The 1,152,329-nt window shown below is 40.6% G+C and overlaps 18 protein-coding genes and 2 long non-coding RNA genes across 34 annotated transcripts; 9 read left to right on the forward strand and 11 right to left on the reverse strand.

Moving 5' to 3' along the window:
- Positions 1-23,836: 23,836 nt before the first annotated feature.
- On the reverse strand, positions 23,837-934,856 carry LOC109403306 (zwei Ig domain protein zig-8). Of its 10 annotated transcripts, none has more exons than XM_062855318.1 (9): positions 934,767-934,856; positions 931,633-933,693; positions 711,653-711,688; positions 333,229-334,806; positions 153,690-154,000; positions 78,640-78,862; positions 64,847-64,974; positions 25,029-25,197; positions 23,837-24,909 (listed from the first exon to the last, which is right to left on the reverse strand). In XM_062855318.1, exons 4-9 carry the CDS (start codon positions 333,311-333,313, stop codon positions 24,317-24,319), a joined length of 1,509 nt encoding a protein of 502 aa, XP_062711302.1. In that variant the 5' UTR covers positions 333,314-334,806; positions 711,653-711,688; positions 931,633-933,693; positions 934,767-934,856; the 3' UTR covers positions 23,837-24,316. The 10 variants fall into 10 exon arrangements, with proteins under 10 accessions (XP_062711302.1, XP_062711301.1, XP_062711308.1 ...); XM_062855317.1 differs by having other exon boundaries at positions 934,635-934,843; XM_062855324.1 differs by having other exon boundaries at positions 934,702-934,810.
- LOC109433412 (histidine-rich glycoprotein) lies at positions 371,814-378,251 on the reverse strand. Its single transcript, XM_062857605.1, has 2 exons — positions 378,241-378,251; positions 371,814-373,138 (listed from the first exon to the last, which is right to left on the reverse strand). The coding sequence occupies exons 1-2, from the start codon at positions 378,249-378,251 to the stop codon at positions 371,923-371,925; spliced, it is 1,227 nt and encodes a 408-aa protein (XP_062713589.1). The 3' UTR covers positions 371,814-371,922.
- LOC115261319 (uncharacterized) lies at positions 381,869-383,464 on the reverse strand. Its single transcript, XM_062860753.1, has one exon. The coding sequence runs from the start codon at positions 382,479-382,481 to the stop codon at positions 381,987-381,989; it is 495 nt and encodes a 164-aa protein (XP_062716737.1). The 5' UTR covers positions 382,482-383,464; the 3' UTR covers positions 381,869-381,986.
- On the forward strand, positions 430,583-432,860 carry LOC134290461 (uncharacterized). The gene is made up of 2 exons (XM_062857606.1): positions 430,583-432,528; positions 432,761-432,860. Exons 1-2 carry the CDS (start codon positions 430,583-430,585, stop codon positions 432,858-432,860), a joined length of 2,046 nt encoding a protein of 681 aa, XP_062713590.1.
- Positions 433,227-506,304, forward strand: LOC134290462 (uncharacterized). Its single transcript, XM_062857608.1, has 5 exons — positions 433,227-434,346; positions 434,897-435,081; positions 435,136-435,274; positions 459,828-459,939; positions 506,223-506,304. The coding sequence occupies exons 1-5, from the start codon at positions 433,227-433,229 to the stop codon at positions 506,302-506,304; spliced, it is 1,638 nt and encodes a 545-aa protein (XP_062713592.1).
- LOC134290463 (uncharacterized) lies at positions 639,150-642,108 on the forward strand. Its single transcript, XM_062857609.1, has 2 exons — positions 639,150-639,470; positions 639,534-642,108. The coding sequence occupies exon 2, from the start codon at positions 639,742-639,744 to the stop codon at positions 642,106-642,108; it is 2,367 nt and encodes a 788-aa protein (XP_062713593.1). The 5' UTR covers positions 639,150-639,470; positions 639,534-639,741.
- On the forward strand, positions 642,102-645,660 carry LOC115261129 (uncharacterized). Of its 3 annotated transcripts, XM_062855235.1 has the most exons (3): positions 642,102-645,296; positions 645,364-645,429; positions 645,493-645,660. In XM_062855235.1, the coding sequence occupies exon 1, from the start codon at positions 642,177-642,179 to the stop codon at positions 645,231-645,233; it is 3,057 nt and encodes a 1,018-aa protein (XP_062711219.1). In that variant the 5' UTR covers positions 642,102-642,176; the 3' UTR covers positions 645,234-645,296; positions 645,364-645,429; positions 645,493-645,660. The 3 variants fall into 3 exon arrangements, with proteins under 3 accessions (XP_062711219.1, XP_062711217.1, XP_062711218.1); XM_062855233.1 differs by having other exon boundaries at positions 642,102-645,429; XM_062855234.1 differs by having other exon boundaries at positions 645,364-645,660.
- LOC115261306 (cytochrome P450 4c21) lies at positions 688,581-700,143 on the reverse strand. The gene is made up of 5 exons (XM_029862703.2): positions 699,131-700,143; positions 698,818-699,073; positions 689,670-689,796; positions 689,414-689,593; positions 688,581-689,344 (listed from the first exon to the last, which is right to left on the reverse strand). The coding sequence occupies exons 1-5, from the start codon at positions 699,462-699,464 to the stop codon at positions 688,727-688,729; spliced, it is 1,515 nt and encodes a 504-aa protein (XP_029718563.2). The 5' UTR covers positions 699,465-700,143; the 3' UTR covers positions 688,581-688,726.
- Positions 704,334-705,518, reverse strand: LOC134292085 (uncharacterized). Its single transcript, XR_009999452.1, has 3 exons — positions 704,669-705,518; positions 704,527-704,597; positions 704,334-704,466 (listed from the first exon to the last, which is right to left on the reverse strand). It is a non-coding gene; the product is annotated as an uncharacterized LOC134292085 (long non-coding RNA).
- On the reverse strand, positions 716,014-718,065 carry LOC134291698 (uncharacterized). The gene is made up of 2 exons (XM_062859793.1): positions 716,323-718,065; positions 716,014-716,250 (listed from the first exon to the last, which is right to left on the reverse strand). The coding sequence occupies exons 1-2, from the start codon at positions 718,002-718,004 to the stop codon at positions 716,178-716,180; spliced, it is 1,755 nt and encodes a 584-aa protein (XP_062715777.1). The 5' UTR covers positions 718,005-718,065; the 3' UTR covers positions 716,014-716,177.
- LOC134291943 (uncharacterized) lies at positions 718,786-719,390 on the forward strand. The gene is made up of 2 exons (XR_009999360.1): positions 718,786-719,223; positions 719,279-719,390. It is a non-coding gene; the product is annotated as an uncharacterized LOC134291943 (long non-coding RNA).
- Positions 934,857-998,259: 63,403 nt separating the features above from the next.
- On the reverse strand, positions 998,260-1,005,209 carry LOC134289466 (uncharacterized). Its single transcript, XM_062855311.1, has 2 exons — positions 1,004,986-1,005,209; positions 998,260-1,000,366 (listed from the first exon to the last, which is right to left on the reverse strand). The coding sequence occupies exon 2, from the start codon at positions 1,000,357-1,000,359 to the stop codon at positions 998,752-998,754; it is 1,608 nt and encodes a 535-aa protein (XP_062711295.1). The 5' UTR covers positions 1,000,360-1,000,366; positions 1,004,986-1,005,209; the 3' UTR covers positions 998,260-998,751.
- Positions 1,005,210-1,007,741: 2,532 nt separating this feature from the next.
- LOC115260393 (tRNA modification GTPase GTPBP3, mitochondrial) lies at positions 1,007,742-1,017,558 on the reverse strand. 2 transcript variants are annotated; one of them, XM_029861354.2, is made up of 4 exons: positions 1,017,422-1,017,558; positions 1,017,180-1,017,354; positions 1,016,932-1,017,108; positions 1,007,742-1,008,982 (listed from the first exon to the last, which is right to left on the reverse strand). In XM_029861354.2, the coding sequence occupies exons 2-4, from the start codon at positions 1,017,265-1,017,267 to the stop codon at positions 1,007,766-1,007,768; spliced, it is 1,482 nt and encodes a 493-aa protein (XP_029717214.2). In that variant the 5' UTR covers positions 1,017,268-1,017,354; positions 1,017,422-1,017,558; the 3' UTR covers positions 1,007,742-1,007,765. The 2 variants fall into 2 exon arrangements, with proteins under 2 accessions (XP_029717214.2, XP_029717213.2); XM_029861353.2 differs by having other exon boundaries at positions 1,017,432-1,017,553.
- An 8,897-nt stretch (positions 1,017,559-1,026,455) lies between these two features.
- Positions 1,026,456-1,027,605, reverse strand: LOC109433403 (uncharacterized). The gene is made up of 3 exons (XM_019709834.3): positions 1,027,176-1,027,605; positions 1,026,725-1,027,119; positions 1,026,456-1,026,665 (listed from the first exon to the last, which is right to left on the reverse strand). Exons 1-3 carry the CDS (start codon positions 1,027,380-1,027,382, stop codon positions 1,026,485-1,026,487), a joined length of 783 nt encoding a protein of 260 aa, XP_019565379.2. The 5' UTR covers positions 1,027,383-1,027,605; the 3' UTR covers positions 1,026,456-1,026,484.
- Positions 1,027,606-1,049,997: 22,392 nt separating this feature from the next.
- Positions 1,049,998-1,050,997, forward strand: LOC109433405 (uncharacterized). Its single transcript, XM_019709836.3, has 3 exons — positions 1,049,998-1,050,227; positions 1,050,291-1,050,664; positions 1,050,760-1,050,997. Exons 1-3 carry the CDS (start codon positions 1,050,099-1,050,101, stop codon positions 1,050,917-1,050,919), a joined length of 663 nt encoding a protein of 220 aa, XP_019565381.2. The 5' UTR covers positions 1,049,998-1,050,098; the 3' UTR covers positions 1,050,920-1,050,997.
- An 884-nt stretch (positions 1,050,998-1,051,881) lies between these two features.
- On the forward strand, positions 1,051,882-1,053,409 carry LOC109433404 (uncharacterized). Of its 3 annotated transcripts, none has more exons than XM_062860526.1 (4): positions 1,051,882-1,052,237; positions 1,052,299-1,052,450; positions 1,052,509-1,052,616; positions 1,052,736-1,053,409. In XM_062860526.1, the coding sequence occupies exons 1-4, from the start codon at positions 1,052,088-1,052,090 to the stop codon at positions 1,052,854-1,052,856; spliced, it is 531 nt and encodes a 176-aa protein (XP_062716510.1). In that variant the 5' UTR covers positions 1,051,882-1,052,087; the 3' UTR covers positions 1,052,857-1,053,409. The 3 variants fall into 3 exon arrangements, with proteins under 3 accessions (XP_062716510.1, XP_062716511.1, XP_019565380.2); XM_062860527.1 differs by having other exon boundaries at positions 1,052,739-1,053,409; XM_019709835.3 differs by having other exon boundaries at positions 1,051,886-1,052,237; positions 1,052,697-1,053,409.
- Positions 1,053,410-1,061,628: 8,219 nt separating this feature from the next.
- Positions 1,061,629-1,064,269, reverse strand: LOC109433402 (uncharacterized). Its single transcript, XM_019709833.3, has 5 exons — positions 1,063,736-1,064,269; positions 1,062,453-1,062,969; positions 1,062,191-1,062,373; positions 1,062,008-1,062,121; positions 1,061,629-1,061,948 (listed from the first exon to the last, which is right to left on the reverse strand). Exons 1-5 carry the CDS (start codon positions 1,063,950-1,063,952, stop codon positions 1,061,813-1,061,815), a joined length of 1,167 nt encoding a protein of 388 aa, XP_019565378.3. The 5' UTR covers positions 1,063,953-1,064,269; the 3' UTR covers positions 1,061,629-1,061,812.
- A 16,243-nt stretch (positions 1,064,270-1,080,512) lies between these two features.
- On the forward strand, positions 1,080,513-1,082,434 carry LOC109433400 (uncharacterized). Its single transcript, XM_019709831.3, has 4 exons — positions 1,080,513-1,080,849; positions 1,081,415-1,082,037; positions 1,082,105-1,082,215; positions 1,082,279-1,082,434. The coding sequence occupies exons 1-4, from the start codon at positions 1,080,649-1,080,651 to the stop codon at positions 1,082,415-1,082,417; spliced, it is 1,074 nt and encodes a 357-aa protein (XP_019565376.3). The 5' UTR covers positions 1,080,513-1,080,648; the 3' UTR covers positions 1,082,418-1,082,434.
- A 6,006-nt stretch (positions 1,082,435-1,088,440) lies between these two features.
- LOC109403303 (uncharacterized) lies at positions 1,088,441-1,090,166 on the forward strand. Its single transcript, XM_019676106.3, has 4 exons — positions 1,088,441-1,088,880; positions 1,089,093-1,089,703; positions 1,089,770-1,089,880; positions 1,089,945-1,090,166. The coding sequence occupies exons 1-4, from the start codon at positions 1,088,716-1,088,718 to the stop codon at positions 1,090,081-1,090,083; spliced, it is 1,026 nt and encodes a 341-aa protein (XP_019531651.2). The 5' UTR covers positions 1,088,441-1,088,715; the 3' UTR covers positions 1,090,084-1,090,166.
- Positions 1,090,167-1,098,094: 7,928 nt separating this feature from the next.
- Positions 1,098,095-1,111,818, reverse strand: LOC109433401 (uncharacterized). Its single transcript, XM_062857610.1, has 9 exons — positions 1,111,581-1,111,818; positions 1,111,320-1,111,514; positions 1,111,066-1,111,262; positions 1,110,724-1,111,002; positions 1,101,058-1,101,617; positions 1,100,092-1,100,448; positions 1,098,726-1,099,015; positions 1,098,470-1,098,666; positions 1,098,095-1,098,402 (listed from the first exon to the last, which is right to left on the reverse strand). The coding sequence occupies exons 1-9, from the start codon at positions 1,111,581-1,111,583 to the stop codon at positions 1,098,120-1,098,122; spliced, it is 2,361 nt and encodes a 786-aa protein (XP_062713594.1). The 5' UTR covers positions 1,111,584-1,111,818; the 3' UTR covers positions 1,098,095-1,098,119.
- Positions 1,111,819-1,152,329: the final 40,511 nt, after the last annotated feature.

Consider the following 1,152,329-nt stretch of genomic DNA (forward strand, 5'->3'; position numbering starts at 1 on the left):
CTTCAGGGAGAATGATTGATTTCCTGTTATTTCAGAGAGATTCAGAGAGTATTTTGAAGTATCAATCGTACCATCTGTACATCTCAGCATAATTTTGGGATTGTGGGATTGTGAAATATGTGTGAGGGTGGAGAAAATGTCAACAGAAAAATAGCTTCTCAGTAGGTTTTGGTTTTTGAAATCACAGAAATCAGCTTGTTGGTATGGTTTGCGATGTTAAGTTGTTCCAGGAAATCTTTCAGAAATTCCCCCAGGAAATTTTCAAGGAATTCCTACAAGAAATCTCCACGGTAATCTACCAGGAATATATCCAGGATGGTCTTCGAACATTCCTCCAGCAATTCGTCTCGTGATCACTCTAAATGGGGCTGTTCATAAACCACGTAGACCAAAATTTGGAAATCTCAGACCCCCCCCCCTCCAAAAATTCTCCGAGGAGTCCCTCCAGAAAGTTTTCCAGGAATTTCACGGACGCCTCCAAAAATTACTCTAGGGTACTCCACGAATTCTTCCGAAAATTCCTTAAGGAATCCCTCTGGAAAAACTTCATGAAAAACTCCAGGAATTATTATATAGTGTGCTCAAGGAATTCCTACAGAAATTCTTCCACAAATTCCTATAAAAATTGCTTCAGGAATGCCTGCAGGAACCCCTATTGAAATTGCTCCGAGAATACCCTCAGAGATTTCTTTAGAATTTTCTCCAGAAACTTCTCCACAAGATCTTCCAGCAGCTACTCTCAAGATTTCTCTAGCAATTCTTCCAGAAAATATTCCTGGCAAAACTCCATAAAATCCTCTGTGAGTTCTTGAAAAGCTCATCCAGAAATTCCTATATAAATTTATAAATAAAATCCTCACTCCAGGAATTACACCAGGGATTGAATAATACAGGAATTATTCCAAGAATTTATCTCGAGAATTCCTTAAAGATTGTTTTCCGGTATTTTTTTTATGAAAATTCTCCAGGAAATCCTCCATAAATTGCTCCAGAAATGCCTACAGAAATCTCTCTTAAAATTACTGCAGGAGTTCCTCCAAACATTCCTTCAGGAATATCTCCAAGAATTTCTTCATGAATTTCTCCAAGTATTCCTCCAGAATTTATTCCCAGAATTCCTCCAGAAATTCCTCTAAGAGTTACTCCAATATTTTTTTCAAAATTCTATCACAAATTCCTCCAAAAGTCCCCTTAAAAAACCCCTTCAGGAATTCCTCTGAGACTTTCGCCAAGAATTTCTCAAAGAAGCCCTCCAGGTATTCCCCGAGAAATTCTGTCAGCTAAAACTGCTACAAGAATCCCTCCAGGAATTTCTCCAGGAATTCCTGCAAGAATTCCACCAGGAATTTCTCCAGATATTTTTCTTAAACTTCTGCTTCGAATTCCTCCAAGAATTTCTCTAAGCATTTTTCTGGGAATCTCTCCAAGAATCCCTTTAGGAATTTCTCCAGAAATTCGTCGCAGAATTTGCCAGAAACCTGCAAGAATTCCTCCAGAAATTATGCCAAAAATTACCTCAGGGATGCCTCCGAGATTTCTTTTAGGCATTTCTCCAGAAATTACTCAAGAAATTCGTCATGAAATTTTTCAAAGAGTTCTTACGGAAATTACTTTAGAAATTGCTCCAGGAACTTCTTCAGTTATTCCTCGAAAAATTCTTCCAGGAATTCCCCCAAGGATTTTCAAAGAATTAATCTCAAGGAATTCCTCAATGAATACCTCCAGGATCCTTCAGAAATTCTTCCAAAATTTCTTGACACTCCACGTTAAAAAATGTGCTCTCGACTTCATTTCGCGGACCCGACGATGCTTTCGACTGAGTCGTTAATGACAGCTTTAACTCTACTCCAGCAATCTTCCTGACAGTGTTGGTAAAAACTCAAATTCTCAAATCTCATGGTTGAGTTGTTTCACGCGCGATTCTCGACTCGCCAAACTCACCGCCGAAAAAATCATGCATGAGTTGACTCGTGATTTCACTCATTGCTTTATTTCTTGGTGTTCTTATTATTTACATCGAAGTTTTTAGGATTGTATGATAGAACAAAAGCAAATCTAGCGTACAATAACATTGTATGCCGTTCAAATTGATTTGGATGCGTTTTACAAGCGAACGAGATTTTGGCGCTTGACGCGTGAGAACGAGATTTTGCATGAAAATCTCGCGCGTGAGAAAATGATTCAGAATCGCGCGCGAGTTTGCTCACGCAGGAGCGGTTCATGAGTCTGCTTTGAGTATGATTTTACCAACACTGCTTCCTGAGAGGCCCCGTGGAGCTCACCCTCGTCTGGTAACGCTGCCTCGAAATTCTGCACGTAAGTTGATGCAACATCCAGTTGTGTCAGTCGCCGTAGGTCGTACCGAGGTGACCGTCACGTCGGTACCTCACCATTACCCTACTCTCTCAACCAGTGCACAATGGGAAAAAATAGGTATAAAACGCGAATAAATATCTCTACTCGGAGTGGATGGATTTGAATGAATTTTTGACACAAACTGTAGAAATCTCTATAGTTTCATATAAGGAGGGTGTCATTCGCCGCACGATGCTGGGAATCAGAGTATCGGGCCCGTTTCACCTCATTCTCTCTCATTTTCGCCTTTTTAGGAAAATTTTGGAGTGCAAATAAACGATTTATTTAACTCGTGTTTGTGTAAAAACTTCCGTAGTATCGAATGGAGCTGGTTTGGCTCACCGCACAGCCCTAAATATTGGAATACCTTCAAGTAACCCCAATATCCCCTATTTCTTTGAAATTTTACATGCATCTTCGCTCGGAGTAGAACGCAATCGATTAGAGCAGGACATATCAAATTGCCGATACTATGGAAGTTTTTACATAAATGACACATTCTACCGTGACGTTACAACGTTTTGACGCCTTTTTGGCCAGATTTTTCACTATAGCTCGTAAACTTGACCGTAAACCCTCATATATTTTTGCATATTTGGATTCCTTGTAAAATTTCCAATAAGTATGATCGGTTGAACAATTAGTTTTTATCGGACAAGTAAGTTAAAAATGCGAATGAGTAGCGTGACGTTACAACGTTGTAACGTCACGCTACTAATTCCCATTTTAAACATACTTTTCCAATGTAAACTAACTGTTCAACAGATCATACTTATTGGACATTTTACTAGGAATCCGAATATGCAAAAATATTTGAGGGCTTACGGTCAAATTTACGAATTATAGTGAAAAATCTGACAAAAAAGGCGTCAAAACGTTGTAACGTCACGGTAGAATGTGTCAAATACGAGTTAAATAAGTCATTTATTTTGCATGCCAATCGGAAATAAATGATGGTTTTCTCAAAAAAGTGTGTGTGAGAAATAGTGGGGTAAAACGAGCTCAAAACACTGAATTCTAGCATCATGCGGCGAATGACACCCTCCTTATCTGAAACTATAGAGATTTTTACAGTTCGTATTAAAAATTCATTCAAATTATATATTGAATTTATTCGCGTTTTATACCTATTTTTTCCCACTGTGCAGTGCTGAAAATTTCATTTCGTCATATCTAAATTCAACCACCTACAGCTCATTTTAGAAGCTGAGCCTGAGAATATGATATATGAAAAACTTGTGCGGCTGGACCAGTTCTACAAGAAAGTCACGGAAAAACGATCTTTTTAGAATGTTCAAAGTAAATGTCACGGACTACCTTCGAAAATGCCAAATGATATTCACCGTGAATACCATTGGCATTTTTCGAAAGTGCTCCGTGACATTTACCTTAAATATTCGAAAAATAGCGGTTTTTCCGAGACTTTCTTGCAGAACTGGTCTAGCCGCACAAGTTCTTCATATATATATGAAGTATATAGCTTATTCTCAGGTTCAGCTTCTAAAATGAGCTGTAGGTGATTAAATTTAGATATGACGAAATTAATTTTATGCAATTCAGTGTCATAATTTATATTTTATATAACTCATTTTGGTATCATAATGTCCATTTTTTCCGAACTGGTTCATTATGCAACTGAAATGAGTTGCATAATGAAAAATAGTTGCATTATGAACATTATGCTACTTAAATGGGTTGCATTATGAAAAAATCATTGCATAAAATTTTGTATGGAACTCGCTGCAAAACTCGATTTTTTCAGTACTCTTCGTATTTATCCAACTCGGCAAGCCTCGTTGGATAAATGTGCGACTTGTGCTGAAAAAATCATTTTTTTGCAACTCGTTTCATAAATAACTATTTCAGCACTGCTCTCAACTGCTCTGAATACGTTAAAATTTCATTTATGTACATCTACCTTATCAGAATTTTTCAACAAAAAACTTAAGATGGAATTGCACATATTATGAGGAATGTTGATTACTCAATTGAAGATTTTATTTTTTGATAGTTTTTGTAAATCCTCTGAATCAGGGTTTATATCAAGGAAGGTTTTGTATCGCGGTTAACTCAAAAGCTCAGTTATGTTGTGTACTGAAAGATAATGTCGTATACTATGAAGATGAAACCACAACAGACAGCGATAAACGAAATTAGGAATGGCAGTTTTTCAATGAATTGTCATTGTCCAATTATTCTACTCGCTTTCTTCAAAACATCAAGGAAGACAGAGGAAATGGTGTGTTCGTTTACGACATCAGGTTCTGATGGCAGCTTCCTTCGAAGTAGATCCAATCTGCGATGAGCACCGAACCGGGCATTGCATTGGGATGCCATGGTTGACATGAGGCGCTACAGGACAATCACTTTATAGCTCGAAAATTTCATCTTCCTGTCGTAAAAAGCTTATCATTTTCGCGCGTCTGAATGTCATAAATTTTATTCCTATCACCACCATTACTGGCACTGCTCGGTTTCTGCTGGCTCGGGCCCGGTCGGAGGACCCTCACGCTCTCTTGTTAAATCCTCGTAGTTGATTTTCTCACCCACCGCGCGCCATGCATGCTGTGCTTGAGACGTGCCAGTTGTGCGGAACCGGGTTGTGTGCCGGTCAGGCTTACAAATGCACCAAGTCACAATCATAAGCATCCTTACATGTGCCTTCCATAACGAAGCAGAATACACAATCCACCTCCAAAGGACATAGGTCGCTCGTCTTTGGGTGACCCGATCAAAAGCGAATGAAAGTTTTATCAGTTGGTTTTGAATTAAAGTTGAGCATCTTTAACATTTTGTAGTCCCGTTAAGTACCATAGCCACATTCGAAATAAAACGGGATGTTAAGGGACTCATCTTCACATTCCGTTTTGAAAAATCTCCAAACCGTATTAAATTAAAATTATTTTTTTCAACACTGAATCAGCAATTTGCCACCATAATACTCGGCAGCAGCTCTCCATCGTCGATCAGGCCCAACTCTCCACCTCGTCCACCCATCGTGCTCTCTGCGCTCCATGCCTTCTTGTACCAACCGGATGATGAGCAATCCCCAATTTTGCAGGGTTGTTGTTCGGCATTCTTGCATAATGCCCTGCTCACTGTATCCATCCAGCTTTGGCAAATTTCAGGATGTTGGGTTCACCGAAGAGTGCAGCTAGAATGGTTCATTCTTCGCCACTACACACCGTTCTCATGCACGTTGCTTAAGATCATCCTTAGCACGCGTCGCTCGAAAACTCTGAGTGTGCTTGCAGCACGTCCTCTAGCATGGTCCATGTCAAATACATGGTCCATGTCTATGGCCTAAACAAGTATACCCTGCTGCGGATTTCCTCTTCATCGACCATCCCACTTGTACGTATGTACGAAAAGTAAGCGCGATGTATTTGTTGTTGAAACTGTTTATCCATCCTACAAGCTGCGCATCTACAACAGTATCTGGACTTCTATGACAGTAGTTGGGTTCAAATATATGCAAATGCCAATGAAAAGCCATGGCTGTCTTCCTTTTGCCCGATCCTGGCTACTGCCTTGACTAGAACATATTGAGTCATTAATTTTAATTCAGCCCTAACTTTGGCGAAATAATTCTCAAGCAAAATGTCAGGTATTTTATAATCGGGCATTCTGCACAAATGCGACAGCAGCATGCTCAATCTCACTAGCATTTCCGTTAGTCTTTCTTTCCGAGCATAACGATTTTCCCTTTGATGACTGGCACTTCCTTTCACATGACTTTTCTCTTTTCTTGTGTGCAGCAGCGAACCACTTGGCCCACCAGCACAGAGTCTATCGTACTCTTTCGGCCGTCCCAAGGCATCGCCTTCCGAGAACGGTATATCCGAGATATATAATTTCCTACAAACTAGGTCATTGATAAAAAGCTTAGCAACTTACCATCTTAATCCCCGATATAATCGTAGCTATGTTGCCACATAAGCCAACACCCCTAGACACAGTCACTTTGGCAGAAGCCGTTTGTGAAAAAGCAGCTGCAGAGAAGTGGGAAACTATAAACATACAGTTAGTAGCGTCTAAAAGAACGAGATTGCGGTTTTCAAAGGCATTACGGACCGCCAGCAGAGCCGAAAAAAAAGGAAAGAATCAGCGAAACAACAGCAATGGAAACAATTTTGTCGGAATTAAATTATTGAGGATTTTATTAATATAATGAGATTATCCCCCAACAATAAAATTAAATTCGCTTCCTTTCGCTCGCACTTTTTTGTCCCACTGAAGAGGCTGTCCACTGAAAGACCACGTGGAGGTAAAGATGAATTTCTCGAAAAGTACTATCGTCTCCGCCGCAATCCGTCCCGCAATTCAGTCAAAAACACTTGTACGTCTATTACATGGCCGGTTTCTGTACACCACTTCGGTTGCGGTTCGTAACGAAGGCAGTTGGCGGTCCGGAAAGTCGGTTCATCTTTCACTCTACCCGAAACCGTTTAACATGAGATGCTATTTAGATTACGGTTCTAGATGAAAAAGGACGGCGCCACGAGCTCAGATCAGAATCGGGTTTGCTATCTGATATCTTCTCTAAAGGATGGCCACAATCCTTTTGAGTCGTGGAAGAAAACGCTTCGAAAGCCGGCATAATAAAAATTGTGACGCACGCAATAACGATTCTGGTAGGCATTCTGTGCGCTTCGTCGGCGTTAGCTATGTCATCAAATTTCAAACCGAAGGTATTTATGATTTGCAAGCAATGACACCTTATTGACAATTTTACCGTGTTCGAATAATGATAGAACGTGTCTTTAGCTGTGACTATATTGTGGATTTCATGGATAAATAAACATACGTTAATGTCTACATCGCGTTGCTTTATTCCATAGCTGAGAATGTAGTGGAGCTCAGCTCAGCGTTCGGGTAGCCAGAATCGCGAGGCAGCGAACGTGTGCGAGCCCTATGAGAACACCGTAGAGGACTGCTGGAGTACAGTTGAAGCAGTCATCATCGACGTAGCCGAGAGCACCATCGCATCGAGTGCATCGGACGGAGTCCAGGAAACGATTGATGCGACGAGGAGTGTAGGTAGATTTAGGAGGCGAAAAATGCAGTGCGAGTGGTATTCCTGCAGCAAAGGGCAAGTTATGACATGTTACTTGCGCCATTTTTGGAGGATTTGCTGCACGGTAAAGAGTTTGCTCGTTGTCGAGCGGCCGTCAACGATGCCGACTTGATAACTTCCCACAAATTCATTAATTTTGGATGATAGACGATGAAAGGTTATCTAAGATATCATTTTGTAGGCGGCATTCAGAGTCGTGATCGCTCGATAGTTCTCGCACTTAAACTTGTTTACTTTTCTTGTAGATGGGGAAAATTACCCCTTCCTTCCACTCCTCCGGTAGCTGTTCGGTCACCCAGATCCGGACTATTAGCCGGTGTAGGCAGGTGGTCAACTTTTCCGGACCCATCTTGATGAGTTCAGCTCTGATACAATCCTTATCAGCTGACTTATTGTTCTTGAGCTGCTGGATAGCTTCCTTAACTTCCCTCAAAGTGGGTGTTGGATCGTTGTTGGTCCCTGCTGTATTGACGTTGTCATTTCTCCCGCTGCCTTGATCCTCCATGTCTGCGTTCTCCGCGCCATTCAGGCCTTCGTCGCAGGGCTGCTTGGACCTTTCGATCACCTCACGTCCGTCAGTCAAGATGCTCCCGTCCTTATCCCTACATATTTCGGCTCGCGGCACGAATTCTTTGCGAGATGCGTTTAGCTTCTGGTGCTTCTTGTGAACGGCACAGCAGTTTCATTTGTTCACATTCCGCTTCTTTCAGACAGTGCTTTTTCTCCCGGAAGAGACGGGTCTGCTGTTACCGCGTTCTTTTACATCACCCCACGTTCTGCCGGGTCCTGTGCTGTAGCATGATCTATCTATACTCATCGTCGAACCAATCGTTCCTTCGGTTCTGTTCCACATACCCAACGTTGGTCTCCGCTGCGTTGTTGATGGCTGCCTCGAGATACTGCGCTTACGCGGTGGCGACATCCGGCGCATTTTAACCATCACGAGGTAGTGGCCAGAACCGATGTGCCGTTTGTCAATCAGGACGTGTTCGATTTGGGATTCCGTCTGCTTTGATGATCGTAAAGTGTAACGATAAGAAAGGCTGTGCGAATCTGACGACCATCATTAGACCAAGCCCACCCGTGGGCTTAATACTACACACGCAACAGCACGTCGTTAACGATTTTTAATTTCGTTACCAACCCATTTTCGCACCGGTCGTTCGTTTCCATTTGAGTAAAATAATGATCGGTCGCCTTTGCGCACCGGTGGTCTCTATTCTCTCCGTACCATCGGTTTTTTGCACTTCTGTAAATCATCGCAATATTTTGTGTATTTCTATGGGGTTATTGCAAATCTTATTCAGTATAATAATTTGTGCTCATATTATGAAAAAAGGGGTTTTGGATAAGACTGAAAACTGTAAGTAAAAATTGAATTCAAATAAATAATTCCCTTGGATATTTGTACCAGTTTTGGTGCGTTTAAAGATATCATTTTCTCAATAATTTATGATTGTATTTAATCCCGGAATTCAAGCAATCTTTTTTTAAATTATATGTTTGTTGCTTACTGTATGACTTGTAGATTGAATTTTTATCTAAAACAATATCCATCTCTTCAATATTCATGTTGCCTTTCTCGCTATATATATATAGCTATAAGTTAAAATACACATTAAAAAAAAAAAAAAAAACCTTCGCGTAGGTCAAGATTCTTGAATCCCGGTCATAGTATAAGCTGTCTTCCAACAGTCTGCGATAAGTTTGCGCAACCTTTTTTCATTAACGTGTATTTTAACATCAGCTAATTCTATACTCAGCCACAACCTTTTAGTTACAAATCATCACTCGCAAATCTTAATATACATTGCGATCTTTTGGATGCTGGTATATGAATATTTTGTTGGAAGCAGATTCTATGCGCTTGAAGTAGACTGCGTATTTGTCAAAGTACAGAATGAGCCCACTCTCCTTTTTGGCACTTCATACAACAATTGTTGTATTTTAACATCCAACGCCTTGCTTTTTCTATAACGAGGAACCTACAATATGGCAGTCCTGCACACCGCCTATTTTAATTGGTGAAACTTGGCAGCTCGACTACATTTTTTAAGATTTTTATCGGTATGATTTAGTTTTTACAAAAAGAAATAACTGTAGTGTTTCTATGATATCTGAGTTGAGTTAGGTACAGTCAATGCATCTTTGAAAAATCGTAACTACTCTTATCTAATCTCATACATACGCGGAATCACCCTGGAAAGCAATCGTGTTACTTTTCTTGTCAATACTGATGCTTGCAGCATATCAGAGATATGACACATGCATCAAAGCGGCCTGGTCTACTGCGACGTATTTACGCGCAAAGATAATTCTTCGAAATACTTGGAGTACAGAATATTTTATTTCGGCAAGGTACTTCTCGAATTTACAGGGGAGGAAGGATGCGTGGACGGTGAAGTTACCCATTTCGCACACTTTCTTATTAATGTCTCGTTTATTTAATTTATATTTTCAAATTTATATTTAATAAACCACCCACTGACAGCAATCAAACCAAAACTCTTTTGCCTTTTTGAAATATATACGACAAAACGAAACGCGAGGCATAGCTCTTTCAAAGCGGAGGATCTCAGCCCGGAAAGTGAAGAAGGAAAACCTTGTGGTCACTTATTACCGTCAAATAGTTTCTTTTCGGGTTAGAAAATACGCACCGGAATCTGCGTCGGATGACGATAATTTTGAAACTTGTCGGAACGAACTTTATTTATTTGGACATTTTTCTAAGGGTATGCGGTACAGGATTTTTTCAAAGCGATACGAAACGAAACGATATTTTGAAATTTTGATATGATTCGGTACGAAACGAAACGAAACTCAAAAATGTTTCGTGAGATCGGTACGAAATCTGAATTCACTCGGTATTTTTCGAAACGAAACGAAATTTCCGAAAAAGTTCCGCGGAATTTTGTAGCTACTGTTTTTTTTGCAAATTAGTTCTGTATGTTGACATTGGCAAGATTCTATATTGATCCTTTCTCAAACTTGACTGCTTATGGAAGTGGTGAAATATGCAATTCATGGAGAAAAGTGTTGGGGAAGGTGGGGTAATATGCATCCCTAAGCATAGTGATCAAATAACAAAAATTAGGATGATTTCATGGACGTCTTGTGTTTTGAAAGATGGTTTACTACTTTGATTAAAATACGCCAACTTTGGACCGCGTGATATAGACTGTTTCAGAAATTATAAATACACTTTGTTTAGTAAATTAAATGAACTGTTACAATGATTTTAACCTACTTCTTTCAGATAATAGCATATTATGCCCCATATTTTTATATTTCCTTTCAATTGTGTTGATATCTTAAAGAATAGTCGAGTTCTCTAACAAATAACTAAATTTTTCAAATTTGCATTTGCACAAAGGTGTTTTTTAATGATTTTAACATTATTTATCACTAAATACCAAAAATTATCTAAATTTTTATCACATTCGCTTTCTCAACAAGTTGTCTAAGGAATGCCTTGATCAAAATTTGGGAAAAATCGATAAAGGCATTTCCACAACATTTTTTCGGAGATCAAGTTTCTCATTTTTTAAGGTTTTCTACGGAATATAAGAACTTCCACACAGTTTCTGAGCTTTCCTGAACGCATTTGATCTAAACAAACTTATTTTTTCAGCTCATTCGATCCTTCAGATGGCAAAGCTTGTCATACCATAAAAACGAATGCAGTAAGCAGTAATTAAGACATTCGTTTGCTTAACGTTTGTTGCTACTGGTGTTGTTGAGAAATTTGAAACACAAATTTTTGTTTTGAGAAGGCCCGTAATGGTGGTTCTTGATCAAATATTCCAGTAAAACTTACTATTACCAATCGAGAAATATCTTTTATTTTCGATACAGCAATTTTTGTTGTGTTTGGAAATTAAATATTTTATCTGTGAGATTTTTTTCTTTACTATTATGCTACATTTTTTGACCACTTTGTGCAACTTCAAATTTTGATCATCTTGTTTACAGAGCCCTATTTTTTAACTTTTACCAGAAACATCAGCAAAATTGGTATTATTTGCTTCGTTAGCATGTTCACTATTAGAGCTAGAAGAAAATTTTTTGAATAATGTGCTCAAAATGAAATGGCAGGTTATCGTTAGTGTATTTATAATTTCTGAAACAGTCTATATCAAATTTACTGAACCAAATAAACAACTTGAAAAAGTGTTAAGTTTTGGTTGCCAACAGTTGTTGGGGCAAAACGACCTCTCCATTTCCGGCATTGAATTGTAATAAATTTCCATGGGGCTACATTGAACTGTTTACCGTAGCAACGGGAGGTGTAAGAGGCAGATGGTGTTAATAGTTCTATACAATCAGTGTGCAATCGTTTCCACGCTTGACTATTCTAGTCATACTTGGGCTTGAATGTACGACTAGTTTGCTTGCATCTGAAGCAAGCTTCATTTATATAATGAAATGGCGTGAGGAAATTTTAACCCAGGTTACCCTATTCAGTACACTGAAGTTTTGTTTTACGACGGTAATGGTCCCACGTAAAAAAACGCATAAAACGCGTCATTTCAAAAAACGTCGTAAAAAAAGTCAAGTCATGGTAGATGCGGTCCTGACTATTTTAGGCGTGTTTTCGAAAAAAAAACGCGGATTTTTTTTACGACGGTTTTTGAAATAACGCGGTTTTTTTAGGACGGACCGTGTAAAAACCGCAGTGTAATTGTGTTATATGAGCAATTCCACAGGGGGTTCTATAGGCAAGTCAGCTAGCCTTAAAGTGAGGGTTCTAAATCTACACAAGTTCGGGACACCTATCGTTAACCATTCAGAACGCGCGCCTGATTGATCCTAAAACTGCACCCTGCTCACGCTGTATATGAGGAGCGAGATTTGTTGGTGGTGTTGTACTTTTTGCAATGGCGTGCTTTCTGAAGGGTTATCGAAAAACTCTCTACTGGGCCAGTGGATGTTTTGTGTGTCGTACTTTGCCTAGCCTTAGTTTCTGGGTGAAGATGGCGTGAAATGTATCTCCATTAGACCCTCACCCCCTGATATTTGTTTACGCTACAAAATAAAAAAAATAAAACGAAAAATTGTGTAATACGCATTAATAGGAGTGGAAAGAATGTCCAAAGAAATATATGCAGAACTCATCAAAAAGAGAACATTGATTTCTGAAGATCAGTATGAACTAAGTCAAATTGCATTACTAAGTTTTAACAAATTTTTTGCCAAACATTTTGTACATTTTCAATGAAAAACTTGTTTCTAGTTAATATATCATATTCTCAGAAGAATATCAATTATTTTGACATTATTTCGTCATGAAATTTCTACAGGAATGCACTTTTCATGCTTTCCGACTACAATTCTCTCAAGAATTCCGATACGAAACTCAAATCCGTCGTTGTCTCCAGAATCCAAAAATGTTTAAGATGTTGACAACATAAATATTAATTCAATCATATTTTAGAAGTCCTCTCATTATATTATAGGGGATTTTTTTAGTTCATAGCATAGCTATTCAGCAATTACATTGATTTGATAGCTCGTCCAAGACATAGCGTATACTCGAAATACTTTAAGTAACTTTAGATGTGCAAGATTGCTGAACGCTTGACATTTTGTACTATACTTTTTTTCCGAAATTTATGAGCAATTTCGCGGAATTCCGTTTTATTTCGTCAGAATGTATTTTTTGGAGGCGAAATTTTTAGAATTTGACGAAACGAAACGAAATTTAAAATAATAACTTTCGCCTTGTTGAATTCCGTGGAATTCCGCGGAATTTCGTTTCGAGGTGTCATTGGCGAAACATTTCGGTATACCGCATACCCTTACATTTTTCTAAATGTGAGAAACTAAGCTTTACTTGCTGCGTAGAAAACCCGGCTCAAACATGTACGTGTTAAAACAGCAAAACTCACTGAATCACTATACATTTCAAATATTAGTTTCGAAACGATCGGCCGAATCAAAAACTAAAGGTGCGATTATGAGCAATCGTAACTATTTTTAAGAGAAAATCAATACATTTTCGATATGCATGATCCTAAAATTGGCGAAGAAGCGAATACTTTATTCATAACATACTTAAGCAAAGCTTGTCAATTTAAACCTATTATTTTTCTGAGTTTGTATTGTCACTTCATCACAATTCTATGTCAGACAATTTGTTGTGTTATTCGTGTAACGATCTATGATATTGTTTGGTTGAAAATTTCAAAGCAAGTGAAAATAAAATTTTTAAATATTTGATGCAAACTAAACTAAATTCCTACCTATACAAAACATGAAAATCATTCTCTAGCAACTATATACCTGGCAACAAATCCATACTCATGTTCTTTCATCTTCTTTTTACGCTACCCAGAGAGCTAAACGCGAGAGAGCGCACGAGCCTACGGATAGAGACCGTACTTTGCGTGTCTCTATATTCTAAGCCCTGCTACGAACCGTACGTAAACTTTTCGCTTTCGAGCCCTACTTAGCAGCGACCAGTGCGGTTTGCTTCTTTGTTCGGGGCTCTACTTAACGTTAAAACGCTTGATTGAGCCCATGAGTGGGCTTGGTCTTAGGGGGCTGGGGTCTGGAAAAGTGTGACACTCCATGTATTGAATATATGCAAAAGTGAGACAGATGTGGAAAAGGGGGTTCGAAATGCTTGAAAAATAATGCACATCATTGATTGACATCTTACCTCATGGCAGACCGCCTTTCTGCACCATTTCCGATTTACGAATCTTCTTTTAGAATCGCAAATAAAAGGATGAAAATTCATTAGTTTCGTGAATATCTGTGCTGAAGTACCAAGCATTTTTTATCTGTATTAACAAGATTTTTAGCCCTGGGCAAGTTTATCTCGGGACCCAGACTTTACTTCCCTTTCGAAGGAAGAACTCACATTTTTGCGAGTTTATCGGGAGTGGGATCCGATCCCAGGGCCTCGGCGTGATAGTCAAGTGTTCTAACCATCACATCAGGTCCGCTCCACATCAAGCAAATATTAATATGTTGCTGTTACAACTTTTAATACCTAACAAATCAGGCAATTTGGCACGGTAAAGGCTGGATATGCAGCGCAATTCAGATCCCATTGTGATCCACTATCCACTGCCCAGTAACTCCTACCCCTACCTCCGCGTGGTACTGGCTGGAAACAACGAGCAACCTTAGGAAAGATTGGGTATTCAACCCCGGTGGGAACTTTGGTCATAGGCTGACAGGGAACGGAGGGGGGGGGGGATTGCTTCTGCAAACTTAAGCGTCTGTTCTCCAGGAGGAACGGCTCACAATAGTGTCAGATCCGCATGTCAGGGGTGGCTGATCAACGTCCGAGTGTCAGGGAACTAAGCTCACTAAGCGACACTAAGCTCAACTGTTCACTATGGTCCTCCGGAAAGTAGGGGGTTGGTGTCAGGCCCTGCAAGCCAGCCGTAAAAAACCATTGTAACGGAAAATCAGCAACAGAATAATATGAACCCAAGACCAACGGCAACGACCCCAGCGTAGGACTTGCGATTGGAAACTCGGTACGTAGAACAGCCGATCTCTCAATTTCATTGGAAGCACCCGCACACTCGGCGATCTACTGAAGGACCGCGGGTTCGGCATCGTAGCACTGCAGGAGACGTGTTTGACAGGATCCATGATGCGAACGTTTAGAGGTATTCAAACCATCTACCATAGCTGCAGCAACACATGCGAGCTGGAAACAACTTTCATAGTGATGGGTGATATGCAGAGGCACGGGATCGGTTGGTGGCCGATCGACGAAAGAATGTGCAGGTTGAGGATCAAGGGCCGATTCTTCAACTTCAGTATAATAAACGTGCACAGCCCACACTCCGGAAGCACTGATGATGACAAGGACGCATTTTACGCACAGCTCGAACGTGAGTACGACCGCTGCCCAAGCCACGAAGTCAAGATCAGCAAAGGAGATTTAAACGCTCAGGTAGACCAGGAGGAGGGATTCAGACTCATTGATTTCGCCGCCTCCAAAAGCATGGCCATACGTAGCACCTTTTTCCAACACAGCCTCCCTTATCGTTACACCTGGAGATCGCTACAGCAGACGGAATCTCAAATGAACCACGTTCTGATTGACGGATGGCACTTCACCGACATTATCGACGTCAGGACCTATCGTGGCGCCAACATCGACTCCGACCACTATCTGGTGATGGTCAAACTGCGCCCAAAATTTTTCGTCATCAGTCATGAATCGTCAACAGTGTACGGTACCGGCGACCGCTACGGTACAACCTAGAACGACTTAAAAAACCGGATGTCGCCTCATCATATGCGCAGAATCTCGAGGCCGCGTTGCCAGACGAGGGCGAACTCGATGAGGCCCCTCTAGAGGACTGCTGGAGTACAGTGAAAGCAGCCATCAACGACGCAGCCGACAGCATAATCGGGTACGTGGAACGGAATCGACGAAACGAATAGTTTGATGAAGAGTGCAGAACGGTTTTGGAGAAGAAGAATGCAGTATGGGCGGTAATGCTGCAGCACGGGAACAGACAGAACAACGTTATAAACAGAAGCGGAAATAGCAGACCCACCTATTCGGGAGAAATAGCCCAGCCTGGAAGAAGCGGAGTGCGAAGAAAAAGAACTGTTGTGCCGTTCCCAAGAAATATGGATATGCTACCAGAAGCTCAACGGACCCCACAACGGTTTCGTGCCGCGTGCCGAAATATGCAGGGATAAGGACGGAGGCCTCTTGACGGACGGATGTGAAGTGATCGAAAAGTGGAAGCAGCACTGCGATGAAGATCTGAATGGCGCGGAGAACGTAGGCACGGGAGGCCACGGCAACGGAGGAAACTATGATGCCAGTGCAGCGGAGGACGGAAATGAACCAACTTTCACGCAACTCTAAACCAACAAAGCAGCTAGTAAGGATGGTATCGCAGTTGAACGCATCAAGATGGGCCCAGAAAGGTTGGCCACCTGTCTGCATCGGCTGATAGTCAGGATCTGGGAAACCGAACAGCTACCGAAGGAGTGAAAGGAAGGGATAATCTGCCCCATTCACAAGAAAGGCGATCATTTGGAATGTGAGAACTTCAGGGCGATCACTATTTTGAATGCTGCCTACAAAGTGCTATCCCAGATCATCTTCCGTCGTCTTTCATCTAAAACGAATGAGTTCGTGAGAAGTTATCAAGCTGGCTTCATCGACGGCCGGTCAACAACGGATCAGATCTTCATCATACGACAAATCCTCTAGCATTGCCGTGAATACCAGGTCCAAACGCATTACCTGTTCATCGACTTCAAGGCGGCATACGACAGTATCGACCGCTCAGAGCTATGGAAAATCATGGACGAAAACGCCTTTCCTGGGAAGCTTCTTCTTCTTCTTCTTCTTCTTTATGGCTCGACGTTCGCATTGGAACTAAGCCTGCCTTTCTTCAACTTGGTGTTCTTGGAGCACTTCCACACTTCTTAATTGAAGGGCTTTCTTTGCCTGCCATTGCATGAATTTGTACATTGTGTGGCAAGTACAATGATACTCTATGTCCAGGGAGTCGAGAAAAATTCCCGACCGGAACGGGAATCGAACCCGCCGTCTCCGGATTGGCAATCAATAGCCTCAACCACTAGGCTATCTGGAGACCCCGGAAGCTGACAAGATTGATTAAAGCAACAATGGACGGTGTGCAAAACTGCGTAAAGGGTCATCTATAAACCACGTGGTCATGTCGGGGGGGTTCGGTCCAAGACCACGGTCCATACAAATTTGAATTTTTTTGTAAAGACCTCGCGAGGGGTGGGGGTTGGGATTTCGGGTGAACCATCCAGTTTATTCGAGTCTCGCAGGCGACTGCGACAAGGTGACGGACTCTCATGCCTACTTACTCTTCAACATCGCTGTGGAAGGTGTGATGCGACGAGCTGGGCTCAAGAGCCGGGGAACGACTTTCACAAAATCCGGTCTATTTGTGTGCTTTGCGGACGACATGGACATTATTGCCAAAGCATTTGGAACGGTGGCAGAGCTGTACACCCGCCTGAAACACGAAGCAGCATAGGTCGAACTGGTTATGAATGCCTCAAAAACAAAATACACTGTGTTGCATAAATGATCGGACAAACGCCGATTTTCATACAAAATGGCCAAGTTTAAGATGCTGTAACTATGGTTTGCTTTGTTGGATTGAGCTCAATTTTTGACACGGAACTACAAATATGCTGAATTTTGCGAACACAAAGTTTAAAATGTTTTCGTTCACAGGTCTGGGCGTGGCAAGGCGTTGAAAATATTGCAAAAGTGATCGGACAGCGGTACCCCTTTGATTTACACGCGTGCCGCTGTCCGATCACTTTTGCTATTTTTTCAACGCCTTGCCACGCCCAGACCTGTGAACGAAAACATTTTATACTTTGAATACACACAAAATTCAGCATATTTGTAGTTCCGTGTCAAAAATTGAGCTCAATCCATCAAAGCAAACCATAGTTATAGCATCTCAAACTTGGCCATTTTGTATGAAAATCGGCGTTTGTCCGATCAATTATGCACCACAGTGTACATGCTGGTAGGCGGAGCCGAACACGACCGGATCCGTCTGGGTAGTAATGTTACGATAGACAGGCATACCTTCGAGGTGGTGGAGGAATTCGTCCACTTCCCAAGCAACACACATGGTTACAAAACAGTGACGGCAGCGTATGTAAGAGTTGTGGTCCTTCGTTAATACAAAAAAAATGTATGGAAAGTGATCTTTGCCCGAACACCCCCCCCCCCTCACATGACCACGTGGTTTATGGATGGTCCCCTTACTGACGGCTGACAACAATGTGAGTCGTGAAATTCGAAGTCGCTTTATCAGCGGAAGGCGGGCCAACTTCGGGCTCCAGAAGAATCTGCGGTCTAAAAAGATTCACCCGTGCACTAAATGAACCATGTACGAAACGCTTATAAGACCGGTGGTCCTCTACGGACACGAGGCATGGACATGCTCGAGGAGGACCAGCAAGCACTCGGAGTTTTTGAGCGACGCGTGCTAAGGACGATCTTCGGTTGTGTGCAGGAGAACGGTGTGTGGTGGAGAAGGGAGAACCACGAGCTCGCTGCACATTACGGCGAACCCAGAATCCAGAAGGTGGCCAAAGCCGAAAGAATGCGATGGACAGGGCATGTTGCAAGAATGCCGGACAACAACCCTGAAAAGTTGGTGTTCGCGACGGTTGGCACAAGAAGATGTGGAGAGCAGAGAGCACGATGGGCGGATCAGGTGGAGCTTAACTTGGCAAGCATAGGGCGTGACCGAGGATGGAGAACGGCAGCTACAACTGTTTATTATGGAGAAATATAGGGTGAGTCGTTAATTATTGTGCCACCCTACTTTCAACTGATTCGCAAATTGACAGTTAACGAAATGAAACCAAATTTTTACAGTAGTTTAGTATGTGTATGAATTTCAACTTTTTGGTATAGGTTCAAATTAAAAAAAAAAAAAAGACGCGGACACTGTCTTCAGCCAAAGGCTGTACAGACTGAATGAAACTAAACATTAGACAAGGGACACACGGAGCATGCACCAGTGGATACGGAGAAGAAACTATTCTCACGAAAAGTTTCATCGCTCGGAGCGGGAATCGAACCCTCACCCCATAGCATGGTGCGATTAGAAGCTAACCGCACAGCTACGAGGCTCCACCAGGATGCGTTTTAGTGAAATTCACGACATTTTCAATTAACGCCCTCCATGTGGACATGTTCAGGCTCCACTTGAAACAAATTATTAAAGCTCTCTGGTTTGTTTATGCGTATCATGCCTAGTTTTCACCCAGCTCCAACCTTATGTTTCACTGACAACCGTTCCTGAAACCTGTTGATGAACATTAAGATGATCCGATAATGTATAATCATTAATTGTTCCAAGGCGCGATATCATGATTTTTGATTTTAGCATGTGATTGTACATCTTTTTTAGAACTGGTCACTAAATTTATTCTACATCGACCTGAATCTCACTGAAAACTTCTCAATTCATTATATGTAAATAATAGACTATAAGGAGAAACTGCGCAAAATTTGGTTGATTTTGGTGAAGTAGGAAAAAAGTTATGTTAGTTTGAAAATGGCACAATAATTACCGACTCACCCTTTATTGTGGATTTAATTTTATCTTGAATTTGATGTTGAACTAAATAAATGCATGAATGAAATGAGGCAATTTATGATTGAAAACAATTAACCTACACTAACCTTCATCCAGCCAACGTACATTTGCCACCTTCGGAAAAGCACAAAAATGGTCTTAACTTTTTTGTTTTTTGATGAATTTTGATGAAATTTTCACAACTTCCCGAAAAACTCTTCTAGTTTATGATGCCGGGGAATGGGTGCCTGGTCCACATGGTTTCGGAGTTATTCCGGATTGTGTTGGGGTACCAAAATTGGCCACATACTTTGCGCAAGGTATATCTCAAGATCCCGATGTGGTAGAAGTATAGTGTCTTCGGCGAATTTGTTCAGCAGGTTAAGACCTAACTGGCAACGGTGACTTTGGTTCGCGATTCGGCCGCTAGGCGGCGTCAGTGTCAAAAATGTTCAATGTTTTCGGCAAAATTCTTCAGCAAGCTCAGAACTATTTGACAGTAAAACCTTTGGTATGGGATTTATCCGCTAGGTGGCGCATTGTGTCTGAAAAATTCAAACACGTATATCTCGATATCCTAATGAGGTACAAGCATGCAGCAAAGTTGGTCAGCAGGCTAAGAACTATCTGGCAATGGCGTCTTTGGTTCGAGAATCGTCCGCTAGGTGGCACCAGATAGAATGATGCCGTCTTCAACAAAGTTCTTCAGCAAGCTAAAAACTGTCTATAAGTTGAGTCTTTAAATCGTGATTTATTCGCTAGGTTTTTCGCTGCACCGTTATTGACCTCCTGCAGACAAATTTTGTCACCCCACAATATTGCTCCGTTTTTTTCCGGGAATTTTTCCAGGAATTTCTACGGGAATGTCTCTATAGAATCCTCTGGAAATGTCTTGAGGAATTCTTCCGGAAATTTGTCCACGATTTCCTACATCAGGAAATCCTGTGGAGATTCCTTCAGAAGTTCCTTCGATAATTTCCCCAAGAATTCTTCCGGGAATTTCTCCAGGAGTTCTCCAGGAATTCCTTCGAATTTCTTCAGAGAATTTTCCCAGGAATACCACCATGAGTTCCTCCGGGAATTACTCCATGAATTGCTCCGGGATTTTCTCCAGGAATTCTTTCAAGAATTTCTCCAGGCTGGATTTCTCCGATAACTTTTCTAGGAGTTCCTCCGGGAATATCTCCGGGAATGTCTCCGGAAATTCTTTCGGGAATTTCTTCAGGAAATCCGCCATGAATCACTTCGGAAAAATCTTCAGGAAAATTTCCGGTTTTTTTATGCACTGGGAATTTCTCTAGGAAGTCTTCCTTCAGGAAGTCTTCCGTAAATTTGTTTTTCAGGAAACCCTCTGAGAATTTCTGCAGGAATTCCTCTGGGAATTTCTCTAGGAATTCCTCCTTTTTTTCTCCAGGAATTCCGCCTGGAATTTCCCCGGGAATTCCTCCGGGAATGTCTCTGGAAATTCTCCCTGGAATTTCTCCAGGAATTTCTCCAAAATCTTTCCAAAATTTTTCACTAGGAATTTCTTTACGACTCCCATCAGCAATTCCTCCGGTAATTCCTTCAGTAATTTCTCCAGGACTTTTTCCGGGATTATTTCCAGGAATTCTATCGGGTATTTCTCTAGGAATTCTCCCTGGGATTCCTCCAGAGATTCTTCCAAGTATATATATATACATTTTTTTTATATGTATTAACGAGATTTTTAGCCCAAGGCTAGTTCATCTCGGGACTTACGTTTTACTTCCCTTCCGAAGGAAGAACTCACATTTTGTGAGTTTGTCGGGAGTGGATTTCGATCCCAGGTCCTCGGCGTGATAGTCAAGTGCTCTAACCATCACACCAGGTCCGCTCCGCAGCATTCCAAGTATTTCCTGAGGGGAATCCCCCAGGAAGGGAGATTCCCTGAAGAACTTTTCCAGAGGAATTGCTGGAGAAATTACCGGAGGAATTCTTAGAGAAATTTCCTGAGGAATTCCTGGAGAAAATCTTAGAGAGATTCTCAGAGGAATACTTGTTGAAATTCCCAGAGGATTTCCCGAGAAAATCCCGAAGATTTCCTTCAAAAATTCCTGGAGGAATTTCAGAAGAGTCCCCAAAGGAATTCCCGAAAGAATTCCTGGAGGATTTTCTGGAAGATTTCCAGAAGAAGTTCCCAAAACGATTCCTGGAGAAATTCCCGGATACATTCTCGGAGAAATTCCTGAAGAAATTTCCGGAGAAATTACAGGACAAACACCCGGAGGTGTTCGTAAAGGAAGTCCTAGAGGAATTCCGGGAGAAATTTTCGAGGGTTTTGTGAGAAAAAAAACACGGAAGACTACTTGAAGAAATTCCTGGAGAAATTCCCAGAGGATTTTCTTGAAATAAAAACCGACAGTTTTCCTCAGAAAATTCCCGGATATATTCCTGGCGAAACTCCTGGAAAAAAATCACGGAGAAATTCCAAGAGAAATTCTTGGAGGAATTCCTATAGAACATCCCGGAGGAATGCCTAAAGAAATTCCCTGAGGAGTTCATGGAGTAATTCCCGGAGGCACTCATGGACGAATCCCTGGGGAAATTTTCAGTGAAATTTCCGGAGAAAATCTTGGAAAAATTCCGGAGGAATTCCTGGAAAAAATTACATAGGAATTTCGAACTCGACGCCATCAGTCTTGATGGAAAACTTGCGATTGTTTTCGGCAACTAGCTGCTCTGCAAGAGCCACTGACTCCAATTCGAGGTAGACATACGATTTTGCGCTGCTGAGCCAGAAGAATTCCTGCAGAAATTGCCGAAAGAATTCCTGAAGGATTTCCTGATGGAAGTCCTAGATGAAATCCTGGGGAAATTTCCGAAGGAATTCCTCGAGGATTTCCTAGAGGATTTCCCGGAGGAACTTCTGTAGGATATCCTAGAAGAATTCCCGGAAGATTTCTTGAAGAAATTCCTGAAGGAAGTTCTTAAAGAATTCCCAGTGGAATTCTTGGATTAATTCCCAGAGAAATTCCTGGAAAATTCCCGGAAGAGTTCCTGTAGAAATTCCCGGCGACATTCGCGGATAAAAAACGGAGCAAAAGAAGCAATATTGTAGGGCGACAAAATTTGTTTGCAGGGAGTCAAAGGCGGTATTAAAGTATTGCCTCTTGTATCACCGTACTCGACCGTCTGCTATCCTTCCAAATGGCTCTTAGGTTGCTGAACAACTATGCTGAAAATGGAATACTTCTTGTCTATTAGGGTGTTCATAAAAATATTTTCTTAATACTAGACAGAACCTATCGAATAATATCAGAACCATGGACACCAGATACGTCTTACTTCCTTTTAGCTTTCGGAACAATTTGCTGAACGTTTTCAGATTTTTGAGATGAAATTGTTTGAATGTTTTGATTGCTGGTGTCATCTAGCGGCGCCATTGCCGGATAGATCTCAACCTGCCGAACAATTTTACAGAAAACGCCATGCTTTTAGCTTATTACAGTAACGAGATACACGTGTTCAAATATTATACACAAGGTGCCACCTAGCGAATCAATCACGAATCAAAGACTCAACTATTAGACAGTTTTTAGCTTGCTGAAGAGCTTTGGTGAAGACGGCATCATTCTATCTTATCAGAATTCTGAGATATAGAAGTTTGAAGATTTTTGACCCTGGTGCCAAGTAACGGACGATTCTTGAACCAAAGACGCCATTGCCAGATAGTTCTTAGTCTTCTGAGCCACTTTGCTGAAAAGGGCATGCTTGTACCTCATTAGGGTATCGAGATATACGTGTTCGAATTTTTCAGACACAGTGCGGCACCTAGCGGATAAATCCCATACCAAAGGATTTACTGTCGCCGCCTAGCGGCCGAATCGCGAACCAAAGTCACCGTTGCCAGTTAGTTCTTAACCTGCTGAACAAATTCGCCGAAGACACTATACTTCTACCTCATCGGGATCTTGAGATATACGTTGCGTAAAGTATGGTACCCCAAGATAATCCGGAATAACTCCGGAACCATGTGGACCAGGCACCCATGTCCCCGGCATCATAAACTAGAAGAGTTTTTCGGGAAGTGGTGAAAATTTCATCAAAATCCATCGAAAAACAAAAAAGATATGACCATTTTTGTGCTCTTCCGAAGTTGGAAAATATACGTTGGCTGAATGAAGGATAAAGTAAGCGTAGTATGGTAGATGCAATATGACCTGAAAAAACGTTGGGTGTGACCAAGGTTGAAGGGCTGCGACCGCAATCGCGGTTTCGCTTGAAATCTGTGCGAGGGGCTCAATTTTTGTAGAGATGTGAAACCAATATACCAATCACATCGTATTTCGGATTCAATCAGTCAACTTCAGTTATCCATTTGGTTTACGTTTTAGGTTTATTTCCTTTTATATACTGTCCATAATTTTGTACATTCATTTATCATATATTGTTTTATGGTATTTCTCATAGTTCATTATATTTTCTCGGGTTTTGCTTTTCTTCGTAATAATTTTAATATGAAAATATCACTCAATCACCAATACTCTTCACCATAACGATTCAACGTGGTTTTAAAAATTAAATCAGTATCCGTTCTTTCAGAATATACCTACCACCATTCGCTTAGCTGCTTTCCTTTGGAAAATGAATTTGATTTGTTTCATTAACTCATTCATTGATTCTAGTTATAGATACCTAAAGCTTATGAATAACAGATCACCTTAGGCTAGATTTCATTTATTTATTTTATTTATAAGTTTCTTTTGCATTATATTTGTTCTGTTAATGTTGAATTTACAATAACCATACATGATTGATTAACCTACAGATTAAAATTTTCTCATCTAACTGCGAATCTTTGATTCCACAAGTGATTTAACACAAACTCGAATGTGTGTCCGTTATGTTTAAGTAGCACCACCCGGAATATTCGAGTAATGATGTCCATTGTCCGTCTCGGAAGGACGGATGTGACCAACAACCCTAGGCTCGATATCCTCCGACAGTGGCTGTGCTGCCATCGCTGTGACAGGGAAGAAGTAGTTAGTAGCAGGGATCGGAGAAAAAAGTCCGCCATTCGATGGAAAGACGCCACCAGCGTCAACACCATCAGGACCAGTGGGGATCTTATGCTGCTACCGATGTTGCATCCTAGGCGATGATTGAATTTCGTAATTTGATTGATCAGTATTCGATAGATTGTGTGCGTTAGTAACAGAAACGGTCTAAAGACTAGGGTTGCGAAGGTGTCTAGAAAACTGGCTACGTCGGGGCAAGCACTCCGCGTCCTATGACCAGCCTGTAGCACACTAGCGATGATATAAAAACAGACAGAAACACCAAAAGCTGATGATGCTGGGGCGTGCGATGATGCGGTTGGCCCGCGCGCTGCATTGCTGCTGGGAACTCCCCTAGAAACAGAATGGGAAACACCTGTCAAATTTTTCTCTCAAGCTGTTCTTACACTCAGCGATGGTGTTGGGTGAGATTAGATTGAGACCAAAGCAGGAGTCCAATCAAATGCTCATTGATGATGCATTAATTGTACCTACCATTCAGCACATGCACGGTGACACTTTTGCTTTTGGCATTGGACGGATTGCAAGTATACTGTCCAGAATCAGAGGGCCGGGCACTCTGGATTAGCAGGAATGATGTGGTCGTGTCACCTTTCTCGGTGATGACGGAAACACCTCCACGGGGAGAGTCGTAGCTGATGATCTGCAAATGGGAAAGAAATAAAACAGCTTAATTACATGTGAGATTTTGGGAGCTGTATACCTAGAAACAGAGAACAATTTTAGATTGACAGTGAATAAACTGGTTCTGTATCACTGGTTTGAAGGTTCTTCATTAGAGTAGAAAAGAAGAACAATAAAAATGAAAATTGTTTTTATGCAATTCAGTAACATAATTTATATTTTATCTAACTCATTTTGATATCATAATGGCCAATTTTTCCGAACTGGTTCATTATGCAATGAGTTGCATAATGAAAATAGTTGTATAATTTTCATAATGCAACTCAATTTTGTATGGAACTCGTTGCAAAACTCATTTTTTTCAGCACTCTTCGTAATTATCCAACTTGGCAAGCCTCGTTGGATAAATGTACGACTTGCGCTGAAAAAAATCAACTTTTTGCAACTCGTTACATAAATAACTATAATCTGCGTCGTGCATTAGGGTCATTTATGACCCGAAACGCGATTTCAAGCATTAATATTTCTTTTGTTAATTAACTTATGGTAATGAACCTTCTTGACTTTTAATATTTTGCAGAAACGAAGCATTTAAAACAAAAAAAGTTTCTTAAGGTGAAACCAAAATGGCGCCACAAAAAGTTGCGAATAATGTATTGGGGACCCAGAAATTAAAACTCTTATAGAATGATGATTTTTTCATCAATTCAAATGACCAATGCCTTATTTGATAAATAATTTCGTCAAGAATGTGTTGATAGGGGTAGCCGGGGTAATTTGGCCAATGGGGCACTTTGAGCACCACTGGAAAATCACCTAAAATCTAGTATTTTTTGAAAATCTACCTAAGAGCTCCAATACTGGCCTGATAATGAAGCGATTGAAACATTAGAACGAAGTAATTTAGTCTCATAGTATATTAGAAAAATGAAATTTAAAATTGTTGGCCAAATTACCCCGACGAGGGCTGAACAAAAACATCTCATAAGACTTCTCTTGTTTAAATACCTTAAATAACTTTCAAATTAGTTTGTTTTCTGTACACTTTAAGTTGATACTATATGATTCAACATCAAGCGAAGCATATTAAGTTTGTATTGCATTAGGCGATATAAAATCTTCATTGAAAATAGGGTGCTCATATTACCCCGACGGTTCAAAATCGACCCAAAAACAACACTTTTTTCAAAAATAATTTTTTGGCATTTAAACACGATTAGACCATGATATTTTTATGCAACTAGTATAGTATTATCAGAAACATTCTGTCCAAACGATGTACGAGAGATTAAACGTTGTTTTCTGCATCTTCAATCGACTTTTGCTTAAGGTGACCAAATTACCCCGATTTACCCTATGTGGAAATAGTTGTTCCGGGAATCTGCTACAAAGGGCATCATGTCGGACATGTAGGATAGCACTACATTTTGCAAGTAGTTGTGGAGTATCTCGCGTTCTGAACCATTTAGAAGGATACTGTCTTCAGCAAAGTTACTCAGAAGACTTAGAGCTTTCGCATGGAAAACAATTTAGTTCGAGAATCATTCACTACGTAGAGCTAGTATTCTTATGAGCTTCCAGTTTAGTCTAAACGTCGTACATCTCGCGTTCTTAACCACTTAGAAGGATACTGTCTTCGGCAAAGTTGCTCAGAAGACTAAAAGCTTTCACATGGAAAAAAAAGTTCAATAATCACTCACTGCGTGGCGCTAGTGTTCTTATGAGCTTCCAGTTCAGTCTAAACGTCTTATAAGTTTAGCAAGACTGAAGGTGTTCGAGTGCAGTATTGGGGATTTCTTAGATTTTTTGAGCAGTGTGAATAACTTTTCATATCTAGGGTCAAGTATTTTGACAAATTCGTCTGATTCAAATGAGGTAGTGCGGTGAAAATTGAAGTTCAATTCACTTCAGAAGTTGAAAATGCTGAAATGACTTCAATGTTAAAGTCCTAATGTTTGCGAAAACTTGCGCCTCCGGTGCTCCAAACCTCAGTTTGCTGTTGCCGCCATCGCTCCCATCAACATCATGCAATGTATCTTTGTACGTATGTAGGCGCCACCGAAAGGTGCCAGCAAATTTCCACGGAATTCCAATAACTCACATCAGTACCACAGTCTCAGTGTCTATCAAACTTTTGACTCTGCTCGTTTGCAGGAAATCAGAACTTGTCAGAGCAATCGAATTTCACTGTACGCTGCTGGCCTAAGGCCCCAAAGTGAATCAACCGATTTCTCCCATGTGCATTATAATATGAACAACCTGAGCAGAGGACGAGAAGCAGCGAGCAGGGGCATGCTTGTCGTGTATGGCAAGCCCAGACACAGCGAAATTGCCATACCTAATGATATTTCGATTGACTGGCGCGTACGTATATCGATGAATTCCCGCAAGGCTCAGACGTGACTGTTTTACTTTCGCTCAAATTTTTACGATCGGCTGCAAAAGTTGCTGGCAAATGTTGATTTTGTTTAAGGATTTCTGGAATGATGGGACCAAATGGGAAAATAAAAAGGGTGCGTTTTCTGTGTGGGTATTGACATGATTTCCAGTGACAAGTACTGTACCTGACACATCAAGACGGTTCTATGTCTTTCATTTCATATTACTGTCTTTGACTTTGATGACAACCGCAGAAACTTCTATTTCGAACTTAAACAAACAGGTATGTTCAAGTATGAAAAGAAAAACAATTTGACAGTTAGAAACTTCATACCGATGTTCAATATTCCAAGAATGTCTATTCTAAGAGTTGACCTATTCTTGCGGCTTTCTCGGTATTACTACTTTGCACCTTTCCGCATGTGCAGACAAATGTGCACAATTTTTTATGCTTCCATGTTGATGTGCCCTTAGCCTTGAGGTGTTAGGTTAGACAATAAAGCATCAACAGCAGCGTGTCGCTGTTATCAGTTTTGCAAAATCGTTTCCATCAATCCATTCCGGAGAGTGGAAAATCCTCCGATCCAATTTTCACTCCAATCTGGGATATTGATCCCTCTTCTACGCTTTCGTACCTGTACGGAAGGATGCCTTAGACTGGTTCATGTTTCAAAACATCATTAAACACACTTGTGTTTCTTTCCTAGCCAACCTTGCCGTCCTCGGTCGGATGATAACATTGGTCACACTCACATAGTGAAAGTGTTCCACCAACCAGTCTATCGAGCCTGCGAACGACGACAGCTTCTCGACCAGAGATGGGAATTGGGCGGTAGCGAAAAGACAGCCATACCGTGTATGATATCAACGAAATGGATTTTACCTGTAAAACAACAGCACCGGAAAAAAGAGCACCGTGCTTGCGTGGAGCTCGCAAATATTTACTCATCCATAATTCATGAAACAAAATTATGCTGTCGATCGTTCCTACCCACTACTATTGACCAACCGAATACCAGCATACCAGTATGTAGGTAGTCACGGAACCACACGGTAAGAGGGAGGCAGAATCGTTGGCTCGTGGCACGTTTTGGAGTAGAAGCAGTTCGAACCACCACTGCTGCTCCCCGTTTGGAAATACATGTTGATCCGAATTACGATGCAGTTATTAAAGTTGAATTTAATAATAGTTCCAACAGTTCTAGGTGTTTGAACAGTTTGAAGAAGTTAACATATGGAAACGCACCTCAAATGTAACCATATTTCCAACAGTTAGGGGTGAAATAAGTTGCATGACTTTTTCAAGTTTGCTTCATTGGAATCACAGATTGAAATTCGTTTTCAATTGATCCGAAGAAATCAATTGTTAATAGGGTCTGGGATCATTTGGGCAGGAGCACCTATTTTGAGCACTTGATGCTATAACTTAGTCAACGGATTGATTAATTTGTCTTTATTTAAGAGACTTTCAGCCCTTGGGAAGGGGAATCGAAGTAGGCCTCGCCGCGATCGGACGTGAATTTGTTTTGCCTGTCACGGTTTTTTTTCGCTCTCATGTTTTGTGTGGTTTTTGTGATAATTTGGCTAGAGCTATGCCATCTGGAAGTATTAAGCGTATCATTTGCGGAATCCGTTTGGCACATTGGTTGTGTTGCATCTTTGAAGCTCTTAGCTTCAAATTGAAGATTTTCGTTTTGTGATTGCTGCCGGGAGGACTTGATATCGTGATTCCGCTAGTGATTGATTTTGTGATACGTTGCGAACTGGCGGATACCGACTTTGCATGCCGCATCGTGTGCTTTTGCCAATGCTGTTATATTCTTGGTGTAAATTTTTTAAATCAGAACAGTGTGTTAGTGTAATGACTTGACTCCAGAAAACATTGAGAAATTTCGTACAACAACTAAGTGCGCGAGTGTTGATCGTTTTTTTGGCGTGACATTTTTCAAGCAGCATCCCACATCAAAAGGAACCTGGCTCAGAAAAGACGATCGTCAAATGGATATAAAACGACAAACTTGGTGAGGACGTTTCATGCTTCTTATTTCTCTATTGTATATTGTATATATTGAACCATATTATTGCAAAAATCTCGGAGCGTTTGGTACGGTATGTCCACGCATCCTTCCTCCCCTGTAGATTCAAGAAGTGATTCAATGTTAAACAAAAGTTTATTATAATCGAAGAATTTCAAAGAATCATCTCTGCGGTAAACGCTACGCAGTAGGCCTGGCCGCTTTGACGCTTGTATCATATCCTTGATATGCTGCAAGCATCAATATTGACTAGAAAAATAATTGGGCGTAATCTAACCCGATTATTTTCCAGGATGCTTTCTTGTACTGGCTGCGTATGCGTTAGATTAGATTAGATTAGATTAGATTAGATTTATTTAAGAGACTTTCAGCCCTTGGCTGGTTCGTCTCTCACTTAGTCAATTTTGATACGCACAGTATCCAGCCATGTGAAAAAATTCAAGTCAATCGGTTTGAAATTGACTAAATTATAGCAGCAAGTGCCCAAAACAGTTGCTCCTGCCCAAATGGTTCCAGACCCTCTATGAAGAATAAAGTAATATATGTCAGAAATAACTTTTTTTGTGGAGCGGATCTGGTGTGATGGTTAGAACAGTTGACTATCACGCCGAGGACCTGGGATCGAATCCCCCTCCCGACAAACTCGCAAAATTTGAGTTCTTCCTTCGGAAGGGAAGTGGAGGATGGGTCCCGAGATGAACTAGCCTAGGGCTAAAAATCTCGTTAATACAGATACAAAAACATTTTTTCTGCCACATGGTAACGCGATACATTTCCACTGCTGTGGGAATCAATCAAAGATTAAATCATTGGATTCATTCCTCCCATACATGAGGCATGATTCAATGCATGCCTGAATTGAAATGAAATGAGCGCGTCGAACTGATCATGCTCCTGTGGTGAGTTCCACCAAAGGAAACTTGATCCCGAGGGTAGATAGTTGGGCTAACAGACATCATGTGAAAATAACATTTCAACTGACGCAAGTATCAGTTCTTAGTCTCGAGCGTGGTAATTGACCCTGCCTGCCTTCCGAGAACAAGGGGAGTGGTGAAGACCACTCGGGAAACTGGCCAAGTGTCAGCATGCTACCTTGGTGGACTCTCTGAAGCAAGTAGTCGATATCCGTTGCTGCAGGCTGCAGGCCTTGAGGGTGCGAGAAGCACTAGCTCATCTCTGAAACAATGCCTTCTTGGTGGTTCCGGAGAGACGTACAGTTTGGCGACCATGTGAATGTGTTTAATGGGTCAACCCGAGCAGAAGAGAAAAACAACAGCATAACAAAATGCGTTATTTTGGCAAAATAACTGCATAACGGAATTAGTAATTTTCATGTTATTAACATAACATATTGAGTTATAAACTTGGCTGTCATATGCGGCAAAATAACAAGTCACATAACAAAAATTTGTTCCTGAAAAATCAATTTAATAACATGTTTTGTTAGTGGCAATAACAACTTAATAACAGTGAATTTGGGAAATATTTCAATAACAAATTTTGATATTAAAGAGTTATTGATAACATTTCGAAAGCAAAATTAGGGTAAAAACTAACTTTTTTTACTCATTTTTGGGTAATTATTTTAAGTGTGTTATTCTATTTTTAGAAAATAACAGGTCACATAAAAAAATTTCGAATTCATTATAAAACTTACAAACATGGACGGGATTTGAACCTCCAATCCTGCTATCGTAAATTTTCAGTCGCCTTTACCAATGAGGCTATCACAGCACTTGCAGTGAGGGACGAAATAAGCTTTACTGGTTCTACGTATTGCCAGTTTCCCCATTCCCCCATTTCATGTTTGCCAGTCGCAGGACAAAAATAGACAGAGATTTGAATGCAAGATCAAACAATGAACCTCTCTCTCTTACCAACAGCGCTATCGCGGTGCGCAGACATGTGCACTGTAACACTAATAACAGTGGTGGCGTTCGCATGGCCCGTCGTCGGCTGTTTCGGAACAAAGAGAACGACGAAAAAGTTGCTAGTCGACTATTTATGATTGAGCTTCGTCATGGAGTGCATTTTGGCGGTGACAAAGATTCTTTCCTGACGGAGATGTTTTTTTTTTAATTTTTGTAGTTTTGTTCGCGTTGTGAGAACGGCGATTATACATGTACCTACGTGAGCGAAGGAAAAGGTAATTATATCATATGCCGATATGATTACTTCTGCAGATGCTGTTTAGTTTTATTCTATTTTAGATTATTTTTAGTAATGAAAAAAGATATTTATGACATAATATCAAACAATATATGATCGAATAATAATAGATCGAAAGAAAAAAGTTATAATAGACAAATGCAATCATCAATTGAGCAGAATTGTCTGTATAGTTGATATTTTTATTGATTATAATTATTTAGTAGGTACCATATTTGCTATCTCCACTCTCACTAACATTCATTACTTCGTAATACATAGTCTGTTCGGTACTTTTTGACGTTATAATTAGAGGTTAGAATAGCAGTACTGTTAAAATGACATATAAATTCAACTAAGTTTACTCAATTTTGAGATAAAAAAAAACTCATTTGCAGATGTATCACTTTTTGAAGGTAAAATTTTACTTAACCTATAAGAATTGGGAATCGTAGAAAAGTGATAGGAATTTGGCACCGTAGCGGGACTGGGATATTGAAAGAAGGAAATTAACACAAAGATAAACATATCAATAGCTATGATGCTATATTTATCCAAAACTCAAATTATAGCAATGAATAAAATAAAAAATACGGAAGAGTCTGATGAAATTTCTAGAAGTTGCAATGCCTTTATTTTTTTCTTCATAATACGAAACAGCAGACAATAAAATAAAGAAGGTAAACTATGTAATGGTTATATCTGTGATGAATTTTCTCCGATTTTGACAATATTGATCTCATGTGATCCAGATTTATTTTTTCCATCAACAACAAATCCGACTGAACCGATCTGGTCATCGTGAGTTAAGAAAAACCCCGAATTGCCATACACGTGGAATTTTCCATAGACCAGCTGCAATTGGCTTCTTTAGTGGTGTTGAGATAATTCCATATTCACAATCTACATGCCAAACTGAGCCAACATCCACATTTTCATGAACTTTGGTGCCCGGGAACCTATTTAAAAATCGATTTAAAGTTTGTATGGGAGCGATTTGTCGAATCACCCCTCGTTGCATTTCGTACTGGGCGGAGCTGTCAAGCAGTTGCCCAGCTGTCAAAAGGTGATTTCAAAAAATCTTTTTGTAATTGAATTTAGGTATCAAAATAAAGTTTTAAGAATCTGAAAAAAATCATACTGGCTTAAAAAACCCAGATTAATCCACCTAGTGGTGATAGTGCCTTTCTCGTCGAATATGTACTCATAATCTTTCCGTCGACGCAATCAATCTTGCCTTAGAGTCAGTGATCAGCCCCAAATCTCTGTGCTTTGGTAACGGACGAGAAGGAGGAAATGCTCATAACGGCGATCTGGGACTGTACCACCTACGAATTTCTGAATCATGAGAATACTTTATTTAGAAATTCAAGGTCATCATCGAATTGGGGCACTTATTCCGACGTTATGTTCAACGTATGGGCAGAGCCGAAAGTATCAGACCTTTTAGTTGACTGCTTGACCACCTTCACTGGAGGCTGATTCATACCAAGATGACAATTACTAGCCAGGATTTAACTTTTTCACAGATCACTTTGACAAAGTTTAATCTGCACACTTTATGCTATATTTTATTATCATTGGTTACAAGATCCATGTAAAATTTGTAATGTAGTAATTTGAATTGCCAATGCTATATCACATTCAAATATAAACAACATTACAGTGCTCGCGCTCCAGTCGCATCAAAATTTTGCGCAGTAATTTTAAACGCAAATAAAGATTTAAAAGAATGTTCGGGGCTGATGCGCTTAAATTATAATTTTTCCATACAACGTTGACCCATCCTACTGTAAATTTACGTCTCAGGAATCAAAAATTGTGCGATTTAACGAAATCGCTTTAGTTTTTTTTAGGTTTTTGCTTCTCTTACACATATCTATCGCTTGCATTGATTTAGTTCACTTTCGTAATTCCGCTGAAGCACCCAACGCTGCTTCTGCAACACCACCGGTAGCCTCTTATGTAGTCTCAGTCTATTTTGTATTGCTTACGAGACCCCCGGAATTGATTCCGGAACATTAACGCTATATTTAAATGTGGTCTGAGTTTATGAAAACTGTTAATCAGGTTACCCGGAATTAAAAACACTACCGGAGGTAACTTCTATGGACTGTGCCTATTTTCTTATTATCCATGCATCAGGTTACTGACAAAAAAGCAATTTGATGTACCGCAAGCATGGGTTTGATTCACTTTTATATATGTCCATTTCCAGTGGGACACTCTTAACCGGTTCCGGAAAATTTACATGTTTCATTTTTACATTTGACCCATTCCGGCGGGACACCTGAAACCTGGTTGTGGAACACTAGCGGTGGTCTCTTACGTAATCTCAGCTAATTTTCTTAATAAACGTTCATCAGTTTATCGAAAAAACCGCGATTTGATGAAGTGCATGCATGGAGTTTGGTTCCCTTTTACATTTGACCACATCCGGAGGGACACCGGGAACCGATTCCGGGACACTACCAGTTCTCCCAAGCATGATCTGAGATATTTTTTCTTTGTAACCGTTCATCAGGATACTTAAAATGCCATTTGATGTGTCGCGAATTTTTGTTTTTTTTTTGTTTGGCCATTTTCAGCGAGACACCTAGAACCGATTCCGGAACACTATCAGTAGTTTCTAATGTGGGCTACGATTTGATGTGTCGCATGTATGAATTAGGCCACTTCCGGCGGGACATCAGGAACTGGTTTCGGGATGCTACCGGTTCAGATATGATCCGAAACCGGTTCCGTAACACTACTGGTTCAGATATAGTGCACGACTATTTTCCTATTTACCGTTCATCAGGTTATAGAAAAAGCTGCGATTTGATGTGTCGCATGCTTGTGTTTGGTCAACTTTTATATTTGGCCACTTCCGGAGGGATACCCGGAACCGGTTCCGGAACACTACCAGATCAGATATGGTCAGAGACTATTTTCCTGTTTATCACTCATCAGGTTACAAAAAAGGGGTGATTATATGTGTCGCATACATGGGTTTGTTTCACTTTTATATTTGGCCACTTCCGGCGGGACACCCGGAACCGGTTCCGGAACACTACCGGTTCAGATATAGTCTGCGACTATTTTCCTGCTTACCGTTCATCAGATAATCGAAAATGCCGTGGTTTGATGGGTCGCATGCATGGGTTTGTTGCAATTTCATATCTGGCCCTTTCCTGGGGTACCGGTCCGGAACACCTAAATGGCCATAACTCCGGAACGGCTGGACCGATTCGAACCATTTTCAATAGGAAACAATGGGACAATATTCCGCGTCGATTGAAACATAAAGCGTTGAAATCGGATAATATTTACTATCCAAAAGTGAGGTGACATTTTTGTACACATACACACATACACACGCACACACACACACACACACATACATACATACACACACACATACACACACACAGACATCATCTCAACTCGTCGAGCTGAGTCGATTGGTATATAAGACTTGGTCCTCCGAGGGTTCTATCAAGATTTCATTTTTGGAGTGAACATATAGCCTTTCGGTACACCTTGGTGTACGAGAAAGGCAAAAAGGTGCTCTTTCGAATAAAATCAAAAAATCAATATATTATTCTTAATTTGAAAACCCAATTGGTGATTGGTACAAATTAAGTACCTTACCAAGAAAAAAATGTTAAATTTAAATTTATACGTTCAATATGTAGTCCGTCCAAAGTCTTACACCGTACATCAAACCGTTTTTAATTAGATTTTGTTTTAGATTTTATAGAGGCATTTTAAAATCTTCTCCTGTGTGGTAGGGATAGGATTTTTCAAAACACCATCGTTCTTCTTCTTCTTCATGCACCATCAAATCACCAATAGCATATCTGCCCAGTCTAGGCCCAAAGTATTGACTTCAAAGTAATCATTACGAAGCATAAATGTCAATTTCTTGATTTTGCTTTGGCTGACCAAGCCAAGGTTAACCGTAGCATTTTCATAATTCAAATCTCAATTTGTTCATCGAGCACATGTTCTGTTGTGCTGCACGTGGATGTCAAAGCGTTTTCAACAGTGTAATTACGAAGCATGTTTCACGAGAGACCATATCTTTTCAATACGCTAACTCCACAACAACGCCGATATTACTGCGCCACTTGGGCAGTGGCTGGTATTTTGGGTACTTTTCAGCTACAACTCAGTCAATTTCAGAAATTTAGCAAAACCTCGCGCCGCCCAGCAGGGACTTTGTTTTGTACACATTACAGCACCTCCATGTCACGTAATTTACCACACCTCTTATCAAATGTGATACCGTAAGCGTACCATACTTTGCGCACCTAGGGCCTAACTTTGCGAACTTTTCAAAAAATCGTTAAATAGTTTTTCTGGTGCATTATGCAAACTTTTTCCCACGGAATACTAGCTAATGATATGGGGCATGCACTTTGTCTCAGTTAGGATGTAATGATAAATGGAAGAGGAAGACAAATTGATGAGTGAATATGCAGTTGCTTTCCCTAAAATGCTGTAAATAACGTTGTAGAATGACGTAGGTTTTGTTTCAAAATTTGTTTTAGTTTAGATAGCAATACCATAAAGTATTTGTGCACTCTCAATAATACAATAATAACCAAACTTGTTCCACAACAGAATGTAATATTGAAATGTTATTTAAGGGCTGCATACCAATTGCTTGGTCATAACAAAATAAGATTGTCCAACAAAACATGTTATGGAAACGTAATGCCTTGATAATTCAATAATAACAAAACAAGATATAAAAACAGGTTTTGTGATTTCGTAGTTATTAATTTGATATTCCCCTCTGCTCGGGAAGGATAGAGTGGTCTTGGCTTTAACTTTTGTTATAGAAGACTGCCTAAACCCCACACCTGGACCTGGACCGTTCAGGTGTCTGTCGAGCAGATTTTCTCCCTATGGTTTAGAAGAAGAAAAAAATGACCGATGCCACGACAGCAACGCTACCAGGATGGCTTTTAATCGCTGTAAGGGTCGATTTCGATCGCAGGGCACTGGTATGACCTTTGTAGCCTACTCCAAACCCTTGGACCACCTCTTGCATAGCATTCACCTCATCTGTAGCACCAAGACGATGTGGGTGATAACCGTTAAAACGACATTCCAGCCTAGCTCTTCCCTACACATCCTCTGGACAAGATTGTCCTTATGTCCTTCTCACATGTTACTCGAAAGGACCTGGGCCAGGTGGAATGCTACTTTCCCATGACGAATGTTAACCCAATTATCTACTCTCGGGATCAACCTGGCAAATGATGAGCGTAATAAGCAAACCGGTTGGAGGTGCTTCAAGATCCTCAACTTAAAAACGCTGAAAATTTACATTTTTTGAGTTGTGCCCCTATTGCAGGAAACCGACGATGTCAGTAAGTGCAAGCAAATAATTTAAGCACAAAATGTTTTCGATGCCTCCAAAAATAATGGTAGGCCAAGTACTTTGTGGCAATTGAAATTATTGAAATAAAAAACTAAGAGCGAAGTTTATTCATAAGCTTCAGCATTCCAAATCAAAAAAAGGAATCGATTAAAACAGTCAGATACCTTCCGATGCTTCACGCATCGTACACTTGCATACAGGCTGTCCAGGTTGTATGGAAAACGGCTTTCATCGCAGTGGATGCAATCCTGATGAAATTCATGCATGTTGTATACCAACACAGAGAGGACCTCGTACACGCCATAAATCTCCAATGCTTTAACGAGGTTGATGGATGAACTGAAATGAAAAATCCCTTTTCCGTTGTGAGCGCAGTTAAGCCAAGTGGGCGCACTATGTTGCATCGGAAAAAGAACGTTTATCCCCCAGAGGTGGTGGAACTACCGGCACGAATGACCCAGTGCTGTGCTCTCGGAAAAGCAATTTCGACCAACACTGGTACCCCACAGGCAACGCAGTACAGTAGTACATGATGATTTCTTCTTTTCTCGCCCCTGCCCGAACTTCCGGTTGCATTTATAATTGTATGAAGTTCTTTGCAAATGTAGAACGTTCCTGTGCACACTGCCATCTTCTTTCGCTATCCGTTCAACCCCGTTCCGTTTCATTCATTTCCTCGGGTTTGGCTTCGGTTGGTTGGCAGTCGGTAGGTAGAGGGTACCTTTGAGCCGCACGTTCTCCGTTTCCCACAAGCGTCGATTCCCAGATCTCTTTGGTGCGGGACACGACTGGGGGATCCCACGAGCAACGTTCCGTGCATACTTCGAATCCAGAAATGCATCCACCCCGGGTTGACTTCGCAGCGAATACTTAATATTTCAATTCCAAAGTGAATAAGAAATGAATGATGATATTTGCTTGCAGTGCATAGCTTGTTTTCCCTAACCGTCTAGGAATGAATCGCTAGGGTCTCGGTTTTGCTTTTATAGTTTCTCGCTCGTTGTGAGCCGAAGACGAGGGATCCAAGCTGCAGGAAATGGTTTTTCATCGTTTAATGGTGAAACTGGGCTGCTGCATTACGGCAGCAGTGTCAACGCTGGCATCGAGATCGGAATATTTTTGCACCACGAATGCCATACACAGTTTATCTATGTTGTGTAAACTGTAGTTAACCAATTATACGTTTTGCAGCAGTGCTTAGTGTCCACTAAAGTTTATATTATAGAATACTGCAAGGTCGAGAAAGTAGAAAAGTAATTTGCAAACTTTGTTAACATAAAACTGAAATATTTGAAGACCTAGTGATCCAAAATGTATCGTTTTTTTATGAGGATGGTTTGACGTTAAGCCCTGACTCATTCATTTGCTCATGTTTCAAATTGCTCATTCCAATTCATTTAAATCAGCAATTCGTTTTGTCATCGATTTTCAGAAATCCTTATACCGTGTAAGAAAAAAGTGGGGACATTTACTTTGAGCAGCTCATTCTCAGCCGCTTGTGAACCGATTTTCAATTTTTTTTCAGGGATCTTTCACCCAACTTTTAATCAAAATTCGTCTTTTTGCTATTATCATTTAACATACCTCCAGAATTACGTCAGTGAGAAACGTTTCTCTCATATATTTTTATTTATGTTGCAAATTTAAGGCGCGACAACATTAATGACTGTACAAAGATATTTATGCTTATAAGGCATAATGCGGAGGTAATACAAAATATTTGCAACTATATTAAACATCCCTTAAGGCGAAACTGGAAGGTTTTTTTTTCATTTGTTTGAATTTTGGTTTTTCATAAAATGTGTACGAAGACCGATTTTGAAAATATTGCTTCGTTGATTAATAAAAAATCAAAAACCAAAAAGTGAGGCAATGCTTCCAGTTTCGCCTTAAGATCAAATGCAGCGATCGATGAACAAGCACTCCAGTGCTGTACTAAATTTTAGAGTAAATTTCCTCGAGATTCGACGGGAAACCTCCACGAGATCCCAGGGAGAATCTCCACGAGGTTCCAGTAGGAATTTCTGCACGAGATTCCAGAGAATATTCAAGAAATTCCAGGAAAAATCTTCACAAGATTCCATAGAGAATCCCCACGAGATTCAAGGGGAATCTCCTCGAGGTTCCACGGAAAATGTCCACGAGATTCCAAAGCAAATTTTCACAACACTCTAGGGGAGATCTCCATGATATTACAGAGAAAATCTCCACCATATTGCAGAGAAAATCTCCACAAGATTCCAGAGCAAATCTTCACAAGATTATGGAGGGCATCTCCACAAGATTCCAGGGAGAATCTGCTCGAGATTCTAGAGGGAATCTAAAGGAGATTCCAGAGATTCTGCACGAGATTCCAAGGTGGAATCTCTATGTGATTCCAGGGCAAACCTCCAAAAAATCCCAGAGAGTATCTTCACGAGATTCCAGCGGAAGTCTCCACGAGAATGGAGGGGCAATACTCACGAGATTCCAGAGAGAATCTCCGCGAGATTCCAGAGCACATCTTCACGAGATTCCAGGAGGAGTTTTCACGATATTCCAGAAGGAATCTTTCAGGGTGAATCTGCATGAAATTACAGGAGGAATCTCTATGAGATTTCAGGGGGAATCTCCACGGGACCTTAGAGAGAACCTCCACAACATATCTGGGAAAATCTCCATAAGCTTCCAGGGAGTATTTTCACGAGATTTCTGGGGAAATTCACTACAAGATTCCAGAAAAAATTCATGCGATTGCAGGGTGAATCTACTTGAAATTCCAAGGAAGATCGCCACGAGATTCCAGAGAGAATAGAAATCTCCACGAGATTCTAGGAAAAATCTACACGAGATTCCATGGAAAATCTCCACGATATACCAGGGGAAATCTCCATAAGACTTCCTAAGAATCTCCACGAGGTTCTAGAGAAAATCGTAACGAGGTTTCAGAGAGAATCTGCACAAGATTTCAGGGAGAATCTACACGAGATGCCAGAACGAATAACCACGAGATTTCAGGGGGAACTCCACGAAATACCTGGTAGAATCCACATGACATTCTAAAGAAAATCTCCACCAGATTTAACCTGGGAGCGGTCGCGTCGTGTACTGAGTACACACACCATGAAAAATGCACGCTTTTTGTACATAGCGTGAGCGTTGCGTCGTTGCAGGTAGCCAAAGACGCGACTGCTCGAGGGGTAAGGAGACATCTGCGCGACATTCCAAGAGAAATCTACACGAGGAGGGGGCTGAAAGTCTCTTTAATAAAGACAAATCAATCAATACACGAGGTGCCAAAGGGAATCTTCACGACATTTCTGGGGGATTCGTCACGATGTTTCGGGACAAAACATCACAATCTTGACCAGTGATGGCATGAGCCTCTGTGTAAATCGTGAGAATCAAAACCATACACTCTACATACGACTTTCAAAGAGAGCGAAAGTATGCTACTGCATTCATTTCTGTGGGCATTTTCTGCTTAAAAAAGTTTGAGTTGAAAGTTTGAAATAGCATGTCAATTTTATTTATTAGCTAGATTATTCTTTAACTTTTTATAAAAAAGCAGCAAAAATGTTTAAACTTTTCATATTTTCGACTGATATTTAAAATTGTTCTGTACCAATGTTGTTCGATATTTTTTTAAGCGTATTTGCATTATTTTTATTCATTGAAAAACTCATGCTTTGGTATCTTTTTGTATCTTTTGGTATCTTTAGTTTCCTTTGCAATTCTTTTTTTTTATTAATCGCAACAATTAACACATTTATTTTTTTTTCCTCAACCATTCTATTTTAATAAAGCAGTTTAGGAGAGTTAACTACACTTTAAAATTACTTTACTTCAAATTACACAGAAAATAAAATTTTCCAAGAAAAAAAAATAAATAAAAAATATTGTAACAAAAATCGTTAAATCTCATATTTGAAAAAAAAACGGTAGGATAGGGTCCAAGGAAAAATATAAACATGTGGGGATGCTCAAAAATAAAAATTAGAAAAATAAAAACGAAAATCCACAAAATTGCGGATTAAGGATAAGCGTCTTGAAATCCCATTTAAATGGTGCATCAAAACTTCAGACGCACAAATCTCAAGAAGCAAAGCTTTAAATAACAGTGTATTTTATTATTCTGATCTTGCTCACTTCTAATAAGCTTAACATAAGGAGCTAAGGTGCGCTGGTTTTGTTTACAAAGAGATTTGAGCTTTCTAAATCGTGAGTAGGTGCCACAGTTGGCCATTGTGGCGGCCATTTTGGGATTCTAATAAGTCTGTCTTTAAAAAGAATCACCTTTAAAAACATATATAAATCGATTTTAGATGAGGAAAAATGACATTTAGATCAAAATTTAAAAAAATGACTATTAGAGGGTTAACTCAACTCGCAGTTAAATTTTTTGTTTTTTGACTTCCGTTATTTAGGCCACTTAATCTTAGGATCGAGTTAACCGAATGGAATAATTGTTTTACATTTATGACTAGTATGTTGGTCTAGCACCGCTTCATGCCGGAATTCCACATCAAATGACCCAACAACATTAAGCAAGGTTGCAACCATTCATTTGCGAAAATTTACATTCATTTGCTATTATCTCAGTTCAGAAGCATGCTATCGAAAAACAATGTATGGATGAATTTAACCTTGTAGTTTTATCTGAAAGTTTGCCGAATAACATTGGGGTCGCAAACGTATACCAAAGTCGTGAGCGAGCTGTGAAGGTAACTTTCCACAGCGTGAATGAAATTTACATTCACCGCGTGCCCAAGCAACACACATGGTTACAAAACGATGACGGCAGCGTATGTAAGGGTTGCACAGAAGTCACTGTGACTCACTGCACAACCTTTACATACGCTGCCGTCACTCTTTTGTAACCATGTTTGTTGCTTGGGTGGAGAGTTGCCTTCACAGCTCGCTCACTACTTTGTTATATGTTTGCGACCCCAATGTTATTCGGCAAACTTTCAGATAAAACTACAAGGTTAAATTCATCCATACATTGTTTTTTGATAGCATGCTTCTGAACTGAGATAATTGCAAATGAATGTAAATCTTTGCAAATGAATGGTCGCAACCTTGACTTTAAGCCTTTTACCTACTGACCAACTTTGCCAAAGAAATCATCCTTTGAAGTAATCAGGGTCCTGAGAAATATAAGTAATATAATTAACGTACTTATAAGCGCCGTCTAGTGACAAAACCTTGAGAGGAACGGCCCATCATTTGTGAACCGTTTGCTTTAAAAAATGGCAAAGAAATCATCTTTCTAAGTAATTTCAATTTTCTGGTACTCTTGGAGCAAAAGAATCATGTCGAAAGATAAAACTCATCTAGATCAATTGGCAGTCATTCCATACAAACAACGAAGACGTGAAAGTTAAGTAACAACCAATACCAAGCACGTTTCTGAAGATTTCAATTCAATCCAAGATATATAGAGCTCTAGTACCAGATGAAGCTGGTCTCTATCATTCAAGGCAGATAAAGATTAGAACCAAAGACGTAAAGAATACCAGTAGTACCAATAATTCGAAACATTTTACCGAATAATGCCACCCTACAAGATGCATATCTATAGCTACAATTGTTCTAGATCTGATAAATCAGATCTAGACCAGTCTCCAGTTAGCCTAGTGATTAAGGCTAAGGATCGCCAATCTGGAGACGGTGGGTTCGACTCCCGTTCCGGTCGGGAAATTTTTCTGGACTCCCTGGGCATAATGTATCATTGTACTTGCCTCACAATATACAAATTCATGCAATGGCAGGCAAAGAAAGCTCTTCAACTAATAACTGTGCAAGTGCTTAAAGAACACTAGGTTGGAGTGACGTAGGCCAAGTCCGATTGGGGACGTCGAGCCATGAAGAAGAAGAAGAACCAAAACCGAAATCGTAAGAATGTTGTACCAACCAATCCAAAGCACTTTGCCAAAGACCCAAACCCTCTAGGATCAACTTATCTAGATCAGAACGAAAGACATTAAAGCTTTGCACCAATTAATCTAGATAACTTTGCTGATGACCCCTAAGCACTAAGATGCAGCTTGACAAGAGCATTGGAGCGCTCGTTCGGCGAGAGCCGCAATTGATCGTAGCTAGGGATGTTCAAGATAGTTGCGAACATTTTGTATAACCTCTGCATAACCACCTTATTTGCAAAAATCCTTTTTTCTAGTATTTTAATGTTGCCACGATTTATTTGCATGCCAAATTTATTATTATTATAATTATTAACTATTATTTTTTTTTTAACTTTTCCCACTCACGCTATTCTGGAGAAAAAATGAGCATCACTTAATTCATGTATTTTATATAAAATAAAAGTAGATAAGATGGAAAAAATCCATGTTTACATGCGGTTACTCGAAATGAAAGTTACCACTTTTTTTCTGACCATGATATTCCGCATAAAGTTTATTTTACCACGGTTTAATTCTGCCCTCTTTTGCTTATCTTTTGACAGATACGCGTATTTTGACTACCACTTGTAATCTTCCTCAGTGTTAGTTATCCGGAATCCCACAAGTTACTCATTAGGAACTTATTGAAAGTTTTGAATTGCATGCTCCTTGTGTTTGCTTATTTCCATACCTATTTCATGAAACATCGGTAATTTTATCGCCAAGTTTTTTTAATTTTTTATTTTGAATTGACGTTTTCTAAAAATAATAAAAATACCTCAATTTCGCGTTTCTCAAAAAATCTGGAAATGGGTCAGATGGAAGTTTGTATAATTTTCCATCATTTGCCCTCCCCAAATGACAAACATTGAGTTGCGTTTTTCTTGCACGCAATAGGGGCAGAACTCAAAAAATGTGAATATTCAGAATAAGTGTTTAAATATTGTGAATAAAGACGCATTTCCTACCAGCTCACATATTTCCTTCATCAGTTGACAAAAGTAAACGAATTCTGATTGTTGTGTCATAGAGAAGGACTGTGGGACTATCTGGTTCATAACTTTTGATGACTATTTTACAACGAGTATTGAAAAAATTGACTGATTTTGAGTTGTGCTTTTAATGTATTAAATTTGTAAAAATGTGAAAATCTTGTGTTTCTCAACGAATTTCGAAACGAGTCTTTGTGATATAAAAGTTTACAAAGTGTTGCAAAGTGCTGCAGCCCAACGCAACAGGAATCTCCCATCGACCAGCATCACCAACCAACCATTCCAACAACGAACATCAGAAACCTACCTACCTACGGCCTGCAGGAGCATCGACGACAACGATCATCTTCCATCCATCCAACCGAGCTACGCAGGCACCGATTAAAACGAAAACATTTCGTTTTGAGGCGCCGGGATGTTGTATCTCGCATCGAGCGTGGCGCAAACCTCGGCTGTTCCACCGCATCCAAGCAGAGTGCGTTTCTATTCATTCACACTGCGCATTGTGTGTTTGAATCCGTCGTCAGCCCAACGACACGGTAGGCACCGTACGAGAAGTATCCAGCGCAACGCACTGCGCGCGGGTCAATAGATTCAATTATATTTTATTTCGTCTCCGTACTGTGTGTCGCATATAAAAGGCGACAGTGATTCCATGTATAGCTATAAGTTTTCTCGTTACCCCGTCGATCAGGCGTGCTGCCTGGATCGATGGCAATAAAATCCAAATAGTGTGAATCCAAGTTCAGTTGTTTGTCGTCGCCTGGAGTCCCCCCCCTATCCACAACACAACGTAGAATCCTAGCCCTGGACGAAACATGGTGCCGTGACCAGGATTGATCGCCACGGAGCGATCTCGAACCGACAACCCCAGGACCCAGGAAGAAGGCGATGAGGACAACGGACCAGCGAATCCATCTCCGGACCGGCGTGTCCCTCCGAGCCGGCGTGCTCAGTCATACTGGAGCAGTCAAATGCCAACCAGTGTGGCAACCGAAAACGTGTAATATCCTTCCAAGCCGGCGTGCTTTTTCCAATTGGTGTGTCCAAATTCCGGACCGGCGTGTCCAAAGCAAACAAACCATCCACCCTCCGGACCGGCGCGTCCACAATCGGAATAGTGGCATCTACTCCGACGGCCCATCCATCCTCCAAACGACCGAATCATCCTGGCATTCCTTCCACCGGCGCGTGGAACTTCCGAAGGTAGTCCTTCATCTCCGATTCGGTCATCGGCAGCGTCCGCTGGCAATCCGGAATTCCGGCCTTCCACTCGGCGTAGTCAGGCCAAGCTGCAGCCCAACGCAACAGGAATCTCCCATCGACCAGCATCATCAACCAACCATTCCATCGAAAATCAGTCATCGACACACCACCGGTCGACTTGCAGGGGCATCGACGACAACGATCCATCCTACCAACGGCGAGCTGCGCAGGTACTGAGCAGTAGCAAAAATTGAAAACGAAAATTAATTTCGTTTTGAGGCGCCGGGATGTTGCGTCTCGCACCAAGTGCGAACGGCGCATACGTTATCGGCTGATCAACCACGTCCCAGCAGCGTGTGAATTGTTTCATTGAAACACGCTGCGCATTGTACGGATCATCCCGTCGTCAGCCCGACGACACGGTAGGCACCGTGCATGCTGTATCCAGCGCAATGCGGCGCGCGCGGCTATAGATTTAATTGTGTTCTATTTGTTCGTCTCCGTACTGTGTCGCCTATAAAAGGCGACAGTGAATTGTATGTAAGGTATAAGTTTTAATCGTTTCCCCATCGAGCAGACACGCCGTCTGTCTCGATGGCAAATAAATCGGTTAGAAGTTTGAATTCGTGTGTTCTTCATCACCTGGAGTCCCCCCCCCTCCAATCCACACAACAAGGTCCACCCCAGACGAAACATGGTGCCGTGACCAGGATTGGCCGCCAGGGAGCGACCGCGAACCGACTATTCCCAGGACCGATCGCTAAGGAGCGACCACGGATCATCCATTCCGACGGGACCCCAGGCCAGCACGATGAAGACAACGAACGACAACGAATCCATTTCCGAGCCGGCGTGCTCTGTACTAAGAACGGCAAAGGTTCACTCCACTTCCGCATCCTATTTCCGGACCGGCGTGTCCATGTGTAGTGTGAGTAAATACATCCTCCGAACCGGCGTGTTCACCTCCTGGATAAGCCAAGCCTCCGCCCGGACCGGTACATGCTCCATCTGTACCCGTGTCCAATAATTCATAAATCAACCACCCTCCGGACCGGCGCGTCCACATTCGGACTGATGGCATCAGTTCGACGGCCCATCCATCCTCCTACCGATCGAGTCAACCGGCATTTCCTTCCACCGGCGTCGTGGATCTTCCGAAGCATGGGCTTCCCCTCGGACTCGATCACCACCGGCAGTATCCGTTGGCGCTAGGGAACTCTGACCTTCCACTCGGCGCAGTCAGGTCACGTTGTAGTCCAAGCAACAAGAGTCTCCCACCAGCCAGCATCTGTTCATCCAAACCGATTTCCAATGGACCCAGTCATCAATTGAAGCAGATGGCACACCACCGAACACAGGCATCATTCGACCCAGGCAAAGTACAGCGAGAATCCATCCATCTCATCCTACCTACGGCAGGCGTGCTACACACTGCAATCAATAGCACAGAATTTGAAAACGAAAAACAATTTCGTTTTGAGGCGCCGGGATGTTGCATCTCGCACCAAGAGCGAACGGCGCAAACGTTATCGGCTGTTCAACCACGTCCCAGCAGCGTGTGAATTGTTTCATTGAAACACGCTGCGCATTGTACGGTTCATCCCATCGTCAGCCCGACGACACGGTAGGCACCGTGCATACTGTATCCAGCGCAATGCGGCGCGCGCGGCTATAGATTTAATTGTGTTCTATTTGTTCGTCTCCGTACTGTGTCGCCTATAAAAGGCGACAGTGAATTGTATGTAAGGTATAAGTTTCTCGTTTACCGATCGAGCAGACACGCCGTCTGACTCGATCGCAATAAATAGTTAAAATCCAAAAGTTGTTCTTCGTCGCCTGGAGTCCCCCCCCCCTCCTACCACACAACGTAGAGTCCTAGCCCTGGACGAAACATGGTGCCGTGACCAGGATTGGCCGCCAGGGAGCGACCGCGAACCATCATCCCATGGAATCGGAAACCTCAGGATCGATCGCCAGGCAAGCGATCGCGAACCACTCCAGGACGACAATAAGTCAACGATAGTATCCATCCTCCTTCCGGACCGGCGTGTCCCTCCGAGCCGGCGTGCTCAGTCATACTGGAGCCATCAAATTCCAAACCAGTGTGGCAACCGAAAACGTGTAGTTTTCTTCCAAGCCGGCGTGCTTTCTCCAATTGGTGTGTCCAAATTCCGGACCGGCGTGTCCAAAGCAAACAAACCTTCCACCCTTCGGACCGGCGCGTCCACAATCGGAATAGTGGCATCTACTCCGACGGCCCATCCATCCTCCAAACGACCGAATCATCCTGGCATTCCTTCCACCGGCGCGTGGAACTTCCGAAGGTAGTCCTTCATCTCCGATTCGGTCATCGGCAGTGTCCGCTGGCAACCAGGAATTCCGGCCTTCCACTCGGCGTAGTCAGGCCAAGCTGCAGCCCAACGCAGCAGGAATCTCCCATCGACCAGCATCATCAACCAACCAATTCCAACCACCCTTCAAATGGACAACACCAGCAATCGACTGTGCCTATCATCAACCAACGATCATCCATCCGATCAAGAGCACCAAAGCGAGCTGCGCAGGTACCTAGGGTAATTGTTCCCTTCGTTGTGGTAGTACCTAATGTTGCGGTAGTGGCATTTGAGCACTTCTTCGACTGAAATGTTACCAAAGGGCATTTTTAATAGATGTTTTATGCTTAATTTATAAGATTGCACTTTTTGTGTGCTTAAGTTTTGCCCAAAAACCTAGTTTAAAAAATATTTTCCTTAATATTTCTGCTGCTGTGTTCCTATTGTTGCGGTAGTGTTCCTAATGTTGCGGTATCCCATATGATTTCAATGGGATACCGCAACATTAGGAACCGAAATTAAATTTTACCTCCATAATAGGAACAGTGTGCCTATTGTTGTGGTATGCGATTATTGATCGAAAACAGAGAGAAACGATAGTTTTCATATTTTTCCCAGCAAATATGGATAGAAAACTACCGACTAACGTTTTGAAACCGTTCATTAGATGGTACGATCATATTTTTTTGAATTAATTTACCTTATTACCACAACGATCGGCACACTTACCCTACTTGAATTGAAAACGAAAATTTATTTCGTTTTGAGGCGCCGGGATGTTGCATCTCGCACCAAGAGCGAACGGCGCAAACGTTATCGGCTGTTCAACCACGTCCCAGCAGCGTGTGAATTGTTTCATTGAAACACGCTGCGCATTGTACGGTTCATCCCATCGTCAGCCCGACGACACGGTAGGCACCGTGCATACTGTATCCAGCGCAATGCGGCGCGCGCGGCTATAGATTTAATTGTGTTCTATTTGTTCGTCTCCGTACTGTGTCGCCTATAAAAGGCGACAGTGAATTGTATGTAAGGTATAAGTTTCTCGTTTACCGATCGAGCAGACACGCCGTCTGACTCGATCGCAATAAATTTCCAAAGTTTAAATTCCACATCGTTTTCGTCGTCGCCTGGATCCCCCTCCTCCTCTACACAACCCTAGACGAAACACAAAGTTTTTATCATTTGCCATCAAAACCTAAGAAATGACATATTTTGAGTTGTGCCAAAGGTTGTGCCGCTATTGCAGGAAACCTACGATATATTCAGGAATATAGAAAATGTATTGAGCAGTTCATATTTTTCATTCAGTACTGCACTTCAGGAGTTTAACCATCATAATCATATCTTGCTGCTGTTTTGAATTCGACCATAACCTCAAGAAATACTCGACTACAACACACCAGTTCATACTTCCATAGTATTCCGATAGGCGGTGTTTACTTTCAATCAACCGTTTTCCGCCTCTTCTGCCAATTCACCGAAGCAGGCCCTCGCTTTCCACGAAAGTACGTGAAACTGAAATACGACGACGACGACGACGACGACGATAGTCGCTTTGCTCGAGAGATTCGTTGTTCAACACTCCTCCATTGAACTAACTTTCTGCTTCGTGGTTCATTCCTCAGCTTATCACTTCCCTATACAACAATGATATTGCAACGTGGTCTGAGCACCGCTACTGCACTACAGCTATACCTACGTTGCTGTTGCGGTCATTTAGGGTACATTGGAGGGAAAAGTTTGTTATTCTCTATCGGTTCAGCTTCCCTGAGCAATATTGAAGTACTGTTCTGACACAAGGAAAAAAGTGGTGTTTGAGAAGTACATTAGCAAAAGCTTATTCTTCCCCTCAATACCCTATGAAATCTGAAGCTTAACCCACAAAGAAATTAACCCCTCTGTTGCCTTCGTCAATAACTGGATGAGCCCGATGGAGAGCTCCTCTCCTTGCCATTCTCGTCGATTCAGGAGTTCCCTGCAAATAACGACGATACCTTGCAGCACTAGTTGATACGGTAGTTTCAAGCCAGTGGCTGTTTTTCTAGCCGTTGGCTTCCAGTGCCATGGTGTACCTAGTAAGTGAAATTGATGTTTTATGAGCACCCGGTATACGGACTACGGCGGTGGTAGGTTCATCTTCGCAGTCCATGGGCTCTATCCTTGCGCTTCATCTATATTCACCGGAACTCTATTCCACCATAAAATCCATTACCATATTCATAGCTTGCAGTCAGCCCTGGTAGAGCTCTGGAGAGTCGATTGACGATGGGATGTAGGGCTTGCCAATGGCATGGGAGCCGTGGGAGAAAGAAATTGCAAGCACCACTGTATTGGATGTGCATACAGATGACAGCTAGTCAGAGTAGAAGATGAAGATACGGTACAGCTTCGGTTTCTCCTGGTTGCGTCTTCCCGACGACCGAGTCCGGAAGTACGGAGGGCTGCTAGACAGGTAGAGTAGATTCTCTACGATGGATGAAGTTACCTGCACCTACACCGACGAAGGTGGTAAAACATGATTCTATTACTTGTCATAGCCAATGCATGTGTAAGCTCTCCAGGGTGGTCGTATGCAAAATGAAATAAAACACACTCCCGTTTTGTTAATGTCTTGACTGAACGTGTTGATTTCTATTGGAACGGAATGACAGAGGCCGTGCCAAGATTGAAACGAAACGTAACATTTCCCAGGGGATCCCAGAGGAACAGGAAATTGTCATAAAAGTGCATTGACACAGTCCTGTGCACATGAGGGACGACCATCGTTTTAGATCGCCTATAAATTGGAAAATTGATGATCACTCTACTCATCTAGTTTACCATTTGATCTAGAAACATCAAGGCAAAGTGGGGAGTTATTTAAACGATTCCCTATTATGTGATGCACGTAATACCGTAGGCTTCAGGCAAATAAAAAGCCTCTATAAATTTGTTTTCCGTAGGTAAACAGAAGAACAGACAAACCGTAGAAATGTAGGTTTCCAGCAATAGGATACAAAACTCTAATTTATTTATTTTTTTTTTGATAATTTGATAACAAATGATAAAAACTATGTTAACTTCCATAGAGATGAACCAGCCCAAGGCTGAAAGTCTCTAAAATAAAGCGAATTGAATTGTTAACTTCCATATTACAAAGACAAACAAGTTTGGAAATTTGTTGAAAAATGTTAAGATTTATACATTTTTTTTATCAATTTTGTGTAATAAATGTACAAATCAAAATCAGCCAACATTTTCAATAGTCGTTGAAAAATAGTAATCCGTATTTCATGAAACAGATAGCCCTTCAGGCGGTTTTCGTGGTAGGAGTTGCTTCGATATTTCCAATTATCTAATACTCATTTTGAAGATTCATATTTTTTTGAGAGAAACGACGATATGACTAGAAATGAGTCAATGTAGACAGTGCCTTGAAAAGTTCTATGTCGGCGTCTTCCAGGCGGGTTTTTCAGGGTCAACATATGTACGACGGATCAGATGTATAGCCTACTAACTTGCAAATATCTGTTCAATGATTTTAACCTTTTGGAGCCGGATTATTCCACCACTACTGTTGCAACCTCGTTGGCCTCAAAACACGTTAGTTGTGCTCTGTTTCATCGGCGGGGAAATATATGATCCCTCCGGCCCCAAAGTATCAAAGAAGCGTACGAATTAGTGAAATGAAAACATATTGCCTTTTACTGGCATTTTACCTTATTTGCTGGTATGTCTCAAACATACTGGAGAGATGAATTTTGTGAAAAAAAATCGCGTTTTGGTGGGATTCGAACGCACGATTCCGTATTCGCTAGACCGACGCTTTAACCAACTAAGCCACAGAACAGGTAATAATTCTGCGGAATAGAAAGCGAAACTGAATCTGAAGCCACACCGTGAACACTCCTTTTTCACAAACCCATCTTTCTTTCGGCTTAGATGTCAATCCAGAACACACTCGCGTTTGTTCGTTTTTTATTTCTTTTTATTCGTGAATTTTAACTTAGGCTAATTCTTCACACACTCGCGTTTGTGCCCACTAACTACAAATGTGAACGAATTGTTTTTATGAAACAGAGACTTACTCTCGCACTACGCAAACATTTTGCTTTGCTGACGTGTCTAACTGCCCAAGTAACCACGCTGTTGAGTCTGTACGTATTGCATAAATAACGCACATATATTGACATGCATTACTCTATATAAACCATTAACGTTGAATTAAAGTGGGAAGTGGCGTCATTGTTGCTGAATTACGATTATACCAGTATAATCGTAAGTCAGCAATAGTAGCGCCACTTGCCACTTTAATTTAACTTTATAGATTAATGTAGGGCAATGCATGCCAATATATACGCTTTATAAATATGCAATACGTACACAGATCGAAAAATAGTGTACAATTCTGTGACCTCTAATTCACATAATTGGAGCGTGGGATATCACAGAAGTTTACACGACATATCATGTAAAAGTCATAAAATATCATGTTTACATTATGTGGCATGTAATTCAACTTGATTCTGAATGTTTACATGACAAATAACACAAATTTATAAATGTATACATGAAATATCACGTAAATCATCAAAACACTAAGTTTACATGACTTAATTGAAGTTTACATGACGTGTAAATCTCATTATTTTTATCTGTGTACAGCTTCAATAGCATGGTTACTTGGGTAGTATGCGTCGGCTTGTTAGGCTGATTCGTGTTTCAGCGTTACACGAATATCAAGTGATTGGATCGCAGATGACCTCATTTTTTATCTTGTATGGATTCCCGGGTAGAGGAAAAAAGCTTAATTATAGCATATTATGATATGAAGATCACAAAGTGATATTGGTTTGATTGATATAAGAGATAAAAGATCTAAAAATATTATCAACAATTAACTCCTGGAACATCATCATCATATCATGCTTAGATCTTGTAAGATATAACCAATAGCAGCGAGCTGTCGTTTGATCTTAAAATATCAAATTTTGATATTGTTCAGATGTTTAGGAACATTTTGAAATATTTTCAGATTTTTTATCTCTTATATCAATCAAACTAATATCACGTTATGATAGTCAGTATTTCACCTCTTCCCGGGTTGAGGCAGAGTGATGCTTGTTTTTCAATTTAGTGTTCAACATAGCACTCGAAAGAACGATTATGATATTTGACGTGCAAAGAAAATACACTATCATGACACGTTAACCTTCACGTACCCGACCCCCGACAACTCTTTGGGTTAATCACCAAACCCCCCTGCACGGGCTTGGCTAAACGTGATTATTTCGTGTGTTATTGTGTTTGAGAGGCCCCCGTGGAACCTGTTCCAGGTGTTTCGGAGCGGCCATGTCAGTTGATACATACTTCAGTCAATTTTTTCTGGCCCATTCTCTCGAAATCATGAAGATTGATACTTCGCACGGCATGTTTTGGTAGCAAACCAGAAATGTCCCCGATGACACCCTCGCGGAACCTGTGCTAGGTGTTCCGAGGTGGCCATTTTAGTTGATATTATCGTGTCTGACTCAGTCATTCGAAAATATGAAGATTGATATGTCGCACGGCATGTTTAGGTTGAAAACCAGTAGTATCCCAAATGGGGCCCCACGAAACCTGTCATGGTGATCCGGATGGGTGGAATTATTCGAATCTGGTTATCGCAGTTGTGTTTCACCCCAAGCAACACACTTGGACATTAATAAGTTCCTGTAATTTGTATGCAACTATATTGAAAGTTATGCCATTTGAACCAATCGTCTTATTAGCGACTAAATTGCAACCAAAAAAGCGCAAGAGGTGGAGCCAATATAAAACATCCATTTGTGATATAAACAGTTTTAATACGCAATCGAATTATAACCAAGATACAACTTATAGTCGACTTAAAAAATGGTGACCGGTTCGACAACTAGTCAGCTAGTCACCACATTCGTCACTGTGTGCCAGTGATTATGCATCAACAGTTTCGTTCATGTGGTTAATAAATTGTGTGCATAAATAAACCCCAAATAAGGCTGACCGAGAACGTCAATTTGTGTGCCGTTCCAGATTTATCGGTAAGTTACGCATTTTAGCACCGTATTCTCAACGCGCCTCAGTCTACCTATCATTTTGCGAGTGAAAATTTAGGCATTTGTGGTAAAAATTATCTCGCCATATTGCTTTGGCGGAGTGCATTTCAGCAGCTTATTTAATGCACCCATAAAATACTAAAAATTAATTTTAGAATTTAGAAAGATGCAATTTGCTGAATCATGTCTATGAGAATCCGTATTGACAAAGTTGCTGCACGTGGTACACGGAACCGCCAAACTACCAAAATTGAATTCTTTTAACGCAATCCTATAGTTTGGCCAATAAGTCAACATTTGAGTAAATAGATTAAACTCACCCATGGTAAATTTCCTTTACCTCCAACTAAAATATACTCAAGAGTAGGTAAATTCAACCCAAGACCCTCTTCATCCAACCCAAATTTGGGTAAATCTACATTTACCCAAAATTGGCTTATTGGCCTCAAGGACCCCGTTGGATAGACGCATCTCTGTTTATTTACGACAACATCTGTGGGGGAGAGAGGAAAAACAACCTAATTTTGGGTAACTAATCAATTTGATATACTCATTATGGGTAAAATTGACCCAAAATAAGGTAGTTTGAATTTTCCGTGTAGGACATAAATAACCAAAAAAGCAGACACTTGGACGTGTACTTCCCATTTACGTCGACAAGAGGCTGTCCATTTATTACGTAACGAAAATTTCACGTTTTTTGTAAAAACTGTAAACCCATTGTAAAACTTTTCGTGGGAAACTCCTAATATTTTGTACGTTACGTAAGATTTCTCAAAACTCCATATATTCAAATCTTCCCAGTGGTAGGTACCAGTCGTTCAGTACTGCGAAAATGAGGCACAATTATACTTCCAATCAGATTTTTTTTCTATTTACCACTTTAATTTTATAAAATTTGGAATATGTCGATAAATTTATGAAGAAAAGGTTACATTTTATTTGTACATGATTTCGTTATTTTTATAACATTTTGTTTTTTTTTATAGTGCATTATATATTTTTCGTGATCACAAAAACATTTTGCCGCACATTTTGGAACTTCTATCTCTCCTGTCAAAATTGTTCGTTATGTTCTAAATAAGTTCCAGGTGGAACATGTTTATAACAATCAGAATCAATGTTTTGGTTTGTAAACGGTTGCAACTAAGATTCGTTGAAACAATCAGATTATACTTCAGTTACAAATTGGTTTCGCAAGTTTCGACTAATGATGACGTTTGTTTTCATTTTGCTAGTTGTTATAAAACTGTTACACCTCAGTTTGGCATTAACAACAGGATTTTAATAGGTTTTAATGTTTGTTTCATGAAAACTCAGTTGCAACATGTTTGCAACGATGATCATTTCCAATTTAGTTGCAGGTGCTACTTGGGACTGTTCGCAACTAAACTTTCGCCGAAAATCGATGGTTCAAACACAACAACGCACGAAATAATCACGTTTAGCCATTTTGGCAACCCCCTGACCCCAGCACAATCCGGAATATCCCCGGAATGGTTCCGGATATTGCATGGCCACTTGAGTGTAATGAACTTGCACCAATTTATGATCGATTGAAGGTGACTTCAAAAAATCGGATGGAAATTGACAAAATGCCACAATTTTGAAAATGAGTTGTCGGGGATACGTAACTTTCGTGCAAAAAGAGCATAATTCATATAATATGAATTTTCAGAAAAGACGTTTGAAAATGTAGCCTCCCGAATCAACATCACTTGCGGACCGAAAGACTTTCGATTTTTTTTTTTTTCAAAGTAGAGTGCTGTGGACAATTTTTAGAATGCTTATTACATGAACATTGTTTAGATTTAGCTATTACAGATTTTACAGATAGAATTATCCCAATAAACTAACTCCATCCTGAACCTATTCCTAGATGCAATCTTCCCATGTTAACGCAAACTTGTTACACAATGGATCACAGAATTCTACTCAATCACCGTCATTGATGCGATTCAGGATACACGGCATACACATACGGCATGCAACCGTTCCGGGAAGGCTATAAATTTCATGCTTCGGGGCAAATCACGTCGCCAGATTAATCGACGGCACAAACAGCAGCCTATTGATCTTTCACCCCCATTCTGGGGGTGCTGTATCTATGTGGGTATGTATGTATGTATGTCACCCGGGCGATGTTGTTTGCATTCATCGACCCGCACAACAGCAATAAATTTGATTTATGACAAAAAGATTCAATTGAAACATTGTACGTCGCACATCCACTGCTGGGTTGTTTTTAGCTGTAGACAAAAACACGATTAGTTCGCACGATATAGGCGTCGAGTATGGGTTCGATCATAAGTCAAAAGGAGTTTAGCGACTATCAGAACATTAACCTTAGTAAGGTCTTGGGGTCTTTTTTGATCTTTTCCGAATTTCAATTCGCTATAGCTTTTGTTTCGAAAGGCCTAGAAATCTGAAATTTTCAGACAATTATTTTTTTGTGGAAAACTATCATTTCCATTCATCCAAAACATTGGACGACCCCTAGGGGAGCTCCCATAAAAAAAGTTACAAATAAGACCCTGGGGTCATTTTTGACCCCAAACTTTGAACGGCTCTCAAAAATCAGTGGCTGGGCCGATTTTGATTTTCTTTGGCCCAAATGAAAGCCACACATGTCTAGTTTTCAAAACCCCCGGAGAGTTCCGGATTTGGTCACTGTGGCCACCGGGAACCTGCTTCAACTGAAAAATGCCGCTTTAGAGACCCTAACTTTGGCAAGCTATAACTTTGCAACCGAACAAGTAATCAGGACCGTTCAAGAATCGTTGGAAAGGTATTCACGTGGACTTTGATTAAAGACATTAATATTGACTAATTCTTAAGAACCGGTTCCGGAAATCCGGAACATCCGGAAAGTAATGTTTTTCACGAAAATGTGCTAGAAAGCACATTCATATTATTTACAGGATAGAAGTTTTTGCATCAAACTTCTTTAGGCCATAATACAATCTGTCGAGAACTATTTCTGTATGTTTCTGGTTATGTCCCGTCCTTCTGGAACCGGTTCCAGGGATCCCACAAGATGGCCAACGAGTTGACTGTAACGAAATTGAACGGTTTTCCGCGCCAAACACATCTGCGTTGGTTAACTCATGATGAAATCTCAATAATTTTACATGCTCCATATTGTTGTGATATGTAAAAATATTGTTGGACATTGTGGTCTTATGTGGCCACCGGAGTGACCACCGGAGAAACCCGTATTGAGGGACTTCCATGTTTTTGCAACAAAGATAGGCATTCGACGGCTCTAACTTCATGATTTTTCACGGCCCTGTGGCTTCTGGCATTAAATAGAAGAATTGACCATTCTGGTCTGTTTTGGCCACCGGAGTGACCACCGGAGAAACCCGTATTGAGAGAGTTTCATGTTTTTGCAACAAAGATAGGCATTCGACGGTTCTAACTTCATGATTTTTCATGGCCATGTGGGTTTTGTCATTGAAAAGAAGAATTAACCATTCTGGTCTGTTTTGGCCACCGGAGTGACCACCGGAGAAACCCGTATTGAGGGAGTTTCAAGTTTTTGCAACAAAGGTAGGCATTCGACGGCTCTAACTTCATGATTTTTCATGGCCATGTGGTTTCTGGCATTGAAAAGAAGAATTGACCACAATAGTCTGTTTTGGCCACCAGAGTGACCACCGGAGAAACCCGTATTGAGGGACTTCCATGTTTTTGCAACAAAGATAGGCATTCGACGGCTCTAACTTCATGTTTTTTCATGACCATGTGGCTTCTGGCATTACATAGAAAAATTGACCATTCTGGTCTGTTTTGGCTACCGGAGTGACCACCGGAGAAATCCGTAATGAGGGAGTTTCATGTTTTTGCAACAAATATAGGCATTCGACGGCTCTAACTTCATGATTTTTCATGGCCATGTGGCTTCTGGCATTAAAAAGAAGAATTGACCATTCTGGTCCGTTTTGGCACTGGCTCGGTCCACGGCGACGGCGACGACGACGAAGTGATGATGAAGAATATATTAACGACAGTTTGGTTTGGGGGGAGACCACGCAAAGTAGTTGGAACGAAACGAGGATAATGATCGAGCATATGATGATGAGGATCAACATCGGGGTGCAAGAAATTTTTTAGGGGTTACCAATCGTGATATTGTCAGAGGCGTAGCTGGATGTTCCTGATACGTTATTTATTTATCGGCGCATTGTGTATACGACAGTTGTGGAAATTTTACTATACTGTTGTTGAAAGCTTTATTGAATTAAGGCTCTGATTCATTTGACGGACTTTGTGGTTTAATGTTTAATGTTTAATGTTCCTGATTACTCCTGGGCACTGGGTTTTATCCCTGGCCCTGGCCAGTCTCTTTCAACGTATTTTATAACTTTGTATATACAGTCGAGACTCTTATAAGATCACAGGTCGGGGGGCGCAATAGGAATCCGCTTAATAGGAGACTAAGAGCTTATGGGTTTTCGGCCTTTCGGAGGTATGGCCTATTATCTCGGGTGTGTTAAGAGCAATACTTTCTTCGGCAAAGTTTTAGGGCTTGATAAGATCTACCATTTAGAACTTTGGTTCATATGATTAGTTGGCAACTTGGCCGCTAGAGGGACCATCAACAGTTTGATGCTAAATTGCACTACAGAAACCATATCAGGTTGTCAAGCAAACGTTACGATATGCGACAGCTCAAGACCCTGATAATTTGGAAGGATAGTGTCTTCGGAAAAGTTGTTGGGTACGCCAAAAACTTACTGACGATGAGTTGCGAAGTTCAAAATTCCTCCACTGGGTGGCACTAGTGAATATTCAAATTTTAGAAATTTCATAGCTCAGAATCCTGATAACTTACGAAGTTGGTGTCTTCAGCAAAGTTGGTCAGTATGACATAAACTTACATAAAAATAAACACTTGTTTCGCAATTCTGCCACTAGGCGGCGCTAGTGAACATGCAAATTTTAGAAAACTTATAGCTCAGAATCCTGATAACTTAGAAAGTTGATATCTTCGGCAAAGTTGAGCAGTATGACATAAACTTACATAAAAATAAACACATGTTTCAAAATTCTGCCACTAGGTGGCGTTTACTGGGTTTTTCGTCTTTTTCCGACTTTTTTGGAGTTTTTCGGCTTGGCAAAACTAGTGTCGCTCCCCCCGATAACTTATTAAGTTGGTGTCTTCGGCAAAGTTGATCAGTATGACATAAACTTACATAAAAATAAACACTTGTTTTGCAATTCTGCCACTAGGCGGTGCTAGTGAACATGCAAATTTTAGAAAACTCATAGCTCAGAATCCTGATAACTTAGAAAGATGGTGTCTTCAGCAAAGTTGATCAGTATGACATAAACTTACATAAAAATAAACACTTGTTTCAAAATTCTGCCACTAGGCGGCCTTTACCGGTTTTATGACTTTTTTTGAAGCAAAACTAGTGTCGCTCCCCCCGATAACTAAGAAAGTTGGTGTCTTCAGCAAAATTGACCAGTATGACATATACTTACATAAAAGGGAAACCTTGTTTCGCAATTCTGCCATTAGGTGGCGCTAGTGAACTTGCAAATTTTAGAAATTGTATAGCTCAGAATCCTAATAACTTAGGAAGATGGTGTCTTCGGCAAAGTTTATCAGTATGACATAGACTTGCACAAAATGGGACACTTGTGTCAGAATTCTGCCTCTACGTGGCACCAGTAAACACGCAAATTTTAAAAATCTCATAGCTCAGAATTCTGCAATCTTGGAGAGACTGTATTCTTCATTGATGAGATACTTGGTTTGAAATTCTGCCCCTGGGCAGCATGCACATTTTATTAATTGTATACCTTGATGTCAGTCGGATCCTCCGTGGAACTTTTAAGAGTATGCCAGTTGAAACTACTAGACGAATTAATTTAATTAAAAAAATTAAAGAATTGCGAAATGTTCATAAAACTCACTAAATGAATAATATTTGTGACTGAATTCCTCGATTGCAGAACTTGATAATTCCCTAATTCAAGTGAAACATTGTTTGTCTTCCTCAAGAAAGCCCTTCTCCTACCAACTAAGACAACTTTTCATTCTAAAAAAGCTGACTTCACGTAAGTATACGAAAATAGAGCCAGCAAGAAAGGAGAAAGTATATCAAGTACTAACAAATAATGTGGACATATCTAAAAAGATAATGAAAAGAAACGATGTGATCTTCAAGAACAGTGAACATAGACGACCAAAACGTTAAGTGGTATTAACCAAAATATACCATGAATCGTTTGTTTGTGAACCGAAGTAAAACTATCCTCAATTCTCGAACTAACTATATTACCATTGACAGTGCAGTATCAGACTACAAGAATCGTAGTATATTTTAACAAGAATTGCCTCTACTACAGAATAACCTTGTTGAACAATAAGAATAACAACTGAGCATAAAGATAATATGTCGCGTGTCAAAGCATGAAAATTGAGCCGTCGAAAGACTGCTTCTGGTGATAAATCTAGATAATATGAGCGTTTAAAAATAAACATAGGAGTTCCCTAGTATGTGTTTTTCCAGGTGGTCACTCCGATGGCCAAAGCAGACCAGAATAGTCAAAATAGTACACAACCATGAAGTTATAGCCGTCGAATGCCCATCTTTGTTGCAAGAACATGGAAGTCCCTCAATGCGATTTTCTCCGGTGGTCACTCCGGTGGCCAAAACGGACCAGAATGGTCAATTCTTCTTTTTAATGCCAGAAGCCACATGGCCATGAAAAATCATGAAGTTAGAGCCGTCGAATGTCTATATTTGTTGCAAAAACATGAAACTCCCTCAATACGGATTTCACCAGTGGTCACTCCGGTGGCCAAAGCGAACCAGAATATTCAATTGTTCTTTTTAATACCAGAAGCAACATGTTCATGAAAAATCATGAAGTTAGAGCCGTCGAATGCCTATCATTGTTGCAAACACATGAAACTCCCTCAATACGAGTTTCTCCGGTGGTCACTCCGGTGGCCAATACACACCATTGTGGTGAATTCTTCTTTTCAATGCCAGAAGCCACATGGCCATGAAAAAGCATGAAGTTAGAGCCGTCGAATGCCTATCTTTGTTGCAAAAACATGAAACTCCCTCAATACGGATTTCTCCGGTGGTCACTCCGGTAGCCAAAACAGATCAGAATGGTCAATTTTTCTATTTAATGCCAGAAGCCACATGGCCATGAAAAAAACATGAAGTTAGAGCAGTCGAATGCCTATCTTTGTTGCAAAAACATGGAAGTCCCTCAATACGGGTTTCTCCGGTGGTCACTCCGGTGGCCACAAAAGACCACAATGTCCAACAATATTTTTACATATCACAACAATATGGAGCATGTAAAATTATTGAGATTTCATCATGAGTTAACCAACGCAGATGTGTTTGGCGCGGAAAACCGTTCAATTTTGTTACAGTCAACTCTTGGCCATCTTGTGGGATCCCTGGAACCGGTTCCAGAAGGACGGGACATAACCAGAAACATACAGAAATAGTTCTCGACAGATTGTATTATGGCCTAAAGAAGTTTGATGCAAAAACTTCTATCCTGTAAATAATATGAATGTGCTTTCTGTTCCGGATTTCCGGAACCGGTTCTTAAGAATTAGTCAATATTAATGTCTTTAATCAAAGTCCACGTGAATACCTTTCCAACGATTCTTGAACGGTCCTGATTACTTGTTCGGTTGCAAAGTTATAGCTTGCCAAAGTTGGGGTCTCTAAAGCGGCATTTTTCAGTTGAAGCAGGTTCCCGGTGGCCACAGTGACCAAATCCGGAACTTTCCGGGGGTTTTGAAAACTAGACATGTGTGGCTTTCATTTGGGCCAAAGAAAATCAAAATCGGCCCAGCCACTAATTTTTGAGAGCCGTTCAAATTTTGGGGTCAAAAAAGACCCCAGGGTCTTATTTGTAACTTTTTTTAGGGACTAAGGAAGGTTAAGAGATGAATTTATGAATTCTCTGCTTTATGCTTTTGGAACAGCGTTTTATGGCAGTTTCCAACCAACTGGAATTGATGGAAAGCTTTAACTCCAGTGATTAACGTCTTCTTCATCTTTTTTCTTACGATAGGTTCTGGTGATCTGGGTCCAGAAAGAATAAGATTGTATGGATTTCATCATATTGTTAAAAAAATAATTAATTGTAACTGTCAAGTTCGACCAACGTGTGAGTTCTGTCGCTTTAAATAATAGTGTAACGTAAAATGGTCCGGATCGGTCAAAGCGTTTCGGAGTTATGGCCATTTGAGTGATCTGGACCAGTACCGGTAGAACTGGACGTATATGAAACTGGCCCAGGCCCCATCATACGGCATACCAAACTGCGGCGATTTTTGTAACCTCTAACATGGTTGACCGATTTTGTGCAGAAATCACACTGTTTAACCCTTATGTGGCCGGCAGGGTACCCGGGTACCCAGCACCCATTTAAAATACACGGTGTAGAAAAAAGCAAAAAGTTTGCCAGTCACATAACGGTTAATTGAGTTTTAGGCCCTAAAACCATGTAATATGGGTAGGGTGGGGCGGGGCAAGATGAGTCAGTGTCATTTTCGGGCGCATTACTCATGTTTTGATTATGTTAATAAGTTTGTCATTTTTCACTCTCATTGGGAATAAAAAATAAAATGGTTTTTAGCCATTTTTCTTATGCGATAAATTCCATATAATCTCCATATAAACGGCCGCGGGGCAAGATGGGTCACTTTCAATTTTGAACGTGTTTTTGAAGCATTAAAAAGTTATTTATTTTTTATTACAAAGACAATAACTTCAATCAAGCGGAATGAACGCTCAAAATTATAACATAAAATTATGATAATTTTTTAGTGAAAACATCGATTTTCAAGTTTACTTAGTACCACTCAAATCGTAAAGTTTTTTATATTCGAAATAGATTTATAAAATGTTTACTAGTAGGTCTTGTTTACTCAGTATTAATATGGAGCATATATGAATGCGGAAAAAAATCTTATATTTCGACGATTTTCGTTGAGAAAATGTGAATTACTTAAAAGGTGACCCATCTTGCTCCGCACTTTTTTCACGGCGCAAAATCGATCACTTTTTAAAACTGCTCGTTTAACACCATATTTTGTATTCAATGAATCTTTGTATGGACTTTTAGCATAGCTAACTAGTGTATTAAAGAGTAGCGGATGAATACAAACCAATACGATTTGTATTTACAAAGTTATGGTGATCCATCCTTAGGCGACCCATCTTGCCCCGCCTCACCCTATATTTGGAATGGGGGAGATCTTCAGAGTCCAAAAATGGCGACCAAAATATCCAAGATTGCAGTATAAAATTCAACATGGCGTCCCAAATTTCAAGATGGCGGCTGTTTAATGGAGTCTTAGGCCATAACACAATGCGATATGGATATATGTGGAATGCCGAAGATGTCCAGAGTACATAAATAACGACTAGGATATCAAAAATGGCATTCTAAATCCCAGATGATGGCTCCAAATTTAAGATGGCGGCCTTCCAATGGAGTTTTAGGCCCTAAAACCATTCAATACATTTGGGTATTTTTGGTAAGGGGAAGATGTCCGGAACCAAAAATGGTGACCAGAATATCCAAGATGGTGGTCTAATACCCAATATGGCGGCTTCTTATTCATAATGGCGGCTGTTTAACGGTGTTTTAGGCTTTTAATTCATGCAATATGGGTATATTTGGTATCAGGAGGCTTGAAATGGCAATCAGAATATCCAAGATGGCGGTATAAAATCCAAGACTCCTAATTCAAGTGGCGGCTGTTTAATGAAAGTTTAGGCTCCAAAACCTATCAATATGGGTATATTTGATATGGGGTAGATTTCCGGAGGCTAAAAATGGCGACCAGCATATCCATAATGGTGGTCTAAAATTCTAAATGGCGGCTGTTAAATGTAGTTTTAGGCTCTAAAGCCATGTAATATGGGTATATTTGGTATAAGGAGGCTTAAAATGGCAACCAGAATAACCAAGATGGCGTTTCAATATCCAAAATGGCGGCTATTTAAGAGAGTTTTAGGCTCTGAAACCATTCAATTTGGCTTTATCTGGAATGGTGGAGAATTCTGGAGTCCAAAAATTCAAGATCGCGGTTTCTTAAGAGTTTAAAGGTCAAATATCATTAGCCTAATAAACAATATGGTTTCTAGAGCAATGAAATGGTTTTTTGTTAAAGAGCAATGAAATGTTTTGTTTCAACGCGCTTCCATTATAACGCACTAATAAAAAATTTAAAAATATTATTCCTGGTCATGCGAACATTGCTCATGAATTTTTTCAACATGGCTTCCATTGAAATCTAGGCCGGTGGTCGGTCCATCATCGATGGTTTTAATCAACATCACCATAAGATCGTCTTAAATTTCTTTCAACTCATGTTAGAGCTGAAAGCATAACTCAAGAATACTAGGATTTATAACGTTCTCAATGCAGCCTGGTTGGCCTCCATCAAGAACGTTTTAAATTTATTTCATCTTATGCAAGGGTAAGAAGTTTCACTCAAGAGTAATCAGGTTTATAACGTTCTTGATGTAGGTTTATGCAAACTCCGCCGAGAACGTCATAAATCATGCACACCAAATTGTAAACAAACAATAAATTATCGCGGTGGATTTTGTAAATCTCGTCTGATGAATTTAATTATCAGCCCGGTACCGTTGCCAACCAGGCAGACCTTTTTCGATAACCGGCCTTGATGCGGTGCAGTGGCTCATTCCTCCGATCAGCACTTCGAACAGGTAAGTAGTTGTTGATTTTGAAGATCGATGATTGGAACCCCGATTGCACGGGGATTGACGTCCTGGATGACCATACCCACCTCATTTCGGATGCTGCAGTCGGAGGAACTTGGCACTGCACAGCGTCGCGGTTGGGTTTTTGGGTGTGTTCTTGATTGGCAATAATAATGGAACGATGAGAATCAAAATCTGATGCTTCAGATTTTTTTCTTTTATTGTTCATGTACCAAACTGTTCTCATGCGAGAACAGTTGCTTTTGATCAAGAACGGATGATTGAAGATAACTATAAGAACCTTATAAAACTGAACATAAGTTCAACTGTTCTTGTTGTGTTCTTGGTTTTATGAACTGACCCTCAAGTATTCTTGGAGGTGTTTTCAAAACCAAATATGGACGAAGAATAGTTGTGCTCAGCTGAAACTCCGATAAGATCAACTAGAATATGCAATGTTCCGATAAAACTATCATAAAAACAAATAAAACCAAATAGAATTAAGATTCTTGCTTGGGACACTTACCACGTTGTTATGATTCCAGAAAATGTAGGCCGGTGGCTCGGGAGAGTCTTTCACAACGCACGTCAAATTTATCGTCGATCCGCTTTCGATGTATAGATCCGGTGCTCCTATTATTTCCGTTGATGGCTCTGTGAAGGAGAAGAATTTGAAAATAAGATAGGGCATCGCTTAGCAGTAAGATATGTTAAGCTCGTCTATGACCTGTTTCTGGCTAAACATTCAAATAGGGCTTATTTGCAAAAAAAAACGTCATTCTATGATGGTGATCTTACTGCTTCTTCGAAATGCTTATCTATAACTTTTGAAGTAGTGCGCAGAACTAAATATTTTTTTTTTTAAATAGAATTTCATACAATGCCAAGGGGCCTGTCGAAATGTCAGCAAATTAGTTTTTTTTATAAATCGAGCCCTGAGTTTTTTCACTCTGTTTTCTTCATATGTACCGCAATGTGTTTTCTTTTCAGTACTTCCAAATACCAAATTCTCCATGGGAACAACATTGTATTCTGGACTGACACGATTGTTGGTTGACTCCGGTGGCAATTCACAAAATCAATTCATCGCATGAACTTTGGCCGAGTTGACTTAACCGCACACACCGCATGTGAACGAGAGCTATTCATACAGACACCCTACATTCATTACATGGCAGGAGCAGCAGCGGCGGCAGCGGTGGCATCCGAGTGGTTCAATGCTTCCCAACGTATGTAAACATTTTCTGGGCCAATGAGTACCTACAAACTCCTGGAATATTTATGCGTTGCTTTATGTATAGAGGAGTTCCGTTTTCCCACCCGGTTCTGCAATCACATACCCACAGACACACACACACACATTCCCACAAGGCTCAGTCAACCACAGAAACACGTGCTAGGTGAGTCACACACAGCTTCCCATCGGTCCGTTCCATAGCCTTGGAGAGGCAAAAAAACAGGAAAAAATGGAAACTTTGGAAGGCCTTGGTTTCAGAACACCAGATTTCGCACCCAAGCGTGCAAGCTCCAGTGCCGCACCGAGCACTGTCGCTGGTGGGATGGGTAAATCTTTGAAAACATGGCAGCCACACTCTCGTCCCTTCTAAACATTCAGTCATTCAGCTGTAGAAAAGTCAGTGGCATGCACTTTCATAACAGAAACATATTCCTGAGGTAAAGTTTTCAATCCTGAAATTTATCCAAGAATTCCATCGGAATTTCCCATAGGACGCCTTCATGGATACTTTCAAAAATCTTCTGAAATATTATTGGAAACTTCTATAGGTATTCTTTTAGTAATTCCACAAGTTCCTCTTGTTTTTTTCTAAAGAATGATTTAACTTGGCCTGCCTCCTTCAACTTAGTGTTCTTTGATCACTTCCACATTTATAAATTAAAGGGCTTTCTTTGCCTGCTATAGTTTGAATTTGTATATTCTCAGGCAAGTACAATAATACATTATGCCCATGAAGTCGAGAAAGTTTTCCGAACCGTAAAGGGAATCGAATCCCGAAGAAAGGGAAAGGGTCTCCGAATTGGCGGTCCTTAGCCTTAACCACTAGGCAAAATGGAGACCCTTTATATTTTCTAACGTACTTTCTCCAAGAGTTTCTCAAGAAGGTTCTTTTGAAATGTTTCCCGGGATGTTTCAGAAAATCTTTCAAAAATTTCTTCAGACGTTCCTCCAGGGTTTCTTTCAGGATTTACACCAAAAACTTCTTCAGAAATTCCTCTATGTATTCCTTAAGAGATTCTTTCAAAAACTTTTCACACACTTTCATAAACATTTCCAAAAAATCCTACGGAAATCCTAATTTTCAAATTTACACAGATATTTATTCACAGAATATCGCATAAAATCTTCTTTGCATTTGATTGGAAATTTTCTTCAAAAATATTCATTGAAATTCATCTCGGGATTCCTTCGCATATTCTTCTAGGGATTCGTCCAGAAATTTCTCAAAAAAATCCTCACGAAATTTATGCATGGTTTGCTTAAGACATTTTTCATACATTCAGAATTTTTCCCCGGGTTTAGTTAAATAATACTACTGAAAGTTCCCTCGGGGGACTTCATAAAGCGTTCCTTGAAAAAATCTTATTTTATTTTTTAAATATTTGCTCCATGGATTTATTTGAATATCAGAAAATCCTCCACTAATTGTATTAAAAGTTTCTGTAAGAGCTTTTGAGATTTTTTTTTAAATTTGCTCCATAAATTTCTTCAGATATTTAACCAAAACTCTCTTAAGGAATTCCTGAAGAATAACTCCCAGGATTCTTTTTTTTTTGAAAATCCTCCATGGATTCGTTAAGAAATTTCGCCTGTGATTTTTAAATCAAATCTTCCATTAAATCTTTAAGAAGTTCGTAAAATTCTACCAGAAATTCTTCTTGGGATTTGTTTACAAATATCTGCAAAAATTTCTTCATCAAATAATCTAGGTATTATTTTTGAAATTGTTCCAGGAATTCCAGGGAAACTAATCCAACAAGATCTGGAATAGGTTGCTTCCGAAATTGCTGCATATACATTTTTAAGAACCCTATAGAAATTCCTTTCAGAAAATCTTACAGGACATCTTTAAAAAAAATTGTCCAGGTATTTGAAAAAAAAAAAACTTTCGTGGATCACTGAAGAAATTCCTGCGTTAATTTCTAAAGAAATTCCTCTTAAATTTCATTTAAATATTCCCCCTGAAATTTATTCCGTAAAATGCTCGAGTGTTCCTCTATAAAGCACTCTATGGACCACTTTAGAAACTTCTTCATGGTTTCTTCCAAAACCCCAACCAGCAATGGCTTGAACAAATCTGAAATGCTGAATTGTTTCAGAAAATTTGTCAATGCTTTTTGATATTTTCAATGAAATACCTTTGGAAAATCTGCAATGATTGTTTTGAAACGCCCCTAAAAAATTCTCAAGATATGTTTTGAGGGTTCCTTAAGAAAATCTTCTACGAGACATCTTTTCCAGATTGCTCAATGGATTCAGAAATTCTTCCTTAAGCTTACTTTACTTTCAGTTCTGGGCACCCACAGTGGTGCAGAAGGCCGAATCAAAAGGTTTCCATCCTGAGCGATTGCCAGCCATCGCATTGACTTGTAGTCAGGTCTCTGGGTTTGCCTCTGCTGGGTTCCAATCTAACGCTTGCTTGCAGATTTCGTTTCCGCCCCTGCGAAGAGTGTGGCCGACCCAGCTCCACTTTCGCTCCTGAATTTCTGTCGCTATCGGGTTTTGATGACATCGACGATGGAGCTCCACGTTCCAATTGTGAGGCTACCATTCACGAATTATATACCGCAGGCATCTATTTATGAAGACCTGCAGCCGTTGAGTGTTCTTCACTGATACACACCAGGTTTCATTGGCATATAGAAGCACAGATTTCAGGTTCGAGTTAAAAAATCGGATTTTGGTGCATCGACTAATCTGGTTGTCTTTCCATTCATTTCTTAAACTCGCAAAAGCAGCCTTTGCCTTATTGATCCGTGCACTTATGTCGATCTTTTTGCCGCCATCGGCCGCCTTTTGGCTACCAAGATACTGGAAGCTTTCAACATTCTCCACTGATTGCCCGCTACCATAAAGCTGGAAGGGTTGACCGTGTTAACATCCAACGATTTGGTCGTGTTGACGTTGATGGTAAGACCTGCCACTAAGGAGCGATTGGCAAGATCATCGAGCTTGCTCTACATATCAGAACGCCGTTGAGCTAGGAGAGCAACCAGTTCGAAGTCATTTAGGTGCTCCATGGTTATGGGCTGCCACAGCAATCCACGATTTGGTTCACGGTCAATCAGGATCTCATCAGTTACGATGAATAACAGTAGCGGTGATAGTATACATCGTTGCCTCACTCCAGCACCGACCCGGATGGGATCGGACATAACACCGTTGGGCAGTACTCTGCACGAAAATGCCCTGTACTGTGCTTCAATGAGGCCGATGATTTTCTCAGGGAGACCGTGATTGGGACAGTCGAAAGCTTTTTTCGTAATCAATGAGCAACAGGTAGAGAGACTATTGTAATTCATTGCTTGCTCCAGAATGATACGGAGCGTGACAGTATGGTCCCCATAGGATCGTCCGGCACGGAAACCTTTCTGCTGCCGTCGGAGAGTTGCGTCAATCCTCTCCTGTATCCGGTTAAGGATGGCTTTGCAGAGGACTTTGAGAACGATACACAGTAACTAGACCTCCCGCCAATTATCATACAGTGAGATCACCCTTTTTGGGTTCCTTTCCTACGTAAACTCTTTGGGATAATGGGTAGCGGATCTGTCCAAAATCTATGGTTCATACGAATCTCGAAAATTTGGTATGGACAAAAGTCTACCAGGAAGAGTTGAGGGAGGATTGAGTTGTGACCCTATTGCATGAAAGCGACGATATGTACTTTCATCGTTCTGAGCAAAATGAATTAGTTAATACTCACGAAAGCTTTAAAATGAAGAATCTGCCCCTCATAGTACCCACCCCTTCACACGCCAGAGAGTTAAAGGTTCCTTCCATTTACCGGATGCTGGGCGTCCGACGTCGAAAGCTTTTGCATTCATTGCAGAGACTGTTTTTCGACCGTGAGTGGTGGGGACATCGAAAGTTTGCTCGGCATGAGTAACTTTCCCAATTGGAGGGCTCTGCTGCAGTATCGGTCGGACCGTTTGGATTCGAGAAACGCAAACATTTTGAAACCAGACCCAGCTGAGAATCAAGAAAAAGGCAAATGAAGTAGCTGGAGATACGACCCGCTGTGAGCCGGAGCCGGCCGCCGTTGTTCGGTTGTATCCCGGAAGGCGGGGGAAAACGGAATCTGGCGATATTTATGCGGAAATTTCGCAGCCTTCAATAAATATCGAGGGGCTGGCACAAAATTTATTGGCGACAGTGTACCCCACAGCTTGCGTGTTTGGGATCCTGGTGTAAGGCGCCCAAGCGAAGATATCGCCGAGAATCGAGCCAACTCTCTTCGTTGCGCTTGTTTATTATGCGAAGCAGTCTTGGGGCGCCCAACCAAGGCACGTCCCGTAATGGTTAGTACTTGGCTACCCGAACCATTAGCGTCGTCGGGCAGAGAAAATCAGCCGAAGGACGCGGTCTTCCTGTGTTCCTGTGTGTGACTTACACTTCATCGAACAACTGTTCAAACTGTTCCTAGGGTATCGCGCTACTTGGGCGGTGGTTTTCTTCGTCTGTTATTTTCGTCTGTTTTCCACTGTAACTCGGTCAATTTTGAACCGATTGACTTGAAATTTTGTACACGGGTAGATACTATACCTATCTCACCGCATTCCAAGAATTGTGTCAATTGGTTCAAGATTGACTGAGTTATAGTGGAAAACAGACGAATATAGAAGCCACCGCCCAAGTAGCGCGATTCCCTACATGAAGGGAGCAGTAATCGATTTATGGGCGTTTAATGCTCACTCCCTCCCGCTGGCCGCCGAGGCACTCATTTGGCACGTTAAAATATTGCTCGGTTTTAGGTGCTTCTATCGATCAGTTCAATTTAAGTGGCACTTATTTGAGTGCAAAGCGATTCGGATTTATTGGTGCGATAAATGGAAACTATTTTCGAGAAATTAAACTGGGGGATTTCGCAAAAGGGGCAATCCGTTGTCAGTCGCAGAGCAACTCATGAATTAGTTTGTGCGAATATTCCACCCACTAGGAAACTATCTGAATAGTTCATTTGAACTGTAATTATCGATACATCGTGGCACGTGGGATTTAAATATGGTGGACAACCTATGAATAGAGTGTGGTCTATACATAATGTCCATGTGTGCATTTAAGGTTTAATTTATGTTCCAGATACTCAATCAATTGATAAACCAAAAGCAGTCGCACCTAGAAATTGGTGGCCGACTAGTGAAGCTAGTGAATAACAGGCGTGACATTCCAAAGACTCAATCAACTAAAACAAGGTTTATTGTTGGCTTCTAATACGTATTACTTTGCTTTGAATAATAGACATTTTACATTTTATTTTTTCAATAACTTTTTGCTTAATGCATATACCCACAACTTTGGAGAACACAAGGTACCATTGGGATAGTTTTTGATATATTGCGGTATTCGAGGGAGCGTCCCTGACACCGAGGAGTTACTACCAGGTTCAGAGCACGGTTTGGCAACCTCACGATATTCTAAAGCTTTAAGCACCGTCCAATGCTGCTAAGCTACAGAACAAGAAGAATTTCTACAGTGAATTATGAATTGAACACCGTCGTGGATAAAGCTCCAAAAGGCGACATCAGAATCTGTAGAAGTGGAGGTCATTGCGAAGACAGGCTCCGACATCGCGGACTAGGAGCCTGTCATGGGATGTCGTGGTCATGGAGAAATGGACGAAAAATGGTTGACAACCAAATCGATAACATCTGCATTGGACGAAAATAGTGATGGAGCCTTCTTGATGCCCGGAATAAACGCAACGCTTGCATTGCATCTGACCATCACATTCTAATCGGCGAGGTCTGACTATGCATTATTGCTCAGTTCCAAATTTGGAACCAAAAGAAGTAACGTTATATCGAGGTATGACTGTATTGAGCTCCATCGACGATGATCCGTATCAACAGCTAATTGGAATCATAATTACTTCATGGTGGGTCCGCTTCACACTACGAAAGGGCGGAGACAATATCAGCAAGTAAGCACTGGATTGGAACCCGTTAAACCGAGAGCGGCCACGTTGTGTTCTATACACGCATTTCACGTAACATTGCGCTACCCTGGCATGTGCTAAAAGTGTAATGGGCTCAAATAGCGTCCTTAAAACGAGAAATTCCTAGAGCGACACTGCTACAACTTCTAATTTGAAGACATTTTTTTTAAGTTCAGACAATGATTCAGATACTTTGAAGCAGACATTATTGATTTATGAATGTGATGTGCTGATGCTCTCAAATTTTGATTGAATGTCTCCCATCCTAAGACGATTTCAGTGCATAGCACATGGATGTTTTCCGATGCTTACATGTAACACTGTTTGGTAATCGTTGTAGAGCATCACTATCAATAACAAGATGGACCGAGAATCCAATCAACTGGAAAATCTATCCAATAAACCCATGTGCATCTCGTCCAGACCAAGCGAGCCCATCCATGCAGGAATAATGTCCAGTCTCATTGATGTGATTTGTTGGAAACCGATGCAATCGAAGCTTTCGTCAGGGCTGAACCCCTCCGCAGCTACCTACCTACTATCGACCAGTAGTGTCCCGCCATAGCTTTTTTCCAGCGTCTATGAGACGACGATTGTCGGGATGAATCCATTTTCGTCGTGGCCAAACGTTGTTGTCACTATGTGGGGCTCTTGTCAAGAGCAATTTCGCCATCAATGCGTACGCATCACATCGGAGCCGAAATGCTGGACGCTGCTGGAACTGGACCGAACCAAATGGTCGCGAAATAATGTAACACTCTTATCGTCAACTGTGTTCAGCACTATGCGCAATGCACCGTATCGCCTTACCGTAAACTGCCAAACCGTCACAACCATGGTCTTGTCCGTCCGTCAGTGGCTGCTCCAGTCTGCAACGGTGCGGTGATATGATGCAACGCATTTACGGGTCCCGATTCCGCCGGCATGGTTCGATGCAAAAACGATCGCGCTGGCGCTGGGTACCTCCATATGAGGACAAAACCACCGAGCATGTGAAGAAGAACGTAGCGCAAACAGTGGAGCCTAGTTTACTGAACGGACAAACAAAAAACTGGTAATTTACCAGTTGGAACTGTGTCGTCTAACGGTGCCTACCTTCTCGGACAAAGTTTCGGTTGCATAGATGACGTAATGACCACTAGAGTTTTGAACGTATTTTCATGGAAAGAATTGCATCGCAGATTTTAAACAGATTCACGGAATCAATTTCCAACTATAGTGATCGTGCAACAATAATGACAATGTCGTAATCTGCTTTAATTGTGACAGTGCGATGAAGATTTGTCTCAACTTGAACAGAGGGCCCGTCCTCAAACCACGTGGTCTTTGAAGAGACACGTTTACGCCACTTATGCGGTTCCTACGGAACAGGAAATAATCCTTTCACTCACATCGCTGGATTTGTAGGTTAGTTGTCTGTCGTCGTGGTCAGAGGGTGTGAAAGCAGCGATCGAATTTTGCGTTTGCAAATAGACTCAATTAGCATGCAAAGTGCTTGGACGACATTCATCAAACGATAAGTAAGCCTTAAGGTGAATATATGACGAAGCCCCAACTCGAATTTTCAAGAGCACAAATCTGAAGAACCGAATGTCGGTTTGCGCTGAAAAGTTGATCGATTGTTCACCACCAGGGGGTAACCAATCGATCAACTTTTCAGTTTAAACCGACATTCGGTTCTTCAGATTTGTGCTTTCGAAAATTCGAGGTGTGGCTTCGTTATATATTCACCTTAAGTAATCCAAATTCAATTTCGTTCCAAGAATTCGACAGGATAAAACAATAATATTCATCTCATCATCACCTTCACAAAAGCTAACCGTTCTAACCGTTTGAAGCATCAGCTTTAGAAACACATCATACTATGCCACTTATTTATTCTATCAGCAGACATTTTATGATTGTATCTGGAAATAGACATAAAGTGCTACCTGTTTCATGCGTCTTAAATGACTATTTTTAAATGAATATTAGAAAAGTTGGGCATTGCAACCCAACTGCAAATGGGCTGCAAATTCTGCTATACTCTGGCCTACAAGGCGAACACGCTCTTCGTCACCGTGGAGTTGGTTTCAGGCTCAACGCGTGATTCAGAACATGACTTCGAAACCTTATCAAGGGCCAAATGCTATCGGATTTCAAGACAAAAACAATTTAGCCAACAGAATGCTGTCGTGAATAATACTCCAAAAGATTATAGAGGTAAAGCTCCTCATTAAGTGATTTCAACGTGAAGGTTGGTTCAGACTTCTTGAACCATGAGCACGTCTTAGTCTTGGAGAAATGAGCGAGAACGGAGAGCTGTTTGCAGAGATTTGTGGCAACAATGGCATGGGTAACCCGTGATGGCGTCACGGAAAATCAAATGGACAACATCTGCATCAGCCAAAAATAGAGACGGAGTCTTCTTGATATGCGGAACAAACGTAGCGCCGACATTTCATCCGACTATCATTTCCTGATCGCGAGATCCGGCTGCGCATTGTGAAGAATCATCGACAGGAGGCGAAAGTCGGGTGCCTGTTCAACACACGCCGAACTAGAAGACGCTGCGGCGAAAAGGTCCTTCGTCGAGGAGCTCGAGAACCGAGCTGCAGATATCCCGGAAGTTGGAAGCGTAGAATCAAGAACGCCTTCATCTCCACCGGCTAGAATGATATGGGTGGGCTACGCACTAGAAGAAATCAGTATGTATATCACAGATGATTCCTGGAGGAAGCAGCAAAATAACGACAAAGCCGCGATAGAGCGAACGAAAACACGAGAAGCCAAAGCTTTAGCCCGTCAGCGTTATTCAGCTCTCGGGAAGGAAGTAAAACGCTCACGTAGACAATCGATGCTACAATCGTCTCTGAACTAACCACTAGAGATGTATTTGCTATCACAATTAATCGATGTATCTGCTGGAAACCTAAACAGAAAATACGTCTATTGTTCGGTTTATTTACCGCATGATGAACCACCCCCTACGGATGCTTTCAAACAAGACTTAGTCATCGCTCCTCCTCTTCTTGGCGTAACGTCCTCACTGGGACAAAGCCTGCTTCTCAGCTTAGTGTTCAATGAGCACTTCCACAGTTTTTAACTGAGAGCTTCCTCTGCAAATGACCATTTTGCATGTGTATATCGTGTGGCAGGCACGAAGATACTGTATGCCCAAGGAAGTCAAGGAAATGTCCTTTACGAAAAGATCCTGGACCGACCGAGAATCGAACCCGTCACCCTCAGCATGGTCATGCTGAATACCCGTGCGTTTACCGCCTCGGCTATATGGGTCATCGCATAATGTACTTCAAAAGGCCTTCCGCTCATTGTTGGCAGTGATGCTAATGCTCATCATATCATCTGGGGCAGCTCAGACATTAATTTGAGAGGCTCCACTTTGATGGAATACTTAAGTAGACAGATCTTGGATTACTTAACATAGGCAACCGCCCAACTTTTATGGTATCTGCTAGAGAGGAAGTGTTGGATATAACGCTTTGCTCTAGCAGAATTTGTCACGAGCTGACCAATTGGCATGTGTCAGATGAAGAATATTTATCTGACCATCGCTACATCTTTTTTGAACATGTGAATGTTACTTCGCAAACTTTGCGTTTCACGAATCCCCGGTCAACAAACTGAGATGTTTTTAATAATGTGGTTGCGGCCAAATGTTATGGATACTCACCATCCATTGACACTCCAAGTGATTTAGATGATCCCGTTGATACTACAACGACCTTCATCATGGAAGCTTTTGAAGAAGCATGCCCTCTACGGTCTGTGAAGATCACAAGAGGAACCCCTTGGTGGAACTCTGAACTGGCGAAACTCAGGAAGCAATGTAGAAAGAGTTGGAACAGACGACGTTCGGCTGGTTCGGAGGCTCTCAGGTCGGCTCACAAGGCCTACAGGAAAGCTCTCCGGTCTGCTGAACGATCCAGCTGCAAAAACCTTTGTACAAATGTTTCCAGTTTGAGTGAAGTTCTGGAATGCTTATTCAGCACACACTTCCCTGGATGTGGGGATATTACATCTTCGGATGAACCGGATGTCTTTTCTTGTAGTTACGATTCCTTGGCTTCGGCTCGGAGTATTGAAACTATAGAATCGATTGGTGGGCACTTAATAGCTTTACTCCTTTCAAATTTCCTGGGGCAGATGGGATTTATCCTATTTTGCTTCAGAAGGGATTTGATCATTTCAAACATGTTTTGAAAAAAAAATACTTATTTGCAGTTTTGCTACATGGTGTATTCAAAAATCCTGGCGGGATATTACTGTGAAGTTTATTCCGAAAGTGGGTCGTGCGTCGTATGAAGAAGCAAAGAGTTTCAGACCTATCAGTTTGACCTCTTTTCTTCTGAAATGCTTAGAATGCATTGTCGATTATCACATCCGTGATGTCCATCTGGCCAATGTGCCTCTTCATGTGAACCAACATGCTTACCAATCTGGAAAGTCCACTGTGACTCTTTTACACAAAGTTGTTTACGATATCGAGAAAGCATTCGCCCAAAAGCAATCCTGCTTGGGTGTTTTCTTAGATATCGAGGGTGCCTTTGACAACGTGCCTTTCGATGCCATATTGGAAGCCGCACGGGGTCATGGTATATCTCCAATGATTCCCAATTGGATTCACCAAATGCTCAAAAACCTACATCTCTTCTCGACATTGCGTCAAGCGGCGATAAGGAAATTGAGTGTTTGTGGATGCCCCCAAGGGGGAGTCTTGTCACCACTTTTGTGGAATCTCGTAGCAGATACGCTATTGAGGCAACCCAATAATAGCAGTTTTCCAACTTATGGATTTGCCGACGACTACCTAACATTGTTAGTCGGTATGTGCATCAGCACCCTTTTCGACCTGATGCTAAACGCTCTTCAGGTAGTTAAGGGTTGGTGTCGCCAATATGGCATTTCGGTAAATCCGAGTAAACATCTATTGTTCTTTTCACGAAAAAGCGAAACCGTAATGGTGTTCGACCTTTGCGTCTCTTTGATTCTGAAATCAATATGACTGAACAGGTAAAGAACGCTGGAGTCATTCTTGATTCCAAGCTTTCTTGGTCACCTCATATTGAGTTCAGAATCAAGAAAGCTTGTATGGCCTTCGGACAATGCCGGCGAACCTGTGGTACAACTTGGAGTCTAAAACCCAAGTATATCAAATGGATTTACACAACTGTTGTTCGTCCAATATTGGCTTATGGATGTCTTGTGTGGTGGCAGAAGAGCGAAGTGAGAGTGGTCTTATCATAATTAGGCCATCTCCAAAGGATGTGCTTAATGGCGATGTCTGGAGCGTTCTGTTCAACTCCCACGGCAGCGCTCGAAGTTCTCTTTGAAGTTGCCCCACTACACATTCATCTCAAACAAGAAGCACTTTCTTGCACTTATTGCCTATGGGTACTCGGTCCACTGGAGGAAACTCCTGTGAACCACAGTTCAACACACACCTCGTTGTTTCCACTTTTGGTGAATTGGGACAAAGTTGTCCTTGCTCCAAGTGATCTTACAATTGCTTGTAATTTTCCATATAGGACATTTTCTACAAAATTCCCTTCCCAGGAAGAGTGGACATCTGGTTATCTTGAAAGAAGTATTTCAGACGGCATCGTATGTTACACTGATGGCTCCCTTCTCGATGGTCGAGCAGGTGCTGGTGTTTATTCTTGTGAGCTAAGGCTGCATCAGTCTTATTCACTTGGTAGACACTGCACCGTTTTTCAGGCCGAAATCTTTGCTTTTGTGTGCGGAGTGCAATCAGCACTTCAGCAGCACGTAATGGGCAAAGTAATATACTTCTGTTCAGATAGCCAGGCTGCTATTAAGGCACTTGCTTCGGCCAACTCCAGGTCGAAGATAGTTATCGCTTGTCGAACTCAAATCGAAGAGCTGAATTCAGCAAACGCTGTTCACCTTGTATGGATACCTGGCCATTCTTCCATCGCTGGAAATGAATTGGCTGATGAGTTAGCTCGCACGGGAGCATTCCATGACTTCATTGGTCCTGAGCCAGCTATTCCGGTATCGGAGTGTTGGGTAAAGTTCCAGATTGACATCTGGGCTGCCATTCAACACAAACAATACTGGAATAGTTTGGAGTCATGTCGTCAAAAAAAATTGTATTGTACTGAGCCATCTCTACGAGTGGCGAAGTATCTTACAAATCTTACAAAGCATAATTGCAGCATGCTGGTCAAAGCGTTGACTGACCACTGCCGACTCAGTTATCACATGGCGAATATTCAGCAAGCTGATTCATTTGTATGATAGCTGTGAATACGATTATGGAACTTCGTACTATTTGATATGTAACTGTCCAGTTTTTGCGCAACTGCGTCTCCGAGTATTCGGTAAACACTTATTAAGCGAAACTGACTTCAGAAACCTGAATCTTCAGGACGTTCTGTTGTTCTTGACCCGCTGTGGTAAAGAGCTATAGGCTCTCGTTACGCTTTATGCGTTATCACAGTGCCCTTTCAGGACGCTATGTGAACCCATTGTGGTACGCTTTGCGTGTATGAAGACCCTATTCCTTTACCTGTCCTTTTCCCTGTCCCATCCTTTTTTCCTTCCCTTCTCCCTCAGGTAAATGATGAATAGGCTCGTGTTCATGGCGATGGCACGAATTTCCCAAATGGAGGAGAACGTGCCTCTGGAGCCGACCTACTGATACCTATCGGATAATTATACCTTTTTCTAGAATGTTTCATATTTCGTGTAGAATAGCCTGATCTTTTATAAATTTAGACTATTCATTCACAGCTAGCTGATCAACACACAGTGAAAATTTGAGAATATTTGATGCACTTTTAGAAAAGATGCATGTAGTAGAACATTTTATGAAAAGTGAAAATTTCGCCTATTCCAATTATTTTGTCTATCCCCTGTACATCGGTCATGTACTTTTCTATCAGTTGCAGTATATTATACCGTGCATTCCTAATTACATTTTTAAAACTGCCAATGTGCTCATTCTCAGTCAGTTTTCTCCAAAATATCGAATGTTCAATAAGATACCGTATCTTATGTAAAATTTTAATGCCTTTTTCACCTTGTCATCACCACTGCTAGTTCAACAATTTTCACAAGAAAGTAAGCGCACAATTTACCTACCATCACACCGTCTGGCATCGTCATACATCACCACACTTACCTATTACGTTCAGATGCACGAAATGGCTCATGTGTGGCGTAGTCGAGATCTGGCACTCGTAGATGCCGGAATCTCGGTGCTGCGGATACTTGATCTGCAGGCTCCAGTCTTCTGTGTGGGGATGATGTATCGCCCGAAATCGTTGATCGGAGGTGTACGTGTAGCGACCGACGGTGAGCAGATGAATGTCCCGGTGCCGCACCCAAGACACTTGCAGCAGCATCTGAAACAAACAAAGAAGGCAAATAATGAGAACATTCGGTGTGTGGGTACGTGTGGGTGCGGGGGAGAGAAAATTTATGTAAGCTACATGATATCATTAAGGCTGCTGCCGTTGCGATGACACCCGTGAAAAATGTGCACTGGTTGGGAAATTTTATCGTCAAACATGAGACCGCTCTCAGTTCAGCTGTCATCGAGCCGGGGGAAAGCTTTTGTTTCGGCTGGTAGCTTTTCAGACTTTCGCCTTTCAGGCCGTTGTATAACCCTTAAACACCAGAATTTTGAGCTGTCGATTGTTAGTTACATTGACGAAAATACAGCAAAGCATGTTCATTGAGATTAGACGTGCTGGAGCTAATATGAATTCTGGATTCGGATTCAACTGTCTAAGATCCATCAGAGATACATAGGGCGGTTGGTCTTTAAGACAGAGTTAATTGTGCAGTCGCTGGGTTGTACAACTTTTGGTACCTAATTGTTCAACTGTTTAACTGGGGTAACAAAACATCTAATGCCAAACACCAAAGCGGTTTATAAATTAGATTTAATGATTTTTATATTCAAGAAAATTACAATTGTGTACAAATATGTTCTGCTGGTTTTCCATGATTTCTTTATCCTATAGAAGCTGAAACTAAACAAAAAAAAAACATATTGGCACCTATTGGGTTAGAATGGTTTATGTTCTTCTAATTGTTTAGGAAATATATTGCTTGTCATTGGCAAAAAATATCTTTAAAGAAATCGAACTGCCGCTATCATAACTTTTCCAATCCAATCTACCAAACAAAGAAAACCAATGAAATACACATGCATGCAAAAGCGAATTTCATTGCAATCTTCAAAAAGTCACGAACACCGGTAGGAAAAACTCGGTGAAATGCTCTTGCCCACCCCAGCCCCTGCGGATCACCATTTTTCATTCTCCCAGCACCGAGATTGAAACAGAACGAGCTGAGTGCATGTGCTGGTAGCCATTTCCAAAATTGTTTTATTGTCTTCACTCGACCGAAATGCATCAACCGCTTGAGTTTTACTGAAGTAGATACGTGCATACCGAGAAAATGGAGAGCCACTCACTCGCCGAATACATGGCGCTTCGACATCATCGGGTCAAGCTGGATGGACCGAACCGACCACCTACCCCACTCCCACATACCAACCAGAACAGAGTACAATCACTTTTCCTAGGAGCTAGTGGTGCATTTCAAGGGGCTGACTGCCTTCATCATCAGCACCGGGGAGCCCAAATGCTGACCAGTGGATTTGGTTTTAGACCGACGACGATAATGGTTTCCATGCTGCTTCAGAGATGTACAATGGTTATTGAACCATACAAACCTCTTCAGTCTTTGGTCTTCTCTGTTCGGAACGACGACGCCGACGACGACGACGACGACTACCGCCGAAGTGATTACGCTCTCACAGATAACAAATGCCAAGATCATCAGATCAAAGCGTGATTTTTCCGACCCGGCACCAGATGCATCGGATGCTGGGTGCTTACGTATGGGTTTTTGGGTACGATGAATAATTATCTTGATACAATTGCATTGCTTGATTATACTCGTTCGAGAGGAAATTGATTAGTGTATGATTTGTTATAGGATTTGAATAAGGATTAACGTCTAATTATCTTTTAAATTCCAATTAATTAATGTAGGTTAATGTCGGATGTTACGTACTTCATTTTCATATACAATTTTTTGAAATCGTTGGGTATATCGTCTTGAATATGTCATTGAAGTATTATCGGAGACAAAAGTTATCTTGGGTTTCCTGTTACGAGTTATCTACCAATTTCGTACTGCAGTTGTTGTGATTTCGTTAAAATGCATAACAAAGATTCTGGTCAGTCTTTTGCAGAAGCAACTTGGATGAAAGTCAAACTTCAATGGCAAATAATTGTCATTATGACAAACAGTGAAATGGCTTAGTTAACATATAGTAGCTGTCTTTTTTCCTGAAAATAACTAAATAACAATATTCGTTACTCACACCAAGGACAAAATATTTCGAAGCATAAAATACAGTTTTCTCCAATCATATGAACAACAAGACATAACTCATTTTGCCCTTATCATAATTAATTGCACTTACTTTGTTTTGCACTTACTTAGTTTTCAATAACCCAGTAATAACTGATTCAGTTATTCAGCATTGTTAAATATTTAGTCCTTGGTTTGTTCTTATAACGGCAAAATTAGTTATTGGTCAGTTATTTTCCGGTACAAAGTCAGTTACACTAAAACCTATTTTTATGCATGTTATTTTTATGCACTTCTAATTTATGCACATTTTTTATGCCCTGCATAAAAAGAGGAAAAGCTACTCTGAACCAATATTGTGAATAAGAATATTCAATATTGACGGGAACTATTGCAACGGTAGCCAAGGGGTGTTTACAGAGGAGAGCAAAGGAAGGTTACAGGTTCGTTTTTGGGTGTTTCCGAAGGTCTCATGTGCGTTACATGAGGTCCGAGTGGGTCTTAAGGGGGTTTCGGAGGCATTTCAGGAAGTCTCAGAGCATTTTAGGCTGGTTTCAGATGCATTTTCAGGGGTTTTACGCAGGAAAGTATGGACAGGAACGATATGCGGAGGTTTTATGCAACTGTCAATGGCGCGCGGCACAAGACTGCGCCAGTGCCCGCCATGTGCAATGACCAGGAATGAAATTTGCTGACAGACAAAACAATGGTGGCAGCCAGGTGGAAGGAGCACTTCGAAGTTTTGTTGAATGGTAGCAGCGGAGGAGCACCCAGGAACAGGATTAACATAATGGATGACAGTCAAGCAGTGGAACCACCAACACTGGATGAGGTTAAAAAGGCCCTTAAGGAGCTGGAAAACAGCAAGGCTGCTGGGAAGGACGAGATCCCGGTCGAACTTCTTAAGCATGGAAGCGAGCAGCTACATCAATCAATCCACCAGATTGTTATAGACTAAAATATTAACGCGCACTGAAACGGCAAAATTAGCAATATCCAATATCTCACAGAAATAATATTAAAAACTATCAAAGTCTTCGATAACAGAGAGATGTTCCTTCTTTTTATCATCTGCACAAAAATATTGAAAAATATCTATAGGATTGCCAGTTATACAACAAAAACCAAAATTTTTATTGCTTCACCCATACAAAGTGTTAGGCGATTTTGATCAAGTTTATTGCTATTTTCTAATTTTTAATTGAGCGATAATATAGCTGCCGATTATTATAAAGATTTGGGAGGATGAAGAATCGCCCACCAGTTGGTTGGATGGCCTCATATGCCCAATCTACAAGAAAGGGCACAGACTGGAGTGTACCAATTACAGAGCGATTACCCTTTTAAATTCGGCGTATAAGATACTGTCGCGTGTCCTGTTCAACAGACTGCGACCTCTTGAGGAGTCCTTCGTCGGCGACAGGCTGGTTTTCGTGAGGGCCGATCAACGACGGATCAAATGTTTGTCCTGCGCATGATCCTAGATAAATTTCGGGAATATAACTCACCATCTGTTCATTGATTTTAAAGCAGCGTACGATTCAGTGAAAAGAAATGAGCTTTGGCAGATAATGTCAGAACATGGTTTTCCGGCGAAACTAATTAGACTGATTCGCGCAACGCTGGATGGATCAAAATCAAGTATTCGGATCGCGGACGAAGTGTATACGTCGTTTGTGGCCTTGGATGGATTAAAGAAGGGGGATGCCCTTTCAAATTTATTGTTTAACATTGCACTCGAAGGAGCGATTAGGAGGTCAGGCGTGCAGAGGAATGGCTCTATTATCACACGGTCGCACATGCTCCTCGGTTTTGCGGTCGATATTTATCTCATCGGCATCGATCGTAGGGCAGTGGAGGAAGCTTATGCTCCTCTGAAAAGAGAGACAGCGAGGATAGGCTTGAGGATTAACTCTACCAAGACGAAGTAGGGTAAAAGCACTAGTCTTCGCCCCCTCCCTAATTTTCGCCCCCCTAATAAAACATTCGTAGTTTTTATGATTAATTAGGTAGATTGTTGTTTGCTTTTCAACGTATCTGAGAGAGCAAATAAAAATCAATCTTGTGCACTAATGATATTCCACAAAACCAATAACTTAATCTATCGAATTAGCGATTGTGAAATAGTCATGGCAATGATGTATGTTTTTTTCAACGCAATGCAAACAGTAGCGATAATCAGAACCTGGGAAGACTTACAAAATCAACTCATCCAACCCACAATAATGAATATTGATAATCATACAAGTCTTAGGAATACACAGCAGGTTATTAATTCAGATAAATTGATAAAACTCATCAATTTTTAGCTATTTTTATAGGTGGCGAAAATTAGAGCACAAAATTTTAAGTTTCCAATTTTCGCCCCTGGCGAAATCCCTTGTCCCGTTCTATTCGTATTGCGTGTTTCAGTTTTCGCCCCTCTCTTTCTCGTACTGAACTCGGGTGTGGAGATATCGAATGAGGTGAAGTTGATCTTTGTGAGGTTGGGGAAAGTGGGGCAAAATGTTCCATTTATACAAACGTGGTTATTCTAATCTATTTCATGAGTGTCTTCTGTGATTTTTGGCCACTGAATTCGAAGGTCGATTCGGCACCCAATTTAAAACGCAATTTTCAACGATCCTCGTCAAATTGGGTCTCCTTGCTATCACACAAACTGCTTCATTCTTGCTGTCATCGTTGCAAAAAAAGGAAGAGAGCGAAAATGAAATACGAGCGAGCCAGCCAGAAAAGCACGTGCTAATCTGTCACTTTTAATACATTTGACTGTAAAGTCAGATGTGATGGCAAAAACGGGCGACTTTTGGGACTGTTCGTGGGACGAACGTTCCAAACCGTCGTGTTCTATAAGGGAATGCCTGCACAATCTATTTTGGAGGATAGTTTACTATTTTGTATAAAAGACGTTAAATTTTGGTACGCGTGACGCAAATTTACCGAATCAAATAAATAAGTGAGGATTCTAGATGTAAGTGACCTATTTGTCGAATATTAAAAAAATCCAAAAGTCAAACTTTTTTAAACTTGATTAAAACTATGTTCACGTTGGTGAGAAGAATTGCAAAAAATGGGAGAGAAAATGGAATTGATTTTGAAAGACTTTGCATGGGGTGAGCAATTGGTGATATGTCTCTTTTACTCACGAGGATTTATCACTAACACTCTATTGTTCAAACTCTCTGAATTAAAAAAAAAGTGTAAATTTTAGGTGTTGGAAAGTTTTACGGGGCGAAACGTCCGCTGGCATTTTCCGCTTTGGCTAGTAATGAAATGTAACTTCCATTAATCTCTCATTTAACTATTCGCAACAGTTATGAAAGATTACAGACGCTTGTGGTAGCTAATCGGTCAATGTCAATCGCTTGAATTCCATGTGCTTCAAATTATAAAATCTCTTTGACGTAATTTATTTATAAGAATCTTTCTGGTGTTCGATTTAAATAAATCGTAAGTGTGCTGTAATGCTTATGCAGATTGGACTTATTCAAGTCGAACGCCAGATTTGCTAGGCACACTCATTTTGGATTCACAAATTCCCTGCATTTTTTAAACTTTCGCCAAGATCCACACAGCCAAGCACTAAGTAAAAAACAATATTATCGATCTCTCAGCAACTTTAACAGTTTGTTAATCAGATTCAGCCATTTTTTTTTTTCTGAGAATCATCTAACAAACGTCACTTTTTACTCAGTGAGTTTGCTGTACAGTCAGCAGCTGTGCGAGAACAGCCGAATTTGCAAATATTGTGGTATCTAGTGTATGATTTTAAAATAAGTAGCCCTATGGGCCCCTAATAGATATTTTTTCGTGACGTAATTTATGGATGTTCCCCTTAAGTTATGTAATGCAAAAAATCCATTTCAAAATCATCCCTTCCATTCTAATTTTTTGCATGGGACATCAACAGATCACCCACTTCACCCCACAAAGCATGACGTAATTTGTGTACGTACCCCATTAATACGTAATTTTTGGTAGCCCATGTTTTCTACTTTACAATCTGTCTATTGATCTATGTATGTATTGTTTCATTCTGTTAATTTAAACTCAAGGAGGCGAATAATATGCATACAGGAAAATCATTTTTCTTGATTTTCCAGACGGGAGCTTGCTTTGGATAACTCAAAATTGCAGAAGACAGTACTGAGCTTGCCGGTATAATTCGAATTCAATAAAATTTTAAGGATAGCTATGATCGAATTGAAGAAAATTTATGGGTAACTGTAGGGGGCGAAAATTAGAGCGGAGGTGTGGCGAAGATTGAATTTCGGGGGGCGAAAAATAAATCACAAATCAATATTGAAAATTGTTATTTTAATGCATAAAATCTTTATTTAATGGTACTTTTGAGCTGGGTTACCACTGATTGAAGGATAATTAGCAAGAGTCACCAAAGAAACAAAGATATTATCGGAAATATATGTTGGAACTCAATAATTTGGATAGTTCAATGCTTTAGGGGGCGAAATCTAGTGCTTTTACCCTACATGATAGCGGGTAGAGACAGAAGTAGGCCTAGTGGCGTTAGTGCTGAGGTTGTGATTGATGGGGAAGTGTTTGAACTTGTTGAAGAATTTGTTTATCTTGAAACACTAGTGACATGTGACAATGACGTTTCCCGTGAAGTGAAAAGGCGTATTGCAGCTGCGAATAGGGCCTTTTACGGATTGCGTAGCCAGCTTAGGTCCCGTAACTTGCAAACGCAAACAAAATTCGCTCTGTATAAGACGCTGATTCTTCCGGTTACCCTCTACAGTCACGAAGCGTGGACGTTAGAGGAGGTAGACCGAAAAGCTTTTGGAGTTTTTGAGCGCAAAGTGCTGCGGACAATTCTCGGTGGGAAACAAGAAAATGGAGTGTGGCGCAGACGCATGAATCACGAGTTGTACCAAGAACCCGGTAGAGGTAACCCAAGTAACAATTCCATCGCTGATTGGTTTTGTTTGATTTTTATTAATGTTTTATTACAGCAATAATTAAAACTCACAGTTTTATGATTGTTTTTATGAAAACCATTAATAAAATGTTTTATAGTATACTTGAAGATATCCATAAAGACAGATTTTAAGAGTAAACAAAACTTTCCGATATGTAAACCTTCTGGCAATCATTATTACCGCAATAAAACTGTTAAAACTCTCAACAGATGGCGATCCGTTCGATTAGTAACGACATCTGTTGGTGGAAAAGCAGAAGCTACGACACTGCTAGGTTTATTGCGGTCATCATAAAAGTAAACTTGCTTTCGTTTTATTTTCGCTGATTATGGTCGTTGCCATAAGAATTAGCTTACGTGAATGAAAAATAGTAAATTTTGCTTTAATTAGCAATGAATTGGTAGTTTGCAACCATTTTTATAACATGCTCACATAAATAAACTATCTCTGCTGAGTTTTCCTGTGATTCGGGATAGTTTTACTAAATTCACAAATTGATTCATTTCATTCCAAGATGATAATATTCATTATTTTCGAAGCGCATTAATTTTATGATTCTGCAACCCCAATATTCACGGTAAATTCGAATGCGCATAAGCCTACCAGCACAATAACTACTAAAATACTACTTTGAAAAAATCGCTTTCTACTTACGAATTATGTATCCTCCTGAACTTTACGTGCCATCGAAGAAGCTTCTCTGCATCTTGAGCTGTCATAGTATTTGTTGAAAAAAAAAACAACAACAATCGAGAATGGGAAATATTTCAACTAGGTTTTAAAACGGGTTTATTGCTACTCTTAATGCGGTTTGCAAAACCTCTCCGAGAGTAATCCACTTAGCCGAAAGATGCTCTTAAAGAGGTTATCAAGAGGTTTTGATGTATGATTCAGTTTTATTGCAAGTTTTATAAAATTGGTCATGAAGATCTCTTGTAGAGCCGAACAAAACTTAAAATGTTACTTGGGAACCCAAGTAACAATTTCATTGCTGATTGGTTTTCTTTGATTTTTATTAGGGTTTTATTACAGCAATAATTAAAACTCACAGTTTTATGACTGCTTTTATGAAAACCATTGATAAAATGTTTTATAGTACACTTGAAGATATCCATAAAGACAGATTTTAAGAGTAAACAAAACTTTCCGATTTGTAAACCTTTTGGTAATCATTATTACCACAATAAAACTGTTAAAACTCTCAACAGATGGCGATCCGTTCGATTAGTAACGACATCTGTTGGTGGAAAAGCAGAACTACGACTTTTTTAGGTTTATTGCGGTCATCATAAAAGTAAACTTGCTTTCGTTTTATTTTCGCTGATTATGGTTGTCGCCATATTGAAGAATTAGCTAACGTGAATAGAAAATAGTTCATTTTGCTCAAATTAGCAATGCAATGATAGTTTGCTACCATTTCCATAAAATGCTCACATAAATAAACTTTCTCTGCTGAGTTTTCTTGTGATTCGACATAGTTTTACTAAATTCATAAATTGATTTATTTCATTCCAAGATGATAATATTCACTATTTTCGAAGCGCATTAATTTTATGATTCTGCAACCCCAATATTCACGGTAAATTCGAATGCGCATGAGCCTACCAGCACAACAACTACTGAAATATTTCTTTGAAATAATCGCTTTCTACTTACGAATGATGTATTCTCCTGAACTTTACTTGCCATCGAAGAAGCTTCTCTGCATCTTGAGCTGTCATAGTTTTTGTTGAAAAAAAAACAACAACAATCGAGTATTTTTCAACTAGGTTTTAAAACGGGTTTATTGCTACTCTTAATGCGGTTTGCAAAACCTCTCCGAGAATGGTCCACTTAGCCGGAAGATGCTCTTAAAGAGGTTATCAAGAGGTTTTGATGTATGATTCAGTTTTATTGCAAGTTTTATAAAATTGGTCATGAAGATCTCTTGTAGAGCCGAACAAAACTTAAAATGTTACTTGGGAAGCGACTTCGTGGGCGGCAGCGAACTCGCTGGCTGCACGCGGTTGAAGAAGATCTACGATCCCTACACGTTTGGAGAAACTGGAGGAACATCGCCCAAGACCGACGGAGATGGTGTTCTACTATACGCTCGGCGTTGGAGTAAAGTTACTTTGTAGCCAACAAGGTATCAAGATAAGGGCACTACAAATCTAGTACTACACCAAACGTGCCCCATTATATTAACATTTTTTTTTTTCAAAAATCTTCTAATGACTTAAGGGAAATTCTTTCCTGACTTTCTAGTGCATCTTCATGCCAGACTATATACAAATACAAAATGGTCATTGGAAGAGCAAGAGCTCGTGAATATTAACTACGGAATTGTTAATAAAACACCAAGCTGGCACGTTATGCCTTTTTTTGCAAATTATTTCACCCGATTTCTTTGGGTACTTCCCTTAGAAAACTTTAGAAACTCACTAAGGATTTTTTCTGATAATTTTCCATGTATTTTTCCAGGAATTCATCTAAAATTTACATTAGAAATGCCTCCAGCGGCAACTTCTTCAAGGATTATTTCAGATACTCTTTTAGAAATTCCTGAGGAACCCCTTTACGGATTTCTTCAGGAAGTCCTCCAAGAATTCATTCGCAAATTCATCCAAAAATTCCTTCAGGCATTGCTCCATGCATTCTTTCGGGATTCCTACAATGATTCTTTATGAAAAATTTTCATGGATTCTTTTGAAAATTTCTACCAGGATTTCAAAGGATTTCTTCTAAATATTTCTTTGAAAATTTCGTCAACAGGATTGCAGCAGTAATTTCTTTAAATTTTCCTCCAGAAATTCTTCAAAGGCTTGTCTCAAGGATTCTCACGAGGATTTAGTGTTAGCTTGTATTATACAATTAACTTGTGGGCCACTCTAGTATGTGGTTACTCACTCTCTGTTGTATATATTACTACAAATGGGTATGCTTTTTGAGGTATCCCTACGTCTTCTCTACTCCTGGTCAGCATTCCTACGTCACTTTAAGAAACTTTTCAGAATTTGAGTGAAACATATCTTAACATTATCTAGATTTTTAAACTTAAATATCTCCTCCTGATTCAACAAACCGCCTTCATACGTGCGACGTTCATATCTACTTCCTAGAACATTGTCAGCTTGTTTTAAATGCAGAAAAAAAATCAGCATCGCTGGCCAACTTAATTTCGCTCTGAAGCCAAGAGGGTGGTGCGGTGGCTGACTCGAGTCCAGCGGCAGCGTCATCGTCATCGGGTTGAGCTGGGTCTGTTTTTGTAGGCGTAATCCAAAGCTGATACCCCATTCCCTAGCGGAAACTGACAAGCGAGATTATGAGACAAACTGACTGGTGTGTCTGTGTGTGCGGTGCGGGTAGACGGATGAAGCCAAGTAAGGAAAGCTGCTGCGTTGAGGAAATTTACAGTACCGAAGGTTATGGTTCACACGAGCTGTAGGCTGGTCCGGAAGAAAATTTCAGAATTAGAAATGGAAATCAGACGTGCAGGAAGATTGAAATCGACAATTATGTAGAAGATTATGATGTTCAAGAAGAAAAAGTTGAAGTTTGAGTAAAAATGAAGAAATATAAAATAATTTAAAAATATTACTGAAAGAAACATCCCGCCAGAACCTACTTCACTTGACCAGCCTGAAGGCCACTCTACGTTCTGTGGCGTTTCCCAGCGGCAAAGTTCTGTGTACTGCAACAAATTAAAAAGCGTGAGCTGGACATGCAGGGAGTCACATTTGCCGGGTGGCCACCGGCGATTGTTTATTTTTTTATCCCAAACTCTCCACACCGACTGCCAGGCTGGAAGGAAAGTCCCCTCAAAATGGAAAGGTCGTCTCCGTGCTCGCTGTTCTTTTGGACATTTGGCGCGACACGCTGCTGCGCTACCGGGGGGGAGGAGATAATTTTTTCGGGTAAAATATGTATTCCCAGCCTTCTGTTAATTCTGGCGACGGGCAACGAAAAACGTGCACACGGTCTCAACGCGGTGTGAAAATAATGGTTCACGTAAGCCGATTTTAATGTTTTAATTATTTTATTTTCAGGGCAAGCGGTCGTGACAGCAAAGAGCAAGAGGCCCGCTGCTGTTCATCAATAAGTTATGACGGGCGAGTTAGGGTGAATCAAAGTTGGGAGCTTTCGTGTCATTGAATACAGCAATGAGGATATATGAAAAAAGCTCTGTGGAATATAACAATGATCCATTGACCATTTTTTTTTTTTCATGCGAGAGGGGCACAACTTAAATAACGACTTTCATTCATAATAAGATATAAACCTCAATTGACGAAGAAGAACAAATTATTTCGTAAGTTTATGATGGCCATTTACAATTAACAAAAGGCAATGTTCTGAGCCCATATAGCCGAGGCGGTAAACGCACGAGTATTCAGCATGTCCATGCTGAGGGTGATGGGTTCGATTCCCGGTCGGTCCAGGATCTTTTCGTAAAGGAAATTTCCTTGACTTCCTTGGACATAGAGTGTCTTCGTGCCTGCCACACGGTATACGCATGCAAAATGGTCATTGGCAGAGGAAGCTTTCAGTTATTCAGTTATTGAAAATATCCTGGAGGAAATCTCGAAGGAATTCTTGAAGAGGAACAATTCCATGAGAAATTCATCCAAGATTTCCTCCAGGACTTCCTCCAATAATTTCTCCATTAATAATTCCAAAACATTTTGCAAGAATTCCTTCAGGAAATACTTCAAAAATTCTTCCAATAATTACTTAAAGATTTCTTCCAAGAGTTTCTCCATGACGTCACTGAAGAATTTCTCCAGAAATTCTTCCAAGAATTGCTCCTGGATTTTGAAAAAAAAAAATTCTTCCGGATTTTTTTCCAAAAAAATCTACAAGAATTCTTTTAAGAAATCCTCGAATAATTTTTCAAGGATTTTTCTTCCAAGAATTTCTCCAGGAATTCTCCCAAACATTCCTCCAGGAATTCTTCCAAGAATTCCTCCAGGATTTCTTCTAAGAGTTCCTCCAGGAATTCTCCCAAGAATTCCCCCAGAAATTCTTCCAAGAATTCCTTCAGAAACACTTACAAGAACTCTTTCAGTCATTTTTCAAAAAAATCTTCAGGAGTTCCTCCAAAAAATGTTAAATAATTTCTTCAGGAATTCTTCCATGAATTCTATCCGAAATTCTTCCAAGAACTCCTCCAGGATTTTTTGCAAATTCAAGAATTCATCCAGGAATTCTTTCAAAAACAATTTCATATATTCCCCCTAGTAGCTTATCAATTCTTCAGGAATTTTTCCAAGAACAACTTGAGGCATTTTTCCAAGAATTCCTCCTGGAATTCTTCCACAAGATTTTCCATGAATTCTTCTAAGAATTCCTCCATGAGTTATTCCAGGAATTCCTCCAGGATTTTTTCAAGATTTTTTCCAGGAATTATTCCAAGAATTCTTCCAAAAATACTTTCAAGAGTTCTTCAAGGAATTCTTCCAAGAATTTCTTCAGGAATTCTTCAAAAAATTTCTTCAGGAATTGTACCAAGAATTTCTTGAGGAATTCTTCCAAGAATTTATTCAGGAATTCTTCTAGGATTTCTCCAGTAATTCTTCCAAGAATTTATCCAGGGATTCTTTCAAAAATTCCTCCAGGATGTCATTCAAGAACTTCTCCAGGAAATCTTCTAATAAATTCTCCAGGAATCCTTCCAAGAATTCATCCAAGCATCTTTTCAAGAACTCCACTAGGAATTCTTCCAAGAATTCCTCCAGGAATTCTTCCATGAATTCCTCCAGGAATTCTTCCAAGAATTCCTCCAGGAATTCTTCCAAGAATTCCTCCAGGAATTCTTCCAAGAATTCCTCCAGGAATTCTTCCAAGAATTCCTCCAGGAATTCTTCCAAGAATAACTCCAGGAATTCTTCCAAGAATTCCTCCAGGAATTCTTCCAAGAATTCCTCCAGGAATTCTTCCAAGAATTCCTCCAGGAATTCTTCCAAGAATTCCTCCAGGAATTCTTCCAAGAATTCCTCCAGGAATTCTTCCAAGAATTCCTCCAGGAATTCTTCCAAGAATTCCTCCAGGAATTCTTCCAAGAATTCCTCCAGGAATTTTTTCAAGAATTCCTCCAGGAATTCTTCCAAGAATTGCTCCAGGAATTCTTCCAAGAATTGCTCCAGGAATATTTCCAAGCATTCCTCCAGGAATTCTTCCAAGAATTCCTCCAGGAATTCTTCCAAGAATTCCTCCAGGAATTTTTCCAAGAATTCCTCCAGGAATTCTTCCAAGAATTCCTCCAGGAATTCTTCCAAGAAATTCTCCAGGAATTCTTCCAAGAATTCCTCCAGGAATTCTACCAAGAACTCCTCCAGGAATTCTTTCAAGAATTCCTCCAGGAATTCTTCCAAGAATTCCTCCAGGAATTCTTCCAAGAATTCCTCCAGGAATTCTTCCAAGAATTCCTCCAGGAACTCTTCCAAGAATTCCTCCAGGAATACTTCCAAGAATTCTTCCAGGAATTCTTCCAAGAATTCCTCCAGGAATTCTTCCAAGAATTCCTCCAGGAATTCTTCCAAGAATTCCTCCAGGAATTCTTCCAAGAATTCCTCCAGGAATTCTTCCAAGAATTCCTCCAGGAATTCTTCCAAGAATTCCTCCAGGAATTCTTCCAAGAATTCCTCCAGGAATTCTTCCAAGAATTCCTCCAGGAATTCTTCCAAGAATTCCTCCAGGAATTCTTCCAAGAATTCCTCCAGGAATTCTTCCAAGAATTCCTCCAGGAATTCTTCCAAGAATTCCTCCAGGAATTCTTCCAAGAATTCCTCCAGGAATTCTTCCAAGAATTCCTCCAGGAATTCTTCCAAGAATTCCTCCAGGAATTCTTCCAAGAATTCCTCCAGGAATTTTTTCAAGAATTCCTCCAGGAATTCTTCCAAGAATTGCTCCAGGAATTCTTCCAAGAATTGCTCCAGAAATATTTCCAAGCATTCCTCCAGGAATTCTTCCAAGAATTCCTCCAGGAATTCTTCCAAGAATTCCTCCAGGAATTTTTCCAAGAATTCCTCCAGGAATTCTTCCAAGAATTCCTCCAGGAATTCTTCCAAGAAATTCTCCAGGAATTCTTCCAAGAATTCCTCCAGGAATTCTACCAAGAACTCCTCCAGGAATTCTTTCAAGAATTCCTCCAGGAATTCTTCCAAGAATTCCTCCAGGAATTCTTCCAAGAACTCCTCCAGGAATTCTTCCAAGAATTCCTCCAGGAACTCTTCCAAGAATTCCTCCAGGAATACTTCCAAGAATTCTTCCAGGAATTCTTCCAAGAATTCCTCCAGGAATTCTTCCAAGAATTCCTCCAGGAATTCTTCCAAGAATTCCTCCAGGAACTCTTCCAAGAATTCCTCCAGGAGTACTTCCAAGAATTCTTCCAGGAATTCTTCCAAGAATTCCTCCAGGAATTCTTCCAAGAATTCCTCCAGGAATTCTTCCAAGAATTCCTCCAGGAATTCTTCCAAGAATTCCTCCAGGAATTCTTCCAAGAATTCCTCCAGGAATTCTTCCAAGAATTCCTCCAGGAATTCTTCCAAGAATTCCTCCAGGAATTCTTCCAAGAATTCCTCCAGGAATTCTTCCAAGAATTCCTCCAGGAATTCTTCCTAGAATTCCTCCAAGAATTCTTCCAAGAATTCCTCCAGGAATTCTTCCAAGAATTCCTCCAGGAATTCTTCCAAGAATTCCTCCAGGAATTCTTCCAAGAATTCCTCCAGGAATTCTTCCAAGAATTCCTCCAGGAATTCTTCCAAGAATTCCTCCAGGAATTCTTCCAAGAATTCCTCCAGGAATTCTTCCAAGAATTCCTCCAGGAATTCTTCCAAGAATTCCTCCAGGAATTCTTCCAAGAATTCCTCCAGGAATTCTTCCAAACATTCCTCCAGGAATTCTTCCCAGAATTCCTCCAGGAATTCTTCCCAGAATTCCTCCAGGAATTCTTCCAAGAATTCCTCCAGGAATTCTCCCAAGAATTTCCCCAGAAATTCTTCCAAGAATTCCTTCAAAAACACTTACAAGAATTCTTTCAGTCATTTTTCAAACAAATCTTCAGGAGTTCCTCCAAAAAATGTTAAATAATTTCTTCAGGAATTCTTCCATGAATTCTATCAGAAAATCTTCCAAGAACTCCTCCAGGAATTTTTGCAAGAGCACCTCCAGGGATTCCTCCAAGAATTTCTGCAGGAATCCTTGGAAAACAAATTCAAAAATTCATCCAGGAATTCTTTCAAAAACAATTTCATATATTCCCCCTAGTAACTTTTCAATTCTTCAGGAATTTTTCCAAGAATAACTTGAGGCATTTTTCCAAGAATTCCTCCTGGAATTCTTCCACAAGATTCTCCATGAATTCTCCTAAGAATTTCTCCATGAGTTATTCCAGGAATTCCTCCAGGATTTTTTTCAAGAATTTTTCCAGGAATTATTCCAACAATTCTTCCAAAAATTCTTTCAAGAGTTCTTCAAGGAATTCTTCCAAGAATTTCCTCAGGAATTCTTCCAAGAATTTCTCCAGGGATTCTTTCAAAAATTCCTCCAGGATGTCATTCAAGAACTTCTCCAAGAAATCTTCTAATAAATTCTCCAATAATCTTTCCAAGAATTCCTCCAAGCATCCTTTCAAGAACTCCACTAGGAATTCTTCCAAGAATTCCTCCAGGAATTCTTCCAAAAATTCCTCCAGGAATTCTTCCAAGAATTCCTCTCGGAATTCTACCAATAATTCCTCCAGGAATTCTTCCAAGAATTCCTCCAGGAATTCTTCCAAGAATTCCTCCAAGAATTCTACCAAAAAATCCTCCAGGAATTCTTCCAAGCATTCCTCTAGGAATTCTTTCAAGAATTCCTCCGAGAATTCTTCCAAGAAATCCCCCAGGAATTCTTCCAGGAATTCTTTCAAGAATTCCTCCAAGAATTCTTCCAAGCATTCCTCCAGGAATTTTTCCAAGAATTTCTCCAGGAATTCTTCCACGAATTCCTCCAGGAATTCTTCCAAGAATTCCTCCAGGAATTCTTCCAAGAATTCCTCCAGGAATTCTTCCAAGAATTCCTCCAGGAATTCTTCCAAGAATTCCTCCAGGAATTCTTCCAAGAATTCCTCCAGGAATTCTTCCAAGAATTCCTCCAGGAATTCTTCCAAGAATTCTTCCAAGAATTCCTCCAGGAATTCTTCCAAGAATTCCTCCAGGAATTCTTCCAAGAATTCCTCCAGGAATTCTTCCAAGAATTCCTCCAGGAATTCTTCCAAGAATTCCTCCAGGAATTCTTCCAAGAATTCCTCCAGGAATTCTTCCAAGAATTCCTCCAGGAATTCTTCCAAGAATTCCTCCAGGAATTCTTCCAAGAATTCCTCCAGGAATTCTTCCAAGAATTCCTCCAGGAATTCTTCCAAGAATTCCTCCAGGGATTCTTCCAAGAAATTCTCCAGGAATTCTTCCAAGAATTCCTCCAGGAATTCTTCCAAGAATTCCTCCAGGAATTCTTCCAAGAATTCCTCCAGGAATTCTTCCAAGAATTCCTCCAGGAGTTCTTCCAAGAATTCCTCCAGGAATTCTTCCAAGAATTCCTCCAGGAATTCTTCCAAGAATTCCTCCAGGAATTCTTCCAAGAATTCCTCCAGGAATTCTTCCAAGAATTCCTCCAGGAATTCTTCCAAGAATTCCTCCAGGAATTCTTCCAAGAATTCCTCCAGGAATTCTTCCAAGAATTCCTCCAGGAATTCTTCCAAGAATTCCTCCAGGAATTCTTCCAAGAATTCCTCCAGGAATTCTTCCAAGAATTCCTCCAGGACTTCCTCCAATAATTTCTCCATTAATTATTTCAAAACATTTTGCAAGAATTCCTTCAGGAAATACTTCAAAAATTCTTCCAATAATTACTTCAAGATTTCTTCCAAGAATTTCTCCATGACGTCCCTGAAGAATTTCTCCAGAAATTCTTCCAAGAATTGCTCCTGGATTTTTGTAAAGAAAATTCTTCCAGAATTTTTTCCAAAAAAATCTCCAGGAATTCTTTTAAGAAATCCTCGAATAATTTTTCAAGGATTTTTCTTCCAATAATTTCCCCAGGAATTCTTCCAAACATTCCTCCAGGAATTCTTCCAAGAACTCCTCCAGGATTTCTTCTAAGAGTTCCTCCAGGAATTCTCCCAAGAATTCCCCAGAAATTCTTCCAAGAATTCCTTCAAAAACACTTACAAGAATTCTTTCAGTCATTTTTCAAACAAATCTTCAGGAGTTCCTCCAAAAAATGTTAAATAATTTCTTCAGGAATTCTTCCATGAATTCTATCAGAAATTCTTCCAAGAACTCCTCCAGGAATTTTCGCAAGAGTACCTCCAGGGATTCCTCCAAGAATTTCTGCAGGAATCCTTGGAAAATAAATTCAAGAATTCATCCAAGAATTCTTTTAAAAACAATTTTATATATTCCCCCTAGTAACTTTTCAATTCTTGAGGAATTTTTCCAAGAAAAACTTGAGGCATTTTTTCCCAGAATTCCTCCTGGAATTCTTCCCCAAGATTCTCCATGAATTCTTCTAAGAATTCCTCCATGAGTTATTCCAGGAATTCCTCCAGGATTTTTTAAAAGAATTTTTCCAGGAATTATTCCAAGAATTCTTCCAAAAATTCTTTCAAGAGTTCTTCAAAGAATTCTTCCAAAAATTTCTTCAGGAATTGTATCAAGAATTTCTTGAGGAATTCTTCCAACAGTTTATTCAGGAATTCTTCTAGGATTTCTCCAGGAATTCTTCCTAGAATTTTTCCAGGGATTCTTTCAAAAATTCCTCCAGGATGTCATTCAAGAACTTCTCCAGGAAATCTTCTAATAAATTCTCCAGGAATCTTTCCAAGAATTCCTCCAAGCATCCTTTCAAGAACTCCACTAGGAATTCTTTCAAGAATTCCTCCAGGAATTCTTCCAAGAATTCCTCTCGGAATTCTACCAAGAATTCCTCCAGGAATTCTTCCAAGAATTCCTCCAGGAATTCTTCCAAGAATTCCTCCAGGAATTCTTCCAAGAATTCCTCCAGGAATTCTTCCAAGAATTCCTCCAGGAATTCTTCCAAGAATTCCTCCAGGAATTCTTCCAAGAATTCCTCCAGGAATTCTTCCAAGAATTCCTCCAAGAATTCTGCCAAAAAATCCTCCAGGAATTCTTCCAAGCATTCCTCCAGGAATTCTTCCAAGAAATTCTCCAGGAATTCTTCCAAGAATTCCTCAAGGAATTTTTCCAAGAATTCCTCCAGAAATTCTTCCAAGAATTCCTCCAGGAATTCTTCCCAGAAATCCTCCAGAAATTCTTCCAAGAATTCCTCCAGGAATTCTTCCCAGAAATCCTCCAGGAATTCTTCCCAGAAATCCTCCAGGAATTCTTCCCAGAAATCCTTCAGGAATTCTTCCAAGAGTTCTTCCAGGAATTCTTCCAAGAATTTCCCCAGGAATTCTTCCAAGAATTTCTCCAGGAATTCTTCCAAGAATTCCTCCAGGAATTCTTCCAAGAATTCTTCCAGGAATTCTTCCAAGAATTCCTCCAGGAATTCTTCCAAGAATTCTTCCAGGAATACTTCCAAGAATTCCTCAAGGATGTTTTTCAATTATTCCTCCAAGGATTCAACAAAGAATTCCTCTTTCAAGAATTCCTTCAGGAATTCTTCCAAGAATTCCTTCAGGAATTCTTCCAAGAATTCCTTCAGGAATTCTTCCAAGAATTCCTTCAGGAATTTTTCCTAGAACTCCTTCAGGAATTCTTCCTAGAATTCCTTCAGCAATTCTTCCTAGAATTCCCTCAGCAATTCTTCCTAGAATTCCTTCAGCAATTCTGCCTAGAATTCCTCCAGGAATTCTTCCTATAATTCCTCCAGGAATTCTTCCTAGAATTCCTCCAAGATTTTTTCCTAGAATTTCTCCAGGAATTCTTCCTAGAATTCCTTCAAGAATTCTTCCTAGAATTCTTCCAGGAATTCTTCAAGAATTCCTCCAAAAATTCTTCCAAGAATTTCTTGAGGAATTCCTAGAAGAATTCCTTAAGAAATTCTTTTAAGCTTTTCTCCTGGAATTCTTCCTGTAATACCTCAAGATATCTTCCTTGAATTCCTCCATGAATTCGTCCAGAATTTCGTGCAAGAATTTCTTCAGGATGCCTTCTTTAAAATGCTTCGAGAGATCTTCCAGAAATACTTTCAGAAATTCTGCAATGAATTCCTTTGGGAATATTTTCAGGAATTACTCCAAGATTTCTTCCAGGAATTCTTGCATGGAATTGCAAGAATTATTTCAGGAATTATTTTAGAAATTCTTCGAAGAACTATCCCAAGTATTCTTACACATTTTTTTCCTGGAATTTCTTCAAGAATTTCTTCAAGTACTCTGCTTTCAATCCCAATACAGTCTCATATGAATAGGAAACCCAGCAAAGCTGGGACTGTTATGTGAGCGGTAACAGTATTACCCCTGGAATTATTACAAGATCTTTCGCCAATGTTCAAGTATCCGGGTTCATTTGAGCCATAGGCTCAGAAGAGGGTCAGTGTCAGCTGCTCTCAGGGGGAAAGAGCAACTGACGAAAGTGCAGGGGCTGAGATCGAGCCCATGACCATCTGCTTATGAAGCAAACATATAGCCACTACGCCACGGGCCCCGGCAAACTGTACATTGGTGTCCAAGAAATTCATTAATCATCATAGTAGAAAATGTCTATAAGATTATTGAGCTTTTTTTTTCAAGATTTACTTCTCATTTTTGTAGAATAGCCCAATCTTTACCGATTTTTTCAAATTTATGCAACATTCGAGAATTGCTTGTACAAAAATAAGTTTCGATTTTTTTTTTCGTCCCTTTTATTTTGTCTATTCCCAGAAATGTATGTGCCATGCGATACTGAAATACGGTGAAATCCACACCTAGTGAAATCCCAGACAAATTTCTGTTGAAAAAGTGCATTTGCACGGCCAGTAGTGCAGTAACCAATCTTTTTGTAATTATATAAAATCTGGTAAATGTTTCCCGCAGCACCCACCGTCCCAACAAACCAAACGCAAACACTCAAAACAAACACGCCGAACAGTAAACGTAACCCGGAAGCCCTACACTTGGCCAACACCCGTAGTTTGCAAACAGAGCGTGGAGTACTCATCCAACATTTGCAAACACAAGTTTTGTTTTTCGTTCATTCCCGGGCAAGCTTTCGGTCGGTTCCGCCTGGTAGAAGTTGATCCATGGATGCCCCTGGCCTGTCTGTCTGTGGTGTGCTGCACTAGGACACTAGGATAGAACACGATCTGGCGAACAGGGGACACTGCAGGTCGGTCGTCGGTCAGCCAACAACAGCAACGAGAGGAGGGCTGCTTAAAAAGCCAAACCATACAGAAAAGACAGCCAATTTTCGAAAACATGAAGAAAAAATAATAAAATATATTTATTGCTTGTATGCTGCACGAATAAATTATCCATGAAAACGAGAAATGGCAAACCGTATGAACGACTGCGCGATGAACAGAAGCGGGCGAAGTTGGGCGAAGCAAACAAATTCAATGGGTGGACGGATGATCCCGGAGGTCACCGAGACACATGACGGCCCAACAAAAGCATCGAGCCCAGCAGGATGAAGAGCGGGATGACCGACCAGCAGGGGATGGAGTAACCGCCGCAAACCAAGTTTTCCGACTTGGTCAGCCTGATGAGGATGATGTTCTGCTTTCGTTGTTTATGATAAAGTTGTTGAACGAAATGAGTTGGACAACAATGTGCAGTGAACACGTACCGAAAAGCGGATGGTGGAATAACATTGGAATTTGTAAGTGGAGCCACATTCGGGACACTACTTGCAAACGTTCGACGTGGGGACAAATCGAGCGTGTACATCTGTAATTAGGGAGATACTCGTAGAAATTTTGTTTGTTGATTTTTGTTGTTGAATATGGAAGAAGTTTGAATGACTTTAAAAATACTTCACTGCACTTGTAGTTCCAGAATTGTTATTAACATTTTATTCTTAAGAAGTTTTTGAAACACCGAGAAATTAGCAATAAGGGAACGGTAACTCCTGGAGAAATTCATGAAGAAATCCTCGGTGAATTCCTGGGCGAATTCTTGAATTAACTGCTTGAGGAATTCTTGAATAAATTCCAGGAGAAATTCTGTGAGTAGTTCCTGGTGAAATCCTTGAAAAAATCCTTGAAAGAATTCTAGGAATCTTTGAAGGAATTTCTGAGGAAATCTCAGGAGGACTTCCATGACAAATCATTGGAGGATTGCCTGGAGGAATCCATGGATGAATTTCTGGAGGTATTCCTGTAGGAATTTCTGGATCAATTTCTGGTGAAACTTCTGGAGGCATTTTTGGAAGAACTCCTAGAAAGCCTTGGAGAAATCCCGGAAGAAATTATTTGAGAGATTCTTGGAATTATCCTGGCAGAAATGTCTGGACGATTCCTTGTTGGAATTAATGGAGGATCCTTGGAGGAATGCGTAAAGAAATTTCCGGACGATTCCTTCTAACAACTCCTGTTGGAATTTTTGGATGAATTTCTGGAGGTTTTTTTGGAGTAATCCCTGGAGGAATCCTTGGAGAAATTTCATTTTTTTTTATATGGCAATAAATTTTCAATGGATGGAAGATCGAAAGGAGCAAATGTAGAATAAAACTCTTGACTGTTCAACCTAACACGACACTCGAAAATTCAGCAAAATCAATTGATACCGGCTACTTCAGTTTTTAACTTAAAAACGAAGTTTATTACTTGCACCACTTTTCAACACGGAGTTAGTTGAGCAAGTAACAAACATCGTTTGTTAGTTCAAGACTGAGTACTCGGTTTTAACTGATTGTTGAAACCATACAGTCGAACCTCCAATATCAGAAAAATTAAATGGTGCAAGAGGAACAGTGCTGTCATAATAAAATCAGTGCTGATTACTCAAAGATTCCAAATTTCAGCACCCCTTGTACTGGTACGCCTCCAAGAAAATAACTTCAATATTGCGCCTAATTAGGAATTATTCCGGAAAACCTCCTTGCATTATTATTTCACTAAATTCTTCTGTAATTAGGGTGGCAGGGGCATTCTTGCTGAATTTTTTTTATGAATTACCTCCAGTGAAACCGCCAGAAATTCATTTGAGAATTCTTTCTGGATTATTTCAAAAATATCTAGAGTGTTTACAGAAAAATGATTATCAGTGGATTTCTTGGAATGATTTTAGCAAGAATTCCTCTAATGTTTTATGGATTCTCTGGAAAATTCTATGACGAAACCATTTGAAGAACTTATGAAAGAATCTTTTAAAGAATTTCTCAAAGTACCCCTGTTGATAAGTGCGAAGGACTCCCTGGCGAAATACTCGATAATTTCTCTAAAAAAACATGAGGGATATCTGAAGGAAGCCTCGAAGAAATTTCCTGAAGAAACCCTGCAAGAGTTTGGGAAGAAAAAAACACAGAAGAAGTTTGTGACAGACACCTTGATAGTTTTTGGTACAGAATTCCTGTAGAAATTTTCCCTGTTTTTTTTAGAAATCTTATTAGGGTGACAAAGTGTATTATCGGCAGATTTGTTCTCTCGTCATGGGGGGTTTTTTGTGGGCCGAAACGCCTGGTATTTGGCCATATAATTCAGCTTGGTTGGGAACGACTTGAGGCCAACTTTGAGTTCAATACGTTTTGAAAAAAAAAAAACCATGACGAAGAGAACAAAGCCGCCGAAAATACGGAAGTTCCCCTATTTCTAAGAAAATCTCAAGAACAATTTCTGAAGGAATTTTTGAAAGAATTTCCGAAGAAATCTAAGGAAGATTTTCTAAAGAAATCCTTGGAAACGTTTCTGGAGAAACATCTTCCTTAAAGAATTCTCGTTAGGATTCCTGAAAAACTCTGTGGAGTTTTTTTAAGGGATACTCATGAAAACTTTTCAGACAAACCTTTAATTAAATTTCTGATCATCTATTAAAAATTCCAAAGGATTGATTGATTGATTGATTTGTCTTTATTAAAGAGACTTTCAGCCCTTGGCTGCATAGCATTCCAAAGGAAAAACATAGGAAAATGTGGAGCAATCAATGTAATACTTTCAAAGAGGAATTCCTGCAAAATTTTCTCAAAGAATCTTTGGAGCAATAGCGGATAGAATGCAGGGATGGTTTAATAAAAGAAATCCTAAATTAATTTCTGCGCTAAAGGGCGAACGCGATGAAATTGTCACACAGAATATATTGTATAACTTTTGATTGCGTTCGCCAAAATAGCTAATTTTTTAACCATGAATAGTATATTATGTGTAGCTAATACCATAAAATTTTCATTAAAATCGGTTGAGTATTGGCGGAGATATCGTTGAAACAATGAAATTGGCACTTGAGAATCTTGTTCGAACAAACATTTTGGAAAATATCACTTTTTTGCCGTTTCAACGCTGGCGCCAAAAATACTGAACCGATTTCAATGAAATTTTTTATGTACGTAAAGTATGTATGTAGAAGTAGTTTGTCGAAATTTCATTCAATTTGATCATACCGTTAAAAAGTTATAGCCATATATGTCGCACTATGTCACAATAAGCAGATGTGGTTTTTGGTATAGTGAAATTCAAACTGCTCTTCCTTTGAAAGTACTCGACAAAAATGGTTGAAATTTTCACTGTAAACAGTTTAACACAACAATTTTACACTGTCAAAGTTTTATAAAAATCGGGACAGTGTTACCAGTTCTACAGTCAAAATAGTGCACGCGGAACTAAAAATTGTCAAAAAGTACCTAAAATTTACCTTGAAGCAATTTGAGCTTTGGATATTTACTAGAAAAAGTACTGAACCGATTTCGATCAAATTTTTACCACTTATTTGATACTATGTTAAGAATATCGAGTGAAATTTTCAAACGTTTTGATGAGGCAACAAAAAAGTTATAGCCTAAGTAATTTTTTGAAATGGGTGCACAAATTTTCTAAAATCTCATTTTATGATATCGACAATATATGCGCCAATACTCAACCGATTTTAATGAAAATTTTATGGTATTAGCTACACATCATATACTATTCATGGTCAAAAAATTAGCTATTTTGGCGAACGCAATCAAAAGTTATGCAATATTTTCTCTGTGGCAATTTCATCGTGGTCGCCCTTTATTATCAAGAAAACTTTTGTGAAAATTTTAAAGAAAACTAAGATTTTCCTATGAATTCCAGAAGGACTCCACAGCAAAATTTTCGAAGGCATTGCTGGCAGAATTTCTGCAACATTCCCTGAAAGTTTTTCGGAAGGAATAACTGGAAAAATTTTTGAAGAAATACCTGAAGGAATTTCTTAAGATATCCGGCATGGTTTTCAAATAAATCCTACGATAATTTTCTGGAGCAATCACTCAAACAATTTTGGAAGAATTTATTGAAAGATATCTGAGGAAATTCATGGAATAATTTCTGACGCAATTCATACATTGAATGCAGTATTTTATGCTAGCAGTTTTAATGTTGAAATTCAAATATTTTTAATGAAATCTTACTTTTTAATAAATATCCCTACCAACAGTTTTACCTACCGTCTCATCAGTCCGTGTTGCCAGTTTCACACAGCGTTTTCACCACAAAATAATCTTTTGGAAGACTTTGGAGGAATAACAAGTGAAATATCTGAATAAGTTCCTGTAAAAGGCTAAAGAAATCACTGAAGAAAATATCCGAATGATGCTTTTTTTGCCAGGGCGCTCTGACTGAAAAAAAAAAGTTCTACCTAAAGAGCTGATTACTCAGTGAGTAACTTGGAGTAACCTCGATGACACCACTGAAGGGGAATGCTTTGCATATGATACTAGGGGGTCTAGTGTGGGATTTCCCGGGACAAAAATCCCGGGATATCCCGAAATCTGAAAAATCCCGAATCCCGGAATATTTTTCCGAAATTACCGGGATTTCTCGAAAATAAAAAAAAAATGGCAATAATGTATTCAAATCTATTCACTTCAAATTTCTACGTGCATTAGTCAATATTCACCCCTCTGACATAGTGCACGCTCAGCGTGTCTGACTGGGTCATAATGACCCCACGGTGTCTGTGGCAAAACGTATTATCGAAAAAAATCAGTATTGCTAAGTCACCCACCAAATGAAAGCTAAGGATGCCCTCTTTCATTTGAGGCTAAGAGCAAAATGTTCTGTCGGTGGGGTCTAGAACAATTTTTATTTTTTTCGTGATTTCTAGAACAAATATTCGAAAAATATCCAATATTTGAGTACTTTTTACCCAAACTTTTTTACGAGAAAACAACCCCCGATAGAACATTTCGCACTTGGCCTCAAAAGAAAGCTTAGACCCTTAGCTTCATTTGGTGGGTGACTTAGGGATACTGATTTTTTTCTAATAATATTCTTCAACCATAGACACCGTGACCCCAATGCACGACTAAGGTTTATAATGTTGTCTTTTTTCATCCAATTCTACGCTATCTAATTATACCAAAAAATTTTTAACAAATTATGTTAATTTTTAATTTATGTAGCGTTGCATTACAATTATAATAAAACTGAATCAACAGGCAGAATATCGGAATGTAAAATTAAATTATTTAATTTAAACTTTTACTATATTGTTCTGGTAATATTCTTGGAATTTTTACTAGCAGATTTTGTATTATTGTTTTTACAAAACATGTTAAATATAGACTGTTTCAGAAATTATAAATACACTTTATTTATTCAATTAAATGTACTGTTCTAATGATTTTTACCAACTTGTTTCAGAGTATAGCATATTGTACTCCATATTTTTATATTTCCTTTAAATTGTCTTGATATTTTAAAGAACAGTCGAGTTCTCCAACAAATATTTTAATTTTTCAAATTTGGATTTACACAAAGGTGTTTTTTAATGATTTCAACATTATTTATCACTAAATACCAAAAATTATCTAATTTTTTATCACATTCGCTTTCTCAACAAGTTGTCTAAGTAATGCCTTGACCAAAATTTGTGAAAAATCGATGAAGGCATTCCTGAAACATTTTTTCGGATATCAAGTTTCTTATTTTTTAAGGTTTTCTACGGAACGTAAGAACTTCCACACAGTTTCTTAGCTTTCCTGAACGCATTTAATCTAAACAAACTTATTTTTTCAGCTCATTCGATCCTTCAGATGGCAAAGCTTGTCATACCATAAAAACGAATGCAGTAAGCAGTAATTAAGACATTCGTTTGCTTAACGTTTGTTGCTACTGGTGTTGTTGAGAAATTTGAAACAAAAAAATTGTATTGAGAAGGCCCGTAATGGTGGTTCTTGATCAAATATTCAAGTAAAAATTATTCTTACCAATCGAGAAATATCTTTTATTATCGATACAGCAATTTTTATTGTGTTTGGAAATTAAATATTTTATCTGTGAGATTTTTTTCTTTTCTACTATGCTACATTTTTTTTTACCACTTTGTGCAACTTCAAATTTTAATCATCTAGTTTACAGAGACCCATTTTTTAACTTTTACCAGAAACATCAACAAAATTGGTATTATTTGCTTCGTTAGCATGTTTACTATAAGAGCTAGAAGAAACTTTTTTGGATATTATGCTCAAATTGAAATGGCAGTTAATCGTTAGTGTATTTATAATTTCTGAAACAGTCTATATGTAGACTTCTGCAAAGTTTTCTAACCTAATGTATATCTTTTAAGATGTTTCTGGAGTAATTTCTTAAGAATATTGTATTGTTATATAATATTCAACTGCCCTGAGCAATTGCCTGACAAATTTCCGCTTAAATAATGAGGAAAGTTCGCATGAATTTTCAGAGCAAAGTGGATACACAATTCTGAAGGACTGTGATAATATCTGGAATATTTTTTGACAGATTTCGTAAAGATATTTCGTATAAAATGCATTGAGACATTTTCTTCTTTAGAGTAGGCGAAATTTCCTGCATAAATCATTTGAATATTTTGAGCCGAAGTCACTAGAGATAAAAAAGTGATAATTTTGACGAAATTTCTGAGAGAATTTTAGAATTTATTGACAGGAAAGAACAATACACAGTTCTCAGATTTCTGCATCAATTTCTTCGATGTTTTATGATGAAAAACAGAGCAATGTGTATAATTTTGTCGAGGTAAAAGCACAATCTAGCAGTGAGACCAGAACTTTTTTGGGCTAAAGTTTTTCAGCACCTTAGAGAATCGTGCAACATCGAAGTGTAAAAAAAAAACGCGAATCGTGCAATAAATCGAAGAATATAATGTAATACCACAGAATAGGTATAATATTAATAGTATAAAAATTGTTGGAAAAACCACAAAAAATAAAACATTTGAAGAAATTGCTAAAGGTTGTTATTTGAATAAATCGACAAAATGTTCAATGAAGTTTCTCGATAGAGATGTTGGGATGAAAATCATGAAGAAATTTTTGAAATAATTTCATTGAGGGATTTTTTGAAGATATTCATATAAATTTCACAAAAAGTTTGTTGAGAGGGTCTGTCTTGAACTACTCTGGTTTTTTCCACTCTTTCTTTACTACATTTCACCTTAAATCTAATCGAAAATCCATATTTTAACATGAATGTATTTTCAAAAAAAAAAAAATTGAAAAGCTTCACACATTTTTAGAAGAAAAAATAAAATACGGACAAATAATATCTTAAGAAACTACCGTTTGAAATGTTCAATTAATCATTCTAACCTTTCTCCAAACTCTGTCATAAAACTTTCAAATTTGTTCCTAAAGGGTACATAAAAGAGACCCCATGAGTTCTTTTACAGAAATTTCTTTGAAGTCCACACAGAATTTATTCGCGTCTCAGGGTAAATTATGAAAGATTTCTCTAGAAATACCATCAAGTTCTGTCAAACGCTTCGATCGGAATAGCAGAATAGCCCAAGTTAACCTATTCCGGAAGCAGATTAGTCCGTTTTTGGAAAATTTTCAAATATCTTTGAATGTCCCCCACAATTAAATGTATATGAAGTATGTATTTTATTTCGAAAATAATTATTATTGGATGATCGAGTTTGATTAAAATTGTTTACGAAAATCTTCTATTAGTTTTTTCAACGCATTTTGGAAAATTTCGATTTTTCCGGGATCGCGAGATGTTTTTACAGTCCGGGAAACAAGACCCTCTAGTAATGTTGCCATAAACGAAAAACAATATTGTTGAGTGGAATTTCCGTAACTTACGAAAACTTATATTATTCCATTAGTTGCCATGTTTTGCACAAACATGTCAAACACACACAGTCATTTCGATGCTCATATTCCCAAATAAGAATCTTACTCATTACATCAGTTCCAAAACTTATACATATCGTTAATTTATTGCCAAATGTTCGATTCTTCATTTTCTGCATCCAAGCGCATCCTTTCGCGACACGTTCGTGTTGAAAGTTTCCAGCTTACAGTGACTTGCAACACCGGACTGGTAGTGTGAATAAAGAAAATCAAAACTTAAAAAATAAGTGTACCGGGCCCTCCAAGTAATCGGTCTTTGCAGTAAAAGTAGGAATTCCGTCACGACTTTTCATTCCTCGGGGTGATAAAATAATGGCAACGGAAGTTCATGCTGGCATCCTTTTTATCTTCACGATTCCGTAAAATAAGAGTAGACAGGGGAACTTTCAGGAATTTTTTGCCGGATCCATTTCCTTCGTCGGTGTTGTCGTTGCCGTCTTCGCCTTGAGGGTCTACATACACTGACTGCTGCTTGCCCGTTCCGCTAGACCAATTTTGGGCAGGACGTGACCGTAGCCAAAGAAAAAGGAGAAGGCCTAACTTCGAGAATTGAGTTGAAAAAGTGAACCCACTTTTCAGAACGAAACAGGTTTTGTTTTAGGTCCTTACCAATCTCCGGCCAAATGCCACCCCGTGTAATATATTCGATGTGGCGACCACATCGAACACTGGTGCTGGCCGACAGCTCAGGTCCATTAGGATGTATAGGAATGTTTGCGGTTCAGATGTTGTATGCGGCGAAGGTGTGATAAACCTGTACATCATTTCACGCCCGGAATATTAATGGCGGCAGCTGCAGAACTAATGCTCCATGTTATCGACGATGCCTTACTTTTATGTGTTAACATATGGGAGATATCAAGCGAGTGGAGGGTTTTGATAAAAAAAATCGAAATCAGATGCCGTTCAAACTGAAATGGGTCCACTTATGTGTGATAAATGCAGCACGCATACATGAATAACTAACAAATCTCCAAGAAAAAAGGGATTTGCTTCAATCGTTGAAGTTGTTTGAGTTTTTTTCTGGCGTCAAAATCGATTGGCACTTTAACGATACATCGATTTTCTGAATTTCCTATTTTCAATTCTTATAATGCCTTTTTTTCTGCCATTAAATGCACAGTTTTTCAGAATAGTCAAGCTGAGAGTGTTCAAGCTAATTCCTGACATAGTTCAGGATCTAACCTAATGGAAGTTTGCTTAATGTTTTGTGCATAAAGTTAGTTTGAGCCTTTCAGACGGTAAGCGACTTCAAAAAAATGGTGTATTGGCGATGAAAGCTGTGACATTGTTTATAGAACACAAACCAACGGTAACTCCCGTTATCTCGAAATATTCAGAAATTCGTCACAAAATTATTCAAGCATTACCGCAGGAATTGCCTAAGAAATTATCTCCGCGGGGTTTCTTCAGTTCCTTACAGGGATTCAGATATTTCATCCGCTATTCCTCAAAAACCGCTTAAAAATAATTATTGAAATTTCTGCATGGATTCCTCTTCTTGAAAAATCCTTTAGTGATTATTTCTGAAATTCTTTTAAAGAGTCCTCAGAAATACAGGGGATAGACAAAATGTTCAACTAGTAGTAACTTTTCGAGTGTATCGAATATTCTCAAATTTTAACTGTAAGTTCATCAACTAGTTGAGTATTAGTGGTCCAAATTTGGGAAAGATCGGGCCATTTTCCATGAAGTTATAAAGATTCTTGAAAAAGGTAAAATTATCTTATAGCCAACTATGGGCTATTGTATCTCCGGATTTTATGAATCATTTGCAATGAAATTTTGACCATTCATGACTTATATCATAAACTCTGGAAAACATTTGACTTAACTTGAAATTTTTAACAAGACAAAAAGTTATAGTAATTTTATTTTTTTCACGATTTTTCATCAAAATGGTCTATTTTTAATATGTATTCGATTACTTTTTCAATTTGTTAGCGACTATGTTGTTACATTACTTCAAAACACATTTAGGCCGTATTTATTTCACTTTTTGACCTACCACACTTTGGCTGGTCGAGGGGGGGGGGAATAAAAATAATAAAGCATTTAATCTGAAAAATATTAAAAACTCATCGGATTTGTTAAAGAATTTTCACCAAAGCCCGATATTTTGATAAATATTTTTTTATCTGCCCCCTCAAAATACCAAATCCAGCCAAAAATTTTTTGAAGGGGGGGGGGGGGAGGCAAAAAGTCAAAAATAAATTTGTATCAGCCTTATATATAAAGTCAATTAGAGGAAAATTAAATGAACTATAATTTGTATCTTGAATTTTGAAACGATGTTGAAGTTTTGGATAATTTGGTGATTTATTTGGAAAATAATGTAACCGTTATAATTTTCTTCTATGTTGAAAATTTTAGGTTTAGTCAACGGTTTTTCGTAGCGTATTATATAAGTCATATATGGTCAAAATTTCATTGCATTCGGTTCATTGAATCTGGAGAGTTCTTGGAAAATGGCCCGATTTTTCCCAAATTTTGACCACTGATACACAACTAGTATAAACTTACAGTGAAAATTTGAGAATATTTAATGCACTTTTCGAAAAGTTTCAGCTAGTTGAACATTTTTTGAAAAGTGAAAACTTTGTCCCGATCATTTTGTCTATCCCCTATATAAGAAACTATCCATGTATATCTTCAGAAATAGATTCCTGTAAAAATCCTCCAGGAATTTCTTCAGAAATTCCTCTAGCGATTTTTTCAGAAAATCTTCCAGGAAATTTCTGAGAAATTCTGCCAGTAATCCTTCAGGAATTCTCTCAGGAATTCGTTGAAAAAAAGCATTTATTAGAATTCTATTTCAAAGTTTTCTGTATATATCCCTAGAAATTAAATTTAATTGAATCTTGCATGAAACTCTTCCTGAATTACACCACAGACGAAATTAGAAATTTTGCCAGCAACTGCTTTCGGAAAGTGTTCCCCGGATTCTGTTTGAAAAATCTTTTAAAACGTCTTCCATTGGCTGTTTGAAAATTTCCTCTAGAAATTTCTCCAGAAATTTCTACAGGAATTTCTCTAGAAAAGGTAAGTTATCTCCAAAATTTCTCCATGGATTCTTTCAGAAAATCGTATGCGATTTTTTTCAGGAAATCATTCATGGATTTCTTCAGAAATACTTTCAGCGATTCCTTCAGATAATCAATATATCGTAATTTCTCCTGAAACTTCTTCAAGGATTACTTTAGAAAATCTTCAACTGACTCCTTCGGAAATTCTTCCAAGCATTCTTTTAGAAATTTTCCTGGAGATTGCATCAGAAATTCTATGTGAGGACCCTCTAAATTTGTCCAAGTATTCTTTCCATTAATTTATGGATTTCTTCAGAAAAACTTTCAGTGATTTTTCCAAAACTCAAAATATTAGAATTTCTTCAAGATTTACTTTAGAAAAACTTCAACAGACTCCTTCAGGAACTCGAATCCGTGGAAAAGTTCCGATACGAATCGAAACGACAGATAAAGAGAACATGAGGCCATCTCACAATTCGACTGAAAAGCAAAGATATACTCCAAAGAGATTACTCCATAAATTTGTCATAGAATTCCATAAAAAAAATCTATATTTTTTTCTAAAATTGCGGTCTACATATTTACCAAGGATTCATGCAGAAACTCCTCCACCGGTTGCTTGAGAAACTCTTCCAAGGATTTTTTTAAAGTGATTCCTTCAAAACTTTCTACAGTGATTTGTTTTAGAAATTATTTTTAAGATTCCAGTGATATCTTCAGAAAATATTCCACGCATTCCTAAAGGGCTATAACATAAACGACTCATAACAAAGTGATCATTTACCATAACAAAATCAGAAATTGCCAATGAAAAAGTAGGTGTGGGAGCAACAATAAACTACAAAATTTCCATAAACAAATAAAAAATGCATAAATAAATCAAAAAAAATAAATCAAAATTCCTTCCACATATTCTTCCACGTATTTCCTCAGAAATTCTCCGGTACATTTTTCCTCTAAGCATGACTGTAAGAGTTTCTCAATGGATTCTTTAAGAAAATAGTTTTGAAACATTTCTCAAGAGTTTCTACAGGAATTGCTCTAAGATTATCTCAAGAAATTCTTTTCTAGAGAATTGTACAGAAGCTTACATAGGCATTACCTAGGTATACAGGGAATCATTCAAAAATATGCACGCAGATTTCTGTAGCAATACTTTGAGAAAACCTCCACGATTGTTTTTCAAGGATTTCTCCAGTAATTTTTCTGAAAATTTCACAATACAGCTTTTACAGAAATTCCCACAGTAAATTCCCGAGTAGCTTCTCCAGTTATTCCCCAAGGATGTCTTTCAAAAATTCCCCATGAAATTTCTTCTAGAACTTTCCTGGGAGTTCTTTAGATATTCCACTAGAGATTTATTTGAGAGTACTACCTGAGATTTATACAGGGATGGAAGTGAAGATTTGTTTGGATAGGAATTTCTTCAGGGATTTATTCCAAAATATCTCCAGAGAATTATTCAGAATTTTAGAAAATTCTCCAGGAATCTCGACAATGGATTTTTTCAAAAAATCTTCCAAGGATTTTTTGAGGAATTCTGCTAATCATTTCTCAAAAATCCTAGAGAGATTTGTTGGGAAATTCTTCGGAAGGTGCCTCTAAGAATTGTATAAGGAATTTCTTCAGGGAATCCTGTAGGAAATCCTATAAGGATTATTTATAGAAATTTATCTTACGATTCCTCCAGAAATCACTCTTCGGATTCCTTCAGATATTTCTACAGGAATTGGTTCAGATATTCATCCAGGATTTTTTCGAGAAGTTCTTTAAGAAATTGAACAACAAATTACTGGATATTTTTTTGAAAAAATGCTTGAAATTATTATCTGAATGAATCAATTTAAATACTCCTCCTCCTACCGCTGCAGAGGTGCCACCGGAAATATCTAGAAAAAAAATTGAGAATTTTCATCAACAACAATTTTTGAAGAAATTTTTAAAGTTATCTCTAAAGGAAATTCTTGATGATACATCCTCAACTCCCACAAAAACGCTCATAATTTCTGAAGGAACTCTGGAAGAAATTCCAAGAAAAAATGCTTGAGAAATTTTTGAACAATTCCGTAGGGTAAAGGGGCCGTTCATAAACCACGTAGACATTTTGGGGGGAGGGGAATCTGACCAAAGTCTACGCTCCATACAAATTTTAACATTTTTGTATGGACAAAAGTCTTCGAGGGGGGAGGGAGGGGTATGAGATGGCCAAATTTTGGTCTACGCGGTTTATGGACAGTTCCAAAGGTATTTCCGAATCTTTTAAAAAAATCTACAGAAATTGCTGAAAAGTGTTCTGCTGGAATTCTTTGAAAATCCTTCAATACATTTCTTGGAGATCCATAGAGGATTTACTGAAAAATTATAGATATACCTCTGGAGAAATTCTTAGAAGAATTTTATACAATATTTGAAGGGATTATTAAACAAAAATCTCTGAACTTCTTTTCCGAACGAAATCCTACATATATAAATAAAAATCCTGGAGATATTATTTATAGAACCATTGCAACCATTGTGGGCTTCGTGGCTGAGCGGTTAGCGGCGTCAGTAATTTTGGAGTCTCGTAAGCTTCGGAGTGTGGGTTCGATTACCACTTCAGTCGGGAAAAACATTTCGTCAAACCGAAAACTTTCCACTGGAAGTGTGTATGTGTTATCCGTTATCACGTGTTAGTGATGTTCAGTTTGTGCGGCCTCTGGCTGAAGATGGTAGAATTGTCTTTTTATTAATTGTTAATAAATATAGATATTTTTAAGGTCTATTGTATAGAATACCTGGAAGAAGTGAAGAGCCCCCTGTAGGTATTCTTAGAAGAGTTTCTTGATAAGTTCCTTGAAAAATGCCATAGAACAAATTGTACAATAATTTCAGCAAGAATTGCTGAAACAATCTGTAGAAATTCCAAAATCAACGTATAAAAAATTCTAAAAAAATCCCTAAACAAAAGTTTAAATAAGTCCTATGCAATCCCTAGAGAAATATCCGGAAAAACTTCAGGAGAAACCAATTTCTAAATAAATTTCGGAGAGAATCGCTCAAACTATGAATAAATACCTACAGGAGACTCTGAAGAAATTTCAACAATAATTTCTGAAGGAAGTTTATGGAAAAATTTGGAGGAATATCAGAGAGAATCTCTGATAGAGATTTGTTTTTTTTTTGGAAAAAAATCTCCTCGAATCTTTTGAAGAATTCCTGGAAAAACCTTTGGACAAATTCCTTGAAGAATATCCAAAGAAATTTTTATGAGAATTCCTGTAAAAAATATAAAAAAAAACCCTAAATAATCCACCTAGCGGTGATGGTGCCTTTCTCGTGCTTTAAAATATCCTTTCAACAAAACTCAAACGACGTGTTGATGACATTGACATAAATACAAAATGGAAACTGCTTGCTAAATCTACTCAATATGGATACATTTTATATTAGCATAACATCCAATATTCAGAAAATATAAGACAACGATCCAAAATTCAAACCAAACAAGTGTTATGAAGCCGCAAAATTTCGAAACGTCATTTTAGATTTTCCGGTCATCATTCTTTGACTCCGGATATCTACCCCAACTAAACTAAGCGCCATCTTGAACATTGAGACACCATCTTGGATGTTCTGGTATTCATTTTTGGACTCTGCACCTAAAATTACATAAAATAGTCACCGTATTGAATTTTGGCATGTCGTTTATGATTTTCTAATTACCAGTTTTGGACGAAGACCGGCATTCTTCCCCATTCAAACTATAGTCATATTGCAGACCTTGTGAAAAAGCGCACAGCTTGGGTTTTCTGATTACAAATTTTGAATTCTGGACATATTTCCATACAAAATATGCCCATAATGCAAGAATTTAAAATCCTCTCAAATAGGCGCTAACTTGAATACTGGGCCATTATATTGGATTTTGGACCGCTATCTTGGATACTCTGGTGGACTCCGAACATATTTTCCGTACCAAATACACTTATTTTACATAGTTTTAGAGCTCAAAATTCATTAAAACAGCCGCCATCTTCTGTTGACGCGATCAAATTCTTATTTTTCTATTCAACGTTGACCCATCCTGCTATAAATTTACACCTTTGGAATCTGGAATGGAACGATTTGATGAGATCGCTTTAGTTTTGTCTATATTTTGTTCTCTTTCATATATGAGAACTTAGACCTATTCGTCACTTTTGTTCATACCTAACGCTTATCAGGCCATTAAACAAAGACACGATTTAATTTTTCACATGAACGTTGATTCTGCTACACAACATCTAGTCTGCAATTTGATTTAAGGCTATTTTCTTGCCGTTCATTAGATTATCAAAAAATCTGCGATCTGATGTGTCGTATGCATGGGTTTGGTTCATTTTTATATTTGGTAATTTCCGGTGGTATACCCGGATCTGATTCCATGACACTACCGGTTGTCCCAATTATGGTCTGAGATTATTTTATTGCTAATTCTTCACCTTTACCTAATCACCGCGATTTGATATATTGCATGTATGGGTTTGATTAACTTTTCCTTTTAACTACTTTCGAAGCCACAGCTGAACCCGCAACACTACCGGGAATCTTACTTACCGGGAATAAAAAACCCTATTTTTCCATCAGGTTGTCGACAAGTCGTGATCGTGATTTGATGTACCGCATCCATGGGTTTGGTAAAATTTAACATTTTACTATCCGGATCTGATTCCGGGTAACTACCGGCTGAACCAAATATGGTCTGACACTATTGTCTTGTTAACTGTTCATCGGTTAACCAAAAACGTTGCAAATTGAAGGTGTCACATGCAGGGTTTGACAATTTGGACGGAACTCTCGGAACCAATATTACGAAAAAATAATGAAGCACTACAAATGCACATTAAAATATGACATATTATAGTCATTAGCCTAGCGTATCTAGCTTTTTCTTTTATCTCACTCACTCTCCTAAACAAACACGAGAAAGAGAAGGATGAAAGAGGGGGCACAGGCCCCCTCTTGCATCCTTCTCTTTCTTGTGTTTGTTAAGGAGAGTGAATGAGATAAAAGAAAAAGCTAGCTACGCCAATGATTATAGTGGAACCTTACAAATGCGTAATAAATTAGGACATCACACTTGGACAAACACAACACAAAACATAAATGTTGCCCTATTACCCCATTGGATAACAATTTCCGATGACAGGATGACGAGGCTTCATTAATGTTGTAGGTGCATCAGTCAATCCTGTAATCGTATTTTCTCTGGAAGGTTGCTTTTTGTTCGCAACATTAGTTGCTTTCATAGCTTGAGTTTTGTCTAGGATTTCTAATCCTAAGGGGGCATTCTGAATCAGATTTTAATGAGAGACGTCTACACTTTGATGTCCCTGTTAGGGAAGGGTCTACACATGTCTTCCAGTTATTGATCGCCCGAAATTGCCTGTATGTTGGCAATCGAAATAGGATTGCGGGCCTCTATTCTGCCAGAGCCCTATAAATGTGCATTAATACTAGGAGAATATTTACAAGTTAAGATAGCACATTAAACACACAAATAAAACTTGTAATACCAATTGCGGAACACTACCAGTTGTCTCTAGTGTGATCTAAGGCTATTTTCTTGCTAACTGTTCATCAGATTATCGCAAAAGCCACGATTTGATGTGTCACATGCCTGAATTTGGTTTACTTTTACATTTGGCCTCTTCAAGCCACTCAAAACCGATTCCGAAACATTTGCTGGCCGTTCATTAGGTAATTGAAAAAGCTGCTATTTGATGTGATGCATGCACGGGTTTGTTTCACTTTCAGATTTGACCACTTCGGCGGGAACCCCGGAACCGGTTCCGGAACACTACTGGTTCAGATATGGTCTGAGATGATTTTCCTGCTCATTGTCCATCAGGTAATCGAAAATGTCGTGGTTTGATGTGTCGCGTGCATGGGTTTGGTTCAATTGTATGTTTTGCCACTTCCAGCGGGACGCCTAGAGCCGGTTCCGGAACACTACCGGTCCAGATATGGTCTGGGATGATTTTCCTGCTCATTGTCCATCGGGTCATCGAAAATACCGTGGTTTGATGTGTCGCATGTATGGCTTTGGTTCAATTGTATATTTGGCCACTTCCAGCGGGACGCCTAGAACCGGTTCCGGAACACTACCGGTTCAGATATGGTCTGAGACTATTTTCCTGCTTACCGCTCATCAGGTTATCGAAAATGCCGTGGTTGGATGTGTCGCATGCATGGGTTTGGTTCACTTTGATATTTGGCCACTTCCGGCGGGACACCCGGAACCGGTTCCGGAACACTACCGGTTCAGATATGGTCTGAGATGACTTTCCTGCTCATTGTCCATCCGGTCATCGAAAATGCCGTGGTTTGATGTGTCGCATGCATGGGTTTGGTTCACTTTGATATTTGGCCACTTCCAGCGGGACACCCGGAATCGGTTCCGAAACACTACTGGTTCAGATATGGTCTGAGACTATTTTTCTGCTTATCGCTCATCAGGTTATCGAAAATGCCATGGTTTGATGTGTCGCATGCATAGGTTTGATGCATTTTCATATCTGGTCCCTTCCTGGGGTACCGTTCCGGAACACCTAAATGGCCATATCTTCGGAACGGCTGGACCGATCCGAACCATTTTCAATAGGAAACAATGGGACCAGATTCCGCGTCGAATGAACCGTTGGTCATTGAAATCGGTTGAGGTTTACTGCCAAAAAGTGATGTGAGTTTTTTTTTGTACACACACATACTCACACACACACATACACACACACACACATACATACACACACACACAGACATCACCTCAATTCGTCGAGCTGAGTTGATTGGTATATGTGACTTGACCCTCCGGGCGTTCTATCAAAAAGTCATTTTTGGAGTGAACATATAGCCTTTCCAGTACACTTAGTGTACGAGAAAGGCAAAACTTCTGGAGGAAATTTTGACAAAAGTCCAGAAGAAATTTCAGAAATGAATGATCTTCTGTAGCAATCCTCGAAAGAATATCAAAAAGATTCTTGAATGAAAACCAGAATTTTTTTATGAAGAAGCCCGCGAGATGGTTTCAATATTAATCATTTGAGAGATTTCTATGAAAAAAACTTCAGAAATACCAAAGAAACATTCCTGGGTGAATTCCTGAAAGAATCTCTGTAACAATCCTTGAAGAAATTTTCAAAGAAATTCATGGATAGGAATTCAGTCTATAGGAATACTTGTAGGATTCTTTGGAGGAATTCATTCTGGAATCATTAATGGAAATCGTACAAGGGGCTTCTTCAACTATAAAAAAAATCTTTAACTATAAAAAATGACACTTCCTAAGAAAACTCTTGAAGGTACTTCTGGGCTATCCCTGGATGTAATCGAGTGGTAAATTATAAAAAAGAACATGTGAACACGTTCAAATGGGGAGGAATAAATGTTCAATGTTTGAAATGTTTGGAAGAATTCTCGCTCAACGCATAAACAGGCAAAACCGGAAAAAAAAATATGAGAAGGTTTTCCCGGAATAGTTCTTAATCATGCACAATATTGACATCATTTCCTTAAGGGCGTATCGGTACAGCAGTCAACTTTGTCGATTTTGGGCTGACCATATCAATCAGTTCTTCAGATTTCAAAATTTTAGGAACTATTTCAAGATTATTTTTAAGATGTATGAAGAAAGTACAATAAATCGGAGAAAATTGGGTCGATTTTGAAGCTCTATACATTTCGCATGGGATGAACAATTAGTGAAAAAGGAAAGTTGGTCTTGGTCACTTACACCCCTTTGCTTATAACCCCCTCAAACATGACTGTTGCCCTAGCTAGAACATCAAGATTCTCATAGGAGACCTAAACGTCAGGTAGCTCAATCAAGACTCTTAAGGCGAAACTGGATCCATTTCCTCACTTTTTGGTTTTTGATTTTTGATAAAATAGCGAAGCAATATTTTCTAAATCGGTTTTCGTGCACATGTAGAGTATGGATCAACGTATCTCCTGAATTTTTTTGAGATGGAAAATGATTTTAGTTTTCGCAGAAACCATTTTTAAACAAAATTTCACAAAAAAATGGTTTCTGCAAAAACTAAAAACATTTTCCATCTCAAAAAAATTCAGGAGATACCTTGATCCATCCTTGATCCTACATGTGCACCAAAACCGATTTTGAAAATATTGCTTCGTTATTTTATGAAAATCAAAAACCAAAAAAATGAGAAATTGCTTCCAGTTTCGCCTTAAGACGAGGAATTTAACCCGTCATTTGGAAAATTCAGCGCTCACTATCTGCCGAACGAAGATGGCTTGCGCCTTATCTATTTTGCCATCATTTCCAAGAACATGGCCTGGTGGCGTAGCACCTTCTACCAACACAATTTCCAGTCATAATCGACATCAGGAACTATTGTGGCATCTAACATCGACTCTGACAGATTGTTGGCGTTCACTACTGAATTCCGGTTGTCAGAAATGTTTTTATCGGATGAACTACCCACTGATTATTCACTCCAAGCACTCAGAACCCTCCTCATTCAATGCCTTAAGACCTGTTCAAAAATTCTCACATTTTCATCCTCCTTTTAATGTTTTATGTGCTGCTTAATTAAACGTAAAATTCCCCCCCGCACCATCCCATAATTTATGTTCTCCCACCAATTGTACCTCTCAAGCTCAACGTCACTTCTCATGAATAAAACAAAAACTTCACCATAAACTTCACAACATTGCATTGGAGAGCGAAACTTTTCCTTGTCAAGTACCAACACAACGCAACGGCTCTTTGGTCCAGGACGGCCAAGAAAAGTGCATAAAACTTCATACATCATAAATGGAGTGCTGCGGAGCAAACGGTCGAGAATGAACTCCTGCTCCGCCCGGAAAGCGCCAGTATGGTTCCTTTCCTTCCGTTTCGTTTCTTTATCGTTTATGGATTGTTTACGAGCAACCTCAGTTCAAAGTTTTGCTCCACCCCCCTGCTCACACGAAAGTAGGTACGTAGCCACGTAAGGTGAACTCGAAAATTGTTGACTGGTAGCCAATTGACCGATGCCCGGTGAACCGTGTCATACGACCAATATCACAACTCTTCTGATATCGCTAGAAGGACGACTTCCCAACAGTTGCATGTATTTTATTTTTATGTTCTACCATTGACTGGGTGCTTCTCGTTTCGTCACACAATAAATAAAATATAACTCCAGACACTCTAACGACAGTCCGACGAAAAAAGGAACAATCCTGGATGAGGGGTGGTGGGTGAGTGCTGACACAATGCCAACGAAATGGTGCAGAGGGCGATTCGTGTGCATCACGGTCAATCAATTTGCTTGATTAGATATTTTCATAGTTGATTGTGCCCAGTCGAGACGACTGTTGAGGGAGCGATGGCAATCAGATGAACAATGTTGAAATGATTATAGTGAACAAGTTTTCTTAGGAAAAACGAAGGAGGTCCCAGTGTGGGCATTGGAGTTCTATAAATGGGGTTTGAAGCCCACCCAAGGTTCACAGTCACTTAATGTTAATACCACCAAAGATATGGATTATATGTATTGTTGACCTCAGTAAATGCATATCCGACAATTCAACAACTAAAAGAGTAGCAAGTTCGGGCATGTAAGCGGACAGGCAGTTCCCCACAGATGGTTCAAAAACGAATGATTTGACTGGTGTCGGTGTCTACAACGATGTTCATAGTTACATTCTTCAAAAGCCCTGTTCTGTATACGTTGCTGAGTTAGCGGCTAGGTAATACACCTTAAAATACATTTGCATTTCCCTACTGTGACCAGAAAACCCCACCTCCCCTGCTCCCTTCTTCTGCGATGCGAGTCAGCTATGTGATTGCCGGCTAACAATAGAACTACGGATGATCTGTACCGGATGCTCCAAACGGGGTTACCCCAATTCAAGGTGTGAAGCGTGATGCGCAGCGAGCTAGGTGGGACGATCAAGTGGAGGACGATCTGCGGACCCTTCACAGAGTGCGGAACTGGAGACTGGAGGACCAAGCAGAATGGAGACGACTCCTATGTACATCAGAGGTCACTCAGGCCTTAGTCTAATCGGTAAGGAAAGGTAAGCGTGTAACGAACATTCTTAGTGAAGCTCAGCACAATAAAGATCTTTCGAACCACCATTCGTTATAGTCAGTCTGGGTTTGAACCACTGCTGATCGGTCGCCTTTAGCTTGCTCTCTTTTTTTATTGTGTGCTGCAAAAAGGTGAGTTGATAAGAAGAGTGTTCAACATAGCTTTGGTCCTCACAAGTTCCTACCTCATGCTTCCAAGAGTAAAGCGATACCAAAAGCCGTCAGCTAAGAGTTGTGTTCTTCTGACTCCAGAAAGATTGAGGAGGTACGTCCCGAGGGACCATGCATAAACCACGTAGACTTTTTGGGGAGTATGGGGGAGGGGAGCTCTGGCCGAATTCGATGCACTATACACATTCTCCTCCACTGACTGGAAGCTATACCTAAGGTGGCAGCCCCACCACGGTCCACCACCTTAGGCCAACAAGCTATTGTTTCCGAAACCCACAAACCGTAACAGAAACTGAATAACTATTGAAAACTGATTCAACGGCAACGACTTTCAGCGCGAAACAACGAACAAGAATTGCAATTTGTAATGCATTAGCCATAGCTCAGCAGGGTAAAGTGGCACAACTAATCAATGAAGCATGCCGTATGAAACTTGAGATCGTAGGACTGAACGAAGCCCGTTGGCCGGACTTTGGAGAACACAAATTGGCGTCGGGTCAAATTCTTCTATGCTCTGGCCAACGATATGAACATGCTTCTCGGCACCCTGGAGTTGGTCTACGTTCATGAAGTGAGAACCTATTAATGAGAGGATAATTGAAATCCGATTCAGAACACGGGTTTGAAACCTTACCATGATCCAATGTTACGCGCCAACCGATACTGCCGAATTGCAAGATAAAGAGAACTTTTACAGTCAACTACTAAATACTGTCGTGGACATAATTCCGAAAGGAGATATCAAGGTCCTCATGGGCGACTTCAACGCGAAGGTTGGTTCCGACAACTCGGACTATGAGCACGTCATAGGACGCCATGGTCTCGGAGAAATGAGCGAAAACGGAGAGCTGTTTGTAAAGTTTTGTGTCAGCAATGACATGGTGATTGGGGGATCACTTTTTCCTCATCGACCAGTGCCCAAAGTGACATGGGTTTACCATTATGTCATCACGGAAAATCAAATCGGGATGAGCTACGCACCCGGAGAAAGCAGTGGATCACAGATGATACCTGGAGGAAGAAAGAAGAGCGAAGGAACGCCAAAGCCGCGATAGAACGAGCGAAAACACGAGGAGCCAAAGCCGTAGCCCGTAAATCAGTGCTGCTATACACCAGTGAAACCTGGTGTGTATAGCCTACTAGTTTCGTGTTCAAAAGGAATCGCTCAAGAAAGTTCTTGAGCGATTTCTGACAGAAACTTTCTACAGAGACTGCCATTTGAATTGTCATTTCTTCACAACTGCGTACTGCGATCGAAGAAAATAAGCTTCTTGAGCGATTCAGGCAAGGAATATCGTATGCATCAAGATAGGCCGAAACATTCCTTCCAAACTGAAAACAGCCCTTATCAGTGGAGAATAAGAATACTCAACGGCTGCAGGTCTTCATTAATAGATGCCTGCGGTATATGATTCGTGCATGGTGCCCTCACAAGTGGATCTCCAACGTGGAGTTCCATCGTCGATGTCTTCAAAAGCCGATAGCGACAGAAATTCGGCAGCGAAAATAGAGGTGGGTCAGCCACACTCTACGCAGGGGCAGTAACGACATCAGCAGGCAAGCGTTATATTGGAACCCACAATCAAGCGTTATATTGGAACCACACAATCGTTGTTCAGTCAGTTCACCATGTTAATTAAACAGAATGAACCCATAATTGTGAGTGACCCATGATTGTACTGTAATTGTTCATGAACAACAAAAGTGTTATTTGCAAGTCACATGTCAAGATGTTTATCTTGGGCGTCATGAAATGGAATGGGTATAAACTTTGCTCTTCAAATCTGATTGATTATTGTTTGCTGTATGAGTAGTAACACTTACGATAAACCCCTCCAGTTTCTAAATGGCTCGTACTACACACTTGGGAAAATACCTAATCAGTTTTCATTTCTCATATTTGATTCATCAGTGTGCTTACTAGCGTGGTTCAAAAAATCGTTTTTGCTCCACACCGCTTTTTCGATTCCTAACCAGATTATATGCCTTCTCACAAAATTTGAGCTCATTTGGTTGAAAATTGAGACTGCACAAGCCCGTCAAAGTTTGTATGGGAATTACTATGGGAAAACGATGTTTTTCATTCAATCAACCGTAGCATTTCCCCAAGCGCCCTAGTGGGTTAGTCGACCCTTGGTAATCCTAGGCTACTCTATCAGCTACAACTTTGCCGAAGACCGCATTCAAATCGGACGCCTCATAGATTAGTTACCGATTTTTATCCAGAATCGAAATCTTTACTCATGATGGTTAAACTATTCGGTGGGCATCACTGCATTCTGCAGTGGAACATAGTAGCCATGATTTCAGTGTGCTATCTTTGGCGCCACATGCAGCAATGTTGCCTGCTGGGGAGCTGGAGGATCATAGCTAAAGTTTGCCCAGTTGGATACAAATCGATAACTAATTAATGAGGCGTCCGATTTGAATGCGGTCTTCGGCAAAGTTGTAGCTGATAGAGTAGCCTAGGATTACCAAGGGTCGACTAACCCACTAGGGCACTTGGGGAAATGCTACGGTTGATTGAATGAAAAACATCGTTTTCCCATAGTAATTCCCATACAAACTTTGACACGCTTGTGCAGTCTCAACTTTCAACCAAATGAGCTCAAATTTTGTGAGAAGGCATATAATCTGGTTAGGAATCGAAAAAGCGGTGTGGAGCAAAAACGATTTTTTGAACCACGCTAGTGCTTACCCATTTCATCCGATTGAAAGGAAATTAATTAACTTCGATTGAATCCTATCATTGGAATAGTACTTTATCTGAATCTTCAAAGATCGAGAGCAGTGAAGGCCAAGCTTTGAAATTCAATTTTCTTTAGGAATAATAAAGCCTTTCATTTCTAATAGTTGGAACTACTTTAAGAATTAGATTTGACTTGCCGGTTGTAACCGAAGATAGGAAGTAACAAAAAAAAACACTGTTTGAAAAGGCACAATCCTGTCCACTTCCGGCCGCCATAGTGCTGCGGCTAAAGTACAACAGTTTAGATAGACACAAACATTTTTCTTTCTTTCCATTTCGTTAGATTTGTTTCGCCCTCGAAGAGTCCAACCGAACTGCTGGGGTAATGAAGTAGTAAACGAGCACCAGAAGTTCAAAGTCCCATTTCAGTAGGCTCTAATTTCCTGCCTCCGACCTCATCATCATCAACATCATCATTCATGACGTCGCCGTTTTCGTCGTCGGAACGGGTTGGCCAACAACGTGGGAGTTGGTGTGTCTCAGAAGTTACTTTCGTCGTCGTCACTATGGGCCGGCCCGGCCAGACACGGGCGACAGCTGGCTGCGGCATAAAAAATCTTAGGCCCAAGTTTAGATGCACAGCGGGGTTTTCCGGTTGCCGGAAGTGTACCACTCGAGGGTGCCGGAGAAAACAAGGGACGCTTGCCAAGGGAACTTATCATTAGGTCCCAGCACATCATCGGTAAACATAGGATCCTTCGTAATTGGCGGTCCCGGTGGCAATTTATTTCTGATAACGAGGGTCATGTCATAATAATCGTATTTTCGTTGGAGCTTTCTGGGAGTTAACTCGAAACCAGGAGTAAACTGGCCGGGAACATGACATATGATCCCATAGTGATACACATATTTCGGTAATTTCCACCGCATTACCATGGTACGACATCCATTCTGTTCTGTTTGGGGATCTAGTTTCTTCCAATGTCTCATCATAATGAAGACTATGTTTATTCTTCAAAACACTTTCTAATGAAAGTCATGGCTTTTGAATTAGCATTCTTATCTTATTATTACTGATTTGCGGCCCCAACTGGGACAGAGTCTGCTTCTCATCTTGATGTGCCATGAACACATACATAATTAATCAGAGAGCTCTGTCTTTGCAAATTGATCATTTTTCGTACGGCAGCCATCAGGATACTCTATGCCCAAGGAGAAAGAAAGTTGTACTATGCAATGAATCAGGAATCGAGCCAAAGTACTGGATAGCTGTACGTTTGCGGACGATGAGTTATCTTTCATGTCTCTGGTCTGTTCCCCGGGTCCCGTTTTCACCAACATTCCCTACACATTTCTGAGAACAACATCCAACCATCGGTCTGTTTGTGTGCATAATGCAATTTACCAAGTGCTCACAGATAAACACTGCTATTAAGATTCCAAACCAGCACACCAGCTTGCAGCGCTGCGTGCAGCGACTTCACTACGACTTTCAGTAATTAACTAGAATTAAATCAAAATTCTCTTCGTTATCGAGTTACAGTGTTTCTTCTTTCTTCGATTTCTTACATCCAACAGACGGTGTCTGAATCTTGGGTGTTGTCCTAGAATAAACTATCTCGGAGTTTTCATCAAAACTTGTGTTTTCCCATAACTTACTTTTATTAAGCTTTTTATTCTTCCTCAATTCTTTTCTTTTTTTCTCTAATATTGTAACGTCTCAACAGGAAACAAGCTGACTTCTCTGTTTATAGAGCTTTATTAGTTAAGGTGTCATAATGCATCACGAAGCTTTCAAACGAATCATTGACATTTTGCTTTTCAATGATTGTTTGCCTCGCGTTTTTGAAGTGATAAAAAACTGTCAATTCTGCAGCAATGCAGTAGAAAAAGTATCATCGTAATCACTGCGAGTGAGCAAATAGAGTGATACTTTTTCATACAAATATTCGCCTTGGTTGCAGAGAATTATCACTTTGAAATTTCGAGCCGCATATCCAACATGGCTGCCGTAATAAGCCTTAAGAGCTTTGGCTGTCAATGAAAATTTTGCATTTGTATATCGGGTGACAAGCACAAACAAATATACTGTATACCCAAGGAAGTCCAAGAATCGTCACCCTCAGCATGGTCTTCCCAAGTAACAATGACAGCTGAATAATAGCTGATTCAACCAAAATTTTCAAAATTTAGCTTAGGAGTGGCTTATCCATCTGTTGTTCAGCAATAATGTTTGTTGGGTTGCTTATTACTCATGTTTTTACCGATTCGATTTACTGAGCTCTCGTTCTTTTGTTTAAAGTATTCATATTCCCAGAGCAACTCACTGTGTTTCCAACCTTCGTATCCAAGGGTTTTGGGGAATTTTTAATTAAGGAAGATCGGAAAAAAATACTTCACCTAGGAAGCAGTATGCAATGAAAATATAAAGAATAAATTTAAAGCCTCCAAAAAAAAAAATCATATATAAAAAAAAAGTTTCCGTTAGATTATAGGTTTCGACTGGTTATTGATTATTGCCGATGTTTCGGTCCGGGTATAGGACCATCTCCAGGGCTCGATACACAAATTAACAAGTCACACAATTTTGTTCAATTGTGAAGCCAGTTTGCTTAAGGCGTAGGAACCGACAATGGAACAACATCCCAAAATTGATCTTTCCGAAGAAAATTTACCTTAAAGAAAGCTTAGTGAAAGCATCGAAATTTGAACACCGAAAGCCCTGCGCATTTCAGGCACTTTCAGAGCGAAAGTTTGTCCTTTCGCACGTTCCAACGCAATGAACTTTTCCGCAGTAGGGAGAGTCAAAGCACTCAGCCGAGCAAGCAGCCGGGCGGCTATCTCTCCAGTCTAGCCGGTCGGTGGCTTCTCTAATATTGGTGCCTCTGCTTTTCAGCTCCCAGGCTAAAAATGCCCGTAGAATGCAAAGTCGATAATGTAATTAAGTGGCAGGCAATGTTGAGGGAACGATTCGGTGGAATTGATTTACTTTATCCCTCGTTAAGCAGGCGTTAATTCATCTCACTACGCTGAAGAGTGGGGCAAGCTGAAAAACTCGGAACAGATTTTGTTGTTCACCCAGATGACTGAAAGTTTCAAACAAAGCAGTGGTTCTTTGCAAGATTAAGTGCTTTAACAAAAGAAGTTAGGCGATTATGATTACTTTTATTGATTTTGTATTCCAAACATATTACTTCTACTTTCTCTTCTTGGTAGTGAGTGTCAACTGAACCCAGCGTATCAATACCAGACATCGCTAACAAAAACATGCGGATAATGTCGCAACCTGTATTTATTGTGACAATAAATACAGCACACAGGTTTGTCACAACTTGACATAGATCGTACACCGCGTATTTGGAGATTGTCATGAATTGTATAGCGATTTCCGATGGATAACTCGGAAGCACCCCATTGAAGAACCACCATGAAACAGTTTTTGTGTTCATATATTTGATTAATCACGAGTTGAAAAGCATTCTTCTTCTGATTTGCCAAGCATTTTCGAGATTATGTCGTTATCGGTACAAATTGGGACAAAAGATAAACGCAGCGCCTTATTTGTTTTTTTTTTTTAATTTTGTGTCTCTTCTATTCGACAATTCCCTACACTGACTGGTGCAAATCCAGTTTCGTTCGATAACTCGGATCATTGGGTCATATGAATAAAAACAAAGTAAACATGAGTTTACTACATTTACATGAATAAAAACGAACTTTTTTCCTCCCCTGTTGGGGAAACATCGCCTTAGTGGGACAAAGATGAATGCTACGATGCCCGTTAAAGACACGTCTGGACAGTTTCTGCCCGACCCGGCTGACCAGTTGAAACGCTGGTTCAAGCACTTTGGAAACCTTTTTCAAATATCGGTCACGCCATCAACACCTCAGCATGATCCGCCACGGGTTCGACGCATTACCCGTGTCAACACCGAAGCTCCATCAGTGCAGGAGATAGAAACAGCCATCCGTATCATGAAATCAAAGAGAGCCCCAGGGGTCGATCGCATATCAGCTAAGATACTCATAGCTAACCCCGTAGTATCCGCACAACTACTGCATCAATTATTCTGCAACAAATGGGAAACCGCGACATTTCCGGCTGACTGGATGCAAGGCGTCTTAGTAAAGGGTGACCTGATTGTATGCGATAATTTGCGGGGCGTCATGTTACTGTGTATCGTTCTCGAAGTTCTTTGCAAAGTCATCCTAAATCGGATACAGGAGAAGATTGATTAAATTCTCCGACGGCTGTAAGCAGTATTCCGTGCCGGACGATCCTGTGTGGATCATATTGTCACGCTCCGTATCATTCTGGAGCAAATCAATGAATTCCAAGAGTCTCTCTACCTGGTGTTTATTGATTACGAAAAAGCTTTCGACCGTCTCCATCACGGAAACATGTGGGAAAGCAAGGGTGTCCCTGAGAAAATCATCGGTCTCATTGAAGCACAGTACAGGGCATTTTCGTGCAGAGTACTGCACAACGGTGTTTTGTCCGATCCCATCCGGGTCGTTGCTGGAGTGAGGCAAGGATGTATACTATCACCGCTACTGTTCCTCATCGTAATCGACGAGATCCTGGTTGGTGCGATTTACCATGAATCAAATCTTGGAGTGCTGTGGCAACCCATTACTATGGAGCACCTAAATGACTTCGAACTGACTGATGACGTTGCTCTCCTAGCTCAACGGCGCTCTGATATGCAGAGTAAGCTCGATGATCTTGCCAATCGCTCCTCAGCGGCAGGTCTTACCATCAACGTCAACACGACCAAATCGTTGGATGTAAACACGGTCAACCCTTCCAGCTTTACGGTAGCTGGGCAATCAGTGGAGAATGTAGATAGCTTCCAATATCTTGGTAGCCAAATGGCGGCCGATGCCGGCATCAAGATCGACATAGGTGCACGGATCAAGAAGGCGAGGACTGTTTTTGCGAGTTTAAAAAATGTATGGGAAAACAATCAGATTAGTCGACGCACCAAAATCCGAATTTTCAACTCTAACGTGAAATCTGTGCTGCTATACGCCAGTGAAACCTGGTGTGTATCAGTGGAGAACACTCAACTGCTGCAGGTCTTCATTAATAGATGCCTGCGGTATATAATTCGTGCATGGTGGCCTCACAATTGGATCTCCAACGAGGAGCTCCATCGTCGATGTTATTACTTGACAGCGACTCTCCCTCTCTGACTTTGGACCCTAGCGACTAGCTCGAGCTTGAAAGACAGGTCTCACAAGGTCGGCTTCAAACACGTTTGCGGAACACGGATCGGATATACAAACAAACACACTTCTATCTTCTCTCTGCACTGTTTATTAACGGTTACTTACATTAACTGTTGTGTGGGTGTGTATGGGGTAACGCAGGGGCCGGCCGGCGAATCGGGATCAGACTGGAGGCGGGGAGGACGGCAAAACTGGAATGGTGGGGCGGCTACGGCTGCACTCGGCGGGGGTGCTCGGCAAAGGGCTCTCACTCCCTGGGAGCGTTATACTTCAGGATGAGACCCCGAACTTTCCCGAACTGGGGCTGGACTCGGATGAGCTCCACGTGCTCTTTAAGGTGTGGCTCCCGACTGGCTTCCACGGATGATTCGGGTGCGGAAGTGTTGGTCTGAGACCTGCGGGCTCTCCACGGGTCGAAGCTACTTTCAGCAAATAGCCAATCCACTGGTGCTCACTAGGGGCTTGGACGGCGCACGTGGCCTAATACCAGCGTATATGTGCTGGTAGGCTAGCACTAACGGGTCCTGATTCTTCTGATTAGTCAACGCTTCTAGGATGACTTTTCCACTGTGACTCACAGTAAAATTATACTGGCACTTTGGATTCTCACTCACTGACTTTTAACTTTAGGTCCGAATGGCTCAACAGCTCAAGTGGAAAAGATTGATTCTAGTCTTGGGACCAGCCAGCCAACCTCTTAGACCCCTTTATTTCCAGAAAATCCCCTTTTTATCCTCTCTGGCAACTCCAAGATCCTCTTGAATTTCCTCCATTCTCCCTTTTCTGATCCCGGACTTTGCGTGTGTAAAAATCGTAACGTGTAGGTGTGTATAACAGTTTCATACAAAATGTTTATTCAACTTGACCGTTGTCTGAATCAATTAAACTATTCTTATTAGGATACAATGATGACTGGTAATATAAACATAGATCTTATTCACAAAACATACACAGGAAAAAAAATCTTGTGATATCACATCATTTTCGCTGCACATCAGTCGCGTCGTAAAAGTGATGTAAACAATTACATCATTTTTATGCAACAAATTAGCCGCCGCAGCTTGAGAGTGGGTCTAGCAATCGCTAGAACCGGATCCATGGATGAATCATATATAAGTAAAATATTGGCATGGATTCGTACACTGATCCGTGGATTGTGAGGCATATCCCTTACCACTCAGCTATTTCACCGAGTTAGAAGGAAGGTGATAAATATGATACTGCTTCTAGGTATCTGCTGGAATGGGTTTGTTGATACTTTGCGGTGCCAACCAGGGTGTGCATGATGAGTGTGATAGTTGTTGGAAAACGATGTAACCGAGTGAAAATACGTTCGAAAATGAATACATCACCAGAAATTACGCGCCTGGATATTACAAAATTATTTGCTGTGTAGTATTTAGTAGTACATTTTAACAAATTCTAATAGGATTATAATTTGCTTCGGTGTTTCAATAGCAACAACTAATGTGGTGCGTATTGCTATCTCCTACTGCTGAGATCTGAGTACCCTACTACAAGCTTGACTTTTATAGCAATACTCTCGTGTGGCTTTGACTCGTTTTGTAGGGTGAAGTACCCGGATTGTAACAATGTCATCAAAAACCAATAGCGACAGAAATTCGGGAGCGAAAGTGGAGGTAGGTCGGCCACACTATACGCAGGGGCGGAAACGAAATCTGCAAACAAGCGTTAGACTGGAACCTAGCAGGACATCGCAGCAGAGGCAGACCCAGAGGCTCAGTCGACAGAAATAAGACCTTGCCACAGGTCAAGGCGATGACTGGCAATCGCCCAGGACGCAAATCTTTTAATACGGCGCTCTGCACCACTGTGGGTTCCCAGGACTGAAAGTAAGTAAGTGTTGGGGAAATTAAGCCACTGCGTCCAACGAACTAAACTTATTACACTACCATATTTTTATAGTAATGATGGAACTCCGATGGAAAACCTAAGGAAATTTGGGAATTACGATGGAATTATAGCAAAACTCATGTAAATACAGGTGGTACCGTAAAAACCTTACTTTTCTGTATGGATACTAGTAAATTCTAGAGAAACATATGATTTCAAAAGCTCTTTCGGTGATTGGGATTTCCTTCGGAGATTTGTTTAGGGATGTTGTTTTGAAAATCTATTCAAAATTCGTCCCAAAATTCCTCCCAGGATTTCTCCCGAAATTCTATACATGAATCATCATTTAATGCCTTACGGGATTCCGCTTTCAATTTCAACTGCCATTCCTTCTTCAAATTCATGCACTGCTTCTTACTGAATTCTTCTCGTAATTTCCTGGTGGTTTGCTGATGTTCATTTCGAGATGTTACCAAGAGTAACTCAAAAGATTTAATCCAGGGGTTTTCACGACTTTGCTCCAAGAGTTTTATCCGGAATATTTTATTCTTCCGGAACTTCTGAGAGCTATTTCTGGAATATCTACCAGAGTTCTATCGCTGATTTCTGCATGAATTTTCTCGTGGTTTCTGCAAAAGCATTTCCCGGGAGGTTCTCAGAGAATTCCTTCCGGAGAACCTAACAAAGTTCTCCCAAAGTTGCTTCGGGAATTTCGCTTTGCTATTACCCGATTACCCGGGAAAACTTTCCACCCGTTGCTTGCGAGACTTTTTCGGTACTTCTGTTGAACTTCTCCCGGAGATTTCTACCAAAGAATTGTTCGGGTTTATCTTGGAGCTTCTGCACTGTTGAAAATGCTTTGACATCCATGTGCACAACAGAACATGTGCTCGATGAACAAATTGAGATTTGAATTATAAAAAGAAATCCACGTACTCCGGTGAGACTCGAACTCACGACTCCCAATTCGCTAGATGGGCGCTTCTATTCCTTCGTAGCTTGAAAAATATATTTAAACGTACCTCCTGGGATAGCCAATTACATTCTTCGTAAGAAATTTCCAGTGAAATATTGGATTAAATCCAGGTAGAATGTTGCCAATAACTCTGAGAAAAATTATTGGAGAAATAACGAGTGTCCTTCACAATCCAAACCTCCTTCGGATGTTCATCTAATCAAGATAACCATGTGCGACTGTGGAATCGAGTTCAGTTCTAGGCCTGCTGGCGACGAAAATAGTCGAGTGACTCCGTAGCTTGAAGAAATAGAAGCGCCCATCTAGCGAATTGGGAGTCGTGAGTTTGAGTCTCACCGGAGTACGTGGATTTCTTTTTATAATTCAAATCTCAATTTGTTCATCGAGCACATGTTCTGTTGTGCACATGGATGTCAAAGCATTTACAACAGTGTAATTTCCCACATGGCTTGGTCAGCCAAAGCAAAATCAAGAAATTGACATTTGGAGCTTTTGGCCAGATTTTTTCCGTGGATGCTCCAGAAAATTTCGAAAGTTCTTCCCGGAAATCCCCTTATATTTCCACCCAAGATTATTGCACAAAGTTCTTCAAGATGTACTAATTTTTTCTCGGAATTGCTTCTGAAGTGTCCTTCGTTATTTCTCCAATAATTTTTCTCAGAGATTTTCTCAGATTCTACCTGGATTTAATCCAATATTTCTCTGGAAATTTCTTACGAAGAATGTAATTGGCTATTCCAGGAGATACGTTTAAATATATTTTTACGCTGGTTTTCATGCTGATTTGATTTTTTCACGTTTTGCTATGCTCTGTGTTAAAATAGAGAAAAGCGTTGTTTAATCAATATAGTGCACAATAAAAAATAATAACGTCGATTATTGAAGCAAGGGGAGACGGGTTTCGGGAGATATAAAGAGGGGACAATGGGTGATCTGGGGGACTTCGGTGCATTTCAGGAAGTTTTAAAGGTGTTTCAAGGGCGTTTCAGGGAGTTTCAGGGTATCCGGAGGTCGTTTTATGGAAGTTTTAAGGGGTCTCAGGGAGTTTCAAGGGAATTCAGAGGAATTTCAAGGGTGTTTCAGGGGAGTTGTGGGGGATTCAATGGACATTTTAAGGAGTCTTAGGGGGTCTCAGGGACGTTTTAGTTAATCTCAAGGGGGCTCAAGGGAATTTCAGGGGGTCTCATGAAAGTTTTAGAGGGCTCCAGGGGATTAAAGGGGGTTTCAGGAGGTTTCACCACTGACGCCAATGGTATATCAAAACTGTCCTCCCAAATTTGAAGGTTGATCAGCGAAGCGAGAGATTGTTTCGAGGATTTGGTGTCAAGCTAGAAAATCAACATTTATAAGTGACAGTAGGATTCAGCTATTTTTCATCATGGCGTCGCGAACAGTTTATTTATTTATTCTAGCTGTCTCGTCAATTCGTCAGTGGTTTCATGGGGTCTCAGGTGGATCAAGGGCATTTCAGGGGGTTTCCGAGGGTTTCAGTGGATCTCAGGAGAACTGAGAATGGTTTAGGTTTTTTTTTTTTTTTTCCTTCTAAACCATAGGGGGATAAATCTGCTCATCAGACACCCTAACAGGAAGGTTAGGGTAGTGTGGGGATGAGGCCGTCTTCTACAATGCCGGTAGAAGCCAGGACTACTCTCTCCTCGACCCACTAAAACACATTCCTATGGTCGCCAAACCCTACGTCTCTCCGGAACCACCAAGAAGGTATTGCTTCAGAGAGGGGCTAGTGCATATCGCACCCTCAAGGTTAGCTGCCGTAGCCTAGCAGCAACGAACATCGATGACTCGCACTGGAGAGTCCATCACGATAGCATGCTGGCGCTTAGCCAGTTTCCCGAGTGGTCCTCGCCACTCCCTTTGTCCTCGGAAGGCGGGCAGGGTCAACCCCGCCCGCGCCCTACTGCTGAGCGGACATCAAGAACTGATGCCCACATGCAACCCGATCTGACCTGCTGAAGGCAAGGGTATCACTACCCTTCAGGCCTTATCAGCTGCATCCGTAGGTTGCAGACAGCAGGGTCTCACCTACCCCGACCCTTGCCGGGGACCCCTTTCCAACCGCGGGCTCAGATCCAACCCAGTAGACTGACGCCACGACAGCACCGCTACCGGGACTTCCTCTCCGCGGCCACTTAATCGCTGTAAGGGTCGATCTCGACCGCAGGGCACCGGTATGACCTACGAAGCCGACTTCGAACCCCTGGACCACCTCTTGTACTGCATCTGGACTAGCCATTCTCCGAGTCCACGCGCCACCTCCTTTGTAGCTCCCAGACGATATGGGTGATAGCCGTTGAAACGGCATTCCAGCTAATCTCATCCCTACACATTCTCTGGACCAAGTTGTCCGGAGTTGTGTCCTCCCCGCATGTGGCAAGCATGCGGTCACGCATTGTGCGAAAACGCGGGCACACGAACAAAACGTGTTCCGCCGTTTCCTCTAAACCATTGCACACTGGGCATTCGGGAGAATCCGCATGCCCGAAACGGTGTAGATACTGTCGGAAGCAACCATGACCTGTAAGGACCTGTGTCAGGTGGAATGAAACTTCCCCATGGCGCCTATTAATCCAACTATCTACCCTCGGTATCAACCTATGGGTCCACCTTCCTTTGGTGGAACTGTCCCACGCGCGCTGCCATTTGACCATAGAGGCCATCCTGACAGTCTTGCGTATGCCTCTTGTGCCGCGCATTTCGAAGCACTCCATATCCTCACTGATAAGAATGCTGATGGGCACCATACCAGTAATGACACAGAGAGCGTCGTGTGACACGGTACGGTACGCGCTTGCAACCCTCAGACACATAAGCCTGTAAGTACTTTCCAGCTTCCGTCGGTAGGATTCAGTACTTAGCGCGGTACCCCACGCCGGGCCGCCATACCTAAGTATGGACGTAGCAACACTAGCCAGAAGCTTGCGCTTGCTGGCGTACACCGCTGAGCTATTGGACATCATCCGGGACAGTGCCGCAATAGCTGTGGAGGCTCTTTTACAGGCATAATCGACGTGGCTACCGAAGGTAAGCTTATCGTCGATCATCACGCCCAAGTGCTTGACAGAGCGCTTCGACAGGATAGTGCACTCTCCTACACTGATCTCCGTCTGCTGCGCCGACTGCATGTTGTTAACAACCGTCACCTCTGTCTTGTGGTGAGCCAGCTCCAGTTTTCTGGACCGCATCCACGCCTCCACAACCTTGATCGAGTGGTCGGTAGTCAACTTCACCTCCTCGATCGTTTCACCGTAGACTTCGAGCGTAATATCGTCGGCAAATCCGACAATCACCACTCCCACTGGGTACTCTAACCTCAACACCTCGTCGTACATGACATTCCATAACACCGGACCCAGGATGGAACCTTGCGGGACTCCTGAGGTTATGTGAAAGCACTTCCGACCCACCTCCGTGTCGTATACTAGTACGCGATTCTGGAAGTAGCTTCCGAGAATCTTGTACAAGTACTCCGGTATCCCCAGACGCAAGAGCGCATCAGCAATAGCAGCCCAACTGGCGCTATTAAATGCATTCCTTACATCCAGAGTCACTACCCCGCAAAAGCGAATTCCCCTCCTCTTAGGCTCGAGTGCTTTCTCGGCGGTTTTTGTAACCGACAAGATAGCGTCTACGGTGGACCTCCCCTTCCGGAAGCCATACTGGTTGCTCGAGAGACCATTTACGCCCTCGGTGAACTTCAACATTCTATTGAGGATGATCTTTTCGAGCACCTTCCCCGCCGTGTCAATCAAGCATATTGGTCTATATGCCGACGGGTCTCCGGGTGGTTTCCCCGCCTTTGGCAATAGTACCAGGCTCTGCCTCTTCCAAGCTTCTGGGAAAACTCCCTCGTCCAGGCATTTCTGCATAGCAGACCTGAACATCTCGGGAGCTTCTGCAATAGCTACTTTTAAGGCCAGGTTCGGAACTCCGTCCGGACCTGGGGCCTTACCTACACTAAGGGACTTAGCTATCCCCGCAAGTTCCACATCGGTGACCATTTCCTCATCGCCAGCCCCAGTCCCCGGCTGTCCTACGAAAGGAGGCCAAGGACTAGGATCATGACGCGGAAAAAGTCCTCCAATGATCCCCTCCAACATCTCTGGAGATTGCTCTGTAGGAGCCATCACACCTCTCGTCTTGGCCATAACGATCCTGTAGGCATCACCCCACGGGTTCGTATTGGCACTCTGACAGAGACCCTCAAAGCAGGCCTTTTTGCTTGCTCTTATCTCGGTCTTGAGCGCGGCTTTTGCAGCGGCGAACACCACCCGCCGTTCGTTTCGCTCTTCCTCTGATCGTGCTCGCTGCATCCGCCGCCTAGCCCGTAGGCAGGCGCGGCGCAGGTCCGCAATCGCGTCGGTCCACCAGTAAGCCGGTGGCCTCCCATTTCTAGGGTGGACTCTCCTAGGCATGGTCGCATCACACGCACGTGAGAGCACCGCTACCAGCTCGTCGCCGTCTAAACCGAGTAAGTTTCGCTCACGGCGGAGCGCTTCCCTAAATACCTCTTCGTCGAAGTATGATGTCTTCCACCTACGAGGGCTTGGCCTTGGCCTAGCCGCCTCTTCTTCCATCCGCTGTCTGCTGTTGTTGTAGTCGATACTGTAGCGAACCGCCAGGTGGTCGCTGTGAGTGTAGCCATCATCTACTCTCCAGTTCGGACTACTTGTTAGGCCAGGACTACAAAAGGTCACGTCAATAATTGACTCCGCTCCATTTCGACTATAGGTACTCTTGGTACCGACGTTAGCCAAGTCGACATCTAAGATGGCCAGTGTTTCTAGCAGGATCTGACCCCGCTGGTTCGTGAAACGGCTTCCCCATTCCACAGCCCAGGCATTAAAGTCACCCGCTATTACCACCGGCCTTCGCCCTGTTAGCACGGTCGTTAAGCGGTCCAGCATTTGCGTGAACCGCTCGATCGGCCACCGCGGAGGCGCATAACAGCTACAGAAGAAGACCCCGTTTACTTTGGCGACCACGAAGCCCTCATAGGTAGTAGACACCAACTCCTGCACGGGGTATTTACCCGTCGTCCATATCGCCGCCATTTTCCTGGTCCCATCCGAGGCCCAGTTGCCGTTGCCGGCGGGTACTCGGTATGGGTCCGAAATGATGGCGATATCCGTCTCCCACTCAGAAACCGCCTGACAAAGCAGTTGCTGAGCCGCATCACAGTGGTTCAGGTTCAGCTGCGTTACCTGCACTGTGATTTGTTGCTCACTGCGGCTTTCTTAAAGGCCGGGCACCCTGGACCACCCATCGCATGTCTGTTTTTCGAGGTTTTCCCGGTACAGATCATGCAGATGGGCGGACTCGTGCAGCTTTGGGCCTTATGACCTTCAGCGCCGCATCGCCTACACAGTTTGCGCCTGTCGGGGCCTTTGCAGTCCCACGACTTGTGTCCTGGTTCCAGACACCTGAAGCAAACCTCAGGTGGCTCGTGGAATGTCAGGTGACAAACACACCAGCCCACCTTAATACTCCCTACTTTAACGGACTTTTTAACATCCGCCACAGGTAGCTGAACCAGAGCTATCTGTGTCCCTGCTGGCCCCTTCCGCAGCCTGACGGCTGTGGCGGCCACCTGAACATCGCACTGTTGCCGCAGTGCCGTGACGAGCTCTTCCGCTTCGGTGATCTCGTCTAGGTCTTTGACCTTCAGAGTCGCCTCATGCGTAAGAGCCCTCACCTCCACTCCATCTCCAAGGACCTCTTCTGCCAGCCTCTTGTAGGCGGCGCCCTTGTGATCCTTCTGGCGCTTAAGCTCCAGGATCATTTCGCCCGTACGAGTACGTCTGATACTGCGTACGTCGGCTCCAAGACCCTCGAGCTTGGCGTCGCACCTCATCGCCTTCAAGACGTCCGAGTATTTCGACTGTTCGGTCTTGATGACGATAGCGTCACCTTTTTCGCGCCTGGCACCTGCCTTCCTACGCCTTGGCTTGGCGACCTGCACTTCTACCTGCGGATTCCCCTTCTTCTTCCTCTTCCGCTCTACCTTTGTCCAAAAAGGGTCCTCTCCTTGGATCGCCCTGCTCTGCGGCTGCTGAGGGCCCACCATTGGTCGCAACCCCTTGTTCCCATCATTCCGGGACGGGCCGGCCTTTTCAGGCCCACCCTTCCCAGCTTTCCGGGAACCCTGGCTGGGGTCCGACTTTCCAGCGTTACCACCGGCTTTCGGGGTTATTATACGCCTGGCCTTGCGGGCGCCGCCAGACAGCTCCTCACCTGACGGCTGCCTCGCCCGCTTCTGCGAATGCTTGTCGCTTTTGTCGCGAGCATTCGCTTCCACTCTCTTTGGACTACCCGCGAAGGAGAAGGCCTCCGTTTGCGTAAGCTTGGAGACTTTCTCCTTTGCGGGTTCCGCCGCTGCCGCAGCCAGCAACGCGACCGCGTGCTCCTGCTTGGCCTCATCGACTGACGCTCTAAGCCGAAGCAAGGCCGTTTTCAGGTCCTTGCTTATGTTCGACTTAGTTGTCGCGAAGTCGATAATTTTGCCAAGCTGCTGCTCAGCTACCTCCAATGCGGGCCGTCCTTTTCCTGCTACTTGGCTGATGGCCCTCAGCAACCATGCTCCGTCCATAACCTCCGCCGGCTGGCTTGCCGTGGAGTGGACAGGAGCTCCCACGCTTGAGCTGCGTAAGCAGCTTCCAGCACCTGACTCCTCGCTTCTCCTTGTTGGAGACCGCATCAACCCGCTTCTTGCGAAGGGGTTGATCGCACCACTACTACCTGTTGCACTTGTTTTTGAAGATTGTTTATTACTCATATTTTATTCCCACGAGTCGCACGAGAAAGAATGTCCACCACGCCAGAGCTCTGCATTAACGCGGTAAGGGACAGCTTACTGTGGGGGGTGCCCAGGTGCCCCACAGGCTCCGTTAAAGATCGAGCATCTTTTTCACCCCCTCGATCACTCATTCCTCGGCACGGGTCGCTTGACACCTTGAATTGGGGTTAGTAGTCCTATTCTTAGCCGGCAACTACGCGGCTGACTCGCAAGCGGGGGGGTGCGTCAGGCCCCAGGACATCCGTCCCTGCTGCCCCCTGGTTTAGGTTTAGCAGGTCTCAAGGTGTTATAGCGTATTAGGTACGGCCATATAGGCCCAAGAATCCCTCTGAAACGCATCTTAAGCCAGAAATTCCTCTGGAATGCCACTGAAAGATTCCAGAGTATTCCGAAAAAAGTTGTGGAAAATCCGGGCAGGAACTCCCGAAGTATTTATTAGAGCATCTTGTTCGATTTTAATTGGTGTTTCTCGGTGATGATGATAAATTAAGGCTCAATTGAGAAAGGCAAATGTTCCAGAACTAAAAAAGCACTTTTTCTCAAAACGATCCACAAAGCGAAGAAAATAAGAACGTCCGATTGTTTATTTAATCAATTATGACAATCGGACACGAGGGTTTTGTTCGCTTTTTTGTCAATCTGGAGAAAAGTGCTTTTTCAGTTTTGAATAATATGGGATTCTCATTTGAGCCTTAAAATCGTAATTTGTTCCGTAAATGTTCCGTCTCGGTGTCGTCTTGTTCGTCGTTGGTCGTCTTTCAGTTTGTGTATCAAGTTATTGTATGTGTTTGAGAACCCGTCTACGTCACGCTGTAAATTAACCGTCGTTTCTCTGTTTATCTTAATGTGAACTACCTCTGCTGCTAGTCTGCTCGCGTCATTGTTGATTCTCTCCAGAATTCCAGTTCGAGAGAAGTCAAAACGATGTCCGTTGTCTAGCGCGTGTTGGGTGAGTCCCGTAGCTGATGCGTTCGTGCGTACTGAGTTCTTGTGTTGCGCTATGCGCTTGTCAAGTGTTTGAGATGTCTGTCCAATATATTCCTTACGTTCGCATGCTCCACAAGGTATAGAATACACTACATTTGTCTGTTTTAATGGTGGTATAGTGTCTTTCAGTTTCGTAAAAATAGTGGTTTTTACCTTGTCGCATGGTTTGAAGGAAGCGGTGATGTCATGTTTTTTCAACGTCTTGCTCACCTTCTCGCTGAGACCCGGTATGTATGGAATGGACACATATTTTTTTGGTTCCTCATTGCACTCCCTCTCTAATGTGTTGTACAACCGGTGTACCCGATCTCTCACCGTTCGTTGAATGAGATTCTCCGGGTAGTTGTTGTTGCGGAGAATGCTCTTTACCGTTCCAATGCTCTCCTGTCTTCGTTCGACGTCCGTGAGTTTGAGTGCTCGATCGACCAAAGCGATCATCGTGTTTACCTTGTGGGTATGCGGGCTTTCCGAGTTGTAGTCGAGGTAGCGCCCATCCTTCTGCTTGGGGAACCAGACCTTCTGGGTTCGCTCTTCGTTTCTTGTGAGTGTGAGATCCAGAAAGCGAAGTGATCCATTTGTCTCCTCTTCTACGGTGAACCTCAGTTTCTCATCGATGGCGTTGAAATGCTCCACCACCTTCTCCACATCCTCCTTTCTCCCCATTAGGAAGCAATCATGACGTACCTTCTGTACACTGTCAGTGGGATGTGTTTCTGCTCTAGTTTGGTCATGGCCTCCTGTTCCACCTTCTCCATGATTAGATTTGCTATCACTGGTGAAAGCGGGGAGCCCATGGGGACCCCCGTTGTTTGAGCATAGAATTTTCCGTCGTATGGTCCACTGCACGAATTTATTCTGGCCTGCTTACTCTCACACGAAATTTGACGTTTGAGCGGTGTCGGCACCTCTCAAACGTCAAATTTCGTGTGAGAGTAAGCAGGCCAGAATAAATTCGTGCAGTGGACCATAGGGCACTGCACTGTTTTGATTTTGTATAGGATTTTGACATTTCCTGGCCTTGTTGTTTACAAAATCTCAATAAGAGCGAAAGAGAGGGAGAGAAATTCGTGCAGAGCCCTATTGGAAAAAGGATGCTTCGAGAACAGTTTTCATCGCCTGCTTGAAAATTTCCCATGGTATGGTGGTGTGTTCTTGAAGTTCTCCCCATTTTTCTTCCACCAGATCGTACACCTTCTCCACTGGAACATTTGTATAGAGGGACACCACATCTAGTGAGTACATGATATGGCCCTCTGGAACAACCACATGCGATATTTCTCCCGCGAAATCGAAGCTGTTGCGCACGTGATATGGTGTTTTTCCTACAAGCTTTCCCAACATTTCCGCTAGAAATTGTGCCATACGGTACGTCGCCGTTCCTATGGTTGACACAACTGGGCGGAGGGGTCTGTTCGGTTTGTGAATTTTCGGCAGACCATATATTCTAGGTGGGTGACAATTATAAACCTTAAGTTTGTTTTTTGTTAGTGTGTCGATGTGACCATCTTTCCACCATTTTTCTATAATCGTGTTGAGTTTCCTCAAGGTTTTGTTCGTTGGGTTATCGTTTAGGGGTTTGTACGTGTTCGTGTCACTCACCATTTCCACCATTTTTTCACGATATTCCGAAGCGGACAGCACCACAGTTTTATTTCCCTTATCTGCTCTCGTGATGTACAGATCGGGATGCTCTTTCAGAAAGTTTCGGGTCCTTTTGACTTCCTTGAGTATCCAGTCGTTTTCCTTCGTCTTCGGTTGTCGCTGATAGTTGACGTAGTTCGACATGATCGTTGATACCTCCCCTCTGATTTCTTCCGCTTCGGGTTTCCGCTTGATCGCTGTTTCCACATCGGCTATGAACCTCACGTATGGGATTGTTCTTTTGTTCTGGATGTTGAAATTGGGCCCGAGGAGCAGAGTTCTTTCCACGAAGTCCGGTAATTCCGTCGTGGTCGTGTTTTCGATCCATTCGTGATTCCGATGTTGGTTCCGTATTTTCCCCATTTTGAGCGCCTCCAGTTTCTTTGTTTCCACAGATTTAGACTTGTTGTACGTGTTTCTTGCGCTCTTTTCCACCATCGCTACGATATATTGGCAATCTTCGGTGTTCGTTGCTTCTTCAACCTTCCTTCTCAGGTGGTGTTTCGCGGTTTTGGTTCGTTCTAATGTTCTTTTTGTGTCCTGAATTGCCACGCTTATAATCTTTATTTTCTGTTTATGGACAAGTTTGTTCAATCTATCCATAGACACGGAATTCGCCAGATTTATGTGGAGTTTGTAGTTTAGGCAATTTGGGACAACCTTGCATCTTCTACAGTTGAGCAAGAACTTCAATCGGTTTTTAGTTTTGGCCATCTTGATGGCCGTTTTCAGCAGAGATTTTACCCAACTGCTTACTTGTCTTCCGTATTTCCTCTTCACAGTATTCACGAAGAACATTGTAATTCGTGTCACTTCTTTTCTTCACCAAACTATTTGATCTTGATATGGCTTTGATCACCGCTTACTTGATCTTGTTCGATTTTAATTGGTGTTTCTCGGTGATGATGATAAATTAAAATCGTAATTTGGTTTTACGTTTCAACCTACTTTTATTTTTCGGTCATCCTCAGAACTGTCATATAAAAGGAACAATAAACAATTTTTCACATTAATTACAATCACATAATTACAAACATTTACAATTTTCAAATTTCTAGACTAAACACTTACAATTTCCGCCGCGCCTGCGTTCTTTGGGGCGGCACACTTAATTCTAATTATCTATGTCATGTTCCGTGTGTCCATTCCATACGTACCGGGTCTCAGCGAGAAGGTGAGCAAGACGTTGAAAAAACATGACATCACCGCTTCCTTCAAACCATGCGACAAGGTAAAAACCACTATTTTTACGAAACTGAAAGACACTATACCACCATTAAAACAGACAAATGTAGTGTATTCTATACCTTGTGGAGCATGCGAACGTAAGGAATATATTGGACAGACATCTCAAACACTTGACAAGCGCATAGCGCAACACAAGAACTCAGTACGCACGAACGCATCAGCTACGGGACTCACCCAACACGCGCTAGACAACGGACATCGTTTTGACTTCTCTCGAACTGGAATTCTGGAGAGAATCAACAATGACGCGAGCAGACTAGCAGCAGAGGTAGTTCACATTAAGATAAACAGAGAAACGACGGTTAATTTACAGCGTGACGTAGACGGGTTCTCAAACACATACAATAACTTGATACACAAACTGAAAGACGACCAACGACGAACAAGACGACACCGAGACGGAACATGACATAGATAATTAGAATTAAGTGTGCCGCCCCAAAGAACGCAGGCGCGGCGGAAATTGTAAGTGTTTAGTCTAGAAATTTGAAAATTGTAAATGTTTGTAATTATGTGATTGTAATTAATGTGAAAAATTGTTTATTGTTCCTTTTATATGACAGTTCTGAGGATGACCGAAAAATAAAAGTAGGTTGAAACGTAAAACCAAATTACGATTTTAATTTATCATCATCACCGAGAAACACCAATTAAAATCGAACAAGATCAAGTAAGCGGTGATCAAAGCCATATCAAGATTTATTAGAGCAATACCAAAAGAGATATATAAAAGGATCCCAGGATTAATTTTGATAGGGATTCTGGGAGGAAAAGTGGGAGTTATTCTTAAAAATATCTGAGAAAAAGCTCAGGACGGTCACAGCAAGGGGCTGTTCATTAACCACGTAGCCCAAATTTTGGCCATCTCAGATATCCTCCTCCCCCTCGTATAATTTTGCCAATACAAAACTTTTGAAATTTATATGGAGCATAGACTTTGACGAGACGCTGTCCACATCCCCCCCCCCCCCTTCAAAGTCCACGTGGTTTATGAACGGCCCCCAAGAAGTCTACTCGGAAAAAAACTAAAAAAGTCAAGAAAAACCACAGAAAGAAATCTACAAAAGCTCCTGTAGAAATCCCAAAAGGAGCTCTGAATCAACCTCAAAAGAAAGTTCAGGATTTGTCCTGAAAAATATCGATAGAAGTCCCGGGAGCAACAATGGAAGGAATTTTCCAAGATAAATTTTCGGAGAAACTCCGTACGATCCAGGAGGAATCCTGCGAGAACCGTTGAGAAATATCTCAGAAGAAACCCTAGACCAAAGCTAACGATAATTTCTAAAAGAAATTGCAGGATTAATTGCAGGAGACATCCCATGATGGATACTGGAGGTGATACCGTGATAAGCTCTGAAAGAAACTCCGGGATGATCTCCTACAGAAAAAAACATGGGGAAAACTTTGGGAGAAATCCAGAAATAACCCTGTAGAAATCAGTAAGAAATCATTCAAAAATCTCTGGGAGATATCCCAGGAAGAAATCTTGAGAAAATCCCAGGAGAAATTCCAAAAAGAATTCCGGAAAATAATGCAAGAGAAACTCTAGGAGCCCGTGCCTTAGGAACCTACCCACCGATACTTGATACCTTTGAAAGAAACGCTACAAGATCTCTGTGAAAAAAATGCAGGCAAAATCAATCGGAACTCAGGAATCCTGGAAAACTCTCGCAGAGCCATTCTGGAAAGAATTGCTGGGATCACGGGAAAAATCCTGTAGAAATCTGGACAAACTTCAGAGAGAAATTCAATGTGGAATACTAAGATAAACATCGTTAAAGAAACGAATCTTGAGAAAAATCATAAAAGGTATTCCAAGAGGTATCTCTGAATGAATTCCTGGAAGTATCGCTGATGGAATTTTTAGAGAAATCCTTGTACACAAATTTCAGGATAAATATCAACTCCCATCGTTCTCCTAAAAATTTCAGCCTCTTATCGGAATCGTGAGGTTGCTTTATTTAAAAGCCCTCCTATTGATCCACTAGTATACACACATTTTATTTTATTCATCCGACGAAATCTTCAACTTCTACGTGACACCGGAAGCTTCCAGTAAGAATCTTCAGAATAACGTGTAAAAATTTTTTGACGGTTGTGCTCTACACGCATGCATTAAATGCTCATGTTCGAAAATACTACATATTCAAAACAACATTTTTGATTTTAGACCAATTTTCGCTATTTGGTTCCGGCTGTTCTTGTTGAATTTTTAGGATTTTTTTATAACCCGTAACGTGGGTAGATCACCTTGGAATGGTGCGTTACGGCGTAAGATCTACCATACTATACCAAATCTTAATCTTGCTATTTTCCAGTCTGGTTAATTTAAATGCAGGATTAAGATTTGGTTTACTTTTTTTACTGTTTTTTGTTTATTAATTGTTTTTTATTCTATTTTTGTAATTTGTTTTTCACTGCTAATATACCGTTTGTTTCAGAGGAATGCAGGTAAATTTGTCCTATGTGTAAATAACACAATTTACAAAAAATATAACTGTTGTGAACGTATCACCATTTAATACTATTTTCTATTTCAGATTTACAAGCAGCGATCAAAACGGCAAAGCATCCCTTTTTTTTAGAAAGATTAAGATTACCGTACGATTCAGTGGCAGGTAGACCACGATCTCCGCGTCGATTTCTTCGAGCCGAGTTTCGTAATTTCGCGTGTTCTGTTTCTTCGAGTACAGTTTTGTAACTTCACGGGTGTTGATGTATGTTTTTTCCGTTTCTTATTTTCGCGAACCTCGTTTTACGCAAACTATTTTTGATATAAAAAAATAAATGTCTGGAAGCCAGCCGGTACTTAAAATACAGTGATCGGGGCGAGAGTGTGGTATCCGGGATCAGTCGTACGACGCCAGCTAGCAGTAGATGCGGTTTTGTCTTCTCGAATTGATTGTGCGGTGGACATTATTCCCTGACATGTCGCGTATGTGAGGACGCTTTAAATTTTTCGCGAGTGCATCGTTCGTAGCAAAACAAGAATCGGTCTGGTGATTGTAGCAATTTGTTTACCAAAACAAAGCCCCTAACAAATCATCCCTTCCCGTATCCAAACTCCTAGTGATTACTCGTAGTAACGCAGAGAATTCCTCGGTTATTGGCCTAAGCAAGAATCACGTCATCACTTCCTTCCCTCAATTGACCTGCATTCGGACGCGGCCGGCGCTGGTATTGCTTTTTAAAAAAGTATTGGGATGCCAGCATTTACACAATGAGGAGAAGGCTAGTCCCAAGCATTATCTGTTGATTTTTTGTGTAAATGCAGCTGTCCTTGCAATAACAGAGGAGCAACCGCGGGCGGTCAATCATGCTCATGCTCATGCTCAATTTTTAGGATTTTTATGGCTTTTCAGTCCGATTCTATTACTTCGACGTTTTGATCCGTATCGGATCTTTCTCAAGGATTCGAGTTATCGATCGTTTTCGCGTCATTTGGATTTTTCAATCTTTCAAATTGCGATACGACTGATGTGTAGCAGAAATGATGTGATACCACAAGATTTTTTTTGCTATGTTGCAGATACGAGAACTGTTGGGAAAGTTCGATAAAGAAGGCAAATGCCTGAACACAACCCTGTCGAATTGGTATTTGACACAGATTCAGCGAAGAGCATAGGCGTGCTATAGTTAGTGTGGTATAGAGCAAAAAATGTGAATCTATTTTCAAGTCAGTAAAACAAATCAAAAACAAAAAAGAAATGATATATTTTTAAACTTTCAATCAGTAGCATATGCTTTTATGGAATTGAAAGTAAATATTTCCCAAAGACATGCAAGTGATGCACAATAATTGGCAAATTACTCTACATTTACTCAATAGACTTAAAGCATTCGATAGCTGCAATGGTAGTTTGATATCTTCCAAAACTGCAAATTCACCCCCTTCCCCTCCCCATACAGAGGGGTGTAGTTTCTAGAGCAGTATTACCAAGAACAAGATACACTTGCTTTCCTTCTCGGTACACACAGCACACTATTATAGTACACCCCATTTGAGTCCTGCTACGGGCAAATGGTCTTGCCAGCTTTCTTGCTTTTGTCCAATAATTAACCGACGGTTGGTAACTACGTTGTTTGTGTAACTTTCCATCGTCTCTACTCTATCAGGCGAGCGCCATCACCGGCGGGCTTAAATAGCAGTATAGCACAAGCAAGCAAGCAACCAAGCAGTCAAGTCAGTGAGCGAAGAAGCAAAGTAATCTGACTCCCGGATAATCCGAATGCAAAAAGTTTTACCAGAATGTTCTTTTGTTCCATTTGGAGTTGGATGGAAACTATCTTCACGGGGGACGGTCCCAAAAATGGCCAACTGAAACCGGCCGGGAAAACGGAAACAACTTTGACACGCAAAAGTATTCCGTCCGGGGAGATAGCCACAGCCGAAAAGCGAGCAACTCCGTTGCCAATTGTCTTCTCTCCGCTCGGCCTGCGGCAGGAAAGATCCCAAGGAGTTAATGAGCGTTGCAAAAGACTCCGGCTTCCTTAATTACACGACCATCTGGCGGTAATGCGATTTGACTTCAACTGGCACCCGTAGTCGAGGGAAAATAATACTTTGCACTGATTTGCATGTCGACGACGACGGTGTGGTGCGGTGTATGTACTGTATATGTGCACCGCGGCCTTTCACGTCGCCGAACGTTTCAGTAGTTCACTAATGGTGGCCATTTACCATGTTTTCACAAGGGTTTCCGCTGCGGCCACAGAATTGTTTGTAATTATAAACATGATTCAAATTGACGGGGTCCGGGGTCGTAGATAATGAGATTGGAAGCATGGAAATCGATTTGGCTCTGTAGGTTATTATTTTCATGCATGATTAACTTGGATGAGGTTTTGCGGGTACTGATTTTTTTTGTGCTATTCATATGTAATGTACATATGACATAGAAGACATTGCCAAATTGCAACATATTTGGGATACAATTTGATGAAAATATCATTACTTAAAACAAGATATGTTGCTACTTCAGGGGCCCATGTAGTCAAAGTCCGCTAATTATTCATTTTGTACTAAACTTTATACCTGCTCTCGAAATTTATGTTTGTTTTGTTGAAGATTGAGACTGTACAATTCTTTTTTTTTTTTCAATATTATTAGTTTATTTGCAAATTACCGAGGAAAAACATTAGCCTAAGTATATACTAGAACCTCTTTTATGCAATGAGCTGTGGGTGCTCAAATTGAAAATGGATATTAATTTGAACAGCGCTTAAAAAGAGGGAATTTTGTTCATAAACTATGTCATATCTTTAAATGGGGGAACTTAATTCTAGGAAAAGGTTTTCTCCTGAGGGTTTGAGATGAAACGGAAGGAGCTACCTAGAAGAGCCTAAGATAAGTACACAGCAAAAACTGGTGAAATTTAAACGATGTGTAAATCGTTCAAGCTGTACATTTACACTAATTGAATCAAGAAAAAGATTTAAATTTGAGTTTAAATTAATGCACATATTTAGAGCACGGAAAAACACTCGATAGTACATTATTATGCACACGATTTTACGACACAGTGTATTTATCAACCTATGTTGTGAAAATGAATTTCTATCAATGGATTTTTCGATTCAGAAGAATTTAATTTTCAATTGACGTGTAAAATTGCTAGGTTTGGTGCCAAACAAAAACAAACATGGCCATCACGTTCAGTTGTGTCCCCGGTGAGCTGAGTAATTTCGGGTAGTGTTGGATATCGGCTGATAGTTTCGTGAAATAATATGAAGTTGACAAGTTATACTTTCCGCGGAAGAGTATCGTATTTAATTTTCCAAAGGTAAGTATCCGCTTAATCATTTGATTCGGTGATAATCAATTTCAGAACCTGCTCGTTTCAGGTACCGCAATGATGGCATCAGCAAGCACCGAGGGCAAGAAGCGCTTGACCCCGACAAGCTTATAAAGTAGTGTTTATGTATAAAATGTTCACACAAGAAGGCAATAAAATTATTCATTTAATACATTATTTGAAGTGCGTCTCTTTGTTTTTGCTTCCGATTTACCGGGGAAGAACAGCGGCGGGACGAAGTGTTGAAACAATTGGAAAATGGAACGAAGCAAAGCAAGGCACCACCGCGGCTTTGTTTGTAGTAAAATTCAACGGCGTTTAAATTTACACGATTCATTCCCTATTTTGAGTCGTGTAAAATTAAATCGTGATGGAAATTTGAGTCTTTTTTGATGCTCCAAATATGTGCATCAAATTAAACTTAAAATTACATTTTTATTTTAACTGTGTACGTTCCATAGGATTTAGGGGTGTTTCAAGGGGCTCCAGGGGAATTTAAGAAGGCTTCTTTCAATGAATTTCAGGTGCGGTTTAATAGCATGCCAAGAGGCTTCATAGGGGTTTGAGATATGTTTCAGACACGTTTCCTGGCATTAAAGGTGTATTACAAGGCCCCTCTAACCGATGTGGTAAACGCGCTGCAAGGTCTCATTTAATAACTGTGGAATGACACGGACGTGGTGTGATGGTAAAAGCACCTGGCTATCTCGTCGCGGACCTGGGATCGAATCCCACTCCCGAAAAACTTACAGAAATTTGAGTTGTTCCTTTGGATGGGAAGTACAGCGTGGTTCCCAAGATGAACTAACCCAGGGCTAATAATCTCATTAATCTTCCTAATGCATCACGTTGCGAACAGCTCGTTAACGTAGTGTACGGTTTGGGTAATAACTAATAAATGATCCTAATGCACAAGGAGGGTTAATAAAGATAAAAAATAAGTGTGCAACTGATCATAGAACACTAAGCAGAAATGCAGGCATTGTCCCCCTAAATCCTCCATGAAACAACCCTAAAACACTAAGACTTCCTAGAACCTCCCAGGAAGCCCCATGAACTTCCTGAAAGCTCCTAAAGCGTTCTTTAGTCACCCTAAAGCCCTCAGTTACACGTTGAGACCTTCAGACTTTTTGTGTTCACTTGAACGTTCTTCGGGGACGTCCTAGTAACTCCTGAATTACCCTCAGACCCCTGAACACAGGCCACATGGAGCCTCCTGAAACCCCATGAGTTTCCCTAACATGTGCTTGAGACTTTCTGGAGCCCCTAAAGCGACCCTTTAACTCATGAGATTTTTCAAAAGCGCCCTGAGACCCCATGCAACTCCCTGAAACGCCCCTGGGGCCCACTGGAGCCCTCTAAAACCACTGAAGGCCCCCTGAAGTTCCCCAAAAACTCACTGAAATGTCCCTGGTACCTCATGAAACAACCCTGAAACACTAAGACTAGAACCTAGAATTTCCATGGGAACCCCTAAACTCCCTAAAATCTCCTGAATCGTCCCTAAGACACCCTGAAGCTCCCTTGTTACACTATGAGAACCTCAGATACTCTGAGTCCTACAGAAACTTCCCTCGGGATACCTCCTGGTAATTCCTGAATCACCCTCAGACAGGGGGTCTCTGAGGCCCCTTGGAGCCCCTTTCAAGCCCTCGAAACCACATAAAATGCCATTGAGTCTTTTTGGAGTCCCCTTAAGCGACTCTGTTACCTACCCAAGCAACACACAAGTCACAAAAGAGTGTCGACAGCGCAGGTTTTTGGTTGGACACGAGTCATTTTCAAGTTATTCTGCCTTTGAGTTGGAATTACATGAATATAGCTTAGGGTGGGGCTAATTTTAAAAAATGTCTCCGGGATATGATTTCCCATGTGGAAAGTGATCCACTAGTCGAAATAAGTGAGCTGTACAAAAATGAGCGATTTCGGTTGACATTTAGGGGTGGCGCAAAGGGTTTAAGTAAAAATTTTACTAGAACAAACCACCATAAAAAAATTCAAAATAAACTTTCAAACATAACATTTCTAGACTAAATCGGTGATTTTAGAACCCAATTGGGCCAAATTTGTGCTCAAAATTGCAATATCTCTACTAGTTTCTGAGATATTTGAAAAAATATGTCGTATTTTGGTATTTTTTGGGTTAGATACCAAAATATGATTTTTTTTTCAAATTTCTTGGAAACCATTGGAGACATCGCAATTTTGAGCACAAATTTGGCCCAATTGGGTTCTAAAATCACCGATTTAGTCTAGAAATGTTATGTATGAAAATTTATTTTGAAATTTTTTATGGAGGTTTGTTCTAGTAAAATTTTTACTTAAACCCTTTGCGCCACCCCTAAATGTCAACCGAAATCGCTCATTTTTGTACAGCTCACTTATTTCGACTAGTAGATCACTTTCCACATGGGAAATCACATCCTGGAGACATTTTTTAAATTAGCCCACCCTAATGTAGCTCCTGTGCAACCAAAAACCTGCGCTGTCCAACCTAGAACCTCCATGGAAACCGGTGAACTCCCTAAAATCTCCTGAAGCATCCTAAAACACCCTGAGCCCCCTTGTTATGAGACCCTCAGACACTCTGAGTTCAACTGAAACGTCCCTCGGAGACCTCCTGGTAGCCCCTAAACTGCCCTCAGACCCCCTGAACAGCCCTGAGGACCCCTGGAGCTCCTCTGAAGCCACCCTGAGAGCACCTGAAATGCCCTTGAGACTTTCTGGAGCCCCTTGAAGCGACCCTGAGACCCCCTGAAGCCCCTATAACCCATGAGACTTTTTGGCAGCTTTAGGGTCCTAAGACACTATGAGACCGTCTGAAACGCCCCTTGGGGACCTCCTGGTAACTCATGACATTCCCCCAAACTTCACCAAAACTTGGGCTTCGTGGCTGAGCGGTTAGCGGCGTCAGTCGTTTAGGTGTCTCGTAAGCCTCGGAGTGTGGGTTCGATTCCCGCTCCAGTCGGGGAAAACTTTTCGTCAAAACGAAAAATTCTCCACTGGGCCACTGGGTGTTATATGTGTTGTCCGTTGTCAAATGTTAGTATTGTTTCAGTCTGTAGAGGCCGCAAGGTCGAAGACGGTGTAATAGTCTCTTTTTTCTTTTAAAACACTCGCGAAACTTACCTGATACCCCTTGAAATTCCATGAAATGTTCTTTTTTTTCTGAGACCCTTTGAAATTCCCCTGGGATTCCCTGGAACCCCCTGGAAACTTTTGAGGCAACATCCCTATGTTCTCCCTAATAAACGCCTGCTGGAAGTAGTTACCATCATATCACATTTTTTATGCACAATTTGGGTTCTGAAGACACAAGTATAGTTTTTATAACCAATTAGTCTTGTAGAGGTTTTAAGAATCGTCATAAAACTTTAAACCTTTTATTTTTATTTAATTATTGTTCAAACAATTTCTTCTACTCTACTTTACTAGCAAATGCAACTTGGGTAGCTTTTCTTCTTTTTATGCAGAACACGAAAAAGGTGCAAAAATTTAAAGTACATAAAATAACCTGCATAAGAAAAGGTTCCAGTGTTATTCGGGAATGACAAGACGGCCAATACGCATTAAATCAAGCCTTTCAATTTTTCACAATTGATTAGTATAAATTAGTGTTAAAATTAGTATGCACAACTCCTAAAAAGGAGCTGTTTGGGTCCATTTCAAGGGTTTAAAACGGTTTTGCTAAACTTAAAAAAGTCATACGTTCGCCTTAGTTTGGGTTTAGTACGATCGAGTATGGACCATCGCGATGCGGATAAACTTTTCTTTCTCCTGCGGTCTCGAATTCAGCGAATCAGTAATGGTGAGAGATCGTGAAGATAGCACCGAATTGTCATACCACATCGTAGCCACCCAAGTAACATTTTGATGACCAATTAGACTTGTAGAGGTTTTGAGAACCATCATATAGCCTTATTCCTTTTATTTTGGTTTTATAATGGTTATAAGATCCTTTTCTAGTCTACTTGACTAAAGGGTTACTTGGGCAGTGCAGTACAGTTCACTGCCACATCGTACGCCTATAAAATATGGATCTTTTAAAACCATGGACGGCTTTCATATAAAACTGCGAAAACCTTACACAAGTAACTGTTTCAGTCACATAGACTAGACAAGCTATTCAGAACTATCAAACTAAAAAAATGTATCGGGTTTTATGAAGATTAAACCTCTACAGTCTACATGATCAATAATCAAAATGTCCCTTGGGTATTTTTCTTTTTTTTTTCTCTCTTTTATTCTAGGATTTTCTGCCGTAGGCAGGTTCATCCCGGTATTTTTCTTTCTTTTATAAACCATTTAGCATATTCATGTAATTGAATACTGTTTTTAAAGATGTACAGTTTACAGGCCTGATCAAATCACATGTAAACAAATATTTTAAAAAGTACAATATATTTAAAGCGCAGCTGTTAAAGCATGTTATAAAGTACAGATTATTCACTAACTACCGGATCTTATTCAACAAAGTTCAGGGATAAACATACAATAAAATCCCAAACATACTATATCTTGTGGTTATGGTAATTTCATGAAAACTACAAAGTATCTATAATGCTATTGGGATGGTGTTTGATTCGCTAATTTCAACCTATATGATTTCAATTATTTCTTTGTGTTCGGGTTTTGACCAAATATGTTGATAAGTTGTTTAAGTTTTGCGAAAATAGAGTTTCCTTTTGATTTGGGTGTATGACAGCTTATCGCAAAAGTCAAAAGATGACCATGGAGATAAAAGCAAAATTATTGGATTTATCGAGAACATTTAATTAATAACTTAACTGCGATGCGATTCTTTGTAATTATCTCTGAGTTAAATGAAAACACAGTAGAACGCTTCAGATTTCTGAAAATTTTCGAAAATCGCCCTTCCAGCATTCAGTTTTAGAAAAGGAAAAATCTTATTTATTATTATTTATTTATTATAAAATATGTTCCAAAGAGACACAAATCCTGAATATTTCAATCTCAAGCAGGGATGCCAGATGACTTTTTGAAAAATCTGTATTACTATTTTCAAAAATCTGTATCTCATACAAAATTTGGGTGAAAAATATGTATCCCATACAAAATAAAAATAGCCCGTCCAGCTCATAAATCTGTATTTCATATGAAACGAAATCTGTACGGGTGCTCAAAAATCTGTATTATGCAGATAAATCTGTATATATGGCATCCCTGATCTCAAGAGTCACACGGTAATAAATCAACAATCTGATAAAGGACAGTAAGAAGAAATTTGTCATGTATCCACAACGTCAAGAGTAAGGAAGGGTCAGATGGGTCAGAATGTTCAAAAGAGAGGATCCATCTTTAAAGCTGAAAAAAGTTAAATAAAACAACGAGAATCGAACAAAATATGAAATCTTATTGGAAATGCTGAATAAATGTTTCAGAACATCTACCTGAGCCCAGCAGCAACTTCAAGCATTTTCATGAAAAACTGCCTCCATCTCTCCCTTTAGTGCTGTTTGGACTCGTTGCATACTTATACCAAGCACCAGGCCCATTCAAAGAAGGGAGGGAGTGGAGTATCGAATATCCTAATATATTAGATTGTAAAAACTTATTGCAATGAATTTAAGCTTCTGATCAGCGCAAAGATTCGATTCTGCTAAGAAGAGTTTGGGATCTTCCGGTGGAAGAACCATGGGAAATTATCACAATATCCAGAAATTTCCATGAAAATGTAAAAGGTCTCAAAAGTATTTACAAGAAGTTATAATTCGGATCGGGAATTCTTTCGTGGAACTAGTTTAAAACATGTCGAAAACAAGCGAAATTATTTTGAATTTATGAGGAAATACACGTGAAATGGTAAACTTCTTTTCAGTATTGGTGAGATAGCGTCATATGAAGGTACTCAATACATAATATTAAATCGTTCAAGGTCAATCGATAAATTTATAATTTATTCGAGCATTTAACACACACTGTGCGTCACTTCCATGCATAATAAATTCCTTACAATCGACACACCCATTACTCCAGCAATATACGGAATAAAACTGGTAAAGCAGATAAATCATAACCGTCGTTGCTTGCACATTGATAAATATTCCCTATTTGGTATTTTCCACAGGCAGCGCCATTCCGAAACCGAAGTGCCAAAAAATCTACGCCGGCCTTCCTCGCCCATATTCGGTGCAAAATATCCCCACTCCCCAAACGCAAACTATTGCCAATTGGAAAATTGGAACTCACCGTTTTGTTGCCTAAATTTTTCACTCTGCAGTTGAGATATGCTGTTTTGCCCAGAAGTGCGGTTACGTTTTTCGACGCCGACAGATCAAAGTAAGGCCCGGTCCGGGTGGCGTCAGTGGTTTCGACGTTGCTAGCTCGACTGCTACTGCTACCGCTACTACTACTGCTGCCGCTGCTGCTGCTGATACTACTGCTACTGCTGCCGCTGCTGCCAGGAAGATTCACTTGGCTAGCTGTGTCCTTCGTGGTGGTTTGCTGTTGTTGCTGCTGCTGGGGTTGCTGCTTGGAGGCCTCTCGTTGCGAACCGTTTACTGCGGAATGAAAAAACAGAAAGGAACGGAAACAGAGAAATGTGTGAGTGTGAGGAAAATGCTATGGTGAAAAACGAAAAAAATGAAACTCAGACTTATCAACCGTTACACAGCCATATTTTGGGGGCATATATCGTCGGTTTCCTGCAATAGGGGCACAACTCAAAAAATGTGAATTTTCAGAATAAGCGTTTGAAAATTGGCAATCATGAAGCACCTCCTGCAAATTCACTTATTTCTCTCATCATTTGACAAAAGTAAACAAATTTTGATTGTTGTATCATTGAAAGGGGCTGAAGGACTATCTGTTCCATGAATTTTGGACAACTATTTTACAACGACTATTGAAAAAGTTGACTGATTTTGAGTTGTGCCCTTACTGCGGAAAATTAGTGAAAATGCCCAAATCTCGCGTTTCACAACGAATTTTGGAACGGGTCTTTGTGAGATGAAATTTTACATAGTTTTTCATCATTTGCCATCAAAATCTCAAAAATGACAAATTTTGAGTTGTGCCCCTATTGCAGGAAACCGACGATATCATCAAAAGAAAGAAACGTAGGCTTAGTAAGGGATGCAAAATATTCCTTGGAAGATATAGTCGGTTTCCTGCAATAGGGGCACATCTCAAAATTGGTAATTTTTGAGATTTTGAAGGCAAATAATGCAAAACTATGTAAACTTTCATCTCACAAAGACTTGTTCTGAAATTCGTTGAGAAATGCGAAATTTTGGAATTTTTACCAATTTTCACAATAAAGGCATAACTAAAAATCAGTCAACTTTTTCAACAGTATTTGAATAGTATTCCAGAGTTTCCCTGGGATTCATCAAAAAGTTCATCCTAGTGTTAGTCACAGAATATTTCACGGAAATCCCTCTCTTGCTTAATTTATGGTGTGAAAAAAAAAATATCAAATATTGTTGTATGGTACGCCAGTCTAAACGCTTCTTCCACGAACCATTACGTTATTATTGGATGGACCCTTATACTTTGTTCAACTATGTGATGTAATTCAACTGAACACCTAATAATAAATATTAGAATATAGTACATTCTATGAATACAGCCAACTCATTCTCACGTGACAAAATTTTTGTGCACATATTCCGCCTATAAATGATATTGAATTTCGAAAAATTTCGTGTTTTTTGATGTTTATATCTGCATCAGCACCGCCAATCGATCGGTGTAGGTTTTCGGTGATGATGAAGGGTAGTGGCTCTCTCTGTCTCTCGACAACTGCAAAGCCATTTTACGATTAATTTCAATGCTGGCGTTGATTCAATTTTCGGTGAAGTGGATTGGATCGGTTTACGATTATTTTTGGGATGAAACCGGGAACAGGGCGAAGCGGAATTGTTTTCATTCGAGGGATGCAATACCGATGCAGGCAAATGAAGAATGACACTGTTTTTTGCTTTATTGCGTTTGGTTTAAACGGATAAATGTTGGTGGGATTGAAAATGAAAAAAAAGTGAAATATGTGGGAGAACATATGCTATTTTCGGCTGTTTTGTTCTCTTCGTCATGTTGTCTGAAGTCTGCTGTGCTCGAAATCGGCTACAAAATTTTTCCTACCAAACCGAAATACCTATATGATCAAGACTTTTGTTTGCGGCTATCTCAGTCATACAATTCATTGGACGTTACTTATTTATTTTACCCGACGTTTCGGCCAATGGGTGTGGCCTTTTTCAAGAAAAAAATTGTTTGTCGGAATTTCGCAAACAATGACCACGTGGTTTAAGGACAGTCCCTATGTGCTGTCAAGTGGTGAGTTTTTTTTTTTAAAGACACGGACACGTTCGATGCTTCCTGTGAGCAATTCGCTCTTTGAAAAAAGCACGATACTAGACAACGGAATAGCATACAACGCCCAGTGGCGCAGCCGAAAACTTTTTCTGACAGCTGCGGCGGGAATCGAACCCACGCTTCTCAGCACCATGCGATTGAAATGCTTGGTGACACTAGCCGCTCGACCACGCAGCCACACAAATGTTTGTTTGAGAATATCTAAGAACTTCCTACGGATCTACAAGGATAATCGGTCTGAAACGTCTGAATCCCTTTTGGAACCACCTGAAATGTTTATTAAACGCTTTAAACAGCCTCTGGAATCGTTCGAAGGTCACTAGAGACCATCGATCCAAAATGTATTTTCAAAACCTATTGCTTCTCTGAAACACACGAAATACCCCCTGTACCACCCTGAAGATCCTGCGAAACAGCTGCGCTGCTACTAGTCACCGAAAACGTCCTTAAATTTACGCACAACAGACCATCCGAAATCCCCGCAAACGGCCTAGTAGCGCCTCCGGAACCCTCTGAATATCATTTGAAATTTCCTGAAATGCCAACGAAAACTCCCTGAAAACCCCTCTGATCCCCTGTAATGCACATGACACCCTCCCAAAACCCCGAAACGTCACTGTAACGGCTCCGAAACTCCCTGAAAATACCCTAAAATTCCATCGAAAACTACCTAAAATCCCTTCAGACACCTTAAGGGGCCATTAGACTGTTTGTCATAATGACAAATATTTGCCATGGTAGATCGACATTCATCCGAGGTTGCCATGATTTATGTTGTGTTGGTCATTTGTTGGGCTTGTTTGGCCAAATATTTGTTATGTATAATGGGACCTTTAGTAATGAACCTGAGACCCTCCAAAACTCCTGAAAACGCCCCTATAACGTCTCCGAACTCCACTGAAAATTTTCTAAAACTTACTGAAGAGCCTCCTAAAACCCCCTAAATTCCCCACGGCCCCTGTAACGTACAACACACCCTCTGAAACCCTCAAATACGTCACTGCAACGCCTCTAAAACCCGTAGAAAATCCACTAAAACTTCCTGAAATAACTTCAAAACTTCCTGTAACGCCTCTGATCCCCTCTCCTCCAATGAATTTCCTTGAAAACCCTGTGAAACCCCACAAGACTCCCACCTCCTTTAGAACTTCAAACCACAAGCAAATTATTTGCAACCTTAAGGCCAAGGTACTTGGAGTTCACGGCTCAAACTTTCTCGAGCACAAATCTAGAGTACTGTTGAATGGATCTGGCTAAAATCTAACTCAATATTTACTGTGTGAAAGCAAGCAGCAAGTTACATTTTCAGCCAGATATACATTTGATGGTTCTCTAGATTTGTGCTCGAGAAAATTGGAGCTGTCTACTCCAAATACCTTGTCCTTAAAAATAGGTATAAATTCTTTTTAGGAAGTCCCGACCTAAACAAAGGTTCCAGTGAAATATTCAATGTTCGCGGGAGAGGGGGGGGGGGTGACTGGTCAAAATCTACGCTCCACACAAATTTCAAAACTTTTGTATGGATAAAAGTATACGAGGGGAGAGGGGGGGAGGTGTCTGTGATGACCAAATTTTGGTCTACGTGATTTATGAACAGCCCCAAAATATGTATAAAGTAGTTACTTGGATACTTGGTGAGATGCAATTCATTCCCATAAATACGAATGGAACATCGTTTTCTCGGCGAAGACTGGTACTTGAGCCTAGTTATGCCTAGCTAAAATGCCAATGCAGAACCCGTAACTTCCGGGAACCTCGGTTAGTGGGTAGGTGTCAAGCCCTGCGAGCCAGCCGTAAAAAGACAAGCACCGAAAAGTCAACAATAGAAGCATGCGAACGGATACAAATGGCGACGACCACAGCGACGAAAAGGGACTTTCAATTGGATGCTCGGTACGTGGAACTGCATCGGGAGCACCCGCATACTCGCCGATATACTGAAAAACTGCGAATTTGGAATCGTTGCACTGCAGGAGCTGTGTTGGACAGGATCCACGGTGCGAACGTCTAGAGGTGATCATACAATCTACACGCGAGCTGGGAACAGCTTTAATCGTGATGGGTGATATGCAGAGGCACGTGATCGGTCGGTGGCCGATCGACGAAAGAATGTGCATGTTGAGGGTCAAGGGCGGATTCTTCAACTTCAGCATAATAAACGTACACAGCCCTCCCTCCGGAAGCACTGATGATGACAAAGACGCATTTTACGCGCAACTCGAACGCGATTACGATCGCTGCCCTAGTCACGACGTCAAGATCATCATAGGAGACCAAAACGCTCAGGTAGGCCAGGAGGTGGAATTCACACCGACGATTGGGAAGTTCAGCGCCCACCATCTGATTAAGGACAAACGTCATGAAATCCCGCATCAACAGTTCATCAGAACTTCAAACGCACAAATCTCAAGAAGCAAGCTTCAAACAACAGTCCTCCTCTTCTTGGCGTAACGTCCTCACTAGGACAAAGCCTGCTTCTCAGCTTAGTGTTCTATGAGCACTTACACAGTTATTAACTGAGAGCTTCCTCTGCCAATGACCATTTTGCATGTTTATATCGTGTGGCAGGCACGAAGATACTCTATGCCCAAGGAAGTCAAGAAAATTTCCGTTACGAAAAGATCCTGGACCGACCGGGAATCGAACCCGTCATCCTCAGCATGGTCATGCTGAATACCCGTGCGTTTACCGCCTCGGCTATATGGGCCCTTTTAAACAACAGTGCATTTTATTATTCTGGTCTTGCTCACTTATTATAAACTTGAAATGAGAAGCTCGAGTGCGCTGGTTTTGTTTACTAAGATATTTGTGCTTTCGAAATCGTGAGTAGGTGTCAAAGTCGGCCATTGTGGCGCCAATTTGGGATTCTAACAAGTCTGTCCTTAACGAAATTGGCTTACGACTCATTGATTTCGCCGCCTCCAAATATATGGTCATACGTAGCACCTTTTTCCAACACAGCCTCCCTTAAACCTTGGACAGACTGGTGGTATTCGTATCATCGTACAACTCTCTTGAAATGAGTTTCATACTGATAATTGTATTCTTTAAAGATAAACTTGGAATAATTTTCTTGACAACTTGTACCATGGTGCGAACACCAACAGTGTGTAGTAAACCTTATCGTTACACCAGGAGATCAACATAGCAAACCGAATCGCAAATTGACCACGTTCTGATTGACGGAGGGCACTTCTACAACCTAGAGCGACTAAAACAACCAGATGTCGCCTCAGAAAACGCACAGTCTGTTACCTTCTGGATGCAAGCTTTTCTTTGCCGACGATTAAAAACTCTATATGACCATCAGAAGTTTAGATGATTGTCAAAGGTTACAGCAATTATTCAACACCTTCGCAAACTGGAGCTCTATCTACATGCTTACCTTGAGCATTAAGAAGTGCAACGTGATATCTTTTCATCGAAATCTCAAGCCGATAATCTTTGTACGATTACACCATAGATAGTTTTAAATTAGAGCGCGTGGACCACGTACGCGATTTGGATGTTATATTGGACCCAGGCTTCACCTTTCGGATCCTCTTTGAAGATGTGATTTCGAAAGCGAATCGGAAACTGGGGTTCATATTTAAAATCTGTGACGAGTTCAAGGATCCGATGTGCCAACGTTCACTGTATTGCACCCTTGTGAGATCATTGCTGGAGTCTAATGTTCCCGTTTGTTGCCCATATCAGACAATTTGGATAAACAGAATTGAGGCAGTTCAAAGAAAATTTGTAAGACGTGCTCTTCGTTCCTTGCCTTGGCGTGATCCTGTAAAGCTGCCACCGGTGCCGCTTTCTTGATATTGATACACTGGCCAGCCGAAGGTTTGCCCAGGGACCATGGAAGATGTCCGGAGTCAAAAAATGTCGACCAGAATGTACAACATCGCGATCTAAAATCCAAGATGGCGGCTGTTTGATGGAGATTTAGGCTCAAACGGCTGTTCTATGAAGTTTTCGGCTCTAAAACCATGCAATATTGGTATATTTGGTATGGGGAAGACTTCCAGAGTCCAAAATGGCGATCAGGATATCCAAACTGGCGATCTAAAATTTAAGATGGCGGCTCCGAATTCAATATCGTGGCTGTTTAATGGAGTTTTAGGACTTGAAACAATGCATAATTGGTATATTTGGTATGGGGATGATGTCTGGATTCCAAAAATGGCGACCAGAACATCCAAGATGGCAATCTTTAATCCTAAATGGCGGCTTCAAATTCAAGCTAGCGTCTTTTTCTTAAGAGTTTGAGACTCAAACATTGAAAGCCAGATAAACGATATGATTTCTGGTATCATGAAATGGATTTCTGTTAATTGTATGAAAGTGAGATATACATAAACATTTCGCTTGAGTGTTATTGAAATGGGGTTTCGAAGGCACGAGAAAGGCGCCATCACCGCTAGGTGAATTAAGTAGGGTTTGTTGTTGCACAAAAGTCTGTCACATGGTTCCATGGAGTTCCACTGGGTACTGGTTTTAAAGAAATTATTTTTGTCAGTACATATTTGTACAGGCACTAATGTTATCCGCAACAGTTGTTTAAAGTGATCAATTTGACCCCGGATTACGGTACTTCGTTGAATGCAGTTGTTAAGGCACTATTCGGACTGTGTTGGCCATAAACTGTGTTGCTGCCTTCGGTCGTCAGGAAGCTACGCTGTCGTACAGTCCGTTCGGGTGCGTAGATGCTCAGTCGCAATAAAATCTCAGGTGAAGCGATTACTCCCAGCAGAATTTTCGCAGCAACATTATCTGCCAATGATCATTTCGTCCCCTTAATGCTAGAACTAGGTAACTCGAAAACCATAGTTTCGAGAAAAACAACTTTGAAAAGTTTACAACTTTTCATGCAATTGTTTTTAGACCTAAAATGAAAAACAATAATAGATTTTCAATCTATTAACAAAATAATGACTAGTAACATTCCCACGGCCAAGCGTCCGATAGCTTTTAACCTGTGTGATTGGAAAAATGATACCTAGTTATAGCACTCAGTTCTTGTATTCTACACTGAGATACCTAGTTTTGAAAATGGTGAATATTTTCGTCGTTTATAATCGTATTTCATTGGTCTTTGGATATAATATAGAGCTCAAAAAGCTCGATATAATGGTATATTCAACTCAAAAACGTCAAATTTCGAGTTGCCTAGTTCTAGCATTATGGGACGATTTTTTTCACTGAATCGTACGTTGCTTCAGATTCAATAACCAGATGGCGAGTTTGCATGTTATATTTAAGTAAGTTTGAACATTTGATCTAATGGCATCAATTTTGCTACGCATTTCAAATTTCTTATGTAATAAAATATGCAGCTAAATACCCTAAAACGCTACACCATTATCAGCTTACTCTTTTCGGCTTTAGCTCCTGCTACTAGCTCTACTCGATTCCTTTCCTATAATAGCCCCTTAAGTCATTTGGCGGATCGTCCTCATGCATTGAGTATGGTGGCACCATCATCATCCGAGCCGAGAAACTGCTTTATGTTTGCAAAGGAGATTTTCCATCATCGCAACCGCAGCGATAAAGTAGAGCAAAGTTTTCGCACGCAGGCAAACGCTCAGCAGCCATCATACATCATCCCACGCGCCGTGCAAACAATCACAAAACGAAAAGCCAAATCCACGCGGGAGTTGGCAAGTAAACGCGCTCATCTCCTGATAACGGGGCTCTCGAGTTGGAGCCCGGCCCGGAGCGAGCGGGTGAGCAAGCGAGCGTCACCGAGATGTTCATTGCCTTTCGATGGGGATACGCATTCGCAAATATTATATTTCCCCATCAGCAGATGAAAACAAACAAACCAAAAGGCAAGTAATAAATTTGATCAAAATATCGGGAGGCATACATTTGCTACCGTTTTGCTGGCGATTTCATTACGATTTTTGGCATTGTTTGTGGCTTTGCGGCATCAACCAGCAGCAGCCAGCAAATGGATGAAATCACCGAGCTTTGAGCGTTACTGGAGCTCGAATGCTCAGTTGACTGGAGATTTGATTTTATGGTTGTTTTTCGTCCCGGCGGATACTGATACGGTACGGGGTGATTGTGTGTCTGAAACTGTTTTGTTGTTGTTCTTGAGACTCTTAAAGCAAACTTTGAAGTATATTCAGCAAATTACTTATATACTATACCCAGAGCTGACAAAGGAGCGGTGTCGTTGCCATACGGTCGCACATGCTGCTAGGTTTTGCGATCCATATCATTGGAATTGACTGTTAAACCATGGAAAAGCCATTCGGCCTTTTTGGAAAAGAAAAAGCAAGAATTGATCCAATGATAGCTAAAGTGTTGATGTTAAATTAACCTTTTTGCCATTCAAATTGATTGATTGATTTGTCTTTATTTGAGAGACTTTCAGCCCTTGGCTGGTTCGTCTCTTTGCCATTCAAACTTTTTTTTCCTAAAGCCTCAAATTCAACTAATTGCATGAATGCATACCGGTTTCTACTCACTGTGACCAGTCTTTCCGGGAGCTGGATCAATTACCCAGATCTACATCAAAAGTAAACGAAAACACATATTAATGGTATGATAATTGTCGCTTCTCTAGCGTGAAACGGTCTCATCTAGCGGCGCCCAGCAAGAAAAAAAAATGGCAATCGGAAGGAAATGAGAGCAATTATGAATTTCAATCATCACGATTGGTAATTAATTTTGTCCTCTTTACCAGTTGACCTCCGCTCCGTTTCGATAATCCCGAATTCGCACACATTTTCCGTAAATTGCTCGCCGATCGTGGCACCGTGCGCCGTTTTGCCGATGTGAAGTTTTCTGTGTTGCGAAAATTTAATTAAAATAAATGCAGCTTGTATGTGCCCTGGGTTTGTTTCTGCAACGATATTCCACCATTTCCTGGGTGGAATTTACTCTAGCTTCACCATATGAGCGAGCATGGTAGGGCAGGCCCAAGCACCAGCCAGCAGCTGGAAATGTGTTAATGCGTATCGTACGTACAGTTCTTCATCGATTGGAACCGGGGATGCGCCGGTTGAAGTACGCTACGTGCTCTCTGACGTGCTCTTCGTTACGATAATGCTGCTTCAAGAGCCTCACTAACGAAGTTGCGCCGGCACTCAACAGGGGAGCACGATGAAAAACTTCAACTTGAAAATGAATGAAAATTAATTAACAGTCGAGGGTTTATTGAATTAAATTACGTCAAACTGGAAGCGTTTTCTGGTAAAAGGTGAAATGGTCGGCAGTTCATGGGCCACGGAATGCATAATTGAAACGCTGTGTTCAGCTTTCTTTAACCCTGGAATGTGCAAGTGGATGCAGATATTCCGGTAGGGAATCAAACTGAAAAATGACGAGTCATTCATTAAAATTGGGTGTAAAGGTCAGTAGCGACAGTTTTTTTTCTGTTGACTGTTCATTTTTATTCATGCGAAACAGGTATTTCGTTTTCATCAGCTTGTTATAATTGTGAGGAAACATGACCGTAAACGTCTTTAGGTGCATACTGTCTTCTCACTATTCTATGATGTAGTAGACTAACTGGATCCAATTTAGCGTGAGTTATCAATTTGATGTAGGGTAGGGGAAGGTGGGGTAATATGCACTCCCTAACCAAACGAGCCCCTATAACTAAGATTAAGATGATTGTATATAAGGTGTCTTGCATATTGAAAGTTAGTTTACTTATTTAACTAAAAGATGCCAACTTTTGAATAGCGAGATATCAATTTTACCGAATCAAATTATCAATTTAAAAAAGTGTTACGTTTGGGTGCTGAAAAACTGTTGGGGGCAAAACGCACCTTCAGGTGGAGCAATACGACCTTTTGCATTTCTCGCTTTGAATTATGATGAAATACCAGGCGGCTCCATCTTACTATTTACAGCAGCAAATGGGAGGTGTAGCAGGTGGATGGTAGTTGCTAGCTGATTCCATCCGCGCAATCGCTTAAATTGCTTGCGCATCAAATTAGACAATCTTCCCAAATGTGGAAAATCGTCGTTTTCCACGCTTTTCATTTGAGTTTTCTTGTCATTGTTGGCCTTGTTCGGCTCAATTTTACTTCTAGTTTGCCAGTATTTGACGGAACTTCACTTATATAGTGAAATAACGTCAGGGCGTTTTGCCCCAGTTTACCCTAGTCCTTAAGTCCTTATAATTTGGAAATTAAACAGTAAGTCGTGGAAAACCAAGAAATAAATCTTCATTAAAGCGCCCAAGCAATCGGCCAATGATAACGTGAAAATCATCACGCGCCACCTTCTGCCTTTCCATTAAGCCTCTTTGAGCCACTCTGAATCATCTTGAGACCCCCTGAAACGCCCCTGAGACCTCCATAAACCCATATGAAACCTTTCGGCTTTTGGAAAACTATGTAGAAGACTCATACAAAGAACTTCTGAAGAAATTTAAATAGAATTCAGAGGTTTCCATTCAAATACAAAACACTTTAACCATTTTTATTTTTTATTGGACTTCATTCATTATTAACATTTCACCAGAAGATTATTCAGAGATTCTTCCAGAATGATTCAATGATGCCTCCAGGAGATCCACCAGGGATTCCTCCATAATTCTACTAGGATTCCTACAGGAGTTCTTTCAAAGATTCTTTCAAAAATTTCTTCAACGATTCTTGTCAATTTCCAATCAAGGATTTCTCCATAAGTTTCTTTGCAGATCTCTTAGGAGTTCTTTCAGAAATGTCTCTAGTAACTCCTTCAAATATTAGTTCAAGAAAATTACGGAATGCGTTGGGAAAAACTTGAAAATAAATATGTAGATTAATTGGCAAACTGAGAGATGAAATTGTGAAAAAAATCGCAATCTGGTGGGATTCGAACCCACGACTCCGTATTCGCTAGACCGGCACTTTAACCAGCTAAGCCACAGAATAGTTAATAGACTCCGAGCTTACACCATGAACACGCAATTCCATCTCTCTTTCGGGTTAGATGCAAGGTTAGATGCCAACCTCTCAACACACATGTGCCTTCTAATTATGCAAGCAAGAGCGAATTGTTTTTTTTTTATTAAAGATGACAAAATCGGCTTACTTCAGTGATCGGATCTGAGCTGGATCAATCACTTTAGAATGCCGGATATTTTTAACCCACCACTTGAGAAAAAAGCACGTGTCGTAAAGTTATGAATAAAGCCAGAGCGATGCAAATAGGAGTCAATCAGTCAATGGTCCTGTTCTCGGGCCTTTTGTAAAGCAGCACACGGATGGGCGATCTGTCTCTCTCTGAAAAAGATTCACAGTTAACACGCTCACTGCAGCGTTCCAGATCTTCTCTACAACTCTTGATTTGATTGCCCATTTATAGTTTTCATACTTCCGAGACTTACTCTTGCACTCCGCACACATACAGCTCAGTCGTTCAGTGCCTTGGTATGCCGAGTGCGAGAGTAAGACTCAGTAGTATAAAAACAATTCGCTCCCGCTTGTATAATTAAAAGGCACAACCGCGAGTGTGTTGAGATTTTGGTTTCTAAGCCGCAAGAGAGATAAAGTTGTGAAAAAGGAGAGTTTATGGTGTGGACTCGGAGTCAGTTTGGCCTTCTATTCTACAGAATCGATACCTGTTCTTTGGTTAAGTTGGTTAAAGCGCCGGTCTTGCGAATACGAAGATGTGGGTTCAAATCCCATCAGAACGTTTTTTTTTTAACAATTTCATCTCTTAATTCGCAAATGTTGATTATTCTGTGTCTTTTAATTTTCAAGTTTTCCCAGTACGTTGAGTCGTATCAGCAAATTGGCACAAGCCTGTAACAACATAGATTTGATGTATTCAGGAATGCTTTTAGAGTTTTCATCAGGGTTTCCTTTAGAAGATCTCTCAGATATTCCAACTGGAGTTTCTTCAGGTAATACTCCAGGAGTTTCTTAAGAGATTTTTTCAGAAGGATTAAGGGATGCCTCTAAGAGATCCCTTAGGGATCAATCCAGAAATTCCTTCCTGTACGAGGTAAGCCTACTAGTTCGTTCTGAAGTTCCTCTAGGAATTTTTCCCGGAGTTCCTTCAAGGTTTAGTCCAAAAGTTCCTTCAGAGATTGCACTAGGAGTTATGTCAGACATTCTTCTAAAACTCCATTAGAAGATTCCTTCTGGCGTTCCATCAGGAAGATCTGTAGGAGTTCTTTCAAGTATGGCTCCAGGAGTTCCTTCAGGGATTTCTCCATGAGTTTCCCCTTCAGAGAATCTTCAGGGATTTCTCCTGAAACTCCTTCAGGAATTACTACAGGCCTTCCTTCAGTAATTTCAGCAGCCTTTCCAAGGATTTCTCCAGAATATCTTTGAGAAATTAGTCCTGCCATTCCTTCTGGAATTCCTCCTGGATTTTTTTCGGGAATTTTTCGGGAGTTTTTTTGGGAATTTCTCTTGAAGTTCTTTCAAGGATTCATACAGAAGTTCCACCAGGGATTAATTCAAAAGTAAGATTCCTGCAATATAATAGTTCTTTCAGGAATTTCTCCAGAAGTTCCTTGTGAGGATTCTCCAAGCAACACACATGTCATATAAGAGTTACGGCAGCTCAAGTTATGATTGTATAGAACTTATTGTGACGTACTTTTACCATTATGCTAGAATTCTGTCAGGAATTCAGGTCGTTAAAGATCAGTCCAGAAATTCCTTCAGGGATATCTTATGAAGTTCCTTCAGTCATTTCAGCCAGATTTCCACCGGGTTAGTTTAAGATTTCCTTCAGAGATACCTCCAGAAGTTTCAGGGAATGTTGCAGATGTTTCTTCAGAGATTTCATCTGGAATTCTCTCAGGGATTCCTCAAGAAGTTCTTTCAGAGATGTCTCCAGGAATTTCGTCAGGGATTTGCTTCAGAGATTCTTACAGCAGGATTCAAGGACTACTCCAAGTCAATTCAAGGACTCCCCTAGAAGTTTCTTCTGGGATTCTCACATAAGTTTCTTCAGGGAATAGTCATGGATTTCATTCTTAGATTCCTCAAGGAATTCCTTTAAGGATCCCTCCAGAAGTTCCTTTAGGGATTTTTCAAGGTCTTCTTCGAAAATTCTTTCCAGGAGATTTCAAGGATGCCTCCAGGAGTTACATCAGGGATTTCTTCAGAAGTTCCTTCAGGAACTCTTACAGCATTCCCGTCAAGGAATTCTTTAGGACTATAATCAGGCATATCTCCCGAATTTCGTTGAAGGATCTCACATGGAGCTCCCACAAGTTCCAGGATTTATTTCAGAGAATCCTTAAGCATGTCTTTCGGGAACTCCTACAGGGAATCCCTTATGGATTCCTTTTGGATATACTTCAGCAGAAATTCGTCTTGAACATCCTCTGAGGATTTTTCCTAGAAATCCTTCAAAGATTCCGCCCAGAAATCCTCTTGAAAATTCTTCTTGAATTCCTCCTGGAATTCCTTCAAGTATTTGTAGTGCAAATCCTTCAGGGATTCCTCTTGCAAATCTTTCAGGGATTCCTCCTGGAAACCCTTCATGGATTTCTACTGGTTATTCTTCGATGATTCCTTCTGGAATTCCTTCGAGAATTTATCTGGAATTCATTGAGGGATACTTCCTGAAGTTCCTTCGGAGGTTGCTCCTGGAAATCTTTCGGAGATTCCTCCTTAAGTTCTGTCGAAGATTCCTACTGGAATTCCTTCGGGGATTCTTCTTGCAATTGCTTTGGGAATTTCTCCTGGAACTACTTTGGGATTCCTTTCCGAATTATTTTGCGAAATCCTGCTTTAATAACTTTGGGAATTAGTGATGTAATTCCTTTAGGGATTCCTGTTGGAAATCTATCGGAGGATCCTTGGGAACTCTGGAAGTTCTTCGACGTTTTCTCCTTGAATTCATTTGCAGATTCCTCCTGGAAGTCCATCGGGAATTCTTATTTGAATTATTTGGAGCTTTCTGCTGTAATTTCTTTGAAGATTCCCGCTTAAATTATTTCGGGGCTCCTCTTGGAAATCTTACAGGAATTATTCCTCTTCGAATTCCTTCGAGGATTTCTCCTCCAATTTGAAAGCTCGTGATGTAGTTTCTTTGAAGATTTTTGCGGCAATTCCTTTAAGGACTCCTGCTGAAACTAATTTCGACATTCCTGCTGGAATTCTTTCGGAAGGATTCCTCCTAAAAATCCATCGTAGATTCCACACGGAATTTCTTTGAGATTTCTTCCTGGAATTCCTTCGGATATCTTCCTGTAATTCATTTTGAAATTCCTCTAAATTTCCACTCAAGGATTTCTCTTAAAGTTTCTGCAGGGACCTCTCTAAGAGAGATTCTTGGATCACCAGAGACTTCATCCGAAGTTTCTTCAGGTATTCTAATACGAGTTTTTTCAAAGATTCCTTCAGATATTTCTTCGGGGATTCATCCTGCAGTTCATTAAAGATAGCCACGGAATAATGTGACCTTGTTTGGTGGCTCAAATGAAAACAAAAACTTTTTTTTTTTAATTGACACTTTATTGCCCTCCAATTGCAATAATGTGATGCGACATGAACTACGCTATGGATGCGGGTAATGTTACAATAGCCCTTGATATGCAGGCTCCCTGAAGCTGCCCTGAGACACTCTGGAATCCCCTGGGAAACCCCCAATACCTCCTAAAATGCCTCCGAAATTCCCTGGAACTTTTTGCGATTCTTTGATGCCACCTGAAACTCTCTTGAGACGTCCTGGTACACCCTGAAAACCTCTGGGTTGCCCCACAAACGTCCCTTATACATACTTCTTGTTACTTCCTTAAACTCCTTGGGACCACCCAAAACTCCTCTGACACTCCTTGAAGCGCCTGAGGCCTTCTCTAACTCGCCTGAGACCACTGAAATCGCTCCAGGGAGCCTCTGAAGCGCCCCTGAGACCCTCTGGAGCCTCCTGGATTTAAGAAGTGCGTAAATTTAAAGTGCATAAAAATAATCTGCATGAAAAGAGGTTTCAGTACTGAAACCCCTTTTTATGCCATGTATTAGGAGTGCATAAACTAAGAAAGTAAATTTAAAAAAGTAAATTTAAAGTAAAAGTAGATTTAAAAAGGCAAAAAATGAGGGAATTTTGTGTACAAATTAAGTCACCTTAATGCGCAAACTTTCTTCGCAAGGACAGGTCTTGTTCCTAGGAATTTGAGATGGGGTCAAAATGGTTTCCAGAAAGCGAAAAAAAGAAGTTTTAAGGGGCGTTTCAGAGAGCTGTTTCAGGGGATTTCCAGATGCCATTGAAGGGCGTTCCGATAGATTTCGTTGACGTTTCAGTTGAATTACGGACATTTAGAGGCGTTTCAGGGGGTTTCTGGGACATTTGAAGGGAGTTACAAGGGGTCTCAGGGACGTTTATAAGCTTTTCAGAAAGTGCCAGAGGGGTCCAGGAACGTTTTAAAGGCATTCCGAGGGGCTTCGTGGGCGTTCGGCCATATTTCAGAGGCGCTTGATGGGGTTATCAGGAGCGATTAAGGGGTATATGGAGCATTTCAAAGGTGTTGCGAGGGCTCCTAGAGGCATTTCTAATTGATTGCGGGGATTTCAAGGGAGTGTCTATGGGATTATGGAGGCTTCAGGGGCGTTCTGAGACATATCAGCGCCCAAAGACCCCCTGGAACTCCCCTGAAACTCCCTCAGATTCCCTGAAACCCCCTAGATTTCGTCTGAAACAATCCTGAGACTTCCAAGTACCCCTCTGAAACACTCCTTAGGCCTCTCTGAAATCCTGAAGAGCATATGAGTCCAGTTTAAACGCCCCTAAGATCCCATGGTACCCTCAGAAACCCCTGAAACATCCCTGAGACCTAGGGAGCTCCAAATACTCCCTGAAACTACCCGGCCCGCTCCTAACTATAATCTTAAAATTGTGCGAGCGTCAAAATTGTGCGAGCAAAAACTTCACAATTCATAACATTTAAATGAAAAGTCATTGAGTGCACTTCATTAGCAGTTTCAACTTCCAGTCTGTTTTTTGTTGACAAAAAAGAAAAAAAAGCGCCGAGCAATACCTTATACTGCCGTTCTACCCATAACTGTCTCATATTGAGTATTGTCCCAAAAATTAATGGGACAAAAATGCTTGGAACGGCAGCACAACACGCACAGCAACCATAACAGAACTCTCGTTTGGTGCCACTTCGGTATTCGTGGCAACGAACGAGAAAAAAAGATTAATTGCCGCCTGGGACGCCCAATCAATCTAGTACGCCCTAATCCAGTGGGCATTGAAATGGGCGACAATTGCTCGTGGAATGCGCGCTGCTTGGCTGGAATGAGTGGGTGGGGCTGTTGGGTAGAATTCAGAACCTATCCGATGGAAGTGCTTTTAGGAATAATAGGAATTTTATTAGAGCAAATTTTTCCACCCATTGAAGGTCACGGCGAAGGCGAATGAATATCTGAACGTAGAATTGGGGGTGATGGAATGCAGCAGGAAAAAAATCTTCGTGAGAAGATGACGCATACCGTAAATCGAGCATTGTTGAACTCCATGGAAATGGGGGAGCCAGTGGAGGGTGAAAGGGAAGTTGATAAAGTTAACTAACTTCGCTAATCTCTTGTCATTTGTTGGAAATGAGTCTTAGGTGGCGAGGATTAAGTAATTTATGTGATGGTTTGTGTTATTAAGAAGGACAATGCCAAAAGAGACATTATGTCTGAGTCGTAATGAGCATACTTTTCAATGTTTTGGCGACGTCTTGTTAAGCTGATGAAATTGAATTAAAATAATTGTATTTGTGTGATAAGTAATTCAGCGTTTTATGAAAACTAGATACCGTAAGACGGGGTAACACTGATCAGTGGGGTAACATTGATCGTTATGACTTAACCCATGAAATGTTGAAACAAACATTTTTGTTGTAGTAAATCGCTTGTTTGCTGGATTTAAAAACAGAATAACTAATTCCTTATACATACAAAATTGATCGGTTCAGGGGCACAATTCGTTCTAAATCATTTACTGAAAGTGTCCGTCCATTTTGTCCCATTTTTAGACCCATATTTGTTCGGTTAGCCACAATAAGTTGAACCCATTTTCAATCCAGAAAAACTGTGTTTTAATAGAAAATGGAACAAAATGAGCACTTCCAGTCATTGGCTCTGAACGTGGAGTTCAATTCTACGTCAGGAAAAAATGTTATTTTTAAATTAAGAAAAACAATGTTTCAAGGGGAATTGAGGTGGATGTAACTATCACTATTCGATTCCTTCACTTTTTTTCCTTACCAAAAGAATGGGCTTTAAAGATCACCATCAGCGCATCAATGTTGTGCCTTTTTGGGTCGTTTTTTTCTCTCTGAGAAGTGATTACTCCACAAACAACTTCTAGGGATTCTCCAGAAATTGATTTTATTCTTTAAGAAATACCTTCAGCGTTTTTGACAAACGTTTTTTTTTATTCTTTCAGGAATTACTTATGAAGATTTCTCCATGAATTCTTCATGGAGTTCCCAAAGAGCCAAAAAAGGTGGTTGCAAGGTGCTTCAGAGACGTATCAGGAGATTGTTTCGGGGATTTCATAAGCTTTTTAAGGACTTTTCGTCAGGTTTTATTGGCGTCTTAATGGGATTACGGGGAATTCAGGGGCGTTGCAATACATAGTAATTGAGGGTTTTAGTGATGATTCATGGGACTTTAAGGGCGACTTAGAGTGTATCAGGAGCCTCTAAAAAGCGTTACAAGAAGTTGCAGGGGCGTTTCAAGGCATTTCAGAGACATTTCAAAGAGTTTCGAGGGTCGGTTCAGGAAGGTTTTCGGAACTTTTATAGGCGTTCCAAGAGGTTTCAGAGGCGCTTAAATTATATGATTCTAATGGCGTTTCAATAGAATTGCGGGCGTTTCGACGTTTTTCAGGTTGGGGTCGTACCTGGGGGGAGGGGGGTTTCAGGAACACCCTTAAATCAAAGGGGTGTTAAGGGCATTGAAAATGTCTAGTCTAATCTACTCTAATCTCACTCTAACGCAGCCATTAGTTGAATGCATCCTGGAAAATGAAGACTTTTCAAGTCTATCATTTTTCTTGTCTAACGGCCAGGCCAACTGCGCAGCATATACCGCAGAGAAGATTTCAAGGGATAGAAAGGTTTCAACATAGTCATAGTCAACATAGTCAATATTCGAAAACATTCTACACCTTGAAGTCGAGGGGAAAGATGGAAGCGTGGACCTCCCGTACCAAACGCTTCCAGATAACGATATAGATATTAAAACATGTTCGCATGTATTATTATGGTGTTGTATACGGTGATTTGCTAAAAAATATTGATTAGTGCGCCAAGAATGCTGGTAAGATTCTTCACTGAAAAGAGAATAAAGGATTAAGTAATATATACTGAATAAGACATAAGTGATACGCTCGTTACAGTTACTATTTTTTAAAACATGGTACAATAAAATTACCTGAATCCTCCTGAAACAAAAAGGTTTACTAGAAGTTAAAAACAAAACATAAACTAAACCATAACCATTACAAAAAGGCAAAAGGTTATTGCAACCATAACAAATTTCAAATGCTCCAAAGAAAATCAAAAAGCGCTCCATAAAGAATCAACATATGTTCCATGAAAATGTGCAATGTTACCCATAAATAATTGAAAACGTTCCATACTTTATAAAAAATGTACCGGTAAAACATAAAATTTTCTCATTAAAAGTGAAACTTTGCACCAAAAAATAATTCTGAAATGCTCCATAATAAAATACAATTGCTCCATAGAAAAATGCAAACGCTCCATAAAAATTAAAATTGTACCCATAGAAAATTGAATATTGCTCCATAGAAAAATTAAATTGCACCATAAAAAAATGAAATTTCACCATAGAAAATAGACAAATGCTCCATAAGTATTATCAAACTGCATCGCAAAAAATACAATTTGCTCCATGAAAAATTGATAATTCTCCATAACTTCAAACATTTGCACCACTTAAGCAGTGCAATGTAAAGCAATTCAGCCCCGTCGAAATAAATCATGAGAATATGCTATCTATGGAGGATTTTCAATTTTTCATGGAGCAATTCATATTTTCTATGGTGCAGTTTGATAATACGTATGATGAATTTATCTATTTTCTATGGTGCAATTCCATTTTTTTATGGTGCAATTTGATTTTTCTATGGAGCAATATTCAATTTTCTATGGGTACAATTTTAATTTTTTATGGAGCGTTTGCATTTTTCTATGGAGCATTTGAATTTTATTATGGAGCATTTAATATTATTTATTGGTGCAAAATTTCACTTTTAATGAGAAATTTTTTTGTTTTACCGGTATATTTTTGATAAAGTATGGAACGTTTTCAATTATATATGGGTAACATTGCACATTTTCATGGAACATATGTTGATTCTTTATGGAGCGCATTTTTATTTTCTATGGAGCATTTGTATTTGTTTATGGGTGCAATAAATAGGCTGCCTTACAAAAATACATCAAATTTTAATCTGGTATGCTACCACTTTACAAAACAGCAAAACGGTGAGTCGATAAGGAGAGCGTCCAATATAGCTCTGGACCTCACAAGTTCCTACCTCATGCTTCCACAGGTCAAGCGATGACAAAGACCGCCAGCTACGAGTTGTGTGCTTAGCTGGTAGTGCAGCCTGGGCACTGTTGTCCTTCTGACTTCAGCTAGATTGAGGAGGTACGATCCGAGCGTCTGTTCACCAAGGAGGTGCGGCTCAAACAGCGTCTGTTCTGGCATCCAGCGGCTGAGTAAGAAACGCTGCACCACGCCCAGCTAGATCCAACACGCTAAAACTGCTCAGCACTAAAATGTGTAAGACCTACTCATAAGTGCATAATTTCCAGACCACACAAAAATGTGTGACAGTTACACATTCTCAAAAAAACAGCTCGTACACTCGTCTAGATGCGAAATGTTGATTTTTTTTTGTTTTCCAAGGTCACTAGTAAACCTAGCTAGATTGGCGTACACAAATTTTTGAGAATTTAACGATTTTGCGGACACTGGAGCTGATTTTGTAAATGTGCAAGGGTTACACATTTTTGGTGTAGTCTGGAAATTATGCACTTTAGTGCTGAGCGGCGTTAGCGTGAAGGTGGCAGCTCCATCAGCGTGGTCGTCCTAGTGTTGGTTGGGACGTTAAACAGAACTGGCACGATGGCCCTCCAGCGAGACAGGAGTGTTGGCGTAGGCCCAATAAGCCACCCGTAAAAATCCCAATTGCGAATAACATAGGAGAAAATACGACTCGATACAATCGGCAAAGACCCACGCGACGAAATAAGGACTACGATTGGAAACTTGGAACATGGAATTGCAAGTCACTAGGTTTCGCAGGATCCTCCTCTCTCTCCTCTTCTTGGCGTAACGTCCTCACTGGGACAAAGCCTGCTTCTCAGCTTAGTGTTCTATGAGCACTTCCACAGTTATTAACTGAGAGCTTCCTCTGCCAATGACCATTTTGCATGTGTATATCGTGTGGCAGGCACGAATATACTCTATGCCCAAGGAAGTCAAGGAAATTTTCTTTACGAAAAGATCCTGGACCGACCGGGAATCGAACCCGTCACCCTCAGCATGGTCATGCTGAATACCCGTGCGTTTACCGCCTCGGCTATATGGGTTTCACAGGATGTGACAGGATAATCTCCGACGAACTACATCCCCGCAACTTCGACATCGTGGCGTTGCAGGAACTTTGTTGGGAAAGTGGGAAAAGCGGGCATCGAGGGGCTACCTTCTACCAAAGCTGTGGTACCACCAAAGAGCTGGGAACAGGATTTATAGTGTTGGGCAAGATGCGACAACGTGTGATCGGGTGCCAGCCGATCAACGCAAGGATGTGCATGTTAAGAGTTAAGGGCCGTTTCTTCAACTACAGCATCATCAACGTCCACTGCCCACACGAAGGGAGACCCGATGACGAGAAAGAAGAGTTCTACGCGCAGTTAGAGCAAACATACGATGGTTGCTCGCCGCGTGACGTGAAAATCGTTGTCGGCGACATGAACGCGCAGGTAGGAAGGGAGGAAATGTACAGACCGATAATCGAGCGAAACAGCCTGCACGCCGTATCGAATGATAACGGCCAGCGATGCGTAAACTTTGCAGCCTCCCGTGGTATGGTAGTCCGAAGCACCTTCTTCCCCCGCAAAGATATCCACAAAGCCACCTGGAGATCACCCGACCATCAAACAGAAAACCAAATCGACCACGTTCTAATCGACGGTAAATTCTTCTCGGATATAAGGGCATTGAAAATGTCTAGGACATATAAATGAGGTTATGGATGTAACAGATGCGTTTCAAGACTTTTCAGGAGCGTTTCAAAGGGTTTCAAGGGTTTTTGAGAACGTGACTAAAAAAATCTTTGAAATATCGAAGACTTCTTCATCAAGAAGACGTGGAACTCTGTGACTTTCCCATACTAACGCCGCCATAAAGCCGCCTGTGGAGCTTCGAAAACATACTGAACTACTTCCAGAATCCACCTAAAACCCCCTGGAACTCCATGTTACGCACCTGAGACCATCCTAAACCCCCCATTTATCGTTTATACTACGATACTACGCCAACTGTTTCTGCGTATCTGGTGAGATGGGTGTGTTGATGTATTACGCAACTCACCAGAGCTTACATGATGGATATAAAATTGATCATCAAATTTGCCATTTAGTCAGGAAATGTTTACGTACGTTGATGATTTACGTCACGTGTAAATTTCTATTTTTTTTGACGCTGGAACTCCCTAAAGCCCTTTTATAGGACCATTTAAACCCCCTTGCAATGCATCTGAGAACTCCTTGTACCCCACTGATACCCCGTGGGAACCCTGAACCGCCCCTGCAACCTTTCTTTGTCATTGAGACCGTCATTGATTACATTTTCTTATGCAAAATATTGAAATTTGAGATTGAGATTTGCATGAAAACAATCAGCATAAAAATACGAAACTGATTAAACTCATTCGAAGAGGGTATTCTGCTTAGCGGGCTCGAAAAGTCGGTACAAGATAAAAATAGGTTTTAGTGTAGTTCCAAAACAGAGCTCGTGGAGTATTCTCAGAAGGAAGCCATGAAGAATTTCTAAAAGAATTGCTTGTTCCAGGAGAAAAAAAACCAACGAGATTCCCGGAAAGAACCTTTGAAAGATCCGTGGAAGAAACTCCTGGGGGATTGCAGGAAGGAATTTCTGGAGGATTTCAGGATGAAGCTGAAATGTCCTTATTATATTCCTTTGCGATTCTTTTCCAAATATGTCTAAGAAGATCCTTCCTATAGTTCTTTCCAGGAATCTCCAAGGTGTTTCTTTCCAGGAATCCCCAGAAGTTTCATCTGAGAATCCGAAGAAGTTTCTTCTAGGGAAACAGATGTTCTTCCATTGATCATTGGGCAATCTACTAGGGATTCATGGAAGCGATTTCTAACGGAAATTCCAGGTTCTTGAAGAATTCTCGGATGGAATTTTGCAATTTTTTTAGATGGAACTGCTGGAGCTGAAATTTGTGGATGAATTTTGGATAGACATTTTGAGTAATTCTCATATGGAAGTCTTCTTGAAATTCTAAGATGGAATTTTTTGAGGGATTCTCGGTCGAAATTCGAAGAAGTATGTGGATTTTTTTTTCGGGAATACTCAATGTAATTCCTAGAGAAATCCTAGGATGGCACTGCTAGAGGAACTCTCAGATGTGATTTCTGGAGGAATTATTTGAATAAATTCCTAAAGAATTTATTGGATAAAGTTCCTGGAGGAATCATCAGAGAGATTTTTTGGAGGAATTTTTAAATTGAATTCATGGAGAAATCCTCAAATAAAACTCCTTCAGCACTGGATTCCTGGTACAAAGTCTAGATGGAATTCCTGAAAAAAAATCTCGCATGTAATTTTGGAAGACTTCTCAGACTGAATTCTTGAACAAATCTTCAGATGCGATTTTCAGATTTTAGAGAAATTCTCTATTTTGTGTTTCTTTAGTGGCACACTTCCGTTGGGATGAAAATATCTATGCACACGAGACCTTTTCATCGTATTCGATTTCTTGAACCTCTGAGGAGACAAAACAAGAACTTCATTGTCATTGATGCTTCAATGTCTCTTAATGACGATGGAGTAATAAGAAATGCACTAAATACTAAGGATACGGGTATTGGCACAAAAGATCTAAATAAGGACTGTTCAATTTATAAAACGGACAACTTGCTTGTTCAATATCTTTTTTATTTTTCAATAAAATCACTTTCAGTTTTTTGCATAACTTTCTATAGCTATTCTCAAATGTAGGAAAAATATAACATTTAGCAAAATGTTCTTTATTGTGTAACTGAAGCGGTTTTCGTAAAACATCCATAAAAACCCATTTCTCAAAATTCGACATAACTTTCCACATACTAAACATGCATATTTTCATAAAGTTTTCAATGTATTGCAATCTTATACTATTCTACTAAAGGTAAAGCTCAATAGTTGATTAGTAATTATGCTTCAAGCTGCCTCCAGCTTGATATAGTGAATTGCCTGGTTTTCATAGAAATTATTAAAAAATATTTATTAAAGTCCTGTGATGCAATAGCACAACGGATTCGGCTAAAATATTGTCCAGAGTAGAAGAACATTGCTTTCTGAATGATGCAGAAGAAAAAAATACTTTAATTGCATTCTGCATCAAAAATTTAATCCATAAAGTTGGTCATAGTAAAAAAAATGCATACATTTTGCTCCATTGATGAAGATTTTCGACTCTAGCGAATCTTGTTATTGTTTATTTTCAACAAAGTTGGTCCTATGCTATTGTACACCTTATTTAATATCAATCGGATGTAAATTTTTGTATTTCCTACTTCATTTTTATGTAAAATTTGCATTAGGTTGCATTGTTATGCCTATAATGGCACACAGTAACCAAACCAGCAATGCTATTAAAAAGCAGTTTTCTGCATTTGAAGCCGCATTATTCCTACTTTCGACTGGATGTATAAAAAAATGTTTATTGAATATGTTCATGCCCATTTTGCTTCACCATTGAATTTTAATCAAAAAATCTAATCTCTCTTGAGACTTTAATATTTCAACAACCAATTTTTCAATCGAGTTTAAACTTCGCCTGAATGTTTATTACTCATGCTGCTGCAGCATGGTACATACTTTGCTGATATTAAAAACGATATACCATATGTAAACAGTAATTTTATATATATTTCAAATTTTCAGTAATCGTAAAATCCACCTCATTTAACATCTGGCCGATTTTCTATAAAATAAAACTATTTTTATTCGATTCAAAAATCATTACTATAATGAACGATGATGTACTGAACAACGAAGCAAGGGTGGTTAAATTTGAACTACGCGTCTTCTTTTTGTAGCCTTGTATACTTGTCCGTTTTATAAATTGAACAGTCCTTACTGGAAGCAGTGACTCACCGGAACAAACTAAAAACGTTTCAACAGAAAATTCATAAAATTAAAGCTATCACCCTTCACAGGTGTATTTCTGGACAAAGAGCAATAGAGCATTTTCGATTGATGACATAAGAAAAATCCATAAAAGCTTATACGAATTCACCGTACATCACTATGAGCACAAATTGTCTAGTACACTAATTTGCTCCGATCGATCAAATGGTTCCGCGTCCAGAAAAGTGAACACAACTTAATCTTCTCGAAAGTCTCACAACTGTGACAAAACGTGACGCTCATATCTACACCGTACCTACCCGAGCTGACGAAGAGCATCGGTTTTCCCTCATCGTTTATGCAAACAGTCTCTAACGTGGTGTATTAGCCGTCCGACTGGTGACAGCGTGTCGTCAGTTCCAGGGACCAGTTGCAGGTCAGCGGAACCGCCCATGACTTTCAACGCCAATTCCCAGTAACTTAGCTGAAGCCAACCCTGCGGTGACATCGCTGCCATTTCGGTGCTACTATTCCGCAGCAGGGCCAAAAGATGGACGGCGATTGATTAAATAATCAATAGCCTTCCATCTCTCTATTACCCCCAGAGACTGTGCGAACTTTCTTCGTGATTGCAATCTTTTCATCTTTTCTGGCAGAAATGCCCTTTGCTGGAAGCAGTCCACCTCTGTCACGCGTTATCTCATTCGACGAGCCATCGCCTCCCAATCCGAGGAGCACGAAAACTAGCGATGTTTGTTTGCCAGCGAAACGGATCCGACGGATAGGCGGCCTTCTGCCTATAACAACAACAACGGTGCCATTTATGTTTTTCTTTTTGTCTGTTTCAGCAGCGGGAAAACGAGAATGGAAGAAACCGTGAAGGATCTGCGAAGGATCCACAATTTTCCGGACGCTGCAGATTTAAGAGCACCGATAAGGGTGGCAGCATGAATTGGCGTTCTTAACTTGGCTCTATCAAATTCCAAATTGGGAGCGATTTAGTTTAATTGAATCTACAACTGCTGCGGTCATTTGTTGATTCATAAATTAGATCGTTAGATTGTTGACCGGAAGAAAACAATATTTGGATTAGCCTCTCCAGTACTTGAGTTAATTGGATGGATGAATTACGTGTTCTATTCGCTTACCAGAAACATACTCGTTCGTCTGGAGGTATTTACCTGCAACACAACAGAGAAGAAATACATTAGTAAATTAATATTTTGGAAGAAATTGTCGTGTGTTGAGTGAAAATGAGTAGTGCACAGCTAAGTTACGCTGCAAGAAATACATCTATGATCAATTTAAATACATCGCAAATATTGTGGTATTTTTGTTTAGCTTTTTACAAAGATCTGTTATACATAGATTGTTGAGCATCCGCACAGATTGCGTTTTGTTTGAAATACCGATTTTTGAAATACGCGGAGTTATTCATTTTTGTTTGGATACAGGTTTAAACAACGTCTTAAATATTTTTCAAACATTCATCTGGCATCCCTGCCGTGCTGTTACGTGATGAGTTCAATCTGTTTGAAGTTCTTCAAGAACTCCCTTGAGTTTGGGTCATCCTGCGAAATACCTTAAACGCCTCTGAAACCACTCCTGGAGCTTACCTAAGAGCCTGTGTTCCCTAAATACCCCCTAAAACCTATTGAAATGCCATGAAACGCCTCTGAATCCACCCTGGAATCCCCTTACATGTCAACTGACGCTCGGTTGAGAGCCTGTAAAGCCCCGCAAAATCCTTCTGAAACCTTCTAAACAGGCTCATGCACAGAGAAGACAAACTTTATTTATTTTATTTTATTCAAGTATAATGCGGAGTGGTGCCTAGTATATGGAACTTCGGTAATGGGCAGAGTTTAACCCCCCTGAAACGCATTGAAACTTCTGTGAGTCCACCCTAAAGTTCACCGGAAGCTATCCTAAAGTCTGCCAAACACCCAAGAAAGCTCTGAACCACCATAAAACACCTCATAAACCCCCGTGAAACCCTTCTGAAGGTAACCTTAGAGCCTGTGAAGACCCCTAAAACCTCTCTTGATCCTCCTGAAATGCCTTTGAACGCCCTAAAACGTATTTTAACAACTTTAAAGTCCCAGTCACTTCCCTGACCATCTGCCAGAGATGCGTGAAGCTTTCATTGTGATGGATGATATGCAGAGGCACGTGATCAGTTGATGGCCGATCGTGAAGGAATATGCAGGTTGAACATCTAACGCAGATTCTTCAACTTCAGCATAATCAACTTGCACATTTCACACTCCGGAAGCACCGATGATGACAAGGATGCATTCTACGCGCAGCTGCCCAAACCATGACGCGAGGTTAAGAGGTTCATGGGCCAGAGGAGGATATCAGACCGATGATTGGCATGTTCAGCGCCCACCAGCTGACGAACAAAAATTACCTACATTGATTTCGACGCCTTTAAAACATGGCCATGCGCAGCAACTTTTACCAACACAGCCACACTTATCGTTACACCTGGAGATCACCACAGCAGATGGAATCTTCAATGTTGTCGCAGCTTACGTGCAAAATCTCGAGGTAGTGTTGCAAGACAAGAGTAAAACCGATGAGGCTCCTCTAGAGGGCTGCTGGCGTGCGGCATCGCGCTAAGTACTGAATCCTACCGACGGAAGCTGGAAAGTACTTACAGGCTTATGTGCCTGAGGGTTGCGAGCGCGTACCGTACCGTGTCACACGACGCTCTCTGCGTCATTACTGGTATGGTGCCTATCAGCATTCTTATCAGTGAGGACATGCAGCGCTTCGAAATGCGCGGCACAAGAGGCATACGCAAAACTGCCAGGATGGCCTCTATGGTCAAATGGCAGCGCGCGTGGGACAGTTCCACCAAAGGAAGGTGGACCCATAGGTTGATACCGAGGGTAGATAGTTGGATTAATAGGCGCCATGGGGAAGTTTCATTCCACCTGACACAGGTCCTTACAGGTCATGGTTGCTTCCGACAGTATCAACACCGTTTCGGGCATGCGGATTCTCCCGAATGCCCAGTGTGCAATGGTTTAAAGGAAACGGCGGAACACGTTTTGATCGTGTGCCCGCGTTTTCTCATAATGCGTGACCGCATGCTTGCCACATGCGGGGAGGACACAAACCCGGACAACTTGGTCCAGAGGATGTGTAGAGATGAGTTTGGCTGGAACGCCACCCATATCACCCATATCGTCTGGGAGCTACAGAGGAGGTGGCGCGTGGACTCGGAGAGTGGCTAGTCCAGATGCAGTACACCAGGGGTTCGGAGTCGGCTTCGTAGGTCATACCGGTGCCCTGCGGTCGACATAGACCCTTACAGCGATCAAGTGGCCGCGGAGAGGAAGTCCTGGTAGCGGTGCTGTCGTGGCGTCGGTCTACTGGGTTGGATCCGAGCCCGCGGTTGGAAAGGGGTCCCCGGCAAGGGTCGGGGCAGGTGGAGACCCTGCTGTCAGCAACCTTCTGGTGCAGCTGATAGGGCCTGAAGGGTAGTGATACCCTTGCCTTCAGCAGGTCAGATCGGGTTGCACGTGGGCATCAGTTCTCGATGTCTGCAAAGCAGTAGGGCGCGGGCGGGGTTGACCCTGCCCGCCTTCCGAGGAAAAAGGGAGTGGCGAGGACCACTCGGGAAACTGGCTAAGCGCCAGCATGTTACCGTGATGGGCTCTCCAGAGCGAGTCATCGATGTTCGTTCACAGAAAAAATATTCATGTATAATTCAGCGAGAAATCATGCACATAAAGGAAATGCTAGAGTTAGTGCATATTTACATGAGATATCATGTAAAATTACGTTACAATCGTGTAAATTTCCGCTAATAGTCACGTAACCGGTTGGAGTCCATGATGGTTTACGCGATGGTTGGCGGAAATTTACACGGTGGTAATGTAGTTTTACATTATATCTCATGTAAAAGTGCACTAAATCTAGCATTCCCTTTATGTGCATGACTTCTCGCTGAATTTAAATTACATATTTTTTCTGTGTTGCTGCTAGGCTACGCAGCTAACCTTGAGGGTGCGAAGTGCACTAGCCCCTCTCTGAAGCAATACCTTCTTGGTGGTTCCGGAGAGACGTAGGGTTTGGCGACCATAGGAATGGTTTATTGGATACGAGGAGAGAGTAGTCCTGGGTTTTACTTTTTTTGTAGAAGACGACCTCAGCCCCACACTACCCTAACCTTCCTGTTAGGGTGTCTGTTGAGCAGATTATCCTCCTATGGATTAGAAGGAAAAAAAGATGGCTGCTGGAGTACAGTAAAAGCAGTCATCAACAACGCAACTGAGAGCACCATCGGGCGCGTGGTAATATCGACGAAACGAATGATGTGACGAGAAACGCAGAGCGATATTGGAAAAGCAGAACACAGCGCGGGTGATAATGCTGCAGCAAGGAACTCGGCAGAACGTGTAACATTACGAACAGAAGCCAAAGCAGAAAATCAGCTTCGGGAGAAAAAAAATGGCGTCTGGAAGAAGCGAAGTGCAAAGAAATAGACCTGCTGTGCCGTTCTCAAGAAACACGGAAGATCTAACAAAAAACAAACACATCACGAAACGAAGCCGTTTAGCCGAAATATTCAAGGAAAAGGTAGCGCCTAGATGGACCGGAGATGCCATATAAACAGATTTGTCTGTATTACACAGATTTTTAAGCATCCGTACAGATTACGTTTCATATGAAATACAATGTTTTGAGTTAGAGGGGCAATTTTATTTTTGTATGGGATACAGACTTTTCGGAATACCATCTGGCATCCCTGAGACGGACAGGCATGAAGAGATCGATAAGTGAAACTAGCATTTCGATGAGCACCTGAATGGCATGGAGAACGTGGGCACGGGAGCCACGACAATGGAGGGAACGACTAGGCCAATGCAGCAGAAGACGGAAATGACCCAACTCCCACGTTGAAGGATGTTAACCGTTATGTGTCCGACAAACTTTTTGCTTTTTTCTACACCGTGCTTTTCAAATGGGTGCTGGGTACCCGGGTACCCTGTCGGTCCCATAAGGGTTAGGGATGCCATTCACCAGCTCAAAACCAATAAAACAGCTGGTAAGGATGGTATCGCCGCAGAACTCAGAAAAGTTGGACACTTATCTGCACTGGCTGGTAGTCAGGGGAATCTGGGAAAATGAAATTTAATGATAAACCAGATAACCAAAAAAACGAAGCGAAACTATAAAACTGATCACACCAATTGTCCAAGGGTCTTGGTTTTCACATAAAAATTAAAACAAAACTTTTTTATGTTAAACTATTCCACAAACATTAGTTGATACACGTTTGAAAACAATACGAACACGTTCAATGCTTTCGGTAAGCTATACGCTCTTTGCATACAACGACCAGTGGCACGGCCGAAAACTTTTTATGACAGCTGCGTCGAGTATCGAACCCGCGATCCCCAGCACCATGAAATTTAATGCTTAGTCTAGCCGCACGGACACAAGTGTGGCATGTACACGTTGTTTCGCATAACGTTTGTATCGTTGTCATTGCCAGTTGATATTGAGGTAGTGGCTATACTGCCCTCGGACGCATAAATGTCACATGTTGCAAAAGAAAAAAAAACGGACAATCCTGAATTGCGCTGGCAGCAGGCTGTGCGCGCGGATGACAGCAGAAAATTTTTGCGCTGCGTTTTTTGTCGTTGTCTCGTACAAATAAATTCGGACGATGGTGAAGGAAAAAGTTTGTGGCACTACGCCACGAAAATGATTAATATAGTGATTTCAACGAAGCTGTTCTTAGTTTTGGTGAAGATTTTCGTATGATAATTTGTGTACGAGTGAGAATTTGTAATTCGGTGTCGAAGAGTGAATTGGTGAAGCGAAAATACGTGTTTGCGGAACATTCGGACTTTGTCTCTTCGAATCAGAAAAAATCGCAATTCGGCGATCGGGTAGATATACATTACGGAACGGATGGACAGCCGAGTCGGCTCGTTCCGACCTTGGTTTATGCGGACGTCGGACTATTCATTTGAGTGAAAACATCCGCGATACCAACATCCCTTCGGGAAAGTTTTGTTGTTCGTCGGCGGAGCCCTTCGTGAACAGAGGAAAAATACATTATTTGGTGTGGCTTCGGAAGCTGAATATTATTCGTTTCGGTCCTGTGCAAAGTACATAGTAGCACTCAGATGACGATGCAGCGTTAGCAGCTTGTGGTGAGATTAACCCGATTTATCTTTTTGGACGACTTTTTGCAATGACATTTTTCTGTATTATTATGAAGACCGCGACGTGTATTTCCATATAACTAGTGGATCATATCACCTAACAGAGGTGGCTCCTAGATCCACACCTTACCCTACCCTACTAACCACCATTCCTTCCCGTGACAACTGTGGGGATGCTGTGGATTCCACGGTTTCTAGTAGCAACGGTTGTTGAACTAACATTCCTTCCCTTTCCTGATTACCGTAAGGACGTGGCCAGCGCCGTTATTGACTTTAAATAGCTGAACTCTCGAATTGTGCACATTGAGAATGGTTAGCTAGTCCCAAGCTTTCACATTCATTGGCTCTCTGTGCAACTTCGATTGTTCTGCTCAATCACAGAGTAGCAACTACGATGTGTACGGTTATCTTTGCTTTGCTTTGCTTTTGCTTTGCTTTGACATTTTTCTGTATTATTATGCCTTGGCATATCCAATAACCCAGGTAGATCGATTCACAATAATTCGTTACAACGTAAGATCTACGACCAATCTTTTTTATGCATTCTTGTAAAACAATAACCGTTGATGCCTGTCCAAAACCTGCATTCATTTTTTTCTCCGGTGAATGCAAATTTATTTCAAGAGTACTTAAGTTATTTAACAATATAACCATCAATAAATAACCTCTATATTCGTTACTAATATTTACTCTTTCAGCGGTAATAAGGTAAATGATATTACATAATTGAATATTTATAATAACTCATCATACGCTTTTTCGCCAAGGAAAGCATCCCATTAAATCCCACCCAACTTCCAACTCCAGATATCTATGAAGTGGCCCAAGTTCTTGGACATGTTCCGAGTAGATATCTAATCAACATTTCCTCCCCATCCCCGCTGATCGTAAGGACCTGGCCAGGTGTCGAGAGTTCGTTAAATGAAAGGTTTGTCAAATCCCAGGCAACTTTTCTGGCGCATTAAACGTCTCTATCGACAGCCACCCCAGGATGTGTACGGTCGGCTATGCTATGCTATGCTATGCTATGTTGCAAAAGAAAAAAAAAAACGAGAAAAACACATTTGAAATTTCAAAATAAAATTTTGCTATTGTCGCATTCGATGGACTTCAACGGATTTCAATTATTTAAATACATGTGTATTAATAGGCCTCCAGTTAGCCTAGTGGTTAAGGCTTTCGATCGCCAATCCAGAGACGGCGGGTTCGATTTCCGTTCTGGTCAGGAAAATTTTCTCGACTCCCTGGTCATAGTGTATCATTGTACTTGCCTCACAATATGCCTCGCAATGGCAGGCAAAGAAAGTCCTTCAATTAATAAATAACTGTGGAAGTGCTCAAATAACACTAAGTTGAAGCGAGGCAGGCCAAGTTCCAGTGGGGACGTAGAGCCACAAAGAAGAAGAAGAAGAAGAAGTATGAATTCATATATTGACAAAATATTTCAAAAATACGCATCATAATATGACGTTCAACATAAAAACCTCAAAAACGTCGAAATGTAACATGTGAAAGAGAAAACTGCTTTTGAAATTTCAATGATGACGGCGATATCAATGACGAATCCTTCAACCTTAAAGTAGTTAAACCGCCATTTAATTCCTAATACATATTTGTGCTGCTGGACATTCGAGGTGTGCCTCCCTCATATTAACCCTAGGAGGATGTTGGGGTCAGAGACTAGCACGCTGAACGTACAGTACGCCATCGTGGTGCGAAAAACCTAACATCTAAGGAGGGTTAAGCAATATAAAACGTACATAATTGATCGGACATACGCCGATTTTCATACAAGTTTGAGATGCTGTAACTAGGGTATTGTACCATTTGGGCAGGTGTACCTATTTTGGGCACTTGCTGCTATAACTAAGTCAATTTTAAACCGATTGATTTGAATTTTAGTACAGAGTTAGATACTGTACGTGCCAAACTCTATACCAAATTTCAAATCAATCGGTTTGAAATTGACTTAGTTATAGCGACAGGTGCCCAAAATAGGTACACCTGCCCAAATGGTACAAGACCCTATGGTTTGCTTTGATGGGTTGAGCTCAATTTTTGACATGGAGCTTCTAATATGCTGAAATTTACGTGTACGAAGTACGGTACGAAATGTATCCATTCACAGGCCTGGGCGACACAACAAGGCGTTGGAAAATGTGAAAAAGTACTCGGACAGCGGCATGCGTGTAAATCAAAGGCGTACCGCTGTCCGATCGCTTTTGCGCATTTTTCAACGCCTCGTCACGTCCAGGCCTGTGAACAAAAACATGTTGTTCTTCGTACACATGAAATTCAACATATCGTCGATTTCCTGCAATAGGGGCACAACTAAAAATTTGTCATTTTTTAGATTTTGAAGGCAAATGATGAAAAACTATGTAAAATTTCATCTCACAAAGACCCGTTCCAAAATTCGTTGTGAAACGCGAGATTTGGGCATTTTTACCAATTTTCCGCAGTAAGGGCACAACTCAAAATCAGTCAACTTTTTCAATAGTCGTTGAAAAATAGTTGTCAAAAATTCATGAAACAGATAGGCCTTCAGCCCCTTTCAATGATACAACAATCAAAATTTGTTTACTTTTGTCAAATGATGAGAGAAATAAGTGAATTTGCAGGAGGTGCTTCATGATTGCCAATTTTCAAACGCTTATTCTGAAAATTCACATTTTTTGAGTTGTGCCCGTGTTGTAGTTGTAGTTCCGTGTGAAAAATTGAGCTTAATCCATCCAAGCCAACCATAGTTACAGCTTCTTAAACTTGATAATTTTGTATGAAAATCGGCGTTTGTCCGATCAATGATGCACCACAGTGTGTACGTACTTTAAACAATATGAAACAGTCAATACTACCAAATGACAACGAACAAGTACCTATCGTGAAGTAATTTTGACACAATTACAAGAACATACAACCCAACTCAATAAAGCAATGTTGCACCCTTCCTCTACATGTACAATAATCACTTTACTAAGTCTTCTTCGACTGAGTTCAGTTAGCAACACTCGAACAGAATGGAACGGAAGATTTGTTCAAACGGTTCAGCGCTGTTCCAAAAACAAAACTCTTTTTCTTCTCATCACACTTCGATCGGCTCCCTCCAGGTGCCGGTGGAAAACAAGCATCACAGCAGCCAGAACCATTCCTCTACAAGAGAACCAAGCCAAGGTTGACTGCTTTGAATCGTTTCTAAGGTCCCTACAAACACAGAGCTTATGTGCACTGCACTGCACACCGTTCGCCGAGGTAGCCCCAGGCTCATCTCTGAAGCGAAGAGAAACGTGAAATGCACTGCAAACATAAATATAATGGATGTGCATTTCCCAGAGAATCACAAAATACAGCTGACAAACGATGGAACCCGCAAAGTTCGGAGAGGTCAGCAGTGCGAGGTAAACCTGCCAAGGGTGTCCCAAAATTCGGTCTGAATCTCGTAAAAGTAAAGGTACCACCTATTCACTGTGGGGTCGGCCGGTGCAGTCAGTGGCTGGCTGACGGGGCTGAGCAGCGTAACGGTCCCGGTCGGAGTTTATGCAAGTGAGCTGCTGAACGCAACCTGAAATGCACATTAAATCTGGCACTCAACGAACAAAACCGGCGCTCCTCCAATCCACTCAAACCGACAACGTTCCTTTGGATGTCCGGTTAGTTTGTCGGAGTCGGGGAGCTTCGCCGGGACCAGAATACGAAACCGAATTGTGCTTATGTGTGCAAATGTTTGTAATTTATTTCGTACTCTCATTTAAAATTAAAACCCATTTGTTTTCATTACGGAGTGCGGTTTTTAGGCAGTGGCGGAAATCGGATGCGTTCTCCAAAATGGGGATACACTTTCGACAGTATAAAGCGCGCTGAAAGTGCACAGCGAATCTGCAAAGGGGTCATCATTAATATTGTTACTGCGATGCTGCACACAAGTACTTCGTACATTCCAACGAATGTCTGAAGCTGGTCATGGTGTTTCCTGCATATTCTAGGGAGGATCGATGTTTTGTTTTTTGGTTGTTTCTGAAGTGTGTTGAAACATTAGTATCATTATTACAATTGTTATATAGAATGTTATGCCATCAGATTCACAGGTCCAGTTGTAATTAAAAGCCCAGTGGCTTAATTTGGACTAGGTAAAGAGAACAGTAAAGCTAACATGGTTTATGGAAAAAAGGTCGGATTATCCCAAAGTAATGTCATTTGTTAAAAATATGTATTTGACTTTTGCTTGTATTTTTACCATTCATGGGTGAGTGATTTCGACAAAAAGCGTTGTTCAAGAACGTATCATATTTTATTAATTTGTTTGACTTCCTTGGGCAAAATATCATCGTATTTGCTACACTTAACTATTTAATATTGTATAGAGTGATGATGATGGAAGACGTATTTTCCGCACAGCTATAAGGGGCTGTCCATAGACCGTGGTCTTCGACCAACCCCCCCCCCCCCCCCAACTTGACCACGTGGTTTATGGATGGCCCCTAACGCGACTAGGACCGCTGTCAAGCAACGCAACGACATCAAAATCATCATAGAGGATCCAAACGCTCAGGTAGGTCAAGAGAAGGAATTTACACCGACGATTGGCAAGTTCAACACCGACTAGCTGACGAAAGTTAATGGCTGTCAATGGTGTAGGGCATAAGAAAAGGGCAAAACCATGTTTGATAGCTTTGTGTTATTAGAGTACTTCAACAGTAAAGAATTAATATATCCGTGAGTAAAAGTTGGGATCTTACAAATCGGTAGGCGTTTCGTTGTCTATGCACCCTGAACCCCTACCACATGAGACCTATTTGATCATTTTTTCATTAGTACACATTTTATGAAACTTTACAATTGTCTTACATTTCTTTTCAGGTATTCGAACGCGACAACGACATCGGACCACGGCTACGAAATCAACTACGGAAATATCGGACTTAGGAAATGCTTTAGCACTGTAGATATAACCTCAACAAACCTCGAATGTCTACCATGGAGCAAACTCCAGCTTCAAACCACCCACTGAGTAGAACTTTACAATAAACCGTTTTCAGAAACCACAATTTCAAAAGCAAATCCAACTGTATTTACAATTATCTTTGAGTAATTCAATAATACCACTGTCTCTTCATCAAGTTTTTCACTATAATCCGACTTTGCCTCGTGTCTATCACCGAATAAAAGATCAGCATATATTAGACATCATCCTCGCTTGCCATCATAGATGTCTGTCACGAATATCACAGCGTCGTTGTTGTCCGCGGACGCGACACTTTGGGATCAGCGCATGGCGGCGATTCCTGCGCCGGCAATGGCCTACGTGTTATTGATTTTGCTTCCAACACAGCCTTCACACAGCGTTACCATAACACCTGCAGATCACTTCGGCAGACAGAATCGAAAATCGGCCATGCGCTGATTGATGGTCGGCACTTCTGTGAGATTGTCGGATGCCTCCAAAATGGTTACATCCTATTACGGCTTTAAGCCTCCACGGTGGTCGATCGAGCAAATCAACCAGATGCTGGTACGCTGTACAACGGATGAAGACCAGTGGTAATAGTGGGTGACTTAAATGCCTGGGCCGTGGAATGGGGTAGCCGTATTACAAATCGGCAGGGCCAATTTCTGCTAGAGGCACTGGCTATGTTAGATGCCGATTTAGCTAATGTTGGTACCAAAAGTACCTTTAGCCGGAACGGAACAATTGATTACCCAAGTAACAAAGTAATGGACAATTAGTCTTGTAGAGGATTTCAGAACCGTCATAAAACATAATACCTTTAATTTTTATTTTACGATGGTTTTAGAAAACCGCTTCTTGTCTAATTGACTTGAAAATGTTAGGTGGGTATCCACGTTATCTGTTGCAGTCCTGGCCTAACAAGTAGTTTGAATTGAAGAGTAGACGATGGCTTCACTCACAGCGATCACCTGGCGGTTCATTACAGTTTCGACTACAACAACAGCAGGCAAGGTAGCCGGGGCCCGTGACGCAATTGGTCAGACGTTTGCTTCATAAGCAGCTGGTCGTGGGTTCGATTCCAGCCCCGGCACTTTCGTTAGTTGCTCTTTCTCCCTGAGAGCAGCTGACACTGACACTCTTCTGAGCCCATGGCTCAAACGGACTTGGATAATTTGTTACCGTTTCTGGTACGGCTCTCTTAGCCTTCGAGGAAACTCACCGGACACCAGAGGGGGCACCGGTCAAAACCCCAGGCTGCTGGTCTGACCACGGCAGCCGGCGGGGTGGGCTCGAAAGGCCTCTTTTGGTCCTCGAGTCCCAGGGTCGTATAGTGAGGACGTGAGGAAATTTTCGGACCTTATTATGGAATGGATTTGGGGTTAGTTTTAGAAGAGGTATTTACTCACGCTAATTTTGTGCTAGCGACGGCGATCGCAGGTTGATGCTAGCTTGCTGGCGGGCGAGGCGTTGCCCGGAAACGGCGGTTGTCGTGAATGGGAGGTGAACGAACGATGTCGGTCAGGGGTGCCGTAGAAGAAACCCGTCCACGTGGGCCGACGGAGTGAACTGGCGCCGGCGAGGGCCACCGAGGAAGCTCGGCGACGGGGATTGACGGTGGGCAGCGAGGAGGGGCACGTGGACCAGCGATTCGGACCGGCGACGGTGCAGGTCTGGGATGCCAGTCCACGGTGGAGGCCAGCGGTGTCAATTGGCGCAGGCAACAGCCGGCGGCGGGTGGCCAACGAGGAAGCTTGGTGACGGAGATCGACTGTGGGCAGCGAGGGGGCCGTTGGCAGGCGTTATAAAAGGCCCTACGACGGTTGCCGGAACGGGCGGTCACAGATATTGGCCGGCGTGGTGTGTTAACGGCGAAGGCTATCCAGGAAGACCGGTTACGAGGCCGGCCATGAGACCGTCGGTAAAAGCTGGCTGGGGCGGCCGGGTACGGTGGCCGGTTATAGTGAACGGTGGTGGCGAACAGCGGAGGTGGAGGTGGTCGTGGAGCAACGGAAGACCAATTTAACGAGGAACTCAGCTGGGCAGTGATCACGGCCAGCGTTCGGCGAGGCTCTGGGTGGTCTTCAAAAGGTTCGTGAGATCCCGCCGGACCACGTGACACAAAGCTGGTCGATAGATCTCGCTCCGGGGTCCACAATATCGACGAAACCACTCTCCAACGTACCACGAGGGATCACTGATGGTTCCGGGCAGTTGCCGGATTCGGAAAATCCAGTAGACCGGATTGTAAGTTGTCCAGAATACTCTTCACGGTTTGGCTACGGTTTTGGTTTCCACAAAAAACTTTTACTTTTACAGTTGACGAATTTCGCGCCAACTCGACCAGTGGTTGGCAACACCCTCTCAGAATCGAATGAAACTTGATGGGCATAAAGACTAGGTTTTTATAAGCAACTTTGCATACTTAAATTTTCGAAAATTTTCAAGAGTAACATTTGAAGAGGGCCTAACTTTTTTTCGAAGATTTTTTTAAAATCGATGTAACTCAAAAATGACAAGATCTATAGAAAAGTGTTGTATGGGGGACTTTTAGAGAATTGTCCAAGCTTTCATGAAAAAATATTTTAAAAATTCAAAATACATTTTTACACGCTAAAAAATATATTTTTAAAATTAAAAGTCAATTTACAGAAAATGCCCACTTTTTTATGTTTTGAAATTTTTTTCCAAGAAAGTCAATATTGTTGCCTAACTTTCCTCCATACATCACAAGATGGGCACTTTTAAGGAAAAAAAGTTTTTCTAACAAAAACTTTTTCATGTTATTTTTTTTAGCGTGTTGCGCATTAACTCGTACAGGATGTATCAAGAATCCTTATACCCATTTAATAACACTCAATGGGCATTACAACTTTGTTTGATTGGGTGCCTTCTTTTCCTTGGCATTACATCCCAACTGGAATAGAACCTGTTTCTCAGCTTGTTTTGATATCTGAATGCTTAAAACAGCATTCTGTTTGCTGAAATTGTATTATTGTGTGCCTAGAACCAGTGAACTAACATCATTATTAGAAGCGAATGATAAAGAATCGGTTTTATTTCAACAATGGCTAACCACTGTTCGATGCAATTTGGAAACTATTACTAAGACTATAGACGAGTTTGTTCCGTATTTTGTAGAAAAAGTTGATAAGCTTATAACTCATGATTTCATTTATAAAGAACAATCCTCATTTTTGCGGGATAAAAAAGAATCTCTTAAACAGGGTGAAGTATTAACAATTTGTGACTTTTTAGAAAATTATTCATTTATCATTCAAAATTCAGCTCAAGGTTACCATTGGAATAATTCTCAAGTTACCATTCACCCCTTTGAAGTGTACTACAGAAAAGAAAATAAGTTGGAAAACTTCAGCTTTATAATAATATCTGAAGTACTTACACACGATACAACAGCAGTTCAGTTATTTATATCAAAACTGCTGGATTTCATTAAACAATCGATTGATTTCTCAAAAATTACTTTCATGTCAGATGGAGCAGCAGCTCATTATAAGAACAAAAAAAAATTTGCCAGTTTGTGCAGTTTTCGGTCCAATTATGGATTGGAAGCAGAATGGCACTTCTTCGCAACTTCACATGGCAAAGGTCCATGTGACGCTGTTGGAGGTACTCTCAAGCGAATGGCAAAACGAGCAAGTCTTGCTCGAGATTATGGAAACACAATCACAACTCCTCGAGAACTGTATGACTGGGCAGTTAAACAGTCAGATATACATATAACAAAATTGAATTTCTGCTTTATTTAAAATGAACAATATGCAAAAATGACGGATGAATTTGAAGAACTATACACATACAGTCACGTAAAAACAATACCTGGTACACAAAAATTTCATTCATTTGTGCCAATTTCTGAAAATCAAATTGAAGCGAAGAAGTTTTCGAATTCAAAAAATAATCCAAAAAAGTTTACTTTGTTTCAAATAGACTAAAGATCTAATATTCAAAAAACGTTACAATAGAATGTATAAAAGAAGGATGTATGTATTGTAGAAAAGAAAATAATTGAATACACATATACATATGTACATATTTCATCAATACACAAGCGTTTTCATTGATATAAAACCCTAAAAGCAAATTTGTCTTGAGCCCTTTCCAATATCAAGCACGTTTTCAATGTCAAGCACGTTAAGATATTAAAAAAGTAGTTGAGCCCATTAAGTTTTAATGGATTGTCATTAGGATTCTGGATACATTACTGTACAAGTTAATGCACAACACGCAAAAAAAAAAATAATAAAATGAAAAAGTTTTTTTAGAAAAAAATGTTTTCCTTAAAAGTGCCCATCTTGTGATGTATGGAGGAAAGTTAGGCAACTATATTGTCTTTCTTGGGGAAAAAATTCAAAACATAAAAAAGTGGGCTTTTTCTGTAAATTGACTTTTAATTTTGAAAAGATATTTTTTAGCGTGCAAAACATTTGTTTATATTTTTTAAATATGTTTTCTTGAAAGCTTGGACAATTCCCTAAAAGTTCCCCATACATCACTTTTTTGTACAACTTATCATATTCGAGTTATATTTATTGTAAAAAAAAACGGCTAATGCGCAACACGCTAAAAAAACTAACATGAAAAAGTTTTTGTTAGAAAAACTTTTTTTCCTTAAAAGTGCCCAGCTTGTGATGTATGGAGGAAAGTTAGGCAACAATATTGACTTTCTTGGAAAAAAATTTCAAAACATAAAAAAGTGGGCATTTTCTGTAAATTGACTTTTAATTTTAAAAATATATTTTTTAACGTGTAAAAATGTATTTAGAATTTTTAAAATATTTTTTCATGAAAGCTTGGACAATTCTCTAAATGTCCCTCATACATCACTTTTTTGTACATCTTATCATATTCGAGTTATTTTTTTGTGAAAAAAAAACGGTTAAAAAACTTTGACTCTTTTTAAATGTTAGTCCAGGTTAATTTTGAAAAAACAAAATATGCAAAGTTGCTTGAAAAGGTAAAGTCTTGAAACCTACAAAATTTCATAACATTCTGAGGGGGTGCTGCCAACCCCGAAGACGAGTTGGTGCGAAATTCGTCAGTTAGATGTTGCCGGTTTCGTGGCCAAACACAAGAGAGCTGCCGATCTCGATTTTTGTCCACTCAACCTTCCCGGCTCCGAGACGGTCCGTTTTCGCCCCTGTTCCTTGCCCATAACATCCGTTGACTTTTCCGCGGTTGACAGAATGTCACCTCCCAAGCCACCTATTGGGGATTTTTCTTGTGGCTACCCACTTTGGTAGCGTGTGGGGAGTAATAGGGTTCTAAACGTCACCCTTCTTCCACCGCAATAATAAGGCGATGAAAATCGAATGAAAATATATTTCTCTCACACACACAAAAAAAAACATTTGTAACCAATTTTACGGTTACAACTTGGACATCGGCGAACGGCAACACATAATGGACCCCAAATCGGACTGGAAAAAGGAACAACCAACTGCCATACATCAACATCCTCGTGCTCACCATTCTACCATGATGGGGTAGAAAGTGAAAGCAGCGCAACGGCATCCAGCTCGATATAGTACTATTAGAGTAGAATACATTTAGGCACTGTAAGTGTAAGTACAGTTTCCAATTGGATTCGCTCATGCAGTGCCCTAGTGGACAAAAGAGCTGTAAATTGGGTTGCTATTGAAGAATAAAAAACCCAGATTAATCCACCTAGTGGTGATAGTGCCTTTCTCGTAAAATATGTACTCGTGATCTTTACGTCGACATTAGCCGATCCTGAGAACACTTATACGCTTAATACGATTCATGTAAAATTTGACCTCTTTATGGACCAAATTGTGCACAGCAATTTTAGACGCAAAAGGAGATTGGAAAACAGTGTTGATGCGATCAAATTATAATTTTCCCATAACACGTTGATTCTCATACTTTATATTAACACCACAGGAATTCGAAATGGTGTGATTTGATGAGATTGCTTTGGTCATGATTTTATTTTCTTGCATATATGAAGACTTTGACTTTTTCTTCACTTTTAATTTAACGCAACGTTTACCATGCTATCAAAAAACCACGATTTGATTTATCGCTAACATTGGTTTTGTTCTGAGAGTTTTGTTCACTTTCATAATGCCACATGCATGGGTTTGGTTCAATTCCACGTTTGACCATTTCCGGCGGATACCTGGAACTGATTCCATGACACTACTGGTTGTCCCAAATATTGTCTGTGGTTATTTTCTTGTAAATTAGTTATCAGGCTGCCTTAAAATCCGCGAATTGATGTGTTCCATGGGGAGCATCCATTAAGTATGTCACGCTGAAATTGGGAATTTTCAAAGCTGGGGGGAGGGGGTACGGGTTTTTCCTATACTTAATACATTGCTTGTCACACTTTAACAACCTCCTCTCCCCCTAGACAAACTACCAATAGTCTCTAATACAGGGTGTTAGGTTCGTGAGTGCAAACCTTTATTTTCTTGCATCGAGCATCGGCGTCGTTGTCCTTATATTTCATACGCACAGCTGCTGTGGTTCGGCAGGTGATCAAGGCTGTGTGCGTGGTGCAAAACGATATATTGACTGATGTGCTGAATATGACACACAGCGCGGCTTTTGTAATATTTTTAAAACGCGCATTCGCACGAAATTCCACGCGGCAAGTCCTCTTGGAAAGGAACAGCCACACTTGAGGAAAGCCGCAATGTTATCTCCCATAAGAATGGAGTAAAAGGGGAGCAAAAAACGCGGCTGTTCTTTTCCTCAGCGATTTGCCGCGTGTACTTTTGGGCAAATGTGCTAATATCAGCGTGCGCTAGCTCCAGCGGAACAGTGTGCAAAAAAGTGCTTACCTTTACAGTTGCAAATTCAGGATCTGAAATACGATGTTGAATTCGGAATAACAAGAACACGAGAGGAGCTAAACGTTTGACGTCAAAGAACGAGTTGTAGAACGGAACAGTGGCCTCAAATTTTCCTAAGAGAAATTTCAAATTTATTACGCATTTTTAAAAGATAATTTACAAAAACAAATATGAAACAATACTTTTGAGCTTATTTGCTTTAGAAAACTAAGTTAGTTAACTTAACCGATCTAAGATTATTTTGGTACAAAAATTAATAAACTTTCGAATGAGGGTTAAAAAGCTGCGATAAGTTTAACCATTTTCAAGTTATAGCCAGTTTGAGGAAAGCAAAGTCAAAAACATGTAAAGTTCTATTACTACGTAACGGTTGGGATTTGACCATATGGGTACACATTTTTTTACCATTAAGGATCCTCTATTACTCCTTAAAAAGTTTGCATTCACGAGCCTAACCCCTGTAAAGTCTGAACCTATTTGCTTGCAAACGTTCATAAGGTTATTAAATAGCCGTTGAGTACCGTCAAGTAGTGTAGTGTTCACCTCCTCTCCTCTCCTCTTCTTGGCGTAACGTCCTCACTGGGACAAAGCCTGCTTCACAGCTTAGTGTTCTATGAGCACTTCCACAGTTATTAACTGAGAGCTTCCTCTGCCAATGACCATTTTGCATGTGTATATCGTGTGGCAGGCACGAAGATACTCTATGCCCAAGGAAGTCAAGGAAATTTCCTTCACGAAAAGATCCTGGACCGACCCGGGAATCGAACCCGTCACCCTCAGCATGGTCATGCTGAATACCCGTGCGTTTACCGCCTCGGCTATATGGGCCCTGTAGTGTAGTGTTCACCTGTGCAGTCCAGAAAATTTGTAAAAACTATAGGTATGATAATTGCAGAAAACAAGAAGCCCACACCCCCTATGGCGGCATTAAACCATAAGACAAAAAAGGGTTGACTGATTTTTCCCTTGATAGAGGCCAAATAAAGCCGGCCGAAACGTCGGGTAATCCAAAACTAGCCGTTTAGATTGACCCTAGACCGAGAAAGCCAACATCTGTATACTAGTAGTATTCCGGTCGAAAATCACCTAAAGTTATTAAAAAAGCGCGCTTTGATGTGTTACATGCATGGGTTTCGTTCAATCTTATATTTGGCCGCTTTCGGAAGGACACCTGGAACTAGTTCCGGAATTACCGGCAGTCCCTAATGTGGTCTTAGCCTACTCCCATGATAACCAGTCATGAGTTTACCGGAAAAGCCGTTATTTGTTGTATCGCATGCATGGGATTGGTTCTCTTTTATGTTAGGCCATTTCCGGTGGGGCACCCGGAAGCGGTTCTGGTACAAGACCTGTTCAGATATGGTCTGAGACTATTTTCTTGCTAACCGTTCATCAGGTTATCGACAAAGCCGCTGTGTTTGATGTGTCGCATGCATGGGTTTGGTTCACTATTATATTTGGACACTTCCGGTGGGACTTCCGGAACCGGTTCCGGAACATTACCGGTTTAGATATGGTCGAAGACTAGCTTCTTGCTAACCTTTCATTAGGTTATCAAAAAAGCCGCGCTATGATGTGTCATATGCAAGAGTTTAGTTTTAAAAAGACACGGACACGTTCAATGCTTCCAGTGAGCTTTTCGCTCTTCGAAGGAAGCACGACACTAGACAACGGACTACCCGGGTAGAGGTTAAGTACTGACGATCAAAACGTGATATTGGTTTGATTGATATAAGAGATAAAAGATCTAAAAATAATATCTGAAAAATGTTCCTGGAACATCTGAACAATATCAAAATTTGATATTTCAAGAGCAAACGAATAGCTTGCTGCTATTGGTTAGATCTTACAAGATCTAAATATGATCTGATGATGATGTTCCAGGAGTAAATTTTAGATATTATTTTTAGATCTTTTATCTCTTATATCAATCAAACCAATATCACATTTTGATCTCAATATCAAAATATGCTATTATTGAGCTCTTTCCCTCTACCCGGGTAGCATGCAACGCCCAGTGGCACAGCCGAAAACTTTTCCTGACAGCTGCGGCGGGAATTGAACCCGCGCTCCTCAGCACGATGCGACTAAGAGCTTGGTGACCCTAGCCGCACGACCACGGAGCCGCACTTTTATATAAGGCCATTTCCGGCGAGACACCCGGAACCGGTTCCGGAATACAACCGGCAGTCTCCAATGTGGTCTGCGCCTACTTCCTTAATAACAGGTCATCAGGTTATTGGAAAAGCAGTGATTTGTTGTGACGCATGCATGGGTTTGGTTCACTTTTATATTTAGCCATTTCCGTCGGGACGCCCCGGAACCGAGTCCGGAACACTACCGGTTCAGATATGTTCTGATACTGTTTTCCTGCTAACCGTTCATCAGGTTATGGGAAATGCCGCTGTTTGATGTGTCACATGCATGGGTTTGGTTCTCTTTTATATTTGGCCACTTCCGGCGGGACATCCGGAACCGGTTCCGGAACACTACCGGTTCAGACATTGTCTGATACTGTTTTCCTGCTAACCGTTCAACAGGCCATTGAAAATGCCGTGGTTTGATGTGTCGCATGCATAAGTTTGGTTCACTTGTATATTTTGCCACTTCCGGCGGAACGTCCGGAACCGGTTGCGGAACACTACCGGCTCAGATATAGTCTGGGACTATTTTCCTGCTTACCGCTCATGAGTTTATCCACAATGCAGTGGTTTGATGTGTCGCATGCATGGGTTTGGTTCACTTTAATATTTGGTCACCTCCAGCGGGGCGCCCGGAACCGGTTCCGGAACACTGCCGATTCAAATAAGGTCTGAAACTATTATTCTGGTTACCGCTTACCAGGTTATTAAAATGCCGTGGTTTGATGTGTCGCATGCATGGGTTTGTTGCATTTTCATATCTGGCCCCTTCCTGGGGTACCGTTCCGGAACACCCAAACGGCCATATCTCCGGAACGGCTGGACCGATCTGAACCATTTTCAATAGGAAATAATGGGACCAGATTCCCCGTCGAATGAACCATCGGTCATTAAAATCGGTTTAGGTTTACTGCCAAAAAGTGACGTGAGTTTGTTTTGTACACACACACTCACACACACATACACACACATACACATCAGTTCAATTTGTCGAGCTGAGTTGATTGGTATATGTGAATCGACCCTCCGAGCCTTCTATCAAAAAGTCATTTTTGGAGTGAACAGTACACTTAGTGTACGAGAAAAGGCAAAAAACAGCATGCAACGGGTGGATCAATAGGCGACTAGGCCATGGCCAAGCCCTCCTAGGAGGAAGACATCATACTTCAACGACGAAACATTTAGGGAGGTGCTCCGCTGTGAGCGAAACCTACACAGTTTATGCAGAGACGAGCTGATATCTGTGCTCTCGCGTGCGTGCAATGCGACCATGCATAGGTAAGTCCACCCTAGAAATGGATATCAGTAGGTCGGCCTCAGAGTCACAGATAAGAAATAGGAGACTGTCGGCTTACTGGTAGACTCAAGCAATTGCGTACGTGTGCCACGCCTGCCTACGGGTCAGGCGACGGATGCAGCGAGCATGAACTGAGAAAGAGCGAAACGAACGGCGGGTGGTGTTCGCCGCTGCTTAAGTCGCGTTGAAGACTGAGATAAAGGCAAGCAAAAAGGCTGCTTTGAAGGTCTCTGTCAAAGTGCCAATGCGAGTCCGTGGGGTGAAGCCTGCAGGACCGTGATGGCCAAGACAAGAGGTGTAATAGCTTCTACAGACCAACACACTATGGGGAAAGTGGTGGCCAAAAATCGAAAAATTTACTTGCTTTGAATGACGTGTCTTATATACCATTTGATAGCCAGATAGTTCAAACCTAGATTCCCAAAATTTTAGCCCTCTGCGATGGAAACTCATTGCGCCACAGATATCAGACTTAGAAAAATAGTGAAAATTGTAGAAAAAATGCATTTTAAACAAATACAATTTTCTCAGTGAAAAAACGGTTTAATTTTGGAATTTAATCCACCGTTGGAAATGTTATTGTCTGAACTTTAAAATGGGTGTGTTGTTGGGGTTACACGGTCAATTTAAATGAGTAAAAATGGGTAATTATTGACAAAAACAGCATTTTTTGCCTAAGTTGGTCTATATCTAACAGGCAGAGTCGAACAGTCTCAAGAGACCGCCTCCACAGTTTAGTTTGGGGTCCGTACTATCTGCAGAACGCGAATCCAGCTGCGGATAGCTGCGGATGAGCATTATTTTGACACAAGCCCGAAAAATAGATTTTTTCTATTTTTTTTTTTGTTAATTGCGATCATTGATTATGCGAGCACATACAAAAAAGTCGTACAAATTAAACAGTGCTTCAAAGGTGGAACTTTTAATTGTCAAATAAAGTCTTTAAAATGTTATACACTTAATTATTTTTATGTTAAAAATGGGTAAAAACTGACCGAAAATTATCTTTCCATACACAAACTGTATTAACTCAACTGGACTGAAATGCTTCTTTTGTTCACGAAAATCTTGTTTGTATTTTGAATACATATTTACCAACGGGGGAAGAAAAACCACCTCTTATATATTTGTTTTACTAAAAATACCTACTTGTATTTAAAAGACGAGGGCAATATTTTCAAATCATAAGTTTGTTTTGAACTTAAACGCTAGCAACCTGAACATCGCACAGTAGTTAATTAAACGTAAACAAATCTGAAAATAATTGTTTGTGGTAATATTGAACATAGGAACATCGTGTTACCACAGACAAACAGACGTATCACTTGGAACAAAATTCGATAAAAATCATCGCCACGAAAACATAATCGCCCAATGCTTATTACGTTAAAAAGGCAAACGATCTGAGTACAGTGGGACGTCTGTTTGTCTGCGGTGTTACTTTAGATCTAAAAAAAAATCTCAAATAGTCAATGCAACAAAAGCATTTGAATATATCAAGGCAAAATATAATTTTGATCTTCCTAAAGAAGAACAACTACAGTGGACGATCGCTCGGTGCAAACGCAAACTGCAATGCTTTTTAACTCCGCTAAGTGCAACAATTTTGCAGTTATTGCACCGCTATCCGTCATAATGAAATGTCAACATGCACATTGGCTGCATTCTGCAGCAACTGACAGTTCTATGACATCTACTAGTTTTTGCAGTTAGGGAATCGCGCCAGTTGGACGGTGGCTTCTATTTTCGTCTGTTTTCCACTATAACTCAGTCAAATTTGAACCAATTGACACAATTTTTGGAATGCAGTGAGATAGGTATAGTATCTACACGGTACAACATTTCAAGTCAATTGGTTCAAAATTGACTGAGTTATAGTAGAAAGCAGACGAATATAGAAGCCACCGCCCAAGTAGCGCGATACCCTATTGAATTTTATTCGTTAAGTGAAACGTAAACATGTTGCAATTATCGAACTTCTACTGTACTTCAAAAGTTGAAGTACGTAGCACAATATTTTAACAATGCATAGAAAAAGGCTCACGCAAAAAAAAAAGCTTTGAAAAATACTATAACGATTGGCGCGACGCTTATTCGGAACTTGGAAACGATGTTATGTTTGGTGGTAATGTGGGCACTTTACAAAAATAGCATATAGACATAACGATTCGAAAATGGTGAATTTGATTGACCATGTTCTCAAAAATCGTGAAATTGATATTGCTTGTGAATTTGATTAAGTTTCTAGAGACAGTGAAAATTATGTTCTATTTAGCACTTAGCAGTATATTCATTCCTGCAGTATAAAAAATGGAGACATATCATCAACTTTGTGAATGATGTTGATATGTGTTCAGTAAAATAATAGAAGCATATTAAATAAAAGAAAATCGAGTTAAGTACGGTTCCTTTGAATTCCACTAAGAATTTGCATCCTTTGACAGATACGTATTTCGACCTCAACTGTAAGGTCGTCTTCAGTGTCTTGTACTTGACTCGACTCAAGTCAAGTACAAGACACTGAAGACGACCTTACAGTTGAGGTCGAAATACGTATCTGTCAAAGGATGCAAATTCTTAGTGGAATTCAAAGGAACCGTACTTAACCCGATTTTCTTTTATTTACAGATATTCCCCTAACAAGCCCAGGTTAATCATCATCAGAAGCATATTAAAAAAATATCCATTCGACGAGTTTGAACTTATATTACTACCTATTGGACGCAGTGGCAAAATTTCCCCAACAGAGGAGGAAAAAAAGGGGGGGGGGGAGGGTGGCAGGCAAATTGGAGAGGGGGGGGGCTTCTGGTTGATAAACAATTCTTTACCATTATACCTGATTAACATTAAAAAAATGGGGGGGGCAGATTTACCTCGAAGAGGGGGGGGGGGGTGCTTCCACCTCCGTCTCTTCTTATTTTATCTTATGCATGGCAATCTTATTCTAGTTTTGATTTGCCTTTGAACTGTCTTAAAAATTAAAAACAAACGTTTAAGTTCATGTTCAGGAATAAGTAGTTCCTAACTGGGTTACATACTAGTTACACCTTCCAAATGTGATGAAAATACATAATTTCGACTAATTTTATGCTAATCTTACTAGAATACCTTAAAAAAAATGCGGAAAAACCAAAAAAATATTTTTTGCCACCACTTTGTATGGAGCCGCCCCATAGTGCAACATCCAGAGTTATTGGAGAGGATCCTCGAGGGGCTTTTTCCGCGTCATGATCTCAGGCTTGGGAACTTGGGCTAGTGATGAAGAAAAAGTCACCGCTGAGGAACTTGCGGGAACAGCAAAGCTCCTTAGCGTATGTGAGGCCCTAGCTCCTGACAGAATTCCGAACTAGCAATATCTCAACAGTATTTAGTATGTTTTAATGCAAAAAATGATAATACATATTCCAGGGATGCAATTTCATCCTTACTTCAATTGAGTTCAAAGTTCATATCATTATAAAACCCGGATTATTAGAGCGCTAAATGACGCTCTTCAAGTCGCACAATTTCCCATAACTGCAAGAAAAAGTTTCAACCGCAAAGACAAAACAACTTTCCAGCCGCAATTGCTCAACAAGCAGACCATCCCATCTTTCCATTCTGTTTCAATTGTCTGATCCTGTTTCCGGGCTTAACTGTGTGCAATCTCGAGGAGAGTAATTTCAACTCGATGTAGCTAAATTCCATGCACGCTCGCTACCCGTGAAGCGCTCGCTCAGCAGCACAACTCGTCGTTCGCCCGTGCGCCTGGCTCTTCCGCCTAAACGACGAGCAACGAGGTTTTAAGATGAGGCAGTCAGCAACCCCAGATGAATATTTTGCGTTTTTTTTTTATCTTCGCCGCTCAACTTCGACCAACCAGCGCTGCCATCAGATTGTGCCGAAAGAAGTAAAAACGACGAAGGTACCAAGCGGAAGCGGTGTGAAATTATTTTCCGGTGAATATTCCGTGCCATTTAGCTTTGAGTTATCCCGCTCGCTAGGTAGCTACCTACCTAGAGCAATAAAAGCACCCGGAAAATTGCCTACTCTTGCGCTCTTTGCGCGGCCGGGTTTGGGTCGTCAACCGATTCCAGACAGGATGTGGACTCAAGAGGGTAGAGAAGTGAAGTCCAAGGATTAAGCTTCGCATACAGTCGCGCACACACACAGATATGTGTAGAGAAGCTTCAAGTACAAACACTCACTTCAACCAACCGAGTAGTATTTGAATAAGGCTCCACGTGTTACCGTCGGTGGGAAGTGATTTGAATAATTTTCTTGATAAATCTGGAATGTATTAATATTTGCCTCTATAGTTTTAGGAGGTAATTAATAGCGAAAAAACTGAGAATAAGACATAAAGGTATACTTAGCTTTTCGTGTCAATCTTCTATTGAACAAGGTAAACTAATCATCACATTTTAGGCAAATAGCCTTGAAATAAATATTTCATAGCTTAAGTGTTTCTACAAATCACAGCAAATTATTTTTCCTCTTTTTGGAATAAAATCGAACGTGAGACAGTTTACATGTCCACGTTATTTTTCCTTTTGACTATTTGTTCCTCTGGGACACAAATATCTACTAGAGCAGCCCAAGCTTACTGGAAATTCTCTAACTTCGAACATTGCATCCGATTCAAACGGTGAACCGATCAAATGAACCCCTCGCACCGGTGCATTGCTCCATCGGTAACGCTAATGGTGCGGTCTGGGAAAACCGTTTATATTTTTCCAGCCAAGGGTCATCCACACGTGATAAGAGAGCACATCCGTGGCGTGGCAGTTGAGCTAATCTTGACTCTCGGTCCGTGGTCCGTGTCTCATTAGACGAAAAATATTCATGCACCCCAGAGGCATAGCATGGACCTGTATTTTCGTGGCATTTTCACGTGCGTTGCTTGAGTGGTCTCTTAGGAGGGGTTAATGACTGCGCGTCGCGTGGTTGGAGGTAATCGTCGAGGGATGCCAAAAACGCTAATCGCAGGATGGAATCGGATAATAGTTTCCGTTGTCCTACGGCAATTAGTTAGAATTTTTGCTACCATAATTGGCTTTTACAAAGGGTTCTGAAGTTTTTTTTTAAATGCTCAGCTCAAAATCTACAAATGGATCACTTAAACCCTTTTTGCATCTGAGCACCTCAAATTGTTAGTTCTTTCTTCGGTAAGGAAGTAATGCGTGGATTTCGTTAACACAGGGGGGAGGGTTAGATGGGTCACCTAAGAAATGGATCCCTATAACTTTTAGATATAAATCGCATTTCTCTGTTTTCTACCACGACTATCAGATACACTAGTCAGCTATGATATAAGAGGATAGAAAGGTCATAAGGTCTGAGACCTGGTTCTTGACAAGCAACTTTCAAAACATGACCCATCTTGCCCCACCTAATTTTTACGGGGGCAAGATGGGTAGGTAACAGAAAATTAAATTTTTCTCCAACAAAAAATACTATATCTTCTATTTTTCCTTTATGCATCTAAGCTTCACATACGTACAGATAACATGAAGGCAGTGATGAAACACATTTGGAAGCTGGTTCTAAAAACTGGAAGATTCACACATGGTCAGCTCTCTAATCGCTTCAATAATGTAGGTGACGGAATAGCTTTTCAATTAAAAATAAAACATTTTCAAAAACTATGCAAACATGCTGAAAACTAAGGGTGGTGACTAGGATGTCCCAAAATAGAAAAAGTGTCATAAAGTTAACCTGCTCACCCTTAAAATGATAGATTAGGGTCTTAACAACAATAGTTCCATACATAAAAACTTAATCAAAAAATATTTAGTGTTGAACAATAAAAGAATAAAAGTCATCAATCTTAGTTAATCATAGTTCTAGGTCCCGCAAACAAAGTTTGGGAGAAGTTTGGATCATCAAAGCTGATTTTATTTATTTGGCAAAGGTTAAAATATAAAAAAACGATTTTTTCACCAAATTTTTCAAAAACGCTCGATTTATAAGGATTTTGAAATTTGTCTCGCGATTCACAATTCCCTTATTTTAAAGCAAATTTTGTGTAGATTATTTTGGCTGAAGACAGTTTTGAGCTATCTCCTTCATGAGTTGGGATATCGGCATAATAATGATAACACAATCAATAAAAAAAATCGTGTTTTCATAAGTTAATCAATTTTGTTTACTAGTTTCCATGACAACCATGCAATTAAAACAACACACGACAAATGTTTGACATTATAGTACGTATATTTTTGAAGAATTTCTGGAAGTATTGGATTGCTTTGATCATTACTGATTCATACTGTATGACAGTAACAATATGTAAAGGTTTCGAGAGTTAATCATCGTTTTCTATCTATGCTGAAAATAACTTTTCACACCCGCTTTGTGAATACGAGAAGAATTTCTGTGTTGGCGTAGGCCCAATAAGCCACCCGTAAAAATCCCCATTGCGAATAACATAGCTGAAAATACGACTCGATACAATCGCCAAAGACCCACGCGACGAAATAAGGACTACGATTGGAAACATGGAATTGCAAGTCACTAGGTTTCGCAGGATGTGACAGGATAATCTACGACGAACTACATCCCCGCAACTTCGACATCGTGGCGTTGCAGGAACTTTCTTGGACGGGACAGAAAGTGTGGAAAAGCGGTCATCGAGCTACCTTCTACCAAAGCTGTGGCACAACCAATGAACTGGAAACAGGAGTTACAGTGTTGGATTCGGATCACTACTTATTCGCTGTATGCATGCGCTCAAAACTTTCGACACTTATCACCACGCGTCGAAGTCGAACGCCGCGGCTCAACATCGAGCAGCTGCGAAACGTAGAGGTGGCTCAAGACTACGCGTAGCAGTTAGCAGTGGTCCTACCAACGGAAGAGCAGCTTGGCGCAGCTACACTTGAAGATGGCTGGAGGGACATTCGATCCGCCATAGGTGGAAACTCGGCTACAGCACAAGGTTTCGCGACTCCGAATCACAGAAACGACTGGTACGACGGCGAATGTGAACAGTTGAAAAACGAGAAGAATGCAGCATGGGCGAGAATTCTGCAACACCGTACGAGAGCGAACGAGGCACGTTACAGACAGGCGCGGAACAGGCAGAACTCAGTCTTCCGGATGAAGAAGCACCAGCAGGAAGAACGAGATCGCGAAGCGATGGAAGAGCTGTACCGCGCTAAGAACACACGAAAGTTCTACGAGAAGCTGAAATGCTTGCGCAGAGGCTTTGTGCCACAAGCCGACATGTGCCGAGATAGTCACGGAAATATTCTCACGAGCGAGCGTGAGGTGGTCGAGAGGTGGCGGCAGCATTACGATGAGCACCTCAATGGCGACGTTGCAAGTACCGAAGGTGGCGTGGTAACAGATCTTGGAGTATGTGCACAGGACGAAAGACTTCCGGCCCCTGACCTCCAATAGATTGAGGAGGAGGTTGGCCGGTTGAAAAACAACAAAGCCGCTGGAGCAGATGAACTACCAAGCGGTCCTCTAACATACGGTGGAGAAGCACTGGTGAGAGCACTACACTGGGTCATTACCAAGATTTGGGAGGAGGAAGTATTACCGGAGGAATGGATGGAAGGTATCATGTGCCCCATCTAAAAAAAGGGCGACAAGTTGGATTGCGGGAACTACCGCGCGATCACACAACTGAGCGTTGCCTACAAGATACTCTCTCAAATGTTATGCCGCCGTCTATCACCGATTGCAAGAGAGTTCGTGGGGCAATATCAGGCTGGATTTATGGGTGAACGCGCTACAACAGACCAGATGTTCGCCATCCGCCAGGTGTTGCAGAAATGCCGCGAATACAACGTGCCCACAAATCACTTGTTCATCGATTGCAAATCGGCGTATGATACAATCGATCGAGAACAGCTATGGCAGATTATGCACGAATACGGATTCCCGGATAAACTGATACGATCTAGAATACGATTGATCAAGGCGACGATGGATCAATGGATGTGCGTAGTTCGAGTTTCAGGGACACTCTCGAATCTCTTTGAATCTCGCAGAGGGTTACGGCAAGGTGATGGTCTTTCGTGCTTGCTGTTCAACATTGCGTTAGAAGGTGTAATAAGGAGAGCGGGGATTAACACGAGTGGGACGATTTTCACGAAGTCCGTTCAGCTGCTTGGTTTCGCTGATGATATTGATATTATTGCTCGTAAATTTGAGACGATGGCGGAAACGTACATCCGACTAAAGAGTGAAGCCAGGCGAATCGGATTGCTCATTAATGTGTCGAAGACAAAGTACATGATGGCAAAGGGATCCAGGGAGGAATCACCGCGCCCGCCACCCCGAATTGATATCGACAGTGATGAAATCGAGGCGGTTGAAGAATTCGTGTACTTGAGCTCACTGGTGACCGCCGACAACGACACCAGCAGAGAAATTCAGAGGCGCATTGTGGCAGGAAATCGTTCTTACTTTGGACTCCGCAGAACTCTACGATCGAATAAAGTTCGCCGTAACACGAAGTTAATCATCTACAAAACGCTGATTAGACCGATCATCCTCTATGGGCACGAAACATGGACCATGCAGAGGAACAACGCGCCTTTGGAGTTTTCGAAAGGAAGGTGTTGCGTACCATCTACGGCGGAGTGCAGATGGAAGACGGGACTTGGAGAAGGCGAATGAACCACGAGCTGCATCAGCTGCTGAGAGAATAAACCATCGTCCACACCGCGAAAATCGGGAGGCTACGGTGGGCGGGTTACGTCATCAGGATGTCGGATAGCAACCCGACTAAAATGGTTCTCGAGAGTCGTCCAACCGGTACAAGAAGACGTGGAGCACAGCGAGCTAGGTGGGTTGACCAAGTGGAGGACGATCTGCGGACCCTACGCAGAGTGCGGAACTGGAGACAAACAGCCATGGACCGAGTGGAATGGAGGCGGCTACTATGTACAGCAGAGGCCACCCCGGCCTTAGCCTGATCGGTAAGGTAAGGTAAGGGCACGGAACACAAAAAACCCTGCAAAATTCCGCCAGACTGAAAATTTATTAAATGTCGGGTCAAAGTCGGGTCAATTTTTATCGTATGTTGGGCCAATGAGGTACATCTCTCAACACTGGAACCCTACCCCACCTATATCCCCTTATATCCCGTAAATCAACCTTATATCTCGTCCCCTTAATGCTAGAACTAGGTAACTCGAAATTTGACGTTTTTGAGTTGAATATACCATTATATCGAGCTTTTTGAGCTCTATAATATATCCAAAGGCCAATGAAATGCGATTATAAACGACGAAAATATTAACCACTTTCAAAACTAGGTATCACAGTGTAGAATACAAGAACTGAGTGCTGTAACTAGGTAAAACTAGTAAAACCATATCGATATTCAACCGCACAGGTTAAAAGTTATCGGACGCTTGTACGTGGAAATGTTACTAGTCATTCTTTTGTTAGTAGATTGAAAATCTATTACTGTTTTTCATTTTAGGCTTAAAAACTTAAAACATTTTACTTGTAGTGATTTAGCTAAAAACTGTGATTATTAGACGATTATTTTATGAACATTTTGAGGTGTCATGTGGTGATATAGCAGGCATCCTAGCAAATTCAGTAATTACACGTCAATTACAATCTGTGAACCCTTTTAAATTTGCATACTGCAACAAGAAAACTAAAAAGAATGATATCAATACCCGGGCAGAAAAGAATTTCAAAACAATTGCAAGTTTTACCATTCAAAACGAATTACTGAATGGTAAAATTTGCCATTGGTTTGTTTGAAATGAGTGACAAAAGGGCAAAAATAATAACTGACATTGTTCTATGAAATAACTGAAGAATGTCAAATTTTGACATTACAATGGCAAACCAAGAACAAAAAAATTTAAGGTTGAGAATTGCAAAATATACCATCATTGAGTTATTGAAAACAGAACAATATCCAAATTAGTTATTCGCCTGTCAACTAAAAAAACTATCAAAAGCTCCCATTAGAATAACCAAATTCCAATTTTGTCATTATGTTGTTCTTGATAAATGTCAAACTGCGATGATTCATCAAACTCGTAAGAGATCAACAATATTTCACCAATTGCATTTGTTATGATAGCAAAATGAGGCATTCAGTAGTTATTCTTCCAAACTTGATAAATGACAAGCGAAAGGCATATTTTGATATGATATCATATTATGCTATTCACATCTTGTTTTAAGCTCTTCATGAAGTACTCATGAATGACAAAATAAGTTATGACAATAAAATGTGTTATTCTTTTGTTTTTGGTTTGCCATTCACCTCTACCCGGGTAGTGGTAAAAACTAGGTATCTCAGAACATTCCCTTCATTATTTATGTTGCATTTTGAGTGCTATAACTAGGTAACTCGACAATTTTTCAACCATTTGTTGTTTAATTTAAAGGTTTAAACCAAAATAGTTCAAAACTTTTTCTTGTATCAGAAAGACTAGAAGCTGAATAAGCTATCAATGTTAAAAAAATAATTATTTTGAAGGCTTCTTACCTTTGGAACAACTGCATGAAAAATTGTAAAATTTTCAAAGTCGTTTTTCTCGAAACTTCTTTTTCTTCCTCGTCTTCTTCTTCTTGGCGTAACGTCCTCACTGGGACAAAGCCTGCTTCTCAGCTTAGTGTTCTATGAGCACTTCCACAGTTATTAACTGAGAGCTTCCTCTGCCAATGACCATTTTGCATGCGTATATCGTGTGGCAGGCACGAAGATACTCTATGCCCAAGGAAGTCAAGGGAATTTCCTTTACGAAAAGATCCTGGACCGACCGGGAATCGAACCCGTCACCCTCAGCATGGTCATGCTGAATACCCGTGTGTTTACCGCCTCGGCTATATGACTTTCGAGTTACCTAGTTCTAGCATTAAGGGGACGATCTAATCTTCAGTACTCCAACTGTTCTGAACACAATCAATTTCTATTTAGGTCACGTTACCTAAATGGACGGATCTAAATAGATTTTACCTAAATGGATCCACCTAAATGGAGGTTTGAGTGTATAATGAAAGATCACTTGTTACGCTTGTGTGTGCGATGACCCATACTCATGATAGTTCTTGAAGACCCTTAAAATTATTAAGTTCACTGCTTGATTAAACATAGTTGCAAGAGATTTCATGAGCATATACTACAGGGGCTCGACAGTTATGCCTGAGAGAAGATCCATTGAACTGAACTCGAGGAAGTTCTTGAATACTCTTAGACTCCCTCCCGGTCCAATTCAAACTCACCTTAAACGCTCTTAAACTCCCATCCTTACGTACGGAAAACCATTCGACCATTTCTGTCAGAAAACCATGTGGGGCGCCTGAAACCGACAAAATATCTCTGAGAATATCATCGGCCTCATTAAAGCACAGCATGATACATTTTCGTACAGATATTATCCTAACAATAAAAATACATTGGATGCAACATTGTGCGACAAGGTTTTCGAACTATGGTCTAACTGTATAACGTTCTAAGAATTACAACCTAGGTTTCACTTATCTGTCTGTGTTTTTTGTTCACATTACAAAGCTACCCTAGGCATAAAGCATTAGGTGTTTTAATCAAGATAAATAATGGTGAAACCAGACAAATTAAGTCAATAAATTATTAAGGATTCTGACATAATACAAACAATTACATAATGATCTCTGACCTAGATCCTCATACACTTTATTACAGATCACCATTATCATCGTGCCAGGCTCTGCCGATGCCCATTAGCAAACGGAACTGCCCCAGATAGTACTAATCTGCAACAATTTTCGAACGTAAACAAGCATGTATACGACGTCTGCTCTAACAGGTGACTGAGCACTGCAGCCCTTGCCCCTATTGGCAAGCCAGGACTAATATCTTGCTGTACATTTTCAACCACCTGCATAAATAATCAACCCTTCATCGAAGCTCCATACTTCTCACTCCACTTGTCTGTAGGAACGAACGGTGCAACATGAAGAGCAGAGCTTCTGAGTCTGAAATTTCAGATTGGCACTACGGGTGCAAGGCGGGATACTGGATGCCTTCTCCCAAGGGTAAAGTTGGGCAGAAAATTATTCGCCCGTACCTTGCAGTAAATTATTGGGAGAACCAGAATTGAATTTCCGGCTTGAAGATTAATATTTTTCAAAACATTTACATTTTACCGCTTTATGCTGAGCAGGAAACGGCACAGGAGAAGATGAAATCCGGGAAGCAAAGCTCTCAATGGAATTAGAATTGGAAATTATTACTCTGGAGGAGAGAACTTGGTTTACTTTTGATAGATGCGTATTGAGATGCGCAGCATTACAGGACCATGGATGGCCCTCTATAGAGATTTTGTTTTTGCAGAAATAAACATCTAACTCTGATACTCTGTGTGGAAGGTTGTTAAGATTAGTTTTTGGGAATTGATTGTATTCATGATTCTCCAACCCTTCAGGGTGCTACATGAGCGGCGGACCGACTGCTTAATGGGCATTATGCAGAGTCTACCTGAATTTAATTGTAATATACTTAATCTTTTGTGATAAGGCATGTCATCTGGAAACTATGAAGATTTATTATTAACATACTTAATAACTGAATGGGTTGTTTATTACACTAGTTTATAAAATAAAACGAAAATCGGATTAATGAAATTCAAGTTATTAACGAGCTTTAGGAAAGATTTCCTTAAATTTCCAAAAATATATGAAGAAATGTTTGTATTTTTTTGTCTGTATTAACGAGATTTTTAATCCTAGGCTAGTTCATCTCGGGACCCACGCTTTACTTCCCTTCCGATGGAAGAACCCACATTTTGTGAGTATGTCGGGAGTGGGATTCGATCCTAGAAATGTATTTTTTTTTCAATAAAAAAAAACAATTAAAAAAATGCATTCTCAACGTTTATTTGACATATCATGTGTAGGCGGGGGTCTCTAGTTAGCTTAGTGGTTAAGGCTATGGATCGCCATTCCGGGGACGGCGGATTCGATTCCCTTTTCGGTAGGGAAAATTTTCTCGACTTCCTGGGCATAGTGTATCATTGTACTTGCCGCACAATGTACAAATTCATGCAATGGCAGACAAAGAAAGCCCTTCAATTAATAACTGTGGAAGTGCTCAAAGAACACTAAGTTGAAGCGAGGCAGGCCAAGTCCCAGCCACAAAGAAGAAGAAGAGAAAATGTAGACAAGTTATAGTAAAGAATTCAGCTTACGGAGCGTTGATTTCGAAGAATGAGATGTGAGAAGTGAGCGACTTTGCTTAAAAATAGAACAAAAGTCGATTTCAAATCATCAAGCTTGTATGAAAAGTCGAAAAAAATCCACTCTACTGTATTTTTGACGTAGGACTACGTCTCTGTTTTCTATACCCGGTGTCATTTCAAAATTTACGAAACCAAGAGCGTTACGTTTGAGTGAAAGATTTTAAACGCTCACAGTATCTTTCCCACTGTACGAAATGATAAACAAATCCCGTTATTTGAGAGATGAAACTCCCGCGTTTAATTTGTAATATTCGGTGAACCTAATAATCATTGCTAAATAGTTGAAAAGTTGTTTTAAAGTCAGACATTGAAATCGCTGAAATCTATAAATATGGGTAGCGGACAAATTTTCTCGTTCAGTCTACCAACGCTCTCTGATTGGTGCGCATCGTGGGGGCAACTACGATGCAGGAAGGAATGCGAACATGCGAGAGCTGTTCGTCAGTTCCATTTCGACCACCGTCGAGGTGACACCTCGAGCTGGGCAGCGGCACATCGACTCAGCGACGACACTCGGCTATCGTACTGATAGCACCAGGAATCTCATTCACGGCAGCAAGCGGCGGGCCAGTTTTCGATGGCGTCTAGCGTTGAGCGCGGAGAAAACCAACACGAATTGCGTGGCATTGTAAATTCATCAAAATCGTCCATTATTCAAACGGTCCTTTTCAGGACCATCGAAAATGATTTCTCAAGAGTTAATTGGATGAATTTCCACCCTCGATCGAGAAAGGTGTAGTGCAAAGCAAGGACAGAGCGTCGTTTCTCAGCAAGAGTGAAGCCGGTCATTAATCGCATCCACGGCTACAAGCGGGGGCGCAGCTTTCGACGGCGTTCAGCATTTAGTGCGGAAAAAACAAACACGCGCAGTGGCATAGTGAATTCATTTAATTTTCTTCCTAAAATTATTCATTATCCAAACGGTCCTTTTAAGGACCATCGAAAATGATTTTTCAAGAGCTGTGAATCGGATAATTTCATTCCAACGAACGGGAAAAGTGTAGTACAACCGAAAAGTGAATGATTGAATGCTTGATGACTCATCCAGCAACAATTATGATGCCTAATTGTTCCACCCGGACTTTGGCAACGCATTATCATAACCGGACCATTTTGCGTGAAAAATTTTTTAATTTTAACATCATTTTAATCTAAATCATCTAATATTTTGGTTACATTATCCGATCAATGAAAATTTTCTCATTTCTCGGTTGATTAATCGTTTGATGCGTCTGGAGCATGAGGGGCGAGTCATGCAAACGAAATTAACTGAAAATCCTGCCGAATGGGAGGAGCTTCATATGCTAATCTAGGGGTATAAAAGCAGTGTTATCTGTTTTCTTTCGTCATTTTCGTTGGATTAGTCAAGCGGGTTGGAGGTGAATGTCACCTCCAGCAAGGCAGCAGCACAACAACCCAGCGACTGCTCTCGGCTATCGTGCTGATGATAGCATCTGGAATCGCATCCATGGCAGCGGAGCGGTGGGTCAATTTTCAACGGCGTCCAGCACTCTCCGCACTCCGCAGAGAAAACCAACACGCATTGCATGGCATGGTGAATGCATCAAAATCGTCCATTATTCAAACCGGTCCTTTTCAGGACCATCGAAAATGATTCCTCAAGAGTTAATTGGATAATTTCCAACATCGATCGAGATGTGGTAGTGCAACCAAAATGCAAAAGACAGAGCATCGTTGCCAGCAATAGTGAAACTGGACTTTATTCTAATCCACGGCAGCAAGCGGCGGTCCAGTTTTCGGTGGCGTTTATCATTCAGCACGGAGAAAACCAACACGCATTGCGTGACATGGTGAATTCATGCCATTTCGTTCCTAAAATCGTCAATTAATCAAACGGTTTAGGACCACCGTAAATTATTCCTTAAGAGTTTGTGAATCAGCTAATTTTATTCCATTGAACGAGAAAAGTGTGGTGAAACTGAAAAGTGAAAGATTGAATACTTGGTGGCCCAGCAATAATGATGAAGCCGGTCACTAATGGCCTAATGGTTCCACCCGGAATTTAACATCGTATTATTCTATCCGGACTATTTTGCGTGAAACATTGTTTAATAATAATTAAGTTGAAACATTTTCCGAATCAAACTGATCGAAATTATCCAATATTTTGGTTACTCTATCCGTTCAATGAAAATTTTCTCATTTCTCGGTTGATTAGTTGCTTGATGCGTCAGGAGCATTCGGGGCGGGTAATGCAAACGAAATAACCTGGAAAGCCAGCCAAATGGGAGGAGCCTAATCTGCTAATCTAGGGGAATAAAAGCAGTGACTTCTGTTTTCTTCCGTCATTTTCGTTGGATCAGTCAAGGAGGGTGGAGGTGGATGTCACCTTCAAAGCTGGCATCAACTGCGACGATTCTCGGCCGATTACACAAGGAATTCCATCCACGGACCACGGCAGCAAGCGGCAGGCCAGTTTTCGACGGCGTCAAGCATTGAGTGCGGAGAAAACCAACACGCATTTCGTGGCATCAAAATCGTCCATTATTCATATGGGCCTTTTCAGGACCACCGAAAATGTTTCCTAAAGAGTTATAAATTGGATTGGATTCCTCCATCAATCGAGAAATGTTTAGTGCAACTCAAAAGTGAAAAATTGAGAGATTCGTTGCTCAGCAAAAGTGAAGCAAGATATTAATCTCATCCATGGCTGCAAGCTGCGGGTCAATATTCGATGGTGTCCAGCATTCAGCACTGAGAAAACCAACTCGCATTGCGTGGCATGATGAATTCATGTCATTTTCATTCTAAAATCGTCAATTGTTCCAACGGTTCTTCTCAGGGCCATCGAAAATGATTCCTCAAGAGTTGTGAATCGGATGTTATTCCATCGATCGGGAAAAGTGTGATGTAATCGAAAAGTGAAAGATTGAATACTTGGTGGCTAAGCAACAGCGATGAAGCCGGCCACTAATGGTTCCAACCGGATTTTAGCAACGCATTATCCATTTTTCGGGCAATTTTGCGTAAAACACAAAATTTAATTTTAATATTTTTCAAATTAAAATGAACTAAACCATTAAATATTTTAATTACTTTATCCGTTCAATGTTCCCTCTGTTTCCTTTCGTCATTTTCCATGGATCAGTCAAGGAGAGTGGATATCACTTCCCAGCTAGGCAGCTGCACATCAACTCAGCAACGACTCTCGAATATGGTGCTGATAGCACCAGGAATCTCATCCACGGCAGCAAGCGACGTCAGTTTTCGATGGCTTTCAGCATTCAGTGCGGATAAAATAAACTCGCATTGCGTGTTGAATTCATGCAATTGTCTTGCCAAAATCTTCTGTTATTTAAACGATTCTTTTCAGGATCAGTGAAAATGATTCCTCAAGAGGTATCGGATAATTAAAAGCGACCGACAGAAGCCACTAATTGTTCTTTTCAGATGTAAACAACGTTTGTCGTATCCAGATTATTTTACTTTACGTGAAACTCCAATCAAAATGGTCTTTCTAGCGCCATTTAATATTCTAATAATTTTACCCGTCAATGAAAATACTTTCGAAGAACGGTTGATTGATCATTTACCTTCAAAATAAATTAATTCTTGACCTTCAAAATAAATTAACTAGTCAATGAATGTGAACACAACGCATCACTCCACCCATTTGAATTTTGACAGCGTGTCTTGGTTTTGACCGTTCCAGCCTTTGTCCTACGTCAACATTGCGGTTATATCTCGGACATTACCCACCCCTAGTTTTTTCCTTTGCGTTTTCGGGCATGATTCTACATCATTTTTTTATCAGTATTAACGAGATTTTTCGCCCTTGGCTAGTTCAGTTTCGGTACCCCAAAAATGATCATCAGCTTACCGAGTTCAAAAATGCTGTAAGCTAGTATTGTTAAATTCCATTCAAAAAAGCCTTTTTCCGCACAAACATCTCATAAAAAAGTTAATATCTTGATTCTTTTATCATTCGGTACATTAAAACCAATTGGATTTTTTTACCAACTCTACTTTTTCAATTTGAATAATTTCATCACTGCGGAGAGTGTGATTCGCCGTGACAATGCCTGCCAGTAATAAGATGCCGTTTTTTTCTCGCTACATTTTGTTAGTGTGTGTCGCAGTGCTTGGAAAATGAAGTGTTTTACCCCGAAAGAAACAAAATGTATTCCTCTTTGACCGGCGCTTTTCAACCCCAATGGCTAACATGCTTCAAAAGCAAGTAGGAGTATGAGCAATCAAATTATCTGAGAGTCGATGGTTCAACAGCGGCGTGACTCTCTGAATCTTTCTCTTCGCCGATGTAAACTGCGATGAATATAATTGGGTTTTTTTCCTGTTATTACAGTGCAAATGACATAAAATCAAATGAAATTGATCATAATAGTCACGTACAACATTTCCATACGAAAAATGTGATTTTTTTTACAAGTTTAGAGCAACAAATAAATCCACTAAATCATTTCCACACCTTCACACTCGCAGTTGGTTCGGGTTTCTGTGCTCTCTTTCCGTGTTCATTCGTAGTGGTTGCTGGAGCTGATTATTATTGGTCGTATTTTTCATATTCACTCAAGCATTGGTGCGTCGTCGTTCCCCATGTGTAACCGGACCAGTTCGGTGTGATCCGCTGTGACGATGCCGGTTAGTGAGAATGTGGCAATTATGTTCGATTGAATTAAATCAACATTATCACTGGACATTTGAATGGATACTTATCGGTGAGCTCGTTCCATATTATTAAAATAATCTAAATATAAGATTATCTAAATTTTAAGACTATTTACTATATTTATCAACCGTATTTAAAATCAAGTTAATCATTTTATGGCTTTATCGGTCATTTTCTACTAGAGGAGTAGAGATCAATGTGGATAATTACGATTTCTCGAACTGCTACGTTTTTCTTCTCATATTCGATACACCAACGATTCACATATACTTTTCCCTCAATGATTGCACCAAAATAGCAACATTTATTCTTTGAAACGAAATTGCTCGGCAGATTGTTTACGGAAATTATAAGCTCACCTTAGAAGTATAAAACCTACGGGCAAAGTTTCGACACATCCGCTCCCATTGTTGGAAAACTTTACCCTCTGTCCTAAAGTCTTCCAACAATAGCAAACTGCCAGAGCTCCGGCGCACACACATGGCACGACTCCATACACCGACGAAAATGCAACAGAACAAAAAAAAACAACAGAACAAACTTTCACCCTATCCTGATTTATGGTCTGACGGAAGTGTAGCAAATAAGAAAATTTTGAAGCTTTTTCTTTGTTACAAAATTTACTGCTCGAAGGCATACAGGCAGGAGGACTCTGCCACAATCCCTTCTGCTTGTCTACCGAGAAGACATGGTCCCACTTCCCGGTAGTCCGGCTCCTCAACACGGACACACCGACGGCCGGGTCTCCGTGTGTGTCAATCCTGGTTCCAGCACGAAGGTCGAACTTCGATACAAAGACAGTTTTGAACCTGCGAAACGGTTTAGAATGAAGATAGAGAGTAGACCAAGACGGCAACACTATGGTCGCTTACACTTTGAAATATTTATTTGCAGTCCTTTGGTATGGCCACACACATTCGATAGCCTCGGGAATTATTTACGGAAAAGTTATATTGTGATTTATATGTTAACTTTGGAGGAGAATACAAAAAGTAGCTCTCGCAATGGCCCATCAACGGCAACGACGAGGTGAGCTATTGATTTAATCTTTTATGTGATACCCCTGGGTTTAAGGGTGAAAAGTGGAGGTTATAAATAGAAAGAAAGTCAAAATGGGTTAAAGGAGGTAACGTTATAAATAAGTAATATTTTTATCATATAGGGTATCGGGCCACTTGGGCGGTGGCTTCTATATTCGTCTGTTTGCCACTATAACTCAGCCAATTTTGAACCGTTTGACTTGAAATGTTGTACACGGGTAGATACTATACCTATCTCACCACATTCCAAAAATTGTGTCAATTGGTTCAAATTTGACTGAGTTATGGCGGAAAACAGACGAAAATAGAAGCCACCGCCCAAGTGGCGCGATTCCCTACATTGGATTGTTCAGCTGTATTATTTCTGCATTTTGCTCTAGGATTTTTCTTTTTTTAGGTACTTTATTTTAACAAGCGATTGTCTGTTAAATAGCACACACCGGTTATGTCGATTAGTCATTAGTTTCTATCATAGCTTTGTGGTTTGACTATTGATTGCTTTTGCAATCAATAAGCGAATACAGTAGACGTTAGATAACTGCAGCATTTTAACATTTCATTTACCGAAAGAAATTCGGGAACTGCAACAACTGACAGACGTCAAAGAACTGACAGTGACTGCAGAATGCAGCCAATGTGCATTAGAAAATATCGCTTTGCAGCAAAAGTACGAGCGTACGTCCACTGTATTATCGCTTAGTGTATAGTTTTTTTAGTTAAGTTATTTATTATTCGCTATTTTTCAATTTTTCAAAGCATTTTCCAAATTTTTTTTTTATGTTCTTTATTTATGAAAAATTCCAACTTCTTTGGAGGAAAGAAAACACCTCCAAGCCAATGTTTGGACCTCATAAGAACCTCACATCAATGGCATCCGAAAAATGTTACCTGTCGACCAATTCGTGGTACATCAGGAAGCAAATGTCATTACTCGGGTATCAGAAGGTCTCCAGTTAGTCTTGTGAATAAGGCTTTGGATCGCCAATCCGGAGACGGCGGGTTCAATTCAGTTTCAGTAGGGAACTTTTCTCGATTTCTATGGGCATAATGTATCATTGTACTTGCCCCACAATATACAAATTCATGCAATGGCAGGTAAAAAACCTCTCAATTAATAACTGTGAAAGTGCTTAAAGAACACTAAGTTTAAGAGAGGCAGGCGAAGTTCCAGTAGGAATGTAGAGCCACAAAGAAGAAGACGTATCAGCAGGTGTGTTTCTGGATATTCTTACGTGCGGGATATTCACTGCTGATTGCCAGCCCTCTAGCAATAGCGAAAGTGACATGCCGCATTTTGTAATAAGATGTTTATAAGTGTTTATTTTAATATATATTCATTGGTGGCAATTATTAAGATTTGTATTTTTTTAAATTGTTTAAATTTTTGAAAGAAAAATCGGATATTCCTTTCCAAATTTTTATTTGAAAATTTCACTGTTAGATTTTACGACAATTTCACTAGAGATTTTTCAGCCATATTTCTTTAATTTTATCGGCGATTATGCAAGGAAGTTTTTCCACGAATCTTTCGGTAAATTCTTTGGAAATTCCTTCAGCAATTTCTTCATGCATTCCCTCAGTCATTTCTTTAAACATTTTGGGTAAATGCTGTTTTTTGATAAAATTAGGTTGAAAAGTTCCACGTTTGAGTTGAATTTATTTTCTCTTGAGTATATTATTTTAGATGGAGTTAACGGCAAACTACCTAGTGTGAGTTTAATCGATTTACTAAAACTTTAGTTATTACTAAACTAAAGTTATTACTACTATGGGGTTGCGTCAAAAGAACTCAAAGTTGGGTAGCTATTATCTCAAACTCATTTAGCTGGGAAATGATCCAGCATCATTAATGAAGAAATAATAATAACAATAACTCGTTTTAGTACAGTACTGTAAATGGAAAAACCAGATCTGGTTACTCAAGGATTTCAAATTCCAGCGCGCGCCCAATATATCGGTACGCCCTAAGGAAATTACTTTAATATTGAACCTAAGTTGGATGATTTTTCTTAATCAAAACGATTATTCCTTAGAATAGATTTTTTTTTGATTTCTTGAGAAATACAATTCTTATTATCTGAATGCTTTCTGATGATTTTTTATGAGTTCCTCGATGTAGTAAGTACTCCTTACTGTTCGGGGTATTAATTTACAATGACTTTATTCCATACATCCTATCTGACAGTCCCTTAGGCACAGCCTACTCTTACTCAACTTGTACACAATACTACATCTCTCCTTTCTTCCAATATTTTTTTTTTAAATACGATTGTTACTCTCACACATCCCTAAATCTCCTCACTGTGCAATACATTTGTTTAAATATGATTATTTATCGTCCATGCATATCTTGAATCACAAATGGAAGATTACAGCGCCAAAGGAAATAGCTAGGTTGTCCATCCATCCATGTACATCGTCTTTCATCATTCTCGGTTAGTCCTCTTGTTCACCTAATATGTTTGGGAATAGACTTGTAAATTATGTGGAATAAACTATGAGTAATTACATTGTTGCTTATCTCTTTACAACAGCCATTCTCTTCCTTTCTTCAAAAGACTTAAAATCTTACCTAATACTTCTGCAAATAGCATGTGCTTCTTATATGTACCTTCAGCAGCGGTGTCCAACATTGTCCAAGATGCATGTTCCTAAACGAGACTTACAATAATGTTATTAATGAATTTTCTACTATGTCTTTCCTTCACCACGGTATAAAGCAAATGGAATATCAACTACCTCTCTTCACCTCTTGGTAGATCGGACTGCCAAATGGACTAGGACGAATCCCCTACACTTGGTCTTTGAATGCAGACTGAAACTTTTTGTTTCCTATGCGTATCCCTTTGCCATAGATGGACTGAAGTTGTACTTCCTACATCTCATGGTAGACTGGACTGCCAAATGGGCTGAGACAGATCTCCTACATTTGGTCTTTTCTTATGCAGACTGAAACAATCCGTTTCCTTTGCATTTCCTTTTGTCATAGATAGATTGAATCCGAGTTCCTGCATCTGATGGAAAGCTGGATTTTTGCCAAAATTGATTAAGATCACTCTTTAATTATTTGGTCTTCAGTGAACTGGAGTCCCTTTCTCTTAGAGCCTTGGAGAAAAGGATCCTCTATATTTGGTTTATTTATTTATTTTTTTAAGAAAATAGGCTGAAATCTCATAAACCTCTTATAATTCCTTCAGGAGGGCTAAAACCTTTCATGAGACCTTTCATGATTATAAATGAACTGAGTTTTTTTATCTTTTCTTTGTTCACCTCCAAATAGACTAGGATATCCCCTATATTTGGATGCAAAAGGAACTTTCTGCGTAACATTAACGTTTCTGTTATCTTACTATTCGTCCGTTACGTGTCCTGCAGTACATGGACCAATTTACTTTCACTGAACCATATCTCAAAACTTGCCACATCGTATTATATTTTTTTTCACTAGCTTTTTGAAATTTTTAGTTGGTTTTTTTTTTACTATGAAACATTATAAACTTTATCATACCATTCCATCTGTATTATGGTTTCGATGATTTCGTCAATGCATCGGCATTGAAACAAAACGTACAACAACATTTCCAAATAGCGTAATACAAGCTCATGTACTTTATAATCCATATGATAAACTTTTGTTTTTCAACCATTTTTACTAGTCAGGTGTTCGAAAATCGATTTATTTAATAAAAGATTAACTGATCCATCAAAATAATTTGAACTGTGGTAACTCTGTTAAAAATTTTGCTTATTTATATTTATTTTTCATTGATGTGTATTGATTATTCGGGTCCATTTCGAACCATTTTTGTGTGAGAGCCTTTCATAGAAACGATGTTCTACTACAGGAATAAACATTCTTAATCATAAGAAAAGGAAAAATCGAATGTGGTCGAAATAACGCTTGGTCCTAAATGACTTAAAGCTAGCCAAATGCACTGATGATTTCAAATTCAATCACATTAAAATTTAACGTTCCAGGTTTAAATAGTAGACTTTTTCACTTCTGTTTCCTAAAGGGAATAATTTGAAACAGTTTTTTTTTTGTTTTCAAATTCATGAGGCATATATCTACATGGTTAATTATCAATAACTTAAGGGCACAAACGTCTTCTTAAAGTACTCATTCACAAGTTTATGTTTTTTTTTCTATTTATTTGTCTAACAAAGCTATGAATTCACAAGAGATTTTTTTTATTGTTTCACTTATACAAAGTGTCAGATAAATCTCAACAAATTCATTGCCAATTTCTAATTTTTAATTAGAATGTAGCTGCCATTTCTAGCAAGTAATCGGTTAGGCTAAACGTAATACACTTTGATTTCCATGTTGCGATCAATATCAAATTATGCTTCAAAGAATATTATGTTATGTAACTATGCCGTTCATAAATTGCAATAATAAATATTATTATAATGACTCTTAATTCAACACAATGTATGTTTAAAGAATATAGATTTTTGCATAAGTTCTTATTATTGGTTGAAATCAACAGACTGATGAAGATTTTGTAAATCACTAATGACTACATAATGTATTGCTGCAATGTAATGTACGGATCTCAGCTACTTTTTTTTTACCAGTAACATATAGTTTACTTAGCAATCTCAGATCATCTGATAGCTTATGAACCTCTGTTTTTTTTTTTCAACCTCATTAAACAAATTCCAATCTGAACACCAACACAGATAAGACTTTTACTAAATATACTTGACTCATCCGCCTCTCTACAGATTCTCTGAGCCAAGTTCTGAGCCCTTGCTCTTTCGAACTTCCGTTAGGCACACTTATTTCTATACCTCTAAAACAGTCTATCCTTGTTCCTTCCATCCCTGACAAAAACTTCATACATATGTGCCGGCCAATATACTATCAGCAGCAACAAAGAACATGTTTGAAACGCACTAAAGTCAAACTCCAACAATCTAGTTTAACACACGTGCAGACCAACCTGGGCCAAGAAATTACACGGAAATCACAGATTTGAACAATCCGTTCCACCGACATCGACAAGTTTGATAAAATTTGTCTATCACAATTGTATGGTAACCGCAAATAATAATCTTACCTAGCGACAAGCGAATTCCAAATAACGCTTTCGATGTGCATTCAGTAACATCTCGTGCATTCCACGATGCCGGCAAATCGTTTGTGTTTCATGCCTTCCCATATATCCTCTCGCCCAATGGCCTGATACCTTCGCTTCGCCTTAGTTCTGCCATAACTAATTTCACTTTTCTTTTGTTCGGAAAACAAGCCAACTTTGGGATTAGCAGGTGAAGATGACATTTGGTTGTCCGTCCGTTGTGTTCCAATTTGCTTCCTTTTATGATTCCGCTCCGCGTCCGTTCCAAAAAATCCAACGTTCACGCTCCGATTAATCGTCGTCGCCAATGTAGTAAGTACTCCTTACTGTTCGGGGTATTAATTTACAATGACTTTATTCCATACATCCTATCTGACAGTCCCTTAGGCACAGCCTACTCTTACTCAACTTGTACACAATACTACACTCGAGAGATTGCTTAATGATTTTCTCTATATGTTTCCTTAAGAAACATCCATGAGGTACATCACGCTAAAATCTGGAATGCCAACCCTCCCTTCTTCCTTCGTACGGGATTTGCTTTAACCTAATATATTGCTTATCACACTTCCACAAAAACCCCCGCCCCCTCAAAGCGTGACGTTCTTTATGGATGGCCCCTTAGGAATATTTTTGGGACTTTTTCCAAGGATTTTCTCGGTTGTAACTTCAAGATTTTTTCCAAAAACTTCTCAAGAGTTTCTTCTGGATGTTCCTCCAGGGGGCTTTCTAGAAGATCCTGAGATGTTCATAGTTCCTCCAGAAGTATCTCCAGGAGTACTTCCAGGGTTTGTTCCAAATCATTCTGCAGAAATTTCTTCAGAATTTTATGAGATTTTTTTTTTCAAGAATTCCTCCAGTTACTTTTCCGCAGAATGTTTTTCAAGGATTCCTTAGGAAACTTCCTCGAGATTTAATTCAGAAGTTCCTCAAGGATGTCTTCTAGAAGTCTTTAAGGGATTTTCTCAGAAACTTCTCCTGGATTTTCCGTTAAATTTCTTCAAAAATTACTGCTAAAATTCTTCTTAAAATTCCTTCAAAGCCATCTCAGGGGTTCCTCCAGAAACTCCTCCAACGATTATTCGATCGATCAATCAACGATCCAATCTGACTATACATGTCAATGGTTGCTCCTCCGTGATTGATCTGAGCTTGTACCAATTGCACTGAGATCCAAATGAATAAGGGGTGCAATTCTCAAAGGTGTTATTCTCAAAGTGCAATTTAAGCAGCTCATACTTTCTTGATCAATAACGGCGCCGGCCACGTCCTTATAGTCAGTTGGGAAGGGAAAGGAATGTTAGAGTGTGCTGGCTGTTGCTACTAAAGACCGAAATCACCTCTGCATCCCCACAGCCAGCACGGACTGGGGTATTTGTTAGACGGACAGGATGGGAGATCTGGGAGTCACCGTTGGGTCGGTGATGCGATCCATGGATAGGGGTTATTTATAGTGTTCGTGATAGATTGTGTGGTGAATAAGGTGAATAGGGTCAAGCGGCACAGCACGCTTTGGTTGCATAACTTGTAGGCGTTATATATACACTGTGCTGAGAGTGGAAGTTGGGAGGGAGGGAAACGACTTTTTTTCGATTCGTTTCTGGTTCTAGCGATGGCTATGAACATATGAATATACATGAGTTGTATATGTAGAGAAGAGAGAGCGAGAGAAAGCGGTAGCCACTAGACCACCAAGCCCGTTTTTAGAAACTCCTCCAACGATTATTTCTGAATAATTGATTCCAAGGAATTGAATCTCATCGAGAAATTTTTAAACATTCCTATGAAATTCCTTTATTTATCCTTTGAAGAATTACCTCAATATTGTTCATGTAGTTTCATCAAATTCTTCTGTAAATATCTGTGGAGGAATATTTAAAAGAATTCCTGGATGAATTTCAAAAGGAATTACAGGAGATATTTCTGAAAAAAAAGCGCAGAAGTTATACCAAACCAAGTTATTCTCGGAGGGATTCAAGAACTTATTTTCAAAGGAATCGCTGAAGGAATATCTACTGGAATCACTAAACAAACAAAATCATGAAAGAACTTCTGGCGAAACTCCATGAAGAAGTTTATAGGAAAAGCCCTGGAAGAATTTATGAAACAACCGATAAAGGAATTATTAACACAACCCTAGGATAACTTTGTAAATGGAATTCCTGGTGTTATTTCCGAAAGGGGGACGTCTATAAATTACGCCTGGCTTTGAGAAAAGAGGGGTTATGAAAAGTGTAATAACCTTTACTCAAATTTCAGAGAATATCCCATATAAAAAGTGTACCATAGAGGGCTTTGAAAACGGACATGTTTTGCGTGAACTAATTTGTGGAATTTCTGCCAATGCCGTGGGTCCATCGCCAGCTTTTCAGGCGAATCCTTGACCTACACAATACATCTCCCAACCACCCACTCCGTAGTACTTATGAGAGTGTCACTGAGTCGGAGGCCTCTTAAATAAGTGCTACATCAACATTTCCTTCCCCTATCCCAAGTTACGGTAAAGATGGGCGTGGCCGGGAATAATGACATTTGTGCTTTTGGTATTCTTGCATAAGATTGGAACAAAGTCAACTCCCCGGCTTTGTTCCGAAAAGCAATCCGAGCAAGATTAGCGAAAGGTACATGAATGTTGTTAGTGTCCAATCTACGAAGTATACCGTAACTAAGCTAACGCTAACGCTAACGCTAACGCTAACGCTAACGCTAACGCTAACTAATTTGTGGAATTTCTGAGAAATCAATGGAGACATTTCAGGAGATTCTGTATAAACATTCATTGGAAAATTTATGGAGGAACTCATGGTATCTCTAAAAGTATTTCAGAATCCTTGGGAAAGTTTTAGAAAAAAATCTGGATTCTTCATTTTCTAAAAATAAAACGCTGTTAAAATGTCTGGAATCCGTGGAAGGTTTTCTAGATGGATTATTGGTGATGCTTCTGGAGAGTCCTCTATAGGAATTTCTGAAGAAGATTTCGTGGAATATACAGGGGATGGCCAAAATGTTTGGAATAGGCAACTTTTTTTCCAACAAAAAAAATCAACATGCTGTAACTTTTCATGCAGTGCATCAAAAAATCTCAAATTTTGACTGTTTGTCAACCTATTATATGTGCATCTTTGGTAGAAATTTGGGCTCGATTAAATAATTTTTCGCGAAGTAAGAACCGTTCGGGTAAACAATATATTGATACTTGATACGACGTTATAAACTGTAATATTTTCTCACGGCGAATTAAGTTACACCGGGTTGAAATTTTTACCCATATAGAGGAAAATAAGTCAAATTTACAATACCACACAAAAATTACTAAATGTGTTCTTCCTTCAATCTTTATAGCAGATATATAATATATCTGATTAGAGATAACTTGAGAACAGAAGTGGAAAATCTTTGGATATCAACACTAAAATTTATTGACATTGATGTTAAAAAACCCGAATTAATCCACCTAGCGGTGATGGTGCCTTTCTCGTGCTTTAAAATATCCTTTCAACAAAACTCGAGCGACATGTTGATGACATTGACATAAATACAAAATGAAAACTGCTTGCTAAATCTACTCAATATGGATACATTGATTTTGATTGATTTGTCTTTATTAAAGAGACATTCAGCCCTTGACTGGTTCGTCTCTATAATATGGATGTATTTTATATTAGCATAACATCCAATATTCAGAAAATATAAGACAGCGATCCAAAACTCAAACCAAACAAGTGTCATGAAGCCGCAAAATTTTGAAACGTCATTTTAGATTTTCCGGTCATCATTTTATGACTCCGGATATCTACCCCAACTAAACTAACCGCCATCTTGAACATTGAGACACCATCTTGGATGTTCTGGTATTCATGTTTGGACTCTTCACCTAAAATTACATGAAATAGTCGTCGTATTGAATTTTGGCATGTCGTTTATGATTTTCTGGTTACCAGTTTTGGACGAAGACCGGCATTCTTCCCCATTCAAACTATAGTCATATTGCAGACCTTGTGAAACAGCGCACAGCTTGGGTTTTCTGATTACAAATTTTGAATTCTGGACATATTTTCATACAAAATATGCCCATAATGCAAGAATTAAAAATCCTATAAAATAGGCACTAACTTGAATACTGGGCCATTATCTTGGACTTTGGACCGTTATCTTGGATACTCTGGTGGACTCCGAACATATTTCCCATACCAAATACACTTATTTTACACAGTTTTAGAGCTCAAAATTCTTTAAAACAGCCACCATCTTCTGTTGACGCGACCAAATTCTTATTTTTCCATTCAACGTTGAACCATCCTGCTATAAATTTACACCTTATTAATCTGAAATGGTAGATTTTATGAGATCGCTTCAGTTTTGTCTATATTTTGTTCTCATATATGAGAAATTAGACCTATTCGTCACTGTTGTTCATACCTAATGTTTATCACCTGTTAATATCAGGCCATTAAACAAAGCCACGATTTAATTTTTCACATGAACGTTGGTTCTGCTACACAACAGCTAGTCTCTAATGTGATCTAAGGCTATTTTCTTGCTAACCGTTCATTAGATTATCAAAAAATCTGCGATCTGATGTGTCGTATGCATGGGTTTGGTTCATTTTTATATTTGGTAATTTCCGGTGGGATAGCCGGATCTGATTCCATGAGTCATGGACCATGATACTACCGGTTGTCCCAATTATGGTCTGAGAATATTGTATTGCTATTTATTCACCTTTACCTAATCACCGCGATTTGATATATCGCATGAATGGGTTTGCTTCACTTTTACTTCTAACCACTTTCGAAGCCACAACTGAACCCGCAACACTACCGGGAATCTAATGTGGTCTGACCCTATTTTTCCATCAGGTTGTCGATAAGTCGTGATCAGTCTTGTTAGAGATCACAGTCATTTGAACCTTTTCGTCGATATTCGGCCTCCTTTGTCTCCGACATTCGCAACACAAGCAATCAAACTACTGTTCGAAACAAAAAGTCAAACGAATGCACTTCACCACGATAGCGGCTTCGGGAGACGGTTCGGCTTTTGTTATTTCTGTCTTCTTCCATAATAAGAGCTATATTGCCCATCTGTGTGTCGCATTCAATGCAACATGCAATAATAAACTAATATTAACATACATAATCGGAATTGGCTGAAAATCTATGCGTAAAGCTAGAATTAGACACATGTCATCGTGTCAGATGACATTGATTTGACCCTTTCTTATGTTTAGTGATCTTCGTTCTACTGCTCGTGTTGTGTGTAGGAAAGAGGTAACGTTAGCGCACGAATGTAACAAAGCCGACTGACACCCGACTGCGGCAACGAAATGAAGGTAGTAAAAAGTGTCGAATGTTTACAAGACTGGTCGTGATTTGATGTACCGCATCCATAGGTTTGGTTAAATTTTACATTTTACTACCCGGATCTGATTCCGGGTAACTACCGGCTGAACCAAATATGGTCTAACATTATTGTCTTGTTAACTGCTCATCGGTTAACAAAAAACGCTGCAAATTGAAGGTGTTACATGCAGGGTTTGACAATTTCGACGGGACTCTCAGAACCAATTCCGGAACACTACCAGTTGTCTTTAGTGTGACGTAAGGCTATTTTCTAGCTAACTGTTGATCAGGTTATCGCAAAAGCCACGATTTGATGTGTCACGTGCCTGGATTTGGTTAACTTTTACATTTGGCCTCTTCCAGTCACTCAAAACCGATTCCGAAACACTTGCTGGCCGTTCATTAGGTAATCTAAAAAGCCGCTATTTGATGTGACGCATGTACGGGTTTGTTTCTCTTTCAGATTTAACCACTTCGGCGGGAACCCCGGAACGGGTTCCGGAACACTACTGGTTCAGATATGGTCTGAGATGGTTTTCCTGCTCATTGTCCATCAGGTCATCGAAAATGCCGTGGTTTGATGTGTCGTATGTATGGGTTTGGTTCAATTGTATATTTGGCCACTTCCAGCGGAACGCCTAGAACCGGTTCCGGAACACTACCGGTTCAGATATGGTCTGAGATGATTTTCCTGCTAATTATCCATCAGATCATCGAAAATGCCGTGGTTTGATGTGTCGCTTGCATGGGTTTGGTTCACTTTGATATTTTGCCACTTCCGCCGGGACACCCGGAACCGGTTCCGGAACACTACCGGTTCAGATATGGTCTTAGACTATTTTTCTGCTTACCGCTCATCAGGTTATCGAAAATGCCGTGGTTTGATGTGTCGCATGCATAGGTTTGATGCATTTTCATATCTGGCCCCTTCCTGGGGTACCGTTCCGGAACACCTAAATGGCCATATCTCCGGAACGGCTGAACCGATCCGAACCATTTTCAATAGGAAACAATGGGACCAGATTCCGCGTCGAATGAACCATCGGTCATTGAAATCGGATGAGGTTTACTGCCAAAAAGTGATGTGAGTTTTTTTGTACACACACATACAGACACACACACACACGCACACACATACACACACACAGACATCACCTCAATTCGTCGAGCTGAGTCGATTGGTATATGTGATTGACCCTCCGGGCCTTCTATCAAAAAGTCATTTTTGGAGTGAACATATAGCCTTTCCAGTACACTTAGTGTACGAGAAAGGCAAAAATACATTTTTCCGAAAAAAAAATCCAAAAAATGTCAATCCATGATAAGTTTTTTCAACGTTCAAAAAGTACCTATGTTTTAATAGTTTGTGAATTATTTACATAGTGTTAGTGTACGTTCAAAATTTCATTCAATTCGGTTCACTGGTTTCCGAGATATGACAGCTCATAAATGAGTTGTCTAAAAAATAGTGTTTTACCCGAATGGTTCTAACTTTGCGAAACATTAATCAATCGAGCCCAAATTTGTACCAATGATGCACATATAATAGGTTGACAAACAGTCAAAATTTGAGATTTTTTGATGCACTCAATGAAAAGTCATAGCATGTTGAACTTTTTTGTGAGAGAAAAAAAAAAGTTGCCTATCTCAAACATTTTGGCCACTCCCTGTATGTATGACTTCAAGAATGTCATTTGTCAACTGCCTTAAATATCTTCGAAGAGATGTACCAAGAATATGTACGAGAATGTTTTTGTAAACCTCATGAGCATACAGCCAAGAATTTTGTTGAAAATCCGTTATGGTTTACAAGAGTGACTCGCTTAGTATTTAAAAAAACCCGGATTAATCCACCTAGTGGTGATAGTGCCTTTCTCGTCGAATATGTCGTCCCCTTAATGCTAGAACTAGGTAACTCGAAAATCATAGTTTCGAGAAAAACGACTTTGAAAATTTTACAATTTTTCATGCAGTTGTTCCAAAGGTATGGAGCCCTTAAAATAATTATTTTTTTGCTTTGATTGCTTATTCAGCTTCTAATCTTTCTGCTACAAGAAAAAGTTTTGAACTATTTTGGTTTAAACTTTTGATAAAAGCAATGAATGGTTAAAAAAATGTCGAGTTACCTAGTTATAGCACTCAAAACGCAACATAAATAATGAAGCAGATGTTCTGAGATACCTAGTTTTTACCACTATAGATATCATTATTTTCAGTTTTCTTGTTGCGGTATGCAAATTTAAAAGGGTTCACATGTTGAAATTAACGTGCAATTACTGATTTTTCTAGGATGCCTGAAATATCACCACATGACACCTCAAAATGTTCATAAATAATCGTCTACGAACAACTGTGATTGTTTAGCTAAACCAATACAAGTAATTTTTTCAGTTTTTAGGGCCTAAAATGAAAAACAGTAGTAGATTTTCAATCTACTAACAAAAGAATGACTAGTAACATTTCCACGTCCAAGCAGACGATAGCTTTTAACCTGTACGGTTGGAAACAGATATGATTTTCCCAGTTACCTAGTTATAGCACTCAGTTCTTGTATTCTACACTGAGATACCTAGTTTTGAAAATGGTGAATATTATCGTCGTTTATAATCGTATTTCATTGGTCTTTGGATATATTATAGAGCTCAAAAAGCTCGACATAATGGTATATTCAACTCAAAAACGTCAAATTTCGAGTTACCTAGTTCTAGCATTAAGGGGACGATGTACTCATGATCTTTCCGTCGACGTAAGCACCCTGAATCCTGTGAATAGTTTATTTATAAAAGCAAAAATTTAATCCAAGCCATCATTGTTGCGAAACTTATTGATGGCACATATTTCCCTATATTTCCAACGTTATGGTCAATGTATAGACAGCTGAAAAATATCAGACCTCTTAGTTGACTGCGTGACCACTTTTACTATTACTGGAGGCCGATCAATACCAAGACTTTATAACAAGCAAAAATATAATTTATTTCACAACAAAAAATCACTTTACAGTCTTTGATAAACTTTTTCCTGCACACTTTACTGGTTACTAGATTCATAAAATTTGACCAAAAAATTGAAGCAAGTGAAATTTTTCAAACTGAATTCAATTTAAATTTAAACCATATCACAGAGCGCGAGGAACAACCAGTCGGACCAAAATTTTGCGCAGTAATTTTAGACGCAAAAGGGGATGGAAAAATTTTGTTCGAGGTTGATGCGATTTAAACAGGAATTAGAAAAAAGGTGTGATTCGTTGAGCCTGCTTCAGTTTTGTAAAGATTTTGTTCTCTTACACATATTTATCGCTCTTTTCACCACTTCCTATGAGATACCTGGAACCGGTTTCAAGACTGTACCTATTGTTTTAAATACTTATGGTCTGAGACTAGTTTCTTGCTAACTGTTCAACAGGTTTTCTTAAAAGCCGAAAATTGATGTGCATGCATGGATTTGATTCATTTTACATTTTGGTCATTCTGGCGGAACACTCAAAACGGGTTCTGGAACACTACCGGTAGTCTCTGATGTGATCAAAGGCTGTGTTCCTGCAAACCGTTCATTAGGTTATCAAAATAGCCGCGATTCAATATGTCGCATGCATGGGTTTGGCTCTCATATGCATTTCCAGCAACAACCGGAACCGGTTCCGGAATACTGCTGGTTGTACCAAATATGGTCTGAAACCATTTTCTTGCTATCCGTTCATCAGTTTATCTAAAGAGCCGCGATTTAATGTGTCGCATGCATGGGTTTGGTTCACTTTTATATTTGGCCACTTCCGGAGGGACATTCCGAACTGATTCCAGATCACTACCGGTAGTCTCGCTGTGATCTAAGGCTACTTTCCTGCTTACCGTTTACCAAGTTATCGAAAAAGCCGATATTTGATGTGTCGCATGCATTTGGTTTGGTCTAAAGGTTTGGTTCACTTTTATATTTGGTCATTTCCGGCGGGGCACCCGAAACCGGTTTCGGAACACTACCGGTAGTCTCTGTTGTGATCTAAGGCTATTCTTATGCTTACTGTTCTTCAGGTTATCGAAAAAGCTGCTATTTAATGTGTCGCACGCATGGGTTTGGTTCCCATCTACATTTGGCCACTTTCGGCGGGACACACGGAACCGGTTCCGGAATACTACTGGTTTTCCTAAATAAAGTCTGATTTCATTTTATTGCTAACCGTTCATCAGGTTATCCAAAGAGCCGCGATTTGATGTGTCGCATGCATGGGTTTGGTTCAATTTGATATTTGGCCACTTCCGGCGGGGCACCCGGAACCGGTTCTGGAACACCACCGGTAGTCTCTGCTTGATCACAGGCTATTTTCCTGGTCACTGTTAATAAGGTTATCAAAAAAGCTGCTATTTGCTGTGTCGCATGCATGGGTTTGGTTCACTTTTATATTTGGCCACTTCCGGCGGGACACCCGGAACCGGTTCCGGAACACTACTGGTTCAGATATGGTCTGAGACTATTTTCCTGCTTACCGTTCATCAGGTTATCGAAAATTCCGTGGTTTGATGTGTCGCATGCATGTGTCAAATGCATTTTCATATCTGGCCCCTTCCTGTGGTACCGGTCCGGAACTCCTAAATGGCCATAACTCCGGAACGGCTGGACCGATCCACACCATTTTCAATAGGAAACAATGGGACCAGATTCCCCGTCGAATGAACCGTCGGTCATTAAAATCGGTTCAGGTTTACTGCCAAAAAGTGATGTGAGTTTTTTTTTTGTACACACACATACACACATACACACACATACATACACACACATACACACATACACACAGACGCGTACCGTACCGTGTCACACGACGCTCTCTGCGTCATTACTGGTATGGTGCCTATCAGCATTCTTATCAGTGAGGACATGGAGTGCTTCGAAATGCGCGGCACAAGAGGCATACGCAGGATTGTCAGGATGGCCTCTATGGTCAAATGGCAGCGCGCGTGGGACAGCTCCACCAAAGGAAGGTGGACCTATAGGTTGATACCGAGGGTAGATAGTTGGATTAATAGGCGCCATGGGGAAGTCACATTCCACCTGACACAGGTCCTTACAGGTCATGGTTGCTTCCGACAGTATCTACACCGTTTCGGGCATGCGGATTCTCCCGAATGCCCAGTGTGCAATGGTTTAGAGGAAACGGCGGAACACGTTTTGTTCGTGTGCCCGCGTTTTCGCACAATGCGTGACCGCATGCTTGCCACATGCGGGGAAGACACAACTCCGGACAACTTGGTCCAGAGGATGTGTAGGGATGAGTTTGGCTGGAACGCCGTTTCAACGGCTATTACCCACATCGTCTGGGAGCTACAGAGGAGGTGGCGCGTGGACTCGGAGAATGGCTAGTCCAGATGCAGTACAAGAGGTGGTCCAGGGGTTCGGAGTCGGCTTCGTAGGTCATACCGGTGCCCTGCGGTCGAGATCGACCCTTACAACGATTAAGTGGCCGCGGAGAGGAAGTCCCGGTAGCGGTGCTGTCGTGGCGTCGGTCTACTGGGTTGGATCCGAGCCCGCGGTTGGAAAGGGGTCCCCGGCAAGGGTCGGGGTAGGTGAGATCCTGCTGTCTGCAACCTACGGGTGCATCTGATAGGGCCTGAAGGGTAGTGATACCCTTCCTTGCGGGCAGGTCAGATCGGGTTGCACGTGGGCATCAGTTCTTGATGTCCGCTCAGCAGTAGGGCGCGGGCGGGGTTGACCCTGCCCGCCTTCCGAGGACAAAGGGAGTGGCGAGGACCACTCGGGAAACTGGCTAAGCGCCAGCATGCTACCGTGATGGACTCTCCAAAGCGAGTCATCGATGTTCGTTGCTGCAGGCTACGCAGCTAACCTTGTGGGTGCGATGTGCACTAGCCCCTCTCTGAAGCAATACCTTCTTGGTGGTTCCGGAGAGACGTAGGGTTTGGCGACCATAGGAATGGTTTAGTGGGTACGAGGAGAGAGTAGTCCTGGATTTTACTTTTGTTGTAGAAGACAGCCTGTCAGACCTACACTACCCTAACCTTCTGTTAGGGTGTCTGTTGAGCAGATTATCCCCCTATGGTTTAGAAGGTAAAAAAAAAAAAAAAAAAAAAAATACACACACAGACATCACCTCAACTCGTCGAGCTGAGTTGATTGGTATATGTGACTCGACCCTCCGGGCCTTCTATCGAAAAGTCATTTTCGGAGTGAACATATAGCCTTTCCAGTACACTTAGTGTACGAGAAAGGCAAAAAGAATAATTTGGGTTCTACAAATTTTTGTACAAGTACAGTAAGGCAAAGTACAGTAAGAAATCATTGAAAGAAATCATAAAAACCCAGGTTAATCCACCACAGGTGATAGTGCCTTTCTCGTCGAATATGTACTCAACATTTTTTCCGGCCATAAGCCGAAGTGTTCCTGAATCCTGAGAATACTCTAGAACGGAATAAATCTCATTTTCTTCTTTTGTCACAGTGCTCGTTGACTCGTCAATGAGGGGTGGAGTTGATAAATAATAAATGTATTTGATGAAACAATTCTTAAAAAAATTAAGCAAAACCGCTTAAGGCAAAACTGGAAGCATTTCCTATTTTTTTTTTGGTTTTTGATTTTTTTTTATAAAATAACGAAGCAATATTTTCAAAATCGGTTTTCGTGCACATGTTGAGTATGGATCTGGGTATATTCTGATTTGGTTACGCGGCATAAAATGTTTTTCGTTTTTGCAGAAACCATTTTTTGTGAAATTTTGTTCAAACATGGTTTCTGCAAAAACGAAAAACATATTATACCGCGTAAAAAAATCAGAAGATACCCTGATCCACACTCTACATGTGCACGAAAACCGATTTTATTTTTTATTTATTGATACTACATCTTTGACACAAGTGTCACACAGACTGATTAAAAATTCTTAATCCTATTCTTAAAAACTAGTTTACTAACATAAAAATCAAAAACGTCACACACATCATTGAATTGTCTACAACAGAAATCTAATGGATTAAACAGTCCATAGTCGGTGCGGTGGCCAGGAATCCGCAGCAGCTGGCGATTTGAACTTGGTGAACAGGTGCGTGGAGTCTCACATGCTCAAGAAGACTGCTGCAGTCGATATTGCTTTGAATGATGTCAAATACGAAGAGTCTTTGCAGCATAACACGACGACTTGCTAACGGTTGAAGTCTTATCAGGGCACATCGTTGCTCATATGGAGGCAGTTGAACCGGGTCGTTCCACGGAAAATTCCGAAGTGCATACCGTATGAAGCGTTTCTGTACATTCTCAATCCGGTTGACATGAACGTTATAGTGCGGTGCCCAGATTTGAATGCCGTACTCAAGTACACTACGCACTAAGGCACAGTACAAAGACTTCAATGCATGAACATTATCGAAGTTAGCTGTATTGCGGCGCAGAAAGCCAAGCATCGCGTAGGCCTTGGCTGTTGTCACAGCGATATGATCCGTGAATCGAAGCTTGCTGTCTAGAACCACACCAAGGTCTTTGATCGATGTAACCCGATTTAGTTGCGTATTGACAAGGGCATAGTCAAACATAGTAGAAGACTGGCGGCGAGTGAACGTGATCGTGTTACATTTGGACACATTCATCTTCATTCCATTCAAGTCACACCAACATGACACATATTCGATGTCAGCTTGCAATGCACAACAGTCAACAAATGACTTAATAACGCGAAAAATCTTCAAGTCGTCAGCATAGAGCAGTTTGAGTTGATTTTAGCGTCATTTATTTAATAGTACATCAAAAACCAAAAAATTAGGAAAGGCTTCCAGGTTCGCCTTAACTCATCGGTTTTGATAAAAGAAACTTCTGGAAGACTCTAATTTTACTTTATCTATATATATAAAAATGAGTTTGAAGTTCCTTTGAGGCAACAAAACTCAAGAACGGGTGGACCGATCAGCATGACTCTTGCACGGTTCGGTTCGTATTCATGGTGGCTGTGTTTATATGTACAAAAAGTTACGAAAATCAACTTCAAAGAAGAGCAACTGTGAAATTACTGAAATTGTTATGAGCGGGGAAAAAATTCAAAACGATCACAATAAAACCAATCTAGAGTGCGGTGCCAAAATGACTCCCCAGCAGATGTCAAACAATCACAATCAAAATGGCAGTACAACGTCTGCCGGGACAGCTAGTAATTGATAAATCTATTGGTTTATTTATTTGTGCACTTCTTCAAGATGTTGAATTCCGACCAAAATTTCCAAGGGGGGACCCCTGTGGACTTAAGAGAAAATCAAAATTTGTGTCAGCCTTATTCAGAAAAGCAAGAATTTTATCAAAGCCATAATTGAATTTGGAAACTTATTGAAGGCTCATATTCCGACGCTATGTTAATTGTATAGGCCGAGCTGAAAAAATATCAAATCTCTCAGTTGACTGCTTGACCACGTTCACTAGCACTGGATGCCGATCATTATCAAGACATTTCGGCAATTTTTTTTCTGCGCACTTTAGCCTATATTTTATTATCATTAGTTATAAGATTCATGTAAAATTTGACAAAAAAAAGTGCAAGCAAGCGAAATTTCCCCTATTAAAGCCCATTCAAATTTCTACCGTGTTACAGAGCGCGAGGACTCAAGCAGTTGCATCAAAATTGTTCGCAGTAATTTTAGACGCAGAAGGGGATTGGTGCTATAAAATTTAAATTTTTCCATACAACGTTGATCCATCCTACTGTAAAATGACGCCTCAGGAATCTAAAATGATGTTATTTGACAATATCGCTTAAATTTTTATCAAGATTTTGTTCTTTTACACATATTAATCGCTTGCATCGATTTTGTTCACCTGCGTAATTTCAGCAATGGATCCAACCCTGATTCTGCAACACTGCCGGTAATCTTCAGTGTGGTCAGAGACTATTTTCTTGCAGCCCGTGTAACTGGTTAACGAACATTTTTGATGATTTGATGTTTCGCATGCATGGGTTTGGTTTTGTTTTTTGATTGGTCACTTCCGACGGGACACCTGGAACCGGTTCCGGAACACAACCGGTTTAGATACGGCATTAAACTTCTTTCTTGCTTACCGTTCATCTGGTTATCGAAAAACCCCGCTCTTCCATGTGTCACATGCATGGGCTTAGTTCACTTTTTTAGATGACCACTTCCAGGGGGACAGCTGGAACCGGCTCCGGAACACAACCGGTTCAGATATAGCCTGAAACTATTTTCCTGCTTACCGTTCATCTGGTTATCGAAAAAGCCGCTCTTTGATGTGTCGTATGCCTGGGTTTGGTTCACTTTTTTAATTGGCCACTTCCGGCAGGACATCCGGAACCGGTTCCGGAATACTACTGGTTCAAACATGGTCTGAAACTGTTTTCCTGCTTACCGTTCATCTGGTTATCGACAAAGCCGCTGTTTGATGCGTCGCATGCCTGGGTTTGGTTCATTGTTTTAACTGCCCAATTCCGGCAGGACATCCGGAACCGGTTCCGGAAAACTACCGGTTCAAACTAGGTTTGAAACTATGTTTCTGCTTACTGTTCATCTGGTTATCGAAAAAGCCGCTCTTTGATGGCAACTTCCGGCAGGACATCCGGAACCGGTTCCGGAATACTACCGGTTCAAACATGGTCTGAAACTATTTTCCTGCTTACCGTTCATTTGGTTATAGAAAAAGCCGCTGTTTGATATGTCACATGCCTGGGTTTGGTTCACTTTTTCAATTGCCCAATTCTGGCAGGACATCCGGAACCAGTTCCGGAACACTACCGGTTCAAACAAGGTTTGAAACTATTTTCCGGCTTACCGTTCATCTGGTTATCGAAAAAGCCGCTCTTTGATGTGTCGCATGCCTGGGTTTGGTTCACTTTTTCAATTGGCCACTTCCGACAGGACATCCGGAACCGGTTCCGGAACACAATCGGTTCAAACATGGTCTGAAACTATTTTCCTGCTGACCGTTCACCTGGTTATCGAAAAAGCCGCTCTTTGATGTGTCGCATGCCTGGGTATGGTAAACATTTTTAATTGGCCACTTCCGGCAGGACATCCGGAACCGGTTCCAGAATACTACCCGTTCAAACATGGTCTGAAACTATTTTCCTGCTTACCATTCAACTGGTTATCGAAAAATCCGCTATTTGACGTGTCACATGCATGGGTTATGTTCACTTTCTTATTCGGCCACTTCCGGCGGGACACCCGGCGCCGGTTCCGGAATAGTACCGGTTCAGATATAGTCAGAGACTATTTTCCTTCACTCCGTTCATCAGATAATCGAAAATGCCGTGGTTTGATGGGTCGCATGCATGGGTTTGTTGCATTTTCATATCCGGCCCCTTCCTGGGGTACCGGTCCGGAACACCTAAATGGCCATAACTCCGGAACGGCTGGACCGATCTGAACCATTTTCAATAGGAAACAATGGGACAATGTACCCCGTCGAATGAACCATCGGTCGTTGAAATCGGTTCATATTTACTATCTAAAAATGAGGTGACCTTTTTGTACACATACACACATACACACGCACACACATACATACACACACACATACATACACACACACATCATCTCAACTCGTCGAGCTGAGTCGATTGGTATATAACACTTGACCCCTCCGGGGGCTCTATCAAATTTTCGTTTTTGGAGTGAACATATAGCCTTTCGGTACACCTTGGTGTACGAGAAAGGCAAAAATGTTACAAAAGATTCATAAAAAGAACTTCAAGAAAATACACCTAATATGCACAAGAACCAAAAAGTACAAACTGTTTCAAGATCACCACATTTATAGCTATCAGATTTAAACAGGTGGTTCGTTGAGTTCTGACGGGGAAAAAATCTTTGTCATTTTCTCATCGGCGTGAGAATTTTGACACTTGGGAAAATGTTACGATCGATTACACGAAAAACGCCGTCCTACCATATAAACTTTAAAGGGCTTATGCACTCTCAATCTTTAACCAAATCAGATCAAATTTTGGGAGGTGGCCTAGTTTCTGGTTATGAATTGAATAAGGGGTGTGGAGCTAAAATGATTTTTTAAACACCTTAATGAGCATAAGTAACAGGCATGGACTGATTTTACGAATACATAAAATATTTGAATATCGTAATCATAAATGGAAACATGAATTAAAATTGAGGGGCCCAGATGCAAAGGGGTGTAAGTGAACATTTTGTCGATTTTGAATTTAGCATGTAAAATAAATCAGATTTCAAGCTTTTAGGAACCTTTTAAGATTTTCATGATTATGATATGATTAGATTATGATTTGAAAAATTACAATAAATCGCAGAAAATTCGGTTGATTTTTAAACTCCATCCATATTGTTTGGGATGAACAATTGGTGAAAAACTTAAAACCTCATTTACCCGAAAGTGGGTTTTTGTTACTTACACTCCTTTGCATCTAACCCCCTCAATTACTTTTATACTGTTCATATATTTTTTTCTTCGATAGAACTAAAAGAACGTAACTTATGCCCGAAAAAATAATTGAAAGAATATCAAAGGAATTGTCGAAAAAAACTAAAGAAATTTTTGATGGATTCCCGAGGGGAACTGCCAGTTTAAATACTAAAGACATTACTAAAAAGACGCTCCAAGAAGTTGCTTGGGGAATTTTTGGGTACAAAACAGAAAATAAAATTGCCTGAACCATAAAAACACCAAAAGAATTGCTAAAGCCATTAAAAAATGCTTAAGCAATTCCCCAAAATGGCTAGAAAAAAAAACTAACGTAACAACTTTCGAAGGGCTTGCCAATCAAATTCCTAATCTTTTTTCCCAGTTGTCAAACAGTTTTCCAATGAATTACCAATTATTTTTTTAAAGAATGTGCCGATAGGAAACCCAAGGAATTGTCAAGCTCCTTGCCACTTAAATTACCAGAGGGGTTACTGAGGGATTTCGAGATTCTCACAAAATGTGAGTTATGCTTTTGGAAGGGAATTAAAGCGTGAGTCCCGAGAGAAACTGACCTTGGGTTAAAACTTGTTTATACAGGAAATAAAGAAGAAGAAATGCTCGAAAAAACATTTAAAATATTTCTCTTAGGATTAAAATTTAAACAATAAATAAAATATTGTGTACTGTACGAAAATTTATTAATGTTGTTAGTTGAATTAATGTTCAAGTACGACATTTGATTGTCTTTAATCTATAGTTGTGAACGTAATAAATGCTGAGTTGGATTTGAGAAACTTAGTTATCTGTTTTGTATCCTGTGTTTTGTAATTGTGAAGGAGATATTCGGGATTTTGAAAAGCACGTAGAACATCATGCAGCTCATGTTTTCAATGTTTGTTTTAAATTGCATAATTTCTTTTACGCAATAAAACTGCAGGATTGTTATGTTTTTTTTTCAGTTTCAATTGGACTACAAAATGTTCTGTGTTACATCAAATTTCGTGAAAATCCTGAAAATTTCCGCTTCTTTAAATTGTTCTTTAAAATCAGGCATATGATATACGTTAGTCTAGAACTGATGTGGAACATTATGAAAAATAAAAATATTTTTCAACTAAACACTCTCACTGATATTAAGTTTTTGGAAAAATGACATTTCTACAACATACCACGTTATTTTTGGAAGTTGTTCAACCCTTCTCACCTCAATATGTTAATTCTTAATATGAATTCATTATTTTGTTTCTGGTCTCTTTCCAGCCGATTGCATAAATACTCGGAACGTCACCAAAACGAATTGAATATGTATTACTAATCTACAGCAGCCGTGAGCCAGAGCCAATTGGAACTGCGACGGAATATTGCTCGGTCGTCCCGTCCCAGCATGATGATGTAGGTACGTACGCATTGCACCCACGCCGATTGTTATGTTTTCATCAAACATTAAAACCTAGGTACACCCCACGAGAATACGGAAGGAAGCGACGCTGAAATTGAATTACAACCCAGCGTACCGCAGCGGCAGTGAAAGTATACCCTCATCAAGGGATCGATCCAGATGAACTTAAATTTTGATGTCCTGTGATCAGATCCAATTTATTCGCCGGATAGCGGGGACGAGCCACCAGTCCTGGCTATGAATAATTGATAGCTTCATCAGGGACCCTCCGGGCCCTTCGCTTCCAGCCAGCTCCGCAGACTCCTTCTGATGGTTATGTATACTACACCGGAAAGATGGGTTTTATATGACGTTTCATGTGAACGGACAGGGAAGCACTGCTTGCCAATAGAATATTGTTGATTTTCTCTCGCAGGCAACCCTCTTGGCGCACAAAACAGCGAAATAACCAGGACAATGCTTTTCGCACTCATACGGACCTTCTCGGTAAGCGGATCGCTTCAGCATGGTCTCCTTGTCTGCTAGGTACCAGGTGCCATTTCACGTTAGATCATGTGAACAAGATGTTTGTGCGGCTAACAAGCACGAGCCGTCAGAAGTGAACCAACACAGCAAATGGGTGAGGCTTATTTTTAGACATCTTTTATTCATTGCCCCCGTCTACAATGTCGTCCTTACGCCTTCCGTTCGCAGTCTGTCCTCCTCCATTATTGGAGCGATATTGAGATTGTTATCTAATCCGAAGTGGAGCCACATTCCCATCGCGTTGCTTTACTAGTACTGTCAGCGCAGCGTGGGGGTAAAAGCAACCGGAAATTTTCGATAGAACTGCGACAACACCTAAAAAGACGGAAATTACCAACATGCTACATTTGCGTCTGTGATACTTTGCCAAGTCGATTATCACCACTTTAATTAGAACACTTTCGACGTGTCGGAAATTTGGCAACAGAAACCGAATAGGTCCCATTTAACCTGAACCAGGGTGAAAAATGAATGTTTTTCCTGTTTGGCTTCTTGTGGAAGTTTTTGAGTGTGTTGCATTAAAAACCTGCTGCATCTTGCATCAATTAGGGGGATGGGTTGATCACTATGACTATCGTGAACGTTTTCAACTAATTAACGATGCACTCCTTATAGGAGTTCTCAGATTTTTCTAGCTTGCAACCCACTTTTAATTGTAATAAACCTTGGCGACCCACCATCATTTGTTTGCATAGCATAATTCATTTAGGAAAATTATGACTCAATTTTGAATAAATGGGTTTGATCGCTTATCCAATATTAGTTTGTGATAAGCATGCTTTACAGCACACTTATTCTTAGAAATTTTGAAGTTTTTCTTTATACCGATTTTTTTTTTGTATTCTGAAACAAGTAAAAACTCAAGTTCAAGTATAAGGTTAAAATTATCAAGAAATTAGTTTCAGTGACCTCTCTGCCGCTAAAAAAATATCCTTTTCGGCTCCATGCAGTACTACAGTACTAAGCTGATTTCAGAGATTCTATCACAGCTTTATCACTCCAAATCATGCATTTTCTATTATATTTTGTCGTGCATAAGTAATAGGATTCATCAAAAAAGACCCGGCCAAAAGTGGGTTAACTTCAAATGGAATATTTATAGCAATAGTAATGCTGCGAAACGAGCCCCCTTGAAAATTTCAACCTTATGGTTCATACACAATTATTTGACCTATATATTATTGGATTAAGCTGCTATGATTTCAGTAGAAGCTCAAATTACCGAAATTTAACTTAAATTTTGTCTAATTCGGTAAAACGTACAGATAATTCCGTCGAGATTACCAAACGTTCAATGCTTTTGTTGTCGAAAGTTGGTAAGTTTTGGGCTGATGTTTGGTAGTTTACCAAACGTATTTTTTGGAGATTACCTTTTCACTAACAATACCCAAATCCTTGTGACACCTAGGCCTGAGAGATCGTAAAGCTGTTTACATCTTTCATAGGTGTCCATTCTTTCTCATTCTTCAGAAGTCGCAAGGACGTGGCCAGGACAGTCCTCGACCATTGGAGGATTGCGTCAGTCTTGTCTAAGTGTCAGAGATTAGTCCCAAATCTTTGTGCTTTGGTTCGGAGGAGATAGATGTTTACTGGAAGTGAGGCTATAAGGCTTGGCACTATATTTTTAACGTGTAAATTGAACTTTAAACACAAACTGATGGCACCACTTTGAGCTTTTATTTTTGGAACATATGGGAAAGTCTTAAAAGCAGACAGTAGCTTCAACATACATTATACTCTGAACTTAGACTCACAATAAAAACCAATTTTGGATAGAATTACGGAGAAACCTGTATTTCCAGAAACAATTCTGCTGACTTCCCAAGAAAATATTTGTAAATTTTGAAAAGAGCTGACAACATAATTATAAATAAGTTAAAGGATACATTTGTTAAAATATCGCTCAAACCTTCCCGACCCACCAAAAATCAACCCGCGACCAATGGATCCCCGGGTAGAGCGAAATGGCAAATGAAGGGCAAATTATGCCATTGTAATAACAACATAACAGCAAAAAAAGTATCTAAATAATAACATTGTTGAATATGATGGTAAATTATGTTATTGTTTTGATATTGTGGCAGGATAGTTTGCATACTAGTAATGTCTAGTTATGATAGTAGCATTTGTTATTATGTTTTTATATTATTTAACCTTCGTCGTGTTTTGGGGTTATTATGATTCCTAAACGTGCACTACGTCAGCGAGGTGAGCGAAAGCTAATGCACGTAGAAGGTTAATAATACAAGTTTTAGCACATTTTGTTATTTGTATGTCATCCTGAGCTATTCACAAAAAAAACTAAAGAATTGGAAATCTATATATGATGATAGAATATGTTATTCTTTAGTTAATGGTTTGTTATTCACCTCTACCCGGGTCGCAACCCTTAGTTTTTTTTTAATTTTTTTTTTTAAACACGGACACGTTTAGTACTTCCAGTGAGCTGTTCGCTCTTTGAAGGAAGGACGACACTAGACAACGGACTAGCATGCAACGCCCAGTGGCACAGCCGAAAACTTTTCCTGACAGCTGCGGCGGGAATCGAACCCGCGCTCCTTAGCACGATGCGACTAAATGCTTGGTGACACTAGCCGCACGACCAGGAAGCCACACAGTTTGAGAAAGTTACCTGTTGAAGTTGAATTCAATCAATTATTTGGAAATGCCTTCCAGCTTTCGCTAAAAATGCGTTTGGTAATCTGCTTGGGAATTTCTTCGTGTGTTTCTTTGGAAAGAGCTTTTGCAATTATTTTGACTATTGCGAATTTCTTTGGAAATTTCTGTCAAATCACCATTTTTTATTTCTGGCAATTCTTTAATTAATGTCCACCGTGTCCAAAAAGTTCTCATACAAAATACAAATTTTGAAAAAAATCATTTTATTTCACATATGTGATTCATATTTTCAAAGTGAATAGATGTATTGAAAGGCCTCATAATGCTGGTTAAATAAAGCATACGGTTTAGAATAACTTTATTTTCTGTTTGTTTTTATATGCCTAGCTGTACACTTCCGTTTTCTGAAAACCCTTTTCTCCGGCACGCATGAAAAATGTTCGAAAAGTTTTTCATTCTACGGTAGTGAAAATAACCGTTATATCAAAGATAAACATCATAAAACCTAAATTTTGGACAAAATTTACCACAATAGGAATACAAGCATGTTTTAAAAATGAGAATGATGTAAATCGACCAGATAAGATGCACGCATGCTTCTTTAATACAACAAATCTCATTAAAACAGGTAAATGGACATTTTTGTTTAATTTACGTTTTATTTTGTACACAATAAAACGGCTTTGTACTTTACCAATACAGGATCTCATATTTTTTTCTCATCTGGTCATAGTTGCTACTAGCAATGGGGAGGACAGGAACCTAATGTGTTTCAATTTAAAACCATTACTCGTTAAAATACGACGAAATACCAATGAAATGGCGTGCGTGCCAGCTGAAACGGACAGATGTGAAATGAATTGAATTTGATTTTGTATGAGAACTTATTGCACGCGGTGTAACTGGAAATAATTTTCGGAAATTTCTTGAAAATTCCTTGAACGGATTTTTTTTTCTTATTTATTAATGTGTATTCTGGCTATTTTGGTAATTCCTAATAGGATTCATTTTTATTTTGTTTTGAATTTATTTTGTTCCATTTGAAACTCGTTCATTCATACTATTAGGAAATATATTTAGGCAATCTGAATAGTTCTTTTGAATAAAACTTCAGCAATTTGTGTGACAATACCTTTCGCAAATGATTAGGAAAATTCTTTTGGTAATTCCATTGAAAAGAGGGGGATTCATTTGGGCATTTCTTTAAAAATTCCTGCAACAACTTCTGTGTGACTTTTTTGTTATTTTTCTCCAATTTGTTGTGTCAACTTATTTGGAAAGTCCTCGTACAATGACTTTGAATTTTTTTTTCATTTATTTGATTAAAATTCCATCTATACGTTCTTCGACATCGGCAATTGTTTTGGAAATTCCTACAGTAATTCCTCTGGGAATACCTTTGATAATCTCTTTGGAAATTCCTACGGCAATCTCTTTGAAAAATTTTTTGATAACAACTTTTAAATATTGTTAAAACATTTATTAGGAAACTTTTTCGGTAATTCCTCTGGAAACTCTTTGAGCCATTAATTTGGACGTTTCTCAGGCAGTTTTTCTAGGAATTCCTTTCTCAATTCTTTCAGCGTATTCCTCTTTCGGGATTCGGGCAAAGTAATAATTGCAAAAGTGCCCGGAGCAATGACCGAAAACGGTTCCAAAAAAATTGCCTGAGACGCATTTTCAAAGGAATTTCAGGTGAAACAACCAAACTCTAGGGGATTAATGTTTCAAAATTGTCAAAGAAATTGCCGCAGGAATTCTGTAAAGCAATGGCGATTTCGACTGGATACTGATCAACTATTTTTGGATTGGCTTTCTCAGTAACTAGGTCAAGACAAGTATTTCATACTGTTCAGACGTTTCGGCCTTTTGGTTGTGGCCATCTTCAGGGATTGTATTGTCTACTGTCTACCGTCATGAATAATTTCTCCTGATTCGGCCATGGGAGGAGAGATGGAGTTTTCATGCCTGCTGTTCGCTAGATTAACAATTTTGACAATATGCTTATCCATAAAGATATTTAATTTTTTATGCGACAATTTGATTTTTGATTTATTATGGATCACTTGTATTTTATTATGGAGCATTTCGGTATTGCTTATTGGTATGGTCAAAAGTAACATTTTTAGTGAAAAAGTTTTATGTTTTAACCGTGTATTTTCTAAAAAGAATGGAATGTTTTCAATTATGTTTGGGTAACATTGGGTAATTCTCGCTGAAACATGGCCACCATTTACAAGTCTGGGTATTATTTTCTTACTTATTCGCTAGATAATAAAAAAAGACGAAAACCACTTTGGTTGGGTTAAATTTATGGACCCTTTGCTTGCCAAGGGACTGACAAGGTGACAAATATGACGATTTTTTTTTTATCAAATTTCATGTAGTTTATTGCGTAATATCTCAAAAATGCATGTTGTAACATGATCCAAACTTCACATTTCTATGAAGGGAAAGTAAAGACCTTTCATTTGTAGAAAATTTTCTGGCAGCCATTTTAGATTTGGCCGCCATTTAAATCACGATTTTCGCTGTGTTCACAACCAGCTATATCAAATCTGAACTCATAATTAGGCCATTTTTGATTGGTAGTTATTTTTTTTTATATTGGTTATTTTTTTTTCCTTATTTTTCCAGCAGCTTTCAACTTTGGCAACTAATTTAAACATTTCGAAAGCAATTATTTCAAGAATTCTTACCACAATTCTGTCAGAGTTTTCCTCATGAATCAATTCGGCGAACTATTTTTATATGGAATCGGTCATTTTTTCAATTTTTCTATTCGAAAATGCAAAAAATAAATGCAATCGACAAAAAAAAATCATCAATTCTCCAGGGAATTACCGAAAGAATTTTCAAAGAAATTTCCAAAGAAATCAAAATATAACTTGCCTGAGAAATTTCAAAAAAAAGGAAGGAATTTTAAAATGAATGACTGGTCTGCAGAACCTGGGAAGGTCTTGGGGTTTATTAATTCCATTGCACTTGACTGGGAGACGACGCGTCGTGGCAGAAGCTGATTACTTGACACATGGTAATTAGCTGGCTAGATGGGAATATCAAAACGGGACATGCCATAAAAGTTCAGCTTATTGGACGCAGTGGCTTAAATTCCCCAACAGGGGAGGAAAAAAAATGAATGTCTTAGAACAATGTTTCCCAAACTTTTAGGAGGTATCGTCCCCTTAGAGCTTCAAACAATATTTGCGCCCCCTAGGCGAGATTTTATTTTTTTCTATACTAGAGGCTGAAACTGTGCTTAGCTAACGCCTTTAAAAGCGCTACTGTGGCAAATCTAGCAGTGCCATTCAGTGTATCTAAATCTGTGTCACTCTCATTTTCATTAAATTGTATTGTAAATGCGTTGATTTTCCGCATTTGAAAAAAAAAATATAGTGAATTTTGATCGTACTTACAAAAATATTGAAATCGTGTTTATACCTACTTCTCAAAGCGTTGTTAATTGAACATTTTTAAATCGAAATAGAATGAACTGTGAACACATATGAGCACTCGATATTCCCAAACAGATTGTTTTATCATTGTTCTTAAAAGAACTTTTTCAACAACTGAGAGTCAATGTTTGGTCACAAGTAGTCAAATAAGGCTGGTGGAGAATTTGAAAATAATTACAAACATATGTTATGCGAAAAAAGTGCAACTCAGAAAAATATCGGTGTGTTGCCGAGAGCTGAAAATCTCGATAATAAAGAAAAATAATAATAATAAATATCGGTGTGAAATTCGGTGAAATTGTTCAGAAGTTTTCCAAAGGAATAACCTACAAAATTTCCAAAGTAATGGCTATTCATTTCCCATAAAAAAAATACTTGCGATGCTAGTGGCTGCATTAGCAGATTCTTTTTTTTTGTCAGACATTTTGAAGATGTTTTCACAGAATGTGAAGAAAAACTGCAGGAATTTCTATGGAAGTTCAAAATAATTATAGGTATACTAAGGTTTAATTATATATAACAAATTTACGACAAATGGAATAGGTAAATTATTTATTCCTTAGCGCAAGCTAGTGTCAAACAGTCTTATTATTTGTTATCTTTTACAAAATTGCTTAGAATCCTGTGTAAATCGAATCCCTTTAAGGAAATCAACAGAAAACTTATATAGCCTTATGGTGCTGATTAAAGCCTTAAATCGACACCAACATTTCAAAAGGGCGTAACTGCTTTTGGAATCATCACCTTCTTTTAAAGCTGTGGATCATGTGTTATGATTTCCATGTTTTTCACAACAAGTACCAGATGGGGAAAACTCTCCTCTTTCCGACAACCACGGTGGTTTGAGTGTAAGGGAGGCAGTACGACCTACAGCTTTGAAAGAAGGTATTACTTCCAAATGCAGTTACGCCCTTTTGAAATGTTGATGCCGAAATGTTCATCTTATTCCATGAAACAACATGACGATTCGGATCGGACTTTGCAAAACAGTCGTCCATCATGTATGTACCTCACCTTCATACTACGACGGAAACCACTTTCAGTCAGATAAAAAAGGCCTCCATAAAATGAACATTTTGTAGCTGTTTACACCAACCACTTCGATTGTTGTTTGGTCCTAACCTACACTTGGCACAAACGGTTTCTTATCACATGTTTTATCCTTATCGTCTCTCTGCGACAGGGGCTCAATTTGTGTCTTCCATCCGTCTGTTCTTGCCAGCCTTTGCCGTCAACTGGGTGCGTGCTCTGGAGAGAGTGGTGCCAAATGTGGGTTCTAGGTTAGACACAGAACGAAGTCTTGAAGGGATTGTGGATTTATAGAAAATTGAAGTTGATATACACAAATTGATGTGACAAATGTATTCGTTATCCATAAGTCTCCTTTAATCCTTTAAAGCCTTGGACTCCTGTTGACAATCCCGTAAAAAAGTTGATTTGTTTCGCACCCTCTTCCCCATCAACCCTGAAAGGCTCGAATGATTTCACATTCCGGATATCACTCGCGGTGAATGCCATCGTTATTATATCCGGCACACACATAATAGACTGCGTTACTGCTGTATACGTAAGCAAATAAGAAGACGATAGCGTCTTCGAATTCCACTGGCAGCTGACATCACCGTACCCATACAGCCCGGATAGCCCCGATAGAAAGCAGCTGTAGGAATTTCCACCTTATTCTTCTGATAAAAGCCCGCTTATTTGTGTGTATCCGTCCACATCCACAACCATGTCGATGACCGACCAACGACATGGTGGCCGGTGACGGTTGATGATGGGCTGTATACCTAACGATACGCATATTACTGCTGCAAACAGCTGTGAATTGCCATCGTTACGGTAGATCGTTTCCGTCACATGATTAATCCGTTCGGCTGCTAGTAAAGGATACGGTCCCCGATAGGAGATGTCATAACAATATAATTATCGCAGGACTGCCACGAACGCGTGTATTTCACGATAAACGAAACGTGACTTTGGGCGACTTGTGATGAAATTTTCGATTGCAGACGGTGGATTGCAGGATTATGTATGGCGAAATATATTGTTATTTCGCGCCCAAGGCCAGAAATGCGCTATGAGGAGAAAATTGAATTGAAATGAGTCAATGCTAAGTAAAGTCACGAACTTGTGTTTCTGTTAGAAAGCTTTAAAATCCTATGGTAAAACAATTAACATGGGTATCTGAGTTTTTATTTGTATCTAGTTTTGTGAAATTAAGTTTTATATTACACAAACTCTTTACCATGCTAGGAGCATGGTATTGAGCTTCACGTATGTTTCTATGCGGGAAATCCTAGCAGAGTATTCCACAAAAATGACTCAAACTGCAAAACAAGCCTTAATAGCGCAAGCCTCAAGCCAAAAATGTATGTGCTCAGGGCGTAGCAAGGGGGGTGTAGAGGGTGCGGTCCGCACCGGGCACCCGAATTCAGAGGGGGTTTCCAATTAAGTTATTCAAACAGCGAAAATTTCCTATTTCACAATTTCAATACTTTACAAATCTGCTGTGGGACCCCATGATAATCACAAGAGTGTTTGGAATGGGGTACATAAATAACCTAAGTCCTTTTATTAGGAATTGTATATGTACACACTTTATTCAAGCAAATAAGTTTAGAGGTTTGATGATTACTCTTTGTACCGACAGGAGCTCCATAATTGCGAAAAAAAAAATGTGTTGGCAATCAAAATTAAATTTTAAGAAATCCAATACCGATATGGAAGTAAAATTCATGAGCATTATGAAAACGTCCCTGGTATCCTAACCACAGGACCAAACAGAGCTAAGGTAGCGACTGAAATTCAAGGGGTTTATTTATGAAAACGATGTTTAAGAAATATGATATACCTCTATTCAGACCAAAAGAATTATCTGTGAATCCCCAGGAACTTCTGGAGGAATTTACAGGGAACTGCTGGTGGAATGCCCTTGGAACTCTTGGAGGAGTACCCTGGAAACTCGTAGAGGTATTCCCTGGAAACTCCTGGAGGAATTCCTGGAGTATACTCCTGAAATAATTCCCAGGTAACTCCCGGAGGAATTCCCAGGTAACTTCTGGAGGAATTCCCAGGCAACACCTGGAGGAATTCCCAGGCAACACCTGGAGGAATTCCCAGGCAACACCTGGAGGAATCCCCATGCAACTCCTGGAGAAATTCCCAGGCAACTGCTGGAGGAATTCCCAGGAAACTCCTGGAGGAATCCCCAAGAAACTCCTGGAGGAATCCCCAGGAAACTCCTGTAGGAATCCCCAGGGAACTCCTGGAGGAATCCCCAGGGAACTCCTGGAGGAATCCCCAGGGAACTCCTGGGGGAATCTCCAGGGAACTCCTGGACGAATTCCTAGGGAACTCCTGGACGAATCCCCAGGGAACTCCTGGACGAATCTTCAGGGAACTCCTAGACGAATCCCCAGGGAACTCCTGGACGAATCCCCAAGGAACTCCTAGACGAATCCCCAGGGAGCTCCTGGACGAATCCCCAGGGAACTCCTTTAGGAATCCCCAAGGAACTCCAGGAGGAATCCCCAGGGAACTTCTGGAGGATTTCCCTGGGACTCCTGGAGGAAATCTCTGGGAACTCCTGGAGGAATCTCCTGGGAACTCCTGGAGGAATTCCCTATGAATTCCTGGAGGAATCCTCTGGGAACCCCGGAAGGAATTCCCTAGGAATTCCTGGAGGAATTCCTTGGGAACTCCTGTTGAAATTCCTTGGGAACTCCTGTTGGAATTCCTTGGGAACTCCTGGAAGATTTCCCTGGGAACTCCTGGAGGATTTCCCTGGGAACTCCTGGAGGATTTCCCTGGGATCTCCTGGAGGAATTCCCTGGGAACTCCTAGAGGAATGCCCTGGGATCTCCTGTAGGAATTCCTTGGGAACTCCTGAAGGAATTCCAGTGGATCTCCTCGACGGATTCCCCTAGATCTCCTGGACGAATTCCTGGGGAACTCCTATTGAAACACCTGAAGGAAATTTCAGGAAAATCCTGGTCGAATTTTAAGGGAAATCTTAGGGATTTATGCATAATTGCTTAGGGATTCATGCATAACTGCTGGAGTACTTCTAGGGAAAACCCCAGAGTGATCTCCTTAAGCAAATTTGGAATTTTGGATAATTTATGGAGGAATTTCCAGAGACATCTTGGTGAAATTCTAGGATAAAATTTACAACAAATGCTGGAGGAATTATTGGAAACTTATGAAGAAATTCTGGTGGAAGAATTCCCAAGGAACTTCTAGAGGAATTCCATTAAAATCCTGCAGTAATCTTTGGGAAATCCTGGAGAAATTCTTGGATAGCTCCTAGGAGTATACCCGGGGTACTCCTGGGGGAGTTAATGTGGAAATTCTGGGGAAATTTCCAAGGTTATTCTAGGAGAATTCCCGCGAAATTATTGGGGAACTCCTTGCGACAATTCTAGAACCATTTCTCAAAAGCATTCCAAAAGGAATTCTTGGAGAACTCCAAGAGGAAACCCATAGCTCCCAGGAAGTATTCCTGGGAGAATCTAACAAAACTGCTGAAGAAATATTTAAAGAAACGGTTAGAGGTGTTCCAGAAGGCACTCCGTGGAGAATTACAATAAAAATTGGAGGAACCTAAAAAAAACATGGATGATATTACAAACAACACTCTCCCTGTTTCACCTGCACTTCCAATGCAGAATATCTCTAGAAATGTCACTGGAAACTTAAATTTACCCCGTAATTTCACCGAAATCACCATGCCGAAATCGCCAATCAGAACATAGTTCCATTTCCGCGCAATGTTATTGTTTTTTTAGTTCGCCAACATAAACGTGAAGCTATATCAAGTTGGCGTAGTGTGAACACCTCTCGGCAAAAAATCATTGGGCTGATTTTGAAGGTATTTTTGATGACATTCTTGAAGGATTACTACAAAAAAAAACTTCATGAAGCATTTTATTGGTGTAGCTCCAAAGGAATCGTTTGGGGAAATCTTTGAGAAACTCTTTAAGTAATTATTGGGAATTCTGTGGAGTCTCGTCGCCAAGCGCCGGTTAGCTTGTGAGGGTTCGATTCCCGCTCCGAGTGATGAAACAAGAAATGTGTCTTCCTCGATTCCACTGGTGCTCATTATGCATGTCTTGTTCGTTAACTAGTGGTAAGTTCCATTCAGACTGTACAACCTCTGGGTGAACACGGTGTCCGTGTGTTAAAAATATTACTAAAGAAATTCCTTCACATATTATGGGGGAGTCCCAGTCAGTGATGGAATTACTCTCATTATGAAGCAATTCGCGAGTGTAACACCAACACAAGGCTTACTCACGATTCCGAGAGTAAGCAGTGTGTGAATTTATTTGCATCCGCCTGCTTCGTGAGTAACAAGCAAAACAAAAACAGTTTTTACTCGTGAAGAATTAGTGGAGGTGCGAGAAGTGCATTTTATTGTGGTTATAATAGCAAATCCAGTGATTATTCAACATAAACTAATAAAGCATTATCAACATAAACTAATTAGCATTACAAGACCCTATTAGAAAAAAAAACCCTTGGAAAAATTCCCGTAGAAATTATTGGTGCGATTGTTGAAGAATTTCCGATGAACATTCTCTATAAAATCTTAGCCTTGCAGTAATCCTGAATCTAGGCATTCTTAAAAAAATCTTCAGAATTTTTAGCAAAATATTCTTGGAATTCCTGAAGGAATCCTAAAATTCTAAAAAAATCATTTGTTTTTTTTTTTTTGAAAGGGTATTTTTTCCTTCACTATTTAAGCGTACACGCTCCCATTTTCATCCTACTCCAAACAAAGAAATGAAGCGCATTTTGTTTTGTTCCTTGTTTTAGTATTTTTGTTAGAAGTGAACACGAATGATAACATAAGTTACGAGATCAATCGGTGCCGTGATCGTTTTTGAAAAGGATGAATTTGAAATAGTAGGATTACTAAGGGCATGGTGACCCTGCAAGGAATCCTCAGAGAATTGTTTAAAATGTTTTTTTTTTTGACGAACTTCTGGATAAATTTTTGACTGAAATGCTTGATTGAATTTTCGCAATCATTTTTGAAAAGGTTTCTCGAAAAAAAAATGGAGAATTCTTATCTGAATTTTTGAAGAAATTTTTGAAAGAGTTCCTAGAGGAATGGTAACGAAAATTCCTGAAGGAATCCTTGGGGGAAAATACCAGAGTAGATGAATATTAAATAAGGGAACTAACCTATTTTTGACCATTTTGTTCTCTTCATCATGTTTTTTAAGCCTATAGAACTCAAAATTGGCCTCAAATCTGTCCCAAACAAGCTGAATTTTACGATCAAATTTCAAGCATTTTGGCCGATAAAAACCTTTCATGACAAAGAGAACAAACCTGCCGATAATTCCCTTGGTCACTCTATGTCTTTAGAGGAATTTCAGAAAGTTTTTTTCGATAGAATTTCTACTGAAATCCTTAGAGGAATTCTTGAATTATTATCCAATGGATTCTTTGAAAGTTTGCTGGAAGTATTCTAGGAAGAATCTCCTAGCTAAACCTTAGAAACTTCTTGAAGAACCCTTGCAGAAAATTTTCGAAGAAACCGTTACAGTAATTCTTGAAGAAATCCTAGGAGGAATTTTTGAAGAAATCCTTGGAAAAATGTCCTAAGAAATCTTTCAAAGAACATAAGGATGAGTGATGAATGCTTGAAGAAATTCCATGAGAAAATTTCTTGGAGAAATCTCTGAAAGAGTTATGCTAGGGAATAATTAACAAACCCTTGAAAAATCTTTGGAGTAATACTTGTCTTCTTTGGAAAAATCATGAAAGGAATATTAGGGGGATCTCATAAAAAATGTGGGAAAGGTTGAAAAAATCTAGAAGGACAACTCTTTCTCTGGCGTAATTCCGATGTAATTTCTTGGAAAATTATCTGGATCCAAAGAAATCAGTGGAGAATTTATTATAGTGATTCTTTCTGAAATTTATTGCTGGTCTTTTATATGAGTCCTCAGAGATGGGACTTACTCAACAAATACTTCAAAAAATACTTGATGAAGCCTTTGTAAGAATTTTTTGAAGTGCTCTGGCGTATTTTTGGAAACATTCTCGGAGTCAACACTGCAAAAATTCCTAAAGGAGTGCTTAGAGAAATACTGAATGACATCCGTGTATTAACCTTTTTGAAAAATTCTTGAAGACAAATTAGTCTTCAAGAAAGATTTCTTAAAGAAAACGGTAAAGTAATTTTCGAAAGAATTCCTTAAAGATAACTAGGCGTAATTCCTAAATAAATTTTTAAAGAATTACAAATGATATCGAAAAGTTTTTAAAGAAAAATCTTACGCTCATTGATGGAGCGGTAATTTCGTTCTGGCTTGCACGAAACAATTATTTTCGCACCAACGTTTCGCTCCCGGTTTGGATCTTCATCAGGGGATAAACAATTATTCGCCACTGAAAGAAATTACTGCTGTAACTCTCTCAGTCGAAAAAAATAAACGGTCATAGATGGAACTACGAGATGTGTCCTTGCAGATGTGTGTTGTACAAAATACAACAGCACGATTACTCGAGAGTTAAATGTATAAATTTATCATTGTAAAATATGTGCATCTTTCATTTTCATAAGGGCCCACAAATTTATTTCAGCACCGGGTCCCTAAGTTCCTAGCTACGTCATTATATCGTCCCCTTAATGCTAGAACTAGGTAACTCGAAAATCATAGTTTCGAGAAAAACGACTTTGAAAATTTTACAATTTTTCATGCAGTTGTTCCAAAGGTATGGAGCCTTTAAAATAATTATTTTTTGGCTTTGATTGCTTATTCAGCTTCTACTCTTTCTGATTCAAGAAAATTTTTTGAACTATTTTTGTTTAAACCTTTGATAAAAACAATAAATGGTTAAAAAATGGTCGAGTTACCTAGTTATAGCACTCAAAATGCAACATAAATAATGGAGGAGATGTTTTGAGATACCTAGTTTTTACCACTATAGATATCATTCTTTCCAGTTTTCTTGCTCTAGTATGCAAATTTAAAAGAGTTTACATATTTAAATTAACGTGTAATTACTGAATTTGCTAGGATGCCTGCTATATCACCACATGACACCTCAAAATGTTCATAAAATAATCGTCTACGAACAATCACAGTTTAAGCTAAATCAATAAAAGTAAAATATTTTAAGTTTTTTGGCGTAAAATGAGAATAACAGTAGTAGATTTTCAATCTACTAACAAAATAATTACTAGTAACATTTCCACGCCCAAGCGTTCGATAGCTTTTAACCTGAGCGGTTGGAAATAGATATGATTTTCTTAGTTACCTAGTTATAGCACTCAGTTCTAGTGTTCTACACTGAGATACCTAGTTTTGAAAATGGTAAATATTTTCGTCGTTTATAATCGTATTTCATTGATCTTCGGATATGTTATAGAGCTCGAAAAGCTCGATATAATGGTATATTGAACTCAAAAACGTCAAATTTCGAGTTACCTAGTTCTAGCATTAAGGGGACGATATGTGCTACTAATTTGTTTCGCGAAGAACAATGATGATTTACAATTACGCTATAGTATCAGGTTCGATCAATTTCCTTCGATTGCATTTGTCCGTAGGAAAAATATCTTATTACATTTATGTTGTGCAAATAACGTCCAACGACGGTAGCGGCGAGTTGTTGACGCCATGAAATAACATTGTTTTTCATCTTGGAGTATAACAAAGAAACCCGACCATCCGTAAACATCCGTCCAACTGGAAGAAATAGCAAACGTCAATAAAGAAAAGGTAGACAGTTGTGGGAATCGGCGGGCACCTAATAAGCGAGTAATCATCAAATAAATACACACACAAACAGAAGATCGTCGTCGTTGGGTGCAACCTGGTGTTCCATGCCGTTTTCCTAGTCTGTCTGGTCTGGGAAGGGATCCCCAACTGGTGAAAACGTAACATCGGCAATCCTTTTGCCCACGTGGAAGCTTCCAACATCGCAACGGAACCAATATAGATGGAAAATATGTCAGCCCTAGCTTTTCACATGGGTGCACAGAGTTCTGTCTCTCGTTCGGTTGGCGTTATCATCATGCGAAGGTGTATTAGGTGGATACGGCGAGGGCATCGTTCGGCCGTTGCGTCTCATTGCCACCGTGCCAGATTTTCGGCCGAACCTTGCTTTCCTCTCTAGTTGGTCGGTTCCGTTTGCTCGTTTCCGCCAAGATTATCGATAGGTTTTTTTTGGGAGGGGGTCTGAGAGCCGAGTGAGATTTTGTTTACATGGCCCACACATGTGTGCCTTCTTTACCTTGCTGGTTGGTTTTCATTTGCGAAATTGTTCGACTCCCCTTTCGGGCTCCCCCGAGGCTACGGAAAGGGCCAGCAGGGACACGGTTAGCCTTGGTACACTGGTACTGCTACCCGTGGCGGACGTAAATAAGTCCGTTAAAGTAGAGAAGATTAAGTTGAGCTGGCTATCTGACCGTGCACGAGCCACCGGAAGTTTGTTTCAGGTGTGAGTTATCAGGACACAAGTTATGGGACTGCAAAGACCCTGACAGAAGCAAACAGGGCAGGAGATGCGGCGCCGAAGAAAATAAGGCACAAAGCTTCACGGGAAATCCGTGAAAAACAGACACCCATTGGGTCGTCCAAGGTGCCCGGTCTTCAGGAAAGCCGCAGTGAACAAATCACAGTACAGGTATCGCAGCTGAACTTGTCAGGCGGTTTCTGAGATGGGTCGTGGATGACCCGTCCAGGAGTTGGTATCTACTACCTATGAAGGCTTCGTAGTCGCCAAAGTAAACGGGGTCTTCTTCTGTAGCTGTTATGCGCCCCCGTGGGGGTCCATCGAGCAATTCACGCGGATGCTTGAGTGTATGACATCCGTGCTGACAGGGCGAAGGCCGGTGGTAATAGCGGGTGAATTCAATGCCTGGGCCGTGGAATGGGGAAGCCGTTTCACGAACCAGCCATACTAGTTGTCGACCTGGCTAATGTCGGTACCAAGAGTACCTTTAGTCCGAACGGTGCGGAGTCGATTATTGACGTTACTTTTTAAAGTCCTAGCCTAGCATGTAGTTCGAACTGGAGAGTAGACGATAGCTACACCCACAGCGATCACCTGGCGGTTCGTTACAGTATCGACTACAACAACAACATGCAGCCGGAAGAGGCGGATAGGCCATTAACGGAGGATCCGGAAGATCTGCAATTGTTGACTTGTCGGCATGTCACTTCAAGCTATACCTGAAGCCAATCTCGAAGACATCCCCACAAATCGCCTCGACCAGTACAAACTTATGCAATGAAAGTTCCAAAATTTTTGGCGAAGGTGGTGCCCAGAGTTATACCAGATCCAAGCCAGGACTAAACGCTGATTGATGTTATACAAAACGATAAGCCAGAGTATGAGGGTGAATTACAAGGCTACATTCAGTAGATGTTAACAAGGTTCGGGTCGTTACAATGAGGATAACTTCTGAGAGGCTGTCCATTAATTACGTAAGGGTTTATAGGGAAGGGGGGGGGGGTGTGCGAAATCTTACGCACCGTACAAAAATATGTGGGTTCTCATACAAAAAAAATTCCCTTACGTAATAAATGGACAGCCCCTGACAACAAAATACAACTACTCACGTATACCAACATCGGAACCGCTTGTGAACCTTACCTGAAAAAAAAGAAAATAAAATGCATTAAATCAGGTGCATATTGAGCATTGATTATAGTTTCAATTTCATTTAGTTAGTAAAATACTAAGTCAAAAACCTTGAAGAATTATTCAATTTAACTCTGCTCCTAACAAGCTTCTACCTCATGCTTCCACGCGTTAGTCTATGTTGAAGACTTCAAGCTGAGAGTTTTGTCCTGAGCTGGTAAAGCAGCTTGGGTACGTCCTTAGCGTATTTTAATTTAATTTCTTATTCTTCACGCACACATTATGTAAGTGCTAGCATCTATTAAGGAATAAAAGACTATGTTTGTGATTTAAATTATCTCTTATTTTAGATCCATGCAATACATATCTGAACAAATCGGAAGGCAAATATCGTTTCATACCGACTAGACAACCACCTTAAAGCATATAATAGCAATTTTCTGTTTCCATAATTGTCGGTATCCATTCGGAATAGGAGAGCAGGGCCTCTCTAAAGGGTATTTATCCGTTCTGTCCCATTTGACGCACATAATACATATCGTGCTAACACGATTAACTCTTAATATTTTGTATCACTACTAAAAGCCCTCATTCCCGTCGTATATCTGCAGCCCAACCATTAGAGGCCATTCTGTGGGAACAATACAAAATTATTGATCAATAAATAATTTATTTATCTCTATCTCCAATCGGTTACTATTCACCGGTTCCGATTTGCAAAATCGTGCGTTCGATTACTACAGTGATAGTGATCCTTTATTCAAATTTCTGCTCCGCTGCTGCCAACTTGGCCCCCAACATACAATGCTCGCATACATATGTACGACCAACCCGGACACGAAGCTCGGAAGGATGTTATGCAGCAAAGGTCAATTGTAAAGAGTTGTTCACCTGGTCGTATTGCAGTTGGCCCAATGCAAACGCACTATTGGTTCCATACGATTGCACACAAAGCCATAGCGAAGGCAGAGTTTCCCCTGTGAATGGCATACCTAGCACACTCCTTCCGTGTGTGTTAAAATAATGATAGGATTACCATCGTATTCATGGCTATCATGAATGTTGAAGGAGGCCAGCTCAGTCAAACGTACCCGGGGTGTACCATCAATGGTATAAATTAATTAGTCCGAACTCTATTGTCTGCCTGCTGGCATACATGATTAGCACTCATTGGCACCCGATGCGACACAAGAGGCCAAGTGCTCGTGTGGCGACCGGATGATGGTTGACGTTCGGAGTGCTCGTGCAAACACATACACGTAGGTATCTGCTCTACTAAATTTAGCATGGCGCAGATAGGAGATCAGATGGCATGAGACTTATCGAATATCGTTATTTGTTGTTTGCCTATAGAATTGTTAAAGCTTTGCTTTTCACGAAGTGGAGTTTGTTTCTGTTTTCTATCTGCAAGTGTAAGTTCTAGGTCAACGTTGTTTGAACAATGCCTGTGGCACACTTTTAATCATGGCAATTGGAATGTAGGGTGAGATAACTGCGCCATGTAAATACAGATAAATTATTATATCCGGGATATCCAGTTGCTGGTATACGGCCATGAAACCTGGACTTTGAGAGAATTTTTTTGAAGCCTGTGGAGTCTTCAAACTTGAAGCACTGCAAATATTAATGCCGTGAATCGCATATCTGTTCCATATGCATAGGATATCCAGCAAACATGGGACTGATATGCGATTCGCGGCCAAACATTCGGCGGTAAATTGAAGGACGGCATCTGGCGGCGTGGTGGTGGAGGAATTCGTCTACCTCGGATCCTTACTGACGGCTGACAACAACGTGAGTCGTGAAATTCGAAGGCGCATCATCAGCGGAAGTCGAGCCTACTACGGGCTCCAGAAGAAGCTACGGTCTAAACAGATTCACCCACGCACCAAATGCACCATGTGAGCGATTCCAAGCAACAGCATCAAAATTAAGGAAATTTTTAAATTCATGATTTTCTATTGAACTGAAACTTTGCACAGTTTTTAAGTTCCATCTAAATCGCCATTTTCCAATATCAAATTTTTATTTTGAATCACGACTAACTTTTCAAAAGGGTGTATGTGAAAATGGTTCAAAAATATTCAAAAATCTGCACAGCCAAAATGGTTCGTTCGATTGCTATGAATTTTTCAGCAAAGTTAGATAACTAAATGGTGATTCCTAAGAAAATATACACTGTGAAAAAACATCTATTTTAACATTAAAAAATATCATTTATGTCACAAAAACTCAAATATCTCAAAACCCTATCTTTTTACCATAATATAAATTTTTAGGGTAAACGGTCCATTGTATTAGCAATCTACCATAAAAATTTGGTCATGATAAACTAATAAACAAAAAAGTTATGTCAATTCAAACATTTCACAATTTTCACATTTAGTAATAATTTTTTTTTTCAGTGTAAATTATTTCGACCGGAAAGCGCAGTTTGATGCTGATTTTATTGTTAATGGCCTTGCATGAGTAAAACAATCTGTTTTTATTATGTATTATGTATATTATATGTACAATACTGTTCTGATTTTATCACGCCCTCCGCGCATTAGTCGTCTATTCATTAATTTGCTGTTACATTTGAGGACAAGTGTTTTCCCTCTTCTTCAAGATGAATGTTGAAATCGTGTTTTGCAACGTTAAAAATATTGAAATGGGTATAAATGATGAAGTATATTTCAAAGCATTTTTGAAAAGGGGCGTGATTAAATTGTTTAAACAGATGTCGCTGATGGTACGGTGGCATGACTCTCTGTATTTAGCACTTCTGGCAATTTCTCAGTTGTTGTCGTTTTCGAACTTCCTGCGCCCTGCTTTACCGATGATATACAGATGGCTCGTTTGTCAAAGTTTAGACGGCAGGACGTGCAAATGCGTAAATTTGTATTCAATTTGGGCATAACCAGTCTCTTTCAGTTTATCTATGGTGCTTTCGGTGAAATTTCGTAACTCTTTTGAACATTTTTTTTTCAGAAACGGTTTACAAGAGAGCGTTGAGTTGAAGACCTTTGAAAAAGCGACTGTTCATGTTGTTCGTTAGATTATAATAAACAAAATCACTTATTAGTTTTAACTTACTAGTTTGGTGTTGTTTGCTTGGACGAAGAAAAAATTTACTATAAAATTTTGAATATCCATAGCGGCAGTATTTTTTTGCTTTTTCGTGAGCATTGTCATGATATGTATACAGACATAATACTGACGAAATTTTCATTGACCACGCCTTTAACGATCATTTTGAATCTTGGTTGTGGCTTTCATAACCAGAAGAGTGCCCATCGTTTTTCTTTGCGTTTGACGTTTCACACCAGCGCCTTCTGATGACAATATTGCACAACGCAGTGTTTCGTGAAACATTTCCACCAGGTGGTGGTAGTGTGAACTGGGCCATGGATTTTCACGAAAATTGTTCTAGGTGTTTCGTCTGTTTGTCTGTGGTATGTACCTCTCATGCATTTGTTGTTGTTGAAGTTACTCGCATTCTTCCGATCATAAAGTCTGTTCTCTAAGAGGTATTTTTTCCAGATCAACTAGACGTATACGCGTATATATAAAACTTTTATTATGCAGCTTTCGTCTTCAAAATAAATGTAATTCCATTTTTCTTATGATCAGAAGCTTTTCAACACTATCAAGGGATTTTTTCACCAGTCACGTACAATAAAAAGTATGACAATCTCAATATTTTTGATCACAACACTGGATCGCGTCAAAGGTTCAAATAGATACTATAGTAATTATGAATAATCAAACAAAAATATCATGAAAACAACTTGTTTAATTCAGGCGGTAGCCTTTACAATAAAATCAGCATCAAAATATAATTCTCGAAATAACTTACACAGAAAAAAAATTTTTTTTGTTACTAAATGTAAAAATTGTGAAATGTTTGAAATGTCATAACTTTTTTGTTTATCAGTTTACCATCACCAAAATTTTATGGTAGATAGCTGATATAATGGGCCATTTTCCCTAAAAAATTGACGTTGGTAAAAAGATAGGGTTTTGAGATATTTGAGTTTTTGTGACAAAGATCATATTTTTTTAAAGTAAAAAAAAGAAATTTTTTACAGTGTATATTTTCTAAGGAATCATCATTTAGTTATCTAACTTTGCTGAAAAATTCATAACAATCGAACAATCCGTTTTTGCTGTACAGCTTTTAGAATATTTTTGAACTATTTTCGCATACACCCTTTTGAAAAGTTAGTCGTGAGTGAATATGAAGGTTTGATATTGAAAAATGGCGATTTGAATGAAATTGAAAAACTGTGCAAAGTTTCATATATTTTTGAAATGGTCGCTCAGGATCGACTGACATGACTCCGTGGAATTCCTCATGTACAAAACGCTAATAAGACCGGGGTCCTCTACGGGCGCAAGACATGAATCATGCTCGAGGAGGACCTGTAAGCACTGGGAGTTTTCGAGCGACCATGCTAAGGACGATCTTCGGCGGCGTGCAGGAGAGCGGTGTGTGGCGGAGAAGGATGAACCACGAGCTCGCTGCACTTTACGGCGAACCCAGCATCCAGAAGGTGTCCAAAGCCGGGAGGATACGATGGGCAGGGCATGTTGCAAGAATGCCGGACAACAACCCTGCAAAGTTGGTGTTCACAAAAGTTCCGGTTGGCACAAGAAGGCATGGAGCGCAGAGAACACGATGGGCGGATCAGGTGGACCGTGACTTCGCGAGCATCGGGCGTGACCGAGGATGGAGAACGGCAGCCACGAACCGTGTATTATGCAGAAATATTGATGATACAGTTTTATCTTGAATTTGATGTGATACTATATAAATGAAATGAATCTGGTGGCGTTGAATGAACTACGAATTGTACACTGGAGCCACTTTTTATGCACATGACTGACTGCATGAATTAAAAATGTGTATACATTAAAAAAGGCATAAAAAGAGGGAATTTTATGCATAAATTGAGTTTGGGCTTTGAGGAAATCTAGTTCGCGGTAACAGGTCTTGCTCTTGGTCAATTGCGGTGAGGCTAAGGAGGTTTCCCAGAGAGCCCAAAAAAGGGGGTTCCAAGGAGCTTCTGGGGCATTTTAAGGGGTTGTTTCAGAGGATTTGAGGAGCCTTTTAAGTGCTATCTGTCAAGATTTGTTGGCGTTTTAATGGGATTACGGGGAATTCAGGGGCGTTTCAATAGTATTGAGGAGAGAGTTTCAGTGTGTTTCAGGAACATTTCAAGGGCGTTAAAAGAAATTTTAGGGGCGTTTGATAGCATTTCGGGGACGTTTTAAGGGGTTTCATGGGCATTTCAGAGGGTTTATAGACCCTGTTAAAGGTCTCCAAAGGGTCTCAGAGGCATTTTAAATTGATTCTTATGATTTCAAGGCCGTGTCAATAAGATTACGGAGTTTTTAGGGGCATATCGAGGCATTTTGGGTCAGGGTCGTATCATGGTTTCGATTTAAGGTGTAATCAAAGGGTATTTCAGGGGCGTCAAAATATATGTGATGGGGTCTCTAAAAATTTTATGAAACTTCCTGAAATGCCTTCAAAATCCCCCTGAAACCATCTTGGACCCCATGTAACGCACCTGAAAGGCTCCGAAACCCCCGAAAACGCCTACGTTATGCCTCTGAATACCGCCGAAAATGCTCTGAAAGTTCCTGGAATGCCTCTAAAATCTTCCTCAAATCCCTTCGGATCCCATGTAACGCGGATGGGTGACAAAACGTCGAAAGACAAATCCTCGAATGCCAAAACGTCGAAAGGACAAAACGTCTAGAGATGAAAGAATGAAATTCCTGCTTGAGGAAGCTGAGCTTAAGCTTGATAGACCATCCGTAGATGCTACTCCAGTATCGCCAAATCAGCTACAATCAGTCGGAGTGTTGGTGGTATACGATTGGCAGAGGGTTCACATGCATTGGTGCGTGGATACCAGGCGTAAGGTGATAGAATTAAGTGTTTTATTATTCTGAAGCTGTGCGTCGGAGTACGCTTAATTACATAACTTGTGAAAGTTTTAAGGAAGAGAAACTACATTTTTCAACCCGTTTATGGTTCCAGCGATGGCTATGAACGAACATAAACATGTGCTGTTTGTGTAGAAAGGAGGGAGAAGGTACATAAAAAGATGCAAAGTAGGAGGAAAGGGACGGTCCAGGAATTGAACCAAGGGCTTTCTGCATTCGAATCAGAAGTGGTAGGCACTAGACCACTTAGTCCATTTGAAAGAATGAGAATCCTTTAAAAGAATAAAAACTAATATTAGCTTCGACGTTTTTTCCTTTCGACGTTTTGTTCCTTTCAACGTTTTGGCATTCGACGGTTCAACATTCGACGTTTTGTTCCTAAACCTGTAACGCACCTGAGAGACTCCTAAACCCCCGAAAACTCATGCGAAAACCCCCTCAGACGCCCATGAGATCTCCTGGTACCCGCTTAAACCTCTTGGGACCCTCTAAAACGCCCCTGTAACCTTTCTTTGCACTTCCCTATTAACACTCCCAGGCCGCAATAGTTCCCGTCATTACATCTAGCAAATAAATACTTGTTTGTTACAATAAGTTAGTTAAATAGTAAACAAAACCCGCAAAAGTTTTATGTGTGGCAAAGTTTTTGTTTCCGTTTTATCTAGGTAGGAAAAGCTAGAATAAATAAAAGAAAATCGGGTTAAGTACGGTTCCTTTGAATAGCCACAAGCCCAGGTTAATCATCATCATCAAAGCTAGAATATACGAAGCTAGAAAATCCGAAAAATCCGAAGGAAAGCCTACGAGTTCTAGAGAGCCAAAGTAGAACCATTTCTATGGAAATTTCACTAGTTTTGTGCTGTATTCCGAAAGATTGATATAAAGAAGCGAAAGAAACAAGGCAGGCTGCGATGGGCTGAGCACGTAGCTCGTATGCCAGAGGAATGACAAGTTAAAATGACTTCATTGAGCAGACAGCCAGGATAATCAACATCGTACACAAATTATTTATCGCTATATGAGTGGTGGTGGGAGGGGGGGGGGATCCAAATAAAACATTTTGGTTTTTCATACAAAAAGCGTGACATAGGGGAAAGAGGGTCTGAAACAGCCGATTTTAGCGTTACGTAATTTGTGTACCATGCCATATCAGATTTTCCGGAGAATGCCAGGATACAAATAAGTGATTCTTGGTAATCCCGAAGAATTTTGGAATTCGTGAAGGCGGCTTCCGGTTTTTGAAAATTCATGGTAACCCATTTTTTATTCTCATTCCTCACCACTTATTTCTCATTCCTCACCTGTTACTCTTCTCTTGTCGTTGCTTACTCCTCAATTCACACCACCCAGACATAAAATGTATACGCATATCGCCTCCACTTTTGCACGCAAAAGGCCTTTTCGCGAGTAATATGCGCTGTATTTATCACGTAGAGGCATCGTATAGCGTAAAAAGTGATTTCGTTGCATGTACATTGTGGTTGTCTGGGCACTCACTTCCCATTCATTTCTTTTCACTCCTTACTTCAATCTCTCTTCACTAATATTTTCTCACCGGTAACTCAATGCAGCTTGCTTCTCGCTCATCAGTTCATGCTTATTAACTTTTCAATATTCACTCTTCACTGATAACTGTTCACTCTTGATTTCTTAGGTTAAACTCCTCAGTACTATACTGCCCATTCCTTACGGTTCACTTATCACTACTGAATTCTTATTTCTCACTTTTGACTGCTCATACATTACCACTCTCATCTAACAGCTTCAAACTTATTACTGTTCATTCCTCGTTTTTCACTTCTTACACCTCACAGTACACTGCTGACTTTTCACTTCTCACTTTTAACTGCTCATTCCTTACTACTCGCTTCTCACTCTTCATTGCTCACGTAGAACTAATATTTTCTTAATCCTTAATCTGACGTTCCATACTCAGTAATCACTGCTCACTCCTACTAAACTCTTAATTCCCCACTGATCACTTCCCATGCGACACTGCCCTCATTATTTACAGCTCAATCCTTGCTGCTCATGTTTAACTTCTTACCTATCACTACGCTCTCTTCAGTGATTACCTTAAAACAGTTGACTAAAACTTCCCATGCTACCATACTCAGAGTATGCCGAAGATTAAACTGATAAAACTGAACATGTGACAAATTGAATTGATGTTGTTTTCGTAGAGTTTTCGAACAAAGTGTACAAACCGAGAGCAGTTTTTGAAAGTATAGGTAAGAAAGACCATTTGATGACAAAAACTTAAAATCATCGAAAAGCAACATGGTGGGGTTGCCACCAATGAAGATTTGGCATCAATTTCGTAAAACATCACAAAAGCATGTTTATTTTTTCACATTCTACCCTATTATGTTAAAATTATGAGCACGTGGATGTTGATGTGTGGCTGTCGGTTGTTCCTTTTTCAGTCCGATTGGAAGTCCATTATGAGTCGCCGTTCGCCGATATCCAAGTTTCCGTGTCCGTTGCAGCCATGGCACACTGTTGCGGGTGGGATTAAAACGTGATCGAAATTGTTTTGACCATGAAAACATGATTTTTGATCTTTGGTGTCTTCGGCAAAGTTTTTCTATAAAATAAGCCCTAATTTATGGAAACATCAGTTTTGTGATCAATCCCCCTAAAAGTGAGAAACGATTTCTATCTTTTTTATTTGTAAACTAAAAAAATATGTTTGTTCAGAGCAGTTGTAGACAATTTTACTAGAAACAACTTTGCCGAACATACAAAATTTCTATCTTTTGATTTGTATGCACATTTGAGGCGTTTTTTATGAAGCACCCCTAAAAATCCGTTTTTTGCTTATAACTTTTTCTATGCATTTTTCACAATTTCCAAATGTTCTAGCAAATGTTTTGCCTTATTAAAACGCGTAACTTTTGCGAAGAAAGTATATATCTATCTCTCATATTTATCATGTTATTGGAAATTTCACTTTAAAAATGCTTATGTTTGACATACCCATTTGTTAACTTTCGCACGTTTTCGCAGGCCAGGATTTTCACATTTGAAAATATGAAACGAGTTTTATCTATTGCAAATATAGCCAGTTTTAGCCTGATTTCGCCTGTATATGAAAAGTCACATACTAGAAATGACTATCATTATAAAATGTGTCCTTTTAAAATGATCAACATATCAAAAAAATGTACTCAGTGCTTTTCTTACATGATTTTCCCACATGAACACACAAAAACGTTTTCACGGAATCATTTGGAACTGTATCAGATGACTTTCCCATAAAATTTAAGTTTTTTTTCAGATAAACAGTGGTTCTCAAAGTAACACGATAAGTCTCTTCCACAAAATAAACGATATTGTTAAATGCTCTTGCTAATGCTCATAAATGGCTAAAACTGGCTATATTTGCAATAGATAAAACTCGTTTCATATTTTCAAATGTGAAAATCCTGGCCTGCGGAAACGTGCGAAAGTTAACAAATAGGTATGTCAAACATAAGCATTTTTTAAAGTGAAATTTCCAATAACATGATAAATATGAGAGATAGATATATACTTTCTTCGCGAAAGTTACGCGTTTTAATAAGGCAAAACATTTGCTAGAACATTTGGAAATTGTGAAAAATGAATAGAAAAAGTTATAAGCAAAAAACTGGTTTTTAGGGGTGCTTCATAAAAAACGCCTCAAATGTGCAAACAAATCAAAAGATAGAAATTTTGTATGTTCGGCAAAGTTGTTTCTAGTAAAATTGTCTACAACTTCTCTGAACAAACATATTTTTTTAGTTTACAAATAAAAAAGATAGAAATCGTTTCTCACTTTTAGGGGGATTGATCACCAAACTGATGTTTCCATAAATTAGGGCTTATTTTATAGAAAAACTTTGCCGAAGACACCAAAGATCAAAAATCATGTTTTCATGGTCAAAACAATTTCGATCACGTTTTTATGCCATCCGCAACAGTGTGCATGGGCTCAGAAGAGGGTCAATGCCAGTTGCTCTCAGAAGGAAATAGCCACTTACGAAAATACCGGAGCTGGGATCGAACCCATGCCCATTTAATTAAAATAAGCGAACATGTCAGAATATCTGGATAAAATACCACTTTGTTGCAGACAGCCTCTAAATACAGAAATATATAAATGAATGAGCAAATGAAAAAATAAATAAATAAATAAATGAATAAATAAATATATAAGTTATTCAACGAAAAAATATCTAATAAATTAATAAACAAATGAATATTGAAGCAGACGTAGTGTGATGGTTAAAGCACATGACTACCACGCCGAGGAACTAGGATTGAATCGCACTCTCGACAAACTCACAAATTGTGGGTTCTTTCTTCGGAAGGGTAGTAAAGCGTGGGTCTAGAGATAAGCTAGCCAAGGGCTAAAACTCTCGTTAATACAGATAAAAAAGAATTGAATAAATAAATAAATAAATAAATAAATTAAAAATAAATACGTACGTTCATAATTTATACGTAATTTAATAAATAAATGAATTAATAAATGAATAAATTGTGGAACAATCAGTGATTATATAAAGAAGTTAAACTTCCATTACACATGGGCAAACATTTGCAATAATAAGACGACATTGATCAAATGTTCCCATGATTCATTGTGTGTAGAGCAAACGTTGACTTATTTGGTCAAATATTGTACTTGCAGCATAAAAGCTGCCCGCTCATCTTGTGATCAACTGCGTTAGTTTTTTCTTGAAAGAAATCGTTAGGATTCATTAAGTTTCATTGCATTCAATATTCCTGATCTGTCTCAAGTTAGCAGTTCTGTTAAATCTTCATCTGTGCTCTATTACAAATATCAGTAACAGTTGATCGATATCATAACGAAATCGAGAATCATTCCCATTTAAGTCACTAAATGAAAGCATGGACACTTTATCTGCATAGTCACTAGTCAGGAACACTGCAATGCTCTCATACTCCTAGAGAGACAAGCAATAGTCTTTCTAAAACAGATGAATGCTATATGAATCGTTTCTGTCGATTGCGTTCGTTGGACGATTCAAAATTTAATTATACAACCGATGAGGTACATTTTTGAGAGCCAGGAAATTAAGAAAGCAAAACAGATTGTCTACCGACTGGGGCTGGTTCTCATGACCAGGAAATGAAAAACTCACTCAACCGACGGACGGACGACGATCTAATAACACACCGCACAGAGGAGCAACGATAACCTCATTCTGGTGGAAAAATGGAAAAGCTTTCAGACGTTTCACGCAAATGCCGGAAAACTGCCAAGTAAGTTGAAGCCACCGTTGCGTTCGTTGTGCCGGCTCCATTTGGGTAATGTGAGTGTGTGCACTTTGCTCGAGCTTAAGACACGGCACTATATGCGATTGCCGGTCTGCCAATGGAATGTCTGTGGTGCAGCTGGGTTCTAGGTATTATTCATTTTCTAGACCTAGAGTAACAATAGTGAGTAGCAGTCGCAAATTAAGTGTTTGGTGTGCTGTGAGTTAGACTGGTTTACTAAAGATGTAATATGACTTTTATGTTCGGCTATCTCAGTCATACACTTAATTAGACGTTATATGTTTATTTTACCCGACGTTTCGGCCATTGGTTGTGGCCTTTTTCAAGGGAAAAATGGTTTCTCGTCTTCGTCTTGAATATGAATGTGTCAATTGTTTCTGACGAGCTTTGACTTTTTGTAAAGAACTGTTTTACTTGCGGTTTATTTATTTTTCAATAATTTTACAAATAAAGATTGTATTGTAGAATGAGTGCGTTCACACTAAAGGCGACCGGAGAGACCACGGTTCAGGCCTACATTGCCCATCTTAATCGTACAATGATCGTTCGGCAAATCTAACCAGGGATGTCCAAATTGTACCGTTACATTTTTGATTTTTATCTTTGTTAGGGGCTGTCCATAAACCACGTGGTCATTTTTTTGGGACTTCTCAACCCCCCCCCCCGTGGTCATTAGTCCATACAAAATTTTTTATTCGTCCATACAAAATGGTCATTGACCGAACCCCCCCCCCCCCCCTCATGACCACGTGGTTTATGGACAGCCCCTTATTTATTATTTAGTTTTTAGCTTTGACAACACACAAAACCTTGAAATGATGTTAAATGTGCAAATATTGATAACCAGGTTCTGATTAATTTTTTGAGATCATCATTATTAGTGAAGCTTCGAAAAATTTAAAAAAATAAAAACAACGAATAATATCGAACATTTCTTATTTTACAAGCATTTGGAACTATTTCGATACATCTGGGATGCAATGACTAAACACCAACCATTCTAATCCACATTCCTGGCGAAACAGTAAAACCGGAGCGTGCGTGTTGCTTTGTAGTCTTCTGCCGAATCGAAATGCACCTGTGGTTTTCGATGTAGAAGCAGTGACAGGTTTTGGTTGCACCAACCAACTCACACGGTAGTGTTTCCAGAATTAATTCCAAACGCACAGAAAGTGGTGACACGGTCGGGAAACCGCTTACCGCATCCAAACTGTATACGAGAAACATGCAGCCCGTTCGGAGTAGAAATGCAATCCCGCAGCAAACAGTTGCAATTGAATTTAAACAGTTCGGTGAAATTTTCTTAGGCGTTTTTGAGCGTGAGAGCAATTTTTAAGAAGAGAAGTTTGTACATCCTGTATACGAAGTATACAGGATTTGAAATGAATATTCAGCTGTGTTTTTATAGACTTATAATTTGGGGCTATATTGTGGTTAATAATACACTTAAACCCAAATTTACGCTCATTTGTTTGCGCCAAAGTCAATTTAAGCCACTCCACCCCCCCCCCCAATCACGTAATGATTCCAAAATAATACTCCCCCATTTACGTTTTTTGGGCGTTAATTGGCAATTTGGCGTTATGTATTCGGAACAACTAACATATGATGCATATGGTATGTGGGTATGTGCACTATTTCTTTTTGAACGTTTCAATAAGTTTCCCAGAAAAACTATCGCGACCCAAGAAACAATTTTTGCTTTAAGAAATGTTTCTCAAAGCAACGTTATTAAACTGGAAGTCGTATTATATTTGAATAATTTTAAAATGAAACTGTTCTTCAACTCTTGTTCGCCCAAAAATGAGAATTTATTCAACGTCAACCGTTCTATAAGCACGATGAAATAAAAGTTTATCCAATGATCGTACATCGGTTGTGAAACTCTTGTTCAACGTTAGAACCATCAGCAATTTACACAAACATCATAAACTTTACTTCAACGTTTATTAAACAATGTTGTATGACGCTATTTGTTTAATAATTTAAGAATGGTTTTAGAAACCGTTATTGTGCACTAGCAGCATAGCGCATAACAGGGTATGAAAAACGGATCACGCCGAAAAACAAACGCTTTGTCCTAAGCGGTGCATGTTGGTAACAAAGGCGCTCCGCAACAAACGCATGTCAGGCGATGAGAGCAATAAAACAAACATCGCTTGCCGTGCGTGTGCCGATATTCCGGTTTTTTTGCTGAAATTTTCGACCCACATCATCGAATTCATAAGCATTTGGACGAATTAAGACTCTTACAAACCTCAGATTCGAGATTCAGTTGTAAAACAATGCGAAAATCACGATGTGAATAGAACGGAACAAATATTCCTACCGTTTTTGTTGTGAACAAACTCGGGAGCGATTTTGTCATTATCTGCTAACGAAAAAACAAAGCGTTGTTGCCGTGCCTTCTTTGTTGCCTATTTTTCGCTTGCGGTGGCATATTCTGCGTACACTGACCATAATACAATCAAAACATGCTGGAGCCGTGATAAAACTTACGAAATTTATTTCTATTTATAGATATGATTTTATAATTGCTACAAAAACGATTCTTAAACGTTTCTCCAACATCATGTTACATCATGTAACAATAAAATGAGAAAATGATTTAACTTTCAACATTTCTGCATTTGTGTCTGGAATACCTCTCTCTGATTATGTACCCCCAACATCTTTATTTTATTACATTTTATGGGACAAATCACATCAATGGAAAGACTCGAACTCTGGATCTTTGGGTTCACACTCGTCTGCATCCGCTCTGCTTCAATCCGAATTACATGAATCGGCAGATTTGAAGCAGTATATAAATATTCAATTCCTAAGTCGAATACATTACCGTACATATGCTGCTTAAACATTGCTTACATATTTTATTCAACTAATTGCCTTCATAAACATTGAAGTTGATCAATGTTTGAATAATTGTAACCGCAACGTTTAATTATAAGGCATGCATGCTAATTAGTTTGTTTGTTTACAACGTGTCAGTAATTCACGGTGTTGTGTTGTAAGATTGGTGACTCTTCGAACTTTTTTTCATTTAAACGCCCAAACAAGTGAACTTATTTGTTTTATTTTCACCGGTCCTGTTTTGTGTCGAGAGGAAAATGTGCAACGATTGTGTATATCTCCAATCAGCTGGAAATATGAACATTAGGAAGCTGAGCCCAGTTTGACCGGTGTCACCTTGGTGGGTAATCTACCTCGCCAATACCAAAGAGAGGAGCCGCCCAGGATCCACTGCAGTTGCATTTTCTGGTGTTTTTGTTACCGATGCTGCTGTCGTTAGAGCGTAGTGTAAAAGGTGAGTCAGAATGTTTTTAAAAGTGTGAAGAGTGTGATATTTAGAGCTACTGCATGAAGTATTTTTTGGTCTTCAAGCTTGTAGCCGCGGTTGCTCTTTTTAGGCTCCTAATCAGCAATCGTGTTTACAAAAAGGGGCATGGCGAACAACGATAATTAAGTGACACAGTACCACTGCTAATCAACATTGCTTGAATAAAAGTGTAACATTTGTATTAAAGAAACATGGTAATATCTTGTTGTTAAGCTATATCAGTGTAGTTGAATAAAATGATCAAGCAAAAGTTGTTAAACTTTAAATAGGCTACTTGTTCCACTGAAGATCTGATGTGGAATAACGGCATCTAATACGTTGGAAGCAGCTTGTATTCTATCATTATTAGAGCACTATTGGACAGTTGATGGCAATACTTAAGCAACTGTTTTTAAACTTTTATACCATTGGTTATTCAATAAGCAGAAATATGTTTAACTAACGTGCAGTTTCCACTGCATGAAACATTTATTCGCCATTTTGTTCAACATAAACTCTTGTACAACTGTCGGCGCCTTTGTAGCACATTTAATCAACTGACATGCTTATTAATGATTTTGAATTGTTACTTGGGGATCCACAAAAAGATGATATATTCATTTAAAATTTCTTTACGTTCCTTGCACAGAAAAAAAAAGTATTTTCGTGATACTTCTTATGGTCTCCTCCTCTTCTTGGCGTAACGTCCTCACTGGGACAAAGCCTGCTTCTCAGCTTAGTGTTCTATGAGCACTTCCACAGTTATTAACTGAGAGCTTCCTCTGCCAATGATCATTTTTCATGTGTATATCGTGTGGCAGGCACGAAGAACTCTATGCCCAAGGAAGTCAAGGAAATTTCCTTTACGAAAAGATCCTGGACCGACCGGGAATCGAACCCGTCACCCTCAGCATGGTCATGCTGAATACCCGTGCGTTTACTGCCGCGGCTATATGGGCCCCTACTTCTTATGGTATACATTCCATATAACTACGTGTAATATGTAGGCGGGCAAGATGGGTCACCCTTAAGGTATCTCTGTGACCTACATTATCGATGCGATGAGAGCGCTGAAGATTTGTGTAGATAATTTTAATATAGGGTGACAATGGGTATTGTCGGCAGGTTTGTTCTCTTCGTCATAGGGGGTTTTTGTCAGCCAAATTACCTGAAACTTGGCCATATAATTCAGCTAAGTTGAGAAAGATTTGAGACCAACTCTGAGTTCAATAGGTTTCAATAAACCCCCTAAGACGAAGAGAACAAAACGGCCGAGAATAGGTAATTTCCCCTATTTCTGAAAAAAAAACATAGGTTTTTGAAGTCCGTTTGTTGCTGTCTGAACAAAAACCTTCTATTCCTTAGAATCAACTAAAATTATGTTTCATCACTGCGTTCATGTAATCTGTAGGTATGTGATGCTTAGATATACCAAATTAAATGGAAGATAAAGTATTTCTTTCTAGGAAAAAAATCGAGTTTTCTGTTAGCTTACCCATCTTGCATTCGTAAAAATGAGGCGAGGCGAGACCTATCATGTTTTGAAAATTGGTCATCAAGAATCAGGTTTCAAACTCTATAACCTTTCTATCATCATTGATCATAGCTGACTAGTGTATCTGAGGGTTGTGATAGAAATCAGAAAAATTTGACGTGTACTCAGAAAGTTATTGGGATCCATTTCTTAGGTGACCCATCTTGAACCCCCCCATTATACCATATGTATAATGTAAATTTGAAGTTGTTTCTCAAGTTGTCATTCTCACGGAGTACTAAAACCAGAAGTGTTGCAAAATTTGGTGGTTCCTAAATCTTGAGTGACGGCCCGTGCAAACTTTTCATGATCTGCATCTCAAGGCATATACATTACGTATATTACAATAAAATGGTGTCGCACAGATCAGTGGTTCCCAAGCAGAGGCCATGTACCATGTTTACTTCTCAAGTACCGTAATCCGGGGTCAAATTGATCACTTTAAAACAACTTTTGCGGATAACATTAGTGCCTGTTCAAAAATTGCCAAAAGTATTTCTGTAAAACCAGTACCCAGTGGATCTCCATGGAACCATGTGACAGAATTTGGTTTAACAAATTTAAACTTTAAGTTAAATAACTTCAAATATCAAAATATTGGAAATGCCACTTTGGGGCGAAATTGATCAGTATACAATTAAGCATCGGTTAGAAAGGAAAATTTCCTTCACCGCTTAATTTTGCTCTTCTAAAACCGAATAACGCATCTAAAATCTAAATACTTTAAATGCAAAATTAAATTTCGAAATTTCCTCTTAAACGCCTAAAGGTAGGCAATTTCATTTGAAATAAGTGATTTCTATTACAATAAATGACTATTTCTTCATAAAATGAACTTTTTATAACAATTCCATGTTCTGATTAGCTGCATAACATCTCAACCAAGTCTCCACAAAAATGTTAAAACAGAGAATTCACGGGAAGTCCTATTAGCAATTGATTGTTTAGCAGCAATGATTTCAGCTAAAAGAGAAATACATTGCAAATTCATTGAAAAAATAAAGCAAAACTATTTTTTTTTTCTAAAAAAATAAAAGTCTACACTCATCTCTAGACATCTACGAATCAGATGACGTAAAAAGTTCAAGATAATTACGACGCTGAAGAGTTCCTAGTATGGAATTACAATGTAGTACCCGAGTGATCAATTTAACCCCGCTGATCAATTTGACCCCGGTTTACGGTACTTAAAGTGCGATTAGAAAGTGAAAAAGGCTTTCAGATTCTGCGACATAAAAAGCATTTTTCACAGTATAGGGGCGTTGCAAAGTTCGGACTGGATGTCCCGCTGGAAGTTCATATATAAAAGTGATCCAAACCCATGCATGCGGTACATCAAACCACGGTATTTTCGATAACCTGATGAGCAGTTAGCAAGAATACAGTCTCAGACCTTATATGAACCGGTAGTGTTTCAGAACCGGTTCCGGGTGTTCCGCCGGAAGTGGCCGTATATAAAAGTTGACAAAACTCTTGCATGCGGCAAATCAAATCACGGCTTTTTCGACAACTTGATGACCGGTTATTGAGGAAGTAGGCTAAGACCACATTATGGACTGTCAGTAGTGCCGAAACTAGTTCCCTCCGAAAGCGGCTAAATATAAAATTGTACCAAACCCATGGCTTTTTTGATAACCTAATATACTTTAGCAAGCAAATAGGCTCAGACAATTTAAGAGACTATCAGTAGTGTTTCGCAACCGGTTCCGGGCCGGAAGTGACACCAAACCCATGCATGCGATACCTCAAATCACGACTTTTTAGGTAACATGATGAACAGTTGCAAGAAAATAGACGCAAGCCCTATCAGTGTGTTACGGAACTGATTACGGGTGTCCCGCCAGAAATGATCAAATGTAAAAGAGAACCAATACATGCGACATATCGATGACTTATTCAGTAACAAGATGAACGGTTAACCTACAAATAATCTCAGACCATATTTGGGAGAACCGGTAGTGTTCCAGAACTGGTGACAAGACGAGTAACGCGTTGGAAGTGGTAAAATATAGAAAGGAACTAAACCATAGCGGCGTTTTTGATAATCTGATGAACAGTCAACAAGAAAATAGTCTCAGGCCACAGTAGTTCGGAATCGGTTGCGGGTGTGATTTGATAGAAGTGAACCAAAACCATGCATGCGGTACACAAAATCGTGGCATTTTCAAAATTTGCCGAACGGTTAGCAAGAAAATAGCCTCAAATCACATCAATTTCCGGCTTTCCAGGTCACGTGATGAACAGTAGACAAAAACATAGTCTAAGACCATATTTGAGAGAACCGGAATTAGTTCCAGGTGTCCCGCCGGAAGTAGTCAAACGTAAATTTTAACCAAACTCGTGCAAGCTGCACATCAAATAGCGGAATTATAAAGGTTAACAAAATAAATGTCAAAGCGATAAATCAAATTGTGGCTTTTTTGATAGCCTGTAAACGTTGGGTAAGATTATAAATGAAGAAATGATCAAAGTCTTCATATATGCGAGAGAACGAAATCGTGACCAAAGCGATCTCTTCAAATCACACCATTTCAGATTCCTGCGGTGTAAATGCATAGTGGGATGGATCAACGTTTTATATAAAAATATAGTTTAATCGCGTCAACCTTATACAGTTTTTCAATCTCCAATCTCCTTATGCTTCTAAAATTATTGCTCACAATTTGGGTGCGGCTGGTTGAGCCCTCACTCTTCTCATTGCGATTGAAATTTGAATGGAAAATTTACATTTTCTGCATTTTCCTCGTAGGAAGGTCAAATTTTACATGAATCGTGTTACCAATGATAATAAAATATAGCCTAAAGTGTGCTGAAATAAACATTGGCGAAGATCACAAAGTGATTTGTGATTGTGAATAAAGTTAACCTTCTTCAAGCATTAGCTGATGCTCGCCCCGCTGCCGTAGTGGATGGAATGGGATCACAATGACCCCAATACACGACTAGGGTTAAGGTGGTCAAGCAGTCAACTGAGAGGTCTGATCTTTTTCTGCTCTGTTTTGTTGTTGAACATAACATCGGAATATGTATAATCAATAAGTTTCGAAAATCGATGATGGCTTTGTTAAAATTGTTGCTAGTGTAAAGTGTTCTCAGGATTCAGGAACATTTTGGCTAACGTCGAAGAAACGTTTATGAGTACATATTCGACGAGAAAGGCACTATCACCACTAGGTGGATTAATCTGGGTTTTTTTTGGGAATCCTTTTTTAGAATTTCTTAACAAATTCGTCGAAGAGTTTTCAAAACTTGAAAGGAATTTCTAAATGTATTTTTGAAGGATTTTCCTTAAAAAAACACCGGAAAGATTTCTGAATCAAGCAATTCAAGGAGTTTGCGATATAATCATTGAAAGATTTTCTTTCGTAATCTATGAAGAAATTTCTGAAACATTAGCTTAATTCTGCTGAAAAAAAAATTAAGATTTAGCTTGTATTTGAGCACTCTTGGAGTTTCACTTGTACACTGGCGTACAGAAATTACATAAATTATGTAAATTCAGCCTTTAGGACGTATTGAATATAAAATACTCCGTAATCTGAGTTTGACGATTTCGTAGGAGTATAGATAAGCGTGATAAGTACATTAGTTAACACTTGTATGTTTGTTCATGCTGTCAAAATGAGAGTCACCTTAGTATCCCAAGGCCATTGTTGAGTGTGTAAAACACTCACTTAGTATTATTATAAATTTTAGGAAACTGGAAACAGAAAGGCTACTTCACATGATACTAACTTCAATCGCGACGGCAAATCAATTTCTCACCCAGCGTTTGAACCAAAAATCGCATCGCCAGCCACAAGAAGGCACTACACCACAAATGGTAATGGATATCGTGCTGTAATTCATGACTGGAGCACCAGAGCACCGAAAGCGAAAAGAAACGCCTGGCAAGCACCCAAAAATAGCGTTATTTATCAATCGGAATGGCATATCTTTCCGTGACGGGTGCAAGATATACGGCTATCTTTCGCACTCGTGGTGGGCTTTCCCGTCCGATTGTGGCCCAACGGGATGCTTCTTGAAAGGAACATATTTTCACGAGTCGGCACATACGTCGAGAAGAGGCGCAGCGAAAAGGTTTCTGTTCGGGGGGTGCTGATGGAAGGATGTGGCGGATGAGGAAATAACACTTCCTAAAAGTGTTGCATGTTGGTAGCCGCTTTGAAAGTGTTCAGGATAGCACAACCTGCATTGCATCCTAACTCGACACAGCAAACACATCACATCGCAAGACCACTGAGTAACACTCTCAGTTTCCGCCTTTCTGTTTGTGAACGCAGCATAAACATTGCATGTTGCTGAAGTTCGACATAATGAACCAAACGAAGGATAATTCAAGCTTGCAGCTGTATCTTATCACATCGGAATCAACGGAATAAAGCGCAAAGCACCACTAGCTTTGTATTCACGAAACAACACACCTCTCCGTCCCACCCACAAACCATTCTTTCCACTCAATGACTGACTGCTGAAGGCACCTTCGAGGCAGGAACAGGAACAACGGATGCATTGTTGTTGAGATCCGGTCTACAAACTCGATACTTCGACTTCCTCTGCATCCGACACTACTACTGCCTTTCACCTTGTTCCCAGTCAGTCAGTGTGCTTGGTGCTCGGTGTGCGAGTGCTAGAAAGTAATTGTCACGGAGAAACCTTCGCCTCCTGTTTGGCATTCGTTATATTGCTCCTGCCAGTCATTGCGATGCCAAACGGATATACATGTAGTGCACGCCAACCGGCACTGCGATGCTTCGAGATTTTGCACCCAACAAGACGGGCACGTCTCAAGCAGTAGTAGCGAGCGACTTCAAATGGATTCCGAAAGTGATTCATCAAGTGTTTGACTGGCCCATATGGGTTTTGCATATCCAGCTATTTGCACTCCGATTGTGCTATTTTATCGTTTCGCTGAATAGCTTCTGTCAACTTGGAGATATACTGCTGCCAGAAGCTACTGTAAAATGTTTTTAAATTTATTGTTTTCACCGTTGACGAGTAAGTCAAGCAGATCACATTTTATAATGCATATCGTCGGTTTTGAGATTTTGATGGCAATGATGAAAAACAATGTAAACTCATCTCACAAATACGCGCTCCAAAATGTGTTAATAAAAGAGAGATTTTGTCATTTTCTCGTACACTAAGTGTACTAGAAAGGCTATATGTTTACTCCAAAAATGACTTTTTGATAGAAGGCCCGGAGGGTCAACTCACATATACCAATCAACTCAACTCGACGAATTGAGGTGATGTCTGTGTGTGTGTGTATGCGTGTGTGTATGTGTGTAAGTGTACAAAAAAACTCACATCACTTTTTGGCAGTAAACCTCAACCGATTTTAATGACCGACGGGTCATTCGACGCAGAATCTGGTCCCATTGTTTCCTATTGAAAATGGTTCGGATCGGTCCAGCCGTTCCTGAGTTATGGCCATTTAGGTGTTCCGAACCAGTACCCTTTGAAGGGGCCATACAGAAAAATGTAACAAACACATACATGCGACACATCAAACTGTGGAATTTTGGATAACCTGATGAACAGTTAGCTGGAAAACAGTCTCAGACTATATCTGAACCGGTTGTGTTCTGGAACCGGTTCCGGATGTTCCGCCGGAAGTGGCCAAATGTAAAAGTGAACCAAATCCATGCATGCGACATATCAAAGCGCGACTTTTTTATAACCCAATGAAAGGATGGCATAAAAAAGACTCCGACCATATCTGAACCGGTAGAGTTTCAGAACCGGTTCCGGATGACCCGCTGGAAGTGGTCAAATAGAAAAGTAATCTAAACCCATGCATCCAACATATCAAACTGCTGCAATTTCGATAACCCGATGAACAGTTAGCAAGAAAACAGTCTCAGACCATATCTGAACCGGTTATGTTCCGAAATCGGTTCCGGGTGTCTTGCCGGAAGTGGCCAAATATTGAAGTGAACCAAATCCACGCATGTGACATATCAAAGCGCGGCTTTTGTGATAATGAAAGTTTGGTATATAATAGACTCAGACCATATCTGAGCCAGTAGTGTTGCGGAACCGGTTCTGGGAGTTCCGCCGGAAGTGGCCGTATATAAAATTTGACATAACTTTTACATGCGGCACATCAAATCACGGCTTTTCCGACAACTTGATGACCTTTTATCAAGGAAGTATGCTAAGACCACATTATGGACTGTCAGTTGTTCCGAAACTAGTTCCGGGTTTCCCTCCGAAAGCGGCTTAATATAAAATTGAACCAAACCCATGCATGCGACACAGCAAAGCGCGGCTTTTTTGATAACCTAATAAACGTTTGCAAGCAAATATGCTCAGACAATTTAAGTGACTATCAGTAGTGTTCCGCAACCGGTTCCGAGCCGAAAGTGAAAGCAAACCCATTCATGCGAGGTATCACGGCTATTTAGGTAACATGATGAACAGTTGCAAAAAAAATAGACGCAAGCCATACCAGTGGTTACGGAACCGATTACGGTTGTCCCACCAGAAATGGTCAAATGTAAAAGAGAACCAATACATGTGACATATCAATGACTTGTTCAGTAACATGATAAACGATTAGCCAACAAATATTCTCAGACCATATTTGGGAGAACCGGTAGTGTTCCAGAACTGGTGACGAGACGAGTAGCCCACCGGAAGTGGTAAAATATGGAAGGGAACTAAACCATAGCGGCGTTTTTGATAATTTGATGAACGGTCAACAAGAAAATAGTCTCAGGCCACATGTAGAACTTGTTATAATATTTAGGAATCGGTTGCGGGTGTTCCTTCGGAAGTGATTTAATAGAAGTCTCCAGTTAGCCTAGTGGTTAAGGCTTTGGATTGCCAATCCGGAGACGGCGGGTTCGATTCCCGTTCCGGTCAGGAAAATTTTCTCGACTCCCTGGGCATAGTGTATCATTGTATTTGCCTCACAATATACAAGTTCATGCAATGACAGGCAAAGAAAGCCATTCAATTGGGTTTTTAAATTTTGAAAAATGTATTGATTTTTTACTTTTATACAAAAGAGCACCTTTTTCTGAACCACTATGATTTTTTTTCAGATTTTTAGAACTTTATTTTGATACCTAAAATCAATTTCAAAGATGTTTTTCGAAATCACCTTTTGACAGCTGGGCAACTGCTTGACAGCTCCGCGCAGTACAAAATGCGACGAGGGGTGATTCGACAAATCGCTCCCATACAAACTTCAAATTGAATTTTAAACAGGTTCCCGGGCACCAAAATTCATGAAAATTTGGATTTCGGCTCAGCTTGGCATGCAAATTTAGAATATGGGATTATCTCAACACCGCTTAAGAAGCTAATTAATAACTGTGGAAAAGTGCTTAAAGAACACTAAGTTGAAGCGAGGCAGGCCAAGTCCCAGTGGAGACGTCGAGCCATAAAGAAGATGAAGAAACCAAAATCATGCATGCCATACATGGAATCGTGGCTTTTCAAAAAATTTCTGAACTCTTAGCAAGAAAATAGCCTCAGATCACATTAAATTTCAGATTTTTAGGTAACTCGATGAACAAATAACAAGAACATAGTCTCAGACCACATTTGAGACAACCGGAATCGGTTCCAGGTGTCCCACCGGAAGTGGTCAAACGTAAAATTTAACAAAACCTTGCAAGCTGCACATCAAATAGCGGGATTATAAAAGTGAACAAAATAAATGTCAAATCGATAAATCAAATCGTGGCTTTTTGGATAGCCTGTAAACGTTGGGTAAGATTATAAGTGAGGAAATGGTCAAAATCTTTATATATGCAAGAGAACAAAATCGTGACCAAAGCGATCTCTTCAAATCACACCATTTCAGATTCCAGCAGTGTAAATGCATAGTAGGATGGATCAACGTTTTATGGAAATAATCGATTCGCATAACCACCTTATCAGTTTTTTTTTCAATCTTCAATCTTCTTTTGCTTCTAAAATTACTGCTCACAATTTGGGTGCGGCTGGTTGAGCCCTCACTCTTCTCATAGCGATTGAAATTTGAATAGGAAATTTATATTTTCTGCATTTTTCTCGTAAGAAGGTCATATTTTACATGAATCGTGTTACATTTGGTAATAAAATATAGCCTAAAGTGTACTGAAATAAACATTGGCGAAGATCACTAAGTGATCTGCGATTGTGAATAGAGTTAACCTTCTTCATGCATTAGCTGACGATGCTGTAGTACATGGAATGGAGTCATAATGACCCCACGACCAGGATTAAGGTGGTCAAGCAGTCAACTGAGAGGTCTGATATTTTCCACTATCACCACTAGGTGGATAAATCTGGTTTTTTTTAAAGACGTTGAAAAACAGTCACCCAAATTTATGCAACAGATAGTAGGGTAAATCGCCAATTGCTTCACACCCTATAAAAGAAGTATGGAGTGTGCAACAATTGGCGAGTTTTTAAGGTGTGCAATAATTGGCGATCTACCCTACTTCAATCAAATTCCGTTGAGTTTTATCAAATGATAAGGGAAATATGTGAACTGGTAGGGTGTGCTTCAAGATTCCCAAGTTCAAAGTTTTTCATCAACTGTTCATCTTATACAAAATGTATGGAGTTTAAAAACAACCCAACTTTCTACGATTTCTTGTTATTTTTCTAATCATCGTAAAAACAATCCTAAAAAAGTTCCGAAAAGCTTGAAATCTGAAGAATATTTTAAATGCTCAGCTCAAAATCAACAAAATGATCACTTACATCCCTTTGCATCTGGGCCCCAAAGGCCAGAGGTTCATGATCAAAGAAAAAATAATCTAGATTAATCATTGAGGATTGAAATTCTGATTGCTGTGATTAATATTTAAGATAAATGATTAATTTGATTTCTAGGATGATTAATGATTAAAAATTGCTCATTGGCTTATTTATCATGATAAATCAATCACAAAAAAAAAACTAGAAATGATTAATGATTAAAACTAGATCTGAGTTATTCAGAATATATTTGAAATGACAAAAGTAAAGCTAAGTTTCCTGTTTCCAAGTAGAGCGCTCAAGTAGAATTCCTCCCGTGATTCCTCCTATTTTTCCGTTATTGGTAAACTGGGCCATATAAAATCAAACAAAACCAATAAACAAAATTGTCACGTGGGAACATCACGGATACATTCTTTGGATTTTAAATGACATGAAATCAAAATGGTAGGTCTTAGTATTTTTCACCGTATACAAGGCATATCCCCATTTTCGGAATGAACTTCATTGTTTCTGAAATGCTTTTATGTCGATATCGAAGAACTGTAATCAAACTGTAAATATTGTTTGCAAAGAATGTGCAAAGTCTTTTGGATCTGAAAATATTCGTGAAGTCTTACAAGCTGTCTTGAACCAAACGAAGGTCCTTCATATCCTTCGGAATTGTTTGCTGAAACGAATCGGTTTGGAATTCTAGCAAGATGACTGCAGAGGGCTATATTTTTTTGAAAGCTTTGTACTCGATTAAAATGTATTTTCTTCATTCATTTTAAATAGGAATACTGTTCTAACATTGAATAAATCACTAAATATTTTCTAACCAATCTAAAAGACTAAGATTTTATCACGTTCCGTATCATAATCTCATTTGCTTCTGCGAAGGCTAGAAACTGAATCAATATTACGGTGCGTTTATTCATAAAATAGCATCATGGAAGGTTGCTTTCATTTCCCAATCGATGGAAAGGAATAACGAGAAAAGCGGATATGAATATAACATGCTGCGGAAAACCGTGCAACAGATAGATCCAATAAGGCGCAACAATAACGGCGGCGGGCGCGGCTGAGTGTGAGGTTAAGTCTGAGACGCCTCGTTTTCGCTTAGTAGTCACAACGATTGAATGTGAATGGGTCGAAATTTGTACGGTGTTTTTCGTGCAATAACTTTTGTTTCCCTTAGATATTGGGTCGGGGCGATAGCGAAAACCGGGATAAAGAACGTTCGCAAAGTTGTCGAGATCCTACCTTTTTCCTCGTGATTTGGCCACGCATCGCATCATTGACTTCATCTTGATGATCCCTTCTCAGGAAGTTTTCCTGTTCGTTTTTTTTTCTGGCGTTTCTGGTCCAAATTCTAGGTTCAGGGTTGATTTTTTTTTTCACTGCTACCGTTGGTTGTTGACAGGGAAGTTTATGATGAGTTTGAACATTTTTGACCTTCTCCTCGTTACGTTCGTTGGAAGTTAGACACATTAGAAAGATCGATTGGTTTGAATTGACTAATGATTTAGCAATTAACTTTGAATTGGGACTCCAAAAGTTACGAAATGAGGCAAATAAACTGGTAATGATGAATTTCTTTGGTAATTTTTCTCTCGCTAATTTTCTTTTCAATTGAGTTTTCGTAGAGGATGAAAAAAGTTCTTGGGACTATCTTTTGTAATTATATCTATATATTTTCGACGGGAAATGAATCCCATTAACTTTTCATGACAATTTTTGTGCGCTATTCGACCTTAGAATATGCTGGAGTATGCAACTGGTATTCGTTGTTATCTTATTGATCGTTTAATACAAAATAAAGCACCTATTTTTACGAGTATCAAAAACAACGTGATTTAAATGCTATCAGCTCTGATGCTTAGTTTGCTCTTTCAAGGAAAACACAGATATTTTTCAGGGAGTTTTGCGTCCAATTCCAGCGACTAACAAACTAATTATATTTTGAATTTTATTTTATTTATTTCACCGCCTCGAATTAAAAGTTAATTCCACAGACTGTCTTATGCTAAAATCTTAATTCTATTTTTAAACACATTTTTTGAAACATTGAAATCGAACAGATCACTCACACTATTGAACAAACGAAAACATGTAGATAATGCGTTATTGAATCCATAGGCAGTACGGTGACGGGGAACAAAAATCAAACTTCGTTCTCGCAATTGGCGCTGTGGTGCATAGAACGAAATATTTTGCAGCAGCGATGAGCAGTCTAAATTTCCGATTAACAAATCATATATGAAAAGCCTCCGCAAGTTATCGCGCCGGGAAGCAAGTGTTTCCAGAGCGATGAGTCTGCATCGGGCTGCATACTCTGGCAAGTTAGCAGGATTCGACCAAGGCAATAAACGAAGCGCGTAACGGATAAAGCTTCGCTGGACCCTTTCTATCCGAATGATCTGCGTTGCATGATGCGGGGACCATACGCACACTGCATATTCAAGGATGCTGCGAACTAATGCACAATATAATGATTTGAGAGCATAGATGTCCTTGAAGAATCTGGTATTTCGTCGAACAAATCCTAGGGCTGCAAACGCCTTCGCAGTAGTAACGCAGATGTGTTCATCAAACCGAAGCTTATTATCGATAATAACTCCAAGATCACGAATTGAGTCGACTCGTTCCAAGACTCCGATCCGACGAATTAGTCGAATCCAATGCGTGATTGTCGGCGTGAGAATACAACAGACTTGCATTTTTTTACCTTTAATTCCATGCCATTTTCCGTGCACCACAAGTTCAGCTCGTTAACATCGTCCTGGAGTGCGCAGCAGTCAAGCATAGGCGTTACGATCCTATAGATTTTTTAAATCGTCGGCGTAGAGCAATTTTTGCGATTTAAGTCGGTAACATAGGTCATTTATAAACAAAATGAAAATCAAGAACGCTACCCTGAGGCACACCAGATGCGATGGAATATGTGCGAGAGTGAGTACCATTGATGTTGACGAACGCTTTTCGCTGCGTCAGATATGATCGCAGCCATTCAGCTATCCAGCTAGGAAACCCTTAGTGTTTGAGCTTTGCAATTGCAAGATCATGCGGTACTTTGTCAAACGCTTTGGAAAAGTCAAAAATATATGGCATCTACCTGGCATCGTTTCTCAAGTTCCGATGAGAGAAAGCTGATGAATGCCATGAGGTTCGTAGTGGTCGACCGCTTCTTTACGAATCCGTGCTGGAATTTTGATATCAGTGGTTCGGATGCAGCATACAGAATATTGTGAACTAATCCCTCGAAGACTTAGGCGAGGCAGCATAGAATCGAAACCCCACGGTAGTTCTCAACGGTGTGACTGGCGCCTGCTTTGAAGATCGGAGTAACTGAAGCGGTTTTCCAAAGCTCCGGAAAAGTGCTGGTGCGAAGCGATTTATTGAAAATTATTGTCAACGGTGCTTGTAGAGATTCGGCGCATTCTCTCAGGAATAATGGAGGAAGATTGTCTGTTCCAGGTCCTTTGTTTACGTCAAGATTTTCCAAAGCGGAAGTTACGTCATGCTGTGCGATGTCAAAAGGCAAAAGGTTCAGATCAAAAGTTGGACAGTTTCTGAGGTTGGCAGGGGAGAAAGCTGGAGAGCTTGAATTATGTACGCTTTCAAAGAAATCGGCAAACAGATTTGCAACGTCGATGGGCGAATTAGCGCTGACTTCTTTGAACGTCATCTCGGCAGGAAGACGGGGCGACTGTTTACGATTTCGTATGAACGACCAGAAGGTAGAGGGATTCTGCTTCGCTGACGATTCCACGCCGGCAACGTAGCTCCTGAACGCAGCCGTTTGGCATCCCTCATATTGAGCTTCAATGATGCTTAAACTGTTGCGATTTTCAACGGTTCGCGCACGAAAGTACCGCTTCCGCGATTTGCGTACAACATTGCGAAGGTGTTGTAGCTCCGATGTCCACCATGGATGTTTGAAAGGATGGTGTCGACGTCGTCGGCGTGGAACATGCTCATCCAGAATTGCATACAGGACGTCATAAAAAATACATACCGTATCGTCGGTGTCTTTGCCGCGGAATTGTTCAATCCAATCTACAGAAGAAATAGCGCGATTCAGCTCGTCGAAGTTGCAACGTCGAAAATCGAAGTCATCAATTGGGATGGTATCCTCGTTGGAACACATTCGAGTATTCTTCAAATCGACACGCAGAACAAACGTTCTATGATGGTTGTCAATCCTTAGTAGCGAATATGGCGGCTCGATCAGTTCTACGTCTCTAGTTTCATTTACGAATGTAAGATCCAGAATGTTGTCGCTTGAGTTTTGAAGGTTGTTGATTTGATACAACCCAGAAGCTACCATCGTTTCCACCAAGGCGATTTCTTGTTCGGATGATGCATTAGAAGGCAGTAAACCATCGACGTCTTCGTCTATCTGCCAGCTCAGCCGAGGAAGATTGTAATCCCCCAAAACGATGACCTTATCAGAATCCGAAATTCGATTACATAGCTGCTGAACTGCTGTAAAGTGCGAATAATACAGCTCAGGCTGAGAGTTCGGTCGAAGATAAATTCCACACACGTAAATGGAAAAATTTTGTAATTTAACGTGCACGACAGCTTGCTCAAGATTCCCGCAATTTTGTAGTACGACTGATCTGCAGTTCAAACTTGCTCTGACTGCAATCAACACGCCACCCCCCCGGGTGAGGCCACTAGTAGTAGAATTACGGTCGCAACGAAAAATGTTGTAGGTTGATGCGAGTTCAGCGTTGGAGATATCTGGACGCAGCCAGGTTTCTGTGAGTACTACAATATCGTAGTCCCAGGAGGAAAGATTCAGAAATAGCTCACGCGTTTTAGTGCACACACCTCTGACGTTTTGGTAATACACCGTCAAATAGGTAGAACAGATTTCGGAGGAGGACGTCAAAGGACTATGTAGTTCGTCTATGTGGGAATTTGCGGGTTGGTCTCGGGATGCAGTGAGCTCGATGCAGTCGCTCCCGGATCTACGCGCTGCGGGGGTTTCCAAAAATGTTGAACGTTCGAACCGTGATCAACAAACTCCCGGAACTGAATGCCTTGTGGCCAAGTGGCGGGATCCATTGCCTTCGATTTGAGCTCCTTACGAACGCCAACCTTGAAGGACACGAATGACAGCGTCGATAACGGTTTTCCTCTCGGAACTAACGATTTCACCACAACGTCTTCAGTACGCAAGCGTTCCTTGGCCAGATCAAGCACGTCGCCTTCCGATACATCGGGCGATATTTTGGTTATATACACCCAAAAATTTTCGTCGGACCGCGCGGTTGAGCCCTCGAACCCGTCGCTTGCGGACTGGCCGGTGCCGCAAAAAATCTTTGGCGGCCGCTCCGACGGCTCAAAAACATCCTCGTCACGCGTGCGCTTTGGAGTTGCACGATTTCTGAACTGGAAATGTTGTGGAACCGGCGAAAGTACTGCAGGAGACAATCTGTTGAAGCCTCCTTGGATTTCCTGCTTTAGCTCAGCGATTAGACTGTCTTTGATTTCCGTCTTCAGATCCTCGACAACCTTCTGATAAGCATCCTTAAGCTCCAAAGTGGCAGCGTGAGTTGACGTCATTGCGTTTTTGAAGCGAGAATACTTCATTATTTCACAGCAACCTTTACAGAACCAGAAAGAGGCGGGGTTTGCACAAATGTCTTTATAGAATGACTCTGAAACATTTCCGCACTTTCGTCGCACTTAACGGTCGAATCGAATCGAATGCAACAAGCGTAACTCAAGCGTCACACCGAATGGGATAAATTGGCGGCCTAACTGGCAACACTGGCTATGGCAGATACGGGGATATGGGATTGTACACAATCTCTATAACGCTCTACTTATACAACTACTGATGAAACCTGACTTTGTTTACCTTGCCGATCTTGTTATGATGAACTGATTGGAGAAGATGATGATAAACTTCGACGTTACGGGACTTTTGGGTGTAGGCCTTCGATGTCCAACTGATGGGGTTTCGGAATGCAGATTGAGAAAACAAGCAGGATCAGGTACGGTATATTGGCTCAACTGGTATACAGGAGGTTGTGCAGCTATTTAAAAATTTGCGATGCAGACGGTGGGATGTTGTTCAATGGGGCGATGGGGCTTGTTTTTATTTTGGCGGTAGGCGCTCAACACCGAGAGTGCAAGAGCAGTGCAGGTGGAGAGCGGCGAGGTGGGAGATTTTATTATTGGCAGTGAACTATGGCGGGCAGCGAAATATTCTCTGACCACACTCAAGCCAGCTCGGAATTATGACAAATTCACTTATCCTACCTGACTGAATGTTGCAGATAACTCGAGAGGCCTTTAGGTTGGTTGATTGCAGTTGTACTGATGCAGCGTAAAACAGCAGTGGGTGGAGAATTCAACGATGTAGCACAAAAAACAGATGACACGAAACACAAAACAGCTTTCCGATGCAGCAGGGTTGCCAGAATTGGTGCTAAGCTGTAACCCTAATTTAAATAACATCAATTTACTTCAATATCCGGTAATAAATGCTTCAATACAAAACTTTCCATCAATTAGCGGAAACCAACTCGGTAATGGCACATAATATGAAGAAACCAGTAGTTCCAAGACTTACAAGCTACCAAATCCACGAAATCGAGCAATTAATCACCACAAGCACTCAATTCCCTGTTCGGCAAGAGTTTCTACGACAGAAAGGACGACTCTTGACGGCATTCATCAAATGTTCTATTCCAACAATTATGCATATTTCACACCACGAGTGACACACAAATCTTCCCGAGCTAGTCGTCAAGTAGCCGCAGGCAAATCCGAAAGTCAGTCTGCTTGCTGCTGGTGGGTGGCCTGACAGTGCCGCGTACGACACCCGGGGGACAAAGTTCCACATTCAATCATTTCGGTCCGGGATGCGGGTGAGATTTGAGCGCGTGGTCTATTTTGTGGTTCTCTGGAGAGATAAAACTTTTGCCGTCTTTCAATTTATTAGTACACTGCCTGGTGGAAGGTTAGCGAACAAGACATGGAAATCTATGGTTAGAAGTTTATTCCTAATATTTCCATATTATTTCCAGTTTACAATTAAAATATGTAATTGCTTCAAAGACATTCTGTCGACGCCAGACAACCAGTAGTCGTATAAGATGTTGCGTAAGATGATAAAGTGGAGGCCATTTGCGTGCATGCCTCCATTTAGGCGCATGTAAAGTGTACGTATATCGCCTCCACTTTAACATCTTATGCAACATCTTATACGATTATTGGTTGACTGAGGAGGGTATTTCTGATATCTTCCATAATACTTCATTCTCGTTTCGCCTGGATATTCTGGGCGTAAAAGATACTCGGGTCTTATCAGCTCATATTTTTTCAAATTTTTTTTATCAACAAATAATTGTTTTGTCACTCAGCTCAATTGGGTTCAACATTCCTTGGTATACGGAGATCATGTTTAAATAATCATTATCAAAGAGCTCTAGAATAAACCTATGGAGGAATACTTCCCAGTGCTGCCATGGTTAAGTCAGAGCTGGTTACTCAAGATTTCCAAATCTCACTCTTGTACTGGTAGGACCCCATAGGAATGACTTCAATATTATGTTTAATCAAGATGTTTTCCGAAAAAAAATCAGAATCGATTTTTTCTGTATTTATTGCGGAAGGAGCATTCTTGCAGGTATTCAGTAAGAATTCTTCTAAAGATTTAACTATAAATTATTTTTAGAATTTATTCATTCGCCAGAAATGTCTTTAGTGTTTCTATCAAAATTTATCAAAATTCTTCCAGAATTGGTTTCGAAAGAAGATTTTTCCAGGGTTTCCCAGAATGATTTAAGCCATAATTCATCCAAAGAGTGCCTCAGTATCCCCATAAAATTCTTATCTGTCCATGCATTTCTTTGATAATTTCTCAAGGAAATTATTTCCGGAACCCCTCCAGGAATTTTCCTGAAGACCCAAATTAGAAGTTTCTCAAGAAATTTCTCAAAAGGTTTATCTTAAAACTAGTCCACGAATTTCTACTAAAATTCATTCAGAAATTCATTCTTAGCGATTATTTTCGAAATTCCGTCAAGTATTTCTGTAAGAATTTCTCTCAGGAATATTGTCAGAAGTCTTCTAGAAATTTCTAGAAAATACTAGAAATTTCTCTAAGGGTTTCTCAAGAAGAACTCTTCAAAAAGGCTATTGCAGACAACAGAGATTCACCGATTATTTAACAGATTTGATTATTTAACATTCCTCTAGGGGCAATGCAGATTTTTTCCCAGGAACTCTCAGAAATTATTGTCGGAAATTCTCGGATGTTTCTATCAGGTTTGATTCCATATAATCAGAACCTCCCTCAGACATTTATTTAGTGTTTTCTCTAAAAATCTCAAGAGATTTTGAACGCTCTAGAAGTTTCTGCAGGTATTCTTCCAGGGTTTGCTTAGGGTTTATCCAGACCTTACTTCAAGTATACTTTCATATTTTTTTTCCTTCAGAAATTTCCCCAAAGATTTTTTCAGCAATTTCAAGCAATTGCCCCAGAATCTATTCCTCGGTATTTTTCAAAGCATTAATCAAGAAATTCTTCCATGAATACCTGCAGAGGGTTTCCTGTTCATTCATGTATTCTTACCAAGATTTGTGGAGTGCGGTTTCGACTCCCGCTTCAGATGGCGAAAACTTTTCGTCAAACGGAAAACTCTTTATTGGACCACTGGGTATTTCGAGTGTTGTCTGTTGTCTTTTTTGTGTTCTTTCAGCTTAGGCAACCTCTGTTTGAAGACGGTGAAATATCTTTTTTCAAGATTCTTAAAAAAAATCAATGATGTTTTTTTTTGTTTCTGTAGGATTTTCTACAGATTTTTTTCCTTCAGGAATTTTTCTTTAGGGATTCTTATGTGATTATCCCAAATAACAAGTATAGCAATTTTTTATGAATTTCTACAAAGATAGTCAGGGATGCCATATATACAGATTTATCTGTATTACACAGATTTTTGAGCATCCGTACAGATTTCGTTTTATATGAAATACAGATTTTTTAGCTAGAGCCGCCATTTTATTTTTGTAAGGGATACAGATTTTTGAAAATAGTGATACAGATTTTTCAAAAAAACATCAAGCATCCCTGGAGATAGCTCGAAGAATTTATTCGTAGGATTCCTCCAGAAATGTCTCCAGGAAGTCCTCGGAAATTCATTGACGGATTTACAATAAAAATAATTCACCAGTTCCACTGTTTGTAATTTGAGGGCCCATATAGCCGAGGCGGTAAACGCACGGGTATTCAGCATGACCATGCTGAGGGTGAAGGGTTCGATTCCCGGTCGGTCTAGGATTTTTTCGTAAAGGAAATTTCCTTGACTTCCTTGGTCAGAGTATCTTCGTGCCTGCCACACGATATACGCATGCAAAATGGTCATTGGCAGAGGAAGCTCTCAGTTAATAACTGTGGAAGTGCTAAATAAAAAGAAAATCGCGTGAAGTACTGTTCCTTTGAATTCCACTAAAAATTTGCATCCTTTGACAGATACGTATTTGGAAGTGCTCATAGAACACTAAGCTGAGAAGCAGGCGTTGTCCCAATGAGGACGTTACGCCAAGAAGAGAGAGAGATTGTTTGTAATATCTACAAGAATTTTCAAGAGATTCCTTAAGAAATTTCTCTACGAATGTATGCAGAAATCCTTCCAGAAATATTAAAAAAAATATCCATGAAGTCACTCTCACAATTCCTGAAAAAGTTTCTCACGATTTTTTTATTGAAATTAAGAAAGTTTGGAGGAGTTTCTTCAGGTACTTTCCAAGGAGTTTTTATCTAGCAATCGCTTCAGAATATTTCCAAGTATTCCTTCTAAGTATCTCCAAAGTTAAAACAAGGAGTTTTTTTAAGGTTATAACAAGTTCCAAAGTAGTTTTTTTAAGAATGGATACAGGGATTTCTTTAGAATTTCCATCAAAAATCTTTCAAGAATTCTAGCATTCATTTATTGTGCGAATTCAATTGTGTAATACAATTCCTACATGAATCTTTGAAGGGACCCCAGGAGGTATTTCTGGCGGAGACACAGGAGTAATTAAAAAAAATCATGTAGTAATTTCTGCAGCAATCTCTTATGGAATTCTTGGAGGTATACTTAGAAGATTTTCCAAATAAAGCTCTACATGTTTTTTTGAAGAAATTTTTCAACGAATTTCTGTAAAACTTCATTAAAGAGCTGTTGAAGAAAACCCGTACTGAAATTTCCGAAGGAATCCCTTAAACTCTGAAGAAGTATCCGAAGATATTTTTGATAGAATGCCTGACTTAATGACAAGAAATGCGTGTAGGAATTTCTGAAAGAATGTCTGAAGATGTTGTTGAAAACATCGCCAGTAGAATTTCTTTAGAAATCTCAGGAATTACTTTCGAATTAATCTCTAGAGGAATATCTGATAGATATGGGAAATTTTAGAAGAAATTCCAGTAGGAAATTTGGAAAAACTTCCTAGAGAAATGTCTAGAGAAATGCCTCGGAAAAACCGTGCGTGGAATTCCTAGAAAAATATATAAAGTGACCTTCAGGAAAATTCCTGTAAAAATGCTTTGATATAACTGCTAAAGGATTCTGATGAAGATTTTCCAGAGAAACCTGTTGAGAAATTCCTGGAGAAATTATTTTTATTTTTTGAAGGAATCGCTGAAAGCATTCCTGAAAATATTTCTGAAGCAATTTGTGGACACATTTCTGAAGGAATTCCTGAAGGATTATTTAAAAAAAAACGCCTAGATAAGCTTTTGTAAACTTCCCTTGGAAAAAGAAACATTTCTGAATAAATTGTTCATAGAAACCGTGGAGAAATTCTTAGTTATCCTTGAAGGAAATGCGGGAGAAATTTCCGTGAAAAAACATGGAGAAAATATCAGGAGGAAGTCCTGAAGGAATCTCAGTATCAACTCCTGGGGAAATCTCCGGAGGCGTCCTGCATGATTTTCTGGATGCATCCCTGTAGAAGTTCTTCGACATATTCTGGCGGGAATTTTCAATGGAATTCCTAGAACAATTCCCGAACAAATCTCTGGTGGACTTCCTAAACAAATACCTATACGAATTTCTGAATGAATCTCCGGACGGTTTTTTGAAGAAATCATTTGAATTGATTTCTGTTCTGTTCTGAACTGTTTCCTTAACCAATCCCTTGAAGAATTTCTGAAGTAATCCATGGCGGAGTTTCAAGGGGAACTTCTGAACAACTACATCAAAAAATCTTGAAAAAAAAATCTGAGAAATTCTCAAGGAAATTCCTGAAATAAACTTCTGAAAAAAAACGGAGCAATTTGAAAAGCAACCCATTGAAGATTTGTTGATGGAATCCTTCGACAAATTTATTAAGGGGCCGTCCATATACCACGTGGACAGAAAATTCATGGTTTTTGACCCCCTCCCCCCTCCCCGTGGACAATCGTGGACATTTCATTGACCCCAACCCCCCTCCCCCAATGTCCACGTGGACATCCAAAAAAAAAGATTTTTTTTCATATTTCTAAAATAAATGGAAAAAGTGACTTTGAAAAGTTTTTTTAAATATTGTTTTGTTTTTGCTTCGTTCGTAAACAATGTCTTAAATATAATTGAAAACTTTATAAAATTCAAATATTCTATAACTTTACATAAAATGCAAACAAGTAGCACAAGTTTTCAACATTGTTTTTAATTCAGCCTAATGTTTGTGAGAATGCTCCAGTTGGTGAAAAAATTTCGTCAATCGGAAAATTCTTCGGATGTGTTTCGTGTGATGTCCATTGCGTAATGTTAGTGATTGTTCAATGTTCAGTAGTATGGGACAAACATCAAATTCTCGCTCCAGTCGACTTTTTTGATTCCATTAAGGTCCCATAAGAACTGTTCAAAATTTCAGCGCAATTGGTGAAACTATAATTTAGCGCAAGCGGTTCAAAGTTTTCATAGGATTTACAATGGGAAAAGTTACACTTTCAAATAAAAAATCCCAGAGGTCGCTCCTTGTCTCCTTAATTCAAATCGATTAACGCTTCTTGTGGAAAAATCATTTATGAAACTTTCCTTCGAAGACCGCAAAACGATTGGATGCTTGTGGAGAAAGTTATTGATTTATTACCGATTAGTGATCCAACGAACGGCTTTTTGTTTTGTTTTTTTAGCAGCACTGTAGCTGCTGCCTTGGCTGCTGCTGTTTCAGGGGGGGGGGGGGGTGGTGATGCCTCCCGCCACCCCATACAGCAACGGCAGCAGCAGTGCTGCTGATAAAACAAAACAAAAAGCCGTTCGTTGGATCACTAATCGGTAATAAATCAATAACTTTTTCCACAAGCACCAAATTGTTTTGCGGTCTTCGAAGGAAAGTTTCATAAATGATTTTTCTACAAGAAGCATTGATCGATTTGAATTAAGGAGACAAGGGGCGACCTCTGGGATTTTTTATCTGAAAGTGTAACTTTTCCCATAGTAAGTGCTATGAAAACTTTGAACCGCTTGCGCTAAATTATAGTTTCACCGATTGCGCTGAAATTTTGCACAGTTCATATGGGACCTAAATGGGATCTAAAAAGTCGACTGGAGCGGGGATTTATTTTTTACATATAAGCGTGTCCCATACTAATGTTCAGTCTGTACAGACTCTAGTTGAAGACGGTGTTTTTTAGAATGTTTGCTTAATCTATGATTGTCTGATTGATTTGTTGAGATAACGTAATTTTAAATCTCAGATTTTTGTTGAGATAAGATTATATTTCTTAGATTCTTACAAAAGAAACAAGATTTACAGCATCTAAATTGTATTGCTGAGGTTTAGACTTTAATATCTATTAGAAACATCGTAAATTTTAAAGGAACCTGACAACAAAAGTTTTTGAGATAAGCCTGCAAATCCCTACATGTATTTTGAAACTTTAAAGTAGTTTAAAAATTCGATATGAACTTTCTAGAAATCCATACAGCACTTCAATGAAAAGTTTCTGACTGAAACACCAACATTTTCATGGTCACCACTCCATTTTAAATCTCCAGAATAGTCCTCGATGAAGGAAACTAAGTAATTAGCAATTCTGATACCTAATTTAAAACAAATTAGTCTGTGAATCAGTACAATGATTTTTTTCTTGAAGAAGTAACTTACAACTAAAAGACAATGTATAATAAAATAAAATGTATGAAAGAACTGTTGTAGAGAATCTCATCAATAATGCGACATTTGTTTCGTTTGTAGATTATTGTTTCTTAATTTGTATGTCAATGTTGTCCACGTGGACATTTAACGAACCCCCACCCCCCTCTCCGTGGAAAGGCGTGGACTTTTCGCAGACCCCCTCCCCCCTCTAAGCTGTCCACGTGGTATATGGACGGCCCCTAAGGTATCTCAGAAAGAATTTCTGAAGCAATATCCTGGGAAATTTCTTGTGAAATCTTGTGAAGAATAGCTTCTGTAGAAAACTTTGGAATTATGGAATCCCTAGAGGTGACTGTGGAAAATTTTCCAAAAAAATCCGTGAAGAAATTTCTGAAGGAATTCTGAACTTTTGGATTTGTTGAAGCAATCGCTGAAAGCATATCTGAAGAAATCCGAGGATGATTTTCTGAAAGAGTTTTCGTCGTACGTTTCGAGCTTTTCTAGACGATTTCTTGGAAATTTTTTGGATGATCCTCTAGAGCAGTGATCCTCTGGTGCAACTTTTTTCGACTAAATGCGCTAGTTTCCACGTGAACATGCCTAATTTGGATAAACTGCATCGATTTTGATAGTATTTCATTGATTTTGAGAGGCCTTGCCCCCCCAACTACGTCACAAGTTGGCGCGTATGAACATTTATATCGATTTGTTAAAAGTTTAACCCGTTATTCGTCGTTTTTTTTGGGTGTAGAATAACCTTTATTAGAAGCATTGCAAACATGTCTACCACAACATGGAAATCTAGACGTCACGTTCGGCCAGCAGTAGGCCGTACTTTGGTGACCACGGCTCTAGAGGTACTTCTGAAGGAAATTCTAGAGCAGTTTCTGAAGAAATCCATGGCAAATGTTCTAAACAAATTTTCTAAAGGAATCCTTAAAAGACTTTCTGAAAGGATCTTTTTTAAAGATTTTCCAAAGAAGTCCATGAAGCAAATCCAGAAGAATACCAACGAAGGTTTTATGGAGATGTTCTTGAAATGATTTATAAGGAAATCTCTAAAATACTTTACAGATAATTTTAAAGAAAAAATATGACGATTCTTAACGAACCCCTGAAAGAACTCGTGAATGAACTCTCATTCAATTTCCGAGGGAATTCATGGCAGATTTTTTGCATTGCTCTGGAAAAATTTCTTGAGGAATCACTTTGGAAATTTCTGATGGATTTTTTACAGAAATCCATGGAGCAATGTCTGAAGAAATCCATTAGGATGGGTCAACTTTGTTTGGAAAAAAATTAAATTGATCAGATTTAATCAGATCAAAGTTTTTGAGGTACTTTTTGAGATCCCAAACAACTGTGCAAAATTTGAGCATGATTGGTTTAGCCTACATTTTGCGCATCGTGGTTGAAGTTTATAGTTTTCGAAACATACTTTTCGTATTTTTCTTGAGAACAGTTTACACCATATAACCGCTGTTGTAAATGTATAGCCCATGATGTGCTGAAAAACTTTGTCGAAGACCGCAAAGCGATCCGATGCATGTGGAAAAAGATATACTCTTGACAATTCTGACCAAAAATTGAGATTTTATTATTAATGTTATTCCTTTACATCAGGGCTTCCCAATCTTTTTGATATATTTTTGACATTTTCTATCGGTACGCTCCGATGAATAGTCATATAAAGAATATCGAAACGTGTGTCCTAACATTAGGCTTTCGAAAGATGCTATAGAAGAATTCGAATGACCCCTAATTGTAGAGGCACTAGTTGACATAAGGTGAAAATCGTTTGTTTACATCAAAAACTCAATTTTTCGTCTTTAAAATTAACTGATATTTGCCCTGGTATTAATGGCTTTTATTATCATCAATCTCGATGTCCACGACGACAGCAGACAATGGATTGGCCGGCTTACTAAAAATCCGGAAGATTGCCCGCTGGAGGCATAGCAAGAGCTCTTCCCGAGCAGAAGGGCATACCTTACAAATACCATGCGAAGAGCAACATGTGATCTAATACCTAAAATTGTTATTGCTGCGTTTTTCTACGAAATATTATGAGAACATCACAATAACGGTTGGAGGTTTGTATTTGAGCAGAGTTTGGTATTGATGTGGTATTTATTGGTTCAGCAGTGAAAATAATCGAAGAACAAGATTTGCTGTTACATCATGATGTCATCGAACATATTAAGCATTTAATAACAAGAAATGTGATTAGTTTGTTATTGAATAACTTTGGGACTAGCTTTGGGATAACAAATACAACACTTGAAATTTTAGGTATGCATTCACCATTGAAATAATAAGACTTGTTATTTTCTAGGTGTTATTTATACTAAATTTTGGTAGGGCGCGGGCACCGGTTTTGGTCAGTCTAAGGAAAATCATTTTTATAAAAATAACCAATAATCCAATGAAAACTACCAATGTGTTAAATGAAAGGTTTCGATCCATACTTTATTAGAAAAATGCAGAAATCAAGCTAATACTTGATTTTTGTATTAAAAGTGGCACTGGCCAAAATAGAAGTCTTGCCGCAGTTTTGGCCATATTCTTAGCTTTGGTTTCTATTTTGGCCAATCACGTGTATTTCTTATGGGAGTGGTTAAATTAGAAGCACTCTGGCCAAAATAGATATATGAGAGCTGATTTTTTAAGGAAAATTATTTTTTTCTTCCAGTTTTTAATCAAAATGTATGGTTTTAACAGCTGCAATCATATTATTATATTAGAATCTACTAGTAAAAAAATAAATGTATGCCAATTTAGAGCGTTACAGGCTGAATACCGCACTATGGCGAAAACTTCGGGCTGGCCAAAATTGAAGCTTCTAACCTGTTCGTTTTTGTTGTTTTGCCTCTTCTTACCACCTAATGAAGGGCATATCAAGGTATGGTATTATTTAAGATAAATACCTTGATATGTTATTTACTTGGTATTTTCTTCTGCTCGGGAAGAAGAGCATTTAGCGGAGGTGTCGGTCCCTTTCTCCTACGTCGTTGAACATAGCCGAGTCTCTGTTGTGAATAAAGTATACTGAAAACTGAAACCAAATTGTAAGTTCAATCACTTTCGTTATTGGATGAAATGTGTTCTTTTGCACTTCGCAGACATGCGGTTACGCTATCAATTATATCCTATCACTGTCCTTACTGTCATAGGAGGTGCATACCGTCACAATGTTGCGCGTCACCCTTCTCAACCGTTTACAAAAACTAACGTCTTTTAAGAGTACATAGTGCAAATGACGTGGCAACCTAAGCTGTTTGTCATACTTTGATAAAGGGGTGACACTCAAGTCAACGAATTTCTTAATGGATAGCACGAATGTCGTATTGACAGCAGCCAGCGGTGGGGTTGCTTTTCCAACTTTGTGTCCGTCCAATATTTGCTACGTCTGCAACGTTTTCAAGTCGTCATAAAGTAAGTAATCGAATTGAAGATAACACCTCAACAGAAGCAAAATGGAGCGATTGTAATGGACAGCATTTTCCCAACCACGTTAAACGATACTATTGACGAGATCCATTTAGATTGTGCTATCGCATGTAGTAGGTACCTCCTAGACCCATCATTCCCTGTCCCCCCAACAACCGACAGTGAATTCCGCGCACAAAAACTGCAAACATGATTTGAATTCCGCATTGGAAAATTCCTTAACGCGGTATTAACAAACTGTCAGTCAATCACACGAGGGATTTCCATCATTTACGCCGAAAAAGGGCAGCAAGTGACATGGAAAACGGCGATGTGATTCGCGCTTTTGCTAACCGGCTCGTCAGCCGGCCGCCGCCGCCGCCTTGTTGACGTTGTCATCGTGTCCATCACGTTTTTGAATAATCGGAATTCTAGAGAACGAACGGGCATAACTCCGTCAATATGAAGTGGTATGACACTCGAGTATTTCGCTTATTTTGTTATGTTCTGGGAAAAGTTTGTTGAGAGGTTCAGCGATATAGGGATTTGGGGCTCTATGATGCTACCTAGCGGATTAGGGCTCTGGTTTTCCATATTAAGCTAGAGGTAGAAAGGTAGAGGGTGAGTTTCGGAGCGGTCCCTAGATACGATACGCGAGATATCGCACACAACAGGTACTGCGTAAAGCAGTATCAAGTTGGCTCATAAGCATTGCAGTTGAACTTCGGTTCTCGAGAGTTTTTCACATCGCTCCACTTTTGTGCGTCGTTTTTCAGGAATGAAAGCTTCCTGATTGTAGTGTCCCAGGCTGCATTTCACGTATACCTCGAGGTCTGCCTGTCTGATCCACCGGGCTACTACACAGGGAGGAACAAAAGTTACCTCCTGTGGAGTATGACGCCCCTGGCTTGCTAGAACGTCAGCAACCAAACAAAGGTTATGTTAGTGTACTTTTGCACTTCGATCAACGACGGATGCCCGCCCATGGCTGTAGGGCTGAGAGTAGGGTGGAGCTTATTTTGAAACATCTCTCCGGGATATCAGTGGAAAACTGATCTACTGCAATAAGTGCGCTGTGCAAAAATTAAATGTTTCGGTTGATATTTAGGGGTGCCGCAAAAGCATTTCAAACTAAATTTTCAAACTTAACTTTTCTAAATTGTTCCTCTGTTATTGGCTACTAGCTGGCCCGGCAAACTTTGTCTTGCCAAGTTGTGGTGGTTTGACAATAGTTAAGGCCATTGCAGCACGGCACTCTAGATTGGTTTCATTTCGATCGTGTCCATTTTCTTCCCAGTTCATAAAAAATCAATACTTTTTCAGTTTTCTTACTATTTTAGTTAATTTTCGTAACTTTTTGTACATATAAACACAGCCACCACGAATACGAATCGAACCATGCAAGACTCATGCTGATCGGTCCACCCGTTCTTGAGTTTTGTTGCCTCAAAGGAACTTCAAACTCATTTTTATATATATAGATTTCTTTTCGAGTTTAAATTGGTGATTCTAGAACATAAATTGGGCCGACATTGACCTCGAAATTGCGATATCTCTATTGGTTACCGAGCTATTTGAAAAAAAAAATCTCATGTGCTCTAGCATGTGATAATTTTTTTTTTAATTTTTCAAATGTTTCGGAAACCAGTAGAGATATCACAATTTTAAGGTTAAATTTGTGGTCCAATGGAGTTCTAGAATAACCGATTTATTCTAGAAAATTTATGTTTGAAAATGTAATTCTAAATCATTTTTAAATGTTTTCTCTAGCAAAAATTCCACTTAAACATTTCCTCGTTTTTTATCGTTTTCTTATCGATACCGATCTGGTTTTATTGCTGCTGTTCTTTGTAATACTGTGATTGTAAAGTGTTTAATCTTGCGTAGTTTGGGTAGTGGCTATGGTTAGGATAGCTCAAATGAATCTTCAGTATAAAAGAACAGCAACGATCAATCTTTGCAGACTTATGCAAAATGGTTCAGCCCTAGTGGCGTTAGTCCAAGAACCTTACTTTCGTAAGGGGAATTTCTATCTAGGAAACCTTGTGAATCCGGTGTTTGCTACTTTCAGTAAAAATGAAATGGTAAAATCACGTGTCATGCCTCGAGCAAATGTGCTTGTCAACAACGCAATCGTTGCTACATTAATCTCTGAACTCACTACTAGAGATAAATGTGCAATTTTAATTGATGTATTTGTTGGAAACCTCAACAGGAAATACGTCCATTGTTCGGTTTATTTAGCTTATGATGAACCATTCCCTTGAGATGCTTTCAAAGAAATCATCGCATACTGCACTTCAAAAGGCCTTCCGCTTATTAATGATGATTAACCTGGGCTTGTTGGAGGAATATCTGTAAGTAAAAAGAAAATCGGGTGAAGTACTGTTCCTTTGAATTCCACTAAGAATTTGTATTCTTTGACAGATACGTATTTCGACCTCAACTGTAAGGTCGTTTTCAGTGCCTTGTACTTGACTCTGTTTACTTTCGCATATTGTTGTCTGTGATGCTAATGCTCACCATTTAATTTGGAGCAGCTCAGACATTAATTTGAGAGACCCCAGTTTGATGGAATACTTAAGTAGTACAGATCTTGGATTACTTAACATAGTCCTTTATGGTATCTGCTAGAGGGGAAGTGTTAGACATAACGCTTTGCTCTAGAGCGATTCCAAGCAACAGCATCAAAATTAAGGAAAATTTTTAATTCATGATTTTCTATTGAACTGAAACTTTGCACAGTTTTTCAGTTCCATCTAAATCGCCATTTTTCGATATCAAATTTTTATTTAGAGCCACGACTAACTTTTCAAAAGGGTGTATGTGAAAATGGTTCAAAAATATTCAAAAATATGCACAGCAAAAACGGATTGTTCAATTGTTATGAATTTTTCAGCAAAGTTAGATAGCTAAATGGTGATTTCTAAGAAAATATACACTGTGAAAAAAAATCTATTTTATCATTGAAAAACATCATTTTTGTCACAAAAACTCAAATATCTCAAAACCCTATCTTTTTACCAACTTGAATTTTTTAGGGAAAACGGTCCATTGTATTAGCAATCTACCATAAAAATTTGGTGATGGTAAACTAATAAACAAAACCCTTATTAATCCACCTAGCGGTGATGGTGCCTTTCTCGTGCCATAAAGTATCCTTTCAACAAAACACAAGTGATAAATTAAGTCCACTCAATATGGATATATTTTATATGAGCATGATCAAAATTTCAATTGTGGATTTTTTTATAATTCCGAATATCTTCCGCAACTATCCAAGGAGAACCATTTTACTTGGTTTCAGAGAATAAATTCTAGAAAACAATCGCCGTGTTTAATATTGAGGCATCATATAGATATTCAAGTAATCATTTTTTAAATCTTGACATATTTTCCATGCAAAATATACACAGCAGATAAATTTGTAATATCCTCTGACGTAATTTTTGGCATTTCCGAACGTAATTTTACCTGTTTATATCGTCGTTATCCAACAATTATCACAGTCATCATGTACACCCTGTTTATCACCGGAAAATGTCAACGAACCTGTTCCAGAAGATAGGGTAGTGGAGGTAATTTGGCCCTGGGCATGTATTTTGGCCCACCCTGGGTTTTTATTACATTTATCATAATTATCTCTACCAAATCTTGGTAAATGATTATTGGAAGTTCCAATAATCATTTGCCAAGATTTGGTAGAGATTATATGATATATGTAATAAAAAACCCAGGGTGGGCCAAAATACATGCCCCGGGCCAAAATACTTCCACTACCCTACTCGTTTATTTTCGAATAGGATGAATATGGGAGCGTAAGATTGCTAATGATGGAACACACATCCTATATGAATTGTCTGTCGGTTTCATTCTAGCGATTGCTAGAACGCGATTTAAGAGTGTACCATCAAACTCGGTGAAATAGCTAAACGGCGGCGGCTAATTTGCTGCATTGAATGTGGTATACCATTATATCTTAAGAATATTTTTGTAACAATATTATTGAATTTTTCATTCGTTGATAGACTTTCGATCAAATCTTCGAAGAGGAAAAATAAATACTCACACGTCACTTTGCATGGCATCTAGCGACTGAATGAACCATGTATTCATTGTGCCAACCGAGAGAGTGCGTTCAATGGTGTTTTTTTAGCGGCGGCAAAACTCAATGTATGGGAAAAGCGGTGTGACAATATTTTGGTTGCATAAAATTTTTCAGGTGTGAGTCTTTTACGGGGTAAAATCCGCAATAGGATCTGAATTATGACGTCACGCGGGGAAAAGCATGCATGCTGCCGTTGCATGCTTTATACAACTTGTGTGAAGAATATGATATTTGCTAGGATTTTTTTATGATGATATATAAATGACTAAAAAAGTAACTAAAAACTCAACAGGATCATTTAAGGATTTTTTTTATTCGGCAATGAATGGCATGCATTCATTTTAGGAGCGTTTAAACTTAAATCGATTATTTTCTGAAGATTATTGAGGAAATTCTAAGTTCGGCGGCGTGATGAGTTTTAAGCTGGCGGCGTGCTGGAAAATCAAAACATCCGGCGGCGTAAAGTAATAAATCTCGACGGCGCACATCTCTAGTCTTTGAGACAAAATGAGATGAATATAGGTACTAGGCCGAAGAAGGGGGCTTTTACCCTATTTTATTTATATCCATCAATCTAATTTATTCGTTTCGGTCCATCCGAATGGCGCGGCACTACCCAACAACCACCCACAGCCACCCGAACCGAAACCGAACCCAACCAGTCAGCTGACGGTCCGCGCATCACCGCTGGCTGTGTGCGTGATCCTGATCCTGCCGCTCAGCAAGTTTTGACATCTAAGACTACCTTAGAATATGTAAATACCTTGGTGGGATGCACTTCAAAACTAGGCCCAGTTTCGCGACGAAACGCGGAAAGGCAGTATCCGCGATCAACTAGGTAAATATCCTATAGGAAAGTAATTTAAAACGAAAACCTTCGGCTGCCTCCCGTCCGTCACTTAGCATCGCCATCGCTATCGAACCATGAATGGCAGTTAGGTGGGGTGCTGTGCTCGGTTAGCCTCATCCACCCAGCCCATGCACTCGGATGGGTTTGGGTCGGCGTCGAAGCGCTGGATATCAATGCCGGTTGTCCCATTTCGATGACGTATTACTTTAGGGGGAGGGGGGCAATCGGTCGTACGACTGATTCGTCATTCCGAAGGGGCTGTACATAAACCACGTATACCAAAATTTGCTCCCCCCCCCTCGTTGACCTTTGACCATACAATTTTTTTTTTTAATTTATATGGAGCGTAGACTTTGGCCAGACCCACCCCCTTCCCCCATAAAGTCTACGTGGTGCCCCTGTTTAAAAGTAAACTTCGAAAAATCAGGACGTGTTACCATCATTACACTCATACGTGGTTCGTTAGTGATGGGTGACAACTCTAGGCTTTTTTGCTTATATGTATAGCACGTTAGCGCCGCTCTTGCGTCGTCGTCGTTTTCTCTCACATTCTCTCTTACTTTCGTTCTCGTGGTGTGCTGCGGCGCTGCGGGCTGCGGCGTCCGTCGTCGCGGTCGTCGCGCACCAACTTAAGCAGGCTGTTACACCTGTCGCTCGGGTGAAAAATGCTGGTGCGGATCATTCAATTGGCCATAATTCCGAAACGCCTTGACCGATCCGAATAATTTACAATAGCAAACAATGCGGTAGAATTCCGGTTCGATTCGAGCTATAATCCGAAAAATCGGCCAATGGGAAGTGCCTTAAAAGTGAGTGAACTTATTTTGTTCACAGACACACATACATACACACATACAGACATCATCTCAATTCGTCGAACTGAGTTGATTGGTATATGTGACTTGACCCTCCGAGCCTCCTATCGAAAAAATTTTTTTTGAGTGAACATATAGCCTTTCAGTTCACTTAGGTGAACGAGAAAGGCAAAAAGTTATAACATTTCAAAAATTTCACAATTTTTACATTTAGTAAAAAAAATTTTTCTGTGTAAATTATTTCGGCCGGGAATCGCGATTTGATGCTGATTTTATTGTTCAGCAAAGTTAGATAACTAAATGGCGATTCCTAAGAAAATATACACTGTGAAAAAAATCTTTTTTAACATTAAAAAATATCATTTTTGTCACAAAAACTCAAATATCTCAAAACCCTATCTTTTTACCAACGTAATTTTTTAAAGAAAACGGTCCATTGTATTAGCAATCTACCATGAAAATAAACAAAAAAGTTATGACAATTCAAACATTTCACAATTTTCACATTTAGTAATAATTTTTTTTAGTGTAAATTATTTCGGCCGGAAATTGAAGTTTGATGCTGATTTTATTGTTAATGGCCTTGCGTGAGTAAAACAAGTTGTTTTTATTATATACTAGCTGTCCCGGCAAACTTTGTCTTGCCAAGTTGTGGTGGTTTGACAACTGTTGAGGTCATTTTTGCACCGCACTCTAGATTGGTTTCATTTCAATCGGGTTGGTTTTCTTCCCAGCTCATGAGAAATCAGCACTTTATCAATTTTCTTACTTTTTCAGTTGTTTTTTGTAACTTTTTGTACATATAAACACAGCCACCATGAATTCGATTCAAACCCTGCAAGAGTCGTCCTGATCGGTTCACCCGTTCGTGAGTTTTGTTGCCTCAAAGGGACTTCAAACTCATTTTTATATATATGGATAGAACTTCGTGTATGTATAATAGAACAGAACTTTTATCCGAACCAGCATTTTGCCTGAGAAATACACAGTTTGTGTTTGAATTGCCCGAACAAATTTTATCTATTGTTTCATTTTTGTTAAGAGAAGGCCACCGTGTAATGCGGAAGAACAGCCTGTTTTTTAAGAATGAAAATCTAAGATGAGCTGCTTGGTTACCAAACCTTAACTCTTTATCAATGTTACTTAAAGTGTCAAATCTCCCAAAGTGTTAACCTTGGCGTTAACAATTCGATCGCTAAATATACATCTTTGAAGAAAAGAAGTAAACATTTCCGATGAAATTTTTAGTAGTTTCGTCTGTTTCATTTGTATTGTGTCCCCTTGGGGAGGGGTCTGACACTATTTAAGAAACATTTCTTGCCTTCTTAAACCTCCACACGCCAAAGGGAGCCCTTGATTGATTCTTGAGTAACGAAGACATGTTTATTGTATGGGAGCTCTCCTTTCCAGAAGAGGCAGGGTTTTCACATGGACTCAACTTCAAGATATTTTTGTCATTAATAAAACAGTTCGCTCCCACAGTTTATTCGTCTGTGTTTCGTAAAATGGCTCATTCTTTATTATACCAACTAACATAACCTCATAATATTTGACTGTTATCAGGTCATTTTGTCAGATCTTAATCCTTGTGGTTTTTCTGGAGGAATCCCTTGAACCAATTCCTGGAGAAATCTCTGGGAAAATCCTTGAAGGAATTCATGGATTCTTGGAATAATGCGTGTATAAACTCCGGGAGGATGATTTCCTGGAGCAATTCCTGGATAAATAGCCGTTATAATTTCTGAACGAATTACTGGATTAATTTCTGCAAGAATTCCTGAGGTTATTTCTGCAGTAGTTCCTCTTGGAATTCTTAAAGGTATTCCTGGAGGAGTCCCAGAATCAAATCCTGAAGAAACGCCTGGATGAATCACTGGAGGAATCCCTATGAAAATCCCTGGAGGAGCTCCTGGATGAAGGCCTGGAGACATGCCTATGCGAATTCCTGTAAAAATATCTTGAGAAATTTTTTGAGGGAATTCGGCCTGGAGGAATTTCTGGAGGGTTTTTATTTATGAATCGCTGGTATACTTTCAGTTAGAATTCCTTGATGATCCTTTAAAGAATTTCTGGCGAAATTCTTCGAGGAATGCCCAGTGGAATTTCTACAGGAATTTCATAAGGTATTTCTAGTGAAATACCTGCAGGAATTCCTCGATGAATCCTGGAGAAATCTCCAGAGGAACTCCTGGAGGAATCCCAGCAGAAATTCCATTAGGAATTTCCAGAGGAATTTCTGGAAGAATTCCAGTAAAAATTCTTGGATTAATATCTGGATGAATTATTGGAGGAATTATCGTAGGAATTCCTGGAGGAATTTCTGGAAGAATCTTTAGAGGAATGCCTAAAGGAATTTCTGGTAAATACCTGGACCAATTCCTGATGTAATTCCTGGAGGAAATACTGATGAGATTTCTGGAGGGATCCCTTGAACCAATTCCTGGAGAAATCTCTGGAGGAATCCTTGGAGGAATACCTGGAGAAATTTCTGGAAAAATTCCTCAAGGAAACCCTGGAAGAATTCCCGAAGAAATCCCTGGAAAAATCCTGGATGAATTTTTGAAGAAATTCTTGAAAGAATTCCAAAAAGGAATCCCTGGAGGATTTTCTGGATGGATCAATTCTTGAAGTATTTCCTGGAGGTATTCTTGGTAGTAATCCTGGAGGAAATGCCTGGATGAAATCCAGAATTCCTGAGGTAAATTCTGCAGGAATTCCTGAGTGAATATCTGCAGGAATTTCTGGGGTAATTGCTAGTGGAATTCTTAAAGGTATTCTTGGAGGAGTCCCAGAATTAAATCCTTCAGGAATGCCTGGATGAATCCCTGGAGGAATCCCTATAGAAATCCCTGGAGGAATCCCTTGAGCTATCTTCTAAGGAACTCAGGGAGGAATCTCTAGAGAAATTTCTAGAGGAATTTCTGGAGTATTTTATTGAAGAATCACTGAAAAATTTCCAGGAAGAATCCCTGAAGGAATTATTGGACAAATCCCTGAAAGAATTCCTGGAGGAGTTCCTGGATGAACCCCTGGTGGAATCTCTAGAGGAATTGCTGGAGGTATATATAGAGGAATACCTGGAGGAATTTCTAGAGGAATCTCTAGCGGACTTCATAGAGGAATTCCTGGACGAATCCCTGAAGGAATTCACAGAGGAATCCTGGAACAACATCTGAAGGAATTTTTGGAGAAATCCCAAGAAGAGTGCTTGGATTTGTTCCTGAAAAAATCACAGATGGAATTCCCGGGTGAATTTCTGATGAAACCCCATAAAGAATTCCGTAGGGAATAATTTCTGTAGGAATCGCTGGAATCGCTTTCTTGACGAATTATTGAAGGAACAATTGAATGGACTTCTAAAGCATTTTTTTGAACAAAATGTATGAGGAATTTCTGGATTAATTTATGAATATTTGCGAATCATTTATTGCCCATTTAATGTATGATAGTGTATGTTTTTGACAATATTTGTCGAGTGCAAAAATCTCGCTCACTTAACGTAAAATGGCCTTATTTTTGGAAAAGTAGTGAATGTGATGTGATATTAACACTTACATAACATTTGTATATTCAAAAATAATTGAATATATTCAGGTAAAGTCAGAACACGTAAGTCTAGTTTATTATCTTTGAAATGAGACAAAAAGTATTAAAATTGAATGAACGTTGACAAAGAAGTGACCCCAATCTTTTGTCGGATACATCATTTTGAGGGGTGACTTTCTAACTTTTCAGAAAATTTGGTAACTTTAGTTTAAGTTTACATATAAATATTTTCGTAAATTTTTTATCTGAATCATGTTCAAAGTTTCTTTGATTTATTATCTTTTGAATGAGACCTGAAAATGACATGTTTTTGAGGGAGTGATCCCAAACATTTGATCGGGAATGTATGTATGTAACAGTGTGACTTGTGGTGTAAGTGTATTATAGTATGCTGAAACTTTTTGCGAAAGCTGATACAGTTCCCGGATCGATAATCTTAATACAAAAAAATCTATTCTGACTCTTAGGCAGGGAGGGTCCTATTTTAGGTACTTTTCGTTATTACTCGGTAAATTCAATATTAGTTATATTTTTTGCACTCGTCGATACACGCACTGTACAGGAAAGGGGCTGTCCATTAATTACGTAAGGGTTTATGGGGGGAGGGGGGGGGTTCAAGAAATCTTACGAGCCATACAACATTTTTTGGGTTCTCATACAAAAAATCTTACAAGGGAGGGAGGAGGTGTCAGAAAATCGCTAAAATTCCCTTACGTAAGTAATGGACAGCCCCAAAACATAAAATTTCCGATATAGCATGGGTTGAAATTTCAGGAGCATGGATAGGCGAATCAAATAAATAACTTGCCCTCCTCCATACTTACAATCTGCAATACATTTTTCGATCAGCGGCTTCATATTAGGCCTCGGAACTCCGAGATTCCATATATTGAAGCCACCTAGACTTGCACTACACTGCACTACATAGTGGATCGTAACAAACATCATCCTTGATTCAACCAATCAATATCCTCGGACCGCTATAGTCTGTCTAGTGTCCATCCATCGTGTAGTGCTATCAACCTTTTCCGAACTTCCAGCAGCGGTTCGCAATCACCATTATAAATCGTCATTGGCATCACAATTACCCTGGATATCTTCAGGACGCTAACTTGTTAATCCGTTGTCATTGCTGTTCTTAATTCAACCAAGCTTACCGTTGATATCCGGGGCGAAAAAAGGTTATATTGATCCATGCAAGCAGGCATCTGCGGCAAAAGCAATTGAGGTGTTTCCGAGATGTTTCCGATGCAATGATTTTTTATTACACACTTCTGTCAACCGTCGTACTGCCTGCCTACTCTGTTTTTCGACATGCAGCTCCATAGGGACGTCCTCCGCAAGGTAATCTGTATGGGAGCCCCCCGTTCCCGAGACCGGAGAGGTCTCGCACCAAGCTAAGAACCTTCCCCGGCCTCAAACATACCCGCATACAAAATTTCACACCGATCGGTTCAGTAGTTTCCGAATGCATAGCGGTCAGACAGACAGACAGACAGACAGACAGACAGACAGACGGAAATTCATTTTTATATATATAGATAGATAGATATATATAGATTATATATACATATAATATAATATACTATGTACCGTAATGTTCCGATTTTATCACGCCCTCCGCGCATTAGTCGTTTATTCATTAATTTGCTGTTACATTTGAGGACAAGTGTTTTCCCTCTTCTTCAAGATGAATGTTGAAAGCGTGTTTTGCAACGTTAAAAATATTGAAATGGGTATAGATGTTGAAGAATATTACAGGGCATTTTTGAAAAGGGGCGTAATTAAATTGTTTAAACAGATGTCGCTGATGGCAATTTTTCAGTTGTTGTCGTTTTCGAACTTCCTGCGCCCTGCTTTACCGATGATATACAGATGGCTCGTTTGTCAAATTCTAGACGGCAGGACGTGCAAATGCGTAATTTTGTACACAATGTGGACATTTGGGCATAACCAGTCTCTTTCAGTTTATCTTTGGTGCTTTCGGTGAGATTTCGTAACTCTTTTGAACATTTTTTTTCATCAAACGGTCTTCAAGAGAGCGTTGAGTTGAAGACCTTTGAGAAAGCGACTGTTCATCTTGTTCGTTAGATTATAATAAACAAAATCACTTATTAATTTTAACTTACTTGTTTGGTGTTGGTGGCTGAAGAAAAAAAATACTATACAATTTTTAATATTCATAGCGGTAGTATTTTTTTGTTTTTTTCGTGAGCATTGTCAGGTATGTATACAGACAAACAAACGTAACACTGGCGAAACTTTCATTGACCACGCCTTCGACGATCATTTTGAATCTTGGTTGTGGCTTTCATAACAAGAAGAGCGCCCATCGTTTTTCTTTGCGTTTGACGTTTCACACTAGCGCCTTCTGATGACGATATTGCACAACGCAGTGTTTCGTGAAACATTTCCACCAGGTGGTGATAGTGTGAACTGGGCGATGAATTTTCACTAAAATTGTTCTAGGCGTTTCGTCTGTTTGTCTGTGGTATGTACCTCTTATGCATTTGTTGTTGTTGAAGTTACTCGCATTCTTCCGATCATAAAGTCTGTTCTCTACACACTTAATTTTGATTACCATACCGAGTTCGGTAATTTTTTGACGAGATTAAAACTGCTGAGCACCGAACTCGTTCAGCAAAAATGCATTGTTTACCTTTTCCATACGATTTTGACAGTTGTTTTACTGAGCCTCAGTAAAATCGATTACCGAAACTACCGAGATCGTACTGCTGTTATAATCTCGTCAAAAAAGTACCGAACAGGCAATTCAGAAATGAGTGTGTAAGAGGGATTTTTTTGCGGATAAACTAGACGTATACGCGTATAAAAAAACTTTCATTATACAGCTTTTGTCTTAAAAATAAATTCAATTCCATTTTTCTTATAATCAACAGCTTTTCAACACTATCAAGGGATTTTTTCACCAGTCACGTACAATAAAAAGTATGACAATCTCAATATTTTTGATCACACTGGATCGCGTCTAAGTTTCAAATAGATACTATAGTAATTACGAATAATCAAACTAAAGTATCATGAAAACAACTTGTTTAATTCAGGCGGTAGCCTTTACAATAAAATCAGCATCAAAATATAATTCTCGAAATAATTTACACAGAAAAAAATTTTTTTTGTTACTAAATGTAAAAATTGTGAAATGTTTGAAATGTCATAACTTTTTTGTTTATCAGTTTACCATCACCAAAATTTTATGGTAGATAGCTGATATAATGGGCTATTTCCCCTAAAAAAATGAAGTTGGTAAAAAGATAGGGTTTTGAGATATTTGAGTTTTTGTGAAATATCATATTTTTTCAAAGTAGAAAAAGAAATTTTTTACAGTGTATATTTTCTAAGGAATCATCATTTAGTTATCTAACTTTGCTGAAAAATTTATAACAATCGAACAATCCGTTTTTGCTGTACAGCTTTTAGAATATTTTAGAACTATTTTCGCATACACCCTTTTGAAAAGTTAGTCGTGAGTGAATATGAAGGTTTAATATCAAAAAATGGCGATTTATATGAAATTGAAAAACTGTGCAAAGTTTCAGATATTTTTGAAATGGTCGCTCAGGATCGACTGACATGACTCCGTGGAATTCCTCTCTAGCAGATGTAGTCACGAGCTGCCCATTTCGCTTTATGGGTTACTACAGTGCCCTTTTGAGGGCGCTGTTTGAACCCATTGTGGTACGCTCAGCCGTTTATCATGATCCTATTCACTTCTCAACTTACTTTTTCCTCGGAGATGGACTCTGGCTGAAAATCTCGATAATAAAGAAAATAATAATAATAATAATTTTTCGCTATCTTATCCCTTATTCATTTCCCTCTCCCTCGGGTAAATGATGAATAGGCTCGTGCTTATTGCGATGGCACAAATTCCAAAATGGAGGAGATCCTGCCTCTGCTGGAGCCGACCTACTGGTACTTGATACCTGAATCTTCTTCGACATTTCAGTCTTTGACAGGACAATGCATTACAAATCGAGCCCGGATGAAAATTGGCGATGATTTGAAAACAAGACACGCAAGGATTATTAGCAAGAAATTCCAAAAATTGTTTGCAAATATGCCAATGACTTCGTTTTTATACTCAATGATTTTAAAGAACCGAACCCTGCTACCTTCATCATAGAGATCCAATGAATTTACTGCCTCTATTGAAATGACTTATCAGTTCGTTTTGATGTTACATTAGCTAAATGAATAAATAATAATTACAATGGCAGCACGAATTCTATGTAAATCACTAAGCTGCATGATGTAACAATTGTAAGAATTCAAAAACAGTTAATATTAATCCACTAGTATCATATATCAATATAATCAGGATTATTGAGCGTGTTCTCTTTTTTTTTCGTGTAGACCATTCAATGAGAACCGATGGAAATTCAGGCATAATTAAACATGATAGCACATCATGGATTAAGGCTTAACCATTGTTCCACCAAGTGTGAAATTCTCATCGCTTTACGAAAGTCCACCATTCTCCAATGGCACAAAAAAAAAGGATAACGTTGAATGTAGCGAAAGCCAAAAGTGTAGCCTTTGGCGTAGGACCAGCACCAGCGTGCTGCTGGTACAAACGTTTCCTGATATTAAGATGCACAAGAAAGCAATAATCGTTAATTACATTCCCAGCTTTCGTTTTTTTTTTCAGCAACCAAGCTCACTGGCTGATACATTCCAACGGAAATCACCGAAGCTTATCCACGATCGAATCGACCTCTGTTTTTAACATCTTTTCGTGTGGTTCAGCGAAGAATTTTCCAGCCGGAACAACGCCACCGCTGCCGCGCCGCCATCGTCCCGAGGCAGGCCAAAAGCATTAAGAACTATGGCTTGGATAAGATATATCCATTTGCTGGAAATATCCACCACAGCCTTTCCGTCCGACGCGCATGCAGCAACACACAGACTGTGTGGGAACAGGTAAGCCCCAGGTCCTTACTTGATTCGCCAGCGTTCGTTATTGCGTCGTTTGGGTATGGGTTTATCACGGAGCCAGCTTGAGACCACAATTCTGCTCACTTCTCGTGCACGACCGGGCCACACAGGAAGGGCAGTAAAACCGCAATTTACATATTTCGCATTCCATTAGGGCAACCGGGCATAAAAATCGTCCATAAATATTTATTTTAATGTGTAAAACATTTCATTTCCGCTTCGGCATAAACTTTTGGAATTTGTCGAGTTGTCTCGGCTAAGTGACAATGACAGTTGAGTTGACTGTGTGTGCAGTTTGCATACAATCAAATATGGAGCAATGCATGTCAATTACCGGTGGGATAATTATTCGATGGGTATATTTCATAATGAACTACCTGTTTCTGTTTTTGAGCCTATCATTTGCTTGTTTTCTGTCACCCAAGGTACATACAATTTTATGCAAACGCACGCAAAGAAATACCTTAACTTAATAATTGTGGAAGTGCTAAAGAACACTTAACCGAATAAAGGCAGACAAAGTTCCAGTAGGGACGTCGAGCCTTAAAGAAGAAGACAACGATAATGAAACATCTTTACTAAACTGGCTGAAAGCTCATCTAAGTGACCACAACTTCATTACTCCTATTAGGATAAAATACTTTACTTTATGAATCTCATCCAGCGAGAAATTTTCCTGATTCCCACCCTCAAGCATCCTCATCAGCCTTCATAATTTCCGTCAAATCGGCACCCTCATCAGGTTCACCAGACTTCAGGCTATCCATAAAACATTACACCAAGCATATTTTCTCGGCATACACTTTCGGCTGCTCCTGCCATTATGTCATGGAAAACGACCCTGCTCAAGAACCGAACCGACATTGAACTACATAAATTTAGTTTTTAGTTTACTTCACCCCACGTGTACCTGTTTGTTGAAGAGAATCTCCGGGCCAGTCCTGCGCTCTGCATCTTTCTCGTCAAACTCACGTCCGTCAGTGTGCTGCTGCTGCTGCTGCGGTGGCACTACTGTAACCGGATCCGGATGATTGAGGACGTCTATGGCGATGGTTCACGGGGGAACTGTTTTTATGCTATTCCACAACTCTGCTTGCATAAGCAAGCGGAGGAAGGTTTATATTTCAAATTCAATCAGCATTTTCATAAAGATAATCGAATAGCACGAGACAATAGTGGCTCTTCGTCGGGCGCAATGGCGTGTGGTAGGGACGATTGCATAAGGGTGGTGCTGAGAAAGGCATCAAAGTATGTATTTGGGGAAGTTGTAGAATGAACCCTGAACTGTTGTATTCTCAATAGGGCTTACAATTTTCCCGGGATTTAGCTTACCGGAAATCGGGAAAAACATTTATCGATTTCCCGGGAATTCTTGGGATTCCGGGACATAATAAAAAAAAACTCAGTTTTCAACGAGGAATGTGGTTTTCATTGAATAAAATCGTCTATCATGCAACCTCGTTACCAATTGCGAACTGTTCACAATTCTTACAATTAGTGTGATAATTATTTGAATGTTTAACCCGTTCGTCACTCGCACGGTTGACAACCGTTACCAACACCACGCTAATGCTGAGTACAAAAAGCGAGATTTTTTAACGTGATGAACGAAATACAACAACGCGATCAAGGTCAAATAAGAAAAACCCTAATTAATCCACCTAGCGGTGACGGCACCTTTCCCGTGTTTTCGGAAAACCATCTCAACAAAATTTAACTGACATGTTGATGAATATCGCATTATCATCCGTAAAAAATCCTTTTGATTGCACCAAGAATCATTTCGTTTATTTGTTTTTGGATTTTTGAGCCTTAAACTTCAACATGAATTTTGAGCCGTTATCTTGGATTTTGGATACAAGCGAAAAAAAAAACCGTTCGAAACAAACGCAAATATGAGAACAAGCAAAAATACACCGTGAACTGGAACTAGTCCAAGCTGTCAATATGGGCGTTCTAGAAACCGTGAAATCTTGTTCACGGTGTACATTTGTTATTGTTGTTGTCGTTGCTATGCATAATTCCCGTGTAACGTTCTAATCTGTTAGGGGTCGTTCATAAACCACGTAGACTTTTAGGGGGAGGGGGGGGGGTTCTGATCAAAGTCTACGCTTCATACAAATTTCAATATTTTTGTATGAACAAAAGTCTACGAGGGGGGAGGGGGGTCTAAGATGGGCAAATTTTGGTCTACGTGGTTTATGAACAGCCCCTTACAGCAGTTTGCGACTTAAGCGCCACCTTCTAAAGTTAGAAGGGCCGAAGACTGTGATCTAATCCCGGCATGAGGTTCCTCTACTCAAGGCAGGTTATAGTTATTCCAGATGACAAAGTTACTAATTTGAACGAATTAACTAGGCCAACTCAATCACGTCCCAAACTTACCAACTCAATACGCCTTCCACACAGTCGAGGAGAGCATGTGTCTCGGCTAAAATACAACCAATTCGTTCAACGTCACAAGCTATAGCGCGAAAGGAAAAAGGTGGAATTCCACTAAATCAGAAGTAATTTTCAAAACTCATTTATTCATGCAATCCAAATCAAATTACATCAACCTTTTCTTGAGTTTCACGAGATTATGTTAATGAGTTTACTGGCGCCTTTTAAATTGACTTGTGACGTCACGTCACAACTAATTTTATGCTTATAATTTTAGGTAAGCTAAGTTTACTCTAGAGAAAAGTTCTTCGTGCACAAAACGGAGAAAGAGTATTCTGACCTTGGTACGCCGAGCCGAGCTCCCATGACGTTCTCTCGGGGTCGTCAGCAATAGGATGTACTCACTAAACGATTCCCTTCAAAGTACTTCACGTCGAAGTCCGAATCCGCCCGCGCGTGTGATTATCTTCAGGGTAGATATGTTCCCGGAATGGTGGAGTATCGAGCCGTGTTACGTAGCTCCTATCGCACAACTAGCTTGGACAGGTTCACGATTCGGATCTGGATGGACGAGGATTCGGTGACCAGTTTTCCGTGCCAGCGTGTCTCGACTAACAGTCGAGCAGTTCGAAATGATCCGCTCCGATGACCAACGGGCCTTGAAGGATGCTCGAAGTGCGGTGGCAAAGACTCTTGAAAAGGAATGGTCCAGCACTCGTTTGTGTTACGGATGGGCAGTTTCGCAAATCTGGGTCCTAGGTCCCAGGAGTACGGTGGCAAAATACGTGGCCAGTTCGACGCAACGTCCACTGGCGTCTGCTTGGCCTCACGGGCTTGGATTTTGGCCACTACTGCTTCACCGACACGAACTGACCCATACTGGCTGCCCTCGTTGAAGGGCTTGGCCTAATTAACGAGTTTCATTACTTCACACGTGAAGGTCACATTAGAGCTTACCTGTCTCAAGTCACACACTAATTCACGGTGTGGACGAGTATTTCATCACAAAACCTGACCGAACTAAAAAAAAAAGATCATCTAAAATATCAAACACATTAGAATAAAAACTAAGCTTTAATTTAATCGCGACATTACTTCGATTTTTGTATTCACCACTTAGCTATTGCTCGAACTCGAACTATACACTTTGGAAACTCCACCAATAATGACGATCGATCGCGGTCGGATAGTTTTTTTATTATTAATGTGTATTTTAACTAAAAGCTAATTCTACACTTGTTCGGATTGGTATATTATCTTAAACTAAGACGCAATTTCCCACTCGAGGATGTACGGAGAGCGTACAAAGCTTTTTTTTTATTGGGTTTCGTTATGCCAGAGAAAATAGCTCTGTAATCCGTTCAAATTTTCTCTAATGCGCAATTAAATCCTGGAATTTTCCACATGAACCAAATTCGAGCAAATTTCGTACAACGGACTGAATGTAGACTTACTTACTCATGCTGCAGTTTATTTTATTTCGATATAAAGTTTAGCTCACGGTTCAAATAGTTGTTCAAAGGTGGCGCATGGCTTTATGCAAACTTTTGTGAGCTTGCAACATATTCGTTTACACTCTAAAAAAAGTATAATTTCTTGGTAACATATACCTAGGGTTGAAAAGAAATCTCTCATAAAATTTCTTATTGAAATGGTACAGATTCATCGTTACACCCGTTTGTTCCCGTTGCCGTAACTGGGAGTGCACGTATATCGGAATGGATTTTTTGCGTCCATTTTCAAACTAAAACATCTACTCCATATCAAATATACCCATGACTCAAATAAACAGCCACCATCTTGAATTTTGAGTCGCCATCTTGGATTTAAAATTGCCATCTTGGATTTTATTATCACCCCATTTTTGAATTCCACATGTCTTCGCAATAACAAATATAGGGGGATTAGGGGCATAATGGACACCCTAAGCAAATGAGTACTTTAGGCCTGAGAGTGAAACTTAGCATATTACACAGCGTAACAAAAATTAACATTTGGTCTGTCTCAAGAGCAAACTTATGTGTCCCTGACAGATTTTGGGCCGCTGAATTCGAAGCCGGGCTCAGATTTGCTCCAGCACGTCACAGTTTTAAGCTATACCTCAATTTATAGTGAAACATTTGCGATTTTGGACTTTTTTGACTGCAAGCAATTAAGCATGGAAATATTTTTCTTAAGCAATCGAAACGTGAATTGGCCAATCAACATCTATATTAGCGACTTATGCTAAATATATCGTTTTACCAAATCGAAACCAAACCAAAGTCACCTTCAAAAGTTGCATGCAAGTTTACATACTAATTTAAAACGCTTAAATCTATAAATTTGATTAGATAAAACTGTCGTTGTATCGTACCAAAATGGGACGCTTTCAAATTTTTAATTAACAATTTACAATGTGATTTTGTCCGATACACAAATAAGTTTCCGCAAAGGCAAAGAAACGAACGACTGTCTTGCGTTGCTTGCTTCAGAAATTCAGCTTGCCTTTGCTCAAAAGCAGCAAATGGGCTCAATGTTTTTGGATATTAAGGGAGCTTTTGATTCAGTTTGTGTCGATGTTCTTTCCGACAAACTACACGGAAATGGCCTTTCACCCATTTTGAACATCTTTTTGTATAATTTGCTGTTTGAGAAGCAGATGAGTTTTGCTCATGGCGACTTGACAGTTTCACGAATTAGCTACATGGGTCTCCCCTAGGGTTCATGTCTAAGCCCCTTTTTTCACAACTTTTATGTTAGAGACATAGATAATTGTCTCAAAATTGCACGTTAATACAGCTTGCGGATGACTGTGTTGTTTCTTTAAAGGCATCAATGGCAGTCGATCTGCATGGACCACTACAGGATACTTTGGACAATTTGTCTACTTGGGCTCTCAAGCTGGGTATCGAATTCTCTCCGGAGAAAACTGCACTCAGAATATTCTTTCGTTAAACCTCAACGAATATGCTTCGTAAAACCAGTTTTCGTAAATTGGAAGCAATTTGCGTAAAATGTACGGTCCATTCGTACCACCATGCTGAAACAGTACAAATGGAGTTGTATCATGTACGAAATCACGAATCCGACAGACGCTAAACTTGCTCATTCGTAGATTTTAGCTCCCGCTTTGTAGAATGAAACAAAATAAACAAATGTCAAACATTTTTTACTAACCATGCGTAAAAAGAAAATTTCGCTTCGTATAATGCAACAAAACTTTGCAGTCATCACTGACGATTGATTGGATCGCAGAGAAAACAAAGCAACATGTTTTAATGAGCATATGACGGTGCGTGTGCGAGAAGAGGAAAGGAAACATGCTCTCGGTTGAAAAGTAAAAGTTATTTATAAACAGAACCAAAGTGGAAAGCGTTCTGGTTGTTTTCGGACGGCTTCAACAAGCGTCCACAGATGGGTGGCTAGCACTGGTAGGTATAAATCAGAAGATACGTGATTCGAAGCCTGTGATATCCAAGTGGATGAACGTGTGGTATTTTTTTAAAGCATGTTTTATGTTATTCAGACAAAAAAAGAGACAGAAAAACTTGTCGGAGCGATTTTATACGAAACGAACTCATGCATATAACGAAGCTTTTCGTTGCATAAAACAACGAATAGCATTTGTAAACATGACGACCGATTTCGTACAATGAAACAAAATTTATTTTCAGTGTGAGATGGTGGTCTTTTCTAAAAAAACAAACCGGCAAAGTTTCCGCTCCATCTGATGGGTAAGACAATCACTCATAGCATGTCTTCTCAAAATCTCGGCCTCTGGTTCGACTCCAAATGCACCTGTATCTGATACAAAAATGCCAAAAGCGAATCAATTTTATGCAAACTGTTACCGGACCCCTGTTATGGTGGGGAGCGCACCCGGAAGATCTTATCAGGCTGTTCCAAACAAGCATTCTGGCTTCCCAAAATTACATAGTATTAAGGAGAAACTTCAGATAATACAAACATGGCTGCCACCATGGCCGACTTGGTCCCCTACTCACGTTTTCAAGAGCACCGATCATGAAAATTCGTAAACAAATGCTCTCGATCAGGGGCGTTTAATTTCGTTTCAATGAGACACTTTCATGCAACATTTGAATGAGTCACTTTATGTGATTGACACACGATTCAAGTCTTTCTTTTCGATTCGGAAAACGTTCTCATTCATCGTAGCACTCGGTAGTCTCTCATCGGGGTGGCGTTGCTTGTGCTTCACTCGGCAGAGCAGTAGTGTCTCACTCTTGCGCGTTAGTCTCTCAATGGTTACAGGCGCCGATTAATTGGATTTAAGCGGTCAAACTTGTGTTCCTTTTTCATAAAACATAATGATCATTCTATTGGCGTGCATCACTATTTGAAAAATTGTTTTTAATAGTGATTTTAGAACATTGAAATTTTTCAATGACCCACAATTGAAACGAAAATACAAAGTGTTTCACTTCAATTTTCAAACACACTTGTTTCAGTAGCAATAATGAACGAGCGTGTTGCAGTGTGAGTTATGAAGCATCGCAGCAGTCCCGTCGCATGGGAAACGATTTGCTAAAGCTTTCGTGCGTCATGTTTTCCTTTCGAAATTGCGCGTCCCTGCTCTCGATTTGTAAAAGCTGCCTCTTTTTACAAGTGAGCAAAGCCAGGAAAAAAAAATGCGGCTTGGTTTAATGCTTTGTTCGTCAGATTTGTTCCTCTAAAGTGAGAAATTTCAATGGGAGTTCTTGATGTTTCACCTTAAGGCAGTAATAAAATGTAAAATGTAAAATCAATGTAAAAACAAAAGATTTTGGCTCAGTTATGCCCATGTGGCGCCCGAACACAAATTTCCTCAAAATATGCCAGGTAAAACGTTCAATTTTTGTCTTTTCAGTGCTGTTAGTATTTTACGATCTTTCCATTTTCATCAAGGTCGAACTTGGTTGAAACTGTTCTTAAAACGACATCCGAAGATATCGTTGCGGACCCCGGAATTCGTTACGAAGGCCAGTGCGACTGTCTCTCTTTCGGATATACACTCCTGGTACGGTAAAATAGAACTATTCCTGACCAAGGAAGGGTTCATGGAAATTCTCCAAGATCCGCAACGCATAATAAATGGAGATGAGACTTCGTTTCAATTGAATCCAAAAAACAAAACCGTCTTCGCTTTGCGTGGAAGCCGAAACGTCTACGATGTCGAGAGAACTTCTAGTAAGCTCAACATAACAACCATGTTTTCGTTTTTCGCTACCGGAGAAGCCATCCCTCCAACCATCATCTACCCGTATAAAACAATCCCAAAAGCTGTGGCTGATTCAGTTCCTTCAATGTGGGGAGTGGCAAAATCTGACACCGGATGGATGACCACCCCTGTCTTCCGTGATTACATCAGAAACGTTCTGGATCCCTATCTAGTGGCCAAGAAGGTGAAAAAGCCTGTCATTTTTATTATTGACGGTCACAGTAGCCATATCAACGTTGAAACATCAAAGTTATGCATCAAGATGGCCGAAAGCTGTGCAGAGATTTCGCGAAAAGAACCCTGAAGGCTGCGTGAACGCGCACAATTTTGCAACAGATTGCCTACGTAATTCGGTAACCGTAAAAACCATAAAAAACGGCTTCCGAGCATCTGGACTTTACCCATGGGATCGGAATGCCATTGATCCATCTAAGTGTTTGGGAAAGTCTACCGTTCGCGAGGATCCTGAAGAACCGTTATTCGAGCGTGGTGATGTTGAACCGACTCGGGAATCCGCCGAAACCTCTGCACAACTCATAAATGCAAAGAGGACACTCGAAGAATGTACGGCAGCTATTGGTGAGACAAGAGTGAAAAAGTACAAGTCACAATTCGTTTGTCTGGATAATGAGGAAGATGCAGCGTTGTTCAAAATATTTTCAACGTTGGAACAAAACTACCCAGATGTATTCAAAATCACGGAGGATAACGTACCCGAAAATGATCCGGTGTGTGATTTTGTTTATGCTGATATTAGCAATGGAACGCCAGATGGGAATGGAGGAGCTGATGAGTTCGAATCCACCCCGGAAGAATCGTCGAAGACGGTTACTGATGCTGCGAATCCTGGCCCTTCCAGAATCTCAGGTATGAAAGGAGCAGCTGACGGATTACAGTCTACCCCGGAAGAACCGCCGACGATGGTTCCTGAATCTGTGAAACCTGGCCCATCCAGAACCCCATTGAAGGATTTCCTGAATACACCACCAACGCCAAAACGGACAGCTAAACGAGAATACAAATCCAAACGCTATCACGTGCTGACTTCGGATGAATTCATACAGGAATTTGAGCAGAAGGAAGAAGATAAAAAGCGCGCCGAGGAAGAAAAAGAGAATCGTAAGGTTATCCGAATGCAACGGAAAGTAGAAGCAGAAGCGAAAAAGAACAAGAAACAAAAAGAGAAGAAGTGAAGCAAAATATGAAAGATAAAGCTCGCAAGAAGAAGGCTTAGATAGCATCGAGGTGAGCTCATGTTTATTCTCCCGCATTTGATATATTTTCATTCATATGTCATCATGCATTGCTATAACAGAGTTATAAATAAACGTTGAAATCGATTCTAGACTATTATTTCATTATTTATTCTTCTTTTTGTTCAAGTTTAATGCTTGTTTGCTATTGTTTAAATAAATTGATTTAGGGTGGCGAATATTGACTCTTAAGAGTTGCGAAAATTAAAAACAGATGGCGATAATTAAAACAAATACGCACTTTAAAATAAACATGTTTTTTATCGAATATTTACAATTTAATATTGAAACTCAAAGGAATACGCATAAAAAAGGTTTGCTTTGTATAATGTATTGATTTTTTTTTGAAGTTTTCACAAAATCCTTCATGTTATAATCAAATATCGGCAAATATTAGTTTGGGGTGGCGAAATATAGTACTTCTACCCTATTATTAGCTTTATTAGGGAGATTTTCAGTCCGAGGCTGGAGCATCTCCACAAAAACATATTTAAATTTCAATAATATTTTGGTTATTTTCGGGGAATATAAATGGTGCTTTTGAAAAAAAAAACAGAACCATGACTTGTTCCCTTACACTTATGCATCAAAAGTTCACAGTAAAAGTCAACGGTTTCGGCAAGAACAGGAGTGTCCATTTCGCCCCGGGTGTCAATTATGCCCCTGATCTTCTTATTCTTCTTATTGCATGATTCTAGAGCCATTATAAAACTAACTACCATGGAGTCATCATCCAGAGCGCCGTCTTGGATATTCTGGTCCCAATTTTTGGACTCCAGACATCTTTCCTTAGTTTATGGGAAGTTACCAAGCCGGTTTTATCGACGACCGGTCGACAACGGACCAGATCTTCACCGTGCGGCAAATACTCCAGAAAAGCCGTGAATACCAGGTCCCAACGTACCACTTGTTTATCGACTTCAAGACGGCATACAACAGTATCGACCGCACAGAGCTATGGAAAATCATGGACGAGAACAACTTTCGCGGGAAGCTTATCAGACTGATAAGAGCAACGATGGTCGGTGTGCGAAACAGCGTAAGGATTTCGGGTGAACTATCCAGATCATTCGAATCTCAACGGGGACTGCGACAAGGTGATGGACTCTGCTACCTACTATTCATTATCGCCATGGAACATGTTATGCGACGAGCTAACAAAGCGAGTCATCGATGTTCAGGCTACGCAGCTAAGGGGCTGTTCATAAACCACGTAGACCAAAATTTGGCAATCTCAGACGCCCCCCCCCCTCCCCCTCGAAGACTTTTGTTCATACAAAAAATTGAAATTTGTATGGAGCGTAGACTTTGGTCAGACCCCACCCCCCTCCCCCCCAAAAAGTCTACGTGGTTTATGAACGGCCCCTAACCTTGCGGGTGCAATATGCACTAGTTTCTCTCTGCAGCAATGCTTTCTTCACACACAATCCTGAATTGCCTGTGATGGTTCCGGATAGACAAAGAGTTTGGCGACCATATAAATGTGTTTGGTATGTTTAGGTCGAGAAGAGAGTAATTCTGGCTTTTACATTCATTGTTGAAGAAAAAATATTAAGATTAGGGTGCCTGTACCAGTTATCGCACCACCATAGAAAAACTATTTCTACAAAAATAAGAAGAAGACCGACGAATGTAAACAATAAGTCAAATGATTGATTAGTTTTTAAACTTTACAGGAAAAATATAAAAACGGAGTCAAAACTACTTTTAGTGTTTATTACGGCGTGTGCCAATGATAGGAACCCTGTACCAGTTATGGACACATTTGTTAATTTGGGTTCCACTTCGCACTATTTACATGCATTCCTTATGGGATTTGCCATAACTGGTACACTATGGCGAAATAGGGTGCAAGGAGGCCGAAAAATTAAGGAAAATGTTTTATTTCTATCATAATTTAAGCAAATTGTGAAGTTTGAATGATTGCAATCATCTTTTGTGATCGTGATCTGTTGTTCACGATTTTTTTCTTGTTGATTTGTATCTTTAAAGGTTGAAAATCAACTATGGCGAATTTGAGGTACTATAGCCATAACTGGTACATTGAGCCTAGTTGAATTCTACGCACACCTATGACCCCTCACGATATTGCTTCGCCTGCAAGGAGCATCGACGAAAAAAGGGCCACCAAGCAGACGAGACCGGGGGGATCAAGAACGAAATATTTACGACTGCTGCAGCAATCGGCATCGGTAGAATACACGTCCTACTACTCGTTAGGTATACGGTCCGGATACAAAGAGAAGTCTTTCGCTGGATAGAATTCGATTTATTTTAATCGTAAATAGTTCAATATCAATGTTTGATTTATACCGAATAAGCAGAACGTGAGGGCACTGTACGCCAGCCGGGGCTCAGCCTCGCCGAGCTTTGATCCGGGGCCAACCCAACCGGCTTATAACACGCAAAACCAAGCATAATTTAATTTGGCGTACAATGGAATAGCTTTTCAGAGCGCTGTTTTCCCGTGCTGCCGACTGGGTATTTAACATGATTGAGAATTGTTTTGCGTGCATTTGTTGCGGTTCCTCTTGTTGATCCAATTTTCATATAATGGCCGTCTAATTTTAAATCACTGATTCGCCGAATGGTGAAAGCACCATATCAAAAACACGACAATAAAAGTCAGGCTCATAATTTGTTATGGAAGCCCATGCCTATGCTTTTGTGGAACCATGAAGGCGTGTCCGAGCCAAGCTCACCTAAAACAAAATCGTAATTCTACATAATGACAATGAAATATAAATTCATTGGCTAAAAGATTATTTAATGGATGCTTCTCGGGCTTTCAAACAAATGTGCCATCAACATTAAGGCTGGTCGTCAAAACATCATCAGCCTGCACTAGAGTGGCCCAAGTTTGTGTAGGGAATAAAGTCAATGGACAATATTGCTGAGGATACTGTATTTTTTCTAAACGAATCGACAAAATGGATATCAAAAAAAGATTATTAATTATATTGTTCGGAAGGATCAATCATCACATAAGCATAACGGAGCCGAAATAATCTGTTCCCAAGAAATCTTTTTAGTAATTATCGGAGGTATTCCCAAAGAAATCATAATGAAATCCTCAAAAGTATTCCTATGAAAAATAAAAATAGAGAAGATTCTTCTATTTGAACTACAGGTAATATCTTGTGTTGTAGATATGATTGCTCAAAACAATAGAACATCTCCTAAAACGGTACACCATAGAATTAACTTTCACAGCTGCACCATTTTCTTACATCTTAATTTACGTAAGGTAAATGAATATCTGGAAATTTGTTATTATTTGTTATGTATACTCAATCAAAATAATATTTCAGATTCCACCCGCTTCAATCAAATTATAACGAAGGTCCACAGTGGTAATCCTTAACTGATATTTTGTCATTATTTCTGCGTTGTCATTTGACATCTGGAGAAAGTTATGGAAAGTTTCCATCTTTGTTGTAATTTGACGGTTCTTGGGTTTTCTGATTACTGATTTTTTATTTAAAACATCCAAAGTATCGGCGCTTGACCCAAGCAGCACAAATTTTTGGATGGACACGAGTCATTTTCAAGTTATTCATCCTTTGTACTCGTGTCCAACAAAAAAAAAACTGCGCTGTCGACACTTCTTTGTGACCTGTGTGCTGCTAGGGGAATTTCCGTCGTCCTCAGAGAGGTTATAGGAACCACTGTTTGTTCAATGCTATTTGCGTGGCTGTAGGTAGTTAAGTATGCGATTGTAAGTTACACATAATTGTATGGTTTATCACTGCGATAACTACTAACATGGAGACACTAGGTGGTCCAGGGGTTCGAAGTCGGCTTCGTAGGTCATACCGGTGCCCTGCGGTCGAGATCGACCCTTACAGCAAATTAAGTGGCCGCGGAGAGGAAGTCCCGGTAGCGGTGCTGTCGTGGCGTCAGTCTACTGGGTTGGATCTGAGCCCGCGGTTGGAAAGGGGTCCCCGGCAAGGGTCGGGGTAGGTGAGACCCTGCTGTCTGCAACCTACGGATGCATCTGATAGGGCCTGAAGGGTAGTAATACCCTTCCTTTGCGGGCAGGTCAGATCGGGTTGCATGTGGGCATCAGTTCTTGATGTCCGCTCAGCAGTAGGGCGCGGGCGGGGTTGACCCTGCCCACCTTCCGAGGACAAAGGGAGTGGCGAGGACCACTCGGGAAACTGGCTAAGCGCCAGCACGCTACCGTGATGGACTCTCCAGAGCGAGTCATCGATGTTCGTTGCTGCTAGGCTGCGGCAGCTATCCTTGAGGGTGCGATATGCACTAGCCCCTCTCTGAAGCAATACCTTCTTGGTGGTTCCGGAGAGACGTAGGGTTTGGCGACCATAGGAATGTGTTTTAGTGGGTCGAGGAGAGAGTAGTCCTGGCTTCTACCGGCATTGTAGAAGACGGCCTTAACCCCACACTACCCTAACCTTCCTGTTAGGGTGTCTGATGAGCAGATTTATCCCCCTATGGTTTAGAAGGAAAAAAAAAATAACATGGAGACACTGTGTTATAATACTACCCAAGTAACACACTTGTCACAGAAGAGTCACGGCAGCGCAGATTTTGTTGCGCAGAAGTCACTGTGACTTACTTCTAACAAATAAACACTAACTTGCTAGAAGTAAGTCACAGTAACTTCTGCGCAACAAAAACCTGCGCCGCCATGACTCTTCTGTGACAAGTGTGCTACTTGGGTATTGTTATTACCTAGTAAACTTAAAATTTCAGAATGCTGGCCGCTAAAACTTTCATTCCAGGGCTAAGATATGACAATCCAAATCAAGCATACTTTGGACCAGTCTAACCTGCACAGACTGCTGAGGCAGGTTGCATTATTCTTTTCAGCGAACGATGGATTGCATAAAAATTTAAATGCTGTACCGTTTTTTAGAGCAAGAAATTGTTTGGTAATGATGAAAACGAGGTTCACAATGTTGTATGTACAAGGGGGGGGGGGGGGGGCGGTGTTGCAAAATGTTTGGGATAGGCAACTTTTTTTCTCTCACAAAAAAGTTCATCATGCTGTAACATTGGTTTCCTCACATTCTTTCCATAAATTCTATCAAAAATCGGGAGTACGGGATTTCTTTAAAATCATCGTCAGATTTTTGTGGGAAATATTTTCAGCTATTTCATTAGAAAATCAAATTCACATTTGTATTTGGATTTGTATTTGTATTACTTCAATCGGACAACATTATGTCTATATGAAAACCTAAAGTACCAAAAAATCTTCTCCATGGAGTCCCAAAATAAAATTACTTCAGAAATACGATCTTCTACCAAGGTTTCTTCTGGAAACCAGCGATTTTATTTTCAGTAATTCATCCAGGGATAGTTAAGAAATTTTGCTGAGATGTTCCCACAAGAATCACCCCAAGAATTATCTTGTGTATATTTCCAAAGGTTCGTTCTAAAACACCGCCAGGAATTAATTTAAAAATACTTTTAGGAATTCGTTTAGGAAATCCTGCGGGAATTTGTTTAGATTAAGAAATACGTCCACAGTACTTTTTAAAAACCTTCAAGAGAGTTGTTAAAGGACTTCTCCAACAGTTTTTCAAAAATTACCACAAAAATTCTAAAAAATCCACTAAAGGTTACCCGAGGAGTTTCCTTCAAGAACTTCCTTACGGTTTCTTCAGATATTTCTGTAGAGATTTATTCAAGCGTACTTCCTTAGATTTCTGTAGAAATCTACTGATTATTTCTTGAGAAATTCCTGCATGGATTAGATCAATATTGCCATGAATCCTTCTAAAATTTATTCAGGGATTTTTTCGAAAATACCTCCAGAACCCTTTTCAGAACTTGAGGGTTTATTTCTTCAGGAATTTTAGTCGCACAGAGGTTTTATAGGGAAACCTTCCAAGGGTTCTTCCACTAATTCTTTCAAAAATGACTTTAGCCTGCAGAAACTCTTACAATGGTTTTCTTAGAATTGTTCAGTTGTAAAGATCTCCTAAGATTCTTTTAGAGTTTTTGCAGAAATTATTTAAGATGTTCCTTCAGGTTTTTTTTTAAATTCTAGAAATAATCCAAAAATTACCTCTAGAATACTTGGAAAATCCCCGAGAGAGAGTATCTTAATAAATACCTGGAGGATTGTCCGAAGGAATCATTCGAAACATCCCTGGTGATACGTTTGCAACTTACTAGGAGAATTTCCTGGAAAGAGATTCCTGGGCAAAATTTCCTCAAGCGATTCCTCAAGGTATCTGTGAAGGAATTCGTAGATGAATGCATAGGAGAAGAAATCCCTTAAAAGATCAGCTTATTTCTTTAAAACAAGGAATTATGCAAAACTTTCATTATGAAAAATCTGGAGGAACTTTGCAAGTTATTACAGGATAAATTAACCCTAGTAAGATGTAAATATGACCCAGACTAAGCTCACGTAGTTCTCCTAGCGTAACATCCTAGGAATGTTACGAGTTTTCAAGAGAAATTCCGTAAAGGAATTTCTAATGGGATCTCTTAAAAATGTTCACAAACATCCTTGAAAAATTACTGACAAGAGTATTGATGAAATTCTTATAAAAATTCCCCAATAAATTTCTGATAGAGCTATGGAGGACTTTCTGTAGTAATCCGCAAAAGAACTCCTGAAGACAATCTGAAAGAATTTCCAGGAAAATTTCTTATGCACAATAAAGTTCCTGAGAAATTTTTGAAGATAACCCTGCAGAAACAAAATAAATCCTGGAGATACTCTAGTGATGCACTGGACAAGTTTCTGCAGAAAAACATCTTTTTTGGAGAAATCTTTGAAAAAATACCTGGAAGAACTGGAGAACCTTTCGTAGGTACTCATAGAATAACTTCTTGAAAAGTATTTTAAAAGGCCAAAGAATAAATTCTGAGGTAATTTCTTCAGGAATTGCAGGAAACTTAGGGGAAGAAAAGAAATCTTTTGAGGAATTTTCAGATGAATCTATTGAGAGTTAGATGCCTGCGTAAATCTCTGAATGTATGGAATAATAAAAGACAATCACACCGTCTTTGACTTTGCTGCCTCTACAGACTGAACATGAACTCTACTAACATTCAACAACGGACAACACATATATCACCCAGTGGCCCAGTGGAGAATTTTTGGTTGGACGAACAGTTCCTGAATCGAACCCACACTCCGAAACTTACGAGGCACCTCAACGACTGACCGCTAGGCCAGAGAAAAAAACTTGTGGAGAAATACCAACAACAAATTCTGAAAGAGTTTTTGAAAAAATCAGAATTAAAAAAAAACCTCCAGAAGAATTTCTGGAGGAATCTCTGAATCCCTACGAAAAAAATCTCCAGAAATAACATCTTTTGAAGAAATCTTTTGAGGAATTCCTGGAAAGTCCCTGGAGAAATTGCTTAAAGAATTTGTTCAGAAATCTCTATAAGAACTCATGGAAAAATCTTAAAAAAAACTCCTAGAGGAAATTCCGATTACACTTTTGGAGAAATTGTTTCAGAAATGTTGAAAAAAAAAACATAAAGTAATACGTGCATTAACTTCTGTAGCAATCCTCGAAGAAAAATTTCAACAATATTGAAAGGAATCCCATGAGAAATTTCGTAAGAAACCTTTGGACTAGTTTCAATATATATATATATATATATATTTTTTTTAATTTCTGTCATAAAAATGCACTGCCACTGCTGTTTGTTTTGACACGATTTGCTCTCTGATGCTTGTAAAAAAAATCGTTTCCATATAAATTGGTGAGCTCGTTTCAAACTACTTCTTCATTCATTCTGAATATCAAAATAATATTTTTGTAGGTGCCAGTTCTAACCACGATTGTATCAACTCCAATAAGCAAATCGACAGTTTGTAAACATAGAAATTCTCTTTGAATTCGAGTGTCAATCAAGAGCGCAAATAGGTCAAAAGATAAAAAAAAAGACTAATACATAGTCTTACATAAAGAGAGTGATAACAACAGCGGAAGAGATGATGAGTTCCTCTCAACACCATCAAGATCACTCACTAGTGACTTGTAGGTCTAGTGATATTAATGCTAGGGTAGTGATTGATGTGTATGTGTTTGAAGTTACACTGGAACCTCTTTTTATGAACATGGCTGGGGTGCATACATTAAAAAGGCATAAAAATCGGAAAATTTGTGCATAGATAAAGTTTGGGCTTTAATGAGGGAATCTAGTTCGCGAGAGAGGTCTTTCTCCTGGGTATTTGAGATGGGGCTAAGGGGGTTTTCAGAAAGCTCCCAGAGAGCTCAAAATAGGATGTCCAAGGGGCTTCAGGGGCGTTTCAATGTGGCATTTCAATTCAGGGGTTTTCGGGAACATTTTAAGGATGTTCTGTAAGGTTTGGTTGGCGTTTTAATAAGATTACGGGATATTCATGGGCATTTCTACAGTATTAAGTGGGTTTCAGAAACGGCTTTAAGGGCAACTCAGGCTCAGGGGATCTCAGGAGCCTTTAAATGACGTTACAAGGGGTTTGAGAGGTGCATCAAGGCATTTCAGAGTCATTTCAGAGAGCATCAGATGGTTTCAGGATCATTTGAATGACGTTCTTAGAGGTTTTAGGGGCGTTTGATAGCATTCCAGGGAGTTTCTGGAGCCTATTAACCCTTAAGGTGAAACTGGAAGCATTTCCCCACTTTTTGGTTTTCGATTTTTATTTTTATTTATTTATTTATTTATTTTTATTTGTTTATTTTTGTAAAAAGAACAACACTATCAAAAAGCTTCGCTCGTCATATAATTCGCGTGCGCGGTGCAGTATCGGTTGCTTGATTGCGCGCGTTCTGATTGGTTAAAGGTGTCCAAAGGGGATTGAAAGGTATTTCAAACTGATTATGATAATTTTGAGGGCGTTTCAATTAGGATTACGGAAGTTTAGGGGGCGTTTAGATGCATTTCAGGAAAAGGCCGTATCAGGGAATTCCAAGAACAGCCTTAAACCAAAGGGAATTTCAGGGGCGTTTCAAAAAATATAGTTATGGAGCGGTTCCATATCATTTTAGCAACGTTTAATTTTCATATTTTTTTATTTGAATGAAACCTTGCATACAAGTCGTTGGGGGAGAAAAAAGCCGTTTTGCATACTTGGTTCGCCATTTTGAATCTAGCGTTACTTATGAGAAGGGCCTATGAAAAATGCACATGATATCTTCAAAAAATTGTATCTCGAAAACGATTTGTCCGATCGGTTTGGTGTCTTCGGCGAAGTTTTAGACAATTGTTGGTGCTATATGGAGAACATATGCGAAAAAAAATGTTTGGTTTTTGTGTTTTGAACTAAAATTGTTGCTCAAAATTGTGACGTGCTGAGCCCAGATTCGGATTCAGCGACCCAAAATCTATCAGAGACACATAAGTTTGCTCTTGAGACAAAAAAAAAAAATGATGCGCTGTGTTATCAAAATTACCCCTCTACAATTGGCTTTTCGGTCCGGATAAATAACAAGCGGGGTGATACTATTTCATCCGACGTTTCGGCCCTTGGTTCAGGCCTTCTCCAGGATATTTTTTTCCCAAAGTATTAATGATCTATGGGAATCGTTAAGGTTAGAGAATGATTAATGTAATCCTTCTAGGTATATTGAATATGATGTGACACTGATTAAACATCTACAGTTCGCGTTTAAACTATTATTCATTTGGATCTCAGTGCGTTTCGAGCTAGTTCGGATCAGTCAGTTTATGCTAAAATTATACTCTGCTTGAATACTGCATATCTGTCTAGGGTTACCATCCGTCCTGATTTAGCAGGACATGTCCTGATTTTGGACAAATGTTGGCCAAAATTTCAAAACAAATGCGATGAGTTTTACTCATTTTCGAGAAAATGCATGAAATGTCCTGATTTTCAATGCTGTGTAGATGGAAGCCCTATATCTGTCCCCCCATGTGATACGAAAAAGCGCTCTATTTGTATTCTTGTGCCATCGGAAGTTATTGTAATGCAGTTGCGCCAGAGCTGGCAGCTGCAACGACATCGCAAGCAACGCTGACAAAAATAGTTAGTTGGGTAGAAGAAACGAACCCTATTTCAGAACGTGTCTGATGAAAGACAGATAGGCAAATGAAGTCAGTATTACCTGTATCGCTCATGTCGAGAAAAACAGCCATCCATAGTATGCAGATTATGTACGTCCTCGTCATTGTCATTTTGAATGTGCTCATCCCGTCTAGTTGCTGTGTAGCGCTGGCACCGCAAATTTCCGCAATGTGTCGTTTTCTTCTGCTGCTCACCGCGCGCGTATTACCCCACTTGCTTCGCTGAACTTGTTTTTTCGAGTGTGCTTTCTTTCAGAACTCTTCACAAGAGTAGTTCAGGCAACCGTTATCGCTTCCGGTTTCCCGTGAGCATACTTTTACACTCTGCACTGTTTCACTTCGTACATACTTGCCGCGTAACTCTGCTTGACATCAGATGCTTTTCTATTCTGAAAACCGGCAGAATCTTCAGTCTTTTTTTTTATTCAGTCCTCACTCCGTGATGGTGCTGGGACGAGCAGTCGAGAGAAAATATGTAACCGATGTAAAATAATATTGTTGCTACTCTGCTTAGAAATAACTACACTAAACTGCTGGTCTGTCTTCTGCACTAGTTTGTTCATTCGTTACGGAAAAAAAAGTTGCGATGACCAGCAAAATTGCGGAAGGTGCAGAGGGTCATGGAGAACAGAAAGGCATATATGTGCTCAATCTTAGCGTTGTGTTTATCAGGATGCTGCAGTCTAACGGTGGGGATTTCCCAGAAGCATACTGTTATTTCGAACTAAAAAAATGCCTATTTACACATACAAACTAGTGTGCAAAAAGGACGTTCTACTATGTACAAGCTGTCAGAAGTATACAGGTCGCTAAAGTTGAAGCTTGAAGCTTAATGGAAGGCGGCTTGGTGGCAGGAAAGTTTTTTTCTCTTTTCAACTGGGACGATCCGAAGTTGTTTTCCCTCCCCACTTGGTACGGGTGTAGCACCGTATCACGCTTCCAGAACTAAGTTGCTGAAGCACACTATTCCACCATCAACTTCCGCTGCGGTGTGGCAGAAGCGTAATCGTTTTTCCTCACCACCCCAGGTCTCTATTTTCTTGGTGGGAGACGCCAATGAATTATGTAAGAGAAGAAAATCACTTTCAAATTAAGATAAGTTTTTTGAAGTTTCTAAAACTGATGCAATCGATGGGGCCACCGATGGAGGGGTGCAGCAGTGAACAATTGTTGACATTGTCATTTTCCTCCCGATCTTCTTCTGTTTAGCTAGAAAATTGCCAATGATTTTCCTCCCACACCACCCTTCGTGGAGTGTTCTTCACTTTTCACTAGTGGCAATTCTTTTTTTTTTCTTCTGTGTGATCCCGGCCTCTGTTCGGTGTGTTTTCACCCTTGAAACTGTTCACTTTCCAACAATTTTCAGTTTGATCTCGGTCGTCCTTGCACCGCGTTGTCGTTGTCGTCGTCGTCGTTTGCACTCGTTTGCAGGACAATGCCAATGAAGGAAGCAATGTGGTAAGGCATTTCTCACTTGACTGAATATTCAATAGATTTTTATCACTCTTTGGCAGAGCTCGCCACTGCGCTGCAGCAGTGCCAGTTAGTCGAGCTGAAGCGTTGTTGCAAGTCCAGCCCGTTCATTGTTCACCGAAGAAACGATGGCCTTTGCCGCCGATCTGTAAGAAGAAAGAGACAGAAAAACATTGACATCAGATAAGAGTAATGACACCTTCTTTTCGACACGGAGCGGGTCGAATGCTTTTGCGGATGACTAACTTTGAATGGTCTTCGTTGTCGGTGCGGAAAGCTGCTGCTAAACAGCAAATGGAATTTAGAGAAAATTAGTTTTCTATCTTATATCATCGGTTTTCTCCGCTCGATTGATAGTTTTTGACTTACGGTTCACCGATTTGTACCACATGTATCTGTTTGTTAGTTCTTAAAGGATTGAGATTGCTTTTTGCTCATTGATTGATTTCAAAGATTTTTTTTATTTGAACAAGATGAGGATTTTCTCAAGGGATTCTCTCAGGAATTCATCTAGGAATATCTCCAGAAATTATCCCACGTATTCTTCCGAGGTTGCCCCAAGAATTCTCCACAGGAATTTAACCAGGGACTTCCCCAGGAGTGCCTCAAGGGATTCTCCCAGGTATTGCTCCAGGCATTCAGCAGGTATTCTTTCAGAGAATCCCCTAGGATTTTTTTCGTGTATTCTTCCAGGAATTCCTCCAAAGATTTTCTCAAAAATTCCTCCAAGCATTGCCTCTGGAATTCTTTCAGGGATTTCCTCAGAAACTCCTCCAGTGAATCCCCCATGATTTTCTTCAGATATTCCCGAAGTAATTTTTCTGAGATTCAATCTGGAATTGCTTCAAGTTCTTCAATGCTTCAACTTCTTCCAAGGATTCCCCCTGGTAATTCCTCCAGAGATTCCCCCAAGAATTCCTGCAGAGATTCCCCCAGGGATTTTTTCTTGGATTCCGGAAAAAACTCCTCCAATGATTTCAAAGGGATTCTCCCTTGAATTCCTTCAAGGATTATCTCAGGAATTCTTCCAGGGATTCCCTCAGTAATGTCTCCAGGGAATTTCCCAGAAATCCCTCCAGAGACTACCTCAGGAATTTCCCCAGGGATTCCTCGAAGGAATCCCCCTGGAGCACCTCCAGAGATTTCCCAAGGAATTCCTCCGGAGATTTCTCCAAGAATTCCTCAAGGAATACCCAGGGATTCCCCGAGGAATTTCCTAAGCAATTTCGCCAAGAATTTCTCCAGGGAATCCTCCAGGCCCCAGGTATTCCTCTGGTGTCCTCTCAGAAATACCTACAGGGATGACCCCAGAAAATTATCTTGGGATTCCCCTAAGAATTTCTCTAGGGATTTCCACAGAAATTTCTCCTGAGATTCCCCGAGAAATTCCATCAACCAGAAATACTCCCAAGAATTCCTGAAGAGATTCCCCAGCGATTTTTTCATGGATTTCGAAAAGAACTCCTCCAATGATTTCAGAGGGATTCTCCCTTCAAGGATTATCTCAGGGATTCTGCCAGGGATCCCCTCAGTAATATCTTCAGGGAATTTCCCAGAAACCCCTCCAGAAATTTCCTCAGTAATTCCCCCAGGGATTCCTTAAAGGATTCCCCCTGGAATTCCTCCGAAGATTTCTCCAAAAATTCCTCAAGGAATACCCCCAGAGATTTCTCCAGGGATTCCCTGAGGAATTTCCTAAGCAATTCCGCCAAGGATTTCTCCACGACATCCTCCAAGGATTTCCCCAGGAATTCCTCTGGGGTTCTCTCAGGAATACCTACAGGGATGACCCCAGAAAATCATCTTGGGATTCCCCCAAGAATTTCTCTAGGGATTTCCACTGCAATTTCTCCTGTGATTCCCCGAGAAATTCCATCACGCAGAAATACTCCCAAGAATTCCTGAAGAGATTCCCCCAGGGATTTTTTCATGGATTCCGAAAAGAACTCCTCCAATGATTTCAAAGGGATTCTACCTTGAATTTTTCCAAGGATTATCTCAGGGATTCTTCCAGGGATTCTTCCAGGGATCGCCTCAGTAATATCTCCAGGGAATTGCCCAGAAATCCTTCCGGAGATTTCCTCAGGAATTCCCCCAGGGATTCCTCGAAGGATTCCCCCTGGAACACCTCTAGAGATTTCTCAAAGAATTCCTCCGGTGATTTCTCCAAAAATTCCTCAAGCAATACCCCCAGAAATTTCTCCAGGGATTCCCTGAGGAATTTCCTAAGCAATTCCGCCAAGGATTTCTCCAGGAAATCCTTCAAGGATTTCCCCAGGAATTCCTCTGGGATTCTCCCAGGAATACCTACAGGGATTACCCCAGAAAATCATCTTGGGATTCCCCCAAGAACTTTTCTAGGGATTTCCACAGTTATTTCTCCTGAGATTCCCCGAGGAATTCCTCCAGGGATTTCCCGAGGAATTTCTCCAAGGATTCCATCAAGCATTTCCCCAAGGATTCTCCTAGGGATTCCTCCAGGGGTTTCTCCAGGATTTGCCCTAGGAAGTACCTTAGGGATATCTCCAGGAATATCTCCTAGGATTCCCCCAGGAATTCTTCTACGGATTCCACCAATAATTTCTCCTGGGAACGTCTCAAGAATAATTTTAGGGAATTCCCCAGGAACTCTTCTTGGGATTCTCCCAGGAATACCTGCAGGGATTACCCCAGAAAATCATCTTGGGTTTCCCCCAGGAATTTCTCTAGGGATTTCCACATGAATTCTTCCTGAGATTCCCCGAGGAATTTCTCCAAGGATTCCATTACCAACTTTCCTAATATTCTCCTAGGGATTCCTCCAGGGTTTGCCCTAGGAAGTTCTTTAGGGATATCCCCAGGAATACCTCCTAGGATTTTCCCAGAAATTCCTCCACGGATTCCTCCAATAATTTCTTCTAGGAATATCTCAGGAATTCTTCCAGGAAATCCCCAAGGAATTCTGCCAGATATTCTGCATAAAATTCCTCCAGGGATTCCCTCAGAAATTCCACCAGGGATTCCTCCGAGATTTTTTTAAGGATTCTCCTAGGGTTTCCTCTAGGGATTTCCCCAGGATTTCCTTTGGGGATTTCTCCAGGAGTTCCTCCTGAGATTCCCCAGAAATTCCTTCAGGGATTACCCGAGGATTTCCTCTAAGGATTCCCCGAGGAATTCCTCCAAAGATTCCTCCAAGGATGCTCCCAGGGATTCCTCCAGGGGTTCTCCCAGGATTCCCTCTAGGGATTCCCCTTAGAATTTCTTCAAGGGTTTTCCTTAGGGATTTTCCCAAGAATTCCTCCAGGGATTCCCCCAGAATACCTCCCCGGATTCCACCGAGAATTCCTTAGGGATTCTTCTAAGGATTTCTCAACGGATTCCCCAAGAATACCCCTAGCGATTCCTCCAGGAATTTCTCTAGGGATTTCCCAAGGAATTTCTTTAGGGGTTTCTCCAGGAATTCCTACTGAGATTCTCCCAGTAATTCCTCCAGGTAGTATCCGAGGAATTTCTCTTAGGATTCCCCAAGAAATTTCTCCAGGGATTCCTGACCAGAATTCCACCAATGATGCTCCCAGAGATTCCTCCAGGGGTTGCCCCAGAACTTCCTCTAGGGATTTTCCTAGGAATATTTATGGGGATTTTCCAAGAAATTCCTCCTAGGATTCCCCCAGGAATTTCTCCAGGGATTCTATCTGAAATTCTTCCAAGGATTCCCCCAAAAATTCCTCCAAGGATTCTCCTAGAGATTCCTCCAGGGATTTTCCCTGGAATTCCTCTAGGGATTCCCCCAGAAATTCCTTTAAGGATTTATCCAGAAGTTTCTCCTAATATTCTTCCAGGAATTCCTCCAGGGATTCTCCCAGAAATTTCTTCAGGGATTCTCATATGAATTCCTCTAGGATTTTGCACAGGAATTCCGCCAGGAATTCCTCCAGAGATTCCTTCGGCAATTCCACCAGAGTTTTCCTCATAAAAATTCCTGCAGGAAATCTTTTAGGGATTCACCCAGAAATTCTTTTATTGATTTTCCTATGAATTTCTCCAGGGATTCCCCTAGGATTCCTCCAAGGACTCCCCCAGGAGTTCCTTCAGGGACTCTCCCGGAAATTTCTCGTTGATTTTTTTTTCAGGGATTCTTCCAGGAATTCCTCCGTAAATTGCTCCAGTGATGCACCATGAATTCACTCAAGAATTCCTCCAGATACTTCCCAAGAGTTCCATCAGAGATTCCTATAGAAAATTTTCCAGGATTTCCCCCAGGAATTCCTAGAGGAATTCTTTCAGATATTTCTTCAGATATTTCCCCAGCTATTCCTCCAGGGATTCCCCCAAGAACTCCTCCAGGATTTTCTCCAGGGATTCCTTAGAAATTCTCCCAGGGATCCCCCAGGAATTTGTCTAGGGATATCTCCAGGAATTACCCTAGGGATTCCTCCAGGATCTCCATCAGGGATTCCTCCTATAACTCTTTCAGAGATTCTCCGAGGATGATGTTTAAGCATTCCACCAGGAATTTTTCCATGGATTCTGCCAGTTCTCGTTCATGGATTCCCCTAGAAATGCCAGCAGAGATTACGCCAGCAATTGTTCCAGTATTTCCCCAAAAGAATTTTCCTCCAGGGTGTCCTACAGAAATCCCTCCAGGATTGTTTCCAGGAAGTCCTCCGGGAAGTCCTCCAGGGATTCCTCAAGGAATTCCTCCAAGAATGCTCTAAGATATTCCTCCAGGAAGTCCTTCAGCAATTCCGTAAAAAGTTACCTTCAACATTTTGTCCAAGAGTTCCTTTCAAGATTTTTCAAGAATTTTATTATCTATATAAAAATTAAGAAAAAAAAGAACTATTTTGATAATTTTGTGTTCATTATAAGCTTCCAATTTATATTATCGAGTAAACCTGAATTCTGGACTATTGCGGAATCATTGATATTTTCTGCATTACAATGCCAATCGTTTAAACTTGAGTTTGGAAAATAATACATAGCTTCAATACAATTCAACGTTTGATCAGTTCGCCAAATGCTGTGGATCACTTCACTACCATTCCGCTCAATGCCGAAAATCGTCAAATTTTTTACTGATTGCTCCTGCTCGATTGACTACCTACGGTGAAGTACTCCGCCAAGTGGAAACGAGCGCTCGCTCCTTGAAACTGTTGCTAGTTTGACCCTTGTTTCGTTGCGGTCAACAAATGACCGACTAAAATTGATTTTTGATGCAAATTCCTGCGATAATTTATGTATGCGTCGCTAGATTTTCGTGTAAATTTTATCGAAATACATCAAGCGAACCATTAGTTAGAGCGGTCGGCACGGAGCGTGTGGTCCCGGCGACAAGAGGCACCGGCAAGCACTCCTCATGAGCACGTCGGTCGGCTGTCCACACGGCCGGATTCGATATTTGGACTGCGGTTTTCGCTTACCCCAGCAGTCCGGTCAGTTGATGTACGACTGCGGATCATTTGTACGCAACATGCTCATGTACGTGAACGCCGAGAGTTGTACATTGTACATATGAATGAGTGAATGGTGCCTAGTTCAGAGCCAGCCAGGATTGCTATTGAGCACCCGAGCTGACCATAAACCCGTGTGGAATCAGCAATTTCCCTGACTAGGGAAGCCACACTGGATTAGCTGACCAGCTGGACATGGTGAAGCGAATCCCAAAAACCCCCTTCCTTATGGACGTGCAATATTCCCGTTTGCGTACCCTACATGGAAACCGACACTGGAGAGCACTCAATCAATACCTACGTTCGTTTTGTTTTACGGTTGAACAGATTACGGCTCTGTGGGAGTGGGTTGGAATTGATTCATAAATGTATAATCACTTTACAGCGTACGACATGTTTTGCAATGAGCTGAAAAATAAGCGGAATTTTTAATCCACTTCATACAAAACCATCCAATGACGTAAATAATTGGCATCCGTAAAATATACGTGAATAGAATACGAATATGGTATTACTTTAATCGTATTTCAATTCTAAAGGGTGCTTGAAATGCAAACAAGAGTATTTAAATCCATGATAAAAATGAACATTGGCGAAAAGAGCAAATAACGAAAACTGCATGTTCCAAGGGAATACGATATGCATTTTTTTAAATCACAAACCCTGTAAAACCGTCCCCTTGAACCTTGTCGGTTGATTGAACCAATCCGTTGAAACCTAGACTTCCATTTGTTTTACAAGTATTCATGCTATGCTTCAGACATCTTCCCCCTATCAAATATACCCATATTGCATGCTTATAGAGCCTAAAACTCCATTTGAAAACCACCATCTTGAATTTTAGTCAGCCATCTTGGATATTCTGTTCACTGTTTTTTGACTCCAGATAACTTCTTCGAACCAAACATACCCACATCGCATGGTTTTGGAGCCAAAAACCCCATGAAACAGCTGCCATCTTGAATTTTGAGCCGCTGATATTCTGGCCGCCATTATTGAACTCCTGTCATCTTTCTCATACCAAATATATATTGCATAAATTCGAAGCCTATAGCTCCATTAAACAACCGCCATCTTGAGTTACGTGCGACCATCTTGGATTAAGACTGCCATCTTGGATATTCTGGTCTCCAGATATCTTCCCCATACTAAATTTATCTATATTGCATGGTTTTGGAGCCTAAAACTCCAATAAACAGCCGCCATCTTGAATTTTGAGCCGCTATCTTGGATTTTAGACCGCCATCTTGCACATTCTCACCATATTTTTTTTAACACTAAATACTAAATTTATCTATATTGCATGGTTATGAAGCCTAAAACTCCATTAAACAGCCACCATCTTGAATTTGGAGCAGAATTCTTGGATTTTAGACCGCCATCTTGGATTTTAGATCGCCATCTTGAATATTCTAATCGTTATTTTTCATCTCCAGACATCTTTCCCATACCAAATATACCCATATTGCATGGTTTTTGAGCATAAAACACCATTAAAGAGCCACCATCTTGGATTTTAGACCGCCATCTTGGATATTGTGGTCGCCATTTTTCGGTATCAGACGTCTTCCCCGCATCAAATATATTCATATTGAATGGTTATGAAGCCTAACATGCCATTAAACAGCCACCATCTTGGATTTTAGACAACTATCTTGGATATTTTGGTCGTTATTTCTGGTCTCAAGGCATCTTGTTCATACAAAATATACCAATATTGCATGATTTTAGAACCTAAAATTCTGTGAAAAATCATTCTGCATTTCATTTGAGAACTCATTTAGGTTTTTTATTTGATTTATATTTTTTCTCGACAAGTATTTTATAGTACACTATATTTTATTTCATTATGCATATTATAGTGCCTTTTAATGCGTTATACTATATTCTACTATATAATATTCTTTTATTAATTATATATATCATCTAACTCGATTACATTTTATTATTATAATAATGCTCTACCCTGTCATCAAGGTCATGAAAAGAATCGTCAGTAAATATGTAGTACCCATTCAAATAATCTACATTTCAACACAATATATTTCATTATTATTTTTATTGAGTGAATAACATTGCGTCATTATATATCATCATTCATCATATTGAATTATACTACATACAGTATGCGGCAGGAAAAAATGCGAAAGTGTTTTTCAACTTCAAACCTTATTTTCGTCCATTTGACATTAACCAATCTATGTTTCAACGTTCCATGATCTATAATAGGCTAGTTTTCTGAAAAGTTAATTAAAAAATTTCCCATTTTGGTCACTAACCTTTACAGGGCGGCGCCTGAAGATGAAGACAACCAGAATTTTCAAACCGCAGAAAATCGCACAGGTCGCTAAATTTCGCATCTGATAAAACAAAATTTTTGATTTTCTCTACAATATCATCAAATATATGTACTTATTTCAACTGCTATGTGAAACTACATGGCTCTGGATCAGTATGGTCTGGTTGATCATCGAATTTGAGCTAATTTTGTTACTGTTATAGTCATTTTGTTTAATGACCATTGGGCGCGCAGTTTATTGATATCCGCTAATAAGGCCTACATTATCACATGTTAAACATCAAATGTGTTCATTTTTATTTTTCAGTGCTAGAATATAGACATTGACTGATACACTGTCATGAAAAAATATTCATATATATCCCATATTTAGCGTGTAATAGTGCCTTGAACTTTTCGCATTTTTTCCTGCCGCACCCTGTAACTATATTACTACATGAATATATAACTATATAACTATATGACTATATAACTATGTAATTTTATTACTGTATAACTATATAAGTTTGTAACTTTATGACTATATGGGGTCGGGAGGGAGCATCAGGGCATCATTGAAGTTGTAACTGTACGACGGAGTGGATTGCCAGCCGGAGTGTGGTGAGAAGTAACTATAACATCCTTGAAGATGGGTTCTTCTATTCCAACAGTTGCAATGGATATGAAGCGCCCTTCTTGTGACAAACCATCCCGTAGAAAGCTTGACAAGTGTAAATTTCATTATTCCCCCTGTTGGATCATACTGTTGGAAGGAGGTTCTCTTAATCCCGCGGATTTCGCGTAAGTGTCTCTACTTTGGGTCCGCCACACCCCCTTTTGGCCCTTCATACAGTGGTGTGTTGAAGTCAGTGTGGTAATAAAATTGATATTTGCTGTTAAGTGGAACTGCATGCAGAGCAAGACTCAATCTAGGATGGTGGCTACCTACATACATACATACATACTAGTATTTTGAGAAATAACCAGGAAATTCCTTGGCAACTGCTCTGGGAACTTCTTTGGAAATTTCGTTGGGAATTCTTCAGGGAGCTCTTTTAGAATTTCTTAAAAATTCCTTTCGGTATTCCTTAGGCCATTTTCTTTTTTGGTATTTTATTTAGCATTACTTTCGAGGATTCTTTGAGCATCTTTTTTCAGATTTTTTAACATTTTATCTGAAAAAAACGCCAACATCCAATATCGAATCTACGACCTAAAGATTCAGAAAAGGACACATGGTATTTCACTAACGTTGAGCAATCTCTATGGGTGTGTGAGTGTTCCATTTCATGCAGAAGAGCTACATTTGTTCTAATAAAGACAATTTCAGACATTTCGACAAGAATAAAAACTGTTATCATATAACTTTGAGTTATTCGTGCGATATTCATTAAATTTTTGAATAACACATCAAAATCACATCGAGTTATGACAGCAAACTTTTTTCGATCTGAGATATGATTAAGATATTCTCGTCTACCCGGCTTGGAATTCTTTCCTTTGACAACTTATTCGGTATTCTTGGTGGAAACTTCTTTAGCAACTCTTTTGGATACTTATTTGCAAATTACTTTAGGGTGTCCTTCAACAATTTCTCTGGAATTCACATTTAATCTAGAAAAGTGCTTCGGATATTCCATTGGGATGCCTCCAGCTATTTTTATGCAAACAGTTTGTATTTATTATTTTTATTTTTTCGATTAGTTATGAAGAAATTACCAGGAAACTCCTTTGAGAACTGCTTTGAGACCTTCTTTGGAAATTTCTTCCTAAATTTATTTGGGAATTCTTCAGGAAACACTTATAGAATTTCTTCGGGAATTCCTTTCGGAACTCCTCAGGCTGTTTTATTTTATTTCATTCAGAAATGCTTTTGGGGATTCTTTGAGCATTTTTTTTTCTATTTCTTCAAGCAATTTATGTGAAATTTTCTATATTCTTTGATTTTTCTTTTTTTTATCATTTCTTTTGGAAATTGCTTCTGAAATTTCTTTGATAACTCTGTGTCAATTCTTTGCCTTTATTTTTGCAATTTCGTTGTAAAAATTCATGGTGGAATTCTCTAAAAGTTTCTTTGGTAATTTTTTCGACTCTATGGAAATTACCCAGAAAATTTCATTGGAGTTGATCGACCTATTTCTGGAAGGTTTCTTTACGCATTTTTTTTTTGAGTTCTTTCGTAAGTGCTTTTGACAACTTATTCGATATTCTTTAAGGAAATTTTTTCAGCAACTGTTTTCATGATTTTTTTTTCGGGAAAAAGAGTTACCGAACCAAATTTCAATGCAATCGCCGGAATAGTTTTCAAAAATAAAAATGTCCAGGAAAGTAATCTTATATAATTTTTTTGGGTCAAATCTAATCATAATAAATGAAAGGATTTCCAAAAAATTGCCGAAGAAATTGTACCAAAGGTATTTTAGAAAATTTTCACGGGGTAACTCACAGGAAGTTTTCCGAATCAATTTCCAAAGGAAATGACGAAAGATTTACCCAATCGATTACCACGATACAATACGAATACGAGTGCATACGAATACCACGGGGAAAAGCGAAAAGACCTGGCGATCGTTCTCGGGTCAGATAGTAAATTCCGGAGTGTATACTCTTTACCGGGTTTTCTTTCCGATAGGGCTTCGCATTGGCTGCGATTGTGCGCTCTGCCGAACCACAGTGGACGAGAACACTGTAATTATTGATAAAAAATCATGTTTTTATTGCTTTATACGATTTTTTGAAAAATATGAAATTATGAAAAACCAACAAACCAACACTAGTGCCACGTATCGAGTGATTGTCGAACTAAATTGCTTTCTATGTTAAAGTTCTTAGTCTTCTGAGCACCTTTGTTGAAGACAATATCCTTATAGATGGTCCAGAACATGAGATATTCCACTACTACTGGCAATATATAATGCTTCCCCACATGTCCCAACGGCAGGTTACCGGTGGCTAATATTCCCGGAACTACTGTTTTACCATTTTAACACAATCTTGAAGAAAATTTTCTTTCAAATAAGACATTGATTATTTGAATTAGTAAAAAAAACACATCATTCAATAAGAGCTAGAATGCCTGGGTCATAATGACCCCGAAAACCGGGGCCGTGGCGCAGTGGTCACACATTCACTTCATAAGTGGATGGTTATGGGTTGGATCCCAGCTCCGGGACTTGCAATTTTTCGTCAGCTGCTTTTCACCCCGAGAGCGGATGGTACTGACCCTCTTAGGGCCCTAAGCCCTCTAATAGCCCTAAGGGACCAGAATAGTTGGATATCGGCGAACGGCAACTCATAATGGACCCTCAATAGGACTGGAAAAGAACAGGAGCCACACATTAACATCATTGTGTTTATCCTTCTACCATGGATAGGACATGCTAGAAAGTGAAAGCAGCACAAGGCAACCAGTTCGATATAGTAGAATTAGAATAGAGTTCATTTAGGCGCTGTGAAAAGTGTAACTGCAGCTGTAATTATAATCGCTCGCGTAGAGTGCCCAAGTGGATATTAGAGCCATATGCAAACAGGCGTAACACTTGCGAAGTTTCCATCGACCACGCTTTCACAACCAGAGGCACGCGTATCGCTTTTCTTTGCGTTTGACGTTGGACACTAGTGCCTTCAGTTGAAGAGTTTCGTGAAACATTTCCACCAGGTGACGGTTGTGTAGCGGTTGGGCGATGGATTTTTAAAAGATTGTTCTAGTGGTTATTTCTGTTTTACAGCTGTAACTTAGGTTAAGCTGTTGAGACCGAAAAAATAAAATATCCCCTAACTTTTCCGAATGTCCGAAGAAGGTTAAGAAGACGTGATAGTACCAGCTGCTTTGTGGTTTTCTAACTGGTGGATTAGGGTGGGACTTATTTAAAAAAAATCTTTCCGGGATATGATTTTCCAAGTAGAAAGTGATCTACTGGTCGAAATAAGTGAGCTGTACAAAAATGAGCGATTTCAGTTGATGTTTAGCGGTGGCGCAAAGGGCTTAAGTGGAATTTATGTAAAAGCGAACATTAACAAATTTAAAAATCATGTCAAATTTAATTTTCAAACATAACTTTTGTAGATCAAATCGGTGATTCTAGAACACAATATATCAACCAAAATCGCTCATTTTTGTACAGCTCGCTTATTTTGATCAGAAGATCACTTTCCACTTGGAAAATCATATCCCGGAGAGATTTTTTAAAATTAGCCCTACCCTACGGTGGATGGGATCCTTAACTTTCTTCAGTGTAAGAGTTGATTCGTTCACATCCTCTGCTGCACCAACGTAGTCGTTTCCACTGATGCCTTAATCCCAAGTGCCTACATTCTCTTCGCCATTCAGGAGCTCGTCGTAGTGCTGTTTCTACCTTTCGATGAACTCATGTTCTGCTTCTGGTAGAACTTCCGTGTTTCTTGTGAACGGCACAGTTCGCATTCCGCTTCTTTCAAGTAGCGCTTTTTCTCCCGGCAGGTCTGCTGCTCCTCTATACTACTGTATGTAACGCTCCGAATTCTGTCGGGTTACATACTGCAATATTACCGCCCGCACTGCGTTCTTCTCCAAAACACCTTCAGACCTTCGAACCAATCGTTCCATCGACTCCGTTTTAATAGTCGATCAGCAACGTTGTACTGAAAACCAGTAAAAATCTTGCTGAAATTCAGCAATTTGTTTTGCTGATTTTGTTTTGTGCTGAAAGCATTTCAAACATGCTGGTGTGTTTGTTCTTGTGTACATTCTAGTATCATCTTTGAAAATAAAAATAAAGTCAGGATAACTCAATCCAACCTGTTTATCAATTAAGTTTCACAAGAAACAAAAGAAAAACAATTCCAAGTAACCCATCAAAGTCTAGTCGGTCTCGTTAATACTGTTATCGAATAATTCCGGACAAAATCAAATCAAGATAAACGAAGCTACCTATCTCTCTACCGCGCGTAGAATCTATTTCCGCCCAGGAGCACAAGCTCGTTAATCATCATCCTCGGTGGGTGTTCGAATGAAGCCGCTTGCCAACGCGTTGTGGCCGGCAAAGAGCAGACACAGCCAAATCTGCTTCCGTTTCCTGTTTGTGCGGTGCCGGGGAAAATCACGGTTGGCTACGAAGGTTAAGACCACAGAGAGAGTGCTGAAGAACGTGACTGTCAGAAATGAATGTACGCGTTGAATTGACGAGTTGGACTCCGTGTGCTCCGGTACACGGAATCCATCAACACACACTGTACAGCTGTACAGAATTGTTCGTTGATCTGGAAAGGGATATGATTCTTCTACATACAGTGGCGGGCGGTTGATGAAAACTCGTGAAACAGACAGAATCCCATATGCAAATTCGACATTTCAGCTGAACGAGAACTGACGTCTGTATCAACGAGAAAACGGTATAACGTTTCAAATTAAATTACTTCAACGTGGGCTCTTTCATCGCATCGCTGTGTGTAGTCTAGTCCTTTGGGACAACACCACTGAACAGAAAAAGGGGAAACGACCCAAACTGTGATGAGCCAATGCCAGGCCGACGAGTAATTTCGAATGCCTATCGGGTGGAATGATGACGTTTCATTGAAATTTGCGTTCTACAACATCAACACGTGGAGCCCAACTCCGGGAATGTCCTTTTGGTTCTGACACAAGTCGATGGAAGTTTGTATAGGCAGCCTTAGCCGGCCTCATTGATATGCATGTACGCTAGCGTCCGTACATGTTCTGCTGGAATTTGGCGCAGGAGCGAGATATAAATTTTATGCGTAATGCTTTAATCGCATATTAATTATTGTTGACAGACATGCCTGGCGGGGACGGAATGTAGATACTGCTCAGTTGTCATTGAGTGTCACGTTTGTCGCTCAGTTCCAAATCCTTGTTATGCCGGCTAGGCTGCAGCAATTAAACTTTAACTAACCATTCGTCATATTGCTATCCCAATTTGTCTGGGGACTAACGCGGATGGCATGATTGTGTACGGGGATCTCATTTCAGTTGAAAATAATCCCTTCAAATTTTCTATGGAGATGGTGTATTAGTTGCTGAAACGCAAATGTTTGTACAAATGGAACTCGTGAGCCCGAATATGTCACATGATTATGGCCCTGAATAGAAACAGTCTTTTACTATTTCCTATTAAAGGACATAAAATAACACTATTCTAAGCTACATAAGAATAACCTCAAGATCATAAATAATAAATGAAAGCCATCGAAATTTTCACAATACCTGTTGTTGCCGGCCGCTGCCATGGGCTTCGAAACTCGAAGTAATGTTTCAAGAGTGGTCGGTCAATGACTTCAATGTGTTAATGAGCCGGGCTCAACATGCTAGAACATTTGGAACGATGGCAGCAAAGGTCGGACTGGTGGTGAATGCCTCAAAAACAAAGTACATGCTGGTAGGTGGAACCGAGCACGACCGGATCCGTCTGGGTAGTAGTGTTACGATAGACGGGGATACTTTCGAGGTGGTGGAGGAATTCGTCTACCTCGGATCCTTACTGACGGCTGACAACAGTGTGAGCCGTGAAATTCGGAGGCGCATCATCAGCGGAAGTCGGGCCTACTACGGGCTCCAGAAGAAACTGCGGTCGAAAAAGATTGACCCACGCACCAAATGCACCATGTACAAAACGCTAATAAGACCGGTGGTCCTCTACGGGCATGAGACATGGACCTGCAAGTCTCGCTGCACTTTACGGCGAACCCAGCATCCAGAAGGTGGCCAAAGCCGGAAGGATACGGATAAGTTGCAAGAATGCCGGACAACAACCCTGCAAAGCTGGTGTTTGCAACTGATCCGCTTGGCACAAGAAGGCGTGGAGCGCAGAGAGCACGATGGGTGGACCAGGCGGAGCGTGATCTGGCGAGCATTGGGTGCGACCGAGGATGGAGAGCGGCAGCCACAAACCGAGTATTGTGCCGTACTATTGTTGATTATGTCTTGTCTTAAATGTGATGTTGAACAAATAAATGTATGTATGTATGTATGTATGTGTTAATGAAGTTTGGCAGAGTAAAGCACGAGGCACAAATGATCTTGATCGAAATTAATTTATTTGCATGGTATTTAAAAGCTTGTAACAGTTTCAGAAATTACAATGATGAGCGAATAATTACTGATTTAGTATTAAACAAATCAGTTTTCAAATGTCAATTTCTCGAGTTTTGCTTAGGCTACTCTGGATATTTGATAAACGAATTGTGTGAAGAATTATCTTGAGTTAAAGTTCACAAATAAAAAGATACCGGAATGCTGGCTTTCTCAGTCTTGGGTAAATCAAAACGGCAAGTTTTGCTTTTCCCGACGTTTCGGCTTTTTATTAAGCCTTTTTCAAGGGGTAACTACAAGGATAGGACAAATTTAGAAAAGACTAATCACACTACATATAACAAATAATTTTCCTACGCTGTCAACCGTTCCTCGTTACATAAAGTGTTGCCGGATTTTTAGGAGGGAGCTTCTTGTATACCTATCAATTACATTCATTTTAACATATAGAAACCCAAGTAACATTTGGATCACCAATTAGTCGTGAAGAGGTTTTAAGAACCGTCAAAAAACTTAATACCTTTTATTTTGGTTTTATGATAGTTTCAAGAAACTCTTCTAGTCTATTTAACTACAAAATGTTACTTGGGAATAGCTCTTATGGAATTGGACTTACAATTTTGTACATTAGTTCTACAATTTTGGGACACTGGGACACTACGGTAATTATCAACGACATGCACTACACTAGACGATAGACTGAGCAATGGTCAACGGTGAATTTGAAGATGGCGGGATGGATAGCTAAAAGCTTTACGACAATGTCGACTGGTCGATTTGGTCTAATCCTAAACTGTATGTGGTAGTGTTGTCATTATCGTTTCTTTGCTTTCTACGGGAATCGTTTGTTTTGATAGTATGGAGTATACCGGCATGTCGTTGATAATTACCGTAGTGTCCCAGTGTCCCAAAATTGTAGAACTAATGTACAAAATTGTAAGTCCAATTCCATAAGAGCTATTTCTTTATGTTAAAATGAATGTAATTGATAGGTATACAAGAAGCTCCCTCCTAAAAATCCGGCAACACTTTATGTAACGAGGAACGGTTGACAGCGTAGGAAAATTATTAGTTATATGTAGTGTGATTAGTCTTTTCTAAATTTGTCCTATCCTTGTAGTTACCCCTTGAAAAAGGCTTAATAAAAAGCTGAAACGTCGGGAAAAGCAAAACTTGCCGTTTTGATTTACCCAAGACTGAGAAAGCCAGCATTCCGGAATCAATATATTCCAGTCGTACTCACCCAGCACAATAAAAAGATATTTGAAAAAGCTAAGCAAATTGAGATTTGAACCGCAACAAGAAATCCACGTACACCGAAGGGAACCGAATCCACTACTCCTAATTCGCTAGACGGGCGCATCTTTTCTACAAGCTACGGAGCCACTGAAGGCACAGAACTGAACTCGTTTCCATTAATGCACATGAGATGAGATTTTTCGGACGTTTCGACTGGGATTCCTTGGAGAGCTGTTGCCAGGCTTCCCCCAGAAAGTACTTCTGGAATTCTGCGAAAGATTGTTTCTGAGATTTCTCTGGAAAATAATTCCAAGATTCCTGCAGGATTACTCCGTTTAAGGTTACCGCAGCATTTTTTTTCCTGAAATTCTTGCAGGAATTCCTTCCGTGTATTCTTGGATTTACTCCTGTGGTTTCTCAGCTATATTCGAGATTCGTTTTGGGATGCATTCAAAAGTTCCCTCTGGGATCCTTTCAGGAGTTTTTTTTTCTAAGATTTCTAGAGATTTCTTAAGGAGCTTCTAAGACTTCAAGAGATTTCTTAAGGAGCTCCGGGAATCCTCCAGCAATTTCGCCCGAAGTTCTTCTTATAGCTTTTTTTGGAATGTATGCAGATGTATTTGGGTTCCAGAAGGTATTCCCGAAAAAAAAAAATAGAATTCCGGTAGGAACTGTTGGAGGAAAACTAGAGGAATCTTGTTGCAATTGCAACACACATGTCACAGAAGAGTCACACGGTGTCAAAATTTCGATTATTATCGAACATTCATGTACCTCGGATTTTTCGTCGAAAATTATTAGTATTTGGGCTATATATTCATAATCGGAAGACTAGAAAATATTTCATCGGCGAAAATTTTTCCATACATTTTGTATTGGACGTTTTTTGGACTAAAATAGTAACTATTGATTTTTAGTATGGAAAATAGCTAAAAACTCATCTAACTCAAATTTACCCCGATAGAATATTTTCAAATTTTGCATTTATAAATTAAAGCCGAAATTCTAATATACCATGAAGAAAAATCCGAGATACATGAAAGTTCGATAATAATCAAAATTTTAACACCGTGAGTCACGACAGCGCAGATTTTGGGTTGCACAGGAGCTACAATTACGTAATTCTAGTCTGGAGATGAACCAGTCTCGGGCTGAAAATCTCCCCAATAAAGCTAATAATGATAATACGTAATTCTAACCCAATGTAAAAATATCTTCTAATTGGCTTTTTCGTAACTAAAAACCTGCACTGTTTTGTGAGACATGTGCTGTTTGGGTGGAGTATTTTCTCGAGGAAATCCTGCAGGAACTTCATGAGGTATTCCATGAACAAAAACTGCTAGAGGAAATTCTCAAAATACTTTCGAAGGAATTCCCTAAAAATCTCCTGGTGTGTTTCCAGATGTTTCTAAATCTGAAAGAAATCCAAAATGAACTAACGGAGAAATTCCAGAAAGATCTGAAGGAATTCTCGATAGAACACTTGGAGGGAACCAGAAAATCCTGGAAACAGTTTCTGAAACAATTCCAGAAGAAGCTCCCGGATGGATCCCTGAAGAAGTTCCAAAAGGAATGTTACAAAAATTTCTCAAAGCAATTCCAGAAGAAGCTCCAAGAGAGGACTCCCGGAAAATTTCCCAAAGGAATCCCAGGAGAAGTTCTTGGAGGAATCCGCGAAGGAGTTCCTGGTCCTGCAAAAAACAAAACCAAGAGGCACTTTCTTACAGGAGCGGACCTGTGTGATGGTTAGAACACTTGACTATCACGGCAAGGACCTGAAATTGAATCCCACTTCCGACAAACTCGCAAAATATGAGTTCTTCCTTCGAAAGGAAAGTCAAGCGTGGGTTCCCAGATGAACTAGCCTAGGGCTAAAACTCTCGTTAGTACAGATAATCCAAAAAAAAACTTGACAGTAACCCAATAGAAATTCCCAAAAAATCCCTGAAGAAGTTATTCTTGAAGTAGCCTTGAAACTATTCTGGAAGTAGTTTCTGGAGGAATCACGGAAGGAATTACAGTAGGAGTCCCGGAAGGAATTCCTTAAACAATTCCAGAAGTAGTTGCTGAATTAATTCTAAAAGAGTTCCTGGAGGAATACTTAGAGAAGTCCAAAAAACTTCTGAAGACATTACAAAGGGAACTTTTGGAAGAATCTCGAATAAAATTCCCGGATTCCCGGAAAAACTTGAGAAATCTCGGAAAAAATCCCTTGAGGTTTCAAAAGGAATCTCAGATAGAAATTTTTAAAACTCTCAGAATTCCTGAAGGAATTTTCAAAGGAACCCATTATAAATAATCACAGATGGAACCCTGGCAAAAGCTCTTAAAGGAATCCCAGACGGACCCTTTTCAGGAAAGAAACCCCTCGACGAACCCCAGAGGAAACTTCTGAAAGAATCCTAAATACAACCCCAAAAGAATCTCATCTAGAACTCCCTGGGAATCATAGAAGAAACTTGTGGAGAAGTTCTGGAACAAATTTGTTGAGAAACCGTGAAGGATTTCTTGGAGGAATCCCGAAAGAACCTAATGGCGTGTTGTCATCAAGTTCTATATATAGGTACATTTTCCCACACACGCGAACATCACATTTTGAATCAAATTAATCCACCCATGAAAGGTTGACAAAATTAAGTTCAAAATTCGATGAAGTTTTTTATGTTCGAATCGTAAATAACAACAATTCAAAAACTTTGAAAAATTCACATTTGTCATGGTTGCCTGCACACTCATATATTACTCTTATACACCCCCAATCAAAGGTTTGGGGTCACCCCGACAAACATATCTTCTTTTAAGACCCATATCTCCGCAAATTTGCGTAAGATAAAGAAATAGAAAGTCTCCTTCAAAAGATATTGGGTTTCTCATCAATGTTTAGATTACTTACTGTGAATCATTCCCCAGCAAAATTTCACACTAATCAAACTTATTTTGTTCACCTGTCGTGCATCCGACGCCTCTGTCATGAGCTTTACCGAACTTGTGTTTGCCAGCCGCTGCGAAGTCGTGTGCGAAATTCGACTGTGATGATAATGAATTTCGGCTGAGTTTAAATGGGTGCAAATGTCGCAATAATAAGTCAAAGAAACTTTGATGATAATTTAGGGAAAATTTTACAAAAATATGTACAAGTAAACTTAGCCTGAAATTGCAATATAACAATTTAATTTAATCTTACGGCAGTGTAGTGTCACTAGAAATGGGAACCAAAAATTTCTTCAGAAATTTTTCTTAAAAAAATCTTTTGGAAATTTGTCCGAGTACTTGGCCAAACATTTTATCACGGATAGTTTGGAAAAATATTCCATGGATGCATTTGAAAGTTTTCTCCAGAGATTTGTTTAGAAATCCCTCCTTTTCTACAATTTCACATCGAATTATTTTAAAGCATCTTGCATGATTTACTTCTACAATTCCTCTATTTTTTTTCAAAAAAATATCCATGAATTTGGGCAGAAATTCCTCTTGGGATCGTATCAAAAATTCGTTCGGAGTTTTTTTCAGAAATGTCTTAAGATATTTATTCAAAATTTTCTCTAGAAATAAAGGAATTTCTAAACATTTCAACTCCAGAAACTATTCCAGAGTTTTTCACAAAGTATTTATAAAGTTACTTTCCCACCGAAATTCACACAGCAACTTCCAATTTCTCCAAAAAATCCACTAGTGAATTTCCAGAAGTTTCACAAAGAGTTGTGTAAGAAAGTTACGTATGAGTTTCTGCAGAAATTTCTTTAGGAGTTTCTTTAGAAAATTCTACAGCGATTTACCCTATTTTTCGGGACTTCGCTAGATTTTTTTTCCGGAAATTTCTTAAAGCATTCTTTCAAACGATCTTCCAAGAACTTAGGTTGTTTTCTAAAAATCTGAATTTCTGGTTTTTTGGGATTCATTTTGAATTGTTGAATTGTTAAATTCTTCTTTGAAAAAAAAATGTGAGATCCATTCGGAAATTTTCTGCAGGGCTTCCTAGAGAAACAGTCGTAGGGGTTCCTTCATAATTAAATCAAGGAATTCATTCCAAAAATCTCTCGTGACATTAATTGTTAACTAATAATTTCTTCAAAAATATCTCCAGATTTTCCTTCAGAGATTTCTTTACAAATTTCTCCATGGATTACTTTGAAAAATTTCTACAGATTTTTCGATAGTTCTTTCAAAAATCCTTGCTGAACTCCATCTAAGTATTATATTTAAAAGAAATGTTCGGAAAATCTATCTCAAAATCTTCTAGGGATTCCTTAAGACTACAGAATGGTCTACAGAAATTTCTCAAAGAACTCCTTAAGAAAGTCTTGCACAGATAGCTTCCAAAAATGTTTCATCGGTTCCATTGGAAAAACTTCAAGAATTCCTTTTGAAAAATCTCTGTTGGGTAAATTAAGCCACTGCGTCCAATAAGCTGAACTTTTGTGGCACATTTCTCTGTGTATTTTCTCATAAATTCCTCCGGGACTTCCACCATGCATATTTCTAGGAATTTATCCATGTATTCTCCAAAAAAATTTAGAAATCTTATTAGAGGGTTTCTGCAGATTTTTTTTCCAAACATGTCTCAAAAGGTTTTGTTAGGGGTTTCCAGGTGTTTCTTCAGGTATTGCTTCTGGAATATCTTCAAAATAAAACTATAAATGCATTCTTAAAATATTCCTGTTTTTTTGGATTTTTTTTTCAGAAATTCATTTAGAATTTTCTTCAGACTTTTTTTTAAATTCCATTTGAAATTTCTTTAGCGATACTTTCGGAAATAAATTTGGAGACTTCTCCAATATTCAAGAATTTATCAATGGGAATGTTCCAGAGAAGGGGTGCTGAAATCGGAGAACCCTGACTTACAAGCTCTGATTTTACTCTGGAAATAATGCATCATACATCTTATCAGTAATCTGCCGAAGCATTACAATGATCTTTTCATGGAATTTGCAACGAATTTGGAATTCAACCAACTGACTGCATGCCAAGAAAGTATAAGGCATATATCAAAATTTCAGGAATACATTATATTTCTTGGTGAGGAAGTCATATGAAATGTTGAAAGAAGTTTGTTTGAAAGCTTTGAGGAAAAGTCTGGCGAATAGGCAGTACGCATACATCTACCATAAGTATTGTCATTGCCAAGGGATCTGTAAGGGTACGTCCAGAGTAGACGCGTCACGCGACGCGACGCGGATTTCTCATACGATTTGACAGCTCCTTATTATTGATTGTTATTCCTTTGCGTGCAAATTTCCGCGTCGCGCCGCGTGACTCGTCCACTCTGGCCGACACCTAAAAATATCGCCATAGAATCACCCCATATACACCGCTCATTGTGATCATCGACTGAGCGAGAGATATTTATAAAAAATGAAGTCAGAAAGGGGAGTATGAGTTTAAGGTAAATATATAAAACTAAATATGTCATAAGGTATATGATTTGGCGCTACTATGGGTGTTCCACAAAACAATTTATTGATATGAAGTGTTCCGTGGGTCAAACGGTAATACAAGTTGCAAGTTTTAAACTGATTGGATATCACAAATTTTACCGTTAAAAATGTACATAAAATCGAGGGTCTATAGAATCGAGAGTCCACTTAATCGAGGTATATTTGTAGTTCGTGTTAGTATTCTATTAGCATGAAACAAAGTTAATATTAAATTATTTTCTTGAACAAAATTTAGTATTATTTTTGTTCTTTGGCTCTTATTTTCAACAATTCAGTATAAGAATAGATTATTCAGCTGTTTGATGTTATAACATTCTTGTAGCATCTTGGTTCTTATTATTAACTACTTATGTTGTCTTCCCGATGACTCATAGACTGCTTTTATTCCGATGCTTTGAAATGGGTTTTCCAGCAGTCGCAAAAATACAATCATAAAATATAACAATCCTATACTTTCCCCGTTTTTGCTCGACAAGCCGGGTGAAATAATGGCCGGAGTATTCCGTTGATATAGTAGTCAGGATTAGTTTTCTCGCCCACTTTCACATAACCCAACTAGCTTTGTCGACGTGTCAGTGTTTATTTCCAACAAGAACTCGATGGGTTGTGACGTACTCCGCTTCCTGTTCTTCATGGTTTCGGATGAATGTCAGCACGAGATAACGCAAGGAAAATAAAACGTCATACATAATCACAATTTATGTCATGTAGGTACTGGGCTCTCGATGGAGCAAAAGAAAACACGTAAAAAACAACTTTTTCCGACCGTCCTAAGTACCGCAAACGGGAAAGCTCGTCTTATCGATAGCTACTATCAGCGAGCAGAATGTGTCGCTTTTTCCGTTGACTTTCGTTTTTTCTTTGTTTTCCAGTGTGGGAAAGAATGCGACTCTAGCCAATTCGCAACCACACTTGCTGTCATGTACCTAGTCATTCATCAAATCGTCAAAGCAAGTTTGGAGGGCTGTGTGATTTGCTGGTTTTAAATCAAGTTCTGTCGCACGTAAATCTACATTTCGAACATAAAATCGAACCGCATAGTTTTGCATGTTTGTCGGTTCTCCTGCCGCAGCAGAGTCCGCCCGCCTTGTTGTCCTCGTTAGGGTCCTTAGTCGATGTCGTCGTCTGGCTCCATCGGGGTAGCACAGTGACATCGTTCTGGTTTGGATGGATCTGTATGTACATCCTATATGTGCACGAAGCGTGGCAGGGCTGAGGATCGTCCTTTTTTTTATAACGCTCCACTAGCACTGTCAACGCGCTGTTGAATGAATAATGCAAATCCCATTATACTCAATAAAAATAACATTTTTCACTGGAAGCAGCTCAGCTTATCAAAGTGTGGCAGGATATTGCAAATCAAGTTCACGTTCTGCTGGTACAATGGAAGTTGCTTGACGGGAGTACATCACGCGGATGGAAAGTTTAAGGACCTCCGACTAGGTTTCGTCTATTGTTTTTGGCGGGAAGATTACTAGTAATAATGACAATAACGTAAGTATTCGTTATCCTTTCAACACTTAGTTTATATGGTTGATTTGGAATGACGATGGTTGGAATCGAGAAATGAAGAGTGAGGAGTGAGAAGTGAGTAGTGAGAAATGAGCAGCAAAAATTAAGTTGAAAAGTTGACAGTATACTGCGATAAGTAAAAAGTGAGCTGTGAGGTATGAAAAGTAAGGAGTGTGAAACTGTGAGATGTGAGTGGTGATGAGTAAGCAGCGAAAAGTGAGAAGTTAGGAATAAGCCGCGAGAAGCGATATTTGAGTCCTATATGTATCGTATCCTTTTAAGGAATGGGCAGTTATGTTCTGAAGAGTTCGAAGTAAAACATGAAAAGTGAGTAATAAGGAGTGAACAGTGATGAGTGAGTGAATAGTAATCAGTAAGGAATGAACATATAAAAATGAAAAGCTAGGAATGAGGAATAAAAAGTGAGTCGTTTTGAGTATATTTACACTTGGTAGAGATCGTGATTTACGTTTGTCTTACTAACATTACCTCCCATCCTCGATGACCGTAAGGACGTGGCCGGCGCCGTTATTGACCTTACTTAAGTTGAGAGCTCTCGAACTGTGTACATTGAGAATAATAGGCTAGTCCCAAGCCCTATTCATTGGTTCCTTGTCCAATTTCGATTGCTCTGGTCCATCACGGAGTAGCAACTACGAATTGTGCGGTCATCTATGCTCATGCTCATGGTAGAGATCGTAATTTACGCAATACCCGTCAGGTACTGTTTTATCTTTATCGAGTATTATTTGCAGAACCTCGCGTTCAAAAATACAAAACGCTCTAGGGTTTGTAACGTTTTGACGTCCCTTGCATGCTTAATGCACTCAAAATCAACAAACTCGCGTATTTTTTTTAAAGACACTACACCGTCTTCAAACAGAGGTTGTACAGACTGAACAAGCTCTAATATTAGATAACGGACAATACACCGTACACCCAGTGGCTCAGTGGAGAATTTTCCGTTTGACGAAAAGTTTCCCCAACTGTAGCGGGAATCGAACCCACACTCCGCGACTTACGGAACGGGACTAGATGCATGGCCGCAGTCAGAGGTGGGGGGGGGGGGTGGTAGGTCGCGTACGCCAAATATTTCTCCAAGAGAACAACTTCAACCTTATCATAGAATTTTACCAAATAACAAACCAAGCTTGTGTTGAATGATCAAATTTTGTGAATTTTATTCATGGAATACAAAACAGCATGCCAAATTTTCCAGATATGCTGGAACCGGTTCCGGTAGGGAAAAAGAAGGACTGTAGACGATATGCTGCTAAAGGGTGCAGTTATGTGCTACTGCTACACGAATTTTCACTAGTATAAAATTCAAACAAACATCATGCTAAGAGCAAAATACACTTCCAGAAATTCTTTTAGGCATTTATTCAGGAACATCTCCAGGTATTCTTTCAGAAATTCCTCAAAGGACTTTTCCAGGAGTTTCTCCTTCGTGAATTCTTCCATGGGCATCTTACAGGGTTCACCTATTTTTTGTTTGAGGGTTTGTTTCAACAAATGCTTCAAGAATTCCTCCCTGCTATTCCTTCAGTATTTTTTACAGATACTTCTACAAGGATGCATCGACGAATTACTGCAGGATTTTTTCCCTAGTTTCCTTCAGTGATTCCAACGTGGATTGCGCCAAAGAATTTTTCAAGAAATCCTCTATGGGATTTAGCAGACATTCCTCCGGGAATTTCTCCTATTACATCTTGAGAGATTCCTCCAGTGATTGTAACAGTGCTGTTATCGAGAATTCCTCCAGCATTTTCTCCAGGGATTCCCAAATTAATGTCAACAGATTTTTTTTAGGTATTTCTGCATGTGTACCTTCGCAGATTTTTTCAGGGATATCTCCATATATTCCTTCAAGAATTCTACAAAAGATTGTTCTAATCATTCAATCTGGAGTAGTATTTCAACAAGAATATTTTCTAGAAACCCTTACAGAAAATTTTACCAGAGATCAGCTTAAAATTAATCCAGGTGTTCCTTAAAACATCGTACAAAACATTCCTTTCGGTGTCATCCAAAGATTACAACAATAATTCGCCCATAAATTATTGCAGACATGTTCATATTCATATTCATATTTTTTTCCCTACAGAAATTCTTCCCGGAATTTGATAAGAGAGCTTTCCTGGGACTTTCTTAGGAATTCCTCAAGGGATTGCCTAAGGAATTCCTCCAGGTTTTCCATCAAGAGTTCCTCCAGGGATTCGTCCGGGAATATCTTCTGCGTTTCTTTCACTAGTATACAATTCAAACAAACGTCATGGTAAGAGCAAAATACCTGGGATTTCTTCACGAACTCTTTCAAGTACACTTCCAGAAATTCTTTTAGACATTTATTCCGGAACAACTCCAGGCTTTATTTTAAAAATTCCTCTAAAGATTCCACCAAGAACAATTCCTTCAGGAGTTACTCTTGCAATTATTTCAGGAACTTCTCCAGGGACTGTTTAGGGATTCCCTTAGAAACGCCTCTAGGAATTGCTTCCGGGGTTCCTCCTGGGGTTTCTTCAAGAAGTGCTACAAGGTTTCCTCAAGAAGTTCCTCGGCGAACTCTTCTTAGAATTTCTTCAGGATTGCTCAAAAAATTCCATCTGCAACTTCTTCAGGAATTCTTCCTGGGTTTTCCCCAGGAATTTCTCCAGGATTTTATTAAGGAATTCCTCCAGGATTTTTTCAGAGAACTCTTCTAGAGATTCCTCCAGGAGTATTTCTAGAGATTCCTTCACTAATCCCTACAGACATTCGGCTCGGATATCTTCCAGGGATTCCTCCATGAATTTTTGCAGGGCTTTACTCGGGAATTCCTTCTGTGATTCTTTCTGGAACAACTTATTTTGAAAATTTCTCTCAAAATTCTCCCAGGAACTCTTCTTAGGATTCCTCCAGGAATTTCTCCCTGTATTCTTCAAGGAAATCTTCCATTCAGTATAATTCAGTACTTCCTCCAAAACCTGTGTATGGATTCCCTTAGGGATTCCTCTTGAAATTGCTTCCGGGATTCCTTCTGCAGTTTCTTCAGGAATTCTTCTACGGATTCCTCGAGAATTTGCCCAAGAATTCCGTCTGCGATTTCTTCAAGAAATATTTCTGGTATACCTCTACGAATTCCTTAAGAGATTCATCTCTGAAAAGCCCTCCAGGAATTCATCTAGAGATTAAGAAGTTCTGCTGGAAATTCCTCAAGAGATTTCTCCAGGAGTTCCTCTGGGGATTCCTTCAGAAATTTCTACAGGCATTTCACTAGGGTACCCTTCAGGAATCCCTCCAAGAATTCCTACGAAAACTTTTTTCAGAGATTCCTCCAAGAAATCCTCCAGGGTTTTGCTCACTGCACTCCTTCAGGGCTTCCTCCAAGCATTCCTCCAGAGATGCCTCCAGTAATTACTTCCATGATTCTTTCAAGAATCCCACCAGAAATTCATACAGAAATTTATCCAGGAATTCTACAAGGGATTCCTCCAAGGATTTTTTTCAGAGATTCCTACAGGAAGATTTCTCCAGAAATTACTTGAGGGAATCCACCAGAAATTCTCCTAGGCATTCTTCCAAGAAATTTTCCAGAAACTCTTTTTAAATTCTTGAAGAGATTTCTTTGGGAATTTCAACAGGAATTAATCAAGGACTTCCATCATTAATTATGTCAGCACTTCATCCACCAATTTCTTCAGGAAATCCTTCAGGAATTCCTTCGGAAATTCTTCCAAATTTTCTTCCAGGAATAACTACAGGGATTTCTCCAGGAATTCCGCTGAAAAATCCTCCCGGAGCTTCCCAGGGGTTCCTTCAGAAGTTCCTTCGAGGATTTCTCCAGGAATTCCTCCAGATATTTCTCTAGAAATCCCTCTAGGAATTTTACAGAAGAGTATTTGTTGCAGGAATTCCTCCAGAGATTCCTCCGGGAATTCCTTCAAGGGTTGCTCCAGCAATTCCCAAAGAAAAACCTCCAGGAGTTCCTCCAGGCATTCCGCCAGGATTTTATTCAGAAACTTCTCCAGAAATTACCCCAAGAATTTCTTCAGGAATTCCTCCAGCAATTTCTATAAGAATTGATCAAAGAATTGCTCCTGGACATCCTTAAGAAATTATGTCAGCGATTTCTCCAGGATTTTTCCCAGAAAATCTCCTGGGATTTTTTTTGCAGACATTCTGCCAGGAAATTCTCCAGGAATACCCTCTGGTATTTTTCAGGTATTCCTCCAGGCATTTCTCCAGGCATTTCTCCAGGCATTTCTCCAGGCATTTCTCCAGGCATTTCTCCAGGAATTTCTCCTGAGATTCTTTCATAAATTGCTTCAGTGATTCCTCCAGCGATTTCTCCACGAATTTCTCCAGGGATTTTTCCAGTGATCCCTCCAGGAAATCCTTCGAAGATTTCGCCAGGAAATTCACCAGAAGTTCCTTTAACAAAACTACCAGCTAATCCTCCAAGGATTTCTTCAGAAATTCTTCCAGGAAATTCCTAGAGGATTTATTCAGAGATTCCTCTAGGTATTTCTACAGGAAATCCTCTAGAGATCCAGGGACTTCTTTGACTTTTTTTCGAGGATTCCTCCAATGATTCAGAAATTCCGCTAGAAGTTCCTCCTGGATTTTTTCAATGTTTATTTTTCAGAAATAAAAAGTTCATCGAGTACAAATAGAAATCTCCCAGAATTCTTCTAGAAATTCATCGAGTAATTCTTTCAAGAATTTCTCTAGAGATTCTTTCAGAAATTCTATCATGGGTTCCTCCAGAAATTCCCACAAGAATTGCATCATGGATTTCTCCAGAAATTTCCACAGGAATACCTGTAGGAACTCCTCCAGGCATTTAACCAGGATTTTATCCTGGAGTTTCTCCAGGAATTTATCCAGGAATTTCTCCAGGAATTGCTCCTGGACAACCTTCGGAAATTATGTCTGCAATTCTTTTAGGGGTTCCTCCAGGCATTTATGCAGGAATTTCTCCTGAGATTTCATCTGGAATTGCTTCAGGGGTTCCTCCAGAGATTTCTCTATGATTTTCTTCAGGAATTTTCCCAGGGATTCCTCCAGGAAATCCTTCGAAGATTCCTCCAGGAAATCCTCCAGAAGCTACTCCAAGAACTCTTCCAGGAAATCCTCTAGTAATATCTCCAAAAGTTCTCCAGGAATACCTTAAGAAATTTTTCAGGGATTCCTCCAGGTATTTCACCTGGAATTGATTCAGAGATTCTTCCAGGGTTTCTGCACAAATTCCTTCAAGGGATCCCTGGAGGAATTTCTGCAACAATTATTCTCCTGAGAAATTCCTGGAGGATTTCTAGAGAAATTTCTGGAGGAATTCCTGGAGAAATTCTCGAAGGATTTTCTGAAGGAATCTCTGGGAAGTTCCGGAAGAAATTTTAAGCAGAAATCCTGGAGGAAGCCCTGCAGTTATTTCTGGAAGAAAATCCGGAAGAATTTCTCCTGAGATTCCATCTGGAATTGCTTCAGGGGTTCCTCCAGAGATTTCTCCATGATTTTCTCCAGGAATTTTCCCAGGGATTCCTCCAGGAAGTCCTGTGAAGATTCTTCCAGGAAATCCTCCAGAAGCTCATCCAAGAACTCTTCCAGGAAATCCTCTAGTGATTTCTTCAAAAATTCTTCCAGAAATTCTCTAGGAATACCATCAGGAATTTTTCAGGGATTCCTCCAAGTATTTTTCCTGGCATTCATTCAGAGATTCTTCCAGGGTTTCTGTACAAATTCCTTCAAGTTATCCTCCAAGGATTCCTTTAGGAACTCCTTCGAGGATTTCTCCAGCAATCCATTCAAAAATTCCGCTTGAAATTCCACCAGAAATTTCTCAAAAGATATTTTCAGAAATAGAAAAATAACAGAACTAGAAAAATAGAAGAAATAGAAATAAAAATCTCTCAGAATTCCTATGGAGATTTCTCCAGAAATTCATTCATTAATCCATTCGAGAATTCCTCTAGAGATTCCTCCAGAAATTCCCACATACCTCTAGGAGTTCCTCCAGGCATTTCTCCAGGATTTTATCCAGGAATTTATGCAGGATTTTATCCAGGAATTTCTCCAGGAAATTCTACAGGAAACACCCCGGGATTTCTTCAGGAATTGCTGCTGGCATCCTTCAGAAATTATGTCAGTAATTCGTCCAGGAATTAATCCTGAAAATCCTCCAGGGATTTTTTCAGTGATTCTTCCAGGAAATTCTCCAGGAGTACTTTCAGGAATTTTTCAGGGATTACTCCAGGAATTGTTCCAGGGATTCATCCAGAGATTTCTCCACGAATTTCTCCAGGGATATTCCCAGAGACTCCACCAGGGAATCCTCCAGAAATTCCTTCAATGGTACTTCCGGGAAATGATCCTGGAATTTCTTAAGAGATTTTTTCAGAAATTTCTCCAGCAATTCTTCCCAGCACTCCTCTGGCGATTTCTCCAAGAATTTCTCCAAAAAATCTTCCAGGAATTGCTCCAAGGATTCATCCAAGAAATTTCTCCAGGACTTTATCTAGGAATTACGCCAGGAATTTTTTCAGATGTTCCTTTAGGAATTCCTCCATAATTGTCTCTAAAGATTGCCCCAGGAATTGCTTCAGGTATTCCTCCAGGAATTCCTTCAGGGATTTCTCCAAGAATTCTTCTAATAATTCCCTTAGAAACTCCGTTATGATTTCCGCTAGGAATTCCTAAAGAGATTTCTTCTGATTTTTTTCCAGGGATTCCTTCCAGAATTCCTTTAGGAATTTCTCCAGAATTTGCTACAGAAATTTATCTAGGATATCTTCTAGGATTTCCTCATGAGATCTCTTCAGAAATTTCACTGGGTATGCCTCCCATAGTTTATCCTGGAATTTCTCCAGGTATACTTTTATAAATTATTCCAGGGACTCCTCGGGGAATCCTCCAGGGATTCTACAGAGCTTCCTCTAGGCGTTCCTGAAGGAATCGCTCCAAAGATTCATCCTGGTGTTTCTTCAGGGATTTATTCAGGAAGTCTTCCAGGGATTGCTCTAGGAATTTTTCAAATGATTTCTTCAGAAACTCCTCTCAGGTTCCCTTCAAAAATTTATTCAGGATATCCTTTGGAAATTTCAGTAATCCTCCAATCAGCTTTTCAAGGATGTGCCCAAGAACTTTTCCAGGATTACCTGATGATTTTTTCAATTATTTGAAGAATTTCTAGAGGAATTCCTCCAGCAAACAGTATTGGAAGATAATTTAAAAAGGATGCATACAGGAACCAGGAAATTCTAGGTTAGTCCTCAAAAGAGTTCGTAATTTCCAAAAGAGTTTAGCTATAATTTCTTATGAATGTTTTGTTTACATTAATAAAAAAAATCAGAGCAAAATAATTCAAGAGTGAATGAAAATCCTTAGTCTTCCAGGAATCGGTCACCACTGCCAGCACCATGTTGATTTGTATGGATCAGGAAAGGCTTTTTTTAACGTATTGTACAAAATACAACAGCGCGACGCCACTGAAGCCCACAATTTTGCATTAAAAATTGAATTTCAACTCAAAGTTGTGATGCGCTGGAGCACCTCTTAACACGGTCTCAGATCTGACGGTGGCCCAAAGTCTATCACAGTGATATAAGTTTGCTTTTTATACAGAACATTATTTTGCTGTGTAATCATAAGTTAATTGCCCCAGCATACAGCCTCAAGGCCCACAGCTCCAACTGAGACGAGCAATACCCCCTGCTTCCCATTTACTGAAAACTGATTCGCAGTTAACGGGTACCCCAGTTCCAAACGAAGCCAAATAACGAAATTGTTTACCCAATTGACAAAATGATCATCAGTATCGACATCTTTATACAAATGGAAACGTATCTGCGACGAGGACGACGATGCAGGGTTACCGCCGCATCCAAACTGCACCAAGAACAAGATATGCCAGCATGGAATGCTGCCGCTGGGATGGTAGGTACCTACATCTACTTGGTGCACAGAAGAAGCACAGCAGCAGAGGTAGGTTAACGCTTTGCATACACTTTTCTTTCGGGTCGTGACTTGCAATTCAACTTGGGAAATGGCTCACTTCTTGTCCTTTGCGTGCATATAAATGAGCTATGAATTTTAAAGCAGGTTGCATTATGTACCGATAGCGCGATATGTATATTTTTTTCTGCTTTAAACAGTACCGTTCGAGAATCGGAAAGTAAACAAGCACTGATTGTACACGTGACGATGATTATTCTTTAATTACCTGTTATAATTCGGAAACTAGGTTACGTTTCTGTTATTTGCTTATGATGATTATAATGTTGACTTCACACTTATCACGGATGTTTCAATGTCGAACCAGTTTTTTGAACTGAAACGATTAACGTTCAGATGCTGTTGACTATTTTTCCACCGTACATCGAAATCCGATATTACTCCATGGATTCCTGTAGAAAATCTTTCAGAAATCCTTTTTGGAAATCTACCTTGGTTTTTTTTTGCCTGAATTTCCTCTAGTGTTTTTGTTTAAGGATCCTCCAGAATTTTTCTAAAAATTTCTCGAGAAAAACTTTTATGGGGTTTCTTTAAAATTCCTCCATTGTTTTTTTTTTTCAAGATACCGCATGACGCTTATTTCAAAAAACCATCCACGGATTCTTCAGAAATGCTTTTAACGATCTAGAACAAAAAGGTTCCCCCAGATTTTTTTTTAAAGATTTTTTTTTAGAAAATCTTCCTCAAGTTCTTTCAGAAGTTATCACAAAGAATCCTTCAGAAAAGCCTCCAGGGATTCTTGTAGAAATTTTCCCCAAGATTCCTACAAAAAACCATAATAAAATTCCTGCTATAATTTGTCCAAAGATTCAAAGCACAAGCAAATCTTCTACGGTTTTTTTTTCTCCAAAATTGATTAATGGATTTTTCCCAGGCAAAGTCTGATTGAAAATTGAAAACTTGTTTTGATGTTGTGATATTGCATATTATGATAACTTAGGTTGCTGTTATTTTAGTCGTTTTAACTGTTTAAAACGGGTCTCCAGTTAGGCTTGTGGTAATGGCTATGGATCGCTGAATTCAAATTTCATTTTTTGATTTGTTATCATTTTGTTGCTGAACTTAGCTCGGGCTAGTAATTACTCCCGAAATTCGGTCTGCTAAGGATTCTTTCGGAAATTCTTTTTATGCTTTATTCGTAAAGTTTTTTCTTCAGGGGTTCTTGATCAAATTATTGATATACGTTAATCATTAATGTAATTTCCCAGAAATGTATGCGGCATTTTCTCTAAAGAGAATTCTTATAATTTCTCCACGGATTCCCTTAGACATTTATTCAAAAATATTTCCTCAGAGTTTCTATGGAAATTCGTATACAAGTTTCCTAAGAGTTTTTTTTTTTTTTCAATGGATCTTTGCAGACTCCTACATTTTTTCCAGGAATTCGTTCACAGATTTCTCCAGGAATACTTTTAGGGAATCTTCCAATTGAAGGATTTTTATAAGAATTTTCCTATGAGGTGGGTACAAAATTCATTTTGACTGTTTGTCTTTCACCACCCCACCCCCACCCTTCAAAAAGTTTTGGCAGGATTTTGCATTTTAAGGGGGCAGAAAAAAAATTATCAAAATATCAGGTCTTGCTAAAAATTATTTGACTAATCCTATGATTTTTTAATATTTTTTAGATATAACCCAAGCAGAAGGGCATACCTTACAAATACCATGCGAAGAGCAACATGAGCTCTTATATCTAAAATTGTTATAGCTGCAAAATTTTATGAGAACATCACAATAACTGTTGGAGGTATTTGAGCAGAGTCTGGTATTGATGTGGTATTTGTTGGTTTAGCAGTGAAAATAACCGAAGAACAAGTTTTGTTATTACATCATGAAGTCATCGAACAAATGAATCATTTAATAACAAGAAATGTTATTAGTTTGTTATTCAATAACTTTGGGATAAGAAATACTGCACTTGAAATGTTAGGTATGCATTAATTATTAAAATAATAAGACTTGTTATTTTGTAGGTGTTATTTATACTAAATTTTGGAATTCGTTTTTGTTATATTGCCTCTTATTACTACCTAAGGAAGGGCATATCAAGGTATGGTAGTATTAAAGATAAATACCTTAACATGTTATTCACTTGTTATTTTCTTCTGCTCGGGAATGCTTTATTATTTTTATCCACCCCCCACCCCTCGACCTGTCAATGAGTGGTGTGATAAAATGAAATAAATATTTGTAATGGGGAATCCATCATGGGATTTTCGAGAAGTTCTTAAGAAATTTTTTCTGAGATTTCTTCAAAAATTTCTCCGGGTCTATTTTCTGATATTGCTCCAGAGATTCATTCAAAAGTATTTCCTAAGATTTCTTCATTTTTCTTTTATCTGTATTTACGAGATTTTTAGCCCTAGGCTAGTTCATCTCGGGACTCACGCCCTACTTCCCTTCGGAAGGAAGAACCCACATTGTTGTGAGATTGTCGGGAGTGGGATTCGATCCCAGGTCCTCGGCGAGATAGTCATGTGTTCTAACCATCACATTAGATCCACTCCACATTTCTTTATTGATTGTACTGAAGATTTCTTCACAATTTTCTTCAACGGTTCTTTTGAGAATATCTGCTGGAAAATTTCTTAGAGGAGACATTTTTATCTTTTTAGGGATTTCAGCAAGGATTTTCCCCAAAAGTTCTTACATGGAGATTTTCAGGAATGCATCTATAAACTTCGTAAGAAATTTCACAGGAATTTTCTCGTAAATTTTTCCCAGAGTTTCTCCAAGAATTCTTTAAGAAACTCCTTCAGTGATTCCAGCAGAATTCCAACAAGATTTTTTTTTTGAAAATTGCTCCTGCAGTTCTATCAAAAATATCTTCTGGGATGTCATTTAGGGAGAAATTCCTAAAAAAAAACTCCTGGGAATACATTTGGAAACACCTAGACGAAATGAAACATTTCTGGAGGAATTCCTGAACAAAAATTCCTAAAACAATTTCTGAAGTAACCTCCGGAACAATTCATGGATGAATGCCTAGGATAATACCTAAGATAATACCTAGGAGAATACCTGAAGAAACGCTTCAAGATACTCCCTTAGACTCTGAGAGACTTCTGGAGAAACTATGCAAATAATTTCAAGGAGAAAATGTTTTAGAAATTTCTGAAGGGATTTTTCGGAAAATCCTGCGAGGAATTTCTGCAGGAATATCTTTAGAAATGTCTTGCATGTACCACAGACATAGATACTTATGGAATTCTTGAAAATATCCATGAATATATTTCTGAGGCATCTCTGGGAAATTTCTGATCCAATTCTTGGTAGAACTCTTGAAGATACTTCTAAAGGAATTTTCAGAGAAAGTCCTATACAATTTCTGACGGGATTTTTACTCAAACATTCCTGAACTAGTACCTTGCAAAAAAATTTAAGGATGGTATCTTTGAAATAACACCCTGGAGAACGCTGTGCATGCATTCAAAGAAAAATTTCTTGAAAAATTCCTTGAAAAATGCTATAAAATTGATTCTGGAGCAACTTTTGCCGGAATTGTTAAAAGAATCGACTAAAAAGACTAAAAATAATCCGAAAAAATCCCTTGAAGGTCTGAAAATATCCAAAGCAATGCCTGGAGCAATACATGGAGGAGAAATTCCTCATGAATATATGGAGCCGCCCCTAGAAAAAAATACTCGAATCATTTCTGGAGAAATGTATAGACCAATTTTCGTAGAAATCCCAAAGAAAAACTTCTGCAAAAAATATAAGGGGAATTCTTGTGCAAATGTTTGGAAGAAATTGATGTAGCCACCATTAAAAGATTGTTTTTATCAAGATTTCCATAAGGAATCCCAGAAGGAATTTTTGGAATACATTTTTGAGGAAACCCATTACTCAGTTTATGGATCAATCATGTGAGAAATTTTTCAAGAAACATTCGAAGAAGTCCAAAGAAATATTGTTAGGGAATTCCTGAAAGAATCTGTGGAGGAATCTCTGGAGAAACGGTCTAAGAAATGCAAGGACAAGGAGTGATACTAAGAGGAATCTTCAGAGGATTTTTTTTGTTAAAATCGTTCTATAAAATCCTTCGAAAATATTCTTTCTATAAACATTCCTTTGAAACTTTGATAAATTCTAATTGTGCAGAATTTTCTAGAAATTTCAAGAAGAAATCTTGCCAAACTCATAAAATGAATTCCAGCGAGAATGTCTCTTCCGCTATAAAGACCGAATAAATGTACTACATGCATTATGGGGGAGTTTCCCCAGAATTTGCTAGGTGGTGTTTGGTGGTGCTGAAATTTAGAAATCTTGAGTTATCAGCTCTGATTTGACCATGGAAGCACTGGTCATTCTACCTCGATTAAACTGGGACATGAACCCAGTAATTCTTAGCAGAGATTTGCAAAAAAAAAAAAGATTAAGCTTTATTTAACTCCTCTGTTTTCAAAATTATTTAAAAACCGTATGATTGTCCAAATCCTTGCAGGACCTGTGATTTTATTCTTCTCTTTCGTTGTGCCGAAAACATGTGATAACACAAAGATCTACATCACGTCGTCCCTCATTTTCACTAACTAGGCTACCGGTTTTTGTCGGTTCAGTAGCCCAAAGCTTCATAGACAGCGAGCGCTGCTGCCCTGATACCCGTGTACCATCAATCATCGGATCATAATTTGCGAATACGTCATGGGAACGTGCAAGCCTCTCATTCCGTGTGATGGTGCATGCTCAGCAAAAACGATGTAGTTTGGCATGAATTTAAATCGAAAAATAGGTTTTCGGAAGGAAATACAATGCTTCTAAGAAATAAAAGTACATAGTAACTCTTAATATTGAGAGCTGAAGCTTAAGTTTATCATTCCAATTTTTAAATTAACTGTATCTTGTACCGACTTTTCGAACCCTCTAAGCAGAATACCCTCTTCGAATGAGTGTAATCAGTTTCGTACCTTTTAATTCCGCCCTATGTTGCTTATCCTTTGACAGATACGCGTATTTCGACTACCACTTGTAATCTTCCTCAGTGTCAGTTATCCACTGTGGAAGACTGACACTGAGGAAGATTGCAAGTGGTAGTCGAAATATGTACACGTATCTGTCAAAGGATAAGCAACATAGGGCGGAATTAAAAGGTACGAAACTGATTACACTCATTCGAAAAAAAAAAGAAAATTAACTGTATTTAAAATATATTTTTTAATTGTATTCAGGCTTTCAGTTGTTTTTTCCAGAAAACTATCTTTTAGTATGCAATGAATGTTAAGTTTTAGGAAACTACTACTGAAAAAGGCTCAGACATTTTGATCCATAAAGAAACTTAGCTTTCTGTTCACCAAAAATGTTTGTTTCATAATCATCACATTTTTATTAAACTTTCCAAAATTGAACCACCGCGTTTTATCACCTTTCACGAAACAGCAACGATACCCGCAGGAAAAACGAGTCTACGAACGGTACCGAAAACCGATGTCAAATCCCTTCGAATGGTGTTGGCACAGGACTTTGCGTAGAACGCTACCGTGCACTGCATCGTCGGTGGTGTTTGCTCCTTCGGGACGGAATATAAATTGGAAGTAAATTTCGAGATAACTTGCGACCACTTTGGACACCCGGGAAACGCATGAACGCAACAACGCACGACGTGCTCGCTGCTGATAGTTTTGATGGTCCGTTCAGAGTGGGCATTTGTGACAGTCGGTCACTATCGACAATTTTCCAGCAGGCACGCTAAGCTGATTTGCGATGTGATGCGTCAATATCAACTAAGAGGTTTGTTTTTTTTACTGCAGCTTGTATTTTGTGCGGCCTGGAAGTTTCTCGTTGATTTTTACGAGGAAAATTATTATCATCAAATTGGCTGTATGAAATAGCAATTGACATGTGGGATGGGAATTTAGCCAAAGTAATCACAGGTAATAAATTGTTGACTTTATGCTTTATTTGTGAAGCGGACCTGGTGTGATGGTAAAATCCTATGACTATCACATCAAAGACCTGGCATCGAATCCCATGGCCAACATACTTATAAAATATTAATTATTCCTTCGGAAGGGGAAAAGTCGTGGATCTCGAGATAAACTATCACAGGGCTAAAACTCTCGTAGAGGTAATAAAGGTAAAAACATACTTTATTAAGTTTTCATGTATTGTTGTATATAGTACTTTGGGAGATGGCTTAGCAGTCTTGGAGGAAATTGTTGTTTAAATCTTTCCCGACGTTTCGATCCGTTTGGGATCTTTTTCGTATATAGTGGTATTTATTCTGACTCTCAGCGATCACAATAGAGAGAAAGACATGTGATATAAAATAATAAGTCCACGTTATTTCTTAACAATCATTCCTATATTTGTATTGAACACATCATCCAAACAAATTCTATTCAACTGGTTCAGTAGCCTTTGGACACGGGTACGCAAGGAACCTTTGTTACTTCTGGCGCACACCCGACAAGGACATTTGCACCGCATTTCGCTGTCGTGTGGTGGTAAACAGCAGGAGCAGGAGCAGGAGCAGCGTAGGCCTCGCCGTACGATCGGAACTGCTGATGTCCGTGGCGTGCCTCATGAACATGGTGTGGCTTGTGTGCCTTATACCCATAACCATATCCGTATCCGTGGTGTTGATGATGTTCATGATGGGCCACATGATGTTGCGGATGATGCCTATGGTGGGCAACATGATGCCCATGGCCATGATGTTGATGATGCTTTTGGTGTGCATGTCCATGATGCATAAAATGGGCCGATTTGTGCTGTCCACGCCGGTGGTGCTCATGCTCAACGTGCTCGGCTTCATGATGGTCGTGTCCATGGTGCTCGTGTTCATGATGCTCGTGACCGTGATGTTCATGTGCGTGGTGTTCAGGTTCATGATGTTCGTGTCCGTGGTGCTCATGACCGTGTTCGTGGTGCTCATGGTGTTCATGCTTATGTCCGTGGTGTTCATGACCATGGTGCTCATGTCCGTGGTGCTCATGATGTTCATGTTTATGTCCATGATGCTCATGTCCGTGGTGTTCATGCTTATGTCCGTGGTGTTCATGACCATGGTGCTCATGTCCGTGGTGCTCATGGCCGTGATGTTCTTTGTGTTCATGATGCTCTTTATGTTCATGATGTGCATGATGCATGTGCCCATGTCCGTGGTGTTCCTTGTGTGCGTGGTGAACCGAATGATGCCCGTGATGAGGCTTATATCCGTAGTAACCCTTATAAACTTTATGTTCATGATGCCCATGATGCGTTGGTTTGTGATGCACATGTCCATGGTGTCCATGATGTTCATGGTCCTCATGATGCTCGTGGTGTTCATGGTGTTCGGCTGCATGTTTATGCTCATGAACTTCATCATGTTTATGATGATCATGTCCGTGATGTTCATGTGCATGGTGCTCGGCTTCATGATGTTCATGTTCATGGCCGTGTTCATGATGTTCAGGTTCATGGTGCTCAGGTTCATGATGCTCTTCTTCATGGTGCAGGGCATGATGTTCTTTATGTTCATGATGAGCCTCATGGTGACCATGATGCTCATGATGTACTGGTTTATGGTGAACGTGAACATGATGTTCTTTTTTCGGGTGCACGTGATGTTTGACCACATATCTGAAACGTAAAAGTAAAAGAATATGTATATGTGTTTTTGACGTTAATCGGTAAAATAACTACACACTTAAAACAGAATACCGAGATCGGTGGTGCGAATCTCGGTTAAAGTTCATTCGCTGAAATCTCGATTAAACGCTTGCCACTCTATGATTGATGATAACGGCACCTATGGGTGCTGCTATGAATGAACTTGACTTTTCGCAGATATCTAATCTAAATTGCGATTTCAGAGCGCTCGGCTATGCGAATCTCGCAAAAGAATGAAAATTAGTAGAGCTCATCTGAGTGTGTAGAGATATATTGTCAATTTTCGTGCTCTAGGCGTTTTAAATTCAAAATTGTCAGGGAATATCTTTCTTAACCTTCCAGGACGCGCGCCATCAAGCAACCGAAACTGCACCGCGCTCGCGCTGTATACGAAGAGCAAGGTTCTTTGGTAGTGTTGTACTTTTTACAACAGCACGCGCGCTGAAGGGTTACACACTTAATTCAGATTGCCGGGATATCAGCATTTTTCCATTCTTTTGCCGAGATTTGCACAGCCGAGTAATCAGCAAACAACAATTTTGCTGAGATCTCAGCATTTTTGACAGTTCATTGCTGAGCTTCGGCAATCGTTTTGCTGAGAGTCAGCTAACAAATGTCACTTTTTGCTGGGATATCAGCTGATAGTTTTACTGAGCAGACGGCTGTGCGCGTTTTTGCCGAGCCCGCAAATCTGTTTTGAGTGTGTAAGAAGAGCATACTCCTGCCATGCATCCTTAGATCCTCCCTCCCCTTATTAACATTATACATATTAATTTGCATAATAATATCCGGTATTTCATAATGCACAATGCTACATGATCTTGATATGTGGGAAATTGAAAAATCAGATATAAATGTTTCCGACTGCATGTAATTTAAGACCACACTTTCAAAATGTTGTGGATCAAATCTAAATCAACTGGAAATTCAAATGTTTTTCAAGCAGGCATGCCAAAGGTCTAGATTCTTTGGAATATTAGTTATTCAGCATTATAGTCCCAACTAAAAATTCCGCTGAAAGAGACACACTTGAAATGGTTTCGTTTGAGCCTCTGTCAATTTTCTGAGATAGCGAATTTTGAATCTTTGTGGTTATATAGTTGCATTAAGAAATTAGGAAATTACAAATTTGTGAAAAAATAACTCGACTCAAATACACGATCATATTCACTAGACTAAACATTCCGCCGAAAATGCTCTGAAACTTCCTGAAATGCAACGGAAATTCCCCGGAAATGCCTTCGAAAAACTCTTTCACAGTTTTCGGAACCACTGGAACTCCAGGTCTCTCTCTCTCTCTTCTTGGCGTAACGTCCTCATTGGGACAAAGCCTGCTTCTCAGCTTAGTGTTCTATGAGCACTTCCACAGTTATTAACTGAGAGCTTCCTCTGCCAATGACTATTTTGCATGCGTATATCGTGTGGCAGGCACGAAGATACTCTATGCCCAAGGAAGTCAAGGAAATTTCCTTTACGAAAAGATCCTGGACCGACCGGGAATCGAACCCGTCACCCTCAGCATGGTCATGCTGAATACCCGTGCGTTTACCGCCTCGGCTATATGGGCCCGAATCCAAATGCAAACTCCAGGTATGCATTGCAAAACTGTCATTAAGAGGAAACAAACCATCATCGTTTAGCAAAATTTCAAAAGCAGTTTTCTCGCTGAAATCTCAACCAATGTCAATAAAAATTTATCACTGCACTCTGACCACCATCTGGATAACAGTGAAATAATTTTCAAAGATGTTTTTTTTGACTACGAGGCAGAAAACTGCTTTTGAATTATTGATGATTGCTGATGACTATTTGAGCCTTTTTTTTTTTTATTCTTCAACCACTTAACCTAATTTTACAGCTCTTTTTGTCCACTATGGCACTGCGTGAGCGATTCCAATTGGCGGCTGCACTTATACTTTGTACAGCGCCTAAATGTATTCTATTCTAATTCCACTAATTCTAATTCGAACTGGTAGCCTTTGCGCTGCTGTCTTTTCTACCCTGTCCATGGTAGAATGATGAGCACGATGCTGATGGTGTGGTTTATGTTTTATTTCCAGTCCGATTGGGGGTCCATTATGAGTTGTCGTTAGCCGATATCCAAGTTTTCCGGGTTCGTTAGAGCATATGCTCAGAAGAGGGTCAGGTGTCAGCCGCTCTCGGGGAGAAGAGCAGCTGACGAAAAGCTGCAAGTGCCGGGGCTGGGATCGAACCCATGACCATCCACTTATGAAGTGAACGTGTAGCCACTACGCTACGGGCCCCGGCAATATTTGAGCCTTAAATACTCTGAATATCCTGATTTGTGTAACAATTTTGGGGCCATATGTTGTATTCAAGGCAAACAACATTCAAGCATTGTATTGTGTGATCGCCGTATGCAATATTAGCCATGACGGTAAAAGCATTACGGTGATCAGTGCCGGATTTAGGGGGGGGGGGGGGGCAGGGGGGCCAAGGCCCCGGGCCCCCACATTTCAGGGGCCCCCACAAAATTTCACTTCTCGGAAAAAAAATGTGCAGTGAGAAAAAAAGTAGTGCAAGATTTTTTATTTTTGTCACAAGAATTTCAAATGACTGTCTACTGGCAAAATGTAGGGGGATTAGGGGCATAATGGACACCCCTGTTTTTGCCGAAACCGTTGACTTTTATGTTAAACTTTCTAAGTATGAGTGTAAAGGAAAGTCATTGTTCTATTTTTCAAAAGTACCATTTATATTCGTTCAAAATAACTGATATATCATTAAAATTGAAGTATGTTTTTCATATGGTGGATTTCTTATAATTTCTAAGCAGCAGCAAATAAAGTATTACGAGTGTTGGAGTGTGTCCACCATAAAAACAAGTGAATTGTTAGCTTATCTACATGTATACGCAGATTTAACAATGTATGAAGTATTATATGTTTGATCGGAATTTACCCAAAATAGCAATTTCAAGGTTGTAGTCGATTCGGGGCGAAATGAACACTGGCAATTATGAATGGATGTACGCGCGTTGCATACTGTTAGGCGTTTTAGAGAGTATGGAAAAAATCAATCCGATTATTTCAGCCTATTTAATTAACTTTGATGTTATGTAAACTCGTCTAAGGTGAAGAATTATATCTGTGGTATTGATCTCCGTAAGCAAATTACTTAACTGGTCGATGTAATCAAAGATACAGCATAAAACATGCAGGGGTGTCCATTATGCCCCGATGGGTGTCCATTTCGCCCCATACCTTTCCTGTCAGCCCCAAAAAACACACGGTTTACAATTCATTATTTATTCACTATAATGACATTCCACCTGCTGTAAATGATTGAAATACGTAGGAAACAAGTTAAAGTTGTATGCCAATTGATAATATGTTAAGTTTTGTTTGTTATACAGGCCTAGCGTACTCATTTGCTTAGGGTGTCCATTATGCCCCTAATCCCCCTATGTTACACGTAGTGATTCCTTTGCTAAAGACTGCAACTATTTTTCCAGCCATTTTTGTGATTATAAATTTTGCCTCCAAATCATATTTACATTTATGTTTTTTGTGTAAGGCCGTTACAAATACTTATTTCACTTTTTGTCCCACCACTCTTTGGCTGGTTGAGAGGGGGGGATAAAAATAATAAAGCATTTCTTCTAAAAAATAATAAAAACTCATCGGATTTGTTAAAGAAATTTCAGCAAGACCCGATATTTTGATAAATATTTTTCATCTGCCCCCTTAAAATGTGAAATCCAGTCAAAAATTGTTTAAGGGGCGGGGGGGGGGTGGTTGGAGGTGACAAAAAGTCAAAAACAAATTTGTTTTAGCCTAATTGCTTAAGAAAAAATACCGGAAATGCTGAAGAAAACCTTCGACTGAATTCTAATGGACTTCCAAAACTCTATGAATCGCCTGGCCAAAAAGTTCCTGCTTAGTTTGTTTGTTTTTTTTCTTTTCTTTGTAAAAATTTTGAAAACAATCTGAAGAATGTTTATAGAGTTCTTGGAACAATTTGAGGGTTTTCCCGAAATTTAGAAGTATTTTTGGAACTCATGAATTTGATTCTAACTAGACAGCTTGCGAATCGGAGAATACCAAAACTGTTGAAATATCTTTTTAGACGAAAACTAGCATGAAACGAAAGCAGATTATTTTTAAGAAGTTCAGTCCGAATTTTTGAGTTGAGAGATTTACTTGAGAAATTTAGAAGAAATTTGTGGGAAAATTGGCTAAAATTTGCCCTTATTTGCTGCTTAAGATTTTGAAGAAGTTTAATAGGAAATGAAGTTTGAAATTCCATCATAAATTTGTAATGGGATCTCTCTAAAATTGCTTCAATATTTTATTTTAGAATTTTCCCTATGTTTTCACAATTTTGTGAAACATTCTTTTGGGAGGTCGCCAGTATCTCCCTTGGATGTTGCGTTGGAACGAGTTTTTGTTAAGTGTTCATTTTTATACTGATCGATCAGTCATTTTTCAGAGGCTGTAGCAAAAATGCACTAGAATTTTTTTTTTGATTTCTCAAAAATGACACTACCGAGTGTGCTACATTATTTCTTGTATTTTTTTTTGCTGTAAATTCTTCTTGCAGTTTCTCTATTAACTCTAGCATAAATTTTTACTGTATCTGGGATCCACAGCCGCAAATACACTCTAGAAAAGCATTTTTTTTAATTTAAATATATGAATTTCTTTTATCATTGTTTTCATGCTAGAATTTCAACCATTTTATGCATTTAGTGAATTTAGCTTTCTTGACCTGACAAAAGATTTGTCCACCGGGTTTACGTGTAACCAATAAATACAAATACAAATACCAACATTTTGCCTAGATCTGCTTATTATTCTACATTCAAATTCTTCCACAACATTGATATAATGGTAAGAATAATTCATATTTTTTTAGTTTTTTTTTAACGTTATGTGGGCAAAAATATATCCTCTATAAAAAGGGCCCCCACAACTCTGTGGCCCCGGGCCCCCACATTTGTAAATCCGGCCATGGGTGATAGTGGTAAAAAAGTACTGTATGACCCACTGCTTGAAACCCTCTGGGAGCCCCTGTAACGCCCTCGAGACTGAAGTGCCCCAGAGACCTACTGAGACGCCATTAGGATCCCTTTAGCCTTCCTGGTATATCACGTTGGGAACAGCTCGCTGTCGTAGTGTACGGATTGGGTCAGAAATGACAATAATGCACAAGGAGGGTTAAACGCTCTGAGACTTCCTGGTACCCCCAGAAATGCCCCTGCAACACCACAGAAACCCGCTTGAACTTCCCTGGAACCCCCTGAGACCCCCATAAATTTAATAAATTTATTGCACCAATCATTTCTCCAAGAATTCCACTAGGGACTTTGCCAAATATTTGCACATTACTTCCTCCAGGAATTTCTCCAAGGATACATTCAGATTTTGCTCTCAAAAATCCTATAAGAATGTCTGGTAGGATTCCTCCAGAAATTCTCATTGAGACATTTGAAAGGATTTCTCCATGGACTCTCCATGGAGGAATTTCCAACTGTGTTTCCTTCAGAGGTTTTAAACAAGAGTGCCTCCAGGAATTGCTCCTGGGATTCTTCCATAAATTTCTGCAAAGACTCACACAATAATTGAGGCGGCTAGAAGCAAAGGAGTGAAAATGACGAAAGTGTACTTTTAGTAAATGAGGTTTAAAGTTTTTCACCAATAGTATTATAATCATACAGAAAAACTTGTGGTTAGAAGGCATAGAATGTTGCTAATTGACAAAAAAGAAATGAATTTGTGAAAAAGTCGCGTTCTGGTGGGATTCGCTCCGAATTCGTTAGACTGGCGCTATAACCAACTAAGCCACAGAACAGGTAATGATTTTGTGAAATGAAAAACCAAACTGAACCCGAGTCCACACCATGAACATTCCTTTTTTCACAATCCACCTCTTGTTCGGCTTAGATGCCAATCGCCAAACATTTACTTTAGTGCTCAATAACTACAAGCGACGGCAAATTGTTTTTATATAAAGCTGAGACTTACTCATGCACTCCGCATACCTAGTCACCAAGCAGTCGGTTTGCTGGTGTCTAATCTGATTTGTTGTTTTCATATAAAAACAATTCACTCTCACTTGTAGTTATTGAGAACAAACGCGGGTGTGTTGTAGTTTGGCATCTAAGACGTAAGAGATGTGGATTGTGAAAAAAGGAGTGTGCATGGTGTGGGCTCGGGTTCATTTTGGCTTTCAATTCCACAGAATCATCAACTGAATCCGGCATAGCGAATATGGAGTTGTGGGCTCGAATCCTACCAGAGCGCATTTTTTTACAAATCCATCTTTCAATTTATCTATTAGCAACATTCTGTCCTTCTAGCTACAAGTTTTTGTGTATGTTTCTGACATACCAGCAAATCTGGTAAATACAACAAAAGGGCAAAGTTTATCAATGAAGTATTATAATTCTTTCAGGAACTCCTCTAAAATAAAGGAAATTTCTCCAAAGACTTCTCCAGGAAGTCTTTTTTTATTTTTTTTTTGGGTTGAGATGCGGGCTCTGTTCTACTTGAAGCGAAGAAAAAACCGAAGAAGGTGTATTCCATCACAAAGATCAACTTTGTAAAACAATCGAAAAATCCTATAAATCTATAGAAAAAGTTATATCAGAAAACCTATTACTAGGAGTTGTCCACAAACAATTACACATAATTCCTAAAGTTGAGCAAATAAGGTAATAATTTGTTCTGCAAACTTTCCAACAATACTTTTTTCTGCAACTTTGTAGGAGACACCAATACTCTTTCTTTTTTTTCTTTTCTGAAAAGTGAATTCCTGTCACACTTTTATGTGGATTAATCATCAAGGTGAAAATAAGAAAAATTAAAGTCAAGCGTGTAGAAAAAAAAACTCTTCTTGGACATCATACTTCTAAATCCAATATTTGAAGCCGCAAAGAAGGGTTATGAACGCAAACCACAGTATACAGTTTGTAGCAGATTCCTCCGGAGATCAAACGTCTGGAAAATCCGAACGTCTGGAACCGGTTCCATAGCGGCGGCATGTCCATAGCACAGAGCAATCATTTTATGGCCGAATACATTTTACAATATAAATTGCAGAACAAAAATATGTGTGAGATTAAATTAAACTACCTAAAAATACCCTCGTGGCAACGCTTTTCTCAATACTCAGGCAGGGGAGAAGGGTCTGGGTGGGGATGCTGACTTGCACCCTCAGAATTTGTCTTGCTGCCAATGATGGTCAAATGCCACTAATTACATTTTCTCGAATTTTTATTTTTAATGCAATCAAAACATGCAAACATGTTCTTGAGTTTTAGGTCAGTATTGAGTTTTAAAATTTTTTAATACATGGAATATACTAAAATTCAAATATCTTGCGTTTTGTTTAACCAATTTCAAACCTTTTTCCACAAATTAAAAGCTGAATATAACGACTTTCGATCTTCTGAATGCAGGTTTTTCGTCAGATTGATGAAATTTTAAATATTGACTAGTTTAATATTTTTCCTTCGCGTTTTCGAACTCAGGGCATGATTCTACATCGAAAACGATCATCAGCTTACCGAGTTCAAAAATGCTGTAAACTAGTGTTATTAAATATTTTTGATACCAAAAAATGATTTCACTTACAGTTTTCAATGAAAAAACCTTACATAGTTTTGCATTGAACCGTTTTTTAATAACAGCAAATTAAAAAAAAAATAACCTATTTAGGGACTATTTATAAACCTGTTGAACTAAAACTAAAACTTGACCTCGAAACTTTTTTCGAATGAGTGTTATGAGTTTGGAATCTTTTAATTTCGCCCTCTTTTGCTTATCCTTTGACAGATAAGCGTATTTCGACTACCACTTGCAATTTTCGTCAGTGTCAGTTATCACAGGGTTTTGTATACCGTTGGTTTCCTGCATTAGGGACACAATTCATAATTTGTTCTTTTTGAGATTTTGATTGCAAATGATGAGCAATTATGCAAACTTTCATCTCACAAAGACCCGTTCTATAATTTGTTAGGATTCGCAAGATTTTGGCATTTTTACCAATTTTCTGAAATATAGGCACAACTCAAAATCAGTAAACTTTTTCAATAGTGCAGAAAATGGTTTGAGATTCAAATTTTTTTAAAAAATTATATTTTTAATGCTATTACTGATAACTGAGACAGATTTTGAGTTCCTATTGCAGGAAATCAACGATATGCTCTTATAAAAGGGGATTTTTTTAATTATCGTACAAATTAATACCAAGGTTATCAGAATTCAATGGATTTTTGTCACAGGTAGGGTTCATATATATATGAACAAAAACAAAATTGAAAAAAATCAGGGTTGCCTAATTTTCCGGAAAACTCCAGTGGAAAACCAACATTTTCCACAGACACCACCTAAGAAGGAAGCATCATAGACACAATGCTTTTTTTGTGAAATCATAAGCAAATTTTCTCAGCAATTGAACAAAATACAAAATGAAAACTGTTTTCCACAAAATTTTCCACTGTTGAGGAAAATCGGTCGGAAAAGTTGGAAATTAATTGAAAATTAGTTGATCAACAGTGAACATTGGAAATTCGAGTTTTTCTTTCACTTTACAAACTTGCATCTAGTTGAACATGTTTTTAAATGTGGACATTCATTTCCGTATCATTTTGTCTATCCTCTTATTTGAGGGTTGAAAATTATGTATTTTCAAAGTTTGAATATATTTGGGACACCCTAATCACCAGCAATCTTACCAACTATACAAGTAGTACTTACCCATAATGCTTTGGATATTTCTTCGGCTCATGTTTGTATCCATATCTGTGGATTGGAAACACCACAAAACCATGTTAAAACCCCATTGTTCTAATTCACATTCTAATCGACACAATTGGCACATACCCGTACGCATGCTGATGATATCCATATCCGTAGGTATTATAGCTACGCGCCGAAGGCTGCTCACTGGCCGCAGCATCCTGATCTTCGTCACACACTGTTTCGGTTTCCCCGTTCACTCCTACGATATCGGTACAGGTAACAGCTCTTCTGGAACGTACGACCGCAACTTCACTGGTACCTGAGGTTTCCGTGGTTGTGCTAGAGGTGGAGGTAGTTTCAGCGGTCGTCGTTCCCTTGGTATCTGTACCATCAGTTCCAGCATCCTGTTCGGTCGTTTCCAAAGTATTCAACACTTGATCTTCACCGGCGACCTGATCGGCCGTCACTTCACTTTCCGTGGCGCGCACTTGTTTTTCTTCCACCGTATCAACTTCCCCTTGCAGTTCAAAGGATGGAGCTGGTACTGCCCTACCGGGGGCAAGAGTTGCTACCAGAGCAAACACAATCACAGCCGCGAGTTTCATTTTCGTGCGTCGTCTCTTCCAGAGGGACGCAAATTTTTCACCAGGCGCGAGCACTTCACCAACGAACTAAGGGTCGTGTGCGGAACAGGTGGGTTTTTAAGCACTTTTTGGGTGGCATGCCGATCAAAGATCAATGGACGCTTTACCATTCTTATTGATTTTGAATAAAAGGTATTGGAATGCATGGTGATTATTAAACCATGCTCAGTTTGTATGAGATCGGTATGCGTTAGGTACAGGACCTTTTCTTAATGGAATTTTGTTAAACTTCTTGGACATAGAGTATTGTATGGCAAATTTAAGCACGTTACAAATGCTAAACATCAAGCACACAGTCACTAACTGCGGTCAGTTTTTGCACAGGTTTTGAGTGAAATTTTGTTCTAGGATAAATGTCTGTTATCTGTGGTCGAACTGAATGCAGAATAACTACCGCAAACATTTTAACTACGTATATCAAACAACAGATGCATTGGTCGGAAAATATGAAGTTTCAAGTATTTACTAAACATCAACTCAAGTTTTAACCACAGTGATTTAAATTTTTCACAGATTATAATGCACATCCCAATTACATATATTTTAAGAAAACCTCAACGGTTCCAAAGATGGATTGATTCAGTCTTGTTTTCGTGAGTGTCACTGACCAAGGGACGATACCTGCTGCAATTACCACATCGCCAGAATAATTGTTTATTTTTTTTTCGCGGTGGACGGGGTCCGGCTGAACTGCAGACTGCGATGGACTTCTGCAAGCAAGCATTAATCGGTATTTATAAACTGCTTTCAGAATGACCGATTACGGTGGCTGGCTTCAGCAGGGGTTTTTAGAACTTTCATAAAACACGGCATAAATGTTTTCATGAAATAATGAATTGCTTTAGGTCATTGCACCAATTGTAACATCTCAGTCTCACTTGTTCCTAAAAATGCTATGTTATGCTTGTCATGCGAATTCATTTAACTGTCATTGATTTTTTCAATACAATTGACATAGCAGTGCGTTTTCTACTTGATTGTTCGGAATTTCTTGAAAATGTGTCTAGAACGTTATCAATTTTAACTTCTGTTCGTTCCATAATTTAGTACTTATAAGTTAAACATTCAAGAGAATCATGAAATATTTGTATATAAACTCTCTGAAGCAGAGATAAGTTATTATTGATTAACGCTATGCCACATGCTCCGTTATACACAACATTCAAACCCCTTTAGTTCACCACCATTAGGAAGTGCCACTGCACTGGAATGTTTCGAATCAGACCAAAACATATTTTTTGAGGTCAGTTATTATGAGCAGCTGTGCAGTACCGTCAAACGGGGTTACTTGCAACAGCGGTGTAACTTGCAACACGATGACATACACTAAATGTGAAGCATTTTCTAATAATAATGAAAACTAGTATGCCCTACTATTTCGGTTATAGAGATTATGTGTATCAAAGATCGATTTAGTATAAAAATTAGCTTTGTTTCTTTGTTTATGGTTTAGCTACACTGCTAAAACGGATTGCTCATTTTATGCCATAAAAACAAGTATGAAAATCGTGCTTGACCTCCCCCTTATGGTAAGTGCGATAAGTCTGATGACCTTGCTTGCAGTTAGGGTACTTAATAGTAAGCTTAGCCAAACGATAAAAGTTTGATAAACTTATCGACTAAGTGATGCAAAAAATCATTATTATATTCGACAACCACTATGGGGTAACTTGCAACAGTTGAATTTGACGAAACCTTCTATTATTTATCTTCATTTCACGATATATTTGACAGAAATAACCGAAATGGATCATTTATTGATTACGTAACGCGTTTATTTTCAAATGACAATTCATTTTTTACATTTTTTTTTTGCACGTGACCTTCAAACATTGTTAGGCAATACCACATTTTGAAGTTTCATTCATGTTTCATCATGTTAAAAGTTCAATTTTTGTTTATGAACGCTGTAAAGCAATCACCAAAATCAATTCTGAATGGATGGAGTAAATTATTTCAGTTTAATACCCTAATTAGCGAGTTTGACATTTAGAAAGTAGAGTAGGTGTGTCTCATTCATGTTAATTTAGCTGAAATTGCCAAACACCACTTCAAACTGAAAACTACTTGAAGATGACTCACTCTACCTTTTTAAGAAATGACAACAATCATTGTTGACATTTTGTAATGAGTGCTAAGTTACGAGAATCGTATATATTTTGTGTTTGAGGGACGTGAGACCTGTTGCTAAACGATATACTCTCGCTTGCAATAACTTTCAATCCATTCATGAAAAATTATATGTCAATTGGTTAGTGTACATCTTTTCATGGTGTGTTTCATGCATAACATCAAAAATTTACAATACGACTAAATACTAGAATGTTAGTGCTGTTTAATGATAGCTAACTTAGCTTCATGTCCTATGTTGCAAGTTACCCCACAGATGGGGAAACTTGCAACAAGCATGTATTTCGCACCTCCTGATTAGGTGGCAACGTATTTTGGTAAACCAAGTGCTGCATAGTATTCTACTCGGGGTAATTAGCGTACACGATGCTTCACAGGATGTTTCAAATGTTTAGATTTTCGATGATATTGCTTCAAAGTCGAAAAGTGTTGCAAGTTACCCCATTTGACGGTAATTGATATCATGAAAGAAAATAAGCGCCAGTTGCCGTGCTTTGTTGCGGCTAGGAATATTTGGTGCCAACCGTGATCGTGTTGTTTGAAATCGAAAAGAAGTTCAACTTCCTTTATGGTTGGTTCCGTGTAAAAATTTTCATGGTTTGATGGCTCTATGAATTTTAGTCTTTAGAAGTTTGATTTTATTTAGATAGTTTTAAAATGCCTGGTCTTTATTCCAGTTATGGCAATCAGATTTTTTTTTGATTTTTGGTACCCCATTTTATAAGCAAATTTTGTAAAGTTTTGTTTTTTTTTAATTTGGCATAACGTATGATAGCGCCCGCAGAAAAGTTTCATAAACCACAAAGAATCAACATTCTCTCTCTCTCTTCTTGGCGTAACGTCCTCATTGGGACAAAGCCTGCTTCTCAGCTTAGTGTTCTATGAGCACTTCCACAGTTATTACCTGAGAGCTTCCTCTGCCAATGACCATTTTGCATGCGTATATCGTGTGGCAGGCACGAAGATACTCTATGCCCAAGGCAGTCAAGGAAATTTCCTTTACGAAAAGATCCTGGACCGACCAGGAATCGAACCCGTCACCTTTAGCATGGTCATGCTGAATACCCGTGCGTTTACCGCCTCGGCTATATGGGCCCATAAAAGAATCAACATATTGAAATCAAATACAATGATAATAGATTAGTATACGTACTACTCGTAGATATTAAACTTTTATATTAAAAGACAGGATTTTTAGCAAAAAAGTGCGTCATATAAAAGCGGTTTTATTAGGTAAATTTTCTAAAATTCTCTAACGTGTGAAAATTATAGTTTTTCATAATGATTTTCCGTTTTGAGCCAAATTTGAAATGATAAAGGCGTTGCCTATTTTTTAACGATTTAAGGGTATACGATATACCAAATGGTTTCGTTAATCATGCCTCGAAATTCCGCGGTATTTATAATTTATAAAAATATCGCCGCCTAAAAGTTTATGTTGGCGAAATATTAGTCAAAACGGGCTTGTCAAAACAAAAATCTTTTTTTTTTCTTTTTAAAATTATAACACGAGAACGATTTGTTGGATTGAAATAATTTATTTGAAGATAATTGAGGATATTTGAGGATTAGAAATATACTTCGCGAATCTATGTTGGATGTCATATAATATCAATTTTCCAAAAACCTTACCCTTCGATTTCTTTAAGTTTTTTTTTGTGGAAAACCGACTTCCAGCCTCAAAATTTGCCAAGTAGCATTGGAAATCAAACGGTTCTATCTATTTTTCTCGAATTTTTGTTATTTTTCATCGATTTTCAAAACAAGTAAAGGCAAACAATTATTGATTTTTTTATGTCAAAAATTGTGCTTATCAATGAAGAATACACATACACATTTCCTACATTTAACAATACATACATTAGAGCAAGTTTGAAAAATAAAAAAAGAATTTGTGGGACCTTCTGAAATAGAATGGTTTAAGAAGCAAAAACTCCTTATTACAACCGCCATCTTGAGTTTGGAGCCGCCATCTTGAATTTTAGGTCGACATCTTGGCTATTCTGGTCTTACATTGCATGGAGCCCAAAACTCTATAAAATAGCTGCCATCTCGAAATGTAGGCCATCGAACTGCCATTTTGAATATTCTGATCACCATTTCTGGACTCTGGACCATACCAAATATACCCATATTGCATGGCTTAAGAGCCTAAAACTACTTAAAATAACCGATAACTTGAATTTTGGACCGCCATCTTGTATATTCTGGTCATCATTTTTGGACTCCGGACATCTTCTCCCCACCAAATATACTCACATTGCATGCCTTAAGAGCCTAAAGCTCCTTAAAATAACCTCCATCTTGGACTTTTGGCAGCCATTTTTGATTTGGGCCCCCATCTTGCATATTCTCTTCACCATTTTAACCAAATATACCCATATTAAGGGGCTGTCCATAAACCCCCCCCCCCCCCGCGTGGTCATTAGTCCATACAAAAATTTTTATTAGTCCATACAAAATGGCCATTGGCCGAACCCCCCCCCCCCCCCCTAATGACCACGTAGTTTATGGATAGCCATGATTTTAGAACCTAAAACTTCTTAAAATAGCTACCTCTTCTAGTTGTGGGCCGCCATCTTGGATTTTAGGCCGACATCGTGGTTTTGTGGTTTCCATTGATGACTTTCGCATAAAATTCGGCAACCATGCTAAAAATTAGAAAAAAAAATGGTGCAATTTGTGTGTCGCATGATAGAATTTGGTTCTGTTTTATATATGACCGGTTCACCTGTGCTGGTCTGGATCACTAGAATTGCCATATTTCCGGAACGCCTTGACCGATCCGCACCATTTTTAATAGCTGGGTAATTCTCGCTAAGACCGGCCCAATATTTACACCTTGTCTTCAAAAATGTTTAAGGTGCTGATTTTCTGAAAGTCATCGCTAAAAAGCACGGAAAATAGGGTAAAAGGGTATAATACGCCCCACCGGGGCAAAACGCCCCCCTTCATTTTCTAGCGATTTAAGCACTTTTTGCATGCGGGATCGATTGGAAATCTTTAATATTGATGATTAATTGCCATCAAGCTGGTCCGTTAGTTGATTGGTATAGAAAAGCAATAAAAATACCAAAAAGTCTGAAATTGAGGCTTTTGACGTAATATTTTACCTCTTGCAAGCTGGCTTCATTGTAAACGAAGCCAGTTCTGTTCGCTTATGTTATTTTGCAACTTTTATGCAGTTAAACACTTGTTGAAAGGCCCTCCTAGGATAAACATGTGGTAGAATTATCCCCTGGTACAGTTTTATCACGGGGCTGGATGTTTTTCTTTTGATGGGGCGTATTGCCCCGTTTGTTTTGATAAGGTAAATTTTAGAACGTTTTCGGAAATCGTTTCAAAGCTTCCATAGCCGCCCCTCCAGAGGTAGAGTTCTCATGCAACACTTCACTGACTTTAGAAACAACGATTTGCAGTGGACAATAGATGGAATAAGGCGCCAATTTGAAATATATTGCCATTTCTGCTTAGGGGGGGGGGGGCATATTATACCTGTTTACCCTACATTTGGTTACTCAAATTGATGGACCCTTTGTTAGTTAGAGCCACAACAATTTTTACAGACCCCTCGATTTTGGTCAAATGGTGGCTCATTTAACCGTTATGTGGCCAGAAAACTTTTTGCTTTTTTCTACACCGTGTATTTTAAATGTGTACTGGGTACCCGGGTACCCTGCCGGCCACATAAGGGTTAAACCGTTATAAATTAAAACCTCCATGTGTCGATATTGAAGGGGCCATCGACTCAAGGAAATATCGAGTAGTGGAACAAAAATCCTTTGGGATGCTTTTTGGGGGGCTATCATAGTAACCTAGAAATTATTTTTCAGTATGGAAAAATTTACCTCCATGAGTCGATATCGAGTCAAGGAACATCGACTCATGGAGGTTCGACTGTAACTCGAAAGTTTCTTCAAAAACCACCTCAAAACGAATTGTTGTTGAAAAGAAGAAAGATAGTGCTACTATTTACAATAATAAAAAGTTGGGTCGGCCATATTGATTTTGGCCGCCATATTGGATTTTTATACCAAAACATTTTTTTCACCAAGATGGCAACCACCGATTTTCAAAATTTTTGCATCAATTGAAAGCTGAGACAGGCATCTCTAATTTTTTGATATGTTATGTATAAAGGGGTCATAGATGTATATAGGGCTCATAGATACACTTCCGATCAAGAGTTTGGGGTCACCCCCTCAAAAACAGGTCATTTTTTAAGGCCCATATCTCCGCCAATTTGCGTCCGATTTCAAAACCCTAGGTTTCATTCAAAAGATAATAAGTCAAAGAAACTTTGAACATGATTTAAAAGAATCTTTTTCAAAAAAAATGTGTGGCAAACTCAACGCAAATGTGTGCCAAATTCTCTAAAAAATGAATATAAACTTACGACAGTGTCGCTGGAAATTGGGTCGACCAAATTTTAAGATGAAAGTGGTAATATAACCTATTTTCTATTAGCTTTCAAGTGCTTTTTACAGAACTTGGCTAAAAAATCTAGAAAAAAAGTCATCGACCAAAAGTTTGGGGTCACCCCTCAATATGATGTATCAGCCAAAAGTTTGGGATCACTATAGTAAAACATGGAAAAGTGATTTGGTGATATCTTCGTCATCTATAGTTTGATTTTAATTCTTTTTGGCTCATTTCAAAGATAATTAACTAAGGACTGTATCGTTAATTATGAGTACACCTGAAAATAGCTGTATTTGGAAATGTTGTATTTTTTTTTTGTTTAGAGAGACTTAACCTCTGGGGCATTCATCTCTGTATGTTGTATTTATTTTATAAATTAAATTCAATTACATTGTTTATTGACCATCAGAAAAGCCCATGACATGATTGTATATTTAATTTTTCGTGATTCTTGCCACTTCTCGAACTTTTTTCTTGGTGTTTTTCATAAGGTTTTGGACAACCGTTCCGACGACGGTTTTGCTTACGCTGACCCAGTTTTTCTTGAATTTTGTGACTTCCTCTGCTCCTCTATCCTTTATCCGTAGTTTCCCTTTCATCATAGTTAACTATTTCTCAACGGGCCTTATTTGCGGGCGATTTAGAGGATTCATTGCCCTTTCCACAAATTGACCATTGTTTTCTTCATACCTGTCGAAGGTGTCACGCGCATAGTGGCAGGATGCCAAATCCGGCCAAAGTGATGTAGGACCTTTGTGCTTTCTGATAAGTGTCAGTGTGTTCTGGGGACATTCCGTCCGGTACACTCAAACCTCCTTTTAAGTACAGTAAAACCTCCATGAGTCGATATTGAAGGGACCATCGACTCATGGAAATATCGAGTAGTGGAACAAAAATTCTTTGGGAAGCTTTTTCGGGGGACCATCATAGTAACCCAGAAATTATTTTTCAGTATGGAAAAATTTACCTCCATGAGTCGATATCGAGTCAAGGAACATCGACTCATGGAGGTTCGACTGTAATGAGTCGGGGATACTTGAATGGATCGATTACGTAAATGGATTCTGTTTTTGACTTAAATAGAGTTCATGCTCTTCCATTACAGTTTCTTCAAAATATTTAGAGTATTATCGAAATAAGCCAATGGACCGTTAGGCCGAAAAAGCCATTAGGCCGAAAAAATTTTTAGGTCGAAGAAGTCATCAGGCCGATATATCGTTTGGTCTGAAAAATGTCACGTGGCCGAAAAATATTGTCACATCATAGTGTTTATTTGGCCGAATAGGTCATTAGGTGGAATTGGCAATTGGGCCGAATAAGTCATTAAGCCGAATAGGTCATTAGGCCGAATAGGTCATTAGGCCGAATAGGTCATTAGGCCGAATAGGTCATTAGGCCGAATAGGTCAAAAGACATTTTCGGCCTAAAGACCTTTTCGGCCTAAAGACCTTTTCGGCCTAAAGACCTTTTCGGCCTACCTCGGTTCCTTGCTAACGGCTGACAATAACGTGAGCCGTGAAATACGAAGGCGCATCATCAGTGGAAGTCGTGCCTACTATGGGCTCCAGAAGAAACTGCGGTCAAAAAAGATTCACCCCCGCACCAAATGTACCATGTACAAGACGTTAATAAGACCGGTGGTTCTCTACGGACACGAGACATGGACGATGCTCGAGGAGGACCTGCAAGCACTCGGAGTTTTCGAGCGACGGGTGCTAAGGACGATCTTCGGCGGTGTGCAGGAGAACGGTGTGTGGCGGAGAAGGATGAACCACGAGCTCGCTGCACTTTACGGCGAACACAGTATCCAGAAAGTGGCCAAAGCTGGAAGGGTACGGTGGGCAGGGCATGTTGCAAGAATGCCGGAAAACAACCCTGCAAAGTTGGTGTTTGCTAACCATCCGGTTGGTACAAGAAGGCGTGGAGCGCAGAGAGCACGATGGGCGGACCAGGTGGAGCGTGATCTGGCGAGTGTTGGGCGTGACCGAGGATGGAGAGCTGCAGCTGCAAATCGAGTATTATGGCGGCAAATTGTTGATTCAGTAATATCATGAATTTGATGTGAACTAAATAAATGAATGAACCTTTTCGGCCTAAAGACCTTTTCGGCCTAAAGACCTTTTCGGCCTAAAGACCTTTTCGGCCTAAAGACCTTTTCGGCCTAAAAACCTTTTCGGCCTAAAGACCTTTTCGGCCTAAAGACCTTTTCGGCCTAAAGACCTTTTCGGCCTAAAGACCTTTTCGGCCTAAAGACCTTTTCGGCCTAAAGACCTTTTCGGCCTAAAGACCTTTTCGGCCTAAAGACCTTTTCGGCCTAAAGACCTTTTCGGCCTAAAGACCTTTTCGGCCTAAAGACCTTTTCGGCCTAAAGACCTTTTCGGCCTAAAGACCTTTTCGGCCTAAAGACCTTTTCGGCCTAAAGACCTTTTCGGCCTAAAGACCTTTTCGGCCTAAAGACCTTTTCGGCCTAAAGACCTTTTCGGCCTAAAGACCTTTTCGGCCTAAAGACCTTTTCGGCCTAAAGACCTTTTCGGCCTAAAGACCTTTTCGGCCTAAAGACCTTTTCGGCCTAAAGACCCTTTCGGCCTAAAGACCTTTTCGGCCTAAAGACCTTTTCGGCCTAAAGACCTTTTCGGCCTAAAGACCTTTTCGGCCTAAAGACCTTTTCGGCCTAAAGACCTTTTCGGCCTAAAGACCTTTTCGGCCTAAAGACCTTTTCGGCCTAAAGACCTTTTCGGCCTAAAGACCTTTTCGGCCTAAAGACCTTTTCGGCCTAAAGACCTTTTCGGCCTAAAGACCTTTTCGGCCTAAAGACCTTTTCGGCCTAAAGACCTTTTCGGCCTAAAGACCTTTTCGGCCTAAAGACCTTTTCGGCCTAAAGACCTTTTCGGCCTAAAGACCTTTTCGGCCTAAAGACCTTTTCGGCCTAAAGACCTTTTCGGCCTAAAGACCTTTTCGGCCTAAAGACCTTTTCGGCCTAAAGACCTTTTCGGCCTAAAGACCTTTTCGGCCTAAAGACCTTTTCGGCCTAAAGACCTTTTCGGCCTAAAGACCTTTTCGGCCTAAAGACCTTTTCGGCCTAAAGACCTTTTCGGCCTAAAGACCTTTTCGGCCTAAAGACCTTTTCGGCCTAAAGACCTTTTCGGCCTAAAGACCTTTTCGGCCTAAAGACCTTTTCGGCCTAAAGACCTTTTCGGCCTAAAGACCTTTTCGGCCTAAAGACCTTTTCGGCCTAAAGACCTTTTCGGCCTAAAGACGTTTTCGGCCTAAAGACCTTTTCAGCATAAAGACCTTTTCGGCCTAAAGACCTTTTCGGCCTAAAGACCTTTTCGGCCTAAAGACCTTTTCGGCCTAAAGACCTTTTCGGCCTAAAGACCTTTTCGGCCTAAAGACCTTTTCAGCCTTAAGACCTTTTCGGTATAAAGACCTTTTCAGCATAAAGACCGTTTCGCCCTTTGCGGCCTAATGACTTTTGCGGTCTAATGATTTTTGCGGTCCAATGACGTATTCTGCCTAATGACCTATTCGGCCTATTGACCTGTTCGGCCTAATGACGTGTTCAGCCTCATGCCTGGGCCTAAAAGGTCCCTATAACAGATGTTTTTGAAACCGTAGCATATTTACATTTGTTTTGCTGTGAATACAGTCAAATTCCATTTAAGTTGCGTTACTTAAATGAAGGGACTTCAATAGAATTTACTATAATGGATTCGACTTAAATGGAGGTTTGAGTGAATATTTCGACGTTCATACTTGAGAAGTTCGAGAAAGGTGACGATTTCATACCACATTGTCAAATTGCTTGCCAAACCAACACATTTTCCCAATTTTTTCGCAAAAAATCGATTTCTCCTACTTCGTAACATCCGTGCCACACTTCACAGTGAAAAACTGTACCCCTGGAAGTGCCTTGTAGTTCAATTTGACATACAGGGGATGGCCAAAATGTTTGGGATAGGCGACTTTTTTTCTCTCACAAAAAAATTCAACATGCTATAACTTTTCGTAGAGTGCATCAAAAAATCTCAAATTTTGACTGTTTATCAACCTGTTATACGTGCATCACTGGTACAAATTTGTGCTCGATTGATTAAACTTTCGCAAAGTTATAGCCGCTCGGGTGAAACACTATTTTTAAGACAGCTCATTTTTGAGCTGTCATATGTCGGAAACATGTGAACCGAATTGAATGAAATTTTGAACGTAAACTAGCAATATACAGATGCTTCACAAACTATTAAAACATAGATTGTTTTTGAACGTTGAAAAAAGTTATCATGGATTGACACTTTTTGGATTTTTCTCGAAAAAAGGTAATTTTTTTACGTCAATGTCAATAAATTTTAGTGTTGATGTCCAAAGATTTTCCACTTTTGTTCTCAAGTTATCTCTAATCAGATATATTAGAGCCTATTTAGATTGAAGAAAGAACAGATTTAGAAATTTTTGTATGGTATTGTAAATTTGACTTATTTTCCTCTATATGGGTAAAAATTTCAACCCGGTATAACTTAATTCGTCGTGAGAAAATATTACATTTTATAACGTTATATTAAGTATCAATATATTGTTCATAAACGTTAAAAAATTCATTCAATTCGGTTCACTGGTTTCCGAGATATGACAGCTCAAAAATGAGTTGTCTAAAAAGTAGTGTTTTACCCGAACGGTTCTAACTTCGCGAAAAATTATTCAATCGTGCCCAATTTTGTACCAATCATGCACATATAATAGGTTGATAAACAGTCAAAATTTGAGATTTTTTGATGCACTCTATGAAAAGTTACAGCATGTTGATTTTTTTTTGTGGGAGGAAAAAAGTTGCCTATCCCAAACATTTTGGCCACCCCCTGTACGTTTCATTATCCATGATTATGCACATGCAATTTTCAAAACATCGTCGTACAGTTTCCAAGCCCGAGTTTTCATATAATCCGCTAGAATTTGACTGCGTTTTGGACATTTCTGTTTTGGGTAGGTCTTAAGGGAATTACGCTCCTTGGCACGTTGAACCCAGTGGGGTGACACGGCTGTCAAACTCGGTACATCGCCGCTCCACCCAACATCATTTTTGGTACGGCGCGTTTTGGTACCCACTTTCTGGTCGGTTTACCCTAACTTGTTCCTGATTTTCGGGTGTGTGGCTCGTGTGTTGCTAGTGCTTATTTCGAAAATTACACATTTCGAACGAAATCGTTGTTTTTGATGATTGTTTCTCTTTCTTTATCACTTTGCACGATATTATATGTAGCAGCGAAGCAGTGTCGATGTTTCCAGCGCATTTTTTCAATGAATTAAGCAATCAAAACAAAAACATTGGACGCCATGTTTAATCGAATGCTGGGTAGATGATTCTGGCCCTTCGTCATCCCCCTGGTTGAACCATACCAACAGTCGTTCCGCACTTTTTTGCGTAATCTCTAATGGATACCTCCTATTTTCTTCAACGATTTTGCAAATTTTGCTGTCCAAATTTGACTTGGACGCACCTGTTTTTTTGCCGCGTCCGGGTAAGTTTTTCAGTGTGTTATGCATACCGAATCGTTTGATAGCATTTTGGACAACAAAAACCCTAACACATTCATTTGTTGCTAATTTTTTTAGCGATGATCATTTTTCATTGCAGTGCCTGGTCACAATCGATTTTCGCTTCTCCTCCGTAAATCCTCGCATTGCAATTTGCACAGTGGCTGATTTCGTCATTTTAGCGCGCTTAATTAATAACTTTTTAACTATGACGTTCAGCGTCATAGTGTCTTCGAGAAAGTTTTTCGCTATAATAAGGAGCTTCTTTTGAATTACTGTGAAAATTGATCAATCCCCCTAAAAGTGAGATAGAAAATTTATTTTTTGAATTTTTGAAGATACAAGGTTGGCGTCTTCACAAAAGTTGTAGAAAATGTTGTTTGGAGCAACTTTGTCGAAGACGCCAACTTTGTAACTCCGTTACTTTTCAAGATACGTTACGTTTTCTTTCATCAGCCCCTTGAAAAGGGTAATTTCGCAATAACTTTCTTATAACTGATTCTACATTTTTCGCATGTTCTACAAAGTTATAGATAATAGAAAAATACACAATTTCGCCGAACGCTCATTTCAAAAATAAAATAGTTATAACGATTTTTATAGTTGTTTGGGCCATATTTCAAGCATATGTAACCTAGCTATAGGAAATTATTTGCAAATTTCTTTTTACGCATGTGAAAGTACAAGTTATTGTCTCTCTTAGAAAGCCAAAATCATCGAGCTGTTGGAAACTGTAAGATGGTTTTGGTATAGAAATTTACAACCATTTATGTTACTTTTATATGGGATTTATTTATATCTTAAACATAATTATTTGACAGTTCATGTCAGCTTGCATTTTTATTGTTATTGTGACTGTGTATGAATGTTTAGAAATGTATGTGGCGTATTCTGGACCATTCATGAAGTACGTTACATGAAAACTTACCATCTACCCAACTAACAATTGCAAGTCACAAACAAGCAAGCTTGCTGAATTGTTGCTTAATAATGGTAATGATAGCTGAACTAAAATTATGCTCAACACGTAACTGTTTAAATGATTTTTCAATTGAGAAAATAGTCAATGTTCGACTTTCCTCATCGGTATCAACAATGATAAATTAAAACACTTTTCAAAAGTTTAACAAGAAATTTATTCGACAAGCATTGATTCTTTAACAAAAGAGTTTAACAAAACTTTTGTCTGCATCTTATTAAGCTGATGTATCGATAAGCATATGCTCCTGAACAATGTGCTTTTCACTTGTCAAATAAACGCCTTCAGCCCGTCATAGTTTGACTCAGAACTTTGTTCGGATTATGGGATAAATCATGGCTAAAACTGACGAGCGAGGATTTTTGGTAGTGTTGTACTATTTACAACAGCGCGCGTCTTGAAGGGTTAAAGAACCAAAATTTTAAACGAATCACATAAAATAAAACAGAATAGAATTATGTAATTTAACAATAAGTGCCAAGAGACTTAACCAACGTAAAAATGAGGTATTTATTTATTATTATTAGTATGTAACAAGATATCTTGTACCTTGATTATTATTTTTTTTATCTTCCGCAGCTGCTCGATTGTACGGGACGCTTGGATCGATGCATTTGACATTTCAGTGCTGTCGTGTTTACTGAATATTGTTCCCACAGTCACCTAGATAATCAAACAGCATTCAGAAATCGACAAATTTCAAGTATCCCCAAACATCCTTATGCACTATTTATTGAACATAATATCAAGATTCCATGACAAAAGCATAAATAAAAAAATGCTTGACGGAACTTCGACTGAGCATGAGTAGATTAGATTGAATAGATGCTGTGAATGCACCACGTCCAAGACCATACCGCACCACATATTGTCATACATTTTTAAAGATCGATTTTTAAAAATAAAAATATAAACATATTCATATCGCAATTAGTTCGTCTGGAAACAATATCTTCAATAAAGACCAACAATTTTTGGCCGATACAAGTTTTCTCACCGTGCGATAAAAATACTGACAGCGAAATCAGAATGGATAACACGTGTTTTGGGCTGAACAGCTGTTGAAGTATAAGGCGTTGTTCAGTTGATTACCTCGTGCTGTGCTAATTCATCACTGCTGAACACAAGTTAAGGAGTGACCATTATTGAGTCATGGGAAGATTATGTTTTGCTTTGGGTGCTGCATCTCACCATCTCTAGGATGGCGCAGATAGGAAGGCATGCGGCTGGCAATCGACAGGTCTCAAGTTCTAATCCGGATTTAGGTAATTTTACATGTAATTCTTATTTCATAATAGGTGTTCTCAACATGAGAGCAAATAATTACTCTTGTGAGAGTTCAACATTTTTGCATTTTATTTATTTTCAGTCATTTTTGCCAAAGCTGAATAACAACTTTCTTGTACATTTGTTAAACGCTTTGAACAACAAAAAATTAAGTTGGTGCACAACATGATGCTTTATAACTTCTCCAAATTTGTGTAAACAAAACCCGAACATAGGTTGTACGTGAAAATAATTCAAATGTTATTAAACATTATGCTGAATTAATTCGTCATAATGGTGCCTGTTAAATGAGTGATTGTTAGTTGGGTACTTCTGTTTTCTTACTAACTCACAGTGCTCCACGTAGTCCACGAAAAGAACGCATACAGTGTTATGTATATACTTTTTTGCCATTTCACAATTTAACAGCAGTCTACTTTAAAGCACAAGAAGATTTATAATTTACTACCACCAATAAAGATATGTAGTTCACAAAATTTGTCACGCGCAAGTTTGGAATTTGAGAAAAAATGACGCTTCGTTCGCTCTTTTTATGGACTACGTGAAGCACTTAGTAAGAAAATAGAAGTAGATGGTAAGTTTTCATGTAACGTACTTCATGAATGTTCCAGAATACACCACAAATCTTTCTATACATTCACACACACTTACAATAACAATAAAAATGCAAGCTGACATGAATTGTCAAAAAATTATGTTGAAGATATAAATAAATCCCATATAAAAGTAACACAAATGGTTGTAAGTTTCTATACATAAACCATCTTACAGTCTCTAACAGTTCGATGATTTTGGCTTTCTAAGAGAGACAATAACTTGTAGTTTCACATGCGTAAAAAGAAATTTGCATATAATTGTCTATAGCTAGGTTACATATGCTTGAAATATGGCCCAAAAAACTATAAAAATCGTTATAACTATTTTATTTTTGAAATTAGCGAGATGTCATGTTCGGCGAAATTGTGTGTTTTACTATTATCTATAACTTTGTAGAACATGCGAAAAATGTAGAATAAGTTATTAGAAAGTTATTGCGAAATTACCCTTTTCAAGGGGTTGATGATAGAAAACGTAACGTATCTTGAAAAGTAACGGAGTTAAAAAGTTGGCGTCTTCGACAAAGTTGCTCCAAACAACATTTTCTACAACTTTTGTGAAGACGCCAACCTTGTATATTGAAAAATTCAGAAAATAAATTTTTGTAATTACGTTGTGAAAAGTAGAACATTTCAGTTGGCTGAAGTATGCTGAAATGACCTACTTTTCACTCCTGAAGCAAGTGTGCCGAAAAGTACTACTTTTCGGCACTCTTTTTTTTTTCCTTCTAAACCATAGGGGGATAATCTGCTCAACAGACACCCTAACAGAAGGTTAGGGTAGTGTAGGTCTGACAGGCCGTCTTCTACAACAAAAGTAAAATCCAGGACTACTCTCTCCTCGTACCCACTAAACCATTCCTATGGTCGCCAAACCCTACGTCTCTCCGGAACCACCAAGAAGGTATTGCTTCAGAGAGGGGCTAGTGCACATCGCACCCACAAGGTTAGCTGCGTAGCCTGCAGCAACGAACATCGATGACTCGCTTTGGAGAGTCCATCACGGTAGCATGCTGGCGCTTAGCCAGTTTCCCGAGTGGTCCTCGCCACTCCCTTTGTCCTCGGAAGGCGGGCAGGGTCAACCCCGCCCGCGCCCTACTGCTGAGCGGACATCAAGAACTGATGCCCACGTGCAACCCGATCTGACCTGCCCGTAAGGAAGGGTATCACTACCCTTCAGGCCCTATCAGATGCACCCGTAGGTTGCAGACAGCAGGATCTCACCTACCCCGACCCTTGCCGGGGACCCCTTTCCAACCGCGGGCTCGGATCCAACCCAGTAGACCGACGCCACGACAGCACCGCTACCGGGACTTCCTCTCCGCGGCCACTTAATCGTTGTAAGGGTCGATCTCGACCGCAGGGCACCGGTATGACCTACGAAGCCAACTCCGAACCCCTGGACCACCTCTTGTACTGCATCTGGACTAGCCATTCTCCGAGTCCACGCGCCACCTCCTCTGTAGCTCCCAGACGATGTGGGTAATAGCCGTTGAAACGGCGTTCCAGCCAAACTCATCCCTACACATCCTCTGGACCAAGTTGTCCGGAGTTGTGTCCTCCCCGCATGTGGCAAGCATGCGGTCACGCATTGTGCGAAAACGCGGGCACACGAACAAAACGTGTTCCGCCGTTTCCTCTAAACCATTGCACACTGGGCATTCGGGAGAATCCGCATGCCCGAAACGGTGTAGATACTGTCGGAAGCAACCATGACCTGTAAGGACCTGTGTCAGGTGGAATGTGACTTCCCCATGGCGCCTATTAATCCAACTATCTACCCTCGGTATCAACCTATAGGTCCACCTTCCTTTGGTGGAACTGTCCCACGCGCGCTGCCATTTGACCATAGAGGCCATTCTGACAGTCCTGCGTATGCCTCTTGTGCCGCGCATTTCGAAGCACTCCATGTCCTCACTGATAAGAATGCTGATAGGCACCATACCAGTAATGACGCAGAGAGCGTCGTGTGACACGGTACGGTACGCGCTCGCAACCCTCAGGCACATAAGCCTGTAAGTACTTTCCAGCTTCCGTCGGTAGCATTTAGTACTTAGCGCGGTGCCCCACGCCGGGCCGCCATACCTAAGTATGGATGTAGCAACACTAGCCAGAAGCTTGCGCTTACTGGCGTACACCGCAGAGCTATTGGACATCATCCGGGACAGTGCCGCAATAGCTGTGGAGGCTCTTTTACAGGCATAATCGACGTGGCTACCGAAGGTAAGCTTATCGTCGATCATCACGCCCAAGTGTTTGACGGAGCGCTTTGACAGGATAGTACAGTCTCCTACACTGATCTCCGTCTACTGCTCCGACTTCAGGTTGTTAACAACCGTCACCTCTGTCTTGTGGTGAGCCAGCTCCAGTTTCCTGGACCGCATCCACGCCTCCACAACTTTGATCGAGTGGTTGGTAGTCAACTTTACCTCCTCGATCGTTTCACCGTAGACTTCGAGCGTAATGTCGTCGGCAAATCCGACAATCACCACTCCCACTGGATACTCTAACCTCAACACCTCGTCGTACATGACATTCCATAACACCGGACCCAGGATGGAACCTTGCGGGACTCCTGAGGTTATGTGAAAGCACTTCCGACCCACCTCCGTGTCGTAGACTAGTACACGATTCTGAAAGTAACTTCCGAGAATCTTGTACAGGTACTCCGGTATCCCCAGACGCAAGAGCGCATCGGCAATAGCAGACCAGCTGGCGCTATTAAACGCATTCCTTACATCCAGAGTCACTACCGCGCAAAAGCGAATTCCCCTCCTCTTAGGCTCGAGTGCTTTCTCGGCGGTTTTTGTAACCGACAAGATAGCGTCTACGGTGGACCTCCCCTTCCGGAAGCCGTACTGGTTACTCGAAAGACCATTTTCGCCCTCGGTGAACCGCAACATTCTATTGAGGATGATCTTTTCGAGCACCTTCCCCGCCGTGTCAATCAAGCATATTGGTCTATATGCCGACGGGTCTCCGGGTGGTTTCCCCGCCTTTGGCAATAGTACCAGGCTCTGCCTCTTCCAAACTTCTGGGAAAACTCCCTCGTCCAGGCATTTCTGCATAGCAGACCTGAACATCTCGGGAGCCTCTGCAATAGCTACTTTTAAGGCCAGGTTCGGAACTCCGTCCGGACCTGGGGCCTTACCTACGCTAAGGGACTTAGCTATCCCCGCAAGTTCCACATCGGTGACCCTCTCCTCATCGCCAGCCCCAGTCCCCGGCTGTCCTACGAAAGGAGGCCAAGGACTAGGATCATGACGCGGAAATAGTCCTCCAATGATCCCCTCCAACATCTCTGGAGATTGCTCTGTAGGAGCCATCACACCTCTCGTCTTGGCCATAACGATCCTGTAGGCGTCACCCCACGGGTTCGTATTGGCACTCTGACAGAGACCCTCAAAGCAGGCCTTTTTGCTTGCTCTTATCTCGGTCTTAAGCGCGGCTTTTGCAGCGGCGAACACCACCCGCCGTTCGTTTCGCTCTTCCTCTGATCGTGCTCGCTGCATCCGCCGCCTAGCCCGTAGGCAGGCGCGGCGCAGGTCCGCAATCGCGTCGGTCCACCAGTAAGCCGGTGGCCTCCCATTTCTAGGGTGGACTCGCCTAGGCATGGTCGCATCACACGCACGTGAGAGCAAAAAAGCAGAAGAAGAGTGCTGAAAAGTAGCACTTTTCGGCACTTTTGCTCGTACGCACTTTTTACTTACGCTCATGCCTTCCGTAGATTCAGCCTCTGCCTCTACATCTTCTGAGCAGCTCGAATCCGAATCAGGGCACATTCAATTCGGATTCGAACTACAAATCAAGTGTAGAAGCAGCTGCTGAATCTGCTTTTCCTTTTGCCTGCACACAACTGTTTGACAACGGGAGCTCCATCATTGGTGACGCCTACTACACCAGAGCATACCTGATAAAACAAAAAACTACGCCGACAAGCATGAGCGCACGCACGTGGTTCCTACTGATAGGTATGTGTAGCTAGAGAAGATCGCATTAAATGGGTATTTTTCGTAGTTACAAAAAACTTTGTATGCAACTCGTTGCAAAACTCGATTTTTTCAGCACTCGTCGTATTTATCCAACTCGGCAAGCCTCGTTGGATAAATGTACGACTCGTGCTGAAAAAATCATCATTTTGCAACTTGTTGCATAAATAACTATTTCTATCTCACTTTTAGGGGGATTGATCAATTTTCACAATACAGTGGTTTTTCGATTTTATCACGGTCAAAAAAAATTTTACCGTGAATTCAGCGAAACCGTGAATTTGGCGAAATGAAAAATAAATGTGAATTTTTTACTAAAAATCGAAAAACTACAATATTTTTGAATCGTTATTCACATTTTCAACAGTTTAAGTAATATGTCAATGATTGTATTGCTAGGGCACAGTCCGTAAACTACGTAGACTCATTTTGGGTAATCTTAGACGTCCTTCCCCTTGTAGACTTTCGTCCATACAAAATTTTAAAAAAGGTATGGGCTGCAAGCTTTAGACAGATATCCAACTGTTTTTTTACTGAAATGGGAAATGCACAATGACTGAACATCACTATAATTTTATTTTATAAAAATCGAGAAGAATATAGTGCAACTAAAAATAAAATATCATTTATTTATGAAAATTATTCACACATACAATACGTAACAGCTAGTGAGGGGTTGAGATATACATACATCAGTTTAAATTCGCTTTGAGGCATTAAACTAACGAACGGATGAATCGATCGACATATTTTTTGCACGGTACGATCTGTCTTCAGAGTGACTGTGTTTATAGGAGAAGTTATGAAAGTCATCTAAAAAAGTATTAAAAATGTAAAAATACTGATTTTTATTAGCCAAAAAGAAATTCAACATGATCAAAATTAAATCAATCTAGAGTGAGGTGCTGCAATAAGCTCAACAGTTGTCCAACCAACACAGCCTGGCAAAACAAGGTTTGCCGAGATAGCTCGTATTCAAAAATATACAATTGACCTAAAATAAAATATTTTGCTTTTTTTTTTATTTGCTATGAAATTAGGAATCTTCTTACACTCTCTCCATTCAAAGAAAGCTATTCTTGTTTCAATCTCATAGTCAATACTACTCCAGACTTTAGATAGCCTTAAAAGGCAGTTACGCAATATCATGTTTATGTTCTGTGCTATTTTATGTTGAATTCACAATGTTTTAGGAAAAGCGTGATAAAATCGAGCGTGAATTTGGCAAGTAGTGAATAAAATGACTAGTGATAAAACCGAAACGCCACTGTAGTTCAAAAGAAGCTCCTTGTCATAGTGAAAAACTTTCTCGAAGACACCATGACGCTAAACGTCATAGTTAAAAAGTTATTAATTAAGCGCGCTAGAAAACTTTAAATTTTAATGAAGATTATCGTTTGTTTACAACGTTAGTAACACATAGACACATAGCAGTTGTCAAAATAAGGCATAGTCTTTTTAATACAGAGCCTCAAAGGTGTACTCATAATTAACAATACAGTCCTTAACTTGACGTATTTAATGATTTTTATATATAACAATGTTATGTAAAGTTAACACATTTCACCACATTTAAAAAAATCAGGTAACTTAACGTTAAGTTTTAGTATGTAAATTTCAACAAACTTTTGACCGATACACCTTTTTTAGGGGTGACCCCAAACTTTTGGTCGATGACATGAAGAGTTAATTTGCTTAAAAACTTTTTTTTCTAGATTTTTTAGCTAAGTTCTGTAAAAAGCAGTTGAAAGCTAATAGAAAATGGATTATATTATCGCTTTCATCTTAAAATTTGGTCGTCCCAATTTCCAGCGACACTGTCGTAAGTTTATATTCATTTTTTAGAAAATTTGGCAACTTTGAGTTAAGTTTACAAACAAAATTTTTTGAATTTTTTTTTTTCAATTATGTTCAAAGTTTCTTTGACTTATTATCTTTTAAATGAAACCTAGGGTTTTGAAATCGGACGCAAATTGGCGGAGATATGGGCTAAAAAAATGACATGTTTTTGAGGGGGTGACCCCAAACTTTTGATCGGGAGTGTATATGAACAAAAAAAATTGAGAAAAAAATCAGGGCCGTCTATTTTCCCGGAAAACTCAGGTGGAAATTTAAAGTTTTCCCCTGACAAAAATAACTTTGAAAAATCATAACTCAAGAACACGATGCTTTTTGAGTTTTTTGATGAAAGTGAAAGCAAATTTTCTAATGAATAAAAAAATACGAAGTGGAAAAAGTTTTCCAAAAAAATGTTAACTGTTGAGAAAAATCATAAAGAAAATCTGGAAAATCTATGCTCGAACTAGCGGAAAATTTTCAGAAATATATTTTTGAGAATGTAATTTTATAAGCTTTGATCACTGAAATTTTTGGAATGCACTTTTCTTTCGTTCATGAATTATGGCCGATTTTGTGAAAAATGACCATGTAAGCCTATATTATATGGTAATTTTTCGCAAAATTGGCCATAACTCAAGAACGAAAATTAAGTGCATTCCAAAAATTTTAGCGATCCAATCTTATGAAATTACCTTTTTAAAAATATTTTTTGATTTTTTTCCGCTAGTTCGGGCATAGTTTTTCCGGATTTTCTTCATGATTTTTCTCAGCGGTTAAAAATTTTGTGGAAAACTTATTCCACTTCATATTTTTTTTATTCCGGAGAAAATTTGCTTTTATTTTCATTGAAAAACTTTGTTTCTACGATGCTTCGTTCTTGAGTTATGATTTTTCAAAGTTAGTTGTGTCAGGGAAAAACTACAAATTTTCACCTGAGTTTACCGAGAAAATAGACGACCCTGATATTTTCTCAATTTTTTTGCTCATATATCCATGAGCCCTGCCTGTGGAAAAAGTTTCATGAAAATCTGAGACCCTTCGGCCCAAACCCGTACGTTAATAAAAAAAAAATCCCAAGTTGAAAGGTTATACAAAATCGTTGTATTATCTAAAAATTAGGTCAACCAATTTCTCAAAAAAAAACCGCATTAAGTTTAATTTTATGTTGCAACGTTGGATAAAATGTTCATACCCGAGCAGAGGAGAATATCAAATTCATAACAACAGACTCGCATAGCCTGTTTTTATTTCATAATTTGTTATTATTAACTTATCAAAGTATTACTTTTTTTATAACATGTTTTGTTGGACAATCTTATTTTGTTATGATCAAGTTATTGAGATTCATCCACTATATAACATTTCAATAATATACTTCGTTGTAAACTATGTTATGTTATTATTCTACTATTGAAAATGTACAAATATGTGATGAACTATAACACAACAATAACAAGTTTTGTAATGCACTGCAAGATTCATTGTTATTAAGTTGTTACTGAAACTAACAAAACATGTTATTGAATTGATCTTCTAGGAAAATTTTTTTGTTATGATTTTTGTTATTTTGCCGCTTATGACAGACAAGTTTATAACATAATAAGATATGTTAATAACACAAAAATTACTGATTTCATTATACAGTTATTACGCCAAAATAACATATTTTATTATGCTGTTGATATTCTCTTCTGCTCGGGTACAAAACTTTTTCATGGAAATTTTGGCTATATTATTTCCAAGTTTGTTTTGGATCAAAACCTGGCTTTCGATATCTTGCATATATTGACAGATACATAGACCCGCTCTGATAGCAATAAAACTTTCTTAGAATGTACATCTTAGAGAAAAGAGGTGCATAACGCCCCAGCTAAGCACATACTCAGTAGCAAAAAAAAAGCTGAGCTGTTTTTTTCTCCCAAAATGCGCAATGTTCAACCTGCTGCAACTTTGACAATCATCCATATTTTTGGTTGAAAATTTTACCACTTTATCATCAATATATTGATAATGTATGGACAAAATTTCAAATTGATAGATAGAAATTATATATTTTGAGTTATAACAACTCATATGAAATAATCCATTTTTGGGCATACCTTTTTCAAAAATTCGTATTTCAGTGAAAATTTAAGTAGCCTCATAAAAATGTCACTGCAGCCTCAGTAAATATAGAAAACTAGCTGTACCCGGCAAACGTTGTGTTGCCTACTGCATTTTTGACGTTTCAAGTTTCTATCCAAAACCAAGTCCCCAGTCACAAACTGTATGGAAGATCAAATTCCAAAAACTCTCAATTTTTCTATGTTTTTTTGCCTCATAAACCTTCCTTGGGTGAAAACTAACAGAACAAAACTAAGACGACCAAAATCGGACCTTCCGTTCGCAAGTTATGCGCGGTCCCACGTATGCCGCTGTATTTTTATATATATAGTTGTGGTCAAAATTTGGAATGTTTTCATCAAGCGGTTTTGGCCACAGAAATCGTCAAAGTTGAAATACCACTGTGGGTGCCTACAGTTTTCACTCTATATTGACCACGCTGAAACACCGGTGCAGAAAAAAAAGCCGAGGTAAATTCGTTCCGTTAACGTTCAGATCTAAGTTTTAATAAACAATCTATATTATATGACATATTTTTATAAATTTTCGTGTGGTCTGCTAGTTGTTTATGACATTTTACACGTAACACATAGTGCGTTACGCGTTACACGTAATGCGTTACAAACATACGTATATTAGTGAATATGCAAGTAGTTTGAATAATTTACGAATGTTGGCTACTGTTAAAACCTTATCATAAGCAAACAAGTGATGTTACATGCCTTTATATATCATAATTTGTGGTTCTCAATTATACTCCACCACCTGTTTATTTATAATATTTTTTTCACAGTTGCCAACAATTGTTAATTATCCAAACTACATACTTGTATATTCATTAACATATGTATGTTTGTGACGCATTACGTGTAACGCGTAACGCACTATGTGTTACGTGTAGAATATCATAAACAACTAGCAGACCACACGAACATTTATAAAAATATGTCATATAATATGGATTGTGTATTAAAACTTAGACCTAAACATTAATGGAACGAGTTGACCTCGGCTTTTTTTCTGCACCAGTGTTTCAGCGTGGTCAATATGGAGTGAAAACTGTAGGCACCCACGGTGGTACTACAACTTTGACGATTTCTGTGGCCAAAACCGCTTGATGAAAACATTTCAAATTTTGTCCACAATATTTCCTATATTTACTGACGCTGCAGTGAAATTTTTATGAAGCTACTTAAAATTTTCACTGAAATACGGATTTTTGAAAAAGGTTTGTCCAAAAATGGATTTTTTCATATAAGTTGTTATAACTCAAAATATGTAATTTCTATCAATTTGAAATTTTGTCCATACATTCTCAATATATTGATGATGAAGTGGTAAAATTTTCAGCCAAGAATATTGATAATTATCAAAGTTGCAGCATATTGAACATGACGGATTTTGAAATAAAAAATCTGCTCGGCTTTTTTTTTTGCAACTGAGTGTATTTTAAGGTCGTATTCTGCCTTGGAGAGCAGTTTACTCCATTACCTAGAAGACTTCAAATGTTGGCCCGCGTGCCCACAAAATTTCCCATTCAAATAAACAATTTAAAAAAGTCATACGTTTTAGGTACCGGAAAACTGCAGAAGGCAAAACGCCTTTTTGGGTGAGGCAAAACGCCCGCTGGCATTCCCCGCTTTGACTTGTTGTGAAATACCAAGGGGCTCCATGGAACTATTCCGAGCGGCAAATGAAGGAGTAGGAGGTGCGTGGTAGTTTCATGGCTTGATTCCATATAATCAGCGTGTGGAGCCTCATAGCCGTGCGGTTAGGGTCACCAAGCTTCTAAACGCACCATGCTATGGGGTGAGGATTCGATTTCCGCTCCGGGCGATGAAACTTTTCGTGAGAATATTTTCTTCTCCGTATCCACTGGTGCATGCTCCGTGTGTCCCTAGTCTAGTGTTTAAGTTTCAATTCAGTCTGTGCAGCCTCTGGCTGACGACGGTGTCTGGTCTTTTTTTTATTGCCTTAATTTCAGTGCGCTGCAAATTGGGGAATCTTTCCAAATGTGGAAAATCGTCTTTTTTCACACTTTTCTTTCGACAATAGCAGGCGTTCTTGACTTGCTCAGTTTGAGTTCTAGTTTGCTTGCATATAACGAAAACCTCCACAATATGACGAAATCGCGTGAAGGTGTTTTGCCCCCGGGGGGCGTTATGCCCGCAGCTACCCTACCTAGAAAAGTCTCTTTGCATACTTAGTTTCGTCAAAATTATTCTAGACTGGCTAAACTTTTTTCACGGATTTTTCAAATGAGTAAAAAAAATACTTCACCAGGGTAATTATCACAAAATAAGTCAAATTTCAAGAAAAAAATAATTGGTTATTTTTCAATATTTTTTACATACATACCCAGAAAGTTTCATTGTAATCTGAGAGGGTGCTGTTCACTCCGAATACGATTTGGGGTGAAATTCGTCATAGAAAGCAGCTTGAGAATAAATCAGAGCAATAAGACGCAGTTTTTAATCATTTATTGCTACCCCTTAATTTTCTTCTGCACAGGTACGGATTTTTTGCTATGAATTTACTCGTTTCCGATACCTAATCAATTTCCATCAGTATGTTAATTATTCATTCCATTCACTTTTTGTATGCAAAGAGTTTCGTGGAAGATTAGATTACATTTCATAGGCACTTGGGTCTCACAGAAGAAATAAAAATGCCTCACAACAAAAGATCAATATTGCTCTCCGCCATTATTTTCTTCTCATTTCATCGCGTTTAGTGTTCATTTGGTTGATTGTTATTGTTATAAACGTCTGCAGTCTATCTGCTGCGTCACCGCGTCCGGGCGAGGCGAGGCTTGCCGCTGCTTGCGGATTTTCTGGAAAATGGCTCTGCTTGATTGCAGGGCTCATTCGCAATCTGTTCTGTCTGAGCCCTCTGGCAGAAGAGAAGGCCACTTGCTTGCTCGGCTTGGTCCTAGTCAGTCAGCAGAGTGCGTGGCACCAGAGGGAATTTTGATTAATGTTCATTTAAATGATTAATGACTGTAGAGGATATGATCTATTGCTGTCTCGTACCTAAATGAATAATTTATTATTGCGACAGATGGTGTAGATAGATGAAATGCAAAACTGGCGAATAATCTCACCAAGCTTCATTGGCGTTTACTTGATCCATTGACGAATTTCTTAAATACTGCTAGTCTTCAAGGCAGTACATATTTTTCAATCATTCATAGAAGATTCATAATCCAAATGCTCTTGGAGGTCAAGCTTATCGGCTCAATATCGAATCTCATCGAACTAATTTGAAGGGAGATTAGTCTTGGCATTTCACGGTTTCATCGTCATCATCACAGAACAACGATCCGAACCTTTTGCAAAGTCATCCAGTTTGACTAGTCCAATCTTCACCCTTTGGCCAATTAGTCGCAACAAGTAATGATTGGTAGAGCCCGGACAGGCTAATTTCCCTAATTAACCTCGACACATCGCGCCTGTCGGTCGACTCGGGTTTCTACTTCAGCGTGGTGGGTGTGCAAACGAATGATTATCCCTGGAAGCCAGTCAAGCTGTTTACTCTGGGATCCGAACAAAAAAGGCTCCGTCGTGGTTGGAAACTCATCCATCAGCGTCACGATTTGCAGACGCCAGCCAAGGTTGTTGACGGACTGCGGGAAGTGAAACTGTTGCCTCGACTTTGCATATGCAGCATGACTCCTCGTGGGAGGATTTCCATGTTCGTTTTTAGTAGCTTGGGCAGAAAATCGTTTGACCGTTGAAATTTAGACCACAATGGGGTGGTGTAGGTGAAGAATTTTGGCACTCACCATGCTACTCCACCATATCGGGAGCTGTTGAACATAAAGCAACTGACTGCGTGGGTGACTTTAAAAAATATTGAATTTCAAGAAACAATAATTTTACCGCTAATTGTCAACATGATTCATTTTAATTGCAAACTACTACAGCTATCATTCCAAAACAATTAATCCAAGAGAGTTAAACACTACTAAGTATTATTTTATCATGAAATGAAGTAAACACGTTAGCAGGCTTCACGACCATATTTCCACAGATCCAAGCCATTTTTATTCGCTTGTTTGCTTTTTGCAACTGATGAGAAATCATCTGTTACAAGATTGTTGCAACCTGTTAGAGGTAGAGTAGGGCAAATGTTCGAGTGGGACAAGAGTTTCTTTTGAAGTTTTTAACCTCAATTCAAATTATTTCTTTTGGGTGTCAAGGTTGTTCGGAGCGTTTTTAAAAAATAGTCTTTCACTCCAAAAATTATGAAAATTGATCAATGTTTCGAAAAGTTATGACAATGGAATGGAATTGTAATGAAATCAAATTTGATATTTTATTTTGAGACGTAACTAGGTGTAATTTGAAGATGCTTTAGCACGTATAACTTTTTGCAAAAAAAGATTTGGAAATCATATTCTACACAAAGTGGGACAAGAGTTCGAGTCATGTGGTAACTTTAGGTAAAACCTAAAATTCTGCAAAATATACACATTATCTCTAAAAATTATGAAATTACCCAGGTAACCACTAAGCATTTAAATAAGCCGTACAGCAGACGGTATTAAGCATTTGAACTGCTTGCTGCCCTACATAAGCAGTCCGAATGCATAGCTGCCTTGAATCAGCATAAGCTATGCTATTCAGAAGCTTTCGGTTGTTAATTAGCATTTCAACTGCTTGAGGTATTTTCGGTGGGAAGCACTCAGAATGCTTTTCAACTGCTCTACAAATGCCAAGAGCAAAGAGTGTGGGAGACATGTTATGCATTTGGTAGCACATGCTGCCTCTCTCTTGCAGAATTTATGCCTTTGTTGACAAATTGGACATCTGAGTTGCTTATTTGTTTTTTCCCTTATTTATCCAAAAGCTCCGGAGCAAACGTTGCTGCAGCAGGTTTGGATTGGGAACATTGCCATCGAGAAATTACCACACCTTATTTTGTCAGAAAACTCCGGCGGATTATACAATAATTCGAAAGAGGCAATCAAATGTTACTGATGGAAAAGGAAATGAAAATGCTTTACACACTATGAAATGTATCTTTGAAAACATGTTTCGGGTGTGAGGACAGAATCTGTTTTCCAGCCATTCTTTATATTGGGGATGAAATAAGCGCACGTCATCGAACCAACTGTAGCGTATCCTGGAGCGTGGACAGCAGCTTGAGCAGAAAACATGATTGAATAATCACCGGACCGTGAGTTCAAGTCCCGATAACACCAAAAACAAGCAAAAAAGTACCACCTGAATCAGCTGGAGTGTGGAGGAAGCGAGATCGTCGAGAGAGTGGGAAGCACACGCAAATCTATTTTTGTTTTGTTTTGCTCTACAAGGCGTTACGCTTATTTGACATTTTGATACGACGTTCCTGAAGGTGCTGCACTCAGGCAGCCCGTTATTTTGCCAAAACCTGCTGTTGGGAAGCACTATAGGCGTATATACGGCCAATTAGCATTAAATGCCTTGTCATAAGGGCAACTATAATGCTGCAGGAATGCTATTTTAAATGCTTACTGGTTACTTGGGTAGTGAGAAAATTCGATCAATGTTGTCTTAATTTGGCGGAAAACTAATATTTTTTGGTGTAGTAAATTTAACCCTGATTTTAGTAAAATCCAGATAGAACTTATAAGTGTGTTCTAGTTCCAACATAAAATATTATTTGGTTTCAGGTATTCCTATTACCAAGATGTCAAAATAGTGTGCTATGGTAAGCGAAATTCCACAAACACTAGATTAGAACTTTTGCCCCAGTCAGTGGTGGGGTAAGAGTTCGAATAAGAAACACACATACAATGTGTGTTGAGTTGAAGAGACATTTGGCATGACTTTTTTCGGCAAAATTTTAGGTCATGCATTGTAGACCACCACACGGCATTCATTCATTTCTACCTGCTTCGATGTTTGAAAAAAAAAGAATTTTCAACTAGGGTCGAACTTTTACCCCACCTTACTCTACATTTCACGTTTACAAGCAGTTTTATGGTTGCGAATCATATGTATACAATCTTATACCGTTATGCTGCGTTTAATAGAATCAAATCCAAGGTATTTAATCATTAAAGGCTTTATTCTAGTAAAGTATTAAAGTATTCTATTCTTCAGTTAACTGCAATGAAGGCACACCTCAAAAGTTCAGTTCTGAGATTGTGATGGAAAATAAAAAAAATAAGGGGTCGTTTCAAGGGCTATTCAGGGGGGGGCGGTTATCAGGATTCTTTAAATGGCGTTACAAGGGGTTCCAGGGGCTTCTCAGAAAGTTTCAGGAACATTTTAAGGGTGCTTCAAGAGGTTCCAGAATCGTTTGATAGCTTTTCTGGGGCGCTTCAAGAGGTTTTTAGGGACATTCAAAGGGGTTACCGGAGCCTATAAAAAGCGGGTTGCAAACTGATAACAGTGGTTTCAATGGTGTTCCAATATAATTGTGGGGGTTTCAGGTCATTTCAGGGGTGTTTCAAAGGATTTCAAGGGTTTTTCTGGAGGGATCTCAAGAACCTTTTAAGGTCCCACAAAGCTGTTTCAGGAGTGGTTCAAAGCTTTTTAAAGTGTCTCAGGGAGTCTCAGGAACCTTTTAAGGATGTTGAGACCTCCTGGTAGCCCCTGAAACTCCCATGAGAACTCTTGGTACCTCCTTGAGGCCCCTTTGGACCCTCTGCTTCTGAGACCTCCAGGAACCTCTTTGAATCCCACTGGGACCCCTGAACCACCACGGAGATCCTTTGAAGCACCTCGGAAGACCCCAGAAACGCCCCTGAGATCCCTCGATGCCTCCTAAAACACCCCTGAGACCCTACTGGACCCCTGAGAACATCTGAAGCGTCCAAGAGACCCCCTGGACTGGAACAACCCTGAAACCCCCTGATGCGCCCCAGGGAACCCTTACAACCACTCTGAAACCCCTGCGATCTCATGAAACACTTCTGAAATCGAGTGATGAATTGGAATAGTTGAATTAAAGTTAAAAACTAAAAAAAACTTCTAAAGCCCTCTGGGACCGTCTGAAATTCCCCTGATGCCCCCTAAATCTCACATGAGATCCCTGGAATGCCCCTCAGACTGCTGAAGCACCTCTTAAACTTCCCTCAGACTCCCACAAGCGTTTATTCTTTGGATCTGGGCCAGCAAACTGTAAATTCGATCTACTGTTAGCAAGCTCGTTCCGGATTTTCAAGGAGTTTCTTCTGAGATTCCTCCTTTTGAAAATTCAAAGATTTCTCCAGGAGTACATTCGGGGATTCTTCTAAGAGTTCCCTCCTGGATTCCTCTAGGAGTTTTTTTGGTGATTTCTTAGGGAGTTTCTCCTGAGATTAAAAAAAATCCTTCTGAGAAGTCTTGAACACAAGATCTTTCTTAGATTGACCCAGGAGATGTTTCATCATTAACTCTTTGTCGGAATTTCTTCAAGAAATCCTTTTAGGAACACTTCATGAATTTCTCTCATACCTTTTTCTGGGATATCTCAAGGATTTCTCTGAAGATTACGCCAGAAGTTACTTGTGGATCCCTTCAGGAATTTCACCCTAGACTATTCCCAGGTTTCCTCTAGAAGTAATTTTCTAAATTGCTTAAATAGTTGCTTCTTGGCATTCCTTCAGAAATTCCAGGAATTCTTGTTTGGTTTCATCCAGGAAAAACTTTTTGGGGGATTCCTGCTAGAACTTGTTTTGGATTTTTTTTATGAACTCCTTCCGGTGTTACTTAGCGATCGCCTTCCAGCGTTCCTCCTCCATTTCCCAATTATTTTATATAGTTTTGTGTAGATTCCTCCAGATGTATATTTGGGATTTTTTTTGGATCAAAAACAGCCTTATGTTCTCTTACTAAGATGATTCGATCCGTATCGGATCTCTTTCAAGGATTCGAGTTATCAATTGCTATTTCGTCATTTGGATTCATTAGTATTTCAACCGTCATTTGATTGAAATCCCGGAAAACCACAATTTTAAATTTATTTTTTGGGATTTGGACTGGTTTTGCTTAAAGCTGTTTACAAAAAGTAAAAAATAAAAATCCTAGAAATACACCAATAATCATTGAACATTATTCCTGGAGAATTCCTGGTACTCCTGTATGCATGCTAGATAGAACTCTTAGAAGAATCACAGACGATACTTTTAAACGAATCCTGGACAGACTCCTGGAAAAATATCTATTGAATCGGCTAAAATATAAACGACTCATAAAAAAGTGATCATTTTCCGTAACAAAATCAGAAATTGCCAATAAAGAAGTAGGGGTGGGAGCAATAATAAACTATAAAATTTCCATAAACAAATCAAAAAGTGCATAAATAAATCAAAATTTCCCATAAATAATTGGTTTTCGAGCAATAAAAAACGTCGGAATTTCCACGAATAATTCAATAATTGCCATAAATAACTACATTTTTTCCACCAAAACAGTTAAAATTTTCCATAAATAAATCTGATTTTTCCATAAAAAATTTACAAATTCCCAATTGAAAACCATCAAAAAAGCAATTGAAAATTTAGCAATAAATAGGAACTGATGAGCAAGGTAAAAGTACCGGCTGAGCCATGCGGCGAAGCCGCATAGAGGATTGAGGAACTGAGGCGGCAGAAGGCCGCCGATGTTTCCGAAATCCGATGCGCCGTAACTGCGTCGATTCGGTTCTAGGCAATCCACAGATCCAAGAATTTGCCCGGTATAATGCGAACAGAGATGTAATCCCTTTTTTAAGTCCGACGAGCGTTAGCGAGTTCGGACAGCAAGCGATTGTCTGTTAAATTGCACAATAGTTTCAGTCTTTCTATCATAGTTCTATAATGTAGTATGTTCGAAAATTTTTGTTGGAAAAAATATAGTTTTTTATTGCAATTGTTGATTTATTTGTGGAAATTCTTACATTTTTTATTGCTAGAAAATCAATTATTTATGGGAAGTTTCGATTTATTTATGCGCTTTTTGAATTGTTTATGGAACTTTTCTAGTTTATTATTGCTTCCACCCCTAATTATTTATTGGTAATTTTCGAATTATTTATGGAAACTTTTTAATTTATTATGGGACGATTAATTGGCTGCCCTATTGAATCGTCCATATATACAAGGGGAGGATCAAAATGTTTGGGATAGGCAACTTTTTTTTTCTCCCACAAAAAAGTTCAGCACCTTTCATGAAGTGCGTCAAAAATTCTCAAATTTTGACTGTTTGTCAACCTATTCTATGTGCATCATTGTTACAAATTTGAGCTCGATTGGTTAATCTTTCGCAAAGCTAGAACCGTTTTCGTAAAACACTATTTTTCAGACAGCTTATTTTTGAACTGTCATAGCTCAGAAACCAGTGAACCGAATTGAATGAAAATTTGAACGTTCATCAACAATATATTATTGCTTCACAAGATATTAAAACATATGTACTTTTTAATCGTTCAAAAAAATTATCATGGATTGACACTTTTTGGATCTTTTTCGAAAACATGTAATTTCTTACATCAATGTCATTAAATTTTAGTTTTGATATATAAAGTTTTTTTTATTTCTGTTCTCAAGATATCTATAATAATTTATATTAGAGCCAATTTGGATTAAAGAAAGAACCCATTTAGCCATTTTTGTGTGGTATTGTAAATTTGACTTATTTTCCTCTATATGAGTGAAAATTTCAAACCGGTATAACTTTATTCGCAGTGAGATTTTTTTTTTTCATTCTATAATGTCTCATCAAGTATCAATATATTGTTGATAAACGTTCAAAATTTCATTCAATTCGGTTCACTGGTTTCCAATATATGACAGTTAAAAATTGGCTGTCTAAAAAATAGCGTTTTACGAGAACGGCTCTAGCTTCGCGGAAGATTAACCAGTCGAGCTCAAATTTGTGCCAATCATGCACATATAACAGGTTGACAAACAGTCAATATTTGAGAATTTTTGGTGCACTCTTTGAAAAGTTAGGGGCTGTCCATAAACCACGTGGTCATTTTTTTGGGACTTTTCAAACCACACCCCCCCCCGGGTCATTAGTCCATACAATTTTTTTTATTTGTCCATACAAAATGGTCAGTGGCCAACCCACGCCACCCCCCCCCCAATGACCACGTGGTTTATGGACAGCCCCTTACAGCTACTTGAACTTTTTTGTGAGAGAAAAAAGTTGCCTATCCCAAACATTTTAGCCATCCCCTTTATATTTGCGCCGGAGTTTTCCAGAGTAATTCCGGAACCTCAGAGAAAACTCTTTGAAAAATCTTAGAAAAATCTCTTGGAGAAATCGTAAAAAGAAGGAGTGTATTCCGGAAGCGGGAATACTGGAAGAAATCACGGTTGAAATTCCCAGAAGGAGGTATCTTCGAATGAACTCTTGGATAAATCCCAGAAGCAACTCCTGCTCAATCTAGGAAAATCTTGGAGAAATCCTAGAAGGGTCTTCAGGAGGTATTCGTCTAGAAACTCCTGAGGAAATTCTCTGGAGGAATCCACGAAAGACTAAAAAAAAACTACTAGAGGAATCTCACAAGAACTCCTTAAAAACATCACAGAAGCAACATTTGAGCAATGTTCAACTGGAAGAATTCTCAAATAAGGAAATTCCAAAAGGACTCTTTGACGAATCCAAAAAGAACCTTCTTGAGGATTCCTTGAATCAATTTCTTGAAGATCGCCAGAAGAAACTGTTGGAGTAATTTCAGAAGAAACTCCTGGGGGTCCCTCGAAAGAAGCTTAGGAGACATTTATGGAGGATTACCACTCTGCTGCAGGCGAGTTCGTCAATATTTTTGTACTACCTGAAGTTCATCCATTAGCCTATGGCTTTTTTATATATCAAACATTATAATAAATAAAATAAACTGCCTTTTTAAAGAAACGGAGACGCATGGCCATTCCATGTGTCTATGAGCACAAAAATTTGCAAAAAAAATCCATCTCGAAAACGGCTTAAAAACATTCCTAATTTATTTATATGTTATGTAAAAATAGTCAAACAAAATAAAAATGCAGTCGTTGTGGTCCAACATTGTGAAAGTCATAAAAAACTGATATTTTGACCATTTTTGCATATGAAAAAGTATGACTTTTTTGCGTTTTTTTTTTCAAAAATCTCAACTAATAATCTTCTATTTGTGAAAAAAGGTTGCAAATCGGACTATTGATTCAAAAGTTGTGACGGTTTGAAAATTAAAAAAATGAGTTATGTATTTTTTGGACCACCCTATTTTTAAAATTGCCACCACAATGGCGAAACAAAACATACGGGTATAATTATTTTTAGTAAAGATCATTGAGCAATATTGGAGCACTTTCATTCTCAAGTCCTTTGTTTTTCATGGAATGGCTGTACATACACTCCCGTTCAAGAGTTTGGGATCACCCCCTCAAAAACATGTCATTTTTTTAGGCCCATATCTCCGCCAATTTGCGTCCGATTTCAAAACCCTAGGTTTCATTCAAAAGATAATAAGTCAAAGAAAGTTTGAACATGATTTAAACGAAACTTTTTCAAAAAAATTTGTACGTAAACTTAACCCAAAGTTGCCGAATTTTCTAAAAAATGAATATAAACTTACGGCAGTGTCGCTGGAAGTTGGGTCGACCAAATTTTAAGATGAGAGCGGTAATATGACCCATTTTCTGTTAGCTTTTAACTGCTTTTTACAGAACTTAGCTAAAAAATCTAGAAAAAAAGTTATTAAGTAAATTAATCCTTGATGTCATCGACCAAAAGTTTGGGGTCACTATCGTAAAACATGGAAAAGTGATTTGGTGATATCTTCGTCATCTATAGTTCTATTTTAATTATTTTTGGCTCATTTCAAAGATAATTAACTAAATTTACGTTTGATGTCTTCAACTTAACGTATTTAACGATTTTTGTGTATAAAAATGTTATGTAAAATTAGCACATTTTACCACGCTTCAAAAAATGAGGCAACTTTACGTTAAGTTTTAGTATGTAAATTTCAACACATATGTGTGGTTCAATGTCTATGCAGTAAGTATCATTCATTTTGTTTCAAATAAGCCAAGAAGAATTAAAATTGAATGAAAGATTGCAAAGATATCAACAAATAACTTTTCCATGTTTTACGATAGTGACCCCAAACTTTTGGCCGATACATCATATTGAGGGGTGACCCCAAACTTTTGGTCGATGACATCAAGGATTAATTTACTTAATCACTTTTTTTTCTAGATTTTTTAGCTAAGTTCTGTAAAAAGCAGTTGGAAGCTAATAGAAAATGGGTCATATTACCGCTCTCATCTTAAAATTTGGTCGACCCAAATTCTAGCGACACTGCCGTAAGTTTATATTCATTTTTTAGAAAATTTGGCAACTTTGGGTTAAGTTTACATACAAAAATTTTCGAAGAAGTTTCTTTTGAATCATGTTCAAAGTTTCTTTGACTTATTATCTTTTGAATGAAACCTAGGGTTTTGAAATCGGACGCAAATTGGCGGAGATATGGGCCTAAAAAAATGACATGTTTTTGAGGGTGTGACCCCAAACTTTTGAACGGGAGTGTACATGTTTCAGAATATTCAAAACGCAACTCTGAAAAATTGTATCCCCCTGTATCACAAAATAAACTTATCAACACATTTATATCCAAATCCATATTTTTATTGCTTAACTAAGAGATGACTTATAATTTGTCGTATTTGTCAAATAGGGTACGAGTGCCATCGTTACTCTCACGCTCCCATGCTCATCCTATTCGAAAACAAGCGATTACGGGACCGATTGATTCCGTTCTTTTTGGTTTCATGAGTGCTCATCTCTAACAAAAAATACAAAAATAAGAAACAAAACAAACAACGCTTCATGCCTTTGTTTTCAGTAGGGTGAAAATGGGAGCCACATGCTTAATAAGGGAATCAATACCCTATATAAATGAACCGCTGTGATTACACGCGAATATCCATCTTTCATATCGTACATAAATGCGGTATCGTTATTTCAAATTACAATGCGATTCAATTCAAAAAGCCGGTCTCCACATCTGTTTCCAAGACTCTGCAATAATCTGCCATTCGATAGAATTGTATCGTCCTATGTACCTTGATGTTTCAGAATGAAATTCTATCAACGGAGCCTCGGACGTGTGTTATACCATACGATACGATACGAGAGGTAGACCGAACCGAGGAGACGTTGTCGCCTCGTCAGGTTTCACCACCAAAATCACAAAGCTCAGATTATAATCCGTAGTATGAGTCTCTTGCAAATTACGGCTTCACTTACGGTACCCATTTCGTTAATGTAAAAATTATAAGACAGCCACAGCCATACCACAACCACGCCGGTGGTGTGTCCGTTCGTAATCTTGATGTAGTAGGCGACATAGACGTCTTTCTGTATTTTCTTTTTGCCTTTCTCGTACACCAAGGTGTACCGAAAGGCTATATGTTCACTCCAAAAACGAAAATTTGATAGAGCCCCCGGAGGGGTCAAGTGTTATATACCAATTGACTCAGCTCAACGAGTTGAGATGATGTCTGTGTGTATGTATGTGTGTGTGTGTGTGTGTGTGTGTGTGTGTGTGTGTGTGTGTGTGTGTGTGTGTGTGTATGTATGTATGTGTGTGTGTGTATGTGTACAAAAAGGTCACCTCATATTTAGATAGTAAATATGAACCGATTTCAACGACCGATGGTTCATTCGACGGGGTACATTGTCCCATTGTTTCCTATTGAAAATGGTTCAGATCGGTCCAGCCGTTCCGGAGTTATGGCCATTTAGGTGTTCCGGACCGGTACCCCAGGAAGGGGCCAGATATGAAAATGCAACAAACCCATGCATGCGACCCATCAAACCACGGCATTTTCGATTATCTGATGAACGGGAAGTAGGAAAATAGTCTCTGACTATATCTGAACCGGTAGTGTTCCGGAACCGGTTCCGGGTGTCCCGCCGGAAGTGGCCAAATAAGAAAGTGAACATAACCCATGCATGCGACACGTCAAATAGCGGCATTTTCGATAACCAGTTGAATGGTAAGCAGGAAAAGAGTTTTAGATCATGTTTGAACCGGTAGTGTTCCGGAACCGGTTCCGGATGTCCTGCCGGAAGTGGCCAATTAAAAAAGTGAACCAAACCCAAGCATGCGACACATCAAAGAGCGGCTTTTTCGATAACCAAATGAACGGTAAGCAGGAAAATAGTTCCAAACCCCGTTTGAACAGGTAGTGTTCCGGAACCGGTTCTGGATGTCCTGCCGGAAGTGGCCAATTAAAAAAGTGAACCAAACCCAGGCATGCGACACATCAATGAGCGGCTTTTTCGATAACCAGATGAACGGTAAGCAGGAAAATAGTTTCGGACCATGTTTGAAACGGTAGTGTTCCGGAACCGGTTCCGGATGTCCTGCCGGAAGTGGCCAATTACAAAAGTGTACCAAACCCAGGTATGCGACACATCAACGAGCGGCTTTTTCGATAACCAGATGACCGGTAAGCAGGAAAATAGTTCCAAACCCCGTTTGAACAGGTAGTGTTCCGGAACCGGTTCCGGATGTCCTGCCGGAAGTGGTCAATTAAAAAAGTGAACATAACCCATGCATGCGACACATCAAAGAGCGGCTTTTTCGATAACCAGATGAACGGTAAGCAAGAAAATAGTTTCAGACCATATCTGAACTAATTGTATTCCGGAACCGGTTCCGGATGTCCTGCCGGAAGTGGCCAATTAAAAAGGTGAACCAAAACCAGGCATGTGACACATCTAAGAGCGGCTTTTTCGATAACCAGATAAACGGTAAGCAGGAAAAAAGTTTCATACCGTATCTTAACCGGTTGTGTTCCGGAACCGGTTCCAGGTGTCCCGTCGGAAATGACCACTTAAAAAACTAAACCAAACCCATGCATGCGAAACATCAAATCATCAAAAATGTTTGTTAACCAGATAAACGGGCAGCAAGAAAATAGTCTCTGACCACACTTAAGATTACCGGCAGTGTTGCAGAATCAGGATTGGATCTATTGCTGAAATTATGCAGGTGAATAAAATCGATGCAAGCGATTAATATGTGTAAAAGAACAAAATCTTGATAAAAATTTAAGCGATCTTGTCAAATTACACCATTTTAGATTCCTGAGGATCAACGTTATATAGAAAAAATTAAAGTTTATAGCACCAATCCCCTTTTGCGTCTAAAATGACTGCGAACAATTTTGATGCAACTGGTTGAGCCCACGCGCTATGTAACACGGTTGAAATTTGAATGGGCTTTAATATGGGAAATTTCGCTTGCTTGCACTTTTTTTGTCAAATTTTACATGAATCTTATAACTAATGATAATAAAATATAGGCTAAAGTGCGCAGTCCCCCCTTGGAAATTTTGGTCGGAATTCAACATTTTGAAGAAGGGCACAAATAAATAAATCAATAAATTTTTCAAATTAAAAGTGAAATTAGAGTCTTCCAGAAGTTTTTTTTTTTTATCAAAACCGATGACTTAAACGGTTTTGCTAAGTTTTTTAAGATTTTTTTCGTTAAGTAAATTTATTGCCAAGGGCTGAAAGTCTCTCAAATAAAGATAAATCAATCAATCAAGTAAATTTATTATTTATCAACTCCACCCCCCATTGACGAGTCAACGAGCACTATGACAAAAGAAGAAAATAAGATTTATTCCGTTCTAGAGTATTCTCAGGATTCAGGAACACTTCGGCTTATGGCCGGAAAAATGTTGAGTACATATTCGACGAGAAAGGCACTATCACCACTAGGTGGATTAATCTGGGTTTTTGTTTTTATTTTTGCAGTCTCCGTTGGTTGGTTTGGTATGCTCGCTCGTTGTAGGTATTCATGCCATGTTGTGAGCTTCGTGAAATTTTTATGACACACAGCCACCACCAGCAGGTCACTGGTAGCCTACACTTCTAGTGGTTGAAGCGGGGTGCTAATATTGCAGAAGACCGAAACTGCGTAGACTGGTTCAGAGAAAAAAAAATATACATGTGATAGGTAGTTGCCGAAATGCAAGATGATGAGGACTGTTACTGTCAAATAAATGCTGTGGTGGAGTTTTGCCGTAATAACTATTTGGTGATCGGATAATAATCTCTCTGTAGGAAGCAATATAAATAAAATAAATTGTTTGATATTTGTATCAGTGTACCGAAGAACCTTCCATATTACTCACCTACCGAAAAGCTTTAACATGTGTATATACCGCACTGACGAACGTGGTTTTGTTTTTTAATTGTTAAAATACCAATGTTCCAACCAGTCTATTTTACAGACTTAAAAAAGCACTTGTGTTTTTCCTTTGCTCTTCGTTATGCTTTACTCGGTAGCAAAATGGAAATTATGCTAATGATTTTCTTCCTAATTCTGTCGCTGCTTTCCTCCTGCCAGTTGATTTCGCACTAAACTTGGGTGTGGTACGTTGGCATAATACCCAGCGTACGAGCATATTTTCTCGCTTACTGCTGAGTTTTTTCAATTCAACAACGCAACGTGTGCTTAGTTCTTGTTAGAGGAAAACCTGATTCTATTGATGGATCTTTCCAACGCAATCACCTCCCGATTCGCTTGTGTACCTGCTCAACTTTCAAAAATATTCTTCATGGAAATTCTTTAAATTGTCTTGCTTCCTGCTCGGTGTTAGGAGAAATCTTTCAGCGAACATTCGCCAATGGAAAATCACTCGATGGGGTTTTGCCAGGACAAATTTGTGCACCATCTGTTGCCATTCTGGGAAACATTCCATCGGTTGTCAAACGCCCATAGCCGCTGCTGTGATTAAAATGTTTTTCAAAGTAATTGTCAATCATTTGCATTTTTACCAGCACCAAGTTGGCTTCCACTGAAGAGATTGTGTTTGCCTGATGGTTTTTCCTGTAGTTAAGTTCATTATTGCAAACTGACCAATAATGCATAATTAAATGAAAACAAACAAAATTCTCCTCCTTTTGCTTCGCTCTGTGAAGCGAGAGCTCTTTTTCGGTTTGCCACAAGCAGATTGTAGCTCAGGTGGGTCATCCGGTGCTCGGTAACTAAGCGAAGCTGAAGCACCTATCTGCCTTTCCGGAACGAGCAAAGGATTACCACCACCCCAAAGTGGTGCACAATGATGTGTTACATTGTTACGTAATTCTCTTTACTGCCGAGGTCCGCACACACACACACTGCATGCAGTTCCGTATTTTGTGAATTGTTCACCGGTGTCCAGGTTGTAATGTGGAAACATCAGGAAGGCAGTCCCGGCCAGGCGCTCCCACTCTCGTACGAACAGCGGCGGCGGTGATATGAACTTGCATGGACGATGTGTTACCAGTTCTATTTTTAGCACTTTCGCAATATGTGATGTGTACCACTTTACATCCCATGCAACGCCAATCTGATTTATTCAAGGTTCAATCCTATCACACCTGATAGAATCCGTTTAAAATAAGCGTTACCACACCCAATCAATGCCAAAAGAGTTGAAAAAAGTTTACCTGTTTTATGGTGCCACTCAAGCAGTCTGGTTAACCATGAAGGAAGTATATATGTTCATGCTAAATATTTACCTGCAAATAGAAAGGAAAAAGGATTGTAGAGTGATAGATTTTCAAAACTATTTTATTCATAGTAGAAATATGAATTAAAACTGTTGATTGTTTGCAGTTTTGTAGTAATAAATGGATTTTATTTATTTATTTATTCCTAGATATAAAACAAAAAATAAATTGGGTCATGAAATCAATAGCCGGTAGTACGTATGTAGAGAATACGTAATTGGCCGATGGAAAATCAGAGATTCCAAACTACGACGCTCCTATACTGGTACGATCCCACGGAGATGACTTCAGTACTGCGCCCTAAGAACATTATTTGGATTTGTATGATGAATCTTTGTAAGGCAATCAAAACACAGGCCTGTGAAAGTTACATCTATCAACTCTTACCATTTTATCTTGAGAAAATTCATAAATTCCATATTCTTAACTATGTAAGAAAGCCTAGTTTAAATAGCAAGTTGATATGACTACTACTTTGCTTCTCAAACACGAGAATAATCACTTCTCAAAGAACATTGAAACCCATCACAACACAAAGAATTTGTTGTTAATGTTTATAGTAATCCTTATCCGAATTTCCGAAAACATATTATTGGAGAATGTATGAATAAATCCTGTGACAATTTGTGAAGACTGTGATGATGCTTCTGCAAAAATTCTTGGAGAAACTTATGAAAGATTCCGCGAAGGATTTTCTGAATCGATTTCTGAATAAGATGACGAAGGAATCTTTATTCGAATTCCTGAAAAAGTCATAGGTGGATTTTCTGAAGTGATTCATGATAAAATACACGAAAAAACTCATTGGGTAACCCAAGTTAGAATTACTACAACAATTTTGGAAGGAGTTCCTAGAGGAATGTATAATTAAACGGCTGTTCGGGTCCGTATGAAGTTGATCATCAATATTAACTTCTTTTCTCGATCAGCCTAGATAGCTGTGTAGTGTCGGTAGCGGTTGTCACAATTGGTTAAGAATAACACTACGGACTGCCTGTTCCGGTGGTAAAAGTCCATTAAACAGGTGACCCCTAATTCATGGTGTGATGCGGCTATATGCTTATCGTGCCTAGGAATGAATGATTAGGGGGGTCTAATAAAATCCTAACCGCTTAACGGAGACTGTGGAGTACTAGGGTGCCCTCCACAGTATTCTGCCCTTACTGCGCTAACCGGAGCAATGGTGCAGTTGACCTTGTGTTTCTCCGAGATATCTGCTATCCTTCTTAAGCCTCAACTGCGTGGCTCAATAAGGGTGGGATTATTAGTATGTTGTTTATTAGTTTTGATTATAACCTATATGGCTCTTCGCATTATGCGTTCTTCACAGTGTCCTCTGTGTATCTTCGTCTATGGCGTTCTTCAATCGACATTGAATTGGTTTTTATCGCTGCTCTTTTTTCTTGTGTTGTGATTGTAAGAGTTTGATCGTGCCTAGTTTGGGTAGTGGCTATGGTTATGACAGCTCAGAACAATCTTCAGCACAAAAGAACAACTTTGGTCCAAGAACCTTACTTTCGTTGAAGGGATTCCTATGTAGATGTAATGCTTACATTAACACCTATATGGTTCCGCATTTTGCGTTTGACCCGATGTTTGCTACTTTCAGTAAAATTGAAATGGCAATGTCGCGTGTCATGTCTCGAGCCCAAAAATGTTTTAAAACTGCTTGTTTGCAGCCTTGCTATTCCCAAATCTTGGTGGGATTATATAGTCAAGTTTATTCCATAAGTGGATAATGCATCGTATGAAGATTAGACCTATCACTTTGACCTCTTTCTTTTAAAATGATTGGAACGCTTTGTCGAGCATCACACCCGTGATGATTTTCTGGCAAACATGCCTCTCCATGGGAACCGACATACTTACCAAAATGGAAAGTCCACTGTGATTTGTTTGCACAATGTTGTTTACGATATCGGAAAAGCATTCATTCAAAAACAATGTTGTTTGGGTTGTCTTGGATTTCCAGGATACTTTTGAACAGGTACCTTTCGATTCCATATTCGAAGCCGCATTGATTGTCCTATTTATCTTTCAATCATTTCCAATTGGATGTGCCAAATGCTCAAAAACCAACATCTCTTCTCGGCATTACGTCAAGCAGCGATTAGGAAATTGAGTGTTTGTGTATGCCCCCATGCGGGAGTCTTGCCATTACTTTTGAGGAATCTCGTAGCAGAAACGCAATGGGATGCAATCAGCTGCGTTTATGCTGAAGTGCCGGTAGTGACGCTTTTCTGATAAATGCGGTAAACATGATAACAGTGTAAACAAGCAGAAAAGTTTGCGCTACGGAATCATAGACAGCGCTCGTGTTCCATGTGTTTTTCACATATACAGCGGCGCCGCCTGGCACTTATCCACTCAAAACATCATGCGTAACACGGGTGGAAAATGCCAGTCAGGAAAAAAATAAACAACTTGAAATTTGTATGGTGATGTAATCAATTCTCTTTTACTGCAATGAATCCACAAGAAACGTGTAGGGATAATGATTTTGTTTCTAATTTGCAACTTTTTGCCCCAAGGTACAAATCGCTAAGATGCGGAGCAAGTGCAAACCAGCGATTTGTCCATACAAGAAAAATGATTTTACTTTTAATGTGGTGGCGCCATCTCTGAGAAAAACAAGCTTTGATTTCTTACTATAGAGATAACTCAATGTGGTTTTTCTAAATATGATTTTGTCCATCACAAGCCTCAACAGGCTGCATCATTTGTATATCTTAGCTGAGAATCCGACTGTGGAACTTTGAATCATTTGATGTTTAACTACCCAGTTTTTACGCAACTGCGTTTCCGAGAACTCGGTAAACACTTGATTGAGTGAAACTGACCTAAGAAACCTGAATCTTCAGGATGTTCTGTTGTTCTGAACCTGTTGTGGCAAGTAGCTGTAGGCTTACTTTATGCTTTATGCGTTTTTTACAGTGCCCATTTCAGGGTGCTGTTTGAACCCGTTGTGGTACGCTTATGCGATTATGTCGACCCTATTCCCTTACCTTCCCTTTCCCTATCCCATCCCTTATTCCTCCTTTTCCTCTCCCTCAGGTAAATGATGAATAGGCTCGTATTCATGGCGATGGCACAAATTTCCCAAATGCAGGAGAACGTGCCTCTTGAGCCGACCTACTGATACCTACCTGATATCTGGAGGAATGTATGGGGAACAAATGGATAAACATATGTTACAATCCCTGCAAAAAATCCTGAGAATTGCTTAATGAATTTCTTTGGAATTTCGCCAGAAACATTTCTAGAAAAAATTCTAAAATAATTCTAGAAGTAATCCAAGGGGAAATTTCTGAGGGTATTCTTGGAGTGAATCCTGAAGATTTTCTGCGAAAACTCATAAAGGAATATTCGGAGGAAATCCCTAAGGTCTAAGGATATGGATTTCAGGAACAATTTCCGAAGCAGTCCTGCTTGAACCACTGAGAGAAATCATGCAAAAATTTCTGTAAGAATCCCTGGAGACATTCGTTAGTAAATCTCAAACGGAATCCCAGAAACAATCCCTGGATGAATTCTTGTAGAAACCCCGCGTATGAATTCCTGAAATAATCCCAGCAAAAATTTTAAAATAATCCTAGAAAGAACAAATCCGAAATAATCGGAAGTATTCCCGATAGATTTTCTTAAATAATCCTTGAAAAGATTTTATGAAGGATTCCCTGGAGGAATTTCCAAAATGTACTCGTAGAACATTTTCTAACCGAATCTCTGAGAAATATCTGACCGAATTTCTAAAAGAATTTCGAAACAATCTTTAAAAATTTCGAAAAAAATCAGAAAAAATTAAAGGAAGTTTTGAATATATTTCTGGAGGAAATCAGAAATTTTGATTTTCTGAAAATTCGTGTCCGTAAAATGTTTTCTGGAGGAAAACTTGAATCTTTGGGAGTTTTTCCCAGGAATTCCTGAAGTAATTTCTGGTGAAACCTCTCTAGAAAAACATCTTAATCAAAATTTCAACAATTCTTGATAAAAAATTTGCAGAAAAATTTCAAAGCAACACAGCAAAGGTGCACGGTGTCAAAATTTCGATTACACAAGTTTACAAAATAAAACGAAAGTTGTGAACTTCTGTCAAAAACCAAAATTTTTGAAGCACAATTTAGCGCTGATTTCGAAACCGTGCTTAAAAGAATTTAAAGTAGAACAGTTTTTGAGTTTTAGCTCAATATCGAGTTTAAGAACTTTTTAAAATATGGAATTTAATAAAATTCAAATATCTTGCGTTTTGTTCAACCAATTTTAAATCTTTTTCCATAAATTAAAAGCTGAATACAATACCATTCGATCATCTGAATGCAGGTTTTGCGTCAGATTGATGAAATTCAAGATATTGGCGAGTTTTAGGGACGATCTCCTTAATTTTTAGCTAAGTTCCCAAAAATTCTTGAAGAACTGTATTTTTTTCAATAGGAAAAAAACGATTTAAAAATTCTTTCTCGACGTTTATTTGACATATCATATGTAGGCGAGTTACAGTAAAAATTTCAGCTCAATCGGAGCAATGATTACGGAGAATGAGATGTTTGAAGTGAGCGACTTTGCTTAAAAATAGAACAAAAATCGATTTCAAATCATTAACCTTGTATGGAAAGTCGAAAAAATTTCCGCTCTACTGTAATTTTTTTCTTTCGCGTTTTGGAACTTAGGGCATGATTCTACACTAAAAATGATCATCAGCTTACCGAGTTCAAAAATGCTGTAAACTAGTGTTATTATCGAACTTTCATGTACCTCGGATTTTTCTTCATAGAATGTTAGAATTTCGGCTATAATGTATAAATGCAAAATTTGAAAATATTCTATCGGGGAAAATTTGACTTAGTTGAGTTTTGGGCTATTTTTCATACAAAAAATCAATAATTACTTTTTTAGCCCAACAACCGTCCCATACAAAATGTATGGAAAATTTTCGCCGATGAAATATTTTCGAGTTTTCCTGTTATGAATATATAGCCCAAACACTAATCATTTTCGAAGAAAAATCCGAGGTACATGAATGTTCGATAATAATCGAAATTTTGACACCGTGAGGTGTTTCTGAAATATCCAATGAGAGATTTTCTACAAGAATCCCACCAGAAATGTTTGAAGGAATTCCTAGAAGAATTTCTTCTCACTGATTCACTGGATACAATTTTTAAGCAACCCATTAAAATTTGTCTTATGGAATATGTTTGAAAACGTGTAGTCGATCGGGTACAAGAATGGTGCTATCGGTCGTTAGGGTACAACCACTACGCACAGCTCCGCTGTTCATGAGCTAGTGTCTTTGAAGAATACCACTGTGTGTAGAAGACCACCACTGACCATATAGGAATAAGAAATATACAGCAGTTAGAAATTGAACCTCGCTTTTGTCGGTCGCGTTTTCCTGTCGTTTCCACACTTCAACGATCAATAAAATTACGCCGGTCACCGTTCGTACCAAGTTTTCCGCGAGTGAACCGAAATACCCAGTTTTTAATTTTAAGGTCAAACCAGTCCGCCGCGTTGATATACATTTTTGGTCCTTCGAACCGGATTTCTACCGGTGGACCTGGTGTTTCGGTGAACATTTGTGCGAAGAACACGGAACAATAGTGATTCGATGGCGCCGATGAAGTGACGCCAAGCATTTTAAGAGGGTCAGTGAACTGCGAACTGTGGTCAACAACCCACGAAGCCAAGAAGAAGCATATAAAGTGACGCTGGATCGAGAGTGAGAATTCCGTACAAGTGCCCGAAGGTTGAAGAGCTCCTGCAGTTCCGGATTTCAAGGCCTGTTTCCGCCGTAGCTGCCGTCAGAGGATTGGAGAGTACACGATTTGGAAATTAAAAGGAAAGTGATGCATGTTAGTTCGTGGTGTGGCGTCAATGCATGAGTCGTCCGCCATCGACACATTCAATGTAATTGTCCGATTAGCTGCTGAATAAAATTGATTAAAATGAGCTGCATGTAGATCATGATTTGAGGGTGGTGTTGGAATTGAGTTAGAGCTTTAGTCCCTGGTCCCTACGGTTGCTCGAAACGTCCGCTTTGTTGGCAATTGATGGTCGGTCTTGTTCGCTATTACGTTAAATCCAGTCAATAGATCGCGTGTGTGGAACGGTAGGCTGTCAATTGTGGTGCAAGTGAGTGTCGATAGTGTACAAAATGCCGACTTTGTTGGAACTAAAAACGCAGGAGCGACAACTTCGAAACACGTTGGAGATGATCAGCGCTTTCACCAAACGATTCAAACCTGAACGTGATGAGGCCCAAGTCGAGGTGAGGCTTTCGTTATTGGAGGAAACTTTGGCCAAGTTCTATGAAGTTCGGCGGAACATCGAAATGCTTTCTGAAGTGGTGGAACTAGATCTCAGCGCAGCTGAAAAGGAGGAGATGCATGAAGAACAAGTCACCGAGAACAAGGAAACCGTGTGGGAGTTCGAGAATCTCTATTGCGAGGTGAAGGCAGTGCTCTCCCAGCTTAAGATCAAACAAACGCCCTCAAGTTCGTCTATGGCAGTACCTGCTGCACCTAGTTCGTCGAGAGTGAAGTTACCGGACATCAAGCTCCCTACATTTGGTGGAAAGTTAATGCAGTGGATCACTTTCAGAGACACGTTTCGATCGCTGATACACAACAATGAGTCCTTGTCTTCCATTGACAAATTCACCTATTTAAGGACGTCACTATTTGGAGAAGCCCTGCAAGAAATCAGTTCGATCGAGATGACCGCAGCTAACTATCGTATCGCATGGACTACGCTGAAAAAACGATACGAAAATAAGAAGCTAATTCTCAAGACACACCTGGATGCGATTTTTGCTGTCGAACCCGTACGGAAAGAATGCTTCGAAGCTCTGAACCACGTCGTAAGCACGTTCGACAAAAATCTCCAGATGATTGACAAGCTAGGGATAGACACGAAGAATTGTTCAGTTCTGATGGCTTACATTTTGACGTTAAAACTGGATCCTACAACCCTTCGCAACTGGGAAACACATTACAACTCTAGGGAGTTTGTGGAGTACGATAGCCTTCTCTCGTATCTGCAAGATCATTGTGCAGTGTTACAGTCGATTGCACCTGCAAAACCAGCCCACGGAGAACGTTATCAACACAGGATTGCGTCAAGCCATGCTGTATCCACTGAATCGAACTCCTGCTACTTCTGCGATGGGAGTCAACACAGCGTGTTTCAGTGTCAAGTGTTACGAAAAATGAGCAGTGCAGATCGGATTGCAGCAGCCCGGAGAAACATGTTATGCTTCAACTGCTTATCTCCTGGACACGTCGTCGGTAAATGCTCGCGAGGGTTCTGTACGGTATGTAAGCGTAAACATCATACATTATTACATGAAGGATTTGCAGTGCCTAATCGTGTCAGTAGTACTACGACATCCGTTGTTCCACACACAGGTCCGCGATCTCGACAAGCGAACAACCAACAAACACAACCCCCACAATCAAGGCCACAAGGTCAGCAACAAAATCAAAACCGTACACCGCTCACTCAATCCACACAACACAACACACGTACACCCACTGGCACTGCAAGCTCAAATGCATTTAGCTCACAGCCCACCACAGAAAACACTGCTACATGCAATTCCGTATCTCTCGAAGCAAGTACTGCAAGCATTGCTCGAGAAGTTCTTCTATCAACCGCAGTTGTGCGCGTTCATGATCAGTTTGGTCACATTCTATTGGCTCGAGCATTGCTGGATAGCGCATCACAACGCAACCTAATGACTACTGATTCCGCTCAGAGGTTGAAGTGTAAGACGTTTACCGATTATTTGAGGATTAAAGGCGTTGGATCTTCGGAGAGTACCTCTACAAATGCAGTTATTGCTACAGTCAGTCCCCGTTCGCCTCATCGTACCCAGTTTTCGGCTGCAATGAAGTTCCACGTACTCTCGAGAGTCACCACATGTTTGCCATGCAAGCATGTGAACATCCGTCATCTGAAGCTTCCTTCCAACAATACGCTGGCGGATCCCGGGTTCAACGTCCCTGGACCAATTGATATGATCATCGGAGCGGAGCATTTTTATGAGCTGTTAATGGAGGATCGTCGAAGATTGGAAGGCAGTGAGGCAGTCATTCAGAAGACCGTTTTTGGATGGATCGTGTCTGGCGTCGTCGAGATAAATTTAGCTGCTTTGCCTCAAGTAGTGAGCAACGTCAACTTGTCCGAAGCAGAGTCCACCAGGCGCATCCAGGAGCAACTCGCAAGGTTTTGGGAGCTGGAAACATGCCATGTGAAGAGCACGCTGTCGATCGAAGAGTCTGCTTGCGAAGAATTATTCAAGAAGACTACATTTCGTGATGAAGCGGGAAGGTTCGTTGTTAGTTTGCCCAAGAAGCCAGATATGATCGGAAAGTTGGGTGAATCAAGGTCGATTGCAGTGAAAAGATTCCTGGGATTGGAGCGAAGACTAGAAGCGAACCCAGAAGTGAAGGCTATGTACGTCGACTTTGTGCACGAGTATTTGCTGATGGGTCATATGGTGAAAGTAGAAGAGCTGATAGAAGATCCACCGGCATATTTTTTACCACACCATGCTGTTATCAAACCTGACAGTACAACAACCAAGCTGCGTGTCGTATTCGACGCATCCTGCCTCACATCTACCGGCATATCATTGAACGACGCCCTGATGGTTGGACCAGTGGTGCAGGACGAGCTATACGACATCAACATTCGATTCAGACTGCACATTTTTGTGGTAGTTGCAGACGTGGCGAAAATGTACCGAATGGTGAATATGGCTCCAGCAGACCAGCAATATCAAATGATCGTTTGGAGAGGTTCGCCCAAAGAGCCAATTCATTCGTACAAGTTAACCATAGTCACGTATGGGACAGCTTCCGCCCCGTATTTGGCCACCAAGTGCTTGCAAACTTTGGCGGAAGACGGTACAACAACACATCCAATCGGATCGAAGGTCGTGAAGAAGGATTTTTATGTCGACGACATGTTATCCGGAGCAGATTCGATTGAGGAAGCGAAACAGTTGGTAGCAGAAACAATCGATCTCACAAATTCGGCAGGATTCATTTTGAGGAAGTGGCGGAGCAACAGCGACGAAGTTTTGAAAGGATTGCCAGCTCATCTGCGCGACGATGGAGGAATCAAGGAGCTAGAGTCCTCTAACACAACCATTAAAACCCTTGGCATGCTGTGGGATTCAACCGATGACTGCTACAGGTTCAAAGTACCGCAATGGAATGCTGGTTCCACAATTTCCAAACGAGTTGTTCTTTCCGACACGGCTCGTATTTTTGATCCCCTCGGATTGGTTGGACCAATTGTAGTAACGGCTAAAATCTTTCTGCAAGATCTGTGGAAGGAGCAAGTTGAATGGGACGAACCGTTAAGCGAAGAATTGCAGAACCGATGGTTGGAGTACCGGAGAAATCTAATAAGCCTCGAATCCATCACCGTCCCTCGCTGGGTCGGATGTAATCCAAAATGCATCGAAGTTGAAGTCCACGGATTCTCGGATGCCTCCGAAAAGGCCTACGGTGCCTGCCTCTACATGCGAAGCGTTTGGGAAGATGACACAATTGCCGTTTTCCTTCTAACCTCGAAATCCAAGGTGGCTCCTTTAGAGGATTTGAAAAGGAAGAAGAAAAAGCAGACAGTTCCACGCCTGGAGCTGTCCGGAGCGTTGCTAATGAGTCATCTGTACGAAAAGATAAAAGGGAATCTTCCGACAACCACGAAAGCTTATTTTTGGACTGACTCAATGATAGTCAAATGTTGGCTATCTTCTTCTCCAGCTCGCTGGCAGCCATTTGTTGCAAATCGTGTATCGGAGATACAGCATCTGACGGAAGGAGCTGTATGGAATCATGTTGCCGGTATTGAAAATCCTGCAGATGTCCTATCACGCGGAATGATTCCGGCCCAACTTCAGTATTGCTCGCTCTGGTGGAATGGTCCACTTTGGCTGCGGCAAAATCATTCAGTATGGCCCCAGAATGGCGACGCTTCAACAGATGATCAAGCTGCATTAGTGGAGGAGAAAGCTGTGACAGCTTGCCCAGTACAAACTCAGTCTGCCAATGAAATCTTTTGCTTGCGATCATCATTGAGCTCGCTAACACGACTAGTTGCCCTACTACGACGTTTTTCACACAACTGTAGACCATTCAACAAAACTAATCGCAGAATAGGATTTCTCACGTCTGCTGAGTATGAGGAGTCGTTGATGAATTTGGTAAGGCTGTCGCAAACTGAATGTTTTCCGGAGGAGCTGAAAGAGTTAGCCAAAGGCAATCAGGTCAAGCAATCTTCTCGAATAAACACCCTAAATCCGAAGCTTGTTGATGGAATAGTACCTACATGTTGGCGGCCGGCTACGAAATGCTGCGGTTGCACCAATGAGGAAGTACCCAATCATCTTGGATCATCGACACCCGTTAACCAAACTGATACTGCAGGATTATCACCACAAGTACTTGCACGCCGGCCAGCAACTTCTCATGTCCACTGTGCGAGAACGGTTTTGGCCGTTGAACATTCGAAGAGCAGCACGGCAAGTGATCCATCAATGCGTTCCTTGCTTCCGTAGCAAGCCAAAGATTCAGGACCAACTGATGGCAGATCTTCCTCGAGAAAGAGTTACTCCAGCTCCAGTTTTTTTGAAAGTGGGTGTGGACTATTGTGGACCCTTTTCAATGTCGTATCCTGGACGTAAGGCTCGTCCGGTAAAATGCTTCGTGGTGGTATTTGTTTGCCTGGTAACAAAAGCGGTCCATTTGGAGGTGGCGTTGGATTTGACCACCCAAGCGTTTGTGGCTGCATTACGGCGATTTGTATCGCGCAGATCAAAACCCCAGTTGATCATGTGCGACAACGCGAAGAATTTCGTGGGAGCGAAGAGAGAGGTAGACGAGTTGGCGAAGCTATTCAAGAGTCAGCAGTTTCAGGACGCAGTCGTCAGAGAGGCGTGTAACGAAAGCATAGAGTTCAGGTTCATCCCCGCCAGATCCCCCAACTTTGGAGGGCTCTGGGAAGCAGCAGTAAAATCGTTCAAATGCCACTTTAAACGAACGATCGGACTCCGGACTATTACACATGATGAATTTGTTACGGTTCTGGTACAAATAGAAGCATGCTTAAATTCCCGCCCTCTGACACCGCTCAGCAGTGATCCGAACGATCTGGACGTTCTGACTCCGGGACACTTCCTGGTGCAGCGTCCACTGGCGAGCATGGCAGAACCAAGCTATCAGGACATCCCAGAGAACAGATTGTCAATGTGGCAACGGACCCAGGAGTTTGTGCGACGAATTTGGGAAAAGTGGTCGACTCAGTACCTTTCGACCCTGCACAGTCGCACCAAATGGACACGTCAACGAGATAACCTTGTCGTCGGAACGATGGTACTACTACGGGAAGAAAATCTACCACCGTTGAAATGGCAGTTGGGCAGAGTTACCGACGTGCGCGTCGACAATGATGGCAATGTTCGAGTTGCCACTATACGCACGAAGGATGGTACCTATGAGAGAGGAATCTCTAAAATTTGCATCCTTCCAATCGAAGATAATCAACCTATGACGCACGAGGCGGATTGAACTCCCCTCCACCGAGGTGCTTCGGGCACCTGCGGGGATCTACGGATCCGCGCGAACCAGTTAAGTGTTTGTATTGTATTGTTTGAGCAAAAAGTAATGCGATTTCTTTTCTGCCAGCTTTGATGCCCATTTCCCATTTTGGTTTCGAGACCACCCCTGCTGAAGTCTGCCATTACACCAAGGTCCGTATTGCATGTTGTATGATATGTTCGTCACGGATTTCGAGGATAACCCGCACGCTGTGTGTCCTAACACTTCGGTCTAGAACAGCGAGCCGCTACTAGACTCGGCATCACGGATGCCGTGGAGACAAAAGGTCTCCACAGGTCGATAAGAAAGTAACTCTCTCAATTTGCATCGCCAGGTCGAAAGATCCCTGCCCTGAGGGGCATACGTAGCCTATATAGCCAGCCGAACCGAAGACTGCAGTAATTCGGTTCCTAATGTTCCCATTACCGGTTATCAAGCAGTTTGGCCAACTGCATCGAGAACCCGCGAGGAGCATCATGAAGAAGCAGAATACCCACACGAAGAGGAGCAGTTCCACGAGAGAATCATCAGAAGTCGTGCCCGCCGTCGAGTTAACATAGACGGGGCAGCATCAAAGGTGCCGGCGGCACCCGCGGAGGCCACGGAGGCCTCCGCTTCCAGGGAAGTCTTTTTGCATTACATAAATTCACCTTAGAAAGCACCCTCTCATCTTTTACAGAACATGAAGTCCGCAGTCAAGAAGAGCACCAAAGACGTTGGTGCGTGCATTCACGCAGCGCTGAAGTCCTGCGTATCCATCAGCATCGGAGGGACCTCTCGATGCGCCCGTGGCAGCAGTAGCATGTGCACGGATGAAGGTAAAGATATGACGAAGCCACAGGCAAAATATTCAAGAGCACAAATCTGAAGAACCACGTGTCGGTTTGCGCTGAAAAGTTGATCGATTGGTTACCCGCTGGTGGTGATCAATCGATCAACTTTTCGGAGCAAACCGTCCAATGGTTCTTCAGATTTGTGCTTTTGAAAATTTTGCCTGTGGCTTCGTCATATATTCACCGAAGCATTATTTACCCCGCAACAGGCAGCCGAACAGCAGACACTGCAGCAGCAACACGAGCTATGAAGTCGATGTGGACGTTCTGTCCAGGGGAATGAGGTCAACGTACGCAAAAGTAAACACCGCAGCAGAAAATAGTGAAATCGAAAGTGATGTGTTTACAATTTGTTCTATTGTTTAACGAGCGAGATGTAGTTAGTCAAGTAGTAGTTGTAGTGGATAAGATAGGGAGATATAATGTAAGTGTGCCATAGCATAGAGTATTGAAATTTCTTTCAAGGCGGCCGGGATGTTTGGAAACGTGTAGTCGATCGGGTACAAGAATGGTGCTATCGGTCGTTAGGGTACAACCACTACGCACAGCTCCGCTGTTCATGAGCTAGTGTCTTTGAAGAATACCACTGTGTGTAGAAGACCACCACTGACCATATAGGAATAAGAAATATACAGCAGTTAGAAATTGAACCTCGCTTTTGTCGGTCGCGTTTTCCTGTCGTTTCCACACTTAAACGATCAATAAAATTACGCCGGTCACCGTTCGTACCAAGTTTCCGCGAGTGAACCGAAATACCCAGTTTTTCATTTTAAGGTCAAACCAGTCCGCCGCGTTGATATACAGAATACAAGGTGAATTTTTTTAAACATATATTCAAGGAAATCCCTGGAGCAAGCAAGTTAAAAGGGGGGCGGGGGTGGTTAGGTTTGTGGTTTTGGGGTTAATCAAATAAAAGTTTTGGGGAAATGTGGAAAACGCCTCCCTTGGTGCCATATCTGTGCACGGGCCTACCCTGGAGCACTTCTTATTTTTTTGTATCTGAAAGAATCTCTGAAGAAATTTCTGCGGTTTTTTTTTAAAGAAGAGGTATTTGAATAAATAGCTAAATGAACTGTTAGAGTAATCCCTGGATTTTTTTTAAGAACTCTCTGGAGGATATTCTCAAGCAGCTAAATTTTTCTCAAAGGTTGAATTTTTGTCAAAACCTTTATAACTAATACCCCGGGATATAGCTGCCTACGGCAGAAAATCCCTGAATAAAAAAAGAAAAAAATCATTCCTAATAAGGATGGAGTATATCCTAGGGTATGCCGAAAACCTTTGTCGAAAACTGCAGGGAAACTTCACATTCACTTTCTTCCATTCTTTCTATTTCTCTATCAACATACATATTAACTGCTTACTTGAAACTTATTACTTAGGTTATTCAATAAAGCCATATATTTTTTGCTTCTCATTTCAGAGTGCGAGGAATTGAGCTTAAGCATATGCTTTTGAGTCGAAACATAAGGCAAAAATTCCAATGTCCCATCCCACTACGAAGAGCATCAATGGTGTAACATTTACCGTTATGTGGCCAAAAAGGTACCTTTTCGAACTTCAGTTGCAAAAAAAAAAATGTTTTCTTCATGGTAGGGATCTGAAACTCGGTAACTTCTCATAAACAGTGTTATCACGGTAAAGCTGATTACTGGAAGTTTCCAAATATCAACACCCCTGTGTATTGGTATGCCTCCATCAGAGATGCCAGATTATTTTAACAAAAATCTGTACTAATAGAGATTTTTCTGTATCGCCGTTTTTTGATGGTATAGCAGACACCGAGAGTCCTAGATTTCAATAGACACTAATAAAAATGTACTACTTGTTGACGGTTTTTAATTTTTACTGGTATTTATTTTCCTTAAATGTGTGTGAAAATGTACGAAGCAGTAATTTATATATATTTTTTTTATATTTATTGGAAATAATCTCAAATTTTATGCTTTCTGGAGAAATCTGTATCACATTTCAAAAATTTGTATTTTTTACACTCTATATCTTGTCTGTATAGAAGGTCAAAAATCTGTTTATCTGGCATCTTTGGCCTCCCTGGAAATGGCTTCATTATAGAATTAAGAATCAAGTTTTCCGGGGAAACCCATCCGTAAACTATTATTTCACGATATTTTTATGTACTTCAGCAGTTCAGCAAGATTTCTTGTAGTGATGTACTTCCTTAGAATTTCCTCCACGACCCCCAGAATTTTTTAGGGTTTCTTTCGGGATTTATTTCTAAAAAATCCTTGAAAAATCCTGTAATAAAATTCTTGGGGGATTCTCTGAGAGTATTCCTAAAGCAATCTGATGAACTATTTCTGAATGCACTCCTGTGAAAATACCTAGAAAAACGCCTTGCTAAGCTTTTGTGAGATCCCTAGAAAAAAAAAACTAAAGGAATTCCTGTACAAATTCCTAAAAAATGTTTCAGAATTCCTTAAGGAATCGGTAACGAAATTCTTAGATTTACTTACTCCTGCAGGAATCCTTGTACCAAAGCCTTCCTGAAAATAGTAGTCTCTGGAGGAATTCCAGCAGAATTTCCAGGATAAATACCTGACAAAAAAAAAATAGTTCAGTCCGAAAAAATCTGTGGTGAACTTCTTGAAGAAAAGCTGTACGAATTTTTGAAGGAATTGCTGGAAAATTTTAAAAGTATAGTACTTCGATTTCTTTTATTATTTTTCTGTAGAAATCTGAATTCTAGCTTCAAAATTTGCCTAAAAGTTCAGGATGGTCAAATTCTATTAGCTATTTTTCTCGATTTTTCTATCGATTTTGAAACAAGTAAAAGGAAACAATTTTTGAAATTCTTGATATCAAAAATAGATTCTACGTTCAAGTTTCGTTGAAAACAATTCTAAGAAAAATGTATACGACATTGTGAAATGTCATTCGAGATTTGTTTTACTGTATACCAGTTTCTATGAAAAACGGGTATTTTTTCAGATATATGAATTTCCATAGCGTCTCGAAAAACCACCAGGGAGTGACCAAACGAGCAACTTTTTTTCAGATGTGTGCTCTTAAAAATTCGAGGTGTGGCTTCGTCATATAACGCGACTTTCGGCAGTATTCTTTGAAACTGATGATAAAAATCTTAAATTTTTGAACTTAATTTATGAACGTCCCTGGGTTAAAAGATTCAATAATAAAGTATTAAAAAATATAATTTTGATTTTTTCAAAGATATTGGAATGACCTGCAATGTCACCACATCGCAGCAAAAGTTACATTCAATTTTCTGAGCCATATTTTCGTGTTTAATCAAGTTTATTAAAACACAAAAGTTGCTGTTAAAGCATGGATTGACCAGGTGTCACGAACAACTTTGTTTATTAGTTTTTCGGTTGGTAACTTGAATTAACCGTACTGACCTATGTACGGTTATGATATTTTTTTGTTTTGCATCAACTTTTTGCATCATTCAAATTAGTGTCACTTGGAAAATAAAGGTTAGTCAATGGTAATGTTTACAGTAAGCAAAAAAAGTTGATACACATGCTGCGGTTTAAACAAATCATTATATTGTTTTCATTGCTCAACACCAAATGTTGCGTGTAGTGCATGTGATGCAAAGAAGGCTTTTTCAAACACTTTACAGTGCTTACCTTATACAAATAATCGGTAAACTTGTGATGGAGCAGCATTTTTTTGAGCAAGTTGTTCTACATTTGTTTGTGCGTGTTGCAAAAAAGCGCAAATGTAAGGAGTAGGCTTAATACGTGTGACTTCATTCTAGGTTGAAACCCCTTTGTATTATGCTAATGAAGAAAACTTCGACACTTGCTTGGACACTTGTCATACCTGTTGTTTCATCACTGAGTGCAATTTTTTTCGCTATTTAAGTTTTGTAATTGGGTAGTTCAATAAACTGCAATGCAAAACATTGGAAATTAAATAGAATTTGAGCACCAACCGAATGTTTCATGGATGTCATATTCGTGGCTTTATAGTTTGAATAAAACCTACATCTGGTTGGAACTATGTACTAAGAAAGCGTTTTATGTGAATATTAAAAAATCCAGACTCTACTGAGTTTGATTTCTTTTCTCGAGTGCTTCAATGAAACACCCAGTCCTTTCAACGATCCTTCATTTGCTTTTTTTTTAACAGCTCTGTAAGATTAAAACCTTCCAGTTGGAACTGCAGTCATGCAACCACCAGTACTGGTTCAGTACGTCACAAGAATACATATCAATTTTAATTACGAGTAAATACACAATCAAACCACCCGTATGAAGTAAATTAAATTTCTTTCTCCCTGCGCTGCCATAAACCAAAGCACTCGTTTGCCGGCATCACGACGGCTGTGTGGGACTCAACTCGTTCGTTGCGGGGTTCGATGTTGGTGCGATTGACGGCGACGCGCCAACAGATGTCCCGATGGAGTGGGTCTGCTGCTGATATACTTTCACGTTACAACCAACCAACGAACGCCAACGATGCGATGGTATGCTCCGAGCGTGGCAGGTCCTGCTGATGGCAGTCCGTGTGGTTCAGATTGGAATGGTCGTAAAATTTCACCAACTCATTTCATTCCATGACTTTCGGCAGCTCCGTTCGGTGTAATAAACAATTTTCGCTGCTCGGGGGTTTCCCCACTTACTTTGGGTTTCGGGCAGCACAGTAACGCACATGCCACCATCATCGGTGGAAAAATATGGTCGATGGTCCTATTTATGGCAAATAAAAAATGGTCGACCTCTGCTCGATTGAATATTAAAACGTTATGGACCCCGCGTCGAACGCAGAGGTAATCCGTTACATATCGATTGGAAATGATTGGAGGCTATTGTTGATCTAAGATTGGTATGTCCTTTTGGTACGTTTGCATTTGAAGGACCCATGGAGCCGAAGCGTAAACACGTGGGTATTCATCAAGACCATGCTGAAAGTGACGGGTGAGATTCCCGGTCGGTCCAAGAACTTTTCGTAATTGAAATTCTTTTGAATTGGGTATAAATAATCTTTGTGCTTACCACATGATATAGGGTTTTGCACCATTTGAGCAGGTGTACCTTTTTTGGGCACTTGTCACTATAATCAAGGCAATATGATTACGCAATGACAAAAAAAGTGCAAGAATGCATATGATCTTTTTTATGTGGCATGTATCAGTAGGTCGGCTCCAGAGGCACGTTCTCCTCCATTTGGGAAGTTTGTGCCATGTAGCATCTCATCAGAGATAGAGTTGTTTTTCAATAATATTCATTTGCATTTCGTTTCAATCCTATTTCACATATATTAATCCATATCAGCTGAGCATCCATAGCACAGGTACCCCGATCGCTCAGAATACTATCTACATACATGACAGTACTTTAGAAGTGAACCACCCAATACTGTATGAGTTTGAGCAGGCCCCTAAGGAGCTGATAAACAGCACCCTATTCAATTCAGCTTATAAAATACTGTCACGTGTCCTTTTATACAGACTGAGACCTCGTGAAAAGTCCTTCGTTGGCCATGCTAGTTTTCGTGAGGGGCGAACAACGACGGACCAAATGTTTAACCTGCGGATGATCCTAGATAAATTTTGGGAAGTTATCTTGCAGACGCATCATCGGTTCATTCGTTTTCAAGCAACGTACTATTCAGTCAAAAGAAATGAGCTTTGGCAGATAATTTCAGCACATGGTTTTCCGGCGAAACTAATTAAGCGGATACGCATAACGCTGTATGAATCAAAATCAAGTATTCAGATCGCCGACGAAGTGTCTATCACGTCAGGGACCTTGGATAGACTGAAGCAGAGCGATGCTCTTTCAAATTTACTGTTCAACATTGCACTCAAAGGAACGATTAGGAAATCTGGCGTGCAAAGAAATGGCACTATCATCACACGGTCTCAGATGGCCCTCGGCTTTGCGGACGATATTGATCTCATCAGCATCGATCGTAGAGCAGTGGAGGAAGCTTATACTCCTCTGATCAGAGAGACAGCGAGGATAGGTAGACTTGACGATTAACTCTACCATGACGTAGTACATGAAAGCGGGTAAAGTCAGAGTCAGGCCTCGTGGTGTTAGTTAGTGCTGATGTAGTGATTGGTAAGGATGTATTTGAAGTTGTTGAAGAATTTGTTTATCTTGGAATACCTGTCACATGTGACAATGACGTTTTCCGTGAAGTGAAAAGGCGCTGCTAATAGGGCCTTTTAAGAATTACGAAACCAGCTTATTTACGTCACTTGCAAACGTAAAAAAATTGCTCTACATAAGACGCTGATTCTTCTGGTAAACTAAAAAGCTTTCGTAGTTCTCGAGTGCAGAGGGCAGCGAAAAATAATCGGTGGGATACAAGAAAATGGAGTGTGGCGCAGACACATGAATCACGAGTTTTACCAAGTGTAGAAAGCTTTGATTATTGTGAAACGTACACTGAATCCTCCATTTGGGTAAGATCATTTTAGGTAAACTCCGTTGAAGTCCCTACATTTAAGTAACTAACACATTAAAACAATCTCGCTTTTTGTACTCAACATTAGCGTAGTGCTGCCAGTGTTGGCCAACCGCGCGAGTTTCGGAAGGTTAAATGGAAATTAAGAAAAACATGTTTATAGACTACGGTTTCAAATACATCTATTCTTTAGAAGGTTGCGAGGGAAGTCATCTACTCGAGTAGAACATTAGGCCGAATAGGTCATCAGACTGAATAGGTCATTAAGTCGAATAGGTCATTGGGCCATTAAACCGTATAGATTATTAGCAGTAAAGGTCATTAAGCCGAATAGGTAATTAGGCTGAAAAGACCGTAACACTGTAAAGTTCATTGAAAACATCATAAGGACGAAAAGGTCATTGTTGCGGGAGATGAAAACGCATCGACTCTTACAGCAAACGTATTTATTCATGGTCATCTAAAACGCTAAAATATCACATTTATTAAAATATTCTATGTTTCACCCTTTAGATAAGGTCAAAATTTGGTCACACATTTTTTTCATAACTTTAGACTGCGTCCACCAAAACAGCTGATTACTGATTCAAAGTTGTAGCAGTTTGAATATGAAAAAACTGACTGGGTGCCACTTAAGCAAATATAACTTTGTAACGGCTGGATCAAATTCAATGAAAATTTTACACAACATTTTGAAATGCATACTTCACATACATAAAAATTTTCATTGAAATCGGTTAAGAATCTCTGGCCCTATAAATAAAACAGTAAAAATTTGTTCTTATTTGTGAATCCTCTTTGCACAAAATTTTAAAATTGCATATCTCAGGGTTCAACCATATCTCCGCAAATACTAGACCAATTTTGATGAAAATTTTATGGTACAAGTTACACATAATGTACCATTACTGATCCAAAAATCAGCTGTTTTGGTGTGCGCAGTCTAAAGTTATGAAAAAAATTGTGTGACCAAAATTTGACTTGACTTGACAAAATTTGACTACCTAAACAAATATAACTTTGTAACGGCTGGATCAAATTCAATGAAATTTTTACACAACATTTTGATATGTATACTTTACATACAGAAAAATTTTCATTGAAATTGGTTCAGTATTTCTGGCTCGGTAAATAAAAGAGTAAAAATGTGTTCTTATTTTTTAACCCTCTTTGTACAAATTTTTAAAATTGCGGTTTTCAGGATTCACAATATCTCCGCAAATACTAAACTGATTTTGATGAAAATTTTATGGCATAAGCTAAATATAAAGTACCATTACTTGTCCATAAATCAGCAGTTTTGGTGTTCGCAGTCTCAAGTTATGAAACAAATTGTTTGACCAAATTTTGACCGTATCACCCTTTGTACATGTACAACCCAAGCAACACACATGTAATATATTAGTTACGACAGCGCAAGTTTTGGTTTTATAGAAGTTTATTTGACGTTATTCCAACACAATGTTAGAATTACATAAATTAAACTTCTATACAACCAAAACTTGCGCTGTCGTAACTATTATATAACATGTATGTTGCTTGGGAATTTACCTACAAATTCGGTAACCTAATAGAAGGGCTTTTGCTTCCGTCCTCGTAAACAAGTATCTCCACACTAGCGCTACAATAGCTTTGAGTCCCTAACCTCTTATAACAGTGCATAAGCTTCACAATAATGGGTCTCACAGGCAATCACAGTGATGTTCAAACAGATCTGAATATAGTTCAAATTTCCCGCACGCATTGTGTGTAACAGTCATTGGGCTGCATAGGTCATTAGGCCAAATAGCTCATTAGGCCAAATATGTTATTAGGCAAATGACCTTTACAATCACAATGACTTATTTGGCCTAATCTGCCTATTCAACCTAGTCATCCTAATGACCTTTTTGGCCAAATAACTTATTTGGCCCAATGACCTAGTCGGCCTAAAGACTTACTCGACTAAATCACCTCCAAGTCAAAACAACCAATCACCCCTAATCACCCGTTCGGCTCAATGACCTGTTCGGCCTAATGACAAACTCAGCATTATGACCTTCTTAGCCCAATGACATATTCGGCCAAATACACACTTTCATGCAACAATATTTTGCGGTCAAACGATATCTTTTTTTACCAACCTGGCGTCCTTTTCAATCTAGCAACTTAGTGGGCCTAATGACGTTTTCGACCTAATAACGTTTTTGGCTTAGGCCAATGTAATGGCTCATTTCGATAATACTGTATGAATTTCAAGGTAAGCTTCATTTGAAATGAATGAACTCTATTTAAGTAAACAACTGAATCTATTTACAAAATTTCAGTGTATAAAATATGACAGACTGGACTCGGAGTGCGAATGTCGAAAGAAAACAATAACTAACGGGGAACCATGTAGAGATCGGTGATTTCGTGGGCGGTCGTGAACGCGATGGCTGCACGCGGTTAAGAAAGATCTGCAATCCGTACGACGGCCGCCTCGGTATACAGCGTATCAAACAATTGTCCGTACAGCAAAATTTTTGTCAAAACAATTTTTCATTCAAATGTTAATAACTTTTTTATGCGTCAATCAAAAACGCTGAAATTTTGACCAATCATGAATCATATACTGAAGCTCGATTAGTAAAATTTTGAGCGAGATTGAATAAGTTTTCTGAAAGTTATAGAACTTTTAGTAAAACTTATAAGACTTTTGAACACATTTTTAAAACATTACATCTCAATATGTACTTGATTATTTTTTTCAATTTTTTTTTGTGTTACATCTTAGACCCAAGGCTTTTATATGCAGCCATGTTCGGGGTTTTATATTCACTACAAAAAATATGAAAAATGTGCGTATGTAGTTGACGATGTTTTAAAATTTACCATATTTTGCACATATAATCTGCCAAACGTTTTCCACCAATAAAAGTGCATTAATTGAACGAAAAATCCATAGGACCTACTCTTCATATGTAGTTTAGTAGGTCCTGTATAAAAATATATCATTAAGAGAGTTTAAAAAAGTTGAAAACACTTGGCACTTTTATTGATCAAAATATTATAAATTTCCAAATGACACTCTGAACATATACAGATTTTTCATATTTTTTGTAGTGAATGTAAAACCTTAAACGAAGATGCATATGAAAGCCTTGGGTATAAGCTGTAACACGAAAAATATTGAAATAGTTTCATCAAGTACATATTGCGATATAATGTTTTAAAAATGTAAGGTATGCACACAGCAAAATCTAGCCACCGCATTTTGGATAGAAATTTCTCTATTTTCAACAAATCGTGGCAATCTCTGGCGCAAATGAAAGCTTATTGTGTAAGGAATCGAAAAATATTTACTTCGGGATATATTTTGACATTGTGTTTAAAATAGAGTCAAGGGAACAAGAAGTCCTCGAAAAGTTTTTGCACAAACGTGCTGAAAATCTGACAATGTACATTAAAGCGACCGTCCCCGCAGACCTAAGTTAGCTTTCAAGTATTCGATTCTATACATCATTACAACCTGGAAAGGTTGCAGATCAACTTAAGAGCAAGAAAACATCGAAGTTTGACAAGAAATACATAGTTTGGTCAACAATATGAATTTGTGGTTTGAAAAACCGAACTTTTAGAAATACATGTACAGCAAATCATCTTTTTCACTACGGGAAATGTCGGGAAAAATGGCTGGCACCCCTTATTCAAAAGCTTAGATATTGTGTATTGATTTGAATTGATTTTTGTCCCCTGTTTTTGGCGGAGAATGCTAGCGTTTGTATGCAGAAAACTATGTAGAAATTGTACTGCATTTTTTCCAAAAAACGTAAAATCTCATACACTTCGAAACTCAACCCAATTGAAAAATATTGAGTAACCGTGAATTGGAACTTTCAAAAAATGTCAAGAACGACAGCTTACATCGAAAAATTAGATTGATTTTGACACAAAGGTGGTAAAAATTTCTTGGCATGCGGTCGAAGGTACTGTGCAAAACTTTACGGAAGGACTCAAGCTCAAAACTCGAGATGACGGATATAACAAGTCAAATCAGCAATGTCTTGATGTTGATTTAAAGTAAATTAATGCTTTTTTACGATGAATTGCTTTTGGTTTGGGAACAAGTTGGAATGAATTATTACTGCTTGATTTTCTTTGGCCAGATTTTGCTGTGCGCATACCTTATTCAAAAATTTTAAAAATTTTACTAAAAGTTCTATAGTTTTCAGAAAACTTATTCGATCTCGCTCAAAATTTTACCAATGGAGCTTCAGCATATGGGTTAAAATTGGTCAAAATTTCAGCGTTTTTGATTGACGTATAAAAAAGTTATAATCATTTACATGAAAAATTATTTTGACCAAAAAATTGCTGTACGGACAATTGTTTGATACAGTGTAATCTGGAGTGAATCAACCGAACGAGCAGAATCACGAGGCAATAAGCCCCTCTCGAGGACTGCTGGAGTACCTACAATAAAAGCAGCTGTGGAACGGAGTTGAAGGAACGATTGGTTCGACGATAAATGTAGCGAAATTTTGGGAGACAAGAACGCAGCGAGGATGGGCATGCTGCAGCCCGGGACTTGGCAGAACATGTAACGATATAAAAGAACGCGGAAACAGAAGATCCACATCTTTCGAAAGACAAAGTTCCGCCTGGATGAAACGGGGTGCGAACAAATGGAACTACTGTACCATTCACAGGAAACACGTATGTTCTACCAGAAGCTCAACGCATCTCGCAAAGGTTTCATGCTACGAGGAGCATCTTAACGGACGCACGTGGGATACTCGAAAGGTGGAAGCAGCACTACGTCGAACACCTGAATGGTGAGGAAACGCAAACCTGGAGGACCAATACAGTGGGAGAAATGACTGCGGCAGTACAGTAGGGAGAAACAATGAGCCGACACCCACGTTGAGGGAAGTTGAAGATGCTATCCAGCAGCTCAAGAACAATAAGTGTGCTGGTAAGGAAAATCCTTCAAAAATGCCGCGAATTCCAGGTCCCAGCGCACCATATGTTCATCGACTTTAAGGCGGCGAACGACAATAAATGTCGACTGCAGAGTGCTATGGAAAATCATGGACGAGCATGGCTTATCCGGAAAGCTCATTAGATTGGTCAAAGCGACGATAGATAGTGTAAAACCGCGTGCGCCTTTCGGGTGATCTATCTAGTTCGTTCGAATCTCGCCGGGTATTGGACAAGTTGATGGACTCTCATGCCTGCTGTTTAACCGTTATGTGTCCGAAAAACGTTTTGCTTTTTTCTACACCGTGCTTTTTAAATGGGCGCTGGGTACCCGGGTACCCTGTCGGACACATAAGGGTTAACATCGCACTGGAAGGTGTTATGCCGGGCTCAACAGCCCGGGTACGATTTTCACGAAATCCGCCCAACTTGTCTGTTTCGTGAATGACATAGACATTATTGCAAGAAGATGTGGAACGGCGGCAGAACTGTACACCCTTCATAAACGTGAAGCACCAAAGGTCGGGCTTACGGTGAACGCTTCTAAATTGAAGTACATGCTGGCAGGCGGAACCACGAACGACAGGGTTAGCCCAGGCAGCAGTGTTACGATATACGCGGACACTTTCGAGGTGGTGGACGACTTCGTATACCTCGGATCCTTATTTTTGCCTCTCCCTACGCGCGCTGTTGTAAAAAATGCAACACTTCCAAAAATCCTCGCTCGATGTATACAGAGCGAACGCGTTGCAGTTTTAGAGTCAAACAGGCATGCGCCCTGATAGGTTAACGGCGGACAACAACGGAATACTAAGGTGCATCATCAAGTCGGGACCTGTCGGGACTACTAAGGGCTCCACAAGAACCTGCAGTTGGGAAAGATTCAACCTCGCACAAAATATACCATGTATGTACGTAGCCCTGATAAGACAGGTGGTTCTCTACCTACGGGCCCGAGGCCTTGACTATGCTTGAGGAGGACATGAAGGCACTCCAAGTGTTCGATCGGCGTGTGCTTATCTTTGGCGGTGTGAAGGAGAACGGTGTGTGGCAGCAAAGCATGAACCATGACCTCGCTGCACTCTATGGCGAACCTAGCATCCAGAAGGTGACAAAAAATTGGAAGGATACGATGGGCGGAGAATGCTGGACAACAACACTGCATAGCTGGTGTTTGCGTAACATCCGGATGGTACAAGAAGACCTGAAGAGCAGTGTACAGGTGGGCGGGCCAGGTACAGAACGAACTGGCAAGTGTGGTACGTGGCCGAGGTTGGAGGACTGAAGTCACGAACCGAGTATTGTGGCGATAAATTATTGATTCGGTTCTATTGTATCGTTATTACATCGTTATACAAAATAAATAAAATTAATGATTCCTTTGCATAATTTGATAATGTTTGAGCAAAACTTTGGGCAATTGTCTAGCTGAAATTGCGAGAAATTGAGAAAACAACAAAACAACACAGGTACCCAAAGTATTGCTCAAACAACATCCAATTAGGCAACCCATTATAGTACCCACGATGACTGCACCATTTCAAAGTAAAGCTACAAATATAGTACTTCATCAATCGTGTCCTATTGCGATTTAGTTTGTTCATTATCACTCTGATGCTTGCATGTAGTACTGCAGTGTAGGTTCTACCCATTACATAAGGCAAATCATGTATGGGCGTACGATACAAAATGCATCCATGGGGTAAAATAGCTCAATGTGTGATATGCCGGATGATGTCGGATGGTATATTTGCAAATCAAACTTTGAACAATGGTGCATTATACTGCAAAAAATTTTCCATGTGTTTCCACAGAGTTTTCAAGATAGCTTGGGCTAGTCTATTTTCATAATCAAATCTTTAAGGTGCAAATCATTGTTTCCACTACCTCATCCAGTAAATGATGGAGGCACTTTAACTATTCCTAAAAGAAAAAAAACTTTTAATGATAAACGTAATCTTGTGCACGACTTCTTGAACCACACTTCCCTACATTTCTTAAGTCATGAAGAAGCATTGGTTCGGAAATAATCTCCAATTCCACTGCCCTATCCCAAGCCGAAATTGCACTCAGTCGTCGAATCACGTGTTACGGTCGATAGTTCTTCCATATGGGTTCGTTTACCGCCGGGACATTTGCAAGCGTCAACAAAATTGATACGCCGTATCTCATTGCTCCATCCGTCATCGTGGCCATCGTTGTCGTCGTCGTCGTCGCTCGTCGTACTTGAGGATGGATGTTTCGTTTCGTAAGGGTTCAGGGAACTGGCCTGGTGCTGGCGTTGTTGGGCGGACAAAAGAAGATAGAAGAAGGAAGGAAGGCTTACGAAAACCTTACGTCCTACAAAGTCCGGACTCATATTTCACCAGTGTAGCAGTGAAACCCGACTAGGACGACGTCGACTAGCCATTCGGTCTTGCGATACTCGCTCAGGCAGGCAAAACCGCTCTGTGGCAGCAATGTACCACTCCGTACATAAATTAGCTTCTATTTGCTGAGGTTTCACTGAGTTATTTTCTTCATTTTCGGTGGCCAACAATTTTATTATTGGTTCAAGATCCCTATCTGCAGGGCGGCGTGCCCAGCCGTAAAACTGTAATGGAAATGCCACTTGGTATGGGGCAGTGATTTTTCTTTCCGACTGGCAAAAAAACGACCGAGTGATTTGTTTGCCCAGACGTCGCCAGCGATGGCGATATGTGGTGGCCACATGGTTTAACACACTCGAAATAAGTCCGTCACTCAGCAGGAATGTGTTGTTGTTCAACCGTGTATCGGAATGCATACTGATTTCAATTTTTGTTGCGTAATTTATTTGCACAACAGGCTCAATTCAAATTCATAAAAAAATCAGGAGTATCAGAAAAAAAAACGCACGGATTCCTTATACACACGCAAAATTGTCATTGCTAGAGATAGCTCTTAGTTAACCCTCTAATACCCAAATTTTTGATTTTAATCTAAATATCATTTTTCGTCATCTAAAATCGATTTAAACATGTTTTGGAAGATGATTCTTTTTAATTCTCGATTTCGTGAATTTCAGTTTTTGATTTTTCTAATTTTTATTTTTGAACATCCCCACACTTTTATATTTTTTATGGAAGCCTATTTGGGGTACGGATTTTTTGAGATGAAAATATTTTGAGATTTTATGATTATTGTTGTAATATTTTTATTTTAAATTTTTTTCAAAGAAAATTTTATTTCCCGTGTAATTTTAAGGAAAATAATTTTAGAGTGTATTCGATTCCCTTAAACTATTTAACTAGGGTAGAATGATTTGGGAAAAATTTAAAAGGTGTTAATTGTAGCGATTCAATACAAAATAAACAATGACTTCTAAAAGGTGCTAAAACATACATTTTTCAATGATTTTTTAAAAAACATAAATTCATATGCTTTAAAATACTCCAAAAACCATTTTGAGATATGCAAAAGAGTCCTAAATATCAGCCAAAAATATAAAAATTTTGATTTTCCACGAAACAAAAATTACAAAAATGCTCAAACTATACCCCGTCTAAAGGCGGGGTTGGGTATTAGAGGGTTAATAACTGTGGAAGTGCTCATAGAACACTAAGTTGAGAAGCAGAGTTCTTTCCAGTATAGACGTTACACAAAAAAAGCAGAAGACAGAATCTGGCTATGAGTCGAGTGGAGTTAAACCAATTTATTGAACCGCTCTAATGCCATACCTACATGTCGGAAAATCAACCTCGATCGCAAGACAGAGTTCGCCAATTTTCAGTTCAACCAACCAAGACGAAGGGAATTATTTCCAATGTTCCATAAGTCAACCACAACAATAAAGTTTTATTGTTCTTTATTGTTGAAATTAATCCCAACTCTGAGCTGTTCAGTGCCAGCGTTGAATTGCGAACCACCACCAGCAACCTCCCCTTCCACACGTTCTGCTTCATGCATCCGCCCATGCCAAACGATTTATCTATCTTGGTTTCGGGTGAATTCAGTTTGCGCTCGGCAGAGAAAGCTATTGCCCACCAAAGTCAACCACACCGAAAGTTGAAACCACCAAGCGCAAGTACCGAGCGAGCGCAAATGCCTGGCTGAAAATGTTAATCATAGCTTTCTGCCCCGGGGCTCCACACGGAACGGAACCGGGCTCGGCAACCAGCACCGAACAAAGCCGCCAACAAAGTGCCAACCTGGCCCGGCTGACTTTCCGCCTTCACCGGCAGGTGTTCTCGGGAAAGAACATACAAAGTGAAATCAACACTAATTCTTCGTAATCCGATTTTTCATTTTGGGGACGGAAGAAGTAAGGAAAACAATATGAATACGAAAAGGGGTACCTAGTACCTACCTGCCAACAGGCAACTTCGTGTGTCGTATTACTGCCGCTACAATCTCAGCTGGGAAAAGTCTAGATTGCTGGAAGATTGGACGAGGTAAGAGCATACACTGTACACAGCAGTGTGGCTGGCTCGGGTGGGAGAAAAGCCTCTGAAGTTTGTGAGTGTGACAGGATCCCCGAAAGATTGGAACGACAGTTTCAAATGAGCAAAGTAGATAAACCTGCTCACTTAAGAAAATTTGGTTGCGAAATGTGTATCGGGGTTTGTTCGAAACGTGCATGAGGGAATTTGTGACAAAACTTGCATTCCAGTGTTCTAGCTAAGGTTTGGTATTCTATGTTATCTAAGTTTTTACATATATTAATTTGATTCATTTACTGAGAGGCCGATACATCAATTCTTTTCATTCATGTTTGATGATGGAAAGTTGCTTAAACCTTGGAGCGTTGCTGTGGGGCAGTCATTTCAAATGTTCTCGATACTTCATCAGTTTACAGTGAATAATATATTGACCCAGGCAGCATGCAGTAAGGGACCGACCATAAATGACGTGGCTTGTTTCAAGTGATTTCTAATACCCCCTTCCCCCTCGTAGCATTTCGTCACAAACTCGGATACCCCCCCCCCCTTTTAAATGACGTAGCTTGTTAAACAACCATCCCACCACCTTACCAAGACTGGCAAAAGTGTCAGGCATCCAAGACCCGACTGCCTATGTATTTCTCTGTTTTCATCACAAGTTCTATCGATCGGTAGCTTTTTCGGAAAACTACTCTGAAGCGTCTACAATAATCGTTAAAAGAGATAAGAAGTTATTCCTGCTAAAACGTGGAATCGGACCATTTGTGCAGTGAAGATGATCACCAAAGCTAAGCACCCATCCATCGTTCTGCTTGATGCCAAAGAACAGGAAGTTTATGAAAAAGCTTTCGAAGATATCAGTTTGCTCACTAATAAATTTATTAGTAATATCAAATTGGTTTCATACGAATAAAATTCATCACATTTTAAGGACACTGCGGGAGTTTCTTCTAAAGTTCTTACAGAAGATCGTTTTGGTTTTTCTGAAGGAGTTCCCTTTGGGATTGCCATTTTTTGATTTCTGCAGGAATTCTGGGATTCATCCAGGATTTTTTCCCGGGATTCCTCCAGGAACTTCTTCCGGCATTCATTCACTCCTACAAAGATTCGGCCAGGACATCTTAGAATTCTGAGAGGAATCCCTTCACGGGTTCCTCCCATGATCACTTCTGGAATTCCTCCAGGATTTTCTTTCTTAGATTTCGCCATTAGTGCTATCTGGATGTTTTCCGGGATTCTCGAAAACTTTTTTTCTGGATTCCTTCAGAAATTCCTTCCGAGATTCCTACAAAAAGTTCTTCCGTGTTTTTTTTTTTTCAATTTAACCAGGATTTCTCCAGGCTCCAAGACCCTACAAATAAGTCCTCCTGGGATTCTTTCATGGGTTTATTCATGATTTCTCCAAAAGTAACATCTGGAGATTTCTCCAGGAGTTCCTTTTGGAATTCCTCTAGAAGTTCCTTCAGGGATTCCTTCTGAGCATGTTTCCAGAAGTTTTTTTTCGGATTCCCAGAACGAATTCTTTTGAAAATATTATGCAATTTCTGTTAGAAATTGTTTGAGGAAACCCTGAAGGAACACCATGAAAAAATCCTCACAAAACTGCTGGAGGAACTCCTTAAGAAGTTGTTGGAAGAATTTTTCAGGGGAGCCCTGTAGAAAGTGTTTTTTTTTTTAAATATCTGAAAGAATTCCAGAAGAAATCCCAGAGGGAGTTTCTGCAAAAACCCTGGAAGGGATTCCTAAAGGATTCCCAGAAGGAGTTTCAGAAACATAATTTAACCCCAATATTATCAGATCCCAGGGCCCATATAACCGAGGCGGTAAACGCGCGGGTATTCAGCATGACCATGCTGAGGGTGACGGGTTCGATTCCCGGTCGGTCCAGGATCTTTTCGTAAAGGAAATTTCCTTGACTTCCTTGGGCATAGAGTATCTTCGTGCCTGCCACACGATATACACATGCAAAATGGTCATTGGCAGAGGAAGCTCTCAGTTAATAACTGTGGAAGTGCTCATAGAACACTAAGCTGAGGAGCAGGCTTTGTCCCAGTGAGGACGTTACGCCGAGAAGAAGAAGAAGAAGAAGATTATCAGATCCCAACCCCCAACTGCATAGGACTCCCACCATAAACTTTTTCAAAGTTTTTTACGATTTACGGAATAATGCAAGTAAAAAATTTAATCAATTACGAATTACTTTTTTCAATTGGCTTAGTAGAAGGCTTCGTCACAAAATCAAAAACAACCCCCCCCCCCTAAAGCTACGTCAATTATGGACGCTCTCTAATTTAACATTAAATATAACTATACATTTATTAGTTTTGAATACTAATTCTCCCACTACTCAAACATAGTCTATAAACATTTGATTTTGATTGTTAAATTTTACATGAAAGATCAATTCATTCATTCTTTTCATTTATTTAGCATTACATTACAATTAAGTATAATAAAACTGAATTAACAATTCTTCGTCACAACACTTGGCTGCAGTCTTCCATCCTCGTCCGCGTCTTACACTTGCCAGATCGTTCTGTGCCTGATCCGCGCACCTTGCACGCTGCCCTCCAGGTCTTCTTGTACCATCCGGATCTCTTGCAAACACCAGCTTTGCAGGGTTGTTGCCCGGCATTCTCACAACATGCCTCGCCCATCGTATCCTCCCTGCTTTTGCGTCTTGTACATGATTTATTTGGTGCGAGGTTGAATCTTCTCTGACCGCAGATTCTTGTGGAGTCCTACCTTAGTAAGGTCTTGGGGTCTTTTTTGACCTTTTCCGAGTTTCAATTCGCTATAACTTTTGTTTCGAAAGGAGTAGAAATCTGAAATTTTCAGACAATTATTTTTTTGTGGAAAACTATCATTTCCATTCATCCAAAACATTGGACGACCCCTAGGGGAGCTCCCATAAAAAAAGTTACAAATAAGACCCTGGGGTCATTTTTGACCCAAACTTTGAACGGCTCTCAAAAATCAGTGGCTGGACCGATTTTGATTTTCTTTGGCCCAAATGAAAGCCACACATGTCTAGTTTTCAAAACCACCGGAGAGTTCCGGATTTAGTCACTGTGGCCACCGGGAACCTGCTTCAACTGAAAAAATGCCGCTCTAGAGACCCTAACTTTGGCAAGCTATAACTTTGCAACCAAACAAATAATCAGGACCTTTCAAGAATCGTTGGAAAGGTACTCACGTGGACTTTTATTAAAGACATTAATATTGACTAATTCTTAAGAACCGGTTCCGGAAATCCGGAACATCCGGAAAGTAATGTTTTTCACGATAATGTGCTAGAAAGCACATTCATATTATTTACAGGATAGAAGTTTTTGCATCAAACTTCTTTAGGCCATAATACAATCTGTCGAGAACTATTTCTGTATGTTTTTGGTTATGTCCCGTCCTTCTGGAACCGGTTCCAGGGATCCCACAAGATGGCCAACGAGTTAACTGTAACGAAATTGAACGGTTTTCCGCGCTAAACACATCTGCGTTGGTTAACTCATGATGAAATCTCAATAATTTCACATGCTTCATATTGTTGTGATATGTAAAAACATTGTTGGACATTGTGGTCCTATGTGGCCACCGGAGTGACCACCGGAGAAACCCGTATTGAGGGACTTCCATGATTTTGCAACAAAGATAGGCATTCAACTGCTCTAACTTCATGATTTTTTATGGCCATGTTACTTCTGGCATTGAAAAGAAGAATTAACCATTCTGGTCTGTTTTGGCCACCGGAGTGACCACCGGAGAAACCCGTATTGAGGGAGTTTCATGTTTTTGCAACAAAGATAGGCATTCGACGGCTCTAACTTCATGACTTCTCATGGACATGAGGCTTCTGGCATTGAAAAGAAGAATTGACCACAATGGTCTGTTTTGGCCACCGGAGTGACCACCGGAGAAACCCGTATTGAGGGACTTCCATGTTTTTGTAACAAAGATAGGCATTCGAAGGCTCTAACTTCATGATTTTTCATGGACATGTTGCTTCTGGTATTAGAAAAAACAATTGAATATTCTGGTTCGCTTTGGCCACCGGAGTGACCACCGGAGAAATCCGTATTGCGGGAGTTTCATGTTTTTGCAACAAATATAGGCATTCGACGGCTCTAAATTCATGATTTTTCATGGCCCTGTGGCTTCTGGCTGTTTCTTCTTGATATTTGTTAATTCCAAACATGGAAGTCCCTTAATACGAGTTTCTCCGGTGGTCACTCCGATGGCCAAAGTGGACCAGAATAATTAATTGTCCTTTTTAATACTAGAAGCAACATGTCAATTCCAATTCTTCTTTTTTATGCCAGAAGCAACATGGCAATTAAAAATTATGAAGTTAGAGCCGTCAAATGCCTATCTTTGTTGCAAAAACATGAAACTCCCTCAATACGGATTTCTCCGGTGGTCACTCCGGTGGCCAAAGCGAACCAGAATAGTCAATTGTTCTTTTTAATGCCAGAATCAACATGTCCATGAAATATCATGAAGTTAGAGTCGTCGATTGCCTATCTTTTTTTGCAAAAACATAGAAGTCCCTCAATACGGGTTTCTCCGGTGGTCACTCCGATGGTCAAAGTGGACCAAAATAATTAATTGTCATTTTTAATTGTAATTGTAATTGTAATTTTATTAGTTACGACACCCTGTTGGATACATTTGTATACCTATTATTTTTAATACCAGAAGCAACATGTGCATGAAAAACCATTGAGTTAGAGCCGTCGAATGCCTTTCTTTGTTGCAAAAACATGAAACTCCCTCAATACGGATTTCTCCGGTGGTCATTCCGGTGGCCAAAACGGACCAGAATGATCAATTTTTCTTTTTAATGCCAGAAGTAACATGGCCATGAAAAATCATGAAGTTAGAGCCGTCGAATGCCTATCTTTGTTGCAAAAACATGAAACTCCCTCAATACGGGTTTCTCCGGTGGTCACTCCGGTGGCCAAAACAGACCAGAATGGTCAATTCTTCTATTTAATGCCAGAAGCCACATGGCCTGAAAAATCATGAAGTTAGAGCCGTCGAATGCCTATCTTTGTTGCAAAAACATGGAACTCCCTCAATACGGGTTTCTCCGGTGGTCACTCCGGTGGCCACATAGGACCACAATGTCCAACAATGTTTTTACATATCACAACAATATGGAGCATGTGAAATTATTGAGATTTCATCATGAGTTAACCAACGCAGATGTGTTTAGCGCGGAAAACCGTTCAATTTCGTTACAGTTAACTCGTTGGCCATCTTGTGGGATCCCTGGAACCGGTTCCAGAAGGACGGGACATAACCAAAAACATACAGGAATAGTTCTCGACAGATTGTATTATGGCCTAAAGAAGTTTGATGCAAAAACTTCTATCCTGTAAATAATATGAATGTGCTTTCTAGCACATCATCGTGAAAAACATTACTTTCCGGATGTTCCGGATTTCCGGAACCGGTTCTTAAGAATTAGTCAATATTAATGTTTTTAATCAAAGTCCACGTGAATACCTTTCCAACGATTCTTGAACGGTCCTGATTACTTGTTTGGTTGCAAAGTTATAGCTTGCCAATGTTAGGGTCTCTAAAGCGGCATTTTTAAGTTGAAGCAGGTTCCCGGTGGCCACAGTGACCAAATCCGGAACTCTCCGGTGGTTTTGAAAACTAGACATGTGTGGCTTTCATTTGGGCCAAAGAAAATCAAAATCGGTCCAGCCACTGATTTTTGAGAGCCGTTCAAAGTTTGGGGTCAAAAACGACCCCAGGGTCTTATTTGTAACTTTTTTTTAAGGACTAAGGAAGGTTAATAAGCCTGACTTCTACTGATGATGCATGATTGGTATTTTGCGGCTAAGGGGCTGTTCATAAACCACATGGACATCTCAGACACCCCCCTACCCTTCTCGTATATTTTTGTCCTCACAAAAATTTTAAAATTTGTATGGAGCGTAGACTTTGGCAAGACCTCCCTCCCCCAAAAAATCAACGTGGTTTATGAACGGCCCCTTACGTTGTTGTCTGCCGTTAATAAGAACCCGAGGTATAACTCGAAAGTGTCCTCGTCTATCGTAACACTGCTGCCTAGGCTTGTCCTGTCGTTTGTGGTTCCGCCTACCATCACGTACTTCGTTTTCGACGAGTTGACCATGAGTCCAACCTTTGCTGCTTCACGTTTCAGGCGGGTATACAGTTATTCCACCGTTCCAAATGTTCTCTCAAAAATATTCATGTCATCCACAAAACAGACAAATTGACCGGATTTCATGAAAATCGTGCCTCGGCTGTTGAGCTCAGCTCGTCGCATAACACGTTTCAGGACGATGTTGAACAGCAGGCAACAGAGTCCATCATCTTGTCGTTGTTGCTGATGAGATTCTAACGAACGAGACACGCCCGAAACCCTTACGCAGTTTCGCACACCGTCCATCGTCGCTTTGATCTATCTAATGAGCTTCACGGATTTTCCATAACTTTCTGAGGCCGATACTATCGTACGTTGCCTTAAAGTCGATGAACAGGTGGTGCGTTGGGACCTAGTATTTGCGGCATTTTTGGAGGATTTGCCGCACGGTGAAGATTTCATCCGTTGTCGAGCGGCCGTCGAGGAACATGGCTTGATAATCTGCCGCAAACTCATTTACTTTGGGTCAAAGACGACGGAAGGTGATCTGCGATAGCACTTTAAAGGCGGCATTCAGAATGGTGATCGCTTGGAAGTTCTCGCACTCCAACTTGTCTCTTGTAGATGGGGCAAATGACCCCTTCCTTCCACTCCTCCAGTAGCTGTTGGTTCCCCCAGATCCGGACTATTATCAGGTGCTGGTAGGTTGCCAAACCATCCGGGCCCTTCTTGAAAAGTTAAGCTCTGGTGCCATCCTTACCAGCTGACTTATTGTTCTTGAGCTGCTGGATAGCTTTCTTAACTTCCCTCAACGTGCGTGTTGGCTCCCCGAGCAAAGCCTGATAGCAAATTGAAAACTAAATTTGACGTTGTTATATTGCAAATTTTGATAACTCAGGTTGTTGTCGTTTTGGTCGTTTTAACGGTTAAAACATTAAAAATGAAAGCAGAAAAATGTTTCTGTGAAAGCAAATTGAAAACAGTTCCTGCTATCGATGATAGCAAATTGATAACTGCTTTTGTTATCAGCGCAAGAAAAATGAAAAATCGTTAAATGTGGAGTTTTTAGGTTGATATCAAATCATACATGCAATAATATTATTGCACTAATGATATATCCCCAGAATTTCTTAACACAGTTTTCTAAAAGATTTAAAACTATTCTAACACAACATTAATTTAAAATGACAGCAAACCTTAAACAAAATTTGAAATCGAGTTTAGTAAAGATAAACGGATATCAAAATGTGATATCAATTTGTTGCTGAATACAAATCATGCTTTCAATTTGCTGTCATTTTGTTATTAGACTTTGCTCGCGTCGTTGTTGCTCCCTGCTGTACTGACGTAGTCGCTGCCTTGATATTCCATGCCTACGTCCTCCGCACCAATCAGGTGTTCGTCGTAATGCTGCTTCCACCTTTCAACCACCTTATGTCCGTCCGTCAAGAGCCCATCTTGATGAGTTCAGCTGCGATACCATCCTTGCCAGCTGCTTTGTTGGTTTTGAGCTGGTGAATGGCATCCTTAACTTCCCTCAGCGTGGGAGTTGGTTCATTTCCGTCCTCCGCTGCACTGGCGTCGCTTCTTTCGTTGCCGGTCTAACTTATAAATATTTGAATATTAATTGCAGGGGTCTAACTTATAAATATTTGACGGAGGAAGTTCTGAGTGAAGAACTTTCACTGCTGAAGTGAAGGTTGTTCACACAGATGTTAGACAGTATGACGGCTGAATTGACAGAGCAATTTTCAATGGCTGGGCCGTTAAATGGGGAAACCGTTGAACGAGCCAGCGGGCCCAGATCCTGCTACAGACACCGACCATGTCGATCGGGTTAATGTTGGTACGAAAAGTACCTTTAGCCGGAACGGAGCGGAGTCGATCATAAACATTACCTTTTTGTAATCAGTGCCTATTTTTAAAATGCTTCCAGCACGCCAAAAATCAGCAAAAGAAATTGCTGAATTTCAGCCACACTTTTGCTGATTTTCAGCAACATTTTTGCTGAATTTCAGCACAAATTTACTGATCAACTGTCAAAATTGCTGGATAGTTCAGCAAGTGGAAAAATAATTGCTGATACTCAGTAATTTGTATTGTTGAATGCAATCAGCACGCTAAAAATCAGCAACGTTTGCTGATTACCAGCAAAAATATTTTGCAGTGTAATAAGAAGCAGCAAACACACATTGTTTTTCTTAACAACAAGCAGAGGAAGGAGCGACGTTCCGTTCAAAACATGGGTGTGATTCGCAAAGACGAGCTACCTTTCGATAGCCATTACTTCGAACAAGCCTTCACAGCCATGGTAGCACTGTTCCGGATGATGTCCAAATAGTTTTGCGGTGTATGATAATTAAAATACGTTCGTAAACATCTACTTCATAGGGAGCATCCATTGAGTACGTCACGCTAAAATTGAGAATTTTCAACCCCCCCCCCTCCGTACGAGTTTTTCCTATACCTAATACATTGCTTGTCACACTTTCACAACCCCCTCCTCTCCCCTCTAAGCGTGACGTACTTAATGGATGCCTCCATAAAAGGAGATAAGTACATACGCGTGGGGCCACTAAAATGTGCATCAAACAAATGTCTAGCTGAGCAACATTGATTATCCCATTTTAATTATTTTCCAACATTAATTTTCATTGCTTTGCCCCACTTTCAAATTCAGATAACACCCTGATCACACGTGGTGTGGTGTTTAGCTTTAGCTTATTTGCCATCTCGCAGTTCTATACGTACGAAAAGGGCCAACCGAAGAACCACGCTTGGAACCAGAGAACGTAGGTAGGTAGGTACCCAACCGTATTGTACTGATGATAATGCCAAGATACGACGACGATTCGGGAATTATGAAATGAAATCCTCGCCTTATCCTCATCAGCTATATATTCATTAGTGGGCAAAATTACTAAGGTTAATCCAGGGTTTAGCTCCCGGGCGCACTTTGACAGACGGAGTGAACCGCAGAGCATACATATGTATGGCAAAGAGAGCGAGAGAAAGCGCTTCCGGTGAAACGGTGGAATCACGTCGGGCTGTGCGGTTTTCACAACATCAAGCGTGGTTAATATCGAACCATCCCGACGACTACCGTTCCGTGTAATTTGTGTGCCATCTATTTTGATAATTTATCGGTTGCGGTTTGGATGGTTTTTAATTGAAACGGGTGGGTATCTAGAGCTAGATGAGGCTGATGTTGGTGAGGTGAACCCGGGCAGAAGAGCGTCGTCGGGTTGGTTCGGTTGGTCGGAGGAAGTGATCCGTAAGCATTTAATTATTCATTGGACACTTTGTACAAAGCATGCACGTGGTGGTCTTGTAGAATTGCGGTTGAGAGCTTACATGCTCCGAGGATAAAAGCCATTGGTTGTAATTAATGGCGAAGTGAATGGTGTCACCGGTTTTGCGGTGCTAGTCGGGTGCATGACAACCACTTGTCAGAGTGTCACAAAGCACATCGGTTGACAAGTGCAAGTCCTTGAGTATGCATCAAGTCTTCAGCTCGCTGATTCGATTTCCAGGAGGTGCATTTCCGTGTCAAAGGGACACATAGTGCACATACATGTGAAATAAGCTTGTAAGTGAGATATCGGACAAATTTCCATTCTTCTGCTTTTGTGATTCGTTTTTGAAGTCTTACGACCTACGTCAGGAAAAGATGATAATTGAATGCATTCTAATTAATTAAGATTCTAGCGGAATAAAAAATCAATCAGTTGCCTTTGACCTAGTAATCCTTAGTTCAATTTACACATATTGATAAGGTAAGATTCACAAACCGCAGAATTTGCTTTGTTAAATTGTGAGTTTTCAATCCAAACTATTTAACGATTTGATTTGATAGAGATAAAATTTTCACAACTGCGCCTACATTTTCAATTTGGTTTCATTAATTTTCAATTAAATTATTAGTTTGAATTCAATTTTGACGCGATATGAAGATCTAATCACAAATTTTAAATAAATTAAGAAATATTCAAGCACTGAAAGAAATTACAGTTTGCATAGATTGGCAATACCGTCTTCTTTAGTGCACGCTTTATAAAGAGAGTTCGCTTTTTTATTGACCGGAATCGAGCAATCCCGAGCAGAAGGGAATAACAACAGCATAAGAAGCTGTGTTATTTTGGCAAAATAACTGAATAATAAAATCGATTATCTTTAAGTTATTACCATAACATATTGTGTTATAAACTTGTCTGTCATAAGCGGCAAAATAACAAATTCCATAACAAAAAAATGTTCCTGGAAAACCATTTCAATAACTTGTTTTGTTAGTTTCAATAACAACTCAATGCGGAAAATATTTCGATAACAAATTTTGATATTAATATGTTATTGATAATAATCGGAGAGCAGAATTTGCTATGATATCAAACTCGTTACTAAATAAGTTATAATACTTATTATATAAAATTATTCGCTTTGTCTCACAAAAATTACATGAGGTTCATCTTTCTGACGTAAGAATTATTTTCAAATGATCAAAAAATACTGTATTCAGCTTTTAATTCATTCTAAGACATTTGAAGTCACAAGATAATAGAACTTTAGTAATTTCTATATTATTAAATACGACGAGCTTCGATATCCACCTGTAATTTATAAACTGTTGTACTTTAATTGTTTTCGGTTTTGAAATCAGCACGTGTACACGGTTAGAAAATTCACTCATTTTCGAGCTAAAGTGGGACAACTCAAAAATGAGTAAATTTTAGATAGCGCTGGCCCAAGTGCGAAAATCTCATCAGTTTAAGTCGTATAATATTCTTGCTGATGGGAAGAATATTATACGACTGGATTTTTGCACTTGGGCCAGCGCTATCGCTGGAAATGCAATTTACTCATTTTTTGAGCTGTTCCAGTTTAGCTCGGTTTTGTGTGAATCTTACTCATTTTAGAGTAACTTTTTCTTAGCGTGTACTTGAAAAAGTTTGATCGTCGATAGCAATTTGTGACTTTTGTTTTGTTTTTTTTTTTCAGCATAGAAACTGATTTTTTTAGAATGCTCAACAGTTCTGCAGATTTTTTTTGGGATATTGGAAAGATTGTTTTAATTCCTCCGATTTTTCCCTGGATTATTAAGTTGTTGGATTATCCCTGGTTATTAAGTTGTTATTGAAACTAACAAAACAAGTTATTGAAATGGTTTCCCAGGAACATTTTTTTGTTATGGAATTTGTTATTTTGCCGCTTATGACAGATAAGTTTATAACACAATATGTTATGGTAATAACTTAGAAATAATCGATTTTATTATTCAGTTATTTTGCCCAAATAACACAGCTCCTTATGCTGTTGTTATTCCCTTCTGCTCGGGTGACAAAAAAAAAATAAAAACAGGTTATGTGATTTCGTAGTTATTAACTTGCTCTGCTCGGGCTTTCTCGATCAAATGTCATCTGATATGCATAGCTTGTGAAATGAATGAAACTCATGATTGCGCACATACTCTTTCAACTATGTGCTGTCAAGTGATGAGTTCAATGTGTGTTTGGGACTCTTTTGGCCAATTCCATCTGCTATGAGGGCCCATCTAGCTAAAGGCGTGAGTATTAAGCATGGCCATGCTGGGGTGGTGGGTTAGAGTTTCGGTTGATCCATGAACTTTTCGATATGGAAACTTTTTTGACTTTCTCGGGCATAGAGAATCTCCATACCTGCCACACGATATACTAAGTTGATGAAAAAAGCGTCCCTTCCTGTATGCATGACTCAGCTTGAACAACAGTCCAGTGTGGTTCCGGGTCATTTGGCCGAGCGCCATTTGACCAAATGTAGTTTGGCTGAACGCCGTTTGGCCGAAAGCCATTTGCCCGAAAAAGGAATGATGAACTTAAGTGATCATGCCACTGCTTCCTATATAAATATAACCCGAAAGAACAGCCTATAATTCAAAGAGAAGGAATAATCTGTGACAAAAATGTTCAACGCCAACTAATCCCTTAATGATAAAACTAGAAAGAATAGCCTATGATTAGAAGAAGGAAATATTTCTGATGATCATACTGGAAGTTATAGAATGTTATCTAGAGTCTATGGCTCCAAATCCTTTTGATTATAATTCGGCCAAACGGCATTTGGCCAAATGACGTTCGGTCAAACGTCATTCGGCCTGATGGCCGGAAACCGTCCAGTTTCACTTCTCTGAAGAAGAGTAATCGATCCTCCTTTGCGGTGAAGAAATTATGCGCAGCATGAGTCTACTGTAAGATTCATGAATGAATTCAACGGACTACAAGTTGTGAGCGACTACGGAAGTAATTCGGGAAAGCAACAACACAATAAAAAATAATAGGGGGATTCACTTAACAGCGTAAACTGATTAAACTGATGAAACGTCGCGATCACCAAGGCACTCTTTGATTTTTTCATTCACAAAATAATGAAACATTTCAAATAAGCAGAAAATCATGGCTTACGCAGCAATTTAGTCTGTTTAGTGAGTACCCCTAATGTTTTATCTACATTATAAGTAGGGTAACGAGCTTGGAGCACGTATTCCACGTACAAATCCACGTACAATCTCCAAAAACTTCCTTGAGTGAAGGTCATCGGATCCACAAGCATAATCAGTCTGGGTCGTCTTGTTCAATTCTAAAATATTCTGAAATACTTTGAAACATCTTGCAACGCAATGAAACGTTCCTGAAATCGCAACATTTTTGAGATTTTGATGGCAAATGATGAAAAACTATGTAAAATTTCATCTCACAAAGACCCGTTCCAAAATTCGTTGTGAAACGCGAGATTTGGGCATTTTCACCAATTTTCCGCAGTAAGGGCACAACTCAAAATCAGTCAACTTTTTCAATAGTCGTTGAAAAATAGTTGTCAAAAATTCATGAAACAGATAGTCCTTCAGCCCCTTTCAATAATACAACAATCAAAATTTGTTTACTTTTGTCAAATGATGAGAGAAATAAGTGAATTTGCAGGAGGTGTTCCATGATTGCCAATTTTCAAACGCTTATTCTGAAAATTCACATTTTTTGAGTTGTGCCCCTATAGCAGGAAACCGACGATATGTTCACTGCCATATATGGCGTCTCAAAATTCAAGATGGCGGCAAAAACTTCAAGACGGCAGCTGTTTAATGGAGGTTTACGCTCTCATCCACAACCGCCACTTCATATTTTTGACTACGTTAGTCCAGGTTAAGTCCATAGTCTCCTTGACGCTGCAGGAAAAACTGATGCCCAATATTTTCACACAATTAGTGACGTTAAGCCAAGGTAGCTGGTCTCCAGATTGAAAGTTTCCTATTTTCAGTGCCAGTGTTTTCTGCTGATTAAGAACCGCACCCGAGACGCCATGGAAACCCATTATTATCTGCACAACACGTTGTAATGTTTCCATATCAGGAACGAAGATGCTGATGTCGTCTGCGTACACGTTCAACCCATCGCCAGCACATCCAGAGTCCACAATTTTGTCTATCAGAGGTTGCATGTATAATACGAAGAGGAACATACTAAGTGGATCTCCTTGTCTTACCGAACAGTTGATTTTGAATGCCCTTGACAGTTTACCGTTGTTTTCACTCTTGAGGAAGAGTTGCTCATAATTCTTCGGAGTAGTTCTATGAATTGTTCATTGAACTTCATACGATGCATTGTTTGTAGAAGAAAACTGTGCTTCACCCTGTCAAATGCATGATCGAGGTCGAAAGACACTAACAGCGAGGATTTCTTTGAATGCTTGAGAGAGGAGATTGTGTCTAGTATTTTGCTAGTAACTTCGAAGATATTTCGCTTCCCGTTTGAACATTTTTGGTGTTTGGATAGAACAAATTGCAAAAGCGGGGCCATTCTATGTTTCAAAACTCTAGTCAGAATCTTGTAGTGGAAGTTTAGGAGCGTGATTGGACGATAAGCACTGATTGTTTTAGAAGTACCTTTCTTCTTGACCAGAACGACGATTCCGTTCATCATTCTGGAATCAATATTAGGACCGCGAATCATTTCGTTCAAGACAAGCGTGAACTCACGACCAATAATGTCCCAATATTTCATGTAGAATTCCTTTGGGAGTCCATCCTCTCCTGGCGATTTCCTAGAATAGCTGGATTTGATGCAACGGTGAATTTCATCGGCTTCAAGTGGATCCATCAGTTTTTCGTTTGCTGCATTATTATCAGGTATGCACGATGACGGGAGGAAGGTGCATGTCGTCGCCTGATGCTGCATGTTTTCTTGAAACAGATCTTCGAAGTATGTGACCACGCATTGCTCTATCTGATTGCTATCGTTGATGATATTCCCTCCATTATCTTTTTCGGATATTAAGGTCTTGGAACGGTTTTGATTCTTGTCATAGAGGTGAAACAGAGAAGTTGGTTCTCCTGCCAGGTATGTTTCCTTCAGTTGCCGCCAATTGCTGGAAGACTCACGTTGTTTCAGGAGCATAATGCTTTTAATCCGGTTGATTCGTGTGAGTTGCGTTGGGTCGTTACCATACAAGTCATACGCTCTTGTAAGTTCGCCATGCAGAAGGTTCATTGTATTCTGGAAGTCTCGAAGCTGGAGAGAAGTACGCCATCGCAGAAAGGAAGCCACTTTAGGTTTTGCGAAATCCAACCACCATAAGGACCAGGAACGAAAATGTTGTCTCTGCCGTACTAGGTAATCCCATCTGTCTCGAAACCGATGGAGTGTATCCTCATCATCCAGAACATATGGATTAAGCCTCCAGAGACCCCTCCCGATAAGAGGGCCAGTAACGGGTAGAACTATTCGCATTATTACTGCTTTATGATCGGTAAAGCAGGTAACTGAGTGACTAATTATCCTCAGCCAAGCTGTTGAGGATTTCGAGATAAGAAAACGGTCTAAGCTGGAGCAAGACCCAGCACGCACAAAAGTGAAATCCGTGTCATTACGACGAAGAAACCGCCAAACATCGATTAGCTCTAATGAGTTCATCATCCTTGACGTCATATGACTCCGCGGGGTAGCTCCAGTTGCGTCTTTGGGATTTACCACAGAATTAAAATCACCCCCTAAGATGATAGGTCCTGTACAGTTGCGGAGGTAGTGTGCACAAGTTAAATTGAAGAAGTCTTCCCGAGATGTCCTATTCTGAGTTCCTGTCGGTGCATAAATATTGCACAATGTGACCCCATTCTTTAATGTTATCGTTATCAGTCTACCATCCAGAGATTTCTGACATGATATGTATTCGATACTAGGCTTATAAGCAATTGCGACGCCCCTATTCCTATTGTCAATGTTGAACTCTATAGAATAACCTGCCAATTGTATGGATGAATTTTCTACCTCTTGCAGATAAACTACGTCAATTTCGTTTGTACGTAAAAATGAGTTGAGCGCATCAATCTTAGTTTGACTGTAGATGTTAGCAATATTTATGGTTGCGAAATTGTAGCTCAAATTATCCATTTCTATATTTTAAGAAAGGGGCGAGCTTTACCGACTTTACCCTAGCAGAAAACTGAGCTCTTGCCTGCGTTCTCAGTCTCTGGCATTTGTCAACATCTGACGTGTGCACTGCAGTGATACTGACAATCTCTCCATAGTAGTCTACATGTTTGTTTGTAAATACGCTCACCTGGGGGTTTTGTGTCCTACCATAATTCGCAACAAGGATTGTGTTATTGTTGATGAATGAGCCAGATCGATTTTCCAGTTGTTGTGCATCTAGTGTTCCATTCATCAGTCGACATTTTGGATCACCGACTTGTGCCGGCTTAGAGGATGATGTTGTGTTTTGGCCTGCGGATGACGAGATACTCTTGACACGGACGGCAGTATCCAGGATTACAACGGCAGGACATATACTATGTTTTTTTACCTTCAGAAAAATGCGATGCTCCATCGACGACATAGCATGCAGGGAGTGTTGGCAGTCATGACGATTTGGCAGGTTGATGCATATTTGTGTGACTTCTGTGGAGATTGTTGTACTTCTTAGGGCGGCAGTATCGGAATACACTTCGACAGGACATATTCTGTTTATTTTTACCTTTGAGAAAAAGCGATGCTCCAACGAGGAAATACATATCTGGTTGCAGTTTATGATGACGGTGCACTTTGGGCGGCATATTTCTGGGGAATTTGATTGAATTTTCAGGACGGCAGTATCTGATGGCGCTACGGCCAGACATATACTTTGCATTTTTACCTTTGGAAAGACTCGATGCTCTAACGGTGATTCGGATGGATGATTTGGTGGAAAACATGGCATGGACGATTCGGGTACATGGAGAAAACACATCTTCATCACTTTGAAGTGTGACGTTGGGATTTTGGTCGGCGTTGGGGCCGTTGGGTTTCCTGTTCAGCGAGCTTCGGTGAAAGAGGCCGTTTGCGGCCGCCAAGTGGATCTGCTTCGGTTTCCATGTTGATAGATTTCGACGAACCGGCCGTTGCGACACTGGGTTGATTGTTTGGAGTTTCAGAAGGTTTCGTTGTCTTGGTCATCTTCGCAGCGTTTGTCGCAGGGACTTCATCGATGGATGATTCTTCTGAATCGATTGATTCAACATCGGAGTCACCTACTGTTGCATCCATCAGATCAATCAAAGATTCACCTTCATTTGTCTGGGTGTTACCGACAATCTCCGCCAGTGTTGAATTCTCTCCAGCAATGCGGGAGGATGTAAAACAATAAAATTTTGGAAGGATGTAAATGACATGTTGTGGTTTTAAGGCTGACAAAAATTTCGTTTTTTCTAATGTTACTTCCTTCTTCGGAAAATTTTGGTCGGATTTCAACATTTCAATGGTGGTTCACAAATAAAGTCTTCAAGAAATTTTGAAAATTTAAGATGAAATATAAATCGTCATGATTTTTTTTAACAAATCTGATAAGTTTAAAGATTTTCTTTAATTTTCATCAAATACATTTATTATTTTTCATCCGCCCCCCTTGACGAATCAACGAGCACTGTGGCAAAAAAAGAATGAAATTTGTTTCGGTCTAATTGGAAAGATCATAGCTAACTGTTCTGTGGCTTACACAAACTTCATCTAATACTTGATAACAATATTTCATAAATAAATCTGTCTTCTGCAATTGCACAAGATGTTTTACAACAGTCCTGGTAAAAATCTTCTTCTGAGTTCTGGAAAATTTCCAAAACTGTGTAGAATGGAGAGGCAAAAAGTTCCTACTGAATATTAAACTAAATAAACTCTAGCAAGCACAAGAAACACAGACCGGAACTCTTACAAATAAATTGCATAAAAGGATTATTTCGAAGAGTTTCGGTCTGTATTTCTTCAGTTCTTAAGAGAAGTTATTTCTGAATTAGGGATGTAATTTTGGTGAACTTCTGACAAAACTCATAGGAAATTTTTGAAGAAATTTGTGGAAAAATATTAATAGATAATGAAATTCTGATTTTTACCTTCGGTTTAAAAATCGTCTTAGATCTCCACCAAACATTTTCTAGAAATTTCCCAAAAAATCAAAAAGAAGTACATAAATTGAAGTCAGAAGCTCCGTCAGGAACGCACTACAGATTATCGCTAAAATTTCACAAACAGTTACTATGTGGAGCCTCGTAGCCGTGCGGTTAGGGTCACCAAGCTTCTAATCGCACCATGCTATGGGGTGAGGGTTCGATTCCCGCTCCGGGCGATGAAACTTTTCGTGAGAATAGTTTCTTCTCCGTATCCATTGGTGCATGCTCCGTATGTCCCTTGTCTAGTGTTTAAGTTTCATTCAGTCTGTGCCAGCCTCTGGCTGAAGACGGTGTCCGCGTCTTTTTTTTTTTTATATTACAACTACATTAGAATATAGCAATTATATTAGAAGTTCCTTTTTTTAATACTTTTACCTTTAATAGTTTTACCAGGAGTTGATTTAAAAATTATGTCGAAAATTCTTTTGGGAGGTCGCTAAAAACTTCTCTAACTAAGCATTGCGCTAGAAATTCTTATTAAAGCTTGCGCAAAAACTACAGTGACCCCACAATTTATGAATCGGCAAAAATGACCACAATTTATGGATCACTCCATTTGATCAACATGGTGATTCATAAATAGTGTACAAAAATTAAGGTGATTCATCGGTGTGGGGTCACTGTACCTCTGCGAGTGCATTATAAATAAACTCAAAAATTTTCGAAGATCTCTGCTATAAATTCTTCTTCAAATTTCTCTGTCTTTCTGTCTGTGTTAGAAATTTTATGCCATGAGCATACTCGCGAAAAAAACGATTTTTACTTTACGTAATTTCTTGTAATATTGTTTTTACACTAGAACCAAATCTGAATATTACTTATGAATGGGTAGCATTTTTTTGTAATAAGATTCAAAATCTTCCACAACGACAATAGTACATTTTGTATGATTTTTTTCACGATTTTTTTTCCATTCTATATAAGCAAAAAAAAATATCCTTTAGAAAGAGGGCCCCCACAACACTGTGGCCCCGGGCCCCCACATTTGTAAATCCGGCTCTGGTCTTCTGCTATACGTAGGGGTCGTCTCCATTCGACTCGGTCCATGCCTATGCGTCTCAAGTCACGCATTTTGCGACGGCTTCGCAAATCGTCCTCCACTTGAATCAGGATGGTAAGAGAATACCTAACCAACGGCACTTTCCAGGTATCCCTAGCAAGTACAACGTTTGAAGTCGGCGTTCTCCAGGGTAGCCTCTTCGGGTCAATTCAGTACAACCAGTACTCGTCGGACATCCCACAGCTTCCAGCAAAAGATCTCTTGCACTGCACGTCGATGATAGGGCTATAGAGGCCAACGACTGCACTCCAAACAACTACTGCTCCCGGCTACAACGCCCACCAGCCGACCACTGCATATTCTTGGTTTTCTACAATATGGGCACAACTAGAAATTTGACAGTTTTGAGATTCTGGTGGCAAATGATGAACAACTATGTGAACTTTAATTTCAGAAAGACCCGTTCCAAAATTCGTAATGCGAAATTAACGCATTTTTATCAAATTTATGTAAAAAACCCAGATTAATCCACCTAGTGGTGATAGTGCCTTTCTCGTCGAATATGTACTCAACATTTTTTCCGGTTATAAGCCATCCTACTGCATAATGACGCCTCAGGAATCTAAAATGGTGTAATTTGACAATATCGCTTAAATTTTTATCAAGGTTTTGTTCTTTTACACATATTAATCTCTTGCATCGATTTTGTTCACCTGCGTACTTTCAGCAATGGATCTAATCCTGATTCTGCAACACTGCCGGTAATCTTAAGTGTGGTCAGAGACTATTTTCTTGCTGCCCGTTGATCTGGTTAACGAACATTTGTGTTTCACATGCAAGGGTTTGGTTTAGTTTTTTTAATTGGTCACTTCCAACGGAACACCTGGAACCGGTTCCGGAACACAACCGGTTTAGATACGGTATGAAACTATTTTCCTGCTTACCGTTCATCTGATTATCGAAAAGCCGCTCTTCGATGTGTCACATGCCTGGGTTTGGTTCACCTTTTTAATTGCGGCCACTTCCGGCAGGACATCCGGAACCGGTTCCGGAATACAATTAGTTCAGATATGGTCTGAAACTACTTTCTTGCTTACCGTTCTTCTAGTTAACGAAAAAGCTGCTCTTTGATGTGTCGCATGCCTGGGTTTGGTTCACATTGGCCTCTTCCGGCAGGGCATCCGGAACCAGTTCCGGAATACAATTATTTCAGATATGGTCTGAAACTATTTTCCTGTTCACCATTCAACTGGTTATCGAAAAAGCCGCTATTTGACGTGTCGCATGCATGGGTTATGTTCACTTTTTATTTGGCCACTTCCGGCGGGACACCCGGAACCGGTTCCGGAACACTACCGGCTCAGATATAGTCAGAGACTATTTTCCTACTTCCTGTTCATCAGATAACCGAAAATGCCGTGGTTTGATGGGTCGCATGCATGGGTTTGTGCATTTCCATATCTGGCCCCTTCCTGGGGTACCGGTCCGGAACACCTAAATGGCCATAACTCCGGAACGGCTGGACCGATCTGAACCATTTTCAATAGGAAACAATGGGACAATGTACCCCGTCGAATGAACCATCGGTCGATGAAATCGGTTCATATTTACTATCTAAAAATGAGGTGACCTTTTTGTACACATACACACACACACACACATACATACACACAGACATCACCTCAATTCGTCGAGCTGTGTCGATTGGTATATAACACTAGACCCCTCCGGGGGCTCTATCAAATTTTCGATTTTGGAGTGAACATATAGCCTTTCGGTACACCTTGGTGTACGAGAAAGGCAAAAAGGTATAACCCAGAATCATCCAACTTTGACAATAATAAAATAGTCATCCAAATTCATGAGCTTTGATAGATTCAAAATATCTCCTTGTATAACAATCAAAATTAGTTATCTTTTCGTCAAATTATGAGATAAATAGATGGAGCTTCAAGATTCCAGTGTTCAAACGCTTATCCTGAAAATTCCCATAATATTTTGTCCTCATTCTGGAAAAGTTGCGTTTCGACTCATGTCTGACAAAGATATTCATTTCAACAATCGATTCAATTTAAGACCCTCGGCGCCATTTTTCGAATCACCTGCCTCGGACACCATTTCAAACGAAAAAATGAATTAATTAAATTAGCCTCCTCTATTGACACGCGATGTGTTCTTTCGTGCCATCAGAACTTAATTGTTTTTATTGCCTTCAAGCCTGACCCTGGGTCTGTCGTACTCGATTTTCTACCGACATTTGTTTGCACGAACATCCATCCTGGTGGTGCTAGTCTTTAAAAGAATAGGCTCCGACGTACCCTCGACGGAGCCATTGCCATAAAGCAGACAAGTAGCATTTTCTCACCTCGTTCCACCAGAAAGCGGTTTTTCCATCAGGCCAAAACGATTCCATTGATGCTTTCCATCCTCCTACCAACCGACCGGCAATGCATATCTCATGCCATGGGAATGAGGGAAGAATTCAGTCAGTTTCGCATTCCAGCTCCGGTGCACATCGCACTCGTAGCTCTAGGTATGTATTGCTGGTATTGTTGTTTGTGTTTCCTGCTGCGTTCGGTATTGACTCTCGTATTGCACACCATACTGATGTATGTATGAATGGCAGCAATGGATAACCTAATTTTCCTTTGTCACAGCACCTGTCCGGATGTGTTTGCAACTACACAGACACTGTACAAAAGAGACGTTGTCATGCATGACTAGCGGATGAGCGTTGCGCATTCTTGTTTCATCGAAAATTTTGTTCTGAGGAATGACTGACTTTATATTGATTTTGTGAAACTATTGCAATACCGATTATTTAATTAATTGTATCGTCATTTTTATTTATGTTAATAAGGTATAAATTTTTTCGAATGAGATTTAGGGTTAAAAACTATGTAATAATTAACTATGCACGAATCATGTACAGCGATGCATCTGATGATGAAGACCTGCAGCCGTTGAATGATCTCGACCGATACACACCAGGTTTCCTGGGCGTACAGCAGCACAGATGTCAAGTTTGAGTAAAATATAATATTCTGATTTCGTTGTATCTACTATTCTGGATGTTTTTCCTTATATTTTGTAAACTCATAGATGCAGCATTATTGTTTCGTATACTTCTGCCTATATTGAGGCTGCCATCAGCCGTTACTTGGCTGCCAATATACTGGAATCTTTCACAATTGGACAAAGTGTCCATTGCTCGCTCAGCTATCGCTAAACTGGTAGTATTAACTTCTTGATGATTAGACCTGCCACCGAACAGCTATTGATGATCATCAATAATTTAAGGTATGGAGTTTACTTATTATAAAATCCGGTCAATTAGTTTGGAGTCGGTTTTCTCGGTAGGGCGATGGAAGTGCGAGTGAAAAGTCCGGGTTCAGAATCGCGCTACAATATTCGTTGGTCAGTCGGTTTCCACGGTAGGGCGATGGAAGTGCGAGTGAAAAATCCGGGTTCAGAATCGCGCTACAATATTCGTTGGTCAGTCGGTTTTCTCGGTAGAGCCATGCAAGCGCGAGTGTGGAATGCGGAATCAGATTAGCTTGAGAATTTTCGAATGGCAGACAATTTTCAGGTAAGAGTGATGGGGGTGCGAGTGAAAAATCCGGGTTCAGAATCGCGCTACAATAATCGTAGATCAGTCGGTTTCCACGGTAGGGCGATGGAAACGCGAGCACGAAATCCGGGATCAGTGGTCATCGTGATCAAATAAATCATAATCGTGATGAAGACCGCGACGTGTATTTCCATATAACTAGTGGATCATATCACCTAACAGAGGTGGCTCCTAGATCCACACCTTACCCTACCCTACTAATCACCATTCCTTCCCGTGACAACTGTGGGGATGCTGTGGATTCCACGGTTTCTAGTAGCAACGGTTGTCGAACTAACATTCCTTCCCTTTCCTGATGACCGTAAGGACGTGGCCAGCGCCGTTATTGACTTTAAATAGCTGAACTCTCGAATTGTGCACATTGAGAATGGTTAGCTAGTCCCAAGCTTTCACATTCATTGGCTCTCTGTGCAACTTCGATTGTTCTGGTCAATCACGGAGTAGCAACTACGATGTGTACGGTTATCTTTGCTTGCTTTGCTTGCTTTGCTATAAAATCCGGTCAATTAGTTTGCTTTACAGATAACAGATATTGCATGAAAAATAATGCTGCAATTATGATGGAATGCGATCGATCTGACAAATATTCGATCTTTTGTCCGACTCTCGTATGAACTCCAACCGTTGTGCACTAGGTAATGTCAGATCCAACTGCAGCCACCACGCAGTCGACAATCTTGCATCATTCGCCAGGGGACCCGGACAAGTGGCTTAGTACATCACTTGCAAATTATTGATTCAATGAAGCATTCACCTGACACTGTAAGCAAAATGGTGCATGATGTCTATTACGCGAACGAAATAGGCACGGGCAGAATGGGAATGGCTGGTGGAGAGGAAGAAAATTAAATTGAACCTGAATAAACGTGGCATTATTGGAGCAGATAGCGTAACATAACATTACCGGAATGCAAGTCACTGGACGGGTGCTGAACGAACATAGGTGACATGTGACATTTGTTAGCTGAAACCTTCTTTTACCCTGTCGGTAGGCTTCACTACTGTCGGACATGTTTATGCGGTTTCCACTTACGAGGTTATGTTTAATTATATGTCCATTGATATGGACTTTTAATTAACCACGACAGATAATCATTCAGGAAGCATTTTTTATCATATTGAATTTTTAGGGCTCATATAGCCGTAGCGGTAAATGTACGAGTATTCAGAACGACTTTGCTAAAATCATGGTCAAAGATAACGGGGTTGATTCTCGGTCGGCCCTAGGAACTTTTTGTAATGCGAATTTCCTTGGTTTCTTTAGGCATCATACGTAATGGTCATTGGCTGGGGAAGCACCATAAAGCTCACAAGATCCCCTATGAAACCCTCAGAAACATCCCTGAAACCTCAGGAAATTCGTCTTAAGCCAACCAGAAAGCCTGTGAAAAACACCCTCAAACGCATTTAAACGTGTCCGAAATACTCTTGAGGCCTCTGAACTCTCCTGAAAGCCTGTGAAGCTCAGTAAAGCTCTCAGGAACGAATCTATGACAAAAGGTCGAAGGACAAAAGGTCGAATTAACAATAGGTCGAATGCACAAAAGGTCGAATGGGACAAAAGGTCGAATGGGACAAAAGGTGGAAGGAACAAAAGGTCGAAAAGGGCAAGAAGGTCAAATAGGCTAAAGACAAATTGAAGGACATGAAAAAGTAATCAGCATTCGACAGAAAAACGATGGTTACAAAATAGAACCAGTTATACCAAAATCATTCAACAACTTCAAAACAATTATTATTAGAAGATAGGAAAGTGTCTTCAAAAACTTGCAATAGCTTATATGCAGCAATTTATTACCGCATTGCAATTCGAAATAGATGCCCATAAATGATGGAAATTAATGTTATTCATTAAGGCTGAATATGGAAAACAAAATTCTTTGAAAGAACAGCCTATGGGTTGAAGAAGGTTGAATCATAGATCGGAATATTGTCATTTGAAACTCCAATCATTACAGCCATTAAATAAAGCCAAACAGTGTATACATTAGAAAAGGACAAATATCTGGGTATTATAGGAGTGATCCATGAAGTACATCACGATTATAGGGGGGAGGGGAAATGAAAATTCTCAATTTTTGGCGTAACGCCTGTATGAACAAACAAAATGAAATTGTTAACTTATACAGTACAATTATTAGGATCTACCTATCAATTCAAGAGATGATCACTAAGCACAAGTAGTCAACGCATATTTCTGCTGTAACTTAGAAAGAACAGCTATTGAAAAGAAGAAGGCAAACTTTCTGATTGTAAAAAAAGTCCCTAAGGAGTGAATAATGATTTCAGAAACATAAGTTTCAAGAACAGCCTATACATTTAAGAAGGAAAAAATACTGAATAAAAAATCAAACTAAATTACCATTAAATAAATAATAAATACTACATTAACACAACTTGAAAGAACAGCCTATAAACAACAGAAGGATAAATTTCCTATAGAAATATTAGTAACTGAAATGCATATGATTTCGATAACAGAACTACAATGTTTCTCTCAATGAGCGACAACATATACTTCGCAAAAAAAAATTCTTATAAGCGAGACATACCGGCTGGTAAACAAGTCTACTAAAAATTTTGTCCCATTCGACCTTTTGTCCCATTCGACCTTTTGTCCCATTCAACCTTTTGTCCCATTTAACCTTTTGTCCCATTCGACCATTTGTCCTTCGACCTTCTGTCTCAAAGCCTCTGAACGCCTTGAAACCTACGGAAACACCCTGAAACATCTCAACAACTTTCTGAAACCTCGTGAAACACCCATGACACGTTTTGTAACATCCCTGAAACCTCTCTGAAACCATTCTGGAGCTCATCTTAAAGCCTTTGTAGTCCCCGTTTCGATCTAAACTTGTATCATCATAAATTAGTAAGGCTTAATTTGTCAGTTTTTTATACCCGACAAGCACGATACGACCCATGCACTCTTTCGCGTCTTAAATATATCGTCGTTTTCTGCAACGGGAGCACGTAATTCAAAATTTGTCATTTCCAAAATTTTTATGGAATAATGAAAAACTATGCAAACTTACATCTCACAAAGACCCGTTCCGAAATTCAATGAAAAATATTGGATTTTTTACCAACGCAACATCAGTCAACTTTTTCAATAGTCGCTAACAAATAGTAATCAAACATTCATGAAACAGATAGTCCTCCAGTCCTTTTCCATGATACAATAATCAAAATTTGTCTACTTTTGTCAAATGATGAGTGAAATAAGTGAACTTGTAGGAGTCTCCTGTTAGCTTAGTGGTTGAGGCTATGGTTAGCCAATCCAGAGACGGCGGGTTCGATTCCCGTTCCGGTCGGGAAAATTTTCTCAACTCCCTGGGCATATTGTATCATTGTACTTGTCTCAGAATATACAAATTCATGAAATGGCAGGCAAAGAAAGCCCTTCAATTAATAACTCTGGAGGTGCTCAAATAACACTAAGTTAAAGTGAGGCAGGCCAAGTCCCAGTGGGGACGTCGAGCAATAAAGAAGCAGAAGAAGAAGAAGAAGAAGGAGAAGTGAAGTTGTAGCAGGCGCTTCAAGATTCCCAATTTTCAAACGCTTGTTCTGAAAATTCACATTATTTTAGTTTTGCCCCTAATGCAGGAAGCCATTCAGCTCTAGGGCTGTCCATAAACCACGTGGTCATAAGGGGGGGGGGGGGGGGTGGTATCGGCCAATGACCATTGTGTATGGACGAAAAAAAAAATTTATGGAGTAATGACCACGCGGGGGGGGGGGGGGGGAATGAGAAGTCCCAAAAAAATGACCACGTGGTTTATGGACAGCCCCTCTTTCTGATATTAAAATAGTTATGTGCGCTCCCATTCCTAATCGTGTAACCCGCCCAATTGATTTTTCATCTTTCTGTGCTCTCATTAACATAGAGTAATAATTCATTTGAATATTTCAATTTTTCTTCTCCCAAAGATACAATTTCTTGTGGCGTCATAAATGTGGTCAAAGTGAGTTATCTTTGTGACTTTTCAAAATGTTTTCTATCCACATCCGCGCAAAAAAAAACGTGTACATGTACTCCTTTAGAAATTCTTCTAAAGGCTCTCTCATAAATCCTTCCAGAGATTCCTTCAATCATTGTTTCAGGCATTATTCAGGGCATCCACCAAAGATTTGTTCCAGGAATTACTCTAAGGATTCCATTGAAAATTGTGACTAGGAATCTCTTTAGGGATTCATCCAGAAAATCTTGCTGAAATTCCTCTAGACATTCTTTCACTATTGCTTTCAGAGTTGGGCAGGAATTCCTTCAAAGATTCCTGCAGGAGTTCGTACGAAGATTCATTCGGGATTTCCTCCAAATATTCTTCCATATCTTTCCTCCGAAATTGATTCGACATTTTCTCTAAGGTTAGCCTTCCAAATAAACGAATAAGTAAAAAAAAATGTTCAAAGATAACTTTAATCATTTCACCACGGATGTATTAAAAGAAGTATTCAAAAATATTTCCTTAGAATTTTCTACAAAAATTCCTTAAATTAATATCTCAAGTAATTTTTCTAGGGAACTTTGCATACACTCATCAATGCGTTTCTCCAGGTATTCCCACAGGATGTTTTGCTCTTAAATATATAACAGATCTCTCCAGGAATACTTTAACAAAATCCTGCAGGAATTGTGTTAAAGGATTTCTTCAGGAATTTTCCAAATTCCTTAATATTTGCTTCAAGGAATTTTACCAAAGGCTTACTGAGAAGATTGCCCAGGTATTTTCTAGAAAGTTCTTAAAAATCATTCTGTGATTCCATCAAGAATTTCTCTGGAATTTCTCAGAATTCCTTGGGTGATTCATCCAAAAGAACTTCCTAGGATTTTGACACAGATTCTAAGAAAATTTCTGCATAAACTTCTGCTGGAATTCCTTCTTAAATTCTCCGAAGATTTCTTCAAAGTTTTAAGAATTTCTATAGGAATTTCAGCATGAGTTTTCTTCAAAAGTTCCCCCGAGGATTTTTTTTTAGAAATTGCTCTTACGGTTTCATCAGAAATATTGGTGGGTTGTCTTTGGAGAACCCTGCCGAATTTGTTCAGATATCCAGGAATTTTTCAGAAGTTCTTTCATAAATTGCACAAACATACATGGGATAGACAAAAACTGTTCAGCTAGTTGGAATTTTTGAAAAATGCATCAAATATTCTTAAATTTTCACTGTAAATTGATCAATCAGTTGTGTATCAGTGGACAAAATTTGGAAAAGATCGGGCGAAGTTATAAAGATTTTAGAAAAAGGTATAATTATCCGATAACCAGCTTTAAGCTGTTATATCTCCAGATTCAATGAACCGAATGCAATGAAATTTTGACCATTTATGACTTATATAATGAGCTCTCAAAAACGTTCGTTACAACTTGAAATTATAAACAAGAGAAAAAGTTATAGCGATTTCATTTATTTTATGATTTTTAATACTATCACGCCGAGGGCCTGGGATCGAATCCCACTCCCGACATACTCACAAAATGTGGGTTCTTCCTTCGGAAGGGAAGTAAAGCGTGGGTCCCGAGATGAACTAGCCTAGGGTTAAAAATCTCGTTAATACAGACAAAAAAAATGGTATATTTTTTATATGCATCCCATTACTTTTTCAATTAATTGCCAGTTATGTTGTTACTTTCCTTCAAAACATATTTATATTCAAGACAATTACAGGGAATATAAATAAACTATAATAAGTATCTTGAATTTTGAAACGATTTTGAAATTTCGGAAAATTTTGTGTTTTATTAGTAAAATAATGTAATCGTTATAATTTTCTGCCGTGTCTAGAATTTTCAGTTAAGTCAAAAGTTTTTCAAAGCTCATTATATAAGTCAAAATTTCATTGAATCCGGAGATATAACATGTCAAAGTTGGCTATCGGATAATTATACCTTTTTCTAGAATCTTTATAACTTCGTGCAGAATAGTCCAATTTTTTCCAAAATTTGTCCACTGATGCTCAACTAGTTGATCAACTAACAGTGAAAATTTAAAAATATTTGTAGCGTTTCGAGATATAATGTTCTTCATGATGCTTCAATGAGGTTTGATTTTTTTTAAAATATGGGTCGTTCTTTCTGTTGTACTGATTGAAAATGACATGGCACTCAATTAAGAACACGCTCATCATTATTTTCCCTTCTTTCATTCATAGGCTGTTCTTTTTATTTATTTTTGAATTTTCAATCGATGAAAACGCCCTTTAAACGCATAATACCTTTAAAACGAGTCATCGTAATTGTGGTAGTAATCTGCCAAAGTTCATTGTCATTGTAAAACACATGATCCAGATGACTTTAACTTTAAGTCTTAAAGTATTCTTGCTAGCGAGGAAATCTATGAGCACAATTTTAATGTGTATTAACAGGCTTTAAAACAAAAGTCAATGTAATTCAATTTGTTTGACAAACAGATTTGAAGCTTAGCACTCTTCAGTTTTTTTTTTGTAAATCAATGGATCAATCATGACCGAAGTAGCTTTTGGAATTGACATTTCTACAGAACATACTAGTAGTTAGATCGCCGGCAATATTTTGAAAGAACAGTATATGATGAAAGAAGGGTGAATCTTTAATGAAGATTTCCACTACATATAACCCCTACAGATACCTACTAGAACAGTCGGTCACAAAAAAATAATAAATATAGCAACAGTCAAATTACTGATGATTGATTGAGCAGTTCAACTTGAAAGAACAGCCTATGTTTGAAAGAAGGAAAATTTTATTAAATGAAAGGTTATCAATCTAGCCAAAAAGTCGCTGCTGGATCTTTAGGCAGAAGTATGTCAGGCCGAAGTATGTTAGGCAGCAATCATTAGGCCGAAAGTATCATTACGCCGGACGAGCATCAACCAAAATCATATATAGAAAGATTTATGGCAGTTTTCAAAACCTCTACAAGACTAATTGCCTATCAACATGTTACTTGGGTTGATCATCAGTTCTTCAGTAACAGTATATCATCAACATCAAAAAATCATCTATGTGAGAAAAGGGAAGAGGATAAAAGAATATTGTAAAATCATGGAAGTATACAGCAGTATCCATAGAATTCCCTAGATTTGAGGAATGTAAAACACTCAAGGGACTCAAACATCTTCTAGGCCTTCGAAAACAAATTTTAACATCGTTTATGAAGAAAATTAACTCCTAAACTACCAAGGGTCCAAAAAAAGTCGGAAGTCCAACTTTGACAAGGCATTTCTCGGCCGTTTTTCAACCGATTTCAAAACTTTTTTTTGCGATGGAACCGGACAGGTTTCAAGATCATCGTCCATTTAAATAAATATAAAATAGATGCGTATACCCAAAGTTATTAAGCAAAAGGCACTTCCTAGTTTTTTTGAGAGCGCATTTTTTGCGCACATTGATCAATAAAACAAAATTTAAAGCGATGACATATAGTTTTTTCGACTCTAAATCATGCGTACAGCTAGAGTGAACATGTTTATGCAAAATTAGTGATTTTTCAGTACACTGATAATTTACCTTACTCAAAAAGCTGCTAAAATACCCTATTTTTCACATAAAATAAGCAATAAATCAAAATTCAAAGCGATGACATATGGTTTTTTTGGTCTTAAATTGTTCGTAGGATTGTACTATATCATTTTTGATGATCAATGAAAATGTTCTAATTACACTCTTATTTTGTTTTACCCGGAAAACTACGAAAATTCCATACTTTTTACACAAAGTAGTCAACAAAACTAAATTTAAAACGATTACATGTAGTTTTTTTAGCCTTGAAATGTTTGTAGCAGTTTGGGGGACATACTTGAAGAATAATAGTGATGTTTTCATTACACTCAAATTTTGATTCACTCAAAAATCAACGAAAGTATCACATTTTTCAAGCAAAGTGCTTAACAAAAATAATGGCTTACAATGCAAAGTAGTTTTTTACCGTTAAATTATTCGTGAAAGTGTACTGGATGTTCTTGATGAGTAATAGTGATGTTTTCATGACACACTTAATTTATTTTACTCGAAAAGCTACAAAAATACCATAATTTTCAAACAAAACAGTCAATAAAACAAAATTTAAAGCCATAACATGTAGTTGTATGGCCTTAAATTTTCCGTTACAATGTACTAAACCTGTTTTTGATGAAATGTTGATGTTTACATTACACTAATATTTTGTTTTATAAAAAAATGTACGAAAATACCATAAAAAAGCGAATAAGCCAAAATTTAAAGCAATGATTTGTAGTTTTTCAACTTTGAATATATCGTAGTAGTTTAGTGGATTCATTTGAACAACATTAGTGATGTTTTTCTTACACTCATATTTTGTATTACTCAAATTACTAGGAAAATACCACATTTTGCACACAAAGTAGCCATCAAATAAAAATTGGAAACAATGCATTATAGTTTTGTTTTTGGATTGAAATTATTTGTAAAAAAAAAGTCCTAGACTTGTTTGATTAACAATAGTGATCTTTCAATTACACTCGTTGTTTTCTAAATGTGTTTATCAAAAACCAAAAACAACTCAAATAAAGAGAACTTACTATGCGCAGCATATAGTCACATGTTGATGTACCGTAAAAAATGTATTTTTACACAGATAATTATTTTTGATAGTTAAAAGCACTGAGATTTTCACTCAGGTGGAGTACTGATTCAATTTGTTATTTATAATTTTTTAAAATTCTTCATATTTTTATACAATAAATTGACCTAACATGTTTCATACGGCTTTTCCCATCATGCTGATACTCTTTGCGTTGCAATCTGTAATATTTTTTGGGATTTAATATGTTTGTCAGAGCACTATTAAAGTTTCCCCAAATTGAAAATGTGATTCTCGCTCATATGAAAAAAATAATATTGATCACTCAAAACAATTAAAACTGTCCAATCCTTACATTGCAATTATAACTGAGACACCACTACTTGTTTTAAAATTATTAAATCAGGAAAAATACATGGAATAATATATTAGGGAAACTTGCTGAAAAACTATCAAAACGATAGCTCACATTTTTGTTTTGGGGAAACTTTTACGGTATTGCATCAGAAACTCTTCTATATACAATTGTTTTTCAGAAATTTCCCAAAAAGTGCATTTATATTTTATGATATCTTTCAAAGATTCTCTCAAAATATTTTGTTGTGGGTTCTTTTCGAAAATCTTTCAAAAATATTCCAGAGATTCCTTCAGGGATATTTTCAAAAACATCAATGATTCATGCGGAATTTATTTAGGGGTTCTATTTCTCGAGGAATTCTTTTAGAAAACTTTTGAAATGTTTGCGTGTATTATTCCTTTGGGTTTTCATCAGAAATTCCTCTAGCGATTGCTTGATAACTTTCTCCAAGGACTCATTTAGAATATTATCATATTTTTTTCAGGAATCTCTTATTTTTTATCCTGGAGCATTTTTGAAGTTATTTTTCTGGCTTTCTCCAGTTCTCTCAAGTTTCCATCCTAGTTCCCATGCAAAGTGTTTTTCTTTTATTTGCTCCCATTAATAGTTCCTTCTGTGTTTTTTTTATTTGATATTTTTAGAGATTTCCGATAATTACTTCTGGAATTTCTGCCAAAGAGTTTTCCGATATTTCTTCTGAATTTCTTCGCTGATTTTCATCCGGAGTTTCTCCCGGGATTTCTCTTAGAGATTTTCAGAGTTCTTTCATAAATTTTCTAAATATTTCCTGCCAGAGCTTTTTTCCGAGATTTCCCAGTTCTTCTCAGAATTTGTTCCGAAGTTTCTCTCGCGTTCCTCATTGCTTAATTTCTCGCAAAAATCACGTGGATTTATTCCGACATGTCTCCGGTTATTTACAACAATGAATTTTATAGGTTATCTCAGGCAGGAGGTTTTCCGAGAAACACTTCTAGAAAAGTACAGTACTGGACGCATTGACCGATTTTCATACAAAATGCTTAAATTTGGAGCTCTGTATTTCAGCTTCTTGAGCACAAACTCCGAGAGTAATCTCAGGTGAAACTTAAAAAAAAAAACTGGCAAGAACCTTTATAAAATATCCCGGATGTAACTTCTGTAGAAATCCGGGGAGAAACTCCAGAAAAAAAATCATTGAAATTGCCTAAAACTTCGGGAGAAATCCCAGAAGCAATTCCTTCAGAAAACTCGTGAAACACTCCTTTAAAATCCGGGAGGAGCCTCAGTTGAAATCCCAGCAATAGTTTCTGTAAAAACCTTAGAAATTCCGGAAAAATCTCATGGAGAAGTACCAAGAGAAATACCGGAAGAAATCGCGGAAAACCTTCAAGAGAAATTCCGAGAGAAACTCTAAGAGAAATTCTACGACATTATCTGATGTATGTTCCCGGAGAAAAGAAAATAAATTCCACGAAAATGTGTTTGGGCAAAACGCAGGAGGAAAAATCCAACGAGAGACTCTGAGAGCAAATATGGGAAAACCTGTAGAAGAAAATCTATAGGATTCTCATAAAAACCTTCAGGAGACAATATTTGGATTTTAAAAATCCTGCAATATTCTCCAGGAATTTTTCCGGAGAGAACTGTTTGAATCTAGGGTAAAAAAGTCGATAGGAATACGAAAGAATCTCCGAGAGGAATTTGAAAAGGAATCCCAAGAAACAGGAATGAAAGAAGGCTGAAAATTTTCCAATAAAGACACATAACCTAACCTTAACCTTGGAAACCAGTTAAGTTCGTAACTTTTTTCATTTTCACGGGATTTCCTTTTATTTTTTGGTGATTGCTACTGCATGTTCAGGAGAAGCAAATGGACTCAAATAAAACCAATGAAAAAAATCCCTGGTGATTTTCGGTTTGCCTTGTATTTTTTTCAGGAAGTAGATAACCTGAAACTGGTACAAAAAGTCAGTAATAGAAATCTGCATGTGTTTGTTTTGAATTTTATGTTATTGGCTATTTTGTGTGAAAAATATGGCACATTCGTGATTTTTTAGTAAAACAAAACGTGGATGTGATATGATCATCAAAATTTTACCAAATACATGTCTAGTACATTCCAACGGAAAATTTTAAGACTAGCAACTACATGTCACTACTTTAAATTTTGTTTTATTGACTATTTTGTGAGAAAACTATGGTATTTTAAAAACTTGTTTGGTAAAATGAATTGGGAGTGTCATGGAGGCGGTATTGTTCAATGAAAAAATTCAAGCCAAAAACCAGAATGCATTGCCTTATATTATAATTTGTTGACTACTTTGTGTGAAAAATGTGGTATTTTCCTTGTATTCCGAGTGAAATATGATATGAGCGTAATAAAAAATTCACGAGAATTGTTCAAATAAACCCACTAAACTACTACGATAAATTCAAAGTTGAATAACTACATATCATTACTTTAAATTTTGGCTTATTCGCTTTTTTGTGGTATTTTCGTACATTTTTTTATAAAACAAAATATTAGTGTAATGTAAACATAAACATTTTATCAAAAACAGGTCTAGTACATTGTAACGGAAAATTTAAGGCCATACAACTACATGTTATGGCTTTAAATTTTGTTTTATTGACTGTTTTGTATGAAAATTATGGTATTTTTGTAGCTTTTCGAGTAAAATAAATTAAGTGTGTCATGAAAACATCACTATTACTCATCAAGAACGTCTAGTACGCTTTCACGAATAATTTAACGGTAAAAAACTACTTTGCATTGTAAGCCATTATTTTTGTTAAACACTTTGCGTGAAAAATGTGATACTTTCGTTGATTTTTGAGTGAATCAAAATTTGAGTGTAATGAAAACATCACTATTATCCTTCAAGTATGTCCCCCAAACTGCTACAAACATTTCAAGGCTAAAAAAACTACATGTAATCGTTTTAAATTTAGTTTTGTTGACTACTTTGTGTAAAAAGTATGGAATTTTCGTAGTTTTCCGGGTAAAACAAAATAAGAGTGTAATTAGAACATTTTCATTGATCATCAAAAATGTCGAGTACAATCCTACGAACAATTTAAGACCAAAAAAACTATATGTCATCGCTTTGAATTTTGATTTATTGCTTATTTTATGTGAAAAATAGGGTATTTTAGCAGTTTTTTGAGTAAGGTAAATTATCAGTGTACTGAAAAATCACTAATTTTGCATAAACATGTTCACTCTAGCTGTACGCATGATTTAGAGTCGAAAAAACTACATATCATCGCTTAAATTTTGTTTTATTGATCAATGTGCGCAAAAAATGCGCTCTCAAAAAAACTAGGAAGTGCCTTTTGCTTAATAACTTTGGGTAGACGCATCTATTTTATATTTATTTAAATGGACGATGATCTTGAAACCTGTCCGGTTCCATCGCAAGAAAAAGTTTTGAAATCGGTTGAAAAACGGCCGAGAAATGCCTTGTCAAAGTTGGACTTCCGACTTTTTTTGGACCCTTGGTAGTTCGCGGGAGTTTTTACCCCCTCGGTAGTTTAAGTGTTAAGAAGACTGACCCATTCTACCCTATGAACTTCAGCTTCGCAACCCATTCGGCTTAACGTACTTAGGTCTGACGTACTTTGGCTAAGCGTACTTCGTCTCAAAGACCGGATGCCCCTAGTTGTGCATTGGATCAATGTTAAGTGTTTTAATCTTTTCGGGGAAACGGTACATTCGGGGAAACATTTTTCGGGGAAATGGTACATTCGGGGAAAAAACTTTCGGGGAAACTTCATTCGGGGAACTGGTTTTCGGGGAAATGTCGTACAATCTTCAAAGCAACGACTGGGGAAATACTTAAAAGAACTGTTGGAGGAACACCCAGAGAAACATGCAAAAGAATCTCTTGAAGAATTTCCAAATAAAGGCCCGAGAAGTTTCTGGAAAAAAAATCTAATTAAAACCAGGGTGCAAAATGTTCATAGTCATTGACTGAAAATAGCACGAATTTGAATGATTCTGCACTGAATATTCAAAACAAACAAATTCATTTTCGCTCTCCCCCTTCACACAGTCAGTCAATTCGTAGTCATTGAATATGAAGCCGATCGAGAAACATCTTCATAATTGCCTACGTTTATGGCTACGATTCCTTCCAAAAACACTCCACAACAATCAAATGGGAAAAGATCTTTGTAAAGCACCGTTAAATGTAATCGAAACGTTAATATTTTATCAGCAATTTAACAATTTGTCAGATGTTTACAAATATTCATTGACTTTCATTCAGTTGACAGACGAGTATCGAGCAGCTGAATATGAATATGCAGGCAAGTGAATGAAAATTGCCGCACGGTGAACTTCAGCTCGACTGCTCGAAATTTTTGCGCCCTGATTAAAACACTAGAGGAATTTCTGAAAGAATATTTGTGTAAAGATTTCTCGATTTAAAGAATCGTTTGGAATTGGACGAATGCCTGGAGAAACCATTTGAGAAATTCGTGGGAGAATTTCTGGAGAAAAAATCTAGAAGAATATTTTAGGAGAAATCCCAAAGTGTTATACAAACTTCTGACAACATATCAGGAGGAAGTTACCTCTGAAGCAGTTCCTGGATGAATACCATGGTTAAAACGTAGAAGAATACCTGCAGACACACCTTGAGATATCCCCTTAATTATCAGAAAAAATATGAGAAATTTTTATGGAGAAACTCTGTAAGTAATTCCTAGAAAAAATACTTTAGAAATTTCTGAGGGGATTCCTGAAAGAAAACCGTAGGGAAATTCCTTCAAAAATGTGCGTACAACTCGCAGGCAAAGATATCGATGTAACTCTTGAAGAAATATCTGAAAAAAAAAATCTGAGGGATCTCTGGAGAATTCTCTGAAGGAAGGAGATACCTTTGAAGGAATTTTCAGAAAAAAAAAACATCTTACAAGTGGAGCGGACCTGGCTGGATGGTTAGAGCACGTCGAGGACCTTGGATCGAATCCAACTCCCGACAAACCCACAAAATATGAGTTTTTCCTTAGGAAGGGAAGTAAAGCCCCGGGATGAACTAGCCCAGGGATAAGAATCTCTTTAATACCGATAAAAAAATTTAAAAAAACAATAAAAATTTAAAAAAATACAAAATTTCTGAAGGTATTCGTACTCCAAAATCCCTTAACTTCTACCTGGAGAAATTTCTGGGGGAAATCCTGATGAAACAGAAAAAATGGAACAATTCAGTTCACACCCGTGAGCGCCATAGCAGCCCTAATGAAATGTAAAGTAAATAAAATTTTGAACAAACCTTTGAAATAATACCAGGAAGAACTGGTGTACTTTTGTCAGACATTCATAGAAGCATTTATTGAATAATTTCTGCTGGAATTGTTAAGGAAATCTTTGGATAAAAATATGTGAGAATCTGTAATGGAAAGTATGAATAAATTCAAAGCAATGCCTGGGGGAATACTTGAAGGAACTATTCAGGAAATCTCCAGAGAGCGATTTCTGAAAGAATAAAAGAATTTCTAGAAAAAAATCTAGTAGAATTTTCGGAGAAATCCTGAAGAAAAACTTGTAGACAAACTTCTGACATTCTGATATCTTGTTAATTCAATTTCACGCGTTTATCATTGTCTCTTACTTATACAGTGTTTATTTCGTCGGTTTCCTGCAATAGGGGCATAACTCAAAAAATGAGAATTTTCAGAATAAGCATTTGATTGATTCCAAAACACCTCCTACAAATTCACTTATTTTACACAACATTTGACAAAAGTGTTCGAATTTTGATTGTTGTATCATGGAAAAGGACTGAAGGACTGTCTGTTTCATGAATTTTGAATGACTTTTTCTCAACGACTATTGAAAAAGTTGGCTGATTTTGAGTTGTGCCTTTATTGCAGAAAATTGGTGAAAATTCAAAAATATCATATTGCTCAACAAATTTTGCAACAGCTCTATGTGAGATGGAAGTTTGCATAGATTTTCAGCATTTGCCATCAAAATCTCAAAAAATAACAAATTTGAGTTGTGTTCCTATTGCAGGACACCGACGAGAATAATATAATTCACACAGATTTATTCAGATCCATACAGACTTAAAATTACACTAGTTTACAAAATAAAACGAAAGTCGCGAACTTCTGTCAAAGACCAAAATTTTTGAAGCATAATTTGGCGCTGATTTGGAAATCTTGCTTCAAAAACTTTAAAGTAGAACAGTTTTTGAGTTTTAGCTCAATATCGAGTTTTATAACTTTTTAAAATATGGAATTTAATAAAATTCAAATAAAGACCGGTCCAGAAAGTATGGACGCAGTAAGAAAATACTGGTATTTCAAAACTATTGATGACTAATTCTTTTTGAAAGCTACATCCTGTTGGTCAACCTATTTTCTCAACATTTGTATAGCGGTTTTTGCGATTCCAACAGTTTGTTTTAAAATACATGAACCTTCAGCGGAACATCATCGAAAAAATGTGCACAAACGATGTACAGAGTTTGAAAGGTCACTGAGGAAATGAACAAAGTATGGTGGGAGTAAGTGAGAAAATTGTTCAAACAGTAATCATCATCCACGGTGGGGATAACACGTTTAAGCATAGGCAAAAACTGGGTAAAAAATAAAAACCCTGCTAACGCTCGTTTGTAAAAACAAATAATGTAGGTGTTCGAGCACAAGAAAAAACCTTCTAACTCACACAAAGCGGGGTATGATCAAAAAAGTTACCATTTCGAATTCCAATGTTCATCGTGGCAAAGAACGTTTGAATTTTCGATCCTATAGTAAGCAGAAACTGCCAAAATGAAGCCCGAAACAAGAACCATCGATCAGGCCCAGACAACTGAAGACTAGGTGCGTCCATACTTTCTGGGGCAGTCTTTATCTTGCGATTTGATCATCCAATTTTAAATATTTTTCCATAAATTAAAAGCTGAATATAATACCATTCAATCATCTGAATGCAGGTTTTGCGTCAGATTGATGAAATTCAAGATATTGGCGTGTTTTAGGGACGATCTCCTTAAATTTTAACAAATTTTCCAAAAATATATGAGGAAATGTATTTTTTTTTTCAATAAAAAAAAACAATTTAAAAATTCTTTCTCAACGTTTAATCGACATATCATATGTAGGCGAGTTACAGTAAAAAATTCAGCTCAATCGGAGCTTTGATTACGTAGAATGAGATGTGTGAAGTGAGCGACTTTGCTTAAAAATAGAACAAAAATCGATTTCAAATCATCAACCTTGTATGGAAAGTCGAAAAAAATTCCGCTTTACTGTATATTTTTTTTGCTTCGCGTTTTCCAACTCAGGGCTTGGTTCTACCCCAAAAACGATCATCAGCTTACCGAGATCAAAAATGCTGTAAACTATAGTGTTACTAATACTAAACAACGGATATCATATATACATTATACGTATAACAATTAGGTGGTTCGATGGAGAAAGTTTTTGTCTGAGAAAAAAATATCGAAGACTAGCACCTAAACGATTAAATGATTTTTTAGGCACAATTCGTGTATCTATTAACAATTCACTTCATAAGACAACAACATTGAATAATCATACAAGTAATTGAAGTGAAAGTACGAATGGCCGGATGGATTGAATACCACCAGGACTGCTCTAAGTGGCTCTTTCATTCTCCGAACATGAGCTGTTAATCCCAACAATTTTGATTTTATTGTTTCAGCCATATGTCCTTCGACCAAATGCTGTTCGACCAACTGCCACAAGACCGCAGTAAAGTCGTTATCATTAGTGAATCAATTATTCACTGAAGGCCCTTAATCAACACATCTCATTGCTGAACTGCCGACATCGATCTACGACGGCATTCAAATTAAACACCTAACATTAGCCTATGCTCATTGGAGGAACCATTTGCCTCGTCGACAATTTGCCATTGCAGTACAACAGTGCCCTCATTATACAAGCGGCATTCGGAAGATCATCTGACAATTTCCCATCCACTTGGACACCGAAGAGCCGGTCAGTACTAATGTTTAGCTTCAAAATTTGCATAAGATTAGATCCGAGTGCGCATTATCGTTATCATGCTTGCAAAGCATAAATGAATTGATTACGTCGTGACAATATTGAACGAGATAACGGCGGTATGATTAATGTTGCTGTCCTGAATGGTTCCATTCATACTGTGTGTAGTGATATAGCCAACAACGGGAGTCCTTCCTATACTTTCATGTAGGTATATATTTCATATTTGCGGTTGCTCCACTTGCACTCACTACTATGGTGGGTGGGAGGTGGTGCAGCTGGGTGGAGCCGGGCGCATAAAAATGTTGATCAATTTAATAATTTGAATTTCATTATAGAGCAGCACAGTGGAGTCGGGGATTTCCACCCGGGAGACTAGAGACTGCACCAGTCGCAGTTGGAGCTTCTCTACGCAGAGTTTATCTGGAATGTTTTCATAAATTGATGTAAAGATAACATCTGCTGGGATAATGACGCTACTGGATGTGCCAGCGTGACCTACATTTGAGGAAGCTGTTTCAGTTGGCGGTGGAAGTCGGGTTGCGATAATTTTGGCCAAACATACTCGCAGTCATGTTTTGCACGTCTCGTTATTGAGCTGATTAAACAGTTCGTCCGTGATTTCGAGCATCCCGGGACGAGAGGAACTATTTTTGGGACTCGAAGAGTAGAGACTCATTTTTATATATTTGTACTGAGGGTTGAGATTGCAACAGAATAATACAAACTGAGACCAAACCGGGGCCCGTGGCGTAGTGGCTACACGTTTGCTTCACAAGCAGATGGTCATGGGTTCGATCCCAGCCCCGGCACTTTCGTCAGTCGCTCTTTCCCCCTGAGAGCAGCTGACACTGACCCTCTTCTGAGCCCATGGCTCAAATGAACCCTCGGATACTTGGACATCGGCGAACGGCAACCCATAATGGACCCCCAATCACACTGGAAACAGGAACAACCAACAGCCACACATCAACATCCTCGAGCTCATCATTCTACCATGATAGGGTAGAAAGTGAAAGCAGCGCAACGGCCTCCAGTTCGATGTAGTACAATTAGAAATAGAATACAATTAGGCGCTGTACAAAGTATACGTACAGCTTCCAATTGAAATTAGGTTAAATGATTGAAGAATAAAAAAAAACTGAGACCAATGGCAACGACCCCTGTGTACAAAAAGAATTTTCGTTTGGAAGCTCGATACGGCGAAAACTGCCGATTTCTCAACTTATTCGGGAGCACCCCCATGACGGATTTTCATACGAAAGAGCGTCCAAAACTTTGGACGCATCATAAATTCCTGTGTCCATTCTTTCCTTGGACCTTGTGACGAAGATGCACGATTGGACGTTATGTCAATAAAAAATGCGTCATAAAGTCCTGAGACATTATGGTCCCGGACGTTCATCACAGCAGACGAAATCCAAAATCTACCCCGTTCTGATTGACGGACGGCAATTCTTTAATATTATCGACGTCAGGACCTATCTTGACGTGAACTTCGACTCTGACAGAGGCCTGCTTGAGTAGACAAAAGTACCCATCAACGATACAGTCGACAGCACCATCGGATACGTGGAAAGGAGTCGACCGAACTATAGAGTGAAGTAGGGCAAAAATTCAAGCGGGGCAAGAGTTTCTTTTGAAGTTTTTGAGTTCAATTCAAATTATTTCATTCGGGTGTTAATGTTGTTTGAAGCAGTTTTGAAAAAGAGTCTTTCACTCCAAAAATTATGAAAATTGATCAATATTTCGAAAAATAATGATAAAATGTTGGTTTTTGATCAAAAAATTGTAAAATGCGATGGTCCTTCCAACCCATGGAATGGAATTGTAATGAAATCGAATTCGATATTTTATTATGCGGCGAAACTAGACATATTTTGAAGATGCTTTAGCATGTGTAACTTTTTGCGAAAAAAAAAAAGATTTGGAAATCATATTTTACACATAATGGGGCAAAATTTCGATTTGTGGGGCAAGAGTTCGAGTTATGTGGCAACTTTGGGTAAAAACATAAAATTCTGAAAAGTGTACAAATTATCTTTAAAAATGATAGAATTAGTGGGAAAATTCGATCAAAGTTGAAAAAAAAAAAGTTTTATCTGAATTTGGTGGAAAATTACTAATTTTTGGTGCAGTCACGTGCAGTTAATTAAACCCTGATTTGGGTAAAATTCAGATCGAACTTAAAAGTGTATTCCAGTTCCAACACCAATGGTTATAGGTATTGTCAAAATAGTGTGCTGCGGTTAGCCCCAGTGGTGAGGCAAGAGTTCGAATTAGACACACACTTACAAAAAGTCTGCGTGATGCCTCTGAATCCCGCCGAAAATGCTTTGAAACATCCTGAAATGCCTCCAAAATCTTCTTAACACCTATGTGCCTGTGCCTCATTTTGCACCCTATTTCAAAACTTTAAAAATCTGATTCTCAGCCGTTTCTCAACGAAAATTTGTGAAATTTTGACAGTTGATCACAAAATCCTTCTAGTTTATGGAACCGGTATCATGGTTCCGATTTTTTCCGTTGTTCCGGATTTATGGCCGTGGGTACTGGGGTAACCTCCTTATCAGATAGAGGTGCAACCTATAATTCGCCTTCGAAAACTAGCTTGCGACATTCCAAACTTCATGATTTTGCAACACAAGAGTATTGGAGCATATTTCTAGAGATGCTGAATACACTGGCCACTTCTCCGGGTGTTCCGGAAACCTGGTGGCCTCAGGGAAGTGGCCACTTTCTGACCGGTTCTGAAACATAGCTTGCGACATATCAAACTTCCTGATTTTTCAAAACAAGATTATTGGTACATGTTTTGAGAGATTTCGGATTCACTGGTCACATCTCCGGATGTTCCGGAAGTCTGGTGCCCCCAGGGAAGTGGCCACTTTCTGACCGGTTCTGAAACCTAGCTTGCGACATATCAAACTTCATGATTTTGCAAAACAATACAATTGGTACATGTTCTGAAACCTAACTTGCGACATATCAAACTTAATGATTTTGCAAAACAAGACAATTGGTACATGTTTTGAGAGATTTCGGATACACTGGTCACTTCTCCGGATGTTCCGGAAACCTGGTGCCCCCAGGAAAGTGGTCACTTTCTGACCAGTTCTGAACCCTAGCTTGCGACATATCAAACTTCATGGTTTTGCAAAACAAGACTATTGGTACATGTTTTGAGAGATTTCGGATACACTGGCCACATCTCCGGATGTTCCGGAAGCCTGGTGTTCCCAGGGAAGTGGCCACTTTCTGACCGGTTCTGAAACCAAGCTTGCAACATATCAAACTTTATGATTTTGCGAAACAAGAGTATTGGACCATGTTTCTAGAGATTTCACATACACTGGCCACGTCTCCGGATGTTCCGGAATCCTGGTGCCCCCAGGGAAGTGGCCACTTTCTGACCGGTTCTGAAACCTAGCTTGCGACATATCAAACTTCATGATTTTGCAAAACAAGACAATTGGTACATGTTTTGAGAGATTTCGGATACACTGGGCACTTCTCCGGATGTTCCGGAAACCTGGTGCACCAGGTCTAGAAATGGGAGGCCACCGGCCTACTGGTGGACCGACGCGATTGCGGACCTGCGCCGCGCCTGCCTACGGGCTAGGCGGCGGATGCAGCGAGCACGATCAGAGGTACAGCGAAACGAACGGCGGGTGGTGTTCGCCGCTGCAAAAGCCGCGCTTAAGACCGAGATAAGAGCAAGCAAAAAGGCCTGCTTTGAGGGTCTCTGTGAGAGTGCCAATACGAACCCGTGGGGTGACGCCTACAGGATCGTTATGGCCAAGACGAGAGGTGTGATGGCTCCTACAGAGCAATCTCCAGAGATGTTGGAGGGGATCATTGGAGGACTTTTTCCGCGTCATGATCCTAATCCTTGGCCTCCTTTCGTAGGACAGCCGGGGACTGGGGCTAGCGATGAGGAGAAGGTCACCGATGTGGAACTTGTGGGGATAGCTAAGTCCCTTAGCGTAGGTAAGGCCCCAGGTCCGGACGGCGTTCCGAACCTGGCCTTAAAAGTAGCCATTGCAGAGGCTCCCGAGATGTTCAGGTCTGCTATGCAGAAATGCCTGGACGAGGGAGAAGCTTGGAAGAGGCAGAGCCTGGTACTATTGCCAAAGGCGGGGAAACCACCCGGAGACCCGTCGGCATATAGACCAATATGCTTGATTGACACGGCGGGAAAGGTGCTCGAAAAGATCATCCTCAATAGAATGTTGCGGTTCACCGAGGGCGAAAATGGTCTTTCGAGTAACCAGTACGGCTTCCGGAAGGGGAGGTCCACCGTAGACGCTATCTTGTCGGTTACAAAAACCGCCGAGAAAGCACTCGAGCCTAAGAGGAAGGGAATTCACTTTTGCGCGGTAGTGACTCTGGATGTAAGGAATGCGTTTAATAGCGCCAGCTGGTCTGCTATTGCCGATGCGCTCTTGCGTCTGGACGGAGTACCTGTACAAGATTCTCGGAAGTTACTTTCAGAATCGTGTACTAGTCTACGATACGGAGGTGGGTCGGAGGTGCTTTCACATAACCTCAGGAGTCCCGCAAGGTTCCATCCTGGGTCCGGTGTTATGTAATGTCATGTACGACGAGGTGTTGAGTTTAGAATATCCAGTGGGAGTGGTGATTGTCGGATTTGCCGACGACATTACGCTCGAAGTCTACGGTGAAACGATCGAGGAGGTAAAGTTGACTACCAACCACTCGATCAAGGTTGTGGAGGCGTGGATGCGGTCCAGGAAACTGGACCACAAGACAGAGGTGACGGTTGTTAACAACCTGAAGTCGGAGCAGCAGACGGAGATCAGTGTAGGAGAGTGTACTATCCTATCAAAGCGCTCCGTCAAACACTTTGGCGTGATGATCGATGATAAGCTTACTTTCGGTAGCCACGTCGATTATGCCTGTAAAAGAGCCTCCTTACAAGCTTATGTGCCTGAGAGTTGCGAGCGCATACCGTACCGTGTCACACGACGCTCTCTGCGTCACTACTGGTATGGTGCCTATCAGCATTCTTATCAGTGAGGACATGGAGTGCTTCGAAATGCGCGGCACAAGAGGCATACGCAGGACTGCCAGGATGGCCTCTATGGTCAAATGGCAGCGCGCGTGGGACAGTTCCATCAAAGGAAGGTGGACCCATAGGTTGATACCGAGGGTAGATAGTTGGATTAATAGGCGCCATGGGGAAGTTACATTCCACCTGACACAGGTCCTTACAGGCCATGGTTGCTTCCGACAGTATCTACACCGTTTCAGGCATGCGGATTCTCCCGAATGCCCAGCGTGCAATGGTTTAGAGGAAACGGCGGAACACGTTTTGTTCGTGTGCCCGCGTTTTCGCACAATGCGTGACCGCATGCTTGCCACATGCGGGGAGGACACAAACCCGGACAACTTGGTCCAGAGGATGTGTAGGGATGAGTTTGGCTGGAATGCCGTTTCAACGGCTATCACCCATATCGTCTGGGAACTACAGAGGAGGTGGCGCGTGGACTCGGAGAGTGGCTAGTCCAGATGCAGTACAAGAGGTGGTCCAGGGGTTCGGAGTCGGCTTCGTAGGTCATACCGGTGCCCTGCGGTCGAGATTGACCCTTACAACGATTAAGTGGCCGCGGAGAGGAAGTCCCGGTAGCGGTGCTGTCGTGGCGTCGGTCTACTGGGTTGGATCCGAGCCCGCGGTTGGAAAGGGGTCCCCGGCAAGGATCGGGGTAGGTGAGACCCTGCTGTCTGCAACCTACGGATGCATCTGATAGGGCCTGAAGGGTAGTGATACCCTTCCTTTGCGGGCAGGTCAGATCGGGTTGCATGTGGGCATCAGTTCTTGATGTCCGCTCAGCAGTAGGGCGCGGGCGGGGTTGATCCTGCCCGCCTTCCGAGGACAAAGGGAGTGGCGAGGACCACTCGGGAAACTGGCTAAGCGCCAGCATGTTACCGTGATGGACTCTCTAAAGCGAGCCATCGATGTTCGTTGCTGCAGGCTACGCAGCTAACCTTGTGGGTGCGATGTGCACTAGCCCCTCTCTGAAGCAATACCTTCTTGGTGGTTCCGGAGAGACGTAGGGTTTGGCGACCATAGGAATGGTTTAGTGGGTACGAGGAGAGAGTAGTCCTGGATTTTACTTTTGTTGTAGAAGACGGCCTGTCAGACCTACACTACCCTAACCTTCTGTTAGGGTGTCTGTTGAGCAGATTATCCCCCTATGGTTTAGAAGGAAAAAAAAAGACATCATCTCAACTCGTCGAGCTGAGTCGATTGGTATATAACACTTGACCCCTCCGGGGGCTCTATCAAATTTTCGTTTTTGGAGTGAACATATAGCCTTCCGGTACACTTTGGTGTACGAGAAAGGCAAAAACCTTACACGTAAGGAGTGTTCAATTTAAAAAACGGACAACTTGTTTGTGCGATATCTTTTTTTATTTTTCAATAAAATCATTATCAGCTTTTTGCATAACTTTCTATAATTATTCTCAAATGTAGGAAAAATATAACATTAAGCAAAATGAGTAGAGGCGAATGCCGCATTGCGGTAAAACCTCTTAAAAAAAATAAAAAAAAAAAAGCAATATGTTCCTTATTTTGTAACTGAAGCGGTATTCGTAAAACATCAATAAAAACTCATTTCTCAAAATTCGACATAACTTTCCACATACTTAACATGCACATTTTCATGAAGTTTTTAATGTAGAGCGGTTCCATATCATTTCAGCAACGAGTAATTTTCATATATCTTTATTTGGATGAAACCTTGCATACAAGTCTTTGGGGGAGAAAAACGCCGTTTTGCATACTTGGTTCGCCATTTTGAATCTAGCCTTACTTATGAGAAGGGCCTATGAAAAATGCACATGATATCTTCAAAAAATTGTATCTCGAAAACGGTTTGTCCGATCGGTTTGGTGTCTTCGGCGAAGTTTTAGACAATTGTTGGTGCTATATGGAGAAAATATGCACGGTAAAAAAATATGTTTGGTTTTTGTGATTTGAACTAAAATATAGTTTTTCCCTCAAAAGTGACATGTCAATATTTTTTTTATTATCCTTATGTTATAGCTGACTGAAAATGCTACCTAGTGCACAGTGGGTTGTTCTGGAGAAAAATAGGTTACAATGAAAAAAAAATGTTTTAAAAAATTACGGTTTTCAAAAAAAGCTATTAAGTAAAGTCAAAAAAGTTTGTCGCCCTAATTTTATGAAAGTACATCAAATTTGCAAGAAAAAAGTACTTCGGTAACATTTTTCTAAGATGCACCGTTTAGAAGATATTACTAATTTCATATTGATTTTTTTGATAACTTAATAAGTTTTAGCCCTTTTCGAATGTACTCCGTGTTTCTCCAGTTTCAAAAGTATTTTTTTCGGAAAGATTGGAAAATTTTGAGTTAAAATGACACTGACAGCTTAAAGATTTGAGTGAAATTCTCTGCCTTAAAAGTATTTTGAAAAACAAGTTACAAAATCCCACTATCAGGAACAATGATTTCTTCCAGTGGTTTTTATTGCCTTCTGCTGAAAACGTGCTAATAAGTATTAGATACAGGTAATTAGATACCAGTTAGCTGTACTACGTACAGTTGGTGATTGTAAACATGGTCTTTGTTGGAACTAGTCCACCATGGCCACGCTGGCCCAGGCTTGTAAACATTCGACACTTTTCACTGCCTTCGTTTCGTTGTCGCGGTCGGGTGTGAGCTTGCTTTATTTCATTCGAACGCGACCGCTACCTCTTACACACAACACAAGCGGCAGAACAAAGATCATTAATAAAAAAAATATTGACATGTCACTTTTGAGGGAAAAACTATATTTTAGTTCAAATCACAAAAACCAAACATATTTTTTACCGTGCATATTTTCTCCATATAGCACCAACAATTGTCTAAAACTTCGCCGAAGACACCAAACCGATCGGACAAACCGTTTTCGAGATACAATTTTTTGAAGATATCATGTGCATTTTTCATAGGCCCTTCTCATAAGTAAGGCTAGATTAAAAATGGCGAACCAAGTATGCAAAACGGCGTTTTTGTTCCCCAAAAAACTTGTATGCAAGGTTCCATGCAAATCAAAAAATAAAAAAAATAAAAACTGGAAAAATTTCCCACTTGTTCGTGGAATCGCTCTGTATTGGAATCTTATACTATTCTACTAGAGGTAAAGCTCAATAGTTGGTCAATAATAATTCACCAAGCAGTTTCCAGCTTGATATAGTGAGTTACCTTATTTTTATAGAAATTATTAAAAAATGTTCATTTAAGTCTTGTGTTGCAATAACATCATTAATTCGGCTAAAAATTTGTCCAGAGTAGTAGAATATTGCTCTCTGAATGGTATAGAAGAGAAATTTACTTTTAATTACATACTTTTTGCTTCATAATGAAAGATGATGTACTGAACAACGAATCAAGGGTGGTTAAATTTGAACTACGCGTCTTCTTTTTATAGCCTTGTAAAGTTGTCCGTTTTATAAATTGAACAGTCCTTATACCGAACTAGACCATGGTCATACACATTGTTCGAAATTTGCATCAACCATCTTACAGTGTTTCTATATCAATATCAGATAGAAACACTGTAGTCGACTCCCGTGCCGCACGAAAAACGGCTTCAGTCCTGCTATCTGCCGAGCTTATTTAAAAGCGATTTTTATAAATCAATCTAACGGGAAACAAATCCAATTACCCAACCTGTCGATAGCAGCTGCAATTTTCTCCGACATTTTCACATTATCACCCCTGGGTGGTATCGCTGCAAGAAGCGCGCGCGGAGCAGGAAAACAAACTTAATTTGTATCGATTAAATTAAACCATGTGTGCAGCAAGTAGCTACAAAGTCGGGAAAACTTTGCACCAACTGGAACTGAAACTGGAAGAGTTTTCGTTTAAAAGTTTTCTTTCCCCCAGCATACCTTGCGCGCGCGTATATAGTTCGGAAGTTTTGTCAGGGCATAATGTTCCAGTGCTGCACATTTGCGTGCGGCTCGCTCGTGCTGCCTGCCGACGTCGTCGTCGTCCTGGATGCGATGGAATGCACGCGAGCATTAAATTCTTACCGAAGCAGACGGAACCCGAAATGGGAAAAGTTGATTCACTGCTAAAGTGGGATAAAGTGAAAGGCACAAGTTTTTTTGTTTCAAAGCTTCACATTTGCTCCAAACGGTACCGACTTTGGCGTGGACCAGGGAGCTCAGCTCGTGCCATTGTGTAATTTATTTCGATAAATATTATTCGATGATAACAATTAACCGCTCGCATCCAGTGCAAATTATAGTCCAGGGAATTGTAGATTATGCCGCAAAATAAAAATTGTTGCGACACAGATTTGTTGCGGACGGCGGCGAAAAAACGGAAAACATCGAAATCAATTTCGTATCAATGCTTTCCCAATTGCGTCGTATTCAGCGTTTATTGTTATATGTTTATTCCACGTCGTTATCGTTAATGATACATTTATTCAGCCCTGTTGAGTGGCGGCAGTGGCGTAATGGTTCCGATTCCAACATGCACCAGAGAGAACCAACGGCGAGGTGGCGGCGTGGCATCGCAGCGCAAAACCATGAAGCCAAGCCGTATCACGGGTAAAACATCCACCCGTTCCAGCTATCCATCGACACAGAATAAAGTCATTGCTCACAATGTACACTTTTGTACATGTGCACCTTAGACCAGCTCGAAGCATCTCATATTTCAATATTTGAATTTTGTATGAGGATTGATTTACCATCAAGCTCGTGATGTTTTGTTTCCAAGAATTGATTCATTTCTGTATTCTGGCGTTTCCTTGTTAGATACACATGTGGAATATCGATGCGATTGTTTGGACCGGGTTTATGCATTCTCTGAAACAACAAATTGTATATGTCATGTGTGTTATCTCCAAATTGCCGTTCCTCATCTTCGATAGTATTGCACGACAATTCACAAATTTCTGGAAATTTTGAAGGTCAACGATCTTTTTGCATTGCGTGCTGCCACATCACTCTGCTCCATTTTATCTAATGTCACATTAGTCTAATACTTTGTCAACGGTCTGAAACTGTGATCGAGTCCATTTGAAAGGAATTATACGGATTGTTTCAGTCAGGGATGGAAAAAGCAGATACAGACGCAAAACAAACCTGCTCGTGAACAACAGGGCCCCGACAACATTCCCACTTATTCACTCTCGATAAAACGAAGCTGACACGCACTCGTATATGATTCTCGAAGCAGCCCGATCTTTTTGCCGTTTATGAGCCATTTTACGAGACGTTTCGGATCAGCTGATCGCTCATTTCATGAATGAAAATTTGACAGGAGGTTGCGCCCAAGTCCGTGAGTGTTAATATCAATATTAACACTGTTGTCGTTTCGTAAAATAGACTATTGGAAAAACACTGACTCGACTGGCAGTTCTGCCTTTAGAAAAGAATAAGACACTAATATTATTTTATCTGTCAGTAAGTTATCTCGCCGTCGCTGCACATGACGGGAAAATACGCGGTTTTTCCTCACACGCCATTGACGGTTTTGTAAAGGCCCCGCATATCATTCTGTCCCATACTCTCTTGCTCCTGGGAAATCACATGTTCCTCTTGCTTTCTTTTTTTTTTTTTGTGATGGATTCGTTTTTCAATTACTCTTACCTCCCATATATCGCTCCCTGCCCTGCCGGTTCCCCGACACCATCATCTGACTTCCGACAGCATTCTTCTTGTGCGTTACCTTCTGGCACTTCTCGTTGAACCACCCGTCCCTCAGCGGGTTCGCTACAGTATTGACTACAACAACAGCAGACAGCGGATAGAAGAAGAGGCGGCTAGGCCAAGGCCAAGCCCTCGGAGGTGGAAGACATCATACTTCGACGAAGGGGTATTTAGGGAGGCGCTCCGCCGTGAGCGAAACTTAATCGGTTTAGACGGCGACGAGCTGGTAGCGGAGCTCTCACGTGCGTGTGATGCGACCATGCCTAGGCGAGTCCACCCTAGAAATGGCAGGCCACCGGCCTACTGGGGGACCGACGCGATTGCGGACCTGCGCCGCGCCTGCCTACGGGCTAGGCGGCGGATGCAGCGAGCACGATCAGAGGTACAGCGAAACGAACGGCGGGTGGTGTTCGCCGCTGCAAAAGCCGCGCTTAAGACCGAGATAAGAGCAAGCAAAAAGGCCTGCTTTGAGGGTCTCTGTCAGAGTGCCAATACGAACCCGTGGGGTGACGCCTACAGGATCGTTATGGCCAAGACGAGAGGTGTGATGGCTCCTACAGAGCAATCTCCAGAGATGTTGGAGGGGATCATTGGAGGACTTTTTCCGCGTCATGATCCTAGTCCTTGGCCTCCTTTCGTAGGACAGCCCGGGACTGGGGCTGGCGATGAGGAAAGTGTCACCGATGTGGAACTTGCGGGGATAGCTAAGTCCCTTAGCGTAGGTAAGGCCCCAGGTTCGGACGGAGTTCCGAACCTGGCCTTAAAAGTAGCCATTGCAGAGGCTCCCGAGATGTTCAGGTCTGCTATGCAGAAATGCCTGGACGAGGGAGAAGCTTGGAAGAGGCAGAGCCTGGTACTATTGCCAAAGGCGGGGAAACCACCCTGAGACCCGTCGGCATATAGACCAATATGCTTGATTGACACGGCGGGGAAGGTGCTCGAAAAGATCATCCTCAATAGAATGTTGAGGTTCACTGAGGGCGTAAATGGTCTTTCGAGCAACCAGTATGGCTTCCGGAACGGGAGGTCCACCGTAGACGCTATCTTGTCGGTTACAAAAACCGCCGAGAAAGCACTCGAGCCTAAGAGGAGGGGAATTCGCTTCTGCGGGGTAGTGACTCTGGATGTAAGGAATGCGTTTAATAGCGCCAGTTGGGCTGCTATTGCCGATACGCTCTTGCGTCTGGGGTTACCGGAGTACTTGTACAAGATTCTCGGAAGCTACTTTCAGAATCGCGTACTAGTTTTCGACACGGAGGTGGGTCGGAAGTGCTTTCACATAACCTCAGGAGTCCCGCAAGGTTCCATCCTGGGTCCGGTGTTATGTAATGTCATGTACGACGAGATGTTGAGGTTAGAGTACCCAGTGGGAGTGGTGATTGTCGGATTTGCCGACGATATTACGCACGAAGTCTACGGTGAAACGATCGAGGAGGTAAAGTTGACTACCAACCACTCGATCAAGGTTGTGGAGGCGTGGATGCGGTTCGGGAAACAGGAGCTGGCTAGGAGGTGTAGGAGAGTGCACTATCCTGTCAAGCACATGGGCGTGATGATCGATGATAAGCTTACCTTCGGTAGTCACGTAGATTATGCCTGTAAAAGAGCCTCCACAGCTATTGCGGCACTGTCCCGGATGATGTCCAATAGCTCAGCGGTGTACGCCAGTAAGTGCAAGCTTCTGGCTAGTGTTGCTACGTCTATACTTAGGTATGGCGGCCCGGCGTGGGGTACCGCGCTAAGTACTGAATGCTACCGACGGAAGCTGGAAAGTACTTACAGGCTTATGTGTCTGAGGGTTGCGAGCGCGTACCGTACCGTGTCACACGACGGTCTCTGCGTCATTACTGGTATGGTGCCTATCAGCATTCTTATCAGTGAGGACATGGAGTGCTTCGAAATGCGCGGCACAAGAGGCATACGCAGGACTGTCAGGATGGCCTCTATGGTCAAATGGCAGCGCGCGTGGGACAGTTCCACCAAAGGAAGGTGGACCCATCGGTTGATACCGAGGGTAGATAGTTTGATTAATATGCGCCTTGGGGATGTCACATTCCACCTGAACAGGTCCTTACAGGTCATGGTTGCTTCCGACAGTATCTACATCGTTTCGGGCATGCGGATTCTCCCGAATGCCTAGTGTGCAATGGTTTAGAGGAAACGGCGGAACACGTTTTGTTCGTGTGCTCGCGTTTTCGCACAATGCGTGACCGCATGCTTGCCACATGCGGGGAGGACACAACTCCGGACAACTTGGTCCAGAGGATGTGTAGGGATGAGGTTAGCTGGAATGCCGTTTCATCGGCTATCACCCATATCGTCTGGGAGCTACAGAGGAGGTGGCGCGTGGACTCGGAGAATGGCTAGTCCAGATGCAGTGCAAGAGGTGGTCCAGGGGTTCGAAGTCGGCTTCGTAGGTCATACCGGTGCCCTGCGGTCGAGATCGACCCTTACAGCGATTAAGTGGCCGCGGAGAGGAAGTCCCGGTAGCGGTGCTGTCGTGGCGTCGGTCTACTGGGTTGGATCTGAGCCCGCGGTTGGAAAGGGGTCCCCGGCAAGGGTCGGGGTAGGTGAGACCCTGCTGTTTGCAACCTTCGGGTGCATCTGATAGGGCCTGAAGGGTAGTGATACCCTTCCTTTGCGGGCAGGTCAGATCGGGTTGTACGTGGGCATCAGTTCTTGATGTCTGCAAAGCAGTTGGGCGCGGGCGGGGTTGACCCTGCCCGCCTTCCGAGGACAAAGGGAGTGGCGAGGACCACTCGGGAAACTGGCTAAGCGCCAGCATGCTACCGTGATGGACTCTCCAGAGCGAGTCATCGATGTTCGTTGCTGCTAGGCTACGGCAGCTTACCTTGAGGGTGCGATATGCACTAGCCCCTCTCTGAAGCAATACCTTCTTGGTGGTTCTAGAGAGACGTAGGGTTTGGCGACCATAGGAATGTGTTTTAGTGGGTCTAGGAGAGAGTAGTCCTGGCTTTTACTAGTGTTGTAGAAGACGACCTTAACCCCACACTACCCTAACCTTCCTGTTAGGGTGTCTGTTAAGCAGATTTATCCCCTTATGGTTTACAAGGAAAAAAAAACCGTTCCTCAGTAGCTGGTCTTGAAGCAGTGGTTAACAACTTCCACAAAAACCCGTGACTCCCAGATATTTTTGATTTTTTTTAAGAATTCCAGATATTTTTTAGAACTGAAAAAAATATTTTTTCCTCCCACTGCACAAATTTATTGTTGAACCATACACGCATAAAAATCCGTTCCAGATATCGTCCACAACCAATCACGATATGTGGAACAAGCTAAATTCCCGTTTACGAATATACACCATGAATTAATATCACGAAGTCGTAAACATAATTCAGCTGTATACCCGTAATGCCTGAGACTTACTACACTGGAACCTCTTTTTATGCACATGACTGGGACTGCATAAATTAAAAATGTGCATAAATTTAAAAAGGCATAAAAAGAGGGAAATTTATGTATACATTAATTTTGGGCATTATTTAGAGAATCTAGTTCGCGAGAATAGGGCCTGCTTCTGGACAGTTGGGGAGGGGCTAAGGGGGTTTCCAGAAAGTTCCCAGAGAGCCCAAAAAGGGGTTCCAAGGGGCTTCAGGGGCGTTTTAAGGGGGTGTTTCGAGGGATTGGAGGAGCCTTTTAAGGGTGTTCTGTCAGGATTTTTTGGTGTTTTCATGCTATTACGGGGAATTCTGGGGTACTTCAATAGCTGAGTCTCACAGACTGACTCAATATGCTCTCTCAGCGGGAGCCAAACATTGAAGATGGAGGTTATGTTGAACCTTGTTGAACCTGTGTGATTGATTGAAGACTATTGTTATCTAGGTGCTGCAGATATAATCAAAATTGTTATCATGATATCTCCATTTGCCGCTGTCAAGCCGGTGGAAAGCGAGGAGAAGGATAAACATTGTTTTAAGCCTGTTTTAGCTAATTTTGTAACAACTATCCATCAAAATACCCATCGCGAATGGAAAATAATAAACTTTGAGCACGAGAACAGAACTGAAATAATGGCGGATTGATCATGTTTACCATGTTTACGCTGTTTCCAAACAGCGTCGCGACAGCGTGCTTGACAACCGAGCTGAGAGAGGTGGTTGCAAGAAAATTGAACGCTCGTGCGTGTTTACAAGTTGTAGGCCGGGAGTATGTAGGTGTGTGTTGTCTAGCTTGAAAAATAAAACCGTTTCTATTCGCAGCACTCAGTTCAATAGTATTAAGTGGGTTTCATGGGCGTTCAAAAGGGCTTTAGGGGCAATTCAAGGGATCTCAGGAGCCGTTAAAGGGCGTTGCAAGCGGTTTGAGGCGCGTTTTAAGGTATTTCAGAGTCTGCTTTGAACCTTCCTGAAATGCCTTCAAAATTCCCCTTAAACTCCCTCGGACCACATGTAACGCACCTGAGAGGCTCCGAACCCCACGGAAACTCCTCGTAACGCTTAAGTAACGCCTCTGCATCCCGCCAAAAATGCTCTGAAGCGTCATGAAATGCCTCCAAAATCCCCCTTAAACCCCCTCGGATCCCATGTAACGTACCTGAATTTTCGAAATGCCTCCAGCACGCCAAAAATCAGCAAAAGAAATGGCTGAATTTCAGCAACATTTTTGCTGAATTTCAGCAAAACTTTGATGATCAACTGTCAAAATTGCAGGATGGTTCAGCAAGTTGAAAAATAATTGCTGATACTCAGTAATTTGTATTGCTGAATGCAATCAGAACGCCAAAAATCAGTAAAGTTTGCTGATTACCAGCTAAAATATTTTGCAGTGTGTATATAAGAGGACCCCTTGGATGATTCAGTTAATTGTTTTAAAAACGTGATTGAACAAGAGAACATGGCTAATTCAATTAAGGGGACGATATAAAAGAATAATGATGACTTGCAATGTTTTCCTATAGAATCACCAGCTTGTAAGAATAAGTTTGAAAACAAACTCTGGAAAAAATGTCATTTCTAGAAGACATATTTGGAAACTTTGAATAACCAGCATTGCGTAACCTTCTTCAACCGGTCTATCAAAACGTACACGTATGAAGTCATACTGGAAGCCGGTTATGTTTTCTGGTTTGTCGCGTCAAATTTTGCTCCGTGATGTTCTCTATTGGGATACGACTTTTTTTTTTCCTATATGCGTGGTGCGTTTCGGTGTTATTGATTGCGACATAAAGTTGTTGCCCTCCCTCCCCTTTTTGTTTCAAATTCCCATTTTCATGCAACGACCGCGACTCAGCTGAGACACGGATTATCTGGTAATACGGGTTTTACTGTTTCATGAAGATTGAATTGCATGACGTGCCTTGGGTTGTTGTTACTGGTGTCACGCTTCTTTTGCACCAAATTGAACAAAGTTTGTGTTTTTTGTCTGTATTTCGTGAATTTGTTGCAGCGTTTAGATAATCTAAGTTTTGTGAGTAATTTCGTTTGTTGAATTACAGATTAGGTGATTTTGAGCCGAATTCCGTATTCCGTGACAAACAAACCGCGAACGTAATCAATCTGACGCTGGAAAAGTTTTAATTGGTACTTATAAATATTCAATCCAACTTCAACAATCCGTTCAACTCAACATGCGGATGATGATTTTCCTCCTCCGGCAAAATCCTCGCGGTAGCAAAAGGGCTCACCTGTAATGAAACAAAAAAAAAGTACTCTGTTAGAATCAATATTTAGCGAACGAATTGAAATCGATTCTGTTTGATTTTCTTCGTCTTCAATGTTTGGTTTAGAAGAACAAACTCCGGAGAAAACCTATTACCGTTCCGATTACATTCAATCACTGCCAGCACAACTGGAAAGTTTTTGCTACCAGCCGGTCTTGAAATTTTCCTTAATTTTAATAGTGAAGATTCGTCTTTGTGAGTGCACATATTTGTTCTTCGTAGCAGAAGGGTAACTCATTAGTGCACTTACCAGAGTTCGAATATTCTGCTCTGATTCGACATCTGCATCTATGTTTTACGATTTCAAGTATTTGTCAATAGATGTCTGTATCCCATATTGACTATGCGCTGAACGAAGGTGTCTGAGTCGATCCGGAAAATTTGTTTGATTATCTAGTCAATTGACAAATAAACCTATCAGTCTGAACTCTACAACATGATCTTAAAAAACTGGGAAGCAGAATTAATTCCAGTTGGGGCGTAACGTCAAGAGGAAAGTAAAGTTTATAGAAGACGTAATATACATACATACTAGACGGAAAGTTTACTTTAACATTATTTCCGACAGTTTATTACGAGCTTGGATTGAAACAACAAGCTTGAGGGCACCACTACACCTCGGAAGAATTTACAGTGATCTGAATTGGCACATTAAAGTTCAAAGCCATTTTTTCCTACTGACGGATGAAAGAAATCTTTTTATGACTGTGCAAGAAAGAAAATATTTACCCAACTCAGGAAAAAGAAAGTCGCAACAAGATATTCTTTCTATTATTTCCGATCAAATAACAAAAAGCAAGCTGAGTGAGTAGGTACCGCGCCATAACCATAAGGAACCAATTCTGCGAAAATATCTTTCTTCATTTCCCATCAAGATCACAGGAAGCAAGTCACCCTTGCCATCAGCAGGCGACAAACATCAAAAAAGCAGTTTACACCCAGCAAAGAAAGGAAAAGAACACTCGCCAGCACCAGCACGCTTGCTGCCTTCCTTGTTAGGACCTCACGGGGTTAGTGGGGCTTTCGCGTAATGCTAAGGGAAGGTCAAAGGTCGCTGTTTGTAACGGAATTTAATTATTTTTTGCCACTTTAAGGCGAGATCAGAAATTGGAAATTAATTACAATTCACAGCACCGGGCCGAGTGACACGGCAGTGCTCGTCACGTCACGGGTGGGGAACTTCATAATGAAACATAAACAGCTGGCTTGCTGGACGGTGACGGGCACCGGGAAAGGGAAGTTTGGTGTTTTGATGTTTGCTCTTTTATTTGATTTTCAATGCTGCAAGGAAAAATAATAATTGTCGATTCAAACTGATGGCTGGCTTAGATGATTAGATAGCGTCCAATGACAGGTACTTCACAATTTCCTAAGATATTCAGTGTTGTTTTTCAGCTTGTACGTACATCTACTTTACGTCTGATTGAATAATATTAGATAGAGGCTGGTATCTGCTGGGCGTCCTTTTAACCCTTTGGAGACGGCATTTTCGTCTTTATGGATGCAACCTTGCTGGTCTATAACACGTTTGTAATGGTAAGTTTTCTTGGCTGGGCTAATGTGACCCATCCGTCTCCAAAGGGTTAAACCACCACCCTTGACGAAGGCTGGTAAAACTGTATTTCTCTGAGCTGCATGCGGTAGATGAACAAAAAACATCATTGGAAAGGTGGACGCTCAACTGAAGGTGAAGGATTTCAGGTTGACGACAATTAGTGGATAAAAATGATTTACAATTCGCCAAATCCAAGAACATGGACACTCATATCACTTTCTTCCAGTACAAGCCCCCTCTAGACATACCTTGACATTACTGCAGAAAATCGTGTCCACTGCCACTCCTCCACAATTGCGGTTAAGTGAGCTGAAGTTGCCGACCTCCAGCGTAATGTCATCAGTAAAGCCGACGATCTCCACTCCCACCGAGAACTTTTACCGCAACATCTCGTCGTACATGACATTCCATAACACCGGACCCAGGTGGAACCTTGCGGGACTGCTTAGAATCTTGTATAGGTATCCCAAGTAACAATTTCATTGCTGATTGGGTTTCTTTGATTTTTATTAGGGTTTTATTACAGCAATAATTAAAACTCACTGTTTTATGACTGCTTTTATGAAAACCATTGATAAAATGTTTTATAGTATACTTGAAGATATCCATAAAAACAGATTTTAAGAGTAAACAAAACTTTCCGATATGTAAACCTTCTGGCAATCATTATTACCACAATAAAACTGTTAAAACTCTCAACAGATGGCGATCCGTTCGATTAGTAACGACATCTGTTGGTGGAAAAGCAGAACTACGACACTTCTAGGTTTATTGCGGTCATCATAAAAGGAAACTTGCTTTCGTTTTATTTTCGCTGATTATGGTTGTCGCCATATTGAAGAATTAGCTAACGTGAATGGAAAATAGTTAATTTTGCTCAAATTAGCAATGAATTGACAGTTTTCACCATTTCCATAACATGCTCACATAAATAAATTCTCTCTGCAGAGTTTTCTTGTAATTCGAGATAGTTTTACTAAATTAACAAATTGATTTTTTCCATTCCAAGATGATAGTATTCACTATTTTTGAAGCGCATTAATTTTATGATTCTGCAACCCCAATATTCACGGTAAAATTGAATGCGCATAAGCCTACCAACACAATAACTACTAGAATATTACTTTGAAATGACTATGACTTCTACTTACGAATGATGTATCGTCCTGAACTTTACGTGCCATCGACGAAGCTTCTCTGCATCTTGAGCTGTCAAAGTTTTTGTTGAAAAAAAAAACAACAACAATCGAGAATGGGCAATTTTTCAACTAGGTTTTAAAACGGTTTTATTGCTACTCATAATGCGGTTTGCAAAAGCTCTCCGAGAGTGGTCCACTTAGCCGGAAGATGCTCTTAAAGAGGTTATCAAGAGGTTTTGATGTATAAATCAGTTTTATTGCAAGTTTTATAAAATTGGTCATGAAGATCTCTTGTAGAGCCGAACAAAACTTAAAATGTTACTTGGGATCCCCAGACGCAGGAGCGTATCGGCAATAGCTGGCCTACTAACGCTATTGAACGCGTTCCTTACATCCAGACTCCCTACGGCACAGTGTCGAATAACCCTTTTCTTACGCTCGAGTGCTCTGGTGGCGGTTTTTGTAACCGATAGGGCAGCGTCTACGGTCGACCTCCCCTTCCGGAAGCTGAACTGGCTACTCGAGAAACTATTTACATCCTCGGCGTGCTTTAACATTCTATTGGGGATGATCTTTTCGAGTACCTTTCCCGCCATGTCGATCAAGCATATTGGTCTATATGCCGACGGGTCTCCGGGTGGTTTCCCCACCTTTGGCAATAGAACAAGGCTCTGCCTCTTTCATACTTCTAGGAACTCACCCAGTCATTTCTGCAAAGCAGACCTGAACATCTCGGGAACCTTTGCAATAGCTGCTTTTAAGGCCCGGTTCGGAGCTCCGTCTGGGCCTGGGGCATTACCTATGCTAAGGGACTTAGCTATCGCCGTAAGTTCCGCATCGGAGACCCTCTCCCCATCGCCAGCCCCAGGACCCGGTTGTCCTACGAAAGGAAGCCAAGGACTAGGATCATGACGCGGAGAAAGCCCCTTGATGATCCCCTCCAAAATCTCTGGAGATTGCTCTGTAGGAGCCATTACACCATTACACTTCTTAGCCACCACGATCCTGTAGGCATCACCTCACAGATTCGCATTGGCACTCCGACAGAGACTCTAAAATCAGGCGTTTTTGCTTGCCCTTATCTCGGTCTTCAGCAGCGAACACTACCATTCGTTCATTTCGCTCTTTCTCAGATCGTGCTCCCTGCATCCACCGTCTAGCGCCTAGGCAGGCGCAGCTTAGGTCCGCAATCACTTGAATCCACAAGTAAGCCGGTGGTCTCCCATTTCTAGGTAGAACTCGTCTAGGTATGGTTGCATCGCACGCACGCGAGAGCAAACCTACCAGCTCGTCGCCATCTAAAGCAAGGCGCTCGTGGCGGAGCGCCTCCCTAAATACTCCTTCTTTGACCACGAAGCCCTCATAGGTAGTAGACACCAACTCCTAGACCGGGTATTTACCCGTGGTCCATATCGCAGCCATTTTTTCCAGACTTATCCGCGACCCAATTGCCGTTACCGGTGGGACCTCGGTATGGGTTCGCTATGATGACGATACCGTCCCCCACTCAGAAACTGCCTTATAAATCATTTGCTGAGCCGCGTCACAGTGGTTCTGGCTCAGCTGCTTTACCTGCACACCTTGTGACCTGACCTTTGCCGCCGCATCGCCCACACCGTTTGCTCCTGTCAGGATCTTTACAGTCTCCTGACTGGTATCCTGGTTCCACACACCTGAATGCAAACCTCTGGTCGCTCGTGCAAGGTCAGTTGACACACTGACCAGCCCACCTTGAGCTTCTTAGTTTAACGGACCTATTTGCGTCCGCTACAAGTAGCTGTGTCCTTGCCGGGGCCTTCCGTAGCCGAACCGGCTGCGGTGGCCACCAGCACCTCACACTGTGCCACTGTGCCGTGACGATCTCTTGCGCTTCAGTCGCCTCCGCCGTCTGTAAGAGCCCTCCTTCAGGAGTTCATCCAGGGATTCCTCTGATAATTCCTGCAGGGATTCCGCTGAGAATTCTTTCAGGAATTCCTCCAGACCTTCCTCCAGGAGTTCCTCTAGATATTCCTATGGACATTTTTCCAGGAATTTGTCTAGGAATTTTTCAAGGGATACCTCCAGGATTTCCTTAGGGGATTTTTCTCTTATATAACTCTTCAACAATTTATTCAGGGTTCTTTTAGAAATTTCATAAATCCTTTGAAAATCTTTGAAGAGGGTGTACCAAGAATTTTACCCGATTTGCCTGAAGATTATTTTTTTAATTACTTCAAGAATTTTTAAGGGAGCCAGAAAATTCTCCAAAAAGTCATCCAGGAGTTCTTCCTCCAGAAAATCTTTTAGGAGATTATCCACGGATTTGTTCAGGATTCCGTCCATAAATACCGTCAAGAATACATCCTGCAAAGGGATTCTTCCAGAAGTTCGTCCTGCGTTTCTTTCAGTAATATATCCTGAGAATCTTTTTTTCTTCAAGAAATTCTTCAACAATTCTTCACTTGATTTTTAAGAACTTCTCCAAAGATTCATATATGAGTTTTTCTAGGAATGTTTTGAAGGTATTTGGCTGAAAGTCTCTTAAATAAAGACAAATCAATCAATCAATTGAAGGTATTTCTTCTGAAAGCCTATAAGGGATTCATTTATAAATTTGTCGTAAAACTCCTTCAGAAATTTCCACGGTAATACCTCAAGGATATCCTTCAACGATTGTTTCTATCGCTTATCCTAGAATTCCTTCAGGAGTTACCCCAAATATGTATTAACATGCTAGATGTGCTTTCAAAAATGTTTCCAGAGAATCCTTCAGGAATTCACCCAGTGTTTCCTCTCGGAATGTTGCTAGGAATTCCTCAGTGATTTTCTGCTTAACCGTTATGTGTTCGACAAACTTTTTGCTTTTTTATTCACCGTGCTTTTCAAATGGACGCTGGGTACCCGGGTACCCTGTCGGCCACATGAGGGTTAAATTCTTCCAGACATTTCTTTTCAAAGACAATACATCAATTCGTCCAGTTTAACCACCAGGATTTATTTTAGATTTCCATTTGAGAGTTCTCCGGAAAAAAATCCCAGGAAAATCTTCAAGAATGACTTCATGTATTCCCTTTAGGAGTTCTTACAGGGATGCCCCGATGGTTTCCTCCGGTGATTGTTTCAAGAATTTCATGAGTCTTCCTGGAATACACTAATTGACGTTTTTATAGGATTATGCTCTGAAATAGGTATATGTAGTATACGAGTATATAAAACTTCCCTTAGGGAAATTCCGGCAAGGATGTACTCCAAACAATACACTTGAAGGTTTGTTGTTAGAGAAATACAAATCCACAACATTCCAAGAAAAAGCATTGACAAACTGAATGATTAATGACTGAAAGAATTTCAGTTAGTCATAGAAGACATTATGTAGATATTTTCAAAAAAAAAAAAATCTGCGGACAGGTTTCCATTATGTTCTGCTGGAGAAAAAGTTGATGTAAATCATGAAGAAAATTCTGAGTTAGTCCCAAAAAGAGTTCGTAATTTCCAATAGAGTTCAGCTATGATTTTTTGCGAAAGTTGTGTAGGTATTATTAAAAAAATATGATGAGCACCAGAAGAAATGATGCCTCTGCACATGTAATTTATTAGGATGTTTTAGGGACAAGCATGTAAGAATCCCATCACTACCGCCTGGCCGACTTTCATACCTACTCATGATTTCATGTTTTCGTGAAAAACAAAGCCTGCTCTTATTATGTATAGCGTTTTTGAAGTGAACAAGGGCAAAAAATACTACTGTCGTCTGACGTTTACTTTTTGAGATTTATGGATTTTGATCTAGTATCCCAAGTCGTTTGTCCTTCAAATATTAGCTGGCAAGAGTACAATCTAGATTCCTCTGAGTTCCTTGCAAATAAATTTACATCTTTTTTGGATTTCCTGAAATTTATCTCTACAAATTTCAAATGAAATCTTTCATGAAAACTGTTCATGAAAAAACTGTTCATGCATTGAAAGAAATTGCTGGAGAAAATTATGGAAACAGCTTTCGACAAAACTGCAACTTGAATATAGAAATCCCTTGATCATTTCTGAAAATCCTCTGGAGCATCTGTTGACGAGAATCCTGGAGAAATCTTAAAAATGCATAAACACCCCTGTCAAAGGATATCTAGTGAAAACTTTGGAAAACAATCTTTACGATTCTTGTCAGGCATTTCTAGATAAATAGCTGGAGGAGCTCTCTAAGAAACTCTTAAAAACAGGAAAAATCCCTTAAAACAGGAAAGATTGGTGAACGAATGTTTTGTCAAAAAATATTCAAATTCACTTGCAAAGAGCTTACAAGAACCAAGCCGTAGCACTGTGGCGGGCCTCCATACAAAAGTCGGACAAAACCTCAAGTGTTAACCTAAATTGCTAAAATTCACAGGTTATGATGACTTAAGTTCCCTAAATCTATTTGTGATATGGAACTTATCATATATTTTGATTTATCTATATTAGGGTGGTTCAAAATTTTGAAATCTGCTGATTATGGAAAGCATGTAACAATAATCGATAATAAGCTACCACGATGTGCTTTCTGAACGTAGGTTTTGATTAACCTTTTAATTTGGGGGTTCTTAACGCATGTATTGATATTGAAATAAACTATAATTGTGTATTTGTTGCTGTTAGGGTGGTCCAAAATCTTCAAAACTATATAAATCATTAGAAAAAATCGTTTACCTACGTTTTCGTTCAATGGATCAATTCAGATACATACCAATGTTGGCTGACAAGACGTGGTCTATTCTCAGGGACTGCTCAAAGACCACGTGAAATTTTACGGTTGGTGCACGGAGGTGTGTTAATTCAATCGTTATGGGGTCAGATATTCTAATATAGTGAACTGCGTAAAATTTGAACTGATTTTTATCAATCTCGTTTCAACAACTTCATATATGCTCTTCCGAGTTTGGGTTGTAAGGTCCATCGATCCCTGCTATCACTTGTCGAAGCAACCGAAACAACCCTATCTATAAAGAATTGGTAATTCGCAATATTGAAGGGAGTTTTTGATAAACAATCATCAGAGGTCGGTAATCATATTTATGAACAGTAGAGTTCCAGCAAATATTTTCAAAATCTTTATCACTCTATGTGTTGTTCAGTAGAAATGTGTTTATCGAAACTGTATGAATAACATACAAGAAAACTTCAAGTTTAAAAAACCAATATAACGGGTTTTACTAAAGAGCGTAAAATGTTCGTTTCATAAAATTCCGATTAAAATATTCAAAGATTGCCTAGGTGATCGCGACGTTTACGTAGAAAAAGATTTAACGTAGCGTTTAGCGCCGTTTAGTCAAATTTCTTTTATATTTTATAAATGATTATTGCTTTGAACTGTAGCGATGTGCGTGTAGAAAAGAAACACGTAGATGTCGACGAATTTTTGTCACTATATATTGAAACTTCGATAGAAGTTCGTGAAGAGATTGCTTCTAAGGTAGTTGACCAATACTACAAGGATGAATCGAACAAACGACCAGTTTAATAAAATCATTGAGCAATGGTTTGTAGTTATTTTTACATGTTTTTAACGGTTGTTTTTGTCTTTCTTTTATTTTGAAGCTTAAAAGAGTTAGTTGTATCTGGTGAAGCAACATCTGGGTAGTGTCTAAGAAAATAAAGGCTTATTCATACTTAGTCATCACTCCTTTCCCTCTCCAGCTTACTGTTTTTAACTGGAGCACCCACCTTCTTGTGTTTTTCTGTCAAAACATAAAATAATATTAAAAAAAAAAATAATAATAAAAATGTTAAAGCTGTGGCTACTACATTATCAGACACCACCCCCTCCCCTCTTATGACCATCTGACTTGGTAAAAGTCTCTTATTGTTAGTATAATTTGAACTATGTTAAGATAAAATTTAAACTTTAAACAATATCACTTCCTCTACAACCATGCGGCTCCATTGTGACCTGATAGAAAAAAAAAATTTTTTTTCGCTCTTAGCGCAAAAATGCGCAAACAGTGACCTATATAGCCAAAAACTAGACAAAATTGCACGTCAGAGCTGGGATACGGCGCCGTTTTCTGATGTTTCCTACACAAGTACTAGATCTCTTTAATACGAAGTTTTTCTCCAAAATTTCATAAAAGTCAATATGTTTGCATATTGTAAAAACATAATAATTTTGTGATTGAATTCCTAACAATCCCTGAAATGTAATGGTTATTCATACCCAAAAACACAAAAAATATTGTAACATTATTCAAGTCTTCCTAACTTTTACAACGAACTCATGAAGGAAGCTCATAAAATAAAGACAATAAATACTAATATTGTAGCACATAAAACTTCAACTTTGAAAAAATCCACAAGACTCAATTTTCGACCAAATGACTTGAAAATTTGGGGTTTTTTCAGTTGAAGTATCTATGATGGAAGAAAAATATTAGAAAAATAAAATATTGAAGTCGATTTTTGAGGTTTTGTCCGGCTTCCGGCCACTGTGCGTAGGCGTGAAGAATTAGCATTAAGTAAAAATTAAAGAACTAAAAAAATCAAGCAAAATGAGCCACGTTGAATCATGAATAAAAAGTTTATTTTCTATTTCATTTTACTCAGATTTTCCGAAGTTTGCATTTAAGAAGAACAGAAGCAGTTCAACATATTAGTCAGATTTTGTTTTTTTTTATCTGTTTTAACGAGATTTTTAGCCCTAGTTCATCTCGGGACCCACGCTTTACTTCCCTTCCGAAGGAAGAACTCACATTTTACGAGTTTGTCGGGAGTGGGATTCGATCCCAGGTCCTCGGCGTGATAGTCAAGTGTTCTAGCCATCACATCAGATCCTCTCCACATATTAGTCAGATACCCAAGCAACACACTTGGACATTAATAAGTTCCTGTAATTTATATGCAACTATATTGAAAGTTATGCCATTTGAACCAATAGTCTTATTAACGACTAAATTGCGACCAAAAAAGCGCAAGAGGTGGAGCCAATATAAAACATCCATTTGTGATATAAACGGTTTTAATACGCAATCGAATTATAACCAAGATACAACTTATAGTCGACTTACAAATTGTGACCGATTCGACAACTAGTCAGCTAGTCACCACATTCGTCACTGCCAGTAATTATGCATCAACAGTTTCGTTCATGTGATCAATAATTGTGTGCAAAATATACCGCAAACAAGGCTGACCGAGAACGTCAATTTGTGTGCCGTTCCAGATTTATCGGTAAGTTACGCATTTTAGCTCCGTATTCCTAACGCGCCTCAGTCTACCTATCATTTTACGAGTGAAAATTTAGGCATTTGTAGTCAAAATTAACTCGCCATATTGCTTTGACGGAGTGCATTTCAGCAGCTTATTTAATGCACCCGTAAAATGCTGAAAATTAATTTTAGAATTTGGAAAGATACTAGGGTATTTTTCCAATTGTTGCACGGCTAAAAATTCGCCAATAATTGCACACCTCATAAGAATAACATGGATTGTGCAACAATAGGCGAGTTTTTAGCCGTGCAGCAATTGTAAAATTACCCTATAGCTGTTAGGCTATTAGTACACAGGGTCAAATATTTGACAAAAAAAAGAACTCAAGAAACAACAGCAGTTTCACACTAATGAAAATTCGATCGAATCAAACAAGATGTTTGAGCATTGGTTTCCTTTTCGGACAAATATTTGACCCTGTGTACTAGCAGCTTATTTGCTAAATCATGTCTATTGGAATCCGTATTGACAAAGCACAACAATGCTGCACGCGGTACACGGAACCGCCATACTACCCAAAATTGGATTCTTTTAACGCAATTCCATAGTTCGGCCCAATAAGTCAACATTTGAGTGAATCTATTAAACTCACGCAAGGTAAATTGCCTTTACCTCCAGCTAAAAATATAAGGTATGCACACAGCAAAATCTAGCCACCGCATTTTGGATAGAAGTTTCTCTATTTTCAACGAATCGTGGCAATCTCTGGCGCAAATGAAAGCTTATTGTGTAAGGAATCGAAAAATATTTACTTCGGGATATATTTTGACATTGTGTTTAAAATAGAGTCAAGGGAACAAGAAGTCCTCGAAAAGTTTTTGCACAAACGTGCTGAAAATCTGACAATGTACATTAAAGCGACCGTCCCCGCAGACCTAAGTTAGCTTTCAAGTATTCGGTTCTATACATCATTACAACCTAGAAAGGTTGCAGATCAACTTAAGAGCAAGAAAAAATCGAAGTTTGGCAAGAAATACATAGTTTGGTCAACAATATGAATTTGTGGTTTGAAAAACCGAACTTTTAGAAATACATGTACAGCAAATCATCTTTTTCACTACGGGAAATGTCGGGAAAAATAGCTGGCACCCCTTATTCAAAAGCTTAGATGTTGTGTATTGATTTGAATTGATTTTTGTCCCCTGTTTTTGGCGGAGAATGCTTGCGTTTGTATGCAGAAAACTATGTAGAAATTGGACTGCATTTTTTCCAAAAAACGTAAAATCTCATACACTTCAAAACTCAACCCAATTGAAAAATATTGAGTAACCGTGAATTGGAACCTTCAAAAAATGTCAAGAACGACAGCTTCCATCGAAAAATAAGATTGATTTTGACACAAAGGTGGTAAAAATTTCTTGGCATGCAGTCGAAGGTACTGTGCAAAACTTTACGGAAGGACTCAAGCTCAAAACTCGAGATGACGGATATAACAAGTCAAATCAGCAATGTCTTGATGTTGATTTAAAGTAAATTAATGCTTTTTTACGATGAATTGCTTTTGGTTTGGGAATAAGTTGGAATGAATTATTACTGCTTGATTTTCTTTGGCCAGATTTTGCTGTGCGCATACCTTACTCAAGAGTACGTAAATTCAACCCAAGACCCCCTTCATTCAACCCAAATTTGGGTAAATCTACATTTACCCAAAATTGGCTTATTGGCCTCAAGGATCCCCGTCTCTGTTTATTTACGACAACATCTGTGGGGGAGAGAGGAAAAACAACCTAATTTTGGGAAACTAATAAATTTGATATACTCATTTTAGGGTAAAATCAACCCAAAATAAGGTAGTTTTAATTTTCCGTGTACGATATAAATAACCAAAAAAGCAGGTACTTGGACGTGTACTTCCCATTTACGTCGACACGAGACTGTCTATTCACGGAGAAAACGAGAAACTCAAAAATAAGTATTTTTGAACTTAAAATTGGGTAAACGCAGTCGAACTGAAGAAGTAAGTAAACTTTGAACTGACCACTAAGTAAATTTTACTCATCATTTCAGTTGTTGAATGAAAATTTCACGTTTTTTTTTGTAAAAAAAATGTCAATCAATTGTAAATTTTTTCGTGGGAAACTCCTAATATTTCTGTACGTTACGTTAGATTTCTCAAAACCCAATATATTCAAATCTTCTCAGTGGTAGGTACCAGTCGATCAGTACTGCGAAAATGAGGCAGTATTTTTTTATTGGGTCAATATTATACTTCCACTCAGATTTTTTTTTTCTATTTTACCACTTTAATTTTATAAAATTTGGAATATGTCGAAAAATTTAAGAAGAAAAGATTACATTTTATTCGTACATGATTACGTTATTTTTTAAACATTTTGGTTTTTTATAGTGCTTTTTATAATTTTCATGATCACAAAAATATTTTGCCGCACATTTTGGAACTTCTACCTCTCCTGTCAAAATTCTTCGTTATGTTCTAATTAAGTTCCAGGTGCAACATGTTTATAACAATCAGAATCAATGTTTTGGTAGATTTGGTTTGTAAACGGTTGTAACTAAGATTCGTTGAAACAATCAGATTTTACATCAGTTACAAATTGGTTCCGCAAGTTTCGACTAATGATGACGTTTGTTTTCATTTTGCTAGTTGTTATAAAACTGTTACACCTCAGTTTGGCATTAACAACAGGATTTTAATAGGTTTTAATTTTGTTTCATGAAAACTTGTTTAATTTTGTTTCATGAAAACTCAGTTGAAATATGTTTGCAACGATGATCATTTCCATTTTAGTTGCAGGTGCTACTTGGGTATACCCGTCAAGAAAAAAACATGTTTTAACAATTGTTGAAATCCGGGACTTCTCCGGGACACTTTACAATGTGGGACGACTAGCTTGAATCCGTGACTGTCCCGCACAATCCGAGATGTCTAGTCACTTTAGATTCAAAACAAAGTTTTCCGATGACTTGAACTTTCTATCTCATTGGGATCGCGAGATAGAGCTGGTTAAAAATACTTATTTTTACATGCTTACCACCACCGCCACCACCACCTGGCAGCAGAGTTGCTAATCAAACTGCTTGACTTCATAATATAAGACTCAATTATTTTGGCCCCGGGACCACTTCGTTCCTGAAGGGAACGGACACAAGCTCCCGCCTGCTGGTCTTAGCCGCGGCAGGTGATTGGAGTGGGCAGTCAAGACCTCTTTTGGTCCCGGGTCTCAGGGCGTTAGGCGTGGGGAATCTTCGGAGTGCGAGAGTCCTGAAAAGATTGAATGAACGGGGCAAATGGGGATTTATTATGGCGACTTACATGCATGTGGTTTGGATGATACGCTGGTCACGGCGAAGAGCGACGCTGGTCGTGGCGAGGTACGGCGTAGACCTTGGCGATGTGCAGCGCGGGACGGCAGGGACCGCCGTGAAAGGCGGCGTTGGCTGCGGCGAAGGGCCGCGGCGTCGTTTGTAGAGCGGTGTTGGCCAAGGCGAAGGGAGGCGCAAAGCAGCGCAGGCCGCGGTGACCAGTAGTGGTGGCCGCGACGAGGAACAATGTTGGCTTGGCTCAAAGGGTGGCCGCGGCGGCGATGGGCGGCACAAATCGACGTCGTCCGCGGTGAATAGCGGTGGCCGCTGCTAGGATTGGTCTCGGCCGTCGCAAAGTGCGAAGCAACGTGCCGTAGGCCACTACGAGGATCAGCGATGGCTGCCACGAAAACAACAGGAGTGGCCACGGCGGAAAACGGCTATTCTGGCCACAACACTCTTTCTGAGGCCACGAGGTTTCACAAGGAGTAACGATGGCTTGTAACTATAAGCCCTGGAACAGGCCTGGTGATGCCTTCTGCGGGACTCTTGGCAGCCGACGGCCGGCGGTCGGACGAAAATCCTTTGGGCGTAGACGGATAATTGCCCACGCCTTGTGGTCGGTCGGAAAAATCAGGGTCTCAGGATGGCCGCCGAGCAATAGGACAGATCGGTGAAGTACTAGATTTGTAGTAATGAGCTGAATTTTAGTATGGTGAGAAGGTCAATCTCCGTTTCTGCAATAAAATAGTGCAAATAGCGTGGGTATTATGATTCCTGGCCTAATTTGATGCTGTTTGAGCAAAACTTTGGGCAACAGAGTTGTTATTTTCTCCGTTTCTTGCAACATAAACAACATAGTTATCCAAAGATTTGCTCAAACAGCATTAAATTAGGTAAGGAATCATAATACCCACGCTTTTTGCACCATTTCATTGCAGAAACGGAGAATTGACCTTCTCACCATACTAAAATTCAGCTCATTACTACAAATCTAGTACTACACCGAACGTGCCCCATTCGTTCTGCCCAGGAAAACTAACTCCAAGAAAAATCTCTTCTACTCGAGGGACGATCGGCTCGGTTCGAGTGCTGCCTACTAACTGCCGTTCAATCGTCCTCCCTCTAGCCTTCACCGTCACCCACTCGCAATCGGTCACCCAGGGAAATTTGCGTTTTCCTATTTCCTACGTGCTCCAGGTAACTCCCATTGCTTCTTGCGCTCGTCGATGTCGCTCATCAGCGTCCGTGCGTTTTAATTATTTCAGCTGCCCGCAAGCTGGTTTGAATGCGCCGTTGCAGTTGAACTAATTTACAATAATTTTCCCTACCGTCTCGCACCCATTATTTCGCAAGATGTTACCTGTCGGTAACAATAATCTGAATAACCTTCTGAATTTTTTTTCTGAAAACTGTATCTTTGCAAACTATCAGGATTTCGAGATAGATTTTTTGTGCTGAATTTCGTTAAGGACTACTTGTATCACTCACTTTTTGGGATGATTAGTGAAAACATACCCGGATTTTTTACGTTTTTAAAATGCTCAATGTATGAGTTGCTATGGGAACAGCGAACTTCCCCTTCGATTCTCTCCGTTCAGGGATTTTGTTAGATACGGTGTTTGGTAAAGTTAGACTTGATTTATGTGCGTTTACTCCGAAGATGGTCGGAAGTCCGCTTTCCATGTAGAATTGGGCTTCCGTTGTCCTTGCAAGCGAGATGACTAAAAAATTGTTGGGGAAGCTGGGAATCAAACCCATTAACGGAGCATCATACGCACGTGTAGCCAACTACGCTACATCTGCTCCCCATAACTTCGAGATATGTATAGAGGCATGAATTTCCTAGCTTCCAGTGATGCCAAACTTTTCAAGATGATCCAATATTCAACTGAGTGTTGCAAAACGTTTTCAAGTGAGTACGTACTTATGACGGGTAGTATACGAATGATATTCAAAAAATTCGTACATGTTTGATAAATCCATTTATTACAGGGGAAACAAGATTCAGATATTTACTGAACATAAAATACGATTTGCGTCATATAAGAACCTTCCACAACTGAAATAAATTGACAACATGGCTTCGAGTGTTGACCGCCCGGTGTCTAACAACCATCCAAATTTAACGCCCAATATCGCAGAAGACTTTCAAGTGCGTATTTTCGAGCTGGGAAGATCAAACACCGAGCTGAGCTCGTGATGGAGAATGATAAAGTCTGCGGTTCTTGGGTTTTATTGCCTCCACTACATTTTCCGTCCTTGAACGGAAACCCCTCCTCTCCAGTAAGCAGTAAAGCGATATCCAGCGGAACTATATTTGCCGCTTCTGTTGATTATTTTTAATTTTGGTGCAACAACGATGAACCCATTAAAATGTTAATTAAAATTGCTAATTAAAAAATACGAAACATCAAACAAGCAGTAACTTGTTGGCTGAGATCCGATCCAACTTGGTGTACTTTGTACACGGGTGAAGTTCCGTTCGTTGGTAGTTATTATTCGAAGGTAAGCACCGCCGGATGGCTCCATCGAAAATTAAATGTCTGTTTGACAAATTTTGAAACGATGATGGTGAATGGCTGAGTGAGTGGTCGTGTTGAGTGACTGCGAAAATTAGCGAAGCCGGTTACTGTAGCTACTGGGATGCATGCTGACGACGTTGTGATGTTGGTTTTTACCGAGAAGTTGAAAAACACCAACACTGGTAATGAGGAGCTCACGGAGATCCTGGATGCTTAAAGTTTGAACCACCCAATGGAAAATAATGTGCATTGCTTAATTCATGCGGTTGCCTCTCTTAAAAGCAGTTAAAAAGGGGGACATAAAAACGCAGGCAGGCAGAAATGTGCTGAAATTCATTTTAAGTTGCACCGTAAAAAAGCGATATAACAAGTAAAAGGAGCACTTGAAAACTCTTGTGTCAGCAGCATAAACCCCCCGTGAGTGGTGAACGTGTGGAACCTTTTTTTTCCTGGTTTTGCCTGCTTGCAGAGATGTACGGCTACACGCGCATGTGGCGAATAAATATCCCGCTTTTTATTTTATCCCAGAACGGTGTTCGCATCAGAATTCATATGCAGATTTTCTTTGTGACTGAGCTTCAGGAATTAACGAGGCCAAAATGATTTTCCCGGATTCGCTTGAATGTCACATTTCTGCGACATCAGTCAGTGACGGTCAATGCTCATTGGGTGTGAGGCAATCTGTGAACCACATCAAAATGTATGAAAGAAAAAGCTGGCGTTTACATTTCACGGTTCATGCACGCACATACAGTATCAGCATTACCGGTGCTGTATTAACCTATAAGCTATAGCTTTTTGTATTTGAACAACTTGCAATTAATCGTTTATTACCTGGAAAGCTTTGATAGTACACACTCTGGTTCTTGTTTAACATACCTACTGTTTGTAGGATGGAATCCATACAAAATTTCTCAAACAATTTCTAGTGAAAAATATACACAACGTAGCAAACTAAATTATACCACCTTCATTGAGACACTAGTCAGATGAAGTGAACAAGGAATAAATAAATAAATATTCAGGAATGATGAGGTGGAATTCTATCAAGGGCGTAGCCAACTTTTCGGTCAGGGGGGGGGGGTTTCAAGCACTTTCAGCAAATTTGTACCTACTAGCTTTTATAACCAAACGCAGCACGATGAAATTGAGTAGATTAACATTATATTATTTGATCCTTCAGCTCTCAGGCTGTTGTATTTTGTTCAATACGTTAAAAAAGCTCGTCTGATGTACACAAATCAACGTGATGCTGGTTGCGGTCACCAATTTCTGGAAAATTAAGGATTTTTATTCACTCGTGCATTATTTTGCTCTGATTTTTATATTGTTAAAGTCTAAAAAATATTCATAAGAAATTATAGCTGAAATCTTTTGAAAATTACAAACTTTTTTAAAGACTAACCTAGAATTCCCTGGTTCCTCTATGCATCCCTTTTTAATTATTCTCCAATATTATTCGATGTACAAATTCTTGAAATAATTAAAAAAAAAAAACATCACTTTATCATGAAAAAGTTCTTGGGTACATTCCTGAAAAGATGTTTGCAGGATTTTTGAAATTTTTGAAGGAACTCCTGAATGATTTTTTGAAGAGAACCTGAGAGGAATTTCTGATGAAATCATTTGAGGAATTCCCGGAAAAATCCCTGGAAGACTTCCTGGATAAATCCTTGAAGAAAAACCTGGATTAATCCCTGTTGCAATTCCTAGAGGAATGCCCGGAGGAAGCTCTGTAGAATCCCTGAAGAAATTCCCTGCGAAATTCTCGGAGGAATCCCTGGAAGAATTTTTGAAAGTACACCTGAAGAAATTCCTAAATAAATTGTGGAAGGAATAGCTAGAGAAATTTCTGAGGAGATCTCATGAGAAAATCCTAGAAGAAATCCTACATAAACCTCTGGAGGTTTCCGTGGGGTAATTTTTGGAAAAATCCCAAAACGGATTCCTAGAGGAATCCTTGTAGAAATTACTGGGGAAATCTCTAGCGAGAATCCTAGAGGAATGCCTGGAGAAACTTCCGAACAAATTCCCGGCGTAATTCCTGGAGGAATACTTGGATAAGACCCAGCCGGAATTCTTGGAGAATTTTTTTTTTGAGCAATCCCTGGAAGAATTCCTGAAGAAATCTCCAGAGGAGTTCTGGGAGGAATTGCTGGAGAAATTTATGAAGAAATCCCTTGAGAAATTCCAGGATGATTTTCTGGAAGAACCCTTGGAGGAATTTCTGGAGGAATCCCTGGAGGAATCTCTGGGAATATCCCTAGAGATATACGTGTGGGAATCCCTGGAGGAATCTCTGAAGAAAACCCTGGAGGAATGTCTGGAGGAATTCTTGGAAAAATCCTGAAAGTATTCCTGGAGCATTTCCAAGACGAATTTCCTAAGAAATCCCTAGAGGATTTCCTGGAGAAATTCCTGAAGGAATTACTGATATAATTTTTGAAGGATGTCCAGAAGCAATTCCTGGAGGAAATCCTGAAGAAATTCCTGGGGCATTTCTTGGAGGAATTCCTGGAGAAGTTCCTGGAGAATTTCCTGGAAAAGTTCCTCGATGAAATCCTGAAGGAATGCCTAGAGGAATTCCTAGAGGTATTCCTGTGGGAATTGCTTGAGGAATCTCTAGAGGAAATTTTGAAAGAATTACTGGATTATTTTTTAAAGAAATCTCCGGAGGAGTTCTGGAAGATTGCTATTTCTATTATTTTTCTATTTCTGAAGAAATCACCTGAGAAATCCCCGGAAGAATTCCAGAAGTAATTCTTGGGGGAATCCTTGAAGAAATTTGTGGAGAAATCCCTGCAGGAAGCTCTAGAGAAAATTCTGGAGGAATATCTGGAGAAATCCCTGAAAAAAAGAATCCTGAAAGTTTTCCTGGAGAATTTCCTGGAAGAATTTCTGAAGGTATTCCTAAAGGATTTCTGAAAGAATCCCTGGGAAACTCCCTGAAACAAATCGTGAAGAAATCCCTCGATGAATACCGGAAGCAATTAATGAAGGAATCTCCGGAGAAAATCCTGGAGAAATGCCAGGAAGAATTCCTAAAAAATACCACAGCATATTCTTGAAGAATTTCCTGGAAAAAAAATCTGAAATAATCCCTGAAAATTTTCTGAAGAAAATCCTGAATTTGCTGTCATATTTTCTGAAGGATGTCCAGGAGCAATTACTGGATAAATTCCATGAGAAATTCCTGGAGGAAGAAATTCATGGGGTAATCCATCGAGAATTTCCCGGAGGAGTTCCTGGAAAAAATCCTGAATGAAAGCTTGGAAGAATGCCTTTGGGAATTGCTGGAGGAATCCTGGAAGGAATTCCTGGAGGAATTCTTACAAAAAATACTGAATAAATTTTTGGAGGAATCTCTGGAGGAACCCTGGGAGAAATTTCTGAGAAAAATCCCCAGAGAAATTCCTGGAAGAATTTTTAGAGAAATTTCTGGAGGAATTTCTGGAGAAATCCTCAAAGGAATTTCTGAATCCCTGGGAATCATTGGAGAAATTCGTGGAGAAATCCCTAGAAAAATCCCTAAAGAAGTTCCTGGAGGAATTTTTAGCGGAATTCCTGGAGGAATCCTTGCAGCAATTTCTGGAGGAAGATCTGGAAGAATTCTTGGAGGAATTCCTGGAAGAATTCCAAAAGGTATTCCTGGAGAAAATCCTGGAAGAATTTCTGAAGGGTTTCTGGATGAACTGCTAACATAATTTATTAGGGAATTCTTTGATTAATTCCTGGAGGAATGCCTGCATGAATTTCTGGAAGAATCCCAAGAAGAATTCCTGAAGCGATCCCAGGAGTCCCTGAAGTAATTCCTGGAGGAATATTTGGTGGACTTCCTGGAGGAATCGCTGAAAAAAATCGTAGAGAAATCTCTGCTAGAATCCAAGGAGGATTCGATGGAAGAATGCCTGGAAAATTTCTCGGAAGAAAGCCTAGGAGAATTCCTGATGCAATTCTTGAATGATTCTCTGAAGTAATTCCTGGAGAAATCTTCAGAGGTTTTTTGTACGAGTCTCTGGAAAAATCCTTAAAGAATTCCCTTAAAGAATTCTTGGATAAATTTCTGTAGGAATTCCAAGTGGAGTTCTAGGAACAATCCCGGAGGCAATTTCTGGAGGAATCTCTTGAAGGAAGGAATTCATGAAGGAATGCATTGAGGCGACCTTGGAGGATTTCTTGAAGGATTCGCTGAAAAAATGTAGGAATTCTTGGAGGGATCGATGGAGGATATCCTAGAGGAATGCCTGTTGGAATTCCTGAAGGAGTCTCCAGAGGAACTCCTGGAGAAATCTCTAGAGGAATTTCTGGCGGATGTTATGAAGGAACCCCTGCAGGAATTCCCAGAGGAATCCCTGGAAAAACTAATAATGGAATTCCTAAAATAAATATCGTGGAATAATTTCTTCTGAAGAAACTCCAGAAGGAACCCCGGAAGCAATTTCAAGAGGAATAAGTAAGGAATCCCTAAACAGTTCCTAGAGGAAGTACAGAATTTATTCCTGAAGGAAATCCTTAAAGAATACAAGGAGAAATTCCTAAAGAAATCTTAAGAAGAGTTCCTGGGAAAATTTTTGGAGGAATTTTTAAAATAAGTTGTTCTAGAAAGAATCACAGAAGCAATTCCCGAGTTAAGCCCTTCGGAAACTCTTGGAGGAATCCCTGGAGGATATCCAAGAGGAATGCCTGAAGGGATTAACGAAGGAGTCTTTAGAAATACTCCTGGAGAATTATCTAGAAAAATTCCTGGAGGAATCTCTAGAGGCATTTCTAAATGAAATCCTGGATGATTTTTTAGGGGAATCCCTGCAGCAATTCCCAGAGGAATCTCTGAAGAAATTCGTAGTAGAATCCTTTCAGAAATTCCTGTACGAATCCCAGAAAGAATTCCTGAAGAAATTGCAGATGGAATCCTTAGAGAAATCCTGAAGGAATTCAAAGAAGAGTTCGCGGAGAAACTCCTTGAGGAATCCCTGTAGCAGTTCCTGAGAGAAGCAGTTCCTGCAAGAGTTTCTGAATCCCGGAAGCAGTCCTATGAGGAATTCCTTAGGAAATCCCAGGGAAGCTTACTTAACAAATTCCTGGAAGAATTTCTGTAGGAAATAAAAATATGAAGGAATCCAGATCTGCAATAATTTTTGGACGAAATATTGTTGGAATCTCTGGATGGACTCCCAAAACAATGTTTATTACAATGTTTCAAGGAACTCCTGGATTATTTTTTAGCTAATTTCTGGTAAAATTTCCTGTGAGGGTTTTTGGAAGATATTGCAACTGAAATACTTCGAATTATTCCAGATTGAATTATTAGAGCAATCTCTTGTGGAATTTTTGAAGGAATATATGGAGAAATCGCTGAAGAAATCTATGAAAGAATACGTGCAGAAATACCTAAAATAATTTTTGTTGACATTCCTTTGGGAATCCCTGGAGAAATTTTTGGAGGAATCCTCGAAAAAAGCACTGGAACAAACACTAAAAAAACCTCTAAAGTTATCCCAGGAGGAATTCCCGGAGGAATGACTAGTGAAACCCATGCATAGAGGAATTCTTGAAAAAATCTCTGGAGCAATCCATGATGGAATCACTGAAGGAAGCTATAAAAAAAAATCCAGGAGGAATTCGTCGATGCATTCTTGCAGAAGTATCTGTAAAAAAATTCTGAAGGAATCGTGGGAGGAATTTCGGAAGTATTTCTTGGAACAAACCCTAAAACAATCACTATCGAAACCCTGCAAGATACTCATGGAAGAATTCACTAAAAAAAAACTTCTGGAGAAGTCTCTTGAGGAATTGAATTTCTGAAACAATCCCTGGAGAAGTTCTTGAATAAATGCCTATAGGAATTTCTGAAGGTGTTCTTGAAAGAATTCGTAAAGAAATCCCAGGTTTTTTTTGCTATTAGCATGATGTTTGTTTGAATTGAATACTAGCGAAGTTCGTGTAGCACATAACTGCACTCTATATATATAAGGCATATAGCATAGCAGCATATGGTTCTGGTTCTACAATGTCCTTTTTTTCCCTACCGGAACTGGTTCCGGCATATCTGGAATATTTGGCATTGAACATCACAAAATTTAGCCATTTCACCAAGCTTGTTATTTGTTAAAATTCTATGATAAGATTTAACTGGTTCTGTTGGAGAAATACTTGGCGAAATTTCCTATAATTTCGAGTAAAAAAGGTTTGGAAAGTGTGGATAAAATCTTTAACTATTAGAATAGTTTACTTTTTAAAATATTTTTTTCTGGAACTCTTCATTATTGATAATATTTGAATAGGCTCGAATAAACAAAAAATCTGGTGGCCAGGAGGGGGGGGGCACGCCCCCCCCCTGTCCCCCTCTAGCTACTCCCATGAATTCTATAACACCTGATGCGGTACAAGTGCAAGGGCTGTTCCTCAACTTGTAAATTACTCAGCTTGTGTGGGATAGCGTTTACTTTTCACTAGGATTTGACAGTCAAAAGAGAAACGCTGAGTATAAACCGCAGGAAACGCCCGCCTAAAAATGACCTCGTAGAAAGTTATCAAGATGGCTGTATCGAAGGCCGGTCGACGACGGAGCAGATCTTTACTGTACAAATCAAAATGAAAATATCACGTTGGGGTGAAATTGATCAGTATAGAATTAAACATCAGTTAAAACTTAAAACTGCCTTTTCACTTAATTTTGACCTTCTGAACACGAATAAGAGTTTTGACTCTTACAAGTTACAACTTGTAAATTTGGCTATTAAAAAACTAAACAAACTTTTGAAATTGACACGAAAACGCCTGAACGTAGGTAAATTGCTATAAAATAAGCAAGCTCAGCCACAATACATTATTTTTTAAACAAAATGCAACAATTTAACAACTAATTCTTGTCCAGAATAGTTATATCAAGCCCGTGCACAAGGGGGGGGTTTTGGGGGTTAAACCCTCCCCATTACCGACGCATCATACACTAGGCGCCCCTCCGCCTTTTACCAAAATTGGGAAAAACCCCTCCCTTGGCGCCACTTCTGTGCACGGGCCTGAGTTATATTACATCATAATATAGGTTCCATAAAAAAACAGAAACTTCATAGGTAACACTAGTGGCAATCAATTGTTTAGTATCAACGTTTCATCTAAGTAAGAAACACATTGGAAAATCTCTAAAGAGTAATGTAGGACTAACTTTTTCTTAAAACTGTGAAGTCCCCACTCATCTCTAGGCATCCATGATCTGAATTAGGTAAAACCTTTATGATCATAACGACGAAGTTGCTAGAATGGAATTGCTATCTAGTCCCCGATTGATCAATTTCACCCCGCTGATCAATTTAGCCCCGGTTTACGGTACTCGATTCTAAAATCACATAAATCTATGTGAGTTATGTAAACTTTCGTCTATAATTGATCTTGAATTCGTTCATCCCGGATTTTTCAAAGATCCTTCCAATACTTGGCATCCCCGTTGCCCCACCTCTTCCCGCTTATTGGATATGATTTGTTGCTTCAATCGAAGCAAAGTCAAACAAATGGTTCATTTCGAGTATGTATCCTCATTCGCACTCAACACAAGCAACAGCAGTTGCTTTGCATGCGTTTGAGCTGTAGTCTTCCTCACCGTCAGCCGGTACAAAGGCTCACTTTTTGCAAACAGAGGCAATATTATCGTGTTCAGTTCCACTCGCTTCGCTTCCACACGATGCGGTGCTGTTTGTTCGGTTTAATTTATGCTACGGTGTATCGTTCATCAACTGGCAACACATAGACATCAAGATATGTGGAATACATGTACTCTAACATACCTACGGGTGGGTGGCGAACGGATCTCCACTTTCACGTGTTCCATAGGTGCGGGAGCTTGGTTTCATAGTTATTGTTTGTCTAGGCTCAAATGTTGTGAAATATTTACTCACCATTCCACGCTTCAGTGGCAATTTTGGGGAAACCGGTTCTATGTATACAGAACGGATTTGCCGAAATGTTCGAGCCTCTGCTGTCTGGTGGATGAGGAGGGTGAGGATGTGCCACACATTTCATGAAACATGCTGCCGGAATGTCAAAATGTCATACATCACAAAACGACACCACAAAATGAGTACAAAATTTATGAGAACGGCGCAGAGGGAAGGAGGCCGTAGAAGTTTTCAACGGCAAACAAGTTTAATCAGGCTCGTCGGTTTGAAAGAACACCGTCGGAATCTGCGGCGAAATGCATGGACAGGGACCTGAAATTTGCCGGTCGCAAATCATATTCTCGTATTCATTGGATGTTGGGTAACAGTTTCAACTGGGGGCAACTAGTCATCAATCAAAGTTTACATTAGAATGTTAAATGAATTGATTCGAGGAAAATTGATAATTGTCGAAGTCGTATTTTGCTAAATCTTTGTAAAGAACATAATGTTACATCAAACGGAATACTTGGTAACCCCTGGTTACAATATTTGCGGTTCAAAGTTGAAGTTTCTAATTTAGTGTGGATTGTATAGTTTGAAGAAAATAAAGGATGCCGGGGGCTTTATAATTAATTTTTGGTTCACTGTATACCTAGTTATATCTCATGTTACTTTTCTATTATGTTTGAGGATATGAACATTATGCTGCTTGACAACTGGTTTCACCTAGGATGTCTGCCTGTTTCTTATGGACCAATTTCGTTATGATGTTTGATAAAAAACATGATGCTCGAAGTTGAGTGTCCTCAACGAAGTTGTCGAAATTATATAAGAGTTCTTCTTTTAACCACCTGGCAAAAATGTTCAACACAGATCTAGTCCTCATAAGTTCCTACCTTATGCTTCCCTGGGTCCAGATCACCAGCTTCCTACCTTATGTTTCCGTGGGATAGATCACCAACTAAGACTTTGTGTGCTTGGCCGGTTGCCTTTTCCTTCTAGCTTCAGCTAAACCTCAATTATATGACAGCTACAGTTAAGACCTAAGGTGACAATCCCTACAGCACGTTGTAGGTGCGTGACCTCGGTATGGTAGCATGCGGGACTTGTCAAGAAACGTCAAAGAAGAGGGAAACAACGAACAATACTTTCGGAAATAAGGTTAAGGTCTATGACTCGGGGATAAAAGACAGAGTCAGGACTTTAAATGAACCCAGACAAGTGAGTCTTCTGGGTACACGGATTTCACCAATCATACCCTTATGGTTTGGCACGGAAAAGGCAGAGTATTTTTCTCCTTGAGATCCATTCACCTTTGCCCAGCAACTACTACCCCTACATTAGCGTGATACTGGCCCAAAACTTCGAGTAACCTTAGAGAAGATCGGGTAACCAACTCCGTTGAGAACTGTTTCCGTAGGCTGACAGGGAAGAGTGGTCTGTTGTGCGTCTGTTCTAGTGGTAGGAATCCACTAATCAGGTGACCCCTAATTCATGGTGTTATGCGGCTTTACGCTTACCGTGCCTAGGAATGAATGGGGTCTTATAAAAAACTAATCGCAAACGGAGCCTGTGGAGTACCAGGTTTTTTTTTTTTGGTTTTTATTTTTGTGTATTTTAACTAGTTGCTAATTCTACACTCAAGTGGAGTACCAGGGCACCCTCCACAGTATTTGCCCTTACTGTGCCAACCGGAGCAATGGCGCGGTGGACCTTGTGTTTCTCCGAGACCATCAGCTGCCCTTCTTCAATCTCATACTTGAGGCTGAATAAGGGCGGGATTATGAAGATGTTATTAATAAGTTTAAATTTTCACCTATATTAAGAGTTTAATCTTGCCTAGTTTGGGTAGTAGCTACGGTTAGGATAGCTCAGATCAATCTTCAGCACAAAAGAACAGCAACGATCAATCTTTGTAGACTTATGCAAAATGGTACAGCCCAAGTGACGTTAGTCCAAGAATCTTACTTTCGTAAGGGGTATTTCTATCTAGGAAACCTTGTGAATCCGGTGTTTGCTACTTTCAGTAAAAATGAAAATGGCAAACTCACGTGTCATGCATCGAGCATGTGTGCTTGTCAACAACGCAATCGTTGCTACACTCATCTCTGAACTAACTACTAGGGATGTATGTCCCAGCCAACAAATTGGTTCACATTACTCAACTACAACTCTGCTAAGTGATCCATTACTCGATTAAGGGAGACTGTTTAAAATGCACAGATTTGCTCTATTCGTATAAATCTGGAGGCCATATACGTACATTTCATTGAAATCATTCTGTCATATACAACTGCAGATGAATTGATCTGTCGCAATATATAACTTCAATTATAACTGTGTTTAGGAACCAATATGATTTCCTTTTTACAAACAATAAAAAACTAAAAACGAAAACAAATGGATTAGTGAGTCTTGATATTTTGACCAACAGCTTCGCATTCAGATACTCTACCACTACGCCGTTCATTTGATGTTGTAGGATGCAGATTTTTTGCAAATATAGGTATTTTGCAGACGAGCCAGTAGACACTTGGTGCGGGCGATGAAATCTGAAAACATATAAACACAAGAACTGAGCTTGACTTTGTGGATAATGTCGATTGCGCTGACGTTGGAAGGTGGAGGAGAAGTTAATATTTACGATCTTCCGGGAGAAGAAGAACCTTACCTAAAATCGACACTAATGGAAGTCCACGACACGGCCAGCACGGGCCTGGTTCAGCGTTGAAGTAAAATGAACACCCAGGTAGGAAAACTGAATAACACCTGTATTCTCTTCGATCCATGCTAACATCAAAATATTAACTTTCCACTGCCACCGCAATCATCCCCCCTGTATAATTTCAGATTTACATAAATAAACTTATAAACAATCAAACACTATAGATTACTCTATAATCGCAACTACTGCAGAAGAGATTGTAGAAGAATGCTAATATTAAATTATATTGTTGTCCATTTGAAGTTGAAATTATACAAGACGTAAAACATAATCGGACGAAATTGCTGGCTTCGTAAACGATTGCAGTTGATCAGTTATCGCATCTTTTGTAATTTTGAACTTAATCTGTACATAAAAACGATTTGAAATTAACATCCTTATGTGATCTCTGGTTTGCTGGGGTGCTATCACAACCGATGTATCTGTTGGAAACCTCAACAGGAAATACGTTTATTGTTCGGTTTATTTGCCGCATGATGAACCATCCCCTACGGATGCTTTCAAGCAAGTCATTGCATACTGCACTTCAAAAGGCCTTCCGGTAATTGTTGGTAGTGATACTAATGCTCACCATATAATCTGGGGCAGCTCAGACATCAATTTGAGAGGCTCCAGTTTGATGGAATACTTAAGAAGTACAGATCTTGGATTACTTAACATAGGCAACCGCCCAACCTTCATGGTATCTGGTAGAGAGAAAGTGTTAGACATAATGCTTTGCTCGAGCAGAATTAGTCATGAGCTGACCAATTGGATTGTGTCAGATGAAGAATCTTTATCTGACCATCGCTACATTTTGTTTGAACATAAGAATGTTACTTCGCAAACTTTGCGTTTCAGAAATCCCCGGTCAATCAACTGGGACCTCTTTACCGATTTGGTTGCAGCCAAATTTCATGGATACTCACCATCAATTGACACTCCAAGTGATTTAGATGATGCCGTTGATACTACAACGACCTTCACCATGGAAGCTTTTAAAGAAGCTTGCCCTCTGCAGTCTGTGAAGACCACAAGAGGAACCCCATGGTGGAACTCCGATCTGGCGAAGCTCAGGAAACAATGTAGAACGAGTTGAAACAGACGACGTTCGGCTGGATCGGAGGCTTTCAGGTCGGCTCGCAAGGCCTACCAGAAAGCTCTTCGGTCTGCTGAACGATCCGGCTGGAAAAACCTTTGTATAAATGTTTCCAGTCTGAGTGAAATCAGTCGATTGAACAAAATCCTTGCAAAATCTAAGGATTTTCAAGTGAACGAACTTCGTTTGCCAAATGGTGATTTCACTTCCTCTGATGAGGAAGTTTTGCAATGTTCATTCAGTACACACTTCCCCGGATGTGTGGATATTACATCTTCGGATGAACCTGATGTCTTTTTTTGTAGTTGTTATTCTTTAGCTTCGGATCGGAGTATCAGAACTTTAGAGTCGATTAAATGGGCACTTGATAGCTTTGCTCCTTTCAAATCTCCTGGGGCAGGTGGGATTTATCCTACTTTGCTTCAGAAGGGATTTGATCATTTCAAACATGTTTTGAAACAACTACTTGTTTGCAGTTTTGCTACAGGGTATATTCCCAAATCCTGGCGAGATATTACTGTGAAGTTTATTCCGAAAGTGGGTCGCGCGTCGTATGAAGAAGCAAAGAGCTTCAGACCTATCAGTTTGACCTCTTTTCTTCTAAAATGCTTAGAACGCATAGTCGATCATCACATCCGTGATGTTCATCTGGCCAACGTGCCTCTTCATGTGAACCAACATGCCTACCAATCTGGAAAGTCCACTGTGACTCTTTTACACAAAGTTGTTTACGATATCGAGAAGGCATTCGCTCAAAAGCAATCGTGCTTGGGTGTTTTCTTAGATATCGAGGGTGTCTTTGACAACGTGCCTTTCGATGCCATATTGGAAGCCGCACGGGGTCATGGTATATCTCCAATGATTTCCAATTGGATTCACCAAATGCTCAAAAACCGACATATTTTCTCGACATTGCGTCAAGCGGCGATTAGGAAATTGAGTGTTTGTGGATGCCCTCAAGGGGGAGTCTTGTCACCGCTTTTGTGGACTCTCGTAGCAGATACGCTATTGAGGCAACTCGATAATAGCGGTTTTCCTACTCATGGTTTTGCCGACGACTACCTAACATTGTTTGTCGGTATGTGCATCAGCACTCTTTTCGACCTGATGCAAAACGCTCTTCAGGTAGTTGAGGGTTGGTGTCGCCAATATGGCCTTTCGGTAAATCCGAGTAAAACATCTATTGTTCTTTTCACGGAAAAGCGAAACCGTAATGGTGTTCGACCTTTACGTCTCTTTGATTGTGAAATCAATGCGACTGAATAGGTAAAGTACGTTGGAGTCATTCTTGATTCCAAGTTTTCCTAGACACCACATGTTGAGTTCAGAATCAAGAAAGCTTGTATGGCCTTCGGGCAATGCCGGCGAACCTTTGGTACAACTTGGGTTCTTAAACTCAAGTATATCAAATGGATTTACACAACTGTTGTTCGTACAATATTGGCTTATGGATGTCTGGTGGCATAAGGGCGAAGTGAGAACGGTCCAATCAAAATTAGGCCATCTCCAAAGGATGTGCTTAATGGCGATGTCTGGAGCGTTCTCTTCAACTCCCACGGCAGCGCTCGAAGTTCTCTTTGACGTTGCCCCACTACACATTCATCTCAAACAAGGAGCACTTTCTTGCACTTACCGGTTACGGGTACTCGGTCTACTAGAGGAAACTCCTGTGAACCGCACATCAACACACACCTCGTTGTTTTCACTTTTGGTGAATTGGGACAAAATTGTTCTTGCTCCAAGTGATCTTACAATTGCTTGTAATTTTCCATATAGGACATTTTCCACGAAATTCCCTTCCCGGGAAGAGTGGACATCTGAATATCTGGAGAGAAGTATTTCAGACGGCATCGTATGTTACACTGATAATTCCCTTCTCGAAGGTCGAGCAGGTGCTGGTGTTTATTCTCGTGAGCTCAGGCTGTATCTTTCTTACTCACTTGGTAGACACTGCACCGTTTTTCAGGCCGAAATCTTTGCTCTTATGTACGGAGTGCAATCAGCACTTCAGCAGCAGGTAATGGGCAAAGTAATATACTTCTGTTCAGATAGCCAGGCTGCTATTAAAGCACTTGCTTCGGCCAACTCCAGGTCGAAGATAGTTATCGCTTGTCGAACTCAAATCGAGGAGCTGAATTCAGCAAACGCTGTTCACCTTGTATGGGTACCTGGCCATTCTTCCATCGCTGGAAATGAATTGGCTGATGAGTTAGCTCGCACTGGAGTATCACATGACTTCATTGGCCCTGAGCCAGCTATTCCGGTATCCAAGTGTTGGGTGAAGCTTCAGATTGACACCTGGTCTGCCACTCAGCACAAACAATACTGGAATGGTTTGGAGTCATGTCGTCTAACAAAATTGTATTGTACTGAGCCATCTCTAGGGGTGGCAAAGTATCTAACAAATCTGTTAAAGCAGAATTGCAGCATGCTGGTCAAAGCATTGACTGGCCACTGCCGACTCAGCTACGCTTATGCGTTATTACAGTGTCCTTTTCAGGACGCTATGTGAACCCATTGTGGTACGCTTTTGCGAGTATGACGATCCTATTCCCTTACCTGTCCTTTCGCTAGTCCTATCCTTTTTCCTTCTCTTCTCCGTCAGGTAAATGATGAATAGGCTCGTGTTCATGGCGATGGCACAAATTTCCCGAATGGAGGAGAACGTGCCTCTAGAGCCGACCTACTGATACACGCTCAGAAAACCGATCTGATAAACGTGAACAAACAAACGCAAATATGAGAACAAGCAAATATACACCGTGAACTGGAACTAGTTCCAGTTTTCAATATGGGCGTTCTAGAAACCGTGACATCTAGTTCACGGTGTACATTTCTTATTGTTGTTATCGTTGCTATGCATAGTTCCCGTTTGTTCCCGTTGCCGTGACTGGGAGTTCACGTATATAGGAACGGATTTTTTTGCGTGTATACCTGATTCCTTCCCCTGTACTTCTCAAGAGTTTTCTCTATGGTTACCTCCAGGGACACCGTCAGAGATTACTTTAATGATTCCTGCAATTTTTCCAGAATGTTTATAGAAAGAAGATTTGCGCAGGATTTCCTAGAATGATAAATCCCTATAAAATGCATTCCTGTTCATGTATTTATTTGAAAATTTCTCCAGGGGTTTCTTAAAAGATTATTTCCGGAACTCCTCCAGGAATTTTTATCAGATCTTATTCAGAAGTTACTCATAAAATTTCCCAAAAAAAATCAGCTTAAAACTCCACGAGTTTCTATAGAAATTTGTTCAGAAATTGGTTCCGAGATTGCTTCATCGAATATGCATGAAATTCCTTCAAGAATTGCTACGGAAGTATCAGAATTCTTCTAGAAATTTCTCCAAAGTTTTTTTTTTCAACAAATGTAATTCCAGTAGGATTTTATTTGACAGAGATTTGTTTTATTTTTTATTTATTCAAAATTCTTCTTCATTCAAAAATTCTTCTAGGTGTTCCTTTACAGATTTGTTTTTCCAGGAACGCTCTCAACAACTATTATTGGAACTTCTCGAGCGTTTCCTCCAGGTCTAGTTTCATATATTCAGTAATACCCTCAGGCAATCATGCAGAATTTTCTCAAAAACAAATCTCGAAAGATTCTGAAAGTTCCGCCACCACCTCGCACAGTGGCCGGAAGCCGGACAAAACCTCAAAAATCGACTTCAATATTTTATTTTTCTAATATTTTTCTTCCATTATAGATACTTTAACTAAGAAAACCCCAAATTTTCAAGAGATTTGGTCGAAAATTAAGTCTTGTAGATTTTTTCAAAGTTGAAGTTTTATGCGCTACAATATTAGTATTTATTGTCTTTATTTTATGAGCTTCCTTCATGAGGTCATTGTAAAAGTTAGGAAGACTTGAATAATGTGACAATATGTTTTGTGTTTTTGGGTATAAATAACCATTACATTTCAGGGATTGTTTGGAATTCAATTACAAAATTATTATGTTTTTACAATATGCAAACATATTGACTTTTATGAACTTTTGAAGAAAAACTTCGTATTAAAAAGATCCAGTACTTGTTTAGGAAACATCAGAAAACGACGCCGTATCCCGGATCTGACGTGCAATTTTGACTAGTTTTTGGCTATATAGGTCACTGTTTGCGCATTTTTGCGCTAAGCGCGAAAAAAATTTTTTTTTCTATCAGGTCACAATGGAGCCGCATGGTTGTGGAAGAAGTGATATTGTTTGAAGTTTAAATTTTATCTTCACATAGTTCAAATTGACTTCAGAATACTAACAATTTAGTGAAATTTCATTCTTGTACGAGACTTTCACCGAGTCAGATGGTCATAAGGGGGGGGGTGGGGGGGGGGGGGGTGGTATCTGAAAATGTAATAAATAATGTAATGGCCACGGCTTTGGCCTTTTTTATTTTTTTTTTAATATTATTTTATTGACAGAAAACCACAAGAAGGTGGGTGCTCCAGTTTAAAACAGTAAGTTGGAGAGGAAGGGAGTGATGACTAAGTATGAATAAGCCTTTATTTCCTTAGACACTACTCACATGTTGCTTCACCAGATACAACTAACACTTTTAACCATCAAAATAAAAGAAAGGCAAAAACAACCGTGAAAACATGTAAAAATAACTACAAACCATTGCTCATTGATTCCCTTAAACTGGTTGTTTCTTCGATTTATCTTAATCGTTAGAATTGCTCAACAACCTTGGAAGCAATCTCTTCACGAACCTTCATCGAAGTTTCAATATATAGTGACACAAATTCGTTGACATCTACGTGTTTCTTTTCTACACGCACATCGCTACAGTTCAAAGCAACAATCATCTATAAAATATAAAAGGAATTCACTAAACGGCGATAAACGCTACGTTAAATATTTTTCTGCGTAAACGTCGCGATCGCCAAGGCAATCTTTGAATATTTTAAAACCAATTTTATGAAACGAACATTTTATGCTCTTTAGTAAAACCCCTTTTATTGGTTTTTTAAACTTGAAGTTTCATTGTATGCTGTGAAGAATTATCAAATACAAATACACAAATACACAAATACAAAGAAATTTAAAAAAAATAAATTATTGTATGTTATTCATGCAGTTTCGTTCAACACATTTCTACTGAACGACACAGATTTTGAAAATATTTGCTGGAACTCTACTGTTCATAAATATGATTACCGATCTCTGAGGATCGTTTATCAAAAACTCCCTTCAATATTGCGAATATGAATTGCCAATTGTTTATAGATAGGGTTGTTTCGGTTGCTTCCACAAGTGATAGCAGGGATCGATGTACCTTAAAACCCAAACTCGGAAGAGCATATATGAAGTTGTTGAAACGAGATTGATAAAAAGCAGTTCAAATTTTACGCAGTTCACTATATTAGACTATCTGACTCCATAACGATTGAATTAATACACCTCCGTGCACCCACCGTAAAATGTCACGTGGTCTATGGGCATTCCCTGAGAAAAGACCCCGTCTTGTCAGCCAACATTGGTGTGTATCTGAATTGATCCATTGAAAGAAAACGTAGGTAAACGATTTTTTTTCTAATGATTTATGTATTTTTGAAGATTTTGGACCACCCTAACAGCAACAAATACACAATTTTAGTTTATTTCAATACCAATACATGATTCAAGAACCCTCAAATTAAAAGGGTAATCAAAACCTACGTTCAGAAAGCACATCGTGATAGCTTATTATCGATTATTTTTACATGCTTCCCATTATCAGCAGATTTCAAAATTTTGAACCACCCTAATATAGTAAAATCAAAATCTATGATAAGTTCCATATCAGAAATAGATTTAGGGAACTAAAATCATCATAACCTGTGAATTTTAGCAATTTCGGTTAACATTTGAGGTTTTGTCCGACTTTTGTATGGAGGCCCGCCACTGTGCCTCGTCTAGAAGTTCCTTAAGGTATTTCGCCAGGGGTTGCTTAGTGTTTATTCAGACCTTACTTGATGGATTCTCACATATTTTTTTCCGGTGATGCTCCAAAAATTTCTCCAAAGATTCTCTCAGCAATTCCTGATTCGCAATTGGAGACTCGTGCGTGGAACTGCCATTTTATCGATTTCATTGGGAGCACCCACTTACTTTCCGGTTGACTGAAGTACTTCGGATTTGGTATCGTAGCGTTGCAGATGGTGTGTTGGACAAGATCCATGGTGCAAACGTTGCCATACGAGGGAGAGCTGGATGAGATCCCTCTTGAGGACTGCTGGAGTACAGGACAAGCAGCCATCTACGACGGCGTGGAAAGCGGAGATATGGAGGACCAAGACAGTGGTAGAAATGACATACATGAATAACATATGTCGACCTGGAGAGCAATGTAGATTTCCAAACATAGGTATTCATTTTCTCTCTTCATTATGAGAACGATTTTACATTGTTTTACCTGTTCAACAATTAATTTAGTCATTTAATCTATATGGATGCACAATCAATTATGAGCGCCTACATTTCAACGAAGGAAACATCCATTACTTAATTAGTTTTGAAACACTGCATTTCAATTTAAATTTAATGTTGCGCAACAGCAGATTATCCAAAAAGTCGCACTGATACTCTGGCGATCAAACGATGAGTGCCTTCCCTCGGTTTACGAAATTATATAAAAAAAAGTCCCTTCCAGGGACCAGACATGCTGTTTTTTATACGCTAGAACACTGAGAAGCAAGTACCTACATCCACAGGATCAGTAGGAAATTTTTAATATCCAAATTGATTCTACCACCGCTGCTGCTGATCTACCCAACCCACCCTCGCCCGTTCCGGTTGGTTGGTCCGTCCGGCCGCTGCTCGTTGCAGCCTAATTGACCCCGGGAGAAAACAGCTCAACATAACATTTTATGATTGGACTTGTTTTACGAAGGGTAGTAAAAACAAATGAGCAAGGCAAAGCTCAACTTGCGAAAGGGTTGAGATCGGGATTTGATTTAATTCTGTTTTAATGCACGAGGAGATAATGACAAAAAATATGCTGCGTTTTGGAACGGCCTTCTATGTCGGAAAGTATACAACTGTCACTTATTCAACTCATGATGATTTCTTAAAAGTTTGCGTGACATTTTTCTTGCATGATGGGCCCCATAATTTGACAGCCGATAGACAAATTTATGTACACACACGCAACGGCTGATTTCCCGAGAATTTCCCACCTCTGACTGCATGTCGGAGAGAGTGTCATGTCAGAAAATGTTTCCGTTTACCAGCTTTGCACCCGACAACTTACAGCGGTATTCATTCTAGAAAAGAATAGCAACAAAATAACATATCGAGGTATTAGTCTTAAATAACATTATAACTCGATATGCCCTTCATTAGGTGGGCATAAGATGCAAAATAACAAAAATGAATACCATAATTTTGTATAAATAACACCCGACAAATAACAAGTCTTGTTATTTCAATAATACCATAAATACATTACATTACAATACTACTACAATAACAAAGTCTTAACATTTCTTGCTATTAAATTGAACATTTCTCGATAGCTCCATGATGTAATAATTCGTATCTCGCCGGGGATTGCGACAAGGCGACGGACTCTCATGTCAACTCTTCAACATCGCTTTGGAAGGTGTGATGCGACGAGCCGGGCTCAACAGCCGGGGAACGATTTTCACAAAATTCGGTCAATTTGTGTGCTTTGCGGACGACATGGACATTATCGCTAGAACATTTGAAACGGTGGCAGAGCTGTACACCCGCCTGAAACGTAAAGCAGCAAAGGTCGGACTGGTGGTGAATGCCTCAAAAACAAAGTACATGCTGGTAGGCGGAACCGAACACGACCGGAACCGTCTGGGTAGTAATGTTACGATAGACGGGGATACTTTCGAGGTGGTGGAGGAATTCGTCTACCTCGGATCCTTACTGACGGCAGACACCAACGTGAGCCGTGAAATTCGGAGGCGCATCATCAGCGGAAGTCGGGCCTACTACGGGCTCCAGAAGAAACTGCGGTCGAAAAAGATTCACCCACGCACCAAATGGACCATGTACAAAACGCTAATAAGACCGCTGGTACTCTACGGGTACGAGACATGGACCATGCTCGAGGAGGACCTGCAAGCACTCGGAGTTTTCGAGCGACGCGTGCTAAGAACGATCTTCGGCGGTGGGCAGAAGAACGGTGTCTGGCGGAGAAGGATGAACCACGAGCTCGCTGCACTTTACGGCGAACCCAGCATCCAGAAGGTGGCTAAAGCCGGAAGGATACGGTGGGCAGGGCATGTTGCAAGAATGCCGGACAACAACCCTGCAAAGCTGGTGTTTACAACTGATCCGGTTGGCACAAGAAGGCGTGGAGCGCAGAGAGCACGATGGGCAGACCATGTGGAGCGTGACTTGACGAGTATTGGGCGCGACCGAGGATGGACAGCGGCAGCCACAAACCGAGTATTGTGTATGTCGCTGCTAGTCAGGTTTATTGTAAGAATGTGCATATAAGGGCCCATATAGCCGAGGCGGTAAACGCACGGGTATTCAGCATGACCATGCTGAGGGTGACGGGTTCGATTCCCGGTCGGTCCAGGATCTTTTCATAAAGGAAATTTCCTTGACTTCCTTGGGCATAGAGTATCTTCGTGCCTGCCACACGATATACACATGTTAAATGGTCATTAGCAGAGGAAGCTCTCAGTTAATAACTGTGGAAGTGCTCATAGAACACTAAGCTGAGAAGCAGGCTTTGTCCCAGTGAGGACGTTACGCCAAGAAGAGGAGAAGAGGAGAGGAGTGCATCGGCGAGTTGCATGTGTGGTGGGAGCTTGAGCTTGATTAAACGCCCGTAGTTGCCACTCCAGTGTCACCAGATCGCTACATCAACACAAGGAACCAATACTGGGTTTAGAAGCGCTGTGTGTGGCAAAAGATTTAAATGGCGTTTAAAAGAGTCTCACGGGGTTTCAGGGACCCATTAAAGGCGATTTAGATGGTTTCTCAGTGGCTATAGGAGTTTTATGAGGGTTTGAAGACTGAATGCAGGACCCTGGAGTTTCCGGAATCCATCTGAAACGCTCTTTTAACCCTTTGTAATGCCTCTGAAACCCACTGAAATCCCCTAGATGCCCCTACAACCCCCTGGAGCTCACTTAAATACCTCTGTAACCCTTACAAACGCCCCTGAAACATCTCCGGAATACTTCTGAAACGCTCTCATAACTCCCTGAAACCACCTTCAACCCCCGGAGCTTTTATAATGCAGTATATTATTATTACATGTACGCCAATGACAAGGTTAAACATACATGGACTGTAACATAGTTATCATAGGGAGACTTATCATTTGTTGTACACTGGAACCTCTTTTTATGCCATCGGCTGGGGCGTTTCAGGAGGTTGTTTCAGGGGATTTCAGGAGCTTTTATGGGCAATCCGTAAGGTTTCATTGGCGTTTCAATGGGATTTCAGGGGCGATTCAATAGTATTAAGGGGGTTTCAAGGGGCTTTAAGGGCAAATCAGGGAGGGGCTTAGGAGCCTTTAAAGGGAGTTACTAGGGTTTTGAGGAATGTTTCAAGACATTTCACAGAATTGTAGAAGATTTCAGTAACGTTTTGAGGGCGATCCTAAAGGTATAAGAGAGGAACGTTTGATAGCAGGGACGTTTCAAGGAGTTTTCAGGTGCATTTCAGAGGGTTTTTGGAGCCTTTAAATGTCGAGCCAAGGGGTTTCAGGGGCATTTCAAGTTGATTGAGATGAGTTCAGCTGAGATTCGAAGCATTTCAGGGGCAATTCAGAAATGCTTTTTAATCAAATGGGTTTCTGGGGCTTTTTTATTGAATTACGGGCATTTTAAGGGTAATTCAACCGAACTAGGTATTTCAGGCGTTTTAAGGTTTTTTTGTGAATGTCTCAAAATTCCAGAAATGCCTGTGAAACCACCACCCCACCCCCCCCCCCTCCAGCCCCCTAGGAGGAGGGTTAAGCGGATGTTCCAGATATACAGACATTATATGCTAATAAAAATCAAGAAATGTGCGGCTCCGTGGTCGTGCGGCTAGGGTCACCAAGCTCTTAGTCGCATCGTGCTGAGGAGTGCGGGTTCGATTCCCGCCGCAGCTGTCAGGAAAAGTTTTCGGCTGTGCCACTGGGCGTTGCATGCTAGTCCGTTGTCTAGTGTCGTGCTTCCTTCAAAGAGCGAAAAGCTCACTGGAAGCATTGAACGTGTCCGTGTCTTTTAAAAGAAAGCTTTATTTCGAAAAAAAAATAGAAAAGATACTAGACCGAAATTGAATCCAAATATTAATGGTGGTACATTATCTGTCTGACGTACAGTTGTACTTTCAACGGTCCTTTCCCAGAAATTAATTATTGTTCTAAACGCGGCCCAACAAGCTTCTGTACAAGCCCGTGTCTGCTCTTTTGACACACTAAGCCCACCTTAAATATTAACAACAATCAGCGATAAGGCGGGTAACATCGCGCTCATGACTGCTAAAATAATTTTCCACCAAGAACCGACAGCGAATCAATTAGACTACCCGTACCTGACTTGCATATCGATCGAGCAGTCTAGCAGCTAGTAGCAAATGGTCGGTTCAATCGAATCCTAACGATGCCCGAATTTCTAGACTCCATAGTGATTGCAAGGAAAAGCTTTATGGGGAAACAGAAATCTTAATTAGAAGGCTAGCAATTCTGGTGCGCTAAAAATTAATTGGTTCTCGTTTATCGTACTCTGGTCTGTAATTATTCCTGCACCAGCATGATGGGGAGGCCATGACCGCATCGTAGCGCAAATTGATCGGTTCATTCGTTCTCCTGGGTACTTGCTCGGTTGTTAATTGAACGCATTGTATTTCTAGGGAATGTAGGATTTTTCTTGTGTAGAAAACAAAGACGTTCATGAATGTTGAGCTTTTTCGATACAAAACACCAATGTCAATTCTGAGTTGAACAAGTCCAATTTGCTGACTTTAAATGTAGTCAATCGATGGTGAACAAAAATATTCTTACAACCAACTGTCCTAATCTACTTTTGATGAACATCTTTCCTAGAACACGGTCAACTAGCGCTCACATAGCGCACAGGTTGTTGATCGATTTTTGATTAATTTCATGCATGCATTTCCTTGCTTGTTAGACGCTTACATGAGAGACTTACAGCGTTATACATTGTTCACTTCGTTACCATCCTGGATGTGTGGACTTGGGTGCACTGCAAAATAAGCACAAACAATAATAAATGTTTTTTGCTCGAGCTTTTTTTTTTTCAAAAACCTACGTAATTTTGGTCTTTTACAAATTAAAATTTACAGAAAAAACTTGGTATTGTTAGAAACTACAATCATTTGTCAAAAACATTTTCGCGTTTAATTCGACGCCTAATAATAAAAATATATTTTTCCTTTATTGTTTAGAAAATTCTCGAGAATTTTTTATATTTTAATTTCTTTGTATTTGTGAATTTTAACTTAATGCTAATTCTTCACACAATTCTCGAGAAGGAAAAATCGATTATCCTACTTAAAGATATTTTCACAGTAAACAGAAATCCCATTCGAAACTAACACAATTTCATCAGAACCGTCTTTAGCGTGGAAAATTCAGGCAGACGCGGACCTCGATGCTCGCGCTTTCCGTGGCGTTACTCTTTTGTTGGAAATAAGTTTACCAGTGTTGTACTGGCTGATGAGTGTACTCACGGCCAAAACGGGTTATCTACTTCCAAAAGGAAGGACTGTACTAGATTTTGAATCCTTTTTGGCGAGATAATTGCATAACGGAAGATTTTCCTAGCACGTTGCATGCTGTTGTGTTTCTGCAACGGTTGTATGCACACTGCACAGTAGTGTTCAAAAAGAAAGTTGCCGATTTTCCAATATGACAATTCAGACCGATGCAAATATTTGAGGGGTCCAGAATCAAAGGGGTGTAAGTGACCATTTTATCGATTTTGAGTTGAGAATATTAAAAAAAAAATCTTCAGATTTCAAGCTTTCAGGTACTTTCATAGGATTTTTTATGATGATTAGAAAAATTACAATAAATCGTAGAAAATTGGGTCGATTTTGAAACTCCTTACATTTTGAATGGGATGAAAAATTTTGTGAAAAACTTCAAACCTCATTTACTCGAAAGTGGGTTTTCGTCACTTACACCCCTTTGATTCTAACCCCTTCATTTATTTTTTTATGTTAGAAACTTTCGGAAATTTTCTTTGGAAATTCTTTAAGATATTCCTCCAAAAATATATCAAAGGCTCAGAAAATCTTTCAGGTTTGCTTAATAAGTGTAATACCATGAGCAGCATGTTCCCAAACTTCCAGATCGCTCGACCCCCTTTTGCCAGCCGACGTGGTATTCACGACCCACCAAAGAAATTTCCTCATTTGTTGTCTGTTGCAGTAAAATAGTTTACTGTCCCTCGCGACCCCCTGGATGAAGGCCGGCGACCCCCCTGGGGGGTCGCGACTCACAGTTTGGGAAACCATGGCATAGGAAATCCTTGAAGAATTCCTTCAGAAATTATTTGATAGATTCGATCAGAAATTTCTCGAAAGATTAATTAAAATAACATTCACGGACAGGACGCGCACCATCAAGCAACTGAAACTGCACCGCGCTCGCGCTGTATACGACGAGCGATGTTTTTTGGTAGTGTTGTAGTTTTTACAACAGCGCTCGTCTTGAAGGGTTAATACAAGAAGACGAGGTTCATCAGGGTTTCTTTGGAACCAATGACTTAGATTCTTTGAAATCTTTCAAAAGTTCTGGCAGTCATTTCCTATTGAGATTTATCTGAGAACTCCTATACGGATTCTCTCTTTAAAAAAATCCATAGAACCATTCATGAATTTGGACACAGATACCAAAACATGTGGTAAAATGCTTTATTAAAACATTACATTAAACAAAACTCAAGAGTTTCTCTGCAGTTTCATAAAGATCAATTCAGAAACATTAAACTAAAAAGTTTATCTCAGAACCCACGCTTTACTTTCCTTCCGAAGGAAACACTCACATTTTATGAGCTTGTTGAAAGTGGGACTCAATCCTAGGTCCTCGACGTGATAGTCACGTGTTTTACCCATCCACCAGGGCCACTCCACAATAATATTATTAATCTTTTTATGAATCATTTCTTATATTGTTCCATGGATTGCTTTAGAAAATCCTCTAGGTATTTCATCCAGAAAATCATCCACGGATTCCTTCACAAAGTTCTCCAAAATTCCATGAGTTTCCTAAGAAATTGTCCCATGAATTTTTTTTTCAGAAATCTCCCCTGATAAGTAGAGGTTTGAGTGTTCGACTGTTTGGATGCACTAGATGTTGGAATTCTCGGCTATGCAGTCTCCAAACTCCTTGGAACGACAACGGGTTTAATTCGTCCCTACGTTTCGGCAATGTTTATTGCCATCTTCAGGGGAAAAATCATTTGGTTCGTTCTGTGTCTATAGTCTTTGCTAAGCGGAATGTCTGATTGGAATTTTTTGGTAGTCGGTACATGTGGTTGGGTTTTTTGAAAATTAATTTCACTTATTTTGTTGGCACTGCCAACAAAATAAGTGAAATTAATTTTCAAAAAACCCAACCACATGTACCGACTACCAAAAAATTCCAATCAGACATTCCGCTTAGCAAAGACTATAGACACAGAACGAACCAAATGATTTTTCCCCTGAAGATGGCAATAAACATTGCCGAAACGTAGGGACGAATTAAACCCGTTGTCGTTCCAAGGAGTTTGGAGACTGCATAGCCGAGAATTCCAACATCCCCTGATAAGAATATAAGAAATAGGAAATCAAAAGTTCTAAATTCCTTCAGAAATTTCGCGAAAGATTTCTTCAAAACATGTTTCAAAGTTTTTAAAAAAAAATCTGTAGGGATTTATTACAAAAAATGCCACAGTTTCCTTTAGAAATTCTTCAAGAGATTCCTTCAGAAATTCCTGCAGAGATTCTTTAGAAAACCTTCTGTGAATTCCTTTCAAAATTGCATCACAGATATTTTAAGATACTATTCCAGTAATTCATTCATAAAATATAACAGGAATTCTTTTAAAAATGTTTCAAGAATTCTTCCAAACATTTTTCCAAAGAATTTTTCAATAATTTCTCCGATATGCCTTAAGACGAAACTTGAAGCATTTACTCATCGCTGGTTTTGATTTTTCATTCAATAACAAAGCAATATTTTCAAAATCGGGTTTCGTGCACATGTAGAGCATAGATCGAGGTATCTTCTAATTTTTTTACGTGATAAAAAATGCTTTCCATTTTTGCAGAAACAATTTTTTTGGCAAAATTTTGCTTATAATGGTTTCTGCAAAAAACGGGAAACATTTTTCACCATGAAAAAAAAAATCAGAAGGTTCATTGACCTACACTCTACATGTGTACAAGAGGTTGTTTCGACTTAAGAATCTCTTCAGAAAATTTACCTAGAATTCGCTTTCAAAGATTTCGTAAAGATTCTTCTTTACGCGCCCCTCCACAAATTTTCTTGGGATTAATTTTTCCAGAAATTTCATTGTTAATCCGCAGCAAAATCTTCAGGAATTCAAGCAAAGATTCTAGCAGGAATTTCTGCAGAGATTCTTGCAAAAATTCATACGCGAAAATTTAATTCGTAATGTCCAACAGTATTCCTTCGTATATTTAACCGGAAATTTCTCCTACCTCAAGGATTATTTTCACGGATTCAGATTTTTTTTTCTCTGAGACTTTCAACAGCAATTTATTACAAATTTCTGAATAGATTTTTGAGATTCCTCTATGATTATTTTAAAAATATCCTTCAGGTTTTCTATTGAATGATTTTTCCGGGTACTTTTCTGCAGTTACTCAATAAATTTTCTAAGAGTTCCACCAAGCCTTTAAATCCTCCGTGGACTCCTCCTAAAATTTGTTTAGGGATTTATTCAGTATTTTGAGGATTTCCATAGGAATTTCTTAAAAAATTAATTTTGAAGTTAAAACAGGATTCCTCCTGAAATTTCTTCAGGGATTTATTTAGATATATTTCAGGGACTGTTTGGCACGGTAAAGGCTGGGTATGCTGCGCAATTCAGATCCCATTGTGATCCACTAGCCTCTGCCCAGCAACTCCTATCCCTACTTCCACGGGTACCGGCCGGAAACTATGAGCAACCTTGGGGAAGATCGGGTAACCAACCCCGGTGGGAACTTTGGTCGTAGGATGCCAGGGAAGGGGGGTTTGCTTCGGCAAACCTGAGCGTCTGTTCTCCAGGAGGAGCGGCTCACAACAGCGTCTGATCCCCATGTTAGGGGCGGCTAATCTACGTCCGAGTGCCAGGGAAGGACTTTAAGCTCAACTGTGCACTATGGTCCTCCGGAAAGTAGGGGGTTGGTGTCAGGCCCTACGAGCCAGCCGTAAAAAAACATAATAACGGAAAATCAGCAACAGAATAATACGAACCGAGACCAACGGCAGCGACCCCAGCGAACAAAAAGGACTTGCGATTGGAAACTCGGTACGTGGAACTGCCGATCTCTCAACTTCATTGGGAGCACCCGCATTCTCGCCGATCTACTGAAGGACCGCGGGTTCGGCATCGTAGCGCTGCAGGAGGTGTGTTGGACAGGATCCATGCTGCGAACGTTTAGAGGTAATCATACCATCTACCAGAGCTGCGGCAACACACGCGAGCTGGGAACAGCTTTCATCGTGATGGGTGATATGCAGAGGCACGTGATCGGTTGGTGGCCGATCGACGAAAGAATGTGCTGGTTGTGGATCAAGGGCCGAACCTTCAACTTCAGCATATTATACGTGCACAGGCCACACTCCGGAAGTACTGATGATGACAAGGACGCATTCTACGCGCAGCTCGAACGCGAGTACGATCGCTGCCCATAACACGATATCAAGATCGTAGAAGATTTGAACGCTCAGATAGGCCAGGAGGAGGAATTCAGACCAACGATTGGTAAGTTCAGCGCCCACCAGCAGACGAACGAAACCAGCCAACGACTCATTGATTTCGCCACCTCCAAAAATATGGCCATACGTAGCACCTTTTTCCAACACAGCCTCCCTTATCGTTACACCTGGAGATCACCACAGCAGACGGAATCTCAAATCGACCACGTTCTGATTGACGGACGGCATTTCTCCGACATTATCGACGTCAGGACCTATCGTGGCGCCAACATCGACTCCGACCACTATCTGGTGATGGTCAAACTGCGCCCAAAGCTCTCCGTCATCAACAATGTACGGTACCGGTGACCGCCACGGTACAACCTAGAACGACTGAAGCAACCGGATGTCGCCTCAGCAAACGCGCAGAATCTCCAAGACGCGTTGCCAGACGAGGGCGAGCTCGTTGAGGCCCTTCTAGAGGACTGCTGGAGTACAGAGAAAGCAGCCATCAACAACGCAGCCGAGAGCACCATCGGGTACGTGGAACGAAATCGACGGAACGAATGGTTCGACGAAGAGTGCAGAACGGTTTTGGAGGAGAAGAACGCAGCGAGAACCGTAATGCTGCAGTAAGGGACTCGACATAACGTGGAACGTTACAAACAGAAGCGGAAACAGCAAACCCGCCTGTTGTGGATACTTACCGCAGTGGACTGTATTGGGTTTGGGATGGGGCTGGCTATTGGCCGGTTTGGCCTCACCGGATGTGCTCACGTCTCCGCAGAGACGGAGCCAGGTGGGAGCAGGAGTATTGGGAACTCCTTCCCGAGATGCCCTCAGGCTGTGAAGTCCCAATGACTTCACCTCTCGAGTGGATAATGCTCGCGTCCCCGCAGAGACGGAGCCAGTTGGGAGCAGGAGCGGTAGGGAGCTCCTTCCCAGGGATGCCCGCAGGCTGTGAAGTCCCTGTGACTTCACCTCGGTGGTACTGGTGGACTGGAGCAGCCTCGATCGGCTGCCAGCACCTCAACTCCTCAAGTGGATGTGTACTCCGACTAATGTTCCAACACCCAGATCCAGGCGGATGGAAAGGGTGAAATAAAGCCAAGGAGAATTAATTCCTGAATAACTAGGTTTATTTCTCTTGTCTTATTTGGATATGAACGTTAGCCGGTTCGAAATACAACTGTTCTTTGTACTGCGCCACGCGCGCATATTTATAGTTCACCCCAATGCGCTCTAGAAAGCGGTAGAACCTTCTAGGCGCACCGACTATTGATGACGATGATGAATGATGATGACAGCGTGGGCTGCACACGGCGCGGATGGTAACTCTCTCTCTCTCTCTCTCTCTCTCTCTCTCTCGGGTGCGTTGCCTCGCTGTGTCGGTCACTCACACTCTTCGTGGGTTCTCACTCGCTCGTCGCATGTGCTCCGTCGTCATCGCGGTCGTTGTTATCGTCGTACGCTCTCGCTCGCTTGCCAGCCGGGTTGGAGGTAGCCATCTCGAACGTTCCAAAGGCGTGCACTCACAGTCGTTTGGGGGAAAGTGGGGCACAGCGGACATAAGATGGGGAAGTGGGGGTACAATGGGCAGTCAGCGATACAATTTCTTCTTTCAGTTCGCCTTGCGGACTGAACATTCTCCCGCCGGCAAGTGTAGTTACCGCAACGTTTGGATCAGATGAAACATAACCAAGGTATTGGTAATGGTGCTACTTTGTGTACGTCTACAACTCGTTCGCATTAGGGCACACTGAGATTACATAGCCTAGTTTACAGTTGTTCAAAGGGATATTCTGAACAAAGATTTCGATGTTATGGTTAAGCGATTCGGAAATGGTAAATTAACAATAAAAAGGTGATCAACAATAGATCAGCAAAAATCTTTCGGAATTCGGCAAAATAAAATCAACATAAAAACTCTTAACTAAACTCAGAGTAACGAATTCTGTTTGTCACTTTCGCATATCTCGACGGTTATGATCTGGAGGGAAAGTTCTTGATTGACACCTAAAATCTTATGCATAACTTTTCTATGGTCAGGGACTTTGCATATTTTCTTCTTACATGAATCGCACAACTTTCGCAGGGCATCGACAACCATTCTTTTGAGAATAGGTTCACAGTTTGACAGAATAGCGAATTCTTTACACTCTTTCACTTTGAGGTTGTACACAGCTGGTGTCATCTTAGGATTAGGACAGTCTATGACATTGGCTTCTCGGGACTCTGAATAGAGGGAAGTCGGGGTATTCCGACACATGTCAATTCTTATAGGCTTATCGGGGATTTCACTTCGGGGTACCAGTTTATTGGAAAGAAAAAGGTCGCGTACCCTTGGTCCGAATGAATAGTTGGCCAAAGATCGGAATTCTGGCACCTGATCGACACGGTATCTCAATGGCAAGGGATCGATACAAACAACGGGTTCAACACGAGGGTTGATCGACAGGGAATACTGATCACACTCTTCTATAGTAGTGGTAGGAACCAGCCCAGCAGTAACATGCTTCGCTTCTCGATACTTGCGTGGGCTATCAACTGATCTCTTACATACGGGATGCGATTGTAAATCGGATTCACTATCTGGACTCTCTCGGCAGATCTCTCGTACATGCCAATCACCATGGGAATCTCGTAGCAAGGGGAATGGGTCAGACAACTTCATGTAACTGAGACGAAAACCTAACGAGATGTTCCATGAATTGACAACAGTGGAGGAAGGAAATATTCCAGTTGGGTTGAGGGGTACTAGGCAGGACTCGAAGTTATTACTTCTGTAGCGAACTGGGACAGTACACGATTGAATCACGGTGGATGTAGCACTACCAATACCGGTAAACGGAATACTCACCTGCGAACCGCAAGCAAAATGGTCTCGAAAAGGGTGCGGCTGCAGAGTCTGATCCAAAACGTCGATGACATCAGGGAATTGGAACACTTGGATCGTCGACCTTGCTTGAATACGGGAATGAGCGGCATTGGTGGACGCATCATCGCTTGTCGACTGACACAGTCGAACTGGGATTCGAACATCAACTGGAGTGCACGCTGGAACTGGGATTGAACCTTGACTTGGTGTACACGCTGGAACTGGACTCGGAGCTGAAACTGGCGCTGGATCAGGAACTTGGCTTGGTTGATTCTCGGGATGGTTCATTTCGCTGCTATCCTCTGGTGGTTGTACCGTCTCAATCCTGTAGCTGACGGTCAGCTGTTTGAACATGGTACACTTGAACGTAGGATGGATCTCGGCGCAGAAGTCACAACGTTGGTATTGTGAGGCTTCGGATGTAGCAATGTTCACATTTGGCACTGGATGCTTCGGCGGATTCGGCATGGTTGGTGGTCGATACTTGGGCTGAATATTCTCGCCGGATGACTGGCATGTCTTCAGCTCAGACACGCACTCTTCCGGGAAATCGATGGTCTTGTGGAACATGGGTAACTCTGCTTCCATGATCGTCGACTCACACGGAATTCTGTTCTCGTTGTTCAGAAGCAGATCTCGGTTGATCGCACTGCGCTCGTTGGGCTGTTTGCAGACTCGTACGTAGGTGCCGTCGGTGATTGTTTTGGCTTCAAACTGATCGGCGGTGTCCCCTGTCGAAGCTTTCTCCAACTGGCAAAAGTCGACTACATCCTCGAATTTCTCGAAATGCTCATACCGTCCTTCGGGTGTTGGTAGAGCATGCTGGAGCGGAGACTGGATGATCACTTGCTGCTGGTTCATGATAGGCGATGGCTGCTCATGTGGTATTGAGGCGTAACTCTCCATCCAACTTTCGAGAAGGATAGAGACTTCTTCGTAGAGATCTAAGAATCCGAAGTAGTAGTCGTCTTGCTCCTCGCGCTGAATTGGCGAGGACAGTGCGATGATCTGATAGTGGAGCCTGGTGACCTCGTCGTGGGATTTCTGGACACTTTGTTGGTAGACTCGCACTCGGGCGGGGGTTAGCTGTACTTTGTCTGCTTCGGCTTGCTTGAGGTTGGACCGGATTCTGTTCACATTTTGCTGTGCCATTCCACAGTTGTGGAACAGCGCCTCAAGTACCTTGTCGTTCTCAATAGTGTCCGAGACCTTCTTCATTGGAGTAAGTTTCAGAAACATCTTGGAACTCTTCTTGATGGACTTGTTCTTCACAGCACTTCACTGGATCAGGTTACTACGGCACGCATTCTTCGCACTTCTCACGGTTTATGAGTTTCTTCTTTCACTTGTCGCAACGGTGGAATGAAAGCACACTACAAGTCCCGATGCCATGGATATGGCACTCTACGCGACGACGGACTTGTCCTTCACGGGAGACCGACGCGTTGTCGCAACGGATGGAATGAAGCACACACGAGTTCCGAGGCGACGGATACAGAACTCTACGCGACGGCGGAATCTGTGACGGAATGTCACACTCTTGTTGTTGTGCTGCGGACTGGCTTCTTCGCAGAATAGGCTCTCAGACCGATGCGTATGTCGCTACGGATGTAAGGAATCTCACGCGAATTCCGAAGCGACGGTTAGAGCACTCTACGCGACGATAGAATTGTTGACGGATTTCTCACACTTATCGATGGGATTTCGACTGTCTGTTCACGGGGTACGTTCACGATACCGACGCGTTTGTCGCAACGACTGAAAGTATCACATACACGGGTGTCGAAGCGACGGATACAAAACTCTACGCGACGGAGGAATCACTCCACGTTGTTAAAGCCACGTGGACGCTTCTAGAATCACAGTCTCTTCACGGATACACTCAGGTAACCGACGCGTTTGCCGCAACGGAAGGCGTTACCGAGGCGACGAAACCAAAATCTACGCGACGGCGGAATCACTCCACGTTGTCCAAGCCACGTGGACGCTTTGTTACACTTTTCACGGATAACGGTATTGTTTCACAGCTACCGACGCGTCTGTCGCTACGGAGGAATGGAATCTCTCGATGGTTCCGAAGCGACGGATAGAACACTCTTCGCGACGGTGGAATCTCTGACGGAATGTTAAGCACTACTGTTCACTGATTAGGCCCACAGGTACCGACACGTTTATCGCAACGGAGGAATAGAGTCGCGCACAAAGATTCCGAAGCGACGGATAATCACACTACGTGACGGTGGAAACAGTTCGGAAATACACGCACTACTGTTACACTTCTCACTGGGTATGGCACTGGTTCACAGGTACCGACGCGTGTGCCGCAACGGATGGATGGAATCACACATGGGTTCCGCTGCGACGGATACAGCACTGCACGCGACGGTGGAATCACTTGGATCACGATTACAACAGCAGCGTTGTCGAAGCCACGCTGACGCTGTCGAAGCCGCGTGAACGCTTCTGGGATCACACTCTCGCGTTATTGAAGCTACGCGAACGCTTCTCACTACACAGCACGCTGTTGAAGCCACGTGCACGCTTCTAGGACACCACACTGCCGCGTTGTCGAAGCCACGCGGAACGCTTCTCAAACAACGCCGGATCCTAATCCGGCTCGAAGGACCAAAAATTGTTGTGGATACTTACCGCAGTGAACTGTATTGGGTTTGGGATGGGGCTGGCTATTGGCCGGTTTGGCCTCACCGGATGTGCTCACGTCTCCGCAGAGACGGAGCCAGGTGGGAGCAGGAGTATTGGGAACTCCTTCCCGAGATGCCCTCAGGCTGTGAAGTCCCAATGACTTCACCTCTCGAGTGGATAATGCTCGCGTCCCCGCAGAGACGGAGCCAGTTGGGAGCAGGAGCGGTAGGGAGCTCCTTCCCAGGGATGCCCGCAGGCTGTGAAGTCCCTGTGACTTCACCTCGGTGGTACTGGTGGACTGGAGCAGCCTCGATCGGCTGCCAGCACCTCAACTCCTCAAGTGGATGTGTACTCCGACTAATGTTCCAACACCCAGATCCAGGCGGATGGAAAGGGTGAAATAAAGCCAAGGAGAATTAATTCCTGAATAACTAGGTTTATTTCTCTTGTCTTATTTGGATATGAACGTTAGCCGGTTCGAAATACAACTGTTCTTTGTACTGCGCCACGCGCGCATATTTATAGTTCACCCCAATGCGCTCTAGAAAGCGGTAGAACCTTCTAGGCGCACCGACTATTGATGACGATGATGAATGATGATGACAGCGTGGGCTGCACACGGCGCGGATGGTAACTCTCTCTCTCTCTCTCTCTCTCTCTCTCTCTCTCTCTCGGGTGCGTTGCCTCGCTGTGTCGGTCACTCACACTCTTCGTGGGTTCTCACTCGCTCGTCGCATGTGCTCCGTCGTCATCGCGGTCGTTGTTATCGTCGTACGCTCTCGCTCGCTTGCCAGCCGGGTTGGAGGTAGCCATCTCGAACGTTCCAAAGGCGTGCACTCACAGTCGTTTGGGGGAAAGTGGGGCACAGCGGACATAAGATGGGGAAGTGGGGGTACAATGGGCAGTCAGCGATACAATTTCTTCTTTCAGTTCGCCTTGCGGACTGAACACCGCCTCTTCCGGAAGAGAAAGCGCCGCCTGGAAGAAACGGAGTGTGAAGAAATGGAACTGCTGTGCCGTTCCCAAGAAACACGCAAGTTCTATCAGAAGCTCAACGCATCCCGCTACGGCTTCGTGCCGCGAGCCGAAATAAGCAGGGATAAAGGCGGAGGCCTCCTGACGGACGGACGTGGTTGATCGAAAGGTGGAAGCAGCACTTCGATCAGCACTTGAACGGCGTGGAGAACGTAGGCACGGGAGCCCACGGCAATGGAAGAAACGACGACGCCAGTGCAGCGGAGGACGGAAATGAACCAACTCCCACGCTGAGGGAAGTTAAGGATGCTATTCACCAGCTCAAAACCAACAAAGCAGCTGGTAAGGATGGTATCGCAGCTGAACTCATCAAGATGGACCCAGAAAAATTGGCCACCTGTCTGCATTGGCTGATAGTCAGGATCTGGGAAATCGAACAGCTACCGGAGGAGTGGAAGGAAGGGGTAATCTGCCCCATTCATAAGAAAGGCGACCATTTTTAATGTGTGAACTTCAGGGCGCAGAGCTATGGAGAATCACGGACGAAAACGGCTTTCCTGGGAAGCTGACTAGACTGATTAAAGCAACGATGGACGGTGTGCAAAACTGCGTAAGGGTTTCGGGTGAACTATTCAGTTCATTCGAATCTCGCCGGGGACTGCGACAAGGTGATGGACTCTCATGCCTACTCTTCAACATCGCTCTGGAAGGTGTGATGCGACGAGCCGGGCTCAACAGCCGGGGAACGATTTTCACAAAATCCGGTCAATTTGTGTGCTTTGCGGACGACATGGACATTATCGCTAGAATATTTGGAACGGTGGCAGAGATGTACACCCGCCGGAAACGCGAATCAGCAAATGTCGGACTGGTGGTGAATGCCTCAAAAACAAAGTACATGCTGGTAGGTGGAACCGAACACGACCGGATCCGTCTGGGTAGTAATGTTACGATAGGCGGGGATACTTTCGAGGTGGTGGAGGAATTCGTCTACCTTGGATCCCTACTGACGGCTGACAACAACGTGAGCCGTGAAATTCGGAGGCGCATCATCAGCGGAAGTCGGGCCTACTACGGGCTCCAGGAGAAACTGCGGTCGAAAAAGATTCACCCACGCACCAAATGCACCATGTACAAAACGCTAATAAGACCGGTGATCCTCTACGGGCACGAGACATGGACCATGCTCGAGGAGGACCTACACGCACTCGGAGTTTTCGAGCGAGGCGTGCTAAGAACGATCTTCGGCGGTGTGTGGCGGAGAAAGATGAACCATGAGCTCGCTGCACTTTACGGCGAACCCAGCATCCAGAAGGTGGCCAAAGCCGGAAGGATACGGTGGGCAGGGCATGTTGCAAGAATGCCTTACAACAACCCTGCAAAGCTGGTGTTTGCAACTGATCCGGTTGGCACAAGAAGGCGTGGAGCGCAGAGAGCACGATGGGCGGACCAGGTGGAGCGTGACTTGGCAAACATCGGGCGCGACCGAGGATGGAGAGCGGGAGCCACAAACCGAGTATTGTGGCGTACTATTGTTGATACCCAAGTAACCACAAGCCCTATATCATAACATTAATTCAATCGTATTATAGTTTAGCTAATGCCACATAACTTTTATTTTACATCTGTCAAGTAATGAAGCGTTTAATCTACATTATAAAAGCATTGAAGCATTACGAGATTTTGACAGTTCTGTATAGTTCTATAGAGCCGTTGTTAAATGCTTCATTGCATTACCATGTTAAAAGCTTTATAGCAATCAATAATGCAAGCATTTATTACTTTATATGTGCCTTTACTAAAGCTTCCATCGTTGTAAACAGAAAAATATCGCTCAGTTCGAAAAAAAACTGTGAAACACTTTTAGAAACAGAACCATTCAAAACAAACCAAAATTTTCATGGATTGCTGCGGAGCATCTGGATTATCATGCTCTGATGTTGCTGTGTGAAAATTTATATTATGTAAGGTTTTTTGGGTTTCTGGTTGGGACATGAAAATAATCAGATGCTGAGGGAACAAAAATTATGTGGGGTATCGGTTTCCTTGTTTAACCCGATTTCATAAAAGGAAGAATTGAAGCGCTGTTTGTATTGTTTCTTATTTATTGTATTTTAGGTAGAAGTGAGCACATATGAAAACAAAAATAAAAAACAGAATCAACACAGACGAATTTATATTCGAGAGTAACATAACTGATGGCATTCACACCCCGGCACATTTTTTAGAGTTGCTGAAAACACAGCTCAATAAGGCACTAGCTAAGTATACTTTACTTTATGTTGCACATTTTTCCAGGTGCAAAATAAATGGTATCGTAGCACACAGCGTTAGCGCGTCCGAGCTTCATCGTGGTCAGTTTCAGCAGTCTAGGTTCAATTCCCGAAATACAATAAAAAACATCAAAGTGAGAGTATCGGAAGATAAAAATAGATAGAAAAATGATAAACACACTTTTTTCTTTTTTGACATGATGCATTAAGTGTGCATTCCATGCGATTTGATTGCATTAGCTATAAGGTACAAGCATTTTATATGCTTTAGCAATCACCACAGTAAAGCTTGCTGTAAATCAACAATAGTAGCGCCACTTTCGACTTTAAACCTACTTTAATGGTGCCTATATGACAAAACAACTTTATATCGCATGTCATATAATACACTATAAAGCGAAAATAATGCTCTATATAAAGCGTCATGGTTACTTGGGTAATGTCTTGTCTTAATGATGTTGAACAAATAAATGTATGTAACGTTCAGGGACTGTTCCAGTATTTAGGGATTTCCATGGGAATTTCTTAAAAAAGTTATTTTCAAAGTAAAACTCCCCTTTAAAAATTACTTAAGAATTTCTTTTTAAGAATTAGGATATTGCCTTCATTAGATGGCGTAAACGATGCTGCAAATATTACATATTGCTACTATCGATGAGATTCAATGCTTCATTTCCATGTTAAATACATTTATTTCACTGAAATACCTCTGGAATGCCTGAACCAACTTCAACCAAATTTGGCATATACAATCCCTAGGTTATGTAGGTGGTTATATGGGTATAGGAATTCAAGATGGCGGCTTGGGTTCCAAGATGGCGGCTAGAACTCCAGAATGTATGCTATTTAACTGTAATGACGCTTCGGATACTATGCAATATCTATCCATCAGGCTCGATGAGTAGAACTCAAATTAAATATCTGATGCTATTTTTAAATCCAAGATGGCGGACCATAATCCAAGATTGCAGGCACGGAATGGTGGTTTGAGCTATGATACCATGCACTATAAGTATATGTCGATCGCTCTTGATCCGTAGAAATCAAAACCCGATATTTGACGCCATTTTGAAACTCAAAAGGCGCTGTCCATAAACTACATAGACTCAATTTTGATCATCTCAGACCTCCCTCTCCCATCGTAGGTTTTCGTCCATACAAAACTTTCAGAATTTGTAATGGACCGTGGACTTTGGCCAGGCTTTTTCCGCTCCTTCGCGTCTACGTAGTTTATAGATAAGCCCAAATGGCGGACCATAACCCAAGATGGCGCCAACGGTTTGAAGTATACTACCATGCAATATGGGTATCTATCGATCGCACTCGTCGAGTAGAAGTCAAAAATCGATATATGACGCCATTTTGAGGTCCAAGATGGCGAAACATAATCCAAGATGGCAGCCACGGAATGGTTGTTTGGGCTATGATACTATGCAATATGGGTTTCTGTCGATCGGGCGCGATGAATAGAAGGGTATAGTGGTAGGATAAAAGGTAGGGTAGACGATGGGGTAGAGGTCGGGAAGACGGTTTTGTTGAAGGATATAGGATATGGTAGGGGTCTCCAGTTAGCCTAGTGGCTAAGGCTATGGATCGCCAATCCGGAGACGGCGGGTTCGATTCCCGTTCCATTCGGGAAAATTTTCTCGATTCCCTGGGCATAGAGTATCATTGTCTTTGCCTCACAAATATACATATTCATGCAATGGCAGGCAAAGAAAGCCCTTCAATTAATAACTGTGGAAGTGCTCAAAGAACACTAAGTTGAAGCGAGGCAGGCCAAGTCCCAATGGGGACGTCGAGCCACAAAGAAGAAGAAGAAGGATATGGTAGGGTAGAGGTTTGGGGTGAAGGGTAGGGTGGAGGATATAGTAAAGGGTTAGAGTAAAGGGTAGGGTAGATGGTAGGATAGATATTCAGGATAGAGAATGGGGTAGAGTAACGGGTTTTGCTAGAAGGTAGGGTAGAGAGAAGAATAGAGAATAGGGTAGAGGCTTAGGGTAGATGAAAGGGTAGATAGTAGGGTAGAGAGTTAGGATTGACGGTAGCGTAGAGGGTGATGGTGAAGGATAGGGCGGAGTGTAGGATAGAGCGTTAGCGTAGAAGGTCCGGTCGATAGTAGGGTAGAAGGTTAGATTGACGGTTGGGCAGAGGATAGGCTAGATGGTTAGGGTAGAGAGTAAGGAGAAAATTTATAGTGGTGGGCAGAGTGAAAGGGTAGAGAGTAGGGTAGACGAAAAGGTAGAGAGTAGGGAACATGGAATGGTAGAGAATAAGTTAGATGGTAGAATAGCAGGTTAGGGTAGGGTAGAGAGTAGGGCGGAGGATTAAGAAAGAGGGTAGAATGGATTGTTAAAGTAGAGGGTAGAGTAGGGTGTAATGGTAGAGGCTGGGTAGATGGTACGGTAGAGAGTTAGAGTAGCAGGTAGGGTAGAGGATAGGTTAGCGGTTAGGGTTGATGGTAGGGTAGAAATGCAGAATAGAGGGTAGGGCAGAGAGTAGGGTTAGGAGATGAGATGAGATTTTCTCGAGACGCCTTCAGGATTACATTCCGGAATTTCTTCAGGCATTCCCAATGGCATCTCGAGAATCAACCCAGGAGTCCTCCAGATGTTCCTTCCGGATATCCTGTAGGGATTGCTCCAGAAATCTCTTATGGGATTTTGGCAGGTATTGCTTCAGAGAATCCTAAAAGGAATGTCTAGGTATTCTATTTGGCATTCTGCTTTGATTTCTTAAGAGACTCTTCCCGAACAGAAACATGAAAGAATATAAATTGCTGTCGAGATATTTTCAGGTAATTATTTGCCAGGACATTTTAGGCATCTTTGTCGGAATTTCTGATGGAATTCCTCCAAGAATTCTTCTCAAGTTTCAAGAAAAGAGCAATTTTTAAGGCCAATGTAACCGAAACGGTAAATGTGCAGATATACAGAAAGACCATGCTGAGCCTGATTCCCGGTCGGTCCAGAAACTTTTCGTAATGGAAATTTCTATTAATTCATTGAGCATGCAGTATCTTATTGCCTGTATCATGATATTCAAATGCAACTTGAATATTGACAGAGGAAACTCGCAGTTAATAACTATGGAAGTTCTCAAAGAACACTGAAGTTAGAAACTGGCCTTTTCCCAGTGGGCACATTGCGCCAGGAAGAAGAATCCGTTTACCTTTATAAATATGTGTCTTTAATATTGTTATCCTGAAGAAACAAAAAATAGATATGTTTTCGTCAAATCATTTTTGGACATATCTGTACGCATACTCAGCTATACCGGAAAGCGGAAGAAAAAATTTGAGAAAACACATACACTTCACCCGAGCTTTTATTTTGCGCTTAGTTGCTAGGTATCATCGACCGACCCTTCGAACGACTACGGTTCGCAGACTATACCACCGTACAACCACACACCCAGATGCCAGCATCTCGGGCGGGCATCGATGAAATACGAAATTGGAAACACAATCAAGCTCGATTGGGAAATAATCTCGCTTGGAATTAGAAAACAATTTGATAAACCTGGGAACCGTCGATACCTTCGACTCGTTGCGGGACGGCAGACCAGACAGCAAGGGCCGCTCGCTCGGTTGCAACTGATAGAATTAAAATTAAATAGGGTGTCTATTTATAAAGGCATCGTGTGAGGCCAACCAGTGCCAGCGAAGAGAGAAAATCTTCAGTAAGCCTTTTGGTGAAATAGTGCTTTTGGGAGAATGTTACCTTTTTCACACTTGGCTCCAGGAGGCTTCCCGCATTAGAGCGCTGGGCTTCGAAAGGTGGAGCATTATCGATGGGGAAATCAATTTTTCAGTAAGGTGCAGATTGAGCCATTCAGGTCCATTGGCCCGCAGTTTTGCGAGGGATGTAAAAAAGGGTAGTGGACCGGGCAGCACCTCCAAGTGTTAAGAGCTGGATCATCGAAGAACGTGTCTTCGGTTATCGTGACAGAAATGCGGGCATTCCGGTTGAATGGACCTAATGAAAGCAAAGTTCTATGGAAAGAGTTATGTTTATCTGTTCGGAGTTATGTTTGAATCAGTCTCGATGCTTTTGAGTGGGGTTGGCATTTCAACTGCGGACTTGGCAAATGCCACCTCTATTTCAATCGTTTTTGCATATTTCTAGCAGAAGAGGTTCGGCATGTTTCGATACGTTGTTTACAACGTCTTTTATAGACCTGTCTACTTATTAAAAAAGTTCTCAGATTCTCAAGTCCACCCCCATATATTGATTAGCATCCAAAAAGAAGTAGCTGGCCAAAATTTCAGCCAAATCCAGAGAAATTAAGAGGTGCATCAAATCAATTTTGTGTTTTTCGACTATTTTTGAACTATTTAAAAAAAATCACAACTACACCAAAAGTTGCCAACAATTATTAGACAAGTATATCTTTGAATTTGTGGATAAAGAATTATTTTTTGGCAAGTTTTTGTGTGGTTATGATTTTTTGAAGTTCGAAAATAGTTGAAAACACAACATTGATTTGATGCACCTCCTAACTTCAATGGATTGGGCTGAAATTTTGACCAGTTACTTCTTTTTGGATGTCAATCAATATATGGGGGTGGACTTGAGAATCGGGGATTTTTTTTTTTTTTTGAAAAAGCAGACAGGCTTAAGTAGTTCCTTTCATCAAGGAGTTCCTACATAGCTTGCGTTCGAGATTGCTTGAGCAGTGCATACAAATTCTCCACAAACATCTCCAGTGATTTCTTCATGATTCCATCAGAACTTCCTTTTACGAGTCCTCCAAGAGTTCCATCTGGGATTACTCGGAATAAAAATCATTCCGGGAAAACCACTCCATGAGTTAGATTTTTCTGTTTTTTTTCTGTTATTTTTGCGAAAGGAGCAATTTTGCTGGAACTCCTTTTATAAGTTTGACAAGTATTCTTTTAAAGGCTCATCTAAAAATTCTTGTAAATCTCATGCACTTTCATGATTACCTCCAAAGGCACCACTAGCAATTCCCCTAGGAATTCTTTCAGGGTTTCTTCAGTGATTCCTTCCGGAATTTCTCCAGGAACTTTTCTTCTTGTTTAGAAATTTCTCAAAAACTAGTCCACGGGTTTCTTCAGAAACTTTTTCTGGGATTCATTATACAAAAAAAATCTTAAAGAATTACTACGGAAGTTCGTTCCTCCGGGAATATTATCAGAGTATTCAGAAGTTTTTTTTTTTCAATTTCTCCAGGAGCTCTTCATGACGGTTTCCAAGATTTTTGCTGGGAATTTTAGGTTTCTCGAGGGATTTTCCCAAAAATATTTTCAAAATGAAGCGATTTCAGGATTTATTGCTGGATTTTTTTCAAGTTCCTCCAGCAACTATTCTCTTTATTCAGGGATTCTCTGAAACATTTATTTAGAAATAACTTTCACATTGCCTTCAGAACTTTCTTGTGATTTATTTTTTTATGGGAATTTATAAGGGATTGTAAACAGATTCTTAATGTATTTTCCCAGGCATTCAACCAAGAATTCTTACAGAAGAAACTTCTAATAGAAAATCCTTGAAGAAATGTCCGCAGGAATCCTAAAGATTTTCCTCATGTAATTTTGGAGGAACTTATAGAAGCAATTAGATCTGTAGGATTTTTAAGGAAATTTCAGATAAATTTCTGAAACACTTCATGAAAGAGCTTTTAAAGAAATCCCTCACTGAAATTCCTGAAAAGAAGTTCCTTCAGTTCTGAACAAGCGTCTGAAGGTATTTTTGAAACAATCCATGACAGAATATCAGACGGAATACAATCAGGAATTTATGAAAGAATCCATGAAGGAATTTTTGAATAAATCTCCAGTAGAATTTCTGTTGAAATCTCAGGTAGTACACTTGAAAAAATCTCTAGAGAAATATCTTAAAAAATCCGTGGGTCATTCTTGATAAAATTCATCAGTTTTTGAAAAACTTCCTGGAGTAAAACCTGAAGAAACACCTAGGAAAATTCTTTATGAATTTTTTGGGAAAATTATTGAGTAATTAATAAAAAGAACTCCTAGAGAAATCCTAAAGGAAATTTTATAGGGAATACTTGGAGTCAAGCTTCCATGAAAACTTATAAGATATTTCTTAATGAATTTCTGTAATAATTTTTTGACAACATTGCTGAATAAATTTCTTAAAGAATCTATGGAGAAATTTGTAAAGCTATCCTTAAAAGAAAAGCTGGAGACATTTCTGGGGAAATACGGAAATAAATCTTAATGGAATCTCTGTAGGAACTCCCGCAGGAATCTCTCGTGGAATCCCTCCCCCTTCTAGATACGCCTATGTTTTCATTTCATTTTTTTTTTTCATTTTATTGTTCGAGGCGAAATGAATCACAAATACTTTATCCCATTAGGTATGAAGCGTAACCCGGACGAAAAAAAAAGGAAATTCAATTTAATTAAAGCTTTTTTAACAAAAATCTGCCTCCCACACAAATGGTGTTGGTTGGTATTCGGTTGTATTCCTGCAGTCAATCAGTCAAAAACAAGCATCCTAAAGCAAAGGGAACAGATAAAACGAGAAAAAAAAGTCCAAACAAATAAATTTCAACCCACTTCACTTTCAACACAGACCATAACATCCCAATCCTTCCTGCAAAAACAGATGAGTAAACGATTACGTATTACGAAATATCATCATACACATTTGAAAATTGGGACTACCGAATCACATCCTACCTCCACTAATTCACTTATTTGATATATCATTGACTAACGTAGAAGCATGTGTCCCGGGAAGACTTTTTTGATTACCTGTTTCACGAGTTTTGGATGACGGTTTATCAACTAACAAGTTGGCTGATTTTGGGTTGTGCCTTTTTTAAACAAAATTGGGAATAAAAACTAAATCTCACGTTCAATGACGATGGTTTCCTATCTACAAGATGCAGCTCAATTTAGATCTTCTAGGTATAGATGTAAAATTTATAGACTGGTGACAGCGAGATTTTTTTTTTATTATAAATCAGCCCAGGGGTAGAACGAAATCCATTTGAATGCAACGCTTTGCTTCAATCTCCAACTCATGCAATTTATTTTTAAGCAATCAAAACATGTCTATTTTTTCCGCATCTCCATTGTCGCCAGTCTTCATTTTCCGGATCTCTACGTTCAACCCAGGACCGCCAGCTGGTGGCAGGATTAACAGCATGAACAGAGTGGATAGTTTTCTTTTCCCTCGATTCGGTAATAACGGTAGAGTACTATGTATGTATGTGTCGGAGTTTGTGAGCACGTGTACATATTTGCCATTATTTTCAATCTGCAGGATGCTTTTGTCGTAGCTGCAGCAGCATTCTTCAAAACAATGAAAGTGTACGATGTTCAAACAAATAAATAAGGCACATCCACCTTTTACTCTTGAAGACAGCTGCATGGTTCAGCAGCAGCAACAGCGGTATGGCAGTGCACTTCAGGATAGTGTTGGATGTCGCCGTGGATGCACTTCCCGTTCCGTATCGAGCGACGTTCGACGGTGTTTCCGAACCGGTTGCAAAGGATGTGGATGGATTCGGAATGGGTTTAGCTATTTATTCGAAGCAAATTTGATTGCGATGAGCAAATTGTTGCACTACCTTTTTATTGAGAAGTATTGGCAGACGCTCCGGAAGAACTTTCGTACTCTACAATTCAGGAACAATTGAACAACAATGAACATCAATGTTATCTAGAAAATAATTAATGCCAAGCCCCATTCGTCCATGTTGGAAGAAAAGAAATAATATGATAACGAATGCAAAGATTTAGCCACTCTCATACGTGCCAACTTGTGACGTAGTGGGGGGGGGGGGGGGTGCGAAGCTCTTCAAAATTGAACAAAATGCAACTTTTTTTCGAGCAAATGCCCTAGTTTCCACGTGAATATGCCTAATTTGGATGAACGCATCGATTTTGTCAGCATTTTATTGGTATTGAGAGGTTTTGAGGGAGCCACCGCGCGATATCACTACTGAGCGCTGTCTACAAGGTACTCTCTCAAATTTTATGGTGTCGTAGGGATAGAAGTTGCTGGGCAGAGGCTAGTGGATCACAATGGGATCTGAATTGCGCCTTTACCGTGCCCAAGCCGACATGTGCCGAGATAATCATGGGAATATTCTCACGAGCGAGCGTGAAGTGGTCGAGAGGTGGCGGCAGCATTACGATGAGCACCTCAATGGCGACGTTGCAAGTACCGAAGGTGGTGTGGTAACAGATCTAGGAGTATGTGCACAGGACGAAAGACTTCCGGCCCCTGACCTCCAAGATATTGAGGAGGAGGTTGGCCGGTTGAAAAACAACAAAGCCGCTGGAGCAGATCAACTACCAAGCGAGCTTCTAAAATACGGTGGAGAAGCACTGGTGAGAGCACTACACTGGGTCATTACCAAGATTTGGGAGGAGGAAGTATTACCGGAGGAATGGATGGAAGGTATCGTGTGTCCCATCTACAAAAAGGGCGACAAGTTGGATTGCGGGAACTGCCGCGCGATCACACAACTGAGCGCTGCCTTCTCTCTCAAATTGTATGCCGCCGTCTATCACCGATTGCAAGAGTTTGTGGGGCAATATCAGGCTGGACGGACCAGATGTTCGCCAGGTGTTGCAGAAATGCCGAGAATACAACGTGCCCACTCATCACTTGTACATCGATTTCAAATCGGCGTATGATACAATCGATCGAGAACGGCTATGGCAGATTATGCACGAATACGGATTCCCGGATAAACTGATACGATTGATCAAGGCGATGATGGATCGAGTGATGTACGTAATTCGAGTATCAGGGACACTCTCGAGTCCCTTCGAATTTCGCAGAGGGTTACGGCAATGTGATGGTCTTTCGTGGTTGCTGTTCAACATTGCTTTAGAGGGTGTAATTAGAAAAGCTGAGATAAACACGAATGGAACGATTTTCACGAAGTCCGTTCAGCTGCTTGGTTTCGCTGATGATATTAATATTATTGCTCGTAAATTTGAGACGATGGCGGAAACGTACATCCGACTAAAGAGTGAAGCCAGACGAATCGGATTAGTCATTAATGTGTCGAAGACAAAGTACATGATGGCAAAGGGCTTCAGGGAGGAATCAGCGCGCCCGCCACCCCGAATTTATATCGACGGTGATGAAATCGAGGCGCTGGAAGAATTCGTGTACTTGGGCTCGCTCACTGGTGACCGCCGACAACGACACCAGCAGAGAAATTCAGAGGCGCATTGTGGCAGAGAATCGTGCTTACTTTGGAGTCCGCAGAACTCTACGATCGAATAAAGTTCGCCGTAACACGAAGTTATTATTAATATTTATTAATATTTATCATAAAACTACAGCTGAGATGCAGAACATAGAGGAATAAAAAGTTTGAAAAACTGTTTAAGTTTTTGAAGAGAGCAAAATATGTGTTCCGAAAAGAGGCTGACAAAATCGAGTCACTTATGTATCTACAAAACGCTGATTAGACCGGTCGTCCTCTATGGGCACGAAACGTGGACCCTACGTGCAGAGGACCAACGCGCCCTTGGAGTTTTCGAACGGAAGGTGTTGCGTACCATCTACGGCGGAGTGCAGATGGAAGACAGGACTTAGAGAATGCGAATGAACCACGAGCTGCATCAGCTGCTGAGAGAAACAACCATCATCCATACCGCGAAAATCTGGAGGCTACGGTGGGCGTCATCAGGATGTCAGATAGCAACCCGACTAAAATGGTTCTCGAGAGTCATCCGACCGGTACAAGAAGACGTGGTTTGAACTTCTAGTAACCCTGTGGGCTTCGAAAAATACACTGATGGAAACCCTTTAAGCTGTTTTGTTTTGATTATGCGTTCCATTTCACCTCGTTCCATGAGCAGGATGACGTTTGCCATTCACCAGCTCAAAACCAACAAAACAGCTGGTACGGATGGTATCGCAGCTGAACTCATCAAGATGGGCCCAGAAATGTTGGCCACCTGTCTGCATCGGCTGATAGTCAGAATCGGGGAAACCGAACAGCTACCCGAGGAGTGGAAGTAAGGGGTAATCTGCCCCATTTGGAATGTGAGAACTTCAGAGCGATCACTATTTTGAATGCTGCCTACAAAGTGCTATCCCAGATCATCTTCCGTCGTCTGTCACCTAAAAAAAATCAGTTCGTGGGAAGTTATCAAGCCGGCTTCATCGACGGCCGGTCGACAACGGACCAGATCTTTACCGTACGGCAAATCCTCCTGAAATGCCGTGAATACCAGGTCCCAACGCATCACCTGTTCATCGACTTCAAAGCGGCATACGACAGTATCGACCGCGCAGAGCTATGAAGAATCATGAACGAAAACGGCTTTCCTGGGAAGCTGACTAGACTGATTAAAGCAACGATGGACGGTGTGCAAAACTGCGTAAGGGTTTCGAGTGAACTATCTAGTTCATTCGAATCTCGCCGGGGACTGCGACAAGGTGATGGACTCTCATGCCTACTCTTCAACATCGCTCTGGAAGGTGTGATGCGACGAGCCGGGCTCAACAGCCGGGGAACGATTTTCACAAAATCCGGACAATTTGTGTGCTTTGCGGACGGTATGGACATTATTGCCAGAACATTTGGAACGGTGGCAGAGCTGTACACCCGCCTAAAACGCGAAGCAGCAAATGTCGGACTGGTGGTGAATGCCTCAAAAACAACGTACATGCTGGTAGGCGGAACCGAAAACGACCGGATCCATCTGGGTAGTAATGTTACGATAGACGGGGATACTTTCGAGGTGGTGGAGGAATTCGTCTATCTCGGATCCTTACTGACGGCTGGCAACAACGTGAGCCGTGAAATTTGGAGGCGCATCATCAGCGGAAGTCGGGCCTACTACGGGCTCCAGAAGAAACTGCGGTCGAAAAAGATTCACCCACGCACCAAATGCGCCATGTACAAAACGCTAATAAGACCGGTAATCCTCTACGGGCACGAGACATGGACCATGCTCGAGGAGGACCTGCAAGGGCTTTAGGACAGAAGGTCGAAGGACAAATGGTCGAAGGACAAAAGGTCGAAGGACAAAAGGTCGAATGGACAAAAGGTCGAATGGACAAAAGGTCGAATGGACAAAAGGTCGAATGGACAAAAGGTCGAAGGGACAAAAGGTCGAATGGACAAAAGGTCGAATGGGACAAAAGGTCGAATGGGACAAAAGGTCGAATGGGACAAAAGGTCGAATGGGACAAAAGGTCGAATGGGACAAAAGGTCGAATGGGACAAAAGGTCGAATGGGACAAAAGGTCGAATGGGACAAAAGGTCGAATGGACAAAAGGTCGAATGAACAAAAACATTATTAGACCAAATTACCAGCTGGTGTGTCACTTATAAGAATAAATAGTTCAACAGCTCATTGAGAGAAACATTATGGTGCTGTTATTTCAGCCACTGACATTTCTATAGGAAATTTTTCCTTCTTTTGTTTATAGGCTATTCTTTCAAGTTGTGTTGATGTAGTATTTAATGGCAATTTAGTTTGATGTTTTGTTCAGTAATTTTTCCTTCTTAAATTTATAGGCTGTTCTTTAAGGTTATGTTACTGAATTAATTATCGACTATTTAGGTACTTATAATTCAATCAGAAATTTTGCCTACTTTAACTCAATAGCTGTTCTTCCTATCTATACACCAGAAACAATTACTACTTGTGATTTCGACGTTACGGAGGCGTTACATGCCGTTTCTGGGGTTTCGGAGGGTCTGAGGTGCGTTACATGGGGTTTGTGGGTGTTTCAGGGGGATTTCGGAGGCATTCCAAAGAGCTTCAGAGCATTTCTCGGCGGATTTCACAAACGTTACGGAGGCGTTATATGGCGTTTTTGGGGGTTTCGGAAGGTCTGAGGTGCGTTACATGGGGTTTCCGGGGGTATTAGGGGGATTTTGGAGGCATTCCAAAGAGCTTCAGAGCATTTTCGGCGGATTTCAGAAACGTTACGAAGGCGTTACATAGCGTTTTCAGGGGTTTCGGAAGGTCTGAGGTGCGTTACATGGAGTTTCTGGGGGTATTAGAGGGATTTTGGAGGCATTCCAAAGAGCTTCAGAGCATTTTTCGGCGGATTTCACAAACGTTACGGAGGCGTTACATGCCGTTTCTGGGGGTTCGGAGGGTCTGAGGTGCGTTACATGGGATTCCCGGGGGTTTTAGGGGGATTTTGGAGACATTCCAAAGAGCTTCAGAGCATTTTTCGGCGGATTTCAGATACGTTACGAAGGCGTTACATAGCGGAGGCGTTATATGGCGTTTTTGGGAGTTTCGGAAGGTCTGAGATGCGTTACATGGGGTTTCCGCGGGTTTTAGGGGGATTTTGGAAGCATTCCAAAGAGCTTCAGAGCATTTTCGGCGGATTTCAGAAACGTTACGAAGGCGTTACATAGCGGAGGCGTTATATGGCGTTTTTGGGGGTTTCGAAGGGTCTGAGGTGCATTACATGGGGTTTCCGGCGGTACTAGAGGGTTTTTGGAGGTATTCCAAAAGGCTTCAGAGCATTTTCCGTGGATTTCAGAAACGTTACGGAGGCGTTACATGGCGTTTTCGGGGGTTTTGGAGGACCTTAGGTGCGTTACATGGGGTTTCAGGGGGTTTAAGGTAGATTTCGGAGGCATTCCAAGAAGCTTCAGAGCATTTTCAGCGGATTCGATTTCAAAGTCGTTACAGAGGCGTTTTGAGGATGGCGGAAACCCTCAGTAGTTTCCCTATATTGTCCCCGAAACCCCAAGCGCAATATTTATTTCCAAAATGGCCTAGGATATCGGGTTTCAACATAAACTTATTGAGCCAGGTTCGAAAATATCCGTATGGCATGAGACTTTTTGATTTGTTACACGTGGGTCGTAACTATTCAGTTGGGAGCCACTGACTTTTGTGCCCTTGCTCCATTGGTGGTTATGACCCTCGGAACGCACAATCCGAAAATCTTTGTCTCCGCTTCTTCACACTTCCGGTTCCTAAGTTATACGCATGACCCGTTCGCAGTTTTCTGAACCACTGGGATTTCATTGGTTCACTCAATTTGCCAATCCTCTACATTTTTTGCCGTGATTAAAAAAATGTCACAGTCACCCATGAATATTTCATCTGCTCATACGTGAATGTTTTTGTTGCATGATAGTCAAGATCATGCACCGACGATTATCATGCAAACTACAGTTTTTGACAGTACATTTTAGATCACTGCTCCCAACGTAAATTATTTCGTTTTGTTTGCTCATATAGTACCCAGAGATTTGTCCTTCTCTAATTAATAGATTGTTTAACTTTATTAAATCGCTGTAATGATTGGAATTTCAAATATTTCAATATATTTCATTATATTATTCATCCTTCTTCTACCCATAGGCTATTCTTTCAAGGAGTACTATTTTCCACATTTAACTTTCATGAATAACATTACTTTACATCCTTCTATTGGCTTCTACTTTCTATTATTCTAGGCATCTATTTCGGATTGCAATGCGGTAGTAAATAGCTGCATATAAGCTAATTGTCGTTTTTCTGTCAAATACTGACCACTTTATCATGTCTTCCAAATTGTCTACTGTCAATTATACCTTTTGTTCTATTCGACCTTTTGTCCATTCGACCTTTTGTCCATTCGACCTTTTGTCCATTCGACCTTTTGTCCATTCGACCTTTTGTCCATTCGACCTTTTGTCCATTCGACCTTTTGTCCATTCGACCTTTTGTCCTTCGACTTTATGTCTTTCGACCTTTTGTCATAGATTCCCTGCAAGCACTCGGAGTTTTCGAGTGACGCGTGCTAAGAACGATCTTCGGCGGTATGCAGGAGAACGGTGTGTGTCGGAGAAGGATGAACCACGAGCTCGCTGCACTTTACGGCGAACCCAGCATCCAGAAGGTGACCAAAGCCGGAAGGATACGGTGGGCAGGGCATGTTGCAAGAATGCCGGACAACAACCATGTAAAGCTGGTGTTTGCAACTGATCCGGTTGTTACAAGAAGGTGCAGAGAGCACGATGGGCGGACCAGGTGGAGCGTGACTTGGCGAGCATCGGGCGCGACCGAGGATGGAGAGCGGCAGCCACGAACCGTGTATTATGGAGAAATATTGTTGATTCAGTTTTATCTTGAATTTGATGTAATACTAAATAAATGAAATGAGGTACGCCCATGAGGGAAATGATGTATCAGTTTGGTGTTACTTTGGTAAAACATGAAATAGTGATTTGTGGATAGCATTGCCATCTTTCATTTAATTTCATTTCTTCTTGGCCTATTTTAAGAGGAAACAAACCATCATCGTTTAGCAAAAACTGAAAAGTGGTTTTCTCGCTGAAATCTCAGCGAATGTTAATACAAATTTATCACTGCACTCTGGATAACAAGGAAATAATTTTCGATGACGGTTTTGTTACTTAGGGGAAGAAAACTGCTTTTGAAAAATTGATTATTGTTGATGACTGAATGATGGTTATTTGAGCCTTCAGCATCCTGAATGGACATTGAACCGTACATGTTTGTTAAAACTTGTATACTAAACAGATGCATGTCGCTCGCTATGATCTGTAGTGGGCAGTGCAAGAAGGTAAAACATGTTATAAGAAACTGTTTAATGTTCAATGTTAAATGGTATAACAAATAGCTCCACCTCTCAAACTGCATTCACGAACCGCATAACGAGAGACGGTTGACTTTTTATCGCTTGAAAAAGGTCCAATACACAGAACCGAATCGTCGGGTTATGCAAAACTAGCCGTTTCAACTCTGTTAGATTGAGAAAGCCATAACAGTTCAACCAAAACTTAAAATTACCTTATTTTTAAAACCCCTAATTAATCCACCTAGCGGTGATGGTGCCTTTCTCGTGCTTTAAAATATCCTTTCAACAAAACTCGAGCGACATGTTGATGACATTGACATAAATACAAAATGAAAACTGCTTGCTAAATCTACTCAATATGGATACATTTTAAATTAGCATAACATCCAATATTCAGAAAATATAAGACAACGATCCAAAACTCTAACCAAACAAGTGACATGAAGCCGCAAAATTTTGAAACGTCATTTTAGATTTTCCGGTCATCATTTTATGACTCCGGATTTCTACCCCAACTAAACTAACCGCCATCTTGAACATTGAGACACCATCTTGGATGTTCTGGTATTCATTTTTGGACTCTGCACCAAAAATTACATAAAATAGTCGCCGTATTGAATTTTGGCATGTCGTTTATGATTTTCTGGTTACCAGTTTTGGACGAAGACCGGCATTCTTCACCATTCAAACTATAGTCATATTGCAGACCTTGTGAAACAGCGCACAGCTTGGGTTTTTTGATTACAAATTTTGAATTCTGGACATGTTTTCATACAAAATATGCCCATAATGCAAGAATTAAAAATCCTATAAAATAGGCACTAACTTGACGCTATCTTGGATACTCTGGTGGACACCGAACATATTTCCCATACCAAAAACACTTATTTTACATAGTTTTAGAGCTCAAAATTCCTTAAAACAGCCACCATCTTTTGTTGACGCGATCAAATTCTTATTTTCCCATTCAACGTTGACCCATCCTGCTATAAATTTACACCTTAGGAATCTGAAACGGTACGATTTGATGAGATCGCTTTAGTTTTTTCTCTATTTTTTTTTGTCTCATATATGAGAACTTAGACCTATTCGTCACTGTTGTTCGTACCTAGTGTTTATCAGGCCATTAAACAAAGCCACGATTTAATTTTTCACATGAACGTTGGTTCTGCTACACAACAGCTAGTCTCTAATGTGATCTAAGGCTTGGTTCATTTTTATATTTGGTAATTTCCGGTGGGATAGCCGGATCTGATTCCATGAGTCATGGACCATGACACTACCGGTTGTCCGAATTATGGTCTGAGAATATTTTATTGCTATTTATTCACTTTTACCTAATCACCGCGATTTGATATATCGCATGAATGGGTTTGCTTCACTTATACTTCTAATCACTTTCGAAGCCACAGCTGAACCCGCAACACTACCGGGAATCTAATGTGGTCTGACCCTATTTTTCCATCAGGTTGTCGATAAGTCGTGATCAGTCTTGTTAGAGATCACAGTCATTTGAACCTTTTTCGTCGATATTCGGCCTCCTTTGTCTCCGACATTCGCAACACAAGCAATCAAACTACTGTTCGAAACAAAAATGTCAAACGAATGCACTTCACCACGATAGCGGCTTCGGGAGACGGTTCGGCTTTTGTTATTCCTGTCTTCTTCCATAATAAGAGCTATGTTGCCCATCTGTGTGTCGTATTCAATGCAACATGCAATAATAAACTAATATTAACATTCATAATGGGAATTGGCTGAAAATCTATGCGTAAAGCTAGAATTAGACACATGTCATCGTGTCAGATGACATTGATTTGACCCTTTGATTTTTATTGATCTTCGTTCTACTGCTCGTGTTGTGTGTAGGTAAGAGGTAACGATAGCGCACGAATGTAACAAAGCCGACTGACACCCGACTGCGGCAACGAAATGAAGGTATGTAGTAAAAAGTGTCGAATGCTTACAAGACTGGTCGTGATTTGATGTACCGCATGGGTTTGATTAAATTTTACATTTTACTACCCGGATCTGATTCCGGGTAACTACCAACTGAACCAAATATGGTCTAACATTATTGTCTTGTTAACTGCTCACCGGTTAACCAAAAACGCTGCAAATTGAAGGTGTTTGCAGGGTTTGACAATTTCGACGGGACTCTCGGAACCAATTCCGGAACACTACCAGTTGTCTTTAGTGTGACGTAGGGCTATTTTCTAGCTAACGTTCATTAGGTTATCGCAAAAGCCACCATTTGATGTGTCACATGCCTGGATTTTGTTTACTTTTACATTTGGCCTCTTCCGGCCACTCAAAACCGATTCCGAAACACTTGCTGGCCGTTCATTAGGTAATCTTAAAAGCCGCTATTTGATGTGACGCATGTACGGGTTTGTTTCTCTTTCAGATTTAACCACTTCGGCGGGAACCCGGAACGGGTTCCGGAACACTACTGGTTCAGATATGGTAAATAACTACTGGTTCAGATATGGTAAATAAATAAATAAATAGATAATGTCTGAGATGGTTTTCCTGCTCATTGTCCATCAGGTCATCGAAAATGCCGTGGTTTGATGTGTCGCTTGCATGGGTTTGGTACAATTGTATATTTGGCCACTTCCAGCGGGACGCCCAGAACCGGTTCGGGAACACTACCGGTTCAGATATTATCTGAGACTATTTCCCTGCTTACCGCTCATCAGGTTATCGAAAATGCCGTGGTTTGATGTGTCTCATGCATGGGTTTGGTTCACTTTGATATTTGCCACTTCCGGCGGGACACCCGGAACCGGTTCCGGAACACTACCGGTTCAGATATGGTCTTAGACTATTTTTCTGCTTACCGCTCATCAGGTTAACGAAAATGCCGTGGTTTGATGTGTCGCATGCATAGGTTTGATGCATTTTCATATCTGGTCCCTTCCTGGGGTACCGTTCCGGAACACCTAAATGGCCATATCTCCGGAACGGCTGAACCGATCCGAAACATTTTCAATAGGAAACAATGGGACCAGATTCCGCGTCGACTGAACCGTCGGTCATTGAAATCGGATGAGGTTTACTGCCAAAAAGTGATGTGAGTTTTTTTGTACACACACATACAGACACACACACACACACGCACACACATACACACACACATACACACACACAGACATCACCTCAATTCGTCGAGCTGAGTCGATTGGTATATGTGATTTGACCCTCCGGGCCATCTATCAAAAAGTCATTTTTGGAGTGAACATATAGCCTTTCCAGTACACTTAGTGTACGAGAAAGGCAAAAATGGTAAAATGTGTTAACTTCACACAACATGTTTATAAATAAAAACCATTGAATACGTTATATTAAAAGCATGACAAGTTTAATTGATGCACGCAAATCCGAATATTCAACCCAAACGTGAAATTTGTGCTGCTGTACTCTAGTAAAATTTGATGAAATCTAGTGTGTATCAGCGGAGATCAACCAACGACTACAGAACTTCTTTAAAAGAGGAATGTTGTACATTCGGCAAACATTCATAGAAATATTCGGTCATGGTGGCATCACATTTGGATCGTCAGCGCTGAGAGCTGGTCAGGAATCCCATGGCGATGGGGTACACCTTTAGAAATATAAAAAGTCAATGATTTCTCCCCTAGCAACTACCATTGCGAAAAAAAAAACCATAGTTTTTGTTCATTTTCCTTTACTTCACCATAGCAACAAAATGGATATGATGGAAATTCAAATGAATAATATCGATTACTTTCATTAGAGAGCCCATATTCGGCAGCGTGCATTCATTATAATTCCTCGAATGCATAAAACAACACCTCGCATTATTGCTCCATGATCCGGTTTTCAAAACACTCAATCAATCCCCGGTTTCCGCCATCCGTCCGGCCGCTCGCTCGCCGAAACCATATTCACAGTGTTGATGAATGGTTCTCGCAGGCTTTCAAGGGTGGTTCGCGTTGCCGGGAATAGATGGTTTCTTTCACAGTTGATGGCGTACAACTCGCTATTGTGTACATTATGAACAAACCCAAACGCACACACATACACACCAGCCAATGCCAGGCAGGGCGAAGCAATGTTTCCCACCATAATGGCTCACATTTCGATGCCTTTGCCAGTGTCACTGCTTCGCTCGCCAGCATCGGTTATTATTATTATGGTGGCTGTTGTTGCTGCTGCTGCTCCCGCAGCGATCGATGGGAATACGAAGTAACGTAGAAAAGAGTGAAATTGGTTGCTTTTTCGAACAAAGTTGTTTGTTATAACCAATAGTGAACCTATGTTTTTCTTCTGAAATCCATAAAACTTTGTTTCAAAATTTTCATGATTTATGTTTTAAAATTAAGGCTTCCGAATTATTAGCATGCTTAAGGCTTTGGATCGCCAACCCAGAGACGGAGAGTTTGACTCACGTTCTCGATTCCCTAGACATAGTGTATCATAGTGCTTGCCGCACAAATACTAATTCATGCAATGGCAAGCAAAGAAAGCACTTCAATTATGTAATAATTGGAAATGCTAAAAGTTCCTGTGGAAACGTGGAGCTACAAAGAAGAATAAGAAGAACCCAAGTAACACACTTGTAACACAGGTTTTTGTTGCACAGAAGTCACTGTGACTTATTTATAACAAATAACAACTTACTTGCTAGAAGTAAGTCACAGTGACTTATGCGCAACAAAAACCTGCGCCGCCGTGACTCTTCTGTGACAAGTGTGTTACTTGGGAAGACGAGTTGTACCAACCATAGAAGAAAACATTTCCGATGCTACCACATTTTATGGTACCGCTACGGACTCACACGCCACGGCGAGTGTCGACACAGAGTGGGTGCGAAACGAATAAATGTCGCAATCAGACCACCATCATCCTAGCCCTTCCGTCCGTTCCGTTGTTGCACTATTGCTGCACTAGAAAGCTTCCCGATGTGAGAATTGTGGAGCGAATGCAAAATGACAGTAATGTATCGGATAAAGTTGGCTGTCCTATCGTGGTAATTTATCGTCTCGGTGGGAATTCCTTCTACTGTGTCGGGACGCTGCGCTGGCGGAATGCATCTCCTCTCCATCAGGACAGAACTTCATCGTAAGAAGCAATCAAGGAATTCTCACATTCACGCTCGGTGAGTTATGAATCGTGAGGGCTCAGAAGTGCTTTTAAATAATCAAATCGTCTGGCTTTGGTCGTAAATTTCTCCGCAAATCGACATGACTTTAATGAACGCATTGTCGCACGGCAAATTTATTGGACGCTTATGGTGGGAATGTGTTCCATAGCAAAAGGGATGTCATAGATTAGGAGCCAACACTTCAGCATCGTTATGCAAAACAATATCAGTATCATCCATAAATATTTAAATTTTGGTCGTAGGCTAATAGGGAATGGGGAAGGGGGGTTTGCTTCTACAAACCTTAGCATCTGTTCTCCAGGAGGAGCGGCTCACAACAGCCTCTGATCCTCATCTCAGGGGCGGCTGATCAACGTCCGAGTGCCAGGAAAGGACTCTAAGCTCAACTGAGAACTGTGGTTCTCCGGAAAGTAGGGGGTTAGTGTCAGGCCCAACGAGCCAGCCGTAAAAAAATCATTGCCACGGAAAATTAGCAACAGAATCACACGATCCGAGATCAATGGCAACGACCCCAGCGAACATAAAGGACTTTTTATTGGAAACTCGGTGCGTGGAACTGCCGATCTCTCAACGTCATTGGGAGCACCCGCATACTCGCCTATCTACTGAAGGACCACGGGTTCGGTATCGTAGCGCTGCAGGAGGTGTGTTTTACAGGATCCATGGTGCGAATGATTAGAGGTAATCATACCATCTATCCGATTTACGCCAACATACACAAGTGAGCTGGGAACAGCTTTTATCGTGATGGGTAATATGCAGAGTCGCGTGATCGGTTGCTGGCCGATCGACGAAAGAATGTGCAGGTTGAGGATCAAGGGCCGATTCTTCAACTTAGGCATAGTAAACATGCACAGCCCACAATTCGGAAGCATTGATGATGACAAGGACGCATTTCACGCGCAGCTCAAACGCGAGTTCGACCGCTGCCCAAGCCACGACGTCAAGGTCATAATGTATATCTTAAACGCTCAGGTAGACCAGGAAGAGGAATTCAGACCGACGATAGGAAATTCACCGCCCATCAGCAGACGAACGAAAACGGCCTATGACTAATTGATTTCACTGCCATACATAGCACCGTCTTCCAACACAGACTCCATTAAAGTTACACTTGAAGATCTACACAGCAGACGAAAACTCAAATCATCCACGTTCTGATTGACGGACGGAACTTCTCTGACATTATCGACGTTAGGACCTATCGTGATGCCAACATCGACTCCAACCAGTATCTGTGATGATCAAACTGCGCCCAAAACTTCCCGTTATCAACAATGTACGGTACCGGCGACCACCACGTTGCAGCCTAGAGCGACTAAAACAACCGGATGTTGCCTCTACATACGCGCAGAATCTCGATGCCGGGTTTCCAGATAATGGCGAGCTCGATGAGGCCCCTCTCGAGGACTGCTGGAGTACAGTGAAAGCAGCCATCAACGACGAAGCCTAGAGCACCATCGGGGAATCTATGACAAAAGGTCGAAAGACATAAGGTCGAAGGACAAAAGGTCGAATGGACAAAAAGTCGAATGGACAAAAGGTCGAATGGACAAAAGGTCGAATGGACAAAAGGTCGAATGGACAAAAGGTCGAATGGACAAAAGGTCGAATGGACAAAAGGTCGAATGGACAAAAGGTCGAATGGACAAAAGGTCGAATGGACAAAAGGTCGAATGGCCAAAAGGTCGAATGGGATAAAAGGTCGAATGGACAAAAGGTCTAAAAGGGTAAAGAGGTTAAATAGACTAAAGACAAATTGGAAGACATAAAAAAGTGATCAGAATTCGACAGAAAAACGACGATTAAAAAATAGAACGAGTGATAGCAAAATTATTCAACAACTTCAAAATAATCATTATTGGAAAATATGAAAGTGTCTCTAATACTTGTAATAGCTTATATGCAGCAATTTTTACCGCATTGCAATTCGAAATAGATGCCCATAAATGATGAAAAGTAATGTTATTCATTAAGATTAAATATAAAAAATAATATTCCTTGCATGGCATGTCACGCAGAAATTGTGCCCATTTACGCTCATCTTTCACTGAACTTCTTAGTTTCATTTACCTTACAAAAGAGAAAGAGAAAAACCCAGATTAGTCCACCTAGTGGTGATAGTGCCTTTCTCGTCGAATATGTACTCATGAACTTTTCGTCGACGATAGCCAAAATGTTCCTGAATCCTGAAAACGCTTCGTATAGAAAAGCAACAATTTTAACAAAGCCATCATCGATTTTCGAAACTTATTGATGATACATATTCCGATGTTATGTTCAACAGCAAAACAGAGCTGAAAATTATCAGACCTCTCGGTTGACTGCTTGACCACCTTAACCCTAGTCGTGTATTGGGGTCATTATGACCCCATTCCATCCACTACGGCAGCGGGGTGAGCGTCAGCTAATGCATGAAGAAGGTTAACTTTATTCACAATCACAGATCACTTTGTGATCTTCGCCAATGTTTATTTCAGCACACTTTAGGTTATATTTTATTATCATTGGTAACATGATTCATGTAAAATTTGACCTTCCTACGAGAAAAATGCAGTCAAATTCTTGAATTTCATTTCCATTCAAATTTCAATCGCAATAAGAAAAGTGAGGGCTCAACCAGCCGCACCCAAATTATGAGCAGTAATTTTAGAAGCATAAGGAGATTGAAGATTGAAAAACTGTATAAGGTTTGATGCGATTAAATTATATATTTTCCATAAAACGTTGATCCATCCTACTATACATTTACACCGCAGGAATCTGAAATGGTGTGATTTAAAGAGATCGCTTTGGTAACGATTTTGTTCTCTTGCAAATATAATCTTATAATCTTTCCCAACGTTTACATGCTATCAAAAAAGCTACAATTTGTGCCAACAATGCCACAATGCGTGTATTTTCTTGCAACTGTTCAACATGTTACCTAAAAGGCCGTGATTTGAGCTATCGCATGCATGGGTTTGGTGTCACTTCCGACCCGGAACCGGCTGCGGAACACTACCGATAGTCTCTTAAATAGTCTGAGCCTATTTGCTTGCTAAAGTTTATTAGGTTATCAAAAAAGCCATGGGTTTGGTTCAATTTTATATTTATCCGCTTTCGGAGGGAAACCCGGAACTAGTTTGGGCACTACTGACAGTCCATAATGTGATCTTAGCCTACTTCCTTAATAACCGGTCATCAAGTTGTCGAAAAAGCCGTGATTTGATGTGCCGTATGCAAAAGTTTTGTCAACTTTTATATACGGCCACTTCCGGCGGAACACCCGGAGCCGGTTCCGAAGCACTACCGGTTCAGATATGGTCTGAGACTGTTTTCTTGCTAACTGCTCATCAGGTTATCGAAGATGCCGCAGTTTGATGTGTCGCATGCATGGATTTGGTTAACTTTTATATTTGACCACTTCCGCCGGGACATCCGGAACCGGTTCCGGAACACTACCAGTTCAGATATGGTCTGAGACGGTTTTCTTGCTAACTACTCATCAGGTTATCGGAAATGCCGCAGTTTGATGTGTCGCATGCATGGATTTGGTTCAATTTTATATTTGGCCACTTCCGGCGGGACTCCCGAAACCGGTTCCGGAACACTACCGGTTCAGATATGGTCTGAAACGGTTTTCTTGCTAACTACTCATCAGGTTATCGGAAATGCCGTAGTTTGATGTGTCGCATGCATGGATTTGGTTCAATTTTATATTTGGCCACTTCCGGCGGGACTCCCGAAACCGGTTCCGGAACACTACCGGTTCAGATATGGTCTGAAACGGTTTTCCTGCTAACTACTCATCAGGTTATCGGAAATGCCGAAGTTTGATGTGTCGCATGTATGGATTTGGTTCAATTTTATATTTGGCCACTTCCGGCGGGACATCCGGAACCGGTTCTGGAACACTACCGGATCAGATATGGTCTGAAGCTGTTTTCTTGCTAACTGCTCATCAGGTTATCCAAAATGCCGCAGTTTGATATGTCGCATGTATGTGTTTGTTACATTTTTATGTATGGCCCCTTCCAAGGGTACTGGTCCGGAACACGTAAATGGCCATAACTCCGGAACGGCTGGACCGATCCGAACCATTTTCAATAGGAAACAATCAGAGCCGTAGCGTGGTCTCATGGCGCCCTTGGCAAGCATCCAGATTGGCGCCCCACAACAATTGAATATTGTTAATTTGCAAAAATTTAAGTTATTCATTTTTTTTTCAAAGTTCTTTTTCTATTCGATTTTGGTGTTTTGAAGAAATGAATTTCTCACTAAGACCAGCACAACCATTCGAAATGACATTTCAGAATCCTTACTAAATGATTTATAAATGTCTTTATAGTAGTTTACGCAACAAGGTGCAGAATGAAGATTTTTACAGCACGAGTTGTACACTTATCCAACGAGGCTTGCCGAGTTGGATAAGCACGACGAGTGCTGTAAAAATCGAGTTCTGCACCGAGATGCGTACAACGTTTTTTGCAATTTCATAAATTACCACTTTAGGATAGTTTTTAACAAAACTTTTTCATCAAACTGCACACTGATGTTCATAGCCATGTTTAAGAAAGTATGATCATAGCAGGTTATGCTGTGCAGTTGTCACAAATTTTGAAACCTGCGTACGGAAAGCATCAAGAAGTTGACCAAAACTGAAAACAGTGCTGTAATGGTTCATTACGCAACGGAAATCAGTGCTGCAATGAACCATTACCGCAATACTAATGTGGTGTGGGAAAGTAGGCCTTTTCCTGGCAGATTTGCGTGAGGTAAAACAGCCTATTACGATGAGAAATTGCAAAAAAATATTTTTCTTACAGTTTTTTTTCTTTTGTTCTGATTTTTTTGTTTAACAGAATTTTGTTTTAAAAAGAAACTTAATTTAGTTTCAGGAGTTTTCAGAAATTTTCAACGATCTATTTTATTAATTTTCAGGGATTAGTTTAATTGGTTTTACCTGAATAACTTTACCAAAGATTTCTTCTGAAGTATATGTATGTATGTATGTATGTATGTAGCCACCATCCTAGCTTGAGTCTTGCTCTGCATGCAGTTCCACTTAACAGTAAAGATTAAATTACATTACCACTCTGATTTCAACATACCGCTGTATGAAGGGCCAAAAGGGGGGTGTGGCGAACCCGTAAGTAGAGACACTTACGCGAAATCCGCGGATTTAAGAGAATCTCCTTCCAGCAGTATGATCCAGCAGGGTGAATAATGAAATTCACATTACTTGTTAGGCTTTCTACGGGATGGTTTGTTTCAAGAAGGGCGCGTCAAATCCATTGCAACTGTTGGGATAGAAGAACCCATCTACAAGGATGTTATAGTTACTTCTCACCACACACCGGCTGGCAATCCACTCCGTCGTACAGTTACAACTTCAATGATACCCTGATGCACCCTCCCGACCCCGCATTGTTATATAGTCAATAGTATAATTTGTTGTGATGGAATATAGCATTGAAATATGGAAATATCAATATAATGGTAATAAATAATTTGAATGAGTATCAATCGCTGGCGAGTCCTTTCCTAACCTAGATGGCGTATAATGAAATATAATGAAATACAATTTAATGTAGCGAACTGAAATAAGATATTAAATTGTGAATAATTTGAATGTGTATTATTTGCTGGCGAGTCCTTTCCTGACCTAAATAGCGTAGAAAATTATTAGAGTAATAAAATATCAATGCAACCCAATATAGTTATAAAGTTCAAAGTATAATTAATTATGATGACATATAATATTTAAATACGGCATATCAATTAAATATAATATATTAAAATGATGAAATATTACGTCATTAGATGTGTAATGTAGCGAAATGAAATGCGGTCTTAATTTGTATATAATTTAAATAAATGAGTATTATTTGCTGACAAATCAATTCATGAGAAAATTATTATAAAAATAACATGTAAAGGCAAAAGATCATATATAATCTCAAATATAATGATATAATATACAATATACAATACAATAAAAGATAATAAGCATATAATGATATAAAATGCAATATAGTAAAATGATATAAGGAAGATGATTAAAAGAAATATGATTTGCCGACGAATAGTATGATTACAGTTGATCTTAAAATATTGTAGACATAGCCGTAGTTGTATTGGTCGACCTTGAACCGACGCGAAACCTGTGGGTTTAAGAGAATTATCTACCAGTAGAGATCCAATAGTAAGAATAATACAATCTGCAGCACTTGTTAAGCTTAAATTGGCAATTATCTGGCTTGTTATGGTGGAGTATAATAGTGGTATATGATTGTGGTATGATAAAAAAATATGAAATATAATATGTAGTTAAACAAATTATGAACAAGAATGCTATAGAGTTTCAATCCTATTAATTTGTAGAAAAAAAAAAGAATTAGTATAAATCGCTAATGAGTCTTTTTGTAACCTAGAAGGTAAGAGAGAACACAACTATAATAATCAAAATTCAACACGATATATGATATATAACCGAAAATGGAATGCAATATCGGGAAATATATTATAATATGCTAAAAATGAATTATAAAATATATAAATAATAAAACTTATAACAAATGTAAATAAAAAAATCTCCCGTGGTTCGCTAAAGTTGGTTAATCTATTAACCTGGTAAAAAAACCTGCAATTCCATAATATTTGTACAACCCTGGCATCGCCATTCTGCTGCAAAGAAATTTTTAATGTTCTTTAATTGGGTACGATATTATGTTTAAATATATATTTAATTTAATCAATAGTTTTTATGCTAAACAGTAGAAGGTTAAGTTCCTCTTCGCTATGCTGCTTTATTTCCCTTGACAAGTTTTTCGATGAAGATTATGGGTTGAAATTTGTTGTAATATTTATTAGAATAGAGTTCATGTAGATTCAACATAGCTCAAATGAAAAAGATTGCACTCAATTTAATGTAGCATTTTTCATGCGTGTATCTCACGTCGAAGAAATAGTCGTACACACAAAACAATGTTGTGGTCGAGAATACCATTTCAGGGGGTTAAATTAACCGCAATGCGCCTACGTTTTTCAGCAGACTATAGGACGATATTATCCTAACTAAATAAGCAGTCATTTTTACCATGTTCCAATTTTCACGCCTTGCAGTTACCTTTACCATGTTAATAGTAATTTTATTCTACTACAAAAATAGTCAAATAGACAAAAACGGTATTTACAAGGTATATTGCGGCCATAGTACTTTCAACTATGTTCAATGTCCTTTGTACTGAAACATGCTGGAAACCGTGATAAATTATATTAAATGCACTACTTGTTAAAATAGAAAACAAGTATATTGAACAAGCATATTTCTATGTTACGTACCCTGGAAAACGTAATTATAGAAATAAACTTATTTAATACACTTTGTTTTCTATTTTAACAAGTATAGCATCTAAGTATTTTTTATAAAACTCTGAACTGAAGTCAAACGTAATTTATTTGCTTAATAACGGTTTTGTAACGGTATAAGAAAACCGTAGTTTACTGATTTTTTAGGATAGGTACATGTTTGAGAATTCAGTCCGATAAATATCGCTAGTCCGAGTCGCTTCCAGGGACACTGCATTATTTTTACATTCTCGATGCCATGTTCCGGAAGATGCGGCGCGTTGTCAATGGTGCGTGATAGTTGCCTGCAAATTCGAAACAAGAAGTATGGTTGTAACGATCAATTATTCCACAAATACCAACCTTTTAAGGAATAAATCCAGCATATCGAGAAAAGTGTCATTCCCGCAGCAAAATTGTAAGCAGCAATGTTTTAACATGATCAGATATTTGCTTAATTATACATAAAATATACTTACCTGCAATATTTCATCTCGTTTGATATTCAACTGGGTTTTAATTAGACCCCGTTTCAAGAAATTAGAAAGTAAAATCACTTTCAGTCAATTCGGTGGACTTGTCATAAATCAACATGGCGCCAGCTCGTAAATCAAGCTCGGAACAAAATTACCATGCTTGTGGTAAAATCGAACACAAAACATGATCAGCTGAAATTTGCCGATGCAGAACGCTTAAGATAACCATGATCATAGTAGAAAAGAAACCACAATTTCAATGACAGTAACGCGCATGGTTATTGCTACGACAAAATCAGTACTTTCATCCCGACACGAATGCACCCTTCAGGTGTAAAGTGTCGTAAATACATTAACAAACAACTAACAAACAGTACTTTCATGGTAGTTAGTTTTACCATGCGGTGTAGTCATTATGACTATTGCCAATTTAAGAAAGGGCATAGTGTTCTTAACTATAAATCGGTCCAGCTGACTGTTTTCTTAGTTCTTTTCAGCACAAACAGTCATAGTAAATTTGAACACAACTTTTTAGTAGCAGCTACCGCATGATTTTTTTCTGTGTAGTAATGTAGCACGCCACCAACCGAATCTGAGAATAACAAAATCTGACAAGTGGAGTGAGAGTAAGCGTCTCTCACCATCTCACCACCACAATCGCAACCGCAAAGATAATACACCCTTAAATGAAACAACACAGCACACGAGTAACTTTCACGCAACGACCGAAAAGACAAAAGAATTTTCACGCAGATTTGTGTAACACCGGATCAGCACATTTTTTGTGTTGATCCAGTGTTACACAAATCTGCGTGAAAATTCTTTTGTCTTTTCTGTCGCTGCGTGAAAGTTACTCGTTGCGCTGTGTACATTGAGTTCTGCGTGTACACTCAAAAAACAGAAGTACCACGGATTTACTACCCTCTATCCATCTTCCATCCGCATCACCGTCATCCTCCCTCCACTCTCGCGCCATCCGCTGCCCCGCACCACGGTTGATAAATCGTTTCACGTCTCTCAGGCAAAACGGCAGCCAGCATGTAAACAGAAAGAGAGCGAGAGAAATGCGGGCAGAAAACGCACTAAAAACACTAAGGCCTTGAGGCACACTTGAGTACACAGGGTCAACGTCAAACAAACCAAAGATTTCTTCTGAAGTTTATTAAAAATATTTCCCAGAAGATCTGAAAGAAAATTTTCAGTAATCATTAGACAAATCATGGACAGGGATAAATTCTAGCAGGGATTTCTAAAGAATTTTATTTTAGTTTTTGTTAAAATCTTTGAAAGAATTCCTGCTGGAATTACTAAATGAAATTATGCAGGAACTTTTAATGGAATTCTGCTGCAATATTCGGTGCTTTTGGAAATCCAGGAGACATTTCAACAAGAATTTCCAATGGAATTCATGTAGTAATTCTTGCAGGGATTGCTGGAGTAGTTCGTGAAGAAACGCTTGAAGGAAGAATATTTGGACGAATGGTTGGAGGAATCCCTGCAAACATTACTTAAGAAACCTCTTTAGGATATTCTTAAAAAATCCCTAAGAAGGTCTTTTGAAGGAATCCATGAAGAAATTTGTAAAGGAAGGCTTTCAAAAGAATTTGGAGAAGTTATATATAAAATCATTCTCAGATTTTCCAATGAAATACAATAAGAAATTTCTGAAGGAATTCCAAATCTATGGCTTTCAGGAAGAACTTATGAAGAATTTCATGAAAGATTTTCTAGGGGAGCTCTAGCAGACATTCATGAAGCTACCTCTAGTGCTTAAAGAAATATTAGGAGTTTCCTTTGAGTAACTTCTGAATAAATTCGCAGATAACTTCCTAAATTTCTAAAGAATCCTAGAATCCTTGGAAGTACCCTCAAGACATTCCCCAGTAAGAATGTTTAGGAATTTTTAGGAAGAAACTTCCACTAGAATTATGGAAGCATATTGATTTAGCTTTTCTTATTAAAAAAAACTAACATAGTTTCTCAATCTAAAATAGTAGGAAAATTCTCAAGTAACATCATGGTAAATGGTTAAAATAAACAAAAGAAATCTGCTTTGAAGGAGGGTATTCTGCTTAGAGAGTTCAAATAGTCGGTACAAATAGATTTTTTTTTTCAAAATGTGGAAAAACTACAAAATGGCAATCTCAAATATGTACTGAAAAAAGCTAAAATCTTGATAACGTTCAAAAAAAAAACACCAGCATTATCTTGTTTTCTTCTAGCCTCAAGCCTTTTTCGGCGCCCCTCTAATGCTGGCGCCCTTGGCGGGGGCCAACCTGGCCAACCGCACGCTACGGCTCTGGAAACAATAGGACCAGATTCCGCGTCGAATGAACCGTCGGTCATTAAAATCGGTTGAGGTTTACTGCCAAAAAGTGATGTGAGTTTTTTTGTACACATACACACATACACACATACACACACACTCACACATACACACACACAGACATCACCTCAATTTGTCGAGCTGAGTTGATTGGTATATGTGACTTGACCCTCCGGGCCTTCTATCAAAAAGTCGTTTTTGGAGTGAACATATAGCCTTTCCAGTACACTTAGTGTACGAGAAAGGCAAAAACGAACAATAAAATGTACATAGTTTCTCTCACGCAGAGTTTTTGTGCGGGTGATTAGGGGCCGTTCATAAACCACGTAGACTTTTTGGGGGGAGGGGGTCTGGCCAAAGTCTACGCTCCATACAAATTTCAAAATTTTTGTATGGACAAAAGTCTACGAGGGGGGAGGGGTGGTCTGAGATGGCCAAATTTTGGTCTACGTGGTTTATGAACAGCCCCTTAGAGTGCTGCGTGAGAGCAATGAGAGCCCGCAGGTCATAATCCCAGTGCGCAATTTCTGCGCGCACGCAGAAAAAACAGAACTCAGTGCACACGCAGTGTGTTTAAAGGGGTCAGTGTTGTTTGAGCATTTGGTGAACCGAAAACATGCCAGTAAGTCCAAAACCCGCTAAGGGGTATCAAATCCTTGATATCAGAGACAAGCAGACGTCTTAAGCTGGTCAAGGACTTACAGTTGATGAATATTTTGGTTCCAAATTCCACCAATAGGTGGTGCTAGTGAGCTAACAAATTTTGTTTTTCATATATATCAGGAAAATTTGCAAAACATTGCAACTAGCGCCACCTAGCTGCAGAAACTCGAACCAAACGATAATTATCCTGAAAGCCCTTGATCTACCAAACAATTTTGCAGAAGACACCATCTTTCTAAAGAATCAGAATGCTGAGATATGTGAAATGTAAAATTTGTACGCTAATTAGCGCCGCCTAGCGGTGAAATCACAAATCACACGGGCCATATTCTGAAAGCCCTTGACCAGCTGAACAACTTTGCCGAAGAAACCAACTCTCTAAGTAATCAGGTTCACTAACGAACACTAACACTAACACTAACGAAATTTCAATCTCATATATCTTATGATCCTGATTACTTAGAAAGTTTGTGTCTTCGGCAAAGTTGTTTGGCTGGTCAAGGGCTAACCGATAATAAGACTTAAGATTCAAAATTCTACCACTAGGCGACGCTAGAGAGCAAACAAATTTTAAATTTCGTATATCTCAGCATCCTCATTATGTAGAAAGATGGTGTCTTCGGCAATATGGTTTGGTAGATCAAGGGCTTTCAGAATAATTACCGTTTGGTTCAAGTTTCAACAGCTACTCGGCGCTAGTTGCATTTTTTGGCAAATTTTCCTGATATTTATGAAAAACAAAATTTGTTAGCTCATTAGCACCGCCTAGCGGCGGAATTTTGAAACTTTTTGAATCTTTTTATCGGTTAGTCCTTGACCAGCCAAACAACTTTGCCGAAGACACAAACTTTCTAAGTAATCAGGATCATGAGATATATGAGATTGAAATTTCGTTAGTGTCACATCTATTTGTCTGTGATTTATGTGATATCTTAGACAAGCATGTACTTTTATACTCCTGTGGTATACACAGTATTGCACTGGAAGCACGACTGAGTGCGCTCTCAACACTAATATGTGTGTGCACATTTTCTGCGCGCACAAAATGTGCACGCAGAAACTGAAAAAAAAACATGTTTGTGCTAACATTTGTTTGAGCACTCATTTTGAGGGTGAGCGGGTGGTTATGTGTGAAAAAAGTTGCATAGTTCATCCTCGCTCTCGTTGAAGGTCGTGTGTAGAGTGTATCACGCTATGTCTGAACCAGCAGATTATAAAAAATGAATGTACCGTCAAGGCACCATTCACCGTGGATCTAAGAGGATTCGGGGCAAATAACGGCTGTCATTTGACACCAGTCTTATAAACATTGTTGGTGCCGCTTATAATTGCCTTCATTATAGGTTAACATTAAATGAAGAGCCCGCTTTTTTCATTCGGACCGTCGTCGTCAATTTGAATGTGCACATCGTCGTACCCGTGTATAGTTGTAGCGTTTCAGTGTGATTTCGGAGAAGAGGCCAGTTAGTGGAAGATGCTGCAGCACATACGCACTGGACACTTCGAAGGATGTTTATTGGTGAGCTCTTTCCATTTTATCATAATAATTAATGCTAAATGATGCATAAAATTCTGCTCTGGTTTTTGTGTATTTATCTAACTAATATTGAAAAGTTCGTCACGTCATGTGTCGGCGCTAGTTTTCAATGCACATTCAGTTGATAATAAATATTTTTCTTTTATTTTTCGCATTTATTACACACAAATTTGAATGGTTCGTCATCTTCGGTGTCGACATTTGTAATATTTTAGTCAAAATGAATAAATGTTTTGACTCAAGTAAAGGTTGCATGAATCAAATCACTTACCAAAGTGAATCCAAATCATGTGACTCTCCCCACCCCACTAACAAAAACTCCTTCCCGTGACAGTCGTGGAGAAGATGAGGTGATCTCGGTCTCTAGTAGCAACGTACGTCACACTAACATTCCTTTCCTTCCTCCATGACCGTAAGGACGTGGCCGGCGCCGTTATTGACTAATAAAGTCTGGAATTCTCGAACTGTGCACATTGAGAGCGGTAGCTACTCCCAAGCTCCGTTTGTTGGTTCCTTGTGCAATTTCGATTGTTCTGGTCAATCACGGAGTAGCAACTACGAATTGTACGGTCATCTATGCTCATGCTATGCTCATGCCTTCATTATAGGTTAAAATTAAAGAAATATCTACAGAAGTAGAAAATTTTTCACAGAATTTGGTGATATAGTACAATTAGTAAAGGGTAGCAGGGTTGCCTAATTCCGTGGTAGGTCACCATCAACCCGGGAGCTTCTTGACAGCTGCCGAACAACGTCAGCGTACCTAAAAATTTTGGTCCGGGTGGTACTGTCAGATTCAAAGCGGCAAGCGCTACTTTTGAAAAGGACGAAAACCGACCATAACAAACCGAACAAAAATATTAAAACATTAAACAGAAACCTTTATTTGTTATTTCCGCTTCTCTGTGGTAGATAAATGCAAATTAAGTGCGGCATAATGAATTTATTTACTAGAAGCGAAAATTATATCTACAAAACAAGTAAAGGCAAAGTAATCGGCTTTCATAAAATTAAAAAGAAACTTATGTTTCCTTCTAGTGCGGTTATTAAGCACCAGCAAGTAATACATTAGGTTACTTACGCTAACATTTTACAGCTACATTATCTGGTGGCCAAGTCAAAATGGAAGTTATAAACAATCATTCGCAGATGTTTTTTTTTTCGAGTTTTATCTTCGGTTTGGTCTAGCATGCGCAGTCACCAATTAATATGGAAGACCGTTTAAACATGTGCTTTTATTATATTTCTTACAACAAAAAGAAAAATAAAAATAATTTCAATTTAATGAACATTAGATTTTGCGCTTCTGTTGAATACGTCCTTTTGATACGAAACGCTAGCCTCTTGTTGGCTTCCACTCACCACGAAACAAAAAGATGTTTCCGCATGGACAAAAATGGTTGCGTCAGTGAAGGATGGACCCGTTGTTTACGAACTGTAGCGACATCTGCGATTTGCAAGTAGGTACGCGAAACTGTGCTCATCTGTCAAGTTACGGGGGGGTTGGTCACCATTCACCGTGGTAGTAGGGACCCATTCACCGTGTATGAGAAATTTTATTTTACTTTGTTTAAAAATGATCTAATCAACCCAGCCAAGGGAATTTTCTTCGTTTAAATTAATTTCAAGTATGTAATAACTTACAAGATTTTATTAGAAAAACGAATGTTCAAATTTTCGACTTTTTCTAGATATATGGGACAATATGGGGCACGGTGAATGGAGACCATTGATTTTTAGGGTACCCATTCACCGTGCCTTTTTGTTTCAATTAAAAAGTACGAGTAATCGCACTTTCTTGTTGAACTTACTTCGGTAATGCAAAATACATACTTGATATGTGAATTTAATTGTTTCTTGGTGGAATAAAAACGTTACTACATTTAGTTTATCGCTTAAATCCCCTTAGCGCAGTTTTCGTTTTTTTTACTATGAATGCAGTGAACGAGCAGAAACCCGCTTCATGTAAAAACACTTTAGTGTTAAAATGATACTATTAAATGTTTCTAATGAGCGTTTTGAGATGGTAACAATGCATTAGTGTTGTATTGGTGAAATTGAAGGGAAATTGTCATATCATTCATTCATAATATGGAAATAATGAATAAATATTCGAATGCACACGGTGAATGGCGCCTTGACGGTACATCGGGTTTCTTCCACCAAACATCAACATTCAAGCTATGCTTTCATTTGCAGAAGGTTTTAAAATATTCTATCGGTGAAAATTTTTCCGTACAATTTGTATGGAAGAGAAATTGGCCGAAAATGAGAACTTCATGCAAATTTGTATGAAAAACAGCTAAAAAGGTAAAAAAATCCAAATTTCCCTGATGAAATATTTTAAAACTTTCTGCATATGATAATATAGCATGAATTTTGACATTCTGTGGAAAGAAACCCGATGTACATTCAATTTTTATAATCTGCTAGTTCAGACATACCGTGTGTATGTTTTCTCTTCACACGTTTCGCACTGAGGAGCATGCCATCTCTGATTCCTTGAAAGAACAGCCTATGGGTTGAAGAAGGATGAATCATAGATCGGAATATTCTCATTTGAAATTCCAATCATTAATGCGATTAAATAGTCAAGCAGTCTATAAATTAGAAAAGGACAATTCTCTGGGTATTATAGGGGTGATCCATGAAGTACGTCACGATTATAGGGGGAGGGTGGTTTGCAAAAGTGTAACAAGCAATATAGTTAGTATAGGACAGGGAGAGGGGGATCAAAAATTCTCAATTTTTGGCGTAACTCCTGTATGAGCAAACAAAATGAAATTGTTTACTTATACAGTATAATTATTAGGATCTACCTATCAATCCAAGAGGGGATGATCACTAAGCACAAGTAGTTAATGAATGTTTCTGCAGTACAGTTAGAAAGAACAGATATTGAAAAGAAGAAGGCAAAATTTCTGATTGAAAAATAAGTCCCTAAGGAGTCAATAATTATTTCACTAACAAAAGTTAAAAGAACAGCCTATAAATTTAAGAAGGAAAAATTCCTGAACAAAAATCCAAACTAAATTGCCATCAAATAAATACTACATTAACAGAACTTGAAAGAACAGCCTACAAACAAAAGAAGGAAAAATTTCCTATGGAATTGTTAGTGACTGAAATGCATATGATTTCTATAACAGCACTACAATGTTTCTTTCAATGAGCGGCAACAAAGACTTCTCAAAAATGTTTGTCTTATAAGCGAGAAATACCAGCTGGTAAATTGATCTACTAAAATTTGACCTTTTGTCCCATTCGACCTTTTGTCCCTTCGACCTTATGTCCATTCGACCTTTTGTCCATTCGACCTTTTGTCCATTCGACCTTCTGTCCCAAAGCCCCATCGGGTACGTTGAATGGAATTGACAAAACGAATGGTTCGACGAAGAGTGCAGAACGGTTTTGAAGAACGCAACGCGGGCGGTAATACTGCAGCAAGGGATCCGACAGAACGTGGAGCGTTACAAACAGAAGCGGAAACAGCAGACCCGCCTCTTTCGGGAGAAAAACGCCGCCTGGAAAAAGCGGAGTACGAAAAAATGGAACTCTTGTGCCGTTCTCAAGAAACACGGCAGTTCTACCAGAAGCTCAACGCATCCCGCAACGGCTTCGTGCTGCGTGCCGAAATATGCAGGGTTAAGGACGGAGGCCTCTTGACGGACGGACGTGAAGTGATCGAAAGGTGGGAGCAGCACTTCGATCAGCGCCTGAATGGCGTGGAGTATGTAGGCACGGGAGACCACGGCAACGGAGGAAACGAATCAACTCCCACACTGAAGGAAGTTAAGAATGCCATTCATCAGCTCAAAACCAACAAAGCGGCTGGCAAGGATGGCATCGCAGCTAAACTCATCAAGATGGGCCCAGAAAAGTTGATCACCTGTCTGTACCAGCTGATAGTCAGAATCTAGGAAACCGAACAGCTACCGGAGGAGTGGAAGGAAGGGGTAATCTGTCCCACTCACAAGAAACGCGACCACTTGGAATGTGAGAACTTCAGAGCGATCACTATTTTGAATGCTGCCTACAAAGTGCTATCTCACATCATCTTCCGTCGTCTGTCACCTAAAACGAATGAGTTTATGGGGAGATATCTAGATGGCTTCATCGACGGCTGGTGGAGTAGAGATCTTCACCGTACGGCAAATCCTCCAGAAATGCAGTGAATACCAGGTCCCAACGCATCACCTGTTCATCGACTTCAAGGCGGCATACGACAGTATGCAATGCAGCAATGGAGAATCATGGACGAAAACGGCTTCCCTGGGAAGCTGACTAAACTGATTAAAGCAACGATGGACGGTGTGCAAAACTGCGTAAGGGTTTCGGGTGAACTATCTAGTTCATTCGAATCTCGCCGAGGACTGCGACAAGGCGATGGACTCTCATGCCTACTATTCAACATCGCTCTGGAAGGTGTGATGCGACGAGTCGGGCTCAACAGCCGGAGAACAATTTTCACAAAATCCGGTCAATTTGTGTGCTTTGCGGACGACATGGACATTATTGCCAGATAGCATTCAGATGGCGGCCGGAAGGATACGGTGGGCAGGGCATGTTGCAAGAATGCCGGACAACAACCCTGCAAGGCTGGTGTTTGCAACTGATCCGGTTGGCACAAGAAGGCGTGGAGTGTAGGGAGCACGATGGGCGGACCAGATGGAGCGTGACCTGGCGAGCATCGGGCGTGACCGAGGATAGAGAGCGGCAGCCACAAACCGAGTATTGTGGCGTACTATTGTTGATTATGTCTTGTCTTAAATGTGATGTAGAACAAATAAATGTAGGGGAAAGTGGGGCAATATGCCATTTTTCAAACTTTCATCGTTTTCAATGATATATAGCCTCATTTGTTAGGCTTTCAAAGTGGTAACAGCAACTAGACAATATTTGCTCGATGCTTCAGCAAAAATATTCACTAAATTATTGCATTTTCATCGATTTTTAGCGATTTCAAAAACTTGTTCGTAAAACGGAAGTGGTGCAAAAAGGCCACCTGCCATGGGGTAAGATGCCACTTCATGAAAACATTCAAAAATTACGTCCATCTGTTTTCTGGCATTTTCGACTCACTTTCATTCCTCTGTCGCGTTTTTTTCATATACTCAATACATGGAGTGTCACCCCTTTCCCCGCCAAACGATGGTCGTCATATTTGAATGACCCCTAACATGGATAGCGTAGACATCAACAACCATGCGCCTCCATGGGTGCCTCAATCTCCTTGGAAACACTTGGCTGGTAATAAAATCACACAAAAACCTTAATTGCAAGCACGAAAAACCGGTAGTTGAAAATTTTCATTGGGAAATCTAAAGATTTTCCGTGGGTTTGGTGGCCTAGCTTCTAGAAGAATGATTAATGCAAACATATCTTGACACCATTCACCTACAGCAATGATCAAGTCCCATTCAGGAATGATTTTATGAGTTGGGCCATTTTACCCCATCTTGGCATTTTTGGCTCTGTTCCCCTATGTATGTTGTTGCCGCACCACACTTCGACTGACAACCCAGCTCTGCCTCATGAGTGCGACGATCTATAAGGTGGTGGCTTTATCACTACTGTCAATTGTCAAGACCTAGTCACAGTCTTAATTGTGAGACCTTCCACATATGAGCGAGTGAAATTTGGACTTTATTAGTATAATTATTTAATTGGATTCTTTATTTATCGAATTGTACACTATAACAAGTTTACATCCGCAGATAACTTGGTACAGGTAGACAACCACGGAGAGTTAAACATCAACATTCAACATCAAAATTAAGCGTTAAGCGCAGTAGATTGGACACCCAAGAGCGGAATAAAATACTGAATTGTACGTATGACTTTTGTATTCTACTTATTTCAACTAAAATTATTAGGGGGACTCACCAAACAGATTAAATTGCTGCGTAAGCCATGATTTTCTGTTTATTTGAAATATTTCATGATTTTGCGAATGAAACAATCAAAGATTGCCTTGGTGATCGCAACGTTTAATTAGATTAATCAGTTTACACTGTTTAGTGAATCCCCTTATTGTAATTTCAGCTTTTGAAGCATTACCGTAGAAATACACGCTATTAAAAACCAGTAGTTTCTCTGGTCCAGCATCAACATATGTATTTGCTTGCCCTGCATGAGTTCGTATATTGTGTAGCAAGCACAATGATACACTAAAGGGCTGACACGAAATTATTGCAACACTGCAAGTTTCTTGTCTTCATCGGATAAAAATCAGAATTGCATGGGAGCCTGAAACCGCGCAAGACCCAGGTGGGGTGGGGGTGGTACAAAAGTTCAGGGAAAAAAATGACCACGTGGTTTATGGACATCCCCAATAGACTAAAAGAGGTTCTTAGAACCTTCATAACACCAATATAAAAGGCATTAGGTTTTTAAAACGGTAATTAAAACCTCTTTAATACTAATTGTTCACCAAAACGTTACATGGGTTATTCAGGATAGTGGCATTCGAGGTGTCCGAGGTAATGGAGTGGAACCGGTGTTGTATGTTCATAGCTGTATCTCTCAATCTAATACTGACAAAGAAAGATTTCTCAGTCAATCTGTTAGTGCAGTTCTACAGAATCATTTCCGGCAAAAAGCTTTCGGGTACTTTCGGTCTTCTTTATTATCCATCTACTGCATGAAGCTCATGTGTTACTCCATCAATTGAGTACTCCCGCGTGGGACATCTAGTTTTGCGTCAAAAAAGAATTCAATTCCGGAAAACGATGCGAAGAAAAAAAAAAACTTTTATTTCCACCGCAGGCTGTGATCGCAAGTTGGGTGATTGTTTTCCGTTTGAATTTTTCGAAATCACTTCTCGCAAAAAGGAAACCGCAAAAAATTCAACAACAAAAGACAGCAAGTCCGGGTGTCAAATTTTCTGGAAATGGGAGGAAAACTTTTTTCCCGGCCGTGAGAATGAGGGAGCCAAGTAGGGGCGTGGAGGGGCAAAGTACACATGCATCCGCCTTCCGCACCAAAAGCCCCAAAGTTATTCATGGAAAAAGAGTCGTACATGTGCTTTTAGCATTTATTTACTCCTCTTTTCGATGAAGAAAGTGGTTTCCAGTGGAAACAAGCGCAATGATACGAGCATTTTCGTGTGTCAGGAAGCAGATAAGAGCGCTCGGCGTTCGCTGCGAAGATCTGCAATGGAACACGTCGCTGCAAATAACAATCACCCACACAGAAAAAAATCATGCGGTAGCTGCTACTAAAAAGTTGTGTTCAAATTTACTATGACTGTTTGTGCTGAAAAGAACTAAGAAAACAGTCAGCTGGACCGATTTATAGTTAAGAACACTATGCCCTTTCTTAAATTGGCAATAGTCATAATGACTACACCGCATGGTAAAACTAACTACCATGAAAGTACTGTTTGTTAGTTGTTTGTTAATGTATTTACGACACTTTACACCTGAAGGGTGCATTCGTGTCGGGATGAAAGTACTGATTTTGTCGTAGCAATAACCATGCGCGTTACTGTCATTGAAATTGTGGTTTCTTTTCTACTATGATCATGGTTATCTTAAGCGTTCTGCATCGGCAAATTTCAGCTGATCATGTTTTGTGTTCGATTTTACCACAAGCATGGTAATTTTGTTCCGAGCTTGATTTACGAGCTGGCGCCATGTTGATTTATGACAAGTCCACCGAATTGACTGAAAGTGATTTTACTTTCTAATTTCTTGAAACGGGGTCTAATTAAAACCCAGTTGAATATCAAACGAGATGAAATATTGCAGGTAAGTATATTTTATGTATAATTAAGCAAATATCTGATCATGTTAAAACATTGCTGCTTACAATTTTGCTGCGGGAATGACACTTTTCTCGATATGCTGGATTTATTCCTTAAAAGGTTGGTATTTGTGGAATAATTGATCGTTACAACCATACTTCTTGTTTCGAATTTGCAGGCAACTATCACGCACCATTGACAACGCGCCGCATCTTCCGGAACATGGCATCGAGAATGTAAAAATAATGCAGTGTCCCTGGAAGCGACTCGGACTAGCGATATTTATCGGACTGAATTCTCAAACATGTACCTATCCTAAAAAATCAGTAAACTACGGTTTTCTTATACCGTTACAAAACCGTTATTAAGCAAATAAATTACGTTTGACTTCAGTTCAGAGTTTTATAAAAAATACTTAGATGCTATACTTGTTAAAATAGAAAACAAAGTGTATTAAATAAGTTTATTTCTATAATTACGTTTTCCAGGGTACGTAACATAGAAATATGCTTGTTCAATATACTTGTTTTCTATTTTAACAAGTAGTGCATTTAATATAATTTATCACGGTTTCCAGCATGTTTCAGTACAAAGGACATTGAACATAGTTGAAAGTACTATGGCCGCAATATACCTTGTAAATACCGTTTTTGTCTATTTGACTATTTTTGTAGTAGAATAAAATTACTATTAACATGGTAAAGGTAACTGCAAGGCGTGAAAATTGGAACATGGTAAAAATGACTGCTTATTTAGTTAGGATAATATCGTCCTATAGTCTGCTGAAAAACGTAGGCGCATTGCGGTTAATTTAACCCCCTGAAATGGTATTCTCGACCACAACATTGTTTTGTGTGCATCTCAGATCTCAGAACGTATCGGAGACAAGTCATGACAGAGCCGAAGCAAAGAGGGTAGCGAATTAGCATTTTGATAACATATTGTGTTTTGAAATCTGTCCGTGTAAAGGCGAACGTCAAAGTGTACCCCAGGAGCAAACCGACAACAACAACGGCGAAAACGACGCTGCCGTACTGCGGATCCCCGTGTCAAACCTTCAAAGTCACTGGAAATGATGTTGGAGCGCAAAAAAGCGGTACAGGTAGCTTACGTAGCTAGCTTTCTGCATGTGAACCATCACCGTTACGAAGCGAAATCTACGTCGAGTGGGCAAAAACGTGGGCGAAAGGAACTGATTTCGACTTGAATTGTGTAGTAGGTACGTTGAGTATGTTGTATGATTTATGTATTCGTACATAGTCCGCCGTTCTGAAAAGCACATCACTGCCATTTGCCTGGACGAGTGGTGGGTGTAGGTGCGCTTCACCTGAACGGGATGCTCGGTTCGGTAGCGCTCGGATTCAAAGTTTCCGAAAAGAACGGATCCTTCATTCCTGTGTGAATAGAAAGGGTGATCGCCTCCCGCAAACCGGTGGAAGGGGAAAAGGTTTGAAGTACAGTAATCCTTCTGTTTGTGTCATTAATTGATACTGCGATAGACGGAAACCCTGTTTATGAGAAACCGGTTAAGTATGAGCTGCAAATGCTTCTTCAGGCTCACAAATGGTACAAGTGTCCGTTAGTCATTTTGACAAGCAAAGGGACCGTTTGTTAATCACTCAAATAATAATTGGGCAAAACAAACAGCGTTTCAATCCTTTGCTTCTAGTAGGAAAAACGGGAATCACATGCTTGATAATGAAACCAATACCCTATGTAGCGTACCTAGACTTAACTCAGATATGGTGTTTTGTATTGTTAATCGAAATTGATTAATTGATGTATCTTTATTATAGAGGCTTTCGGCCCTTGGCTGGTTCGTCTCTTGTGTTAATAAGAAAGAAAAAGTAACTTACATGCCCTCGGTTTTGTGCCACACGGATCCAACTCAAAACTCGCAATTTGTTTGGGGTTTTGATGACAAATTATGGAAATCGTGTAAACATTTATCTCATTTTTAAGGAAATTCTTGAGAAAAAAAAAACAAATGCCCCAAAATTTGATGTTTTTGCCAAATACCCGCACACTTACCGCGTCAGGGAGCATCCATTAAGTACGTCACGCTAAAACTGGGAATTTTCGACCTTCCCCCCTTCGTACGGGGTTTTCCTATACCTAATACATTGTTTGTCACACTTTCACAAACCCCCTCCCACCTAGGACCGTGACGTACTTAATGGATGCCTTAGCTGAAAGGCTGTTCTTTTACCACCTAACCTACACGGTCCCACAAGAGCATCTCACACGGATCCACTACTGTACTGTGTGCTGTGAAAGCGGCACCAGCGAAGCGTAAAAAAATGTGGATTTCCACAACCGGACGTTAAATTATAAAAAAATGACTGGGTACGAGAGATCGGTTCGGTCGGAGGAATAGCCAGAATTGATGCTTCCTTCCTGGAGAGCAGCAGGTTTATTCTGATGCGGTGCGGTGGTTGGTATACTACCTACTTTCGGAGAGACTTTCCGGTGGGTATTGATGGTTGACTTACTCGTAAGCTGATTTATTTAATTGAAGGGTTAAGAGGATTAGCATGAATATGCAGTCACTTACAAGATGCTTTTGCTGCATTATGGCCATGTTTCTAAGGTGAATGGTTAGGGGATTTAAAAAAAACCGTATTGTAACATATGAGGTGGTGATAATAAGAATTCTATGTAGCTAAATATTTTTCATGGGACATTCAAAATGTATTACTTTGGAGATTTTGATGACATTTGACGGATTCTTATGAAAATTTGTGTCTTAAAAGTACCCGTTCTGAAGCTCGTTAAAAAAACGTGAGACGTGTCTGTCGCCTGATTTGGGTGCTGGAATTCTTAGGTTTTCGGCTTGCAGACTGAAATAATTTGCGTTGACTGATTTCAGATCATCGCCGACGTTTCGGTCCAGGTATGGGACCTTCCTCAGGGCCAATTGTTGTATCGAGTGAGTTGTAAATTCTGTTAAATATTTTGTTAAAAATTATATGTATAACATTGAATATGTTTGTGCCAATTTGAAATAACACCTCCATATGCTCATTTTGCCTCCCCACTATTCTCATTTTATCACTGCCCCTTGCTCATTTTACCCGCATTCTATAGAAGAGTCGATAATTAACTCGTGTTCTAAAATACGAAAAAAAATACATACTTAGCAATGAATTTGACCAAAACTTATCAATGATTATATGACAGATTAATGATTACCTGCCGTTTATTTTGGGTTTTACTACTGAATAGTGTAAAAAAAATCAAGTAAATGCTCAATATGCTCATTTTAACACCCCTTCCCCTATTCATAACCTTATTGAATCAACTTGACTACATAATGTTACTTGAGGATTAATGCGTTAGCAGACATGACCCTTTTCTTCAAATCCATTCGTCGGATTAATATCTGCCCACCTAACACATCAGGTTTAGGTTGACAAGCTTGGAACTCGAGCAGGGCATGTTCCGGAAGGTGGCGCTTTGAAAATTAGTGGACCTAGGACCTAGGGGAGCTGTGGAAAAAGTGGGTCAATGATGCATTCTGCAACCAATGATTGAGGAGTGCAGATAAGTAAAAGCCGCAATAGAGTGGACAAGATCCTGAGCGGTCAAATACGAGTCCCGTCAACCCGTCAACGGTACATATTCAGTTCTAGAAAAGGAAGTCAGCGCTGCTGCAGAAGGGACAAAAGAACGTGATTATTCTCCCTGGATGATGAAGCTGAGAAAGCCCCCAAAACCGGCAATATTGGCCTCCTCTACAAGATCTTGCAACTACAACGCCTGGGTGAAGCAAGGTTGAATCCGAAGATGCCAGTGAAAGATGCTACTTCACAGCTTGCTTGACAGTTATTCATCGAATCAACTGACCAGCTAAAACGTTGTTCGTTTGGGTATTTCGAATAACTTCTTTAAGTTTCGACATCAAACCTACTATTGGACTATTTAGGCATTCCCAACTCATCACCTAAATGAAGGTTTGGGTGTATCTGGGACACCGCGACTATTCCGGCCGACTGGATACAGGGCGTCTTAGTAAAGGCTGCCAAGAAGGGAAATCTTTTGATGGTCAAACTACGCCCAAAACATATTATTCATACGTTAATTTTCTTCAGGATCAAAAACTCCTTTTGCTATTCTTTCAGAAAATCTTCCATTCTTAAAAAAAAATCTTCCTGGAATTCTTCTGAGACATTCTTCAAAAGTTTAGAAGTTCGCTCGAGTTTTCATTAGCAATTGAGACAAGAACTTCTTCATTAACACTGCCATGCATTTCTCCGGTATGAAATTCATTTGAAATGGATTCCTTTTAGAAAAATTTTCCACAACTTTCGGAAAAAAAGTTATTGGAATATTGTTATTGGGGGAGCATTTTCCACCATGTAAAAAATCAGCAGACAACTTGATCTTACCTCTAAATGCTTATGGAAACTTATGTTAAACATATTGCTCCGTTACTCGTTTTAATTTTTTTCAGGGATTACCTTAGAAATTCTGTCTATTATTCTTTTAGAAAACCTTCCAGCGATTTTTTGGTATCCGAGAAATCTCCAGGAGCGCTGTTTGTAATTCCCCTAGGGATTTCATTTGACGGTTCCGCTTGAGTGTCTCCACGATTTTCACTGATGGATCATCTAGGTAATCCTGCAAGTATTCATCTGGTGATTTTTATTGATAATTTTAAGTAATTTTTGCAGGAATTTCTCCAGAGATACCAGGGATAGACAAAATGATCGGAGTTTGGGCTTTCACCACGAAGCTGAACTTGTCTGCCACACCAGCAGCCGGCTAGTTGAAGGAGATGATCTAATCCATATCAGATCGACGTCGGTCGCCTGCTACCTGCATCAATAGCTGTCTCACCAACAACATCTGCAAAGGCCAAGGCAAAGGTGTTCTACCAGCATGGACGTAAACAAGAACAATTATTGTCGGCTGATAGAGTACTCTTGCACTGATCAAGCCGATCGGAGAGCTCTCTCAGTGACGTCACGGATATCGTTCATCATAGCACGGAGGAGCTGATGAGCGATATCAGAGACAGTATACTCGAAGCACCCGACGCTATCGGTCACATTATTGCATAGCTATCCTTTTTTTGTAATTTCAATAAGTACTGAGTATAGTGTTAATAAGTTGAACTACCATGCTATCTTTAATTTAAACCGAAGATACCGTACCCGCTCCCTATTTATCGAAGTGTCGGAAAGTTGATGTTCGCTGGAAGTACTCATCCTCTGAACTAGTTGCTGGTCTACGATCCGATTCGTTTGGTTTCTGATGACGAAATCTGCTGGTGTGGTTGGTGCTACCGGGCGTAATAGTGGACATTAGTGGAATCTGTAAACGGTCCGTTATCCAGAAAGTGATAGTCGACCACTGGACCGTCGTGAGATCGAGGATTAGATCTTGCCCATCGAAGGTGCGTTTCGATGTTGACAATCGGGACAGGAACAATTTTCTTTATTTTTTTTTTCAAAAATACCTTTGCTTATATTATTTGTTTTCTAAGATACAGATGGTTTATTTGTATGAACTCTAAATAGACATCACATTTTTTTGGCTTGTTAGCATTAACATTAGCATTAGCATTAAGCGAGTCGCACAAATTCGTAGGTGGTACAGTCCTAGACCGCTGTTATGAGGGTTGCCTCCTTCCCGTCCGAACCAAAGCACAAAGATTTGGGACTAATCTCTGACTCTAAGACAAGACTGACGCAATCCTCCAATGGTCGAACACTGTCCTTGCCACGTCCTTGCGATTGCTGAGGAATGGGAAAGGATGGTTAGTTTTGTACACCTATGAAAAATGTAGACAACTCTACGATCTCTCAGGCCTAGGTGTCACGGGAATTTGGGTTTTGTTAGTGGAAGGGTAAACTCCAAAGGATACGCTTGGTTAACGTTCAGGCACACCATTGTTAGACTGCTTCGAATCAGTTGTCTGTCCAATTCATCCTGGTTTCCTCGTCATCTTGTTGGCATTTGGTTGAATTACTAGATTCTTCGGTTGATAATCTGAAATAAAAAAATAATATTGACATCGTACGTCAAATAAGCTACATATTAGTGATACGCTCGCCACAGTTACATATTTTTAAAATATTATTTATATCGTACGATACATTTATCTGAATCCTGCTGAAATAAAATGTTAATTAGCAGTACATTGAAACACAAATACTACTAAACACAAGGAAAAGAGCATCAAACTTTGATCTTGGAATATTTAAAAATACGGTAAATATCAAGATCAAAATTTGATTTGGTAGATCTTACACCGCAACGCACCATTTTAAGGTGATCTACCCACGTTACGGGTCGGCTTGTGGGCAGAAAAAATCAACTGAGCCAGTTAAATAAAAATTGATTTTATGCTTTTGGAGCTGACAGGAAAAATAAAATACAAAATAAAAAAAACACGTGGTTTGGTCGCAACCCCCCCACTACCATCCATGGCTTTTCGTGGTCTTTTGGCAGATACCCCCTCCCACTTGTGACCACGATGGCCCCTCAGAAGTTCATTCAAAAATAGTTCTGGTAATTTCTACAGAAATTCTTTAAAAAAAATGTCCAGAAATATTTACAGACGTTATTCTTGGCGTTTTCAAGGTAACTTCGAAAATACGCCCACTCCATAAGTAATTTTAGAGAATTTTCGGTAACTTTATCAGATAATTTCTCCCGGATTTTTGCCTTTCTCGTACACCAAGGTGTACCGAAAGGCTATATGTTCACTCCAAAAACGAAAATTTGATAGAGCCCCCGGAGGGGTCAAGTGTTATATACCAATCGACTCAGCTCGACGAGTTGAGATGATGTCTGTGTGTATGTATGTGTGTGTGTATGTATGTGTGTGCGTGTGTATGTGTACAAAAAGGTCACCTCATTTTTAGATAGTAAATATGAACCGATTTCAACGACCGATGGTTCATTCGACGGGGTACATTGTCCCATTGTTTCCTATTGAAAATGGTTCAGATCGGTCCAGCCGTTCCGGAGTTATGGCCATTTAGGTGTTCCGGACCGGTACCCCAGGAAGGGGCCAGATATGAAAATGCAACAAACCCATGCATGCGACCCATCAAACCACGGCATTTTCGATTATCTGATGAACGGGATTAAGGAAAATAGTCTCTGACTATATCTGAACCGGTAGTGTTCCGGAACCGGTTCCGGGTGTCCCGCCGGAAGTGGCCAAATAAGAAAGTGAACATAACCCATGTATGCGACACGTCAAATAGCGGATTTTTCGATAACCAGTTGAATGGTAAGCAGGAAAATAGTTTCAGACCATGTTTGAATCGGTAGTATTCCGAAACCGGTTCCGGATGTTCTGCCGGAAGTGGCCAATTAAAAATGTGTACCAAACCCAGACATGCGACACATCAAAGAGCGGCTTTTTCGATAACCAGATGAACGGTAAGCAGGAAAATAGTTTCAGACCATGTTTGATCCGATTGTGTTCCGGAACCGGTTCCGGATGTCCTGTCGGAAGTGGCCAATTAAAAAAGTGAACCAAACCCAGGCATGCGACACATCAAAGAGCGGCTTTTTAGATAACCAGATGAACGGTAAGCAGGAAAATAGTTTCAAACCTCGTTTGAACCGGTAGTGTTCCGGAACTGGTTCCGGATGTCCTGCCGGAATTGGGCAATTAAAAAAGTGAACCAAACCCAGGCATGTGACACATCAAACAGCGGCTTTTTCGATAACCAAATGAACGGTAAGCAGGAAAATAGTTTCAGACCATGTTTGAACCGGTAGTATTCCGGAACCGGTTCCGGATGTCCTGCCGGAAGTAGCCAATTAAAAAAGTGATCCAAACCCAGGCATGCGACACATCAAAGAGCGGCTTTTTCGATAACCAGATGAACGGTAAGCAGGAAAATAGTTTCAGACTATATCTGAACCGGTTGTGTTCCGGAACCGGAAGTGGTCAATTAAAAAAGTGAACCAAGCCCATGCATGTGACACATGAAAGAGCGGGGTTTTTCGATAACCAGATGAACGGTAAGCAAGAAAACAGTTTCATACCGTATCTAAACCAGTTGTGTTCCAGACCGGTTCCAGGTGTCTCGTCGGAAGTGACCAATTAAAAAACAAAACCAAACCCATGCATGCGAAACATCAAATCATCAAAAATGTTCGTTAACCAGTTACACGGGCAGCAAGAAAATAGTCTCTGACCACACTTAAGATTACCGGCAGTGTTGCAGAATCAGGGTTGGATCCATTGCTGAAATTACACAGGTGAACAAAATCGATGCAAGCGATTAATATGTGTAAAATAACAAAATCTTGATAAAAATTTAAGCGATCTTGTCAAATTACATCATTTTAGATTCCTGAGTCGTCATTTTACAGTAGGATGGATCAACGTTGTATGGAAAAAAATAAATTTTATAGCACCAATCCCCTTCTGCGTGTAAAATTACTGCGAACAATTTTGATGCAACTGGTTGAGTCCTCGCGCTCTGTAACACGGTAGAAATTTGAATGGGCTTTAATAGGGGAAATTTCGATTGCTTGCACTCTTTTTTTGTTATCTTATAACTAATGATAATAAAATATAGGATAAAGTGCGCAGAAAAAAAAATGCCGAAATGTCTTGATAATGATCGGCATCCAGTGCTAGTGAAGGTGGTCAAGCAGTCAACTGAGAGATTTGATATTTTTCAGCTCGGCCTATAAGTTTAACATAGCGTCGGAATATGAGCCATCAATAAGTTTCCAAATTCAATTATGGCTTTGATAAAATTCTTGCTTTTCTGAATAAGGCTGACAATTTTGGTCGGAATTCAACATCTTGAAGAAGTGCACAAATAAATAAACCAATAGATTTATCAATTTTAAAGTGAAATTAGAGTCTTCCAGAAGTTTTTTTTATCAAAACCGATGAGTTAAGGCGAAACGGGAAGCCTTTCCTCATTTTTTGGTTTTTGATGTACTATTAAATAACGAAGCAATGTTTTCAAATCGGTTTTCGTGCACATGTAGAGTGTGGATCAGGGTATCTTCTGATTTTTTTACGCGGTATAAAATGTTTTTCGTTTTTGCAGAAACCTTGTTTGAACAAAATTTCACAAAAAATGGTTTCTGCAAAAACGAAAAACATTTTATGCCGCGTAACAAAATATACCCTGATCCATACTCAACATGTGCACGAAAACCGATTTTGAAAATATTGCTTCGTCGTTTTATAAAAAATCAAAAACCAAAAAAAAGGAAATGCTTCCAGTTTCGCCTTAAGCGGTTTTGCTTCATTTTTTAGAGAATTTTTTCATCAAATACATTTATTATTTATCAACTCCACCCCTCATTGACGAGTCAACGAGCACTGTGACAAAAGAAGAAAATGAGATTTATTCCGTTCTAGAGTATTCTCAGGATTCAGGAACACTTCGGCTTATGGCCGGAAAAAATGTTGAGTACATATTCGACGAGAAAGGCACTATCACCACTAGGTGGATTAACCTGGGTTTTTTTTTAAATTTATTCAATGGTTTATCTTACACGTTCACCCAATGGTTTTGAAAGGAGTTTTTCAAGGTATTCCTTCAGGACCTTTTTTCAGACATTCCTCCTGAAAATCTTCCAAGAATGCCTCCATGGATTTCTAAAGAAATTTCGACTAAAGATGTATTCTTTCAGATATTTTTTCACATATTCCCTCTGCAAATTTTCCAGGAGTTCCCAACACAAATATCTCCAGTGATTCCTTCTGGACTCAGTAGTTCTTTCTTGTTTTTTTTTCAGAGCTTCAACTATGATTTCCTTTAAAAATCCTTCAGAAGTTCGTGCAGAAACACCAACAATGATTCATGTATAAATTGCATCTGAGATCCGTCCTAAATATCCTCCTGGGACTGCTTCATAGATTCCTCCACGGATTACTTTGGAAACTCTAAAAGGAATTTCACAAAAAATACCGGAGGAATTCCCACAAACTTTTTTTTTTATTTTTCAGCCCGAGGCTGGTTCGTCTCCAACACACAAACAATTCTAAAGGAAGAACTTCTGGATATATCTCTGGAGGTTTCTAGAAGAATATCATAAAAATTTCCGAAGGGATTCCCCGAAACAATCTCTGCAAAAATTGTTCAAAATAGTCTTAAAGTACTTTTGGAAAAAATCCTCAAATTCCTTCCAAGTCACATCTGGAATTCTCTTCAGCACAAATCTAAAGAACCGAATATCGGTTTATACTGAAAAGATGATCGATTGATTAGCTTCTGGTGACGACCAATCGATCAACTTTTCAACGCGAAACAACTTTTGGTACTTTAGTCGTATCTTCACCTTAAAGAATGTCATTAGAAGCTTCTGGAGGAACTTTGGCAGTAATATCTATAAAAAAGATACATACACAACTTTTAAAGGAATTTATGGAGAAGTTTTTGGAAAAAAAATCTGAAATGAATTCTGAAAGACACTCTTGAGGAAATTCCGAAGAAAATCCACAAGGAATTACTGAAAGGTTCTCAAAAAGCATTCAGTAGAAATTCCTGTAGAATTTACAGAAAAGAGTTCTTGGTAGAAACGCTGAATAAATGTCTTAAGGGATCTCTGATTTTCCTGAAGTAATCCCAAAAAGAACTTTTTGAGATAACTCTGCAGTATTTTAGGAAGGGTTACTTGTTAATTCCTAAATGAACTGATAGACAAGAATCCCAGAAGAAATATCTGAAATATTGCCTAGAAGAATTTCTGTAGGAAACGTTGCAGAAATTTTAGAAGAGAAAAATATTGAAGGAATTCTTGAAGGAATTACTGAATAAACTACTGAAAGAATAAAGTTGTTTGAAGAAATCTCTGAATGAATACATGAAAGAAGTGGAGAACCTTCATTTGATTGGTAGATAAGTAGTTTTCCAATGAGAAATTTTTGAAAAAATCTGGAGAGATACCAACCAATAAATCGTGAAGTAATTTCTTAAGCATTTCCTGAGAAAATCTCGGGCAGTATTCTTGAAGAATCAGAAGAAAAGGTCTGAGCAAATACTGTAAGGAATTCATGATGTGAAGCGGACCTGGTGTGGTGGATAGAACACCTTTCCCGACATACTCACAAAATGTGAGTTCTTCCTTCGGAAAGATAGTCGTGGGTCCCGAGATGCAGTAGCCTAGGAGCATCTAAAAAAAACCTGTTGAGTATTTTGTGGACGAATTTCTGGACAAGTCTAAAGGAAAAATTCTGCAGAAATTGAAAAAAATGATTTTCTGAAGAAATCCTTGGAAATATTTCTGCAAACTCCTAAGGAACGCTTGTGGAAAGGGGCTGTTCATAGACCACGTGGGGGGAGGGGGGGTCTACCCAAAGTCTACGCTCCGTACAAATTTTCAAATTTTTGTATGAACAAAAGCCTACGAGGGGGGAGGGGGGGGGGGTTCTGAGATCGCCAAAATTTAATCTACGTGGTTTATGAACGTAACCAAATCTCTAGAATCATTCAAAGAATTCCCGCAAAGATTTTCTTTCTGAATTCTACAAAAAGCTTCGGTTAATGGCAAAATAACCACTAATGTTCTGTGAAAGTTATCCAAGTAATATGCATTAGGCGCATTATTGAAATTACTCCAATGGGGGTGTACCAGTATAGCCCGGGTAGAGCTTAATGGCAAAAGAATGGCAATTTTTACCATTAAAACAGAATGTGTTATTTGTTTGTTTGAAATAAGAGTTAAAATAACAAAAATAATAACGAAATTTTGGTAACAGAAAAACTTAAAAATAACTTATTTTGCCATTGTAATAAAAAAGTAATGGTAAAGCATGCGGATTAAATTGAAGAACAAAATAAGTTATTATTGAGATATTGATAACAAAATAAGACCCAAATTAACTGTTATCGGTGAATAGCAAAATATGACATTCTTGAGTTATTGATAACAGAATAAGAACAAATTTAGCTGTTTATGTGGCGATCAAAATAATGGTAGGTTTAGTTGTTCAAATTCAATTTTAAAATAATGGTAGATTCAGTTATTATTTCAAAGTAGCAGAATAAAGGTAAAATGAGCTATTTCTTTTTTTTTTCTTCAATAAAATTTAAGTTCAACAATCAATGTAAAAACAGTTTTATTTTGTGGAAATTAAAAACTCAAAACGAAACGAACTTTAAAATCAAATTCACTTTGATGAACGTAGCCACCGTTATGCTTGAAATATACAATATAATAGTTAATGGTATATTAAGAGTAAAATATGTTATGGTGCATAATGTTTATAAATAATTTCTCACAATATCAAAATAATGGTAAATTTAGCTAGGAATGTAAATTATGTTATTGATTTGATATTTTATACAATTCATTATAAAAGGGGCTAAATTGCAAGTTTTACCATGATAGTAATTTTTGTTATTGATGGGTTATTTAGCATTATTCATGAATAACATATCAATGACAAGATTTGCTATGATTGTATATTTTGCTATTGATTTGCCATTTTAAGTTTTTCATAATATCAGAAGAATGGCAAAACGAGATATGATGGCAAAACCAGTTATTATTTTGTCCTTTGTTTGCCATTAGCCTCTACCCGGGAGGGGGCGCTAAAAGTTACATATAAACATTCAGTAATCAGCTCTGATTTTACCATCACTGATCCGAAGTCTTTTTGGTATCGATGTGTGTCGTCATGCAATTTTTGCTGTTCCGTTAGAGCAGGTGGTCTGAGGAGAATCAAGACGGTAGAACACAGGGTCAAATATTTGACAAAAAATAAACCAAACAAAAGTTTGCTTAAGTTCATTACTTGTAAAATATTTGACTCCGGAACCCTGGTACTTGATACTTTAGTATGTGTTGGCTCGACAAAAAGTTGATGGTGGCGTGGCTGAGAATTGAACTAAAGACTACTAACAGCAAACATGTGATCCGTTAATCCAATTGGTCGATCCTAAGGTGAACTATGTAAAAAAAAAAGAAATAAAATAGAGGTGAGCTGTTGTGAATGTCAATCTGAGCCATGTGGCTCGGTAAAAAATGGAACGTTTAACTAATGAGCATGCTCTATCCAGAAAAAGAATGATAAGAAAGTAATAGGCAATATATGTACTTCAAACCCAAATTTCATGTTCAACAAAGTGTAACGTGACACGATGGCGACCCAGGTCATAATAAAAAAATTGCAATGATGCCACCCATTCAAAACAAATCCTCATTATGGCGTAATACTGCACTTTTCTGACTCGTATAACTAGATTAGGACCAAAATGCCGGTATGTATGGCTTACATTTTTTCAAATTGCCGACATTTTGGTTGAGGCCATTTGTTCCGTTCGCCGAAGACAGCAAGCGAAGAAAACTATCGCACAACATAAAACAGCAATGACACACAAACAGTGCAAATAATGACGATAATGATGACGAGGGAACCAGGCCAGAACACCGAACTTAATGAAAAGCGATATCATAACAATAATAATAATGATGATCATTATTGCACAACACCATTTTCGTCGGGAACAAGCCATTCTGCCGGTTCGCCGTATACCTATAGTAGCAGAGCGCAACCGGGCGACCATTCCGGCCAACCAGAGCCATCCAACCAACGTGATGTTTTTGTGCACGTTCGTCTCTATTTGATGTCGTTTTCATTCTGGACGAAATCCGAGCGCACATCTATTGCAGTGGTTTTCGTGTGATACTCCGCGAAGCACTTAGTCACCAGATGGGAGAAGAATTAAGATAGATTTTCTCGAATGGTTTTCAACAGACTGAAGGTCAATTCTAAATGACGTCATTTCAGTTAGTAGATCTGCATGTCTTTCAGTATTGAACCCTGAGAAAAAAAAAAAACAGCAGACGAAAAATTTGATACCAAAACAATTTTTGGAAAATTTTCAAACTCTATCCTTCAATTTATTTTATCCCAAAGCGCATAACGATCTTCATATTCTCAAGAAAAAAAGATAACTTCACTGAAAAAAAAAGCTTCCCGTAAATGCTCACCCAAAAATCAAGCCCACAAACCCCCTATTCTGTAAATACGCGCAGCCGTAAGAGACAGCCGGACATGGGCAGTAGCCTAAACTTTGATGTCAGCTTTTTGTGTGCCAATTTGCAGTCCATATATATTACTGGTAGTGAAAAAGCACATTACCTAGCCGGTGGTGGAATCAAATGTGGGCCGAAGCCGGAGTTCGATGTCATCTACGGTTCGAGCATGCGAGAAGCACGCTGAATCGACAAGGAGGTGGTGTGGTGCAGTGCAGTCCATTTGTTGCCTAAATATGAAAAATTCAGTGAACTCGTTGACATTTTGCAGTGTATCAATTTTCGCTCCATCAACGTTGGTGGTTCCGGTTATTGCTCGCAGCCAGGTCAGGGTACGAAGTGCAATTTAAGCATGATTGTTTTTTTTTTGCTTTCTTCGTTATTGATTGTGAAATTTTAATTGAAATGACTGCAGGCGGCAATGATTTATGAACGAAAAATAATATTTGCGTACATTGATTTTTTTGGTTGCTTGTTTTTGTATAATTGTTTCGAGGTGATAACTTATCAAAATGCAATTAATAGGAGCGAGAGTGCATTATGGTATCAAATTTAATCAGTGTCGACCTCTAAAGAGGCGTATCAAATGGGTACCGTGAATAATTGAAAAATAAACCGGAAAGCATAATTGAAAACTGAGAGCTTTGCATAAAATGTCAATGCCATATTCGACGAAATATGTGCTTCGGTTATAATGTTATTACCGTGATAAAACTTAGAACGTTACTTTAGTATTGCTGGGCATCAAAGCGTAGAACAGCATATGTTTTTTACAACTTGCATCGATGTTTCTATTAATTAAAATGTTGCTACTTTTGAAGCAGCATTGAAATTGTATGAAACGCAATTACACATTTACTTGACTTTGAAAAACGACTGAAATGGCAACCAAATACTTGAGGCGGAGGAGGTGTTGGATGAATTTGTTGACGATAAATCACAAATTGTAGTTACCTGAAAGGTTAAAGCAACGTATGCTTTAACTTTTCAGGTTATTACAATTTGTGATTTATCATGAACGAAGCTATCCAACACATCCAGCTATGATGACCTAGTCATATTCAGAAAATCTCACCTGTTTATTTTTCTCTCATAAGTATTTATGGTACGAACATCTATCCTTTAATTGACTTCGACATACTAACCTGTAATGAAAAAGAAAATTTTCATTGTAAGTTTTAAATAAGCCGATGTATTTTTTTTTTAATTTTTACAAAATTATGCAAAGTAAGGGAGGTCATGCATTTGGTACGTCACGCCAAATTTTAAAATTTGTGCTACCCCTCGTAAGGGGTTGGGGTGGAGGGGGTAAAGTGGACAGGTGGGGTAAAATGGACAGGGTACAGTTTCATGGCTTTTATTATGTTTTAATGATTGAAGCTTATGCCTAAGCATGAATCATTATACTATTTCTGATCTTGAACATTAAAATCAAATAAACCTCTTCAAAATGACAAAAACTTTAAAAATCACGTGAAAAATCGAAAATGATGTAAAATCTGCCTATCATTGCTAAGGTTTTTTCGTGAGTTATTTTCAAATTATTACAAGTTTAACACCCTAAACTAATAAAGTCCACATAGAAGAATGTATTCGAATGAAAAAAAAAATAAGTTTTGTAAATAATTTTAACATAATCAGACGGTGGGGGTAAAATGGACAATCGGTCCAAATTTCTCCAAAATTTCATATTTTTTTTTTTTGCAAACTCCAGAATCATCAGCCGTCACACATGTCGTGAGATAGTTGAAGTAAAAAGTTATAAAAAAATATTTTATATCTACAAAATATCATTTTCATCCAAAACAGTGCTTGTTTTTACACTATTTTTACAATAAATATTTAAGTGTGCTTCAAAGTTTGAATTAAAAGTTTGAAAACAACAAAATAAAGGTATCGTATGAAATTTGATAGTTTGCATTTAAAAACATAGAAATAATATGCTGTTATATAACTTTTAACGACTTGTTCATTTTACCCCACCGATTTTCTTCACGCTATTTTTATGCACGTTTTGGTGAAGAAAATAATCAAAGAAAACAGTATTTTTTAAATGTAATCCCTTACAAGATTTCTAGAGTATATCATTACCTTCCATGTTACTCGGAAAAGCAGATGGATTTTGCCGAATTTCCACTGGAAACAACCACAATGCTTAGGTTGTCCACTTTACCCCCACCACCCCTACATTGCATATCACAAATCGGAGAAGCCCCTGCTCACTAAAAGCGTGACGTACTTTATGGATGGCCCCTTATCGTTTCTTTGTTTATTCTTAATCACTTAACCTAATTTACAGCTCTTTTGTCCACTAGGGTACTACGTGAGCGATTCCAATTGGACGCTGCACTTCCACTTTGTACAGCGCCTAAATGTATTCTATTCTACTGTATTGAACTGGTTGCCTTTGTGCTTCTTTCATTCTTCTACCCTGTCCATGGTAGAATGATGAGCACGATGATGCTGATGTGTGGCTGCTGTTCCTTTTTCAGTCCTATTGGGGGTTCATTATGAGTTGCGGTTCGCCGATATCCAAATTCCAAACATAAACATAAACTGACGAAAAATTGCAAGTGCCGGGGCTGGGTTCGAACCCATGACCATCCGCTTATGAAGCGAACGTGTGGACCACTGCGCCACGGGCCCCGACTAATCGTTTCTTGTACCGACTTTTTGAATCCTCTAAGCAGAATACCATCTTCGAAATGAGTGTAATCAGTTTTGAGGAGGAAGATTACAAGTGGTAGTCGAAATACGCGTATCTGTCAAAGGATAAGCAAAATAGGCCGGAATTGAAAGATACAAAAACTGATTACACTCATTTCTCCAATCGCCCAAGTAACACACTTGTCACCGAAGAGTCACGGCGGCGCAGGTTTTTGTTGCGCAGAAGTCACTGTGACTTACTTCTAACAAATAAACACTTACTTGCTAGAAGTAAGTCACAGTGACTTCTGCGCAACAAAAACCTGCGCCGCCGTGACTCTTCGGTGACAAGTGTGTTACTTGGGCGGTTGTTGTAGCAGACTTTGGCGTTTTGTATAGATAATACTGAATAACTCCTATTTTAAATAATATGATGAAAAACCTGTATAAAAATAACACAAATTTCGCTCTTGATTGCCGAGTGAGTGCCGAAACAACACAAATTTCGCTCTTGATTGCGAAAAGTGAGAATGAATACGTACATTAATTTGTACTACATCACATTTAAGGTAACAAATATGAAAGCGTCGCTGCCGTGTAATATACAGTGACAGTAAGTAGAAAGGGGGGTTTAGCCAATGACCATTTTGTATGGACAAATAAAAAATTTTGTATGGACTAATGGCCACGGGGGGGGGGGGGGGGGGGACGGTTGAAAAGTCCCAAAAAAATGACCACGTGGTTTATGGACAGCCCCTAACGTTCCACGAGCCACTGGAGGTTTGCTTTAGGTGTCTGGAACCAGGACACAAGTCATGAGACTCACTGCAAAGGCCCTGACATGCGCAAACTATATTGGAGATGCGGCGCTGAAGGTCATAAGGCACAAGGCTGCACGAGTCCACCCATTTATATGATCTGTACAGGGAAATCTTACGGGTGGTCCAAAGCCAAAGTGAACAAATCACAGTGTAGGTAACGCGCTGAACCTGAACCACTGTGACGCGGCTCAGCAACTGCCCAAGTAACACACTTGTCACAGAAGAGTCACGGCGGCGCAGGTTTTTGTTGCGCAGAAGTCACTGTGACTTACTTCTAACAAATAAACACTAACTCCGTACAACGAACGATGCCAACTGATAAGGTTGGAGTCACTGCGCAAGCGTCGAGTGTATCTTCAACTGATGTTTGCGTTCGATCTTTTGAGCAACCGAATTGACTGTCCTGAGCTGCTTCAGCAAGCTCAATTTTTCGTACCGGCACGACGAACGCGTCAGCGATCTCTCTTCAGGGCTGCTCGACATCGCACCGTGTTTGGACAAAACCATCCGCTTGAACGGTGCTTCAATGCACTCAACGAAGTCGATGTTTTTGATTTTAATGTAAGTAGGGATCGATTTAGAAATTTTGTTAGAATTAATTTAGTATAAGCAATAATCAGTCTGTACAGTATTTCTGAAGACGGTGACAAATAAATAAAAAAAAACTTGCTAGAAGTAAGTCACAGTAACTTCTGCGCAACAAAAACCTGCGGCGCCGTGACTCTTCTGTGACAAGTGTGTTACTTGGGTGCTTCACAGCTATCATAGCGGACCCATACCGAGTACCCGCCGGCAACGGTAATTGGGTCGTGGATGTGTCTACGAAAATGGCGGCAATATGGACGACGGGTAAATACCCCGTCCAGGAGATGGTTTCTACTACCTATGAGGACTTTGTGACCGCCAAAGTAAACGGGGTCTTTTTCTGTAGCTATGATGTGCGTCCGCGGTGGCCGATCTAGCAGTTCATGCAGATGTTGGACCGCATGACGACTGTGCTAACAGGACGAAGGCCGGTGGCAATAGCGAGTTACTTTAATGCCTGGGCCATGGAATGAGGAAGCCGCATCACGAACCAGCGGGGTTAGATCCTGCTACAGGCACTGACTATACTAGACGTCAATCTGGCTAATGTCGGGACCAAAAGTACCTTAAATCGGATCGGAGCTGAGTTGATTATCGACGTAACCTTTTGTAGTCCTGCTCTAACAAGTAGTTCAAGCTGAAGGCAGACGCTGAATACACTCACAGTGGTTTGCTACAGTATCGACTACAACAGCAGGCTGCGGGTAGAGGAGGAAGAGGCGGCTAGGCCAAGGCCAAGCCCTCACATGTGGAAGACATCATACTTAGACGAAGGGGTATTTAGGGAGGCACTGCGCCGTGAGTGAAACCTACTTGATTTAGACAGCGACGAGCTGGTACCGGTGCCCTCGCGTGCGTGCGATGCGATCATGCATAGGCGAGTCCACCCTAGAACTTTGAGGCGAGCGGCTTACTGGTGGACCGACGTGATTGCGGACCTGCACCGCGCCTGCCTACGAGCTAGGCGGTGGCGGATGCAGCGTACACGATCTGAGGAAGAGCGAAACGAACGGCGGGTGGCGTTCGCCGCTGCCAAAGCCGCTCTGAAGACTGAGATTAGGGCAAGCAAAATGCCTGCTTCGAGGGTCTCTGCGCTAATGCGGATCCGTGGGGTGATGCCTACAGGATCGTGATGGCCAAGGCAAGAGGTGTAACGGCTCCTATAGAGCAGTCTCCAGAGATGTTGGGGCTTTTACCGCGTCAGTCATGCTAGTCATTGACCTTCTTTCGTAGGACAGCTGCGGACTGGGGCTGGCAATGTGAAGAGGCTCACAAATGAGGAACTTGCGGGAATTGAAATATCCTTTAGAGTTGGTAAGGCCCCCTTGTCCAGACGGAGTTCTGAACTTGGCCTTAGAATCAACTATTGCAGAGACTCCTCGGATGGCCAAGTCTGCATGCAGAAATGCCTGGACATGGAAGTTTTCAGAGCCTGGTTCTATTGCCAAAGGTGGAGAAACCACCCGGAGACGCGTTGGCATATAGACCAATATGCAAGATCGACACGGCGGGGAAGGTGCTCGACAAGACTATCCTCAACAGAACACCGCAATATACAATTGTTTGTCACTAAGAGTATCTTTGAATTGTATTCATATTTTTTTCAATCTTGACTGTGAAATAATGTACAGGGAATAAATAAAATGATCGGGACAGGCAAAATTTGCACTTTTCAAAAAGTGATCAAATTGCTGTAACTGTTTGAAAACTGCAAGAACAATATTAGATTTCTACTGTAAGTTGATCAACTAGTTGTGTATCAGTGGTCCAAATTAAGGAACGATCTGGCTATTCATTGGGCTATTCTAAACGAAGTTAGAAAGATTTTAGAAAAAGGTATAATTATTCGATAGCCCACTTTGAGCTGTTATATCTCCGTATTAAATTAATCGAATGCAATGGAATTGTGATTGTTTATGCTTTATATTATGAGCTATGAAAAACTTTCGATTTAACTTAAAATTATTAACATGGAAGAAAATAATAACAATTAGATTGCTTGTACCGATTTTCTACGCATAGTTTTCCCATGGGTGTAGATAAAACATTTTATTGGGCATAAGACAACTATTACTTACTTATAGAACGCTAGCGTAATGAGCACGTGTTCCCCGTATTTTGGTATTAAGTAATAAGCCCACATTCATACACAATCCAAAACACAATTTCCACTCAACATCCAGGATTCATAATTCTATAATACTATACCATCGCTTCCATTTGCAGCTAAAACTCAGTTCCCTGAATCAGCAAAATCAACGATTCCACCATTTATGCATGAGAGAGAAATCGTCCATACAAACATAAAAGCCACACACTTGTTCGCCGGATCGCACGGTCTCCCCACTCCCCAGTTCCACGTAGAAGCCGGGTGAGAAGCGATCTGCTGGAAAGCAGCGTTCAACCATTTCACACGCCCCCCACCCAATCTCTCCATCTTCTCCACGGCAATCCCGTTCCAGGCATAAAGCCTCAAAACTTGTCATGTCAGCACATATCTCGCACCCCGCATATGGACTGATAGATGTACGTACACATAATCACATTTCGCAAAAAGTTTTATTCTATGGTTTTAGGTTAATTTTGATTGACAGTCACTAATTGCGATGCCGCAATGATGGGAGACATCTGCCCGGCTTCCCGCCTGCCTGCCTGTTTGCCGTTTTGATCACGACGAGCCGCGTTCGCGTTACTCGAACCACGGGCAGACTGTTTGTTTGCTGCAGAGAAGATGTCAGCCCCCAGTGTGGGCAAAGCGGGGTACAGTAATGCCTCCATGTAGGGTGATTTTTATTTCTGGCTCAGTAGCTTTCATAATGCTTCAAAACACCTTCGTTTTAAATTTTGAAGAAAAGGTTGAAAATCACAAAATGTTTTAACATGAACAGGTATGGGGATTCAACTTTGAAATGCTTTGAAGAAACAAAACCAGACCAAACCTATCATATGGTGGAATCATTTATCTGAATGTCCATATTACACATTCTAGGGAGGTCTAAATAAGCATGCTTAAAAAAATTCACACAACTATTAAAAGGCTAAAATCAATCGTTTTCCATACAAAGTTATAAGTAAATCATATTCTTGTTTATCGACCGTATTCTATTATTAACTTGATGATTTTGTGGCTATATCGGTCTCTTTCTACTCATAGTATAAGGGAGTAGAGATCAAAGTGGATAATGAAATGATAGATATGATAGAATTCGCTAGGTAGCGAACAAGTGTGAAAATTTATAGAAGGTGAAATTAGGCAAGTAGGCCATGTATTGAACGAATACATCGAATGCGATATAGCCACAAAATCATCAAGTTATAAGTAAAATTTATTGAACTTATTAAAATTATAAGTGGTTGCATGTAAAAGAGAATATTAAAGGCACCGTGCCGCCAAAATTTATTTGTGTGACACAAACATACATCTGAATTTTATTGGTGTAGGGTAAATCGCCAATTATTGCATATCTTAAAAAACTCGTCAATTGGGGCCAGAGTTGGCGATTTACCCTATTTGGTAATGACAATGAATGTATAATATTTACAACTTCATCCATGATTTGTACAAGTATTCATACTAAGAAATACTAAATCTATACAGTTTTTACTGTTCGCTTTTTTTCTCATACAAGTGTGAACCACCCTATCCTACACGATTTCTTATCCATCTGTTGAAAATTTGCATCCCAAATGGAAGGATTACTGAACGAATACGTTACGAAGAGCGGATGGGTAGGTAATCTCCCTTGAATGGGAATGAGGCCTAGCATGTGTCATCACTTCCAGGCAGAGTAAATTAATTTCGAAACTTTGATCATGTACCGTATTGGACATAGGTACAGAAGTTTCTCGGAGATAGGTCATTCTTTTTCACTATACAGTGACAAAAAATACTTCGTCAGGTGGTGTTTCCATGTATTTTCCTGCTAGAGGATACCACAATAAAATTCCTGGGCTGATGGAAACCAACCATGTAACTATTAAATGAATGCATGAGTCTTGATAAAGACTGACGTTTACAACTAGATAATTCGAATACAGTAAAAAGTTTTGTCTCATCACACGATGAACATTTTTTTCCAATAGCTTAATATGTGTTGAGTTTGCCTGAATAACAGCAGTAAGTTTTCCAAGATATGTAAAATTTTCAAAACTTCAAGAACATTCATAACATTTGGAGTTTCCAGTTAGCCTAGTGGTTAAGGCTAAGGATCGCCAATCCGGAGACGGCGGGTTCGATTCCCGTTCCGGTCGGGAAGATTTCCTGGGCATAGTGTATCATTGTACTTGCCTCACAATATACAGATTCATGCAATGGCAGGGCCCATATAGCCGAGGCGGTAAACGCACGGGTATTCAGCACAACCATGCTGAGGGTGACGGGTTCGCTTCCCGGTCGGTCCAGGATCTTTTCGTAAAGGAAATGTCCTTGAATTCCTTGGGCATAGAGTATCTTCGTGCCTGCCACACGATATACACATGCAAAATGATCATTGGCAGAGGAAGCTCTCAGTTAATAACTGTGGAAGTGCTCATAGAACACTAAGCTGAGAAGCAGACTTTGTCCCATGAGGACGTTACGCCAAGAAGAGAGAGAGAGAGAGAGAGAGAGCAATGGCAGGCAAAGAAAGCCCTTCAATTAATAACTGTGGAAGTGCTCAAAGAACACCAAGTTGAAGCGAGGCAGGCCAAGTCCCAGTTGGGACGTAGAGCCATAAAGAAGAAGAAGAAGAAGAAAAAGGAGAAGAAGAAGAAGAAGAAGAAGAAGAGGAAGAAGAAGAAGAAGCAGAAGAAGAAGGAACATTCATATTAGTCACTACCTCATTACAAACCTCACTAGGGTGGCTAATCACTTTCGTGTATTTTGCTTCTACTCAAAATCGTGTACTTCGTCTTGGTCAAGTTTATCATCTAGTAGGACTTCGCTGTTTTCCTTTTTCGAGAAGCAAAAGTTTACTCCACTATCCCAAAATTGAGACATCGATGAGATCAATATCTTCGTCAAAGCCAATTAACATGTGCGTCAATGTGATGATTGTACATGTGCGTCAATGTGATGATTGTGATGCGCAAGCCCTACTTATAAATCTTTCTGTACGGTAAATTTGAAAGCAAAAGATACTGATTGAGTTTTCCTTAGATTATAAATGAGGTAAACACTTTGACTCCATATCATAATTAGGAATGATTGGGGCAGCCACTTGCTTTCACGCTTAAGCAGCTCAACCAGGATGTCGTTCTTCCCAACAACCTCACTGCATTTCAGCTTATTTAACCCTAGTAGGATGTTGGAGTCAATATGACTAGCTTAAGGACAAACGTCTTGAAATCCCGCTTCAACAGTGCATCAGAACTTTAGACGCACAAATCTCAAGAATCAAGATTCAAACAACACTGCATTTTATGATTATGTTCATGCTCACTTGTAATAAGCTTAAAATAAGAAGATCAGGTGCGATAGTTTTGTTTACGAAGAGATTTGTGCGCTTGAAATCGTGAGTAAGTTCCAAAGTCGGCCATTGTGGCGGCCATTTTGGGACTCTAACAAGTCTGTCCCTAACAAGACGCGGTTGTTGATGGTCAATCGTGAAATCAATTGGCATTTTTCAAAGGAAGTCCGTGTACCAGTAGTAAGTGAACCAAATTTCAATCTTTTTGCGGAATGCTACACTATCCTAGAAACGTGTAGTGAAGCCGATTGGAATTTCATGCAGCTTCCGGTGAGAACCAGGTGAATACATTAGTTGCACATATTTAATTTCTTCCGGTTCCGTTTTCTTCCCAGTTTGGTTATGAGTACCATGTCTTTGTAGCGAGTTCTCTAGGAACCTCGACAAGATAACAACATTCTTTCTTCGGAAAAGTTATTCAGAACAACTACCACTTCCTGGTGATGGATTTTAAAGCTCCGAATCGCACCACCACGTGGCGCTAGTGTACATAGTTGCTTCCGGAACGACTTTGGTGAGATATAGTATAAGATTGAAGCCAGATAGTAAGGTACGAACTTCAGAAGAATTGTTCAGGGCTAAGAGTACTTCCAGGTCATGAAGAGCATAGTTCCGAATTTCACCACCACGTGGCGCTAGTGTACATAGTTGCTTCCGGAACGACTTTGGTGAGATATGGCACGAGATAGAAGCCAGATAGGAAGATACGATCTCCGGCAAAGTTGTTTAGGACTACGTGTACTTCCAGTTCCGGAAGTCACCACCATGTAGCGCTAGTGTACATATTTACTTCAGGTACAACTTGCGACAAGACACGAAATTCAAGCAAGATGGACGGTACGATCATCGGCAAAGTTGTTCAGGACTATGAGCACTTCCAGGTGATCGATCACTTAGTTTCGAATTTTGCCGCCACGTGGCGCTACCCCAGCAGCACACATGGTTACAAAACAGTCACGGCAGCCCATGTAGGGTACCGGCCAGAGTGGACGCGTAACGCGACGCGGCGCGGAAATTTGCACGCAAACCCGAGCAGAAGGGCATACCTTACAAATACCATGCGAAGAGCAACATGTGATCTAATACTTAAAATTGTTATTGCTGCGTTATTCTACGAAACTTTATGAGAACATCACAATATGTTTGAGGTATTTGAGGAGAGTTTGGTATTGATGTGGTATTTGTTGGTTTAGCATAGAAAATAACCGAAGAACAAGATTTGCTATTGCATCATGAAGTCATCGAACAAATGAAACTTTTAATAACAAGAAATGTTATTAGTTTGTTATTCAATAACTTTGAAATAACAAACACAGCACTTTAAATTTTAATTATGCATTCATTATTGAAATAATAAAACTTGTTATTTTTTAGGTGTTATTTATACTAAACTTTGGTACTCGTAGAGGTTCGACTGGGAAGTTGACTTAATTCTCGGGGATTTCGGCTTTCAGTCAATGAAAAGCGTTGATTTTCTTATCTCATCGTCAACGTTTCGATCCAGATGTTGGGATCTTCTTCAGGGCCTGCGGTTTATTCGTTTAATTAGGATGGTTAACAGACTACATAAAGACTACACTTACTCGAAATTAATCAATTTTGTCCAATCCCGTGTACATCTCACGGTTGATTGTCTCGTTTTGAATTTGCACTGCACAAGTCTCATTTACTGCCAGCACCCCCGAAGGTAGTGGGTGGGTGGTACAAAATGGGAGGTCTACACCAGGAGGATCCACGACACTTGCCAACACTGCCAGAGCTAACAGCTGATCGAACATTACTGAGGGATTTGTATATTGTGTGGTGTTTGGGTGGTTGTGTCTGTCTGTGTTAGTTGGGATGGGTAGTCGTTGGATTCGGGTCGATTATAACTATTTGTAGACGACGCACGACTCTCCTCTCTTCTTCCGCAGTTTATACGAAAATATGTGGACGATTTGTTCCTTGTGCTTCATAAAGACCAAGTGAACGCAGTGTTAGATGTTTTCAACACAATGAACCCAAGGATTGTGTTCACATCCGAGGTGGAGGTTAACTGTCAACTACCATTCCTGGATTTGTTGGTAATTAGGCTACCAGATGGCACCATCAAAACGGACTGGTATACCAAGCATATCAAGGTATGGTAGTATTTAAGATAAATACCTTGATATGTTATTCACTTGTTATTTTCTTCTGCTCGGGAAGGAATGACAATCGTATGGGAAATCCGCGTCGCGTCGCGTGACGCGTCCACTCTGGCCGGTACCTAAGGGTTGCGTAGTAAGTCACAGAGACTTCTGTGCAACCCTTACATGCGCTACTGTGACTGTTTTGTAACCATGTGTGTTGCTTGGGTAGTGTACATAGTCACTTCCTCTAGGTGACACTTGTTTTGTTTTGATTGTTAAAAATCGAATTCTTAATCAAATCTTTTGAAACTGTCGAAATCTGGTGAAAGTGGTCCAGGTTAATCCGGAGTGGCCACCGGGAATCGACTACTATCAGAAAAAGGCGATTTTCTATAATCTGTCATAACATAAAGACGAAATAACATTATGATTCAAACTAAACATCATTTATATAGGCTTTACATGTGCTGCAATTTTATCTGGTATAGTTGAAAGTTTTTTACAGTTTAGGCAAATTTTCGTAGGTTAAATTGATTGAGCAAAATATTGAAACTGATTCAACATACCTGCAGAAAGCGATGGAGATTGAATGTAGGAAGTATAGAAAAATCATAAATGTCCACTACCGCTATGGTTTTGGTTCCTGGAACCGGTTCCAGGAATCCCCAAATTGTACCAAATGTGTTTTTAGTCAAACAGCAGTGATTATTCTCAATTGTTAAGTGCAAATAAACCAAAATAATTTTATTTCGTTGCTAATTAGCTAGCACAATGCAAAAATCTACCTTGGAACAACATGGCCAGTTACATGGAAGATCCGGAACATCCGTAAAAGTGGTCAATTCATAAAAATTATGTTATAACGTCGCGATTTTTTCCAAATTGATTTGTTTTAATAACCTAAGAATGACATCATTTATGCGACTGATTTGTAAGCCAGTGTGGCCATCGAAGGGGCTTTCGGGGTATCCGAAACAAACGTAAAAGTGGCCAATTTATGAAAATTGTTCCAGATCATCGCGATTTTTTTCGAGCTCATTTGTTCCAGCAACCTAAGATTGAAATCAATGTTGCGTCTGATTTATAAATCGGAGTGGTCACAGGCCAAACCTTCGGTTTATCCGAAATATGCGGATTCAATCATAACAATTCATAATAAAATGTGCTAGAGGGTCACGGTTTTTGTCGACATATTTCGACCATCTCTCTCCGTAAAGTTTTTTTTCTATGAATGTCCTAATGATGAAATCGTTGTTGCGACTGGTTTGTAAGTCAGAGTAACTATTGGATGGACCTTTGGGGTATCTGGAACATCCGTAGAAGTTGGCAATTCATGAAAATTGTGCTAGAACGTCGTGACTTTTTCCAAACTCATTTGTTGCAATAATCCAAGACTGAAATCTCTATTGTGAGAATATTGTAAATCAGAGTGGCCACTGGATGGAACTGGAGGAATTCCCGAAGAAATTGCAGGAAGACTCATCGGAAGGATTTCTGGAAGAACCCCTGGAGTAATCCCTGGAGGCATTATTAGAGGAATCTCCGGAGGAATTTCCTGGAGAAATCCCCGGAAAAAATCCTGGAAGAATCCTTGGAGGAATTCCTGTAGAAAGCTTTGGAGGAATCTCTGAAGGAATTCTTGCAGGTATTTCCAAAAAAAAATCCTGGAAGAATTCCCGGAGGAATCCTCGGTAGTAGTTCTGCAGGAATCCCTTAAGGAATTCCTGGAGGAATCCCTAGAGGAATGCCTGGAAATAATCGCAGAACGTATTCATGGAGTTATTAGAAACTCTTGAAAAAATCCCTGAAAAAAAATTGAAGGAGTACTCGGAGGAATTTTTGGAGGAATCCCCGAAAGAATTCCAGGAGGATTTCCTGCAAAAATTTCCGACAGAAGGTGTCCCTGAGAAATCCCTGTATATATCTCCGGAGGAATTTCTGCAATAATCACCGGAGGAATTCCTGGTGGAATCCGCGGTAGGAATTCCTGAAAGAATCCCCTGTGGGAATCCTTATAGAAATCCCCGGTAGAGTTGCAGAATTTTCCAGTGTTTTCTCCACCCCTTCAGCCAAGAATTCCACTAAGAAATTCTCGTTCAGAGACCGATCCAGTAATTCTCCCGATTTTATGGATTACTTTTTGCAGGCGCCGCAATGTCTAAAAATATTTCAATTGAGTTTTGCATAGAAATTTAACATCAATTTTATCTCCAATAGAGAAGAGAACAGCAACGAATAGGAATCAAAACAAACCACCGGAAAGTGCCAAAATTCGTGTGAGAGGGAAGAGGACAGAAAGAACGAGAATGAACCTAACGTTCATGCGTGACGTCACCGTGCACCTTTTGTCTTTGTCAACAGTTGTCAAGTTGAGGTCATTGCTGCACCGCATTCTAGATTGGTTTGCAAATTCTTCCAGGGATTCCTTCAAAAATTCATCCTGCTGTTTCTCACGGAATTCTCCAGGAAGTCCTTGAATCAGATATACCACCAGAGGTTCCTTCGGTATTTTTTTACAGGGATTCTGGAATGTCTATAGATCCCCTTTTTATATTCTTACATGGACCCAAAGATTTCTATTCTTTCAACAGCGTTAAATCAGGAATGTTTCGCAACGAGTAACTTCTCAAACCTCCATTTGGGTGAAATCCATTTAGGTAAAATCTATAAGAAGCACAACTCAAAATTAGCCAATTATAAGATTATTATGGCAAATGATAAAGAACTATGTAAACTTTAAGCTCACAAAGACCTGTTCAAAAATTCGTTGAGAAACGCGAAATTTGTACACTTTTATCAATTATGTGTAATTAAGGCACAACTCAAATTTATTCAACTTTTTCAAAAATCGTTGGAAAATAGTAATCTGAAACTTATGAAACCGGTAGTCCTCCAGGTCTTTTCCAAGATACAGCATTTTGTTGATCAATTCGTTGATTTTTGTCAAATGATGAGTTGAATAGTCGAAACAGTAAGATATGCATAGATATTTCCAATTTTCTAACGCATATTCTGAAAGTTCCGACATTTTAAGTTGTGTTCCTACTGCTGGAAAGTTTCGACATACTCCCGCTCAAAGCTCCAAAAAATGAACATTCAAGCACGTGTAACCTGCAATAAAAATGGTCGGTCCCACAGGTTGAAAGCTCCTTATCTGAAGTGTATCGAAGCACGTGATTGGTGTGCGACTATTTGACAAAGACAAATGTTCTGCCTTACAATTAATGCGTGCCTGAAGTTCATTAGTAGCTTCTCGTCCTTCCTAAACCGGCAGCACTAGATCCCACAAAAACCGTAGATCGGCAGCCTCATCGATATTCATAATATATTTCCGGCACGTAGTTCGCCCAAAATCTACCAAGTGTTGCCAGGGCTAGACCAGATCATTGCGCACCATCCGGCAGTATCCAGAAAGGGATATCTTCTCTTTCTCGCCAGTATCCATCACAGGAGAGAAGTATCGAGAACGAAAACGCCGGCACAATTTTTAATCACATCACGACTGTCGAAAAGTTTTGCTTCTTCTTGCGGCTTAACAACGCATCCAGCAAAGTCGGAAAGCCAACCAAGTCACGATTTGCGAAAAACGAACCGGAATTTGATGGTTGGTCTGCTTCGGTGCCTACCGCGGAGGGAAGTTTCTCTATCGTTATATTGAGTGCAGAAGCGGGTTAGGATTTTCGTCTCCAGCTTTCCGAAAACCGCAATATGCCGGAGACCGCAAAACGAAGTGCATTGAAAATTGAATCGTTTCTACGAGGATGGGATATTGTTATTGATCCTGGGTGCATCCGATGATGGGTGTGCTGCACCGCTGCTAGCTGTTGTTCCGGTTGTCGCTATGGCTTCCAATCGGAACGTCAGTGCAAGTTGTGTCGGTCCGGAAGATTCCTATGGGTGCACAATAAAAGTTTATTTGAGGTTATCCACCGCATTCTCTCTGTCACCGGAGTCGATATGGCCGGCTTGGTGAGCGGTTTCAAGGTTTGTCATGATTGCTTTGCCCTAGACAGGGTTCCACCAGGATCAAGTTTCATTGCCGATTCGGACATACTTCAAATTAGCCACATTGCAAAACGGGGGCAATCAGTGAAACAAAAGCAAGGCGTAATCGGTTTTACGATAATGAACTCGTGTTTTGTGTTTTATTGGGTAATGTAGAGGGTAACGATACAGTTTGGGGAAGAAATTTTTTGTGGCATTCATAGTTTGAAATTCCAGCAATGTGGTCCACGCTATGTTTGTTAGATATTTTGCTATTATGTGTTTCTTGTAACAACTTCATTCGATTTAAATATATTTTTTGTCATGTTCGATAAAGCACGAATATGAGTATGTGTGTATGTGTTTTTTTTGTTTGCAAAACTTCCAGAAAAACTTTCCTAGAGAGGGTGTTTTGATGGCAGCCCAAGTAACAATCTTGATTCTACTTGGTTTTATTTGTTTTCATGATAGTTTTATCGGAACATTGCATATTCTAGTTGATCTTATCGGAGTTTCAGCTGAGCACAACTATTCTTCGTCAATATGTGGTTCAGTTCATAAAACCATAAACGCTTCTTGTAGTTATCTTCAATCATCCGTTTTTCATCAAGAGCAACTGTTCTTGCATGAGAACAGTTTGATACATGAAAAATACAAGAAAAAACTCAAGCATCAGATTTTGATTCTCATCGTTCCATTATTGCTGCCGATCAAGAACACCTACCTGGTTTGGTCATCCAGGACGTCGATTCCCGTGCAATCGGGGTTCCAATCATCGATCTTCAAAATCAACAACTACTTACCTGTTGGAAATGCTGACCGGATGTATGAGGCACTGCACCGCATCTGCTGTTCGAGTCCGTATGAAGTTGATCATCAATATTAACCCTAAAAGGGATACATGGGGTCCATTGGACCCCAGGTGCCTTTCAGAGCTCGTCTTTGATGGAACAAACTCAGCGAGGTGACGAAACTGAGGCCATGAAGGTATCCCTTCTAGGGTTAATTTCTTTTCTCGATCAGCCTAGATAGCTGTGTAGTGTCGGTAGCGATTGTCTCAATTGGCTGAGAATAACACTACGGACCGCCTGTTCCGGTGGCAAAAATCCACCAACAGGTGACCCCTAATTCATGGTGTGATGCGGCTTTGTGCTTACCGTGGCTAGGAATGAATGGCTAGGGGGGTCTAATAAAAACCTAACCGCAAACGGAGCCTGTGGAGTACCAGGGCGCCCTCCACAGTATGTAGCCCTTACTGCGCTAACCGGAGCAATGATGCAGTGGTCCTTGTGTTTCTCCGAGACAATCAGCTGCCCTTCTTTAATCTCACTTGAGGCTAAATAAGGGCGGGATTATGAAGATGTTGTTAATTAGTTTAAATTTTCACCTATATGGTTTCGCATTATGCGATTTACACAGTATATTCTGTGTATCCTCGCCTTTGGCGTTTTCCAATCGATACCGATTTGGTTTTATTGTTGCTGTTCTTTGTTGTGCTGTTGTTGCGAAAAGTTTAATCTTACCTAGTTTGGCTGGTGGCTACGGTTAGGATAGCTCAGATCAATCTTCAGCATAAAAGAACAGCAACAATCAATTTTTGCAGACTTATGCAAAATAGTACAGCCCAAGTGGCCTTGGTACAAGAACCTTACTTAAGGGAAATTTCTATCTAGGAAACCTTGTGAACCCGGTGTTTGCCACTTTCAGTCAACATGAAATGGCAAACTCGCGTGTCATGCCTCGAGCCTGTGTGCTTGTCAACAACGCAATAGTTGCTACACTCATCTCTGAACTAACCACCAGAGATGTATGTGCTATCACAATTGATGTATCTGTTGGAAATCTCAACAGAAAATACGTCTATTGTTCTGTGTATTAACCGCATGATGAACCATCCCCTACGGATGCTTTTAAACAAGTCATCGCATACTGCACTTCAAAAGGCCTTCCGCTAATTGTTGGCAGTGATGCTAATGCTCTCCGTGTCATCTGGGGCAGCTCAGACATTAACTTGAGAGGCTCCAATTTGATGGAGTACTTAAGTAGTACAGATCTTGCATTACTTAACATAGGCAACCGCCCAACCTTCATGTTATCTGGTAGAGAGGAAGTGTTAGATGATACTACAACGACCTTCATCATGGAAGCTTTTGAAGAAGCATGCCCTCTACGGTCTGTGAAGATCACAAGAGGAACCCCTTGGTGGAACTCTGATCTGGCGAAACTCAGGAAACAATGTAGAAAGAGTTGGAACAGACAACGTTCGGCTGGTTTGGAGGCTTTCAGGTCGGCTCGCAAGGCCTACAGGAAAGCTCTCTGGTCTGCTGAACGATTCGGCTGGAAAATTCTTTGTACAAATGTTTCCAGCTTGAGTGCAGTCAGTCGGTTAAACAAAATCCTTGCGAAATCTAAGGATTTCCGGGTGAACGAACTTCGTTTGCCAAATGGCGATCTGACTTCTTCTGATGAGGAAGTTCTGGAATGCTTATTCATCACACACTTCCCTGGATGTGTGGATATTACATCTTCGGATGATCCTGATGTCTTTTCTTGTAGTTATGATTCTTTAGCTTCGGCTCGGAGATTTGTAACTATAGAATCGATTGAGTGGGCTCTTAATAGCTTTGCTCCTTTCAAATCTCATGGGGCAAATGGGATTTATCCTATTTTGCTTCAGAAGGGATTTGATTATTTCAAACATGTTCTGAAAAAACTACTTGTTTGCAGTTTTGCTACAGGGTATATTCCCAAATCCTGGAAGGATATTACTGTAAAGTTTATTCCGAAAGTGGGTCGTGCGTCGTATGAAGAAGCAAAGAGTTTCAGACCTATCAGTTTGACCTCTTTTCTTCTGAAATGCTTAGAACGCATTGTGGATCATCACATCCGTGATGTTCATCTGGCCAACGTGCCTCTTCATGTGAACCAACATGCCTACCAATCTGGTAAGTCCACTGTGACTCTTTTACACCAGGTTGTTTACGATATCGAGAAAGCATTCGCTCAAAAGCAATCTTGTTTGGGTGTTTTCTTGGATATCGAGGGTGCCTTTGACAACGTGCCTTTCGATGCCATATTGGAAGCCGCACGGAGTCATGGTATATCTCCAATGATTTCCAATTGAATTCACCAAAAACCGATATCTCTTCTCGACATTGCGTCTAGCAGGGATTAGGAAATTGAGTGTTTGTGGATGCCCCCAAGGGGGAGTCTTATCACCGCTTTTGTGGAATCTCGTAGCAGATACGCTATTGAGGCATCTCAATAATAGCGGTTTTCCTACTTATGGTTTTGCCGACGACTACCTAACATTGTTAGTTGGTATGTGCATCAGCACCCTTTTCGACCTGATGCAAAACGCCCTTCAGGTAGTTGTGGGTTGGTGTCGCCAATATGGCCTTTCGGTTAATCCGAGTAAAACATCTATTGTTCTTTTCACGGAAAGGCGAAACCATAATGGCGTTCGACCTTTGCGTCTCTTTGATTCTGAAATCGATGTGACTGAACAGGTAAAGTACGTTGGAGTCATTCTTGATTCCAAGCTTTCCTGGACACCTCACATTGAGTTCAGAATCAAGAAAGCTTGTATGGCCTTCGGGCAATGCCGGCGTACTTTTGGTACAACTTGGGGTCTAAAATCCAAGTATATCAAATGGATCTACACAACTGTTGTTCGGCCAATATTGGCTTATGGATGTCTTGTGTGATGGCAAAAGGGTGAAATGAGAACGGTCCAATCAAAGTTAGGCCATCTCCATAGGATGTACTTAATGGCGATGTCTGGAGCGTTCTCTTCAACTCCCACGGCAGCGCTTGAAGTTCTCTTTGACGTTGCTCCACTACACATTCATCTCAAACAAGAAGCACTTTCTTGCACTTACCGTCTACGGGTACTCGGTCTACTAGAGGAAACTCCTGTGAACCGCACATCAACACACACCTCGTTGTTTTCACTTTTGGTGAATTGGGACAAAATTGTCCTTGCTCCAAGTGATCTTACAATTGCTTGTAATTTTCCATATAGGAAATTTTTCACGAAATTTCCTTCCCGGGAAGAGTGGACATCTGGTTATCTGGAAAGAAGTATTTCAGACGGCATCATATGGGGCTGTCCATAAACCACGTGGTCATTTTTTTGGGACTTTTCAACCCCCCCCCCCCCCCGCGTGGTCATTAGTCCATACAAAAATTTTTATTTGTCCATACAAAATGGTCATTGGCTGAACCCCCCTCCTCATGACCACGTGGTTTATGGACAGCCCCTATGTTACACTGATGGCTCCCTTCGAAGGTCGAGCAGGTGCTGGTGTTTATTCTCGTGAGCTAAGGCTCTATCAGTCTTACTCACTTGGTAGACACTGTACCGTTTTTCAGGCCGAAATTTTTGCTCTTATGTGCGGAGTGCAATCAGCACTTCAGCAGCACGTAATGGGCAAAGTAATATACTTCTGTTCAGATAGCTAGGCTGCTATTAAAGCACTTGCTTCGGCCAACTCCAGGTCGAAGATAGTTATCGCTTGTCGAACTCAAATCGAGGAGCTGCATTCAGCAAACGCTGTTCACCTTGTATGGGTTGGGTACCTGGCCATTCTTCCATCGCTGGAAATGAATTGGCTGATGAGTTAGCTCGCACTGGAGCATCACATGACTTCATTGGCCCTGAGCCAGCTATTCCGGTATCCAAGTGTTGGGTAAAGTTTCAGATTGACACCTGGGCTGCCACTCAGCACAAACAATACTGGAATAGTTTGGAGTCATGTCGTCAAACCAAATTGTATAGTGCTGAGCCATCTCTACGGGTGGCGAAGTATCTATCTGTAACTAATCTGTCTAAGCAGAATTGCAGCATGCTGGTCAAAGCATTGACTGGCCACTGCCGACTCAGCTATCACATGGCGAATATTCAGCAAGCTGATTCATTTGCCTGTGATAGCTGTGAATCCGATTATGGAACTTAGTATCATTTGATATGTAACTGTCCAGTTTTCGCGCAACTGCGTTTCCGAGTATTCGGTAAACACTTATTAAGTGAAACTGACTTCAGAAACCTGAATCTTCAGGATATTCTGTTGTTCTTAACCCGCTGTGGTAAAGAGCTATAGGCTCTCTTTCGCTTTATGCGTTATTACAGTGCCCTTTTCAGGGCGCTGTTTGAACCCATTGTGGTACGCTTGTGCGGTAGTACCCTCTTCCAGGGTATTTTTCCTATTTCCCTACCTGTCCCTATCCCCATCCAAATCCCTTTTCCTTCCTTTTCCCTCAGGTAGATGATGAAATAGGCTGTTATTTTGGCGATGACACAAATGTCCCAAATGGAGGATAATGTGCCTCTGGAGCCGGCCTTCTGATACCTTATACCCCAGTTGCGGTAGAATGTGTCAATAGTCTAATTTTTACTTTTTTCTTTCTCACCACTTCTAAAATACGAAGATCCGTTGCTTGGGTATAGTTTTTTATGATACTTGTGCGTCTGACATCGTGAGTAGGTGCACACATCGGCCATTGTGGTGGCCATTTTGGAACTCTTACTAGCTTCTCTTTAATGTTGGATGAGCTTGGTAAGCTTGAACAGGAATCCTGGCTCAGAAGAATAAAGAAAATGAATCATTCCATTTTCATACATTGACAAATAAATATTCTAGTAAATAAAAAGAAAACAGCACAGATGCAGATGAATCAATGAGAGAGGTATTTGTATGAAAAGTCCACAGAATTTGAATAGAAAGAAGTCAATAGTATCGTTTTTACTCGTTGAAGCACAAGCTCCACTTTATGCCATGTGAGCCCAGTACTTCACGAATCAATCAGATTTAATCAGCTTTAGATTTTCCAATTTCGAGACTACAACTCATCGCCTCGCATGTTCGATCGATAAACGGCAACTGGAAACCTACTCCAGTTCTAGTGCTTTCTGCAAAATATGTTGAAAAAAATGCGAACGATTTATACACAAGTCACACTTTGTCGGTATATTAGCGTCTGTCAATCAACCTGGCAAACAAAGCACTTGAATGACAACTGCCAACTGGCGTACGGGGAGAAACAGCAAAATCAGAAGGAAAATATCCGCTGTGAACGAAAAAAAAAATATCTAGAGTGATGATTCGAATTGAAGAGGCGTGAAACATCATCGATGGATCGCTCTCACCTCTCGCGACCTCCCACACGCCACGCATTTGCTACATTTTATCGCCTTTGTCGTCGTCGTGATCGTTGTCTTGTCGTCATCGCCAAGGGGGCGAGTAAAAGTATTTGCGCCGCTGCGCTGCGCTGTCTTCCACCGAATCCATCAATACCTCTTCGTTGTCGTCGTCACTTTCGTCTTAGTCAGCGGGGCCGGATGTATTGTATCTGATTTTCATTTGGGTCTCTCCCTGTCCGCCCGCTCGCTTACCACATTTCGAGGCGGCAGTACTACCACGGTGCTATTGGTTCATGTCAACCGCACAACATGACACCAAGTGTTTCGACCAGGCCCCATTTTCACACTCATCTTTAATGGAAAATTAATTGATTGTGTCCCGATCGCGTGATGGGTCGCCCTACATGGGGTCCACCAGGAAACGAGACAAATGGAACGGTTTTTGAGTACATCGAGCCAGGAAGCCAGCAGGAACCGGTTTGTGGAATCGAATTTCGTTTTTCCGATGTTTAAAATGTAGTTGATGATTTTTTCGAAGAAAAAACGAACGAAAAAACGAAAACCAACAAAATTAAGGCATTTCCAGCTCTAAGCACGCTATCCGAAACATTACCGCTACCCGCTACTTTCCGAAAATGTGTTTCATGTTATTTGTGTTGCAATATTTTAATTTTTCAAAAACATTATATTTCGATTTGTTTGTTATTTTTCTTTAGAAAGCTGATTTTAGGCATCAAAATATGTCAAATGGCTGAGGATGGCAAAGTTTTTCTAATATTTTTTTTTTCTGTAATTTTTATATTTTCAACAAGCAAAATACACATTTTATTGAGCAGATTTCGTTTGAGTCATTGGATAGCGCGGTTAAGCAATACACATTGTGCATACTTTTGACTTTTAGTTGCGGCTCTCCCAGTCATACAATTTACTAGACGTTACTAATTTACTTTACCCGACGGGGTGTGGCCTTTTGCAAGGGAAAACTGTTTAATTAGTCTAGAGTTGCGTTAACTTAGTCTAGTGCTTCTTACATGGTTTGTCGTCGTCGTCTCCACAGATTTTGCTATTCTGCTTTTCGTGTGGCCATGATTTTGCATCTGTGGGAATGTCAGAACTTATCTAGTTGAATTAACCAATTTTTGCTAATTGTAAACTTACAATTGCACAAAGTTTTGCGTTTGCACTTATTTGTGACAGGGTTTTGTCTAGTGGTATTGTGCGATTGTATATAAAGCCATAGCGTGTTCTCATGGCATCCTTGGCAAACATCCACATTGGGGCCCCACGACAATTGAACATTATTAAATTGCAAAAGTTTGTAGTTATTCATTTTTTATCAAAGTTTCTATGAAACTTGGACTTTGGTGTTTCTAAGAAGCACAATTTTTTTTTCTGAGTGTGATTTTGGAGGCAAAGTGAAAAAGCCGCTTCTTTTCATTCGGGCCGGCCGTGTCGTCTTCGTCGCCGATTTAACTGTGGTTATCTTCGTACGGGGCACTTTAGTGTGGTTTTGGAGGCAAACTGAAGAGGCCGGTTTTTTTTCTTATTTTTTTTTTCATTCGGACCGGCCGCGTCGTCGTCGTCGTTAATTTGAATGCGCACATCGTCTTACCCTTGTATAGTTGTAGCGGTTCAGTGTGATTTCGGAGAAGAGGCCAGTTAGTGGAAGATGCTGCAGCACATACGCACTGGACACTTCGAAGGATGTTTATTGGTGAGCTCGTTTAATTTTATCATAATAATTATTGCTTAATGTATAAAATGTAAAAAAATCTGCTCTGGTTTTTGTGTATTTATCTAACAAATATTGAAAAGTTCGTCACGTCATGTGTCGGCGCTAGTTTCCAATGCACATTCAGTTGATAATAAAAAAAAATCTTTCATTTTTTGCATTTACACAAAAATTTGAATGGTTCGTCATCTTCGGTGTCGACATCTGTAATATTTTAGTCAAAATGAATAAATGTTTTGACTCAAGTAAAGGTTGCATGAATCACATCACTTACCAAAGTGAATCCAAATCATGTGACTCTCCCCCTCCCCACTAACAAAAACTCCTTCCCGTGACAGTCGTGGAGAAGATGAGGTGATCTCGGTATCTAGTAGCAACGTACGTCACACTAACATTCCTTTCCTTCCTCGATGACCGTAAGGACGTGGCCGGCGCCGTTATTGACTAATAAAGTCTGGAATTCTCGAACTGTGCACATTGAGAGCGGTAGCTACTCCCAAGCTCCGTTTGTTGGTTCCTTGTGCAATTGCGATTGTTTTGGTCAATCACGGAGTAGCAACTACGAATTGTACGGTCATCTATGCTCATGCTCATGCTCATGCTCTAAGAAACACGATTTTTTTTTTCTAAGAGCGTTTGTCATTCGTGTATTTCTTTAGGAATTTTAATGGGAGTCGTACAATTTTTTTTCCAAAATTTCTATTATACGAGTATAAGTACGAACTCATTATGCATTTCAAGAATCTCACTAAGACCACCACAATAACCAGAAAGGATATTCCATTTCTCTAGCATAAATTAAGCATATCCTCCTTTAAGAAATCATACAGTATTTTTTCTGAATTCTATGTTCAACTGAATTTTGCTTCCAAAAATACTCAATTGAGTTTCAGTGGTTTTCAGGAATCCCCATGAAATTCTCTTTATTTTAGAGGAATTTCTGGAATGATTTTAATACTCCTCCAGAGACTATTACTGTAATCTCTCGTGCAATTATAGCTGAGATTCCTCCGTACAAAAAAATGCTGTGATTTTTCTAGGCATTTTTTCGAAATTTCCTGCTGTGATTCCTTTGGTGATTTTTACGAAGATTCATACAGATTTTTTTAGTATTTATCCTGTAATTCATGCCGGAAATCCACTTGATTTTCCTTCAGGAACTTTTGCTAGGATTACTCAAGGAAAGCTTCTGACATTTATTCAGGAATTTCTGAAAGAATTCATCAGGAAGCCTTGTTGGAATTCCTGCTGGTAATCTACCAGGAGTTTTTGGTGGACTCCTAAGAGCAATTACCTGAAGAAATCTCAGCTGGTAGTGTGTGAGAAATTCCAGCAATTCCAGAATTTTAGTTGATGTTCAATGAGAAATTCCTAAAGGTATCCTTGAAAAATCTCTGGAGAAAACACAAATGGAATTCCTATAGGAACCCTTGGAGGAATTACTGGCAGCATATGTTAAGAAATTTTGGAAAAACTTTTGAAGCAATCTCAGCAAGAATTTCGAGAGAAAGCTTATCATTATTTTGTAGAGGAATTCCAAGACGATTTCTCAAAAGACTTTTTCTTGGACTCCTCCAAAAGTTTTTTTTTTGCATTTTTCTGTGTATTTTTCCAAGAATTCCTTCGGGACCTCTTTAACGAAAAAAAAGTCTAGAATGCCCAGCCTACAAGAATTTCTGCAAAAGTTTATTTTGTGATTTTACAGTTTTTTTTTTAATATTCCTCTACATTTTTTTCCATGTTCCATCTACTAATTTCATTTCAAATTTCTTCAAAAATGCCTGCCAAGTCTACGAATTCCTCAAGTTGTTCCTCTAGTAATACCTCCTCGAATTTATCCAAGAATTCTTCTGGAATTACCTCTAGACATTCATGTTGGGATTCATTGAATTAGTATTGATAGGATTCATCCAGTAGCGACTACTGTAACTTCTCTATGAGTTCCTCCAGAAATTCACCCAGAGATTATTTCTCAGGAATTCCTTCAGAATTTCTCTTTCGCTTCTTTCAAGAATGTATCTAAGAATTGTTTCAGGAATTCCTCTTCGTTTTTTAATTGGAAATTCTCAATAGATTCCTTTGAGAAATTATGTTGAAATTGCTTCAAATTTTTCGAGGAATTCGTGGTAGGAAACCTCTTGGAAATTTTGCTGGGATTCCTCAAGCAAATAATGACGGAAATTATTCAGCAATTCGTGGAGGATTCTTAAGAGCAATTACTGCAAAAATAACATCTTGATATGCTTATGAAATTCCAACAAAAATGCTTGGAGAAATCCTGGTAGGAGTTCCTGAAGGAATCACAGCAAGAATTCATGATATTCCGAGAGAATTTGGATAAACTGTAGAATGTTTCTTAAAGAGACATTTTATCCCGAGGGAAGAATCCTGGCAGAAATTTTTAGCATAATCTCATCAGGCATTCCTGGAGAAATTCTAAGAAGATTTCTCAAAAGATTTCTCCACCATTTTGTGTAGTTATGACTGCTGGGGTTCCTCTGAAGATCCCTCTTAGGATCCCTAAGGATCTATGGATCTTCTGAAAGGATTCCTCTAGAAATTCCTCGTGCGATACATCCAGTAAACAGCTGGGATTCCAAAAATACCTTCTGGAATTTCTTAGGGATTTCTTGCTGAGATTTCCATAGTATATCTCCAATTAATATAAATATTGCTGAAGTTCTGCTGGAATTGCTGGGGGATTCTTTGCAGATATTGCATGGGAATCCCAGAAAAAAAAATCAAGAGGATACGTACTTGAAATGTCTAGAAAAAAAAAAAACCCAGTCCTGGAGCAATTCCAGCAGTAGTTCATTATATATTCTCAAGAGGATTCCCAGTAAGAATAACTTATTTCTGGAAAAACCCATTAATAAATTTCAACAGGAATTACTGGAGAAGTCCCAGCAAGAAATTCCTATTGATAATGCAAGAAGAATTGAGGAGTCACCTAAAAGGGGTGTAAGTGACCATTTTGTCAATTTTAAGTTGAACATATCAGAAAATTCTTATAATTTTAAGATTTTGAGAACTTTTTCAAGATTATTTTTACGATGAATTACAATAAATCGTAGAAAGTAGGGTCGATTTTGAAATTTTATACATTTTTTATGGCATGAAAACTTGGTGAAAAACTTTAAACCTCATTTACTCGAAAGTAGATTTCCATCATTTACAGCCCTTTGCTTCTAACATCCCTAATTCTTGTGTGAGTCCTTGCAGAAATTTATGGAAGAATCACGAGAGGAACTCCTGAAAGAATTTTTGGTCAAAACCTCTGAAAGCAGCACAGGAGAAATTTATGGGAGAATCGATGGAGAAATCCCTTCAAATGTCTCGATGAGAATCCCATAGAGGAATCCCAGCAGACATTCTTGGAGGATTATTAAGAGCAAAATCTGAATGTATCCCTGTATAAATTCCTGAAGGAACCCTTGAAGCTATTTCTTCAGCAATCCCCGCCGGAATCGCCAAGAGAAGCTCATCAGGTATTCCTGGAGGCATTTTTCTTGAAATTTCCCCAAGGAGTTTGTTCCGGCAGCTCTTACCCAGCGAGACATTGTGAACTCACCGTTACCAGTGGACCGCCTGTCAGTGTCACAACGAACAAGTGTGTAGGTAGCGAAGGACCACGAGGTGATGAGAAACAATAATACGTTTTCCTATAGCATTCGATAAAAATTTGTGAATTCTTTAAAAGCTAATAATCTACAATTGTAAGTTTATATAAGGTCAGTGGTTTTGGGCACTTACATACTTAAGAATTCTAATCTATTTGTCCAGGATTGTGATTAGATACATGATTTGGATGAAGCTGTAGTCATCCGTCATTACAGGGTCCGACAGCAGGTATTCTTAACCTGAACTTTTAAGGTAATTCGCATATATTAATTATTTATACTTCCTATAAAGGATAGAAAATCCACATACGAACTGTCCACGAAGAGTGTTCACCGGAAATATTGAGAGAAGACTATCGTAAGTCAATCAAAGTTACCATGAATTATCTAAATTCTCAATAAAATCTATTATTTTAGCTTTAAGCTTTGAAGACAAAAAAGCTGTGAAGGTTCTTCTACCATCCGAACATTCTTAAAGGATACCACTCAACTCGACTCTGATGGCTACAGTAGATCCCCCTCACGGAGGTGCCGGTATGGATCACGATTGCGGGGCCTGCAACCTGCCCAACGATGCCGATTCGCAGATAGTGCAGTGTGATGCCTGCCAAGTCTGGTACCATCTGAAGTGCGTCGGAGAGACTCCTGGCGTTGAGAACAGATCGTTCAGCTGTCGTGCGTGTCTACCACCCCCTAATGTCGGTAAGTCGAAGTCCAAGAAGACCAGATCGCAGAAGGCCGTAAGTGAAGGCCAACTGAAGGTTCCCGTTGCGTCTGCATCTGGAGTGACACCGAAAAAGCACCCGGAGGTTCCCAAATGTGTTACGAACAAAGCGACAACAATCAAAACCACTTCGTCGACTTCGCGTTCTCGAGCTCTGACTCTGCAGAGGAGGATTGAAGCGGAGCAGCTTCTGGCGGAAATGAAGCTGGCTGAAGCAGAAAAGCAGCTTGAAGAAGATCGTCTAATGCAGGAAAGACAGCGAGCTCTGCGCGAAGAAAAGATTAGGCTGCAGGAAGATCTATTGCGGAAAATGCAGGAACTAGACAAGGTTGCCGACGCTGAGAGAGCTTCCGAATACACCAGCACCAGCGGAATGCGGAAAGCAAGGGAATGGTTAGCGAAGCAACGACAGGAGAACCAACAGCGAGACGACAATGGTTCACACCGGTCAATACCACCGTTTTTACCTTCTAAGAAGTCGGAACGTAGCTCTCAAAAGTCGGTGGGACGCGAAGGATTCAATGCGCAAGGTGGGTCAGATCCCGATACTTCCGATGATCCGGAAGGCCCTTCAGAAGAGCCGAATCCGCCGAATATGGACAGAAGAATGTCGTTGGAGAGGTCACCAGCGATGCAGATTACTGGAGAAGTTGGGCCAACGGCAAATCAAATCGCTGCTCGACAGGTTTGGCCAAAGAAATTGCCGAACTTTTCCGGCGAGCCAGAGGAATGGCCAATTTTTTATAGCAGCTACGAAGGGGCAAATGCGGCTTGCGGTTTCTCAGATGTTGAGAACATCATCCGTCTACGAGAGTGCCTTCGAGGACCAGCGAGAGAAGCGGTCATCTCGAAGCTCATGTTCCCTAAGAGCGTACCATCGATCATCGAGACTCTACGACGATTGTATGGACGACCGGAGCTGATGGTGAAAAATTTGCTGGGCAAGGTTCGACGGTTGGAAGCACCAAAACCTGAGCGGCTGGACACCCTGATATATTTCGGCATGACGGTGCAACAGTTGAGTGACCACTTGATAGCAGCCGACCTTCAGAGCCACCTCGCAAACCCAACGCTGATGGAGGAGCTAGTGGATAAATTACCTGCCGCGTATAAATTAGAATGGGTACGATTCAAACGGGCATACGCAGTACCAACCTTGAAGGAATTCGCTATGTTCATGGACGTTCTGGTAGCTGATGCGAGCGAAGTCACTGTTTTGTCACAGCCGAAGATGGACAAGGCCAGGCACGAAAAAGAGAAACACAGTCAGAAAGGACATGTCTATGCTCACAATGACGATGACGTAGACAGACTCCCCTCTTCAAGAGAACCGTGTCCCATTTGCAATGGCCTGGACCACAGAGTGCGGAACTGCGAAAAGTTCCAGCGAATAAGCCTTGAATCTCGCCTCGCAGCAGTAGAGAGGTTCAAACTATGCGAAGTGTGTTTGTTCAACCACGGCTCTAGGTGCCGGTCAAGAATACGCTGCAACATCGGAAATTGCCGGGAACGTCATAACCCGCTACTCCACCAGGTCGGAACAAGAACTGCAGCCGCTTCGAGGACCGTTAATGCTGAGTGCAACACTCATGGTCCAGTAACTAGATCGGTACTGTTTAAGGTGATCCCTGTAACACTACACAACAAAGGCCGCAGTGTGGATACGTTCGCCTTCGTTGATGAAGGATCCTCCAGGACGCTGGTGGAATCGAGTTTGGCAAGGTACCTCGAACTTACTGGTGAGACAGTACCGCTGAAGCTGATTTGGACCTCGAACGTCAGCCGTACAGAGAAGTTTTCGAAGGTAGTGGACATTGTGATATCAGCGCGTGGGCAGAAAGAACGTTTCAATCTCAAAGGAGTCCACACCGTGAGTGGGCTGAATCTACCCAAGCAAAGTCTATCGATGGAAAACTTGATTGAACGGTTTGATCATCTCCGTGATCTACCTGCGCATTCGTACATCGACGCAGAACCTAGGATTCTGATAGGTTTACGGAATTTGGATCTGCTTACCCCACTTGAAACCCGAGTAGGGCGACCGGGCGAACCTGTGGCTGTGAGAAGCACACTTGGCTGGGCAGTGTATGGTCCATGTGGACCTGACAGCAATGGAAACGATTTGAAGGACCGGACCTGTTGAACTCGCTTCCTTCAGTCATTTGCGTATTCAGGGAGAGGCCGATTGCTTTTGGAGGCGACGTCAGAGAGATGTTCCACCAGGTTCAAATCATCCCGGCAGACAAACACTCTCAGAGATTCATCTTTCGATTTGATCCTGCCCAGCCACCGCAGATTTATATTATGGATGTCGCAACGTTTGGGGCAACATGTTCACCTTGCTCCGTTCAACATGTCATGCGAGAAAATGCCCTTGAGTGCTCTTCAGAGTTTCCCGAAGCTGCGGCCGCAATAATTGACAAAACCTATATGGACGACTACGTTGACAGTGCCAACACCATCGAGGAAGCCATCACAAGGTCGGTACAGGTGCGAGAAATACATGCGCGTGCCGGATTTGATATGAGAAACTGGGTGAGTAACAGTCGCGAAGTTTTACATGCCCTTGGAGAAGCCAAGAGCCAGGAACCGGTCGTAATCGGAGGTGCTACGCAGGACAATTGGGAGCGCGTTTTAGGGCTGATATGGAATCCGCAAGGAGATTTCCTTTCCTTCTCAACTCGTTTTCATGGAGACTTGGATCCATACGTTTCCGAAGGTCGTCGTCCTACAAAACGAATAGTGGCTCGCTGCGTAATGAGTCTGTTTGATCCAACCGGCATGCTGGCGCCTTTCTCGATACACGGCAAAATGCTCATTCAGGATCTCTGGAGGAGTGGCACTATGTGGGACCAGGACATTCCCGATAAAGAAAACGAGAAGTGGAGACGCTGGATTCAGTTGCTTGCTGGAATCGAACAGTTGAGAATCCCCAGACCCTACTTTGGAAACGCAGTCCCCAATCATTTCCATTCGCTGCAACTGCATATATTCACAGATGCCAGCGAATTCGCCATGGGTTGCGCAGCGTACTTTAGGGCAGTGGATGATCGTGGCGTACACGTAGCCTTGGTAATGGCGAAAAGCAAGGTAGCTCCGCTGCAACATCAGTCAATTCCGCGACTGGAACTACAGGCTGCGGTTATGGGAGCGAGAATGCTGAAAAACGTGATGGAGTCCCACACACTCACCATTAGCCGAAGTTTCCTGTGGACAGATTCCAGCACCGTGTTGTCATGGATACGTTCAGACAATCGCAAATACAAGCAGTATGTTGCACATCGTGTGGGAGAAATTCTCTCACACACGCAGCTGGTCGACTGGCGGTGGGTGCCCACTAAAGAAAACGTGGCAGACTGTCTGACCAAATGGGGAAAACATTCCGAACCCAACTCTGCTGGCATATGGTTAAATGGTCCATCATTCCTGTACGGAACAGAAGAAACTTGGCCCCAGCAACGACAGGTACCTTCGGACGTCCAAGAAGAACTTCGGCCGTGCTATTTGCTCCACCACATTGCTATTCCGCAAGAACTAATTAAAGTTGAAAACGTTTCCAAGTGGAACGTGCTGCTTCGAACAATGGCCATGGTGGGCCGTTTCATCAATAACTGTCGACTGCGAATAAGGAGTCAGCCGATAGAGACCATCAAAGCAACGAACCATCAGCTCAAGTGCTTGAAACGATCCATCCCAGCTGTCATCTTACCTCTTCAGCAAACGGAGTACAAACGAGCCGAAATAAGTTTGTGGCGTTTCGCGCAGGCAGACAGTTTCCCTGATGAGGTAAAAATACTTTTGAAGAACCGTGATACGTCTCCCGAAGCCCTGATGAGTATTGAACGTACAAGCCCTTTGTACAAGCTATCCCCGTTTGCCGACGAATTCGGAGTCGTACGGGTAGAAGGACGAACTGCGAACGCAGGCTACGCTCCGTTCGACTCGCGATTCCCCATAATCCTTCCGAAAGATCATTTGGTTACGTTTCGACTGCTGGACCATTATCACTGCCGATACGGACACGCAAATAAAGAAACAATCGTCAATGAGGTACGTCAGCGATTCTTCATACCTAATTTGCGATCGGTAGTCGACAAGGTAATGAGGGCCTGCCAGCGTTGCAAAATAAGCAAATGTAAACCACAGTCTCCTCGGATGGCACCATTGCCAGAACAACGACTGACTCCATACGTAAGGCCATTCTGCTACGTTGGGGTGGACTATCTGGGACCTTTGGAAGTCACTGTTGGACGACGCAAAGAAAAACGTTACGTGGTCGTCTTTACTTGCCTGGTGGTTAGAGCCGTCCATCTGGAAGTAGCATACGATTTGTCCAGCGATTCGTGCGTTATGGCAATCCGTCGGTTCGTCCGCAGGAGAGGGTCACCAGTACAAATCTTCTCTGATAACGGCACGAATTTTGTCGGTGCCAACCGACAATTAACGCAGCAGATTAGAGAGATCAACGACAGATGCGCAAACACGTTCACTGATGCCAAGACAAAGTGGTCGTTCAATCCCCCGGCGAGCCCACATATGGGTGGTGTGTGGGAGCGTATGGTACGCAGCGTGAAGGAAACCATGAGGGCGCTCGATGATGGTCGCAAACTAAATGACGAAATCCTGGTAACTGTACTGGCAGAAACGGAGTGGTTCATCAACTCTAGGCCGCTTACATACATGCCCCAGGAATGCGGAAATGATGAGGCGCTTACTCCAAATCATTTCATTTTTGGGAATACGTCCGGTGCACATGAACCGATCAGGAGCTGTACCGACCTTGCAGCGGCGTTACGCAGTAGCTATCAACGAAGCCAGTACTTGTCGGACGAACTGTGGAAGCGGTGGATAAGAGAATACTTCCCCACCATTAATCGTAGATCTAAATGGTTCGAAGACGTACGTCCTGTAAAAGTTGGAGATTTAGTTTATGTGGCAGAAGGGGATCGTCGGACGTGGATAAGAGGTAAGGTTGAAGAAGTTATACAGGGTCGTGATGGAAGAATACGACAAGCCATCGTGAAGACGGTCAACGGAAATGGAAGACTAAAACGTCCGGTGGTCAAACTTGCGGTCATGGAGATTGGTGATGGTGAACCCGGTAACTTGCCTGACGTTCAACACCCGGATCCACGGGGCGGGGGATGTTCCGGCAGCTCTTACCCAGCGAGACATTGTGAACTCACCGTTACCAGTGGACCGCCTGTCAGTGTCACAACGAACAAGTGTGTAGGTAGCGAAGGACCACGAGGTGATGAGAAACAATAATACGTTTTCCTATAGCATTCGATAAAAATTTGTGAATTCTTTAAAAGCTAATAATCTACAATTGTAAGTTTATATAAGGTCAGTGGTTTTGGGCACTTACATACTTAAGAATTCTAATCTATTTGTCCAGGATTGTGATTAGATACATGATTTGGATGAAGCTGTAGTCATCCGTCATTACAGGGTCCGACAGCAGGTATTCTTAACCTGAACTTTTAAGGTAATTCGCATATATTAATTATTTATACTTCCTATAAAGGATAGAAAATCCACATACGAACTGTCCACGAAGAGTGTTCACCGGAAATATTGAGAGAAGACTATCGTAAGTCAATCAAAGTTACCATGAATTATCTAAATTCTCAATAAAATCTATTATTTTAGCTTTAAGCTTTGAAGACAAAAAAGCTGTGAAGGTTCTTCTACCATCCGAACAGAGTTTCTTGCGATTCATTTATAGATTTCTTCAAGGATTTCTTAAGATTTTACTAACCAGCAGATATTCTAACTAGAATTACTTAAGTAATTCTTTCACCTGGGATTGCTCTAGAAATTCCTCTTGAGAGCCCTTCTGAGTTTCCTGAGGATTCTCAGCAGACATTGCATGAGAAATCATCACTTCTGGAGAAAACTCAGCAATATTTCCAAAAGGAATTTCAAGTTGCTTCCCAGCTAGAAAATTTATAAGAAAATTTCTGAAATAATCATCATATAATTTTTAATTTTTTTTTTTTGCGTTCGACAGCAAATTTTTCGTGTGAAAATGTGTGAACCAATTTTCGTGATTTGGCTGATGATCCGGCTGGTCCTACGCCACCCGATTGCATTTCGGCCATCGTCGCTGCTTCGCGTGTGTACATATCGATCGCGGTCGGTCTGTTTTTGGGGCGGCTAAAGTGAGCCACCGTGGTATTAAGTGATCGTAGGTACTATCAGTACGGAATTCAGTTCTGGTCGAATGGCGCTTTTTCTTTGGTTGGACACCGGACCCAATGGACGTGGCTGACTTTCGGGAGACATGCTGTTGAGCTCTCACTCGGAAGCTGCGGAGCGATTTCCCACGACACCGATTGATTCCGTTATTTTTGCTTTCATGGGTGCTCACTTCTAACAAAAAATACAAAAATAAGAAACAAAACAAACAGCGCTTTAATCCTTTGTTTTTCGTAGGATGAAAATGGGAGCCACATTCTTAAGAAGGGAATCAATACCCTACATTTTACAATACAAATTTCAGAACAAAAATATGAGTGAGATTCAATAAAATTGCTGAAAAATACCCTCGTGGCAAGGCATTTCTCAATACCCAGAAAGGGTGAAGGAGTCAGGGGGGATGCCATACCCAGATATTGGAAGACAAACCAACCGCATTTATTCCCTGGCCAAGTTCGCAGGGGTTGACGGTATTAAAGTGAAGGAGTTTCATTTTGTTTATTGTAATGTAGTGTTCTTTAGTGAAACATATCACCTTTTTAACACTTTAAGGCGCCTCCAACGGTTCATCATGAACCGGCTGCTGCAGATGGGAGTATGGCTGATCATATGCATCAGACATGCTCGATAAACATAGAGGAACTGCCAGGGCTCAATAGAGTCTATTCCCAAGCAATAGTTCCAAGTCGGTTGGATTTGAGAAGGTTTTGATGATCGTTACAAATCCTAATAAAAGTATTATAAGATTTGTGACAGGTTTTGGAACCTTTTACAGCCAGCTGACTTCAAAATGTTGTTTGGGTTCTATTTCCCACGTTTCTCGGTTGATTTTGATTAGTAGGGGTATTAGGGGCATAATGGACACCCTAAGCAAATGAGTATGTTAGGCCTGTATAACAGACAAAAACTTAACATATTATCAGTTGGCTTACATCTTTAACTTGTTCCTTACGTATTTCAATCATTTACAGCTGGTAGAATTGAAAACCATGTGTTTTTTGGGGCTGGCAGCAAAGGTACGGGGCGAAATGGACACCCATCGGGGCATAATGGACACCCCTGCATATTTTATGCTGTATCTTTGAGAATATCGACCAGTTAAGTAATTTGCCAAAGACGAGTTTACATAACTTCAAAGTTATTTAAATAAATTTTGATCTAAAATAATCGGATTGATTTTTTTCAAACTCTCTAAAACGCCTAACAGTATGCAACGCGCTTACATTCATTCATAATTGCCAGTGTTCATTTCGCCCCGTCTAAACTACAACATTGAAATTGCTATTTTCAGTGTGTTCTGATCAAAAATATAATACTTCATCCATTGCTAAATCTACGTATACATGTAGATAAGCTAACAACTCACTTGTTTGTATGGTGGACACACTCAATCAATCGTTATACCTTATTTGCTGCTGCTTCGACATTATAAGAAATCCACCATATGAAAAACATACTTTAATTTCCATGATATTTTGGTTATTTTAAAGGAATATAAATGGTATTTTTGAAAAATAGAACAATGGCTTGTTCCTTTACACTTATGCATTGAAAGTTTTGCATAAAAGTCAACGGTTTCGGCAAAAACAGGGGTGTCCATTTCGCCCCGGGTGTCCATTATGCCCCTAATCCCCCTAATTTATTAATGTCATAGTCAGTTTTTTGAATTTTTACAATGTTAGTTGATCATATTTTCTTTCAATAGAGCAATTAAAATCGACCAAAGAATTAATAGTGGGAACTGGGAAGAAGATTTGCAGCACTTGATTGTGCTGATAGATTCGAAGCTAACGTGCGAACACTTGAACGCATTGTTGACGTCAATGCGTTCGACGTGACATTTTGAACACAGAGAAGTAGAGAAAACGATTAGTAAAATCAAGAATACAATTTGACACAGGATCGACTATATTTTAACATACGGGGTTCGATGATTCGATGAAAAAAAAACAAACATATGACAACTGACTTAACGAGGAGAAAAACGTATTGAATCATACCACAAAATCAAACAAGATGACAAACGCAAACCGTGTGACCATAACACTACAAAGGCAAATCCTGACTGACTGACCAATTGAAAACTTTTCAATCTTCTACCGTAACTTTTTGAGTCAGTTTGCAACAGTGTCTTAATGGATATCATTTTCCGCGTACGGCTGGCAAACTGCTTCTGAAAGATTACGTAATCTTTTCTATCCTCGGGTCTAGTGTAGAGGTTTCAACTCTATTCAGAGTGCAGCTAGAAACCTAGAAAAAAAATCCAACCGCATTTATTTTAAAATTGGTTTCAAATTTTGTGATTGTATGGTTTTTGAGTAGCAGCCGTTTGAAAAAAAGTGGTTCGTCTAGGGCTTTTAAGGGTTAATGTTATACTTACATACTTCCACTTTTGCTTTCTCCACTCTTGCTTTCTGATTTTTTCAAACTGAGAATTTACTTATTCCAAACTTATATTTATTTGTTCTTACTTAAAGTTTATCTTTAAACACAACCAATTACCATCATTTCATATAACGTTAGAAATATCGTTTGTTTCTACAAAATGAAGCTGACAATCTTCCTATAATTTTCAAACCGTTCGACCAGTCTGGTGAGTGTCAAAGAGAAAGTTGCTGGGATAAACAATTGTTTTTGAATCAACATAGTGTTGTTGAAGGATCATCACGAATAACTTATGAATTTAAGTAGTAATTTTCTCTTCTAATAAATTTAAGTAAAAATTCCACAAATAAGTTAAGCTGCAGTACTGAAAAAAATTAAAATATAATAAATTATCTGTACCTTTTTAACAGATACCGAGTATTAATCAAGCTGATGAAAAAAGAACTTTTGGTCACATTCTGCAGAGGAATCTTATCATGTTTGCCAAGCGTTCGAGGGAAAATTACCAAACGAACACACTCAGTGAGTTATGATTAATTAGAAATCATTCACCGATGCACACACAAAGAACATACTGGCCGGTTATGATGGTCTAGGTCTGAGTCGATCGACAGACCATCCTGAACGAATCTCATGCAGTTTGCTCTGTTTTGATTTCAATGATACCGTTTCTGGTTCATTTGCTTTCGCAGAATCGAGCCTACTGCTGGTGCTGCTGCTGCTGCTCGGTGCTGAGCTATTCATCCACGTCTACATCCTACACATGGTCTTTCCTTTTTGGCTTTTAGATACGGAGTCGGAGAAACATGCTGACTGACTGGTGCGGTGGTGTTTATCGTTCTCTACCAACAAAGTCTGCCTACACACAGTAGTACTGGAGACGTACCACAAATAACGTCCTCCGGAGTACACTGTGTTAGAAAGTGTACTAACATGTGAAGCTATAAGGATTCAAGATGCCGGAGCCAACTGATGCAACAATTTCGCTTCTCCTCTTCCTCGACCCCGTGATGTCATAAACGAAGACAAACACATTTTCCGACTTAAAACAGAGCTAACTTTAAGTTTGGTTAATTGAATATGAATAATGTATCCATTTTATAAATAAATATAAGCTTTCCTCTCAGAAGTGGCTGAAACATTATCTTGCAGGAAAGCTTGCAAACTGTTTAAGTTTCCAAAACCAACAGACAAAGGATGTTTTTCGCCGACTTGCTCAGTTTGCGAATTTGAAAAATCTCCCCAAAGTTGTTTCGAATTCCCACAGCCTCTTCACTGAAACGACCGGTTCAGGTTCAGGCTTGTTAACCGTTTGAAAGTGGTAGGGGTGGTGAAACACCAAACGAGCACGCACCTGGTCGTTTTCAGTGCGGCTGGTGCGACTGACTTTAGTTCCTTCCGAAGGTGTTGAAACTGCTGTTAGAGAAATCACACGCTGCAAACACGTGTGATGAATATTGATGACACCCCATCTGTATCTTTTGTTAACTTTTTTCGCAACTTTTGCTTAGATTGTAGAAACTTGAGGGTCTTATCGCATGTTTTCTTCTCCTTTGTCTAAACGCTCCATACTCTCTCGGAAACTTGGCTTGGTTTCGGTTTAGTTATTGTTATGAGTATTTTTATAATAAAGTGGATTTCGGTTGGGGCAAAAATTAATCGGGTGAAAAGTTAGTATCACCCTCTAACATACATATTTTCTGAATTTTGAATTTGTTAAACAAAACATGGTGTATCAAGAATAAATCTAGACTAATATGTGAAAAGAGCGTAACAGCCATTACGAATTTCTGCTTCACCTGTTCAACCTGGGCGTATTTTCAATTATTTATAAAATCTCTTACCAGTAACAGATAGAGCAGACTACCCCTCAATCTGATAACGGAAAAAGTTTTCATAAATAAATCTAAATAGCAGGAACGGAAGAAGCTGACACGTGCAATGGTTGTATCGCCCTTTTCACATGTTGGTCTAGAAATGCATTACAACAACTAGCATATACTATTGGTTGGGATTCCATCAGGAATCCTCATGAGAATTCTCCAAGAATTCATACTAGGGTTCTTTCAAAACTTCCTCTTGGGATATTTTCAGCAAATCCTCCTGGGATTCTTTTAGGATTTCCCTTTGAAATTTCTTTAATAATTCCTCCTGTGATTCATTCAGGAATTCCTGCTGAGATTCCCTTGGGAGTTCCTCTTGGTATTCGTTCAGGAAATCCTTGTGGAATTATTTCATGATTTCCCTCAGGATTCCTTCAGGAATTTCTCCTGGGGTTCTTTCAGAAATTCCTCCTGGGATTCCTTCGGGAATACCTCCATGAATTCCATAAGGATTTCCTGCTGGGATTCCTCCAAGAATTCGTGCAGGGATTTCTTCAGGAATTTCTCCTGTGATTCCTTCAGGAAATCCTCCTGTGATTCCTTTAGGAATTCCACCTGGGATTCCTTCAGGAATTTCTCCTGGGATTACTTCAAGAATTCCTCCTGGGATTCCTTCAGGAATTCCTCCTGGGATTCTTTCAGGAATTCCTCCTGGGATTCCTTCAGAAATTCCTCTTGGGGTTCCTTCAGGAATTCCTCTGGGATTCCTTCAGGAATTCCTCTGAGATTCCTTCAGGAATTCCTCCTGGGATTCCTTCAGGAATTCCTCCTGGAATTCCTTCAGGAATTCCTCCTGGGATTCCTTCAGGAATTCCTCCTGGGATTCCTTCTGGAATTCCTCCTGGGATTCCTTCAGGAATTCCCCCTGGGATTCCTTCAGGAATTCCTCCTGGGATTCCTTCAGGAATTCCTCCTGGGATTCCTTCAGGAATTCCTCCTGGGATTCCTTCAGGAATTCCTCCTGGGATTCCTTCAGGAATTCCTCCTGGGATTCCTTCAGGAATTCCTCCTGGGATTCCTTCAGGAATTCCTCCTGGGATTCCTTCAGGAATTCCTCCTGGGATTCCTTCAGGAATTCCTCCTGGGATTCCTTCAGGAATTCCTCCTGGGATTCCTTCAGGAATTCCTCCTGGGATTCCTTCAGGAATTCCTCCTGGGATTCCTTCAGGAATTCCTCCTGGGATTCCTTCAGGAATTCCTCCTGGGATTCCTTCCAGAATTCCTCCTGGGATTCCTTCAGCAATTCCTCCTGGGGTTCTTTCAGGGATTCCTTCTGGAATTCATCCAGGAATTCCCCCTGGGATTCCTTCAGGAATTCCCCCTGGGATTCCTTCAGGAATTCCCCCTGAGATTCCTTCAGGAATTCCCCCTGGAGTTCCTTCAGGAATTCCCCCTGGAGTTCCTTCAGGAATTCCCCCTGGGATTCCTTCAGGAATTCCCCCTGGGATTCCTTCAGGAATTCCCCCTGGGATTCCTTCAGGAATTCCCCCTGGGATTCCTTCAGGAATTCCCCCTGGGATTCCTTCAGGAATTCCCCCTGGGATTCCTTCAGGAATTCCCCCTGGGATTCCTTCAGGAATTCCCCCTGGGATTCCTTCAGGAATTCCCCCTGGGATTCCTTCAGGAATTCCCCCTGGGATTCCTTCAGGAATTCCCACTGGGATTCCTTCAGTAATTCCTCATGGGATTCCTTCAGGAATTCCTCCTGGGATTCCTGCAGGAATTGCTTCTAGGATTTCATCTGGAATTGCTGCTGATATTTCTTCAGGAATTACTCCTGAAATTCCTTCAGGAATTCCTCCTGAAATTCCTTCAGGAATTCCTCCTGGGATTCCTTCAGAAATTCCTCCTACGATTCCTTAAGAAATTACTCCTGAGATTCCTTCAGAAATTCCTCCTGGGATTTCTTAAGGAATTTCTCCTGGGATTCTTTCAGGTATTCCTTCAGGAATTTCTCCTGTGATTCCTTCGAGAATTCCTCCTGGGATTTATTCTGGAATTTCACCTAATATTCCTTCAGGAAATCCTCCTGGGATTCCTTCAGGAATTCCTACTGGGGTTCCTTCAAGAGTTTCTCCTGTGATTCCTTCAGGACTTACTACTGAGATTCCTTCAGGAATTGTTCCTGGCATTTTATCTTGAATTCCTGCTGATATTCCTTCAGGAATAACTTCTCGGATGCCTTAAGAAATTCCTCCAATTATTCTTTATGAAAATTCTCGTGAGATTCCTTTAGGAATTCCTCCTGGGATTCCTTCAGGAATTCCTTCTGTGATTCCTTCAAGAATTCCCAATTTCTCATGTTATCCCTTCATGAATTTCTCCAAGGATTCCTTAAGAAATTCCTCCTGATATTCTTTTAGGAAATCCTCCTGTGATTCATTCATGAACTCCTCCTGGAATTTCTTCAGGAATTTCTCCTAGGATTCCCAATGAAATTTCTCCTGACATTCCTGGGATTTCTTGAGGAATTCCTCCTGGGATTCCTCTAGAAATTTCTCTTGGGATTTCTTCAGGAATTGCTCCATGGATTTCTTCAGGAACTCCTCCTGGGATTCCTTTAGAAATTCCTATTGAGATTCTTTCAGGAATTTCCCCTAAGGTGCAGGAATTCCTCCTAATATTCCTTAAGAAATTTCTTCTGATATTCCTGGGATTCCTTCAGTAACTCTTCTTGGGATTCCTTCCGAGATATATCCTAGGATTCTTTCAGGGATCTCTGCAGGAATTGGTACTGAGTTTCGTTCCGAAATTCATCCTGGGATTTCTTCAGGAACTCCTCCTTGGATTCCTTCAGAAATTTCTACCAGGATTCTTTCAGGAATTTCCCCTAAGGTTCTCTCAGGAATTTATTCTGGGATGCCTTCAGGAATTCCTCCTGGGATTCCTTCCGTAATGTATCGTTAGGTTCATTCAAGAATTTCACCTGGAATTCCTTCAGGAATTCCTGCTGGGATTCATTCTGGAATTTTATTTGGAATTGCTTCTGGAATTCCTCCTGGGACTCCTTCTGGAGATCATCCTGGGAATCCTTCTGGAATTTCTCCTAGGTTTTTTTTTGAAATTCCTCTTGGGATTTATTCATGAATTTCTCCTGGGATTACTTCAAGAGTTCTTCCTAGGATCCCTTCTGAAATTCTTTCAGGAATTTCTCCTGTGATGCCTTCAGGAATAACTCCCGGGATTCCTTCCGGAGTTCCTCCTGGGATTCCTTCTGGAGTTCGTTCTGGGAATCCTTTTGAGATTCCTCCTGGGATTCCTTCAGGAAATCCTCCTGAGATTCCTTTTTGCGAAATCTCATTTTTTTCATTATTGGTTCAGTGATTTTCACAGAAATCATTATTAGGGGCTAATTCAAGTCGAATTCATCAACACATGTTTATTTTTTTATCTGCTTCGATATTACGGACAAAGAGAAAACTTATTTGTACGTTATATCGAAGAGTACCTGTACTGCAGATGCCGACACGCAAAAAAAAATCCGTTCCGATACACGTGCACTCCTAATCACGGCAACGGGAACAAACGGGAACTATGCATAGCAACGATAACAACAATAAGAAATGTACACCGTGAACCAGATTTCACGTTTTCTAGAACGCCCATATTGACAGCTGGAACTAGTTCCAGTTCACGGTGTATATTTGCTTGTTCTCATATTTGCGTTTGTTTGTTCACGTTTATCAGAACGGTTTTCTGAGCGTGGATGGATCGGCCTCTTTAACACTCCAAATACCGTGATAAAAAACTTTACGCGGAATACCGTGATCAGAAAAAAGTGGGAACTTTTAGTTTGAACAGCTCGTTCTCAGCCGCTTGTGAACCGATTCTCAATTTTTTTTTCAGGGATCTTCGACCCAACTCTTCTACTTTTATTTTCTTCAAAAATTATGTTTCTAGGGATGCTCGTTTTTCCCCCAGAATAGCGTGAGTCAGGAACGTTTTTAAAAAACCTCATAATTTTCGATTTGCATGCTAAATTTTAGCGGTGATCACGAAAAATGACTAGAAGTCGGCATATATTTTGAAAAAGCATAATGTAGAGGTAGTATGAGATTTGCATAGCTATCTTGAACATCCCTAGCCACAAATGAACGCGGCTTCTTCTTCTTCTTCTTTATGGCTCGACGTCCCCACTGGGACTTGGCCTGCCTCGCTTCAACTTAGTGTTCTTTGAGCACTTCCACAGTTATTAATTGAAGGGCTTTCTTTGCATGCCATTGCATGAATTTGTATATTGTGAGGCAAGTACAATGATACACTATGCCCAGGGAGTCGAGAAAATTTTCCCGACCGGAACGGGAATCGAACCCGCCGTCTCCGGATTGGCGATCCATAGCCTTTACCACTAGGCTAACTGGAGACCCCGCGGCTCTCGACCGGAAAATACTCCAGTGCCCTTGATAAGCATCCTAGAGAGTTGGTGTCTTCAGCAAAGTGTTATATATTGACTGGTGCTACACTTTTACGTCTTCGGTTTTGATCTAGATCTGCTGTAAGTGATCTAGTTAAGTTTTATTTTTCTATATGACTCTCTAGAACTCTCAAAATGCATCCTAGATGATTGAAGTCTTCGGCAAAGTTCTCTGGATCGTTTAGTACTACACTTTTACGTCTTCGGTTTTTATCTAGATCAGCTGTAATTGATCAAGACAAGTTTATTTTTCTATATGACTCACAAGTTTTCTCAATATGAATCCTGGATGGTTGAAGTCTTCGGCAAAGATCTCTGGATAGGTCAGTACTACACTTTTCCGTCTTCTGTTTTGATCTAGATCTGCTGTAGTTGATCTAGATAAGTTAAGTTTTTCAATATGATTATCTAGAACTTTCAATATACATCCTAGAGGGTTGCAATCTTCTACAAAGTTCTCTGGGTTGGTTAGTACTACACTTTTATATCTTCAGTCTTGATCTAGATCTAATGTAAGTAATCTAGGTAAGTTTTTTTTTTCTAAATTACTCTAGCATTCTCGTTATGCATCCTAGATGGTTGAAGTCTTCGGTGAAGTTCCCTGGATTGGTTGGTACTACACTTTTACGTCTTCGGTTTTGATCTAGATCTGCTGTTGTTGATCTAGATATGATTTGTTTTTCTATATGAATCTCTCGTATTCTCGGCATGCATCCTAGATGGTGGCAGTCTTCAGCAAAGTGCTCTGGATTTGTTGGTATGTAGTACCTTCTTACAACTTTGCATTTGACTCGGATTAGAAAAAATTAGATTAGATAAGTTTTATTTTTCTACAAGACTCTCTAGAATTCTCTATATGCGTCAGAGAGTTGCTGTATGCGTCATAGAGAGCTGCTGTAGTGCTCTAGATTGATTGGTACTACACTCTTACGTCTAAGGTTTTGGTCTAGATCTCCTGTAACGGGTTACGTAAAAAAGGCTGAAATACGAAAGGCTGAATAACAAATGGCTGAATTACGAAAGGCTGAATCACAAAAGGCTGAAAATGTCAAAATACTGAAATAACATAAGGCTGAAATAATGATTCGACTAGTTTTCAAACGGCAAGCCTAAAGGCAGTCATGCGAGCCTAAAGGCAACACTATCATCACAGACAAACAGACATATTACTCTAATTATTCATATCGTACAATGATATAATAATCTTTATGAAAATGTGCTAGTTGGCCGACCACTCAGCCCTGACACTTGCATTGGTTTTGCTCGAGTTTGACATTTGACGCACACTACCGCTCATTGGTTGATGTTTTATTGGACGAACATGCTTCCGTTACTATGTTCGAAATCGGAAAGCGTTAGGACTGTTTTTCCGCGCTAAAGTATGCATGATTGAGGAGGATTTCCTGGAAGAACCCTTGGAGGAATTTCTGGAGGATTCCCTAGTGGAATCTCTGGGAAAATCCCCCGAAAAATTCATGGAGAAATCCCTGAAGTAATTCCTGGAGGAATGTCTGGAGGAATCCCTGAAAATTTCCTCGAATTATTCCTGGAGAATTTCCTGAAAAAATCTCTGAAGAAATCCCAAAAAGATTTCCAGAAGAAATTCCTGGACGAACTGCTGGCATAATTCCTGAAGGATGCCATGAGTATTCCAGAAGGAGTTCTGGAAGAAATTCCTGGGGTATTTCCTGGAGGCATTCCTGAAGAAGTTCCTGGGGAAATTCCTAGATAACATCCCGGAGGAATAAATGGAGGAGTTCCTAGTGGTATTCCTGTGGAAATTTCTGGAAGAATCTCTAGAGAAATTCATGAAAGAATTATTGGACGAATATCTAGAGGAATCTCCAGAAGAATTTTGAGAGATTTCTGTTTCTATTTTTGTTATTTTTCTATTTCTGAAAGAATTTCTGGAGGAATTTCTAGCGGAATTGCTGGTGGAGTTCCTGGAGAAATTCTCGAAGGAATTCCTGAAGGAATCCCTGGGGGTATCCTTGAAGAAATTTGTGAAGAAATCCATGGAGGAATCTCTGGAGAAATCCTTGGTGAAATACCTGGAGGAATCCCTGAAAAATTCCTGAAGGAATTCCTGGAGAATATTCTTGAAGAATTTCTGAAAAAAAACCCTGGAGGATTTCTTGGAAGAATCTTTGGAGAAACTTCTGGAGGATTTCCTTAAGGAATCTTCAAAGAATTTCCTGAAGAGATTTTTCATGGAGAAATTTCTGGAGGAATCCCTTAAGCAATTCCTGATGGAATCTCGGGAGAAATTCCTGGAGAAATACCTACAGGAATTGCTGACATAATTTCTGAAAGATGTCCAGGAGCAATTCCTGGAGAAATTCCTGGGGGAGTTCCTGATGAAATTATTGGGGTTATTCCTGGAGAAATTCCTGGATAAAATCCTGAAGGAATTACTAGAAGTATTTCTTTGGGAATTTCTGGAGGAATCTCTAAGAGAAATTTTCGGAAGAATTACTGGATGAAATTCTAGAGAAGTTCTGGGAGATTTGTATTTCTATTCTGTTATTTTTCTATTTCTGGAGGAATTCTTGGATAAATCCTCGAAGGAATGCCTGAAGGAATCTCAGGGGGAATCCTAGAAGAAGTTTTCAAAGAAGTCCCTAGAGGAATCCCTGAAAAATTACTGATGGCATTCCTCCAGGAATTTCCTGGAATAATTTATGAAGAAATCCCTAGAGGATTTCCAGGGACAATCCTTAGAGGAACTTCTGCAGGATTTCCTGGAAGAATCTTCGGAGTATTTCCTGAAGGAATCCCTGAAAAATTCCTGAGGGTATTCCTGAAAAATTTCCTGGAAGAATATCTGAAAAAATCTCCAGAAGAATTCCTGGAAAATTGTTGGCATAATTATTATTATTATTAGCTTTATTAAGGAGATTTTCAGCCCGCAGTTGACATAATTTCTGAAGGATACACACCAAAATTTCTGAAACGCTTCTAGTACAAAAAAAAAATCAGCAAAATAAATTGCTGAATTTCAGCAACATTTTTGCTGAATTTCAGTACAACGTTACTGATCAACTGTCAAAATTGCTGGCTGGCTCAGCAAGTTGAAAAATCATTGCTGATACTCAGTAAATTCGTATTGCTGAATGTAATCAGCACAAAAAATCAGCAAAGTTTGCTGAATACCAGCAAACAAAATATGCAGTGCAGGAGCAATTCCTGAATCAATTCCTAGAGAAATCGCTGGAGGAATTCCTGAAGATATTCTTGGGATATTCCTGAAGAATTTCCTGGAATAGTTCTTGGAGATATTCATGGATAAAATCCTGGAGGAATGCCTGGAGGAACTGCTTGAGGTTCTCCTTTGGGAATTGCTGGCGGAATCCTTGAAAGAATTCTAGGAGGAATCTCTGTAAGAATTCCTTTGTCAATTTCTGGTTGAATTTCTGGGGGAATCTCTTGAGGAGCTCTGGGCGAAATTACTGAAAAAATTGCTTGAGAAATTCCCGGAGGGATTTCAAGAGAAATCTCTGGAGGAATTCCTGGAGAAATCCTCGAACGAATTTCTGAAGAAATCCCTGAAAAATCAATAAAAAAGTTCCTGGAGGAGTTTTAGTACAAGTCCTGGAGGAATGCCTGTAGCAATTCCTAGAGGGAATACTAAAAGATTTCTTGGTGGAATTTCTGGAAAAATTCCAGAAGGTAATCCTAGAAAAAATCCTGGATGAATTTCTCAAGGAATCCCTGAAGGATTTCCTGGAGTAACTCCTAGAGGAGTTCCTGAAGAAATTCGTGGATGAATCTCTCAGGAAATTCGTATAGGAATACCAGAAATAATTCCTTAGGAAATCGCAGATGGAGCTCTTGAACAAATTCTGGAGGAATTCTTAGAAGAGTTTCTGAACAAACTCCAGAAGGAAACCTGGAAGAAATTTCAAGAGGAATTACTAAGGGAATCCCTTAGCAGTTCCTGGAGGAAGTACTGAATCAATTCCCTAAAAAGTTCTTTAAAAAATAGGAAGAGGAATTGTTGGAGGAACCCTAAAAAAAAGTTCGTGGGAGAATCTTTGGAGGATGTTTAAAATAAGTTGTTTCAGAAAGAACCACAGAAGGAAGTCCCGAGTTAAGCCCTGAAGCAACTCTTGGAGGAATCCCTGGAGGATATCCTAGAAGAATACACGTAGAGATTAACGGAGGAATCTCTAGAAATACTCGTGGATGAATCTCCAGAAGAATTCCTGGAGGAATTTCTGGAGAAATCCCTATAGGCATTTCTGAATTAATCCTTAGATGAATATTGAGGGGAATCACTGCTACAATTCCCAGACGATTTCTAGAATAATTCGTAGAGGAAAGTCATGGAGGGATTAAAAATTTCTGAAGATATTGCAGATGGAATCCATGGAGAAATCCTGAAGGAATTCTAAGAAGAGTTCGTGGAAGAACTCCATGGGGAATCCCTGTAGCAGTTCCTGAAGAAACCCCAGGAAAAATCCTGGAAGCAATTCCTAGAAGCATTCCTAAGGGAATTTCTAAACAGTTCCTGGAGGAAATATTGGATTTTTTTTGGAGGAGTTTCTGAAAGAATTCCAAGAAAAACTCCTGAAGGAATTCTTAAAAGTGTTCCTGGGGGAACCCTTGGAGGATTCTTTTAAATAATTCTTGGAGTTGTTTTTGAAAGAAACACAGAAGATATTCCCGGGGAAACCCTTGGAGGAATGCTTGAAGAAAAACCTGGAGGAATCCCGGAAGCAATCCCATGGTGAATTCCTTAGGAAATCCCAGGAAAGCTTTCTTAACAAATTCTTGATAGAATTTCTGTAGGAAAAAAATTGAAGGCATCCACGTCTGCAATAATTTTTGGACGAATTATTGTTGGAATCTTTGGATGAACTCCCAAAAGAATGTTATTATTTATAATTATCTTCATTCAAGAGATTTGCAGCCCTAGGCTGGCTCGTCTTTGCCAAAAGAATGTTTTGTACAATGATTTAAGGAACTCCTGGAAATTCCTGGAGGAATCATTGGAAGAAGCACTGGAACAATCACTGGTGGAACTTCTAAAGATATCCCAGGAGAAATTCCCGGAGGAATGTCTGGTGAAACCCATACAGGAATTCTTGAAATCTCTCTGGAGCAATCCATGCTAAAATCACTGAAGGAAGCTATGGAAAAGTCCAAAAGGAATTCATCGATGTATCCTTGCAGAATAGCGTGGCTCAAAATACCACTTAGCAAAAATTTTGATGGGCCCCCTTCTCATTTAATTCTATATGATGCAACGAAGCTCTGGTCTAATTTTCAGCCAAATCCGTTAACATTCAGGCGGTGCTATTCATCTGTGAAGTTTGTATGGCAGAATTGATCGAAATACATGGAAAAACTGCATGTTATTTTCCAGGCGGTTTTAAAATATGTTCCCCAACTTCAACAGTCCTCTAATTCAACTCGTTTACAGAAAAATATGTTCTGATGAACCTGCCGAAAACCAGAAGTCAGTCGAAAGCGGTCCGGTAAAGTTATAACGGTTCATTCCCTGTTGTGCATTTGGACGAGTCGGACGTGTGCTCCGTATCTCACCACGCGATAGACCTCGTAGAAGTAGAGTTTTTTCCCCCGCAATTGCGGAAGGTTTTTTATATCGTGCGTTCTCCTGCTTGTGCGAAGTGTAGTGTCGCAAGGTGGTATCCAGCGCAACGCGGAAGCGAGGTGCTTGCATCATCGTACATCAAGGTCAACGAATAATCGCATCCAAAAGTCATCATTATCGCCATCATCAGCCCCTCCGTCAACAAAGAGGACGGCGGCGACGGGTGCGAAGGCAGACGCGACGGACAGCTTTACCATCTGCCTGCCTGTGATAAATATCTACCTGCTCCGGTCAGATAAGTATCACTCTTTCGATACACTCTTTTGTCCGCCCAATTTGTTTGGATCGCTTTTGTCTATTGTATCCCCAGTCCACATTCGACCACGTGCTTTTTTTTTTGGCATCCATAACAGTGGTTCCCAAACTACTGTATACGGGTAAGGGTGTACAAACTGTAAATAACAGAACATTTTTTTTTTGTTTTTTTTATTAGTTTTTTTTTTTCTTTTTTTTTTCAATACCGTTTTTTTTTGCATCCTACAGGGTGCGCTAAAATAAACATAAGAATTGAATTCGTATATTATTAGTACAAGTTTTTTTTTTTTCGCTTTATTTTTTTTTCTATATATTATTAATATTGTTTGGTTTACAAACCAAACAGTTGTCGTCCTAAGGAAGAAAGTGCACTGTAAATACTTTAAGGTTTTTCTCTTCCCCTTTTGCACTTTTGAGTTATTTTTCATAAATTTGTTTCCACATGGACGATTCGATTGGAGGCGAAACGCCTCCCAATGATATCATTGCTCGTACGCGGTTTTACCAGCCATCTTCGCCTGGACCTTGGGTTGTCTACTTCCGGCGCAAATGCAAACCATTGAATATGCTTTCGATTTCTCGAGAGCTGACGCGTAAGTATCCTGGGACCGTTATTCACCAAGTGAAAGCATCCAAGCTGCGTGTTACCGCACCTAGCTACAAAGCAGCAAATGAAATTGCTCAACACGAAGCGTTTACTGTTGAATACGCGGTCTATGTGCCAGCACGAGAAGTGGAGGTGGAGGGGAAGATCCTCGACGAAATGCTGACATGTGAGGACATCAAGACCGGCTTTGGTCGATTCAAAAATAGGTCAATTCCTGATGTGGCTATCCTAGACTGTAAACGCTTATCTAAGGTTTCCATGGAAGGAAATAAAAAGGTGTACTCGCCTTCAGCGTTTTTTCGAGTGACTTTTCCAGGTTCCGTCCTCCCGGAATTTGTTGTAATTGATGGTGGTTTTTACCCAGTGCATCTTTTTAGGCCGAAGGTTTTTAATTGTACCAAATGCAAGCAATTTGGTCACAGTGATAGCTTTTGCGACAACAAGCCCCGTTGTGGCAAATGCAACCAAGCTCATTTGGAGGACTCTTGCACACAGGAAGCGGAAAAATGTAGCTACTGTGGCGGAGATCCACACGACTTGCAAGTTTGCCCGGCTTACAAAAGACGCATTCGAAATGAGAGTCGCTCTATCATAAGGCGCTCCAAACAGACATATGCGGAGATGGTGAAATCTTTTAAAACACCAGATTCCGTGTCTGAATCAGCTGTCCCAGTTGAAAATCCCTATCAGGAGTTGTCTTCCGATGATCAGGACGATGGCGAAACTGATGAGGGTGGATCTCTTTCGGAGGTACACGCACCTGGAAAAAGGAAGTCATCATCTTCCCCGGGATTGCGCCGAAAGGTCTTTTTAAAGTCTTCCCTCAAAAGCAAGGTTGCGACCATTCATTTGCAAAGATTTACATTCATTTGCTATTATCTCAGTTCAGAAGCATGCTATCGAAAAACAATGTATGGATGAATTTAACCTTGTAGTTTTATCTGAAAGTTTGCCGAATAACATTGGGGTCGCACACGCATACCAAAGTCGTGAGCGAGTTGTGAAGGCAACTCTCCACGCGGTGAATGTAAATTACATTCACGCTGTGGAAAGTTGCCTTCACAACTCGCTCACGACTTTGGTATACGTTTGCGACCCCAATGTTATTCGGCAAACTTTCAGATAAATCTACAAGGTTAAATTCGTCCATACATTGTTTTGCGATAGCATGCTTCTGAACTGAGATAATAGCAAATGAATGTAAATCTTTGCAAATGAATGGTCGCAACCTTGCTCAAAAGTTTGCCTAATGATAAAGGAGACGGGGTAAACTTAAAAACTCCGAAGAATCAGGTTCCTCTAGCTTCAGCTCCATGTTGTAGCAAGAACCTGTCACCCCCGTCTCCGCCTGTTAAATACACTTCAAAGAGAAATAATCGACAAGGTAGCAAGAAAAAAGCTACCAAAGTTCCTCGCAGTTCAAGCAAGCCTCCTAGACCCAAGCGAGGACTGTTTACTTTTAGGGTTCTCGTGGATCGCTTATATAATGCCCTCAGCCTTCCAGAAACATTAAGAGGCATTATTGATATGTTTATACCTACAGTAGAAGAATATTTTCGGAATCTGACACAATCATGGCCCCTCCTTGCTGCGATCATATCTTTCGATGGATAATTCATCAAGTGAGGTACAAGATATGATCACTGTGCTACAGTGGAACTGTCATAGTCTAAAACCTAAATTAGACCTGTTTAAGTTTTTGATTCACAACTCTGATTGTGATATTTTTGCCCTTTGTGAAACATGGCTTTCTTCTGAAGATGAACTCAACTTCCACGATTTTAACATTATACGCCAGGATAGAGATGACCATTATGGGGGAGTTCTTTTGGGGATCAAAAAGACTTACTCATTTTATAGAATTCCAATCGCGACTCATCCTGGCGTAGAAATCGTCGCTTGCCAAATAAACGTGAAGGGTAAAGAACTTTGCGTAGCTTCCGTTTACATTCCTCCAAGAATTTCAATTAACCGCCGTCATCTTTGGAATGCGGTTTCTGCACTATCACATCCAGTTTTAATTCTGGGTGATATGAACGCGCATGGTACAGGGTGGGGCGAACCATATGACGATAATAGAGCGGCCATTTTCTATGATTTGTGCGACGATTTCAATTTGAACATTTTAAATACAGGTGAAGTGACACGTATTGCATCTGACGGCAAAGAAAGTCGTCTCGACCTATCACTGGGGTCAAGCTCACTATCATTCGATTGCTTGTGGAAGGTAATCGAGGATCCTCATGGTAGTGATCACTTACCCATTATAACCACCATAAAGCATAATAGTGAAAGGTCAGACCATCCAATTCAGGTTCCTTTTGACCTCACAAGGAATATCGATTGGCAAAAGTATGCAGAAGCGGTATCTTTCGGCATCGAATCATTCAATCCCCTCCCACCTTTGGATGAGTATCGATTCCTGTCTGAACTGATATATAAGAGTGCATTAGAATCACAAAAACGACGTGTTCCAAGTGCAACCTTCAAAAGAAGACCAGCCACACTAGGTTGGGATGATGATTGCACCCAGTTGTATCTTAAAAAATCTGATGCTTTCAAAACTTTTCGTAGGCACGGTACCTCAGATCTTTATCAAGAGTACGCAAAGCTCGAAAGACAGCTGAGAAACCTGCTGAAAGCGAAGAAGCGTAGTTATTGGCGACACTTCATTGAGGGTCTCTCAAGAGAAACTTCAATGACAACGCTTTGGAGAGTGGCTCGCAACATGCGAAACCGCTCTCCTTCTAATGAGAGTGACGAATACTCCAACCGTTGGATATTCAGCTTTGCGAAAAAGGTCTGCCCAGACTCAGTCCCAGCACAACCGATTTCTTGGGAAACATCCCCAAGAGACGGTTCTCTGGACAGACCCTTCACTATGCTGGAACTTTCTATGGCTCTTCTTTCATCAAACAATTCCGCTCCGGGACGCGATATGATCAAGTTCAATCTTCTAAAGAATCTCCCAGATATCGCGAAAAGACGATTACTGGACCTGTTCAACTCATTCATGGAGAACAACATCGTTCCGCATGAATGGAGACAGGTCAAAGTAATAGCTATTCAAAAGCCTGGTAAACCAGCGTCTGATCATAATTCATACCGCCCAATTGCTATGTTATCATGTTTAAGGAAATTGTTGGAAAAAATGATCCTATCACGACTCGATCATTGGGTCGAATCGAATAACTTGCTTTCAAATACACAGTTCGGGTTTCGCAAGGGCAAAGGAACAAACGATTGTCTAGCGTTGCTTTCAACAGATATTCAACTGGCCTTTGCGGAAAAGGAGCAACTGGCTTCAGTTTTCTTGGATATTAAGGGCGCCTTTGATTCAGTTTCCATAGGAATATTGTCAGAAAAACTGCACAATAGTGGACTTCCAGGAATTTTAAATAATTTCTTGTATAATTTGTTGTCAGAAAAACATATGAGCTTCAATCTCGGACAACTGACAACTTCCAGAATAAGTTACATGGGCCTACCCCAAGGCTCATGTTTAAGTCCCTTGCTTTATAATTTTTACGTGAAAGACATTGATAGTTGCTTGGAAGGACAATGCACGCTAAGACAACTTGCAGATGATGCTGTGGTTTCTCTAAAAGGCCCACATGCAGAAATGTTGCAAAGACCATTGCAAAATTCTCTAAATAATCTGTCAATCTGGGCAAGAGATTTAGGGATCGAGTTTGCTCCGCAAAAAACTCAATTGGTTGTGTTTTCTAGAAAGCGGAACCCAGCCCAACTGAAACTCAATCTTTTGGGAATTGAAATCGACCAGTCTTTGACTTCGAAATACCTTGGGGTCTGGTTTGATTCAAAAGGCACTTGGGGTACCCAAATCAAGTATTTGGTGCAAAAATGTCAACAAAGGATCAATTTTCTACGCACAATTACCGGAACATGGTGGGGTGCTCACCCGGAAGACCTCATAAAACTTTACAAAACGACTATTCTCTCTGTTATTGAGTATGGCTCTTTCTGCTTCCACTCAGCAGCAAACTGCCACCTAATAAAGTTGGAACGAATTCAATACCGTTGTTTGCGTATTGCTCTCGGCTGTATGCACTCAACGCATAATGCGAGCCTTGAGGTCCTGGCAGGGGTGAAACCTCTCCAGAACCGATTCTGGGAGCTCTCGCTAAGGTTACTTATCAAGTGTGGAGTGAGCAACACACTTGTCATTGAAAATTTCGAAGAAATGCTCAGTCTGAACACTCAATCAAAATTCATGAGAATCTATCTGTTCTACATGTCATCTGATATAAGCCTACCAAGTTATAATCCTCCCCGTGTACACTTCACTAATGACAGTTCCTCTGTTAAATACGATCTGTCCATGAAACAAGCTATTCATGGAATACCAGATCAACTTCGATGTATATCTATTCCTCGCATTTTTAACGAAAAGTACCAAAATGTCAATTCCTGTAAGAGATTCTTCACTGATGGGTCTCGCATAAATGGATCCACTGGTTTCGGTGTTTTCAATGAAAATTTCACCGCCTTCCGCAAACTTCAGGAACCTTGTTCGGTTTATGTTGCTGAGCTGGCAGCAATCAACTTCGCTTTGGGGATGATTTCCAACATGCCCGTAGACCATTTCTTCATCTTCTCGGATAGCCTTAGTTCGATTGAGGCACTCCGGTCGATGAAACCTGTAAAACATTCATCTTACTTTCTTACAAAAATAAGGGAGCAGATGGGTGCACTGGTCGAAAGATCATACAAGATTACCTTTGTATGGGTCCCCTCACATTGCTCAATTTATGGCAATGAGAAGGCGGACTCTCTCGCAAAGGTGGGCGCACAGGAAGGTGAGATCTATGATAGAAGAATTTCACATGATGAATTTTTCCATTTGGTTCGCCAGAGTTCTCTTCAAAGTTGGCAAAATGATTGGCGAGATGGCCAGCTGGGACGGTGGTTACATTCCATTATTCCTAATGTTTCTTTGCGAGTGTGGTGGTATGGTCTGGATGTAAGTCGCAATTTCATTCGCGTGATGTCAAGACTTATGTCCAACCATTACTCGCTAGACGCGCATTTACACAGGATTAACCTCGCGTTGAGCAATGTTTGTACTAAGTGCGGTTCCGGTTATGATGACATCGACCACGTAGTTTGGCAATGCCCGGATAATGACGCCTCCAGAGCGCTACTTTTGGATACCCTTGAGGCCCGAGGTAGACAACCCTTTGTTCTTGTGAGAGATGTGTTGGGGACCCGCGATGTCACATACATGGGATGTATTTTCGACTTTCTTCGCTCTGCTGGTATTAAAGTTTAATTTGCTTGTGTTTTCTTCTCCAGTTTTTTTTTTCTCTGTTTTGTCCTCTTTGTGTTACCAAGCTGCTCCTGGCCATCCGGAAAACCAAGTCCCACAACAAGTTGGTACCAACACCACAAGGCACCGAATACGCTAGCAAGATGCGATTCACCCCCGGATGAGCAGCAGTGAAACCTTTGGCCCAATCCTTACCCTGTCCATCCCTCAAAATGTGACCTTCTAACCTCGAGCTGCCACGAGTACCCTGGCTTCCACCCATTACTAACAGATTTCATTAAAAAGTTATTACTCTGTATAATGTATACTATTAAGTACAAAGAAAGATCCTCGGCTCCGTAAAGCGTTATACGCGATTGAGCCCCAAATAAACGAACTAGATAAAAAAAAAAAAAAAAGTTATAACGGTTTTAACCTGCATATGTCTGATCTTGTTTCCTTCGGGGCCTAATGGTTTCATTGTTTCAACCTGACCAAAGCCATATCTGTGACGAGTAGGCGGCCCAGAATGTTGATATTCAAACTGTCATAACTGAATTTTCATATCATATCTGTAATACAGGCAGTGCTTCAATTCAGAATAAGTGTAAGCAATAATATCGTATAAAGTAAGTATTTTATTGAAATTCATCATTAGGTAACTTAAGAATCTTTCGAATGCTTTCTAGGTATTGATCAACTCTAATTAGGGGCTGTCCATAAACCACGTGGTCATTTTTTTCTGACTTTTCAACAACCCCCCCCCCTTCCCCGCGTGGTCATTAGTTCATACAAAAATTTTTATTTGTCCATACAAAATGGTCATTGGCCGAACCCCCCCCCTCATGACCACGTGGTTTATGGACAGCCCCTTATGGAATGCATAAGTTGTTTGAGAAGGAAGGAAGGAATGGTATCAATGGCATTTTTTGCGCTGAAATGCACGCATCCAAGATGGAAAACATCTGCAGAAGAACGGTACCTTCAGCCAGCGTGTTCCGACGCCCAGGGGATTGTGACCGCAATTAAAAAAGTAAACTGATCCTGACTTGTGAATTATTTATTAATAAAGTATATAAATAAAAAAGGGTATTTGAATTTTATATCTGTAACGCATGTTTTCAGTCTTCGATGTATTCCTTGGGAAACGTTTTTTTTCGCCTTAGAGATGACCTCAATTATAACACGCTTACACAATTACACACATTATAATTCTACGAGTAAAACTCGATGCTATCTTAAAACTGCAATCAATTAGTGTGAAATAAGTAACTATAATAAAAAAGACAGCTGAAGTAGATTGCAATGCTTGAACACGAAAAAACTCATGATGTTGACTGGAAATTGCAAATTTTTAAATTACTTTCTAATACCTATTGAAGTCCGAAAAATATAACCCTTGAATACACCGTTTTCTGCTCAAAACAGCAAAACAAAGATAATCAAAATCTGAATATTGGGGCTGCTGGTAAGTTCTTTAATTCGATAACCCTTAGGTATCGGTTTTTATAGTTTTCGGGAAGAATTATATCTAAACGAAGGGAAAGACATGTTTAACCTCCATTGTTTCATCTTTGCTTTGAGCTTTGGCCAAGGATTTTCTTCGTTTGATTGGTGCTGTTCTTACATCAATGCACACAATGTTCTGTCAGATAATACATGATTCGATTGGATTATTCCCAGGTGGTTTCGATGCCTATCAAATCATATTTCCAGGTTAAAACAGAAGCTTCAATTTGACCCTCATCACAAAACAGCAATAAAGCACAGAAGAAGACAGCTGCCATCCTTGTCAAAGAACAAATTATAAACAAAATATATGCCGCCTACTCGTCATGGATATTGCTTTGGTCAAGTTTAAAAAATGTAAGCATGTTAAGCCCCGTAGGAAACGAGATCAGACATATGCAGATTGAAACCGTAATAACTCCACCGGACCGTTGTTGATTGATTTCTGGTTTTCGGCAGGTTCATCAGGACATATTTTTCTATAAATGAGTTGAATTAGAAAACATTCGGAAATGGGGAACATATTTTAAAACCGCCTGAAAAATAACCTGCAGTTTTCCCATGTATTTCGATCAATTATCCCATACAAACTTCAAAGATGAATAGCACCGCCCAAATGTTGACGGATTTGGCTGAAAATTGGGCCAGAGCTTCGTTGAATCATATAGAATGAAATGAGAAGGGGGCCCATCAACATTTTTGACAAGTGTTTTTTTTTTCATGTAACCTTGAACCACCCTATATGCAGAAGTATCTATAAATAAACTGAAGGAATCGTGCGAGGAATTCTTGAAACCTTTCTTGGAACAAACCCTGGAAAAAAAACTATCTGAGCCCTGCAAGATGTTCATGGAAGAATTCACGAAAGAGAAACTCCTGGACATATACCTTGAGGAATTTCTGAAAGAATCCTTGGAGAAGTTCCTGAATAAATGCCTAAAGGAATTTCTGGAGATGTGCTTGAAAGAATTTGTAAAGAATCCCAGGTGTTATTCTCTTAGCATGACGTTTGTTTGAATTGAATACAAGTGGAAATTCTTGTAGCACATAACTGCACTCTATAGCAGCATATAATTCTACAAAGTCCTTCTTTTTCCCTACCGGAAACTTGGCATGCTGTTTTTGTATTCTTGAATAAACATAACAAAATTTAACCATTCAAACAAGCTTGGTATTTGGTAAATTCTGTGATTAGATTGAAGTAGATCCAAGAGTAGATTTCTTGGAGAAATACTTGGCGGAATTTCCTGTGATTCTCAAGAAAAAAAAAGGTTTGATAATTGTGGATAAAAACCTCAATTATTAGAATAGTCTAGAGAATAGTTTTTTTCAAATATTTTTTTCTGGAATTCTTGAATTATTGATAATCTTTGTGTCGGCTCAAACAACCCCCCCCCCCCTGCCCCCCTCTGGCTACGCCCTTGCTTCCACCTGCACTCCGCAGCAGATGGTACGCAACACGAACTTTGTTCGATCATAGAGTTCTGCGGAGATTCGAAACGACTCGAGAGTGTCCATGATACTCGAACTACGCACATCACTCGATCCATGCCTTGATCAATCGTGTCAGTTTACCTGGGAATCCGTATTCGTGCCTAATCTGCCATAACTGATCTAAGAAAAAAACCGAGGATTCGGAAATGTTTCGCGAATCGATCTAAAGCACTTTGTCGAAGTCTCCAATGCTCTAGAATACATCTTCAGAACCACTGAAAGATACTCAGAACGAAAATAATCCGGATCAGATTTAGATCGAAACCGAAGACGTAAAAAAGTAGTACCAACCCATCCAAAGCACTTTGTCAAAGGCTCCGACCCTTCAGAGTGTTTATCAAGAGCAATAGAGAGCTATTTTGAAAGATAAAACTGATCTAGATCAGGTACAGTAGATCTTCTAGACCAAAACTGTAACGTAAGAATGTAGTACCAACCAATCCCGAGCAACTCAAAGAACTTTGCCAAAGATTGCAACCCTCTAGGAAGTGTATTGAAAGTTGTAGAGAGTCAAATTGAAAAAAAAACTAAACTTATCTAGATCAACTACAGCAGATCTAGATCAAAACAGAAGACGAAAAGTGTAGTACTGACCAATCCAGAGATCTTTGCCGAAGACTTCAACCATCTATGATGCATATCGAGAATTCCAGTGAGTTATATAGAAAAAAAACTTGTCTAGATCACTTACAGCAGATCTAGATCAAAACCGAAGACGTAAAAGTGTAGTACTAACCAATCCAGAGAACTTTGCCCAAGACTTCAACCATCTAGGATGTATTTCGAGAGTTCTAGATAGTCATACACTCCCGTTCAAAAGTTTGGGGTCACCCCCTCAAAAATATGTCATTTTTTTAGGCCCATATCTCCGCCAATTTGCGTCCGATTTCAAAACCCTAGGTTTCATTCAAAAGATAATAAGTCAAAGAAACTTTGAACATGATTTAAAAGAAACTTTTTCAAAAAATTTTGTATGTAAACTTAACCCAAAGTTGCCAAATTTTCTAAAAAATGAATATAAACTTACGGCAGTGTCGCTGGAAGTTGGGTCGACCAAATTTTAAGATGAGAGTGGTAATATGACCCATTTTCTATTAGCTTTCAACTGCTTTTTACAGAACTTAGCTAAAAAATCTAGAAAAAAAGTTATTAAGTAAATTAATCATTGATGTCATCGACCAAAAGTTTGGGGTCACCCCTCAATATGATGTATCGGCCAAAAGTTTGGGGTCACTTTCGTAAAACATGGAAAAGTGATTAGTTGATATCTTTGTCATCTTTCATACAATTTTAATTCTTCTTGGCTTATTTGAAACAAAATGAATGATACTTACTGCATAGACATTGAACCACACATATTTGTTGAAATTTACATACTAAAACTTAACGTAAAGTTGCCTCATTTTTTGAAGCGTGGTAAAATGTGCTAACTTTACATAACATTTTTATATACAAAAATCGTTAAATACGTTAAGTTAAAGACATCAAACGTAAATTTAGTTAATTATCTTTCAAATGAGCCAAAAAGAATTAAAATTGAACTATAGATGACGAAGATATCACCAAATCACTTTTCCATGTTTTACGAAAGTGACCCCAAACTTTTGGCCGATACATCATATTGAGGGGTGACCCCAAACTTTTGGTCGATGACATCAAGGATTAATTTACTTAATAACTTTTTTTCTAGATTTTTTAGCTAAGTTCTGTAAAAAGCAGTTGAAAGCTAATAGAAAATGGGTCATATTACCACTCTCATCTTAAAATTTGGTCGACCCAACTTCCAGCGACACTGCCGTAAGTTTATATTCATTTTTTAGAAAATTTGGCAACTTTGGGTTAAGTTTACATACAATTTTTTTTGAAAAAGTTTCTTTTAAATCATGTTCAAAGTTTCTTTGACTTATTATCTTTTGAATGAAGCCTAGGGTTTTGAAATCGGACGCAAATTGGCGGAGATATGGGCCTAAAAAAATGACATGTTTTTGAGGGGGTGACCCCAAACTTTTGAACGGGAGTGTATATAAAAATAAAACTTATCTAGATCACTTACAACAGATCTAGATCCAAACCGAAGACGTTAAAGTGTAGTACCAGTCAATATATAACATTTTGCTGAAGACTCCAACTCTCTAGGATGCTTATCAAGGGCACTGGAGTATTTTCCGGTCGAAAGCCGCGTTCATTTGTGGCTAGGGATGTTCAAGATAGCTATGCAAATCTCATACTACCTCTACATTATGCCTTTTCAAAATATATGCCGATTTCTAGTCATTTTTCGTGGTCACCGCTAAAATTTAGCATGCAAATCGAAAATTATGAGGTTTTTTTAAAAACGTTCCTCACTCACGCTATTCTAGAGAAAAACTGAGCATCCCTATAAACATGAATTTTGTATGAAATAAAAGTAGACATGTTGGGTCGAAGATCCCTGAAAGAAAATTGAAAATCGGTTCACAAGCGGCTGAGAACGAGCTGCTCAAAGTAAAAGTTCCCACTTTTTTCTGATCACGGTATTTGGAGTGTTAAAAGTCAATCACCTCACTTTCGATTTGCGTCTTTTCCAACTCACGTTATAGCCATACTTTGAAGATGTAACCGGTAATAAAACGACAATCTATCACATTGTTCGCTCAATAAGCGTATGGATACTAGGCCGTCCCTTATTTTGCAAAATTTAGAAATGTTATAAGTTCGTTAGTGGAAAATGATCGTTTTAACTAAAAAATGATCGTGTCAAAATTTGAAGTCCATATCTCAAGGCTAAGTGGTCCCTCAAGGGGCCTAAAGTTGTCAAAAATTGTATGTCACCAAAAAAACATGAAATTTTTTTCAACAAAACAAATACGCTATTCCACTAAAACCGGTGATTTTAGGGCCCAATAGGGCCAAAAATGTGCTTAGATTTGCGATATCTCTACTCGTTTCCAAGATATTGACAAAAACAACTGAAAAATCAGCATTTTTGACCATATTTTTTAGATTCCGAAGAAAACTTACCCTATTTTGTTCAATAACTCAAAAACGAGTAGAGATATCGCAAATCTAAGCACATTGTTGGCCCTTCAGGATCCTAAAATCACCGGTTTTAGTAGAATAGCATATTTTTTTGTCGAAAAAAATTTCATGTTTTTTTGGTCCCATACAATTTTTGACAACTTTAGGCCCCTTGAGGGACCACTTTGCCTTGAGATACGAACTTCAAATTTTGATACGATCATTTCTTAGCTAAAACGATCATTTTCCACTAACGAACTTATAACATTTCCAATTTTTGCAAAATAAGGGACGGCCTAATGGATATGGCATTGACATAGTAGTTTGATCATCCTTGAATATCCAGTCACTTTTAAATGCATCACACTTTTTCGAGCATAAGCAAAACATCCGTCAAACGTGTTTCAGTTACGACTCAATGTTTACTTGAAAAGTAACACTATAGCCGAAATTGAGCAAACCAAAGCACGAGCAGCCAAGGCTGTAGCCCGGCAGCGCTATTTGGTTCTCGGGAAGGAAGTGCAATTCTTATGTAGACAAAACAAAAGAGCATTTGTGGACTGCCCTGCCGACGAAGTTAAGAAAGCCGTCATTATCGTTACCTCTACAATATCTTACACGGTAGGCACTAGAGCATCATTATTGTCTTGCTTTAACAAGATATTAGCTTAACAGAAAAAATGGAAACGCATAGATGAAAATAAAATTCTTTTAAATGTACCCATTTGGAGCCATACTGAGCTCAAAGAACAGACGAAGGGGTAACATATCAGCAATTCCTCGTCCATCGTATTAAAAATAGCCAACGTAGCGTTTCAATATACCATCGCTTCTGCATCAATCAGCAAATAAAAATGAACGAACTTGTCAAACAGCTAGCAATCGCGTTTAGTAGCCACCAACGATGATGAGCAGCGAACGTGCTCGTGTAGTCCTCCTCATCCTCGTCTCCGTCCTCATCGTCGTGCAGCGTTCGTACGAATTTTTAATCAAAAAGTTTCCAACTCCAACGTGCGGAATCGCGGGATTTTAACTTTGCCCCCTCACTATTTGCCAGGCATGGCATGGCAAAAAAATCAACTCCCATTGCATTGCAAACTCTTAACGAGGCATCTCTGGCGAATGCACTCTGCCGAAATGTTTTCGTGACGATTGAGCCAGAAAATGCCCTTTGCGTTTTCGCAGCACGTCTTAATACGGCCGGTACTACTACTAGTGCTGCTGCTACTGCTGCTGATGCTTCTGCGGCAGTCTATGGAAACTTTCCCAAAGTCTAATTTAAGTTTCAACTCTCATTTCTCATTTTGCTATGTTTCATTTTTAGAGCAGTTCTTTGCGATTCCAGCTGCACATGTTCCGGGTTTAAAAGGAACAAAGCGAGCCGCTGGCGATGGGATTGGAGCGGGAACGGATTGTCATCGCTCTCACAGCTTATCCGAAAGCGCTTTTGCTGTGGGGCTTTTGTTGATGCACTTTTTAGTTGGGTCATATTTTGCCCGATGCTCGGTGCAGCCAGCGCGCTGAAGGAAGCTATGGCCATTTTTTTCCCACTCGTCCAGTTTCTTATCTCGGTTCCATAGCATCCCATCTGGTGGTACGTGAATAAAAGCTTTCGGTAAGTACTTTTATATGATGTAGAATAAACGAGATTCATAATGTGATGTTTTATCAGGAGGCATACCTATAACATGACTTCAGCTGTCCACTTGCGACGTGCCATGCGACGGGGATTCTTCGTGTGTTGAGAACTTGGCTTTATCAGACGAATTTAAAAGAACAGAGACTCACGTTTATAAGCGTACAGGATGGTGATATTTCAATCTCAGTCACAAGTTTGGGGTCACCCTCCTTTTTAAAAGATGAATACCTAATTGCGTTCGATTTCAAGTCTCATTCAAATAAGGCACCATCCCGCCGCGCCCTCTCAATCGAGAGTATATGTTCAAATTTGAGTTTAATAACAACAAATCATCAGTAAAGATTTTTCTTAAGTATATCATACATTCATAATCGATTTTCTGTGATTTTCTTCGACATTACGTCGCACTGCCTACATATTAAAGTGAGCCACTCTATGAGACAAAGCATAACCCACAATGACGACCAGAGGGAAGCTGGTCATCTGTTGTCCGCACTGGTTGACGCACAGGGATCCTCTATCCTCCGCACTCGTACGGCACACAAATACTGATGATCGAGTTGAAAACTGCTGAGTCACGTTCGGTTGGTACTACATGACCGAAGCAAATCTTTCCCACAGAGGAAGAACCGTCATTCTTTGCCCGCCGAAGATGACGCCAGCCAGCCAGCTCCAGGGCAGTGAAGAGGTGGACCGCGCCAACACACGCCGCCGCAAGACGACCGACCATCCATAGCCCTATCGATTAGCATTAGTTAAAAAAACTGGTTTTCCGAGTCATGTTATGGGTCTCGTCCAGCCAGCTCCAGAAAGTCATCCGGGGCCACGCGCGCGTGCGGCGGGTTTGTCACCACCATACCATACAGAAGAAGCAATCAGACAAACCGGTCGCCGCTGCCGCCGTCGGTCGCTGCGTTACCTCGGTTGCGGTTCAGTTATTTATCACATCCTATCAATTTATGTGCGGGTTTCCCCGGGAATCTGAAAAAAAGGTATTTTCTTCATCGAATTATTACGCAGCGCCCGCCTTCCATGTTTGGTTCGCTATTTTGTAGTCAGGTCGGCGAGCAACGGAACGCGATTGAGCCGTAATTTAGTCTATTGAAAACGATGGCACGGAACTGAGTCTAGACCGGTATGTAGAAATGGCGAAATAGCCAGCATCTTTCGTGTTCTTGATGCGTATGATACGTCATTCATGAAATCTCATATCACCAATATTGGGTGAAGCTGATATGAAATTTTATGAACCAATGGCATTACGTCCTGAATGAATTAAAATATACGAGTTTGCTGTGATTGTTACGCTATTTTTAAATAATAGTCAAGAATTAATCTAAACGGACCGTTCATAAATTACACGAGATACCGTATTTCTAGGACATACGATCCACACAAATTTTCAATTTTTCTCTGAACAAATTACAGTGAAAAAACGAGGGAGGAGAACCGCACAAAAATGGTTTTTATTAACAATTCAGAATATACAGAAATAATTCTGAATGGATAAAGTTTCTCCATTGATCCTCCATGATTACCTCTTTCGACATTAGAGCAACCTGAGTTAGTGAAGTTTTGCTGTGAAACAAATTACCAACTCCGAACATCAGAATAATACACACATAGTTCCACATAGTTCCATTTTATGCAATAGGCTCAGTGTACCAGTTATGGCTATAGTACCTCAAATTCGCCATAGTCGATTTTCAACCTTTAATGATACAAATCAACAAGAAAAAAATCGCGAACAACAGATTACGATCACAAAAGATGATTGCAATCATTCAAACTTCACAACTTGCTCAAATTATGGTAGAAATAAACCATTTTCCTTAACTTTTCGGCCTCCTTGCACCCTATTTCGCCATAGTGTACCAGTTATGGCAAATCCCATAAGGAATGCATGTAAATAGTGCGAAGTGGAACCCAAATTAACAAATGTGTCCATAACTGGTACAGGGTTCCTATCATTGGCACACGCCGCAATAAATACTAAAAGTAGTTTTGGTTCCGTTTTTATATTTTTCCTGTGAAGTATGAAAACTAATCAATCATTTAACTCATTGTTTACATTCGTCGGTCTTCTTCTTATTTTTGTAGAAAAAGTTTTTCTTAGGTAGTGCGATAACTGGTACAGGCACCCTAATTATGGTTGCTATTATGTAAGGAACATTGACTGCCTTTGTTAAAACTTTGTTTCCTTAAATATGAAACGCATTATGTAGAGCTTTTGGAACTGCGTGTAAAACACACACACACACACACACACACAAACACAAATTCTAAATGTACAGAGTCAATAAACTACCAGAATCTGATATTCAAAACACATAAAAAAAACCGGGGCCCGTGGCGTAGTGGCTACACGTTTGCTTCATAAGCAGATGGTCATGGGTTCGATCCCAGCCCCGGCACTTTCGTCAGTTGATTTTTCCCCCTGAGAGCAGCTGACACTGACTCTCTTCTGAGCTCATGGCTCAAATGAACCTGGATACTTGGACATCGGCGAACGGCAACCCATAATGGACCCCCAATAGGACTGGAAACAGGAACAACCAACAGCCACACACCAACATCCTCGTGCTCATCATTCTACCATGATAAGGTAGAAAATGAGAGCAGCGCAACGGCAACCAGTTCGATGTAGAATAATTTGAATAGAATACATTTAGGCGCTGTACAAAAAGTGTATGTACAGCTTCCAATTGGAATCGCTCACGGAGTGCCCTAGTGGAGAATAGAGCTGTAAATCAGGTTAAGTGATTGAAGAATAAAACAAAAATAAACTATTGAATCCCGCCACAAAGGTAGAAGGGGTGTTTTTTCCTTCTTAACCATAGAGGAGAATTCTGCTCAACAGACACCCGAACAGAAAGGCCCAAGTAGTGTAAGGTTAAGGCTGTCTTCTTGCGTTGCGTTGCGTGATACCGGAGTTATTCGTAGATTGCATACTGAAAGTTGTCATGTTAAAACTTTAATACTCCTATTCTAATTGCTTATGGAATGTTATTTGGGAAGAAACAGCTATCCAATCAGAGGTTGAAGTAAAAAAGACTTGAAAACTTTCATTGCCGGCCACGCCCATTTTCTCCGTTACGAGGATAGGAAAGGATGTAATGATATGACACCTACTTTACAAGAGGTCAGCGACTCACCGACGCCCCCACAAGTGTCACGGAGTTGGGTTTTTGGAATAGGTTGATTTAGGTTTCACTATAAGCGAGTGATGCGGCAAGATTCAGATTGTGGAAGTGTATTTGAGTTGATCATGTAGATGTGTTGATATGAGAGTAAGTGTTTTTGTATATTTGAACACCAACGTTGGCCGTGACGGTAGCTTAGTAATTTTGTCACTCCCAGAGCCTTTTTGCTTCAGGGATGGGGCACAGGCATTTACACTGTGTTCTGGCTAACGAGCCTAGGCTTAAGCGCCATTGGTCGCTCTCTGAAACGATAGAAAACACGTTATGTGGAAAGGAAGAGATAGTAGGGAAGGAATTATTATATTATTTATCGAGATAAAAAGGAGATTGGATTTGGGTACAATATATTGATATAGATTCGAACACTGGTCTGCTGATTGAGAAGCACGCACTTTACCTCTCGACTATACCACCGAGTTCAATATCAAATTTCTCATATTCAAAATGCTTTAACACGTTAGTGACTTAAATTTAAAAGTTCACTAGCTGAAACACTTGTTAGTTGAAAAAAAAAAACGGCATAGTTCTTATTAATCATTGTCTATCAAGTGATTAGCATATGCGCCAACATATTCCATTAGTAGCTTTTTTGGACCTGATCACAAACAAGTTCTAATGACGTCCAAAATATAGACTTAATGAGGGTCTAGAATGTTTTGGAATGTTCAGATTTCCATTATGTGTGCTTAATTTGATTGAATTTGATTGGCATTCGTGCTTATTACCTATATCTAAATGTTCAAAATTTGACCCCCTATATAAACCTTCACACCCCCTACAAAACCTTCATAGATGTTACTTCTTCTCAATTCAACGGCAACGGAAACATTAAGCTCTCGAAAAGTGTCTCTTTCGGCAATCACGTACGGCTTGTCTTCCAGCTGGCACTTTACGTAAATCACTCGAGACGCCATCTCAGTCTTCTCCCATAGTCCAATGATTGCAGTCGGGGGTACTATGTGGCACTGCTGCAACTGTCGTTAACCCTTTTTTCTTTTCCAAAACTTACTGTAATTCGCCATTGCCACTAGATACATTTCAAATTTGCAAAACAAAATCCTGTGGATTAAGGCTTTCTTCTACAACAAAAGTAAAAGGCAGGACTACTCTTTCCTCGACACACTAAACACATTCCCGTGGTTGCCAAACCCTTCGTCTCTCCGGAACCACCAAGAAGGCATTGCTTCAGAGAGGGAGCATTAATGAACCACGTAGATTGCACCAGAATATTGCTGACAGTAGGGTCTCCATCTGGCCGGCCCTTACCGGGGACTTCTTTCCAACCATGTGCTCGGATCCAATCCAGTAGACCGCCGCCAGGGCAGCAACGCTGCCAGGATTTCCTCTCCGCGGCCACTTAATCGCTGTAAGGGTCACCGGCATGACTCCGCCCGTGGACCACCTCTTCAACCGCATCTGAACTAGCCATTCTCCGAGACCACACACCACCTCCACGACGTTGTAACGGCATTCCAGCCAAACTCATCCCTACACATCCTCTGGACAAGATAGTCCGGAATTTTGTCCTCCCCGCATGTGGCAAGCATGCGGTCACGCATCGTACGAAAACGTGGGCACACCAACAAAACATGTTCCGCCGTTTCCTCTAAACCAGCACAAACCGGACATTCGGAAGAACCCGCATGACTGAAACGATGTAGAACCGTCGGAAGCAACCATGGCCTGAAAGGAGCTGTGTCAGGTGGAACATGACTTCCCCATGGCGCCTATTATTTCAACTATTTACTCTCAAAATCAACCTATGGGTCCACTTTCCCTTGGTGGAACTGTCCCACGTGCGCTGCCATTTGACCATGGAGGCCATCCTGGCAGTCCTGCGTAGGCCTCTTGTGCCGCGCATTACGAAGCACTCCACGTCCTCCCCGATAAGGATGCCGATAGGCACCATACCATAGGTACGGTACGCGCTCGCAACCCTCCGGCACATCAGCCTGTAAGTACTTTCCAGCTTACCAAGGTGGCTTTTGGTACTGAGCACCGTGCCCCAAGCCGGACCTCCACACCTTAGTATGGACATAGCGACACTAGCCAGAAGCTTGCGTTTACTGGCGTACACCGCAGAGCTATTGGACATCATCCGGGACAGTACTAGTATAGCTGTGGAGGTTCTTTTACAGCCGTAATCTACGTGACTATCGAAGATGAGCTTATCGTCGATCATCACGCCTCACAATGGTCCAACTTTGAGAAAAGCTGGCAAAAACTCAATTTTTGAACATCTCTTAAATGGGTTTCAGTATATTGATCATTCATCTACAATATTAGAAGCGTTAACTGTGTTTTAAACAAATTGGAAATCGTGATTTTGTATCTTTTTACAGCGCTATGCTGGTAAAATTGCTGATTTTTTGATAAAAAAAACACAAGCAAGTTCAACCACTAATTCTATAATATAAGCAATTTCATGGCTTCCAGATGTTTATTGATAAATTTTTGTGTATATTAGGCACTTTCAATGGAAAAAGAGATCAAAATAACACTTTTGGCTTCGCTTAGTGTAGAATTAGCATCTCAGTTAAAATACACAAAAATAAAAACTAAAAAAAAAAACTTTTGGCTTCAACATTAACATATTATTAGTACGAGAAATTCTTATATTTCAACTTCAAAATGTCTTACAAACCGCTCCCAGCTACTCCCCGCGCAGATATTCGGTTCAAACACTCGTTTAAGTATGCAGAATTTATTAAGAAAAATTGCAGCTGCTAAGAGCTGCCAAAACATTAGCGCCATGGTGATATGTAAATAGCTAAATTGTATGAAAAACAGCTATTTTGTGCGGATTTCGTTTGTAGAAATCACGGTCACGCATCGTACGAAAACGTGGGCACACCAACAAAACATGTTCCGCCGTTTCCTCTAAACCAGCACAAACCGGACATTCGGAAGAACCCGCATGACTGAAACGATGTAGAACCGTCGGAAGCAACCATGGCCTGAAAGGAGCTGTGTCAGGTGGAACATGACTTCCCCATGGCGCCTATTATTTCAACTATTTACTCTCAAAATCAACCTATGGGTCCACTTTCCCTTGGTGGAACTGTCCCACGTGCGCTGCCATTTGACCATGGAGGCCATCCTGGCAGTCCTGCGTAGGCCTCTTGTGCCGCGCATTACGAAGCACTCCACGTCCTCCCCGATAAGGATGCCGATAGGCACCATACCATAGGTACGGTACGCGCTCGCAACCCTCCGGCACATCAGCCTGTAAGTACTTTCCAGCTTACCAAGGTGGCTTTTGGTACTGAGCACCGTGCCCCAAGCCGGACCTCCACACCTTAGTATGGACATAGCGACACTAGCCAGAAGCTTGCGTTTACTGGCGTACACCGCAGAGCTATTGGACATCATCCGGGACAGTACTAGTATAGCTGTGGAGGTTCTTTTACAGCCGTAATCTACGTGACTATCGAAGATGAGCTTATCGTCGATCATCACGCCTCACAATGGTCCAACTTTGAGAAAAGCTGGCAAAAACTCAATTTTTGAACATCTCTTAAATGGGTTTCAGTATATTGATCATTCATCTACAATATTAGAAGCGTTAACTGTGTTTTAAACAAATTGGAAATCGTGATTTTGTATCTTTTTACAGCGCTATGCTGGTAAAATTGCTGATTTTTTGATAAAAAAAACACAAGCAAGTTCAACCACTAATTCTATAATATAAGCAATTTCATGGCTTCCAGATGTTTATTGATAAATTTTTGTGTATATTAGGCACTTTCAATGGAAAAAGAGATCAAAATAACACTTTTGGCTTCGCTTAGTGTAGAATTAGCATCTCAGTTAAAATACACAAAAATAAAAACTAAAAAAAAAAACTTTTGGCTTCAACATTAACATATTATTAGTACGAGAAATTCTTATATTTCAACTTCAAAATGTCTTACAAACCGCTCCCAGCTACTCCCCGCGCAGATATTCGGTTCAAACACTCGTTTAAGTATGCAGAATTTATTAAGAAAAATTGCAGCTGCTAAGAGCTGCCAAAACATTAGCGCCATGGTGATATGTAAATAGCTAAATTGTATGAAAAACAGCTATTTTGTGCGGATTTCGTTTGTAGAAATCGAAAAATAATGAAAATGCCGTAAACATTAAATTGAGAGCAAAATAAGATTCTAATCTAAGTAGGTTCTAATACATTCATTTTGGCTTAAACTAGCAGACTACTATGATTTGGAAATTTTTGCCAGGTATTTTCAAATCTGGACCACTGCGCCCAAGTGTTTGACGAAGCGCTTCGAAAAGGTGGTGTGCTAGCCAAAATGTACTACTTACTACCCTTGGACCTCTTTTCATGCACATGACTGGGACTGCATACATTAAAACAGGCATAAAAAGAGGGAAATTTGTGCATAAATTAAGTTTGGGCTGTACCCGCTGACGTTGACCAAACGATCAACTTTTCAGCGAAAACCGACATTCGGTTCTTCAGGTTTGTGCTCTTGAAAATTCCAGGTGTGGCTTCGTCACCCGAGCAGAAGGGCATACCTTACAAATACCATGCGTTGCATACTAATTAGACACCAGCAAAACAAACTGCGTGGTGGCTAGGTATGCGGAGTGCGAGAGTAAGTCTCGGCTTCATATAAATAATTCGCTGGCACTTGTAGTTAGTGGGCACAAACAGGAGTGTGTTGTGGATTGGCATCTGAGCCGAAAAGAGAGATGAGTTTGTGAAATAGGAGTGTTCACGGTGCGGCTTCGGAGTCAGTTTGGCTTTCTATTCCGCAGAACCATTACCTGTTCTGTGGCTTAGTTGGTTAGAGCGCCGGTCTAGCGAATACGGAGTCGTGGGTTCGAATCCCACCAGAACGCGATTTTTTTCACAAATTTTATCTCTCAATTTGCCAATTAGCAACATTTCGTGCCTTCTAATTACAAGTTTTTCCTGTATGTTTCAGACATACCAGCAAACCTGGTAAAATGCCAGTAAAATGGGCAATATGTATCATTGTATTAATACAGCATTTGAAATTTTAGGCATACATTGATTATTGAAATAACAAAACTTGCTATTTTCTAGGTGTTATTCACACAAAATTTTGGTATTTGTTTTTGTTATTTTGCCTCTTATTACCACCTAATAAAGGGCATATCAAGGTATGGTAGTATTTAAGATAAATACCTTGATATGTTATTCACTTGTTATTTTCTTCTGCTCGGGCATATCTTCATCTTAATGAGGGAATCTAGTTCGCCAGGACAGGTCTTGCTCCTGGGCATTTGAGGTCTTTGGCCCCACCAGGGTTTCCAGAAAGTTCCCAGAGAGCACGAAACAGGGGGTTCCGAAGGGCTTCAGGGGAGTTTTGAGGGGTTGTTTTAGGGGATTTGAAGAGCCTTTAAGGGCGTTTTGTCAAGATTTTTTGACGTTTTAATGGGATTATGGGGTATGCAGGAGCATTTCAATAGTATTAAAGGGGTTTTAGGGACGTGTCAAGGGGCTTTAGGGCTATTCAAGGGATCCCAGGATCCCTTAAAGGATGATGCAATGGGTTTGAGGGGAGTTTCAAGGTATTTCAGAGTCATTTAAGAGAGTTTCAGGAACATATTAAGGGCGTTCCTAGCGATTTCAGGGGCGTTTGATAGCATTTCAGGGGTATTTCAAGGGTTTTCAGGTGCGTTTCAGGGGGATTTTGGACCAGTGCTGAAAATTTCATTTCGTCATATCTAAATTCAACCACCTACAGCTCATTTTAGAAGCTGAACCTGAGAATATGGTATATGAAGAATTTGTGCGGCTAGACCAATTCTGCAAGAAAGTCACGGAAAACCGCTATTTTTTTAATATTTAAGGTAAATGTCACGAACTACCTTCGAAAAATGCCAAATGATATTCACCGTGAATATCATTGGCATTTTTCGAAGGAAGTCCGTGACATTTACCTTAAATATTCGAAAAGTAGCAGTTTTCCGTGACTTTCTTGCAGAACTGGTCTAGCCGCACAAGTTCTTCATACACCATATTCTCAGGTTCAGCTTCTAAAATGAGCTGTAGGTGGTTGAATGTAGATATGACGAAATTAAATTTTCAGCACTGTTTTGGACATTTAAAGGCGTCCAAAGGGGTTTTAGAGGCATTTGGCAAATGATTATGATGATTTCATGGGTATTCCAATGGTATTACGGTGGTTTAAGGGGCGTTTCAAGGAATTTTAGATCAGAGTCGTAGCAGGGGTTTCAGATATTGTGATCGGGTCTCTATAAATCCTCTGAAACTTTTCCAAAAGCCTCCAAGATTCCCCAGAAACCCTTTCGGACCCCATGTAACCCATCTGAGACCCTCCGAAACCCCCGAAAATGCCTGCGTAACGCCTCTGACTCCCACTGAAAATGCTCTGTAACTTTCTGGAATGCCTCCGAAACCCCCTTAAGGCTCAAATGAGAATCGCATATTATGAAAAAAATGAAGAAGCACTTTTCTCCAGAATGACGAAAAAGCGAACAAAACCAGCGTGCCGATTATTATAATTGACTAAATAAACAATTGAACATTCTTATTTTCTTCGATTTGTGGATCATTTTGGGAAAGAATGCCTTTTCAGTTCAGGAAAATTTGCCATTCTCAATTGAGCCTTAAGACCAGGGATGCCAGATGATTTTTTGAAAATTCTGTATCGCTATTTCCAAAAATCTGTATCCCATACACAATTTGGGAGAAAAATCTGTATCCCTTACAAAAATAAAATAGCTCCGCTAGCTCAAAAATCTGTATTTCATATAAAACGAAATCTGTACGGATGCTAAAAAATGTGTATAATACAGATAAATCTGTATTTATGGCATCTCTGCTTAAGACCCACTTGGACCCCATATAAAATATGACAAGGAATTATAATATTCACGCTTTTTGCACGACTTCCTCGCAGAAACGGAGAATTTACGTTCTCATCATACAAAAATTCAGCTCATTACTACAAATCTAGTACTTCACCGATCATGTCCTATTGTGAGGCCAACATGCATGAATTATGACTCATTCTACCGTGACGTTACAACGTTTTGAAGCCTTTTCTGTCAGATTTTCGACTATAACTCGTAAATTTGATCGTAAACCCTCAAATATTTGTACATATTCGAATTCCTTGTAAAATTTCCAATAAGTATGATCTATTGAACAGTTAGTATTCATTGGGAAAGTATGCTAACAATGGGAATGAGTAGCGTGACGTTACAACGTTGTAACGTCACACTAATTTCCATTTTTAACATGCTTTTCCAATGAAAACTAACAGTTTAACAGATTAAACTTATTGAAAATTTTACAAGGAATCCGAATATGCAAACATATTTGAGGGTTTACGGTTGAATTTATGAGTTACAGTGAAACATCTGGAAAAAGGCGTCAAAACGTTGTAACGTCACGGTAGAGTGTGTCTTATACATATAGGATGAAAATTCAAGAATCCGTTTGCGATTTATTCCTCCCAGGACTGAAAGCATAAACACAACAGTCGAATCCTCAAGAAATATACATATACAGCAGGCATCTATTGATGAAGACCTGCAGCTGTTGAGTGTTCTCCACTGATACACACCAAGTTTCACTGGCATACAGCAGCACAAATTTCACGTTCGAGAAAAATCGAATTTTGGTGCGTCGACTAATATGGTTGTATTTCCATACATTATTGAACTCGTAAAAGCAGCCCTCGCCTTCTTGATCCGTACGACTATGTCGATCTTGGTGCCGCTATCAGTCGCCATTTGGCTACCAAGATATTGAGAGCTTTCAACATTCTCCACTGCTTGCCCAGCTACCGTAAAGCTGGAAGAGTTGATCGTGTTTACATCCAACGATTTGGTATTGTTGACGTCGATGAAAAGACCTGCCGCTGAGGAGTGATTGGCAAGATCATCGAGCTTGCTCTGCATATCAGAGTGCCGTTGAGCTAGGAGAGCAACATCATCAGCCAGTTCGAAGTCATTTAGGTGCTCCATGGTAATGGGCTGCCACAGCAATCCACGATTTGGTTCACGGTCAATCGCACCAACCAGGATCTCGTCGATTACGATGAGGAACAGTAGCGGTGATGGTATACATCCTTGCCTCACTCCAGCAACGACCCGGATGGGATCCGACAAGCCTGTACGAAAATCGTACTCTGCACGGAAATGCCCGATGAGGCCGATGATTTTCTCAGAGACATCCTTGCGCCTGAATGCTTCCCACATGTGTTCGTAATTGATACGGTCGAAAGCTTTTTCGTAATCAATGAACATCAGGTAGATAGACTATTGGAATCCATTGATTTGCTCCAGGATGATATCGTCCCCTTAATGCTAGAACTAGGTAACTCGAAAATCCTAGTTTCGAGCAAAACGACTTTGAAAATTTTACAATTTTTCATGCAGTTGTTCCAAAGGTATGGAGCCTTTAAAATAATTATTTTTCAACATTGATTGCTTATTCAGCTTCTACTCTTTCTGTTACAAGAAAAAGTTTTGAACTACATATTTTAGTTTAAACCATTGATAAAAACAATAAATGGTTGAAAAATTGCCGAGTTACCTAGTTATAGCACTCAAAATGCAACATAAATAATGGAAGACATGTTCTGAGATGCCTAGTTTTTACCACTATTGATATCATTCTTTTTAGTTTTCTTGTTGCAGTATGCAAATTTAAAAGGGTTCACATATTGAAATTAACGTGTAATTACTGAATTTGCTAGGATGTCTGCTATATCACCACATGACACCTCAAAATGTTCATAAATAATCGTCTACGAACAATCACAGATTTTAGCTAAATCAATACAAGTAAAATATTTTAAGTTTTTGGGCCTAAAATGAAACAGTAGTAGATTTTCAATCTACTAACAAAAGAATGAGTAGTAACCTTTTCACATCCAAGCGTCCGATAGCTTTTAACCTGTGTGGTTGGAAATAGATTTGATTTTCTTAGTTACCTAGTTATAGCACTCAGTTCTTGTATTCTACATTGAGATACCTAGTTTTGAAAATGGTGAATATTTCCGTCGTTTATAATCGTCTTGCATCGGTATTTGGATATATTATAGACTTCAAAAAGGTCGATATAATGGTATATTCAACTCAAAAACGTCAAATTTCGAGTTACCTAGTTCTAGCATTAAGGGGACGATATGAAGCGTGACAATTAGTATGGTACTCGCTTGTATGGAAAAAATAAATCCTTGCTCCAGTCGACTTTTTAGATCCCATTTAGGTCCCATATGAACTGTACAAAATTTCAGCGCAATCGGTGAAACTATAATTTAGCGCAAGCGGTTCAAAGTTTGCATAGGATTTACTATGGGAAAAGTTACACTTTCAAACAAAAAATCCTAGAGGTCACCCTTTGTCTCCTTAATTCAAATCGATCAATGTTTCTTGTACAAAAATCATTTATGAAACTTTCTTTCGAAGACCGCAAAACAATTGGATGCTTGTGGAAAAAGTTATTGATTTATTACCGATTTGTGATCCAACGAACGGCTTTTTCTTTTGTTTTATCAGCAGCACTGCTGCTGCCGTTGTTGCATGGGGTGGCGGGAGACCTCACCACCCCCAGAAACAGCAGCAGCCAAGGCAGCAGCTACAGTGCTGCTGATAAAACAAAACAAAAAGCCGTTCATAGAATTACTAATCGGTAATAAATCAATAACTTTTTCCATAAGCATTCAATCGTTTTGCGGTCTTCGAAGGAAAGTTTTATAAATTATTTTTCTATAAGAAGCGTTGATCGATTTGAATTAAGGAGACAAGGGGCGACCTCTAGGATTTTTTATCTGAAAATGTAACTTTTCCCATAGTAAATCGTATGAAAACTTTGAACCGCTTGCGCTAAATTATAGTTTCACCGATTGCGCTGAAATTTTGCACAGTTCATATGGGACCTAAAAGGAATCAAAAAAGTCGACTGGAGCGAGAATTTGATGTTTGTCCCATACTAGTGACAATATGGTCCACACAGGATCGTCCGGCACAGAATGAGCGCTGAGCAGGAATCCAACTCCACGGTGACGAGGAGCGTGTTCGCCTCGTAGGCCAGAGTATAGCAGAACTTGACCCGACGCCAATCTGTGTTTTCCAAAGTTCGGGCAATTGGCTTTTCTCAGTCCAAGGATCTCAAACATAATACGGCATGTCTCATTGCCATTGGCTAGTTGTGCCAGTTTACGCTGCAGGTCTAGGGTTAATACATTCCAAGTTCCAATTCTTGTCCGTTGTTTCACGTAACAAGTTGTTGCCGTTGATTCAGTTCGTAATCGTTCATGTTTGGATCTGTAATGGTTTTTTGGGTTTTGAGAATTGCAGGTTTTTGGCCTATCCACCGTGGTGGGGCTGCCACCTTAGGTATAGCTTGCGGTGGAATTGCATTTCACATTCAGTCGTATGGAAAGACATGTGAGGACAAGAGCTATCTATGTTAGATTCCCCTACCAAGTTGTCGACTCACTATTTTGCAAGCCACCGTGATTTATGCAATATTTTGATGATTCTAGCCGTCTAAAACAACATAAAGTTCATTAAACTTTTTGCCACCTTCTATGTGTATTTTACGACTCTGAAAGCATATTCAACATATTTAACGCAGCGAACTGTTCGTTCCAGTCATCCAGGATTCATTTGGCACACGTCTTCCGATCAGACCCGCTAAACGTCATTCATCCAATAACCTGAATATGACTTTAGAATTTTATTGTCTCCATAAAAACCCTGTCAATCGTTTCTTATGCAAATGGGAGCCTTTTGTGCTTAGTCACAGCAACAAATTGTGTCTATTTTCAATTTAACGACTTTTCAATCGGCACGAAATTAGCCATCTAACCATAGGAGGGGAAATAAAATTTTTAATGCGAATGTGGCTTTCAACAGAAGCGTGTCAACTTCCCAGCAGGGCGGGCTGGGGTAGGCTGGGAAATGTAGCACACGGAGTAGAAAGGTGGCATTCATTAATAATGCAATGCTAACATGTGTGGCATGGTTGGGTTTTTAGCAGGTCGTGTCACTTCCGTGTATTCAGTTGCAAATATGGGTCGAACACATTTCGTACGGGAGTGGGAGGCCTCTGTGCTAGAGGAAGATTGTTTAGTAAGGAAAAAACAGTTGGTTAAGTTGCGCGAATTTTTATGGCAGGGAGGGTCAAAAAAAATCATTCAAATGAATCAAAGTAAAAGTTGCAAGATTTTATTTCCTAACTCCTATAATGCCTATGAATGCGTAGGTGCATTGCTAAATTCGATTTCGCAATTAGCTGTGGTCGATGCAAGTTGAAGCCGTTTGAAGTTTGTTAATTATTCAGTGCAATTAGCTGCGGAATCAGCACCATAGAGGTTTCGTCTTTCCATTTGCACCGTGTAGGGAATCTTCAGCTTCAACGTCACTTGAAATTTGAACTTCAAATCCTTTCGAGTCAATTTGGTGCTCAATCGATACCGCTGCAATAACCGGATTAGAAATACCTTGAGTGAAAGCATGGCATACCGGTTGCCGATGCAGACTCTTGGTCCAGCACTGAGTGGGATGAAAGCGTACGGATGTCGATGTTCAACTTTCTCGGGCAGAAAATTGTCAGGGTTGAATTCAAGCGGATCCTCCCCCCACAGATCCTTCCGCCTGTGCAGAGCTCCGATGTTCACGACGAAGTTGGTCCCCGAGGGAATGTTAACCCCGTCCAACTCCAGCACGCTGCTGCTCTGCCGCGCAATTATCGGTACAACCGGGTAGAGCCGCATCGTTTCATTGATTGTCATATCCAGATATGGAACATCCTTAAGTGCTTCCGGTAAAATTTCCATGTCCAGCGATGGGAAAACCGTTTTGATTTCGTTAGCTACTCTTTCCTGGATGTCAGGATGCATTGCCAGCATCAAGCACACGTTCGTCAGCTGCAGCGCCGTCGTTTCGTAACCCTGGGAATAAAGCGGAACGGAATAGTTATGAAAAATTTCACACAAATCAGCAACGAATCAATATCTCACAGCGACCAACATAGTGTAAGCATGATTGATAATTTCATCGTCGGTGAAGCTGCGCCCTTTGTGCTGTATGGTGAGCAATCGCTCGAGAAAAGCTTTCGACTTTGATGGGTTCGTCGGATCGGTTGCGGCAGCCGGTGCATTCTGCTCGTTGAGGATATTCATTCGCATTTTCATGATGCCCTGGAAAACAGACATCGAGTGTAATTGATCTTTCTAGGTCACTGCAGCCCGGCACTGAGTGGCATGTTGTCCTTACATCATTTACCGTTTCGTAGCATATCTTTCGGGAGCGCCATTCGTCTCGGTAGACTGAGCTCATTTTGTAGAGCGTTTTCAGGGCGTACACGCCATTTAAGATTCGTTTGCCCAGTGCTTCCAGTATTCTAGAACAAAGATTTTTATTTTGACTTTTACATGATGATATTACTTTCACACATTCTACTACTGCTGAATGCAAATCGTTTTCTTGCTCAAACTAGGTCAGCATATAGACAGCGGAGAATGTCAGCAGAAATCAGACCACTAAATATAGTGGCTTTTTAGGTCTTAGTACGCTCCCCACTCCACTGTAGAGACACAGTTCAGCAGATGAAATTTTAAAACATTTTGTAATTCAAAACATTACAGCCCAATCGGTGTGTCTAACTAGTAATATACGACGTATCGAATATTTTCCCATATGTCTTGACATAGAATTGCGCGGATGTCTACAAAATTCAATTAAAGTCAATGTGATTAGTTTAGTTTGGAAACATTTCAGGAATTTCGTGATAAATCTCTGGAGAATCCCCTAGACGAATCTCGGAAGGCATTTCTGAAAGATTTTCCAAAGAAATCTCTGGAGGAGTCCCTTAAAGGAACCTCCGAAATAATTTCTAGACGAGTTAATTTAGAAATCCTTAGAGGAACTCCCTGAGAAAATTTTGAAGGAAAATCCAGTTGAAATTCCCAAAGGAGTTCCTAATGTGATCCTCAGGAATTCTCGGAGAAATTTCTAGAAGTATTCCAGAAGACAGACCAGAATATCCAGTAGCATGTCTAGGATAACTCCGGAAGTTGCTCTTGGACCATTCTCCGAAAGAATTTCCAATATGTCCTGAAGCATTCCTAAGAGAGTTCCTGGAGAAATTCATTCTCAGCGATATTGCTGAATTTCCACAAAAAAAATCACTGGAGGAGTCCCTAGGCCTAAAAGAATCCCCAAAGAAATTATTAGAAAGTCCTCTTAGTAATTCCAAAAATGTTAGGACTTTTTAGGGAAACCCCGAAGAGATTTCTAGATGAGCTCCCCAAAAAAATTAGAGGAATTGACAAAGAAATTTCTAGAGCAACTCCGGAAGAAATTCCTAGAAGAGTTGTCTAAAGAACTCCTACAGGAATTAAAAAAAAATCTTATTAGTTATTACACAGCGTAACAAAAATTAACTTTTGGTCTGTCTCAAGAGCAAACTTATGTATCTTTGACAGATTTTGGGCCGCTGAATCCGAATGTGGGCTTAGATTTGCTCCAGCACGTCACAATTTTGAGCTATACCTCTATTTATAGGGCAAAATAAGCGATTTTGAGCTTTTTGACTGCAAGCCATTGGGCATGGAAATATTTTGTAAGCAACCAAAAGGTAAATTGGTCAATTAACATCTAAATTAACGACTCATGCATAATATTTCGTTTTACCAAATCAAATTTGATAGTTTTAAGCGGTTTAAGTTAGGTACGATATTTCCCATACAAGTCACCCTCCAAAAGTTGCATGCAAGTTTACATACTTACATAAAATGCTTAAATCTATCAAATTTGATTTGATAAAACGAAATATTTTGCATGGGTCGTTAATTAAGATGTTAATTGATCAATTTACCTTTTGGTTGATTAAAACAAATATTTCCAAGCTTAATGGCTTGCAGTCAAAAAAGCCCAAAATCACATATTTTACCCTATAATTTGAGGTAAAAGCTCAAAATTGTGACGGGCTGGAGCAAATCCAAGCCCACATTCGGAATCAGCGGCCCAAAATCTGTCAGAGACACAATTTTGCTCTTGAGACAAAATAATGTTGCGCTGTGTTATTGGATAAATTCTTAGAAAAAAATCCTACAGGGATCTTTGGAGGAACCGCTGATGGATCTTTTCGTAAGGATCTTTGCAGTTTTCCTAGAGAATCCTTTGAAAACTCCCTTGTGAAGTATCAAATATGGTTTGGCTTGCAGTCCCTCAAATCAAAAAGAGGTTATCTATTTTCCGACGTTTCGGCGCAATGTATTTTGCCTTCTTCTTGGGATCACTAAAATGGTTTATACAATAAGTTTAATTTTACATTTCAATTTGTGTGTCATTTACTTACTAGAGTTCTGTTTTTTGTCATTGTCTGTTTAATTTCTACATAAAATTGTCCTATTTTTGTTCGTCGCATCACTATTGTTTGAAAATTTAATTATGTTGAGTAATATAGTCAAAAATATACTAATCAAAAACGAGAAAATTACCGTTGAAGTTCAAGTTCACTCACTGCTTCGGTAGACTGTTTGGTAACTGATCTGTGTTATGGTTTAGGTGGGGTCGGATGGGTGGTTGGTGTTTCTGTTATTTTGTCCATTAGTGTTTTTTGTCATGACTGTGTTAATTCTGTGTATTAGTCCAGAGAGCGTACTGCTAAGTCTATCTGTATCTGTTCGTTTGTTGATGGAATCGTTGTCGTTGCTTATGTGTATCATCTCTAGAATCGGGAGAATGTTTCTCTTGTACGTAGTGGCAGAATTTTGAACCAAGTGTTTATTTTTATGTAAGTTTATGTCATACTGATCAACTTTGCCGAAGACACCAACTTGATAAGTTATCAGGATTCTGAGCTTTGAGATTTTTAAAATTTGCAAGTTTACTAGCGCCTCCTAGAGGGCAGAATTTTGAAACAAGTGTTTATTTTTATGTAAGTTAATGTCATTCTGATCAACTTTGCCGGAGACACCAACTTTCTAAGTTATCAGGATTCTGAGCTATGAGATTTCTAAAATTTGAATGTTCACTAGCGCCGCCTAGTGGCAGAATTGCGAAACAAGTGTTTATTTTTATGTAAGTTTATGTCATACTGATCAACTTTGCCGAAGACATCATCTTCCTAAGTAATCGGGATTCTGAGATAGGAGGTTTTGAAATTTTGCTTGCTCACTAGCGCCGCCCAGTGGAGGAATTTCGAACTTCGCAACGCATCGTCAGTAAGTTATTGGCGTACCCAACAACTTTCCCGAAGACACTAACCTTCCAAATTATCAGGGTCTTGAGCTGTCGCATATCGTAACGTTTGCTTGACAACATGATATGGTTCCTGTAGTGCAATTTAGCATCAAATTGTTGATGGTCCCTCTAGCGGCCAAATTGCCAACTAATCATATGAACCAAAGTTCTAAATGGTAGATCTTTTCAAGCCCTAAAACTTTGCCGAAGAAAGTATTGCGTTAACTCTTAACACACCCGAGATAATAGGCCACACCCCCAAAATGCCGAAATCCCATAAGCTCTTAGTCTCCTATAACGCTCACCCCTGTCTAGTAGGAGTTCGTTTAATAGGAGTCCGTTTAATAGGAATTCGTTTAGTAAGAGACTCGACTGTACATCGTTTTCCAACAATTATCACACTCACCATGTACACCGTGGTTGGCACCGGAAAGTGTAAACAAACTCGTTTCAAGAGAAACCTAGAACAAATATACTATATTAACAATATAGGTCACTTCGCGTTTTCACATACAACGCCATAGAGACACCGTTGGCGAATGATTACAGCACCACCTGTTGTCAGAAAAAATCAATTATTGTATTTTGATCAATTTTAGTTTACCGTGCAATGCGACATTTCTCGAAAAAGATGTTAGGGGTGTCGAAGTTTATTGTTCCCAAATAATCGATTAATAAATAATCGATTTCCAATATACGCAAACAAAATAATATTTCATATGACATCTACGAATACATCTATAGAAGAATTTGAATGCTCGCCTATTGTAACGTTTAACATCAATATTTTAATTTTGAACACTCAAAATTATCTTATATTTTGCCCTGGTGGTTGCTATTTTTCTTTGACAATGGCTTTTAATATCATCATTGTGATGTCCACGCTAACAAACATCAGATTGAATAGCTTACAAAAAATCCGGAAGATCTCCAACCAGAGGCATAGCAAGAGCTGCTCAATTGATTCATAGTTTGTTCAAAACGCATCTGTAAGAGAATTTACTTCTCTGTACAAAAATGGCTCGTTTGTATTTCTATGGTCAGAACTCGATAAAAAGTGAGAAAAGTTCACTTTACCTATGCTTCGTTTTGACGAAGTTTTTCTTTTGTCAGGGCCCTCCGCATCTGGTAGCAGGAATGAGAATCCTATGAAAAGAGTGACTCCGCCAAACAGTGCTATGGCGTAAATAGGCAAAGTGCACTTTTTTTAGTTTTTTTTCTTATCGAATTCCGCATCGTAGAGAAGTTCTCTACTAGAGAACCAAACGAGCACTTTTTGGATAGAAAATTCAATTCTCTTTCAGATGCGCTTAGACCCTAGATACTTAAATTGAGGAGCACTTGCTTTGCATTCGGCGGGCAATCTTCCGGATTTTTTGTTCGCTGGCCAATCCGATATCTGTCGGCGTAGACATTGAGAATGATGATATTTGAGGCCATCGCAAATAGAAAATAGTCACTTATAGAGCGGAATATAAGTCATTTTGAAGACAAAAAAAATGAACTTTTGTTGTAAACAAACGATTTTCACCTTATTTCACCTAGCGCCTCTGCTACTGGGGGACATTCGAATTCGTCTTTATCACACCAGAAAATGTTGAAGAAGAGAGAATAGAACGAGGAATGAAATTTGTTTTGATTTGAGAAGTTCAAAAAAATCGATTATTGTTTAATCGATTATTTGAGAAGAAATGGGCATCCCCACCATGCAATGACAGTTCGACAGAATAAACGTCATTCGGATAGCGCATGCATTTAGTGTGTAGTAGTACCTCTTCTGCCGCTTGGTGGCGACACATTCACTAAAAAGGTGTCGCCAAAAATTCTTAAGAGTGACTTATATTGTTAATATAGTATATTTGCCTAGAAGCAGTATCATATTTATCATACACTTTCCAACTCGGTGAAATAGTCGAGAGGTAAGAGATATGCCTCACAATCAACGTATCCGTGTACGAATCCATGCCAAAATTTTACTTATATATGATTCATCTATCGATCCGGTTCTAGCGATTGCTAGACCCACTTTCATGCTGCGGCGGCTAATTTGCTGCGTGAAAAGGATGCAATTTGTACATCACTTTTACGACGCGACTAATGTGCAGCAAAAATGATGTGATATCACATGATTTTTTTTTTTTTGCTGTGTAGCTGATGTCAATTGAATGATCAGAGGCTATTCAATTGATATTCCGATAGTAAATGGAAAAATGAGTGGTTACCATTCTCAATTCCAGCTTTAAATGTCGGTTGATACTGACATTTCGCAGCACTGCTCTTTACTGTCCACTTACGTAAAACATCAAAACTTCTTTCTTGTATCGACTTTTTGAACCCTCTAAGCAGAATACCCTCTTCGAATGAGTGTAATCAGTTTTGTACCTTTTTTTTATCTGTATTAACGAGATTTTTAGCCCTGGGCTAGTTCATCTCGGGACCCACGCTTTACTTCCCTTCCGAAGGAAGAACTCACATTTTGTGAGTTTGTCGGGAGTGGGATTCGATCCCAGGTCCTCGGCGTGATAGTCAACCCGAGCAGAAGGGAATAACAACAGCATAAGGATCTGTGTTATTTGGGCAAAATAACTGAATAATAGAATCGATTTTTTTAGTTATTAATATAACATATTAAGTTATAAACTTGTCTGTCATAAGCGGCAAAATAACAAATATCATAACAAAAAAATGTTCATGGAAAACCTTTTTAATAACTTATTTTGTTAGTTTCAATAACAACTTAAAAACAGTGAATTAGGAAAATATTTCAATAACAAATTTTGATATTAATATGTTATTGATTATAATTGAAGGGCACAAGTTATTATACTTAAAAAAATATTCATTTTGTCACACAAACCCGTCAATAACATGAGTTTTATCACTCTGACATAAGAATATTTTCAAATGAACGATAAATACTATAATCAGTTTTAAATTCATTCTAAGACGCAAGATAATTGAACTTTAGTAATTCCTATTTTTTTTTCAAATAATAAGAGCTTCGACTTCCAGCTGTTATTTATAAACTGTTCTATTTTAATTGTTTTCGGAGCCCGGTTTCGAAATCAACACGTAATTATGCTTGAAAATGTTTGGACGTCGATAGCAATTTGTGACTTTTGTTTTGTCAACAGTTTTGCATAAAATTTTGGAATATTGGAAATATTTCACAGATTATTTCAATTTATCTGGAAACTTCGTTTTCATTGCTCCGATTTTCCCCAGGATTTATGAATTACGTTGAAAATTCTTCCTGGATTCTTCGAGGATTTTTCCTTAAATTCCTCCATCGATTCCTCTAAGGATTTCGTCAGAAATTCCTTCTATGTTTATCAAGAGACTTTCCTGTGGATTTTTTCAGGAATTTGTCCTATAATTCTTCAGAAATTCGTCAACAGATTTCGTCATAATCTTTTCCATAAATAACCCTATAAAATTTCCAGAAATTAATCCGAGAGTTCCTTTACGGAATCTTTCACGAATTTTCAAAGACTCCTCTAGAAATTCCTCCAGATTTCTGCATGGAATCTCTTCAAGGATTTCTTTAGAATTTCCTTTGATCATTTGTCCCGAAGTTCATCTTAAGATTTCTCTGAAAATTACTTTGAGAATTTCACCAGGAGTTTTTCCGAAGAATTCTCCAGGAGTTTATCAAAAGTTTCTGCCAAGAATTACTTAGAAGAATTACTTTTGGAATTTAATAGAAGATTGCACCAGGACTTCTTTTGAAGACTTCTCCAGGGATTTATCGAAGGGTTCCTCCAGAACTTCCTAGGGGTTGTCCGAATATAGTTTAATAACTATTTCAGAGGATTCGTTCAGAAATTTCCTTCTCAACTGAATACAAAAATGGAACAAAACATAAAAATAGGTTATAATTGTCAAATCGTTGCTTTGATTTCAAAACTTGTTATTGTTATGCTATTGTTGATAAGTTGATCAAAAATACAACATAAACAGTACGTGTACTTCAACAAAACATGTTATTGAAATATAATTTAGTGAATGTATATAAATAGCTTGATTATAACAAAATGAGATTGTCCAACAAAAATTGTTATGGAAAAGCCATGCCTTGATAATTTATTAATAACAAAACAAGATATAAAAACAGGATATGTGATTCCGTAGTTATTAACTTGATATTCTCCTCTGCTCGGGAAGTGTTCTAACCATCCAACCAGATCCGCTCCACACTTTTGTACCTTTTAATGTCGCCCTATAAGGCAATCTAGCGTTCATCACCCTTCTCTCTCAAGCAGCCACAGAAGATAGCAATTTTGTGTTTAATATTTTCATAGGGAAATGTTTCCGTATGAAAACAAACCTATCCTCCTCGGCAGCGAAACAGAGAAAGATGATCAAACGTCAGATTGCCTTATTTTGCTTATCCTTTGACGGATACGCGTATTTCGACTACCACTTGTAATCTTCCTCAGTGTCATGTCAGTTATCCACTGTCAACTAGGGCGGAATTAGAAGGTACAACACTGATTACACTCATTCAAAGATCAAAAATTCAGTTTTTCAGCAAAACAATGTTGTGGATGACAGGCTCATGTTATGCTCTGTCACTCGAGTTCAGTGCTTACCAGCTGACGATGATTCACTAATTTCAGCACCTCCAAGAACCAGTATTTGAATACGTCATCTCAACGTCAATCTGTCACGCGATTGTTGCTGTAGCACTTCTATCACTTTTGTCGGACGGAAATTTGATACCAAAGAAAGAGTCCAGGAAAACTCGCTAATTTTTCGAACACGACGGAGCCTAACATGAATGTATGTCTTGCAATTACTTGCTTGCTTCTTTATGATTCTACGTTTACACTGGGACTTGGCCTGCCTCGCTTCAACTTGATGTGTTTTGAGCACTTCCACAGTTATTAATTGAAGGGCTTTTTTGCCTGCCATTGCAAGAATTTGTATGCACTATGCCCAGGGAATCGAGAAAATTTTCCCGACTGAAACAGGAATCGAACCCTCCGTTTCCGTATTGGCGATCCATAGCCTTAACCACTAGGCAAACTGGAGACCCCACCTAGCACATTGATTGATTTTATTATTGCTTGTTAAAAACAATGACTTGCTGAATTCGATTAAACCAGATGCATGTTCTTGTTTCCAAACATTTTGAAAATACTCCAGAAGCTGAGATATCACCAGTGGCACACCCAATTGCCCGAAAAACATACGACAGAGCAAACATGTTGCTGCATATTAGGGTGGGTCAATGCTGCATGAAAAAATTTAAATTTTATCATATTTAATCAAACTAAAGCTTTTCAGATGCCCTATGAGATCCCAAAGCAACTGGGAAAAACTTTGGCATGCATGGTTTAGTCTACACTTTGCGCATCGCGATTGAAGTTTGTATGGTATCAGTAGGTCGGCTCTAGAGGCACGTTCTCCTCCATTCGGGAAATTTGTATGGTATTATATATGACATACATACTTTTTTTTTGTATTCTTTTTAAAAGTTGTTCCAATTTGGCCTATACCATATAACCGATGATGTGAAAGTATAGTCCAGGAGTGCCGGAAAATTTTGTCGAAGACCGAAAAGTAATCCGACGCAGGTGGAAAATAATATACAATTCAAAGCGTAGGCACTTGGGAGAAATCATTTAATGGGATACACTCCCAGAGGCTTTTTCCTACTCCTAATAAATAAAATAAATTGAAATTAATAAAAAAAAATACCGCGCTAATATTTTTCACAGCCATTCAAGATTTAAAAAGCCTTTTCGATTTAAAAAAAAATATCACTATGATCCACGCTATTGCACCGAAACAGATGTAAATGAACGTTTTTATCTCTGGAGTTAGATAAACGTAGAGCTGCAGCCTTTCTCCATTTTTGTAGATAATCACTTCAATAGAAACATTGAGCTGCACATAGGACTTTTCTGATCACTAAAATTATTTCAGAAGTCAGACATTCCAGATGTGTTCTATTTTGAAACATCCCAGTGATGAGTTTAGAACTTTTACCATGCTCCTTCCAATGTGTAGGGGCTCTTCTTTTAATATTTGCACTTCTTGCTACTTTTCTCTTATCAACCAGTGATATTCTTCCATTCAAATCATTTCCCGATATGTAGTCGCATACAATGAAAAACATTTCAACAAGCTGACCTGGTAATTGAACACTTGCATTATCAACAGCACTTACATTTCCAAATTGGTAATTAACGTATTAATGATTTCCTCCGGTACGCTCAATGTGTCCACCATCGTACCGTGAACCATCTTGGCACTGCAGGTGCTGGTGTACTGCAACAGGTCGAAATCTCTTCCATCGCAAACCACATCGAGTCCCTTCATCACTTCCTTAGTCGCCCGCTCGAATATGGGTATGAAGCTGTGCAAAATTTTCGTGTTGAAAAGTGGACTCAACGTTTTGCGATGCTCGCGCCACCTGTAGCTGTCTGTTGGATTGAATTATTTGTAACATTCATCTTCTCATAAATCCTTCATGCACTCACATCTTTCCGAGATAAGCCCCGGTCCCAGCTCCATAAAATCGTACGCGAACGGTTTATCGAGACATTCGTTGAGAACTTTCTGCACCAGCTCGGGATGCTGCGCATTGATAAGAGGCACCGGACCCAGCCATATTTTTGACATCCGATGCTCGTTGCGGAACAACTTCATATAAGCGCTGCCTCCCTTCAAAAACAGGGGTATGTTTCCCAGAAACGGATAGTCGGGATCCGTACCGGGAATGGTTCTTAAACTTCGGAATTTCCATCTGTGAGCAACGTAGGCTATCACTAGTAAACCCACTACGATCCACGAAAGCACTTGGGTGATCTCCATTCTGGCACACTCTGAATAGCACTGATCGAGAATCAACCCCCCGAAAATCACACATCATCCAATATAAGTCGCAGAGATCGAGAATCACCAGACGTCGTCGGCGTCACATATCGGTTTTACGCAGGATTAGCTTTTTTCGCGAAAAAAACTGGTTTTGAAAAAAATACGCTTAAATTCTGAAAGCTACACGGGCGAAAGTATAATGTGCTAATTTGGCGACGTGACGCAAACCTGTTTAGTTTGGATAATTTGCATTTTTTCGGAAAATATTTCCATCTGGAACAAGCCCATTCTTTTTTGGTACCCGTGTTTTTTTTTTTCGTCTACTAGAGATATAAAATTAGATCATGAGAATCTAAATTTATATTTCGAGTTCGATGCATGGGTAATGTGCTCTGGTTCGGTACCCGACCGAGTCTGACGATCAAGCACCGGAAGAGCATTGCATGCGCATGCTAATAGAATTAGCTAAACGATAAATTGCACAGGTCACATTGGATCTTCCGGTGTCGTTCATTGACATTAGGTGTTGTGGCAAAAAGAGATTGTTAGCACTTCGAATTTGGTTTTCAAATCTCCGTTGCGTGATGATTGGATTGCATCAAGCTCAATATCGGTGATGTTTATGACTTCTGATCAAGGACTGAACATTGTTGATTACAACTAAGCTCATTTGGAAAACAGTTGAATCCCTCGTAACGCTCTGCCATCCACTTTATGTTTACCGAAATTTCATAATGGTTTAGCGTTTAGCTAAATTAGAACTTGCAGAGTAACACAGCAAATAAATTTGTAATATCCGTGGGCGAAATTTCAGGAAGTACACGAGTGAAATCCATTTTCCAACAATTATCACACTCAACTCTAACATCCATCTAACGCGGTGAAATAGCCGAGAGGTTGAGGAATGGCACGGTAAAGGCTGGGTATTTGACGTAAAGGAGCGTTCATAAATGACGTAGCATTTTTGGCCGATTTTTTACTCACCCTCTTCCCTCGTAGCATATTTTCCCATACCTAATACAGATTCCCCCCTCCTTCCTTATGGGCGCTCCCTGATTGTGGAACGAACCTAGTGTGATAGTTAAAACCCGTGACCTTTACAATGAGGACCTGGGATCGAATCCCACTCCCGACTTGAATGTGAGTTCTTTCTACGTAAGGGAGGTAAGCCATGGGTCTCAAGATGAACTACCCGCGGGCTAAAAAGTCTCGTTAATAAAGATAAAAAAGACTCCACTCAGCAACTTCCATCCGTACCCCCGCGTGGCTGCGAGCAACTTCAGGGATGACCGGGTAACCCACCCCCGTGGAAGTTTCCTTCGTTGGCGTAAGGGGGAGGGTGTTTTCCTCTGCAAATCCGTCCGTCTAGTTTCCAGCAGGGATGTCGAAGAAGCACTCTAAGATCAACTTACACTATATGGTCCTCCGGAAAGTGAGACGTTGGGGTCCGGCCCTACAGCTTACTTACCTTACCGGTCAGACTAAGGCCTGAGTGTTCTCTGCTGTATGTAGGAGCCGTCTCCATTCTACTCGGTCCATGGCTGGGTGTCTCCACTTCGGCACCCTACGAAGGGTCCGCAAATCGACCTCCACTTGATCGACTCATCTAGCTCGCTGCGCACCACGTCTTCTTGTACCGGTAGGATGACTCTCGAGAACCATTTTAGTCGGGTTGCTATCCAACATCCTGATGACGTGACCAGCCCACCGTAGCCTAACGATTTTCGCGGTATGGACGATGGTTGGTTCTCTCAGCAGCTAATGCAGCTCGTGGTTCATTCGCCTTCTCCAAGTCCCGTCTTCCAGCTGCACTCCGTCGTAGATGGTATGTAACACCTTCCGTTCGAAAACTGAGCGTTGATCCTCTGCACGCAGAGTCCATGTTTCGTGACTAGTCTAGTCAGCGTTTTGTGCATAGTTAATGCTGTGTGATGGTAAACTTTGTTCGGTTATAGAATTCTATGGAGTCCAAAATAAGCTCAATTTCCTGCCACAATGCGTCCCCAAACTTCTCTGCTGGTGTGCTGGTGTCGTTGGCGGCGGTCACCAGTGAGCCCAAGTACTCGAAGACCGGCTCCAGAGGCACGTTAATCTCCATTTGGGACATTTGTGCCATCGCCAAAATAATAGCCTATTTCATCATCTACCTGAGGGAAAAGAAAGGAAATAAGGATTAGGATGGGGATAAGGACAGGTAGGGAAATAGAAAAAGTACCCTGGAAGAGGATACTAACGCATAAGCGTACCACAATGGGTTCAAACAGCGCCCTGAAAAGGACACTGTAACAACGCATAAAGCGAAAGAGAGTCTATTGCTCTTTACCACAGCGGGTTAAGAACAACAGAATATCCTGGATATTAAGGTCTCTGAAGTCAGTTTCACTTAATAAGTGTTTACCGAATACTCGGAAACGCAGTTGCGCGAAAACTGGACAGTTACATATCAAATGATGCGAAGTTCCATAATGAGATTCACAGCTATCACATGCAAATGAATCAGCTTGCTGAATATTCGCCATGTGATAGTTGAGTCGGCAGTGGCCAGTCAATGCTTTGACCAGAATACTACAATTCTGCTTTGACAGATTTATAAGATACTTCGCCACCCTTGGAGATGGCTCAGTACAATACAATTTGGTTTGACGACATGACTCCAAACTATTCCAGTATTGTCTGTTTTGAGTAGCAGCCCAGGTGTGAATCTGAAGCTTTATCCAACACTTCGATATCGGAATAGCTGGCTCAGGGCCAATAAAGTCATGTGATGCTCCAGTGCGAGCTAACTCATCAGCCAATTCATTTCCAGCGATGGAAGAATGGCCAGGTACCCATACAAGGTGAACCGCGTTTGCTGAATTCAGCTCCTCGATTTAAGTTCTACAAGCGATAACTATCTTCGACCTGGAGTTGGCCGAAGCAAGTGCTTTAATAGCAGCCTGGCTATCTGAACAGAAGTATATTACTTTGCCCATTACGTGCTGCTGAAGTGCTGATTGCACTCCGCACATAAGAGCAAAGATCTCGGCCTGAAAAACGGTGCAGTATCTACCAAGTGAATAAGACTGATACAGCCTTAGCTCACGAGAATAAACACCAGCACCAGCTCGACCTTCGAGAAGGGAGCCATCAGTGTAACATACGATGCTGTCTGAAATACTTCTTTATCCAGATATCCAGATGTCCACTCTTCCCGGGAAGGGAATTTCGTGGAAAATGTCCTATATGGAAAATTACAAGCAATTGTAAGATCACTTGGAGCAAGGACAATTTTGTCCCAATTCACAAAAAATGGGAACAACGAGGTGTGTGTTGATGTACGGTTCACAGGAGTTTCCTCTAGTAGACCGAGTACCCGTAGACGGTAAGTGCAAGAAAGTGCTTCTTGTTTGAGATCAATGTGTAGTGGAGCAACGTCAAAGAGAACTTCGAGTGCTGCCGTGGGAGTTGAAGAGAACGCTCCAGACATCGCCATTAAACACATCCTTTGGAGATGGCCTAACTGTAATTGGACCGTTCTCATTTCGCCCTTTCGCCATCACACCAGACATCCATAAGCCAATATTGGCCGAACTCAAGTTGTACCAAAGGTTCGCCGGCATTGCCCGAAGGCCATACAAGCTTTCTTGATTCTGAACTCAATGTGAGGTGTCTAGGGAAGCTTGGAATCAAGAATGACTCCAACGTACTTTACCTGTTCAGTCACATCGATTTCAGAATCAAAGACACGCAAAAGTCGAACGCCATTACGGTTTCGCCTTTCCGTAAAAAGAACAATGGATGTTTTACTCGGATTAACCGAAAGGCCATATTGGCGCCACCAACCCTCAACTACCTGAAGAGCGTTTTGCATCAGGTCGAAAAGGGTGGTGATACACATGCCAACTAATAATGCTAGGTAGTCGTCGGCAAAACCATAAATAGGAAAACCGCTATTATTGAGTTGCCTCAATACCATATCTGCTACAAGATTCCACAAAAGCGGTGACAAGACTCCCCCTTGGGGGCATCCACAAACACTCAATTTCCTAATCCCTGCTAGACGCAATATCGAGAAAAGATATCGGTTTTTGAGCATTTGATGAATCCAATTGGAAATCATTGGAGATATACCATGACTCCGTGCGGCTTCCAATATGGCATCGAAAGGCACATTGTCAATGGCACCCTAGATATCTAAGAAAACACCCAAACAAAATTGCTTTTGAGCGAATGCTTTCTCGATATCGTAAACAACCTTGTGTAAAAGAGTCACAGTGGACTTACCAGATTGGCAGGCATGTTGGTTCACATGAAGAGGCACGTTGGCCAGATGAACATCACGGATGTGATGATCCACAATGCGTTCTAAGCATTTCAGAAGAAAAGAGGTCAAACTGATAGGTCTGAAACTCTTTGCTTCTTCATATGACGCATGACCCACTTTCGGAATAAACTTCACAGTAATATCCCGCCAGGGTTTGGGAATATACCCTGTAGCAAAACTGCAAAAAAGTATTTTTTTTTAAAACATGTTTGAAATGATCAAATCCCTTCTGAAGCAAAAACGGATAAATCCCATCTGTCCCAGGAGATTTGAAAGGAGCAAAGCTATTAAGTGCCCACTTAATCGATTCTATAGTTATAATACTCCGAGCCTAAGCCAGGGAATCGTAACTACAAGAAAAGACATCAGGTTCATCCGAAGATGTAATATCCACACATCCAGGGAAGTGTGTGCTGAATAAGCTTTCCAGAACTCCCTCATCAGAGGAAGTCAGATCGCCATTTGGCAAACGAAGTTCGTTCACTCGGGAATCCTTACAATTCGCAAGGATTTTATTTAACCGACTGACTTCACTCAAACTGGAAACATTTGTACAAAGGTGTAATCTTGATTTATCGACTGTAAAGTTTTCTATCAAATATGGTTTGGCTTGCAGTCCCTCAAATCAAAAGGAAACAGAGGTTATCTATTTTCCGACGTTTCGGCGCAATGTATTTTGCCTTCTTCTTGGGATCACTAAAATGGTTTATACAATAAGTTTAATTTTACATTTCTACTTGTGTGTCATTTACTTACTAGAGTTCTGTTTTTTGTCATTGTCTGTTTAATTTCTACATAAAATTGTCCTATTTTTGTTCGTCGCATCACTATTGTTTGAAAATGTAATTATGTTGAGTAATATAGTCAAAAATATACTAGTCAAAAACGAGAAAATTACCGTTGAAGTTCAAGTTCACTCACTGCTTCGGTAGACTGTTTGGTAACTGATCTGTGTTATGGTTTAGGTGGGGTCGGATGGGTGGTTGGTGTTTCTGTTATTTTGTCCATTAGTGTTTTTTGTCATGACTGTGTTAATTCTGTGTATTAGTCCAGAGAGCGTACTGCTAAGTCTATCTGTATCTGTTCGTTTGTTGATGGAATCGTTGTCGTTGCTTATGTGTATCATCTCTAGAATCGGGAGAATGTTTCTCTTGTACGTCCGATCGACTATTCGTGTTGTCTCGTAGATGAACCTATGGTCGTGGTCGATGCAGTGGGCCAAGAGAGCTGTTTTTTCTCTGAGTGCTCTCACTGGTTCATCTGCATATGTACGGCCTGACTCTAATAGGTTCTCCAGTTGGTTGAGATTGCTCCGATGGCCCGACAATCTCTTCTTCAGTAGGTTGCCGGTCATTCCGATGTAGCATTTGTCGCAGTTTCCGCACTGTATTCGATACACCACGTTATGGTGATGATCCATGGGTATCGGGTCCTTAATGCGTGTGTAGAGATCCCTTATCGTGTGCACGCTCCGTGGGCATATTATTACGGAGGGATAGTCGTGTCGTAGTATCTGGATGATTTTTGGTGTAAGTGACGGGATGTAGGGGAGAGATCGGTATATTTTAGCTTGAGGCGGCCCAATCGTGTGTTCTTCGGTCGTGTGATCGTCGGCTGTAATGGTGTGCGTAGATGTCCAGTGTGTTCGGTTCAGAAAGCGATTGATGAGGTTTCGGGGGTAGTCGTTGGTTTGCAGAATTTGAGCGATGACTTCTCGCTTTTTCTCTTCATCCCAGTTGGTGGATAATCGGTTTTTCCTATCGATGACATTTTTGATGGTGTTGATTTTTTGGGTGAGAGGATGGAGAGATGAGAAATTCAACAAACGACCCGATGCGATGGCTTTCATATACCACTTGGTTCGAATGGTGTCATATTCTTGCCGAACTAGAGTCATGTCTAAGTATGGGAGCCTACCGTCTGTTTCTACTTCAAATGTGAATTGGATACTCGGGTGGTATGAGTTGAAGATGTCTAAAACCTGCTGTAATCTATCAGCTGGTATGACAAGCATCAGATCATCCACGTATTTACGCAACACAGTGAAGACAATGTCAGTCTTACTGGTTACTGTATCAAGTAGGATCCCCATGACCAGATCAGCAAGTACTGGGGATAGTGGATTACCCATGGCAGTTCCTTCGATCTGTTCGTAGAATTGGTTCCGGAATACGAAGTAGCTCGTGTCCATACAGAAGGATACAATTTCCAGGAAAAGATCGAGATTGATCTCCGTGTTTGGTTTGATGGTATCCCAGATTTGTATTTGTACAAAGGTTTTGCCAGCCGGATCGTTCAGCAGACCGGAGAACTTTCCTGTAGGCCTTGTGAGCCGACCTGAAAACCTCCGAACCAGCCGAACGTCATCTGTTCCAACTCTTTCTACATTGTTTCCTGAGTTTCGCGAGATCAGAGTTCCACCAAGGGGTTCCTCTTGTGATCTTCACAGACCGTAGAGGACATGCTTCTTCAAAAGCTTCCCTGATGAAGGTCGTTGTAGTATCAACGGCATCATCTAAATCACTTGGAGTGTCAATGGATGGTGAGTAAAAAGATCCCAGTTGTTGACCGATGATTTCTGAAACGCAATGTTTGCGAAGTAACATTTAAATGTTCAAAAAAGATGTAGCGATGGTCAGATAAAGATTCTTCATATGACACATGCCAATTGGTCAGCTCGTGACTAATTCTACTAGAGCAAAGCGTTATGTCTAACACTTCCTCTCTACCAGATACCATGAAGGTTGGGCGGTTGCCTATGTTAAGTAATGCAAGATCTGTACTACTTAAGTACTCCATCAAACTGGAGCCTCTCAAGTTAATGTCTGAGCTGCCCCAGATGATATGGTGAGCATTAGCATCACTACCAACAATTAACGGAAGGCCTGTTGAAGTGCAGTATGCGATGACTTGTTTGAAAGCATCCGTAGGGGATGGTTCATCATGCGGTAAATACACAGAACAATAGACGTATTTCCTGTTGAGGTTTCCAACAGATACATCAATTGTGATAGCACATACATCTCTGGTGGTTAGTTCAGAGATGAGTGTAGCAACTATTGCGTTGTTGACAAGCACACAGGCTCGAGGCATGACACGTGAGTTTGCCATTTCATTTTTACTGAAAGTAGCAAACACTGGGTTCACAAGGTTTCCTAGATAGAAATTCCCCTTACGGAAGTAAGGTTCTTGGACCAAGGCCACTTGGGCTGAACCATTTTGCATAAGTCTGCAAAGATTGATTGTTGCTGTTCTTTTATGCTGAAGATTGATCTGAGCTATCCTAACCGTAACCACTACCCAAACTAGGCAAGATTAAACTCTTCGCAACAACAGCACAACAAAGAACAGCAGCAACAAAACCAGATCGGTATCGATTGGAAAACGCCAAAGGCAAGGATACACAGAATACACTGTGTAAATCGCATAATGTGAAACCGTATAGGTGAAAATTTAAGCTAATTAACAACATCTCCCATATAGCCGAGGCGGTAAACGCACGGGTATTCAGCATGACCATGCTGAGGATGACGGGTTCGATTCCCGGTCGGTCCTGGATCTTTTCGTGAAGGAAATTTCCTTGACTTCCTTGGGCATAGAGTATCTTCGTGCCTGCCACACGATATACACATGCAAAATGGTCATTGGCAGAGGAAGCTCTCAGTGAATAACTGTGGAAGTGCTCATAGAACACTAAGCTGAGAAGCAGGCTTTGTCCCAGTGAGGACGTTACGCCAAGAAGAAGAAGAACAACATCTTACTAATCCCGCCCTTATTTAGCCTCAAGTGAGACTAAAGAAGGGCAACCGATTGTCTCGGAGAAACACAAGGTCCACTGCACCATTGCTCCGGTTAGCGCAGTAAGGGCAACATACTGTGGAGGGCGCCCTGGTACTCCACAAACTCCGTTTGCAATTAGGTTTTATTAGACCCCCCCTAGCCATTCATTCCTAGGCACGGTAAGCATGAAGCCGCATCACACCATGAATTAGAGGTCACCTGTTGGTGGACTCTTACCACCGGTACAGGCGGTCCGTAGTGTTATTCTGAGCCAATTGAGAATTCGCTACCGACACTACACAGTTATCTAGGCTGATCGAGAAAAGAAGTTAATATTGATGATCAGCTTCATACGGGCCCGAACAGCCGAAAAAGATAACATGCTCACATAAATAAACTCTCTCAGCAGAGTTTTCTTGTGATGCGAGATAGTTTTTCTAAATTAACAAATTGATTTATTTCGGTCCAAGATGATAATGATGATAAATAATTCGAAGCGCATTAATTTTATGTTTCTGCAATCCTAATATTCACGGTAAAATTGAATGCGTATAAGCCTACCAACACAATAACTACTAAAATATTACCGTATTACCCCGCTAATACGACACCGACTGTTGTCGAATAACCGGGGTACACTTTTAATTCGACAAACTCGTCACCCTACACCATCATGCTCATTAAAATTTGGCAACTCTATTTTTGTTTTTGTTTTGATTTCCGGATTTGTTATGAAACATAATTTCAACAGATATTGTGGTAGTGTGAATGAAGAGCTCGTTCTTTCTACGATTGTTGCCATCCTCAGTTTATTCCGGTTGGTCTCCAAGCAGTTTGGTTGTCGAATAGCACCATAGCGGCTACAAGAGGAGCTGCTGCGGGTGCGAGTATAAGCGTAACATCAAACTGTTTTGCATTTACAGTTTACATCGCTGTGACATTTGAACACTTCTTAATTCGACATATGTCGAATAAGCGGGGTACGAATTAAAAAGTGTCGTATTAAAACGTGTTGAACCAACGGGGTAAGACGGTACTTTGAAATGATCGCTTTCTACTTACGAATGATGTATCCTCCTGAACTTTATCGAAGACGCTTCTCTACATCTTGAGCTGTCATAGTTTTTTGTTGAAAAATAAAAACAACAACAATCATTATAACCTCTTTTCAAGAATGGAAAATTTTTCAACTAGGTTTTAAAACAGTTTTATTGAAACTCTTAATGTGGCTAGCAAAACCAAAAAGTGGTCCACTTAGCCGGAAGATGCTCTTAAAGAGGTTATCAAGGGGTTTTGATGTATAAATCAGTTTTATGGCAAGTTTTATAAAAATGGTCAGGAAGATCTCTTATAGAGCCGAACAAAACTTAAAATGAAGAACTACTACTACTTGGGTGGTTTTCTACGAGCCCAAGATCTGGTCTATGCTCGAGAAGGACATGCAAGTACTCGAACCAATCGAGAGTGGGGTGCTTAGGACCATCTTTGGCAGTGTACTGGATAACGGTATGTGGCGGCAAAATACCAACCACGAGCTCACTGAACTCTACGGCGAATCAAGCATCCGGAAGGTAGAAAAGCTGGAAGGATACGATAGGCAGGGCATGTGGTAAGAATGTCGGCGAAACTGACGTTTGCCAGAGATCCGGAAGGTATAAGAAGACCTGGAGAGCAGCGTGAAAAGTGGGCAGACCAGGTGCAAAACGAGCTGGCAAATGTGGGACGCAGCCGAAGATAGAGGACTGCAGTCATAAGAAAAATGGACTAGCATGGTATGGCGTGGCATAGTATAATGTTTATGCTATGAAGACTATGCTATGTTATGTCATGCTATGCAGTGAGGCGACATTTGACCGTAAACATTGAATTGATCCGTAACCGTGTGTGATCCATAACTGTGTATTTACGGAATAAACAAAGATGTTTTTCCTCTACTCGAGCTCTGTAATGTTTATGTTTAGAATGTCTCTAATTGGTTCAGCTTTACCGATTTGACAAAGATCCTGGTTAATCAAACCACGCTGAAGGTTAACAAATTTGTTGGTGTGACACTCATCTTATGAATTTTAAGATTCTACGGCCCTGAAACCATCAACAGTCAAATGGCAACCTCCTATTTTTCATCACATTATTTCAGTAAATTTAATCAAACTAATTTGCATTGAAAAAATCTTCATTCCATTTCGATGAAAGTCCGACGACCCTACGGTTCTCTGAACGCAACAGCTAGAAGGTTCCGTTTCAAAGCTGATAAAAAACAAAAGTGTAAGAATAAATTTATGCAAAATTTTGTCCAAATAGCACCCAGTTGTCATTGTGTTTTCCAATAGAAACCTGTAGTATTCTGCTGCTCATTCATGCTGGCAGCAAGCTATTTTACTTCAATTATTACGTACAATATTTGCGGAACGCGGGCTAGAATTCAGAATAGTCATCTGAAAGCGGCTCAGTAAACTGAAGGAAATACGCACATTCTTTCCCAACTGAATCCAATGAGCATGAATAAAATTATTGTCGTAGGAAAAAAACAATGGGGAGGAAGGAGAGTATCGCGGAAATTTACATTCACAATAGGTGGATCAGTGGGGGAGATTGAAGTGATGTGCGTCTTTTAACGATATTTTGACCCTGAAACGCATGAATGATTTTATCTGATTGCTTGAACACAAATATCCAAGATATCTTTTTCCAATGAATTCTGTAAATTTTTAACATTTTGTAGTACTTTGTCAGTTCCTCTCAAGACCCACGCTTTACATCCTTTTCAAAGGAAAAACTCACATTAATCCCAGGTCCTCGGCATGTTGATCAAGTGCTTTAACCGTCACATCAGGTCCGCTTTATACTTGATTTTCTGAGTTTCTACAGAAATGTATGTTCCGAACTTTCGGTGCATATCGTGCCAAATCAATATTTATCAAGGCGACGTTTTACCCCGCCGACGAATTTTATCTCAAATCCTCCTTTTAAAGTTGGGCAAAACCTTGTTCCGTTCTTGAAAGTAAACCGTAATCTTCAGATCCACAACAAACGCTCTAGCCAGATGCAGAGAAAGAAAAGCGGAAACGACGGACAACACGATTTACCACCTCCGCCATGCGGCGATGAAGACGACAACGACGACACGACGACGGCGATGGCAGCGGCGATCCTTTGTGCCCCATCAAAGCCGTCCTCTTCTTATCTGGAGATGAATGTTTTCCTTCTCGAAAGCGCCCGCCCCGGAATGGTACCTTTGGCTGTGTCCAAACACGGCAAGTGTTTCAAAGCAAAATAAAACCGCGCATCCGCATCGCCTTGACGAATACACCCATCCTTCTCCTCCACCGAGTACCTAACCAAACTAGTGACACATTCCATTTGGACACTTTTTCGGATGCTTCTTGCGTTATGGGTCGGCGCCGACCCCCCTAGGAAACAGCGAGGATAGGGAGACAGAGAGATTCGACTGGAGCGAAATTAGATAATGGGATTCTTGTTTGTGGATAGACGGTTGTCACGATTTGCTCCCGGGGTTTTGTCAATCGAGATTGGTTGGCTTGGGTAAGGACCAAGGGTTCTGACGATCGGGCCGAGGTCTTTAATTGACGGTGAAAGCTTTATTGGCAATTTTAAAGATTTTTCGTTTACTGAGGGGGGCTCTGTTATCTGGTAGATGGTAGATTAAGATAAAATTGTTGGATATTTGCAAAGTCGTTTAAACGAAAATGTCGGTAATTTTATTTTCTTATGTTTTTCTTTCCATTTTGGATTGACAATTACGTTAAAAGCTGCAATTCCATTTTGGTGGTACGAATCCGTCAAAAAGTCCGTTCAAATGGATAACAAAGCATAGCATAAACTTAAAACTTACAAAAATCGTAGATGGAGTTGCAAAAATGAGTATTGCCTTTGCAAATTTCACTAGTATCCACAATCCTGTCTTATAGTATTGACCCACTCATTTCGATACTTTACAAGCGTTTTTATTTTCCCATTTTTTATTTTGTTCTTCAACGAAGAAAGCGACCAGATCTGAAGCATTTTCTCATAGATGATAGGAATTGCAAGTATTCACCATGGTGGTTACTTGGATGTTGTCTAGTAATGAAATAAATTGTACCTTAATCAATTGTGTTGAAACTCCATAGCCACATATCTGAAAGGAAAACAAAACAGACGTTAAAGATCAGTATTGCTTATTGCTTATGCGTGAGATGGAAAATACAAATTGTAAATAATGAATCAAAATAACCACGCCTTCCGAAGAAAAGGGAATCCCAGCGAATATTGTTTTACTAACAAACCCTTATCAATAGAGGTAATTTGCCCCACCAAAATTATAATTGATTGGGTGAACGCTCCTTTAGTGTTGGTAGTGACAGCATAGAACTAACAACTTTTTGATATACATACATACATACATTTATTTGTTCAACATCACATCTAAGACAAGACATAATCAACAATAGTACGCCACAATACTCGGTTTGTGGCTGCCGCTCTCCATCCTCGGTCGCGCCCGATGCTCGCCAGGTCACGCTCCACTTGGTCCGCCCATCGTGCTCTCTGCGCTCCACGCCTTCTTGTGCCAACCGGATCAGTTGCAAACACCAGATTTGCAGGGTTGTTGTCCGGCATTCTTGCAACATGCCCTGCCCACCGTATCCTTCCGGCTTTGGCCACCTTCTGGATGCTGGATTCGCCGTAAAGTGCAGCGAGCTCGTGGTTCATCCTTCTCCGCCACACACCGTTCTCCTGCACACCGCCGAAGATCGTCCTTAGCACGCGTCGCTCGAAAACTCCGAGTGCTTGCAGGTCCTCCTCGAGCATGGTCCATGTCTGGTGCTCGTAGAGGACCACCAGTCTTATTAGCGTTTTGTACATGACAAGCACACAGGCTCGAGGCATGACACGCGAGTTTGCCATTTCATGTTTACTGAAAGTGGCAAACACCGGGTTCACAAGGTTTCCTAGATAGAAATTTCCCTTACGAAAGTAAGGTTCTTGTACCAAGGCCACTTGGGCTGTACCATTTTGCATAAGTCTGCAAAGATTGATCGTTGCTGTTCTTTTATGCTGAAGATTGATCTGAGCTATCTTAACCGTAGAGACTACCCAAACTAGGAAAGATTAAACTCTTCGCAACAACAGCACAACAAAGAACAGCAACGATAAAACCAAATCGGTATCGATTGGAAAACGCCAAAGGCGAGGATACACAGAATACACTGTGTAAATCGCATAATGCGAAACCATATAGGTGAAAATTTAAACTAATTAACAACATCTTTGTGGAGCGGACCTGGCGTGGTGGTTAGAACACTTGACTATCACGCCGAGGACCTGGGATCGAATCCCACTCCCGACAAACTCGCAAAATATGAGTTCTTCCTTCGGAAGGGAAGTAAAGCGTGGGTCCCGAGATGAACTAGCCTAGGGCTAAAAATCTCGTTAATACAGATAAAAAAAAAAAAAAAAAAAAACAACATCTTTATAATCCCGCCTTTATTTAGCCTCAAGTGAGACTAAAGAAGGGCAGCTGATTGTCTCGGAGAAACACAAGGTCCACTGCACCATTGCTCCGGTTAGCGCAGTAAGGGCTACATACTGTGGAGGGCGCCCTGGTACTCCACAGGCTCCGTTAGCGGTTAGGTTTTTATTAGACCCCCCTAGCCATGCATTCCTAAGCACGGTAAGCATAAAGCCGCATCACACCATGAATTAGGGGTCACCTGTTGGTGGATTTTTACCACCGGAACAGGCGGTCCGTAGTGTTATTCTTAGCCAATTGAGAGAATCGCTACCGACACTACACAGCTATCTAGGCTGATCGAGAAAAGAAGTTAATATTGATGATCAACTTCATACGGACTCGAACAGCCGCATGCCTAAGGTCGGAGTCGATGTTGGCGCCACGATAGGTTCTGACGTCGATAATGTCGGAGAAATGCCGTCCGTCAATCAGAATGTGGTCGATTTGAGATTCCGTCTGCTGTGATGATATCCAGGTGTTACGATAAGGGAGGCTGTGTTGGAAAAAGGTGCTACGTATGGCCATATTTTTGGAGGCGGCGAAATCAATGAGTCGTAGGCCGTTTTCGTTCGTCTGCTGGTGGGCGCTGAACTTTCCAATCGTCGGTCTGATTTCCTCCTCCTGGCCTACCTGAGCGTTTAGATCCCCTATGATGATCTTGACGTCGTGGCTTGGGCAGTGATCGTACTCGCGTTCGAGCTGCGCGTAAAATGCGTCCTTGTCATCATCAGTGCTTCCAGAGTGTGGACTGTGCACGTTTATTATGCTGAAGTTGAAGAATCGGCCCTTGATCCTCAACCTGCACATTCTTTCGTCGATCGGCCACCAACCGATCACGCGCCTCTGCATATCACCCATCACGATGAAAGCTGTTCCCAGCTCGCGTGTGTTGCGGCAGCTCTGGTAGGTGGTATGATTACCTCTAAACGTTCGCACCATGGATCCTGTCCAACACACCTCCTGCAGCGCTACGATGCCGAACCCGCGGTCCTTCAGTAGATCGGCGAGTATGCGGATGCTCCCAATGAAGTTGAGAGATCGGCAGTTCCACGTACCGAGTTTCCAATTGCAAGTCCTTTTTGTTCGCTGGGGTCGTTGCCATTGGTCTCGGTTCGTATTACAGGTCGGACTCGATTATCCGAAGTGAGGTTCTGATGCTTTTCAAACATATATCTGGAGAACAAGATGCTCTACAAAGCTGAAATTTTGACATTTTGTTAAAGCAACCTTGATTAGTGATCAGTCAAAATTTCAGCTTCTTACATCATTCCGTTTGCGAGATATTAATGTGGGAAGTGCCAGAACCCGACTCCGGATAATCGAGTCCGACCTGTATTCTGTTGCTGATTTTCCGTTACAATGGTTTTTTTACGGCTGGCTCGTAGGGCCTGACACCAACCCCCTACTTTCCGGAGGACCATAGTGCACAGTTGAGCTTAGAATCCTTCCCTGGCACTCGGACGTAGATCAGTCGCCCCTTACATGGGGATCAGACGCTGTTGTGAGCCGCTCCTCCAGGAGAACAGACGCTCAGGTTTGCCGAAGAAACCCCCCCCCCCCTTCCCTGTCAGCCTACGACCAAAGTTCCCACCGGGGTTGGTTACCCGATCTTCCCTAAGGTTGCTCATAGTTTCCGGCCGGTACCGCGTGGAGGTAGGGATAGGAGTTTCTGGGCAGAGGCTAGTGGATCACAATGGGATCTGAATTGCGCAGCATACCCAGCCTTTACCGTGCCGTGGGAGAATGGTGCACTTTACGGCAAAACCAGTGTCCAGAAGGTGGCTTAAACCGAAAGGATACGGTGGACAGGCCAGTTGCAAGAATGCCGACCAACAACCCTGCAAAGTTGGTGTTTGTTACTGATCCGGCTGGCACAAGTAGTCGTGGAGCGCAGTGAGCACGGAGGGTGGACTAGGTCGAATCGTGACTTGACGAGGATGGACGTGACCGAGGATGGAGAGCGGCATCTACAAACTGAGTACCGTAAACCGGGGTCAAATTGATCTTCGGGTCGAAATTGATCACACGTTTTTCGGTTAGGTTTAGCATATTTTAAGTAATTTCCTTTCTACTATCGTGCAGTTGGGGACCGATACTAAAAGATATTTGCGTGGAAACTATTTGAAGTATGTTTTATCTTACCGAAAATCGTCTGATCAAATTCGACCCGGAGATCAATTTGACCCCGGTTTACGGTACATTGTGGTGCACTATTGTTGATATATGTCTTATCTTGAATTTATCATAATTTTGAGCAAATAAATGTATGTACTTTACTTGTATTTGAGATTTGTCCATCATTCTATTTTAATAATAATTACTCTCAACTTGTTGCTCTTTTACCCCTATAGCATTTGGTTTCGTAAGAACTTTAGGGGTTGCGGCAGTTTAAAGCATTTCAACAAAAGTAAAGATTAGACTCCCGCGTCATATAAGTGGTTGAATCTCACATAACATGATTCATCAAGTTCTTCATTTCCACTCGAAAAATAAAAGTTTTTCTCAATAGCAACACATGACTCATCAGTCATTTCTTTAAGTGCGAATTCAAGTAAGAAATGTAAATATGTTCACTGACACATATGTGCGGATTCAACATTCGGTATTATATGCAGTCCTTTCTAAGGCGATTTCATGGGAACGATATATCAATCGATTTGGTAAGAGGTCGAAGCAAAGTACATCCATAAATTCCAACAGAAAGTCAATTCTACCGATTGGTTGCTCCACCATTAGACACCAATGTTCCTCCCCAGTTGTTGTTGGTGTCCCGTCTCGCCCGGGAGTTGCAACACCAGGACGAAGCCAGGAGCTCCACTTGGCTGTAAATTGTTGGTTGACCCGTTTCATGTACGCGTCAGTCGTGATTTAGGGGTGCTACATATATTCATGGGGCTGCTGTTGCTGCCGAGCTGGTTTGCTGCTCTTTATGTATGCAAACGCATCAACAAATGTTGGAAGGGGAATGGCGTTCAGTCTTTGGAGGAATAACTCAAAAACGGATTTTTAAGCTTTCATCCGACGTTTCGGTCGCTATATTGCGCCTTCTTCTGGGAATCTGTGGACAATGGTTCGATTTATGTTGTGTTTATGTTTGTGTTTATGCTACTCACTAACTATGCTCCGTTTTGTCGTCAGTATGAGCCCACAGCATAGGCCACATTTGTCCCAGACGTAACGTATCGCTACAACAAGAATTCACATGAGTACCAGGCAAGCATGCTGCGCAAGTAAACTTTCCGTCTGGTTTTACTTACTCTGCCGCCGCCGGCGGATGGATGGGATAAAATATCCGAAAAATATCCGAAAAACTATCCGGGTCGCAGAACAGCGATGCAGTTGCCCGTTTTGGCGCCACTTTTACTCTGATTGTGTTAACTCTTGTTGTACCGATTCGTTTGCCTGTTGGACGGCCTGGCTTCGTGTATTGTTTTTTTAAAGTGTGTAGTACGCCGGCGTACGTATTGCTCAGATTGTCTGTATCGGTGCGCTTGTTCACTGTGTTCGGTGTGTTTATAATATGACATGTTTCTAGTATGTGTAAGTTTTGCTTCTTAAGACTAGCATCCACGATTCGTGTACGATCGAAAGCGAAGACATGGCGGTTGGCAGCCGAGTGATCTAGCAGCGCTGTTCGTTCTCGTAGTTGCGCTACCTCCACGTCCTCCGTCGTCTTCCCTTGGTCCCACATGTTTTCCAGCCGGTTGGAACAGGAGCGGTGACTGGAGATCCTCGTTTGCAGTTTGTTTGATGTCATGCCTACGTAGCACGCGGAGCAGTTAGCACATGGGATGTTGTAAATCACGTTTGATCTACTGTTCTTGTCCACAACGTCTTTTACCGGAGGCAGAAGATTTCCTACAGTTTTCGCATTCTTCGAGCTGATGGTGACATTCGGATAGTCCTTCCTCAGGACTTTTTGGATGTTTCCTGATAGCTGTCCTACATGTACCATCGATCGGTAAATCATCTCCTCGCTGCTCGTGACGTCATCGTTGGTGGTGTTAACCTGTCGTTCCCTCGATCGATCGATGAGGCGGTTTATCATTGCAGTGGGGTAATCGTTCCGTTTTAGTTGGGTGAAAATGATGTCACGTGTTGCACTTGGTTCGACGTTGGTAGAGAAGGTCTTGACGCGGTGAATGAAATTGTTCGCCACGTTCACCTTCTGTTTTGTGCTGTGGGCGGAGTGGTAATTCAGGAAACGCCCTGAGGCGATCGGCTTAATATACCACTCTGTTTTGATCGTTTGGTCTGACTGTCGAACCAAGAGCAAGTCGAGAAACGGAATTTTCCCTTCTTGTTCGACTTCCACCGTGAACTGAATTTTCTCATGGTAGCTGTTGAAAATTGTTCTCACCTCTTCGATCTTGTCCTTGGGAACTGCCAGCATCAGGTCGTCCACATACTTCTTCAACACTGGGAACGGGAAGCTCACTCTCGTCACGACGTTGTCTAGCAATGTCTCCATCACTAGATCCGCGATGGTGGGTGATAATGGGTTGCCCATCGCTGTGCCGAAGACTTGTTGGTAAAACTGTCCCTTGAACCGGAAGTAGCTGCAATCGATGCAGAATTCGGTCATCTCCAAGAACAGGTCCAGGTTTATATCGGTGTGTTGCTTGATGTTTTCCCAGTTGTTGATGACGTCACGTATTACCAAGTCTTTGGGGATGCAGGTGAACAACGATACGACGTCCAAGGAAATCAGGACGTAATCCGGCGGCAACTGCACACTGTTGATGTATTCGCAGAACGTGAACGAGTCTGTCGCATCATACTTGCCGGTGATGGATTTTTGGATGATCTTGCCTACGTACTGCGACAGTGTGTACGACGGTGACGTCATGCACGGTACCACCGGTCTCAGTGGTAGTCCCTCCTTGTGCGCTTTTGGGGCGCCGTATATTCGGGGAGCTGTCGCTTTGTAGGTTTTCATCCTCCTCTCGGTGACACGATCGATGAGTTTCAGATCCGCCAGGCGTTTGGCGAAATTGTTGTTACGCAACTACGAGAACGAACAGCGCTGCTAGATCACTCGGCTGCCAACCGCCATGTCTTCGCTTTCGATCGTACACGAATCGTGGATGCTAGTCTTAACCCTCTAATACCCAATCCCGCCTTTAGACGGGGTATAGTTTGAGCATTTTTGTAATTTTTCTTTCATGGTAAATCATTTTTTTTATATTTTTGGCTGATATTTAGGACTGTTCTGTATATCTCAAAATGGTTTTTGGTGTATTTTAAAGCGTATTTATATTTTTTAAAATTATTGAAAAATTGATGTTTTAGCCACCTTTTAGAAGCCATTGTTTATTTTGTATTGAATCGCTACAATTAACATATTTAAATTTTTCCCAAATCATTCTATCCTTGTTTAAAAGTTTAAGGGAATCGAATACACTCTAAAATTATTTTCCTTAAAATTACACGGAAAATACAATTTTCTGCGAAAAAAAAATAAAATAATAATATTTCAACAATTATCATAAAATCTCAAAATGTTTTCATCTTAAAAAATTGGTATGCCAAATAGGCTTCCAGGAAAAATATAAAAGTGTGGGGATATTCAAAAATAAAAATTAGAAAAATCAAAAACTGAAATTCACGAAATCGAGAATTAAAAAGAATCATCTTCCAAAACATGTTTAAATCGATTTTAGATGACGAAAAATGATATTTAGATCAAAATCAAAAATTTGGGTATTAGAGGGTTAAGAAGCAAAACTTACACATACTAGAAACATGTCATATTATAAACACACCGAACACAGTGAACAAGCGCACCGATACAGACAATCTGAGCAATACGTACGCCGGCGTACTACACACTTTAAAAAACAATACACGAAGCCAGGCCGTCCAACAGGCAAACGAATCGGTACAACAAGAGTTAACACAATCAGAGTAAAAGTGGCGCCAAAACGGGCAACTGCATCGCTGTTCTGCGACCCGGATAGTTTTTCGGATATTTTTCGGATATTTTATCCCATCCATCCGCCGGCGGCGGCAGAGTAAGTAAAACCAGACGGAAAGTTTACTTGCGCAGCATGCTTGCCTGGTACTCATGTGAATTCTTGTTGTAGCGATACGTTACGTCTGGGACAAATGTGGCCTATGCTGTGGGCTCATACTGACGACAAAACGGAGCATAGTTAGTGAGTAGCATAAACACAAACATAAACACAACATAAATCGAACCATTGTCCACAGATTCCCAGAAGAAGGCGCAATATAGCGACCGAAACGTCGGATGAAAGCTTAAAAATCCGTTTTTGAGTTATTCCTCCAAAGACTGAACGCCATTCCCCTTCCAACATAATCACCAACAGTCGAAATTCGAAGAACGCATCAACAAAGTTGAGCCAATCTTGCTGCTTGCTGCACATCGATCAATCAAGTATCGTTAAAGTTTCACCTGACGTAAATTGAATTTGCCGAAGGATTAGAGCTGCAGTTCCGAGCTTTTCACCTTCAGTGGATAGCTCCGACGGCGTATTCTTAGAAAAAGATGTGCGATATTCTTAGGCCTTTGTAAAAAAAAAAGCGTAGAAAGTATAACGAAACATGGGGTTTTATCTATTTGTTCGTTTTCTTGAAGGTATTTCCCAATCTAATAGATTACTCGAAAAGAATAGCTACTAGAAACACTGAAAAGGAATCATTTTGTATTGCAAATTGCAATGTTTCTAAGCAAATTTGGAAAATCTGACCTTGACTAAACCTACAGTAATCCAAATCCATATCGCACAAACTTATGCCCAGAAAAGTCCTCCAGCACAGCAACCATATTTCTGCCTGAGTGGAATGGCGCCGATTATCCGAAAAGGAAAACTTTCCACCTAAAGTTGAACCGCAATAAAACAGCCGAATGATGGGAGCAAAAGTTTTTCCGACTATTTTCCCACATCCCCAAGCAGGTTCCGCTCGTCGTCGTCGTCGTTGCCTTGTGCTGAGGTAGTGGCCCTGAACGAAAAGATATTCCACACTAAACCAATTTTCCAAACTTCCGCTTAGAGACGAACGATAGCAACACCCCGTGAAAGATCCGAGTATTACGAAACGTACCGTGGAATGTTTAGGATTGCGCCACAACACATTGTAACCCCTTCTGTGGTTAGACAGGGCAGGTGAACCGCACAAGGTAAGAAGGAATAATAGATATATACTGAAACTCGGTGAAATGTACCCACCGATGGAAATGCTTATCATTCACCACCCCGGAGAATTCCTTTCGTTCCGTGTCGACTTTTTGGCCCCGTGGCTTACAAGCGCTGTTTGAACCACGTGGAAAAACCTCCGCTCCTCGGTCGAACACTTTGGCATTCCAAAGCCTTTTCTGCGGCCTGGCCTGGTGGTGGTCGGGAAAATTGCCCCGGAACAAAGGGATCCGTAATTTGCTGTATGATATATTAAATTTCTCAAGTGCTTATGATCGGCGAAATAGCATCGAGTTGAATACAAATGGGATTCGCTTTGTCTCTCATCACCTGGGCTGCGGAGGATCGAATGGGGGGGGGGGGGGGGGGGTTCGGGGCATGATGGACAACGGATCAGATGTTCGTCAACCGCCAGGTGTTGCAGAAATGCCGCGAATACAACGTGCCCACACATCATTTGTTCATCGATATCAAATCAGCGTATAATACATTCGATCGAGAACAGCAACGGCAGATTATGCACGAATACGGATTCATAGATAATCTGAATACGTAGTTTATCTGTGAAAATATTAGGTATGACCGAAAAATACTCTTCATACATATAATGCTAATATGATGCATATTATTTGTTTGCATCCGCAACTGTCAGCATAATTGATGCAGTTAAAGTGGACATATTTCTATGGATTCAAAATTGGGTACCAATGAAATATATAACATTTATAAGTTTATGCATATTATTTGTTTGCATCCGCAACTGTCAGCATAATTGATGCAGTTAAAGTGGACATATTTCTATGGATTCAAAATTGGGTACCAATGAAATATATAACATTTATAAGTTTATTAAGCAATTCTGCTTTTCAACTTTTAACTAAAATTCAGCAGTTTGGATAAAATAATGAATGCCCATTTCACCCCAGCCATCCATTATGTTCCGAACCCCTCTACCGGAATTTTTACCGGGTGTAAAGTTGATGACCAAGCTGTGTGCGAGGTGGCCATGTTGTGTCTGTCCTCCCTCAGCATAAGCGTCTACATCGTCATAAAACATTATTGTGGGAAAAGGGCAACGTCACCCAATGTGAAAGCACGCTGATTGATGAAGACGATAGAAACATTTGGAATGCGTAACGGTGCGAGCTAGTATTACCCGTAAGTGTCAGCACATTAATGGTGTGAAAGAAGGTTTACCGTATGTTTGCTACGCGTTGGTAAATCACTTCACATTTGAGTGATAAAGACAGATGTAGTTAAATTTCATTAACTTCAAGTAATGTTACAAGTTTTCCCGGACACCAGTAATCGTTATTGAAACACTTCTGATTGTCAATAGGCCGTCCTTATTTTGCAAACAAATGTAGGTAATTGTTCAATGTTTTTTGTTGAAAAAAATATTGTTAAACTAAAAACGATCAAGTTGAAAATTGATGTCCGTTTTTATAAGCATAGTAGTTCTTCAAGGCCCTAAAGTTAAAAAAATATGGAGGAGTACACAAAAACTACTTTCCATGCAGGTTTTTATACAGTTTATACAGTTTATACTCGAAAAAAGGCACTACACCGTCTTCAACCAGAGATTGCACAGACTGAACGATCACTAACATGAGACATCGGACAACACACGGAACACCCAGTGGTCCAGTGGTGAATTTTCCGTTTGACGAAAAGTTTTCACCGACTGGAGCAGGAATCGAACCCACACTCCGAGGCTTACGGAACGGCTAGACGACTGACACCCCTAACCGCACGGCCTCATAAAAAGAGGTTAGCACTTAAACTACTGAGGGGGTAAAAACTCCCGCGAACTACCAAGGGTCCAAAAAAAGTCGGAAGTCCAACTTTGACAAGGCATTTCTCGGCCGTTTTTCAACCGATTTCAAAACTTTTTTTTGCGATGGAACCGGACAGGTTTCAAAATCATCGTCCATTTGAAAAAATATAAAATAGATGCATCTACCCAAAGTAATTAAGCAAAAGGCACTTCCTAGTTTTTTTGAGAGCGCATTTTTTGCGCACATTGATCAATAAATCAAAATTTAAAGCGATGACATATGGTTTTTTCGACTCTAAATCATGCGTACAGCTGGAGTGAACATGTTTATGCAAAATTAGTGATTTTTCCAGTACACTGAAATTTTACATTACTCAAAAAACTGCTAAAATACCCTATTTTTCTCATAAAATAAGCAATAAATCAAAATTCAAAGCGATGACATATATTTTTTGTCTTAAATTGTTCGTAGGATTGTACTCGACATTTTTGATGAACAATGAAAATGTTCCAATTACACTCTTATTTTGTTTTACCCGGAAACGGAAAACTACGGAAATTCCATACTTTTTACACAAACTAGTCAACAAAACTAAATTTAAAACGATAACATGTATTTTTTTAGCCTTGAAATGTTCGTAGGAGTTTGGGGGACATACTTGAAGAATAATATGTTTATATTACACTCAAATTTTGATTCACTCAAAATCAACGGAAGTTTTTCACGCAAAGTGGTTAACAAAAATAATGGCTTACAATGCAGAGTGGTTTTCCTCTTTAAATTATTCGTGAAAACGTACTGGACGTTCTTGATGAGTAATAGTGACGTTTTCACAAGACACTTAATTTATTTTACTCGAAAAGCTACAAAAATGTCATAATTTTTATACAAAACAGTCAATAAAACAAAATTTAAAGCCATAACATGTAGTTGTACGGCCTGAAATTTTCCGTTACAATGTACTGGACCTGTTTTTGATAAAATGTTGATGTTTATATTACACTAATATTTTGTTTTATAAAAAAATGTACGAAAATACCACAAAAAAGCGAATGAGTCAAAATTTAAAGTAATAATATGTAGTTTTTCAACTTTGAATTTATCGTAGTAGTTTAGTGGATTTATTTGAACAACCCTAGTGTTGTTTTTATGACACTAATATTTTATTCCACTCGGAATACTAGAAAAATACCACATTTTTCACACAAAGTAGTCAACAAATAAAAACATAACGCAATGCATTCTGTTTTTTTTTGCCTTGATTTTTTTCGTGAAATGGTGTACATTGAACAATAATACCGCCTTCATTGCACTATTAATTTATTTTACCAAACAAGTTTTTAAAATACCATAATTTTCTTACAAAATAGTCAATAAAACAAAATTTAAAGCAATAACATGTAGTTGCTAGTCTTAAAATTTCCGTTAGAATGTACTAGACATGTATTTGATAAAATTTTGATGTTTACATCACATCCACATTTTGTTTTACTAAAAAATCACGAATGTCCATATTTTTCACACAAAATAGCCAATAACACAAAATTCAAAACAAACACATGCAGATTTCTATTACTGATTTTTTTGTACCAGTTTCAAGTTATCTGCTACCTGAAAAAAATACAAGGCAAACCGAAAATTCACCAGGATTTTTTTCAAATTAGTTTTTATTTGAATCCATTTGCGTCTCCTGAACATACAGTAGCAACCACCAAAAAATAAACGGAAATCCCGTGAAAATGAAAAAAGTTACGAACTTAACTGGTTTCCAAAGTTAAGGTTAGGTTATGTGTCTTTATTAGAGAGATTTTCAGCCTTCTTTCATTCCTGTTTCTTGGGATTCCTTTTCAAATTCCTCTCGGAGATTCTTTCGTATTTCTATCGACGTTTTTACCCTAGATTCAAACAATTGTTTCCGGAAAAATTCCTGGAGAATATTGCAGGATTTCTGAAATCCAAATATTGTCTCCGGAAGGTTTTCATGGGAATCCTATAGATTTTCTTCCAGAGGTTTTCCCATGTTTGCTCTCAGAGTCTCTCGTTGGATTTTTCCTCCTGCGTTTTGCCCAAACAAATTTTCGTGGAATTTATTCTCTTTTCTCCTGGAATATACCTCAGATGTTGTCGTAGAATTTCTCTTAAAGTTTCTCTTGGAATTTCTCTTGAATGTTTTCCGCGATTTCTTTCGGTATTCCTCTTGGTACTTCTCTCCATGAGATTTTCCTGGGATTTCTAAGGTATTTACAGAAACTATTGCTGGGATTTCAATTAAGGCTCCTCCCGGTTTTTAAAGGAGTTTTTCACGAGTTTTCTGAAGGAATTTCTTCTGGGATTTCTCCAGAAGTTTTAAGAAATTTCAATGATTTTTTTTTCTGGAGTTTCTCCCCGGATTTCTACAGAAGTTTCATTCGGGATATTTTATAAAGGTTCTCGCGAGAGTTTTTTGAAGTTTCACCTGAGATTACTCTCGGAGTTTGTGCTCTAGAAGCTGAAATACAGAACTCCAAACTTAGGCATTTTTTTTTTTTTGAAAATTGGTGAATGCCTCCAGTACTGTACTTTTCTATGAGTGTTTCTCGGAAAACCTCCTGCCTGAGATAACCTACAAATTTCATTGTTGTAAATTCCCGGAGACAATGAATCCACGTGATTTTTGCGAGAAATTCTGCAATGAAGAACGCAAGAGAAACTTCGGAAGAAATCCTGAGAAGAACTGGGAAATCTCGGAAAAAAGCTCTGGTAGGAAATAGTTAGAAAATTTATGAAAGAACTCTGAAAATCTCTAAGAGAAATCCCGGGAGAAACTCCGGATGAAAACCAGCGAAGAAATTTCAGTTTCTCCATTCAGTGCACCTTTTGGGAAATTGCTGAAAAACAAATGTATATAGAAAAGTTTCTGAAGCAATACCGTAAAAAGGAATAACTTTGATAATATTATTCCTCAGTTATGATTGCAATATATGGATTGGTTAGTTTTAATTGTTTTGGGTCATCAATATTTTTTTCATATGAGCGAGAATCACATTTTCATTTTGGGGAAACTTTTATAGTGCTCTGAAAACATATTAAATCTCAAAAAATAGTACAGATTGCAACGCAAAGAGTATCAGCGTGATGGGAAAAGCCGTATGAAACATGTTAGGTTAATTTATTGTATCAACATGAGTGAAAATCTAAAAGCACTGAGATTCAGAGACTCAGATATCAAAAATCATTATCTGTGTAAAAATATATTTTTACGGTAAATCAACATGTGACTATATGCTGCGCATAGTAAGTTCTCTTTATTTGAGTGGTTTGAGTCACAGTCAACAAGTCTAGTACTTTTTTACAAATAATTTCATGGCAAAAAAAGCTATAATGCATTGACTCCTATTTTTATTTGATGACTACTTTGTATACAAAATGTTGTAATTTCCCTGAGGATTGCGGACTGAAATTTGACAGCAGCCTGGCTGCTGCCAAACCTCCAAAATGATCAGAGTGTGCCTGGATACACAAATTGTTTGCTGGGTCACGCTAAAGCAAGTGAAACGTTCAATGACACACAAACTTTGTCATCATGTACAAAAAACGTTTGAAACGTGTGAAAATCACGTGTAAAACTTATCCAAAATTTGTAATATTATTCTTCCAAGTCCATGTGGTACACAATCAGCTGATTATTTATGTTTAATTGTAACTTTTGCTGCAATCAGTATGTTTATATGTTGTGTAATAGTAGTTAATACGTGCACTATGAAATTGATCTCCATAGAGATAAGCAACTCAACAACGGGGAGCACAGGAAGAAAAGATACGTGCTCAAATTGAATGACTAAAAAAGTTGAGTCCGCATCCCTCAGTATTTTCCTAGTATTTTGAGTGATACAATATATGAGTGTAATAAAAACATCACTTGGGTTGTTCAAATAAATCCACTAAACTACTACGATAAATTCAAAGTTGAAAAACTACATATTATTACTTTAATTTTGACTTATTCGCTTTTTTGTGGTATTTTCGTACATTTTTTTATAAAACAAAATATTAGTGTAATATAAACATCAACATTTTATCAAAAACAGGTCCAGTACATTGTAACGGAAAATTTCAGGCCATACAACTACATGTTATGGCTTTAAATTTTGTTTCATTGACTGTTTTGTATAAAAATTATGGCATTTTTGTAGCTTTTCGAGTAAAATTAATTAAGTGTGTCGTGAAAACGTCACTATTACTCATCAATAACGTCCAGTACGCTTTCACGAATAATTTAAAGGCAAAAAACTACTTTGCATTGTGAGCTATTATTTTTGTTAACCACTTTGCGTGAAAAATGTGGTACTTACGTTGATTTTTGAGTGAATCAAAATTTGAGTGTAATGAAAACATCACTTTTATTCTTCAAGTATGTCCCCCAAACTGCTACGAACATTTCAAGGCTAAAAAAAATACATGTTATCGTTATAAATTTGTTGATTACTTTGTGTAAAAAGTATGGAATTTCCGTAGTTTTCCGGGTAAAACAAAATAAAAGTGTAATTAGAACATTTTCTTTGTTCATCAAAAATGTCGAGTACAATCCTACGAACAATTTAAGACCAAAAAAACTATATGTCATCGCTTTGAATTTTGATTTATTGCTTATTTTATGTGAAAAATAGGGTATTTTAGCAGTTTTTTGAGTAATGTAAAATTTTAGTGTACTGGAAAATCACTAATTTTGCATAAACATGTTCACTCCAGCTGTACGCATGATTTAGAGTCGAAAAAACCATATGTCATCGCTTTAAATTTTGATTTATTGATCAATGTGCGCAAAAAATGCGCTCTCAAAAAAACTAGGAAGTGCCTTTTGCTTAATAACTTTGGGTAGATGCATCTATTTTATATTTTTTCAAATGGACGATGATTTTGAAACCTGTCCGGTTCCATCGCAAAAAAAAGTTTTGAAATCGGTTGAAAAACGGCCGAGAAATGCCTTGTCAAAGTTGGACTTCCGACTTTTTTTGGACCCTTGGTAGTTTAGGAGTTAAGAGAAAGTCCATAAATGACGTAGCATTTTTTGGCCGATTTTTTACTCCTCGCATATTTTCCTATACCTAATACATGACTCGTCACACAACCCCAGACAACCCCTTCCCCTATAGTGCGGAAGTAACAACACGAATCATCAGGTTGATGGTTTATTACAGAATGATCGTGATGATTCCTACGTCAGTCTACTCTCAGATGTCAATGACTACTATGTTAAGTATGTTGATGTGATGTGGGAGGTTTAGTGATATACTCTACTTAATTACCACATTTCGGTCATCCTGACTCTACGATGTCCTCATCGTTATCATCATTAGTCGATTAATTTGGAGAAGAGAGCCATTTTCGCATGTTTCCTGGTGAACAAACTGCTCTATATGGAAGGTAAGAAACTTGAAATCCATCTATATCTGTGACTAAATAACGATCGTTTGGTAAAACTTGCTTTATTATAAAAGGACCTTTAAATTTGCTGCACAATTTATTTTTTTCAACTGTTCTTAAAACAATAAAATCTCCTTCTCTGTAATCTTGTACACGCTTTCGTTATTTGTCGACAACTTGTTAATATATTCTTGTAGTTTATGAATATGTCGCTTCGCTGCTTTTCTTATTTCAATAATATTTCTAGGTTCGATAAATTCCTGATATTTATTAACAAGAATCTCTAAATTATACTCAATTTTGTTCTGATGATTTTGAAGCTGACCAAATAATAAAACACTCGGAAAATTTTTAATGGATCTGTTAAATGTATTATTGTAAATGTATTCCATGGTGGGTAACAAAACATCCCATCTTTTATTAGTATCATTTATAAGTTTTGCCAACATTGGTGTTAGCGTTCTATTAATTCTTTCTACTTGTCCATTGGCTTCTGGAGTACAGACTGCTGTTTTTTTATGCTCAATTAAATGTTCTACACAGATTTTTTTGAATTTTTCAGAAGTAAAACAACTTCCTCTATCTGAAATAATTCGCATTGGTCTGCTGTGGTGATTCATATAGATGGTTAAATGTTTTATAACCTCTTCAGTATTTGTGATTTTTGTAGGATAAAATTTTACAAATTTTGTAAAAGCGTCAGCAACTACCAAAGTAAATTTACATCCTTTCGATGATTGTAATTGTATCGGTCCATAATGGTCAATATGTACTGTGTGGAATGGATTTTCACCTTTATCAATATTTTAAAGGAAACCTTCTTTTTTGCTATCAGATGGACTATAAAATATACAACTTAGACAATTTTTTATATACTTTTTAACAATTTTGTACATGCTTGCAAACCAATAAAACTTTTCAATTTCTATAAAAGTCTTTTCTATTCCTATGTGTCCTAAATTGTCATGACAAATTTTAATTATATTATCTATCATTGTTTTTGGAATTACTAGTAATAATTTATTGTCATGATTTCTGAACAGAATTCCATTTTTCAATTCAAATTTTGGAAATGTATGGGATTCCAAATGTGTTTTGATGTTTGTCAATTTATCGTCTTGTTCTTGAGCGAGAATAACATTTCGTTCTACACACTTAATTCAGATTGCCGGGATATCAGCATTTTTCCATTCTTTTGCCGAGATTTGCACAGCCGAGTAATCAGCAAACAACAATTTTGCTGAGATCTCAGCAATTTTGACAGTTCATTGCTGAGCTTCGGCAATCGTTTTGCTGAGAGTCAGCTAACAAATGTCACTTTTTGCTGGGATATCAGCGAATAGTTTTACTGAGCAGACGGCTGTGCGCGTTTTTGCCGAGCCCGCAAATCTGTTTTGAGTGTGTACATCTTCGGTATCAAGTACACTAATAGCTTCAGGCTGTTTCACATTAGCATTATCCCTGTCTGATGGGATCAATTTTCTATCACTTATAGTTATCCCAACTAACAATCACTCATTTAACAGACACCATTATGACGAATTAATTCAGCAAAATGTTGAATAACATTTGAATTATTTTCACGTACAACCTATGTTCGGGTTTTGTTCACACAAATTTGGAGAAGTTATAAAGCATCATGTTGTGCACCAACTTAATTTTTTGTTGTTCAAAGCGTTTTACAAATGTACAGGAAAGTTGTTATTCAGCTTTGGCAAAAATGATTGAAAATAAATAAAATGCAAAAATTTTGAACTCTCACGAGAGTAATTATTTGCTCTCATATTGAGAACACCTACTATGAAACAAGAATTACATATAAAATTACCTAAATCCGGATTAAAACTCGAGACCTGTCGATTGCCAGCCGCATGCCTTCCTATCTGCGCCATCCTAGAGATGGTGAGATGCAGCACCCAAAGCAAAACATAATCTTCCCATGACTCAATAATGATCACTCCTGAACTTGTGTTCAGCAGTGGTGAATTAGCACAGCACGAGGTAATCAACTGAACAACGCCTTATGCTTCAACAGCTGTTCAGCCCAAAACACGTGTTTTCCATTCTGATTTCGCTGTCAGTATTTTTATCGCACGGTGAGAAAACTTGTATCGAATGCGGCCAAAAAGTGTTGGTCCTTATTGAAGATATTGTTTCCAGACGAACTTATTGCGATATGAATATGTTTTTATTTTTATTATTGAATATCGATCTTTAAAAATGTATGACAATATGTGGTGCGGTATGGTCTTGGACATGTTGCATTCACATCATCTGTTCAGGTAATCTACTCATGCTCAGTCGAAGATCAGTTAAGAAATTTTTTTATTTATGCTTTTGTCATGGAATCTTGATATTATGTTCAATAAAAAGTGCATAAGGATGTTTAGGGATACTTAAAATGTGTCGATTTCTGAATGCTGTTTGATTATCTAGGTGACTGTGGGAACAATATTCAGTAAACACGACAGCACTGAAATGTCAAATGCGTCGATCCAAGCGTCTCGTACAATCGAACTGCTGCGGAAGATAAAAAATATAATAATCAAGGTACAAGATATCTTTTTACAGACTAATAAATAAATGCCTCATTTTTACGTTGATTACGTCTCTTGGCACTCAATGTTAAACTACAAACTTCTATTCTGTTTTATTTTATGTGATTCGTTTGAAATTTTGGTTCTTTAATAACTTGGTTGTCTAAACAGTTTTAGCCATGATTTATCCCATAATCTGAACAAAGTTCCGAGTCAAACTATGGCGAGCTGAAGGCATTTATTTGACAAGTGAAAAGCACATTGTTCAGGAGCATATGCTTATCGATACATCAGCTTAATAAGATGCAGACAAATGTTTTGTTAAACTCTTTTGTTCAGGAATCAATGCTTGTCGAATAAATTTCTTGTTAAACTTTTGAAAAGTGTTTTAATTCATCATTGTTGATACCGACGAGGAAAGTCGAACATTGACTATATTCTCAATTGAAAAATCATTTGAACAGTAATGTGTAGAGCATAATTTTAGTTCAGCTATCATTACCATTATTAAGCAATAATTCAGCAAGCTTGCTTGTTTGTGACTTGCAATTGTTAGTTGGGATCCTGCTTAATGCATCAACATGATTCATTTTTGATCCATCCCGAAATTCCAAAGAATAATTATAATTTTCTAATAACAAAGCCCAACGACTTATTTTTGGATTTATCTCTTTTTTCGCCAAAGTTTGAGCCAAAGCAATACAATCAGTATAAACTTTGAATTTTAATCCTGATAAGTAAACATGGAACCGTTTTATTGCATGTACGACTGCCAGTGTCTCTAATTCAAAACTGTGTAATTTTGATTCATATTCGTCAGTTTTCTTACTAAAAAAGCTAACTGGTTGAAATTTGCCATTATTTTGTTTTTGTAATAAAATAGTTCCAAAACCAAAAGAACTCGCATCACAATGCAGTTGTGTTTCAGCTTTTGAGTCATACAGAGCTAAGATTGGTGCAGACACAAGTTTATCCCTAAGCTGTAAAAATGAGCTCATTTCTGAATCACCAAAAATAAACACTGAATCCTTTTTCAATAAACTGTAGAGCGGCCTTGCTATGAAAGCAAAATTTTGAATGAATTTCCGAAAATAGCTAGTCAAACCTAAAAATCGCTGAACATCTTTAGCATTTTTGGGTATAGGAAAATCCAAAACACTTTTAATATGTGATTCACTAGGCCTTCTTCCAAATTCATTAATGATATATCCTAAATATTCAATTTCTTCATAACAAAATTTACATTTATCAAAATTAAGTTCTAGCAAGTTGTTACTCAGAATGTCAAGAACTTTTTCAAGTGTTTCCAAATGCTGTTCCATATTTTTCGATGCTATCATAATATCGACAATGTATACACAAATTTCGCCGTCCTCAATAAGTTCCTTAAAAATTTTATTCACAAATCTTCTGATATATAGTGCGGAAGTAACAACACGTATCATCAGGTTGATGGTTTATTACAGAATGATCGTGATGATTCCTACGTCAGTCTACTCTCAGATGTCAATGACTACTATGTTAAGTATGTTGATGTGATGTGGGAGGTTTAGTGATATACTCTACTTCATTACTACATCATCCTAAAAAGCTACGTCATTTATGGACGCTCCCTAAGCAATTCAGTCAGAGCCAATATGGCGCAAATCGGCAATTTATTGGGATGTGGAGGACCCATACAGCCGAAACTGTAGAGATTTGGGTGACGGGCTCGATTCTAGTGATGTACTAGTTTACGTTGGATTGGCGAAATAAATAAATAAATAAATTCCCGGTCGATCAAAGAACTTTTCGTATCGGAAATTACCTTGACTTCCTTGGGCATAGAATGTATTCGTGCCTGACACACGATATACACATGTAAAATGGTCATTGGTCATTGTCAGAGGAAGCTTTCAGTTAATAACTGTGGAAGTGATTAAGGTGCTTAGATATAGGCTTTACTTCGGTTGGGACGTTACGCCAAGAAGAAGAAGAAGAATAGAGGAGCAATGAAGTGTTGCAAGGAGGATTTTATATTTGTTTTGGGGGAATTTCAGGAGGTTTGGGGAGAGTTTCAAGCGATTTCATGAGTCTTTTAAAGGTATTTCATGAGGCTAAGAGGGCTCAGAAGATTCAAAAGAGATTTCGTAAAGTTTTTTCTTGTAGAATTGGCCTAGCCGCACAAGTTTTTCATATACCATATTACCAGGTTCAGCTTCTTAAATGAGCTGTAGGTGGTTGAGTTTAAATATGACGAAATGGCATTTTTGCAACTCAGCACTGTAAATTCTATGTTTATACTAGCCGTTTCGGTAACGAAACAGTCTAGTTTTCCGTACTATCCCAAACAATTGCATTATGGTTCATAATGCAACTCATTTCAGTTGCATTATGAATCATAATGCGATTGTTTGATCAACAACCAAAGTTTTCACGGTAAGAACTGGCAAAATTGTGACGGTTATAGCACGGCTTGCTTGATCCAAATTTCGTGTCTCGTATGATGGAGCACGTGGTCGTCCCCAATGAATCACCGCGAAGCACGACGGATACTGATGGAAATGATCATATTCTAGTGATTTTTTTTTGTCATTGCAAAAAAAATGTTGTATGCAACTCATTGCAAAACTCGATTTTTACAGCACTTGTCATATTTATCCAACTCGGCAAGCCTCGTTGGATAAATGTACGACTCGTGCTGTAAAAATCATCATTTTGCAACTCGTTACATAAATAACTATTTCAGCACTGCTAGCTAGTATATTTTCATATTATGCAATAAAAAAAAGTTCGATTTCTTTTATCTCCGCAAGGTATGTAACACCTTAAAATGTCCCAGGAAGAATCAGAAGGGTTTCAGGGGCTTCTAGGGGCGTTACAGAAGGTCAAGATCTAAGCAGGAATCTAGGCCTTTCTAAAAGTTTCAGGAGAATGCAGAGGGCTCACAGGGCCGTTTCAGAGGGGGTCAAGGGCGCTTTATAGGATCTCAGGTGAACTCACGGACGCTTCATGAGGCCTCATGAGGAAACAGGGGGTTCTCAAGAGTGTTTCAGGTGCACTCAGGAGCAGTCTTGTTAGCGATCACAGTCGTTAACACCTTTTAGTCGATATTCGGCTGCCTTTGTCTCCAACATTCACAACACAAGCGATCAAACTACTGTACGGAACAAAAATGTCAAATGAATGCACTTGACCACGATTGCGTCTTCGGGAGATGGTTCGGTTTTTGTTATTCCTGTCTTTCCCATTAAGAGAGCTGTTTTGTATAAATGTATGTGTCGTAATCGATTTTTTTTTTATTCTTTGATCACTTAACCTATTTTACAGCTCTATTGTCCACTAGGGCACTACGTGAGCGATTACAATTGACAGCTGCACTTACACTTTTGTACAGCGTCTAGAAGAATTCTGTTTTTCTATATCGAATTGGTTGCCTTCGTGCTGCTTTCACTTTTCTACTCTTTCTCGGTAGAATGATGAGCGCGAGGATGTTGATGGGTACTTGTTTGTTCCTTTTCCAGTCCGATTGGGGGTCCATTATGAGTTGCATTTCGTCGATGTCCAGGTATCCGGGTCTGTTTGAGCCATGGGCTCAGAAGAGGGTCAATTCCAGCCGCTCTCGGGGAGAAGAATAACTGACGAAAAATTGCAAGTTGCAAGTGCTGGGGCTGGGAATCAAACCCATGACCATCCGCATATGAAGCGAACGTGTGACCAACTACGCCACGGGCCCCGGCACTTCGTAATCGATTTATCACACACGAATAACCTAATATTATACCAATCTTAATCAAAATTGGCTAAAATGTTGCGAAAAGCTGAAATTAGACAAATGTCATCGTGTCAGACGACGTTGATTTGATCCACTTTTTTGTTTATTGATCTTCGTTCTGCCGCTCGTATTGTGTGTAAGAGGTAGCAGTCGCGCTCGAATGAAACAAAGCAAGCTGACACCCGACAGCGGCAACGGAACGAAGGTAGTGAAAAGTGTCGAATGTTTACAAGCCTGCTCAGGAGGATATTATATGTTAATCAGTGGTGACTTGAAATATGTTAATCAATGAAATTCATACCTTGCCTCGAATAAATGCATTAACATTAAAAACGTCAGCTTTAGATCCAACCAATTGTTTTAAAAGAAACCCAAAGACCAAGAAGTTACTTAACTAAGTGTTTTAAAAAGGTTTCAGGGAACCGCAGAGGCGTTCTAGGTGTCTTAAGGTGGATTAATGGAAGTTTAAGGGGGTCTCAGTGGGATGCAGGGACATTTGAAGGGGTTTGAAGAGGGGCTTTATTGGAGCTCAGGGGATCTCAGAAATTAACGTTTCAGAAGATCTTGGGAATTTAGGAAACCTTTAGAGTATTTAGGAGGTTTCGGAAGGTTTCACATGCGTTTCAGGGGATCCCAGGAGGATTCATGGAGTCCTAGGAATGTTACTGTGAGTCTTAGGGGCCTTTTAGTGGGTCTTAGGAGGGATAAAGTAGAGCTTAAGCTGGTACCAGAGGTTTTCAGGAGGGTACTAGGGGGTTTTGTTGAATCTCAGATAAACGAATTGACTCTACGGATTTCAATTTAACATATGCAGATCTGCCATGCAGGTATGAGCGTAGCCAAGAGATAAGCCAATCAGGAAAACCTAGAACGTTGAGTTCTCTCAGTGCTAGATCATAAAAAACTTTATCAAATGCTTTGGAAAAATCCACGTACATACTGTCCACTTGGCAGCGCTTTTCTAAACTGCAATTCAGCAAGCTATAGTGTACGCCATTAGGTTAGTTGTGGTGAACCGGTTTTTCATAAAGCAGTGAATCAAAATTCAACCATCGCGCAACAATAACGACAATGTCGCAACCTGAATTTGTTGCGACATTCTACCCAATGCGACATAGGTTTGTCCCAACTTGAACAGAATTGGACAAAGATCGTGCACCACGAGTTTAGAGATTTTTAAGCCTTGCATTGCGATTTTCGAGCGATAACTTCGAGTCGGTAAACATTGCAGCGCTGCTGAAGATGTATCATCAAAAAGTTTCGATTTTGGGTTAGTAATAATTAATTATTCACGAGTTGAAAAGTTCGCAACAAATTCAGCTTTCGTTTTGTCTGCAACAAAAAACTTCGAGATCATGTCATTATCTGTTACCAGTTGGGATAAAGAGTAATCGCTGCGTCTTCTTTGTTGCTTGTTTTGTGCCTGTTTTGTCTGACAATTCTCTTCACTGTCACAAAGCCATGCTGGTATTGCGAAATTATGGGCTTGGCAGCAAGGTACATTCTTTCGTGAATCAACAGCTCGAGTGTCTTCGCTAGGCAGGAAAGAATCGAAATGGGCCGATAGTTTTCAACGCTATGAACATTGCCTGCTTTATGTATAGGCGTAACTGCATCTAGTTTCCACATATCCGGAAACTCTGCTTCTGACAGTGAGAGGTTGAACAGCCGGCAAACAGGTAAAGCGAGTACATCAGCACAGCGTTTGAAAAATAAGGGAGGAAGTTTATCCGATCCAACACCCTTAGAGGGATCTACGTCATTTAACGCCCTGGTAACTTCAGCTATGGTAAACGTTGGACGTGGAAAATGAACATTGTAAGACGGTAAAGACACAGACAAACAGACGTAACACTTCGAACATTTTCCGATTCAAGTTATAGTCACGGAAACATATTCGCCCAATGCTAAAAGGACTGAGTTTGGCCGACTATCAACTAGGTGGCGGTAGTGGACAAACGTCAAACTCGAACAAAAACGATGCAAGCGCTACGGGTGGTCAGTTGGCCAACTATCAAATTTTTAAATTAACCGTTAAATTGGTGTACGATGGGAATTATCAGAGTGTTACGTCTGTTTGTCTGTGGTAAAGAATTCAACAATTCCGTTGAGTCCACGGGAGAGTCAGGATTGTACACCGACTTGAAGAAGTGAGCAAAAAGTTCGGCAGAATCTTCGCTACAGTGAGCTGTTTTGTCACCGAGAGACACATCGGACGGTATTGCCTGCGCGTCTTTTCTGGTTTTGAAGAATCTCCAAAATGAGGAGGGATCTGTCTTAACCTCGTCTTCGATTCGGAGGATGTACTCACGGAATGATGAAGCACGCAAAAACGCCTTCGCTCAAAAATGTGTTCGGCCTGCACATTTTTAGTTAACATCCATGCCGCACATGACTGTGTTGGAGACACACATTTTTTTTAAATTGCTCGTTCGCTCACATGAGCATGTATTTTGCAATAATTTCGACATGGCAACCTCACTGGGTTTATAAACCACCTTCAAATACCGAAAAATATTGATATTTTGCAAAAATGTGAGCGAATGAGCAATTTTAAAAAAATGTGTGTTTCCAACACAGTCCCTCCCGAGCAGAAGGGAATAGCAACAGCATAATAAATTGTGTTATTTTGGAAAAATAACTGAGTAGCAGAAAGAGTTATTTTCATGTTATTTACATAACATATCCTGTTATAAACTTGTCTGTCATAAGCGGCAAAATAACAAACATTATAACAAAAAAATGTTCCTGGAAGACCTGTTTAATAACATGTTTTGTTAGTTTCAATAATAATTTAATAACAGCGAATTTTGAAAATATTTCAATAACAAATTTTGATATGAATACGTTATTGATTACAATCTGAAAACAAAATTTGCTTTTTTTTCTGTTGCGGATAGGAACTCCTCCAAAGTGCCATATGCATTCAATGGGATAAGCAACAATAGGATCTATTGTTAAATGTTTCATTCATAATTGGGACGCTATTGTTATCGCAAGCGATTGCTTATCGAAAACAGAGAGAAACAATAGTTTTCGTTTATTTTCCAAACAACTTACGATGAAAAACTACCGTCGTTTTGAAACCCTTTATTAGGTGGTTCATTGTTTATAAGATTAAGTCACATTATTACCACATTGATTGACACATTTATCCTAGTTAATCTAACTGGGCTCGATGCAGTGAAATCAATAAAAATAAAATGTCTAAAAATAATCAATGGAGTTCCTGATGACTTATTTTTTTTACATTTTTGTCGAAAATGTGTTGTTTGTCGTTGAATTCCACCAGTCGACCCAAAATGTTTCGTAAAATGGCTAACACTCTATTACATTCTCTATTTTCGTATTTATACCTAACTGAAACTGGGACAAAAAACAGGTATACTTTTCAAAGTGCTTATCCAGCTTTTTACGCTTGATGAGGGGTGATTATTTTTTGACGGATGTTGCCGACAGCAACACAGTAGCCAAAAATTTCAGTTCATTGATCCCGAATTGTCAAAAATTTTCACTATGAACTATTTCAGCTAGTAGTAACGTTTATAATGAATTAAAACATTATTTCTTTTTAGGATTGTGATCGTTATCCGCCACATTCAACCGTAGAACCAGTTGATTTGATACCGAGGAACTGCAATTATTCTTTGTTCCGCCCGCTCAGTCCCATGAACTCCTAGGCGCAAACATTCCACCGAGGCTTCGTGAGAAGAGGGAAAACAATGAATTACGATTGATGGCTTATATTGGGAGAATTATATCGTCCCTACGGGTCCATGTCCGCCCTATTACACCTTTAATTACGGGTAATTCGTGTATGGTGTCAATGTGGAGCCCTGATGATAATGGCCTGGTGCCCTGCCGCCCGGTCGTCCAAACTTCCGTTGAGCCCTCGTGGAGTGGCTTCACCGACCGGAGATGAACGAGGGGCTCTCGACCGTCGACGTGGCTTTCCTGGCACGATTTGTCCACTGGGCTCACATACGTATACGGGACATTTTTGCTTCACATTCTACCAGGTTCTCTTCCGAAACCTGAACTTTCCTTCAGTTTCCGTCTAAGGTTGTGAGTGTGTAGTATGAGTCTGCAAACTCAACTCAGGAGTGTTTAACTTCGCCGTCCGTATAAGATTTCTTTAGTAATTTTAGTAATGATCCAAGAATTTTCGACGTTCTGGGAACTTCCACCGGGGGAATCCGGTGGGAATTCCCGGAGTTATCATCGGTGGAAATTCCTGCAGTAATCGTTGGTTTGACTTCCTGATTAAATCATCGGTAGGAAACACGGTAGGAATTCCTGGAGAATTCCCTGCTGGGAATTCCCGGTGGAATCTCCGGTGAAAAAACTTAGATGAATCCCTGGTTGGAATTGCTTTAGGAATTCCCAGTAGGAATTCCTGGAGTATCTCCAAAGGGAACTCCTGGAGGAAAAAATCTCACTGAATTCTGCAGTAGTTTCTTCCAAAAATGTCGCCCACTACCAATGAACCAAAAATCATTTAACAAGTAATTTTGTAGAATCTTCCTTACTGGAGTATCCGCCAGAAATTGCTTCTGGGGAATCCTCGAGCAATTTCTTCTTAAGCAGTATCTTTTGGTCAATCTTCTATCAGATCCATCCAAAAATCTGCTGGCGATCATTTCCGGGAGATGTTTACGAGGCAATCCCTTTGATGTGTTTATAAAGTTTGTTGTGGCGGTAGCAATGGTAACAACAGGTGAAAATTTTTGACAGATCTAGAGCAGTGAACTGAAATTTTCGGCAACTGTGATGCTGCAAGGGCTGTCGGCAAGAATTGTCAAAAATGAATCACCCCTCACCACAGCGTAAAAAGCTGGATAAAACAAAAGGCTGATAAGTTGGCACTGTAACGTAATGTCAGTAAGAAGAGATACTGATGACAAAATAATATTTTCTCTTTCAGTTCCTCACGGAATGCTGTGAACAACGAAAATCTCGAATGGTGTAGTTTTGATTGCAAAGCTAGTTATGTTGTAATATAAATGATAAAATATTTATACTAGTCTCAATGACACAATAATAACTGAACTTGTGCTACAACAAAACATGTTAATGAAATGTAATTTAAAGAAAATATATCAAGAGCATGATCATAACAAAATGAGATTGCCCAACAGAACATGTTATGGAACGGTGATGACTCAATAAGTTAATAATAACAAACCGAGATATAAAAACAGGTTTTGTGATTCCGTTGTTATTATTTTGATATTTTCCTCTGCTCGGGCTGTGCGGCATGGGCGTTACTCAAAAATGAGAGCTTTTGTTTTAGAGAGAGAAAAACATTCTTCGTATTCAGCATCAAGTCTGCGAAGAATGGCTCTGTTGTCATCAGTTCGGCGACGCAGGTAACGGAGACAGGCTTTTCGAAGAGTGTTTCGACGATGACGCAGCTCAGCATTCCACCACGGTTTGTTGTTCAAATGACGAGGGTTGATTCTGCGGAGAGGAGTATGTTTAATTATGCTTCCGAAGATCACACTGTAGAAGGTTGCAACTGTTTCATTAAAACATTCGCGAAATGATGCGATTCGCTTTCGACAACGAATACGTTTTCACCCTTCTTCGCTTTATCAAACCAACCTCTCGTATGAATAGCACACGAATAGACTCGACACTAGTCAGCATTGTTGGCTGCTCCGTTTCGCCGTTGAGCTGTTGCGTTCCAGCCAAGCCTGTCTTTTCATCGCTTTCGATGCTTTTCGATCAGCTTATCACGATGCATCGTAGACTGGAAACGTTGTTGGTGTGGTGTCGGTACATGCGAACGCTGCTTCTGTGTACGTGTCAAGCGTTCGTGCCGTAGCTTCTAAAACCAACCCATTCGGTGTTGTTCGGCTGTTCGGGTGAGCATGTGGTGGCACTGACAGATGTGTGCAAAATCGTTTGTGAGTTACATCATGTTCGTTTTGCCACTTCTTTGCCTCTGGTCATCGCTGAGCAGTGTATAGTTCAATTGCAAGCGAAAAAAATACAATTGATAAGTTGATTGAGCATTCGTGAGGTGATAATTTGCATCATTGATTAAAACCGACGCCGTGTAGCAGCTCATCCCAGTGCAGAAAACGAAACTCATTGGCAACGGCGGCAAAATCACATCGGTTGAAGTCAAAATTGAAATCCTCGGAAACAATGATTACAAAGTCATCTATTTTGCTTTGTGGCCCTTTGTGCCAAATATATAAATCGTTAATTTAGATGTTAATTGACCAATTAACACTTTGATTGTTTTTTAAAAGAATTCCATGCTTCATGGCTTGCAGCCAAAAAAGCCCAAAATCACACATTTTGCCCTATAAATTGAGGTATAGCTTAAAATTATGACGCGCTGGAGCAAATCTGAGCCCGGATTTGGATTTAGCGACCCAAATTCTGTCAGAGACACATAAGTTTGGTTTTGAGACAAAAACAATGTTTCGCTGTATTCTCCAATGTAACAAGTTTAATGTCACGTTCTTGCCACTATTACCATAAGCTATATGAGAGTAAAGAAGATACCAGCGGAGCTGGTGATGGGATTTTATCCATGGAACAGTGGTGATAACAGCGAAAGAGGTGATAAGTACGCCAACGCAATAGTTGGTTCGACGAGGAGTGCCAACGAGTGACGAACGAGAAGAATAATGCTAGAAGTCGAATGCTGGTGGTCGCTATCTGGCCCAACCGGGAGCGGTACAGAGTGGCAAGAGCAGAAGAAAAACATATTTACTGCTGCAAGAACTGCTACCACGATCAGGGTTGTTAATAGTCATCGGAGCTGAAGCATAATCACTGAAAACAACGGGTAGTAAAAAGTTAGCGTCACTGAGTTAGCAGCTCTTGAATATTTTTTTTCAAACGCCGTCAGTCAGTTTGCTGGTCGCGACGAAAAAGTTTTGCCGTTTCTCTTTATTGGCATTTTCGTTGAACTGCTTGCATCGCCCTGTTAGAACGAACATATAATCAGCCTCACGGGAACGGCTGATCAGAAACAAAAAATGCAAAAATGAAACACGCTTCCCATCGGAATCGAACAAAAAACCTTCGGATTGGCAGCACGACAATCATACTAACAGAGCTAATTCAACAGCTCAGAAGGACCGAGGCTAAATCATCAATAAAAGCTTGACTGGTTCGCATTTCGTCTGCAGTCGGATGCCATGTGATGAATGCATGTTCGTTTTTCGTCGTTGCAAAAGGAGACAAAAGAGAATGACGAAAACTATAGCTCCCTGTTTTATTTTCGGTTCATCCTCGTCGTGGTTTCTTTGTCGGTCGCTGATGATGACGAAAGTGACGGAGTTTTATTTGGTGACGAACTTTTTTAGTTTTTCGTCGTTGGTCGGTGACGAAACAGATGGTTACCAACCCTGACCACGATTATGGAAGCGCAGAAAAGCATGGACGGTACGCGGAGATTTTATGCAACTATCACTATTGCACAACACAAGACTGCGCAAGTGCTTGCTATGGACAATGACTGGCTATAAAATTTGCTGACAGACAAAACAATAGGGGGAGCTAGGTAAAAGAAGTGTTTCGAAAATTTATTGAATGGTAACAAAGCAAAATACACAGAAGCAGGAGTAACATAGATGATGACTGTCAAGCAGAAAACTAACAACATTGGATGATGTTAACCTTTCAGGACGCGCGCCATCAAGCAACCGAAACGGCATCGCGCTCGCACTGTATACGACGAGCGAGGTTTTTTGGTAGTGTTGTACTTTTTACAACAGCGCTTCTCCTGAAGGGTTAAGATGACCTTTGAGGATCTGAAAAACAACAAGGATGCTGGAAAGAACGAGATCCCGGTCAAATCGTGGAAGTGGGCAGCTATATTACTTAGTCAATCTACTATACTCTTATTAAGACATGAAAGGATTAAGAAGAACCCATCAGCTGGCCAAATGGCCTCAAATGCCCAATCTACAACAAAGGACACAGACTAGAGTGTGTTATTTTCAAAGACATTAGCTCGAGCAAGACGAAGTACATGATTACAGGCAGAGACGAAGGCAGGCTTTCTGGTGTTAATGCGGAGCTAAAGGTTAATGGGAATTCTGCCGTCATACGCATAATTGTCCCATGTTACATGGAAATCCCATATAACATGAGAAAACTATGCGTAGAATGGCAGAATTATTTTGATTTTTTTTAAGAATTGGTTTATGTAACAATGGCGTTTTTCCTGTAGTGGAAAGGCGTGCCGAAGCTACGAATAGGGTATTTTACGGATTGCGTAACCAGTTCTGGTCCGCAAACGCATGGTTACGAAGCGTTGGCGTTATAAGCGTTATAAGGGGAGATAGACTAAAAATCTTTCGGAGTTTTCAAGCGCTCATTACTTTGGACAACAATCAGTGAGAAACTAGAGAATGGTGTATGATGCAGACGTACGAATCACAAGTTGTATCAAGTATACAAACATACGATTTTTTTTAAACGAAATAAATACGGCAGACTTCATTAGGTTGGTCACGTATTACGAATGTCGTAAGAATAAAAAGTGGAAGAAAAATTAAGCAGGCAAGAAAGAGGTGCGCGACATCGTGACCGTAAACGTGTTGACTGTAGGTAGGGAATCGCGCCACTTGGGCGGTGGTTCTATATTCGTCTGTTTTCCACTATAACTCAGTCAAATTTGAACCGATTGGCACAACTTTTGGAATGTGGTGAGATAGGTATAGTATCTACCCGTGTACAACATTTCAAGTCAATTGGTTCAAAATTGACTGAGTTATAGTTGCAAACAGACGAATATAGAACCACCGCCCAAGTGGCGCGAAACCCTAGTTGAAGAAAACGTGGGAACCCTGCACTATTGGGGAAAATAGAGAAACATCACTCAAGACCGACAAACTATACGTTCGTTAATAAAGTGAGGTTATTTTGTTGCCAATAGGCATGTGTACTCAGGTTCATTAATATGATCTACTATCGTGCTTTCAGGTGTAACAATAATTAAAAGACATTACGTTAACAACTGGGGCATTTCTTGAAAATTAATGCTTTACCTGTAAAAGGCACCCACACCCCAAAAAGACAGAAAATTTTTAGTATTTCCTTGACTGACGAACCCACATAAAATTCTCTTTATTGTCATGCACTACGCAGTGGCTCACTTTGCCACCGATCTGGGAAACCACCCACCCCTCCCCGAAAAAGGTCGTTCCAAGATATCAACTTCGCACGTAAAGCGGCCTGGTTCGGTTCCCGAATTAAATATTCATATCGCATTCTCCAAGGTGCAAATCTTGGAAGCATCACTTCGAGTGATCTTTCACCCACTATTCCGTTTTGTTCGTCCTGACAGAGCCACGGATAGCTACGGAGGATTAATTTTTAATGCGAACAGCGCGGCACCTTGTCATGTTTAATTGCTGTTGCGAGAACAAGCCGGATGGCTAACGGTGTGGAAGCTGCGGCACGTGATTGGCATGAGAGATGTGTGAGAGATATCTTGCCACCTTGTGTACCTTGTGCTAGCATAACCTGCCAAAAGCTATTTTTAATGATGCGAAAAATATTTACTGGAAACGGATGTCTAGCAGGCAGATAACAACTCCTCGTCACCCACATTGTTGTCTGCTGCTCCATGGTGAAAGGCCTAGGGCAATAAGAAACCGTCTGTGATTACCTACAAAGAAAAATCTACAGTTTTGCGCAAATTGGGGCTGACGACTTGTGGAGTACATTCCAGTGAAACCCAAAGTGGATCACTATTTGACAAAAGAAACAATCTTTGAAGTTGGTTACTCTAGAAATTTAGGGTTTTCAATGGTTCTTGAAAACAGGCTTAGATATCATCGCTTTCGAGCAAGAGGAGCCAAACGCTAAAAAATTAGAGGGGCGTGTACGTAAACTACGTAAAGCAGTTTGTTATTGGTTGAATCAAAGACACGGTTTAATTTCCGCACAATGCTGTTGCATTTTGTTTAGTACCCTATAGTAGGTTTCAAAATTCGGCAGTTTTGACACTTATGTGACCAGCGTCACGTTATCGGAAAATCTGCCATTTACTCTTTCAGAAAATTGGTAAACCTTTGAAACGGCTGTTCGAACCAGAATTTAGTCAAATTATTGCACGTGAGTTTAACAAATTTCATTGTTCTGGCAGCAAAAGTCAGAACAGCGACGAGGCTTTGTCTTAGGACGTCCATAAGAAGAAGAAGAAGAAGTAGAAGAATTGGGTTGATAGATAGAAGAAGAATTAGTTTGACGAGAGAGGGGTAAGAATCAGTAATGCCATACAGCTTGCTTTGCAATCAAACAGATTAATCAAAAATGCAAATCATTAAGCTTTTGCTAATTTGATGACTGGTATTGCCTATATATTATTATTTATCAAAGAATTTCTATAAATCGTAGTAGCTTTCTTCCAGATTTTGCGGCAAAAATGGGCACAGAGAATTTTGATTTTTGCAGACATAGTACTAATTGAAATTTGGTTGAGAAATAATCTTCATTTCTTCATTAAACTTGCAATTACTCTAAGTTTAAGAAAATTATTGGAAATTTCTGATCAACTCGCATCAACTCGCTTTTGTAAATTTATTTGGAATGTATCTTGGATGCTACAAGAAGCAATTACATTTCCACTACTCCGCTACTCCGGCTTTGAGACTGTGCCGTTTTTGACATTATTTGTGACCCGGCGCTTCGTCTTCCTTAGAAAATTATTCGGTTCATTCTTGTGGAGGAACATTGGAAAACGCAAACGGAGAAACTGGCTAGCCCTCCTTCAATGCAATCTTCTAGAAAGGTCATGAACGAATGATGGAAGAAGAGAAGAATTTAAGGTGAATATATGACGAAGCCACACCTCGAATTTCCAAAAGTACAAATCTAAAGAACCGAATTACGGTTTGAGCTTAAAAGTTGATCGATTGGTTACCCGCTGGTGATGACCAATCGATCAACTTTATAGCTCAAACCGACATTCGGTTCTTCAGATTTGTACTTTTGAAAATTCGAGATGTGGCTTCGTTATATCTTCGGTTTCCTGCAATAGAGGCACGACTCAAAAAATGTGAATTTTCAGAATGAGCGTTTGAAAATTGGCAATCTTGAAGCACCTCGTACAAATTAATTTATTTCTCTCATTATTCGACAAAAGTTAACGATTTTCGATTGTTGTATCATGGAAAGGGACTGAAGGACTATCTGTTTCATTGATTGTGGATTACTATTTTTCATCGACTATTGAAAAACTTGACTGATTTTGAGTTGTGCCTTTATTGCGGAAAAATGGTGAAAATGCAAAAAATCTCTCGTTTCTCAACGAATTTCGGTACGGGTCTTTGGGAGATGAAAGTTTACATAGGTTTTCATTATTTACCATCAAAATCTCAAAAATTACAAATTTTGAGTTGTGCCCCTATTGCAGGAAACCGACGATATATTCACCTTAACTGGACGGCAAAACGCAAAAATCGTCGGTTTCCTGCAATAGGGGCACAACTCAAAAAATGTGATTTTTTAGAATAAGCGTTTGAAAATTGGCAATCATAAAGCACCTCCTGCAAATTCACTTATTTCTCTCATCATTTGACAAAAGTAAACAAATTTTGATTGTTGTATCATTGAAAGGGGCTGAAGGGCTATCTGTTTCATGAATTTTTGACAACTATTTTACAACGACTATTGAAAAAGTTGACTGATTTTGAGTTGTGCCCTTACTGCGGAAAATTGGTGTAAATGCCCAAATCTCGCGTTTCACAACGAATTTTGGAACGGGTCTTTGTGAGATGAAATTTTACATAGTTTTTCATCATTTGCCATCAAAATCTCAAAAATGACAAATTTTTAGTTGTGCCCCTATTGCTGGAAACCGACGAAATGTGCTTGCACGCAATCGGCTGGTTAAAACATCGGCTTACTTTTCCCAAATTTTCAATAGTTTGCTGTTGAAAATCAATAATTTTGATTATTTGTCATAAATGGTACTTACATACATTTCCAATCGATTAATATGAAATATTTGGAAATAATACTATTAATGGCTGAGTTATTAGCGTGCAAAATCTGACATAATTTCGTGACCGTCGTAAAATTTTAGATTTCCAGTTTCGTGGTAGCGTAAGAACCCCATTTCATGCAATTTTACCGCATTCGCGTAGTAGATGGTTTTAAAATGTCGGCTTTTGCATGTCTTCAACTCTTGCAGAAAATATAGAATTGTAGTCCTCATAAGGGCTGTTTAAATTCAATTGCTTACTAAAGGGGAAATTCGGTAGTTACGATTGCGAAATCCCGAACGGCGACGGTGGCGTTGACTCCGATGGTGAGTTTGTGAGGCGATGCTGTGTAAAACGTGACGATGCGGACGCACTCGCGCGCAACCGCCTTCGACCATCGCGATCGGCTTGCCAAAGCATACTGAAGGAAGTGAAGTGAACGCTCCACTGATGCGTTCCCGTCAAAGAGTTGGCAAAGAATAAGAGAAAATGGGAAGAAGCAGTTTGCTTTTAGGCACCCTACACACTACTCAAACCGTTTGACCAACATTGCCACCGCCCCCTGGTTGGTCGAACCAGCGAATGTTTCTGCAACCGTATGACGAACTGCCAAATCGTGTTGCACCAACATGTCACTTTGGTTGCACCAACATCATCCCCCATTTGAAATCGCACTGTGTTTGTGCAACAACACTACACACGGTACGATTGGTTCGTCAAACATTGGCTCCGCCCACCGTTGGTTTGAGTAAAATCAAACTGGTTTGATTTTTGCCGACCAAACCGTCAACCGTCAAATCGGTTTGACGAACTGCCAAATCGGTTCGTCAAGCAGCATCACACACGGTCAAACACAGCACCAACTCAACCACCAACCTGGGGGCGGAGTCAATGTTGGTCAAACCGTTTGAGTAGTGTGTAGGGTGCCTTATACAGCAAAACGGTTCGTTTTCCGCTCTCGAACCGCGAACGTGGTTGGTTCGATGAGAGAGGGGTAAGAATCAGTGATGCCATAGGATTTATTTACAATATTGGTTTGATTAATGTTCATCAAATTCATTTTATTATGCAAATCGGTAGACTAGATTTATTAAAAGTTTAATACTTATAAATAATAATTTCATATCATGGTTAAGTATTGCAGATTTTAAACGGATAACGTACTTATTCAATCAACTTTGGCAACACTGTTTAACGATGCTCATTTTCTTCATCAAAGTAACCATTTGTCTAAGTTGAAGAAAATGAACAAATTTTCAATCAAGTCGTACAAATTTTGTTCATTTCATTTACAACAGCTATCTCATAGTAATTTCTTTTGAAACCGTAACCTGGAAAGTTATCCGTTCTCTCTTGTGGGACAGTTTTATAGCCCTCAGAAGGGCTGTTTTGATTTACATCATTCCCATCCGACGATGAAAAGTCCTCATGCGGCTGGTCGCTCCAATTTTACCACCGCACGCCGCGCACGACGACGCACAACCGTCGACAGCCACCGCGCTCCGCATGTCGCAGAATACTGAGCAAACATGCAAACGGAGAAACTGCTCTGTGGTCCAACTCTGATGTGGTCGTCAGGTCCACTCGTGCCGCCGCGCACTCCGACGCGAAGACGCACGCACAAGTTGCGGCACAACCGCCGACAGCTACCACCGCGCTCGGCATGTCAAAGAATACTGAGCGCAAACGGAGAAACTTGACTCTCCTCGCTCCGATGCGTTCCCCTCTGGACTGGTCCGCAGCTCCACTCGTACCGTGTCAGGCACGACGACGCGACGACGCGCGACCGTCGGCAACCGCCGTGCTCGGCATGTGGAAGTAAACTGAGAGCAGCAAAAATGCAAACGGAGGTACTGGGCTGTTCTCCTCCGATGCGTTCCCCTTGAAGAGTCGATGCAGAATGGAGGAAGATGGGAAGAAGCAGTAATCTTTTATACTGGGTGATGCTCGACGAAAAATCGCAAACATGTGCTCGCACGTGATTGGCTGGATAAAACATGGGTTCACTTTTCCCAAATTTTCAATAGTTTGCTGTTGAAATTCAATAGTTAGCTATAATTATTTCAACGCGTAGATAAATTTCTGATCGATCGGTGCAAAAATTTTGAAAATCGGTCGTGAAACGGCTGAGTTATTAGCGCTCAAAACCTATCAATTTTTCGTGACGCTCGCAAAATTTTAGATTTTCATTTTACACCCAGTACTTCCCGTAAGACGTAGTTTACGTCAAAAGTGAATTTTGAAAATCAACGTTTGAAAATTGGAGTATCCGGAGCATCTTCCATAGATCTTCACCGTACGGCACATCCTTCTCAAATTTCGTGAATACTAGGTCTCAACGCATCACCTGTTCATTACCATCAAGGCGATATACGACAGAACAGACCGCACAGAGATATGGAAAATCATGCATGCTAACGGCTTTCCTGGAAAGCTGAATATACTGATTAAAGGAAATGATGGACGGTATGCAAAACTGCGTAAAGATTTCGGGTGAACTATGCATTCAGCCCACTCGAGATTTGCCGGAGACAGAAAGTATATTGCAACGAGCCGGATACGATTTTCACAGAATTCAGTCAACTTGTTTGCTTTGCGGACGATATGGGCATTTTCGCTAGAACAATTGTAACAGTGGCAGAGCAATTTGCCCGATTGAAACGCAAAGCATCAAAGGTACAGTTTTTGTAGCTTGAGCTTGAGCTTGAGCTTGATTGACCGCCCGTAGATGCTACTCCTGTATCACCAGACCCGCTGTACTCACAAGGAACCAATGAGATACCTGCCGTGGATTAGCAGGCATTTTCAGTGTGTGAGCGTGGGTGATTTTCTATTTTAGGCGACAATGGCGCCTGCCACGTCAGGTTGCATGTCAATGTGGAGAAGGGGAAGGAAGTGATGATTGCAATCATTTGTATCCACATTAGACCGAATATACCTCTGCGTCTGCACAATTCATGCGGATGTCGGAGTGTTGGTAGGATATGGTTGGCAGAGGCCTCACACATTGGTGCGTAGATGCCAGGCGTAACGTTGATTGATTGATTTATATTTATTATAGAGATTTTCAGCCCTAGGCTGGTTCGTATTTTTTCTTATGTCTGGGCGTAAGGTGATAGAATTATGTATTTGATTGTTCTGAAGATGTGCGGCACAATCAATGCACAATTTATTGCATAACTCGTAGGCGTTATCTGAAAGATACTGTGCAGTGAAAGTTGGAAGGAAGGGAAACGGATATTTTTTTATCCGCTTCTGTTTCTAGCGATAGCTACACGCTAAAACCACTCAGCACCTAGAATGTGTAAGCCCTACTCAAAAGTGCATAATTTCCAGACAACACAAAAATGTGTAACAGTTACTCATTCTCAAAAACAGCTCGTACACTAGTCTAGATGCGAAATGTCGATATTTTTTTGTTTTCCAAGGTCACTAGTAAACCTAGCTAGATTGCCGTGCAAAAATGTTTACGAATTTAACGATTTTGCGGACACAGGAGCTGATTTTGTGAATGTGCAAGGGTTACACATTTTTGGTGTAGTCTGGAAATTATGCACTTTAGTGCTGAGCGACGTCATCGTGTATGAACGAACATATGAATGTACATGAGTTCTATATGTAGAGAGGAAGGAGAAAGTACATGGAAAGATACAAAGTAGGAGGAAAGGGACGGGCCAGGGATTGAACCCAGGACCTTCTGCAAAGGAATCAGAAGTGGTAGCCACTAGACCACCAAGCCCGTCGAAGGTACAATTTCTGTGGTAAATCAATAAATTCAGTGTATATTTGTTCAACTTGTTACGAGTTATAAGGAATTGGAAATCCTTTAAGATTTAGTGACAGAACGCAAACGAATGTTAAAAATATTGGATGCTCTCTAACTTTTTTCTAAGTAATTGTTTTTATCTCAAAACTGTCCCATCGCATCGGAAATCATATTCAATGCGGTTGATTCCAGTCAAGTTCTGTAAATACCATCCAATCACGTCGCATCATTATCGGGTGCACTCAACCATGATCATATTTGCCACCCCAAGAACATGGAGCGATAAAGTGAGTAGTTACCATTTGCGCACGAAAAACTTTGACCCTAAATTGTGTCATTAATGTTTGTGTGTTCGCAAACCCGCACATCCCACACCCGTATGGAGGCCCGCGAAAAGAAAATAAATAATCTTCTAATTTTTTATTGCGGTTCATTTCCAGGCACCCCACTGGGGTTCGGGTTGGGACAAAAAGGACGACGATGATGGTTCTAGCGGGATTCCTTATCGCAACTCATTCGTTTGCAAGGCGTTACCTTTTTTCTCCTAGCTCGTCCTGGGAGCTGACGACCGATGACGACGACGACGATGGTCGTGACGGTGACCCAACCACAGCAGTGTAGTCAACCTGAACCCGAGTGGAGATCTGTCTATCGAATGCACAACCATAGCACTGCTCGAAGGAAGTCGACGGAACCCGAGCTGGAAGGGCGGATTTAAGACAATGATTTGATTGATTGGAGTCCTTTTTCACACCCATCAGCATTGCGCCACACACAGTCAGAGTCTTGGTTGTGACTGTCTTCGTTGTCGTCGTTGTCGTCTTCGGTGGCTTCATCAGGGTCTTCCAAGATCCCTTACTACTTTTACCCTGTTACATATGAGCAACCGTGAATAAAAGTCCTCAAACGAAGATGGAGGGACCAAGATGAATTGATGATGCTGATTCATTACAGCGTGTAAACATCTGTAATCACGTGTGGTATTGAGGGTATGAAAATCAAATTAAGACCATTCCACCCAGCGGGAAAGGATTCGTGTGTTAATGGAATTTTGCGCGGGATGTTTACGGTCTCAGACTGTGGGGTTTCTCCAGCTCATCAATAAATTTATACGGTTTTGGAAACGTGGTTTGGTTGGTTTGCTCATACATGTTTAATAATTAATCGAAGTCATGCTATCGATTTGGTGGTGTTTTGCTCCTAAGGAATTGATTAAAACGCAATTCCGTAATATTAACACGTTATATTTCGGGAACGATATTTTTTCCTGGAACAAAAGTTTTCTTACTTTTTTAGTTACGAGAGTTATAGTTAGTCAAAACACAGCGTAGGGATTTCGGGTGAACTATCAAGTTCATTCGAATCTCGACGGGGACTGCAACAATGTGATGGACTTTCCTGCTTACTATCCAACATCGCCCTGGAAGGTGTTATGCGACGAGCCGGACTCAGCCGGGGTACGATCGTCAGGAAATCTGGCCAATTTTTCTATTTTTCGGGTGATATAGATATTATTGCTAGAACATTTGGAACGGTGGCAGAACTGTACACCCGCCTGAAACGTGAACAGCAAAGGTCGGACTGGTGGTGAATGCGTCTAAGACAAAGTACATGCTTGCAGGTGGGACTGGACGAGACAACCCGAATAAAAAATACAGTAGAAAAACCGAATGTTGTATTGTAACAGTACTATTTAGAACCATATTGTTATAATAAACACCACTGTAAAAATAAAAAATACAAAAACAATAAGATGTAATGTAGGCACCATACAGTGAATTGTAAATAAGATTTTTACAATATACCATACGGGTTGTTAAGTATCGTAACAATATAAAAAAATATTTTTCTCCATATATATTTTTTACAAAACCATACATTATATTGTAAATGAATTGTTCGAAATACTGATACGTGGGCTTTCCCGAATAAAAAATACAGTAGAAAAACCGAACGGTGTATTGTAACAGTACTATTTAAAACCATATTTTTACAATAGACACCACTATTAAAATAAAAACACAAAAACAATAAAATGTAATGTAAACACCATACAGTAAATTGTAAATAAGATTTTTACAATATACGATACGGGTTGTTAAGTATCGTAACAATATAAAAAAATATTTTTCTCCATATATATTTTTTTGCAAAACCATACATTTTATTGTTAATGAATTGTTCAAAATACTGATACGTGGGTTTAAATATACCGTACATTGTATGGTACATGAATGGTTTCAAACAATAAAATGTACCGTAAATAAATTGTTTTTAATTGTAATTTCACTACTGGTTATACATTAAATCAAATGGTTTTGGAATGGTTCTCTTTTGTTATGTTGTATTTTTTTACATTACATAAACCATATACACAGAGAAACAGACGTCACACTCTCATTGCTTCCCATCGATCACCTTTTTAACGGTTGATTCAAATATTCGGTAGTAGGTCGATGTACCACTCGCGGCGCTGGTATCGTTTTTGCTCCTGTTTGACGTTTGCTCACTACCGCCATCTAGTGGCGGCCCGGCCAAACACAGTACTTTTAGCATTGGGCGATTACGTTTTTGTGACGATGTTTTTAATTGAAATTTGTTCTAAGTGTTACGTCTGTTTCTCTGTGCCATATATTCACAGACAAACAGACGTAACACTTCGAACATTTTTCGATTCAAATCATAGTCACGGAAACATATTCGCCCAATGCTAAAAGTACTAAGTTTGGCCGACCATCAACTCGGTGGCGGTAGTGAGCAAACGTCAAACTCGAACAAAAACGATGCGAGCGCCACGGGTGGGCTGTTGGCCAACTATCATATTTTGAAAAAGACCGATAAATCGGTGTACGATGGGAATTATCAGAGTGTTACGTCTGATTGTCTGTGATATATTGTTATATTATCTTGTCATTTTCCTCTTGTTAATGGTACCTTAGGCTTACTAGATTTATTAGAATGCGCTTTGGGAATTCTCCAGAGCGTTTTGGATAACCCTTCATATATAGGATCGCCCACGTCTAAGGGTGCCGTTATTGTTACGCGTGAGAGTGAGAGTGCGCGTGTGCAAAGCCGCAAAAAAGAATATCAACAACAGCAAATCCACGAAAATCCTTTGGACGCGCATTCCCACTCTCACTTTGAAGCGGCACTATGTCGGCGCCGTAAGTCTGAGTAGTCTCTGATTGCATAAACAGTTGAAACTTAGGCTCCCATGCCCCACCAGCCAGATAACCGGGTTTTGCAAACTAAGCATTATTTGTGGCAACACTTTGAGCGGCATGATGGAACTATGCCGAGCGCGCTAAGTGTTATTAGACCACTAATGTAGTTGCATGAAGTGGGTGACGAGGTACATAAGTATCATTACAGCGTGCTTAACAGTTATTGCAATATTGAGTCACCAGTTTGACTAAAGTTTGAAATACATAACAACTCATGAGAAAACTGTCAAGTTCGATTCAAATATAAGTAAGGTTAAAAAGCGAACCCGCAGACGAACCCATATTAGAAACCATTTCAGTGTTCAGTCCATATGTTAAAGATGACGTAGAGCCAAAGATAAAGTTTGTCAATCGAATTTGATTCGATTGTGGTCGAAGGCAAATTCACATGAGAGAAGAGGAGAAAACTCTCCTTAATGCAAATACCGAAAGAATAGTGTTGAACTCATCTACTGATTTGCGATAATCTGACCTGCATTTTACCGGGTTGGCCTACATTCGTATTTCTCTCATCGCACTCTACACACCTAGCCCGCCATATCTCTTGGACCCCTGCTTGGACCTGCAGTTCTTAGGACATTTGGTTTACCACTGATTTAAACATGTTATTAACTTTAAATTAATGTTTCAACTTATTCACTTTTTTCTCTTTCCTTTCCTTTGCATCACAAAAGTCACAACCATCAACAAAATCTTAAACTGAATAAATAATTAAAAATTCACGGAAAAATAATGTTTCGGAAAAGTGAATGGTCCAAACGTAAGAAAAACAGTATGATACATTGTTACATCAAAATCCAATGTAAATGTATAGTATAGCGAACCATCTCATTACAATACACTTTATTGTAGCTGGTACACTGTATGGTGCAGGAATGGTTTTCACCAAACACCCTATGGTTAGTTTTTATCCGGGTTAATATACCGTACATTGTATCCCGAATAAAAAAATACAGTAGAAAAACCGAATGTTGTATTGTAACAGTACTATTTAGAACCATATTGTTACAATAAACACCACTGTAAAAATAAAAAATACAAAAACAATAAGATGTAATGTAGACATCATACAGTGAATTGTAAATAAGATTTTTACAATATACCATACGGGTTGTTAAGTATCGTAACAATATAAAAAAATATTTTTCTCCATATATATTTTTTTACAAAACCATACATTATATTGTAAATGAATTGTTCGAAATACTGATACGTGGGCTTTAATATAGCGTACATTGTATGGTACACGTATGGTTTCAAACAATAAAATGTACCGTAAATATATTGTTTTTAATTGTAATTTCACTACTGATTATAAATTTAATCATGGTTTTGGAATGGTTCTCTTTTGTTATGTTGTATTGTTTTACATTAGATAAACCATATAATGTTATATTATCTCGTCATGTTCCTTCGATAATGGCAGTTCTAGCCAAACTAACCTAAACTCGTCTAAGTCTGAGTAGCCTCTGATTGCATTAACAGTTGAAGCTTAGGCTCCCATGTCCCACCAGCCAGATAACTGGGTTTTGCAAACTAAGCATTATTTGTGGCAACACTTTGAGCGGCATGATGGAACTATGCCTAATGTTATTAGACCACTAATGTAGTTGCATGAAGTGGGTGACGAGGTACATAAGTATCATTACAGCGTGCTTAACCGTTATTGCAATATTGAGGCTCCAGTTTGACTGAACTATGACATATGTACATAACAACTCATGAGAAAACTGTCAAGTTCGATTCAACTATAAGTTAGGTTAAAAAGCGAAGACGAACTTATATCAGAAGTCGTTTCAGTGTCCAGTCCAGTCCTTATGTTAAAAATGTCAAAGATAAATCGCATTTAATTCGGTTGTTGTACAAGGCAATTTCACATGAGAGAAGAAGAGAAAGAATAGTGTTGAACTCATCCACTGATTTACGGTAATCTGGCCTGCGTCTTTCCGGGTTGACCTACATTCGTATTCCTCTCATCGCACTCTACATACCTAGCCCACCATATCTCTTGGATATGCAGTCCTTAGGACACCTGGTTTACCACTTTATTTAAACATTTTATTGACTTTAAATAGATGTTTCAGCTTATTCACTTTTTTCTCTTTCATTTCCTTTTCAGCAAAAATGTGACGAACATCAACAAAACAAAGCACGGAAAAAATCATAAACTGAATAAATAATTAAAAATGCACGGAAAAAGATTGTTTCGGAATAGTGAATGGTTCAATCGTAAGAAAAACAGTATAATATATTGTTACATAAAGATCGGATGTAAATGTATAGTAGCTACCAATGTGTAAAGCTTTTAGCGAACCATTCCATTACAATACACTATATTGTAGCTGGTACACTGTATGGTACAGGAATGGTTTTCACCAAATACCCTATGGTTAGTTTTTATCCGGGAAGACAAGCCTTGGCACGTGAGCCTTGAAATACGAAGACGCATCATCAGTGGAAGTCGTGCCTACTATGGCCTCTGGAAGAAACCGCGGTCATAAAAGATTCACCCCTGCACCAAATGCACCATGTACAAGACGATAATAAGACCGGTGGTCCTCTACGCCTCTACGGACACGAGACATGGACTTGAGGAGAATGCTTGAGGAGGGCAAGCACTCGGAGTTTTCGAGCGACGCGTGCTTAGGATTTCTACGGGGTAAATGACTGGGTTTACGTAAAACTTGGTATTTTTCGGCTTTCAGTCACAGAAAAATAATCAACGCTTTTCTGTGACTGAAAGCCGAAAAATACCAAGTTTACGTGCTAAGGACGATCTTCGGCGGTGCTATGCAGAAGAACGGTGTGTGACGGAGAAGGATGAACTACGAGCTCGCTGCACTCTACGTTGAACCCAATATCCTGAAAGTGGCTAAAGCTGGACGGATACGGTGGGCAGGTCATGTTGCAAGAATTCCAGACAACAACCCTGCAAAACTGCAGGGCAACTCCTATCCCTACCTCCGTGTGGCATGCCTGTGGGGGATAGAAGGTCGAAGGACAAAAGCTCGAATAGAAGAAAAGGTCAAATGGTCAAAAGGTCGAATGAGCAACAATTTTAATAGACCAAGTTACCTGCTAGTGTGTCTCACTTATAAGATAAAAAAATACTTGATGAGCCTATGTTGTTGCTTAATGAGAGAATCATTATAATACTGTTATAGAAATCATATGTATTTCAGCCATTATTTTCTGTCAAATTCTGATCACTGTTTCTTATCTTCCAAATTGTCTTTTGTCCATTCGACCTTTTGTCCCATTCGAGCTATTGCCCATTCGACCTTTTGTCCTGCGACCTTTTGTCCTGCGACCTTTTGTCCTGCGACCTTTTGTCCTGCGACCTTTTGTCCTGCGACCTTTTGTCCTGCGACCTTTTGTCCTGCGACCTTTTGTCTTGCGACCTTTTATCCTGCGACCTTTCGTCCTTCGCCCATATTTATTTCGACCTTCTGTCATAGATTCCGTTTTCGAGAAAAGTTTCACAGGATATAAGGCGGGTTTCAGAGGCGTTTTGGATGCATTATGGAGGCGATTTCGGTAGTGTTGGAGTGACTCAGGTACGTTGCTTGGGGATCTGGGTTTGTATGTAATGTAATTTTTTAGTTATTCGGCCGTCTAAATTCGTAACGTGATTTGAGACATGTTTTTGCTAACTCCTTCTATCGAGAATAGTCGGAAGTTATCCAATCACCCGTGATTAAACCAATTAAAATCTGGTTTGCATTACCCGTGCAGCGTCCTAAACTGATAGTGCTCATTGTTTTTGCCTTCCGCCATGAACTGCAAAAAGTGTTCCAAAAACATGGACAAAGGCGAAATGTACATATAGGGTAACCTGAGGTGATACCCTGAAACGTCTTATGACCCCGGGAGTTCTCGTCATCCCAGACGGGGACTAACATAAACCCCAAGCGGCTGGTCCCAACCACGGCCGCTTCCGGGGTGGGCTCTCAAGGCCTCTTTTCTCCCGGGTCCCCGGGTCGAAAGGCCGCTCGTCTGCGATTACGAGTGATAGCGGGGGAGGCGGAACCTGCCAGTCTTCGGCCGTCGATGTAAATCGAGCTTGTTGCTGACCGGATCGGTTTCAGGATCCGGATGTATCACTTATGCTTTCGTTGGCGAAGGAAGGGGGGGTTAAAACGTCCCCGTTTCCGTTACACTACCGATGCGATGGTCTGAACGTGGATGCCGGTTCTTCCCGGAGTTAGGAGACTTCGTTCCACTCCGTCACGTGGCCGCGCACCGATCCGTATCGTATAGATTGTTTACAGGGGGCGGGATGGGGAGTGGGGGTTGGTTTCGTCTACCGGCTGATCACTTCACGAATTTTGTCGGTTCCGGCAGGACACCGACGTTCTCGGCGAAAGAAGTTGGTGATTAACGACTTGGTCAAGGTCTCCCTTCTGCGGCCGACCAGGACTGGCGTGCGGTCTCCCGTCCGTAGATTATTGACGGGAACACTTGTTCGGTCTTTCTCTTTCGACCTCTGCTCACTAACTGCCTCATTGCGCTTCGTGGCCTACTTTCGTTAGATCACCGCTCATGGCCCGAAGTAAAGAGCACTCATTTTTTGTTTCCGCAAAATTGCAGATAACTTTAGTGTGCATGACTTCATTGGCTACCAACATGTCGGTTTTACGCCCGAACTACCTCAAATAGTTCGTTTATAAACTGAACATTAGGAAGCCCTACCGTCCCACATCAAAATATTACAGGCAAAATGTTACTATTCGGCAACAACCCTCAGCAACACACACGGTTACAAAATAATCACGGCAGCGTATGTAAGGGTTGAACAGAAGTCACTGGGACATACGCTGCCGTGATTGTTTTGTAACCATGTGAGTTGCTTGGGACGCACTCCCGGGGCAAAACGCCCTCACGCTATTCCATTACATAAATGAAGTTCCATCGGATGCAAGTAAACTAGAAGTAAAATTAGACCGGACAAGCCCAAGAGTGACAAAAATATTCGAATGAAAAGCGTGAAAAACGATGATTTTCCACATTTGGAAAGATTGTCTAATTTGAAGCGCACGCATTTCAAGCAATTGCGCGCAGAATGTATGGAATCAACCTATCAACTACCATCCGCCTCCTACACCTTCCATTTGCTGCTGTAAATAGTAAGATGAAGACGCATAATATTTCATTAGAATTCAAAGCGGGAAATGCCAGAGGTCGTATTGCCCCACCTCGAAAAGCAGGTATCATTGTCATTCTACTCCGTTGACGTCGGCGCCTTGTCTTCGTGGAGGAACGAATGGTGATGTGTGTGAATCAGACGATCAGCTGTCGCTGCTACACCCGCTCGGATGCAATAGAGGAACAGAGCCCAAAATGCCAAGATGGGGTAAAATGGCCCAACTCATAAAATCATTCCTGAATTGATCATTGCTATAGGTGAATGGTGTCAAGATATGTTTGTATTAAACATTCTTCTAGAAGCTAGGCCGCCAAACCCACGGAAAATCTTTTGATTTCCCAATGAAAATTGGCAACTTTCGGTTTTTCGTGCTTGCAATTAAGGTTTTTTGGTGATTTTACTACCAGCCAAGTGTTTCCAAGGAGATTTAGACACCCATGGAGGCGCATGGTTGTTGATGTCTACGCTATCCATGTCAGGGGTCATTCAAATATGACGACCATCGTTTAGCGGGGAAGGGGGTGACACTCCATGTATTGAGTATACGAAAAAACGTGGCAGAGGGACGTTTCGACTCACTTTTAAGTCGAAAATGCCAGAAAACGGATGGGCGTAATTTTTGAATGTTTTCATGAAGTGGCATCTTACTCCATGGCAGATGGCCTTTTTGCACCACTTCTGTTTTACGAACCAGTTTTTGAAATCGCTAAAAAGCGATAAAAATGCAATAATTTAGTGATTTTTTTTGCTGAAGCATCCTAATCTAATCTAATCTAATACAAACGCAGCCAGTACGAGAAAGCATCCTGGAAAGTAATTAGGTAAGATTAGGCCCAATTACTTTTCTTGACAATATTGAGACTTGCAGCATATCAAAGATATGTCACAAGCGTCAAAGCGGCCAGGCCTACTGCGTTGTATTTGCCGCAAAGATGATTCTTCGAAGTGCCTCGAGTTTTGAACGTTTGTTCTTTCGTCGAAACAATTCTCGAATCTACAGGGGAGGAAGGATGCGTGGACATACCGTACCAAACGCTCCAGATGTTAGTATGATATAAGTATAAAATATATACAAAGGTACATAAGATATATACAAATGTACATTGTCAAATAATGAATATAGAAAAGATCTCACCCATTTGCTTTTCCAATCCGATTTGGAATCTCCGACTTCGAATGTCTTGTTGTTCCTCACGATGAGCCTTGGATAGTTTTCATTTGTTTATATTCGTACCATTACAGTTATTCCTGGCAAAATCTTGGATAACGTTCACGTTTTCTTCTTATAACTCCATCCACGTTCTTAAAAATGCACGAGACATTTCGGTGTGACTGGCCATTATCGAACCAAAATGATTCAAGAAACAAAACACTGACAAAAACAAATTTTCCTCTGCTTTCCACTTCTTCAAAACCGGCACGTATTTAGTATATGACCCTTGTTATGAAAATAATCAATTTCATCAAAATCCTCCTATCAGTGTGGAATTCTCCAAACAACTATTTGAGTTAGCAGCTATCTTCATTAAAAAAACTTTTCTGCTGATGCGGCACTAAGAAAATGTACCACAACTTCGCGAGAAGCCTGAATTCGGATGGTGTAGCACCGACCGAAATACCAGCGGATCGATAAATGCTGGCTACTGATAAAACGCAAATTCTGATTCCGAGTCACTTTTAACACACTTTTCATTGAAAACCTTCCGGATGGCGTAACACTACTAACCGTTTTCAATTGGTGGCCGATTCGCGAGACCGAAGAAAAACGTGACAGACGACGTGTACACAGGCAGTCGCGCGCACAGCCTCTAGTGAATTTTTTTGCTGAAGCATTGAGCAAATATTGTCGTTGCTGTTACCACTTTGAAAGCCTAACAAATGAGGTTATATATCATTGAAAACGATGAAAGTTTGAAAAATGGCACATTGCCCCACTTTCCCCTACATTTGATTTGTTTTTGACTAATATTGACTCGTGATCAAACATGAAATCAGTTCACTGGCATGTAATTGTTTAGGCATGAACTCTACGGATAGTATTAAGGTGATGAAGTTGGTTTCCAAACGAAGAGACTACACGAAAATAGATTATATTGCATTTAAATTAGTCTTAAATGAAAACTGCAGAGCGTTAGCAATGAACGATAGAACATGGCCTAAAGGGATCAAATTCCGTGAGTTTTGAATCGGCATAATGAGACTTGGAAGCCTTAATTTTTTGCTACGTTTTCGGAAGTTGAATTGTACTGTTTTATGTTTGTTTGAAAATTGTATTGATTGATGTTTTAATTAGAATTTGTTGTAGATTTCTTTTGTATATAATGTTTTATTGGTTGATATCCTTATGAAGTAATACGTCAGACCTAGTTTAAAGTATCCATTGAGTACAAATATAGCACGGCAGGCTTTGTTGGGCTGTATACGTAGCTCGTATGCCGAAGCAACGACAAGCTAAAACTTTAGTGAGCCAGAGAACCAGGCAGGAGCCGTCGGCTACGTGGAAGACCATGCACGCACACGTTGGCCTTTTGCAGTTGAGAAGAACTGAAACTAAAAATGAGGATGTATCTTTAGACGTCAAAACGATTAAAACTTATTACCCTTTGCTGGCTTCCAACTTGGAGAACGCCAGTTTCCAGAGCGTAAACAAAATCGATTTTTCAAATCACCCTCATAATCATACTAATGCTCATCTACGCACCAAAGCATAAAACGCTCTAACCATCCAACTTATTGTCATCTTCCTGTCCATTGTCGAAGATTTCCGCAGATAAATGGGTGTTGGAAAACTTGTTCCGCAGTTTTCCATTCCCCGCCTGAGCCGATGGCAATCTCGTGCAATCCTATGAGGGCATGTCTTCGGCGGATACAGTCCGATAAATCTGGTCGTAAAATTATGAAGGTTATTACGGGCCGTAATCTTCACCACATCTTGGTCTTCGTGCTGTTTGTTCGGGCAGCGCATTAGCATATATTGGAAAATCCTGATAGAACCAAAAAGGTACCGAACAGAGCGGCGAAAAGTATCCTTCCGTAGCCTGTCTTGGCTTTGTTTCGCTTTTTACGACTTTGACGCTCCTCATCGTGTTACAGACGGCAGATTTATCACAGTTATCTCCTGCTGCTGGAAGTTGGTATGGCTAGACTGTCGTGCTGTTGAACAATTGTAGGCTCGACAACCGAGGTTCGGCGAAAACAACTTCAAAAATGAAAAATGTCTAATCCTTTCTAGTGCTACTACATATTTGTTTGGTGCGTTCGAAGCCATGCTGTACCGAGAACCACACACTGTTTCACACTTCTTCACCATCACCATCACGTACGAAATGAGTTTCCATTTTTTATCCGTTTTGAGGAAAATTTAAAAACTCCCCTTTTAAAATCACCGTTTTTAGTCTCTATTAACAAAGACGGTTTTGGCGAGAATAGGGTGGACAGATGCAAAATGCACCAGTCTACGAAACTTATGTAAACATCCTCTTTCAACAATGCGTATTAGCTAAAACACTCCTTTCCCCAAAACCAGATAGACGCAAATTCCGCTCTGTCGTGCTCAGGAAACACCATCTTACTCATTCGTGACGTTCCTGCTGCGTGTAACGGACGCGTAGGAATGAATCCTATTTGGATGAGTGTTTTTGGAACACCTCCTTGCATCAGGAGTGGCAACTTCAAGAACGAACGGATGTGGGAAATGAATTGCCCAGCATTTGCCTGACAGTGCCATCCCGTGTCACAAGTAGGTAGTCATCCGATGACTGCTGGTATGGAAGGAAATTGAGAAGAAAAAAAAATTCGAGAGAGAGTGCCAGCTATCACTGCCGGGTAAAAAAGTAGGGGTTGAAGATATCGGTTTCGTTTTTACGACTTCCAAGATTAATCTTCATTTTTCCGCCCGATGCGAACCCGAGTAAGCAAGCACTTTGTTATCCCCTCACGGAGATCATAGGCCGCAGACGGGCGGGGTTTCATGCTCGGTCGGAATAGATGGCCGTGGTCTTTCCAGGACAAGTAATTTTCCTTGCTTTGCATAATGGAATCATGAGACAAGGAGCAACGTGGATAATTGGTTTCCGAATCTGGACTGGAATACAGGATAAATAGGATTTCCCGGGTCTGGGCTGTGGTTGGGTGGGCAACCGATTTACGATAATCGGAACAATCCCTGGCAGTTTTATCCATTGCTTTATTTTTGTTCTATCAGGTTTGATGATCGAAAAGTTTGTATGCCAGGGTAAGTTAATTCAGCAACTTCAGCAAGAATAAAGTTGTGCTATTCGATTCATCAAATAAAATGCAAAGCAAAGCGATTCTTTTGGGAATTGCGGAAATAAACATTCAAATAAGTCTTGGGCAAAATAAAGTCATATTTTCATTGAGGTTGTATGCCTAACATTATTGGATGAAGTTTTGGGGAGCAATCTGGTTGTAAAAATATAAATTATTTATTTATATTTTATTTCGTTGCGATATGAGTTCTAAATAAAGTAAATTTTCTTGAGATTACAGACCAATGTCGGTTTCTGTGTTATTGATGATTGCTACACTGCCGTAATTCTGCAAAGTGACGTAAGCGACATTGATAGTTTTGGCCCATTTTTTGGTTATTATGCATAAAACTCTTGCTCATCCTCTAAGTTTCTTTCCATAGATGATAGATTACGACTAGGTCTTGCATTCTAATACAGCAGGCATACCACAGTGTTATTTTTACACAAGATATTGTATATAATATACCAAAAAATATCGACATTTTAAATGGCGCTTACGTCACTTTGCAGAATTGCGGCAGTACACAGAAAGGAACTCTATGAACTACACTTGACGTAAATATTGGATCGTTTCAATTTCTTTCCCATATCATAAGATTTTACACAAAAGTATTTCTTGCAAAATTGTAAGCAAGCCTAATACTGTAGGCAACCTGTGGTTTTAAAATCCGTTGCAGAATTGTGTAGAAAACTATGGAAGTCATTTTTTTTGTTTATATCAACGTGTATTTTAACTTAAATGCTAATTCTACACTTCTGGAAGTCATTTTGTTATAGTGAACTCGATGTAACACTTTTGAGCTATGGGTAATAATTGCGCGGGCCATTAATGAAAATTTCGTGGCAATTACGGTAGTTCACAATTATGTTTTCACTGTGCGATGACATGCATTACCAGGAATTGATAAGTGCAATAATTATTGTGAATTTTTCTGTTATACCAGCGTCTGCGCCAGACAGTAATTTGACACAGCGGGGAGGTTGTTACAGTGTATAGTCAAGGGAGTTCTTCTAGATTATACGCTGAACTCATAACTTGACAGGACACAGTTTCATAAGCCTCTAAACGCATGAATTTCATTCAACCACACAAGTTATGTATATGGGTAGATCCGATGACGTATGTCCAAGAAAGTTTTTAAAGAACCTTAAATAGACCCAAACCCTCTTTCACATCATCTCTCATCACGCCATAGACTCCCGTTAACTCCACTCGCAGTTACTTTCCCAAAATCGAATCTTATTCCTAATTTCAAAGTTGAAGAAGACGTCATTGATTTATTCGCCATCCATCTCAATGTAAAGCCGATTCCCTTCCGGTATTCCAACAGCAACAGATTCCGACCGATCTTCTTCCGGTACCCCAACAGTCCGTGACCGAATCAAGTTCGGTACCCCCGTCACTTTAGTTCAAAGCCAGTTCCATTCCAACATTCCAACGGCATTCTCCCGGTACCCCAGCCGTTCCAGTTTACGACCGATGTTCTAAATGATCCAGTGTTCAACCAGTACCCAACAGTTCTAGCGCGCGGTCGGATCCTATTCAGCAGCAAACTCGAACCTAAGGTCTACCGGAACCCGTCCGATGGCCGACTTCGTCCTGATGCGCGTCGAAACCCATTCAGCGTTCAAACCAACTGGGAAGGTGCTCGTACGATGGTGGAGTGCAATAAGAGTTCTACCGGTGCCCTTTCGGTGATCAATTGCACCATGAAGTTCATTGGTTCCAGTCCAACGGTCAAACAAGATGTCCCGCTGGTGCCCGTCCGACGGTTAAGTCCAACCAGATGCCTACCGGTTCCCGTTCGATAGGCAAACCCGTCATGCACCTATCGTCAATCGGTACTAGTCTGATAGTCATCCCAATCGTCGATACCCATTCGGCAGCCAAGACGACCAATATGTCGTCGGTTCCTGTCAGGTGGTCAAGTCTTCCCGAATGCCTGTCAGTCTCCGTCCGGTGAATAAGCCCCTCCGAATGTCCATTGGCGCCAGTCTAGTGGACAAACCCATCCTATATTCAATGTCCATCAGTACTAGGCCGGTATTCAAGCCATCCTGTCGATATCCATTCGACGGCTAAGACGACCATGATGTTCACCGGTCCTCCTCTGATAGCCACGACGACTCCATTGGTTCGGTGGGCAATTCCGACTCGATTTCCGTCATTTCCCGTTCGACGGCCGAACCAATTCCCATGTCTACTGGGACCAGTCCAGTTGACAGTTTCGCTCTGAAGTTTGCCGGTCTGTGCGGCAACCGAACCGAAGTTGATGCCCATAGGTGCCCGTCCGGTGCTCAAATCCAACCAAATGCCCACCGGGTCAAGCTACTTTTGAACTACGATAGTACCAGTCCAGTGCAAAAGCGAAGTCCATCATGATGTCCACTGGTGCCCGTCCAGTTACTTTGCTGAAGTCCGTCCTGTCCGATGGCCAAGATTCTCCTGATATCCGTCGCAACATGTCCGGTGATCAAACAAAACGGTAAGGAGAGCGTCCAACATAGCTCTGGTCCTCACAAGTTCCTACCTCATGCTTTCACAGGTCAAGCGATGTCAAAGACCGCCAGCTTAGAGTTGTGTGCTTAGATGGTAGTGCAGCCTAGGCACTGTTGGCATTCTGACTTCAGCTATATTGAGAACGTACGACCCGAGCGTCTGTTCACCAAGAAGGTGCGGCTCAAACAGCGTCCGTTTTGGCATCCAGCGGGAGTATGAAATGCTCCTCCACCGGAAGCCATATCTAAGGTGGCAGACCCAGGTCGGAGTGCCCGCTCAGCATCTGTTTTTTTTTTCTTCTAAACCATAGGGGGATAAATCTGCTCATCAGACACCCTAACAGGAAGGTTAGGGTAGTGTGGGGTTAAGGCCATCTTCTACAACGCCGGTAGAAGCCAGGACTACTCTCTCCTCGACCCACTAAAACACATTCCTATGGTCGCCAAACCCTACGTCTCTCCGGAACCACCAAGAAGGTATTGCTTCAGAGAGGGGCTAGTGCATATCGCACCCTCAAGGTTAGCTGCCGTAGCCTAGCAGCAACGAACATCGATGACTCGCTCTGGAGAGTCCATCACGGTAGCGTGCTGGCGCTTAGCCAGTTTGCCGCTCAGCATCTGTGAGCCGCCGGAAGTGTGCTTCAGGTGCTTCGAGCGAAGCCACAAGTCGAGGGCATGCATAGGCTCCGATAGGAGTAAACTCTGCAAACGGTGCGGAGTAGAAGGCCACTTCGCCAGGGAGTGCAAATTGACACCAAAGTGTCTGATTTGCACGGCGAACAAAGGCCATGTGAAGGGTGGGCTTAAGTGCCCAAGCATAAGAGGACAGAACGGCCGAAAATGACGCAGGTCACGCAGTTGAACCTGAATCACTGTGAAGCTGCGCAGCAGCTGTTGTGGCTATCCGCCTCGTAGTCGAGTACAGACACCGCACTACTTTCGACCCATATCGCATCCAAACACACCACCCACCCCCAATGACGGGAACTGGGTAGCGGATAAGGCTAAGACTACGACCGGTCGGTACCCGGTCCAGGAGATAATCTCCACGACGTGTGGGGGCTTCGCAATTGCAAAGATCGACGGGGTCTACTACTGTAGTTGCTATGCCCCACCCAGGTGGCCGATAGACCAGCTCACGTCCATGCTAGACTCACTGGCACGCGCACTAGTAAGACTGCGTTCAATAGTGCCTAAGGCGTATTCTGGGAAGCTACTTCCAGAACAGGGTGCTGATTTACGACACCTAGGAAGGCCAAAAACAGTACAATGTCACCGCGGGGGTATCGAAAGGATCCATCTTGAGCCCGGTACTGTAGAACGCGGCATATGACGGCGTATTGAGGCTAGCACTACCACCGGGAGCAAAGTTGGTTGGCTTTGCTGACGACATTATCCTGGTCCCGGGTAGAGGTAAAATACTGACGATCAAAACATGATATTGGTTTGATTGATATAAGAGATAAAAGATCTGAAAATAATATCTGGAAAATGTTCCTGAAACATCTGAACAATATCAAAATTTGATATTTCAAGATCATACGAACAGCTCGCTGTTATTGGTTAGATCTTACAAAATCTAAATATGATTTGATGAAGATGTTCCAGGAGTAAATTTTTGATTTTATTTTTAGATCTTTTATCTCTTTTGTCAATCAAACCCATATCACTTTTTGATCTATAATGCTATTATTGAGCTCTTTTCCTCTACTCGGGGTGGTATACGGTGAGTCGGTCGAAGAGGTGGAATTGACGGTAGCGCATGCCATTGACATAGTGGAAGGCTGGATGAGGTCCAGGCAACTGACACTCGCACACCACAAGACGGAGGTGGTGGTGGTGAACAACCGCAAGTCTGCACAACAGGTAGTGGTCACCACGGGCGGGTGCTCGATCGAGTCTTGTCGCTCACTGAAGCTTCTTGAAGTCATGGTCGACGACAAGTTGAACTTCAGTAGTCATGTCGAGTATGCTTGTAAGAGGGCGAGCGTGGCGGTTACAGCATTATCTAGGATGATGTCAAACAGTTCGGCAGTTGTCAGAGTAAGCGAAAGCTGCTCGCGTCAGTAGTGGTGTGCATACTACGGTATGCCGCATGGTCGAACGCGCACAAGGTGAAGAGGAATTTAGACAGACTAGAAAGACGCGGTATGCGTGCAAGTGGGCATGATACCGATAGCACTAGTGCGGGCCGAGGATGTTGCGTGCTTCGAAGAAAGAGGCTCATACCGAGCGTGTCCCGGTGGACGTGTAGGCCCTATGGCGAAGTGAACTTTCACCTGACACAATTCCTGTCGGACCACGGGTGCTTTAGGTGGCACTTGTACAGGCTCGGGCATGCAGATTCGCCCTCATGCCCGGAGTGTGAAAATAGGGCAGAGACGGCAGAACTCGTGCTCTTCGAATGCTCGCGTTTCACAAAGCAGAGGTCGAGCATGTGGGAGGTATGCGATAGGGATACTACTCCCGATAACATAGTTGAGCGGATGTGTACGGGGGTGGACGAGTGGAACCCCGTGTCGGCCACGGTATTCACAATCGTGCTTCACCTCCAGAGGAAATAGCGGGCCGACCAACAGTTAGTCGAGTTGCCCCCCTAGAGAACAGTTGTATGTGATGGATGACGTTTGACAGTGAGAGTACGCCCCTCCCCCCGCTACGAAGTAATCCCTAACGGCCGTACTGCGGAGACAAGGTCAAGTAGTGCTTAATTAGGTTGACCTTAGACCAACAACCTACTGTTCCCGAAACCCAAAAACCGTTACAGAAAAGAAAATGAAAAATTACGAACTTATTCATCGGCAACGACTTTTAGTGCAAAACAACGGACAAGAATTTGTACTTGTGATGTATTTACTCTAGTACAGCAGGGTAAACTGGCACAGCTAGCCAATTAGGCATGCCGTATGAAGATTGAGATCCTCTGACTGAGCGGAGTCCGTTGGCCGAACTCGTTGGCTCCTTGCCACCGTGAAGTTGGTTTTCTGGTAATCGCTCACGCTCACGCTGCGCTCATGAAGTGGAAATGAGAGGATAATTGTAGCCAGATTCAGAATATGGGTTCGAAACCTTACAATGATCAAAGATTGCACGCCAACCGATCGACCACACCTGCATTAGCCGAAACTGGAGACGGAGCCTTCTTGATATGCAGAACAAATGTAGCGCCGACATTTCGTCCGTCCATTATTTCCTAATCGGCGAGATCCAGCTGCGCCGGTTAAACACACGCTGACTGGCAGACGCTGCGGTGGAAAGGTACATCGTCGAGAAGCTAGTCACCGGCGAGAATAATTTGGGTGAGCTACGCACTCGGAGAAAGCAATGGATCACAGATGTTATCTGGACGGAGATAGAGGAGCGAAGGAACGGCAAAGCCGGGAACGAACGAAAACACGAGGAGCTAAAGCGCTATTCGGCTCTCGAGATAGAAGTGCGACGCACATGTAGACGGGACAAAAGAACGTGACTGGACTCCCTAGCCGACGAAGCCGAGAAAGCCACAAATACTGGTGGTATCCGTCTCCTCTACGATGTTTTACGTTGCTTTAGTGGGACTAAGATGAATGCTACAATGCCCGTGAAAGACCCATCTGGACAGCTATTGACCGACCCGGATGGCCAGCTGAAACGCTGGTTCGAGCACTTTGGAAACCTTTCCACCAAGAGTTCGACGCATTATCCATGCCAACACTGAAGCTCAATCAGTACAGGAGATAAAAATAGCCATCTGTAGCATGACATCGAACAGAGTCCCGGGCATAAGCCTAACTGGGTCATATGTCTAAGGGGGGCAAGCCCATGTTGATATAGATTTTTTTTATACCTCAGAACTACTGCAAAGACATTTATGGTCTGAATCTCGTGCTTTTTTTTTCCCTGAAGGGATTATTGTGGAGGAGGCCGGGCCTCCCCTGGTCATGCAATTGATTCTTAAAACCTTCATAGCGAATTTTCAGGCCTCGACTGATACAACTTAAAAGCGAAACCATATCTTTTCAGCCGTAAAATTCCTTTGTAACTAAATGATTGACCATTCGGAAAACCTCAGCTCTATCGAGAAGCACCAATTCGCTTTTATTGGAATCGAATTTATTTCATTTCAACTCGAGTACAATCATTCGGCAGAAGCCCATTCGCTCCATATAAACCCGCCTCAAACTAGGTCCAATTGCACTGCTGCACAGTAGCGCACAATGGGCGCAACGAGCAATCGGGGCGGAGGTAAACAGCGGAATTAAACAATTTAAATTTTAATTCAATCCTCCTTCCCCGGCAGTTGGTGCAACCGATTATCCGTAACATCACGAGCTCTTGTTCTCTCCTCCATCGTCCATTCGCCGGGCTGGGTCTAATTTGGTTCTCTAATCTCTCCTGCACTGCCCACCCGAAAGTTCTGCTTCCCACTTCCCACCGGGCTTTGCCAATTTTTGTCATTCCAAATGCAATTTATCGGACACACAGTAGTGCACTGGACACAATCCTGCTGCAGTTTGTAGCAAATTGCACACCAAAAGGACCCAGTAGTGCCCCGGTCGTCCCACTTTTGTACATGGTGTCTCACTCGGTCCTACCAACTGGACCGGGCGGCGGCGCATTGGCCTGGCGCAGTTCGCCCGAAAGGCGGCCAACAAAAAGGATACGCGACGAGTGACTTTTTGAAATGTAAATTATTTGCATGGACGACATGCGCTGGAGCAACCCCAGAAGTGGTCGCTGTTTGCGCTGGGACTCGGTTTTCCGAGACACACATTTCAATAATTAAACTGTTTGTCGTCGGATTCACAGGCGAGGAAAGCTTTCGGCTATAATTAAATAGCGGGGCAATGAATCACACGGATTAGGGGAAGACTTTCCCGAATGATGCAGTTGTCGAATCGTTCTGAAAAATGGAGGACCAGTGAAAGAAAGATCTTTTCCTCCTAGCCTGGGTTGAATGGTTTAACCCCCAAGTTATGCTATTAAAAGATGAAAACAGCGGATCATGGTTCGAGTGTCTATCCATACATACATTTAGTTACTCATAGTATGCCACAATACTCGGTTTAAGGCTGCCGCTCTCCAGCCTTGGTCATGCCCAATGCTCGCCACGCTCCATCTGATCCTCCCATTGCGCTCTCTGCAATTCACGCCTTTTTGTGCCAACCGGATCAGTCGCAAACACCAAGTTTGCATGGTTGTTGTCCGGCATTCTTGCAACATGCCCTGCCCACGGTATCCGTCCAGCTTTAGCCACTTTCAGGATGTTGGGTTCACCGTAAAGTGCAGCGGGCTCGTGGTTCATCCTTAACCGCCATACACCATTCTCCTGCACACCGTCGAAGATCGTCCTTAACACGCGTCGCTCGAAAACTCCGAGTGCGTGCAAATCCTCCACGAGCATGTCTCGTGTCCGTAGAGGAACACCGGACTTATCAGCGTCTTGTACATGGTGCGTGGGTGAATCTTTTTAGACCGTAGCTTCTTCTGGAGCCAATAGTAGACACGACTTCCACTGATGATGTGCCTTTGTATTTTACGGCTAGCAATGTTGTCAGTCGTCAGTAAGGATCCTAGGTAGACGGATTCCTCCACCACCTCCGTTTATCGTCACATTACTACCTAGACTGACCCGAAAGCTTTACGCAGTTTTGCACACCGCTCATCGTTCCATTAATCAGTCTTGTCAGCTTCCCAGGAAAGCCGTTTTCGTCCGAAAACAGAAAGCCGTTTTCTGTTAATCAGTACTCTCCAAAACTTCCCTGCGGTGCAACTGCATTTTCCAGCACGTAATCGTCAAGATGTTGCGATGCTACATTATGAGTTGCGTGCTGCGGGCAGCGCTTCCGTTCCACACATGTTGAAGGTTCATCCTCGGCATCTTCAAAATAGTCCACATCAGAGTCGTCGTTGAGCTCCACTTTTCTCGGATTCTTCTCTTCGTAGAAACAGGTGAATTCCGTTCGCCAAAACGCTTCTACGATGTCACCATTGAGAATTAGACCGTAGATGTCCCATTCCCCAACAAGAGTAGCCGAGTGTCGCGATGAATGTAAATAAAATAGATTTCGCAGTCGATAAATCGATAAGCCTCATGGTTCATAGAATACCCTACAAACCTCAATTTGTGGGATTTGCTATCTGATATGCTATGCTTCTGTCCTGGAACTGGAACCAAGGGTTCAACACTGAATACCCGGAGATCTGCCAAGTTCAGTTTATGTACCCACCAGAGCTCGAACGATGTATGCTGAAGCGACTTCAACGTTAAGGTCAAGGTATTTTGCCATCAGCACAGCTTCATTCCAGTAACGCTTGTAAATACCGGCATCGACGAGCCGCACAGGATGTTTGGCAAAAGAGATGAATAGGCTGAAAAGGTCATTGGACCAAATAGTTTATTTGGCCGAATAAATCGTTTGTCTTAATAGCTATGTTACCAACCACCAAGAATTAAGTTACTCTAATACCCTATTCGGCCTAATTACAGATTCGGTCTAATGTCATTTTTGGCCTAATGACATGTTCGCTCTAATGACTTCTTCTTCTCCTTCTTCTTCTTCTTTCTTCTCTATGGCTCTATGTACCCATTGGGACTTGGCCTGCCTCGCTTCAACTTAGTGTTCTTATTCAGTTATTAATTGAAGAGCTTTCTGTGCCTACCATTGTACGAATTTGTATATTGTGAGGCAAGTAAAATGATACACTATGCCCAGGGAGTCGAGAAAATTTTCCCGACTGGAACAGGAATCGAACCCGCTGTCTCCGGATTGGCGATTCATGGCCTTTACCACTGGGCTAACTGGAGACCCTTGTTTGGTCTAATGACCTATTCAGCCTAATCGCATATTCGACGAAATAAACACCTTGATGTAACGAAATTTTGCGGACAAACGACCTTTTCCCAACTAAACGACATACATCGGACTCTTTCGACCCAAAAACATTTTTGGCTTAATGACTTTTTCGACCTGAACAGCGTCTAAACGTTTCCGGCCTAATGTCCGATTGGCTTAATAAGATAATACTGCATGTATTTCGAAATATGCTGCAATGCAGGGGTACAACAAAAGTTTTCACAACCTAAAAAAGGCGAACTAATCCCACAAAAGTCAGCGTATCCACTTTTGCGGGACTTCCGATATTTTTCCGGCTTCATTCTTCAGTCAGATGTACGTTTCCGCCATCGTCTCAAATTTGCGAGCCATAATGTCAATATCATCAGCGAAACCAAACAGCTGAATGGACTGCGTGTTTATCTCCGCTATCCATATTTCACCTTCTAAGGCGATGTTAAAAAAGCAAGCACGAAAGACCATACTCTTGCCGTAACCCTCTGTGAGATTCGAAGGGACTCGAGGGTGACTCTAATACTCGAACTACACACATCACTTGATCCATCGTCGCCTTGATCAATCGTATCAGTTTATTCGGGGATCCGCATTCGTACATAATCTGCCACAGCTGGTCTCGATCGATTGTATCATACGCCGATTTTAAATCGATGTACAAGTGATGAGTGGGCACGTTGTATTCTCGGCATTTCTGCAACACCTGGTGGATGGCAAACATCTGGTCCATTGTAGCACGTTCACCTATGAATCCAGCCTGATATTGTCCCACGAACTCTCTTGCATCGGTGATAGTCGGTAGCATAGAATTTGAGAGAGTATTTTGTAGGCAGCGGTCAGTAGTGTGATCGCGTGGTAGCTCCCGCAATGGAATTATCGCCCGTTTCGTAGATGGGACACACGATACCTTTCATGTGTCCTTAGCGCGGTACAGCTCTTCCATCGCTTTGCGATTTCGTTCTTCCTGCTATGCTGGCGGTTCTTCCTCCAGAATACTGAGTTATACCTGTTTGGCGCCTGTCTATAACGTGCCTTATTCGTCCTCGTATGGTGTTGCAACATTCTCACCCATGCTGCATTCTTCTCGGGTTTCAACTTTTCACATTCGCCGTCGTACCAGTCACTTCTGTGATCAATAATTAACACTCTGCCATGACCTCTGACTCCAGCCTACGGCAACCCAGCATCCTGAAGGTAGCAAACGTCGGAAGGATACGGTGGTCGGGGCATATTACAAGGGTGCCGGGCAACTGCCCTATAAAACTGTCATTCGCCACAGGCGTGGAGTGCAGTGGTCTGAATGGATGAATAAGACTGAAAAGTTGCAGCCGCAAATGAATAATGATGACATGATGCTTGTGAGTAGCTATCCCAAGTAACATTTTGCCGACCAATTAGTCTTGAAGAGGCTTTGAGAACCGTCATAAAACCTTATAATTTTTTTTTGGTGTTATGCTGGTCCTAAGAACCTCTTATAATCTATTTGACTAAAAAATGTTACTTGGGATGTGCTATCATGTAAATGGTGTTGAGCACAGTGTTGGTAAAAACTCAAATTCTCAAATCTCATGGTTGAGTTGTTTCACGCGCGATTCTTGACTCGCCAAACTCACCGCCGAAAAAATCACGCATGAGTTGACTCATGATTTCACTCATTGCTTTATTTCTTGGTGTTCTTGATATTTACATCAAAGTTTTTACGATTGTATGATAGAACAAAAGCAAATCTAGCGTACAACAACATTGAATGCCGTTTAAATTGATTTGAATTCGTTTTACAAGCAAACGAGATTTCGACGATTGACTCGTGAGAGCGAGATTTTGCATGAAATTCTCGCGCGTGAGAAAACGATTCAGAATCGCGTGCGAGTTTGCTCACGCAGAAGCGGTTCATGAGAAAGCTTTGAGTGTGAGTTTACACTGGTTCAGCATTGAGCATTGAGATTCAGTGTTGAGTATCCTACTCGGGTTTTGCTTTCGAAATATGCGCAAATAGTGTATACACACAATTCCCAAAATGACCAACAGGAATATTGACGTGGTTCCCTGAAGTCTGACTTGTTTCACTCTGGCAAATGTTTTTTGTTCACGTTGAACACAAAACTAAGAAAAACTGTTTCCCAGAACTCAAAGCCATTATTTTTCTTGCATTACTATTCATATATCAAGAGAAAAGCAGGGACCTTTGAACAGTTTTTTTTTACTCGGAAGTAAATTTGCGTGATTTTCCCTTCAATTGTTGAAAACAAAGCACTGTTTCTGTTACAACTTAGCACAACGGAAAAGGTTGCCAAGTTGGAAGGTACCTTTGCACGGAAAAGAATTGGCAGCCCACCAGCCAGCAACTCCACTAAGTCACCTCACGTGGCCTACAGACAATACCTTTTACGAAAGGCTCGGAAAACAATAAATCATTTCCAATTAACCTGAATATATACCTACACCGTTCTCCGTTGGCATTTGGTCGCTCTGCACAATCACGATTGTGAACTTGGAGGGCTTTCAGTCTGAGTGGAAAGATTCTGCCACTTGAAAAATGCAAACAAATAGCCCCAGCCAGCAAGCCCTAACCAGTCGTGCCCCTGGAACCCCCGAATAAAAATTTATTTTTCTCTCTACTAACTCTCCGGCGTTTGAGTTGTAGGTAGGTATCCCCTTTTTTCTTGCTTTGTCCAATTGTTCATCTGCTCGAAATAAATAGTCCCAGCGGTGCTTTACTAATAAATACTCACCGAAAAAAAAGTGGCGACAAAAAGTCAGCCTCCCCGAAAAAAAATCGAGGAAAGGAAATACTTTCGGGCGCGAAAGGCTATTTACGGAGGATGGAATAGGCAAAAAAAATCGAAAAAAAACGAGCTTTGATATAAAATACCGCTTGCGAACTGAAGTTCGTTGCGGAACAACGAAATATAACGAATTGTTCTGTTCACTCATTTACATAAAAATCATTTGGTTATGCTTTTGATCCCACTTTGGTTGGCTTTTCGGGTCGGTTCGTTTGGTCTATTCGCCGCCCGTTGATTTCGGTGTCTGTACCTACTGCCTGCCCTTGTCTTCGCGTATTCATTGTTCACGCTGGCAACTTAGATGAACTTTTCTCCAGACATCTTATCTGTAGGAATCTGCCCGGAGAGCTCCAGTGCCGCCACAACCGCGTTAAATTGTGTTTCCAAGATTTATGATAATGTTTTGTATTTCCTTCGTAGCCTTTCCCCGGGAGCATGCTTGTGTTTTCCTTGAAGTTGGGTAACTTTTTCCACGTTTGGCGCGGGAAAACGATGTCCTCTGGTAAGAGATACACGGATGGGGTTTCACACGTTGCGTGCGATGAGCGTTGAAAATGTATGGTGAGAATTACGGATATTGTGTTTGTGAACGTACCGTTGGGTATCATTATGCTTCAAAGTGATGGATATCCCGGCCTCTGGTTTATGGTTTTAAATCAGAGGGGTTTGCAAAAATCGATTTACACATGTAGAAGACGGGCATCCATTATTGGAAGGTGTCTGTATAGGGGCGTCAACTGAAACCTGATCTCCCTCTAAATTACATAATTTATGTTTTTCGTTAAAGGAATTTTATCAAGTTTCACCTCTACCACCTTTCTGGGGCAGTCTTTTAGCATAAATCCAAACAGAGTTATTCGATTTGATGACTAATGTTTAACCAGTTACTTACACAACACTGTGGAAACTTTAATTTGAAGAAATGGAATTGTAGTTTGACGACCAGATTTTATTTAGGGGAACCTCATTATTGCAAGTTTGGTTTGTTATGAAATTGCAAGTGAAATTGTGTTGGTCGTGAAAAATATTTTCATTTGAGAGAATACGACAACGGCATAGGGGAGCGACATCTTTAGATAATAAAATTGAGTAATATTGTGCTCTTGTACCGACTTTTCGAACCCTCTAAGCAGAACACCCTCTTCGAATGAGTGTAATCAGTTTCGTACCTTTTAAAAATTTAATTAATTGGTAGTCGAAATACGCGTATCTGTCAAAGGATAAGCAATTAGGGCGGAATTAAAAGGTACGAAACTGATTACACTCATTCGAAGAATATAGTGCTACCTGTGGGGTAACTATTAGTAGCACTTACTTTGCATGCAAGCACCATACGGTGAAGTTTGCTATCGAATCGACCATGTGCTGGTAGACGGCCGACACTTTCGGACATCATTGATGTTAGAACTTTCAGGAGTCCCAACATCGGCTCAGATCACTACGAACCGGCAATCGATGCGTTTCAATATCCAGAGTTATTCAGCAGTACGGTAGCTGACTATCACCAGAAGATGGACGAGCGAATAAATGAAATCCACGAGAGCGATTTTCTCAAAATTATGTGGGGGTCTGTCCACCAAACGATGAGTACGGCATTAGTGCTAACCGAAAAACCGAAAATTGAATCAACTTCAATTAAAAGATAACGTGAGAAAATTGTGATTACTCAGGCGCAAGAGAGTACGAATTATATGCACAGGTTTAAAATGGCTGTCAATGCAATGGTGCACGGAGAAAAACAGAGCAGTCTTCCGTCATGTGCAGCGAACGTGATGGAAACTTGCTGACTGATGAAATTGCCAGGATGAGATAGCATTTCAAGGTATTAGCCTGTGCATGCCGGCAGGATCGACATACGAATGACACTAATGAGTGGAGCTTTTTTGTCGACCATCTAAAGCTTTCAACAGCGTTCGACATTCGATAAGAAAATCTTATTGGAATCTAATTAGAATAGTAAACAACAGCTTTTCCCATTGAACCCTCATTGACTGAAATTCAATTCAACCGTTATTTTAATTTTCAGGTTATAATATCTCACAAATCGCAAAAATCGCAACCTGAAATGTTTAGCAAATACACATCAAGAGGTATATTTTGGTGTTTTTTTTTAATATTTGATCTTTTGTAATAGCATTAGTAAAGGTGGTGCCTCTCCAAATTTTCGACAGTATGTTTACCTAGTATTGATGGGTATTTGATAAAAAAATCAGTTTGCGATTTTTTTGCATTTTGTGAGATATGTAATCTGAAAATTACACCATTTTTTCGATTTTTAATTTTTTTCTTGATTGTCTAATTTTTTCTTCGTTTCCCGTAAAAACACCAAAAAAAATCTCAAAAACTGATTTTTGACTGATTTTTTCTTTTTAAAATAACTCCAAAACAAAACAGTAGGCTGTGGAATTTTGACGTCTAAGATAGTGTTGTTTATTTTGTTAAAATTAACAATTTTGCCGAAGACGTGAAGTGTCTAGGACGTAAAACTAAAAAGTTAGATGGTGGCGCACCCTATGCGGATTAGTTATGAACTACTAATTTCTTCACAATTAGCTTCCTTTAGCGGTGTTGAGATAATTCCATATTCTGAATCTGCACGCCAAACTGGGACAAGATCCAAATTTTCATGAACCTATGTAAAAATCAATATGAAGTTTTTATGGGAGCGATGTGATGAGTCAACCCTTGTCGGGTTTTGTACTGGGCGGAGCTTTCAAGCAGTTGCCGAGCTGTCAAAAGGTGATTTTGAAAAATCGCTTTGAAATTGATTTAGGTATCAAAATAATGTTCTAAAAATCTGAAAAAAATCATACTGGTTTAAAAAAAGTGGTCTTTCATATGAAATTGAAAAATCAATATTTTTTTCCTAAGTGCTCCTAATTATTACATAAAAAAATTGTCGAAGACACTATGTGCCGGAAATGCTTCTTTTCGGAGTAATTACTTTTAGCCCGCTAGATTGCTATCCTGGCCTTCAGTGCATTGTGACAGCAGTCGAGTTATGTCAAACACACAAGGCTACGGTGGTGCTATTTATTCATTTCATAGCGACTGCTTTAGTTATTTTAATGATCCTTTAAAAGGTTCAAAATTGAATACACTCATTCGAAAAGGGTATTCTGCTTAGAGGAGATGCTGAGGAAGATTACAAGTGGTAGTCGAAATACGCGTATCAGTCAAAGGACAAGCATTAGAGGGCGGAATCAAAATATACAGTACAAAACTAATTCATTATTTAATTAATTTAAGACATTTTGTCAGATGGAGGTCGTTACAATGAAATAATAATTTAATTAAACTTCCAACCGTTGAAAAAATCACCTTTCTAGTTTGTAGTTTTGCATTAATTTAACGAAAAAATGTATTAAGAAGGATTGAATTTCCAGCTGTTGTTATACTTGCAGTAACTGTTTCTAATTAATTTTGTTAGTTCTAAGCTAATTTGATCTTCCACTATTTTTTTCATTTACGAATAATAATCTTTGAAGTATTACTTACCTTCACGTAAGTATATTATCGTTGCGGTTGAAACATTTTTTTTTCAAATAAACAAGGATGGGATCATTCATTTGCAATCATTTACATTCACTTGCGAATATCTCGCTTCAGAAACATTGTAGCAAAAACTAATGTATGGAGCACTTTTTCATTTTTGTTTTACCTGAAACTTTGTAGAACAATTTACTAGTGTAGCGCCAATAATAAAGCCAACAGAAGGCAGCAAACGCAACTCCACGGCGTGAATGTAATTTACATTCACCGCGTGGAGAGTTGCCTTCACAGCTCGTTGACGAATTTGGAATGCGTGTGTGACCCTAATGCTATTCGGCGAACTTCCAGATAAAACTAAAAGGTTCAATTCATCCATACATAGTTTTTTGATAGAATGCTTCTGAACAGAGTTGGTATCAAGTGAATTTAACTCTTTGCAAATGAATGATCCCATCCCTGTAAATAAATATGTGAAACATATTGCGCTGGACAGCAAATCTGGCCCTCTATCCAGCGCAATATTTCCGAAGTACGTGCAACACATGGTTTACGAAAAAATCTAATTTCGCTTGACAAAAAATCAAATTTTTAACTTCAAAATAGGTAACGGTTGAATTAAATTTCAGTCAATGAGGGTTCAATGAGAAAATCTTATTGGAATCATATTGGAATCGTAAATAACATACGATTCCAATAAGATTTTCTCATCGAATGTCGAACACTGTTGAAAGCTTTAATGGTCGACAAAAAAGCTCCACTCATTAGTGTCATTCGTATGTCGATCCTGCCGGCATGCACAGGCTAATTGTCGGACAGTGGAAATGGAAGAGTGGCTGACTGATTTCAAATCAACGACGATGGACAGGCTGTTGAATAGGGTAGTTCAGACTTTAAACATGTTTAAAATTCAAGGCTCCCATATGTTCATTACAATCAATGGTGCAAAACTAGAGTTCTGTCAAATTTTCAGCCATTTCGGTGGTGTTTCAATGGTAGCCCAAAAGTAAAATAGGTTCATATGGGAATTACTATGGAGAATTTTCGAAAAAGGTTCTCCACACTGTAGAGCATATCCACATGGGTGAAGTCATAGGGTCAAAGCCAAATTGAATTCTTCAGATCTCAATGATGAATGTTGCCGAAGACCGCAACTCGTTTCGACTCACGAGACAACAGTTATTAATCATTATTCATACATGTATGCTTGAACAGAAGATCACAGCTCGATCGACACGCTTGACATGCAATCATAGTAGGGTAAGTGTTCCAATTTTGGCTATAGTACCAATTACAGTATGACACATAAAAACATGTGGCAGTTTTCAAAGACATCGTGTTCCTACTTCCAACCGATAAACCTTACATTTATCTATTGGATAATATAGTAGACCAGAGGTTCCCAAACTTTTTGCTATTGCGGCGCCTTTTGAAATTTTCGAAAATTAACAGATAATTTTTATTATTTAAGAACAACTTCAGCACAAAAAATTAGATGCAAAATTGTAAAGTATTTTCAGTTCCATGTTTTCTCAAAATCCAAATAAAACTGAGTTTCTCAACATGTTTTTAAAAGAAGAATTGTTCAAAGATTTCATAAATATTTGCAAGATTTCACCAACGTGTACTAACTAAACACATATGACATCTAAAGCACTACTAATTCCAAATAATTCAATCAAAAACAGTGAATCTCGCGCAATACTTTGATAATTTCGGGTGTATTGAAATAATTTAACAGAATTTAACGAAAATCTTAAATTTCTACGGGAATGGCAAAACTTTCAAAGATGGGTAGGTAATAATGTAGTGTAGTAAACTCCAGCAAACTAAGATACAAAAATAGAATGTTCAGGACCTGGCTGCTAGATGGATCATTACTAAGCTTGACAGGTTATCTTTCACATGAGTTTTAGCTGACTATTTTTGAACGACCATTGAAGAAGTTGATAAACTTTCAGGAGTGTCTTTAATGCGCAAAATTCATAAAAAAAATGAATCTCGCGTTCCTCAAAGAATTTTGCACGAAACCGACAATTTGCAGAAGCAGAAGTTTTCTGTGATAGTGACGTTAGTAAACATGTCGTCCCAAAAACTAGTGGAGAGCTCAAAGACCGGGAGACTGACGGAAATTATTCTGAAAAGAACTACAGATTTTTGGAATATTTACAATTAATTACAAGCGAAAACTCAACTGAAGTATTGAAAATCCAATAATCTGTTTTAGAATCTTAAGCTATAATTCTCAAAAAAAATTAACAGTTGACCAAACTTAAAATGTTTTAGGAGAAACCAGAAACTCCATAGAATATTCGAAAATTAAGATAAATCTTGGATAAATGCCCTAAAGTAACACTCTCTATTTCCATCCAACAAAAAATACGTTCCTATATTGATTTTTTTGCCCTTTTTGTTTTGGCTCAAGAGCCTACGGCGCACTTGCGAAGTGTTCACGGCGCACCAGGGCGCCGCGGCGCACAGTTTGGGAAGCACTGGAATAATCTAAGTCGCAGGGAAAGATGTGAAGCGACACTATTTTTACCTAACAAAAGAAAAATAAAGGTGTTCCGCAATACAAATAAATAGTTTGTTCTTTTTGTTTAAAAACCCATTTCAGCAAAACTCAAGTGACATGTTGATCAATATCGCACTTTCATACGGTTTACATAAACCCATTTCATGGCAAAAGAAATCATATCGTCTATCTGGCTTTTGATTATTGAAACCCTTAAAAAGCCGCAATCTTAAGTTTTGAGCCGCCATTTTTAGAAGAGAAAAGACGCTGACAACGTCTTCAGCCAGAGGCTGTACAGACTGAATGGACACACGATTCGGACTACGGACTACGGACACCAGCGGATTCGGACTACGGAGAAGAAAGTATTCTCACGAAAAGTTTCATCACCCGGAGTGCGAATCGAACCCTCACCTCATAGCATGGAGCGATTAAAAGCTTGGTAACCCAAGCCGTACGGCTTTGAGTCCGTCATTTTGAAAATTCTGGTCGCCATTTTTTGACTCCATGCTTCTTCCACAGCAGATGGAAGACGGGACTTGGAGAAGGCGAATGAACCACGAGCTGCATCAGCTGCTGAGAGAACCAACCATCGTCCATACCGCGAAAATCGGGAGGCTACGGTGGGCGGGTCACGTCATCAGGATGTCGGATAGCAACCCGACCATTTTATGGTTCTCGAGAGTCATCCGACCGGTACAAGAAGACGTGGAGCGCAGCGAGCTAGGTGGGTCGACCAAGTGGAGGACGATCTGCGGACCCTACGCAGAGTGCGGAACTGGAGACAAACAGCCATGGACCGAGTGGAATGGAGGCGGCTACTATGTACAGCAGAGGCCACCCCGGCCTTAGCCTGACCGGTAAGGTAAGTAAGCTTCTTCCACATACCAGATATACTCATATTAAATGATTTTTGAGTCTAAAACTCCATTAAACAGCCGCCATCTTGAATTTGGTTCTTCCATCTTGGCTAACATCGTGGAATTTCCGGTCCACAGTGTTCATTTCTGCATAAAATGTGTTGACCATACTAAAGGTTACAACAATCAGCGCAATTTGATGTGTTGCATGATGGGGTTTGGTTCAGTTTGATATAAGGCCAGTTTCACCGGTGTTAGTACGAATCACTATAATGGCCATAACTCAAGAACGCTTCGATAGATCCGAACCATTTTCGATAGCAAACAATGCGGTAAAATTCAAGTTCAGTTCGTACTGGAATCCGTAAAATGGGAAGTCCCTTGTTAAAAGCTAGTGACCTTTTATGTACACAGACATACACACTAGACTGGGTCAACAAAGTCGATTTTTCAGAACAAAGCTTTTTCGATTCCTTTTAGCGTCCAAAACAACTGTGCAAAATTTGAGAGCGATTGGTTGCTTCCCCGTATTCCGCATTGCGATTGAAATTTATATGGAATTTTGTATGGGAAAACGTGCTTTTTTGCATTTTTCTCATAAATTGAAATTTTTCGTCTAAAACGATCTAACTAATGACGTTAAAGTATAGCCTAGCATATGCCGAAAAACTTTGCCGAAGATCGCAAAGTGATTCGACACTTGTGAAAAAAGTTATAACGTACAGATTGCCCGGCGGTGCTTAACATTTAACATGTAAAGGAATAACATCAATAATAAAATCTCAATTTTTGGCCTAAGTTACCAGGCGAATAACTTTGTTTACAAGCATCGGATCACTTTGCGGTCTTAGGCAAAGTTTTTCGGTATATCCTAGGCTACACTTTAACGTCATTTGTTACATGGTATTGGACAACTCAATTCAACTTATGAGTAAAATGCAAAAAAAGTGCGTTTTCCCATACTAACTCCCATACAAATTCCAAGTGTCGATAATAAACAAACAAACAAAACAGGACAATTATCTAAAGAAAAAGTTGAAGGAAATCCAGAATGAACTCGTTGAGAAATCCCAGAAAAACCTCACTCAGGAATCTCAAAAAGAAGTTTTGGAAGAATTCTTCAAGAAATCAAAGGAATTCTATAAAGAATATCAGAACTACTGGAGAAATTACAAAAGGATGTCCAGAAGAAAGGTCTTAAAGAACTGCTTGAGGGATCCCAGAAGGAACTCTTTGAAAAATCTGGGCAAGATATTCCGAAGGAATTCTAGAATTTGTAGGAATCCCAAAAGAAATTTCTATAAAAATATGGTACTTGTTGAGGAATCTGAGAAAAAAACGAATACAGGAGTCCCAGAAGAGATATCTAATGGAATTCTGGAAGGGAATCCTGAAATAAAAACCCTGTCGTGAACGTAAAATGTCAGAAGCAAAGCCAAAATAAATTGTGGGCTTCGTGGTCGAGCGGTTAGCAGCGTCAGTCGATTAGGTGTCTCGTAATCCTCGGAGTGTTCCCGCTCCAGTCGGGGAAACCATTGTCATTGATAATGACAAGCTCTGAGTCAGAGCAAACAATGGATCACAGAAGACCTGGAGGAAAAAGAAGAACGAAAGGATGACAAAATCGCAATTATGCGAGCAAAAATACGAGGAGCCAAAGTCGCAGCCCGGAAATGGTATTCGGTTATCATGAAGCAAGTGAAAAGCTCATGAACCTAAACGCATCAGAGATACGTGAGAGGACTTTTACGCTGAAAAAGATGAGAAAGTTAAAACAACTGGCGAATGGACACATCGATTCCCGTCTAGGTAGCTTTTTACCAAACTGGCTGGTGACTTAAACTCTGAGCACTTAAGTAACCTTTTGTGGGTGTCAACCACGCCAGAAATATCTCAACGACATTTTTTTCGAAGTTTACACTAAATATGCAAATAACGCTAATTTACCGATGCGATACATACAAATTACAAATGTGTGTATTATTCCGTCCAATGTGTCTGAAAAGACTTGTGAATTGTGCAACATTCATATGAAAAATAGCCTGTAATGGGCCACAATCCGAACCCATTGTCTGCAGATTGACTAGCTAAAGAAACTTATTAGTGTTGTTTAAATTTGTTTGAATATTTTTCCGTCAATATCATTGTCACAAGCATTGCGTAACTACTTATCACAACATCTCCTGATATCCAAATTAGAAGGAACAATGGCGTCTTCGTGCCCTCCCAGTCCCCCGTCGTCAGTTAATTCGATTGCGATGGTAAATTGAATTGATTTCCAATTTATTTTCCAGGACCATCCGAATGCAATTTCCAGTCGCCGTCGTATGTATGTATCTCATGGTGAAGGATGCAATTTATTGGACAGTGCTTTTCAGGTCGTTGTCAAAGTTTTTCGCCGGGCTCTATTTTGCCAGCCCTGACATGCACTTTCGCCATAATCCGTGCATTGGTGTCGTCCGTGTTTCTGGGGACAGCATGACAACAGCACGCGGCGCAGAGGGCGAGAGAGGTCGGCATGTTTGTTGTTACGCTAGTGTAGTGTGCATGGGTTCGTGTATCGGTGACGACGACGACAACGGCTCATCCTGCCGGCAGCAATGAAAAACATCCTATGACAGAACAGCCAAACGACTAAGTGTCTTCCGCCTAGCTCGTTGGCGATTCGCTAATCTCTGTTCCCTTAGCCCACACATTTCTGCGGTGAATCTATGAGCACAGTACAGGACCTAGGCGTCCTATGCGATCGTTTGCAACTCTTTCGCTTGAACACCATTCGCTAGCTATAGGGGCGGTGTGCTATACAAGGCGGAAGCAGAAATGTTCTGCGCGATTCTACAATCCACGACGACTACACACAAATTGTTGTGCACGAATCGTGTCACGCTATAAATTAAACGGGTAATAGATGGAGATGTTAATTCGACATTAAATTTAATTTACGTTTGTGCTGAGCGAACGCCGGTAATATTGTATTATAACACCCTCAGAGCTACGTGTTCCACGGATAAGCAGGATAATCATACCGCGCGGGACTATCCTCGGAAGGAAGGAGTATCGACAGGTACCGACCGAAGAATGTTAGCATAGCTCCAGGAAGGTATGACAATCACTTAACTACATAGTGATGATAAATCTTCTGAATTAGGGCTTCTCGTCTAGGTATGCATAGATATAGGTGTTGTGGTAAATGGATACAGAAACTGGAACTGAAATTGATGCAGCGTAACGAGTTTTTTTTAAGTGAATTGCTCTTCGTAGATGTGATTGTTATCACAGCACAGATAGTAATTTACCGCTGCCCGGAGGTCGTTTACAAATCATACGTTCAATTTTAACCTGACTCTCCCATCCGAAAACTCGTATATATAAAAATAAATAAATTAACCGCTGAATTAATCTTGATAACTGGTTTGACATAATCATGATTTTTAACTCAGTGTTTATCTAAACATATGAAAACGAAATTACACCGTTTTCAATCAGAGGTTGCACAGCCGTAAAGATTGTTGACCTGAGAAAACGGACAGCACACGAGATACCCAGTAGTACAGTAAAAAAATTTACGAAGCGTAGATCACCAGGACTCCAGTTAGTCTAGTAGTTAAGGCTGTAAATTTTATCGACTCCCTGGGCATGATGTATTATTGTACTTGCTTCACAAGATAAAAATTCATGCAACCACAGGCAAAGAAAGCCCTTCAATTAAAAACTGTGGAAGTGCTCAAAGTACACTAAGTTGAAGCGAGGCAGGCCAAGTTCCAGTGGGGACGTAGAGCCATAAAGAAGAAAAAGAAGAAGAAGAAGAAGAAGATCACCAGGACTAGGTATAGTGTGTCCGGTGAAAGCATCCGATTCCTTCACGGGAAAAAATCCGCTGCTTGGAACCTGCTAAATGATTCATGATTTCGCGTAAAATGTGTGTTTTCGTGTTATAAATATACACCACAAAAAAGGTCATAATTTCATGACTCATGTTGCCGTAACGTCACCTTGGCGTTACGTTTTTAATATTTATTGACAAAAAATTGTAAGTTAAGTCATGATATCATGCCCATGAATACCAGAACTATTAACTAGATTCATAAAACCAGAAGCGGTATTCATAGAACTAGTTGTTGTCATTTATGGTTCCAGTTTTATTAGCAAAATTTGGTAAGTCGGTTCATATTATCATGAAGTACGTACTCAAACTATGAACTAAATTTATGAAAGCTTGAGCATTACTCATGGTGCAAGTATTTGTCATTTATGGTACAGGATCGATTTGCGAAAAATGGTAGTACTGGTCATGTTATCATAAAGCATGTTCTAAATTTATTACCTAATGTTATAAAAACATAAGCAGTATGCATGATTCTAGTATTTGTAATTTATACTATCGGATTAATTGGTGCAAAGTGGCATTTAAGGTCATGTTATCGTGAAGCACGCACTCTGAAATCATGAACAAGGTTCCTGAATATTGAAGTAATTTTTATGATTCTGGTATTTGTCAATATTTATTCATCATTGTGCCTTCAACCTACTCAATAGCCCGCAGTAAATCGCGGGTGCTTTTGGGTAAATCTACCGCTGGGATTTTGAACAGATGAGCCTGCAAGAACATCCAGAGGGGCATACTGGAGATTCAAAACATATATCACTTGCATGCAAATGCAAATGTCATGGAGGATGTGGTCTGCCTTGTACTCCGCCCCCCCCGAAAATAACGAGCACCGCTCCTTCTCCCCGCGATGCCCCAACCGAAACAATTTGCTGCTGCAAATTAAGGTTCTCGAAATTTTCCTTAAGGAAATCCAAGCGCGTGCTGATTTTATGTTCCATGTCGCCCGCCGTCTGCATAGAAAAGAAAAGATTTCTATTAAAAAAAATATATATAATAAAATAAAGCAAGGCTTAATTGTATTAATTGTTAGTAGTAATAAAATCATTACGTGAGCTTGATTGTTCTGCTGCTGATGAAGCTGGCCGGAGTTTTGTGCCGGAATATAGTGTTTTTTCACTTTCAACTTCTGAAATGTAGTTCAATAATTACATAGTTTACTACTATTTAAGTAAGAACAATTCACTACACTTTTTCGAAAACCAAAAAAAATCTCACCGGAAAACACTGCCGCTCACAAAAGGCGTCTTGACAGAAGTGACAAAAATGGCGTAGGTGTTTCTGCGCGAGGGTTTGCGTCACACTTAAAGTGCCCAAATTCGTTTGTTGTGATTCATGATTTTATGACTCTGCGTTATGTTTATACGACTCAGCGTCTGGTTGAGATGACTCAGCGTCATAGTTTTATGACTCAGAGCCATGCTACCATGACTATGCTTTATGGTATTCAATTTATGAAAACGAGCTTAATTTTTTCATAACGCTTTTGACAGCCATGGGTTTTGTTGATGCAATCAGTTATTATTATTCATGATAATCGTTGTGAACGTCATGATCAGGGTTGTTAACGTTAATCAACGATTAACGCCGTTAACGTTAATTTTTGCCAAAATCAACGTCAACGGCTTTGCGTTGATTTTTATGGCAATTAACGTTAACGTCAACGAAATGCGTTGAATTAACGTCAACGGATACCGTTGATTCTAGCGTTACTTTCTGTAATATAATTTGGAATCTGAAAAACATGATTCATCGAAATCACTGTTTGAGCTAATCATAGTAGCCAAGCACATGTCAAAATTTTTCATTCATTTCAAGTCATCTTTTGGCAATCTCCAGTCAGTTCGATCACTTCGTGTCCGTGCGGCTTCATCAAGAAATAAGCTGCTTCGAGCTGGGGTCCGATTCCCGCCGCAGATATGTTTTCGGCTGTACCACTGGGCGTTGCATGTAAGTCCGGTGCCTGAAACCTTCCTCCATAGAGCAAAAAATCTTTTTGGACGTCTTGATGAAGCTCTCTTTAACTTCTTCAAGTATTCAAGATACGTTTCCCGCATAATCTGGATACTGGAATGCAGGACAGAAAATTCCCTGCTGCTACACTGCTAAACGCGAGAAATAATGTAAGTAGCAAAGTTGCCTTTACTTTAATTGAAATTATTTTAATGGCGGTTTCCTGGGCGGTTTAAATATTTTGAATCATTGCATATTAGGGTAAGCTTACAATTGTTGCACGGCTTAAAACTCGCCTATTGTTGCACACTCCATGTTATTCGTATGAGCTGTGCAACAATTGGCGAATTATCAGCCGTGCAATTGGAAAATTACCCTACTTCCTGAAAATTGAATTTGTTCTAGTTGTTTTGTCGGACGTTTTTTCTCACTTATGCTTTTATTTAAAATGATCAAGGTCGCTGTAATTTCGTGAAACATTCCATGTCAAGGCGCCCATATTAGTGCACTAATAACACTGGTCGACAGTAGATCACGCACTTTGACCACTTGATCCATTTCCGAAGGATTTTGGCCCGCTGATTCCGAATCTGACTTCGGAATTGCTGTAACACGTACAGTTTTTGAGAAAAATAGGGTTTTATTCACAAAATTTCATATTTATAGAAAACAAAATGTTGTCTTAATATTTATAATTTTTTTATCTGCTCATCATAACCAGTATTTAAATTCAATAGATTTTGATTCACTGATTCAGAATCTGACCTAAGAATTTTTGTAAAACGTAATTTTTTTGAGAAAAATGGGGTTTTATTTACAAAATTTCATATTTTTAAAGAAAATATACTATTGTCTTTTTAATTTCAATTTTTTATCTCCTCATTTTAGCCAATATTTATATTTATTAGATTTTCATCCACCGATTTGGTAACTAACCTAAAAATCTCTGTAACACGTGCAGTTTTTGAGAAAAATGGGGTTTAATTCAAAAAATTTCATATTTTCAAAGAAAATAAAATATTGTTTTTATAATTTTAAAGTTTTTATCTACTCATCTCAATTCATATTTTATATTTAAAAGATTCTATTTTATTTATTCGTATTCTCATCTATGAATTTCTGTAACACGATAAATTTATGAGAAAAATATTTTATTCACAAAATTTCATATTTTCATGGAAAAACTATTGTCTTTATAATTTTATTTTTTTTTCTGCTCATCTTAACAAATATTTATGTTTAATGGATTTACATATACTGATTCGAAATCTGACCCAAGAATTTCTGTAACACGTACAATTTTTAAGAAAAATAATTGTTGGTGTGAGTAAAAGGAAAACACAGTCTGGGTAGTTGCCAAACTGGGCAGCTTCAAAGTTGCAAATATATTTCGATTAATTCAATAGCATATACAAAAAAAAATATCTACTTACATATCTGTGTAACAACCTAATTAACCTGCGCTACAAAGGGGTTTCATTTTTTCTCAAAAAATTCACGGGTTACAGAAATTCTTAGGTCAGTTTCCGAATCATTGGATCAAAATCTATTAAATATTGGTTAAGATGAGGAGATAAAATTTTAAAGACAGTATTTTCTTTTCTCTAAAAATATGAAATTTTGTGGTTTTTCTTAAAAGCTGTACGTGTTACAGAAATTCTTAGGTCAGTAAATACAAATATTGGTTAAGATGCGCAGATAAAAATATGAAAATTATGAAGACAACAGTTTATTTTCTATGAGAATACAGGTCGGACTCGATTATCCGGAGTCGGGTTCTGGCGCTTCCCACATTAATATCTCGCAAACAGAATGCTGTAAGAAGCTGAAATTTTGACTGATCACTAATCAAAGTTGGCTTGACAAAATGTCAAAATTTCAGCTTTGTAGAGCATTCTGTTCCCCAGATATATATTTGAGAAGCATCAGAATCTGACTCCGGATAATCGAGTCCGACCTGTATGATTTTTTTTGTATAATTCCATTTTTCTCTAAAATTTTACGTTTTACAGAAATTCTTAGTTCAGATTCTGAATCAGAATATAAAAATCTATTAAATACAAATATTGGTTAAGATGAGCAGATATGAAGACATATGAAAATATGAAATTTTTTGAATAATCCCTACTAAAATTTTACCTGTTACGGAAATTCTTAGGCCACATTCTGAATCAGTAGATCAAAATCTTTTCAATAAAAAAAATTGGTTATGATGAGCACGTGGAAAATTGAAAATTATAAAAACAATATTTTATTTTATATGAAAATATGAAATTATTCTCAAAAATTGTACGTGTTACAGAAATTCTTAGGTCAGATTCCGAATCAGTATATGAAAATCTATTAAAACAAATATTGGTTGAGATGAGCAGATAGAAAAAAATAAAATTATAAAGACAGTAGTTTATTTTCTATGAAAATATGAAATTTTGTATTTAAAGTTCTATTTTTCTCAAAAATTTTACGTGTTACAGAAATTTTTAGGTCAGATTGCAAATCATAATATGAAAATTTATTTAATATAAATATTGGAAAACATGGGCAAATAAAATAATAAAATTATAAATACAATAGTCTATTTTCAATGAAAATATGGAATTTGTGAATAAAACCCAATTTTTCTCAAAAAAAAAAATGCGTGTTACTAAAATTATTAGGTCAGATTCTGACTCAATGGATCAAAATCTATTGAATATGAATATTGGTTATAATGAGCAGATGAAAAATTTGAAATTATAAAGACAATATTAAGTTTTCTCTGAAAATATGAAATTTTGTGAATAATACCCTACTTTCTTAAAAATTTTACGTGTTACAGAAACTCTTAGGCCAGTTTCTGAATCAGTGGATCAAAATCTATTGAATAAAAATATTGGTTATGATGAGCAGATGGAAAATTGAAAAATATAAAAACAATATTTTATTTTATGCGAAAAACTGAAATTTGTGAATAAAACCCTATATTTCTAAAAAAAATTACGTGTTACAGAAATTCATAGGTCAGATTCCGAATCAGTATATGAAAATCTATTAAATACAAATATTGGTTGAGATGAGCAGATAAAAAAAAATAAAATTGTAAAGACAGTAGTTTATTTTCTATGAAAATATGAAATTTGTGTTTAAAACCCTATTTTTTCAAAAATTTTACGTGTTACAGAAGTTCTTAGGTCAGATTGCAAATCAGAATATGAAAATCTAATGAATATAAATATTGGTAAAGATGGGCAGATAAAAAAAATAAAATTATAAATACAATAGTCTATTTTCTATGAAAATATGGAATTTGCCAATAAAACCTAATTTTCCTCAAAAAATTTACGTATTACTAAAATTATTAGGTCAGATTCAGACTCAGTGGATCAAAATCTATTGAATATGAATATTGGTTATAATGAGCAGATGAAAAATTTAAAATTTTAAAGACAATGTTAAATTTTCTTTGAAAACATGAAAATTTGTGAATAAAATCCTATTTTTTCTCAAAAACTGTACGTGTTACAGGAATTCTGAAGTCAGATTCGGATTCAGCGGGCCAAATTCCATTAGAGATGGAACAAATGGTCAAAGTGCGTGAAAAAAGTTTCAATTTTGTCGACTAGTGTAACTTTTCGCGCACTAGGCAATGTTCCAATATGTCGCTTAAAGAGTTGCCACATATAATGTTGGGTTAGCTAATGGGTACGAGAGCGAACAATTGATCAAAATGAATTCAAAGCTTCACGTGCTGACAAAACAACTACATAGTAATATACAAAAAAATGAAAATCTATTAAATGATTTAAAATATTTTCCATTGACAATTGAGAAACTGGAAAGTTAATGATCGGAAAAAATAAGGTTCTCAACATTTTTGCTTCCCAAGATGTCGATTAATGACAACAAAAGTACCAGAATTTTCCGTGTGGGGTTTATCATGCATAATTTTAAAATCATTTAATAATTCATGGAATGTAGGGTTCATATTCATACTAAAATGTAACATCTACACTATCTGAATTATTTCACTTTCGTCTCACTGCAACCAAACCTATATCCGAATGCCCACAAATTACATACATTCATGTTGGATGAAATTCCCCGAAGATTTCCAAAACCAGCAGGTTTCTCTGCCACTGCCTCATAAAAAAATCAACCACACAATAGTAGTTTACGCAACAAGGTGCAGAATGAAGATTTTTACAGCACGAGTCGTACTCTTATCCAACGAGGCTTGCCGAGTTGGATTATTACGAGATGCGTACAACATTTTTTTGCAATTTCATAAATTACCGCTTGAGGATAGTTTTTAACAAAACCTTTCCATCAAACTGCACACCGATGATCATAGACATTGCTAAGAAATTCTGATCATAGGAGGTTATACTGTGCAGTTGTCAAAATTTTTCAAAACTGCGTCCTGAAAGCATCAAGAAGTTGATCAAAACTGAAAACAGTGCTGTAATGGTTCATTACGCAACGCAAATCAGCGCTGTAATGAACCATTACAGCACTGCTAATGTGATGTGGAAAAGTAGGCCTTTTCCTGGCAGACTTGCGTGAGGTAAAACAGCCTGTTACGATGAGAAATTGCAAAAAATATATTCAATGAATTTGAAAACCTTTAATAAAACTTATAACAAATAATAAAAATTGCTGCAATCACATTTATTGATCAGTAATTTTTAAATATATGGCATATGATGTATGGAATATCTAAAAAAAAATTACGCAATTCAGTATCATAATTTCTATTTTATATAGCTCATTTTGGTATCATAATGATCAACTTTTCCGAACTAGTTTATAATGCAACTGATATGAGTTGCATAATTAAAAATAGTTGCATAATTTTCATAATGCAAGCCTCGTTAGATAAATGTACGACTCGTGTTGAAAAAAATCAACTTTTTGCAACTCGTTACATAAATAACTATTACAAAGCTGGATGCTCTCAATCGATCAAAATTAATCATGTTGGACGATAAAAAAAATCCAAAAATAATAACCCGTTTAAATGTTCAATCGAATTTCAATTGAATACAGTAATTAACGTAAGATTAACGGAGTCGTTAACGTTAAATCAACGCTCAGCGTTAACGTTAACGTTGATCATACTTACCTTACCGGTCAGGCTAAGGCCGGGGTGGCCTCTGCTGTACATAGGAGCCGCCTCCATTCCACTCGGTCCATGGATGTTTGTCTCCAGTTCCGCACTCTGCGTAGGGTCCGCAGATCGTCCTCCACTTGGTCGACCCACCTAGCTCGCTGCGCTCCACGTCTTCTTGTACCGGTCGGATGACTCTCGAGAACCATTTTAGTCGGGTTGCTATCCGACATCCTGATGACTTGACTCGCCCACCGTAGCCTCCCGATTTTCGCGGTATGGACGATGGTTGGTTCTCCCAGCAGCTGATGCAGCTCGTGGTTCATTCGCCTTCTCCAAGTCCCGTCTTCCATCTGCACTCCGCCGTAGATGGTACGCAACACCTTCCGTTCGAAAACTCCAAGGGCGCGTTGGTCCTCTGCACGTAGGGTCCATGTTTCGTGCCCATAGAGGACGACCGGTCTAATCAACGTTTTGTAGATGGTTAACTTCGTGTTACGGCGAACTTTATTCGATCGTAGAGTTCTGCGGAGTCCAAAGTAGGCACGATTTCCTGCCACAATGCGCCTCTGAATTTCTCTGCTGGTGTCGTTGTCGTCGGTCACCAGTGAGCCCAAGTACACGAATTCTTCAACCGCCTCGATTTCATCACCGTCGATATAAATTCGGGGTGGCGGGCGCGGTGATTCCTCCCTGGAGCCCTTCGCCATCATGTACTTTGTCTTCGACACATTAATGACTAATCCGATTCGCCTGGCTTCACTCTTTAGTCGAATGTACGTTTCCGCCATCGTCTCAAATTTACGAGCAATAATATCAATATCGTCGGCGAAACCAAGCAGCTGAACGGACTTCGCGAAAATCGTCCCACTCGTGTTTATCCCCGCTCTTCTTATTACACCCTCCAAAGCAATGTTGAACAGCAAGCACGAAAGACCATCACCTTGCCGTAGCCCTCTGCGAGATTCGAAGGGACTCGAGAGTGTCCCTGATACTCGAACTACGCACATCACTCGATCCATCGTCGCCTTGATCAACCGTATCAGTTTATCCGGGAATCCGTATCTGCCATAGCTGTTCTCGATCAATTGTATCATACGCCGATTTGAAATCGATGAACAAGTGATGTGTGGGCACGTTGTATTCGCGGCATTTCTGCAACACCTGGCGGATGGCGAACATCTGGTCCGTTGTAGCGCGTTCACCCATAAATCCAGCCTGATATTGCCCCACGAACTCTCTTGCAATCGGTGATAGACGGCGGCATAAAATTTGAGAGAGTATCTTGTAGGCAGCGCTCAGTAGTGTGATCGCGCGGTAGTTCCCGCAATCCAACTTGTCGCCCTTTTTGTAGATGGGACACACGATACCTTCCATCCATTCCTCCGGTAATACTTCCTCCTCCCAAATCTTGGTAATGATCCAGTGTAGTGCTCTCACCAGTGCTTCTCCACCGTATTTTAGAAGCTCGCTTGGTAGTTGATCTGCTCCAGCGGCTTTGTTGTTTTTCAACCGGCCAACCTCCTCCTCAATCTCTTGAAGGTCAGGGGCCGGAAGTCTTTCGTCCTGTGCACTTACTCCTAGATCTGTTACCACGCCACCTTCAGTACTTGCAACGTCGCCATTGAGGTGCTCATCGTAATGCTGCCGCCACCTCTCGACCACCTCACGCTCGCTCGTGAGAATATTCCCGTGATTATCTCGGCACATGTCGGCTTGTGGCACAAAGCCTCTGCGCGAGCGGTTCAGCTTCTCGTAGAACTTTCGTGTTTCCTTAGCGCGGTACAGCTCTTCCATCGCTTCGCGATCTCGTTCTTCCTGCTGGCGCTTCTTCATCCGGAAGACTGAGTTCTGCCTGTTCCGCGCCTGTTTAACGTTGATCAACGAATGCAAAAAATCAACGGAAGAATCGTTGATCGTTACAATTAACGTTAACGAATCAACGAAACGGCGTTAATCGTTGATTAACGTTAACAACCCTGGTCATGATATCATGACTTGTAGTTACAATATCATGAAGCGACAAGTTTTATGATTTCATAACATTTAAGTCATGGATCCGGCAACGAATTTTTTCCCGGAAATCGATGCTGCAATTGTTCCAGCACCGGACATATTTCCGCGGATTGTCTCGTGCTTCCACTGTGGATTCATGTCGTACAAACTCCTCGTAACCAGGACCACAAAACACTGGATGAAGAATCAATTGACCTCGCGCTGTGATAAGCCGGCATTTGTGGAGCGATTGCTGATGGAGGGTAACACGGACGCCTCTATGCCAAAACAATCCCTACCCAAGGATGGACTCAAACCGTTATACAGGTGGTGTCCAGAAATCGCGAAACTACGCGCATCTTGCCTCAGAACTAGGAGAAGGATGCAACAAGCTAGCACCGATGAATGGAGCGAAGTGAGGCCTACAGGGCGGCTAAACTGGCACTGAATTTAAAGATTAAGGCGCATTAGCGGGCGTGCTTCGAAGATGTCTGACAGGCAGCCAATACGGATGAATATGTGAATGTGAGCCTCAGTCTTAGGGCTTAGAGTAGTCAAACATGGCTAAATCGAAGGACGCGTCAGCACGCCCAGAACGCTCCCCCGAGACGCTGCCGAAGTTCGTCGAAACATTGTTCCCGCGCCACGATGTGAGGCCATGGGCCCCCGTCCCCTATGGACAAACAGGCCAAAGCGAGGTCAGCCCAGTGACGAACGACGAGCTTATCGCAACAGCGAAGTCGCTCAATTTGAACAAGGCTCCGGGTCCGGACGATATCCCGACAATGGCTACTGATAGCCATCGGCTGCCCTGACAACCTGGACACCGCTCAGTTTCCCACGGAACGGATCGTTCTGTCGAGGCTGATGGTCTATACCGAGAAATCCGATGACTCTGACCTCTCGGAAAACCAGTTCGGCTTCCGGAAGGGTCGATCGAAGGTGGACACTATTAGAGCTGTTACCAAAACGGCCAAAATAGCACTTAAAAAACAAAGGGAAATCCGCTTTTGCGTAGTCGTCACACTGAACATGAAAAATGCTTTCAAGAGCGTCCGCGAAGCCACTATTGTGTGCGCCATTCATCACCTAGGAGTTCCAGATAGCACACATGAGCTAGAAACAGCTCTTATAGTGATATGCGACATGCAGAGGCCACACCGCGAAAATCGGGAGGCAACGGCGGACGGGTAATGTCATCAGGATGTTGGATAGCAACCCGACTGAAATGGTTCTCGAGAGTCATCTGACGGCAAAACGTTATTGCAACCATAACAGATTGCAAATACTCCATAGAAAATCAAAAAGCGCTCCATTTACTTTACTTAAAATCATTCTTTATTTTCAATTTTTGTTTTGTTACATTGTTTTTACAAATCAAGTGTTTTTATCCGTAGATACTTCATCTTTAGTTTTAATCTGTTGTTTTAGTTTTGTTTTAGTTTGGAATTTTGATTAGAATCTAATTCACATGACATGTTTTTAATTTGTTAATTTCAAAATCCTACCTAACTACAGCTCCATAAAGAATGAACGAAATATGTTCCATAAAAATGTGCAATGTTACCCATAAATAATTGAAAACGTTCCATACTTAATAAAAAATGTACCGGTAAAACATAAAAATTTCTCATTAAAAGTGAAATTTTGCGCCAATAAACTAATACTAAAATGCTCCATAATAAAATACAAATGCTCCATAAAAAATTGAAATTGTACCCATAGAAAATTGAATATTGGTCCATAAAAAAATTCAATTGTTACATAAAAAATAAAAATTTGCACCATAGAAAACAGACAATATATTAAACTGCACTCAAATACTCTTTTCGTTATAACTTTTTTGTTTTTCAATATTTTTCGGCCAAATTTTGACACAATAAGCGGATATCCTTCTAATTTAAGGATTTGCTGGGGATTATTGGAATGGCCACCTGGTTCCGGAGTTATTCCGGAATCAAAATGGGTCACCCAAGTAACACAACTTGTTTTATATTAGTTTAAAATTCACTATTCATACTTAATCGACTGTTTTTTCTTGAATTATGGACTTGATATCGAACACTTATATAATCAAAACAGCGCAAAAAATGGCGGCTTATAAAACATCTTACAAGTTATATAAGATGTATTGCTATACACCAATTGTACTCCCACGGTACGTTCTAACCAACTCTATAATATTGATTGGTTAAAACCAAGTTATTTGATAGTTGTTAAACTTGCAGAATGCGATTATAATGCAATTACATTCTTAGGTTAGAATCAAGCTTATTTCAAGTTATTCAACCTGTAAAAAACGTTAATATTGCGTTCCGATTCAAATTTTGTAATTAAGCTTTTTTTAATGTTATATAACTTGGAAAATCCACTTATACTACCTGTTGCTGAGCCCGACGGTAAGTGAAGTGAATAAAATACAGAAAAAAAACAATAACAAAATGTTTGTTTTTTTTTTTCAAATAATGCAGTTAGCTTCTGAATCATTAAAAAAAAATCCAAGTGATGGAGTCGGCATGATATTTTTTATAATTCGGACAGCAAACAAAATAATGTGTCATACTTAGTGGCATTAGTATTGTTTTATTTGCGCTTCAAGATTTATGGAGAAACTTATAATTTCACTCATGTATAAATCATGCGCCACTAGGTTGAATTCAAAAGTGTGACCCAAATATGCTATTTGATGCCGATTTTATGATTTTTTCATAATGCACGCGAAAACGCAAAATGGCAGATGATGCATGGGGCTTACAGTGCCGTTTGAAATGCTTCGAATAATATTTCATTATGAATAATAATTATAGTCAAATCCATTACTAACTGAACACGGCTCATGGAAAGTCGTATACTGTGAAACATTTTCCATAAGATGATCAATGAATGAATCTAAATAATAAGAATGTTATTTAGTTCGTAACATATTTTTGTTTGTGTACTCATTTATTTACTCGGTACTGTAATTTATTTTATTTCTCTAATGAGATGAAGACAGACACGGTTTGTATTTCGATTAAAACCTAAGTTGAAATTGCTTCGAGATTATGTCTTGCGAGCAACTATACAACAGTTTGAGCAACAATTTTTTTATGACGTTAATCATGCGCCTTGATAACATCTTTTCAACATACTTCCATGTTAGTGTATTTGGCAAACATAATTACAACGTCAAAATAACCATATTACAACAGGTTTCTTAGCCTGGCTTTATCTGTCATGACGTCGAAATTCTATCAACAATTAATGTAAACAAACCGCTCTGCTGATGGTCCGGAATTTTCTAACTATTTTATAGGTTCCGCGAGATTGCAAATTCACAGTGAACGATCATAACGACTATCCCATGTCCGGTGCCATTCCTTATTCGTGAATCTGTTCGCGTATTGGGAGAATTGACCTGCAGTTCGGCAACGCATTCAATTAAAAAACAACGAATCACACGAGATTGGAGCTTTGGAAGTCTTCGTGGTAGATGTGCGTAGATTCGTCGAAAATTTCCTGGGATTGCTAATGGAGCGTAGCGCCGATGTGGTGATCGGATGTTTTCAGATTGAGTATTGAGTGATTGAGTGAATGTTGAGTGGGAGTAGGATGTTTTACGATTTGTGGGAAGGTGAACCGGACGAAGTTGCAACCGCTGCTTTTTGGGCAGGGGCTTGACTATTCTTGGAAATTTAGCCAGATATCAGACTGTTGAGCGTGTTGGAAATTATCAAATACTGCTGTAGACACGACATGCTTATTCTCACATCTTTGCGGCCTTCCTGAATGCAACAGATAGCCGCAGCGATGATGGCTTCATCAAAACCACAAAGTCCCATGAAGTGGGAACATTAATATTGGCCGTCAAAAGTGAATGATGATTGATGGATAATGCTCTAAAAGTGTTGAATAATTGTATTACCAAAATCTTTCTTTTCAATTTAAAGCCATTGATGGTTGTTTTCTCTTTATCATTTGCCAACATTAAAAAATCTTTTAAATAACACAAGATGTTTTCTGATGCACTTATAGTGCAATTATATAGCATCTTCTGAAGTTTTGATTTTTGAAGATGTTTTCTGTGTTACTTGGGCATTCGATTTGGCCATTTTGGAAAAAGTATATTTTCGATATGAGAGCCGTTCAGTTTTAAGAGCTAATTGCACTAGAATGATAGAAAAATTTGTCTAGAAGTCCATCCCGGTCACTACGTGCCTTGGAACCCGTTTTACGGATGTTCCGGGGAACCGGTTCCGGGGTCAATTTTTGAATATGATTCAATACCATCATGCGACACCCCAAACTTCGTGGTTTTTCAAGACGCATCATTCTGCGCTGTTTTGGCGTTGTCTGAAATACTGTTGGCCATTTTGGAACCGGTATTCGGATTTCCCGGGAATCGATTCCGGTGGTTCCGGGATCCAATTTTCGAAAATAAACAAACACCACCATGCGACGTATCAAACTTCATGATTTTGAAAATTATGGCACTTTATCATAATGATTGGCCACTTAGGATACATTTGGCCATTATGGAATCGGTATACAGATTTTCCGGAATCCAGTTCCGGGGCCAAGTTTTGAATGGTTTAATATCGTCATGCGGCATCTCAAACATCGTGATTTTCAAAATACATCATTCTGGGCTTATATTGCGTTATCTGAAATACTGTTGGCCATTTTAGAACCGGTATTCAGATTTCCCGGGAATCGGTTCCGGTGGTTCCGGGGTCAATTTTTCGAAGATGAACACTAGGAATTCCTGCGAAAGTTCTTCCAGGAATTCCTACGAAAGCTCTTCCAGGAATTCCTCCGGAAATTTCTTTAGGAATTCCTCCAGGAATTTCTCCGGAAATTCATCCAGGAATTCCTCCGGAAATTCATCCACGAATTCCTCCGGAAATTCCTCCAGGAATTCCTCCGGAAATTCCTCCAGGAATTCCTCCGGAAATTCCTCCAGGAATTCCTCCGGAAATTCCTCCAGGAAATCCTCCGGAAATTCCTCCAGGAATTCCTCCGGAAATTCCTCCAGGAATTCCTCCGGAAATTCCTCCAGGAATTCCTCCGGAGGAATTCCTCCAGGAATTCCTCCTTCTTATATGAGTAAATATGCACGCCCGGTGTGCCTGATACCGCTATTATCAAATAAAAATTTACTCCAAACTAACACCCAGCATTCAAAAGATGTACTATACTATTATATCCTCCGGAAATTTGAAAATGTTTCATCGAAGGAAACGAAAGTTTTTACTGTTTGAAGATTTTCGCGAAAGAAAGCTGTAGGGAGAATGAGGTTTTAGTGAGTCGTCTCCACATAACCCGAGGATCCATCTCTTGGGTATCTCATAAGTAGAATTCCTCATCTCTATATAAAAAGACACCTTGGGCATATTGTCCTTAAATCTAGTACCACATTTTCCAAATGTGCCAAACCACGTAAAAATTTGACAACGGCTATTCATATTTGTGCGGATTTTTCTGAGTGATGTATCTGTTTTATTTGTTTTTGTTTTCCAATTATCCAAGATGACAGTGTTCAAGAGATTGTGAAGAAGCGGAAAGCACTCACTAGGACACTGACACACTAGCCCTGATGCGCCCTCCCCATTCTCCAATACCATACTGCGAAAATGCCAACATTACTCTGGTGCAACCACCATGCAGTCACCATGTACATCGCATCGGTAGGAGCACACCACGAGCAAAAGCACATCGGCAATGGTGCCCGCGCGCGCGGCAAGTGCAAACAACACGAGCTCAAAACAAAAACATCAAACAATTCATTTGAATAAAATATCATGACATGCACTGAACTGGAAGGGAGATTTTTTCCATTTCCATTATAATGGAAATTTGCCGCTTTTCACTCGGGCACATTTCAAAGCTTTTAGTGAAGCCCAAAACGAGCACCCGAGCTGGCCGAAGTGGTTTCGAGTGGAACCGAGAACCCTGGGTGATGATGGTCTACGTTGCACGGTTGACAATTTGGCCGGCTGAGGGACATGCCAATCTACCACCACCGCCAACCGCCATCATGCATCGCAAATCTAGTCCAGTCAGAGTGATACGGCGATGCGATGGTGTGTTGTGAAGTACTTGCACTTTTTTTCTTTACCTACTCCTAACAGCTCAATTCAATTCCGTTGCAGCGCGCTGTTCATGCTGCACTATTTTAATTTACTGACCTTTTCAGGTCCGGTCAAATGATCAGAAATATTGAGGATGACGACGGTGTGAAAAATCTATGGGAACCGGTCTCGTTCATGCGGAGCATAAAAATTCCAGCCGATATCTAAAATTTAAATAAATCTCGTTTGAACCAGTTTCGGAGCTGCGTCGTTGCTAACAGATATCGACATATTTTTTGTGTGTGTGGCGTGCATTGACGCCTAACTGTTAGACTGCTGCTGATGCTGGCTGGTGGAGCCTTTTTGTGGTGACTCTTCTGAGCATTAAGAATTTCTATTTTTAGAGCGAGCTTAAAATATGCCACACGATGCAAGAAGCATGTCAATGTGGATGTTTGTTTGCATCGTCGTCGCACTGGTTTTTTTTTTCAATGTCATTAAATGCAAATTTGGCTAGGGTGCCTGTACCAGTTATCGCACCACCTAAGAAAAACTATTTCTACAAAAATAAGAAGAAGACCGACGAATGTAAACAATAAGTCAAATGATTGATTAGTTTTCATACTTTACAGGAAAAATATAAAATCGGATCCAAATCTACTTTTAGTATTTATTACGGCGTGTGCCAATGATAGGAACCCTGTACCAGTTATGGACACATTTGTTAATTTGGGTTCCACTTCGCACTATTTACATGCATTCCTTATGGGAGTTGCCATAACTGGTACACTATGGCGAAATAGGGTGCAAGGAGGCCGAAACGTTAAGGAAAATGATTTATTTCTACCACAATTTGAGCAAATTGTGAAGTTTGAATGATTGCAATCATCTTTTGTGATCGTGATCTGTTGTTCACCATTTTTTTCTTGTTGATTTGTATCTTAAAAGGTTGAAAATCAACTATGGCGAATTTGAGGTACTATAGCCATAACTGGTACACTGAGCCTATAACACACGAACATTTCTGCATCCTGATCATCATCGCAACGCAGCTCTGACGCAAACGTGCCAATTGTGGAAAATTTCGGGCTATTTAATATTTAAATGGGATGCATGCGCATCCTTGCGCGCTAAGAATAAGGAGAAAGGTGGTAAAAGGCTGAGGGGCGCCTAATGTATGGCAAGTAATTCTTAGGAAGGAAGAATTGGAAGGGTTGTTATTGATTTTTTATTAATTATCGAATATCAATGCCTCGTTATTCCATTATGATTTTTCATATCGTGATAATTTTGAAGTAAATAGGCGTGTCAAATATATTTCCTTCCAATATTTTTTCACACAGTATAACCCATTAATCGGTAGCAATTTTTCTTGTTTTACTTCGACAAACTGATCATCCTACACTAAGCAGACCGAACAAAAACGTGTATATTTCTGAGACACAATATGATGCACATTTAGAGCGTGGAATTCATAGAAGTTTAAATGACATAAGGCGACTAAAAGGATGAGTCATAGGTTATTCTCGCTCATCAGCCGGTGGGTATGTTGAGAGTGATGGGTTCGATTCCCGGAGCACAAACAAATCAGCCATCAACGAGGCTGCTGACAGCGCCATCGGGTACGTGAAAAGGATTCGACGGAACGAATGCTTCTTCGAGGTGTGCAGAGTGATACAGGAAGATAATAACGCAGCTGTGGCGGTAATGTTGCAGTATGGAACCCGGCAAAACGTGGAACGGTATGAACTGAAGCGTAAACAACCTCTTTCTGGAAAAAAAAAAACACGCTGCCTTGGAGAAGCGGAGTGAGAGCAAATGGGATTGCTTTGTAGTCTTGGGCTGTCCATCAACCACGTGATCGTTTTTTGGGAGATTCTAAACACAACCCCACACCCCAACCCAAGGTGGTCTTTCGCTCATACATTTTTTTTTAATGACCAACTCAAACCGACTGTCTATGGGATTCCCCACGCAGCGACAATCTACACTCTAAAATTGTTCATCTCCTACATTAATTTTGTTAATGCTAACGAAAGGATAGATGTAAATGCTTTAGAATACTATCTCTCATGTGAAGTTTAATTCGTTTATCAATGTTATTATTTCATAACTTTCACGACCAACAAACGATTTATAAAAATAAATCTAAGTCAGTGTAATATTATTCGAAACCACTTAGGGCTCACGATTGATTTAGTATTGCATGATACAGAAAACGACGCTGAGATGGACCTGTGCGCCGACTATATTTTGCTCGGCGGCGGCGTGAGGGCCAATTCTGGCCGGCGGCGGCGGCGTCATCGGCGTCACGCCGGTGGCAGCTTTTGGCGTCGGCGGCGGCGACGTGAATCGGCGTGACCAAAATTTGACCATAATTACAACATTGGAAAAGCAAAAAAAGTTGTCATTACGCTCTAGAATTTGCAGTCTGGGCTTTTTCAAGACCATTGATAACATGGACTATAACATTTGAATGAATACCTTTTTTATTTCTCTTCGGCTCCGTCACTGCCGCCAAATATTAGACCCCAGATTAGACCTATTGAGACATTTTCTTACTTATTCGTTAATTTGGATGGCTCGGGCGTCACATCCCAACAAAGAGATCTAGTTGAATAACAGTTTCTTAAACTAAAGTTTGCTTAAGACTCAAGAGTGGTTTGTTTCACTCCTGTACAGCTAAAATGTTTGTTGAGATGGGCATAACAGAGCCAAAATGGTTTATACATTTTTGTTTTTACGACATTTTTGACATTTTTCAAATTTTCAACAGCCTTAATACTATATTTGTTTGAAGAGCTGAAGTACATGCGACTGTTTCGATGTTAGGGATAACAAATATTTATAATATGAAAGGAATATTGAGACATTACCGGTATCCTTAGTGTAATGCATGTTGCATTACTCCATTGCAAATGAAGGGCAATCAAATATTGATTTTGCTACAGTTTTTTGTATTTTTTTTTTCAAAACTTCAGAAGCTATCAAACTTGATAATTAGGTAACACTATTTTCTCTAATGAATGCCAGAATGATTTCAGGAAGGAATCTCAGGAGGAATCCTAGGAGGAGCCTGAAAGAAACTCCTGAAGAAATCCATGAAGAAAATTCTGGACGTATCTCTGCAGGAACTGCTGTATGAAACCCTGAAGAAATTTCTGCAGGAATCTCTGGCGGTTCAAGAATCTCTTTTAGAGATCCCTGCAGATAATTCTGAAGAAATCCCTGATTGAAGTTTTCTAGAAATTTCAGAAGGAAATCCAGGAGGATTCCTCAAATGAATTCAAGTAGGAATCCCAACAGAATTACAGCAGGAGTTTACAGAGGAATTTCAGGAGAAATCCCCGACGTTATTCCAGCGGGTATTTCTAGAAAAATTCGAGAACGAATCCATAAAGGATTTCTAGGAGCAATCAACGGAAAATATCGCGAAGGAATCTCTGAAGGAATTCTAGGAGAAATCCTTGAGAGAATACTAAAAGGAATTTCCGTAAGAATTTCATGAGAAATCCCATAAGATATTCCAGCAGGAAACTCCGAAGGAATTCTAGGAAGAATCCCCGGAGGAATTTTAAGAGGAACCCCCGAAGGAATTTCGTGAGAGATCCCCGTAGGAACTATATTAGGAATCTCCGAAGAAATTCGAAGAGAATTTACCAAAGGAATTCCAAGAGGGAATTCCGGAGGAAATCCACGAAGTATCAGGAGAAATCTCCCAAGGAATTTTAGGAAAAATCTTCGAAGGAAGAACCCCTCAAGAGAAACCCCCGAAGAGGAATAAGAGGAATCCCCAAAATCACTCTAGAAGGAGTCCTCGAAGGAATCCCAAGAGAAATCCCTGATAAAAATTATAGGAGAAATCACCGAAGGAATTCCAGGAGGAAACCCCTGCAGGAATTCAAGGAGGACTCCCAAAGGAATTCCATTAGGAATCTCCGGAGAAATCCGAAGAGAAATCACCAAAGGAATTCTATTAGGAAATCCCGGTAATCCCCGACAAAATATCAGGAGGAATCCCCGATTGAATTTTAGGAGGAATCCTCGAAGGAATTCTAAAAAGAATCCTCAAAGAAATTGCAGAAGAAAACCCAGAGGGCACCTTCGAAGGAATTCTGGGAGGAATCTCAAAAGGAATTACTAGCGGATTCCTTAAAGAGGAAACCCCGAAGGAATTCTGCGAGGAATCCCCATAGAAAGTCCTGGAGGAATCTCCAAAGAAATTCAAGATGGAATCCTCGAAGGAACTCAAGATAGATTTTTCGAACACCAGGTGAAATTTCCGAAGGAGTTCTAGGAGAAATCACCGAAAAAATTCAAGAAGGAAACCCCAAAGGAATTCCAGGAGAAGTCCTGGAGTAATTCCATGAGGATTTTTTGAAGAAATTCCATGAAGAATCTCCGAAGAAAATCTATGAGGGAATTCCAGGAGGAATCCACGACGGAACATCAAGAGGAATCCTCGAAAAAATCTCAGGATGATTTAATGAAAAAAGTCCTGGAGGAACCCCCAAAGAAATTCCAGATTTTTTTAAAAGGAATTCGAGAAGAAATCCTCAAAGTGTTGAAGTTCAGGAGGAATCCCCGAAAGAAGGAATCCAAGAGGGGACCCCTGAAGGAATTCTGGGAGTGATCTTCTCGAAGAATTTTCAAGAAGAATCCCCAAAGGAAGTCCAGGAAAAATCTCCGAAGGTATTTTAGGAGGATTTACCGATAGAATTTGAGAGGAATCCCCGAAGGAATTCTAGGAGAAATCTATAAAGCACTTCCAGAAGGAAACCCCAAAGGAATTTCAGAAGGACTCCTGAAAGAATTCCATAAGAAATCCCTGAAGCAAATCCAGCAGGAGGAAACCCCGAAAAAATTTCAGGAGAAATCTACGTTAGAATATCAGGAGAAAGCCCCGAAATAATGTCAGGAGGCATTCATGAAAGATGTCCAGGAGGAATACCTGAAGGAATTCCAGGAGGCATTCCTGAATGAATTCTAGGAGGAATCCCCGAAGGAAGTCCAAGAGAAATCCTTAAATTAAGTGCAGGAGAAATTCGTGGAGAAATTTCATGAGGAATCCAAGTGGAATTTCTGAAGGAATTCTAAGAGGAATTATCAAAGAAATTCGACGGAATATTAGAAGGAATCCCCGAAACAATTTCAGGAGGGATCCTCGACGGAAGTCTAGGAGGAAACCTCGAATGAAAATCTAGGAAGAATCCTAAAAGATTCCCAGGAAAAAGCCAGGGGGAATCCACGAAGGAAGTCCAGGGGAACCTCTGAAAAAAGTCTAGGAAGAATCCCCAAAGAATTTCCTGCAGGGATTCCAGGGGAATGCTCGATTGATTGATTGATTTGTCTTTATCACAGATACTTTCAGCCCTTGGCTTATTCATCTCTTGTCAATGCTTGAAGGGATTTCGGTAGGAAGGATTTGCAGGAGGTATTCTTCAAAGAATTCCTGGAATAACTCCAGAAGGAATCCTTGAGGAATTCTTGAAGAAACTCCACGAAAGATCCCTCAAGAATATCCTGAAGATATGCCTGATTATAATCCTAAGGGAATACTTGAAGGAGCTCCTACAAAATACCCTGAAGTAGCTCCTGTAGAAATTCCTGAATGAGCTTCTGGAGAAATCTCTGGTGTAACTCCTGGAGGCATCCGTGAGTCTTCCTGGAAAAATCTCAATCTCAATCTACAATCTGAAAGAACCCCAGGAGCGATCTCTGGAAGAACTTCTGGAATCTCCTAAGAATATTCTGAAGGAATCTTGAATGGAACTCTTATATGGAGATCCCTCTATAAACTTCTGGGGTAATCCCTGAATTCTCCTGGAAATATCCTTGGATCTTCGTATAAGATTCTCAGTAGAACTTCTGAAGAGGTTTCTGAAGGAACTTCTGTAAAAATTCCTGAAAAAAATCTGGAGGATTCTCTGAGAAACATCTGCAAGAATTCCTGAAACTCCTGGAGGATCATGGAATTCCTGGAAAGAACTCCTGTAGGAATTGTTAAAGGTACTTCAGAATGAATTTCTGCAGGAACTCATTTCTAAAGACCTCCAGGAATTTCTGAAGAAACTTCTCACGGGATTCTTGATGGATCTTCAGGTGACATTTATGAATCCTCCTGAAAGAATTTTTAAAGGGACTTCCGAAAGGATACCTGAACGAACTTCCGTTGAAATAGCTTAGGGATTTTCTGAAGGTATTCCTTTTTTTTATCTGTATTAACGAGATTTGTAGCCCTAGGCGAGTTCATCTCGGGACCCACGCTTTACTTCCCTTCCTAAGGAAGAACTCACATTTTTGCCACGAGATGAACCAGCCGAGGGCTGAAAATCTCGATAATAAAGAAAAAATAATAAAAAAAAATAATACATTTTTGCGAGTTTGTCGGGAGTGGGATTCGATTCCAGGTCCTCGGCGTGATAGTCAAGTGTTCTAACCATCACACCAGGTCCGCTCCACAAGGTATTCCCAATGAACACCTGGTGGCATCTCTGAATCCTCCTGGAGCTATTAGGGAAATCCCTGAACAAACTCTTGGAGAGATCACCGAAGGAACTTCTGGAGCAATCCTTGAAAGAACTCCTGAAAGAATCTCTGAAAATATTTCTTGAGGCATCTCGAAATTATTCCAAGAGGAATCCGAAGGGATTTCAAGAGGAATTATTGTACAAATTCCAAAAAATTCTGAAGGATCTCCTGGAGGAATCTCTAAGGAAACTCCTGGACTAGTTCCTAAAGAAACTCCTGTATGAATTTCTGATGGAACTACAGAAGGAATCCATAAAGGAACTCTCATACCAATCTCTGAAGGACCTCCTATGAGAATCCCTAAAGGATATTCAGGATGAATCTCTGACGTATTTCTAGGAGGCATACCTGAATTCTCCTGTCGAGATATTCCTGAGAGATCTTCTAAAAAAAATCATCTTGGAGGCATCAATGAAGAATTTTCTGTAGGAATGCCAAGTGGATCTCTTGAAGACATCAGTAAAACCTTATCTGAATCTCTGAAGAAACTTCTGGAGAGATGTGAATGTGTGTTCTAAAGTGCCCCACACAATGCATACGTTTGCGTGTGCGTGACAGTAGTTTGACACATTTCCCAAGGGATTTCCGAAGGGATTTCAAGAGGAATTATTGTACAAATTCCAAAAAATTCTGAAGGATCTCCTGGAGGAATCTCTAAGGAAACTCCTGGACTAGTTCCTAAAGAAACTCCTGTATGAATTTCTGATGGAACTACAGAAGGAATCCATAAAGGAACTCTCATACCAATCTCTGAAGGACCTCCTATGAGAATCCCTAAAGGATATTCAGGATGAATCTCTGACGTATTTCTAGGAGGCATACCTGAATTCTCCTGTCGAGATATTCCTGAGAGATCTTCTAAAAAAAATCATCTTGGAGGCATCAATGAAGAATTTTCTGGAGGAATGCCAAGTGGATCTCTTGAAGACATCAGTAAAACCTTATCTGAATCTCTGAAGAAACTTCTGGAGAGATGTGAATGTGTGTTCTAAAGTGCCCCACACAATGCATACGTTTGCGTGTGCGTGACAGTAGTTTGACACATTTCCCATGGGAAAACTGTTAAAAAAAAACGCTAACCTCGACGGAACGGACGCTATGTGTTCCAGGCTTAAGAGTTGAGAAATCAGTTATTGTGATCGTGAGTTTTTTTATCTCAAGTTTATGTAAACTTAATTTTGTTTGTGCACTGATCATCGGCGTGGAAAATAAAAATCGGTGGCGTGACAAACAGCGGCGTATGGCGCGCCGCCGATACCTTGGTCGGCGTCGGCGTGGGACAAAAAGTGTCGGCGGCGGCGGCGTGGCGCGGCGGCGCACAGGTCTGAGATCGATGTGTCCATCGCACCGCTATTACCTGTCGACTTCCACCATCCGTCTTCCATCTGCACTCCGCCGTAGATGGTACGCAACACCTTCCGTTCGAAAACTCCATGGGCGCGTTGGTCCTCTGCACGTAGGGTCCATGTTTCGTCCCCATACAGAACCACCGGTCTAATCAGCGTTTTGTAGATAGTTAACTTCGTGTTACGGCGAACTTTATTCGATCGTAGAGTTCCAAAGTAAGCACGATTTCCTGCCACAATGCGCTTCTGAATTTCTCTGCTGGTGTCGTTGTCGGTGGTCATCAGTGAGCCCAAATGCACGATTTCTTCAACCGCCTCGATTTCATCACCGTCGATATAAATTCGGGGTGGCGGGCTCGTTGATTCCTCCCTGGAGCCCTTTGCCATCATGTACTTTGTCTTCGACACATTAATGACTAATCCGATTCGCATGGCTTCACTCTTTAGTCGGATGTACGTTTCCGCCATCGTCTCAAATTTACGAGCAATAATATCAATATAATCGGCGAAACCAAGCAGCTGAACGGACTTCGTGAAAATCGTCCCACTCGTATTTATCCCCGCTCTCCTTATTACACCCACTAAAGCAATGTTTAACAGCAAGCACGAAAGACCATCACCTTGCCGTAACCCTCTGCGAGATTAGAAGGGACTCGAGAGTGTCCCTGATACTCGAACTACGCACATCACTCGATCCATCGTCGCCTTGATCAATCGTATCAGTTTATCCGGGAATCCGTATCTGCCATAGCTGTTCTCGATCAATTGTATCATACGCCGATTTGAAATCGATGAACAAGTGATGTCTGGGCACGTTGTATTCGCGGCATTTCTGCAACACCTGGCGGATGGCGAACATCTGGTCCGTTATAGCGCGTTCACCCATAAATCCAGCCTGATATTGCCCCACGAACTCTCTTGCAATCGGTGATAGACGGCGGCATAAAATTTGAGAGAGTACCTTGTAGGCAGCGCTCAGTAGTGTGATCGCGCGATAGTTCCCGCAATCCAACTTGTCGCCCTTCTTATGGATGGAATACACGATACCTTCCATCCATTCCTCCGACAATACTTCCTCCTCCCAAATCTTGGTAATGACCCAGCGTAGTGCTCTCACTCTGACTCTCCAGCGGCTTTGTTGTTTTTCAACCGACCAACCTCCTCCTCAATTTCTTGGAGGTCTGGGGTAGGAAGTCTTTTGTCCTGTGCACATACTCCCAAATCTGTTACCACGCCACCTTCGGTACTTTTAACGTCGCCATTGAGGTGATCATCGTAATGCTGCCGCCACCTCGCGACCAACTCACGCTCGCTCGTGAGAATACTCCCGTGATTATCTCGGCACATGTCGGCTTGTAGCACAAAGCCTCTGCGCGAGCGGTTCAGCTTCTCGTAGAACTTTCGTGTGTCCTTAGCGCGGTACAGTTCTTCCATCGCTTCGCGCTCTTGTTCTTCCTGCTGGCGCTTTTTCATCCGGAAGAGTTGCTGCATTCTTCTCGTTTTTTCAACTGTTCGCATTCGCCGTCGTACCAGTCGTTTCTGTGATTCGGAGTCGTGAAACCTAGTGCTGTAGCCGAGGTACTACCTATGGCGGATCGGATGTATGCTTTGAAAGACACCAAAACCATTTTTAGATTTACAAAACAGTCCCAAAAGTTAGCCAAAATATGAAAGTTTTGATTGCACATGATTGCCCAGTAGAGAATAAAAAAATCTCAAACTATTCCCCAGCTAGATTGGGTATTAGAGGGTCAAACATGTTCAAAGACCACAAACATTTGACAGTCGTATTTGGTATGGGTCATACTGCACTTTCTAGTCTTAAGGCCCGAAAGAAAAAAGTAAATATGGTTCATAATTATATAATAGTTGTAAATCTGATTATGGATATACAGTCAGGTTTTTTTTACACGGGGATACGTATTGCGTGAAAATAAAACGCAATTAGAAATAAAAAAAAGCCTAAAAAGAGTCACGCCATTTCTCGACGAATCATGCAAAAACAAGACAATGAAAAAAAATGTGTTTGCAATTTTCATTTTACGCGGTTTAGGCCATTAATAGGCCAATGGTCTAAACCGCGTAAAAAAGACCTGACTGTATGATAGAAAACTAACCAGCTTGCATGTTTTATTCGCTTTCCATGAGATGCTTCCCTTTCAAATCGGATCCAAAATTGTTGGGTAGCTTACCTGAAATAAAAATAGAAGAAAAAAGATTAAGTATGACATCAATTTCTCTACTTTGAATAATGTATTTAAATTTTTTCAGTATTGGGCAATTCTCGCTGAGACCGGGCCACTATTTACACCTTGTCTTCAAAAATGTTTAAGGTGACAACTTTCTGGAAGCCCTCGCTAAAAAAGTAAGAAAAATGCAAATGGTGGCTCATTTAAACCGTTATAACTCGAAAGTTTCTCCAAAATCCTCCTCAAAACGAATTGTTGTTGAAAAGCGGAAAGGTAGAGCTACTATTTACAATAATAAAAAGTTGAGTCGGCCACATTGATTTTGGTCGCCATCTTGGATTGTTATACCAAAACATTTTTTTCACCGTGAGGGCAACCACTGATTTTCAAAAATTTTGCATCAATTGAAAGCTGAGGCATTTATACATAACATATCAAAAAATTAGAGATGTCGTTTTTTCCTATCAAACGTTATCTGCAGTTTTGTAAATTAAGCCACGTTTTCTCCATACAATTCCATGCGCACCGGCAACGACATGCAATAGCATCCTAGTTTACGCCTGCATGTATACACAAAGGCACCTGCCGCAAAATTTGGGCAAATCGGAGGTTCGGTTCCGTTTTTGCCTGTTTCTCAATGATGTAAGCATTGCTTTTATAACTTTTTTAGCGTTTTGGAAAGCTTAAACCATCAGCTTTCCATAAGTGGGTTCAGGTTTTAAATTCGTGTTCGTAAACACTGCAAAATATCGTTGCATTTATGTAAACTGCCGGCACCGGGTCCAGTGCGCAAAAGAGGCATGATTTACAAAACGACAGTGTTGGCGCGGATCCGGGACCAACTCCGGTCGGGTCGGGTGGACTGTATCACTCGGTAAATTTTCGGAAAGAAGGAATAACACCACTTTTGAATCACTACTTAAACACTACTTTTATTACTCTGCACTTTTACACTACTTTTACTACTGGGATATCACTTTTACTTTCACACGCGACGATTATAATTACGCGACGTTTGAAACAATACTGGCTCACTCGAAGTTCCTATCCGCTATTTATATTTGTCGATTGGAATTCTGGAAACTTCGAGTAAGCGCGCGGCACCTGTTCCAGAACAGCGTGGAACACACTGGTGGCACTCAATCTCATCATCGGTCGGCGGTCGGTGCGGCTGCTGTGGTGAGTTTGTGTGAGTTACCACACGATGACAACGGCGGCGACGAGAGCATCTCACGGCACTCACCACAGACTCTCACGCTTGCTGGTGGATCGCGTTCTCGCAGTGACGTCGTCAGGATGGGTCGCGTTGGGGGTTGTTAATTGTGAGTGTTGGGTTGGTGCTGCTGGTTGGTGTTATTGTTGCTGTGGGTTGTGTTACGCAGGGAGACGATGCACGTGCTATTCGTGATTATCGTTATTATTGTCGCTCGGCTCGTTCCGTACGGAACATACTCCCCCCGGTTGACACGAAGTTTCAACAGCTTTCTCCGATGGCTCGTTGTCTTGAATCGGCAGGACTGCAATCTTGTTTATCGATCGGCGATATGTACTTCCGTTGGAAAATACATCTACTGCACGTACCAATCCGTCTGCACCAGGATACACTTGGGTGATGCGTCCTAGCTTCCAGTTGAGTGGAGGTTGCGATTTGTCTTCCAATACAACTACCATTCCTGGGCGAAGGTTTGCCATGATCCTGACGTTTTTCGGTCTTTGTTGAAGGCTGCACAGATAATCTTTGGACCACGATTTCCAAAAATCCTCTCGCATTTTCTGAAGATATTGCCATCGTTTCAGTCGGTTCACCTTCATGCTCTCTAGGGACGGCTCCGGTATGGCTGTTAACGGACGACCTATTAGATAATGGGCTGGAGTTATGACGTTTTCGTCGGCTGGATCGGATGAAGTTGAAAACAGTGGTCTTGAGTTCATCACTGCTTCGATTTCGGTAAGCACGGTTGCAAGTTCCTCAAATGATAGCTTAGAATCACCAACAACTCGGACGAGATGCCTTTTCATGGATTTCACTGCGGCCTCCCATAGGCCACCAAATTCTGGGGAGTTCGGCGGAATGAAATGCCACTCTATCTGCCTTGGTTGACAGAAGGATTGAACACGGTCGACGAAATGCTGGTCTAGGAATTGCTGGTAAAGCTGGCGCAATTCATTCTGGGCTCCTCGAAAGTTTGTTGCATTGTCAGAATGCAACTGGTGAACTATTCCTCGACGACTTACGAAACGTTGTAGCGCTGCGATGAAGGCATCTGACGTAAGATCCGAAACAGCCTCGAAGTGCACAGCTTTGGTTGCCATACACACGAATACCGCAACATAACACTTGACGAATCTGGAACGGTAATTGCCCATTCGAATCCAGAACGGACCTGCATAGTCAATTCCGGTGATTGCAAATGGGGGTGACGGAGTGATCCTAGGCTGCGGAAGGTTTCCCATCAGCTGCGTAGACATTTTGGGGCTTGTTCGAAAACATTTCACACAGGCTCTTGTCACGTGTCGAATCGTTGAACGGGCGTTCAACAACCAGTACCTTTGGCGGATGGCAGCCATCAGTCCATTTTGCCCAAGATGCAGATGCTCGGTATGGAGTGCCTTTATCATCAGTTTCGTTAGTGGATGTTTGTTCGGCAATATGATCGGGTACTTTCTCGCAACTGGTAAGTTCGAGTGTTGAAGACGTCCTCCAACTCGTAGAACTCCATCAACCAATATTGGATTCAGGTTTCCTATTTTGCGACAAGGAACTCCAGTTTCCACTCGACGAATCTCATCAGCTAGTTCATTTTGCTGCATCATTTTGAGGATCACGTGGTTCGCACGGCGTAGTTCGACGACGGTTACGTGGCGTGCTGTTTGGCGCTCTGACTTTTCCTTCAAACGGGTGTTGTAGATGAATCGGAGTACCAAAGCCATCACACGTTCAATCTTCCTGAAGTCGCTGAATCGGGAAAACAATGGAAACTTCTCTTCTACTGCTGTAGCAACTGTTTCGACAGTTGTTATTTCGGGAAGCATATTCTCGGGGATGTCTTCGATGTCCTCTGCTTCGTACTCAACGCTCGAAAGGAATGACGGGCCGTACCACCAAAGATTGCTTTTGCACAAGTCGTTCGGAAGTAGTCCTCTGGAAACGATGTCCGCTGGGTTCTCCGTGGTTCGAATGTAACGCCATTGATATTCTGCTGTTTTACTGTTGATTTCGGCGATACGATTGCGTACAAAAACCTTGAGTTGATGTGCAGGTCGTTTCATCCAAGCCAGAACTATTTGGCTGTCCGACCAGAGAACGACGTGACGAAACTCCATCTGTAGGACATGGACTACCTTCTCAACTAGTCGAGTCAGTAGTAATGCGGCACACAACTCTTTTCGGGGTGTCGATAACTCGTGAAGCGGTGCCACCTTGGATTTGCTGGTAACCAGTTTCAATTTGGCTGATCCGTCGGAGAAAAGGCTACGTACGTAAACACATGCACCATACGCCACTGATGATGCATCGGCAAATCCGTGTAGTTCGTAGTCTACGGCTTCGTCGAATGTAATTCGTCTGGGAATAGCGATCGTATCAAGAGCTGACAAGGAATTTGCGAAGTCCTCCCAGAACTTCTGCGTTTGGTCGTTCACCGGATCATCCCATCCAATCTTGCATTGCCAGAGCCGCTGCACAAGTAGCTTGGCAACAACGATGACTGGTGACACAAGACCTAATGGATCGAACAGTCTTGCCACCTCGGAATAAATGATCCTTTTCGTGACGGGTTGCTTCAAACTGCGCTGAACTGGCCTGGCAATTTGGAAAATGTCGGCTTTCGGGTCCCACAGTAGGCCAAGTACCTTTATTACTCCATTCGGTCCATAATCTTCCAAAGCGGCTGGCTGCTCCTGTTCAGCTGTCGGAATGTGTTCCAGTAACTCGTTTGAGTTGGAACACCACTTGTGTAGCGAAAAACCTCCTTTCTGCATGATGCCCTTCAGCTGCTTCACTGCTTCAACAGCAGCTGGAAGCGAGTCTGCGCCCGAAAGGGCATCGTCGACGTAGAAATCCTCCTTCACGATACGGGCTCCAATAGGATAGTCTGTTGATTCGTCTTCGGCTAGTTGTTGCAAACAGCGGGTTGCTTGGAATGGTGCGGAGGCTGTCCCGTATGTTACCGTGGTAAGCTCCAGGACACGAAGGCGGTCGGATGGTTGCTCGCACCAAAACACTCGAAGAAAATGCGTGTCTCGGGGATCCATGATGATCTGGCGATACATCTTTGGAACGTCGGCGGTGAATGCAATTTTATACTTACAGAATCGTAGCATAACGTCATACAGTTCCTTCTGTACCGTTGCACCCACTTGAAGGACCTCGTTGAGCGAAAGGCTTGCTGCGTTTGCCTTTGCGCTAGCGTCAAATACCACTCGGCATTTGGTGGTTGAACTCGAAGGGCGAAGTACGGCGTGGTGTGGCAAATAGTAGTTTTGCTGCTTCGGATCGTCGTTTTCCTCTCGTATCTCTCGGCAATGTCCCAGCTGCTCATATTCTCGCATAAACTCGATGTACTGCTGCTTCAATTCTGGGTTCTTCTGAAGTCTCTGTTGCAACATCTGGAACCTTTTCAAAGCAACAGAGCGGCAATCATTCAGTTCGTTGGCGTTATCTCTGAACGGCAACCTCACGATGTAACGTCCATCTTCAATCCGACGGTGAGTTGCGAGAAAATGAGCCTCGCACTCTTGCTCCTCGCTAGTTAGTGGGCTGGCATCAGGCACTTCTTCAATTTTCCAAAAACGCTGAATTGCCTCCTCGACGTCGTCTAGCGATGCGGTGAGCGAGTGTTGTACCTCGTTGGCGGTGGAACGCTCTCTGAAGACTCCAGCTACCACCCATCCTAGGGAGGTTTCACGCAGCTCAGGGAAGTCTTCGTCGAGTTTGATGTGGCCGGGTCGTAGTAACTGCAGGAAGAGTTCTGCTCCGAGAAGCATGTCGATTTTCTCCGGCTTGTAGAACTCTGGATCTGCGAGTTGAACGCCAAAGGGGATGTTCCAGGAGGAAACGTCGATCTTGGCTGACGGAATGACTCCTGTGACGTTGGGCGTTATCAAGCACTGGACCTGCGCTTGATAGTCGGAGACTCTAGACCGGAACCTTACCTCAACTTTGTCGTGGGCGATAGTCTTGACGTCGTTGATACCTCGTATTGGCACGTCGACACGTTGTCTCTCGCTTCCGAGACGGTTCGCAAGATCAGCTGTGATAAAGTTCACCTGTGATCCGCTGTCCAGAAGCGCACGGCATGGATGAAGGCGATTGTTCCTATCCACCACGTTGACAACAGCTGTAAGCAGGAACACGGTCTTCGTGGAGTTGGCGTAGTTGCAGGAGAGTTGCGGGGTCTCTCTGGTCGAGGTCGAAACGCATACCTTGTTCTGGTCGATGGGAGGGCGGTTCTCCTGAGCTGGGACGGACACACTTGGTTTCGGTTCTTGTTTTGGTTCCTCGTTGTGGAGCTGCGTATGATGCCGCTTCTGGCATTTCTGGCACGTCTTCGGCGATGGACAATCTCTAGCACTGTGCCCCTTGCGAAGACAATTGAAGCACACTCCGGATGTCCTTACCTTCTCAATCCTTTTCTCGAACGGCAGGCTGCTGATTGCGTCGCATTGGTAGTTACGATGTGGACCCTGGCAGAAATCACACTTGTCCTTCTTCTGCGATTCGGTCGCAGCGGCATGAACCTTCACGCCAGCTGCCTTCGATGGTGCTTGGCCTTTCGAACTCGGTTTCGGCAGTGGCTGGGAGGTGGGGTTTTGGAATGCCATTTCACAATTCTCCAGCATCTGGCACCTTGTCTGAAGAAACGAAATGGTCTGCGCATACGTTGGCAACTCACCTTTCTTTTGCGTGGCTTCCCATGCCATCCTCGTTGCTTGATCCATCGACGACGACAAGATGTGGACCAGGAAGAGGTCGGATACACCCAGGAACTTCTGCTCCAGATACTTCAAACTCTCGACATGGCGGGTACACTCGTCGTGGAGTCGTCGAAGCTCCTTGCAGGTTCCCGAAGCCATTTTCGGGATATTGAATAGGCCACGGATGTGTGTCTCGACGATGATCCTTTTGTTCTCGAAGCGGTCGGTGAGGATGGCCCATGCTTGTTGATAGTTTCCCTCGCTGATGACCTTGGCATCGAGAACTCCAGCTGCCTCACCAACAAGCGCCTTGTCTAGGTGGTACAGCTTGATGGCGTCGGAATCGCCAGAGTTGGCCATCAGGTCCTGGAATATGGCCTTGAACTTCGGCCAGTTGGCGTATGATCCATCGAAGGTGGGGATCGGGACCTTCAATGGTTGCTGCTGCACGATTACCTGTGGTTGCGGGAGTGGAGCTCTGGTGGCATCAGTCTCTCTGGAAACCATCAATTCGTCGATGACGGTGCGGACGTGGTTGTATCGCTCTTCGAATGCAACGTAGATCTCCTCTTGTTGGCGGAAGGCTTCATCCGGAATTGCGGCGATGAGTTTGCTGTGCACGGCACTGAATTCGTTGTAGGCATCGTCGATGTTCTTCAAATACGTCCTCAACTGCGAAGGGCTGATCACGTGTTTGGCAGTGGCAAGTGCCCTTTGCACCCGCGTTAGCTTCATACTTACTTGATCACGCTGGCGGGACAACGACGACAACTCCTTCAGTGTCTCAGCATCGGCGGTGATTTCCCAGTTAATCGAGTAATTTTCCACATCAGCGTCCAGCTGCTGCTTCAGCTTTGCAGCTGCAGCGGCCTTAGCTGCCCTGGTCTTCGGCGTATGACTTTGCGACATGATGAAAATCCTTCGGGCGGAACACGCAGCTAACGACGGTGCGAGTGCGTGTCGGGTCGGAGCGGCGGTGCAGAATACTCCTCGGGCGATTGACGACAGATTCGGAACAACTTACAAGCGGCGGCGACAGTAGCGATTCTCTCCTTGGTCGGTGCACGTTCTGGCAAGGGTGCCACGCAAACGTGTCGGGCGGTGGTGTCGTATCCTTTCCAACGGCGGCGGGGCGGCACTGGATCCGGTTCGCTAGGACCACTATGTTGGCGCGCATCCGGGACCAACTCCGGTCGGGTCGGGTGGACTGTATCACTCGGTAAATTTTCGGAAAGAAGGAATAACACCACTTTTGAATCACTACTTAAACACTACTTTTATTACTCTGCACTTTTACACTACTTTTACTACTGGGATATCACTTTTACTTTCACACGCGACGATTATAATTACGCGACGTTTGAAACAATACTGGCTCACTCGAAGTTCCTATCCGCTATTTATATTTGTCGATTGGAATTCTGGAAACTTCGAGTAAGCGCGCGGCACCTGTTCCAGAACAGCGTGGAACACACTGGTGGCACTCAATCTCATCATCGGTCGGCGGTCGGTGCGGCTGCTGTGGTGAGTTTGTGTGAGTTACCACACGATGACAACGGCGGCGACGAGAGCATCTCACGGCACTCACCACAGACTCTCACGCTTGCTGGTGGATCGCGTTCTCGCAGTGACGTCGTCAGGATGGGTCGCGTTGGGGGTTGTTAATTGTGAGTGTTGGGTTGGTGCTGCTGGTTGGTGTTATTGTTGCTGTGGGTTGTGTTACGCAGGGAGACGATGCACGTGCTATTCGTGATTATCGTTATTATTGTCGCTCGGCTCGTTCCGTACGGAACAGACAGATAGCTTTTGAAAGAAGAAAAAGACATCTCTATTTTTTTTATATGTTATGTTTAAATATCTCAGATTTTAATTGATGCAAGAATTTTTAAAATCGGTGGTTGCCCTCATGGTGAAAAAAATGTTTTGGTATAAAAATCCAAGATGGCGGCCAAAATCAATATGGACGACCAAACTTTTTATTATTGTAAATAGTAGCTCTATCTTTTCTCTTTTCAACAACAATTCGTTTTGAGGTGGTTTTTGGAGAAACTTTCGAGTTATAACGGTTTAAGTGAGACACCATTTGACCAAAATCGAGGGGTCTGCAAAAATTGTTATGGCTCAAACTAACGGGGGGTCCATCAGTTTGAGTAACCAAATGCATTTTTCTTACTTTTTTAGCGAGGGTTTTCAGAAAGTTGGCAACTTAAACATTTTTGAAGACAAGATGTAATTAGTGAGCCGGTCTCAGCGAGAATTACCCATTATATAATCGTCTTAAATCACATGGCCAGTTCCAATAGATTTCTCATGTTTTTTCAAATAATTTTTCAACGTTTAATAGCGTTATGGAGCATGTCTACACGGTGTCAAAATTTCGATTATTATCGAACATTTATGTACCTCGGATTTTTCTTCGAAATGATTAGTATTTGGGCTATATATTCATAATCGGAAAACTAGAAAATATTTCATCGGCGAAAATTGTTCCATACATTTTGTATGGGACGTTTTTTTGGGCCTAAATAATAATTATTGATTTTTAGTATGGAAAATAGCTAAAAACTCATCTCACTCAAATTTTCTCCGATAGAATATTTTCTAATTTTGCATTTATACATTGTAGCCGAAATTCTAACATTCTATGAAGAAAAATCCGAGGTACATGAAAGTTCGATAATAATCAAAATTTTGACGCCGTGTGTCTTTCATTTCTATGGTGCATTTCTAATTTTTCAACTTCCTATAGGTACAATTTTAATTTTTAGTGCATGATTTCAGTATCATTTATTAGTGCTACATTTTACTGTTAAATGAGATAGTTTCATATTTTACTTTTACGTGTTCCATAAAGTATGGATCGATTTCTATTAGTCAAGAGTAACTTTGCACATTTTCATGAAACATATCGTCGGTTTTCTGCAAAAGGGACATAATTCAGCGTTTAAAAATTGAAAATCCATCACTTTTTAAACTCATTATTTGACTAATAGAAACGAGTTTTGATTATTGTGTCTTGGAAAGGGCCTGAGGGATGTCTTTTTCATAAATTTTGGATAACTTATTTTGAGTTGTGCCTTTCTTGCAGAAAATTGGTAAAAATGTCAAAATCTCGCGTTTCCCAACGAATTTGGGAACGGGTCGTTGGGAGATGAAAGTTGACATAGTTTTTCATCATTTGCCATCAAAATCTCAAAATTGGCAAATTTGTTCAAGAATGTTCTCTCATGGATACAAAATTTAATGATGATGGTGCCAAGTCAGTGCTGATAATGCAACTTTGAATCATCTAGATTCCATCACTTACAGCTCATTTCAGAAGCTGAACGTTTCAGATTGAGTAATCAATACAACTTCTCCAATAACTTGACGTTTATACCAGCCCATTCTTATAATACAAAGATTGGCAAAAATTCTTATCGTCCAGTAGGGGAAAAACTATAATAAGCAAACTTGCAGGCGCACAACATATTCTTTGTTCACAACAGCAACAACAATCACTCCACTTATCATCCACGGGGGCTCATTCAGCGCTATCTAGAAGTGAAGTTTTCGTAAATATTTCCCCGTATCATGAACAATAATCGAGGCACGGAGCTACTTCGCAGTAGATTTTTATTGATGTCACCACGTTAGACCATCCATTACCGGGAATCCCTTCAGCGCTCGACAGCTCGTGCCGAAGCCACGCTCTCTGGCCTCTTGATATTGTAACCAGGCGGACGTTTTGACAGCGTGATCAGTACCGACTACCGAGAACGGGAATAATGGGATAATAACTTTTCCAGTCCCCGAAGAGCCCAGCGAACCCGTCGATGAAGAAGCCGGAACATTGACGACGAAAAAAAAAGTTGTTACAATGATAACATGGTGCCCGTTCCGGAGCATGTTTGAACTTTGAAGTGTTATTTTTTCTCATCTCAGCTATCGCCCACCATCCACGGCACCGCCCCCACTCGCGTCTTCTCCGGGTCACTCGGTATATGCAGCATGCATGATTATATCCGTTTTCCCGGGATCCAAGCCGAGGCGAGGCGCACATAAAACATGCACCGCACAACAGTAACACGTATCCCTCTGGCGTTGGCGTTGGTTGGCTGGATGCGTTTGGCCAGATTCTCTCCAGTGATTCGAAACTTTCCGAGGTCGATGCTGAGCAGATAGCGGAGAAAGGCGCACACCCGGTCTCATTTTGCACCAACCGCTAGAACAGACAGTTCTCGTTAGACTGGTCGGAGGCGTTTCAAGTCTAGCTGTTTCCGAAAATTAGGTTAGCTTCGTTAGGTCCAACGAACATTATTGCTGTACAGCAGATGAAAAAGCCACTCATTAGCTTGATTTTAGAAATTTTGGCTGAATAAGCTGCTATTGTTACTTGAGGGTAACTGTCTGTCATCATCTTTTTATAAATACATACAAGGATTAACTATCCCAGTGATACGTTAATTTGGTACTATGACAGATGACATAAAAACCTTCGAACGAATGACAGTTGATTGAATGACAAATGGCCGAAAGGACAGATAACCAAAAGGCATTTGGCCAAATTCTTAGAACCAACTGACCAACTGAAAGAAGAAAATACCACTTTGGTCCATCTGTCCAATAATCGTCAGTCAGTCAACTGTCACTCGGACAAATCGTCCCCTTAATGCTATAGCTAGGTAACTCAAAAAACAAGGTTTCGAGAAAAACGAGTTAGAAAATTTGATATTTTTTCAACCAGTTGTTCCAAAGGTATGGAGCCTTAGAATAATGCTTTCTGGCTTCAATGGCTAACTCAGCTTCTACTCTCTTTGATTGATTGATTGATTTGTCTTTATTAGAGAGACTTTCAGTCCTTGGCTGGTTCGTCTCTTTTTCTACTCTCTTTGTTACAGAACAAGATTTCGAACTTTCTTGGTTTAAACCTTCGATAAAAACAAAAAAGGGTTGAAACATTGTCGAGTTGTCTAGTTATAGCACAGTGCTATATAGTTGATCGGTCAGGGCCCCCCCCCCTGCCATCCCCTGGCTAAGCCCTTGATAGCACTCACAATCCAACAAAAATAATGGAGGGGATATTCTGAGATACCTGGTTTTTACCACTATTCAGTATGCAAATTAAAATTAACGTGTAATTGCTGAACTTGTTAGGATACCTACCATATCACCACAAGATACCTTATAATGTTTGTGAAATAATCGTCTACAAACAATCACAGTTTTTAGCCAAATAAAAAAAAGTAATATATTATAAATTTGTAAGCTTAAATTGAAAAAACTCACGGATTTTCAATCTACTAACAAAAGAATGTCAAGTAACATTTCCACCGTCAAGCGTCCGATAGTATTTAACATGTGCGGTTGAAAATAGTTATGATTTTCCTAGTTAGGTACCTAGTTATAGCACGCAGTTTTTGTATTCTAATCCTAGTTTTGTATTCTACCGAGTTTTGAAAATGATGAATATTTTCGTCATTTATAGTCGTAATTCATCGGTCTCCGGAAATATTATAGAGCTCAAAAGCTCGACATAGTGGTATATTCAACTAAAAACGTCAAATTTCGAGTTACCTACTTCTAGCATTAGGGGACGAAATGTCGTTTGGCTTTTAGTCCAGAGATCGTTATACAAACTACATCAGACTAAACCAGTCTAACGTCAGCGATCTCCGACACTGCAAACGATACAACCGACGACGTGCAATATGCTGTCAGTATGAACAAATAGTATTGAGATTTTTTGTGTCTGTTGGCTGTGTGCCGCCGAAGAGCAACTTGGCTTAAGGATAGAGATTCATCTGTTCTGTACGCTTTCACGCCCACCGAATCCGGCGAACTACTCGCAGAACGGAAGGAAAAGGATCGTTGCTTGCTTGATGTTAAACACATATTGACAGACGGGGCGATTCACGGCTCCGTGCATATTGGAGGAGCCTCGAGGAGCGACTTTTCCAGCGATGGATGATAAGCAAATTTGATTGTGAAAATATTGCCATTTTGTTGCTTATCGTAATAAACAAATGAAATTTTATATGGCAATTCCAAGAAAAGGATCTTGAAGGAAACATTTGTTTTATCGCAAGTATCGACAAAATCCCTCTTTTGAAGCACCGCCGAGTGATGCCTCGAGAAGCCAAACCCCTTTCTACTCGCGGTTCGATGAGTTCTTCAGTACTATGCTGAAAGCCAGACAAAAAACACCAAACTATAAGACAACAAAAGAGAACGGCAGGAGCCATGGTTGTCAAACGACGAAATGGAAATGTTATCATTAGTTGTTTCACCCTTCATCGTTGTCGTTTTCGCGGAGGAAGACCTAATGAGATTATCGATTAGCTGTGCCTTGTCTTTTTTGGAGATGAAGAAAACTAAGTTGTGACTAGTAGTGTAGCTAGTATTGTTTTTTTTTGTTTGCATCTTTCGGCTCTTTTCTCTGTTTTCATCTTTGTGTTTTTCCTGGCCATCCGGCAGATGAAAAGCCAACTACAATTTGGTGCTGAATCGCTACGAAGACAACGAACACGCCATTACGTTATACCTTCGAACCTCTTAACTATGTTGTAAGAAATATATTTATGCATAAAAAAACAAAAAAAACCCGTATTAATCCACCTAGTGGTGATAGTGCCTTTCTCGACGAATATGTAGTCATGATCTTTCCGCATCCTGAATCCTGTGAATAATTTATTTATAAAAGCAAGTATGCAAGCCATCATCGAGTTACTGATGGCACATATTTCCGGTGTTATGTTCAATGCATAGGCAGAGATAAAAATATCAGACCTCTTAGTTGACCGCGCGAGGAGCAATCAGTCGGATCAAAATTTTGCGCAGCAATTTTAGACGTGAAAGGGGATTGAAAAACTTTGCTCAAGGTTGATGCGATTAAATTTCAATTTTCTCATGGAACCCCCATTCTACTGTAGATTTACACCTCAGGAATATGAGAAGATGTGATTTGATGAGCCTGCATCAGTTTTGTCAAGATTTTGTTCTCTTTCACATATTTATCGCTTGCATTGATTATTTTCACTGTTTTTACCACTTCCTGTGAGATACCCGGAATCGGTTCTAAGACTGTACCTATTGTCTCAAATATGGTCTGAAACAAGTCTCTTGTTAACTGTTCAACAGGTTTTCTGAAAAGCCGAAAATTGATGTGCATGCATGGATTTGATTCATTTTACATTTTGGTCATTCTGGCGGGACATACAAAACGGGTTCTACCTGTAGTCTCTAATGTGATCTGAGACTATTTTTTGCAAACTGTTCATCAGGTTATCGAATAAACCGCGGTTTGATATGTCGCATGCATGGGTTTGGCTCTTATATGCGACATATAAGTTTGGCTCCAGCAAGACACCCGGAACCGGTTCCGGAATACTACTGGTTGTCTTAAATATGGTTTGAAACCATTTTCTTGTCAACCGTTCATCAGGATTTGATGTGTTGCATGCATGGATTTGGTTCACTTTTACATTTGACCACTTCGGGCGGGACATCCGGAACTGGTTCTAGAGCACTACCGGTAGTCTCTGCTGGCTATTTTCCTGCCTTTTGTTCACCAGGTTATCGGAAAAGCCGCTATTTGATGTGTCGCATGCAAGGGTTTGGTTCACTTTTATATTGGACCACTTCCGGCGGGACATCCGGAGCCGGTTCCGGAACTCAACCGGTAGTCTCTGCTGTGATTAAAGGCTATTTTCCTGCTTACCGTTCTTCAGGTTATCAGAAAAGCTGCAATTTAATGCGTCGTATGCATGGGTTTGTTTCCTATCTACATTTGACCACTTCCGGCGGGACATCCGGAGCCGGTTCCGGAACACTACCGGTAGTCTCTGCTGTGATCTAAAGCCATTTTCCTGCTTACCGTTCTTCAGGTTATCGAAAAAGCTGCTATTTAATGTGTTGCATGCATGGGTTTGGTTCCCATCTACATTTGACCACTTCCGGCGGTACACACGGAACCGGTTATAGAATACTACTGGTTTTCCTAAATACAGTCTGATTCCATTTTATTGCTAACCGTTCATCAGGTTATTTATAGAGACGCAATTTGATGTGTCGCATGCATGGGTTTGGTTCAATTTTATATTTGGCCACTTCCGGCGGGGTACTCGGAACCGGTTCCGGAATACTACCAGTAGTCTCTGCTGGGTCAAAGGCTATTTTCCTGCTCACTGTCCATCAGGTTATCGAAAAAGCCGCTATTTGATGTGTCGCATGCATGGATTTGGCTCACTTTTATATTTGGCCACCTCCGGCGGGACATCCGGAACCGATTCCGGAATATTACTGGTTCAGATATGGACTGAGAGTATTTTCCTGCTTACCGTTCGTCAGGTTATCGAAAAAGCCGCGGTCTGATATGTCGCATGCATGGTTTTGTAGCATTTTCATATCTGGCCCCTCCCTGGGGTACCGATCCGGAACACCTAAATGGCCATAACTCCGGAACGGCTGAACCGATCCGAACCATTTTCAATAGGAAACAATGGGACCAGATTCCGCGTCGAATGAACCGTCGGTCATAAAAATCGGTTGAGGTTTACTGCCAAAAAGTGATGTGAGTTTATTTTGTACACACACATACTCACACACACACATACACACACACACACACACATACATACACACACACAGACATCACCTCAATTCGTCGAGCTGAGTTGATTAGTATATGTGACTCGACCCTCCGGGCCTTCTATCAAAAAGTCATTTTTGGAGTGAACATATAGCCTTTCCAGTACACTTAGTGTACGAGAAAGGCAAAAATGAGTTTTGGCCCCGAAAGCGTTAAATGCGACTGAGACCTGAATAAATGAACTTGATAAAATAAAGATAGACCGTGGCATGTCCACTCAACGATGGCAATTCATTTTACTTAGTCAAAAGAAATGAGCTTAAGCAAGAATATTAAAACGTGGCTTTCCAGTGAATCATACCGTCCCCTTAATGCTAGAACTAGGTAACTCGAATATCATAGGGTGCATTTATCTTGCCGCTCTTATAGATGAAACATTCATTTCACTACCAGCATCCAAAGAAGCGCTTCAACACACAAGCGACTTCATCGATCAAATCACGAGAGTCGTTGATGCGCACGAAATAGGCGAAAAAGGATGTGAAAACAACATGCGCACCCTCATTGAAAACCTCATGCCTATCAAACATCCCTCTTCTCATCTCATAACTTATCGCATCCGATCGCATCTCACCTTACCCACTATGGTCACACCCTGACTGTCCGAGCAATCCACATAGAGGTTGTTCATTCTTTAAGACGAGCGCCTGCATCATGGCTCGACGAAATTTCATGGCTCGTCGTGGCACCCCCCAAAAAATCTACAGCGATCGTGGCACAAACTTAGTGGGCGCCAACCGGGAGTTACTTCAGGTTCACGAAGTAATCAAGCAAGACGACTTCATGCAAGAGTTAAGCAATGCGAGAATCGAATGGGCCTTCAACCCAACCTCTCATATGGGAGGTAGCTGGGAGCGGCTGATCCGTTCCGTTAAGAACAACTTGGCGATGGTTTGTCATTCGCCACGGCCATCCGACGAAATACTCCGAAACCTGCTGACTGAAGTCGAGAATATCGTGAACTCACGACCCCTCACCCACGTTCCAATAGAAGAAGACTCGGCTCCAGCCTTAACGCAGAACCACATTTTACTTGGTTCATCCAACCGATCGAAGCCACCAACCAACCACGATGAAAGCAGCGCAGCACTAAGGCAGAACAGGCTAACGTCGCAGATACTTGCGAACCAATATTGGAAGCGTTGGGTGTCAGACTACTTGCCAGAGATAACCCGAATATCCAAATGGTTTCAGCGAAAAAAAAAACGATTGCTATGATGAATGAGCTGATCGGCTACACGAGCGGGCGGACAACCATCAGCAAGGACCTGAAACAGGGCCTGCTGAAGCTCCGCAAATCAGTGGCTCTGGCCAAGAAGGAGTACTACCTCCTGGTGGAAGAGTGAAGTGCTGCTGATGCGAGCAGAGAAGAGCGGTCCACCCAAACGGACAGCTTCCTCCTTGCTAAGCCTTCTGAACCTGCTGAGGAGACGCGGCCGAAGAAGCGTCCGGCAGAGTCGGGTGCAAAGCCGAAGGAAGAGAAGGTGAAGACCAGCGTAGGTAAACAGGCTGCTAAGCCGGTTGCGAAGCGCGCAAGGGGCAGGGAAACCAAGCCCCAGCAAGCCAACCAGAGGAAGAACGGAGGCCAACCGGACCAAGGGAAGGAGAAGCCTTGGATTACGGTAGGAAAAAAGAAGAAGGTGAGAACTACGAAACCAGCCCGCAAACGAGCGAGAAGTGACGCGCTGGTCTTCAAAACCGAGGCAGACACATACGCCGAGGTGCTGAAGGCCATGCGAGGCGAGTATCGTCTCACCGTTGGGCGCGGATGTAAAAAGCATCCGGCTCACCAGGACTGGAGAGATGATGCTAGTGCTATAGAAGGAAGCAGCTAATAAAAGTACTTCCTACAAAGTACTAGCCCAAGAGGTACTTGGCGAAAAGGTGCAGGTTAGAGCCCAAACGGCGGAGGCAACTCTCCAGTGTAAAAACCTGGACGAGATTACCGACGCAGAGGAGCTCGCAGCCGCATTCAAACAGCAGTGTGAGATAGATGTACCAAGTGCATCGATCCGCCTACGTAAGGGTCCGGCTGGCACGCAGATTGCCGCGTTGAAACTCCCCGTAGGGGATGCGAACAAGGCGATTTCAGTCGGGAAGATCAAGATAGCTTGGTCAGTGTGCCCGCTCAGCATATACGAGCCGCCAGTGGCGTGCTTCAAGTGCTTTGAGCAAGGGCATAAGTCCTGGGCATGCAAAGGCCCAGACCGGAGTAAGCTATGCAGGAAGTGTGGAGTAGAAGGCCATATCGCCAGGGAGTGCAACTCTGCACCAAAATGCCTGATTTGCCGGCGAACAAGGGCCATACGACGGGCGGGCCTAAATGTCCAGGCACGCGAGGAGGTCGAAGTTTCAAACGATAATGCAGGTTATACAACTAAACCTTAACCACTGTGAAGCCGCACAACAGTTGCTATGGCAGTCAGTCTCGGTGTCACGTACAGACATCGCACTACTATCGGACCCATACCGCATCCCTCCCGATAACGAAAACTGGGTAGCGGATAAGGCCAAGCTAGCGGCGATCTGTACAACCGGTTGTTTTCCGGTCCAGGAAATAGTTTCCACGTCGCACGAGAGCTTCGCAATAGCGAAGATCAACGGGGTATACTACTGCAGTTGTTATGCCCCTCCCAGGTGGACGATAGACCAGTTCTCGTCTATGCTGGAATCGTTAACAAGCGCGATGGTGGGATTGGGTCCCGTGGTCATCGGTGGAGACTTCAACGCCTGGGCGATTGAGTGGGGTAGCCGCTTGACTAACGCGAGAGGTTGGGCCCTACTCGAAGCTATGGCTAGACTAAACGTGGATGTCGCGAACGTAGGCGACAAAAAAACCTACAGTAGGAAGGGTGCAGAGTCCATCATTGATGTGACCTTCTGGAGCCCGGGTCTAAACCCTAGCTTGGACTGGAGGGTCGACGATGGATACACGCATAGTGACTATCTGGCGATTCGATACAGAGTGGAACACGGAGGAAGACGGCCACAGCCGAAGGTCATCGGCCGTCATCGGGGATAGCTGACTTCGCGGTTCGATAAGCCGGCATTTGTGGAGCGATTGCTTATGGAGAGTAACACCGACGATCTATCCAGCGATGATCTAGTCGAAACCCTAAGCCGTGCATGTGACGCCGCTATGCCAAGGCGATCCCTACCCAGAAATGGACACAAACCGGTGTACTGGTGGTGTCCAGAATCGCAGAACTCCGCGCATCCTGTTTAAGAGCTAGAAGGAGGATGCAAAGGGCTCGTACCAATGAGGATAGAATTGAACGAAGCGAGGCCTACAGGGCGGCTAAACTAGCACTAAATAGAGAGATTAAGACTCGTAAGACACATTCCACGCACTTCTATACCTCGGTTTATGAACTTCATTGAACGATATTTCCGCGCTCTTGCTGTCGATTTTGATTCTTTTTGCACCAAAATGAAGATAATTACTAATATTCTTCGAATAGTACCTGAAACTTTGAAAACTGCTCCTAGAAAGTAGCAAATTTCTTGCCATTCAGTCAGAAATCGTCATTTTTTGCGATGGTGTCCCGTTACGCTGTATTTCTTGATTTCTTTCGAAGTACAAAGGTCCAATTTCCAATTAGTAAGCATAAAATGAATCTTCTATTCAAATCTGATCGTTTGATATGCTGGTTAGCATGTATTTAACAACATAACAATTTTTGGAAGCAAAAGTTTGATTTTCGCGCAAAACGTAACGCGTGGAATGTGTCGTAAGCGGGCGTGCTTCGAAAATCTCTGCCAGGCAGCCAACACGAACCCATGGGGTGATGCCTACAGAGTAGTCATGGCCAAAATGAAGGGCGCGTCAGCACCCCCAGAACGCTCCCCAGAGATGCTGCAGAAGATCGTGGAAACGCTGTTCCCGCGCCACGATACAAGACCATGGGCCCCGTTCCCTATAGCCAAACCGGCCATAGCGAGGTAGCCCCGGTGACGAACGACGAACTCATTGCAATAGCGAAGTCGCTTAAGTTGAACAACACCGCCGGAAAACTGTTGGATCGGATCATTCTGTCGAGGCTGATGGTCTATACCGAGAAACCCGATAACTCTGGTCTCTCGGATAACTAGTTCGGCTTCCGGAAGAGCCGATCGCCGGTGGATGCTATTAGGGCTGTAACCAAAACGGCCGAGATAGCGCTCCAAAAGAAGCGAACAGGAATCCGCTATTGTGCGGTCGTCACGCTGGACATAGAATATGCCTGCAAAAAAGCAAGCATTGTCAAAGATAATGTCAAATAGCTCGGCAATAGTCTCGAGTAAGTGTAAGCTGCTCGCGGCAGTAGCGGTCTCCATACTACGGTATGGCGCCGCTGAATGGTCGAAGGCGCTAGTGGTTAATCGAAACGTGAAGCGACTTGAGAGTACCCACAGGCTGATGTGCCTTAGGGTGGTGAGCGCATACCGCACGCTCTCAAAGGACGCGGTATGTGTGCTAGCGGGCATGATGCCCATGGCTTTAGTGGTGGCTGAGGATGAAGAATGTTTCAAGCGACGCGGCATAAGAGGCGCGAGGTGTATCGCCAGAACCTCGTCTATGCTGAAGTGGCAGAGGGAATGGGATTCCTCCAGCAAGGGTAAATGGACACATAGGCTCATACCGAGCATGTCCATGCGGACGAGCAGGCCCCATGGCGGGGTGAATTTTCACTTGACTCAATTTCTGTCAGGCCACGGGTGCTTTAGGTGGTATCTGCACAGATTCGGACATGCAGGCTCCCCCGCATGTCCGGAGTGTGCAGACTGCGACGAGACCGCGGAGCATGTGGTCTTCGAATGTCCACGTTTCGTGGAGCAAAGGTCGAGTATGCAGGAGGTATGCGGTAGAGATATCACGCCTGACAACATTATTGAAAGGATGTGTATGGGGGCGGACAAGTGGGACTCCGTTACTTCCACGGTTTCTCGAATCGTACTTGAACTACAGACTAAATGGCGAGCCAAACAACAGCTTGTTGAGTTGGCCCCCCTTCCCAATCCAGGAGCTTGAGTTCAACAGGTAGTCTAAGTACTAGCCAGGACCCGAGCCTCCAGGGGAGAGTGAATAACTTAAGGCGGTAGCTGGTGGAACGCTTACTATTAGAGTGTACTCACGTACGGTCCCCCCTTCTCGAAGTCATCCCTAACGGGCGTACCGCGAAGGTAAGGAAGACAGAGAATGAGTTTTTAGTGGGTCGATCCCCACATCACCCGAGGAACCACCTTTTGGGTATCTGTTGCAGATTTTCTCATTCTATACAAAAAAACATCTGTGATGTTCGTCTGGCTTACCCAACAAACATTTTTGCTGTACAAGTGTGGAACAAACTATTATTAAGCAAACTTTAGCTTAAGAAACTGTTATTCAGCTAGTTCTGCTATTTGGGTAGGCATGTTAGCCAGACTCACATGCCTCCCAATTTGAGATGTCCACAGTGTCCGTTGTTTTCAAGAAAGCACTCACTCAAACGTAAGTTTTGCTTGGGTGATTTCTTGAATATTGAGGATTCTTCCGATGACGTGCCCATCAATGAAAGTCGTCACAAGCTACTTCCAATGAGCTAAAAGCTCTCTTTTAGCTTATGCGTTTTACCGCGTCTTTTCAGGGCACTGATTAAACCCGTTGTGGTACTGGCTATGATTCATTCCCAAATTGCACAATGTCTCCAATGGAGGATAACGTGCCTCTGGAGACGGCCTTCTGATACCTGAAGGCGACGTGAGACATCGTAGAGGAGACGAAAGTGCCGATATTTTCGGCTTTCCCGCCTTCGTCGGCGAGCGAGTTTGCCCACGCTAAATTGTCCCGCAAATATGAGCGCTTAACTTCCTTCTCGAGAGCCGAATAGTGGTGATGGGCTACGGCTTTGGCTCCTCGCGTTTTCGCTCGCTCTATTGTGGTTTTGGCGTTCGTTCGCTATTCTATATTCCTCCAGGTGTCATCTATGATCCAATGTGTTCGCTGAGTGCGTAGCTTACCCAAATTAATCTCGCCGGTGGCGATGATGGCGTTCTTGATGGCGTTCCATTGATCTTCTACGCTTCTTCCTTCTGGAATATTCGCAGCACAGTTCTCTCGCTCCTCGACGAAAGACCTTTTCACCGCAGCGTCTTCCAGTCGGCGTGTGTTGAGCCGGCGCCCGATTTTCTCCTCCTGTCACTGGATCCTTGCAGTGCGCAGTCAGATCTCGCCGATTAGGAGATGATGGTCGGACGCCATGTCGGCGCTACATTTGTTCCGAACATCAAGGAGGCTCCGTCTCCATTTTCGACTGATGCAGATGTGGTCGATTTGATTTTCCGTGACGCCATCACGTCACTTTGTGCACTGGTCGATGAGGAAAGAGCGATCCCCCAATCACCATGTCATTGTTGTAACAAAACACTACAAACAGCTCTCCGTTTTAGCTCATTTTTCCGAGACCATGGCGTTCCATGATATGCTGATTGTCCGAGTTGTCGGGCCCAACCTTCGCGTTGAAGTCGCCCATGAGGATCTTGATATCACCTTTCGGAATCTTGTCCACGACAGCATTCAGTTGACTGTAAAAGATCTCTTAATCTTGCAATTCGGCAGCATCGGTTGGAGAGTAACATTGGATCATGGTAAGGTTTCGAACCCGTGTTCTGAATCTGGCTACAATTATCCTCTTATTAATAGGTTCCCACTTCATGAGCGCAGCGTGGGCGTGAACGCTGAGCAGGAAACCAACTCCACGGTGGCGAGGAGCGTGTTCACCTCGTAGGCCAGAGTGTAGCAGACTTTGACCCGACGCCAATCTGTGTTCAAGTTCAGCCAACGGGCTTCGCTCAGTCCTACGATCTTAGGTTTCATACGGCATGCCTCATTGGCTAGTTGTGCCAGTTTACCCTGCTGGGCTAGGATTAATATATTCCAAGTTCCAATTCTTGTCCGTTGTTTCGCGCTAAAAGTCGTTGCCGTTGAATCAGTTCGTAATCTTTCATTTTCGGTTTCAATAACGGTTTTTTGGGTTTCGGAAACAGTAGGTTGTTGGCCTAAGGTCCCCTATCCACCGTGGTGGGGCAGTCACCTTAGGTATAGCTTCCGGTGGAGGAGCCTTTCATACTCAGCCGCTGGATGCCAGAACAGACGCTGTTTGAGCCGCACCTCCTTTGTGAACACACGCTCGAGACGTACCTCCTCAATCTAGCTGAAGTCAGAAGGAACACAGTGCTCAGGCTGCACTACCAGCTAAGCACACAACTCTTTACTGGTGGTCTTTGTCTTCGCTTGACCCGTGGAAGCATGAGGTAGGAACTTGTGAGGACCAGAGCTATGTTGGACGCTCTCCTTTTCGACTCACCGTTTTGCATTATGTTTGTAAAATAATGAATTGTTTAGTGAACTTGTAGAAGGTGTCTCGAGATTCCCAATTTACAAACGATTAATCTGAAAAATATCATTTTTGAGTTGTGCCGCTATTGCAGGAAACCTACGCAATAATGTTCAAATATTTTAATCTTTTTATAAAACAAGTTCCCTAAATACAATCTGTTTATGCGTATAAAGAATTTCATTTTGTTTTGATTCTAACGGGTGTGATATTTAGTGCACAAAATTCGATACATTTTCCATTTGCACGAATCTCGGTATTTCACACAGTCCTTCATCCCATTCCATTTGATAGTAAAATCCTGACAGGCCAACTTCCCGCGAAGAAATTAAATTCAAACAGTAATCGATCATCCGTGATGCGCCATTGTTCCGCTATGTTGTAATTCGTGTAACAAAAAACGGTGGACAAGATTCATTTACTAGCTATCAATCTAATTTTGTGTAACAAGTCACTAACCCGAGGCAAGATTTCAGGAAAACAGCTTATTGTTTTCCGCGCTCGTCCAGGCCCATAGGCCTCACTTCCTGGGGGGAAGAAAAATGGATCCACAAAATTATGAAGTGGGCCATCCGCTCCAGCCAGCAGCCTCTGCAGCTAGGTGTGTGAGAATCATCCTCCGTCATCCGTGCCGGTGGAAAACGTCCTACGTCGTCGTCGTCGTCGTCACCATCGCCGTAGGATGGGAATCTGTAACGGAAGGGTGTGAGCATGCGCGTGCGAAGGCATAACCAGAATCACCCTCAATTAAAATAAACATCAAGGCGAACCGTTGCTGTTGCTGGTCGCTGCTTGGCGCAAAAGTCCACGAAGAACTGCAAGATCCAATCTGTGAAACTGTAAGCACAAGAAGCTCAGCCAGAAAAGTGGGTTCTGTGTGGTGGCCGGGTCGCATAATTGGGCTGAAGGAAATCGCGTACACACACGAACCCCCTTGATATTCTTTGAGGGAAGGCGTTTCGTTGGATGGGATTTCCTGCATGAAACGACGCGTGTGGGGCGCACTCGAGCAGGTCTGGAGGATGGCAATTAACAGGGTTTGTTGAATGACTTTCGAAAAACGGTAGCAGCTGTAAGGTCCAGCACACTATACGTACTGTTTACCGTGAATAGGGGACATTGTGATCTTGTGTTCCAGTGATTAGTTCTTGTATAAGTGTACAAGCTATTTTTCTTGTAAAAGAGAACAATTATAGTGAAATAGAGATAATTCGAAAAGAAACAATTAAGAAATTTCTAAAGTTTCAATGAAGCAACATTTCTGGAAAGAATTTCGATTGAGGTTCTTACGAAACAAGGAAAAAACATCTGGAGATTAAGCCAAATACTAACTAAAAACTAATTATACAGAAAGTTTAAACAACGTGATTTCAGGAAGTTTCATTAAGTTTATTAAACACCTTTGCATTCTTTGAAATCTCCAGGAGTCTTCTGAAGAATCTTTAAACTCCTTAGAAAATTTCCTGGAGCTCCTTTATTTACCACTGAAACCCCCTGAGGCAGCATCCATTTATTACGTAACGCTAAAATCTACATTTTTTGACCCTCCCCCCCCCCCCTCCGTTACGCTTTTTTGTTTGAAAACCTTAAAATGTTTGTATGGGCTGTAACGCTCGGCCGTACTCCCCCCTCCCCCTAGAGCGTTACGTAATTTGTGGACGGCGCCTGAAATCTTCCTGAAAACTCCTTGAAGACCCAACGAAGTTACCGGAAACCCATCTAAAACCATCTTGAAGCCCCTTGAAACCCCTTTAAAATCCATGAGCCATGAGCCAACATTGAAGGTTTTAGAAACCCGCCTGAAACCTCTTTGGTTAACAGTTATTTTCACTTGATCAACCCTTAAGGGCTGTTTGCAGTTCAGAAGGAACTTTTTGGACTATCTTGATGCATGGGAAATTCCTTGCCTGAATAGTTCAAGAAGCCGTTTTTCTTCGGACACTGTACGATGTTGCGAAGACATTATAATTCAAATGGCAGTCACTGTAGAAAGTTCCTGACAGGAATCGGTCAAAGAACTTTCTTGAGCGATTCCTTTTGAACACGAAACTGGGCTTTAGGCAGGAAGCCATTACGGGATGCGTTAAGTTTCAGGTAGAAATTAAGTATTTCTGGAGAACAGCACAGCAAATCCATCTCCTCACTGCTGCTTCCGCTTCGTCTGTAACGCTCCACGTTCTGTCGAGTCACATGCTGCAGTATGACCGCCCATGCTACGTTCTTCTTTGGTGAAATCTCTCCACACACCTCACCAAACCAATCATCTTCAAGTTCGTTCCACGTACCTGATGGTAGTATCGGCTGCGTCATTGATGGCTGCTTTTTCTGTACTCCAGCTATCCTCAAGTAGGACCGCATGGAGCTCGATTTTGCCCGACAACGCTGCCTCACAAATCTGTGCGGGGATGTCCGGCGCTATCAGTCATCCTAGGTCCTACCGAGGCATGCTTTGCGTTGGTACCATACACGATTGATAACGGAAAGTTTTTAGGCACAGTTTGACCAATACTAGTGGTCTGGTCAATTTCGTTGTAACCGCCATGATAGGACCTGATAAGTTTCGTTCATCAATTAACGTGGCTGAATTGGAAACTCGAATCTACCGAACATAAACCCCCTACATTTCGGTGGACCAGAGTGCACGGTTGAGCTTAGAGTCCATCTCTGGCACTCGGACGTTGATCAACTTCCCCTAACATGGGGATCGAAAGCTGTCGTGAGCCGCTCATCTTATCTGGAGAACAGTTGCTCAGGCTTGCAGTAGCAAACCTCAACTTTCCAGTCAGCCTATAATCCAAGTTGGTTCAGTCAAAGCTAATCAATCAAGGTTTCCAAATTTCAGCGCCCCCTATACTGGTACGCCCCCAAAGAAAAGGACTTCACTATTGCGTCTAAATAAGGAAAAGCTTTCCATTCATTATATAAATTAACCCACGAGCGATCGCGCTGTTGTATTTTATACAACACGTTGAAAAAATCTCGCTTTTTGTACTTAGCATTAGCGTGGTGTTGACGCAGGTAATCAACCGCGCGAGTTACGGAAGGTAAATGCAATTTTCCTGTAATTATATCGGAAGGGACATTTTTGAGGAATTTCTCTCATGAGTTCATCAAGGATTCCTCATAAAATTCCTAGAAAATTGTCCATAACTTACCTAAGGGATACCGCCAGAAATTCCTGTGGAGATTCTTTCAGGAATTATCAAAAAACTCTGAAATGCTCACAGAAACAAGATTTTCGCCGGATTTCTTAGAATGATTTCAGTAATAGATCTTCTAAATATTCCTCTTAGAGTTCATTTACAATGCATTCCTGTCCATATATTTCTCTGAATATTTTTTCAGAAATTTTCAAAAAAAAAAAAGAAAATTGGCAGATTTTTTTTCTTAGGATTTTTTTTGGGATTTCTAGGTAAAGTTTGTTCCCAAAGATTCGGAGATTCTTCCAGGAATCCCTTCTCTGGTTTTCCATTAGAACACACACGAGACGCGAAATGAGACAAGACATAACACTTATCGTTATCTTTTTTTGACGATTGTAAGAACGATAAGTGTTATGTATTGTCTCATTTCGCGTCTCGTGTGTGTCGTGAAGTTCTTACGTTAGCAAAAACTGTAAAAGTTAATAGTTTCCATTAGAAACTCTGGAATTTTACATAAAATTTGTCAAAAATGTTTGCTCAGGTATCATCGTATTACTTTATTAACTTGAGCATTTTCTCAGGTATTTTATTAGGCAAATCGTCTAAAAAAATCAAATTCCTCTGCAAGTTCCACCAAGGTATTAATATTAATTGTTTTGGACTTGTTTTTTGTTTTTTTTTTGTTTATTTCTTGTTTTTTTCTTCAGAAATTTTTGCAAGATGTAGTTAAGAGATTTTTGTGTACAAACTTTTTCAGAAATTTTATCAGAAATGTTTCTAAGACTTTTTCACAGGTATTTCCAGGAGATCTTCCACGGATTCGTTAACAAAATCCTTCTGGGATTTATCAAAAACCTATTGTCGTTTTTCTTCAAGAATTCCACCAGCACCTGTGTCTGTGATTTCTGCAAGTTTTTTTTTTTTTTTTGAAGATTCCTTCAGAAAATATTCCATGAATTTTTAAAGGAATCCCTTCAAGTTTTCTCTCTTTAGAATTAATTGCAGAGTTCCTCCACAAGTATCTCATGATTTTTTTTTTCTCTGAGCATTATGGGGGTATCTTGGAGTGTTTTTCAGGCATTATTCTGGTATTATCCTGGGCATTCATCCAGGAATTTCTCCAGAAATTACTTCAGAAATTGCTTCAGTAATTTCTGTCAACTTTCCCTCAAGAAAATTTTATGAATTTTATTAAATTACGAGTTTCCAAAGGAATCTCCAGGAGTTTGAAAATAATTTCGTGGCCCAATTCTTCAGGGATTTCTTAGAAACGATGAGAGCAATTCCATAGAGAAATTAAGATATTTTTAAAAGAATTAACATTGAAAATATTTTTGAATAAATTTATTCAAAAATAATTGGAGATGTGTTTATAGTTATCCATAGAGGAAATTCCGGATGAATTTCTGGGGAAATACGTGGAGGAATACCTGGAGGGAATCCTGAAAAAATGTGTATAAACTCCTGCAGGAATCTCTGAAGGAGATCCTGCCCTAAGCACTGAAAGTAATCTGAAAGTAATAATGCAATAATCTTTGGAAGAACTCCTGCAGAAATTCCTGTACACATTTATGCGGAAATTTTCAATGGATCCTCCAGAGCAATTACTGATATGTCTGAAAATAAAAATTCTGCAGGAATCTCTAGAAAATTTTCTAAAAAAAAACCTAATTAATCCACCTAGCGGTGATGGCGCCTTCCTCGTGCCTTCGATAACACATTTCAACAAAACTCAAGTGACATGTAGATGACTATCGCACTGTCATACGTGTTTGCGCCTATATAAGGACATATATGAGCGAATCCAAAGATGGCCGTCACAATGGCTGCTTTGCAAATACCGAAAGCACGGATCTCGTCATCTAAACAACAAACAGAGCTGAAAAAGCAATGAGTAGCTTTGCTCACTCGTGATAAACATTGAGTAGCATTTTCGTTTTCGGGCGTTTTGTGGATGACGAGATCGGTGCTCTCAAAAATGCGAGTCAAAAATGCACCTGGACGCACTCCCATTTCACCATAACAAAAAGCCGCTATCTTGAACTTTGAGCCGCAATTTTGGATTAAGTCCGCCATCTTGACTATTCTGGTCTTTATTTTTAGACTCCACATTTCTTCCCCATACCAGATATACCCATATGCATGGTTTTAGAGCCCAGAACTCCATTGAACAGCCACCATCTGGTCACCATTTTTTGGAGTCCACAATTCATCCCTATATCAAATATTGATATCTTGTTGTATATGACACGGATTTAGAGCTTAAAACGCCATTAAACAGCCACCATCTTGAATTTGGAGCCGTCATCTTGGTGTTTGGGCCACCATTTTACATATTGCGGTCGCCATTTTTGACTCAGACATCTTCCCTATACCAAATATACCCATATTACATGCAGTTAGGGTCTAAAACTGCTTTAAACGGCCACCGTCTTGAATATGGAGCCGCCATTTTGGATTTTAGATCGCCCTCTTGGAAATTGTGGTCGCCATTTTTGGACTTCGGATATCTTCCTTATACCAAATTTACCCATTTTTCATAGTTTTAGGGCCTAAAGCTCCATTGAACAGCCTCCATCTTGAGTTTGAAGCCGTCATTTTGAATTTTAGACCGCTATCTTGGATATTCAGGTTGCCATTTTTGGGCTCCGGACATTTTCCCCATACAAAATACCCAAGTAACAGAACTAGCTGAAAAGTAGTTTTTTAAGCTAAAGTTTGCTTAATTGTGGTTTGTTCCACTCTTATACAGCAAAAATGTTTGTTGGGTATACCCTTCCTGCATGGTTTTAGGGCCTAAAACTCCGTTATACAGCCGCCATCTTGAATTTAGAGCCGCCATTTTGTATTTAAGACCGCTATCTTGGATATTCAGGTTGCCATTTTTAGACTCCGGACACCTTCCCCATACAAATTATAACCATATTGCATGGTTTTAGAGTCAAAAACTCCACTTTACAATCACCATCTTAGATTTGAATTTTAGAACGCAATCTTGAATGTTCAGGTCGCCATTTTTGGACATCGGACATCTACCCCATACAAAATTTACCCTTATTGCATGGTTTAGGGCCTAAAACTCCGTCTATAGCCATCATATTTAATTTGGAGCTGCCATCTTGAATTTTAGACCACTATCTTGGATACTCAGATCGCCATTTATGGTCTCCAGACATCTTTCCCATACAAAATATACCCATGTTGCATGGTTTTAGGGCATAAAACTTCATCAAACAGCCACCAAATTGAATTTGGAGCCGCCATCTTGAATTTTAGACCACCATCTTGGATACTCAGGTCGCCATTTATGGACTCCCGACATTATCCCCATACAAAATATACCCATGTTACATCCCAGTCAACACACGATCGCATATGATGTTGAATAGGATGCAAAAGCGGAGGCGATATATGCACTCTTTACACGCAGTTAAATGGAAGCAGGTACGCATATGGCCTCCACTTTAGCATCCTATTCAACATCATATAAGATTAAGATAAGATATCTTGGATTTTAGACCGCCACCTTGGATATTATGGTCGCCATTATTGGTTTTAGATGATGATGATGATGATGATGGTTTCCATTCATTGTAGCACGGTACTAAGCCCGATAGCAATGGGCTGTCCATCCAATGTGATTTGATCAAGCAAAACATTATAATTATACAACCAAGATCATACAATTATTTATATTGCAAGCCATCGCATTGGAGGATGCCCCAATGAATGTGAAAAAGAAGAATCTGTCATTCTCCACATAAAAGTTATAATAAGAAGTTGGCATCTCCACTCTTCCCAACCATTATGTTTCGACTGACAGCTCTTATTTCCCTCCACTCCCAAAAATAGTTGTTTTATACCAAATGTTTTAACCCTCTAATACCCAAATTTTTGATTTTGATCTAAATATCATTTTTCGTCATATAAAATCAATATAAACATGTTTTGGAAGATGATTCTTTTTAATTCTCGATTTCGTCAATTTCAGTTTTTGATTTTTCTAATTTTTATTTTTGAACATCCCCACACTTTTAATTTTTTCCTGGAAGCCAATTTGGGAAACGGATTTTTTGAGATGAAAACATTTTGAGATTTTAAGCTTTTTTTTGAAATATTATTTTTTTAATTTTTTTTCACAGAAAATTTTATTTTCCGTGTAATTTTAAGGAAAATAATTTTAGAGTGTATTCGATTCCCTTAAACTATTAAACAATGATAGAATGATTTGGGAAAAATTTAAAATATGTCAATTGTAGCGATTTAATACAAAATAAACAATGACTTCTAAAACGTGACTAAAACATCAACTTTTCAATGATTTTTAAATAATGTAAGTAAGCTTCAAAATACACCAAAAACCATTTTGAGATATACAGAACAGCTCTAAATATCAGCCAAAAATATAAAAAGTTTGATTTTCCACGAAACAAAAATTACAAAAATGCTCAAACTATACCCCGTCTAAAGGCGGGATTGGGTATTGGAGGGTTAAAATAGGTAATGGTCTGGATTTCAGTATGATTAAAATATGGGATTAGATTATTACAAAATTATACATCTCTTCACGACGTGTACTGTACATAGTATGCAGTAAAACGTAGGAAGTACTGAATCCATCATGGAGCGAACTCACCGGGTATTTCGCCTAAGTACTTCCAATAAACCTTTTGAACCTGGGTTGAGACGAAGAGTAACACGACGATTCTTCAGGCGCCATTAGCTTCAGGTGGAGCACCGCTGTTGCCGTCTATAACTCTCCCAGAATATAACGCTCGATGTACTCCGATTTCCCGATTCTTGAACCACTGGAAGACTTTTCTTGGCAAAGTTGGACAAAACAAAACGTCTGCTTTCTGGTTCAGTCAATAGGAGCAGAAACACTAGCTGTGTCAGGTAACGGGCTGGTATGTGTCTAGCCGAAGCCAGATACTGCCTTCTCAATAAAGTCAATAACCGGTTTCAGGACAAATCGCACATCATCCGACGTCCGCCTGCGATATTCTGCTCAGAAATCTCCATCCGTGCCGTGCCACCGTCTTTGAGATCCTTATTGAACCCTTTGTCCATGGCGGGTCACCGTTATATTTGGTTTTATTGGTTTAGGGCCTAAAACTTCATTAAACAGCCGCCATATTGAATTTGGAGCCGCCATCTTGAATTTTAGACCACCATCTTGGTATCCAAGATCAGGTCGCCATTTATGGACTCCAGACATTTTCCCCATACAAAATATACCCATGTTACATGGTTTTAGTGCATAAAACTCCATTAAACAGCCGCCATCTTGGGGACTCCAAACATCTTCCCCATACAAAATATACCCATATTGCATGGTGTAGGGCTTAAAACTCCATTATACAGCTGCCATCTTGAATTTGGAGCCGCCATTTTGGATTTTCGAACGCCATCTTGAATTTTGGACCGACATCGTAGAATTTTCGGTCTCCTGTGTTAATATCCGCACAAAATTTGTCAATCATGCTGAAGGTTACAAACATCGCCGCAGTTTGATGTGTCGCATGATGGGGCTTGTTCGGGGACTTGGTTTAGTTTTATATGTGGCCAGTTCTACGGGTGCTGGTCCGGATCACTCAAATGGCCATAACTCCGGAACGCCTTGACCGATCCGGACCATTTTTAATAGCAAACAATGCGGTAAAATTCTGGTTCGATTCGAGCTATAATCCGAAAAATCGGCAAATGGGAAGTGCCTTAAAAGTGAGTGACCTTTATGTACACAGACATACATACACACATACACACATACACACATACAGACATCATCTCAATTCGTCGAACTGAGTTGATTGGTATATGTGACTTGACCCTCTGAGCCTTCTATCGAAAATTCGTTTTTTGAGTGATCACATAGCCTTTCACTACACTTTGGCACGGTGTGTTGAAACACGATTATTATCGCACTTTCATGAACCTAAAATATTTTTTCGTTATAAGTTAGCCTTAGCTGTATATATTAAGATTCTGAAGGTTAAAAAATCTTTCATCGGGGAAAATTGAAATAAATTCGATTTTAGTAGTTTACCACTTTTCCCATATAATTATGGTATTATGAAAATCTGATGAACCTAAACTCTGCTAGAAAGAGTCCCCTTTCTAATAATAAATTTGAAACCATTTAGAGAGAAATGTATGCAAAAGTCTTCAAAACGAGTTTCAATTTGTTTGGCGTTCGTTTCATGTGTCCAGCCCACTACAGTCTGCCGAAAGTCATAAATCATAAAAGTCTGCATTCCTTCCATATGTCTGGTACATATATTTATAATGGAGGAAAACAAATACTTTCCATTAGTGCGACTCATACATTTGAGGAAAAACCATACACCTGTGACTCATACCATTTGCAGCACACACACTTTATGTACTAATTTGCCTGAAATGACGGGTATTAGTTGCACATAGTTTGCATGTCAAACCATGTAACGATAAACCTAAACGACGATCACACGGCCACGAAAGATGATTAGATTGCGAAATTAACTGTAAATTAGATTGTTTTGAGCTAGTTTAGCAGAAATACTGATAGCTCTTCGAATATAATAATAAGAACTTTTATGTATATTGTGCTCTGATGAGCGATGATTTTTTCCTATGAATAGTTTTGTTCGCATGTTGGACACATAGGGCCGATTTCTTTCCCTGACTTAAGCGTTAAACCAGGTTTAACCAGGTTTACCGGTTAATCCGAGGTGAAGAAATCAGTCCTTAGAGAATAGCTTCTAATTATTCTTTCGGCACACGCTCTTGATACACGTACTTTAAGGTAAGCATATGTAATCTTTTTTTTTTTGTTGTGAAATCAATCAATGTTTGGTTGAAACAGTTTTAGATATGATGATGATAAACCTGGACATGTTGGCGGAATACATGTACGTAAAAAGAATATCGGATTAGGACCTAACAGTTGAGGTCGAAATGCGTGTCTGTCAAAGAATGCAAAATCGTAGTGCAATTAAACGGAAGAGTCCTTTTCTTTTTACTTTGTTTTAGATATGTTCATGTTATATATGCTGAGAACAAATTCAACTAAATTTACAGATAAAATAAAAATTGAAAATGTAGAACAAGATTGAGCAGACACCAATGTTCTGGAAATGTCATAAAATATAAAAAAAACAACAACAAACAGTGATGTGCAAAGTGAGGCAAGATTGGCGCAATTTGAGGTTTCAATACAACTTTTTAAGAACTTTTATTAGTTATTTTATGCTTCATTTCGGAATCATTGGATAGATTTTGATTGCTAAATAGTTATAACACATAGAAGACGGTTGGAAGGTATCGAGTGTACGGGTGACTTTTCAATTCAATTCTAATGGATAGTTTTCGCTTCGTAAGTACAGTGCAGTGGTTTTTCAGTTTAATGACTAGTCGTTTTAATCACTATTCATTTTTATTTAGTTTTTATCACGCTCTGCAAGGACAAGTGACATTTTTCCCCATACTAAATCTGTTATCATACTCACTTTGCAAAAAAGAAGGAGTTTTGCTTGAAAAAAAAAGAAGCTTTATTTTATGCAGTCATAACATTGAAACCATTCAAATGCATACAATTTTTATCAAGACCAAATTGTCTTATAAAATAAAACTACAGATAACCCAGACGAACATAGAAAAAAATCACTACACGAGACTACTATTGCAAATTGATATGTTTCCAATATATTTTAGGCTTATACTATAAGATGTCATTCACATTGACATATATTAGGCATGCGTTTCATTCGGTAAGGTAAATTCTAAACAAAAATTATGATGTTTTGAAAAAGATAGCAATACCATTTGTATAATTATCCTTGACCAAATGATTGTTTCATGTTATGACATTCAAACTGCTTATCATGATTAGATAATATCACGTTAAACCGCTGTTTCATCAAGTGTTTCATCTTACTCCACCGGATTCAACTTGCCCCGGTGTACCTTATTTTAAACCGAATGTTGAATAATCATTTTTGCATGCATTAACCCTAATAGGGATACCTTTATGGCCTCAGTTTCGTCACCTCGCTGAGTGTGTTCCATCAAAGACGAGCTCTGAAAGGCGCCTGGGGTCCAATGGACCCCAGGTATCCCTTTTAGGGTTAACATAATATGACAACGCCAACGTAATGTATTTTGTGTCAACTTTTTGTTATTTGAGACTCAACAGCCCACTTAACCCTGAAGGTATCAATTTATAAGTAACAAGGAGATAAGTCTTTGAAAATTTTAAGATTTTGTATATACGGAAGTCGTCAACAGATCAGAGGCTGAACTTTTACAAATAAGTCACGTACACTCAGTATAGTCGGCTCATACTTTTTGGCAAATATCCATGTGGATGTGGTTTGACATGCAAACTATGTGCAACTAATACCCGTCATTTCAGGCAAATTAGTACATAAAGAGTGTGTGCTGCAAATGGTATGAGTCACAGGTGTATGGTGTTTCCTCGAATGTATGAGTCGCACTAATGGAAAGTATTTGTTTTCCTCCATTACAAATATCTATGTGCCAGACATATAGAAGAAATGCAGACTTTTATGATTTATGACTTTCGGCAGACTCTAGTGGGCTGGACACATTAAACGAACGCCAAACAAATTTAAACTCGTTTTGAAGACTTTTTTGTTTCTCTCTAAATGGTTTCAAATTTATTATTAGAAAGGTGACTCTTTCTAGCAGAGTTTAGGTTCATCAGATTTTCGTAATACCATAATTATATGGGAAAAGTGATAAACTGCTAAAATCGAATTTATTTCAATTTTCCCCGATGAAAGATTTTTTAACCTCCAGAATCTTAATATATACAGATAAGGCTAACTTATAACGAAAAATATTTTAGGTTCACGAAAGTGCGATAATAATCCTGTTTCAACACACCGTGTTTGGTGTACGAGAAAGGCAAAAACACTGGAAGAAGTTATATACGAAAGAATTTATAAAGTACCCCATAGAAAATTAAAAACCCGGATTGATCCACCTAGTGGTGATAGTGCCTTTCTCGTCAAAAATGTACTCATGATCTTTCCGTCGACGTAAGCATCCTGAATCCTGTGAATACTTTATTTATAAAAGCAAGAATTCCGGAATGCTGGCTTTCTCAGTCTTGGGTAAATCAAAACGGCAAAACTTGCCGTTTTGATTTACCCAAGACTGAGAAAGCCAGCATTCCGGAATCAATATATTCCAGTCGTACTCACCCAGCACAAAAGCAAGAATTTTATCCAAGCCATCATCGAGTTGGGAAACTTACTGATGGTACATGTTTCCGATGTTATGTTCAATGTATGTATAAGTAGAGTTGAAAAATATCAGACCTCTTAGTTGACTGCGTTACCACCTTTACTATTACTGAACACCCATCAATACCAAGACGATAATAACATGCTTAAATATAATTTATTTCACAACCAAAAATCACTTTACAGTCTTCGATAAAAATTTTTTCTGCCCATTTCAGGCTATATTTTATTATCATTGGTTACTAGATTCAAAAAAATTGACCAAAAAATGGAAGCAGGTGCAATTTTTCGTACTGAATCCAATTCAAATTAGAACCATATCACAGAGCGCGAAGATTTATTAGTCGTATCAAAATTTTACGCAGCAATTATAGACGCAAAAGAGGATTGAAAAACTTTGCTGGTTGATGCGATTAAATTTCAATATTCTCATGAAATCCCCATTCTACTGTATATTTACACCTCAGGAATACGAAAAGGTGTGATTTGATGAGCTTCAGTTTTGTCAAGATTTTGTTCTCTTACACATATTTATCGCTTGCATTGATTGTTTTCACTGTTTTTACCACTTCCTGTGAGATACCCGGAACCGGTTCCAAAACTGTATCTATTGTCTCAAATATGGCCTGAGACTAGTTTCTTGCTAACTGTTCAACAGGTTTTCTGGAAAGCCGAAAATTGATGTGCATGCATTTGTTTCATTTTACATTTTGGTCATTCTGGCGGGACATACAAAACGGGTTCTACCGGTAGTCTCGAATGTGATCAGAGACTATTTTATAGTAAACCGTTCATTAGGTTATCGAAAAAGCCGTGGTTTGATGTGTCGCATGCATGGGTTTGGTTCCTATATGCATTTGACCACTTCCAGCAAGGCACTCGGAATCGGTTCCGGAATACTACTGGTTGTCTCAAATATGGTCTGAAACCATTTTCTTGTTAACCGTTCATCAGGTTATCTAAAGAGCCGCAATTTGATATGTTGCATGCATGGATTTGGTTCACTTTTACATTTGATCACTTCCAGCGGGACATCCAGAACTGGTTCTAGAGCACTACCGGTAGTCTCTGCTGTGATCTAAGGCTATTTTCCTGCTTACTGTTCTTCAGGTTATCGAAAAAGCTGCCATTTAATGTGCCGTATACATGGGACTGTTTCCTATCTACATTTGACCACTTCCGTTTGTACACACGGAACCGGTTCCAGAATACTACTGGTTTTCCAAAATACAGTCTGATTCCATTTTATTGCTAACCGTTCATCAGGTTATCTAAAGAGCCGCAATTTGATGTATCGCATGCATGGGTTTGGTTCAATTTTATATTTGGCCACTTCCGACGGGGCACCCGGAACCGGCTCCGGAACACTACCGGTAGTATCTGCTGAATTAAAGGCTATTTTCCTGCTCACTGTTTACCAGGTTAACGGAACAGCCGCTATTTGATGTGTCGCATGCATGGGTTTGGTTCACTTTTATATTTGACCACTTCCGGCGGGACATTCGGAGCCGGTTCCGGAACACTAACGGTAGTCTCTGCTGTGATCTAAAGCTATTTTCCTGCTTACCGTTCTTCAGGTTATCGAAAAAGCTGTTATTTAATGTGTCGCATGCATGGGTTTGGTTCCCATCTGCATTTGACCACTTCCGGCGGGACACACGGAACCGGTTCCGGACCACTACTGGTTTTCCTAAATATAGTCTGATTGCATTTCATTGCTAACCGTTCATCAGGTTATCTGAACAGACGCGATTTGATGTGTCGTATGCGTGGGTTTGGTTCAATTTTATATTTGGCCACTTCCGGTGGGGCATCCAGCACCGGTTCCGGAACACTACCGGTAGTCTCTGCTGGGTCAAAGGCCTATTTTCCTGCTCACTGTTCATCAGGATATCGAAAAGCCGCTATTTGATGTGTCGCATGCATAGATTTGGCTCACTTTTATATTTTGCCACTTCCGGCGGGACATCCGGAACCGATTCCGGAATACTTCTGGTTCAGATATGGGCTGAGAGTATTTTCCTGCTTACCGTTCGTCAGGTTATCGAAAAAGCCGCGGTTTGATATGTCGCATGCATTGTTCTGTAGCATTTTCATATCTGCCCTCTTCCTGGGGTACTGGTCCGGAACACCTAAGTGGCCATAACTCCGGAACGGCTGAACCGATCTGAACCATTTTCAATAGGAAACAATGGGACCAGATTCCGCGTCGAATGAACCGTCGGTCATTAAAATCGGTTGAGGTTTACTGCCAAAAAGTGATGTGAGTTTATTTTGTACACACACATACTCACACACACACATACACACACACACACACATACATACACACACACAGACATCACCTCAATTCGTCGAGCTGAGTTGATTGGTATATGTGACTCGACCCTCCGAGCCTTCTATCAAAAAGTCATTTTTGGAGTGAACATATAGCCTTTCCAGTACACTTAGTGTACGAGAAAGGCAAAAAAAAACCCAGATTAATCCACCTAGTGGTGATAGTGCCTTTCTCGTCAAACATGTACCCATGATCTTTCCTTGGTTGGGATACGACTGGGATTATTTTGCTTCAGAATGTTGGCTTCAGCATTTAGGGGGAATCGAAAACACTAGTTTACGATTTTTTCCGACGTTTCGATCTGTATGGGGCCTTTTCAAGGGTTCAATCGGTCAAGGTTTTCTAGTCATGATGGCCTTACCTAACTTAAAAATGTCATTCGAAAGTTTTGGTATTCATTGAGTCCGATCAGTTTGAAACCGTCGTGATGTGGACAATCTCCTACCTATCGGGCGGTTTAGAATTCGGACCCTGTTTTTGGAATCTTCTACTATTGCTTATTTAGCTAGATTATGTGCTAGGGCCATCATTCCGAAGCATGATCTTTCCGTCGACGTAATGCGAACTGTTCCTGAATCCTGAGAATACCTTATTTAGAAAAGCAATAATTTTAATAAAATTGGGAAATTTATTAGTTGAACATATTCCGACGTTACGTTAAACGTATAAACTGGGCTGAAAAATATCAGAATTTTCAGTTGACTGCTTGAGCACCTTCACTATCACTGAAGACCGATCAACATCAAGACGATAATTACAAGCTAGGATATAACGACTTTCACAATCACAGATGACTTTACGGTAGGCCTGCTCAACCTTTCGTGGCCGCGGGCCACAAGTGATACTCCATACCAGTCGACGGGCCAGACATTGAATTTCGACATCAAATTTCGAAAGCATGAATGCAACAGTGAAATTTTGTACATCCAATTACCCGTTTTTCGCGGCAAATCACAACACTGACATCATTTGGGTCATAAAAATGTGAGCAAGAATTCTTGATTTTTTGCAAAAATCACCCTGAATACTTTTTTTCTGAATTTTGCCGAACTGCAGGTTGCAGCAAACAATTTGCTGAAATTCACTTTACTATTACTTTAGAGCTTTTAGTAGAACTTGTTACTTCAGACTCTAGTTTAGTGAAGATGGCAACCAAGCCAAAATCAGAGCCGAATAAGTTCATCGAGTTGAAGAAGACCATCGCAGGATTACACAAGGATATCGCGTTTCTCAAGAAGTGTATAGAGTACAGGCTTACTCCCGTAAGTCACAAGGTAAAAGTTAAAACAGCCACAAACCCCAACATAGTAAAGACACTTGAACAAACACTCATCAAAGAAAGCATCAAAAAACTACACAGCAAGATCAACATGAAAACTTTGGAATGTTATTCTCTCCATTTAAAGTTAGCGAAAGATTATCCTGAATCTTTCCCTAATTTTCTAACAAAAGTAAAAGTTGCAGAATTTTGTGAATCAGAAAGAAAAAGGAAATTACTAGATAAAAAACTTAAAGCATTAAAGATGCAAAATCCGAAGTTTACATGTTCTTCTACACAACCACAAAACACAACACAAGAACTAACTGGGTTAGTGGTCAATCGCTCTTCCGAACAGTTTACGGAAGAACAGTTGACCCTTCTCAACAAAGGTCTTAACTACGCAGTACACTCTAAACCAGATTCAACACAAACCATAATCGACATTGAAACAGCTATCAACACGAACAATTTACAGACACCACAGATTCAAGAAATCAGAACACAAACAGCTAACACTATTCAAAACACACAACAAAACAAATTGAACAAAGAACACCTGAAAGAACAACGAATAATCAAAGAACTTAACCAGAAACCAGTTTTCTATCTGAAAGCTGACAAAGGAAACAAAACAGTAATCATGAACAAAGAGGACTATGATGAAATAATGAATAACAAGATTCAAAATGGACCTTACCGAAAACAACGTACTGATCCTCTTCCAGGATTAGTAAGACGTGTTGACAAAACTCTCAAAGAGTCTACACCAGTTTTAGGAAGCGTCATTAAAAGCCTGAAAGAATCTAACCCTTCATTGCCAAGAATAAAAGGACTTCCCAAAGTTCATAAACCTGGAAATGAAATGCGTGAGATTGTTTCAGCCATTGGTTCACCTACACACAAAATTGCCAAATATTTAGTACAAGAATTCCAAAACATGCCTAAAAAATTTCACAGTAGATCTGTCAAGAATTCCGAACAATTCACAGAACTAGTACAGAATTTATCCGTTAACGACGATGAAATTTTAGTTTCATTCGACGTTAAATCACTATTTCCAAACATTCCAGTTAAAGAGGCCATTAACCTACTAGAAGATTGGCTTCTGAACCAATATGAAGATTCAAATTCAGATTGGATTAAGAAAGTTCGTACATACATCAAATTAACCAAACTTTGTATGGAAGAAAATTATTTTTCGTTCAGAAATGAAACCTACAAACAACTTAATGGTGCCCCCATGGGCAATCCACTTTCTCCATTTTTAAGTGAAATTTTTATGGCAAATTTGGAAAAACGCTTAGAAAACAACAAACAGCTTCCTGAAGTCTGGTGGAGATACGTTGACGACGTGTTTAGCATTGTTAAGAAACATCTTTTACCTGAAATCTTGAACAATATCAATAATGCACACAAAAACATCGAATTCACTTGTGAAATTGAACAGAACAACCAACTACCATTTTTGGACATACTCATCGTAAAACAAGAATCAACACTTTCCTTCGAAATTTACAGAAAACCGACACACACTCAACGCACTATTCCAAATTCATCAAATCACTCACATCAACACAAAATTGCATCCTTCAATCACATGATACACCGAATGCAGACACTTTCACTTAGTGAAACAGGAAAAACGAAAGAACTTAATTACATTTTCGAAACAGCACAGTTGAACGGTTACACAAAACAAACAATACAACAGATCATCAACAAAAAGACACAACAACAATACAGACGTTCTTTGACTACACTGACACGGACAGAACCTACACTTAAACGGATAACTGTGAACTACAACAATGACACCAAAAAACTCCGACCAATTCTCAGAAAGTTTGGTTTTGAATTAGTTTTCACAAGCAAAGCTAACCAACTTCAAACTCTCTTAGGATCTACGAAAGACCCGTTGGACAACTTAACAAAATCTGGTGTTTACAAAGTAACATGTAATCACTGTGACAAAATATACATAGGACAAACAAAACGCACACTCAACACACGATTTAAAGAACACATAACGGAAGTATCAAAAGCACACAAAGACACAGACAAGGGACTCATTCATCATTTTAAATCTAAAGTTGCTGAACATATTTTCAATGAAGGACATTTTATGAATACTTCAAATATTAAACTCTTACGACACATTACAAACCCATGGAAACTTGATGTTGCAGAAAGTTTAGAAATTTACAAACAAAACAATAAAAAACTACTTAACAAGGATCAAGGCAATGGGTACACGTGGCTGTTTAAATTTTTACCTAACACACACAAAACATTACACAATACACAAAACACAAATTGACTACCTACCAAATCGGCAGGAAAAAATAACACAACAAACACCAATTGACTACCTACCAAATCGGTAGGAATTTTCCTAGCTTTAGGTATCTTATTGACACCCTGTTTTCTAACAGGCAGATACACCCCCTTTTTTACAAATATGTACCTACAATTTTGTACCTACATTTTTATACCTACACTTTTACCCACACACGTACCTACACATACACTCCTAGTATAAATACCACAACGAATGCGAGGTTTTCTTCAGTCGAGCACTTGACACTGAAGAAGTCTGTAAGTCACAGACGAAATAGGCCTATCTGTCCGAAGATAAGCACAGTAGTAGAATTAAAAGGAATTTGCTCGTCCTTTCTAGTTTTTCTTTAAAAGAGTTATTCATTTTTTATTTTCTTTTGCAAAAGTAAAGTATTAGTGAAGTGTTTTTAAATTAAACTAGAGTCTGAAGTAACAAGTTCTACTAAAAGCTCTAAAGTAATAGTAAAATTTTCTCATATAACGTTGACCTATCCTACTGTATATTTTTACACCTCAGTGATTTGATGAGATTGCTTTAGTACAGATAAACATATATATCATTTGTAACATATTGCTATTATATTCATCGTTACGAAAAAATAATCGCCGAATGCTAATCAGGTTGCGTTTCACTGCGGCTTGATGTTGGTAGTGAGTAGACGTCAAACGAGCAACAACGATTAATATTTGTTTCAACCGTTGAAAACAAGGACGATGGAGAGTGAGTAGAGTAAGACGTCTGTATGTATGTGGCCTTAGTTCAGTCAAGATTTTGTTTTCTTACACATATTTATCGCTTGCATTGACTTTGTTCATTTTTGAAGTTCCTGCGAAGCACCCTAGGAAGCACCCAATGCTGGTTTTGCATCACTATCGGTAGCCTCTAATGTGGTCTGAGCCTATTTTCTTGCTAATCGTTCCTCATGGTTTCAAAAAAGACCGCGGTTCGATGTGTCGCATGCATAGGTTTGGTTCTTTTTGGCATTTGGCCACTTCCGGCTGGACACCCTAGATCAGTCCTGGAACACTATCGGTAGCCTTTATAAAGATCTTCGTTCTGGTCTGAGCCTATTTTCTGACGAATCGTTCATCACGTTATTCAAAAAGCCGCTGTTTAATGTGTCACAGGCATGGGTTTTGATATCTACTACATTTGACCACTTCCAGCGGGACACCCGGAACCGGTTCCGGAACTCTATCGGTTGATCCAAATATGATCTGAAACTATTCTCTTTTATTAACCGTTTATCAGGTTGCCTGAAGAGCTTGCGATTTTATGCGTCGCATGTAAGGGGTTGGTTAACTTTTATACTTGGCTATTTCCGGCGTGACATCTGGAACCGGTTCAGTAACACTACCGGTTCCGATATGGTCTGAGAATGTTTCCCTGCCCACTGTTCATCAGGCTATCGAAAAAGCCGCTGTTTGTTGTATCGCATGCATGGGTTTGGTTCACTTTCATATTTAGCCACTTCTGGCAGAACATCCAGAACCGGTTCTGGCACACTACCGGTTCAGATATGGTCCGAGAATAATTTCCTGCCTACTGTTCATCAGGCTATCGAAAAAGCCGCTGTTTGATGTATCGCATGCATGGGTTTGGTTCACTTTCATATTTGCCACTTCCGGCGGAACACCCAGAACCGGTTCCGGAATACTACCGGTTCAGATATGGTCTGAGAATGTTTTCCTGCCTACTGTTTATCAGGTTATCGAAAAACCCGCTGTTTGATGTGTCGCATGTATGGCTTTGGTTCACATTCATATTTGACCACTTCCGGCGGATCACCCGGAACCGGTTCCGGAACACTACCGGTTCAGATATGGTCCGAGAATATTTTCCTGCCTACTGTTCATCAGGCTATCGAAAAAGCCGCTGTTTGATGTATCGCATGCATGGGTTTGGTTCACTTTCATATTTGCCACTTCCGGCGGAACACCCAGAACCGATTCCGGAATACTACCGGTTCAGATATGGTCTGAGAATGTTTTCCTGCCTACTGTTTATCAGGTTATCGAAAAATCCGCTGTTTGATGTGTCGCATGAAGGGTTTGGTTCATTTTCATATTTGGCCACTTCCGGCGGGTCACCCGGAACCGGTTCCGGAACACTACCGGTTCAGATATGGCCCGAGACTATTTTTCTGTTTACCGTTCATCATGTTTTCGAAAGTGCCGTGGTTTGATGTGTCGCATGAATGGGTTTGTAGCGTTTTCATATCTGGCCCCTTCCTGGGGTACCGATCCGGAACACCTAAATGGCCATAACTCCGGAATGGCTGGACCGATCCGAACCATTTTCAATAGGAAACAATGGGACCAGATTCCGCGTCGAATGAACCATTGGTCATTAAAATCGGTTGAGGTTTACTGCCAAAAAGTGATGTGAGTTTTTTTGTACACACACATACACACACACATACATACACACACACACACATACATACACACACACAGACATCACCTCAATTCGTCGAGCTGAGTTGATTGGTATATGTGACTCGACCCTCCGGGCCTTCTATCGAAAAGTCATTTTTGGAGTGAACATATAGCCTTTCCAGTACACTTAGTGTACGAGAAAGGCAAAAACCTTGAGAAATTTCCGTTGAATTTTTTAAACGAATTTCCAGAATGTTTTCTAAAGTAATGTCCGCTGGAATTTGAATAGAAACCGATATACAGTCAGGTCTTTCTGACGCGGTTTTCATTTACGCGGCCGCGTAAATGAAAACACCATACAAAAAAAATCATTGCCTTATTTTTGCATGATTCGTCGAGAAATGGTGAGACTTTTTTACGCGGTTTTTCGAATTTTGAACTGAGTTTTTTTTTACGCGGTACGTATCCCCCTCGTAAAAAAACCTGACTGTAAATCTACGTGAAAGAATAACAATTCATAAGAGAATGTCTGAAAGAATTTCTGAAAAAAGCAATCGGAGGAGTTTTTGAACGAAGCTTTGGTAGACGTTAAGGCGGAGTTGCTGGAGTAATTTCTGAAAAAAAAATCCATGGATTAATTTTGGAAGAAATCTATGGAGGGTTTCCTTGGGCTAGGAATCCTTGGTCAAATTGATGAAGGAATCCCGTTATAAACATGTAAAGGAATCTCCAGGGAAATTTCTAGGGCCCACATAGCCGAGGCGGTAAACGCACGGGTATTCAGCATGACCATGCTGAGGGTGACCGGTTCGATTCCCGGTCGGTCCAGGATCTTTTCGTAAAGGAAATTTTCTTGACTTCCTTGGGCATAGAGTATCTTCGTGCCTGCCACACGATATACACATGCAAAATGGTCATTGGCAAAGGAAGCTCTCAGTTAATAACTGTGGAAGTGCTCATAGAACACTAAGCTGAGAAGCAGGCTTTGTCCCAGTGAGGACGTTACGCCAAGAAGAAGAAGAAGAAGAAGAAGAAGAAGGGAAATTTCTAAAACAATCCCTGGAAGAATTTATGAATCTTCGTGAAAATTTCTAAATTTTTGTATTACTGAAAAAATATATGATATTTTTCAAGAAAATCTTTCAAAGCATTTCTTGAGTAGATTTTGGAGAAATTTCTGGAGGATTCTACTAAGAAAATTCCACAAGAATTCGTAAATCCGTAAAAGTCTTCCAATATGGGTAGAAATCAAAGGTAGATTTTATAATAAAGTTCCCTAATCAATTTCTGAAGTAATCTCTACGAAACTTTCAAGAAAATTTTAAAAGAAACTAATAGTTTTCTAACCAATTGAAGAATTCCTTAAGTTTGTACGGAAAGTGCGACCGTGAGAAAGAGTGTGCATATTTTGGCACTCTTGTTTCAGTGAAAAAAAGTATACCGTTTTGTTCTTCCCATCGCGAATGTAAGGTAGGGCATTTGACAACGAATTAACAAAAATCTATTTTCGTTCGTTCGGTTGTTTTTCTTATATTTGCGAAGGCGCCCATACTGGTAGCTCAGAGAGTAACTTGGTGTAACCTCGATGACACCACTACTGCACGTGATGTAAATCTGTAGCTGACGACACTTGCCGGAAAAAATCAACAGAAGTTCTTATTGTTCTACTGAAACTTTATTACAGAGCTAGTTTTCTGTTCTTCGATGCGTATTCTTTCATTTTTGCGATTACAGATTTACTGGAAGGTTGGTCTACACTAACACTTCGGTAAATCTGTTACCACAAAATCTTAAATACAGGAATAAACGAAAATACCTCTTGAGCTAGAATGTAATCAATATCACCTGAAATGACGGTACAGCTAATTCACCACTGGAGAACGCATTACCCGTTCGCAGGGTTGATTAGACTCAGAACGCCAGCCAGTAGATATATGCAACTCATCTGTTTAATTCACAGAGGTAAATTTGGGGATAATTTCGTTTCGCTTCATAAACTAAGATGCTGTAATGCATTCAACAAAGAGTGCTACTGCTGCCGAAAACGCCTTCCAGTAGAAAACCCCGTAAACTTCCGTCGTTGGTCCGGGAGAAGTAATCAGATGATTTTTATGGCTCGAAAGCAACCCGCAAGGTTGCGATTTCCATCGGATTGGGGGATATGGTCCATTTGCACGCTAACCACCAGCTACGAGGCATTCATCGGTACCGGGCCAAGCCAGCAGTCGGTATCAGCTAGCATCAAGACCGAGGGAACCACCACGGGCGGTCACAAAATTGGGGTTAGTTGGATTTTTCTCCTTTTCCCGGTCGTTCGGTCGTCATCATCGTCGTCGTCGCAAAAGTTAAATCTCGTGGCCCCTTCGTGCAAGGATATGAAAATTTTACAACTAAACTGGTTACGTCTAACGGGCGTAATTTGTGACGACGGCAGCGGTAACAATGTGGAATTTATTATTCGGTTGTTTTCTTTTTATAAGATTTGCGTGATTCTTGACTGTTGTGGGATTTTTTTTGGTACTTTGTCGTTTATGAGGGTAATTTTGCTATTGTTTTAATTTGCAGCGACGGGAAAACAAGCGGTGCATTGCAGTTTTTATGATACGATAATGAAGATGAAAGTCTTAGTGAAACTGCGGATGCCATTTTAAATGACGGCATTCTGGGAAAAATCTTATGAATACTGTTTGGATTCATGAGCGGTAGTCACACACACGTTAACAAACTTTTTTGTACATCACAAGAACTGTATTGTCTACACAAGAGAGAGAGAGAGTTTCCGGAAATGAAAGCACACACAACATGGAGACAAGATCCAGACGAAACCAAAAAATGTGATCGCCCGAGGAGAGAGCGCCTCCCCGCGGTCCTGGAACGGGTGGTAGAGCGAGCGGCCAGCGGCTGGAAGAAGATGTAATGCAAGCAACTGCGGTCTTCCAGTCAACGGGCACAGCTCGTACCGCGAACGCATAGCAGAAACGACAGCCGATGTTTCTGTGACTGATCTACGTCAGTCACTCACGTTAGCAGGCAGCCAACGATAGCTGATCATGTGTGACGAGGGAGATTACAAGATTCGTCGATACTTTGTCTGCACGAGCATGGAGGCGGTTACGTCCGGCAAATCAGGAATGCTTGAAATTGTCAACGAGAGATTCCCTCGCATTGTGAAATAACTTTTATGAACAAACTGGACACACGGTAGTGAGCAATTATACCTCATAATAAGCTCTCCGTTGCAGAAGTATATCAGTATATCAATCTGGAAGCGCAGAGGGAATTGAGAGAGGAGAGGAAAAGATCGAGCTTTCGGCGAGAAGGAGTTATGTTGGGCTGGCCACAGCAGTCGCGCAGTTCCGTGAGACTGACGGCACCGAATGTCAAAGCTGAGGAATTACGTATCAGCTAACAGGTGCAGTAAGCATCCTAAACCAGGATATATTGCTATAATACTTGGAGGCCGTACAGAGCCTGGAGAATTTACGGTTTGATGTGTTTTCAGCTGCTAAAGTTCATTACGTGGAGTATCACTTATCTTCTGCACAAAGACCAAAATACAGCTTATCCAGCAAAGTACAGACCAATAACATGACTTTCGAGTCAGTACAAAGTGTCGGTAATAGCGAGGAGGATACAAGCCCACTGCGATGTCAACAACGTGATGACAAAAAGAGTGTCGCAAAAATACGCAAGGCTGCAAAGTTCAGGTCATCATAGATGCAGTCATTGTGGTTCAACCCACCGAAAAACTGAGGAACCTGAGCATGGCGTACATCGACTACAAGAAGGCGTACGGCTTCGGCTGCGGCTGCAGTTGTACAAAGTAGACGTGAACGCCATCAGGCTTATGCAACACACGATGGGGATGTGGAGCACGTCCCTAAGTAAACAGCTGTGTTGCGGTCCCGAACTCTCGGCATCAGAGGGGAGGATATTCCAAGGCGATACATTTTGTCCGATATGGTACTGCCTTGCAATGAACCCCCTCAGAAGAGTACACAACCAATGCAACTATGGCTATCAACTAAAAAGTAAGACAAGGAGCAAAAGAATAGCCCACGTCTTCTTTAAGAACGATCTGAAGCTGTTTGCGGAATCATTACAGAGACTATCAACTGTTACAGCTTCTGACGGTGGTCAGCTTCAACATACGGATGGAGTTTGGAATTGACAAATATCAGTCGGTTCATCTTCGCCGAGGTGAAGCAGTTGATACCAGATGTTTCCGCATCAACGAAGAGGATAGAATTCGGAATATGTTTGAAGGTGTAACGTACAAATACCTCGCTTCTAGCTTCCAGCAGCTTAGAGGAATTCACCAAACAGCGATCAAGAAGGAGCAGCAGGACAAATTCTTGCATCGTGACAACTGCTCAAGCAACACACATGTTATAATAGAGTTACGACAGCGCAAGTTTTGGTTGTATATAAGTTTATTTGACGTAATTCTAAAATTGTTAAAAATATAGATGTTTAACCAACCAAAACTTGCGCTGTCGTAACTATTATATAACATGTGTGTTGCTTGGGTGTGTTCTTAGGAGCTTTAGCCGGCAACAAGGTGAGGGCGGTCAATACGTTTGCTGTGCCCCTGTTAATCTACAGCTTCCCCCGGTAAAGGGGACTAAGGGCCTGATTACGAGTGTCACTTCACGGTGAAAACAAAAAAGTGACACCTGTAATAAGGACCGTGAAAGTGATTCCCATTTGATTAACCCACAACTTTTTCACCGTGGATTCGCAATGTGTCACCGTGATCGACTTTCACCGTGAGGTGATACTCATAATAAGGGCCTAAGACTGACCTCGAGGTGCTTGGACGAGCAGTCCAGGGTTCCTGATTTCCACTTTTCATCTTCTTCCACACTAGAATACAGTCAGCAGCGAACGGTTGTCGCTTTAGCTTGTGTGTTTGTTTGTCAGCGACGACAGCAAACACCGGCGAACGGTGGGAAGCCATAGGGGATTCTGGGGTAATACGCACCACTTAAGGAAGATGCGTCCAAATGCATATAAAAAGGCAATAATTTATTGGTTTAATGCATGCATTCATTGCATATACTTTCATTCTAAGAGAAACCAAACAAAATTTCAGCCTTAATACAGTTCAGCTCTTGAAAATAACGTTTTTTGTAAAGACTAACATTACGGCTTCGTATGTTTATGCGGGGCAGTATGCACCCTTGCTCGGGGTAAAATGCACTACAACAATGGGGCAGGATGCACTCAAACAAAGGGGCAAGACCAGGCTTTCCAAATGTACAGCCTTCTCGCAACAGCCCGCGCAAGGCTGAATCGACACTCTCTTATGTGTGCAGACCATCTCTCGTTACCGTGTGCAACACCATCAGTGAGAAATGTATCGCCAACAGCACGCACACGCATGTACGAAAGATGTTTTGAAACAGCCGCTGCTTCGGCTGCTTGCCTGACAGTTGCATACTCGAGTCGTATCGAGCCGAGTGGGAAACGTCGTGAGTATTGTTGGCCGCATGGCCATGACAATCTTCGGCTAACCAAGCCGGCTGTCGCATAAAGGGTGTCATAGGCTGTCACGGGAGCACATGGCTTAACGCTAAAAGTTATTCACAAAATATGTGCTCAATAAATATTTTTTTACAAACATGATATGCCTTTCACAAGATGTCCCAGAGGCGGAAAGAAGTTTGTGCCAGCGTTTTTCAAAATTGTAATCTGGCTAAAATATACTGATGTGAGATTAAACTCTCTTCTATATTTAAAACATGTCAGTGCATTTCACATGCCAATAAAAAATAATGCTATGCAAAATACTCTACTAGACAAGACTTACAAGTACATATTCTCTATTTGAAAAAAAAAAAATACATAATACATTAAATGCGTCGAAAGTTTAGAGCGTGGGATATACCACGATACTCGACACGTTCAACAGAAGTAAAATGCTCGGGCCGAGCGCAGCGATTTTCGTCACTTCGTGTACAGCCAACGAGAGACGGTTTGGGTGAGAGCCGAGGTTGTCATCGGCGAACGAACGCACAGCGAAAGCAGACGATGTGAGCAGTTCCCGACAGTGATGTTGTACGTCGCATGAGTTTTATTCTGTGGGCTGTCATGAACCATGCATTCACAAGGCTGTCATGGGAATAAGAGTGCGACAGCCATCAAAATGCTATCATGATGCGGTACTTTTGGGAAGCCTGGGCAAGACGCACCACAACATTGAGGCAAGATGCACCGTCGAGTTTAGAAATCTTTTTACTTCTTAGACAAAATGCATGTTTTATAAGGTTTTAAGACAAACAACAGCTCAATTTTGTTTGCGATTACTTACAGAGCACTCATAGATATTATTTCAGCTTGTTTTCTATAGGTGCGTTTTGCCCCAACCAATGGAGTGCATATTGCCCCAATCAATAGCAAAAAATAAAATAGTTTAAAACATATAATTTACGTAGATTACTGTTTAAGTTATTTTTCCTATGCTTAGCATTGCCCTCAATGAACTGAATAAACACAACAGCATTAGATGTTTGGTCGGTTTTCACCTTCAAATCATTCGACAAACGATCGGGAAAATTACATCAGAATCGTGCTTTTCAATTTTATTCATTTTTCTTACTAATTACGTAACGCAGATATGTAAAATTTTCCAGATGCTTATTTATTAATACGTTCTATTAGACTGATAAGGTTTCAAAGCTCTAAAACCGATAATCCCTGAAAAGCAAAGGGGGTGCGTTTTGCCTCAACAGTGCGTATTACCCCAGATGCCCCTACATGAAATTTAAACATTCGTCCACATTCGCATCGCAAGCGATGGAGAGGTGATGCTATTCGTGAGTGATATTGCGCGTATGAATATTTGAAGTTTTCAAAAAATGTTTATTATTTTCTTTGCTAATCTAGCATTTCAACAACAATACACTAAAAACGTATGCATTACATGCAGAAATTCTCTTCTAGTTATGATAATAGCCGCTTCGATCGCTCACCAGCATTCGTCACCATTCGACATTCATTCATTCGCTTGCGATCCAAACTGCGACGATCGGCCATGAATATCCATGTCAACCAGCTTGCGCATCGCTTCCCACTGGTGATGAGGTTGCGTGTTTGATCACGACTATCCGTTTGCTGCATCTTTCTCGATTCGCTTCAACAAAGAGGAGTGAATATGAATAGAGTGAGGCGAATTTACCTATCCTTGCAAGTGGCGTTCACAAAACACAGAATGCGCCACCCTTGGCGCCACCCAAAGTCATCCATTGAGATAGTTCCCCTGCCAGGCGCAGTTAGAGGAAGAGGCGTCACCGATATGCAGGCATTGTGTGTCTCCCAGATCCAGAAATTGCGGGCATATTTCGTAGAAAGGCAGAACCGCACTGTATGCGAAGTAGCGTTGGGCAATCTTGAATCGATGTTCGCAACATCAATGTTTTTGTTCCGATTAATCCATTTTTTGAATCGATGTTGAAGCTCCACGAAATCGACCGAATCGATTTTTTACATTAGATTTTTCTTTCGGTTCAAAAATATTAAGGGGGTGGGGGTAAGATGGACCACTGACTAGTTCTGTCACTTAAGAGCAGAAATTTGGCTTTCTTTTTCGATTCACTCTATCTTCTTATCAGCTGATGATTATTGAACCACTCCATGAGAGAATACACATGTAAAAAGTGCAAAAATTAAACAATCATTTACCTGGATACACGCTTTTGTGATGGAATCTAATTTTGAGGCGGTAATAAATAAGCTTAAATTGCTAAGTTTTCGCATTTTATTTTGAGTTTCCCAGTTGTTTTGAACTGTTCCGTCCTATACACAACGAAATTCAGGTAATTTTCATGGATTATGTATAACTACACTAAATCCTTTTTTTACGCGATGGATGCGTCCGCGCAAAAAAAGATCGTGTAAAAAAAGTTCGCGTAATTTCGTGAAATCGCGTAAAAAAAATCGTGCAAAATAAAATCGCGTCAAAAAAGTCGTGTAAAAAAAGGATTTAGTGTATGGTGGAATGAATATTTTGCGTTGTGTGGGGGTAAAACGGTCCGCCTTGAGGGTGGGTAAGACGGACAGCGTTTATCAGTGTACAGTGTTTCCAATTTACAAAATAGATTTAAATTTGCAAAAATGCGTTTCGCTAAGAGTTTATAAGACAAATTTAGATTCTACTATGTTTGATCTACAGAATAAAAACGACCATAAACATCATTTAACTTTATTAGCTGGTGGTTTATTGGCTAATATTCCAAGCATGTCCGTCTTACCTCCAGCCCCCCTAAATTTCATTTTTTTTTAGAATGATTCCAAATGGATTCCGAATATATATTTTTTTTTTTTTTTTGAGAATCTCTCTCAGAATTCTAGATGAATGTTTCTTAATAATGTGGAAGTCTTAGGAACCCTCTCAGGGTTATGGGGCAATCTCTGGGGATTCTAATGGGATGTCATTCAATACTGCAGGAGAATTTCTCTCAGGAATCTAGGAGAACCCCTCTCAGGATTCTGGAAAATCAGCGAGTCAGCGAGTTCCGGGAATATCCGTCTAAGCATTCTGGGAGAGTCCCGAGGAAAAACTTCTTTTGGGATTCTGAAGGAATCTATCACAGAAAACTGGAGTAATCTCTCCCAGAAGTCTAGGGAAACCCTAATACATTCAGGGAGATGTCCTATTGGTGAAGTTTTTCTCTCTTTTCTTGGATAAGATCTCTTAGGATGCTGGTGTGATAACTTTCAACATTTTATGTCTCACATAATTTTACAGTAATCCTCAGAATTATGGAAGAGTCCCTTTAAAAAATCTGGAGGATTTTTTCTCAACAGTATTATATGGGAATACCTATCAGAGTTCTAGGGAATCTCTGGATTCTAGGGGAATTCATTTCAAGATTTTAAGGTATTCCCCATCAGGGCTCCCTACCAAGGGTGAAATCTCTTTCAGGATTTTAAGAAATTTCTGTATGATCTGGGCTGATCCCACATAGGATCACTAGAACCCTTTTCAGGATTCTGCGTAAGATCCTTTTGAAATTTGTGGGAAATATCACTAAGTATTCTGCGGGTACTCTTCCCCAAATTATCTGAAAATTCGTCTTTCTGGGACCGGTCAGGATTTTAGGGAAATCTCTCTCAAAATTCTGGGAAATTTGTCTCATGATTCTGGAGAAATCCTTGGGATTCTGGGGCTATAGCTTTCAAGATTCAATGGCACTTTCTTTCAGAATTATTATTAATTGAAGAATCTCTCACGAGATTCTGGGCATAATTCTCTAGAGAAATTTGGATTTTGGAGAATCCCTCGCATAGATTTTGTGATTACTCTTAGGGTTCGGAAGAAATCCTTCTCAGCATTCTACGAGAATCCCAGTACAATTCTGTTTTCTGTGTTCTGGAACAGTTGCTCCCAGAAACCTCTTTCAGGATTCTTGGAGAATCCCTCTTAGTAATCAAGGAAAATCCCTGACAATGGGAAAATTCTCTTGAGATTCTGTTGTAATAGTTTAAAGTATTCTAGAGGAATCACTCTCAGAGTTCTGGGAAAATCCCTTTTAGAAGTTTGAGAGAGTCCTTTCAAAGGTTCTAGGGGAATGTCTTTCAGGAATCTGCGATTATTTTCTGTTTTATGTGAGAATACCTCTCAGAATTCCAGGAATCCTTCTCAGAATGCTGAGGAAGTCCATTGTAGAAGTTTTCGTAATCCCTTCCAGGGAAAATCTTTATCAGATTTTCGAAAAAAAATCTCTCTTAGCTTTCTAGATATATTTTTCTCAAGAAGTTGGAATTACCCCTCTTATGATCCCTCTCAAGATTCAATTCAATTCGCTTTATTTTAGAGATTTTCAGCCTTGGGCTGGTTCATCCCTCTCAAGATGCTGGGGAATCACTTATAGAATTCTGAGGAATACCTTTCGGGATTCTAGCAGAATTATTCTCAGCATTGTAATGGATTCCACCCAGGATATTTTGACAATTCTGGGAATTCTTCTCAAGATTCTGTGGATCTTTCTCCCAGAATTCTGTGAGAGTATATCTCAGGTTTCTTTGGCAATCCCGCCCAGTATTTTGAGGGAACCTTTCTCAGGTTTCTGGAGTATTCCTTTTCAGGAATCCGGGTAATTTCTTTTAAGTTTCTTGGGGGATTATCGTAGGAATCCGAACATCTTTTTTTGTGGGAATCGCTTTCAGTATTCTAGATGTATTTATCTCAAGAATGTGGAAGAACCACTCTTTGAATCCCTCTCAGGATTCTGGGAGAATTCATCTTAGGATTCTGGTATAATCCTATTCAGGGTTCTGGAATAATCCCTCTCAAGATTCTGAAACATTTTGGGAGAATTCCAGGGGAAAGATTCTCTTAGGATTCTGAGACAATCTATGACAGGATTCTGGGAGAATTCATCTCCAGACTCTAAAACAATCCGTCTCAAAGATATGGAGTAATCTCTCTCGAATCCTTGATAAAATTCAGTGAGAATTTCTACCAAAATACCGGAAGAGTCTTGCTTTCTTTTCTAGATAATGTCGCTCAGGATTCTGGTGTATTTTCAGCATTCTGAAGAAATTTCTTTCATAGTTCAAAAGGAACTCATTTCAGAATTCTTAAGGAATCTCTTTAAAGATTCTGGGGAAATTTCTCTCAGCAGTCTGCGGGAAAGCATCCCAGTACTCTATGGGAATACTTCTCAGAGTTCTGGGGAGTCTCAGGATCTCAGGGGTTTTCTTTCGATGCAAAATATTATTTTTTTTTTCAGAATGCATTGTCTCAACGTTACATCCATTTTCGAATCAGATTCGATAAGTGTTTGATGTATAATCTCAAGTTTTGATATTGAATTTATATAGACAAATAAAACATACCATGAACTTGAAATACATGCAGCAAACGTCCTCTCATCAACTGGAGTTGTCCCTAAATCGCTTCTGAGACCCAGTCAACCAGTGATCGTATAAAATGTTACATAAGATGTTAAAGTGAAGGCGATATGCGTACATTTTACATGCGCCTAAACGGAGGCATGCACGCGTACGGCCTCCACTTTATCATGTCTTATGCAACATCTTATACGACTATTGGTTGTCTGGGGATCCCTAGACGATCTGGAATTGGAGAAGGGCCTGAACAGCAACCAGAAAACGGCGATTCTTGGAAGCCTGTATTATAATTAGGCAGTTCCTGAATCGTTGTGATGATGACAGTCCGAAGCAGACTCAATAGCTGAGAAGCAGACTCTGTTCCAATTGGCACATTACGTCAAGAAGACAAAAAGAACAGAACTTGTTCAAACACACTTAATAAATAATCAATTCAGTTCACTTGTACTGAAAAATGCGGGTTATATTGCTTGCACATTGATGAAATGTACGACGATTTAAGTGTAATGTTGAAATAACAAATTCCCGTTTAAAGTAAACATCCAATGGATAATTGAACATTTTTCGAAAGTCAGTTTAACAACTCAAACATGTTTGTTTACATTGCTCGAACGGGAAAACATTTCCCAAGTAATTTAGGAAAAAAAAAACAAAACCACCTACCAAGAAACGAAACAAAAGATAAACTCACTTGAGAAAGGCTTCCGTCCGGCCCGCGAATCGAAGTGCGGCGAAAGTGGATATAATCTTTTTAAGTATCGATTTCAGCCGATCGAAGCAAAGCAGAAAAAAAAAGTACTTCTTATCGAGATTCTGGCAAGGAAGTATATAGGTAGGCAGGCATGGAAAGGCGATTGTCCTGTGATGCAGTGTTTCCCAATCTGGATAACGATGTTTCATATGCAGAAAATACACGCACACATTGGCTTGCATACTCCTTAGGCGACGGTAACTTGTTTACATTTTACCAACGGGGAAAAGTGCTTTATTTGAGGTTTTGCAGCAGTGAATTCCAACTTTGAAATTCAACAAGTGAATCTGGGCAGGTAAAAAATGAACGGTGGAATAATTCGGGTAGCTGCTGCTTTACTGCGGTGCCTTCGTCGTACGAAAAACGAGCAAAAATTCCAACTCGTTAGTGGAGTGGAATTGAAACGTGAATTTTCGTGTAATTGATCGATTTCCAGTGCTATAGGGGCTGGTTGTGGATAGTTTGCATGTTTGTCTCCAGCAAAGAGCCAATTGGCGAGAATTAGCGCATATGACGAAGTAGATTTCTACTACTATGTTGAAGCCATTTAAATAAACTATGAATGAAGTACGTACAGTTGTGTCTCTAATAACGCTTTGCCATCCACGCAATGCTCACCGCATGTTTTTAGTCGCATTCTTTCAAATTTTGAAGTTATTTCTATGAAACTTGACAGGTATCTCCAGATCTCAGTAAAAACAACATGATACAATTTAATGGAACAATTGCGTGTTACACATTTTCAAACAGTCCTGGAGCCACTGATGTAACAACAGAACATTCCGGATAACGGCGCGGCGCTCGGGCTCACTATATAAATAGACAAAGAGAGTTTTTATTACCGTCCGTCGTCGGTCCACCAAGTGTTTTTGTTCACCCCTTTCATAGTCCCACGTAGCGTTGGTGCTGGCTGGTCAACACGAACCCCCATCATCCAGAAGAAAGCGTTGTCGCCCGAAACTATGGCAGAAGGCGAAGAAATCGAACAAAGACCAGTGTTTAAAAAGATGTTTAGAACGTTTATCTTAATGATACTGTAGCCGAAGTTTTGTTGTTGCTACGTGCGGTTAAGCAGATAATGTTGATCGATCTTTTTCGATGGATCGGTTGTTGTGGCGCTTTCGGTGGAATGAGGGAAGGATTACTGTCGGGTTACCAGTAGGTTGGGTTAGAATATGAAGGAGATGGGATACTGCTCACTCGTCACACGTTTGGATTCCTTTAATTTAGGTTGAATATGGTATTGCCAAATGCCCATGAAATCAGGAGCTAGGTTTGTGGTTCGTCCCCATTCTTACTCTGGAGAAGTTTTACAAGTGCGGAAACTACATGGTCCCCCTATCCTATGTTCTTGTGCAGTCTGCCAAAGCTCGAATGACTGTAGCATGATACTGGAAACGAATGTGCTTATCAAACCTCCCAGCCAGTCAACTATGTTGATGGACTTGAGAAAGTGCTGACATCACGCATCATTATGATCACTAAAGATATAAGCGTTCGTATCCATTGGTGTAGCTAGGATTTTTTTCTAGAAGAGACTTTACGGGGATAAAAGCGTGAGGGCTTCCATATCATTTGCAAAGTAAACAAATTGACTGGATTTCTAGGAAATGTATTACACTTTCCAGGGCGATATTGAAAAGTAGGCATGAGTATCACACTTAATCTAATTCTTATTGTTTTTCGTATTCTTCTCCTTATTTTTCTTTTTTTTTTCTTGTCGTAACATCCCCACTGTAACAAACCCTGCTTCTTCAATAAATTTGCCAAATGACTATTTTTCATTTAACCCTTATGTGGCCGGTAGGGTACCCGGGTACCCAGCACCCATTTAAAATACAAGGTGTAGAAAAAAGCAAAAAGTTTGCCGGCCACATAACGGTTAAATATGTATTGTATGAAAGGCACGAAGATACTCTATTAAGACACGAGAAAGTCGAGGAAATTTTAATTATGAAAAGTGTCTGTAGCAACTGCGAAACGAACCCGTAATCCTTAGCATGATTTATCTGCATCTCCTTATGTTTCCCATTGCAATGATGCCACTATTCAACAGAAAATCTTGTTACATACTCTTGGGTAAAATTCTTCTTAAATACTTTCGATATTTAAGTGAAAACAATCTCATCAAGTAATCTTAAAGTATTTTAATAAAAATCTTCGAATCTACTCAGCTTTCATCACATGATACTGCCCTCCTTGGTTCACCGAGTAACTTTGCAACCGCTCTGCACGTCCAAACTAAGAATACCTTTTTCCAGCACATTGTTGTAACTTAATTAACATAAGTTTCTTGTTTCTTCAACAAACTGTAAACGGAGCGTTTAACGAACGGATATCGCAAAAAGCGCAAGTGTCTAACGCACGGCAGAAACTTGTCAGCGAATGGTCTGGTCGCTGGAATGTTGCACTCATCGTTTAACCGTTCACCGGCGGTGAACCTTCCCACGTGCAATGAAAATTCGTTGTTCTTTTCCGAAGCCAGCGCAACATCCGCCCCTACCGAGAATCTTTTCTTCGTCGGTTTTACGCTTGAGAAGTATGTACCTACATATACATAAGTCCTTTGCCCAGCGCCACCGGAGATTCGCCTTCACTTGTTTGTAAACGGAAATTTATTGCTCCGGCTATCGCTTGTTTATTCTCTTGATAATCTTTCCGCTCCGGGAAGTGGATTGTTTTTCTTTCCAATATAAATTATGAACAGTGATAAGTAAGCAAGCATGGAACGAGAACGGCGAACACACTTGCGAAAAATAAAACCGAAGCTAGGCCCAAAGTTTGGCGAATAAATCAAAGTTGCGAGACAATCTTTTGCATAATTATTTATAGATTTATTTATGGGTGGCGCAGAAATTTTTCTCTAAATGAATATTTGCTTATTGAACATGATTATTAGAGTGGTTTGAATTATTTGAATAGCAAAAAGACATTGATTAATATCGAATAAAACTCCCATTAATTCACTGCATTTTTGGTCCATTATCCCGAAATAAAAATGAATAAAAAGTTATTTACGCCAAGCTTTTGTGACATTAATACGCTAAGGGATTCCACAACTCCCGCAAGTTCCTCATCGGTAACCCTCTCCTCATCGCCAGTTCAGTCCTTAGCGGTCCTACGCTGCAAGTTCAAGGATGTCGAAAGAGCCCCTTGATGACCCCTTTCAACATCTCTGGTGACTGCTCTACAGGAGCCATTACAGCTCTTGTCTGGGTCATCACGATCCTGTGGGCATCGACCCCACAGATTCGAACATCACCCGTCATACATTTCGTTCCCCATCAGTACGTGCTCTCTGAATCCGCCGTAAGCAGGCGCAGCGCAGGCTTGCAATCGCTTGAGTTCACCAGTATGCCATTGGTCTCCCATTCCTAGGGCGGATTTTCCTGGACATGGTCGCATCGCATGTATACGAGAGCACTGCTACCAACTGTACCAACACTACCTGTTACCTTGCTTAGTCTTTTTGTTGCCAAACGACTGCGTAGGTTACCTGAACCTCGCACTGTTTCCGACGAGTTCTTCCGCTTCAGTGATATCATCTAGGTTTTTCACCTTCAGAGTTGCTTCCGCTGTGAGTGCCCTCACATCGACAGAAACGCTGCTGAAGCACCTTTCTCGTCACACTTGTAGGCAACACCCTTGCGCTATTTGTCGTTCGAGGATCATTTATCCTGTACGAGTACTTTCAATACAGCGTACGTCGGCTCCCACATCCACAAGCTTGGCATCGCTCCTCATCGTCCTCAAGACTTCTGAGTATGTTGACTCTTATGGGCTTCATGACCGAGCGGTTAGCGGCGTCAGTCGTTTTGGTGTCTCGTAAGCCTCGGAGTGTGGTTTCGATTCCCGCTCCAGTCGGGGAAAACTTTTCGCCAAACGGAAATTTCTCCACTGGGTCACCGGGTGTAATATGTGTTGTCCGTTGTTGAATGTTTGCAATGTTAACTCTGTAGAGGCCGCAAGGTCGAAGACGGTGTAATTGTCTTTTGACGACGAGCGTGTCTCCGCGTTACCATTCTCGTGCTTTGCCTGGTGTTCCTACGCGTCCCTAGGGAGGGGGACTAAGGATGCCATCCACCAGGCTGGTAGTGCAGCCTGGGCACTATTGTCCTTCTGACTACAGCTAGATTCGGAGGTACGTCTCGCGCGTCTATTCACCAAGGACTCAAACAGCGTCTGTTCTGGCATCCAGCGGCTGAGTATGAAATGCTCCTCCGCCGGAAGCTATAGCTAAGGTGGCAGCCCCAACACGGTGGATAGGGGACCTTAGGCCACACCATACTGTTCTCGAAACCCAAAAACAGTTACAGAAACCGAAAATGAAAGATTACGAACTAATTCAACGGCATCGAATTTTAGCGCGAAACAACGGACAAGAATTGGAACTTGGAATGTCTTCACTCTAGCCCAGCAGGGTAAACTGGCACAACTAGCCAATGAGGCATGCCGTATAAAGCTTGAGATCCTAAGACTGAGCGATGTCCGTTGACCGAACTTTGGAGAACACAGAGTGGCGTCGGGTCCAATTCTGCTATACCCTGGCCTGCAGGGCAAACACGCTACTTACCACCATGAAGTTGGTTTTCTGCTGAGCGCTCAAATCCACGCTGCGTTCATGAAGTGAGAACCTATTGATGAGAGTACATATAAGTGTGGCCATATTCAGAACACGAGTTCGGAACCTTACCATGATCCAATGTTACACGCCAACCGATGCTGCCAAATTGCAGGACAAAGAGATCCTCATGGGCGACTTCAACGTGAAGGTTCGTTCCGACAACTCGGACTCTGAGCACGTCATGGGACGCCATGGCCATGGTCTCGGAGAAATGAGCAAGAACGGTGAGCTGTTTGCAGAGTTTTGTGACAACAATGACATGGTGATTGGGGATTCTTCCTTTTCTCATCAACCAGTGCACAAAGTGACATGGGTTTCCAGTGATAGCGTCACGGAAAATCAAATCGACAACATCTCCATCAGCCAAAAATGGAGACGGAGCCTTCTTGATGTGCGGAACAAACGTAGCGCCGACATTGCGTCCGACCATCATCTCCTAATCGGCGAGATCCGGCTGCACATTGCTAGGATACCTCGATAGAAGGAGAAAATCGGGCGCCGGTTCAACACATGCCGACTGAAGAACGCTGTGGTGAAAAGGTCCTTCTTCAAGGAGCTGGAGAACCGTGCTGCGGATATTCCGAAGGTGGAAGCGTAGAAAATCAGCGCCTACATCGCCACTGGCGAGAATAATTTGGGTGATTTACGCACCCAGAGAAAGCAGTGTATCACAGATGACACCTGGAGGAAGATAGAGGAGCGAAGTAACGTCAAAGCCGCGATAGATTGAGCGAAAACACGAGGAGCCAAAGCCGTAGCCGGTCAGCGCTATTCGGCTCTCGAGAAGGAAGTGAATAGCTCAGGTAGGCTAGACAAAAGAGTGAGGGCGGACTTCCTAGCCGTTGAAGCCAAGATGGCCCCAAATACTGGCGGCATTCGTCTGCTCTACGATGTCTCACGTCGCCTTCGTGGGACTAATGTGAATGCTACGATGCCCGTAAAAGACACATCTGGACAGCTATTGACCGACATGGCTGACCAGCTGAATTGCTGGTTTGTGCACTTTGGAAACCTTTTTCAACTGTCGGTCACGCCACTAACACCTCAGCATGATCTGTCAAGGGTTCGACGCCCTACCCGTGTCAACAATGAAGCTCCATCATTGCAGGAGGTAGATACAGCCATCCGTAGCATGAAATCGAACAGGGCCCCGGGGGTCGAGATGCTCAAAGCTGGCCCCGTAGTATCTGCACAAATGCTGCATCAATTATTCTGCAACATATGAGAAACAGCGACATTTTCGGGCGACTGGATGCAAGGCGTCTAAGTAAAGGTACCCAAAAAAGGGTGACCTGACTGTATGCGATGATTGGCGTGGTATCATGTTACTGTGCATCGTTCTCAAAGCCCCTGCAAAATGATCCTTGAACGGATACAGGACAAGATTGACGCAACTCTCCTACGGCAGCAGTCAGGATTTCGTGCCAGACTATCCTTCTTGGGCCATATTGTCACGCTCCATATCATCTTCGAGCAAATCAATGAATTCCAATAATCCCTCTAGCTGGTGTTCACAAATTACGAAAAGCTTTCGCTCGTCTCAATCCCGAAAACATGTGGGAGTTTCCAGACGCAAGGGTGTACCTGAGAAAACCATTGGCCAGCTATTGAAGTACAGGGCATTTTCGTGCAGAGTACTGCATAACGGTGTCTTGTCCGATCCCATATGGATCGTTGCTGGAGTAAGGCAAGTATGTATCCTATCACCGGTACTGTTCGTCATCGTAATCGACGAGATCCTGGTAGGTGTAATTGACCGTGAACCAAATCGTGGGATGCTGTGGCAGCCCATTACCATGGAGCACCTTAATGATTTCGAACTGACTGATGACGTTGATCTTCTAGCTCAACGACGCTCTGATATGCAGAGTAAGCTCGATGATCTTGCCGATCGCTCGTCGGCGGTAGGTCTTACCATCAACGTCAACAACACCGAATCGTTGGATGTAAACACGGTCAAGCCATAAAGCTTTACGGTAGCTGGGTAAGCAGCGTAGGATGTGTAAAGCTTCCAATGTCGTGGTAGCCAAATGGCGGCTGATGGTGACACCAAGATCGACATAGATGCACGGATCAAGAAGGCGACGGCTGCCTGTGCGAGTTTAAGAAATGTATTGAAAACAAGCAGATTAGTCGACGCACCAAAATCCGAATGTTCAACTCGAACGTGAAATCTGTGCTGCTGTACGCCAGTGAAACCTGGTGTGTATCAGTGAGGAACACTCATCGGCTGCAGGTCTTCATCAATATTAGATGTCTGCGGTGGCCTCCAGCTGGAACCCAGCAGACAGACCCACAGGCTTATAGCGACGCAGCCTCAACAAGGAAATAAAAGAAATCAACAGAAATTTGACCGGGTCACAGGTCAAAGCGATGGCTGGCAATCACCCAGGATGGAGATCTTTCAATTCGACCCTCTGCACCACCATTGGTGCTCAGGACTAAAAGGAGTAGTAAGTAGAACTATGGTACTTATGGTATTATGGTGGCAAACGGTTGACTAAGTGTTAGGTATCATGAATTTGATGTTGAACTAAATAAATGATGTAATTGTAACAAACACTCCTCATTAACACAAACCGTAGCTTATTAGATTTTACTTTATAAACAGTGATCCTATCAAAGATTCTTACCTTTCTCTCGCTACTGATCTTCCCATTAAAACACACCATCAAAATTTATTTCCCTCAAAATTAAACCTACGCCAACCGGTCGGTGTTGGGACTTGGAAGGTCCATCCATAAGCAACCGGTGAGGCGGCAGTTATTTGAAATTCCGCCACCCTTTCAGAACATTTATAACCCTGTAAAAAGGGAATTCATCATAAAACACCCTACCGAATGGGCAAACAAACAGCAAATCCAATGGGAACGGCAAACAGAAGAAATCATTTCCCATTAAACTTCCACCTTTGCACTCTGGCTGGACCGGCAGGAGTGAGCGCCCGGGAAATTTCTTACAAAGCGCACCAGCAGCGAGCGAGCGAGGGGCTAACTGCGGATGGTCACTTTTTCACTTGGCAAGCCTCCCTCCACCACACGCTGCTGCTGCTACTGCTGCTGCACTGACTGTCTCCCGACCCGACCAGGCCGGCAGAATAATGGAAGTAAAAACGCTTCAAATTTATAGTGTCTTTTCACCGCATTGCACTAAATGAAACTCAAATGTGCAAAAACTGCTTGCCCGATGATTTATGAGCATAATTTTAAGCTTAACATTACGGCATTCACTCAAGTAGGAACCTCCGCCGTCAGTGTGCAGTCAGTAGTGGTAGTAGTGTAGTGGTGCACAGTAGAATAGAAACTGGATGGGGACGGTCAAAAAATCGTTGCCTTTGAGATTGGGCGGGGTACCATGGTGCTTTGGAAGTGTAAGGCTTCCGTATGCACCGGACGTTTCTGAGACCCCTTTCCATGCCGCGGCCTTAAATACAACTTAGTGGGCTGAAGTCATGACAGCGATATGCCAGGTACGTCATGCGGTCAACTGTCCGATAGAAGGGTCGTGTTCTACTGCAGGGCACCTATAAGATCTGTGTAGTCGACTATCGAATCGTGTTACCACATTTTGATTGCGACTGACTCAGTCATTTCTCGAGTTCACTAGCAATCTTTGCCAAAGCGTTCGACGAAACGTTGGAAAAGATCTCAACTTATCCTCTGGATTTAGACTTCGTAGAACTCCGTTACATCGTCGACAACGCCAGCGATAGTCGCGCCCACCGGGAACTTCGTTCTCAACACTTCGTTGAACTTGACATTCCTTACTTATTTACCGATCAGACCAAGGCCTGACTGTCCTCTGCTGTACGTAGGAGTCGTCTTCTGACTCGGTCCATGACTGAGTGCTTCCAGTGCTGCACTCTGCGAAGGGTCCGCAATTCGCCCTCCACTTGATCGACCCACCTAGCTCGCTGCCACCACGTCTTCTTGTACCCAGGGATTTTTTTTTCTTCTAAACCATATGGTGGGAAATCTGCTCAACAAACACCCTAACAGGAAGGTTAGAGTAGTGTGGGGTTAGGCCGTCTTCTACAACAGTAGTAAAAGTCAGCACTATTCTCTTCTCAACCCACTAAAACACATTCCTATGGTCGCCAAACCCTTCGTCTCTCCAGAATCACCAAGAAGGCATTGCTTCAGAGATACCCAGGGATGTAAACACTCATTTGTACACAGATGCACTCATTCGCTATTCTCTCAGCTCAGTTGCCTGCAAACAAAAAGCACCTTTACTTCCTGAAGCCGAATTGGTTTCTCTCGATGTACCTCTGTTGAGGATAATCCTCTCGAGTACCTTTCTCGTCGTGTCAAGCAAGCATATTGGTCAGCATGGGTCATTGGTTGCTTTTCCCTCTTTTGGCAATAGGACCAGGCTCTGCCGCTTCCAAACCTTCGAAAAAACTCGCTCATCTAGGCTTCTCTGAAAGCAGATCTGAACATCTTGAAAATTTATGCAACGGCTACTTTTAAGATCAGATACGTAAATTCGTCCGGATCAGGGGCCTTACCTACGCTGAAGGATTTAGCAGTCTCCGCATTTTCCTTATCGGTCATCCTCCCTCGGTTATCCGCCCGCGGTTATGACGCAGTAAGTGCCCCTTGATGATCCTCTCCAGCATTTCTGGAGACTGCTCGGTAGGGGCCATTACATCTAGTATCTTAGCCACCACGACCTAGTAGGTGTCATTCATCCTACTCTTAATCAGTATGTCGTGATCACTACATCCGCCACCTTGCACATAGACAAGCCCGGCACGGCGTTCCCAGCCAGGGTTCCCGGAAAGCTGGGAAGGGTGGGCCTGAAAAGGCTGGCCCGTCCCGGAACGATGGGAACAAGAGGTTGCGACCGCTAGTGGGCCCTCAACAGCCACAGAGTAGGGCGATCCAAGGGGAGGACCCCCCTTGGACGAAGGTAGAGCGGAAGAAGAAGAAGGCGAATCCGCAGGTAGTAGCGCAGGACGCCAAGCCAAGGCGTAGGAGGGCAGGTGCCAAGCGCGAGAAAGGCGACGCTATCGTCATCAAGACGGAACAGTCCAAGTACTCGGACGTCTTGAAGATGATGCGAAGCGACGCCAAGCTTGAGGGTCTTGGAGCTGACGTACGCAGTATTAGACGTACTCGTACGGGCGAGATGATCCTGGAGCTGAAGCGCCAGAAGGAGCACAAGGGCGCCGCCTATAAGAGGCTGGCAGAAGAGGTCCTTGGTGAGGGTGTGCAGGTGAGGGCTTTGACACATGAGGCGACTCTGAAGGTCAAGGACATCGATGAGATCACCGAAGTGGAAGAGCTCGTCACGGCACTGCGGCAACAGTGCGATGTGCAGGTGGCCGCCGCAGCCGTTAAGCCACGGAAAGGGCCAGCAGGGACACAGGTAGCTTTGGTTCAGCTACCTGTGGCGGACGTCAAAAAGTCCGTTAAAGTAGGGAGCATAAAGGTGGGTTGGTGTGTATGTCACCTGACATTCCACGAGCCACCAGAGGTTTGCTTCAGGTGTCTGGAACCAGGACACAAGTCGTGGGACTGCAAAGGCCCCGACAGGCGCAAACTGTGCAGGCGATGCGGCGCTGAAGGTCATAAGGCCCAAAGCTGCACGAGTCCGCCCATCTGCATGATCTGTACCGGGAAATCCTCGAACAACAGACATCCGATGGGTGGTCCAAGGTGCCCGGCCTTCAAGAAAGCCGCAGTGAACAACAAATCACAGTGCAGGTAACGCAGCTGAACCTGAACCACTGTGATGCGGCTCAGCAACTGCTTTGTCAGGCAGTTTCTGAGTGGGAGACGGATATTGCCATCATATCGGACCCATACCGAGTACCCGCCGGCAACGGCAACTGGGTCGCGGATGGGACCAGAAAAATGGCGGCGATATGGACGACGGGTAAATACCCCGTTCAGGAGTTGGTGTCTACTACCTATGAGGGCTTCGTGGTCGCCAAAGTAAACGGGGTCTTCTTCTGTAGCTGTTATGCGCCTCCGCGGTGGCCGATCGAGCAGTTCACGCAAATGCTGGACCGCTTAACGACCGTGCTAACAGGGCGAAGGCCGGTGGTAATAGCGGGCGACTTTAATGCCTGGGCCGTGGAATGGGGAAGCCGTTTCACGAACCAGCGGGGTCAGATCCTGCTAGAAACACTGGCCATCTTAGATGTCGACTTGGTTAATGTCGGTACCAAGAGTACCTTTAGTCGGAATGGAGCGGAGTCAATTATTGACGTGACCTTTTGCAGTCCTGGCCTAACAAGTAGTTCGAACTGGAGAGTAGATGATGGCTACACTCACAGCGACCACCTGGCGGTTCGCTACAGTATCGACTACAATAACAGCAGACAGCGGATAGAAGAAGAGGCGGCTAGGCCAAGGCCAAGCCCTCGCAGGTGGAAGACATCATACTTCGACGAAGGGGTATTTAGGGAGGCGCTCCGCCGTGAGCGAAACTTAATCGGTTTAGACGGCGACGAGCTGGTAGCGGTGCTCTCACGTGCGTGTGATGCGACCATGCCTAGGCGAGTCCACCCTAGAAATGGGAGGCCACCGGCTTACTGGTGGACCGACGCGATTGCGGACCTGCGCCGCGCCTGCCTACGGGCTAGGCGGCGGATGCAGCGAGCACGATCAGAGGAAGAGCGAAACGAACGGCGGGTGGTGTTCGCCGCTGCAAAAGCCGCGCTTAAGACCGAGATAAGAGCAAGCAAAAAGGCCTGCTTTGAGGGTCTCTGTCAGAGTGCCAATACGAACCCGTGGGGTGACGCCTACAGGATCGTTATGGCCAAGACGAGAGGTGTGATGGCTCCTACAGAGCAATCTCCAGAGATGTTGGAGGGGATCATTGGAGGACTTTTTCCGCGTCATGATCCTAGTCCTTGGCCTCCTTTCGTAGGACAGCCGGGGACTGGGGTTGGCGATGAGGAGAGGGTCACCGATGTGGAACTTGCGGGGGTAGCTAAGTCCCTTAGCGTAGGTAAGGCCCCAGGTCCGGACGGAGTTCCGAACCTGGCCTTAAAAGTAGCTATTGCAGAGGCTCCCGAGATGTTCAGGTCTGCTATGCAGAAATGCCTGGACGAGGGAGTTTTCCCAGAAGCTTGGAAGAGGCAGAGCCTGGTACTATTGCCAAAGGCGGGGAAACCACCCGGAGACCCGTCGGCATATAGACCAATATGCTTGATTGACACGGCGGGGAAGGTGCTCGAAAAGATCATCCTCAATAGAATGTTGCGGTTCACCGAGGGCGAAAATGGTCTTTCGAGTAACCAGTACGGCTTCCGGAAGGGGAGGTCCACCGTAGACGCTATCTTGTCGGTTACAAAAACCGCCGAGAAAGCACTCGAGCCTAAGAGGAGGGGAATTCGCTTTTGCGCGGTAGTGACTCTGGATGTAAGGAATGCGTTTAATAGCGCCAGCTGGTCTGCTATTGCCGATGCGCTCTTGCGTCTGGGGATACCGGAGTACCTGTACAAGATTCTCGGAAGTTACTTTCAGAATCGTGTACTAGTCTACGACACGGAGGTGGGTCGGAAGTGCTTTCACATAACCTCAGGAGTCCCGCAAGGTTCCATCCTGGGTCCGGTGTTATGGAATGTCATGTACGACGAGGTGTTGAGGTTAGAGTATCCAGTGGGAGTGGTGATTGTCGGATTTGCCGACGACATTACGCTCGAAGTCTACGGTGAAACGATCGAGGAGGTAAAGTTGACTACCAACCACTCGATCAAGGTTGTGGAGGCGTGGATGCGGTCCAGGAAACTGGAGCTGGCTCACCACAAGACAGAGGTGACGGTTGTTAACAACCTGAAGTCGGAGCAGCAGACGGAGATCAGTGTAGGAGACTGTACTATCCTGTCAAAGCGCTCCGTCAAACACTTGGGCGTGATGATCGACGATAAGCTTACCTTCGGTAGCCACGTCGATTATGCCTGTAAAAGAGCCTCCACAGCTATTGCGGCACTGTCCCGGATGATGTCCAATAGCTCTGCGGTGTACGCCAGTAAGCGCAAGCTTCTGGCTAGTGTTGCTACATCCATACTTAGGTATGGCGGCCCGGCGTGGGGCACCGCGCTAAGTACTAAATGCTACCGACGGAAGCTGGAAAGTACTTACAGGCTTATGTGCCTGAGGGTTGCGAGCGCGTACCGTACCGTGTCACACGACGCTCTCTGCGTCATTACTGGTATGGTGCCTATCAGCATTCTTATCAGTGAGGACATGGAGTGCTTCGAAATGCGCGGCACAAGAGGCATACGCAGGACTGTCAGGATGGCCTCTATGGTCAAATGGCAGCGCGCGTGGGACAGTTCCACCAAAGGAAGGTGGACCTATAGGTTGATACCGAGGGTAGATAGTTGGATTAATAGGCGCCATGGGGAAGTCACATTCCACCTGACACAGGTCCTTACAGGTCATGGTTGCTTCCGACAGTATCTACACCGTTTCGGGCATGCGGATTCTCCCGAATGCCCAGTGTGTGCAATGGTTTAGAGGAAACGGCGGAACACGTTTTGTTCGTGTGCCCGCGTTTTCGCACAATGCGTGACCGCATGCTTGCCACATGCGGGGAAGACACAACTCCGGACAACTTGGTCCAGAGGATGTGTAGGGATGAGTTTGGCTGGAACGCCGTTTCAACGGCTATTACCCACATCGTCTGGGAGCTACAGAGGAGGTGGCGCGTGGACTCGGAGAATGGCTAGTCCAGATGCAGTACAAGAGGTGGTCCAGGGGTTCGGAGTCGGCTTCGTAGGTCATACCGGTGCCCTGCGGTCGAGATCGACCCTTACAACGATTAAGTGGCCGCGGAGAGGAAGTCCCGGTAGCGGTGCTGTCGTGGCGTCGGTCTACTGGGTTGGATCCGAGCCCGCGGTTGGAAAGGGGTCCCCGGCAAGGGTCGGGGTAGGTGAGATCCTGCTGTCTGCAACCTACGGGTGCATCTGATAGGGCCTGAAGGGTAGTGATACCCTTCCTTACGGGCAGGTCAGATCGGGTTGCACGTGGGCATCAGTTCTTGATGTCCGCTCAGCAGTAGGGCGCGGGCGGGGTTGACCCTGCCCGCCTTCCGAGGACATAGGGAGTGGCGAGGACCACTCGGGAAACTGGCTAAGCGCCAGCATGCTACCGTGATGGACTCTCCAAAGCGAGTCATCGATGTTCGTTGCTGCAGGCTACGCAGCTAACCTTGTGGGTGCGATGTGCACTAGCCCCTCTCTGAAGCAATACCTTCTTGGTGGTTCCGGAGAGACGTAGGGTTTGGCGACCATAGGAATGGTTTAGTGGGTACGAGGAGAGAGTAGTCCTGGATTTTACTTTTGTTGTAGAAGACGGCCTGTCAGACCTACACTACCCTAACCTTCTGTTAGGGTGTCTGTTGAGCAGATTATCCCCCTATGGTTTAGAAGGAAAAAAAAAAAAAAAAAGCCCGGCACGGGTTCGAAATACCATGAGTTACACCCCGGTTGTCTACCATTCCTGGGAGGATTTTCTATGCAATGACACCTCTACCAATTAGTCAACACTTAGTTCGAGTAAATTTCACTAACGCCGCTTCGCCTTTTGAAATAGCTCGTCGTTGAAGTATGACGTCTTCCACCTGCGAAGGCTTGGCCTGGACACTCCTTCCTCCGCCAGCTGCCTGCTGTTGTTGTAGTTGATACTGTAGCGAACCGCCAAGTGGCCGCTGTGAATGTAGACATTATCTACCTTTCAGTTCGTCAGTTCCTTCGTCATATAGTTCAGCATCTGCGTGAACTGTTCTATCGACCTATGAGTAGGCGCACATAACAGCTACAGAAGAAGACCACGTTTATACTGGTGACAATGGAGCACTCGTGAAATGCTAACTCCAGAACCGGTGATTTTCACGTCGTCCATATTATGACAGTTACCATTTCTGCCGGGTATACGATATGGGTCCGCTATGATGACATCCCCCATTGAGGAAGTGCCTTGCACAACAGTTGCAGGACTGTGTCATATTGTTTTAAGTTCAACTGCCGTAACTGTACCTCTTCTGAAGGCCGGACATTTTAGCCTTCTGTTGGGTATTTGCTGTGCTTAAATGGCCTGGAATAAATCAATCACTTTGATGCTTTCGACTGCTGGGAGTTCGTACCGGGAGACTTTTTCGGCCTTCAGTCTTTAGAGCGGTCAGAACTAAAGCATGTTTTCTACGCCCGACGTTTCGATTGTATATTCAATCTTCTTCAAAGGTTCTATAATAGAATTGGACTGAGTTACACTAACAAAGATACACATAATCACATTTGCTTACAGAAAAGTTTAGTTCTTTGTCTGGTGGATTGTTTTTGGTCATTCTCGTCAAGCTTTTGGTGTTCATCAATTTCCTAAAATTAATTTTCAAAACGAACACATTAGACATCTCACAATATTCAAAATATAACATTCACTAACTATTTTACTGGACAAAACGGAAAAAACTTGGCAACGGTTCACTACTTTGTCTTGTTTCTAACTATTTTAACTATTTTACGATTTCAACCGTCATTTTGTAAAACTATTCTATAGAAGTGGGTCAAATATTGAATGCAAGTTTAGTGGGTAAAATGTCTATTGGATGTCATTGTCATTGTCAGTAGTGTTCGTCAGATTATTACTTGACTGTCTATCTACATGATTTGTTTTGATTTTTGTCCTTAGTGTATGTAAAATTCCTGCATATGTTGTACTTAAACTATCACAGTCGCTTCGTTTGTTTACTTTTTTTTGGTGTTGATTATATGGCACACTTCTAAAACAGGGAGAGCGGAGCACCGTCGATGTGAATCTAGTATCTCCGTATGGTCCAAAGCGAAGCGATGGTTCCCAAGTAACACACTTGTCACCGAAGAGTCACGGCGGCGCAGGTTTTTGTTGCGCAGAAGTCACTGTGACTTACTTCTAACAAATAAACACTTACTTGCTAGAAGTAAGTCACAGTGACTTATGCGCAACAAAAACCTGCGCCGCCGTGACTCTTCGGTGACAAGTGTGTTACTTGGGGTTGTTGTCGGCCGAATGTAGTAGGAGAGCGGTTCTTTCCTTAAGGCGGCCGAGTTCATAGCTGTTGTAGTTCGAGTCGTTGATGTCTAATGTGTTCGTTTTGAAAATTAATTTTAGAAAATTGATGAACAACAAAAGCTTGACGAGAATGACCAAAAACAATCCACCAGACAAAGAACTAAACTTTTCTGTAAGCAAATGTGATTATGTGTATCTTTGTTAGTGTAACTCAGTCCAATTCTATTATAGAACCCTTGAAGACGATTGAATATACAATCAAAACGTCGGGCGTAGAAAACATGCTTTAGTTCTGACCGCTCTAAAGACTGAAAGCCGAAAAAGTCTCCCGGTATAAATCAATCACTTGGGAGGTTTAGCGAAGCCTTGTGCCTTATGACTTTTGCCTTAAAATCTCCTGAACAGGTTACTTCTTCACGGTAAAGGCTGGGTATACTTCGCAATTCAGATCCCATCGTGATCCACTAGCCTCTGCCCAGCAACTCCTATCCCTGCCTCCTCGCGGTACATACCGGCCGGAAACTATGAGCAACCTTAGGGAAAATCGGGTAACCAACCCCGGTGGGAACTTTGGTCGTAGGCTGACAGGGAAGGGGGGGTTTGCTTCGGCAAACCTGTGCGTCTGTTCTCCAGGAGGAGCGGCTCACAACAGCGTTTGATCCCTGTTCACGAAATGATTTTCGGAATTGACGAAGGCAAACACAGGCAAGTTTTACTAACACTTCACTTTTATTCACTTTACTTTTCGATTCCACACACGCGAGGTTTGAAACAAAACTGACTCGATTGCGCATCATACGCATATTTATATTGGTCATTGCATGTTCTTGAAACGCGTAGAACGTTGTCGCTGCTTCCAGGCGTATGATGATGATTATGTGATGATGATGATGATGGCGGTTCACGTCGTCTCTGTGTCGGTCGTGTGATGTTGGTCATTCACTCCTGATGCTGAGAGCTCCGTCACTCACTGGAAGGCACTCAACCGAGTGGATGCATGGCTGCTGTCAACGCGCGATGCGGTAGTTGTTGATGCACTCCGAGTGGATTGGTTGGTGAGGTGCTCTTTCTCTGAACAATCCCCATGTTAGGGGCGGCTGATCTACGTCCGAGTGCCAGGGAAGGACTCTAAGCTCAACTGTGCACTGTAGTGCATAAATTAGTTGAGTTGCATATTGCCAACAGATGTGGCACAGCAACAATAATTCCCATCGTCAAGGTCTTGCAACGTGGGCAAGAACACCCAAGTGCAATAGCCCATGTTGCAACCGCCAACGATGCTCTTTTCCCAAGCTCAATATTCCCAGGCTAAATGATTCTCGAATTTCACTTATCGACGGGTTGTCACTGCAATATAATTTTAACGCATATCGATGTTACCATGCGCCTACTATTTACCGATTCTCTCATTCTCTCGATTTGTCTCTGTGAAACCAATTATGTAGCTTAGAATTAAGGCTCAATAGATTTCTTAGACTTGAATTAAATACATTCGTATCGCAACCACGGAGCTGAACACTTCGGATGACCTCCTCGATAACACAGTTAGTACAGCACTATGGTCATCCGGAAAGTAGGGGGTTTGTGTCAGGCCCTACGAGCCAGCCGTAAAAAACCATTGTAACGGAAAATCAGCAACGGAATTATACGAAACGAGACCAACGACAACGACCCCAGCGAACAAAAAGGACTTGCGATTGGAAACTCGGTACGTGGAACTGCCGATCTCTCAACGTCATTGGGAGCACCCGCATACTCGCCGATCTACTGAAGGACCGCGTGTTCAGCATCGTAGCGCTGCAGGCGATGTGTTGGACAGGGTCCATGGTGCGAACGTTTAGAGGTCATCATACCATCTACCAGAGCTGCGGCAACACACGCGAGCTGGGAACAGCTTTCATCGTGATGGGTGATATGCAGAGGCGCGTGGTCGGTTGGTGGCCGATCGACGAAAGTATGTGCAGGTTGAAGATCAAGGGCCGATTCTTCAACTTCAGCATAATAAACATGCACAGCCCACATTCCGGAAGCACTGATGATGACAAGGACGCATTTTACGCGCAGCTCGAACGCGAGTACGATCGCTGCCCAAGCCACGACGTCAAAATCATCATGAGATTTGAACGCTCAGGTAGGCCAGGAGGAGGAATTCAGACCGACGATTGGTAAGTTCAGCGCCCACCAGCAGACGAACGAAAACGGCCTTCGACTCATTGATATTGCCGCCTCCAAAAATATGGCCATACGTAGCACCTTTTTCCAACACAGCCTCCCTTATCGTTACGTCTGGATATCACCACAGCAGACGGAATCTCAAATCGACCACGTTCTGATTGACGGACGGCACTTCTCCGACATTATTGACGTCAGGACCTATCGTGGCGCCAACATCGACTCCGACCACTATCTGGTGATGGTCAAACTGCGCCCACAACTCTCCGTCATCAACAATGTACGGTACAGGCGACCGCCACGGTACAACCTAGAGCGACTGAAACAACCGAATGTCGCCTCAGCATACGCGCAGAATCTCGAGGTCGCGGTACCAGACGAGGGCGAGCTCGATGAGGCACCTCTAGAGGACTGCTGGAGTACAGTCAAAGCAGCCATCAACGACGCAGCCGAGAGCACCATCGGGTACGTGGAACAGAATCGACGGAACGAATGGTTCGACTAGGAGTGCAGAACGGTTTTGGAGGAGAAAAACACAGCAAGGACGGTAATGCTGCAGCAAGGGACCCGACAGAACGTGGAACGTTATAAACAGAAGCGGAAACAGCAGACCCGCCTCTTTCGGGAGAAAAAGCGCCGCCTGGAAGAAGCGGAGTGTGAAGAAATTGAACTGCTGTGCCGTTCTCAATAAACACGGAAGTTCTATCAGAAGCTTAACGCATCCCGCAACGGCTTCGTGCCGCGAGCCGAAATATGCAGGGATAAAGACGGAGGCCTCTTGACGGACGGACGTGAGTTGACCGAAAGGTGGAAGTAGCAATTCGATCAGCACCTGAACGACGTGGAGAACGTAGGCACGGGAGCCCAAGGCAACGGAGGAAACAACGACGCCAGTGCAGCGGAGGACGAAAATGAACCAACTCCCACGCTGAGGGAAGTTAAGGATGCCATTCACCAGCTCAAAACCAACAAAGCAGCTGGTAAGGATGGTATCGCAGCTGAACTCATCAAGATGGGCCCAGAAAAGTTGGCCACCTGTCTGGATCGGCTGATAGTCAGGATCTGGGAAACCGAACAGCTATCGGAGGAGTGGTAGGAAGGGGTAATCTGCCCCATTCACAAGAAAGGCGACCATTTGGAATGAGAGAACTTCAGGGCGATCACTATTTTGAATGCTGCCTACAAAGTGCTATCCCAGATCATCTTCCGTCGTCTGTCACCTAAAACGAATGAGTTCGTGGGAAGTTATCAAGCCGGCTTCATCGACGGCCGGTCGACAATGGACCAGATCTTTACCGTACGGGAAATCCTCCAGAAATGCCGTGAATACCAGGTCCCAACGCATCACTTGTTCATCGACTTCAAAGCGGTATACGACAGTATCGACCGCACAGAGCTATGGAGAATCATGGACGAAAACGGCTTTCCTGGGAAGCTGACTAGACTGATTAAAGCTATAATGGACGGTGTGCAAAACTGCGTAAGAGTTTCGGGTGAACTATCCAGTTCATTCGAATCTCACCTGGGACTGCGACAAGGTGATGGACTCTCATGCCTACTCTTCAACATCGCTCTGGAAGGTGTGATGCGGCGAGCCGGGCTCAACAACCGGGGAACGATTTTCACAAAATCCGGTCAATTTGTGTGCTTTGCGGACGACATGGACATTATTGCCAGAACATTTGGAACCCTGGCAGAGCTGTACACTCGCCTGAAACCCGAAGCAGCAAAGGTCAGACTGGTGGCGAATGCCTCAAAAACAAAGTACATGCTGGTAGGCGGAACCGAAAACGACAGGATCCGTTTGGGTAGTAATGTTACGATAGACGGGGATACTTTCGAGGTGGTGGAGGAATTCGTCTACCTCGTATCCTTACTGACGGCTGACAACAACGTGAGCCGTGAAATTCGGAGAAGCATCATCAGCGGAAGTCGGGCCTAATACGGGCTTCAGAAGAAACTGCGGTCGAAAAAGATTCACCCACGCACCAAATGGACCATGTTATTATTTATTTATTTAGTTAACATCAAATTCATGATAATACTGAATCAACAATTTGCCGCCATAATACTCGATTTGCAGCTGCAGCTCTCCAACGTCGGTCACGCCCAACACTCGCCAGATCACGCTCCACCTGGTCCGCCCATCGTGCTCTCTGCGCTCCACGCCTTCTTGTACCAACCGGATGGTTAGCAAACACCAACTTTGCAGGGTTGTTGTCCGGCATTCTTGCAACATGCCCTGCCCACCGTATCCTTCCGGCTTTGGCTACCTTCTGGATGCTGGGTTCGCCATAAAGTGCAGCGAGCTCGTGGTTCATCCTTCTCCGCCACACACCGTTCTCCTGCACGCCGCCGAAGATCGTCCTTAGCACCCGTCGCTCGAAAACTCCGAGTGCTTGCATGTCCTCCTCGAGCATCGTCCACGTCTCGTGCCCGTAGAGAACCACCGGTCTTATTAACGTCTTGTACATGGTACATTTGGTGCGGGGGTGAATCTTTTTTGACCGCAGTTTCTTCTGGAGCCCATAATAGGCACGACTTCCACTGATGATGCGCCTTCGTATTTCACGGCCCACGTTATTGTCAGCCGTTAGCAAGGAACCGAGGTAGACGAATTCTTCTACCACCTCGAAAGTATCCCCGTCTATCGTAACATTGCTGCCAAGGCTTGTCCTGTCTCGCTCAGTCCCACCTACCAGCATGTACTTTGTCTTAGCCGCATTCACCACCAGTCCGACCTTTGCTGCTTCACGTTTCAGGCGGGTGTACTGTTCTACCACCGTTCCAAATGTCCTAGCAATAATATCCATGTCATCCGCAAAACATACAAATTGGCTGGATTTCGTGAAGATCGTACCCCGGCTGTTGAGCCCGGCTCGTCGCATAACACCTTCCAGGGCGATGTTGAATAGTAGGCAGGAAAGTCCATCACCTTGTCGTAGTCCCCGTCGAGATTCAAATGAACTGGATAGTTCACCTGAAATCCTTACGCTGTTCTGCACACCGTCCATCGTTGCTCTTATCAGTCTAGTCAGCTTCCCGGGAAAGCTGTTCTCGTCCATAATTTTCCATAGCTCTGTGCGGTCGATACTGTCGTATGCTGCTTTGAAGTCGATGAACAGGTGATGCGTTGGGACCTGGTATTCACGGCATTTCTGGAGGATTTGCCGTACGGTGAAGATCTGGTCCGTTGTCGACCGGCCGTCGATGAAACCGGCTTGGTAACTTCCCACGAACTCATTTACTTTAGGTGAAAGACGACGGAAGATGATCTGGGATAGCACTTTGTAGGCGGCATTCAAAATGGTGATCGCTCGAAAGTTCTCACACATTAACTTGTCGCCTTTCTTGTGGATGGGACAGATTATCCCTTCCTTCCACTCCTCCGGTAGCTGTTCGGTGTCCCAGATCTTGACTACTAACTGGTGCAGACAGGTGGCCAACTTTTCCGGGCCCATCTTGATGAGTTCCGCTGCGATACCGTCCTTACCAGCCGCTTTGTTGTTTTTGAGCTGGTGGATGGCATCCTTAACTTCCCTCAGCGTGGGAGTTGGTTCGTTCCCGTCCTCTGCTGCACCAACATAGTCATTTCCTCCGCTGCCTTGGTCCTCCGTGCCTACATTCTCTTCGCCATTCAGGTGCTCGTCGAAGTGCTGCTTCCACCTTTCGATCACCTCACGTTTGTCCGTCAGGAGGAAATGGACCATGTACAAATCGCTAATAAGACCGGTGGTACTCTACGGGTTCGAGACATGGACCATGCTCGAGGAGGACCTGCAAGCACTCGGAGTTTTCGAGCGACGCGTGCTAAGGACGATCTTCGGCGGTGTGCAGAAGAACGGTGTGTGGCGGAGAAGGATGAAAGTGTAGTATTAGCTTTAGTTAAAATACAAAGAAATACAAACCAAAAAAAAAAGAAGGATGAACCACGAGCTCGCTGCACTTTACGGCGAACCCAGCATCCAGAAGGTGGCTAAAGCCGGAAGGATACAGTCACTTCAACAGTGATCCGTTCACCAAGGACTTCCCTCAACAGACATTCACAGGGGGGCTCTTGGATTCGTCGGTCTGAATGCTGGGGCAGGTGCTCTTATTTCGCTTACTTGCAACTACTTAACGAGACATCTTCTTCGGCCTATCCTCTAGGATCCTAGTGACTCTTCCCCCGATGACTGCTAGCGCGCTTCTGTAAATACTTATTATATGAAAAGGTATCTGGTGTCTTGTTCGGTATAATGCAAAATGGATTCTCCGATAATGTGAGAGCCTTAGTCTGGGTTGACTTCGGTACCTACAACATCACGTGCTTTGCTGCTGCCACTGTTGCCGCGAGCCTTGTATGGCCTAACTTGCAACTTCCGGAGTTCTAGCGAGTTCTACCTGAGGTTCAGCTGTTGTGCAGCCATTTCCATATCAGGAAGCCCGCCACGGTTTTGTTTAACGGCTCTCATCATCAACACTTCGTCTATTAGCTCTCCCTGTGTACTGACTGGGGTTGAAATGCGGTTCTTTACGCTTGCGCTACGCGCATTGCTACCTTCTCCAATATCCACCCTCCTTGAACATAGCCAACTCCCTTCTTGTGAAGCGTTCTAACTCACTATTATTTACGCTACTATTTGAATGAAATTACTGTGAAGAGTGCCTAGGACCTCACAGGATCACGTTAAAAATCAGGCATGTTTTAAACCCTCTCGACCATTGACCCCTCATCATTGGTCGGGTCGCATGAAACCTTGAATTGGCGATCCCTGAATTGTGGACCTCTACTTCCGCAAAACTGTGCCTCAGCTCTTGTTAGCCGGGCCCGTTGCGTAGTAGTGGCTACATGTTCACTTCATAAGTGGATGATCATGGGTTCGATCCCAGCCTCTGCACTTGCAATTTTTCCTCAGTTTCTCTTCCCCTCGAGAGCAGCTGACACCTGACCCTCTTCTGAGTATTTGCTCTAACGAACCCGGAAACTTGGATATCGGCAAACGGCAACTTATAATGCACACAAAATCGGACTGAAAAAGGAACAAGAGCCACACACCAACATCCTCGTGCTCATCATTCTACCATGGACGAGGTAGAAAAGTGACAAAGACGCAAAGGCAAACAGTTCGATATAGTAGATTAGAATAGAATACATTTAGGCGCTGTACTACACTTAGTGCTGCTGCCCTAGTGGACAAAAGAGCTGTAAATTAGGTTAAGTGGTTAAAGAATAAAAAAACTCTTGTTAACAATAGGATTTATTTTGGATCGCCGTAAATGTAAATTCGCTCTCATTTCTCTGCACAACGATTAACCTCTCTGATCATCTATCCATCTGATAATTCGTGTATCCTCAATTGTGTTCTATGCGTTATTATATAGCCAGACCAACAAGTTCAATGTAGATCGCCGAACCACAAAAAAATATTGGATCACTTCGCTAGTAAACGTACTTTTCCAAGTCCGATGCCGAGTCAATCAAGTTTCATTTCGTACAGCTCTCATGACCGAAGTTCTTGTACTATGCTTGAGTAAGACCTGAAGGACGAAATTGCGCATCCTGAAGGGTTAATTTGGTATTTACTATAAGCAAGTGATGTGACAAGACTCACATTGTGTAAGCGTAATTGGGAAGAACATGTAAATGCGTTGGTGTGAGTGTTCTAGTATTTTTGAACACCAACTTTGGGAGTGACATAGCCAAAAGATTTTATGTCACTCCATTAGCCTGTTTACTCCAGCCGGGGTCACATTTTGTCATTAAACCATTTGGTCCCAAATTTTGGCGCACGTTGATTCAAGGAAACGGCATTGTACTTCCATTCCCGGGCGCCGGCACTACACAATGCACCAAATGTATATGGACCAGTCCGGAACCGACCGTGCGGAGCAGTCGGACCTCGCCAGTCCAGGACGATGATGACGACGCGACGACGCCGAGCACGAGCAGAAGTGAGACGTATTGCAGTTTTCATATCACGCAACTAATTACAAAACTACAGCGCTCACAGGCAAACTTTACCGTTTGCTTTGGCCCTGTTGGTTTTTGTGTTTAACTTTGTCGGTCGTTTTCCCACATTTCGAATCGGGTTCGCTCGCTCGCATAGTTTCAGCGTGTACCGGAACTTGTGCGGAGGGGTCAACGAGTACAGCGAGTTTGCATCGGACTGTTGAATTTTTCCCAGCGCGCATTGATTTCACTTCAAAGCCATCGCGGATACAATTCCACTAAACCGGAGGTGGCTAGAGCGGCAATTAGGCAAAAATTCTGAACGGATCTCGCTTGAAGTTTGCTCACAGAGAACAGGTTGGGAAAAGTTTTGTGCAGCTGAAGCGCTGGAATTTTTTTTTGTTGCTTGGAGTTATGATTTTGTTTGAAAAATCTCTAGCGAGAGTTATGTTTTCCGTTATGACCTTTTAGTGTATGTAACTTATTACACTATGACTTTTTGTGGGTTCAGCAGTCTGACGTTTTGTTCGGTACATATGGCTATTTCAGTGCAGCAATTAGGTTATAAACAGGGTGCAAAATAATCAAAGTCATTGACTGAAAACAGCACGAATTTGATTATTTATGTACTCAATATTAAAAATAAACATTTTCATTTTCGTAGTCATTGAATATGATGCCGATTGAGAAATATCTTCATAATTATCTACGTTTATGGCTACGATTACCACCAAAAACACTCTGAGACATTAAAAGTGGACAAGATCTGTGTAAAGCACCATCAAATGTAATCGAAACGTTAATATTTTATCAGCAATTTAACACTTTGTAAATTGTTTACAAATATTCATTGACTTTTATTCAGTTGACAAACGAGTATCGAGCAGCTGACTATTTAAGTTTCAAACGGAGGAACTGATGACAACGGAACTTCTGAAGTGTCCGTTAACGGAGGATTTCCGTTATGCAAATGGCGATGTGGCACCAGTACCGTTGGCTGCTGCAAAAGGCAACTTCAAGTATTTGCGTTTGTTCGGACTGCCGATCGAGGTGGAGGACAGCCACGTGGTTAATGTGATTTCGAAGTACGGGAATGTTCATGCAGTGGTTCGCGAACGGTATGGAGCAGATACAGGGTATCCCATTCTCAATGGGGTTAGGGGAGTATACTTGGAAGTTTCCAAGATAGTACCAGCGCAGGTACACATTCAAAACTTTTCAACCCGCGTCGCCTACGAAGGAATGGAGCGTAAATGCTTCATTTGTGGTAGTGTCGATCACGTGAAACAGGACTGTCCCAAAAGAGTATCAGTAAACGATAGGCTGAAGAGCGCTAGCTCTTTTGCGGGTGTGCTGGTCAATGGTGGCCATGGTAATCAGGTTTAATTTCCAACCAAACCGGTTGGAAGAGTTGTCCTGGATTCGAAATTCTCGCCCCTCGAGGAATTGCGCCAGATGTTCAAGTCGAAGACGGAGAAAAGTGTGGTAAGTCAATAGCAACAGTCATCACTCGGATCGGAGTCGTCACCCACGGAGCAGGTGTGCGCCAGCGCCGGTGCGGAAAACAAGCACGAGCAGTCCCAACCGCCGTCCTCGTCGAAATCGGAGATGTCGCCTCACACTGAAGTGTGCGCCGCTGCGGTTGACGCGGCAGAGGCGGCGATGGACGTCGCAGATCAGCAGGAAGCAGCCAGAAAACGAGGTCACGATGAGAGAGATTCTGATACAACATCAGAATCGTAAGGTATTGTAGAAATTTCCAGGTCGAGTCAGCAATCTCATTCAAAGTCCCAAGCATAAGTAGCTTGCTGGACAACCAGGTTACGGTAGCGAAGCTTAGGACAAAAACTAAGAAATCAAAGAAGTAGATATGACCAACAGCATTCAGTTGTACTAAAAATGAACTTCACAATTAGTATAGCAACAATTAATTTGAACAGCAGTAACAATGACATTCATAAGTCACTGCTAAGGGATTTTGTATACATATAACTATGACGTTGATGTGGTGTTCATGCAGGAGGTCATATTTGAGAATTTCAATTTTTTGTCTTCTCACCATGCACTCATTAATATCAGTGCTGATAAAAAGGGAACTGGAGTTTTGATAAGGAAAAAAATCAACTATTCGTCTCCTATATTCGACCCATCCGGAAGAATATTATCTGTAGAAGTCAATGGAATCAATTTCGTTAATGTGTATGCTCATTCTGGATCAAACAAGAAGAAATTACGAGATGATCTTTTCACTAATCAAATCGCCGTGCATTTGAGCAGATGCAACTGCAGATTTTATGTAGTTATAGGTGATTTTAAATCCAACAGACTCCAATAGCTCTGTTAAGAACTTTTCCAAAGGGCTCCGACATCTTGTTGATTCCTTTAATCTTAAAGATCTTGCACATACCTTAAAGTGTGATAAGTATACCTTTTATAGGGGAGACAGTGCGTCCCGACTTGATCGTGCTTATGGACCCCAAGAATTTGTTAACGATGTACGTGAAGTTAAAACAATTGCAGTCCCTTTTTCTGATCATCATGCTCTCTTAGGAAAGTATAATGTTAGACGACAGGATATAGTGCCACGTGGAAGAAGCTATTGGAAGATTGATCCTTTGTTAGTTACATCCACGGAAACGTGTGTTTGTTTGAAATTAGAATACGAACATTTGAAACACCGTTTGTCGTACATGGACCACAGTTCATGGTGGAACCATGCAGTTAAAGCCAAATTTCGCAGTTTCTATAAACGGGAGTCGTGGCAGGCTGGTCAAAGCGTTAGAAATCAAAAAAATCCTTATATTGTAAATTGGAGAAGCTGGCCGTTCGACAAGCTAATGGAGAAAATTTGTGCATTGAAATAGGCAGGGTACAGTCAGAGTTAATGAAGCTGGAGCATGAGCGTTTTGAACGGTTACGTTACAGAATTAATGACTCTTCCTTGCTGGAAGGTGAAAAAATGAACGTTTATCAGGTCTCGAAATGTCTTCATAACAAGCCCTTGAATGAAGGTACTGCAGAAGGTACCAGCGATAGCCCAATTCTCAATTCATCATCATTCGCCGTTAAATGAGGTTCTAGGGAGTTCAGATCCTCTTGAAAATGTAACAAAATCTCTAAATGAGGAGGAGGCTGGTACCTTAATTCAGCCAATAACGGAGGAGGAAGTCCTGGGTACTTTGAAAGCATGTTCAAAAAAGAAATCTCCAGGCCCGGATGGGCTGTCGTACGAATTTTACATTACAAATTTCGACATGGTTAAAGATGATTTAGTAAAATTATTCAATTCTTATCTTTCTGGCAACTCCAGTCCACCTAAAGATTTTGCATCCGGAATCATTACGCTGATTCCTAAGAAAGGCTGCGGACGTACAATTGATGATCTAAGACCAATTAGCCTCTTAAATACAGACTATAAGTTGTTTACAAAAATAATTGCCAATAGTATTGCATGAGTTCACAGCAAACTCCTTGAATACGGTCAGAGTGCCACTCTCAGTGGTCGATCTTGTACAAATAATGTGAAAGACTTGAGAAGATTAGTAACACGCTCGGTAGAATCAAAAAAGTTCAAAGGGTTTCTTGTTAGTCTAGACCTAAAAAAAGCTTTTGATAATGCAGATCATGCATCTTTGGAAAATTTTGGACAAATTTAAATTTCCGGCTCAGCTCATCGGCTGTCTTATGAAGTTACATGATTCGGCATCTTCGAAGGTTTTATACAACGATTTTTTTACTCCAGAAATACCAATCAGATCATCAGTGAGGGAAGGGTGCCCACTCAGTATGGTCCTTTTTGTGCTCTTTGTGGAGCCCTTGATAAGGAGCATACATGCCAGTTCAAGCGGTGTTCTTGTCTATGGGAAATTTTTAAAAGTGATTGCATACGCAGACGACATAACTGTTTTTGTCCGAAGCCAGAAGGAGTTTGACGATTTGATGATAATCGTTTCTGCCTGTTTCGTCAGAATAAATAACGTGATATCCGGCCCACAATTAATACGTGAAGTTGATGAAGTGACCAGTCTAGATGTAACAATTTGTAGATCCTGGGCAAAAACTATTGATGTAAACTATTCCCGTTTGATCAAAAGTTTACAACATCGCATAATTATCAATAATTTGAGAAACAACAATTGGATACAAAGAACATGGATATTAAACACTTTCACACTATCCAAGCTTTGGTATATAGCTCAAGTTTCTCCTCCGCGCAACTGCCACTTAGCTAAAATAAAAAGTTTTGTCGGAAGGTTTTTGTGGAAAAATGCTATTTTCCGTGTTGCAAGAAACCAATTGTATTTACCGTTTCATAAAGGAGGCATAAATCTAGTGGACCCTGAATCTAGATGTAAAGCATTATTTGTAAGAAATGTAATCAAAGAAGAAAATGACGACGTTGGAGAGGAGGAATATTTATTAGAATATCGTAACAAAGGTCAGTTGACGCGGAATGTTAAAGATTGGCTTGAAATCGCATCACAGGTTAAAGGGAAAAGTTGGAGTGAATCATCAAGATTACTTTATGACTTTTTTGTTAGTAAATTAAACATAACTGTAAACTGCGAGGAGCAGCACCCTCAAACAGATTGGGTGCTGATTTGGTATAATTGGAGTAGGAATTTCTTGAACAGCGAAGATAAATCAAATGTATACCTTCTTTTGAATGATGTGTTGCCTAACAAAGAAAAACTGCAAGCATACGACATTGGGAGATTACCAGATACAAATTGTAGTAAATGTGGCGTACCTGATAATAATTTACACAAACTAGCCGAATGTGAGAGAGGAAAGTCGATAAGAGAATGGGTAACTCAAATTCTTAGGTCAAGGCTAAAAATCGAGTACAGAAGAATAGATGATATCCTACTTTGGAATATCCGCAACGAACCAAGACAAAATGCAGCACTTTGGCTAGCAGTACATTACATGAGCTGGGTTATAAATCCTGTAAATACTGATAGTTTGTATGTATTTCAGAAAAGTATAAGAGAAATAATGTGGTCAAACAGAAACATGTTCAACAAATATTTTGGTACATTCTTAAACATTTGTTAGACGTATTGGAATGTTTTAATTGTAAACTATGGTGAGAAATACGAATAAACAAATATATTTTTTATACAAAAAAGGGAGGCCTGATGACGAGAAAGAAGCGTTCTACGCGCTGATAGAGCAAACATACGATGGTTGCTCGCCACGTGACGCGAAAATCGTTGTCGGCGACATGAACGCGCAGGTAGGAAGAAAGGAAATGTACAGACCGGTAATCGGGCGAAACAGCCTGCACGCCGTATCGAATGATAACGGCCAGCGATGCGCAAACTTTGCAGCCTCCCGTGGTATGGTAGTCCGAAGCACCATCTTCCCCTGCAAAGATATCCATAAAGCCACTTGGAGATCACTCGACCATCAAACAGAAAATCAAATCGACCACGTTCTAATCAACGGTAATTTCTTCTCGGATATAACCAATGTCCGCACATACCGCAGTGCGAATATAGATTTGGATCACTACTAAGTCGCTGTATGCATGCGCTCAAAAGTTTCGACAGTTATCACCACGCATCGAAGTCGAACGCCGCGACTCAACATCGAACAGCTGCGTAACGTAGAAGTGGCTCAAGACTACATACACGCAGCAGTTAGCAGTGGCCCTACCAACGGAAGAGCAGCTTGGCGCAGCTACACTTGAAGATGGCTGGAGGGACATCCGATCCGCCATAGGTAGTACCTCGGCTACAGCTCTTGGCTTCGCGACTCCGAATCACAGAAACGACAGGTACGACGGCGAATATGAGCAGTTGCAAAACGAGAAGAATGCGGCATGGGCGAGAATGCTGCAACACCGTACGAGAGCGAATGAGGCACGCTACAAACCGACGAGGAACAGGCAGAACTTAGTCTTCCGGATGAAGAAGCGCCAGCAGGAAGAACGAGATCGCGAAGCGATGGAAGAGCTGTGCCGCGCTAAGGACACACGAAAATTCTACGAGAAGCTGAACCGCTCGCGCAGAGGCTTTGTGCCACAAGCCGACATGTGCCGAGATAATCACGGGAAATTCAGCGAGCGTGAGGTGGTCGACAGGTTGCGACAGCATTACGATGAGCACCTCAATGGCGACGTTGCAAGTACCGAAGATGGCGTGGTAACAGATCTAGGAGTATGTGCACATGACGAAAGACTTCCGGCCCCTGACCTCCAAGAGATTGAGGAGGAGGTTGGCCGGTTGAAAAACAACAAAGCCGCTGGAGCAGATCAACTACCACGCGAGCTTCTAAAATACGGTAGAGAAGCACTGGTGAGAGCACTACACTGGGTCATTACCAAGATTTGGGAGGAGGAACTATTACCGGAGGAATGGATGGAAGGTATCGTGTGTCCCATCTACAAAAAGGGCGACAAGTTGGATTACGGGAGCTACCGCGCGATCACACTACTGAAAGCTGGCTACAAGATACTCTCTCAAATTTTATGCCGCCGTCTATCACCGATTGCAAGAGAGTTCGTGGGGCAATATCAGGCTGGATTTATGGGCGAACGCGCTACAACGGACTAGATGTTCGCCATCCACCAGGTGTTGCAGAAATGCCGCGAATACAACGTGCCCACACATCACTTGTTCATCGATTTCAAGTCGATCGAGAACAGCTATGGTAGATTATGCAAGAATACGGATTCCCGGATAAACTGATACGGTTGATCAAGGCGACGATGGATCGAGTGATGTGCGTAGTTCGAGTATCAGGGACACTTTCGAGTCCCTTCGAATCTCGCAGAGGGTTACGGCAAGGTGATGGTCTTTCGTGCTTGCTGTTCAACATTGCTTTAAGGACAAGGTATTTGGAGTACATTGCTCAAAATTTCAAGAGCACCGTTTTTTAGAACCGTTGAACGGATTTGGATTAAAATGCATCACGCTGTTGACAACCACTGAACAATTAGCGTGATGCATTTTCATCCAAATCCGTTCAACGGTTCTAAAAAACGGTGCTCTAGAAATTTTGAGCTATGTACTCCAAATACCTTGTCCTTAAAGGGAGTAATTAGGAGAGCGGGGATAAACACGAGTGGTACGATTTTCACGAAGTCCGTTCAGCTGCTTGGTTTCGCTGATGATATTGATATTATTGCTCGTAAATTTGAGACGATGGCGGAAACGTACATCCGACTAAAGAGTGAAGCCAGATGAATCGGACTAGTCATTAATGTGTCGAAGACAAAGTAAATGATGGCAAAGGACTCCAGGGAGGAATCACCGAGCCCGCCACCCCAAATTTATATCGACGGTGATGAAATCGAGGCGGTTGAAGAATTCGTGTACTTGGGCTCACTGGTGACCGCCGACAACGACACCAGCAGAGAAATTCAGAGGCGCATTGTGGCAGGAAATCGTGCTTACTTTGGACTGCGCAGAACTCTACGATCGAATAAAGATCGCCGTAACACGAAGTTAATTATCTACAAAACGTTGATTAGACCGGTCGCACATAACATAAGTGGAACTCTGGCTCAAAAAGTTGATGCCTTTCCGAGTTCGTACGCTGGTATACAGGGCATCGAAATGTCAAATGCATTATAACATTATTGCCATACTATTTTTCTGCATGTATACCATTTTTCATTGCTGTGAAGTAAAACAAAGACCTCACAGATCTAGACTGGCAGCACGTGGAAATCTAAAAAAGGGCATAAATTGTAATAAACTTTGTTAACTCAAGTCGAAAGTACGTTTTATGGCTTTAAATATAAAGGGAGATCGATATGTGGAACGTGGATGTGTTATTTCGAAGATTTCAATGAATTTATGACAACATGAATAAGTGGATTTCCAGCAGCTAGTTTTGCGCATATCTCAGATGCCAATCTTCTTTCCTGTATTCTTTGCCAAAACTGGAATACTGGTTGGATCAGATGTTTTTTGTTTACCAAAATAAGTGACAGTTCGACGCCTTTTATGAAAGATATAACAGTTTCGCGTGCTAGAAAAGGATACAACTTTTTCCTTCGCTCTGACCATGGAGTTCCACTTATGTTATGTGCCGGTCGTCATCTATGGACACGAAACATGGACCCTACGTGCAGAGGACCAACGCGCCCTTGGAGTTCTCGAACGGAAGGTGTTGCGTACCATTTACGGCGGAGTGCAGATGGAAGACGGGACTTGGAGAAGGCGAATGAACCACGAGCTGCATCAGCTGCTGAGAGAACCAACCATCGTCCACACCGCGAAAATCAGGAGGCTACGGTGGACGGGTCACGTCATCAGGATGTCGGATAGCAACCCGACTAAAAAAGTTCTCGAGAGTCATCCGACCGGTACAAGAAGACGTGGAGCGCAGCGAGCTAAGTGGGTCGAACAAGTGGAGGACGATCTGCGGACCCTACGCAGAGTGCGGAACTGGAGACAAACAGTCATGGACCGAGTGGAATGGAGACGGCTCCTATGTACAGCAGAGGCCACCCCGGCCTTAGCCTGATCGGTAAGGTAAGTAGCACTGCTAAATTTTAGTCGATTAAGCAAGTAAGGAAAATGTAAGACCAATGTTTTTGATAATGGAATAAAGTGGAGTACAATCTGAGATTTGAACCTCACTAATAACAAAGCAAGTTCACTTCCGTTCCGTTCGGGTTTATCCATGCATTATGTTATGCCACAAATTATCAGCCTATTGAACGCATTGATTTAATTTCCCCAACAGTCAGTGGGAGGAAAAAAAGCATAATATTTACTAATCATCGTAAGCTGTCAGCACAATACTGACAAATTCCTTTAATTCCATTACACTATGCTACAGCATGTTTCATCGCTGAAACAAAAAACGGCATTTAATTTGTTCATACACATTCCTCGTGTGAAATAACCATATTTTATCGATTGCCAATTTTTCCAATCCCAGGATAACACACCTTTCCAGTACGGGGAACCCATCAGACCGATAAAAATTTGTCGCTCCAAGCTAAATTTATAGATTTTCATTCTACCAGGCAGGGCGAACCAGAGGCTTTCTAGTCTAACGAAAAATTGAGTATTAAATCAATGGCGCGCCATTGTCTACCAACAGCAACCTTTGTCATCGTGCGTGGATTTTCTCTTGCTAGCTCGTGTTTTTGGTGCGAGTGAGGTATTTTTCCATAGGCAACACCAGACCGAAGCTTAACCGATCTTTCACCCTAATGATGGTTTAGGTTTCCTTCTGGGAAGTTATGACCAGGGGTTCTACGCGTTCTGAAAAGCTGTGCTTCTTGTTACGCCAATTTTCGGAATTAACCATCGAATACATCAGCCTAATTATTTCGAGGTATCCGAATGGGCAGGCATGGTTTTTGCCTAGATGCTGTGTTGTTGGAAGGAATATTAAATATTGAAATATTAAATTCGATTGCCCCTGCAACCATCATTGGCGACTCTGGTTGGTTTCGAGGCGCGTACCTATCTATGTAAAGCCCTCGGAGAACATGGGCACTGATTGGTGTGCCCTACATCAAAACGCGGTTGAAATATGATTTATTCGTTGTTTTTCTTGTGAGGAACAGCAAAACAAACACATGCAATACCAAAGTGAAGAGGGTAAACATTGTTCCTTTGGGATTACGGGCGGTGGGTGGCTACGGAATGATATTTTTATCACATTGTAAATGAGGGATACCATTTTTGCATTACGGTTACACATGGTCTGGCTTCTGAGTGCTTCCTTCAAGGAAATAGAGGATTTCATCCAATGAATGATTGGGAGAGTATTGTGATTAAATTCCTTTTGTATGCAATATTTTGATCTGCCAACTTGGTGGGATAAAACCCATATCTGTAATGAATGGACCGTAAACGAAATGTGGGTTTACTGTCCATTTTCCATTATGCCGGATTTCTCGTTGAAAGTCTTCATTGTTCATCAAGTCTGGAGCAACATTTGAAAATGGCATACAAGCATTTTTCGAATGAGTGTAATCAGTTTCGTACCTTTTAATTCCGCCCTATGTTGCTTATCCTTTGACAGATATGCGTATTTCGACTACCACTTATAATCTTCCTCAGTGTCAGTTATCCACTGACTGGATAACTGGATAACTGACACTGAGGAAGATTACAAGTGGTAGTCGAAATACGCGTATCTGTCAAAGGATAAGCAACATAGGGCGGAATTAAAAGGTACGAAACTGATTACACTCATTTGAAGAGGGTATTCTGCTTAGAGGGTTCGAAAAGTCGGTACAAGATACAAGCATTGGTAAACAATGACTTCACACGTCGCTCCTGAGCCCCCATCAGCTTATTTACACAAACTAGGACCGTTATCGGATAGAGAAAACATCGATCTTTCGGATAACGGTGTTCATTCCCGAGCAGAGGAGAATAGCAAATTTATTGATAATAACAGAATCACATAGCCTGTTTTTATATCATAATTTGTTATTGTTGACTTATCAAAATATATCTATATAATAACTTGTTTTGTTGGGAAGTCTTATTTTGTCATTTTCAATTTATTGGGGATATAGATATCATTTCAATAATATATCATGTACAACAAGTTAAGTTATTATTCTACTATAGAGAATGTGTGATGAACAATAACAAAACAATAACAAGTTATTAAGTTGTAATTGATCTTACAAAACATGTTATTGAATGAGTCTCTAGGAACATTTTTTGTTATGATATTTGTTTTTTGCCGCTTATGACAGACAAGTTTGTAACATAATATGTTATGCTAATAACATTAAAATATCTGATTCCATTTTTCAGTTATTAAGCCATAATAACATACATATTTTACTATGCCGTTGATATTATCTTCTGCTCGGGTTTGCGTGGGCCGGCTACTGTTAGGACCTACGGAACGTTTTCGAAAAAAGATACAAGAGCCCTTGGGCTCTTTTCAAATGTTGCTCCAGAAGTATGAGTATTTTTTATTGATCCGGTTCAGTCATAAACCTTGCCATTATCGTTTTATTAGTTTACTCAGCAAAATAAAGTGCCAAGTGGTTCATTTCGAAATTTGTCAATTTTAAGATTTTGCTGGAAAATGATGAAAAGCACTTCCATTTCACAATGGGCCGTTTGTAAATGCATTGAGAAACGAGAGATTTTGACATTTTCGCCAATTTGGTATAATAAAGACATAAAAATTTTCCAAGATACAACAATCAAAATTCGTTTATACTTGTCAAATGGTGAGTTAAAAAAGTGAACTTTTGGGGAGAGCTGTGAGATTCCTAATTTTCAAACGCTAATTCTGAAAATTCACATTTACTAGCAGGGCCCCTATTGCAGAGAACTGACGATATACTTGACCACCGCCTGCTTGTGACATTTGAAAAGGGCTAAACTTTTTTTTATTGATTTTGTTTAAAGTGTGTTTAATAAAATAGTTACAATTCCAACAAAAAAGTGTTGTACGGGTCAAGGTGAGGGGGGGAGGTGTTGGGGGCAGGGATGGCATTCACCATTTGCAAAGAGTTACATTCACTTGCTACTATCTCAGTTCATAAGCATGCTATCAAAAAACTATGTATGGATGACTTTTACCTTGTATTGCTCCCGCATAGTAAAATACAGTTTGCCATGCCTTCCAAACAGTAAATTCCCTCTAACTGGTAATGTTACTCTATGTCAAATAGGCGAGTTCGTGTTTAAACATATGAATCCGAAAATTTCTTACCATAAATACTAATTTGAATCAAGTATATCAAACAGTAACAGTATGGCATAGTATACATGCGCTGTTAAATTATATGGGAATAAAAGTCGCATAAACTCACCTCATAACATATGGTTAGCTTTCATATTTGAGCAACGCACTCACACCTGCATGTTTCACTGTGCACAACATTTGCTCAACAGTTTGGCAAATTGTAACGCTCATTAGTAGTAGTGAGCGGCATAATTGACAACAAACCGCACTTCTTTCTTATCAAGCAGCAGCAGGCGACTAATTTAAAGAAAATAATACCTTCAAAATTCGGCCTAATCAGCTCCGAGTTAGAAGGAATCTTCGTGAAAGCGTGAAGATTTGTCGGAGCGATAAACTGGATCACAAGGTAAGTTAGTTTTGAAACTGTTGAAGTTCGTCTTACTGAAATACTCTCGTACTCCGTTACAGCTTACGTCCTCGAAGGAAAATGCCACACATCGGCTGGAGGACATCACTCAAAATGTGCTGCAGACGTACCAGCAGGTTACAAGATCTTGCGATTAGAAATCTGCTCCCACCGCAGGAAGTTTTAATCGCCGCTACCGGGTATACGATGGGTAACCCCGCGAATCGAGGAATTTCAGCAGCCCTCGGAATGGCCCGAGATGCTTCTCCTTCAATGCAGGTTGCGCTACTCGATATGATGCGAGGAGGTCTTACGAGTAAGGTAAACCATCTTTTCCATCCATATAATGATAAATATTAATTGAATAAAGAAAAATATTCGGTGAACGCACAACAGTCTTTTTATTTTTAAACGGTTCAAATGCACAAGACCTGTATATCAAAAGCTTAAAAAACCATGGAAAACCATAAATCAATAATAACACATACAGTGTTCGTTTTTCTTCCAAATTTATTGTAAAACTGCTCTCTAACCATTTTCTATGCAGTGAATTGTCTGAAAAACTGGATAATATATTGACCGTATTCTTTACTGTATTGCGAAAAATTTGTTCGGGAAAACGAGCGATTTTTTATGGTAACCAATCTTAACCGCCTATTCCATATTCTGTAAATTGGCGGATAACCATTTGTCAAACTAGCAAATCTGTACCTGGAATGGTTAGCTTACTGTTATCTCCAATAGTTTGATTAAATGACAATTGCTAATGGTCATCTACAGTATCAGAAACATTGCATTTACAGTTTGTGATTATGCGGGCTGTGTGCATTCAAAATGCAAATACCAAATGCGGTAAGATTTTCTAACAAGTAACCCGATGTCAGTGGGAGCTTTCGAATCCTAGGTTGGCGGTGATATTGGCTATGGTTGCTACGTTGCCTTTGGTAACATGTGTTACCGCGTTTGAAGCGCATTTGGGCCCCGTTTGCATCTTGAACGCACACAGCAATAGTTTTATCTGAAAGTTTGCCGAATATCATAAGGGTCGCACACGCATGCTTAACTTGTGATCGTTTTTTGATCGTGAAAACCCCCCCATTACTGTGGTTAAACCCCCCCATTACCAACGCTCCATACACTAGGGGCCCATCCGCCTTTTGCCAAAATTGAGAAAAACCCCTCCCTTGGCGCCACTTTTGTGCACGGACTTGGTACGGGTGATTATCACAAAATACTAGGGAAGTCAAGTATTAAGAAAAATATTGAAACAAATTTCAAATGAGCTCTTCACTGAAGAAAATGGCTGACTTGAGATGACTTTTAAGCGGCATGGGCACCCGATATGTGAATATGCAAATCGGCATTGCAATTTGGAGTAGTTATTAATAATACTTCCTGCAGTTCTGTCGCTGCTGCCATCCTGTGCAGACGGAGGCAAGTGTGCTCTTCGGATTGTTTTTTCTATGCCTGCAGCGAGCGCGTGCTGTTAGGTTGTCCGTTGTTCTCGGTCGTTCACATCAGTGTCGCTCGACTCGGTAGTACTTTATGTGCATTGAAATAGCGTTTAATTATCGTTATGACTGAGTCGATAGTGAACACAGTTCAATTTCGTTTCCCGGTGGGTAGCCCACGTCCATCATGGGAGGAAATCGCCAGCTTTCTCAAACAGCTGGATACGGACTTGATGGTGATGGAAGCAGTCTATAAAACAGCGAAAGATCGATCGCTTTTTATAAAGTTTTCGTCTCTGGAAGCAATGGTGCTGTCGTTGGAAAAGAATCGGAATCCCAGGAAATTCAACTACACTAGCGGAAACTCAGTGGAAGTACGCATGTCAGTCGCGGGAACCCAGTATGTCCGGGTATTTGATTTGCCGCCGGAATTGACCGACGATAGGTTATCGTTGGTCCTCCAGGAGTACGGAGAAGTCGAACGAGTGGTGCGGGAAAAATTCCCGGCAAACTTGGGCCTCGACCATCTCCAAAACGGTATACGGGGAGTATATATGGACGTGAAGAAAAGTATTCCGCCATCAGTTGACGTCGGTAAACACAAAGGGAGAATATTCTATGACGGTTTGCGCGACACTTGTTTCTTGTGTTGTGGTATCGGACATCGACAAAACGTTTGTCCTCAGCGAAAGCATCGGAACAAGCAAGAGACGAGGAAAGAAAAGGAACCAAGTTCGTATGCTGCGATCGTGTCAGGCGAAGGAATCATATCGGAAGTTCAGCAACCACCGGATGACTTGGATGATGGTGATATTATTGAACTGCTGGAAGAAGAACTGGAAGAAGAGCCTACGGAGCAATTAGAAGCAGAGCAATGTCAGTGTGAAGCGGTATCAGAAAAGGAGATACGCCGGAAACAAGGCTTGGAAACACTAGAAGAGGTAGCCAAAGCAATACAGGAAGCGATGAGGAACCCACAGGCAAACCAACGACGTGCCGAATACGCAACATCTAGTTCCGGTTCTGGATCACGCCCCAGGAAGAAAGTTGGACGTAGAACATTATATTGAATTTCTTTGAAAATGTTATTATAATTGTAATTTTTTAATACGCTGATCGGCTCCGTAAAGTTTTTAAGTAAACAAATGAGCCTTACAAATAAACACTTTGGAAAAAAAAAAAAAAAAAAAATAATACTTCCTGGAAATTTCCATTACTTGCTGCAGTGATTCCATTATGGTTTCCTCCATAGATTCCTTCAAGAATTCATCTAGGGATTCCACCTGACATTTTATCGGGGATTATTCCTGAGATATCTTTAGAGGTTCCTCACACTTCCTTCAGGAATTCCTCCAGAGATCCTTTAAGGTGTTTCTGTTCTCTCCATATATTCCCTCCTAAATTTTGCTGGAGATCACTCTAATTTTTTTCATCCGGACCTATTCGAATAATTTCTGCAGGAATTTCTACCACAATTTAAAAAAAAAAAATCTACAAAAGATTATTCAAAAATTAATCCAAGTATTGCATAAATAATTCATCCTAAAATTACAGCAATTATGGTTGTTTTCAGATTTCTTTTCCTAGGGATTCCTACAGAAATTCTTTCTGAAATTCGCTAAAAAAGCTCTCGTGAGATTCATTAAGGAATTCCTCATGGGATTGCTTTCGGTATTCCTGATGGAGTTTCTTCAGGAAACTTCCCCAAGATTTTCTCCAGGGATTAAAATGGATATTCTTTCTGTGATTCTTTCAGGAACAATACCGGGATTATTTTGAAAATGCCTCCAAGAACTCTTCTTGGGGTTCCTTCAGGAATTCTTCCTGGAATACTTTCTGAAACTCCTCCAGGAATGAATCCAAGACTTCCTACAGGAAATGTTTAGAAACTCCTTCAAGAAATCCTCTTGGGATTGCTTCCGCGATTGCTCCTGGGGTTTCTTCAGGAACTGCAATAGGTATTCCTCAATGAGTTCTTGTGCGTAATCTTTTTAAGATTCATTCAGGATTTCGTCAGTTCTTAATTTTAACGATTTCTTCAGTACTTCCCCTGGGGTTTCTTCAGAAATGTCCACTGGGAATCCCTGCAGGGATTCCTCCAAAAAATCCTCCAGAGATTCCTCCAGGTATTTCTATAGAGATTTCTCAAGGAATTTCTCCATAAAATCCTACATTATTTCGACGTTATGCCAAAAAATAAAAAGAAGAAAATGACATAGTCAGCTATTTGGTCAGGAGGTCGAGAGCAGCCTAAGCAAGTTTATACCCAACTTCTTTTCATCACTAAACGTATCACGTATGAAATTGAAAATAATACCATTCTAAATGAATTACTTTACTCTTGAGCAGTCAAGCTGTTATTTTGTACATTACACGTTAAAAAAACCTTGTCTATTCTACACAAATCAGCGTGGTGCTAGTAGCGGTGGCCAATTTCTGGAAGATTGAAGATTTTTCTTAGAGCTTTGAGAACTTTTAAAGATATTATAACTACTATTTGAACCATTTGAATTTGTGCATTGTTTGATAGATGCGCGAATTCCCGAAGCCCAAGAAAGTCGAGGAAATGTAACCGACCGACTAGAAATTACCTTCAGCATGGTTTTAATGAATTCACTCGCGTTTATGCTTCAGCTATAAGGGCCCTTTATTTATTATGTAACATCTATTTTCGCTAGAGGTTTAAAAGCTTCTGTTGAAATTTCATTGCAAATTATACCATATTTTTTTCACATTAAATATACATAAATTTCACAAGGAAACACTTTAACAATATTTTGCAGTAATGCTGCTAGCAAATCCAGAGCTTCTTTGGGATACCCCTTCAAAGAATTCCTTTGAAAGCTATCATTTAAATTTCATTTCTCAGCGATTTAAAAAAGAATTGTACAAATAATTTCCACTTATATAACTCTGGTTGTATCATCCCAAGTAACACACATGTTATATAAAAGTTACGACAGCGCAAGTTTTGGTTGTATAGAAGTTTATTTTACGTTATTTCAACACAATGTTAGAATTACGTAAAAAAAACTTCTATACAACCAAAACTTGCGCTTTCGTAACTCTATTATAACATGTGTGTTGCTTGGGATATTTCCGAACAAAGCTAAAAGAGTAAATTACATTTGATCTTGCAAAGTGTGACAAGTTAAGAGTAGTCTCCGATAACTATCAATTTAAATACATATCTAGATTGAGTTTAAATAAGGGCGAAAGTAACATGAGGGAGTTCTCTTCATCGACTCTCTCTTCTGCAAATTAAAGTGACAAGATACAAATTCAATCGAACTTTTTTACACTTCGACGCTAGATTGCATCGGAACCTAGCGATTTATGACCAAAAAGTTCAACCATACTTGCTTCTTGTCACTTTAATTTGAAGAAGAGAGAGTCGATGAAGAGAACTCTCTCATGTTACTTTCGCCCTTATTTAAACTCAATCTAGAATATTATTCCAAATATTGATCTAGAATAGACATATAGATCAGAATTTGTTATTAAGACAGTAAAAAATCCTAGGGGGGAGGGGGTAGGGGTTTTGTGACTAACCTTTCAGCTACGCCAATGATCAACATCATAACAGCCATAATCTTTTATCATTTTTCGCAGGAGTTTGACTCTTTAGTTCTCAGTTTCATGTTCCAATTTCTTCAGCTGCTACTATGTAAATATTTAGGCTGTAATTCTTCTAAGAAGAATCCTCATGAACAAGCAAACATTGAAACGAACTCGCCAATTTATCTAGTAAGAATCTATTCCAAATCCACTGAAATTGGTTTAAAGCTTACGAGTTGTCCGTAATGTCATTAAGGATCACAAAAACGAGGGTCCTCTAAACGAGAGCAAGCCAAGACATCCAATCCAATCAGTATTTCTGAATTTTCCGACTCAATTAATTTTACCCTTCAATAATCAAACTTATCTGGCTCGAAGGCGGACTTTGCGTCGTTTGTCACGTCGCATTAAGCAGGCAACCGGTGTGGTGGTAGCTGAAGAAAATGTGGGAAAACAACCATGACATAATTAGAGAATGGTGAAATACCATAAATAGGCACTCTCCAACGCAACGCAGGCAAGCAGCTGGTAGGCAGGCAGTCAGGCAGACGTTGTCATCCTCGATGTCGTCGCTGCGGCATCGCAATCTTGCTCCTTGAAGGCAGCCAGCCAGCCCCTCCGTCATACAACCAACCAACCAACGCAACGCAACGTTGACGTTGGGCTCTTGACGCCTCGTTTCCTCGTCGTGACCATCGCGTTGGTTGGCCGTCGCCGTCATCAATGGTTTACGTGGAGTGGTTTTCCGTTTGGATTTCGTTCGTTCGTTCCCCCGGTATTATGATGAAACGATGCGACGGCTCCCCCATCCTGGTTGGTTTGTTCAATGAAACCGGGGACAGAGGGTGGAAAATGAACGCACACAACAAATAAGTGATTCAATGGCAAGCGATGCTTTGAGCGAAAATTCCGCCACTACTCGTTGGGAACGGTGAACGGACGAGCCCATGGTGCCACGTGGTGTCTCAAGTTAGCGCGCCGTCCGTCGTCGTCATCGTCGTTGTAGGCATAAGTAATTGGAGGGTGCATAGAAATGACTCATAGAGGTAGTCCTCCTTCCACCCACGGGTACGTTGTTCAATGGGCATTGTGCTTCACAGTATGGATTCACATAAAATCGTACACCATCATCAGACCTGAATATGTCATTCATATTCACTGAGGAGGAAGTGAATAGCAAAACACGAAACATTTGTTAAATCTGTCCCTATGGCTCTACTTTAATCATACACGAATATTGAAGAGCGGCGCTGTCTGGAGGATTCTTTTATTATTGTCAACGGGTTTTCAGAAGTAAGAAGCTCGAATATAATTATTCCATCACATCACTCTCGCAAAACAAGAGTGGCCATAAATTATCTTATGCGGTAGGATATAAATGTGAATGCGGAGAGAGAGTACAGAATTTAATTAACGCATTCTGAAGAAAAATCTTGCTTGCATTGCATATGAATGGGTTTCTCGGTATACTCATACGATATGAATAATAAATTTGACTCCACACATTTTGCATAATTATATGACTTTGTGATGCATCCCTGAAACAAAGGAGATCAACACTTTATTATAATAACATCAGTTCGGACGTCGCATGTAGACTAACGTATAGCGTCAGTACATACAAATATAATAGAATGGAGTGTGCCTCTCTGGAGTGTTTATAAAGCATTTCCCTCATATCGTTACCATTTCTTAGCATTGGCAGGTGTTCGAATAAAAGAAAGAACGATCGGGCTCATAAACAATAGTCTCTATACCTTCTTCTTCTTCTTCTTTATGGCTCTACATTCCCACTGGAACTTCAACTTGGTGTTCTTTGAGCACTTTCACAGTTATTAATTGAAGGGCTTTTTGCCTGCCACTGCATGAAGTTGTATATTGTAAGGCAATCACAATGATCCACTATGCCCAGGGAGTCAAAAAAATCTTCCCGACCGGAACGTTATGTTAATTCTACACTAATTTAAACATGTAAATCATACATACATACATACATTTATTTGCTCAACATCACATTTGAGATGAGACATAATCGACAATAGTACGTCACAATACTCGGTTTGTGGCTGCCACCTTCCAGCCACGCGAACGCCCAATACTCGCCAAGTGACGTTCCATCTGATCCGCCCTTCGTGGTCTCTGCGCTCCACACCTTCTTTTGCCAACCGGATCAGTCGCGAACACCAACTTTGCTGGGTTGATGTCCGAAATTTTTGCAAAATGCCCTGCCCACCGTATCCTTCCGGCTTTGACCACCCTCTGGATGCTGGGTTCGCCGTAGAGTACAGCAAGCTCGTGGTTCATCCTTATCCGCCATACACCATTCTTCTGCACTCCGCCGAAGATCGTCCTTTGCACACGTCGCTCGAAAACTCCGAGTGCTGGTCCTCCTCGAGCATGGTCTATGTCTCATGTTCGAGGACCCCGGTCTTATTAGCGTCTTGTACATAGTGCACTTGGTGCGTGGGTGAATCTTTTTAGACCGCAGCTTCTTCTGGAGCCCGTAGTAGGCTCGACTTCCACTGATTATGCGCATCCAAATTTCACGACTCATGTTGTTGTCAGCCGTCAGTAAGGATCCGAGAAAGACGAATTCCTCTACCACCTCAAATGTATCCCCGTCAATCATCACATTACTACCTAGACGGACCCGGTCTTGTTCGGTTCCTCCTACCAGCATGCACTTTGTTTTTGAAGCATGCACCACCAGTCCGACCTTTGCTGCTTCGCGTTTTAGGCGGGTGTACAGCTCTGCCATCATTCAAATGTTCTGAAGATAATGTCCATGTCGTCCGCAAAGCACACACATTGACCGGATTATGCGAAAATCGTTCCCCAGCTGTTGAGCCCGGCTCGTCGCATCACATCTTCCAGATCGATGTTGAAGAGTAGGCATGACAGTCTGTCACCTTGTCGCAGTCCCCGGCGAGTTTTGAATGAATTGGATACCTAACTCGAAACTCTTACGCAGTTTTGCACATCGTTTATCGTTTCTTTATTCAGTCTGGTCAGCTTCCCAGGAAAGCCGTATTCGTCCATGATTTTCCTTAGCTCTGTGCGGTCGATACTGTCGTACGCCGCCTTGAAGTCGATGAACAGGTGATGCGTTAAGACCTGGTAGCATTTCTGAAGCATTTGCTGTACAGTGAAGATCTGGTCCGTTGTCGACCGGCCGTCGAAGAAGCCGGATAGATAACTTCCCACGAACTCATTCGTTTTAGGTGACCGACGACGGAAGATGATCTGGGGTAGTACTTTGTAGTCAGTATTCAAAATAGTGATCGCTCTGATGTTCTCACAATACAAATGGTCGCCGTTCTTGTGAATGGAGCAGATTACCCCTTCCTTCCACTTCTCCGGTAGCTGTTCGGTTTCCCAGATCCTGACTATCAACCGTTGCAACAGGTGGTCATCTTTTCTGAGCCCATCTTTATGAGCTCAGCAGCGATTTCATCTCTTCCAGCTGCTTTGTTGGTTTTGAGCTAGTGAATGGCAACCTTAACTTCCCTCAGCGTGGGAGTTGGCTGATTTATGTTTCCTGCTGCATTGGTGTAGCCGTTTCCTCCGTTTTCGTGGTCTCCCGTGCCTACGTCATCCACGCCATTCAGGTGCTCGTCGAAGTGCTGCTTCCACCTTTCGATCACCTCACGTCCGTCCGTCAACAGCTCTCCGTCATTATCCCTGCATATTACGGTTTGCGGCTTTCGCTTCTGTTTAAAACATTCCACTTTCTGCCGGGTCACTTGCTGCAGCATTACCGCCCGTGCTGCGTTCTTCTCCTCCAAAATCTCTGTACACTCCTCGTAGCACTATTCATTTCGTCGACTCCTTTCCACGTACCCAATGGTACTCTCGGCTGCGTTGTTGATGGCTGCTTTTGACACATTCCACGCACTTCTACGCCAAGGGTGGAAAATTTCAAAGTGGTTGTTTTGCCCCAAGCTTTCCAGTATATGAAAAAGGGTAGATTCAATCTTAGGAAAACCATTTGTTTTACTTGAAATTTGACTGGTAACTTACTTAAATAGTTAGGTGAAGTAATAGCATTTTATGTAAGAAAAATGAAATTTTTCATTGATAAGTTTCAAATATGCCTGCTTTCATATGAAAGTTTAAAAACATTATACCTATTTTTTGTAAATGTAGTATAATAATGTATATTTTATACACCCAAAGGCAACTTTTCATAAAAATGGGTTTAGATATGTTTAAAGCACTTTTTGCAATAGCCGCAATTTAATGGTGTCCCGTTACGAAAATAGCACATTTGTTGTAATAACTAATTTATTACGAACTTTAGAAAAATGATTTTCAGGATTCTCTTAGTACTCGTGGAGACCTTTCTTCCAACTTATGGGTTACCTTGATCGACGCTTTATCTTAGGCGTTACAATGGGTACGTAGACATGGTGTCCCGTTACGAAAATTTTAAAAACATTCATAAGTGGATAAATAAGTTTGGTTTGATCAAATATTTAACCAAAAAACTGTAACAATGATGAAATGATATTGTAGGTGGTATATATTTACATAATCCTTCTTGGTGTAACGGCCCTACTGGAACAAAGCCCGCTTCTCAGCTCTACGAAATCTACGTAACGTAACGGCAGGTATTCTGATGGATCATATAACAAGTGATATTTTATATTAAGTTTTGTTGTGACAGCATACTCTTTGAATGCTACAACCTTTTCAACATGTCCTATGAATTACCACCATGATGTATAAAAAGGCTTGTAGAATCACACAACGTTCAAAACATGAAAATCCCGAAGTTATGGTGGGCATTCCTTTTTTACCCCATTAATCACCGCATAATTTACTTTTATGACGACAAACATATATTGAAGCTTATATTCTTATTAAAAATAAAAACCCAGATTAATCCACCTAGTGGTGATAGTGCCTTTCTCGTCGAACATGTACTAATGATCTTTCCTTGGTTGGGATACGACTGGGATGATTTTGCTTCAGAATGTTGGCTTCAGCCTTTTGGGGGAATCGAAAACACTAGTTTACACTTTTCAAGGGTTCAATCGGTCAAGGTTTCCTAGTCAAGATGGCCTAGCCTAACTTTAAAATGTTTTACGGAAGTTTTGGTATTTATTGAGTCCGTTCGGTTTGAAACCGTCGTGATGTGGACAATCTCCTACCTATCGGGCGGTTTAGAATTCGGTCCTGTTTTTGGAATCTTCTACTATTGTTTGTTAAGCTAGTTTCTGTGCTAGGGCCATCATTCCGAAGCATGATCCTTCCATCGACGTAATGCGAACTGTTCCTGAATCCTGAGAATACCTTATTTAGAAAAGCAATAATTTTAATAAAATTGGGAAATTAATTAATTGAACATATTCCGACGTTACGTTTAACGTATAGACTGGGCTGAAAAATATCAGAATTTTCAGTTGACTACTTGAGCACCTTCACTATCCCTGAAGACCGATCAACATCAAGACGATAATTACAAGCTAGGATATAACGTCTTTCACAATCGCAGATGACTTTACGGCAGGCCTGCCCAACCTTTCGTGGCCGCGGGCCACAAGTGATACTCCATACCAGTCGACGGGCCAGACATTAAATTTCGACTTCAAATTTCGAAAGCACGAATGCAATAGTGAAATTTTGTACATCCGATTACCCGTTCTCACGGCAAATCACAACACTGACATCATTTGGGTCATAAAATGTGAGCAAGAATTCTTGATTGTTTTGCAAAAATCACCCTGAATACTTTTTTTCTGAATTTTGCCGAACTGCACGTTGCCGCAAACAATTTGCTGAAGTTCAGCAAACTTTCCTGATTCGTTCAGTAAACTCTGCTGTTCAGCAGCAACGTTTTTCTGAAATTCAGTAAATTTTGCTGAAATTCTGCTTCAAATTTGGCTTAAAATTTAAAATTTTTAAATTTATGTATTTAAATTTTTTAATCTTTGAAAATTTCTAACAAAACACTCTACCTATTTCGAGTTTATTTTTAATATTAAATTTTATTTAAATATGAATCCTTGGGCCAAGTTTCATTCATCGATTCCGCGGGCCGTATGTTGGACAGCCCTGCTTTACGGTCTTCGATATAGTTTTTTCTTCACACTTTAGGCTATATTTTATTATCATAGGTTACAAAATTCATGTAAAATTTGACAAAAAATGCAAGCAAGTGAAATTGCCCATACTAAATCCCATAAAAAAATTCCCAGTAGTTTTAGACAGAAAAGAGGATTGAAAAAACTTTCTCCGGGGTTAATACGATAATTTTCTCATATAACGTTGACCTATCCTACTGTATATTTTTACACCTCAGTGATTTGATGAGATTGCTTTAGTACAGACAAACAGACATATCATTCGTAACATATTGCTATTATATTCATCGTTACGAAAAAAATAATCGCCAAATGCTAATCAGGTCGCGTTTCACTGCGGCTTGATGTTGGTAGTGAGTAGACGTCAAACAAGCAACAACGATTAATACATATTTGTTTCAACCGTTGAAAACAAGGACGATGGAGAGTGAGTAGAGTAAGACGTCTGTATGTATGGGGCCTTAGTTCAGTCAAGATTTTGTTTTCTTACACATATTTATCGCTTGCATTGACTTTGTTCATTTTTGAAGTTCCTGCGAAGCACCCTAGGAAGCACCCAATCAGAGAAGAGAAGGGCATCTCAGAACAAACCGAACACACGAAAAGTGATAAATTTTTGGCGTGAAAAATCGACTCGATTTATTTTGTTTCTACCCTTTTCGTTTCCATCGTGTATAAACGTCAAGACAACTGCATGGCTCAAAGTGTATTGATTATTTCAGGTATAATCAAAACTAATGAACAGATGACGTCATATCGATGATTAATTATCTTATTCTTCGAAATTTTGCTTCATTGCGAGCGTATCAGTTGTTGTTTCGGCCACTATTGCAATAGTATGGGACACGTACCAAAGATGTTTTTTGCAATTGCAGGCTGTTATAAAGCATAATAATGGTGTTTTAGCAATTTTTCTTAATTATCTTAACGATTTTATACATATTCCCATCACTATTGTATCGCGTACACTATTTACGGTTTTAAGAGATAAGCAACTATGACTGTGTCCCCGAAATACATTCTAATTAATCACATATTTTTTGCGAATCAGTTTTTGAGTTGGTGTACCTGCCTCCGAAATACTTTGCTTTTTCGTGTCAACACGGTTGAAATTTTCCGTGTAAAAAGTGTGGCTTCAACCGCTAGGTGTCGCGACCAACAGCATCAAATATTTATCAATTTCTGACTCGGGAGATGACCTTCTCTTCTCTGACCCAATGCTGGTTTTGCATCACTATCGGTAGCCTCTATTGTGGTCTGCGCCTATTTTCTTGCTAATCGTTCCTCATGGTTTAAAAAAAGACTGCGGTTCGATGTGTCGCATGCAAAGGTTTGGTTCTTTTTGGCATTTGGCCACTTCCGGCTGAACACCCTAGATCGGTCGTGGAACACTATCGGTAGCCTTTATAAAGATCTTCGTTGTGGTCTGAGCCTATTTTCTGACTAATCGTTCATCACGTTATTTAAAAAGCCGCTGTTTAATGTGCCGCAGGCATGGGTTTTGATATCTACTACATTTGACCACTTCCAGCGAGACACCGGAACCGGTTCCGGAACACTACCAGTTCAGATATGATCCGAGAATATTTTAATGCCTACTGTTCATCAGGCTATCGAAAAAGCTGCTGTTTGATGTATCGTATGCATGGGTTTGGTTCACTTTCATATTTAGCCAGTTCCGGCGGAACACCAAGAACCGGTTCCGGAATACTACCGGTTCATATATGGTCTGAGAATGTTTTCCTGCCTACTGTTTATCAGGTTATCGAAAAATCCGCTGTTTGATGTGTCGCATGTATGGCTTTGGTTCACATTCATATTTGGCCACATCCGGCGGAACACCCGGAACCGGTTCCGGAACACTACCGGTTCAGATATGATCCGAGAATATTTTCCTGCCTACTGTTCATCAGGCTATCGAAAAAGCCGCTGTTTGATGTATCGCATGCATGGATATGGTTCACTTTCATATTTAGCCAGTTCCGGCGGAACACCCAGAACCGGTTCCGGACTACTACCGGTTCAGATATGGTCTGAGAATGTTTTCCTGCCTACTGTTTATCAGGTTATTGAAAAATCCGCTGTTTGATGTGTCGCATGAAGGGTTTGGTTCACTTTCATATTTGGCCACTTCTGGCGGGTCACCCGGAACCGGTTCCGGAACACTACCGGTTCAGATATGGCCCGAGACTATTTTCCTGTTTACCGTTCATCATGTTTTCGAAAGTGCCGTGGTTTGATGTGCCGTATGAATGGGTTTGTAGCGTTTTCACATCTGGCCCCTTCCTGGGGTACCGATCCGGAACACCTAAATGGCCATAACTCCGGAACGGCTGGACCGATCCGAACCATTTTCAATAGGAAACAATGGGACCAGATTCCGCGTCGAATGAACCGTTGGTCATTAAAATCGGTTGAGGTTTACTGCCAAAAAGTGATGTGAGTTTTTTTTGTACACACACATACACACACACATACATACACACACACATACATACACACACACAGACATCACCTCAATTCGTCGAGCTGAGTTGATTGGTATATGTGACTCGACCCTCCGGGCCTTCTATCAAAAAGTCATTTTTGGAGTGAACATATAGCCTTTCCAGTACACTTAGTGTACGAGAAAGGCAAAAATGCATCACGAAAATGGCATTGCATTACTTTTTGTGACTACATAAATTAGTAACCATTGATTAAAAGTCTAGCGACCTCCCTCTTGTCGTTTTGGTTATCAACCTTTTTTTCTTCTCGAAATCCGTTTGTTTGTATTATTACTGGTTGCAGTGCTGGAAAATTCATTTCGTCATATCTAAATTCAATCACCTACAGCTCATTTTAGAAGCAGAACCTGAGAATATGGTATATGAAAAACTTGTGCGGCTAGACCAGTTCTATAAGAAAGTCACGGAAAAAACGATATTTTTCGAATGTTTAAGGTAAATGTCACAGACTACCTTCAAAATATGCCTAATGATATTCACGGTGAATATCATTTGGCATTTTTCAAAGGTAGTCCGTGACATTTACTTTAAATGTTCGAAAAATAGCGGGTTTTCCGTGACTTTCTTGCAGAACTGGTCTAGCCACACAAGTTTTTCATATACCATATTCTCAGGTGCAGCTTCTAAAATGAGCTGTAGGTGATTGAATTTAGATATGGCGAAATGAATTTTTCAGCACTGACTGGTTGTCGTTAGCCAAATATCAACGGAAAGCTCCCATAATCCCATCGCTTCCAAAATAAAACATTGTTTTCTCTAACCTCGACCAAGCCGCGAGTTAAACTGTTCCCCAAAACTAACATAGTATAGAAGAAAAATCCCCTTTAAAATGTAAAAAATATTTCAAATAAAATTGGTTCCTTTATTCCAAAGGCGCATGAGCCTACAAATAAAGGATTAAAGCAACATGCAACATATGCTTGAAAAGACTGTGTTGGAAGAATGTACTATAGATATCATTAAATCTTCTTCGGATCATTATAATGTAGAATGTGGAAAAACCGCGAAGATAGATACGTCGCACAACCATAGTTTTGGAGATACAATTAAACTTCACGTACCCGACCCCCGATACCTCATTTTCAAAATGCTGACATTTCATCAATTTTCATCCGATTTTTTTTAAGTCGCTCTCGATCGATCATAAATTGGTGCTTATTTATTACACTCAAGTGGCCATGTATTATTCGGAACCATTTGGGAGATATTCCGGGTTGTACTGTAGTCAGGGGGTGGGGAAGGGATCTGTTTTGCCAAATGGCTAAAACTGATTATTTCGTGTGTGTTATTGTGTTTTAGAGGCCCCCGCGGAACCTGCTCCAGAAGTTACAGAGCGGCCATATTAGTTGATACATACTTAAGTCATTTTTTTTCTATCCCATTCTTTCGGAATCATGAAGATTGACACGTCGCTCAGCATGTTTTGGTTGCCAACTAGAAATGTCCCCGATGACATCCCTGTGGAACCTGTGCTATATGTTCCGGGGTGGCCAAATTAGTTGATACATACTTCAATCTACCGTTTCTGACTCAGTCATTCGAAATCATGAAGATTGATATGTCGCACGGCATGCTTAGGTTGAAAACCAGAAGTGTCCCCAATGAGGCCCCGCGGAACCTGTCACGGGGATTCGGATGGGCCAACTTATTCCAATCTGGTTACAGCAGCTGCGTTTCACTGTTCGCAACAAAAATTTCCCTGAAAATCGATGGTTCAAACACAACAACACTCGAAATAATCACTTTTAGCCATTTTGACAACCCCCTGACCCCTGCACAATCCGGAATATCGCCGGAATGGTTCCGAATATTTAACGGCCACTTGAGTATAATAAACTCGCACCAATTTATGATCAATTGAGGGCGACTTCAAAAAATTCGGATGAAAATTGACGAACTGCCAGCATTTTGAAAATGAGTTGTCGGGAATCGGGTACGTGAAGGTTTAATAAACCTCGAAACAGGTTCCCCAGGGCCCATTCCGATGGCCACCATAGGGCAAGAGCGGGTTTGAAGGCCTTTTTGTGTCCTGTCGGACAGCTACCATCTGTCTGAAAAACATTGCCGAAGACACCAACATTTTATCTAGCAAAGCATTTGATCTACAACTAGATGTCTTTAGCCGTAACGGGACACCATTAGCAAAACACTGTTTTCACGCGAGCGTAACGCTGCGCTCCCAAAACTAAATCAAGAATATTTCCGAAACTATACATTTCTCAGTAAAACTCACTTCGGCAATCTTGTTCACATCAATCCAAAGAAGAAATGTCTAGAAGACTCTATTATTCAAAACCTCATAACAGAGCTAATATACGCATTTCAGTTTGAAATTTTTAAAAAGAAGATTTCTGCGATGGTGTCCCGTTACGAAATGTAACATGTTATATAAAGTAAATTGGAACCAAAACCCCATAGAACAAGTATTGCATCAGGAAGTACATCTAATAAGCTTTTTATAAAACCTGTTAAACCATATGATCATGAACATTGCATTCGATTGCAGACGTCATTTGATCACGAAAGTTAGTTCCTCGCGGTGTCCCGTTACGCTGGAATAAATTACTGTTCTCCAGCAGTCGTCTAGAGGGTCCACATCGAGCTCACCCTCGACTGGCAACGCTGCCTCGAGATTCTGCGCGTATGCTGAGGCGACATCCGGTTGTTTCAGTCGCTTTAGGTCGCCGGTACCGTACATTGTTGATGACGGTATGTTTTGGACGCAGTTTGACCATCACCAGATAGTGGTCGGAGTCCATGTTAGCGCCACAATAAATCCTGACGTCGGTGATGTCGGAAAAATGCCGCCCGTCAATCAGTACGTGGTCAATTTGCGATTCCTTTTGATGTGGTGATATCCAGGCGTAACGGTAAGGGAGGCTGTGTTGGAAAAAGGTGCTACGTATGGCCATAATTTTGGAGGCGGCGAAATCAATGAGTTGTAGGCCGTTTCCGTTCGTCAGCTGGTGGGCGCTGAACTGTCCAATCGTCGGTCTGAATCCCTCCTCCTGGCCTATCAGAGCGTTTAGGTCACCTATGATGATCTTGACGTCGTGGCTTGAGCAGCGATCGTACTAGCGTTCGAGCTGCGCGTAAAATGCGCCCTTGTATCATCAGTGCTTCCGGAGTGTGGTCTTTTTTTTTATATATAGAATGAGAAAATCTGCATCAGATACCCAAGATGTGGTTCCTCGGGTGATGTGGGGATCGACCCACTAAAAACTCATTCTCTCTCTTCCTTACCTTCGCGGTACGCCCGTTAGGGATGACTTCGAGAAGGGGGGACCGTACATGAGTACACTCTAATAGTAAGCGTTCCACCAGCTACCGCCTTAAGTTGTTCACTCTCCCCTGGAGGCTCGGGTCCTGGCTAGTACTTAGACTACCCATTGAACTCAAGCTCCTGGATGGGGAAGGGGGGCCAACTCAACTAGCTGTTGTTCGGCTCACCATTTACTCTGTAGTTCAAGTACGATTCGAGAAACCGTGGAAGTAACGGAGTCCCACTTGTCCGCCCTCATACACATCCTTTCAACAATGTTGTCAGGCGTGATATCTCTACCGCATACCTCCTGCATACTCGACCTTTGCTCCACGAAACGTGGACATTCAAAGAGCACATGCTCCGCGGTCTCGTCGCAGTCTGTACACTCCGGACATGCGGGGGAGCCTGCGTGTCCGAATCTGTGCAGATACCACCTAAAGCACCCATGGCCTGACAGAAATTGAGTCAAGTGAAAATTCACCTCGCCATGGGGCCTGCTCGTCCACTTGGACACGCTCGGTATGAGCCTGTGTGTCCATCTACCCTTGCTGGAGGAATCCCATTCGCTCTGCCACTTCAGCATAGACGAGGTTCTGGCGATACGCCTCGCCCCTCTTATGCCGCGTCGCTCGAAGCATTCTTCATCCTCTGCCACCACTAAAGCTATGGGCATCATGTCCGCTAGCACACATACCGCATCCTTTGAGACCGTGCGGTATGCGCTCACCACCCTAAGGCACATCAGCCTGTGGGTACTCTCAAGTCGCTTCACGTTTCGGTTAACCACTAGCGCCTTCGACCATGCAGCGGCGCCATACCGTAGTATGGAGACCACTACTGCCGCGAGCAGCTTACACTTACTCGAGACTATTGCCGAGCTATTTGACATTATCTTCGACAATGCCATTATCGCCATGCTTGCCCTTTTGCAGGCATATTCTACGTGGCTTCCGAATTTCAGCTTATCGTCGATCATGACCCCCAATTGCTTCAGTGAGCGCTTAGAGTTGAACGTGCATCCACCTGTGGTGACCACTGCCTGCTGTTCAGACTTGCCGTTGTTTACCACCACCACCTCCGTTTTGTGGTGCGCGAGTGCCAAATGTCTCGACCTCATCCAATCCTCCACTATGCCAATTGCGTGAGTTGCTGTCAGTTCCACTTCCTCTATCGACTCGCCGTATACCACGAGGGTAATATCATCGGCGAAGCCGACCAGCTTTACGCCCGGTGGAAGTTTGAGCCTCAATACGCCATCATACGACGCGTTCCATAGTACCGGGCCCAAGATGGACCCCTGCGGTGATTTTGTAGCTCCTCTCGCCTTCCTCGGTGTCATAGATTAGCATTCTATTCTGGAAGTAGCTCTCCAATATCCGGCATAGGCTAACCGGGACTCCTAGGTGGTGTATTGCGCACTCAATGGCGGTCCAGCTGACGCTGTTGAACGCATTCTTAACGTCCAGCGTGACGACCGCGCAATAGCGGATTCCTGTTCGCTTCTTTTGGAGCGCTATCTCGGCCGTTTTGGTTACAGCTCTAATAGCGTCCACCGTCGATCGACCCTTCCGGAAGCCGAACTGGTTATCCGAGAGACCAGAGTCATCGGGTTTCTCGGTATAGACCATCAGCCTCGACAGAATGATCCGTTCCAACAGTTTTCCGGCGGTGTCCAGCAGGCAGATAGGTCTGTATGCCGACGGGTCGCCAGGTGGCTTCCCGGGTTTGGGCAGTAGAACCAATCTTTGCCTTTTCCACCTCTCCTGAAATTCGCCTCTGTCTAGGCACATCTGCATAGCCATTCTGAACATGTCAGGCTTAGCCTCGATGGCCGTCTTGATGGCTAATGTCGGGATACCGTCCGGACCCGGAGCCTTGTTCAACTTAAGCGACTTCGCTATTGCAATGAGTGTGGTCTGTGCATGATTATTACACCAAAACCTCCATTTAGGTAATGAGTCGGGACTGCCTAAATAGAATTTTTACCTAAATGTATTCATTACCTAAATGGATTCAGTTTATTACCTAAATGGAGTTCAAGGTTGCAAATAAGTTTAAGAAGGGAGAGTTACTAGGAGAGGAGGTCATGGAGAGGAGGTCATGCTGATGGCTTTCAAGGAGTTTCAGGAGGGGGTGGATTTCAGAAGGGAAGGGGCTTCAGGGGCGTTTTCCGGGGTTTTGGAGGGTCTTAGATCAGAATTGTCATTCAAATGACTAGCTGGGCACGAAACACGAAAAACCCAGCAAAATTCCGCCAGACTGAAAAAATATTGAATGTCGGGTCAAAGTCGAGACAATTTTTATCGTATGTTGGGCCATTGTTGGACCAACATCGAACAGCTATTGGGTCTATGTTGGGTTTGGTGGCCAAAATAAAAACAGGTGAATGATAGGTTGATGTCGGGTTTGACGTCATCAATGCTGGAGCTGATATGAATTGAATGGTGGAAAGATGGTTGCTTATCTCAATTTCAGCTGGAAATGACGCTGGATACTGACACTTTTCAACACTGCATGGAAGGGGGAGAAGGGGGGGGGGGTATGAGGCATATTTCAACATTGCACTCCCCCCTTCTCCCCATACCCCCTCAACACCACTCACTACTTCTTTCCCTTGAACCAACCTTATACCATCTTAAGTACTCCAACTGATCTGAACACAATCATATTCCATTTAGGTAACGTTACCTAAATGGAGGGACCTAAATAGATTTTACCTAAATGGATCCTACCTAGATGGAGGTTTGAGTGTATGCGGATGTTGAAGAATCGGCCCTTGATCCTCAACCTGCACATTCTTTCGTCAATCAGCCACCAACCACTCACGCGTCTGTGCATGTTGCCCATCACGATAAAAGGTGTTTCCAGCTCGCGTGTGTTGCCGCAGCTCTGGTAGATTGTATGATTACGTCTAAACGTTCGCACCATGGATCCTGTCCAACACACCTCCTGCAGCGCTACGATGCCGAACCCGCGGTCCTTCAGTAGATCGGCGAGTATGCGGGTGCTCCTAATGAAGTTGAGAGATCCTTAGTTCCACGTACCGAATGTCCAAACGCAAGTCCTTTTTGTTCACTGGGGTCGTTGCAGTTGGTCTCGGTTCGTATTATTCTGTTGCTGATTTTCCGTTACAATGGTTTTTTTTACGGCTGGCTCGTAGTGCACAGTTGAGCTTAGAGTCCTTCCCTGGCACTCGGACGTTGATCACCCGCCCCTAACATGGTGTTCGGTTTTTCGTCGCCAGAAATTGACCTTGCAGTTGCTGTCTTTCAAATAAGGAAAAATAATTGTTGTTTTGTTGGGAAATCTAAGAGTTCTGAAGAGCCAAAGTTGAGCCATTTGTATGGAGATTGCACTTGTTTGTGCTTCGTCCCGAAAGGGATATGCAGAAACGGTAGCGACTAGACCAGCAAGCTCGTCTGGAACCAATTTTAGAAAACCATGAGGCAAGTGTACTGTTGATTTCGAAAAGCAGTTCCTACTCGACCATTCGATTTGTCTGGTACTGTACTAGCCGGTGTTGCTTTGCGCAACCTAGCCGCGACCTCGTGGCCAGGATACTAATTTATTCACTTCAACTGCACGGTTGGCCGAGTTCAAAATTAATTAACATTCGACCTTTTCCCACGAGGCATCGTTTCTTTGACCATCGCTCAATTGATGGTGGTGTGCCTTCGGGGGAGTTATCACCAAGTATATAGACACAGCTAGAAGGAATGTTCGCTCAATCCACGATTGACAGTCTGGTTTGAAAGGCAAGGCAAAAGTATCGTTAATTATAACGACCCACAGAAAATGCTCCCCAGGGCAATGCTGCTTGCAAAACTTCTTACGGAAAAAAGGGAAGGAAAAAGAAAGTTCCTCCATTGAATTGCAGTCTGTCTTTGGCCTGGCGCGGTGGTGCGGTGGTGATGATGTGACGGATAATGATTCAAAGACGGTGCGACGACGTGATTTCTTTCCGCCGGTTTCGTTTCCTTCCTCATCCTGCTCCATCTCGGGTCGGGAGTGTTTGTGGCGAAACCTGACGTTGCGTAACGTCCTTGAGTTTCTGGGCCGGTTGAGGTTTGAGTGGTTTTGACTTTCAGCCCTGGAGCATTCACCCTCTCGGTGAAAGCTTCAAGAAGAGTGGTCCCGCCTATGGCACTCTGCTAGGATACTTGGCTACGTAGAGAGCCAATTCGAATGTACGTGCGTGCTACCAAATGCGACGATCAAGATAAGGAAATAAACACTTCTACGGAAGTGGGGCTCGAGTAATTGTTAGATATATACAGACAGAGGCTTACATGCTAAAGAAGGAACAACCAAACCAAAGACTGAAACGCAATTGCTATGAAATGGTGTTGCCTAAAGTTTGTTCGGCTGTGGTACTTGGAGTGAAGCTGAAATTATTTGACGAGCCCTAGACACTAATAGGATCAGCAGACGATATGGTTCAAGTACCGTGAGTAACCGACGTTGGCGAGAATCGATGAGTGAGCATACTTGAGAGGAAGAAAAGCTCCAAATGTTTGAAAGCATAGCAGCAGTGCTTCAAGAAGAATGTGACTCTTGTGGATTGTTATGTTTCAAAGCGCACAGCCAGGCCGTAGAAGTTGATTTGGCCCTTCAAACAGCATTCTTACAGTAAGAAGCTACACAGTACTGTGACGAGCTTATCAAATCTACAAAGGAATATCCTCCTTTTGGTAGAAGCACTCAACTTTGGTACTTATATCTTACGTCGTCACAGAAAACACTTTCTGTGCTAATGCATATGTATATCGGATTCCGAGGAATTTGAACAAAATTAGACAGGATCGTAAGCTTTTAATATAGCTTTGAACAAGAAAAACGACTCATTTCAACCGTATTTGTACGGCCATTATGTATTAATAGTCGTCATTGCTTATATTGACTATAGTTACAATTCATTTGAATGGTTAAACAAAAGATATTTAAAGTATGTTATTAATACAGAGGAATTCTAGAAGTGATACAGTTTACTGAGCATATTCCAAGGAAATGCTGACTAGAACATTGCTCAAACCAATAAGAATATTTAAGTTAATTATAAAAATCACTACGAAAAGGTATTTGCCCTCAGGATGTACCTAGCCAGACATTACATAAAAATCGATAAGTCAATTAAAAATTCTCTTCTGAATGATTCAATACCAACGCCCGTATACATTATGTGCTTAATCATCGTGTGTATTAAAGTCCATTTACTTGGCTTCTGCAAAATGGCACATGGGTTCAGTTCAACATTTTTAACGTAATCTCTTTTTTAATCGACTTTTAATTAATATTAACATTCACAAACCATTTCAAAATATATACATAGTACTATGTACGGTTGCGGGCTAAGCAAGTCACAATACCTACATATCCCTTCCAGACGGTGAAAGATTAAAATAGGAAAGCTTGTAATTCAGTCAAGTTTTACCGTCTCGGTTACGATGTTACACGGACTGCGCTCCATCAAGCACCAGCATTACTATCGTGTTCCACCCATTCTTCAGGAATTTGTAACGAGCGAAGCCACCTTTCACATCGTGACAGCACAACGTGGCCACAACGTCAGCGCAGCAGCACCGACCATGGAGATAATATAAAGAAGACGTTGCAAGTAAATCCAGTGTGCTTCCATTAGCGCAGTCAGTGCACCCTCCGCGGGCTGCATTGCAACAGACAGAGGAGAAAGCTTCGCCAGTTGTTGCCAATCTGAGCGACCGAGCGAGCTCTGTGCTTGAAGGCTTCTGGTGTTGTCCTTGTGCGCGGGTAATGCAAGGCCCGGGGAAAATTCATAACCACACTTATCGTCTGAATAAATTATAACATCGGAGTGGTGTCACTGCTTTGCTGGCCCCACATTCACATACACAATGTACAAACACCTTCAATTACATCGCGTGGAGATGGGTTTCTCACCATCACATTCTTCGGCGTAATGAACACCACGCGACACTGACCACGCATTATATTTCAAATTAAATAACTGCAACAGGATGTTGAGATTAGTAATATACTGGTTTTAAGCGCTACACAAACGACAACAACGTGAGAAAACCTTGCAACAGCTCATCAATATAATTTCATTAACTGAGTAAACAGTTGAAACCTAATTATTGTACCCAGGTTGAAGATTTGCACAATGGTGGGTGAATTGACAACCGGGAAAAAGCTTTGGTCCTCACAAATTCCTACCTCATGCTTATTCATACTTGACTGATTTTGGACTACTGAATCTGAATTCGAGTTTAGATTTGCTCCAGCATGGCACAGTTTTGAGTTATACGGCAAATCATATGCCAAAATACCTAGATTTTTATATCGTACCTAAACTATTGAGTAATTAAGCAAATAATTTTATGAAACAATTAGTAGTTGAACTTCTTGATTAGAATCTTAAATCACGTTTTTAGGATAGAGTTTTAGAATAGCAACTAGGGTAACGGTCGAATTTTGGACCCCTAGAGGACATAAGATTGAATTTAAACCAAAATCAAACAGATTCAGAGGGTGTTACACATAACGATGATGTTAGTATGACTGTAAAAGCCTCCACTGCCCGTTAAAATTACACACAAGGTCATTTCTAGCTGAAAATTTGATGAAAATAACTGATTTTTGAAGCATCATTTATCCAACGAGGCTTGCCGAGTTGGATAATTACGACGAGTGCTGGAAAAATCGAGTTCTGCAACGAGTTGCGTACAATGATTTTTGCAATTTCATAAATTATTTAGTATAGGATAGTTTTCAACAAAACTTTTTCATGAACATCAATGTTTGAAAAAATCTGATCATAATAGGTTATAGGTACTGTGCAGTTGTCACAATTTGTCAAAACTGCGTCCAGAAAGCATCAAGAAGTTGACCAAAACTGAAAACAGTGCTGTAATGGTTCATTACGCAACGCAAAGCAGTGCTGTAATGAACCATTACAGCACTGTTAATTTGGTGTGGGAAAGTAGGCCTTTTCCTGTCAGATTTGCGTAAGGTAAAACAGCCTAGGGGCTGTCCATAAACCACGTGGTCATTTTTTGGGACTTTCCAACCCCCACCCCCCCGCGTGGTCATTGGTCCATACAATTTTTTTTATTTGTCCATACAAAATGGTCATTGGCCGAACCCCCCCCCCTCATGACCACGTGGTTTATGGACAGCCCCCTATTACGATGAGAAATTGCAAAATAGTAGTTTACGCAACAAGGTGCAAAATGAAGATTTTTACAGCACGAGTCGTACACTTATCCAACGAGGCTTGCCGAGTTGGATAATTACGACGAGTGCTGTAAAAATCGAGTTCTGCACCGAGTTGCGTACAACGTTTTTTGCAATTTCATAAATTACCGCTTAAGGGTAGTTTTCAACAAAACTTATTCATCAAACTGCACACTGATGTTCATAGTCATGTTTAAGAAAGTCTTATCATAGCAGGTTATACTGTGCAGTTGTCACAATTTTTCAAAAAGCGTCCACAAAAGATCACTAAATTGATCCAAACATAAAACAGTGCTGTAATGGTTCATTACGCAACGCAAATCAGTGCTGTAATGAACCTTTACAACACTGCTAATTTGGTGTGGGAAAGTAGGCCTTTTTCTGACGGATTTGCGTGTGGTAAAACAGCCTATTACGAGGAGAAATTGCAAAAAATAAATTAAAATACGCCTTGGAGAGACAGAATAGGTAGTAGGCGTTGGCGTTGGCAGTCCCGCCCTTTCCACATGTTTAAGCCTTGGAAAATACTATATGATATTTAATTACACAGATCGTAAAAACGAGTAATTTATTTATGACATGTGATGCTCATATTTGGAACGTGGGATGTCATAGAAGTTAAAGAAATATCGTATAAACTTTAAAATATCAACTAAACTACCGTTTTGTGCTAGGTTATGTGTCATGTTAAACATGACTTGGAGTAATTGCATGACCACAAATTGATACGACATATTATGTTAACCGTCATAGCTGGAAGTTTATTTGACTACACACTACGAAAAAATTAAAATTACTCGTGACGTAAATTTATTGCACAGAACGTAAACAATTTAATGACGTAAATTTATAGGTCTTCTGACTTAATAATACGTCATTCTTGTAATTGAGGTTGATGTGACGTAAACAATTTGTGAATCGTGCATCATTACGTTTCATATGACTAAATATTCAGTTAAATATGACAGAAAATTACGTCACTTGGACGTTTAAATTTACGTCATATGTGTTGCTTGAATATGTGCATCCAGAGTGACGGAAATTTACATGATTTTTTCTAAGTGTACACACTAAGAAATTCGCTATTTTAATGGTGACTTTAACGTGACGGAATTTGCTTTGACATAAACTTAATTGTGCCGCATTTCAAGTTTGGTGCTACCAGTCTTGTTAGAGATCACAGTCATTTGAACCTTTTCGTCGATATTCGGCCTCCTTTGTCTCCGACATTCGCCACACAAGCAATCATACTACTGTACGAAACAAAAAGTCAAACGAATGCGCTTCAGCACGATAGCGTCTTCGGGAGACGGTTCGGTTTTTGTTATTCCTGTCTTCTTCCAAAATGAGAGCTGTGTTAGCCAAATGTGTGTCGCATTCAATGCAACATGCAAGATTAAACTAATACTAACATTCATAATCGGAATTGGCTGAAAATATATTCGAAAAAGTTAGAATTAGACAAATGTCATCGTGCCAGATGACAATGGTTTGACGATTTCTTCTGTTTATTGATCTTCGTTCTGCCGCTCGTGTTGTGTGTAAAAGGTAGCGGTCGCGCTCGAATGAAACAAAGCAAGCTGACACCCGACCGCGGCAACAAACAATGGCGTAGCTAGGGGGGGTTCCAGGGGTGCCTGGCACCCCCTAGAACAAATTTGGCACCCCCTAGAATTTTTCCTTGACAGTCACCTAAATTTAAAACTTCACAGAATAATTCCAATATTTTTTAATGGCACATTTGAAGAACTTAAGCATACCCGGAATTACTAATATAGTTGTTGTACGTTTTGGCATTTTGGATATTGGTAAGAACAATCAACATACTTCTCCATAGATTCCTCCAGAAATACCTCTATCTATTCATACAGGGATTTATCTAGGCTTCTTTTATGGATTCCTCCCGATATTTCTTCAATAAACTTCCCTTAGGATACTCCAGGCAGTACTGATGGGGTTGTACATACTATAAATTTCTGCAGAGATTGATCCAGAAAATTCTGCTAGGATTTCTTTGGAAATTCTTGCTATGATTCATAACGGAATTCTTCTAGGGATTCCTCTAAAAATTTCTATGGGAATTTCTTCAGGAATTTCTGATAGAATTATTCAAGCAGTCTTCCTGGGATCCTTTCAGCAGTTCCTCCGGTGATTCTTCCAGGAATTCTTTCGGAGATTTCATTCAGAGATTCTTTCAGAAATTTCTCATGGAATTCCTCCAGGCGCTTATATTGACCTTCCTCCAGGAATTATGGCTAAGATTCCTCAAGCAACTCCTGCTGCGATTCTTCCAGCAATGTCTCTCCTCCTCTAAAAATTCTCACTGTGGTACCTTCTGGAATTCTACTAGGAAAGTTCTCCTGGAAGATCTCCCAGAGATTTTTATATAAAATCCCTTAATTGATTCTCCCATACATTTCTTCAAGGATATATCCAGGACTTTATACAGAGGTAGAGGAAGAGAAATTCCACAGGGTATATACCCAAGAATTTCTATTGACCTTCCTCCATAAATTTCAGCTGGAATTCTTCAAACAATTCCCATTAAGACTCCTTCAGAAATACTTCTAGGGCTTTTTCCTGGCATACTTACTTGCTGCAATACTTTCGTGAAATCTTCCTGAGATTCCTCCAGATATTCCTCCTGCGATTCCATCAGCGATTCCTCCAATATACTTCTACCGATTCTTTCAAGGAGAACTGTAGGTATTCCTCCAGTCATTTGTTAGAGCAACTTTTCTTAAGATACTCCTGGCATTGCTGATTCTAGGATTTCTCTAGAAATTACTTCTATGATAGCTCCCGGAATTTTAAGAATTCCTCCCGATATTCCAGCTGTGACTGCTCAAGCAATGCTTGCGGCTCTCCCAGCTATTCTTCCTCCAGAAATTCTAACTGTGATATTTCCGAAATTATGCTACGAATTCTTCTAGAGCTTTCTCCTGGGTTTTTTCTGAGACCTTTCCAGGCAATCTTCCTGGAATTCTTGCAGAAATTCCTTTGGTTGCTCCACCAGGGATTTCTCCAAGGACTCATCCAGGAATCCCTTCGGAGATTTTATCCAAAGATTTCTCCAGAAAATCCTCATGCAATTCTTGCAGAAACTCTTTTTGGCCTTCGTCCAAGAATACCTCAAACAACTCATCCTATGATTCTTCCATCAATTTTTCCAGAAATTCTTCCTAGTGATTTCTATACGAATTTATCCCAGCATTATGGCTGGAATTCTTCCTGAGATTCTTTCAGAAAATCCTCCTGCGATTCCTTCAGGGCCTTCTCTATAGATTCTTCCAGAAAACCTCTACCGGTTCTTGCAGGGACTTCTCTAGGTATTCCAAGGATTTTTTCTTTGGATTCCCCCGGCATTCCTGATGGGGTTTCTCTAGAAATTCCTGTACAGTTTTCACCAGCAATTCCTTGTAGGATTTTAGCTGAGGTTTCTACAGTGATACATCCCAGAATACCTCCAGTGATTTTTCCTGTGATTTCTTCAGAAATCACCAGAGCCTTCAAGATTTTTTTCCAAGATATTTTGTCCACGGATTCTCTCATAAATTTCCTATGGGATTCCTACAGGAACTTCTCTTGGCCTTCATCCAGCAATTTCAGCTGGATTTCTCAAGCTAGTCCTGCTGTGGGTCTTCCAGCAATTTCTCCTAGGATTCCTCCAGTCATTCTTACTGTAATACCTCCCAGAATTCTTCTACGGATTCTTCTAAGAATTTCTCCAGGGATTCCCACAAAAGCTTGCTGGGATTATTCAAGACAATCTTCCTAGATGTCTTGCAGAAGTACCTTCGGTGTGTCCTCCTGGAAATCCTAAAAAAAATCTGGGATTTCTCCAAATATTTCTTGTTGGACTTCATCCAGGAACTCTTCCTAGGATTCCATAAGCGATTCCTGCTGCTCCTAATGTTTCAGGAATGCCTCCTAGGTCTCCTCCAGAATTTCTTACTGTGATACCTGCACAAATCCCTCTGGAGATTTCTTCTGGAATTCTTGCCGAGATTCTTCTAGTTAGTTTTCCTAGGATACTTCCAGAACTGCCTTTGATTCTTCGAGGGATTTTTCTAAAGACTCATCCAGGAATTCATGCATTACTCTAGAAATTAATCATGGTATTACACCTGGAACTCCTCTTTGCCTTCTTCAAGGAATTCTAGCTGAAGTAATCTCAATAGAAATCTCTAGAGGAATCCCTAAACGAATTTCGGGAATAGTTGGAATTTCCAGAGAAATCCTAGGAGGTATCACTAGAGAAATCTCTAGTGAAATCTTTTAGGAATGTACGGGATAAACTTCTAATTAATTAGAAGGCACAGAATGTTGCTAATTGACATATTGAGAGATGAATTTGTGGAAAAAGAATCGCGTTCTGGTGGGATTCGAGAACACACGGCTCCGTATATGCTAAACATCGTTGGCTAAACTGTAGTATGGCCATTTCTTTGAGGGTTCCTTCGGCATGTTTTTTTTTTTTTTTGAAAATTTCTACGGTTGTTTCATAGGAACCCAACAAACATTTAAGCTTCATAGGAGAGGAACAAACCACTCTTAAGCAAACTTTAGTTTAAGAAACTGATATTCAGCTAGTTACGTTTCTTGAGAATGTAATTAACAATTTCTTTGGATTTTTTCTATATTTCAATGGCTATTCCTCAGTAATTATTTTAGCAATTTCTTTTTTTATTATTTTGAAAATTTCCCAGGCAATTTTATCGTGATTACTTTTGTAATTCTTTATGATAGAATTGTATTTGAATTTATTTCTTCCAAAAATTGCTGAACTGGAAATTCAAAAATTTTCAAAAAATCCTATGAAATTTACGAAAAATTTCCTGACAAATTCCCAAAGAAATTGCCGGAAACAATTCTTTCAAAATAACTATAGAGCTTTCAAAGCAGTTGCCAAAAGAATTCAAGTAAGGCTCTTTAAAGAAATTGGTCAAATCCAATCTCAAATAAACTGCCAAAATATATCTTGTACCGACTTTTCGAACACTCTAAGCAGAATACCCTCTTTACAAACAACTACCCTCATACAAACAATGCCAAAATATATTCTATAAAAATTTCCACAAACATTCACAAAAGAAATTTTCAAAGAATTTTCCGAAATCATCGAATGAATTTCTGAAGAAAATTTCGAAAGAATTCCAAAAGTGATTGCAGTGACAGAGTTTTTGAACCGCCAGATTTTTTTTTAAAGAAATTCCCGAAGGAAATCTCTAAGAAAATTACCGAATCAATTTCCAAAGGAATTATCGAAGAAGTTCCTAAAGTTATAATAGAAGTTTCCAAGATTTCCAAAGGATTTGCTGATAAAATTCACAAATAAATGTTCAATGCAAGTAACATCGGAAATGCCGAAGGTGTTCCGAAATTATCTGATGCGGGAATTCCTTACATAATTTCTGAAGAAATAGTAGAAAAAAAGTCTAAAGAATTTTTATTTAAATTATAGAAGCGATTTATAAAAGAACTTCCGAAGGAGTTTTCGAGGAATTGGTAAAGAAATACCTAATAGCATAGATAATGGAAGTCTAAAAAATCGACGAAAATCCGAAAAAACTGGAATGACCTGCCAAAGACATTTCCGAAAAAAAATGTGAGGAAGTTCCCAGAGTCAATGTCGAATGAATCACCAAAGGCTTTACTAAAAGAATTCCCAAAGGAATTGCCTGAAGAGAAATTAAAGAATTTTAAAAGGCAAATATCAATAGAATTGCTGACATTAACAAAACATCACTTGGAAGTCTACTAACAAATTGGTAAAGGAACGCCCGAGAAAACATTTCTAAGGATTTGCCAATGAAATAAAAAAAAAACAAATAAACTCCTAGTGGAATTGCCAAAGGAATTTCAGATGAAATTTTCAAAGTATACATAAAAGATGTTTAGTATCAAATTCCAAACATATTGCCAAATAAATTCTTGAAGAAATTTGACAAATTCAAAGATTTTACTGAGAGATTTCTAAAAGAAATCTTAATTAAAATAAATTGCAAAACATTGTCCAAATGAATTGCCGGGAATATTCCCTGAGGAATTACCGTAACAATGTTTTGCCGAGAACACTAATTTCTCTATTATATTATAGCATAGAATCAGAATCCCGAAGAGAAAAATCGAAGTTCGCTATTAATGTTCTGGTCAAACCAAAAATGCAAATATGTATCCTGATTTTGTAATTTCAAATATTTATATCTCTTACAATGCCACAAAAGTTCAGCTTATTGGACGCAGTGGCTTAATTTCCGCAACAGGAGAGGAAAAAAGGATTCTTACAATTGTTCTTGAAAACAATTTTATAAGGGTTGTTATCAAGCAGTAAAACAAAGAGGATGTCACGATGAATACAAGTTACACGCAAATTTGTGGATATATGATAGTTTCCGAGATTTACACTTCTAATAATTGCTCTGAAAATGTATTCTTAATCAATGTATTTAATCCACAAAACAACGGGGTTGTGATGATTGTAAAGTTCAAACTGAAAATACAAATTCCATGTATTATACGTAATCAAGTTATCGAGCTCTCAAACCTCACATGGCGGGGAGAGTGTTAAGTCAGTACAACGGTCGGCTTTTTCAAAAAAAAAAAGTTCTTTAAAATATAGCGCGTTTAAATTTTCGGGCTAGTTTGTCCCGCGACGCAGTATATCATTGTACTAAGAAATTAAGGGTGGATCGGTATTTCCTTTTACAAAAAAAAAGAAGGAAAACAACCTGGAAGCCACTGAAACTGGCACCGCCCAGGCACCCCCTAGGAAAAAATCCTAGATCCGCCAATGGCAACAAAGCGAAGGTAGTGAAAAGTGTCGAATGTTTACAAGCCTGGGTGCTACACAAAGAAAAAAATTACAAATTGACTATTTTTGAGTGCTTCTGCCCATAATATTCAAACACACGACTTGAAAATCAGTTCTTTATACCGTAACTTTACACGAATTGTAACAGAACCCTGCAAGGTTTACTGATGTTGAACTGTGAAACAGCATCTTCCGAAATCAGTTGTGGACTGCAATGAAGCAGCGAGATCCAGTGTTTCTGCATAGTTTATGGCTTTTGTTTTGAGAAAAACATACATAAAACTTAGCTTAGAATAGCCCGACAAGTAACTTACCAGAAGACTTTTGTACTTTTTCCAAATCTGTTTGAGCATTCTGTCGTATTCGAATTGACGCGTTGAAGATCTACCATTACTCATCTGTGTATGCATTTTATAAGAATCACACTAATTTCATGTGCAGTTGCCTGCATCTTGCCCAAACTTGGACCATTAGTAGACAGCTATAGTAACTATAATATACAACTCTAATAAAACATAATAACGTTTTCATAATTAGATGGATGTTAGATAGATATATTAATCAACTTGAAGTATCTATTAGCTTAAAGGATCGGTACCATTTCATTTATCAGCGTTAATACATGGTTGCAGAAAAAATCGGGGAAAAAATCTTCAAGGTCCTTACGTTTCTTTGACTCCATCTGCTGGATTCCCCGGACTGGCGCTTTTTTCAGCGTTTTCTTTGATCTAGTCGATGCTGCTGCGGACGACGATGATGGTGGTGCAGTTATTTTCCTCTGCATAGAAATTCAAAACATATACTTGGTTCCTTTTTCACTGGCTGGCACATGAACGAACACTCTTCCCCGCTGCCCCGCGAACTGCTAGGCAGGCAGGCAGGCGATACCTTTCTTCTTTAGTCCCAATGAAATTGGATGAAAAGTTAACGACACAACGACGGATGAAGCACTTTGCGCGCGCTATGGGAAGGCTGCTTCTGACGTTTCCGAAGCGCTGCCGCCCGCCACCGAACTAAAAGCGCAACGCTCTGTTATCACTGTGGGTGGCAGGGGTTTCTTTTCACCGTATATTCCGAAAGGTTCTGCAAAGTAATTATTATCTGGGGTTTGCTGGTGGTACACATATGTACGGTACGGTAGGGCGTTGAAAGTCTCGTACAAGTAGGGATGGTTTTGCCTAGGATGTTTCGGAGAGGATCAAAAGATGGAGAGCTTGAACCGTTCAGGCGTTTAATCCTCTTGGCTGCTTTCGGTTTTCATTAGGATTTTTCTGTATGGTGAATTTTTCTGTTTGCCTCGAATTTCTCACACTGAGGTGTTTCACATTTTATGTATTTTTCAGACGTTCGAGAAAAATAGCACTTTCACATACACAAACTCTAGGAGCTTCGCCGGATTGTGGCAGGTTTTCACGCTTGGATTGACTAATGCCGTAGTGTACCACTTAACATTCGGATTTCCTCTTTCTTTTTTTCGAAGGGAGGTGGCACACACTTCATACATTCGGCCTGAGCCGATTGAATATTCACCGGGAGCCCGATTTCACTTCTGCTTTCATACGCACACACGTTCAACACTGCTTTCCGCACGTTGGTTTGATAGAAGTGAGGAGTTTCCGTTTAGAGCCTAATCCATGGGTGGATTTTCCTTCTGGCGTATGCCGTTCAACTCGCTTCAGAGCGACGTATTTTAAGGTTCTTCGAAGCTTTTAGCTTTCAGTTTCGTTCGGATTTCCCAAAGCACTGTGCACAATCCGTGAAATTATTTTCGTTTCCAGAAGCGGAACGCCAATTCTCGGCAAAGACTACTATCTCAAAGCGAAAGACACAGCACTGCTGGAACAAATTGATCCTAAATTGGTTTAGGCTAGTAACAAACAGCACTATTCAAATATTTGAACTGGGAGAGGGTTAAATTCACGACCATTTATCATTGGCAACGCCAGCGAAAAATTTGATTAGCGGAAACACTCTTCGATAAATATTTGCATTGATTTTCCACGTGTCTTTTCGTTAGCACGTCAACTCTCATGAGCACAATAACCCTGCTCAACTTTTGGGAAGGGCTTTTCCGTCGGCTTTTCACTTTCTTCTTTGCAAGGATTTTCCAAGCGCACCCAATCGTTCGCTTCACTTCACATCACAGTTACACATTTAGCCATGTTTTGATTTGTTGTTGATTTAGGATTAGAACGTCCGTCGACTGAAATCAACACATACAAATTTTCCAATTTGTATTGCATTGACCCTTTTTCTACGGATCGAAACTGCTGCTCCACTCGAATGGGGACTTTCCCGGGATTGGATTGCTTGCCCAAGATGTTCACATTTTGCTTGCTATACTTGGATGGCAAATACACTTCAAACGGCGCTGGGTGCAAACATCATCGACTGTTGGCTTTGTACTTCGTCGATTTTGGGATAAGCACCAAAGGCTGCGTGTGTCGTTATTTGTTCAGGAGTTCACTGTGGGCTCAGAGCACCGTACTTCGCAGAGATGAGAAAACGGATACCCAAAGGATAATTTCATACTAGATCTTCGTACGCGCACAAGTGGTTGACGAGCGACAAATTTATTGTAATTTATTCGAAGGCATTAGCAGCGTAATTGAATCACTTTTCGAGATATCTTCGGTCCGGCTTGGACTCCGGGCACCGTCACTGCTTCTCAATACTGTATGTCGGTTTTATCTACTGCCACGATTATTATTCATCCCATAAATTATCCTAGAAGGTTGAAGAAAATAGAGAAGCAAAAACAGAAAATTCAATTTGCCGTCGTTGTTTTTCCCACTAGGATATAGAATCAGTACGGTCAGTCATGGTGCTGCATAATCTGGAAAGTCGTTCGACAGTTCACCATGCTCACCAGGTAAGTCACTTTCTGTAGACAACCGCAGCGGTATTATCGTTGGTTCTCATGCTTTCCCTGGTGACAGCAGCCTGCACCCGAGTGGGCATCCAAATATTCCTGCGATTCCCCCACACATACACTATATAGGAAATTGAGCTGAAAAGTTCGGCAAACATAAGGACCGAAAAGCGAGAAAAACACTACACCAGCCCACTTAATTATTCACCAGCATCGATTTTTCCCACAACTTCTTCACGAGCATCCACATTCGATTGGGATTGCATTGCAAAAAACAACAACCCACTACAGTTGGCTTGACCTACGCCTGTACGCTTTTCGCAACTCGGAGCACTCGAAGCACGTCACACGAGGTCTCATTGAGCGCAAATTATCGGCAATTTTCACGGTACAATAACTCAGGCATACTTTTTTTAGCTCTTGTTAAGCCCTCCACCAGTTACACAGCACCGCTCGCATTGACCTGGCTGAAGGATTCGGTTCTTGTGTTGTGCAAACCGTCCTGGAGCATTATGAGATCAAAACACGGGCTCCAAACCTCGCACTCGAGTACTCTCCGAAGTGTGAGCGTGTCAAATTTCCTCGTGCTTTTCACCGCCTCTGCTTGCAGCGCCCCCACCCAAAAAAAAAAACTGCACTCCAGAGAGTACCCAGTACGATCCGAAATCTACATACGGCAACTACACCAACACAAGTCTGCAATGTCCTTCAGGCATGTTTGTGTGGTTTCTCATTTGTTTTGCTCACTGCTATTCACAGTTGACATTTGAACTTTTTCGTTGCACTGAGTACTCACACTCAACCGAGCACAATCGATTCACCAAAAATAACGACCCAAATTGTACACATTCACTTATCACCACCAGAAATCAGCGCTGTAATAACTCCGGCAGATCTACTAGTACATTTCCAATGCCTCCCACTATACCATCTGATAACGGACTAAACTGCATCCATCGATCAACGCTCACGCGACGGCTGCCGAAATCGAACTGTTAGGGCCACACCGTCTGTCAGAGGAAAATCGCTTCAAATTTTCCATTTCCACCAATTTTCACACACTCTTCAAAGAACAATTCTCGCATTCCAATGCACCTGCGCACTAACCATCGCGCTCTCTCCGGCATGCATCCCAGCTGTGAGTTCCACTTGACTAACCAGAATGCACGTTGTGCATTCTAGGTGCGCTCTTGCCACCCTCTAATCTTTTTTTTGAGAGGAAGGTAAGTTCACTCCCTCATCTGTCATCACCTGGACTAATTTGGAAAGTGGCCTGTAGTCCAACTACAGTAACAACAACGACTGTGACGTTTTTAGTACGCCCACGCGTTTTCATCTCCTATCACATAAATCCTATTACTAACATCCCCAAAAATACATTTCGCTTGATTATCACCTGCAAGTAATTCTCATACAACTAAACAGGTATACTACCAGCAAACATCGTACACTCCGGCGGTAGTCCCATATCAACAAACCCACCTTTATAATTGATAACTCGATTCTTTCTAGGTTCCCTTTTATCAATGTCCTTCACCCCCTTTTCCGGGGAGAATTTCTACACGACACCACAAATCGCACATCTCAGGCCATTCTCCGTCACACTCCCAGAATCAAGCCCCACTCACCACTCTCTCCAGCATTCTCTTGTCTCACCAGCACCCCGCCGCCGCCAGGACACATGTTCGTAGGCACCTGCCACCGGGAGAACCAAAACATCAACGACGCACGACGGGACGACCCACATTCCCATCGCTGAAGCGTGGACGAGCATCCCCAAAACATGCCGTTGATGCTGGGATGGTGCAAGCGAGTTCCTGGAACCAAAACAACCTGCTACATGCTTTCATACATGCATGCGGGCAGAAGGAGTCCATCGAGATAGCGAGTGGCTGTTTTCTCTCGCTCACTTTTCCAAACCCGGTCTCAGTTCTAGCGGTGGAAAATCTCTCTACAGCTGGCTGGAACAGCACCGTCGACGGTTGACCAGGGTTTGCTGCTCCGGTTCTGTCTCGGGGAGCCATGAAATAGCCAACGGAACCCCATTCACAGCAAAGTCTCCCGTCCGGGGTTAGGTCTGGTCTGGAGAGTTTTGGGGTAAATATTTTCGTAAATATTTCAGTAAGGGGTACGTTGGAAATTGTGGACCGCTCTGGGAAATCTTATGAAAACATATACAGCAATTAGTTTTGATGTTGGATGCAGAGCCGTAGCGCGGTCCCATGGCGCCCTTGGAAAGCATACAGGTTGACGCCCAGGACAATTGTAAATTTTCCAAAGTATGTAATTATTCACTTATTTTAAAGTTTCTTTAAAAGTTGTATTTTGGCTTTGGGAAAAAATCCTCCTTATTTCCTTATAGTGTTTTTCATTCGAGTATTTCTGCCCAAAATTATCCTAAATTTATTTCTCTTATACGAGTGTATGAATACATTTTTCATTACAATAATCACACTTAGAGCCGTACAATAATTAGAAATGGCATTTCAGATTTCTAACATTAATAATGCATAAATTTCTTCAGAAAATCTTACAGTATTTTTTTCAATATTTTTTGTTCAATTGAATATTGTTTCAAAAATACTTAATTACGTTTCAGAGATTTTTGGGATTCCTCAAACGCTTTATTTTACAAATAAGCTCAATTGGTTTTACCAGAACTTTCCAATAACTTTATCATTTCATCTGATGCCCAATATTTCTAAGTAGATCTGTAAGAAATTCTGAAGGAATCTCTATATGGGCTTTTGTTGGAATTTCTGGAAGAATTCTTGCTGGCATCACCGACTGAAATCATGCAATAATCTCTTGAGGAGTACCTGTAGGAATTTCTGGAGGAATACTTGAACGCTTGAACATTTAGGAGAAATTTAAGCAAGAACTTGAAATGGAATACATGTAGTCATTCTTGCCGGAATGCGATAAGCAAATTGTTAAGAAATGTTTGATGGAATTCCCATAATAATTTATAGAAAACCACTGGAAAAATTTCTGGAAAATACTTGGATGAATTTTTGAAGGAATATCTGAATAAAAAATCTTAAGGAATCTCTGAGAGATTTAGGAAAATAAAAAAAAGTTCAAAAAAGGCTTTGTGGCCGAGTGGTTAGCGGCGCCAGTCTTTTAGGTGTCTTGCCTCGGAGTTTGGGTTCGATTCCCGCTTCAGTCGGGGAAACCTTTTCGTCGAACGGAAAATTCTCCACTGGGCCACTGGGTGTTACAGGGTATCAAACAATTGTCCGTACAGCAAATTTTTTGTCAAAATAATTTTTTATTCAAATGTTAATAATTTTTTTATGCGTCAATCTAAAACGCTGAAAGTTTGACCAATCATGAATCATATATTAAAGCTCCATTGGTTAAATTTTGAGCGAGATCGAATAAGTTTTCTGAAAGTTACAGAACTTTTAGTAAAACTTATAAGACTTTTGAACACATTTTTTAAACATTATATCTCAATATGTACTCGATGAAATTTTTTCATTTTTTTTGTGTTACATCGTATACCTAAGGCTTTCATATGGGGTTTTATATTCACTACAAAAAATATGAAAAAATGTGCGTATGTAGTTGACGATGTTTTAAAATTTATCATATTTTGCACATATAATCTGCCAAACGTTTTTCACCAATAAAAGTTCATTAACTGAACGAAAAATCCATAGGACCTACTCTTCATATGTAGTTTAGTAGGTCCTGTATAAAAATATATCATTAGGAGAGCTTAAAAAAGTTGAAAACATTTGGCACTTTTATTGATCAAAATATGATAAATTTCCAAATGACACTCTGAACATATAAAGATTTTTCATATTTTTTTTTAGTGAATATAAAACCTTAAACGAAACTACATATGAAAGCCTTAGGTATAAGCTGTAACACGAAAAATATTGAAAAAGTTTTATCAAGTACATATTGAGATATAATGTTTTGAAAATGTATTCAAAAATTTTATTAGTTTTACTAAAAGTTCTATAACTTTCAGAAAACTTATTCGATCTCGCTCAAAATTTTACCAATGGAGCTTTAATGTATGTGTTATAATTGGTCAAAATTTTAGCGTTTTTGATAGACGTATAAAAAAGTTATAATCATTTAAATGAAAAATTATTTTGACCAAAAAATTGCTGTACGGACAATTGTTTGATACACTGTATATGTGTTGTCCGTTGTCAAATGTTTGTAATGTTCAGTCTGTAGAGGCCGCGAGGTCGAAGACGGTGTAATTGTCTTTAGTGAACTCTAGCAGAAATGTATGGATCAATCCCTATTTCAGAAGGTATCAATTGAAGATTTTCTAAGCGATGTGAGAGATTTTTATAGATTTTATAGATGACTTCTGGTGGAAAATTTGGGCGAAATAACTTCTGAAGGAATTCTTAGAAGATTTTCTGAAGAAACCCTTGGAGTATTTCTTAAAAAATCTGTGCAGGATTTTCCATGGAGGCATTACAGAAGAAGTCCGTTGAAGGGTTTTCTAGTAATCCTTAACGATATTTTTGCAAGAATCTCTTTTGAAACAAATTATTGAATAAAATCCTTGTAGAAATTCGGGGGGAATCATTTAACTAGTTTTAGAAATAAATCCTAGACAACTTCCTGAAAGCCTCTCTGGAGGAATTTTTATAGGAATCTTTTGAGAAATCATCACAAGAACTTCTGATTTGATTTTTTTTAAGAATCCCCGATGGAGATTCCGAGAGAATTTCTGATGGAATTCTGAGAAAACTTCTGGTGAAATTATTTGAATTTTTTTCGTAGAAATCCCTTGAAGAATTCCTGAAATAATTTTTAAACATTCTCTGGAAGGAATTCCTGGAATATTTAATTTGTTTTGATGAAAAAAAAAATAAAAACAAAAAAACTAACTGATAGTTGTTGGGTTGATATGACTTGAATGAGTTCTGCTAGATTTACAAGTGTCCCAAAAAACATTTACTGGAAATAACAATTGGATGAACTGAAAGAGTATCGCTCGAATATTGTTCATTTCAAATCCTTTTTATAAACATAAATAGTAAAATTATTCAATGAATGCAAAGTACCTTGGAAGTACCCGCAACGACTTTTATAAATTTTCAGAAAGACCACAATTTTGAAAACTTACTGATTTTGCTTTACTCATCAAATAAACTAAAACTGCTTCTCAAAATAAAAAGTAGATAAATTCCCATTTTAGTTCACCACTGGACTGCACACTCAGTCTTGTGAAAACGTTAATAAAAGTGCTCGATTGCATCAAATCCAGTTGATGGCTTCGGCGCACTATTTCTTTGATTTATGCTGAATAAGTGCTCTGAACACACCGACTTGATTTGTTGCAATCGAAAAGTGCATCAAATATTCTCAAATTTTCACTCTAAGTTGATCAACTATTTGTGTATCAGTGGACAGAATTTGGAAAAGATCGGTCTATTCTGCACGAAGTTATAAAGATTTTAAAAACAGGTGTAATTATCCGATAGCCAACTTTGAGCTGTTATATCTCCGGACTCAATGAACCGAATGCAATGAAATTTTGACCATTTGAGACTTATATAATGAGCTTTGGAAAACCTTTGACTTAATTTAAAATTCTTAACATAGAAGAAAATTATAACGATTCGATTATTTTTCAAAATTCAAGATGCCAATTATAGTTCATTTAAATTCCCTCAGATTGTCTTGAATACAGATATGTTTTGAAAGAAAGTAACAACATAGGCGGAAATTCATTGGAAAAGTAATGTGATGCATATTAAAAATAGACCAATTTACTAAAAAATCATAAAGTTAATAAAATCGCTATAACTTTTTCTCTTGTTAATTATTTCAAGTTGAGTCAAACATTTTTCAGAGCTTATTATGTAAGCCATAAATGGTCAAAATTTCGTGTCATTCGGTTCATTGAATTCGGAGATATAACAGCTCAAAGTTGGCTATCGGATAATTCTACCTTTTTCTGAAATGCTTATAACTTCGTCCAGAATAGACCGCAATTTTGTCCACTGATACACAACTAGTTAATCAACTTACAGTGAAAATTTGAGAATATTTGTTGCACTTTTCAAAAAGTTACAGCTTAATGGACATTTTTTGAAAAGTGAAAATTTTGCCTGTCCCGATCATTTCGTCTATCCCTTTATGTTTGCGGGAACAGGTCTTGCTCCTGGGCATTTGAGATGGGACTAAGGGGATTCCCAGAAAAAAACCCAAGCCCAAAAAAGGATGTTCCAAGGGGCTCCGAAGGCGTTCGAGGGGGTTGTTTCAGCGTTTGTTGGCGTTTTAATGGGATTATGGAGAATTCAGGGACATCAATAGTAATAAGGGGGATTCAGGGACCTATCAAAGGGCTTTAAGGGCAACTCAGAGGATCTGAGGAGCCTTTAGAGAGCGTTTCAAAGGGTCTTCAGGTGCGTTTCATGAGGTTTCTACAGCCCCTGAAAGGCGTCCAAAGGGGTTTCAGATGTTTTGTATCTAGATTTTGGGTTCGTTCAAATATTACGTAACGCAGAGGGGTGAAGGAGGGGATCTAGCACTGTGTTACGCTTCATACAAAGTTTCAAATGCTTCCATACAAAAGTTGTTACGTGGGGGAGGTCTAAAATTGTCGAATTTTTCGTTGCCTACCTAATAAATATTTGAATGAGCAGTTTGATGATTTCAAGGGCACTTCAATGGGATTACGGAGGTTTCAGCGGTATTTTTAGATCAAGGCCGTATCACGGGGTTTCAAGATCACCCTTCAATCAAAGGACATTTCAGGGGCGTTTCAAAAAATATAGCGATGGGATCTCTAAAAATCCTAAAAAACTTTCTAAAATGCCTCAAAAAGCACCTGACACTTCGAAACCACCGAAAACGTCTCCGTAAGGAACGAATCAAATTCATTTTTCATGATTTTTAGACCCCATTCCCTTCTCTGTCATGCTATTTCGTATACCTAATACATGGAGTGTCACACATTCTCAAATCCCCCGCCCCCCATCTTAAACGATGGACGACATATTTGAATGACCTCCAACACCTCTGAAACATGCTGAAAATGCTATGAAACTTCCTGAAATGCCTCCAAACCTTCCCTTGAATTCTCTCAGACCTCATGTAACGCATCAGAGACCCTCTAAAACCCCCAAAAACATCTGCGTAATGACTCTGAATTTCGCTGAAAATACTCTGGAACTTCCTGAAACGATTTCAGAATCCCCCAAAAATCCCCTCGGATCTCATGTAATGCACCTCAGGCTGAGACTCTCCGAAACAACCAAAAACTGCATCAGAAACTAGCTTAAATATATATGAGAATTCCTAAAATGCCTCCGAAACTCCTTTAGGACTTACATAAACCCCCTTAAGAATGTTCCTTTAACCCTAGTAGGATGTTGTGATTGATATGACCCAGACAGGCTCACTGAACGTGTAGTACGCCATCCTGGTGCGCCCAGTGTAACATCTTAGGAAGGCTAAGCATTCTCTCAAACGATCTCCCAAGGATTTATTCCAAAACATTCTCCAGGGTGTGCTTTAGTTTGCTCCAGGGTTTCTTTTAACCTGAATTTTTGTCAGAAAATCTTCCCGGGATTTCTTAGAAATTCCTCCAGAGGCTCTTTTCAAAAATTTGTGAGATCCATTCGGGAATTTTCTGCAGAAATCGCTCTTGGGTTTCCTTCGCAATTTTTTCAAGAGATTTTTTCAGAAAATCTCCCTTTTTCAGAAATTTATTTTGAAAAATCATCCTGGAAATCCTAATGGTATTCAGTCAGAAATTCGTTCACATAATCTTCTAGGAATTCCTTTAAACTTTAAAATGCCCTCGAGATTTTTTTTTTGCAAGAACTGGATTCCTTTGGAAAATATTTCAAGAATTCCTTTCAAAAAATCTTGTGTAGATGGTTCCAGAAATTTTTCTTATTATCCTGGATTTTTTTTTAAGAAAATGATTCACGGATTTTGGATCCACCAAAAATATCAGGAATAGGGTATGTGTGCCATCAGTAATCTCACGCTCCCATGTTCATCCTATTCGAAAACAAGCGATTACGGCACCTATTGATTCCGTTCTTTTAGTTTTTATGCGTGCTCACTACAAACAAAAAATACAAAAATATGAAACAAAACAAACAGCGCTGCAATTCTTTGTTTTTCGTAGGATGAAAATGGGAGCCACATGTTTAATAAGGGAACCAATACCCTATATTTGAATTCTCGGTGAGGAAGTCATAAAAATTCTTGAAAAAAGTCCGACGAATGGGCAGTTTGTATGCATCTGCCAAAAATGTTGTCATTGCTAAGGAATCTGTGAAAAATATCGCCAGAAAATCAGAAATATTTATATGCCATGAAAGCTTTGGCGCTTTTATGGATGCTCCACAAAACAATTTATTGATATGAAGTGCTCCACGTTGTAAAAGGCTGAAAACCCCTGCATTATAAGTCATCATAATACAAATTGCAAATTTTAAACTGATTGGATATAAAAAATAAACCATTAACAAAATGTACTTAAAATCGAGGTAAAATGAATATAAAATAATAAAAATAAGTACACTCAAACCTCCATTTAAGTCGAATCCATTAAAGTAATTTCCATTACAGTCCCTCCATTTAAGTAACGCAATTTCAATGGAATTTGACTATATTCATAGCAAAACAAATGTAAATATGCTACGGTTTCGAGAAGATCTGTTTTTCGATAAGGTCATTAGGCTGAATAGGCCAAATAGGGACCTTTTCGGCCCAGTCATGAGGCTGAGTTCGTCATTAGGCAGAACGGTCAATAGGCCGAATAGGTCATTAGGCTCAGTACGTCATTGGGCCGCAAAAATCATTAGGCCGCAAAGATCATCATGATGCAAAGGGCTTAAAGAAACGGTCTTTATGCTGAAAAGGTCTTTAGGCCGAAAAGGTCTTTAGGCCGAAAAGGTCTTTAGGCCGAAAAGGTCTTTAGGCCGAAAATATCTTCAGGCCGAAAAGGTCTTTAGGCCGAAATGGTCTTTAGGCCGAAAAGGTCTTGAGGCACCTGTTTGATCTTGAAACTGCACCACGCTCACGCTGCATACAACGAGCAAGGTTTTTTGGTAGTACAGGTCGGACTCGATTATCCGGGTGACTCCGAAAAAAAATCACCCCGGATAATAGAATTTCCGGATAATCGAGCCATACTATTTTTATTTTATTTTATTTTTTAATTTTTCAACCAAAAACAGTTCGATAAACATAGAAGCAAGCTTGTATGATGTTATAGCCCTTAAACTCAACGGCTAGAATGATTATAACCACATTTTTGAAATTTTAACCGAAAAATGTGCATAATAAAAATAGTTCTCGAATAGGCTGAATCTGATTTATGGGTGTTGTATTTGACATTTGCTACATCTTTTGAAATATTGCCATCTAAAATTGTGCAAATAAAACGAAAAATTATTTGATCCCCGCAAAATCGAGCCATGTTTTCCGGATAATCGAGCCCCGGATAATCGCGTCCAACCTGTACATATAGTATAGGGTAATTTTCCAATTGTTGCAAGGCTAAAAACTCGCCTATTGTCGCACACTCCACGTTATTCTTATAAGGTGTGCAACAATTGGCGAATTTTTAGCCGTGCAACTATTGGAAAATTACCCTACATACTTTTTATGACTTATTCGGCCTAATGACCTATCCGGCCTAATGACCTATTTGACTTTATGACCTATTCGGCCTAATGACCTATTCGGCCTAATGACCTATTCGGCCTTATGACCTATTCGGCCTAATGACCTATTCGGCCTAATGGCCTATTCGGCCTAATAACCTATTTGGCCAAATAAACACTTTGATGTAACAATATTGTTCGGCCACACGACCTTCTTTCGATCAAACGATATATTGGCTTGATGACCTCATCGACCTAACAACATTTTCGGCCTAATGGCCTTTTCGACCTAATAAAGTATTCGCTCTTACGGTCTATTGGATTATTTTGATCGTACTGTAAATATTTTGACGTAACCTGCAATGGAAGAGCACGAACTCTATTTAAGTCAAAAACAGAATCCATTTACGTAATAGATCCATTTAAGTATCCCCGACTCATGACTTAAATGGAGGTTTGAGTGTATATAGCAAAGTAATTATTGTCCACTTAATCAAGGTATTCCTGTTTCACAAAATGTTTCTGTAACACTAGTTTACAAAATAAAATGAAAGTTAGGAACTTGTGTCAACGACCAAAGTTTTTAAAGTACAATTTAGCACTGATTTCAAAACCGGGCTTCAAAATTTTTTAAGTAGAACAGTTTTTGAGTTTTAGCTCAATATCGAGTTTTATAACTTTTTAAAATAAGGAATATACTTAAATTCCAATTCAACCAATTTCAAATCTTTTTCCATAAATTAAAAGCTGAATATCATCTGAATACAGGTTTTGCGTCAGATTGATGAAATTCAAGATATTGGCAAGTTTTAGGGACGATCTCCTTAAATTTTTGCAAAATTTCCAAAAATATATGAAGAATTGTATTTTTTTTCAATAAAAAAAAACATTTAAAAATTCTTTCTCAACGTTTATCTGACATATTATATGTAGGCGAGTTACAGTAAAAAAATCAGCTCAATCGGAGCATTGATTACGAAGAATGAGATGTCTGAAGCGTGCGACTTTGCTTAAAAATAGAACAAAAATCGATTCAAAATCATCAAACTTGTATGGAAAGTCGGAAAAATTTCTGCTCTACTGTATTTTTTTTCCTTCGTGTTTTCGAATTCAGGGCATGGTTCTACACCAAAAATGAGCATCAGCTTACCGAGTTCAAAAATGCTGTAAACTAGTGTAAGTATCGCGGAAGGGACATTCCTACTGACATCCCTTTTGTGAGTTTAGCAATAATTCTTTTTAATTATTTCAAGAAACATCCTCAGGATTACCTCCAAGGACACCGCCAGAAGTAGTAAGTAAGTTTTAGTACGAATTCTTCTTCCAGGGATTCCTCCAGAGATTCTCTTAAGAATTTCTCCAAGAATTTCCCTTGAAACTTTTTCAGAAGTTTCTCAAAAAAAAAACCTTGAAAAATATTTTTTTTTAAACTGGTCTACGAATTTCCTCAGATTCCTCAGGTTTCTTCAGAAATTTTGCCTTGAATTCCTTAATAGAAGTATATGCACGTATTTCTATAAATATTTTCGATGGAATTACTCCAGAAATGTTGTCAGATTTTTTTAGGAGCTTTTCTTTGGGATTTCTTCGAAAATTCTTCTGGAATTTAAAAAAAAATCTAGAAATTTCTCCAGAGAATAGTATATATTTTCACAATCTTTCAGAAATTCTTCTAAGATTTTACTTTAGATATTTAGAAACATTTTTCAGTAACATTTTCAGAAATGATTTTCCTCAGAGATTATTTCATATTTTTTCCAAAGATTCTCTGAACAATTCCTGAAGGAAGAGTTTCTCAATGATTTTTTAAAGAAATGGTTCAATTAATAACTGCAAATGGTCCAGGTATTATTTCAAAGAGTCCTTTAAAATTTAATTTTTGTTTTTTAGGGGTTCTAGGATGCTCACGGGTCATCGTATTCGGGATACTGTAACCGATAACACATGTTTCGGTGGCACTCGCGTTCTTTTCGCAAGTTACTCGGTATTTCCGTCTAATTTATCCGTATAAGTGACATCAATTAGTGCTTTTCGGAACACAGAACAATAACCGGTGCATTGAAAGTGTTAAGAAATATAGTTAAGTGCAGTAAACTATAAAATACTGCAGACGCGATTGTGTCTCACAAGCAATTGAGCTTGATATTGTGTTTGTGCTTCGCTTTCTATTGTACGGTTTACTAAACGCTTGTATAGTGGTATTGACCCGAGTGCAAGTTGAGAACAAAAATCGCACTTGAAGCGGTGCTGAAAATAGAAGAAGAAAAAACAAAAGTGAAGTGGACTATTTAATCGGCCTGGCCTGATGGCCGGGTTACAGCCTGGCCCCCGAGGGGGGCGGCTTAATGACCCTGGCGGATCGCTTGGAGCAAGAAGACAGCCAGACTGGATGTTGAGCGAAGATGAGTTAGGGCAAACTATGGTTCTACTAATGCGTCGTAAGCAAGATGTATCCCAAACTGAAGGAGCTGGCAGTAATCAGCATAACCCTCTCCCAAATCCGTTCATCATCAGTGCGTCGATTGACATAGCACTCGGTTCAAGTGAGTCTCCGAAAGTCACGATTAGTAAGGAAGGTAGAGGAACTCGATATCTCCTTCGCACTAGCTCGAAGACTGCCATGGACAAATTATGCCAAATGTCGCAACTAGCCGATGGTACGGCCGTCGAAGTTTTGACGTAGGACTACGTCTTTATTTTCTATACCGGGGTACACTTTGCAAAAACCAGAAGTCGAGCATGTAACGAAATTATGAAAGATTTCAAACGTTAATAACTCAAAAAGTAATCGATGGATTTTTCGGATTATAGCTCGAATCGATGGGAAAACTGCACAACAATTTTCTACAATACTTGAAAGTTACTATTTTCAATCAGAAACTATTGAAAAATTAAAAATTGTTGACCCATCTTTTCACTGACCAATCACGTGCAAGCAGAATTTTGGATTTTTCCTTGCGGTATAAAAGCATTCTGCTTCTTCTCATCTTCCATCAGTCTTCTTCGATGCCTCGACGAGAGCGCATCAGCGGAGCGCCCGTGGAGTATAAATTAAAATCTTCTTCTCGCTTTCGCTCAGTGTTCTTCCGTGCGTCGTCGAGTGCGGAGGGTCGGCGAGAGCGCTTTTGCGTTTCGCTTGCCCATTCTTCTCCACACTGTCGAGCGCGGCAGACGGACGGACGCTGCCAACCGAGCAGTAGCGGCGGCGGTGAAATCAAATTTTCATCATCGGAGCGTGCGTCATTTGCACTTGCAACAACGGAGCCAGCACCATCGTCGAAGAAAGTGATCTCCAAGATTTCAAGCAGATTTGATTTTGCGAAATCAAATTTAAACAGTCCTTCTAAGGGCTAGAAATCGAATTTTCCACAGGAGTTAATACCGAATTTTCAACAAGTGCCGACATTTTGAAACAAACCACTGCAAAAGCGCCGCTGGGCGTGGTAGACGCACCGCCCGCAACCGAGCAGGTGGCGATGGTGGCTCATTCGCATTTTCCCAGTGCGGTGGTAGCGGATGGGTGAGACAGCAACTGGGAATAATTATTTACATCATCTGAGCTAACCTGGTCCCGCGTGAGTTGAAATTTCGACATCAGAGCCAGCATCTGCGATGAACAAATTCCTTCCTAAAGTTGACCACATTATGGTTTCGTGAAATCAAATTTAAACAGTCCTTGTAAGGACTACAATTTTGAATTTTCTGCAAGAGTTGTTACCGAATTCTCCTAGAAAGTGCCGACATTTCAAAACCAACTTGATCGAATGCGTCGTGTGGAAATTAAATCGCGCTTTCTTGCATCTATGATAGATTTAATATTGAATCTGCCAAATAATGAAAATAAATTAAATTATATAAAGAGCATTAAAAATCATCAATTTTCTTCAACTCAAAGAACATTTAGGATTGAAGAATGAAAATCGTTGACCGGTGTTGCCAAATTACAATATAATTTTCCATAGCAGTAATTTGATTAATTTACACTGATTTGGCCGATAAGCCTTCAAGAAAATCGTATGAAACATAGATTGTCAAAGGTAATTTATAGATAATGAGCAGTCTACTTATTAGCAATAGTTAAATAATGTTTAATTTTAAATAACTATTAACTTGTGCTACATCTTTTTGATTGCAGGTAAATCTGCATGGCATCACTGATTTTTACCCCTCTCTCGTCTAGCCAATCACGTGCGAGAGGGGAATCCGAATTTTTGCGGCGTATATAAGCTAACTGCTTCTTCTCATCTTCCATCAGTCTTCTTCGATGCCTCGACGAGAACGCATCAGCGGAACGCTCGTGGAGTATAAATTTAAATCTTCTTCTCGTTTTCGCTCAGTATTCTTCTGGGCGTCATCGAGTGCGATGGGTCGGCGAGCGCTTTCGCTTTCCCATTCTTCACCACACTGTCGAGCGCGGCAGACGGACGGACGCTGCAAACCGAGCAGGAGCGGCGGCGGTGAAATCAAAGCACCGCCAAATTTTCATCTTCGGATGCCAGCACCATCGTCGAAGCAACTGATCTCCAGGATTTCAAGCAGATTTGATTTTGCGAAATAAATTTAAACAGTCCTTCTAAGGGCTAGAAATCGAATTTTCCACAGGAGTTAATACCGAATTTTCAACAAGTGCCGACATTTTGAAACAAACCACTGCAAAAGCGCATCGTAACTAACCCGGCCCTGCGTGAGTTGAAATTTCGACATCGGAGGCAGCATCGTCGATGAACAAATTCCTTCTGAAGTTGACCACATTTGGGTGTCGCGAAATCAAATTTAAACAGTCCTTGTAAGGGCTGAAATTTCGAAGTTTCTGCAAGAGTTATTACCTAATTCTCCTAGAAAGTAAGTGTCGACATTTCGAAACCAATTGCTACGAATGTGCCGTGCGGAAATTTGCTCTTGAGTGAAATCTCTATCGGTAGTTCTGAAAAGGACTGAAGGGTAAATTGGTAGAGGACTTGACATCAGTCTTGGAAAATTGATGACCATGGCTTTCCTGCGGTTTCTAACTTCTTCTTCTTATTCTTCTGCCTTTTCACCAACGTTGGTTGGCCCTTCTCGCCGAACGCGGTTCTTCAGGCCCTTCTTGAAGAACCGTGCTAGTATCGCGTTTATAGTTATGTGCGGTGTACTTCTTCATGCCCTGTAGGGACGCCTCGTTGCGCTCATTCAGGATTTTAATTGCAGCAACAACAATATCGTTTACCGGGGAATAGCCTCCGGTTGCCACAGTCTTTGGAGACCCACGGCCTCTTGGACTTATCATGGACATGAACTGGGAATAATTATTTACTTCATCAGAGCTAACCCGGTCCCGCGTGAATTTCAATTTTGACATCGGAGACAGTACCATCGTCGAACAAATCCCTTCTGAAAGTTGACCAGATTTCGGTTTCGTGAAATCCAATTTAAACAGTACTGAATTCTCCTAGAAGGTGAAAACACGAAAATTCCAACACTTCAAAACCTACTAGTAGGAAGCCGCGCCGTGCAGAAATTAATGATTAACTCTTGAGAGAAATCTCTATCGGTAGTCCTGAAAAGGACTGAATTGGTAGAGGACTTGGCAGCATTCTTGCGAAATTTACGGCCATGGCAAAACTGTTTGAAATGCTTATGGAAGGAGTAAAGAACATGAAAGAGTAATTTGCAGCAACAAACCTCCGTCGTAAGGAACTTATACAGTTCTAGGATATAATATCCCTTCTACAAGAATCATCACACTATTGAATCTAAATCATCGTGGTCCTACGTCATCCTTTCGTACAACCCCTAGGGTTATACCCTTGTAGTTTTTTCCCACCCTACGCTGAACGTCGTACAAGGGATCGTATACGAGGCAGATTCTACAGATGTTGATGAAGATAGTCTTCTGAAATACCTGCAGCCCCAGGGAGTGAAATCCGTGCGCCGAATCACCAAGCGGATCAACGGAACTGTGCGTAATACCCCACTGGTAGTGATAGCATTTCATGGAACCATTTTGCCTGAAATCGTACTATTTGGTAAGCTCCGAGTACCTGTGGATCCATACTATCCAGCACCAATGATTTGTTTCAATTGCGGTACCTACGGACACCCACGTAAATTCTGCGGGCAGACGGGTGTTTGTCTTCAATGCTCCCAAACACACGATCTAGTGGATGGAGAAAAATGCACCAATGCGCCCTACTGCAAGAACTGTGAAGGCCCGCACTCGGTAACCTCCCGTGCATGCCAGAAGTACAAGGATGAAAAGAACATCATCTGCATGAAGATTGACCGTAATATTTCCGCCGCAGAAGCCCGTAAAATCTATTTTGCGGAGAAACAGAAGGAAACAATGGCAAGTGAGATTCAAAAGAGACTAGACCAAGTTGAATCTGCTAAGGACAAAATAATCGCTGAGTTACGTGCCGAAATTGAATTATTGAAATCCCAACTGTCCACTATCCTTAGTGAAAAATCAAAGACCACCAGTGAAGAACCTAAAGAACAACAGCAGTTGGTCAAACCAACAACAAGCCCTGCAGAATCTAACCAGACCGTACAAAGAATGTCGCGAAAGGACCAAGGCTTCAAATCACCACCAACCATCGCACGTAAAACGGCAAAGAAAAACGACAGTGACTATTTCAAACCTGACTACGAAAGGCGAACACGAAGCAAAAGTAGGAAACATACCATGGAACTCTCTCCTGAAACCAACCCAAAAAACATCAAACGTCCTTCCCTCACACCAGAGCCAGGCGGAAGAACCATTGAAATAGACGAGTGAGCATAAAAACGGATAAATTCCTCAAATTTATTCTCAATACCAACGACCCCGCAATTCCCATGGATAAGTTAACGGATACCCGAAGAGACTCTCTCCAGTCTGGACAAAACAGAAACGGCTCCCCAATGGACAATGAATCGGAATACTATTTGGTACTACAGCAAAGAACGAGAAACCCTCTACCAAGCAATGCGTTATCTAATGCTAGCATCTACGACCAGTTGTACAATCTTCAAGTCGTACCCTGCATGTCGTCGAAAGCAACATTCATTGAAACATCTGATTCGCCAAGAGCGAGGCCTTCCACGCCGACCCTGACCAGGGATGTTCCGAGTTCGCTCGATGAGCCTCTGGCGGCAGTCGGCGTGGATTGCCCAACACCAAGGGCAAGTATTCTTCATTCAATTGTTAACAGTTGCCCTATGCAATCTACCTCAAAACACTACGTTTCAGCAACTCTACTCCCGAACGTTGTGGTACGCAACACCCCCATACTCAACAAAAGCAACAAATTACCCAGTTCACCGCAGACATCACCATTAACGAAAGGAACTGACCTACCTGATTCGCCAAGCGCGAGGCTCTCCACGCCGACCCTGACCAGGGATGTACCGAGTTCACTCGATGAGCCTCTGGCGGCAGTCGGCGTGGACTGCCCTTCATCAAGGGCAAGTATTTCTGAATTAATAACAAAACGATTCCAAACGCATCGTTCTTCAAAACATTACATTTCAGTACCCCAGCCTCCGATTGCTGTTGTATGCAACCCTCTACACCGTTCGTCGCAGATGCCATCAAAAGCAACAAACTTCGAACTATCTGATTCGCCAAGAGCGAGGCCCTCCACGCCGACCCTGACCAGGGATGTTCCGGGTTCGCTCGATGAGCCTCTGGCGGCAGTCGGCGTGGAATGCCCCCCACCAAGGGCAAGTATTCATAAATCCGTTACAAGTTTCCCAATGCACCGTACTGCAAAACAATACGTTTCAGACACCAATCAACGGTACCAGTCACGCTTCGCCACGTTGGAAGTCGAAACGATCACGGAAGTTCAGCTAAATACATCGTATCAGCAAACAAGGGGAAAGGAGACGGCAACCCACAACGACGAACAAACTCCAAGTGGCAGCAGGACCCATCGCAGTGACAGTTCACTAGACAACATTTCAAGGAACTCTCAACCAGCACCATCTCCAACGAGAACACACAGTACATTTGACGGGACATCAGGTAAGCGTCGTAGAATTGCGATGCAATGGAACATCAACGGCTTATATCGGAACCTAAGCGACCTAGACGTTCTGACCAAGGATCATTTACCAACAGTTTTGGCAATACAAGAACACCACCTTCGCCCGAACGCTACACGTGATCTGGCTCCTTTGCTCCGTGGTCGATACACGTGGCGTACGACGAACGGTAGCAACATTTTCCAAGGATCCGCTATTGCCGTGCGTATAGATGAACCGTATTCAAACATCCCATTGGACACTCCAATGCTTGCATTGGCAACAAAACTCGAGGGTAGATTCCGTTGTACCGTAATTAGCATCTATGTCCCAGTTCAGCCCTATCCAACTTTCGAACATGACTTCGACCACATGATCTCCAAACTAGAGCCCCCTCTACTAATTCTAGGGGACTTTAACGCACACCATGCGACATGGGGTGCGTCACGAGATGATCCAAGAGGCAGAGCAATTATGCGCGTCTGCGAAAAATACGATTTAATTGTATTAAATGATGGAAGCGACACGTACACGCAACCTGAGATTGGCAGATTCTAATACAATTGGGTATGAAACATATACAAATATTGTATTAGGGCCTTGCAAATACAAAAATTGGTAGGTGGCAGTATACCAAAAATTGTATTGGCTTCCTAGAATCTGGAAACGGAAAATTTCGCATGTGTGCGTGTGCTCTGTCGCACTGGTTTCTCATTATTTGTTCTATTTTTAGACTAATCATGGCGCAGCAGCGGCGGCATCAAATACCAATACATATTTAAAAAGAAATACGGGCGACGACGGGAATCGAACCGAGACACAATCATGGTGATACACAGTATCCTGCGCTCTAACCAGCACGGCTATAACTGCACATGAATAGACAAGAGGCTGAAAGCCATCATGATCAACACAAACGTGGCTTGGTGATGGAAGTGATACAGCCGCCACACTGCACAATGGGTCCAGAGCCGTATTTGCGAAGACAAAAACTGTTTATGCTTCAGCCTTAAGTTTTTAGACACATATTGTGTTTTAGAAAGTTTATTTTCAATTGTTGACCCTATTCCCTATTATTGTTATGTTAGGGTGGTTAGTCTGGTTAATCTGATTCAAAAATCTGCTTTCTAATAATTTTATTTGCGATGCCATGATGGATGGTGATGGATCGTTTAATTAGAAATTCCACCAATAAACGGCAAATTCTAAATTTCATATATCTCAGGACTCTCACCACTTAGAAAGTTGGTGTCTTCGACAACGTTGTTAAGTGAGTCAAGGGCTTACAGTTAATGATCCACTAGGCGGCGCTAGTTACACATTTGCAAAATCATTCAAATGATTGATATTTTTTCGTGAAGTCATCAACAAGCAGTAAGTTTGTTTTCTTTGAATGTGTCCAAGTCAAGTCAAAGGTTTTTCAAAGAGCTATGTATTAGTCATAATTGTGCAATGTCGCATTTCATTCGGTTCACTTGATCCAGAGATATAGCAATTAAACGAAGAACTAGTTTTTGACTTCCGTTTATCAAATTACTGTACCTTAGGACTAAGCGAACCGAATTAAATTAAATTTTGAAAGTTTGTGACTAATGCATGGGTCTTCATGTATCGTTGGACTCGACTAAAATATGACCAAAGGCAAAAAAGTTGCAATTTATTGAAAACTTTTCGAAAAGTTCTAATGATTCGAATGTTTTATCCAAGGGCTGAAAGTCTCTTGAATAAAGACAAATCAATCAAATCAATCGAATGTTTTATTTTTGTAACTTTGTAAAACATTCTGATATTGTATAGAGAATAATTAATCAGCAGATTTTTGCATAAGCCACACTTGTTTGACCGTAATCATTCCACAATAATGAAAAAAAAAAAGAAATGACAGAACTTGGCAGAAACATTTTTGTCTTCGTAAATACGACTGTAGACCCATTGTGCACTGAAAAGCCCGCATCCAGCAGGTTGCTGTTTGCAAGTGGAAAATTCCATGTCATGACAATAGGACGCGAAGCTCAGCAGCGAAGCGAAAGTTATTTTTAGACGCAACCCGGTTCAACTTCTCGGGTTTCAATGGAGGTGTTTGTGTGTAGTGGTATGCAAGCTATGGAACCGTGTAGCGCATCTTAATACAACGAATGGATTATGATTTATCACATTTTCTGTACGTTTTTAATACATAAATTGGTAGAAAAGGCATATCTCTATTTTTGGTAGCTTTTCTTGTTTTGCGTGTACATCAGTGGGCAAAGAAGATCCGCTATTGATTTGACAATTTGCTCCAGCAGTGTTGTTAATCAACTTCGCTGGCATATTCACCACGATCCTGCAGGAAGTGACCATTACCCTATAGAAATTCTTGGCAACGATAGTCCTCCTATCATCGGACGAAGACGACGTTGGCTATTCGATCGAGCAGACTGGGCAGCCTTTGAGACTAGCATCGATAGTAAAATAGATAAAAACCAAGAGTATTCTGCGATGGAATTAGGAAAAATCATTGCCGAAACAGCTAAAGAGCACATCCCACGTACCAAAAGCATACTAGGAAGACAAGCTGTTCCATGGTGGAGCGACGAGGTCAAAACCGCAATAAAATCGCGTAGAAAGGCGTTGCGTGCGTGGAAACGAACAACACCTGAGGATCCAAATCGTGACTTGAAGAAAAAACAGTGGTTTGAAGCAAGAAAAGTATGCAGATCGGTAGTAAAGCAAGCTAAAGAAATATCGTGGCAACAGTTTGTTGACGGTATTAGTCCTCAATCAACAACTCAGGAAGTTTGGCAACGACTGAATACCTTGCGAGGAAAGAAACGCTTTTCGGGTTTTCAACTGAAAGTTGATGGACAACATACAGATAATCCGAAGGCAGTCGCAGACGAATTGGGAAAATACTTTAGCGCTATTTCATCTTCTGCGCTGTACTCAGAATCATTTTTAAAAAGGAAAACTAAAGTCGAAACCAATCCAACAATATTCTCCCATAACCCAACCGCTGCTAATGAACCATACAACACGCCTTTCTCTATGGCAGAGCTTCTTTGGGCTCTTGATCATGCCACGGGAAAATCCTGCGGACCAGATTTGGTAGCATACCCGATGCTCAAGAGACTCCCCATCTTTGTGAAGCAAAAACTTCTTGACAGCTACAACCGACTATGGACTACTGGATGCTTTCCGGATGAGTGGAAAAACAGCACGATCATTCCAATACCAAAAACAGGAACAAGATCAAAGGAAGTGCAAGATTTCCGTCCCATCAGCTTAACTAGCTGCAACGGAAAGATTATTGAACGCATGATCAATCGTCGTTTGGTGACATGTCTTAGGGAAAGAAATCTTCTTGATTCTCGGCAACACGCCTTTTGTCAAGGCCGCGGTACATCAACATACATGGCAGACCTAGGTAACACACTGGATAAAGCGATGAACGAAAACTTGCACATCGACATAGCTACTCTGGATCTTTCCAAAGCGTACAATCGGGTGTGGCGCGAAGGAGTTCTTCGTCAACTTAAAGAATGGGGATTTGAGGGAAATCTGCCCCTATTCATCCAATCCTTTCTATCGCATCGTAGTTTCCAAGTATCTATCGGCCATCAGCTTTCACGCACCTACACGGAAGAAAACGGAGTTCCTCAAGGATCTGTTCTGGCAGTATCACTGTTCTTGATCGCTATGGAGTCTCTCTTCAAATGTCTTCCCAAAGATGTGCAAATATTTGTATATGCAGATGACATAGTGTTGGTTGTTGTCGGAAAAAACGCTACTAGAATCCGTATCAAACTTCAAGCAGCCATTAGAGCAGTTGCAAGATGGGCAAACTCCGTTGGATTTCAAATGGCTGCCGAAAAATGCTCGATCTCCCATATTTGTAACCATCGACATAATCCTTGGTCCAGGGAAGTCACGGTCGACGGTACACGGATCCCGTACAAAAAGGTCGTCAAAATACTTGGAGTATTCTTTGACCGACACCTCTCGTTCAACTACCACTTTGAGCATGTAAGAACTGAATTGCAAAAAAGAAACAGTCTAATACAAACGATTAGCCGGTGCCAATCCACTAGCAATCGCAACACAATTATGAACGTTGGTAAAAGCTTAATTTTGTCAAAAATGTTCTATGGAGTAGAAATAACAAGTCGCAATTCCGATCAGTTCAAAAAAGCGCTTTCGCCATTTTACAATAAAATGGTTCGGGAAGCATCTGGGGTTCTCCCGTCATCGCCATTAAAATCATTGTGCGCTGAGGCCGGAGTTCTTCCTTTTGAACATGTATTAGCTCTCGTTGTTGCCAAGCGGGCAATATCTGCCGCCGAAAGATCGAGAAATACATCTTCCCAATGTCTTCTTACAACAATAGCTAACAACCTGTACCACACCGTAACAAGAACTCGAATTCCAAAAACACTTCCATTAGTCTGGATAACGGATCGCAGATGGGATAAGCCCTGCCCGAAAATTGACTGGCGACTGAAACATCAACTCACAACAAACGACTCCCCGCTGAAAGTACAAGCACAATTTCTGGCAATTGTAGAGAGAAATTACAAGTTTCACGCGAAAATTTTCACTGATGGTTCGAAGGCCGAAAACTGTGTGGGGTTCGGTGTATGCGGTCCTGATATCAACGCATCGTATCGGCTTCCCAATCACTGTTCCGTATTTTCAGCCGAGGCAGCCGCCTTAAAACTAGCCGTAGAATCATTACAGCAACTTGATGATCCTGTGGTGGTTTTCACTGACTCAGCCAGTGTTCTAAAATCACTCGAAAGTGGAAAATCACGCCATCCTTGGGTACAATTAATAGAAAAGAAGTATAAACCCAATATCACATTCTGCTGGATTCCCGGACATAAGGGAATCGTCGGGAATGAAGAGGCCGATCGACTTGCAGCTTCCGGTAGGACCAGCCAGCGGATCAACACAAGACTACCAGGGGATGATACCCGAAAACACATCAAATCATCGATAGAATATGCATGGCGCATAACGTGGTCAAATGAAGCAGAACTGTTTTTGAGCAAAGTGAAAGGAACAACAAGCAAATGGAACGACCGGAAAAAACGAAAGGAGAAGAGAATTCTATCTCGACTTAGGATCGGTCATACGAAGCTGACACACGCCCATTATATAGGAAGTTCTCGTGACGTCCCCGAATGCGATGTATGTCATTGTCGCCTTACAGTGGACCATCTCCTCGTGTCCTGTCCAGTCTACGAAAACAATAGAAATATGGTGAACTTACCAGGAACGGTACGAGATATTCTATGTAACGATCCTAACCATGAAGAAAAACTCTTGTTATTTCTAAGAAATAGCCAACTTTTAGATAAGTTATAAAAAATAAGATAGTTACAATCCTTTCTCTACTATTAGAGGCGAATGAATTTATAAAATTTAAAACCTCTTAAATAAAATAATAATAATAATACTAATAATGCTCACGGGTGCAAACAGAGTTTTTCCAGTTTTTTTCTGCAGGATTTACAGCAAAAATTTCTCCAAGCAGTAGTTTAGTGATCATTGTGTACAAATCCCTTCAAAAACTGTATAAGAAAATTTTCAAAGAATTTCTTCAGAGGTATCTCCAGGAGTTCTTACAAAGATTCCTCCATGAAATTCTCTAAGGACCTCTCAGATATTAATTGGGGATTTTTTTTTTCAAAAATTACACCAGTATTTTTGTCTGCGATTTGCGATTTGTCCAAAAATTACTCCAAAAAGTTTTCAAGAACATCTTCCTTTCCTTAACCATTTGTGAGGTGTATACCAAGCTTGCCCTTTATTATATGGTGCATACCCGCCTTATCCTTGCTGCCTGACAGGTCAGACAGACAAGTTGATTATGTTTGCAACACAACTCAGTGGTTGGCGCCAGTTCGGTGGAAACCGTGGAAACACTCGGCCGGAGTAAATATCAGTTCCAACGGTGGAGTCGCAAGCGGGTAAGAGTTTCAAGGTTCCCCGTTGGGTGATCCCTTCTATGAGTTATTGAGTATTAACACCATTTAGGACGCGCGCCTGTTTGAAGCCAAAACTGCACAGCGCTCCCGCTGAATGCGACAGGCGAGGTTTTTTTGTTAGTATTTTATTTTTTCAACGGCGCGCGTTCTGAAAGGTCAATGAATTCTTAAGTACTCCTTGTGCAATTTCTCGAAGAACTTCCGAAACATCCCAGGAGGAATATCTGAACAAAATCTTTAAAGACATCTCAGAAGATATATCCAATGAAACAGCAGAATTTCTGAGCTCTTAGAGAAACTCTGGAAACTCTTATAAGAAGTCCCTGTAGAATTGATAAAGATTTTTTTTCACTTCTGAAAAACTCTATGGAAAAGCTTTTGAAAAATCCCTAGCTGAAATTCCTGAAGCAAGCCCAGACAATCTGAAGAAGTCTCTGGAGATAAAAGTATTTTCATGTATTGAAGTGGAGTCCCAGCTGGAATTTTTGAAGAAATCTTCAAAAGAAACCCTGAAGGAATCTTTGAAAATATTTTTGAATGAACGTCTCTGGGAATATCGGGAGCAATCCCAGGAAAAGTATTGAAGAAATCTCAGCGGGGATTTGTTAAGATCTTCGTGGAGAAATATCTGAAAAAAACTTCTTGGGAAACCCTTGGTATAATTCCTAGTAAAAAAGTTGAGAAATTTATAGGAAAACTTCAGAGAAATCCAATAATAAAATTCTTGAAGGATTTTCTGAAAACACTGCTAGAGAAATTTGTAAACGAATATCTGAAATCTTAAGGAATTCATGGAACAATATCGGATCAAGAATTTCTAAATCAATTTCTGGGGTAATCTGAAAAATTTTGGAGAAAAATCTAAAGAAAACAAAGAATTTAAAATATGATTGCCATTAAAGATGTAGGTATGGGAGCAATAATAAACTGCAAAAGTTCCATGAATTAATTAAAAGCTGCATACATGAATCAGAATTGTCCATAAATAATTATTTTGAGCAATAAAAATGTCGGAATACGCACAATTAATTTAACAATTGCAATAAACAACTACGTTTTTTTTTTTTTTTCAATGATTGCTCTAACATGCATACACGCAACAAACACTCGTGGTTGGAATCGAACCCATGACTCCCATTTCGCTAGACGGGCGCTTTTTTCCTCCAATCTAAGGAGAGACTTGGCCATCTCCGTCCCCTAAAGTCTCAGAACTGAACTTGGCTCCACTAATGCACATGGTTTTTCCTTTTCACAATCCAAATCTATTTCAGATGGAAGTAGATGAACATCTACACAGGATACAGGTTCTCACGGGGGCAATTCCGACGCTCCTGACAGGACCAGCATCCACATGTCCACTACCAGACGCGCATCATGCTCTAATTCTTTAAAACAAATGAGAAAATGTTTCTGTATCCATAATTGAACAACATTCCTGAATGCATCATTAACGATTGATAACAGCGAACTATTGATCAGAAACAACTTTCAAAATTCCGAATAATGGAATGAATAGCTTTTTAAACGGCAGCTTCCTTCTGAAGGATACGTTGGTAAGCGATTTTTGACGACTGCCATTATGCATTCGAGTGCAATCCGATTCAAGCCCACGACGGTCTTCTCATCATCCGAGGAACAAAAAGCTACTCATTAATGTGCAACGTTTCTATTTTCCAACAGCAGCAGCAGCAGCAGCGTTTTCCACGTTGCAAGGTGAAAGAAAAGAATCCTGCAGTGCCGGTTCGAAATTGAGCAAAACGGAACGAGCTGCACGGCTGACGGCACGACTGACGACGACTGGAGGGAAGACGAGAAAACTTTTCCGTTTCCTTCGACCCGTACCCACCGAATGCGCTCGCTTTATCAGCAATCAGCTTTCGGTCTTTCATTTTGAATGTTATTCTGGGCAACTTCTGTTTGCCATATCATTTGCTTCTCAACATTCTGCTGCTGCTGCTGCTGTTGAGTTCGATGCAGACCGTGTCTGGTTGGTAGTGCACAGGAGAACACCTTGTTCCGAATATTCTGTCACACCCGGAAGGCACAGCCCGCGCTCACCCACTGGGGCCCGTCCTCCATGAGTCAGTTTTGCATCCGTCGTCAGCGTCAGCAGTGGCAGGAGTGTTCAGAATGAACCCACGGAGCACAGTTCCTTTATTCGGGTTTTTTTTTTTTTTAATTTTGATGATAAACTTGGACATGTTTGGTGAAATAACTACCTGCTAGTAAACGAAAATCAAATGAATCACTCGCAAGTAATGCAGCTGAACCAGAACCACTGTGACGCAGCCTACCAACTGCTTTGTCAGACAGTTTCTGAGCGGGGGACGGATATCATCATCATTTTAGACCCACACCGAGTACCCGCAATCGGCAATTGGGTAGCGGATGGGTCCAGAAAAATGGCGGCGATGTGGACGAAGGGTGAATACCCCGTCCAGGAGTTGGTATCTACTATTTATGAGGGCATCGTAGTTGCCAGCAAGAACGAATAGCTGACACATAGCTGCAGCATATCAAAGTCTGGTATCATACCACGTCAAGGTATTCCTGGTGCTGAAAATAGCGTTATTACACAGGTATTTGTTCACTGACAAAAAAAAAAAACCAACCAATCATTGATTTGGTATTAAGGACTGCTTGAGCGAGGTACTAAATATTCAATAATGGACAAATTACTGGGCTAAGTGTACCAGTTATTGCCATAGCGGTTCCCTATTGGGTCATAGTGGTTATTTTGATATAATTCAAAATTTTGCATCAATTCAAAAGGTTCAATGACATCTAGATTGACATTTATTTTTTTTACTTTTTGAAAGTTTTTATTTTCATAATAGGTCGAAGCTTGAAAGCTTCCTAAAATTCCACTATGGCCAAACCACTATGGCCATAACTGGTACACTTACTGTTCCCGAGAGGGAAACCAGATTTTTATAGCAGCTCAGGTTTTTTGTAGCAACGCTTAAACTGAAATTTATTTACAAAGGAATTCAATTAACACAATTGACAACACAAACTTAATAACTACCAACTTACAATTAAGTGGTTTCCTCTGCCACGACTTCTTGTATCCGATTTACAAATGTGAATGGATTGAACTAGGGGCCGCTACCCTAATTGAAATATGTTGCTTGGATGCTGTTGTGGGGTCATAAATATGCTTCATTATCAGTCCAAATTCACACACTATTTCTCTTCTGCGACTACTTACATAAGGATCCACCGGCACGGTAAGTTTTTTGGTAATTTTCCTTATTTTAGGAATCACCAGACCGGTGTGCGGCTAAGGAGAAATATCCCGGTAAGTATACATATAGTTTTCACTGACTATCTTTCTCTCCAGGTTCTACTTACGAAATCAATGATTATTAAACACAGCACTGCGACTTTGGCAACTTCCAACTACTTTCGACTCCAACTAGTTATCACATTCGAAATAAACAAGATAAATCTACAGCTTCAAAACTACTTCGACTGTTTCTAATGCGATGGCGAAACTGCACTTTTTTCCTTGTTTATTTATCGCTTGTTCTACCAGTTTATCACCCAATTTCGTCCCTCTTTACACTACCACTACCAGCGCGCGAGAACTGTCATGCTGCACTTATGCTGCCGCTAGACTGGTTCATTTTTTAGACCAGCCCAGAAAACTTACTTTATGCGGCGTCGCAACACTTACCCTATTTATTTCACAAATTTCTCAAATGGTCCACTGCACGAATTAATGTTGGCCTGCTTACTCTCACGCGAAATTTGACGTTTGAGCGGTGCCGACACCGCTCAAACGTCAAATTTCGCGTGAGAGTAAGCAGGCCAGAATAAATTCGTGCAGTGGACCATGGAAGAAATCGTGCCAGTGGAGCCGACCTACTGATACCCTACACAGAAAAAAATATGTAATTAAAATTCAGCTAGAAATTATGCACATAAAGGGAATGCTTGAGTTAGTGCATTTTTACATGAGATATAATATAAAATTACATTACCATCGTGTAAATTTCCGCCAACCATCGCGTAAACCATCATGGATTCACACCGGTTACGTGACTATTAGCGGAAATTAACGCGATTGTAACATAATTTTACATGATATCTCATGTAAATATGCACTAACTCTAGCATTCTCTTAATGTGCATTATTTCTCGCTGAATTTTACATGAATATTTTTTTTTTCAGAGTATGGGAAAAATAATCTATTATTACTTAAGTACTGCAACACCCGACGTCAGTAGTCACATGGTATTTATAGGAAACGCATCAGTTTCATTTTGGGTATAACCTCTTGCTCAAACAACCAGTAATCGTATAAGATGTTACATAAGATAATATGGAGGCCATGTATGCCTCCATTTAGGCGCATGTAAAATGTACGCATATCGCCTCCACTGTAAAATCTTATGTAACATCTTATACGATCACTGGTTGACTGGGTATGCAGGGATTTCTAATACCTTTTCCACAGTATCGACTACAACAATAGCAGGCAGCGAGTAGAGGAAGAGGTGGCTAGACCAAGCCCTCATAGGTGGAAGATATCATACTTCAACGACTAGAGGGAGGTGTTCCACCGCCACAACGAACCAGATGTTCGTCATCAGCCAGATGTTGCGGGAATGCTACGAATACAACGTGTCCACACATCATCATTGAGAACTCCGATAACTCAAACAGCGACAGCATCGTGGTGGTTGGTGACTAGGGTATTGGTTCCCTTATTAAGCATGTGGCTCCCATTTTCATCATATCAAAAACAAAGGATTGAAGCGCTGTTTGTTTTGTTTATTATTTTTGTATTTTTTGTTAGAAGTGAGCACCCATGAAAACACAAAGAACGGAATCAATCGGTGCCGCAATCGCTTGTTTTCGAATAGGATGAATATGGGAGCATGAGATTACTGATGGCACACATACCCTATAACCTACCTCGTTTGCAAAGGCAACTTGACACTGATCTCAACAGTCATATTCCTTTGAATGCTTCTTCCGAACAAGAGATTAGCTTGTGTAAAGCTGTCCTACCTTGCGGCTTGCATTTAATTTGTTCTGCATACAACGCAACGTCGAGCTGCTGGAACCCCCAACACCAATCCTGAAAGTCGATATTCATCACAAGCCGTTCATTATTCGTTTAGATTATTCGTAAGCTATGCAAATTGTGCAACGTGCTAACCGTGGTCTTCGCGACTTTGACTTCCGTCACTGCGACTTTGACGATCTCTCGACGTCTTTAGAGAGGATCAACTGGTTTGACATCTTACAGACCGATAGCTTAGACGATGCCGTTGCCAATTTTTACGACACGGTATTCTCAATCCTGAATGAGATAGTGCCACTAAAAAGAGACCTACGACACTCTAAGACGTCTCCTCCATAGTGGACGACAGAATCACGCCACAGTCGCAACGTTCTCCGCAAGGCCCGGAAAAGATATTTCAAACAAAGAATGCACATAGCTAAAATGAACCTGCAAAAATTGAAATCTAATTACCAATCATTCGTAGATTCTACCTTCAAGAACTACGTAAATCGCACCGAAACCCACCAATGCAATGTTTTCGTAGCCAACATAACTGCAGCTCAAGCGTGAGGTTCAAGCTGACAGCCTATCTTTTAACACAGCAGCATAGTTTTAATGCTGGGTAAGAAAACAAGAAGACCATATTATTCCATTGATTTGAACGGTTGATGTCATGTTTCCTGCCTCGCTTCCAATCGAATGATCCACGAACTGCATCTGCTGCTGAGAGAACCAACCATCGTCCACACTGCGAAAAATAGGAAGCTACAGTGGGCAGGTCACGTCATCAAGATGTCGGAAAGCCGATTTAAATGGCTCGAGAGTCATCCAACCCGTACAAAAAGACGCAGGCTTGACAGAAACTCCCTCGCGAGAAAATGAGGAAGCGATTTGGCGATTTTCTGAGGAGTGAAAATAAAACTCAGAAATCACAACGCAAATCCTCAACAGCATCGAGCGTGAGCTTGCCGCGCAGCAAGGTGTTCGTCCAACACTCATAATTACTTGTTGTGTTTCTCACTTCCACTCACACTCAAGAAGCTCTCGCGAGTTCCACTCCCATACAAAGAAAGACTCTCGAGGCGAAAATCGCACTCAAAAACCCGAAATAATCATCGGCTCTTTTTTCGTTCCCCTCTTCCTCGCTCAGTTTTTATTGCCTCTTTGTTAGGGGTTCGTTCGCTCCCTCGCGACGACGGAAAAGCAAAACACCGCTCTAGAGCATGTTACAAAACTCTTTAGATTTCGAGGAGGATTATCAAGCCTGAAAAGACGTGGTGCGCAGCGAGCTAGGTGGGTCGATCAAGTGTAGGATGATTTTCTGTCCCTTCGCAAAGTGCGGAACTGGAGACACACAGCCATGCACCGAGTAGAATAGACACGACTTCTATTAACGTACAGCAGAGGACACTCAGGCCTTAGTCTAACCGGTAAGGTAAGTCCACCGTGAGCGAAACCCTCTCGGTCTAAGCAGTGAAGAGCTGGTGGTGGTGCTTTTCGTGCGTGCGATGCGACCATGCAAGTCCATGGCAAGTTACCCTAGAAATGGGAGACCACCGGCTTACTGGTGAACTCAAGCGATTGCAGATCTGCGCCGCGCCTGTCTGTGGGCTAGACGTCGAATGCAGCGAGCACGAACTGAGGAAGAGCGAAACAAGCGGCAGGTGGTATTCGCCTCTGCTAAAGTCGTGCTTAAGGCAAAAAGGTCTGCTTTGAAGCACTCTGTCAGAGTACCAATGCGAATCCGTGAGGTGATGCAAGACGAGAGGTGTAATAGCTCCTGCAGAGCAGCCTTCAGGAGGGGATCATCAAGGGGCTTTTTCTGTGCCACGATCCCAGCCCTTGGCCTCCTTCCGTAGGACATCTGAGGACTGGGGCTGGCGATGAGGAGAGGATAACCGATAAGGAACTTGCAGGTACAGCGAAATCTCTTAGCGTCGGTAAGGCCCCAGGACTGGACGGAGTTCTGAACCTGGCCTTGAAAGTAGATATTACTGAGGCTACACAGGCTACACTAGATATTACAGAGGCAGAAATGCCTGGACGAGGGAGTTTTCCAGAAGTTTGGAAGTGGCAGAGCCGGGTTCTATTGCCAAAAGCGAGGAAACCACCCGAAGACCCGTCGGCGTATAGACCAATATATTTGATCGACACGGCTGGGAAGGTGCTCGAAAAGATCATTCTCAACAGAAGGATGGGGCATACTAAGGGTGTAAACGGTCTCTTGAGCAACCAGTTCGCTTCCGGAAGGGCAGATCAACCGTGGACGTTATCTTGTCGGCTACAAAGACTGCTGTGATAGCGTTCCAGCGTCAGAGGAGTAAAACTTGCTACTGTGCAGTAGTGACTCTGGATGTAAGGAACGTTTAATAGCGAAAGTTTGGCAGCTATTGCCGATGCGCTCCTGCGTCTGAGGATACCCGGGTACCTCTACAAGAAGTTATTACCAGAATCGAGTTATAGTTTACCACACAGAGGTGGGTCGGAAGTGCTTTCACATAACCTCAGGAGTCCCGCAAGTTTCCTTCACGGTGTAATGGAACTTCCATTATGGAAGTTCAATGCCGCTACTGTTCGTGTGACTAACACGAAAGTTTTGTTTACTGAAACAAAAGCGTTCTGCGTCATCACTTGTATGGTGTCCAGAGGATGTGTGAGTTTGGCTGGAATTCCGGGTCTTCGGCGAGGTCGGGGTAGGTGGAGGCCACATGTCGGCACGTCCTTCTGTGTGCTGGCTTAAAGGGCCCTACCTTCGGGAAGGTCATATCGCTGTGCATGTGCACGCGGTAGCAGGCAGAATGCTATCTTGGTGGATTACACGAAGCGAGTCATCGATGTTCCTGCAGGCTACGCAGCAAACCTTGAGGGTGCTATATGCATTAGCCCATCTCTGAAGCAATGCCTTCTTGGTGGTTCCGGAAAGACGAAGGGGTTTAGCGGCCATGGGAATGTTGTTTAGTGGGTCGAGGAAAGAGTAGTCCTGATTTTCACTTTTGTTAGACAAGGCGAACAACCCGACACTAAAGAGTGAGTCGTTAATTATTGAGCCACTTTCAAACTAACGTAGCATTCTCTCTTCTTCACAGAAATTAACTAAATATCGCACAGTTGCTCTTTATGGTCTATTGCATAGTTTCCCAAACTGTGGGTCGCGACCCCCCAGGGGGGTCGCCGGCCCTCATCCAGGGGGTCGCGAGAGACAGAAAAATATTCGACTGTAACAGACAACAAATGAGGGAATTTCTAAGGGGGGTCGCGAAAACTACGTCTGCTGGCAAAAGGGGGTCGCGCGACCTGAAAGTTTGGGAACCTATGGTCTATTGTTCACATCTGTGTTATTGTACAGTTGTCAGTGAGATTCCGGTCGTTATGGAATATATTTAGTTAACAGTTCCCAAATTATGAATATCGTGCCTTGGAAAAAAAATATGAAAATACAACATCGGATCATTTCAATGTTCTTCAAGACGTTTCGGGAAGGGTTGTCAGTAAAATATAAGCTAGGAGCTGGGCATAAACCAGAAGCGAAATCCGAACATGTTCATATAGAGGGCGTAAATCGAGAATGAATTTTACTAAAACGCATTCCAAATTAAAACCAATATCTAAAAGTTATAATACATATTCATACTAAACTACTGTACAAATGTATGGGGATCGACTGTGATTGTGGTTATGTTACGGGTATTTTCGGCTTTCAGTCTTCGCGTAATCATAAACGGATTTATGCTCTACACCTGACGTTTCGGCTACATGTATTGAGCCTCTTTCGAAGGATAGATAATCACTCCGTTCAATCGAAATTGGCGCGAAAGTGACCGACAAGTGTAGGAGGTAAAACAAAACCCAATATAAGTGAACCGGTAGATTTAAAAATTGCGCCAACGATCGAACTCAACCACTGAATGGATGACGTGCGACTATGTTCAACACATTATAACTCACGATTGAACGGAGTGATTATCTATCCTTCGAAAAAGGCTCAATACATGTAGCCGAAACGTCAGGTGTAGAGCATAAATCCGTTTATGATTACGCGAAGACTGAAAGCCGAAAATACCCGTAACATAACTACTGTACAAATTTGGTTTCATTTCGATAACTGTAGACAATTTGCGAATCAGTTGATGATGGGATGGCACAATATAATTATTAACGTTTTAACCTTTTACCTGGATCTCCCTGTTTAAGTGTTTGTTGAGCAGATTATACCCCCATGATTTAGAAATCATTTCATACTCAAAATACATATTTTTTTCAAAAATAATGCACCGTAAAATACACTGTCACGAGAACCCCCAAATTTGCTGGTTCCTGCAGGATGATGCAAACACCGACCGGGACAATACTGCGGACCAGTGAATATTGTCTCAAACAACAGGGACACCGTTTCCACGTCCTATTATATAAGTTTTATTTTTCAGTCATCTTCATTTCCGTTCTTTCCGGCACGGTAGCTTTTATTTTGATTTAACTTCGCTGTCCGAAAAAAAAACGAACCAGAATTTGGTTGGGACGAGTGAAACTCCTTCTTTGGGTTGTTCCGATGTAACAGCTTAAATTCTCTGACGCGACAAAACAACGGCAAAAGCTACTTTTATTCTCACCCAGCGCGTTTGTTCTCGACTGTTTTGGCTCCGGCGTTCGCTTTCTTATACTTTACTTCAATTGAATAAGTTTGAGAGTAATCAACTTTTTCATCAAATTAAATGATTTTTCCTTTCTTTTACATCGGAACTTGTTGTTGGCTGCAGTGGAGCGAAGATGTTAGCCTCTTTTTTCTGTCCCAATACAAAAGGAGGAGGAAAAAACTTTACAACGCTTAAGCTGGCCAAGACGCGACCAGGACCAGGACCAGCCAGTTGACAGCCTAAGAAAATTGGATTACTGTTGAAAAAAGGGACACCAAATACCCGGTACAAACAAAGGGAGTTGCCTAAAAGACAAACTGAAAGAGGGTAAATTGCATTGAATCGTAAAGGAATCAACTTTTGACCGTTAGGGCCATTTGTTTTTTAGGAGCAAGAGTGCGGTTGCTAACATTTTCTTGTTGAGCACTTTCATCTGTTGGTGTGTTTGTCAAGGTTACAACTCTATTGTATTCTATGCGTAAGTCTTAAAGTGTAATCCAGAATGAAGTGGTCCAAATCGAGCATCATATTTTTAAACAATTGGATGGATCTTGCTGACCATTGAACCTTCAAAGTCAAGCATCTTGCAGTTTAAATTCACAAGCATATAATGCACAAATACAAAAGTAGTCGATGAATATTCAACGCAGAGATTCAAGGTATCCTAATGAGAGCAGAAAAAGAATACAACTGGTTGCAATTCCCTCTGCGCCATCATCTTTTGAATCACGGCGAGTCTGTCTGATTTTAATCAAATTAAAAACACAACGAGACAAGGCTATGCCCTTTCACCCTTGCACCTCACCGTTCGACTTTGTGGATGTTCCAGATTTACCAAATGTTCTGTTCTCCACCACGCCAACATCGAACTCTTTCTCCGGTCAGCCAGAGCATCGCCAGCTTCCTCATGTGGAACGGAGTCGAACCCCACCGCCACTTGGCTTTGTGTGTGAGTGAGAGTAACATGCAAATTTTAGCATATAATTAAATTTTCTAGAAAATCTATTGCTTTTAGTTTCGGTTCCCTAGAAACGATCAGGTCACCAGGACACTCGAAACGACAAAAGCATCTCATTTCGATTCGGTATCGGAACGAGAGTATACAGGCTTAGCACAGCATCAGCATGCCGGCGATGCCAGGCCTGGACCGCTCCCTCGAGAGGCGACATGCCTGTTTAGCTCTGTTCTATGGCACACAATAAACGTACATGTGGACACCAAGACCGGAGCGCAGCAGGCAAAATTTTGCAAATTAGGGGTTTTTCGTGTGGAAAACTCATGAAAATGTACTTGGGTATCATTAATGGCCCGCTGCCGGTGTTCCAGTACGCGCGCGTTCGTACAGTTCAAAATGATCATCCCGTCCTGGAAGCAGAGCGCTTCGATACTACCCCACAATGCACTGGTGTTTCGTATCATTGCAGTCCGTTCCCGCGGATTGGGTTTGCTGAAAACGCTTATTATAATTTCCTAATTTGGTAGTTAAATTGAATGTATGCATGGTTTGCTTTACCCATGATATGTGGCATAATTAATAAAAAGCCACAACACAGTGCTACAGAACTCCAGTCGATGCGAATCACTGCCCTAAAATCAAGGGGACCGGCTTTGTGTAGTGGTTAAAATGTGCTGTCTTTAATTTTGTGGAACTGGGATAGCATTTCACAGTCAACGTAACTATGAAACGTAAATCGGGACGCTGCCAGCTGTGTTATGATTGTTGTCCATGATTGTCCATGAGTCCGAAAATAGTAAGGGTATGCGGTATACCGAAATATTTCGCCAACGAAATTCCGAGGAATTCAACGGAATTCAAATAGGCGAAATTTATGATTTTGAATTTCGTTTCGTTTCGTCAAATTCTAAAAATTTCGCCTTCAAAAAATATAATTTGACTAAATTAAACGGAATTCCGCGGAATGTCTAATAAATTTCGAAAACAAGTTCATAATGTAAATGTCAAAATCATTTATCGGAGTTCTTACTAATCTGAAATTACTGAAAAGTGTTATAAAATCATTTCGAATATCGAGAAACAAACCAGTGCCAGGCTGAAAGTCTCTATAATAAAGACAAAACTCGAATATACCTCTTATCCAGGATCTACCATAAAGATATTTTTTGCAACTCGGCACTTTAATATTCAACTTTATACTTGCCATTTCGGTGAGGTGACGGCCTATTTTTCCACACGATACCAAACAATTGTATTATGATTCATAATGCAACTCATTTCGGTTGCATTATGAATCATAATGCAATTGTTTGATTGACAAGCTCAGTCTGACCTCGGTTTCTACGGCTAGAGCTTGAAAAACTGTGGCGGTTATAGCACGGCATGCTTGATCCAAATTTTTGTGTCTGGCACTATAGAGCACGTGGACGGTTCCATTAATAGAAACACACTAGAACTCCAATGGCGCTGTAGTCACTTTTTCTATTTATTTAAATTCATATCTTTTATTGTTATAATTGATTATTTTCAAGTATCCAGCTTGAAGAGCATCTTTTGTTTTGGTAAACAAAATTTATTTGACACTTCTAGTACCGCTAATGACGCTGTAAGGGCGTGGCAAACTAGATGTTAGTCACACGAACAGTCGCGACATTGGACTTCTGTGGCTAGTTATTCTAATGTTCCATTCAACCACCGCGAAGCACGATGATATTGATGGAACCTATCATATTCTAATGAAAGTTTTTCTTTAATTGCAAAAATTTTTGTATGCAACTCGTTGCAAAACTCAATTTTTACAGCACTCGTCGTATTTATCCAACCCGGCAAGCCTCGTTGGATAAATGTACAACTCGTGCTGTAAAAATCATCATTTTGCAACTCGTTACATAAATAACTATTCCAGAAGCCCAAGTAACACACTTATCACAGTCACAGTCACGGTAGCGCAGGTTATTGTTGCGCAGAGTCACCGTGACTTACTTTTAACAAATTAACACATACTTGCTAGAAGTAAGTTACAGTGACTTCTGTGCAACAAAAACCTGTGCCGCCGTGACTTTTCTGTGACAAGGCAAGTGTGTTACTTGGGAGGATGCTTTCAATGCGGATCCATAAATAATATTTTGATTAAATTTCCTGATGGAAACAAATGTAAAAAAAAATTAAAAAAAATCATTTTAGATTCTCGATAACATTTTTTAGTAGAGTTATGGGAAATAACAGGATTAGATGCTATAGGATGTTGGTTATACTAGCAAAAGTTTTAAGAAAACGTGGAGATATCTCTATAAAAGTATTGCAAGTCCCAGGAGAAATCGATGAGGGCACATTTGGTAGATGGTTTGTTCCATGGAAAAGTTTCTGGATAAACCCATTTAAAATAGATTAAATTTCCACTGGAACTCTTAAAAAAAGATTCACCATTAAGGCGAGGAATGGACCTCAAATGGAATCACTCAAGTAATTTCCGTTCAGTACATTATTTTCCCTTTTTAAAGGAATTCTATTTTTTTTTTTAAGTTAATTGCTGAAGACATTGAAGTAGGAGTTTGTAGCGGTATTCTTAAAGTTTTTCAAGTACACCTGCAGGGGTTCATACTGGTATTTTTTGACGAATTTCTTTAAAGACTTTCAGGTAAGATTTGAAAATGCCGAGCACGACAAATGACAGCTCCGCCATGCGCCCAGCCAACTTTTACGCTAAGGGAACCCATTAAACAGTTTAATTTGCTGCGTAGAGTCCAATTTCGTGTTTAGGATTCGAGGAAGTTCTTGAGCGATTCCTGGCAGAGACTGTCTTTTGAATTGTCATTCCTTTAGAACTGCGTACTGCGATCGAAGAAAAACGGTTGCCTGAGCGATTCAAACAAGGAATTTCTCATGCATCAAGATAGGCCGAAAAAAATCTTCTGAACTGCAAACTGTCCTTAAACCATAACTTTCTGCTATTTGAAACATATCATGAAAAAGTGAATGAAATAATCAAAGATTGCCTTGGTGATCGCGACGTGTAATCAGGATAATCTTTAATCAGCAGTTTACACTGTTAAGTGCATACCCCTATTTAATTCGGTAAAACGACGTTCGTTAGCTGGATTTTATCAGGATATTCGCCAACAAACTCTGACTAGTGAACCTTTTTTTTAATATGCGTAAATATGAAAACTTGGTTTTTATTTTTTCATCTTTAGTAGCAAAATAACTCCTAGACAAGTTTATTTTGGGACCTCAAGTCATTCACCTGAAGGTTAAACACACACTGATTTTATCGGGTATTTTCTGAGAAATTCAAGCATCTATCAGCTTCTTTGAAGATTTTAGATTACAGGTTTTCTCAGGAAGATACGCTATTCACAGAGCTTGATGGTAAACATTAAGTTTATGTTTCTTAACATATGCTTCAGAATTATGATAATCAGCCCCGTAACGTGGGTAGATCACCTTAGAATGGTGCGTTGCGGCGTAAGATCTAAGGAGTGTATCGGAAAGTAGTTGAAAATGTTCAGGATGCTCTATCTCGAAGCTGGGTTGACCTTATCATTTCGGTTCTTCTATGAAATCTTCACAATATAGTTAAGTTTAGAACAGCTTGGAAAAATTTGGAAAATGTTTTGTATTGTTGAAAATATGGTTAAATGAATACACCTCACAAAATAAAAATCTGCACAAAATGCAATTTTGTTAGGATTTTTTAACATTTCAAAAATGTGTAGTGAATAAAATTTGTACGATAAAAAATCTGGAAAATATTGATGCTTGTTAACAGTTATGTACACATAACATATCATTCAACACCGACTTTCAAAATTCATATTTTCGATAGAAAAATCTCCTATATCTTCATAATGGCCCATTCCAAAAAAACGTATTTTTTTTTGTCAAACTTTGAAGCTCTGCTTTTAATATCTTAAAAGGTTATTGTTGGATCTCGCATCGTACTCGGCGTCGTCGTTGGCTGTTACACACGCTAGCAGCGCTATAAGCAGAGCAGCAGCAATAGCCCTTTCAACTATTGTGAATTGTCTCTTTTCATTGCTAAGCAGTAAATGCCCAGAGCAACGTTAGGCATGGTAAAGCGTGCTACCGTGCGCTCTGTTGCTTTATACTTATCCGTACTGCTTCCCCTATAAAAGGGAAGTTCTAAATGTTAGTGTGTATCGTCATATCACCGCCGTGTGGAGCACTGCCACACGGTGGTGCGAATAAATAGTAAAGTACGTAGTCGAGTAGTGTTTCTTCTCCGCCGCCCGGGGCAATAAAAGTACACAGCGTAGGGCCGTAAGACATCCTGGCCGAAACATTGGTGCCGTGACCAGGATGGCACTTGGAGTGGACCCCCGGACGTCGAGAAGAAGCAACCGCTATTAGCCGTCGGACTGTTCGATCGGATCGAGTCATCGGACAGCAGTCGACACACTCCACACCACGATTGGATTGTCAAGCGTCCCAGTCGAACCTGCGCTTCCCAGCCGGATCCGAGTATCCCAGTCGGACAGCCTGCCGTTCCAGCCGGACCACGAAATCCTGTCGTCGTGTCAAGCCACAGCGCATCAATGGGACCCCAGCGTCCACTGCAGGGCGCGCGAACCAACGCCCTGTCGAATCGTACACCCGTCGGACCCCGAGTGTCCACCTGCAGGCCGCAAGCGCATCATCGCCCTGCCAAATCGTCCACCCGCAAGGCCGAAGCGTCGACTTGCCGGATCGTCAACCCACCGGACCCCTGCGTCCACCCGAAGGATCCAAGCATCCACCCGTCGGACCCCCTGCGTCCACCATTGGGCCGTAGCGCCATTCATTTCGGACCAAAGCGTCATCACGGGCCGCAGCGCTATCCCATGCGGACCCAATCGTCAACTGCTGGTAAGAGGGAATCTGACCTGCCACTCTGCGCAGCCAGGTCAAGCTTTCGTCGAAGCAAAGATCTCCCAAAACCCAGCCCAGGAAAGTGTCAATTAGTGCCCGGATTTCTGACTCAGCACTCGGCGTAGTCTAATCACGTTGTCGTCAACAAGAAACTCCTGTCGGCCAGACACAAGTAGGAACGAAAATGCCACAAAATTCATCTACCACAGTGAAATTCCCCCCGCGGCGCGGCGGGCCTTTCTGCAATCAACGAAAAGCAAATCCAAATAAATCAACCGGACCACATCACATCATCAACCAACTACCTAGACCGAGCTTGTCGTCGAGGAGCGAACCATCCTCGACCAAAGCCTACCTGCAGCGAACAGCGAGCGCATCATCGCAACCCGATCACGATCACCCGAATAGCCTAGCAGCCCGATCGTACCTACCTAACTGCAGAGCGAGATCAACCGCCGCCGTCGTCAACCTGCCCGGCGCAAAAGTGAATTGGAAAACGGTCGTTTTCGGGCGGGAGTATGTTGGATCTCGCATTGTACTCGGCGTCGTCGTTGGCTGTTACACACGCTAGCAGCGCTATAAGCAGAGCAGCAGCAACAGTCCATTCATTGCTAAGCAGTAAATGCCCAGAGCAACGGTAGGCATGGTAAAGCGTGCTACCGTGCGCTCTGTTGCTTTATACTTATCCGTACTGCTTCCCCTATAAAAGGGAAGTTCTAAGGGCCGATTTCTTCACCTCGGCTTAACTCGTAAGCCAGGCTTACCCATATAGGTAAACCTGGCTTAACGCCTAAGCCAGGGTGAAGAAATCGACCCTAAATGTATTGAATGTTAGTGTGTATCGTCATATCACCACCGTGTGGAGCACTGCCACACGGTGGTGCGAATAAATCGTCATAGTAATTTGAATCAGCGTGTTTCTCTCGTCGTCTGGAGTCTCGTCGGATAATAAAAGTACACAGCGTAGGGCCGTAAGACATCCTGGCCGAAACAGTTATATATTTCCATTTTTGCTCTAACTTACTCGTCCATAAAATAAAAAAATACCCTATTTGAAAAAATGCAAATTTTTCATTTTATGTATTTTTTATTTGCGTAAACATGATTTTGTAACTGCCGGTGACGTCCACACGTCTGGGCAGTGGACGTCCGCACGTCCTTAACTAGCTCACCTCAATTTCCAATATCTCAGGGTCGGCTTCCTACCTGCTCAAAGGCCACACGAACGATAACGCAGCTGAAGTAGACGAACACTAGTGGAAAGACGCACATGCAGAGGGAACTTGTCCAGAATTAAGGAAATTAGCATTGCGGTACATTTTAATACTTTTTTTATTTGCTCATTCCAATGAAATTAGGGTTAGTGGGTTAGGGTTAATACTTGTGTTGCGGCCGATCGCTGACGGTGGGGCCCATGGTGGACATACAAAAAGGAGCCATGGCTCCTGACGACATACCTTGTTCGGGCCGGGCTTTTGGATACCAACCAGCCAGGCGGCTGCCAGTGTAGGGTTCGTCCCGACGAGTTTTCGTTGTTTCCGCCGGGATGCTCCCGGGCAGGCAGAGGACGACACGACCACGTTGATCAAGGCCGGGTGCGCCAGCAGAAGAGTTCGCCCTGGCGGTTTCTCGTCCGGGAAGCTCCCGGGAACGGCGGGATTGGCGACAACGATCCAATCGGGGCCGGGTGCGCCGGCAAAGGGTTCGTCCCGGTGATTTCGTGGGTGGCTCGTCCGAGAAGCTCCCGGGAACGGCGAGATTGGCGACAACGATCCAATCGGGGCCGGGTGCGCCGGCAAAAGAGTTCGTCCCGGTGATTTCGTGGGTGTCTCGTCCGAGAAGCTCCCGGGGACGGCGAGATTGGCGACAACGATCCAATCGGGGCCGGGTGCGCCGGCCAAGGAGTTCGTTCCGGTGGTTTCGTGGGTGTTTCGTCCGGGAAGCTCCCGGGATTGGCGACAACGATCCAATCGGGGCCGGGTGCGCCGGCCAAGGAGTTCGTTCCGGTGGTTTCGTGGGTGTTTCGTCCGGGAAGCTCCCGGGATTGGCGACAACGATCCAATCGGGGCCGGGTGCGCCGGCGAAGGAGTTCGTCCCGGTGGTCTCGTGGGTTTTTCGTCCGGGAAGCTCCCGGGATTGGCGACAACGATCCAATCGGGGCCGGGTGCGCCGGAGAAGGAGTTCGTCCTGGTGGTTTCGTGGGTGTCTCGTCCGGGAAGCTCCCGGGAACGGCGGGTGGTTTGAGCGAAGACCACGTGGAATTCGTTTGTGATGTTGTGCGACTGTCGGTGTGACTATCTTTAACGACGATCAGTTACTCACTGACTCATCTCCCCAATCAGCTCGTCCCTTCTCGAGTATCTCCTTTTTCGCTCTATTTTCTTCCCTCTCCTTCTCGTTTTCGCCCCGGATATGGAGTTGCCATAATAGAATTCGCCCGTGGGATCGTGGCCCAAAGGGCCCAAAATAGCGTTAGTAATTACACGCTCAACGTACTTCATGCAAAGTCTCACATTATATTTGCGGTTAGTTGAGTCCATGCAAGTGCGTCGGGCTCATTGTTACCTAAGACGGTAACAATTATCCCCCCTTCGGGAGAAAAATAAAGTTCTATAAGACACTTTATTTTTCACACTTCGTTATCATTGATAGGTTTGGTTGAAAGTCGGAAGGTCTTAGTGAGACAGCCGAGGTGCTAATAAGATTGGGTGCTAGTTTGGATCATAATAATTTAAACTCTCGTACCGGTTTGCATTCACCTCTTCGTAAGTCGAACTCTCCTGAAATTGCGCATTTTGTCATTTGGTTCGCGTTCCTAATTCTTTCAAAACTTTTTCGCTTTATTGAACTATCTTAGATTAGAGAAATACGCTTCTTCTTTCTCTGCATCTTTACTTTTTCTAAGGAATACTTCTGACTCCCTTATTTCGTTTTCTTATTCTTACCTATTTATGCCTACCACTTGTGATAAATTATCCCTTTCATTCGTCTTCATTCATTTGGGCCCACCATACACTCTACTCATTCACTCAAGTTCTCATTTATTCCTATTATATTAGCTTAATAATTACCTATTCTTTCCTGAAGACGCCTTCCATCTTGAGGATGTTCTCCGAGTCATATACCGTCTCGTAAGTTTTTTTTTTAATTCATTGGTTTGTTTGATGGTCTACACTACCTCAATTTCCTAAAAAAAGGAGTTAGCCATCGTATGATGAAGGTTCATTTTAAATTATTTTCTTCTTGTGAAAATAACATTTAAATTATTTGTAGCAAAGGTTGGGATTTTCCGTGTGGTTCCTTTTATAGTAAAGCTGTGAACGCGCACGTAGGGCATCAATTATATTTCGCCCTAGTATTTTTCGCCCGGTCCGCATCGCAGACTACTTCAGATCATTGCTGACAGTCTCGACGAAAATCCAAATGAAAACAAAACTAGACAAAACACTATCTTCAGGAATAGTTTGTCTTGTCAGAGGTGAAGCAAACTTTCGAGAAAAGTGTTTTTTTCCTCGAACATTTTTTTAAAAATCAACAAAATATAGATGGAATCCAGATAATTTAAAGTGGAATTCGAAGTTCTTAGTGTATATATAAGCTTCTGGTCAGGTACCTACCCGGGCTTCAAATGAGCAGCTGGCCAGACCCCCAGAGATTTGCCATCGAGGTCCTCTAGCTCATACGAGGAGGATCCCAATTTCTTTGTGACCCGAGCTGGGAGAAATAGTGGCCCGTATTTGGCGTTGTAATGGTCTATGGCGTTAGACAATCGCATGTTGCGTCGGTAAACCAGCTGACCCACCACAAGTGCTTTGCTGAAATTTCGGTGACGGAGCTCATATCGTTTCTGACCCTCCTTATGGGCTTTACCAAGATTGGATTTCACCAGATCACATATCTTACCATAAAGCTCGGTTTGTTGTACTGACCTTTCCTCGGGCGATATGATCTCATCGGATTCGCCAAGTCGGTGATCCGACCCTTTCAACGTCATTTCATACCCGTGAGTTGTAAAAAATGGGGTAAGTTCAGTAGCGGAGTGAAGGGATGTGTTCAATATGGTCTCTATCTCGGAGATTTTCTCGTCCCAAAATCTTTGGTCCTCCCGAACGTAGGTGCGAATGGCTGCATTTACCGTTCGGTGGACCCGCTCCACAGGATTGGCCTGGGAGTGGTATCTTGAGTTAAGCCAATGTCTTACATCAAAACGTCGCAAGAAATTTCGAAATTCATGTGAAAGAAAGCATGTTGCATTGTCCGTGATCACAACTTCGGGCACGGAATTCCGAAAGAACCATTGGTCTCTTAGGATGGCACACAGTTTCACGCTATCAATTTTTCTAAATGGTACTAACATGACCCATTTGCTGAACAGGTCTACCACCGAGAGAAAATATTGATTTTGTTTTCGGCTTCGCGGTAACGGACCCACGAAATCCAGAGCGATAATCTGCCAAGGATGAGTGGTAAGCCGCTGTTCCCCTAACGGGGGAGCCAAAGCAGTATTGGCTGCCTTAGTTTCCTTACAAATGGAACACTTTTGAATATGCTCCCGGACTTCTATGACCATCCGAGGCCAGAAATAACGTTGTCGTATACGTGACAAGGTTTTATCAACCCCCAAATGCATAGACCCATCATGGTTCAATCTGATTATCTCCGCCCGTTCGGGGGGTGCGGGAATCTCCTTCCAGTCGAAGCGGTTATCTTGCACTGATCCCGGCATGGAGAGGAACTTATACAATTTTCCCTCGCGTAATTGAAAGTCTACATACTCCGTAGGCTTCTCCACTACGTTCTCCATTAGCTCTTCATACCACTTTGTGGCCGGATCAGCTTCTAAAGAGCCATCTGGTTTAGAAGACTGAGAGACAGCATTATGCGAATCAGTTTGGGAGAATACCTTAACAGTGGCCACGCTTCGTGAAAGCGCGTCTGGCACCGTGTTCTCCTTCCCTTTTCGGTGTATAACTGTCATATTTAAATGTTGCAATTCCAGGCACCATCTACTGCATCGAGAGGCCGTCTTCCACTTGGCCGTCATTATGTGGGTCAATGCGGAAGAATCTGTAATGAGGGTGAAGTGGGACCCTTCTATATACCCCCGGAAAGCTTCGATCGACAGCAGAGCAGCTAGAGCTTCCTTCTCACAAGCATGATAATTCCTTTGAGGAGTTGTCATCTTGTGAGAAAAGTAAGCTATCACTCTCTCCAGCCCATTTTGCTTTTGGGTCAGGACTCCCGCTACCGCCACGTCACTGGCATCCGTTTGAACTGTAAATTCCAGATTGAAATCTGGTGGAGCCAGAATAGGTGCGGAAATCAATTTTTCCTTAATCGTCCCAAAGGCCTCTTCGGCGGCCTCGTTCCACCCGAGGACCTTTGACTTAGATTTTAACAGGTCTGATAACGGAGCGGTAATCCCGCTGAAGCTATCAATAAACCGCCGATAGTAGTTGGCCATTCCTAGGAACCGACGCAACTTTGTAACTGTGTTGGGCCTTTCATACTCAACTATTGCCCTAACTTTTTCTGGGTTGGGACGTAGGCCGTTGGTGGAAAGTAGGTATCCTAGGAATGGCAACTCTGTAACGCCGAATTTAGATTTTTCCAGGTTTATTGAGAGATTGGCTTCCGACAGCCGTCGCGCAATCTCCCGTAGTAGCCTGATATGGTCCTCGAACGTCTCCGTAACGATGACAATGTCGTCAAGGTATACGAAGACGTTCGGTTCCAATTCCCCGTGCCCCAATATCCGGTCCATCAGTCGTGACAGCGATGCGGGGCTGTTCACTAGCCCAAAGGGGAGCCTAGTGAATTGAAACATTCCCTTGCCCTGTATGCTGAATGCTGTGTACCGGCGAGAGCTCTTTTCCAACGGGATTTGGAGGAACGCCTCGGACAGGTCGATCGTGCTTAGGTAGCGGGCTCTCGGCAGCTGGCCGAGTATTCGTCCTGGGTGAGGCAAGGGGTAGGCGTCCCGTACGGTTCGCTCATTAACCTTCCGGGCGTCTAAGCACAAACGAATCTTGCCGGACGGTTTAATAACTGGAACTACATTTGACGACCAGTCCGAGTGGGCTCGTTCGATTAATCCCAGTTTAAGCATTCTATCCAGTTCGGTAGCTACCTTTTGTTGAACTTTAGGGGATAAGGGGTATGGATATTGACGCACTGGCGGCTTACCTTTCCAGTGCTCTTCAATCTCAATGCGGTGCTCCGTCAAGGGTGTCAACGATAGAGTGTCCGGTTTGGCGACTTTGAAGAGACGTTTTACCTCCTCAAGCTCGTCTATTTCATCTTCCGTTAGAGTAGACGTAGAGTTCATCAAAGAAGTTCCATCTTCCGTCACCAGCGCGCAATTATGCACCGTAGGCCATATTTGGAATTTGCGCCAGAAGTCCATGCCCAATATGCAGCTAACCGAAAGCTGACGCACTACCAAAGTTGGTATAATTTTAAGCTTTCCCTGAAAATTAAAGGGAATGTACAGCTGCCCCAAAACCTTGAGTTCGGACCCATTCGCCGACTGAACTTTTGTGGGACGGGTTAATGTTTGGAGTTTTACGCCGTTAAGTTTCTGGTAAATATCCTCGCTGATAAGTGTTAGTTGGCTACCAGAATCCAAAAGCCCTTTGGAGGATATGCCATAGATCTTAACGGATGCATAAGGTCGATTATCATGGGGTTGGGATATGGAAATAATCAATGATTCCTGGGAATCCATTTTGTAGGCCTCCTCTGAAACTGGTTCCCACCAGTCCAGAGGGGTTGTTCCTACTGGAAACTTATTTACGCGTTGGGCTGTGCGTTCGACAGTCGGCGATTTTCGACCGTCTGAAGCCCGTTTTTTTTACAAAATGGACAGTTTTGAGTTTCAAAGCCCCTGAACCCACACACTAGACACATCAGACCTTTTTGACTGCGACACTGTTCCAACGAATGATTGGTTAGCCTGCAATACAAGCATTCATTATCCTGGGGTGGCTTGTAGCCTTCCACCAAGTAATCCAAGGTACGTTTAGGTTTCGAGGTTCCCTCTCCCGGATTCTCGGTCTTGGATGGATGATTGCCTGATGAAGAAGGTTTGAGTTCATTCTTGGAATTACTGTCCTTTTTTGGGAAACTATTAGCCCTGTCTTTGAAATAGCTTTTCTCTTGGTGTTTGGTATTGGGTGGCTGACGAGGAATTTGTTTCTTTTCTTCTCGGCCGGTATTGCTGAACGATACCGCATTGGTCGACTTCTCAGATCCATACATCTTGGCGAAAAGTGAAAAGTTCGACGCATCAATCAAATGTCCCGCCTCTAGCAATTCGGCCAGATTGGCTATCGGCTTCCAAAGCAATGCTTTCTTATAGTCGGACCGCATGTTCCTTCTCAAAACATCTACCCTTTCCCATTCGCCCATCGGATTGCACATCGAACGGAACATACTCTCCATTTCATAATAAAAATCCTGAAATGTTTCGCCTCGGGCTTGCCGACGTTGATAAATTCTGGCCCGGACGAGGGAGTCTAGTTCGGGATGGACGAATGCTTTTCGAAGTTCAAAGACTAAGTGGGTCCAATTTACCAATCGTCCCGTACTTCTCATCGACATATACCAGTTCAAAGCTGGGCCAGTGAAGAGGTGGAATGCGGAGTCAAATAGTTCAGGTTCCGAAACGCTTTCGGACAAGGCCAGTTGAGACACTAGATGAAGAAATTCATTCAACTTAAGTCCCTGATCGGTTCCAGCATACTTCTCCAATTTCCATTTGGATACTGGTAGTGATTTGCGCTGATAAGGTCTCGGGAACAGATCTCCAACCGATGGGGTTGGAGGAGGGGGTGCTATACCCACATCCCCTGGAATCAGGGGCCCGGCCATAGAACTCTGGCCGCAACCACCTGCGTTAATTGGTTGACTCGAAGCGACACTTGTGATCAACCCCGAGTTCGCGTGCGTAGACCATCCTAGCCCACTGGTAACTGGTGGATTAGCAAAGGAACCAGGAATGGCGCCTGGTCCCTGGGGTCTACCGAGCACATGTAATGGGGCTGAGCTAGCTGGGTTGTAATACCCGTCGCTCCACCCGTAGGGAATCATTTTCCAACTGTCACTTGTTCGTCCAGAATAAGCGGGCAACTGTGCGCTGGTGGTGACGATAGGAGTATGATTTGAAGAAACGTTGTTGTATCCCGTCGACCTAGAAGTCCAGGTTGTCCCAGCCCAAGGACTAATGGACGAAGCCATCCGCGGGGCGGACATTGTTGGGGTGGGGTTCGTAATAGTATTCAATGTTGGGTTCCCGCTTGAGCTGCCACCGACAACGTGTGACGGATTCAAGCTTCTTGAAAATATCCCCTCATAGTGCATGGGCTCACCCCACTGTTTCTGACCAAGCAATGTTGGGCCTGACTGGGTGTATATACCCGACGCTGTCGGTTCTCTATCTTGCAGGTGCCTTGTGGTCAAGGGGGCTCCCGCTAACGGATTTTTCGGTATGGTACCCGTGTATGTGACCTGGCTTGATACCGAGGGAAGCTCGGCGTCCATGATGTTAGGGGCTTGGCTGGCTGCTCGAGCCTCCGAGTGCGTTTCTTTAAACTTACGCAGCAGGTAAAGTTCATGTTCCAACCTAAGCAAACCTTCTCTAACTCCCCCCGAATCCGGATTTTCTGATTCCATCAAACCTAACCTTCGCAACGAACCTAGAACATCTTCATCTGCAACTTTCGGCTCACCCAACGGTAGTTGATTAGTTGGGGCCGGTGTCTGCTCGGTGAACAACTTCCTCAAACCAATATCTTCCAGATTATGTTCTTGGTAGAAAAAGTCTCTCAAGTAACTCAAAATTTTCTTCTGCATGGCTTCTAATAGCGGCGTATCTTCCGATGTCACATACCTTTTGAGTAATTTGATACGATTCCCCAGATGCAGCAAGGACGACTGGCATCTGGGTGGTAAATCCTTAGATGTATTCTGGACTGCATTTTCTATCTCCTGAAACTTGATCCCACATACTACGAGCTCGTTCTGTGGTTCCCGACTCCAGTTAAATTCCTCACTGAAACCTTCAGTTTTCTCAGATTTCAATCTCTCCCTTAATGCGCGGCGCTTACGGGCCATCGTTTCTCGATTTTCAAAAACGATATTCCGAATTTCCAACTCAAAATCAAGTTCATCTTCATTTAGATGATCGACCCGGATGTCGAAGAACAACATCGGAAGATCCTCTTCCTTTAATTCCATGCCCTGAGCCATTTCTAATTCAACTATATCCGCAATATGCAGTCCAGAAATTCACAGCCTATCCTAACAATTTAAATATTTACACCTTACCTATCTTAATCTTATAATTTCCATTCAGTTCAATAGTAATTCAATAAGCGAAAAAATAATAATCAAATAAAGCTTAATACTAATTTATTATGAGAAACGGCGCAATTCAAAAGGTTTCACAGTCTCACTTATAGGGATGACTCGGACCGGTATGAGCACGCAACAAAGATCAAACAAACCTTAACCGTTTTCCCAAAAGTCCTCCGCACTGACGTCACTAAGGAGTCCTCACAACAATCCAACGAAAACGCTTTCGTGGGTCTCCCCGAGCAGGTATAAAATATTCGCAATTAAATGGAGAATATTTTCTTTCTTGGATCGCCAATTGTAACTGCCGGTGACGTCCACACGTCTGGGCAGTGGACGTCCGCACGTCCTTAACTAGCTCACCTCAATTTCCAATATCTCAGGGTCGGCTTCCTACCTGCTCAAAGGCCACACGAACGATAACGCAGCTGAAGTAGACGAACACTAGTGGAAAGACGCACATGCAGAGGGAACTTGTCCAGAATTAAGGAAATTAGCATTGCGGTACATTTTAATACTTTTTTTATTTGCTCATTCCAATGAAATTAGGGTTAGTGGGTTAGGGTTAATACTTGTGTTGCGGCCGATCGCTGACGGTGGGGCCCATGGTGGACATACAAAAAGGAGCCATGGCTCCTGACGACATACCTTGTTCGGGCCGGGCTTTTGGATACCAACCAGCCAGGCGGCTGCCAGTGTAGGGTTCGTCCCGACGAGTTTTCGTTGTTTCCGCCGGGATGCTCCCGGGCAGGCAGAGGACGACACGACCACGTTGATCAAGGCCGGGTGCGCCAGCAGAAGAGTTCGCCCTGGCGGTTTCTCGTCCGGGAAGCTCCCGGGAACGGCGGGATTGGCGACAACGATCCAATCGGGGCCGGGTGCGCCGGCAAAGGGTTCGTCCCGGTGATTTCGTGGGTGGCTCGTCCGAGAAGCTCCCGGGAACGGCGAGATTGGCGACAACGATCCAATCGGGGCCGGGTGCGCCGGCAAAAGAGTTCGTCCCGGTGATTTCGTGGGTGTCTCGTCCGAGAAGCTCCCGGGGACGGCGAGATTGGCGACAACGATCCAATCGGGGCCGGGTGCGCCGGCCAAGGAGTTCGTTCCGGTGGTTTCGTGGGTGTTTCGTCCGGGAAGCTCCCGGGATTGGCGACAACGATCCAATCGGGGCCGGGTGCGCCGGCCAAGGAGTTCGTTCCGGTGGTTTCGTGGGTGTTTCGTCCGGGAAGCTCCCGGGATTGGCGACAACGATCCAATCGGGGCCGGGTGCGCCGGCGAAGGAGTTCGTCCCGGTGGTCTCGTGGGTTTTTCGTCCGGGAAGCTCCCGGGATTGGCGACAACGATCCAATCGGGGCCGGGTGCGCCGGAGAAGGAGTTCGTCCTGGTGGTTTCGTGGGTGTCTCGTCCGGGAAGCTCCCGGGAACGGCGGGTGGTTTGAGCGAAGACCACGTGGAATTCGTTTGTGATGTTGTGCGACTGTCGGTGTGACTATCTTTAACGACGATCAGTTACTCACTGACTCATCTCCCCAATCAGCTCGTCCCTTCTCGAGTATCTCCTTTTTCGCTCTATTTTCTTCCCTCTCCTTCTCGTTTTCGCCCCGGATATGGAGTTGCCATAATAGAATTCGCCCGTGGGATCGTGGCCCAAAGGGCCCAAAATAGCGTTAGTAATTACACGCTCAACGTACTTCATGCAAAGTCTCACATTATATTTGCGGTTAGTTGAGTCCATGCAAGTGCGTCGGGCTCATTGTTACCTAAGACGGTAACAATTTGGAGGAGCATATAAAAAAGGGATTCCTCAAAGATGGCCTTTTTTCATTTTTAAGAATTGTGCTCAAATGCAGTGGAGATTTTTCTTGAAAAAATAATAATTTGCCTATATCATGAGGATTCTCGAGCTTATTATATTTGCACTAAAATGTTAACAATTTTCGAACATTATCGAACTTTTTTCGCAATTTCAATTTTTAAGAAGGTGTGCAAAAATTTATAAACATGTGTTCAGTAATCTAGGTTAAAAACCCAGTTAAAAGAACATTTTTAGAAAATCATTAAAGCCATTTCTTTTTTCAAGGATTTATACAGTATCCCCAAAAATAAAATTACTTAAAAGTTGTATGAAACTATTTTTGAGGCTATTGTAGACATTTTCAACTACTTTACGATACACTCCTTACCACCACATCAAATTTCGATCTTGTTAATGTTTTCATGCCGATCGAGATTTGATGTGTTTTTTTTAATGTTTTGTTGCTAATCCACATTTTATTTCAGGAGTAATCAGGTAAATTTTTGCATATTTTATAAATGCTTATTAATCATGATTATGATTGTTTTTCAAAGAAATGTATAACAAAACATACACAACACACACTGACATACATTACATATACATATCTCATCATATATTGGGAAAGGGAGGGACCATCAGGGCACCCGATTGAAACGATTTGGACAGGAGCTTGGAACTGCCTCCTCCTTGTTGTTAACATTTCGTGGATTGAGGGCGGGCTCTTTGACCCCATCTATTGGGAGTATTCTGTCAATCGAGGGCTTGATTTTGCAGTTGTTCGTGAGAACTTTCTTCTGGAAGGAGATTCTTTTCCCCTGACGCGGGTTTCGCGCAAGTGTCTCTGCTTGCGGGTCCGCACAACCCTTTTTGGCCCTTCATACAGGAGAATGACTGACCACTAACAACAGCACAATCTTGATCAAATCGCTTTTCAGATTATTCCAGTGCTATAGGCAGCTGCCTTGCTACAATAGATGGTAGAACAATATCATCATCATCATATGCTTCAGAATTATGATAATCAATCGGCATTAGAGCATCTTATTGTGCTTTTAATTCTGGCACTGCAGTCTTGGGGAATTAAAACGAAAATTTTAGATTTTTCCCAACATTCGACTCGTATTAGAGTCTCCTTCAGGGGATATGACACGAATGCCACAATAATGGTAAAGTGTCGTTAATAAATAGTAATAATAATAATGATTCAGGGGATAATTCAGGCTAACCGTTTTTTCGATTGAGGTGCCACAGAACTGTTGGTGTCTGAACTACTGAACATCCGATATTTGAATATGAAATGAAACATAGCGGTTTTTTTAATTTCACTTAAAGAAGTACAGTGGTTTTTCGATTTTGTCACGGTTCTATTTAACCACGCTCCATTATATCGCGCTCGATTCTAGCACGATGTTTTTTTTCGATTTTATCACGCTATGATATTTGATAGAAATATTTTCAAGTACATATTTCAAACTAAGTAGGACATATGAATTGTCATAAGTATGCTACTTTTGCACATTAGTAGCGTTCGTTAACCAGTTTTGGTCAGACTAAGGGAAACCATTCCTAAAAAACAAATTAACCAATTAAAACTACCAGTATGCCAATAAAAAAGCTTTCAACCTGTATTATGGAAAAAACTAATGCTTCTACACTGAATGGTTCCATTGACAAAGGTGATAAGGGGTTTCAGACCGGGTACTGAACTTGATTATCTATAATCGTATTCTAAAACATCTCAAGTATTTTCCTAACAAACGAAAAGCTATATAAATCTGCAACCTTAACTCATTTCAATCAAAGTTGGTTTGATGAAACGTCAAAATTCAAGCTTTAAATAGAATTCCGTTCGCAACTTCATATAAGATTAGGAAGATTCCTAGCATAAGAGAATTCAAAGATGTTCGTCAGAATAGACCATTAAAATCACTTAAACAACTGTTATGAAATGATCAATGATCAATTGCTACCATGCATGGATGTCATAACTTAACTAATACTCAAGACTACTACTCATTGCTTGTTCACTCGAGGTAACTATTGAGTGCTATTTCAGACTTAATGCGTTCCATTTCATGTGGCTTCATTCCGTCTTAACTAGTTAGTTGAGGCGTTGAAGGAATATCTTGACATTGCTCTACAATGCAGCATACTTCTTGATCTTTATTGATGGTTGACCTTTTTTTTTCTATCAAAATGCTGCTTGAAATATTCAATTTTCATTGCGTGGTTTGATGTTTCGTTCGTTTTTTATTTGCTTTTTTGGTATTTAGGTGTATTTTGAGTAATAGAAACACTCGCAAAATATATGCTTCAATTTTATCACGCTCCAGTATATCACGCGATTATTTTTTTATTCGTGATATAATCGAAAAAGTACTGTAATTGATTTCTTTGCGCTTCACCTTTGGTAGAGGTACCGTTTGGTTTGAAGATGGTGATTCATTTGTAGTACGAGCATTTTATAACATCATCGCAATGCTGCAACGTATTTATTAAGTCATTGGAGCAATATTGTTAGGTTATTAATGTTATTGTTGAAAATTTCAATATCTGTGATTGAAAATTGTAAAAAAATAGGATCTGGGACAATTTGGGTAGGAGGGCTTATTAAGGGCACTTTGCGCGCTAACACAGTCAACTTTGCATCAATTGACTTGATTGTTCGTATGCAGTGAGATGTGTACAATATCCAGTCACGTTCAAAATTTCGAGTAAACTGGTCCCCTCGCACAAATAGTCTTAAGGGAAACACAATTCATGCCACCGGCAGGAAAAAATGCAAACACGCAGCATCAATTTGCACAAAATTTATATAGGGGAAATTACCTATTCTCGGCCGTTTTGTTCTCTTTGTCTTGGGTGGTTGTTTGAAACCTATTGAACTCAGAGTTGGCCTCAAATCCTTCCCAACCAATGTGAATTAGATGGCCAAGTTTCAGGCAATTTGGCTGACAAAAACCCCTAATGACGAAGAGAACAAACCTGCCGATAATACCCAATGTCACCCTAACTGTAAAATTCCGCGGAATTTTTACGAAAATTTCGTTTCGTTTCGAAAAATTCCGAGTGAATTCTGATTTCGTATCGATCTCACGAAACATTTTTGAATTTCGTTTCGTTTTGTACCGCATCGCATCAAATTTTTTTCATACCGTTATGTTTCGTATCGCTTTGAAAAAATCTTATACCGCATACCCTTAGAAAATAGTAGCCACAAATTCCATGTAGGTGTCATATCACTACACTGGAACCTCTTTTTATGCACATAGCTGGGACTGCATAAATTAAAAAAAGGCATAAAAAGAGGGAAATTTATGGATACATTAAGTTCGGGCTTCAATTAGAGAATCTATTTCGCGAGAACAGGTCTTGCTCCTGGGCAGTTGAGGTAGGGGTTTCCAGAGAACCCAAAAAGGGGGTTCCAAGGGGCTTCAGTGGCGTTTTAAGGGGTTGTTTCGGGGGATTTGAGGAGCCTTTTAAGGGTGTTCTGACAAGATTTTTTGGTGTTTTCATGGGATTACGGGGAATTTTGGGGTATTTCAAAAGTATTGAGTGGGTTTCAGGGGCGTTCCAAGGGGCAATTCAAGGGATCTCAGGAGCCTTTAAAGGGCGTTGCAAGAGGTTTGAGGGGCGTTTTAAGGTTTTCCAGAGTCTGCTCTGAAACGTCCTGAAATGCCTCAAATATCCCACGTTTAAACCCTGTTTAAACCTCCCGGGGACCTCATGAAATGCACGTGAGAGGCTTCGAAAACCCTGAGAACTCCTCCGTAACGCTTCTGTAACGCCTCTGAGTCCCACCGAAGAGACTCTGAAACGTCCTGATATGCCTCCAAAATCCCCTTTAGACCCCCTCGGACCCCATGTAGCGCACCTCAGAAGCTCCGAACCCCTTAAAAACTCCTCCGTAACGTTTCCGTAATGCCTCTGAATCCCACCGAAGAGGCTCTGGAACGCCCTGAAATGCCTCCAAAATCCCCCTTAGACCCTCTCGGACTCCATGTAATGCACCTGAGAGGCTCCAAACCCCCCTAAAAGTGCTAAGTAACGCTTCCGTAACGCCTCTTAATCACGTCGAAAATGGTCTGAAACATTCTGAAATGTCTCCAAAATCCCCCTTAAACCCCCTCGGACCCCATGTAACGCACCCCAGAAGCTCCGAACCCCTTGAAAACTCCTCCGTAACGCCTCTGAATCCCACCGAAGAGGCTCTGAAACGTCCTGAAATGCCTCCAAAATCCCCCTTAGACCCCCTCGGACTCCATGTAATGCACCTGAGAGGCTCCAAACCCCCTAAAACTGCTCCGTAACGCTTTCATAACGCCTCTTAATCACGCCTATAATGGTCTGAAACATTCTGAAAGGGAACGTTCATAAATTACGTCACGCAAAAAATGCCCATTTTCAACCCCCCCCCCCCCTATGTCACACTTCTTGTATGAGACTTCTGAAATTTTTGTATTGGTCGTCACACTTTGCTGAACCCCCCCTCCCCCCTAAGAGCGTGACGTAATTTATGAACGTTCCCAAATAATCCCCCTTGAACCCCCTCGGACCCCATGTAACGCACCTGAGGGGCTCCAAACCCCACGAAAACTCCTCGTAACGCTTAAGTAACGCCTCTGAATCCCACCGAAAATGCTCTGAAACGCCTTGAAATGCCTCCAAAATCCCCCTTAAACCCCCTCGGACCCCATGTAACGCACCTGAGAAGCTTCGAACACCCCGAAAACTCCTCCGTAACGCTTTCATAACGCCTCTTAATTCCGCATAAAAAGCTCTGAAACGTCCTGAAATGCCTTCAAAATCCCCTTTGAACCCCCTCGGACCCCATGTAACGCACCTGAGGTGCTCCGAACCCCACGAAAACTCCTCGTAACGCTTAAGTAACGCCTATGCACCCCGCCAAAAGTGCTCTGAAACGCCTTGAAATGCCTCCAGAATCCCCCTTAAACTCCCTCGCACCCCATGTAACGCATCTGAGAAGCTCCGAACACCCCGAAGACTCCTCCGTAACGCTTCCGTAACGCCTCTGAATCACGCTGAAAATGGTCTGAAACATCCCGAAATGCCACAAAAAATTCTCCTAAATCAAAACCCCTAAAAACGCCTCCGTAATGCCTCTGAAACCAACCAATGCTCTGAGACTTCCTGAAATGACTCCAAAACCCCCTTAAGACCCACTCGGGCTCATGTAACGCACATGAGACCTTCGGAAACACCCAAAAACGAGCCTGTAACCTTACTTTGCTCTCATCTGTAAACACCCCGCGGTCGCCGTTGCAATAGTTCCCATCATTATTAAATATTCTTATGCACAATATTGGTTCTAAGTAGCATTCCCTCTTTTTATGCAGGGCATAAAAAAAGGTGCATAAATTAAATGTGCATAAAAATAACATGCATAAAAAGAGGTTTTAGTGTATATCCTTCCCTATCCTCGTAACGGAGAAAATGGGCGTGAGCGGCAATTAAAGTTTTCATGTATTTTCTGCTGAGACTTCCGGTTGAATATATGTTGTCTCCCAAATAACTTTCCATAAGTAATTGTAACATGTTAAAGTTTTAAACCTTTTGACTTCATTATGCAATCTACGCAACGTTTGGATACATCTAGCTAATTGAGTGTTATTCGAGCCAGTCGATAAGCTTCTGCTCGGCTATGTCTACTATAAATAAGCTTTTTGTAACGCTTTGGACCTGCTCCACTTAGATTCTTCCCACTTGTTCCTTGTTATCGGCTAACTAGTATTTGGTCTGTCCATCCGATTTCACAGGAACTATTGATGATGGCCGAGTTGACTATTGTGTAACATTAATGCGTTCTTCGAAGTCGTCGGCGTCGTCGTCGTAACCATCATTAGCTGCGACACCACCATTATCCGTGCTTAGGATAAAGAAAAAACAATAAAGTACATCGTCGACGGATTTGCTCCAAGCTGGAAAACCTCTCCTTCCCTTTCTCTGTCTATTTCCATCTACGATCCACTCATGATAACTTTTATTTTGTTGATTTTCTACAAACAATTTAGCAAAACTTCTCTTGGTTATCTTATAGCAATGCAATCATACCTTTATCACTTCCACTTTCTATCTTCCTCACTTAATTACTTCCCGATTGAAGAATGCACGCACAAAAAAACAACCCCACAGTCCCTAATTGAAATTTGCTCCGCCTGTTGCGGTTTATTGATCAATCGAATCCTGGCTTTGCTGATTCCAATTGGAGGTTTATTGTTTTGCTTTTAAGCCCACACCGCGAGCTCGTTCTGTATACCTACAGCTGATCTGATTGCGAAAGGATGATTCATTTCAGTTGAATCAAACGGTGTAGGGGCTCTCAACATCATCGTCAGCCATCAAATAAACAAAAGATAAAAAAAAAATGCGGCTGTGATGCACGCTAAAATGAACTAACCGGAAGCAGGCTACAATTTGCGTGAAATATGGCTCTCCTGGGTCAACACAAAATTACGGGAAGAAATATGAAAGAATATCTATCTTTGGAACACGCAAATGGTTTTTGATTATGTTTTTAAGTTAAGAAACACTTACATTAAAAAGCAATCAGAAGTGCAATATAAGATTGAGATCAGAAAATATGGAACAAGCTTCCCAGGAGCTATCTATAAACCACGTGGTCTCTTAGGGAGGGGGGGATGTTTGGTGACAGACTATGGTCCACACATTTTTTTTTAATTTTGTATGAACTAAAGATCACACAGGATAGGGGGTTTCAGAATAACCAGAAAAATTACCACGTGGTTGATTAATATCCCCTTAATGTCGGAATATTAATAAGTCAGAAAGAACACGACAGAATCAATTAAAGCTTAATTAATAATCTATTTGAGCAAAAAGAAAATATAGATTGGGATAGCGGTTTTGACAGGTAGGGAAATAGGAAGAGGGTATTAACGCATAATCGTACCTCAATGGGCTCAAACAGCTCCCCGAAAAGGGGACCTTTCCTAACGCATAAAGCGTAAAAAAGCGCCAATAGCTCCTTACCACAGCGAGTCAAGAACAACAGAACGTCCTGAAGATCCAGGTTTCTGAAGTCAGTTTCACTTACTAAGTGTTTACCGGGTATTCGGAAACGCAGTTGCGCAAAAACTGGACAGTTACATATGATACGAAGTTTCATAATCGGATTCACAGCTATCACATACAAATGAATGAGCCTGCTGAATATCTGTCATGAGATAGCTGAGTCGGCAGTGGCCCTACTTACCTTATCGATCAGGCTAAGGCCTAGGTGGCCTCTGCTGTACATAGTAGCCGTCTGCATTCCACACGGTTCATGGCTGTTTGTCTCCAGTACCGCACTCTGCTTAGGGTCCACAGATCGTCCTCCACTTGGTTGACCCACCTAGCTCGCTGCGCACCACGTCTTATTGTACCGGTCGGATGACTCTCGATAACCATTTCAGTCGGGATGCTATCCGACATCCTGATGACGTGACCCGTCCACCGTAGCCTCCCGATTTTCGCGGTATGAACGATGGTTGGCTCTTAGCAACTGATATGATGCAGCTCGTGGTTCATTCGCCTTCTCCAAGTCCCATCTTCCATCTGAACTCCGCCGTAGATGGTACGCAACACCTTCCGTTCGAAAACTCCAAGGGCGCGCTGGTCCTCTGCACGTAGGGTCCATGTTTCGTGCCCATAGAGGACGACCGGTCTAATCAGCGTTTTGTAGATGGTTAACTTCGTGTTACGGCGAACTTTATTCGATCGTAGAGTTCTGCAGAGTCCAAAGTAAGAACGATTTCCTGCCACAATGCGCCTCTGAATTTCTCTGCTGGTGTCGTTTTCGGCGGCTCTCCTTATTACACCCTCTAAAGCAATGTTGAACAGCAAGCACGAAAGACCATCAACTTGCCGTAACCCTCTGCGAGATTCGAAGGGACTCGAGAGTGTCCCTGATATTCGAACTACGCACATCACTCGATCCATCGTCGCCTTGATCAATCGTATCAGTTTATCCGGGAATCCGTATTCGTGCATAATCTGCCATAGCTGTTCTCGATCGATTGTAGAGGTAGAGTACATACATATATGAATAAAAACAAAATTAAATAAAATCAAGGTCGCCTAATTTTCCGGAAAACTCCAGTGGAAAACCATTATTTTCCACAGACACCAACTACTTTGAAAAACCATAACTCAAGAACGAAGTATCGTAGACACGATGTTTTTTGTGAAATCATAAGCAAATTTTCTCAACAATTGAAAATAAAAATACAAAATGAAGATTGTTTTCCACAAAATTTCCCACTGTTGAGGAAAATCGGTTGGAAAATTCGGAAAAACTATTTTTGAACTCCGGGAAAATTCTAAAAAAATAAGTAAAAGGAACATCGCGTTAAGTACTGTTCCTTTGAATTCCACTAAGAATTTGCATCCTTTGACAGATACGTATTTCGACCTCAACTGTAGGGTCGTCTTCAGTGTCTTGTACTTGACTCTGTCAAAGGATGCAAATTCTTAGTGGAATTCAAAGGAACAGTACTTAACGCGATTCTCTTTTTACTTACAGATATTCCCCTAACAAGCCCAGGTTAATCATCATCATCATGGCTAAAAAAATAGTTTTGGAAGAGAATTACATAAACTATGTTCTGTGAAACATAGTCATAAAATAGTGCAAGATGTGGTTTTTCTTCGTTCCTGAGTTATGACCAATTTTGTGTTAATTTTCCATATGTGCTATATGAACCGTTTTTTTTTTTGAAAATCATAACTTAAGAACGAAGCCGTCTTGATTATTAATTTGCACAAAATTGGTCATAACTCAGGAACGGATAAAAACTTTACCTTGAAAATTTTACAGATTATAGCTTATCGGACCCCATGTAACGCACCTAAAGATCCTCCAAGCCCCCGAAAACTCCTCCGTTACGCTTTCGTAACGCCTCTTAATTCTGCAGAAAATGCTCTGAAACGTCCTGAAATGGCTTCAAAATCCCCCTTAAACCCCCTCGGACCCCCCTGAGACTTCCTGAAAATTTTCCGAAACCCCCTTAAGACCCACTCGGACCCCATGTAACGCACAAAAGACCTTCGGAAACACCCAAAAACGAACCTGTAACCTTCCTTTGCTCTCCTCTGTAAACACCCCTTGGCCGCCGTTGCAATAGTTCCCGTCATTATCAAACATTCTTATGCACAATATTCGTTCTAAATAAATAGTTTTCCCTCTTTGTATGTGGGGCATAAGAAAAGGTGCATAAATTAAAAGTACATAAAAATAACATGCATAAAAAAAGGTTTTAGTGTACTGTAGTTGTAATAGTAAGTACTACATATCTACAAAATACACAAACAATTGAATTAGTTTCTATAATAGATTTCAATGAATTTAGTTTTCTTGACTGTATTATTACATTCAGTTAACTTTAGAGCCAACACGCCACAGGATATAAATGTATGTGTATAGATGCAAATGATAAGAAAACAACAAAACAGGGAGGTCTTCATGTTTACTTTAACTTTGTCGATGAGTAAAGAGAAGGAGACAAAATGTTGAGGTCTGCGTGGGCAGTACTTTCCCGCCCGGGTGATAGTGCAGCGTCAACCAACCGACGACGACAATGTCCCGACGCAACTTGTTTCACTTACTCCATCTGCAACACGATCGACAGACACCCTAGTTTGCTGTTTGTTTGGGAGAACTTCAAGCTTCTCTGCAACACATGTTAAATATTAACTAATTTGCTACACTACCAGAGTCGTCTCTGGCAGTGAAGTTTATCAAGCTGGGATCAATCGCTATGTTTGTTGTCCTCGGGTGATGTTTGCAAACGAATATTTTTGTATTCCGTGGAACCAACGAGGAAAAAGTTTAATCCTTACGAAAATAACTTATGGGGCAATATCCAGTAATGACCAGCATTAATCAACAGGGGAATCAAGTAAATTTCATCACATAAAGATCCAGGAGGGTTTGGAGAGCCTGCCCAACTAGCCTCAACATTAGGCGGCAGCTTTTTTTGAAAATTTGTTTAAATCTGGCATTTGTAAGCTCTTCTAGATACAAAGGACATAAAAAGAGAAACCTCTGTCAAAATATTGAGATTTAGAGGTGGCGCATACGCCTCAAAGTCGAAATTTCGAGTAGTAAAAAGGTATCTCAAAATAAGTGCCATAACTTTTTCAATTTCAATCTTTTTTATAAATTTCTTTCAAATTGATTTTCAAATAAAATTGAAGAACATTACATTATTCCAAAGTCACGCAAAATATGAGTTTTTTTTAAAGATTTCAGGCGAGTTGTTAATTGAACCTATAATTTGTTTGATGAGTTGCACCAGTCAGTGGTGTCACGTTATACGATAAGTTTTTGATCTTTAACAAGGCAGCTCATCAAAGAGGGCATAAGCTAATTTGATTTGCAAAATGCAGATGTAAACAACAGACAATTGAAAATTTGGAGTAGAGAAAACCCCGGAAAACAGTGCTGGAGGATTCAAGCAAGGAAATGGTGGACTTCGATGAAGAATTCTTATGACGGATTTATAGGAAATTCCTCGCAAGGATCTATCTTTATATTCCTCGAAAGGACTGCTAGATAAAATTTCCAGCAGAAATAACTAACAGATTTCCAAGAGGAAATTGGATAAAGATTTCCTCAGATGAAATCCGCGAAACCGTGACAGAAATTGCAGGATCGGTAGTAACAGAAATTGCCATTGAAATTTTGGAAGTAACTACTGGATATTGACTGAAGAATTCCCCGGGAGAAATTGCTGGAAGCTTCTTGGAAGGAAATGGAGAATAAATACAGAGAGGAGGATTTTGTTTTTAATTTCTTTTTATTCGTGAATTTTAACTTAAGCTAATTCTTCACACAGAGGAGGATTTTACTAGCAGTTCCTTTTTATGATACCTCTGAGAATTTGCACTGGCAATTCGTCCAGAAGATCTCCCTGGGAATTTATTCAGGAGAGATTCGTCAAGAAATTCTCATCGGGGATTCTACCAAGAATTCCTCCAGGGATTCCCACAGGGTATTTCTCTCTTAATTCCCACCGGGGATTCCTGAAAGAACACCCACTGGGGATTCCTCCAGGACTTCCTTCCGAAGATTCCTCCAGAAATTACTTCTGGGCTTCCTCCTAAAATTTATTCGGGAAATTCTTCAGGAGTTCGTCCCAGAATTCATCCAGAAATTACTCCGGGTATTTCTCCAGCATTTTTATCAGGGATTTTCCCAAAAATGCATCTGTGGATTACTCCAGGTATTCTCAACGGAGATTTTTCCAGGACATCCTTCAGGGATTCTTTCAGGAAAACCTGCGGGGATCCCTTTGTTACCGCTAAGAATTCCTCTAAAAATTCTCCTGGGGATTCCCATGGAGATTCCTTCGAGGAAACCTCCTGGAATTCCTCCAGGATTTTTTTTTTCAGGAATGATTCTGTGGATAACTCCAAGAATTCCTCCGCGTGTTCCTCAAGGATTTTTTTCGGGGATTCTCCCAGGAATTTCACTAAGGAAAACTCCAAGAATTCCTCCGGAGATTTCTCCAGAAATTCCTCCAGGGATTTTTCAATGGATTCTTCTTGTGATTCTTCAAGGAATTCCACCAGGAATTCTTTCAGGGATTACTCTGAGTATTTCTCAAGAAATCCCTTCGGGGACTCCTCCTTCGGGTAGATCTTTGGCATTACATACGGAGATTCTTCCAGGAATTCTTCGGGGGATTCCCCCAGATATTACTCCGGGGATTGCTCCATAAATTCTTCCGAGGATATATCCAGGGCAGGGATGTCAGATTGTTTTCCCAAAAATCTGTATCCCATACAAAATTTGGGCGAAAATCTGTATCCCATACAAAAATAAAATAGCCCCTGTTGCTCAAAAATCTGTATTTCATCTAAAACGAAATCTGAATGGATGCTGAAAAATCTGTATAATACATATTAATCTGTATGTATGGCATCCCTGCTCCAGGGTTTCCTCCAGGGATTCCTCCTAAAATTCTTCCGGGACTCCTCCAGAAATTCCGAAGGGGTCTTCCCCAGGAATTCCAGCGAGGATTTCTCCTGGTATTCCTCCGATTATTTTTCCAGGAATTCCTCCAGGGATTCCACCAGTAATTCCTCCAAAATTCCTTCAGCAATTTTTCTAAAGATTCTCCCAGATACTCCTCTGGAGATAACTCCAAGATTTCCTCCGAGGACTCCTCCAGTGATTCCTTAAGAATTCCTCTGGGGGTTCCTCCTAAGTTTTCTCTAGGAATTCATTCAGAAATTCCATAAGATTTTTTTTCAGGTATTCCTCTACGAATGAATCCCCATTGGAATATCTGAATTCCTGGAATAATTCCAGGAGGAATTTCTTAAGAAATCCCTGGAAGAATTCTTGGAGTTATCTCCAGAGGAATTTTTGGAACGATCCCTTGAAAAATGTCTGAATGAATACCAGGAGGAATGCATGCTGAAATTCTCGGAGGATCCCCAGGATGAATTAATTGTGTGTAATTCCCAGAGGAATACCTGGGAGAATCCCCGGAAAAAATGTAGGAAGACCACTCGGAGGAATTCCGGGTGAAATGACCAGAGGAACTCCTCGACGGAATTTCTGGAGGAATCGCCGGAGGATTTCCTGGAGGAATCCCTGAAAAAAAAACCTCGGAGGAATTTATAAAAGTATCTCCGGAGAAATTCCTGAAAGAATCCCCGGTGGAAATCCTTGAGGAGTTCCCTGAGGAATCTCTGGAGGAATTCCTGCAAGAGTCCCCGAAAAAAATGCTGGAGAAGTACCCGGAGGAGTACCTGAAGAAATTCTCAGAGGAATTCCAGGAGAAATCCCTAAAAGTTTTCTCGGAGTGATTCCTGTGGAATCCCTGGAGGAATTCGAGGAGAAATCCCCAAAATTCCTGGTGATTCTCAATTGAAATTTATGGAGGAATCCCAAGAGGAATTTCTGGAGGAATCCCTATTGAAACTCATGGAGAAATCCCCTGCGGGATTTCCTAAAGTTATCCCTAAAGGAACTCGTAAGAAAATCCACAACAATATCGCTGGAGTATTAACCAGAGGAATTCCTATAGGAAGGAATTCCCCGATAAATCCCCAGAGGAATCTGCGGAGGAATTTGTAGAAGAATTCCCCGAGAAATTCCTGGAGGAAGCTCAGAAGGAATCCTCGGTGGAATTTCTAGGGGGATCTCTTAAGAATTCACTGGAGGAATTCCTGTGGAAATTCCTAGTTGGAATTCCTGGAGGAATTTTCAGTGGAAATTCCTGAAGGAATCCCCGGTGGGAATTTTTGGAGGAATTATCGTACTGCCGGTGGACGCATAATTGTCCCATGTGTAAAAACAGACAATCGAGAAAATTGCATCCAAATCCAATCCAAATTGCATTTGGAACGATTTTAATGTTCTATAGGATTTCCAATAAAACGTGACGCTTATGCGTCCACTTTTTAGAATGTTACAAATCGGCGTTGCGTTTTTCCGACAATTTTCGGGACAAACTACCTGTTTTTACGGAAACTTGGTGTTTTTTCGGCTTTCAGTCGCAGAAAAAGCGTTGATTGTTTCAAATCAATCAATCAAGGCAATGATTTGAAACAATCAACGCTTTTTCTGTGACTGAAAGCCGAAAAAACACCAAGTTTCCGTAAAACCCAGTCAGTCCCTCTATGTTATACCTGTTTTTATTTTCGTATATGATAGTACACTATGATTCATGATCATACGCTGCAAAATCTCAATATTGCCAAAAATGCACATGAGAAAATATGCTTCCACCGGCAGCGTAGGGATACATAGTGGGAATTCTTGAAGAAACCTCAGGTGAGAATTGCTGAAGGAATTCCTGGAGGCATCCCTGAAGGAATTCCTGGAGGCATCCCTGAAGGAATTCCTGGATGAATCCCTGTGGAATTTCGGGAGAAATGCCCGGTTGAATTCCTGGAGGAATTTTTGTAGGCATCCCAGATGGAATTTCTGGAGGAATCCCCGAAAAAATTGCTGGACGAATACCCGGAGAAATTCCTGGTTGAATCCCTGGAGGAATTCCTGGAATAATCTTTTGATGAATTCCTGGAGAAATCTACAGAGAAATTCCTGTTTGAATCCGTAGTGAAATTTCTAGAGGTATCCCACGAGAAATTCCTGAAAAATCCTTGAAGGAATTCCTGGAGGAGTTTCTGCAGAAATCCCCGGAGGAATTATTAGAGGGGTCCCCGGTGGAAATTCCTGGAGAAATATAAAAATGGACGGGACTTCACATTAGGGTTTTTAAAAAAACTACTTGTTTCAAATTTACCCTAATCCCATCACTTTTATTATGTTCTTGTTTATAATTTTACATTTCACACTTCCTAACACTTATACTGGGCCAGAAGGGCTTTCAACTGACTATTAGACCTATCGATTCAAACGTTCACTTCCAACTGACTGATCGAGCCAGACCAGACCGAGGGCACACCTGTGTCCTCCGATTGAGTTCGATGCTTTCTCGATGTCAGCAAAAGTTCACCGGATGGCAACTGGCCTGGTTGTTCTGGGTTGCGTTGGATGGTCGGTGTTACTGTGCGCCGGTATCGATTTATCGTGTCATCAATATGCTCGGAGTCCAAAGGGTATTCTGGTATGGGGGTTATGCTCAGTGTCTCCAAGGGTGATACTGCTTTGTCAGCATCTAGTCCACGATAGGCGGATACCTGAACATCGTGGGTAGAGCCTAGGGATGTCCATAACTTCCCCCGCCTTAGTTTGAACCGTCTCGGTTCAATATTGTTTGAGAGCTTTCCAACGCATTGTTTGCAGGGATCCGTATTGTCAGCTTCATTTTGAGTTTACGAACTTCTCTCGTAAGAAAAGCGAAAATTACTGCTACGAAGCATGTGATGAGAACTATTCCTACTATGTTGAGCACTTTAGTCCTTTTGCTTGCTGTTTCTAAGTGCTCCAGCTTATGACGATTCCTAATGTGCAGTTGTTCCATATAGTCAATGGATTCTGGTTCTGTCTGTGACTCATCTACGCTAACTGAATGTAGGGGTAAGATGACAGGTCTGGATTCTCCTCTGAATGTTTTGCTGGTAAAGGTTTTTCCGTTGAGGGTGATGGAACAATCTCTAAATGATATGAGAAACGTTCCTGTTAAATTCCTCGGACCATATCCACAACTGTTTTGCATCGAAGTCGGATCAACAGAGTTTTTAACTAACAGTCCGAGATTCTCGATTTCCTTTGTATCAGGTTTCATTGGGGATCTAATGAAGGTACAGTTACCCGTATTTCCTCTTAGTAACTCATGTAAGCATCCGTCATTTGAAGTGTTATACAAGTTCTGGACGTCGCAGATGATGCTATGCTCGATGTTCATGCATGGATGGGAAATTAGGTAAGACTCATTGTTACCAACAATGGCTTTTGTTGCATTTATCGGTATGATTTTAAACTGTCGTGGAATGGCTTCTATTTGGAGTTGCACAAATTCTCCTTGCCTGAATTTAGGAATTTTTATGAGTAGGATTATGTCTGAGTTATTGTGGAATGCTATGGGTTCCAAAAACTCATAAACTTGGTCATAGCTGTTAATCACAACGCCTTGTGACTCCAACAGATTCGTTGCAAATTCTAGCTCTGATGGTTGTAAGAAAGCCTTTGAAATTAAACCCAACTTGGACAACTGAATGGCCTCGAAAATTGTAGACAGCTGCTGGTTGATCATGTCGATGTTGAAGATGATGTTGTGTAGGTGCAGGAGATGTTCCCATTCGACAGGTCTGTCTAAGCTCAGTCTTGTCTGTTTAATGATGCTATCTATTTCCCTAGACTGTCTATAAGCTTGTTTAGTAATATTGTTAATCCTTTCCTCAAACAATTTATTAATTTGAATTTGTTCATTATTCTCTGTTACTAAAAGGTTATTTGAATTTTTAAGAATTTCAAGTTGGTTTTCTATTTTTAACAAATCTTCATTATCGAGATTCCCTGTAATCATTTTTAAGGTAGACCCAAGAAAATTAAGAGATCGTTTTGTTTTTCTACTTCTAGCGGTTAAATTTTCAAGGATAAAATAAGCCTGACTCTGCTTTTGTTTAAGAATTTTAACTAGTTCTGCTATCTTTGGGTTTTCTTCAATGTTCAAAATAATGGATTCATACTGCTTGAGAACGACGGTAAAGGAAAATAAATTAAATCTATGGAATAGTGTGTGAGATCCTTCTTTTATAAAGACTGAATTAGTCTTGAACGCAACTATACCGGGATTTTCATTAAGTTCAAGGATTTCCAAGTAAGCAGAGTAAATAGGATTGAAAAACATCATAATTGTAAGACAAAAAAGTATCGGGTGTTTGTGTGTCATCTTCGAGCTGAAATGACAGGAGAAGAAGGGAAAGAAGACAAAAAGGTGCAATTAGTTCTACGTCGAAATTAAGTTTTACGTTTACGTTTTAATTTTGTTTTGTGGACTTTTCTCCCATTCTCGTCGATAATATTTGACTCTAAATTATCTTTGACTTGTATTTCTCTATACCTCTCTTGGTGCTTCAAGTTATTCCTTTTTCTTTCGAAGACCGTTTCATTTGGAAGGAAGTTTTCAGGATCTTCTCTGTTTATGTTCAGTTTTTCTAAGTCTGAACGTTTTTTCTCTAATTGTTTTTGAGACAAAATCCTGTAAAATTCCTCCTTCAGTCTTATTCTTTCATCGAGATCTTCGGGGACAGGGTCCTCGTTTCTGAAGCCAAAAAATAACTCTTTTGGAGTTAACTTTGTTTGAGAGTGTATTGAGTCATTATATATGGAAACTGCAAGATTAATTTTTGCCGTTTCGGACATATCTTTAGTTGAATCCTTCATACTTAAGATGTTGTGCAATTCTCTAATAGTCCTATGGACGATTTCCACAGTACCATTCGAAGAGGATTGTCCAACACTCGTATAATGGTACTCTACATCGTTTTCCTCGAGAAATTCTTTAACTGTTGTTGAGGTAAATGATGCTTCCTGATCCATGACGAGAAAGGAAGGTTTTCCAACGTTAGCGAAGAAGTGGGTTAGTGCTCTTAGAATGTGTATAGTATTCCGTGTTTTAATTGGGATAGCCATTGTTAGTCTGGAGAACTTATCACAAAGTGTTAGATAATTTCTATTTCTGATTATGAATATATCCATATGAACAATTTGCAACGGCCTGGATGGTGTTGCTGTTAATTGGAATTTTTGTTTATATGGTCGCCTTTCATACTTAGCCTTTTGACACAGTTTGCAGATGTTGATAAACTTTGAAATTTTGCTCTTCATTCCTGGGAAAAAGTACCTTCTTGAGATGTGTGCCTTTGTCTCAATGATACCTCTGTGGTTCGCGTTGTGTTGCCGTTCGATGATCAGGTCCTGTTCCAGCTCATCTGTTACGTCTTCTAACAATCTTTGTGTCCAGAAAATTTTTAATGATTTTGCTCTTGAAAAGTAAGTTTTATAAATAGTTTGCAGCCTATTAAGGATACTTTCGCTACAATAAAGACCGGTAGCGCATTTCGTCGAAGCGTATTCCTTAAGAATATTGATCAGGGCTGCTGGACCAAAATGTACCTTCTTTATAGTTATTCTGTGGAAGTTTTTAAATGGGGTCAAGGATTCACGACTATCTTCATCTGTCTCTAAAAGTACAATCTGATTTCCAAATCCGTTAAGGGGTCTTTCCGTTGACGGGATGAAGTCGTTATCGTCAGTGTCCGCGGAGTGTTGTGTCATGTCATCGCTGGAGGTAGAGTTGGCGTTTACTTCTGTTTTACCCTCAGGGTTAATACGAGACAGTGCATCTGCATTAGCGTTTAGAGTACCTTTCTTATACTTGATTTCAAATTCGAGCTCTTCGAGAGCTAGTTTCCAGTGTAAAAGTCTCCTGTTCAGATCATTTTTCTGCCGGAGCCACACAAGTGGTTTGTGGTCGGTTCGAATTTCGAAAGAGGTTCCGTAAATATATGGTCTAAAATGTTTCGTTGCCCATACAATGGCCAACAATTCTTTTTCCGTGGCAGAATAGTTGCATTCTGCTTGATTCAGCGTTCTAGAGGCATATGCAACAGGATGCTCTTTGCCATCTTCGAATTTCTGAGACAAAACGGCTCCTAAAGCAAAGTCGCTTGCGTCAGTTTCAAGAATGAATTTTCCATTGAAGTCGGGGTATTTTAGAATAGGGTCGCTCGTTAGTAACTGTTTGCAATCATTAAAACAACTAATAAATTCTTCGTTGTGGACAATTTTTGTATCTTTTTTCAAGCACCTGGTTAAAGGTTTCGTTAATTTTGCAAAATCTCGAATAAATTTTCTGTAGTATCCAAGAAGTCCTAGGAAGCCTTTGATTTGAGTAGTTGTTTTTGGGATTGGCCAATTAAGGATTTTTTCGATTTTATTTGGATTGGGTTTAATGCCATCTTGGGTTACTATGTGCCCCAAAAATTCACATTGTTTCTGAAGAAATTCACATTTGTCAAATTGAATTTTAAGGTTGGCTTGAGCAAGCCGTTGAAGCACTTTGTTAAGGTTATCGATGTGGTGCTGTAACGAGCTACCAAAAATAATAATGTCGTCTAGGTAAACTAGGCAACAATTTCCAATGAGATTTCCGAGAATGTGGTTCATTACGCGCTGAAAAGTTGCTGGCGCGTTTTTTAATCCAAAGGGCATGCGAATGAATTCGAAGTGCCCTTTCTCTGTACTGAAAGCAGTTTTCGGCCTGTCTTTTGGATGTACCTCAATCTGGTGGAATCCAGATTTAAGATCCAGTGTAGTAAAATAGGTACTACGGCCGAGCCTGTCAAGGATTTCTTCAATTCGCGGGATGGGGAATTTATCATCGACAGTCTTTTCATTTAATTTGCGGTAGTCTATGACGACACGCCATTTCTTTTTTCCGCTTGCATCCAGTTTTTTTGGAACAATCCAGATTGGAGATGCCCAGGGGGAAATAGAATTTTGAATAATACCGTCCTCCAACATTTCGTTGATTTGCTTCTCCACTTCAGCTTTATGGACATGAGGGTATCGGTACGTTTTGGTATGAACTGGAATATCATCCGTAGTTTTTATTCGATGTTGAATTGCAGAAGTGCAAGACAACTTTTCTGAATCATTATGAAAAATTTTGGAATTTTTAGAAAGGATTTTCAGTAATGCAGATTTTTCTTCGTTGTTGAGATGTTTGGTTCTAATCATTGTTTCCAATTCAGAAGGGGGTATGTGGGACGCTTGATAAGAATGATGTGAATTCATATTGTTAACTTCTGCTACTTGAATAGTTTTTGCTGGCTTTGTCCAATGGAAGGTGACAGATTTGTCAAAGTTTCTTATTGGAGCGTTTACAAAACCATTTTCTGCTTGGTACAACCCAGAAGGGATTACAGCGTTTGCAATTTGTATGTCGTTAGGGAGGTAAACGTTGCCATTATTCTGTAAAACGGGTAGTTTGATCATTCGCGTAGAGTTCTCTGTCAGCGTAATCTGCGAAGGGCCTAATTTCCTAATTTGCATCGGGATTGTTTTGTGGGGAAGGATTATTTTGTGGTTGTTTACGTCGATCAGTGCTTCGATGTCGGAGAGGGTTTCATATCCAAGGATTCCGTCAAAATATTTGTGGAAATTTAAAAGGTAGAAGGTAACTTTTTGCTTGAGGCCAAAAATTGTCGTGATGAATTTTTGATCGGCCGCATGCCGTCCTGAGCTATTAGAAATTTTGAGGGTTTTGCATTTTAGCTGTTTTGATTTTGGAATCAGGCTGGGCGAAATGAAATTTTTGTTTGATCCACTATCCACAAGTATTTTTGCGTCCTTACCACAAATGTTCATTATTACGTAGGGAAGTCCGTTGATTGCATTTAAGTCAACGATCTCGGATCGAGGCCTATCTGAAAATTTACGCTTTGTTCACTGACTTCGTCTTCACTATCGTCTTCGCTATGTGTGTCATGTGTATCGTCGTCGTTTTTCTGTTCAGCGTCATGATTGTAAACTCTGGAACGTAACGACGGGTCTACTTCCATGGGTGTCAATTTCTGTCTGTCGGATAGCGGTTTGTGTCGTGTAGATGGGGTGTCTGATTGCTTGCTAAATGGTTTATTGGAAGATTTGAAATTTTTGCTACCATGGGGCTGTTGGTCGAATGCAGCTTGTGTGTGGGACTTCGTCTTCTCAGCGTTTTGGAACCGACACAGGAATGCGTATGCATTCTCCAAATCACTGGGTTGTGCTGTTTGAGCATACCCAAAGTAGGGTTTTCTAAGGCCGTTAATAAATGCTGCTAAACATTCTTGTTCAAGGAAATGATTAATAGCGTCCCAATGGTTTGCATAAGTTGGATTCTGCTTTGCCAAAGACTTCATATTAACCATTATTTCCTTTGTTTTCTTATAGTAAATATGTAATGATTCGGTCATTTTAAGTGACCATAATTGTGTCTGGTATGTAGCAATATTATTGCGATCACCGTAGACACTTTGTAGGATTTCCGCTACTTCGTCGAAGGTAGTGGGGTTTCCGTTTACACATATCATATCGCGGGCTTTGCCCTCGATTTTGTTGATCACCGCTTGTTCGTACACGGCAAATAAATCCGGTGCGACGTGTGGTCGGCATAAACTCAAAGCTCGTCTTGCTGTATCAAGCCAATGACTGAGCTGTCTTTTATTCCCGTCGAATGATGGGATCATTCTTATGGGGTCTGGAATTCGAAAGAAGTCCGTGCGACGGTCCTCCACGACGGGGGCTTGCCGCTGTTGTTGCAACTGTTGCTGTTGCTGCTGTAAATTATTGTTTTCGACTTGAAGAGCACCAAGTCTGTGCTCCAAGTTTTGTATTTGGTCAAATATTGCCTGTAAATTAACTTGTTCCATGTTTCTTTCGTGGTACCTGAGAGGCTTAACTTTAGGAACGGGATTAAATCTACGCATACAAAATGATAGAGAGGTTGGGAAAAGAAAAGTTGTTTACTCACGGTTCGACACTCTTAAAGGGTTGAAACCCACCGATGCAGTTTTCGTGTCGGGCGGCGCAAATCACCTACGGGTTGAGGGATGGTTTCCAAGAGCCTGGTTCCTGATGATCGCTGGAGATAGTCACTAGTTTCTTGCTTCGCCACGGGTTGGGCTAAGCGTCTACTTAATGCTGAATCCTGCACAAGTCAGTTACACTTTTAGTCCTTGGTTACCGGCACGTCCGATGTCGTCAATTCGACACTAATTTTCAGTTTTCGCACTACTGTCCAATTACCACGGATCGGGTTTTGTCACTAGATTGTCTTCCAAAAACTAGCACTGCACGTAGAGTGTTCCGTACGACTGCGCCAAAAATGGACGGGACTTCACATTAGGGTTTTTAAAAAAACTACTTGTTTCAAATTTACCCTAATCCCATCACTTTTATTATGTTCTTGTTTATAATTTTACATTTCACACTTCCTAACACTTATACTGGGCCAGAAGGGCTTTCAACTGACTATTAGACCTATCGATTCAAACGTTCACTTCCAACTGACTGATCGAGCCAGACCAGACCGAGGGCACACCTGTGTCCTCCGATTGAGTTCGATGCTTTCTCGATGTCAGCAAAAGTTCACCGGATGGCAACTGGCCTGGTTGTTCTGGGTTGCGTTGGATGGTCGGTGTTACTGTGCGCCGGTATCGATTTATCGTGTCATCAATATGCTCGGAGTCCAAAGGGTATTCTGGTATGGGGGTTATGCTCAGTGTCTCCAAGGGTGATACTGCTTTGTCAGCATCTAGTCCACGATAGGCGGATACCTGAACATCGTGGGTAGAGCCTAGGGATGTCCATAACTATATATTGTGTTATATCTGATGGAATCGCAGGAGAAATCTCTGGAGAAATTCCTGAAAGAATCCTCGGAGGAATTCCTGGAATTATCCCCAGTGGAATTGAATCATCAGAAGAGAATCCTCAAAGAAATTCCTGAGGAAATTTCCGGTGGGGGTCCTGGGGGAATCTCCAGAGGGAATCCCTGTTGGAACCCTTGGTAGGAATTCCTGGAGGAGTGCCCGGTTCAATTACTGAAGGAATCCCAGGAGGAGTAATAAAAGAGTAATTCCTGGAAGAACCCCTGAAAAATTCCTCGAGAAATTTATGGAGAAATTCCCGAAAGAATTCCAGGAGAAGTTCCCGAAAAAAATCCTGGAGAAATCCCAGGAGGAATTTCTGGTGGAATCCCCAGTTAAATTCTCGGAGGAATCCCCGGAGAAATTCCTGGAACAATCTTCGGCGGAGTTCCTGGAGGGAATTCATCCCCCTTGGGAAATTCCTATAGGAATGGGAATGAGAATGGAAATTTCTGGTGAAATCTTCGGTGAGAGTGCTTGGAAGAATCTTATTTCTAGAGGAATCCCCGAAAAAAAAATTCTAGAGGATAACCCGGTGAAACTCGTGCCGAAATTGCCGAAGCAATTCCAGGAGAAGTTCTCGGAGGAATTTCTGGTGGAATCTCCGATTAAATTCTGAAAGAAATCATTGAAGGAACTTCTCGATAAATTCCTAAAAGGAATACTGGTGAAATCCCCGGAGGAATTCCTGGAGGATTCCCAGGAGGAGTTATTAAAAAAGGAATTTCTGGGAAAATCCATGAAACAATGCTGGATGGATACCCGGTAGAATTATTAGAAATTCCTCAAGCAATTTCACCGGGGATTCTACCAGAAATTACTCCGGAGATTTCTCCAGCTTATTCAAATCCAACTACTCATAATGTGTGGATCCCTATAATATGTAGCATAAATTGATATCCACCCAATTGCGATCAGGAAAAGCGTTCCACTTTGATGCCACACGTGTCAAGTCAGGAGCAAGAAAAAAATGTTGAAGGTATTCCCCCTTAACAAACCTGCAGGCAATTAACTCGTGTCAATGGGTCATCCTCTTACGTCTAGAATGTATATGGTGTGGAATCATGATTCCCTGCTCTTATTTTCCCCGGTTCAGTATATACCTAAGCTTGGTGCCGATGATGATGACAGACGGCGTGTTCGCATTCAACTTCGTCTTCGGGCCATTCCTGTTCCTGCGACATGGTTGCTACAGCGTAGAAATAAGAGAAAATAAAACAAGAACTTCCGGGTGGCAAGTAAACCGTTTTCACATATTGCCTGCAGGCGCCAAGCATAGGTAGCGACTTTTAAATGTATCCTAGTAAAATGTATCACTTTCCGGCTTGCCGTGTTCTTTTCTGTTTCTTTTTTTTTGCACTCATCATTTCTCTCTACATCATTCATATTTCGTTTGAAGGCATATAATTTCCGTCAGTCGTTTAATTGCGTTTTTTATACAGCAGCAAATAAAAGCTTTTATTATAAAATGTTGAGTATTAAACTTGATAGTGAAAATCGTGTTATGATTTGAAATATGCATAAGCGTTCATATTCCTAATAAAATGGTCCTACAAAAAGTTTAAGCTTCGTAGTACATGTATTTGTTTTAAACTGCGCCCATTTCATGGTTATTTGTAACACTTTCTTTCAGCAAAGCCCCAGTCCCCAACTCCTCGTATCCCTATCATTTCAGCCGGAGACCACAACAGTTGAACAAAGTGAATTGTAGCCCACCATGTCTCTAAGTAAATGGTGTCCAAATGTTCCGTCAAACTCAATCCCGTACTTAGTCATCATTTCACTTTTTGTGAGTAGATTATTTTTTCTTTCTGAATCAAAACTCATCTGTGCAGAGGAGGAAGCACAACAAAGTATATAAGAACGCATTTCAACAACAGCTTTATTTACCAATACAGAAACTTCTAAATATTACATCTAAAATTTCCTCGGTATCAACATTTCCAGTAATCATTCCGATACATCGTACAGCATTTCTCAGATATTGCGTAGCAATAGCTAAATCCGGGTTCGGACCATGACTCAAATAGGCATAGTATTTCTCCAAATATTGAACGCAAGCCTTCAGATGATGTCTATATCGTTGCTGACTAATGTTGGGGCTTTCCCTGCTCGGATTTCCACAAAGATGTTCCAAGTTTTCTGTTAATTTTGTCAGGACACTTTGTAGGCCTTCTCCAGTTTGACATGACAGAAAGCTTAGACTTTCCACACGATTCAGAGCTTCTCTGGATTCACTAGTGAGTAAATCAACCTTGTTAATAATTATCATACAGTTGGAATCACGTATAGTATTCCCCTTGAAACCAAGTGATGTCACGTAATGGTCGAGATAACCATCAAACCGCATGTTGGAAGACTTCAAGTATTTTTGTAAATTGGAAGCATCGATGACTAGAACTACAAGATCAGCTTCAGTCAGATAATCTTTGGCTCTAGCGATTCCCTCATGTTCAATGATGTCGCTGGTTTCCGTTCTCAAACCAGCCGTATCAGCGAGGATGACAGGGTAACCACCTATATCGTGATGGCTCTCTATGATATCTCGAGTGGTTCCAGCCACATTCGTAACAATCGATACCTTTCGATTACTGAGCAAGTTGACGAAGCTGCTTTTACCCACGTTCGGTGCTCCAATGATGACCGTTCGAACTCCTGACCTAAGACGCTCACCGCGCCTGTCGTCGTTCAAGTGTGCCTTCGCATCAACGATTATGCTGGCCACATCTGACCGAACAGACTCGAACACATCATCACCGACATCTTGGTCCTCGGCAAAATCGATATAAGCCTCGATACTTGCGATACACTTCAGCAGCCTGGTTCTCAGTTGATTGTAGACCTTGGACAGTTCACCGTTGGCTTGCAGCATTGCTTGCTTCCGCTGAGCCTCCGTTTCGGCTTCAATCAGGTCGGCAAGGCCTTCTACCTCCGTTAGGTCCATTTTGCCGGCGTAGAACGCTCGCTTCGTGAACTCACCGGGCTCCGCAAGCCGCACACCATCAATCGATCCCAAGCTATCGTACATGGCACTTATAACCGCCACACCGCCGTGAATGTGAAACTCGACGGAATCTTCCCCGGTGAAGCTGTTGGGACCTGGAAAAATAAAACGTATAAAAAGGTATTGAGTCTTTTCCCGTTGAATATTCCTATGAGGGTTGTATATCACATGCAGAAATCGCTTAAGTTTGTGTCCTGCACTTTAAATTTTGTAAATTTCCGCTAATAGTCACGTAGCCGGTTGGAGTCCATGATGGTTTACGCGATGGTTGGCGGAAATTTACACGATGGTAATGTAATTTTACATTATATCTCATGTAAATGTGCACTAACTCTAGCATTCCCTTTATGTACATGATTTCTCGCTGAATTTTAATTACATATTTTCTTCTGTGTAACTATGAAAGAAGCTTCATTAACACTTAAACTACTGAGGGGGTGAAAACTCGCGCGAACTACCAAGGGTCCAAAAAAGTCGGAAGTCCAACTTTGACAAGGCATTTCTCGGCCGTTTTTTAACCGATTTCAAAACTTTTTTTTGCGATGGAACCGGACAGGTTTCAAGAGCAGCGTCCATCTTAAAGATTTTCAAATAGATGCGTCTACCCAAAGTTATTAAGCAAAAGGCACTTCCTAGTTTTTTTTTGAGAACGCCTTTTTTGCACACTTAGATCAATAAAATAAAATTTAAAGCGATGACATATGATTTTTTCGACCCTAAATCATGCGTACAGCCGGAGTGAACATGTTTATGCAAAATAAGTGATTTTTCAGTACACTGATATTTTAATTTACTGAAAAAACTGCTAAAATACCCTACACACCAAAATTTTTGAAATGCTTCCAGCACGCCAAAAATCAGCAAAATAAATTGCTGAATTTCAGTAACATTTTTGCTGAATTTCAGCACAACTTTGCTGATCAACTGTCAAAATTGCTGGATGGTTCAGCAAGTTGAAAAATAATTGCTGATACTCAGTAATTTGTATTACTGAATGCAATCAGCACGCCAAAAATCAGCAAAGTTTGCTGATTTACCAGCAAAAATATTTTGCAGTGTATTTTTCACATAAAATAAGCAATAAATCAAAATTTAATGCCATGACATATCGTTTTTGTGGTCTTAAATTGTTCGTAGGATTGTACTGGACATTTTTGATGAGCAATAAAAATGTTTTAGTTACACTCTTATTTTGTTATACTCGAAGAACTACGAAAATTCCATATTTTTTACAAAAAGTGGTCAACAAAACTAAAATTAAAACGATAACTTATAGTTTTTTAGCCTTGAATTGTTCTAAGTAGTTTGGGGGACATACTTGAAGAATAATAGTGATGTTTTCATTACACTCATATTTTGATTTACTCAAAAACCATCGAAAGTACCACATTTCTCACACCAAGTGGTTAACAAATAAAAATGGCTTACAATGCATTTCAGTTTTTTGCCTTGAAATTATCCGTGAAAGAGTTCAGGACATATTTGATGAACAATAGTCACGTTTTTATGACACTCTTAATTTATTTTACTCAAAAAGTTACAAAAATACCATAATTTTCATACAAAATAGTCAATAAACCAACATTTAAAGCCATAACATGTAGTTTTTTGGCCTTAAATTTCCAATAGGACATGATTTTGATAAGATATGAAGTTTACATTACACTAATATTTTGTTTTATCAAAAAATGGACAAAAATATCATATTTTTACACAAAAAAGCCTATAGGTCAAATTTTAAGTCAATGACATGTAGTTTTAATACTTTGAATTTATCGTAGTAATTGAGTGGGTTTATTTGAACAATACTAGTGATGGTATATTGCACTCATAATTTATTTCGCTCGAAATACTAGAAAAATACAACATTTTTCACACAAAGTAGTAAACAAATAAAAATTGAATTCAATGCATGTGTTTTTTTTGCCTTTAAATTATTCGTGAAAGAATACTGGACGTATTTGATAACCAATGGTGAAGTTTTCATGACACTCTTAATATATTTTACAAAAATTTAAAGCAATAACATATAGTTTATTGGCTTTTAATTTTCCGTTAGAATGTACCAGGCATGCATTTGATAAAATTTTGATGTTAACCTTATACTCACATTTTGTTCAACTAAAAAAATTACGAATGTGCCCAAAAAGTGTCCACACAAAATAGTCAATAATCCAAAATTCAAAGCGAAAACATGCAGAATTGTATTCTTGATTTTTTTTGTACCAGTTCCAGGTTATAGACCTGGAAAAAAACACAAAGTAAAACCGGAAATCCTCGGGGAATTTTATTTAACAGGGAAATCTTTTTTTAATTTGTTTTAATTTGTGAATTTTAACAACGCTAACTCTTCGCTGTTATGAGATTTGCTTTCTTCCCGTCTGCTACCAAAGTACAGATATATGGGGCTTATCACTGACTATATTTCAAGATTGACGTAGTTTCTCTCAGGCCTAGGGGTCACGGGTGTTAATGGAAGGTCCAAAGAATATGATTGGTCAAATTTTAGGCACAATTAAGAATATACAGAAACAAGCTCACCAAACTATACGAGTTCCAGTACTCTTGAGACGAAACTGTCGACATCCATTTGCGTCTCCTGAACATGAAGTAGCAATCACCAAAAATATACCGAAATCCCGTACAAAAGAAAAAAAAAATACGAACTTCACTGGTATGAATAAAACAAGTTTTCCAAAGTTAAGGCGAAACTGGAAGCATTTTCTCATTTTTTCGGTTTTTGTGTTTTCATTAAATAACGAAGCAATATTTTCAAAATCGGTGTTCGTACACATGTAGAGTATGGATCAAGGTATCTCCTGAATTATTTCTTCGATATTTTATTAAAAAGCAAAAACCAAAAAATGAGGAATTGCTTCCAGTTTCGCCCTAAAGTTAGGTTATGTGTCTTTAGTTGCGATATTTTCAACTCGAGGCCGCTCCATCTGTTACTTTTCAAAAGTTTATCTAGTGTTTATTTCTTTTAAATATGAGCATCTACTACTACTTATTTGTAGTAGGAAGTGTCAAACAAATGTTTTCCCGAAACGCTGAAGGTTCTTACTGGAAGCGTGTCGTTCCGTGAAGAAGTTGAAGATTCTTCTGGAAGATTATTCGAAAAGCAAATTGAATGAAGAAAGAATCTGTTCAAACATGCTAGAGGAATAAGAAGAGGGCTCCTATATCCACTCTAGCAGCTATTTCCGGTTTGCTGTCGATTTTGATACGATGCTGCAAATTCCATGTACAAGAATGTTTCCAGAATGCAAAATATGTTGACAACTTTGTGTGAAAAATGCGGCATTTTATTTGTATTTCGAGTGAAATAAGATATGAGTGTTATAAAAACATCACTAATATTGTTCCAATAAATCCACTCAACTACTACGATAAATTCAATTTATAAAAACTACATGTCATTGATTCAAAGTTTGACTCATTGGCTTTTTTTGTGTAAAAATGTGATATTTTTGTACATTTTTTGATAAAACCAAATATGAGTGTGATGTAAACTTTAAAATTTTATCAAAATCACGTCCAGTACATTTTATTGGAAATTTAAAGCCAATGAACTACATGTTATGGCTTTAAATTTTGGTTTATTGACTATTTTGTATGACTATTATGGTATTTTTATAATTTTTTGAGTAAAATAAATTAAGAGTGTCATAAAAACGTGGCTATTGTTCATCAAATATGTCCTGAACTCTTTTGCGGATAATTTCAAGGCAAAAAACTGCAATGCATTGTATGCCATTTTTATTTGTTAACCACTTTGTGTGAGAAATGTAGTTCTTTCGATGGTTTTTGAGTTAATCAAAACATGAGTGCAATGAGAACATCACTATTATTCTTCAAGTATGTCCCCCAAATTACTAAGAACAATTCAAGGCTAAAAAACTACAAGTTATCGTTTTAATTTTAGTTTTGTTGACTACTTTTTGTAAAAAATATGGAATTTTCGTAGCTCTTCGGGTAAAACAAAATAAGAGTGTAAATAAAACATTTTTATTGTTAATCAAAAATGTCCAGGACAATCCTACGAACAATTTAAGACCACAAAAACGATATGCCATCGCATTAAATTTTGATTTATTGCTTATTTTATGTGAAAAATAGGGTATTTTAGCAGTTTTTTCAGTAAATTAAAATATCAGTGTACTGAAAAATCACATATTTTGCATAAACATGTTCACTCCGGCTGTACGCATGATTTAGGGTCGAAAAAATCATATGTCATCGCTTTAAATTTTATTTTATTGATCAAAGTGTGCAAAAATGACGTTCTCAAAAAAACTAGGAAGTGCCTTTTGCTTAATAACTTTGAGTAGACGCATCTATTTGAAAATCTTTAAGATGGACGCTGTTCTTGAAACCTGTCCGGTTCCATCGCAAAAAAAAGTTTTGAAATCGGTTGAAAAACGGCCGAGAAATGCCTTGTCAAAGTTGGACTTCCGACTTTTTTTGGACCCTTGGTAGTTTAGGAGTTAAGTGAAATCAAGAAAACTCGCTACGTTTCACTTAATATCCTACATCCAATGTTCAATAGTTTAGACACCGACAGTTCTATGTCAACCCAAACGAAAAACGATTAATCAGAATTATCCCCTGAAGAAGACTCTAATACGAGTCGAAACGTTGGAAAAAATCTAAAACTATCGGTTTTTATTCCCCAAGACTGCAGTGCCGAAATTAGTAGCTCTATTAAATTTTACTTCATATTATGTTATAGTATACAGTGTATCAAACAATTGTCCGTACAGCAATTTTTTTGTCAAAATAATTATTCATTCAAAATTTATAACTTTTTTATGCGTCAATCAAAAACGCTGGAATTTTGACCAATCATGACCCAAATATAAAAGCTCCATTGGTAAAATTTTGAGCGAGATCGAATAAGTTTTCTGAAAGTTATAGAACTTTTAGTAAAACTTATAGGATTTTTGAACACATTTTTAAAACACTTTTATTGATCAAAATATGATAAATTTCCAAATGACACTCTGAACATATACAGATTTTTCATATTTTTTGTAGTGAATATAAAACCTTAAACGAAGCCGCATATGAAAGCCTTAGGTATAAACTGTAAAACAAAAAAAAGGAAAAGTTTCATCAAGTACATATTGAGATATAATGTTTTGAAAATGTGTTCAAAAATCTTATAAGTTTTACTGAAAGTTCTATAACTTTCAGAAAACTTATTCGATTTCGCTCAAAATTTTACCAATGGAGCTTTGATATATGGGTTATAATTGGTTAAAATTTCAGCGTTTTTGATTGACGTATAAAAAAGTTACAAACATATAAATGAAAAATTATTTTCACCAAAAAATTACTGTACGGACAATTGTTTGATACACTGTATTTCCCACAATTTGGATTGCGACCAGGGTTTATATAAATTGTCCCTCTTTTTTAGCTATTTCCGGTCAAAATTGGTTCTAGGCGGAATTACATAACAGCTTCCAACGTTTCGGCTCTTGGTTTGGGCCTTCCTCAGGGAGGTTATAGGCGTACCGCTAGCGTTTCATCGCCCTCTGCTGGGCTGTAGGCTGTCGGAATGGGTTTTGTGATGTGTCTATTTGTTTGTTTACGGTTGTTCCAACAATCTGTAGACATTCTACGAAATCTTATTGTCCAAAATCCACGAGCCATGCGTAATGGTATGTGGAGCCGCAGACGAAAAAAATATTCAGAACATTCTACAACATTCGAATGAGTGTAATCAGTTTTGTACCTTTTAATTCCGCCCTAAGTTGCGTATCCTTTGACAGATACGCGTATTTCGACTACCACTTGTAATCTTCCTCAGTGTCAGTTATCCATTGTCAGTTATGACACTGAGGAAGATTACAAGTGGTAGTCGAAATACGCGTATCTGTCAAAGGATAAGCAACTTAGGGCGGAAATTAAAGGTACAAAACTGATTACACTCATTCGAAGAGGGTATTCTGCTTAGAGGGTTCGAAAAGTCGGTACAAGAATTCTAACACATCTGGAAACGACAGAGGATGGAGGTAACCATTGTTGCTTCATCAATACTTCGCACAAACACTCGACGTACACAGCTAATCGCGTTCGGTAAATTGTACCGAAATCTCGACCGCTGAGCGTTCGGTAATGGATTTTTAACGAAATTCTGAAAAAAAAAATAACTAATTTCGGTAAAATGTTATCGTTTATCTGTCAAACTCTAAATGAACTTAGGTTAAAGTTACTACCTTTTCCGAATTTTTCCTGAAAAACAAACTTAACGTTTGAGATTTCGGTAAAACATTACAGAAGTCGGTGATTTTTTCTAGCTGAGTATATTGCGAAAGGGGTAACATCCTTCAATTTAATCATGAAGAAATTACCAACGAAGTTCTGAGAATCATGCACTGGATATTTGCACACACTAGAAACAGCAACCGAAGAAACCAATATCTATGACAGTTGCGCCAGGCCCGTGCACAGAAGTGGCGCCGAGGAAGAGGTTTTTCCCAATTTTGACAAAAGGCGGAGGCGATGTATAACATTGTGCTCAATTGCATACTAGGTGTATGCGAAAATATTGTTTGATATGCTCGCAAGGCAACTCTAACCATTACCACTATACCAGACTGCTTTTCAGCAAAACCGCAGCGCCTGCGACTAAATTTTTGTTCAATAAGGATTTTATGAAGAAAAAACCATTAATCTGGTGTCACTAGATCTTCGTTAGGCATTAAATCGCATCGACACCTCTAAGTCATCGGTAATACTTACTTCCCTGAATGTTGCGAATGCTCCAATAAACCGTTTCTTGAAACAGAATCTCGGGTTCCTGCAATAAGGACACAGCTCGAAATATGTCATTTTTGAGATTTCTTTCTGTTTCAACAAATCATGAAGTTAGAGGTGTCGCACGGCTGATTTTGATAACAATGTGGAAATTACCACATTTGTCACATCCCTGGGGCACCCGAAACATTCCGGGTACGGCCAGGTCGTTCCCAAGGGTTCATACGAGCTTAGAAGGACTATTTTCCTTCACGTTTTGACAAATCATGAAGTTTGAGGTGTCACACGGCTGATTTTGACTATGTTTGAGGAATGACCACTTCCCTGAGGGCATCCGGAACATTCCGGGTATGGCCAGACCGGTCCCAAGTGATCATAAGGACCTAAAAGGGCTATTTTCCTTTAGGATTCAACAAATCATGAAGTTAGAGGTGTCGCACGGTTGGTTTTGACAACATTGTGGAAATGGCCACTTTTGTCACATCCCAGGGGGCACCCGGAACATTCCGGGTATGACCAGGCCGTTCCCGAGGGGTCTTAGGAGCGTGGAAGGACTATTTTCCTTCATGTTTCGACAAATCATGAAGTTCGAGGTGCCGCATGAATGATTCTGACAATGTTACTAAAATGGCCACTATGGCCACATCCTTGGGGGCACCCGGGACATATCCGGTTCATGAGACTGCTTGATTGTGTCATTTCAAGTCAATGGTTCCTTGCAGTTATATAGTTTCTGTATTCCTGGCGTATAATATGTGCAAATTTCCAAAATAACTATAGATTCAGAGTAAAATGCATTAATGTGTCATTTTCCGGCCGGTCATGACCCCAACGGAATCTGGAATAACTCCGGAACGGATGGGTGAACCGGTTCCGTATGGTAGTCCTTGACAATTTGGACAAACCTGGAGCGAATGCAGTTGACTTCAAAAAAATCGGTTGGGAAATGCCTTTTTCATAGCTGATTTAAGATTCGTAAATCATCCGAAATAGACGTTGGGTACGCGAAGGTTAGGGTCTGTTCAAATTGGCGAATTAAAATTAATTTTTACTTAAATTTGACAGTTCGATACTTAGACTTGACAGTTTTCCTAAGGAAATAATTATCAAACTGTCAATTTTAAGTGAAAATTAATTTTAATTCTCCAATTGGAACAGACCCTTAATAAGGGAATCAATGCCCTACCCTGAGAAATTTTCTTAGTCCAAAAGTACTTATTTTCTTAAGATGTCCATTATGCCCCGAATCCCCCTTGTACAAAATTAATTCTCAACATACCTGAGAACCAAAGCATCAATCCCTTATCGATCATCTCCGCCGTCTTGGAATGAAATATTCGCCGGAGCACGGCCTTTCGTGGTTCGGGTAGTGTCACACTTTGGGTTTTGGCCATCATCACTTCTCGACATCCTTCACCTGATACTCGAAGTACAGCAACACCACATTTTCCGGACCCTTGGAATAAAATTTGAAAATCTTATCACACGTCCTTCGAATATTTAGAGCATCATAATATCAAAAACCACCTGACGAGAGCCCAAAAATTGTGGCTTTGCCGGAAGAATACCATCGCCGTACGGAATGCAACAGTGTAGGATTCACCCGCGAAAGCATTTTTGTTTTGTGCGATGTTTTCGTTTGTTGTTTTTGTTTATGTTTTCGGCTCGTTCGGACCGGCTATCACCATGGCTACGTTGCAAACTGAAAAAAATATCAATTAATTTATTAATTTACGCTTTATTAATATTCTTGACTAATTGTAAAGCACTTCGATTTACTAAATGTTTGTTCCTCAATTAAACTTGATGAAGCTTTAGCTGTGATCTGTTGGATTCAGCTTGAACCGAGAACGTATGGTCCTTATTTGTTTTGATTTTTCTGCTTTCACTCTTTACCAAACCATACGAGAGCATGCGCGTGACTAGTAGCACGTGCTATGAATCCAATAAGAAAACTGCAATGTATAGTGAATGATATGTTGTTCAATTTTTTTTAATAGACATATAAATTATAGTTATTCATTCATTGTATATATTTTGTTACAACAAAGTGTATGTTGTCATAAAATTAAATGATAAATTTTAACATTGCCATGTCATTTTTAACTTATGTTTTATATCTCACCATTGAAACTATATCCATTCACTAATGACACTACGCTGAAAAGCTCGAATTTCTCTGATAATTTACGTCATAATAATGACGTAACAAATGAAAAAACTAGGAGTGTGTAATGTCTGAGACATAACCGCAATGTTGACGTAGGACTAATTTTTAACGCATAATAAAGAATTTGGGGCTCACAGATGAAGTAAACGTGTATCTATTCAGCAAAAATAACGGCCAGAGTAAAATCACTATGTGCTAAAGACTCGAAATCTGGCGATTGTTGCTGGTAATGATGATTCCCGTATCATGACGATGATGCTGCCGAGCAATGCCTTTAAAGTTGAAGGATTCGTCATTGAAATAATCGTCATCATTGAAAATTCGAAAGCAGTTTTCTCGTACAAAGTTGAAATTTCCGCAGTGAAAATGTATTCACTGTATTGCGGCTGAAGATTGGAGTAAAGTGAACTTATTTTCACTGCAGAAATTTCAGTTTAGAATGAGAAAACTGCTTTCGAACTTTCAATGATGACGATTATGTCAATGACGAATCCTTCAACCTTAAAGCGCATTTGACAGGTATCCTACTCGATTGGAATGACATTGACAGTAAATTTGGAATTTCAAATACCAAATATACAGCGGTGTATATTTAGTATAAAAATTAAACTTTATCGATAAACTAAACTATAAAAAATTAGAATTAGTTGAATTTTTAGAAATAATTGAATAATGCTCCAAATAACTCTTTCGGAAGCTTTGGGGCCCTTAAAAGAACCATTTTGGTATAATTCATTGCCACCCATGCCGCCACCACCGATTGATCCGAAAAGAATCGAGGCTTCATTGGACAGAGGGCGGTGCCACCCGCTTGCTCATCCGTTGAAGCGGATCTTTTTTGGGATCTCGCTGCTGCTGCCGCCGACAATCCATGAAAGAATCGGGGCCCCGGCAAACGAAAAGTGACGCCAATCGAATTTTCGTTTGCCGAGGCGGATTTTTCTTTGGATGTTGCTTCCGCTGTTGCTTCCACCACCGATTGATCCGAAAAGAATCGAGGCTTCATTGGACAGAGGGCGGTGCCACCCGCTTGCTCATCCGTTGAAGCGGATCTTTTTTGGGATCTCGCTGCTGCTGCCGCCGACAATCCATGAAAGAATCGGGGCCCCGGCAAACGAAAAGTGACGCCAATCGAATTTTCGTTTGCCGAGGCGGATTTTTCTTTGGATGTTGCTTCCGCTGTTGCTTCCACCACCGATTGATCCGAAAAGAATCGAGGCTTCATTGGACAGAGGGCGGTGCCACCCGCTTGCTCATCCGTTGAAGCGGATCTTTTTTGGGATCTCGCTGCTGCTGCCGCCGACAATCCATGAAAGAATCGGGGCCCCGGCAAACGAAAAGTGACGCCAATCGAATTTTCGTTTGCCGAGGCGGATTTTTCTTTGGATGTTGCTTCCGCTACTGCCTCCACTGCCGATGGATCCGAAAAGAATCGAGGCTTCATTGGACAGAGGGCGGTGCCACCCGCTTGCTCATCCGTTGAAGCGGATCTTTTTTGGGATCTCGCTGCTGCTGCCGCCGACAATCCATGAAAGAATCGGGGCCCCGGCAAACGAAAAGTGACGCCAATCGAATTTTCGTTTGCCGAGGCGGATTTTTCTTTGGATGTTGCTTCCGCTGTTGCTTCCACCACCGATTGATCCGAAAAGAATCGAGGCTTCATTGGACAGAGGGCGGTGCCACCCGCTTGCTCATCCGTTGAAGCGGATCTTTTTTGGGATCTCGCTGCTGCTGCCGCCGACAATCCATGAAAGAATCGGGGCCCAGGCAAACGAAAAGTGACGCCAATCGAATTTTCGTTTGCCGAGGCGGATTTTTCTTTGGATGTTGCTTCCGCTGTTGCTTCCACCACCGATTGATCCGAAAAGAATCGAGGCTTCATTGGACAGAGGGCGGTGCCACCCGCTTGCTCATCCGTTGAAGCGGATCTTTTTTGGGATCTCGCTGCTGCTGCCGCCGACAATCCATGAAAGAATCGGGGCCCCGGCAAATGAAAAGTGACGCCAATCGAATTTTCGTTTGCCGAGGCGGATTTTTCTTTGGATGTTGCTTCCGCTGTTGCTTCCACCACCGATGGATCCGAAAAGAATCGAGGCTTCATTGGACAGAGGGCGGTGCCACCCGCTTGCTCATCCGTTGAAGCGGATCTTTTTTGGGATCTCGCTGCTGCTGCCGCCGACAATCCATGAAAGAATCGGGGCCCCGGCAAACGAAAAGTGACGCCAATCGAATTTTCGTTTGCCGAGGCGGATTTTTCTTTGGATGTTGCTTCCGCTACTGCCTCCACTGCCGATGGATCCGAAAAGAATCGAGGCTTCATTGGACAGAGGGCGGTGCCACCCGCTTGCTCATCCGTTGAAGCGGATCTTTTTTGGGATCTTGCTGCCGCTCAGTGCTGTCCGTCCGCTGCTGTGTGTGCCGATGAAATGATCGAAATGAGTGTGTGCACCACTTATATAAGTTTCGTCGTGTCGCCTCACAGAACTATGCTTGATTGTGATTGGTTGGGTAAGACTGATCTCGAGCTTTTACTAATTTTCAGCTCCAGCCTCAGTCAAGGCACATCATTCAATTGAGCCCCAGCTAGGAAGCATAAATTTGTGGTGTTGTAGGTTTAAAGCTTTTACCATAGTTGATGACGTCAAACCCGACATCAACCTATCATTCACCTATTTTGATTTTAGCCACCAAACCTAACATAGACCCAATAGTTGATCGATGTTGGTCCAACAGTGGCCCAACATTCGATAAAAATTGACCCGACTTTAACCCGACATTCGACATTTTTTCAGTCTGGCGGAATCCAGAAAGAAATCAGAGGGAACAGCTTTTATACCCCTAGATTAGCAGATGCAGCTCCTCCCATTCGGCTGGCTTTCCAGAATATTTCATTTGCATGGCCCGCCCCGCCTGCTTCAGACGCTTCAAACGATTAATCAACCCAGAAATGGAAAAAAATTTCATTAAGCGTTAAAGTAAACAAAATATTGGATGATTTAGATCATTTTAATTCGAAAATTGTTAGAGTTAAACAATGTTTTACGGAAAATAGTTCTGATAGGGTAATGCGTTGCTGAATTCTGGGTGGAACCATTAGTGGCCGGAATTCAATCATTCATGTTTCGGGTGAACCACACTTTTCTCGATTGATGGAGTAAAATTATCTGATTTACAACTCTTGAAGAATCATTTTTTGGTGATCCTGATAAGGACCGTTTGATAAAGTAACGATTTCAGGAAGAAAATGGCATGAAACCGCCTTGCCACGCAATGCGTGTTGGTTTTCTCCGTGCTAATCCTGCAGGATGCCACCGGAAATTGGTAGGCCGCTTTCTGCCGTGGATAAGATTCATGACGCTATCAGCACGATAGCCGAGAGTCGCCGATGGGTAGTGCTCAGGTGTGGAGGTGACATCCACCCTGCTTGACTGATCCAACGAAAATGACGAAAGAAATCAGAGGGAGCAGCTTTTATGCCCTAGATTAGCAGATGAAGCTCCTCCCATTCGGCTGGCTTTTCAGTATATTTTATTTGCATGACCCGCCCCGCATGCACCAGACGCTTGAAACGGTTAATCAACCGAGAAATGAGAAAATTTCCATTTAACGAATAAAGTAATCAAAATATTGTAAGGTTAAGATCATTTTAACTCGAACAACGTTATAATTTATCGATGTTTCACGAAAAATGGTTCGGATAGGGTTGATAAATTCCGGATGGAACCATTAGTGGCCGGCATCATCATTCTTGCGGGGCCACCAAGCATTCAATCTTTCACTTTTCGGTTGCACCACACTTTTACCGATCCATGATGGAATGAAATAATTATCTGATTCACAACTCTTGATGAATAATTTTCTATGGTCCTGAAAAGAACCGATTGAATATTGGACGATTTTAGACAAAAAATGACATGAATTTATCATGCCACGCAATGCGTGTTGGATTCCTCCGTGCTGAATGCTGAACGCCGTCGAAAATTGGCCCGCCGCTTGTTGCCCTGGATGTTCCTGATGCTATCATCAATGCGCCACCGCCAATCAATCGGCGAAAGGACCGAGCCCCGAGGACAGCGACGCAACTCGCAAATTCGTATGTCGCTGATCTTTCTGTGGATATTGCTGCCTCTGCCACCACCGCCGAGCAATCGATGAAACGTATTCTTTCCTTCGTCTGCCGCGTTAGACGGTTTGAAGGCGAATGTGCAACAGCACCCTTGCCGGCAACCACCGACGCCGAGCCAACACGGCCGTCAAAGAATAATGAGCGAAAACGCAAACGAAGAAAGTGGGCAGCTCTCGTTCGATGCGTTCACCTCGAGACGACAAAGGCAAATGAGGGAAGATGCGAAGAAGCAGTAGCTTTTATATTCGACGGGAGCATCCAAAATGTGCTCCAAAATGTGCTCGATCGTGATTGGCTGGAATAAACATGGGTTCACTTTTCCCAATTTTTCAATAGTTTGTTATTGAAAAACAGCAAATATTATTATTGGACATAATTGGTGTAAAGATTTGCAATCGATTGGTGCCAAAATTTTGAAAATTCAACAAGAAATGGCTGAGCTATTAACGCTCAAAATCTCCACTTTAAACGTAACGCGGCTGATTTCTGAAAATTTAGAATGACACCCGGTATAGAAAAGAGAGACGTAGTCCTACGTCAAAAGTAAACTAAAGATAATTTTAAGTCATAAAATCATTTTTAAATTTTTCAAGCGGCGATGGTCTCATAACACAACATACAACTAACGCAGCGATCATCAGAGACATCTTACAGCAAGCGTGCAGAAGCTCTTATCATTAGGGTGGGAAACAAGACTTTTCTTGCAGTTTAGACACTGTAGTCGGAACATGTGCCACAAGATGCACAAAATAAAGACGTCGTTCGGTCTTAAGGACAAACGTCTTGAAATCCCGCTTCAACAGTGCATCAGAACTTCAGACGCACAAATCTCAAGAAGCAAGCTTCAAACAACAGTGCATTTTATTATTCTGTTCTTGCTCACTCGTAATAAGCCTAAAATAAGAAAATCAGATGCGCTGGTTTTGTTTACTAAGAGATTTGTGCGCTCGAAAAAGTGAGTAGGTGCCAAACTCGGCCATTGTGGCGGCCATTTTGGGATTCTAACAAGTCTGTCCTTAAACTCAATAACTACACACCGAGAAACAGTTTACACAGCCAGTGAGTTGGTGGCACTAAAATACGAACAGCTTTATTTTGTGTATCTACTCTATTTCAACTACAAGTGGGACTACTCATGAATGGTACATACATGCATTTTGTAGACATTTGTTTTTATTTTTGTAAATAGAGGAGGTATCTGACAATTATAAAAATGTTAAGTGGGTGAACTCACGTCAGTATTGGGAAGAGTAATTTAAGATGGTCAAAATGTGGGCGAGATGGGTAACTAAAATCTCGCTTATACAGAAAAAACAAAAAGATAAGAATATCACGTTACGACCTTAAAAATGTTGGTTCCTCGTAAAATTTCCATTAGAAATCATTTATCGAGCTTATTAAAGGTCATTAGGCCGGAATACAGGGTGTCTCAAAAAGTATGGGCACAACTTTGTGTAGCGAAAATACGATCATTTTCTTTTTTTTTTGTATTATTATTCAAAGTTTTTTATTTAATACCTGTAAAGTGTTTATACATTAAAAATGGTTTTTGTATGCAGAATATTTGAAATGAAAAAAACATCTTTAAATATTTCTGCACAATCTACTATTTTATGGTTTTGCCATATGTCCAAATTCGAAACATCATATATTCGAAAACATGTTCTCTCAGATGATTGATTGATTTTTTTTATAAAAATATGTTTTGCCTGTGCGCCTGTATAAACATGTTTTAACAAGAATAAAAACAATTCAATCTACACTTCATAAATCTAGAGCATTTATTTTACTTATATACTGAAATAAGAATGTAATTTTCTGCATTTTGTGATATATATTCAGAAGCTTGTATTCAACTATAAGAAATAGCAATTAGCAATTTGCACAATTTGCAATTTGTGCACAAGCTTGAAAAGGTCTTTTAGGGAATGTTCTACTGCATTCAAACGAAGTGTTAAATGCAAATTTTAGTAATTGGCATTTGATGTTAATATATTAATGCAAGATATATGTGAAAATAAAGTTTGTTTATGCATCCATTCCTAAATGACAGAGCTGCAAAGTTGTGCCCATACTTTCTGGGACACCCTATAAATATCATTTTCATCTCCTATCACAGTGCTTCTTGACTCGTCGATTTTTGTTCTATTTTTAAGCAAAGTCGCTCATTTCACACATCTTATTCTTCGTAATCAATGCTCCGATTGGGCTGAATTTTTCATTGTAACTCGCCTACATATGATATGTCAAATAAACGTCGAGAAAGAATTTTTAAATTGTTTTTTTTTTTCTTATTGAAAAAATACATCTATATATATAAAAATGCAGTGGCATACGTGGGACCGCGCATAACTTGCGAACGGAAGGTCCGATTTTGGTCGTCTTAGTTTTGTTCTGTTAGTTTTCACCCAAGGAAGGTTTATGAGGCGAAAAACATGGAAAAATGAGAGTTTTTGATTATCGATCTTCCATACATTTTGAGACCGGGGACTTGGTCTTGGGGCTAGAAACTTGAAACGTCAAAAAACGGAGTAGGCAAGACAAAGTTTGCCGGGTACAGCTAGTTTCTTATATATTTTTGGAAATTTTGCTTAAATTTAAGCAGATTGTCCCTAAAACTTGCCAATATCTTGAATTTCATCAATCTGACGCAAAATCTGCATTTAGATGATCGAATAGTTTATATTCAGCTTTTAATTTATGAAAAAAAAATTAAAATTGGTTGAACAAAACACATGATATTTGAACTTAAGAAAATTCCATATTTTAAAAAGTTGTAAAACTTTATATTGAGCTAAAACTAAAAAACTATTCTAATTAAATTTTTTGAAGCACGGTTTCGAAATCAGCGCTAAATTGTGCTTCAAAAAGTTTAGTCGTTGACAGAAGTTCACGACTTTCGTTTTATTTTTCAAACTTGTGTTATCAAAGTGTCAAAATAGTGTGCTACGATTAGCGAAATTCCACAAACACTAGGTTCGAACTATTGCCCGAGCGGTGGGACAAGGGTTCGAACAACACGCACACATATAAAAAAGTGTTGTAACTCAATATTGAAAAGACATTTGGTGTAACTTTGTTCAACAAAGTTTCAGCTCATGGATGGTAGAATCACCACACGGTATTCATTTATTTTAATCTGCTTCGATTTTTTTGAAAAATAAAAAATCAGCTAGGATCGAAGTTTCTCCCTACCTTACTCTATTCAGCTTTACAAAATTTCCTACCAAAAATATTTTGTTTGGAAATTTTTACGGATTTTCCAACCAAATTTGCTCAACAGTGAAAAATTTGGTTGGACACAATTTTCATTTCTTTTTTTTTTTTGATTTAATAAAAACCGTTGTGTCTACGATGCTTCGTTCTTAGGTTATGATTTTTCAAAGAAAATGGCTCAAACAGCACATCTGGACAATTTCCACAAAATTGGTCATAATTCAGGAACGAAGAAAAATCATTTCTTGAAAATTTCACACAATATAGCTTATGTAATTTCCCTCCAAAATATTTTTTTTGGTATTTCTCTGGATTTTTCCAACCGCTTCTCCTCAACTGTGGATAATTTTGTCGAAAACAATTTTCATTTTGTTTTTTTTTTTTAAATTACTGAGAAAATTTGCTTATGAATTCACAAAAAAATGTGTGTACGATGCTTCGTTCTTAAGTTATGAATTTTCAAAGTAGGTGGTGTCTGTGGAAAAAATTGCTTTCCACTGGAGTTTTCCGGAAAATTAAGTGACCCTGATTTATTTTTTCAATTTAGTTTTTGTTCATTTATATGTATGAACATGTGAAAAAAAATCATTAAATTCTGAGAAACTTCGTACCAATTTGTATGATAGTAAAAGAAATCCCCAGCTGGGAAATATTCTGCTATATTCGTTAAAAATATATTCAAATATTTAGCATATCAGAAAAAAGAATTCTTCAAATAGCTAAATTGTACTACTCTCAAGTACGCTTCGAAAGATAACATTGTAATGAAATGTCCTATTAACATAAAATTCAATAACGTTCTACTAGGATAGGATGCTAAAAGAATCTAAATCGATCAACAGACGGCTGAGAACAATTTTTTTAACATACATGCATACACACACATACACAAACGCACATAAATCCTCTAGGAATCGTTAGATGACATTAAAGCATATTCACTATATAGATTTAGGGACAAAACGTCGAAAGCCAAAACTTGCTAAACGTATTTCGACAAGATAAAATAGCAGTATTTTTATTTTTGTCAAGACTGGAAAGCCATCTCTTCGAGTGAAAGACAAAACGTCGATTTGAAGATTTAAAAACTTTAACAATAATCTAAAGTTCTGGAATATGTTTGAACGTGCAACAGATGTTAACCTGACATTTTCAGCGAAGAACGGTTTCAGTATTATGTTTTCTTTAAAGTTAGAGACAAACTAAGAAAAGCGATTAAGTCTACCCAGTCTCCCCAACTGATAAGATTTAAAATTGTTACTTGAGTGTACATGAAGAAATAGGAGGTTGTCAAAATCATATTCAAAAACTTATTCGTGATCACCGAATTGATTCAAGTTTATTATCGTCCAAAAAACCGGAAATATCAGTCAAAAAGCTTTTCCGACATGTGGGATACATCAAACTGCAGTCTGCGCCCATTCGTCCGTATTTCTCCGCCAGCTCGTATTTGAGCTTCATTTTACGTTCATGTTCACCAAATGCTTGATGCTCCGATGGTCTGAAATAATGATCGAAATATTAAAATGAATGTCCTCTAACTGTCAATCTACAACTTACGTCAGCAAAAAGTGTAAAATTTCCGCATAAAAATCATCTTCTACATTGTGGAAAGGACTATGGGATAACTCGCACACACTTTTGACTACACAATCCTTGTCGTACCCAGCGAGTTGCAAAACTTCATCTATCGCCGTATAGACGTCGCCAGCGCTCAGGTGCCTTGAGGAACGTCTTTTCCGGGCAGCCCTGGCGGTCACTACCTCCGTTGGCATGTATCTCCCCTTCACAATATCAACCATCGACCGAGCCCAAGTGGGAAAACTGTAGAAGTCCTTCAACCGGTACGGAAGATTGTAGTTCACCTGAAAGCCTATATTCACACCCAAACGTCTGAAAGGATACTTCTTCTTTGGGACGAAAAACGGCGTTCCTGAGGAGGTGCAAATTGAAAGCTAAAATTGAAAGAACGGTTTGCTTTGGAAGTTTCGCACAACTATATCAATCGAACCTGCATGGTGGAGAGGGACGGGAACAGAAGGTAGCGCCCTTCTTCGACCGCACTGGTTTGGTTCTTTTCCGGGAACGATCCAGACACTTCGCTAATGACGACGTGAAAGCACACCGAAAACGTGATCAGTTTGAAAAGAAAGTCCATTTTCGGAAGTGAATAACTAACGGCACCGCTGTCAGATGACAAACTGTTTTCTCGCCGCATAGGAGGTACCGAATTTTGAAGACACAACGCTTAACAAAAATGGTGCTAACTCGATGAAAAAACACTTTCTTTTACTTTCAACGTGACAATGAACTGGAGGGGAATTGTTGATACCGGATTTGTCTCGACGAAAATCTGCCAGGTGATACCGCTCTTAAAAACAAATCTCACGAAATGCGTTTAATTAGTTCTTGGAATTTTGAAGTTTTTTATATCAAAGGAAATGATGTCATTAGCACTTAAGCTATTGGCATTTCTGGTATTGTCAAATAGACAAAACTAATTCTAAATTTTGTTCTGCCAGGCGTACATTACAAACATCACACATTTGCATCATATCTAACAACACAAATAACACTAGTTTACAACACTTTTGAACTCGGTAAGCTGATGATCATTTTTGGTGTACAATCATGCCCTGAATTTGGAAACGCGAACGAAAGAAATTACAGTAGAGCGGATTTTTATTTCAACTTTCCATACAAGGTTGATGATTTGGAATTGATTTTTGTTCTATTTTTAAGCAAAGTTGCTCGCTTACACATGATATGTAAAATAAAAGTTGAGTAACATGTTTTAAATTGTTTTTTTTTTATATTATTAAAAAAATACATTTTTTCATATATTTTTTTAAATTTTGCTAAATTGAAGGAGATTGTCCCTTGAACTCGCCAATATATTGCAATATCTTGAATTTCATCAAGCTGACGTAAAACCTGCACTCAGAATATGTATCAAAATGTGTCATAATCAGCTTTCTATTTATGGAAAATGATTTAAAATTGGATGAACAAAACGCCATATATTTGAATTGTAGTAAGTTCCATATTGAAAAATAAATAAAACTTGATATTGATGATGATGATGATGATTGTGTACCCACCATCAGCGCAAGGATTACCTATGGCTGCAGAGTCATACCGGAACGGAATGATCTACCTGATGGTTTGTTGTAGCAGGGTAAGCTAAATTCACTGGAGACCTTCGGAAAACAACATGATAATTGATATCTCGTGACAAAGTCTGGCCACCCCACGAACATTTGCCCGGAAACCAGTTCATTTAACTTCCTTAGGCTACCCCTCCGAAATCCCCATATATGTCATGTTCAAATTTAAAAAGTAATAAGGAACGAACTCACCGGGTAATCCTGACCAGCTGGTTTTCTATGTTTGTCTTTGGTCTCAGCATGCAAACGGTCCAACCATATTAAATGTGCACTCGTTCACTCGACTCGCTGATTCTCCGATAGTCCATCGAAGAATCCGAAAAAAATACATAAGCGAGAATACCCGACGCACTGAAAAACAATCTCTTGGATACTAGCATCTCCGAACTCGGAATAACGACGAACACGAGCACCACGATGCGGGCAATGTGGTCTCTTGCCACCGAGCCATCGTCGATCGTTTACCCAAAGTGCGAACAAAAAACACTAAGAAAAATACGAAAACGCGAGAACGACGAACTGCGGCGTGTTTCAGCCTCCGCGCCCTGCTTGTCACTGACGACCGACGACCGTTCACTCTTCCATCAGCGTTCCACTCAAGTACGAACTAAAAACACAAAGAAAAACTAGGAGTGTGTAATGTCTGAGACATAACCGCAATGTTGACGTAGGACTAATTTTTAACGCATAATAAAGAATTTGGGGCTCACAGATGAAGTAAACGTGTATCTATTCAGCAAAAATAACGGCCAGAGTAAAATCACTATGTGCTAAAGACTCGAAATCTGGCGATTGTTGCTGGTAATGATGATTCCCGTATCATGACGATGATGCTGCCGAGCAATGCCTTTAAAGTTGAAGGATTCGTCATTGAAATAATCGTCATCATTGAAAATTCGAAAGCAGTTTTCTCGTACAAAGTTGAAATTTCCGCAGTGAAAATGTATTCACTGTATTGCGGCTGAAGATTGGAGTAAAGTGAACTTATTTTCACTGCAGAAATTTCAGTTTAGAATGAGAAAACTGCTTTCGAACTTTCAATGATGACGATTATGTCAATGACGAATCCTTCAACCTTAAAGCGCATTTGACAGGTATCCTACTCGATTGGAATGACATTGACAGTAAATTTGGAATTTCAAATACCAAATATACAGCGGTGTATATTTAGTATAAAAATTAAACTTTATCGATAAACTAAACTATAAAAAATTAGAATTAGTTGAATTTTTAGAAATAATTGAATAATGCTCCAAATAACTCTTTCGGAAGCTTTGGGGCCCTTAAAAGAACCATTTTGGTATAATTCATTGCCACCCATGCCGCCACCACCGATTGATCCGAAAAGAATCGAGGCTTCATTGGACAGAGGGCGGTGCCACCCGCTTGCTCATCCGTTGAAGCGGATCTTTTTTGGGATCTCGCTGCTGCTGCCGCCGACAATCCATGAAAGAATCGGGGCCCCGGCAAACGAAAAGTGACGCCAATCGAATTTTCGTTTGCCGAGGCGGATTTTTCTTTGGATGTTGCTTCCGCTGTTGCTTCCACCACCGATTGATCCGAAAAGAATCGAGGCTTCATTGGACAGAGGGCGGTGCCACCCGCTTGCTCATCCGTTGAAGCGGATCTTTTTTGGGATCTCGCTGCTGCTGCCGCCGACAATCCATGAAAGAATCGGGGCCCCGGCAAACGAAAAGTGACGCCAATCGAATTTTCGTTTGCCGAGGCGGATTTTTCTTTGGATGTTGCTTCCGCTGTTGCTTCCACCACCGATTGATCCGAAAAGAATCGAGGCTTCATTGGACAGAGGGCGGTGCCACCCGCTTGCTCATCCGTTGAAGCGGATCTTTTTTGGGATCTCGCTGCTGCTGCCGCCGACAATCCATGAAAGAATCGGGGCCCCGGCAAACGAAAAGTGACGCCAATCGAATTTTCGTTTGCCGAGGCGGATTTTTCTTTGGATGTTGCTTCCGCTGTTGCTTCCACCACCGATTGATCCGAAAAGAATCGAGGCTTCATTGGACAGAGGGCGGTGCCACCCGCTTGCTCATCCGTTGAAGCGGATCTTTTTTGGGATCTCGCTGCTGCTGCCGCCGACAATCCATGAAAGAATCGGGGCCCCGGCAAACGAAAAGTGACGCCAATCGAATTTTCGTTTGCCGAGGCGGATTTTTCTTTGGATGTTGCTTCCGCTACTGCCTCCACTGCCGATGGATCCGAAAAGAATCGAGGCTTCATTGGACAGAGGGCGGTGCCACCCGCTTGCTCATCCGTTGAAGCGGATCTTTTTTGGGATCTCGCTGCTGCTGCCGCCGACAATCCATGAAAGAATCGGGGCCCCGGCAAACGAAAAGTGACGCCAATCGAATTTTCGTTTGCCGAGGCGGATTTTTCTTTGGATGTTGCTTCCGCTGTTGCTTCCACCACCGATTGATCCGAAAAGAATCGAGGCTTCATTGGACAGAGGGCGGTGCCACCCGCTTGCTCATCCGTTGAAGCGGATCTTTTTTGGGATCTCGCTGCTGCTGCCGCCGACAATCCATGAAAGAATCGGGGCCCAGGCAAACGAAAAGTGACGCCAATCGAATTTTCGTTTGCCGAGGCGGATTTTTCTTTGGATGTTGCTTCCGCTGTTGCTTCCACCACCGATTGATCCGAAAAGAATCGAGGCTTCATTGGACAGAGGGCGGTGCCACCCGCTTGCTCATCCGTTGAAGCGGATCTTTTTTGGGATCTCGCTGCTGCTGCCGCCGACAATCCATGAAAGAATCGGGGCCCCGGCAAATGAAAAGTGACGCCAATCGAATTTTCGTTTGCCGAGGCGGATTTTTCTTTGGATGTTGCTTCCGCTGTTGCTTCCACCACCGATGGATCCGAAAAGAATCGAGGCTTCATTGGACAGAGGGCGGTGCCACCCGCTTGCTCATCCGTTGAAGCGGATCTTTTTTGGGATCTCGCTGCTGCTGCCGCCGACAATCCATGAAAGAATCGGGGCCCCGGCAAACGAAAAGTGACGCCAATCGAATTTTCGTTTGCCGAGGCGGATTTTTCTTTGGATGTTGCTTCCGCTACTGCCTCCACTGCCGATGGATCCGAAAAGAATCGAGGCTTCATTGGACAGAGGGCGGTGCCACCCGCTTGCTCATCCGTTGAAGCGGATCTTTTTTGGGATCTTGCTGCCGCTCAGTGCTGTCCGTCCGCTGCTGTGTGTGCCGATGAAATGATCGAAATGAGTGTGTGCACCACTTATATAAGTTTCGTCGTGTCGCCTCACAGAACTATGCTTGATTGTGATTGGTTGGGTAAGACTGATCTCGAGCTTTTACTAATTTTCAGCTCCAGCCTCAGTCAAGGCACATCATTCAATTGAGCCCCAGCTAGGAAGCATAAATTTGTGGTGTTGTAGGTTTAAAGCTTTTACCATAGTTGATGACGTCAAACCCGACATCAACCTATCATTCACCTATTTTGATTTTAGCCACCAAACCTAACATAGACCCAATAGTTGATCGATGTTGGTCCAACAGTGGCCCAACATTCGATAAAAATTGACCCGACTTTAACCCGACATTCGACATTTTTTCAGTCTGGCGGAATCCAGAAAGAAATCAGAGGGAACAGCTTTTATACCCCTAGATTAGCAGATGCAGCTCCTCCCATTCGGCTGGCTTTCCAGAATATTTCATTTGCATGGCCCGCCCCGCCTGCTTCAGACGCTTCAAACGATTAATCAACCCAGAAATGGAAAAAAATTTCATTAAGCGTTAAAGTAAACAAAATATTGGATGATTTAGATCATTTTAATTCGAAAATTGTTAGAGTTAAACAATGTTTTACGGAAAATAGTTCTGATAGGGTAATGCGTTGCTGAATTCTGGGTGGAACCATTAGTGGCCGGAATTCAATCATTCATGTTTCGGGTGAACCACACTTTTCTCGATTGATGGAGTAAAATTATCTGATTTACAACTCTTGAAGAATCATTTTTTGGTGATCCTGATAAGGACCGTTTGATAAAGTAACGATTTCAGGAAGAAAATGGCATGAAACCGCCTTGCCACGCAATGCGTGTTGGTTTTCTCCGTGCTAATCCTGCAGGATGCCACCGGAAATTGGTAGGCCGCTTTCTGCCGTGGATAAGATTCATGACGCTATCAGCACGATAGCCGAGAGTCGCCGATGGGTAGTGCTCAGGTGTGGAGGTGACATCCACCCTGCTTGACTGATCCAACGAAAATGACGAAAGAAATCAGAGGGAGCAGCTTTTATGCCCTAGATTAGCAGATGAAGCTCCTCCCATTCGGCTGGCTTTTCAGTATATTTTATTTGCATGACCCGCCCCGCATGCACCAGACGCTTGAAACGGTTAATCAACCGAGAAATGAGAAAATTTCCATTTAACGAATAAAGTAATCAAAATATTGTAAGGTTAAGATCATTTTAACTCGAACAACGTTATAATTTATCGATGTTTCACGAAAAATGGTTCGGATAGGGTTGATAAATTCCGGATGGAACCATTAGTGGCCGGCATCATCATTCTTGCGGGGCCACCAAGCATTCAATCTTTCACTTTTCGGTTGCACCACACTTTTACCGATCCATGATGGAATGAAATAATTATCTGATTCACAACTCTTGATGAATAATTTTCTATGGTCCTGAAAAGAACCGATTGAATATTGGACGATTTTAGACAAAAAATGACATGAATTTATCATGCCACGCAATGCGTGTTGGATTCCTCCGTGCTGAATGCTGAACGCCGTCGAAAATTGGCCCGCCGCTTGTTGCCCTGGATGTTCCTGATGCTATCATCAATGCGCCACCGCCAATCAATCGGCGAAAGGACCGAGCCCCGAGGACAGCGACGCAACTCGCAAATTCGTATGTCGCTGATCTTTCTGTGGATATTGCTGCCTCTGCCACCACCGCCGAGCAATCGATGAAACGTATTCTTTCCTTCGTCTGCCGCGTTAGACGGTTTGAAGGCGAATGTGCAACAGCACCCTTGCCGGCAACCACCGACGCCGAGCCAACACGGCCGTCAAAGAATAATGAGCGAAAACGCAAACGAAGAAAGTGGGCAGCTCTCGTTCGATGCGTTCACCTCGAGACGACAAAGGCAAATGAGGGAAGATGCGAAGAAGCAGTAGCTTTTATATTCGACGGGAGCATCCAAAATGTGCTCCAAAATGTGCTCGATCGTGATTGGCTGGAATAAACATGGGTTCACTTTTCCCAATTTTTCAATAGTTTGTTATTGAAAAACAGCAAATATTATTATTGGACATAATTGGTGTAAAGATTTGCAATCGATTGGTGCCAAAATTTTGAAAATTCAACAAGAAATGGCTGAGCTATTAACGCTCAAAATCTCCACTTTAAACGTAACGCGGCTGATTTCTGAAAATTTAGAATGACACCCGGTATAGAAAAGAGAGACGTAGTCCTACGTCAAAAAAGATCCGCTTCAACGGATGAGCAAGCGGGTGGCACCGCCCTCTGTCCAATGAAGCCTCGATTCTTTTCGGATCAATCGGTGGTGGAAGCAACAGCGGAAGCAACATCCAAAGAAAAATCCGCCTCGGCAAACGAAAATTCGATTGGCGTCACTTTTCGTTTGCCGGGGCCCCGATTCTTTCATGGATTGTCGGCGGCAGCAGCAGCGAGATCCCAAAAAAGATCCGCTTCAACGGATGAGCAAGCGGGTGGCACCGCCCTCTGTCCAATGAAGCCTCGATTCTTTTCGGATCAATCGGTGGTGGCGGCATGGGTGGCAATGAATTATACCAAAATGGTTCTTTTAAGGGCCCCAAAGCTTCCGAAAGAGTTATTTGGAGCATTATTCAATTATTTCTAAAAATTCAACTAATTCTAATTTTTTATAGTTTAGTTTATCGATAAAGTTTAATTTTTATACTAAATATACACCGCTGTATATTTGGTATTTGAAATTCCAAATTTACTGTCAATGTCATTCCAATCGAGTAGGATACCTGTCAAATGCGCTTTAAGGTTGAAGGATTCGTCATTGACATAATCGTCATCATTGAAAGTTCGAAAGCAGTTTTCTCATTCTAAACTGAAATTTCTGCAGTGAAAATAAGTTCACTTTACTCCAATCTTCAGCCGCAATACAGTGAATACATTTTCACTGCGGAAATTTCAACTTTGTACGAGAAAACTGCTTTCGAATTTTCAATGATGACGATTATTTCAATGACGAATCCTTCAACTTTAAAGGCATTGCTCGGCAGCATCATCGTCATGATACGGGAATCATCATTACCAGCAACAATCGCCAGATTTCGAGTCTTTAGCACATAGTGATTTTACTCTGGCCGTTATTTTTGCTGAATAGATACACGTTTACTTCATCTGTGAGCCCCAAATTCTTTATTATGCGTTAAAAATTAGTCCTACGTCAACATTGCGGTTATGTCTCAGACATTACACACTCCTAGTTTTTTGAAATAACGCGGTTTTTTTTACGACGGGTCTTGAAATAACGCGGTTTTTTTTACGACGTTTTTTTAAAATAACGCGGTTTTTTTACGCGGTTTTTTTTACGCGGGACCATTACCGTCGTAAAAAAAACTTCAGTGTATTGTAATGTTCCGATGACCCTGGAGGGATCAGTTCTGCTTGGGCCTCTCACTGAGCAGAAACATAATTATTCAAACAATAAATAGAAAAAAAATCTCGTTTTGATTGCCGGCTTTCAAAGATTAAATTTTAACCAAGTAAACAACCAATGCCGTGGGTCTATCGCCAGCTTTTCAGGCGAATCCTTGACCTACAAAATACATCTCCCAACCACCCACTCCGTACTTATGGGAGTGTCACTGAGTCGGAGGCCTCTTAAATAAGTGCTACATCATCATTTCCTTCCCCTATCCCAAGTTACGGTAAAGATGGGCGTGGCCGGGAATAATGACATTTGTGCTTTTGGTATTATTGCATACGATTGGACCAAAGTTCACTCCCCGCCTTTGTTCCGAAAAGCAATCCGAGCAAGATTAGCAAAAGGTACATGAATGTTGTTAGTGTCCAATCTACGAAGTATACCGTAACCACGCTAACGCTAACGCTAACGCTAACGCATTCACCACCAGTCCGACACAAATTGACCGAATTTAGTGATAATCGTACCTGGCTATCATAACACCTTTCTGAGTGATGTTAAAAAGGCATGAGAGTCCGTCACCTTATCGCAGGCCCCGGTCTGGTCAGTCTCAGGACAGCCGTTCATGGTTTTCCACAGCTCTGTGCGCCCCCTACCACCCAAGTTACACAATTTGTTATAATACTGTATATAATACATGTTTTATACAAACGTCCATGTTTTGTTTCAAATATGGGAAACGTATTTTCATACACTTATATAACCGAAAAAGCGCAAAAAATGGCGGCTTATAAAACATCTTTGATGTTACTGAAGATGTTTTTCAATACATTATTATAACATAAAATTATGTATCGAATATGTTCTCAGCAACATCATAACAACTTACTTATTGCCGGTACGAAATTATTATTTGTCAACCACGCACAGCAAATAAATATGGCATCTTTTATAAATGCAGTATTTAGTGACGGCTCAAAATAATTTTCAGGCCTTACATTTCGTTTGTAATTTACCATCTCGATGTTTGGGCACTATGACTTAATTTCATGTGCCGTTCAAAATTTATGGTGAAACAAGCACTTTTCCTCCTCATAAATTCATTCGCTTTCCATCGAATTGGAAATCAGAAGGGAAGTTTTTTGACATCTCTGTGGTTTGTAAGAGATTTTCAAACAAATTTTCAGGCATGCAACATGGTGGCTTCTTGACAAAGTACCGTCAGAATGTTTTCGGATGTTATTTTCAATTATGATGTATTTATGATGATCTTTTAGACTGCAGAATTTGTCTTCGTTATCAAAAAGGAAATTATGTTTTTTCATTACATATTCAAACTGTTCCGGATGGATAATTATTGGCAGAAACATCAGTAGATGGAAAAGCGGCTGTATATAAAAATGGTAGTGTGAAACTTTTTAGCAGGCACTGTAATTAGTCTGGCCTGATATATGGAAGAACTCAACATTTTAGAAATACGTTCAAATTACGACTGTTATACATCTCAATAACATGTTTATCGAATATCACTTGAATCGAATGAAATACATTGAAAAAACATCATAGCAACGAATTTTGAACATCTACTTCCCAATAGAATACGACGATGTCATTTTTGGTTTTGGATGACCTATTGTTAACATAGGTATAACAATAACAAAGGTGGAGTGCGTTTGCTAGAACGAATACTAATTAATTGCTCACAGGATCAAAAATAGTGTAAAAACTGTGTTGGTAAGTGAGATTTGGCCGCCACGTAAGTACCCCAGTGATTTTTAGGTGACGGGAGACCTGCCGTTTAAATAAAGTTGAATGGTGGCGCCCATCTTTTGAGCCATGGTGACAGTGGTCTGCTTGGTGGTCTGCGCCAAGTTTTTGACGTAGGACTACGTCTCTCTTTTCTATACCGGGTGTCATTCTAAATTTTCAGAAATCAGCCGCGTTACGTTTAAAGTGGAGATTTTGAGCGTTAATAGCTCAGCCATTTCTTGTTGAATTTTCAAAATTTTGGCACCAATCGATTGCAAATCTTTACACCAATTATGTCCAATAATAATATTTGCTGTTTTTCAATAACAAACTATTGAAAAATTGGGAAAAGTGAACCCATGTTTATTCCAGCCAATCACGATCGAGCACATTTTGGAGCACATTTTGGATGCTCCCGTCGAATATAAAAGCTACTGCTTCTTCGCATCTTCCCTCATTTGCCTTTGTCGTCTCGAGGTGAACGCATCGAACGAGAGCTGCCCACTTTCTTCGTTTGCGTTTTCGCTCATTATTCTTTGACGGCCGTGTTGGCTCGGCGTCGGTGGTTGCCGGCAAGGGTGCTGTTGCACATTCGCCTTCAAACCGTCTAACGCGGCAGACGAAGGAAAGAATACGTTTCATCGATTGCTCGGCGGTGGTGGCAGAGGCAGCAATATCCACAGAAAGATCAGCGACATACGAATTTGCGAGTTGCGTCGCTGTCCTCGGGGCTCGGTCCTTTCGCCGATTGATTGGCGGTGGCGCATTGATGATAGCATCAGGAACATCCAGGGCAACAAGCGGCGGGCCAATTTTCGACGGCGTTCAGCATTCAGCACGGAGGAATCCAACACGCATTGCGTGGCATGATAAATTCATGTCATTTTGACGTAGGACTACGTCTCTCTTTTCTATACCGGGTGTCATTCTAAATTTTCAGAAATCGGCCGCGTTACGTTTAAAGTGGAGATTTTGAGCTTTAATAACTCAGCCATTTCTTGTTGAATTTTCAAAATTTTGGCACCAATCGATTGCAAATCTTTACACCAATTATGTTCAATAATAACATTTGCTGATTTTCAATAACAAACTATTGAAAAATTGGTAAAAGTAAACACATGTTTATTCCAGCCAATCACGAACGAGCTCATTTCGGATGCTCCCGTCGCATATAAAAACTACTGCTTCTTCGCATCTTCCCTCATTTGTCTTTGTCGTCTCGAGGTGAACGCATCGATCGAGAGCTGCCGACTTTCTTCGTTTGCGTTTTCGCTCATTATTCTTTGACGGCCGTGTCGGCTCGGTGGCGGTGGTTGTCGGCAAGGGTGCTGTTGCACATTCGCCTTCTAACCGTCTAACGCGGTGGTGGCAGAGGCAGCAGCAAAATTCACCAAAGAAAGATCCGCCACAACGAATGTGCGAGTTGCGTCGCTTTTCCTCGGGGCTCGGTGCTTTCACGGATTGATTGACGGTGGCGCATTGCTGATAGCATCAGGAAGAATATGCAGGTCAGCAAGCGGCGGGTCAATTCTCAACGGCGTCCTGCATTCAGCGCGAATAAAATCAATGCACATTGGGTGGCATGATGAATTGATTTCAATTTCTACCTAAAACCGTCCATAATTCAAACGGTTCTTTTCAGAACCATCGAAAATATTTCTTCTTAGAGAGTTAATTGGATAAATTTCCTGCATCAACCGAGAAAATGTAGTGAAACCAAATAGTGAAAGATTGAATTCTTGGTGGTGACTCAGCAACAGTGAAGGCGATCACTAATCTCATCCACGGCAGCAAGCGGCGGGCGAATTTTCGACGGCGTTCAGCATTCAACACGGGGATCTAACACGCATTGCGTGGCATGATAAATTCATGTCAATTTTCTGTCTGAAATCGTCCAATATTCAAACAGTTCTTTTCAGGACCATAGAAAATTATTCCTCAAGAGTTGTGAATCAGATAATTATTTCATTCCATCGCTCGGTAGAAGTGTGGTGCAACCGAAAAGTGAAAAATTGTATGCTTGGTGGCCTCGCAACAATAGTGATGCCGGCCACTAATAATTCCACCAGGAATTTAGCAACGCTTTATCCTATCCAGACCATTTTTCGTGAAACATTGTTTAATTTAACCATTTTTCGAATTAAAATAATCTAAATCTTGCAATATTTTGGTTACTTTATTCGTTAAATGAAAATTTTCTCATTTCTCGGTTGATTGATCGTTTGAAGTGTACGGAGCATACGGGGCGGGACATGCAATCGAAATAAACTGGCAAGCCAGCCGAATGGGAGGAGCTTCATCTGCCAATCTAGGGGCATAAAAGCTGTTCCCTCTGATTTCTTTCGTCATTTTCATTGGATCAGTCAGGGAGGGTGGAGGTGGATCACGTCCACGGCTGCGCAGCAGCACGTCAACTGCGACGAGTGATAGCACCAGGAATCTCATCCACTGATCACGGCTGCGGTGGGCCCGGCAATGGAAGTTACCTCCACAGCTGGGTAGCTGCGCACCGACCCAGCGACGGCTCTCGGCTATCTATCTGATAGAACCAGGAATCTCATTCACGGCAGCAGGCGGCGGCAGCTTTCGATGGCTTCCCACATTCAGTGCGGATAATTTTCAATTGTCTTTCTAAAATCAACCGTTATTTGAACGGATCTTTTCAGGACCAGAGAAAATTATTCCTTAAGAGTTATGAATCGGATAATTTTCGGATATATTCCAACGGTCGGTAAAAGTGTAGTGCATTCGAAAAGTGAATGGTTGAATGCTTGGTAGCTCAGAAACAGTAAAATCGATCACTAATCTTTCTACACGAAATTTAGCAACGCGTTATCTTATTCGGACAATTGTACCTGAAACATTGTTTCATTCTAATATTTATCGAATTAAAATGATCTTAATTATTCAATACCTCAATTAGTTTATCCGTTCGATTAGAAATTGTCTCAAAGAACGGTTGCAGTCGACGATCGTTTGAAGCGTCTGACACAATGTGGGCGGGTCATGCAAACGGAATAAACTGGAAAGCCCGCCGAATGGGAGGAGCTTCATCTGCTCTGCTAATCTAGGGGCATAACAGCTGTTTCCTCTGTTATCTTTCGTCATTTTCCTTGGATCAGTCAAGGACAAGGGAGTTTCACCTCCCAGCTAGGCAGCAGCACACAAACTCAGCGATGACTCTCGGCTATCGTATTGTCGAATGAGTTTCACGTTAAGCTTTAATTGAAAAGATCTATCTAACACCGTTCAATTATCTATTAATTTAATCCGCTCGATGGAAATTCTCTCGTAGAACAGTAATTTGACCATTTCTCGAACTAACTCTTCAACTAGTCAACATCTTTCCAAGTAACCGAACCAGCTGAATAACAGCTTCTTGAACTAAAGTTAGCTTAAGAGTGATTTGGTTTACTCTTATACAGCAAAAATGTTTGTTGGGTTATGAATGCGTTCAGCGAAAGCGATCACACAACAACTAACTTGATGATTTTGTGGCTATATCGGTCTCTTTCTACTCATAAGTATAAGGGAGTAGAGATCAAAGTGGATAATGAAATGATAGATATGATAGAATTCGCTAGTAGCGAACAAGAGTGACAATTTTATAGAAGGTGAAATTAGGCAAGAAGGCTATGTATTGAACGAATACATCGAATGCGTGAAACTTCTGCCGTGCGACCTGTGCTTTTAAACAGATCGGCTTGGTTGGTAGTTCATACCACCTTACCAAGACTGGCAAAAGTTTCAGGCACCCGACTGCCTATGTATTGTTCTGTTTTCATCACAAATTCTATCGATCGGTAGCTTTTTCGGAATTCGTACTCTATCATATCTGGCATTTCATTATCCACTTTGATCTCTACTCCCTTATACTTATGAGTAGAAAGAGACCGATATAGCCACAAAATCATCAAGTTAATTATAGAATACGGTCGATAAATCAGTACATCACACAACAACTTTACTCAACACATTACTTCACCATTTGTATTATCATAACAACAAACATTGTATTATGGAAATATAAAAGTCGAAATCTCGTTCCAGCCTTTGTCCTACGTCAACATTGCGGTTATGTCTCAGACATTGCCCACTCCTAGTTTTTTGTCTAAAATCGTCCAATATTCAATCGGTTCTTTTCAGGACCATAGAAAATTATTCATCAAGAGTTGTGAATCAGATAATTATTTCATTCCATCATGGATCGGTAAAAGTGTGGTGCAACCGAAAAGTGAAAGATTGAATGCTTGGTGGCCCCGCAAGAATGATGATGCCGGCCACTAATGGTTCCATCCGGAATTTATCAACCCTATCCGAACCATTTTTCGTGAAACATCGATAAATTATAACGTTGTTCGAGTTAAAATGATCTTAACCTTACAATATTTTGATTACTTTATTCGTTAAATGGAAATTTTCTCATTTCTCGGTTGATTAACCGTTTCAAGCGTCTGGTGCATGCGGGGCGGGTCATGCAAATAAAATATACTGAAAAGCCAGCCGAATGGGAGGAGCTTCATCTGCTAATCTAGGGCATAAAAGCTGCTCCCTCTGATTTCTTTCGTCATTTTCGTTGGATCAGTCAAGCAGGGTGGATGTCACCTCCACACCTGAGCACTACCCATCGGCGACTCTCGGCTATCGTGCTGATAGCGTCATGAATCTTATCCACGGCAGAAAGCGGCCTACCAATTTCCGGTGGCATCCTGCAGGATTAGCACGGAGAAAACCAACACGCATTGCGTGGCAAGGCGGTTTCATGCCATTTTCTTCCTGAAATCGTTACTTTATCAAACGGTCCTTATCAGGATCACCAAAAAATGATTCTTCAAGAGTTGTAAATCAGATAATTTTACTCCATCAATCGAGAAAAGTGTGGTTCACCCGAAACATGAATGATTGAATTCCGGCCACTAATGGTTCCACCCAGAATTCAGCAACGCATTACCCTATCAGAACTATTTTCCGTAAAACATTGTTTAACTCTAACAATTTTCGAATTAAAATGATCTAAATCATCCAATATTTTGTTTACTTTAACGCTTAATGAAATTTTTTTCCATTTCTGGGTTGATTAATCGTTTGAAGCGTCTGAAGCAGGCGGGGCGGGCCATGCAAATGAAATATTCTGGAAAGCCAGCCGAATGGGAGGAGCTGCATCTGCTAATCTAGGGGTGTAAAAGCTGTTCCCTCTGATTTCTTTCTGGATTCCGCCAGACTGAAAAAATGTCGAATGTCGGGTTAAAGTCGGGTCAATTTTTATCGAATGTTGGGCCACTGTTGGACCAACATCGATCAACTATTGGGTCTATGTTAGGTTTGGTGGCTAAAATCAAAATAGGTGAATGATAGGTTGATGTCGGGTTTGACGTCATCAACTATGGTAAAAGCTTTAAACCTACAACACCACAAATTTATGCTTCCTAGCTGGGGCTCAATTGAATGATGTGCCTTGACTGAGGCTGGAGCTGAAAATTAGTAAAAGCTCGAGATCAGTCTTACCCAACCAATCACAATCAAGCATAGTTCTGTGAGGCGACACGACGAAACTTATATAAGTGGTGCACACACTCATTTCGATCATTTCATCGGCACACACAGCAGCGGACGGACAGCACTGAGCGGCAGCAAGATCCCAAAAAAGATCCGCTTCAACGGATGAGCAAGCGGGTGGCACCGCCCTCTGTCCAATGAAGCCTCGATTCTTTTCGGATCCATCGGCAGTGGAGGCAGTAGCGGAAGCAACATCCAAAGAAAAATCCGCCTCGGCAAACGAAAATTCGATTGGCGTCACTTTTCGTTTGCCGGGGCCCCGATTCTTTCATGGATTGTCGGCGGCAGCAGCAGCGAGATCCCAAAAAAGATCCGCTTCAACGGATGAGCAAGCGGGTGGCACCGCCCTCTGTCCAATGAAGCCTCGATTCTTTTCGGATCCATCGGTGGTGGAAGCAACAGCGGAAGCAACATCCAAAGAAAAATCCGCCTCGGCAAACGAAAATTCGATTGGCGTCACTTTTCATTTGCCGGGGCCCCGATTCTTTCATGGATTGTCGGCGGCAGCAGCAGCGAGATCCCAAAAAAGATCCGCTTCAACGGATGAGCAAGCGGGTGGCACCGCCCTCTGTCCAATGAAGCCTCGATTCTTTTCGGATCAATCGGTGGTGGAAGCAACAGCGGAAGCAACATCCAAAGAAAAATCCGCCTCGGCAAACGAAAATTCGATTGGCGTCACTTTTCGTTTGCCTGGGCCCCGATTCTTTCATGGATTGTCGGCGGCAGCAGCAGCGAGATCCCAAAAAAGATCCGCTTCAACGGATGAGCAAGCGGGTGGCACCGCCCTCTGTCCAATGAAGCCTCGATTCTTTTCGGATCAATCGGTGGTGGAAGCAACAGCGGAAGCAACATCCAAAGAAAAATCCGCCTCGGCAAACGAAAATTCGATTGGCGTCACTTTTCGTTTGCCGGGGCCCCGATTCTTTCATGGATTGTCGGCGGCAGCAGCAGCGAGATCCCAAAAAAGATCCGCTTCAACGGATGAGCAAGCGGGTGGCACCGCCCTCTGTCCAATGAAGCCTCGATTCTTTTCGGATCCATCGGCAGTGGAGGCAGTAGCGGAAGCAACATCCAAAGAAAAATCCGCCTCGGCAAACGAAAATTCGATTGGCGTCACTTTTCGTTTGCCGGGGCCCCGATTCTTTCATGGATTGTCGGCGGCAGCAGCAGCGAGATCCCAAAAAAGATCCGCTTCAACGGATGAGCAAGCGGGTGGCACCGCCCTCTGTCCAATGAAGCCTCGATTCTTTTCGGATCAATCGGTGGTGGAAGCAACAGCGGAAGCAACATCCAAAGAAAAATCCGCCTCGGCAAACGAAAATTCGATTGGCGTCACTTTTCGTTTGCCGGGGCCCCGATTCTTTCATGGATTGTCGGCGGCAGCAGCAGCGAGATCCCAAAAAAGATCCGCTTCAACGGATGAGCAAGCGGGTGGCACCGCCCTCTGTCCAATGAAGCCTCGATTCTTTTCGGATCAATCGGTGGTGGAAGCAACAGCGGAAGCAACATCCAAAGAAAAATCCGCCTCGGCAAACGAAAATTCGATTGGCGTCACTTTTCGTTTGCCGGGGCCCCGATTCTTTCATGGATTGTCGGCGGCAGCAGCAGCGAGATCCCAAAAAAGATCCGCTTCAACGGATGAGCAAGCGGGTGGCACCGCCCTCTGTCCAATGAAGCCTCGATTCTTTTCGGATCAATCGGTGGTGGAAGCAACAGCGGAAGCAACATCCAAAGAAAAATCCGCCTCGGCAAACGAAAATTCGATTGGCGTCACTTTTCGTTTGCCGGGGCCCCGATTCTTTCATGGATTGTCGGCGGCAGCAGCAGCGAGATCCCAAAAAAGATCCGCTTCAACGGATGAGCAAGCGGGTGGCACCGCCCTCTGTCCAATGAAGCCTCGATTCTTTTCGGATCAATCGGTGGTGGCGGCATGGGTGGCAATGAATTATACCAAAATGGTTCTTTTAAGGGCCCCAAAGCTTCCGAAAGAGTTATTTGGAGCATTATTCAATTATTTCTAAAAATTCAACTAATTCTAATTTTTTATAGTTTAGTTTATCGATAAAGTTTAATTTTTATACTAAATATACACCGCTGTATATTTGGTATTTGAAATTCCAAATTTACTGTCAATGTCATTCCAATCGAGTAGGATACCTGTCAAATGCGCTTTAAGGTTGAAGGATTCGTCATTGACATAATCGTCATCATTGAAAGTTCGAAAGCAGTTTTCTCATTCTAAACTGAAATTTCTGCAGTGAAAATAAGTTCACTTTACTCCAATCTTCAGCCGCAATACAGTGAATACATTTTCACTGCGGAAATTTCAACTTTGTACGAGAAAACTGCTTTCGAATTTTCAATGATGACGATTATTTCAATGACGAATCCTTCAACTTTAAAGGCATTGCTCGGCAGCATCATCGTCATGATACGGGAATCATCATTACCAGCAACAATCGCCAGATTTCGAGTCTTTAGCACATAGTGATTTTACTCTGGCCGTTATTTTTGCTGAATAGATACACGTTTACTTCATCTGTGAGCCCCAAATTCTTTATTATGCGTTAAAAATTAGTCCTACGTCAACATTGCGGTTATGTCTCAGACATTACACACTCCTAGTTTTTTGTTAAATTTTACATGAATCTTATAACTAATGATAATAAAATATAGGCTAAGGGGTCGTCCATAAATGACGTAGCTTTTTTAAAGCGATTTTTAATACCCCCCTCCCCCCTCGTAGCATTTCGTCACATATTCAGATACCCCCCTCTATAAATGACGTAGCTTTTTAAACATCCCCCCCCCTTAAAAAAATCATGTCAAAAATCAAATTTAGCTCTGATTTCGTGTTTATAGAATATTATGAAAAAACAACAATAGCAAAATAACATTACCGACTGCCAGGATCAGATCGCCGACATCAAGACTATAGGTGCAACCAGTGGAGATTATCACCAAAGCGAATGTCTCAATAAACCACCCATCGTTCTGCTTAATGCCGAAGAACAGGAAATTGATGCTCCCAATATCGTATTAGCCTGAGCTCTTCCGAAGATATTAGTTTGCTCACTAATGAATCTCTTCAAAATATCACATTGGTTTCATTTGAATAAAATTCACCACGACATTTGAAGGACCCTGCAGGAGTTTCTCTTACAGCAGTTCATTTTGTAATTCCTCAAGGAGTTTTTTTTTTGGGAATCCCGTTTTGAGAATTTCTCCCTTTTTAATTCCTTCAGGATTTCCTTCTGGGATTTCTCCAAGAATTGCCTTTGGGATTCCATATTTGAAAATTCCTCCTTATTGTATTCCTTCAGGGGTTCTTTCAGAGATCCCTCCAATATTCTCTTCCGGAGTTCCTTCTTACATTCCTCCAAACGTTCCTTCTGAGATTGCTCCAGCAGTTTATTTTCTAATGTTTTTCTAAAAGTTTACCCATGGTTTCCTTCAAGAGTTCTTTCAAGGTTTTCTTCTCCTCTCTTTCACCAGCAGTTTCTTCGGACATCTCTTCATGGATTTTAACCGTATTTTTTTTTTTGAGATACCATCAGAACTTCTTTTTGTGTTTCCCAGGATTCCTCCAGGAGTTTCTTCTTGATATTCTTCAGTAATTCATTATGATATTCATTCCGAAATCTCGGCAGGAAACCCCACCGGTCTTTAAAAGCCCTCCCAGGAATTGCTTCTGGGATTCCTCCAGGAGTTCTTTTTCGGATTCTTTCAGGAATTTCTCGAGAACTTCTTTCTAAGGTTAAGGATCAGGTATTCTTTCCTGGATTCTTCTGGAATTCCTCGAGCACTTCCTTCTACGATTTATCCAGGATTTTTTCCCGGGACTCCTCCAGGAACTTTTTCCGCCATCCCTCCATTCTCTTAGAATTCTGCGAGGAATTCCTTCACGAATTCCTCCCATTGTTCCTTCTGGAATTCCTCCAGGATTTTCTTTCTCAGATTTCAACAGGAGTTATGTCCAGATAATCTTCCGGGATTCCCTAAAAGGTACATTCGGGATTCCTTCAGAGATTCCTTCTGGGCTTCTTTCAAAAATTTCTTCCGTGTATTCTTCAGAAGTTGATCCAGGAGTTCCTTCTGAGAAATCTAATCCTCTTTAATAAAGACAAATCAATCAATCAATTAAAAATATTTCCTTCTGAGACTCTTCCAGGAGTTTATTCAAGATTTCTCCGAATGTTCCATCTAGAACTGCTCAAAGAACTCCTCACGGAGTTTCTTTTGAAATTTCGCTATGATTTCCTTTCCAAATTCCTCCAGGACTTCCTTCTGAAATTCTTCTGGAAGTTCCTTCTGAGATTCCTCCAGATCCTTTTGGAATGTTTTCAGAAGTCTTTTTTTTTTTGGGATACCCAGTAGGATTTACTGTGGAAATGTTATCCTTTTCCTGTTGGGGAAACCTATAAAGAACACCATGAGAAATTCCTTACAAAGCTGCTAGAGGAGCTCCTTAAGAATTTGTTGAAGGAATTCTTCGAGGAAGTCCTGTAGAAAAGAGCTCCTGGAATAATGCTATACATAAGTGACCCGATTTTGTCAGCCCCTTTTTGGAACACATTTTTTGCTCTGTTCAAAAACTTAAACAGTTTTTCAAACTTTTTATCCCTCTATGTTCTGCATCTCAGCTGAAGTTTGATGATAAATATTAATAAATTTCTTAAAATGTGACCGTAAGATAATGAGAGCAAAAAGTTTGTCGCAAAACGGGGCTGACAAAATCGGGTCCTTACTGTAATGCCAAAAACTTAAAAAAATCCTTTGCAACCTTAGCGGCATGCAGTGCTGTATAGCAAGCAACAAGCTATTGGTCGTGAGAAGCATGAGTGAAATTGATTTTTGTCTGCAAACACAAATCATTATTATTTACGCATGATTTCAAAACCATTTTCTCAGATACAGTTGTTGCGTCCGATAGCTGCATGTCTTATGAAATGAGGTTGCCTTTAATCTTTATTATTGGTTATTTACATTGATGTGAATGAAAAAAAAAAATAATTCATGCAATATATTTTTTTTCGAATTACTGGATAATGGTATTTAATGCAAGTAAAAAATTTATTAAGTACGAAATACTTTTTCAATAGGCTTAATAGAAAGCTACGTAGCATATCATAAACCCCTACCCCCCTATCGTCACACTTCGTCACAAAATCACAAACACCCCCCTCCCCCCCAAAAAGCTACGTCATTTATGGACGCCCCCTAAAGTGTGCAGAAAAAAATTGCCGAAATGTCTTGATAATGATCGGCATCCAGTGCTAGTGAAGGTGGTCAAGCAATCAACTGAGAGGTTTGATGTTTTACAGCTCTGCCTATACGTTTAACATAGCGTCGGAATATGAGCCATCAATAAGTTTCCAAATTCGATTATGGCTTTGATAAAATTCTTGCTTTTCTGAATAAGGCTGACACAAATTTCGATTTTCTCTTTAGTCCAGAGGGGTCCCCCTTTGGAAATTTTGGTCGGAATTCAATATTTTAAGGAAGGGCACAAATAAATAAACCAATATTTTTTTTTCAATTTTAAGGTGAAATGAGAGTCTGTCAGAAAATTTCTTATCAAATCCGATGAGTTAAGCGGTTTTGCCTAATTGTTTGAGAGTTTTCTCATCAAATACGTTTATTATTTATCAACTCCACCCCCATTGACGAGTCAACAAGCACTGTGACAAAAGAAGGAAATGAGATTTATTCCGTTCTAGAGTATTCTCAGGATTCAGGAACACTTCGGCTTATAGCAACGGGAAAAATGTTGAGTAAATATTCGACAAGAAAGGCACTATCACCACTAGGTGGATTAATCTGTTTTTTTTTTAATAACGCGGCCACATTACCGTCGTAAAAAACAGTAGGGGAGACTGGGGAGACTTGATCCCTTTTTCTTAATTTGCCTGTAATTTCAAGAAAAACACAAAACTTGATCCGTTTATCGTACAGAATGGAAGGTAAACATCTATTGCAAGTTTATACACAACAGAAGGACGTTAAAGTATTGTTAAAGTTTTCAAAACTGTGTTTTTATAGAGGCATGTCTTATGATGTATTTTTTTAAAAATGGGCCACAATTGATCCCCTTTTGAGCACATGGTTAATTTAAAGGGAAAATAACCCCAGAAGCATCCAATTCATTTTCATTTCAAGTTTTCTTGTGTTTTTGATGAATATGGTGAATTTGAAATTATAATATTTCCTTAAATTGTTAAGGTTATGCTGTATTTTGAAAATGGGGAGACTTGATCCCTCTTTTTATGTTGTGTAATAAAATAATAATTATCCGACATGTTTTATCAATGAATATACTAGAATTCCGAGTAAATAGAGGCTTCCAAATAGAATTTTATTTTTCACATGTATAATGTGTGTGTAATCCTCGAGGGATCAAGTCTCCCCATGTCACTGTTGTATATACCAAGCTGCATTAATTAAAATATTTATATAACAGCCTTATTTGAATAAATACGTTTGATAGTATTTTATTTACACTATGTGCTGTAAAATTTTGACACGATTTGGTTCAATTTTTACAAAGTTATTGAGATTTTTCGGAATCGCCTAAAAGATTTCTGAAGGACTGAAAACAAACCATCAGCCATTAAAAAATAATGCAATGCACAATCAAAATCTATTGTAACCAAAACATTGTCGTCTGTCAAGATGTAGTTTTGGAAAAAATATACTAGAAGAAAACTGTTTTTGATTCCGAGAAAATATGGGGGGAACAAGTCTCCCCAGGGATCAAGTCTCCTCAGTCTCCCCTATAGATTTATGGGTCTCACTAATCTCATTGAGCCATTCATATACCACATACACCGTGTCCAATAAGTTCTCATACAAAAGTATTTTGTATGAAAAATATAATTTTATTTTGCATCTGTAATTCATATTTTCAAAATGAATGCATGTATTGAAGGGCTACATAATACTGATTGAATAAAGCATAAGGTTTAGAATAACGTTATTTTCTATTTGTTGTTGCTCCGGCACGCAAGATAGAGGGTGTCCATAAATGACGTAGCTTATTTTAAGCGATTTTAATACCCCCTCCCTCCTCGTAGCATTTCATCACAAATTCGGATACCCCCCTATAAATGACGACATCCCCCCCCCCCCATCTCAACAAAATTTTCATTTTAAAAACGCAAAGAAAACCGAAACTTTGTTCTGATATCAATTTCAACTTGTATGTTTATTATGAAAAAAAAAAAACAGAGAGAAACATTACCCACTGCCAGGTTGAGATCGCCGATATCAAGACCATAGATGTAACCAGTGGCGATTATCACCAAAGCTATTATCGTCACTCAACCAAATCGAAGTCGTCGCTTGAAGCACTGGTTAAAGCTATGGATCGCCAATCCGGAGACGGCGGGTTCGATTTCCGTTCCGGTCGGGAAAATTTTCTCGATTTCCTGGGCATAGTGTATCATTGTACTTGCCTCACAATATACAAATTCATGCAATGGCAGGCAAAGAAAGCCCTTCAATTAATAACTGTTGAAGTGCTCAAAGAACACTAAGTTGAAGCGAGGCAGGCGCTAAGTCCCCAGTGGGGACGTTGAGCCATAAAGAATAAGAAGAAGAAGTTCTTTGCGATGAAACTGCTGGATAGTGTTCAGCATGAAGGCTTGATTGTTAAATTCAGAAAGTAAGTAGTTATGGTTTTGTAAGAAATTCCAATTATCATGAATTCGCTGGCAGAGCAACTCAAACTGCAGTTTGTCAACTATAATATTTGCAAATCGTGAACGTATCTGCACTCAATGGATACGAGCAAAATGCAAATCAGTTGCAGTTCAACCTAAAAGGAAAACCCATCATGTTCGTGCCTCATCTGTTTCTCTTTTCTATCCTAATCAACGCTCTGACGTGTATGGAAACTCGCAACCTAACAAGACATGATAGGCATGCAAGAGCTCTGCTGTATCCAAGTCTAACGGATTTACAGGTATTTGAAATCAAATTTTATTATAACAACAAAATTGTCTCAACCATTTTGCCATTCCCACAGCTTACACTCTGCACAGTATCGCCTGTTTTCAACAGAAAATTTGGCCGACTTGCAACGAATCTTGGTTTTCAACTTAACTTCCGCTTGCCGTGGCAGTTGGTTGATTTTTACCGACCAACGTATTGGGCTCGGGCTACAAGCGACATCATTACGGGTAGAATACTTCCCGCATCGGAATCGGAAGAACACGGTCGTTATTATTACGAATCTAATGGTTTAACAGCTGGAAAGCTGTACAAAGCCACGGAATCGTTTTTGGAAACCATGGGTTATCATCCGGATTGTTTGGTGAAAAGTGTTTGCGAGCTGGCTCATACACCATTCGATGCCGGTGAGGAGCATCTAGTGCAGGAGATCATTCATTTTCTATTAACGTAATTGAAACTTATATCATATTGAGAAACAACATTCAAATTCGGAATTATGGTAAATACACTAAACTTATGTACCTTTTTCTTCTTTATTCCAGACCTTCTGTGCATCGATCATTTCACGAATCAGAAACAAAATTACGGAAACGCTTCGAGAAGGCTGAGACAGCTGGTCGTCGAAAAGTTGACTGTAACCGAATGTACTCAAAGTGTCGTCAATCAATAATTAGCTTCGTAACTGCAGTAGATATTGGCTAATAATTGCATGAGTCGGTGTTTCGTTTTATTCTATTTTAAGATGCATTAAAGCAGCATAGTAGCATAAACGTGTTTAGCATCCCATTCTTCCTCTTTACTTCATTAAAGATTACAAACGTCCCTATCGGCCCAGGATCTGCACGTACTTAGGGGCTGTAGACTTTTGGACATACAACATTTTCAAAATTTGTAATAAAACATGTAATAAAAACATGTTTGACTCCCGTGAGCGCCCTGAGTAAAAAAGAACTCATTAATTGCATGTTTTCATATTTTGATTGATCAAAAAAATGATATTGGTTTGATAGATTTGAAAAATAAAAGAATAATATCTAAAATTGACTCCTGGAACACCACCACATATAAAATGTTTAGCTCTTGGAAGATCAAACCAAAAGCAGCGAGATATTAGCGTGATTTTAAAATATCAAATTTTGTTCCAGGAACATATTTTAGATATTATTTTCAGAACTTTTTTCTCTTATATCGATCAGTGAAGCATTCAGTTGCCCAGTCAATCAACGATCGTATAAGATGTCGAATAAGATGTTAAAGTGTACGCGTTATGCGTACATTTTATGAAGGCATGCACGCGTATGGCCTCCACTTTATCATCTTATGTAACATCTAGTGTAACATCTTAAACGATTGCTGGTTCTTTGGGTAATAACTGAAGTACTTAAATATGCAAAACAAAGCTGAAAAGCAGGCTAGGTCACATTTGAGACGTAAAAACAAGAAAACATAGGATGCCTTAGTTTGATTCCTGGTAGTAAAGTTATTAAATATGTTATGAATAATAATTTGATTTTTTTGGAATCATGGCCATCAACATAACATAACAACACAACATAACTTAACATTTCGCTATTATCTAGAACTTACCATATAAAAACGCATGTTTTCGCTTTCACAATCCAATGTCATTCAATCGATTAGCCTGCCATGCGACAGTGCTAGTTCGTGCGAGTTAAAGGTAGCAACGACCAACCATGCGCACAGCAGTGTGATCTTGAGCGCATCCACCCCGGAGAAAGTAGCATCAACGGACGCCCGTAAATTGTTTTTACAAACAGCGAATCCGCCACGGATACCTGACTTGGATGATCCACATTTCCGCCGCGTACTTCTGCGTAAGCTTTGATCAAACGTGGTAGCCGTAAAGAAAATGAAACTGGTATGGTTCGTAGTTTTTGTGGGTCTTGCTGCTTCGGTAGTGCAAGGCACCGAGAATGAAAGTGATCAGTATTCGAATTCCACAAGAATTGTCAACAGAAGAAAACGGTACCTGATTTTCCGAGATATTTCCAGAGGATTTGTGAGTGTCGTCACTGGTGGTGTGAAATTCTGAAGTTTACTTAATTACATCTATTCGATAGGCTCGTGTGAACGTTAAAGACAGAATGATTGACTCGACAAACATTTGGGCGCAAGGTGCTGGATTTCGTTGGAATATCGAGTATAACAATCCTCCAGGCCTTAAAATCACCAAAAGAGACATCCATAAAACTCTCGGAGAGATGATTCAAATGTATGTATCATTATAATAGCTGTTATTTATTTTTATAACCTTGTTCTGTTTTCCTCAGTCATGATTTTGATGGACGAGCTTGTATTTTACGAACCATTTGCGAATTGTCCAACAACATGACACCCAACAGTGGAATCATTTTCAAACTGTTCAAAAGGATTTTCTCGTAAGTATTTTCTTATTTGCTCCCATTAATTTGTATCACTATCGACAAAAAATCAATCACCTACCATTATGTGCATCCAGACCCCCACCAGCAACTGATGATACTTCCAACGGTTCCAGCAGTTTACCTCAGGGTGATGAAATCTACTTCCCGTACCTCACGTCGAATGACTGCGCAGAGCTAGACCGGCACTGTCCAATATCCCAGCTAGAGATACTAGACACGGACAACGCCGTGTAAATCCTCGAAGCGAAAATCAAGTGATTCTTGTTTGCACTACTTGGCGTCGAGTTCCGGTTCTTCAGCGTTCAGCAGTATCATTTATCAATTTACTCTATTTGCTCCGGCAAAACCCTCTGACGAAGATATAAAATATCACTTTCCCACATCGCTTGCGATAGCACCATTAGTTAACAGCAGGCACGCCGATGCGATGGGATAGGAGAACAACTCATTGTAGGGAGTGGTTCAACAGCTTGTCGATAGCACCGAAACGGAAACAGGTGAATGATGATCCGTCTTCCGAAGCTTCGTTCCATCGCAGGATGAGAGCTTCCGTTCAGTATCGATAATGTTGTGTCTCATCGTTTTACTAGATTTATACTGTCCATTGTAATGATAAGATGCGTTTATGTATATATTTTCTTAAATACAGTTTAAGTTTTTGTTGAGTTTTACTTCATGTAATTACAACATTGAACCATCTATGTGTGGTTCTGAAAATGGAAAGAATTCTGAGGGGTATATTCATTGCAGTAATTTCTATATTTTTTTCATTTCCTTTTGACTTCATCCAACCAATAAATTATAACCATAGAATTCATCTTACTTGGTTCAAAAAATAAAACATAACATTTGTTTTGCTTTCAATTCCCAATCAATCCATAAATACTGCCTCAAAGGAGTAAACTCTTTTTAATGTTATTATGCGGTTTTATTGGCAATTATCGGTGAAAAATAACGGAAACAGCTTATTTTGCGTGACGCGTTTCGACCTACTATTCTTCGGTCATCATCAGACGCATTCAGCAGTTATATAACTGACGAAGTTGAAGGGGTTATTCCAGCTGAATGCGTCTGATGATGACCGAAGAATAGTAGGTCGAAACGCGTCACGCAAAATAAGCTGTTTCCGTTATTTTTCACCGATAATTGCCAATAAAACCGCATAATAATCGTTCACGGTGATCAACTCCGGTCAGTCTTTTTAATGTTGTTTAGGATATAACCAAATTATTCCTCGAACGATCGCGCTGTTATATTTTGTACAAAACGTTGAAAAAATCTCGCTTCTGTACTCAGCATTAGCATGGTGCTGACAGAGGTGGCCAACCACGCGAGTTACCGAAGGTTAATTAATTGCGGCTTAACCAGCCGAGTGGAAGTTTTACTTAATTCCAAAAGCTAGACTTTACAAACACTGGCGTGAGTGAGAAATGAACAAATTGGAGTGGAATTTACGAAAAAGTTACTCGTCCTCTCGGTGAGACTCGAACTCACGACTTCTACTCACTAGACAGGCGCGTTGCCAACTACACCACAAGAAGACCCGAAGATGTAGTGACTAACCTGAATTAAAGTTTAACTCGAAATTCTGAGGATTACTTTTCCACAGACCGCGCTTCTTTCGGATGAATTAGATGTTCATCCACACAACGCATCTATTGTATATGTAAAGCCTAGGCGAGAGCGCATTGTTTTAAGTGTGTTTGAGGTACACACACCTCTCATCGACGACTATGTCAAAGAGATCACGTGGTGAGTGGAAAGCTTCCACAGCTTTGTTCAAGATAGGGTGCCTGTCCCAGTTATTGCACTACCTAAGCAAAACTATCTCTACAAAAATAAGAAGAAGACCGACGAAAGTCATCAATATGTCTTATGATAGATTAGTTTTCATACTTCACTGGAAAAATATAGAAACCGAGCCAAAACTACATTTAGTATTTATTACGACGTGTGCCAATGATAGGAACCCTGTACCAGTTATGGACATAATTGTTAATTTGGGTTCCACTTCGTTATACTTACATGCATTTCTTATGGGATTAGCCATAACTGGTACACTATGGCAAAATAGGGTGCAAAGAAGCGGAAAAGTTAAGGAAAATTGATTATTTTTATCACAATTTGCGCAAATTGTGAAGTTTGAATGATTGCAGCCATTTTTTGTGATCGTGATCTATTGTTCACGATTTTTTTCTTCTTGATTTGCATCATTAAAGGTTGAAAATCAACTATGGCGAATTTGAGGTACTATAGCCATAACTGGTAAACTGAGCCTAGTTGATATGAGTTCTCGCAGCTGTTGATACAAGCTTATTGTTCACATCATGTGTTCAATGCTGTTTTGTTTATTTCTACGATATCCATTGGAGCACATTTTCTAATAGTACAATAGTACAATAATCTTGTTTTCCTAGTATGCATCTATTTTGACCAGGGTTCTTCTAGTTGTGCCACTTGTAGTGGTACACACCAGTGCTGGGATAAATCACGAAGCTCATTGCTATCGATCACCCTTCAATCAATAACTGTAGAAGTACTAAGAACACTAAGTTGAAGAGAGGCAGGTCAAGTTCCAGTCGGAACGAAAAGCCACAACGAAGAAGCAGAAGAAGAAGACATCATTGAAGGTTTCCAAAGAAAATGAAATGTCTTTGGAGTATGTAATATTATTTCGGATTGAAAATTACATTCATACCCATGTAACCAGCAAGCTTTAAAAATAGCATTCTTCAGCATTATAGTACCCATACTAGCCTTTACGACAAGGTGTTTAATGCTAATTAGCCGCATATATGCCTATAGTGCTACCTCACAGCAGGTTTTGGCAAAATAACGGGCTGCCTTAATGCAACATCTTCAAGAACGTCGTGACGAAATGTCAAAGAAGCGTTACGCCTCGTCGGGCAAAAAAAAACAAAAATAGATTGACATCTGCTTCTCGTTATCGCAGCCCGCTTCTCTGGTGCTTGATGGTTCTTGTTTGCTTATTTTTGTAGTGATTTGGGTATGATCTTACGATCCGAAGTTTGATCAATCATGTCTGCTTCTGATTCTGTTGCTGCTGTTCCGGTGGTGTACGTTGATTTTATCTTCAATATTAAGAATGAGAATTGGATAACAGCTGTCAATACCAAAACTTGTTTTCAAAGAGATATCTCATTGTGGTAGAGCATTTTTATTCCTTATTCGATCTTTGGCATATGACTCTCTCTTCACTCTTTCAAACAATTTTATGAACCGCCAAAAATCCTCCTATTCGGCACACATTTTCCGACGAAATGATAATTGGTGACTTTTTTATGAACAATTTCCCAATCCAATCCAGCTGTAGTAATGTTTTCTACGGAGGTTTTGGATGAGTAGGGGGAAATGAAGAAACAAATCAGTTGTACAAAATTGTAAACAGAAGCATAGGCCCTGTAAGAGGAGAGACAATATGTGTTGCCAAATACATAGGGGTCTATCCGTAATCTCTTAGAAGGGACGGGGGGTCTGGCCAAAGTCTACGCTCCATACAAAATCTGAAAATTTTGTGTGAACAAAAATCTACGATGAGGGAGGGGGGGGGGGGGGGGGGGTATGAGATTGCAAAAAATGAGTCTACGTAGTTAATGGACAGCGCATTACATATCTCCCAATCCCTTTGCTCTTAGTATTTAAAGAGCAGTTGAAAAGCGTTCTGATTACTCCCAAGAAAATGTACATACCTCAAGCAGTTGAAAATTGCACTGAAAAGCTAATTAACAGCCAAAAGCTTTTAAACAGCACAGCTATGATAACCCAAGGCAGTTATACAATTGGCTTATTCAAATGCGATGCTGCAGAGGATTGTGGAAACGTTGTTCCCGCACCACGAGGAAAGACCATGTGCTGGGTACCCACACTACAAGACCATCCTGGTCCGAGTGAGGTTCCCCCAGTGACGAATGATGATTTAGCCGCAATTGCGAAATCACTTAAGGACATACTTGTTAGAATCCCAATATGGCCGCCACAATGGCCGACTTTTGCACCTACTCACGATTTTGAGGGCACAAATCTCATCGTAAACAAAACCAGCGCACCTGAGCTTCTTATTTTAAGCTTATTACAAGTGAGCAAGAACAGAATAATAAAATTCATTGTTGTTTGAAGCTTGCTTCTTGAAATTTGTGCGTCTGAAGTTTTGATGCACTATTGAACCGGGATTTCAAGACGTTTGTCCTTAAGCTGAACAAGGCCCCGGGCCCGGATGGCATTCCGACGGTGGCTATTAAAGCAGCCATCAAAGCTAGCCCTGACATGCTCAGATCAGCTATGCAGAGATGCTTGGATAGAGGCGAGTTTTCGGAGAGGTGGAAAAGGCAAAAATTGGTTCTACTGCCCAAGCACGGGAAGCCACCAGGCGACCCGCCGGCTTATAGACCAATTTGCCTTTAAGACACGACCGGGAAACTCCTAGAGCGGATCATTCTGTCAAGGTTATTGGTCTATATACCGAGAGGACGGACAACGCGGGGCTATCAGACAGCCAGTATAGGTTTCGCAAAGGAAGATCGACAGTGGATGCCATTAGGTCGGTGACTGGATTGGCCGGAATTGCGCTGCAGAAAAAGAGAAGAGGCATACGGTACTGCGCGATCGTAATGCTAGACGTTAGAAACGCCTTCAATAGTGTAAGCTGGGCCGCCATAACTCGCTTAAGTGCCCCGGCTGACCTAAGGCGTATTCTGGGTAGCTACTTCCAGAACAGGGTGCTGATTTACGACACTGAGGAAGGCCAAAAAAAATACAATGTCACCGCGGGGGCACCGCAAGGATCCATCTTGGGCCCGGTACTGTGGAACGTGGCATACGACGGAGTATTGAGGCTAGCACTACCACCGGGAGTAAAGTTGGTTGGCTTTGCTGACGACATTACCCTAGTGGTATACGGTGAGTCGGTCGAAGAGGTGGAATTGACGGCAGCGCATGCGATTGGCATAGTGGAGGGCTGGATGAGGTCGAGGCAACTGACACTCGCACACCACAAGACGGAGGTGGTGGTGGTGAACAACCGCAAGTCTGCACAGCAGGCAGTGGTCACCACGGGCGGGTGCCCGATCGAGTCGTCGCTCACTGAAGCTTCTTGGAGTCATGGTCGACGACAAGTTGAGCTTCAGTAGTCATGTCGAGTATGCTTGTAAGAGGGCGAGCGTAGTAGTTACGGCACTATCTAGGATGATGTCAAACAGTTCGGCAGTTGTCTCGAGTAAGCGAAAGCTGCTCGCGTCAGTAGCGGTGTCCATACTACGGTATGCCGCCGCCGCATGATCGAACGCGCTCAAAGTGCAGAGGAATGTTGACCGACTAGAAAGTACACATAGGCTAATGTGTCTTAGGGTGGCCAGTGCATACCGGACCGTCTCGAAAGACGCGGTATGCGTGCTAGCGGGCATGATGCCGATAGCACTGGTGTTGGCTGAGGATGTTGAGTGCTACGATGAAAGAGGTACTAGAGGTGCGCGACGAAACGCCAGAACTTCGTTTATGGTGAAATGGCAGAGAGTCTGGAACTCTTCAACCAAGGGTAGGTGGGCACACAGGCTCATACCGAGCGTATCCCGGTGGACGTGTAGGCCCCATGGCGAAGTGAACTTTCACATGACACAATTCCTGTCGGGCCATGAGTGCTTTAGGTGGTACTTTCACAGGTTCGGGCATGCAGATTCACCCTCATGTCCGGAGTGTGCAAACAGGGCGGAAACGGCGGAACATGTGCTCTTCGAGTGCCCGCGTTTCGCGGAGCAGAGGTCGAGCATGTTAGAGGTATGCGGTAGGGATCCTACTCCCGATAACATCATAGAGATGAAGTGTACGGGGGTGGACGAGTGGAATGCCGTGTCGACCACGGTATCCACAATTGTGTTTCACCTCCAGAGGAAATGGCGGGCCGACCAACAGTTAGTCGAGTTGCCCCCCTAGAGAAAAGCTGTATGTGACGGCTGACAGTTGATAGTGAGAGTGCGAAAGCACAGTCCCCCCCCCCCCCTCTACGAAGTAATCCCTTACGGGCGTGCCGCGGAGCAAGGTCAGGTAGTGCAGAATGAGGTTTTTCTACGGTGTTGCTAACCAACAGATTTCCTCATTCTATAAAAAAATATGCTTAGTGGTTATCTGTGTAGGGGGATTAGGGGCATAATGGACACCCTAAGCAAATGAGTACTTTAGGCCTGTATAACAGGCCTGTATAAGATATTATCAATTGACTTACGACTTTAACTTGTTTCCTACGTCTTTTAATCATTTACAGCAGGTAGAATGTCTTTATTGTGAAGAAATAATGAATTGTAAACCGTATGTTTTTCAGGGCTGTCAGGAAAGGTACGGGGTGAAATGGACACCCATCGGGGCATAATGGACACCCCTGCATATTTTAAGCTAATTCTTTCGTTACATCGACCAGTAAAGTAATTTGCCTACGGAGATCAACACCACAGATAGAATACTCCATCTTAGACGAGTTTACATAACATCAAAGTTGATTAAACAAACTTTAGGCTAAAATAATCGGATGGATTTTTTCCAAACTCTCTAAAACGCCTAACAGTATGCAATGCGCGTAAATCCATTCGTTATCGCCAGTGTTCATTTTGCCCCGAATCGACTACAACATTTAAAATTGCTATTTTAAGTAAATTCTGATCAAAAATAAAATACTTCATCTATTGCTAAATCTTCGTATACATGTAGATAAGATAACAATTCACTTGTTTTTATGGTGGACTCACTCCAAAACTCGTTATACCTTATTTGATGCTGCTTCGAAATTATAAGAATCTCACCATATGAAAAACATATTTCAATTTCAATGATATTTTGGTTATTTTGGAGCAACATAAATAGTACTTTTGAAAAATAGAACCACGACTTGCTCCTTTACACTTATGCATTAAAAGTTTTACATAAAAGTCAACGGTTTCGACAAAAACAGGGGTGTCCATTTCGCCCCGAGTGTCCATTATGCCCCTAATACCCCTAATCATATTTACACCTTTATAGTTAAGGTACACCGGGGCAAGTTGAAACGGGTGGTGCAAGATGAAACGCGAAGTTTTGAAATAGTTTTCAATACATTTTAGATTTTTTTTCTTTCGCCAAAAGATTGTTTGAATCAAAAACTATGTGTTACGGCATTTATGCTGTTCACCATCAATGGATAACATCATGTTAATCCGCTGTTTCATCTTGCTCCACCCGTTTCAACTTGCCCCGGTGTACGTAAGGCAGATGCCCCCTGTACCCTGTCTAAAAAAATCCTGGCTACTCCAATATCTAATTCATCTGTTTTTAAACAGGATGATTATAAAGGTATAAGATTGAGAAGTATACCCATACCCTGTCTAATAATAAAAGCAATTTATGCCGTTTTTATTGTGTACCTACATAATAGAGAACATCGATTAGACGTTATTTAAACAAAAAAATTAAATGTTTTGGCATTTGTTTCATGCATTTTTATCGGTTTTCCCACAATTTGAGAAATTAAATCCTGAACTCCAGGATTTTTTAGCACAGGAAATAAGACCCTCTACTTGAAAAAATCTATGAAGAATTTTCTGGGAGAATTACTGAAAAAACACCTAAAGGAATTCGCGAAGAAATTCTTAGAGGAATACCTCGAGGAATTCCTAGGGAAAAGGTTGAAATTCTTGAAGGAATCTATGAAGGAACTTCTAGAGGAATCTCTCCTGGAGGAACCCTTGAAGGAAATTTTGAAGGAATCCAAAAAGGAACTCCTGGAGAAACCCCTGAAGAAATTCCTGGAGAAACCTCTGAAGAAACCCTTGAATAAAACCGTGAAGAATTCTCTGAAGTAACTCGTGGATCAATTCCAGAGAAATCTCAGCAGAAATTCCCTGAGGAATCTCTAGAGAAATTCCTGAAAGGAACTCTCAAGCCTCGAGCGGTCGCATCTTCGACTACCTGCAGCGACGCCGCGCTTACGCTGTGTACCAGAAACGTGCATTTTTCATGGTGCGTGTACTCAGTACACGACGCGACCGTTCCCGGGTTAATGGTACTCCTGGATAAAAACATGCAGAAATTCCTGGAGAAAACCCTGAAGAAGTTCTTGGAGGGTTCCCTAATGAATTTCCTAAAGAAATTACTTGATGAATATTTTGTAAAATTTCCTGAAGTAATCCTTGTATACATTCCTGGACGAAACAATGAGAAGTCTCTAAATTAATTCCTGAAGAAACCCCTGATTTCTGAAGAAATCCGTGAAAAAATCCTTAAGGAAAAATGCTGTAGGAATCTCTGCTGAAATTTCGGAAGTAGTCTTTGAACAAAATGCCGGAGGAACTCTTGATACAAAATCCTAGTGGAGTCCGCACTAACGTTTCTTGAGAAATTGTTGAAGGAATTCCTGGAAACTTCTAGAACTATCGTTGAAGGAACCCCAGAAGAAACTCCTTGAGCAATTCCTGCTTGAATAAACTTCAAAAAGGTCCTTTGACGGAACGCTTGAAAAAATCATTAAAGGAACTCCTGGAGAAGTCTATCTAGGAAATCCTGTAGAATTTATTCCATGACTTCCTGAAAAAATCCCTCATCGAATTACTGGTGCATTTACAGGTTGTCTTCTGAACATGCACCACTATTGAAACTTCCCATATTTATATTCTAGCATACAAATTCTGCGTTCTTTGGTTTGTTTCGAAAATTGAGTCTTGAGACACCACGTCCGGCATAAAACTCATCTTTCTTTCATATGTAACCAAGTTTTTCCGTGCGACTTTGACGCAATCATTTCAAATTACTGGTCTTGGCCAATCGAATGGGTCAAACTTAAACGTTGGAAGGAGCAATGATTCCACGGACTTGATGGTTACTTTTTACTTATAGAACGTCATTTGTTTTTGTTTTGGAATTCGGATCCAAAACAAAAAGAAGTTGAATATATGAATTCACTGTTCATCGGGAAAAAAGGATGATTTCCCAACCCATTCGGCAACAATTGGTGAGATTCTACGTTATGACGATGGTTGCTAAATTGGGTTTATTCATGCATTGGTAGGCATCGTCTAAGACGATTGAAAACTTGACCCCACGACAAACTAAATGATATGATCATGGAAATGAAATGTGTATAAAAAGAAACGTAGTTTTATTTAAAAAAATAAAAGATAAAATATTTGGCATCCGTGCTGTTATGTTACACCCTTCAGAAAATAAAACTATCAGACCATATGCTATCTTGACAATAAGAAAATTTTTCCGCGCAGTCCCCATCGTGGCCATGGGCTTCGTCATACATGCGGTGTTTGTGATGAACAGGCTTTTCATGCGTCGTTGGCATACTGAAAATAGCGGAAAAGGGTTATTCATATCCGTCACCTAAAAACTACATCCATTATACCTGAAAACAGCCTTCAAGATCTCCTTTAGGAACGAATCCGGTTCGTTTGCATTCCGTCGTTGCCCACTCTCACATAATGCTCGCAGTACACAGTGGTGACCATGTTTGCCTTTCCTGAAAAACGGAAATTGATGCCTCAAATTGCATTCTCTGCTCCCAAATCACACAGATTAGGTTACTCACGCATCTAGGAACTTTTCAATCTGCAAATACAGATCATGTCGCGTCGAACGATGGTGGTTCAGGAAGAATTTGTCTTCAGGATGGGTGTGCTCTTCAATGCTGCGTTTGCCAAATACGGGATAGAAGCGTTTTTTGCTCAGGTGGTAGTTAGGGGGATGTTTCCGCACCCAGTTTAAGAAATATCTAAAATGAAGAAATGTGATAGTGTTGTGGTAAATTGGATTACTATTAAACATTTTTGAAGTGTTGTAAAATTACTTACTTGCTTAGAACACTATTCCAATCGTTTCTAGTATGATTGTGTGGTGATAGAAAATTCGGTGGAAGGTCTTTCAATGAAAATGACGGATGAGTGCTCTGCCAATTGTTGGCGCTGCTCTGATATGCGCCATATCTGCTGTCATTTGAACTGGTGTAGTACTGGATTCGGTTATTGTAGCCCATTTGTGGTGGCTGATTCTGCTGCTGCAAGTTGTTGTAATAGCTCAAAATGTTCTTTGTTCCATTTGTCTGCTGTTGTTGGCTGCTCCCGTAAGGATTGTTGTAGTAGTATGAGTGTTTATTACTTTGCTCGTACTTATTTGTACTTGTGTCAACGAGGGTGGTGTCATTGAAGTTTTCGTCTTTCCGCCTTAAATGTACCCCATCTGCGACTTGCTCTCGTAGCATTTTGGATATTTCAAAAATCGATATACTGGGCAACTGATAGGCAAGGGCAACCGTTACACCAACCGTGAATAATAAAGTGCTGCCTACGACGGGAATCGTTTGATCGTATACTGAAAATTTGAATATAAACGTGATGTTGGAATCTGAGATTTTAATGAACTGTACACGTAGAGTGAATACATAAAGCAACAGCAACATATTATAAATAAGCTACAGTGAAATATAGTGGAAGTGATTATCTTCATCTTTCGTTCAAAATTTACAGTCACTTTTCTGAAAACAAAGGAAAATTTATCATTCCTAATATCAGTCATTTCAAGAGTAGGCTTCATTATTTGACAAAAAAAAATCAATAATGTTAAAAAGAACAATTATAATAATATATAAAAAATGTCGAGAGGTTGCTATCAATTTGACATTTTACAACGCTCGCAAATATATAAACACATAAAATTTAACTAAAAAAATATCTGCTTGTTGAAATTTGTCCGGCTTAATTAGACGTGAAGGGTAGTCATGTTCTTAATTAAAATACACAGAAAAACAAATTCTAAAAAAATGTTCTTAATTTTATGTTTCTTAATAAATCACAGAGCTTCAGCTTCACTATTTCATTAACAACTTCTACCAACATCTATTTTTTAATCCTTGCTGACTTCCTGAACAAAACATGTTGGTTATAATGGCTTTTCACTATCTTATTTGTATGAGGCGATTGTACCCCTGTAGGCATATACCAGTAATGATTCTATCTCTCTTAGCATTCCTAGTATTTCGTATTGAAAATCAAACAAGACTCTTGATGCTGACCAAGTCTTATAATTATCAACAAACAATTCTCACTTAAACAACTAGCAAAAGCTTTCAGTTACTAACCAACTTGAAACGAGCTGCCTTCGGGGAATTGAAGAAAACGTCTTTTCCTAGACAATACTTTGCTGCTTCCTCCTCCATCATCCGGAATTTGGTCTTGTCTTGTTGTGACTGCATCGTATTTCTGCTCCGTAAGCTCCGCCGCACTCAGTAATCCAATCTGATTGATTGCCAGTAATGCTCCCAGGCAATAGATACACCTTTCTGCACCGAATCTCATTATTGATTTTGTTATGCTATTGCTCTGCTAACGCACTGATGCGGAATAACACTGCACTTCAGTTACGTCCCACACTCAATCTAAACAATCATGTTTCAATTTTATAAACTAAGGGTTGTACTTTTAAGTTCACACTCAGACACCATTCGGAGTTTGACTGAGAGCATTCCAGCGGACTGAATGTGGATTCTTGGCTGGGAGATGTGAAAATGGCTTCGGCAAACAAAGCTCGTCTATGCTGTATCTAGATCATATGCAGTTAACAGCAAACCTATTTTGACCTATTTACGAGTAGAGTGAGAATTGAACAAGAAAAACCGGGGATAAACGAGATCGAATCCAAGTGATATAGAAAGTCGACCGGAGACGTAAAATCTCACCTGACAGTGTCGTGAAGATAAATTGTGGGATGAGCGAAATAGAAAGTTGTGGATAGCTGTTCACCTTATTTCAGAATATTATTATGGCAAGAAGATTTAACATTTTGGGAATAATGTTCATTGGTAGATGAGATTAATGGATACATGACAGTGAATTTTCTAAAATATTTGGTTAACAAGAACAAATTTATAACTCACTGCTTTTGTAATTGCATTAAAAAAATCCTAATGGTTATCATATCTGCGTACATAAAGGGACTTTAAGAGGGATGGAAGGTTTGGCCATAGTCTACGGTACATATATACACTGCCTATCAATAATATGGAATCGTTGCAACACTCAGTATCGCAGCACCCAAAATAGGGAGGAAAAATGGAGTAAACCTGAAACCAATACAGTTGTGGGTACAATTAGTATTTTCAAAGAGAATAAGGGGGGTCGTAAGTGATTTTTGCCTCAAAGACCTGAAATATTCACATTTTAGGGTGATGCAAAACTTTTTAGGGTGCTGAAATATTCAGTAGAGTAAAGTGGGACAAAGGTTCGAGTGGGGCAAGAGTTTCTTTTGAAGTTTTTGAGCACAACTTAAATTATTTCTTTCGGGTGTCAAAGTTGTTCGAAGCCTTTTTGAATAAGAGACTTTCACTCCAAAAATTATGAAAAATGATCAATATTTCGAAAAGTTATGACAAAATATTGGTTTTTGATTAAAAAATTGTAATATGCATTGGTCCATCCAACGCATGGATTGGAATTGTAATGAAATCGAATTCGGTTTTTTATTTTGTGGCGTAACTAGGTACATTTTGAAGATGCTTTAGCATGTATAACTTTTTGCAAAAAAGATTTAGAAATCATGTTTTACACATACTGGGGCAAAAGTTCGAACTGTGGGGCAAGAGTTCGAGTCATGTGGCAACTTTAGGTAAAAACCTAAAATTCTGCAAAATGTGCATATTATCTCTAAAAATGATGGAATTAGTGAGAAAATTCGATCAAAGTTTGAAAAAAAAGGTGTTTTATCTGAATTTCGCGGAAAACTACTAATTTTTGGTGTAATAAATTTAACCCTGATTTGGGTAAAATCCAGATCGCACTTTAAAGTGTATTCCAGTTCCAACATCAAATATTAATGGGTTTCAGATATTAGGAATATCTGAAACCCATTAATATTTGATGTTGGAACTGCAGTAATAGGATTACTAAAGTGTTAACATAGTGTGCTACGGTTAGCGAAATTCCCCAAACACTAGATTCGAACTTTTCCCCCAATGGTGGGGCAAGAGTTCGAATAAAACGCACACATACAAAAAGTGTTGTAACTCAAAATTGGAAAGACATTTGGCGTAGCTTTGTTCAGCAAAATTTTAGCTCATGGATGGTAGAATCACCACACGGTATTCATTTATTTTTAACTGCTTCGATTTTTTGGAAAAACATGAATTTTCAACTAAGGTCGAACTTTTGCCCCACCTTACTCTATGAATGTTGCAATATACAATTTAATATTTATGGTGGGTAGTATTTTACAAGAAATATGGAAACGCTATGTGTGGGTTTTTGGAAAAACTATTACTAGAGAACTTATTAATTGTATACAATGCATACAATGGCACACAATACCTAGGAAGTCAACAATGTTACATTCTAAAAGATACAGTGGCGTTTCGGTTTTATCACTAGTCGTTTTAATCACTACTCGCCCGAATTCACGCTTTTCTATTCGATTTTATCACGATTTCCGTTTCGTTTTTATCACACTTGTTCTAAAACATTTCGAAATCAAAATAAAATCAATACTGCATTGCCCAGTCCACCAAAACTGTTAAAAATGTGAACTACGACTCATATATATTACAGCTAAACGATTTTGAATGAAAAAATTACATTTTTTTCTCGTTTCACCAAATTCACGATTTCGTTTATATCACGGTAAAATTTTTTTTTGATCGTGATAAAACCGAAAAACCACTGTATCAGTTTTTGTCGGATACTAGCAGTCTCCCCCCCCCCCCTCTCCTTATGCGCATCGGTTTTCTAGGAAAGGTTATGAACTGGACTTAATTTTACGAGTCAATCATTTAGCCAAGCTTCGATTGAACCTTTACCAACCTGGTTTCATGTCAACGTTGTGCTTCAATTCAAAATCAGCTAGAAAAGTGAACGAAACTGTCAAACACTTGTGACATCAAGAACAAGTACGCATCGTGAAATTGAAAAGAAGCTGAAAATTTATGAATCGTGCAGTCTGTCGTGTGCCATAAATAATTCAGCACGCACCGACGACAACTGTATTAAGCGAGGGCGTTTAATCCTGGAACTGTGTTTTTGGTCCATTTCTTTTTCTCTATTTGCCATCGTACATCTTACTTCAAGCAAATGGATGCTGAACCATCCTTCTGAAACGTACATAGGAAGAGCTGTGAGGCATGCCATCTGTTGGAATGATATCGTTTAGTGCAATTCTATCTCATTCAAGACAGTCCTTTAAAAAAATGCTCAGTATGATATTTTTGCACCTTTAACCAACTATCCTTTTCCATCACTAACTGTCGAAAATTCACAATCGATACAGTTTTCTCTGTAATGGCTTCCAGTCTCTTTTAATTAAGAACGGATTCTTATGTTTTCATTCGACGTTTCGGACACATTTATTGTGCCTTCTTCTTGGGATCTGATGGACAACAAACAAATTATGTGTTATGTATTATGCTGTGTCTGTGTAGTGTTAATGTGTACTTACTAACAATGTTCCGTTTTATCGTTAAGGGCCTGCAGCATAGGCACCTTTGGTTTATGCTCCGACAACTACAGAACAAGAAAACTGGCATTAACAGGAGCACTCGCTTCGCAGGAGGTATTTTTACTGTTCTGGCTATTTTTGTTCTGGCCGTGGGCTGGATGGGCTGATTTTTCGGAAATCGATCCGGCTCGCAGAAAAGAGGTGCAGTCCCGAGCAGAGGGGAATATCAAATTAATAACTACGAAATCACAAAACCTGTTTTTATATCTTGTTTTGTTATTATTGAATTATCAAGGCATTACGTTTCCATAACATGTTTTGTTGGACAATCTTATTTTGTTATGACCAAACAATTGGTATGCAGCCCTTAAATAACATTTCAATATTACATTCTGTTGTGGAACAAGTTTGGTTATTATTGTATTATTGAGAGTGCACAAATACTTTATGGTATTGCTATCTAAACTAAAACAAATTTTGAAACAAAATCTACGTCATTCTACAACGTTATTTACAGCATTTGAGGGAAAGCAACTGCATATTCACTCATCAATTTGTCTTCCTCTTCCATTTATCATCACATCCAAACTGAGACAAAGTGCATGCCCCATATCACTAGCTAGTATTCCGTGGGAAAAAGTTTGCATAAGGCACCAGAAAAACTGTTTAACGATTTTTTGAAAAGTGCGCAAAGTATGGTACGCTTACGGTATCACATTTGATAAGAGGTGTGGTATATTACGTGACATGGAGGTGCTGTAATGTGTACAAAACAAAGTCCCTGCTGGGCGGCGCGAGGTTTTGCTAAATTTCTGAAATTGACTGAGTTGTAGCTGAAAAGTACCCAAAATACCAGCCACTGCCCAAGTGGCGCAGTACCCTGCATACATCTAAACGAGAACATAGCAGACGATATTGAAGGTTTTTAAGGTTTTCAAAGGGACGTTCCAGATTCCGCCTTTGACATGTGAATTTCAATGATAAAAATGTCAAACTTATGGAGTAAACTTGTTTGAACGAAGCTAATACAGACAGCTGAATCCAAAATTGTAGATGGTTTTGAATGGGATTTTTCAGAAATATGTATTTTGTATTTCACATGTTTTCCCTGTCGTTCCAGAGGATGAAGTCGGATCTACCCATTTGAAAGATAGGTACATGAATAGTTGAAAATACACCTATTAGGGAAGAGAGAAACTGAAATTCTCACATGTTGGTCTAAATATATAGAATTCTCAGCCATCACGAAGTCATATATGATGTAGAATAGGATGCTAAAGTGGAGGCCATACCCGACTAGATGAACATAACAAGAATATATCATAATTATATCTTAATGTGATATAACTAACAAATTATGTTATAATTTTGTTATGACATGGACTGTTTCAAACTTTTTCAAACTAAATTATAACAAAATATATTATAATCTTTTGTAACTAGTTTTGTTACAAATAAATTAGAACAAACTCTGTTATAACTTTGTTATTTCTGCAACTGAACAAAATAATCAGTTGCAAAAATAACATAATTGTATCAGAATATGAAATAATTTTAATTTTTAGCTATATTACAAAAATGAGAAATTTGATTAAGTATTCGTTTTTTTTCATTGCTTGTAGAGCAAAAGGTCGATGGATAACAGGTAAAAGATCAGAAAATGCTTATAAGGAAACAGCTTTATTCTATGTAATTGAAAAATTTTAAAAAAAACATTCAATTGCTGTTGAGGGGCTGCAGTTTTGCTTGTTTTTCATTGCGTAGAATGCCGGAAGCGTATCCGGCTACCCTCAAAACTGAGAAGTACTCATATTTTTTCAACTTTGAACCGATTTAAGTGAACTTCGACTCGTTTGAATAAGAAATCTTTTTTTTTTATTGATTGGTTATGCGAATAGAACGATTGGGTTACGCGGTATTTCCAAAAGTCCAAATTTTCTGGAACATATCCTTATGCTATTGAGGGGCCCAGATGCAAAGAGGTGTAAGTGACCGTTTTGTCGAGTTTGAGCTGAACATATCAAAAAATCTTCAGATTTCAAGCTCACAGGAACTTTATAAAGATTATTTTTATGATGATTAGAAAAATTACAGTAAATCAGAGAAAATTGGGTTGATATTGAAACTCCATACATTTTGAATGGGATGAAAAACTGGTGAAAAACTTCAAAGCTCATTTACTCGAAAGTGGGTTTTTGTAACTTACACCCCTTTGCTTCTAGGCTCCTCTATTCTAATATCGGCGTTGTTGGAGTTAGCGTATTGAAAAGATATGGTCTCTCGTGAAACATGCTTCGTAATTACACTGTTGAAAACGCTTTGACATCCACGTGCAGCACAACAGAACATGTGCTCGATGAACAAATTGAGATTTGAATTATGAAAATGCTACGGTCAACCTTGGCTTGGTCAGCCAAAGCAAAATCAAGAAATTGACATTTATGCTTCGTAAGGATTACTTTGAAGTCAATACTTTGGGCCTAGGCTGGGCGGATATGCTATTGGTGATTTGATGGTGCATGAAGAAGAAGAAGAACGATGGTGTTTTGAAAAATCCTATCCCTACCACACAGGAGAAGATTTTAAAATGCCTCTATAAAATCTAAAACAAAATCTAATTAAAAACGGTTTGATGTACTGTGTAAGGGGGGGGGGGGGGGGGTCGGCCAATGACCATTTTGTTTGGACGAATAAATTTTTTTGTATGGACTAATGACCACGCAGGAGGGGGGGGGGTTGAGAAGTCCCAAAAAAATGACCACGTGGTTTATGAACAGCCCCTAAGACCTTGGATGGACTACATATTGAACGTATAAATTTAAATTTATCATTTTTTTTTCTTGGTAAGGTACTTAATTTGTACCAATCACCAATTGGGTTTTTAAATTAAGAATAATATATTGATTTTTTGGTTTTATTCGAAAGAGCACTTTTTTTTTAAGCCAGTATGATTTTTTTCAGATTTTTTAAACTTTATTTTGATACCTAAATTCAATTACAAAAAGATTTTTTGAAATCACCTTTTGACAGCTGGGCAACTGCTTGACAGCTCCGCCCAGTACGAAATGCGGCGAGGGGTGATTCGACAAATCGCTCCCATACAAACTTTAAATCGATTTTTAAATAGGTTCCCGGGCACCAAAGTTCATGAAAATTTGGATTTCGGCTCAGTTTGGCATGTAGATTGTGAATATGGAATTATCTCAACACCACTAAAGAAGCCAATTACAGCTGGTCTAAAATTCCACGTGTATGGCAATTCGGGGTTTTTCTTAACTCACGATGACCAGATCGGTTCAGTCGGATTTGTTTTTGATGGAAAAAAATAATCTGGATCAAATGAGATCAATATTGTCAAAATCGGAGAAAATTTATCGCAGATATAACCATTACATAGTTTACCTTCTTTATTTTATTGTCTGCTGTTTCATATTATGAAGTAAAAAATAAAGGCATTGCAACGTCTAGAAATTTCATCAGACTCTTCCGTATTTTTTATTTTATTCATTGCTATAATTTGAGTTTTGGGTAAATATAGCATCATAGCTATTGATATGTTTATCTTTGTATTAATTTCCTTCTTTCAATATCCCAGCCCCGTAACGGTGCCAAATTCCTATCACTTTTCTACGATTCCCAATGCTTATAGGTTAAGTAAAATTTTAGCTTCAAAAAGTGATACATCTGCAAATGAGTTTTTTTTATCTCAAAATTGAGTAAACTTAGTTGAATTTATATGTCATTTTAACAGAACTACTATTCTAACCTCTAATTATAACGTCAAAAAGTACCGAACAGACTATGTATTACGAAGTAATGAATGTTAGTGAGAGTGGAGATAGCAAATATGGTACCTACTAAATAATTCTAATCAATAAAAATGTCAACTATACAGACAATTGGCTTCTTTAGTGGTGTTGAGATAATTCCATATTCACAATCTACATGCCAAACTGAGCCGAAATCCAAATTTTCATGAACTTTGGTGCCCGGGAACCTATTTAAACATCGATTTAAAGTTTGTATGGGAGCGATTTGTCGAATCACCCCTCGTCGCATTTCTTACTGGGCGGAGCTGTCAAGCAGTTGCCCAGCTGTCAAAAGGTGATTTCAAAAAATCTTTTTGTAATTGAATTTAGGTATCAAAATAAAGTTTTAAAAATCTTAAAAAAAATCATACTGGCTTAAAAAAAGGTGCTCTTTCGAATAAAATCAAAAAATCAATATATTATTCTTAATTTAAAAACCCAATTCTGCTCAATTGATGATTGCATTTGTCTATTATAACTTTTTTCTTTCGATCTATTATTATTCGATCATATATTGTTTGACATTATGTCATAAATATCTTTTTTCATTACTAAAAATAATCTAAAACAGAATAAAACTAAACAGCATCTGCAGAAATAATCATATCGGCATATGATATAATTACCTTTTACCTTCGCTCACGTAGGTACGTGTATAATCGCCGTTCTCACAACGCGAACAAAACAAAAAATAAAATAAAAAAACCATCTCCGTCTGGAAAGAATCTTTGTCGCCGCCAAAATGCACCCCATGACGAAGCTCATGTCGAATTCGTTTATTTGCACCGCCTGCACCGCTTTGCCACCGGGTGTAGCAAACTTGCACCGAAACCGTTCGTTTATTCGCAGGTACTGTTCTGTTTTGACACCCGATTGGCACCGGTGCAAGAAAATGCTACACCCAGTTTGAGCTCGGTGTAGCAGGTACAAAGCTAGTTTTACCAATCCATGCATATCGCTGAACTTGTATCGTGGTTTTGTTTTGGTAAGAATGATGATTTTCTCTTCGGCATTAGGTAAACAGTTTTCTTGGATATTCATTAAACTGCAAATCTGTGCGTTTAAAAATTATTTAAACTTGATCGATATTATCACGTCTTTCAATCAACTTCTGAGGAATCTTCAAAATTTATCGGTAACATGAAATTTCAAAGAGTTGATTCAACGTATATTTTTCCCATTGCTATTTTTTTTTTGATTATCGCTAATATGTGGATTATTTAAAATGATTTTAATCATTAGAATTTTCTGTCGCATGGTGACAGAATTATGAAAAAATTGACGTAATAAAATTTTGATAAGCCCAGAATAGAATAAAAATCTATTCATTTAAATTGGACTGAAATATTACTAAAGTAACATTTTGTAGGTACAAACAGTTTGAAAACCCGTAAATTCTATTTTTTTTTTCTTACAACAAATATTGAATTTTTGAATTACATTGAAAGTCAAACAAATGTCACTAAAGTATGGTTAAAGCGTTTTTAATGTGAGCGTTTCAATAACGTTATGTTTTAAAAAGCATATATTTATTTTTCGTTAAGCGTTGTAGCTAAACGTTTTCCATTGAACTGCCTTTAATTTTTTTTGTGTTAAATTTATGCGCTTAGATTGTTTACAATTGTATGTTAGCATCTTTTTTATTAGGCAACGGAAATTGTGAAATTATTTTAATTGAAAAATTATGATATAACGAGAATTTGAAGAAGATAAATAATGTAGGAGTGTTAAAACATTGGATAACAATTTCCAAGTAATATTTATTATTACAAGTTTATTATGTACAAGTGGGTTACTAAAAACTTTTAAAATTGTTAAATTGGATATAGAAAGTAAAAAATAAAAAATAAATAAAAAATATTTTATGAAATTAAAATGACTAAAAAATTATTTTGTTAATCACGGAAAACATTGATGTTTATTTTTGATATCCTTTATTGTTTTCATTGACTTTCTCACGCGCTCTTACTAATACCATCATAAGCTGTCAAAAACTTGCACGGAAACCGTTCGATTATCCGGTGGCAATTGCTACACCGGTGCAGTGCACCGTCGGGAATAAACGAATTCGACATCAATCATAAATAGTCGACTAGCAACTTTTTCGTCGTTCTCTTTGTTCCGAAACAGCCGACGACGGGCCATGCGAACGCCACCACTGTTATTAGTGTTACAGTGCACATGTCTGCGCACCGCGATAGCGTTGTTGGTAAGAGAGAGAGGTTCATTGTTTGATCTTGCATTCAAATCTCTGTCTATTTTTGTCCTGTGACTGGCAAACATGAAATGGGGGAATGAGGAAACTGGCAATACGTAGAACCAGTAAAGCTTCTATCGTCCCTCACTGCAAGTGCTGTGATAGCCTCATTGGTAAAGGCGACTGAAAATTTACGATAGCAGGATTGGAGGTTCAAATCCCGTCCATGTTTGTAAGTTTTATAATGAATTCGATTTTTTTTATATGATCTATTATTTTCTAAAAATAGAATAACACACTTAAAATAATTTTTATCATTTTTATTGATATTTTTCGGTGAGCCAAAGAAAACACGCTTTTTATCTGTGTGACGTTTCGGCCTACTCTTTTCTTTCAGCCATCCTCAGACACTAAAATTTATTTGAAAAAGATACACAATTTTAACAATTAACATATAACATTAAGCACAATTAACTTTTTTCCCATCACAACTCACATTCAGATCACTTAAGACGTCCATCCTCCTCATGGACTTAAGTTTTTGGACATGATGCTGTTCCAAAACAACGGACGTGTGGAGAAAACTTGGCTGCCAAAACAAGAAAACGGGCGTTATTTGGATTACAACTCCGAGAGTCCTTTCACGCACAAACGCAACACAGCGATCGCTCTGGCGGATAGAGCGATCAAACTCACGGATGCGGAAAACCGCCCACAAGCAATAGACATGGTTAAAAGGATATTAAAATGCAATAATTATCCGGAATGGTTCATTGTAAATGTCCTAAAGCAAAGAGTGCATAAGCATTACAATAGTCTGGAAGATGGGAGAGAGGTGGAGGAAACAAAGTATGTTTCCACACCTTACATCCCACACTTAAGTGAGAAACTTAATAAAATTCTCAAGAATAAAGGGTTAACTTTGGCAGTTAAGGCAAAAAACAAAATAAAGGACGAGATTTTCACCAAATTAAAAGACCCCATTCCACCAGGGTCGCAGAAAAATGTGGTGTACTCCGTACCGTGTGGAACCAAGGACGGTAAGGTGTATATCGGACAAACAGGCAAAAAACTGGACACACGAATAAACGAGCACAAGAATGACGTCAGAAGAAACGACAACAGAACAGGATTAACGCAACACACACTATGTGACGGACACATTTTCAACTTTGACGAAACTAAAATAGTAGAACGAATTGCTGACCAGGAAAGCAGGATTGCAGCGGAGACATTCCACATCAAGCTGGCAGGCGAAAACAACACAGTCAACCTCCAACGTGAATGTGGAACGTTCAACGCAAACTACAATGCGTTAGTGGTTAAGCTGAGACAGATGACGAACGATGAGCGACGACGACGAGAAAACGAAAACCAACGACGAATATCACAACCACGACGTACCCCACCAGATAGTGGTACGTGATCGCCCAGCAGAATAGGAGGTGAAAGTTGCTGCGGTGATCTGAATGTGAGTTGTGATGGGAAAAAAGTTAATTGTGCTTAATGTTATATGTTAATTGTTAAAATTGTGTATCTTTTTCAAATAAATTTTAGTGTCTGAGGATGGCTGAAAGAAAAGAGTAGACCGAAACGTCACACAGATAAAAAGCGTGTTTTCTTTGGCTCACCGAAAAATATCAATAAAAATGATAAATATCAGTTAACGGTGATTAACACAACCAATTAAACTTAAAATAATTACCCAAAAATGAGTAAAAAAAGTTAGTTTTTACCCTAATTTTGCTTTCGGAATGTTATCAATAACTCTTTAATATCAAAATTTGTTATTGAAATATTTCCCAAATCCACTGTTATTAAGTTGTTATTGCCACTAACAAAACATGTTATTAAATTGATTTTTCAGGAACAAATTTTTGTTATGTGACTTGTTATTTTGCCGCTTATGACAGACAAGTTTATAACTCAATATGTTATGTTAATAACATGAAAATTACTAATTCCATTATGCAGTTATTTTGCCAAAATAACGCATTTTGTTATGCTGTTGTTATTCTCTTCTGCTCGGGGTCTGCTTCGCGCCACTTTCACACTTGTTCTGTAGAAGCGTGTGTTCCGTTTGTTTGCTGCTCGGCTCTACTATTGTTTCGTAATGTGTGTAGGATGCCGGCGTACGTACTGCTGAGGTTGTCAGTGTCTGTACGCTTATTGGCTGTGTTGGGTGTATTTATAATGTGACATGTTTCGAGTGTTGGTAGATTCTGTTTCTTACGACTGGAGTCTAACAGTTGTGTGTCGTCGAAATTAAAAGTATGATGGTGGCCGATGGAATGGTCCAGCAGCGCCGTTCGTTCCCTGAGTGTGGCTATTTCTTCATCCTCCGCTGTCTTTCCCCGCTCCCACAAGCTTCGTAGTCTGTTGGAACAGGAGCGGTGACTAGCTAGCCGTGTTCGCAGTTGGTTCGACGTCATGCCTACGTAGCAAGCCGAACAGTCTTCGCATGGGATCCTGTATATCACATTCGAACGGTTGAGTTTTTCTACTGGAACAGGTGTTCGAGACAGCAATGGCAATCCGCTGTCACCCACGATCGCGGATCTGGTAATGGAAACGCTTCTAGACACGGTGATGGCGAGAATCGCGTTTCCGGTACCAGTGCTGAAAAAGTACGTGGATGATCTTCTTTTAGCAGTACCCAGGGAGAAAATCGCGGAAGTGTTGGAATTCTTCAACCAGTACCACGCAAGAATGCAGTTCACGGTGGAGGTGGAAGACGACGGACGAATCCCGTATTTAGACTTGCTGCTGGTCCGTCAAACTGACCAGATAGTGAAAACAGAGTGGTACATGAAACCAATTGCATCCGGCCGGTTTCTAAACTACCACTCGGCGCACAGCATGAAGCAAAGGGTGAATGTAGCATCCAACTTCAATCAACGAGTCAAGACGTTTTCCACCAACATCGATGAGCCCACGACACACCAGATCATTTCCTCCCATCTGAAATTGAACGATTATCCCCCCAGAGTGATTAATCGCTAAACCGATCGCGCGAGGGAACGTACGATCGCAGCCATCAATGATGACGTCACCACATCCGATGAGAAAGTATACCGGTCGATGATACACGTGGGGCAGTTGACCAACATGATTCAAAGGAGTCTGAAGAAGGATTATCCGAACGTAATCATCAGCTCCAAGAACGAGAAGATCATAAAAAACATGCTGCCTCAGGTGAAAGATCCGGTAGAAAAACTCAACCGTTCGAATGTGATATACAGGATCCCATGCGAAGACTATTCGGCTTGCTACGTAGGCATGACGTCGAACCAACTGCGAACACGGCTAGCCAGTCACCGCTCCTGTTCCAATAGACTACGAAGCTTGTGGGAGCGGGGAAAGATAGCGGAGACAGTTTTTCTCAACTGAAAATCACGGACCGTGTTGATAAAAACGGAACATACCTGTAGAGTCAAATATCGATTTTTGACTTCTACTCATGAAACCCGATCGATAGATACGCATATTGTATGGTATAATTGCTCAAACTACCATTCTGTGGCCGCCATCTTGGATATGGTCCGCCATCTTGGATTTCAAAATGGCGTCGGATATTCATTTTTGAGTTCTACATATGAAGCTCGATCGATAGATACCCATATTGCATGATATCAAAGCTCAAACTCTTATTCCGTGGCCGCCATCTTGGATATGGTCCGCCATTTGGATTTGAAAATGGCGTCGGATATTCATTTTTGAACTCTACTTATAAAGCCCGATCGATACATACCCATATTGCATGATATCATAGCTCAAACTCTCATTCCGTGGCCGCCATCTTGGATATGGTCCGCCATCTTAGATTTAAAAATGGCGTTGGATATTCATTTTTCAGTTCTGCATATGAAGCCCGATCGATAGATATCTATATTGCATAGTATCCGAAGCAGCATTGCCGTTAAAAAGCATATATTCTGGAGTTTTGACCGCCATCTCGGAACCAAAGCCGCCATCTTGAATTCCAGTACCCCTACTACCACCTCCCGGAACATTCATACATATGAACATTCGTACATACATATCAACATACAAATAGACAAACATATAAACATACAAGCAAATAAACATACAATCATTCATACATTGACTTTTGCATGTATTGGTTAACAAACCTGCCGAAGAAATGAACTGTAAATTATTAACCATTGTCAAGATTCCAGGGAAATATGATTTTTTTTTCACATTTGAAATGGAGCTCATAGATCCTGACAATATGTAATCTTTGCAGCATCGTTTACGCCACCTAGTGAACCAGCCACAAACTATATTGTCCACTACGGGCAAGGTATGGGTGTGGAGAACATCTTCTCTGAAGAAAATATTTTAATATTTTGCATAATTTTTGGCGATATTCACATCAAAAGGACTGTCCTGTTTATAGGACGCTGGGCGTTCGGGGCATCTGTCCTTTAAATAGGACGCTGGGCGGATATGGGTTATTCCAGGACTCTACTACTACTCGTAATCTTTTGCCTAATGCTAAAATGAGGTAGCAAAATGGTTGGTCGACAAATTGGCAAAAGCGTAGAACAACCAACATCGAAATGAAAACACTTGACGACCTCGAATCTCGGAAGGAATCCCTTGAGAAGTTTGTGCAGGAATCTCTCAAGGGTATTCTGAAGGAGTCCCTGGGGAATTCCTTAATGAGTCCCAAGAAAAAATCCTGAAGAAATCTCAAGAGGAGTCCCTCGATGAACTTCTGAAAAAATCTTGTACCGACCTTTCGAACCCTCTAAGCAGAATACCCTTTTCGAATGTTTGGTATCAGTTTGTATCTTTCAATTCTGTCCTGATTTGCTTATCCTTTGACATATACACGTATTTTTTTTACTCTCCACTGATTCCCACACCAAAACGCTCGCGTGGAGCTTCCTGGTTGTGGACACAAATAACAAAGTACAAAAAAAAACGCGGATACTAAGAAACTAAGTATTTCGTAGATAACTGACACTGAGGAAGATTACAAGAGGTAGCGAAAATACGGGTATTTGTCAAAGGATAAGCAATACAGGGTGAAATAAAAAGGTACATACTTATTACACTCATCCCTAAAAGAATCTCAGTTAAAATTCCTGATGAATTTTGGGAAGAATTCCAGGAAGCATAAAAAAATCTTGAATCAATTCCAGGAGGATATCTCTAAGGGAATTCTTGATAGAATATTTTGAACAATTAGTGAGAACAATCATAAAAGAATTTCTGAAGAACATTTGTGCAGCATACATTGGAAAAAATAAAGAAGTAAAGAAGGAATAATTGAAAAAAAAAATCATGGAGAAATGCCTAGCGGAATTCCTGTAGGAATACAAGGAGCAATTTCCAAAAAAATCTTTGCAAAAATTCCCAAAATAATATTAGAAGGAATAGCTGAAGCGATCTTTTGTATAAACATCCCTGAAACAATCACTGTCGGTGCCCCTCAAGACATCTCTTATGGAATTTATGAAGCCATCTCTAAAGGAATCTTTACAAAAATTTCTGAAAAAAATATGCGGAAGGATTCCTGTAGGAAAACATAGGGAAATTATCAAGTTAAATCATCTCAGGGTGTCTGCTTTTAACTTGTTATTTGTGAAAAATATTAAATTTTGAGCTATCAGTGACTAACAGCAGATGACATACCCGGAATGTCCTCGTCACGCTGTATATTTTTTTTGTAGGGGTTCGTCACTGCGACAAGTTACAAGATCTATTGTGATATTATCCGTATCTTTAGTGTAGTGTATGTCGCATTGCTAGGTTAATCGCTGTTAACAGTTTTCGTTTGGTTTTCGTAGATGCTTCAGAAGCAGTGAAGCTCGATAAAAAGGTCCCGCTATTTCCAAAACATTTCGCGACAAATCTGTAACGTTAAAACAAATTGAATTCAATCATTAAATCAAACGGGCTCTCATCAACACATCAATATTAAAAGAATCTAACTTCAGTTCAACCCAGCTGGGTCATTTTTTTCTCATCGATATACAGTACGGACCCGATTTTGTCAGTCCCATTTTGCGACAAACTTTTTGCTCTAGTTATCTTACTGTCAAACTTTATCCAATTCATCCATGTTTATCATCAAAATACAGCTTAAGGGCAGAGCATGGACGGATAAAAAGTTTGAAAAGTTGTTTAGGTTTTCGAGGAGAGCAAAAAATGTGTTCCGGAAAGAGGCTGATAAAATCGGGTCACTTATGTATTGAATATGGGTTCATGCATGCCCTTCAGTGCTCGTCAATTGCAAGCTCGAGAGTTTTTCACATGGAAAATTAAAAAAGGATCAACTCATCTCCGAACGATTTGGTTTGACACCACTTGTTGAAATTCCGCAAAGAATTACCATATGTAAAACAACGTTCAAACTATTTGATGGTGAGAACTAGAAATTTATTTGAAATAGTTTCTGTCTGTCGTATGAATAATGCTTAACTGTCAAAGTGAAAGGAGTCGCCATTTCGCTCTAATTAAATGCGATGAAGTGAAGTGCGAACACAAACATTCTTAACGGTATTGTGAGTTCGTGTAAAGTTGGTCTATTAAATTTAGCGTAATAAAATCACAATAATAATCATAATGTTACGAACGTATCGTAACGTAAATTTTGTATTAAATGACTAGCAAGCTAAAGCCGCTATGCAAATGAAAACGTGCTGTGATTACAATACTGAAACTGGATCAGGTTGGGTTCAATGTAGATATAGTTAAGCAGTTATGTTATTCATGCCTTTTGTAATGTTTATTGATTAATGATCAGCCTCTGGCTGAAGGCCTCTTTAATAAAGACAAAAAAAATCTTTATTGATCTCTAAATTTTTCATTTTGCAGTACATTGAATTGTGTTGCAATAAACTAGCAACAACAACCAAATTAAATGAATAAGGACTCTGAGTAATCAAAAACTCACGATCATTATTTGGGAACATGACAATATCCGGGTAGAGGTTAAGTACTGATGAACTCCCGATTAAACCAATGACACAATGGTTTTATTGATGTAAGAGATAAAAGATCTCAAAATATTATCTTAAATGTGTTCCTGGAATTGCTCACTGCTATTGGTTAGATCCAACAAGATTTTAAATAATATGATAGTTCAATTGTAGGAGTAAATTTGTTATACTACTTTTTAATCAACCACTCAATCCAATATCGTTTTTGATATGTGTATCAAAATATGCTATTATTAAGCTCTTTTCCTCTAACCGGGTGGAAAGTTTGAAATCAATTTCAGTATTTCTAGTGAAAACATCAAAGATAAAAGCTTGGACACGAATGCCAACTTTTTTGGTAAAGTGTCTTTAATAAAATATAATAATAATAATCAAAGATAAAAGCCAAAATGAGTAATATTTTGTAATTGATTCAAGTAAATAGAAATGCAAGTAAAATAAGCCATAAAAACCAATACTGAGGATCAAGTTCACTCCAATTAACGGTATCGTTTCCGCACGATTTCGCTCTGTCTCAGGTGCGCACGTCTCGCTAACTAAAACAAAAATGCGTGCACAACTCATTCATCAAATATACTCATTCTGGGAATAGCAAGTTCGCGTCAGTTAGATGGAGCTACCAACTGGGACGGCAATATTGACAATGAAAACGGTGTTTCTACTTACTTTGATAATTATCCACGAAGCTTCCAGTGTTTTGATCAACAGGGCTGAAGCGTTTGGAGATGCAGGTCAAAATGGCACCGAAAGTACGCAATCATTATCCAGGAAGAAGAGATTTCTGTTGTTTCCAGCTGGTGCTGCGGTTTTGGTGAGTTATTTGCACTTTTAATCATTCATTCAGAATTTTAATTATTATTCAAATTTCAGTCTTAACAGTTTTTTCTCAGTGTTTCTATTACTCAAATTTTCCTTAAAAAACAAAGGATTGTACTGTGATATTTCATTGCATTATTTGTGAAGAGCCAAACTACCTACAATGTTTTTTTTTTTAATAAAATTGCCATGAAGTGTATTTCTATTTCCAATTGATTTTTGAGATTTCACATCATTCTAATACTATACAATTTTTCATGGTTCGTTTTATAAGTTTAACGGCGCTAACATGGGACTGCCCAAAACACATCCTACTAGTTCGCTTGTTTAATTCATCATTCGACATAAATTAACTTTGATAATTGCGTTTGGGAAATAGCCAACATTACAGTCAATTTCAAGAGTTTAGGATGACTATCGATCAAATTCAAATCGACTTGGCTTACCAATAATTCGGATATTGTGTGGCATCTACGGAGGATTTCTATGCCCTATGCAATAACACATATTAATCCAATCAAAAAAAAATAATAATTTTCAACAATTATCGGTTTCCTCAGGTAACAATGTCGGGAACCAAATCAATGATATACAAAGGCCCTGGTGGAAACTTTGCCATTCTAGAACTGGATTTGTTCCATCCGCTTCCAGATTTAAAGGGTCGTATTACACAATTAAAGTTAGGTGAAATATCGTACCCTCCAAAACCAGGAAAACCCGCTCTACCACCGAGACCTCCTCCTCCACCAACACCACCACCGCCAGCTGTACCAGCTCCTGCACTTCCCTCACCACCGGAGAAACCTCCAAATGATCATGACGCTCATGAGCTAACGGAAATGGAACTGCAAGACTATTTGAAGGCTCATCCGGACACATGGGTTCCTCCAGGATATGGCAAGGACAGATCAGACTGGTTCCCGCAGGGTACCTATAATCCATATACAACATACTACCCACAAACCCCGACTTCAAACTATATTCCGATTGAAAACAACATGTGGAACTATAACCCATCTAGTTCCTACCGTATGAGAAGATCCGATGATACAATCGTTGAATACCAGGTCGAAGAAAGGGAAGACCGATACAACATAAGCCATCATAGAAATTGGAAGCACTATCATGACTACCGGGAGAAACGAGACTTGTATCGGTCACTAGAACACGCTCTAGGAAACAAGTACGATCTCATTAAAACCACTAATCTCATAACAACAGTGTTCAAATTGTTTTTTTTTTTCACGCAGATTCCGTTTCCAGATGAAATCATGCATTTTGCGAGCGATATGTGAAGCACGAAGTTTCCTGCACCCACCAGGCCGATCCATGATGATGGACATTCTCAGGATTTTGTTCAGGTTGGTACAAAAGCAGAGCAACCAAATTGTGAAACTTTGACTAAATGTTGAATACTCTTTCAGTGTTCCTCTGAAGGATGACCTCCAGGATGAATATAGTAACGCGATGAGACATGGAAGTATGGATTGCCACGAAGTTTATGGAAAAGATTGCTCTGTCAGCATATTATATTTGATTCTATTTGGAACGTTTGTTGCTTAGCAGTGGTCAATAAAGTATGTATGTATGTATTAATAACAAAACACAACGCCAAAGGTCTATACATACCGAAATTCCATTATCCAATAACCATAAACGTTTGGTCACTGTAGGCCGATCAATATCAAAAGGGGCCATTCATAAACCACGAGGACTTTTTGGAGGGACGGGGGAGAGTCTGGTCAAAGTCTACGCTCCATACAAATTTCAAAATTTTTGTATGGACAAAAGTCTACGAGGGGAGAGGGAGTGGGGGTCTGAGATGGTGAAATTTTGGTCTACGTGGTTTATGAACAGCCCCAAACGGTAGTGACCAGCATCGGCAGTGACTTGATACTGACCCGCACTCCAGAGCACTATCATAGCAACTGAACTGTTATTTTGATGATCCTAGCCAAAACTCAAAATGTTTAATGACCAACATACAAAACTTGTTATTCTGTACCACATATTCAAATTTTATCACTTTAAGTGTTTATTTTGATTTTTAAACGAACTTTATCAGTGATATCTACCCGCCATCGCAATCAGTCCAGTTGTGATGGGAAAATAAAAGTGACGGTGACTCAACAGGGCACACGCTAACTTGGATCGCAATCACCCAATCAAAATCGGCGGATTGCCTACCATTGATAGTGATAGAGAGCAACTCTGGCCCTCAGTTTTCACCGAAATCAAGCACGACTTCTACTGATGACGTGCTTTCATAAATCACAGCATTACTGACACCCATTGTTCCAGTGTAGATGATTTTCTCCACCATTTTAATGGTACCCTGTCATGCTCGGTAAGGGTTACGGAAGCGCAGATTTTGATTAGTATTAAAGTTAATTTGACGTAATTTCAAATATGTGTTATAATTGCGTCATATTTACACCTATACAACCAAAACTTACGATGCCGTAACACATATATGACAAGCGTGTTGCTTGGGTCTTTGTTTGAGACGCATTCACCATCACTCTAACTTTTGCTGATTCGCTTTTCAGGTGTAACCCCTGTAAATTTTCGTAACTTGCGCCGAAATATACAAACGTAAAATAAAACGTCCAATGAACACATTTAGTTGAATTTTCCGCCACGTAGAACGTAATGTTGCATAATTCTTATTCCTATGTCACATTGGACTAAATTTCATAAAAGTGAAGTATTTAAGTCCGAAGACCTATTAATACAAGTAATAAAATAGCTTACGTGCTTTGCAGTAAATTTCCCGAGATAAACAACCCTTAGCCGATAAGAACCTTTCGGAACATCTATTCATAGCCAGGGAACTGTCATGGTCTTCTTGTTTTCTTACTCTGCATTTAAACTTTGCTGCTGCGTTGAAAGATTGATTGTCAGCTTGAGCCCTACGCTTCAGGCGAAACTGGATGCATTTCTTCATTTTTTTGGTTTTTATGTTTTATTAAATAACGAAGCTATATTTTCAAAACTGGTTTTCATACACAGTTAGAGGAAGGATCGAGCTATCCCCTGGATTTTTTTCAGATGTAAAACTTCTACCAATTTTTCAAAAACCATATTTTTTGAAATTTTGATTGTGATTTTGGAGGCAAAGTGAAAAAGCCGCTTTTTTCATTCGGACCGGCCGCGTCGTCGTCGTCGTCAATTTGAATGTGCACATCGTCGTACCCGTGTATAGTTGTAGCGGTTCAGTGTGATTTCGGAGAAAGAGGCCAGTTAGTGGAAGATGCTGCAGCACATACGCACTGGACACTTCGAAGGATGTTTATTGGTGAGCTCGTTCCATTTTATCATAATAATTAATGCTAAACTGGGATTGAATCGACTGTATGGTACAATTAATTGTTTTTGGCTACGCAGTCATAAAATAAACAAACGACGTTATTTATTTGCCAAATTAATAACGTCGTTTGTTCATTTTATGACTGCGTAGCCAAAAACAGTTGATTAATGCTAAAGGATGTATAAAATTGTGCTCTGATTTTTGTGTATTCATCTAACAAATATTGAAAAGTTCGTCACGTCATGTGTTGGCGCTAGTTTTCAATGCACATTCAGTTGATAATATTTTTTTTTTTTTTCATTTTTTGCATTTACACAAAAATTTGAATGGTTCGTCATCTTCGGTGTCGACATTTGTAATATTCTAGTCAAAATGAATAAATGTTTTGACTCAAGTAAAGGTTGCATGAATCACATCACTTACCAAAGTGAATCCAAATCATGTGACTCTCCCCCTCCCCACTAACAAAAACTCCTTCCCGTGACAGTCGTGGAGAAGATGAGGTGATCCCGGTCTCTAGTAGCAACGTACGTCACAGTAATATTCCTTTCCTTCCTCGATGACCGTAAGGACGTGGCCGGCGCCGTTATTGACTAATAAAGTCTGGAATTCTCGAACTGTGCTCATTGAGAGCGGTAGCTACTCCCAAGCTCCGTTTGTTGGTTCCTTGTGCAATTTCGATTGTTCTGGTCAATCACGGAATAGCAACTACGAGTTGTACGGTCATCTATGCTCATGCTCAACCATATTTTTTTGAAATTTTATTCAAAAATGGTTTCCTTAAAACTGAAAAACATTTTCCACCTGAAAAAAAATTTTAGAAGAGTCCTTGATCCTTCCTCTAACTGTGCACGAAAACCGATTTTGAAAATATTGCTTCGTTTTTAAATTAAAAATCAAAAACCAAAAAGTGAGGAAATGCTTCCAGTTTCGCTTTAAGCCACTGTTATGTTGCCTACGAAAACGTTGCACTTGTGGGATAGGGATGCCATTTCCTAATTTCAGCCATTTCAGCTCGTGGAAAGCGGCCGCTACAGGTTATGTTGTGATTCCGGTAGAATTTACGCTTTCATTGAGAACGGCTCAAAGAAGAATGGTTAGGAAATTTACTGTATTACCATTAGCACTTACATAATAATTCATAACAATAATGAGTTTTTTTCGCTTCATTACTATGTTTCCAGTAAAATTTTGTACCGAATGAGAACTGCACAATTTGTAATAAAATTTTAAGAAATTTCTTTCACTATATAAGCTTTGCTTGCAAACCATTTATAAATATCAAGATTGCACTATAGTTACAAGAACCGTGATGATGTCCTAACACTCTTGCAGTGGTTTCCTCCAAATATTCTTACAAGGGAGGGAGGAATTATCATGAAATAATGAAAATTGTCCAAAAATTGCGTTCCAGTTTCAGGTGCATTCCAGATGGTTTCGAGGGCACAAATCTCTTCGTGAACAAAACCAGCGCACCTGAGCTTCTTATTTTAAGCTTATAACAAGTGAGCAAGAATAGAATAATAAAACGCACTGTTTTTTGAAGCTTGCTTCTTGAGATTTGTGCGTTTGAAGTTCTGATGCACTGTTGAAGCGGGATTTCAAGATCTCTCTCTCTCTCTCTCTTCATGGCGTAATGTCCTCATTGCGACAAAGCCTGCTTCTCAGCTTAGTGTTCTATGAGCACTTCCACAGTTGTTAACTGAGAGTTTCCTCTGCCAATGACCATTTTGCATGCGTATACCGTGTGGCAGGCACAGAGATACTCTATGCCCAAAGAAGTCAAGGAAATTTCCTTTACGAAAAGATCCTGGACCGAGCGGAAATCGAACCCGTCACTCTCAGCATGGTCATGCTGAATACCCGTGCGTTTACCGCCTCGGCTATATGGGCCCTTCCAAGGGGTTATAGGCCGTTTTAAAGAACTTTCAGAAACACTAGGAAAAAAATCAGAAGATACCTTGATCCTTCCTCTAAGTGTGTATGGAAACAGATTTTGAAAATATTGCTCCGTTATTTAAAAAAATTCGGAAACCAGAAAATAAGGAAATGCTTTCAGTTTCGCCTTAAGTTAAAATTCTCGGAAAAAAAAGAGAAATATGGCTGATATTTTGGACTGTTTTGCATAACTAAAAATAGTCATTGGTGTTTTTTGAAGCGTATTCAATTTTTTTTAATATTGAAAAACGATGTTTAGGTCATCTTTTAAATGCCTTTGCTTCTTTTGTATTGAATCGTAACAATTTATATATTTTAGATTTTTCTCCGATCCTATTACTGTAGTAGAAGAGTTTAGTAGATTTGAAACTATTACATTATATTACATGAAAAACAAAATTTACCACGACAATATTTTAAAATAAAAATATATCTCAATAGTAATTTTTAAATCTTACAAATCGGTTTCCCAAATAGGCTTCAAAAAAAATTATAAAAATGTGGAGATGGCAAGATGGACCAACCCATGGTCTTAGCCTGACAAAAGAACAAAAAAAAATGTGGAGGTGCTCAAAAAAAAAATTTGACCCTAAAATTCTTTGAATAAAAAAAAAAAAAATAAATAAATAAATAAAAAAAAATAAAAAAGAATCGCCGGCCGTTTGAATCGATTTTGGATGACAAAAAATGATATTTAGATCAAAATTTAAAAAAAAAGTATTAGAGGGTTAATTGCTCAGCAAGATAAGCTGGTCCAACTCACCTGCGAGGCGTGTGGCGCATGAATCGTCGGGACAGTTATTGTTTTATTTCGGCAGCGACAGCCCTCCCGTAGGAGTTGGTTTCCTGCTTATCGGTTAGACAAAGGCGGAGCTTATTAAGTAGGAGCCAAATAATGATAGAATAATGTCGGTCAGCTTTAAAACACCGATTCCCACCTTCACGATAGTGCACAGTTGTATGCCGATTTATGCTGCCGGAAAAGGGGAAGAGAAGTGCAGAGAAGAAAAGAATCAGAGCAACCTAATACAAGTTGCATCAACGATAGGGGAAGGTGGGGTAATATGCACCCCCTAAGCAAACGTGGCCTTATAATCAAGATTGGAATGATTTTATGGGTGTCTTGCGTTTTGAATGTTAGTTTACTTATTTGACTAAGAGACGCGTGGTATCATTTTTACTGAATCAAATCATTGTTTTCCACGCTTTTCATTCAAATACTCTTGTCTTCCTTGGGCTTTTTCGGCATAATTTGACGTCTAGTTTGCTTGCAACGGACGGAACTTCACATAGCGTGAGGGCTTTTTGCCCCGGGGTACGTATTACTCGGGTTACCCTTATCAGTTCTTTAAAAGAAAGTCAAACATTGCTGATGCAGATCCCGAGCAGAAGGGAATACCTTACAGATACCATGCAAAGAACAACCTGTGCTCTAATACCTAAAAGTGTTAATATTATATAATTCTACAAAATTTGGTGAGAACATTGCAATAACAATTGGAGATATTTGAGCAGAGTTAGGTATTAATGTGGTATTTGTTGATTTAGCAGTGAAATAACTGAAGAACATGTTTTGTTATTACATCATGCATGATTTTATCACAAAAAATGTTATTACATTGTTATTCAATACCTTTTGGATAACAGATACAGCACTGGAAGTTTTAGGTATGCATTCATTATTGAAATAACAATACTTGTTACTTTCAATGTGTTCTTTATACAAGATTAAGGTATTCGTTTTTGTTATTTTGCCTCTTATGTCCACCTAATAAAAGGCAAAGCGAGGTATGATTGTATTTGAGATTAAAACCTAAATGTGTTATTAAGTTGCTATTTTTTTCTGCTCGGGATGGGACAAACGAACGTGAGTATAAACTTCTCGCTCCAACAAATCAGATGTAATGACCTTAGAACTCTACTGAAGTCGTCGATGCTCACATATGGTCTATGCTCGAAATAGGAATTGAACTAGGAAATAACCCTAGTAGGATGTTTGGGTCAATATGACCCAGACATGCACGCTGATCATGTATACCATGCCTGCGTGATCAGCCTAGCGTTAGTTAAATAAAGAAAATCTAGAAGAACGCATCATTGTATCTATTGCAATTAGCTAATGTAGTTGATAATTAACCCTTATTGCAGATGAATTCAATGGTACAGCGTAGGTATCATAAAATTTTCAGAGATTGCATACTTCATCTACCACCAGTTAAAAGCCTCCGAAAGAATTTCCGATATCGATTCAAGAAGAACGATCCACTCACCTTCAAACGATTTGGCAATTTCACGGTACTCGATAAAATTTCACATTGAATTATCACAATTGGCACAATTTGAGGCAGTTTCAGTTAGTTATACGAATAATGGCAAATCAATAAACTTGAAATCTTTCGTCAGAGTGAAAGTCGTCGTCACTCCGCCTTTCAATTTAACACACCTCATGAAGTGCAAACGCAAACAGTTTTACCGGTATTCATACCACACAATTAGACTTCTACGTAAGTGCGCATAGCTCGTTAACTGTAACAAAAATGCGTTAACATCTCATTCAGCAAGTTCGCGTCAGTGGGATTAAGCTATCAAGTGGGACGACAGACAGTGTTGACTATGAAAGCGTTATTGTTAGTTATTTTAATAATTATCCACGAAACGTACAGTGTATCGATCAATAAGCCTGTTGATTTTGAAGAACCTGATCAGAATTTTACTGAAATCAAAGAATTATCGAGGAAGAAGAGGTTTTTGCTGTTTCCGGTTGGGGCTGCTCTTCTGGTGAGTATTATGTACATTTTGGAAATTTGTCGGAACATCATCGAAATGCATTTACCGAAATTCTTCAACTTGGCGAATATCGGTTCCAAAAGTCAAAATCTAACATTGCTTTCCCACATGAGCTTTCATAAACACAATCAAAAATAGTATAAAAGTTTTGAGTACTTCTTAGAACAATTGTTTTCACAACCATGCGATCCACTTCTCCGCAGGTAACAGTATCGGGTGCCAAAGCTATGATATACAAAGGCCCCGGAGGAAATTTTGCAATTTTAGAGTTGGACATGTATCACCCGCTTCCTGATTTTAAAAATCGAATCACACAATTCAAACTAGGAGAAATATCATATCCACCAAAACCAGGCAATCCAGCTCCTCCACCAACGCCTCCTCCGCCACCCCCACCACCAGCCCCTGCACCTCCTACAACTCCAGAAGACCCACACGATCATCACGATGGTCACGAGCTAACGGATATGGAACTGCAAGACTATTTGAAGGCTCATCCAGACGCGTGGGTGCCTCCAGGTTATGGCAAAGATAGATCCGATTGGCTTCCACAGCAAACGAATGATCCGTATTCAACGTACTACCAAGAAAATCCAGCGTCAAATTATATCCCTTTTGAAAACAACATGTTGGATTACTATCCATCTGATTCCTACCGTATGAGAAGATCCGATGACGCAGTCTCTGGACATGGTGTTGGCGACGACCATGAAGACCGGTACAATATCAGCCATCATCGAAGCTGGGAGCACTACCATCACTATCGGGAAAAGCGAGACTTGTATCAGTCACTAGAGCGTGCCCTCGGGGACAAGTAACGAGCTAGTTTGGAATATAAATTTCACAGCCCTGCTGATATAAAATATTTCGTTTTTCGCAGGTTTAGGTTCCAGATGAAATCCTGTATATTACGAGCTATATGTGAGGCACGAAGTTTTCTCCTTCCGCCGGGTAGGTCCATGATGATGGACATACTAAGGATTTTGTTCAGGTTGGTACATAAAGCAGAATAACAAAAAAGTGAATACTTGACTATGTGTTGAATTTACTTCCAGTGTTCCACTGAAGGATGACCTACAGGATGAATACAGTAATGCGATGAGAAATGAAAATATGGACTGCCATGAAGTTTACGGAAAAGATTGTTCAGTCAGTATATTGTATTTGATTTTGTTTGGAAAGTTTGTTCCTTAGTGAATCACAATAAAATAAAACAAATAAAATGTACGTTTCATAATAATTTTCACTAGACTAAGCCCATTTGATAACTTTTGACTTACCCAATGTAAACCGGTGCTTTCCTTGCCAAATGTGGTTAAAACTATAACGTTTAAGATACTCGGCTCATATAGACAAGGCTTTAAAACAAGGATTTTAAATTCATTTCCAAACCAATAAATACAGTTTTGTGCTCACTAAGACCCTAGGACCATGACGCCATTTTCGAAAAAGTAACCAGGTCACCAATAGGCATTTAAATAAGCTGCATTTTAGCTTTACATCTACTTTTCACCTTCTCACTGCTCTGTTTAGCAAAAAGTCTCGAACAGTTTTGGGCCTTCTATCAAAAAATACTGTCCAGCACATCTAAACTTGTCTATACGACCTTTTGTTTAACCCTTTGGAGCCGGAGGGGTCATACAGGGGATACTCAAAATAACTGGGACAGGTAAAATTTTCACTTTTCAAAAAATGTTCAACTCGCTGTAACTTTTCGAAAAGGGCATCAATTACTCTCAAATATCATTTTTACTGAAAGTTCTTCAACTAGTTGTGTATCAGTGGACAAAATTTGAAAATGATCGGGCCATTCTATACAAAGTTATAAAGGTTCAAAAAAAAGGTATAATTATCCGATAGCCAACTTTGAGCGTTTATATCTCCGGATTCAATGAACCGAATGCAATGAAATTTTGATCATTTATGACTTATGTAATGAGCTATTAAAAACTTTTGACTTAACTTAAAATTCTTCACACGAAAGAAAATTATTACGATCAGAATATTTTTCTAATATAACACCAATTTTTCCAAAACTTCAGCATCGTTTAAAAATTCGAGATAGTAGTTATAGTGCATTCAAATTCCCTCTAATTGAGTTGAACATATTTATGTTTAAAAGAAAAGCAACCAAATAGCCGGCATTAAATTGAAAAAGTAATGGGATGCATAAGAAAAATAGATAAATTCACTGAAAAAACATAGAATAAATTAAATCGCTATAACTTTTTTTCTTATTAATAATTTCAAATCAAGTCAACTGTTTTTCAAAGTTCATTATATAAGTCATAAATGATCAAATTTCATTGCATTCGATTAATAGAATTCGGAGATATAAACGCTCAAAGTTGGCTATTGGATAATTATACCTTTTACGAGAATCTTTATAACTTCGTGTAGAATGGCCCGATCTTTTCCAAATTTGAAACACTGATAGACAACTAGTTGATGAACTTACAGTGAAATTTTGACAATATTTGATGCCCTTTTCGAAAAGTTACAGCGTGTTGAACATTTTTTGAAAAGTGAAAATTTTACCTGTCCCAGTTATTTTGAGTATCCCCTGTATATGACCCCAGCATAGAAACGACTGTATAAATTCACCCATTCGATAAAACAGAATATTGTCTTCGGCAAAGTTTTGAAAATTGAGTCCTCTATTAGGGAAAAATGGGGATATTTGTATCTGGGACTTCATTGATTACCTAGAACATCCTGAACACCATGAAAATTGCAAAAACGAAATAATTGACATACCAGTTGTTTAAAAAGCTGAATTTGGATGTGGGTTTGATGTATATGTATCCATTTAACCTTTATCAAGAATATCAAAAGGTATTTTATATTCTGGGATGTTCTAGGTGTTCCAAACTGTCCTATAGTGAATTCCTTCAAATCTACTAGAATAATTTTATGTATTATCGCCACAATTAATAGCATTGCATAACCTACTGAGATCCGTGAAGCTCTTGACATCTACTATGTCATTTATAGACGCTATAGGGATACTCCAGGTCAGCCAAACTACCTTGAAGTTCAGGACTTCAGGTTTATACTCTAACAATATCCATATCTGTTATACTGAAAAACGCTGCATAATCAACTGCAGTTACTGGAACAATCTGAAGTCTACTAGATTATTTTAAACCTTTGGGACATCTAGGGTCGCCCAAATTGTTCTATAATAAAATCCTTCAAATCTACAAGAACAACATTATGTGTTTTCACCATATATAATAGTATTGTATAATCTGCTAGGGTCCGTGGAGCTCTTGAAATCTCAAATGTCATTCAGAGACACTACAAGGACATTCCAGGTCAGCCAAACTATATTTGAAATCAGGACTTCAGGTCTACACTCGTAACAACAGCCATATCTGTTATACTGAGTAACGTTGCATATTTATCCGTGGTTACTGGACCAATCTGAAGTCTACTTTTTTATTATAACCCTTTGGTACATTCAGGTTCGTCCAAACTGTTCTATAATGAAGTCCTGTAAATCTACAAGAATAACTTTATGTGTTTTGCCATAAATAATAATATTGCATAACCTGCTGGGATTCGCGAATCTCTTGAAATCTCAAGTGTCATTTAGAGACACTACAGGGATATTCCAGGTCAGCCAAACTACCTTGGAGTTCAGAACTTCAGGTCTACACTCGTAACAGTATCCATATCTGTTATATTGAGTAACGCTGCATAATCAACCGCAGTTACTGGAGCAATCTGAAGTCTACTTTTTTGTAATAAACCTTTGGGACATGCACGGTCGTCCAAACTGTTCTATAATGAAGTCCTTCAAATCTTTAAGAACAACTTAATTTGTTTTCATCATAAATAATAGCATAGAATAATCTGCTGAGATCCGTGAAGCTCTTGAAATCTCAAATGTCATTTAGAGACACTATGGGAATGTTCCTTCTAGGTCAGCCAAACTATCTATGAGTTCAGAGCTTCAGGTCTACACTCGTAACATCAGCTATATCCGACATACTGAGTAACGTTTCATAATCAATAGTGGTGACTGGACCAGCCTGAAGTCTTCTATATATTATTATGAACCTTTGGGACATTGAGGGTCGTCCAAATTATCTTGAAGTTTAGCTCTTGATAGTAACAGTAGTTATTCTCACAATGAACTTTAGACTATAATCTGTAATCCCCCTGGCATATCATGAATCATATCAAGATAGTTTTGAGATATTTCGGATCAACATCACTACTCCGGAGGCCATAGCTTCAGGTCTACACTTGTGATAATAGCTTTTGCCACTACGTCAAGGTGTTACATAATCCACTGTACTTACCAAAGCAGTTAGAGAAACAATGCGCGTTGTTATATGTTTTGGGGATATCATGGGCTTCATAACAGTAGGATAGTTGATAAAAACAACCTTTGTAACTTTCAGAAGACTTACAGAAGAAGTTACCGTTGATTGATTGATTGATTGATTTGTCTTTATTAAAGAGACTTTCAGCCCTTAGCTGGTTCGTCTCTATCTCAAGTTACCGTTACACTCGTAGACTTTAGGATCTTAACTCAAGAATAGTTTGGATGACCTAGGATATCCCGACTGAGCTGATACTGTCTATTGAACTTTTAGAATACTTGCTGGACATGATAGTTTACAAATCGCAGCTTTGTATAATAAAAGAAGTTACCGTTACATCCGCAGACTTTAGGATCTAAACTCAAGAACAGTTTGGATGACCTAGGATACCCCGACTGATCTGATACTGTCTATTTATCTTTCAGAAGATTTGAGGGACATGATAGATTACAAATCGCAGATTTGTGTAATGAAAGCAGTTACCGTTACACCCATAGACTTTAGGATCTAAACTCAAGAGCAGTTTGGATGACCTAGGATATCTCGACTGATCTGATACTGTCTATTGAACTATCAGAATACTTGTTGGACATGATAGATTACAAATCGTAGCTTTGTATAATAAAAGTAGTTACCGTTGCAATCACAGACTTTAGGATCTAAACTCAAGAACAGTTTGGATGACCTAGGATATCTCGACTGATCTGATACTGTCTATTGAACTTTCAGAATACTGACTGGATATGATAGATTACAAATCGTAGCTTTGTATAATGAAAGAAGTTACCGTTACACCCGCAAACTTTAGGGTCTAAACTCAATAACAGTTTCGATGATCTAGGATATTCCTACTGATCTGATATTGTCTATTCACCTTTCAGAAGACTTACTGGACATGATAGATTACAAATCGTAGCTTTGTGTAAAGAAATAAGTTACCGTTGCACCCGCAGACTTTAGGATCTAAACTCAAGAACAGTTTGAATGATCTAGGATATTCAAACTGATCTGATACTGTCTATTGAATTTACAGAAGACTTACTGGACATGATAGATTACAAATTGTAGCATTGTGTAGTGAAAGAAGTTACCGTTACACCCATAGAGTTAAGGATCTAAACTCAAGGGCAGTTTGGATGACCTAGGATGTCCCAACTGATCTGATATTGTCTATTTACCTTTCAGAAGATTTTCTGGACATGATGGATTACAAATCGCAGCTTTGTATAATGAAAGAAGTTACCGTTACACCCGTAGTCTCAAGGATCTAAACTCAAGAACAGTTTGGATGACCTAGGATACCCCGACTGATCTGATTCTGTCTATTGAACTCTCAGATGATTAACTGGACATGATAGATTACAAATCGTAGTTTTGTATAATGAAAGCAGTTACCGTTACACCCATAGACTTTAGGATCTAAACTCAAGAACAGTTTGGATGATCTAGGATATCCTAACTGATCCGATATTGTCTATTTACCTTTCAGAAGACTTGCTGGACATGATGGATTACAAATCGCAGCTTTGTATAATGAAAGAAGTTACCATTACACCCGTAGACTTTAGGATCTAAACTCAAGAACAGTTTGGATGACCTAGGATATCCCGACTGATCTGATACTGTCTATTGAATTTTCAGAAGACTTTCTGGACATGATAGATTACAAATCGTAGCTTTGTATAGTGAAAGAAGTTACCGTTGCACCCATAGACTTAAGGATCTAAACTCAAGAATAGTTTGGATGACCTAGAATGTCCAGAAAAAATATTCCGCAAAATATTCTACCGTTTTTGTACTATTGAATACCAAAACTACAGAAAAACGTAGAAAAAACTCCAGAACAACGCTTGGAAAAAATACCGGCTTCAAAGGGTTAAAGAGGAGAGTGAGAAAAAAAGGGAGAGAGATAAGGCAACAGAAGAAAAGAAATGTGAGATTCTATGCATGTTTTCTTCCCATTTCTGTGTTCTGAGAAATAAGCATTCCATCAGCCGTATATTGGGCCAAAATTTATCCAGAAACTAACCAGGGGATTTCTCCAAGATTCTTGTTTTGATTTTACTATAGGGCTCAAGCCCGTGCACGAGTGGGGGGGAGGTTGGGGGTAAAACCCCTCCCATTGCCGATGGTCCATCCTACTAAAAGCCCCTCCGTCTTTTGCCCAAATTAGGAGAAACTTCTCCCTTGCCACTTTTCCTGTTCCCTGGCCTGATAGGGCTTCCTCTATGGCTTTATGACAAATGGTCGAAAGAAAAAAAGTTTTATGGAAAAATGATCGAATGGTCCTTCAAGATTACTTCGAGAGTATATGAGTACTCTCTATTGATTAGCGCTCCACTAGCTACTGCCTTAAGTTGTCCACTCTCTACTGGAAGCTTGGGTCCTGCGTAGTACTATGGACTACCAATTGTACTCAAGCTCCTGGATGGGAAGGAGGGCCAACTCAACGTGCTGTTGATTAGCCCGCTATTTTCTCTGTAGTTCAAGTACGATTTGGTATACCGTAGAAGTAACGGAATCCCACTTGTCCGCTCCCGTCCTTTCATCAATGTTGTCTGGGATGATATCTTACCGCATACCTCCTGCGTATTCGATCTTTGCTCCACGAACCGTGGGCATTAAAAACACATGCACAATAAATCGAAATAATTTACCTGTACAGTGTAATTCGTAAAAAACTACCTATCAATCCAAGTGGGGATGATCACTAAGCATAACTTTACTTACCTTACCGATCAGGCTAAGGCCTGGGTGTCCTCTGCTGTACATAGTAGCCTTCTCCATTCCACTCGGTCCATGGCTGTTTGTCTCCAGCACCGCACTTTGCGTAGGGTTCACAGATCGTCCTCCACTTGGTCGACCCAACTAGCTCGCTGCGCACCACGTCCTTTTGTACCGGTCGGATGACTCTCGAGAACCATTTTAGTCGGATTGCTGGTTGGCTTCTAGCAACTGATATGATGCAGCTCGTGGTTCATTCTCCTTCTCCAAGTCCCATCTTCCATCTGCACTCCGCCGTAGATGGTACGCAACACCTTCCGTTCTAAAACTGCAAGGGCACGTTGGTCCTCTGCACGTAGGGTCCATGTTTCGTGCTCACAGAGGTCTACCGGTCTAATCAGCGTTTTGTAGATAGTTAACTTCGTGTTACGGCGAACTTTATTCGATCGTAGAGTTCTGCGGAGTCCAAAATAAGCACGATTTCCTGCCACAATGCGCCTCTGAACTTCTCTGCTGGTGTTGTTGTCGGCGGTCACCAGTGAGCCCAAGTACACGAATTCTTCAACCGTCTCGATTTCATCACCGTGGATATAAATTCGGGGTGGCGAGCGCGGTGATTCCTCCCTGGAGACCTTTGCCATCATGTACTTTGTCTTCGACACATTAATGACTGATCCGATTCGCCTGGCTTCACTTTTTAGTCGGATGTACGTTTCCGCCATCGTCTCAAATTTACGAGCGATAATATCAATATCATCAGCGAAATAAAGCAGCTGAACGAACTTCGTAAAAATCGTTCCACTCGTGTTTATCTCCGCTCTCCTAAATACACCCTCTAAAGCAATGTTGAACAGCAAGCACGAAAGACCATCACCTTGCCGTAACCCTCTGCGAGATTCGAAGGGACTCGAGAGTGTCCCTGATACTCGAACTACGTACATCACTCGATCCATCGTCGCCTTGATCAATCGTATCAGATTATCCGGGAATCCGTATTCGTGCATAATCTGCCATAGCTATTCTCGCTCGATTGTATACGCCGATTTGAAATCGATGAACAAGTGATGTGTGGGCACGTTGTATTCGCGGCATTTCTGCAACACCTGGTGGATGGCAAACAGCTGGTCCGTTGTAGCGCGTTCACCCATAAATCCAGCCTGATATTGCCCCACGAACTCTTTTGCAATCGGTGATAGACGGCGGCATATGAGAGCAATTTGAGAGAGTATCTTGTAGGCAGCGCTCAATAGTGTGAGAAAGTAGATAGAAAGATACAAAGTACAAGGAAAGGGAAGGGCCAGGGATTGAACCCAGGACCTTCTACATATGCATGGTAATGTTAGTGGCTTGTTACAGCCATTCGAAATGTGCAAAAGTGATCGGACAGCGGTACTCTTTTGATTTAAACGCGTTCTTTGTCACGCCCAGGCCTGTGAACAAAAACATGTTGTTGCAAACAAATCAGCATATTGTCAAAAATTGAGCCCAAACTATCGAAGCAAACCATAGCTATGCATAGTTCTCAAACTTGGCCATTTTGCATAGAAATCAGCATTTGTCCGATCAATTATGCACCACAGTGTATTGCACATGTCGATCAGATGTTAGTTCATTTTCATTCGCTGACAACAAACGTAAGGAGTTATGATTCAATTTGCACTAACTGATTCCTCCGTCGTGTACTGTCTTCTGTAGACTACTATTATTATTAACAGCGAGACGGCTGTGTTTCAGTAGCGATGTTATTACGAGAAGAAGAAGTAAAAGATTTAATAGTTACGATGGCTTGCTTAAATCTTTTTTCGTTTTAAAAATTTTCTTTATCGTCGTTTTCACTACTGAATCCTGCTTTTTCGATTGAATATTTGAGACAAGCAACGTTTGTCTGGCGGAAATGCAGCTGTGATTTTGGAATGACACCAAGATCATCCACTTCATCAACTCTTCAGACCAGAGTACCACCTATGCGGTAATGGAACACTATTGGGCCCAAGATTGGGCCCTTACTTAGATGAAATGTTATCACATCACATTTCGTAAACGACTGACAATTATTTTACTCCGACGTGTTCGCAACGGCACCAACTGGACATGAACTTGCAGGGAATTTTCTTTCAAAAAATGTAACATGATTTATGAAAGACTTGTTCAATGCATAAAATTATCACTAAATTACATAAAACTAACAGGACTGGAGTACTTGCCCAACGCAAGCTCAAGTAACGAAAATCCACAGGCAGGGTACAACGACTGACACATAACTTTGTTTCGCCCTTTCCGATGTGCTTCGTCGTAGATTCGGTTATCACTGTGCTCGAACGATAGCACTTTGGACTTTGGAAAGCTAAACAATGTTCGCAGCATTTCCGCTACCATATTGGATCCCTTCTTTCCAAAATACTGTGAACTTTCGCACAGCGCTCGCAAAACGCATTCTCGACCTTTGTAGCCCATGCTGAAACGGATACAAAGATTTAAGGTTAGGCAGGCAGTTTCTCGCTCAACATTTTCCCGCTACTTACTCGTTCATGGCCACCTCCAACTTATGGTATAAATCACGTCGATGCCTTCGTTGGGCCATTGGTTTGGGCTCCATCATCTCACTCTGGAAGCTTATCGTCTGGTTAGGCAAATTGTACGCAATACCCCAATTCATAGCCCAACTGAACATTTGATAATTGGGGTTTCCATATACACCGACTGTCATGCAAGCGGCAACCTGTTTGTTTTGAAATATATTGTTATTCCCTGACTAATCATATATCATCCATAACTTACCGAAAAACTTGAGCCCAATGGGAATACAACAAATCGCTTTCGTCGGGATAGAACTTTTGCTGAACTCGTTTCATCCAAATAGACAGGATTTGTTCGGTTCACAGGGCTCACGCTGTCCAGATCGTTTGCTGCGAGCTCCCAGGTCAAACAGTATCCAATCGAAAATATCACCAAAACTAGTAACTGTATGTAGCATTCCTGTTGACGTGAAAGGCTGTTATTATTTGCACACATTTTGAGGAACAAATACTTTACCATTATGATGTGAGTATAAAAATCGGACACGTTGTTTTAATCTTAATCACCTAATTTTAAAACCAATCACTGCTCACTGAAAACACACACTTCATTATAAGAATTCACAGCTTCGACTGCTAAAACGTGTTTGATCAAAAGGAACGGTTAGTATAACATTCTCCAATCTGGAGTAATGCCGATGAGCCATGAAGGCTTTAATCAAAGAGAGTGATCCACATTTTGGAACGAAATTTATATTTTTTTCGAATTATAAACTCAAATGGTTGCTTTATAACTTGTATCATTGACAAAATATATTAAATTGAATAAAACTGCTGGCAAACTGAAATGTGAGTATCCGAAATGGAATAAAAGCAAATTGCGTTTTTGTCATGTACACATAATTTGGTTTTCTCTCTGGACGTTTTTGGGAAACTAAATGCATTGATAATAACAAGATTTTTTCTATGAAGGGCTGTGCATGCGTAGACTGGAAATGATAAGACTGGACTAAAATACATTGAACGATTTAAATAAAAGTAAAATAGGGAGTGCCGGTTGAAATTATATTATTTATTTTTTTTTTTTCAGAAAATAATACCGCAAACTTAGACCGGGAATTACTTGGACTGGGAAAGCTTCGCTCACTTACCTTACCGATCAGGCTAAGACCGGGGTGGCCTCTGCTGTACATAGTAGCCGTCTCCATTCCACTCGGTCCATGGCTGTTTGTCTCCAGTTCCGCACTCTGCGTAGGGTCCGCAGATCATCCTCTACTTGGTCGACCCACCTAGCTCGCTGCGCTCCATGTCTTCTTGTACCGGTCGGATGACTCTCACCATTTATTTATTTATTTGTCTAATCAACAGGCTATATGTAAGCCCCAATGATGTTACTTAATTCTAAGATTTAAAGTACAAAACTTACAGTCACATATAAAACTTACATACTAACAATGGATAGTCAATTAATACAATACAAATTATAATCGAAACTACACATACAAAAACAAAAAGCAGCATACAGAATAAACACTAAGTAGACCTTGAAAAAAACAGACTGAATCTCCGACGAAGTATTTGACGAGACACGTTAAAATCAAACAGTGAAGAAACTCTGTTGAAATTACGCTGCAGCCCATTGACACTCCCGAACATGCTGTAGTTCGCCCGGTTCAAAGGCAGCCGCAGCATGTAGTTGTTGCGAAGAGCACGAGGTTGGACATTGATGTCTATTTGACCAAGGAGAGCGGGACATTCGATGCGTCCCTGTAGAATATCTGTTACTAGTAAAGCCCTGGCAGTATCTCTACGGGTCGACAGCGGTTCCAAGTGGATTAGCTGACAGCGGCTTTCGTAACTTGGTAAACGATATGGATTGTTCCAGGGCAAACGTCGAAGAGCGTACCTCAGAAACCGTCGTTGGACGGACTCGATCCTTCCGACCCCATTATTGTAGAACGGGTTCCAAACAACCGAGCAGTACTCTAGTATGGATCGAGATAGGGCACAGTACAAGGATTTAAGGCAATAGACGTCCGTGAACTCTTTAGCTGTTCTGAATATGAATCCCAGTACACTCGAAGCTTTCCCGACGACATAGCTGATATGCTTTTTAAAGGAGAGCTGTTCGTCCAATACTACACCAAGGTCTTTGATATGACTAACACGTTCAATTTGGGTACCTGACAAATTATAATTGAACATTACAGGCCGTTTTTTGTTCGAGAACGAGATCGCCGAGCACTTAGATGGGTTGACTTCCATTCGATTTAAGGTACACCATTCAGCAAATGCATCCACCTGTCGTTGAAGGAAATAGCAGTCTTCAATTGAGCGAACACGAAGGTACAGTTTTAGATCATCCGCAAAGGATAATCGCGGTCCTTCGATCACCATGTTTACATCGTTGAAATAGATCAAGAAGATCAGCGGTCCTAAGTGGCTGCCTTGTGGGATACCAGATGTTGCGGCAAATGAAGAGGACTGACAATCACCTATAACAACAGACAGGCGCCGACCAGTGAGGTAAGATTGAAACCATTGCAGCAGGGGGCCATGGATTCCCAGCCGATCTAGTTTAGCTACAGCAATACGATGGTGCAATTTGTCAAATGCTGCAGTCAGGTCGGTGTAAATAGCGTCTGTTTGAACGCGCTTCGACATGCTCTCGATGATATGGGAGGTAAGGCACAGCAGATTGGTGGCCGTAGAGCGACCCGGCATGAATCCATGTTGGTCGGAGCTAATATACGGTTTGCAGTGAGCGAATAGCGGGTCCATGATGACGATTTCAAACAGTTTGGCGATGGCACAGAGCGAAGTAATGCCGCGATAATTGCCAACCTCTTGTCTGCTCCCCTTTTTGTGGACTGGAAACATGTGTGCAAATTTCCAGAACGTTGGAAATAGGCCAGTGGTTGCGGAGAGTCGGAAAACATGAAGCAATGGTGACAGAAGGTTGTTGATTTGCATCTTAAGGAACGCTGACGGAATACCATCGGGACCCGGATTGTACGACGTTTTGAGTTTTAAGGCAGCCCTGGCAATCATATTCTCGTCAATGTCAACGCTGCTCAGCGATTGCCCAAACTGTGGAACTGTGCTAGCGGCACGTGCGACGTGATTATCATCCAGCTCCTCGTCGACGAAAACACTAGCAAATTTGTCGGCGAAAAGGTTACATATATCTTGCGGAGAGGAAGCAACTTTGTCATTGAGTGCCATAGAAGCTGGCAAACCAGATTCGCGACGCTGTTCATTCACGAATTTCCAAAACTGTTTTGGATGGGATTTGAGCTTTCTCTGAATGCCTCTCGAGAACCATTTTAGTCTGGTTGCTATCCGACATCCTGATGACGTGACCCGTCCACCGTAGCCTCCCGATTTTCGCGGTATGGACGATGGTTGGTTCTCTCAGCAGCTGATGCAGCTCGTGGTTCATTGGCCTTCTCCCAGTCCCGTCTTCCATCTGCACTCCGCCGTAGATGGTACGCAACACCTTCCGTTCGAAAACTCCAAGGGCGCGTTGGTCCTCTGCACGTAGGGTCCATGTTTCGTGTCCATAGAGGACGACCGGTCTAATCAGCGTTCTTTAGATGGTTAACTTCGTGCTACGGCAAACTTTATTCGATCGTAGAGTTCTGCGGAGTCCAAAGTAAGAACGATTTCCTGCCTCATTGCGCCTCTGAATTTCTCTGCTGGTGTCGTTGTCGGCGGTCACCAGTGAGCCCAAGTACACGAATTCTTCAACCGCCTTGATTTCATCACCGTCGATATAAATTCGGGGTGGCGGGCGCGATGATTCCTCCCTGGAGCCCTTTGCCATGTACTTTGTCTTCGACACATTAATGATCAATCCAATTCGCCTGGCTTCACTCTTTAGTCGGATGTACGTTTCCGCCATCGTCTCAAATTTACGAGCAATAATATCAATATCATCAGCGAAACCAAGCAGCTGAACGGACTTCGTAAAAATCGTTCCACTCGTGTTTATCCCCGCTCTCCTAATTACACCCTCTAAAGCAATGTTGAACAGCAAGCACGAAAGACCATCACCTTGCCGTAACCCTCTGTGAGATTCGAAGGGACTCGAGAGTGTCCCTGATACTCGAACTACGCACATCACTCGATCCATCGTCGCCTTGATCAATCGTATCAGTTTATCCGGGAATCCGTATTCGTGAATAATAATCTGCCATAGCTGTTCTCGATCGATTGTATCATACGCCGATTTGAAATCGATGAAAAAGTGATGTGTGGGCACGTTGTATTCGCGGCATTTCTGCAACACCTGGCGGATGGCGAACATCTGGTCCGTTGTAAAAGCTTCGCTCACGGCATCCCCAAATATGTCGTCATTGAAGAATGATGTTTTCCACCTACTAGCGCTTGGCTTAAGTCCTCCGCCCGCTACCTGTTATTATTGTAGTCGATACTGTAGTGAAGCGTTCGGTGCTCGCTGTGAGTGTAGATGCCATCCACCCTCTAATTTGAACTCCTTGTTGGGTCAGGTCTACAAAACCCAAGCAACACACATGTTATAAGTGGGAGTGGTGATTGTCGGATTTGCCGACGATATTACGCTCGAAGTCTACGGTGAAATGATCGAGGAGGTGAAGTTGACTACCAACCACTCGATCAAGGTTGTGGAGGCGTGGATGCGGTCCAGAAAACTGGAGCTGGCTCACCACAAGACAGAGGTGACGGTTGTTAACAACATGCAGTCGGCGCAGCAGACGGAGATCAGTGTAGGAGAGTGCACTATCCTGTCGAAGCGCTCTGTCAAGCACTTGGGCGTGATGATCGACGATAAGCTTACCTTCGGTAGCCACGTCGATTATGCCTGTAAAAGAGCCTCCACAGCTATTGCGGCACTGTCCCGGATGATGTCCAATAGCTCAGCGGTGTACGCCAGTAAGCGCAAGCATCTGGCTAGTGTTGCGCCATGGGGAAGTTACATTCCACCTGACACAGGTCCTTACAGGTTATGGTTGCTTCCGACAGTTTCTACACCGTTTCGGGCATGCGGATTCTCCCGAATGCCCAGTGTGCAATGGTTTAGAGGAAACGGCGGAACACGTTTCGCACAATGCGTGACCGCATGCTTGCCACATGCGGGGAGGACACAACTCCGGACAACTTGGTCCAGAGAATGTGTAGGGATGAGATTAGCTGGAATGCCGTTTCAACGGCTATCACCCATATCGTCTGGGAGCTACAGAGGAGGTGGCGCGTGAACTCGGAGAATGGCTAGTCCAGATGCAGTACAAGAGGTGGTCCAGGGGTTCGAAGTCGGCTTCGTACGTCATACCGGTGCCCTGCGGTCGAGATCGACCCTTACAGCGATTAAGTGGCCGCGGAGAGGAAGTCCCGGTAGCGGTGCTGTCGTGGCGTCGGTCTACTGGGTTGGATCCGAGCCCGCGGTTGGAAAGGGGTCCCCGGCAAGGGTCGGGGTAGGTGAGATCCTGCTGTCTGCAACCTACGGGTGCATCTGATAGGGCCTGAAGGGTAGTGATACCCTTCCTTACGGGCAGGTCAGATCGGGTTGCACGTGGGCATCAGTTCTTGATGTCCGCTCAGCAGTAGGGCGCGAGCGGGGTTGACCCTGCCCGCCTTCCGAGGACAAAGGGAGTGGCGAGGACCACTCGGGAAACTGGCTAAGCGCCAGCATGCTATCGTGATGGACTCTCCAGAGCGAGTCATCGATGTTCGTTGCTGCTAGGCTACGGCAGCTAACCTTGAGGGTGCGATATGCACTAGCCCCTCTCTGAAGCAATACCTTCTTGGTGGTTCCGGAGAGACGTAGGGTTTGGCGACCATAGGAATGTGTTTTAGTGGGTCGAGGAGAGAGTAGTCCTGCCTTCTACCGGCATTGTAGAAGACGGCCTTAACCCCACACTACCCTAACCTTCCTGTTAGGGCGTCTGATGAGCAAATTTATCCCCCTATGGTTTAGAAGAAAAAAAAAACACATGTTATAATAAAGTTACGACAGCGCAAGTTTTGGTTGTATATAAGTTTATTTGACGTAATTCTAACAGTGTGTTGAAATAACGTGAAATAAACTTCTATAGAACCAAAACTTACGCTGTCGTAACTATTATATAACAAGTGTGATGCTTGGGAAAGTACCTTCGATTATTGACTCCACTCCAAGCCCGGGTATAAGGGAGGGGTTTGGGGATTAAACTCCTGCCATTGCCAATGTTCCATGCACTAGACGACCCTCGGTCCTTTGTCAAAATTAAAAAAAAAACCTCCGTTGTCATCTTTGCTGTACACGAACATGCTCCGCTCCGTTTTAATTGATTGATTGCTTTGTCTTTATTTAAGAGACTTTCAGCCCTTGGTCCGAGTCGCTCCATTTTGGATGAAGGTACTTAACCACCGGCCTTCATCCTGTCAGCACGGCCGTCATCTAGTCCAGCATCTGCGCTAACTGCTCGTTCGGAGGCACATAGCTGTTACAAAACAAGATCCCATTTGTCTTGGCGACCACGATGTCCTCGTAGGAAAAAAGGCATCAATATCTTGATGGATTATGTGCCCGTCGTCCTTATCGCCTCCATTATTCTTCTAGGCCCATCCGCGACCCAGTTGCCGGTACCGGTGGATACTCGTAAAGCCGTGCGCAGAGGGGGCTTTTAACCCGAAAATTTTCCTTCTGCTCACGGGCCTGGATACACGGTATAGGTCCGATATGATGACGTTATCCATCCGTTACTCAGCCAGTGCCTGACACAACAGTTATTGGGCTGCGTCAGAGTGATTAAGGTTCCGCTACGATACCTGCATGGTGACTTATCAGCTGTGGCTTTTCTGAAGGCTAGGTACCTTGGGCCTCCCTTTGTGTGCTTTCTGTTTTCATGGATTTCCCAGATCACACCAAGCACTTTTTTTCCTTCCAAACCATAGGGGGAAAATCTGCTCAACAGACACTCGAACAGGAAGGTCCGGGTACTGTGGGATAAAGACCGGCTTCTACAACAAAAGTAAAAGCCAGGACTACTCTCTCCTCGACCCACTAAACAACATTCCCATGGTCGCCAAACCCTTTTTCTCTCCGGAACCACCAAGAAGGCATTGCTTCAAAGAGGGACTAGTGCACATCGCACTCTCAAGATGCGAGTGATGACGCAGAGCATGTGACACGGTACGGTACGCGCTCGTAATCCTCAGGAACATCAGCCTGTAAGTACTTTCCAGCTTACAACGGCAGCTCTCAGTACTTAGCGCAGTGCCCCACGTCGGGCCGCCATACCTTACCCAAGCAACCAAAAGTTCGGATAAAATGGCAAGTTTGGGCTTAATCAGCTATTCGAAAGAAGATGAATAGCATTCTATTCAGCTCACTTTTTAAGTAATTAACCGAACTTCAGTTCACAAAAAGTACACTTGTGTTGCTGAAAGGAACGCTATTCAGCTCAAAAATAAGCTTCGGAAAAATGAAAAAAATGTGCTTAGTCCTCAAAAGTAATTTATTATTAAGAGACATAAAAGTTCACGTGAAATCTAAATTGACTATTACCTTGAAATATTTTTTGATGTTTTTTACTAACTGAGATTTGAACTCGGGTTCTCATCGTTGAAAGCTGGCGCCTAACCACTACTCCATGTATGTGTTGTTGGGCACTGTGGGATTTTACTCAATGTGCTGATATCATCTAGTAGAGCTCAATCAGGTTCGCGTGTCAACTTTCTCTGAACTTAAAATACGCTGCCTGACAAAACTTTTTGAAGCCGAAGGTTCGCAAGAAGTTTACGTGGAACTTCTTGTGAACTTGCACAGTTTGACATTTTCAGTTTGTTTTGGTTCGTCTTAAATTACGAACAAGTGCAAAGCAATAAATTAGTGCCAGTGCCAATAATTCAGAAAAAGTTTTCAGTGGCTATGATCACGTCGATTACCGGCACGCTGGCTCGATAAGTGAGACTGGGATGAAAACATCCAGCAAAGCTGGAAGACTTTCATCCGCAGCCGAAAAAAACCTCCGACGGAATCCTGCTCTACCAGTTGTCCGCTGTGGGAGCAGCCTTTGCGCACACAATGCGGATGCTTTGCGTTGATTACAAGTAAGTACGTTGAAATATTATAGTGAAACAAAGTGTACTTGTGAATTTAACACAAGCTGTGGCTGCTGCGCTCGATTTCCGGGTGATTTAATTGAATGAAAACTTCTCCCCAGCTCCGCTGCCGGCGAAGTTCAAGTGAAGTTCACTTTTGGTACGGTTAATATTTATCCGAACTTTGAGTGGTAAGTTCAAAACAAGTTCGAAACAAGTTCGAAAAGGAACATTTCAAGTTGTTGGAACATGTCCAAATGAACTATATTTGAGCTTTAGAGGCACGCAAAAGTTCAACATGAGTTCGGTTAATATTTGATTGAACTCTGCTCTAAAGTTCAACGTAAGTTCTTTCTGAACCTGTTTTCGACTTTAATGTCGTTTTGAAAAGAAGCCGAAAGCTTGTACATGTACTTCCATGCTCATAAACAATACATGAGTAACTTTTTGGAGAATTAAGTTCAACAAAACCGGAATTGAACCAAAATTGAACTTATGAGTTCGTTCTTCAAGTTGAATCCGAACTTTTGGTTGCTTGGGTAGTATGGACGTAGCGACAAAAGTCAGAAGCTTGCGCTTACTGGCGTAAACCACAGAGCTATTGGACATCATCCGGGACCGTGCCGCAATAGCTGTGAAGCCTCTTTTACAGGTATAATCCACGTGGCACCGAAGGTAAGGTTATCGTCGGTCATCACACCCAAGTGTGACACGGAGCGCTTCGACATGATAGTGCAATCGCCTACACTCATCACTGCTAGCTGCTCCGACTTCCGGTTGTTCACAGTTTCGTGGTGAGCCAACTCCAGTTTTCTGGACCTCATCCAAGTCTCCATAACCTTGATCGAGTGGGTAGTAGTCAACTCCACTTCGATCGATTCACCGTAGACTTCGGGCGTAATGTCGTCAGCAAAGCCGACAATCTCATCCCATTCTATAACACCGGACCCAGGATGGAATCTTGCGCTACGCCTGAGGTTATGTGAAAGCTCTTCCGACCTCTGTGACGTAAACTAGAACTCGATTCTGGAAGTAACTTTCGAGAATCTTGTACAGGCACCCGGGTATCCCCAGACACAGAATCGCATCGGCAATAGCTGGCCAATTTTCGCTATTAAACGCGTTCCTTACATTTAGAGTCACTACTGTACAGTAACGAATCCCCCTTCTCTTACGCTCGAGTGTTTTCCCGGCGGTTTTTGTATCCTACAGGATAGCGTCTATGGTCGACCACTCCTTCCGGAAGCCATACTGGCGACTCGAGGTCTCCGGGTGGTTTACCCGTCTTTGGAAATAGAACCAAACTTCCAAACTTCTGGGAAAACTCCCTCGTCCAGGCATTTCTGCATAGCAGACCTGAACAGCTCGGCAGCCTCTGCAATAGCTACTTTTAAGGTCAGGTTTGGTACACCGCCCGGACCTAGGGCCTCACCTACGCTAAGGGACTTTGCTATCCCAGCAAGTTCCACATCGGCGACCCTCTCCTCATCGCCAGCTCCAGTCCCCGGCTGTCCTACGAAAGGAGGCCAAGCACAAGGATCATGACGCGGAAAAAGCCGCTCAATGATCCCCTCCAACCTCTTTGGAGATTGCTCAGTAGCAACTTTATTCGTCATGATATACTGAACTACCATTTTAACGGCTGCCAACAAGGCAAATCGTGCAATACGGAGGCGCATCATCAGGGAAAGTAGTGCCCATTACGGGATCTAGAAGAAAATTTGCTTAAAAATTATTCTCCTCTGCACCAAATCTGCAAAATGCTTATAAGACCGCAAGTAACATTTTAAGTTTTATTCGGCTCTACAAGAGATCTTCATGACCAATTTTATAAAACTCGCAATAAAACTGGTTTATACATCAAAACCTCTTGATAACCTATTTAAGAGCATCTTCTGGCTAAGTGGACCACTCTCGGAGGGGTTTTGCAAACCGCATTAAGAGTAGCAATAAAACCGTTTTAAAACCTAGTAGAAAAATTTCCCATTCTTGATTGTTGTTGTTTTTTTTTTCAACAAAAACTATGACAGCTCAAGATGCAGAGAAGCTCCTTCGATGGCACGTAAAGTTCAGGACAATGCATCATTCATAAGTAGAAGCGGTCATTTCAAAGTAATATTTTAGTTGTTATTGTGTTGGTAGGCTTATGCGCATTCAATTTTACCGTGAATATTGGGGTGGCAGAATCATAAAATTAATGCGCTTAAAAAATAGTGAATATTATCATCTTGGAATTAAATGAATCAATTTGTTTATTCAGTAAAACTATCTCGAATCACAAGAAACAAGAGAGTTTAGTTATGTGAGCATGTTATGGAAATGGTGGCAAACTATCAATTCATTGCTAATTTGAGCAAAATTAATCATTTTCCATTCACGTTAGCTAATTCTTCAATATGGCGACAACCATAATCAGCGAAAATAAAACGAAAGCAAGTTTAGATTTATGATGACCGCAATTAACGTAGAAATGCCGTAGTTCTGCTTTCCCACCAACAGATGTCATTACTAATCGAACATATCGCCATCTGCTGAGAGTTTTAACAGTTTTATTGTGGTAATAATGATTGCCAGAAGGGCCCATATAGCCGAGGCGGTAAACGCACGGGTATTCAGCATGACCATGCTGAGGGTGACGGGTTCGATTCCCGGTCGGTCCAGGATCTTTTCGTAAAGGAAATTTCCTTGACTTCCTTGGGCATAGAGTATCTTCGTGCCTGCCACACGATATGCGCATGCAAAATGGTCATTGGCAGAGGAAGCTCTCAGTTAATAACTGTGGAAGTGCTCATAGAACACTAAGCTGAGAAGCAGGCTTTGTCCCAATGAGGACGTTACGCCAAGAAGAGAGAGAGAAGGTTTACAAATAGGAAAGTTTTGTTTACTATTAAAATCTGTCCTTATGGATACCTTCAAGTATACTATAAAACATTTTATCAATGTTTTTCATAAAAGCAGTCATAAAACTGCGAGTTTTAATTATTGCTGTAATAAAACCCTAATAAAAATCAAACAAAACCAATCAGCAATGAAATTGTTACTTGGGCGGTGGTGGTGGTCCTCTGCGAACACGAGACATGAACCATGATCGAGGAGGACTTGCAGGATACGGTGGGAAGGGCAGGGCATATTGTAAGAATGTCTGAAATCCATTCAAAATTGGTGTTTGCTACACAGAGGTGGTTGATATAAGATGGTGAGGGGTGCAGCGGGCAAGATGAGTTCAATAACAAATTTTGAAAACGACGTATAATCAATGCTACACTATTGATTATACGTCGTTTTCAAAATTTGTTACTGAGTTAATAAAAGTAACTCTAAGGTGATTAGCATAGCAGACTCTGACCCGATGGCAAAGGTTATGCTAATGCACTGTGCTTACTCTACTCTACTCTACGATTAATACTAGTATAATTTATAAATTACTAGCTGTCCCGGCAAACTTTGTCTTGCCGTCTTGTAATGGTTTGACAACTGTTGAGCTCAAAATAGCACCGCACTCTAGATTGGTTTTATTCCGGTCGTGATAATTTCCTTCTCAGCTTCTGGAAAATCAGTTCTTTATCAATTTTGTTACTTTTCTAGTTGATTTTCGTAACTTTTTGTACATATAAACACAGCCGCCACGAATACGAACCGAACCGTTCAAGAATCTTGTAGATCGGTTCATCCGTTCTTGAGTTTTGTTGCCTCAAAGGAACTTCTTACTCATTTTTATATTTATGAAGTATAAATTATACTTAAAATTATAATGTATAATTATATCATGTGGTGGAATCTATACACTCTCATGCAGAAAAATAGACTAATTGCATCGAAAATTAGCACCTATGTATGGTGGACAACCCAAGTAACACACTTGTCACTGAAAAGTCACGGCGGCGCATGATTTTGTTGCGCAGAAGTCACTGTGACTTACTTCTAGCAAATAACTGTGTGTAGTCTGCGCAACAAAAATCTACGCCGCCGTGACTCTTCCGTGACAACTGTGTTACTTGGGAAGAGTAATCATCTGATGCTTTTTATCAGCAACTATTACAATACACTTACGCTCATGAAACTTGAATTATCTGACAGGATAATTTCAAGACAAAGATATGTGGACGTTTCATTTAAATTAAGACAATTATGGTTTATTTTAAACACATTTTTGCGGTAGCTTTATAGCGTTGTAGTCGTTTTTCATTTGCTATCACATAAAACTGTACGGACTGGTATACTTTCCCAATGCAAGTTCCAGTAACGAAAACCCACAGGTGGGATACAGCGACTGGCACATAACTTTGCTCCGTCCTTTCCGGTGTGCTTCATCGTAGATTCGGGTATCGCTGTGCTCGAACGATAACACTTTGGACTTTGGAAAACTAAACAATGTTCGCAGCATTTCCGCTATCATATTGGATCCTTTCTTTCCGAAGTACTGCGAACTTTCACACAGGGCTCGCAAAATGCAATCCCGTCCACTGTATCCCATGCTGGAAAGGAAACAAAAATTTAAAGTTTGGCAATTTTACAGCCAAAACTATCTCTATACTTACTCGTTCATGGCTACCTCCAATTTATGGTATAAGTCACGCCGATGTCTTCGCTGAGCCAATGGTTTAGGCTCCTTCATTTCGTGTTCAAAACTTATTGTCTGGTTGGGTAAATTGTACGCAATGCCCCAATTCAAAGCCCAACTGAACATTTGATAATTGGGATTTCCATACATACCGATTGTCATACAGACAGCGACCTGTGATTGAATGGTTGCATAATAAAATACCCATGAGATATAACCCATCCATATTACCGAGAAACTTGCTCCTTCTGGAAACACAATGTATCGTTTTCGTCGTGAAAGCACTTTGGACGAATTGTCATCATCCGTTGAAACCACAACTGTTTGATTAGATTGTATTTCCTCTTCAGCAATTATCGTAGATTCCTCCGAAGTGCACTGCCTCATTAAACACATCCAAAGTACTAACAACTGATGAAAAGTTCGCTGAAAGGGTTTGAAAACGGCGATAACTTCTGAAGTCAAAATCACAGGAAAACCACCAGAACATACCATTTTTAATTTGCTTAAAATACTTCTCAGCCCGGTAAGTTCAATTATCAATCACCTCTTATGTCTAAACGGTCGAGATAAATGTTTATCAACCGTTTGAGCGTGCTACTGATGCATGCTATCAACTGCGCAGAACGTACTTCACCACAGCCAGCCGTGTACACAGAGCATGGAAAAAGTAACTGGAGAAAATTAAATATTCAGCGATCCGGAAAGTACCGAGGCTCACAGGGTGGAAGAGCAATTCACGTTTAAGTGCTAACGGTATTTTTAACCTATGGTGGTTGAATAAGATACGATGAAAGGTAAAATTATTGTTAATTGATGAAAGCAATTCGTAAACTTTGCAGCTTCCCGTAGTATGGTAGTCTGAAGCACATCATTCTCCCGCAAAGATGTCCATAAAGCCACCTAGAGATAAATAGAAAACCAAATCGACATAACGCTGATTAGACCGGTAGTCCTCTACGGGTACGAAAAACGGAAGCTGTTGCGTAGGGGAACAGAGTCCAAATGCCAAGATGGGGTAAAATTGCCCAACCCATAAAATCATTCCTGAATGGGACATGATCATTAATATAGGTGAATGATGTCAAGATAATATCTATTAACATATTAATATTATTATGTTTGCATTAAACATTCTTCTAGAAACTAAGCCACCAAACCCACGAAAATCTTTTGATTTTGTGCTTACAATTAAGGTTTTCGGGTGATTTCATTACCGGCCATGTGTTTCCAAAGAGATTGAGGCACACATGGGGGCGCATGGTTGTTGATGTCTACGCTATCCATGTTAGGGGTCATTCAAATATGACGACGATCGTTTAGTGGAGAGGAAGGGACACTCCATGTATTGAGTATATGAAAAAAAAAAGCGAGTCAAAGGGGGGAATGGGAGTCGGAAATGCCCAAAAACTGATGGACGTAATTTTTGAACGTTTTCATGAAGTGTTATCTTATCCCATGACAAATGGCTTTTTTTCGAACCAGTTTTTTAAATCGCTGAAAATCTATGAAAATGCAATATTTTAGTGAAAATGTTTAATGAAGTTTTAAGCAAATGTACCCCACTTTCCCCTAGATTCGGATCACTACCTAGTCGCTGTATGCATGCGCCCAAAACTTCCGACGGTTATTACCACACGTCGAAGTTGAACGCCGCGGCTCATTATCGGATCGTAAAAGTAGCTTAAGGCCGCACCGGAAGACGTGTATTTTTTCCTATCTTCCCTCTATTTCTAACAATTTGCCTCGCAATTTTTTAAAGATGGAAATATCAAGTTCCACTGCACTGACGTACCTGAATTTTTAGTCGATTGCCAATAATATGAAGTAGAAGTTGAGATTTGCTTCTTACTAGCAGAGCAATGGCGGACGATTCAACCACCGTCCCGTCCGGCCTTAAACTATGCGTAGTAGTCAGCAGTCAGTGGCCCTACTAACGGAAGAGCAGCTTGGCGCAGCTACACTTGAAATGGCTGGTGAGAGATCCGATCCGCCATAGGTCGTACTTCGGATGCATCACAAGGTTTTGCGACTCCGTATCATAACTGCGTACTACGGCGAATGTGAACAGCTGAAAAACGAGAAGCATGCAGCTAAAACGAGAATGTTGCAACGCCGTACGAGGGCGAATGCGGCACATTATGGACAGGCGTTGAACAGGCAGCAGGAAGAACGAGATCGAATGATGGAAGTGTTGTACCTCGCTAAGGACACACGGAAGTTCTACGAGAAGCAGAACCGCTCGCGCAGAGGCACCTTATTGGCGATGTTGCAAGCCCCGAAGGTGATGTGGTAACAGATCTAGGAGAACCTGCGGGGGGTGAAAGGCTTCCAGCCCCTGACTTCCAAGGAGAGGTTGGCCAAACAAAGCCGCTGGAGAAGAAGCACTGGTGAGAGAAACAAACAAGGCCATTATTAAGATTTGGGTGGAGAAAGTATTACCGGTGGAATGGACGGAAGTAATAATATGTCCCATCTACAAAAAGGGCGATAAGTTGGATTGCGGGAACTACCGCGCGATCACACTACTGAGCGCCTACGAGATACTCCCACACACTTTAAGTATACCGCCGTCTATCACCGATTGCACGAGAGTTCGTGGGAAAATATCAGGCTTAGTTCATGGGTGAACGCACTACAACGGACCAGATGTTCGCCATCTGTCAGGTGTTGCAGAAATGCCGCAAATACAACGTGCCCTCACATCACCTGTTCATCGAATTCAAATCGGCGTATGATACAATCGTTCGAGACCAGCTGTGGCAGATGATGCACGAATACGGATTCCCTGATGAACTGATACTACTGATCAAGGTGACGATGGATCCAGTGATGTGCGTAGTTCGAGTATCAGGGACACTCTCGAGTTCCTTCGAATCTCGCAGAGGGTTACGGCATGCTTGCTGTTTTCACAAGAAGGGTAAGAAGGTGCAATAAGGAGAATGGCAATAAACACGAGTGGGACGATTTTCACGAAGTCCGTTCAGCTGCTTGATTTCGCTGATGATATTGATATATTTTAGTTGGCAAATTTGAGATGATGGCGGAAACGTACATTAGACTAAAGAATGAAGCCAAGCGAATCGGATTAGTCATTAATGTGTCGAAGATAAAGTACATAATATCAAAGGGCTCCAGGGAAGAATCAGCGCGCCCGCCACCCCGAATTTCTGTCGACAGTGATGCAATCGAGGCGGTTGAAGAACTCGTGTACTTGAGCTCACTGGTGACCGCCGATAACGACACCAGCAGAGACGTTCAGCGACGCAATGTGGTAGGAAATCTAACTTACTTTGGACTTCGAAGAATCGCAATCGATCAAAGTTCACAGTCACACGAAGTTCACCATCTTCAAACATCAGGATGTCGGATAGCAACCCTATAAAAATGGTTCTCTCTATCCAACCGGTACAAGAAGACATGGTGCGCAGCAAGCTAGGTGGGTCGACCAAGTGGAAGACGATTTGCGGATCCTTCGCAGAGTGCAGAACTGGAGACATACAACCATGCACGGAGTAGAATGGAGACGACTCATACGTACAGCAGAGGATACTTAGGCCTTCGTCTAGCCGGTAAGGAAACCTCCGAACCTAAATCAAAAAATGCTGAATCAATTTATTCTGTACTCTCTAATTTCAGGTACAACGCGTTCTCTAAAAATTAAATAAAATAAATATTCATTTTTTTTTAATTTTTTTTTGTATTTATAAAATTTAACTTAATGCTAATTCTTCACACACAAATAAATATTCGGAGGATATTAGCGACACTCTTAACTGTCCCATAACAAAGGTATCAAAGCAAAACTTTGCTTTCATCCATCAATTAGAACCTCACACGGCGCGCAGTAAACGAGGAGAAGTAGCACTCGATTTAAAATAATTTCTCTAGTGCTCGACTTTCTCGTTTACAAGGTGTATTCGGCTGAAAGGTTTGCCCGACCCAGCATGCCATTTGCTATTCAGGAGTACAGAAGAAAAAAATGCAAAGAACATGCTGTTCTACTTTCTGTGCATGGCAGCCAGTTCACAACGCACAATTTGGGTCAGAAAACTGGTCAAAACTGGAAGTGTAGAGGTATCGAGAAATTTGACAGTGTTTGAGTAAAGAATGAAATACGTCGTTTTTGAAATTAAAATTTAGAAGTTTAGAAGTTAAATTATCATTAAATTATACAAGAAAGGAAATAATTAGATGTTGATATTTATGAAACGCCATTGTATACAAAACGGAATATTAAATATAGCTTTGAACATTATTTTTCCACATAAATTTGGTAAGAACTCATTATATTGTGTGATTCCCATGAATCACCGTTAGAAATCGAACAACCCATCACAGACAAGCGGATGAAATATGGCTAAGAAAAAAATTACGGTCACATCATGATTTTTTATCATTGATGTTTAGCCACTCAATACTATTTATGGACTGGGTTTGACATGTTTCGTTAAAAATCAAGCACAATGTGGCGTCTGAATCTCTGTGAATTAATGGAATACGGTTGTCCTGAAAAGGCATAGAAAAATCAACTACAAAGACTGTGTTTGAGTCAACGATTCCGTACATATGCCTGTGCCCGAGAGGTGATAATTATCGTCATTCGTCTTTGGGTACCCCAACAACGAATCGAACGGCATTTGAAATGGGTTAAACGAAATACCACTGCACTGGTGTTACTTCCAGAAGTGGATAACCGGGATGAATATCACCGAATCAATTAGCACTTTTACCTACCTACCTAGAAGCAAGTTGGGTGAAAGCTGATTTGTCGAACGAATTTATCTATGCATTTACCTGATACGAGCGGTTTCTGTTTATGATTATATTCGATTAGATGATTAGAATGTACAGTTCAAAAAGTACTTATGTGTATATTTGGTTGCATGAGTACACTAAGGTCTTTTTTACACGGGTAGTTTTTCTGCTTTAACTCGGTCAATTTCGAGCCAATTCACATGAAAATTTGTACACAGGTAGACACGGTTTGTACTACCTGTGTACGGAAAATCAGATAGGTAGGTTCAAAATTGACCGTGTTAAAGCAGAAAAACTACCCGTGTAAAAAAAGACCTTAGTGTAATGTACAATTCGGAAGCTCAGTTCGGATTTAGGGTAAAGCTTTTTATTGATGGTGTAGGCAAATATCGTCAGTTTCCCGTAATAGGGGCACAACTCAAAAAATATGAATTTTCAGAATAAGCGTTTGAAAATTGGCAATCTTCAAGCATCACCTACAAGTTCACTTATTTGTCTCATCATTTGACAAAAGTAAACGAGTTTTGACTGTCACGGAAAAGGCTGAAGGCACGGTAAATGCTGGGTATGCTGCGCAATACAGATAACATTGTGATCCACTAGCCTCTGCCCAGCAACTCCTATCCCTACCTCCTCGTGGTACCGGTCGGAAACTACAGGGGATGGCCAAAATGTTTGGGATAGGCAACTTTTTTTTCTCTCACAAAAAAGTTCAACAAGCTATAACTTTTCATAGAGCGCATCAAAAAATCTCAAATTTTGACTGCTTGTCAACCTATTATGTGTGCATCATTGGTACAAATTTGGGCTCGATTGATTAATATTTCGCAAAGTTAGAACCGTTCGCGTAAAACACTATTTTTCAGACAACTCATTTTTGAGGTGTCATATCTCGGAAACCAGTGAACCGAATTGAATTAAAATTTGAACGTACACTAACAATATGTAAATGCTTTACAAACTATTAAAACATAGATACTTTTTAAACATTGAAAAAAGTTATCATGGATTGACACTTTTTGGATTTTTCTCGAAAAAATATGATTTTTTTACATCAATGTCAATAAATTTTAGTGTTGATATCCAAAGATTTTCCACTTCTGTTCTCAAATAATCTCAATCATATATATTAGCGCCTATTTAGATTGAAGGAAGAACACATTTAGTAATTTTTGTGTGGTGTTGTAAATTTGACTTATTTTCCTCTATATGGGTAAAAATTTCAATCCGGTATAACTTAATTCGCCGTAAGAAAATATTACATTTTATAACGTCGTATTGAGTATCAATATATTGTTGATAAACGTTAAAAAATTCATTCAATTTGGTTCACTGGTTTCCGAGATATGACAGTTCAAAAATTAGTTGTCTAAATAATAGTGCTTTACCCGAACGGTTCTAACTTCGCGAAAAATCAATCAATCGAGCCCAAATTTGTACCAATGATGCACATATAACAGGTTGACAAACAGTCAAAATTTGAGATTTTTTTATGCACTCTATGAAAAGTTACAGCATGTTGAATTTTTTTGTGGGAGAAAAAAAGTTGCCTATCCCAAACATTTTGGCCATCCCCTGTATGAGCAACCTTAGGGAAGATCGGGTAACCAACCTCGATGGGAACCTTGGTTGTAGGCTGGCAGGGAAGGGGGGGGGGGGTTTGCTTCGGCAAACCTGAGCGTCTGTTCTCCAGGAGGAGCGACTCACAACAGCGTCTGATCCCCATGTTAGGGGCGGCTGATCTACGTCCGAGTGCCAGGGAAGGACTCTAAGCTCAACTGTTCACTATGGTCCTCCGAAAAGTAGGGGGTTGGTGTCAGGCCCTAGAAGTCTGCCGTAAAAAATCATTGTAACGGAAAATCAGCAACAGAATAATACGAACCGAGACCAACGGCAACTACCCCAGCGAACAAAAAGGACTTGCGATTGGAAACTCGGTACGTGGAACTGCCGATCTCTCAACTTCATTGGGAGCACCTGCATACTCGCCGATCTACTGAAGGACCGCGGGTTCGGCATCGTAGCGCTGCAGGAGGTGTAATGGATAGGATCAATGGTGCGAACGTTTAGAGGTAATCATATCATCTACCAGAGTTGCAGCAGCACAAGTGAGCTAGGAAAAGCTTTCATCGTGATGGACGGCATGCAGAGGCGCGTATTCGGTTGGTGACCGATCGACGAAAGAATATGCTGTTTGAAGATCGAATGCTGATCCTTCAACTTCAGGATAATAAACGTGCACTGCCCTCATTCCGGAAGCACTTATGATGATAAAGTCGCATTTAACGCGCAGCTCGGACGCGAGTATGACCGCTGCTCAGGCCACGACGTCAAGATTATCATAGGATCTTAACGCTCAGGTAGGCCAGTTGGAGGAATTCAAACCAACGATTGCAATCGTCGAAATGAAGGACTCGACTAGGAGTGCGCAGCGATTTTAGAGAAGAAGAGAACAGACGGTAATACTGCCGTAAGGAACTGCCTGGAAGAAGTGGAGTGTGAAGAAATTGAACTGTCGTGTCGTTCCTATAAAACACGATAGTTTTACCAGAAACTTGACGCATCCATAACGAAACGGTTTCATTATGCGAACCGAAAAATGTAGGGATAAGAACGGGGGATCTCACTATATGAAAATTCCGAATATTATCCAGCATGCTGACAGTTTATGAAGAAATATCCGAGAAGATATTTCGATATTATCAGAAATTGTGACACCGTGGGCCTCTTGACGGACAGACGTGAGCGGATCGAAAGGTGGAAGGAGCAGATACAGAGCTGTGCTGTACCAACACTCGCCTGTAACGCGAAGCAACAAAGGTTGTGAAAACCAAAGTCAACATATACAGGATGCTAATAAAAAGAGTAGACCTCTGCACACATTTAAGTCTCATGCATGCTCGACAAGGAACTGCAAGCACTTCACCATAGTTTGTGTTCGCAAGTAATCTGGATGGTACAAGACGACGTGGAACACAAAATTGTCGACTATCCACGAAGGATTTCGGAATGTTTTTCGACACCAAACGCAATGACACGAATAGTTTATTAATAACGCGTAACATTTATTTATATATGTATATATTAATAAATTTCTATAATATACAATCTAATGTTTCTTCCTTTCAATTATGTCACATGACGTTTGTTATCATCTGTTTTTTTTTCCTCTTGTAGTTTCCAGCTAGTCGTGTTTCGTGTGTTTCACTCGATTTCTTGTTGTTGTTTTTTTTTCTGTTTCTTCTGTCTACTTGTTTTGAGTTCATCTCCATCATTAGCTCGGAGTTTAATCTTACCACTGACAAAACACCTCAATGCAATGTAGTAAATTTATAGTATGCGTGTGATGCATTGTAGTAATCGCTCGTTCGTTCGGTAGACTGAAACGACCCTTGTGGGGGCCAAGTTCGTCCTTTGTGGTTTCTATGTTTGCGCGTGTGAGTGGGTGTTATTTTTTTTTTTGTTTCTTGTGTGAGGCATGGTACACAAATTACGTAACGCTAAAATCGGCGATTTCAGACTCCCCCCCCCCCTCCCCCTTGTAACGCTTTTTGTATGAAAACCAAAAATATTTTGTATGGCTTGTAACGCTAAGCTAGACTCCCCCCCTCCCCCTATAGCGTTACGTAATTTGTGTACGATGCCTGATGTGCAATTCAATCGTTAATGATGGATCAACTGTGGTTTCTCGTTCTTTGTTTCCAAATCAACGACCTGCTTTATGGTGTTTTCCAGTGATTTGCTTTATCATTATATGTGACAGTAACATCAAGTTAATCAATGATCACAATACTTATGCAGTTATGATTAAGATTCCGTTGTTTCCTTGTCTGTTAGTGTTGCGTTACTGTTTATTTCTTGTGTTTTTACTATAAATTTAATATCATTGTAGGATTAGTTAAACTCATTTCTGTTGACGTCGGAGTTGTATTTTGCTCGGATCCATTCTTGCTATAAGTGTATTTTCGTTAGTTATAGACTTCCCATTAGTTTATGTTTAATTTTTGGTAGTTAATTTCCTCATTTTGATAAAAATCGTGTTACTTACAAGTTCTGTCCTAACTGTTATAAATAATTAACCATATTTTTACACTATCCTTAACCGCTATCCTTACTATAAATGATTTCCGAAAACAATTATAAAAATTTATTTACTTTCATTTAAAAAATATATTTACAGCTTCACTATGTTCAAGAATCCAATGAGATGTCCCATGAGCCCTGGAAAACGTTGAACGAGATGTCTGCGAGCCTACCGGACCGGCACTGGTTGGGCTTTGGCGGTAAACGCGGTGGATTTTTTGTGCAGCTGCATATAAACAAGCGCAGTGGGAACTGTATGGTTGATGTGAGAATATAAAAGTTCGTACCAGTCCTGTGGTTTTTGCCGAGAAAGCCGACCGATGCCGGTCAGGTAGCCAGCCAGTGCACCTCGTATCGCGGCTTCCGTCAGGGTGGTTCTGAAAAACCTCAACATCGTCGATTAAGATTCACAGCTCTGGTTTATGTTTTGTTTTCATTTTCAATTAATATCTTTAGATCAATTTAATTGAAATGTTGTACGAAATTTCTTTATAAAAATAAGATAAGTAAATCAAAGTTTATTTTTGCTTACACGATACAATGAATGAACAAGATGAAATGGGTTGTACCGGAACCGAGAGCATTCTGATTAATTCGAAGCCAAATGTTCGTTTTTGGAGTTGAATTTATTTTTCTGTATTTTATTTTTCAGATAATTGTATCATTGTTTTTATATCCCGTCGTAATACTTCGGGCTCTCGGTCCAATAGCAGGGGAAGATGAATTTACATTCATGTTACTGATAATGTGATTTTGGTTATGTAAATTGATTCATTATTAGCTACACGATTTTATCACCTAGCAGAGTGTCACATTTTTTTATGGCTTTTATTACTTTTTTTGTTACAAAAGATAACTTGTTGATGTAAAAAACGCGTGAATTTGAAAATGGATGTGTATATAAGATGTTTGTTATTTATTATCTATTCTATATATCGCTAACCTCTGTTCCATAAAAAAGTTAATTTGCGCATACACTCTTTCACGTCAATTCGTTTGTTGTTGTTTTTGTTTAAAGTTATTTTCAACTTTTTAATCGTAATCGGGCTTTTTTTTCTGCGAAAGATGACAAAAGTGTCGCTGTTGATCTATTTTCGAAATGTTTCCGGAGAATTGTATAGCCAATAGATGTTTTACACATTTATCTCTTGAAGATTTGTACGGCTATTTCATAGTATTTTTAATAGTTTACGTACGTTTGTTGAAAGTAATGACGGTCGTAATTTTGCGTTCATGTTTTTCCACATCGAGTTGCATACCACAATGGTTGGAGTTTCTCCCTTTTTAAACCAAACAAAATCATTGTTGCTAGTCGAAGCGATTGTCTACGTCTTGTTGGGGGAACAGAAAGTTTTCAATTCACTATCGTTATTTGTCACAGATTGATTGTAGATGTGGTGAACAATTTGATTTCGTTTCCCAACGATATTTTGGCGCTAACGTTCGTTTGCCGCGCGGCGAAATGAATTTCCTTTCGGTAAGCTTTCACGAATAAGCTGATATTTACACACTCACATGAAATGTACGATTAACGATTTTTTTGTTTCTTTATTTTCGATTTTTTCGATTACTATTTTAAAACAACCTCAATTTTGCATAATTTCCTGTTGAGCTCTGCAGTTAGTAAAGGTTAATATTGATCACTCGGGTTTCCATTTCCGTTTCACTGTTGCAGATTTTGATTTTTGATACTTGGTAGTGTGTGCAAGTGTTTTGTCTATTTGTGTTTCGAGCAACATCCCAATAATTGTGAATTATTTCTGAACGTATGTGGTTGTTATCGTGCATTGGGCGCCAAAAAGAAAAACGAAATGTACGTAATTTGATAAATAACTTCTTATGTACCCTGAAACCGGGGTCAAACTGATCTCCGTATCGAAATTGGTCGAAATTCGTGTGTCCGTACTTCAAGTAGTTTGCTTATATATAACTTAATATCGGATTCGTACATCACGATACTAGGAAGGAAACTATTTGAAGCATGCTTTAGCTACACAGCAAAAATGTCTGAAAATTACACCAGACGTTAAATAAATTGCATACTAAATTTCCATTTTATTTCACTGAATTTTACATTAAGGAATTTATTGTATGGAATGTTGAATACAAGCTTCATACTGAGAGCAAGCAAGTAAATTTATAAACAGATGGAAAAATTTGTGCGATATGACGGGGTCCTTTTGTTACAGGTGATATGCTGTAACATTTTTTAACTGTGTATCGAAAAAAAACGTCAGATCGATTTCGACCCGGTGACCAATTTGACCCCGGTTTACGGAGCAAACAGTTTTAAAGACACCTACGCTCCTTAGCACGATGTGACTAAATGCTTGGTGACACAGTTTATTTTCTATTAGAACACATAGGGTACTGGTTCCCTTATTAAGCATGTGGCTCCCATTTTCATCCTACGAAAAACAAAAGATTGAAGCGCTGTTTGATTTGTTTATTATTTTTGTATTTTTTGTTAGAAGTGAGCACCCACGAGAACAAAAAGAACGGAATCAATCGGTGCCGTAATCGCTTGTTTTCGAATAGGATGAATATGGGAGCATGAGATTACTGATGGCACACATACCCTATGGGTAACACAACTTGCAATAACTTTATTATATCGCAGACAGCCAAATGGGCTTATGACATCATTCTGGAAAAATACCGAACACATTTTACAAGTCGTCTCTCATATCGGTACCAACATTTCAAAAGCGCTGTATTCCCTCAGAGCAATTAAACTGCATTCGCGCAAAAAGACAAAACCTTACTCAGGGTGACTAAGAGTGTTTTCAGCCGTTTTGATCTCTTCGTCATGAGGTTTTTTTCTCGGAAAATTGCATAGAACTTGTCCGTACACAGTTCAAAACTATTACATCGAGTTCCCTGTAACAAAATAGCCTCCATTGCTTTCAACACAATTCTCCATCCGATTGTAAAATTACAGGTTTTCAGCAGTATGAAGCTTGCTTACAGTTTTGCGTACAAGAAATTATTTTATGTAAAATCGAATGACCTTAAATGGAAATTTTATGGCTCTAATATTTGCGTCTAGTGTAGTTTTCAGACTTTATTTTCGTGCATAATTCAGCTTGTTTGGGAAAGATTTGAGGCCAATTTTGAGCTCAATGGGTTTCAAAAAAAAAAAAAAAACCAAGACGAAGAGAACAAAACGGCCGAAAATACGTAAGTTTCCCATCAAAAGGGATGTATTTTAAATTAAGAAGATTCCTGGCCATCAATGTTTTGTTCGATGCGAAGATACAAACAGTTAACGTATGTATGGTTATTTGGTAAAGTGTCTTTAATAAAATATAATAATAATAGTATGTATGGTTAGATTCGGAAGACTATTGCTTGCCCGTAGTTTGTTGTTCGGATTGAAAAGTAGGTAAACAGTGTAGGGTATGTGTGCCATCAGCAATATCATGCTCCCAAATTCATCCTATTCGAAAACAAGCGATTACGACGCCGATTGATTACGTTCTTTTTAGTTTCATGCGTGCTCACTTCCAACAAATAATACAAAAATAAGAAACAAAACAAAGAACACTTCAATCCTTTGATTATCGTGGAATGAAAATGGGAGCCACATGCTTAATAAGTGAACCAATACCCTATGTTGTTTGGCGCGAAATATAATCAGTGATCGTGTGCGCGACCAGATACGGAGGATTCTTTGCCAGGAGTTTGTTGTTCGGCGTGAAGGTTAAACAGTGAGCGTGAGTGCGGTTACTTTGAAGCGTGTTTTTCAACAGGGAATATTACCTTTGAGAGAAAAATGAAGAAAGTAAAATAAAAATTCTTGTGACAATTTGTCCAGGAACCCTACGATGGCAATGGCTTTTTTTGGAACTTCATCAACGATTTGTTTGTTTTCTCCTCCAAAATCGATAGAACACTTACCCCACATGTAAATCAACACAAAAAAATCAATCTCTTTGATCTGCGCCAATCGTCGACTGCTGCAGGAACAGGAAAGACAACCATTTGAACAGTTCAACCTTGAGAGCACCGCCGCCACCGCCGAAAGCCCACCAAACGAAGGCAATATATTTCCATCAGCTGTCGGAAAATATTGAACCCAGCAGCGAGAACATGGAAGGACTAGCACAACTCCAAAGGCATTTTCCTCTCGGCGGCGGTGTGGTCCTCCTGGCCCTAATCCAGATGTTTTGCGTAGTTGTTTTTGTTTTGACTGCCGTCGTCGCCGTTGATGTGGGTGGGTAGTCAACGTCGTGTTGTCGTTGGCTTGATTATGTAACCAAGTTTGTTTGCTCAAATCAAAAGACTCGAATTGGGTTCGCCGAAACTGGAGAACTCGCTTTGTTGAGGGGCCAGCACAGCGTAGCAAACGAACCAACTCCCTTCTAGGTCCCAACCGTGTAGCCTCATAGGTGAGGATGGGTGAACGGGTGGCGAGAGAAGGGCATGTGTGTGCTCTTCTTAGGACGACGTACAAATACACATGACAAGTCAGATGTACATATTTACGATATTTGTACGACGTTTGCTGGGGCTCAAGAGCTAAAGCGGACAACAAAATGATGTGCTGAAAGGCTTTCAGCTCTGTTACTGCCCTACTACTAAGGTACAGTGGGCTGGCTTATGATCTCTAGGGAGAAATGAATTTCGCAGAAAAAGATGGTTTAGCATTCACCATTTGAAATTTGCCCGAAAACATTGCAGGATATTGTTTCTTATCATTTAGCATCCATACATCAATGTTTAACCAAAGGCTTCAACATTAACACCTTCCAGGGCGATATTGAAGAGCTGGCATGAAATTCCATCACCGAGGCGAACGAACCAAACAGATTGCCCGAAATCCTTGCGCAGTTTTTTTTTTATACCTTTTTTCGTCAAATTGATCACATTAAAACAACTTTTGCGCATAACATCAATGGCAATTCAAATATTGCCAAAAGAATTTCTGTAAAACCAGTACCCAGTGGATCTACATGGAACCATGTATTAGAATTTTGTTCAATTAATTTAAACTTTAAGTTAAATAACTCAAAAAATGAAAAAATTGAAAATGGCACTTTGGGGCGAAATTGATCAGTATACCATCAGTATACCATCAGTATACCATAGTATAGTATATCATGAAATTCCATCACCGAGGCGAACGAAGCAAACAGATTGCCCGAAATCCTTGCGCAGTTTTTTTTTATACCTTTTTTCGTCAAATTGATCACATTAAAACAACTTTTGCGCATAACATCAATGGCAATTCAAATATTGCCAAAAGAATTTCTGTAAAACCAATACCCAGTGGATCTACATGGAACCATGTATTAGAATTTTGTTCAACTAATTTAAACTTTAAGTTAAATAACTCAAAAAATGAAAAAATTGAAAATGGCACTTTGGGGCGAAATTGATCAGTATACAATTAAGCATCGGTTGGAAAGGAAAATTTCCTTCTCCGCTTAATTTTGTTCTTCTAAAACCGAATAAAGCGTTTAAAATCTTATAACTAGTGAATTTAATACTTAAAATGCAAAATGAAAATTTAAAATTTCCCCTTAAACGCCTAAAGGTAGGCAATTACATTTGAAATAAATGATTTATATCACAATAAATGAATATTTCATCATAAAATGAACTTTTTTTTAACTATTTCAAGTTTAGAATAGCTACATAACTTCCCAACCAAGGCTCCAGAAAAATGTTAAAACAGAGAATTTACGGGAAGTCCTTTTAGCAATCGATTGTTTAGTAGCAATGATTTCAGCTAACTGAGAAGTACATTGCAAATTCCTAAAAAAATAAGGCAAAACAAACTTTTTTCTAATAAAATAAAAGTCTACACTCATCTCTAGACATCTACGAATCGGATGACGTAAATAGTTTAAGATCATTACGACGCTTAAGAGCTCCTAGTATGGAATTACAATGTAGTTCTCGAATGATCAATTTCACCCCATTGATCAATTTGACCCCGGTTTACGGTACACCGCCTTGAGGTTGATGAACCAACCAATAACTATGAATTCCAATTCTAGGAAAAAGTATCTTTCACTGGACTCACGTCGCCATAACACCAAAGTGAGAAATTTTCCTCAAGCAACGCGATTTGAAGTTCTTGCCTCCAAAACAAGGCTACAGTGGGTTATGTTTGGCCGTTCTAGGACCCTGGATGAAGCACATCCTCATCGAGTTCTCGTGTAAACGAACTTAGTTCGTGGGTTTTCCAATTTGGTTGTACACTTAGTTGTGCAAAAAAAATTGCGACTGCTTCCAGAAGTTCTCTCCAAATTAAATAAGAAATGCGAGGGTTCTTTTAAAAATTCTTCTCGTGATTTCTTTCGAAAATAATTCATGGATTACTCCACAAATTCCTCCTGAAATTCCTCTACGGGCTTGTAATTTAAAAAAAATATCAAGGATTCATTCGGAAATGTTATTCAGTGATTTAATTAGTTTCTTACAGAGATAAATTAAAAATTCAATCGTCATTTCACTGAAATGTATTTAAAATTATTTAAAAAAAAATCGTGCATTGATTGCTTTAGTAATAATTCAATAAATTTCTAAAAAAATCCATCAGTGATATCTTCAATCATTCCTTGACCAGAAAAATATTGCAGGATTTATTTAAAACTCATGTCAGAATAACTCCACAAATTATTTCCAATATCCTCTAGCAATTTTCCCAAAAAATCTTCCAGGGAGTTTTTAAGAAATTCTACCAGGAATGGCTTCGGAGGTTTTATTCAGAAATCTTCCAGGAATTTTCTAAAGATTATCCCGGAATATATACAGGTTTTTTTCAAATAAATTTTCACTGGATTCTTTCCGAAAATTGCCCATTGATTATTTTAGGAAATAGCTCCGAGAATTCCTTTCGGAAAGCCGTCCATTTCAAAGTTCTTGAGATCATCTTTTATGGATTGCTTCAAAATTACTTCTAGAATTTCCTTTATAAATTTTGTTAGACGATTCTTTAGAAGTATCCCCACAAATTCCTCTAGAAAAGTTTCAATGAGTTTCCTTGAATTCGTACGAGAATTCTTTGAGGAAATCAAGTAGAGTTACCTCCAGAAATTTCTTAAAAATTTTCTCTAGAAAATCGATTACATCGACTCTGATCATACCTCTAGGAAAGCAGATCGATTTAGCAAATTCATATACGATGCAAGACAACAATTTTCATGATTCTGTAAAATCACATGTACGTTACTAGCTATCTTGCAGCTTTACACTCGAAACGTATGATTCTTCATGATTTTGGTTGTGCTGTGGTTGGCTGGGTATTTCTTCAGAAATTCCACTGGGGGTTCTTTTAGAAATTGCTGCTGGAAATATTCAGAAATTTTGTTGAGGAGATATTTTTATTTCAATGTATGAATGTCATTACAAATTCCACAGGGATTTCATCGGAAATTCTCCCCAAGGTTTCTCCCAGAATTCCGGAATTCTTTCCGTTATTCTTGCAGAAATTCCTAAAAGATTTTTTAAGAAATTACACCTGTGGTTTTAACAGGAAATCTTCTGGGTTGTCTTTTGAAATCCCTGCAGAATTTCAGATATTCCTCTCTAAGGATTTTTCAGAAGTTCTTCAAAAAATTGATGATTATTAAAGTGTACCCGCCATCAGCGTAAGGATGACCAATGGCTGCAGAATCACTTCGGAGGCTCTTCCGAAAACTGCACATAAATTAACGAAGAATTCTTCAACAAATCTCCGAAGGACTTTTTCAGCAATTCATGGAGAATTGTCTCAGGGAGTGTGTTTTTGGAGGCAAAGTGAAATGGCGGATTTTTTCATTCGGATCGTCCGCGTGCGCGTAGTCGTCAATTTGAATGTGCACATCGTAGTACCCGTGTGTAGTTGTAGCGGTTCAGTGTGATTTCGGAGAAGAGGCCAGTTAGTGGAAGATGCTGCAGCACATACGCACTGGACACTTCGAAGGATGTTTATTGGTGAGCTCGTTCCATTTTATCATAATAATTTATGCTAAAGGATGTATAAAATTCAGCTCTGGTTTTTGTGTATTTATCTAACAAATATTGAAAAGTTTGTTACGTCATGTGTCGGCGCTAGTTCCCAGTGCACATTTAGTTGATATAAAATATTTTTCTTTCATTTTTTGCATGTACACAAAAATTTGAATGGTTCGTCATCTTCGGTGTCGACATTTGTAATATTTTAGTCAAAATGAATAAATGTTTTGACTCAAGTAAAGGTTGCATGAATCACATTACTTACCAAAGTGAATCCAAATCATGTGACTCTCCCCCTCCTCGCTATCAAAAACTCCTTCCCGTAACAGTCGTGGAGAAGATGAGGTGATCTCGGTCTCTAGTAGCAACGTAGGTCACACTATCATTCCTTCCCTTCCTCGATGACCGTAAGGACGTGGCCGGCGCCGTTATTGATTAATAGAGTTTGGAATTCTCGAACTGTGCACATTGAGAGCGGTAGCTACTCCCAAGCTCCGTTTGTTGATTCCTTGTGCAATTTCGATTGTTCTGGTCAATCACGGAGTAGCAACTACGAATTGTACGGTCATCTATTCTCATGCTCATGCTCAATTCCTGGAGAATTGTCTCACGAAATCTCTTGAAAAAATCCTAGAGATACATTTCTTAACCCCTAGAAGAAATTCTTGCAAATTTTCTGGATGAATTCCTGAACAAAAAATCCTGAAGCAATTTTGGAAGCTATCCTGGATGCATGTCTGGGATGGAGGAGGATACGCCACGAAGAAGACGCTCTTGATTTTTAAGAAAAAAAATATAAAAGGCCTCTTAAGGAACAAGTTATTCCAAATATTGTTATTTTATTTATTTATTTATTTATAATAACTCTTGCGACGTAAGACAAAGTCTTTTTAAATGTCGCAAATTGATTTCAATGAGAATACAAAATCATGTTTTACTTACTATAATATGTTCCTGAAGGTTCCATAATTCATCTTAACTAATTCATGTTAACTAATTCATGTTGCTGAATCTATGAAGAAGGTCTCGCCTAAACCCAATTATAGAGGAGGATAACTTGACATTAACTGGCAGCGCGTTCCAAAGTACAATGCTTCGAACAAAGAATGAATTCCCGTAGTATGCAGAATTATGATGAGGTATACTTAGGTTCATGGTGCGAGATTGTCGCATTCGAGTTATTTTTATAAAAAGATAGTGAGGTGTTCTAGACTTTATAATCTTATATAAATTTAAACATAATCTGTATTCAAAGAATTGCATGAACGAACATCCAAACAACGTCTCGTGTAAATGAGAAACTCTAGAAAATTTAGGAAGGCGATGAACGTATCGCACACAAGCATTTAGAGCTAAACGCATTTTATTCATTGCAGCCATAGAAGCATTGCTGTAAATGAAATCACAAAATATGAAGTGCGGAAATAAAAGAGTTTTGAAAAGTCTTATTTTTGTATGAGTGTCCAAATGTCGAGTAGTTAAGTTTAATTGTTTTAAACCGTAGTATATTTTTCTACATTGCTGGTTTATTTGAGCATCCCAACTAAGGTTTGAAGTAAAAATCATTCCTAGATTTAAGGCTTGATCTACAAACTGCAATTTTTCGTTGTCAAAATATAAATCTGGAGGTTGAAGGCTAGATCTAGTCTTATTGATGAGAAGAGCTTTAGTTTTACTGGGATTAATCATCAGCAGGTTTCTTCTAGACCATTCCAGAAGTTTTTGTAAATCTGAGTTAATTTTTCTCGATATTTCATACATGTTTATATTAATGTCACTGCATAGATAAATTTGAACATCGTCAGCAAAAAGGTGGACTGAACAATATTCTAAAACTGACGGAAGATCATTTATAAAAAGAGAAAATAATAACGGCCCAAGAATTGATCCTTGTGAGACTCCAGATTTTATTTCTATAAATGTTGAAAATTCCATATTGTGAAAAACGGTTTGTGTTCGTTCACTAAGATAAGATTTGATCAAAGATACAGCAGTATTAGAAAAATAAAATTTTGAAGATAATTTATCGAGAAGCTTACGATGGGACACGCGGTCGAAGGCTTTAGAAAAGTCTATTAATAATAATATAGCGATACCTTTTTTGTCTATGGATCTAGCGATATCATCGTGCACTTTTAAAAGTGCAGTAGTTGTACTATGCTTCCTCCGAAAACCAGACTGATACTGGGTTAGGAAGCTCATTCGATTGATATAATCACACATCTGATTTTTTAAAAGCTTCTCCAAAACCTTTGAAAGTGAACACAGTAGACTGATTGGCCTTAGGTTCGTAATATCAGAATTTCTTTCTTTCTTCTTGATAGGGATTACTTTTACTTGTTTCCACTTAGCAGGAAATCTGGTAGTCATAATTATGCTGTTGAAAAGGTGGTTAAAATGTGATATTGCTAATGGTAAAATAATTTTGATAAATTTAATAGAAATGTTATCTAGCCCTACAGCATTGGACTTAATGTCGAAAACTGCGTTCACAATTTCAAAATTTTCTATTTCATGAAACACAAATCCATCCGCATTTGTTGAATAAGTATGCAAGGGTTGATTATCGGAGATAAAATTTGACGAGAAGTAGTTGTTTATCTCATTAGAAGTGGCACTGCAATTATTACCTGGTGTTTTATCTTTGGAAACTCCAAGCTTTTTTATGTTGTTCCACAATTGTTTGCTCGACACATTAACATTAACGGTACGTTTTTCGTGATTAATCTTCGAATTTCTGATCAAACAAGTAACCCGGTTACGAATCCTTTTGTACTGCAAATTTTTATCAACTGTTTTGTCTCGCAGCCAATTTTTATATGCTATATTTCGTGAAATAATCGCTTGCTCGATTTCAGAAGTAAACCACGGATTCTTCTTGGGTCTACTAATCCGAAGAGGTATATATGTATCATGTAAAAATCGTATTTTATCATTTAGATACTCTAACAAAAAATCAGGATCATCTCGCAAAAAATATGCATTCCAATCAATGCAATTGAATGCATTTTGTAAAGCTAGAGAGTCGTACTGTTGTAATTCTCGAAGAAATCTCTCAATAGCCTACGGGGTCCCTGGAGAACTTTCTGAAGAAATCCTGGGAAGAAGTCCTGGAGATACCTCTGAAGGTAAATTTCAGAAACCTTTTTTTTACAATTTTTGTTAGGTTTTGTGTACAAAGATCCTTAAGATACTACCTGGAGAAATTTCTGAGGGAAATCCAAAATGCCAAATACCAAAACTAATGTAAAAATAACATCATTATCCTGAAAGAATTCTGTTAGTAACCGCGAGCACTCTAGAACCACTGAGGAAATTAGAAATATAAACAAATATAAGAATGAATCTTTGAAATAATACTTGAAAGAACAGGAGAACCCTTATTCAGTCACTCGAAGATGAATGTCTATAAAATTTGGATTCTAGAGTAATTTTTTGCAGGAGAGAATCATCGAAAACAAAAGAATTCCCAAATAAATCCAATACAATGCTGGGAGGAATACCTCAACGAACTCTTAGAAAAACTCCTGGATGAGCTTCCAGAAGAATCTCCTAACAAATTTCTAGCGATAATATGCTTGAATGAATGGAGAAATCCAAGTAATTGTTTCTCAAAGCGGTTTTTGAAAAAAAAAATAAGAAATTCCTAGAGGAATTCCGTAAAAAATCTCCGAGTCTTTGTCAAAAAAAATCTCCCAGAATTGCTTCCTTTGAAGAAACGTTCGGAAGAATTACTGGAGAAACACCTAAAGAGATTCTTAGAAGAAATTCTTTAAAAATTTCTGGAAGAATTTTCGGAGAAATCTCAAAAAAAACTGACAATAATTTTAAAAAAAATCCTACAGTAATCTTAGAAGATATACATAAATGAATACAAGCATTATCTTGTGAACCAGGTTCAAGATGAATATTGAGCTTGAGCTTGATTGACCGCCCGTAGATGCTACTCCAGTATTGCCAGACTAGCAGGTATCTTCAATGTGTGAGCGTTGGCGTTTGCCACGTCAGGTTGCAGGTCAATTTGAGGAAGAGGAAAGAATACCTCTGTGTCTGCACAAACTCATGTTAATGTCGGAGTGTTGGTGGGATATGGTTGGCAGAGGGATCACACATTGGTGCGTGGATGCCAGGCGTAAGGTGATAGATTAGTGCGATTATTACTATGAAGCTAAAGCGGCACAGGTCGCTTGATTGCATAACTTTTAAGTGTTATCTGATAGATTCACACTGCGCTATGAAAGTTGGAAGGAAGGAGAACAGCCTTTTAACCGTTTCTGGTTCTAGCGATGACTATGAACATATGATCGATTGATTGATTTAGCTTTATTATAGAGACTGTCAGCCCTTGGCTGGTTCGTCTCTATGAACATAAGTTGTATATATAGAGAGGAGAGTATAGAGAGAGTGGATAGAAAGATACAAAGTAGAATGAAAGGGACGGGCCAGGGATTGAACCCAGGACCTTCTGCATATGAATTAGAAGCGGTAGTCACTAGACCACCAAGCCTGTCTTCGTGAACCAGGCTCAAGATGAATATTTTAAGAAATTATTTGAAAATCTTCTGTAAAAGTCTCAAGAAAAAATTCTTGGTGAATTCCTGAAAGAATCTCTGGAGGAATCCCGGCAAAAAAAAATAATGAAATGCTTGGACATGGATGTATTCTGAAAGGATGCTACGAGGCATCTTTGGAGAAATTCTTACTGAAACCATTCTGGTAAATCTTGCAAGGATCTTCATTCTGTAAACATTCCGAAAATGTTTAATAAACCCTGAAAAAATCTCCAAAGGAATTTCTGGCAGTGTCCCTGAAGGTTATCTTAAATAATTTTCCAGAAATTTTAAAACGAATTCCAGTTAAACTCATAAAAAATCCAACAAGAATTTCTTTTCCGCGATAATTTCAGAACAATAATTCTCTAGACGCAATCGTGAAACAATAAACAATGTCCGTACCAATACAGGGCGCTCTGGAATGTGGAAACTTTTGTAATGAGCTCTGATTTTATCATGACAGCATTGGCGACATCACTCGTAGAGTCATTCAAGCAGCGATTAAGACATTTATTGTTGCTGTGAGCGTTGCTGGAGCTACGGTCCAAATAAGAAAATACGAACATTATTTGCCACTTTGTTGAAAACTATTTCAGTGCTAAAGCTTCATTTTGATTAACTCCATTTAATTCCTATTTGACCCATTGTTGACGGGAAAATATAGGGAGCGAACGGGAACGCCATATAAGCTGCATTTCAGCCACTTCCTGGGCCGGGACATCCACCCTCATATAATAAGGTGAACGTTGGAAGCACGTGGTTAGCAGGGTCGGTTCATAGGGTAAATTCATGATTTGATAGTAAACGAGTGTGAAATGGTTCTATTATATTATAGAGAAGGGTTTGCACTAAACATGATCAGCTTACCCTGTAATGAAGTTCTACAAAGTTTGGAATATCATATCATATGCCCCTACGGGTCAGAAAGGGTCCATATTGTCGCAGTAGGGACACAGCTCAAGAATGTGAATTTTTAGAAAATGGGTTTGAAAATTGGAAATCTCGAAGCAACAAGTTCACTTATTTCACTCATCATTTGACAAAACAGGCAAATGTTGATTGTTGTGCATATCTTGGAAAGGACCTGAGGGACTATTTGTTTCATAAGTCTGGATTTATTATTTCTCAACGACTATTAAAAAGATGTCAGATTTAAAATTATGCCTTTGTTACAGAAAATTGATAAAAAAAGTGTAAATCTCGTGTTTGGAACGGGTCTTTGTAGGATGAAAATTTGCATAGTTATCCATAATTTTTCATCAAAATCTCAAATTTTAAACTCTATCCCTCTTGCATGAAATTGACGACACACTTCTTAAATCCGACCCTGTCTCAACACCAGCACCATCGATCTGAGCAATGGGCATTGTTTAGCTAGCAAAGCTTAGAGGCCTGACGTGACGTTGGCTGGCAACCGATCAGATCGGTCATGGAAAAGGGGGAAAAGCCACTTGGCGAGGGAGGGAAGGTGGATGCCGGTGTGTAAACAGAGTGGAAAAGTAATAATTTTCTCAATTGGAATCAAATGGAATGGAAATTCTGGAGAGCGGAGGAAAATGATTTCGATTTTTCCCGATGCTATTTAACCACAGTAGCAGACGACGGCGACGACGATAACAGCGACGACATTTTCCCAGTACTAGTCGTCGTCGTCGTGATTTTAGCTCAGATGACGGCGGTGATGCCTTAGGAGTTTGGCCTGTGTTGGAAAAGAGTAGAAAAGCGGCCGGGAGGATGGGTGCTGAGTAAACGTTGGAATTCATTTCATGCCTAAACGATTATTGGACCCAGTCAGAGCTCCCGCCTTCTATTGAAAGGTCGACGTTTGCTATTTTTTGTATAGCTAGCTAGCTGTGTGCTTCCTGGGAGCGAGCGATTGCTAGCTTTGCGGTCGTCGCGATTTTCCACAGTGAATGAGCTCAATGTGGACGAAGCAGGAAATGGTTTGCATTAGTCGCCGCAGCAATTCGCGAAACTTGGGCGAAAACAAGGCTGCCGCTGGCTGGACGGGTTCAGGGTCGACGAGGAAGCCTGGTGTTTGAGGTTTGAGCCAGTGTCGAGATTTCTTAGAAAAATTTCTGTTTATTTTGCTTATTAGTGCCGCCCGCCATGTTGCTGCTCGGTAAAACACTTCAAAAAAGGATACGCCGGACTTGATCAAACGAAAGCTGATTATTTGCCGACTGTGATTGAAGCGATGTCAGGGAGATCTTCGGAGCATGATAAATGGATTACACGCCGTTGGGGTAAAGCCAGCGTTGCGACAGAATTATAATTAACGAAGAATAACTTTGTGCAAACCGGAATGGCGTTGATTCGCTGATAAGGGATCTGTTGCAATTAGTGTCGGAATTACTACTGTTTTCATTAAAGAACGATTACCGCTGTTATGAGGGTTGCCTCCTTCCCGTCCGAACCAAAGCACAAAGATTTGGGACTAATCTCTGACTCTTAGACAAGACTGACGCAATCCTCCAATGGTCGAGCACTGTCCTGGCCACGTCCTTGCGACTGCTGAGGAATGGGAAAGGATGGTTAGTTTTGGACACCTATGAAAAATGTAGACAACTCTACGATCTCTCAGGCCTAGGTGTCACGGGAATTTGGGTGTTGTTAGTGGAAGGGTAAACTCCAGATGATACGCTTGGTCAACGTTCAGGCACACCATTGTTAGTCTTCTTCGAATCCGTTGTCTGCCCGATTCATCCTGGATTCCTCGTCGTCTTGATGGCATTTGGTTGAATTGCCAGATTCTTCGGTTGATAATCTGAACTGAAATATAAAATAATATTAACATCGTACGTCAAATAAGCTACATATTAGTGATACGCTCGCCACAGTTACATATTTTTAAAATATTATTTATATCGTACGATACATTTACCTGAATCCTGCTGAAATAAAATGTTAATTAGCAGTACATTGAAACACAAATACTACAAAACACAAAAAAAAAGAGCATCAAACTTTGATCTTGGAATATTTAAAAATACGTTAAATATCACGATCAAAATTTGATTTGGTAGATCTTACACCGCAACGCACCATTCTAAGGTGATCTACCCACGTTACGGGTGAGCCTAAAGCTATTTAGTTATTTAGTGCAAAAATAGAAAGCAAAATATGACCATCGACAGTGCCAAATTTTAAAACTATGATTAGTAAATACCACTTCTGATTCATATACAGAAGGTCTTGGATTCAATCCCTGGCCCGTCCGTTTCTTCATACTTTATGTCTTTCTATCTACTTTCTAACCATACCTACATATTCAACTGTGTATATTCATAGTCATCGCTAGAATCAGAAAAGGGTTGAAATAGCCGTTTCCCTTCCTTCCATCTACAGCACAGTATCAGGCATCAGTAGAACGGCTCTAAAGGCACGCTCTCCTCCATTTGGGAAATTTGTGCCATCGCCATGAACACGAGCCTATTCATCATTTACCTGACGGAGAAGGGAAGGAAAAAAGATAGGACTGGGGAAAGGACAGGTAAGGGAATAGGATCGTCATACACGCAAAAGCGTACCACAATGGGTTTAGCGTCCTGAAAATGACACTGTAATAACGCATAAGCGTACCACAATGGGTTCAAAAAGCGCCCTGAGAAGGGCACTGTGATAACGCATAAAACCTACAGAAAGCCTATAGCTATTTATCACAGCGGGTCAAGAACAGCAGAACGTCCTGATGATTCAGGTTTCTGAAGTCAGTTTCACTTAATAAGTGTTTTCCAAGTACTCGGAAACGTCGTTGCGCAAACACTGGACAGTTACATATTAAATGATACGAAGTTCCATAATCGGATTCACAGCTATCACAGGCAAATGAATCAGCTTGCTGAATATTCGCCATGTGATAGCTGAGTCAGAAGTGGCCAGTCAATGCTTTGACCAGCATGCTGCAATTCTGCTTTGACAGATTTGTTAGATACTTTGCAACCCCTAGAGATGGCTCAGTACAATACAATTTTGTTTGACGACATGACTCCAAACTATTCCAGTATTGTTTATGCTGAGTGGCAGCCCAGTTGTCAATCTGAAGCTTCACCCAACACTTGGATACCGGAATAGCTGGCTCAGGGCCAATGAAGTCATGTGATGCTCCAGTGCGAGCTAACTCATCAGCCAATTCATTTCCAGCGATGGAAGAATGGCCAGGTACCCATACAAGGTGAACAGCGTTTGCCGAATTCAGCTCCTCAATTTGAGTTCGACAAGCGATAACTATCTTCTATCTGGAGTTGGCCGAAGCAAGTGCTTTAATAGCAGCCTGGTTATCTGAACAGAAGTATATTACTTTGCCAATTACGTGCAGCTGATGTGCTGATTGCACTCCGCACATAAGAGCAAAGATTTCGGCCTGAAAAACGGTGCAGTGTCTACCAAGTGAGTAAGACTGATGCAGCCTTAGCTCACGAGAATAAACACCAACATCTGATTTACCTTCGAGAAGGGAGCCATCAGTGCAACATACGATGCCGTCTGAAATACTTATCTCCAGATAACCAGATGTCCAATCTTCCCGGGAAGGGACATTCGTGGAAAATGTCCTATATGGAAAATTACAATCAGTTGTAAGATCACTTGGAGCAAGGACAACTTTGTCCCAATTCACCAAAAATGGAAACAACGAGGTGTGTGTTGAACTGCGGTTCACAAGAGTTTCCTCTAGTGAACCGAGTACCCATAGGCGGTTAGTGAAAGAAAGTGCTTCTTGTTTGAGATGAATGTGTAGTCAAAGAGAACTTCGAGCGCTACCGTGGGAGTTGAAGAGAACGCTCCAAACATCGCCATTAAGCACATCCTTTGGAGATGGCCTAACTTTCTCACTTCGCCCTTTTGCCACCACACAAGATATCCATAGGCCAATATTGGACGAACAACAGTTGTGTAAATCCATTTGATATACTTGGGTTTTAACCCCCAAGTTGTACCAAAGGTTCGCCGGCATTGCCCGAAGGCCATACAAGCTTTCTTGATTCTAAACTCAACATGAGGTGTCCAGGAAAGCTTGGAATCAAGAATGACTCCAACGTACTTTACCCGTTCAATCACATTGATTTCAGAATCAAAGAGACGTAAAGGTCGAACACCATTACGGTTTCGCTTTTTCGTGAAAAGAACAATAGATGTTTTACTCGGATTTACCGAAAGGCCATATTGGCGACACCAACCCTCAACTACCTGAACCTGAAGAGCGTTTTGCATCAGGTCGAAAAGGGTGCTAATGCACATACCGACTAATAGGTAGTCGTCGGCAAAACCATAAGTAGGAAAACCGCTATCATTGAGTTTCCTCAATAGCGTATCTGCTACGAGATTCCACAAAAGCGGTGATAAGACACCCCCTTGGGGGCATCCACAAACACTCAATTTTCTAATCGCCGCTTGACGCAATGTCGAGAAGAGATGTCGGTTTTTGAGCATTTTGTGAATCCAATTGGAAATCATTGGGGATATACCATGACCCCGTGCGGCTTCCAATATGGCATCAAAAGGCACATTGTCAAAGTCACCCTCGATATCTAAGAAAACACCCAAGCAGGATTGCATTTCAGCGAATGCCTTCTCGATATCGTAAACAACTTTGCGTAAAAGAGTTACAGTGGACTTTTCAGATTGGTAAGCATGTTGGTTCACATGAAGAGGCATGTTGGCCAGATGAATATCACGGATGTGATGATCCACAATGCGTTTTAAGCATTTCAGAAGAAAAGAGGTCAAACTGATAGGTCTGAAGCTCTTTGCTTCTTCATACGACGCGCGACCCACTTTCGGAATAAACTTTACAGTAATATCCCGCCAGGATTTGGGAATATACCCTGTAGCAAAACTGCAAACAAGTAGTGAAGCAAAATAGGATAAATCCCATCTGCCCCAGGAGATTTGAAAGTAGCAAAGCTATTAAGTGCCCACTCAATCGATTCTAAAGTTATGATACTCCGAGCCGAAGCTAAAGAATCATAATTACAAGAAAAGACATCAGGTTCATCCGAAAATGTAATATCCACACATCCGGGGAAGTGTGTACTGAATAAACATTCCAAAACTTCTTCATCAGAGGAAGTGAAATCACCATTTGGTAAACGAAGTTCGTTCACTTGAAAATCCTTAGATTTTGCTAAGTTTTGTTCAACCGACTGGCTTCACTCAGACTGGAAACATTTGTACAAAGATTTTTCCAGCCGGATCGTTCAGCAGATCGAAGAGTTTTCTGGTAGGCCTTGCGAGCCGACCTGAAAACCTCCGATCCAGCAGAACGTCGTCTGTTCCAACTCTTTCTACATTGTTTACTGAGTTTCGCCAGATCAGAGTTCCACCAAGGGGTTCCTCTTGTGGTCTTCACAGACCACAGAGGCCATGCTTCTTCAAAAGCTTCCATGATGAAGGCCGTTGTAGTATCAACGGCATCATCTAACTCACTTGGAGTGTCAATGGATGGTGAGTATCCATGAAATTTGGCTGCAACCAAATCGGTAAAGAGATCCCAGTTGGTTGACCGGGGATTCCTGAAACTCAAAGTTTGCGAAGTAACATTCACATGTTCAAACAAGATGTAGCGATGGTCAGATAAAGATTCTTCATCTGACACATGCCAATTGGTCAGCTCGTGACTAATTCTGCTAGAGCAAAGCGTTATGTCTAACACTTCCTCTCTAGCAGATACCATGAAGGTTGGGCGGTTGCCTATATTAAGTAATCCAAGATCTGTACTACTTAAGTATTCCATCAAACTGGAGCCTCTCAAATTGATGTCTGAGCTGCCCCAGATTATATGGTGAGCATTAGCATCACTACCAACAATTAGCGGAAGGCCTTTTGAAGTGCAGTATGCAATGACTTGCTAGAAAGCATCCGTAGGGGGTTCATCATGCGGTAAATAAACCGATCAATAAACGTATTTCTTGTTGAGGTTTCCAACAGATACATCGATTGTGATAGCACATATATCTCTAGTAGTTAGTTCAGAGATGAGTGTAGCAACGATTGCATTGTTGACAAGCACACATGCTGGAGGCATGACACGTGAGTTTGCCATTTCATTTTTACTGAAGGTAGCAAACACCGGATTCACAAGGTTTCCTAGATAGAAATTCCCCTTACGAAAGTAAGGATCTTGGACTAACGCCACATGGGCTGTACCATTTTGCATAAGTCTACAAAGATTGATCGTTGCTGTTCTTTTGTGCTGAAGATTGATATGAGCTATCCTAACCGTAGCCACTACCTAAACTAGGCAAGATTAAACTCTTAACAATCACAGCACAAAAAAGAACAGCAACAATAAAGCCAGATTGGTATCGATTTGAGTACGCCAAAGCCGAGGTTGCACAGAATACACTGTGTAAAACGCATAATGCGAAACCGTATAGGTGAAAATTTAAACTGCCTAATAACAACTTCATAATCCAATAATTCCTCATACTTTATGTCTTTCTATCTACTTTCTCACCATATCTACATATTCCACTCATGTATATTCGTATGTTCATAGTCATCGCTAGAATCAGAAAAGGGTTGAAATAGCCGTATCCCTTCCTTCCAACTACACCACAGTGTTAACCTATTAACCCTATTACAGGAAACCGACGATATATAACGCCTACAAGTTATGCAACCAAGTGAACTGTGCCGCATCATCTTCACAGTTTTCGACACACAATCAATCACTTTACACCTGCATCCACGCACCAACGTATGAACCCTCTGCCAAAAATAACAATTTCTAAAGAACGCTCCAACTTGTAAATACAGATTTACTGTGTTCACAAAAAACAATTGGGTCTTGTTGACGTTGATGGTAAGACCTGCCGCCGAGAAGCGATCGGTAAGATCATCGGGCTTAGTCCGCATGTCAGAGCGCAATTGAGCTAAGATAGCAACGTCTCCAGCCAGTTCAAAGTCATTTAAATTGCAATGGTGGAGATCTCGTCGATAACGATGAGAAATAGTAAAGGTGATGATATTAATCTTTACATCACTCCAGTGACAATCCGAATGAGATAGGACAAGACTCCGTTGTGCAGTATTCTACTCGAAAACGCCTCGTACAGTGCTTCAATGAGGCCGATGATTTTAACCCGATACATACTTGCGCTTGAGTGCTCCCCACATGATTTCGTGATTGAGTCGTTCGAAAGCTTTTTCATAATCAATGATCACCAGATAGATAGTCTGTCTGCTGATATTCGTCGATTTGCTCCAACATGTTACGGAGCTTGACACTAAGGTCTACACAGCATCGTCCGACACAGATTCTTAACTTCTATCGTTAGAGAGTTGAGTCAATCTTCTTCTACTAAACTTTGGCAAATCATACCGGGAGATGACATGGCTGACACTTGAAAAACGTTTGAAAAGTGCTTGAACCAGCGTTTCAACTGGTCAGCAGGGTCGGTTGCCAACTGTCCAGGCATTTCTTTCAGGAGCGTCGTATCATTCATCTCAAACCCACTAAGACGACGTGAGATATCATAGAATGTCGCCGGTATTTGCGGCTTTCTCGTCTTCGTTCGTTAGGGATTCTGGCAACCTAATTTTGTTCCATCTACATAGGCGCCAACTTGTGACGTAGTTGGGGGGGCGAAGCTCTCCAAAATTGGACAAAATTCAACTTTTTTTAGCTCAATGCACTAGTTTTCACGTAAATATGCCTAAACCAGATGAACTGCGTCGAAATTTTACGAATTTCGTTGATATTGAGAGGCCTCGCCCCCCCAACTACGTCACAAGTTGGCGCGTATGTCCATCTACATAAGTGCTCCGCAGTTTTCTCGAGAACTGTAAAGCACTAACGGGCTACGGCTTTGGCTTCTCGTGTTTTCGTTCGTTCAATTTCAGCTTTGTCGTTTCTTGGTTCCTCTATCGTAGGTGTCATCGGCAATTCACTTTTTTTTTCTGTGAGCGTAGCTCATCCAAAACCATTTTAGACAGTTGTGATAAAGGTTCTTGATAGCTCTCCATTGATCTTTTGCGGTACCACCTTCCAGAATATCCGCAGCATGGTTCTCCAGCTCCTCGACGAAGGACCTTCCCATCGCAGCATCTTTAAGTCGGCGTGTGCTGAACCATAGTCCGGCACAACTCCAATACGCTTATGAATCGTAAAGCCACATAAAAATACCATTCAACTCGTGAAGGTACGCAAAAACACATACTTCTTTGCACTCTGAAATGAACGCTAAGGAAAACATATTTTTATATTAACAACGGAAGTGAGGAAAGTGTAATATAGCATCTCAATTTCAACAACGTATTGATTCATCACATCGCTCGCTGATAAAAGTGGTTTACTTTTTGTTTTGCAGAAAGTGAAATTCGATCGCGTGTAGGAATTAATTTTCAAGCTGTTTGCTTGTTTCTCTCTTCACACGATGTTAAGCACTTTTACTTTGTTTCGAACTGACGAGTGAGAGCAACCGATAAAGAATTTTCAGATAAATATACATATGCATGAACAACCTTTCAGTCAGTGGTTCAATTTTTGCAAATCGTATAACAGACACAACGATTTTTTTTGCTGAGAGACCTTGAGAACCTACTTAACTCGAGTAAATTTTGAATCGAACTCATCATGAATCGAATAATTCCCCACACTCATGGGTAGCCATGCATTTAACAGCCAAGTCTAGGAAGCTCCTAGGATGGCCAGAGAAGAGACGTTCCAGTCAGTAGGGATTTTGAATGTATAGAATGCGGATCGATATTAGGTTGGTCAACCTTTCTTGCCTAAAAATTCAATTGGTTGCCTAGTATCACTCCAGAATTTTCGTAAGTGGTTTTCACCTTTGTTTAGGAAGAGAGCAATTAATTCCGATTCGGGTGACACAGCTCCATTAAAATGTAAATTTTAAGCTTTGGTACCACCTTCTCCATGAATATGAATCATTCCGTCATTACATCCGGAATCCCTGTCACCGCAGCAGTCCCCAGTAGGTAGTGGAAGGCAAACATGCAACAACTCTCGTCAACGCAACGGAGGAACCACATCGAAGAGTTTAATTGCAATTCCACTTCGAAGACCATCATCCATCAGCAGCAGCACAAGTTTTGAGTGCGGTTCAATTTAAAAATATAATTGAAAAACTTTGACCTGCCCAACCGAGCTGTTTGTAACTTGCTGTAATGGCTTGCAGGCTGGCTGGATTCATGGCTAACCATTCCAACCATTCACAGTCAGTCAGTTAGTCAACCAGTCAGCCAGCCAGTCAGCCAGCGGGCGATTGTATCTTAGCATCGAAATAAGTTCGAATGCCGGTTTCAATTTGATCCCGTCAAAGTTCACGTCAAAAATCCGGTGGTACTAATTGTACGGCCATAATGGCTTGGTTAATTTTGGACGAGCAGGTGACGTTTAATGTTGAACAGTTGGGAAAGTTTAAAATCTACTTATCGGCAATGGAAAGTGAACTTTTCTGACTGAACGTAAATCGGATAGTTGAAAACTATATATCGTCCCCTTAATGCTAGAACTAGGTAACTCGAAAATCATAGTTTCGAGAAAAACGACTTTGAAAATTTGACAATTTTTCATGCAGTTGTTCCAAAGGTATGGAGCCTTGAAAATGATTATTTTTTCGCATTTATTGCTTATTCAGCTTCTACTCTTTCTGCTACAAGAAAAAGTTTTGAACTATTTTGGTTTAAACTTTTGATAAAAACAATAAATGGTTTAAAAATTGTCGAGTTACCTAGTTATAGCACTCAAAATGCAACATTAAAAATGGAAGAGTTGTTCTGAGATACCTAGTTTTTACCACTATTGAAATCATTCTTTTCAAAATTCTTGGTGCAATATGCAAATTTAAAAGGGTTGACGAATTGAAATTACCGTGTAATTACTGAATTTGCTAGGATGCATGCTATATCACCACATGACACCTCACAATGTTCATAAAGTAATCGTCTACGAACAATCACAGTTTTAGCTAAATCAATACAAGTAAAATATTTTAAATTTTTTTGGCCTAAAATGAAAAACAGTAGTAGATTTTCAATCAACTAACAAAAGAATGCCTAGTAACATTTCCACGTCCAAGCGTCCGATAGATTTTAACCTGTGCGAATGTGAATAGATATGATTTTCTCAGTTACCTAGTTATAGCACTCAGTTCTGGTATTCTACACTGAGATACCTAGTTTTGAAACTGGTGAATATTTTCGTCGTTTATAATCGTATTTCATAGGTCTTTGGATATATTATAGAGCTCAAAAAGCTCGATATAATGGTATATTCAACTCAAAAACGTCAAATTTCGAGTTACCTAGTTCTAGCATTAAGGGGACGATATAGAGATGTTGAAGTTAGGAACAAAATGTTCAACTTGTGGCCCCTCTAGAGGGCTGTTGGAGTACAGTAAAAGTAGTCATCAACGACGCAGCCGAGAGCTCCATCGGGTACGAGGAAAGGAATCGACGGAATCGAGGAGAAGAATGCAGCACGGGCGGTAATGCTGCAGCAAGGAACACGGCAGAACGTGGAACGTTACAAACAGATGCAGGACAGCAGACTCGTTTTTTTTTTCGGGAAAGACAGAGTCCCCAGAAAGAAGAGGAATGCGAAGAAGTGGAACTTTTATGTCGTTCCCAAGAATCACGGGAGTTCTATGAAAAGCTCAACGCATCCCGCAATGGCTTCGTGCTGCGAGCCGAAACATGCAAGGATAAGGACGGGCCCTCTTGACGGACGGACGTGAGGTGATCGAAAGGTGGAAGCAGCACTTTCGATGAGCACCTGGATGGTGTGGAGAATGTAGGCACGGGAGTACGGTACGGCAAAGTTTTGATGCGGAACGTGTCAGTGCGTGTTCGTGTGTGTATACCACGAACCAGAGCTGGGCTTCTTTGAATTTCAGAATGGAGATGATGTTGGCCCGCGAGGAATTACGGTACGTTGTCGGAACACCGAAGCCCGAACCCATGCAAGCCGCCGCCACGGCACAGTGGGAAAAGGACGACAGAAAGGCTCGCGCTATCATAGGGCTGTGCGTTGATGAAAATCAATATAGCCTCGTGAAGACTGCTGCTACTGTCAAGGACTTTTGGGAGTAGCTGAGAACGTACCATGAGAAAGTCATCGTAACGTCAAGAGTTTCCCTCCTGAAGAAACCGTGTAACGTGAACCTGCTCGAAAACGGTGACCCGGGAAGCCATCCTTTCGTCGTGGAAGAGCTCCTCGAAAGGTTGCAGAATGCCGGTCAAGCACTGGAGGAATCCTGCGAAGTTTGCCGGATTCATACAGCAGCCTGGTTACTGCTTTAGAGAGCCGCCTCAACGCGTCTGATGCTGCAGCTCGTAAAATTAAAGCTGCTGGATGAATACGAGCGGCGTCAGGATCGTCGAGTGACAAGGCCACGAAAGCGGGTGCAAAAGCGAGTTCTACTGCTGTTTTGGAGAAGACTGGCTTTTCTGCAAAAAGAAAGGGCACTTGCGATGGAACTGCCAACTGTTCCAGGCGCGGCAGAACAAAGCAAAAGTGAAGGCCAGAAGAGCGAAACCTCAAAGACAAAGCAGGTGAGCAGCGCGGTGCTGTTCATGGTCGGCTCGAACCACCGCAGCAAGTGGATCATTGACAATGACGCTAGCAGTGATATGACCAGCGACAGGTAGTTTTTTTGCAACATTGGACGACTCAAGCACTTCTGATGTGTTCATGGCAGACGGGACTGCTGTGAAATCGGACAGTTACGGCGGAGGTAATGTATACGGTTTTAATGGATGTGGTGGTACGGTGGAGATCACGCTCACAAATGTCCCATTTGTGCCGTCACTGAACTGTGGATTGCTTTCTGTGACGAAGTTGGCCTCCACAGGATTAACGGTGGTTGGCAAGGACAACTGCTGCAACATCTGCGATGGTGACGGTAAGGTCGTCGCCAAGGTAATCCGTTCGGGAAGTTTGTACCAGCTGAAGATCGTCGCGTCGAGACGGTTTTTCATGCTACAGATAAGAATCATAATGATTTTTGTCAACATCGGTGGATAAAATTTCCAAAGATTAGCATGTCGTTGGGTTTGAGGTTGAGGACTGTGGAATTCGACTGACGTGCGAAGCGTGCCTGGATGGCAAGCTGTCGCGCACACCGATCCCAAAGAGAGTGGAGCGGAAGTAAACACAGACATTGAATTTGGTCCATGCAGACCTGTGTATGCCCATGGAAACGCCAACACCGAGTGGGAACAGATTTCTCATGACCCTTATTAACGACTACAGTCGGTATTGCGTTATGTACTTGCTGTCGCAGAAATCTGAGACTGCAGACAAGTGAAGTATGCGCGTTACGCGAAGAATCGGTTCGGCAGGAAGTCACGAGTCATTCGGTTCGACGGTGGCGGGGAGTATGCGACAACAGAACGACGTAGCCGAATGGCGTAACGAATATCTTCAAAAGATGGCTCGAACGATGCTCCTGGACGCGGGGCTGGACAAAAAGTTCTGGGGCGAAGTGGTGCTTACAGCTGCATACTTGCAGAATCGACTTCCTTCGTGCTCAGTGGACATCATCCCCTTCGAAAAGTGGTTCGATCGGAAACCCAACTTGGCACAGAAGCTTACTTTTATTGGGTAAGGTACACCGGGGCAAGTTGAAACGGGTGGGGCAAGATGAAACAGCGGGATAACTATATGTTATCTAATCATGATGAACAATCTTATTGTCATAACACATAGTTTTTGATTGAAACAATCTTTCGGTAAAGAAAAATTTCAAAAATTGTATTGACGTCTATTTTAAAACTTCGTGTTTCATCTTGCCCCACCCGTTTCAACTTGCCCCGGTGTACCTTACCGTAAACCGGGGTCAAATTGATCAGCGGCTACTACATTGTAATTCCATACTAGGTACTCGGAGTAGCATAAGGCCTATCGGTTACGGTGAGCCGTGACGTGAAATTCATGGAAACGGACGACGAAGTTGTGCCTCCGGAGAAGGCGCGCTGCGATCCCGTCCAGGAAATTCCGAAGCGTAGTGCAGGACCAAATGCTGAAGCGGAGCCGATGCAGAGCGATGAAGAGGCTGAAGAAAATGAGTGTTCTGATAAGTCGGAGACTGAACATTATTTTGACGTGAGTGATTTCTATTTGATGGAAGATCCTCTTGATATAAAAAGTGAACTGGACAATGACGTTTATTCAAAGAACGTTTCGGTGGGCAGGCAGCCGACGAGACAGAATCGTGGAAAGTTGCTCGGGCACTTTTCCGACTTCGTAGTTGGAGTGGCTACGCAATTGATGGCTGAACCAGTGAGCTACAGCGAGGCATCCCCAGTGTCCTGAAAGTGAGTCGTGGAAGCGAGCGAAGGAGAACGAGATCCTGTCGCACGTGAAAAACGGGAATTGGGAGCTGTGTGACCTGCCTCAAGGGAAGAAACTGATCGGTAGCCGCTGGGTATACAAAGTAAAGTGCAATGAAGCGGACGAGGATAATCAGGGGTGCTTGAGCTTCGTGACTTCCGAGCGTACGAGTAAGAGGAGCAAGCCCATTGAAACGAAGCAGTGTTTCGCTCAAGACCTCTGCGAGCAGTTGCGGTACTGTCCAACAGAAACCAAGAAGGCAAACATATTGGGGCGGTTAAGCATCGCGAGCTGGCAGGGTTGCTGGGACTAGGAGGAGTCTAAGGGCTTACTGTACAGGACTAGTGATTGAGCGACGGTTCACCCTCTATACATCCACCGACGGAAGAGGCAGAGCCTGGTACTATTGCCAAAGGTGGGGAAACCACCCGGAGACCCGTCGGCATATAGACCAATATGCTTGATTGACACGGCGGGGAAGGTGCTCGAAAAGATCATCCTCAATAGAATGTTGAGGTTCACTGAGGGCGAAAATGGTCTTTCGAGCAACCAGTACGGCTTCCGGAAGGGGAGGTCCACCGTAGACGCTATCTTGTCGGTTACAAAAAACCGCCGAGAAAGCACTCGAGCCTAAGAGGAGGAGAATTCGCTACTGCGCGGTAGTGACGCTGGATGTAAGGAATGCGTTTAATAGCACCAGCTGGTCTGCTATTGCCGATGCGCTCTTGCGCCTGGGGATACCGGAGTACTTGTACAAGATTCTCCAAAGCTACTATCAGAATCGCGTACTACACAGATAAAAATAATGAGGTTTACACGTCATGTAAGTTTCATTTTAGTCATGTAAACTTAGTGTTAAGATGGTTTACATGATATATCATGTATATTTGTGTTATATGTCATGTAAACTCTCAGAGTCATGCTGAATTACATGACATATAATAGAAGTTTACATGATATTTCATGAACTTTACATGATATGTCATGTAAACTTCTGCGATATCCCTCGCTCCAATTATGTGCATCATATGTCACAGAATTTCACACTCTTTTTTCGATCTGTGTAGTTTACGACACGGAGGTGGGTCGGAAGTGCTTACACATAACCTCAGGAGTACCGCAATGTTCCATCCTGAGTCCGGTGTTATGGAATACCATGTACGACTAGGTGTTGAGGTTAGAGTACCCAGTGGGAGTGGAGATTGTCGGATTTGCCGACGACGTTACGCTCGAAGTCTACGGTGAAACGATCGAGGAGGTGAAGTTGACTACCGACCACTCGATCAAGGTTGTGGAGGCGTGGATGCGGTCCAGGAAACTGGAGCTGGCTCACCACAAGACAGAGGTGACGGCTGTTAACAACCGGAAGTTGGAGCAGCAGACGGCGATCAGTGTAGGAGAGTGCACTATCCTGTCAAAGTGCTCCGTCAAACACTTGGGCGTGATGATCGACGATAAGCTTACTCTCGGTAGCCACGTCGATTATGCCTGTAAAAGATCCTCCACAGCTATTGCGGCACTGTCCCGGATGATGTCCAATAGCTCCGCGGTGTACGCCAGTAAGCGTAACTTCTGGCTAGTGTTGCTACGTCCATACTTAGGTATGGCGGCCCGGCGTGGGGCACCGCACTGGAGAAGTAACATTCCACCTGACACAGGTCCTTACAGGTCATGGCTGCTTCCGACAGTATCTACACCGTTTCGGGCATGCGGATTCTCCCGAATGTCCAGTGTGCAATGGTTTAGAGGAAACGGCGGAACACGTTTTGTTAGTGTGCCCGCGTTTTCGCACAGAGCGTTACCGCATGCTTTCCACATGCGGGGAGGACACAACTCCGGACAATTTGCCGCCGTTTCAACGGCTATCACCCATATCGTCTGGGAGCTACAGAGGAGGGGGCGCGTGGACTCGGAGAATGGCCAGTCCAGGAGGAGTACAAGAGGTGGTCCAGGGGTTCGAAGTCGGCTTCGTAGGTCATACCGGTGCCCTGCGGTCGAGATCGACCGTTACAGCGAGTAAGTGGCCGCGGAGAGGAAGTCCCGGTAGCGGTGCTGTCGTGGCGTCGGTCTACTGGGTTGGATCCGAGCCCGCGGTTGGAAAGGGGTCCCCGGCAAGGGTCGGGGTAGGTGGAGACCCTGCTGTCAGAAACCTTCTGGTGCAGCTGATCGGGCCTGAAGGGTAGTGATACCCTTGCCTTCAGCAGGTCAGATCGGGTTGCACGTGGACATCAGTTCTTGATGTCTGCAAAGCAGTTGGGCGCGGGCGGAGTCGACCCTGCCCGCCTTCTGAGGACAAAGGGAGTGGCGAGGACCACTCGGGAAACTGGCTAAGCGCCAGCATGTTACCGTGATGGACTCTCCAGGGCGAGGCATCGATGTTCGTTGCTGCTAGGCTACGCAGCTAACCTTGAGGGTGCGATGTGCACTAGCCCCTCTCTGAAGCAATACCTTCTTGGTGGTTCCGGAGAGACGTATGTTTTAGTGGGTCGAGAAGAGAGTAGTCCTGGTTTTTACTATTGTTGCAGAAGACGGCCTTAACCCCACACTACCCTAAACTTCCTGTTAGGGTGTCTGTTGAGCAGATTTTCCCCCTATGGTTTAGAAGGAAAAAAAATCCACAGACGGCACACCTCTCTAGTGCGTGCCTTTTTAGTGCCCATCTTGCGTGCACCTTTTTTATAGCCTCTTTAATATTGTTTATCTTTGAGTTCATTCTATAAAAGTTTATCATAACCGCGCGTGTTTAGTTTCTTCTCCGGTATTTATTCCGAAGTTCTGTCCACCAACTAAGTTGTTCCGTTACGTTGGAGTGTCCTCCTAGACCCACAGGTAGATCTTGGGTGCTTTTTCAACCCCAGTTAGTCGAAAAATGGAAATCAACGAGCCACTATGGAAATGGACCGGGACTCAGCTCTCCGAGATCGGTGTCATGCTTAGCACTGCTGGAACCACAAGAAGGTAACAAAGTTCCGAAAAACTTCGGACTACACCCGGCGGAGACAGTTGTCGAAGAAGTTGTCCAGCTGACAACCCTGTCACCAAGCGTTGTTGAAGCGGTGTGACGTGTCTAACAGTCGAAGCGTCGCACCGATAACAGCTGTCACAAACAGTGCGCGAGCTGTGAACCTTTCATCTCCGGTCATCATAACCACAGTTCTAGACGAACATTTGAAAAGGGCCTATCTGCTTTGCGTAAACAAACATGTTTTTGTCTCTGTAGGGCCTATCTGCATCCACCCACGCACATCAACACCCTTATCAGAAAGAGTGTTCTTCAAGCTATCTGTTAAGGGTGGATGCAGATAGGCCCTACAGAGATAAAAACATGTTTGTTTACGCAAAGCAGATAGGCCCTTTTCAAATGTTCGTCTAGAGTTTCGTCACTCAGTTAGGTAGTCATAGAACCAGTAATATTGAAAAAAACCGATAAAATAATAATACAATAACAATCATAATGACGCAATTATCGATACGACCAAAACAATGCACGCATGTGTTGTAAGTATAACTGTTTGTGTGAGTGAAGATGTGTGTGTATGCATATTCAGGTTAGTTCTGTGACTAGTTACCACCCATTTCCTGTTACTGTAAACCTGTGAAAACAATGGTACATTGACACACAGTTAGGGGGTGTACACGTGTTCAGCCTATATTTGTGTTTGTCCGCTTTTCCTGTTCTATTCGATCGGCCTTCGGTTCTCCGGTTTGTTTCTTGGGTAAGAGCCAAAATACACGACATGTGATTGGAAGACACTCGATTTGAAATCAGGGTCATGCCATAATGTTCAAAAATGGTTTAATCTGTTACTTGGTTTGCTTTCCTCGATTACAACGTAATCGTAATTAGTTGTAATTTATTTACAAATTCAGAGTACCGATTGAGTGTGAGATGGCAGAGGGTATTTCTATAGGATGACTGAAGCTATAATATCTAAGGGGGGATGTATTTGAAATTTTATCAGGATATAGTTGTAGCCGTTACTGAACTACCGGAACGAAGACAGCTTCCTGCGGTGAGATGGCGTGAGTTGCAAAATTAAAACTAATTAACGTCAACCGAGCGTGACATTTGTCACATTTAATTTAGTGCCCACAGCACAGATTACAAAAATGTACATTCGTTGTGTTCCTTTGTTTATATTATTAATTTAATTTTAAATGCGATTTTATTATGACACAGTATGTAGGCATCAGTGCATTCCGCTGCTGCACGTAAATTTCTGTGGTTTCGGTGAGTAATGTGTTGAACGTGGAAACATATTTATCGATCGGTTCACTTTTTACCGGTAGCAATCGTGAATAAAGGAAAGAGAGGAGGGGGTTTCGGTTTAAACAAAATACAACTCATCAATAAATCATACAGTAGGTAACATTCACGCACTGTTTTTCGGGGGGTTTGAGCTTTTTCACATCCGCCTGTTGGGTAGATGCGCGCGAAACGATCACCAATTTTTGTTCGAATTTCGGCATCCGTGAAATGAAGTAAAAATCAAAATGGGAAAAACAGAAAAACAACGCAATTAAGGTCAGAATTCTGCAGCAGCACTATGCCGGGCCGGGCTATTTGATTTGTTTTTGTTTCCCAACAGCTTGAAACGGGGTGATTAACACCATTTGCAACGATAAATATTATCGATTATTGATTGAGCCGTAATACAACACACACTTATGAAACTAATGGCTAGAATAAAAGATACTTTCTCGACGGGCTGGACGCCACTCTTCCAGGTGCTCCAGTGTAACTTCAACGCCTGTTCTGGGTTTCTTTTTAATGTTTAACATCAGCACGTCCTGTAACTTGATTTCATTTAACACTCGTTCAGTTTAATTTTACGTTTATTGTTATTAATGTTTAATTACCATGGACGAATCAATTGATTTCTTTTACGGTTTGATTAGACGATATCCATTTTGCCGCGTTGAGCATAGTTTGCGTTAGAAAAACCGAAAAATTGCACGGGAACAAACAACCAATCAACAGAAGCACTCTACAGTGTCAACCACGTTGAACTTTGGAAAACTGCAACGATGAGGGGTCAACATAAACAGTTATTGCGTTAAATTTTCACTGCGAAAAATGTGTATGTGTGTATTCGCATGTGTGTGTTTATATGAAATCTTTCGTTTTTGCATTATCCGTGTGTAAATGACTAGAAAACTTAACTTCCTTCCAAGCCAGCGCCAGGATCGATCGCTGGTCGATCCGTTCCCTTCAGAAATCACAAACCAATTCATTCGTCTTCTGTACATGTTAACTTTGAGCACATTTTTAATGTTTTCAGTAGGTTTATTCCATCAAGGTTTGTTTTTAGCTTCATGTTATTTATGGTTTTCAATTTACCTTGCCTCAATAGGTGTTTTTTTGTTTTCTTTCACCGATCCCTTTCGGTTGCGTCTCACGCGTCGCGAATTAATGTGTTTGTAAAACAACTTTTTTTTTTGTAAATTTTTCTTGGCTTTTTGTACGAAAATAATTAAAAATGTTAGTGTCAAATAAATTCGTGGGACGCGTGTCGTGTTACTGAATACAAATGTTTACTATCCTCATCCGCAGTTCGATGAGCGATGGCTATGTACAGATTTCATTTTTTGTTTGATTTTCGC

The sequence above is a fragment of the Aedes albopictus genome, chromosome 3, assembly GCF_035046485.1.
Source record: "Aedes albopictus strain Foshan chromosome 3, AalbF5, whole genome shotgun sequence".
NCBI lineage: Eukaryota > Metazoa > Arthropoda > Insecta > Diptera > Culicidae > Aedes > Aedes albopictus.

Excerpts from the sequence above, each read along its gene's own strand:
- LOC109403306 (XM_062855318.1), bottom strand. The coding sequence starts at position 333,313 with ATGAGCACATTCAAAATGACAATGACGAGGACGTACATAATCTGCATA. Across the intron at positions 25,198-64,846 it reads TCTGGAATCATAACAACGTG|ATCATCAGCTACGACTCTCC; the intron begins GTAAGTGTCCCA and ends TCCCATTTGCAG. Across the intron at positions 24,910-25,028 it reads CACCGTGCATGTGCTGAATG|GTGTTTCCCATTCTGTTTCT; the intron begins GTAGGTACAATT and ends AAAATTTGACAG.
- LOC115261319 (XM_062860753.1), bottom strand. The coding sequence starts at position 382,481 with ATGAAACTCGCGGCTGTGATTGTGTTTGCTCTGGTAGCAACTCTTGCC.
- LOC134290461 (XM_062857606.1), top strand. The coding sequence starts at position 430,583 with ATGACTACTGATTCCGCTCAGAGGTTGAAGTGTAAGACGTTTACCGAT. Across the intron at positions 432,529-432,760 it reads GCGTTGCTAATGAGTCATCT|TATTGCTCGCTCTGGTGGAA; the intron begins GTACGAAAAGAT and ends GCCCAACTTCAG.
- LOC134290462 (XM_062857608.1), top strand. The coding sequence starts at position 433,227 with ATGAGGAAGTACCCAATCATCTTGGATCATCGACACCCGTTAACCAAA. Across the intron at positions 434,347-434,896 it reads CACTATACGCACGAAGGATG|TTTGGCCAACTGCATCGAGA; the intron begins GTACCTATGAGA and ends GTTATCAAGCAG. Across the intron at positions 435,275-459,827 it reads TAGCATGTGCACGGATGAAG|ATAACACCCTGATCACACGT; the intron begins GTAAAGATATGA and ends TTTCAAATTCAG.
- LOC134290463 (XM_062857609.1), top strand. The coding sequence starts at position 639,742 with ATGGCTACAGTAGATCCCCCTCACGGAGGTGCCGGTATGGATCACGAT.
- LOC115261129 (XM_062855233.1), top strand. The coding sequence starts at position 642,177 with ATGTTCCACCAGGTTCAAATCATCCCGGCAGACAAACACTCTCAGAGA.
- LOC115261306 (XM_029862703.2), bottom strand. The coding sequence starts at position 699,464 with ATGGAGATCACCCAAGTGCTTTCGTGGATCGTAGTGGGTTTACTAGTG. Across the intron at positions 689,594-689,669 it reads GCTACGAAACGGTAAATGAT|GGCATCATGAAAATGCGAAT; the intron begins GTAAGGACAACA and ends TCTGTTTTCCAG. Across the intron at positions 689,345-689,413 it reads CTTACACTATGTTGGTCGCT|GGTTACGAAACGACGGCGCT; the intron begins GTGAGATATTGA and ends CTTTATTCCCAG.
- LOC134291698 (XM_062859793.1), bottom strand. The coding sequence starts at position 718,004 with ATGAAAACCTACAAAGCGACAGCTCCCCGAATATACGGCGCCCCAAAA. Across the intron at positions 716,251-716,322 it reads CATCCGCCGGCGGCGGCAGA|CGATACGTTACGTCTGGGAC; the intron begins GTAAGTAAAACC and ends TTCTTGTTGTAG.
- LOC134289466 (XM_062855311.1), bottom strand. The coding sequence starts at position 1,000,359 with ATGACACACAAACACCCGATACTTTTTTGTCTTACAATTATGATGTTT.
- LOC115260393 (XM_029861354.2), bottom strand. The coding sequence starts at position 1,017,267 with ATGCTTTCGCGGGTGAATCCTACACTGTTGCATTCCGTACGGCGATGG. Across the intron at positions 1,017,109-1,017,179 it reads AATTTTTGGGCTCTCGTCAG|GGTCCGGAAAATGTGGTGTT; the intron begins GTGGTTTTTGAT and ends TTTTATTCCAAG. Across the intron at positions 1,008,983-1,016,931 it reads ATTGATGCTTTGGTTCTCAG|GTCCCAACAGCTTCACCGGG; the intron begins GTATGTTGAGAA and ends TTATTTTTCCAG.
- LOC109433403 (XM_019709834.3), bottom strand. The coding sequence starts at position 1,027,382 with ATGCGGCGAGAAAACAGTTTGTCATCTGACAGCGGTGCCGTTAGTTAT. Across the intron at positions 1,027,120-1,027,175 it reads CGTCCCTCTCCACCATGCAG|CTTTCAATTTGCACCTCCTC; the intron begins GTTCGATTGATA and ends TTTCAATTTTAG. Across the intron at positions 1,026,666-1,026,724 it reads ATTTTACACTTTTTGCTGAC|ACCATCGGAGCATCAAGCAT; the intron begins GTAAGTTGTAGA and ends TCATTATTTCAG.
- LOC109433405 (XM_019709836.3), top strand. The coding sequence starts at position 1,050,099 with ATGTTCGTGCCTCATCTGTTTCTCTTTTCTATCCTAATCAACGCTCTG. Across the intron at positions 1,050,228-1,050,290 it reads CAAGTCTAACGGATTTACAG|CTTACACTCTGCACAGTATC; the intron begins GTATTTGAAATC and ends CCATTCCCACAG. Across the intron at positions 1,050,665-1,050,759 it reads ATCATTCATTTTCTATTAAC|ACCTTCTGTGCATCGATCAT; the intron begins GTAATTGAAACT and ends TCTTTATTCCAG.
- LOC109433404 (XM_019709835.3), top strand. The coding sequence starts at position 1,052,088 with ATGAAACTGGTATGGTTCGTAGTTTTTGTGGGTCTTGCTGCTTCGGTA. Across the intron at positions 1,052,238-1,052,298 it reads GAGATATTTCCAGAGGATTT|GCTCGTGTGAACGTTAAAGA; the intron begins GTGAGTGTCGTC and ends TCTATTCGATAG. Across the intron at positions 1,052,451-1,052,508 it reads CTCGGAGAGATGATTCAAAT|TCATGATTTTGATGGACGAG; the intron begins GTATGTATCATT and ends TGTTTTCCTCAG.
- LOC109433402 (XM_019709833.3), bottom strand. The coding sequence starts at position 1,063,952 with ATGAGATTCGGTGCAGAAAGGTGTATCTATTGCCTGGGAGCATTACTG. Across the intron at positions 1,062,374-1,062,452 it reads TGGAATAGTGTTCTAAGCAA|ATATTTCTTAAACTGGGTGC; the intron begins GTAAGTAATTTT and ends TCTTCATTTTAG. Across the intron at positions 1,061,949-1,062,007 it reads ATCTTGAAGGCTGTTTTCAG|TATGCCAACGACGCATGAAA; the intron begins GTATAATGGATG and ends CGCTATTTTCAG.
- LOC109433400 (XM_019709831.3), top strand. The coding sequence starts at position 1,080,649 with ATGGAGCTACCAACTGGGACGGCAATATTGACAATGAAAACGGTGTTT. Across the intron at positions 1,080,850-1,081,414 it reads CAGCTGGTGCTGCGGTTTTG|GTAACAATGTCGGGAACCAA; the intron begins GTGAGTTATTTG and ends CGGTTTCCTCAG. Across the intron at positions 1,082,216-1,082,278 it reads ATTCTCAGGATTTTGTTCAG|TGTTCCTCTGAAGGATGACC; the intron begins GTTGGTACAAAA and ends ATACTCTTTCAG.
- LOC109403303 (XM_019676106.3), top strand. The coding sequence starts at position 1,088,716 with ATGAAAGCGTTATTGTTAGTTATTTTAATAATTATCCACGAAACGTAC. Across the intron at positions 1,088,881-1,089,092 it reads CGGTTGGGGCTGCTCTTCTG|GTAACAGTATCGGGTGCCAA; the intron begins GTGAGTATTATG and ends ACTTCTCCGCAG. Across the intron at positions 1,089,881-1,089,944 it reads ATACTAAGGATTTTGTTCAG|TGTTCCACTGAAGGATGACC; the intron begins GTTGGTACATAA and ends ATTTACTTCCAG.
- LOC109433401 (XM_062857610.1), bottom strand. Across the intron at positions 1,101,618-1,110,723 it reads ACCAGTCCGTACAGTTTTAT|TGTTTTCGTCGACGAGGAGC; the intron begins GTGATAGCAAAT and ends CAAATTTGCTAG. Across the intron at positions 1,100,449-1,101,057 it reads ATTTGACAAATTGCACCATC|AGTACTGCTCGGTTGTTTGG; the intron begins GTATTGCTGTAG and ends GATCCATACTAG.